This window comes from Tursiops truncatus, chromosome 10 (assembly GCF_011762595.2).
Source record: "Tursiops truncatus isolate mTurTru1 chromosome 10, mTurTru1.mat.Y, whole genome shotgun sequence".
Classification (NCBI taxonomy): domain Eukaryota; kingdom Metazoa; phylum Chordata; class Mammalia; order Artiodactyla; family Delphinidae; genus Tursiops; species Tursiops truncatus.
In genome coordinates this window covers 71,326,548-72,248,472 of record NC_047043.1, presented here as the reverse complement: position 1 = coordinate 72,248,472, position 921,925 = coordinate 71,326,548, and the positions used below count along the sequence as shown (strand labels likewise).

The 921,925-nt window shown below is 44.0% G+C and overlaps 12 protein-coding genes, 4 long non-coding RNA genes, 4 other non-coding genes and 2 pseudogenes across 126 annotated transcripts; 12 read left to right on the top strand and 10 right to left on the bottom strand.

Moving 5' to 3' along the window:
* The first annotated feature begins 34,063 nt into the window (after positions 1-34,063).
* On the top strand, positions 34,064-141,487 carry FAM107A (family with sequence similarity 107 member A). Of its 11 annotated transcripts, none has more exons than XM_073811289.1 (14): positions 34,064-34,294; positions 36,053-36,101; positions 36,524-36,592; positions 38,258-38,455; positions 46,635-46,758; positions 48,107-48,165; positions 51,203-51,253; positions 55,005-55,089; positions 55,835-55,961; positions 59,118-59,198; positions 108,373-108,436; positions 136,378-136,552; positions 138,383-138,539; positions 139,030-141,487. In XM_073811289.1, the coding sequence occupies exons 2-14, from the start codon at positions 36,089-36,091 to the stop codon at positions 139,135-139,137; spliced, it is 1,311 nt and encodes a 436-aa protein (XP_073667390.1). In that variant the 5' UTR covers positions 34,064-34,294; positions 36,053-36,088; the 3' UTR covers positions 139,138-141,487. The 11 variants fall into 11 exon arrangements, with proteins under 11 accessions (XP_073667390.1, XP_073667392.1, XP_073667395.1 ...); XM_073811294.1 differs by having other exon boundaries at positions 34,069-34,294; positions 38,258-38,353; XM_073811290.1 differs by lacking the exon at positions 34,064-34,294 and adding an exon at positions 34,316-34,713.
* Positions 141,488-153,859: 12,372 nt separating this feature from the next.
* On the top strand, positions 153,860-189,542 carry ACOX2 (acyl-CoA oxidase 2). Of its 7 annotated transcripts, none has more exons than XR_004528586.2 (16): positions 153,861-153,972; positions 155,982-156,164; positions 156,592-156,754; positions 156,965-157,116; positions 157,534-157,641; positions 159,758-159,877; positions 160,202-160,317; positions 161,021-161,193; positions 163,218-163,380; positions 170,768-170,958; positions 172,532-172,702; positions 175,191-175,296; positions 179,143-179,360; positions 185,869-186,001; positions 188,371-188,484; positions 189,192-189,542. XR_004528586.2 is itself a non-coding variant. In XM_033865198.2 (16 exons), the coding sequence occupies exons 2-15, from the start codon at positions 156,005-156,007 to the stop codon at positions 188,444-188,446; spliced, it is 2,046 nt and encodes a 681-aa protein (XP_033721089.1). In that variant the 5' UTR covers positions 153,861-153,972; positions 155,982-156,004; the 3' UTR covers positions 188,447-188,484; positions 189,192-189,542. The 7 variants fall into 7 exon arrangements, 6 of the variants coding, with proteins under 6 accessions (XP_073667387.1, XP_073667388.1, XP_033721089.1 ...); XM_033865198.2 differs by having other exon boundaries at positions 188,375-188,484; XM_033865197.2 differs by having other exon boundaries at positions 153,955-153,972; positions 155,913-156,164; positions 188,375-188,484.
* Positions 189,543-192,059: 2,517 nt separating this feature from the next.
* Positions 192,060-250,081, bottom strand: KCTD6 (potassium channel tetramerization domain containing 6). Of its 11 annotated transcripts, XM_073811297.1 has the most exons (5): positions 249,930-250,081; positions 243,460-243,562; positions 235,550-235,632; positions 194,721-194,790; positions 192,060-193,472 (listed from the first exon to the last, which is right to left on the bottom strand). In XM_073811297.1, exons 4-5 carry the CDS (start codon positions 194,745-194,747, stop codon positions 192,786-192,788), a joined length of 714 nt encoding a protein of 237 aa, XP_073667398.1. In that variant the 5' UTR covers positions 194,748-194,790; positions 235,550-235,632; positions 243,460-243,562; positions 249,930-250,081; the 3' UTR covers positions 192,060-192,785. The 11 variants fall into 11 exon arrangements, with proteins under 11 accessions (XP_073667398.1, XP_073667399.1, XP_019803311.1 ...); XM_073811298.1 differs by lacking the exon at positions 243,460-243,562 and having other exon boundaries at positions 249,930-250,067; XM_019947752.3 differs by lacking the exons at positions 235,550-235,632; positions 243,460-243,562; positions 249,930-250,081 and adding exons at positions 200,738-200,784; positions 201,907-202,200.
* Positions 250,082-250,250: 169 nt separating this feature from the next.
* PDHB (pyruvate dehydrogenase E1 subunit beta) lies at positions 250,251-256,000 on the top strand. Of its 2 annotated transcripts, XM_033865196.2 has the most exons (10): positions 250,251-250,344; positions 250,466-250,519; positions 251,701-251,808; positions 251,899-251,961; positions 252,065-252,100; positions 252,255-252,540; positions 253,181-253,291; positions 253,638-253,729; positions 255,012-255,153; positions 255,460-256,000. In XM_033865196.2, exons 1-10 carry the CDS (start codon positions 250,303-250,305, stop codon positions 255,603-255,605), a joined length of 1,080 nt encoding a protein of 359 aa, XP_033721087.1. In that variant the 5' UTR covers positions 250,251-250,302; the 3' UTR covers positions 255,606-256,000. The 2 variants fall into 2 exon arrangements, with proteins under 2 accessions (XP_033721087.1, XP_033721086.1); XM_033865195.1 differs by lacking the exon at positions 250,251-250,344 and having other exon boundaries at positions 250,351-250,519.
* Positions 256,001-256,504: 504 nt separating this feature from the next.
* Positions 256,505-330,749, bottom strand: PXK (PX domain containing serine/threonine kinase like). Of its 13 annotated transcripts, none has more exons than XM_033865194.2 (19): positions 330,487-330,749; positions 306,053-306,103; positions 304,175-304,222; positions 295,963-296,149; positions 287,145-287,222; positions 286,567-286,640; positions 285,764-285,838; positions 282,713-282,817; positions 281,834-281,935; positions 281,209-281,370; positions 280,660-280,777; positions 279,322-279,400; positions 277,191-277,239; positions 272,642-272,719; positions 272,022-272,108; positions 271,509-271,578; positions 268,392-268,451; positions 259,254-259,290; positions 256,505-257,802 (listed from the first exon to the last, which is right to left on the bottom strand). In XM_033865194.2, exons 1-19 carry the CDS (start codon positions 330,586-330,588, stop codon positions 257,616-257,618), a joined length of 1,749 nt encoding a protein of 582 aa, XP_033721085.1. In that variant the 5' UTR covers positions 330,589-330,749; the 3' UTR covers positions 256,505-257,615. The 13 variants fall into 13 exon arrangements, with proteins under 13 accessions (XP_033721085.1, XP_033721084.1, XP_019803084.2 ...); XM_033865193.2 differs by having other exon boundaries at positions 268,392-268,454; positions 330,487-330,748; XM_019947530.3 differs by lacking the exon at positions 259,254-259,290 and adding an exon at positions 261,882-261,914 and having other exon boundaries at positions 257,673-257,802.
* A 1,470-nt stretch (positions 330,750-332,219) lies between these two features.
* Positions 332,220-338,153, bottom strand: HTD2 (hydroxyacyl-thioester dehydratase type 2). The gene has a single exon (XM_073811301.1). The coding sequence runs from the start codon at positions 338,151-338,153 to the stop codon at positions 337,647-337,649; it is 507 nt and encodes a 168-aa protein (XP_073667402.1). The 3' UTR covers positions 332,220-337,646.
* Positions 338,154-338,190: 37 nt separating this feature from the next.
* RPP14 (ribonuclease P/MRP subunit p14) lies at positions 338,191-345,224 on the bottom strand. 5 transcript variants are annotated; one of them, XM_019947747.3, is made up of 6 exons: positions 345,090-345,224; positions 342,167-342,285; positions 341,982-342,066; positions 339,547-339,623; positions 338,780-338,858; positions 338,191-338,328 (listed from the first exon to the last, which is right to left on the bottom strand). In XM_019947747.3, the coding sequence occupies exons 2-6, from the start codon at positions 342,241-342,243 to the stop codon at positions 338,272-338,274; spliced, it is 375 nt and encodes a 124-aa protein (XP_019803306.1). In that variant the 5' UTR covers positions 342,244-342,285; positions 345,090-345,224; the 3' UTR covers positions 338,191-338,271. The 5 variants fall into 5 exon arrangements, with proteins under 5 accessions (XP_019803306.1, XP_019803305.1, XP_019803304.1 ...); XM_019947746.3 differs by having other exon boundaries at positions 342,167-342,264; positions 345,090-345,223; XM_019947745.3 differs by lacking the exon at positions 345,090-345,224 and adding an exon at positions 344,808-344,974.
* Positions 345,225-352,135: 6,911 nt separating this feature from the next.
* ABHD6 (abhydrolase domain containing 6, acylglycerol lipase) lies at positions 352,136-472,752 on the bottom strand. Of its 6 annotated transcripts, XM_073811267.1 has the most exons (14): positions 455,854-472,752; positions 440,488-440,647; positions 413,016-413,114; positions 411,837-411,980; positions 387,842-387,906; positions 379,571-379,723; positions 368,692-368,848; positions 366,925-367,038; positions 365,489-365,621; positions 361,810-361,967; positions 358,543-358,597; positions 358,235-358,335; positions 356,487-356,528; positions 352,136-353,255 (listed from the first exon to the last, which is right to left on the bottom strand). In XM_073811267.1, exons 6-14 carry the CDS (start codon positions 379,687-379,689, stop codon positions 353,079-353,081), a joined length of 1,056 nt encoding a protein of 351 aa, XP_073667368.1. In that variant the 5' UTR covers positions 379,690-379,723; positions 387,842-387,906; positions 411,837-411,980; positions 413,016-413,114; positions 440,488-440,647; positions 455,854-472,752; the 3' UTR covers positions 352,136-353,078. The 6 variants fall into 6 exon arrangements, with proteins under 6 accessions (XP_073667368.1, XP_019803277.1, XP_073667370.1 ...); XM_019947718.3 differs by lacking the exons at positions 356,487-356,528; positions 455,854-472,752; XM_073811269.1 differs by lacking the exons at positions 411,837-411,980; positions 413,016-413,114; positions 440,488-440,647; positions 455,854-472,752 and adding an exon at positions 405,644-405,994.
* On the top strand, positions 363,922-364,028 carry LOC117314056 (U6 spliceosomal RNA). The gene has a single exon (XR_004528739.1). It is a non-coding gene; the product is annotated as a U6 spliceosomal RNA (small nuclear RNA).
* LOC117314054 (U6 spliceosomal RNA) lies at positions 364,745-364,851 on the top strand. The gene has a single exon (XR_004528737.1). It is a non-coding gene; the product is annotated as a U6 spliceosomal RNA (small nuclear RNA).
* Positions 405,412-429,880, top strand: LOC141279780 (uncharacterized). Its single transcript, XR_012334658.1, has 3 exons — positions 405,412-405,535; positions 427,667-427,772; positions 429,652-429,880. It is a non-coding gene; the product is annotated as an uncharacterized lncRNA (long non-coding RNA).
* DNASE1L3 (deoxyribonuclease 1L3) lies at positions 432,083-454,015 on the top strand. Its single transcript, XM_019947705.3, has 8 exons — positions 432,083-432,551; positions 437,241-437,329; positions 440,709-440,798; positions 441,367-441,479; positions 444,064-444,176; positions 446,789-446,946; positions 452,094-452,190; positions 452,503-454,015. The coding sequence occupies exons 1-8, from the start codon at positions 432,414-432,416 to the stop codon at positions 452,617-452,619; spliced, it is 915 nt and encodes a 304-aa protein (XP_019803264.2). The 5' UTR covers positions 432,083-432,413; the 3' UTR covers positions 452,620-454,015.
* Positions 472,753-472,875: 123 nt separating the features above from the next.
* Positions 472,876-611,425, bottom strand: FLNB (filamin B). Of its 9 annotated transcripts, none has more exons than XM_033865185.2 (48): positions 610,992-611,425; positions 554,785-555,033; positions 552,462-552,559; positions 549,905-550,052; positions 540,970-541,088; positions 540,061-540,138; positions 538,993-539,155; positions 538,246-538,443; positions 535,329-535,466; positions 533,549-533,675; positions 532,462-532,598; positions 530,835-531,028; positions 529,710-529,823; positions 528,973-529,116; positions 528,596-528,719; positions 528,099-528,259; positions 527,021-527,111; positions 526,583-526,752; positions 521,835-521,952; positions 519,182-519,444; positions 517,328-517,925; positions 516,247-516,420; positions 515,089-515,251; positions 514,365-514,525; positions 510,710-510,877; positions 509,575-509,667; positions 508,423-508,546; positions 507,239-507,395; positions 505,968-506,157; positions 503,717-503,964; positions 500,749-500,820; positions 499,919-500,021; positions 499,068-499,208; positions 496,629-496,757; positions 495,719-495,892; positions 494,850-495,008; positions 494,324-494,527; positions 493,133-493,285; positions 492,907-493,029; positions 491,202-491,246; positions 490,149-490,415; positions 489,375-489,512; positions 487,898-488,013; positions 484,277-484,409; positions 481,304-481,480; positions 476,772-476,990; positions 475,429-475,632; positions 472,876-474,495 (listed from the first exon to the last, which is right to left on the bottom strand). In XM_033865185.2, the coding sequence occupies exons 1-48, from the start codon at positions 611,281-611,283 to the stop codon at positions 474,308-474,310; spliced, it is 7,947 nt and encodes a 2,648-aa protein (XP_033721076.1). In that variant the 5' UTR covers positions 611,284-611,425; the 3' UTR covers positions 472,876-474,307. The 9 variants fall into 9 exon arrangements, with proteins under 9 accessions (XP_033721076.1, XP_033721077.1, XP_019803036.2 ...); XM_033865186.2 differs by having other exon boundaries at positions 500,782-500,820; XM_019947477.3 differs by lacking the exon at positions 491,202-491,246.
* Positions 611,426-615,505: 4,080 nt separating this feature from the next.
* On the bottom strand, positions 615,506-643,563 carry LOC141279779 (uncharacterized). Of its 4 annotated transcripts, none has more exons than XR_012334656.1 (5): positions 639,582-642,942; positions 621,723-624,321; positions 620,144-620,268; positions 616,324-618,467; positions 615,506-615,639 (listed from the first exon to the last, which is right to left on the bottom strand). It is a non-coding gene; the product is annotated as an uncharacterized lncRNA (long non-coding RNA). The 4 variants fall into 4 exon arrangements; XR_012334655.1 differs by lacking the exon at positions 615,506-615,639 and having other exon boundaries at positions 616,155-618,467; positions 621,723-622,116; positions 623,755-624,321; positions 639,582-643,557; XR_012334654.1 differs by lacking the exon at positions 615,506-615,639 and having other exon boundaries at positions 616,155-618,467; positions 639,582-643,563.
* TRNAC-GCA (transfer RNA cysteine (anticodon GCA)) lies at positions 617,869-617,941 on the top strand. The gene has a single exon. It is a non-coding gene; the product is annotated as a tRNA-Cys (tRNA).
* A 6,055-nt stretch (positions 643,564-649,618) lies between the features above and the next one.
* LOC141279778 (uncharacterized) lies at positions 649,619-661,688 on the top strand. Its single transcript, XR_012334652.1, has 3 exons — positions 649,619-649,776; positions 655,434-655,604; positions 655,923-661,688. It is a non-coding gene; the product is annotated as an uncharacterized lncRNA (long non-coding RNA).
* Positions 660,366-810,490, bottom strand: SLMAP (sarcolemma associated protein). 34 transcript variants are annotated; one of them, XM_033865165.2, is made up of 24 exons: positions 809,700-810,490; positions 746,994-747,147; positions 730,252-730,324; positions 725,740-725,776; positions 724,022-724,084; positions 719,527-719,622; positions 719,196-719,267; positions 717,707-717,847; positions 716,276-716,413; positions 714,548-714,716; positions 714,411-714,461; positions 713,870-713,920; positions 709,031-709,093; positions 695,329-695,454; positions 689,971-690,051; positions 689,629-689,688; positions 677,712-677,834; positions 676,200-676,274; positions 673,630-673,950; positions 673,113-673,230; positions 669,767-669,938; positions 665,801-665,935; positions 663,632-663,721; positions 660,366-662,255 (listed from the first exon to the last, which is right to left on the bottom strand). In XM_033865165.2, exons 1-23 carry the CDS (start codon positions 809,895-809,897, stop codon positions 663,638-663,640), a joined length of 2,601 nt encoding a protein of 866 aa, XP_033721056.1. In that variant the 5' UTR covers positions 809,898-810,490; the 3' UTR covers positions 660,366-662,255; positions 663,632-663,637. The 34 variants fall into 34 exon arrangements, 33 of the variants coding, with proteins under 33 accessions (XP_033721056.1, XP_033721061.1, XP_033721075.1 ...); XM_033865170.2 differs by having other exon boundaries at positions 695,395-695,454; positions 747,000-747,147; XM_033865184.2 differs by lacking the exon at positions 663,632-663,721 and adding an exon at positions 748,458-748,528 and having other exon boundaries at positions 747,000-747,147; positions 809,700-809,807.
* On the top strand, positions 771,053-771,702 carry LOC141279670 (pyruvate dehydrogenase E1 component subunit alpha, somatic form, mitochondrial pseudogene; annotated as a pseudogene).
* Positions 810,491-814,899: 4,409 nt separating the features above from the next.
* On the top strand, positions 814,900-830,470 carry LOC141279777 (uncharacterized). Of its 13 annotated transcripts, none has more exons than XR_012334648.1 (4): positions 814,904-815,239; positions 817,047-826,330; positions 826,856-826,933; positions 827,051-830,467. It is a non-coding gene; the product is annotated as an uncharacterized lncRNA (long non-coding RNA). The 13 variants fall into 13 exon arrangements; XR_012334641.1 differs by having other exon boundaries at positions 814,905-815,239; positions 817,047-828,449; positions 829,075-829,176; positions 829,696-830,466; XR_012334649.1 differs by having other exon boundaries at positions 815,063-815,239; positions 817,047-817,253; positions 825,497-825,587; positions 826,224-830,470.
* Positions 815,759-815,863, bottom strand: LOC117314055 (U6 spliceosomal RNA). Its single transcript, XR_004528738.1, has one exon. It is a non-coding gene; the product is annotated as a U6 spliceosomal RNA (small nuclear RNA).
* Positions 830,471-851,933: 21,463 nt separating the features above from the next.
* DENND6A (DENN domain containing 6A) lies at positions 851,934-903,530 on the top strand. Of its 3 annotated transcripts, XM_019947701.3 has the most exons (20): positions 851,934-852,170; positions 866,606-866,644; positions 866,743-866,785; positions 874,694-874,806; positions 876,885-876,965; positions 878,469-878,574; positions 879,179-879,258; positions 880,355-880,417; positions 881,210-881,265; positions 886,948-887,070; positions 887,556-887,651; positions 889,701-889,795; positions 895,700-895,765; positions 895,854-895,918; positions 896,503-896,592; positions 898,387-898,440; positions 898,547-898,656; positions 899,220-899,322; positions 900,546-900,620; positions 901,093-903,530. In XM_019947701.3, the coding sequence occupies exons 1-20, from the start codon at positions 851,934-851,936 to the stop codon at positions 901,222-901,224; spliced, it is 1,827 nt and encodes a 608-aa protein (XP_019803260.1). In that variant the 3' UTR covers positions 901,225-903,530. The 3 variants fall into 3 exon arrangements, with proteins under 3 accessions (XP_019803260.1, XP_019803262.1, XP_019803263.1); XM_019947703.3 differs by lacking the exon at positions 880,355-880,417; XM_019947704.3 differs by lacking the exon at positions 887,556-887,651.
* A 3,530-nt stretch (positions 903,531-907,060) lies between these two features.
* LOC101327313 (ATP synthase F(0) complex subunit C2, mitochondrial-like) lies at positions 907,061-918,986 on the bottom strand (annotated as a pseudogene).
* Positions 918,987-921,925: the final 2,939 nt, after the last annotated feature.

Genomic DNA, 921,925 nt, shown 5'->3' with positions numbered 1-921,925 from the left:
ATTTCAGCAGGATGTACCTGAGATGTCTGGGTTCCTTATGGCAAACAAATGTGGAATCTGTGGATTTATGGGGCTTGGCCTCCTGGAAGATGTCACTACCCTTTGAACTTACCGGAGTATAACACGGAAATGCTTCGTGACCGGAACGGCTCCCTAACCGGTAAGTGTTGCCCCAACTGGCATTGCTTAGAGAGTTCGTTCGTTTAATCTGGAAGAGGAGAATTACTGTAGCAAGAGGGGGTCTGGGGATGACACCGGTGGTCCCCGGCCTCTCCTGGCTCCGCTCGTACCTGGTGAGAACTTATGTTCTGAAAATTGTCGGTGAATTTGGATACTGGGTAAACTGGGTAAGGCCTCTCGTGCTCTGAGTCACGTTCGGCATGCCCGTCTTTAGTGTTAGCTCAGCACCGTAGGGCTAAAGAGAGTTTGTCAAGGCTGTCAAGACGGTGATCTTGGGGTCGGGGCCCTTGTGTCTCTGGGGCGTCGGACCTGACCGTAGTAGGTGCTCGGCAATCATTCCCTGAATGAGTGTTGGTTATTTCATCCTAGGAGTTGACTTTTAGGCCCCTGACTGTTCCACAGAAGCATTCAGCGATTCGCCTCACATAGGGAAGCAGGGGAAGCACTGGGCAAGGGGGAGAAATCACGCAGAACGCTGAGTATTTCCTCAAACCCATTTTGCAAACTGTAAGCCACCACCCAGAACCCGTAGCCAATGTGACGGGGAGATCTGGCTGGTGCCGAAAGCCCTTCTAAAGCAGTCCCAGCGCTCAATAGATTTCTTCCCTGCCCCTGCAATGAGTAATCCATGAATTAGCAAGGATTGACATTGGTGAACAAAGCCATTACAATCCATCAGGTTGAACTTGAGAATTCTGTGGAAATGACCAATTTTTTTTATCATTCAGATTTTTATTAAAATAATAGACATGTAGACATTTTTTGTAAAACAAACCAAAACCTTCACGAATCTTCACCAGATCTTCCCCTTGAGCAGGGTCTAACCAGTAATCACACTAGTGGATCCATCGGACCACAGGCCTGACCTCTTCACAAATAAATCAACATCAGGGGAATAATATGACCATCCTGAAGGGTGAAGTCTGACCCAGCTTGTCTACGTAGCTAAAGTGCTCTCAAGGTTACCACTTATATTCCAAAATAGTAACAATAATAATAGCTGACAATTACTGAATGCTAATATAAACTTTACATGTGCCTTGAATCTTAGTAACAACCCTGTGAGGCTGGTTCTATTGTTAGGCCCTTTTTAGAGATGAGAAAACTGAGGCTTTGCAGAGGTTAAGTGTTTTGCTCCAAGTCCGAGAGCTAGGAAGTGGTAGATCTAGCATTTATAAAATGACAGCTAGAATCAAGGTAAAATAAATGAAAAGTTAAAACACAACTAATTTAATTGCAGGTAACATCTTTAGCATAGAAATCTGGCTCAAAGCATGTGAAGAAGGTGGAATTCCCCTGAAAAAAAAAAAAATAGGCCTATAAACTACAGGTTTTTGTTGTTGTTGAAGTATAGTTGATTTACAATGTTGTCTTTGTTTCAGGTGTACAGCAGAGTTATTCTATAACTGAATATAAATGTATAATATAATATATATTATATAAAATATAAATGTATAAATGAATATACATATATTCATTCTTTTTCAGATTCTTTTCCCGTTTAGGTTATTACAGAATATTGAGTAGAATTATTCCCTGTCCTATACAGTAGGTCCTTGCTGGTTATCTATTTTATATATAGTAGCGTGTGTATGTTAATCCCAAACTGCTAATTTATCCCTCCCCACCCCCACCATGCTTCCCCTTTGGTAACCATAAGTTTGTTTTTGAAATCTGTGAGTCTATTTCTTTTTTGTAAATAAGTTCATTTATATTATTTTTTTAAATTAGATTCCACTTATGAGTGATATCATATGATATTTGTCTTTCTCTGTCTGACTTCACTTAGTATGATAGTCTCTAGGTCCATCCGTGTTGCTGCAAATGGTGTTATTTCTTTCTGTTTTGTGGTTGAGTAATATTCCATTATATGTATGTACCACATCTTCTTTATCCATTACTCTTGTCGATGGACCTTTAGGATGTTTCCATGTCTTGGCTATTGTAAATAGTGCTGCTATGAACATTGGGATGCACGTATCTTGTCGAATTATGGTTTTCTCTGGATATGTGCCCAGGAGTGGGATAGCTGGATCATACAGTAGTTCTATTTTTAGTTTTGTAAGGAACATCTGTACTGTTCTCCATAGTGGCTGTATCAATTTACATTCCCACCAACAGTGCAACAGGGTTCCCTTTTCTCCACACCCTCTCCAGCATTTATTGTTTGTAGACTTTTTGATGATGGCCATTCTGACCAGTGTGAGGTGATACCTCATTGTAGTTTTGATTTGCATTTCTCTGATAATTAGCAATGTCGAGCATCTTTTCATGTGCTTTTTGGAAATGGCCAATTTTTGATGCGTGTGAGCCTCACAGAAATGGAACTTCTATTAAGAAAAGGTCACCAAACTTCTCCTATTAAGGAAAGATACTAAATACCATTCCTTTTCCCTAATGCAAACTAAAAATTAACATGGGACTTTTTTTCAAGAATCATAAATGGTAAAGCAAACACAGCAGGCTTTGTCAGCCCATTTATCTGGGGTCTACACATTTTTAAAGCAGAAGAAGAAAACACCGAACATGTGGCAAAGAGAGAGGAGGCGCAGAAAAAATGAAATTTACATTTATTGGAAAATAATTTTCCTCAGCCTTATAATAATCCATTAACCCCAGGATAAACCCAAAGTTAATGGTTATTATCATTAGGCAGCAACGTCTCACATTTTCCAAGGCAAACAAAACCATCATTAAAAACAATGGTGTCGGGGCTTCCCTGGTGGCACAGTGGTTGGGGGTCCGCCTGCCGATGCAGGGGACACGGGTTCGTGCCCCTGTCCGGGAAGATCCCACATGCCGCGGAGCGGCCATGGCCGCTGAGCCTGCGCATCTGGAGCCTGTGCTCTGCAACGGGAGAGGCCACGGCAGTGAGAGGCCGGGGTACCGCAAAAAAAAAAAAAAAAAAAATAGAATGGTGTCTCCTTAAAATTGCTTTAATGCTTATTTTTGGCTAAATAAAATCCATTACCCAGAGAAGGAAATGCCAGTGTTAACTACAAGACTGCTCTTCAGTACAGGGCCTGGGTGGCGTCACACACCTCTTTTAAGAGGAGAAAAGCCCTGAAACTGAATTACTGCTTGGAGATTTTGTGTGGAGTAGGGCATTGGGAAAGGACCTTGTCAGATCATATTCTGTGTGTTTTACAAGGCATCGCCTAGTATACGTTTAAATCTCACAAATTTTATGCTGGGGCACCAAAGGCTCAGAGCTGTGAGCGCTGAGGTGTTAGAGGACAGAGATACAGTGAAATAAATGCTGTCTTTTCTGTCTCTGTCATAATTCTCTCAGCTTATAAACTAACACTACAAAAAGAGATTGTGTGTATGTGACAGAGAGAGAGACAGACACAGAGACACAGGGACACACAGAGACAGGGACAGAGAGGAGAGAGAGCAAGGAAGGCAGGAAGGGGAGAGACAGAAAGAGAGAGAACAGCCATCACTTGGAAGATAAGAGTTGAAAGGAAGGCCTGCTTTATTTGTTAGTTAATTATCTAGATCAGAGTTTCTCAATCTTGACACAATTGACATTTGGGTCAGACAGTTCTTTGTCAGGGGGTGGCTATAGGGCTGTCCTGTGCCTTGTAGGAGGCTTAGCCACATCCCTGACCTTTACCTCCTAGAGAAATAGCGGTCACATCACCTGCTTCCCAGTTGTGCTAACCAAAAATGTCTGCAGACTTTGCCAAATGTCCCCAGGGGACAAAATCACCTGTATTGAGAACCACTGATCTAGAGCCAAGATTGGGCCCTCAGGGGTTATCACTGGGTTAGGGACACAAGGAGTAGGAAGGACCCAATGTCTCTGGTGTTCTAAGTAGCTGGCTGCATGTTCAGTGTCTACCCAGGAAGGAATCTGCTCAGGGCAGTAAATCTGACCTGCAGCTGCAGGAAACAAAATGCGGTTTCCAGAATCTTTCTACCTGTGCCGTCCTCAAAATTAACTGTTAATGTGCTCTAAGACTATCCTCACGCCCTGCCCACAAAAGAGGATTCAGACTTGGCCCAAAGTATTAGTCAGAGTTCTCTAGAAAAAGAGAACCAACAAGAAGCATGTATAGAGAGAGGGAGAGATTTATTACAAGGAGTTGAATGATGCATCTGCAGAGGCTTGGTAAGTTCAAAACTTGCAGTGTATATTGGCAGGCTAGAGACTCAGGGAAGAGTTGCAGTTCAAGTCCAAAGGCAGTCTGCTGGCAGAATTCCTTCCTGCTCAGCTTTATTCTATTAAGGCCTTCAATTGATTAGATGAGGCCCACCCACATTAAAGAGGATAATCTGTTTCTACCGAAACACACATTTCTGTATGTGGTTGTTGATGCTCCTGCAGCTTCACCTTGTGAACCACCTGAGAACCCGGTAATGCAATGATGACGGCAGAGGAGAAAAGAACCAGGGTCTATAACGATGTCTTTGAGCCCCCAAGAATCATCCTTCTTGGACTTCTTGCTAATTGAGACACTAATTATTTTCAAGCCAGGTGAGCCTGTATTTTGTTGTTGTTGTTGTTACTAATAGCTCATGTCATTTGGTCTGCAACAACAGAGAAAATATACTTCTGCGACCTAAGAAAGTAGATAATCTAAGAGAAATCTGATGATGACAGTGATGATGATGATGGAGATAGTGATGTGGTGATGGTGCTGCTTTTGCTGGTGATAACGATGGGGGCGCTGGTGGTGATGATGCTGCTGATGTGGCAGTAGCTATGGTGATGATGATGATGGTGGTGATGGTGGCAATGGTGATGATGGTAAAGCTGGTGATAATGACGGGAATGATGATGCTGAGGTTAACAGCTATCACTTGTTGAATGCTTCCGTTGTACCAGATCTACTTCTTCTGACCAGGTCTCTCAATTGCTTGGGTTGATATAAAGAGAAAATGGGATAACAGATGCAAAAGCTTCTTAAAAGGATTAAACCATCATTGCATTAATAACCCATTTATGAAACACTATACCCTACAGTATGCTAAGTGCTTTAAGCAGATATTTTCTCACCACAGTCCTATAATAAAGAGTCAGGCTCCATTTTTTATGTTTGACCACTGACAGCTTTCAAGCCCCCACCATTCCCGTTTCCCTTTGTCCCCCTCTGGGCAAGCCAATAAGAAAGCCCAGACACTCCCATCTGAAACAATTTTGGGTTGGGGGAGGCTGGTCATGCCCTCCCCACAGGGCACCCACAAAGTACACCCTGTGAGATAGGGAGTCTGATTATTCCCATTCTATTGATGAAGAAACAGAGGCCCACATAGCTAGTATATAGCAAAGATAAGATGCTGTCTGACTCCAGAACCTGAGCTTCTGATCAACAAGGCTATATTTTCTCCACTTCTGGGAGTGTTTCAAAAGATGGAACAGAATAATCACTGTGGAAGATGCTTGGAAAATAGCATTTGTTCACTTATTCTTTCAAACATTCAACAAGTAACTAATTGTGCCTCTGCTACATACCAAGCTGGGGCTAGGTTTGGGGGGACAGACACTTGGAAAATCAGAGACCCTTTGATCCAACAAGAACCAAATACTTTTCTGAATGAGGTTATAAGATCCTGGGGAAGGTAGAGGTCAACCTGTGGAAGATGCTCATTTGGCCAAAATGGGCAAGTAGATTGAGAATGAAAGATGAGGGATGGGCCATAGAAAGATAACTACAAACCCAGCAAGCATGAGGCTCTTTGCTAGAGCAGGACACACAACCTGGACCAGGGACGAAACTCATGTTAATGAATCATTATTACCTAATATTGCTGATGAGAAAGTCAGCACCGTAGCTTGAATTGAGAGATGGCCTTGCTACTGTAATTAATGAAACGGTTTAATTTATAAATCAAACACGCATATTAAAAATTCAGAGGGTGGCAATCAATATTTTTCTGCTCCTGCTACGTTCATCTAATTTTCTGTAATAGATGGCATTAGGAGATGATTATTAGTAAATTAACAGAATATCCAATTGAAACACTTCGTGAGAGTGTTTGCCATTTCGGAGGGCTTGTTAATGGAAAATGCAAGCCTTGGTTGGATCCTAAGGACGGTGCAGTAATCGACTCCTCATTGAGCAATGGAGAGCTTCCCTTTGAATAGCATGATGACAAATCAACCAGAGCAATTTAGAGAATTAGTAAATGTCTTGAAATACTTCTTTTTTTTTTGAAAGACAAAATGGGTCAGGTCTTGCTTCTTCCCACCTCTGAAGCCTGGGGCCGGTGTTGACCTTGGTCAAGCCAAATGGATGCTGTTTCCCAAGATTTTGAATCTTAAGGCTGTGAAGTCAGGACAGGAGGAGCCCTGGAAGGTGTGTTATCACAGTGACCATACTGCACACTGACCACATTGCCCCTGCTGCCTGGCCCTTCAGAAAGCCCTTAGTTCTCACCCATCTCCTAAGCTTGGTTTTCAAACCACTTCTCCATTCTGAGAACTCTGATGTCCTTCTAATCCATTCCCTTATGCTGAAGATGGCGAGTCCGTTTCTTGCTGGCAACCGGGAATTTTGACTGAGACATAAATAACCCGAGGGAAGAAGTAAGTTGTGCATTAATCAAGTTTCCTGCCCCGGTTAGGCTCTCTGTGTAAGGTAGGAAGGAAGAGCTTGCTTTTAGAAATACGGGCGAAGGCAGCAGGAAGCTATCTATTTAGCTTTGATAAATGTGGGGAGTGTGGTTTGGAGGGCACCCGTCTCCATCTGAAATGGGAACAGAAAGAATTATGACCAGAGAGAGGGACGGGAGAGGGGAGTCAATCCATTTAAGCAGAGCAGGTGAAATGAAGTCATTAACCAACAAACAGACAAAGGACAGAAGTGTGCTATTCAGGTTAGTATGATTACTTGGAACCCCTACTTAAAAGAATGATTAGGATGAATGGTAATTATGCACATCTGGTCGTGAATCAAGGTGATACTTCTTCCTGGGCTTGTGTGTCTGGTTTCTGAAACTGTGCTCCTGGGATACGCTTCTCTTGCAGGGCTCCCTCTACAGAGATCCTAAGCAAACTGATGGCACACAGTAGGTGCTCAATAAATGCCCGTTGAAAGAATGAGCAAATTGTGACCCCGGTATTATGCCACTTCTTGTGGAAAGGAAGAGTGGTACAGCCTCTAGAAAATGATCACTCAGCCATTTGAGAACACTTATCATCCATTTAAGGCTGTTCTTTCAGTAATTTATTTCTGTTATAGGTTTTTTTTTGTTTAACATCTTCTCTTATAGGTTTTTGTAGCCAGCCTTCATGATGGCCCCCAATGATTCTTTCATGCTGGAATTGATGCCATGTGTAGTCAAGTCCCCTCCCACACTGAATAGGGCTGAAAAGTTCTGACATGTGTAACGAATAGGATATTGCAGAAATGATGGGGCATAATATCCAAGACTACATCATAAATGACATAGCAGTTTCTGCCTTGCTCTCTCTTGGATCACTTGTTCTGGAAGAAACAAGCTGCCATGTTGTGAGAACACTCAAGCAGCCTTATGAGAAGTCTACATGGTGAAGAACTGAAATGTCATACCAACCACCAACATGTATGGGGCAGCCAAGTGAGTGAGCCGTCTTGGAATCAGATCATCCCACCCCAAACAAACCTTCAGGAGACTGCAGCATCATGAGGGACCATGACCTAGAACCACTTAAGTCACTCGTGAATTCCTTATCAAAGGCATGTGTGAAGTAATACATTTTATTGCATTCCCACCAGCTGTGTAGGAGGGCTCCCTCTTCTCCACACAAGTAGGTGTCTTTAGAAACTTAGGATCACCACATGGCCAACCCTATAGTCATCAGGAAATAGCCCTCCTGGATCTGCTTCCTCATGACCCTCCACCTCACTTTCCCAAAGACCCAGCCCCTCACATTCAGCTTCCAGAGTGCATTGTTGGTCCTTCTCTATTTCATCCAGTTCCACCATCAGATGGGGAATGGAGCCTCTGACCCTCAGAATGGAGGAATGGAGAAGAGAAGAAAGAATTTTCTCCAAGTTCTCTGCTCAAAATGGAAAATCAAAAATAAAACTCAGACCCTTCACACGATGAAGATTGACCCCCTTTCTTTCCTACACATCTCCTGTGAGTTATATGCACTACATGACAAAGGGCTGAGAGGATCCAATGCCTGAAGCCAGATGCCTGGCTCCAAGATGAAAATGATTCCACGCTCCTTGCTCTTCTCTTCTCTGATGAATGCTTTAGCTCAGTGTTTCTCAAGTACACAAAGCCATAGTCCCTTGAGATACTCAGAGAAGGAAAAAAAAATTCTATGAACAAAAAATTGAGAGAATTGCTATATGCTATAGTCCCCTCTTGGAGATCGGCAGCGTATGTCCGTGTCCTACAAAGGAGTCTCTCAGTAAGGAAACCTAGCTAACCCAGGATTTCCCAAATATTCCTGGACACAGAATATTTATTCTTGCCTAACATGAAATCCTGCTGAATTAGTGCCCTTTGGGAAACACCGTTTTACCCAAAATGTTGGTTTACTCTCTTTTTCAGTTCAGATTTCATGGCAAAGGCAAGTAAGAAAGCATGAGATAGGGAGTATCAGTGCTACCTAGGCATAGCTCAGATATGGAGTGAGAAAAGCCAGGGTGTTTTGTTTTGGAGTTTTGTTTGTTGGCTTACTTTTTATTTGAAAAAAAAATTAATACAAGAAATTATAAAAATAGCACAGGGAGTTCCTGTGTACACTTCACATGGCTTAATGATAACATGTAACATAACCACATTATCAACAAGTTGATACAACACTATTAACTAAACTATTATTTGGATTCCACCAGTTTTTACTTGCGTTTTTTATTTTTGGTGTATCGATTTATGAAATTTTATCACATGTATAGATTCGTGCCACCACCACTACAATCAGCATACAGAACTGTTCCACCGCCACAAAGAAACTCCCTCAGCTTCTCCCTTTATAGTCACACCCTCCACCACTCCTACCCCCTGGCAACCATCACTATCATTTTGTCATTTTCAGAGTGTTATATAAATGCGAATATATGTAACGGTTGAGGTTGACTTTTTTCCACTCAGCATCATATCTTTGAGATCCATCCAAGCTGTGGCGTGTGTCAACACTTTATTTCTTTTTATTGTTGAATAATATTCTATTGTGTGGATTTAAGACCATTTGTTTAATCATTCACGTGATGAAGGATATTTGGGCAACTTCCAATTTGGGGCTATTATAAATAAAGCTGCTATAAACATTTGTATATGGATTTTGCGGGAACATAATGTTTTCATTTCCCTGGGATAAATATCCAGGAGTGCAATTGCTAGGTTGCAACGTAAATGTATACTTGACTTTGTAAGAAACTGCTACAGTTTTACAGACTAACTATACCATTTTCATTGGCAGCAGGTGTGTACTAGTGATGCACTTTCTCTGCATCCTTGTCAGCACTTAATACGTCAGGATTTTTTATTGTAGCCATTCCAATAGATATGTCATGGTATCTCATCATGCTTTTAATTTGCATTTTACTAATGGCCAATAATATTGAACATATATTCGTGTGTCTATTTGCTATCTGTTTCCCCATTTGTTGAAATGTCTGTTCAAGTCCTCGGTCCATTCTCTAATGGGATTATTTGTTTCTTTTGAGTTTAAAAAGTTCTCTGTAGGGCTTCCCTGGTGGTGCAGTCATTAAGAATCCGCCTGCCAATGCAGGGGACATGGATTCAAACCCTGGTCCGGGAAGATCCCACATGCCGCGGAGCAACTAAGCCCGTGCGCCGCAACTACTGAGACTGTGCTCTAGAGCCTGCGAGCCACAACTACTGAAGCCCGCACGCCTAGAGCCCGTGCTCCGCAACAAGAGAAGCCACCACGGTGAGAAGCCCGCGCACTGCAGCAAAGAGTAGCCCCCACTCGCTGCAACTAGAGAAAAGCCCGCGTGCAGCAACAAAGACCCAACGCAGCCAAAAATTAATTATTTTTTTTAAAGTTCTCTATATATTCTGGATACAAGTCCTTTGTCAGATATGTGACTTGCAAATGTTTCCCCCATTTTTTTAGCTTGTCTTTTCATCCCTTACCTGGGACTTTTATAGAACAAAGCTTTTAGTTTTGATGAAGTCCAATTTTTCAAATTTTTTCTTTTTATGAATTGTGCTTTTGGCGGCACATCTGAGACCTCTTTGCCCTTAGCCCAGGTCACAAAGAGTTTCTTCTCTATTTTCTTCTAGAAGTTTTATAGTTTTACACTTTACATTCAGATCTATAATCCATTTTGAGTTAATTGTTGTACAAGATGAGAGGTTTAGGTCAGGATTCATTTTTTTTGCCTAAAGATGTCCAATTATTTCAACACCTTTTATTTAAAAAGACTATCCTTCTTCCATTTTGCTCCTTCGTCAAAAATCCATTGGCCATACTTGTGTGTGTCCATTTCTGGACTCTTATGCTCAGCTCATCTATATGTCTACCCTTCCTCCAATACCACAATGCCTCACTGACCATATCTGTACTGTTAGCCCTGTTTGAGTCCCAGTTCCTTCACTTACAGTAATAGTTGGCAGAATAATGCCCCCCAAATGTCCCATAAACTGTGAATATATTAATCTTGTATGGCAAATGGGATTTTGAAGATGAAATTAAGGTTAAGGACCTTGAGATGGAAGAGGATCCATTATCTGAGTGGGCACAGTCTAATCACATGAGTCCTTAAAAAGCAGCTTTCCCAGCTGTAGTCAGAGAAAGAGAGATGAGAAGATCAGAATAAGGATCAGAGACATGTCACATTTCTGACTTTGAAGATGGAGGAAAGGGACCATGAACCAAGGAATGCAGGCAGCCTCTAGAAGGTAAAAAGGCCAAGAAACAGATTCTCCCCAGAGCCTCCAGAAGGAATGCAGCCCTGCCAACACCTTGATTTTAGACCTGTGTTCGATCTCTGACCTACGCAACCGTAAGATAATAACTTTGTGTTGTTTTAAGACACCAAGCTTGTGACAACTGGTTACAGCTCTTGTGGTTTAAAGGAAATATTTTCCAAAAGCCTTTTGTAAAGTGTGAAACATACTGGGCCTGTAAAAAGCCCCCTAATTTAAGCTGTATTTTTGTTAAGATGGAAGCCTGACTTGCAGTAATCACTACAGATAGGCTGAACAAGCGAGCTCTCACTGTGATGGAAAATGGGTTGGGGGATAGCAGACCGTGAGCCTCAGATAGACAGCCTGTGATCAAATCCCCACCCCATTGCTTTCTAGCTGTGGCACTTTGGGCTGTGACACTTCATGTCTCTGTGTCTCCATTTCCTTTTTTGTAAAAAGCAAGAGTTTAATTACATCAGTGCCTCACGTATGCACATTTACGTGAGCATGTGAGCGGCTTCACACAATGCCTAGCACGTAATTTAACTATTTTTCCCGTCTGCATGCAAGCCCCTGTAAATGCTTGATGCTCATCCCCATTAACTCCAACATTGTATCCTGAGATAAACAGAAGCTAACAGACCTGTTACTACCTCTTCTATATATTCTATGGTGCCAAGAGAGTCCCTTGTCCCCCACAGGTCCTAACCGCATGGAGGAACATGTAGATAGGTTTCCAGGCAGGTATAATCAAGCACGAGTCTCAAAACTAACCCTCCTCAGGAAAATAGTAAAAAGGCAGGTAAGAAAACGGGGGTTACAATGTGTAAACCAAATGTAGCCAGCCTCCAACGCGACTCCTAGTGATTTTCACCTCTTGCTACTCACACCCGTGGGTAGTCCCCTCACTTATGGAATAGGACTGCCCTGTGTCACCAATAGGATATTGGAGAAATGATGGCATGTGACCTGCAAAGCTGGGTCAGAAAAGACATGTGGCATCATGTTCCCCTCTCTTGGATCACTGTCTTGGAGGAGCCGGCTGACATGTTGTGGGAAATCTCAAGCAACCCTTCAGAGAGACCCAGAAGGTAAAGAACTAAGGCCTCCAGCCAACAATCAGGCCAAATTGGCCAGACATGTGAGTGAGCTGTCTTAGAACAGAATCGTCCAACCCTAATGAAATCTTCAGATGGCTGTAGCCTCAGCCATCATTTTGACTGTGACCTTGTCTTAGCCCATTTGGGCCGCTATAACAATAACGCCATAGACTGGGTGGTTTATAAATAATAGAAATTTATTTCTCACAATTCTGGAGGTTGGAAGTCCAAGATCAAGGTAGATTTGGTGCCTGGTGAGAGCCCACTTCCTGGTTCACAGATGTCTGTCTTAATGTCCTCAGATGGCAGAAGGGGTGAGGGAGCTCTCTGGGGCCTCCAGAACACTACCTCCTGCTCCACAAGAGTAAAGTTGAGTAATGCAAGTGAAACCACTGTGTCAATCATACAGTGATAAGGGCACTAATCCTATTCATGAGGGCTCCACTTTCATGACCTAAAAGCCCACCTCCAAATATCACATTGGGCATTAGGATTTAATATATGAATTTTATTGGGATTGACAGATACACACTACTATATATAAAATAGATAACTAATAATTACCTACTGTATAGCACAGGGAACTCTACTGAGTACTCTGTAATGGCCTATATGGGAAAAGAATCTAAAAAAGAGTGGATATGTGTATATGTATAACTGATTCACTTTGCTGTACAGCAGAAACTAACACAACACTGTAAATCAACTATACTCCAATAAATTTTTTTTAAAAAACATGAATTTTAGGGGGACACAAACATGCAGTCTGTAGCCAGCCTCTTTTGACCCCCTATGATTCTAAGCCAGAATCACATAGCTAAGCTGCTCCTGAATTCCTGACCCACAGAAACTGTGAGAGACAATCAACATTTATTGTTTTTTTAAGCTACTAAATTTTGGAGTATTTTGTTACACAGCAATAGATAACTAATGCACCAAGGCTGAGCTACCCGTTAACAAAGCTGTCCGAGCTGGGAGACCAGTGAACACAAGAACACACACAAAATACCCCCTAGCCCTCACCATGTACCAACCTCCTTATTACAGGAAGCAGCTGAGATGATTGCATAGAATGTCAATATTGAATCTGAACTTTGAGCATTACAGAGCTGGTTGGGTTCCTGCTTTTTGTGCTCCCCTAGTGGTCAGATCCCAAGATGTACAGTGAGTTTGCATCAAGCACCTTGGACTCAGAGTGGGGTGCCTCAAATGGTGAGGGGCAGAGGGAGGGAGGTGATGGGAACAGCCAAGTGCATTGGCTTTCCTTACCAGTGGCAAAAATGCCTGGAATTTCCTCTACTGCTTTCAGCCAGAACACCTGGCCTTTAAGGCCTCCCATCCCTCAGGAAGAGTCTAGCCTGTTTAAAAAAAAAAAAAAGCCACATGAAACCCTCCCCTTGTCCAAACGTCCCTTGTTCTTTCCTGCCTAGTTCTACTTCAGTTCTAGGAACAAAGGTGCAAGTTGGCAGCCAGGGTGGAAAGCTAAGCCTTTGTGAAAGCCTGGATAACCCTCACGTTCTGTTAGAGGTGGGTCGGGTGTGAAGAAAATCCACCCAGCAATAAAACATGTGTTTGGTATAAGGAAATTAGGACAGAAGTGTATTTGGCGATGATTACTCTCTATAACCTGAAACCGTCCAGCTCTATGAACAAGCATCCTCTCAAACATTTGCTTTTATTGTTTACACTTTGTGGGTGTGGGCAGAGATAGAAGGAGCAGAACAGGAAGCAAGAGAACTCTCCCCCAGTTGTGGCATAAGGGGTGGGGTCCCCACCAAGCTCTGGCCAGCCTTGGCCAGCTAGGTAGGAGATGGGGATACACTAAACCACTGACCTGGGGCTGGGAGAGGCAACATCTGTTCATCACCAGACACTGTATTTCATCCCGTGGGGAAACATGAAAAGACAATGGCCCAGTGCTTTGGTGAGCGTTGACTTCATCTTTTCAGAGGGATTTCAAGCCGCAAGATACACTGGTGCCCGTCCTCATGGAGAAAGGCCAGGCAGCCTCATGGGAAGGAAAGAACCTAGGACTGGGAGTGTATGACTTTGGGCAAGTCCTTAGCTTCTCTATACTTTAATCGATAAACATGGGAAAAATAATGCTATATATTGATCATCAACTATGCACCAGGCAGTAGGCTGAATGTAATTTATCTAATCCCCCAAATCCTAAGAGCTAATGAGAAAGTTAAACAACTTGCCCTGGATCCCACTGCTAGCCAATAGTCGAGCTGGGGTTTGGTCCCAGGTCTCTCTGACCCAAAACGGATGCTGCCAATCAGTGGGCTACACTACCTCCTGCTCCACAAGGGTAAAGTTGAGTAATGCAAGTGAAGCCACTGTGTCAATCATACAGTGATAATCAGATATCAGGGCTGGCTGTTGTTAATTATTAACTGTAAGAGAGCTACAGAAGCTAAAGTCATAGCTTCTAGCAAGTGACAGTCCAATGGATACAAATGTTTGTAATATACACACAGGAGGGGGGAAAGTAAACTGAAATATTGACAGATGAGTGAAAACTAAAGAGATGTAAGAGGGACTAACGTTAAGCAAAAAGGGACAGTTGAAACATCCATTCAGTTAGGTCCTGTTTACCCATCTGCTGGGATCTCAGCCACTTTTGCTGTTCCCTAAGACATCAAGACTCACAAATGAGTGTTGGCGAATTGTCACACTTAAGCCTTCTGATAGGGACAAAACTTCAATCAATATTTTCTCTAAACAACATTTCTCATCAAGGTACAGAGGCTTAGTTAAACTAACAGGCTATTATCCTGCAACAGAGACTAAAAGGGACCCAGGTCAATGAGTTTACTTAGCTCTCTTTATGGATTTAGGTCAAGGTTGGCCTCTGCAGTGGTTTTCAAGCATTGTTCTAGTGGCCAAGTGTGAACAGAGAGACAGCCAAGAGTGAAGACAGAGCTGGGACAAAAACCAGACATGGAACTAGAGTCATGGTTCTACCACAATAAGTTTTCTGTTCTAGGAACAGAAACAGTCCTCTGAGTTGGTGGTAGGGATCCTTCCAGAGGCAGCTGGAATTTGCTCCCGGAAGCTCTGCAGAGCCCAGATTCTTCCTAAGAGAGAGGAGACATGAACTGTCTTCTCCCAGAAATTCTGCCCCCTGACTCAAATGCTGGAAATGTACTGTCCAGCCATTGCAGTGGGGTTGAGAATTTCAGCAAAATGGAATTCTGAAATATTAGGATCTTGGAGTCATCACCTCTTAGAATCACTGAATTCCGTGAATTCCTCCAGGGCATGGATCATTTCTCACTCAGATTTGCTCCCTCAGTGCCGAGCACAGAGTCTGGCAGAGTAGAGGTAATGAAAGTTTTTTGTAACCCCAATATATTAGGAGCCTCCCTGGCCCAATCTCTGCAGAGTCATGTTCATATAAGAGAGGTCCAGCCTCTAAGGGAAAAGTTTTTAAGAATTTCTCTTTTTATCTGTGTTTCTCAGGGAACCGAAAGGAGAGCTAGTTAATAACCCCCAAGTATTGTTGCCTCTTTGTCCCAGTTTTCTCACACCCAGCAACAGCCTCTCCAGATGGCATGTACCCAGGTCCCTGCACTCCTAGTCTCACAGATATTTTTCTCCTCTCCCTTCCTTACCCTCACCCCCAGCGCTTTATACCATTTCAATTTGGCATCTCCAGCTAAGTCCTTCTCCCTTTATTCTTCCTTTTTTTTTTTTGAATACAAGAAGGAAGGAACTAGTTATTCCTTTGTTTATTTCAACCAACAGGTGTTTCTTGAGTGTCTACCATGTTTTAGGCACAATTCTGTACAGTGGGGATATGGCAGTGAGCAAGATAGACATATCACCTGCCCTCAGGGAACTTACATAGTAAATTCCTTTTTTTTTCTTTTTAATTAATTTTTTGAGTATAGCTGATTTACAAAGTTAGTTTTTGCTGTACAGCAAAGTGAATCAGTTATACATATACATATATCCACTCTTTATTTTAGAGTCTTTTCCCATATAGACCATTGCAGAGTGTTTAGTAGAGTTCCCTGTGCTATACAGTAGGTTCTTACTAGCTATCTATTTTATATATAGTAGTGTGTATATGTTAATCCCAATTTCCCAATTTATCCCTCCGCCGACTTTCCCCCTTGGTAACCATAAGTTTGTTTTCTACATCTGCGACTCTATTTTTGTCTTGTAAATAAGTTCATTTATACCATTTTTTTTAGATTCCACATGTAAGCAATATCATGATATTTTTCTCTGTTCCTGCAAATGGCATTATTTCATTCTTTTTTATGGCTAAGTAATATTCCATTGTATATATGTACCACATCTTTATCCATTCATTCATTGATGGACATTTAGGTTGCTTCCCTGTCTTGGCTATTGTAAATAGTGCTGCAATGAACACTGGGGTGCATGTATCTTTTCAGATTATGTTTTTCACAAGATATATGCCCAGGAGTGGGATTGCTGGATCATATGGTAGTTCTAATTTTAGTTTTTTAAGGAATCTCCATACTGTTCTCCATAGTGGCTGTACCAATTTACATTCCCACCCACAGTGTAGGAGGGTTCCCTTTTCTCCACACCCTTTCCAGCATTTATTGTTTGTAGACTTTTTGATGATGGCCATTCTGACCAGTGTGAGGTAATACTTCATTGTAGTTTTGATTTGCATTTCTCTAATAATTAGTGACGTTTAGCATTTTTTCATGTGCCTATTGGCCATCTGTATGCCTTCTTTGGAGAAATGTCTATTTAGGTCTTCTGCCCATTTTTTGATTGGGCTATTTGGTTTTTTGCTATAGAGCTGCACGAGCTGTTTGCATATTTTGGAGACTAATCCCTTGTCAATCGCTTTGTTTGCAAATATTTTCTCTTACTATGTGGGTTGTCTTTTCATTTTGTTTATGGTTTCCTTTGCTGTGCAAAAGCTTCTGAGTTTAATCGGGTCTCATTTGTTTATTCTTTTTATTTTCATTACTCTAGGAGGTGGATCAAAAAAGGTCTTGCTGCAATTTATGTCAGAGAATGTTCTGCCTGTTTTCCTCTGAGAGTTTTTTAGTATCCAGTCTTACATTTAGGTCTTTAATCCATTGAGTTTATTTTTGTGTATGGTGTTAGAGAATGTTCTAATTTCATTCTTTTACGTGTGGCTGTCCAGTTTTCCCAGCACCACTTATTGAAGAGACTGTCTTTTCTTCGTTGTATAGTCTTGCCTCCTTTGTCATAGATTAGGTGACCATAGGTGAGTGGGTTTATCTTTGGACTTTCTATCCTGTTCCTTTGACCTATATTTCTGTTTTTCTGCCAGTACCATACTGTTTTGATGACTGTAGCTTTGGAGTATAGTCTGAAGTCAGGCAGCCTGATTCCTCCAGCTCTGTTTTTCTTTCTTTTCTTTTTTTTTTGCAGTATGCGGGCCTTTCACTGTTGTGGCCTCTCCCGTTGTGGAGAACAGGCTCCGGACGCGCAGGCTTAGCGGCCATGGCTCATGGGCCCAGCCGCTCCGCGGCATGTGGGATCTTCCCTGACTGGGGCACGAACCCACGTCCCCTGCATCGACAGGCAGACTCTCAACCACTGCACCACCAGGGAAGCCCCTGTTTTTCTTTTGCTTTGACTATTTGGGGTATTTTGTGTTACCATGCAAATTATAAACTTTTTTGCTCTAATTCTGTAAAAAATGCTATTGGTAATTTGATAAGGATTACATTTAATCTGTAGATTGCTTTGGGTAGTATAGTCATTTTGACAATACTGATTCTTCCACTCCAAGAACATTGTATACCTCTCCATCTGTTTGTGTCATCTTTGATTTCTTGCATCACTATCTTATAGTTGTCTGACTACAGGTCTTTTGCCTCCTTAGGTAGGTTTTCTCATAGGTATTTTATTCTTTTTGATGTGATGGTAAGTGGAATTGTTTCCTTAATTTCTCTTTCTGATCTTTCATTGTTAGTGTATAGGAATGCAAGAGATTTCTGTGTATTAATTTTGTATCCTGCAACTTTACCAAATTCATTGGTGAGTAGTTTTCTGGTCGCATCTTTAGGATTTCCTATGTATAATATTGTGTCATCTGCCAAGCATCACAGTTTTACTTCTTCTTTTCCAATTTGGATTCCTTTTATTTCTTTTTCTTCTCTGATTGCCATGGCTAGGGCTTCCAAAACTCTGTTGAATGAAAGTGGACATCCTTGCCTTTTTCTTGATCTTAGAGGAAATGCTTTTAGCTTTTCACCATTGAGAATGTTGTTAACTGTGGGTTTATCATATATGGCCTTTATTATATTGAGGTAAGTTCCCTCTACTCCCACTTTCTGGAGAGTTTTTATTGTAAATAGGTGTTGAATTTTGTCAAAAACTTTTTCTGCATCTATTGAGATGATCATATGGTTTTTCTCCTTCAATTTATTAATGTGGTGTATCACACTGATTGATTTACGTATATTGAAGAATCCTTGCGTCCCTGGGATGAACTCCACTTGATCATGGTGTATGCTCCTTTTAGTGTATTGATGGATTCAGTTTGCTAGTATTTTGTTTAGTATTTTTGTGATTATTTTCATCAGTGATATTGGCCTGTAATTTTCTTTTTTTGTGACCTCTTTGTCTGTTTTTGGTATCAGGGTGATGGTGGCCTCATAGAATGAGCTTGGGAGTGTTCCTTCCTCTGTGATTTTTCAGAAGGATAGGTGTTAACTCTTCTCTAAACGTTTGATAGAATTTGCCTGTGAAGTCATCTGGTCTTGGACTTTCGTTTGTTGGAAGTTGTCCTCTTGTGTTTTGTTTTACTTTTTCAGGCAGTGATTGCAGTATTTCATTCCTAAGTCGCTCAAATCCCCACCCAAACCTCCTCCACCAAGGCCAGGAGAGCTCCGTGGAAAAGACACAGCCTAGCCGAGCCAGTGCTCCAGGTGGCTCCTCAGCCAGGCAAGACTTTAGACCCATTTCTTCCCACTGAGCCCCTAGATTAACTTCCTTCTTCCTGGTGAGATTGTTTAACAGGGCAGGGAGAGTTTATGGCAGGCCTCTTCAAAAGAGGGCAGAGCCAGGGCACCACTAGGAGAAGCTGGCCCATCCGAGGCGCCTGTGAGCTACTTTGTTCCTCCCTCTGGACCTGCTGCATCAAGAGGACCCACCAGGGAGGCCCCAACTCCTTCAAGAACCAAGAGACTGGACTCTGTCAGTAGCTGATCCAGGGTGGTGTTTGGCTGGGTCAGGGACCCAAGGCACCAGCCAGGCATCTCACCTTCTCCACTGAAGCAGGAAAGTGGGAGCCGGGAGCCCTCAGGTAAAAATGGAGGTGGTTGGGTAAAAAATGAGGAATGAAAGAGCCTGAGAGAGAAGCATGAAAAGAGAGGAAGAAGAGACTACGTAATCAAAGAGACTTCTGAGATCAGACTCAGGAAGGTAATAGATTTTGTCTGAGGGGCCAAGTCTGATGACTTAATAGTGGACCACGATGAGGATTCTGAGGTTGGTTCAGGCTCAATGCAAAGGTATACCATGATTGATTAGTTACACCTGCCATGAGCATAAGACTGAGATGTGAGGCATGCAAGCCAGGGACTTGATAATCCACATGGAGGGCTTTTTTTTCCCTTACCCACAGGGACCCCTTGACATTTATTCATTCATTCATTCATCTATTCATTCAAAAGATACATTTGAGCATCACTATGAGCCACACAAATACTTGAAGAATGAATGAAGAAGGAAGGAATGTTGTTCTTTGCCCCACATCTCATTTTTCTCTGAAAATAATCACCTGGAAAGGTACAACAAAGGTGCATGGTCTTGAGAGATTTTTCTAGCTGGGTAAAGTCAGCCTAGTCCCTTTCACTAAGCCTCAATTTTCTCATCTGTAAAATGGGAGTAATAGTCTGGATCTCCACTATTTTTCCCTGTACTTCTCATTGTCTAGGCGCCTAGGATAATAATCACTAAAGCATAAAATAGCACCTACTATGTACTTAGCCAGGCTCTGTGCTAAGTAGCGTCTGTGTAATAACACATTTACTCTTCATATCACCTCTCTGAGGAAGGCGCCATTAGTACTCCCATTTTGCAGATGGGGAACCAAGGCGCTGAGAGATTAAACAGCTTGCCTGGGCAGTGTGGCTGCAAAATTTGTGCTCCCCACCACTATGCAGCCTCAATGATGCATTCTGAGTCCATGGCTAGAAGAGAGCTGGTGCAGGAGTATCCTTCCAGATGATTCCCTCGGTGAGCATTAATTGAGCACTTTCTGCATGTCAGGCACAAGGATATAGTGATTAACAAGACAAGAGCAAAACAGATATGGTTCCAGCTAGAAAGTAAAAGAGAACTTGCACGGATAGTCATTGCAAAACAGTTTTGACATGTGCCATAAAGGAGATAGCCCAGGAATCAGAACAGACTTCTCTGAGATTACATTTGTGGAGGAATGCTCTTGGGGTAGGAGTGGAGGGGAGGGGAATGTTTGGCACACCGCAGGATCTCAGAGAAGCGGGGGAGTGGTGGTGGGAGGTAAGTTCTGCGAGGTGGTCATGCCCGGGCCAAGCACAGCTGTGAGGAGGAATTTGCCTTTGCCCAGTATTTGCTCCCATCCGTCCATCTGTCTGCCTGCTTTAGTGCATCTGCCAGCCCCCCATACAGGCTGGCCGCTGCCCGCCTGAAGCCACACCACACCAGCCGGTATTAGATGTGCTGGTCTCATCCAGGAGAAGCAGCTGCCACTGGGGTTTCTGTCTTTGGTCACTGTTTACACATCTCTTTCTGAGCTCCACTCCATGTTTACACACAGACCCAGCTCATCCGTTCCAGTAGCAATTTGGGAGGCTGCAGAGCCGAGGGGCACTTCCTGGGCTGGGGGATACTTGAAGCTCTGGTTTGCCAGCACGTCCTTGGGCTGGACTGCTGCTTCTCCTCAGATGACACCAGCCCGTCTAATATGGGCAGCGGCCAGCCTGTCTGTGTGTGGGTGGTAGCCTCCATCCAGCCTGGAGTCCCACAGGGCAGGCACCCTGGCAAGGGGCAGACACATCCTGTGGTTGGTACCAATCTCTTGCTTTGGGAGGCTGTGGGAAGTAGGGGTGGAAGCACTGAGGTTTGCTCCCCGGGGAGGTGGCCTGGGGAGACAAAGATGCAAAAGTCATGGGGAGAGCACGGCCTTTGGAGTTTGAATCCCGGCTCGCCTTTTTTTCAGCTGTTTCCTTGGGCACGGTGCCTCACCTGTCTGAGCCTCCCTTATCTCAGAAAAATGAGGACATTTATAACTTCCTTGGAGGTTTGACCGCTGTGAATTTTGAAAAAGACGATGTAAAGCGCCTATCACGATGCCTGGCACCTAGCAGTTGCAGAATACAGAGTGGAGTTGTTGTCAGAGCTGAGCAGTACCACGTGCCGGGCACTCTGCTTGGTGTTGGGCATTTAAAAATGATTAGGCGCTATCTCAGGAGCTCACAGTCTATCAGATGAAATAATAGCTGGATGACTGAGTGTAAAGGGTCTGGGTGGGGCCCTGGGAGAGAGATGTGCACAGGTTCTATGTGATCAACACCAACAACAGCCATCATCCTAGGTTAGTCGTATTGAGGGTTCACTGTGTGCCTGGAATGGTGTCAAGGGCTTTATGTGGATTATCTCATCTCAGTATAACAACGTGGCGTGGTAGGTCTTATTATCCTCATCTTACAGGTGAAGAGCTGAGGCCTAAGGAGGTGGGGTAACCTGGCCAAGGTGGCAGGGCTTGAACGATAGAGAGAGGCTTTGCGCCTGTGCCATCCAGCCCCAGGGTCCGTGCACTCTGCTGCCTCTGTCCCCACGTCCCGCTCTGCACACACACACTGAGGAGAGAGCCACACAGGCCGCAGCAGAGAGATCTCACATAGGAGGCAGCATTCCACAAAGTACAGGATCCCCAGGAGAGAGGTGAGGGCTGCCCTGGCGGAGGAGGATGACTTCAGGATCAGAGGCCTGGAGGTGGGAGCTGGGAGTCAACAGGAGGCCAAGAAAGAGGCTGGGAGTGGGCACAGCGCCAAGGACCCACATCATTCTGCAGGCACAATGGGCTGTGTGTTAGAGGAATATTCTGGTGAAAATGTCAGGAACAACGTGGCTTCTGGTGGAAAGCCTTCAGGAGACCACAGAGAAAAAGCCAAGTGTCGGCCTGAATTTTTTGGCCTCTGCAGGGGCTGAGGTGTCCAAACCTCAGGAGGGATGGGATAGGATGGGAATTTAATCTGAGTCATTTTCATAGATGTAACTGTGGTTTGAAACAGGAAAATCCTTGTGTGTCAGATAGTACTCTTCCAGGTGCAAGTGAAAAAAAGCAAACTCAAACCAGCCTAACAAAGGACCTGTATTGGCTCACATAATGGAAAAGTCCATACATAACTCTGACTTCAAGCAAGGCTTGATCTAGGGCTCAGATGACATCCCCAGGACTCTATCTCTGGGATCCTTTCCTCCACGTGGCTTTATTCTCAGCAGCATCTCCTCACATAGTGGCAAACATAACCATCAGTATCTCCAGGTCTAAGTAGCCCCAACTCAGAAACCCCAACAGGAAGGCAGCTCCTTTTTCCTGGCAAGTCCATAAAAATCCCTGGGAGAGCTCTGATCTTCCCCATTGGGGTCACCTACCCATTTCTGATCCTATCTCTGTGACCAAGAGATGGAACACATTCATCAGCTACACCTGGACAACATGGCCAGGCCTGGAGCCAGAGGATGGGGTCAGCCCTACCCAGCTGAAGGGTAGGAGTGGGAGGACGGGGTCCCAAAGGAAAATCAGAGCAGTCACCAGAAAAAGAGAGAATGGATGTTGGTCAGGTGACCAAAGCAACAGATGTCTACTAAATCCTAGGTCCAACAACCCCTCCTTCACTTAATTAGTTACTAAGGTAACAGATGGCAATATTGCATGTCATTCTACTTGTGTCACCTTGAGCAAACCATTTAATCTCTCTAAGCCCCAGTTTCCTCATGGGTAAAATGCAGTTAAGGAAAGCATCTGATTTTCATTTCTCTAATAACTAGCGACGTTGAGCATTTTTTCATGTGCCTATTGGCCATCTGTATGTCTTCTTTGGAGAAATGTCTATTTAGATCTTCTGCCCATTTTCTGATTAGGTTGTTTGTTTTTTTGATATGACCTGCATGAACTGTTTGTATATTTTGGAGATTAATCCCTTGTCGTTTGCTTTGGTTTCAAATATTTTCTCCCATTCTGTGGGTTGTCTTTTCATTTTGCTTATGGTTTCCTTTGCTGTGCAGAAGCTTTTAAGTTTAATTAAGTCCCATTTATTTATTTTTGTTTTTATTTTCATTACTCTAGGAGGATCAAAAAAAATATTGCTACGGTTTATGTTAAAGAGTGTTCTGCCTATGTTTTCCTCAAATACTTTTATAGTGTCCAGCCTTACATTTAGGTCTTTAAGCCATTTTGAGTTTATTTCTGTGTATGATGTTAGAGAATGTTCTAATTTCATTCTTTTACGTGTAGCTGTCCAGTTTTCCCAGCACCACTTATTGAAGAGACTGTCTTTTCTCCAATGTGTATTCTTGCCTCCTTTGTCATAGATTAATTGACCATAGTAGCATGGGTTTATTTCTGTGATTTCCATCCTGTTCCATTGAACTATAGTTCTATTTTTGTGCCAGTACCATAGTGTTTTGATGACTGTAGCTTTGTAGTATAGTCTGAAGTCAGGGAACCTGAATCCTACAGCTCCGTTTTTCTTTCTCAGGATTGCTTTGGCTATTCGGGGTCTTTTGTGTTTGCATACAAATTATCATACTAAGTGAAGTAAGTCAGACAGAGAAAGACAAATATCATATGATATCATTTATATGTGGAATCTAAAAAACTGACACAAAGAACTTATTTCCAAAGCAGAAATAGACTCACTGAGAGAAAAAACAAACTTATGGTTACCAAAGGGGAAGAGGGAGAGGGATAAATTAGGCATTTGGGATCAAATTATACACAGTAAATATAAAGTAAATAACCAGCAAGGACCTACTGTATAGCACAGAGAACTACACTCAATATCTTGTAATAATCTATAAGAGAAAAGAATCTGAAAAAGATATAACTGAATCACTTTGCTGTACACCTGAAACTAACACAACATGGTAAGCCAACTATACGTCAATCAGAAAAAAGAATCTGATTCACAAGATTGTTGGGAAGATTAAATAAAAGGACTCAAAACTGGCAGAGGAATAATAATACTTATTACAATCATTAATTTGATTATTATTAAGATTCTTTCTCCTTCAGACATCTCTGGATCCCACACCTCCCTATGTAAGGCTTATCTCCCAGTGCCTTCCCAACATCCCATTGATGTCATTGTGGAGGCCGCTATCTTGGCTAATCAAAAAGGCCAAGACCCAGCTGCCTCTGACGAAAAGGAATAGAATTACCCACTGAGTCTGAGGTGAATTTTCTCATGCTTGACCTGCTGAAGTGGTTCAGACAGGCCAAGAGCAGGCCTGCCATGGCTCAGAGGACGAACCCAGCAACTCCAGGTAGCCCCACCCTGATTCAGATAGTCCTCTCTGGTGATGCACAGCCAGGCTCTCAGCAAAGAAAAACTCTGGGGGCAGAAACTAGCCCCGCAGGCTATTGTACCCAAGGATGCCCAGCAGCCTGAGGTCACCCTGTCCCCTTGGATGCTGGAGGGGAGGGGAAGAGTCTGCGTGTTTAGCCAGACGACCTCCTCCTTTCTCCCACTGTTCTGTCAGGTCATGGAAGAACCCATTCCCCATTCAGAGCACACTTTTCTGTCATCCTGGAGGGATTTCTGCCTCCTTGGGAGGGAGAGTGGAGGGCACAGGGGGCATCCCCAAGGAAGAGGGCAAGGGGCCTGCTTGATTAACAAATTCCTCCATACCATATGCTTTGGGTGCATTCTTGCATTTAATCTTCACTATATTAGGGAGTGTGATGGCCATGGACAGACAAGGAAATTGAGGCTGAAAGAGGATTGTGTCCATAGTCCCATGGCAGAACCCAGACGGGGCTCCAAAGCCCCTACTCTTAACCGCCATGTTATACAGACGGCAGTGCCCAGGTCAGATGAGGCCTCTGCAAACCTGAAGGTGCAAATACGGCTAGAGCAGCTGTTTACTGGAGGCCTCCTGGGTGCCAGGCACTGAGCAAGGCACCTTCAGGTGATAATCCAGTCAGGTGAACGGGAAGGAAAGTCCCTCTGAAAACCCACACGAGGACCTAGGACAGGCAGCTGAGGCCTCCCTCCAAAGCGAGCAGGGCCCTGAGGAGGGCAGTGGTTGGCAAAGAAGGAGGAGAGATGGAATCTTAGAAACTCCCTCTTATCTCACGGAAGCGTTGTTTCTCCACCACCATGGCTAAGCCAAACCCAGGCTGGCTGAGGCTCAGCAGAGGGAGAGCCAGGGCTAAGAGGGGCTACACCCAGGGCTGGGGTCGGCAAGTCATTACCCACGGCCAGATCCAGTCCCGCACCTGTTTCCATAGATAAAGTTTTATTAGAACATAGCCACATTCATTCACTCATTCAGTTACATACTGTCTACATCCTTTCCCGCTCTGACGGCAGAGTTGTACAGTCATGACTGAGAACATAGGACACCACAAAGCCCAAAATATTTCCTTTCTCATCCTTCACAGAAGACTGCCAAGCCCTGGTCGAGAGGAGGGCAATCGGTTAAGAGCGTGGATTCCTAGGTTCATCTCTGTCTGCTTTGCCTCTGAGATCTTTTCTTCCTCTGACTCTTACCGTCTGTGAGACCTGACCTCTCTGGGCCTCAGTTTCCTCAAATTCCTCATTGAGCTGCTGTGGGATTAAATTAGTTAAAACAAGGAAGAGTCTCAGAGCAGCACCTGGCATGTGTATTTATCGCCTTATTCTGGGACACACACCAGGAAGTTGGGAGTAAAAGCCCTCAGAGCCCTGCATCTCCTCACATATCCTTGCATCTCTGGCTGCACGGCCCTGCATGGCCCAGTAATTCTACCATTGGCCAGAGCTGGAGAAGACCATTAAAACCAATAAATAAAATTAAAACAGGACATAATGGAAGTAATGGGTTTATTTCCCTCTGAAATAAACATCACTAGAACAAATTGTTCCAGCCACCAGCCTTATTGTTTATGGATTTATTTGCTGTTTGTCTTCCTCTGTATTGGTGACATGATGAATAATTGCCTATAAATACTGAGAGTTTACAGGAAGGACCATTTAGAGAATGAAATGCAGCCTCTGGTTACTGTGATGACCTCACATAGGCCTGGGCCGCAACGGTAAGCATTCAGGACAGCCTTGGGGAGTGACTGGAAACTCAGGGTAGGGACACCCGGGTCCGGTGGGGTTACATGCGTCCGCTGGTTCCAGGCAAGACTCAGCAATGCCCTGACTCACAGGTGTGTGTTGTGCGTGCTTGTGCGAGTGAACCCACGTGGGTGCTCGTATGTCTGTCCAAATGTCTGTCACTTTCAGTCTCTTAGTGTCTCCACTTCTTTTTCGTTCTCTTCATGTCTCTCTACCTCAATCTCTTTTTTTTTAGCAAAAACTTTTTTAAATTTTAATTTTTGGGGAGTGTAGTTGATTTACAATGTTGTGTTAGTTTCAGATGTACCGCAAAGAGATTCAGATATATATATGCATATACTCATTCTTTCTTAGATTATTTTCATATAGGTCATCCTGGAATATTGAGTAGAGTTCCCTGTGCTATACAGTAGGTACTTGTTGGTTATCTAGCTTATATAAAGTAGTGTGTGTATGTTCCTCCCAAGCTCCTGATTTATCCCTCCCCACCACATTTCCCATTGGGTTACCATAAGTTTGTTGTTGGTATCTGTAAATCTGTTTCTGTTTTGTAAATAAGTTCATTTGTATCATTTTTAAAATTAGGTTCACATATGAGTGATATCATATGATATTTGTCTCTCTCTGTCTGACTTACTTCACTTAGTGTGATAATCTCTAGGTCCATCCATGTTGCTGCACACGGCATTATTTCACTCTTTATGGCTGAGTAGTGTTCCATTGTGTATATGGGCCACCTCTTCTTTACCCATTCCTCTGTCGATGGACCGTTAGGTTGCTGCCATGGCTTGGCTATTGTAAATAGTGCTGCAATGAACACTGGGGTGCATGGATCCTTTTGGATTATGGCTTTCTCCGTATACATGCCCAGGAGTGGGATTGCTGGGTCATAGGGTAGCTCTATTTTTAGTTTTGTGAGGAACTTCCATACTGTTCTCCATAGTGGCTGTACCAATTTACATTCCCACCACCAGGTCTATACCTCAGTCTTCTCTCTTTCTTCCTGAGTCTGTCTCCTCAGGACCCTGTCACTCCCTCTGTAGCATTTCCATCTCCCATACCCACACATGCAGAATTCGTCCCTCTCTTTGAACCCCTGCCCATGCATGAGTGGAACAGAAAGAAGCCCACGGAAGAATAGATAGTTTCCCCACCCCCAACCCCCGCCTTTGGTGATGACATTTAGTCCACAAAATTTCCAGGGATGACGAGCAAAGCGGTGAGATGGAATTCCAGAAAATGCTTGTTAGATTCTGAAGTCTAACTCCTCCGGACAGAGTTCAACTTTAGAGAAAAATGTGGAGTGCGGGGTCATAAAGAAAATGCCATTTAGCTGGAGGGAGCAACCCCTGTGTGTTTGTTTCATCCTTTATTTTCCCTCCTTTATTTTCTTTCCCAAACGGAAAGCACCCACTTCCTTCTAACAACACTTACTGCACACCTACTACGTGCCTTGACAGTAGCACCACATGGATGAAGGTGGCACTCGAGAGCCACTGGAGGGGTAGCCAGCCCCCAAATCAGGGCTGCCCACGAAGCATGGCAAGGTGCCATTATGGAAGGCTTCTCAGGGCGCCAGGGAAGGGCCAGGAGCCTGGGCTCAGGGACGGCTTCTAGAAGGAAGTGCTACCTCCTCCAAGCTGAGCTGAGGTTTCATCCCTGGCCCTGTTTAACTCTTCCTGCGCCCCCCCTCATTGCGCTCAGAACAAAGCCCAAGGTCACCAGCCCAGTCCTTAAGGCCCTAATGACTCAGTTCCCTTCCCCCCTTCACTTTGGTCTCTACCATCAGAGTATCATGTTCTGCTTCTCTTCTGAGCCTCTGCACATGCTGTTCCCTCTGCCTGGGACCCCTTCCAGGAGAACTTCAGCTTCCTAGATGTCACTTCCTCCAGGAAGTCTTCTCTGACAGCCCCCCAGACCAGGAGACCTCCTGAAGGAACCCCACCAGAGCACCTGTCCCACTGCCCCATAGCCATCCATGGACTTGTCCCTTCCCCCTTACGCTTGTGTTTCTAGAAGGGGAGAACCTTGTCGGCTCTCTTCTCTCTCCCTGCCCCCTGACCAGCATAGTGATGGCACAGAGGAGATTCTCAGGAAATATTGTAGGATGAATCACTGAGTTGAATTAAAAAAAAAAAAAAAAAGTCACAGAAATCCCCAGATATCTCGGGAAGGGCTCAGACCTGCTCAGCTCATGGCAGTGTGGTGTCTCAGGCGTGTCTGTGAGAAGAGGGAGGCTTCGGCCACAGCCAATGTGTTTCCTCTGGTTCCTGCAGGCTGATGCTGTGGGGAGTTCCCAGCTCCTTCTCTACCAGGCCGTGCCCTCCACACTGAGAGGGCCCCACTGCAGGGAACAGGGATCTGGTGCGCCACCCCCGAGATACAACGGGGAGAAGCCTGAGCCCTCTCGTCACCCGGAACAAGTGCTGCCCTCGCTTCACTAGTGCTGCCCCGGGTAAGGCATCGCAGAAGAGCTGCACAGATGCTCATATCTACCATCCCTGCCCCCAAAGTTCATGTGCTCAAATGAAGGAAAACTTGGGCCTTCAGTGGCATGTAATTGTTGTCCCTGAAGCCAGGACATTTTCTTGGGGTAGAACCATCCTTTGTGGTCGGAAACGATGCTTGATATGATTTCAGTTTTCTTAAATTTACCGAGGCTTGATTTGTGACCCAAGATGCGATCTACCCTGGAGAACGTTCATCCTTTGAATTCAAATTAAAATACCTTTTTTTAAATTAATTTTTATTGGAGCATAGTTGCTTTCCAATGTCGTGTTAGTCTCCACTGTACAGCAAAATGAAGCAGCCATACATATACATATATCCCCTCCCTTCTGCACTTCCTTCCCGTTCGGGTCACCACAGTGCATTAAGTAGAGTTCCCTGTGCTGTACGGTAGGTTCTCAATACGTACTTTTCCACAAGTGAAGTCTTATTCCTACACACACGAAACTCCTCCACGCCCGTTGCCCTTCCTCTTTGGGGCGCCGGAGTGCAGGTCAGCCTCGGACCCACCCGCCGCAGTGCCCAGTGTTTTCACCCTCTGCTGTTTGCTGTCAGTGGTGTGAATCCCAGCTCTGCTGCCACAGCTGGGAGACCGTGGGCATGTTACTCACCCTCCTCAAGCCTCAGCTTGCTCCTCTGAGACGTGGAGACAGCAGTGTATCCCTCTCATCGCGTTGCTGTGTGCATTTGGCGAGATAGGTGTGTAAATTCTCACCCTGTGCGGTAAGCACTCAGTAAATGGTAGCTCTTTTTATTATTTTATTTATAATTTATTTATTACAAGCTCAAACAAGTCTTGCTCATGAGATCACCCAGAAAACAGTCTGATCCATCTCTCCTGATAGAGGTTCAGGGAGGGGATCCCGGGGCCTGGGGTTGCAATGAAGAGAACTCAGGAAAACATCTCCCAGGAAGAGGTGGAGGTGTGGCTAGATGAAGGCTCCGCCTCCTGGGCTTGGGATCACGCAGGTCGTTGCCCCCAGGCAGCGGTAACATGACGGTCAGGGGGTCTCGCACACAGGTGAGAAGGTCTGGTGGGGGAGGAGAGGCAGAGACCACGCCCACACCCAGGCCACCCATGGGCCAGGCTACTTCGAGAGAGAGCCTTTGGTCAGAAGCGGGGAGAAGGGTGATGCTGTGGGAAGGCAGGGGGCCCAGGACTGGAAAACCCAAGGGGAGGGAAGGACAGATCAATTTTGTGCTGTGTTGAGCCAGTTTCCTCAGAGGTAGACCCTAAGAAAAAGACACTAGAGAAAGTAGCTTATCTGGGACGTGACTCCAGATGGCCCTGGCAGGGAGCTGGGGAAGTGAGACAGGAAGGGAAGGACACTGTAGAGGGTGTCGTATCCAACAGGCTGCTGTGGGTGAATGAAGCCCAATGCCCCTGCAGGACTCTGGGCAGCAGAGCGGGGCACACCTCAGGGCTGACCCGCTGTACCAGTCAGCTTGGGCTGCATAACCAAGTACACAGGCGGGGTGGCTGAAACCACCGGAATGCATTGTCTCCCGTCCTGGGCTGGAAGCCTGAGATCGAGGTGTCAGCAAGGCCAGTCTTCCTTGGAAGGTACTGAGCAGAGAGCAAGGAGCCTCTCTCTAGCTTCTGGTAGTTCCATAGCTTGCGGCAGGGTAGCTCCTGTCTTTCCATGACATTCTCTGTGTGTGTCCCCTTTTTAGAAGGACACCAGTCATATTGGATCAGGGCCCACCCTACTGACCTCGCTTTAACTAATTACACCTGCAACCCATTTCCAAGTCCGTTCATATTCTGAGGTACGGCAGGTGGTTAGTACTTCATATGAATTTGCGGGGACATAATTCCATCACCCGTCTAGGAATGAGCAAGCTAAAGTATTATCCTCACACTCTCAACCATACTAGCTGAGGACTGTTCCTGAGGGCAGGAACTCCCTGGCTCTCCCAGCCTGCCCCCGGATGAGCCAAGAGAAAGCCCTCAGGTGGGGTGTCACAGGATCTTATGATAGAACACGAAGAGTATGTCCTAGAATGGTGAGTGTCTGCTATTTTCTACTCCAGGAAACCTGTAAGAGAGGAGTGGAAATAGATTGCTTCTGCCTAAGGTGCTACATTGAAAAGGTACTGAGGCCAAGACCATGATTGATTGTTGATGTCTGCCGTGGGCAGTGGAGTACCAAGAGGCAGCATGCATGCCATGTGTTTGCCATTTCTTCTGCCAGGTATAACTAAATGGGTTTTTTCCTGCTTTGTAGGAACTAAGGATCTGGAATTTGAGCAGGACAGGCATGCCTCATTTTATTATGCTTTGCCTCATTGGGCTTTTCAGATACGGCATTTTTTACAAATTGAAGGTTTGTGGGAATCCAGTGTCAAGCAAGTCTATCGGTGCCAGTTTTCCAAAAGCATTTACTCACTTCGTGTGTCACATTTTGGTAATTCTTGAAATACTTCAAACATTTGCCTTATTACTATATGTTTCTGTGATCAGTGATCTATGATGTTACTGTTACAATAAGATTTCGACTTGTTGAAGGCTCAGATGATGGTTAGCATTTTTTAGCAATAGAGCATTTTTTAATTAGGATACGTACCTTGTTTATTTAGACACAATGCCATCGCACACTTAATAGACTACAATATGGTGTAAATACAACTTTAATATGTACTCGCGAACGAAAAATTTTGTGTGACTCGCTTTACTCCAGTATTCGCTTTATTGCGGTGGTCTGGAACTGAACCCACTATATCCCCCAGGTGTGCCTGTAATTTGAGGTGTGGCTCTGGGCAGACAGGAAGAAGCCTGATTGCCAGGAGGTGCTGGAAGAGCTGAAGGACTAAGGCTACCGAAAGCTCAGACATAAAGCTCCAGCCGGTGCTCATTGCAACCTGATTTCTCCAAGCTCTTTATCTGGCCTCAAGTTCACACCCCCTTAGAAATGCCCTGGTAAACAGACCTCGAAGTTGACCTGTGGCCAATGCCCACAACAGGCAAGGTGCCGAGCATGTTCACAGAGCTCAGTGTCCCCTTTCTCTGCGACTTAGGGCTGATCCTGAAATGACTATTGGCCAAGCCTGGATCCCTATGATGGGTTAGGAAACAGCTTCTGAATTCTGTCTTTCCAACAACAAAGGGTTGCTGGGTAAGGACCTGAGGACTGGGACGGGCAGGGAAGGCAGTCCAGGTAGACAGAACAATGTGTGCAAAGCTGGAAGGGGAGAGGACCTCACTCAGGGCAGTTCTGGGGGTTAGAGCAGAGTGTGAAGTGGAGACAGTACCTGATGAGGTTGGCAAGGTCACCCTCATGTCAGGCCTCAGATCATTCAAGGCCATATAAGCCACGTGAAATACTTTGGCCTTTATCCTGAGCTCAACAGGGACCATAGACCACTTAATCAGGGGAAATACCCACTTATTTCTCCATCAGGGTGCATTCCTCAGCCTTCCCAGCCTGGAGAGAAAGTAACCCTTTCTTCATCTGTCTGTACTCTGGGACAGGTCAAGGTTGAGCTGAAAGGCTCAGAAAACAGGAAACAGGCTCCAGGAAACAGGAAGATGCTGACATCCCAGCTCCTGTAGGGTCATTAAGAAATATCACAAACAAGCTGGCAGAAAGATGCTGTGATGGGATTTTGGTTCCACAGAAACAGTATACATCCGTAAAGGAATCCTGCCATGGGGGTATGCCAGCAGGAAGCAGCAGGGCGAATGGGGCCTGCCCACAGGGAGGCGACCGGGAGGATGCTGTCAGAGCAGCAAACCCCTTCTAGACAGGTGGCCTCCCTACCTGGCATCCTTTTCAGGACAGGTAGATAGCATCGCCCACATTTTATAAAGGAGGAAGCCAAGGCCCAGAGGCGTGTGCCCCAAAACACACAACTGGTAAGTGACAAACCCAGGCCTGTCTAATCCCCAAATCTATCCTCTTTCCTGACTTCACATGCTTTTTGCTGCCTGACTCTTTTAAGACCAAGACCACATGTACTGCCCCTGCTGCTCAGCCTTTGCATTTGCATCTTCCTGTGGGACTTGTCTGTAATAGGAGGTGATGTGTTGCAGTGGCTGAGAAAGGGACTCCAGCAGCCCCAGAATTACAGACATTGAGCTTAGCATCATCAAGGAGAAAAGTGCCTCCGTCTCCCCAGTTCCCATAGATCCATCCCAGGAAAAATTCTGATTGGCCTTGCTTGGGTCACCTGCTCCCTCCTGAACCAATCACAAGGAATCACAGTGCTCTGATTGGTCAGCCCATTTTGACAGGTTGGGGTACCATGAAGGGAGTTCTCCCATTCAAGACCACAGGTACATGTTTAATCTTGATTTGGAGGGTCAGGGAAAACTTTCCAGAGGAAGTGACTTCTACACTGAGACCTGAAGGGTGAGTTGGACTGTTCCAGGCAAAGAGGCAGAGGAGCAGTGTTCACACAGAGGGACTAGCAATACCAAAGGCCCAGGGATGCTCCAGGGCACATCGTGCTCACAGCCGTATCTCCATTCCTAGAGCATGCACAGCCTGCCTTCCAACCAGCGCTCAGAGAATGCTTCAGGAATACAATCCACCATTGCTGTGTGACCTTAGACAAGTCACTTGCCCTCCCTGAACTTCAGCTTCCTTCTCTACCTGGTGCTTTCATCTTCCTAACCTTCCAGGACTATGCAGGAATCCAATTCATTCAGTCCTCAAATATCTACCAAGCACCTCCTCAGCGCTCAGCGCTGTACCAAGCCTGCAGAAGACAAGGCCTGCTGTGGAAAAGCAAAGCGTGCCTGGGGCTAACGCACAGGGCCAGACCTGAAGCCAGAAATCAGAAGTGGTCCAGGGGGAAGGACAGGAAAAATGGAGAGGCTCATGGACAGTGAGGGTGGACCATGGGCTCTCTGGTCAGGTCGGAGTGGGGCAGTTTTCAGCCATTCGTGCCTTCCACTTCCTACCTCCCCACCTCCATCTCCTACTTCCCACCTTCCCCCCTCCCCCCTCCACCTACCTTGTGACCCAGTTCTGCCCTGGGGCCACCGAGTCTGTGCCCGGGCCAGTCAAGCCAGCAGGCGGGGCAGCAGGATGTTTCTTCCTGTGCCTTTGCCTCACAATTTCGTAACCTGAATAACAGGTTGAAGTAACCCCAGAAACAAGGAGGAAGGAAACTGTTTGGGGTTTGGGTAGCTGCAGAGAGAATTGTTGCCTCACCTGCATACCTGTCCCAGGTGCCTTTCTCCCTCCTGCCCCACCTTCAGATCCAGCTCCAGAGCCCCCGCTGGCTGCCAGGGTGAGCGGGCTGGGGACTCAGGAGCGCAGCGAGCTCTGCAAGGGCTGAGGGGGTCACCGGGACTTGGCCAGAAGAGCCCTCACCGCCCCTGCCCCTAAAGCCAGGAGCCCTGCTTGGCAAGGGCACCACGCGAGAGGCTAGCCCCCTGCCCGGGTATGTGTCCCCATCCTGTCTCTCTACTCCCTCTCTCTGAAGCCAGGTGTAAGCCTGTCCTGAGGACTTGTTCTCTGTCCCTCTCGTCCTCCGTTCCTGTCTCTCTGCTCTGTCTTCTTTCTCTCTTTCTGTCTCTGTACCTCTGCCATGTGCCTCTCCCCCTTGTCCTTGTTTTTGTCTCTCTAGTCTCTGTCTCCGTGACACTCTCTCCATGAATATCCATGTCTGTCCGTTCATCTGTCACACGCTGTGCCTGTCTTTCCATCCTGTTCCGCTCCCGGGTCTCCTGGCTTCTCCTCACATGGGGGACCCCACAGGATGTCCTTTAAGCCTCATCCAGAGGCCTGGGCTCCTGGACTACCGTAGGTCACATCCTGAGAACATTCAAGAGCACAGTATATTTTTGTATCTAAAAAAAGGTTGGTAACACGAATTTCAGAAATGTCAAGTTCTACAAAATCCCTGTGGGTGGGGCCCGGTGATAGCTCAGCTTCCTCCCCTGGAAGGTCCTAGAGGGGGAGGGCCAGGGTGGATGGGGGGATTTTCATCCTTCTCAGATAGAAAAGTGGGTTTGCCTTTGCTGCTGCTGTTGTTGAAACACCGAGGACGGACCCAGCCCGACTGCCTCGGTGCCGGGTGTTGTCCAGGTCTTCTGTCTCCTTCTGGATCCTTGGCCGTTGGGCTTTGGACACAATATCTGCTGAGATGGATTCTCAGGATAAAGAGGATTCTGGGGTGGAGAGCTGGAAGAGTGGTGGAAGCAAGTCCCTGCAGTCAGAGACCCTCCAGATGGCTCCGTGGGGGTGGGTCTGAGCCCCGGGCCAGCGACCACGAGCCCCGCCCTCCCCTCTTCGGAGACTCCAGAGACCTCCTGAGGGTTTTCAGCGCTGCCAAGTCACTGGTACCTGGGGGTGGCACAGCGGAGCGGTGGGACTGAGGCTGACCCTACCCCGGCCCAGGACTCAGGAAGGGGGGAAACTTCGGTTTCAACTCTCCTCCGAGACAAAAGACACTGGCAGGGCTTCCCTGTGGGGATTGGGCAGCCAAGACTTGCATCCAAATTCTGCCCCTGACCCTTGCAAGCTGAATGCCTGTGGGCCTAACAGTGGTGAGTCTTAGCTTACTTACCCCTAAAGTGGGGAGCTATGAGGATTAAAGGTGATAGTGCATGTATGGCACCTGGCGCAAGCTCACCTGTGCTATGTGGGTCCCTATTACTCTTAATTTTGGTCCATCAGCAAAGATCACTTGAGCTTCTGCTCCCTAACGGTTTCATGGGGGCTGGCCAGCTCAATGTCTCTCAGCTGGCTGGAGGACAGAACGATGGATAGATGCATGGGTAGATGGATGGATGGATGGATGGTTGGATGGATGGATGGATGGACGGACGGACGGACGGACGGATGGACAAGTGGATGGATAGATGGACAAATGGATGGATGGATGGACAGATGGATGGATACATGAATGGATGAGTGAATAAATCAATCCTCCAGGGACAGTGGCTGGTAGACTGCATCTTCCTCTGCTTCCTAATCTCTGCATTCAAAAAAGGCATGTTGAACTGAATACAGAATTACAGGGGCAAAAGTGAAGCAGAGGTGGGAGCAGAGAAGGAACAGATGATGGCAGACGATGGGGAACAAAACTGAAAGGACTGCGATCCCCTCAGTTTTAGGTACCCTTTCCTCATCTTCAGTCTTGTTCACTTTCAGACCCTAGATACCAGTTTCCCATTTTATTTTCTTCTCTCCACAGGAACACTGACCCCAAGCCACTCTTCACCTGGACACAATGAGAGTGTCAGGTAGGGCCAGGCTCTGAGGATTCTAAGCCTCAAGGTTGAGGTCTGAAACTGGTTTTGGAAACCATTTTCTGCCAGCAGTGTCTGCCCATCCTGGACTCAGAGGTTACTTGGCTTTATTTGTTCTCAACTGGTCAGGCCAGAATTCCAGGAGGAAACCAATACAGGGAGAGCTTGGAAGAGTATAAGAGGTGACTTCCTGCCTCAAGGCTGAAGGACTACAGAAACTTCAGCACCATGGCCCCACCTGGGTGGGATCATGGAGGTTCATCCTATCTTGGAAACACTTCACTGTGGTTGGCTATTACAGACAAAATATTTGCCTCAAGGAGGGCTATTCTAGAATCCTCAAACCACAGGGCTGGGCACAAGGAGAGGCCTTTGCCTTTTGGTCTGCACCCTCATACTGTACCCTCTTTGTACAGGTAGGGAAACTGAGGCACCAAATAGGAAACTGACACAATCCATTTATATTTTCAAACACCAGGAGAAAGGTGAGAGCGAGTTTTATTTATTTATTTTTATTGAAGTATAGTTGATTTACAATGTTGTGTCAATTTCTGCTGTACAGCAACATGATTCAGTTATACATATATCCATTCTTTTTTATATTCTTTTCCATTGTGATTTATCACAGGATATTAAATATAGTTCCCTGAAGAGCATGAATTTTTTTTTTTTAAGATTTATTTATTTGGTTGCACTGGGTCTTAGTTGCGGCTTGCAGGCTCCTTAGTTGAGGCTCACCAGCTCCTTAGTTGCAGCATGCATGTGGGATCTAGTTCCCCGACCAGGGATCGAACCAGGGCCCCCTGCATTGGGAGTGTGGAGTCTTATCCACTGCACCACCAGGGGAGTCCCAAGCACGAGTTTTAGAGTCAGCTTACTTCCCTGGGTTCAGGTCCCCCCTGTCACTTACTAGCCTAGTGACCAGCTCTCCCAGCTGCAGTTTCCTCATCTGTACAATGGGGGTTATCAATAGCGTACAACACACAGGGTTACTTCCAGGATGAACTGAAATAATGTGTGTAAATGCCGTTCGCCCAGCACCCGACACAAAATGAGTGCCGTATAATGTGAGCCGATGCCCTAGAAGACGAGGACCCCACAGACCTGACCCCACCCCGTGGGATCCAGGGGGCCTTCTCCCCCACCGCAGTAGCTTGAGGCCAGCAGGAGGCCACAGCTGAATTCAGGGCTGAGGAGCAAGGGTGGTGCAGAGAGGGAGGTCACATGAGATCCGGCGTGTTTAGGGTGGTATGGCCATAGATGGAGAGGGAGTTCAGGCAAGGAGCAAGGGAACTTGGCCTGATGGTTACATTTGACTCCCAAGGCTGTGGGACCACCAGAGTCCTTGAGGCGGGAGGTGTGGTACAGCCTTCCCGGAAGAGTGAGGAAAGGGAGAGTGGCCGGGGGCTCTGGTGGTCCATCATGTGTTTGGAGTTGCTCCTCAGTGATGCATGGGGGCATAGGGAGCAATATGGCTGTGAGGCAGGGGAGGCCACGTTGGCTAGGCTGGTGTGTGTTCCTACAGAGAGCACTGTGTGCTATTTGCAGTGGCTTTCAGGGGGAGTGGATGGCAAATACAGGAGACCAACCCCACCCCGCAAGCCACCCTGGAGGCTGCCTAGTGGTGACAACTGTAACATCCTTCCCAACAAGCCATGGGCTCAGCATCAAGGGCATCACCCTGTCCACTCTGTGACTGAGGAACTCCAGCTCAGAGGTGCTGAGCCCCTGCCCGCGGTCACACAGTGGCAGGTGGCCGCCCTGAGCCTTCCTGCCTCCAACGCCGGGGCTCACCTGCCTCCTGCTCTCCTGCCGCAGTTCTCAGGCCTCCCCTCAGCATGCTGATTCCCAGGCCTCACCCCAGAGATGCTCTCTGGAGCGCTAAGTGGAACCCAGGAAGGTGCATTTCTAACCCTCCCTCCCAGCAGCCCTACTTTGGGGAACACTGCCATGCAGCATGGTCATCACGTAGGCTCACGCTAGGCCCGCCATGCAGGCCGTGGACTGGTCCACAGTGTGGGCAGGGTCCGGACCTACAGGATGTGGTCTCACTGAGGGGATTTGGGAAGGACCCACATGTAGTCTTGCTGCCTGGCCTTGCAATGTGGTCTGGTGCTGTGGTCTCATGGCAGCATCTCCTTGCTCTGCAGGTCTGCTTCACCTCCTGGCCCTCATTTTTGGCCTGGTCACCACATGGGTCTTCGTCCGCAGATATATCAACTTCAACATGAAAACCATCCTCCTGGGTGAGTGGAGCTCGCTACTGGGGCAAGGCCTATGGACCAGGGCTAGGGGCCAAGGATCTATTCCATCCCTGGGTGACCCAGGAGGTGGCCAGCCATGGCAAGGTGAGGACTGCCCTTGGGACCCGAGGCGTTCGGGGTGGGACAAGAGGAACCCCCAGGCTGTCCGGAAGGCTGGGAGCCCATGGAGGCCAGAGAAGTGTCCCAAGGCCCTGGCCAGAACATATGCCTGCATCAAGGGCCATTTTGGAAACATGACCCAAGAAGGAAGGACAGAGGGAAGAAGAAAAGAAGGGAGGGAGAAAACTTCCCGGGCCTTGAGTGCCTTCCACCTGTACTTGCTGTTCCCTCAGCCTGGAACCCTCTTCACTCAGACCTCCCTGTGGCCAGCCCCTTCTCAGCCTTCAAGCCTCTGCTCAAATGTTACCGCCTCAGAGAGGCCTTCCTTTACCACCCCAGCTATACTTGCAACCGCTTTTCTTAGTTTAGAGTCTTTCATGTCAGCCTATTCCCTTCAGAACATCATTATCACCCATCATTAGGTTGTTTATTTATTTGTTTACTTGGTTGTTGCCCAACCCCATCCCATAGAATGTGAGCTTCCTGAGGGCAGAATTTTGCCTTGTGTACATCCATCTCTCTAGCGCCTCAGAGCAGATGCTCAGGAGACATTTGATAAGTGAAAGAAAGAGGGATGGATTGGTGGATGGCTAGATGGATGATGGGTGGATGGGTGGATGATGGGTGGATAGGTGGATGATGGGTGGATGGATGGATGATGGGTGGATAGGTGGATGATGGGTGATGGATGGATGATGGGAGGATAGGTGGATGATGGGTGGATGGATGGTGGATGGGTAGATAGGTGGATGATGGGTGGATAGATGGATGATGGGTGGATGGATGGATGATGAGTGGATAGATGGATGATGGGAGGATAGGTGGATGATGGGTAGATAGGTGGATGATGGGTGGATAGGTGGATGATGAGTGGATGGATGGATGATGGGTGGATGGATGGATGACGGGTGGATAGGTGGATGATGGGTGGATAGGTGGATGATGGGTGGATAGGTGGATGATGGGTGGATGGATGGATGATGGGTGGATAGGTGGATGATGGGTGGATGGATGGATGATGGGTGGATAGGTGGATGATGGGTGGATGGATGGATGATGGTGGATAGGTGGATGATGGGTGGATAGGTGGATGATGGGTGGATAGGTGGATGATGGGTGGATAGGTGGATGATGGGTGGATAGGTGGATGATGGGTGGATGGATGGATGACGAGTAGATAGGTGGATGATGGGTGGATAGGTGGATGATGGGTAGATAGGTGGATGATGGGTGGATGGATGGATGACGAGTAGATAGGTGGATGATGGGTGGATAGGTGGATGATGGGTAGATAGGTGGATGATGGGTGGATGGATGGATGATGGGTGGATGGATGGATGACGGGTAGATAGGTGGATGATGGGTGGATAGGTGGATGATGGGTGGATGGATGGATGATGGGTGGATGGATGGATGATGGGTGGATAGGTGGATGATGGGTGGATGGATGGATGATGGGTAGATAGGTGGATGATGGGTAGATAGGTGGATGATGGGTGGATGGATGGATGATGGGTGGATGGATGGATGACGGGTAGATAGGTGGATGATGGGTGGATGGATGGTGGATGGATGATGGATGCTAGCTGCTCTACATGCATGGTCTCATTTAATCTGCACAAATGACCTAGGGGGTGATTCATGGTATGTTTGTGGAGTGGACTCATGCATGACCTCATGTTGTGGTTTTATGTGTGGTCCGAGAAAAAGAGAAGCTCAGGGAAATTGAGAAACTTACCCAGATGTCCCTTGTAGATGTCAGAACAGGAATGAGAACACAGGTCTCCCAGATCCAAATCCTTTCAAAGGAAGGAGAGAAAGGGAAGGAATTTCTACCTCTGGATTCGTCCTCCTTAAAGACCAAGAACCACCTCCATCAACATAATCAAACATAATAACCTCTAGTGGCCCAGACCAGCTCATGGCTTCACAGCAGCGAGAAGCCAATCACCCTGCCTTTAACACAAACTCCCCACAGTGGAATCTCAGAGGGCCCTTACCTCATGTGCTTCTTGTCGAGCATGGCCCGCGCCCAGGTCAGGATGATTCACGTGGATACATATCTCAGGCCCTACTTTTACAGACTAGAGATTGACTTGGCTGTGCTGCTGGACTCGGAGGAGGTGTGCCAGATGAGCACAGGAGGCTCAGAGCCGGAGGCGAGCTCAGGAGTGAGCTCTAGAGAAGAGAGCCTCAGCTTGGGGTGGCAGAGGGGAGGAATTGAAGGGAGCCCCCAGATGTTTCGCTCTCAGAACTCAACCACCTGGGGTTTGACAAATCAACACTCCCCCCAGCGATCATCAAGCAACTGTTCTGTGTGAGGTCCCAAAGACCCCAGAACGAGGAACACGTGGCCCCAGCTCCAGGCACGTGAGTTAGTTCACATGTCTGGCGTACGTTGTCACATGCAGCTTGCCTTCCAACTCCTATTGCTGACAGTCCTTCAGCTCGACCATCTCCCACCTCCTCTCCCTCCTCCAGTCAGTAACTCTTCTTGCCTGTTCACTCGATGCCAGCCCCTGTATGCCAGCTGTTGTACTGTACTACTGTACTTTGCAAGGTACTGTACTGTAAGACTAAAAATGTTTTCTTTATTTTTTGTGGGTTTTTTTAATGTATTATTTGAGTGAAAAGTATTATAAACCTATTACAGTACAGTACTGTATAGCTGATTGTGTTGGGTACCTGGGCTAACTTTGTTGGACGTACGAACAGATTGGACTTAGGAATGTGCTCTCGGAATGGAACTCATTCATATGTAGGGGACATACTGTATAGAATATACAAAAATGGAAGTGCATTAACATGACCCGAGTCTTGCAAAATGCTTACAGTGGCAGGAAATGTAACCAGTGGGAAAAGCAGCCATCCAAAACCACTAGTGCTCAGGCACGGAAAGGGGAACCTTCATTTACTTCAAACATTCCTGACCTGGTTGCATGCACCCACCTGATGACTTAATGCATTAATATGGAAGCACATATATTACTACAGCACAGAATGTTCTAATGTTTTTATTATTATCTTGATACATAGTTGGTTTCCTTTTTAATCCAATCTATTTTATTTTATGCATTTAATAACTTGCCATCTGGTAGAGTAGGAAGTGCTGAGTGTCTCAAGAGAAGTGGGAATAAATTTACTGTAAGGGGAGTTCATAGGCTTTTCCAAATCACCAGAGGGGTCCATGGCACAGAAATCAGGTGATTAAGGAATTTCTGATTTACCTAATAAATTGGGCAGGCTTCTTTCAGACGGGAGTGACAAACCCAACTGTAAGCGGTTTAAGCAAAATGGGATGTCTTTTGAGTCAGGTCATTGGGAAGCCCATGGCATCAGACTTTAGGTGTGGCTGAATCTAGGGGCCCCGACAAAGGCCCCAGAGTCTGTCTCTGTGTCCCTGGGCTCTGCTCCTTGCTGTTTAACCTCATTCCATGGGCAGCTTTCTCTCCCAGGCAGGCATGGTGGCTACCAGCTCTCTGGATGTTCACCTTGCAGCTCAGCTGCAAGATGCTTCTCTCTCCCCCAGGGCCACATATCAACCCCTAGAAGGGCTCCGTCTCCAGACGAATGTAACGCTATAACTGGCTCAGCCTGGGACACGTGATACCCCTCGGGCCTTGGAGGCAAGGGTAGGGGGACAGCTTCTCAAGGACCAAACGGAAAGTGTGTCAGTGTGGGTGTCCCCCAAAAAGGAGCATTCCCCCGCTCCCCACTGGCATTTCTGTGTCCCCTGGGGGCCGTGTCCTCTAGGACTTAGCACTCAGCTGGTGGGAGACCGGACGTAGAACTGCAGAAATAAGCAGGACGCAGCACAGCTAAGACGTGAAACCTGTTCAGATGTTCGGAGCTGCGGGAGTCGGGAAGGGATGCTCCGGGCCCGAAAAGTGACAGCCACACCATCCTGTCCTTCCCGGGGGCCAGGGCTCTCGGCGCCTCTCACTGGCTCTTCTCCACAGCCGGCGAGAGTGGGTGTGATGGCCCCCACTGCGCAGGCGAGGAGGCCGAGCCCCAGAGGAGAAAACTCACACGTGGTCACACACGGTCAGGCTCCAAGTCCAGTGGGCCTCACAACAGAGGTCTGCTTCTTTTTAACCATGAGAGAGTCCTCTGTGTGCGTGCGTGTGTGTGCACGTGCACGCACATGTGTGTCTATGCACGTGTGTAAGTGTATGTGCATGTCTGTGTGCATGTGTGCACGCTTTGTGTGTATGTGCATGTGTGTGTGTGTGTGTGTTTGCGCGTGAGAGAGAGAAGTGGTGACAGTGGCAAATTAGGGAGGACTTCCAGACCAGATGGGACTTTCAACTCATTTCAACCCCTGCCACGGGACAGGGACTGCGCCTGGCCAGGCCAACACCTCCCTGAATTCCCTTCTTCCCACTCCCCAGCCCTTAGGGTGAGGTGTTCCAGAGTCTCTAGTCCCAGCCCTGAAGGTTCTAGAAAAACCTTGGTTGCCAGAGTCTGCCCAGCTCACTCTTTCCATGGCCTGATGGTGCCTTCCAAAGCCCCCAGCCCTGTGGCCCCTTCTCAGCCATTCGGACTCATAGCGGGGGCTCAACTGTCTCCCTTCCACAGCACCCCCAGCCTGCAGTCTGGACTGCACCCACCCTGCCCCCCTCTCTCATCCCCTGACCCAGCTGGGAGCCCCAAGGATGCAGGCTGTGCTTATTATCATTTCAGTGACCCCAGAATTGGCTTATGTTTCCTGCTCCAAAGTACCAGGGCCATCTTGAGCACCGCAGGGGCCCCCAGAGGCAAACAGAAGGGGGTGCTGATAGTCTAAGGGGGCAGAAGGGCCATATGTGCCAAGAGAGGTGGGGCGACATGCCCTGGGCTCCAGGAGGGCCGCCTGCTTCCAATGGAAAGGGGTCAGGGAAGGCTTCAGGGAGGAGGCGGCTATTTAGCTGTGCCTTGTGGAGGAGAGACTGGCCTGTGCAAAGGCCTAGGGGCAGGTATGCTGGGGCTCCAGTGGAGAACTTGGCTGCTGAGTCAGGGACGCAAGTGTGGGGAGTGGAAAGAGCACCAGGAGAGCAGGAGTGCTGAGACGTCTGAACAGTGCAGAGAAGTACAGAGAAGGTGGAAGGAAGGGACAATTATGGTGATGATAATAGTAACAGTGATTGAGTGCCTACTGTGTGCCAGACACTGTATTCAGAACTTCACAGGCATCTCATGCAATCCTCACCACAACCCTATGTGGATGCTATAAGTATCCCCATTTTGTAGATGAGGAAACTGAGGCTCAGAGAGGTGAAATCTCTTGGCCAAGGCAATGCAGCTGTAAGTGGCGGGGAGGCAGTCAACCTCCCCATCTAATCCAGAGCCCACCCTCTCAACACCTCCTTACAAGAGACAGCACCTCCGAGTCCCCCTTTCCACACCAACACGGTGGTGACTGAAGGGGGATGCAGCTCGGGGGGAGTGGGACTTCCCCTGACTGAAAAGGGCATGGAGGGGACTTCCCTGGCGGTCCAGTGGTTAAGACTCCATGTTCCCAATGCAGGGGGCGCGGGTTCAATCCCTGGTCAGGGAACTAGATCCCACACGCCACAACTAAAAAAGATCCCGTGTGCCGCAACTAAGACCCAGTGCACCCAAATAAATATTTAAAAAGAACAGAAAAGGGCATGGGAGCCCCTGTGCACTGTGGAATTACAGAGAGCAAAGACTGCACCAACACAAACCATTCACCCCACACCCTGAACCCTGTCTCACCGAAGCCTCCTGAGTCACACTGTGAAGTAGACACTGTCACACAGCATCTTGGTGCTGAACAAACACTCAGACGTCACCTGCTGGGGGGAAGGCAAATCCAAGCACACGTGCTGCCTCTCACCTTCACCGGTTCCCACAGTAGACATCACCAATCAATCCCAACACTCTTTCCCTCCAAGCCCACAGGTAGCCTCAAGGCTTTATCATTAAACCTTTAATAGTAGATCCGTTAACACTGAAGAGGAAAGCTGTTTGACAACCCTGATCTAAACCAACTCCCTCATTTTACAGTTGGCACTTTTAAGCGAAAGGGAGAGATTTCTGGCAAGTCACACAGCAGATTACTGAAGTCGCCCCAGTTCCCTGACGGCAACTCCCCTCCGGTGCTCAGTTCCATGCCCTGAGCAATAGCCTCTTGGGTTCCCAGAGGGGTTGGGCAGCTTAGGAAACCCCTGAAACCCAAACCCACAGAGCAAATCCCCTGCCTCCCAGTGACTGAGACCCCTGGGCCTCCTCCCCGCCTCATCCAGTAGCTTGACCGTGAAGGCTGAATGGTCAGAAAATCAATTTGGGAAAAGCTTGCTAAGCCGGCCTGTTGACATGGGGTTTATCCGACTCAGCCGCTGTTGATTAGGCTCTGGGCAAACTCCAGGGTGGTCCCCGAAGCCTGGCCCAGCCCCTCTGGCAAGGTGAAAACCTCTGGATTCGAAAGTAAACTGGGCTCTCTGGGGGGAGGGGGGCGGAGGTGGAGCCCCAAGGCTCATAGGAGAAGAAGACCCCTCCCAGCCTCACCCTCAACTAGCCACTCTGGGGTGGGGGGGTTCTGTCCAGAGGGAGGGGTAGGGCCGTCGGGTCCACATCTCCAGCCATCCCTCTCCTGAGCCACTAGGGGGTGTCTCCACTCCCGGCCCTCACTCTCTGGTGATGGTGTCCCAGTTGGAGCTCTGGTTACACCCACCAGGCCTGTATGCTGGCGCTCGGGGTGGGGAGCGAGAGCCTAGGATGGGCTTTCTGCTCAGATCCTCAGGGCCGCCCACTCCACCAGGGGAGCCCTGGTGCCGGCTGCATTCGCTCCTAAGTAGGGGCACCATCACCCACTCTGAGGCACCACAGGCTTGCCGAGCCTGGCACTAGTGGGCTGTGCCCCCCAGAGGGACGCTTTTTCCTGATTCCCATTAGGGCTCCCTCTAGGCCCTAATCACCCCCCCAGCTTGGGCTCAGACCCGCCCAAATGCTCTAGGTGTTCATTCAGTGAAGATTTACCGAGTGCCTCCTATATGGCAGGCACAGGAGTTATGGGGATGATTTAACAAGACAGTAAAGACAAAGGGCTTGCCACAGTGCCTAGCAGGCAGCAAGGCCCTGGCGTGTGCCAGCGTCTATTGGGAAGCCTGTGGGTTTGCTCCAAGCACTCTGGCGCGGCTCAGCCAGTCGCCTGGCGTGGGAGCTGAAGGAGAGAAAGGCTGCCTGATCACTGCTCTCCCTTTGCAGGTGAACTTTCTCTAATTCCCTGTTTACCCAGTTCTCCCTCCTGGCACCTTCTGAACTGTCAGGTGGTGTTAAAACAACATGCATGAATATAAGTTAGAACCTGCCAGGCTGAAAGCGTGGGTGACATTTCAGAGGCTGTGCTTGGGGGCGCATCTGCCTCTCCCGCCTTTCACAGGCCTCCAGAGTTCGCCCTGGGAGGGCCGTGTGGAGAGGACGCAGGTCTTAATAGCAGCCACGATAATCAGAGGTCCCACATACTGAGTCCTCAGTGGGTTCCAGGGACCGTGCTAAGCCCCGGGAGGGAAGTTCCAGAACTACCTGCCTGGTCCCTTTGAATCTCAGGGTCTGACCCAAAGTAAGTGCTCCGGAAATGAGTGATAAGAAGAATAGCCAATAAGCCCTGAGCATTAACCTGAGTTCATTAATCCCGCACAAGAACCCAGTGGAGAAGTACCATCATTGGCCCATTTCACAGATGAAGGAGCAGATTTGCAAGGAGGTTGAAGACTTGCTCAAGGGAACCTGGCTGGTGAGAAGCGCTCCCACTCACCATGCTGGGCCCCCAGGAGCTTGTCAACAGGGGCCTCTGTGAGCTCAAAAGGCTGCCACGTCTCAAGAGAAAGCTCTCAAGAGAATCCCTTGTGACTCGGGTCATTAACCACCCTTCACTGTTCTGCACACAGTCACTGAAGGTCTGCGGGCAGCCAGGAGCTGTGCCAGGGCTGGGGCTGTGACGGGAATCCCAGAAATGAACGCTGAGTGGTCAGACACGCAGCGTCCCGTGTCTTTGATGGGGTTGTTGGAAGCACTGTGGGAGCACAGAAAGGGGCAAATCCGCAGACCTAGGTGGTCAGGGAAGGCATCCCTGGGAGGAGGCCCCCTGTCCCTGCCCCTCTCCTCCTCCTGGGCCCCTTCCTTAGCTGCCGCCACCAAAGCTATTCTGTTCCGTCCGCAGCTTCGCACTCGGTGAAGACCAAGTGTGGCCTCAGCAAATCCTGCCCGGACAACTTCTTTGCGTTTAAAATCACCAGCGGGGCCGCCAACGTCGTGGGCCCCTCCGTGTGCTTTGAAGGCCAAATGTAAGTTTCCGGCATTTCTTTTCTTTTCGTTCATTAATTCACTCATTAGCAAGTTCAGAGGCCTCAAGGGCGGGCCCTAGAGACCAGCCCACACCTTCGACATGCTTCCTTTTACTCTGGGTGGGTGGGTCACACATGATAATAATCCTAACATCTTGCAAATCGGCCAGCACCTTGCTAGACGCCTTACAGCATCGTCTCCCTCAATCCCCCAGCATTCCTGGAGGTGGGGCGATAATCCTCCCCTTTGTAAAAATGAGGAAACTGAGGCTCAGACAGTGTTACCCAGCTAACCCTTGGTAGAGCCAGGATTTGAACTCAGGTCTGTCTGATAGCCAAGCTGCTGGGTTTCCTGTGACGGGGGATGTCTAAGGGGAATGTTCAAGATCAAGGTCCAGGCATCAAGGCCCAGATGCAGCAGGTGCCAGGGCTTCTACCCAGGTGCAGGAGAAAGACTATCTACCAGGCTTTCTAGGTAGTAAAGTCCCTGGGACAGCAAGTTCATCCTACGAAAGAAGCCGGAGACAGGTGTTTTAGTACGGATTCCGAACCTATATCCAAATCATTTAGGCAAAACAAGGAAACCTACTGGTTCACGTACCCAAAAGGCCAGAGGCAGTGGGCTCCAGCACCAGCTGAATCCAGGGGTTCAGACCAAGTCATCGGGGCTCCCTCTCACACTACCTTCAGCTCTGCTTTCCTCTGTCATTAGATTCGGTTTTCTCTACTGAAAATGGACTTCCTCATGTGGTGAAGGAGGGAGGCCAGCAGCTGGGTTGACATAATAGCCCTGTCTAGGACCCCAGTGGGAAGAGCTTTCCCGTTTGAATTAACCCCGCAAAAGTCCCGGGGCTGGGGCTCATTGGCTGGCCTGGGTCACATGACCACACTGGCCCAATCACTGTGACCAGGGGCACAGGATACTGGCTTGTCCAGGCCTGGGAGAGAGGTCAGTGCTGAGAACCTCCTGGCCTGAGACGGAGAAGTACACTTTTCCCAGGGATACCAGAGGATGCTGGGCCGCAGTAACACAGCTGGGCTCCACTTGGGGATCCCAGACATGGCAGGACGGGACCAACTTTCTGGGCTCTGCCTTCCACCTAGCCTAGGGACATGGGCTGACCGTGCCTCCAGCACCTCCGAGCCCCAGGCAGGGACCCTCCCTCTTCCCTGGGCAGAGTGTTCTGGTCCCAACGTACCATGAGAGACTCAGAGAATCCAGCCCACCGCTCGCTTCCAGGAGAAAACAGATGGCCCAAATAATTCCGTGTGTTTCCTGATGCTTCTAGAGTGTTCACTCCACACTCGGGACCAACTGTTGTATTTTGTTTTTCTTCTTTCTCTTCAGGATCATGAGTCCTGTGAAAAACAACGTGGGCAGAGGCCTGAACATCGCCCTGGTGAACGGTGAGTTGCCGATCCACCCCCCGCCGGCCCCCACCACGCTCTGAAGCCTGGCTGGCCTGTGGGAACAGGTCTAAAAGAGCTGGTCTGCCCTGCAGTCATGGCCAGGTCCCTGCCAGGTGCACCCATCTCAGGAGGATACGCTGCTCCTATGAAACGTGACCCTGTCTGGGCTTAAACCAACACACATGAAACCATAGGGGACAATGTGAGATTTCAAGCTGAGTGCACGCCTTCATTCACTCATTCGGCAAAGAGTGACAGCAGCTCCTGTGGGCCAGGCCCCGTATGGAGTTCTGGGGGTCACCTGTGAACTAGAAGGACAGACCATGGCTTGACAAGCCCCTGTGGGCGCCCATGAAGTTCACAAAAAAATCCAAAGGTGGTGAGCACATATGAAGGAAAAGGAAACACAGCTCTGGGCTCGGGACACAGAGCTGGCAGCAGAGGTAGTCGGGGGAGGAGGCTTCCAGAGGGAGGTGATGGTCAGCTGAGGCCTGAGGGATGGTAGGGGTTGACCAGGAGAAAAGAGGAAGGCTCCTTCCAGGCAGGGCAACACTGTGCAGGGCGCAGGGAAAGGAAGAAGGAGGAGAGGGGCTTGGGGGTCCACACAGGCTCTCTCTGGCTATAACATAAAAGCAGGGTGGTGAGAGGTGAGGCTGGGGGACCAGCAGGGCCAGAGGATGAGGGGCTAAGTGTCCTGCTAAGAAGTGTGGACCTGAAGCAGAGCAAAATAGGGAGCCTTGGAAAGGCTTTGAGCAGGGCCTTGGCCCAGCCCTGCCTTCCTGAAACCTCTTCTAGCTTGGAATAGGGAGGCTAGAGGCAGGGAGACCCAGGGAGGCCCACAGTCTCAGTAAGCCTGCATCTCCAGCAGATGATGAACAGGAAGCCAACTGCAGGCCAAGCCAGGAACAGGGACATGTTTCAGGAGGGGGTAGGTTACAGGGGCCGAGAAGGACCAGGTGGTGTGGCCCCAGCCGAGCCCCTCCTGTCTGCCTTCAGCTCTTACATCATCTGGGGAACAGGGGCTATTTGCCTGGATCTAAGAGCTATTCCTGGGACAAAGGTCAGGGCAGATGGAAAAAGGGCACAATGGACACTTGGGAGAAAAAGGGTTCAAGCTTGTGTGCAGTGTGACCACACAACCACACTTAGGAAGTGACAGGGTAGGATTGGAACCCTGGCCCTTTGCTCCTAGAGGACCCATTTCCCGTCTGCCAAGAAAGCCTGCTGCGTCAGGGGAGAGGTCAAAGCCTGGAACAAAGGAGGAGCGTTGCCGGACAGGGGTCAGAGGACAGCTCTGGCCAACTACCTGGGAGTCCAGGAAGGGTGTGGGCCAGGAGGGGCAGGAAGCTGAGGGGGGACCGCTCCTCCTCCAGAGTCTAGAGGAGAGGGAGGCCTGAGTCCCCCTGCTGCTGGCCCCTTCCAGATGGTCTCAGAGCACCCCCAGCACGCCAGGCCCCAGGAGACCATAGCAGCCTCACTCACATCAACCGTCCCACCCAGTCTCCACTCACCCCACAGTGGGAAGGGCAGGGAAGGGCTCCAGCTGCAGCCGACCTGGCTGAAACCTGCTGGGCTTCTCTTCCTCCAAATGGACCACCGTGGGAGAAAACGCCTGAATATTCTCCCAGGAGATGGGCTCAGACGGAGGCCTCCTTCCCCATCCCTCGCAAAGCCCAAAGATAAAAACAACCGCTGATGACACTGAGAGCTCATATTTATCGAGCACTTACTGCGTGCTAGCTATTCCACTGATCGTCATCACGATGCTAGAAGGCAGCGATGCTCAGTTTCCCTGTTCTCCAGGTAAAAAAATGGGGGCTCAGAGAGGCTGGGCAACGTGCCCAGGATACACAGCCAATAGAATCATCTAGATTTGAACCTGGCTCTGGCTGACTCCAGGTCTTAATCACTCAGCGAAACTACCCGCTAGACTAGAAATGTGTCCAAGCACATGCGCAGCGCCTACTGCATGCCAGCTGTGGAAAGTCTAACAAATCGCTCTCAGGGCCTCAGGGTCCTCATCTACATAACGAGCCAGAACAACAAAAGGATTGCTACTTCTCAGCCTTTTAGATGGCAGCGATTCCTTTGAGAAACTGTTCAAACTACACCTCCTCCGTCCCCCCCCACCCCCCACCCCCGGTTCCAGAAAAATCTGCAAATGCACAGGATCACAAAAGTACTTTCACCGGCTTCAGAGATTCCTTCCCAAGAGCCCCAGGTAAAGTGTCTGGACGGGCTTGGACACTAGTGGTTCCAAGAATTCACGGGGGACTGCAGTGAGAGCCCGCTCCCACCCCGCAGGAGAGCTGCCACTCCCCAGGCCCCTGTCGCCACCCTCTTATCAAATCTACCAACTGAATTGGGGGAGGGGGCAGTGAAGGTGAAACTAGAGCCGCCATCCCCTCTGCAACACCCCCATCCAGTGGCCAAAGGTAAGAATTGCAATTTTCCTCCAGAACACCTGATTCCCTGTAGGATTTGTACGCCTTGCAAAGCCCACCAAGGCAATCCAGATTACTGGACTCCGGACACTGAGTACACTTCAGCCCACTGAAAATCCCTTTGCCTTCAAGAGTTGGAGCACTCAAATTGCATATTTCCTATTTAGGTGAGAATAGTAATGATGGTTGTAGTTTTTTTAGTTACTATTTTATAGGTAAGATTTATCTCACATGCATATATTTTAAATACATCTCATTTAGTTCCCACAGCCCATGGTACAGATGCAAAAATTGAGGTCAAATGCTAAGTCGTGCATTACGAAGTGGCAGGGCAGAACACAAACCCAGACTGGTTGGATTCCATTCAGTTCCAGAGACCTTGCACTGTTATGTGCTAGTACCTCTCAGATCAGCCCCATGGTTACTGGGCACCTAATTTAGTCCTGCATGCTTTCTACAGGACCTAATTTTGTTCCACTATTATTCTATTCTATTTTTAGACCTTAGACTACAGAGTAGCCACTCTCCACAACATGAAAGACAGAATGACGTGCTACGGCAAATAATCGTTCTGCTCTCTTATCCCTTAGGAACCACAGGAAAGGTGATGACACAGAAATATTTCGACATGTACTCTGGAGGTAGGCACCACTGTTGGCACTGAAGTCGAGGGTGGGCTGAGCTCCTTCCTGTGGCAAGAGGCTATCTGGGTGCCGGGAGTTTGGCTCTTGTTTCCAGGGACCCAATCAGAAAGCGGCACAGTGGGATGCGGGGGCGGGGGGGGGGGGTATGCGTCCTGCTGCCTTTGAAACTCCTTTCTGCTGTCTTACTGCGCACTCCCTGATGCAGATCCTGAGGCAAGGATTCCAGTGCGGTGTTTATCTGGAAGGAGGTGATCTCAGGGAATGTCAGTAGGGAGTGGGGGAGTGAGCCGGGGAAAGGAAGGCAGCCAGTGCAGAGCGTTACGGAGCCACGATCGCTGCGGGGAGCCAGTGTAGAACATGTGCCCCTGAGACACCCCGAGGGGCGAGGGAGCCGCGGTGCTCCTACCCCTATTCCTTGGCACTTCCCACGCTTCTGGCCCGCCCCAGGGTACAAAGGAGGATGTGGAGGCCGGAGAAGACCTTCAGGCAAAGAAATGCTGCTGCTGGCAATGGGAGGCCAGGCACGTGTGCACTGAAATGCTGAGGACGAGGGAATGTGGCCCAGTTTGCTCTGCTAGGTAGAAGGTATTTTTTTTAAGCCGCAAGGTTGCTATTGAGCCCAAGGACAGGACAAGGCCTCCCGAGGCCCAGAAAGGACAGCTCTGAGGCTCCAAGCTCTCTGCATCTTTCTGCAGTTGTCTTTTCTTCTCTCTACCTAGACATGCTTTCTGAGCTGCTCTGTACCCATGGACACCCCTTACTCAGGAAGTCACTTTCTCCTTGTCCTTAGCACGGCCCAGCAACAGGGCACCGACTCACCTGGGCTGGAGGCCCGGATACCTAAGTCCCCACCAGCAGCTTGCTCCCCGCCAGGCCACCCGGCAAAGCTGTGGGTGGAGGCAGGACTCTCACGCAGGCTTGAGACATCTTCCAAATTGTGGTGGAATCAGTCCCGGGCCCAATATGCCACTTGCTGCCCAGCCGGCGACCCAGCCCCCCACCAACACAGGAGCCTCAGCAGGAGCAACAAAGCAGCAGGGTGGCCCCTTGCAGGCAGCAGAGGTCTGGGCCCTGCAAAGACTGGCTTCCGCCAGCATAGATGAACTGACCTCAGCCTCCTTCTCGGCGCCCGGCTCGACTCAGTATCCCTCTGTGTCCCCGCGATCACAGGGCCAGCTCTAGGCTCGGGCATTAAGGGCACTGAGCATGAGACCCCTCACCCCAGAAGCTCCTCGCAGAATGGAAGGGCCCTCCTGCTGCCAATCAGCTGTTTTCTTCTATCCTCAATCTCCCACCTTTGCCTCCGTCTCCAGGGAAAACCTACCTCACTGCACCCACCTAAATATGTGAGCCCAGAAGGGGAGAAATCACCAAGCAGCAGAGAGCAGGAAGCCCTCTTGGCTTTACAGACAAAGGAGGGGCTGAAATGGGGGAAATGGAAGTCTGCTGCCCAGATGTCACAGCGGGGGAGGGTGCTCAGAAGGTGACCAGTGACGGCATCCTTAGAGACAGGAGCCGGGACTGTGTCTTGGGCTCAGGGCTTCCCACGACGGCCGTCTTCCAGCCGAGTCCCACCTCACAGATAAGGTCTGCAGGGCCAGAGGACGTGCCCACCTGGAGCCTGTATCAGGGCCCGTGCAGACCTCTTCCAGGTGTGCCCCCCACGCTACAGACACAGCCATAGGACTGAGGGGTGGCCAGGGGACGGCTGCTGCTGGAGGTGTGCCCCCCACGCTACAGACACAGCCATAGAACTGAGGGGTGGCCAGGGGACGGCTGCTGCTGGAGGAGAGGGTGGCAATGACAGAGCTTGGACAGGCAGGGTGGGTGTCCACATGCAGGCATGCACAGCCCCTCCTGGTACAGGACAGAGCTGGAGACGGGTGAGGAGAGAGCGGAACAGGCCATGGGCCGAGGGCAGGGACCTTCATTTGTTCTCTGTCCAGGGTGGCCTGGGACCAGGTTATGGTAAAGGTCATCTCTGGAGTCAGAGATTTCAGGTTGGGTGACCTGAGGCAGGTGACATCTCTTGAGCCTCGGTTTTGTCATCTATAAAACAGGGGTAGCCATAGACCTCCACTTCATAAGCTGGATGTGAGAATTAAATGATAACCTGCAATAAGCAGGGGGAGGGACCCAGCCTGGCTGGGGGAGGAGCCCAGGGAAGCTTCATCTCCCCTCCCTCTTCCCTCACTCCATCCATGTGATTCGGAAGCAATGAGGTCATCTGTCAAAAAGAAAAGGGAAAAAAATAAAAAGATAAACCAAGTTTTATAATGCCTTACCCTAAACTTGGACGTAACCATGGCTGATGGGGAACAAGAAACAGAAGCTTTTTGAGAATAAGTCGCCCCTTCCCACAGAAGACGAAAAAAAGAAGATGACTTTTCGAAGTGAGAAGATAGTTATCAGAAGATACACTTCATCTTTTCCAAACATCCACTGTCCATTCCAGACAAGAGCCGGCTCTTGCTATCTGCTGACAGCTCAAACAAATTGATGGTACTTTCAGAGCTCCCACCTTTTGTCTCAAGAGTTCAAGGGCTGCTGTGGTAATTGACTGGAGGCCTCCGTGTTACAGAGCAAGTTGGTGGCTGGCCTTGCTTGGGGGACTCGATTTTTCCTCTGAATTCAAGGGATACCCACAGAATAGTAAGAATCAGGGCAGCTTCATGGGCACGCAGGCTGTGAGCAGAAAAGACACACAGGGCCCCTTGCTTAGAAGAAACTTGATTTGATGCTCTGCCTTCACCATCTTGAAATTATTAATAATTTTTCAACAAAAGGCCCACGTTTTCATCTTGCACTGGGCCCTGCAAATTATGTAGCCAGTCCTGCTAATAATTGTAATTCTGTTATAACGCACTTACTGCAAGCCCAGAGTCATCGTCACATCTGAGCTTTACAGAAATGCTCTGAGCAGGGCTATTAATTATTCTCCTTTGACAGATGTAGCCCCTGCTTTGCCCACCAGGCCAATCTTGCCCATACTTCCTCCACTGTTCAAGAGCCCTCTGTATAAGTTATGCCTTATCCAGAGTACTATTTGCACTGTTTGTGTGTTCCTTTAAATCAGCTCATTCACTTTTTTTTAACCTAAATAAATATATCTTAAAAGGAAATTATATCACTGCCCTAAGTAGAAAGCCATTATCTTTTTTTATGCATGGAAGGTGACCGTAAAAATGAGCACAACAGAAAAGAAATCAGTGTCGTTGAGGCAAGCTACACGCTGACGCCTCCCCAGGTGCTGTCCCCAGACCTGCTCTGTGTTCAATCCAGAGATCTCTCAAGTGCAGGCAGGCGTTAGAGATGAGAATGGAGCCTTGCTCCTCGACGTAAGCTGGAGAGTTGTGGAAGCCCCATGTTCTCTCTCAGTGGCCCGAGATGCCCGGTGGGTGTACCTTCTAACGTCAGCACAGACAGGCTGGGTGCATCTTAAACAGTGTAGAAGGGGCAGCGGAGCTCCTGAGAGGTGACTGTGCTCGGTCCCCTGTGGGGATAGACCTTCAAGGGCCCTTACACCATGGTTCCTACCCCAGCGGCAGAGCAAAATCGCCTGGGAAACTTTTAGATTCCAGAACCCACCCCAGACCAGCTGAATGAGGATGGCCTCACCCTGTGCAGATGGAGCTCAGTGTCAGGCTGCCCGGGCGTTCCTGGATCGTTAGGGCCATAGGAGAGGATGAGAACGACCAGCCTTCTTTCTCCTGAATGACCAGCACGTCGTTTTTCCTTCCTCCCACAGATGCTAACCTCCTGGTGAAATTCCTTAAAGGAATTCCAGAGGGCACGCTGGTGCTGGTGGCCTCCTACGATGACCCGGGGACCAAGTAAGTGGGAACCTCCGCCTGCCAGGCCACGGGGAGAAGCGAATCAAACACCTCCAAACTGCAAGTCCTTTTCCTCCTATCCTGCTGGCTCCAGCTTCTGACACCTTCTCCTAAGGAGCCAAGCAGACAAGCGCACAAAGAGACGTTCTGGGGGGTTCAGCACAGCCGTGGTCACAGAGTGAAAAACTGGACACACTCTCCCTGCACAGTGATAGCGAACTGGTGACAGAAATCATGATATATGGCGATATAGGACGTATTATTATATATACGTAAAAGAGGATATACTGCATCAAAAATGCTGATGCAGAAAATATTTAAGCACACGGAAGAATGTTCACCCTTTAGCATTAAGTTAAAAAAAGGAAAAAAAGAAGCAGTTTACAAAAGAATTGGTATAATCCCACAGTGCACGAGGGAAAAAAGACATGAAGGAAATATACTAAAATTTTACAGTAATTATGTCAAGGGGGGTGAAACTAAGTAATTTTTAGTTACTTTGTAAAGTTCCGTATTTTCCAAGTGAACATCTATTGTATTTGCGAAAAGAAGCAAAACCGTCGTAACGCTTCGCCAGCCCCTCGGATTGGCTTTCGGAGAAGCATCCTGGCCACTCCGCCCTGTTTCTCCTGAGCTCGGGAGAGGCTGCTGCCCTCGCTGGAGGAGGGGTGGAGGGTGAGTCAAGGGCCTGAGACGCTCCCTCTTCTCCTATCCCGAGCTCACTGTCCTCTCTGGTCCCCTGCAGGATGAATGATGAAATCAGGAAGCTCTTCTCCAACTTGGGCAGCACCTACGCAAATCAGCTGGGCTTCCGGGACAGCTGGGTCTTCTTAGGGGCCAGAGACCTCAACAGTAAAAGCCCCTTTGAGGAGGTGAGTTCCTCGCAGCCTCCCTGTGCCAGTGAAGGGGGGGATGGGAGTTGCGGGGGACAATGCCAGGAATGGACAGACAAGGGCTGGGGTGTCCTGGAAAGGACACATGGGGCAATGTGAGGAGGGCCACCCAGCGGTCGCCCACCCCGGAGCTCAGGGCGGCCTGATGGGCTAGTCCCCCAGCAGGACGCAGCCTTGACCAGGTGGGTCATATATAAACGCATAGATCCATAGGTAAGTACCAAAAAGGAGAAGGAAAAGGAGAAAAAAATAAAAAGGATGAAAGGAGATTAAGGCATGGAGGAAAGGGAAAGGAATGTAGAGGTGAAGCTCGCATGATGGGGAGGGGGAGAGTCCAGAGCAGGAAGTGGGATGCCCAGCTTCTGGTCCCCGCTGCGATCCCCTCCTTCCCCCCTGCCTCAGTCTCGCAACCTGTAAAGGGGCAGGTTTGTGCCAGGGGAGCCCCAAGTTCCCTTCTAAGTTCCCTTGGAGAGGGTGAACTTGCACCAAGAAGGGGACACAAGAGGGCCCCCCTGAGTACACGGAGGGAGTTAGGAGGGGTCCATGATCTGGCTACAGTCACTACCCAGGGGTGGCCCGAGCAAAGTGCACCTGAGAGGCATCCAGAGGTGGGGTTTGAGGAGCCCTCACAGGAGGAAGGGGGAGTCAATGACGGTTGGGGGCCCCAAGGAAATGCTGCACCTTCTCCCCCGCACCCCTTGCAGGACAATCGCCATCTGTGCATCCCCAGCTCAGAGCAATTCCAAAACCTGGGAGAACTGGCCAGGCTTCCCCAGCATGAAGTTGGCCAGTCTCTGGTGGTGAGAATGTTCAGCTCTGCCCAGATCCAAGACGGGAAGCTAAGGGTCAATGATTCAGACATATATAGGACCAGTGAGGAAAGGGAACTCTGTCCTGGAGGCAATAGGGAGCCATGGTAGGTTTAAGCGGGAGAGTAAACAGATCAGATTGATAACAAGAAAGACTAGTATTCAGCAAGTGCTTGCTCTGTGCAGGCGCGGCTGAGCAAGTGACCTGCAGGATCTTATTTAACCCACAACAAGGTAGGTACAATGAGCATCCATCCCATCTCACAGACAAGGATCAGAGCCTTGGAGAAGTTTTAACCAGCTTGCTCAGTGATAGGGATGCATTTCTCATCCAGGTCTGCAGTTTCCCCAAGGACTTCCTGTCCTCATACTTTTAGAATGGCCTCCCTGCCTGTGCATGGGGAGCACTGTGAAAGGGGCGCAAGTCAGAAGGCAGGGAGGAAGCCAATGCGATAATCAGACGAGACCTAGCAGCCTGGAGGGGGAGGGGCTGTGGGAGGCAGAAAAGGGACAGTCAAGAAGCCTCGTGCTGAGCTCCAGGGAGGTGAGGGTGAGGCTAGAGTGGGCTGCAAGGGGGTTTGCCTTGTCTGGAAAATGCTGACCTGGTTTGTATGTGTGTGTTTCCAAGAGAATATATTCAGGTAATTAGAAATTACTTTTAAAAAGTAAGGAACAGGGCTTCCCTGGTAGCACACTGGTTGAGAATCTGCCTGCCAATGCAGGGGACACAGGTTTGAACTCTGGTCCGGGAAGATCCCACATGCCGCAGAGCAACTAAGCCCGTGCACCAGAACTACTGAGCCTGTGCTCTAGAGCCCACGAGCCACAACTACTGAGCCCACATGCCGCAACTACTGAAGCCCGCGCGCCTAGAGCCCGTGCTCTGCAACAAGAGAAGCCACTGCGATGAGAAGCCCACACGCTGCAACGAAGAGTAGCCCCCACTCACCACAACTAGAGAAAGCCCACGTGCAGCAATGAAGACCCAACGCAGCCAAAAATAATAATTTTTTTTTTAAAAAAGTAAGGAATAGTGCAAAGTAGCTTGTGCTAAAGGAGAAAAGGAGAGGACCCTCTGTTTATACCCTCTGGGTGAAGGACACAGGGGCAGGGGCCTGGGGCTCCAGAATGTCCCTTTGGAAGGTGTCAGGGGCAGGACTCTCTAGGAAGAGGCAGGGCGGGTGCTGTTCTTCCTTAAAGCGCAGCTTCCAGCCCCAACAAAACTGGGCCAATTACAGCAGAGAGGAAGCATGTAAGTAGAGAAGAGTCGGCACCACCTTTTTTCTGATGTCTGATCAGCTGACTGCACCCCATCACCCAAAAATGAACCAAAGACCCCCGACGTGATTAACACCATTCTGTCTTTTGTTCTCCCACATGGGAAGCAGGGTTTCAGAGAAGCAGCATCTAGAATTTATTTTTCCTTCCTAAGGGTTAGCCACAGTTATCCCACCTGTAGATTTTATCATTTACATTCTTTTTTCCATAAATTAAACCTGAGCATTTTAAACACCATCTTAACTGATTTTATTCTCTTTATACATTTATTATTAATATTAATTAATATTACACAGTGGTTCCACGACTTACCAACTGGGTAGCCATAGGCAGTTACTTTGGTTCTCTGTGCCTCAGTTTCCCCATCTGTAAGGTGAGATGATCACAGCGAGCACTTCTTAGGGCTACTGTGAGGATTAATTACAGAAGGTGCTTTGTGCCTGGCATAGAGCAAGCATTCATGAATTGCTAGAATGCTTCCTTCTTCTATTGAAGTACAGTTGATTTACAACGTTGTGTCAACTTCTGCTGTACAGCAAAGTGATTCAGTTATACATACACATTCTATACCTTCTTTTTTTCATATTCTTTTCCATTATGGTTTATCACAGAATATTGAATATAGTTCCCTGTGCTACACAGTAGGACCTTGCTGTTTATCCATGTGACATATAATAGTTTGCAGCTAGGACGCTCCTTTTTCTTCTTTTTCTTCTTCTTCTTCTTCTTCTTCTTCTTATTAACATTTGGGACGTCCTAGAGGGGCTAAAGCTCTTCAAGCACCACTCCCCACATGCTTGGTACCAGCGCCCCCTGTCCAGGGCAAACAGGCAGTGACTAGGCTCTGATCTCATCTCTGAAACCTTGGGCAAGTTGCCCTCCCCAGCCTCAGTTTACCCATTTGTGAAATGGGCTGGAAATATCCAACCCTCCCATGCCCCTCATGGGGCAGTGGCGAGGAGGAAGTGAAGCCATTTAGGTTTTAAAGCACAACGCAAATGCAGGCGTGAGTCCTAACATTGTCAATGTCTCTCTTCTGTCTCTCTAGTTCTTCAAGAACAGCCCAGACGTGAATAAATACGACGGCTGGCCGGAGCTGCTGGAGCTGGAGGGCTGTGTGCCCCAGAAGGTATATTAGGGCGGCTGTGGCTCTTCCTGGGCCAGGGCCCAAGGGTGCTCCTGCCCGACTTAGGAGTCAGAGCCCAGGCTCACTGCGAGCCGGACTGACAGGAGGAGACGGCCAGCAGAGGAGGAGACGGGAGAGGGAACGGAAGTGTGGAACGTGCTGAGGGTCCTCCAGTACCCTGCACGCTTCCCCCGTTGGAAACAAAGCCCCCCCTGGGTGGAGGCGTCCTACCTGGAGGTGGCCAGCCTCAGAGGGTCCTTCCGGAGCCGGCTGTCTGTGGAGAGAACAGGTGTGCTTTCCTTCAGGGACTGCTGACTGTGGCTCCCAAGGAAGGACAGGACGGACTGCCTGCACCTGAGCACAATTAAATTTTATTTTTGATGATTTTGAACAAACTTTCCCACCCCTTGATGTGCAGCATTTCCCCTGGGGTGGTCTAGACTGAGTCTGCTCGGCCACAAGTTCCAACAGGTTGGTGACGGCTTCAAGCACCTGGTTAAGCAGCTAGAAAGGAGGTCGGCTCCGTGGGGATTACTTTTAGGTGTGGAAGAATCCTTGGCTCCCAGTGTGAGGGGTAAGATCCACAGCAACAGAGACAGCCAGAGGAGCAGACGCGGAGAACACTGTCTTCACCTGCTGCTTGAGTGCGAGCTGGAGAAAATCCAGATCTGGAGAGGGGAAGGAAGCAAGGAGATCTGAGAAAGGCTTCGGGGAAAACATCCTGGCTGTCTCTGTGTGGGTTCCCTCGGGAGCAGCCCCGAGATAAGGATTCGGGTGCAGGTCGTTTATTTGGGAAGTGATTCTAGAAAACACCCATAGCAGATGGGAAAGTAAGACAGAAAAGAGAAGGCAGCCAAGAAGCGGTGTGTTGTCGACTCAGCTACTGCTGGGGGTGAGTGGAACTTAATCCCACGGGGAACCCTTAGGAATCGGTGCAGGACACACACCTCAGAGATCTCAGGCAGAGGGGAGGGAGCTGGGGTACTTATACACCAACTCCCATCGGCCATCGTTGGAGGGCTGCTGGTGTTGGGGCTGATGTGAATTCCTGGGCCCTTCTGGTCTGACCTGTGTGGGAAAGAGCGGCCTTCTTGCCTTTGCAGAGAGTCCTTGGCCGAGAGATGTCAATACCAGCTGCTGGAGGCCACTGAAGTGGTGAGGCCCAAGGGATATGGTGGTAAGACCCAGACTGGGGTCTCTGAGAAGGGCGGGGGGCAGGGGGCAGACCAAATCCTGGGAGAGGCATGGGAGCAGAGAACACCGGTACTCGGGTTCCTGGAGTGTGTACCGGGGAGACTGCAAGGCTCGTGGAGAAGATGTCCAGGCCCCAAGGGCAAACGCCCCGAGCAGGCGGACAGCAGAAGCTGAAGTCCTGTGCACTCCACTGGCGTGGGGCTCACAGTTACCAAGCTCTGGGGACAGGCAGGGCTTCAAACGGGCCAAGAGGGCCTGAGGTAGAGAAGGACAGAGTGCGGGAACCTGTGACAGGGGCCATGGCAGGCTGGGACAGGGGCTGCAGTCGTGATCCATGATCACGGCCGGCTCAGAGGGCCTTGAGCAGGCTTGACTGAGGAAGTCAGCAGAAGGCGCCCAGCCAGCCACCTGCCGGTTCCATAGCCCCTCCTCCCCCAAGCACAGTAGCTCACTCTCAGGGGAGAGTTTGCTGGCAGCCCCCCCGCCCCCGACCACTTACACAGACGCCCACATCCATGTACCGCTTGACAGCACTGGGAGCAAATGGATTTGCTCCGATCCTCCCTTTTTGTTCCAAGTGGCAGGACCCTCCTCCCACACCTGACGTGCTGACAAAGGGCTGCCCCTGAACCCCAGTGCCCTTCCTTCCTGACCCCCAGGACCAATTGGTCAATCCTGGGGTGGGGGGAGGGTGCTTCTGAAGGCCCTGGACCCTGACCAAGCCCCTCAGTTTCTCTTAGCTGACTCACTTCCATTCTAATGGGTAGTTACACCTCGCAGGCAGCCTGGCCGGACAGAAAGCCTGGCCCGGCTCTGAGCACTGGCCCTGCTACCCGGTAGCTGGACACGAGCAGGTCACGTCACCTCTCTGAGCCACAGTTCTCCTTTGAGAAATGCGGGGAGGGTATCAGTCTCTCAGGGGCTTGTGGACATTAAATAAGATAAAATAGCCACATCAGCAGAAGTCAAAGAAGAAAATATGTATATAAGATGTTTGGGAAAACATCTGGCCAGATACCCTCTCTGGGGATGAAGGTGCAGGCAGTGTCCATGATTACCACACACGACTTCTGTATTTTGGATTTTTTTTCTTTAAAACAAGCAAAAATACCTTATAAAATTAAAAGAGGACCAAAAAGACTGCTAAAGTGAGTTCATAGCCAGGAACAGGGCTAGGCAGAGCTCTCAGCAGGGGCCACTCTTTAAAAAGGACCACCTGGTTGTGGTACTTTTTTAGAAGCTGCATTGCACAACACTTCAAAGAAGGAAGAAAATGTCAATGCGGGGGCTTCCCTGGTGGCGCAGCGGTTAAGACTCTGCTCCCAGTGCAGTGGGCCCAGGTTTGATCCCTGGTCAGGGAATTAGATCCCACCTGCATGCCACAACTAAGAGTTCACATGCCACAACTAAGAAGCCAGCAAGTTGCAACTGAGAGTCTGCATGCAGCAACTAAAAAAGATCCAGCATGCCACAACTAACGAGCCCACATGCTGCAACTAAGGAGCCCGTGTGCCACAACTAAGGATATGGCAAGCTGCAACTAAGGAGCCCGCCAGCCGCAACTAAGACCCAGGCAACCAATAAATAAATAAAATAAATATTAAAAGAAAAGAAAACGTCAACAGGATGAATCAGGGAATCGGGGAAGGGTCTCCTGGAGACAGGGAGCTTGGAAGGGCAGCACAGCGAGAAGGTTGGTGCCCCACCCATGTCGTCTCTCGCAGCCTGTGCTGAGACTGGTCAGTCTGCACTCTTCTTGGGAGAACTGCCCTTGGGCTACTTGAAATTTCTTTGCTCCCAGGTGCAAAGAAGAGAGGCCAGGGGGCTTTCCTGGTGGCGCAGTGGTTGGGAATCCACCTGCCAATGCAGGGCACATGGGTTCGATCCCTGGTCCGGGAAGATCCCACATGCCGTGGAGTAACTAAGCCCGTGCACCACAACTACTGAGCCTGCGCTCTCGAGCCTGTGAACCACAACTACTGAGCCTGTGTGCCACAACTACTGAAGGCCGCGAGCCTAGAGCCTGTGTTCCGCAACAAGAGAAGCCACCACAATGAGAAGCCTGCGCACTGCAACGAAGAGTAGCCCCTGCTCGCCACAACTAGAGAAAAGCCCGCGTGCAGCAAGGAAGACCAACGCAGCCAAAAATAAATTAATTAATTAAAAAAAAAAAAAAGAAGAGAGGCCAGGAAGCGCCAGAGTTCACATCAGCCCGGGATGGTCCATAGCTAATGACTGCCTGGCTGGGAATGTGAAAGCCCAGCTTCTGGTCTTGGGGCAGGACAACCATGAGGCGTAATTTATACTCCAGAGTTCCCTGGGGACTCAAATTGAAGCTGGGACTTTGCCTGGAAGCGTCCCTTTGCTCAGTTGCTTCCACTTCCCCATCCTCTGCTCCCCCACTCCCTTACTTGTGTCCCCCCAGGGGCCAGTCCTTAATAAATCACCTGCATGAGATCCTCATCCCAAAGTCAGCTTCTGGGGGACCCATCCTAGGAGAGGCAGTGGGCGTGGCCAGCTGGATGGGACTGAGCACAGGCCTGGACTGAGAGACAAGACCACCCTGCCTGCAGGCAATGTCCTTAAATGTCACTTCTCGAGGCCACCCCGGGCCTCGCTGGGGTGAGCATCACAAAGTGGCCAACACCCGTCAGACTCTCAACGTCATCTCAGGGCACTGTGGCCACTGTAGGGACCCCCAGGTCAGTTTGAGATTAGGGCAGGACAGAGTCCAAAAACAACAGCTGTAGAGAGTTGAGTCTGTAACGCTGAGTCTATTACCCACTAAGAGTCAGTTTCCTCACTCAGCAAAAAGTTATTGCTCACCTGCTATGTGTCAGGAACTGGGTACTTACCGGGGATACCTTGGTGAAGAAAACCAGGCACGGCTCCTGCTCGTAGCCTAGGAGGCACACAGATTGAGAGGCAATGTGGCTTGATAAGGACTACGTTAGGGGAAAGATTGCAGGAGCAGGGAAGGCACCCTGGAGGAGGCAGCAACCACGGTGAGGCTTGGGGTGTGTCAGAGTTCACCAGGCAGAGGGGAGGGAGGGGTATGCCAGGTGAAGCAAGAGCATGAACCAGGCCTGCAAGGGGCAGAGGGTGGGACCTAAGGGCTGAGCGGCAGAGCTGAGAGCCCAAAGGGCCCGTGGGCTTGGCCAAAGGGTCTCAGACTTTGCCCAGGAGCCCTGGGGACACAGTGAGAGATTTAAGCTGGGGTCGACATGATCGGATATGCAGTTTTTAAGAAATTCCTCCTGGCTGATGTATGGAGAAGGGAGTGGAGGAAGGAAGGCCAGTGAGGAAGCTGCTGTATCATCCAGGGAGAGAGAGTGGTGGCTTGGCCAGGAGACAGGATGGAAAAAGGGGACCAGTCTCAGGGATATTCAGGAAATAAAATGGACAAGACTTGGGAACTGACTTTCTCATCATCGGGGTGGACAAGCCTTCAGGAATCTCTGCAAGGTACTCATGACCTCGGAATTTGGGTCTTATATCTCCCTACCCCCTGCCCACCAACATGCCACTGCTCTCCCGCCGGAGTGAGGATGGGGCCGTGAGGGGAGGGGGTGTATCTGTTCCCCAAGCCACAGAGAGGTCTTTCCAGTAGCTGTAATTCTGATCCCCGCCAGTAGGTGGCAGCCCAAGATAGAAAGGGAAGGGTGGTAAGGTTTCCCTGCGGTCACCCAGTTCTTGGGAAAGGTGTGCTTAGTGGACTGGTTACCTGGGACTTACCAATGGGCAGTGGACTTAACACCACTATCATTAGCAGCGTCACAATAGTAGTACCTGACTTCTATGGAGAATTGCTGTTGTCCAAATATGCTCTGCACAGAGCTTTACATGAATTACCTCATTTCATCCTCACAGCCCCTTGGGATGGGGATCCTTGTTATTCCTTTTACACATGAGGAAAATGAGGTTCAGAGAGGTCAAGTGACTTGTCCAAAGTCACACAGCCAAGGAGCCTCAGAATAAAGATTGGAATTCCAGTCTATCTCTATCACTATAGGAAACAGACTCCTCTTCAGAAACACTTGCCCTAAAACTACTCGAAGGTAAACAGTGTTTCCTGTCCCCCTGTACCCTTCCCCTTTTACTCCCCCTCCCCTTCCTCCTCCTCCCGCATGCCTCTGAAGACATTTGAAAACTGCTCAGAACTTCTGAGTTAAGAGTCTTTGGGAATGGTGGAGAGGGCTGGGTTTGAGAGGTTTGGAACTCCTCTTTTCAAAACTCTCCCACCTTTTGCAGTTCTTGCTTGTCTCCACAAGGTTGTGGGTCAGGAAGGAGCAGAAGTTTATCCCCGTTTTGCAGATGAAGAAAGAGAAGCTAAGAGCTGTGCCCAGGCCACACAGTGAGACCAGGCAAAGCTGGATCTGGAACAGCTAATCTTGACCCTTCACCACCAACCGTCATTCCATAAATCATGTGTGTCTGTGTACCAAGCATCTCCCCGGTGTCAGGCCCTGAGCTGGGCTCCGGGGCCACAATCCTCATTCCTCCTACGCATGGCACGGGGTCCAAAGGTTGCATTTCAGACCCACATCCTGCCAGGAGCCGGGCTTCAGACCTTCAGCCCATCAAGGCCTCCAGTCAGGCAGGATTTCAGTGTGGCTCGTAAGCCATATTTCAGCAGGACTCCAAGCAGATGGGGAAAAATTAATAAATGTATAAAATTCCTTTTCTCTCTTCCCATCCCACCAAGAGCCGAGCCAGTGGATAATTATGGGATGGCTGACAAAGGAGTTTGATCTTCAGGGCTGACTTACGGCATTTTTCCTGCTCTGGCTGACTGCTAATTTTGTCACTGCTCTTTCCAATTTTGTGGGTGCTCTGCTTACTGCAGGAAATCAGAAACTGTACCCAGCCATGACTGGAACAGGGAGAAAAGGAACGGGGAGCAACTGAGGCAGGGGCTGGACCAGGAGAAGCAGCAGAAGGAAGAAACCACACTTCTGCTTGGCTGGAGGGGGCAAAGGTGTTGGGGGAAATACAGCAACAACAATAAGAGTATTGATGATTGCCATACAGGGAGCACTCGCGGTGAGTCAGGGCTGTGTTAAGCATTCTACATACTTAGACTATTTCATCTAATCCTCCATCATTTATTTATCTGCTCCACCAGTATTTACTGAGTGACTGCAACATGCCAAGCACTATTCTAGACCCAGGGGGTAAACTGATGAACAAGACAGACCAGGTCCCAGCCTTCCTGGAGCTGCCATTCAGGTAGGGAAAACAAACAATAAACACAGAAATAGGATCATTTCAGTTTCTGACAAGTGCTATAATAAATAATAAACAGAGAGCCCAGGAGGCCACTTTGTAATAGGGAATCAGGGAAGGCTTCTCTGAGGAGGTGATAATTGAGCCTGAAGGATAAAGAGGAAAGAATCATGCGAAGATCAAAAACTGGAGTCAGGGAGAGATGGGATACATTTCAGGCAGAGAGAGCAGCAAGTGCAAAGGTCCTGAGGTGAAGGGGAAAGTGGTAAGACCAGGAACTGTTGGGGAGATAGGGGTGTGGGAAACGAAGTCCAAGAGGCAAGCAACACTTGATAAATCAGACCTCATGGACCAGGGGGGAGTCCATTCTATGGGCAAAGTTGGATCTAGAATACCTAATCCTTGACTCTTCACCACCAACTGCCATTTCATAAATCGTCTGTGTCATAAATCATCACTGCACCAGGCACTGTGCTGGAAGAAAGGGAATGGTGCCAGGGTTTCCTCACCCGCCCAGCTCCTGGGAAAGGGTATTGTGCTTAATCAAACTGGTTACCCGGGACTTGGCGGTGGGCAGTGAGTTAATCACTGGAAGTATTAACAGCATAATAACAGCAGCATCTAAAGTCTATGGAGAATTGTTGTCGTCCGAATCCTCTGCTCAGAGCTTTACGTGAATTACCTCATTTCACCCTCACAGCCCCACTGGGTGGGACCACTGTCAGTCCGCTTTGGTCAAGAGGAAGATGTATAAAGCAGGGAGTGACGGGATCTGATTTAAGCTGTAACAAGACGAGGGCTTCAGCTGCACCCACCTTCCCTTCTAGCCCCCAGAGCAGCCCCGTGCCCTGTGGTTATCTGACCCCACGCACACAGGTGAACCTGTGGCTCAGAGGTCAAATCACGTGAGGAACAGAGCTGTGACTCCAGCCTGAATCTTGCTCCAGGCTGGCGACAAGCAGAGGGAAAGGGGTGGAAGTGAGGAGGAGGGTGACTGCGGGGGGATGCTGAGAGCTTGGCTCCCAGCCTGGAAGCCGGCCTCCAGGTATTTTCCTGGCCCGAGCCCAGACCAGCCGCCCTGCCTGGACAGCCGCCCCGGTGAATGAAGGGTTCTGCTCGCAGCGTCTCTGCTCGGGGAGAGCCCCGGTCCCGAGTGTCTTCTGAGATCTATTATTAATGGGGCTGAGCAGCCTGAAGGTCACATCCCCACACAAGCCCGCCCGATCCCCCGCCCCGGCCGCCCCACGCAGCCTCCACCGTCTGGGCCAGTCTGCTGGCGAGAAGGTCAAGGCCTGCCCGCCGGGCCGCCAGAGGTCACCCGCCTGCCGAGCTGCCGGCTACAGAGGGCAGAGGACCGCTCTGCTTCTCCCCAACCCCGACTGCCTCAGTGTCCCCTCCTGAGAGGGGCGGGGGTGCAGGAGAAGCCCTGAGAAGCCACAGGGACCCCAGGAGGGCATGTGGCCGCCCGGGGACACCGGGCCCCTCGGTCAGGATCAATCACCCTAAGCCTGTCTGAGGAGCTGCCGGCTTAGAGCAGCTGTGAAAGCCGCCTTTGTGCCTGAGAAGAATGAGCCGCCGGAGGACGGGGGGCGCTGGCCCAGGGAACCCCTCGGGCCCCGGCTCCTGAGACAGCACCGCAGTGAGGACCCCCAGGCCTGGCGCCCTCTTCGTGCCATGGGAGCTGCCCAGGGGAAGAAGGTAGGAGCCCCTGAGGGTCCTGCTGGGGCCCTGGACACGGGACGGGAGGCTGCGTGAGCCAGGTGGGAGCCCTCACCCACCGCCCGCCGGCTCCCCGGAGCCTCAGCCGGGCACTGCCCACCGGCCTCCCTCCCTGAGCTCACAGCTAAGATTCGCATCTAGAAACCTGGCTGAGGCTCAGGGCAAGGCTGGAGTCGGATCTCTCCATCTCTGAAACAGACCTGGGCTGCCCAGCCCTCCCTGGTCTTCTACACACACACCTCTTTACTGCCCTGCATACAGGCTCCCTGACGCCCCTCCCCGAGCGCCAGGGGAGCCTGGCCCAGGTGGGTGCAGGAGCAAGAGAAAAAATAACTATCCTTGTAATTAAGTTGGCCAACCAATTGCTACTGATTTCTGTAACTCAGCTCCTCGTCTGTGAAGTGAGGACAATAGTAGCCACGACCTCAGAGGCTTGTCGTGAGAATTAAAAGAACCATGGAAAGTGTTTGAAAGAGTGCCTAGCACATAGGGGGCTATATACAAGCTCTAATCTGTTGTTGATAGAATTCTCTTCATATTATTATCCATCACCTTCTGAGTCTGGGATCTCCACTGGGAAGGGGGTGGCTATAGATAACACAGCCAGTGCGGCATTTCTGAAAATAAGGTCTGTAGACCCCCTGCCTCAGCGTTTAAGATGGGGGGGGGGCTTGTTTAACAGTCGCCTTCTCAGGGCACACCCAGACCTCCCAGGTCCGAGCCTCTGGGGAGGGAGGGGGAATCTGAGTTTACTCACCGGCTCCCGGGGGATTCTGGTACATGCTCACAGCCTACACTGGCCGGGACTGCGATCCCAGATCCCAGCTCTTCCTCCTAATAACTGCGGTGAGGAACTAAGCCCCTCTGGATCCCAGCTTCTCACCTGTAAAGTGGGGCTGGTACCCGTCTCATGGGAGGTTCCGTGAGATAATGCCGGTAAAGTACTTATCGTGCTGCCTGACACCCAGAGGGCCCGACACACGGAGGCTCTAGTCCTCGGCCAACTCGTGATGACCTATTCCGTTAAAGGCAGGGAACTAAGGCTCAGAGGCAAGACGTGATTTCTTAGCCAGGGTCATGCAGCTAGTGGGACAAAGGGCAGGATTTGAATTCCCTTCTGCTTGACTCCAAACTTTCTGCCAACCCAGCGCATCCCACATTTTTTAAATTTGAAGAAAAACACATCGTGGACGTCGTGGAGGAAGCACTCTGGACCTCAGTTTCTCCATTTGCAAAATGGGAGTGTTGGGCTAGATAACCCCTAGGGACCTCCTAGTGCTGGCCTCTGCTTCCCACCTCCCGTTGTTTCACATGCGGAGTCGGGCCTGGAATCTGCTGCCTTCCCTCAGCATTCCCGGCAGCCTTACCCTAAAAGCTTGATATTCTGGGGCCGTCACTCCCCGCCCTCGCTACCCCCCTGCAATGCTCACTCTTGCCTGCAGGGGTAAGTGTGGGTCACCTGCCGTCAGGGCAGGTCGATGATCTGACAAAGCCCCGGGGAGTCCCAGAGCTGCCTTCCCAGCCAAGCCTTGAGCCCTGGCCCCAGCCAATCCCCTCTTTCAGGAACACTCTTCCTCTCCCAGAGGAGAATGAGCTCAGTCTCTAGATCCTATCTGTGCTGAATATGAAGGCGGGGAGTCATCTTGCAAGCCAGCTTCCCAGGCCTAGAAAAGACCCTAACAAGGTCTAGCCCAGGAATGGGAAAGTATAGCTCACGTACTACCTCTCCCTATTTCTTCATCCGTGGCAGACATCACAGTCCATCCCTGCACACCTTCCCACTAAGTCTAGACAGCTTCAGAGTCCTCAACACAGCATCCCACTCCCATACCGGTCAGTCAGAACTCGTCCCAGGTTGAAAGCCAAACCTATTCCTGGGCCAAGCCCTTCTCCTGCCCAGGGATAGCCCTCCCGGGGAGAAGGCGGCAGGGCACAGTGACTGGGAACAGGATCTGTAGAGTCAGACAGGCCTGAGTCAGTCCCTCCACATCCTCTGTAACCTTGAACAAGTCAACGCACCTCTCTGAGTCTCAGATTCTTCCTTAGTAAACAAAAGATAATAATCCTCAGATTATCGTAAAACCTAAATGATGTCATGCCTGGGACAAAACAGGCACTCAGTCCATGTTGTCTCTCCCTGAATTGGATCCTCGCGTACCTGCGTCCTCTTCTGAGCCTCACAACTCTTCCTTTGAGCCAATGAGGGCATCAATATCAAACCCAATGGCAGATGTAAAAGCTGAAATCCAGCAAACGTGCTTCCCCCAGAGGGTCAGTGGTGAGCCAGCCTGGAGCAAAGGCTGTGAGCAAGCCCAGGCCAGGCCCCCTCTGGAGAGTCCTCCATCTGTGGACCAACCCCGCCCAACCCCCAACATGCCCACCTCTCTCTCTTTCTGGAAGCAACAGCGCCACTGGTCTTTGTGTGATGTGTAACAGGCCTGCTATGTGGAATATAATCCTCATCACCCATGCTTTTATTCTCCCACTGGCTTGTCCCGTAAAGTGCACCCTAGTGTCCTCAGGAGATCCCCAGACCCCCTCCCATAGTTATGGCTTAATCATAGTCACAACATAACAGCTCTGGAAAACCCTTGGTGATGTGGCCCAATCCCCTCCCCGTTGAACAGCTGGGAAGACTGAGGCCAGAGAGAGGAAGGACTTGCACAGGGCCATGCAGCCAGGACCAGGGCATTTCTGCAATGCCTGGCAGCTCCAGAGAGGCCATGGAGCTCCTTCTCCAGCACCACGAAGAGGGGATGGAGCTGCACCTTGGAGATGACTCCTTCCCACTAAATGCACTCTCTCCTGGTACCTAACTCTGTCCACTGCATCTCCATTCTCTCCGGCCCCAGCCTTCCGCAGTAGACTATTAAGTGGGTACCTGCTGCCCTGTGCTGGGAACTGAGCCAGGGATGGAAAGGGATGGTCCCTGCCCTCACAGCCTTCTCTGTTAGTTGGGGAGACTGACAGGCAGGCAAATAATGATAGGTGGGAACAGCCCAGGTGACAGTAGAGACGGGGCTGACTGGTCAGATGAGCATCAAGACCATCTCCAGCTGCAGCATGGGGACTGGGTGTGAGGACTCCAGGTTGGAGGTGGCTGCTGAAATCCCCATAACTTGGATTTCACTTACAATGCTGTCTGCTGCAAGGAGTGGAAAACCCAACCCCACCTGGTCGAAACAATAAGGAAATGTATTGGGTTCCCTAAGTGGAAATCCAATGGCTCAGTAATGTCTCAAAGACTTTTTCTAGAAACCCACAGCCAAGGTTTTCTTGAATTTCATTGGCTCAAATTGTCACATGCCCATTCCTAAAGCAGCCCTTTCCCCCTGGGGAATGCCAAGGGCATTGGCTTCGCCTGGAATCCTGAACCTGCTGCTGGCAAATGATGGAAGTGGGACCCTATGATTGGTTGAGCCAACGAGAGACCCCTTGGGGCTGGAGATCAATCCCCCAATGTCATCCCCCCAAAACTCAATGTGAGAGGGGAAGATGGATGCTGGGCATTTGATCATAGTGCCCCACCCAGAGGGAGAGGTGATGGTGGTGTCTCTGACCATGGTGTAAACAGAGAGAATGGGAAGAAATTGAAAAGTCTGAGGGTGAGGCAGAAAGAGTGCTGGACCAAGAGTCAAAACACAGACGTTGCTGCTTCTGTTCATCCTGGGCAAGTTACGAACTTCCCTTGAACTCAGCAGTTTTTAATCTACAAAGTAGGTACCCAAGCCACACTCAGGATTTTTGCAATGATCAAATGAAGGCATTTTCAATACATGGAAGCAATGTATCTAACTGTTTGGAACATTCCAGAAGCTGCAAACATTGGCCAGTTGGGCACGCATTGATTCTAGAGAGATGAGTGCAGGCAACATGTCCTGGATGGAGCCTTGTTTTAAGTCCTTGCGACAGTGAGGTGGCAGGTCCTTGGGCATCAAGGGGTCCAGGAAAAGCAGCTCCCACAGGCCTCAGACACCCCTTGAGGGCTAGGACACTTAGCACTCTCTGAAATATTCCTCCAAACTCAGCACCACCCAGGGTTTTCACTTCCCTGAACGACTCTGTTGATGTTGCCAAGATGCTCAGTGCTTTGCATTCATCTTCATTAGAAGAAAGTTTCCTTGGCTGAAACAAAAGGGAAAAAATATGGGAGAGATGGCTAAATTTGATAAATGGCCTGGAAGGGAGTGTTCGTTCTCATAGAGCCCAAAAGGCACACATCTGGCAGGGCTCCACTGGCTCCCCAAACACTTATCCCCACCAGTGATGGAAGGGTCCCCCCAGCCCCGGCCCCAGGGAGGGTTCCTGCTCACCAGCCCCCAGCTGAGCAGGGCAGGGGGACCGTGTTAGGAGGCCCTCGCCATCCGCACTAACCCATCACCCCCTCTCTGCCCACCGCCTCAGACTGCTTCTGTGAGTGGGAAGGAGGCCAAGCGCCCCACTCCTCAGCACCGTGGGGAGTCCACCGCTGGCTTCCCAAAGGACTCAGAGTGGGAGGCTTGAGGACAAGAGGAGAAGGTTGTCGGGAGGCCCTCTCCTCACCCCCACCAAAACAGAGGTCTGCTCCTCACTGAGCCCTCACCTCCCAGCATCCCTCCAGCCTCTCAGGCTCCGCTCACACCAGCGGCTGCCTGGAAGGCACTCCCAGCTGCTATCCACACATCCAGCCCTTCCCTGAGTTCCCGGTCCAGCACCTGCCCACCTGCTCTTGTAAGTGTTCTTAGGGCCGGTGTGTGTTGAGTTCCGACTGCACACCTGACAGACATTCCATCACAAGGTGTGAAGGAAGATGAGGCGAAGGGATAGCAGTTTCTGAGCACCGACCCTGCCAGCCCCTGTGCTGGGTGCTTTCACATGCTTCCCTTCAGCCCTCCCAGCCCAGCAAGGCAGAGGCTGCCATGCCCATGTCATGGATGAGCAACACTCAAGGATTCATCGTTCTGGGCAGCAGAAAGGGGCATTTGAAGGCAGGCGGAGTGACCTTTGGAAGCAGGAAAAGGGCACAGTTTTACTGTCCCCCAGGGCCACCTAATGGAGCTTTAATTCTCCTCTGCCCCTGGCTTCCCCAAGCTGGGTTCAAGAATTGCCTGAACAGATATACGGGTTGGGCACTGCACAAAAGTAATGAGTGTATGGGTTCGTAGGGATGGAAATCCATCTCCCCCTCTGCCTTTGGAGGTTTGTGCACAGGCCCTGGTTAGGTCTGCCGAGAGGCAGGAGTGTTGTAATTATACAGTGCCATCACTTAAAGCCCTTCAATCACCTTTTCCAAGACTGAAACTTTCCCTGTGTGTCTTTACGGCTGGAAGTCCAGCTGGGGTGGGGAAGACATTGAAGGAGAAAGAAAGAAAGATGCCAGCTCAGGTGACACTTCTTCTAGGAAGCCTTCCCTGCATGGACCTCAAATGTCCACACAGGACAAGGGGCTTAGATAAGCAGGGAAAGGGGCAAGCTTGTCTCAGAGCTGCATTTGCATAACTAGGTCCGCATGTTTTACTAAATCTGGAGGATTAGCAGGGGTAGCTGGGAAGGGGCCAGGGAGATCAGAAGAGAATAAAGCTCCTACGGGGACCCCATTGCACCACCGCTCTCCTGTGGACTAGGACAAACCCATTAGGCTCTCAAAGCTCTCTCTACTGCGCTGACCACTGTTGCAATTTCATACTTAGTTCTATGATTTATCCCTGAGGGAAGGGAGATTGAGTGTAATGTTTGACTCCCCACTGTGTCCCCAGTACCTAGCACATAGTAGATGCTCAACAAACTGAGGAAGGAAGGGAAGGAGAGAGGGAGTCTGGGTCCTCATGGAAGTGACTTGAGGGTGGGGTTGAGGGCCAAGCTCACGGAGGATCCACACAGAACCTCAGGCTAGTGGGAAGGACACGGCCTGGGTCCCTCCGCTCTTCCCACACGTCCCCTCCTTTCCTTCCAATGGTTTTAAGTCTCTGACCCAAATTCCCGGATTCCCCACCCCACTTCCACCTGCCCACCACACACACACACGCACACGCACACGCACACACATACACACACACACACAGACCTTCCACCTGCACAGTTTCCTGGCCAAATGCAAAATCCCTCATTGATTGTTCATCATTCACTCAACAAATGTTGACTGGGCACCTACTGGGTCCCAGGGTCCCAGGCACCAGAGACAGACCAGTGAACAGGACTCAGGCCCTGCCCTAGGGGTGCACAACCCAGCAGGAGAGAAATGAGTCACCAGCAATGACAGGGCCGGTGCCAGGTGCTCTGATGAGGGGAACACAGAGGACCCAGGGCACAGGAGGGGGGCCGCAAAGAGAGGGGAGCAGTCAGGGAAGCTCCTGGCTGGCCTTTAGATTCCTCCCACATGCACCAAAGCTAAGGGCTTGCGAAAACTTCACACAGCACAGCTGGACCTTGGTCTACGCCTGCAGGAGGGACTGAACCCACCCCGAATGGTTCAGAAGCCTAAGGAGTCCCAATTCCTCTCAGGCCTCCAAACTTCTCATCTGTACAACAGGCACTTCCTGAAGAAGAATAAGAAAGTTTTCCAATAACTGAGCTCCCACAGAATCCTCACAACAGAGGTACGGATGCCCTTATTTCACCAAGGCAAAGATCCAGATACAGGGAGGGTGAATTCACTGCTCGCGTTCACACAGCCAGCAAGCGCCAGAGCTGGGACTTGAACCCAGGTCCTCTGGCTCTTCAGCCCACGTTCTCCTCGACTTGTTTTTTTGCGCGTCAGGATGAAACTGCACCTCCAGCCAGAATGAATCTTCACCTTGCGGGTAGAGTTACTAGCCGGTGGTTGCTCCAGTCCCGCTGGGAGCAGCAGCAGAAGGGCCTTAAAGTTCAGAAGAGTTTAATTTCCATGGTGAAAGGGCTTGGAGGTGGGGCAGGAGGGACCAAATCAAAAGGCAGCTTTTGAGAAGGCAGAAGCCCAGAAGCAGCTCCCTCGCTGGGGCCCAGGGATCTGCTTTCAGAACACTGTGTCTCCCCAGCTGACATGAACGAGGGGCTTTGTTCAAGCGAGAGATCAGATCTCAGGCCTGGGGCAGAGGGAAAGGGCAAGGAGCTGGAGCTTTTCTTCTTCATCTAAAGTCCGAGGGGAGCCAAAAACAATCAGCGAGGCCGCCGCAGGGAAGCCAAGAGAGGCTGGCTTGGACTTGGTGACATCCTGCTCCCAAGGAAACTCAGGACGGGCCCGGGGGCATCCCACAAGGGATGTCATGCCCAGAGCCTGCGGAACTCAGCCAGAAGCCAGGAGGTGCCCACAGGCGTTCCTTATGCACTTGAGCTCTTGGGAACACCTTAGGGGCATTTTGGGGTGTACGATGGGGCAAACCTTCATGGTGAGTCCTGCCATCAGGTCAGCATTTCTAAGGGTCCCATGGAGACTCTAATCACAGGCACTGGGAAGTGACGTATTGGTTTCCTAGGGCTGGGTGGCTGAAAACCACAGAAATGTGTTCTCTCACAGTCCTGGAGGCTGGAAGCCTGAAATCAAGGTGCCGGCAGAGCCGTGCTTCCTCTGAAGGCTCTGGAGGAGACTCCGTTCTCTGCCTTCTGGCCTCGGTTGTAGACGCATCACTCCAGAGTCTGCTGCCGTTGTCACGTGGCGTTCTCCTCGTGTGTCTGTCTGTGTCTCTTCTCCTCTTCCTGAAAGGACACTAGTTGTATCAGCTCAGGGCCCACCCTCATTTTAACTTGATTACATCTTCAAAGACCCTGTTTCCAAATAAGGTGACGTTCACAGGTACAGGAGCTAGGGTTTCAACGTATCTTTTGGGGGGAAACAATTCAACCCATACCTGTGACCCTCACCTCACTGGACCCCTGGACCCCTTCTTAGCCACCTGAAGTTACATGTCACTCTAGCTGGAGCCTGTTTGTTCTCTCCTGGCTGCTCTTCCAGGGACTGCAGTTCATTTTAGAGCCCATTCATTGCAGTGGCTTCCCACGTGGGAGACCCAGAGCAATCTATTTTGATTCAGAATCTGATCCTCTGTTCTGAGCAAAACTCTTCATGAGCAGCTACAGGGAAATCCACAACCACCGGGCCCTCTGTGGCCTCGCTCCGGCCTGGTCTCCTGAGATGCTGGCTCTCACGCACTCCGCTTCAGCCACACTGCACTGCCCATGTTTCTCCAACAAGCCAAGCTCTTCCCCACCTCAGAGCCTCTGTCTCTGCTGTTCCCTCCACCTCCTTCAGGTTTCATCGCACAGAGGCTGTCCCTGACCCCTCCAGCTAAACTACCCCTATCGTGGTCCCCAGTCCTACAGTCGCTTCACAGAACTTACTTGGCTATTTCTTTAACTGTTTCATATCAGGCTTTCCCAAGCAGCATGTCAGCTCCATGAGGGCAGGAACCTTCCGTCACTCCCTCTGGTTGCTAGGTGACATACACGAGGCATGAGTGAATGAATGAATGAATAAATGAATCCATAGCTACCATCCAGGGAACTCACGAATATTTCCTGAGTATCCACTCTGAGCCAGAGGCTGCCTCAGGCCCGGGGTATGAAGGAGAGCCCAGTCCAGTCCCAGGGCCACGGTCGGCCCAGGGGGACAGAGAGTACAGGCCGCGCTGAACGGTTGACCAACAAGAATTAGAAAAAGGAGCCATTCACACAGGCCTTCGCCATCCACTGCCATAAAATTGAAAATTCAAATTGTACCGTCTACCATACTACAGTTGGATGTGAACATGGAGATGGCCCCAGGGACCACGGCCTCCTCCTGATGTCTTAGCACCCCACTCCCACCACCGTAAGCCCTCTACCTCTAGCAGCCCTGCAGCAGAGGAAGAAAGAGCAGGACCTCAAAACGATGGAGATGTAGTTTCTGACACCCAGCAAGCTTGGGACTTGCATTGGTGCTCAAAGTCCATGAGGGGATCAAGAAGAAACTCTCAGGCTTGCAGGGAGGAGTGTCCTGGGAGCTCCCACTCCCAGGAACATCGCTGACGAGAGCAAGTGTGGCACGTGGCCTTGCTCATCTCAGCGCATCACATCAGTTGGCCCAGCCAGGCCTGATCTGGGAGCGACGGGCTTCCTATGTTTAGAAGCCCCTGTTTAGGGAACCATACCCAGATACTCTAAATCCTTAGGCCTGGGAGCTCTTTCAAGCAGGACCTTCCCGAGAACACCCAGCCTCAGCCCTTGCCCTCAGGAGTCCCCAGGTGAGGTCACACCTGAGATTAGTTCTTTTCTTTCTTCCAGAATCCCTCTTGGGTCCTTTTATATAACTGGGTTCAGTCTTTCCTGGGACGATAGTATGGAATGAACTGGTCCTTGCATAATATCTGTCACATTCTTCCTCAGAGATGAGTTTTGGATAGGTAAACGAAATTTTTTATTATAATTGTTAAGTTTTAAAAATCATTTTGATTAAATATTAAGTAACAGCAAAAGATTATTTGGAAAACATGCATATATGAGGTATAACAAAACACGACCCACAAACACTCGTGTATCTAACCACTAGCTAAAGAAAAAAGCGGCCAGCCATTACCCGGGAAGACCCCGGGCCTCTGCCCATGTTTCCCCTGCTTTCCCCTCTCAGAGGACACCTCTTTCCCTCTCAGACATCATCCCAGAATCCCTAGGTTCTAGACTGTTGAGATTCCAGCTTTGCATAAATGGGATGGGCGTATTTGTCTGTAATCTGTTTTTTTCATTTACCGTATGTTCCTGAGATTGGTGCACTTTGCTGTGTGCATCTGTATGGTATTTGCCAGGTTGTATAGTGTGTCATTGTTTAAATATGCCACAATCATCTAGCCACACTGCTGTTGGTGGACACTTGCCTTGTTCCCAGAACATCTGCCATTACAAAAAATGTTCCTGTGAACTTTCTTGCATATCTCAGTGTGCCCATATGTCTCTCAGGTGTGGATCTAGAAGTAGGGTCACTGAATCTGAGGGCACATGCATTCTCACCTGCCAAAACTTTACCTCTACCTTTAGGGTCTCCGCTGGGCCTGAGAATTAAATCAACCCAAAAAAGAATAACAGGAAAAAAGTGTAAGGATTTTACACGTACGTGGGAGTCCCCATAGGAAAATGAAGACTCCAGAAGTGGATAGGTCCAAGTGCTTATATACCTGGTTGAATAAAGAATAGCAATTGTGGAAAAGTAACTGAAATAAATGGGGGAGGGGTGGCACTAAAGGAAAATAAGAGTTATTTTAACAAGATCTGTTTGTACAGATTTCTCTTGCCCTCAATTCCTTGTCTCTGGTGATAAGAATGTTTCTTTCCTCCTGGTATAAGAAAGGCATCTTTCACAAGGGAGTTTTATCTCCTGCTTTCGGGAAGAAAAGGAGAGGTCAGAGGGCCCTTCTCACATCTGCTGTTTTTCAAGTGTCTTTAGCTCAAAATAATCCTTATGCCAAAGTAGCATATTTGGGGGGCATATTCTGCACGCTTTGCATGTTTACAAAATAAAGCCAAGGTGGTTATAGCAAATTACACTCCTACCAGCAGTATATAAGTGTTCAGTTACCCCCCCCATCTTTACCAATATTTTCTATTTTTCACGCTTTTTAATTTTTGTGAACCTGGTGGGTGTATACTGGTATCTCATTATTGCTTTCCTTTTAAAAAACAGCAAGTTTGATGTAAAAGATATATTTAGAAAGCTATAAATTTTTTTCAAGCACTCATGAGCATTTACAAACATTGACCACATTCTAGATTACAAAAGAAGTCCAGATACCAAAGAATCATACGCATCAGAGTACACATCTACAATATCTTTAGACCTGAACGATAATGAAAATACTATATATCAAAATGTGTGGGATGCAGGCAAAATAGAATTGAAGGAGAAGTTTATAGTTTTAAGTGTAGACAGAAAAGAAGGCTGATATTTAATGAGCTAAATGTCAAAGTTAAGCAGTTGGTAAAATAACAACAGAACCAATCCAGAGAACGTGGAAGTCATGAGAAAATAAAAATAAGAGCAGAAACTAAAGAAGTGGAAAACAAATATATGATAATGAAGATCAATACGGCCAAAAGCTGGTTCTTTAAAAAAGACAGTAGAGAATGATATGGCTGACTTTATGCCCGTACATCTTTAAACTTTCTAGAAACATCTAAAACATATTGTTGAACAAAATTGGCTTAAGGAGAAATAAAAAACCTGAATAGTTAATAACACTTAAAGAAATTAAATCAGGAGTTAATCTTCCACAAAGACACCATCAGCCCATCAGTTTTATAGGGGAGTTCTATTAAACTTTAAAGCTATTCATCAGTTTGGTTTTATACAAAGTCATCTAGGCAATAGCAAATGAGGGAGGGAGATTGTGGCCATGGCCTGCCCACCTGCCGAACACGGTGGGGCTCCAAGGCCTTTTGCTTCAGACGTGTAAGATCCCCTACCCAAGAAGCCTTTGATGTCTCTGTCACTGTCTCTGGGCTCTTTCCTCGGTCTCAAGGCTGGGCAACTACAAGGCTCGAAGGCCTGCGAGGTGCAGCCCAACGATTGGTGAGCCAGCCAGGGAGCCGAGACAATTCCCGTGAGCACGCGAGATGTGGGGAAATAAAAACAAAGACAACGGGAAGTTGCGGGGGGTGATCCCGAGGAGGCCGTCCCCTAGCCTGTAGGGCCCTGTGGCAGCTGACCACCATGGGAAATGTCTTTCTCTTCCATCACAGTGATGATCTTCTATTAACCTCAGAGTCTCTTTCCAGTTTAAAAGTAGCAGCCCCGTACTCGTGGCTCATCTGACTGCACGAGGGATGGCTGGTACATACAGATAAAACCCAAGGACCTGGATTATCTATCAGATATTTGGGTGTTATTTGGTTGGGTAAGACAAGCATACTCCCAACCCACCACCCCTAAACAACTACAGCCACAAGCTTTAGGGATATTAACTCAGGGATAGGCTTGTGAATTGGACGTGGCCAGTTACCCCGAAGGGGTTGGTTGGGGCCTGTGACAATGGCAAAATAATAAGAGTACCGCTGGGCTCCTGGTCCCACCTGTGGAAGGGGCAGAGCAATGATACAGTATAACGGAAAACAGCTATACGCCGTCTGTGATGTGTTACAACAGGTGGAAGACGTTACAAAAGGTCTACCCAAGTCGTCCAGCAATGCCCAAAACCACCATTGGGGGTCTAGAACAGCTGTGCCCGATATAAAGGACCCCCATGGACATTGAAAGTGACCAAGAAACCCACTTTACCATCCATGAAGTTCAGGCACAGGCCAATAAAAGTGACATACGCTGGCATTGCCACCTACCCTACAACCCCACTGCTGCTGGGCTAATTGAAACGATGAATGGACTGCTTAAACGACAGCTGAGATGGGAAACCCGTTCTCTCCACACGTGGACACATCCCAGGAGCAATGGTCCCAGTGCCTGCCCTTGCTGCAGGATCTACCCCCAGGCGAACACATAAAATGGCCCTGGGATGGGCAGGTAAACCCCTGGTGGTTTGGGTTTGCTGCCCCATGAGGAGTAAGATTAGAAAGGCGCTTACAGATTTCACCTGTCTTCTACCCCGGCCACAAATAAGACTACTAAGGTAATTAATCTGAGCCCCCTACGGGAGAAAGGCAACATTCTATCAACCCCGTGGTCAGTCGTTTTACCACCGCTTCGGTATCTGGCACTGGCTGTGGGACCTGAGGGTGGACAGGTGGTATGGAACCGTAGGCCAGGACAAAACCACTGGCAGGGGTGGTGTTATCTCAGAATGCTGCTAGTGCTTGTATTTTGCTTAATGGTCTTGATCTTCCCTGCATTGCACCTCTTAAACATCTTACATTTTGTCCCTCGTCTGAGCAACTGGGCGACAGTGGTGGCCTCACTGCTATGATTGCTGGGTCTACAGCGAGATGCCGCTGTCATCCTCCTTTGGACTTGCATGAAAACTTGACTCAGTAAGCGCTTGGCTCCAAAGTCTGCCCACCCCTTGGACTCTGTATTGCATTTGTTTTGTACTTGTATTTGGCTGCATTGCACCTCTACATACCCGACCCCAGGGATTGTAGGAGGAAGGCCAAGGTGGTAAGGGTCGTGCAGGGTATGTAGGGGTGAAGTGTACGGTCAGACCACTCGACATGGCTGTTCTCTTGCTCTCTGTGCATCCCCCGTTCGACCAGCCCCGGCTTCACCTACACCTGCTCACGTGAACGTGCTTAGCTCGTGATTGATCTAATCCTTAGGCCAGAACGGCTCCTCCTGCTCGCTTATTAAAGGGAAACATCTGCCCTCGTGATGCTCGTTAACCCGAGGGGCTGTGCGGGATATGTCCCAGCTGCTGGTTTCCCTGGTAACTGATGAACTAACCTGACCGTCAATTCCCCTATAAATGTGAGCCGCCTTCTTCCCTGAATAGCAAAGATGGCTGCCGTGACCTGCCTGCGTGCGTTACAGGCTGGAGTGTGGCTCCAGGACCTTTTGCTTCAGACATGTAAGACCCCCTACACAATAAGCCTTTGATGTCTCTGTCACTGTCTCCAGGCTCTTTCTTCGCGCTCTCGAGGCTGGCCAACTACAAGGCTTGCAGGCCTGCCGGGTGTAGCGTAGCCCACCGCCCTCCCTCCTTCCCTCTCCCCACTGGTAATCACTAGTTGGTTTTTTGCATCTGTGAGTCTGTTTCTGTTTTGCTATATACATTTATTTTTTAGATTCCACATATAAGTGACATTATCGAGTTTGTCTTTTTTTTTTAGTCTTATTTTTGGCTGTGTTGGGTCTTCATTGCTGAACGCGGGCTTTTCTCCGGTTGTGGCGAGCGGGGGCTACTCTTCGTTGTGGTGCGCAGGCTTCTCATTGCAGTGGCTTCTCCTGTTGCGGAGCACGGGCCCTAGGCACACGGACTTGAGTAGTTGTGGCTCGCGGGCTCTAGAGCGCAGGCTCAGTAGTTGTGGTGCACGGGCTTAGTTGCTCTGCGGCATGTGGGATCTTCCCGGACCAGGGCTTGAACCCATGTCTCCTGCACTGGCAGGCGGATTCTTAACGTCTGCGCCACCAGGGAAGCCCAAAGCGTTTGTCTTTTTCCATCTGACTTATTTCACTAAGCATGGTGCTGTCTAGGTCCATCCACGTTGCTGCAAATAGCTGAACTGCATTCTTTTTTACAGCTGAGAAATATTCCATTGTGTATATATACCCCACACCATAATCCATGTGTCTGTGAATGAGTACTTGGGTTGCTCCCATCTACTGGCTATTGTAAATGGTGCTGCTAGGAACATTGGGGTGCATTTACCTTTTCGAATTAGTGTCTTCATTTTTTCCACATACACACCCAGGAGTGGGGTTGCTCAATCATACAGTTGTTATATTTTTAGTTTTGAGGAGCCCCCATGCTGTCTTCCATAATGGCTGAACCAATTTACATTTCTACCAACAGTGTATGAGGGGAGGGTTCGCTTTTCTCCGTGTCCTTGCCCACATTTGTTATTCGTTGACTTTGATGATGGCCATTCTGGCAGGTGTGGGGTGTTATCTCATTGTGCTTTTGATTTGCATTTCTCTGATGATTAGTGATGTTGCGAGTCTCTTCATGTGCCCATTGGCTAGCTGTATATTGTCTCTGAAAAAAAATGTTTAGGTCTTCTGTTCATTATTTGACTGGGTTGTTTGCTTTTTGGGTGTTGAGTTGTATGAACTGTTGTACATTTTAGATGCTGACCCCTTGTTGGTCGTGTCGTTTGTGGGTATTTTCTCCTATTCAGTGGGTTGTGTTCGTTTTGTTGATGATTTCCTTTGCTGTGCAGGGGCTTTTGAGTTTGGTTCGGTGTAACTGGTTTGTTTTTGCTTTTGTCTCTTTTGCCTTGGGAGACCAGGGGAATATTGCTGTGGTCGTGTCAGGTGGTGTTCTGACTGTGTTCTCTCCTGGGAGTTTTGTGGTTTAGGTCTTGCTTTTGGGTCTCTAGTTCATTTTGAGTTTATTTGTGTTCGTGGTATGAGGGAATATTCTGGTCTCTGTTCTGCAGGTGGCTGTCCAGTTTTCCCAGCAGTACCTAGTAAGGCGGCTGTCTTGCTCGTGTCCATTGTATATTCTTGCCTCCTTCAGTTTTTCCTCTTTAAAAATGCGTCTTTGATAAATAGTGATCGTTTCAAAATCTTCAACTTTTTAGTTGTCTGAAAAGTTTTTAAGTATGTTTGAGCTTTTGAAATGTCTTTTAGTGTAAAAAAAACAAAACACACACACACACGCACAAAAAACCCATGAGTGAACACACCCCACTTCATTTTATGGTAAAATGATTTTGATATCAAAGTTCAATAAGGACAGTAAAAGAAATGTAAATTGCAGCCCAATCCACTCATACACTGATGCAAAAAATATCCTAAGCAGGGCTCCAAAATCCCACAGCCAGGGCCTGCTGGCACTGGAATTATTTTGAGTTCATGTGCTACAGACATCTCCTCTCTGTGGGTCTAGTCTGGGCCCGAGCAGGTAAGGGACTCGGGCCTGAAATGACCACGGGCTCCCTCTCTGAATCCTCCCATGCCAGAGCTAGGCCAGAGTCAGTGGAAAGTTCCAGTGGCAGTTTTTCCAGAGATGCCTCACCCAGGTGAACACCGGAGAGAGAGAGAGAAATGTCTCAGGGTGACCTTGCTGGCCCAGTCCTGCCCACTGGTACTGTGAGCCCAGGCCTGCATCCCAGGGGCAGCAGACACCTGCAGGAGCTGAGCCAGAAGGCTGTCTGGGTCAGATGTGACATGCAGACCTTGGACTGGCCATAAGGGCTGAAGCTTCCTGCCTTCTGCCCTGCAAAGGCTCCAGCGTCCCAGGGCAAGGACGTGGCAGCCATGGGAGGCAGGCTCCTTGGGAGGGCAGTGTAAGGACAGTCTCCTGCAGACAGCGGGCCTCCCCCAAGTTTACCCCCTCACAGGGAGGGAATGGCCTGAGGGTGCCCAACCCTGGGAGGTGGGGCAAGGGCATCCGGGAAGGCTTCCCAGAGAAGGTGCTGTCTAAACAGAGCCCTGGAGGAGTGAGCCGGGCCAAGGGGAGGGTGACAAGCTTCCAGGCGAAGAGACAGAGGCAGAAGCTGGGTAGGGCCAGGGCGGGGGTGAGTGCTGTAGGAGCGAGGACGGTGGAGGCCACAGGGTGACAGGCCCGGGGAAGCAGGCCAAGGAGCTGGGTGGGCGTGCAAGTCTGAGGTTAGCCTGGTGGAGACAGTGTTAGCGCCGCCTTAGGGGCCTGCGCCATGGAGTCAGGAGGACCTCGGCTGATTCCTGGCTGCCCTGCTCACTAGCTTTGTGACCCTGGCTACCTCCTTGACCTCAGCTTTCCCACATGTGAAATGGGTTCATAACAGAACCTACGGAACACAGCACTTGGCATACTGTAAGGGCTCAACAAAGGGCTACTATTTCTGTTTCGTTATTTTATCGGATCAGAGTCGGTCGGCTCCCCCGGGCGGGCTGGCGATGTGGAGCTGCCACCATCAGCAGTATGTGTCCTCCGAAGAGATAACTGAAGCCCAGGGGTGGAGGCGGTGATGGGGGCAGGGGGGAGAGCAACAGAAACGGGCTCCTGTGCTCCACGGATGGCCGAGGAGTCAGAGGAGGGTCCAGCAGATGTGCTTCCTATGGGGGAACAGACTGCACACGGCTGCTAGTGCGGTCAGATAAACTGACTCCCAGCAGTGCATAAAGATGGGTGACGGTAAACATGAGGGGAAGGAAATACTTGAATTGGGGTTTTTCTCTTTGTGTTCCAAACTTTCCACAACACTCCATCTTTATCACTTTAAAAAGAGGACTTTGCTCCTCTAATTTGAAATTTTTCTTATTTAATACTCAAATACTGTATTATAGAAAAATCATAAAGTACAGAAAAGACAAAGAAAGAAAATCACCCGTTATTCTTCTGTCCAGTATAACTACTGCTGACACGTGGTGCGAATCCTTTCAGACTCTGTAGCTCACGTTGTCTCTCTGTTATAAGCAAGCTCTCTTAGGACTTGCTGTCCAGACTGCACAATAGATCACACCCGTCCTTTCCCGTCAGTTCCTTTCTCATGGGCTCATCATGTTCTGCTAATAGGGACCTGCCGCAATGTGCCTGACCAATCCTTGATTTGGGGGTGTTTATTTTGTGTACTACCACATCCTATTAGATGTATTTTTGTGCATACCGTTTATCCTTTCCTTGGGATAAATTCCACTTTTAGGCCCATGGGTGGGTTTCTGTGAAGTAGCGTACAAAATACTATGTGTACATGAGGATGTGCAGACTCTCTAAGAAGAGGGAGCATGGCCATGTCAGGTCCTTAAGGGAGCACATTTCCCAGAGACAAGAATCTCAGCTGCAGAAAATATAATCTGCAGAATGTGACTTGTCTCATTCTTCATTCTCATACAGAGCAGTTTGGCAACTGGGACCCATAGGGCTTTAAACAACTTCATTTCATGGAAATAATATCCCATTTAATTAGTAATTATTATGTGCCAGGTACCATCTCACAACAACCCCATGAAGTCAGCATTACTGTTATCCCCATTTTACAGATGGGAAACTGAGCTCAGAGAGGTTAGGTGCCTGGCTCAAGGTCACACAGCAGGTCAGCAGTGAACCTAGGAATCAGACCCAGGCAGGCAGCCGTCTGAAAGCCCACTCTCTGAGCCATGGACTTGCCCCAGCATCACTGCCCAGTGTGGCAGTGCTTCCCAGAGCCAGGAAGCAAGCCCTGAAGCAGCAGTTCCCTCGCTTCTCTAGATCAACCTGTCATGGCTCTCTGGGCTGAGTTTCTACCAGGTACCCGCCCGTAAAGAGAGGCTGCGGAAAGTTAAGATCTGCCTGGTTGAAGACTATCTGCCTGATCCAGGTGGGCGAATGTTATCATGGCCTGGCTGGTCCTGTTGAAACCACACTAGCTACCCCTCTACCTGCTCAGAACAGCACCCTCTCTGGGAGTACAAGGTTGGCTGTCAAAATTCTGCTGATCTCAGACCAGGAGGGGGAAGTAGAGTGGATGGAGCGGATGCTGGGGGTCTTTGGGCAGAGCCACGTGCTGTGCAGCCACCTCTTTTCACGTTGGGGCTCGTGTATGCAGCAGCCCAGACTGAGGACAGCGTTGTCGGGCACAAAGCAACCAAGCCCAAATGCTGGGCAAAGGCCCAAGTTTCCTTGAGCGAAAGGAGCCCCAGTTCTGCCTGCCACGCAGGGGCCCTTGGAATTTCAGTAAGTCCTCTGGGAACAATATCAGTGATAACTTATTAGCAGTTGGATTTACTGAGCACTTACTATGCCCCACACCTAAACGGGTGACAGGGCTAGGAGATGTCAGAGTAGGGATCTACACAAAGGCAGCCTAAATCCAGAGCCCACAGCTTTCTCCCCCTAACCCTCAGCAAACTCAAGGAACTTGAAAGTTCCAAACTGGGGCTTCTGCCACCAGGCGGTGAGCTCCCTGGGGGCAGGGACCGGGACCTCCTCACCCCAACAGACTGAGCCTCCTGGATGAGGGATCCTGCATTGGATAAACCTGGGATAAAGTCCCTGTTTGCCACCTGCCAGCTGTGTGGGCTTGGGAGAGTTACTTAACACCTCTGAGCCTTAGTCTCCTCATCCGTGAATGGGGACTAGAGATAACCATTTAGTGTGGTGTCTGTAGGCAGCAAGTGAGATGATTCTGCAGAGCATCTGGCCCCCAGTGCTGTGCCCGATAAAAGGAAGTGGCTGTCGTTAGTGCTGTCGTGACTTCCATCCTGCAAGTGATTCAGCTGCTGTTTCCTCAAGTTCAGTACAAATCAGTCTCCACAAGGGAACGGCCTCAGGCTGTCTAGCTCCCAACTAGGGATAATAACCATGTAATGGTCATAGAGGCAGCTAAGATATATTGACCGCCCACTGCGTGTCAGGTGCCATTTCTCAGCGCTTCACATATTAACTAGTCAAGACACAGCCCCGGGAGAGGGCAGCAACTTCCCACATTGACCCTCCAGGGAGGAGAGTCAGGGGTCAACAAGCCAGGCCCAGGCCAGCCTGTCTGTGCATCAGGCTTGGGGGATGTCCTGCCAGGAGACTCCAGGCCTCACATCTGTGTCTGAGTCCTGCAAAATGGCTTTCCCTCCCACCAACCCCTCAGGTGGCTCGGGATTGGGGGTTGTCTGCAGAGGGCTGTAGAGCAGAACGTCGGGGGGTGTTGAGGTAACCTGCTTCTAAGCTACCCCATGGCCTGGGGCAGTGCTCGATAAATACTGGTTGACTAATATTTGTTGACTGCAAGCGAGGGTTCCATTTCTAGAGCACAGGGGCTCAGGGATTGGGCTCTACCCGTCATTTTTTTACATATGCATAGAAAGAAAGACTGGAAGGATATATACCAAATGTTAACCCTGATTATCTTAATTAGGGGTGATGGGATATAATGGTCATTGTGTGTGGTGGTTTTTTGTTTTTTTTTTGCACTTTCTACATTGTTGACAATGAGCAAGTGTTAATTTTATGCTCAGAAGAAAGTAAAATATTTCTGTAAGTTTAGGACTCACCCCATTTTGCAGAAGAAATGAAGTCCCAGAAGGGCTAGGCCATTTGCCCAAGGTCACACAGCAAGAAGCAAGAAGGACATGGTGGTCTCTCCTTTTCCCATGACCGTGTCCTGAAAACAGCCCAATCCTGCCAGTTCCCCCAGCTTGTGAGAGAGTCCCCTGAGAGAGCTAGGGAACCCTGCAGATCTCAGGAACGTGGCCAGTGGAAAAAACGCATGTAAGCCCCCATTCCAGCTCCACGGACTCACTGGTTATTCATAAATAAAAGAATGCCCAGGCTATTCTGGGCACCTGTAATTTTCTACTTGAATAACCAGGGAAGTGGCTGCCTGCCCGCTTCTCTGCCCTGCTCATGGCGCCAGATCGGGGGAAACGCGATCTCCCCTGGCGTAATGGGATCTGGGGCCAGGCCTTGCTGCTGATTTCCTTGCCCTTGCCCCGTTCCAGAAAGCCCTGTTGTCCCCCAGACCCCCGTGGGGGTCTCCCCGTGGGGGAGAATCCAAGCCAGGTTTGGATGCTGTGGACTGGGTGGTTCCTTGCAGGTGTGGGAGGCAAATCCCAGCTCTGCCACTTGGCAGCTGTGGGACGTTGGGCAAGTGACTCAACCTCTCTGAGCCCTAGTTTCTTCATCTTCATCTATACAATGGGGATAATGATAACACCTTGCACGTTTGGTACAGGTGAGGTGCCTGGCTCTTTGGGTAGTTGTTGTTGGGCTGCTATTGTTACTCCAGGTATGAGGAAGGGGATGTTTGGGAAAGAGACCCGCGTGGGATTCTCGGGCGGTCATCTTGCTCTACTGTTGACCAGCTCTGTGTTCTTAGATAAGTAAATCCCCTTAATTGTTTGAAGCAAAATTATCTTTTCTATATATCAAAGTAATCATGATAAGTACTAAAAATTTAGAAAAATGAAGAAAATTAAGCATAACTCTTAACTGCTATTTATTGAGCATCTACTGTGTTCCAGGCTGGCCCCGTGCTGGGTGCTTTGCGTGCGTTAGCTCTAATTCTCCCAAGTCTGCACCTGTTCATAAAGGAAAAAGCTAGGGGCTTGGAGCAGTGATGTGACTCACGTTAAGGTCACACTGCTGGCAGGTGAGGCAGAAATAAAACTCAGATCTCTCTCCAAATTCCATTCTACTGATTTTCTATTGTAGTGTAACAAATTACCACAAAATCGGCAGCTTCAGACAGCACACGTTTATCACAGTTTCCACGGGCTGGAGTCGTGGCCTGCCTTAGCTGCATCCTCTGCTCAGAGACTCACAAGGGGTTGGTCAGGCTGGGCTCTCATCTGGAGGCTTGATTGGGGAAGGATCTGCTTCTGAGCTCATTCAGGTTGTTAGCAGAATTCATTTCCTGTGGTTGTAGGACAGAGGGCCCCAGATGTTTGCTGGTTGTTGATTGGAGGCTCTCCTCAGGTCCTTGAGGCCACCCACAGTTCTAGAGGCTGCCAGCAGTTCTGGCCATGTGGGCATCTCAACATGTCTGCTCACTTCATCGAGTCAGCAAGGAGAATCTCTTTGTCAGTGCATGCTAGCAAGACACACACACACACAGTACCATAATTATGAGAGTGACATGCCATCACCTTTGCCACAGTCTATTGTTAGAATCAAGTCACAGGTCCCACCCACACTCGGAGGGAGGGGATTACACCAAGGTGTGAACACAGGAGGTGGGATATCTCATGTTTGAATTTTCCCCACCCATTTCCTCAACCCCACCCTCCAGGAGAAAACTCAGAGCTGGCAACTGTGAAGTTACTTTCACATTGCCAACATCTAGTCATATGCTGGACCAAGAAAAGTGGCCTTTGTGGGACAATGGCTCATGACATTTAAGAAACACCTGAACCCCAACCCTTAGTACCACGGTCCCGAGGCAGAGCAGAAACGGACAGGACGTAGTGCTCAATCTCGGAAAACTTATCAGACGGTTGGAAAAATGTACCAGCCAAGTGCTCTTTTGCTTGCAGGAGCCCTGAGTTAAAAGGGAAGAAGAGAGAATTTATCAGCTCTTATAGCAGAAAGTCCAGGAGTAATGGCTTCAGGCAAGGCTGGATCCAGGGTTTTAAATTAAGTCTTCAAAACCTAGTTCCTCTCTTCCTCATGACTTCATTCTCCTTTGGTTGATCCCATTTCGGGGCCAGTCCCCCCTCATAGAAAGTCGGAGCTGCAGGCTTATATCATTCTTATAGCTAGAAGGGATACACAGGTATGGGGGAGAGCGTGGCTTGTGACAAGAAGTTGTGGGAAATGAAATTGAGACAGGAGGTTGAAATGTAGAAGGACGGAAAGGCAGACAGAAAGACTAGCCTTGACTCTGTGGTCCAACATTTTCCAGTGTGTTCCACAAGATTTTAGTAGGATTCGATGAGCTAAGGGTTTTAGGGCCAGCAATCTGGGTTAAGTCTGGTTAAACAAGTGTCTTTCCTGCGGTGCCGCTACATGTTCACGCTTCCAGCTGTGCATCTTCGAGAGCAGAGCTGTGGGCTCCAGCATTCCCTAAGGTGCAGGTCTTCATTCTGCATTTTGAGAAGTGCCGCTGTGGGCCACAGGGAGCCACTGAAGGCAGTAGAGCAAGAAAGGAAGTCAGCAAAAGTGTTCTGGGAAGAAAACAGTGGAAGCCCCCTTGGAGATGACTATACTCATCCGTGTGAAGGGTGAGGATCAGCCAGACCAGGGGGTCAGTGGCAGAAACAGGAATAAGGTACACGGTGAGAAATGGGACATAGGGGAATGTATCAATGGGCTCAGAAAACACTGTTTTGGTGATGGTGACAGTGAAATTTAGTTTTGATTTTAGCTTTCCCACTGAAAGCAGGGGTAGTACTGGGACAAAACATGGGCTCTGGAGTCCAGAAAACTAGTTTCTGGCTCTAGTGCTCTGCCATTTGGGAAAGTTACTGCACCCATCGGAACCGTGGTTTCCTCACTTGTTAAATGAGGATGTCAAGTCCTTTTTCTCAGGGTCCTCGTGAGCATTCCAAGATAAACGTAGGGAGACAGTGTTCAGCTGTGAGTTGGACTTCTACTTCTGGTCATGATGGAGAACCTGGCACCAGACCAACACAAAATATTGTAACACTTGACAAAATAAAAGGCAACGGTTCTCAGGCAGTAGACCACAGGCACTGTGATTCTGAGGGAAGGGAAACTCACAAGGTGAGTCCCTCATCCCGTGGACTTTCATTCTGGGACGGCTTCCCAAGCACGGCACAGTGCAAGGGAACCCACACAGAGCACAGCAGTCCCTCTGAGTGCAGGAGGCATTGAGCAGAGTTTGGGACCACTGGGGCAACAAAAGGAGGAATGTGCTGGACAAGACACTGGAGAGGAGGGAGCTGCATAGCCAGGGTACCTCAGAAGTCTTTAAGGGTCTCCCAGGACCCACAAGTCCTTGCCCAAAGGCTGGGCTCTGCATGCACAGAGTGGGACTACCCAGGGTTTACCAGAGGGCAGCTGGTAGGGGGTTGAGACCACACTGAGATACTACAGGTCAAGCAGTGCTGCGGGACATTGGAGAGACCTTAATCCCAGGCATCAAGCTGAGACATGAGAAAGGCCAAGCCCTAGAAGTGAGGATCATACTCTAGTATAAAAGCTGCTCTAAACCAGCCCGAACAGAGCCTAAAGCCAAATCTTTCAAGATCCTCAGAGGAGGGAGTTTGGAGGCAAGTCCTTTCAAGTTAGGGAGGCTTGGGAAATAGCTCGGGCTTTGCCCCTCCCTAACAAAGCATAAAACCACACCCACGGGACTTCAAAGTGTTCAACCAGTGATTGAGCTGCCTGCTAAAACCAAATGTAACACTCTTCAGAAGAAGAAAACAGAACCCAGAGTCCCTACGACACATCACACATGCATGTGCACAACGTCCAGTAAGCAAAGTTGTCTAGACGTACAAAAGAAAAAGCAAGCAGTAGACACTGATCCCGAGACACTCCAGAAGTCAGATTTAGCAGATGAAGACCCTGAAGCACCTATTCCAGGGTTTGGCACACAGTAGATGCCCAGTAAATGCAGCTGCTCTTCTCCACTTGAGCAAAGGAATCATTTGGCCCCCAGAAAGCTTTGAAACCCAAGGGTTAATCAAGGGAAATGTACCAAGTCTTCATATACTGAGTTCCTTCTGTGTCACCACACAGGGCTTGGGGTGGGAGGGCTGCCTCGTGCAATAATGAGAGAGATGAGTTGTGACCCCGCCACTAACTCAGTGTGTGAGTCCCTCAATGCCCGGTGCCTCAGTTTCCCCAGTCGTATAATGGGCGGGGCAGGCAGGTCATCTCAAAGGGCCCTTTCTCTCCAGGATTCTGAGTTTGTCTGGCACAGGACCTGTTTTCAGCCAGGATGCACTCTGAGCTAGGGCCTGGAAGAACCAGGAAGAGAAGGAATTGGATCTATTCCTAATACCTTGGGGGAAACACGTGCTGGGATATCTCTCCCAGGTGCAATAACTTGGGGCTGTGGGCAGAGCCTGGGCTCATTTTCCAAAGACATTTCTTGAGAAACGTCTCCTAGCAACCAGCTCTACTGATACACAAGCTTCAGGGACCTCAGCAGGAACACAAAGGCTTTTTGTGGCTCCCTTCTTCAAAAGCCCAGGTTAGAACTGCTTATCGGCCAAGATGCTAATGTGAAGCACAGGGAACAGATGGTGGGGGCACTTGGTGGGGCAGGGGATATAGGGAGAGTACCCACCCACAGCCTCAGTCCCCTTTCCCTCTATGAAATTAGCAGCAGTCTAGTTTTAAGGCTCAGAGCTAGGACTTCAGATCTGAGTTCAAAACCTGCTTCCATCTCTTATTAGCTGGGTAACCTTGGGCAAGTTACTTAACCTCTCTGAGCCACAGTTTCCCCATCTGTAAAATGGGGATGATGATAATAATATGTAGGAGGTTAGTGATCACCCACATCCCCTTTACTGGCCCAGCATACCCATCCCCCAGCTGCTGTGAGCATTGGCTGCTGACAGCTGCACTCTTCTCAAAACAATTGCCCCTGGCTGATGGAAGGTACCTCACCCGGAGATACTTGGGAGGTTGACCCCATCTCCCTGGTTATCCTTGCCCATTGGCCTCAGCTAATGACAAACTGATATGGGGGGATAAAAGCCCAGTGTCCTTGTCTCAAAGTAGGATGATGCTGTGGTATCATGTACAGTCCAGAACTCTCCATGGGGTCAGGCTGAGACTAGACTTGAGCTGAACCAACAACTTTGCTTAACTTCTCCTGCCCTTACTCTTTTACAGACTTCCCATGAGAACTCTCCCTCAACAAATCACTTACACAAAGTCCCCATTTCAGGCTCTCCTGGGAAATCCAAAGACATGAGAGTACCTATGTCTTAGGCCACTGTGAGGATCCAGTGAGAGAATGTGTGTGAAGTACCAGCCAATGTCTGGCACGCAGTATGTGCTCAATAAATGGACATCATCATTCTCTTCCTCTTATGTTTATTATTGTAATTAAAGACAGTCCTGGGATCAGAGGGGGTTTCTAATGTGGACAAGAGCTGGGGACCATCTTGGTATGGTGGGATAATTGCATTCAGATTGGCTAATACACTTAGAGCAGAGTTATTAGCTTTCTTTGTTTCCTAAGCTAATATTAACAATTTATTTGTTCTGTTATAAAAACAACACAAGTTGATTGCAAAAACAAACAAACAAAACCCTCAAGGAAGCAGAGAATTACAAAAACAAATTAATGAGTAAATAAAATTCCCTACCAGTTGAGTTTAATCACTGAGGACATATTCATTCATATCCTTCCAAACATTTTCCACATAAATTCACATAATATACATATATAGATACACACATATACAAATATCTAAACATGCAAACATATCATACTGATATGTGCGTACATATATAACACTAAACCTATAACCTAACAGTGCATATGTAATAAGATACACTTAACCAATTTTGTTATCAAAAAATGGTAATCACAAATACTATTCTACAACCTGTTTTTTTCCCACTTGATTTTCACATATAGGAAGTGGGTATCTTCCATGTTAGTAAACACAGATCCACAGCATCAATTTTAGCCACAGATTGTTACATTTTATGGGGATAACACAGCTTATTTAACCAGTCCCCTATCTAGACATTTACCTCGTTGCCAATTTTTTTTTTTTACTGGTATGAACAGTGCTGGTAAATGCAAATCCTTGACCGTGTTTCTTTGCGCATGTGTTCAGTTACTAAAAACAATTCCTAGGAATGGAATGGTACAGCTGTTGGGAAGCACGTGTTTCCCTGCAGGAGGACTGTACTATAACTCCCTGCAGGAGTGTACCAGCGCGGCCATTTCCCCACGTTAGGTATCTAGCAATCTCCAACACTAGGTATCATTTTGTTTTAATTTTTGCCAATCTGATGGGTGAAAAACAATACTACATTGTTGCTTGCGTGTGCATTTCTTGGGTTTCTGGAGAGGCCAAGTATCTTTTCTTACGTCTGTGGGCCATTTGGATTTCACTGGCTGACATGTGCCATTGTCCAGTCCTTGGCGAGGCCCTTGTGGGTGTCTCCTCTCTCTCTCCTTCCCCACCCCAAGCCACAGGCTCAGTGGCTCCCCTGGAGTGTGATTTCGTAAGCAGCAAAGCCCTGCTTGCTACAGGATTGGCCTCCCAGGGAAGTTGAGTCCTCATCCTCAGATCCCCCAGCCAGCCGGAGGTGGGATTAGTGGGGTCCAGTTCCTTGACCTCCAGGTGCCCCCTCACAAAGTCCCCTCTCTCGGCCCTGTCCACATCCCTGTGCCAAGGCGATTTTAGAAACCAGATCTGCTTAAAGAAAAAATCTTTTCTCAAATTCCAAACCCACCCAGCAAATGCATTCCAGGGGTGATTATTAGCATGACTTGAGTCTTTTCAGAACATTCCTTTAGAGTCCAGTGCTCCTGGGAGGTTTAAAATGAGATTGCACATATGCCGAGGTCTATCACCATTGAAAATACCCCAACTGTTAACCTAGGGATTCTACTGGTAAAAATGCTCACATGTGTAAAATGCTCACAACAGCAAAATAAGTGGTAACATCCTAAATGTGCACCAGTAAGGACCTGCAAAAAGAGTTACAAATGACATTTACCAGGAAACATCGTGCAAACAGTAAAATAATGCAGTGAAACTGAATGTGCTTGTGTGGAAAGATGCCCTCAAGACGTGGTAAAGTGAGAAAAGCAAGTTACAGAAGAGTGTGTTTCATGTTTGCATTTTTCAAAAGGAGAGATCAGGGTTGTTGTAGATGTTTACGGAAGTGGAGACGATTCCTGGGTGGGCGGGTAGGAAACTACTTAGAACAGTTTCCATTTAGGAGGGAGATTTGGTATTAAAATATTTGGAGACTTTTAGGTCACACTTTATACCCATCCGCATTGTTTAAATTATTAGCATGCATATGCTCTACCTTTATATAATGAAAAAACTTAAAAGTTTAAAAGTGAGCCTATGATCAATAATAATAGTTGTGACAATAGTACGACTGTTAAATAGCTTATCGAATGCCAGTTATGTGCCAGGTACTGTGTATTCTCTCATTCACTCTTAAAACCAGCCCTATTTTGATACCCATTTTATACATGAGGAAACTGAGTCCTAGGTTAAGAGGCTTGTTAAGGCTACATCTGATTACAAAGCCCTGGCTCTTTCCTCAGGGTGTGGTTCTTGTGCCCTGAGACCTCATTGTGTGTGGGCTTTGTCAGGACCTCTGCAAGTGGGTCCCTCCTGGTGGGCTGGATGGTTTCCCAAAGGGGCAGCTGCTCTGTTATCTATGCCTGTGCTCTGCAGCTCTTCTCCTTCCCCCACCTCACTCCTTAGAGTTGGACTGTCTAATGTAGGTTACCTAAATTAATGAAAATAAGACTAAAACTTCATTTCCACGATGGCACTAGTCACATTTCACGTGGTAAACAGCCACGTGCGACTAGTGGCTACCATACTATCAGCACAGATATGGAACATTTCCATCACTGTATAAGATTGTACTGGACAGCACTGTCTTATCACAGGTTTAGAGTCAGGTAGACCTGGGCTCAGCCCTGCTCCTCCACTTACTAACGGGGTGAGCTGAGCAAGTTATCTAACCTTTCTGAGCCTCAGTGTTCTCATCTGTAAAATAGGATGGCAATATAGCTACCTCACGGGGCTGTTGCAGGGACTGAGCTCATGCCTGTTGCCCGGTTAGCCCAAGCCCTGTCACATGAGCAGCTTAAAGGGTACTGAGGAAGGCAGAACTCTGCAGTCAGACAGTTGCATGACCTTGGGCAGATCACCTTGCTGCTCTGAGTCCCTGCCTCCTTGCCTATAAAACAGGGTGGATGGCACCTACCCTGAAAGGCTGTTGTGAGCGTTAGCACATATAGTCAGTGCCCAGGGAAAGGCAAGGCCCTTCTCCCCTTTCTGAAAAGGGGGTTCTTCTGTCAGGTAAAGCATTCTCATGAGACCTGGAAATAAAATATTCCAGAAGAAGAAATCCAGAGGCCAATGTACCAACAAAGGAAGGTTCAACCCTCAAAATAAAATGATCATGGGATGCTGTTTTGTCAGCTATCAGATTAGGGAAGGGAGGAAATAGTTTGAACTTTTTATTGAAAAATACATAGAGAAACTGCACTATCATAAGTATACCACTCAATGAACTTGGAGAAACTGAAAATACCTGTGTAACCGCTACTCAGATCAAGAAACAGAATGTCAACAGCACCCCAAAAGCCCCCTCGTTCCCCTCCCAACCACTGTCACCCCCCATAAAGGTAACCACGATCCTACCTTCTAATACTATAGGTTAGTTTTTAGTACACAAACATAGATTCATAACACCTAGAGTTAGTGTGGGTGAGACCATCCAGTAATCTCAGACACTGATGATGGGCATTTGAAATGGTACAGACATTCTGGAGGTGGTACCAAACCAAAATTTGGGTCCACCTGCCAGCTCGCGCAGTAAAGCCAATCTACTGACGCTGGGTTGTGGTGAAGGAAAGTGTAGTGTTTATTTTAAGGTACCATACAAGGAATCTGGAACAGCTAACACTCAGAAAGCCCAAACCCTCTGATGGGTTTCACTGAAGGATCTTTAAAGGCAAAGTGGGGTGGGGAGGGGGGCGGTCCCAGGGTATGTGATCAGCGTGTGCCCAGTTCTCTGACTGCTTGATGATGAGGTAAGAGGGAGGTGTCACAGGAGTCAACATTATCAATCCTTCGGCTCTGTAGGTCTGGGGGCTATGTGCTCATTGTCATTAGGTAGTTAATTTCTTCGACTTGGTGGGGGGTTTTAGCATCTGTAAACAACTCAGGAAATGTGCATCAGAGACTATCATCTAGGAACTTCAGAGAGGAGCTAAAGCTGAGGATATGGGCGGGTGGGGAGTCTGTCTTAGGAAGGCCCCACAGGGTCCTGCTGGGTTACAATTCCCCCCTTTTCTTTGATACTCCTCAATCCTGAGGAGGGGAATGGGGCGATGACTGCTATGTCTACTTCCTGCTGAACAGGGGTGAAGTCAATTTTTCAGGATTAGAGAAGAGAAAGTCAGTGACTTCCATTTCAACGAATTCTAGAGTCCCAAGCTTAGCATCAATATTTTATTTTGAAAACATTATCTCTGTTTTTGATGGCTTTGTCATAGCATCCAGACATTTGAAAATTAGTAGACATATCACAATTAGGGTAATGATCAAAATGCACCCTCGTAGTATTTCCCAAAGGAGTCTTCGTGTTCCATATGGCAACCAGGACAATAAGTTATGGAGTGCGTCCTCTCTACAAATATCTTGTAACCAAGCAGCCTTTTGAATTATTCTGTTTACTTGGGTTTCCGTTTTTCCAGGGGTATTAATATATACCTAAAGAATCTAGTGCCTTCTGCTGGGAATCTATAGCTTGAGCTCTCTTGTCACTCCTATGCTCAAAGTTAAGTGAAAAGTTTCATGGTTGTAAGAGGAGACCTTCAGACAATAAGGTTGCAGTTGGCAGCAGCTAGCAAATATTGTTTTGAGAATGACTGGTGGTGTCCTTAAATCCTATACAGTTCAGAAAATTCAAGTTCTCAGCAATACACAAACATGTCTGAAATCACAGCCACAATGGCCACCTAGCTTTATCTTGGATGTCGGAACAAAAGTTATTCTATTTTGACTTTTAAATGCATTCTTCTCCTCAGTGGCCAAACCAGATGTACAAAGTGTGTTTAATAAGCCACAAAATAGGCTACTCCGGTCAGTAAAGTTTAAGTTAAACCACGTATAAGCCAGAATGACATCCCCATACCTCAATATATGAAGATTTTTCCCTCATTTCCCCTTTTGATTGCAGATCTTTTTTTTTCTTTTTTTAATTTGAAGCAAGTTTTATTTATTTTTGAAAATTAATTTTTATTGGAGTATAGTTGCTTTACAACGTTGTGTTAGTTTCTACTGTACAACAAAGTGAATCAGCTATATGTATACATATATCCCCTCTTTTTTGGATTTCCTTCCCATTTAGGTCACCACAGAGCATTGAGTAGAGTTCCCTGAGTTATACAGTAGGTTCTCATGAGTTATCTATTTTATACATAGCATCAACAGTGTATATATGTCAATCCCAATCTCCCAATTCATCCCACCACCACCCCTTCCCCCTTGGTATCCATACGTTTGTTCTCTACATCTATGTCTCTATTTCTGCTTTGCAAATAAGATCATCTATACCATTTTTCTAGATTCCACATATATGTGTTAATATATATTTGTTTTTCTCTTTCTGACTTCATTCTGTATGACACTCTTCTCTTTCTGACTTACTTTGCTCTGTATGACAGTCTCTAGGTCCATCCGTGTATCTACAAATGACCCAATTTCATTCCTTTTTATGGCTGAGTAATATTCCATTGTATATACGTACCACATCTTCTTTATCCATTCCTCTGTTGATGGACATTTAGTTGCTTCCATGACCTGGCTATTGTAAGTAGTGCTCCAATGAACACTGGGGTGCATGTGTCTTTTTGAATTGTTTTTCTCTGGGTATATGTTCAGGAGTGGGATTGCTGGATCGTATGTTCTATTTTTAGTTTTTTAAGGAACCTCCATACTGTTCTTCATAGTGGCTGTATCAATTTACATTCCCACCAACAGTGCAAGAGGGTTCCCTTTTCTCCACACCCTCTCCAGCATTTATTGTTTGTAAATTTTTTGATGAACCCCATTCTGATCGGTGTGAGGTGGTACCTCATTGTAGTTTTTATTTGCATTTCTCTAATAATTAGCGACGTTGAGCGTCTTTTCATGTGTTTGTTGGCCATTGGACTGCAAATCTCTTGATAGACCAAAGTATTTGGCCCCTGATGCCATGGTGGCCCACGCCTGCCCTGGGTCCATCACGTCCCTCAGTGATAGGCCTTGCTAGGCCTACTTTTTGTTTACATATATTTGCCCAGTTATCCACGTTGCGGGGGGGGGGGGGGAACTAATCAGACATAGTAAATAGCTCAGAGGTATGTTAACAGGGGAATATTACACAGGCTATACATTTTATCAATCATACCCAATTGTCACACAAGCATTGTACATGTGCCTTCAGCAATAGACTTAAAGCAAGCTGTGTTACACATCATGAGTAGTTATACTCTGTGACAACTCTACTTCCCCTGATAAACACTGAGGACAACAGTGTGGTTAAAAGTAAAACAATAACTTTCAGTGTTGATAGGGAGACAAACATTTGGTAAACAGTTCAATTAGATTGGTATGATAGGTCTTACAGGCCTGGTCCAGACTCCTGGGTCAGCTGCTCACCACTGCTGTCTTCTTCTCATCCTGGTGTGGATGTCTGTTGGGGTCAACAGTCCCCTTGGCAGACCAGTGCAATGCAGAGGCTCTTCTCAAGTGGGAAAATACGAGTCCAAGAGTCAATTCCATTTAGCTTCACTGCACATGAGCTAGTTAAAAATACCTGACAAGGGTCCTGTTATCTAGGTTGGAGAGAGTCCTTTATGATTTCCCTTCCAGCATGCACAATCCCCTAGCTGCAAATCATGGGGCATCCAATACTCATCCAAAGATAGACTGCTGTGATGAGCTTCAGGAACAAACTTAGAGTAGCCTCTTAGTAACTCAACCAAACTTTACAATAATAAAGCAACAAAGAGCCATCTGGGAAGTGAGTCTTAGGCAGTAAATACTGACCTCAATTAATAAAACTAGAATATAATGTCCATTGAAACATAATCTTTTTCTAAAATTACCCTCATTTTTATCAATATGGCCGAGTTAAAAATACTTTGTTTACAAAATAAGTCTGGTTAATTGATCACATAGGCTCTTTTATATTGGCTGTGCTGGAACTTTTCATAAGGAATTTCAGATTGAACTTTTAAAAGGCCAGGAAAGCCACACCAAGGGCTTGTCATATATTTTATCTTACAGATTTGGGTGAATTCCTCCCTTTCCAAGGTCCCAAAAACACTTTGAGATTCTTGCACCCATTAGGAGGTGGCCTTCCTTATTTACCTGATAAAGCTTCTGGGAACCTAAAGAGTTTTCCAATTTCTGGAGGAATAAGGTAGAGAGAAAAGATAAATGTTTCAATTCTACTTACAAAGGTATAATTGACCAAGTTGCTACAAGTCATAATTAGCTTAAGGGGAAAGGTCTCCTACATTTGGAAAACACATTAAAAGCCAGTAATATTTCAGACAAAACCAAAAAATTATAACCACATTCTTGAGTTTACCTAATCCCATGTAACTAATCCTTTTTGCTAGGTTTTATGAAATCAGAGTTTCCATTAGACTTTTTAAGTTTCTTACCCAAGTTCAGCAGTATGATCTGTAAGTTATCAGAAATGTGTACTCATGAGAAAGTCCTTTCTATGAATCTTCTTGAAGATGAAGCATTTTTGCAAAGCATCAGCTTAACCGTCTGTGAATAACGATACTTAAAAAGACAGGGTTAAAGATCTGATGACAATGTTATTCACAAAAGAAGCATAAACAAGTTGCTGTGACATATAGTATTTTAAGGTAACTAGGTTTATGACTGATAACATTATACCAGGACATATCCAAATTTCATAAACTTTATATGATTTCTAGAATGTCTATATTAATAACATTTACCTATAAAGTATAATATGAGGAGGTTTATCAGTCATTTGACAATGCTTTCTGTGTAATTTAACATACCAAAGAATCCTAGTTAGTTTAATATTTCTCTCTGAGATGACTTAGGGGCCCTCTGAAGCATCCCAAAGTTAGCTGAGGTCAAAAGAACTTTAGTTAGAATTTGATAGGAAGTTTGTCAAAAACATCAAAAAGTTTCAAAACACTTGGTCAAATAGGATCAAAGGTCACTGTGAATATTTATTCACTTAACCGAAGTGACAGAAGATTTCAAAAGCAGGTACAGATCACTTAAAGGCAAGAAAATTCATACAATCTGTTACCAAAAGTGACATTCTAAGAAAACTTTGTTCTCTTAACTGAGAGAAACCAAATCTAGTCCTGCACTAGCCTACTTTTAATAACAACATCCATTTACCTAATTAAATTTAATCTAATCCCAGTCCGACCATGCACAAAACTCCTTTTTCAGGGCTCCCTTTCTACAAACCTTCCATAACTTTCTGTACCCATATTAGCTTGTCCCTTATTTTTACATCCAGAAACAACCAGCTCTAAAATAAAATTACCTTTTTTTCCCCTTTGACAAAAATGTATTTTCATTTTTCACACCTTCTTTAACTGAAAGTATACATCCTACCTTCCTGGAATACTGAAATATTTCCTTTATTATTTTAGTAGCTTTCATTACATTTATTATAATTTAAAATCTTAATCTCTAGCAAACACCAAGAAGCAAGCAATTTTTAAAAATGTTATTTCCAGTGTACTTTTTTAAAAAATTAATTAATTAATTTTTGGCTGTATTGGGTCTTCATTGCTGCGCGTGGACTTTCTCTAGTTGTGGTCAGTGGGGGCTACTCTTCACTGCGGTGCGTGGGCTTCTTATTGCGGTGGCTTCTCTTGTTGTGGAGCATGGGCTCTAGGCGTGTGGGCTTCAGTAGTTGTGGCGTGTGGGCTCAGTAATTGTGGCTCGCGGGCTCGAGAGTGCAGGCTCAGTAGTTGTGGTGCACGGGCTTAGTTGCTCCGTGGCATATGGGATCTTCCCAGACCAGGGCTCTAACCCATCCCCTGCATTGGCAGGCGGATTCTTAACCACTGTGCCACCAAGAAACAAGCAATTTTGAACTGTCATACCAGCACTTCCTGGTCGGAACTTATGAACATATTCCATAACCTCTATTTGAAATGACCTAGATGTTCAATGCATTAACGAACAATGAATGTTCGTTATTTAACTTAACTTACCAAAACTTAGGTTACCGAAAGTCTGGAGAAAGTATTTTAGATAGACATACCTACAACATAATTATTCCTAAAAAGAAAAAGTTCACCTGAAAACTCTTAACTCATTTACCTTTATAACTTATGAAACTCACAGCAAGTTAATATTCTGACAAACTCTGTAACAAAAATAACATGAACTTATTGGCCATTAGTAAACCTAGGAACAATAAAAGTAAGACATGTCTGTATTGATTAAATGAACAAGTTTAAGCTAGCTTTAATATCAGATACTAATTTCATGTTGAATATTTCCTAGATCATGTGAAACTGAAACTTTTTCTGGCCAGTTTCTGTTATAGTTAGAAGTATTTAATTTGTAAGAGTTTACTAAGTCAATTAAATGAGCTCATTTACAAGTTAATTTTTACATAAAGACAGAACCAGAGATCTCACAGTTTTTCCGCTTCAGATTAAAAATACCTCTCTTTTTTCCCTTCAGTCTCAGGGACTACAGAAGATCAGATAAATTCCTGAGAGTCCAGGCAGAACATTTACATTTTAAAGGCTTAGGGAGAGAAATGCAAGTTCCTCATAGAAAACAAGCTTCCCCTAACTGCATATGCAAAAACCCGTCATCATGGCCATTTTCAGGGATTTTTTCCCCTCCGTTTCCAAATACTCAATTCAGTTTAAACAATGAACAGTCATCGACAATAATACATCTTATTCACTCACATGCACATGCCTCATTTTCAGAGGAATATGAATCAGCATTCAAGTTACTAGACCCTTTAATGAAGGTCAAAACCACAGGATTTGGACTCAGGTACCAAAATACTCATGCACACACACCCAAGATAAAAGTCAAAGCAATTCCAAAAGGCTCACTTTCATATAATAGCAGAGCCATTAGGGGCCATTGTTCTCTAGATCTCAGGGAGTACTGAGGTCAAACAGAGCTACAATTTAAAAAAATCATTTTCTTTCATTTATGGGAGCATAGCTGAAGGACTTCCAGTTTTGCAAAATCCACCCTAGGGGCACTATGAGATAGAATAGTTATGATTATCCATACTTAATTATTCATGGCAGGTGTTCTCAACTCTCAAGCAAACCAACCAAAGCAATGCAGAATAGTCTCTCAGGATCACAGTTCTTTAGCCCCAGAAAGGGAGATTCCCAACCGATGCCCCATCAGTCAGAGACAAAGCCAAATGACTGTGCTTGAGTCCGAAGGGGAGAACCCCAGCCAATGCCCCGTCAGAGATGAAGCCAAAATGACCAAGCCTTAGTCCAGAAGGGAAAATCCCAACAAATGCTCTGCCGTACGCAAAACCAATGCAATAGGGAAGAACACCCTGGTGTTGCCATACGCGAGCCCCATGACTTACCAAAGATGTCTCAACCCGGCTGGCGGCAAGTGCTCAGGTCTGTCCCTGAGACACAGGTGCTCAGGCAGCTGCTGGACAGGACCCGGGAGCCACCTGTCAGGGCACGATATGCCACAGGGGAGACATCCACTCAGGACTACGGCCCCACATGGGTGCCACAATTGTTACTGAACCAAAACTTGGGTCTGCTCACCAGCTCGCAGTAAAGCCAATCTACTGATCCCAGGCTGTGGTGAGGGAAAGTGCAATGTTTCTTATAAGGTGCCGTACAAGGAGTCCAGGACAGCTAATGCTCAAAAAGCCCGAACTCTCTGATGGGTTTCACCAAAACATTTTTAAAAGCAAGGTGAGGGAGGGGAGTCCCAGGGTATGTGATTTGCTCATGCGCAGTTCTCTGACTGGTTGATGGTGAGCTATCAGGGTGGTGTCACAGGAGTTAACATCATCAATCCTTAGGCTCCAGTAGGTCTGGGGGCTACAAGCTCATGGTCATCAAGTAGTTAATTCCTTCCGTTTGGTGGGGGGTTTTAGCATCTGTAAAACAACTCAGGGAATGTGCATCAGATACTATTATCTAGGTACGTCAGAGAGGAGCTAAAGCAGAGGATGAGGGGGGAGGGAATCTGTTCCAGGAAGTCCCCATAGGGTCCTGCTCGGTACAGGGGCAGTTTGGTAGCATCTGCTAAAATTTAAAATATATGTACCCTTCGGCCCAGCATTTCTACGTCACAGTGTCCGCCCTAGGGAAACACATCCATGCACACAGAGGCAAGCACAAGGATATTTGGAGCAGAATTATTTGCAATAGGGCCAAACTGGAAACAACCTAAATGTTCAACTAAAGGGGATTTGTTTTAAAAAAAAAAAATTAGGGCATCATGCTGTATTGTATGCTGCGGTAGGTAGAAGAGGAAAGTGGCTCTACATATATTAAAATAGAAATATCTACAAGACATATTGTAGAGCTTAAAAAGCAAGCTGCAGAAAAATGACCCAAACACACATGCGGCGTCAAAAACAGTGATAACTCTGGGGAAGGGGTGACATTGAGGCTGAGAGGGGATAGAAAGGAGAAATGTTTTAAATTTATATGCATTGGGTTGTTCCAAATGTTTAAAGCAGCAATGGATTTATATATTGCGGGAACTATCTTACAAGCTTTTAAGGCAAATTAAACAGCCCACCTGCCAAGTGCAGGTGAGGAGAGGAAGGTACTGGCCCAGTACCTCAGCCTGGTTCCAGGAGGGCAGTGCTCTGGGTCTCTGAGGCCTGAGGGGCTGGAATGAATGGACAGTGAAGAGACCCTGGAGGCTGCCTTTGATGGAACCCAACACCAGTGTGATGTAAATGGACCCCTGGAAAGGAACAGGTCCCAGGGTTTCACACCTTCTCCAAACAGTGCCCAGCACTTTAAAGGAAGGATGGCTGGCTTTGATTCTCTCTGTCCCTGGGGATGGAAGCGAGAAGCAGCAGGTGTCACCTCACACAGCTCGGTGGCTTTTAGACAGTGAGGCAGAGGCTCGTGGGGTGTGGGGCGTGCTGTGAGCCCTGTGTTTATGGGCTCAGGAATGGGGAACGGGAGGAGGGTGGGTAGGAGCCAAGGGTCACGTTAAAAATACTCCACCTTTGGGGCTTCCCTGGTGTCGCAGTGGTTGAGAGTCCACCTGCCGATGCAGGGGACGCGGGCTCGTGCCCCAGTCCGGGAGGATCCCACATGCCGCGGAGCGGCTGGGCCCGTGAGCCATGGCCGCTGAGCCTGCGCGTCCGGAGCCTGTGCTCCGCAACGGGAGAGGCCACAACAGTGAGAGGCCCGCGTACCGCAAAGAAAAAATACTCCACCTTTAAGAATCAGATTGGTGGGGAGGCTGCTCCAGCTGAATCCACGCAGAAGGGTTCCTTAACCTCTCTGAGCCTCAGTTTCCTTTTCTGTAAAGTGGGTTGCAGGCTCTTGCCCACACCCCGCCCCCCCGATTTGTGAATGTGGCTAAGGCCGCAGGCTCCCGAGTCAGACTGCCTCCAGTCTAATTGCAATGCTGCCACTGCCAGCTGTGTATCTTAACCTGTCCAAGGCTGCAGCTTCCTTCCTGATCCACAAAACAGGACCCCAACTCTTCCCTAATCTCAGAGGACTATGCATGATGAGATTTAAGTGAGACCACATCGGTAAAGTCTTAACACAGTGCTCAGCTCTAGGACGTGCGCAAACATTTGCCACAGTCATTAAGGTGGTTTTTCTTTACTAAGCACCTGTATGCCAGGAAATGTCCTGAGCATCGAAGATACACGCCTGAATAAGTCACAGTCCGTGTTCTCATGGTGTTTCCAGTTTAATGGGGGCTAAATAAAGACATGCAGAGACACACCTCACTGTGATTCACTCCAGGCTACAAGGACAAATACTCTGAGGTCCTACCCTCATCTCTCCTAAAGTCAGAATTCAGGCTCTTCTATGTTTCTCTAAGATGCCATTTTGGCAGTTTGCCCCCTTCTCTCCCCCACCAGTCCAAAGGCAATACATCAGCAAAGATCCAGGCGGCTTTGCCTTGGCAAGTGGAGCGTTTTCTTGGTCCCCGAACTCCAGTCACTTCAGGGAGAGGACTCTTCTGGGGTCACTGAGTTTTACTGAACACAAGTTGGCCTGACTGCCAACAAATCTTTCATGCAAGGGGGGTTGGCGGGCGTGCAAGGGACAATTCTTTGAACTCCAAGTCCAGGGAGCTGCTCCTTAGGAGAGTCTGGCTTTGTAATGCTAACGTTGCCCTTGGGACCCAGCCTCACTTCCCTGGTGTGTGTGGGGAGATGTGAGAAGAAGCTCAGATCCCCCTCCAGGCCTCTGGAGCATGTCCTTTTTCTTTGTCCCAGAATTTTCTTCTACAGATGAGGTTACTTGTCCTCTTACTCCTTTTGTTTAAACCATGAAAGAGGCTTGGCCAAATCCCAGACACCCTCCCTTTTCTATGCCCTCCTTGGTGGCAGAGCTCAAAACTGGAGCACGCCGGGGGAAACATCAGGACCCCAGGCCCTTCTGTCCACCCCGAGTAATCCCTGGGCAGGCAGCAGGGGGCCTCCCTCATTCCAGCCCTGATTAACTCACTGTGGAATCACCCACTTTCCTCATAGAGCCCGGGGTTCCCAGTGTGGGTGCATTCATTCATTCACTCATTCACTTCATTCGTTCTTTTAATAAATCATTACTGGGCATCCAGTCCAAGCCCAGCTTTGGATCAGGCCTTGGGGAGACAGCTGTGAACAGGTTCCAGCTCCCCCTCAAGGCGAGTACAGTCTGGTGGAGGAGACAGGGCTCAAACAATCACAACTGAGTGGTGACTATTAATATAAGGGCAGTCTGGGGTGCTGTGGGATCATGTATGTGATCAAGGGGGACTTCCTTGAGGAAGTGGCATTTCAGCAGAGACTTAAAGGATAAAAAGGAATAGCCAGGCAGAGTTGGGGAGTGCCCCCTGGGTAGAGGGGCAGCTTCTGAAAAAGTGGGGAAGTTAGAGACAGCATGGCTTTCAGGGAGCCCAAGTGGTTCCCGGTGGCTGGAGTGTGGGGTGTGAGGGAGGCGGCCCCGTTTCCTCGCTGACCTTCCCTCCTATCATGGTCCCTGCGTTCCCTCCACTCCCGCCACTCTGGCCACCTTGCTGTTCCCTGAACTTCTGGCACACTCCAGCCTCAGGACTCTTGCTCTAGCTGTTTCCTCTGTCTGCGACCTGCTTCCCCAAGACACTTGTGTTGCTAACTCCCCGGCTTCCTACAAGTCTGTGCTCGCGTCTCGCCTTCTCAATGAGGCCCCCCCAGCAGTCATTTATTACCGCGCACTGCCCCCATTGACCACTTCCCACTCCTCTCCAACTCTAACTTTCCTTCTTTCCACGTACCTATCACCTTTTAACACACCATCTACTTATTCATTATGCTCATTGTCTATCTCCCTCGCTAGAATGTCAGCTCCACAAGGTCAAGGACCTTTGTCTATTTTCACTGAGGCATCCCAAGTCCTTGAACATGTGGAGGAGCAAATAAATGGGATTTGAGAGGCTGGCAGGGAGGGGACAGGCTGCAGAGGCCTTGAAGGTCAGGGGGAAGGCAGGTGAGTTTGATTCCAAGTGCAAAGGGAAGGAACAAAGTGTGGTTTGAGTAGGGCCGGATAGAGTCTGTGTTACATTTTAAAAGCTTGCTCTGGAATCTGTGAGGAGAATGGTTTGAAGGAGGGCAAGCTACTGCAGACATTCAGGCATGGGGTGGGGAGGCACGTGGGCTAGGGTGGGGGCATTGGAAGAAGTGGGTGGGTTGAAGAGATCCCAGGAGGCAGCTGGGTGAGCTGAGGACTATGGCGTTGCAGGAAGACAGGGCAGGGCAAACCCCAGACTCCTGCCTGAGCCGCAGGGCTGGAATGGGGCCACTTGCTAAGATGGGAGGACAGAGGGGGAACAGGTTGGGGGCTGGAGTGGTCAAGAATTCCATTTGGGCTCTGGTGAGTTGGGCCTATTAGACTTTCAAGGGGACATGTCAAGTAGCCTGTTGGACAAAGTTTAAATAAGCTCAGAGTGAAAGTCTGAATTCGAAATAAACATTTGGGAATCATTGGCTTAGACTTGTTTTTCAAGTCATGACAGAGTAGAGGGAGAAGAAAAGGTGCCTAAGAAATGACACTGACCCTGAAGCCTTCTGAAATCGCTCTTGAAGCATGAGGAGTTTGCCAGGAAGGCAGGGAAAAGGCAATCCAGGTAGAAGAAACAGTGTGGATGAGATCTCACATACCAGAACGTGGCTCTCCGTACTCTTCAAAACTGTCAAGTTCATCAAAAGCAAAGAAAGTCTGAGAAACTGTCACAGACAAGAGGAGCCTAAGGAAATAAGACAACTAAATGTAATGTGGTATCTTGGATAGATCCTAGAACAGAAAAAGAATATTAGGTAAAAACTAAGGACATCTGAATAAGGTCTGGACTTTAGTTAATAATAATGTTATAAGCGATATCATATGATATCGCTTGTATGTGGAATCTATAAAAAGGGGGTACAAATGAACTTATCTACAAAACAAAGAGTTACAGATGTAGAAAACAAACTTATGGTTACCAGGAGGTAAGCAGGGGTGGGATAAATTGGGAGATTGGGATTGACATATATACACTACTATATATAAAAATAGATAACTAATAAGGACCTTCTGTATAGCACAGGGAACTCTACTCAATATTCTGTAATTAGGAAAAGAATCTAAAAAAGAGTGGATATACGTATATGTATAACTGACTCACTTTGCTGTACACCTGAAACTAACACAAGATTGTAAATCGACTATACTCCAATAAAAGTAAAAAAAAAAATAGGCATCCTCACACCCAGTCAGACTCAATAAAGTGATTTCCATCATGAATTGGGGGGAATTCAAAAAAATAATAATGATGTTTTTAGTTAATAATTAGTTAACAGTTTAATAATTAGTTTAATTAGAAAAGATATGCCATACTATGTACATGTACATCTACATATATGTAGGATTTTAATAAGAGAGAAATAACAGAAGTTGGATGCAGAGTATAAGGAACTCTCTCTACTATCTTCTCGATTTTTCTCTAAATCTAAAACTGTTCTAAAAAATAGTCATTTAAAAAAAAGAGCATGAGCCTCACAAATGATGCACACACACACACACACGCACACACACACACTCACACTCACACTCACACTCCAAGGACTATAGTACTTTGTTTCTCTGGAGAGGACTTTGACCCTGGCCAGGGTCACTCTGAATATCTCTTCACTCCTCCCCCTGGCAAGGAACAGAGGGTCCTCACCTCCACCTACTTTCTTTCTGTTCACAGAAAGAATACTCTCCTGGGGCCATATTTCATAATGAAAATGAGAAGCAGAGACTAAATGGATCAGGTAAGTCAGACCCGCCTAGAATTCCTTGGGGATGCAACCAGAGTTAATCTTTTGGTAATGCTCTGTCAAAGCACATTCCTCAGTCATAATTTTCCTAAACCCGCACCTTGTTCAATAGCTGGCTTGGTTTTCCTCCTGCAGTAAAAGCTTTGGCACCATCTGGGTTCAAATTCCTTCTCCACTACTAACTAGTTATGTGATCTTGGGCAAGTCACTTGAGCCTTATTTTCCTCATCTCTAGAAGGGGCATAACCATGCTTGATCAAAGAGTGGGTTAAATGAGATGAATGGTACATTAGATATAATTTCATCCTTTGAAGAATGGATATGAGATAGTGAATGCCAAATGTCTGGCATGGTGCCTGGCACTCGTGGTGGCTGGTTGTTGATAAGAAACATGATCAGTCTGGCCAAGGACCGAGGTATCCAAAGATCAAAGTGTGTCACTTTGGTCCTTGGGATTCTGTGTGATGACAGGGACCTCTGAGTCAGAGCAGAAGCTGGGCCTGGGCAGTGCTCAAGGGAGAGCCAGAGACAACTTGGTTGGCAGCTGGCCTAGGTGGCACCAAGGCTGGAGAGGACACAGAGGCAGAGGGAGGTGGTACTGTGTGGCCAAGGCCCCGGCAGCCAGCTCAAGACTGATCCACAGACACAGCCTTAAACAGAGGCCATCCAGTACCCTGGACAGCTCCGGGGGGCGCTGGCGGTGTGTGTGGAGAGCAGTCTATAGATTTCAGGGGCATTGGTTTTATGGGTGGAGAACTGAACTGGGTGTTGATTCCTCTAACTAGCTCTTTGAGCATGAGCAAGCCACCTCACCTCCCTGAGTCTCAACTACATCATCTCTAAGGTGGTATCTTGGATGGGATTCCTACATTCATGTTAACATACTTACCTTTCAGTGTTTTCGTGAAGAGTAAATAAGATAACGGAGCGGCAACAGAGTGGCCCATTTCTGAGGTCAGACCATCTGAGTTTGTATGACAGCTCCACACTGTGTGACCTCAGATAAACTGCTTAACCTCTCTGAGCCTGTTTCCTCTTCTGTAAATTGGAAAACTAATAGGCCCTAATTCATAGGATTGTGAAGATGAAACAAAATAGGACATAAAGCACATGAACATTAGTTTTTGTTTTAGAAGAAACTTAGCACAGCACCAGACACAGGGTAGATAATCAAAGTTGTTGTTTTCTTATATTTTCCAAACTATCTGCTTGACTTTGCCCCTCCACCTTTAGACTCTTGGTTGGTCCTCCCATTTCTGGATGTTAAAGGAATTTCACAAAGCCAGAGAAATCAGTCTTGTGGAATCCCACGGGCTTCCCATCCTAACTTTCTTCCCCCAGCAAAGCCCCCGCTTCTCAGTGTCACCCACCACAGGATGCCTTGGAACACTTTTCAAAAAAATACCAATATATAGTGTTCTGTGCTAGCCACTGTGCTTAGAGATACAGATAATGTGTTGGTTACCCTCATACCTGAGAGATGAGTACCATGGTTATCCCCATTTTACAGATGAGAAAACTGAGGCTCTGTGAGAATAGATAACTAAATCGTAGGGTCACACAGCTATTAATTAGTGGCGCTGGACCTGATCCCAGGGGTGGCACTTCAGAACCCCACACCCGCTTGTAGCATTCAACAAGGCCAGCGGCCAGGGAAATAGAGAAGAGTAGGTAGGAGACCGAGGCTGGAAATCAGGACACCGGGTTCTCACCTTGGCCCTGGAACCCTGAAGCTATGAGTCCTCATGCCAGACGCTTATCCGCGCCCAGTCTGCTGCCTGGGCAGGGATACCTACCTGGTCCCTGCCCCCTGTCCCTCCCCCGCGGGCGCCTCTGGGCCTGGCCCTCTGGCAGCCACTGTAACCTGATCCGCGGCGGGGTTTGGTTCTCGGGCAGCGTCACCGTCACGGAGGCGCTCCGACCCGGGACTGCGCTCCGACCCGGGACTGCACTCCGCGGTGCGCTCCCAGCCTGCAGTGCCGGCTCCGCAGACCCGTGCACCGGCGCATGGCACAGAGGCTGAGCGAGCGGGTCCGGGGGCCCAGCGAGGCCACCGGCCTCTACCGGGCCGTGCTGCTCAGGTCCGGTAAGTGGGGGCAAGTCTACCCGGCCCCCCGCCTCCGGGAGAGCGCGAGGAGGGCATGGCGGGAGCACTGCCCTCAGCCCCTGGCTAGCAGGGCGCCTCGGTCCTTCTTTACTGGTCTGCTTTCCTTTCCTTTCCTTTCCTTCCATCCTCCGTTCTTTCATTCTTTTTAATTACTTTTTTTCTTCTTTCCTTACTTTCATTCCTTCCTACATTCGTCCTTTTGGGGATCTACCCTTATTAGATATATTGCTTTATTCCTTTATATGAACTTGCGGTGCGCGCGCACATACGCACACTCAGTGTTCCCTGACTACGAAAGTCCCGCAAGCTTCCACCTCCTGGCCAGCCCCTTAAGCAGAGACTCACACAAAGTGGGGGAAGGAGGCATTGGTAGGCGTGGGAGAACGGACATGGGTAAGACTGGTAGCGCGCGGTGGGGCGTAAAGAAGCGCAAGTCCGCTGGTGAAGGACTTCCAATGTCCAGTGAGGGGAAAGGGCGAGGGGGGAACAAGTTACAGGAAGGCGAGGAACGGGTTTTCTCTAGGTATGCATTTAAGGAGAAAACGATTTGGAAAGAAACACCTGGTGATTGTTTTCGAGGATGCGAGTTGGATAAGTGTTTTTTTAATTTGTCTTTTTACTCATTTGCAGTAAGCACATACTACTTTTCTACTCTGGACAATAGTTTATTTAGGAAAATGAAACGAAAGTAATATAGGGCCAGTGTGAAAATAATTTGGTACGTACAGGGATGTAGAAAGAAGAAAAATCATGCCCGCAGTAAGCATCTGGGGTGTTTCCTTCCGGACTCTGTGCTTGGAGAGAGACGTTCAGAGGGGGTGAAAATCGGTCTCCTGCCGGCTCCCTGCCAGCTGGGGGTGTGTGATTAGAAAACCTCAAGGGCCTTGGGCTCCCGAGGCAAGCTAACCTCTGCCTTGGGCAAGGAACCTACCCCACCCGGTAGTCCTGCCCACTGACGCCCGCAGCCGAAAGCGCTAGGCGAGCCGGAGCCGCTGGCCGCGGGCCTGCAGGAGCGGCGCTCGCCCGCCGCCCGCACGTAGTCGGCTCTGGGACCGATTGGCGTTTCTTCCTTAGGTTGGCCCCGCCCCGGGGAGATCCCGCCGCGGAGTTACTGCTTGGGAGCTTTGAAACAACGGTTCTCTAAGTCCAAAAGCACGGTCTAGGCAAGACTTCAGGACTGGCGGCGCCTTCCTGGAGCCGGGTATCTTAAACCTTGGCTGAGCCAGGGCAGGCAGGAAGCGAGGAGCTCGATAATTCGAGAGGCTGATTTCAAACCTCAGCTCCAGAAATGTCCCTACAAAACACCCTTCCTAGGTGTCCCTATCCAGTTCCTTTCTTCTCACTAAGATGAGAATAGGGGATCTCTAACCTGAAGATCCTGTGTTCCCTCTAACCTGGAACTGCAGCTGTGAGGCTCCCTCAAACAGTCACATTTTCCACTCGCAACACAGCCAGAATAGCAGACATACCAGAGTCGTTCCAGGGGCCACATGCTTGCCCGGCAACTGTACCACACACAGCTGTAAGTCAGGAAGGCAGCAGAGGCTGGTTACTGGGGCCTCATGGAGGGACCGCTTGCACTGTGCTACTGACTCAGTCTTCACAATCCTTCAAAGTCACTGCTGATTGTCATCCCCATTTCATAGATGAGGACACTGAGGCTCAGAGAGCTCAAGCAGCATGCCCAGGGTCCTGCTACAGGAACTCTTCTATCCCACTAACATGAAGAAAGCACGTTCAAACTTTGGTCCATCTATGCGAAGCCTGCCCGTCTTCTGAGAATAGTAATAATGGCAAATGATTGCTGGTCACTAGCTATTGCCACTCTCTCTGACAAATACTGTAGATCTGTCTTCTCATCAACTTCATTCATTTATTCATTTAACCAATATTTGTTGACCACTGTTATGCACTAAGCCCTATGCGAGGCACAGGGATGTGCTGATAAATTAAATCGATAAGTCCCTCCTCTCAGGGAGGTAAGTACTATTAACCTCTATTTTAAAACATGAGGAAACGGAGCCTCAGAAGGTAACTTGACTTGTCTAAGGTCACACAGCCAGTCAAGGGTGGAGCTGAGATCCAAACCCAGGGCCATGTGCCTCTGGAGCCACTACTCTGGCTGTCTCACACAAGGAAGAGCAAGAAGTAAGAGTGGCGTGAGGAGCCAGCTGGGCCATTTATTGAAAGAGGCAAGAGCCTCCTTCTTTTAGAAGCCCCCAAGGATGGGATTATAGAATCAAACCCAAGACGGCAGCCATGTTCGTTTACAATAGCCTGGAAGCATGCAACAAGTAATATAATGCTTCTAGAAAATTTTTCATTCCACGTTATTTTAAAATAATTTCTTAGTATTAAAGTAATACATGTTCACCATGAATGTTCTGGAAAATGGAGACTGAAGAGGGGGAAGCCTTACCCGTAATCGCACTCACCATGAGCACCACTGGTAATATCAGAGGAGGGCTCCTTCCAGTTTTGCTGTGCGAGACTTGTGTGGGGTTGTGTGGTTCACATTGCTGAGATTGTACTGACTCTAATTTTTAATCCCCTTTTTTTTTCACTTGCATAAAAATCTTACTGTTTTTAAATGGGTTACTGAGATAACAGCTACCACTTTGGAACACTGACGCTGTGGCAGGCACTGTGTGAAGGGCTTCCCGTGTCATACCTCCTTTATTCCTCAAAAGAATGCCCCATTTTAGAGACGAGGAAACAGGAAGTTGAAGGTCACCTAGCTACCCAACAGTGGAGCCAGGATCGGTATCTGGGTTGACACCAGAGCCCATGTTCTTAACCACTAAGATGGAAGGGTCACCTCTGGGGAATAACTCATGCTTGGCCATGCCTGGTAAGCTATGCAGTGCTGTAGTAAAGGTCCACCTGAGGCTCGTTTCCTACCTGGAGCTCAGCCCAGGTTCCTGCTAGGGAGGGAAGCATCTCTCTGCAGCATGGACTGAGGGACACCTCCCCAGATGCCTGTGGGCATCAGCAACTGTGCTTCTCTGCACCCAGAAGGGTGGTCATAGCTTCCACTGCTGCCTGCCAAGTAGGGATGCCAGATAAAATAGTTAAATTTGAATCTCAGATACACAATGAATATTATTTTAGTGTGTGTCTCAAATATTATATGGGTATGCTTATGCTAAAAAACTATTTGTTGCTTATCTGAAGTTCAAATTTAACTGGACATGCTGATTTTTTTTTTTTTTTTTACCCATATATACACTCTTTTTTATATTCTTTTCCATTATGGTTTATCCCAGGAGATTGGATATAGTTCCCTGTACTATACAGTAGGACCTTGTTTATCCATTCTATATGTAATAGTTTGCATCTACTAACCCCAAACTACCAGTCCATCCCTCCCTCTCCACCCCTCCCACTTGGCAACCACAAGTCTGTTCTCTATGTCTGTGAGTCTGTTTCTGTTTTGTAGATAGGTTCATTTGTGTCATATTTTAGGTTCCACATATAAGTGATATCATATGGTATTTGTCTTTCTCTTTCTGACTTACTTCACTTAGTATGATCATCTCTAGTTGCATCCGTGTTGCTGCAAATGGCATTATTTTGTTCTTTTTATGGCTAAGTAGTATTCCATTGTATATATGTACCACATCTTCTTTATCCATTCATCTGTTGATGGACATTTAGGTTGTTTCCAGGTCCTGGCTACTGTGAATAGTGCTGCTATGAATATAGGGATACATGTATCTTTTTGAATTATAGTTTTGTTTGGATATATGCCCAGGAGTGGGATTGCTGAATCATATGGTATTCTATTTTTAGTTTCCTGAGGAACCTCCATACTATTTTCCATAGTAGCTGCACCAACTTACATTCCCACAACAGGGCAAGAGGGTTCCCTTTTCTCCACACCCTCTCCAGCATTTGTTATTTGTAGGCTTTTTGATGATGGCCATTCTGACCAGTGTGAGGTGATACCTCATTGTAGATTTGATTTGCATTTCTCTAATAATTAGTGACGTTGCACATCTTTTCATGTGCCTACTGGCCATCTGTATGTCTTCTTTGGAGAAATGTCTTAGATCTTCTGCCCATTTTTCAACTGGGTTGTTTATTTTGTTGTTGTTTTATGAGCTGTTTGTATATTTTGGAGATTAAGCCTTTGACAGCTGCATCACTGGCAAATATTTTCTCCCATTCTGTAGGTTGTCTTTCCCTTTTTTTATGGTTTCCTTTGCTGTGCAAAAGCTTTGAAGTTTAATTAGGTCCCTCATTTGTTTAGTTTTGTCTTTATTTCTATTGCTTTGCAAGACTGGCCTAAGAAAACATTGGTACGATTTGTGTCAGAGAATGTTTTGCGTATGTTCTCTTCTAGTTGTTTTACGGTGTCATGTCTTATGTTTAAGTCTTTAAGCCATTTTGAGTTTATTTTTGTGCATGGTGTGAGGGCGTGTTCTAACTTCATTGATTTACATGCAGGGACATGCTGCATTTTTGTTAGCTACATCTGGCAACCCCACTGCCAGGCATTATGGAAGTTTGCTTGGCTTGACAAGCCATGGTCTGCCCAGGTTCCCCTCTACACACACCCACTCACATACTCACATCCCTTTCCCCGTGCCTCGATCTACTGTCCATATTTTGTCTAGCTACAAGTGAATTCAAATATGCTGGAGGTCGGGGGCACCCCAGGGTCCTTCTGCAGCTAAGAGACCAGATTAACCATGCCTGACTGCAGCTGGGTTGAGAGCCAGCTTTCTGAAATAAGACTCTTGGTTCTTCCCCACTCCCTTGCACTTTCCTGTTTCCATGCTTGAAATCCCTCCACCGGGTAAATTCTTCCTGGTTCGAACTCGTTGTAAAGGCAACGCTCATTCCTTTTATAAACTCTCCACGGATCCCATGACAAGTTTTCTTGCCAGTACAGCTTCTCCTGCCATGTCCTTTGAAAAGAGCATGTTGGGGGTGGGGGAAGGTTGGATCCTAAGGCTATTTTGTGGGTGGCTTCTCAGAAACCTCATTGAGGCCTTGAAAAGGGGCCTTGGAGATTTAGACTGAATACAGGGCTGAGGAGGAAGTTTGGAGTTGCCATGGAAACTTTTTGTCTGATGTTTGTAGGCCCAGATAAGCTGCTGCAGGTGCCTGTCAGCTGGGAGAAAGGGGGAGCAAAAATTAAAGGAAAAGAGGTTTTGGGAGTTTTTTAATGCAAGCTGCAGCCCTAGCCCACTATAGCTACAGGAAAATTCCTCAGCTTCCACACATGAATGCCTCTCCTGGTCTTCACTACCCCCTTCTTTTTAGCTCCTCTAGCTCCCAAGAAAACGAACTTCAGAGGGACAGGAGGGGAGTGTGGGACAGGTGTGCTCAGCCTCCAGGATCCCCTTTCATTCCTCCAGGGGCTGAGCAAAAATTCGGATCCTCAGGCCCCTGCAGTCCAGAGTCCTTCCTTATGGGAGAATGAGAGGGCCTCTGTCAAAAGCCACACAGACCAAGGCAGGAGGCAGGACCTGGGGTTGAATTTGGCCATTACCTGGAGTAAACTCTTAAAAGCCTCATTTGACCAAAAGGCCTCTATTTTCCAATATGCAAAATGTACATGACTGAACCAGATGTGACTTTTAACTATGGTTGGTTGGAAAAGGTTGCTCTTTCCCATATTTTTCACCTTTATTGTTTTGTTCTGATAACAAAAGAAATGTATGCTTTTTTTTTTTTTAAGCTACAAACGTTACAGAAATATTGGCACAAAGGATAAAGGCCTGTAATGTTCTGCTGTAGAATAGTGGTGCTCAGACTCCTAAATGTAAGCAGATCCCCTGGGGACATGTTAAAATTCCAGACTCCTAGGCCCCTCCCTCATAGATTCTAATACAGCGATCCAGAAACATGACCCAGTAATTCCATTTTAACCCTCATTCCGACTGAAGGCTAGTAATGACATTTGAGATACGTTGGTCTAGAACTGACTTCCATTAACAGTTCAGTGTATACGCCTCCAGATTGGTTCTCTATGCATATACTAACTTTTTTATCTTGGAAAAAAAAGGGTAGAGGAATCAGACTATATATGATTTTGCTCTTTGATTTTTCACCAAACATGTAGAAGACATCTTTTTAGGGTAATAAATAGATGTGCTATTGATGGCATCCCATTATGGGCCGTAGCATAATTTCTTACTGATGGCATATGGCTTGAGAAATGGTGGCTTGACCTCATATACAGTTACACGCACACACACGTGCTCACACACGTGCACAGACACAGCAAGATGATGCTGTCACAAGCTCAGGGACATCAACATCTTTGGTGTCTGCAAGTCAATACTAGTTATTGAGCACCTTGCTACTGGGACAGGAATACTAAGAGGAATAAGGTGAGGCCCCGGCCCTCAGGCTGGTGGTCTGGTGGGTGAGGCTGGTGGGTTTGTGCACAGGTTGGACCATGAGAAGAGCTTTAGTGGAAGAAGTACAGTGAGTCCCAGCTGCCTGGGGAAAATGGCACCCAACCTTGCGGGGTTCCTGCCCAGCTCTCCTTGGTTCTCAATTGCTCTGGGGCTGCCATCAGAATCTTCCAAGAAAGGGAACACAAAGTGGGGATGGAGGACATGGCTGGTATGAGGACTGAGAGTCTGCTTCTCTGGAGTGAGAGCGACTGTGGGGTCTGTCTGCCTCAGGCGGTGAGCAGAGTCCTCCCGCCCAAGGATCCGTCTTGTTCCACCACCTGTCAGAGGACACTGGGATTGGTTCAGACAAGCCACTGTGGGCCCTGGGACATGCCCCAAGTACTAGTCATTTGCACAGCAGGACAACACGTGGGTGGGGATCAGAGGCAGTGAAGAGTGCTTGACAAGAATTCGGTTGCGGTCTTCCACCATCAGAATTCAGTGAAGTTAAGCCACAGCAGGATGGGGAGCTGCGGGAGGCACCATTCAAAGTACGTTAAGAGAAACAATTAGGAAGGAGAAACAACTCGAGGATTTGGGACCCTGCAAATTGAAGTGGCTCCAGAATGGGGGGCTTGGCCACAGCTCCCAGGTCATGCAGACCTGCCTGCCCCTTCTTCCTTCCATCTCCCTCATACCCCGCACTCCACCCCACCGGCCTCCTTCCATCATGCCCAGCTCCTTCCCTCGCTGGGGCCTTTCCACTAGCTCTTCCCACTCTCTGGAATGCTCTCCTCCTCACCATTCCAGCCTCCCTAAAATGTCGCCTCCCCACTGTCCACCCTACCTAAGTTCCCAGTCCCTCCCTTGCGCCTTGCCCAGTCTTGCTTTCATCACAGTGTTCATTGCAGCTCTACATTTTCTTGTCTGTCTCCTTATTTTTTTGTCTGAACCCCACCTTGAAAGTAGGTTACCTGAGCACAGGGATACTGTCTCATTTACACTGGGAACAGTGCCAGGAACACAGTAGGTACTCAATAAATGTTGGTTAAATGAATAACATAGGCCAGAGAGGATCAAAACTGCATTTTTAGAGTTTATTTACAATACTGTGTTAGTTTTAGGTGTACAGCAAAGTGATTCAGTTATACATATAATATGGCTGAATACATGTACACATAAATCTATTCTTTTTCAGATTCTTTTCCATTATAAGTTATTATAAGATATTGAATGTAGTTCCATGTGCTATACAGTAAATCCTTATTGTTTATCCATTTTAAATATAGTAGTGTGTATCTCTTAATCCCATACTCCTAATTTGTCCCCCCACCCCACCTCATTCTTTGGTAACCATAATTTTCTTTTGTGTGTCTGTGAGTCTGTTTCTGTTATGTAAATAAGTCCATTTGTATTACTTTTTAGATTCCACATTTAACCCAACAATATTGGGTTGCCCAAAAAGCTCATTTGGGTTTTCTGTAACATCATAGGAAAAACCCAAATGAACTTTTTGGCCAACCCAAATATAATACTGCTCTTTCCCTGTCTGACTTACTTCACTTAGTATGATAATCTCTAGGACCACCCATGTGGCTGCAAATGGCAACATTTCACTCTTTTTTTTTTTTTTTTTTTTAATTTTTATTGGAGTACAGATGATTTGCAATGTTGTGTTACTTTCGGGTGTACAGCAAAGTGAATCAGTTATACATATGCATATATCCACTCTTTTTTTTTTTTAGATTCTTTTCGCATATAGGCCATCGCAGACTATTGAGAAGAGTTCCCTGTGCTATACAGCAGGTTCTTATTAGTTATCTATTTTATGTATAGTAGTGTGTATATGTCAATCCCAAGCTCCCAGTTTATCCCTCCCACCCCCATCCCCTGGTAACCATGTTTGTTTTCTACATTTGTGACTCTACTTCTGTTTTGTATATAAGTTTGTTTGTACCCTTTTTCTTAGGTTCCACATATAAGTGGTATCATATATTTGTCTTTCTGTGTCTGACTTACTTCACTCAGTATGACAAACTCTAGGTCCATCCATGTTCCTGCAAATGGTATTATTTCATTCTTTTTTTTATGGCTGAGTAGTATTCCATTGTCTATATGTACCACATCTTCTTTATCCATTTCTCTGTCAATGGACATTTAGGTTGTTTCCATGTCTCGGCTGCTGTAAATAGTGCTGCAGTGAACACTGGGGTGCGTGTATCTTTTTGAATTATGGTTTTCTATGGATGTATGCCCAGGAGTGGGATTGCTAGATCATACGGTATTTCTATTTTTAGTTTTTCAAAGAACCTCCATACTGTTCTCCATAGTGGCTGTATCAATTTACATTCCCCCCAACAGTGTAGGAGGGTTTCCTTTTCTCCACACCCTCTCCAGCATTTATTGTTTGTAGACTTTTTGATGGTGGCCACTCTGACCGGTGTGAAGTGATGGCTCATTGTAGTTTTGATTTGCATTTCTCTAAAAATTAGTGATGTTGAGCATCTTTTCATGTGCTTTTTGGCCATCTGTATATCTTTTTCGGAGAAATGTCTACTGAGATCTTCTGCCCATTTTATGATCGGGTTGTTTGTTTTTTTGACATAGAGCTGCATGAACTGTTTGTATATTTTGGACACTAATACCTTGTTGGTTGCTTTGTTTGCAAATATTTTCTCCCATTCTGTGGGTTGTCTTTTTCATTTTGTTTATGGTTTCCTTTGCTGTGCAAAAGCTTTGAAGTTTCATTAGGTCCCATTTGTTTATTTTTGTTTTTATTTCCATTACTCTAAGAGGTGGATCAAAAAAGCTTTCGGAAGTCAGAGATCTTCTGCCAGCATTCAGTAGATGTTCTGTGCGAATCATTCCGCTTGTAGATGTATTTTTTTTTTTTTTTCCAGTACGCGGGCCTCTCACTGCCGTGGCCTCTCCCGTTGCAGAGCACAGGCTCCGGACGCACAGGCTCAGCGGCCATGGCTCACGGGCCCAGCCGCTCTGCGGCATGCGGGATCCTCCTGGACCGGGGCACGAACCTGTGTCCCCTGCATCGGCAGGCAGACTCTCAACCAGTGCACCACCAGGGAAGCCCTTGTAGATGTATATTTGATGTATCTGTGGGAATACATTAGCTCCACGTCCTACTCCTCTGCCATCTTGATTCTGCTTTTCTTTTTCCTCAGGAGACTAATCTAAGAAAATATTGCTACAATTTATGTCAGAGAACATTTTGTCTGTTTTTTTCTGTGAGTTTTTTGGTGTTTTATGGTGTCATGTCTTGTGTTTAAGTCTTTAAGCTTGAGTTTATTTTTGTGCATGGTGTGAGGGAGTGTTCTAACTTCATAGCTTTACGTGCGGCTGTCCAGCTATCCCAACACCACTTGCTGAAGAGACTGTCATCTCCCCATTGTATATTCTTGCCTCTTTTGTTGAAGATTAATTGTCCATAGGTGTGTGGGTTTATTTCTGCGCTCTCTATTCTGTTCCATGGATCCATACGTCTGTTTTTGTGCCAATACCATGCTGTTTTGATTATTGCAGCTTTGTAGTATTGGGAGAGTTATGCCTCCAGCTTTGTTCTTTTTCCTCAGGAGTGTTTTGGCAATTCTGGGTCTTTTGCTGTTTCATATACATTTTAGGATTATTTGTTCTTGTTCTGTGAAAAATGTCATGGGTAATTTGATATGGATCACATCAAATCTGTAGACTGCTGGACTTCCCTGGTGGGCCAGTGGTTAAGACTCTGCACTTCCACTGCAGGGGGCATGGGGTCAATCCCTGGTCAGGGAACTAAGATCCCTCATATGCAGTGCGGCTAAAAAATAGAAAAAAAAAAATCTGTAGATCGCTTTGGGTAGTATGGACATTTTAAGAATATTAATTCTACTAATCCAAGAGCATGGGACATATTTCCATTTCTTTGAATCATCTTGATTCCCTTTATTAATGTTTTATAGTTCTAAGCCTATAAGTCTTTCACCTCCTTGGTTAGGTTTGTTCCCAGGTCTCTTTTTATTTTATGCGATTTTAAATTAGATTTTTTTAATCTTTCCCTTTCTGATATTTCATTGTTAGTGTAAAGAAATTCAACAGGTTTCTGTATGTTAATCTTGTCTCCTGTTACCTGGATGAATTCATTTATCAGTTCTAATAGTTTTTGTGTGGAGTATTTAGGGTTTTCTATATAGAGTATCAAGTCATCTGCATATAATGACAATTTTATCTCTTCCCTTCTGATATGAATACCTTTTATTTCTTTTTCTCATCAGAGTGTCATGGCTAGAACTTCTAATACTGTGTTGAATAGAAGTGGTGAGAGTGGGCATCCTTCTCTTGTTCCAGAATTTAATGGGAAAGCTTTCAGCTTTTCACTGTTGAGTATTATATCGGCTGTGGGTTTGTCATAAATGGCTTTTATTATTGAGATATGTTCCCTCTATACCCACTTCGGCGAGAGTTTTTACCATGAATGGATGTTCAATTTTATCAAATGCTTTTTCTGCATCTATTGAAATGATCATATGGTTTTTGTCTTTCGTTGATATGGTGTACCACATTGATTGATTTGTATATGTTGAACCATCCTTGTGACTCTGGAGTGAATCCAGCTTGATAGTGGTGTATGGTCCTTTTTATGTGTTGTTGAATTCAGTTTGCTAATATATTTATAGAAGCAAAATTGCATTTTTAATGCCTGCATTCATACTTGATGTATGTCCTGGGCCTAATCACTTCCCAGCCAACCAAGGCTCTTCACGAGGCAGTAAAGGTGGGAAGAGGGCCAAGTTTAACTGGTAGATGCCAGCTTCCTTGCTAGAGGATTAAGAATGACAGCAAAAGCCAGAAAACACTTCCACGTTTTCAGGTGAACACTGATTCTGAAATTAGGAGAATCCCTTTGTTATCTGTAAGTACCCATGTTGGCCTTCAGCATCTACACACGTTCTTTATTTTCAGACTCACACATTGACTTATTGAACCAAGATCTATGGAACACAGATTCTGCCAAGCACAGTGCTGCATGCTGGGGCCCTGCCCTCTGATCACATTGAGTCCAGCTCTCTCTGTAGGAAGAGTCCTACTTGCTGAGCATTGACTACATGCTTTCACAAATGTCATATCATCTGTGTTTCCTCTCAATCACCCTGTTCTCCACATTTGACAAACACAGAAACCAAGGCTCAGGGGTGTTAACTGGCTGCCAAAGGGGCTGGTGCCCAAGCCGAGCAGGGAATTACACGAGGACCAGCCTGGCCCAGAGCCGGTCAGCTTCTACTGCCCCGCTCTCTCCTGTGCAACGTCCTGTTGGCTCCTGTCTGATGTTCAGATGAAGTTCAGGGTAACGTGTAAATAACATGGATGGAGTTTCTGGCCCACAAGTGGATGCCCTGGACCTGACCCAGCATAGTTTCCCCTCCTTTTGCACTGAGAGCCATTTTCTCCTGAAGAGTTGAACACTGCGGCAGGAAGCTTGGCTCCCTCTCCATCAGGGAAATACCAGAATGCATTCTTGCTGACTCTCCCATTAGAAACAAGGGAAATGCCTCTACATGAGCTAGGTCGCTCAGAACAAAGCTTGGCGCGTTCTTATTCCTCAACAGTCTGACAAAATCAGTATTTATTTGTGCCTCCCCGGCATGTGGCCTGGACACGGTGTTCCACATCAGGGAAGTGGCCAAGTACCAAGTGCAATACCCGTTACTATAGTAACAGTTCCTTTTTATTGATACCAGAATAAACAGGAATGTGGAGCTGCCTCACTTGGTGGCACGTTTCATCCCCAGGGCTTTAGGAACCGCCCTTGGAGGCGGCCCTCCTTGCTAGTCTGGAACTCTGGTGGAGTGAGGACCCAGCAACACTGCGCCCGAGTTCCCTTCCCAATGGCACAGGCACAGCTGAGAAGTAAGACGGTTTCTTTTCTATTTCACCTGCTGCTGAGCTGGGTGCAGTGCAGGGAGGAGGTGTGGGGGATGGAGGGCAGCCTCGGAGCACCAGGTGGGCTGTCAGGGGAGCAGAGCTCTTTGAGCCCAGGTACCTGTGCTATGTCCTCTCTCTGTAAAATGACTTGGTGGTGCCCCCTGGCACCCTGGGTTTGGGAAAAGGATAGGAGATGAAGTGCAGGGAGTGCCCAGATTCAGCCCACCATTCTGGTTGATCTCTTTCTTCTAAATGCTCAGATGACTCTGAATTCATGCATGATGTGACCTCACCTAAGTCTATTTTCATACAGTACAGCAGTTGTAATTCTCTTAAGAACTGATAGATAAAATGCCAGAGTGTTGCGGGTGGCACAGTGGAGAGAAAACTGGTCAAGCAGCTTGGCTCAGACTCTAGAGCCTTTCTTTGCTGGCTGTGGGATCTGGGAAAATTACATGACCCCTTGGAGCCTCAGCTTCTTCATCTGTAAAAAGGGGTCTCAAGAGTACCCATCTCCTCAGTCTATTGTAAGGATTTCATGAAATACGGCTGCAATGCTGAGCACAGTACATGGCACGTGGTGAGTGCACGGCAACGTGTTACCTGCTTGCCTTCCTGGTGGATTTGGCTTTAGCACTTTGCAGTATGAGGCGAGGCTGGTATTGGGCCAAAAATCAGAGCTTATAGGATTGGGTGTGTCACTTTTTTGAACTGCTACCAAACCCAGTGGTTTCCCAGTTGTGAGCCAGCCCCAGTACCTGTGTCTCTGGTCAACCTGGATCCTGAGTGGCTCTTAGCTCTGTTGGTGCTAAGTCCTGCCGGGATCTCCCCCTGGAGGCATTTGCCAAGTGGAGTGGCTGGCATCATGCCACTGGTGGGCCAGCACGAATATCTGATCTGCTGACACTGTTCCCTGGCTAGCTGCACAATACTCCCCACCAGCCTCGCTAGCGACCTTCCATGTCCAGCCTGGGACTCTGCTATGGAATTGACTTGAAACCCTGAATGCCCACCCAGACCTTCTCACAAACTAGGGGGTCACAGTGGACCCAAGCCAACAGGTTCAGGAAGTTTGTCTCGAGTCAGTTTCTCATGGTGTGGGGAGGTTGCATCCCAGTGAACAAGCAGCTCTGACAGGGGCTTGTAGGCATTGGCCACAGGCAGCTGGAGATGTGGAGCAGGTTCCCAGATACGCTGTTCTTTGGTTGCTGGCCAGTGAAATACAAATGGGTACTTTCCCCACTGGGAGGAAAAAAGCAAGAAGGGTTAGGAAATCCTGTGGCCACGCTTGTCACTTTTACTGAATGCCTCTTTTCTTTGGTCACTAGTTATTTTAAGAGGATCTCTTCTCCTCTGCCCCTCCACCCCATGAAATGTTGAACCAAGAAGATCCCTGCTTGCGTTCTAAACGCAGCAGCTTGAACAGTAATAAGGAACAAGGGCAGGGGGAGGGAGGGCAGAGGAATGAAGACTTTGACCAACACCCTCGGGAGGAAACACCATCAGCTGGGCCCCCTCCTAACAAAAACCAGCCATGGGCAGACAGGCCTGTGGATTCTGGCTTAAACCCAAAGCAGCTGGCGCCCGGCTGGGGCTCCCCAGTGAGAGGGCGAGGAGTACTCCAGTTACCGCCCTCCATTTTCTCATCTATATAATGGGCTCACACTGCCTCTTTATTGGGGTTTCTCAAGTGTGCAGAGAGAAAAGGGAAGTAAACCTGCTTTGTTGACTGAAAGATGCATTGCACCTAGAAGACAGTGGAGTGGTAGAAAGAGCACTGAATCTGGGGTCTAAAGGTTCTGGCTTTGCCATTTATTTTGTGTATCTTTGGACAAGTATCTTGGCCTCTCTGAGCCTCAGTTTTCTCATTTAGAAAATGGGAATAATAAAACAGTACCACTGGCTGCCTCCTGGGGTGATTGTGAGATCCAGATGCAGGTGAGTGAGCCTTCATCAAATGTCAAGTGCTCAACACAGGTCCCCTCAGGACAGGAGGAGTATCACTGCCAGGCACTGGGCTAACCATATCTTGCACATTATATCATTTCACCCTCCAAACAGCCCTGTGAATAGATTCTACCATTATTCCCACTGTAAAGGGGCTCAGAGAGGTTAAGCTATTTGCCCAACGTCACACAGCTAGGAAGGGGGTACCATGATGATTCAAACGCAGTCTGACGCCTCCAAAACATCTGCCTAAACCACTTTGCTTTACTGCCTCATGTGTCATTTGTTATAATTGATGCCATCAAAGACAAAACCAGAACCACCAGGGCAGGGGAAAGGCAGATAAAGGGGACACTAAGCCTTAGCTTAGGGTCCCATAGCCATCCTCAGGATGAACTGGGACCTAGGTCTCCATCAGCACTACTTCCCTTCTGTCTCTCCTTATTGCTCTCCTGTGGCCAGCAGGGCACCAGTGTTTGGTTTCAAAGTTGCCACCCTAGCATTAGCCACATAGTTCATCAGCCCCAGTGGCCTGATGAACTCACCCTGGGAGAAATTAGTGATCCTAGCTGAGCCTTGTCTGGCACTGGGCTGACATGTGTGGAGCCTCTGGGGAGGAGCTGTAGGACCTCCAGGGTCATCAGAAGAGCCATGTGCCTCTTGGCAATCTGATGTTTTCTTTGGAGAAATGTCTATTTATGTCTTCTGCCCATTTTTTGATTGGCTTGTTTGTTTTTCTGATATTGAGCTGCATGGGCTGTTTGTAAATTCTGGATATTAATCCCTTATCAGTTGCATGGTTTGCAAATGTTTTCTCCCATTCTGTGGGTTGTCTTTTTGTTTTGTTTATGGTTTGCTTTGTTGTGCAAAAGCTTTTAACTTTAATTAGGTCCCATTTGTTTCTTTTTTTTGTCATTACTCTAAAAGACGGATTGAAAAAGATATTGCTATGATTTATGTCAAAGAGTGTTCTGCCTATGTTTTCCTGTAAGAGTTATAGTATCTAGTCTTACCTTTAGGTCTTTAATGCATTTTGAGTTTATTTTTGTGTATGGTATTAGGGAGTATTCTAATTTCATTCTTTTACATGTAGCTGTCCAGTTTTCCCAGCACTATTTATTAATGTCTTTTCGCCATTGTAAATTCTTGCCTCCTTTGTTGTAGATTAGTTGACCATATGTATGTGGGTTTATTTCTGGGCTTTCTATCCTGTTCCATTGATCTATATTTGTTTTTGTGCCAGTACCATGCTGTTTTAATTATTGTAGGCTTGTAGTATAGTCTGATTCCTCCAGCTCAACTTTTCTTTCTCAGGATTTCTTAGGCTGTTGGGGGTCTTTTGTGTTTCGATATAAATTTTAGAATTTTTTGTCCCAGTTTGGTGAAAAATGCTATTGGTAATTTGATAGGGATTACACTGAATTTGTAAATTGCCATGGGTGGGAATGTTAATTTCTCTTTCTGATCTTTCGTTGTTAGTGTACAGATGCAAGAGATTTCTGTGCATTAATTTTTTTTTTTTTTTTTTTTGTGGTACACCGGCCTCCCACCGCCGTGGCCCCTCCTGTCGCAGAGCACAGGCTCTGGACACGCAGGCCCAGCGGCCATGGCTCATGGGCCCAGGCGCCCCACGGCACGTGGGATCCTCCCGGACCAGGGCACAAACCCGTGCCCCCCACATCGGCAGGCGCACTCCCAACCACTGCGCCACCAGGGAAGCCCTGTGCATTAATTTTGTATCCTGAACGTATTGATGACCTCTAGTAGTTTTCTGGTAGCATCTTTAGGACTTTCTGTGTAGAGTCTCATGTCACCTTGCAAACAGTAACACTTTTACTTCTTCTTTTCCAATTTGGATTCCTTTTATTTCTTTTTCTTTTCTGATTGCCACAGCTAGGACTTCCAAAACTATGTTAACTAAAAGTGGCGAGAGTGGACATCCTTGTCTTGTTCCTGATCTTAGAGGAAATGCTTTCAGTTTTTCACCATTGAGAATGATGCTTGCTGTGGGTTTGTCATACATGGCCTTTATTATGTTGAGGGAGGTTCCCTCTGTGCCCACTTTCTAGAGTTTTTTTATCATAAATGGGTGTTGAATTTTGTCAAAAGCTTTTTCTGCATCTATTGAGATGATCGTATGTTTTTTATTCTTCAGTTTGTTAATATTGGTGTATCACACTGATTATTTTCAGATACTGAAGAACCCTTGCATCCCTGGGATAAAACCTACTTGATCAAGGTGTATGATCCTTTTAATGTGTTATTGGATTCAGTTTGCTAGTATTTTGTTGAGGATTTTTATGTCTATGTTCATCAGTGATATTGGCCTGTAATTTTCTTTTTTTGGGATATCTTTGGTTTTGGCATCAGGGTGATGGTGGCCTTGTAGAATGAGCTTGGGAGTGTTCCTTCCTCTGCAGCTTTCTGGAAGAGTTTCAGAAGGATAGGTGTTAGCTCTTCTCTAAATGTTTGATAGAATTCGCCTGTGAAGCCATCTGGTCCTAGACTTTTGTTTGTTGGAAGATTTTTAATCACAGTTTCAATTTCAGTACTTGTGATTGGTCTGTTCATATTTTCTATTTCTTCCTGGTTCAATCTTGGAAGGTTGTACCTTTCTAAGAATTTGTCCATTTCTTCTAAGTTGTTCATTTTGTTGGCATATAGTTGCTTGTAGTAGTCCCTCATGATCCTTTGTATTTCTGTGGTGTCAGTTGTAACTTCTCCTTATTGATTTCTAATTTTATTGATTTGAGTCTTCTCCCTTTTTTTCTTGATGAGTCTGGCTAAAGGTTTGTAAGTTTTGTTTATCTTCTCAAACAACCAGCTTTTAATTTCATTGATGTTTTCTATTGTTTTCTTCATCTCTATTTCATTCATTTCTGCTCTGATCTTTATGATTTCTTTCCTTCTACTAACTTTGGGTTTTGTTTGTTCTTCTTTCTTTAGTTGCTTTAGGTGTAAGGTTAGGTTGTTTATTTGAGATTTTTCCTGTTTCTTGAGGTAGGACTGTATTGCTATAAACATCCCTCTTAGAACTGCTTTTGCTGTAACCCATAGGTTTTGGATTGTCATGTTTTCATTGTCATTTGTCTCTAGGTATTTTTTTATTTCCTCTTTAATTTCTTCAGTGATCAATTGATGATTTAGTAACATATTGTTTAGCCTCCATGTGTTTGTTTTTTACAGTTTTTTCCCTGTAATTGATTTCTAATACAATAATTAGTTTTCTAATTTATTAGAATGATTTTTAATTTCATAGCATTGCAGTTGGAAAACCTACTTGATATAATTTCATTTTCTTAAAATACCAAGGATTGATTTGTGATCCAAGATGTGATCTATCCTGGAGAATGTTCCGTGTGCACTTGAGAAGAAAGTGTATTCTACTGCTTTCGGATGGAAAGCCCTATATATGTCAATTAACTCTATCTGATCTAATGTGTCATTTAAGGCCTGTGTGTCCTTATTAATTTTCTGTCTGGATGATACATCCATTTGTTTAAGTGGGGTATTAAAGCCCCCTGCTATTATTGTATTACTGCTGATTTCCCCATTTATGGCTGTTAGCATTTGCCTTATATATTGAGGTGCTCCTGTGTTGGGTGCATATACATTTACAATTGTTATATCTTCTTCTTGGACTGATCCCTTGATCATTATGTAGTGTCCTTCCTTGTCTCTTGTAACACTCTTTATTTTAAAGTCTATTTTGTCTGATATGAGTACTGCTACTCCAGCTTTCTTTTGATTTCCATTTGCATGGAATGTCTTTTTCCATCCCCTCATTTTCAGTCTGTATGTGTTCCTAGATCTGAAGTGGGTCTCTTGTAGACAGCATATATATGGGTCTTGTTTTTGTATCCATTCAGCCAGTCTGTGTCTTTTGGTTGGAGCATTTAATCCATTTACATTTAAGGTAATTATCAATATGTATGTTCTTATTACCATTTTCTTAATTGTTTTGGGTTTGTTTTTGTAGGTCTTTTTTCTTCCCTTCTTCTTTTGTTCTCTTGTGGTTTGATGACCATCTTGAGTGTTGTGTTTGGGTTGCTTTTGTGTGTGTGTGTGTGTGTGTGTGTGTGTATCTATTATAGTTTTTTGGTTTGCATTTCCCATGAGGTTTTGATAAAGCAGTCTATATATACGCATACATACACACAAGGTTGTTTTAAGTTGCTGGTCTCTTAATTTCAAATGTAATTCCCATTTCCTGCATTTGTACTCTCTTCTCACAGTTACTGGTTTTGATATCATACTTGTATATAGATGATTTCCTGCTTTTACTGTATTTTTGCCTTTACCATTGAGCTTTCCCATTTGTGATTTTCTTTTTTTAGTTGTGGCCTCTCTCCCCTACCCCCAGAGAAGTTCTTTCAGCATTTGTTGTAATGCTGGTTTGGTGGTGCTGAATTCTCTTAACTTGTCTGTAAAGCTTTTGATTTCTCCGTCAAATCTGAATGAGAGCCTTGCTGGGTAGAGTTTTCTTGGCTGTGGGCTCTTCCCTTTCATCACTTTAAATACATCCTGCCACTCCCTCTGGCCTGCAGAGTTTATTGGGAAAAACAACAAATGCCACACAAAGGAATTCCTATAACATTATCAGTTGATATTTTTTCTTTGTATTTAATTTTTGTTACTTTGATTAATATGTGTCTCGGCATGTTCCTCCTTGGGTTTATCCTGTGTGGAACTCTATGCGCTTCCTGGACTTGGGTATTTCCTTTCCCATGTTAGGGAAGTTTTCGACTATAATCTCTTCAGATATTTCCTCTGGCCCTTTCTCTTTTTCTTCTTCTTCTTGGACCCCTATAATTTGAATGTTGTTGCATTTAATGTTGTCCCAGAGGCCTCTGAGACTTTCCTCATTTCTTTTCATTCTTTATTCTGTTCTGTGGCAGTGATTTCCTCCATTGTGTCTTCCAGCTCACTTATCTGGTCTTCTGCCTCAGTTATTCTGCTATTGATTCCTTCTAGTGTATTTTTCATTTCACTTATTGTGTTGTCATCACTGATTGTTCTTTAGTTCTAGGTCTTTTTTAAACATCACTGATTGTTCTTTAGTTCTAGGTCTTTTTTAAACATTTCTTGTATCTTCTTGATCTGTGCCTCCATTCTTTTTCCAAGATCTTGGATCATCTTTACTGTCATTACTCTGAATTCTTTTTCAGGTAGATTGCCTATCTCCTCTTCATTTAGTTCTTATAGGTTTTTATCTTGCACCTTCATCTGCAACATATTTCTTTATTGTCTCATTTTGTCTAACTTACTGTGTTTGTGGTCTCCTTTATGCAGGCTGCAGGATCATAGTTCCTCTTGCTTCTGGTGTCTGCCCCCTGGTTGGTGAGGTTGGTCCTGAGGCTTGTGCCATTATCCCCTTGATAGGGGGTTTGACTGGTGTTCTGGTGACCAGAGCCTGCCCTGGCTATTGCGTGAGGCCTCCCCTTTGCTCTGTGGTTGTCACTGCCCTGTCAGGGGCAGAGTCTGCTCCCTAGTTGTTGGAGTAGAGGCCCGTAAATCTGTTTCTTAGCTGTGTCTCTGATCTGCAGTGTGAGGTGAATGGGACTGGAGAACTCCCAATGGTAGAGAAGCCACTGCGTAGTCCTCCTCTGGAGCTGTTCACCTGTGAACGTGCTCTGTTGTGTCCCCTTTCGCCTGTTGTACAGGCTCACGAAGTACACTTGCTGGCACTGCTCTCGGTCCCACCTTAACTGCGGGTATGCCAGCAATTGGCCTGTTGACTCTTAGACGTTGTTTTCACCAGGCCACTGGTGCAGGTCCACTGAGGTCAGGTCCCAGGACTGCAGTAGTCGTGCACCTGGACCCGCGGTGGGAGCTGTGGAGGCAGCTCAGACTCTGGCCTGGCCCAGCCCCCAAGTGTACGTGCCCACAGAGCCCACAGCTGCTAAAGTCAGACCCGTCCCAGCTGCAGGAGCCCTTGCTGTCCTTTCTGATGTTTCGCAGGTGCTGAATTTAGGAAGCCGTCAGTGAACGTGTATCTGCATGGTTCACACAGCCACGAGGAGAGATTTCAGCTCTTCTTCCTTAGTCACAGGGCCCCTGGCCCCTTAGTCACACAGCGCTCAGCTGTGGTTTCAGCACGGCCTCTGTGTGTGTCCCCCCCACCAGAGTCCGCTCCAGAGTGTGCCGCAGCACACGAGCCCATCGGGCAGGAAGGAGCCGAGGCAGCGCTCAGGGAGAGCAGGCTGCCCAGGGCAGGAGCTCCTCAGTCCTATCCCCTCAGGCTGTCTTCTCACAGCCAACAGCAGTCCCCTCCCTAGGTCTGCTCTCCAAACCCCACGTTCCAGCCCCCGTGAGCACCGGTGGACACCTATCTCAGGCTGGGGCATGCAGGGCTGTGGCACAGACCATCTGTGTAGGTCTCTCCCTGTCCTGACAGCCACAGACTGGTTGCTGGGCTCTCCTCCGAGCCCCCCAAGGCTCCCCTTCTGTCCCAGCTGATCTCCCTGCCGGTGAGGGGCCTTCCCCAGATGCAGCAACCTCTCCTCATCTTCAGCTCCCCACCAGGGGCACAGGTCCCATCCTGCTTCCTCTCCTCTTCCTTTTCCCTTCTTCTTTTGTTTGTCCTACCCGGTTATGTGGGGATCTTTCTTATCCTTTTAGGTGTCTGGGGTCCTCTGCTAGTGTTCATCAGGTGCTCTGTGAGACTTGTTCCATTTGTAGATGTATTCTTTTTTTTTGCGGTACGCGGGCCTCTCCCGTTGTGGAGCACAGGCTCCGGACGTGCAGGCTCAGTGGCCATGGCTCATGGGCCCAGCTGCTCCGTGGCATATGTGGGATCCTCCCAGACCGGGGCACGAACCCACGTCCCCTGCATCGGCAGGCGGAGTCCCAACTACTGCGCAACCAGGGAAGCCCTGTACGTGTATTCTTGATGTGTCTGTGGGGAGAGATGAATTCCATGGCCTCCTCTGCCATCTTGGAAAGTCCTCTCCCATGATGTGATGTGACATCCGGCAGCTCCAAATATCTGGGTCTCGGTCGCCATCCAAGATGCTGGTACAGTCACCCAGCATTCTTTTGTTGACGGTTGTTCAGCAGTTAGTTGTGACTTTGGTGTTTCCATGAGAGGAGGTAAGCTCATGTCCTTCTACTCTGCCATCTTATCTCCACCCCCTTGGGGAGTTTTTTAAAATCCCAAAGGCCAAGCTGTCTCCCAGGCCAATTAAATCAGAATCCCAGGGTAGGACTCAGACATTGGTATTTTTTAAACTCCCTCTGATGATGTCAGTATGCAGCCAGGGTTAAAATCCACTGATTTAACTAGTACAGTTTTTAAGGAGAATGCTCCATCCAAGACTAGAAGTTGGATATTTTAATCGTGCTTATTAATAACGGCTAACGAGGTGGCCCCACTCAGTTTCATCTATAGGAGTGAGGCCCTGGAGTTGTTCAGTGCACAACCTGCCTCACTGTATGTGGCAGCTCTAGTAGCCGGCACTTATCGAGTGCTCGACTCAGTGCTAGGCACTAACTTGCCAAGCACCATGCAAGTATCACCTCCTTTGTTTTGTAACAACCTCATGAAGAAGCGTGCTGATAAAGAGCAGCTGTCACACCTCCTCAACGCTGCTGTTCTAGAGGAAGCAGCCGCACACAGTAAGTAATGAGTGGGTATGGCTTTGTTCCAAAGGGGTTGGATTTGACCCAAAGACTATAGTTTTTGGACTCCTGCTGCAGAGGATAGGTACACTTGCCCATGGCTAGGAACGGGCTGAGCCAGCATTCAACCCAGGTTCTAATGGCTCCAACATTATTCTGCCTTTCTTTGACAACCAGTGAAGGATATTCATTAGCTACTCAACTTTCTCTTCAACTGGTCTTCTTCCCTGCCAGCTCTTCCTTGGGGCGTTCACCTTTTTCTTTTCAGAGATGACCTTACGCTCACCTTACCTCACATCTTTGCCCCATCACAGCCACCTCCCCCAAAGTCTCGGATCTCTGAGGACACCCCAGCAGCCTGAGAGACCTGGCCAGAGCAGCCCTGAGAATGGACCCCTCCTCTGCTCAGGGGGCCCAGCTGATCCCCAAGAGAGCCCGATTTTCCTGGCCTAGCTCCTGTGCTTTGTTGAGCAGCCTCTTTTATTCCAACACCTATGTGAGGCTCTTCTACATGGAGGCCTCTTTTAATTAAATTAAAGGCAGGAAGGTTGGCTCAGCAGCTGTCTAAACCCTGGGGGCCACACACACATGTCCATGGATCTCACACATGTTTTGCTGGAGTTTAGAACCCTAACTGGCAACAGCAGCAGTTTTCCCAAGTTGCAGCTCTGAGCTGAAGAACCAGCCACATCCTTCAGGATTCCTGCCTCAGTGACCACACCACCCTGGTCTCAGCAAAACATCATCTCCCACACCTCACCACTGATTTTTTTTTTTTTTTTTTAAATATGCCTAGAGCAGATCCTTGAACCAGAGCTGCAAATTGATTGGACCTGGGGTGCAGGACTGGCTACATAATGTGCAGGGCCCAGTGCAAAATGAAAACGCAGGACCCCCTTGTAAGCACGATCCTGTGTGGTCCCTGCTGGGCTGAGGACTGGCCCCGGGGCGGCCAACTCATTGGCTCGCGGATGACCTTTGAAATGAAGGTCCGCAGCCTGGCCAGTCAGATGTTTTTCCTCGAATTTAATGGGAAAGACAGAGGCTGCCCATTGGAAGTAAAAGAAACCAAAGTCATATCAAAAATTCTCAAAACCTGCTCACAATTTTTCCCCCACACAGCAGTGAGAATGACCTTCTTAAAATCAAATCAGAGGCGATCTTTCCCCAACTTGAAACCACCCGTCCACCCTCACTCCATGCTCTGGGTCACTCCCTCACGCCACTGCAGACACACTATGCCTTTTTGTTTTCTGAACAGACGTAGCTTGTTCAAGGTACGTGAGTCACCCATGCTGTTCCCTCTGCCCCACACAGGCTCCCTCTTCCTTCTCAACCGTCACATCTTAAAGGTCACCTCCCAGAGAGGCCCTCTTGCTGCACCTGGCTGAAGGAGGGTCCTCCTGTTAGTCTCTATCCTAGCGCCGCCCGCCACCCCCCCAATTCCCTGAGCAGGCTCCTTGCGATTTGCAATCATTTATTTTTGTTGGTTTGTGTACATGTTTGCTGTCTGCCTCCCTAGCAGAATGTCAGCTCTGTGGGAGTGGGAGCCTTGCCTGTTTAGTTCATCTCTGTCTACCACCATACCTGGCAGATTATAGAAACTCTAACATATGGTAGGATGAATGAATAATTGTATGATTGTGTACTTTCTCAATGGCCATTCCTGTTATGCAGGAGCTCTTGGTTTTGTGGACCTGTTTTGTATCTGGCCACACTTGAATTTTCTCATTAGTTCCAAGAGCTTTTCTGTTAATCCATTTGGGAATTCTGGGTGCATATAGTGATATCTTATGCAAATATTAATTCTGCCCTCTCCTTTCCTAAAGTTATATAATTTATTTCTGTTTCCTAACTCATTGCTTTGGCAACATACAGTTAGTTGTTTTAAAGATGGTGTGACTGATAAAAAATTCTGAAGCTTTGGAAGGTTTGGGGGCACACAGGAATTAAGGGCAGGACGACTAGCCAAGGAGCTGAAGCAATTAGTGTGGTGTGATAATGGGCTGGGAAAGATGAGAGCTGAGCACATAGGAAGAAAAGAGTGTAGCTAAGAATTACTCAGATAAAGGACTGGTGAGACTTGGTAATGGGAAAAGGCAGTGGAAGGGGGAAAAATTCCCCAAACTCCAATCTGAATCAAGATATTCTAACACACTGGCTCCCAAACAACTTAATCCCAGACTAAGAAAATATCCACATTTTTAAAGGAGGAGGGGGTTGATATAGCCAACTGTTTGTTTTTAACTAACTACTAAACCCTACCACAATCATTTTTTAAGGACCAAAAAATTAAGAAAGATATAACCTGAAAAACAAATAGCCTTCTGAAAAAAGAAAATTAATTAGAATTCTCATTTTAGAAGTTTTGAGAATGGGAATTCAAGAAAGAAAATTAGCAACCATGTCTCTAGGCTCTGACACTTAATTATTATATTTTGGATGTAGCAAGATTAACACTTTTCTCAGTTTACACAGCATCTTTACAAATGGGGTCTCAATCCTCCTCACAGCACCCGGCAGTAGGTAATAAGAGAAATGCCAAACATGTGTCTGGTGTGCTACCATTTGCAAAGCATCATCTCCCCTTTGATGCCCACATTCCCTAACATGTCACCTTGCAATCTGCACCCCATCAAACCCCCTCCTCCTGTGTTTTCCAACCCCACTGACCTATTACCCACTTCCAGGTTCTTGCACAGACCACCATCCCTGTCTAGTTTACTTGGAGAACTCCTGTTCATCAAGCAGAAAATGGCTTTCATCCTCTTCCCAGTGGGAGGGAAGAAGTGAGGGTCTGTCCACAGGCAACATGGTGGTTGGTGGTTTTTAAGAGGGGGACTAGAGCCTGACGTATGCAGTGGGAACACAGCCCCTCAGTTGCATCATGGAAACCACATGCCTTAAAGCACTGGTTCCCCAAGACCAACCTCCCTGAGCATCAGTTTTCTCATCTGTACAACCTCAAAGCTTTTATTTTAAATTGCCAACAAATATTTATTGAGTGCCTACTATATAACAGACCAGACACTGCCAACGCCTAGCGTATAGTAGAGGCTCAACCTCAGAAAAGTGGGACTCATGAAGGGAGCAGAGCCAAGGCCTAAATTTTCACGCTAAATACTACATGCAGCTACTGGCCAGTCTGTGTCACCCTCTTGAGACTTTTTCTTAAAAATCCCCACCCTCGGGCTTCCCGGGTGGCTCAGTGGTTGAGAGTCCACCTGCCGATGCAGGGGACACGGGTTCGGGCCCCGGTCCAGGAAAATCCCACATGCTGGGGAGCAGCTGGGCCCGTGAGCCAGGGCCGCTGAGCCTGCACGTCCGGAGCCTGTGCTCCCCAACGGGAGAGGCCACGACAATGAGAGGCCCGCGTACCGCAAAAAAAAAAAAAAATCCCCACTCCCACTCTCACCCCTTTGTAAGTAGACATGGCAGTCCTGGGATTTCATACCCTCCTCTTTGGTCTGGAGAAAGTGAAAAGCTGGGCATGTCCATGAGGAAATTTGGAACTACAGATAGGGAAGTTGGACAATAAGGGGTGATATTTTCTTTTGATCACTGCATTTATCCAAATTATCCTTAACAAGTACATATTGCTCTTTTTAAATACCTTTTCTTTTTCTGATACAAGCTCAATGAGAAACAGAATTCCTTTTATAGGAGGGAAAAGTTTTTTTTCAAAGTCAGGCCAAAAACATTTGCATGCGTCAACCCATACACTTTGTGACCCCACTTTTAGGGGTCAAGAAAAGTAGCACTTTTCTATACCCCACTTTACAGCCATCATCTCCAGTCCTTACAACCCTGTGCACAGGCTCAATTATCTTCATTTCACAAATGAGGAAACCAAGGCTCGGAAAGGCAAGTCGCTTGCCCAGGGCCGCACAGTGAGCTGAGATCCATCTAACACCAAAACCCTTGCCCTTCAGCTGTGCCCAGAATGGGTGAGACTGTGGGCCCAGCTCTGACCAACTCCCCTGTCACTTCTACAGCCTCCATGTACTCGGAGATCCAGAGGGAGCGGGCGGACATCGGAGGCCTGATGGCCCGGCAAGAATACAGAGAGTGGAACCCGGAGCTCATCAAGCCCAAGAAGCTGCTGAACCCCGTGAAGGCCTCCCGGAGCCACCAGGAGCTGCACCGAGAACTGCTCATGAATCACAGGAGGTGGGAGTGGAGTTCGGCTGCCTAGTCTGGCAAGCACCCCCTCAGGCCTGCTGAGGCGCGGGGAGGTGCCCCTCACGAAAGGCAGGCCTGGTAGTCATCCTGGGGCTCCTAGAGGCTGAGGAGGTCAAAGGGCGCCCCACATGGTCACCAGCAGACACTGGGAAGGTCCAAAGGCCCTGTTCTCCCACCCAGCTACCTACCTGTAGCTGCCCTCCAGGTGCATTTACCATGTGCGAGGCACCGTGCCCAGAGTTGGGGCTACAAGAAGGAATGGGACCCAGTTCCTGCCCTCACAGAGGAGATAGATGCATACCAGGTGGTAGGATGGGTGCTTGGATGGGGCCATAAATGGGCCTGCGACCCCAGAGGAGCCGCCAGGCAGTGTTCCAAGATACTATCACTTCCTCCATGAGGTCAAGGCCCGAAGGGTGGGCACAAGTCAGCCAGCTTAGGAGGGGGACATTGGCCGGTAGAAGCAAGTATGTTCCCAGCAGATGGATAAGCATGTGCGAACGGACAGGAGACAGGAGTAGCTCAGAGTGGCTGGAGCAAAGATTGTAAGGTAGGCCAGAAGAGACATGTGGACCTGTGAAGGGTCTCAAGCAGGGGTGTCACAGTCGTGGAGGGGGTATGAGTGGAGCAAGGAGGCCAGGAGCATGCAATGAGCAAGGCAGGCTTGGGGCATCAGGGCTGGGACTGGATTATTGAGAGAGATTGTGGGGAAGGGGAGAGGGAGGCTGAGCTTTCCGCCCCTCCGAGGCCAGAGCACCAGGACGAAGGCCGCAGTGCCTTTGAAGCTCCCTCTACTGGCCGTTTTTGGTATTGGCGCTGGCTGTGATTTTCATTCTTGTTTTCAGTTGTGCGCAACATCCCTTCCTCAGATCTCACTTTGCCTCCTCCGTGTTGTGCCCACCCCCTCCTCCTAGTCACAGCAGTCTCTCTGTATCCACAGAGGGTTGGTTCTGGAACCCCCCACAGAACCCCAAATCCACAGATGCTCCAGTCCCTTATGTATTTAAAATGGCCTAGTACAGCCAGCCCTCCGTATCCCCGGAGTCAACCAACCACCGATCTGATCCGCGGAAACAAAGGGCTGACTGTGTATTATGAGTATTTTCTCAGGTTGCCTTTTAGAGTCATCCCGTTTAAAATCACCACAATTAAACAAAAGCCTAAAGACAAATCAGGGGAAATATTTGCTATATAAATGATAAAAATACATATGTACCTCTTATAAATTCATAAGGAGAAAATGATAGGTATGGTTAGGTCGCAAAAGAAGAAATGCAAGTAGCTGGCAAACATCTCCAAGGCTGGTCCATGTGACTAGCAATCAAAGAAACAAAGGAAAACCAGATATTTTTTGCCTACCAGATTCTCAAATACAAAAAGATCGGATAGTGACAATAGGGAGAAACAGATGCTCTTGTATACTGTTGACGGAAGTATAAAGTGGATAATCTTTTCTAAGGAACAAGACGGGAATATGTATCCAAAATCTTTTAAAAGCGCCTGACCCAGCAGCTCTACCTCTAGAAACTCATCCTGAGAAAATAACCAGTAATATCATAAAACCTGGCCTCTGAACTTACACAGGCGTAGGTGCAAATCCTCATTCAGTCCCTTCACAGCTGTGACTTGGACACGTGTCTTAAATCCTAGGAGCCTCGCTTCCCTTCCCTGTATAACGGGACAGTAATGGTTTCACCTCCCCGGGCTAGCAGGAGGATTGCACGATGTAATGGTATAGGTTGATGTCTGTGCAGGGTGTAGCCCTGGGTGGGGAGAAGTTGGGGGTCTCCTAACAAACACCTCCTCCCGCCACCCCAGGGGCCTGGGCGTGGACAGCAAGCCGGAGCTGCAACGTGTCCTGGAGCACCGCCGGCGGAACCAGCTCATCAAGAAGAAGAAGGAGGAACTGGAGGCCAAGCGCTTGCAGTGCCCCTTTGAGCAGGAGCTCCTGAAACGGCAGCAGAGGCTGAGCCAGGTGGGTGGGGGCCCCCAGACCCGGCCCACGCCTCCTCCAAGACTGTCCTGGCCCAGGGAGGAGCTCCGCATGCGGCCACAGCTGACCATGAGGTTGAGCAAAATGGGGACTGCACCAGGAGTCCACCCCTGGCCTGAGTCCTCACTCTGCCACTCCCTTTGCTGTGTGACTTTGGGCCAGTGGCTTCCTCTCTCTGAACCTCAGTTTCCTCATGGGCCCAATGTATTGCATGCTGATTCTGATTGCCTTCTCTCAACTGCCCCGTGAGCTCGGTGGAGTTCCCATTTTAGAAACGAGGTTAGCAATCTGAACCAGGCTTCACGGGGAGAAAACAGTCTCATGCTCTGTTCCCCCCAGCTACCAGGCTGGGGGCAAAACTGATCCCCATTCTGTTTCCCCAGAGAGGACCCTTGGTCCAAACCCAGTGGCTTTTGAGAATGGGAATTCCCCTAGCCCACCCACTTCACATCTCTGTTTCTCTCTCCTTCAGCTGGAAAAACCACCAGAAAAGGAAGAGGACCATGCCCCCGAATTTATTAAAGTCAGGGAAAACCTGCGGAGAATCACCACCCTGACCCGTGAAGAGAGAGCGCTTTAGAGCCAGCTGCTGGAGCTCCAGCGCCCCCTGCAGCCCGCCCCTGGTCCCCACACCTTCCTGCAGCCCTGCTGTAGCCGGCAGCCCTGGGCCCCTGGTATTGACACACCTGTGATGGTCACACTCGCTTCTGTAAAATGCGTTGTCTCAGTGGGCCGCCCTCCCCCCAACCCCCCGAAGATGGGGGCTCCTGAGCTCCCAGCCTTTTCGTTCTGAGTACTCATCCCTCCTGCTCCAAGAAGAAGCCACTGCTGGGAAAACTTTCACCAGGCACTTCTCCCTGAGGGGGCTTCTGAGCTCTGCCAAGATTTTTCTGGCAGAGTTGAGAAGGGACGGGCATCTCTGGCTGGACAGGCCGTCCGTTCTGCCCAGGCCCCATGGGGCCCTGCTTCTCTGGGCAGCCCAGCTCCCAGGTCTCCAAGAACTTCCCTGCCTGGGGTGGTCTCTGCAGCCCGGTGTGGGGCAGCTCAGCAGAGCATCCCGGGATGCCGGCTCTGCAAGCCGCCTGAGGGGAGGACGGGTCTGTCTAACGACGACAGCTTCTTTCTCAGACTCTGCCAGCCTTTCCCCACCCCCATGCCTTTATCTTCTCCTCTCCACAGCCCCACCCTCTCCAGGCCCTGTAACCACACCTAGCCAGGGCTGCAGCCCTTCCGCTACTGGACGGCTAGAACAGTGCTTCTCAAACTTCACAGTGCCTATAAATTACTGGGGATCTTGCTAAAAGACCGGCTTTTGGGTCAGTAGATTTGGGGTGCGGGCTGAGATTCTCATTGCTAAGAAGCTCCTAGACTGTTGGGCTGAGGCCCACACTGTACCCGGCAAGGCTGGAGCGTCCAGGGGTGGTCAATGAGGCCATCTCTGCCCCACAGCGCCCACGGCCCTCTGCCCTGGAGATTCCCACCTGCCACCACAGCCCCCAAGGGCTCCTTATTTTCCACCCACCCCAGGGACCTCAGGCCTGGGAAGGCTCTTGCCTAGCAAATTGTGTTATGTGACCAGAAATGTATGTAATCGCCAATCTGCATTTCTTACCACACTGATGCAATTCTAGCCAAAGACTCCCACAAAACTTTTCTTTTAAACCTTTTCCCGAAGCCTATGAAGAGCAAATTATAACGTGATTTCCAATAGGCTTCTGAAAATATAAAAAATGGTTTGAAGACCCTACAGCCGCCCTTCCAAACCGGTCCCGTTGAGTCCCCATTTCCAGCCTCTGCACCTGGGACCCACCCCTATTTCGTTTCCATCACCTGGGCCAGCTTCAGTGAATTCACCCATTCTTCCTCAAAACGCCCTTCCCAACGCGAGACCAAATGTTTCAGCCTTTTGCTCCTATCCCATATTTAAAGATTTAGAGACTAAACCGGGCCTGTTTCTTTTTCCCCTGAAGTCCCTGCCTCTGGCTTTGTAAACCCATCATCCAAGGTAGCAGGGCAGTGCTAGAAAAGCATTTCCCTTCACACCCCAAGACTGGCACAGAGCTACCAGAAAGAGCTACCGCTGGGATGCCCTTTGATACTTGGACCAAAGGTGGGAGGAAAGGGATCATCCTGGTCTTAGGCCTAACTGGGTGGCTGGAGAGGGACTAAAGACATCATCCTTTTCCTGTGGGGGGCGGCGGCTCTAAAAGTCTCTCAAATGTGACAGTCTTAGTGAGAAGATGGTAATACTGTTTTAAATGTCTGCCAGGTGAGAGAATGCTAAAAATGCACAGTCCCTAAATAAAGGCCACCCCTTCCCCAAAGAAGCTGTCCCCTGTGTGGTGTTCAGACAGGGAAAGCAAGACTGAGTATCTAGGATGAAGTAGGCCCCTTCAAGGGGATGCTTGGGATTTCACTCTGTGGGCCCCATAGGTGCTCCACAGAGGTGGCAAATCATGGAGACAAAGCCCCAGAAGTAGAAGGAAACTCAAGTACCATGTCGTCCATGGAGCCATGGCAGACACCCTTGATCACTCCCCAGTGGTCAGCCCCAACTCCTTCTCTCCAGCCATCTCCCATTGTAGAGGCTGTAAATACAGAGTCTCACTGTTACAGCCTCCTTTACAACTTGGGGTGACCATGTGACCAGGTATGGCCAGTGAAATTTAAGACAAAGTCTGCAGGGGCTCCTAGGAAAGCTTATGTTTTTCTGATAAAAGAGACAGACTGGGTAACAACTCCCTGCTCCTCCCTTCTTCCTACCTTGATGATGGGATGCCTGGAGCCACAGCAGCCATCTTGCTACAATGAGAAAATGGCCAAGAGAATTTTAGAAACATTGACCTGTCATCACCTGACCAAGCCAATGCCAGCAGCCATCCTCCTCCAGAATTCTTGTAAATAAAAATAAAACCCTCTTGTTTAAGCCATTGCTGGTTGTTCTCTGTTCCCTGCAGCCAAAAGCATTCCTAGCTGACACAGAAGGCCAACCCTGCTGCCCAGAATTACCTGCAGACTGTACTGAAAAGCCAAATTCCTCTTTGCCATCAGAAACCTACTGGATCAGGATCCCCAGCAACAGTGCCTGGGATCTGTTTGTCTACACTTTTTCCATATAGCCTACACGGCACCAGTCTGAGAACCGGTATTTGGGCATCGCTAATTCACACGTCATTCAGTAAGCATTTGTTGAGTGTCTGCTCTGTGCCAGGAAACATGCCACGTGCTGGGGGCACAGTGGGAAATAAAACATCGGGATTATTGCAGTGGCCTCCTCCTACTGTTCTCCCTGCTTCTGCCCCTGCCCCCTACAGCCTATTCTCAACAGAGCAGTCAAAATGTTAAGATGTTAAAAACCCCGTTAACATCTAAGGCAGATCTGTCACTCGTCTGGCTCCCAACAGAGTCGTTCCTGTGACCGAGAAGGTCCTATACGTCCAGCTCTCTTAACCTCGGCCCTACTTCCCACTGCTCTCCTCTTCCTCACGCAGCTCCAGCCAGCCCAGCCTCACACCCACCAGGCATGCGCCCCCCGCCCCCCAGCCTTTTCACCTGCTATTTCCTGGCCGGGAGTGTTCTTCCCTCACAGAGCCGCACAGTTCACTCCCTCGCTTTCTTCAGGTCTTTTTCATGCTCTTTCTAAACCAGGTCCCCTTGGTCGCCCCTCCTAAAATCTCAGCATCACCTACACTCTTCCTATCCCTTCTTTCCCTGCCTTATTTTTCCTCCCTACCACTTATCACCGTCTAACATATATTTTACTTATTTATCTCGTGTGTCTCTCCTAACGATAATGTCAGCTCCATGAGGGCAGAGATTTTTGTCTGTCTTGTTTACGGCTGAATCCCAAATGGCCTTCCTCCTTCCTCCTTCCCTGCCAGCAAGTGGCCTAGCCTGTGCCATGTTGGCATCTAGGCCCCAGGGAAAAGAATCCCAGCCCCATCCCACTCACGGTTTTGAGAAAAGGCATTTGGCCACTTGGGGCATAGGGCACATAGCAGGTGCTTACTAAATGTTTGTTGAATGAATGAGTGAATGAGAAGCCCCTTCTCCCTCTTCTTCTTTCTGCAATACATCCAGCCTCTTCCCAGGTTCAGCCCCTCATCACCATCACTCACTTGAATCCTTCCTCCACAATGTCGACCCTGGCCCAGAGGTGTCAATTTGGTCCAGAAGCTTTCCTTTGGCCTCTTGGGCTTTTGTTAGTGTTCCTGGGCCCTACTAGCACTTGTGCCTTCAGAACTCGTATTGGAGCTGCATGGCTCCTCCACACCACGTTCCAGGCATCCAGAGAGTTAGCTCATCCCTGAAGGCAGCGGTCAGGCCATCACCCAGTCCTGGAGACCCTGGAGAAGGACAAGGCTGCAGCAGTAGCTCTGATGGCAGACCCTGCCCTAAATGGGAGCCGACAGCAGCCAGCCCTGTTCTCACTGAGGCCACACTCTCACACTCAGCAGACCACAAGCCCTGTTCTCACTGAGGCCACACTCTCACACTCAGCAGACCACAAGTCCTGGTCTGGGGGTGGAGACACCCTCTTCAAAGGCAAACCAGCACTAAATACAAAACCTGGGAGAGAGACAGAAGAACTCAGGAGAAGGGACGCTCCCTCCCTGGTTCTGCAGTGTGTGCTCCAAGGGAGCTTTTGCAGGCCAACCTCACCGCACTTGAGATTATCCAACTTCCAAGCCTCATGAAAAGAGGGACCCCTTCTGACTCTGCTGATCTTTACCACTCCCAGCCAGGACGGACTCTGCACATAGTAGGTGTTCAAAAAAGTTGTGAATGGGTATCAGTAATGATCACGGCATTTATGGAGAGCCAGCAATGTCACCACTCATAACAATTTGGTATCATCCTCCCCATTTTCAGATGAAGAAACCAAGGCTCGGGTAAACTAAAGGACTTGCCAGAAGTCACAAAACAATTCCTGGGGAGAGATGAGATTCACACAGAGCCATCTGTCGTCAAAGCCTACATTTTTTCCACCAGAGCCAGGCTGTGCTCTTAGAAAGGGCTCCTAGGGGGTCCCTATGCCATCCTAACCTTTTGACACAAGATTCAGGAACATATCTCACCTTCCTTTTGTCCATCTGAACTTGAGAGATTTGGCTAACATAAACATAGATGCAGGCCATCATAGACTGACATGAGTCCTGGGGTGAGGAATATCTACACACTATAGACATGGCCCCATCCCCAATATCATACCCCCACCCCCAAAGCCAACCAGTCTCTGGGGCCAACCAACGGGTTAAGATCTACCATCACGGGGACTTCCCTGGTGGCACAGTGGTTAAGAATCCGCCTGCCAATGCAGGGGACACGGGTTCAAGCCCTGGTCCAGGAAGATCCCACATGCCGCGGAGCAACAAAGCCCATGCGCCACAACTACTGAGCCTGCGCTCTAGAGCCCACAAGCCACAACTACAGAGCCCGTGTGCCACAACTACTGAAGCCCGTGCACCACAGCGAAGAGTAGCCCCTGCTCACCACAACTAGAGAAAGCATGCAGCACCGAAGACCCAACGCAACCAAAAATAAATTAATTAATTTTAAAAATCTACCATCACAGCCTGCCCCCTTGCAGAACTGTACCTGCGGCTGAGCAGTGGCCTAAACCATTTGATGTTCCATTGCTCCCAAAGACCCATCAAACCCAACCACGCTGCTCCCACCAGGGCCCTGTTTTACGGTGCCCCCTTTTGCTGGGCCTCATGAGAACAGCGCCCCTCCATCCCAGCGGTTGCTGTCCTCATCTCAGCCCATCACAATTATTTGAGTTGATGATCGGCTGGCACTCGCCCAGAGAGGACACGGGGCTGGGCTTGTTTTCCAAATCTGGCCCTCTCATTAAGTGTGCCCATCCACTTCCCAGAAAGGACCTGCAAAGAGAGATGAGCAGGATTGCCCAGGGAGGGACCCTGGCAGCTCTCCTGGGCTGCCTGGCAACAGCTAAGCTAGCTGGGGTTCCCCGCTCCAAGGAAGGGCTTCCCATGGGACCAAGGCAGCTAGCTCACGCTTTTGTGTGCCTGAACTAAACTGTTCATTTCCCCCTGCAAGGTCAGTCCCAGGCTTTCCCTGTAAAGAGTTAATTCTGTGCCTGGATCTGGATTCAAGCCCCACCTCTGCCGATCGCTCCTTGTCACAAGTCTGGGCAACTTGCTGAACGACAGTTTCCACATCCGTGACATAGGTAATGATATCTGCTCTTACTGAACATTTAGTGTCTGTGCCAGGGACTGGCCTAAACACTTTGTATGAATTCTCTCGTTTCAGCCCCCAGGACTGTCATTACCTCCATTTTACAGATGGAGCGCCTGAGGTTTAAAGAGGCAAAGCTACTGCCCAAAAGCACACAGCCAGCAGGTGGCAAAAGCGAGATGTGAACTCACATCCACCTGGCCGGAGCCTGCGCGTTTATATTGGCGTATCTGCATTTGCTGATGGAGGCTCAGGAGAAAGTTTTGCAAAGCACCCATGTTCAAGCCTTCCCATCTGTTGCCGGAAATATTCTGCAAGCCTGCTGAGGCCAAATGGCCAGCCACTTTCCTCCTTCCTCCTCCTCTGCCAGCAGGTGGCCCGGCCCAAGCCAATCTGGTAAGGCAGAGTGGGCCCCAGGGACATTCACGGCTTTGAGAGAAGCCAGTGGCCAAATGGGACACAGGAGTCCACATGCCTGCTCTTGGCCCAGGAAGCTCAGGGAAGGAGCAGGAAGGAGAGAAACACGCATTAAGCACCTACTATATGCCTGGTAGGTCCTGGAACATGAGAGAACAGACACAGAGCACCTAGCCCAGGGCCTGGCACATTTCAAGGGATGAAAGTTCCCTCTCCCCACCTCTCTCTCCCCTTGTTAGGATATCGTGACAGGTAGCACAGCATGGCTGTTAAGAGCCCAGGCCACAAAGTCAGGCAGACTTTAGACTTGGGGGTTGGGTAGGGGATCTGGCTCTGCCACTCACCAGATGGGTGACCTTCGAAAAGTTACTTAACATCTCTGAGTTTCTCATCTGTTAAACGAAGGTTCCAGTAGTACCAGCCTTACAGACTGTTGAGGGCTGAATTAACAAATATAAAATATTTGTTAGGCACGGGCACATGGCCAGCACTCAGTAAAAGTTAATTATTGTTTTCCCTTTCCTTGGTAGTTTCATTCTGTCTGTCATATCTGTCACTGCGGACCCCTCCAAGCTCTATTTCCACTCATTTACTTCTCTTAGTCCCTAAGCTTGTCTGGCATCCACCCCTCCCTCATGGCTGGCCACCCCAAGACACTCTGCCCTTCTCCCAGTCCCTTTTGTGGGGGAGGTGTCGCCCATACCTTCTCACACCCCAACCTAAATTGACGGACATTCTGAAAACAACACCTCACCAGTACTCCTCAAAGTATCAAGGTCATAAAGACACAGAAAGACTGAGGAACTGTACCAATTGGAGGAGACAGGACAATTAAATGCAGTGTGGGATCCTGGAATGGATCCTGAACCAGGAAAAAGATATTAGTGGGAAAACTGGCAAAGCTCAACGTGCAGTGAATGACTAGCTCTGCAGGATTTCAAACCCTGCACGTTCCAAAGAAAGCACTGGCCCTTGATAGCTCCTGGGAGCCAACCTCTAAACTCTTAGAATATCCTGCCTGAAAAGAGTACCTCTGTCCACCTGGGCCCTTGGGCCACGCCAGGCAGTTTACACCAACAATGTGATGTACGTGGGGTCACGGGTCATGCTGTATCAGTGTGGCTTCTGGAGCGGCTGGAGACTGAGTAACTAAGGTCAGCCACACCAGCATCCCAGGGCTCTATGACTCACGCCCTATAACCCTGGACGCCAAGGCTGGGGTGGGCTTCCCTGGTTATAGGTACAGTGTGCGTGTTGCCACACAGGGAGAATTAAATGCTGTCCATACAACTCCACTGGGAGAGGACGGACAACTGGAAGGTCGCGCCCGGTCTCTCCTGGACTCCACCTTCTATGTCCTTTCCTTTGCTGATTCTAATCTGTATCCTTTCGCAGTGATAAACCATGATCATGAGTGTATCAGCTTTTCTGAGTTCTGTGAGTACTTCAGGCAAGTCACTGAACCTGAAGTTCATCTTGGGGACCTTCCAACACACTCAAATAAGTTCTGAAGATTAGTTAATAGTAGTATGTCATGATAATTTCTTGCTCTCACTAACCGCACCACAGTTATGTAAGATGTCAACACTGGAGGTGGCTGGGTGAAAGGCGTACAGAAACTACTACTATTTTTTGCAACCTTCTGAAAGTCTAAAGTTATTTTGAAATAGAAAGTCAAAAACAAAGAATAGGAAGACATGAGATGGTAAGTGTTAAAGCTGAGTGTTAGGTACTTGTGGAATCATTATATTGCTCTCTCCAGATTTGGACAGGTTTTCAATTTTTCGTAATAAAAAAAAAATTAAACTAGAGGATTCAATAGTTTGGTACAACAAACTGAAATGATCATATCCAAAAACATGTAAAGCAGAGTCAGCACCAAAGTTGATAAAGAAATTATTTAAACACAGAATTTACCAAACATTGAAGGAACCTGCACCCTGCCCTCCCCATGCAGCAGTGGCTTGAGCACCCCAAGCCCAGCCTACACTGTGGAGCTGCCAAGCCACAACCTGGCCAGGCGAGTGTACAGTGTCCTGCCCTGCCCACCCCATGTAGCAGCTCCAGCCCTGCCACATGAGGGAAACTCCCTTGAGTGGCTGGTACTGGTGGCCAGAGGGACTGTGCATCTGGGCCCCACGAATCATCTCCTACACAAGAACACTCCTTCAAGACTGGGAGAGGTAGCTGTTTTGCCTAATACATACAGACAAACACATATAGTCAGGCAAAATGAGAAGACAAAGGAACATGTTCCAAACCAAAGAACAAGATAAAGCCCCCCAAAAAAGATCTTAATAAAATGGAGGTAAACAAACTATCTGATAAACAGTTTAAAGTAATAATCATAAAGATGCTCACCGGGACTTCCCTGGTGGCGCAATGGTTAAGAATCCGCCTGCCAGTTTAGGGGACATGGGTTTGATCCCTGGTCTGGGAAGATCCCACATGCCGCGGAGCAACTAAGCTCATGCGCCACAACTACTGAGCCCACGAGCCACAACTACTGAGCCCGTGTGCCACAACTACTGAAGCCTGCGCGCCCTAGAGCCCGCGTGCCACAACTACTGAGCCCACGTGCTGCAACTACTGAAGCCCATGAAAACTATAAGACACTGATGACAGACATTGAAGAAGACACAAATAAATGAAAAAATATTCCATGTTCATAGGTTGGAATAATTATTGATAATATTATTAAAATGTCCATACTACCCAAAGCAATCTACAGATTCAATGCAATCTCTATCAAAATTCCAATGGCATATTTCACAGAACTAGAACAAATAATTCTAAAATGTGTATGAAACCAAAAAAGATCCCAAATAGTCAAAACAATCTTGAGAAAGAACAAAGCTGGAGGTATCACACTTTCTGATTTCAAACTATACTATAAAGCTATAGTAATCAAAACTGCATGGTACTGGCATGAAAACATACACACAGGTCAATGCAACAGAATTGAGAGCCCAGAAATAAACTCACACATATATGGACAATTAATTTACAACAAAGGAGCAAAGAACACACAATGGAGAAAGGACTGTCTCTTCATTATGGTGTTGGGAAAACTGGACAGCCATATCAAGAGAATGAAACGAGACCACTATCTTACATACAAAAAACTTAACTCAAAGTGGATTAAAGAATTGAATGTGAGATCTGAAACCATAAAATTCCTATAAGGAAACATAGGTGGTAACCTTCTTAATATCAGTCTTAGCGATGTTTCTGTGGATCTGACTCCAAAGGCAAGGGAAACAAAAGCAAAAATAAACAAATGGGACTTCATCAAACTGAAAACCTTCTGCACAGTGAAGAAAACTATCAACAAAACGAAAAGGCCATCTAACTGAATGGGAGAAGATATTTGCAAATCATATATTCAACAAAGGGTTATATTCAAAATAGATAAAGGACTCATAAAACTCAACAACAACAAAACAAACAACCTGATTTAAAAATGGGCAAAGGACTTGAATAGACACTTTTCCAAAGAAGACATACAGATGGCCAACAGACACATGAAAAGATGGTCAACATCACTAATTATTAGGGAAATGCAAATAAAAGCCACAATGAGATATCACCTCACACCTGTTAGAATGGCCATCATCAAAAAGTCAAGAAATAACAAGTACTGGAGAGGGTGTGGAAAAAAGGGAACCTTCACACACTGTTGGTCATATTGTAAATTGGTGCAGCCATTATGGAAAACAGTATGGAGATTCCTCAAAAAATTAAGGATACAACTACCATATGATCTAGCTATTGCACTTCTGGGTATTTATCTGAAGAACACAAAAACACTAATTTGAGAAGATATATGCACCACCATGTTCACTGCAGCATTATTTACAATAGCTAAGATATGGGAGACAACCTAGGTGTCCATGGATGGATGAATGGATAATGAAAATGTGGTATATCTATATACAATAAAATACTACTCACCCATAAAAAAGAAGGAAATCCTGGCATTTGTGGAAACATGGATAGACCTTGAGGGTATATACTAAGTGAAATAAGTCAGAAGGACAAAGACAAATACCATATGATTTCACTCATAAGTGGAATCTAAAATAAAACATGAAACAAACAAACCTACAGATTCAGAGAAAACAGGTCAGTGGTTACCAGAAGGGTAGGGGGCTGCAGGGGTGAGCAAAGGGGTAAAGGGGGTTAACTGTATAGTGACTGATGGTAACTAGACTTTTGGGTGTGGTCACTTTGTAGTGTACACAGATGTCAAATTATTATATCGTACACTTGAAACATATAATAAAATACACAGTTAAAAAAATCAAGAGCTTTATCTCAAGACAATCAATATGTGGAAACTATGGCAGAGAGAAATTAAGTAATTTCCCATAGTCAGTAATAGCATAAATCCTGGGCAGAGCCAGGCTGGAACCCAGAACTTTCCCCTCCAAACAGCAGGGTAAAGGCCACCTTCCCTGAAGCCACCACCTTGTGTATGGCCATTGCCAACAGCAGCAGGAGACCCAAGCGTCCAGGCCCCCCAGTCCCAGCAGGACCTGCTAGGTGATGTCTCAGAGTTTGGATCTCGCCCCTTCCTCAGGACACAAGCTGGGCGCTACCTTGGGGATACGGTGGACACTCCACATTACAGATAGGGAAGCAGAGACCCAAGAGGGGAGGGCGCCTACCCAGAGTCAGCACACCTCAGAAGTCCTGCCAGGACAGGAGGCCTGCGTCTCCTGATTTCTTTTCCAACCTTGCACAAATGGGTTAAGAGACAGTCTTTACCATCCAAAGACCTGGTTCAAATTCCAGCTCTGTAATCTACTTATTGTGCAAACCTGGGCAAGCGACAACACCTCTCTTAACTTGTCTCCTCCCCTGCAAAATGGGGAGCTGCATCCTACTTTCCAGTGTTGTTATGCAAGGGAAGTGAGGGAACCTATGAACACCCCACCCCACTCACCGAGGCCAGGTTCCCCTCTGGGTCCCACTCAAAGCAGTGCCCAACCCACTGCAGATACTCCAAAAATATCTGTCCAGGGAATGATGGCTAGGGGTGTACAAATACTAATGCTAAGCATGAATAAGACAAGCCAAATTTTAGAGCAGAAACATGGGGAGAGAGGAAAATCGTTCACATTACAAAGCAATTCTTCCACTGAAGAAACATGTGAGGGGAGCCTTTTAAGCTGCTGGGATATTAACAGCTTGAGTTCCTGAAGGGCACAAGATGGCAGGAGCCATCAGGAAGGACCAGGAGAGGCAGCAGAAGGGTCAGGATCACTTTGGAAACATAGCTGGGTATACAGCCTTTTTAGTCCCAGAGGAATCCAGCTTTGAGATTAGAGGACTGGGTATCAGGTCGGGGCATGCAAGTAAGTACAAACAGGGTGGACATGTGCATGTGCACACACACACACACACCAACCCTCACCTTTTAAAAAAGTGTCATAAACAAATAGGACCTAATTAAACTTAAAGCTTTTGCACAGCAAAGGAGACCATAAACAAAACTGAAAGACAACCTATGGAATGGGAGAAAATATTTGCAAACAATGCAACCAACAAGGGATTAATTTCCAAAATAAACAAACAGCTCATACAACTCAATGTCGAAAAAACAAACAACCCAATCAAAATGTGGGCAGAAGACCTAAATACACATTTCTCCAAAAAAGGGATACAGATGGCCAACAGGCACTGGAAAACATGCTTGACATTGCTAATTATTAAGGAAATGCAAACCAAAACCACAATGAGGTACCACCTCATGCTAGTCAGAATGGCCATCATCAAAAAGACTACAAATAATAAACGCTGGAGAGGGTGTGGAGAAAAAGGAACCTTCTTACACTGTTGGTGGGAATGTAAATTGGTGCAGCCACATGGAGAACAGTCTGGAGGTTCCTTAAAAAACTAAAAACAGAACTACCATATGATCCCGCAATCCCACTCCTGGGCATATATCCGGAGAAAACTGTAATTTGAAAAGATACATGCACCCCAGTGTTCACAGCAGCACTATTTACAATAGCCAAGACATGGAAGCAACCTAAATGTCCCTTCACAGATGAGTGGATAAAGAGGGTGTGGTACATATATACAATGGAATATTACTCAGCCTTAAAAAGTAATGAAATAATGCCATTTGCAGCAACATGGATGGACCTAGAGATTATCATACTAAGTGAAGTAAGTCAGAAAGAGAAAGACAAATATCATGATATCACTTATATGTGGAAACTAAAAAAAAAAAAAAGATACAAATGAACTTATTTACAAAACAGAAATAGACTCACACACACAGAAGACAAACTTATGGTTACCAAAGGGGAAGGAGGGGGAGGGATAAATTAGGAGTATGGGATTAACATAAACACACTACTATATATTAAATAGATAACCAACAAGTGTTTACTGTATAGCACAGGGAACTATATTCAATATTTTTAATAATCTATAACGGAAAAGAATCTGAAAAAGAATAGATTTATATATATATACACACACACACACACATACATATATATGTATAACTGAATCACTTTGCTGTAACCTGAAACTAACACAACATTGTAAATCAACTATACTTCAATTAAAACAGTAAATAAATAAAGGGAAAAAATTCAAGCAGAAAAGAGTCAATACCAAATAAAAAAAAAAAAGTGCCAAAATTCCACAGTCCTTCCCCAAGCATGGCCACGCCCTTGGGATAGAGAATCCTGATGGCTCCTGCCAACCTTTGTTTATTCATTCATCCACCAAATACTTGCTGAGCACCTACCCCGGGCCAGGCCCTAGGCTGGGGCTGGGGCTGGGACCGCATTGGTGACCAAGAACAACACAGTTCTTGCTTTCACCGGTGATTTAGACAAAAACCAATAATTAAAGAAAAAAATAGCCACCACTGTTGTGGGCATACCAAGGGTGTGTTGTCTCTTTCTACCACCACTGTGACACCAAACGTGTAGTCTTCCCACTCCAGAAACAAGCAATTCTCTGATTCCCCAACACTGGATGTCCCACATTCAATTCTGACACTAAGTCTTGGAGTTAGTGCAGATCCCCACAGGTTTAGGGCTCAGTCCTACAAGACTCCCCCAACTTCAGACAACAATTGCAAATCTCAGTACTTCTGACCTACCAGCTATAAATTCAGGGGTTCCCATAACCCCCGCCCCAGCTTCAATAATTTGCCAGAATGACTCACAGAAGTCAGGGAAGCACTTCACTTGCATTTGCCGGTTTATTAGAAAGGACACAACTCAGGAACAGCTATTGGGAGGGATGCATAGGACAAGATATGGCTGGCAGGCCACCCTCCCAGCACCTCTATGTGTTCACCAACTCAGAAGCTCCCCAAACCCCACTGTTTAGGGATTTTTATCGAGGCTTCATTATGTAGGTATAATTGATTAAATCATTGACCATTGGTGATTAACTCAATCTCCAGCATCTCTCCTTCTCCGGAGGCTGGGGGAGGGGGAGGGGGGGAGAACTGAAAGTTCCAACCCTCGAATTAAGGCTTGGTCTTCCTGGCAACAAGCCCCCAACTCGAAACTATGTGTGGGCCCCCAGTCACAGACAAAAAAGACAGTCTTATCACTCAGCAGATTACAAGGATTTTTTTAGAAGCTCTGTGCCAGGAACCAGGGACAAAGACCAAATCTATACATTTTATTATACCATAAAGTGCAAAAGTTTGGAGCTAAGAAGGCAAGGCCAGGAGCTTCTAATCCAGACTGGGGTGACTTCCCAAAAGAGTGTGACATTGTAGTGAGACGAAAAGACACAGGAGCTGGACAGGTAAAGCGGGAAGGCCCTGGGGACTTCGGTAGCAGGAAGAGAGGGCAAGAAGGTTTTAAGTTCAAAAAAGTTCTAAGTTCATTAGAAGTGGCTGTGAGTATCCCGCTAGGTTTTCCTGCCCATTCCTACTGTGATGATCTGTCTCTCCAGCAGCCCCCCTGACCCCAGCCTGGAAGGTTCCCAAGGGCAGGGGACTAGTATAGCTTTGTTTTCTGTGGTTTGGGCTTCCTGCTGTGCCCCAGTGCTTAGATCACTGTGGACATTCAAAAATAAATATTGACGCGTAACCAAATCAGTGCATCCTGTGCGACCCAAACCCTCACACACCTGCCCACAGAACTCTCACCAGCACCCTGCCACACAGAGCGGGAAATTCTACCATTAAACATCACTCCTGGGAATTAAGAAATTCTCTCATGGGGAGCTAAGAAAACAGTAATACTCTCAAGTTACAAATGCTTGGGGCTTTACAGTTTATCAAGAGCTTTCCTTCATACCCTGTGAGTTATAGTTAAGGCAAGGGAAGCTTAGAGAGGGGAGGTAACTCAGAGTCATACCTCCAGGATTTGAACCCAGGTCTCTGGACTCCGGGTAGAGGCCTGTGGTGTTTCTTTCTGCAGAGTGAATGTGTGTGCATCTGACCAGCACAGGCTCTGGGAGGCGGGTCGGATAGGCAGGGAGAGAAAGGGAGAGACAGAGGCTCGGCAGCTGGCACTCACTAAGCTGCCCAGCCAGCCTCGTGCTGAGCTATCTATCCTGCTTCACACCCTCCTAGCAATCTCCCAGGGTAGCCCCCGACCAGGCACAGCGCGGTCACAACCACCAGAGGGAGGCAGGGGGACAGGAGAGTACACGCAATGAGCTCAACCAGGGAGAGCTGGGAGCCGAGGGCCTGCCAGGCCGCGCCCCTCCAGGGGAGGAGAAAGGGGCCGGGCCACCCGTGAGAGGCCTAGGCCTGCGGCTAGAGGCCAGGCCAGGCCGACTGTGCAGACACAGGACAGAGGTGAGTCGGGTGAACCGGGCCATAGGGTCCGGGAGGGACTGGGAGGCTCCTGAGGGCTGCACCCTCCCCGCAACTCCTACTGACTCTGAGAGCTGCCTTCTTCCAGTCGACCCCTATTTCCTAGACGCTACCTGTGAGCCGGGCCCTGTGCTAAGTGTGGGAGCCACAGCACGAATGTGACAAAGATCCTGGCCCTCTTGGAGTTTCCTTTAAGTAGGTAGAGACAGCAATAAACAAAAACATAGCAAAGGAGCAAATTATGTTACGATAAGTGAAAAGAGCAGAGTGAGGGAGACTGGGAATGCTGGGGGAAGGGGCTCGGGATTCTAAAGAGGGTGGTCAGGTGGGCCTCACTGAGAAGGTGGCACTGATGAAGGACTTGCAGAGGTAGTGAGGGAGCCAGGGGCACATCGGGGAAGGAGTGTTCCAGGCAGAGCACACAGCCCTGGCCTCTAGAGGCTGGAGGGTGAGGGGCGAGGCCTGGGTGTTGGAGCACAGCAAGGACGCAGCGGCAGTTAGAGCGCAGGAGGAAGACGCAGGGAGAGAGGAGACAGGCTAGAAGGCCTTGCAGGGATCCAGGGGGCAGCTGACGGGGGCGCTCCTTGAATGTGCCAGGCCCTTTGTCAGCATCCCACAGCCCTGTTGCCCACTTAGGGGTGTCGGTTTGTAAGCCTGTGGATGAATCCCATGTGCTATCGTACGTGTGGCTGCGTGACGTTACAAAGTCTCCTCTCTTCCCGAGGCTGCTGTCCTCTCTATAAAATACTTGTAACGACAGCAGTGTATCTGCAGGGTTGTGGTGGAGAAGAACAGGAATCAAAATAGTGGCCACCTGCAGGCTCTTGGGACCCCACAAAAGCAGAGCTGGCCTCCCCAGGCACTCACTGCCTTGGGACAGGGACATTCGACTGAATGAGGAATTGCTCCTATTGTCCACTCTAATAGCACCCAGTGGGGGCACCGAAGGGCTGCTCGGTTCTCCCAGGGGGCACTGCCATCGGGAAGGCTTCTTAGAGGAGGTGGCCCTGGAGGCTGGGGCTCACTAGGAACACCAGGGGAAACAGCGGGGGCAGAGGGCAGGAGGAGAGGGAGAGGAGGCCTGGGTAGGCGGAGTGGGTGGATACGGGGCAAGGGGCGAGAGGCGGTGAGATGGCAGAGGGCACGGACTCCATACAACAAACAGCCGGCCCCAAGCACCAGACTCCCAGCAGGGTACGAGGTCAACAACGTGACCGCAGTTTAGGAGCTCACCCTAAAGAGCAGATGAGAGGCACTGAGGCCAGGCGAGCGACGAAGGTGGCCGAGGTGGTAGCCAAGGGAATGGATGGAACAAATGGATCTGAGAGACTCGAGAAGTAGAAAGGACTATACCTGCTGGTCGCCGGGCTGTGGGGAAACAGGGGCTCTGAGAGGCTGAGGGTTTGCTGTGAAGGACGCAGGGCCCACCGTGGCTGTGGAGGACACACAGGGGTCCCGGGGGAACGTGGCACAGGCAAGGGGCAAGCTTCCTCCCCTCAGCTCCGCAGTACCCCTCAAGGCTCACGGAAATGGGCCAAACGAGCCTGGGACTTAGCCCCCCAGGTACGGCTGTAGCATGGACAGAGCATGTGTTCTGTGGTCGGACCCGGGCCAACCCCTGGCCAGCAGTAGCTGTGCAGCTAGAGGCCATGCACTTAACCTCTCTAACATGAATTTCTTCGTACGTGACCTTCAATGACTTTATGTGAGAATTTCCCCCAGGCAATCAGACCCTGTCCAAATCTTGGCTAGAACGCACTGAACTACTGTTTACTGAGCAGTTACTGCATACAGTCCTGGACAGTGCCTGGTACACAGCCAAGGGCCACAGGGGAGAGCGCGGGGGTGGAGTGGCACACGAGCATTTAAGGGAGGTTGCTTTCCCCCAAAGCAGGCCTCAGCTGACACTCAGCCCTGGGCAGTTCCTCCTGCACACAGGTTAAGCACAGCCCAAGGCTCAGAGCACCCAGGCCACAAGTCTCTCTTCTCAGACACCAGGCAGACCCGGGCTAGGATGGGCAGTCCAGTGAACCGAGTGTCAATGGGGGACACCTGGAGCAGGCAAGTGCACCCTGACATAGAGCGCGAGAGGCACGTGCAGTCCTTCTGCGTGGAAGAGCTCACCAACATCCTTGACGGAGGGGCCCAGAACACTGCGCTCCGGAGGGAAGTCGGTAAGAGGAGGCTGGGGAATGGAGCGTCTGCTTCGTGTCCATACGCTTTTCTTGGAAGAAGAGTCCCTCAATAGCAGTCCCACCTTCAAATAACAAACCCCGCTCTCAAAATTCCACTATTAGAGATTCATTCTTTTGGACTATGAAGGCATCTTTAACGTGTCAATATTTCCTGAGCCCCTCTGAGGGATAGAAGAGTCCTAGGTAGCAGAAGACCTGGATAGAGTCCTTATTCTTCCACTGCATGGCTTTGTAACCTTGGGCATGTCACTTTGCCACCTCTGGACCTCATTCATTGCATCTGTAAAATGACAGCAATGTCTGACTTCCTTTCCACATCCATGAGGCAAGGGGATGGGAAGATTTGAAGGTACCAGGAACCTCACCCAGGACTCTAAGCCCTCTCTCCGTTCTCTGTCCCTGACAGAAAGCATCATCCACAGTGACCCAGAGCTTAGCCTGAAGGATAATTATTTCATGACCCAGAATGAACGTTATGAAGCCGCCATTAAGAAGAAATTCCACGTCCAGATGTTAGCACAGCGCCTGGGCTGGTCTGAAGACAGTCGTGAATTATATTACGCTAACAGGTGCTCACACCCAGGGCAACCCCACCAGAGAGGAATTCACCTGGGACCCCCCAGAAAACCCAGCCCATGAGCTATTTTCCCCAACAAAGGTACTACTTGTTGGGAAAGAAGGATATCAGGTGCCCCTTCCCTCCTGCACCCTGCCAGCCTGAGGGTACCGGGGCCCTTGTCTCCAATGGGCTGTTCAACCACTGTGTCTCTCCCCTGCAGAAGCCTTTCTGGAGATCTGGGCTTAGCGTTACAATTCGTCTTCCAGAAAGCGCTCAGGAGCCTCGGCTCAGAGGAGCAGATTGCCAAGTGGGACCCACTCTGCAACAAGTTACAGATCCTTGCGACATACGCCCAGACAGAACTGGGGCACGGTGAGCCAGGGCTCTGGGTGCAGTGTACAGGTGTGCACGGCACAGTTCCAGAGGGCCCATTCACATCTCACTAGTCATAAATTTATATATTTAATATGAAGATGTTACAGCAGGTGGCAGTTAAAGGTCTTGAGGAGGGGGTGATTTTTTCTAATTTACACGAACATATTGTATGATCTAGTGGTGAGGCAAGGTGTTCCTTCTGGAAATGTCAGCCACCATTCCCTATCATGGGCTGGCCATGTGTCCCCCAAAGAGCCCACCGGTGAAAGGAGAGAAATGCCTGTGAGTACAGCTGGGAGCTACCCCGACTCCATACTGCACTGACGACTGGGGGCTCCAGGCCGACCTAGACACTGCGCCCCCGGTGAGATTCCAACCATGGCCCAATGTCTAACCCCCCTCCTTGATGCCCAGGGACATATCTTCAGGGCCTGGAGACTGAAGCCACCTACGATGCAGCCACCCAGGAGTTTGTGGTGCACAGCCCCACGCTGACTGCCATCAAATGGTGGCCTGGGGACCGTGAGTATAGTATCCCTTCATCCCCCCAACCCCCGCCATCTGTCCCCAAGGAGAACAAAGCTGGACCGCAGAATAGCACTGACTTTGATGTTCAACAGACCTCAGGTTGATTCCCTGTTCTAGGCTGGTGACCTTGGGCAAGTGAATACGTCTCCCTGAGCCCCAGGTTCTTACGTAGTAAAACGGGATACGAAGAATTTCATCAGTGAGTGGCTGAGAGGCCGCCAAGGGAACTTTGAAATAGCTGAGGAAACTGACCCAAACTTTGGGGGCTGACGGTCAAGGTCTCTCTCACATGCACACTGCCCCCACACCCTCCACACACAGCACTCGCCACAGTCCCTGTTCCTCTCATCTCCCAAGTTAATGATTAAGCTTGCCACCAGCCAGCACACAGGGTACAGTCAATGCGAAAAACGTCCCTCCCTTCCCCTGCTCCAGACACTCAGAAGGGCTCAGGCCCACCCCCAGCGCCAATCAAGCCACCGGTGCCACACCACCCCCTGTGGCCACCAGGTGCAGGCCGCACCCACCGTGCTTCCCAGAGTCTCAGTGATTTGCCAAGCCCCAAGGAGCAGGGTTCCACCAGGGCCCTTTTCCTCTGATTTGAGAATACATCTCTGAGGATACATCTGTAGCACTTGGGGACCCATTAGGTGAACACTTATATGGGGAAAAAAAAATACAACAAGTGTGAGGAGTCCAACTAAAGCAGAAAGAGAGAGAGGGAGAGGTGAGAGACAAGCAGAGAGGGAGAAAGACTGAGAGAAGGAGAGAGAAGTGGAGAGACAGGCCAGAGGAATAAGAGAGCGATGCTCGGGGCGGGGAGGTGGGGCGTGGTGATCAATGACCACTGACAAAACTGCAGAAAAAAAGAAACCAGCTTTTGAAATCAGGCAGGGTTCAAACCTGGGCTCTGCCCCGTTCAGGCCAGTGACCTTGAGCACATCACTCCGTTCTCTGAGCCTCAGTTTCCTTTTCTGGAAAATGGGACTTCAGCTTACCTGCCCTGCAAAGACCGCAAAGCACCAGCACAGAGGCGGTACCACCTGGATTTTGGTAAATGCTAGCTGTCTGTATTCATATTATTAGGCTGATGGCAGAGAGAGTCATTAAGAAGTTTTTGAGGACAGAAAAAATGCAAGCTTGTTTATTTCACAGTGCCCTTTGCAAGTCGCTGCTAGGTTTGTTTGGCTCTTTGGGGGTAGTTCCCCCTCTTTGTGAACAGGGACTTTTTGAGGTCTCAAAGGCGCCCATCTGCTAGGGTGGGCAGCAATGCACACATCTCCCTATGACTTGGGACCCATGTTCTGACCACAGATCCTGACATACGTACCCCAGCAGCTATGATATAAAAATCCTGTCTCCTTGATTCCAAAGGAAATGACTCAAGAGCACACACTTCAGTCAGAAGACTGTAGTAAGATCAAGTTTTAAAAGATGCAGAGCTTTTCCAGATTGCTCCATTTGGGGTGATTTCATTAAAATCCATAGCCTTTGTCAAGCTTTGCCTTTGGAAGAAAGAGCGGCCAGAGGGCATAGAGGGCTTTCGTCCCCTCAAGATCTCCATCAGCCTCCTTGAGCCTTCCCTAGCCCATGGGGATCCTGCCTGTGTATCGTAGGGTGGTTCCTATACAAACCTGCGTTTAGACAGAACCCCCTGTATCTCCAGCCACCAACCCAGTGCATTCTAGAGCCAGACACTCACATTAAAGCTCTCTGGATGATTCCAGTCATTTCCAAGGACGAGTAAAGGCCTTATGAATCAAGGGGTATCCTGACCAAGCACCCCTTGGCTGCCTGGCCCCACCAAGCCAGTCCAGTCCTCAAGCTTCTGAGCAGGCTGTTCCCTCTGCCTCGCATACCCTGTCCTGTGCGGCTCCGCTAGAAAACACCCTCTGTCCTCCAGGCTCCTCGTGCATCCTCCCCTGACCCACACCCTCCAAGGTAGTTCAAACAAAGCCCCATTCCAGCCTCACAGAGTGTCCTGCCCTTCCCGTACCACCACACTGGTCCTCACAGACTAGGCCCACACCCAGGGTCCTGATGGGGAGGGTTAGCCTGCCTGCTCTGTACATCAGGGATCACGCTGGGCTTCTCACCTCTCTACCCTCAGTGGGACGGTCGGCCACCCATGCCCTGGTCCAGGCCCAGCTGATCTGCTCAGGAGCCCAGCAGGGCATGCATGCCTTTATTGTGCCCATCCGGAGTCTCGAGGACCACAGCCCACTGCCCGGTAAGCTCATGCTGCTTCCTCCAGGACCCCTGCCAGGAGACCCCACCAGGACTCCCTGTCCTGGGGGCCCCAGAGGTCCATGGGAGAAACTGGGGCATGTCTCCCTTGGGCAGGGAGGGGTCCAGTTGTACAGGCCTGGCGCTAACTGGCCTGATGACTATGAGCAAGGCCCAGCACCTGACCTCAGCTTGGTCACCTGCAAACAGGTATGATAACCCCAATGTCACAGGCTGCTGGCAGGCTCAGATGAGCTGGAATGTGGGTGTTGGTACCTAACACACAAGCACTCAGCTGATGGACGTTCCTACCTCTGTCTCCTCCTAGGAATCACCGTTGGAGACATTGGGCCCAAGATGGACTTTGACCACTCGGATAATGGCTTCCTGCAACTGGACCATGTGCGCATCCCCAGGGAGAACATGCTGAGCCGCTTTGCACAGGTGGGGTCCCGGGGAGGCTGCAAGCCTGCACTGCCTGGAGAGGGGACAGAGGCACCCTGTAGGCTGCTGTTGCCTCCGGGCCCTTCTCTACAGAGCTGAGTTTGGGGCACCCCTCCCAGAGAGGCTCTGGTGTCCCACACACCTGAGTAAAACCCCAGCTTAGGAGCTTTATGATTTGGGGCCAGTCACGTGGCCTCTCTGAACCTCAGAGTTCTCATGGGTAAATGCTCACCTCGTGGGGTGGCAGCGCCATCGTGGGGTAGGGTGGCAAGGCAATCTGAGGAAAAGAGGAACGGGCTGAGGACGATGTGCATATCGACCTACAGTGCAGCCTGGACACAGCCAGTCACTGCACAGCCAGCAGCCAAGTGCTGGAGCAAGTTCTGGAGCTCTCCATTTTGCCAGGCGTTACCATGGAAGTGTGGGGAGCTGTGGATTGTGGGGAGGCCTGGAGTGTCACAGGAGAGGAGCAGTGAACCAAGACACTCGGGCAGCGGCTATGTAGCAACAAGCACAGGAGCGTTTCAGTTTTAAGAATCAGCGTGGCCACACCAGCACATTCTGGCTGGCGGCTGGCTGTGTCTATCCCGGGTGAGCCGTTTGAGGACCGTGGTGCTTTCAGGGCATGGAGGGCCACAGTTCTGGGTGTGGGGAAGGCTGGGGAGCCCTGGCTCAGACCCACTGCCTGTCCTTGGTCTACCAGGTCTTGCCAGATGGTACCTACATCAAGCTCGGAACAGCAAAGAGCAACTACCTCAGCATGGTGGTGGTGCGGGTGGACATGCTATCAAACGAGGTCATACCACTGCTGCAGAAGGCCTGTGTCATTGCCATCCGCTACTCCGTCATACGCCACCAATCCCGGCTCCAGCCCAGGCAAGCGGCGCCCAGAGGAGCCACCGCAGCCCGGGCTACCTCGATCCCACAGTGCCTACCCCCTGACACCAACCCTCTGCCAGAGTGGGGTGCTGGGAGCACACGTTACCCCCCCCCCTTGCACACACATCCGCCTGGACCTGGCCCATCGGGTCTGTGGGGTCTCTATCTGGCTCTCTAATCCAGGCTGACCAGCTGGCCCAACCTATGTCTGTCAGTGTCTGGCCCCATCAGGCTCTGTGTGATCTTGTGTCTCTGGCCCTGTACCACCAGATCTGACTCAGTCTGTCCAACAAACTCGGACTGTTTCCCAGTTGGGTATGGCTGTGACTGGCTGAGTGTATCTGGATCGGCTGGGCACCAAGCTGTGGGTGAATGGGGCTCCCGAGATTGTTCTGTCTGCCCAGTGAGTGACTGTGTCTGGAAAAACCCAGCTGTCACGTCAGACTGTATTTGGCTACAGTTGATTCTGTACGTCCACGCCTGCACCCATTTTGTTGTATGTGGTTCTGTCTGGCTAATAGCTCTACTCCATGGCACCAAAGGGCTCACTGTACCCTCTGCTCTGATGTGAGTATGTGTACACACGCATGTGTGCACACACACACACACACACACACACACAAGGTTATCAGATTCAGCAAATAAAAATACAGGACTGCCAGTTACATTTCAATTTTAGGTAAACAAATAATTTTTTAGGATACATATGTCCCAAATGGGCACATACCCAGCATGCAGCAAACTGGAGCCTGGGCATATGGGGCCGCAGCATGAGCACAGGGAGAGAGGGTGGGGCTGGACACAGCATAACTGACCGAACTCATGGAGCAGAGACGAGCTTTAACCTGGCAGTTCTCGCCCCAACTATAGTAAGCGCCCCTTGGCAAGTCCTTTGCCCTCTCTGGGCCTATCTTCTCACTTGTAAAGGAAAGAGTGAGGTTACCAGGACTGGAACTTGAGGATGTCTGGCTCAAGAGGCCGGTGGTATTCCACACCATGGGCTCAAGGATCCAGAGTTCTCTAACGCAAAACGGGCTGAGGGTCGAACACCAGGCAGACCCGGTGCCACCCTCAGCTCCGCCACTTCCGGGAGCTTAGATTAGCCACCCCACCTCTTTGTCCCTCAGCTTCCTCGTCAACTAAATGGGCGTGACAAAAACGCTCTTCCAGGGTGGTGCTAGGGCTGAAATGCAGTGAAGCATGCCAGGCCCTCAGCCCAGGGTCCTTTACTGGCAAACCCAAATCACCCTCAGCCAGCCTGGCTTCAGAATCCTGGGCTGAGGGAGTCTTCTCTGGGGGACAGGGGAGCTGGGAAGGAGGTATTGCCAATGATATCCTGTCGGAGCCCAGTCTTCTGGGTTGCATAAGACTGGGATGGTTATAATAGTACACGTCCAGGTGAGGGGCTGCTGGCCCAGAGAAGAGACACCAGGTTTCTCCCCATCAGCCACGGGAGGCGTCTCACATTCACACTCTGTTTCAATCCACTAATAGTTACCGAAGGCCCCTAATGCTGATCAGAGTCTCCAGCACTGAGAACACAGCAACGGACAAGGCGGGTGCAAACCCTACCTCGGAATTCCATCCAACCCAAGTTCACATCCTCAGTTATCAATTAGGTTCCACATATTTCCCAGCACACAGCACATGCACCTGGACAGTGAAAGGTCAAGGTTCAAATAATCAGGGCTTCAGGGCCACAACCCCTCACCCAAAATCCTTGAGGCCAGATCTGCTGGAATTCAGAACTTTCCAGATTTTTAGCAGGTTAATACGGTGCGTATACTGTAAACCTCCACAACGGGCAGCACCCATAAGCGGACATGTTAATATTTCTACAGTGAAATGTGTGGATATTCATGTTAGATGGAATTTTAAGATTATTACTAGCGTCACGTCAGTCTACGTCAAATTTTGCAGTGAGCTATAAAAAACTGTCCGTTTTTAAGGATTTTATGGCACTGGGAATATGGGAAGATGGATGTGGCAGGTAGCAAATCTTCTGCTTTTCTTCCCCTCAGTGACCCAGAGGCAAAAGTCCTGGACTACCAGACGCAGCAGCAGAAACTCTTTCCTCCACTGGCCAAGGCCTATGCATTCCACTTCGTGGCAAAGAGCCTCTTGGAATTCTTCCATCGCTCCTACAGTTCCATTTTGGACAGAGACTTCAGACTCCTGCCTGAGGTATACCTGCTTTCTCTGGGGGGCAGGAGCTGGGACCATGGCTGAAATGGTCCTCCCACTGGGAAGCAGCCCCAATCCTGCCCCCATGGGCTCTTTCCACTTTCTCCCTCTGCAGACTTCCAGCATCCCAGGTGAACTGTACCCTGACATATAAATCCACCTACAACTGGCCCCCAGGAAGCTCCAAACATGTTAGAGGAAATGATCACAGATAGTGTATAGAACACAGGTGCACAATCCCTAGTGTGTTTTTTTGTTTTTATAAATTTATTTATTTATTTATTTTTGGCTGTGCTGGGTCTTCGTTGCTGCGCGCAGGCTTTCTCTAGTTGCGGCGAGTGGGGGCTACTCTTCCTTGCGGTGCGTGGGATTCTCATTGCAGTGGCTTCTCTATTTTTTTTTTAATTTTATTTTTTTTTATACAGCAGGTTCTTATTAGTTATCTATTTGATATATATTAGTGTATACATGTCAATCCCAATCTCCCAATTCATCACACCACCCCCAACCCCGCTTTCCCCCCTTGGTGTTTGTTCTCTACATCTGTGTCTCTATTTCTGCCTTGCAAATGGGTGCATCTGTACCATTTTTCTAGATGCCACATATATGCGTTCATATACGATATTTGTTTTTCTCTTTCTGATTTACTTCACTCCATATGACAGTCTCTAGGTCCATTCACATCCCTACAAATGACCCAATTTCGTTCCTTTTTATGGCTGAGTAATACTCCATTGTATATATGTACCACATCTTCTTTATCCATTCGTCTGACAATGGACATTTATGTTGGTTCCATGTCCTGGCTATTGTAAATAGTGCTGCAATGTACATTAGAATGCATTTGTCTTTTTGAATTATGGTTTTCTCTAGGTATGCCCAGTAGTGGGATAGCTGGGTCATATGGTAATTCTATTTTTAGTTTTTTAAGGAACCTCCATACTATTCTCCATAGTGGCTGTATCAATTTACATTCCCACCAACAGTGCAGGAGGGTTCGCTTTTCTCCACACCCTCTGCAGCATTTGTTGTTTGTAGATTTTCTGATGATGCCCATTCTAACTGGTATGAGGTGATACCTCATTGTAGTTTTGATTTGCATTTCCCTAATCATTAGTGATGTTGAGCAGCTTTTCATGTGCCTCTTGGCCATCTGCATGTCTTCTCTGGAGAAATGACTATTTAGGTTTTCTGCTCATTTTTTGATTGGGTTGTCTGCTTTTTTAATATTGAGCTGCATGAGCTGTTTATATATTTTGGAGATTAATCCTTTGTTGATTCATGTGCAAATATTTTCTCCCATTCTGAGGGTTGTCTTTTCATCTTGTTTATAGTTTCCTTTGCTCTGCAAAAGCTTTGAAGTTTCATTAGGTCCCATTTGTTTATTTTTGTTTATATTTCCATTACTCTAGGAGGTGGGTCAAAAAAGATCTTGCTGTGATTTATGTCAAGAGTGTTCTGCCTATGTTTTCCTCTAAGAGTTTTATAATGTCTGGCCTTACATTTAGGTCTTTAATCCATTTTGATTTTATTTTTGTGTATGGTGTTAAGGAGTGCTCTAATTTCATTCTTTTACATGTAGCTGTCCAGTTTTCCCAGCACCACTTATTGAAGACACTGTCTTTTCTCCATTGTATATCCTTGCCTCCTTTTTCATAGATTAGCTGACCATAGGAGTGTGGTTTTATCGCTGGGCTTTCTATCCTGTTCCATTGATCTATATTTCTGTTTTTGTGCCAGTACTGTATTGTCTTGATTACTGTGGCTCTGTTGTATAGTATGAAGTCAGGGAGTCTGATTCCCCCAGCTCTGTTTTTTTCCCTCAAGATTGCTTTGGTTATTCGGGGTCTTTTGTGTCTTCATACAAATTTTAAGATTTTTTGTTCTAGCTCTGTAAAAAATGCCACTGATAATTTGATAGGGATTGCATTGAATCTGTAGATTGCTTTGGGTAGTATAGTCATTTTCACAATATTGATTCTTCCAAACCAAGAACATGGTATATCTCTCCATCTGTTGCTATCATCTTTGATTTCTTTCCTCAGTGTCTTATAGTTTTCTGAGTACAGGTCTTTTACCTCCTTAGATAGGTTTATTCCTAGGTATTTTATTCTTTCTGTTACAATGGTGAATGGGATTGTTTCCTTAATTTCTCTTGCTGATCCTTCATTGTTTAGTGTATAGGAATGCAAGAGATTTCTGTGCATTAATTTTGTATCCTGCAACTTTACCAAATTCATTGATTAGGTCTAGTAGTTTTCTGGTGGCATCTTTAGGATTCTCTATGTATAGTATCATGTCATATGCAAACAGTGATCCAGTTTTACTTCTTCTTTTCCAATTTGGATTCCATTTATTTCTTCTTCTCTGATTGCCGTGGCTAAAATTTCCAAAACTATGTTGAATAATAGTGGCGAGAGTGGACATTCTTGTCTTGTTCCTGATCTTAAAGGAAATGCTTTCAGTTTTTCACCACTGAGAATGATTCCTGCTGTGGGTTTGTCATATATGGTCTTTATTATGTGGAGGTAGGTTCCCTCTATGCCCACTTTCTGGAGAGTTTTTATCATAAATGGGTGCAGACTTTTGTCAAAAGCTTTTTCTGCATCTATTGAGATGATCATACAGTTGCTATTCTTCAATTTGTTAATATGGTGTATCACATTGATTGATTTGTGTATATTGAGGAATCCTTGCATCCCTGGGATAAATCCCACTTGATCACGGTGTATGATCTTTTTAATGTGTTGTTGGATTCTGTTTGCTAGTATTTTGTTGAGGATTTTTGCATCTATATTCATCAGTGATATTGGTCTCTAATTTTCTTTTTTTGTAGAATCTTTGTCTGGTTTTGGTATCAGGGTGATGGGGGACTCATAGAATGAGTTTGGGAGTGTTCCTTCCTCTGCAAGTTTTTGGAAAGAGTTTGAGAAGGATGGGTGTTAGCTCTTCTCTAAATGTTTGATAGAATTCACCTATGAAGCCATCTGGTCCTGGACTTTTGCTTGTTGGAAGATTTTTAATCACAGTTTCAATTGCATTACTTGTGATTGGTCTGTTATTTTCTATTTCTTCCTGGTTCAGTCTTAGAAGGTTATACCTTCTAGGAATTTGTCCATTTCTTCCAGGTTGTCCATTTTATTGGCATAGAGTTGCTTGTAGTAGTCTCTTTTGATGTGCTGCGGTGTCTGTTGTAACTTCTCCTTCTTCATTTCTAATTTTACTGATTTGAGTCCTCTCCCTCTTTTTCTTGATGAGTCTGGCTAAAGGTTTATCAATTTTATCTTCTCAAAGAACCAGCTTTTAGTTTTATTGGTCTTTGCTATTGTTTTCCTTATTTCTATTTCATTTATTTCTGCTCTTATCTTTATGTTTCTTTCCTTCTACTAATTTTGGGTTTTCTTTGTTCTTCTTTCTCCAGTTCCTTTAGGTGTAAGGTTAGATTGTTTATTTGAGATTTTTCTGGTTTCTTGAGGTAGGATTGTATTGCTATAAACTTCCCTCTTAGAACTGCTTTTGCTGCATCCCATAGGTTTTGGATCATCGTGCTTTTGTTGTCATTTGTCTCTAGGTATTTTTTGATTTCCTCTTTGATTTCTTCAGTGATCTCTTGGTTATTTAGTAATGTATTGTTTAGCTTCCACGTGTTTGTGTTTTTTATGGGTTTTTTTCCCTGTAATTTATTTCTAATCTCATAGTGCTGTGGTCAGAAAAGATGCTTGATATGATTTCAATTTTCTTAAACTTACCGAGGCTTGATGTGTGACCCAAGATGTGATCTATCCTGGAGAATGTTCCGTGTGCACTTGAGAAGAAAGTGTAATCTGTTGTTTTTGGATGAAATCTCCTATAAATATCAATTAAATCTATCTGGTGTACCGTGTCATTTAAAGCTTGTATTTCCTTATTAATTTTCTGTCTGGATGATCTGTCCATTGGTGTAAGTGAGGTGTTAAAGTCCCCCACTATGACTGTGTTACTGTCGATTTCCTCTTTTATAGCTGTTAGCAGTTGCCTTATGTATTGAGGTGCTCCTATGTTGGGTGCATATATATTTATAATTGTTATATGTTCTTCTTGCATTGATCCCTTGATCATTATGTAGTGTCCTTCCTTGTCTCTTGTAACATTCTTTACTTTAAAGTCTATTTTATCTGAAATGAGTATTGCTACTCCAGTTTTCTTTTGATTTCCATTTGCATGGAATACCTTTTTCCATTCTCTCACTTTCAGTCTGTATGTGTCCCTAGGTCTGAAGTGGGTCTCTTGTAGACAGCATATATATGTATATATATATATATATATATATATATATATGGGTCTTGTTTTTGTATCTATTCAGCAAGCTTATGCCTTTTGGTTGGAACATTTAATCCATTTACATTTAAGTTAATTATCGATATGTATGTTCCTATTACCATTTTCTTAATTGTTTTGGGCTTGTTTTTGTAGGTCCTTTTCTTCTTTTGTGTTTTCCACTTAGAGACGTTCCTTTAGCATTTGTTGTAGAGCTGGTTTGGTGGTGCTGAATTCTCTTAGCTTTTGCTTGTCTGTAAAGCTTTTGATTTCTCTGTCGAATCTGAATGAGATCCTTGCCTGGTAGAGTAACCTTGGTTGTACATTCTTCCCTTTCATCACTTTAAGTATATCGTGTCACTCCCTTCTGGCTTGTAGAGTTTCTGCTGAGAAATCAGCTTTTAACCTTATGGGAGTTCCCTTGTATGTTATTTGTCATTTTTCCCTTGTTGCTTTTAATAATTTTTGTCTTTAATTTTTGTAAATTTGATTACTGTGTGTCTTGGTGTGTTTCTCCTTGGGTTTATCCTGCCTGGGACTCTGCACTTCCTGGATTTGGGTGGCTATTTCCTTTCCCATGTTTGGGAAGTTTTCGACTATAATCTCTTCAAATATTTTCTCTAGTCCTTTCTCTCTCTCTTCTCCTTCTGGGACCCCTAAAATGCGAATGTGGTGTGTTTAATGTTGTCCCAGAGGTCTCTTAGGCTGTCTTCATTTCTTTTCATTCTTTCTTCTTTATTCTGTTCTGTGGCAGTGAATTCTACCATTCTGTCTCCCAGGTCACTTATCTGTTCTTCTGCCTCGGTTATTCTGCTATTGATTCCTTCTAGTGTAGTTTTCATTTCAGTTATTGAATTGTTCATCTGTGTTTGTTTGTTCTTTAATAAACATTTCTTGCATCTTCTCAATCTTTGCCTCCATTCTTTTTCCGAGGTCCTGGATCATATTCACTATCATTATTCTGAATTCTTTTTCTGGAAGGCTGCCTGTCTCCACTTCATTTAGTTGTTTTTCTGGGGTTTTATCTTGTTCCTTCATCTGGTACATAGTCCTCTATCTTTCTGTGAATGTGGTTTTCTTTCCACAGGCTGCAGGACTGTAGTTCTTCTTGCTTCTGCTGTCTGCCCTCTGGTGGATGAGGCTATCTAAGAGGCTTATGCAAGCTTCTTGATGGGAGGGACTGGTGGTGGTAGAGCTGGGTGTTGCTCTGGTGGGCAGAGCTCAGTAAAACTTTAATCTGCTTGTCTGCTGATGGGTGGGGCTGAGTTCACTCCCTGTTGGGTGTTTGGCCTGAGATGATCCAGCACTGGAGGCTACAGGCTCTTTGGTGGGGCTAATGGCAGACTCCGGGAGGGCTCATGCCAAGGAGTACTTCCCAGATCTTCTCCTTCCAGTGTCCTTGTCCCCACAGTGAGCCAAGCCAACCCCTGCCTCTGCAGGAGACCCTTCAACACTAGTAGGTAGGTCTGGTTCAGTCTCCTATGGGGTCATTGCTCCTTCCCCTGGGTCCTGATGTGCACACTACTTTGTGTGTGCCCTCCAAGAGTGGAGGCTCTGTTTCCCCCCAGTCCTGTTGAAGTCCTGCAATCAAATCCCACTAGCCTTCAAAGTCTGATTCTCTGGGAATTCCTCCTCCCAGGTCCTTTGCCAGACCCCCAGGTTGGGAAGCCTGACGTGGGGCTCAGAACCTTCACTCCAGTGGGTGGACTTCTGTGGTATAAGTATTCTCCAGCTTGTGACTCACCCACCCAGCGGTTATGGGATTTGATTTTATTGTGATTGCGCCCCTTCTATTGTCTCATTGCAGCTTCTCCTTTGTCTTTGGATGTGGGGTATCTTGAACTTTTTTGGTGAGTTCCAGTGTCTTTCTGTCGATGACTGTTCAGCAGTTAGTTGTGATTCCAGTGCTCCCGCAAGAAGAAGTGAGCTCATGTCCTCCTACTTCACCATCTTGAACCAATCTCTCTTCTCTTGTTGCGGAGCAGGGGCTCTAGGCACGGGTTTCAGTAGTTGTGGTACGCAGGCTCAGTAGTTGTGGCTCGCAGGCTCTAGAGCACAGGCTCAGTACTTGTGGCACACAGGTTTAGCTGCTCTGCGGCATGTGGGATCTTCCCAGACCAGGGATCGAACCCGTGTCCCCTGCACTGGCAGGCAGATTCTTAACCACTGTGCCACCAGGGAAGTCCCCCCTGGTGTGTCTCTGAAACCTGGAAAGCTCTGAAAACCAAAAGTCATTTAGAACTCATTTGGTGGCACAATTTGACCTGAATTAACCTGATTTATCCCACTGAGTGTGAATACATTTTGCAGCCGAAAATATTAATACATTGGATCACTAGGGTCTCCCTGGACTCCTCTAGGGGTATTATATATAATCTACCTTAAATGCGCTGCTTTACCTTTCTAAAATTCAAAACATATCTGATTACAAAACGCATCTGGACCCAAGATTCTCAGATAAAGGACGGTGGCCTTACATACAGATTTGGTCTGTCCAGGCTCTGTGCTTTGTAAGCATTGCTTCAGTAATCCTTCCAACTGTACCGCAGGCACCATCTGTATACCCATTTTACAGATGAGGAAAGTGAAGCACAGAGAGGTTAAGGGACATGACCCTTCCTCCCAAGGACTTGAAAGTGTGAAAGATGGGTAAGGGCTTTCAAGAACCAAAAACTCAAACCAGGTTGGCTGCCTGGCAGCCCCTCCTACAACCCAGAGCAGTGGGCTGATGGTGGACCTGCATCCTCACAGACAAGCCCTCCAAAACCTCTGCCTGCCAGCAAAATCCACAGCTCCTGGATAATGGCGAGACCAATCCTAGAAGCACTCTCTTCCCAAGATCCTGGAGACACTGGTCTAGACAGTTTTCCTTCGTTCTTATTGCCCCTACAGCAACACTGCCTCTTTTTATGACCTTGGGTGAGTCACGTAACCCGAGTCTCAGTCTTCTCATTCATAAAGTTGTGAGCTGAGGAAACAGTTCTTATCTCACAGAGCTGTTCTCAGCATAGAGTGGGTGCTCCATGAGTGGCAAGCATGGCTGTAACTGAAGGGCCCCTTAGGCCACCTGACCCCCTTCCTGTTTTTGCAGCTTCACGCACTGAGTGCAGGTATGAAGGCCTTGGTGTCGGACTTCTGCGTCCAGGGAGCTGAGCTGTGCCGCAGGGCCTGTGGTGGACATGGCTACTCGAAGCTGAGCGGCCTGCCCTCCCTGGTCACCAGAGTGACAGCCTCCTGCACCTACGAGGGTGAGAACACGGTGCTCTACCTGCAGACAGCCAGGTAAGGCCCACGTCTCTGTCCAACCCTCAGGGACCCCACCAAGCTTCTGCCTGGGTTGAAGCACCATCTGATGCCCACAGAAGGAGCAGACTTTGGGGACCACCGTCTGCAGACTGTCCAACTCCCACATTATGTCTCCAATCCATCCATTCTCCCCAGACTCATGCAGCTCCCAGCCAGGCTGCCACACCCTCCACCGGGACAACATCAATCTCCTCACTGGTCAGCTGCTTCCACCCTGCCCCACTTCTGTCCTTCCTCCACAGGCAGCCAGGGGGATTTTTTTGAAGCCTAAAGAAGATCACATCTTTCCCTTGCTTGAAATTCTTCAATGGCTTCCCACAGCTCACAGGAAAATGCCACAGTCCACACTGTGGCCTGCAAGGACCTTAAGACATGGCCCCTGCCTCCCCTCCATCCTCTCACAACCTTCTCCTCTGCTCACTTTGCCAGCCACACGTTTCTTCTTCGGGGCCTGCACACTCACTTCCCTCCCCCTAATCCTCTCCACCACCAGGCTCCTCCTCATCTTCAGGTCTCAGCTAAAATGACACTTCCTTCAGATGCCCCCCCACTGCGTCTCTTTTTGTGTGACGGGCCTTGAGGGCAGGGAGTCTGCCGGCCTTGTTCACTGTAGCATCCCCAGGTTCAGCACAGGGTCTGCACCAGGAGGCTCCAACCTGAAAGGCAGGGAGGAATGGCTGATTCCCCCTCCCCGCAACAGGCGGTTTCTTTCTCTCTCTCTTATGTCTGTGGGTCTCGTGGCTGACCAGGCCTTTCACGTGCGTCTATCTCAGGTGAGTAGACAGGCCAAATACTTCTCCAGGCAGGGAGAAAGGACCTGCTGGCAAATTGGCTAGGTAACATTTCTTTAAAAAAATTTTAAACATACAACATTTGTTTTTTCTTTTCAAATTACAAAAGGAATACAAAATCATGTATTAGATACTCTATGCCCCGCACTGTGCCAAGTGCTCTGCAAATATTATCTCATTCAGTTTTCCCAAACCCCCTCTCAGGTGACCCCATCCTCATCTAGAGATGGAGGCACTGAGGCTGAGGGAAGTGAGGTCACACAGGTCTGCATGGAGCTGCAGAGGAATCCAGGGTTGTCTGACCCAGAGCCGCTAACCATTGGATTAGCACAAGGAAGAAGCTAAGAGTCACCTGTAGTTCTCCTATACATGCTTGCAATCTTGCATCTATCCTTTTATGAGCTAAGAAAATTTAATTTCCGCCATCACTGTACAATTCATCATAAATCCCCGAATCATAAGATCTTAACCAAGAGAAAAGATTCTGTTTGTTCAGGTATCAAAAGAATTTATGTTCATGGTCTGAGAATGTCTGCAGTCTACAGCTCCAGCTCCATTTCACTGTGAAAGAAGCTACAGCCTCGGGATGCATTTCGGCTTTTGAGTGAAGAGTAGCTATCAGTAGGGACCTGGGAAAGAAAGTGGGTGGCCCTGGTTCTCCCACGGGGAGCGTAAGAGTGCATGACGCTGGGAGAGGGGTGCTGGGCTGTCCCTCAGGGCTCCCCACCCTCTCACCTGCTGGTACCCCTGCCCCCTAGGTTTCTGGTGAAGAGCTACCTGCAGGCTCAGGAGTCCACATCACAGAGGTCTCTCCCTCAGTCTGTTGCATACCTGACTGCACCTGACCTGGCCAAGTGCCCAGCCCAAAATGTAGCCGACTTCCTCCACCCAGAGCTTTACACCACGGCCTGGGCACACGTGGCAGCCAGGTAAGCCAAGCTAAGAAATCAACCATCCCACCTGGGGGCAGGCTCCTTCCCACTAAGGCCTTTGGGACTGGCTGGGTGGACATTCTAGGATACTCTTCCAAAAACCACCCCCTTCCCCAACCTCCTCAGTCCTCTCAGCTCCTGCCACCAGGGGCAGAAAGGAGAATTCACCTGTCAGCCATGGACCACTATCACTTCCCCATCCTGGTCAAGATAGTAGGAAGACATCACCCCTCTAGCCAGTGCAAGGAATTTTTAAAATCTTTAGGTTCTTACTGTGGTTTGCATTACAAAGAATGTACCCATATGTAAATACTACATATGTATTGGTACGTAAATACTAATAAATAAAGCAATACAGCCATCCATCTGTATCTGCAGGGGATTGGTTCCAGGACCCCTGCGGATACCAAACTCCCAGGATGCACAAGTCCCTTCTATAAAATGGGATATTTGCAGATTTGCAATATTATGTGTAGGTATTTGCATATGCACATCCTCCCATTTACTTTAAATCATCTCTAGATTACTTATAATACCCAATAAAATGTAAATATTATGTAAATAGGTGTAAATACAATGTAAATGATATGTAAATAGTTGCCAGCATGCAGCAAATTCTATTTTTGCTTTTTGGAACTTTCTAGAATGTTTTTTTCCCAAATATTTGATTCTTGGTTGAATTTGAAGATGTGGAAACTGTGGATACAGAGGGACAACTGTGCTCACATATTCGAAATATCCCACAATCTAAAAATAATTTTCAAAAATGTGACTATAACAAGGGATAGTATATGTTTATTTCCAGGGTCTAGTAGGCTCCAGGTAACACAGACAAGACCAAGGACTCCTCCATTCTGTCATCCAGCAAATATCGTTGGACACTTACTGTATGTCAGGAATGTCCAAACATGCCAGGGGGCTGGGAATAAAGACACCATCATGGAAAAGGTGGAGAGATTTAGCTACCTAGAAAGGAAACCTTCTGAGCCCCTCCCCAACTAAAACACCAAAAAAACCTGGAAAAAACAGTTTCATTATATAATATGAGGTCTTATATCCTAACCTGTGGTCTCAGGGATGGTTAATAGTCATTTCAAGATCACAAGCAACTTGGGACATTCATTTATGTTTTTCCACAAATATTTAGTACCTATAATCTGCCAGGCACTGTTCCAGTCACTAGGGATCTATCAGTAAACCAGTCCGACAAAAAGCCCAGGCCTCGGGCTTCCCTGGTAGCACAGTGGTTAAGAATCCGCCTGCCAATGCAGGGGATATGGGTTCGAGCCCTGGTCCGAAAGATCCCACATGCCACGGAGCAACTAAGCCCGTGCGCCACAACTACTGAGCCTGCGCTCTACACCCCACAAGCCATAACTACTGAGCCTGCATGTTGCAACTACTGAAGCCCGTGAGCCTAGAGCCTGTGCTCCACAAGAGAAGCCCCCGCAATGAGAAGCCCACACACTGCAACGAAGAGTAGCCCCCGCTCGCTGCAACTAGAGAAAGCCTGCACGCAGCAACGAAGACCCAATGTAGGGAAAAAAAAAAAAAACCCAGGTCTCACAGAACTAACATTTCAGTTGGAGCAGTGGGGCGGGCAAAATAAGGCTGCTCAGGGTAATTAAAATGCCATCAAAGTTGGTCTTCCATATCCCCAGATGCAGAACCTGTGAATAAGGAGGGTGACCATACTACACTTTTATACCGGGACTTGAGTATCTCGATTTTGGTATCTGTGGTGGTCCTGGAACCAATCCCCCCGGAGATACCAAGGGACGGCTGTATATTGCTTTTTGCTTAGAACTCAATGTGACATGTGCTTATCTATCCCATGACAAAGCAAAATAAGTATTGCTTAATAAACAGTTTGTTTTGCATACAAATTCCAAGGGTCATGAGTGGATGGGCAGGGAATAGAAAATAAAAGAATAAAGGTTAACTAAATGGCAAATTACCAATTTCGTGGTTTGGAGAAGAAGGATTGGTTTTCTTTTCTCCTCTTTTCTTTTCTTTTAAGGTCCCTTTGGTAGAACTTAGAGCAGACTGGGTGACTGACAGGCTTCACCAGCCTTTAGAGGAAAACCACTCTCCTTGCTCAGCCATAGGAAGTCAGTCAGTTGAATGGCCTGAAAACACTGGTATCAGGATGGAGTCTGCATTAGAAAGAAGGGATGGTGCCCGGGCCCTGAGGCTTTACAGCCGGGAGGTTAAGAACAGCTCCACTCCTTACTAGCTACGTGACGCTGGACCAGTTAATTAGCCTCTCTAGCACTCAGTGTTCCCCACTGCAAATTGGGAATGCCTACTCTTAAAAGGGTTAAAGAGATAACGTATACCAAGTATTTAGGTTTGTAACACAAACAAATGGTCAATAAATTGGTATTATTTCTACTTCTGTGGGACCCCAGGCAGCCTGGGACCAAATGCCACCCATCTCTTCCCCACTTGTTCAAAAACAGAACCTTTTTTCTTTGGCCTTTAGGCTCATAAAGGACTCAGTGCATCACTTACAGACTCTCATGCAATCTGGGGCTGACAGGCACGAGGCATGGAACCAGACCACTGTCATACATCTCCAGGCCGCCAAGGTGAGCTGCCCAGCAGCTAAAGCTGAAACAGACCTGTTTTGTTTCCCCAGCAGGTTGTCCTGCTGAGAAAATCAGAACTCTGCCATTATTCCCCAGCCCTGCTCAGTGGCTGCCTTTATTTGACTTTCAAGGCTTTAGTCCAGGGTATTTTAATTAAAGGACTTAACTCCAAAGCAATCTTACTGGCAGCTCTTAGGGAAAAAGTGTAATGAGGCAGTGTTATTGGATTTGCTTCAGGTTGTTCAAATATTTCCTCCCAGATAGAAAAGCAGGTCAAGTCTCTCCTCAGCCCCACAGGCAATCCTTAGATGTCTGATTCCATTTCCACTACGTTTTGTGTTTGCGCATAATTCACAGTCAGTCAGCAAATATTTGAGCACCCACTCAACATCAGCCATCAGGCTGGGTACTGGGGGCTCAACAGCGTCCACAGACGGCTGCGATCAGGAAAGCACCGTCACGGGGAAATACAGGCTGCCACAAGATCCCAGAGCAGATGCAAGTCTACCCAGCTTGAGGAGTCAGAAAGCCTTCTCAGAAGCGGCGTATAGGCCAGGACTGCAAGGATGGGCTGAAATTAACCAGGCAAGGGGTGGAGGCTGTGGCTTTGGACAGGAAGGTGTCCAGCAAAGGGATGAGGAGGTGTAGAAGGAGGAGGCAAGAAAAGGCATGGTGCTTGGGAGGAGATGTACATCCTTCCAAGGAGAACCTAAAGGAAGAAGACAAACCAGGACAGGAAGGAGGATAGGGGAGGAGGAAAGATAGGCAAGGCCTGGCACCTTCTGCACCACTGTGAGAAGTCTGACTTCTGTTTCTCATTGCAGTGGGAAGCCTCTGCAGGGTCTGTATCAGAGGAGCGAAGCGATCAGTTTCATTCTAGAAGGATCATACAGGCTTCAGGGGGTGGAATGGACTGGAGGCTAGAGGCCAGTACGGAGCAGGCAGCAGCAGTCTGGGCAAGGGCTGAGGGTGATCCAGACCATGAATCTGCCAGAGGGCACGGAGAGAAGTGGGTAGATGCAGAGATATTAAGGGTGTAGGAGAAAGGGACGGGCTTCAGGGAGCAATGCGGTGGGAAGGAGGTAGGAATGACTGCTGAGCTCTAGCTAAGGCAGCTGGGACTCTGGCCCTACCTACAGCTGGAAAACCAAGGCGTTCCCTTCAATCCTCAGGCAGCAGGCCCCAAAAATAGCAGGCTAGAACAGGGGAGCCCAGAAGCATTTTGCAGCCTCCCTCATGGGTCGGGCTGGGCAGGGCTGGTCAGGCAGGCTGGGCATGAGCGCCACCTGGTGACCTGCCACCTCCATCACATCGGCCGGCGCCGGTATTGACTCTGCCACCCTCCATTCCGCTCCGGCCGTCACAGAGGCACCCCCTGCTGTGTCAAATGTCCGGGTCAACACAGAAGAGGGTAAGCAAATGCTGTGCTCTCACCAGACACCTAAAAAGGAGCCACACCTGCCCATGATTCGCCTGCTTTCCAAACCCATGGCCGGCCATGCACCAGACACTGCTTGCCAGGGTTACCTGAGAGGGAAAGTAAGCATAGCCTCAGTTTTAAGGATGAGCGGCTTCCTGGGAAGGCGGTACCCAAGCCGAGTCTCTAAAGTCATAATGCGCAGGGAAATCTGCGCTTTCTGGTCTTTGGGCTCTGGGAGGCCATCTACTCTACAGAAACCTCAAGTACCCAACTGGGTCTCATCTGGAAACCACAAATGTGTAGGTAGAGTGATGGCAACACAGCGGGGGGGGGGGGGGGGACAGTGGCAGAGGGGTGGAGGAGGAGGACCGGACCCTGGCCTAAGTTCTGGTCCCAGCCCATTATAATCTCGCCTCAGTCTCTGGTGGCTTTGGCAACACAGCACAGCGGTTAACAGTACAAACTTGACCGAGAGGCAGACTACCCTGGTTTGGACCTCACTGCCACCACTCACCAGCCAGTGCTTGGGCAGGCAAGGAACTTAATCCCTCAATGCCTCAGACGCCTCATCTGCAAAATGGAGCTACTGATAGTACCTAACTTGTAGGATTATTGTGAAGATTCAATGAGTTAATACCTGTACAACTTGAAGAGCCACCTAGGCTATAAATGCTACACATCCCACCCCACCCCTAAATTAGGCAGGAAGCAAGACTGAAACAGACACACACACACACACAATAAATAAAGTTCATTGTGTTCAGAGCACGGTGCCGAGGTTTGGCTCAGCCTTTGCCCAAAGGAAGAGGCCACTTTCCTCTCTCTGGTCCTCCTCCTGCTTTGTGAGGCAGAGGCCCCTGGGCAGCTCTTCATCACTCTACTCTTAAACCCAGGTCCCTGAGAATTTAAGGATGTGGCTCTCGGATTAGAAAAGGGGAACAGGGCCTAAGTGAAAAAAGTGAGGCTCTCCAGCTTTGCCAAACTGGGTCCAGTTTGAACACCAAGGGCTGTCTGACCCAGCAGAGGCAGCAGAGCACATCTTCTCCTTTTCCATATTCAAATGCTGCAAACCCAGCATGGCTGTGAGCACCCCAGGTCCAGGTGGCAAAGTGGTATTGTTAGCACCCACGTGAGGCCTCCCTGGGAAAGGCAGATCCACTCCAAGTGAGAAACCTCATCAGGTCACTGGCCTGTTGAAGACTCTGGTGGCCCCCTGACCCCCACAGAATAAAATCCCAACCATGTCATTCACAGCCCTTCATCGACCTGGGTCCCTATTGCCCGTCCACCCTAACTTTCACAGTTCCCTGTCATCACCTCACCTTACCCTTAAATTGCTGCAGCCTCCTGAAAGTATAGCCCTGTGCCCGTGCAGTTCTCCCCTGCCTAAGAATGACTTTACCCTCATTCCTTGTCCCTCGGGTAAATTCCTTTGATCCCTCGAGACACTCTAAGCCTTGCTAGTTCAAGTCACTACCAGCAGGATGGGCATTACTGGGGAGCTATTCCAAAATCTGCATTTTGACAAAATCCCCAGGTAATCTGTACACACATAAAAATTTGAGAAGACCTAATATATATGCTCTCCTTTTCTCTCTCCTCCCATAGAACTCGTATATCCTACCAGATAAAAATAATGTGCATTTGTCTTAGGGAGAAGGGTTTAATAACCAGTAAGGCAGGAACAGCCACCAATCAGAAAGGACTTCAGACCTAAGGGAGGCAGGGTCCTTAAAGCCTCCTGCTGGGTCGGGCTGCGTTAAACCTTTAGTTGCTGGGCTGTGTGGAGGAGAGGGCATCCCTGGGAAGAAGCCTGGCAGAGGGGGTTCTCGCCAGATGAAGGCAGTGGTCACTTACCAACCAGCATCAAAGTATTATTTTAACCACCGACGAAGCCGGACTGTTGTATACGGGCTAAATAGCTTATCTCAAGGAGTTTACAGTCTAGCTAGGATAAATTTCGTGTACATCTTGAACCTCTATTCTCTCACTTCAAGGCACACACATACATACACACACACACACACACACACACACACAACCACTGCCTTGAACACGGCAGACAATAAGTAGCTGTTTTCTTGAGAAAAGCAGTGCTGTCCTCCACTGTCCCCAGGTCAGCCTCCAATACTGCTGTATTCTCTCTCTCTGCTTTCAAACCTACTTGAGTGGCCCAAGGAAAATGAGGAAACTAAGGGCCAAGTTCCAGAGCCCACCAGCCCCCAGCACGCGCACACACACACGCGTGCACATACCCCTGTCAAAAAGGCTCAGTTAGACGCGGTGAGCTAGTAGAAAGGCAGCTGCTTGTCAGCCTGCTGGGAAACACATGGCCACAGCAATCTTATTCCAGCAGTTTTGCCGAACTTCCAGGATGACTTGTCGAGACAGAAATCAGAGGCTAACGCATCTCTGTGTCTTTGTAGGCACACCTCTACTATGTCACTGTGAAGATTTTTACAGAAGCTCTGGAGAAACTGGAAAATCAACCAGCAATTCAGCAGGTGCTCAAACGCCTCTGTGATCTCTATGCTTTACACGGCATCATGACTAACACGGGCGACTTTCTCCATGATGGCTTCCTATCCGGCGCCCAAATAGATGTGGCGAGAAAAGCCTACCTGGACCTTCTCCTCCTCATCCGGTGAGTGGCTGCCCTTCGCCCTAAGCCCTTTGTTCACTTCAAACTCCAAAACCTTCAACTCTAAAACCTTGTTAAAAGGGGGTCTGGCAAAAGCAGCACCAGCCCTGGACAGGTTTACATCCTAGCATCATTACACCAACGTAAAGCATTATGAATTAATGAAAGGAAAAAATGGGGGGGAAATCACAACTAAAAATGCTTAAGAATAAATTATCTAGCTACCTCAATCGAACTCTTCAACATTGTCCAGAAATGACAGAATCTACAGAATATGAATAAAAGCATACTACATATTAATAATATGTATTAATTAATAATATTAATGAGCCTTGGTCTTAGCTAATACTTAAGGAACACTTATGCGTGGCAGGCACTACGCCAAAAGCTTTTATATACATCATCTCATTTAACCCTGACAGGGCTCTGAAGTGGATACTATTACGCTCCCCATTTTACAGGGGAGGAAATTCAGGCTTAGGGCCCAAGGTCACACAGTGAGCCAGAGGAGGGTCTGGGTACAATCGAGGACCTGTCTGCCTCCAGAGCATGTGCTCTTAAACGGTATGTTAAAGTGAAGGTTGGGCTATTGTTTATTTCAAATATATCCTTATCTTTGTTGAATATGCTTAGTTGACTAAGCTCACTTTAATACTCCCTCAGCTTCAAGACGACATTTTTAAAATCTAGTAATTCACATACTGATTTGTAACACAATAATATAGTTTTTATATGCAGCATAAGGCGGTGCAGTTTAGGGTCATGACATACTAATGCAATACTTCCATCCTGTCACTTTATATATAATCTAAATGATCACTTTAAAAACATATAAAAACCAAAGCCTCAACATGACCAGGGTACTGAAAGAAACAGAAATTAATACTAATTAGTAACCATTGTCCATAAGATGGAAAATGAGCTAACATGATAACACAACCTTTTCTGAAAAAATAGGATGCCTGTTGTGTATGTTGGGGGCTGGATGTGGTATGACACGTGTGTATATGACTTTTCCCCTAGAACCTCCAATAGTTCACATTATCAACAAGACTAAGAACAAAAAGAAAGGGGAATTCACTGGTGGTCCAGTGGTTAAGACTCTGTGCTTCCACTGCAGGGGGCATGGGTTCGATCCCTGGTCAGGGAACTGAGATCCCGCATCCCACGCGGCCCAGCCAATAAATAAAGATTTGAATTTTTTTTATATAATAAGATATTCATGAAGGAGGTTTATAAAAACTAGACCAGGTTCTTTTTCTTTCTAACAATATGCAACATGTTACATATGACTCCAAATAAGCACCTAACAGATAGTTGGTGGTCAGTAAATGTCTGTTCAATTAAATCTGCAAAAATTATCAAAAACTACCTTTGATATAATTATGCCCCGGGTATTAAACTTTCCCTAATATAGAGAATCCAGTGGTGGGAACCATTTATAGCATGATTGAGTACTGCACAGTTCAAGCCCAAGTGTATCTAACTTTCTGAAACGCTTGGCATTTAAAAGCACATGAAGACAATAATGTTCTAGCCCTGATTGCCAGTGATAATGAAACACAAACGATCACCTTAATACCTATAAGCATGATTTTTTTAATCTCCAACAGCACGCTAAGTGCTTCCCATGGCCCCAGAGGCTTACAATTCAAGACAAGAAAGACAGCACTGACACAAATAGACAACGTATGCATGCATCAAACCCACAAACTGATTTACTCACATTATGGTTCCTAAGTAACCTTCCGACTACCGCAGGGTAATTAGGTATGTAACAGACTCCATGCTTTTAACAGTTCTGCGTTCCACGCCTCGATTATTCAGTATCGCCCTCAGATTTCTGAGATGACAAATGAAGGATGGCACACTATTCTAAGTGACGCTGAGAAACAGCTCTCTGTGTTATGGTAATTAACTGACCAAAACAGTTTTTAGTTGTTTAAATGGTCATAAAATCTCAGGTGGGAGACTTCCAGGCAAAGATGGCAGATTGAACATATGCATTTATTTTTGTTCCCTCCTGAAACCCTACTAAAACGTCAGTAAATTAATTTAAAAATTTTAAAAGGCATAAATCCATAAAAATTTAAATTTTAAAAGGCATTAACCCACAAAGAGAGAGAACAGGAGAGGAAACATGAAATTTGGAGAGTAGATGGACTTAGCAGACCTGAATAAACTGAATCATAAACCAGCAGCAGGAAAAGCCAAGAAGCAAAGAAGTGCCACCAAAGAACCTCAAGAACTACAGCACCAGGTGCCTCTGGCAATGGGGGTGAAGGTAAACGTGACAGGATGGGTTGGAAGTCTATTTCAGGAGGAGTTGAATCCCCAGTTCCCCTTCTCCTGTCTGAGTAGTTTTAAGGCTTTCCCTGACCGCACCCTGGCAGGAGGGTAAACAGAGGGTCTACAGACTAGGGGACATCAGGCATAGCTGAGGATGAAGAACATCAGGCTACCCTACAGAAAACAGGGGCTTGAATAAATGTTTATAGGCCAATGCTGACAGCCCTCTCCCCCAGCCCTCTTTTCCCACCGGTTCCCAGCAAATTGGCAGCCAGGCTCGTGTCCTGCAGGAAAATGATAACATGATCCTCCTCTAGAGAATCTGACCAGCCCAAAGGAGAGAGAAGTAAAGACACTGACACCGAGGTCCCCCAATGGTATACCCAGTTCACCCCACAGGGAACCCCACCCTGACAAGCCCACCCAGATTTCTAATCAGCTAGTTAATGCCCCAGTCTTAGCTATGATCAGACACTCAGGGATCACCAGACACCTGAGAAAAGCCCCTGACATAAAAGACAGAGACCAAGCAAGAACAAGGCAACTCGAGGGTCACAAAAGAATCTTCACAGAGAACTTTTTTGAAAGATCAGTAATATCCTCAAAGAGTTAAGAGGAGATATGGCAACCACAAAACAAAAATGTCATTTCTTAAAAAGTAATATTCAGAGAACCAAAAAAAAAAAAGGGCTCTATGAAATTAATAATAGTGAAAATGAAAAGCTCAATTAAAGGACTGGAAGACAAAGCTGCAGAAATCTCGAAGAAAGCAAAAAGGCAAGAAGACAAAAATAGGAGAGAAGATAAAAATAGTAAGAGGACTGATCCTAACTGTCCATCATCTGAAGAACAGGTCTAGAAACAGAAGACAAAGAAAGCAGAAGGGAGCAAATCATTAACAAAATAATTCAAGAAAATACTCCTCAAATGAAGGATATGAGTTTCAGATTGAAAAGGCGACAGACTGGAGGAGAGGAAACAAACACACATACACAAAATAAGTCAAACATATAGTGTGCAAAGTCGTAATAAACGCTACAAAGAAAAAGCAGGGAAGGGGGATGAGGAATGCTGGGGGTGGGGGTGGAGGACTGTAGTTTCAAATAGGTTAGAGAAGGCCTCTCGAGGAGAGTGATGTCTGAGGAAAGATCTGAAGGTGGGGAGGTGAGAGGAGCCATGTGGTTGGCTGGGAGAAGTGCATTCCAGGCAAAAGAGAAGTACAAATGCTGGAAGCCAGAGAGTGCCTGGCATGTCCATCCAGCAAACAGAGAAGAGGCCGCAGCAGCTGGAGTGGCCTGACTGAGGTGGAGAATGAGAACAGAGGTCAGAGAACTAGGGGTGGACTGGGAACGACAATGGAGTGGGTGTAGGTCACTGGAAAGACGTAAGACTTTGACTTTCAGTTTGTGTGAGAACAAGGAAGGTTCTGAGCATAGGACAGACACAATCTGAGGAGATCTGAGGTGTGTTCCTAAAGGATCACTCCAGCTGCCATATTAAGAATTGACTCGGGAGGGGGACAAGAGTGAAAAGCGGGGAGTCCAGTCAGGAGGCTGCTGCAATAATCCAGGGGAGAGATGCTGCTGGATTGGACCAGGGTGATAGCACTGGAGGTGGTGGGAAGTGGTAGAAGTCTGGATATATTTTGAAGGTAGAACAAGATTTGCTGACAGATTAGATATGGAATGTAAGAGACAGAGAGGAGTTCAGGTTCTGGGCCAGGACAGAGTCGCCATTTACTATAAACGGGGAAGACTACAGGAGGCCCAGGTTTGGGCAGGATGGATAGAAGGTCTAGAAGGTCAGGAGTTTGGTTTGGAATACATCAAGTTTGAAGAGCCTGCTAGAAATCAAGTAAGATGTTAGTAGGCAGGAGAGAGGTTGGTATTTAAAGCCATGAGAAGGATGGTATCACAAGGGGTGAGTGTATGAAGAGAAGAGGCCCAGGTACGGAGTCTTGGGACCCTCCAAAGATGATGATGAGGTGACCTCGACAAGAGCTGCTTCAGTGGAATGGTGGGAGTGAAGACCTGAACGGATCTAGTTGAGAAGAGGCGGAGAAGAACTGGAAAGAGCAAGCATCAACAAGCAGAACTCTTCCAAGTTTTGTCACAAAGTGGAGCCAAGATATGGGTCAGATGATGGAGAGGGAAATAGAGTCAAATGATTGTTTTTATTTTATTTCATTTTTTTGCGGTACACGGGCCTCTCACCATTACAGCCTCTCCCACTGCAGAGCACAGGCTCCAGACGCGCAGGCTCAGCGGCCATGGCTCACGGGCCCAGCCGCTCCGCGGCATGTGGGATCCTCCCAAACCGGGGCACGAACCCGTGTCCCCTGCATTGGCAGGCGGACCCTCAACCACTGTGCCACCAGGGAAGCCCCAAATGATTGTTTTTAGGTGGGAGAAATGACAGTTTGTTTGGAAACTGATGGAAATGTTTCGGGAGAGAGGGGAATTTTGACGTTATAGGGGAAAGGCAGGAGGACTTCTGGAACATTACTGTCTACTAGGCAGGAGGGGAAGGCATCTAGTGGACGAGGAGGGACTGGTCAGAGCTGGGAACCTGGACAGTTTACCTGTACTATGAGAGAAAACCCCATATGTTTAAATGCATGGGCGGGAACTTGTGGAACGCTTCTCACCACTTCTATTTTACCAGTGGAATAGGACTCAAAGTCATCTAGGTTGAGAGAGATGGGGAGGTGAGTAGTGTAGATCTGAAGATCAAAGAGAAGGTGGGAGATAATCATCTAAGAGAATGAAGGAGTAAATGAATTAGAATGTGGCATGACTGCTGGGTAGCAATAAGGGCCCACTTGGGTCCTTATTACAACAGTCAGTATTGGTTTTTCCAGCCATATATTGTTACAAAGGTATGGGGCAAAGTCGGTGGAAAACTGGAAATAACGAGGAACGGGGTTTTGCTAAACAAGTATGACAAAGCAAGAAAAATTGTTGAATATTGTTTGGAGGGAGTGAATATAATAAATAGACCATGGAATTTCAGACAGATGAGGGAAGTGAGACCATGTAGATGAGGGACTTTAAATAGGCAGTAGGTGCCAGGAGGGTCAAAGAATCATGAACAGCCCTGTAGGAAAATCATTTCATTTAATGATTAATAATGATTAAAGGCCATCCAGAAAGGATTAAATAAGTACAGTATCTCAGTCACCTCAAATACTCTGTGAAACGAGGGTTAAGGAAGAGTGTAAGCAAACAATCACATCTTTTATTTTATATCCTCTGCTAAAAAAGAAAGGGAAGCACGTGAACAATTATTTTAATATTTCATTCCATAGGTTAAAATAATTTTGTCGCTTGAAAGGGAAAATACGAATCATAGAAGTCAGAATAGTAGAGAGAGTAAGCTAGAAAGAGAGGAGACAGTGACAAGAACATGGCTGAGACTATGGCGAGATGCAGGTGTGGATGACAAGGCCTGGTGCGTGACCTCGGCAGACAGTGACAGAGCGAGGCTGTAGAACACGGTCAACGGGGAGAAGATTCAAGGAACTGAGAAATCAAGTTTTAGAGGAACTTCCACACAGACAGTGAAATCACTAAGAACTATGACAGAAGTGCTGGAGAGCGACCCCTAGAACAGGAGAGATGTGGTGGGAACGTGGCTCCGCCGTGAACAGAATACATAAAGTCATACTAACATACAGGATACATACAGTCATAACAAGGGAAGCACTGAACATCAGTCTGGCCAACACTGTAATTATATTGGGAGGCAGGAAGGCCGTGGGGAGGAAGCAGAGGTTGGGGGATGGGGAGGGGGGATGATCGGTACTGCTGAGGAGAGTGGTGCTAAAATAAATCCGTACCTTCTGTAATAGTCAACAGATGATATCTAGCACCAATGAATATGAGGTAGCGATACAAACAAGACATTTAGAGTCATTCGGGTAAATTCCCCAAATATCAGCTAAAAGACTAAAACTGATTGCCTCTAGGGGTAGGGGGAAGAAATGGAGGGGAGAGGCAGGGATATGCTGATTTTCAATAACAAGCCTTGAAGAACTATTTGACTCTTTATGCTGTGCTTATATAACTGATCAAAAATTAAAACTTAAAGAAAAAAAAAGCCGAGTTGTTCGAAAAGTGGATAATGATGCAACTTCTAATTAGGTGTTGTTATTCACCATCCCAGATTAATCAGATTCGCAAAAGCAATCTAAAATACGACTCTTTTGTTTTTTTTCTCTCAGAAAGGATGCTGTCTTGTTAACTGATGCTTTTGACTTCACCGATCAGTGTTTAAATTCAGCACTTGGTTGTTATGACGGAAATGTCTATGAACGTCTGTTCCAGTGGGCTCAGAGGTCACCAACCAATACTCAGGTAGTTGAATAGAACACATTATAAATTATGCAAGAGAGCCGAGAGCAAGCAGTGAATATACCTCCATGTTTTCCCATTTTAACTGATTCCCATTAGGTTAGAAATTGCTTGGCATAGCATGTCTATTTAAAATATTTTGAGAATACATAAAAGAAACCTGGAGCAGGGATGTGGCCTGGTAGGAACTCTGAGTCTGAACTGTAATAAACAAAATGCAGACACAATCTCAGAATTTGGTAAAGGGAATTTGGAGAAAGGCCCAAGCTCTAAATCACGGCTTGACATACACAAGGGCATACACACATAGTGGCAAAGTGGCTTTTAAGTAACAGAAATAAAAAGGTAAATCACTGCACTGATTTAACCATCTTAATTTCAGCCTTTTAACTCTTAGTTTCGTGTTGATACAGTAGGTATTCAGGGGTGATAGGAAGCTTGGGGGTGGGGGTCTCTCTCTCAGCCCTCACTGCCTGCTAGAGATGCCTCCTCCCTCTTCTCTACAAGGAAGAAAATCCCAGGGACAAAGAAGCCTGCTGCACTGCCATCAGTATCCCAGGAAAGCCAAATAAATGACAATTACAAGGGTTATGGCAAAAAGATCCCCAGCTGTCCCAGGAGAGAACACGAGAACTCATTAACAGAAGAAGGGGGAGGACTCATAAAATCCTAACAGTCTACAGCCAGCATCCCAGACTCTCTGCTATGAGCCTCATTGGGAAACATTATGAATATCAACGCCTACATTAACTGGAGTAGAGAAATAAACCCTGTATTTACAATTTGGGGAACCAACATTTACTAGCAGATTTGATACAGATGATCAAAACAAAGACACTCTATAGCTATACAACAGGTTATTTTAAGTTCTATAATGCAGATATGTAATTCAGATGATGAAGTCTAGTTTTTTACCTCTTTCCTCTTCAAATTTCAGAAAAGGTGTCTTAACACCTCATCAAATTGGCACCTCTCAGGCTTTCATTCACACTTAGCATGGTGTTAGACTTGCTCTTAACATTCTGCATCCTGTCATACCTCATAGCTTAATTTAACATGGTTATCTAAAGTTGCGACACAACGTTACCCCCAAGATGGTTGTCAGCTAGAAGGCCAATCCCTGTCTCCAGGAAGGCATCCTTTTAACTCAACAAGGAAAGATAAAGAACTTAACTAAAGAAGGTACAATACATTTACTGCTTAGTACAGTTAAGCTACTTCTAGTGTGTTACTTTTTCTAATGATTAGATCTCTCTACTTTCTAACATTTAAATCCTGGCATAGAACTACAGCAATCCTGCCACTCCAGATTAGCCCCTGTGGTCTAAAGAAACACACGTGCCCTTTGGTACTTGAGAGAAAAACCTACCCTGCCTTAACACCTGTCAGGAAACACTGACATATCTAGCTCAAACCTGCTTTACTAGCAACACAAGGAAACGTGCCAGTTCTCCTGATTCCTCGTATTCACCAAAGAACACAGGGGCTTCCTTGTCTTTTACTTGTTTCTACTCTTCATCTTGAAAGAATTTAATCTGGACACTATATGAGGGCAGGCTTGTCTAGATGAGGGGCATGACTGACCCACAGCATCAGCAGACTTGGTAAGATGGTGATGCACGCCATCCCATTCACTCTTCCCTATCTCCTGCTACGTGACTGTGAACAAGGATGGAGTTTTCATCTTCCCAACTCCAGGGTCTATCACAGAGTAGATACTTTGCATTTACGGAGTAAATGAACATGGTTCTGTGACCTACGCAGCGGAACAAGGACCCTGCTGCATACCCAACACTGCAAACTTTTGCCATCCTAGCTTACATCACCTTGCACAAAAGGTGACAGGTACAGCAACGTGACTCTTTCATGCACAGCGATTTTAAGAATGTGAGATTGTAAGTGACCTTGAAGAATGCTTCCAGTTAGTTAAAACGACACTTTGTTGACAACTAATATATGGCTCCCTAATCTTACATTTCTGGCTCCTCTAGGCACCACCAAAATAGCCCTTTTAAAGTGTAGTTTCTAATCTGCTGTAGGTAATTTTGAAACTGCAGTTAGAGACATTTTTCCTCATTTGCACTGGCAGAAAAAGGAACACTACAGGTATTTCAAATAAATTAAAACAAAAGCTACTTTGAAACATGCCTTGTAGACACAAAAGTACACACAGGAATTTATTTCACTGACATTTCTACCAAAAGAAAAGTGCTATGCTGTGTTGAATGTCTTAGAATTATAAGAGTCTCTCCTGTCTGGGGCAGGTTAGGTGCTGAGCTTTATCCCCAGACAGGATGATGCACTCCCATGGTTTACTCTCGCTATGGTGTTCTGCCTTTTGGCTTTTTTCCTGATTTGGATGCTATTTCAAGACAGTTTCTCCGAAATGAACTGCAAAAGACTGTTCCTGTTCCCCACGTGCACTCCTATCTAAGTGATTCCCTATAGATGCAAGCAGTGAAAGAACCACTGGGGATAATTTCAAAGTAAGAATCCTATTTCTCCCCAATTATTCTATTGCAGAAATTTATTCAAGTAGTTGCCAGATGCAACTACTGATCCATGCATTCATTCAATCTGATCCATGCATTCATTCAATCATTCAACAAATAGTTACTGAGCATATGAGGTATGCCAGAAACTATTCTAGGTACTGAGGACACAGGAGAACAAAAGAGTCATAGACCCTGTCGTCAAAGAGCTTACAGTTTTAACTGAGACAGGCAAAAAAGTAAACAAGTAAATACTATAAAAGATGGGGGTAGAGCTGTGAAGAAAAGAAATCAAGACATCACATTAGAGAATAATGGGGATACCCAATTCTGACACAGAATATTGCTTACCTGATTTCACCTTCTGGCTCCTTGCTTTGTGGTTAACATGTTCAATTTCAAAGAGCCTCAAAGAGTCAAGCCTTTCATTTGTATTAAATCCCAAAAGCAAATGATAGCTGTGTTTTTTTAATTGGCCACCTGCATCCACAATTTAAAATCTGCATGAGAAAAGGAAGGATGCCCTTTGGAAAAAATGTTTCCCCATATGTTCACACAAAATGAATTTTAAAAATAAATTAAAATATTAAGAATCGTATGTAATGTTACTTTTTTGAAACTAAAAACTTAATTTGAAAGTAGAAGTCATTAATCCTGGCAGAAATAGTCTGTCTTAACAATGCACTTTTTTCTACAAACAGGGGAACCCTGCCTATGAGAAATACATAAGACCACTATTACAAGGCTGGAGATCCAGGCTATGAAATAATCAACAGCATTCAGGAGGCACCACCATGTGGTAATGGTACTATGGCATGTGCATCATTAAAATCTACAACTACATATGTATGTATTTTTTAAAAAGGATCATTATCTTCCAGAGACACAGACTGAAGTAGATGAAATATCTGTGATTTATTTCAAAATAATCCATGGGAAGAAAAAGGGGGAGTGAATCATTGTTGAAGCTATTCAATGGGTACGTGGGTGTTTACATTATTCTACTTCCGAATATGTTTGAAATTTCCCACAATAAAAAAACAGTAGCACTATCCATTTGCAGCTTCTATTTTGTTAAATGCCAGGATTTGCTTTAGAGCTAGCAAAAGCCAATAGACTCATTAGTTATCACTTGTGTCCTTATAGCACACATTTATTTATCCCAGGGCTTAAAAGAACACATACACACACACACACACACACACACACACACACACACACACATGCACACAAACAATCCTCTTCTAAAAGTGCCTATACTTGGTATAATCTAAATAAAATGTAGACCACCACACACCAATCAGAATGGCTGTCATTAAAAAGGTAATAAATAACAAGTACTGGCAAGGATATGAAGAAAAGGAAACACTTGTGCACTGCCGCAGGGAATGTAAGTTGGTGCCGCCTCTATGGAAAACAGTATGGAGGTTCCTCAAAAAATTAAAAATAGAACTATGATACAATCCAGCAATTCCACTTCTGGGTATTTACCCAAAGAAAACAAAAACACTAATTTGAAAAGATACATGTACCCTTACGTTCACTGCAGCACTATTTACAACAGCCAAGATCTGGAAGCAACCTAAGTGTCCAACAACACATGAATGGCTAAAGAAACTGTGGTGTACATAAACAAAGGAATATTACTCAGCCATAAAAAAGAATGAGATTGTGCCATTTGCAACAACATGAATGGACATAAGACGGTACTGGCTAAGTGAAATAAATCAAACACAGAAAGACAAATACCATATGATTTCACCTACATGTGGAATCTAAAAAACAAAACAAATGAGCAAACAAAACAGAACAGAAACAGACTCATAGATACAGTGGTGGTTGGCGGAGGTGGGGATGGGATGTAGGTGAAAGGGATTAAAAGGTACAAACTTTCAGTTATAAAATAAGCAAGCCACGGGATGTAATGTACAGCATAGGGAGTATAGTCAATAATAGTGTGATAACTTTGTATGGTGACAGATGGTTACCAGACTTACAGTGATCAATTCGTAATGTATATAAATGTCGAATCACTATGTTGTACACCTGAAACCAATATTATATTGTACATCAACTATACTTCAATTAAAAAAATGAAAAGGAAAAAAATACAGCCTTAGGAATACAGCTAACATAAATGTTTAAAAAATCAACTCTTCCAAAGTAAAAATGATTTAAAGTTTCATAAAAGACATAATTGTCTCAAACTACCCAAATATAACCAACCTACATTTTTCACATCATTTTCAACTACCCGAGTATATAAAACACTCAAAATTGAATACCATCAAACAAATTAAATTGCAAAAAATCTCAGCGGGCTACTTTTCCTAATTTACTCATATAAATAATCACTTAATTGTTAATAATTTATAAATCTGAGAAAATTTACCAAAAGCAAACTTATCTCCAGTAATCTGGACAAGGAAGAGACCTCATAGATGTTTTACTCTTAAAACCTTGGAACAATTATTCATTCCCATTTCCATACCTGTTTTCAACCCAAATAATTTCATCTTTCATTCACCTCAGCTAACTCAACAACACATAGCTGGCTGGGCTGTTCCTTTTCTTGTCTCTTTTTTAGGTAACCACTAATCAGTTTGAAGGAGGAGACCATTTTCTAAAAAGATAACCTCATACTTAGTACATTTACTGAAACCACAGCAACCTACCAATAACATTAAGGGATTTTAGTTTGAAGATGGTAAAAATGGGGTAGTTACAGGTTTCTGGATATTGGTCATTTGTCAAATCTTAAGTTTTCAGAGAGACGTGGGCAGAAATGGATGTAAGTAAATATTCTCATCCTTCTTTGAAAGAGAATTTCAGAATCTTCTCAGAGGAGAAAAGGAGTGAGCTTCCCCAGTCACACAGCCTCAGTACTCTACTCCTCCCTTAGACAACGGGGAAGAAATTTCTGAACTCTCTTTTAAAAGGTGTTCTAGCAAACTAGGAAGTTTCACTACAGCTAACATAATCCTTCCAGTGAGTAACTTCCAAGAAATAGAATCAAATGAACTTATGCAAAATCAAATGAACTTATGCAAAATAAGACTACAGTAAAATTTTAAAAAGTACATGATATTTCCAACTGTTCTAGATCCTTCATTCACTGCAGTTTTCTTCTCCTCAGAAATTTAACCTTAATAACAAAATACATTTGTGGGTCACCATAATATATGAGAATAAAATGGCTAAAGAGTCGGTTTGTCCCTGTGCTCGATAGATACAAAGCTAGAATAAGGGTCATAGAGCAATGACAACTGGTGGCTTACTGAAGAAAAATCTATAATCTTCAAAATAAGTCCTATTTGAAAAAAATTTGTCAAACTGTACGTTCACTGTCCAGATATGCATTCTTTTAGACAAAACTAATAATTCCATCAATTCCCTGCTTCAACAGCATAGTAGAATTCTATAAACCACATCCTAAAGTTCCACTGAGTCCTCCTGAATCAAATACAAATGTGCTATAGGCAGCATTTATTGGGACATAAAACAATGCATATTTTAGACAAAGAATATGATTTCCCCCCTTAACTGACAATAATCAATAAATACAAACCTAATTTTCACATTTCATTTATTTATTTATTTATTTATTCTGGTAGACAGTACACTTGGGAATTATACTGCACCAGGCATAAGAAGTAAGATTTCTACCACAGGGACATTTTGTATTCAGAAGCCAATATAAATATTTCTAGTCAGACATTTCCATGGCTACAGATATTTGGTTGCTTGATTTATATGCATAGAAAGAAACAGTTGTCATAACTGTAAAAAGCAGTACTTAACAAGTACTTTTAAATGATTGGAACAGTTTTCCTTTAATATTATAATACTGCTTATTGGTTTGAAAACTAGGTCACCCTACATGATGTTTTGATTTTTCCCAAAGGCATCATGAGTACTCTGTTTATTCTTTCATTCCTGCATTTTTAGCCTTCTAGTTGAGTTAGGGACTATTTAATCAGAAATCATTTTAGCACTGTAATAAAAAAAAGCTGTTAGGGGTAGATTATATACCATAATGATTTTCAGACTTCTTTTTATAAAAAAGGTATCTGGAGGCTCTGAACAGGCACATGCATACTCAGGGTGAAGGGAACAAAACATAGAGGAGTCTGCTGGAGCACAAAACTTCCTTCCTTCTGGTCCCCAGTGCCTTCAAATAAATACAAATATTAAAAAAAAAAAAATCTCACACTGTGATTTAAAAAAAAAAAAAAAATCAGCCTCTTCGATCTCCTGGAGAGTCCATTTCCAGGAACTTCTCCCAGTGCTGGAGGTCAGTCATCTGTCTTCCGGGCCAGCCTGCAGAAAGTCCAGTTGTGCTCCACTGTGTTCTCGTTGGCCCGCTCACTCATGTGATGCACTCGGGTGTTTCGGATTGTGAAACCTTGTTTTGTAATGTATTCCATCAGGTGGACTCGGAGAGAAACTTCCTGGTGATAATCACAGGGTCCAAAAGTAAAGGAAACCTGGCAATCTCTGGTGTCCATCATATGCTTATTCCACTTTGTAAAATAGTTTGATATACCTTCTAGTAAGGAATGGACCTTGGTGGTGATGGTTAATTGGGTTATGATGACAGCTACTGGATTGGAGTACTTAGAAAGCTTCCGAGTACTAGATAACTCCACAACTTCTTCAAAAGTATCCATAGGATACAAAGGCTTGGGGTCATTGAGACACTGAATCAAGGGCTCAATCTGATAAAAATCTGCTTCTTTCCGAAGCAGATCAAATTCCTTAAAATCCAGGGGTAAGGTCAACTCTGAAGTTCGCAAGAAGTTGAGGACATATCGGAAAAGAGGTCCATCTCGATCAATGAAGTAATTGCCTTGAGGGTCTCGAGCTGTGGGGAAGTCCCCCCCAAACATAGCTCCAAGCATGGAATCCGGGTAACGCGTCAGTGTGGTGAGAGACGTTGTGTACAAGTGTCCACCTACATTTAACGTGACTGGGTCAGTCATCTGCAAGTTTTTAAAAAACGATCAGTCATCTGAAATGTTTTTAAATCCTAACTTTGACAGATTAAGAAAATTAGTGGTAACAAGCAAAGCAAAAGATTCACGCTACAACACATCTAGCAATCCACTGATGCAAAATATAGCTTTATTTTCAGTGAGAAACCCACCCGAATGAAGGGATCTAACACTTGCTTTCAATAGAGAAAAGGGATACGTCCAATTCTTCAAAGCCTTACACTAAAAAAGGAGGACATGGCTTCCAAAGCCACTTTATTTCAGGCCCAGTATCTAGAGAGAAGTTTTCAGGTCAGAGTATATTATGGGAGGAGAGAGGCCAAACTAAAATATACTCATTTAAGTTTTTTTCAGATTTTAAAAAAAAAAAAAACTTTCATTTTTCTTAATTTAACATAAAATAGAATAAAAATGATTTGATAACATAAAACATCTACTTTCAATATTTCTTTTGTCTTTTCCCCCTCAAAAGGAGGCGGGAAATCATGAAATTTATTTTAAAAATAAAAATTTGTGTAGACCTAATCTTCCTAACTTTTTCATGGAAATACCAGTAACAAATACTAAGTTAAAATACACAGTTTGGTCAACACAATCTCATATATCCAAAGGCTAATAGCAGCTTTCAAATTTCATAATCTGATAGTATATTCACTTTTGTAACATTAATGTTGCAATCTGGCCTTTAATTTTGAAAAGCAAGCTTCTCTAAATAATACATACCTTTGGTTTTTAAAATCATATTTAAGAAATAAAATAAGACAAATAAAGACAGGTACTATACAAATAAAATATTTCTTAGCAAAGGAAAAGGAAAATAGGAAGACACATGCACATGCGAGAAGAAGTGCTAGTGGGAGAAGTCGCACCTTCTCAACCGTTAACCTTCCCAACCACAAGAAAATGTCCTCTCTACCCATTACCTACTAGACATTTAACAGTCACTACTCTATGATGGAAGAGTTTTAAGGGCAACATACTTTAAAGACCAAAAACAAAAATGATTATCAAAAGTTACATAGAGAGTCCATGTTGAGCTTGCTTACCTAAAAACACCAAACAAAGTTAAAACACCCAAAAAATACATCTAAACTAATTGGGGGGGGGGGGCGGTTTGCACCACTGATAATTTTCATTCTTATGAGATGTATTATACCTAAAAATACATAAGAGGCGGGGAAAGACACACAAAAATAATTTGCCGGCCTTCAAAATGCATCTGCAAAAGCCTCTCACCATATAGCCCCAGTCTCCATTATCCATCTGCTCCAGTGCTGCGTCTCGGGGAGCCCAGGTTCCAGGGAAACTTGGGGAAGAGAAAAAGACATGTGACAGTGCATGAAACTATGAAAACAGAATAGAAAAGTTTTCTCACCCAACAGAGCAGGCCAAACACCAGAAAACTACTCATCTTTGCTCAACTAAAACCTGCTACAAGGCAAAGATCTGGGGAGGAAAGGATTCCTCTAAGGCCTTCTATGGGTCCCCAAGAGACTGGCAAATCTTTACAGAGAAAGAATTATCCTATACTTAGAGAAGGTAGAGAGCCTAGTGAGTAAACCAGTCATTCAAACTCTACCTACCTTCTCCGAAAATTCAATGTTTAGAATTCCTACAGGAGAACACTATGATTACCTCTACAACCTTATCCTGGTACAAACCAGTGATGATCCTTATCAAAAAGGTTAACAGAAAGAGGGAAAGGGAAAACTTTTTCATCAGCATTTCAGCTATATAAACTAAACACCATAGCAAAAGCATTAAAAACTATAAACCTCCAAGACACCGGTATCTCTTTCCAGGAGAAGTATGTCAGAATGGTAGCTCTTTTGTAAAATAGAAAAACTAATTATACTTTTAATAATGATACATTTCATTTTGTACAATAATCAAAACAAACAGAAAACAGTTAAATGCCAAACCATTAAAGTACAATTGGGGGCAAAAAGAACCTTACACATCTGAGAGGCAGTCCCCTGGCGCTTATGGAGAGCCGGCCTGAAGACACGGATAAACACCCAGATACTAAAGATGCCAGTTTGAATTTATTTTTATCTACAATTCAAAAGCACCTAAACAGTTTCCCAGTTACTGAACTGCTTTAGTCAGTTCTCCCTCACACACATCATTTCCCCAAATCACCCGGCAAAGCAAACTCCAGAGCAAATTTCAAAAGCTTTGGCAAAAGACAGTAAGAAACATGGAGTTATCCGTATTTAGCCAGGAAAAGCGCTGTTTCGGTTGCTTTTTTTTTTTTTTTCTTAACGTGGTCTTTGCACAGATTCACTTTTCCCACTTTTAGAGGAATCTGGCACACTAATTCCCAGAACAGGCTCTGGCTACAGAAGATCACAAAGGCTCTTTCTCAAAAGGTCACTCAGGCATGTAGAGAACATTTGCATAGCACAGCAGGGGCTGAAATCAGAGCCTGAAGCATCTATTTCTCTACCTTGCAAATTCTTCAAAGCAAACAAGCTAAAATGTGGACCAGACAACGTGGGGTCAGTTTTTATTCTCCACACTCAGCAGTTGGATATAGATAGGTCTCCACATGCTATAGGGTGAGAAATGGAACAAATTCAGGGCTGTTGTGACAACCTTTCATTCCTCTGACTTGCTTCATAAACAGTATTTGAAGTAACAGAACCAAGAAATACGTTTTACCAATTTGTATTACGAGCACCTGATTCAGTTACTGATCCAACAGACAGATCAGTAGATCAGCAACTGAGCGATTTAAAAGGCCAGTCATCCCAAAGTTCTGGTAAAATGCCCATCTTTGGCATTTTCCCATCACCTGAAGTATTCATTACTGACAGCCTCAAAAATAATTCAGTCAACCGACATTTACTGCAGGGTAGAGCGAGGAAAGGTATGGTCCTTGCCCTCGTGGAGCTTTCAATCTATGAAGAAAGGCAACAAGCAGCAACTGAAGGACAGAATAAAATTCAAAAGTACTATATAAGGGCTTCCCTGGTGGTGCAGTGGTTAAGAATCCACCTGCCGATGCAGGGGACATGGGTTCGAGACCTAGTCCGGGAAGATCCCACATGCCTCAGAGCAGCTAAGCCCGTGTGCCACAACTACTGAGCCTGTGCTCTAGAGCCTGTACTCCGCGACAAGAGAAGCCACCGCAATGAGAAGCCCGCGTACCGCCACGAAGAGTAGCCCCTGCTTGCCTCAACTAGAGAAAGTGCGCATGCAGCAACAAAGACCCAACACAGCCAAAAATGAAAACAAACAAACAAACAAAAAGTACTATATAATAGATGGACTGGCAGAGACCTGAGCAAAGGAAGACCAAGAACCATTCCAAATGTGAAAATGGAGGACTTCCGGGAAGAGCTTACTCAGTGGAACTCTGCAGGCATATTAGCACAACCTGAAAAGGGATTCTTGAATAAAGAAACAATTTAAGTAATGGGTGGGGGCGGGGAGGGGGGAGTGTCCCCCCAACATTCCTGATACAGTAGCAGAGTGTGAATAACTATCCCCCTTTTAGAGATGCAAAAGAGAGAACCGGCAGATTAAGAGACTTGCTCAAGTCCCCACAGCTAGAAAGTAACTGAACAAGAGCTTGGGTTTCCCGACTCCTAGTCCAGATCTTTCCATAAAACCCCTCCTTGGATAGAAATTGAAAGAACAGAATCCAAGAAATGAGAAATCGAAAGGATTAACTTAAAACACCCCTACAGCCATCTATTAACCCTATCCACCTAGTAGGGGTTTATTATTTAACAGTAACTCAAAGTGAGCAATCACAATGGGTTTGTAAAAATTCCCCTGAAGCAAAATAGCAAGAACCTACTCACTAGTGTAATTGAAGGCTGCTATACTCTGTCTTTTCTTTTTTTTTTAACTTATTTATTTTATTTTTGTCTGCATTGGGTTTTCATTGCTGTGCGTGGGCTTTCTCTCTAGTTGCGGCGAATGGGGGCTACTCTTCGTTGTGGTGCGCGGGCTTCTCACTGCAGTGGCTTCTCCTGTTGCGGAGCACGGACTCTAGGCACGCGGGCTTCAGTAGCTGTGGCACGCGGGCTCAGTAGTTGTGGCTTGCGGGCTCTCGAGCTCAGGCTCAGTAGTTGTGGTGCTCGGGCTTAACCGTTCCGCAGCATGTGGGATCTTCCCGGACCACAGCTCGAACCCATGTACCCTGCATTGGCAAGCGGAGTCTTAACCACTGCGCCACCAGGGAAGCCCTGTCCTCTGTCTTAAGTGAAGTAAAGAACTCCACTCCATGAATATCCGAATGGTAAGAAATGGGAGACCAAAGACATGTAAAAAAACAGACATCATCAAAGTTACAGCTGTTATGCAAGGACTGTCCACTATTAATCCTTTTTTTTCTTTTTTACTGCTAAATCAAAACAAGATAACTTTTTGAGCAAACACACACACACACACAAAATTAGATGATGCCCCTGAACCTGTTCCACAGCAAAAGCCAAGGTTCTGTTCCAGTACAAAGATGTAATAAAACATCAAACTTAATAATTCAGAAAAGCAATTATGGGAATCTATATAAGCCCATGTTTCTTAAAAAGTACCCAAAAGCCTCCCTTCATTTGTGTGTAAGATACATCAAATTAAAATGAAGTTACTATTAGTCACTTCCAATAACAACTATTAAACTATCCCCCCAAATCAAAACATTCACTAAAGAGCTCTAAGGGGAAAAATAGTATTGATTAGTTTAAATTTTATCTCTGCACCTTACTTCTAAACATCCTCTGTGAAGATGCTCAGATACAGCAAGAAACAAACCAAAAACAGGCAGAGACTCCTGGTCAACCAAGAGCTGGATAATCGACCTCTGAATTGATGACTGTTAGGACAGTCTCAGAGACAATGCAGATGAATGAAAGCAAAAGAATTTCCGGAATAGCTTCAATTTCCAAGTCATCTTCCAGAGCTGCTAACAGTTAGAAAATGATTCATTTGCTTTTCATCTTCTCTCCCTTCTGGCACTCTCCAGTGGAGGGCTTAATGAGAAATTAAAGGACAAGACAGGCAGCAGAAGGAAGATCTTGAAATGGGCATTAAATAGGCCTGTTTTACTTGATGAACACAAAGAAAAATCACAAAACTGTCCAGGAATGGAGATTATGAAGGTAACAATGAAAAAAAATTTCCTTTAAAGTGACTTTCCTTTCTAACAATCATTTTAAACAACAGTGAATGCAGCCAAGCACAAACAATTGTAAAGTTCAAAGAAAGACTTCTGACCCTATAAAATCAGTTCACCTGAAAAGAGCTGACCTTTGGCGCAAATAAAATACATGTGGAAACAACCAGCTGACCGTTCCCAAAGAATGTAAAGCAGTACTGAAAATTATGACTAATGTACAAAGTCTGACTGTGTAATGTTAGCAGATAATTACGTTAAGGAAAACACACACTCAAGAATTTATAAAAGTCTTAAAAGAAATCGCTAAAAATTTTCCATAGTAGCAAATGTGAAAACTACACAATTCAACAAGTTAATGACTTAAAGAGTAGCATAAGAACACCTGAAAGTCATTCTCCTCACCACTGCAGAACTCAACTACAGGCTTCATGGTTATGATGAACTAATTTAACACAGATATTCTGGGTTTATCATTTCTGCTACAGACTAAGAATTCTCCGGGCTAAAAGTCCTGCTCCTACATAGTAACCTATACACTGCAATACACACCTCCAAACTTGAATAAATAATAAAAATGTATAACTACTGCCTTCCCAAAGTTTCCAGGTAGCCCTTTTAAAACACCTTCCTACTGAAATCTTTGTGTCTGGCTTTCAGAAAAGAAGACTCAATAAATTCCATCTATACATACCCTCTGAGTTACCTTTGCGCTGAATTTCTCTGTTCTTGAAATGTGGGAGTTTGAAAGTGAAATACTTTTTATAGTAACTAGTTCAGCGACATCTAAAGGAGTCTTTTGGGTTAACATTCACATACAAGGTGGCATAGGTAGCCAGGCGCACAAGGGGAATGTGATTATGGTGTTAGGTTTATCCCAGCCATAACCACTGCAGAAATGGATTGTTTTGTCCGAAAACTAATCCTTTTGTGGTCTAGAAGAAAGGCGCTCTACGTTGAAATGTGACTTTAGTACTAAAGAGCTGCCACAAACAGTCACAAAACCATAAAATTCCTCTTATCCTCAGTTTCTGTAAAATAAAACGGAATAACGGCACCTTCCCAAAAGTAACGATACCACTTGGGCACAACACAAAGGCGACAACTGGCCTACAGGGTAAAAGATCCGGACTAGAATTCTGAAGTCACAGGCAGGCCAACGCAGAAGAAAGAGAACTGGTCACCGGTGAGGATCTGTATCCCAAGTCGACTCCATTACTAATTATGAGACTGAGTAAATCACTCTTATGCCCAGCTGCTTCTTGCAGAGAAGAAAATGAGGTCATGAATCAAAAACCATTGGTAGGACTTCCCTGGTGGCGCAGTGGTTAAGAATCCACCTGCCACTGCAGGGGACACGGGTTTGAGACCTGGTCCGGGAAGATCCCACATGCTGCAGAGAACTAAGCCCGTGCGCCGCAACTACTGAGCCTGTGCTCTAGAGCCCATGAGCCACAACTACTGAGCCCATGTGCCACAACTACTGAAGCCCGTGCGCCTAGAGCCTGTGCTCCACAACAAGAGAAGCCACCGCAATGAGAAGCCTGCGCACCACAAGGAAGAGTAGCCCCCGCTCGCCACAACTAGAGAAAGCCTGCGCACAGCAACGAAGACCCAACACAGCCAAAATAAATAAATTTATTTTTTAAAAAAACCACTGGTAAACTGACAAGTATCAAACAAATGTGAAAATACTAGTGGCAGTAGCATAAATAAAATTTCTGTGGTAAATTGAGAAACTTGACAGTGTGAACACAAGTAATTTAGAGCATGGGCATGGAGACAAGGCACACATAAAGAGAAGGCCTCTTAATCTGCTTCCAGTCTCCCCTACACCATCCTCCTTTCCCCCGAGCTCCAGAAGGGAGACCTACAGGTAAAGGGAAGCATCTGGCTTCCACAGAGACCACCAGACAGCTGAGCTCTTCATCACAGAAGGAACTTCTCTAAAGCATGACTCAGGATTATCTCCAAGGTAAAACCAAATCCAAATAAATACGTGTATTCCATTTTAAACAGACTCCAAATATCAAAATCCAAGAAACACTGAGGGATTCATAGAACGCTAGAATTCCTTTATGCAGTAATGCTTTAAAATATGATTTATGAAAATTCAAATCCCACAAACCTTAGAAATGGCATCTATGGCGGTCCCTGACCATCAATCCTTAATATCTATGGTGTTAAACAAAATGAAGTATTAGTATGGCCTGACAGTTCTCAGCCAAAGGGCAAGTTCTCTCAGCCTGCCAACCATGCAGGTAAAAAGATTTTCCTTTTCCTAGCTACACATCTGTTCATTTGAAAACATCTCAATCTTGGGCTCAGTCCTGTGCTAAATGCTGGCCCCTCCCTTCTTTCCTATCTTGGGATCACTCATGTACCTAGGCATTTGTGACCGCAAGAAAATGAACATGCCAAGGGGAAAGGGTAAGGGACACTTAGGCTACCCCAAACATTCTTAGCCAAACCAGGTCACCTCGGGTCTCTTGACCACTCAAACCTCTTCTATCACAAAGCCCTAAAATTGGAATTATCAACTTGTTCTAGAACTGGTATACTTGCAGAAACATGATAACTTCAGCAGAATATCCAAACAGGATCTGTTTCATTTCTCGAGTCCCACTCCCCAGACACAGCCTCCACCACTGACAGCCCGGCAGGTGCTTCAGGGGCTCCCCCTTTCCACGGCCATTTATCACCTCTGACATCCAGCATTAAAAATGCCCTGACACACACAAATCTGAGCATAAAGAACTCAGCTGCAGTCAATCTCTTTGGGGCGGACAATCTCCTAAGGCTGGGCTCAGAAGCCCTGCCGTAGGCTTTAAATTAAGGCAAACGGTGGCCAATAAGCACCACCCCAAACAAATCATTTTGGAGCAAACCTCGAGGTACTCCCACCCGGGCAGGGCTTCGCTGTTGCCCGCAGGCGGAGTCCCCCGCCCCGATCCGGCCCCGGCGTGGGACGGGAGACTCTCGGGGCCGGGAGGGTGGCACGCACCCGAGCCTGGAACCCGGGTCCGCCGAACCCGCACGTCCCCGCACGTCCCCCCACACCCGGGCGGGGCCCGGAACCTCCGCCCAAGGCCGGCCCCCGGCCGCAGCCAGCCCGCCGCGAGCTCGTGCCAGCCCCGGAGCGCGCCGCCCGGGCTCTCCACGGTCCCTTCAGTGCGGCCCCGCCGCCGCCCGGATTCCCCTCAACCCCGCTCCCCGGGCTGCTCCGCGCGGGTTTCTGCTAGTGCCCGGCCCTCCCGAGCCGGGCCCCCAAGCCGTGGGCCCGCCCCTACTACTCACTGCGCTGCAGCAGCGGTGGTAGCCGGGCCGGGAGACGCCGGCGGTCGGAGAACGAGAACGCGTGGACGAGTGAGCCCGCGCCCGGCGGCGGCGGCAGTGGCAGTGGCGGCGGCGGCGGCGGCGGCGGCGGCGGCGGCGGCAGAAGGGACGACTGAGCCCGCGCCCGGAGTTGCGGCTCCTGCCGCCCGACGCGGGCGGCGCCTTATCAGCCGAGACGCGGCGCCACGAGCGCAGACGCCCCCTAACGGCGGCGTGGGATGGTGGCCGGAGGGCCGAGCGGCCAGAACAACTCAATCAGGCGTAGCCTGGGCGCCTAGGTCAGACTGACTCCGCAGCAGCCCCGAAGCCCCGCCCCGACGCCCCAATCGAGCCCCTGAGGCTCCGCCCAGATTCCCTCGCGCTCCGCCCAGAATCCGCCCGACGTCCCGCCTCCGCCTGTAGATTGGGATCAGCCCAGACCCCGTCAGTTTTCGCTAAGTTCTCAGGCCTAGGTCCCCACAGTTGTTTCTCTTGTCATTTCACGAACTCTCATGGGGCCCCGAGAACTCCCATGTTCCAGGCCTGGAGAGTAAAGTGGCCACCAAGAGGGCGAGGCATCCTGAGAGGAGAAAACAGAAAAGACCCAAGGAAACAGCCAGTAGCCAAAATAATGACAAGTTATAATTATAAATGTTGGGAGGTACATGAATCAGTTGGAGAATAAGGGGAGGGGACCTCTGTTTCAGATACAGTGGCTATGGAAGATCTGGACTCTGGGACTGTGGCCAGAGCACCTCCCGACTTTGCCTTCTGTGGGATAGGTAGTAAGGTCACCTCTCCAGCCTTGTCAGCGGAGTAGTGAAAGGCAGCCAGGTGGGGAGAAGGGCAGAGTGACTTCAGCAGAGGAAACGACTCGTGCAAAGGCTCTGAGGCCTGAAGGAGCCGGCCCTAGATGAAGCTGGCGCCGCTACCGCCACGAAGGAAGCCAAGGCTGCAAAGAGTGGGGAATTACCTAAAGTCTCAGAGCTAATTGGTCTCCAAGCATAGCGTCTTTCCAAATCCCATTCACTTCCTGCTAATCAGATCTCCATCCCTTTCCAGGTGGGACCAGGTATGTGATGTTGGTTTTTGCCATTTCCCCTTCAGCAGGATAACCACTTGCCTTGGAAACTCACCTGCGCTTCATGGCTGCGATTGCGTGAGCTGCCTCTGGGGTTTAACTTTTATCTGCAGGATCATCACAGTCATATCTGCTACTTGGTTTTTCTCTGAAAACTCAACAGGTTAAATAAATGGCATATGCTTCACCAACATAACTGAGTGCTACATTATCATATTCAAAAAGACTAGGTGAGGATACAGGGAAATGTGTGTGAAAATAAGCAGTGCACAAAATGGTATACATGGTATAATCCTAATTTTATTTTTAAAAATGTAAATATACACAGGCAAAAATTTTGAAGGAAATACACGAAATCATTGATCCTGGTTCTAGGGAGTAGGATGGGAATATTAGTGACTTAACTACTTACAAATGTTCTTCTGAATTTTCTATATTTTCTAGAATGCATGGATGCTGAATTTATAATCAGAAAAATACGAGTTTTATTTTTTACAAAAGAAAGGTAATGCTGAAATTACCCAACACAGATCTCCAGGATTTGGTGCCACTGAAAATCCAAAATTGCCCCTGGCTTACTGGTGTCCTTGGAGGGGTCATTTCTCCTCTCGGGGCTTCTATTTCCTCAACTAAAAACTGAGAGGAATTAATTTTGTCAGTGGTTTTCTCAGAACAATTCCTACACATCTCAAAGTTTTTAATACTATTGTAAATTATATTTTCAAATTTGTATTTTATAAGCTACTGATGGTTATTGAAATGTAGTTCGTATTATATAATAATCTTATACCCAGCAAACTTTGTTAGTTCTAATTTAGTTCTAGGAAGTTTACAGGCTTTCTTGAATTTTCTATGTAAGTATTTATAGAGTCTGTAAGTAATAACATTTGGTATCTTCCTGTCCAGTCTTTATTTCCTTTTCCTTATTTTACTGCACTGACTAAAATCTCCAGCACAATGTTGAGTAACAATGATGATAGTGACATTTCTATCTTGTTCTTGACTGCTTCTAATATGGCACCATTAAATATGGTGTTTGTTGTAGATTTTTGGTAGATACCCTGTATCAACGTAAGGATGTACCATTCTGCTTTATTATGAATGGGTGTTGAATTTTATCAAATGTGAGATTTTCCCCCCAATGTAATTAATTACACCATGGATTTTACTATATTAAACTCTCCATGCATTCCTTGATGATGTGCTTTTTTTCCCAATATAGTGCTGGATTTCATTTGCTAATAATTTAGAGTTTTTGTGTCCACATCTATGAATGAGATATGCCTACTATTTTCCTATCTTATTCTCTCTTTGTCTGATTTTGCTATCAAAGTTACATGAGCCTCATAAAATAAGTTAAGGGGGGACTTCCCTGGTGATCCAGTGGTTAAGAATCCACCTTCCAATGCAGGGGACGTGGGGTTCAATCCCTGGTTGGGGAACTAAGATCCCACATGCTGCAGGGCAGCTAAGCCCATGCACCACAACTACTGAGCCCGAGCGCTCTAGAGCCCGCGTCCCACAATGAAAGATCCACTTACTGCAACAAAGATCCTGTGTGCCGCAACTAAGACCCGAGGCAGCCAAATAACTAAATAAATAATTTTTAAAAAATAAATTAAGAAATCAGTGTCTACTCACTAGAGCAGCTTCTATAAGATTGGGGTTTTTTGGGCTTCCCTGGTGGCGCAGTTGTTGAGAGTACGCCTGCCAATGCAGGGGACACGGGTTCGTGCCCCGGTCCGGGAAGATCCCACATACCCCGGAGCAGCTGGGCCCGTGAGCCATGGCCGCTGAGCCTGCACATCCAGAGCCTGTGCTCCGCAACGGGAGAGACCACAACAGTGAGAGGCCTGCGTACCGCAAAAAAAAAAAAAAAAAAAAAAAAATTGGGGTTTTTCTGTGGTTTGGATTTTCTATAGGATTCTCCTGTAAACCATCTTGGTTTGGGGCTTAGGGGTGGAAAGTGTTTACCCTTATATACTTATATACAGCTTTCAATCTGACCTTAGGGCCCACTTCTCCACCTGCACAGCTCTTGTGGGGCCACCAGAAAACTCATTGTTGCTGAATCCAAAAGACACTCCTCAGATCTCCTCTCAGGCCTCCCTGCAGTGATGTCACTGACCACACTCTCCTAGGGACAACCTCTTCCCCGAGCCCTGTTCTAGTTTTCCTCCTTCCTCTTAGACTCATAGAGATGCTCCTCCTCTTGCTTTACCCACTCCTTAAGCCCAGGTTTCCGGCCAAGGCCATACTCTCTTCTCCATGTACTCCTCCCTGTGGACTGGCTCAGCCACCTCTGTGGATTCCATTCTTGTCTCTAAGCCCAAAGATTCCCAAAAGATTCCCAAATCCATAACTCCAGACCTACAGATGCTGCATTTCCTAAAGCCCCTACTATGTGCCAGGCACTATGCTAAGTGCTTTTATACTCTGGATCAGTCCTCTATTGCTGCATCATAAGTTGTCCCAAAATTTAGGGGCTTAAAACAACAAACCTTTCTTTCTTTTTTGGCTGCACCACGCAGCTTGCGGGATCTTAGTTCCCCGACAAGGGATTGAACCCAGTCCCAGGCAGTGGAAGTGCCAAGTCCTAACCACTGGACCGCCAGGGAATTCCCAACAAACGTTTCTTTTTTTTGTTTTTTGTTTTTGTTTTTTTTTTTGGCTGCACGCGGGCTTTCTCTAGTTGTGGCGAGCAGAGGCTACTCTTTGTTAAGTGCTCGGGCTTCTCATTGTGGTGGCTTCTCGTTGTGGAGCACGGGCTCTAGGCACACGGGCTTCAGTAGTTGTGGCACTCAGGCTCAGTAGTTGTGGCACACGGGCTTAGTTGCTCCGTGACATGTGGGATCTTCCCGGACCAGGGATCGAACCCGTGTCCCCTGCATTGGCAGGCAGATTCTTAACCACTGCGCCACCAGGGAAGTCCACCAACAAACATTTCTTTTTTTTTTTTTTTTTTTTGCGGTACGCAGGCCTCCCACTGTTGTGGCCTCTCCCGTTGTGGAGCACAGGCTCCAGACGCACAGGCTCAGCGGCCATGGCTCACAGGCCCAGCCGCTCTGCGGCATGTGGGATCTTCCCGGACCGGGGCACGAACCCGTGTCCCCTGCACCGGCAGGCGGACTCTCAACCACTGCACCACCAGGGAAGCCCAACAAACGTTTCTTATCTCAGTTTCTGAAGGTCAAGACTCTGGAAGCAGATTAGGTAGGTAGCGGATCTTGCAGTCGAGATGTCAGCTGGGGCTGCAGTCAGCTGAAGGCTTGGCTGGGGCAGGAACATTTGCTTCAAGCTCACTCATGTAGTTGTTCACAGAATGCAGTAGCTCCTCTTCACATGAGCCTCTCCTGACAACCTGGTAGCTGGTGTCCCCCAAAGCAAGTAACCTAACAGAGAAGCCACAATGTCTTTTACAACCCAGCCTTGAAAGTGACATACCCATAGTCTCTTGGTCTCACAGACCAACCCTATTGCAGTGTGGGAGGGTACCACACAAGGACCTGAATACCAGGAGGCAGGGTCATTAGGGGTGACCTTGGAGGCTTCCCACCACACCCTCACAACTATGAAGACGACCCACATCATCCCATGAATACAGGTGAGAAAACGAAGGCAAGGAGAGGTGAAGTCGGTGATCAAGGCCACACAGCCAAGTCTGAGAAGAGAGACTTGAACACAGCTCTGCTTGTCTCCCCTCGGGTTTCTCCTCATTCACAGTCTGTCCCCCGTGGTCCACCACCAGCTTCCTCACCTTCAACATGTGCAAACCTGAACCCTCTCGCCTCACCACCCCCAAGCCTCCCAAGTCCCCAGCTCAGCTCAGCAAGTGGTGCCACCATCCTCCCATCTGTCCAAACCAGAAGCTTTGAGTCATGCCTGCTACTCCCACCCCCTCACGTCCCGGTGCCAGACCACCCAGCCCTGCCAAGTCTTCCTCCTCAGTGCAGCCTGGCTCCATCTCTCCTTCCCTCTCTCTCCATCTCCACCACCATCGCGCCGGGCCAAGCCACCAAACTGTCCATCCTGGGCATCTGCAGTAGCCTGCTCCTGGCCTCCCTCATTCTCTCTGCTGCCACACTACCCATCCGTCCTCTTCTCTCCACCGTGAGTCACCTTAGAGAACACAGAGCTGGTTGTGTCACCCTCCCTGCTTTAAACTCCTTCAGTGGCTCCCACTGCCTTCAGGATCTGGCCCCTGCCCACTTGCCCAGTGCCCTCCTCTGCGCCTCTTCTCGCTTTCAGGACCCCAGCCCCTCTGCCACATTTTGGCATCCGGGACCCACTGCACATTTTTTCACTTCAGGGCCTCCGTTATGCTGTTCCCTTAGCCTAAAACACGCTTCCCCCAGCCCGGGGCAAGCCTGTCTCCTCGTCCTTCAGCATGTTGTCAGAGAGGCCCTTCTGACCTTCCCTGACCTCCCAGCCAGGCTGATGTCCCCCAGCTATAACTTCCACAGTGCCTGTCCTTCCCTCCTCCCCTCACTGCTGCTCAGCTGAACCGTGGGCTCCCTGAGAGCAGAAGCTGTGTCTGTCTGGCTCACAACAGCACCCTAGATCTTCACAACGTGCCTGGCACCTAGCACATCTTCAACAACCAGGTGACAGTTCAGTGCCTTCTCTCTGCCCCCTCCCTTCCCCCTTGGACTCCATGCTGCAGCCACTGGACAATGTTCAGTTCCTTAAGTGAAGCATGGTCACCACCAGGTCTTTGCACATGCTGTTCCCTCCACAGGATGCCCTTTCCTCCTGTCCCTCTGTTTACTCAGCTAACTCCTGTATATTCATCAGGAACTAGGATTGCCAGGTTTAGCAAATGAAAACACAGGATGCTCAGTTAAATCTGAATTTCAGATAAACAACAAATAATTGTTTAAGTATAAGTATGTCACAAATATTGCATTAAATACAAGCCGTCCTGTATTTTATCTGGCAACTCTAGCACAAACCAGCACCAATTCCCCCCTCCTTTGGGAGACCCCCCTGGCCTCAACCCCTCCCCATCCCTGGGCTCCCAAACCACCCCCCCTGCTCGCCCCCACTGAGCATAAACACTCACTCCATTTATGACTGTCCATTACCAGCTGGAATGTGACCTTGTTGACAGAGAAGGCTGTGTCTCAGTCTTCACTCAGGGTGTCCTGCTTCACCTGGGACAACCCTGGCCATAACCCTGGGCAGTATGGTTTACTGAGTAGAGAAATGAAAGAGCACCAAAGAGAAAACAGTAAACAAGATAGGAAAAGGAACCAGCAAATGAAACTCGGCCCCCAAAGCAGCATGAATCTCTTGGATGATTACCCACAGCGGGGAGCACCCCTTCCCACCCCACCTCACCTCTGTCACTTAGAGCCCCTCACGCCTCTATCTAAGTCCAAGCAGGTCACCTGGGGGCTAAACCTACACTCAGCCACCTGAGGTCATTCAGTTACCTCCCACCACCCCTCCCAAGATGGACACGGATGGTTCCAAGGGACCCCAAGAGGAAAGGGACCTGAAAGCAGCTAACTGCATGGATTATCTGGACCCAAGACTTTGCTGAACTCCTCCCAACTACCCTCCTGGGGTATTCTGAATAGCCAAGTGGATGGCCAGTGGAGAAACCCACTCAACTCAGCCTTTCTTGGTGGTGGGTCCTGTCTCTTTTGTGTGTGTGTCTCTCCCTTTCTCCCCCTCAGTCGCCTTTGGTCATTGTGCCACTGGTTTCACCAGCTGAGGTTCTCTTGGGGCTGGTAAAAGGCTTTCCTTAGCCTTTTACGCACTGGCTGCTGACTGGGAAATACGCTTCTAAACAGTCTCCCCGCTCCACCCCTGGGGACCAGCTCCAGTCCATCTGCACACTTGCCCCAGCCTCTAGGCCAACGGCTGGCGTAAGTGGCCCTTGCTGTCGGCGAGGTTTCCAATGCCTTCCCCACTTCCAGCCATGCAGGTGCTTTGGTAAATTTGATGAGAGCATTTTTCCTCTTTATAAGGTTTCTAATTACCTATTATTACTGATTTTCTCTTTAATCAGCTTCCAAAACTCTGCTGGGAGCTACAGAACCAGGGGAAGGAATCTGGTTCTCACCAGTGGTGAGAGGCCCTGTGGTCGTCCTTGGATGTCACCATCCTCTTCACCATTATGACTCTGTAATTAAAGGGATCAGAAGATCTGGCTTCTGTCTTTAGTCCTGAGTGTCTCTTAGTGTGCCATATCTGCGAAGTTCACAGGCCTTGAGAGTCCATAAATGCCAAAAGGGAATAAAGCTGCCTGACCATAGCACGGCCAGCTGGCACACAGGAGGCAAGACAACTCCAGATTCTGAGTTCTTATTCTCCCTGACAGCTCAGTGCTCTAAATGCTTGTTAATAACACATTTCAGGCCTTGGTTGTCCTCCTGCCCCATTCCTAATCCAAACCACTTCCTCCGCATGGGTTTGCTAGTTTAGCAAGAGACTTATTCACTTGAAAAGCACAGCTCCTGTCCCCTCTGTCCTGTCCCTCTCAGGCTGAGTCTCTTCTTCCTAATACATCCAAGTCCTCTCTTTCCACACATCTTCTGCCTGGATGCCCTCTCCCTCCCGCAATGCATTGAGGGAGCACCTGTGTACACCACCCCCGACCCAAATGCATCACTTTTATAAGGAGTCCTGTGGGACTCTGCCTAAAGTACAGCTGTATTACCTTTAGAAAGCCCCTATGTTTTACACAAGGTACAAATAACAATATTTGTAAAGCTTCCATAGTACAAAGCTTCCATAGTACAAAGCCCCCGTTACTATCCCAGGGGCTTCTGAAATAAAAGGTCTGATTAAAAGGCAGGAACACTATTTTAAACCTACTGAAATGTCCTCAGGTTTCATGATGATGGTGGAGGTTCAACACCTCAATGGCTAATAGTGGATCCATTGTTATCCTGGCAAAAAACAAGAGCATCGTGTAGAGAAGTAACTATAGTAACCGTGTAAAGAGCCATGTTTTGGGATTCAGAATTCTACACGTGCCACTTATTTCCTGTTACTGACGTCAGGTCCCAGACAGAGCAAAGCACACTGGGTGGGACTCCAGCTGGCTCTCTGGCTCTGTCACTCACCAGCAATGTGGGCCTGGACCCCTCTGCCTCAGTTTCCTCTACTATAAAGTAGAATAAAACAACTCTGTGGCAGGGTTGTTGTGAAAATGAAGTGAGGCAATTAAAGTATGAAAAACTCTGATAATGCAGGGCCTGGCATAAAGTCGGCACACAATAAATTGGTAACTCTTATTATAATAACGAATTGCTATACTGCTGATTTGAAGAGATAAATATAGAATTGAAACTCTGGCAGGCAGTTGGAGAACTGGGCTGAGAGATGGGGTTACTTTTTGAGACTGATGATTTGATTGCTCCACCAAGGTCTCTTAAAACATCTATTTATTTTGGTTGCAAGTTGAATATTGTCCATGTTGATAATTGCAATGAATAATTAAGAAACAATTGCTTCCGCTGACATTCTTATAGCACTTGTGTGAGTAGCTAAATGTATCTTTTTATAATCCTTTCTGTATTAAGACACACAAAACCTGAACACCTAACGTCATGAAACTAAATTGGCAGGGCAATGTGATTATACAAAATAATAAACAGGAAAGTAATAACTTTTTATTACTTGGAAAGAAATGGTGTCCCTACCTTGGCTGATTTTTTCTTCTTTTTAGTAAATTTTGTTACTGGGATATAACATTCATATAGAAATGTGCATAAAGCATAAATGAATGGTTTGATTAGTTTTTCACAAAGTGAACATACCTTGTAACCAACACCCAGATCAAGAAACAGAACATCACCAGGACTCCAGAAGCCCCGTCTTGCCCCCTCCTTGTTGATTATTTCTTTTCTTTCTTCTTTTTCTCCTCCTCCTCCTTCTTCTTTGAGATACAATTTACAAAAGATTCAATGTATCCATTTTAAATATAGAGTTTGATGAATTCTTCTAAATTCATACAGTGTGCAACCATCACCACCATCCAGTTTTAGAATGTTTCCGTCACTCCAGAAAGTTCCCTGGTGCCTGTTCAAGGTCAATCCCCACTTCCATCCCTAGCTCCAAGCAACTACTGTTGTTCCCTCTGTCTCTAGAGTTTTGCCTTTACTAAAATGTTCATATAAAAGCATACACGGGGCTTCCCTGGTGGCGCAGTGGTTGAGAGTCCGCCTGCCGATGCAGGGGACACGGGTTTGTGCCCCGGTCCGGGAGGATCCCACATGCCGCGGAGCGGCTGGGCCTGTGAACCATGGCCGCCGAGCCTGCGCGTCCCGAGCCTGTGCTCCGCAACGGGAGAGGCCACAACGGTGAGAGGCAGGCGTACCGCAAAAAAAAAAAAAAAAAAAAAGCATACAATAGTAGTCTTTTGTGTCTGACTGGCTTTTTATCATAAATTATGTAAATATGAATATAGTAAGATTAGAGATTCCCAAGTGTGTCACATAAAATAAGCTTAGGTGTCACATAGGCAATTATTTGATATCTTAATTGTGTATTTTTTCTAAGATACATGAAAATAACTAGCACATAAAGCCCCCGATGTCACAGATACTACTGCGTAGATCTAGAATAGGTTTTAAAATGAATCAATTTTAAGAAACATGTTAGTAACAACATAGTGCATAGGTAATGTGAAAATTATAAGGGTGTATGCAGCAAATGTTGAAGCCAGTTAAACGGTGACCTAGATTGAAAAAGAGAAATCATTTCTCTGAGCCCTGAAAATCTCTGCATATCAATCAATATGCAGCCTTTTAAAAATAATGTTCAGAATTTTAAGGCTATTCAGGTGTTTTATTGACCATTTCTACACTTTTTTATTGAGTGCCTTCTACATGTCAGGTGCTAGATAAGTGTTCACTTAGAGATTCTAGTCATACTGCTTTTGCATCTATATCATGGATATCTTTCACGGGACTTTGATGATTTAATTGCAGTGACACCCAGGAGTGTGTGGTTATGCACACAAAGCAACTGGCACGAAGGTTCTGGGCTGACATGAAGAACCAGAATTCAGGGAAGGGAGAGAAGGTGGGTTTGAAAGATGAGGGATTTGGCTCAAGGGAGGGGGAATTTGGACAAGCGGAGCAGAGAGGAGGATGGTTCTAGCAAAAGAAGAAGCAGAACAGAAAAAAGCACATTCCAGACTCAATGAGTTGACTCTACTGGCTCGTGCAGAGTTGAAAAAGGTGAAGAGTTGGCGACAAGACTAGAAGGGCTGATCCAAATGTTGACCACTCACAAACAACTATGAGCTGGACACCATGGAAACCAACCAGAGAAGCAGAAAGAATGTCAATCTTTTGTGGAAGATATAGAGGATGGATGGATGGATGGATGGATGGACGGACAGACGGACGGATGAATGGATGGATGGACGGACGGATGGATGGATGACAGATGGCAGGAAGGGATGGTTGCTCAGATGGATGGTCATCTGCCACATATATATATCCCACATCCATCCCTGTGGTGTTAAGCCCTAACATTAAAGTTCAATATTATGTGCTGCCTTGACATCTGATAAAATTGGGAGGACCTTAAATGGCCTAACTGCAAGTCCCCCTCCCCACTATACTGCAACCATAAGGTCCCCTAGCCATATAACCCTTCTTGTCGAAGGGACCAGGCACAGTTCTTGCTTATCCCTGAGAAGTGGGCTTCAGTTCCTGCCAGCCCACGGAATTATTCCAACAAGCCAATCACATCCTCCTGCAGCAACTAAGGGGCACCTCACCTCTTGTGACTACAGATACTGTGTTCCCGAGTGTACCTCCCACGTGGCCCTGCATGGTGTGTGGTGTCCTCCTCCCCAAGGCTGAGTATAGGTGACTAATAAACTGCTGTCAGTCTCATCTGCCCAGTGTCAAGTGTCGTGTGTTTGGTCACCCCCATAACCCTACAGTGGGAATCCCTCCTCACTAACAGGGTAAAGAGGAGGTGATCAAAACAATCCTCCCCATATCCCTTTGCTAATGGAACCTGGATTTCATTCAAGGAGCTATCCTCCCCAACGTGACTTAGGAAATGCTCACCTCATCCCTAGCTTACAGATAAATCCTAACTGGTTTAATTCTATCTTAGCCATCTCATTAGACGACTCATTAGTTTAATTCTCATTAGTCGTCTCTAGCATGCGACTCAGTTCTGCCCACTGAAATGTAAGGATATATCTGATGGGACGTTTCTGGGAAAGGTTTTCTGGCTCCGAAGAAGAGGACACTGGAATAAAAGCCCCCTTGTTTTACCTCTGGATATTGCTGCGTCTAAGTATGATGCCTCTACCTGCTGCTCCAGTTACCTGTGACCACGAGTAGATACAGCCTACTCTAGAGGAGGCTGAGAGACAGCAGGGAAACCTGGGTCCTTACCAACACCAGTAAGTCACTGAATCAACCATCACACCATTGGGTAACATATTTTCTTATTATTTATGCCAGTTTCGGTCAGCATTTTCTCTTCCTTGCAACTGAAAACATCCTATTGAAACGTCACCTTTAAGCTGTATTGGTAAACATGAATTCCTAAATCCATCCATCCATGGCATTCTTTACTTAGTTTGCAGAAGGACCTTAAGTTTAATGTTTAAATTGATAGATTCAATTAATAGAGGTAAGAACTAGAAATTGAGTGCCTACTATGTATACTCACAATATCTCTGAAGTAGGTTTTATTATTGCTCCTGTTTTAGGGAAATTTTGTGGAAACTCAGAGAGGTATATGATGAGCCCAGGTCAACCAAATAGCAAGTGTCTGAGCCAGGATTTAAAGGCCAGTTCTGGGAATGCCCTGGTGGTCCAGTGGCTGAGACATCACGCTCTCAATGCACGGGACACAGGTTCAATCTCTGGTAGGGGAACTAAGATCCCACATGCCTCACAGCCAAAAACAAACAAATAAATAAATAAAGGCCAGTTCTTACTGTCTTGCCAAAACCCTGCAGGGCATCCCATCCTGAGTGAGTCTGGCTGGGAGCTAGGAAGTCCAAATGAAGGAGGAATTGTAGAAGTCTCAGTAGGCCAAAAAAAAAAATTTTTTTTTAAACAGACCTAGAAGGGTATTTCTTATTTTTTAGGGAAGACAGTACCACCAGCAACCTCTCGCTTTTTCTGTCACTTCTAAACCAGAAACAAAAGTATTTGAAAATGCAAAGTTTTGCATTTGAGATGTAAAATCAGTCAATCAACCAGCTATGGCAAGAAGAATTCAGAGTTGCTTGTTCTCAGGAGATTGGGGTAGATACAAGGTCCACAGATTCCAGCAAGGAATAGAAATGAAGGTAAACTGTAGTCACCTCTACAGGCCTATCACCTGGAGGAGAGCACACGTTTGGTCTGGGCTTAGGTACAAACAAGGAAGCAAATGAAGGAGGGGAGGAACAAATAAACACACCTGGCAGAAAAAACCGCCATTAGGGGGCTTCCCCTGTGGCACAGTGGTTAAGAATCCGCCTGCCAATGCAAGGGACACAGGTTCGAGCCCTGGTCTGGGAAGATGCCGCGGAGCAACTAAGCCCATGCACCACAACTACTGAGCCTGCGCTCTAGATCCACGTGCCACAACTACTGAAGCCCACGTGCCACAACTACTGAAGCCCACGCGCCTAGAGCCCGTGCTCCGCAACAAGAGAAGCCACTGCGATGAGAAGCCCGCACACTGCAACGAAGAGTAGCCCCTGCTCACCGCAACTAGAGAAAGCCTGCGCACAGCAACAAAGACCCAACGCAGCCAAAAATAGCTAAAAATAAAAATAAATAAATTTATAAGAAAAAAAAGAAAGAAAACTGCCATTATTCACAGCCTTTCACACCCAATTCTTATCAAATCCAGAGATTTGGATTTGCAGCTAGGGTTTAGCAATTAAAACTATGTTGCAACACCTTTCGGTTTAAAGTGGAGAAAGCATAAGGCCTGTGAATTTGTAGACTTGACACCACAGCCTTCCGTGCAAACATCTGACTCACTCCGCCCCTGGGGGGGGGGGGGGAAGGAGCCAGCTCAGGTTTCACTATTAGCCCCCAAACCCCGCTGTGAATGTCAGTTTTTTCCCAGAAGTAAACTGAACTACCAAATCTCTTTAAATCAGTGCTGACAGACTAAACCCAAGTTTATGAAGCTGCAGGCCACAGAGGAGGCTCTCTGTTCCAGGGCTGCACCATGAGGGGTGAGCAGCCCTGATTCAAATGAACCAGAGCCTAGATTTCACTGTTTTCATCACTTTAACATTTACATTCTGAGAGCCTGGGGAAATGGATCTTTGAGACACAGCACATTAACCTTTGCTATAGCAAAGTCTTGCCTGTCTTCAAACGCTTCACAAAAAATGGTACTCCTTATCTCCATTCTAGCCTCTAGTCTGCTGGAAAGGTCACAGCATGGGAGGAGTTCTGACAGCAGTGAAATCTCAGGAAATCGTAGAGCTTACAGGGACTGCAGCGCCCATCTAATTCCACCCTGACATTTTATGCATGAGTAAACTCAGGCTGAGGAGAACTTAGGGAACTTTTGCAAAGTCACATTACTGGATGGTTGATGAACAATGACTGGAGTCCGTGTTACCTGAGTCTGTCTATTCATTTACCATAATGAACATCTGCTGGTTACTATTTGGAGACCTCTGTGGTTGTGTGGGTCATAGAAGGGAACAGGGCCCCAACTTACCCTATGGAAGTCAGAGAGGCCCCATATCCCTCTCCCCACTTCCTGGAAGCAGGGGTGTAACCTAGACTCATCCAATAGGACACTCCCATCCAGCTCTATCATAATAGCCAACCTGCCGTGGCCGCCATGTTGGTTCTACCCTAGGAACAGACTACTCTGACCAGAGCCACATGTCCTAATGATAAATTACCTAGTCACCGGTTTGTTCATTGACCAACTTGCATAATGAACAGTTTGCCTAAAATTCAGACAAATACTCTTTTGAGTATTTTTGCATTCATTCAGCTACCATCTTTTTTTGGGGGGGCCACCTTTTTTGGCATTTTTACAAATTAAAAAAATTAATTTCCTCTAAGGGTTTTTTCCCCTGCTAAATTTTGTATTTCTGATTAAGTATTTATGAACTATGTTGCCTTTTATAAACAATGAAATTTTTCCTTATTGTGGGAGTCTTTCTATAATATATGGACCTTTGAACATATTGTTAGGGACTTTTTTGCAAGTTTGTATAAAGACTCTTTTTTTCAAAGCTGTTACAGCAAGAGATACTTTCTGAATCTGACATTCAAGATATTAAATTCAGGGGACTTCCCTGGTGGTCCAGTGGGTAAGAATCCGCACTCCCATGCAGTGGGCCTGGGTTCAATCCCTGGTCAGGGAATTAGACCCCACATACATGCTGCAACTACGAGTTCACATGCCACAACTAAGAGTCCACATGCCACAACTAAGAAGCCTGCATGCTGCAACTAAACATGCTGCAATGAAGATCCCACGTGCCACAACTAAGACCCAGAGCAGTCTAAATAAATAATATATATATTTTTAAAGATATTAAATTCAGAATAAACCTAAGTGTTAAGAACAAAATGGAGTGACTTTGGTCAGCAATTTATCTGACTTTAGCAATGGGATAAACCAGCACACTCCTAACAATGGCAATTAATGGCTGACTACAATGAATGAGACTATACTAGACCAGATGTGTAATACTGGGTTCATATTCCATTCAAGTCCACAAACAAGTGTTGAGTTTAACTACAATAATGAAATAACTAACATTTCTCAAGGGCCAACTACATGCCAAAGGCTGGGCTGAGCGCTGTAGTTATGGTCTCTTCTTTTAGTTGCACTCCCAGAGGGCAAGGCCTCCTCTTTGTTCACCACTGTATCCTCAGCTGGCCCATAATAGACACCCTATAACTACCTGCAGAACAACCGAACGGCCCTGTTAGCAGGTACTGTTGCTATCTATAACCTCAACTGTACAGGTGAGGAAATTCAGGCTCAGGAGTTACTACATGTCCAAGGACATCAGGAAGGGCAGCATGACCTGGAGCCTGCATTTCTGACATGGGGAAGTGTGTGACCTCACGCCTGTACCCTAACAACTAAAGCCTGGAGGGTGGGGGTCAGGGTCGACAGACATATTCAAAACGGTTTTAATGCTATTTAGTGCTGGGGATCTGGGGGGCAGGGTGTGTAAGTACAGAGGTCCCTGGGAGGGGATGGTTCTGAAATGACTCTAAAATCTCTAAATGACTATTCTTGGCGGTAGAACATTCCAGAATGAGACCAAGCTTCAGAGGGTGCCTTGGGACAGAAAACAAGCAGGGGTCATAGGTCAGGGGTACACCCAGGTGACCTGTACAATGTGTTGCAGCTTTCCAACCAAAGGTTAGCTTGATGGTGAGGGAAGAATTATTCTGAAAACCTGGGACGATAAACATGGGACCTTGTGGGCCAGCAAAGAGATTAGTCCTGACCTCTCTTTTTTCCTCCATCTAATGTATATTAAATTTATTTTCTCTAGAAATTCAAAATAGCTCAGATTCTCATGTGCCTTTGGCCTTGTGCCATTGTGGTAACACTAGTCAATAGCATTCTGTATGAAAAGAAAACTGTGGTTGGGAATGTAAAGTGGTACAGCACTCTGGAAAATAATTTGGCAGCTTCTAAAAAACTAAGCATACACTTATCCTACAACCCACTGATCGCAATCCTGGGCATTTATCCCAGTGAAATGAAAACTTATGTTCACACAAAAACCTGTACATGATTGTTCATAGTAGCTTAATTTGCAATAGCCCCAAACTGGAAACAACCAAAATGTCATACAATTTTGGTTGTTTGAATGATTAACAAATTGTAGTACATCCAGATCATGGAATAATATTCAGCAATAAAAAGGAACAAGCTACTGATACAGGCAACAACTTGGATGGATTTCAAGGGCTTTATGCTAAGTGGGAAAAAAAATCTCACGCTGCATTATTCCATTGACATAATATTCTCAAAATAACAAAACTTTCGAGATGAAAAACTGACTAGTGGTTGCCAGGGGTAGGGATGGTGCAGGGAAGGGTGGGTGTGACTGACACAGGGCAACAAGAGGGAGATCCTTGTGGTGATGAAACAGTTGTGTATCTTGACTGCAGTGGTGGTTACTCCATTCTACACTGGTGACATAATAGCATACACACACGTTGTACCAGTATCAGTTTCCTGGTTTTGGTATTGTACTATAGTTCTTTGAGCTGCAACCATGGGGTAATGAGATAAAGGGCACAGGGACCTCTCTGTACTATCTTTCCAACTTCCTGTGAATATATAATTGTTTTAAAATAGAAAGTTTAGGGCTTCCATGGTGGCACAGTGGTTAAGAATCCGCCTGCCAATGCAGGGGACACAGGTTCAAGCCCTGGTCTGGGAAGACTCCACATGCCACAGAGCAACTAAGGCCGTGCGCGACAACTACTGAGCCTGAGCTCTAGAGCCTGCAAGCCACAACTGCTGAGCCCACATACTGCAACTACTGAAGCCCGCACGCCTAGAGCCCGCACTCCACAACAAGAGAAGCCACCGCAATGAGAAGCCCGCGCACCGCAACGATCTCCACAACTAGAGAAAGCCCGTGCACCACAACAAAGACCCAACAGAGCCAAAAAAAATTTTTTTTAATAAATTAATCAATTAATTAATTTAAAAATAGAAAGTTTAAAAAAAGAAAAGAAAATCATGGTTGAAAGCATCATCTGATTTCTCAAATTTCCCTTCATAACCATTCTGAAGATATTCTAGTAAAGAAGAAAAATGTATATGCCTCTTGTATACGGAAAGCACCTTTATTTCTCTTACAGATTCATAATATTCCATTTCATGGATGTCCCACATAAGTTTTTTAATCCAGACCCTGAATATGTAGGTTATTTCCTTTTTTTGCTATCATAAACAGTTATTATAGTTACCATGAATCATCTTATACATAAATCTATTTCACCCATTGCTTTTTTTTAATAAATTTACTTATTGATTGATTGATTTATGGCTGCACTGGGTCTTCCTTGCTGCGCACGGGCTTTCTCTAGTTGTGGCGAGCAGGGGCTACTCTTCGTTGTGGTGTGTGGGCTTCTCATTGCGGTGACTTCTCTTGTTGTGGAGCACGGGCTCTAGGCACGGGCTCGGTAGTTGTGGCTCGCAGGCTCTAGAGTGCAGTCTCAGTAGTTGTGGCGCATGGGCTTAGCTGCTCCACGGTATGTGGGATCTTCCTGGACCAGGGATTGAACCTGTGTCCCCTGCATTGGCAGGTGGATTCTTAACCACTGCGCCACCAGGGAAGTCCCTCATCCATTGCTTTTATGACTATGTTTACAGTACAAATTCCTTTAAGTGGCAAAACTGGTTTTCTGAACAGCTATGCTATATTGCTATATTTATGCTGTATTTTAAGCAACATATAAATATTTTTCAAAGAGCCTCATTTCTGAAAATACATATTTATAGACACATTCTTTAATTATTTATTTTTTATTGAGATATAGTTGATGTACAATGTGTTAGTTTCTGGTGTACGGCAAAGTGATTCAGTTATACATACATATTCTTTTTCATATTCTTTTCCATTGTGGTTTATTACAGAGTATTGAATATAGTTCCCTGTGCCATACAGTAGGACCTTGTTGTTTATCTATTTTATACATTAGCAGTTTGTATCTGCTAATCCCAAACTCCTAACTTATCCCTCCCAACCCCCTGTCCCCTTTGGTAACCATACGTTTGTTTTCTATGTCTGTGAATCTGTTTCTGTTTCATGAATAAATTAGTTTGTGTCATATTTTAAATTCCACATATAAGTGGTATCATATGGTATTTGTCTTTCTCTTTCTTACTTCACTTAGTATGATAATCTCTAGGTCCATCCATGTTGCTGCAAATGGCATTATTTCATTCATTTTTATGACTGAGTAGTATTCCATTGTGTGTGTGTGTGTGTGTGTGTGTGTGTATGATATATATATATATATATATATATATATCACATATTCTTTATCCATTCATCTGTTGATAGACCTTTAGGTTGATTCCATGTCTTGGCTATTGTAAATAGTGCTGCTGTGAACACTGGAATGCATGTATCTTTTTAAATTATAGTTTTCTCTGGATATATGCCCAGGAGTGGAATTGCTGGATCATATGGTGACTCTATTTTTAGTTTTTTACTGTTTTTCGTAGTGGCTGCACCAATTTACATTCCCACCAACAGTGTAGGAAGTTTCCCTTTTCTCCACTCCAGCATTTGTTATTTATAGACTTTTTGATAATGGCCATTCTGACCAGTGTGAGGTGATACCTCATTGTAGTTTGGATTTACATTTCTCTAATAATTAGCGATGTTGAGCATCTTTTCATGTGCCTATTGGCCACCTGTATGTCTTCTTTGGAGAAATGTCTATTTAGGTCTTCTGCCCATTCTTTGATTGGATTGTTTGTGTTTTTTTGTTATTGAGTTATATGAGCTGTTTGTATATGTTGGAAATGAAGCCTCTGTCAGTCACATTGTTTGCAAATATTTTCTCCCAGTTGTAGGCTGTCTTTTCGTTTTATTTATGGTTTCCTTTGCTGTGCAAAAGCTTGTAAGTTTGATTTGGTCCCATTTGTTTATTTTTGCTTTTATTTCTTTTGCCTTGGGAGACTGACCTAAGAAAACATTGGTATGATTTATGTCAGAGAATGTTTTGCCTATGTTCTCTTCTAGGAATTTTATGGTGTCATGTCTTATATTTAAGTCTTTAAGCCATTTTGAGTTTATTTTTGTGTATGGTGTAAGGGTGTGTTCTAACTTCACTAATTTACATGCAGCTGTCCAGCTTTCCAAACACCATCTGCGGAAGAGACTGTCTTTTCTCCATTGTATATTCTTGCCTCCTTTGTCAAAGATTAATTGACTGTAGGTATGTGGGTTTATTTCTGGCCTCTCTATTCTGTTTCATGGATCTATACATCTGTTTTTGTGCCAATACCATGCTGCTTTGATTACTGTAGCTTTGTAATATTGTCTGAAGTCTGGGAGGGTTATGCCTCCAGTGTTGTTCTTTTTCCTCAGTATTGCTTTGGTAATTCTGGTTCTTTTATGGTTCCATACAAATTTTAGGATTATTTGTTCTATTTCTGTGAAAAATGTCATGGGTAATTTGATAGGGATCACATTACATCTGTAGATTTCTTTGGGTAGTATAGTCATCTTAACAATATTAATTCTTCCAATCCAAGAGCATAGGATATCTTTCCATTTCTTTGAATCATCTTCAATTTCCTTTATCAATGTTTTATAGTTCTCAGCATATAAGTCTCTCATCTCCTTGTCAGGTTTATTCCTAAGTATTTTACTTTTTTGGATGTGATTTTATTTTATTTTTTAAATTTATTTGTTTTGGGCTGTGTTGGGTCTTCACTGCTGCATGCGGGTTTTTTCTAGTTGTGGCGAGGGGGGGCTACTCTTCATTGCAGTGCATGGCTTCTTACTGTGGTGGCTTCTCTTGTTGTGAAGCATGGGCTCTAGGCACATGGGCTTCAGTAGTTGCAGCATGCTGGCTCAGTAGTTGTGACTCGTGGGCTCTAGAGTACAGGCTCAGTAGTTGTGGTGCACGGGCTTAGTTGCTCTGCGGCATGTGGGATCTTCCCAGACCAGGGATTGAGCCCGTGTCCCCTGCATAGGCAGGCAGATTCTCAACCACTGTGCCACCAGGGAAGCCCCTGGATACGATTTTAAAAGGGATTGTTTTTTTACTTTCCCTTTCTGATATTTCATTGTTAGCATAAAGAAATACAACAGATTTCTGTATGTTAATCTTGTTTCCTGCTACCTTGCTGAATCCATTTATCAGTTCTAGCAGTTTGTGTGTGGAGTATAGACACATTCTTAATGGCAAAAATTTATAGGCTACTTCAAGTTACTGTACATAGTCAATACTAATAAAACATTTCTACTTGATTAATTTAAGCTAGTCATTTATCTATTTGTGTTGATTTAAAATTTTTAAGTTGCAGTAAAAGCATTCCTAACAGGGAAGTTTATAGCAATACAATCCTACCTCAAGAAACAAGAAAAATCTCAAATAAACAACCTAAACTTACACCTAAAGCAATTAGAGAAAGAAGAAGAACAACAACAAAAAACACCCAGGCACAAAAAGAGAAATATAGATCAATGGTACAGGATAGAATGCCCAGAGATAAACCCATGCACATATGGGCACCTAATTTATTACAAAGGAGGCAAGAACATACAATGGAGAAAAGAAAGCCTCTTTAATAAGTGGTGCTGGGAAAACTGGACAGCTATGTGTAAAAGAATGAAATTAGAACACTTCCTAACACCATACACAAAAAATAAACTCAAAATGGATTAAAGACCTAAATATAAGACCAGGCACTATAAAACTCTTAGAGAAAAACACAGGAGAAACACTCTTTGACATAAACCACAGCAAGATCTTTTTTGACCCACCTCCTAGAGTAACGGAAATAAAAACAAAAATAAACAAATGGGACTTAATTAAACTTAAAAGCTTTTGCACAGCAAAGGAAACCATAAAAAAGACAAAAAGATAACCCTCAGAATGGGAGAAAATATTTGCAAATGAAACAACAGACAAAGGATTATTCTCCAAAATATACAGCTAATGGAGCTCAATATCAAAAAAACAAACAACCCAATCCAAAAATGGGCAGAAGATGTAAACAGACATTTCACCAAGGAAGACATACAGATTGCCAACAAACACATGAAAAGATGCTCAACATCACTAATTATTAGAGAAATGAAAATCAAAACTACAAAGAGGTATCACCTCACGCCAGTCAGAATGGCCATTATCAAAAAACCTAGAAACAATAAATTCTGGAAAGGGTGTGGTGAAAAGGGAACCTGGGGCTTCCCTGGTGGCAGATGGCAGAGTGGTTAAGAATCCACCTGCCAATGCAGAGGACATGGGTTCGAGCCCTGGTCTGGGAAGATCCCACATGCCGCGCAGCAACTAAGCCCATGCACCGCAACTACTGAGCCTGTGCTCTAGAGTCTGCGTGCCACAACTACTGAGCCTGTGTGCCACAACTACTGAAGCCCACGCACCTAGAGCCTGTGCTTCGCAACAAGAGAAACCACCGCAATGAGAAGCCCACACACCGCAAGGAAGAGTAGCCCCCACTCGATGCAACTAAAGAAAGCCCGCGCACAGCAATGAAGACCCAACACAGCCAAAAATGAATAAATAAATAAATAAAAAGAATAGGAAACCCTCTTGCACTGTTGGTAGGAATGTAAATTGATACAACCACTATGGAAAACAGTATAGAGGTTCCTTAAAAACTAAAAATAGAACTACCATATGACCCAGCAAGCCCACTACTGGGCATATACCCTGAGAAAACCATAATTCAAAAAGAGACATGTACCACAATGTTCATTGCAGCACTATTTACAATAGCTAGGACATGGAACCAACCTAAATGTTCATCAACAGATGAACGGATAAAGGAGATGTGGCACATATATACAATGGAATATTACTCAGCCATAAAAAGAAATTAAAATGAGTTATTTATAGTGAGGTGGATGTACCTAGAGTCTGTCATACAGAATGAAGTAAGTCAGAAAGAGAAAAACAAATACCGTATGTTAACGCATATATGGAATCTAAAAAAACAAAACAGAAAAAATGGTACTGATGAATCCAGTTGCAGGGCAGGAATAAAGATGTAGGCATAGAGAATGGACTTGAGGACATGGGGTGGGAGGAGGAAGATGGGGCGAAGTGAGAGTAGCATCGACATATATACACTACTGAATGTAAGACAGTTAGCTAGTGGGAAGCAGCAGCATAGCACAGGGAGATCAGCTCCATGCTTTGTGACCAGCTAGAGGGGTGGGACAGGGAAGATGGGAGGGAGGCTCAAGAGGGAGAGGATATGGGGATATATGTAGGCATATGGCTGATTCACTTTGGTGTACAACAGAAACTAACACAGTATTCTGAAGCAATTATACTCCAATAAAGGTCTATTAAAAAAAAAGTTAACAGGGCTTCCCTGGTGGCGCAGTGGTTGAGAATCTGCCTGCCAATGCAGGGGACACGGGTTTGAGCCCTGGTCTGGGAAGATCCCACATGCCGCGGAGCAACTAGGCCTGTGAGCCACAACTACTGAGCCTGCGTGTCTGGAGCTTGCACTCTGCAACAAGAGAGGCCGCGACAGTGAGAGGCCTGCACACTGCGATGAAGAGTGGCCCCCGCTCACCGCAACTAGAGAAAGCCCATGCACAGAAACGAAGACCCAACACAGCCAAAAATAAATAAATAAATAAATAAAATTTTTTTAAAAATTGGATCATATATTCACCTTGAAAAAAAAAAGTTAGCAGAAGGAAAGAAATCATAAAGATCAGATCAGAAATAAATGAAAAAGAAATGAAAGAAACAATAGCAAAGATCAATAAAAATAAAAGCTGGTTCTTTGAGAAGATGAACAAAATTGATAAACCATTAACCAGACTCATCAGGAAAAAAAGGGAAAAGACTCAAATCAACAGAATTAGAAATAAAAAAAGAGAAGCAACAACTGACACCACAGAAGTACAAAGGATCATGAGAGATTACTATAAGTAACTCTATGCCAATAAAATGGACAACCTGGAAGAAATGGACACATTGTTAGAAAAGCACTACTTTCCAAGACTGAACCAGGAAGAAATAGAAAACATGAACAGACAAATCACAAGCACTTAAATTGAAACTGTGATTAAATTTTCCAACAAACAAAAGCCGAGGGCCAGAAGGCTTCACAGGCGAATTCTATAAAACATTTAGAGAAGAGCTAACACCTATGCTTCTCAAACTCTTCCAAAATATAGCAGAGGGAGGAACACTTCCAAACTCATCCTATGAAGCCCTGATACCAAAACCAGACAAAGATGTCATTAAAAATAAAGAAAATTACAGGCCAATATCACTGATAAACATAGATGCAAAAATCCTCAACAAAATACTAGCGAACAGGGACTTCTCTGGTGGCACAGTGGTTAAGAATCCACCTGCCAATGCAGGGGACACGGGTTCGAGACCTGGTCTGGGAAGATCCCATGTGCCGCGAAGCAACTAAGCCCACGTGCCACAACTACTGAGCCTGTGCTCTAGAGCCCACGAGCCACAACTACTGAGGCTGTGCCACAACTACTGAAGCCCACGCGCCTAGAGCCCATGCTCCACAACAAGAGAAGCCACCGCAATGAGCAGCCAGCGCACCACAACAAAGAGTAGCCCCTGCTCGCCACAACTAGAGAAAACCTGTGCACAACAACGAAGACCCAATGCAGCCAAAAATAAATTAATTAATGAATTAATTAAAAAACAATACTAGCAAACAGAATCCAACAGCACATTAAAAGGATCATACACCATGATCAAGTGGGGTTTATCCCAGGAATGTAAGGATTCTTCAATATACGCAAATCAATCAATGTGATACACCATATTAACTAACTTAAGAATAAAAACCATATGATAATAGATGTAGAAAAAGCTTTTGACAAAATTCAACACCCATTTATGATAAATACTCTCCAGAAAGTGGGCATAGAGGGAACCTAACTCAACATAATAAAAGCCATATATGACAGACCCACAGGTAACATCATTCTTGCCTCCTTTGTCTAAGATAAGGTGACCTTATCTTCGACAAAGGAGAAATCTCTTGCATTCCTATACAGTAACAACAAAAAGTCAGAAAGAGAAATTGAGGACACACTCCCCTTTACCAATGCAACAAAAAGAATAAAATACCTAGGAATAAACTTGCCTAAGGAGGCAAAAGACCTGTATGCAGAAAACTATAAGACACTGATGAAAGAAATCAAAGACCATACAAACAGATGGAAAGATATATCATGTTCTTGGACTGGAAGAATCAACATTGTGAAAATGACTCTACTACCCAAAGCAATCTACAGATCCAATGCAATCCCTATCAAACTACCAATGGCATTTTTCACAGAACTGGAACAAAAAATTTCACAATTTGTATGGAAACACAAAAGACCCCGAATAGCCAAAGCAATCTTGAGAAAGAAAAAAGGAGCTGGAGGAATCAGGCTCCCTGACTTCAAACTATATTACAAAGCTACAGTAATATACAGACTATATTACAAAGACAGTATGGTACTGGCACAAAAACAGAAACATAGATCAATGGAACAGGATAGAAAACCCAGAGATAAACCCACGCACATATGATCACCTTATCTTAGACAAAGGAGGCAAGAATATGCAATGGAGAAAAGATATCCTCTTCAATAAGGGGTTCTGGGAAAACTGGACAGCTACATGTAAAAGAATGAACTTAGAACACTCTCTAACACCACACACAAAAATAAACTCAAAATGGATTAAAGACCTAAATGTAAGGCCAGACACTATCAAACTCTTAGAGGAAAACATAGGCAGAACACTCTATGACATAAATCACAGCAAGATCCTTTCTGACTCACCTCTTAGAGTAATGGAAATAAAATAAAAAATAAACAAATGGGACCTAATGAAACTTAAAAGCTTCTGCACAGCAAAGGAAACTATAAACAAGACGAAAAGACAACCCTCAGAATGGGAGAAAATATTTGCAAACAAAGCAACTGACAAAGGATTAATCTCCAAATTATACAAACTGCTCATGGAGCTCAAAATCAAAAAAACAAACAACCCAATCCAAAAATGGGCAGAAGACCTAAATAGACATTTCTCCAAAGTAGATATATAGATTGCCAACAAACACATGAAAAGATGCTCAACATCACTAATCATTAGAGAAATGCAAATCAAAACCACAATGAGGTATCACCTCACAACAGTCAGAACAGCCATCATCAAAAAATCTACAAACAGGGCTTCCCTGGTGGCGCAGTGGTTGAGAGTCCGCCTGGCGATGCAGGGGACGCGGGTTCGTGCCCCGGTCCGGGAAGATCCCACATGCCGCGGAGCGGCTGGGCCCGTGAGCCATGGCCGCTGAGCCTGCGCGTCCGGAGCCTGTGCTCCGCAACGGGAGAGGCCACAGCAGTGAGAGGCCCGTGTACAGCAAATTTAAAAAAAAAAAAAAAAAAAAAAAAAAAAATCTACAAACAATAAATTCTGGAGAGGGCGTGGAGAAAAGGGAACTCTCCTGCACTGTTGGTAGGAATGTAAATTGATACAGCCCTTATGGAGAACAGCATGGAGGTTCCTTAAAAAACTAAAAATAGAACTACCATATGACCCAGCAATCCCACTGCTGGGCATATACCCTGAGAAAACCATAATTCAAAAAGTCATGGGCTTCCCTGGTGGCGCAGTGGTTGAGAGTCTGCCTGCTGATGTAGGGGACACAGGTTCATGCCCTGGTCCGGGAGGATCCCACATGCCTCGGAGCGGCTGGGCCCGTGGGCCATGGCCACTGGGCCTGCATTTCCGGAGCCTGTGCTCCGCAACGGGAGAGGCCACAACAGTGAGAGGCCCACGTACTGCAAAAAAAAAAAAAAAAAAAAAGTCATGTACCACAATGTTCATTGCAGCACTATTTACAATAGCCAGGACATAGAAGCAACCAAAATGTCCATCGACGGATGAATGGATAAAAAAGATGTGGCACATATATACAATGGAATATTACTCAGCCATAAAAAGGAACAAAATTGAGTTATTTGTAGTGAGGTGGACGGACGTAGAGTCTATCATACAGAGTGAAGTAAGTCAGAAAGAGAAGAACAAATACCAGATGCTAATGCACATATATGAAATCTTAAAAAAACGGTACTGATGAACCTAGTGGCAGGGCAGGAATTAAGACACAGACGTAGAGAATGGACTTGAGGCTCATAGGTGAAGCTGGGACAAAGTGAGAGAGTAGCACTGACACATATACACCATCAAATGTAAAACAGATAGCTAGTGGGAAGCTGCTGCATAGCACGGGGAGATCAGCTCCACGCTTTGTGACGACCTAGAGGGGAGGGATAAGCAGGGTGGGAGGGAGACTCAATAGGGAGGGGATATGGGAATATATGTATACATACGGCTGATTCACTCTGTTATACAGAACAAACTAACGCAACATTGTAAAGCAATTATGTTCCAATAAAGATATTAAAAAAATAAAAACAAATAAAAATTTTAAGTTATATACTCACTATTATAATACAGTTCATTTTTTCACAGATCCTGAGATAATGTGGTGAAAACTTGTCTCCCTAAATTATGTAACAACCAGCCATAGAATAAGACTGGTATTATTAATTCACAGACACCTTCCAACCCCAGTGTTATAAAGAAGTTCTAATGTATTAAAAAAAATGGCTTTCGTTTGGTCAAAAATGAATTTTCTAAGTCTAGTCAAGTAATCAACATCAAAATGTCTGGGATGCTATGAAGTGTTTCTTGTGCCCGGAAATGGGGGGTTTTATTTATCCTTTAAAAGTTCACGGTACAGCATGTGGGTGAAGCTTTCTGAGCAACCTTTCCCTTTGCTACTGCAAAGCCAAACTGTGGGCTCAGCGTCTGAGCTTTCCTTCCCACAAAAAATGTGGCTAAGGCCAGAGAACAAAAGTATTTATACTTTTGGAGGCCCCCCTGTTCGTGAGTCACGTGGCAGCGGCCCTGATACTGTCCTTTCTGCACCTTCTGCCACTTGCTGCTTCCAGTCGAGTGGAGGAGGGCACCCTCTAGGGGTGAGACTGGGGAACAAAATAGTCTCCAACCCCTGGGAAAGGGACTGTGGGAATTCACCTGGATGGCCTTTCCTAGGCAGCTACGCTTCTAAAGCTTCCAAAAACTGAAGTCTATCAATGCAGTGCCAGATGTAACCTAAGGCACTGATATGTGTGTATGCAGGTTTGTGCAAACACACTCATAAAATCTGAGTATCTCTGGAAGGAGAAGCAGGAAACTAGTAACGGTGCTTGCCTCCTGGGAGAGAAATTCATAAGAGAGATGGGGACAGGGGGGAGAGTCACTTTCCCTCCCCACAAATTTATGATGAGAAACTTTCAAACATACAGAAAAGTTTAAAGAATAGTGCAATGAATTCCCACATGCTCACCACTGAGATTCTACAACTGTTACCATTTACCATATTTGCTTTATCTCTATATTAATTTGCCTGAATTATTCAATTAGAGACTCACAGTAAAATCTTTATGTCCTTTGAATTTTGTACACAGTATATCATCTATCCAAAAACATAAATATCTTAATAATAATAACCACCTCTGAAAGGTGTTGTGAGGGAAGATTATATTAAATAAGATAGATGTAAATACCTGGCACAGTGCCAAGCACAGAGTACCTGCTCAATAAATAAATGTTAACTATAGTCATTCTCACATTTCTCTTCATTTGCTTTCAGTTCCCGTAGTCAACTCATCACCTTTGATCACCCCAAGGCAGGCAGCACAGGCATGACAGGGCTGTTACGGAGCAGAAGACAGGGCTCTAAAAAGCTCAATGACTCCAGGGCTTCCCTGATGGCACAGTGGTTGAGAGTCCGCCTGCCAATGCAAGGGACACGGGTTCATGCCCTGGTCCGGGAGGATCCCACATGCCGCAGAGCGGCTGCGCCCGTGGGCCATGGCCGCTGAGCCTGCGCGTCCGGGGCCTATGCTCCACAACAGGAGAGGCCGCAACAGTGAGAGGCCCGCGTACCGCAAAAAAAACAAACAAAAAAAACAAAAAAGCTCAGTGACTCCAAATTGGCCAGGCAGCAAGGGCCCCCAGACGGGCCAAGCACCTGGGCCTTTTCCCAATTCAGCCCTCTTCCCACTTTTCCAAACTTCTCTCAACTCCTCAAAGGCTCCTGGCAGGTCCAGAGCAGGAGGGTCATAGTACCCTGTAGCGTGTATGACCAACCTGTTAAAAGCAGGCCAGGGAGCAGGGAGGAGGCCTAAAGTGGCCATGACAGTAAACCCTTCTGGGCTGCTCCAAGAAAATTGCTTCATGCCTACAAATATCCACCTTTTCCCACAGACTACCTTGTAATGAGTTTCACTAGTTTCTGATATCAAAAAATAAAATAAATATAAAATATAATTTAGGGCTTCCCTGGTGGCGCAGTGGTTGAGAATCCGCCTGCCGATGCAGGGGACATGGGTTTGTGCCCCGGTCCGGGAAGATCCCACATGCCACAGAGTGGCTGGGCCCATGAGCCATGGCCGCTGAGCCTGCACGTCCCGAGCCTGTGCTCCGCAACAGGAGAGGCCACAACAGTGAGAGGCCCGCATATCGCAAAAAAAAAAAAAATATATATATATATATATAATTATATATATATATAATTTAGTATGTGGTAAAAACCAAATAGACATGCTACCTAGATCTCTAAATATATGTGTCATATAACATATGTAATTCATAATACACATATATACAATACACATATATTAACATAATATATGTTAACATGTAATATACATGTTATCAGATAACATAAATATAAAATACAATTCAGTATGTGGTAAAAACCAAGTAGTGAGAGATTCTATGCTAGCTAGGCCTCTTTTTTTCTCTACACACACTTATATGCAACATATATAACACATTACATTACATGTTATTTACATTATATATGTACATTATATTACTTTTTTTTTTATTTAGAGACCTAGTTAGCATCTCCGACTATGTGGGTTTTACCACATACTGAACTATATTTGGTCAGACTAATCCTTTTCCTCACCAGGGGAAACCAGTTATAGATAAACCAGTGAGTCACCATTCGCTCTGCTGGCCGTGACCAATATCTCTCTGGGGCCTCACACCTTCCTGCCAGCTGCCCACGAACCCAGAGACTTCCTCCAGTCCTTGTGGAGAGAGAACCGGGGAAGGTACCTGCCCCTCAGTCCTATGAGGTAGGCACTACTATTATCCTCATTGCAATAAACTGAATGTATTGTCCCCCACAAAAGTCATACGTTGAAACCTAATGCCCAATGTGATGGTATTTGGAGATGAAATCTTTGGGAGGTGATTAGGTCATGAGGGCAAAGCCTTCATGAATGGTATCAGTACCCTCATAAAAAAAGACCCTGGAGTGCTCCCTCAGATACCCTTCTGCTATCTGAGGACATTAAGACAGACATCTATGAACCAGGAAGCAGGCTGGTTGACACCAAATCTGCTGAAACCTTGATCTTGGACTTTCCAGTCTCCAAAACTTTGAGAAATATATGTATGTTGTTTATAAGTTACCTAGTCTATGGTATTTTGTTACAGTGGCCCAAAAAGACTCAAGACACCCATTTAACCAAAGAGAGATGAGGTACAGATGCCACGAGTAATGAGCTCAAGGTCACAAAGCTAGTAAATGGCAGTGCTGGGATGCCAGTTTCTGTCAGTGGACCTTTAATACAGATTTCAACATAGAAACGTGCAAACATGAACTATATCAGCAAAAGTGTGGGGGAAAAGGCACTTTTAGATATTCCTTGTTGGAAAGTAAATTCGGAAATCTATATGACAATACTGAACACAATTTAAAACGCACATAGTTACTTTGACCTTGAAATTCTTCCTCTAGAAATTACTCACAGATGCCTTTACATGAGTGTGCAAAAACATATGGACAAGACATTCCATTGGGGGCTTCCCTGGTGGCGCAATGGTTGAGAGTCCGCCTGCTGATGCAGGGGACACAGGTTCTTGCCCCGGTCCGGGAAGATCCCACATGCCGCGGAGCGGCTGGGCCCGTGAGCCATGGCCGCTGGGCCTGCGTGTCTGGAGCCTGTGCTCCACAACGGGTGAGGCCACAACAGTGAGAGGCCCGCGTATCGCAAAAAAAAAAAAAAAAAACGACATTCCATTGCACCATGATTATAACAGTAAAGACCAGAAGACTAGGACATGGTGTCATAGGGCATCAGTTAAACAGCCACACTCTGGAACACTATACACCTGTGAAGATGAATGAGGGAAATCTACTTGCACTGATATGCAGAGCCCTCCAAGGTATATTTCTAATGAAAAAACAGCACAGGGCAGTACATGTGTCTTAAAAGCTAACATTTAAGCCAATGTACAGGGTGATGATTTCAGGAAAGATGGAGTAACACACTCTGCCCTATGTATCACACTAACTGCAACTACAAACCCTTTCAGAATCCATGGAGCAGTGACCTAAGGATTTTGAAAAGCAAATGGTAGCAGGTGAATCAAGGAAAGAGACCAGAATCCAAAGGTCCACAAAACTGGTGAGAAGTTCAGGTTTTTTCCCTTCAGTATTGCCCAGCCTGGATTCAAGTGCACCTGCTCAAAACTCAGAAATGTTCATCAGGTGCAGACAAAGAATTCCAAGTAAGCCCTCTCTTTCTGATCTGAGGAGTGTGTGTGTGTGTGTGTGTGTGTGTGTGTGTGTGTGTGTGTGTGTTTGGGGGTTGGGAAGTGGGGAATCGGGGAATATTCCATTTGGTTTTTGTTATTTTTTCTTTTTTCTGTTTTCCTGCCCCAGTCTGCAGGCAATACCTTAGTGTTGATGGCAGTAGTGGGTGGTCAGATGCTTAAAACTCTAATGGAGGGGAAATTTGTCTCTAACCAGAGGAGCTGTGATTCCAAGAGCATGGAGAGAATACCATTGCTTTGTTTCTCTCCCTGTCCTCCCGTGGTCCCAGACGCAGACACAGCAGTAAGAAGTGCACAACAGAGCAGAGAAACTAAAGCCACACTGTTAGGGGCTGAATGGTCCCCCTCAAATTCATATATTGAAGTCATAACCCCCAGTATCACAGAATGTGACTACATTTGGAGATGGCCTTTAATGCGGTAATGAGGGTAAAATGAAGTCATTAGGGTAGAGCCTAATCTAATATGACTGGTGTCATTATAAGAAGAGGGGTTTAGGACACAGACATGTACATGCACAGAGGAGAGACCATGTGAGGACACAGCAAGAAAGCAAGGAGAGAGGCTTCAGAGGAAATCAACCTTGCAGGAAACTTCATCGTGGAATTTCAGCCTTCAGAACTGTGAGAAAATAAATTTCTGTTGTTTAAGTCACCCAGTCTGTGGTATTTTGTTATGGCAGCCCCAGCAAACTAATACACCTATCTTTCTGGCTAGGGGACGAGGAAGGGAGGGTCTAGGGCATCAAAAGGTATTGAGAACATCATAGAGATGAGGGAGATCTAGAGAGACATCCCAGAAAGCTATGTATGACCTCCTGGGCTCACCCTGGAGCTTACATGTACAGATCTGACCCTAAACAGCATATCACAGCCTTGCCATCTGAGCTACAAGGTAGCACACTACCAAGGTCCCCGACTGACCACTGGGTAGCACACACGTGGGACTGATCCAAAGGGCACTGCAAATGCTTTAAAAACTGAGCTGACTTTGGAACCACAGCCCACAGCAGGCAGGCTGAAACTTGCAACCTGAACCAAACCTTCTGGATTACCTAAAAAATGTAAAATATCAACATTCTCTAGCCAGACTGACGAAGAAATAAAGACAAAAGACACAGGTTACTGGGGCTTCCCTGGTGGTGCAGTGGTTAAGAATCTGCCTGCCAATGCAGGGGACACAGGTTCGAGCCCTGGCCCAGGAAGATCCCACATGCCATGGAGTAACTAAGCCCGTGTGCCACAACTACTGAGCCTGTGCTGTACAGCTCATGTGCCACAACTACTGAGCCCACATGCCGCAACCACTGAAGCCCGCGTGCCTAGAGCCCATGCTCTGCAACAAGGGAAGCCACTGCAATGAGAAGCCCGCACACCACAACGAAGAGTAGCCCCCACTCGCTGCAACCAGAGAAAGCCCGCACACAGCAACAAAGACCCAACACAGCCAAAAATAAAAATTAAAAATGGATAAAATTAAAAAAAAAGACACACGGTACTAATTTCAGGAATGAAAAAGGGGATATGACTACAGACCCCACAGACTTTAAAAGTGAATTTTGTGAACAAATCAACAATATATAAATTTGGCAACTTAGATGAAATGGACTTATTCCTTGAAAAATAAAAACAACTGAAATTTACCCAAGAATAAAAAGATAACCTGAAAAATCCTATATTCATTAAAGAAATAGAATTTGTAGTTAAAAGCTCCATAAAGGGACTTCCCTGGTGGTGCAATGGTTAAGAATCCACCTGCCAATGCAGGGAGCAGGGGTTTGATCCCTGGTCTGGGAAGATCCCATGTGCTGCGGAGCAACTAAGCCCGCGTGCCACAACTACTGAGCCTGTGCTCTAGAGCCCATGAGCCACAACTACTGAGCCCACATGCCACAACTACTGAAGCTCATGCGCCTAGAGCCCATGTTCCGCGACAAGAGAAGCTACTGCAATGAGAAGCTCACACAGTGTAACAAAGAGTAGCCCCCGCTCACCACAACTAGAGAAAGCCCATGAGCAGCAACAGAGACCCAACGCAGCCAAAAATAAATAAATAAATAAATAAAATTTTTAATTAAATAAATATATAAATAAAAGCTCCATAAAAAAGGTACTTCCCTGGTGGTCCAGTGGTTAAGAATCCGCCTTCCAATGCAGGGGACGTGGGTTCAATCCCTAGTCAGAGAACTAAGATGCCACATGCAGCAGGGCAACTACTGAGCCCACGCGTCACTACTAGAAAGTCTGTGTACTGCAACTACAGAGCCCATGCACTGCAACTAGAGAGAAGCCTGAGTGCCACAACAAAAGATCCTGTGTGCTGCAACTAAGACCTGAAGCAGCCATAAATAAATAAATATATATTTTTAAATTGTTGAATGATTAAATTGTAAAAAAAAAAAATCTTATATAAAAAAACTCCATAAAAAAGAGATCTCTGGATGTTTTCAAATATAAATTCTACCAAACATTTAAAGAAGAAATAAAACCAATTCTACACAACCTCTTTCAGAAAACAGAAGAGGAGGGAACACTTCCCAACTCATTTTGAGGCCACCATTACCCTGATACCAAAATCAGACAACAGAAGAAAACTATAGACCAATTATCTTTCATAAACATAGAAATCTCCTCAACAAAAATTAGCAAATCAAAATCCAGCAATATAGATGTGTGTGCGTATGTGTATATGTATGTACATATATTCCACCGTGACCAAGCAGGGTATATACCAGAAATGCAATATTGGTTCAATATTTAAAAATCAATCAATGTAGGGACTTCCCTGGTGGTCCAGTGGGTAAGACTCCACACTCCCAATGCAGGGGGCCCAGGTTTGATCCCTGGTCAGGGAACTTGATCCCGCATGCATGCCACAACTAGGAAGCCTGCATGCCACGACTAAAGATACTGCGTGCCACAACGAAGATCCTGCGTGCCACAACTAAGACCCGATGCAGCCAAACTAAAAATAAAATAAATAAATATTTTTTTAAAAATCAATGTAATCCACAATGTTAACAAACTAAAGAAGAAAAATCAAATGATCATATAAATTGATGCATAAAAGGCATGTGACAAAATTCAATGGCCATTCAGGATACAAGAACTCAGTAAATTAGAAACAAAGGGAACTTCCTTCACCTGAATAAGGATCTCTACAAAAAAATTAAAACGAACATCACACTTACTGGTAAAAGATTGAATGCTTTTCCTCTAAGATCGGGAACAAGGCGAAGATGTTCCTTCTCACCACTCCTATTCAACACGGGTACTAGAAGGCCAGCAAAAAAGGCAAGAAAAAGAAACAAAAGACATAAATATTAGAAAGATAGAAATAAAATTGTCTCTTTCGCAGACAACCTAATTGTCCAAGCAGACAATCCCATGGAATCAACAAAAAAAATCTTCTAGAAATAACAAATGAGTTTAGCAAGGTTGCAGAACATTATGTCAACACCTGAAAATCAACTGCATTTCTGTAAACTAGCAGTAAACTACCAGAAACCAAAATTTTTAAAACATAACATTTACAATAGCCTAAAAAGGACAGAAAATCTTAGGCATAAATCCAATAAACTATGTGCAAGATCTGTATGCTGAAAACTACAAAAGTCTGATGAAAAAAATCAAAGAAGACTGAAGTAAATGGGATACCAGTTCTTTCCAAAATGTTCTATAGATTCAACACTATTCCAACCAAAATTCTACCAAGATTTTTTTTTTGTAGCTGCAGTTAAGCTGATTGTAAAACAACTTTGAAAAGGAAATGCTGGAAGACTCACTTGATTTTAAAGATTACTGTACAGCTGCAGTAATTAAGACAGTGTAATACTGAAAAAGGGATAAACACAGAGATCAATGAAACAGAACAGAGTCCAAAACCAGAAACCACTCAAAACAACCAACTGATTTTTGCACAAAGGTGCAAAGGCAATTCAATGGATGAAAGATGGTCTTTTTACCAAACAGTGTTTAAACGACTGGACATCCATATGTAAAAAAACTCTGGACCTGGGCTTCCCTGGTGGCGCAGTGGTTGAGAGTCCGCCTGCCGATGCAAGGGACACGGGTTCGTGCCCCGGTCCGGGAAGATCCCACATGCCGCGGAGCGGCTGGGCCCGTGAGCCATGGCCGCTGGGCCTGCGCGTCCAGAGCCTGTGCTCCGCAACGGGAGAAGCCACAACAGTGAGAGGCCCGCGTACTGCAAAAAAAAAAAAAAAAAGCCCTCTGGACCTCAACCTCACACCTTATACAAAAATTAACTCAAAATGGACCATAGAGCTAAACATAAAACTATAAAACTGTAGAAGAAAACATTAAAGAAAAGCTTTACAACCTGGTGTGAGGCAGAGTTCTTAGACATGACACCAAAACATGAACCATAAAAGAAAATTTTGGTAAATTGAATTTCATCAAAATTTAAACCTTTTCTCTGAAAGACAGTGTTGAAAGATTGAAGAGATATGTCACAGACTGGGAGAAAATACAGTGGGCCCTCAGTATCCGCAGATTCCACACCTGCAGATTCAACCAACAGAGGACAGTGTCAGAGGTCCTACTGTTAGAAATTGATAAGAGGCTGGACAAGGAATTCGGGCAAGGCTGTACTGGGGCTCGGGCTGCAGCACGAGGGAGTGAGAACAAGTCAGAGCTACCCTTGCTCACTCCCCGAGGCGGGTGGCGAGCTGCTTCCTTAAATGGGGTGAGGCTAGAGGCGGGCAGGCTTCGATGCTCTGCCCACCCCCTCGGTAGTGCTGTGTGCAGGGACCATCAGGGTACCCTGCTTTTGCTCTGGGCAGTTGGGTTTTGGCCTTTTTGCATCTTGTTGTTCACACTTTGCCCCAACTGCACATGCATGCGGTTATTTTTAGTCCCTTATACTTTCTTTGTATTTTATTGCCGAAGGAGATGTTTGTCCAGGTGCAAGCACTCCAGTAGAGGGTCCCAGATCCCAGGTCCTAGCCTGTCTCACTACCATAAGGGACTTGAACAGTCACAAATTTAGGTAACCTCAGGATGGGAGAGGTTCTGGAAACAATCCCCTCGCAGATACCAAGGGATGACTGTATTTGCAAATCACATATTCAACATAGGGCTTATATCCAGAATATACACATACACACACGCGCGCGCGCGCGCGCACACACACACACACACACACACACACACACACACACACACATATAAAACTCAACCTTAAGAAAACAAACAACCCAAGAAAAAATGGGCAAAGACTTAAACAGACATTTTACCAAAGATGATATACAAATGGCCAATAAGAAAACAAAGAGATACTCAACATCTTTAGCCATTAAGGAAATGAAAATCAAAACCATGATGAGATATCACTGCACACCCATTAGAAAGGCAAAAAACAAAAACAAATTATAACATCAAGAGTTGGTGAGGATGTGGAACAACTGGGACTCTCATACACTGTTGTTGAGAATAGAAAATGGTACTCCAGGAAACAGTTTGACAGTCTCTTAAAAGTTAAATATACACTTGCATATGACCCAGCAATCCCAAAATCGCATGGTAGAGAAATGAGAATGTATGTTCATACAAAATTCTGCACAAAAATTTTATATTAACTCTATTCATCATCACCAAAAACTGGAAACAACTAAAATGTCCTTTAACAGGTAAACGGATGAACAAACTGTGGTGCGTGCATAAAACAGAATAATACTCGCAATAAAAAAGAAGGGACTATCCATACATGTGACAACACAGATGAATCTCAAAGGCATTGTGTTGAGTGAAAGAAGCCAGTCTCAAAAAGTTATACACTGTGTGATTGCATTTATATAACATTCTGGAAAAGGCAATAGTGTGGCAAGAGAGACACAGATTAGGGGGTGTCAGGCATTAGGGATGGAGGGTGTGGTGTCACAAGGACGGACAGCAGGAGTTTTGGGGGGTCATAGAGCCATTGTGTATGCTGATTATGGCTGTCATTACCCAAATCTATACCAGCTTAGAAACACACACACACACACACACACACACACACACACACACACACACTTAACTATATGCTCATTAAAACAATATTTTTAAAAACCTAACATTTGTGTAAAGAAAGAGCTTATAGCTAAATAGCCCTTCTCTGTAAACAGACAGAAGAAATAAGAATGGTGTCTGCTGCGGCACGGGGCAGAGGCAGCGTAACTGAGGTTCAGGAGCAGGAAGGACGATTACTTCGTACCTTTCTGAACTACTTGAATTTTTTTTCCTGCAATGGGATGAATTTCCTATTCAAAACATTTTTGAAATTTAAACTAAAATATAAAACAAAGTGTATATGGATATATTGGAATAAAACATGCAAACATTATAAAAGATATTTTGCTCAGAAATGGGATAGAGAGTCTCCTTTTGGGAAAATGAAAAAATTCTGGAGATGGATGGTGGTGGTAATTGAACAGCAGTGTGAAAGTATTTAACACAACTGAACTGTACACTTGAAAATGGTTAAGGGACTTCCCTGGTGGCACAGTGGTTAAGAATCCACCTGCCAGTGCAGGGGACCTATGCGCCTAGAGCCTGTGCTCCGCAACAAGAGAAGCCACCGCAATGAGAAGCCCACACACCTCAACAAAGAGTAGCCCCCACTCGCCTCAACTAGAGAAGTTGTTGTATTCTCTAGTTGCAGCACGGAAGCAGCAAGGAAGACCCAATGCAGCTCAAAATAAATAAAATAAAATAAATTTATTTTTTAAATGGTTAAAATGGTAAATTTTATGTTATTCATATTTTATCACTATATAAAACAATCTAATTAGAATATGAGCAAAAGTCTTGAACAGACACTTCACCAAAGATGGATGTCAAGTAAGTATGTAGAAAGGTGTTCAAAATCATTAAATATTAGGGAAATGCAAATCAAAATCAGGGGGGATACCACTATACATCTATTAGAATGTCTGAAATAAAAATTATTGACAATATCAGGTGCTGGCAACGACCCCAGAGCAACTGGATGTCTCCTACATTGCTGGAGGGACCCTAAAATGGTACAGCCACTCTGGAAGAACAGTATGGCAATTTCTTAAAAGTTAAACATACACTTAACATACAATCATACTGCTGGATACCTAAAGAAATGAAAACTTATGTTCACAAAAAACCTGTAAACCAATGTTCACAGCAGCTGTATTGGAAATAGCTAAAACTGAATACAACCCAGAAGTCCTTCAGTGGATGAATGGATAAACTGATATAGCCATACAGCTGTTAAGCAATAAAAAAGAATGAAATGTTGATACCTGCAACTACTTGCACTGATCTTGGGGCATTAGGCTGAGTGACAATAGTCAATCGCAAAGAGTTACATATTGCATGATTCCATGAAATAACAAATTATAGCGTTTGAGAAGAGATTAGTGGTTACCAGGAGTTATCTATGAGGTAACACGAGGGAGTTTCTCTGTAGTGATGGAAAAATTCTGTATTCTGATTGTGCTGGTGGTTACATGAATTTGTACGTATGATAAAATTCCGTAGTACTACACACACACACACACACACACACACACACACACAAATGCATATAAAAAATGGTGAAAGCTGAATAAAGTGTCTACCTGAGTTAACAGTATTGTACTAATGTTAATTCTGGGTTTTGACAACGTACTATGGTTATATAAAATATTACCATTGGGCAAAGCTGGATGGAAGGTATATGAAAACTCTTGCATACTCTTTGTATTTTTGTTCTTCTTGTGAGTCTTAAGATCTCTCAAGAGAAAAATTTATGAGAAAAAAAAGAGGAGTAAATTATTAATACTTAACATGGATGAATCAATCTCAGTAACATTTTGCTGAGCCAGACACAAGAGCACACGGTGTATAACTCCATTTGTTTCAAGTTCTAAAACAGGCCAACAGAAATATGACTATGGAAACCAGATCTGTGTTTGCCTGTGAGGTGATGTGTGGGGAATTACTTAAGAGGAGACATGAGCGAACTTTCTGGGGTGGTGGAAATGTGCATTTTACTGTGTTTAAGTTACACCTAAAAAGATGGAAGAGCGAGAAGTCCTCTTTAATAAACCTTGCTTGCAATGACCAAAATACAAACAAACAAAAAAAACCCACCACACAAAAAAAATTGGTCAAGCCTGTGGAGGTCGAAAACTTTGGATAAAGGACTTTCTGATGACTGACAACCCAAAGAGATTGGAGGAGAAATGTTCCTGGAACTTTGGGAAGATTTAATTCCAAGAGAAAAGTGGCCTAGTTGGCCAACTTACACTTTCCAATCCCTTTCTGTAAAATCCAGCGAGCACATAAATGTAGAGTGGCTTTTAAAAGATAATGGATTTAAAATTCAGCACTTCCGGTACTTCCCTGGTGGCGCAGTGGTTAAGAATCTGCCTGCCAATGCAGGGGACACGGGTTCAAGCCCTGGTCCGGGAAGATCCCACATGCCGCAGAACAACTAAGCCCGCGAGCCACAACTACTGAGCCTGTGCTCTAGAGCCCGTGAGCCACAACTACTGAGCCCGTGTGCCACAACTACTGAAGCCCGCATGCCACAACTACTGAAGCCCGCACCTAGAGCACCTAGAGCACCTAGAGCCCGTGCTCTGTAACAAGAGAAGCCACTGCAATGAGGAGCCTGTGCACCGCAACGAAGAGTAACCCTGCCGCTCGCTGCAACTAGAAAAAGCCCGCACGCAGCAAAAAAGACCCAACACATCAAAAAAAATAATAAGTTTATTAAAAAACTAAGGATAAAATAAAATTCAGCACTTCCATCTTCTGTGCTTTTTACTCTGAAACATAAAATTATGCCTAGCTTTTCCAAACTGGCCATTTATAAAATTTAAAAGGAAAGCACATATACTGATGAAGATACTCAATGTGTCTGAAATGTCCACAGTCATTATTTTAAAAGGAAATTCTCACCTGAGGCCAGCTGAGTCCTCTGTACTCGCCACGGTCTTCCTGACTAAACTGGGCAGACTAGCTGCATGGACTCAGGGTTCCTGGCTTTTTGGGATCTCTGTGTAAATACAGCCCAAGAATCCTGTCCTTTGTCTAGATCAAAGGACAGAATTCTGGCTTCTCTTTGGGTCACTGTTCCCTTACCTTGATGTCTCCTTTTGCTTTGTAATTTTAATGCTGAAATCTTTGTTTTTTTTTTTTTTTTGGCCATGCTGCATGGCTTGTGGGATCTTAGCTCCCCAACCAGGGGTTGAACCCATGCCCCTGAAGTGGAGTGTGGAGCCCTAACCACTGGCTGCCAGGGAATTCCCAATCTTGAAATCTTTTAGTGCTGGATGGTGGGACAGATGGGAGTGGTGGGAGAACTGACTCACATTTTCATTCTCAGTAGAACCCAGGAATCAGTGAGGGCTGACACCTCAAATTCAGGGATTTCCCAGGGATGCCGTGGCTGTCTGGAAAGTGCTGGGGTCTCCTGCCAAGGACTTGTCAAGTAGAGAATGTTGCTCACCATCGTGCTCTACAAGTATTGAGTCATTAGCCACTGCAGCCTCTGACCATCAATGTACCCTGAAAGGTGTTCAGGACAGAGACTGACAATGAGGCACTCTATGCTCTGAGGAAATTGGCTAAACAGGCCTTCAAATAAATAGTTTCAAGAGAAAAATTTATGAACCCAATTTCTTGCATCTTACTATACTTAGAAAAGCACTAAAAATCATTAACTAAAATATCTACTCATGACTAGCAGTAACCTTCTACCAAGATGTGTGCTTGACTGCATACCCGTCTCCAAAATCATGTATGTGCTGACCTCCCCTCTTACCTGTTCGGAGCAGTTCCTCAGCCCCATCTGGGAGGCAGTCTCCTGGGCTATAGTCCTCAGTACATCTGAGGACTATAAAACGAAACTCACAGCTCTCACATTGCGAGCTTTTATTTCAGTCCACAGACTGAAGGGACTAGATGACGGTGCCAGATGAGGGAGACAGAAGCTCTTGACTTCATACCTTAGAGACTATCTCTCCATTTTAAAGACGATGAAGCAGAGGCCCAGAGACTAAAGGCCATCTCTATGCAGCTGCGCGCAAATTTATTTCTCTAGCGCTACCTAGCCTCTAGCTCCAAGCTTCTATATTCAACCTGGGTATGATCCAGTCACCTAAATATAGCTTATGCAGAATGGATTCTTACCTCCCACCTGCTCTCAGGCTCCCCACCCGCACCCATCCAACAACAACAAAAAAACCCCAAATCTTCCTCCACTCTTCCCCTTTCCTCACGGCAATCCTATCGATTCCAGTCCAAAATAGATCTCAAACCTGTCCCCTCCTCTTCATGCTGAAATTGCCCTCTAGTCCAGCTCTCCCTCTGCCAAAGACTCCCTGAGGTCTCCCTGCTCATCCTCCTCTTTTCATTCTCACTCAGCAACCAGACGCACTCCTGTGACCTAGTCGCTGCCCTGCTGCACTGGCTTCCCAGAGCCCTTACAGTAAACCCAGATTCTAAGGTTGCAGACCAGCAGCCCTCAGCCCTCAGAGAAGTTTTTGGAATGTCCTGGGGAAGAGTGAGGACTGAGGGAGTCCCCAGAGGTCCCACCTGACCCCACCCACCCCCTCCCCACCTCCCAGCCCCACCTCAGTCGAAATGAGACCAAGGAGAGGAGGCTTCCAGAGGCTTCCCTAGTAGGGTGTTGGGCCCCATAAGTCTCTCTCTAAATGCAGGTTGTTGTAACTCCCTTCCAGGCGGGACCCCAACTTCCACTTTAGGAAGCAGTGCGAAAAGACTACCCTTCAGAGTCAGACAATCCTAAAGCCAAATCCTGGCTCATTTGACCAATCCCAGCTTCAGTCTACCCATCTGAGAAATGGAGCCCATAATAATAACACTAATTACCTGAGAGGGTTCTTGTGAGAATTAAATAACACAATGCCTGGCACACATGAAAGCTCTTGTTCACATTCTAAAGAACCAACAGAGAGGAGGACCTTCAAGATGGTGGAGGAGTAAGACGTGGAGATCACTTTCCTCCCCACAGATACATCAAAAATACAACTACATGTGGAAAAACTCCTACAGAACACCTACTGAACAGTGGCAGAAAACCGCAGACTTTCCAAAAGGCAAGAAACTCCCCACATACCTGGCCGTGTGGCTGACAGGGTCTTGGTGCTCCAGCCGGGTGTCAGGCCTGAGCCTCTGAGTGGGGAGAGCTGAGTTCAGGACATTGGACCACCAGACACCTCCTGGACACACATAATATCAGTAGGTGAGAACTTTCCCAGAGATCTCCACTTCAACGCTAAGACCCAGCTCCACTCAATGACCAGCACGCTCCAGTGCTGCACACACCATGCCAAACAACTAGCAAGACAGGAACACAACCCCACCCATAGGGAGAGAGGCTGCCTAAAATTATAATAAGTCGACAGACACCCCAAAACACACCACTGGACATGGTCCTGCCCACCAGAAAGACAACATCCAGCCTCACACACCAGAACACAGGCACCAGTCCCCTCCACCAAGAAGCCTACACAACCCACTGAACCAACCTCACCCACTGGGGGCAGACACCAAAAACACAGGGAACTATGAACCTACAGCCTGCGAAAAGGAGACCCCAAACACAGTAAGTTAAGCAAAATGAGAAGACAGAGAAATACACAGCAGATGAAGCAGCAAAGTAAAAACCCACCAGACCAAACAAATGAAGAGGAAATAGGCAGTCTAAACTGAAAAAAGAATTCAGAGTAATGATAGTAAGACGATCCAAAATCTCGGAAATAGAATGGGGAAAATACAAGAAACATTTAACAAGGACCTAGAAGAACTAAAGAGCAAACAAACAGTGATGGACAACACAATAAATGAAATTAAAAATTCTCTAGAAGGAATCAGTAGCAGAATAACTGAGGCAGAAGAACGGATAAGTGACCTGGAAGATAAAATAGTGGAAATAACTACCGCAGAGCAGAATAAAGAAAAAAGAATGAAAAGAATTGAGGACAGTCTCAGAGACCTCTGGGACAACATTAAATGCACCAACATTCAAATTGTAGGGGTCCCAGAAGAAGAAGAGAAAAAGAAAGGGACTGAGAAAATATTTGAAGAGATGATAGTTGAAAACTTCCCTAATATGGGAAAGGAAATAGTCAATCAAGTCCAGGAAGTGCAGAGAGTCCCATACAGGATAAATCCAAGGAGAAACATGCCAAGACATATTAATCAAACTATCAAAAATTAAATTCAAAGAAAAAATATTAAAAGCAGCAAGGGAAAAGCAACAAATAACATACAAGGAAATCCCCATAAGGTTAACAGCTGATCTTTCAGCAGAAACTCTGCAAGCCAGAAGGGACTGGCAGGACATATTTAAAGTGATGAGAGGGAAAAACCTACAATCAAGATTACTCTCCCTAGCAAGTATCTCATTCAGATCTGACATAGAAATTAAAACCTGTACAGACAAACAAAAGCTAAGAGAGTTCAGCACCACCAAACCAGCTTTACAACAAATGCTAACGGAACTTCTCTAGGCAGGAAATAGAAGAGAAGGAAAAGACCTACAATAACAAACCCAAAACAATTAAGAAAATAGTAATAGGAACATACATAGCGATAATTACCTTAAATGTAAATGGATTAAATGCTCCAACCAAAAGACATAGACTGGCTGAATGGATACAAAAACAAGACCCATATATATGCTGTCTACAAGAGACCCACTTTAGACCTAGGGATACATACAGCCTGCAAGTGAGGGGATGGAAAAAGATATTCCATGCAAATGGAAATCAAAAGAAAGCTAGAGTAGCAATTCTCATATCAGACAAAACAGACTTTAAAATAAAGACTATTACAAGAGACAAAGAAGGACACTACATAATGATCAAGGGATCAATCCAAGAAGAAGATATAACAATTGTACATATTTATGCACCCAACATAGGAGCACCTCAATACATAAGTCAAATACTAACAGCCATAAAAGGGGAAATCGACAGTAACATAATCATAGTAGGGGACTTTAACACCCCACTTTCACCAATGGACAGATCATCCAAAATGAAAATAAATAAGGAAACACAAGCTTTAAATGACACATTAAACAAGATGAACTTAGTTGATATTTATAGGACATTCCATCCAAAAGCAACAGAATACACATTCTTCTCATGTGCTCAGGGAACATTCTCCAGGATAGATCATATCTTGGGTCACAAATCAAGCCTTGGTAAATTTAAGAAAATTGAAATTGTATCAAGTATCTTTTCTGACCACAATGCTACGAGACTAGATATCAATTACTAGAAAAAAAACATGTAAAAAAAAAACAAAACATGGAGGCTAAACAATACACTACTAAATAACCAAGAGATCACTGAAGAAATGAAAGAGGAAATCAAAAAATATGTAGAAATGAAATTGAGCTATTTGTAATGAGGTGGATAGACCTAGAGTCTGTCATACAGAGTGAAGTAAGTCAGAAAGAGAGAGACAAATACCGTATGCTAACACATATATATGGAATTTAAGAAAAAAAATGTCATAAAGAACCTAGGGGTAAGACAGGAATAAAGACACAGACCTACTAGAGAATGGACTTGAGGATATGGGGAGGGGGAAGGATGAGCTGTGACAAAGCGAGAGAGAGGCATGGACATATATACACTACCAAACGTAAGGCAGATAACTAGAGGGAAGCAGCCGTATAGCACAGGGAGATCAGCTCGGTGCTTTGTGATTGCCTGGAGGGGTAGGATAGGGAGAGTGGGAGGGAGGGAGACGCAAGAGGGAAGAGATATGGGAACATATGTATATATATAACTGATTCATTTTGTTGTAAAGCAGAAACTAACACACCATTGTAAAGCAATTATACTCCAATAAAGATGTTTTAAAAAAAATACCTAGAAACAAATGACAATGAAAACATGACAACCCAAAACCTATGGGATGCAGCAAAAGCAGTTCTAAGAGGGAAGTTTATAGCAATACAATCCTACCTCAAGAAACTGGAAAAATCTCAAATAAACGACCTAACCTTACACTTAAAGCAATTAGAGAAAGAAGAACAACAACAAAAGAAAAAACAAAGTTAGCAGAAGAAAAGAAATCATAAAGATCAGATCAGAAATAAATGAAAAAGAAATGAAGGAAACAATAGCAAAGATCAATAAAACTAAAGGCTGGTTCTTTGAGAAGATAAACAAAATCGATAACCCATTAGCCAGACTCATCAAGAGAAAAAGGGAGAAGACTCAAATCAATAGAATTAGAAAGGAAAAGGAGAAGTAACAACTGACACTTCAGAAATACAAAGGATCGTGAGAGATTACTACAAGCAACTCTATGCCAATAAAATGGACAAACTGGAAGAAATGGACAAATTCTTAGAAAAGCACAACCTTCTGAGACTGAACCAGGAAGAAATAGAAAATATAAACAGACCAATCACAAGCACTGAAATTGAAACTGTGATTAAAAATCTTCCAACAAACAAAAGTCCAGGACCAGATGGCTTCACAGGTGAATTCTACCAAACATTTAGAGAAGAGCTAACACCTATCCTTCTCAAACTCTTCCAAATATAGCAGATGGAGGAACACTCCCAAACTCATTCTACGAGGCCACCATCACCCTGATACCAAAACCAAATAAAGATGTCACAAAAAAAGAAAACTATAGGTCAACATCATTGATGAACATAGATGCAAAAATCCTCAACAAAATGCTAGCAAACAGAATCCAACAGCACATAAAAGGATCATACACCATGATCAAGTAGGGTTTACCCCAGGAATGCAAGGATTCTTCAATATATGCAAATCAATCAATGTGATACACCATATTAACTAATTGAAGAATAAAAACTATATGATAATCTCAATAGATGCAGAAAAAGCTTTTGACAAAATGCAACACCTACTTATGTTAAAAACCCTCCAGAAAGTAGGCATAGAGGAAACTTATCTCAACATAATAAAGGCCATATAGGACAAACCCACAGCCAACATCATTCTCAATAGCGAAGAACTGAAACCATTTCCACTAAGATCAGGAATAAGACAAGGTTGCCCAATCTCACCACTATTATTCAACATAGTTTTGGAAGTATTAGTCACAGCAATCAGAGAAGAAAAAGATATAAAAGGAATGCAAATTGGAAAAGAAGAAGCAAAGCTGCCACTGTTTGCAGATGACATGATACTATACATAAAGAATCCTAAAGATGCTACCAGAAAACTACTAGAGCTAATCAATGAATATGGTAAAGTAGCAGGATACAAAATTAAGGCACAGAAATCTCTTGCATTCCTATACACTAATGATGAAAAATCTGAAAGAGAAGTTAAGGAAACACTCCCCTTTACCATTGCAACAAAAAGAATAAATACCTAGATACCTAGGAATAAACCTACCTAAGGAGACAAAAGACCTGTATGCAGAAAACCATAAGACACTGATGAAAGAAATTAAAGATGATACAAACAGATGGAGAGATAAACTATGTTCTTGGATTGGAAGAAACAACATTGTGAAAATGACTATGCTACCCAAAGCAATCTACAGATTCAGTGCAATCCTTATCAAACTACCAATGGCATTTTTCACAGAACTAGACAAAAAATTTCGCAATTTGTATGGAAACACAAAAGACCCCAAGTAGCCAAAGCAATCTTGAGAAAGAAAAACGGAGCTGGAGAAATCAGGCTCCCTTGACTCCAGACTATACTACAAAGCTACATTAATCAAGACAGTATGGTACTGGCACAAAAACAGAAACATAGATCAATGGAACAGGATAGAAAACTCAAGAGATAAACCCATGCACATGTGGTCACCTTATCTTTGCTAAAGGAGGCAAGAACATGCAATGGAGAAAAGATAGCCTCTTCAATACGTGGTGCTGGGAAAACTGGACAGCTACATGTAAAAGAATGAAATTAGAACACTCCCTAACACCTTACACAAAAATAAACTCAAAATGGATTAAAGACCTAAATGTAAGGCCAGACACTATCAAACTCTTAGAGGAAAACATAGGCAGAACACTCTATGACATAAATCACAGCAAGATCCTTTTTGACCCACCTCCTAAAGAAATGGAAATAAAAACAGAAATAAATAAATGGTACCTAATGAAACTTAAAAGCTTTTGCACAACAAAAGGAACCATAAACAAGATGAAAAGACAACCCTCAGAATGGGAGAAAATATTTGCAAACAATGCAACTCACAAAGGATTAATCTCCAAAATATACAAGCAGCTCATGCAGCTCATTATCAAAAACACAAACAACCCAATCCAAAAACGGGCAGAAGATCTAAATAGACATTTCTCCAAAGAAGATATACAGATTACCAACAAACACATGAAAGGATGCTCAACATCACTAATCATTAGAGAAATGCGAATCAAAACTACAAGGAGGTATCACCTCACACTAGTCAGAATGGCCATCATCAAAAAATCTACAAACAGGGCTTCCCTGGTGGCGCAGTGGTTGAGAGTCTGCCTGCCGATGCAGGGGACACGGCTTCGTGCCCCGGTCCGGGAAGATCCCACATGCCACGGAGTGGCTAGGCCCGTGAGCCATGGCTGCTGAGCCTGCGCGTCCAGAGCCTGTGCTCCGCAACGGGAGAGGCCACAACAGTGAGAGGCCCACGTATTGCAAAAAAAAAAAAAAAAAAAAGAAATCTACAGACAATAAATGCTGGAGAGGGTGTGGAGAAAAGGAAACCCTCTTGAACTGTTGGTGGGAATGTAAACTGATACAGCCACTATGGAGAACAGTATGGAGGTTCCTTAAAAAAATTAAAAATAGAATTACCATATGACCCAGCAATCCCACTACTGGGCATATACCCTGAGAAAACCATAATTCAAAAAGAGTCACGTACCACAATGTTCACTGCAGCACTATTTACAGTAGCCAGGACATGTTAGCAACCTAAGTGTCCATAAACAGATGAATGGATAAAGCAGATGTGGCACATATATACAATGGAATATTACTCAGCCATAAAAAGAAACAAAACTGAGTTATTTGTAGTGAGGTGGATGGACCCTGAGTCTGTCATTCAGAGTGAAGTAATTCAGAAAGAGAAAAACAAATACCATATGGTAACACATATATATGGAATCTAAAAAAAAAATGGTTTTGATGAACCTAGGGGCAGGACAGGAATAAAGACGCAGATGTAGAGAATGGACTTGAGGAGACGGGGAGGGGGAAGGGTAAACTGGGACGAAGTGAGAGAGTGGCATGGACATATATACACTACCAAATATAAAATAGATAGCTAGTGGGAAGCAGCTGCAGAGCACAGGGAGATCAGCTTGGTGTCTTGTGTCCACCTACAGGGGTGGGATAGGGAGGGTGGGAGGGAGACGCAAGAGGGAGGGGCTATGGGGATTACGTATACGTATAGCTGCTTCACTTTGTTATACAGCAGAAACTAACACACCATTGTAAAGCAATTATACTCCAAAAAAGATGTTCTTAAAAAAAAGAGCGAACAGACAGTGCTTCCAAGAGAAACTAGGCTCGCCTGTAAGACTGTAAATCCCCAGTCACCAAACGGTGTATAAGGGCTACTCCGTACCAAAGAATTTCAGCGCCTGCAGAAGCGTGGCCTAATTCTGAAGGTCCCTCGGCCTCGAGTTATGATTCTTACAGTCTGATTTTTGGTCCCTGCGATCCACGTATCAACACGCAGGGACGCGCTCCCGGCGTGCAACCGGCGCGCCAGGAGCCGGCAGCTCTCAATAACGTTGATCCCAGGCTGCCTCAGGCTGAGTGGCTAGACACCCGACACGCCTCCTTGGCCCCACCCCTCGGCCCCCGACGCCCTGGGGGGGCGGGACACGCAGACGCCGTGCCCTGCCATTGGCCCGCACCGGCAGGGGAAATAGGGCCTGACTAGTCCGCGTCCCTGCTGTGTCGTCATCCGGCGGCGGCTAGAGGACACGGTCAAGATGGCGGTGGTGGCTTCCTTGACGCGGAGACCCCTTGAGCAGGTCGGCAGCGGCTCTCGGGCCCATGACCCTGCGCGACCCCTGCCCAGTCTGCGTCCCCTCAGAGCGTCCTCTCTCTCTCTCTCTATCTCTCTCTCTCTCTCTCTGTCTCTCTCCCCGCCAGGTCTCCGGGCTGCTGAGGAGGCGCTTCCACCGGACCGCGCCGGCTGCTCTGCAGGTAACTGGCCTGGAAGCTAGCCGGGCCGGCGAGGCCCCTCGTCCCGGCGCGGAAGCTGGGGCCGCATGTCACCCACGCGAGGCTCAGGGGAATCAGATGTCCGATCTGAGGGAACTAGACTTGACGCTTCTTCCCTCACCCTCCCCCTTAAAATTTTTTCTTGTGGTAAAATATAAGAAAATTTACCCTTTTAAACTGTATATGCAGTGGGACTAAGTACATTCACCACGTTGTCCATTCACCACCAGAACTTTGTCATCATCCCAAACAGAAACTGTACCCATTGGACAATAACTCTCCATCCCATTAGCCCCTGGTAACCTGTATTGTGCGTCTGTGCCTATTAATTTATCTACTCTAGGGACCTCCCATAAATGGAATCATACAGCATTTGTCCTTTTTTGTCTGGCTTATTTCACTTAGCATGTTTTCAAGGTTCATCCATGTTGTAGCATGTGTCAGAATTTCATTCCTTTTTAAGGTTGAATGATATTCCGTTGTAGGCATATACCACATCTTGCTGATCCATTCATCTTTGGTGGACATTTGGGTTGCTTCCACCTGTTGGATTTGTGAATAATGCTGCTGTGAACATTGGTGTGCGATTATCTGAGTCCCTGCTTTTCAGTTCTTTTGGGTCTATATCTAGAAGTGGGATTGTTGGATTATATGGTAATTCTGTGTTCAACGTTTTGAGGAATTGCCCGCCCTCCCCCTTTTTGTTACTGGAGGATTCTACCAACCTGTGTAGTAAAATAACTCCTACATCCTGAAGGCAAAGTGTTTGGCAGTGCCTGGCACCTAGCGAGCGCTCAATATGTAGTATTATTTAGGCTTCCTTGACTGTTCGCTGCCCCACAGTATACCAGATGTGGAAATAAAATTCACTTTTCTACTTAGGAAGCCACCTGTGAGCTGGTATGGCCAGCGAGCAGATTTCTTAAGCTTAGGTGCACATCAATGAAGTGTTCAGTATACTTCTCACTTACACATCCAATCAAAGACTGGCTATGAGTGATAGAAATGTTACTTTTTGAATTTTTTGAACTTTTGAAGAGAAGCCTGTTCTAGTGATAGTTTTTACATTGTGTGCTGTGGGCAGCCTAGGTCAAGAGAGAGAATCTCAATAGTCTCCTAAGTAATGCTGTAGCTTATTGACTGCTTTCCCATACCTGTGACAGGTGACAGTTCGTGAGGCTATAAATCAAGGTATGGATGAGGAGCTGGAAAGAGATGAGAAGGTATTTCTACTTGGGGAAGAAGTTGCCCAATATGATGGGGCATATAAGGTAACCAAGATACATGAAAGCTACACAGAACTGAGATGGCCACTTGCCCCCAGTACAATTAAAGGTAATGGGGTCATTGCTTAATTGTAGGTTAGTCGAGGCCTGTGGAAGAAATATGGAGATAAGAGGATCATAGACACTCCCATATCTGAGGTAAGCCTTCCATCAGGAAGCAGACCTTTGAGGGGCATGTCTATTAAAGGGTACTGTTCTAATTTTTGTGGATTTTTACTTATGTTTGCGTTTTACGTTCTAGATGGGTTTTGCTGGAATTGCTGTAGGTGCAGCTATGGTATGTAGTCCTCTTTATGAATCTTATCCAAAGAGATTACTTTCAACATGACCGTTTAAAAACATTGCTTGAATGTTGGGGGAGCGAAGTGCTGGTGTGCCACTCTAAATTGCTCTTTCTCGTCTTTTTAACATCTATGTTTTTGATTTGACAGGCTGGGTTGCGGCCCATTTGTGAATTTATGACCTTCAACTTCTCTATGCAAGCCATCGACCAGGTTATAAACTCAGCTGCCAAGACCTACTACATGTCAGCGGGCTTTCAGTCTGTGCCCATAGTCTTTAGGGGGCCCAATGGCGCCTCAGCAGGCGTAGCTGCCCAACACTCACAGTGCTTTGCTGCCTGGTATGGGCACTGCCCAGGCTTAAAGGTGGTCAGCCCATGGAGTTCAGAGGATGCAAAAGGACTTATTAAATCAGCCATTCGGGATAACAATCCAGGTCAGTAGCGTGACGTGTTGTGGGTCTCTTTTGAACATTAAAGAACAAAAATGAAATATCTGCATGGAAGGAACCATTAAAGACTTCTAGTTAGGCTTAGACGTATCATATAAAATGTTAGTGATTTACAGATATAGTAAAGATAGGAAAAAATGTGGTGTTCTTCTTATTTCTGACTATAACGGGGCCAATTAGATACCGGAGAAATTTGCTGCATACCTACAACACCGGTTTAACCCCATAGATAAAATCAGGATCGCCCAGACTACAGATGTCTGTACTTAAACCATCCTCAAGGCTACTGGACACGATAGGTATGAGGCTTCCTAATCAGCACAGTGAAACTTTTCACAATATGAATGATAGTGTTGCATATACTTTTTTGGGGGGGGGGGGGTTCGCGGGCCTCTCACTGTTGTGGCCTCTCCCGTGGCGGAGCACAGGCTCCAGATGCGCAGGCTCAGCGGCCATGGCTCACGGGCCCAGCCGCTACGCGGCATGTGGGATCTTCCCGGACCAGGGCACGAACCCGTGTCCCCTGCATCGGCAGGCGGACTCTCAACCACTGCGCCACCAGAGAAGCCCGCATATACATTTTTAGTCATGTAGTTACTTTGGTTTAAATATGTATATTTTGCAGTGGTGGTGCTGGAGAATGAATTGATGTATGGAGTTCCTTTTGAACTTCCCCCAGAGGCTCAGTCAAAAGATTTTCTGATTCCTATTGGAAAAGCTAAAATAGAAAGGCAAGGTAAGAGAAATTAGTATACATGTAAACATTATGTGTAATCCGTGCCCTCTATTTACGTTGGTCAAATTCAGTCTAGAAGTCACTGCCCTTTACTTTGACTAGGAAATTATAGGATGAGTTCAAGTTTAAAATGTGTCATGCCCTGATTGCACATATATTTGTTCTTTTCTAAATCTTGGTCCAGTAGATTTGTATTTCGTTTCTAGAAAGGCTGCCACATTCCTCATCTCGCTGGAATGTAGTTGAGTTTAAGATTCTAAAATGAAGAAGAACCATAGCTGGCTGCAGAGCAGGACAGTGTCTTTGGTTTCAACCTGACCTCTTATCTGTGACCACTTTGTTTCAGGGACACATGTAACCATAGTTTCCCATTCAAGACCTGTGAGCCACTGCTTAGAAGCTGCAACGGTGCTATCTAAAGAGGGAATTGAATGTGAGGTGAGTGGACATTCACTTGTTCTTAAAGAATCAGGGGACTTGCCTGGTGGCGCAGTGGTTAAGAATCCGCCTGCCAACGCAGGGGACACAGGTTCGAGCCCTGGTTCGGGAAGATCCAACATGCCGCGGAGAACTAAGCCTGTGCGCCACAACTACTGAGCCTGTGCTCTGGAGCCCGCGAGCCACAGCTACTGAGCCCATGTGCCACAACTACTGAAGCCCATGCACCTAGAGCCCGTGCTCCACAACAAGAGAAGCCACTGCAGTGAGAAGCCTGCACACCACAACGAAGTGTAGCCCCCGCTTGTTGCAACTAGAGAAAGCCCACACGCAGCAATAAAGACCCAACGCAGCCAAAAATAAATAAATAGGGCTTCCCTGGTGGCGCAGTGGTTGAGAGTCCACCTGCCGATGCAGGGGACACAGGTTCGTGCCCCGGTCCGGGAAGATCCCACATGCTGCGGAGCGGCTGGGCCCGTGAGCCATGGCCGCTGTGCCTGCGCATCCGGAGCCTGTGCTCTGCAACGGGAGAGGCCACAACAGTGAGAGGCCCGCGTACCACACACACAAAAAATAATAATAAAATAAATTTATTAAAAAAAAAAAGAATCAGAAAGTTCCCTTTAAGACCCAGAAAGAGGCGTTTGAGTTCTGTAACAGGTTAATTAGGTATAAAATCTTGCTTTGTCACTTAGTTCTGCTTCTGCTTAAAGCTGGGAGCCTACGTGCTTTTCAAATACCTAGCCTTCTACCACCTAGGGTCTGGATCTTTTTAGTATGTGTTTTGTCAAGTTAAGATCCAACCTTGGAGCTGGAGTTTGGGAGAAGAGAAAACTTAGAAGTCGTCGAGTCTAACACTTTCATAACCAGGAGGTACCACTTCCTAGTTAACACTTGGGCATGTTACGTACTCTAAATCTCTGCCATCAGCTATAAAATGAGGATAATACATTTACTGTCCCGTTAGGGTGGTTGTAGAATTATACTTAGTGTAGTGCCTGGTACAGGGTAAGCGGTCACATGTTAGTTATTATTTTAATGAGGAGGAAGTTAAGGCCAAGGGAGGATAAGTGAATTCTGTAAGTGAACAAAGCTGCTTGTAGTAGAGATAAAGATTTTTGTTTTAATTACAGTTTCCCTTTTGACAGTTTGTTCATGAATGGGCAGATTATGTTTCCCTAGACCCAAAGATTAAAAGGAAACAAGAAAGGAAGTGGCATTTTGGGGATAAGACTATATTTGTGAGGAAGTGGCTCTGTAAAGCTATTTATTATCTGTTTAGGTGATAAATATGCGAACCATCAGACCAATGGACATTGAAACAATAGAAGCCAGTGTCATGAAGACCAATCACCTTGTAACTGTGGAAGGAGGCTGGCCACAGTTTGGAGTAGGAGCTGAAATCTGTGCCAGGATCATGGAAGGTATTTCAGAGAAGCTGATTCCAGAATAGTTAAACTGTAATAAACACTGTGTTACAGGACAAAACAATCAAAAGCTAGGGGTGGTCAAATGACTTGAATTTTCAACTTGTCAGCTTGGTATTTTTCCTTTGGGTAAATGTTTAAGAAAGCAAGCCAGAGACAATTCTCTGTAATTAGCATTCCTTTCAGATTTCATATTTCCTTCTTCAGATTTTCCTTCTCTGGGCAGCCATACCTGCTATGCTGAGGTGGTGGTGCTCAGCTGGTTTTTCATGCCTCTCTCATTTGCGCCTCCTTCCCTCTTAGGCCCCGCGTTCAATTTTCTGGATGCTCCTGTAGTTCGTGTCACCGGTGCCGATGTCCCTATGCCTTATGCAAAGGTTCTAGAAGACAACTCTGTACCTCAGGTTAAAGACATCATATTTGCAATAAAGAAAGCACTAAATATGTAGCTTGGACTTGAATTTCAAGTCATTGGGATTTCCTTAAAATACTTAATGACATTTCATCTGGATTGTCCTATAAGACCTTTTGATTTGTAAAGTTATGTCTAAAGCAACAACATACGTTTTTGTACTGGGAAGAAGTTTAAATATGTCTGTGGAAAAACTCTCCACTTTCCTGCCTAGGGGCCATGCTTTTTTTATCTGTTACAATAGCCATGTTCTTTGAATAAGATTAATGTAAAATTTTACCCTCTCATTAGAAGGACAAGGTATAAATGTGGCAAGAGTCCTGATGAAAGATATCTCCAAAAAAACATAACTTATATGTAAAAATAAAAGCATATAATTTACATTTACTGTTAGACTGTTTTGATAAGGAATAAAGGAATTCCTAACTATGACTAATTGTATTTTTATATTCTTGAGATAATAAATGTGGGATAGAAGTCTTAAAATTCTGTTAAGAAATTACTGCCATCGGGAACTAATCAGTAATCATTAATCTCCTAGACTGCATTACTTACTTAAAACAGGAACTTGCCCCCCGACTCTTCAAATGCCTAATTCTAGTAGGTTCTCTTTAAAGTTAAACCAAAATCTGTGTCAGGTATTTTTCCCACTGCCAACAAACACACACTCTGCCATACACTGCCCTCTTCAGAAATTGAGATGGAAAAGATAGATTTAAATTAGTTACAGAAGCATACAAGTGGTACCTAATTAAAACAGGAACACAGGATTGTTAGCTCTTATTAATTAAGAGGGAAAATACGACACAAAAGAAAATAGAGATAGAATAGGTAGGGAGGAAACTTTAGAAATACTGTGTGAATCTTTTCTTTATATTTACCAAAGTTACTACAAAAAGTTCCCATTTAAAATATCTAGCCAAGCTACAAATAACACATTTTCTAGACATGGTTTATTTTAATAAAAAATACAGCTGAACATTTATCACAGATTACATGAAACTATACACAATGACATTCTCTCTGCATAGTAACCAACAGTGATGTGTGTAACTTGAATTTTTAGATGGATTATTTATAATCCTTTAAAGTGCAATTTATTTAAGGGTTTAAGCAAATCATAGGATAAAGGATCTTTCTAATAAATGAGTAACATTAAAAAGATGATATATTTGGATAAATCTTTGGAAAATCAGAACTGATTTTGCCAGATGTACTTGTGTTGTAATAATAATCCACCCCCACAACCGCCAAACTTGACTTAATTGCTGAGGATTAAGAAGATCCTCTAATTGGCAAGAGCTTTTTCGGATGTCAACATTTTTTTGTCCGTTCGATACATACTAAAAGGAACTAAGAGTCTAGAGTAGTTCCTTTAGCAGCCCTGAGTTCTATAACCACAATGGAGTTCCTGTTTGAACTTAATAGACTGTTACGAACTTTCCCCGTTCCACTTGAAGGGAAAATGAAGAACTCAGTTGCTTCTCTGACTCTCAGCGACATAACTATGCTTTGGGCTACAGTGTTAATGTCTAGGATGAAATTAAGGTAGCAAAAATGGGAGTTATCTAAGAAATAACCAGAAAATGCTTCAGAATAGAGAAATGAACTCTGAGAGGAACATTTCTAGGAGCTGTCTAATGGTATAGGAGGGATTGCGACACGAAGGCCATCCACCACTGTGACTGTATATTGTCATTGTTTTTTGTCCACTTCCTTCTGTTGGTGGAAATAATTGATTCCAATATGCTGCTGCCACCAAAAGATGACCATTAGAGGAAGAGCAAGACTCCTTTACAAGAGTAACAAAGGAGCAAACTATTTCTTAAGGCAGCAATGCCAGCCTGACTTTATTCTACTTGAAGACTATTTCCCTCTTGAAAAGCCTCTTACATGAGCATCTGCGAAGTCGTATGTGACTGTACTGGCTCAGCAATTATTCATCCAGATAGAGGGTACTTTAGGGGTTGCAGGTGGAAGGAAAACAAAACAAATTTTCCCTCCAAGTGTAAACACAAAGCTTTAGCCGATCTTAGGAGCACTATGATCACAGGTTTCGGCTTTCCTCAAAGTTCCTTTTTGGAAATTCTGGATGGAGCTGAGTAAGGCCCCTCGGCTCACACCATTCACAGCCTGGGGCGGAAGCTGTGTGGGCGCCTCTGTGCTCGCAGGAGGCAAGGGAGCTGCTGGTGGCGGAGGCGCAGGTGGAGGAGGTGGGGGTAACGTGGACATCCCTGTGGAGGAAAGGGCACAGTCAGTATCTCCACACACCCTGTATCCGTGCTACTGCTCAGTCCTGGGCAGAAAGGACTTCGGTGAGACTGCAAATGTTTTCCCTCAAACGGGCCAACACACCCTGTACTGTGTGATTTTTTTTAAATACTTGAACAAGAAACGTAGAAGCATTAAAGGGGAATTAATTAAAAGTTGCCATTTCTCCCAAGTAATAGTCATGTGAGAAAAGACTGAACAATATCACAGATTACATGAAACTATACATAGCGACATTCTCAGCATAGATGAGGCTCTACTTCCATTTCCAAACTTTAATCATGGTCCCAAAAGAAAAGTTCCATTAGCTACTTTTTCCAGGTTCCAGGCAGCTCCACCTATTCCTGAGCTAGCAATTAAAGATAGACATCTGTATGCATAGAGCTGGGCTACTGGAATATCAATTACTAGTAAGGGATGAACGGTTCTTTAGCTGCTCCAACACACAATATTTGAAGGACGTGATTTAACATAAAATGACAAATCACTTAGGATTCTCGGCAAGTAACCATTGTCTGCTGGGTTATGGGCTCCCCAGGGGCATCCATCTTGAATAATCATTTCCTATTAGGTTGCATGAAAAAAACATAAAACGCTAATGTTAGCAATGCACAGCAAGGCGCAGAGGGCTTTCTCTCTCCAGCAATGGTATTCTCAGGGAGGAATCTTCCTCAAGCACCCATGTTTCCACTGTGGCCCAACCCAGGGACAGGATGGAAATGCCCTAACCCTACATCTTTGCTGAAGTGTCAGGGGAGACCGGAATGTCGAGCTGTACCCTGGTGGGCAAGGAGCAGGTAACTGGACAGGTATCTGAATCCTCCCTTAGCTTTCAGAAACACAAACATTGGGCGCTCGAATTTTACAGTTTTGAATCAATGAATGAATTGTCCTCTTGGGACAAAATAAACACTAGGTACAGAAAAATCCCTGCTGGGACTTCCCTGACTGTCCAGTGGTTAAGACTCCGTGCTTCCAGTGCAGGGGGGCGTGGGTTTGATCCCTGGTCTGGGGAACTAAGATCCTGCATGCCGCAACTAAGAACCCACGTGCCATGTGGCATGGCCACAAAAAAAAAAAAAAAAAAAAGCCCTGCTTTAAAGAAGAACTTGACTGTGTCACAGTTGTCCCATTTCCTGTGACCCTTGCAGCTCCCCGTGACTCCACATCTCTTTCTAGTCTTATCCTCTACCCCACCCCAGTGCTACCACAGAAGACATTCTGCTAGATGGCTCCCCTACCACCTCCCTCAAACTGCTACTGAGCTGTGGTGATACTAGGTAAACATACCAACTGCTACTTGAGTTTATATGGATGAGTGGTCAGGATCATCCATAAAATACTTAAGTAAGTGCAACCTTTTTCCCAACTGTGATAGGCAATGGTTAAAGCATTGTATTTCATAGAAGACCACTTACCTTCCTTTACATCTTTACCCAAACCTAAGGCAGCTGAAATTAAAGAATCACACAGATGCACACACTCATGCTCTGCAATCTTGGAATTCTCAAAAAATAATATAGCAATACAAATAAACATTAAATACAGACAAATGAACAAAATGTAATTTTCACTGGTTCTGTACAATAACAACTAATGAATGAAGTTCTATTATGTTCTATGCCAAGGTGGATTATGGGGAAATGTTCCTGGCTTTACGTTACAGGGTTACAGAGATAAAAAGGACTTCAAACCTGAAATGACTGTTGAGATGAAAAGAGCAGGGAGAGTAAGTGTGTGACATAAGCATTCCTCTGAAGGGGGTTCTTGGAAAGTGACCCGTAAAATACCAGGAGGAGAGGAGATGGCCTCTGAAGCCTCTTGGAACTCAACTGCAGAGCCCGGAGGACTGAGTGGGCGCCAGTGCCCTCCCAGCTGCCCCCTCCCCTTCCCAGCACTCTCACCCAACGGCCAGAAAAGGGCAGCAGAATCTGGGCTTGACATGTACGGCCCAACACGTACCCAAATGAGTGCCAGCATGTCTGCCTCCCAGCTTTGTGCTTTGACCCTGGCAGAAGAGTCAGTGAGGGTTATAGGCGAGAAGACAGGCCTGCAGTAGCACTTTGTTCCACTAAACGCATGGAATTGGCCATCCAGAGACTGCAAGTCTTCTAGCCCAGGATTCTCGGAGGCTAGAGATGGGCCTCAGGAACTGGACTTGGGTACAGGCTGCTCTCTTGGCACAGAACGAAACTGCTTGGCCCTCGTGAGGAACCATCCCTTGACTTTGGCCTCATTACTAGGCACTCTAAATTAAAAGTGCAAATTCACTACCACAGAGTTTGGGAATTGGGGCGTGGTATTCCGTAAATGGATCTTCATCTTACAAGTAAAGGCTGAAACTGTCTGAATGAATCGCTTTGAATATGTAGGCAGCATAAATAAATACACTGTCCAAAGTGCCACAGGGTAGCCTGTGCCTATAATATGATGCTGAGGGCTGTGAGAAAGGAGACTATGTCCATCCAAGAGGAAAGAGCAGGTCACCTGTGGTCCCCTCACAGAGGGCCCAACCAGTCGTAAAGGGCACGATGTCCCATGAGGTCCACCTTTCATCATTGGGCCTGCAACAACTAGGGCAGATCCTGATATGTATGATTAGGGCCAGGAGCAGCTCAGAATGCTCTGGAAGGGGAGAGGAGGTCCAGGTCTGAAGGTCAACACTGGAGGAGGCAAGAACATAGACCCAGGGACTCACAGTCTCTAATTACAGCCTCCATCGATTTTTTTTTTTTTAAGTTTTTCCTTTTTGCCTCTTCTGTCGTCCACAAAATTCCTTTAAAGGTTCACTGGAGCTTAAGCTACAACACGTTGGTAATGATGTGGGAGGGGGGAATGTTAACAAGGGGCCAAATTCGGACTTGGCTCTTTGGCCTGGAGCAAACCTGGGAACAACTGCCTAATGCCCGGGCCCCCCACTCCCCAAATATGAGGGGGCGCCCCCCCAGAGGCCTCCTATCACCCTCATCCCCAGGCCGCAGACAAAACCAGATTCCGTGTCAGGCTGATTGCCAAATGAATTCACCCAGCTTTGAAAAACATTGGCCTGCAACACCCCAGGATGATGGATGCTCTGAAACAGCTTACCTCCAGTGATCACCAGGTCAGCCCTGATCTCTCCAATCTTACCTTCTCTTAGACAAAAACCCCAAGAGCCAACTACTCCACCCTCCCCAGAACCTCAGATGGGAGCCTGGAAATCCAGCGGAGGCCCTGCAACAGGCCACAGACTGTTGCAGCAAGAGCACAGGTTAGATCTGGGTAGGAATGTCTCGCCAGAAACACCGTCCCTAGCCCCGTCAAAAGGACGTTTGAGCGTCCCCTTGCCTTGGACCAACTCTGACAGTGGGCAGTCTACTCGTGTCTGCGGCCTGGGTTCCTTTGTGGTCTCCACACACATCAGGGGAGGCCACATGGCCGCGGGACCAACACCACACCTACCAGCTACCCTCGAGAGGGAGTGGAGGGCGGGGACCCCTGGAAGCAGGCAGGCCCCAGCTCTCTGGAACCGCCTTAGCCTCTTACCTCAGAAAGACGTGGAGGCTGTACTCATGTCCCAACTCAAGTATTGTTAAGGATGCTTAAAAAAGAACTGTTTTTCCCTATTGTCAGTTATACAAGCTGTAAGTTGCTTCCCTGTGACCAAGAATGCAACTGCCCAGCGCCTTTTCCCCTTTGTCAGAGGGAACAAGGAACCGACACATTTGCAGCAACAGGACTGTGAGGTGCTGGTTTCCAAAATTAAAAGATACCAAAATGCCATGCAGTTGATTTACAGGTTTTAGAGCTCTATTTTAGAACTAAAATCAGAGTGAAAATGAAGATTTTGAAGGTCATGATGAAAATGAAATGAATGTAAATGAAGTCACTTGGGTGCTTTTTAAAGATGCTGTATTTCATTTAAATATTCAGATAAGGAAATTGTCTCGAATCTGCTTTCCCATTTGTTCATCACTTCAGTGAGCTAGACACACTGGGTCCCATTTCACATACAGAAACAGAGCATCTTTAAAGTTAGAAAAATCAGTATAGCTTACTTTACCGAAAATTCACGTTCAAAATGGTGCATGCTCTACTGAAAACAGCAAAGAGAGAGAGAGAGAGAGAGGGGGGACACAAGTCATTATTCAGATTTTAGTGTCATTTAATCAAATAGTAAGAGACAGCAAAATATTAGTCTGAATCACATGCTGATTATTCTTACTGCCGAACTAGGATATACTTAAGTTAACCACAAGAAGCACTGGTTTGTAAACATGACTGTGACCCTTTTAGAACATGGCAAACACACTAACAGAGTAACTAATGAGTCACTTTCCTCTTCATTCTTTTTTTTTTTCTTTCTTTCTTCTGAGATATTTTTAGTTATTTACAAGCACAGCACTCACTTAAGAAGACCCATCACGGTTTTACCTCCCCTGGAAAGCGGAACGGGTACTGGGAGCGTACCTAGTGTACTAAATAAGGACAGTTTATCAAGAGGGGAGAAAAATTAGAACTCATCACTTCCCCAAGCAAGTCTATGGTCTAAAATAGAGAACTGTCTTTTTAAATTTGGGAAGAGCAAGAGCACAGGGACGTCTAAGGTGGGGCCCCTGGGCAGGAGCATGGGGCCTCTCCCCTGAAGGCAGCGGGCTCCAGAGGCTGAATAGGGCAGCGAGCAGCATTAGCTGACCTAAGGCTAGAAAACCATTCAAAAAAAAAAAAGGTGGGAATTCCCTGGCGGTCCAGTGGTTAGGACTCAGCACTTTCACTGCCGGGCCAGTTTGGGGAACTAGGATCTCACAAGGCCCAAGGCGCAGCGCAAAAAAAAAAAGGCAAACATTTCTTCCTATCTTCTTTTTAACTGACTGGATTCCAGGTTAATTGTGAAAGATAACCCTTTCCCTGACGGTGAATCCCAGCGTTCCAAACCAACGTGCCCCACTGCCCAGAGGAGAATCCCTTCAGCGAGGCCCACGTGGGGCAGGGCAGGCTGACCACTGCCGATCTCGGGGGGCTCTGGGAGGATGCTGGGGACACTGCCTGCCCCACCCCCAGCAGCTGAGTACCCTGGAGAGGAGCTCACACACTTGGGCTTGGAAGCGGGGAGGAAGGCTGTGAGCCGGCAGGACAGCAGAACCAACACTGTTTGGAGAAGCACTACAGGGCAGACCTGTGTATCCTACAAACTGCTTTGTGTTTGTGTAGTTTTGAGAAAACGAGGCAGTTCTTAGGGCCAGAGCCATCGATTTTGAGCCTAGAATGGGTTTCAGATTTTGACCTGGCTAGATAAATTCCGGAAGCTCCAACATTCTAAATGAATTCATCTCTTCTTGTGCCTTACTTATTCCTTTTCTTTGTAATTTTTTTTTTTTTTTACTGAAGTATAGTTAACATACAATATTATATACAATATTATATAATATTATATAAGTTACAGGTGTACAATATAGTGATTCACAATTTTTAAAGGTTATAATCCATTTATAGTTATTATAAAATATTGGCTATATTCCCTGTGTTGTACAATATGTCCTGGTAGCTTATTTTATGCATCACAGTTTGCACCTTATTTATTCTTAACCCTCCTTCCTGTTATTCAAGTTCTCAGTCACTCTGTGCCCACAAGGCCCTGTTTTCCCTCCTCCAGTCTCCAGATATGAAACTTCCCTCTCCCTCCAGTCATGCTCACAGACTGGGTTTCTACAGACTGCCAGCTCTCTCTTCAAAAGTATTGCTGAAAATGATAAACTTCAAGCAAGAAGGGCTAGAATTCTCTTGCAAGGCATTCATAGCTTACACTCGACAGTACTTTACTGCTTATAAAGCCCTGTTGTGTACATTATCTACCTCATAAAGACCAAGATATTCTCTTAAAAGACAGCTTCAAAGGATGAAAATTACTTGTCCAAGGCCATCTGGAAAGTGGTGGAGCTACGACCCAAGCCCGGGGTTTCTAACTGTTCTTTTGGAGCTCTTTTCACGCCAGCCAAGCAGAGCGTTTAGCAGCACAGGCCCTGTAGTGCACCTGAGAAAGCAGGCGCTCAGGAGAAATCAAGTAGATGAGCAAAGACAGAACCAAGTTTAAATCTTGGCTCTAGTATCCCCCACTTGTGTGACCTTGGTCAAAGTCCTTTAATGCCACTAGTGCCTCAATTTATTTGTCTGTAAAATGGAGCTATAAGTATAATCCCTGCTCATTGGATAGGGAGGTATTCATGAGGATTAAATAAAACAATAACTATAAATCACTTAGAACAGTGCCTAGCACAGAATAAGCACTCAAAAGATGTTAAACACAATTATTAACAACAACAGTAATAATTTGGGTCTTCTGCTTACTAAGATTTTCCCAAATACTCTTCTGCAAATCTTTTGTTTAAACACACACACACACACACACACACACACACACACACACACACACACACACACAATGGCAAGGCAACAGGTTTGTCTCCTCCCAAAGGGAGGGTAGGAGCAAATATCTGTGTGTCAATTAGGGCCATCTAAACCACTCAGCTCCATGAATACAGAGTGTAAACACTAGCTGGTGACACTGACCGTGACATAAGTCAAGATAAAGTATTTTAAAGTTCTTGAAAGAATGATCCTCTAGAGGCAGGAAACAGAAACCTTAGCAAAAAAAGAAAGTGCTAGGAATGTTCTCACTGAAAAAAAAAAAAAAAAAAAAGTTTTAGAGAATCCCACCCTACCTGATGGAATTGCCAGCAGACTTAAGGAAATATTTCTCCCATCAATTTGGTAAGGATTTCAAGAAGAGGCCCACAGCAGGGAAGTACAGTAAGAAACAGGAGAGGCCCCAGTCCTTACACAAATGCTGGAAAGGGCTCATGAGAGTAACACCCCTTCACTTAGAAACATCTGTCACTTCTGCCCCGTCCTGAAAGCAACTGAGCTGAAAACCACCCTCAGCTACCACAAATGTGCTTAAAATTGATGCTTTCAGGAAGAAAGGCAATGCTGTCAAACTGAACTTGCCTCAGTTGATCTACTGCTGAACAAACTGCCGAAGGGCGGGGTCCACAGTGGGTTTACAGGATGCTTGATTAGAACTGTGAGATAGTCTCCTCTGACTCCCACGCTTTTTGCCTTCTACAGAGGACATAACCCAAACCCAGACACGGAAAGTGACTCACTCAAGGTCTCTCAGTAACTAACAGTGTCCTGAGGGCTTACTGTGTATCAGGCGCTGTTCTAACTCCATGGGCATGGAACCCTCTGGACCCTCGTAATAAACCCCCTAGGCAGGCACTGTTATTAGCCTCCTTTACAAATGGGAAACTGATGCTGAAAGCTCAGCCTCTCTCTACACCACTGCCAAATCAAATCTCGGGGACAGAGTTTTGGGTGAAGTAGAAAAGGATAGCTTTATTACTTTGCCAGGCAAACGGGGACACAGCAGGCTCCTGCCTGGAGAAACTATGTGTCCCCACCCCAGAGGACCTGATGAAGGGTTTGATAACAATAGGTCCAAGGGTGGAGTCTCTGACAAGATCAGGGCGTGTGCCGGACTTGCACTTCCTTAATCTCAACTCAGGTGGTTTCCTGGCTGCTCCTCCCGTGATTAGCAACTCTTCCAATCTGCCCTTTGGAACTCAGGGAAGGTCATGGAACCTGGAGTCTTGCCTACAAGAAAGAGAGGACAAGAGGGCCTCCGTGCCCGGGAGTCCCACAGGGCCTCACTCGGTTTCAAAACCTGAAGCCCAGGGAGGTCAAGTATCTCCTCCAAGGTCCCAGAACTAGCGAGTGGTGATCCTCGAGTTTAGGTTCCACAGCCCAAGGTGTAGTTTCCAAGGGCTCCCAGATCGAGTTGTGTTTGAGATGCTACCTTTAGCAGGAATTCCTTTTCTAAACTAGCCCTTGAAAATGAAGAATTTTCCTTCATTTCTTGAGAAAATTGCATTTTATCATAAAGCTGGAAGACACTATGCTTGACTTAGTTCCCAGATAAACCATAGATGTGGCCTAGAAGTAAAGACATAAATCGGAGTAAATGTGATTCCAGCAATAAGACAGGCAGCGTGCAGAGAGGCGGCAACACAGATGAGCCCAATGAGAAGCCTGGCCTCCTGTCCTGGAAGGAAAAGGACCAGTCTAAGCAGGGGCTTCTGAGCCAGAAGTTGCCACCCTTGGCCTACAGCCTTGCCCTCACCCAGCAGAGACCCTGAAGGCAGACCAAGTCCAAGCAAATCCACCCATAAGGATTTACTGAGCATCTCCCATGGGTACGGTAGCATGAGACTATCACCTGTTTGTAGCTCCCTGATGCCTTGTACAGAACAGAAGCTCAAGATGTCACTTTGTTGGTGGGCTAGTTTTTTCAGGTGGAGATTCTCTATTTAAGAAGGGGAACTACTGGGAGAAAAAAATTACCATGGGTGGACCCCAAGGAAAGCACTTGCTTGAATTGTATCTATCATTTTGGAGCTCCTGAGAGGTGCTGGCAATGTGAGGCCACCTCGGCTGGGGCCTTGTCTGCCTGCTCATCTCTGTGACTCAGCGCTTAGCACAGTGCTGGGCACACAGCAGCTCTCAATAAATGCATCTCCAGTAGATGAATAAATAAACTCACCATGGGTGGCTCGCTTAGGGCCTGAAATGCTAGGTTGATAGGCAAATACTAGCTATTATTTTTATGAGACGCGTTACAATAAATAACCAGCAGAGGTCAGAGTACAGTCTCTGGGGCTGAATCAATAATTTCATCAATAAAACATTAAAGGACATAAAGGAAAAGAGGGAGCCAATACCTCCTGGGAACCTCCCATTTCTGCCAGGCATCGTGCTTGTGGCCTCACATATGTTTCCCTCTGAATCTTTACAACTCCCCTTCAGGATAGGGAACTATCCACCCAATTGCTCCCTCTCGCCTCAGATGAAGTTTTTTCCAACCTTGAGTCTAATAACAAAAGATTCCTCGTTTTCTTCTTGTTTTAAAAGTTACCTCATCTCATGCAAACCTGCTACTGTATGAGAATCCTCCCACTGAGAACTCAGGTCAATTAGAGGATTCATCAAAAATAATCCATATAGACTGAATTCTCCAAGGCGTTTAAAAATGAGCACTGGCAGGTAACTTCCCACGTCCAATGCACACAGCAAAGTGCTCTGAGCTACCGGATAGACACCTCAGTTGTTAAAGGAGGCTTCATGGATTCTCACTATTAATTCTCTCCAGTCTCCTTAGTATGTCTAAGTGGTGTGAAATTAATATCCTATCTTCTAGAAAACGCCTCAGCATGATCTGGGCAGTGGCTCCCCCGAAATTTCCGATCGGCCTATACAGGTCACCTCTACAAAAGACAGAGAAGTCTATTTTCTATATTGATCAATATTTGGAAGCTTTCTTGTAAAATCTGCTGACAAAGTCAGACAGGAAATAGAATATTATCCCCCATCAGCCAGGTACTTTGCTATTAAAATAGGCCCTGGGCCCAGAACACTCGACAGCAAACTACCAGTAACCAGGCTCGGCCAGCAAGGAGAGACACCCACCAGACAGACGCGAGGCCTTCAAACCGGTCTCCTTACATTTGACTGTTGTTTGGGGGGGTTTTTTGGGAAGGTCAGTTAGAAGCATTTGAGAGCTGTCGGGTTATGCTCTTGGTAGCTCCTGGGCACCACTTTAAGCCTTAATGAATATGGTGTCATCAACTCATAAATCAACCCCAGCCCGTGACTCTCCCTCCAGACAGCTGCAGCAGCTCTTCCAAGCACAGCCAGCCGACAAGCTCTGAGTGGCAGAACCGACTTCTCTGACATCCAGAACATCTGGTTCAGTTAAGAAGTGAAAGGAGATACTGGTGCCCCAGTGCGTTTTTATGAGGCTTGCAAAATGGTTAGGAGAGAGCTATTAGTTCAGAAAAGAAAGAAGAAAGATAGCATTATGAGGCCACTCCACAGAATTAGAGATAATTTTTATAAGTATTCCCTGAAATAAACTCTTTTTACATTTTTCAAACAAAACTCCCAGTATCTATCTGATTTAAGTCACAAACGCAAAACAAAGGTTAGCTAGCCACAGAAAAATATTCAGGTGATGAAATGCAGAGCAGAATAAAGCACAAATAGTTATCAGGAAATCAGAAGCTCGGTGGGTAGTTCACTCCCACACCCAGGCATTTCACCAGCTGTGCCCTGTGACAAAGCCGACACTGTGGCTGGTCTCCCTGAGGAGAGAGCCCTGGCAGGACCGGGCCCCCGGGCAGCAGCGCGATTGTTTTGTTCAGCTGAGCGCGTACCCAGACAGGCTGTGATCTGAGGAGCCTGCGTAGGCTTTTCAGTAGAGAGAGCGAGCTGGAGGTGGGGGCAGTGAGCAGCCCTGAAGCCGACCATCCCGCTCCCCGTGAAATCCGACTCTAGAGACCTGGACCCTGGTCTCTCCCAAGTGACACTGCTAATCTGCGCTCCCACTGGTTTCTCTGGAGGAGGCTGGTCCCCTCTGACCCCTGAAATGTTTGGGCCAAGGTGAGAAGAGAAAGCCCCACCCTTCTCCCGGGCTGGTGCAGAAGGGGAGGAAGGCAGCTTTCTCTTCCTCCTCACTAACCTGCTGTGGAGGGTGGAGTCGGCGATGACGGGGATGTGAGAGGTGAGCTGGCCCCAGATCCTGCTAAGAGAAAACACAGAGAGACCCTCATGGGGACCAAAGGAAGACATGTGGGGCTTGGCCGGAGCTGGCACCCACCACTGTCTGAGAATCTGCACTGGGCTGAGTGTGTGAGCCTTGTGGGAAAAAGCGAGGCTGGGCAGAGAATTCAGGGACGGGACCCCTGACCACAGGCGTCCAACCCACTTCCTTTCCCAGGCCTCGCTGCCTCCCACTGCTCCCCACAGCCTGCCTGGTTTGCAACCAACTTTGTGCAATCCAATGGCTTACGCAACTGGCTGCAGTTTCTCTTCCTGACCCAAGCCCTATCCTCGGGTAATGAAAGACAAATGACAGTGCCACAGCAGTAGAGGTGACAGAGAAGGGCAGGACCATCTGGGGGAGGCCTCTCCAAAAGAAGCGAGAGTTCCCCACCACGTCCACCCAGGAACACTCTCTGGAGAAGTTCCATTTTACCAGCAGGCACATTCAATTGATTAGGATCAGCCTACCCAGTGTGTGGATTTCCCAGGCCTTTTCTTACCTGAAATTGAGTAAATACCATGATTTACATCAAAATAGTGTGCATATTCCCATACGTTGCATGCTTTTTCTGAACCTAGTAACCTTTTATATTTCAAATATTGCCAAATTCCCAGTATCTCCTCCATTGCTCAGAAATCCCCAGAATGCGTCCTCCTGGCTTGACATGAAAGTAGCCCAATGAGCAGATGGAAGCTCCCACATGAGCCCCCTCCCTCACATGGCAGTCCTATCAAGGGGTTACCAAAGCTCCTGGAGGGCTGGGGCCATGCCCCTGAGAAGCCACTAGCTGTCCTGGGGCAGCCTCCCACCACCTCCCTCACACCCACAGGACGTGGGGGGCACAGCACGGACACTGAGCACGAGGAGAAATGTCCTAATGAAGCCACACCTCCCTCCAGCTGAATACCCTTCCACCATCTGCAATATCCTCTCGTCTCCCTATAAAAGGGAGAGGCGTTTCACTGAAAAAGATGGTGAAATTCAACCCATCCTGATATCATACTGCTTGTAGTGCTAACACAGATTTTAAGGGGGAGAAGGTTTGAATTTGTGATTCCAGTGGGGTGTGGAGATGATCTATACATTTCCACCAACTGCTACTTTGCTTTCCTAAACTCCCTGAGGTGGTGTCTGGGGGTCCTTGGCATCCCATCCAGCTGCATCTGGCAAAGAGCCTTGCAGGCAGGCAGGGCCTCAGGAAGGTGGAGTACACCAAGCCAGGCTTTCTCTGCTTTATAAAGAAGTAGATGGGGCTTCCCTGGTGGCGCAGTGGTTGAGAGTCCGCCTGCCGATGCAGGGGACACGGGTTCGTGCCTCGGTCCGGGAAGATCCCACGTGCCGCGGAGCGGCTGGGCCCGTGAGCCATGGCCGCTGAGCCTGCGCGTCCGGAGCCTGTGCTCCGCAGCGGGACAGGCCACAACAGTGAGAGGCCCGCGTACCGCAAAAAATAAAGAAATAAAAAAATAAAAGAAGTAGATGCTGGACAGAGTGCCTGCCAGGGTGACAGGCTAGTTGGAGACATGAGTCTCAGCCTAGTGATGACAACGACTGGCCTATGTCCATCCCATCAACCATGGAGAAAACAGACCTCCAACTCTGAAATTAGCCGCCGGCCACAACAGCCTCCAGCCCCTTCTCCTCTCCTAGCCTCCATCCCCAAGGAGCCTGCCTTGGTCCTCACAGGGACCTCCAGGGCCTGGAGCCTCCCCTCCTTCTCTTCCCTCCAGAGCCCGTCTCTGGCTTGGCTCTCGAAGCAGTGGTGCGGGCACGATTCCCACCCTCCCTCTGGAGTCTATGATCTTCTTCCATCCCAACTCTTTCAATTTCAGCTCTACCCACACTGCCTGCATTCTCTGGCTATGGCTAGACCAGCCTTCATTCAGGTCTTGCGAACCCCTCACTTCTTCTTCTCTTGCCCCTGGCAGATGCCTTCCTCACTGACTTCCCTGAGAAGACCTGAGAAGGCATGAGCTGTGAACACCCTCAATTTCCTCCCTTCCTTCCACTTTTAAACACCTCTAACTCTTCACCTACCCCTCCTGGCTCCTGACCCCACGAAGGGATGGATGGGTTTCCTCCAAGGCTGAGACTGACAGCTGGACACTTGATGCTAACCCTTTGACCCCCAGCCCCCTCACTCCCCCCAACAATCACTCTCTCTGTTGCATCTTCAACTTCTCCGTCTCTACTTGGTCCTTATCCCGCCTGGAAGTATATGCAGCTATCCCTCAACCTAAAAAAACCCTCCCCTTCCTTTGGCCCTCCAGGGCTAAACCAAAGCTGCCCGTTAGGATGAAACCTTCCCTTCTCTGTGTGGAACTCTACTTCACAGACCATAAGGCAGAAGAACTAGAAGGTCCCAAGGGATCACTTGATCTGATTTCCAAAGATGGGGACATTAAGGCCCAAAGCCAGCAGGGCTGGGCAAGGGGCATCCAGGAGTGACAGCAAGGATGGCTAACTCATGACACTGCACTCTGTGCCATCTTGGCCCTCCTGGAATGTGGCTTTTTGCGATCCCCACACACTATAGAGGCCTCTCCTTGATGCAGGAGGGCCTATCCTTCTGCCATGTGGGCACCAAGCAGAGGGCGGGATTTACGGCCATTTCAGTTCCTACAGGCTCTGCTGATAAACAGGAGGCCTTGCACTGTAAGTTGGGTGGGTTTTTCTTCCAGGGCTGATGCTGCCATCAGTGAGGAGGCTGGTTACCCAGTAAGCGCTGAGGTGCCTTCTAGCACTTGAGTCCTGTGAGCCTCCGAATGCTGTGGCAATCCTTCCCTGGGGACAGAGTTCTTTTGTCCTCTGCACTGGTCACCACACTGCCCAGGAGGACCCAAGAACCCTTGACTCCTGGTCCTAACCTTTGGGCCCTGGGCCCCACTACAACCTATAACCAGTTACCTGAATTATTGGCCTGGCCCCACTACAACCTATAACCAGTTACCTGAATTATTGGCCTGGCCCCACTACAACCTATAACCAGTTACCTGAATTATTGGCCTGGCCCCACTGCAACCTATAACCAGTTACCTGAATTATTGGAGTTGCTGTATTTTGCTGAATGCTCTTCATTATTTTCAACAGCAGATCGTTTTGACTTCTTTAAAAATAAAAAATAGAGGGGGAAAAGCGAAGAATAAACATACCAGAATAAAAACATTTTCCAGGCATAGTTAGACTAGCTACACACAAAGTCATATTTGGTCTCATAACTGAACACAGTGAAGAAGCCACAAGCCAAAACTAAAGGGAGAAATAAAACCAAGAATGCTGAGTTCACTCTCTCAGGCCAGTCATTTCCCGCAATTACATTAAGGCCATAATCAGCCCAGCAAGCCAGGAAACTCTATGGTCCATTTCTCTGCTGATATTATATGGCTTTTCTTTCAGAAGCTGCAAACCAGTCATCTGGAAATGGTTTTAGCTTTCATGGAGATAAAGCACAGAATCTGTCATTAACTAAATGGGCACCATTAACCTAGAACTTTTTTCACATCTAGTCACGAATTCGCAAGAAAAAATTCAGAGAGACACCGGACTTACCTTTCGAGCTAAGATCTTCCTCTTTTTTCTTTCTTCTTCGGATCCATGGTGAGACTGAGCTCTTGTCAGTCTTCGATGCTGGTGGATCTTTAAGAGACCACAATTCACCACAACTGTAAGCATATCCTACACTAATGAAAATCTCTAACATGTTTTGCCAAATCAAATCATTTGGATGAAAAATCTTTCCTTGCTCAGCCTGTCTGCCTCCAAGCTTGGGTCTGGATGTCTGGGAGAAGAGTGTGCCAGCAGATGAAGACCTTTCTCTCTCCCCGAGTTCCTTCCTGCCTTTCTCTCTCTTATGGAAAATGAGAGTGGTCCCCAGCACCCTTAGAGCATGGAGCATGTGTGCCCCACCACCACCCAGTCTTCCCTGATCATAAAGGAGGACTGCTCTTTGTGGACATGTTTGTTTCCCCCACAGGCTGAGGTCCTTGAGGGTAGGACTGTGAAGTACTCAGCTGTCTTGTAGCACTGAACATGGAGCCTGGTCCAGAGCAAGTATGCAAGAACTGTTTATGGAATGAACACTCAGTTACAAGTAAATCACTGTGATCACCACAGCAGAGGATGGGGACACTAAAAGATCAAAAGGCAATGAGGAACTATTAGCAATTTACCTGTTTCTGTTCTTCAATTAGCCTCTTTTCTATACATTCTTTGGCAATTCTCAATGCCTCTTTTAACTTTGTGGGGATCTGAAAGAAGAGAAAGTACATAATCTACTGAGTAAAACAGCTGGAGAGTCTCTCAAGTCCCAGTTTGAATAAAAAACAGTTGCTAGTCAAGGAAGAGGACACCTGGAATGAAATCAGTTACAAGCTGTCCACTTGACTCCTATCCTGGCCACTTCTGGTATCCCCAAACACACTCACCTCATTAGCATGTTTTAGCAATAAATATATAAAACTAACACATAAATAAGCATGATGTATGTTTCAAGTATTTCAAGTTATTCTCAAGGAACCCCAAATTACCAAAACAATCCTGAAAAAGAAGATGGAAACTGGAGGCCTCACGCTCCCTGATTTCAAAATGTGTTACAAAGCTACAGAAAACAGTGTGATACTGGCAATAAAGACAGACACACAGACCAACGGAACAAACAGAGAGCCCAGAAATTAACCCTCATGCCAAAAGCACACAGTGGGAAAAGGACAGTTTCTTCAATAAATGGTGCTGGTAGAACTGGATATCTACATGCAAAAGAATGAAGCTGGACCCCAACCTTACACTGTATGCAAATATTAACTCAAAATTGGATTAAAGACCTAAACCTAAGACCTAAAAACATAAAACTCTTAGAAGAAAACATAGGGAGAAAGCTTTGTGATAATGGATTTGGCAATAATTTCTTGGACAGGACACCAAAAGCACAGGCAACAAAAGCCAAAATAGACAAATGCGACTGCATCAAGCTTAAATCAAGCTTAAAACTTCTGAACATCAAAGGAAACAATCAACAGAGTGAAAAGGCAACCTACGGAATAGGAGAAAATAAATGGAAATCATACATCTGTTAAGGGGTTAATATCCAGCATATATAAAGAACTCCTACAACTCGAAAACAAAAACATAAGTAATCAATTAAAAAATGGACTTGTCACCAAAAATGGATTATGCCACAATAAACCAGAAAAAAAATAAATAAAGAGCAGAAAATCAAAGGAAAAAATGGCAAAGGACCTAAACAGACACTTCTCCAATGAAGATACACAAATGGCCAACAAGCATATGGAAAGATGATCAATAGCTCCAATCATGACAGACATGCAAACCAAAACCACAATGAGATATAACCTCACATATTAGGATGGTAACTATCAAAAAAACAGAAAATAACAAATGTTGGTGAGGATGGAAAAAATTGTACACTAATGGTGGGAATGTAAAATGGCATAGCAGCTATGGAAAACAGCATAGAAGTTCCTCAAAAAAATCTAAAAATAGAATTACCATATGATCCAGCAATCCTGCTTCTGGGTATATATCCCAAAGAACTGAAAGCAGGATATCAAAGCATGCCCCATGTTCATTGAAGCATTATTCACAATAGCCAAGGGATGGAAGAAACCCACATGTCCATCGATAGATGAATGGATAAATAAAATGTGGTATATACACACAGGGGAATATTATTTGGCCTTAAAAAGGAAAGAAATACTGTCACATGCTTATAACATGGATGAACCTTGAGGACATTACACTGGGTGAGATAAGCCTGTCACAAAAGGACAAATCCTGTATGATTCCACTTATATGAGATATCTAAAAGGTAAAATGTGTTTGCCAAAGGGCTGGGGGTGGAAAAATTGGGAGTTGTACTTAAGGTGGTTCTCGAGTTTCGGTTTGCAAGATGAAAAAGTTCCAGAGATCTGTTACACGACAATGTGAATACACTTCACACCACTGAGCTGTACACTTAAAAATGGCTAAGAGGATACATTTTACATGATGTTTTTATCATAACTAAAAACAAAAAAATATATAAAGCTTATTGGAACACACACAAACAAATTCAAGTAATTATAATATTCTATAACTTCAGAGGGATTTTCTCTGTGAAGGACTTATTTCCTCCCTCCCTTCCTTCCTTTCTTTCTTAAGACTTATTTTCTGAATTTCACAAGATTAAGTTTTTTCCTACTGGAAGATGCTATTAACAAAACCTTAGTGTGGTTCTGAGCTTGTCATTTCTTAATTTATTAGTTTTTCAAACCATGAGGAGTTCAGGCCTAGAAAACAGACACCCAGACCATGTTCAACTTTTTGTCTCTATTATTCTTCTAAAAATTTAAGTTTAGGGAACTTCACTGGTGGTCCAGTGGTTAATTTGCCTTCCAGTGCAGAGGATGCAGGTTCGATCCCTGGTCGGGGAACTACCACCCCACGGGCTGCAGGGCAACTACTGAGCCCGCGTGCCTCAACTAGAGAGCCTGCGTGCCACAAACTACAGAGCCCATGAGCTCTGGAACCTGTGTGCCACAACTAGAGAGAAGCCTGCACGCCACAACGAAGAGCCTACGCGCCACAACGAAGAGCCTGCACGCCACAACTAAGATCCGACGCAGGCAAAACCAAATAAATAAATTAAATTAATATTAAAAAAAATTTTAAGTTTAAAAAAGTTTTGAGTAGGTAATACACAGTGATATGGTTCAAAACTCAGAAGGCATAAAAAGGGTATATCCACAGTAAAAAACATCCCACCTAGTCCCCCACCATGGAGGCAACCATCACCAGTCTCTCGTGTATCTTTCCAGAAAGAAAACAGACATACACCGGTTTTTAAGATCACAGTGTCTTTGCTGCAGGCTCTCTGGCTTGGAGGAAGAACAAGGGCTGATGATAACCCCCGGGCTGGACTACTAGGGTTGAGGAGAGCATATTTACTTACAAGGCTGAATGCATTTCCTGAAGAGTTTCAGTAACAAAGACATGAATTTAAAAGTTTTTTTTTTCCTACATCAGATCCAAAGAAGCTATTATTGTCAGAACTCCTCTAACTGGCAAAACAGGACAGAGGAAAACTTCTCCCTTGCCTATAAATCTTCTGACCCCACCTTGTTTGGGGCTTTCTTTCGTTTTTTCCCCTCCTAAATGTAATTTCTTCGTAAGAGTTTTACAGGTTTTGGGGGAATAGAGAGAGGAGAAAGAGAAATACCCTTCATCTCACTACCCAAAACAATGCTAACAGTGAGCGCCCAGCCCTGAACTAGGCGTTCTCAGGGATCATCTCAGTTGTCCAGTGACAACAGACAAGTTTTACTCACCAATTCTACACAACGAGTAAACGTAGACCCAAAGAATAGGTCCTTGCCCATATATCAGTGGCTCTCAAATGAGGGTGATTTTGCCCCCGTCCCCTCCCTAGGGGACAGTTGGCTGCATCTGGAAGCAGTTTTCACGGTCACACAGTTGTGGGGTGGAATGAGAGTACTGCTTGTATCTAGTGGGTACAGGCCAGGGGTGCTGCTCAACATCCCACAACGCACAGCAGAGCCCCGGCAACAAAGAACAGCGACCTGGTCCAAAGTGTCAAAGGTCAGGGCTAAGAAACCCTGCCTTAGATAAATGGCTGGTATCATGAAAGCAAAGCAAGGCATCAACCTGGTTTGGGGGAGTTCCAAAGCCCCTGCTCTTTTTTTTTTCTTCCTTTTTTAAAATTGGGATATAGTTGTTTTACAATGTTGGGTTAGTTTCTATTGTACAGCGAAGTGGAGTTCCCTGTGCTATACAGCAGGTTCTCATTACTTATCTATCTTATACATATTAGTGTATACATGTCAGTCCCAATCTCCTAACTCATGCCACCCCCGCTTCCCCCCTTGACGTCCATACATTTGTTCCAAAGCCCCTGCTCTTTGCATAACACCACATAACACTGCCACTTCCCAGGATACTTCCTTCCAGTCCTTATTCTAGACAGAGGTATTTTTTTCTTACACACTGTATTTTATATCCTGTTTTTTTCCCTTAGCCCAAATAATAATCATTTTCCAGGCTACTACAATGTCTTTATAAATTTTACTTTTATTAGATAAAACATATTTAATCCAATACATGTACTTAAATTATTAAGCTATTCCCTCATTATAGGATATTTAGATTATTTGCAATTTTTCTTTATGTAAAATAAAGAAGGCTGCTGGCCATTCCCGTTCCACAAGGATTAAGCTGCAACCCATTGCAATTGCCCCCGAAGGTTCACGCTGGGGGGAATTCAGGGTGGAGAAAAACAGGAAGCATTCTGTGCTTTGGATATACAGGACCCTAGGGAGTTAAGATGCCTATCTAAGGAAAAATTTCAATGACCCCAGGTTCTTGGCATCTTTCATACATAGAAAAACACTAAAATCATTAACTTCAGATATCTGTCTTCTGTGATTAGCAGTAATCTTTTCATGCTTGACTACATGTTTTTTTCCAGCAAAAAGTTCATATATATCCTGGCCCCTCCCCTGCCTCTTCATAGTTCCTTAGAGCTATCTGAGAAGCTGTCTCCCGGCTACTGTCCTCAGTAACGTCCCCAAATAAAAACGCTCTTAAGTGTGCGTTTTTCCAGTCCACACTTATAAATACTGTGCCTTCTTTTTTTGATTAAAAAAGCGCTAACTTTCCAAGTACACATTCATGTCACAAACCAAGAAATGATATAATTTGCTTTACCTTAAACTGTGGCTTCTCGGAAGTAGTTAGCAGAACATCACTGAATAATCTGTAAAGAAAAGAAACAAACAAATATCTTTCTTAAACCAGGTGCACTCCCAGAACACGATCAAAGCAGAATGAGACATTTTTTGCCCATCAAGTCCCCCCCAACATCCCCCGGCCCCGAGCCAATACACCATCTCATGTTTATCAAACTCAAAGGGGTTTCCGGGCCACCCAAGGTGACCTCCAGAAACCGCCACTCCCCACCATCTCGGAGCTCTCCATGGGGACTGGGTCAGCTGTGTAGGGGAGCTGATTTCCCCACTGAGGGGTGACAGTCTTCTCACGCTACATAGTGAATTAATTCACGTTTTGAAAAGAAATCTGCACATTATTTATTGTATTTATATCATATTGCAAATAATATATGCAGTAGATATTTCTAAACAGAATAATTGGCTTTCCTTTTTTTTTTTTTTTGCCCCAGAGGAGGACAAAATTTATTCTAGAGCTCAATATAATAAAAACATGAGAGTAAGTAAAAAAGGAATTGTTCTGATTGGAATCCAATGAGAAAATAATTTTCTTCTAAGAAAAGTAGTGTTTCTCATGCTCTCTTAAAAAGAAATAGCAGCTCTGGGAGAATATCAATTCTCTCTTCAAAAGTGTGTTTTTTGTTTTTATAAAGGGAGCTATTTTTTTTTAATAAATTTATTTTATTTATTTTTTGCTGTGTTGGGTCTTCATTGCTGCGCGTGGGTTTTCTCTAGTTGTGGCGAGCAGGGGCTACTCTTTGTTGAGGTACGCGGGCTTCTCATTGCGGTGGCTTTTCACTTTAGAACTGGAAGATTGGGAGAAAAATGTAAGAGCTTTGGAGCAGGGGGTGCGACTACAAACCCAAGTAAATTAACATGGATACAAGCTGTTCCCTAACTACAAATGCATATGTTCTAAAAGTGTGTGTGAAAATTGTTTTGTTTCCCTGACTAGATCTATTTTTCCACGTTTACACTGTTATTAATGGTGGCTGGTTTGGGGAGGGAGGCACCAGTGTCAGTCAAACATTAGGAAGTCACATCCACATGGTGGGGGCTTGGGCCGCTCTGTCCATCACAGCCTCCCCAGGGCCTAGGACTGTGCCGGAGCTGGAGTAGACTTTCCCTAACACAAGGAATCTGAAGTTATCACCGCCTCCTCTGACCTCGGGCTGTATGTACCTCAAGCTGTCCCGCCTTATTTCCCCATACAATTGTTTCCCAAATACGTCTGTTTACAGAGCACTGGGTAAGTCGCAAGGCACAGAGTATGAGCTGAATCAATAGTAAGCATAACTAACATTTAATAAGCTCTGCTTTAGTAACTGGCACTGTACTAGGAATCATTGCAATAAATCCTCCCAACAGCCCTCTGAGGTGGGGGCTATTATTGTCCCCACTTACAGACGGGGAAATTCAGCTTCCAGAGGTTAGGAAACCTGCCCAAGGTCACCCAGGTAGAAGTGGTAAGGCTGGGCCCACCCCCAGGTCTGTCTAACCTCAGACACATGCTTCTTAACCACCCTGCTGCCTTTCCATGAAGGAATAGAAAACATACCTAAAGGAAAGGCCCCAAAGCACTATTTCACCCACCTCAGTTGAATATTCATAACCCTGTTTAAAGGAGAATGTCTCCTGAGCTCTACGCCCCAGCACAGTGCCTGGTACACACCAGACGTTAGATATGTGTTACCCAGTGAGGAAATGAACAAACAAGTGCAGGGGAGGCCAGAGCCACGGTGCCCTCCTCCGAAAGGCCAGAACCTCCCCAGCCAGCGGCTAGCGAAGCAGCCACAGCCGTGGGCCACGCGGTGCACTGAAACAGGGTGGCCCCCCTTCAGTACCTCCCAAGCGGGAAGTCCATGTATACAACGCCAACATGGACAGGGAGAGACACATGTGAAGATGACATTGATGTGAAGAGACAGCAGTCAGGCTGTGGTGCAGAGAGGTCACAAGGAAAGGTCAGGACATCATGCAGCAAGTGACCACCAGCAAGCAGGTCACGGTGACTCTGCGGGGACGCTGTTGAGTCTCTACCAGGACCAGACACTTGGGCTAGTGGTCAACACGGTTAGGAGGGTTACAGCCAAGGTGTGGGATTGACTTACGGCATCTGTAAGAGCCGGGAGACGGTGGGCATGCCATTTTTACAGGCTTCACAAGACAGCGTAGACTCCAACACGGCCACTTGAAATGAACAGATACACATTTTAGTTCCACAGAACATGCTGGCAAATCCACTTGGTGATGAAAAGTTTGACACCGCTTTGCAACAACTGTCTGCGGGCTGATCAGGACAGTGTCAAAACTCTTCACGCACAGACAGATGGCATACGTGCCGGGGAGGGGGATGCTGGCAACACTGACACTACTGACGCCTCAAAAGAAATGGTTCAGGAACCACATGCTGACAGAAAGCTAAATATATTCCAGAGATAACTGGAGGAGGGATTCAAGATATCATCCATAAATATGTTTGCTCTCTGAAAAGAGAAGTAAACACTACACAGAAGTAAAATTCTGAACCTGAGTGACATTTCTCTGCTTGCCTGCTTTTAGTCAAAACCATTACACGAAATGCCAACTGTTAGTATCGCACCATCCCACACCCTGGATGATGTAAACAAAAGCAGCCAGATTTTTCTACTTGCAGGTAACTGTTCAGTGTCAGCTGTTCTGTTCAAACTCAACCCAAAGAAGTCTCGGGGCCTGTTCTCTGGAACCATCTCATTTGATACAAAACTAACACTGGTGGAAGGTTGCCCCACATGCCTGGAAGGCACAGTGGTCCAAGACCTGCCCCGCCCTCCGCTCCCTCTGCTCTGGCAGTGAGTTCTGAGCTGGCTGTGGAGGGGATGAAAGGGTCCCCGGATGACTCTGCATCAGTCCCCACATCCCTTCTTCTTACAGGTGCCCACTCATCCCTGCACTCGCTTCAGCCCCCTCAGTAATGCTAGAAGAGCTCCTGGATCCTGGTGCCAGGTATCTGCATTCCTGTCTGCCTTTCCTAGCCCTAGGCTTGCCAGGCTCTCCTCTACCCTGTGTCTAGCCTGTGGCTGTCCTCGCAGGTCTCTCTCCAGCCTTGGTCTGACTCCTGACACCTGCCTGAGTCCGCAAGACTGGCTGCAACTTTCCTGCTCCTGGCTCCTGCTTCTGTATCAGACTCAGTCTGGCCATACTTCTCTTCACATTCTCTGGCCTCCAAAATTCTAATGCATGTTATAAAATGTCCCCTGAGGTTTCAGGTAGCCTGACAAATAGACAAGCTATCTGAATTCTCAGGGAAATGCATTTAAGGAAGTCACTCAAATTACTTTTATACGAGTAAGACTTTCTGGCTGTGGAACGTAGCAACTTCCTCTGGGTCTTCCCTGGACTCTGGAAAGAGGGTGAGTAGCTCTGCACATTACAAGGGCCCAGAAGCCCCCTCCACACCCCATACTGACCCACAGCCATAGACGGTGCAGGAGGGAAGGAGTCTACAGGCACTGAGTCTGGCGGTCGTCCGTAAGTCATTTCATACAGTAAGTGGCCAAAGCAGTGGACGTCCACACTCTCCAATGTCTGCAGAAGAAAAGAGAGCAGTGGCGTATTTGGCCTTTGCTTCGGCTTTGTGAATCCCAAGCCTCCTGCCCTGGGCTTCCACTAGGAAACATGGCCCAGGGGCAACCCCACTCACAACTGGTAGTGATGACCCAATTCCAAAGACTTCTGTAAAAGCTCACAAAGCATTGCTCTGACCAAAGGTCTTGGTCCTACCCTCCATGGTATTCCAGTCACTGGTTCTATGCCCTCCTCGTCCCAGCCACCACCTCAACTAGCCTCTTGGAGAAACAGCAGTGCTGTGGGAGAACAGCGCCAACAGGCATGCCTACCCCAACTGTACCTGTCACTGCTTAGTGCATATCTCTTACAGTGACAGATCATGCATCCTGCCATGGGGATAATTTACACCTAAATATAAACCTACTGTTTCATGACTTTCAGCAACTTACATTGATTTTCCTGAATTGTGAGAAATAAGATCGGTAGAAGGAAGGAAGGCCCAACAAGGAATTCTCAAGGTCCAGCAGCCGGCAAGCGTCCCCTTCCAGCATCACGTTGGAAGCATGAAGATGCCCATAAGGGAATCCCTTGTCATGGAGAAACTTTAGTACCTATTAAAAACTAGGTAGAGGTCACATTCTCCACCCCCCAACTCATTCAGATACAAGACAGGTTAAACTTTGCTTTTTCAGTCAATATATTTTGAAACAAAACCAAACTGGTCACTGGGGAGATTACTAGAAAAAAACTGAACAAGATAGCTGTCTTATCTTGGCACCAAGATAAAGATCAACCGAAAATAACACAAAAGTTGGTACTTACACAATAAAGTTCTTAAATCAGACACTAACTTAGGAATTTCCAATAGCTAAGCTTTTGGAACTTTGTTGATCTAAATTACTGCCTTAGTCTCAAATATTTGCTTTTTGGGATAAAATATGACAATGTCTCCAGTTTATAAGCCATCAGACAACTTAAACTACTTTGGATATTGCCTGAGAACTTTCCCAAAAGAGTATGGTGAGGCTGGGTGAAATTCCAATGCAACTTACACCAAAATTAAATAACTCTTACCTCTAATATTTGCCGCCCATATGTTTTTATTTGCTGAAGTTCAAGGCCTTGAATCTTCTTAGGGTTGCAGTACTTCCTTAGGAATGGGTCTTTTGGTTTTGCCTTTGGAAAGGAACAAAGAGCGCATAAGAAGGCAGGAGACTGGTTGAATTCTACACACGGCCTCCCTGAACAGGCAGGACGCTAAGAGGCTGGGGGACACCAGATGAGTCCAGCTGGCAGGATGTGGGCTCTTAAATACAGCAGTCTGCACAGTTAATAGAAAGAGGCTGACCTGGGTTCCAGCCTTTCTCTAGTCCAGTGAAGACGCCGAAGTCTTGTATACTGTTAGAATTCTTCAGTATTGCTTTTTTTTTTTAACATACAGAAGTGTTAATTACAGTTATCATGTTGTATACTACATCTCTAGTACTTATTTATATTACTTATCTTACAGCTGTGAGTTTATACCTTTTGACAGCCTTCTTCCACTTCCCCCTCACCACCCCCCTCCCCACCTCTGGGGACCACAAATCTGACCTCTTTTTCTATAAGTTTGTAAAGCTTCTCAGTATTTTTTTAAAATTTTTTTACAGCTTTATTGAGATAGTTCAACATTGCTTTGTTAAGTCAAAGTCATAAACTTTAAAACGGACCTAAGAGCAGCCTACAATGTAATGGATATAATCATGTAATGTTCAACCTTCCCTCATGTGGAGAAAGGAATGCTCTTTAGCCAAATTGGGTAGTTTCTATTGCTAAGATAAAAATTAATTCCAAATAAAATTAAAATTAAATCCTCAGGGCCTAGCTTCTGGAAGCCTAGGGATCAAGTATGAATAACAGGTTCTTAAGGGACTTGAGAACTTCTTTATGACCATGAATTTGCACCACAAGTACCTTGTAGATCAGGTCCTTCAAAGTTCCTTTTTCATTAAACATTCTAATTAGCAATGCTGAGGATTCGTTAGCTGTGGCAAAGGTAACACGATAGATGTAAGGGTGCTGCCAAAACAAAAAAGAAATTCACGTTTATCTGCATCAGCATCTACATTCCTTTTAGATCCAGGATCTGGTTATGCAGAGTCAAGTACCAGCTCGATAGTTTAATTGCACATAAATGCAGAATATTCCCGGAACACGTGGCATTTTCAAGTTATTAGATGGCCAACTAGTAATTCATTTTTTAGATGAGAGAAGGAAGGTGAACTATAGTGACAAAAGGAAGTGGATAAATGATGAGCTAAGCTCTCCAAGTGAAGGTGCCTGCTTTGGTCCGAGTAGTCTCACAGTTCAGACAAAAGTGTGGTGCAAGAGAGAGAAAGTCTGCATTTTTGGAACAGTGGTTTTAATATTCTGCCTCTGTAAATTGGTAAGAAATACAGCCAAATCCTAGAACAGCAAGTGGGAACAAGGATAAATGTGTCTTCACTCACAGCTTTGCCTAACATTTCACACTGCTGTTTAGTGACAAGCCTGGGAGTTTAACAGCCAGGAAACAAGCAACAGCAGCCTTCTTTCGGCATTATGGCCCTTTTCCAGGGCAGCTAGCATGAATCTTCCTGTCCCTCTACTGGAGTGTGCAATGGATGTCGACAAAGCGGGGTGGGGAGTAAGACAAATTGTTTAATGACCGAAAGAAAAGTCCTCACGTGACCTGGAATTTTGGTTACATGGACCAACTGGCTTCAGGTATTACAGTGTCCATTAGCTCAAAGGAGTACCATGAGCATTTAAACCCTTGGGAGCTGGGCTGTGCAAGGACTTGATGAGCAGGGACTGAGTGCGTCAGGGGATGGAAGGGTGTGCCCAGTGAAATATAGTAAATTAATCATGAAGTTTCTCCTGATTATCACAGCGAAGCGACTGCTGCTGATATTTTAATGGCTTTATTAAATATAATTCACATCCCATTATAAAGTGAACTCAATGGTTTTCAGTACACTCAGAACTGTGCAACTATCACAAAATCTAATTTTAGAACATTTTCATCACCTCAAAATGAAACCCAATGAATACAATAAAAGTCCTTGAGTCCATATTGATTTAAACAGACAAAGAAGAGAGAAGAGGAAGCTATTCCTTACAGTAGAATGCCAACTAATAAATAGAAGAGGAATGATGGAATTAGAAAATCTCTATGAATGCTAAAACCAGTGGATTTGATAAAAAACAGGCTATTTATATAGTCTCAAAAAATCTCCTTCAATTACTTATTAATTCTAGCTATTTATCTTATAAAAATAATTAAGGAAGGGTACAAATGTTTAGCCAAAATTGTTCACTATGGCTTTTTTTTTTTTTAATAAGAGCAAAAAACTAGAAGTGATCCAAGTGTCTAATAGATTAGCTGAGTGAATTGAGGTGGAGCCAAGGATAATTCTAACGCGGCCAGTAATAATGATATTATACTATATTTATTAACAGTAAAAGATGTTCATGGTATACCATTAACAACAACAAAAAATCAGGTTTTAAAACAACATCTATATAATTTTTCAAATATAATCATATAAAATTCTAGAAAAGTAACAACTGGACATTTTGGTTCATACTTCTGGTTGGTTGGAATTATGGGCAAGTTTTATTTTACTTTTGCTTATCTGTGTTTTCTGAGTTTCTGTAATTAATATGCACCATCTTTTTATTTATTTACTTTTGTTTGTTTGTTTGTTTTCGCCATGCCACATGGCATGCAGGATCTTAGTTCCCCCAACCGGGGACTGAACCCATGCCCCCTGCAGCGGAAGTGCGGAGTCTTAACCACTGGACCACCAGAGAAGTCCTGCACTATCTTCTTTTTAAAAAGCACATCCATTCCAAGAAATTTAGAATTAGGTGTTCACAGCCTGTGTGACACAACTAATCAAACTCAAAGACCACAGCACTTGTTTTTTGGCCAGGCATCACACCTCATTAAAAGCTTGGTTTTGCTAGCCTGACAAGACACTCTATCTTCAAGAATGAACTTGCCAGGACTTCCCACGTGGCGCAGTGGTTAAGAATCCCCCTGCCAATGCAGGGCACACAGGTTTGATGCCTGGGTCCGGGAAGATCCCACATGCCACGGAGCAACGAAGCCCGTGCACCACAACTACTGAGCCTGTGCTCTACAGCCCTTGAGCTGCAACTACTGAAGCCCGTGCACCCTAGAGCCCGCATGCCGCAACTACTGAGCCCACATGCCACAACTACTGAAGCCCTCATGTCTAGAGCCCACGGTCCGCAACACGAGAAGCCACCACAATGAGAAGCCCGCGCACTGCAATGAAGGGCAGACCCCACTCGCCACAACTAGAGAAAGCCCGTGTGCAGCAATGAAGACCCAACACAGCCAAAAAAAAAAAAACTTAAAAAAAAAAGAAGAATGAACTTGCCAACCCAACTGGACAGGTCAGATTAATTGTGCTCATTCAAGGGTCCCACAACCTCATGCATAAAACAGATAAAGAACATCAACACTAACTCAATTTTCTGGCCAGATTACTCTTTTCCTTAAAAATTTCTGCATATATTTTGAAATACACTTATGACATTCTTTCCACTGAAAGCCTTCGATTAGAATTCTTCATGCAGTTTACCTAAAACTGTATCAGTTCTGTTTTCTCAGGCTGGAAAGAGCTCTTTCAATTCACTGATACAAACGTCCTTACCAAGAACAAGAGGCTCAGAGAAGTGGCTGCTTTCCTCTTCTGGTATTTGCTTAAAACACAAAAACTACATTTACATTACCACATGTGTCATGGATTGTCTAGAGGTCATGAATGTCATTTAAATGGCCTCTGATCTATGGGAGTAGCCCCGAGATCTCTCAGTCTGAAATGAAATCCACTGTACCTCTCCATTCTCAAGCCTAGAGACTATTTCCGGCTCTTCTGTCCATGGTCACTCATGAGAAAACACTGTGAATCTCTCATCAGCACCAAGAATAACAGAAGGACTTGTACTCACCAAACAGGATGGCAGAAGTTTGATTAGATACTGAAAATCTTTATCTGACAGATACTTGTCAGGACCAAGGTCAGCCTGCAAACATGGGAAGAAATATCAGGGTGCTGTCTTGGTCATCAAAAGAAAAACTCCTTTTAAGTCTTTCCTTTTTTTCTTTTTTTCATGTTTCTTTCTTTTTTTTTTTTTTTGGCAGCGCCACATGTCTTGCAGGATCTTAGTTCCCCGACCAGGGATTGAGCCTGTGCCCCCTGCAATGGAAGTGTGGGAGTCCTAACCACTGGACCGCCAGGGACTTCCCGAGTCTTTCCCTTTTTTTTAATCTGTCCAAATATCTAACTGTAAACCAAAGATGAAAACCACATTACTTCTTGCTGTCTCACTGCCTTTTTGGAGAGACAGCATATAAACATACAAATACTAGGACTTAACTGTAATCTTACCTAATTCCATTAATCAAGTGTATCACTAGAACTCTCAAAGTGATAGATAAAACAAAGTATTACCCAAGTATCTTCTTTAAAACAAACTGCCCAACTGTCAACCCTAAAGAGGTTACAGAGAACTATTTTAAACTGTTTGTATTTTTTCCAAATGTTTACTAGTTGATCAAACATAATCACATCGATACTACCAAATGCATAAAAAAGTGACTTAAAATGACTCTCCTTTGATGTGTGACTAAGGAGGCCTTTACATCACTCAGGAGCACAATACAATTTTGTAATTCTCTTGTCAATATCTGCTTTCATAAACCCATCTGAAGTCCTTGAAATGAGCCTGAAGCAAAAAAAGCTACAGCTTACCCAGCTTAACACTAGCCGCTCCTTTGGCTGATTTTTAATCTTCATCAAGAAATATTTCTTCCTTATCCTCCAACCTGTCATAAAAGCAGAGATGTGTTTATAGCTACATGATTTTACACCGATATGTTTTGGTGACCAAGTAATTAATAAAAATTAATTTTGGAAATATTATTCATAGCTATATAGGCACCATTAAAAAACTATCTGGTAATAGTGACATGGTAAAAGCTGAACTAAAAAAAAAAAAAAGCAAAGAAATTACTCTACTCATGGAAAAGGGAAAACAGCACTTCAGTTTAGATTTAGTGAAAAAGGTAAAACAAGAATGAATGATGGTTCTGAAACTATTAGTTACTACCATCCAAATCTTCAGATGGAGCTTTAACCAAGATTCATTAAGTAATAAAAGTTAAGGACTGCATCCTAAAACCGTACGGAGGCAAAAAGAAAAAGAAATCACCTGCATTTCTTATGCATTTCACCTGCATAAAAACTTTCTTGGGATACTCATAAGGAAGCATGACAAAGAACCCAGTTCTCTGATCTTTCTTAACAAAATGGGCATGGCGGTTTCTCACCTATGTCTTTCAATGGTTCCACCACCTCCCACTTTGGTTCTGATCGGAAGAACATGGAAACCTGTTGTAAGGCAATCTCTGCAAAGATATTTTAGAAACTCATTAGTCAAACACTATCAGGAAAGTGCCATATGCTTAAAATATTATTCTTGCAAATGAAATTCTTATGGTCTATGACCTTCTTGAAAAACTTAATTATAAAAAAATGAACACAGACTAAATAAAATGTGGGATTCTAGACTGGATCCTGGAATAGAGTAAGATCATTAATGGAAAAGCTAGTGAAATCTGAATAAAACTATAGTTAAGAGTAATGTACCAATGCTAATTCCTTAGTTTTGACAGATGTGCCATGCTTACATAAGATGTTAACATTAGGGGAAAACGGGTGAGGGGTATACGGAAACTCTGTACTATCACTGCCATTTTTTCTGTACATCTAAAATTACTCCAAAATAAAAGGTTTAGTAAAGAAAAGAAAGTAACTACTAGTGGAATAATTACTTATACTGGAAGATCTAAAATATGCAAACTAGTTGGCTTAACCCAAGAATTCAATATATGCACCAGACAACAACCCGAGCACAAAACTCAAAGCGTATTGTAAGCTCAGCTTGGAAGAGCATGAAATGTTGCTCCAAGTGATATTTATCCCGCCTTCATTCCTCATGAAATTATAGCTTTCACCAACAAAGAAGCGATTAGCCTTAAATATATACATACTGGAAATAAAAGCCAGTGTTTTAGAAAAACATCCATGTACAGCAACAATATGGTTCTACGGTGGGAAATTACCGTATGCCTGTTTACTGGAAAAAAATCCACCCTTCTCTTTGTGTTTATTTATCATGAGAACGTTTCCCCCTTCTAAGAAGACAATGAAAAGAGGAAGTTCTTTAAAGTTCACTGTATAAGGAAATTATCAGAATAACTGTGTTTTTACATTTCCTGCAAAAAGCAACATCTATAATTTGCTATTTTCCCTCAATGTAGTGAGTGAATGAAGCCACACTGGATCCCTGAAAGCAAAGAGCAATCCTGCAAATTCACTGTGGAACTGCACCTCTGCCTAGCATTAGTTACATCCCAGGCACGAGGGATTTAGCAGAAATGTTTTCCATGTGTCAAAATGACCTAGTCTGGAATTAACTACGCCGAGAACTAGGCAAACAATATCATTTTGATATATTTTACAGTACATTATGAATTGAAGTTTGGGGAAGAAAACAATCTTACTGACTCAATATGTAAAGTGTCAGTGTTGTCCACACAAAAGAGAACATGAGATGACAGACACAGAACAGACTCCATTTACATTTGTTTTAACTACTCCAATGTGACAACACATTTGGAGAGGTTCGGAGTGGAAGAAGCAGATGAATTTTTATAACCGACACTGGGAACTCTGAACCTCCTCTATAAGTAATGCGGATATAAAATGCTTTTAGTATTTCCAAAATAACTTGAACATAAACTGCTTAAAAAGATATTCTTTTACGTGAAAATCATAACAACTTTGAGGAGGATTATGAAAAATAATTTTCTAAATGGGATACAATGTCATTCTCAGAGACTGTAAAGGACAATTGGTTCAAAACTAACAGTGACTCATAATTCCCCACAATATCATTATTCCACAATGTTTACTGTACGCTACTATGTATTATACATTGTTTTAGGAATGGGTGAAACAGCTGTGAGCAAGTGGAATATGGTAGATTTGTTACTGGCAAATTAAGGACTAGAAAATAGCTTTTTTTACCTTTGGGGTCAGGGAATTGTAGACAGGACATTTTCTTTCCTCTGAACTATGATTTATTGTCAGTAAATCACAGGACTACCATGCTCCCGATATTAATCCCTTCTCTCCCCAGATTCAGGTAACACACTTCCAACCTAAACATCTACTCCTCTGCTAAGAAGCCCTTATTGGGGCCCCATTTCCTTCCCAAATCAAGACCAAGCTTCTAGCTGTGGCTCTACCTTACCCTTCTGTCTCTACCCCCCACAGTGTATGAGCCTCACACTCTTTTCACTGAGATTTGCCTGCCAAGGCCCCTGAAGACTGGTCTACCTCCACCCCTTGGCATTTTCTATTCCTATCCATCTATCCTTTGAGGCTTAGCCCACATTTGCTGCTCCCCTAGCCGGGACTCCCTCCCTTCTTCCCTCCTCTGCACACTTCGGTGCTACACGTGTCCCTCTTCTATGGGATCCTGTCTCACATTAGGGCTACTGTCTTCCACTAGACTGTGAACTCTGGCTGGAAAGAAATAACTTAACAGGGCAGAGCCCACAGCCATACGAAAATACTTCTTTCTCTCTGGGAGCACTGGCCCTTGCCTCTTGGCCTGGCTAACTTCTACTCACCCCGCAGATCTCTATGTAGGTATCACCTCTTCTGGGAAGCCTTCCTCCATCTTCAGATCTGGATCATCTGCACCCTGACCCCCACCCTCAAGGTGCTGCCATATTTTTAACCTGCCACAGTCTTCACCTGTCAATCTCCCTGCAGAAGTGCCATGGGGTGGGCATGGGATTAGGAGACTATTCATTCCTCGGTGCTGTATTCGTAGCACCTGGCACATAGTAGGTACACAATAAATAGCTGATGAAGTAAGAACTAAGGGTTCAATACATGTTCAATGGATGTGGACACTCCCTCCCATTAGAACACGAAATCCATGAAAAGGAAGGCATTTGCCCTCCATTTCTCTAGCACTGACACATGGGAAAAGCTGCATGCTCGGTAGTTGCTGATAAACAAGCCCCAGACAGGAAATGCAGAGCGATGCCTTCAAGTCCATCCTGTGCTTCCCTCAGAGCTCAGACTTCTCAGCTCAGAACGTACCAGCTGCCCCCACTGTGTGCAGCCTTTGACGTCCTAGATCCCAGCCCCGTGGGATGACTAAAGGGAATAAACACTGACTCCTCCCATCCCACAACTAGGCTCCAGATACCCCAAACTACTACAGCATGTGATATTGCAGCGGCCTGCAAAGCGGATGTGGGCCTCCAGCCTCTCTGAAGCATCCTGCTCTTGTTCTGAATATAATCTCATCTTCCCTCCCAACCTCCCCTCCTGCCTAATCCCTCTCTCACTCCCTCCTTCCCTTCATCTTGGAGTCCTCTACTATCTGACCTGTTCACAGGATTCCTGGGCTTTTAGGACTAGAAGAGAGCTTCGACACTACCTGGTCCACTGTCCCCACCCCCACCTCCTGTGTTATAGGTTGGGACCTCAAGGCCTACAGAGTGGAGATGCTGCTAATAAAAAAGCTGGGACCAGGACACAGGCCTCTTGATTTCTGGTCCAAGTGACTTCTGCGTGGACATTAAAAGCTTCCTTACGGAGTCGTTTACCGGGCAAAGACGGCTACAGTGCAGTGAAGCACCTTGCTAACAAGATGAATAAGGTGGTGTGTGTGTGCGTGCATGCCTGTGTTTCCCAACACAAACCCCTCATGACCGGGAGACACCTGTTTTCCCTGTACAGTAGCTGGCCCTCAATTAGACTTTCTAATTCAAATGAACACCCCAAAACCTGCCCTCAACAAAGCACCAAGGACCTATTTCCCTTCTGTGAATTTGGTCATAAGGAAAACATACGAAAAAGAAAAAAGGGACCAGCAATCCCAAGCTGGGGACCCAGGGAGGAGACGAGGCAGCTGCTGATGTCCTCCGAGCTCCTAGTCACCCATCTCCTGGGGAACGGCTGTTATCAACAGTTCCCCTCCAACAAAGCACCTCTGGGCTCAGTCAGAGCAACAGGCAGGAATGTGAGCATGGTGATTTCGGCCACATTTGAATGCAGAATTCAAATCCTGCTGCAGTGAAGCCGGGTGGTGAGCACAGACCATTTGGAAACTGATGAGAGGTAGAGACATTATCCACATTAAAGGGAAACTGGCTCTGCTTAGGGAAGTGCCAGAAGTGTGAGGTGTGCAGGGAGCCACGCTGTAAGTTTTGGGAAACCTGAACAAGTCTGTCTGGCTTTTCGGGGAATGGCTCAGTTAAGATGGTGTGGAGGAGGCGGCCTGGGTTTCCCTTTCCTGAGGCTGCTGGTGAGTCAGCATAGAGGAAAGACAAGTTCTGACATTTCATGCAAAGGGGGAAATAAATCAGCATTTCTCTGAAAACAGCATCCATCCCTTTACATCAGGACTGTGCCCTCTAAATAGCAGCAGCTTCTTGAGCATTTGAGTTCTGGCAGGAGCCTCTGACAATTTTCTTATACTCCTGCCCACATCTGCTTTGGACTCCTAACTGTCTGCCATGCTGGGAGAGGGGAAAGATCAGGACAAGAGCAGCATGTGAGAGACGTACAATAGAAGGAAATACAGGGATCAGACAACCTTCCAGGGGTTGAGGAGCATTTCAACTGGGAAACATTCAGACACTGGACACTTGTACAATCATACAAATGTGCAACCCTAGGTAAGGCCCTTCTTGGGGGGGGCCACTCATGTATAAAACGAGAGGGTTCTCCTGGAACTCATCAATGAGCTCGGTTAAGTTGCAGGATACAAAATTAATATACAGAAGCTGGTTGCATTTCTGTGTACTAACAACACACTATCAGAAAGAAAAAGTAAGAAAACAATTCCATTTACAATCACATCAAAAAGAATAAAATACCTAGGAATAAGTCCAACTAAAGAGGTAAAAGACCTGTACTTCGTAAACGCTAAGACACTAATGAAAGAAATTGAAGAGGACACAAACAGATGGAAAGATATACCATGTTCATGGATTGGAAGAATTAGTATTGCTAAAATGACTGTACTACCCAAGGCAATTTACAGATTCAGTGCAATCCCTATCAAATACCGCTGGCATTTTTCACAGAGCTAGAAGAAATAATTCTAAATTTGTACGGAAACACAAAAGATCTTGAATAGCCAAAACAATCTTGAGAAAGAAGAACAAGCTGGAAGTATCATGCTCCTGATTTCAAAGTATACTACAGAGTTACAGTAATCAGAACAGTATGGTATTGACATGCACGTGCACACATGCACATGCATATACAGAGAACAAAGGAACAGAAGAGAGAACCCAGAAATGAACCCATACTTCTATAAGCAGTTAATCCACGACAAAGGAGGCAAGAATACACTATGGAGAAAAGGCAGCCTCTTCAATAAATGGTACTGGGAAAACTAGACAGCTACATGCAATAGAACCAAACTGGCTACTCTCTCACATCATATACAAAAATAAACTAAAAAATGGATTAAAGACGTAAAATAAGACCTAAAACCATAAAACTCCTAGAAGAAAACATAGGTGGTAAGCTCTTTGACACTGGTCTTAGTGATATTTTTTTGGTTATGTCTCCTCAGGCAAGGGAAAAACAGAAAGCAAAAACCAACAAATGGGACCTAATCAAACTTAAAAGCTTTTGCACAGCAAAGGAAACCATGAACAAAACAAAAAGGCTATCTACTGAATGGGAGAACATATTTGCAAAAAATATGGCTGACAAGTGGTTAATATCCAAAATATACAAAGAACTCATACAACTCAACATCAAAAAACCAAACAACCCTATTAAAAAATGGGCAGAGTACTTGAATAGACATTTTTCCAAAGACAACATACAGATGGCCAACAGGCATATGAAAAGATGCTCAACACTACTAACCATCACGGAAATGCAAATCAAAACCACAATGAGGTATCACCTCATACCCATCAGAAGGGCTATCATCAAAAAGACCACAAATAAAAATCAAGTGTTGGTAAAGATGTGGAGAAAAGAGAACCCTTGTGCACTGCTGGTGAGAATGTAACGTGGTGCAGCCACTATGGAAAATGATATGGAGGTTCCTCAAAAACTTAAAAGTAGAACTACCATATGATTCAGCAATTCCACTCCTGGGTATATATCAGAAGAAAATGAAAATGAAAATTAGAAAAAAATATATGCACCCCCATGTTCATTGTGGCATTATTTACAATAGCCAAGATATGGAAGCAATCTAAGAGTCACAATGGAATATTAATCAGCCACAAAAAAGAATGAAATTTGCAACCACATGGATGGATACAGTCAATAACTATGTAATATCTTTGTATGGTGACATATTGTAAGTTGACATCATCAACTTTTCATGATGATTATTTTGAAATGTATAGAAACATCAAATCACAATGTGTGTAACAGGAACTAACATAGTATTGTAGGTCAATTATTCTTCAAAAACAAACAAACTCATAGAAAAAGAGATCAGATTTGTGGTTACCAGAGGTGGGGGCTAGGGGGGATAGGGGGATGGGGAATTGAATGAAGGTGGCCAAAAGGTACAAACTTCCACTTATAAGATAAATAAGTACTAGGGATGTAATACACAACATGATAATTATAATTAACAATGCTGTACATTATATATGAAATTTAACAAGAGAGTAGATCCTAAGAGTTCTCATCACAAGGAAAAAATTTTTTTCTATTTAATTTTGCATCTGTATGAGATGAGAGATGTTCACTAAACTTACTGTGATAATCATTTCACAATGTATGTAAGTCAAATCATTATGCTGTACACCTTAAACTTATACAGTGCTGTATATCAATTATATCTCAATAAAACCGGAAGGAAAACAACAACAAAAAATAACATTAAAAAATAAAACGGGAGGGTTAGTTTTGATACGTCTGCTCCAAGATCCCTGCTAGCTCTGACCCCTGGCAACTCAAGGTACTTCCGGTATAAGCTCCCTGAGAACAGGAAGCACATCTTCTTCACACCTGCACCCCAACACCCAGCCCTGCACCCAGCACATGGCATAGGCAGAGCAGACAGTCAAGGTTTATGGAATGAATGGCATCATCATGTGTGCACTACACCTTGACACTTGCCCTGGGAGAACATTAGCAGACACCCTCAGGAAAAAATGTGGACAAACCAATGAAGAGGGCTGGGTTGGGACTGATTTGATAAAAGTCAATCCAGGGACTTCCCTGGTGGCGCAGTGGTTAAGAATCCACCTGCCAATGCAGGGGACACAGGTTCGAGCCCTGCTTCGGGAAGATCCCACATGCCATGGAGCAACTAGGCCTGTGTGCCACAACCATTGAGCCTCAGCTCTAGGGCCCGCGAGCCACAACTACTGAGCCCGCATGCCACAACTACTGAAGCCCACATGCCTGGAGCCCGTGCTCCGCAACAAGAGAAGCCACCACAATGAGAAGCCCGCGCACCGCAACGAAGACCCAACTCAGCCAAAAATAAATAAATTAAAAAAAAAAAAAAAAAAAGTCAATCCAGAAGGCCCATGATCTGAATTCTGAGAACAAGTGAGGTAAATAAAGCATGGTGAATTGAAAGCCAAGCAAGATCTACTCTGAAAGAATGCGAGCTGTCCTGGGAGCCCCTTTTCTCCTACGTGAACCGAGAAACAAGTGGGGGAAGGATGCAAGCCTTGTAACAATTCATTGTTACTTACAGTAAATGTGAGTGTGAAATTAACTTTCCTTCACTTGATTGCATTCTAGAAACGCATTTTTCTTACAGGCACTTCCATTAGAAGATGGCAGGTACATTCTAGGACAAGGCTTCTCAAACTTTAAGTATGCATGCAAACCACATGGCAACCTTGTTAAAACCACATCCTGATCCTAGGTTTAGGCTGGGGCCTAAATCCTGCATTACTGACAAGCTCCCAGTGATGCCAGTGCTGCTGTCAAAGGACCACACTGCAAGTAGCAAGTTCTAACTGTGGTTTTCAAACTCGGTGGCAATTAGAATCTCTAGGGGAGCTTTACAAATTAGGAATCCAATCCACAGATATTCTGATTTAACTGGCATGAATGCAGCCTGGGCATCAGGATTTTTTAAAGCTCCCCAGGTGGATTATATTATGCAGAAAAGTTTGGTGCCTGACAAGTAGTCCTCTATTTCCCTCTATCTGACACAGAAATAAAAGTGTCTCCCTCCAATTACTTCAAAAGCAGCCCCTCTATCTGACGCAGAAATAAAAATGTCTCCCCCCAATTACTTCAAAAGCAGCGTTCTGAGGACCTAAAATGTAGCTGGTAAACAATCTGTTCTCTTAGCAAGGAAATCAGCTTATTAATAATACCCAGAGTTCCACTTAGACTCTAAGCATGGTTTAGTTTTAAAAAACCAGTTGAATTCTAGTCACTGGTTCAGTTCTACAACAGTTTCTATTGGTCTCTTCAAGGCCACGCCAGAGTGTATTAAATATTTAATCACTCATTCTGCTGACAACGGGCTTACATTACTGATGCTAGCTTTGTGTGTGACTGGCACCCTTTCCAACTCAGGCCCCTGGCTGCCACCCTGACCCAGGGAAGGTTTGGAAGAGAACTACCTCTTCTTTAGGCTTTGCACAGAGTGGATTTCAGCAAGCAACGGGGAAGACACAGAAAGAACACTTCTGGATCACTGTTGTGTTTAAAGTAATTCCCAGGAAAACCAGGCATAGTATATACTGTAAACACAAAAACAGAGCCAAATACAAATCAAATTGAGATTACTGTATAGATTATTGTGGACTATTTACTCTCTGTTTTGTCAGGGAAGATAATAAAGACAAGACTCTGTACACAGACAATAAGTTCTCCTCCATATTTTTCTAAACAGACATCACAAACATTTTAGAACAATGTTCTTCTTATATACCTACGGTAAAAATACAATCAGGTAATTATTAGTAAATGAATAACACCCTATAACAGATGTACACATCTCCTCATTTGGAAGGAGAATTTCTCCCACGTGTATTATCTCCAGCAAAGAAAAGCGCCTCTTTTGTCCCGGGACTGTAGCTGATAGATCCCTCTACTTACCAGTATAGCTTGCAGAATAGTTGTTTGGATCTAAAAACTTCTTAACCAGCTCACAATTAGACAAGATATGATTTGTGGTGATAACGTTGAGATAGTTCTGAAGACCTTTCTGCCTCTCAGCTATGAACTCACGATCCATGTTACCAATCAATTTTTTGGGAGGAAGAGGTAGACTTAGGCCTGCAATCTTTAATTAAAAAAAAAAAAGTATTATACTCATGTCATCCCCAAATAAGATACATTATCAGAATCCTGAGCCATCATATTTCATTAGGTCTAAGGTATTTTAGGATGCATCCTAATTTGTCAAACTATAAAAATGTGAAAAACCGTAACAACTAAGAATTGATAAGATGCTTTATTCAGCGTAGCAACCTTAAAACTTAATTTTGTAATGTGGTTTTCTTTTTATCAAACATATACATGAACATAATTTCAAGAGTCAAATAGTTCTTTTTTTATTATTACTAGCAGTCCCACAGTGCTCCTACTACCCCCCCTCAACAGGTGACATATCCATTCCCCACTCCCCAGAGGCAGCCACATTCAACGCTTTCGGCTGATCTTCTGGAATAGGGGACTGTTCACATTGTTATGTCTTGATTTTTCACTTTTAGGCATTATCTGTAAGTTTCTAATTATGGAAGATTAGCATTAAGTTCTCTTTCACAATCCTAATCTCATTCCATACACGTTCTATTACTACTCCTTCCAATATAGTGATGTTATAATTTTATTTAGTGCAATATTCATATATACATTAGGTAAATGATATTCACAACTGAGCCAAAGAGCATGCTTATTATTCCTTTCTGTCAATTAGTAGTCTTTTTAAGTTTTCTATTCAACTCCAAACTCTCCGCCTAAGCCTTTTCTCAACACATTCAGATACAAAGATGTATCAATTTTATCTTCTTAAGGAGTACCTTCCAGAACCCACCAACATGCTCCAAGCAGGACTGGTGGTCCCTATACCTGCTGCAAAGCTGGCATCCTGGGACCTCCCTTCACCATCATCATGCTGGAGAAGTTTTTGCCCTTTCTCCTGCTGAACCGCATTTCTATATCCATACCTGCCCTTTTCTTAGATAATTCCCTGACTTTGGGTGGAGATACCCTCTGTCAGCTTCCTAAAAAGGGAGCAAGGGAGATAAGTGTTTTGAAACGTTGCATGTTAAAAAATGTTATTATTCTACCCTCACACTTGATTGATAACGAGTCTTGATATGGAATTCTAAGTTGGAAATACATTTCTTCCTCAGAATTTTTAGGAGCTACATTATTGTCTTTTAGTTTCTGGTGCTGCTGTTAAAGGTTCAAGCAGTAGATTCTTCATTCTGGTTTTTTTCTCTCCCTGGAAGCTTGTAGGATCTTCTCTTTGACCTCGGTTTGTGAATTCCATGTGCCTTTATATGGTTCTATTTTCATTCTCTGTGCTGAGTACTCGGCCCTTTCAATCTAGAAACTAATATCCTTACATTCTTTGGTATTTTCTTGTATTAGGTCATTATTTCTTCCTCTCCATTCCCTTTGCTTTCTTTTTCTAGAACTCCTGTTTTCCAATGTTGGACTTTCTGGACTGGTCCTCTATTCTTATCTTTTCGCTCCCATTTTCCACCTATGTTAAACATTTTCTCCCTGGGATATTTCCTCTATCTTTCAGCCCTTCTAAAGAGTTTTCATTCCTACTGTTATCTTTTTTACTTCTAAATACTTTTCTTTCCTTAATAGCATCTTGATGTAATGTAATGCAATTTTTAATCTGACATTATAAAAGACAATTTTTCTAAGAACCTGTGCCCTCACTCTCTTTAGCTCTTTCCTCTTAGGCTGGACAGATCCTCCCAAAAGAATCTTCCAGTCTCCTGCCTGGAGGGTCTACGCCTGACTGCCAGTATTCTGGGAGCTGAAAGGAAGAAGAGGGCTTGGCTGGGGGTAGGGGTGGGGAGTAGTCAGGTCTCCTGTTTGTTATGTAAATTTTCCAACTATGCCTGCATTCTCCAGTCCAAAGACTGTTCTACCCTCCCTAGAGAATAAACTCAGTTTTTCTACTGGAGGGAGAAGAGCAGCCATAAATTGCTCACATGGGGAGACTTGGTGATCTGACTGCTTAAACATACTTTCAACTCCTGATTTTAGCTTGACCTCAGCCCAGGCTGCAGGCAGCAGCTGGTGCTGTCAATTGCTAAATCTTTTGGAGGTTCTGTAGTATAAACTGGGACCCAATGGGGTTAGCCACCCTCACTGCCATCTCAGAATTCTGCCTTCTCATATCTGCTTAATTAGTTAGCTCTCATCCATTGGATTTTCAGTTTCAAATGTTTTTGTTGTAGTTTTCTCCTCTCCTATTCTATTTGTCCTTGAGGGTGTGTGTGTGTGTGTGTGTGTGTGTGTGTGTAAGATCAATTTACTGTTGTTTTAGAGTGGCTTCGGGAGAGAGGAAAAGTAAATGCGGGTGCTCAATCTATCGTTTTCCAGATCATTTAAAACTTTGAGTCCTGGGCTTCCCTGGTGGCGCAGTGGTTAAGAATCCACCTGCCAATGCAGGGGACAAGCGTTCGATCCCTGGTCCGGGAAGATCCCACATGCCGCAGAGCAACTAAGCCCGTGCACCACAACTACTGAGCCTGCGCTCTAGAGCCTGCGAGCCACAACTACTGAAGCCCAGGCGCCTAGAGCCCGTGATCTGCCACAAGAGAAGCCACCATGATGAGAAGCCCACGCACTGCAACGAAGAGTAGCCCCCACTCACCACAACTAGAGAAAGCCCGCACACAGGAACGAAGACCCGATGCAACCAAAAATAAATTAATTAAATAAATTAAAAAAAACAAACTTAGCATATCCCTCAATTATAAATGTAGGCCATAAACCTGGTATTATTAGCAATATCTGACTTTTGCCACTAAAAGAAATCACAGATATTTAAATATTAAATTATAGTGGCTGAAGATATCTTGAAATAAAAATAACAAACAACAAAAAAACTTTATAAGTCCTTTTTCTCTTTTGCCCACACCGAGCGGCATGCAGGATCGTAGATCCCCAACCAGGGATCAAACCTGGGCCCCTGGCAGTGAAAGCACGGAGTCCTAACCACTGGACTGCCAGGTAACTCCCTATGAATCTATTTTTTAAACTTAAAAAAACAAAGTGTCAGATTGGTATCTTAATTTAATGAGCAAAACTGCTTTCAAAGAGCACTGCTAGTCTACACTTGTACGTAGATTAGAGCTGTCCAAGTGGCATGTGTATTGATCAAGGGGAAGGTCTAAAGAGAAGGGCATCTTGAATTCAGACAAGCATGTCATGTAAATCACCCATGTGAATGAACCTAACTTAGCCTGTTCCACTCTGTTGTATTTTTCAAACAATGCTGAAGACCTTGAACTTGATATTGGGCAAGATGAAGAGGCTGGTTGACAATTCTAAATTGCCTATTTCTCCAAAATATTTATGAAAATATGTCAGAACATACTTAGAGTGAATTTTCAACCATGGCAAAATTCATTGCCAGATGACACACTTCAATCTCAGGTTGTTTTCCTCACTCATACAATTAGGCTTTACGTAACAGCAGCTCCTTTATTAGCTAAATACAAAGCATACTTATGAAGAAAGCACATCACTCAGCTAGCACACATCCAAGCCAATCGTTTTATTATTAGTTTTGTTCAGGAGCATTGAGTAATACAGGGGAATCAAAGGTAATATATTACTGAAAACATAACTGATTTCTTTTAAAAGCTCCCTTGTTAAGTTGCAGGATATAATCTCATTTGTGTGTGTATGTATGTGTGTGTGTGTATAAGCCCAGGCATATAGTTATACATGCACCAAAAACGTCTAAAAGGACTCACACTACCTGCTTGAAAATAGCTACCTCTGGGAGTGGGTTGGTGAATTAATTTTTATTTCTATACTATGAAATGTTAACATTTCTCATTTACTACTTTTTTCAATTAAAAAAAAGAAAGAAAAATCCCTTTTGCTCATCAAAGTGATCATATACACAACAAGGATTTTTTAAAAAATTACTATCAGCCAATATCAGCGCATTTTCCTGCACTACCTGCCCAAGAGCGGACCCAGCTGAACCTCACACATCGCTCGGAATGGACAGTCACATCTGACAACATTGGATTCAAACCCCAACAGGGCTATTTTTTTTGGGGGGGTGCTATTTTTCATTCATGAATTTGATAAGCTATCTGTTTCAAACTTTGTGGCCTCCAAGCTTGAACCAATCTTTTTTTTCATGCTTCATTTCTCTTTAGGAAAATGTATTGATCTGCCCAGACATCCCATCAGCTCTTCCAAATCAACAGGTGAAACAGAGTTCTTTGCCAACAGCTGTGATTAGAGTGTTCCTGCCATGTCAGTCTGCTAGACAGATGGGAGGTGTTTTCCTGCCCTGGTTTAAGATCTCACAATAAATATTCCTAAAAGTATTAAAACTATGCTGTGTGTGTTACTTTAAAATCTTGCCTTTGAGGGACTTCCCTGGTGGTCCAGTGGTTAAGACTCCGTGCTCCCAATTCAGGGACCCTGGGTTCGATCCCTGGTCAGGGAACTAGATCCCACGTGCCACAACTAAGAGCCCACATGCCACAACTAAAAAGATCCCGCATGCCACAATAAAGATCCCGTATGTGGCAACTAAAAGATCCTGCATGCCGCAACAAAGATCCCATGTGCCGCAATTAAGACCCGGCGCAGCCAAATAAAATTTTTTTTTTAAAGTTCACTAATAAATAAATAAATAAATAAAACTAAAATAAAATCTTGCCTTTGAAAGGAGATTAACATTCAACAGAAACTTCTCTTTCAGCTTCCTCCCAGAATTTCTCAAATGCTTACCAGTCACAGAATATAAAATTCAGAACTCCCATGACTAATTAGAAAGGAGGGAGAGAGAGTACTAGCACATAAAGCGATGAAGCCACTAAGTCAGTGATTTCCTAGACACTTCCACAGGGATGGCTTCAAGCCAATCATCCCATTTTTTATTGTTCCCTCTTCAACGTACCCTATGTATTCCCTTCTTGAGTTCCTTGTATAAAGGAAAAGAGAACAAGAAGCCCAGCAGAGAAGTCCCCAAAGTTCCTCCATTCATAAAAGTTCCTCCATTCATAACATCTGCAGAGTGACAAAGCAAAGGGGGGATGACAGCCAAACTGGGGTCTGGAGCCCATAATCTGACCCATGCTAGCCTAGCAGAAGCTTCTAAATTCCATGACAAACTCTATCAGTTTCAAGAAAACTAGCTTTTTGTCTGGAGGAAAAACCTAACTCTGAATCTACTAGTCTCTCATTTCTGTTATCAGACCTTAACGATCTGTAAATTGTCTTCAACTACATTCTAGGGAGTATTCTAGGGAGTTCTAAGCTCTCAACAGACCCTAATTTGTCCCCATCTCCCCCCAGTGTTCAGTAGTCTCTCCTACGTCAACAATGGGCAGTACAGCCAAATCACAAAACATTTGTGCTACAACAGACCTGAGAAGTCATCTGGTTCAGCCCCTTGGCTTCAGACAGGGAGAGTGAGGATAGAGAGAGGAAGTAACTGAGCCCAGGTCTCAGGGCTGGTAAGAGGCAGAGGCTGGGTCCCATGCCAAGTCTGAGGGTTCCCTGCCAGTTCCCATCACTGCAGTTCTTTCTTCTTTTTCTGTGTCGCATGCTATCTCTCTAGATGGTCACCAATTTGATGGTGCCTTTAAAATAAGGTGGTGATTTTTCTTCACTGTTACCACAAGATATGCTCACTATAAAAAGTTGGGAAAGTACAGCTTTTTTTCTGTTTTTCTACTTATACAGCTTGCATGTGTTTACTTGTACCGAACTTGGAAAGTACAGAACAGTATAAAGAACCAGAAATAAACATAACCCATAATCCTGCCACCTGGGGAACCCCATTGTTAACATTTTGGCATATTTCCTTCCAAGCTTTTTTCCTAAACATTGCAATGTAATTATTATATTGCATGTATAATTTTACATCCTGCTGGTTTTTTGGGTTTTTTTGCTTAGGTATGTTTCCTATTGGACTAAGACAACTCTGCATATGTGTATTACATTTCTCTTTTTTCAGCAGGAACTCATTTATCTGTCAGAAGGGTAATCAGACACTGAAATTCATGGTCACAGTTTTCTTCTGTGGCTTTGGAATCTTTTTGGTCTGTTTTATGGGGTTGTTTTGAAATTATTTTGTTGCCAAAAAGCTGTATGTGCTTTCTTCTGTTTGTTTACTTGGATCCAGAAAAACCTCCCACTGAAATGCTGTCTGGCCATATCCTGCCCAGCACAAGCCAACATCAATACATGTGGATATTTGCATCTGAAATAAGATGCACAGTGAAAGTGCCCATTTTAACAAGGAAAATTACACTGATGCAAAAATAAAATTCTATTATATTAAAAAGGCTATATGAATAGTCATGGAGATTCAACTTTATATCCCCAAAGAAAGAACAAATAGGAGATAAAACCCTCCTCCCCACCCCCCATTCTTGGGGGCTAGGCCTAGGCAATTTCAATTTCAGAAGTATTTTTCCCATGATTCTTACTCAGCCATGGCTGAACGGCACTGTACAAAATCACTCCCCCTTCTGGGACTTCCCTGGTGGCGCAGTGGTTAAGAATCCACCTGCCAATGGAGGGGACATGGGTTTGAGCCCTGGTCTGGGAAGATCCCACATGCTGTGGAGCAACTAAGCCCGCAAGCTACAACTACTGAGCCGATGTGCCACAACTACTGAAGCCCGCGTGCCTAGAGCCCATGCACCACAACAAAGAGAAGCCCCCACTTGCCACAACTAGAGAAAGCCCGTGCACAGCAACAAAGACCCAATGCAGTCAAAAATTTAAAAATTAAATAAATTTATTTTTAAAAAAATGTAGACAGACAACATGTGTGAAATGCAGGACCATATGTCAATTACAAGAAGGTCTGCAGATACTCAGGCCAGTTCTACTGGAAGGAAAATAAGGCATTCATGCTTCCAGCAGTGTTGTAAATAATATGAAAGTCTGGACTCTACAAATGCTATTTTTCCAAAGTCTGGTCAATAAAAAATGGCCTTTTGAAGGAAATGAAGCATTACGCTGCCTCCCAGTCAGCAGTCCTCCTGACCTTTGTGGACAGGATCAGAGGTCACTCAGAATGACTGATGATGGCCAGTTCACCTCCCAGCTGGGCTGGTCGTAAGCCAAGCACTCTGGCTCAAGGGTTTATGCTACCAATCAAAGCTGAGATATGATACAAGCCCAGTGGTCTTCAATAACCCATGGCCCCTGAAGACCAATCTACCAGGTGAAGACATAGGTGGTATTGCCAGTACCTACGGTGCTAACACTTCTCTAGGACCCTTCGATCATTACCAGCACTAGCTTTGTTTCCAGCTCATCCCTCTTTGCATTATGGCCACCAAGTTACAAACATTTAAATCAAAGGGATTTAGAAATACATATTTAAGAGAAAAAAGTTACACTGAGGGACTTCCCTGGTGGCGCAGTGGTTAAGAATCTGCCTGCCAATGCAGGGGACATGGGTTCTATCCCTTGTCCAGGAAGACCCGACATGCCGTGGGGCAACCAAGCCCGTGCACCACAACTATTGAGCCCGCGTGCCACAACTACTGAAGCCCGCATGCCCTAGAGCCCGTGCTCCGCAACAAGAGTAGCCACTGCAGTGAGAAGCCCGCACACCACAACGAAGAGTAACCCCCGCGCACAGCAACGAAGACCCAATGCAGCCAAAAAATAAGTTTAAAAAGTAAAAAAAAAAAAAAAAAAAAAAAAAAAAGTTACACTGAAAAAGGCTGAGTCTCTAGTTACTGCTGAGTGTTGTTGATCTGCAATGCTGGCTATGCAGCCTTGTTTAAGAGAGTCTGAGAGTCCCAGCTCTCAGTGAACAACTCTAGCAACCCATCTAGTCATTCCTAACCTGCGAAAAGGAGATAACACACAGCATCCCATGATTGTGGTAAGGACGCAGTCTGGCTCAAAGGTACCCAGCTGCAAGGTGATTATTATAAATGATGTTTATTCCCCAAAGTTTATTTTTAGAGTCACACATCATCTGTTTAAAGTATGAGCTTATCTCCTTTGCTAGGGAAATTTGCTAATTTCTTGTTCCTAATATTGTTGTTTCCAACCAGTTTCTAAGATACCCCAAGCAATAAATGTGTCATTGGTGTTTTAAAATAATTACCTGCAAGCTGTTGTTCAGCAAATCAAAGTCACTGTATCTCCTAACAATCTGTAAGAAATAAAAGTGGTGTTTTGATTCAGCAAAGACCATCAATTTTCATTTCCCTATTTAATATTTATTGGCATTTTAGAGCCAAGGCACTTGCATTAAGGGTAGCAGGGCTTATATACCTGGTGCTTAACTTGCTTAACTCAGCAGCCCCAGAAAACAGACCAAGCAGTGCCCCTGAGTTGGCTGGGCCATGGGAAACTGGTTAATGCTAGCCAAACTCGCAAGATGCCAACAGGTAAGAAAGAATGATGACGTATTTGTTTCCAGGGTGAATAGCCCTTTAAGTATTTTTTTTTTATTAACCAGGCACCTAGAAAGATGAATTAATGATTTACCAAAAAAAAAAAAAGTTTTAGTGAACATGAAATTAAAGTTAAAGCATGTGGACAGTCTTGAGGCCATTTCATCCTTGCCCTGGATAAAACTTCCCTCATTTGAGATCCAACCAGTCTAGAGATTGGACGCATCTGCAGGCAGAGAGGCCACACCGCTCTCTGATTGCCCGTTTCCCCTCTTGGCCAACGGTCCACATCCACTGTGTATGCATTCTTTCTTAGTTATGGTGATGCCATTGATTAGGCCATAGCCAAATTCCACTAGCTCCTCAGTCTCCGGGGAAGGAAGTTATTTTGCTTTCAAAAAGTTTTTTCAATCTTTATTGATGATTCTCAAATATTAGTGTGCATAAGAATTACTTGGAGATCGCCTAGGAATTCAGGAATTTAAGGAGGTTAAGTATCAACATTTTTGTTAAGTGTCCCCCAGGACTCTAAAGCATTGGATCTAGAAAACTACATCAAGGGTTGATTTTTCTGGTAGGACATTGCCCTTGGGCCTGTTTGACAAATATACATCAGAAAGTTAAACATGAGGGCATCCCTGATAAGTGCAAAGGAGCAAAAGGTAGTACAATAGTTAACCACAGAGAATGTGCAAATTCCACCCCTGTTCTGTCAGGGATATAAGCGTGACCTTGGACCAGTTACTTACCTTTTGAATGTAAAATGGGGCTAATACTATCACACAGAACTGCCTTTAAAGGGCTAAGTGAATTAATGTGCCTAACAATAAATGCTCAACTGATGTTAAATAGTATAATTAGTCCAACAAAAAGCAGTTTGAATTTTCAGGCAAAGAAAAGACCAAGTATGGGTCACTGAGGTCAAAGACTGCTTAAGGTGAGAGGTAAGGTTCAACCTGGGCTATGAAGGACAAGGTAAGATTTTTGGAAGGCAGGAGGGTCATTATAATTACTAAAGCAGGAAAGAAATGGTCCCTGTACAGAATTCAGCCACCCTCTGCAAGTCAGCTGGGATGGGAAGCACCTCTAGATGTGTATAGTAAGTTCTGCCTCTCTGAGGCCACCTGTGAGGAAAGCAGGCCCTGGGGCTGTAAGCAGATCCTTACCTATGGTCAGTGTGGGAACTAGCACTAGAAATTGTCCATGACTGGACTTGGGAGTCCATGAAATGCACAATGTCCAGGGCACTGTCTCACCCTTCTACCTGGTGGACTGAACGTTAACCTGCCTCACCCAACAAGCCATGGCTTCAGGTGAGGTTTGAATTACTAGGAACAAAACAAGTAATTTGCCTAGCCCACTTACTCTGTGTCCACCTGGAGAACAGATTCCTACTCTCCGTAGTAACATACACGAATTAAACTGAACAACTGGGAACATAAAAGCCTTTTAGAATACATGTGTTAGAGCTAAACGTTTATATCTAAAAGACATATGATTAATATAGTTTTTCCAGATTTTTAGATGCCCCAAGTCAGAATTTTGTTTAAACATTTTTCTAATGACAAAAAAAAAAAAAAGCTTACCTGCCAGCTATTTTCTACAGAAATTCCTCTTTGTACCCGAATGATATATTCCTAAAAAAGAAGGGGAAAAGAGCCTCAATTACAAAACACCCAAATCATGCAGCTATATGGATGGACCTAGAAATTACCATACTAAGTGAAGTAGGTCAGACAGAGAAAAACATATATCATAAGATATCACTTATATGTGGAATCTAAAAAAAAAAAAAAGATACAAATGAACTTATTTACAAAACAGAAATAGACTAACAGATATAGAAAATAAACTTATGGTTACCAAAGGGGAAAGTGGGGGCCGGGGGGGAGGGATAAATTAGGAGTTTGGGATTAAAATATACACATTACTATATATAAAACAGATAACTAACAAGGACCTACTGTATAGCACAGGGAACTCTACTCAATATCTTGTAATAACCTGTAATGGAAAAGAATCTAAAAAAGAATACATATCTGAATCACTCTGCTGTACACCTGAAATTAATACAACATTGTAAATCAACTATATTTTAATAAAAACAAATTTTTAATAAGAAACAAAACAGAACAAAAAAACACCCAAATCAGAGGATCAAAAATATTAAGTGAAAGCATCAGATAAAGTAGACTTCAGAGAAAAGACTACTAGAAACAGAGAGGGACATAAAGATACAAGGGTAATCTCACAGCAAGACATAACAATCTTAAATGTGCGTGCACCAAATACCAGAGCTGCAAAATATGTGAAGCAAAAACTGATAGAACTGGAAGAAGAAATAGATGAATCCATGATTACAGTTGGAGACTTCAACACCCCTCTCTCAGCAATTGATAGAACAACTAAAGAGAAAACCAGTAAGGATACAGACAAATTCAGCAATACCATTACTGATGAAAAATTAATCAGTAAGATTCATAATCTTACTGAATATTAATTAATAATAAGATTCATAATCTTACTGAATATTAATTAATTAATTAATAATAATCTTACTGAATATTAATTAATAATAATATTAATTAATAATTAATAACCAATTAATCTAAGAAAGAAATGAAGACTTTTATTCGAGCCAACCTGGGGACTATAACCCAGGAGACAGTCTTTCAGAAAGCTCTGAGGACTGTTCCGCCTGTTAGAGGTCAAAGCGCAGTTATATAAGTTTTTAAGACAAACAGGTTATACATCAAATGACATATCAACAGTTTACACAATCCAGATCTGCACGTACAAAGCAAGTCGTGGGTCATGGTGACCCTTTACCAGATTAAGAAGGAATGTTATCTCCTAAGGAGGTCTAGTCAATGCAGCCACACAATACATACTAAAGGGGAGGGAGGAAGACTAAATGGAAGCCTTTTCCTGAGAAAAATTTTATGTTCGAATTTTTCTTGTCTTGCCATAAAATATGAATTTTATTTCATTACCATCAACCAACAGATTGATCAGCATTTATAGAACACTCTATCCAACAATAGCACTCCATCCAATAATATTCTGCTATTCAAGAGGATATACAAATGGCATATAAGCACAGGAAAAGATATTCAACATTACTAGTCATCAAGCAAATGTAAATTAAGATCACAGTGAGATATCACTATATCCCTATGAGAATGGCTGAAACAAAAAATAATGATAACACCAAATGCTGGCTAGGAAAACAGAGAAACTGGATCACTCATAAATTAATGGTGGGAACTCTAAATGGTACAGACACTCTGGAACACAGTTTGGCAGTTTCTTAAAAAACTACAACATGCAACTATCATATGACCCAGCAACTGCACTCCTGGACATTTATTCCAGAGAAACAAAACCTTATGTCCATACAATAACTCACACATGAAAGTTCACAGCAGCTTTATTGGTGACAGCCCCAAAGTAGAAACAAGCCAGATGTCCTTAAGCAGGTAAATGGTTAAACTTTGCTACATCCACACCAGGGAATACGACTCAGCAACAGAAAGGAATAAACTATTGATACATGCAACAAATTGGATGAATCTCCAGAGAATTATGCTGAGTGAAAAAGCCAATACCAAAAGATTATAAACTACATGTCTCCATTTCTACAACATTCATGAAATGACAAAATTATAGATATGGAGGACAGCCTAGTGGTTGCCAAGAGTTAAGACTGCGGTAGGAGGGTGTGTGTGGAAGGGAAACTAGTGTGGCTATAGAAGGGCAAATGAAGTGCTATGGTTTGAAGGTCTCTGTCCCCCCAAAATTCATGTGTTAAAATACTAACCCCCAAAGATGATGGTATTAGGGGGTGGGACCTTTGGGAGGTACTTAGGTCATGACAGTGAAGCCCTCATGAATGGGATTAGTGCCTTATAAAAGAGGCTTCAGAGGGGCCCTTGCCTCTTCCACCATGTGAGGATAGTCTGAAACGGTGCTACTAGCTATGAACCCGGAGGAGGACCATCACCAGAAGGCAACCATGCTGGCACCTTAGTCTTGGACTTCCGGCCTCTAGAACTATGAGAAATAAATATCTGTTGTGTATAGGCCACTCGGTTTATGGCATTTTGTTATAGCAGCCTGAATGGACTAAGACATGAGGGATGTCTGAACCAACGGAAATGTTCTGGATTATGTATCTTGATTACATCAATGTTAATGTCTTGGTCGTGATATTGTACCAAGTTTTGCAAGATACTACCAATGAAAAAACTGGATGATGAATATATGGGATCTCTCTGCAATGCTTTTTTTTTTTGCGGTACGCGGGACTCTCACTGTTGTGGCCTCTCCCGGTGCAGAGCACAGGCTCAGCGGCCATGGCTCACGGGCCCAGCCGCTCCGGGGCATGTGGGATCTTCCCGGACTGAGGCGCGAACCCATGTCCCTTGCATGGGCAGGCGGACTCTCAACCACTGCACCACCAGGGAAGCCCTGCAATGCTTTTTATAACTGTATGAGAATCTACAATTATCTCAAATAAAAAATTTTAACCTTAGGCATTCAAAACTACTATGGTAGAGTCAGAAGACTAAGATTCATGATTTTTACCAAAGTTTGCATTTTATATGCATAGTCAACTAGAAAAGGCCATGGTTAAGAAAACAAGTAAAAAGGTAGAACAGATAAGCAGTGATGGCATTTTCCAAAGAAACCAAATCTAGTGACCCCCAAAGCTGCCTGAGCATTGAAATCTTCCTGCTCCTGGGGAGGGAAGACAAGAGAGGGTGTTAAAAATACACATTCACAGGCCTTGCACCAGACTTGCTGAATGAGAATCCCTAGGATAGAAACTGGGAATTAGAAGTTTTAATAGCCTCCCCAGGTGCTTTTACATTCTTAGAGTAGAGCTAAAATCAGCACATATAATTGAGTACTTCCAAACAACTACACATAAACAAGCTGATGTCTAAGTCAGGGAGGAACTGTTACTTCTCAAAAATCACTTCAAGCATCCATTGCTTCACTATGATTTATAAGAGGAATAATATTAATTTTAAAAATTTCAGTTCAATGTTGAGCACTTGGTAGGTGCTAACACTGCTGTCCTGCTTTATATACTTTGGGTTTAAAGCTTAGACCTGTGTTTTACAAAGATGTTGCAGCCAATTGTAAACATCAATTAAGCACCTATCATGTTCCAATCCCTGTGTTTTGTTCATGCTGGGGGTATAATTCTAAACAGGAAAGGTACAGTATGACTCCATTCCTTCCCTCTGTATATGCACAGTTTAGGGAGTTGGGGGTTTTTTTGTGTTTTTTTTTAACTTGGCTATAATATGGCACACAATAATGTTGGGGAAAAGCATTTGGCAAGAGGGAAGCAGTAACTACAAGACGGTGCCTGGGCCCTGATGTCAGACTACAATATCCCAAACTGACATCCTAATTAATGTTTCTGCCCAGACACTCTTTATGTTTATATCAGTGTTTCTACAAAGAGGGTGGTTCTGCCCCAGAGGAGACCTGGCAATGTCTGGAGACATCTTTGGTTGTCACAGGATGCGGGAGTGCTATGGGCATCTGACAGCTAGAGGTCAGAGATGCTGATAAACACCTACGATGCACAGGACAGCCTTACAAGGAAGGACTGACTACCTGGCCCCAAATGTCAACAGTGCTGAGGTTGAGAAACCCAGTTCCAGGTGCATCGAGTAAAACAGGTCATTCCAGTCTATGGAGGCTGGGGATGCAGGGTGGTGGAGGGGTTACCTCTGTCATCATCTGCCCCAGGCTGCAGCTTACTGGTACTCCACACACCACACCGTTGAGAATATGTGCACTCCCACCTAGAGGGCTCGCTTAATTACTGGTGGCCTCAAAAACCCCATTGTGTTTCTTCTGTAAAGACACACTAAGACACGTTAAGGCTCCAGTGTTGCCCTCAGGTCCCATCTGCCGTGTGGTTGCAGATACAGAAAGACAATGGGAAATAGGTACAGTGATTTTGCTCAGAAATACTTTCATTCCACTTGAATGGAGCAAGTTCATCCCTAACTACAAAACATTTTAATTTTTTTCGTTGGCTTGGTACCACCACCCAGCCTGACCAAAAGGAAATACTTTCACCTCAAATCTCCAATTTGTCAACTAAACATAGTACAGCTGTTCTACTGCTTGCAACCAGGCTGAAGCTCTGATTAAAGCAGAGAGAGGAGTGCCCTGGGGACCAGTAGAAACGCAACATTTGAAGTCAGGCTTCCACCTCCAGAGTCGGAGTCACCAGCCCAGAATCCTCCAGTGACTCATTCCCATCTTTGCCACCCTCTCTTGTGTGGAACAGAACCTGCAGTCTATGTAAGAGACAATCAGCCACCAGGCACAGAAGGGAAAGCTAAGAGCCCTGTAGGGCGGCTCTGCGTCACACAGACCTATGCCGGCTGCCCATCCCTGCCATCTGCTGCCACGCGCCCAAAGGGCCTTCTTCCCGCTCCTCTTCACAACACCACACCCTTATCCTGGCGGAGCAGGGTGGGCATTTGGGCAAGTCAGGGTGGTTGGGACCGAAGTTGTTCAAAGTGGAAAGGCACTGGGACCACGTGATTTCTGACTTAAGTAAAGGAAGAGAAGAGAGAATTAGCGTAAAATAAGCACTGATCTTGTGCCAGGAACTTTCCTAGGCCCATTAACACTTCTCATCCAATCCTCACAGCTGCCTGGAGGGTAGATCTCAGCAAAATTAAGTGAGCCTGTCCAGGGTTGCACAGCTAGGAAGCAGCTGACTGGGAACCGGAACCCCAGTCACTGATTCCTAGGACCCTCCAACCTGCCAGACATGGCTGGCAACCCCCAGGGACCTGGGGACGCCCTGAGCCTGGCTCTTTCTGCAGCCCTGAAAGATGGGGGTCCTCACCAGTCTGGGGAACTCGGGTGGACTCATCCTGAGGGTGCAGGGGTAGGGCCTGTCATTCCCACAACTGTTGATTAATGCTTCCAGTGCAGGCCATTTCCCCAGTAAGCATCCTCACTGACATTTTGTATCTCCCGAGTTTCCGAAGAGATACTTAAGATTTCACTGCACTGTAGCTGGCAGGCATTCAAAGATGCCTCAGTGTGATGAGATTTTAGAAAAACTAGGGAGGAAAACTTATTTTGAATCGTTCTGGCCCCAAATTACTTTAGTGAGGGTACAAACACAGACCACTTGGAAAGAAATGTGTAAGAAGCTAAAGCCAAAACTTAAGCCAACCTCCAAACCCACCTAACCCACGGCATTCTTCTCTCTTCCCTTTTGGCACAGCTATCAGATTTACTGAGACTCAGAGTACAGAGAGACGGGGCAGCTGTCTGGAGGTATTCTTACCTGTCAGCGTTCCCACATCTCTACCTCTAAAGCAGAGGGTTTCAACCCTCCTACATTCTAGAATTACCCAGAGAACTTAAAAAAAAAAAAAAACACAAAAAAAGCCAACAACCATGCTTTGACCCTACCTGCCAGAGATTCTGATTTAACTTGTCTGGGCCGAGGCACAGGCATTAGTAGGTCTTAAAAGTTCCCCAGGTGATTCTAATGTGCTGCCAGAGGCAAGAATCACGGTTCTAAAACCTCTTCAATAGGAAGCAGCTTCACACTACAAAAACAAACACCCTGTCCTGAGAGGAAGGAAACCAGCGAACCAAGCACCCACCACAACTCACGGCATCCTCTCCGCCTACCCTCAGCCCTCCTGGCCTCTTCGGCAGGCCCTCTGCTTTCTTCTTCGGTGTAGGAGGTACCTAACCTGAGCCCTCTAGGGTTTCCCGAATGGTCCTACGGTGGTGGCCCCACTCACAAAATCCGCCAACGTCACCTTCAGGTGAACAAGGAAGAACAGTAACTCTCATTTGCAGCCAGGGAGGGGCACTGAGTCTCTGAAAGCATAAATGCCTTGACTGGAGAGCAGTGGCTCTGGGATAGGAGGCCAGATCTGTGCGTCTCCAGCGCCCACGAACCACACCACTCCCAGTTCACTGCCAGACCTGCGTCCTCCCGGCACTTTCCCTTCATAGGGAGGCCCGCAGAGAAGGCTGAGCACAAGTGACCTTGCTAGACACCCAACACTATGCTACTTCCCCACGCAGGAACCTTCTAGGGCTCCCACTGGCCACGGGATAAAACCCAAACTCCTTAGCCTAGCTTCCATGCTCTTCCACCGCCTGCCTGAACTGTCCTAACCCTTTCTTTCCGCTTAATCCCTCCTCTACCCAGTCAGACCCTGCGTATCCTCAACACCCCTCACTCACTCCTCTCCCTTTGCTTTGCTACCTAATCAAAACCTGGGAAGGTCAGCTTTTTAACCATGTTACGGCTATCTTTGTCCCGTGTCTGCCTATGTGTGAGGGGTGGGGTGGGGGCCAGGTTTCCGCTCCAACTGAACTAAGTTCTTCAAGGGCTAGAACACACGTTTCTTCATATTCCAAATAGCACCCAGCACAAGGTCAAGCCAACGGGCTCAAGTGCAGCGAACGGTTGGTGATGGGTATTTGTTAACTGACCGCCTGCACCTTCGGGAAGGAGGCAGCATGTTGCTATCTTCATGTGCACCTATATGCAGGTAAAGTCTAACAGCACTCTCCGGAAAATCCCCACGGGTCTCCCACGCCCTCAGATTTTATAAAATCAATATTCAAACCTACGGTATCACACGGCACAAGAGCTGCGGCCTCTGGGCCAGTGGGCGGCACCACCCTGCTGGACAGCAAGCTTTCTGAGGAAATTCTCACGGTTGCAGGACTTCTGCTCAGCCCACTGGCCACCTGCCTGGCTGCTTACAATCCTTAATATTCCACTTAGAATTAATGATTACTCCTTGCTCTGCTGAATATGCATTACTTATCGTTGTTTCATCCGCAGATTTTCAGGGATGGAGCATGCCTTTGCTTTAATTGCTGTGCAAGTCAATAATGTACAAAACCTGCCCCCAAACGAATGAAAGTGTTAAGGGTTTTAAAAGGCATCTGAAGAGTCACCACCATCTTAACCTGAGTTTTGGCAACTCAGGTTAAGTTTTTTATTTATTTATTTATTTTTATTTTTGGCTGTGTTGGGTCTTCGTTTCTGTGCGAGGGCTTTCTCCAGTTGCGGCAAGCAGGGGCCACTCTTCATCGCGGTGCGCAGTCTCTCTTGTTGCGGAGCGCAGGCTCCAGACGCGCAGGCTCAGTAGTTGTGGCCCACGGGCCTAGTTGCTCCGCGGCATGTGGGATCCTCCCAGACCAGGGCTCAAACCCGTGTCCCCTGCATCGGCAGGCAGATTCTCAACCACGGCGCCACCAGGGAAGCCCTCAGGTTAAGTTTTGAGCGAAGCCAAGTGTATCTCCTTTTCAACCAAAACTGACTGAATCACAGAACCCTGTGCTTTAACTTTATGCAAAACAAATTCTCTAGTTTCCACTCTGCGTTCACAGAAGGGGCAAGGAACACATCACAAACATGCTCTGATCCCCGCAGTGAGATTCAGCGGCTGTATTGCGCATGCCTCCTTCTCCAGGCCTTTTGAAGTCCACGCTCTCCTCTGTGGGACGGTCTCCTGCCCTGCCAGGGGAGCTGGCCTCCACGCTGACTTCAAAGACAGCCAATGTTCCAGCCAGAAGAAATACTGCAAAGCAGCACTCCAAAATCCTTTGACCTGAGACACGACTACGGAATGCATGCGGCATTTTAAACAGCAGTTTCTGTAGCATTCTATAGTACAGAGACCCCTAAATGATGCCAAAGCAATTACATAATTTGCTAAGATGGGAACCCATGAATTCCATCTTACGTCAAAGCAAAGAAAATAAACCCTGGAAAATCTGAGGCTCAATTAAATAGTAATTAAAAATGAAATACAACCTTCGCTTGTTCAATAATCCTCACATGTCTTGGGCCGACGCCCTGAAAGGGCAGAAACAGAGGCAGTGAACATAATCTCAGAGAACCACACCCGACATATTTAACTGGCTAGAAAAGACAAATACACAAACTCTCATCTGGCTGGCAATCAGGATTTTTATGTGGGTTCTGGTATCTAAGACGGCCAACTCCTCACCCTCACGCCCTGAGCTGGTTCCAACCTAAGTACCTGCCGGGACTGAAGTGCTCCTCTTCCTTGGGCTAATTCTCTATCTACCCCCGTTTGCCGCTGCCCGGGGACAGGCCACCCAGAGTCCTTTTGGAGCCCGCAGCAGGAGCTGGCCACTATGTGGAGATCGGCTACGATGTGTGCCCCTTCCCCGCGTCACAACCACAAGGCCCCAGGGAAAGGGCAACGGCTCTCTGCCACTTACTAGTTTTGTGACCTAATTCCTCTGAGCCTCAGTTTACTCATCTGCAAAACCATACCATTCCAACAGGGTTGTGGCGAGCGTTAGGCAGGGTCGTGTACTCAAATCTTCCGGCACAAAGGCTAGCTTTGTAACTTAGTTTTCTTTTCTGCCAAGAAAACAGTGAAGGCAAGGTGTCTGCAGGTGAATCAGCTCACACAAGACAGCAGCAGCACCAAGAGCACCGAGGAGAAAGAAGCAGCAGCCGTTTTCTCTGAACATGGGAAACAATGTCATCAGTCTCTGATTGCTAACAAAGAGTACCATCCTTCCAGCCTCTATCGTCCCAGCTTCTACACTCAGTTTTAAAGGGGGCTAATTAAAAAGCCTCTCCCGGGGCTTCCCTGGTGGCGCAGTGGTTGAGAGTCCGCCTGCCGATGCAGGGGACACGGGTTCGTGCTCCAGTCCGGGAAGATCCCACATGCCGCGGAGCGGCTGGGCCCGTGAGCCATGGCCGCTGAGCCTGCGCGTCTGGAGCCTGTGGTCCGCAACGCGAGAGGCCACAACAGTGAGAGGCCCGCGTACCGCAAAAAAAAAAAAAAAAAAAAAGCCTCTCCCGCTAAGATAACTTGGATATCAGCAATGACAGGATTGGACAAGCTATTTATGGTTTATCTACATAGTGGAAGAATACACAAGCCTTTAAAAGGATGTACTGGGACCTCCCTGGAGGTTCAATGGTTAAGACTTCACCTTCCAGTGCAGGGGATGAGGGTTCAAATCCTGACTGGGGAGCTAAGATCCCACATGCCTTGCGATTCGCGTGACGAAAAAAACAAAACAAAAGCAATATTGTAACAAATTCAATAAAGACTTTAAAGGGACTTCCCTGGTGGCGCAGTGGATGAGACTCCACGCTCCCAATGCATGGGGCCCAGGTTCGATCCCTGGTCAGGCAGCTGGATCCCACATGCATGCTGGGGCTGGGGGTTTGCATGCCACAACTAAGGAGCCAGCCTGCCACAACTAAGACCCGGAGCAGCCAAATAAATAAATAAGTCTTAAAAAACAAAAAATGGTCCACATCAAAAAAAAATCTTAAAAAAAAAGGATGTATTAAAATGATTTTTCAATACTTGGGAAAAGGTATATATTATAATGTTAACTATTAAAAAAGGATTAAAAATTCTGTGATAACATTGATAGGAAGAGGGAACTACACCAAATGTTAACAGTTGTTGTCTCCGGAGGTGAAATTATATGTGATTTAAATTCTCTTAGCTATTGTTTTCTATTTTTCACTTTATCCTCAATGAGCATATATTACATTTGCAATCAGGAAAAACAATTTTTTAAGAAGTTCCTTGGTTTGTCACACATGTAGTTTAAAACATGCTACTTTAAAATAAGGAATCCCCAGACTTCCCTAGTGGCGCAGTGATTAAGAATCCGCCAGCCAATACAGGGGACACGGGTTCGAGCCCTGGTCTGGGAAGATCCCACATGCCGCAGAGCAACTAAGCCTGTGCGCCACAACTACTAAGCCTGCGTGCCACAACTACTGAGGCCTGCGCGCCTAGAGCCCGTGCTCCACAAGAGAAGCCACCGCAATGAGAAGCCCATGCACCGCAATGAAGAGTAGCCCCGCTCACCGCCACTAGAGAAAGCCCGCGCACAGCAACAAAGACCCAACACAGCCAAAAATAAATAAATAAATAAATAAAATTTTAGTAAATAAAATAAGGAATCCTGAGTGATAAGGACTGAAATTATGTGAGCTTAGATAAGAGCACAGGATGTTAATGATAAATGCAAGCTAGCATCTTTTTTCCTTTGGCAAGGGATCTTTTGGTCATTTTACAACCCTACAGCACTTTTACTGTGCTGGGAAGACTGGAAAAACAGAAGATGAAAGTCAAATAAATGAACTCTTCTACTTGTATCAGGGATGCTAAAACATTTGGTGGGAAAAAAGCTTGAAACTATAAGTTGAAGTCAAGCTAGGGGAGTCCCTACTGGTTTCAATAATTTATAGTAGAACTGGCCACCATCTCTAAGGATAATGGAGAGCTGCCTACACATAAATCTATTCTACCTGGCCTAAAAATGTCACTGTGCTCTTTCCTGAGACATGAGTTCCAGTTCATAACTAACCACATACGTGACTATTCACACCACGCTGCCATTTATCTCTTCAGAGCTGAAGCTAATAATTGCTGTTTATGGAGCACTTACTCTACGCCTTCTGTTCCTCAGCTTATTCCATCTTCCAGCAATGTGTGGAGGTAGATATCACTATTCCTCTTTTATAAGAATCCCAAGGCTCAGAGAGGGTAGATGCCCTGAACAAGTACACTTAGCTAGTAAGTGCTGAGAACAGACTCCACCCCAAGCCTGACTGACCCAGGGGCAGAGCAGTTCCTTGGTTCTATGGCCTTGGGCAGAACGCTTTCTCACCATCTACCCTCTCATTCTGAGGAACTGAGGCTGGCTGAACAGGCAGAACCAGTCCATCAAGTCAGGAAGAGGCTGGGAGAGAGTGGAGGCAAAGTAAGGAGAACCCGGGCCTGGGTGATCTGAGTTAATATGGGGCTCGCACAGCGCCTCCCAGCCCAGTCTCCTGACTTCAGTGCGCTGCACTTTGCAACCTAACCTCCTACTACATGTACACAGACTGTTGTCTACGTACATCTGGGCTGGATGTTACCTGGGCACTGCACAGAGACTGTGTACAAGTAAGAAAACTGTTTTAAACAAGCCCCACTATGAACACTAGGTTCTGAAGAAGCAGAAAGAAGCATTTTTATATGAACATGCCTAAAGTGGACACAGATTTACAGAGTACTCAGCCATCTGAATGGCAGTTGCACCAAACCAGAACAGGGTCTTTGACTAGGCCGTGCTGTTTCTACACTACGCTCCTATTAACCTCTAACAGCTGCACAATGAACAGTGAACCTCTTTCCTGTGCTTTACTGTTAAAAACCACGGCGGCTCTGGATCTCAATGGTCACAAAGCCCCGCTGGATGCAGACCGAAAGGTTCTACTCTCTAGCTCAGCCTTCCCCAATCAGGTCAACGGTTTGAAGAAAATAATGACCTAAGGCTGTGAGGTCCAATATGGCAGCCACTATGCACATGTGGCCTGTGTGTGACTTAGGAACTGAATTTTAAATTTTATCAAATTTAAGTAGTCCAGTGGCTACAGTACCATTATAGACTACTTATTTGCAGATATAAACAGATATTTATGAAAATGTAAGCATACTAAGCATAGTGTTAAAACTTGCTTTTCCCCCATTTAATATAACGTGAATTTTTTCCATTTTAGTAACTGTGCCTCCGGACATTTTTAATGTCTACATCTGTGCTGTCCAGTATAGTAGCCACAAGCAGTGTGTGGCTACTGAGCAGCTGAAACGAGGCTAATCCTGGAGAATACACACCAGATTTCAAAAGCTTCATATGACCAAGAGAATGTAAAATGCATTAATAATTTTTATATTGATTACATATAATCAGTGACAGTATTTCAGATATAGTGGGTTAAGTAGGCTATATTATTTACATTAATGCCACCTGTTTCTCTATACGTTTTTAATGTGGGCTACTAGAAAATTTTAATTTACACACATGGTTTGCGTTATACTTCCATTGGACAGCACTGCCCTAAGGCCTCCACTATATGTAATGAATTAACTCCACTCCTAGCAGCCAGAATGGAAGAACGAGAAAACAGTCCCCCAACTCCGTGTCCGGTTCTGCGGCTCAGGGAAGGACCGCTAACTTGTCCTTGGCTAGGCCTAGGCTTTGTGGAGCCATCATACTGGTGTGGCCGTAATAACAGATCAGGTTGGCTATGGCTCCCGACTGGTATCTCTTTCATTCAAAGTCCACTAGCATCATACAAACCTTCGTTCTGCTGCCCCCAGTCCTATGGCCTGGGGCAAGTTACGTACCCTCTTTGCACTTTACTTTCTTCTAACGGAAAAATGGGGAAAATAACAAACTCAATTCACAGTGGTTATGAGAATCTAGAAAAGTCTGGCAATTTCTTATAAAGTTAAATATTCACTTAGCATATGACTAAGCAATTCCATTCCTAGATATTTACCCAGGAGAAATGAAAGTGTGTCTACTTTCATTTCTCATATGTTCACAGCAGCTCTATTCATAAACAGCCCCAACCTGGAAACAACCCAAAAGTCTTCCAGCTGGTGAATGGATAACAAACTGTAGTACATTCATACAGTAGAATACTACTCAGCAATAAAAAGAAACATGCAACAGCATGGAGGAAGCTCAAAGCTTTATGCTAAGTGAAAGAAGCCAGACACAAGACTATATCCTACAAGATTCCATTTATATATGACATTCTAGAAAAGGTGAAACAATAGTAAGAGAAAGCAGATCAGTAGTTGCCAGGGATCAGAGAAAAAGTACTGACTGCAAAGAGGACCAAGGAAATATTTGGAGTGATGAAAACGTTACACCGTGGTTACATTTACATTTGTCAAAACTTATCAAATAAGTAATGTAAAGCACTTAGCACAGGGAAGGGTATATAATAAGTGCTTAAACAATGTTAGCTGTTATCATGACAAGTATTGTCTAAAACCAAACTTAGACTCACGATCTTCCTGGGAAGACCAGGTACCCCTTGCTTACCTTGTACTATTTCTCTAATCATTTCTAGTGCCTCTTTTTCCCTCCCGGCCCCTACCTAGCAGACTTTTCCTCTAATGTGCTCCTCCTTCTCTTTCTACCTTCTCTCCCTTCTGCCACTGACCTGAGATGTGGCATTTCTAACTGCACTGCTTCGTTATCACCCTGGACTCTCTTCTCCCCTTCCCTCACCCTTTTTACTGAACCTCGAGCACCACCAGCAAACTAAGCGTCCTAAAATACCACTTTCTGCCACATATATGCTCAAGCCCCCTCACTGCTGTTCAGATCCCTTAGCCTGGCATCCAACGGGCCCCATAATTGGCTCTAGTCTCCCTTTTCCATCTTTTTTTTTTTTAAATTTATTTATTTATTTTTGGCTGCACTGGGTCTTCATTGCTGCGCACGGGTTTTCTCTAGTTGTGGCGAGCAGGGGCTACTCTTCGTTGTGGTGCACAGGCTTCTCATTGCAGTGGCTTTTCTTGTTGCGGAGCGTGGGCTCCAGGTGCGGGCTCAGTAGTTGTGGCTTGCAGGCTCTAGAGCGCAGGCTCAGCAGTTGCGGCGCACGGGCTTAGTTGCTCCAGGGCATGTGGAATCTTCCTGGACCAGGGCTCGAACCCACGTCCCCTGCATTGGCAGGCGCACTCCCAACCACTGTGCCACCACGGAAGTCCCCCTTTTCCATCTTTTACTCCACACCAGAATCCTCCACAGTAAATCCTTGTGGGATGAATGAACAAATGAAGGCAGGGACCAAGTCTATCTTGCTTAGACCTACATCCCAAGTGCCTAGGATAGTGCCAGGAACACGGGGGCATACTCACAGCAGTATCAGCTTAATGAACTAATGACCTCCTGCAGCCTGCAAATGCATCCTGACCTCAGAGAACATAGCTGCTCATTCTTTAGTTTTTTTTAAACTGAGATCCTTATGGTGGATTAGTAAGAGTTTGGAACAAGATGAACAGTTAGGGGCTCTGGAAAGTGTTGCAGAATTTATGTGTTAAAGGCTACAAGGCATCTGTTTCTATTTCTACTTAAAAAAAAAATCTGTCAATAAATAATTATTTAAATATTTTCTCCCTTTAACTCAAAACAGGTAAAGAGCCTCCAAGTGTGCATGCAAGAAGTACAGGAGGCACCACAGAGATCAGATGAGGGTGCTCATCATTTAGTTGGTTTATCATGGTTTTGACCATTACATAGCTTTTAAAATTATTTTGTTCTTAGTCATATATGTTTTCATTTACACCCGTAATGGACCATGACTAAAGGCAGGCTTAAGGAATGCCAATGGCAAAATATGAGTTAGTGAGAAATTAGTGAGAAATACAGGAAGTGCGAAATCATATAAAAATGGTTATTCTGCAAATTGTCTGAAAAAGCCCTTTATCGGTGCCTTAAGTTTTATTCACCTTATCACAATTCTTACTGTCTGTAAGATTTCAAAAACCAGTATAATTCTGATCCCAAACATTAATATAATTTTCAAAAATGTGCTAATCTGAATAAAATATTTTTTAAATTTAAAATCACTTCCAGAGGAGGTTTTCACAATTCATTATTACTATGAAAAGAGTTTGCAGGGCTTCCCTGGTGGCGCAGTGGTTGAGAGTCCGCCTGCCGATGCAGGGGACACGGGTTCGTGCCCCGGTCCGGGAGGATCCCACATGCCGCAGAGTGGCTGGGCCCGTGAGCCGTGGCTGCTGAGCCTGCGTGTCCGGAGCTTGTGCTCCGCAACGGGAGAGGCCACAAAGTGAGAGGCCCGCGTACCGCAAAAAAAAAAGAGTTTGCAAGTTAAAAAAGGCCTGGGGGGCTTCCCTGGTGGCGCAGTGGTTGGGGGTCCGCCTGCCGATGCGGGGGACGCGGGTTCATGCCCCGGTCCGGGAGGATCCCACATGCCGCGGAGTGGCTGGGCCCGTGAGCCATGGCTGCTGAGCCTGCGTGTCCGGAGCCTGTGCTCCGCAGCGGGAGAGGCCACAACAGTGAGAGGACCACGTACCGCAAAAAAAAAAAAAAAAAAAAAGGCCTGGGGAGGGATTTCCCTGGTGGCGCAGCGGATAAGACTCCACACTCCCAATGCAGGGGGTCCGGGTTTGATCCCTGGTCAGGGGACTAGATCCCAAATGCATGCCACAACTAAGAGTTCGCATGCCGCAACTAAGGAGCTGGCAAGCCACAACTAAGGAGCCCACCTGCTGCAACTAAGGAGCCTGCCTGCCACAACCAAATAAATAAATAAATAATGAAAAATATATATATATATATATCAGTTAAAATGGCCTGGGACAACAGAAACTAACACAGCACTGTGAAGCAATTATACTCCAATAAAGATGTATTTAAAAAAAAAAAGGCCTGGGGAGTGCTGATTTAGAACAAGTTCTCTGAAAGGCTCTGTTAAGGCTTTCTTAGTTCCCCCAGGAGGACCTGGGTGGAGCCACGCCCACTTTGCCCTCCCTGCTCCAGGGCAGACTGACACCTTCTTTCTTTTTTTTTAAATTTTATTGAAGTATAGTTGATTTACAATGTTGTGTTAATTTCTGCTGTACAGCAAAGTGACTCAGTCATACACATATATATTCTTTTTCATATTCTTTTCCATTATGGTTTATCACAAGATATTGAATATAGTTCCCTGTGCTATACAGTAGGACCTTGTTGTTTATCCATCCTATATATAATAGTTTACATCTACTAATCCCAAAGTCCCAATCCTTCCAGACTGGCACTTCCAATACCTTACTTCTTGTTTGGTTTAGAGGTCTGCCACCTCTACCAGGATATAAGCTCCCTATTTCATTCATCTTTTTACTTTAATACACAGCACAGTGCTTGGCACGCAGAAGACTCTTCATAAATGCTCATTAATGTTCCCAACATCTTAGAGGCTTTCTGACACGGCAGAAACTGTGTGCTTCATTCATAGAGCAGACTGCATCCAAGCCCAGGATATACACCCACAGCCTGACTGCACTCCTCTTAGGGGAAAGGAAGACAGCTGGGCCACATAGAATATAAATGCATTTCTCAGGAAGCAGCGTTCTGAAAGATGTCAGCTGTCCCCTACTCCCACAAATGTCAATTAGCATGGTCACTTGTCAGAGGAAGTGGCAGGAAAAAGAACAACGCAGAGGGTTATTTTATTTTTTCACTCCGCTGCCAGAGGTCAAGTGGTGTGAACTGACATTGGGATTCCTTTGGCGATGAACAAAAGCTGGGATGTGAGGAGATGAAATGGGCGCTGGCCAGGGGTCTCCTCCCTTCAGGCCTGGCCTACGGGAGCTCCTCTGCCAGGCCCGCAGCTGAGCCCGTGGCCTGCCCACTTGCCTCTTCCACCTCTTCTGCCACCTTTGAACACCAACAGCCAGCTCTGCTGCCAGGCAGGGGACCCTGTGCTATATCTCAGAGCCTGGCTGTCACAGCGTGTCCCTCCAGGGTAAAAGGGGAAAATGAGCAGGGGTGAAAGGGCAGTGGGAGTGTTCTTTGAGATGTCACTGGGTTTTTTGCTATTTGTTAGCAGTCACAGTTGACAGTGAGACATACTTTTAAATAAATAATTTTCCTTTTTCCATTCAACACCTAAAAAGTACTAGTGCCTAAAAAGTTACTAGTGCTCTAGAAAATACAGAGGTAATAAACTACAACAAGAACAGTGAGATCTGTGTGCTGAGCTCTGTTCAGAACGCCCCATGTGTCTGAGCTCAGTTAATCCTCACAGCAGCCCTAGCATCCTCTTACTATCCCCACTTCACAGATGAAGAAACTGAGGCTGGAGAGATTAAGCAAGATCATTAAGGCACTGCCCCCTCCTCAAGTTATTTACAGTTTCACGTGTGTTGGAAAGGGAGGGTGTAAATAGAAAACAGGGAATAAGAAATAATCGGTGTGTAAAATGCTTGCAACTTTTGGACAAATAAAACTGAATGGGAATTTCAGAGGAAGGAAATCACACTCAGCTTGGTAGGTAAGACGGTGGGTAGCAGTCCACAGGAAGGGTTTCCTGAGCTGCGCCTTGAATAAATGCATTCACTCAACAAACTCACGCATTCAACAATACTTACTGAATGCTTACTATCTATGTGGCAGGAACATGGTTTGAAACTGAATCAAAATAGCAATACATAGACATGAAAGGCTGGATTTCAGAGTAAAAAAAAAAAAAAACACCTCAAAGAGAAAGGCATCCACATGGGCAGAACAAGAGGTCCATGTGGCCCTTTCCATCTAAGGACTGAGAAGGGGCAGAGGTGTGCCCTCCAAGCGCAGACCCACTTCTCCACCCTCAAAAGCCTGAGAGCGCCAAGAGCAGGGCCTCTCCCCACTGCATCCCTAGAGCTGACCACACTGCCCGGAAAGAACCGGAGCTCGAGAAGGACCCATGGGACAAATGAGCGCAAGGCTGCTATTGAGTGTGGTTATCTACCTGGTCACAGGCAGAGATGCCCAGAGCATGACAATGGGCCCCCAGCCACTCCCTGTGCTCTGCTGGGTCAGTGGGTGCCATCGCACTGGCCAGACCCTTACCCTGACATTAGAGGTCTGATGTGAGCAGGCCCGCCTCGGGTTTCATTCCCCTCTGCTTCTGCAAAGAGCAAAGCCTGCAGGACTGAAGTCCCGGCCAAGAAATCACTTGTCCCCTGGGGAAGGGCAGGCTCAAAGGAAGGATGGATGAACAACACTCCTTCCCTTTCACATCTCCAGGCGGTCCTCAGACATTTTTTGATTCAGGATTGTCCCATAGCAATCCTCCATTCATTCCCTCCTCCCAGCACCCCAAAAAAGCCTCAGCTGAATTAATGAGGAGAAATGGCCTGTTTCTGATGAGCCATGTCAAAGAAATGTGGGCAGCCTTGTCTGGATATCATAAACAGAAGTGCTGTGATAAGAGGCAGATCCGAGGCCCGGGCTTTCCAGCACAGCGCCCTTTGCCCTTCCCCTGTGCACTCTGTCTACTAAGTCACCTGGCATGCACACCTACCTGCCCCAGGCAGGCTGTGACTGAGAGCAACTCTTCACACTAACAGGACATAATTCATCTACTGTTCTAGATACAGCTGACCCTTGAACAACAGGGCTTTGAACTGTGCAGGTCCACTTACACGGGGATTTTTTTCAGTAAATATGTACTGCGGTACTACACCACCCGTGGTTGGTTGAGTCCTCCAATACAGAGGGCTGGCTATAAAGTCACATGCAGATTTTCCATTGCAAGGAGGGCTGGTGCCCTAACCCCCGTGTAGTTCAAGGGTCAACTGCAGTGGGTTTTCTTAAAGTAGGCTGTATGTAGGAATTCCCTGGCTGTCCAATGGTTAGGACTCCAAGCTTTCACTGCCAAGGGCACGGGTTCCCTAGCCGGGGAACTAAGATCCCACAAGCCGTGGGGCGTGGCAAAAAAAAAAAAAAGTAAGGGTATATATGGTAGTGCAGCACATTTTTTTAGATGCACATCTCTCACCAATTGAAATAAGTAACTCTCCAAGTTTACAGTTTTCAAGATTTTTCCAGAGATTCCAGCCTGAAGATCCACAGCCCAAGAGCAGGCTTCAGGTCAGTGAGGTTCTGAGAGGTCATATAAATGTGTGTATGACTGTTTATGGAGAATTTGTCCCTCTGACGAGATCCTTAAATGAGCTGGACCCGAAGAGCTAAAGGACTCAGAATATATCCCGAGGTTAGCATCCTGCAATTTTATAAAACTTTCCAGGGTGAGGGTTAAGGGGTTGGGGGCTTCTTTTCAGGGTAACAAAAATGTTCTAAAATTGAGTATAGCGACAGATATACAATTCTGTGAATATACTAAAAGCCACTGAGTTGTATACCACAAATGGGTAAACTGTACGGTATGTGAATTATATATAAAGCTGTTACACGAACAACTTTCCAGGAAGACTCCTGTTGCTCTGCAATGGATTCCCCAAGCTAACATTATGTTAATAAATACCTGTTAGCCACCAAAAGGTGACTACTGTATTATTTGAAGACAGCAGAATTCCCTTTTGCTTTCAACTGTACTCTTTTAGTAAGCAGGAAGAAACACGTGATACCTTGATGTTTAGCTAGAAATGGCCAAATTTACCTCAAATTTGGTGATCAGAAAGTCAGCCAGAGACAAAATGGCCAACCTGCATAGACTCTTCCCCGGCTGAGGTCGGAGTATTTAACCAAGGTGAAGTACTTGTTCCTTGGCCCTGAGTCAAAAGTTTCAAACTGAAGAAACGGGGCCCCCTTCATCACCCAGAAGTAGAGGCACACCTTAATTTCCCCAAACCACGTGCATGTCACCCATGAAAAAAGTCACGGACAAGGATGACTTCCAGGCTCAGGGGAGAACAACGGGAAAAGCCTATTGCTCTCCCTCCACAACGCCCCACACACTTCTGAGTTCTAAAACAACGTCTGGGTCCAGCTCTGCCCTTTTCAGGGTGGGACTGAAAGGAGCTTCATTTCATGTGAAGCTGCCCCGGCAACTGCTAGCACTACCTGCCTGCAGTGGAGAACAGAGGGTTTGTTTAACTTGCCCCAAATGAACCCATTTAGGCATCCAATCAACAACCTGTATTTTGAACAATCTCAAGACCACAACCCACAGGGAAGCTGTGTACACATGGGTGGCTGTTTCCACTATGCCCCCAGGCGAGCAAAGCAAATTATCTTTTCACATAAAATAAACCTTAGCCCCAGAATCCTGCATTTCCTTCTAGTAACTACAGCCAGTTTCTTATTTGTATTCCCACAACAAGAAACCTTTCTAGTGGGATACTCCTCGAAAGAGGTGATATAGGAGAATTGAGTCCTCAGCACCTAAATGAAGCTGTGAAAAAACTGACTTCTTCAATAGGAAGAGAATGAAGAAGAGACTGACTCTACAAATTAACGAATTACCAGTCTCTAAGCTTCCAACTCAGTTTTCCAACTGCACCCATCGTGGGTTTCAAGGACAAGCGGAGAAAAATATATAACCAAGTGGAAGACCAGCAATTAGATTCCCAGAAAACCACTACTGTTATCTTCTTACAATGTGTGCAAGTGCTGCAAGTTAACTATCATCCTGTCTCTACGTGTCTAGGCACACATCTTCAAAAAAACTTTCAAAATATTCAGTATAAATTGGAATTTGAAAGAAATCTCCAAATAGCATCTCCAAAGGAAGCCGAGATGGATTCTGATATTGAGCACTGGATTGCCTTTAAACGTCAGGATCTCTAAGGCAACGACGTCTCCTGTTTTGGCATCCCATTTGAACAGATATTCTAGTGATACGTGAATAGAGTTTAAAAGACTATTAAAAAAGGTGACTGATGAAGAGGCTGAAACTCATTAAACCAAGCCACAAAAGGAACTTTAAAGTATCTGTGTTATGACAGGTAGAGATTCTGGTTGACTTGTATACACCTTGGAAGACAGAAGATCTCAGAATCCCATAGAACAAAGCTCCATGAAAGCAGAAGCGGCTGAGTTCACCACCAGATCTCCAGCTTCCGCCTGGCACTCAACTAGGTGCTCAGTACATTTCTGGTGAAGGAATGAGTATTGTTGAATAAACAAACGGCAGGAATGCAGTTTCCAAAATCAAAGGCTCAAGGTGAGATCCATTTTCAGTAAAGATCTTAACATGAAACATTATCTTTTCCACAGACTTTTAAAATACTCTGTTATGCCTCAAATACCACTGAAATTATCTTTTGTTTCTCAAGAACAAAATGCACCAAACACAGAATCAATGGGCCCTGATTCAGATGAACCTCCGAGAACCTTTTTCCTTCCTAAAAAGGAGGAAATGGAGATTAAGAGCTATGGCACTACAGCACAGTCACCAGCAAAAACCAGATATGTGCATTTGATAACAACCTTCTCCAAAACTGGCAGCTTCCTCTGGTTTCTGTTTCAGCTAAGTAAGCATTTTTCTTCAGTCTACTGACTTTAAAAGTTTTCCCTTTTAGTCAAGAACTTACATATTTCCTTGTCTTCATTCTTAATGCTCCCAAAGTTTCCCACAATTTACCTGTGCGGCTTTTTACCAGAATCCCTTTTGTCAGGAAAATCCTTCCCTTTCCACGCCCCCCACCCTCCATTCCCCTTACTGAAAGCATCCCTAAATACCATCCTTTCTTATTTTATGGAAGCTTCATTTCCTTGCAGCAGAGGCCTGGTCTATTTCCTGAAGCTAAATTATTTGGGCTCCATAAAAGTCAAAATAAAGTCATTCAAACCACATTCAGGCACAGAATCACCTACGAACCTGCACCTTCCGCCAGTTGCTTATCCCAATATGCCTTTCTGGTGGTGATCTTGTGTTCCCTTCATCCTTCTGGCACCTGTATTCCTCCAGCTGCTTATCCCAATATGCCTTTCTGGTGGTGATCTTGTGTTCCCTTCATCCTTCTGGCACCTGTATTCCGCCAGCTGCTTATCCCAATATGCCTTTCTGGTGGTGATCTTGTGTTCCCTTCATCCTTCTGGCACCTGTATTTTCCAATCCACAGAATTTTCCCCTCCCATGTCCAAAAATCCTAAATCATAGGTAACAAAAAATTTCCTGCTATAAATCCTGTTTCCCAAGACTAAACAACCTTGATAAATGAAAGCAACCATGGACAGAAATGCGCTTACTTGCAATAAAAACGCATTAATGTGTTTAATCCTTTGCATATATGGCGCCATAAAGTGAATAGATGGAAGAAGGAAGGAATGCACTTTACAAATACTTCATAAAGATTATTTCATTTGATCTTTGTAACAACTGTGGATGACAGGCAGGGCAGGCATTTATTACTGCCATTTACAGATGACGAAACTAAACATCAAAAAAGGTTAAGTGACTTGCCCAACCAATGATGTCACATGACTAGCATCAGCCCAAACCCATATTAAGGTCCTGCCTCTTCCAACCCAAAGGATGTCCACTATGTACCCTCTCTGTAGGTTTCTGTCCTACAGCCAAGGAGCAACTTCCTAGAGATTCAGCATTTGAAAGGGAGGACTGTCCTCTGACTTTGGGGATACCATCTCCCTTCGGCTAACAAGCCAGAAAGCCATCTTCAACCTTCCCAACAGAAAACAATGCCTTTTTCTTCTGTAGACCACTCTTAGCAACTACTTCTTTCCAAAACAATTTCCAACAGTTCCTGTTCTAAAGGGGACTTACTCTTATGACACTAATAGTTCAAAAAGTTTGCATCACGTATCATTTTCTCAATAAAGTTCAGGGCTGATGCAATACTTTTCACTCTTAGATTTTACAGCTAAAATGACAAGAACACAAAACAGTCAAAAATTATGCAAGACAATGCTGCATTTTTTTTTTACTCCACCACATCTGCCTCTATGTGTCTCCTGTGAGTCACTGTCTGTGTTCAGTCATCATTATAGGAACTGCCATTCTCTACCCTAAATTATTTTACTTTATTTCTTAAAGAAAATCTCTGCAATAAAAATGGAATCCTACTACATCTTTCACCACCTTGCTGCAGCACTCACCCTTTAACGCAGAACCTCAGATGTCATGTTGCTCCAATTTTTATCACTACCATTTTACACAAACAGAAAAAAAGACGAAGTAAGGTTATAATTCATTTACTTATTCATTCAAAAACACATGAAATCCTATCAGACGCCAGGAGCTGGGACCCAAAAATGAACACAAAAGTGTTGCTCCTCTCGCAGCCTGGGGGAGACGTAAACTAAAGAAGTAAATACAGAATAAACTGACCAAGGTTAAGGTGGAGGTGAGCACATGGCTTGGGGCAGTGGCCACCATGAAATGCTTTCTGGAAGAAGTGGTTTGTGAGCACTTACAAGCTTCTCTCTCTGGACTTTCAGTACCAAATAAGCCTAAAAGACTCAACCCCACTCCTTTCTGTCCTATACGGTGCCTTCTCACAAGTCTGTAGAACAGGATTAAAGATATGCACAACGAAAGAAAATGTATGATCATTTTCCTAACTGGAAATGAACACTTTGAACAATCCAAGCCCTACAAAGCATGGCTGTCGAAAGAGGAAACTGAGGTTAAAAAAAGTCCCACTTTAATACAACAGAATAAAAGGTCTCTTTGAAGTCGCCAGAACAGCTTGAGCAAAAGGAGAAACAGAAGGCTATTGTGGGGCTTTAGCCTCCAGACGATGAACCCCAAACGCCCTGCAATGGTAAACAAACAAGCCTCTGAGCCAGAATCTGATGTGGGAACCTAACAAAACATTACAATTTAAGGAATCTCTCTCTCCCCATTCATCATTTCCCAAACAAAGTCCCACTGGCTGGCAGCTCCTGTTTTTTTGCTGGTTTCTGAGTTTATTACTTGTAAATTATATTGTGCTTTTTAAAAACAAAGTACAGGTAAATGAAAACAACCACGGTTTTAAAGACCCATAAAACACCCTATATGTAACAGAAATCAACTCTGCCTGTGTTTACTATGAGGACCTACTACTCCTTTATGCTACTCCAGTGGATTTTAAACTCAAATGACTGCTACCACTGCCTGCTAAAGAGCAAGTTAGAGGAGGGAAGGAGCAATTTCAAACACCTGCCTCAGCAGGGGCCCAGACTGCCTCCCTCACCATCTCCCCGTGCCTCGGTCAAACAGCTGACCTGGAAATGGGGCTGCAGACCCCGGCCGCAGCTATCCCAACAAGTAGGCTCTAAAGTCACACTTCCATTTGGCCTGGCACACCCTCAACCCCACCACTGAGATCCCCAGCCTAAAGGAGGGAAACTGGCCCCAAAGAGGAGGAGATGGCTGGCGGAGGGCAGAAACGGATGAGAGGGTCCTGAGTGGTCTCTTTACTCCGCCGGCCCGACGTGGGCCCGGGAATCCAACACCTCCCCCAACTCGGAGTCCCTTTCCAGGGCACCGCCGAGCCCCTCCCACTCCTTGGCCCAAGGGGCTGCGGTTCCCACCCTCAACCCCTCCGGACTTCAGCGACCGCTTGGGCCCCGGGGACCCTGGCCCAGGAACGACGCCACGCCAGAGCCGTCTCGGCCTGGGCCGCCGACCCCTGCCCCGGGCCCCGCCCGGCCGCCCGCAGCCCTCTCAGGGCCCGGGGCCGCCCCGCGCCGCCAGCCCGCCAGCCCGCCCGCCCGGTGGGCCGCGCACCGTGTGGGACTGCAGGCTCTGGCTCGCCTCGATGGCTGCTGTCAGCGGCACCGTGTCGTCCAGCAGGACCTTGCCGGCCGGCGGCTTCTCCATGAAGGCCATCCCGGAACGCCCGTCCACCACCGCCTCGGGACCAGGGGCAGGAACCAGAGGCGCCGACTCCCGTCGCCCGCCGGGATCCGCCGCCGCCGCCGCTGTCAACACGCGCCGCCCCACGCGCCGCCGCCGCCCGCCGGGTCCTCGGGGTCCTAGCGCCGATCTTCCCCCTCCGCCGCTGCTGTCAACACTGGCAACCCTCTGCCCCGCCGCCTCCCGCGGGTTCCTAGCGCCAAACTGTCGCAGTCACCGCTGCCCTGGACCCGCGCCTCCACGTGGCCGCCCCGCAGGCCCGGTACCCTTAGCACCGGGCCTCAGATCTCGGGGCAATTCACCCTAAGCCATCATCACCTCCAGAGGTCCTCAGAGCCGAAAACACCGCGTCTGGGGCCCTGCGGTCAGGAACCCTGCGGTCGGGAACCCTCAGGCGCAAAGATCCCAAGCCTCTCGCTGATGGGCTTTTCGCATTAGGCCCTCAGAAGCTGGACTCTCAGTCTCGAGACCTTTACAACTGGACTTTTCCCACTCAGGCCTCCCAGGTCCAAGGACCCTAAGACCCAGAAAAAAGGGGGCTTCAGGATGTGACCCTCAGTCTGTGCCCTGCAGACCCAGAAACTTTCTAAAACAAACCCCTCAGATTCAGGTTTTATGGGGAACTCGTGAACCTGGCTCTTCAGACCCAAGAACCTAACAGCTGGGCCCTCAAGATTGGACCCCAGAGTTGGAGCCCTAAGACTCCAGGACCCTCAGACCCAGAGCTCTTTGAACTGGGGACCCTAAAAATTGGGTATTGGTCCACAAACTCCCAACCTCTACCCTTTGCCCCAGCTCTTAGCTCAGCCCACAAGGCCTTCAAACTTGAGAACTCTCAACCTCAGGCTTGCGGTGGTCAGTCCCACTGTACTGGCTCCAAGAATCTCAAACCAGAGCCAGAGAACTCTGCCACCAACTTCTCAGCCCCAAATTGGCCCCATCTGCCTGAACCCAAGGCCATAATCCTGGCCCACCCACAGTGCTGTCTCCCCGGGCAGTGTCCCAGGACAGTGGAGAGAGTTAGACTTGGAATTAGATGACCAGGATCTTCAGGGCTCCAGGAATTACCAGCTGTGTGACCTTGAATTCGTTACCCAACCTCTCTGAGCCCCAGTCCCCATCTGCAAAATGGAGATAATACTTTTTGGAAGGGTTGATATGAGGAATGCAGTAGGATGGGAAGGGGCTCAGCACATAATAAAACCTCAGACAATATTAGTTTCTTCCTTCCCCTACAGTTCAGGATGGAAGTTTCTAACTCTTAAATTTATCTTCCCTAAATTTCTACATTTCAGACAAAAGAACAAAATTTCTTGGAAACACCATGACCACAATCTGACATCACAGCACAAGCCCAGACAGTATCTAAAGGGTACCCGCCCCAGATCACAAGCTTAAGGGGATTGTTGGGCAACTCTAAGTGGCCAAGTAGCCATGACAGACTGACTTAGAAGCCAAGACTCAGTGGAGAGAGAGATATGAAGAGGGAAACATGGAACTTCATGATTACATCCTAAAATAATCAAAATTCTCCTGCATTCCATGTTTGTCCCAGTGTGTTTAAAAGCAGCAGTCCATTAAAACAAAACTATATATCACTTAGGGAGCGTTCAACTTTTTACTTCCATTTCTTTAAGGCAAATGGGTTATTTCATTACCAGAATCACAGAAACCAAAATTCTGCTTTAATCATTATTCCTATCACGTGGGCTGATCAAGAAAAGGCTCTTCTCGCATACCGCTGGTGGGAGTATAAATTGGTCCAACCTTTCCAAAAGGCATTTATGCATTCAACAATTATTTACTGAGTACTTAAGCATGTAATAGGCCTGGCACTAGGAACTGGGATTTGACAACACATATCAAGGGCTTTGAAAATGTTCTCACTCAGTAATCCCACCTCCAGGAGAGTATCCTAAGGAAATAATCAAAGACAAGTGCAAATATATAGCACTCAAGGATAAATATCTAACAATAGGAGATTGGACAAATCATGGTACAATCATAAACAGAATATTTTGCAATGATTAAAAATGAGATTATCAAAGGATGTTGATGTTGGGAAATGCTCTAGATATAACAGTAAGTAGAAAAAAGCAATATATACATTTTATGATCCCAAGATTTAAAAATATATTTTAGGAAAAACACCAGAAGGAAGCCCACCAAAGTATTAACTGAGGGTCTCTAGCAAGTGGAATCATGATGCTATTTTTTTGTTTTCTTGCACTTTTCAAAATGTCTCTAGTGAAGCTACTTGTATGATTAGGAGAAAAATAATGGTGTTATATAACCTTTGAGTTGCAAAGGTCATCAAGTGACAGCCTGTTGTCTTCCTTACTATGAAAACGAAACTGAGAAACCAGATATTTGATGAAATGAAGCCACACTCTCAATCTAGCCTTTCTCATTCTCTAGAAATTCTTGACTAAAGTAAACCTCTCAGAATAAATACTAAATAGATCCTCTGGAGACCTGGCCCCAAGCCTATGACAGCCTCGCTATCCATTTGGCTTTTGAAGTGGCTCATACTGAAGGTGGGGCAACTCCCCAGTCCAGAGCTGATCTGAATCAAATCAACTTTGCTTCCAGTCTCATGCTGGGTAAAGCAAATGAGATATGCAGTACCTTAGTTGTTGCCACATACACTACTCAGGGCTGGCAGAGGGAAAAAAAAATTTACATTCTTGCACGTTGCCGAATGTTTAGATGGCCCACAGGTTGTTCATCTAACAGCTTGACATTTGGCCAGACTGACTGAAGATAATGAGTTTTAGTGAGGTTACTTCTAGACCTGGCAACTGCTCTACAAATCAAGACATAGAAGCTTGTGAAAAACTCAGTGCTTCCTAAGCAGCATCCCCTCCCAACTCTGAATGACTTTCTTTAAATATTCACCATCTGGATAAATCAAACAACTCACATTTGATCTTTCTTACTTCCCTTACGGGTTATTTTCCATCACATCGCAGAGGAATTTTGCTCAGGGTTTATAAGGTCATATGAACTGTGGCCTACCTGAGAGCCGCCCTAAAAATTGATTGTAGCCTAGAAATCGACTGCTTGTGGAGCCTTCCATTAATCCTGTTCTATTTATGTAATGTCCACATTTGTCTTTGGGTTTTCTTACGATTTTGCTCCAACTCAAAATTTCTCTGAAGATGTCGAGAATTCTAGCCTCTGCTGTGTTTGTAATCCATATGAAGAAAAGCCAAGAACAAAGGAAGTGAAACATCTGGGACACTGGAGATACTCAACTGCAGCCCAAGAGTAATTCCACAGCACTTGCATTCTGTTCAAATAGAGCCAGTTAATAAATTATGCCAGTGCATGAGGCATTCAGAGTGGCACAACTGCTCAGAGTGACTGTCAACCTTTGGTGGAGTATGTTTTAATATAAAAACTTAATAGATGTAATTTAGTAGCAATTTTCTTTGGGAGTAAATTGGTCTCTTAATCATACTCTGAGAACATAGAAGAAAAATGACTAACAATTCAGCACAAAATGAAAACCTGTGGTTACCTAAGAGGTACGAATGTGCATTTAGCAGTTTCTTCTTTTTCTAGCTGAATACACAAGATGAATGGTGGCTGTGGTGAGGCTTTCTCCCTGCTGCTACTTAAGATTTGCTGCCCAGAAAAAGAAATGAGTGGCACTTCACCAATATGGAAATGTTTCTAATAGAATATAAAAAGCTGTTAAGCAATTTTCCAGTACATTAGACTGAAATTGCTTAAGATGGGTATACATTTCTGTGGCAATCAAACATTACATAAATTGCAGTCTTATAATGCCCCTATGTGGAAAGTGCTAGTACAATTTGGCCTCATATTTTAGTCAGTACTTTTGTACTCACTTCCACTTGTGACCCTGTACAAAGCCACTTCGCAATTACCTGGAAGGGGACTTCCTGATTTGAGGGTCACCCATGCTTTCATTAGAAGAGCCATTCTTTCTGGCAACTTGTACAGAGCTCAAAATGAAAAAGCCAACCAGCTAGTTTTTGTTAGTCAGCTTTAACAGAGCATGAGAGGTCTGAGAATCTTGGCTCTGAGTAAAAACAACAAGTCATTGTGTACAGACAAGTATCCCTAACTTCTTGCCTGCTTCTCTATTCCAACTTTTTATTGGTTTACAAAGATCACTGGTTCACAAAGAAGACCATGACATCTACTGAGCACAAAAAAAAAAAAAAAAAGGAAATGCTCATATTGAGAAGCTACTTTAAGTTACAGAGTATTAATCAGCTATCCGCCAGATCTGACATCCATCCCTCCCCACCATACTTGACTTGCACATGATGTTTCATTTTTAGAATAACTCTTTCAGTAATTCTGCTCTGAAGACAAATAATCACTGAATGTCAGCTTAGAAAAAGTGTAGGCAATAGGTATGGGTAGAAGCCATCAAGTAACAGCAAAGGGGAAAACACTACAACTGTAGCAAGGGAATAAGATCTAGAACATTCTGAATATAAACAGAAGTATATAGAATAGTGGTTCCAAACACTTTACTGCCACATAACAAGATATCATTATAGAAACTGAAAGTGTTCCAGTATGGGAACATTTTAAGACCCACAGGGTGATGGAAAAAATGCCCTGGAGCCAGGCAGGGCTATTTGAATCCCAGCTCTACTGCATATTACCTGTACAACCTTGGGCAAGTCACACCACATCAGTCTGTTTCCTTGCCTATAAAATGGAACATTAACTTCATAAAACTGTTTAAAGGATTAGAATTAATGTAGAAAATTGGCTTATCATTGAAAGAATGGCAGCTTATAGTATTAATGATTACATCACACTCTACTTATGAACCCATGCTTCAGGACTGCTGCTAAGTCCCAGAGAATGAGTTCTGCAGGAGTATACAGTCTTAGCTTCAAGTCTCTATTTTGTGACTTAAGTTTCCCATTTTGTTTTTCAATGTCATATCAAATTTTAGGCATGTATAGTATTTCACCTATAAATACACCTTCTTCAGGTGGATCTAAATCTACACATGCTGCCCATTTTGAAACTCATGATAATGGCATCCTTGCTTCTCACTCTGATTTTGGTATTTTCATCTCACCAACAAACTAGAGTATGGTACAGTATTAAAGTTTAAAATACTCACTTTATTTATACACATCACTGCCCTCTAGTGACTAGAATAATTCCTTCTAGTAGTCTGACCCCCTTGATGTAAAAAATAAATTAAAAATCTAGTTACTCATCCACCAGCAGGAAGAAAAAATCTTTTTCCAGGAAATGTTGGTTGATGCAACCAATTAAACCTGATCTTACCTTCCTCATCAAAGCTTCTAGCTGTGGTCTGAGCCACCACCTAAAGCTACAGAGCACAGGTGGACCACCTGTATGTTCTACTATAGATTCTTGTCTTAATAGTGTTGGCTATGTTGGGCATGACCAGTTAGTAATAACACATTAGGCACATTTCCTCTCTAATACCCCTCAGCTCTTAAGAACGTGGCCTCCACAGTGTTCCTTAAATTTTTTACCTTATAATTTTTTAAATAAAAGCATATATTATTTATATAAGGGGGGACCCCACAGTATTTTCAAGGGAGAGATAAACAAATCTGGATTACTAAAATAGGAGCTTTGCATTCAAGATCTATTCCAAGTTTAGAATACCAACAGAGATTGGCTGACATCCTGAAAGACTGGTCTGTTCTCTAACTTTTGGCCAGTTAGCACCAAACTCAGGAAAACCTCTAACCTTATTCACAGAAGAGAATGGGCAATAGTAGTAGCTACTGTTTATAAGCTAGACCTTGTGCTTAACTATTTGTATCTGTCACCTCCAACAATCCTGTGTGGCAGGTGTTTTTATCCTGTTTTATACATGAGACCAAGAGAACTTACATAGCTGAGTCCAAATCTGCACATAAGCCCTCCTCCGATAACAGGAAAACCATCTGAAGGGCAAGTGACACTGAACATTGAACAAATTACCATCTTGGTGTAAACAGTAACAAATTACAATAAACTCTGACCCAGAAACTGCTGAAGAACAGAATCTAAGAATATTTACTAGTAAAAGATAGGTGTTCAAAGATGACCTATCTTCTTCAATAATTAAATGCTAGCTAGTTATAAATTCAGTGAGAAACTTATTCTACACAGATATAGGTAGGTTTCTCTTATCCAAATGCAAATCTAATCAGGTCTGAAATCCTAAAAGTAGAACATTAAGCTAAATGATAACTCTCCCAATATTTTTTCAGTTTTTGGTTTTTTTTTAATGGCACCTCATGGGAGCCTGGACACAATGTCCAACCTTAGAATCACCTATGATTTTCTTTTTTTTTAATTAATTAATTAATTTAGTTAGTTATGGCTACGTTGGGTCTTCGTTGCTGCGCACGGGCTTTCTCTAGTTGCAGAGAGCAGGGGCTACTCTTCGTTGTGGTGCTCGGGCTTCTCACTGTGGTGCCTTCTCTTGTTGCGGAGCACGGGCTCTAGGTGTAGGCTTCAGTAGTTGTGGCACGCGGGCTCAGCAGTTGTGGCTCACAGGCTCTACAGCGCAGGCTCAGTTGTGGTGCACAGACTTACTTGCTCCACGGCATGTGGGATCTTCCTGAACCAGGGCTCGAACCCGTGAACCCTGCACTGGCAGGCGGATTCTTAACCACTGTGCCACCAAGGAAGCCCCATCTCTGATTTCGTCTAGTCACTTTTTCTTTGCTTTTTTTTTTGGCTGTGTCACACAGCTGGCGGGACCTTAGTTCCCCAACCAGGGACTGAACTCGCACCCACGGCAGTGAAAGCCCAGAGTCCTAACCACTGGACCATCAGGGAATTCCCTATAGACAGATGATAAATATACTTAAGCCTGTGTGATGCATAAGGCCAAAGCATAAGTGGACAATGGAACACCCCTCTATCAGCTCCCCTCCACCAATGTGGGTTTATGGGTCCATCAGCCCCTCCTTGGTGAAGAACAGCAATCCCTGTTTTCCTCAGAGGCTGTTCAATAATAGTAACACTGATGTCTGAACTTGCATCTTTAAAGACATATTTCAGGATGTGGGAGCTTCTGGGACCATAACTTTAACCCAGCCTTCCATAACAGTCTTTTTACTTTCTAGTACAAAACATGACACTGCAATAATAGCAAGGAACCGCTTCAGCTTTTTCACTTCTGCAGAAGCTAAAACAACTTCCCCAACATATAAAGGCGCTGGAAAGTTAATTTCCTGGGAAAGAAATACACAGCCTGGCCCTGGCATTTTAGTACCTAGGAGAGCTGAAATAAGTCCATTGATCAAAACTCCATGTACAATCGTCTTTCCAAATCTGGTGTGTTTTGCAAAATCTTCATCCAAATGCAAAGGATTGACATCCCCTGTTAATTCTGAGAAGATAGCCACATCCCTCTGTGTGAAGGCCCTACTGAGTTCAGCCCGGTCTCCAACTCTGATGTGCACATGCTGTAAGTGCTGCCTGTTTAGCACTGCTTGGTTCAGGCAGATACTCCTCTGAAGCCTACCCCACCAAAGGCAATGGCTAGAAATTACTGGGAGCATCTTCAGACGTCTCAAATTCCATCAACAGGAGCTTTTAGGCTGTTTCAGTCCTCATACATTATGCTGGCACCAAAATGTACTTTTGAGAGCGAGGAATACTTCTGAAATTGAAGACTATTCAATTCAATACTAGTTCTCTACTGTTACCAGATAATGCAAGGAGAAATGGAGAAACCTATAAGAGAAAGAAAAAGTTTAAGGCAGTATCAGGAGAAAACTGCACCACAACACAGTACAATGTAGAAACATGCCCTATTCTATAGGATAAGCCAAAGTGAGGTAGTAGCATTTTAAAGAGCATCCTGAGAGCTAGCCTTAGATAAATAAGTGGTCATGATAAACTCAGAAAGAGCATTCCAATACATTAGGCACTAGGCATTAAGCAACAAAAGTTAAGACTTTTCCACAGGTGTTCCAAGTTTTATTCCCAAACCTTCCCCATAAAATTTAAAACCTAAGTGCTTTGTCTCACATTTTTGTAATTAATGAAGCCCTGAATTTTCCCCTCCCAGCTGGATGATGTTAACAACACTAGATTTATGCAAGCGCAAAAATGAGACACATATGAATAAGTAGTTTGGTCTACTACTCAGCTCATTTGGAATATGTGAAGGAATGGTCTTTACCTGAATCACTCTGAAAGCACATTTCTTGCCTTTATAGGATCCTAACAGGGTCAAAGAGCTCCACAATTTGACAAGACCACTACGGAAAGATCGAGAAAGCGTAAGTAAAGATTTGTCCCTGCAACATCTCCCTAGTACTTTTGTTTATGATGGTCCAGAAAGTAGTTTCTACCAGAAAACCTATTTAAAATAAGAAAACTTTAAAAATAAAAGCACAGGGCTTCCCTGGTGGCGCAGTGGTTGAGAGTCCACCTGCGGATGCAGGGGACACGGGTTCATGCCCCGGTCCGGAAAGATCCCACATGCTGCGGAGCGGCTGGGCCCGTGAGCCATGGCCACTGAGCCTGCGTGTCCGGAGCCTGTGCTCCGCAACGGGAGAGGCCACAACAGTGAGAGGCCCGCGTACCGCAAAAATAAATAAATAAATAAATAAATAAAAAATAAAAAATAAAAGCACAGTATGTCAAAGGCAAAGAAAAACATGAACCTCAATCAGGAATGTTTCTAAAATATACACTTCTGAGTTTGCAACCCTGACTATCAATTGGGAAACATTATAGTTGTAAGCAAATCACAAGTTTGGCTCTCTAGGGTGTAAGTTCCTGGTGGATGAATGTTTATATTCTCCCCAATTTAAACTTCCAAAAGCTGGCTGGAGTTCACAATGACAAAATTCTTCTCATTCTCAGAGGAGAGCACCTTTGCTCTTTTTTTGCCATCCGTCTCTCTGCTCTGTTAAACTAGAAGTGTTCCACTGTCTGTCGTACCTGCTGCATATTCTCAAGATGGCTGACAAGGTCTTCTCTTCGTAGGTTAGAATGTCCAAGGGTAAAGCAGCATCAACCTAAGTATGGAATAATGCTGTCAGCAGACTATTATCATCATTACTCTTGAACTCTAATAACTAATTCTGTCAACTGCTTTTCTTCTCCAAAAAATCAGTATTTTATTTAATGGATTGGAGTACTGGGCCTGCTTTTTTATAACTTCCCCCTGCCTGGAACATTCTTCCTGTACCTCTTCATATTGCTAAGGCCTCTTTACCTTTCGCAAGTCTTCGTTTAAATTGCTCCTTCCTTGATTCCCAAGATTAAGCTCAACTGCTTGCTACGCTCTTTCACATACAGGACCCACATACTTCCTATTTCAAGATACTCATCGTTCTTGCCATTAATTGTTCAAGATGGTTTCCTATTAAAATAACCAAGACCATGAGGCAGAAGCCATGTCTGTTTGTTTACAACTACATCCCCAGGAACCAGGTTTTATACTTGACATATAGAGGGTGCATGGATTTTTTTCTCATACTTTTTATTTTGAAAAATTAGTCACATGAGATTGCAAAAAAAATGTGCAGGAAGATTCCATGCACCCTTCACTCAGCCTCCCCCAGTGTCAACATCTTGCATAACTACAGTACAATATCAAAACCAGAAAACCGAAAATAATAAATCAGAGCTTATCCCAATTTTGCCAATTATACATGCACTCATATTTGTTTACATGTATATGTGTGTAGTTCTATGCAATATTACCATACAGGTAATTTAAGTATTATCATTATCAAGATAGAGCTATAGCATCACAAGGCTCTCTCCTTCGACCCCCTTTACAGCCATACCCACCACTCCTCCTCATCCCTAAACCCAGGCAAACACTTACCTTTCTCTAAATTATATAATTATGATAATTATGTTATTTCAAGAGCATTATATACATGGAATCACCCAGTATATTACTTTTTGGGATTGGCTTTTTCACTCAGCGTAAATCTCTGGAGATTCCGTCAATTTGTCAGGTGTATCTATGGTTTATTCCTTTTCATTACTAAGTATATTCCACGGTATGAATGTACCATGGTTTGTTTAACTATTCACCCACTGAAGGGCACGTGGCTTATTTCTATTTTGGGGCTCTTACTAATAAAGCTGCTATGAACATTTGTGTACACGTTTTTGTGTGGACATAAGTTTTCATTTCTCTGGGATACACAGCCAGGTATGCAATTGCTGGGTTGTAGGGTAGTTTAAAAACAACTACCATAGTTTTTTAAAGGAAACTGCCGAACTGTTCCAAAGTGGCTGCACCATTTTACATGCCCACCAGCAATGTATGAGTGATTTAGTTTCTCTGCATCCTCACCAGCATTTAGTGTTATCACTATTTTTCATTTCAGTCATTCTGCCAAGTGTATAGTAATGTGTCATTGTGGTTTTAATGTGCATTTCCCTAACGGCTAATGATGCTGAACATCTTTCCATACCTGTGCTTCTTTGCCAACTGTACACCCTTTTTAGTGAAATGTCTGTTCATATCTTTTGCCCATTTTTAAGAATATTTTTTTGGATTTTGGCTGCACCGCGCCATGCCACGTGGCACGCGGGATGGTTCCCCAACCAGGGATAGGACCCGAGCCTCCGCGGTGAAAGCGCCGAATCCTAACCACTAGACCACCAAGGAACTCCCACTTTTGCCCATTTTCTAATTGGAGTGTTTGGGTATTTTTCTTTACTACTGAGTTTTAAGAGATCTTTATATATTCTAGATATTAGTCCTTTGTCAGACATGTGGTTTACAAATATCTTCCCCCCAGTCTGTAGTCTGTTTTTCAGCCTCTGAACCAAATCTTTTGCAGAGTAAAAGTTTTTATTTTGATGAGTGCTTGATAGATTTTAATTTGATAGAATATGTATCAGGAAATAATTTCCTGAGAATCATCTGTCTTTGGTCTCTGTTCAAAACTCTACTTGTTTTCAATTGAATGCGAAAACAGACTACTCAAAGTGCTGGTCTGTGATAAGGAGCTGCGCCAGAGTGGAAATCAACAATATCAGTGAGCACACTGTTTAGTTCAGCTCAGTTTTTTTCACTGGAGACTGTCTCAGTAAAGGAAACGGTGTGCTCATTTACATTCTGGTACAAGCCACAACAGGCAAAAAACCCCCAAAAAAACCCCAGCAGTTTGCAGGTTGCCAGTCTACACCATACTTTGAGTTGCACTACACTAAACATTTGTCTAACAAGTTCTTGTCAACTAGAAGGCATATGAGAACAAACCTATACAAAACTCATCACTTCTGAAAGTCTGCTTCTGCAATTTCAAATGTGGTTTTAAAGTTTTAAAATAATGTTGGGAAAAGTGTCCTTTCACTATGTCTTACAAAGACCTTAGGAGTGCTCAAACTACCAAGTGATTCCATACCTCTCCAAACAGGTCCTTCAGGGCTGAAATAAGCAGCTGTTTGAACTGTGCAGCATTCAGTCCAATGCCATGATCTTGAAATTCTCTGTAAAAAATATTTTTAAAAAAATGCATTGCATTAAATTTCATGCCATTCACATTCATAAAAGAGTAGTCGAAAATAAAACTCAGGAGACTGAACTTACAGGTGGACTTTCATGTAGTGGTGCTCAGAGGGATTTCTGTAAACTATTCTTTCATATGCGGCAGCTGGGGCTGGCATCTTTTCCAGTGCTGATCACACCTACATGAAGGGTCAAGGGGGCTAGAAATTACCAAGACACAAGCTATTTTTCACTTTTTTAATGAGAATTTGACCTATATGATTTTTTAAAAGAACTCTTAGTACAATAACTTATCTAATTCTGGTCAAACTGATGTTACCCTTACAGACACAATGGAAGTTTCTATATTTTATATATGCCAGACCACTGTACTCTTATTTAATCCCAGCAAACATTTTCCCTTACTGAGTACCCAGCTCTGTGCTAAACACTTTACATGACTTAGGTCATGTCTTCAAAATGATCCCATGAGCTAAAAGCTATCAGTATTCCCATTTTTGAGAAGAGAACACTGAGGCTCAGCAAAGATAGCTAACACCTGCCCAGAGGCACACAGAGATTCCAACCACTCCTGAGCTGCCTCAAGACCACTCTGGCATGATGCCTATTCATACAAAAAAAAAAAAAAAAAAAAAGTAAAAAGTGTAAAGGAGTAAAATCTGGGACCGAAGACCCTCTTCTTATTTACTCTGTCAACATAGAACACTAACAGAAGAATGAGGGGTGGTAGTTCTCCTGGCCTCCCGCACGTTGGATTTGCCTGTTCTCTGTCTAGAAGCCAGGCCTGTACAGGGCTATTTGGCAGCCCTGCAAAAGACTGAGCTTAAACAGCAAAGGTCTTAAGAAGAATTCTGGAACGGACACTCAAGCCATTTCTAACAGATCTGGAACTTTCAAGAACTCAGAACATGCTAGTCCCCCTGGAGAGAATCCCTGTCCTTTGGCTCCACCCCTACCTCACTCTCACTCTGGATAGCTCCTACTCATCTTTCAAATTTTAGCTTAAAGTTCACCTCTTCCAGGAATACTGCCTCTTCAGGGAGGTCTTCTGTGACACCCTAAGTTAGGTACTCTTGTTACACAATCTCTTAACATTGTCTATTTGTTTAACATCTGGTTCCCCCACTAAAGGGACCAGGAAACTGAGGCCGAACCAAGGAAAGGGACTTTTCCAAGGTCACATAGCTATAGACCAGCATTTACAAAAACCTCTCTGGGCCCACTTCCAACTACCTCCAAATGATGACCTCAAGAGAAAATGAGAAGTCAGGCTCAAGCAGGTACATCCAACCATCCATTCAACAAACACGAATATTTACTGAGTTTGGCACAGAGTATTCATCACTTTCTGAATACAGGATTGATCAAATGGTGGTAGTGTGAGGCCTGTATGTTCAAGAGTTATCTTTGGTTTCAGGACTGCAGCAATAGTTACCTGGTGCTTCTTTCCCCATCACCAGAGTCTCCCCGACTAAAGGGGCAAGCAGAACAGGACCCTCAGTCATTCCATTCATTATCCGGCACACGATAGGTGTTTTTTAAGTGTTACGGACTACCCTAGAGGAGTTGGCTGCTTGAGGTAGGGGAGTGAGACTGGACTGGGGCTTAGGATGCCAATAACAACAAAGATTTCAGGACTACTCTGGAAATGGATAACGGTGATAGTTGTACAACAACGTGAATGTACTTAATGCCAATGAACTGTACAGTTAAAAATGGTAAATTTTAGGTTATGTTTATTTTACAAAAAAAAAAAAGACTGAAGGAGCAAGTGTTTATTGAGCAGTCACCTCTGACAGGGCTGAGCCTCAGGGTGAGTGATAGCTCTGCCCTCTTCAGGTTGTCCTGAGATTAAAGGAGATGGTGCTTGTGAAACCCTCGCTACAGCCCGGCATATTCACCAGGCTCACCAGGAAAATGTGAGCACTTCCATGGTGGCTGTCATCATCATCTTTGAAGTCAGCCTTTTTGGTGGCTGTAGGGATGCTCATTACCTGATCTACTAGTAATAGGTGTCCCTGCTTCCCTCCCCAATCTAGTCTCTACAGCAGCCTGAGTGACCCTACTAAAAACCATCCAAGCCACATCATTCCTCTGCTCAAAACCTTGCAAAGATTCCCGTTTCAGAGTAAAGCCAAAGCGTTTACAGCCGTGATCTGGACCACTGGTTCCTCCCACCACCTTGACCCCACGTCCTACCGCTCTCCCCTGCTCAGTCCCACCACACAGACCTCCTAGCTTTTTCCCTCCCGCCTCTGGGCCTCCCTCCTACCTTTCCACATGCTGTAAATACTCTTCCTCCAGATAGCCACACGGCTCATTCCCTTGCCTCCTTCATGGCTTTGCTTAATTTCATTCCTCCATTTATTCCAGTAGCATTTAGATCTAATGTCATCCCCCCATGCCACTGCTCTACTTTTTCCTCATAGCATTCACCACCCTCTAACATAACTGTGAAATTCATTTATTCTTTATTCGTACTTCCCTCCCCCGCCCTATTAGAATATACATTCTAAAAGAAACAAGCATCTTTCTGTCTTGTTCTCTGATGTTTCCCGAAAACCTAAAACAATACATCGCATACAGCAAGCATTCAATATATAACTTTGGGACGAAGTCAACGATTTACAAAAAAACCCAGAATCCTCGATCCCGTACTGTTGGGCACTTAAGTCGTTTTCAACTTTCTCAGACTAACGTCCGCCATTGATTTAGCGCCCACCTGGGGGCCGGGCGCATGCGCTCTGCACACGTGACCCGTTCGGTCCTCTCAGCCGCCCTCCGCGACTAACACCGCGTTGTAGAGAAGCCCGGGGAGGTTGGCGGCCCAGCCTCGCCTTCAGCCCTTGGCGTCCGCGGCCGGAGCGGTAGGTACCGCTAACCACTCCTCGCTGCCCGCCGTCCTTCCGCCTTGCGCATGCGCCCCAGGCGCGCGCGTCCATACGTCACCAGTGCGGCCAACTGAGCCCACTCCCGGAAAACAGCCGCCCTGCTATCCGCCTACCCGCTCTCCGTCGGACTGGACTGACGCCTCCCGGACTCCTTTTCCCTGCAAGAATCCACCAAGACTTGGAGCTCCCCCGAAGCCTACGGCCCGAACTCCGGGGTGTTTACGTTTGGCTCCTCTCTGTCCCGCCCCCGGATACGTGACGTCTAGGGAGGATATGACGTCACCGCGCGAAGTTCTCCTAAGGACCCAGGCGTGACTCTGAATCTGAGACTCTCCATGCTTAGTGCCCTCTAGTGCCCACGCTGCAGAAAGCCGTGTGCGCAAATGTCTGCATAGGGTAAGGGACTCAGGGCATGTTTATTGTGCCCGAGAGCGTGCTTCGTAATCATTCATTTATCTATGCCTTCATTCGTTCAAAAAATTTATATCTAGCGTCTCTTCTGCTGAGCATCTCCTAAATAAAGCAATCCCCAAGGACAGAACCGGTTCTCAGTGTCTCTTGTGGCTCCCAGCGCATAGTAAGTGTTCTGTCTGGGTTGACATAAAAAAAACCCAGATGGTCCTATTTCCGAATGTAAGCCAAGTTTCATCTATTCGTTTATTGAGTAAGTACTTGCTGAGCCCCTATTATGTGCTAGGCACTGGCAACAAGATGATATGGCCCCTGCACTCGTGAAACATATCGTGTGTATTCAATAATCAAGTGCTTACTTTGTGCCAGGTACTATGCAAAAACCTTTATATATGTTATCTCATGGAACTCTCACACAGTCGTAAAGTAACTATTATTACGATCATCCCCATTTTACAGAGGTGGAAACTGAGGTACAAGAGGCTAAGTTACTTGCCCAAGATCACAGTTATAAGTGGTGGATTGGGCCATCTGACTTCAGATGGTTTTCTCCACACTGCACAGTATTACCACCAATTGTGTGATATGAGTCAGGGGCATACATGGGAGAGGGCCTCGGGGCTGCCAAAACTTGAGTGTAAAGCCCATGAGGTTGGGGCCTTGTCTTTGTTGGCTCACCACTGCTATCCTGTGTCTGGCACTCAACTCCTACCGCGTTCTCTGAAAACTGAGTTCCCTTGACAAGTTTATGATTAATCTCCCTATCCAAAACTTTATTCCCTTTCTTGTCCCACCCCTGTTCCCCTCAGGATTGAAGGGTAGCAAAGAAAAGGGGGGACTGAAACCAAGCAGGACCCTGTGGAGCCTTCCCAGCTACAAAATTCCTTCCATGTCTAACTACGAGAGAATTAATCTTGCTTGTTTGAGAATTCCAGGGGCTGAACTTAAGGAGGTGGAAGCAGACCAACCCTGGAGTAAATTACTAATTGAGTACACATTAAAAACACCAAGATGACACTGACCAGACCACTGCACGACCCATCTCAAGATGATTATTGGAGCTGACCGTGCTGTTCTGCACGTAGCCCCCTGCTTGTGCACTCCTGAAACTCCCTTTTAAAACCTTTGTCCTTGAACCCACAACTAGGAGATGGTCTCAGACATTAGTCCACCATTTTCGCAGGTTGCTGGCCTCCTGAACAAAACAACTTTTTTCACTAACACTTGTCTCTCGAGTACTGACCTTTCGAGCGGCAAGCAGTCAAACTTGGGCTCAGTACCTGCCTCATCCAGTTACACATATGTCTGTGTCTATGTGTGCACACACATACATATATACTTAAGTATAATGTCTAGAAGGGTTCCAAGTGGACTGATGGAAGACAGGTGGGGCTGTGTGGAGGGTATAGGAGATGCTCACAATGTTTTAGCATTCATTTTGTTTGATTTATTTTAAAGTGACAGGGCATCACTTTTATAATACTGATAATTGTTAAATAAAATTCAGGACTTGCCCCTAATGGTCACCAGGTGGAGCCGTGGACCACACCCATCTGGATGTCTCTCTTTCCACCTTGGAAGAACAGACTCTTCCTCAAGATGTCAGCTCCAACCCCCACCCACCAAGGTAAGAGAGAGGGGACAGGGAGTGCAGGTTCACTGTCCCTTATCTGCAATCCTGAAATCCAAGAAAAATCCAGAAACCAAATCTTTCTTCATCTGGCATAATGCTTAATCCTACCTGAGGTGAAGCTCTTTATAGCTTTTGTCCCATTTGCTGTGGATATGCATAGAGCATACAGCAGAAATACGAATGCATTTGATCATGTAAAGCTGCCCCAGATCCCACTGGGGGTGTTGCACAACGTATGGTATACACAAAATACCACCTCTGTAAAGTCTGAAATTTCTGAATTCGGTATCACATCTGGCTCTGTGAGATGTGGTAAGGGACTGCAGACCTACACTCACACTAATAGTTGCCCTTCAGCAACAGTTACCCAATCCCAGCCAGCTTTCACCTTGGGTCACTGGGATTGTCACCATGGTGCCACTTCCTGCCCCTAAGAATCCCTTCTTCTCCTCTCATCCCTTGCTGGAGCTTGGCAGCCTTCTACATGTGCCCTGAGGTTCCTAGTCATTGTCCTGAGGGTTTAGAGACCAAAGATCCAGAAACCATGGAAAGAAAGTTTCCTCCAGGAGCCAAGAGAGAGGGGCTGTCCTGTTGCTCAGAGGACATCCTCTCCCTCACCCTGACTAGACTTATGGTCCCACAAGACCCTCATCCCATCACAGGCACTGGCAACCCCAGGCCCACATCCTGGTGATCTCCAGCCCAGAGAGCAACACTGGGCCCCAAGGGTAGCTGGAGATACCAGGACAGCAGCCCCAGCACCGCTGCCCTCTGGCCCTGACCGTGGCAGGTAACTTGAGGACATTTCCACTGCGCCATCTGTGACCACTCGCACTGCTTTTTTGCCTCCTTTCGAGGAATGGAAGGGTTGTATGAACGTCATCCAGTGTGGGAGGGATGAAAGGGGGAGGGAGAAGCGGCTGATGGGAAAGCCCAGTCTGTATGGTTAAAGGAGTGACGCTGGAAGATTTGAAAGATTGACGGATCAGAAGAATCAGGTTTCCAACTGTTAAGAGTGTCTGTGTGGGTGATGGAGACAGACGGGTATGAGACAAAATGATGAAACAGAGATGGGGCAAGGGGTGGGGGAGGAGAGACAGAGACAGAAAGACTTGGAAAGAGACAGAGAGAGACTATGAGAGTTTTTTAAAAAAATGCTCTCGAACCCGGCCTAGAGTATATCAGCAAACATTTCTGAAATAGACCCAATATATTGCTACTTTTTGAAAATTAATTAATTAATTAATTAATTTTGGCTGTGTTGGGTCTTCATTGCTGCGCACAGGCTTTGTCTAGTTGCAGTGAGCAGGGGCTACTCTTCCTTGCGGTGCGCAGGCTTCTCATTGTGGTGGCTTCTCTTGTTGCGGAGCACAGGTTCTAGGCACACGGGCTTCAGTAGTTGTGGCACGTGGGCTCAGTAGTTGTGGCTCGTGGGCTCTAGAGCACAGGTTCAGTAGTTGTGGCGCAAAGGCTTAGCTGCTCCGCGGCTAGTGGGATCTTCTCGGACCAGAGCTGGAACCCATGTCGCCTGCATTGGCAGGGGGATTCTGAACCACTGCGCCCCCAGGGAAGTCCTAAATTGCTACTTTCAATAAAAGACTTGGTCAACCCAAGTTCACGTGCCTGAGGCACAGTGAGGCCAAACAAACTGAAAGGTCGGAGTTTGGAGCAGAGAAAGGTTTATGGCAAGGCCAAGCAAGGAGCAGGGGCAGCTCATGCTCAAAAGACCCAAACTCTCCAATGGCTTTGAGGGAAGAGCTTTTAAAGGCAACGTTTGGGGCGAGGGCTGCAGGGTGGACGACTTTCTTCCAATTGTTTGGTGGTGAGGTAACAGGTGATGCTTCAGGAATCCTATTCATCAACCTTCTGGTTCCAACCTGTCTGGGGTCTAGTGCTTGTGCTCAGCATGTAGTCACCATCCTCCACCTGCAGGGGGTGTAGGGTGGGTCCTTAGTTCCAGCCGAGCAACTCAAAGATACGTGTCGGATTGTTATGTATATCCCTCCAGGAGGAACTAGGACTGTGTTTTATTACTGAACTATTGTTTCTTAACTGCTTTTACTTTGTTTCTGCATTCCCTCACTTTCCTAATTAGTAACTTCTTGAATCTGCTCTTCAGGAGCTCAGGGAAGGCCTAGGAGACTAAAGCCTTTTTCTACAAACAGGAAACAGGGAACACAGAGAGGCTTTTGTACCCCAAGGACTTCCATGGTGGTCCAGTGGTAAAGAATCCATCCTGCATTGCAGGGGGCCCGGGTTCGATCCCTGGTCAGGGAACTAGATCCCACATGCAGGGGCCCAAGGTGTGACCTCAGTGATCTGTGGTTGAAGCTGCCACACACTGGCCTGGTCTAGGCAAGCCAACAGGGCCCCAGGCTCTGCTGGAAATTGAGCAAGACAGCTCCTGCCTGAAACGGTGAAAGCACGGTTTTTGCAAGGCACCTTCAATCATAAACCAAGAGGCTTCTCTCTCTTTGTTATCTGTGTGAGCTTGGGCAAGACACTTTACCTCTCCATGCCTTGGTCTCCTTGGCTGTAAAATGGGCACAGTGTCCTATGTCCCTTTTAGGGCTGTGTGAGAGCTTGATAAGTTGATGCATGGAAAACACTTAGAATAGCGCCTGGCACATTTATATGATTCAGTCATGTAATTTACATGATTCAGCCTGGCCTGACATACATTACAATTTCCCAGTACTTTCTGGGGACCTTCTTTGGACAAAGCAACAACTAAGTTTCCCTGGGATGGGGAACTAGAAGATAGACTTACACACATGGGCAGCTCCATCCAGTGTCTTGCATCAGTCATTCCTGGTGTCACTTCTGCCCAGAACAAGAAGCCCAGACTAACGGGCAGATTGGGTTCTAAACACTACTGGTCCCTCAGCCTCTTCAACATCTGCCTGGAGGCTCCATCCCTAGCAGCCTCGACAACCCTGCTCCAGGCAGTGAGGGAAGAGCCCACTTATGATTCCTGGGGCTTTCCACTCTTATTTCAGAAGCTTCGGGCAGTCTTTGAGGGAGGGCTGTGATGATTGACCCCTTTCTTCTTTCTAAGACCGTCATTAAAGACACTCCAAAGGGCCCAGTGGGGCAGTAACCAGCAGGCTCTTCATAATCACAAAGGCAGGAAGTGGGGCTAAAGAGGGAGATGTGCTTTTCTGCTTTCGAGTCTTCCTAGCACCATGGGACCAGAATTGCAGGGCCAAGAGAGAAACTTGAAAACCCACTTTGCAGGTTTGTCAAAAACAACTCTTGGGCTTCCCTGGTGGTGCAGTGGTTAAGAATCTGCCTGCCAATGCAGGGGGGACACAGGTTCGAGCCCTGGTCCGGGAAGATCCCGCATGCCGCGGAGCAACTAGGCCAGTGCGCCACAGCTACTGAGCCTGCACTCTAGAGCCCACAAGCCACAACTAGAGAAAACCCGCGCGCATCAACGAAGACCCAGTGCAGCCACAAATAAATAAATTTAAAAAACAAAACTCTCAAGGGACTTCCCTGGCTGTCCAGTGGTTAAGACCCTGCGCTTCCACTGCAGGCGGTGTGGGTTCCAGTGACGTTTTCCAGTGACAGTGGAGTGCTTTCCACTTCCAGGTGGGAGCCGTGTCCTGCACACCTTGCCCACTATCCTTCCAGGTGGGATGGCCAGCACATGCCCCTTTCTGGATGACCCCACTGAGGGTGCAGTGCATTGGCTCCTTTGGACCTGATTCTTAGTTCAACCCAGGACATAACAATTCCTGCATCTAACAGGCTTAATGATCTGGGGTAGTTATCCCAGGTCTGGGGCTTCTTCAGGCTTCTTCTTCCCCAAGGAAACCATCTCTCCCTACTGAAACCTATCAAGACTGACTCCTCCCAGAGCCTTAGTAGGCTCAGAATTTTTGGTGAATATGGGAGACTGGAACAAGCAACATGTCAAATATCTGCTTTCTTTTCTGCTTCATTGATTTTTGCTCTCATTTGTATTATTTTTTTCTAGGTTTGATTTATTTACTTTTTTTTTCTAGCTTCTTAAAATAGAAGCTTAAATTATTTATTTTTTAGCCTTTCTTCTTTTCTAATATACATATTTCAGCCTATAAATTTCCCTCTGAGCACTGCTTTAGCTGAACCCCACAAGTTTGATGTCACATTTTCACATCTCTTGTTTTTAAGATCTATATTCTACTCTTCCTTGCTAAACTAAAATATTCAGACCAAGTCCTGAATTCCAATTTAGACCACAATGTTCACCAAAGTTCTCACTTTATTTCCAGAACTATATGGCTGCAGACTCTGTAAGAAGATTTGAAAGAGTGAATCTCCTGGGGAGTTTAGGTTCCTAAATGCCACAGAAGAGAGTCAAAAGGAACAGTTTGATGACTCATGCATTTTGTTTTTGATATATAATTTCAGGACTTCCCTAGTAGCGCAGTGGTTAAGAATCTGCCTTCCAGTGGTTAAGAACCTGCTGGACACTGGTTCAATCCCTGGTCTGGGAACGTCCTACATGCAGCAGAGCAACTAAGCCCGTGTACCACACTACTGAACCTGCACTCTAGAGCCTGTGAGCCACAACTACTGAGCCCATGCACCACAACTACTGAAGTCCTAATGCATCCTAGAGCCCATGCTCCGCAACAAGAGAAGCCACCGTGATGAGAAGCCCACGTACCACAACGAAGAGCAGCCCCCGCCTACCACAACTAGAGAAAGCCCGTGTGCAGCAACGAAGACCCAAATGCAGCCAAAAATAAATAAATAAATTTAAAAAAATTGATATATAATTTCAATTGAATAAAAATTGCAAACATGATTTCTGGAAATGAAAGTAGCAACTCATATAAGCAAGGTCTTCCAATGCCTGTAGAACAAGCCTTACTTTAAAAAACACATTTTAAAGTTAACAGAACGTCTGCCAACATTGCACTTCATTAAGAGCTTAAAGACAGAAACCAGTAGAGGGATGGGATAGGGAGGGTGGGAGGGAGACGCAAGAGGGAGGAGATATGGGGATGTATATGTATAGCTGATTCACTTTGTTATACAGCAGAAACTAACACACCATTGTAAAGCAATTATATTCCAATAAAGATGTTAAAAAAACACCAAAAACCAGAAACCACTTGCATGTTGCTGATCTAGACTTATTAAATTTATTTTATGTCATTGTGGTCAATTTTACAGCAGTTTAGATTTATTTTCAATCACATTACTGTTCACAGAATTCACAGAATTCATTAACAATCTAGTATTTTACATCCAAGGGTTTTCAATAGCACAGCAAGATAGAAAAGAGGTGCTTGGGAGCAGAACCCGAGTCTGATTATTTAGATAGATGTCTAGAACATTATTGCTTTATTAGTTCTTTTTAAAAAATAATAAATTATTCCCAGGGAACCCACCCTGCCAGGTGTTCTTTGTACTGCAGCTGTCCCGGGTTCACTCAAGACATACCTGACACGGGGGTGCTGGTCAAATCACGCACCTGTGTTCTCTGCTGCTCTGAGAGCTGGCAAGGCAGAACACGCCCTTCTGCATGTGTAAATATTTTCTACAGCCTGCCGTGTTCCTCCGTGGTCTTGCAGTTGACGGGCTGCATTCACATATGGGACTCTACGTAAACTTAAATTAGACATAAACGGGAGGGGCTTGGTGAACGGGGACTAACGCTCCTAAAACAGCCACTGAGCATGCACGGGAGAGTGTCAGAAGCAACAGAAATACCTCGAGCCTCAGTCTGTGAGGAACATCTTAAAGAAAATGTCCTCGGTGGTTATGGTCCAATGTGGGCGCTTTGTGACATGAACTTGAAGACTTCTGGGTAGATTTCATAGATGGGTTTTCTTATTTCGTTCCATGTGAATGTGCATTTTGTGAAAAACATCTTGGAGTTTTCCTCATGGCCCCCGAAGCTCTGTGGATCTGTAGAGACTGGGGCTGGAGGACTTGGCTTCCTCAGGGACGCTGGCGCTCCCACCGCATTTGGGGCAGGATCCCTGAGAAGTGGTGGCTGTGTCAGATTCTGGAGATGGTAGTGGATGCTGGGTGCGGAGCGCAGGCTGCCACTGGGGCCTCAGTCCAGCTTCTTGTCGTTGTCTGTGCTGTGCACAGAAGCTAAGAAGTCGACAATGAGCTTGGCTGTCTTCCTGGGTCTCTCCATCACCACCGAGTGCCCACAGTTTTCCAGGAGCTCCACCTGGCAGTTGGCAATCGACTTGGCCAACATGTCCGCCCCAGACACGTCGAGCACCTGCAGGATGAGAGAGGAAACTAGACGGAAAAGGTTCAGACCCCCGTGCGCTCTGTGGACAGAACTCCCATCCAGGCCTGGCAGGGGTGATTTTTAGGACGAAGTCACTTCAGTGTTGGGGCTTGTGGCTCTCTGACGGAAGTGACCACATGCCTCACGTTTTATCCTGCAGCTCGGCGCTAGGAGGTGTGCGCTGGCGGCATTACTGAGGTGGAAACACAGACCCTGCCCTGAGGACATCCTGGTCTGGTGGAGAAGCCAGACAGGACAGCAGACAAATGCAGAACGATGTAGCGAGGATTCTGATCAGGGAGGATCCTGGGAGCTGAGAAACCACACGGGAGGGGAATTCACGGAAGAGGGAGCAGCCCAAGGGTGGGAGGTCATGGCAAATGCAGTGGACGGCAAGGAGTCTGGTGCTGTCTGAGTGGGGATGGATGTGGGGTGGGACAGAGGGGGCCCACTCTTCCAGCCACGCCGGGAGCCAGGCCTCAGTCTGAGGGCAGCTGGGGGCCGTGGAGCTGTGTCAAGGACAGCGGCCAGTGATGTGATCAGGCTGGGCCAGGAGAACGCACCCTGCCCCTGGACTAGGGGAGCCCAAGCTGTGGGGAGGCCACACAGGAGACGCGCAGAGGGGAAGACTAATTATCACAAGCTGGAGGAGTATCTCCTGAAGGTCCTTTGGGGGGTCCCTGAGCTGCGGGACCTCCGGCACTGAAGTTTGTTAAAACGGGGAGTGCTTTTCCAACCACTTTTCCAGGCCCAACACCTTTTGAACAACGCAATTGCATTTTCACCTGGGTTACCTTGCTACTTTAACGCCAACCTACCGACTTTCTCCCCAACACATTCCTTTGGTGTCGGGTTTGTATTGACTCCCCTTCTCTTAGTCACTTTCACCTTCAACTCATCCCAGACAAGGTGGGCCCCTCCATCCATAAGAGCAAGAGCAAAACCCCAACAACCTCGAGCACGGTCTGTTTTCGAGCTTTAGTCTCATCAACCCAGATCATTAAAACCAAGATTTGCCGCCCACTGGGAAGCGGGGTGAGCAGAATGCAGAGCACCCTGGGCTGCAAAAATGCAAAAAGGAACAGCTAATGGGGAGCATGACAGGAGTTCGCCTCTCCCTGTTGGTCCCCGAGAGCCCACATCACCTTTGGGATTTTTAGAATGAAGAAAGGCCTTCATTGTTCTGACTCTGATTTCTGACTGAATGACTCCCTGCTGGCCCAGCCTGGGTCCCACTTTTCCTATCAGGCGTCCACAAAGCTGCTTTCAGTCCCTGGCTGGTGCGAAGGAAGCACAGGAGACCTCCCTCCTCTGGATGCCCTCGTTCCTGTGCTGTGCATTCTCGGCTGCACCTGGCCGACGTGAGACAGCTGCACGTGGACGACGCCACCACCGCTGCCTCCCGGCCTGCGCCAGGCACACAGACCTGGCTCCCCCTCCCCAGTCTCTTCTCCTGGGTCGTCCGCAGTCGTGAGCCTTTGTGGTGCAGCCTGACTTCCTGCCTGTGCTTTCACACACATACAGTGGGGATGTGCAGCCTGCCCAGGGCTCACAATGGTGGCTTTCACCTTGGTGTCCACAGGGGAGCTGTCTCAACGGGGAAAGCTTTACTCTAATTTCCTTTCTCACGACTGTCAACAGCATAAGACTGCTAGATACCCTTTAACAGACACTGTAATTCTGTCTGCCTGTGGGCTCCATTTCCCACCGTCTCCTCTTGCTTTTAACTTTCCAAGAACTTTCAATAAGATATGATTTCTAAAGAACAGTGGCAAACCAAAGGGGAGCTTCTGGGGTATAAATGAGTATTTCTTTGGAGGGCTCATTATGGGTTGATTGTGCCCCCTCCCCAAATCCATATGCTGAAGTTCTAACCCCCAAAACCTCAAAATGTGACTTTATTTGGAAATAGGGTCATTGTAGATGTAATTAGTTAAGAAGAGGTTATACTGGAGCAGGGTGGACCCCTAATCTAGTATGACTGGCATCTTACAAAAAGGGGAAATTTAAACACAGAGATGCATAGGCACAGGGAGAATGCCACGTGACGATGAAGGCAGAGATGAGGGTGATGCGTCTATAAGCCAAGGAACACCAAAGACTGCGAGCAAACTCCCAGAAGCTTGGGGAGGGACATGGAACAGACTCTCCTTCAGAGCTCCCAGGAGGAACCAACCTGCTGATGCCTTGATCTTGGACTTCCAGTCTCCAGAACTGTGAGACGGTCAATTTCTGTTGTTTAAGCCACCCAGTTTGTGGTACGTTGTTACAGCAGCCCTAGTAAACTAATAGAGCCACCTGACAAAGCCTCTGACCTAGCGATTCCACATTTAAGAACTGACCCTTCAGATATGCTCTCAACACTCCACAAACACACATGTATAATGATGTTCACTGACGTGTTGTTTAATGGCAAAATTGAAAATGACCTAAGGGACCATCAATAGGGCACTAGTTAAATATACTGCGGCAGAGCCATATAATGGAGTACTATGCAGCTCCCAAAAAGAACAGAAAATTTTGTTTTGGGCAAGGATCATTCACGAATGATAAATCTAAGGGGAATGTTTGATGAGGGGCAGGATGTCTGCACAGTCTCAAAGTGCCTCCCCCCAGACCGCTTACCAGTTGCCAGGGGAGAAATAATTACTCTAGATGAAGAAAACAAGACGTCGCGACCAGACAATCAAAATTCCCATCACCAGGACTTCCCTGGCAGTCCAGTGGTTGAGACTCTGTGCTTCCACCGCAGGGGGCATGGGTTCAACCTCTGGTTGGGGAACTAAGATCCCACATGCCACACAGCGTGGCCAAAAAAAAAAAAAATCCCCATCACCCAGTGGCAGAAAGACACTGTCCCTCTGAGGATGTGGTATCTTATCACCCATGAGATAAGGGATATATGGCAGGGATATATAACCTGAATTTAATCATGAGGAAACAGCAAACAAACTCAAATTGAGGAACATTTTGTAAAATAACTGGCCTGCCCTCTTCAAATATCTCAACGTCACGAAAGATAAAGACAGACTGAGGGAAACATTTCATATTAAAGGAGATGGAAGAGACATGACATGCAGTATGTGATCCTGGTTCAGGGGGCAGGAGGAGGGGTCTATGTAGGACGTTATTGAAACAACAAATACATTTGGAATATGGACTGTAGATTAGTTAAAAGCGATCGCATCAATGTTAAGCTTCCTAAATGTGACAACGTACCGTGATTACGTGAGAGAATATCCTGGTTTGCAGTAAATACACCTTGAAATATTGGGGGTAAAGGTACATAATGTAAGCAACCTACTCCAAATGGTCCAAAAATACATATTTCTAGATCTATCTAGATAAGGATGATGAAGCCAGTGTGGCAACTGTTCAAGAGTTGGTAATAAATAAGATGTGGTACACACACACCACGAATGACACTCAGCAATAAAAAGGAGCAAACTGCTGGCATACGCAACAATACGGATGAACCTCCGAAACATTACGCTGGAGTGAAAGAAGCCAGACGCAGAAGACTACATGCAATACGATAGCATTTTATGAAAATTCTAGAGAACTATATTCTAGGCAAAACTACAGAGACAAACAACAGATCAGTGGTTGCATGGGGCTGGGATAGGAATGGAGATTAACTGCAAATGGGCAAGAGGGAACTCTGGGGAGTGACAGAAGTGTTCTACGACTGGGCTGCAGTGGGGTGCACAAGGTGAATTTTACAGCATGTGAATTATATTTCAATAAAGCAGTTAAAACAGATGAGATGTGGTAAAGCAATATAGGAGTGCTCTGTACTATTTCTACAATTCTTCTATAAATTTGTCATTATTTCAAAATAAAATATTTTTAAAAATAGAATGAGTACATCTGTATGGGCTGATATGAAGTGATTTCCAAGGTATATCTTTCTTATATATGTGAACTAAGGTGCAAAATAGTATATATATAGCATGTTTGAAAAACTTACAGATAAACTTATTTACGCATATTGATATATGCTTAGAATAGAAATGGGCAAACAATGGTCCCCTGCCTGTTTTGTGACTAAAGGTTCATTGGAGCTCTGCCTGCCATTTGTCTGCATGTCCCCACGTCTGCTTTTGCAACACACTGCACAGTTGAGTAGATGTGACAGAGAACTTATTGCCAGCAAAGTTGCAAATATTTACTACCAGCCCCTTTACAGAAAACGTTTGCCAACTCCTGCCTTAGAAAATTTAAGAAATATACACAAGACTGTAAGTGTGGCCTCAAAGAAATGGGAATTGGGATCTGGAATGTTAAAGAGACCAAGTTCGCATTATAAATCTTTTTGTACTCTTTAAAGTTTTATGTAACATTTGATTATATGGCTTTGAGAAAAATAATTTGCAAAAATGATTTAAAATTGCCTTACGGGCTTCCGTGGTGGCGCAGAGGTTAAGAAGCCTCCTGCCACTGCAGGGAACACGGGTTCAAGCCCTGGTCCGGGAAGATCCCACAGGCCGCGGAGCAACTAAGCCCGTGTGCCACAACTACTGAGCCTGTGCTCTAGAGCCCGTGAGCCACAACTACTGAAGCCTGCGTGCCTAGAGCCTGTGCTCTGCCACAAGAGAAGCCACCACAATGAGAAACCTGAGCACCACAATGAAGAGTAGCCCCCGCTCGCCGCAACTAGAGAAAGCCTGCATGCAGCAACGAAGACCCAACGCAGCCAAAAATAAATAAAAAAATAAAATAAATACATTTATAAAATAAAGCTTGTGTGTTTAAAAAAAAAAAAATTGCCTTACATTTTAGGAGGTCAATGTCATTGCTCTCAGCTCACAGAATGATGCTCCCCGTGAACACTGGCACCTGAACCAGGTGTGTGCCACCTCTTCCTGGGATCAGAAACCAGCCAGGCTCCCATTATAAATGACCTCTAGCTTCTCCTCAGAGCCCGGTCTGACTGACACAGGAGGTCACAGGGACACGCTACACACCTGATCTTGTTTCCCCCAGATGATCTGCGTCGGGACCTTGATCTTGTCCATGTTCTGATGGAGGGAGTATCTTGACTTCTCACTGACGATCTCCAAAAACACTTTTGAGAGAAGGAAAATAAAGTGAGTGCATGCTGGGCTGGGCTGTGGACACCACCGAGTGTAGACAGTCTTTGAGTCTAAGCCACTGCTTTTTTCTTGAGGGGCCCCAGAAAACTATCAGTCTCAGAAATGTAAGGAAAAAGAGCCAGCCACCCATAAAGCTTGACTTGTCACACAAGCTCAGAGCTTAACGCAGGGCTACTTACGTTTTCGGTAGAAATTGTTATGAGGGATGCGGACGTCGACAAGGCCTTGCAGGATCTGAAGATAAATAACCCAAAGTCAGAAGGCAAGGGAAGATTCCTATCCTCAGGCCTCACATGGGTCTGGGACAACGAAGGAAAAGAAGTCCAGCAGTTCAGGGTTCCAGCAGTTTAGGGTATTGTCAAGGTCTGTAGGGCCTGGTCCTCCAAATTCCCATGATGTACTATCATGCAATGTAACGGGGAGTCAGGTTCATAAGAGGCTTTTTTCTTTCTCATTAGAAAGGAACTTTGGTAATACTGTGAAGCCAAAGGTCCCCTGCGGCATGTAAAATACACCCGAGATGGCCTGATAGCTGCTTTACCTTTGAGAAAATCTCCGCTTAGCCTGAGACACAATCAGGATGGAAATAATATCAACTAATTATTCAGTAATACCCAATGCAAAACAGGTCTATTTAAAAAACATTAAACCATTGGGGATGAAGGGCCTCTCAAACAATGAAGAAATAAACTATTGCAGAAATTGTGGGAAGGCTTCCAGTGTCCTGTGCTCATTGTGTGACACTGCCCTGGCCCTCCCTGCCGCGGGCTGTGAGGCAGCAGCACAGGTGGACAGGACAGGCCTCCGGGACCTGCGAGATGGGCCCAGAGAGGTACTGTGGCCAGAAGGAACACGGCCCGCCTCTTGCCCCGCCTCAGGGTTCTTGAGGTAGCGTCCAGGGCTCACATTAGCAGCCATCACTCCTCTCATCTCCCTGGGAATGGTCTGAACCCCTTAACTGCACTCTCAGGAGTCCTGTGCACTGACTGAAGTGGGAAGATCCTGCCGTAACTGCTCTGGACTAAAGTGCTGGAGCATGACACAATCTGACTACTCGGGAAGTGGAAGCCCAGAGGTGAGACCAATGGCAAGCTGTCCAACACACAGTGCTGAGCATCAGACATTTTCTTTGTTCTACTATCTATCCTGCACTCATGCATCTATCCATCTTCCATCCATCCATCCTCCACCTACCCAACTACCCATCCATCCTGCATCTCTGACTCAGACATGCACATGTCTATCCATGTGTCCACTTATCCTGCATCTGCCCATCCATCCTCCATCACCTATCCATCCTGCACCTCTGAATCATATATGCATATGTCTACCCATGTATCCATCTATCCTGCATCCACCAATCCATCCACCCTCCATTCCTGCTGTCTCCAGACATTTTTCCATCCATCCAACCAAGCATGCAACCATCCAGGTATTTTCACCATCCCTAAATCATCGAGGCATGCACATACATCAGTTCATGCATCCATCTATCCTGTATCTTCCTACACATCCATTCTCCATCCCTGCATTATCCTGGCTTCCTCCCATCCATTGATCCATCGAATCTATACCTAGGAGCTACCTCATGCAAGAACAGCCAAAGACAGAGTCCTTGCTCTTACAGAGGTAAGAATGGAAGACACAAACAAGCAAACAGACGACCATAACACAATGTGACGCAATGGGCTGAGTGCTCGGGTGCTCCAGAAAAGACTTTGGGACCTGCATTTATTTGCTCCCAGTGTTTTCACATCCCTGACCACTCAAAACATGGAAATTTCTAAAACCCTGTTTGGCCACTCTAATCTGGAAAGAGATAAGTGGAGAGTGGATCAGTGCAATGTCACGACTGAAAAGAGGATTTCATGGATAGAACATACCGCAGAAATCTGATTCTGGGTGCTTCCTCAGAGATGGGCCACACCCATGCATGAGTCATGTTCACAACTTCTAAATAGAGCCCATTCTCTCAACTCCTAGGAGGACCCACCCCACCCTGAGGCAGGGTCCAGTTCCTGCAACAGAGTGAGATAATTTGCTGTTGTGAGGTCTCAGCCTCAGACTCCCTTGGTTTTCCCCACACTTTCCTCTCTTGGTTTTCCCCACACTTTCCTCTCTTGGTTTTCCCCACACAACCTCATTTAGACCCAAGACCTTTAATATCATCATTGGCTGATGGCTTTAACTGTACAACTCCAGGCCAGACTTTCCTCAGCTCCACCTGTATAGCCAACTGTCTACTTGACACCTGCACTTGATGGTCTCACAGGGAACTTGAACTTCAAACATCCAAAATGCAGCTCTTAGCTTATCGCTCAAGCCCACCATCCGTCTCCTTCTCTTACTCAGAAAACACTACCTTTACCCAACTGAAGTACCAGGAAGTCACCTGGGACTCCTCACCTTCCCTCATCCTTCATTCCAATTTGCCAGTTAAGTCCTGTCTTCTTCCTTCCAAAGCTTCTCCGGTCTTGTCTCCACTGCTACCACCCCAGTCTACACCACCCTCATCTCCAAGCCACAACAGCACCCTAATGGGTTTCTCTGCTTCTGTCTGTGCTCACCTACAATTCTTCAGTGTTTCTCTTATTGTACTTAGAAAAACTCCAGTCTCCTTCCCATAACCTATAAGGTCCTATATGATCTAGCCCAGTGGTTCTCAAAGTGGTTCTTGGGAGTCCAAGACGTCAAACTATTTTCATAATAACACTAAATGTCACTTGTCTTTTTCACTTTTATTCTCTCTAAAGCATACTGATGTTCAGAGCCTACATAATGAGGGATAATGTCATCATTCTGAAGGCTGATGAAATAAGTGCTGTGTATCCTTGTGTTTTAAGTTTTTCTGAGTTTTAATTTCTAATATGGTAAATATCAATAGTTATAACTTCTATAAACAAATGCTCGTCGGGGTTCTTAATAATTCTTATGAGTGTAAAGGGGTCCTGAGATTTTTTAAAACATGAGACTCTCTGATTCAGCCCCAGAATCCCTTTCCAACCTTTTCTCAACCCATTCTTTCCCTCACCCTCTGGGCTCCAGTCACCCTGGCCTCCTTCCAGCATCTTGAATTGACTGTGTTTTATCCATCGCTGCCGATGCTGCTGTCTCACAGAGGCTTATCAAAGCTTCTCTGGTCTCCCCTGTTTTCAATCACTGCACCATCTTCATTTCCTCTATAATACTTATTACAATTTGTAATTATTTGTCTTCTTGTTAATTGTCTGCCTCCCCCACTGGCCTGCATCTGCCCAGGGACTTTCTCTGACTTATTTACTCCCCACGGTGCTCAAGCACAGTGCCGGATACATCATGGGCATGATACAGATACTTGTTGAATGAATGAACAGATGAGTACAAGGCAGGAACGCAAGGAGAAAGCAGGTACTGGCGACCTGAGCCCTGGACAGAGGGCAGGCACACTGCTGCTGAGACCACGTTACCTGCTGGGGCACCCTGAAGCGGACATAGGAGCAGAGCTGGAGCATTTCACTCATCTCTTCTGGAGTGGATGGGATCAAGGGAATCTTCTCTACGGCGGCCGACTCCTGCAGTTCTTTGAGCCGTTGTACAAATTGATTATCAGTTGAGTACTGCAGACCTGTGGGATTCAAACCAAAACAGCTTGGCAATATATCTACCTTCTTACCAAACCCCATTTTATATAGAGAACTTCCAGTATCAGCCCAGAACTAATATATTCCTGGTGTTTTTCACCAGTAGATTTCTTTGTCATTGGTACCGACATCCTTGCTCAAAGTCAGAACCACGCTCTGAGAAACACAGAAAAAAATTCTTCAGAATATTTGAGGGGCTCGTTACTCAAACTGTGGTCCATGGACCAGCAGTACTGGGAGCCCATAAGAAATGCAGCATCTCAGCCTTTTCCCTAAGTCTCTTAAATCAGAATCTCACTAAAGTTGCCAGGGGATTCACACGTAGGATAGAGTTGAAGGAGCACCAGTCTACACTAAGACAGCTTGCCTGAGCCCCTTTCACATCTGTATGGTTGAGAGGAGACCTGGTGAAATGCATGACTGGACTGGAGCAACTGACTACTCCTTCCGTCTGCCTGGACCCACTTAATAATCTCTTATTTGGGGTCAATCCGTAAACACAGCGAGAATGAGTGCCCTTGTGAGCTGTCCCCCACGTAGTCCCTCCTCCTCCAGGGGAACAATAGGCGATCCTGAGCTGGAACAGCTCTCAGATTGACCATTATTTTCTATCACCTGAAGCACGACACCAAGAGTTCACACGAGCTGACGCACACAGGAGGGTAAAACTAATTTCATTTCCAACACTGAGCAAATGTCTAGGTGTTTAACTTAGCTGAAGAGCTAGAGCTTTGCAAGAGAGGCAGTGGCATCCATACTGTGCCACAGAGATCCACACTTTATAAAACTCCTATGTTCAGCAACTCCTATAAATCTAACATGGGTATCGTGTGGCTCTCATGATGCCATGGGCAGATTACATGATCTATTTCCTTCTGCTTTAAAAATAATCCTAAACTAAATGTCATATGGTATACCCTGAATTGGATCCTGGAACAGAAAAGGACATTTGTGGAAAAACTAATGAAATCCAAAGAGGGTCTGGAATTTAGTTAACAGTAATGAACCAGTGTTGGTTTCCTAGTTGTGACAAATTTACTGAGGTTCATGAGCTATTAAGGGGAGAACTGGGTGAAGGGCATGTGGGCCTCTCCGTACTATCTTTGCAACATTTCTGTAAATGTAAAATTATTTCAAAGTAAAAAAAGCATATCTTTTCATTTTCGTATACAAACAAATGTAATTCTAAACTTCTAATGGAAACTCTGGTATAAAACTCTTTCTCTGAGCAAATGAACAGAAACTCAAAAAAGACCTTCCGTAAGTGATTTAAGATCTGACCTTCCGTAAGTGATTTAAAATCTAAATAACCTTCCAGAGGGGCTATTCCTCCAATTCTCAAACTTTATAAGACTAAATGATTTCAGACACAGTGCTTGGGAAAAGGAGAAGAGAAAACCCTTTGGGAGCTTGCCTTTGATTTCAATGAGCTTAACAGACCTGAAAACTGAACTTTCAGAGTAAGTAAAAGATTTCAAAGGTAAATTCAGTTATGTTTCAGTGGAAGGTGTACAAGTTCAATTCATGGCTGGATTCTACCGGGTAAAGGAGGTAATGAGTATGAGTCATATATAAAAGAGGTAGTGAATGTGAAAGGACTTCCCCCCAAAACCACAGCTTGGGCTCTGGAGTGAGACAGCCCAGGGTCAGTCCCTATCCTGGCTCCAGCACTAACGTAATTACTTCTATGTTCCCACCTATAAAATGGGCATATTAAGTCGATCTAGATAAGAATTACATATGTAAAAAGTCACTGAGGTATACACTAAAAATCTGAACAATTTACTATGTGTAAATCACACTCCAATAAAGTACCGGGGGTGGGGAGGGGAGCAAGTGAAGGAAGAAGAGAGAAGAATTAAGATTTTTCTCACTAACACACTGTAAATCCATGTTTGAAGGCTTATATATATTAAAAAAATTTTAAATCTAACTTTAGTGCTCGCTTCAGGGGCATATATACTAAAATTGGAACAATACAGAGAAGATTAGCATGGCCCCTGCTCAAGGACGACATGCAAATTCGTGAAGTACCGTATTTTAAAAATGAAAATAAAAAAAAAAAATCCAACTTCAGATCATAATTTCAGGGGACACGTTACAGCTCAAGTTGACATGAATACCTGTAAGAACAGAGAAACTAAAGTTTGTTGATTAAAACAAAAAAAATCTGTGGGACTTCCCTGGTGGCGCAGTGGTTAAGAATCCATCTGCCAATGCAGGGGACACGGGTTCGAGCCCTGGTCTGGGAAGATCCCACATGCCGTGGAGCAACTAAGCCTGTGCGCCACAACTACTGAGCCTGTGCTCTAGAGCCTGGGAGCCACAACTACTAAGCCCCCGTGCCTAGAGCCTGTGCTCCACAACAAGAGAAGACACAGCAATGAAAAGCCCACACACCGCAAGGAAGAGTAGCCCCCGCTCGCCACAGCTAGAGAAAGCCCGCGTGCAGTAACGAAGACCCAACACAGCCAAAAATAAATTAATTAATTAAAAAAAATCTTATAATGAATAAAGATCTCTGAGTTTTCAGCAAAAAAAGGAAGAGGCACGATAATAGTACCTTCATCTCATAAGGTTAAGGCAAGAATTAAATCCATATAAATCCATATAAATTCTTAGCTCATAAGAATTCAATCAATGTTGGGTGTTAATATTATCATTATATTTCAACGTATTTAAATGTTGTAAAGTACTATACACATTTACATTAACCCCCTCAAACTGTGGAACAAGGCTGGCTCTGTATTTTAAAACTCAAGCACTCGCTTCAGCAGCACATATACTAAAATTGGAACAATACAGAGAAGATTAGCATGGCCCCTGCTCAAGGACGACATGCAAATTCGTGAAGCGTTCATATTTTTCAAGTGTAAAATAGATAGCTAGTGGGAAGCAGCCGCATAGCACAGGGAGATCAGCTTGGTGCTTTGTGACCACCTAGAGGGGTGGGATAGGGAGGGTGGGAGGGAGGGAGATGCAAGAGGGAAGAGATACGGGCACATATGTATACGTATAACTGACTCACTTTGTTATAAAGCAGAAACTGACACACCATTGTAAAGCAATTATACTCCAATAAAGATGTTAAAATTAAAAAAAACTCAATATGGTTATGATTATGGTTATACAACTATTGTATCTATCACTGAAGCAATCTGATTAGTACCTCTAAAATATCGTCAAAAAGATGATTCTAAAAAAACAGTCAGGGCTTCCCTGGTGGCACAGTGGTTGAGAGTCCGCCTGCCGATGCAGGGGACACGGGTTCGTGCCCCGGTCTGGGAGGATCCCACATGCCGCGGAGCGGCTGGGCCCGTGAGCCATGGCCGCTGGGCCTGTGCGTCCAGAGCCTGTGCTCCGCAGCAGGAGAGGCCACAACAGTGAGGGGCCCGTGTACCACAGAAAAAAAAAAACAGAGCAGACATTGCCATTTATGTCTTCAGAGATTCAGACCCCGCTGTGCTCAAGTCACTCATAGGGTTATTTCAGCCTCGTAACTCACCAGCAGGGCACACAAGAGACAGGCTGCAGACATCTGATGGGTAGTGAGCGGCATACACCCCAGCCACGTGGCCGCCCATGGAGGTGCCTATCAGGTGGAAGGGTTTTTTGTTCAGCTTGAGGCATTCTACAAACTAGGAAGGGAAATGAGAAAGAGGCTTGGTTATACAGCTGTGGACAATGACAACGGTGATTACAGAGTAGAAAACCTCTGTACTTCCTATGGGGACAAGTGAAAAGGACTGTTGATGAAAGGGAATCTGGAATCTACTGGATCTATTATCCAGATGAGCCCTGTTACATGCATGTACTTCTCTTTACCTGACACAGGTTACTGAAGGGTCATTTGTAAGTATAAAATCAACAAGGATTCTCCTAATTCATCAGTCAGCAAACTTTTAAAATAAAGGTTCCGAGAGTAAATATTTTCTTGGGAAAATTTTTGTGGGCCACATGACCTCTGTTGCAGCTATTCAACTCTCCTGTCGTAGCACAAAAGTAGCTAAAGACAACATGTTAACGAGTGAGTGTGGCTCAGTCCCAGTAAAACTTACCTTACAAAACTCGGTGGCAGGCCAAACAGAGCCCACGGGCCACAGTTTGCTGACTGTTGCCCTAATTTACAGGCCTTCCCATCCATCCAACCATCCATTCAGATAACGATCCACCCATCCGTCTATTCAACCATCCAACCATTCATCCAACCATCCATCCAACTTTCCAACTATCCAACCATTCAACCAACTATCCACCCATCTGCCCATTCACCTAAAAAATATTTACTGGATGTCTATTATGTACAAGGAATTATGGTCAGCTGCTGAGGATACAGCAAAGAGTCAAAGAAACAAGGTTCCTGACCTCAACAGAATACACAGTTCAATGGGGGGAGAGGGGCAGGCATGAAATAAATATCCTCAACTGGGGAAAATATGTCAATTTGAAGCTTATGAACCACTAAATTTTGAAATAGTTCATGAGCCCCAAGACCTTGAAAGCCCAGTCAGAGGGGGCTGAAGATAGATACTGAATTAGAACAAAATGCAAAGAGCACCCTCCCCATCCTCTACAAGTAGGCAGACATGCTGTCATTGTCATCATGGAGCTGGTAAGCAGAAAAATAGACTCTAAAAAATGAAGTGGACTTGAGGAATTCTAAACTCCCTTTCTGAAGAGCTGAGAAAACGCCCAGATGGCATTTCCTTAGAAACAACTGCAATAGGTTTAGAGGAGAACAGCCTGCAATAAGCCCTGGTCCTCCACAGCTGACCAAGGACACCACTGGGCTGCTGCCATTTTGTTTGCAATTACTTGCAGACAGGATGCATTGGAGAATGGTTGAGTCAGAACGGAACTCCCTTGCCTGCTCTTCAGACTCGGGCATGCAATAGTGGGCAAGACCCACCTGGGCAATCTTTGGTGGAGCCTCCTGCTTACCTGGTGTATCCTCTTGACTTGTCCATCTATGGACAGATCATCCAGGGAGGAGCGGGTGGTGCCCTCATGTCCTGGCATGTCCACGCAGACCAAGTGTAGGTTCTTTGGAAGGAACTGAGGATACACAGGCACAGACTGTCAGTACGTGCAGTGTAGAACATGTCTGCCCATTTTTCTGGGGAGGCTACCCCTACTTACCAAGTGACCTGGACAGCCACTCCCTGGGAGGTTATGAACCTGGACCACCCAGTATCTTACCCTAGTAACATCTGACGTGAATAAACATTGCCAGTAGCCTTCTAGGGAGCAGGAACCCCCCAAATCTAATACAGAAATGGAAGGGGACTCGGGGGAATGACTGGAAAAGGGGGACAAAGGTCAGGGTAGCAGGCCTGCATCCTTTGCTCTTTCTTGACACCAGCTGGCAGGTACTACATCCTTCTCCTTTCCCTCACCCCTTCCACGCTTAACTCTAGTCACGCAGCCACTGACTTGGGACTATAAGGGATAGTTCTGCTCTCCCAGAGTCCTGTCCAGCTCCAGAGCCCACGGGAGCAATGCCTTTCCTAAGAACCATGTCTGATCGTCCTAATTCTGGTTTCAACTTTTTTTTTTTCCTGCATTAGGTCTAATTCCTAGGGTATTTTTATCCTAAACACCTTCTTCCATTTAAATATGTGCCACATTTAACCAGGAATCTGAGAAACATCTGTTATCAATAAACAAATATCCAGTCATATGAAAGATGGAGACAGCAAGTGAGAGGTTCATTAAGGCATGAGGATGACTGTCCTCACAGTGAGATTTGGAAATAAGAACACAAGGAAGGGGCTTCCCTGGTGGCGCAGTGGTTGGGAGTCCACCTGCCGATGCAGGGGACACGGGTTCGTGCCCCGGTCCGGGAGGATCCCACATGCCGCGGAGCGGCTGGGCCCGTGAGCCATGGTCGCTGAGCCTGCACGTCCGGAGCCTGTGCTCCGCAACGGGAGAGGCCACAGCAGTGAGAGGCCCGCGTACGGCAAAAAAAAAAAAAAAAGAAGAACATAAGGAAGTAGAGGATGTATGAGCCTTTTCCTCCTGGTGTGAAGCATACTTGGGGTCATTCGGGTATGGTCCTGCTTGAGGTGGGAGCCTGGGGTGCTTCCCTCCCAAGACCTCTCCCAGCCCCCGTCTTCACCAGCTGTTCACTCTTACCAGTAAAGCAAGTTGCCACACCCAAGTAAACCAGGACAGAAAGGGAGTGATTTGGAAAACTATCCCAGAAAGCTGCCAGATCAAGACTGTTTCTCTAAAGGGCTAAGGAAAAGAAAAAGCAGAAATAGAAGGAAGATGGAAGGAGGTGGGGAGGGGAGAAGGAGAAACAGAAAAGGGAGGAGGAGTGAAGGAAGAGGAGAATCTTGGAGTATAAAAAAAACAAGTGAAAAAAATAAAAACAAAACAAAACAAAAAAAAAAAGTGAGTTTTTAAAAGCTGGATCTTGATAGTCATGACAGGCCTGAGATGAAGCTGAGTGTCAGGAATCTTCCCTAAGAAATACTCATACGGTGAAATGATTCTTAAGGCACAGATTTTACAAATAACATTCAATTCAGTTAATTTTGTCTGATAAAAGGATCTGAATAATATACTGCATTAATTTTAGGATGATTTGAGCCACAGTTCTGGGTTCCCCTTGCTTTCTACCCCTGCTGATGACATCGTGTCCAAGTGGAAACCTCTTCTTGACTGAGTGACACCCTCTGAAGAGAGAAGGCTCTAGGACTGCACCTTGACCACGCTGAGCCACATGTCCTTATGGGCAGAGAATCCGTGGAGCATGAGGATGGAAGGCTTGTTCCCAGGCCTGCCGCGGAAGGAGTAACAGAACTGATAGTCTTCGTGGCGCACATAGCGCACCTGCATGCCCAGTGCCCTCCGCCAGTACCTGGGGACAGAAAATACAGGCAAGTCAAAGTCATTGAGCACCAGAGAAGCAGCTTCGGGAGGGGGACTCTGTATAGTCTCACTTTGAAGTAAGACCAATGCTCTTCCCAGCCCTCATCCTCCACGCATGTCTCTGGAGCCCCCAGAGCTTCACCCTCAAGAAGCACGAAGCCAAACCATTCCAGAAAGCACCTTACATGAATATTCTGTAAGTAACATGTATATACGTTACTAAGCAGTCTATTAGAAAGGGAAAAGGGGGTGTTTTCTTAAGAAGCATGACACATAATAACCCTTTGTTAACATGAATTTCTAGCAGTTTTGAACCGCAGTGCAAAGAAGGAGCAGGCAATGGGACCTCACTGGGTGTCTGACTTGAGCCCTTTCTCTGCCTTGCTTCTTTGAGCTTCACAGAATTGGAAACGGCTGGTGGTAAGGCTGGGAAGGACTCCAGAAATGCCAAGACAAAGGTGGTTTCCCCTCGAAGACAGCCAGCTTGCGGTTCCTGGTGGGCCATGTTCATTGACACCTGAAATCTGGGACGAGCAGCTGTGGACGTGCAGGCGTCAGTGACTCTGGGTACAGGGCAGTCGCCCTGGAGTCCTAGAGGACCTCACTGCAGAGGTACTTTAATTGGAAGGAAATGCATCAGAAGACTTAAAGGTAAAGTGTGTTACCTCTTGTCACCTACAACTCGCTACTCATGGAGATGAAGAATCGGACTCATCAAGGCTGCACTTGCTGGCGGTGGTGTCATTCCACATCCACAAATCTCTGGATGGCAAGAAAGGACAACAGGAGGCTGTCTGATGGACGCCTGGATTCCTTATTGTCTCAGGACTCAACATACCTCACAGCTGTCCAGTGTGGGTGATTCCAGTGACTGCTGTGAAAAACACTACTTGGCCTATTTGTAATTCTATTTGAGCAAGCTGGAAGTTTAATTAGCCTTTCAACCAACCAAATTTCTGCATTTGAGTCTTAACCTTATTTATTTATCTATTCTTGTGAATTTGTTTTTATTGGGATACAGGAGATGGGTTGGGAAGTATCCCTGCAGGTTATGCCCCACCAGGGAAAGGTCCATTCTAATCTTCCTGGGGGAGCTTTTGGAACTTTTTCATTCCTTGGAACTGCTGCTCTTGCTGCCAGCAGCCTCCTCCGGTCCACAGCTTACAGCTCCTCCTTGGAGAATTTCCTCTTTTTCTTTGGGACACTCTTGTTTCCTGACTCCTCAGGGTCACTAACTGGTTCCTCTTTGGGGAAAGATTTCTTCCTCTTGGGAAGATTTCCACTGCCGGCTGTCTCTTCAGGATCACTACTAACTAGCTCCTCCTTGGAAAAAGATTTCTTTTTCTTGGGTTTGGAGAAAGAGACCGACGAATCTTCCGTGCCATTCTCCTGAGAAGCCTCCTGGGGCTTTCACTTTCTTCTTTTTGGGTCTTGCACTTGTCTCCTTGCACTCCCCCTGAGCACTGACGCTGTTTTCTGAAGATGCAAGGGAACTGCAGCCAGCTGTTCTTTTCCTTCTTGAAGCGTTTCTTCTGTTTCTCCAGCTTCCTAGTAATCTCAGCGGTGGCTTCCTCTGCCTGAACCATTGCCTCCTTCATGACATCCAGATTCTTTCATGGAATCTCTCCAGTCTCATAGAAGGACAGCTGCTCCTTGACTTGTTCTTGAAGCTTCTCCACAAATACACTTGAGGGCACCTGAGAGAAGCAATCAATTTATGAGGATATACTGCATTTGTTGGCCAGGTATTGGGAGATGCAGCCTTTGTTCTTAGCAGCTGCCTGGCCAATGAACATGGAGTGGAAAATCAGACCATATTTTGGGGTGTTATCCCTTGTCTTCAGGGCTCTGGAAACGTGGTCCCTTTGCTGGGCCCAGGGAATCACTCAGACACAAAGACTGGCCATCAGAGTCTTAACCATATTTAAGTGTTAGTGTGGTTTCAAAGAAGCTATTCATTCTCAAGTATTGGATTTTGATTGAGTTGACTGCTTAAAAAAAAAAAAAAAACTGTTTGGATTTTAATTGTGATGCAGAATTTATGGTAACAAACATTTGATTTTGTACAGACATAATTTCCACTATGGTGGATAAGCTTGATAAAGGTCATATGCCCTCCCCTGCCTTCCACTCCAGATATATTTTTCCTAGAGACTCTGACAGTGAGAACTTGTTTCATAAGAATTATCTCATCAGTCCTCTGGTTTTATTCCTTACAACATATGGCAGCTGGTTGAAAGCTCAGCTTCTGTTGGTTACATAAGACTTGGCAGTGCTGGAGTTTGGCCTGAAACTGATTTCAATATGAAATTACCATCTAAACAAATTGAACTCTCTGCATGAAGAATCTCTCCAAGATGAAAGATAATTAATTCAATCAGAGATTCACTTTGTGGTATACTTTGCACCAAAGAGGTAGCCAAGTCTTACAATAGCAAATAGCCTAAATGGACCAACTTTAACCCTTTGTGTAAAATAAAGGGAGAGGGAGATGAGGATATATATTCATATTTACTCATACCTGCATACAAAATGCATGCGAGCATATACAAGGTACTATTAAAATGAGTATCTGGAGCGGAGGTGGGAAATACTGTGAGAAGTAGGTGGAGAGGGAACAGCGGTGGGAGGCAGACTTACCATGCTTTTTTTAGTACTTTTTCAATGAATATATTGCCTATTGAAAACATTAAAGATACAATAAAACTGGCTAGCTTAACAGCTCTTCTTATGACAAAACATTCATATTTCATGATATCAAATATGATATGGTAACATGAATTTGTTCACTCATTCATATCCCAGCTCATTCATTTACTGGCTATATGATCATGAAACTCAATTTCCTCATCTATAATATGGGAAAATGTTGCATTCTACTAAGGATATATATGGTTAAGATTAAAAGAGATAATCCATTACAAATTCTGGTTCAATGCCCAACACACGGGAAATATTCAATAAATGGTAGTTTTATTATTATATAAAAAAGATTCTGTCCTTCAAATATATCATTTGCCAAAATTCCAGGGAAAACTGTGGAAAATTTTGTGACAAATATTATAGCCATATAAGTGGAATCATTTGTTCTTTGGTGTCTGGCTTATTTCACTTAGCATAATGTTTTCAAGGTTCATCCATGTTGTACCCTACATCAGAACTATATCCCTTTTTAAGGCTGAATAACATCCCATTGTATGTATATACCACATTTTGTTTATCATTCATCTATTGATGGATATTTGGATTGTTTCCATTTTTTTGGCAATTGTGTGTAATGCTGCTATGTACATTGGTATATAAGTATCTGTTTGAGTCCTTGCTTTCAATTCTTTGGGGTATAGAAGTACAATTGTTGGATCACATAGTAATTCTGTGTTTAGCTTTTTAAGGAACCACTAAACTTTTCCACAGTAGTTATACCACTTTACATTTCTACCAGCAAAGCACAAGGGTTCCAGTTTCTCTACATCCTCACCAACACTTGCTATTTTCCATCTTTTTAATAATAGCCATCCTAATGTGTGTGTAGTATATCGCTGTGGTTTTCATTTGCATTTCCCTAAGGACAAGGATGTTGAATATACATTTCTTTTTATTGAGATATAATTTACATACCATAAAATTCACCCTTTTAAATGGTACGACTGAGGTGTTTTTAGTATATTCACAAAGTTGTGCAACCATCACCACTAATCCTGGAACATTTTTATCAAAAAGAAACCTGACTGCAGAAATAGAGACAGATGTAGAGAACAAACATATGGACACCAAGCGGGGAAAGGGGGGTGGGGTGGGATGAATTAGGAGATTGGGATTGACATATATACACTAATATGTATAAAATAGATAACTAATGAGAACCTGCTGTAGAGCATAGGGTACTCTACTTCACTTCACTGTATACAGCAGAAATTAACACAACATTGTAAAACAACTATATCCCCAGAAAAGCAAATCCTTCTCGCCATTAAGGTAATAGTTGTAAACTAAGTTGACAGCTGTAAACTAAGTTCCCACTTCTCCATTCTCTGGCCATTGAATAAAGCTTGCACTGCTTCAATCTCAAAAAAAAAAAGAAACCCAACTGAACTATATACTTACAAATAGTTAAAAAGGTAAATTTTATATTGTGTATATTTTACCACAATTAAAATAGAAAAAGAAAGAAATCCATACCCATGAGCACTCACTCACCATTCTCCTCTGCAGCTACTGGCAACCACCAGTTTACTTCAAGTCTCTATGCATTTGCCTATTCTAGACATTTCCCATGAATGGGTTCATTCAATATGTGGCCTTTTGTGTCTGGCGTATTTCACTTAGAGTGTTTTCAAGTTCATCCATTATAGAATATATCAGTATTTTATTCCTTTTTAAGGCTAAATAATATTCCATCATATGGATATGCCATATTTGTTTATCCATTCATCTGTTGATGGACATTTGGGTTGTTTCCACTTCTGAGCTATTAGGAATAGTGCCACTATGAACATACATATACAAGTTTTCCTATGGACATATGTTTTCTGTTCTCTTGGGTGTTCTCAGTTCATGTAGGAGTAGAATTCCTGGGTCATATAGTAGCTTTTAAAAAAAAAAACCTTTTGAGGAACTGCCAGACTGTATTCCAAAGTGGTTACATCATTTCACATTCTCCACTAGCAGTATATGAGGGATCCAATTTCTCTACATCCTTCATTGTTATTTTTTAGAGAAACTTTCAATGTAAGTATAAATAATACAGAAAAGTACACATATTGTAAGTGTACAGTCTGATGAATCTGCACAAAGTGAATGAACCCATTATCTGCCACCCAGATCAAGGTCTAGACTACGACCAGCATCCCAGATATTCACCTCATGCCCCTCCCCATTAATACCTCCTAAAGGCACCCACTACCTCATTTTCAAACAGGAGAGTTCTGCATGTTTTAGAATTTTATCATACAATAAGTTCTTATTTGTATCTGACTCCTTCCACTCAATATTATGTTTGTAAGGATCATTCATGTTGTAAAATGTAGCATTACTTCTTTCCATTTTCATAGCTATATAGTACTCCATTGTGTGAATAATGGTATGATTATACCTCAATTCATTTATCTATTACAGTATTAATGGACATTGGGTATTTCCAGTTTGGAGGTGTTATAAATGGAGCTGCTATGGAACATTTTTGTATATATCTTTTGATCAATACATATACACACTTCTGTTGGGTGAAATCAGTGGGTCATTTTGTCAAACAGTTTTCCAAAGTGGATGAACCAGTTTACACTTCAGTCAACAATACACCAGATTCTAGTTGTTGCAAATCTGTAGTGGGTTAATAGTATCCCGCTAGAATTCATGTCCACCTGGAAACCGTGAATATGACCTTATTTGGAAATAGGGTCTCTGCAGATGTAGTCAAGTTAAGTTGAGGTCATAGTGGATTAGGGCTGGCTTCAAATCCAATGCAACTGGTGTCCTTATAAGAGAGAAATTAGGACACAGAAACACACAGAAGGAAGAACACCATGTGAAGACAGAGGCAGAGACTGGAGTAACACAACTACAAGTCAAGGAATGCCAAGGGTTGCTGGCAACCAGTAGACGCTAGGGACGGGGAAATGGAACAGATCCTCCCTCAGAGAGTCCAGAAGGAACCAACCTTGCCAGCACTTTGGTTTAGTATTTCTAGCCTCCAGGGCTGTGAGAGAATAAATTTCTGTTGTTGAAAGGCACCCAGTTTGTGGCAATTTGTTACAGCAGCCCTAGGGAACTAATACAACATCCTTGCCAATACTTGGAATTGTCAGTCAGCCCTTTTCATTTTAGCCATTCTGATGGGTGTGAAATGGTATCTCACTGTGGTTTTAATTTGAATATCCCTTAGGGCCAACAAAATTGATCATCATTTCACATGTTTATTGGCCATGATCTCCCCGTCTTTAGGTCAAGTGTATATAATACGACATAACCGTGGGAGTGATATTTCATCATACTCACAGGTTCTGGGGATTATGGAGGTAGTTCTTGGTGGGGCTGTTTTAGTAATTCTACCTGCCAAAGGGGTCAAGTTTGACTTTTTTGAGGATGGATATCTAGTTAACCTAGTCCCCTTTCCCTGCTGCAGAGCAGTGCTACCTGTCACAATTCAAGAGACCGTATCTATGTACACCTGCTACCGGACTCTCCTGTCCCGTTGGTTTATTTGTCCTTTGTGCCAATTTCACCGTCTTGACTGCTATTGCTTAATAATTAGTCTTGATAGCTGGTAGTGTAAATCATCTAATATTGTTCTCCTTCAAGACTGTCTCGCTTAATTTTTTTTTACTTTTTTTTTTAAATTTTTATTTATTTATTTTTATTTTTGGCTGTGTTGGGTCTTCGTTTCTGTGCGAGGGCTTTCTCTAGTTGCGGCAAGCGGGGGCCACTCTTCATCATGGTGCGTGGGCCTTTCACTGTCGCGGCCTCTCTTGTTGCGGGGCACAGGCTCCAGACGCGCAGGCTCAGTAGTTGTGGCTCACGGTCCTAGTTGCTCCACGGCATGTGGGATCTTCCCAGACCAGGGCTCGAACCTGTGTCCCCTGCATTGGCAGGCAGATTCTCAACCACTGCGCCACCAGGGAAGCCCTGTCTTGCTTAATTTGGCTCTTTGCTTTTCCTTATAAATGTAAGAATCAGTTTATTAAATTCCATAAGAAAAAAACCTGCTGGGATTTTAAAACGTGTGTACACTGAATCTACAGGTCACTGTAGGGAAATCTGACATCTCTCTATTGGAAAGTCTTGCAACTCACAAATATTGTCTATTCCCTCCATTAATTTAGGTCGCTCAAAATTTCTCTCACTAATACTCTGTAGTTTTCTGAGTAAAGGCTTTGCACATAGTTCTTTAGATTTATTCTTAGGTATTTTATATTTGTTGATACAAGATATTTTCATTTTCTATTTGTTTGTTGCTATTATATAAGAATACAACTGATTTTTGTTTACTTATCTTGTATTTAGCAATCTTGCCAAATTCACATTTATTTATTTATTTATTTATTTTTGGCTGCTTTGGGTCTTCGTTGCTGTGCACAGGCTTTCTCTAGTTGTGGTGAACGGGGGCTAGTCTTCGTTGTGGTGCACAGGCTTCTCATTGCGGTGGCTTCTCTTGTTACAGAGCATGGGCTCTAGGCACACGGGCTTCAGAAGTTGTGGTGTGTGGATTCAGTAGTTGTGGCTCGCGGGATCTTGAGTGCAGGCTCAGTAGTTGTGGTGCACGGGCTTAGTTGCTCTGCAGCATGTAGGATCTTCCCGGACCAGGGCTCGAACCCGTGTCCCCTGCATTGGCAGGCAGATTCTTAACCACTGCGCCACCAGGGAAGCCCCTCACATTTTTAATTTTAACAAATTATCGATAGATTCTTCTGGACTTCCTACATACACAATCATGCCATCAGAAACAACATCAGTTTTGTTTCTTCTTTTCCAATTATCCTCTTCTCTCTCTTATATGTATGATTTCTTATCTTTTTTTTTTTTTTTTTTTGCGGTACACGGGCCTCTCACTGTGTAGCCTCTCCCGTTGCAGAGCACAGGCTCCGGACGCGCAGGCTCAGCGGCCATGGCTCACGGGCCCAGCCGCTTCGCGGCATGTGGGATCTTCCCAGACCGGGGCACGAACCCACGTCCCCTGCATCGGCAGGCGGACTCTCATCCACTGCACCACCAGGGAAGCCCCGGTGAACAGTTTTGACAGTTTAGAAAACGAAAGCCAGAGCAGCCCCTGATGTCACCCACAGTGGCCACGGCATCTCCAGTGTGGCTGCCTGTGGACTCTCACAGCCACGTGTTTGCCATCTCCTGAAGGAGCTATCACAGTCCCCATCTCTGTGGAACTGTGCTAGCCATGCTCCAGGGACACTTAGACCCAGAGAGAATTCTCTGAAGGCTGGCTGTGACCCACCGGGGGGTCTGTGCCCCTGAGGAACTCAGAAGACCTAGAGGGAAGTCCAGGCGAGAGCGCCCCGAGATGCCTTCCTCATACCCATACGCTCACTCGGCAGCGTGGCTTGGGGTATCAGGGATGCCCAGCTACCTCTACTGCCTGCTGTTCCTGTTCACATCGCAATCCTGAAAATTAACTTGGCTAAGCCAGGTCTGCAGGGTGAACCTTTGGGTGGTCATTACGGGCAGCTGAGTAAATGAAGGCCTTTGGAGGAGCAGCTGTGGTTAAGGGACATTAAGTGGCTCACAGCAAAGCTGCTCATCCTATGACAACCACTGTGAAAGTGTCACTTGCAGTGAGGTGATGTGAAGCAAACAGGCTGTGCGTTTCAGTGGGGTGGGGGAAGCCGCTCACAGGAATTCCAGCGACCCTGCAATGGCATTACAGGTGCTATTACCGTAATCACAGCCCCTCTGCCACAGCGCTACCCGGCATAATCCCAAAGGATTTCTAGGATTTTCATCCTCCCCAGCCAACTGGGTTTCTTCTTGGCCTGTGTGGCTGAGTTCACAAAATAAAGAGATCTGTGTTCATCCTCCAGCTACAGCTCTGAGTGAAGTGACAGGCATGGGCAGGCTTTAGGTCACCTGCATCTGCGCTGTCAGATAATAAAGGACTGAATGTTCTCTGTGGGGCCTCTCTGGGTTTTGGTGGTATTACTTGTTCATAAGAGTGAATTATTTGCTATGAGGCATTATTCATAATAGCAAAACGTGGAAACAACGCAAACGTCCATTTGGATAAATAAAATGTGGTATAACCATACAATGGACCATTATTCAGCCATCACAATGAACAAAGTACAGATAGACGCTGCAGCATGGGTAAGCCTTGAAAAGCGCAAGCCAGACCCCCAAAAAACACAAATTGTACGATCTCGTTTATATGAAATGTCCACGACAGGCAAATCCAAAGAGACAGAAGGTAGATTACTAGTTACCAGGGGATGAAGAGAGGAGAAAACTGGGAGTACCTGCTAACAAGTATGGGGGTTCTTTTGGAGGAGATGGAAATGTTCTCAATTAGATAGTGGTAATTCACAGTACGGTGAAAGCCAATTAAATGTACACTTTCAAATGGTGAAGTTTAAATTATATGAATTTTAACTCAAAAAAGTCAATTATTTGCTATGAAGTTAATTTTCTCTTGAAAGATCAAGCATCAAAATTACTCTAACATTCTGACTCTGAAAGCCTTCTCCACGATGGCCCAAGGAACTGGGTGTTGGGGGGCTCTGCAGCAGAGGCTGGTTTCCGCATGCGGTGGGTAGAATGATCACACCTCTGCATGCAGCCATATACGTGGTTATGGGTCACGTCGCTGAACGGCATTCTCTGCTTCACTTCAAGGGTGGAGAGGGGCACACCACTCTGGCCTCTCCACGTCAGGGGCCACATGGGAGCCTTGGCCCCAAAGCACTCCTACTGCCAGTGCTTCAAGGGCTATGGCATTTAAGCAGGCAGAGTCTTAGCTTCATCAATGCGGAGGTGGGTCCTGGGTGACCCTAGCAAGGGGTCATCACCTCCCCACAAGAGTGAGTGAAACATGAAAGCTCCCTTCTGTTCAATTAGCTTCTTTTCAAGGATCAGAGCCTGGCTGGCAGGCGGAAAATTCCACACTCTAATGAAACAAAAGGGAGCCAGAACGGAGGGCAGAGAAAGGGCACAGGCACAACCTCCCTGCATTCTTTTCTCAGGGCACAGAACGCAGTCCTAAGTTTCAGAAGTTGTGATTAAATCTCAGTGTGCTTCCCTATGGCACAGAGAGGAACCAGGTCTATTTCAGTATTTCCTTCATCATGGGATGAAACCATGGGAGTGTGAGAGGTGATTTTATTTGGTAAATGGACTGTGGCATGAAAAGTCCCTGAGGCACATCATGAGAAAGTTTCTCTCTTTTCAACTGTTAACCTTCTGATTCCATCAAGGAGAAAGGCTCTATACCTTTCACACCTCTCAGACTTTTTAACACAGAGAAAGGAGAGAGTCTTTGGTAGGCAATGGTATCTAGGCTAGAATTTATGAACAGAGTTTAATGGCATTGTGCTTATTTTTACTTTCTTATATTAATTTAATATTTTTGGTATGTATGGCAAGCTTTCCACTTAAGGTAGTGATATGTCACTCTTAAACTGATTGAAGGTTTTCTTAAAAAGTCACTTTAAAGAAAATACAAAAGAAAAGTAGAGGTGGTATGCAGATAGAGCAAGAAGCATAAAGGTGACTCAAGAATGACAGAAGTTTTGGAAACTTCTTTTCCGTCACTTTACTAATGAACACTTTTTTTTTTTTTGGCGTCCCTGGGTGGGCGCGACTAATGATTGCTTTTAAAAACATCTAAAACCATTCTGTCCTATCCATGCCATCTCCACGATCCTACTCTTTCTAACTCATTTTTCAGTGTATTTCACTGTACCTGTCAAGACATCACTGGATCAGAATCCAACGGCCAAGAAAAACCAAAGGAATTACCATGAATCAGTGATGTTGGGAGACAGGGTGGTCTCCTGAGTAAAGACACCATCAGAAACCTGGAAGAATTTACCTGGGGAGAAGCTACCACTACTTCAGGAACACTCCCAACATTCAAGAAAGGACGTCTTTCAACTTTTCTGTAAGTTTGAAATATTTCATGATAAATGTTGAACAGCCACAACCAAAAAGGACGAGCAGAGAAGGTGGCATGGTCATGATACTCCTGAAAACTTGAACTATAAAACGAACTTACCAGTAATAGATTCTTATCAGTGCCGAAGGCCACAGGAGAAATGAGGCTACAAACGCCAGGATCGGGATGGCCAGCGTCCCACCCGCGATCACAAACATGTTAACCACGTCAAGATCCATCCTGCGCTTTAGGGCTGGCTGACACCTGCAGGGGCTGAAGAGAGAGACAGTATTGAAACTCCGTCTCAGGGACTTCCCTGATGGCGCAGCGGGTAAGAATCCGCCTGCCAATGCAGGGGACACGGGTTCAATCCCTGGTCCGGGAAGATCCCACATGCACTGGAGCAACTAAGCCCGTGAGCCACAACTACTGAAGCCTACGCGCCCAGAGCCCGTGCTCCACAACAAGAGAAGCCACCGCAATGAGGAGTCCACGCACTGCAACGAAGAGTAGCCTCAGCTCGCCGCAGCTAAAGAAAGCCTGCGTGCAGCAACAAAGACCCAATGCGGCCAAAAATAAATAAAATTTTTTTTTTAATTTAAAAAAAAGAAAGTCCATCTCAGGAGACAAGGTGAAGAAGCAAAGCAGAACAGAGAAGTGAATGACACAGAATGAGAGCAAGGATCAGGAGGCAAGTGCTTTAAAAGATCTAAATAGGCAGGACAACTAAATGTAATGAGGAATCCTTAAGATGACCCTGGAGTTTTTTTTAAGCTATTAAGGAAACTGGGGACAACTGGGGAAATGTAAGTAAGGACTGGTTATTAGATAATATTATTGTATTAGTGAGTGTGGCGATGAAATTGTGGTTATGTTTATATGTAAGAGAACGTCCTTGTTCCTAGCGTCTGCTGAAGTATTAAGGGATAAAGAATAGTAATATCTGCTACTCACTTTTAAAAGTTGAGGAGAGAAAAAATGTATATGTGTGTGTGTGAGCGTGTGTGCATCTGTGCGTGCATTGTGCACATGCGTGTGTGCATGCGTGTGTGCATCTGGGTTTGCCCATGTGTGTGTGTGCATGCGTGCATGTGTGTGTAGGGGAGGGAGAAATAAAGTAAGTGTGGTGAAATGTACTGGTAACCTCTAACTTTCCTACTAGGTTTGCAATTTTTTTTTTTTTTTGCGGTACGCGGGCCTCTCACTGTTGTGGCCTCTCCCGTTGCGGAGCACAGGCTCCGGACGCGCAGGCTCAGCGGCCATGGCTCACAGGCCCAGCCGCTCCACGGCATGTGGGATCTTCCCGGACCGGGCACGAACCCGCGTCCCCCCCCCATCGGCAGGTGGACTCTCAACCACCGTGCCACCAGGGAAGCCCTTAGGTTTGCAATTTTTAAAAATGAAAAGTTAGGGAGGACAGAAGGCCTGGAAGGAAGGAAGGAAGGGAGGAAGGGAGGAGAGGAAGGAAAACATACACATGTACACATGGATGCTTATCTATATACAGACTATCACTGGAAGGTGTACAAGAAACCAGCAACAGTGGTTGCATCTGAGGTGGGAATCAGATGGGTGTCAGGGATAGAGGGAGACTTGCTTTTCACGGTCTACCCTTTAAAATCTTTGCTTATGTATCATGTACAGGCACAGACTTCACATATAAGTGATATACAGTAAAACGTTAGGAGGGAACACATTAGAACAGCAGAGTTTTCAGTATACTTTCTGATGTCCTTCCATAGACTTGGTGGACACATCTGAAGGCTAGGATGTGAGCTCCAGGAGGGGAGGGACTGTATCCCCAGCATTCAGACTAGGGCCTGACCCATTTCTAGGCACTCTAGAAATCACCACTGAATTAGAGGTCCCCACCCAGTCCTGTCTCATGAACTCACTCACAACATGTTTTTTTTTTTTTCATGGAATAAAAAATATTTCAAGTCCCGTCATCCTCCCCAATAGAGAAAACGACTTCTGCAAGGATCTGTAAGTCAGGTGTGGCCCTTTGCCATCTGAGGACTTGGCCACTTGTGTTAAGTGTGCATCTCACTAACATAAAAAAGAGGCTTCTTCAAGAAAAAGCAAACATCTAGCAAATCATGGTCTTCCTTATATTTCCTGTGAAATGGAAGGCTTTGTCCCATACACCTCTATCAACTGATGTGTGTTTCAATTTTATAATGATTTCAAGATGGCACAGTATGACCACTGAGCATGGGGGTCAGCCAACTTTTTCTGTAAAGGGCAGACGATAAATATTTCAGCATTGTGGGTTATAAGGTCTCTGTCGCAACTCTTCAAGCTGCCCTTGTAGCGAGACAGCAGCCATACAACATGTAATGAATGGGTGTGACTGTGTGCCAATAAAATTGTATTGTAAAAAACAGCCTTCAGGTTGTAATTTGCTAACCCTTGATAGAGCACACCAACTCCATCAGACAGGCAAGGCGAGTGTTTTATTCCCTATATTTATAGGTTGAGGCAACTAAGGCACAGAGAGGTTAAGTAACTTGCGCAAGGTCACTCAGCTGGTAGTCATGATTAAAAAACAAGTTTCTGGCTTGGACCCACTCTCTTTGCTCCTAACTCCACTTGGTCTAATTTTTTTCAAATGGCCTTTTCTCAATCTTTGTAACCTCTCTGCTTTTAAATACCCACATTTGTCACCCCTGATTTCTCCATGAAGATGTGACATCTCCATTTAGATGTTTGGTCTCTTGTGAGAGGTTTGGTGAAACAAGCCCCTCGGTCTAGAGGGGGAAACAGATACATCTGTAGGTGGGTTAGATGGTTCCTTTCAGTTTCACACACACTCTATCCGGGGACAGTACTGAGTCTAGGGTAATGAAAGCTGCCGCCTTCTCAGGGGCAAAAGCACTGTCTGTGTTTCTGATTCAACTGTCCTCTCAGTTTCTCAGTCACTGTAAACACTTTTTCCAGCACACTTATATCACTGGCCTCTTTCTCCTCCCAGAACCAGAGCTCCTAGACGGTAGGAATAATCATACATGTTCTTTCTAGTGCCTAGAATAAGCACAGGACACAAATAAGGTGCAAATGAATTAATGAAAATCAAAGTTACAAAATGGGTTCAATCCTATTTGTTTTAGGGACAACCATTCCCAGTGATGTTATAAGAGACCTGACTTTTCTCTCTTTCAATAATTACAAAACTCCCCAGAGGAGTCACCTATTTAATGCTGGATACAATTTACGATGCTACAAAGGCCCCACTGTCAAGGGGTAAGAAAATTAATCACAGAGTGAAGGGTATTTTACGAATCTATTTGAATAGTGTGGGTCACAAGAGTTGGTGAAGATGGGAACTGGCGGATTCAAGAGGACTTTTCCACATCACATAAAGGCCTTAAAAACTGCTGAGGGCCGCCGTGAATTCTGATTCCTGAGCTGCAGGAAGTTAACTGCATGCTGTTATTTTAGACTAGGAATTAGAACATTTTATGCCCAAAGCCATAGATGTCACAGACTCTGACACTGGAGATGGGAGCCCCAACATGAAGTCATGATCATCAAAAAGAAACCTCATGGCTTCATCAATGCCTGCTAGGGATGTCACAGTCAGTTTGGGGGAAGGTTTTATCTGGCTCCATCCTCCATTTAACGGCAGAATAAAGTCTTTAATAAGGAGCTTTTGCAGAGCATCATCAATTTAGCAAGGCTTGGACTTGTTACAAAGAATCCTGCACACTTTCCCTGATGACATCAAATACAGACAGGCCCTGAGCGAAGACACTCATGTTTTCTGAGTTTTCTATAAAGAGCTGACCATTATTCCTACCTCTGCAACATCCTTCGTTTTACAAAGGACTTGCCCCAGCCTTTGAAAAGGCAGCTGCCCTACCCTGCTGGGGTTTGTTTATAGGATGTTCTATGTACCCAAGGCTGGACACAGAAAAACTGAAGCCTTGTGAACCCAGAATCACCAATGACTGAACATCAACTAAGGGGTAGGGCGTGGAGTTTCCCTAAGCACAGGGACCAAACAACTGATGTTTGCGAGATGACTTCAGGGGGCAGAACACTCAGGGCTACACAGCATCAGGTAACACTCACATTCACACTGAGAAAGTCATCTCTTTGCAGTTCTTTTCCCGCCCTGCTTAGGTCAAAGAGAAACTCAGTGTGGTTACAAAATAGCTTTCTAACCCTTGAGCCTCCCGCAGGCAACGGTATCTAGCTATTTAATAACGTTGTGTTGATTTTTATGGATATTTTCAGTTTATGGTAGCGATGCACATTAATCTAAGTTAAAAGAAGGAAATGAGTTAAAGAAAAATGCTAATAGGTGATTCACGGATCTGGTGAACATCATGGTGGTGACAGATGAATGGCTGCCACTGGGGCAGATGTGTGTGATGGACGGGCACGCGGCTGGGGGTGGGGCACTCCGCTGGCTCTTCCACGCACCGGCTGGGAGACCTTGGTTTCCTCATCTATCAATGAGAACATTCGTCCAAAACATCTCATCTGCCTTTTCCTACTCTGGTGACTTAAAACATTTCTGAAATTATGCCAGACAATTGAAGAGTAGGATCTGGCTCGCTCCCCACGAGAATCTCGTTCCCTGTTACATTTTCCCCAAAACCTAAAACAGTATCTGGGAAATATCTGGTGCGTGGTTAATGTTTGATAACGTTTTGGTGTTTGATAATGGCTGAATAGACTGAAAAAGAAAAATGAACTTGTTTTACGTATCTGTTGTGTCACGTGAGACACCCCAGTGTTAATGACAGTGATTTCAGCGGCTTTGCAGCACAGTCTGACACGAGGGGACATCAGGAAGGAGAGCTGGTCTTTATGGTACCAGGGAGGGTAACACACTCTCACCCCGAGACCGGAGGCTCCCACGTGGCCTTCCCCTGTTAACATCCAAGCTGTGCATTCAGGGCCTTTATCTCTGAACGCAGGGACAAAAATTAATCAGTAGATCTAGATAAACATTGGACTCATGTTCCCAGGTTTAGTCAGGGGTTAGAGGTCAGGCATAACGTGTCACAACTGTCTTTTAATGTTCTCACTGACTTTTAAAACCCGTCATCCTGAGTTCTGATACTTTAATCTTAAGGTATAAAGCAAAATTCCAAGAATAAATAGAATGTAAAACACTTTTATAGAATCTTGCCTTCCCCTGGACATCATATGCCATCAATTTTGACAAACTAAAGTCCTGGTCTCTTCAAAATCATGATTATTTTAATAACTATAGCAACAACAATAATGACCATGGCCACTACCACCATAGCCAAAGATAGAAGAGCGACAGCCTCCATGTACTGGACGACTGCTGTATGCCAGGCCCCGTGTAGATGGTTCACACACATCCTCTCATTTTATCCTGCACAACACTGGGAGTAAGAAGCATTTCTCCCATTTTAAAGATGGAGAAACTGAAGCTTACAGAAGTTAACAAATGCCCCCAAGGTCACCTGACTGGTACCTGGCATGAGCTGCATTTCAGTCCAATCCTGTAGGTGTGCCTGGTTCATGCTACCTTTGCCTTCTCTCAGCACTTGCTAAAGCAGATATTTATTGTACATCAGTTACACAAAAGACCCGGAGTTCAGTGTTCCCATAGACATTCTTTGCACTTCTCCAGAACTATTTTAAGAGGATGTAACATGCTAACTTTACAAGTTAACAACTTGTTACCTTATTGTTGCTGGTGTCTTTGAATAACTAACCAGTGCTGGGACTTCCCTGGTGGTCCAGTGGTAAAGAATCCGTCTCACAATGCAGGCAACTAAGCCCTGAGTGCCTCAACTACAGAGCCTGCTAGAGCCCACGTGATCTGGAACACGCACGCCACAGCTAAAGAAGAGAAAACCCGTACACCACAACGAAGAGCCCATGTGCCGCTACTAAGAACCAACACACCCAAAAAACACCAAAAAACAACAAACAACAACAAACTAACCAGTGCTGCTCATAATTTTTTTCTTGAACTCTGCAATATGAAAATTCTTTCCACAGTGTTGTCCACCTGGAAAAAGCACTAAGTTCTTGAAATCTGAGTATAAAATCCCAGCTGTTAAACATTGTTGCATCTACCCAACACTGATTTCTGAAACGAGGTTCTTTTTTTTCAATAATTTTTATTTATTTATTTATTTAATTTATTTAGTTTTGGCTGCGTTGGGTCTTCCTTGCTGCGTGCGTGCTTTCTCTAGTTGCAGCAAGCGGGGGCTACTCTTCGTTGCGGTGCGTGGGCTTCTCTTGTCGCGGAGCATGGGCTCTAGGCACACGGGCGTCCGTAGTTGTGGCTCGCGGGCTCTAGAGCGCAGGCTCAGTAGCTGTGGCACATAGGCTTTGTTGCTCCGCGGCATGTGCGATCTTCCCGGACCAGGGCTCAAACCCATGTCCCCTGCATTGGCTGGCTGATTCTTAACCACTGCGCCACCAGGGAAGTCCTGAAACTAGGTTCTTGTAAAGATAAACCAATTCCTCAAAATTATCACTAGGGCTTCCCTGGTGGCGCAGTGGTTGAGAGTCCGCCTGCCGTTGCAGGGAACACGGGTTCGTGCCCCGGTCCGGGAGGATCCCACATGCCGCGGAGCAGCTAGGCCCGTGAGCCATGGCCGCTGAGCCTGCGCGTCCGGAGCCTGTGCTCCGCAACGGGAGAGGACACAACAGTGACAGGCCCGCGTACCGCAAAAAAAAAAAAAAAAAAAAACCTATTACTAATGACCAACAGCTAAAAAAGATACTAAGATTCTCTTGTATGGAAGCCCCAGGATTGATGAGATAGAGTAATTTGAGAAATGAGCAGCTCTAACGCCTTGTCACAGGAATCTTCTCCATCACGAAGGAAAATCGCACTGAAAGTTCCAAGGAAGTAGTTAAGCCTGCCCAGTCATCACTGAACGTGTGGCATGACCCTAGGATTGCTGCCATAAGGTGCTCACCTCTGCCCTCCTGGCCTTGTCTCCCCCTCACTCTGGCTGAGCCCATTCCTCCTCTGTACTTTGCAGCTCAGACACCCCTGCTGTTCAAACAAGCCATGGCTCTGAGCATGCAAAGCTTGGTTCCTAAGATTCTCTGCTCCTGCTCTCCCCTGGATATTCCCATGATACGCTCCTTACTTTTCCCCTTGAACAGTCCCATGATGAGCTCTTCATTGTCTTCCTTGAAGAGCTCACCATATCTACACCCTCTGCCACTCCCTCCTACAGGAAACGCAAAAATCAACATACCTGGCCAGGACCTTCTTCCAGACTCTTCCAAAAGCCTGCTTCACTATCTCCATGACCCAAAAGTCCTGTCCTACAAGGTCTCAGGTACATCTCTCCCCTTGCTCCTGACTTGTCGATTTCTGCCAACAGTATCCCCATCAGTCTGGCCTCCCAGACTCCGATGCATGTCTCACTCTTCCTCCTTGCTCAACACTCCTGTCAGACAAGGAGGTGCCAGCACTGGAGCCAACCTGTCTGAGTCTAGACAAACTGCACTGTTTATAGGTGGTTATTTAAATGTAAACTAATTAGATAAAATTCAAAGTTCAGTCCTTCAGTCACATCCATCACATTGTGAACGCTTGAGAGCCACATATAAATAGGAGCTGCTGCGCTGGACAGCACAGATTTAGGGTGTCCACACCCCCCGAAAGCCTGTGCAACCAATTCCTTTGGCTTAACATTTACTAGGAACGTCGTGGGGGAAGAAACATTCCCACCAGGTGTGAGACGTCGTAGGAGTCAGACCACAGCTCCCTCGGCCGCCACACTGCGTCCAGGTCGTCATCTCTCCTCGCTCCCACTTCTGTGAAGACTGCTCTTTCACACCCCGTTCAGTCCTTCCACCACCAGCTGCCAGAGGAATCTTCTCAGTTCACACCAAGGACAGGGGGCTCTGGTCTAGTGTGAACTCTGAGTACTCCGTATGATCCCGACTCAACTTCCTGGCCCCCACCTCCGCCTGCACCCCAAACATCCAACTCCTGCCCCCACAAAAGCCCCGCACAGCCTCACACTTCATCTCTCTCACACTGTCCCCTTCGTGTGGAGCACTTCTTTCCCGCCTGCCTGATGAACTCCTCTCTGTCTTTGGGGCTGATTCAAGTGTCACACTCCCCAGGAAAGCATACTGGTCCCCACAGGCCCAGGTCTTCTTGACTCCCTTCAAACTCAGAGCCCTGCTCCAGGCACAGTCTTTGAGAAGGGAGGGCTTTTGGATATATATCTTGAGCTTTAAAAATCTTCAGGTGCCCAATCCCCTCCCCACCAGACCTACTGAACCAGAGAACACTTCTGCCCCCAGACAGGCTGGCCTGCAGAAGGGTGCCAGGGAGCTTACAGAGTAGCCCCAGTCTCATTAAAGGGCTGCCTTGCCCGCCCGCCCACCCCGTAATATATGGTGTTAAAAATCTATACTCACTCTTTGAAGAGCACAGCCTTCTTTCCCAACTGCTACTGGCTCTGGCAGAAGCTGAAATTGAGACTCTGGAATCACAGGAAAGAAAATGACAAAGCATTAAATCATATCAGAGAATACGAATGAAGGGCTAACAACCAACCGGGGAGGCAGAACATCTCCTCCTGGGCACAGGAGAAGTGCAAATATCCTGTGGCTTTAAAGTTCCCTCCGGGTCAGGTCACCTCCCCTAATTAAACAACCTGCACCAAGGGTAGGCAGGGCAAGTGAGATAAAGAGCTTGGCCAGGAGGGTGTGAAGGTCAAAGAAGGAATCTGCAATGAGGATAAAGCAAGGGACTGAGCTGGTGATACCTGGCCTGCAGGAGCGAGAAAGGCAATAAGGGAAACAGGCATGCTTGGGTGAGAGGGGATACTGAAGGCTTGAAACTTAACTAAGACCTTCAAATAAAGATTAAAACTCCCCTTCTCCACCTGGGATTAGGGTTACCTAAAGTTATACTCACAAAGGAATGAGAGGAAGGTGGCAACCAATGGGAAAATGAATACAGTATTTCTATTAGAGTGGCTACAGAGAGGGGACCGCAAAGCTCAAAAACAGGGCTGGACAGAGCAGAGATGCTGGCAAAGGCACTGCAGCAGAAAAATGAGGAGACAGGTAGATGAGTGATTGAAGGTCACAAAACCCCTGAATTATTCCAGAGGGGTCAAGGAATTAAACATAAAAAAATAACACCGAGATAGCCTCATCCACCAGAGAGCAGACAGCAGAAGCAAGAAGAACTACAATCCTGCAGCCTGAGGAACAAAAACCACATTCACAGAAAGATAGACAAGATGTACCAGATGAAGGAACAAGATAAAACCCCAGAAAAACAACTAAATGAAGTGGAGATAGGTAACCTTCCAGAAAAAGAATTCAGAATAACGATAGTGAAGATGATCCAGGACCTCGGAAAAAGAATGGAGGCAAAGATCAAGAAGATGCAAGAAATGTTTAACAAAGACCTAGAAGAATTAAAGAACAAACAAACACAGATGAACAATACAACAACTGAAATGAAAACTACACTAGAAGGAATCAATAGCAGAATAACTGAGGCAGAAGAACGGATAAGTGACCTGGAAGACAGAATGCTGCGGAACAGAATAAAGAAAAAAGAATGAAAAGAAGTGAAGACAGCCTAAGAGACCTCTGAGACAACATTAAACGCAACAACATTCGCATTATAGGGGTCCCAGAAGGAGAAGAGAGAGAGAAAGAACCAGAGAAAATATTTGAAGAGATTATAGTCAAAAACCTCCCTAACATCGGAAAGGAAACAGCCACCCAAGTCTAGGAAGCACAGCGAGTCCCATACAGGATAAACCTAAGGAGAAAAATGCCGAGACACACAGTAATCAAATTGGCAAATATTAAAGACAAAGAAAAATTATTGAAAGCAGCAAGGGAAAAACGACAAATAACATACAAGGGAACTCCCATGAGGTTAACAGCTGATTTCTCAGCAGAAACTCTACAAGCCAGAAGGGAGTGGCATGATATACTTAAAGTGATGAAAGGGAAGAACCTACAACCAAGATTACTCTACCCAGCAAGGATCTCATTCAGATTCAATGGAGAAATCAAAAGCTTTACAGACAATCAAAAGCTAAGAGAATTCAGCACCACCAAACCAGCTCTACAACAAATGCTAAAGGAACTTCTCTAAGTGGGAAACACAAGAGAAACAAGGACCTACAAAAACAAACCCAAAACAATTAAGAAAATGGTAATAGGAACACACATATTGATAATTACCTTAAACGTGAATGGATTAAATGCTCCAACCAAAAGACACAGGCTTGCTGAATGGACACAAAAACAAGACCCATATATATGCTGTCTACAAGAGACCCACTTCAGACCTAGGGATACATACAGACTGAAAGTGAGGGGACAGAAAAAGATATTCCATGCAAATGGAAATCAAAAGAAAGCTGGAACAGCAATACTCATATCAGATAAAATAGACTTTAAAATAAAGAAAGTTACAAGAGAAAAGGAAGGACACTACATAATGATCAAGGGATCAATCCAAGAAGAACATATAACAATTATAAATATATATGCACCCAACATAGGAACACCTCAATACATAAGGCAACTGCTAACAGCTATAAAAGAGGAAATCGACAGTAACACAATCATAGTGGGGGACTTTAACACCTCACTTACACCAATGGACAGATCATCCAAAATGAAAATAAATAAGGAAACAGAAGCTTTAAATGACACAATAGACCAGATAGATTTAATTGATATTTATAGGACATTCCATCCAAAAACAGCAGATTACACTTTCTTCTCAAGTGCAAGACGGAACATTCTCCAGGACAGATCACATCTTGGGTCACAAATCAAGCCTCAGTAAATTTAAGAAAACTGAAATCATATCAAGCATCTTTTCTGACCACAACACCATAAGATTAGAAATCAATTACAGGGAAAAAAACATAAAAAACACAAACACATGCAGGCTAAACAATACGTTACTAAATAACCAAGAGATCACTGAAGAAATCAAAGAGGAAATCAAAAAATACCTAGAGACAAATGACAATGAAAAATGATGATCCAAAACCTATGGGATGCAGCAAAAGCAGTTCTAAGAGGGAAGTTTATAGCAATACAAGCCTACCTCAAGAAACAAGAAAAATCTCAAATAAACAATCCAACCTTACACCTAAAGGAATTAGAGAAAGAAGAACAAACAAAACCCAACGTTAGGAGAAGGAAAGAAATCATAAAGATCAGAGCAGAAATAAATGAAATAGAAACAAAGAAAACAATAGCAAAGATCAATAAAACTAAAAGCTGATTCCTTGAGAAGATAAACAAAATTGATAAACCATTAGCCAGACTCATCAAGAAAAAGAGGGAGAGGACTCAAATCAATAAAATTAGAAATGAAAAAGGAGAAGTTACAACAGACACCGGAGAAATACAAAGCATCCTAAGAGACTACTACAAGCAACTCTATGCCAATAAAATGGACAACCTGGAAGAAATGGGCAAATTCTTAGAAAGGTATAACCCTCCAAGACTGAACCAGGAAGAAATAGAAAATATGAACAGACCAATCACAAGTAATGAAATTGAAACTGTGATTTAAAATCTTCCAACAAACAAAAGTCCAGGACCAGATGGCTTCACAGGTGAATTCTATCAAACATGTAGAGAAGAGCTAACACCCATCCTTCTCAAACTCTTCCAAAAAACTGCAGAGTAAGGAACACTCAAAAACTCATTCTATGAGGCCACCATCACCCTGATACCAAAAGCAGACAAAGATACTACAAAAAAAGAAAATTACAGACCAATATCACTGATGAATACAGATGCAAAAATCCTCAAAAAAATACTAGCACACAGAATCCAACAACACATTAAAAGGATCATACACCATGATCAAGTGGGATTTATACCAGGGATGCAAGGATTCTTCAATATATGCAAATCAATCAGTGTGATACACCATATTAACAAACTGAAGAATAAAAACCATATGATCAGCTCAATAGATGCAGAAAAAGCTTCTGACAAAATTAAACACCCATTTATGATAAAAACTCTCCAGAAAGTAAGGCATAGAGGGAACCTACCTCAACATAATAAAGGCCATACACAACAAACCCATATTCTCAGTGGTGAAAAACTGAAAGCATTTCCTCTAAGATCAGGAACAAGACAAGGATGTCCACTCTCACCACTATTATTCAACATAGTTTTGGAAGTCCTAGCCACGGCAATCAGAGAAGAAAAAGAAATAAAAGAAATACAAATTGGAAAAGAAGAAGTAAAACTGTCACTGTTTGCAGATGACATGATACTATACATAGAGAATCCTAAAGATGCTACCAGAAAACTACTAGAGCTAATGAATGAATTTGGTAAAGTCGCAGGATACAGAATTAATGCACAGAAATCTCTTGCATTCCTATACACTAATGATGAAAAATCTGAAAGAGAAATTAAGGAAACACTCCCATTTACCATTGCAACAAAAAGAATAAAATACCTAGGAATAAACCTACCTAGGGAGACAAAAGACCTGTATGCAGAAAACTATAAGACACTGATGAAAGAAATTAAAGATGATACCAACAGATGGAGAGATATACCATGTTCTTGGATTGGAAGAATCAATATTGTGAAAATGACTATACTACCCGAAGCAATCTACAGATTCAATGCAATCCCTATCAAATTACCAATGGCATTTTTTACGGAACTAGAACAAAAACTCTTAAAATTTGTATGGAGACACAGAAGACCCCAAATAGCCAAAGCAGTCTTGAGGGAAAAAAAACAGAGCTGGAGGAATCAGTCTCCCTGACTTCAGACTATACTACAAAGCTACAGTAATCAAGACAATATGGTACTGGCACAAAAACAGAAACATAGATCAATGGAACAAGAGAGAAAGCCAGAGATAAACCCACGCACCTATGGCCAACTAATCTATGACAAAGGAGGCAAGGATATACAGTGGAGAAAAGACAGTCTCTTCAATAAGTGATGCTGAGAAAACTGGACAGCTACACGTAAAAGAATGAGATTAGAACACTCCCTAACACCATACACGAAAATAAACTCAAAATGAATTCGAGACCTAAATGTAAGACTGGACACTATAAAACTCTTAGAGGAAAACATAGAAGAACACTCTTTGACATAAATCACACATCCTAGAATAATGGAAATATAAACAAATGGGACCTAATGAAACTTAAAACCTTTTGCACAGCAAAGGAAACCATAAACAAGACGAAAAGACAACCCTCAGAATGGGAGAAAATATCTGCAAACGAATCAACAGACAAAGGATTAATCTCCAAAATATATAAACAGCTCATGCAGCTCAATATTCAAAAAACAAACAACCCAATCCAAAAATGGGCAGAAGGCCTAAATAGACATTTCTTCAAGAAAGACATACAGATGGCCAAGAAGCACATGAAAAGCTGCTCAATATCACTAATGATTAGAGAAATGCAAATCAAAACTACAATGAGGCATCACCTCACACCAGTTGGAATGGGCATCACCAGAAAATCTACAAACAACAAATGCTGGACAGGGTGTGGAGAAAAGGGAACCCTCTTGCACTGTTGGTGGCAATGTAAATTGATACAGCCACTATGGAGAACAGTATGGAGGTTCCTTAAAAGACTAAAAATAGAATTACCTATGATCCAGCAATCCCACTACTGGGCATATACCCAGAGAAAACCATAATTCAAAAAGACACATGCACCCCAATGTTCATTGCAGCACTATTTACAATAGCCAGGTCATGGAAGCAACCTAAATGCCCATTGACAGACAAATGGATAAAGAAGATGTGGTACATATATACAACGGAATATTACTCTGCCATAAAAAGGAATGAAATTGGGTCATTTGTTGAGATGTGGATGGATCTAGACTGTCATACAGAGTGAAGTACAAATATCGTATATTAACACATGCATGTGAAACCTAGAAAAATAGTACAGATGAACCGGTTTGCAGGGCAGAAGTTGAGTCACACATGTAGAGAACAAACGTATGGACACCAAGGGGGGAAAAGCGGTGGGCGGGTGGGGGTGGGGGTGGGATGAATTGGGCGATTGGGATTGACACGTATACACTGATCTGTATAAAATTGATGACAAATAAGAACCTGCTGTATAAAAAAATAAATAAAATAAAATTTGAAAATAAAATAAAATAATAACACTATGAAAGTTCTAGAAGAAAACATGAGAACTCTGTTTGAAAACACCTTCACAGGGAAAGCCTTTCTAAGTTAAGATTTAAAACCTAGAGGCCATAACATAAAGATTAATAAGCTGACTACATAAAAATGTTTTTAAATGTCCACATGGAAAGGGATATCATGGGACTTCCCCAGTAGCGCAGTGGTTAAGACTCCACACTCCCAATGCTGGGGGCCCAGGTTCGATCCCTGGTCAAGGAACTAGATCCCACATGCATGCCGAAACTAAGAGTTCACGTGCCACAACTGAGGAGACTGTGAGCTGCAACTAAGGAGCCTGCTGGCCGCCACTAAGGAGCACATGTGTCACAACTAAAGGAGCCGGCGAGCTGCAACTAAGGAGCCTGCCTGCCACAGCTAACACCCAGCGCAACCAAATTAATAAATTAAATAAATAATAAATAAAATAAATATTTTAAAAAAGGATATTATGACCAAGGTTAAAATGTGTCAATACATATCAGAGATGACAGACTAATAAAGGGTCCTACAAATCAATAAAAACAACAATAAAATCCAGTAGAAAAATGGGCGAATGATCTGAGTAGTTCATGTAACAGAAAGGAAATACAAATGACTCTTCGACATATAAAAAGATGCTCAATCTCATTTACAAGAGAAATGCAAATTAAACCTACAAGGCGATGGTGATCTTTATTGTATTGGCAAAGAACAAAAAGTGTAATAACAGACTGTGCTGCTGGGGCCGTGGGAAAATAGATGCCCTCACGCAAGGTACAGATTTATACTCCCATCAACAAACCCTACAGATGGCATTTTGGCAAAATCTGCAGCAATGTACAGTACACATACCTTTGATCTAATAATCTAATTTCTAGGAACTGATTTGTGTTCATACCTGAACATGTTTGAGAACATGTTTGTGAAGGTTATTTGTTATAGTATTACTTATCACGGCAAAAAAAATTGGCACTCACATGCCCACTCGTAGGGGATATGTTAAGTAAATGATGGTACAACTTTATAAAGAAGTATAATGTACAGCCATTAAATACAAATAAAATTAACTATAAGCCATTAAAATAATGTGGCATATTTGTCTCTACGGGTAATGACCTCCAAGGTACACTGTTAACTAAAAATGCAAGGAACAGAAGAGAATGGGTAGAATAACATCTCTTGCATTGAGAGAGAGAGAGAGAGAAATATGCATGTTATGCTTATATGTGTGTAAAATGTTTCAGGACGGACACAGATGATAATCATGACTGGGGTTGGGAAGGAAACTGAGAGGCTAGGGGCAGAGATGAGGGAGACTTTTCACTGATATCCTTTTGTACCTTTTGAATTGCTACCATGTGCACGTTCAAGGTTTTCCCTATTTAATTAAAAAATACAATATAGGGACTCCCCTGGTGGTCCAGTGGTAAAGAATCCGTCCTGCAATGCAGGGGACGTGGGTTCGATCCCCGGTCAGGTAACTAAGATCCCACGTGCCGCAGGGCAACTAAGCCCGTGCGCCACAACTATTGAGCCCGCGTGCCACAAACTACAGAGCCCATGCGCCACAACTAGAGAAGAGAAAACCTGCACGACGCAACTAGAGAGAAGCCCACACACCACAGTGAAGAGCCTGCAAGCCACAAAGAAGAGAGCCCGTGTGCCACAACTAAGACCCGACGCAGCCAAAAATAAAAATAAGCAAATAAAATAAAATATTTTAAAAATACAATATAAACTCCTCAAGTACAATGGTCTATCCTACATTGTCCAATACAGTAGCCACTAGCCACATGGTGACTGTTTAAATTTAAAATGATCAAAACTAAATAAAACATAAAATTCAGCTCCTCAGCTGCGCTAGCCACATTTCACATGCTCAATGGCCACAGAAAGTGTATCTCCTTCATGGTTCTGGGAAAGGTACTGATAAGAAGATTCACTCCGTCCTGCTTTGTACCGAATCACTAGCAGCTGATTCCCCACGGGGGTTTTTGCTCGAGAGCCAGCCAAGCCCACAGCCCCAGGCCCTGCTTCTGCCACCTGGGGCAGCACTGTGGGCAAGGAAGCTCAGCCCAGCAGGCTGGTCCTGTAGACAGAGAATCAGAGAACCAGAAAATCCTGCTACCCAATCCTGAGGAGAAGGGACACAGCCCGAGGAGAGAGAGAGGCAGGCAGGTCAATCAGGGGCTCAGCTGGAAGACAGGGGGCTTATGTACCCAGTGGCACATCTTCTAAAAAAATCGTACTGGCCAAGAAGCGAGGCAATGAAACACGCACAACGTATCCTGAACTAGCCCAGCACCTTCAAAGCAGCAGCCTCTGGGATCAAGATGTAGGCTGGCGATTAGTCTGAAATAACCACCTGCTTGAAATCATGCTTAAAGCAAGAAAACCCTACAGAAATACAAGCCAGTCTTCCACTGGATAAAAGAGGAGCCAAAAGCCACTTGACCCTTTACCTCCAGGGACCACGAAGTCTTTAGGCTCTCCCAGAACAAGCTTTAACTCGAACACTGCTCTATGAATTAATGCAAACACATGCACTGTCATTGGCTGAGATCAGCTCTCAAAGGTAAGGTGCTAGAAAGAGCATCACATAAGTGACTACTTTCCACATGACTGAAAGGAATTAAAATAGCCCTCTATATGGGTATGCAAGAGCAGAAGGCCGGAAATAGAACCTCAGGGCCCCAAAACACTCTCCCATGGCTCGAATCTGTGCTCCGAACTCAAAAGAAAAGCAAGGAGATTAAAGAGGGCTTTGTCATTTCTAAAGGAGGGAAGCTGGTCTACAGTATTTTCTAACTGCAGGGACAAAGCCAGTGTGAGACAGAAAGGAGCCCTGTTATAAACAGCTGGCAGGTTCTACCAGGACAAGAACTCTGGCTTCCAGCATGAGGTTCAGCATTCAGAGCCCTTCGTGAGCTGGTCCCTACCTTCTCTAGCCAGAATCTCTTCCCCAGAGATCTCTGTACACAGGGAAATCAGCATCAGAAAAAGGTGATGCCACGCTCAAAATTTTAGTCAAAACACAGTTTTGTTTAGAACTTTATCCAAATAAGTAAACAAAAATCAAAATCTATCCTAAGATCAATAGCAAATATGGAACAAGATTTAAGTTATAACTGTCATCCTGTGCTAATTCTTAGAACAAAGAATAAATCACACGTAAATTGCCTTAGAGTATGGTAAGTCCTTCCAGTTAACATTTGGTTGGCACAGCGCTATTATACAAGGGATGTTTTTTGCAAAAATGCTTTACTGCTTTGCCCCAGGCCTCTCAATCCTTTGATTTTCAAGTCCCGCCCTCTCGTCATCAACTAACAGGTGTCACATCTATTACTGCCTCCACAGTCAAGCGGCTTCTGCGGTGAGTTCATGAAATCCCATGTCTCTCTCTCCAAGGTTTGTCTTGTATTTGTAAAATGTCCTTGAGACCTGGGAGAGACGATGACCAAGAGGTGGATGCTCCTGGAGCATGGCTGGACACCACTGTTGAAAAGAGACGGAGGCACGACGGGGTGGGACCCAAGTTTGTAAGTGGCAAGTCCATTAATGAATATTTTCCTGTTATAACGTCTGCTTCCCCACTAAAACCTGTAAACTATGGGGAATCTGCTACTAGATAGGCTGATAATCAGACCCTCTGGTGACTGTACCTGAACTGGCTTTGTATTTTTCTCCACTGCCCCATTTTCTGTCGACCTGGATGATACCCTCTCTATCTATCCCCATCTCCTAACAATTCTTTCTGGCAGAACTAAGAGTTATCTCCTTCAGTCCCCCAGCCATTAGCAACCTCGGCTTCATTCTCCATACCTACAAGTATTTATGACCTGCATCTTTTACCATAATACTCACGAAAACACTGGCTGTACCCTCCACTAGGCTGCAAGCTCCTTGAAGACAAGTCTTACTACATCTCTGCATCTGCCGTGGCACTTTAGCATACACGAAGGGCAAGGGAAGAGCTAAATGGGACCCCACGTTGGATCTGCTTGACTTTAACCTTTGCCTTTCGTTGCTTTTGTTATTATACTCATACATAACGGCCTGCCTCAGGGAACCCTGCCCACCTGTGAACGGCTGCAAGAAAAAAAGAAACACATCCCCTCACCGAGGCTGGTCATTCCAGGAGATGTTCTGCAAGACCGATGGCCCTTTTACTTTACTTCCTCTCCGCCTCTCCCTCTCTATTCTGCCTTATTACTTTACTTCCTCACCACCTCCCCCTCTCTGATTCTATAAAAGAAACTGGCATCCAAGTCCAGATAAGATGGTTTATCAGAGACACTAGTCTGCCATCTTCTCGGTCAGCCAGCTTTCCGAATAAAGTCGTCTTCCTTGCCTCAACACCTCGTCTCCGATTCACTGGCCTCTTGTGCGGCGAGCAGAGCGAGCTTGAGCTCGGTAACACTTGGTGGTCACTTGGTATAAATACCAAGTGAAAGCATGGAAGCCCTGAATCAGCAGGGCGGTCCCAGCAGCGCCACTGCAGGCCATTCCTTCACTTTGCCCATTACGGCCACCAGTCAAATGAACTTTCCTCATCAGAGCAGTGTAGCTTTAGAGGCTCCAGTTCAGATGGGAAGGTGAGACCCAGAGAGGTTAAGCCAGGTGCCCAATGGCACACAGCTCTTCTCTCCTCTGCCCCTACTCCACTGGTGGCTCACAGTGGCCCTCAGCATGACATGGAAGGCCCCCGCCCCACCTTTCCCTGAATGATCTGCAATCCCTAAGCCTTACGCTCCTTCACACCCGCACAGCTTTGGCACAAACGCTCCCCTCTTCCTAGCACACCCCTGCCTGCTGAGCTCCCGCTCAACCTTCAAGTCTTGGCTACGAAAATATTACCCCATCTGTAAATGCTCCTCTGAGGGTTCAGCTGCGCAGTTCCATAACCTGGGTTCAATTCTCTGCTCTGTCGCTGATCCGTGTGTGACCTTGGCAAGTCACTGAACCTCTTAGAGCCTCGGTGTGGGGACAAAATGAGATGATGCACGGGGACTGCTCACAGCAGTGACTGGCGGATGCGACCGCTCACAGCACAGCTGGGAAGAGCTGCCCTGCCTTCCAAGGCGGCGCTAGAAAGCCCTGCCACTGAAACTGAGCAGGACCCTATGGGGCCCTCCTAGGCACAAAAGCCCTTCTGTGTCCTCCATTTCTTGTTTGTAGGCTTCATTCAGCCTCCTTGACCTTCCCTGAGTTCCAAAGGGAATATTCAAACAGTTGCTAATCAGGGAAGAGAGGGAATGCAGAAACAGAGGAGCTGTCAGAATAGTGCAGCCTTGGGGCAGGGTCCTGGTTCCTCCTCAGGGAATATACATCACAGTATCTTTGCCCTCTTCTGCGGAAACTAAGTCCCCCACCCAGGTGGAGGATGGTAACTTCAGGATGAGCGCAAGATTCCTGGAGCACTACCCTGTTACCTCACCACCAACCAATCAGAAGAAACTCACAACCTGCAGCCCGCACCCCAAATTTGACTTTAAAATGGTCTCCCCCAAAACCACCAGGGAGTTCGGGGTTTTTGAGCATGAGTCACCTGTTCTCCTTGCTTGGCCCTGCAATAAACTTTCTCTGCTCCAAAATCTGACGTTTTGGTTTGCTTGGCCTTTCTGTGTGTCGGGCACACGAACTTGTGTTCAGAAACACCACACCTCCATCACCCTGCACTGCCACTGTGCCCAGGTCTGTTCAGATGCCTGCTATCTTTATATTCCCAGAGTGTAACCCATAGCTCAGTTCCCAAACTTCATCACATATAAGGCTTGAATTCTATTCCATATAATCTTTTCTGGGGGGGGGGGGGAGGGGGGAGCTGTACCACGCAGCATGTGGAACTTCCCAGACCAGGGATAGAACCTGCGCCCCTGCAGTGGAAGTGCAGTCTTAACCACGGGACCGCCAGGGAAGTCCAAGCTTGAATCCTATTCTGGGTATATCACAGATCAAACACCCAATACCAATAGCCAAAAGCCACAGCTTAAACCACCTAGGAGAAAGGCTGCTGTCACTTTGGGTAATTACTTCACAAGAAGAGGATCTCAACCTGCAGCAGGGTAAGTAAGAACCTGCCCACACCTTCAGCAGGAGGTACAGCTTCCCTGAATCAGCAGCTTCCCTGGTACAGCCCCAAAGGCGTCCAACCACGGACAGCAACACCCTACACAGCTTCTGGGATTGAAAAACCTGAAATATGATCAAGAGGGTTCCGTTTAGGAGGATATCTTAATCTCTCCCTAACTTTTTTTTTTGGCTGCGTTGGGTCTTTGTTGCTGCGCCCCGGCCTTCTCTAGCTGCGGCGAGCAGGGGCTACTCTGTTGCGGTGTGCGGGCTTCTCATTGCGGTGGCTTCTCTTGTTGCGGAGCATGGGCTCTAGGCACATGGGCTTCGGTAGTTGTGGCACACAGGCTCAGTAGTTGTGGTGCACGGGCTTAAGCTGCTCCGGCATGTGGGATCTTCCCAGACCAGGGCTCTAACCCGTGTCCCCTGCACTGGCAGGCGGATTCTTAACCACTGCGCCACCAGGGAAGCCCCCTTGACCTCTTCTGAAGAGGCAACTACATCCAAGGTCAGAGAGGACTTTGGTTTGCAAAAATTATGTCTTTGGGGCCGGATTAATTCTTTGCTGTGCATCTCCTATGCATTGTGAGGGTAATTAACAGTATCGCAGGCGAGGCCCTCAAGTTGTGACAAGCAAAAATATCTCCAGATGCTGCCAAATGCTCCCTAGGGGGAAAGCTGCCCTCAGGGGAGACCACTTCTACAGGAAGTGAGCCCACTCAACTCCAACCTTTATTACTGTAGTTAATCAGTGAGGAACATTTTTAGCCACTCACCAAATCTACCTTGACATATTTTCTTCCAGTGCTCAGGAATTTTTTTTTTTTTAAGGGCACAGTCTAGAAGGCAGTTCTCTTGAAGGCAGTGGTTCTCAACCCGGTCTGCACAACAGAACCCCCCAGGGAGCTTTAAAAAAAATACAGATTCCTCGGATTCCAGGGACCACCCTCAGAGATTCAGATTCAGCTGGCCTGGGGCAGAGTCCAGGCATGGGTATTTTTTTTTTTTTTGGCCCTACGCGGGCCTCTCTCTGTTGTGGCCCCTCCCGTTGCGGAGCACAGACTCCAGACGCGCAGGCTCAGCGGCCATGGCTCACGGGCCCAGCCGCTCCGTGGCATGTGGGATATTCCCGGGCCGGGGCGGGGCACGAACCCGTGTCCCCTGAATCGGCAGGCGGACTCTCAACCACTGCGCCACCAGTGAAGCCCCAGGCATGGGTATTTTTTAACCTTCTCTAGAAGGTTATAACATGCAGCCAGGAGATGCACTGCCCAGAGACACTTCATCTGATTCCACCCTCTCTCCCATCCTTTGAATCCGGCAGTGTTAAAAGCCAGTGAGCCATTCAGCCAAAATGAGGCTAAGGGGATTTATTAACATTCTCATCCTTGACAGTAAAACTTCCTCTGCACACTCCATTTCTTGGCCTGCAGATGACTTGCCAGAAAGAAGGGAACTTAACCCCGTAATCAAGTGGCTTTCCCATGGCCTTATAGATATAAACAGTGCTATCCCATAGGACTTTCTGTGAAGACAGGAATGTTCTCTATTTGCTCTGCTTAATACGGTAGCTGCTGGCCACATGGCACGTGAGCATGTGAAATGTGGCTAGTGTGACTGAAGAACAGAATTTTTGATTTTATTTAATTTGAATTAATTTGAATTTAAATAGCCACATGTGGCTAAAGGTCGCTGTAACGGATAGTACAGTAAGTGTTTATGTCCCTACAGGGTCACAGAAATAAAGAAAAGTCCTAAAGTCTGCTAAATTCCATAGAACTGTGAAACTTACAAAACGTTATGTCTTAAAATATCTAAACTCAACAGTCCTTAAATTATCAAATGGGATCCTAATGTATTCCAACAAAGAATCAATTTAGGAGAAATTTTAAAGTAAAAAATTTTTTTTCAACTTGCATAACTAGCTTCCCAGCATATTCCAAACACAGCTTTGAGGGGGGCATTCCTGGCCCTCTTCTTTTGAACTCTCATCATTGTAATAATTGATCTAGTCATCAGAATAACCAGGAGCTGGAAAAGAACACGACACAGGGAAGTTGATTTCCACTCTCAGCAGTTCATTAGAGTACTAGGATAAAACACTCTTGCTTTCCTTCCCTCCAAACCCAGATAACTTTTGCATGGAACCTCTTGCCCCCAAGATAGGCCTGAACCAACACACAATGAAAACCAAGGTCATCTCTAAGAGCAAGTTTTTTTTCTCCTATCATTGTTTCATAATCACTTACAATTGAACAAATCGCATTCACGCATTCATTCCAGGTGTGCAGATCCTCACAGAACTAGTAGCTCATAAATTTTTAAAAAGCTAACAAATAGAAAGGCAATTCTATCTCATTGTAAAGGCAATGGATGGTTTGGAGTTGAAGAAACTCTCACCGGCCTTCCTGAGTACAAAATATATTTATCTCAAAAATAAAAATTGTATATCAACTATACTCCTATAAAAATTAAAAGAGGTCTTCCCTGGTGGCGCAGTGGTTAAGAATCCGCCCGCCAATGTAGAGGACACGGGTTCGAGCCCTGGTCTGGGAAGATCCCACATGACACAGAGCAACTAAGCCCGTGCGCCACAACTACTAAGCCTGAGCTCTAGAGCCGGCAAGCCACAACTACTGAGCCCACATGCCACAACTACTGAAGCCCACACGCCTAGAGCTCACGCTCCGCAACAAGAGAAGCCACCGCAATGAGAAGCCCACGCACCGCAACAAAGAGTAGTCCCTGCTCGCCCCAACTAGAGAAAGCTCAAGTGCAGCAACGAAGACTCAGTGCAGCCAAAAATAAATAAATAAAAAATAAATTAAAGTACAGAATCTTTAAAAAATAATAATAATAAAATAAAGGAAAAAAAAATGCTTATTCTCCTCGGCCCGAACTCCCTTGACCCACCTCTAAGCAGAGTATGAGCTATTTAATAATGAGTTAATAATTCTCCAGTAATTCAAAGTGGTGCTCACTCTTCATAATAGCTGGTACTTATTGAGTGCTTACCACATGCTGGGCCCTGTGCTTTATTTTATCTAAATCTCACCACTGCCTTCCGAAGCAGGTACCATTACCAGAAGCTGAGGCTCAGAGTTTAGGTAACTGGCCCATGGCCACACAGCTACCAAGTGGTAGAAATGGGATTTGGACCCAAGTCTCTCTGATTTTCTGGTGGGAATCCTTTGGGTTGTAAACAAAAACAAACATGTAATTATAGCATTCGGTACCACACTGAGCCATTCTCTCTTTGATCAGCTGCAGCTCAATGAAGGGAGTTTGGGGTAGCAGGGTTCAGAAATCCTGAGCTTATCCTTACTTCAGAAACCAACCCATCCCCCACGGACCTCTTTCTCTGTCCTGGGGCTTCACCAGGCAAGTGGAAGAGGAGTCTTGGGGAACACTCGTGATCCTGCTAGGACAACTGCACCCAAGAGGACAAGACAGATGCGTGCTGCAGAACTTTCCAAACGCCACCATGGGAGTAGAAGGTAGTAGGGTCCCAGCTATGGGATCCCAAGGGAGAAAGAAACAAATTTTAGTTGGGGCCAGGGGAAAAATCAGGGTAGTGTTCTTGGAGGGGACAGATGAGCTAAGGGGTAGGTAATATTTTGTTAAATCAAAAACAAATGGAGGGCTTCCCTGGTGGCGCAATGGTTGAGAGTCCGCTTGCCGATGCAGGGGACACGAGTTCGTGCCCTGGTCCGGGAAGATCCCACATGCCGCGGAGCAGCTGGGCCCATGAGCCATGACCGCTGAGCCTGCGCGTCCGCAACGGGAGAGGCCACAACAGTGAGAGGCCAGTGAGAGGCCCGTGTACCGCAAAACAAACAAACAAACAAACAAATGGAGACCAGCCTTAAAAATTCCCTGAGCAGATGAGACCAGTTCAGTCATACAAACAAAGCTTAATTTATTTTGCAAGACTAACTTGACCTGGGTCATTTCTTGCTTGTCCCTAAAAATCATAAGCAAAACCTTGTTTCCCAAGGTTGATATGAGGTAACTATTAACCAATTCCCTGTTATTTAAGAAAATTCTAACACCATAACCAACCACTGTAAAGAATAAACCGTCACTGCTTTCTCCCTATGTAAGCTGCTTTATAATAATATATCCCTGAGCCTCATTCCATCGTTTTGGTTTGAGTGCTCCGGGTTCTGCCTTGTTGGTGTGTTTGCGCAATAAATTTTTACTAATTACTACTCTGGTGATTCATCGGTTTTACTTTTGTTATTTCTGGACTTTTGACAATTTAGACATTAGAGATTCCATGAAGGGCATTCCCAGAGGTGCGGACAGCCTAAGCAAAGGCAGCAGCAGGAAGAATGTGTGTTCACTAGCCTGGGCTAGAGCAAAGGAAGCAGAGAAGGAAAGGGGAGGTCACAGTGCAGAGGGGGAGGGGGCAGGGTCTCCAGGGGCCTAGCTGAAAGGCTGAGGCAGCATCACAGAACCCAGGAAGTACCCAAGTAACTATCCGAGGACCTGTTTTGCACCCCGGTCCTGGCACTGTCAGGCTGTGTGGCCTCAAGCAAGTCCCTTCTCCTCTCTGGGCATCAGTATTCTTCAGGAGGCTACCAAGGATTTCTTGCTGGCCTGAAAACCTAATTTTAGAAAAATAAACTGATGGTAGGAACACAGGTTATTAATTTCTCTAATTTTTAACTTCCTATATTTTAAAAATATTGTTGATAAGAATTTATTAGTAACAATAAAATAAGTCTAGTGGTTCAGAATAGGGGCCTTGAGGTCAGACTCACTGTGTGTTCTGGGAGGGAACCATATCTGAACCCCTCACATTCCTCCTCTAAGAAATGGGCACAGTGGTGGCACCTACTTCATGGCGCTGTTGAGAGGAATAAGGCAGGTTTTTTTAAGGTGCTTAGGAAAGGGCCTGGCACCCTGTATTTGCTTATTGTACGTCTGCTATCATTAATAATAAACTATTTTTAACTCCCAGCCAGGTGTAGTCAGCCATTAGGGATTTCTGAGCCGGTGAGAGCTGAGACAAATGCTGGCCTCTGGTCCCAGCTGGGACCTTTTGTTACTTAACCAGCTAGGCCCGGGGGCACAAAAAAGGACTCATACATTGGCCTGGATGTACAGCCTTTTCACCCTCCGGCACCCTCTTCCTCCCTCCCTACCTCACTCTGTCAACTTGGCCTCCTCCCCTCCTCTGCGGGTTCAGGGGTGCAAACCCGCACGTGCTCTGCCCTGCAGCTGGCGTTACACAATCTGCATTTCCAAGACTGCCAGGAAGCCCTTGTAGGAGTGGGCAGGGGATGCTGCGGCTGTTGGCCGGCCGGCTCCGGGCTGTCAGGGTGTTTGGACCAGTATCCTGACTCGCCAGCTGAGGGGAGGAGAGGGCGCAAGGGCAAGGGAATTGGGGCAGGCTGAGGAAAGGGGAGCTGAAAGGCTGCTGGAGGTCGGTTTGGGCTGGGAGAGGTCTTGAGGGGTGCGGATGTCTGGGGGCAGGACGGGAGCAGGTGACTGCGGCTGGGAGGGCAGCCGAGCAGCAGCCCTTCCCCAGAAAGTGGGAGAAATGGGGGTGCAGGAGCCTCCAAACCACCCAGGCACTTGGGTGGGGAGCGCACACGGGTTGATGATGGCGCAAGCAGTGGGGAGGCCAAATAGAAAGAGGTTGCAGGTCCCCGACCCATCCTCACCTTGTCCGCGGCCTTAGGAAAGCAGGAAGTAGGGGGACCAGGGATTCGGAAATGTCAAACCTATCCAGGCACCGGAAGGAAGCGCGCAGGGGCTGATGCCAGGGCGGGGGAACGGAGTAAAAAGGGAGGTGCATGTTCCCGACCCTTCTTCACCTCGTGCCGCTTGGAGGGAGGCCAGGCAGCCCGCACTCGGTAAGTGGAAGGTAGGTCACGGGGCCATTGGAGGAGCCCCCGGATACTCCCTCCTAGACGTGCACACCCCCACCCCGCCTCAGCCCGCCCCACCCCACCAGCGCTCACCTCACCTGACCTCAGCCGCCTGGGACCAGCCGCACTATCTAGACGCCTGTCCTCGGCCCCGGGCTCCTGCTCAGGTCCAGCAGCACTGCCCGCGCCCGCGCCGCTCTCAGCTCCGGGGCCGGCTCGGATGGGAGCCTTAAAGGCGCTGCGTGAGGGCCTACGTCCTCCGACAGAAAAGCCGGCTCCGCCCGCGCCCGGCCCCCAGCGCTGCTCCCCGGCTGTTGCGTTCTGTCTTGGGGTCTCAGGGGCAAGAACCCCTAGCTCCCCGGCGCCCCCGGCTTATAGCATTAAGCCCGGAGTGTAAAGTTAGTATTCCGCACAACCCGACCCCAGCAACCCGTCTCCAGGCATCCAATAGTTTCACGCCGCGAAGCCAGGGGCGGGGTTGGGGGAAGAGGGGAAGAACCCAAACACCCCAGCCCCGCCCCGAAGGCGCTCACTTGCGCCCTGGGGGAGAGATCGGAACCCAGAGGGCCACACACAGTTTCACAATGCGACGCCAGAATTCGTCGCGGCATTGTGTTTCATTTACTGAGCACCTGTTGTGTGCCTAGCTCTGCTGGGCACCGCACCCGGCAGTAACTCCCGCTGGATCTCTGACCCCGAAGGGCTCGGAGAGAAAGACAGGTTCTCGGGCAAGCAAAGTAACCCTACCTTATATGGGTTATCTCATTTGCTCCTATGAGGTGGACATTGTGCTTGGCTTCCTGTTTCAGAATTCTGAGAAGAGGGGCTTGCCCTGTAAAGGACAGAACTGGGAATTCCAACCCTGGATCGTCTAGCTCCAAAGCTCTTGGGGACAAAAATAGCCATCTTATAAGGCTTTCAGCCACCACTGGTTAAATGCCCGCTATGGCCATTTCTTCATTTTAAGGACAATTAAACCTCACTAGGCCAAAAAAATAGGAAGGGGAGCATAAAGGTTATCACCCATTAAAATTCAAATACTGTTTTCTGTCTAACTTATCCGCCACAAAGCCTAGGTTTTTGAACATCTGGCCTCAGTTTACTACTCCAGCCTCATTTCCTAGCATTCCAAGGGCGCCTGGGCTGAAGTCTACCACCTTGGCCTTTGCCAAGAACTCTCATCCTTTCCTACTTGGCCTGGCTACTCCTTCCTCTCTTTTTTCCATACCTCAATTCAAATGTCACTTCCTCCAGGAAGCCTTCCTTAAGTTCCCTTTGGACCCACACTGTATTGCGGGCTTCTTCCACCAAAGTACTTATTCATTCATTTAACAAATATTTACTGAGCACTTGCTATGTGCTGAGCACCATGTGTGTGTGTGTGTGTTTGTGTGTGTGTGTGTGTGTGTGTGGTGGTGGTGGCTGCAACAGAGATGTCTTCCTCCTGCACTGAGTCCCTGGCTTGTCTGCTTCTCACTCCAGACCTAGGTGGGACCAGTACCCAGCAGGACTCTCTTGTCCATTTAAATCCACCACAAAGGCAGCCTCAGGCCTGCCAAGCCCTCCAGACTGGCAAAGCCTAGCTGAGTTGGGCAGGTCTTGGGTTTTAAGAATGGGATGTGGATGAGAAGCCCCAGAGATGTGGCAAAGGTGAATCTCTGAGGCCACTGGTGACCACCCTGTAAAATCTGCTTCTGTCAGGGCTGCTGGAATCCATCCAGAGTTTGGGACAATCTCCCTGGCTGGAGCTGGAGCATCTTCTTCTAAGATGTTAGCCACCTCATCATTCAGATTTCAAGGGCTTCATCTGACTTGCTTCATGGACTTGTTCTCAGAGCTTTGGGGACAATTTATTCATCAAAGGCCATGTTACCTTCTCTGGCCTTAACTCTCCTCAAACTAGCAGTCCTTCAACACCCCCGAGCAGGCCCAGAGAGGCAGCAGGGACTAAGACTGATCTTTAGTCCTCAGTTACAACTTATTAGCAATCTCAGGCTCAGGGAGCATTCACCAAACAGCGAGGGGGTGAATGAATAAATAAGGGAATGAAATGCATGGATGACTTCCTGGAAGACCCCACATTGGAAGCCATCAATAAGCTTTACCTGGTGTATTGGAACACTGGAAAACACCTGTCTTTTACATTTAATTTTTTTTTCCTCTCCAAAACCTTGAAAATGGGTAATTCATCTTTTCTTCTAATTCATAGTTGTGGCCCCAGAGGCCTCCTAGGGTCTGGAGTTTCTAAATCCAGAGAGGTTTTTTTTTCCCCCCAGAGTTTTTTATTTAGATACACTGAGCTCCAGGTGGGAGTCACCTTCCCTGTGACTCTTCTCCACCTGGTGACTGACAGTAGAGAAGCCTTAATTAGCTTCTGTTTCACGGTGAAGCTCAGAAGGCAGGAGAAGAGGAGGGGACTCACCTGTGGTCCCACCTCAAGTCAGCAATGCCCCATTCACTCTCTCTGAGGAATCAGCGGTGGGTGGGAGGCCAGGGAGCAGTCCCAGGGGCAATCCACATTCCTAATGGCACCTTCAGTCATTTTAAGTATAAACTCCTTATTACCTGACAGGTCTCACCCCAGCATTAGGAAAGAGTTTGGAAACCTCTCCTCTGCCAGCTGGTGCAGCAAAGGGCCCCAGACTTCACCCTGCCACACAGTCTATGGACATCTCCTAGACTCAGCAGCATACCAGTCAGAACTGAGTGGTGCCAATGGTCACCACCGTTTAATGCACACTTATTACTGATCGGGCACTGGACATCACCTCATTTAGTCCTCACAATAACCCTGTGAGATGTGCTAACCCACTTTACAGATGGGAGCACTGAGGGGTTAACTGACTCACTCAAGATCCCATAGCCAGTGGTGGGGCCAGCAGTCAAAGAAGTTCATTCATTCATTCATTCATTCATCGAATATTACCAAGGACCTACTGCATTCCAGGTACACTCTGGTGAACACATCTTGCCTCAAAGGACTTAGAGTCTTTTAATAATAAGAAAATATTAGTAACTATTGAATCAAGGATTATACACAAGCTCTGATGGAATTATGAGTAACAATAAGTACAAAGGCCAAGTACAAACGCAACATGGCTGAGACTTAAATGCTATAGTATATGGAGGGCTTCCCTGGTGGCACAGTGGTTAAGAATCCGCCTACCAATGCGGGAGACACGGGTTTGAGCCCTGGTCCAGGAAGATCCCACATGCCGCAGAGCAAGTAAGCCCGTGTGCCACAACTACTGAGCCTGTGCTCTAGAGCCCGCGAGCCACAACTACTGAGCCCGCGTGCCACAACTACTGAAGCCTGTGCGCCTAGAGCCCATGCTCTGCAACAAGAGAAGCCACCGCAGTGAGAAGCCTGTGCACCACAACGAAGAGTAGCCCTCGCTCACCGCAACTTGAGAAAAGCCCACGTGCAACAACGAAGACCCAAGGCAGCCAAAATAAATAAATAAATAAAAATTTTAAAAAGTCAATAGTATACGGAAATATACATAGGAGAAAAATGAAAAATACATGATACCACATGTCCACAGATGCCAGCTGGGCAGCATCCCTGGGCCTATGAGCCATCCGCACAATCCATTCTCCAAAAATTTACTGCGTGGCAATTCTGAGCCAACCACTGAGCCCCCTGCCCAACAGGCTATTCAGATGTCACCACCTTGAAGCAGTCTTCCCTGATTACCTATGCAAAATTAACTGTTCTGGGGCTTCCCTGGTGGTGCAGCGGTTAAGAATCCGCCTGCCAACGCAGGGGACACGGGTTCGAGCCCTGGTCCAGGAAGATCCCACATGCCACGGAGCAACTAAGCCCGTGCACCACAACTACTGAGCCTGCGCTCTAAAGCCCACGAGCCTCAACTACTGAGCCTGCGTGCCACAACTACGGAAGCCTGCACACCTAGAGCCCGAGCTCCGCAACAAGAGAAGCCACCGCGATGAGAAGCCCACGCACCACAAGGAAGAGTAGCCCCTGCTCGCTGCGACTAGAGAAAGCCCATGCGCAGCAATGCAGCCAAAAATAAATAAATAAGATAAATTTATTTAAAAAACCACACTATTAAAAAAAAATTAACTGTTCCATCATCCATACCCTTGTAGCACGTTGTACATGAAGCTATATTTACTCATTTCAGTGACTCTTGACTCCACTGAGTTGTGAACTCCTTTTCCACCTCCGTCTCCCCAGGGGCCAACATGATGAGTGGCACAGAGCAGGCAAATATTAGCTACCATGTGTTGAGCTCTTCCTGTGTGTCTCACTTTGTGCTCAGTGCTTTACATATATTATCTCAATGAATCATCCCAACAACTCTATGAAGTGGGTACTATTATTAGCCCCATTTTACAGATGAGGAAACTGAGGCTCAAAGAGGTTAAGCTACCCAAGATCACACAGCTGATACTGCCAGAATCCAAACCAAGCTGTGTATGAACACAAAATCTCTGTTCTAACCACTGAGATGCCTACTGCCATAACTAGTAATGGAATTAATTATGAAAGATACGGCAAAGCTCACCTTGCAGCTTATATCTACAAATCTATGAAATACTAACATTTTTAGGCAAAAAAGCATCTTCTTTACAAAAAATTCAAAATACTGCTTATACATTTATTTGTGAATTAAATAATTGTCAAGCCTCTGTTTATGCGTAGGATCACGTTGTGGGAGATACATTTTGACTCTAGTCTAAATTACAGGTTGAATTATTACACACCCCCAAAACAGAACATCAAAGCAAGAGTTAAGAAGTAAAAATATATCATGAGACAAGTCAACATATGTCAAAATGCAGCATATGATCATGGAAAGAAGGACTCAATAATCAGGAGGCTCTAAAACGACAGTTCTTCCACTATTGATTCATTTGTTGAAAATGCCGGTTGAGCACAGTCCTAGGTCAGAGAAGATCCTGGATGGGAAGGAAAGGGAAGCCTCTGAGAGAGCAATGTGACTGCTGCAGGGGAGCAAAATTTGCCACCTCAAAATACGTCTCTTTGGCATGAGGATTGATTTAGGCTCCTTACTTTTAAGAAACAGAAGACTCAGGAAATCTTTCTTTTTACCTCCCCCTTAGCTGCCTAAACAATTTAGATAAAGGGGCTGTTCCCAGGATAGAGTTATCATCAGACATATCTGCAAAGAATATGGAGTAGACATGGTGGGGGAAACCCCAGCAGGGCCTAGAGAGCAGAGTTCACTCTGTGTCCACTGTCTCTGCCTGGCCCAGCAAACACTTATTTACCAAACATTTGCTTTTCCATCTTCATGTGACTTGCCTTCTCCCCTATAAAGTCCCAAACCACTACCTTCAAACATCCTTTTTTGTCTTTAGCCAAAGATGATATTTAAGGTGAGGGTTTGGGCCATGTTGGCAAGTTACTCAGTTCTCCTGGGTCTCTCCCTTATATACACATTATTAAACTTTTGTTTGATTTTCGTCTGTTAATGTGTCTCATGTCAGTTTAATTCTTAGACCAGCCAAAAGAATTTACAAGGGTAGAGGAAATTTTCTTCCTCCCCAACACTGTACAAGTATTTTCCAATCACCTGTGTATAAGTTAGAAGATAATGGAAATTTTCCAAAAGATTAACCTGAACTTTTAACAAGCAGCAAGAGAGACTAATACTCAGAATGGTTGAGACTGGAATGCCAAAGACAGAAAAAGTTTCATTTAAATTCAGATTTGGATCAAGAAGATGAATTTAAAAAAGGAACTGAGCATATGTAATGCTAACAGATGGCAAAGGCAAAGCAAAACCACCAGGTTCCTGTTTACTTCATCTTCATCACACAGAAAGAGCTTCCATTTGGTCAGGTTAGAACATCACGAAGAGGGAAAACAAGTCCAGGATAGGAAGAAAAGACATGGAAAGAACACCCAACAACCTAAAAAATTAGTCCCAGTTACCAGATCAAAAGAAATTATTGCCCAGGGAACCAAAAGGATATTTGGGTATGACCTCAGAGACGTATTCAGTGATCTTCGAGAAGTCATGCCACAAGACTCTAATTAGAGTTAGGGTCCCACTTCAAATAGGGAGAAAGATTGATATAGGAATCTAGAGACCAAGAGGGATGGTGTTGACTTCTAGCAAAGTTCTGCGCATGATTATTAAACCGAAACAAAATAGGTAACTACCAAGGGTTCAGCATGCATAATCACTCCAAAGGAAGGGTTTTTCAACAGTTATTATCATAAGTAGATCTGAAGACTGCTGTAGGAACTGTATACAGACTGTAGTAGGCTTTGGACAAAACATTTTATTACCTGTTTATGGGCAAGATGAAGCAATCTAGACTGTATAACATCACAGCTCAGTGGATTCGTAGAAGGTTAAACAACAGTGGCCCAACTTTCTTTAATCTGACAATATCAGACTGGAAGCCATTTTCTAATGGAAATTCTCCAATTCTATGTCCATGACATTAAAAAAAAAAGAGAGAATTTAGATAAACAGAAATCTGAACTTGTCATCAAATTTTAAATCAAACAAAGCTGGGAAGAAAATCAGGGTTCAACACTGCTTCAATAATTTGGAATATGCCAAAAACATGGTGAAATTTAACAGTCTCATCTTTAGGCTTTTAAAATTCAAATGGTATCTCAGCATACCATGGACCAGATATTCTGAAACACCCTTCTTCTCAAAACACCTCTGTCTTGGATAAAATAGACTTTGTCGTGGGTTGCTTGGCTGAAATAAAATAAGAGTGTTAAAGTGTTAAAATAAGAGTAGGGGGCAGTGAGCAGTAAATAAATGTGAAATGCATGGTTGTCCCAGGACCAGATATGTATAGCAGACCCATAAGCAATATTGGGAGACTAAGCCTTCAGCTCTAAGTTGAAGAAGCTGCACGTGCGAGTCCCATAGTTATCAGGACCCTCAAATGGCTACAGCAGCCTCAGGTGGGTAGCGTTCCTTCACTCCAAGCACAAATAAGGATGTTCTCCATAAGAGAGCATCCAGTATTCTCGTAGATCATGATTAACCAAATATGGTGATTTGGAAGACATATCTGAGGAAATTACTCAGACATATTAGCACAGAGTGATATGATATGAAAAACAGGAAAAAAGATATGGTATATGCAGGATAGACTGAGAAGATCTAAAAATCCATTTAAACAACATCAAAGAAGAAGGAAGGAGAGGCCAAATTTGAAGGAGTAATGGCTGAGAATTTCCAGAGCAGAAAAGAGACATGACTCCATAGATGTAGGAAATATAACATATAAAGCAGGATAAATAACAGGAAATCCACACCAAGAAACAAGGTAGTGAAACTGCAGAACACTAAAAACAAAAGATCTCAAAAGCAGCTAGTTATTAAAAAAACATTACTCACAAAAGAAGGAATCACATCGTTAGCAGATTTCTCAATGGCAACATTGGAAGCTAAAGGATAGTAGAATAATATCTTCAAAGACTTGGGAATTGGATACTCACCATCTTAAGAGGGACTTCCCTGGTGGTCCAGTGGTTAAGACTCCACATTTCCACTGCAGGGGGTGCGGTTCAATCCCTGGTCAGGGACGATCCCACAGGCTGCCGGGTGCAGAAAAAATGAGCCTGAGAGAAGTTTTTCATCTTGCAAACCTGGAACTCTATACCCCTAAACAATAATTCCCTATTTCCCCCTTACCTCCACCACTGGTAGCCAACATTTTACTTTCTGTCTCTACCTTTAGATACCTCCAATAAGTAAAACATATAATGTTTGTCAAAAAAAAAAGCAGATTCCTGGTTTTAAAAATAATTTAGATATGATCATGGTATTGTGTTTTGATATGTTTGCTATGTTATTATTGTTCTTTTCATTTATGTCTATCTTTGAGAGGTAAATACTGAAGCAATTAAGGATGAAAAAGAAAAATTAGTCTGAGAATATACTCCAGGATGAGTGTGGGCTTGTAGAGATGATTCTACTGGTTCGAGAACAGTCTCAGTCCCTACGTACCTCTCACAGTGCAGGCATCTTGCCAGACTTTGAGATATTGCTGTGTAAAGATTCATGTTGTCTTTGTAAGAACAGATTCTAACTACAAGCCAAATATTAAAAAGAAAAAAAAAAAGAATGAGGGTGAAATACGGATTAAAACAAAGTGATTTTACAACTGGAAGACTTGACTAACTGAACTTCTAAGATATACTTCAGAAAGAAGAAGCATGACTCAAGAACTGAAATGAAAACCGGAATAGTGAGTGAAGAAATTGGTAAATATGGTGAATCTAAACAAAACTGTCAGTAGAAAACAATCATGGTGACAATAATAATATAAAATTTATAGGTTTAATACAAGGTCAGAACTAAAATGCTGGGAACAATAAATTAGAAAAGAGGTGACTGGAGTTTAAGTGTCCTAATGCCTTTGCACTTGTGTGAGAAGTGAATTAGTATAATAATTTTGGCCTTTGTTAAATATGTGTGGTAAAAAGTCAATGGTATTCACTAAAATAATACAAATAAGACACATATATATGTACGTACAAACATACATGCATATATATCTTTTGAACCAATAGAAGGAGGGAAATGACATAAGCCAATAAAAAAACAAACACCAATCAACCCAAAAGAAGTATATTAAAAAGTGACACTTTCCCCCCACAAAAAGATAGTAAAAATAAGTCCAGATATACTATCACAATAAATGTAAATTAGCTAAACGCCTCAGTTAAAAATCAGAAGTTGTCAAATTGAATGTTAAAAAATCTGAGGCACTGTTTCAAGAAGTACTCCCAAAACACAGGAATCTGGAAAGGTTGAAAGTAAAAGTATGGAAACTTATACACCTGACAAATACTATCCGAAAGAAAGCTAGTGTAGCTAAATTAATATTAGATAACATAGACTAACAAAAAATATTATGAAGGATGGAGAGGATCACTGCATAATGATAAAGAGTTCAGTTCATCAGCAAAATGTCAGTTCTAAACTATAGAAAACGTATCTTATAGTTACTAAAGATATTGATGAAATCTTTAATCAAAGGAAAACTTTTAAGTCCAGAAACATTAAGAAAGTTTAGAAGCACATCTAAACTTTCAAGGAATAGAAAATTCTACTCTCTCATAGGTTCCTCTGGAAAATAGAAAGAAAGGACATATTCCCAACTCACTCTACAATGCCAATGTAAATTCTGTACCAAAATCATCAGACCAGTATTACTCATAAATAAATCAAAAACAAAGAAGTAAAAATCCTAAGTAAAATATTAGTAAATCGAGTCCAGCAATAAATAAAAAGGCTGATACTTCGTAACCAAGATAAGAAAAATATTCTTGTAGTTAACCTCATCAATATATTAAAGAAAAACTATAATATCATCTAAATAGTTGCAAAATTTTAAGATAAAATTCAACGGTCCCTTACGGTAATAACTCTTAGGAAACTAAGAGAACTTCCTTAACCAGTTAAAAGGCATTTACCAAAGACCTACAGTTTGAGCAAGTATGATCCTCAATAATGAAAAGTTAGGAATACTTCCTTCAAAATCAGAAGCAATTCTGACCAAAATCTCAACAGGGCTTTTCAAGGAAGATGAACTGATTCTAAGATTCCTTGGAAGAGCAAAGGGTCAAGAAAAGCCAAAATACTTCCAATGAAGAAGGAAAGGTAGCATCAAGCTTATTAAAAATGTATAGTTATTAAGACAGTTATCTATTCATGTAGGGGTAGATAAAAACACTAATGAAACAGAAGTCACAGAAACAGACCCATGCACATAGGGAAACTTGGTTTATGACAAAGCTGACATTTCAGATCAGCAGGGAAAGGAGGACAATTCAGTAAAAAGTGCTAGAACAATTAATTATTTGTATAGAAGAATATGGAATTTAACGATTCTCACCCCCCTCCCCCATTAATTCAAGATAGATGAAAGACTTTAACATAAAAAGCAAAACTAAATTTTTAGAAGACAGTATAAGAGAATATTTTTAGGATCTTTCCAACACTTGGCAAAACAAGGCTTTTTCTTTTATCTAGTGGGTAAAATGGTATCTCATTGCGATCTTAATCTTCATGGCCATGATTAATGGGCTTGAGCAATTTTTCATGTATTTATTTGCCATTCCTGTTTCTGTGTCTGTGAAACACCTGTTCATATCATTTCCTCATTTTTCTGTCCATGCCTTAATGGTTTGTAGTTAACATGTGTTGCAAATATCTTCTCCCAGTTTGTGACTTATCTTTTCCCTTTCTTTAGTACTTTGGGATAAACAAACGTTAATTTTAATTTAGTTAAATTATCCTTTGTATTTGGTGCTTTTTATATCTTGTTTAAGAAATCCTTTCCTACCTCTCCTGAGCTACATGGCTAGATTAGGGGAGATATAGCACCCCAGGGAAACTAGGGATGTAGGTACTAAATTGTGACCAGCGGATGCTGAGCTGGCAAGAACACACAGATGGTGGTGCAGATGTGGAAACACAAGCTCCAGGTGTTTGAGTCACTTGAACGTAACTCAGGTGAAGATGGTGATCTCTGGCTTCATGAAGCCCAGCTCTACCACTTATTGGCTGTCTCTGTAAACCTGAGTTTCTTCACGTAGAGACAGGGGATGACGATGAAGAATTGATAATGGTACCAACCTCATGTGTCTACAGAGATGATCAAGCCAAACCAAGCATTCACGGGGCACATCCAGTCCTTAGAGGGGCTGGAAAACTGTCTTTGAATAGTCAAAGGTTAGTTATGGAAAAGAGAGCATGAAGACCCCAAACGCAGGCCAGGAATCAATGGGTGAAGGTTGCCAGCAGGTGTGTGCATGTGCGTGTGTGAATGTAGGGCAAGAGTTCTTCTTGCTAAGAGAACACATCTCTCCAAGGCTTCTTGCTGGGTGCCTCATAGGCTTCACTTTAGCATCCATTTCACCCAGGTCATTGTACCAAGACCTCTCCCTCTTAGCTGTCTCTGCTGGGGCCTTTAGGCCACTTAAACATGAACATCGTAATGAAACTTTCAAAGATGTGCATCACATTATGCCACCTAAATCAGGATGCTTCCTGATCTAATTTATCAACAGGCTAGTGCACCCTCATTTCTTCCCACGTTGTCTCTTCTCTGAGCTGCTGAGGTCATGCAGGGAGCCAGGTCACACATCTATATGGGTGGATCGTAGTCTGGTCACCCTTCAAGCAGTAGTTCTGGTGCCTGGGTTGGGGGTCTGGTAGTAGGGGGTACCCAACAGGGCCAGGAGCAGGAGGAATGAAGCAGCACGAGTGGCAGGAACAGGCCAAAGAGTCAGAAACGGGACGGACCCCGGGGGTGGGGCAGGCAAAGCCAGGAGGAGAAGGCAGTTGTAGGGGATGGCTTGTCATCCACTCCTTAGTGTTAGTTCTCAAAAGGATTGTTTTCATTTCAATCCATAGGGTGGGCAGATGGCAATTAGTGGCTAGTGGACATGTCTTCACTGCCTACACTCTGTCCTGGACATTGTGCTTTTCATGCATTAGCCCATTGGCTTTCATCTTCACAGCAGCCACGAGTGTGGGTGTTATTACTTCCACCATGTAACAGATGAGGAAACAGGCTTAGATGTTAGGTAACTTGCCCGAGATCACATAGCCAGCAATTGGTGGGGTAGACACTTGTCTCCTGAATCCATGCTCCTAACTGCTGTATCACATGGTGCTCAATGACTACCTCCTAGTACCTTGTTCAAGACTTACATTTTGCAGGCTGCCACGGAGATTCCCCAAAGTTCGGAACAACAGAATGGGCATTGGGGTCTTTTCCTTACGAAACGCACCTCATTTCTCTTCTCATAAGCGGTCTGAGGTGACCTCTGAAAATGGTTCGCTATTTACTTGACCCAGAAAACCCCATAAAATCATGCAAATCAAGAGGTTCAAACCTTTGTGTTCACTTTCAGAACATTCGTGAAACTACTCAGGCCAATGAGGGTGTGCATATCCCCAAATCCACCAAGTATCTGAAGGATGTTCACTTTACAGAGCCTTAAGGGCCATTCTGTTGGTACAATGGTAGCGTTGGTAGGTGTGCCCGGGCGAAACAGAGGGGCTGGATGCAGGGTCAACGGCTCAAAAACAGTGGTGAATTTTTACTGCACGTGATTAAAAATGCAGAGTGTAACACTGAACTCAAGGGTTTAGATGTAGATTCTCTGGTCATTGAGAACATCAGGTGAACAAAGCCCCCAAGATACAGTACAGGACTTAGCAAACTCGTGGGTGGATTAACCTGTGCATGAGCTCTCCCCAGCACACTGAGATGACCCTCACTGAAAAAGAACAGATTGGTCCTAAACCAGAAGAGGAGGCTGCCCAGAAGGAAAAGACATCCCAGAAGAAACCGAAGAAACAAAAACTCATGGCCTAGGAATTAATTCAGCATGGAATAAATGCAAATTAAAGTTAAAAAAAAAATGCACCTCATCTTAGTGATGGCAGCTCCCCCATCATTGTGGCTACATGTGATCACAGCCTGGTTGCATGTGATTGGGTCTCCATGGAAACACAACTTCCACTGACTTCTGCTTCCAGAGAAGTCTGCTCCCAATCTGAGAATTAATTTCAAATATGGTTTCTTTTTTTTAAAAAAAAATTTAATGCCTTTAGGTTTCCCTGGTGGCGCAGTGGTTAAGAATCCGCATGCTAATGCAGGGGACACAGGTTCGAGCCCTGGTCCAGAAAGATCCCACATGCCGCAGAGCAACTAAGCCCGTGCACCACAACTACTGAGTCTGTGCTCTAGGGCCCGCGAGCCACAACTACTGAAGCCCACGTGCCACAACTACTGAAGCCCACGTGCCGCAACTACTGAAGCCCACGTGCCTAGAGTCTGTGCTCCACAACAAGAGAAGCCACCGCAATGAGAAGCCCAGGCGCTGCAACGAAGAGTAGCCTCCGCTCACTGCAACTAGAGAAAGCCTGCGTGCAGCAACGAAGACCCAATGCAGCCAAAACTAAATAAATTTTTGAAAAATTAAAAAACAAAATGTAATGCCCTTGGTGGGGACCTGAGCTGGAGCGCACCGACCTCGTCTGCCCAAGGGTTGTCGGCCAAAGCACCCGGAGCGGGTGCCGCACGGTCAAGAGCCAGGACCGAGCGCCTCTGGCTACAGATCTGGGAGCTGTCGGGTCCTGCCACCCACCGCAGGGCGCACAAAACTGGCCGTGAGGATGGCCACCAGGGTCCGGACAGCTGCCGTCTGGGTATTTATGGAGCACCCACTATGTGCCGGGCCCCCTTCAAGGTCCAGGCATGCGGTGGTGAACGAGACTGACAGGATCCATGCTTTGGGGAGTCTGCACTCTGGTGGAGGAAGGCAGATGCCACGTAAATGATGGAGAAACTACTTACAAGTGAACAGGAGACGTCGTTGTCGCGTCGTACATAGGATTAACGTTGGTTGATGTGAAAGACTGGGTGTTTGGGGAAGTTCCCACGGAGGAGGTGACGTTTGCAGGTCTGAGTTACCAGAGTAGGCCAGCCGTGGGAAGGGCAGGTGCATGAGCCTGTGGGGGGGGGGGGGGGGCGGGGGAGCCATTGCCAAGGCCACGAGGTGGGGGAGGGTCGGTGCCTTTGTAGCAGGGAAGGAAGGCCTGTGCGGCCTGGCTTGTTGGGGAGGGGAGGGGAGCAGACAGACATGGAGGGGCCAGAGGTCCATCAGGCTGGGAAGCTGTTGTGTTAGGAAAGGGGGTTGGGTTTTTCAGAGACCCTCTGGCTGCTCAGTAGAGAATGGGCGACTGCAGGGGTACAGACGAGAGGCGGAGGAGGTTTTGTCTGGGGTAGTGGAAACGGAGAAACTAGACAGAATTGGGGGTGTTTGAAAGATGAGTCCTCTTCTCTGACAACCAGCTTATGCTTTTCACCTAGTCCACTGTCACTTTTTAGAGTGGTTTATTTTCTGTAAGTAGTCCTGTATTTCTTACCATTCCAACCCACCAAAGTGAATGCTCAGTGCTTACTGTGTGTGTGGAGTTCTGTGCTGCCTCTGGTGTAGGTATTCATCAGTGCCTCATCCTGGGACCAGGTTGCACTGCTGGTTGGTGCAGAGCCAGGATTTGAACCTGGGTGGGATGGCCCTACACCCATTTCCCTGGTCAGTGTACTCTAGTGCCTCAGGGTATAGCCTGAGAATTGCTCAAGAGACAGGGATTCTAGATTTCTGGGCCCTAATAGTAGTTATTATTTACTCACAAAGGGTCACTTATCAGCTGCTCCTTGGACTCAGGAACAGTTAAGTCCCTTGCCGTGCCCTCGGTGCAGTGGGTGTGTGTGGCCCAGTCCCTGGGGAATGATTGATAGGATGTGGATGACCCCACTCAGGGATGCGCTGAAAGTGGAAAGGATATAACATGCAAGACATTTTAAAACTGTGCAACAGAGGGGTCCCTTTCCCATGGGTGGTGACATACTCAACCCATATTCTGGGTGTCCCCTCCTGGGTATCCAGGGTGATACCTCGTAATTAGAAGGCTGTAGATGAGTGTGAATTCAGAGCAGAGGGAGGAGGTGATGTTGCACTGAGGCCTGTGAGCTCCTAAGTCTCTGTTTCTTTCCTCGGAGGATGCTGGGCACTTACTGGCAGGTTTTGTTTTTTCAGTTTGGCTACTTTCTGCTGTTGACACTTCCCTCCCTTAAATGTGTCATTACAAATCCACTTCAGGGAGTCTCCATTCCTACCTAGGGGCTTGGAAAGATTTTCCGTCTCCTCCTCTCGTTGTAGGAGTTGAGTTATTTTAAACCAGGGAAACTTGTTTCCCTTTTTCTCCAGCGTTGGGCAGGGCCTTTGCTCCCATGGACCACCGCCAAACACCGTCACCACGGTCACCACCACGACATGCTAATAGCATAGTTTGCGGTGCAGTGAGTTGGGGCTTCAAGACTGATGTGAGGGGTGCAGGGGGAGAGAAGGGAATTCTGCCTGGCGGGGCCTTTCTGAGGAAGGTTGGCCAGTGTTCCCGTGCATACCAGGCTGGATGTCTTCAGCTGTGCCCAGACTGACCCTCTTGGTGAATTAAAGGTTAAAATGATAATTTCCTGTTAAAATGTGGCAGTGTTCATGAATTACCCTTTCAAAACTAACAACCCTCACGCACCCTTGTTTATATATACCAGGTACCGGTTAGGCACCGAGGATACACGGGTCAAAGGCAGCCCTGGGAGTTGAGAGAGGGGACAGAGGGCAGGCCCGGCGGCCACGGGATTCGCCAGGGGCAGAGGGAAGCCCAAGAAGAGACCTTGGCAGCTCCTCTCAAAGGACCTGTGGGATTAGCCTTGCGAAGGCGAGGGAGAAGTAGGCTCCGGGCAGAGGGAGCCCCTGTGCGCTGCCAGCAGGGGGCGGGGGGCGTGGCCGACCGCCGGCAGGGGGCGGGGGCGTGGCCGGCCGCCATCAGGCCTCTGGAGCCTGCACAGTGCTCAGCCGGAGGTGTTGGGGAGGGGGTCAGGTAATGTGGCGGCCTGTCACCTCCCCGGCTGACTTGAGCAGGCTGCTCATCCCTTCCAGACAAGCTGAAAACTACATTTTCCTCGTGACTCGAGGCTTTGATGATTGTGGAGTCACCTTATTTCCAGGAATCCTTTTTTGGTCTTAAAGTCTGTTTTATATTCTTATAGCTGTAGGAGCCTCCTTTTGGTTAATCGCTCGTCATGTATTTTTCTCCAGCTTTTGACTTTTTTGTATCTTCATATTTTAGATGTGTCCTTTTTAAATAGCAGCATTTTTTTAAATCAGTCTGTCAATCTTTGTACTTAAATACTTTGTCCGTTATGATTAATGTAATTACTGTTATACTTGAGTTTAAATCTACCATCTTACTGTGTTTTCTCTGTACTGTGTTTGCTGTACCTGATCTGTTTTTTTGTTTGGTTGTTTTTTCTCCTCTCTTGGCTTTTTTTTTTTTTGACTGATAATTTTTTATTCTTTTTCTTTCTGTAAAGATGTTTGGGAATTATACACATTATTTTTGCTCTAAAAAAAAACTAGTGCTCTTTATTCCCCAGTAGGAACTTGTGATTTGAGCAGTAACTTACGGGCATTCAGACATATATTGTCTTTTCTTGATCTTCACAGAACCTGCCAAGTCTTCAAATATAGTATTGAGACTTTATCTGCATCGTTTTCACATGAGACCTCTGAGGCAGTGCAGAGTAATGGCTGGGAACACAGACTGCTCTCTGGAAAGCCTGACTGCCATTTACTAAATATGCATTTCTGACAAGTTACTTACTCTCTCTGGGTCCCAGTTTACACCTCTACAAAACAGGGGTAATAAAGTACTTAATTCATATATTTGTTCTCAGTGTTACTAAATTCTTAACAAAGTAAGTGTTGGCTACCATTATTCCTCTCCCACCTACCCCTTCCCCCCTGCCGCCCCTGTTCCCAACAGCAGGGTGACCAATTATCCTGATTTACTTGGGACCTTCCCTGTCTTTACACTGAACACCCACCCCCCCCCAAATCTTCGACAAACCAGGACCGTTGGCCACCCTCCCTGACTCTGCAGTCAGAGAAGTCATGATAGGCCAGATAAAATGGCGGCCAGTGGGGCTCAAGAAGGTTTGAATCCCAGAGTTCCATTGGTAATTCAAAATCATGACATTCTGTGGCCACAGGATGTAGAATGATAGCTCAGAGGCACAGAAAACTCACTGAAACCAAAGGTAAGCCCAATTAACTCTCTATTTTTGAGTCCCCAAGGGCAGAAGCTGTCTTATTCATCGTTGTACCCTCTGCACACTTAGGCTGATTTCTTAAGGTCATGTGTTATGAAGGACACTGGCCTGCATCTAAATCCCGTTTGGGGACGACTTTGGAGCAGGTTCTGTCTGTGGAGGGGAAATTCCATCCTGAAATGGGATTCCTGCCTTGAGACTCATTCATGAATCACAGTTTGGTTAAAGATTGACACCTTCTGCTCATAACTACCCTCCTCACCCTGTCTTTGGGACTGACGTGATTTTCAATGGTTTGTAAATAATTGCCCAATGCATGATGACCCAGAAGGGGTGGCGGCCCCTAGAGAACACCACACAACTTACTGAGGTCCCCTACTCACAGCGTGGGGTGTCTCCCAATCTCTCATGTGCCTTCTGTGCGGGGTAAGAAGGAGGTTTCGGAACACAGGGAGAAAGCACCCCATTTGTAGGGAGTCTGGGGGATGGGGACATGGATTGTTCTCGGTGTTCTGAGATGGAACACTGATGGGGCCTTGTCGCTGCTACACGCCAGAGAAGACAGGGTACAGATGACTGAGCAGGGGCTTGAACTCTTGTATCGAACAGTCTTGGTTGTGCCTCTTACTTGCTGGGAGACTTGTGGCAAGTGAATCACCTTCTCTGAGGCTCCATTTCCTCTTCCGCAAAATGAGAACAGTAGTAATACTTGATGGTAGGGAGGCTTTAAAAACCTAGTACATATGAACAGTATATATAATATGGGGCCTAATACAGCTTAATAGACCCCTAACAGGGTCTGTAGCTGCTATTATTGCTGTGATCCGACATAAGTATCGCATACAACATTGCTCCAAGGGGAGAACAGCCCCAAATCAACAAATGCAGAGAGGAGTGTCAAACAGCGAACACTCAATAAATGTTAGCTGTTATTAAGGGCTTTTAAATCAATCCGCTTCCTGTGTCTCAGAATTACCTGGCTGCCCTGTGAACACTAGAAAAAGCTCACTTAAGAAACTCCATGGTGGGACTTCCCTGGTGGCACAGTGGTTAAGAATCCGTCTGCCAATGCAGGGGACATGGGTTCAAGCCCTGATCGGGGAAGATCCCACATGCTGCAGAGCAACTAAGCCCGTGCACTACAGCTAATAAGCCTGCACTCTAGAGCCCACAAGCCACAACTACTGAGCCCGTGTGCCACAACTACTGAAGCCCACGCGCCTAGAGCCTGTGCTCTGCCACAAGAGAAGCCACCACAATGAGAAGCCCACACACCTCAATGAAGAGCAGCCCCCGCTTGCTGCAAGTAGAGAAAGCCCACACGCAGCAACGAAGATCCAATGCAGCCAAAAATTAATTAATTAATTAATTTTTAAAAAAACAGAAAAAGAAATTCCATGTGACATATAAATTAGTATTCATGCCAAAAATGCATCATGTGAATGTAATCATGAGGAAACCTCAGACAAACTTAAATTGAGATAACTGGCCTGTACACTTCAAAAATGTCGAGGATATGAAAGACAAAGAGTAGAGGAGACCGGGCTTCCCTGGGCGCGGTGGTTAAGAATCCACCTGCCACTGCAGGGGACACGGGTTCCATCCCTGGTCCGGCAAGATCCCACGTGCCGCGAAGCAACTAAGCCCGTGCACCACAACTACTGAGACTGTGCTCTAGGGCCCGCGAGCCACAACTACTGAGCCCACGTGCCACAACTACTGAAGCCCGCACACCTAGAGCCCGTGCTCCGCAACAAGAGAAGCCACTGCAATGAGAAGCCTGCGCACCGCAAGGAAGAGTAGCCCCCGCTTACCGCAACTAGAGAAAGCCCGCATGCAGCAATGAAGACCCAACGCAGCCATAAATAAATAAATAATTAATTAAATGAGTAGAGGAGACCAAGGAGACAAGACTGCTAAGAACAATGCATAATCTTGGATTGGCTTCTGAATCAGAAAGAAAATATTGCTATAAAGGACATTATTAGAATAACTGGTAAAATTTGAATAAGGTCTGTAGATTAGCTAATATATAATTGCTAAGCTTTCTAGTTTTATAATTGCTATAATATTTTATCATTATAATTATCCTGTGCTTCATTGGTGAATCTGGATGAAGGATATGTGAGTTTGGGGGCTATTTTTGCAACTTTCATGCATGTTTGAAATTATTTCAAAATAAATAGAACGTAGCTAAGGGCTACCACACATTTAAAAGAAGAATAAGAGGGGACTTCCCTAGCGGTCCAGTGGTTAAGACTCCTCACTTCCACTGCAGGGGGTGCAGGTTCGATCCCTGGTGGGGGAACTAAGATCCCGCATGGTACAGCCAAAAAAAAAAGAGAAAGAAACTGTGCAGTTACAGAAGTAGCCAGCTCCCTGCTCGGTAGTCAGCAGCTGTGAGCAGCCTCTTGGTCCTGTTTCTTCACCGTCCCTTTACGTGGTGAGCCTGAAAGGCTTACTTTCTATTAATGGGCAGCTTTAGAATCTTCCCTAGAAGTGGAGACAGGTCACTGGGCATGTCTGCACAGGTGGTAACGAGAAAGGCAACCGATCCAGCGCAGGGCAGAGGCCAGTGGGAAGTGGTGGGCCGGGGGGCCAACGGCATCATTTGACTTGCCTGTAACCTTTTAATCTAGATGGCTCATTAAGGGGTCAGGGCGAAAAGCATTGTGGTGCCCGAAGAGACTCTTCTACCATGGGGATGCTGCTTCAAGGGGCAAGAAAGGCGAACTTGGTGCCTCAGAAAAGGAGCAGTGTTCACTGCCAGTCAGAAGAGGGCGCTGTTTTCTCCAATGTCATCCTTCCCGCCAAGTGTGCCCACTGAGTGGTCGCACAGATCTGCAGATCCCAGGGGCAGAATTAGGGTGAGCTGAATGAGGCAGAGTCATGAAAGTGCACAGTTGAATCTTGTCTTTATTTAAGATTTTGATACTTTGTTCATTATGGATGTTTCTGCATTCATTTGAATAATTATTCAAACTAATTATTCAAAATATTTCATAAAGTATTATTTATCTTGATTACTGAGTTGTTTGGCACCCCTTTAAAGTTCACACCCAAGGCCAGTGTCTCATTTGCCTCACCCTAGTCCCACCCTGGCAGATCTAACCCATTAAATATGACACCACCAGCTCAGAGTTTGCAATTGGTCAGATGAGGTCTAGAGTTAATGGGTCATTTTGTACCCATGAAGATCTGGCAAAGGGAATTAATCCTGAGAACCCGAATTCCTGCCTTTGATGTCACTTCACAGTCAGCAACTGGGGCCTGACTTCTTTATCTCTCTCAATTTTCTCATCTGTAAAATGGGGATGGCAACCCCGTCTTCGCACAGTTTATTCTGAAGACAGAATATCACCCTAACTGAACATCCCTAAGGGCCACTAAATACCCCTAACTCACTAAATCTTCACAGCTCTACCATGTAAGAGCTCTTATTATCCCCATTTTCAAAAGCGAGGAAATGGGCACGGAGAAGTTTAGACACTTGCCCAAGGTTGAAGAGCCGTAAATGCAAGTGCATATACTTTAACCTCCACACCAACATTCTCAACATGGGGTGATCTCCACCCTCACGGGGGCATTTGGCAATGTCTAGAGACATTTTTGGTGGTCATGACTAGGGGATTGCTACAGGCCTTTAGTGGGTAGAGGCTAAGAATGCTGCTGAACATCCTACAATGCATGGGGCAGTCCCCACAACAAAGAATTATCTGGCCCCAAATGTCATCAGTGCCGAGAGCGAGAAGCCTGCTCCATGCTCCGCTCCCAAGGTCAGGGAGTTATGTGAGAACCTAGCACCTAGTGCTCCGAGAAAGGCAGATAGTGTGTAGTGGTTTCTGTTATTATTTCTTCTGTCTCAGTGGCCTGGGGTCTCCCTTGGTTATCCAGGGACTTGAGTTCCCCTGGCTCAGCAACCTCTCAGGTGGTTGAGAAGCTAGGCTCTGGAGTCAGTCAGAGCATCACATCATGCATTCAACAATGATTTATTGAGCACCTGCTACATGCCCAGTCCTGTCCTGGGCAGCACAGACACACATAGATGTCCCTGCTGGCGTGAGCTGTCAGAGGTCGGGGGTGGGTGGACATTAGACAGCACACAAGCTCGTAGACAATAATACATTGTCACACACGCCATGAAGCAAAGACATGGGTTCCATGAATAGAGAGTGAGAGGGAAGCCCCTGATGGGCTGAGGGGGGCCAGGGAGAGAGTTGTTTGGCACCCCCTTGAAGCTGAGACTTCATTGAAGTCTTTATTGAAGCTGAGACTTGGAGGTGGGAGGAAGGAAGAGCCCTGCAGGTGGAGGGAACAGCCATGCAAAGGCTCTGAGGCAGGAACTGAAAGCCAAGCAGTGCCAGGGGAGGCCAGCAGGGGAAGAAGAAGAGAATAGAGGATGTGACCTTGAAGGGGTGGGTAGGTAGAGGCCACAATAAGGAGTTTGGTCTTTATGCCAAATAAAGAGCCTTTGAAGGGCTCTAGTCAGAGCAGTGACTGCCTTCAGAGAGCAAGCTGCTTGAGGTCCAGACACAGCCCCTTGTGGAAGATGCTGCTTGAGGTCAAACCAGAGCCTGCTTCATCAGTTGGAAACCATCATACAAATGTGAGATCTGTCACAATTACACAACCTTAAATAATGCACCTCCCCTGGTCCAAACCCCAAGCTGGTTGTGAAACTTAATGACTAGAGCAATTTGCATTTATGACAAGATTATTGTTAGGGCTCCCTCCTTATTACACACAGAATGGCATCCGCCACTGGAAACACCTGTTCTGAGTTATGCAGTTCATCCCCTGCCAATAATAGAAACTTCCCTACAGGTCCCTTGTTTTTTTTTTTTTTTTTTTTTCAGGGAACTTCCCCGACCAGGGATCCAGCCTGTGCCCACTGCAGCGGAAGGGCGGAGTCTTAACCACTGGACATCCAGGGATGCCCCAGGCCCCTTGTTTCTTTTTGTTGCTTTTGGGTAACTCAGCCTGTGATACTTTTGCTCCCGCCGGAATCCCCATCTTGCCTTCCTCAAATTCTGAGGTACCCTTTGTCCCCCAGTGACTCTTGCCCCACCAGTGCCCATGGTGAATGGCTGTGGCTGCCTGTGGTGTCCGGGGCCCTGCATCTCAACTGCTGATCCTCATGTCTGCCCACTCGTATGACACACATGGGACTCTTCAGTAGGGACTACTGACAAGGACTAGTGCTTAAGGCTTTAAGGGGATCAGGCTGTCCCCGCTCAATCAGGATGGTGTTTCCCAAGGTGGACATAGCTCAAGATACTAAAAGGAATTATGTGAAGAAGAGTGTTCCATGGACAATAAATTCAGGACATACTGTTCCAACATAGTTAAGCAGCTTTGTTTATGACAGGACTTCTCAGCAGTTAATATTAGCATTAATATGCTAATGTGCATTATAAATCTCCAATGTATGTGTATCCTTTTTTTCAGGAGCATCTAACAGACTACTGTTTGGAAGTTCATGCCACAGGAAATGTCACCCATAGCCACTAAATGGCAGAAGGAAGGACACCTCAGAGTGTTCAGTGTGGGTCAGGTGAGTGCCTGCCTTTCCTTCCAGGCTCCAGGCTGCCGGAAGAGATGGCCTCAAACTCCCAATTCCCAACAAGGAGGCCCGACAGAAGGAGGAACAGAGGGCCACCAGTGCAGCCTTGTCGGTCCAGTCACTCACATTATCAGTCACTCCTGGGGCTGGGTGAGAGCTGCCTGAGGCTAAGTTGGCACAGAAGGACGTGCTGGCATGGGCATTGTTTAATCAGCTTAAAAGAATAAAAAGCTTTTAGCTTTTTATTTTTTAGCACTTTATTTTTTTAGCACTTTATTTTTCTAATTACTGAACAAGTACATGTTTTTGTTAAAAAAAAAAAATTCAAACAACACCCAAGTGTATAAATACAAAGTGGAAGTTCTCTTTTATCTCCTCACTGCCTGGCTGCATTGGGTCTTCATTGCTGCACGCAGGCTTTCTCTAGTTATAGTATGCGGGCTTCTCACTGCGGTGGCTTCTCTTGTGGAGCACGGGCTCTAGGCGTGAGGGCTTCAGTAGTTGCGGTGCGTGGGATCAGTAGCTGTGGCTCTCAGGCTCTAGAGCACAGGCGCAGTAGTTGCGGCATGTGGGCTTAGTTGCTCCGCCGCATGTGGGATCTTCCCGGACCAGGGCTCGAACCTGTGTCCCCAGCATTGGCAGGCGGATTCTTAACCACTGCGCCACCAGGGAAGTCCTGCAGATTTCTCATTGAGGTGTGGTGTGCCTGGTTTGGTGGGGGAGAAGGCTGACCCTGAGTCAGAGTGACTGGGATCGAATCCCAGCTCTGCAACATGCTAGCTGTGTATCCTTGGGCACAAGCCTCAGTTTACTCATCTGCAAAATGGAGGGACCAAAATAAGGACCTGGGGGAGTGTTAAGTGAGATGAAACAGAAAGCACAAAGCAAAGCCCCTGCACTTAGCTGGATTCACTTAAATTTGACTCTTAGGATTTTATTTCCAGAATCCAGGCACTTTTTTTAAAAAAGTTCAAGTCCATGCAGTCAATGTGCTAATTACAGAATGGGGTCAATCGCTTCCATCTGTTCATGTGATTTTTTTGAAGTCCTCAAGGGCAGTTTCTATATACAGAAACCACTAATCAGAGGTTCCTTTATTTTTCAAATTAATATTCAAATTATCAAATTTAAAAGATGTCCCCGGGGCTTCCCTGGTGGCGCAGTGCTTAAGAATCTGCCTGACAATGCAGGGGACACAGGTTCCAGCCCTGGTCTGGGAAGATCCCACATGCTGTGGAGCAGCTGAGCCTGTGAGCCACAACTACTGAAGCCTGCGCACCTAGAGCCCGCGCTCCACAACAAGAGAAGCCACCACAGTGAGAAGCCCACGCACCGCAAAGAAGAGTAGCCCCTGCTCGCCACAACTAGAGAAAACCCGCGCACAGCAACAAAGACCCAACACAGCCAAAAATAAATAAATAAATTTATTTTTTTAAAAAAGTATCAAACTTAAAAATTCAAAACATTAATTGACTCACTCATCCTATAGTTTAGGTTTGTTTTTTTTTTTTTTTGCGGTACGCGGGCCTCTCACTGTTGTGGCCTCTCCCATTACGGAGCACAGGCTCCGGATGCGCAGGCTCAGCGGCCATGGCTCACGGGCCCAGCCACTCCGCGGCATGTGGGATATTCCCGGACCGGGGTACGAACCCGTGTCCCCTGCATCAGCAGGCGGACTCTCAACCACTGCGCCACCAGGGAAGCCTTAGTTTAGGTTATTTTTGATGCTGGGAATTAAAACCTTTCCCAGGACCCTGGCAGGGTGGTTATTGCCTTAGATAGTGTCATGCTTTTAAGTTCAGCTTATAAAAGTTTTTATTCCTGGGACTTCCCTGGTGGTCCAGGGTAAAGAATCTGCTTTACACTGCAGGGGAGGCGCATTTCAACTAGAGAGCCAGCACGTTGCAAACTACAGAGTCCACGTGCTCTGAAACCCGTGCGCCACAACTACGGAGCCCACGCGCCCTGGAGCCCATGTACTACAACTAGAGAAGAGAAAACCTGCAAGCCACAACTAGAGAGAAGCCCGTGTGCCTCAACGAAGAGCCTGCGTGCCACAACTAAGACCTGACGCAGACAAAAATAAATAAAATAATAATAAATAAACCTAAGAAAAAAGTGTTTATTCCTTTTTTAAGTCAAGTTGGTATTGCCAGATAAAATATAGGATGCCCAATTAAATTTGAATGATCTAAAATTCTAATTGATCTAGTGTTCTGTACTTTTATTTGCTAAATCTGACAATTCTACATCCAACAAACTTAAATAATTACCCATAAAGGTTATGGACCCATTTACAAACATTTTAAACTTCTTTTATACACCTATTTCCTTGTAAAGTTCTTCAGTTTTCTGAACTAACAAAAAAGCCACCTTTTTTAATACTAAATAATTCTAAGTCTAAAAAAATTAAACTTATAAAACACTGTTAACCCAAAATTCTTATAAATGTTCCAGAACTGTACAGAAACTCAGTAAGGTTTCAACTTAAAGTTACAAATCTAAAAAGATTCCCTCAAGGGCTTCCCTGGTGGTGCAGTGGTTGAGTGTCCGCCTGCCGATGCAAGGGACACGGGTTCGTGCCCTGGTCCGGGAAGATTCCTACATGCCACGGAATGGCTGGGCCCGTGAGCCATGGCCGCTGAGCCTGCGTGTCCGGAGCCTGTGCTCCGCAACGGGAGAGGCCACAGCAGTGAGAGGCCCGCGTACCGCAAAAAAAAAAAATATATATATATATATATATATATATATATATATATATATATATATATATAATAAAATAAAAAGATTCCCTCAATTGCACATTTTATGTTGGGATTACAAGATTGCCAATTTAATAGGTCAAAATCTCTCATATGTTACAAGATCATAAAAACCACATACGTACAAATTCCTTCCTGAAAGGCACAAAAGTTGTGTACCACACTGACTTCTAAATCTTCCTCTGGTCAGGAGATGCCCACTCGCCAGGGAGGACAGTCACCACCAGCTTTTCACCAGTGATTCAACCAGGCTTAAGGCCTGGGCTGTGGCCAAGAGGGAGATTCACATCTCCATGAGCTCAGGAAGCCATTACTTCCTTTCATGTACTACTTGGGATTATCTCCTGAGAATGCCTGGGTGTACTTGGCCACAGACTTCAGCCAGGATGCTGACTGGATGTATGTTGGAGATACCTGCACGCTTTTCCCGGTGGCTGTGACCACATGCCCATCACTTCAGGGGGGGTAGTCCGGAGATACCAACGCTTGGTTTCAAGTTATTCTCATTACCTCCCCTCTTTGCAGAAGAATTTTCCTTGCCAAAGTCTGCAAATCCTACTTGGGTTTATAACTTGATTGGATTTTATCCATATAAAACAAACTTCTTTTGCTTTTCAGAACTTCCTATTTTCCTGCCCAAATCTCTAAAAGCTATTTTACTTGGACTGAAATCCTACAATTCTTGCAAAACCTTCCTTTCTTGGGGCCACACAACTCTCTCTCATAAACATTAAATAATACGGGTTGAATCATGGATCTCTCCAGGGGTTTAAGTGCAAGGGTATTAGACCCATCCCAGCAGACAAGCAACTGCTTTTCCTGGCAACACACTGCGAGTACTTGGTATGTTAAACCGTACACAACAAAACTTGCCTTAAAAATTATGTAATTCAAACCAGACTTGGACTTCCCTGGTGGCACAGTGGTTTAGAATCTGCCTGCCAGGGGCTTCCCTGGTGGAGCAGTGCTTAAGAATCCGCCTGCCAATGCAGGGGACATGGGTTCAAGCCCTGGTCTGGGAAGATCCCACATGCCACGGAGCAACTAAGCCCATGTGCCCCAACTACTGAGCCTGTGCTCTACAGCCTGCGAGCCACAACTACTGAGCCCACGTGCCACAGCTACTGAAGCCTGTGCACCTAGAGCCTGTGCTCTGCAACAAGAGAAGCCACCACAATGAGAAGCCCATGTAACGCAATGAAGAATAGCCCCCGCTCGCAGCAACGAAGATGCAATGCAGTTATAAATAAACAAATTAATTAATTAAATTAAATTTAATTTAATTTAAAAAGAAACAAACCAGACTCTATCTTAATTATGCCCATCAGGGTCATTGGTGAGCTGGAATCTGGGTGTATCCAGGGATAGCCAGCTGCCAAATCCCAGTGATGGCAGAAAATCTGGCAGAATTTCCCACTGGCTCTGCCCCACCCCTTCCCCCTGCAGAAGGCTCCACACCCCAGGTGCCCTCTGGGGTGGACCATTTCCGAGTTCATCAATTTCCATGAGAAAGTACATGGTATGTGACCACAGTAGAGATGACCAGATGTCACAGCTGGCTTCCAGCAGGGTTAAGAGTGACTTTGCAGAGACTGGTGCCTAGATTCAACTGACCAGTTTCCTTACCCGAGTGACAAAAACAAGGGATCCCAAAAACTAGCTCATTTCCTTCATTTCCCTGCGGAATGAAACCCATGATCTTCAGTTCCTCAGAGAAGTGAAAGCAGCAACAAGGAATCCAGTAATTCCTGTTATCTGCAGACTTAACAAGTCAGCCAAACAAGTCAGCTGAGCCTGAGGTGGTGGCCAGGAGCCTGCTCTCCAGACACTGCTGTCCTCTCTTCAAGCCCTGAAGCCAGGGGAGCCCGGGATGTCTCTGCTGCTGGCCACCCTGCTGCTCCTCCTCTCCACCCACAGCGTCCTGGCCCTGAGGATCTGCTCCTTTAATGTGAGGTCCTTTGGGAAATCCAAGAAGGCAAACTGTAATGCCATGGATGTCATTGTGAAGGTGAGCCCCCTTTCCTGTCAGAAAGATCGCTGGACACCCTTCACACTCTCTCTACAGCTTTCAGACTTTAAGAGACTCAGGAGGAATTTAACTGAAGTTAGTCCCTAGGGTGAAGGTAGCGTGTGTGTGTGTGTGTGTGTGTGTGTGTGTGTGCGTGCGTGTGCGTGTGTGTGTGTGTGCACGAGCTTCTTCCTCGTTCTCTCCCCCTCCAGCCATCCACCTTATCCCAACTTCCAATTCTAAAATTCTAATCTTTCTCCCCACTTAGATAAGACTTTCCTTGGGTAATCTGACCAATGTCTTGGGACTGTGTTCACTTTCCTCTGGAGGCAGTTGACTCGCTTTATTTAGAGGTTAATTTATTTTTGATGCTGGAGTTAAAACCTTTCCCAGGACTCTGGGTTTTATTACCTTAGAAAATCCCAGAGGCACCACATTGTGGTGGGAGCACCAGGAGCCCTGGGTTCAGCTTCCACCTGGCAGCCAGGTGCGCCGGCTCCAGAAGGCCTTTCTCCTCTCTGAGCCCCCCAGCCCCCCCACCCCGTGCCTTTCAGCAAGAAAGGGTTATTGTGAAATGTAAGTGCAGCACAGGGTTATTGTGAAAATGTAAAGAGTCCATGATAAGAGCTAACATTTATAAAGCCTTCGCTAAGCCCACTATATGCCAGGCACTGTAGACGCTTTATATAAGACAACTCATTTAACTTATGTTAAATAAGCTATGATCACACCTGTCATGTCTTCATAAATATCGGCCATCACTTCTTCACCCACAATTCCTTCCTCATAAAGCAACTTTCTTTCTTAATAACAGCTTAATTTTTTAAAATTATAGAGGTATAATTTTTCAATTATAAACTTATAATTTACAAATTAATTTTATTAAATTAAAAATAGTCATTATGGACTATTTTGAAAATACAGAAACATATCAAGAAGTATCTTATCACTTGAAGACAACAGTTGTTGGTACTTGGGTAACTTTGTTATGGGCATTTTTCTATTTTGCAGCATGGAGACACCCTATGTCATCAGTTTTGTATTCTGCTTTTATATGAGAAGTATTTCACATGTTATTCATATTCTTTTAAAACACAACTTTTAATGCCTTATGCTGTGTTTGCAACATGTTTCATTTAATGCTTTCCTATTTGGGGATGCTTAGGCTGTTTCCAATTTTTCTGTTGCAATGCATCTTCCTCTTTGATCTGTGTAAGTAATAATAATAACAATACTTTGTTGTTTGCCTCCTATATGTCTGGCACTGCTCTAAGTATCCATCTGTCCTCCAGCAATCCTGTGAGGCAATGACTATTATGCCAATTTACAGATGAGGAAACTGAGGTGTAGAGAAGTAGTAGATACCTTTTTACAATGGAAAACATTCCTCAAAGTGGGAAAACTAGACCAAAGGATTAATGCATTTTTTAAGGCTTTTGATACATATTCTAAAATGTCTTCCAGAAAGATCTGACAGTGATAAGTGACTAAATCAGCAGGCTGGCTGGATGACCAGCACCCAGCTCTCCTTGGTGAACCCTGCAAGGCTGATGCCATGAAATGCAAGCCTGTATTTTTTTTTTAACATCTTTATTGGAGTATAATTGCTTTACAATGGTGTGTTAGTTTCTGCTGTATAACAAAGTGAATCAGCTATACATGTACATATAACCCCATATCTCCACCCTCTTGCGTCTCCCTCCCACTCTCCCTATCCCACCCCTCTAGGTGCTCACAAAGCACTGAGCTGATCTCCCTGTGCTATGCGGCTGCTTCCCACTAGCTATCTATTTTACATTTGGTAGTGTATATATGTCCATGCCACTCTCTTACTTTGTCCCAGCTTCCCCATATCCTCAAGTCCATTCTCTATGTCTGCGTCTTTATTCCTGTCCTGCCCCTAGGTTCTTCATAACCATTTTTTTTTTTTTTTAGATTCCATATATGTTAGCACACGGTATTTGTTTTTCTCTTTCTGACTTACTTCACTCTGTATGACAGGCTCTAGGTCCACCCACCTCACTGCAAACAACTCAATTTCGTTTCTTTTTATGGCTGAGTAATATTCCATTGTATATATGTGCCACATCTTCTTTATCCATGCATCTGTCAATGGACACTTAGGTTGCTTCCATGTCCTGGCTATTGTAAATAGTGCTGCAGTGAACATTGTGCTATACGACTCCTTTTTTTTGTTTTTTGGCGGTACGCGGGCCTCTCACTGTTGTGGCCTCTCCCGTTGCGGAGCACAGGCTCCGGACGCGCAGGCTCAGCGGCCATGGCTCACGGGCCCAGCTGCTCTGCGGCATGTGGGATCTTCCCGGACCGGGGCACGAACCCCCGCGTCCCCTGCATCGGCAGGCAGACTCTCAACCACTGCGCCACCAGGGAAGCCCTATATGACACTTTTTGAATTATGGCTTTCTCAGGGTATATAATGCAAGCCTATTAATGGAAGGATCCAGACTTGGACATAGTCTTCCTCCTCTGTCACTACACAGGTGCATTCTCAGCCCCCAGCACTTCTTAATGGCTGCACCGGCCAGTGCTGGTGGCTCTCTCTTCTATGCCCTTCTTGGAGAGGAAACTGGAACATATATGTGCTCTGGAAACAGGACCAGTGGCATATTCCCCCCGCTCCATGTCTTTGGAGAGGACGAAATTAACACTGGGGATACCCTGTCCTTCAGCAACAAATTCCAGCCCACCAGGACCCCATACACACAAAGGTCCCTGTCGTCTCTAATGGGCTTCGACTTGGTCTGCACCCTGGTTTCCAGGTTATTGCTCGTCCTGAAGGAGCCTCTCCTGCATTTTTACTAAGTTCTTCCTCACCTCTCAGGGCCTATTCAAATGCCTCCTCCTCATTGGAGACTTTCCTGATCCTCTGGGCAGATGTAATTAATTATTCCTCAACATTCTCACAGCTCTGACATTTATTTAGCACAACTTTCATTTGCCTCTCATTGTAGCTAGTTCTTTGCATTTGTCACTCTCACTGATAATGAGTCTTTGAGGGCGGAACTGTATTTTAATAGTTTAGCATGCTGGGCTTTGCAGTCATGTTAACCTGAGTTCAAATCCTAGTCTTCCACCTATACCAGCTGTGTGACTTTAAACTAGTTACTCAACCACTCTGAGCTCTGTTACCTCCTATGCTTAATGAGCTAAAAATCGTAGTCATCTGATAGGGTTGATGAGGCTCAGAGTAGGCTCACAGTAAATGTTATCTCTTACAGTTATTAACATTATAATTATACCTCTTTATTTCTGCAGTATCCAGCCTGGTATTCTTCACTTACTAAGGGTTTAATAAATGTTTACTATTATTATTATTGTAATTATTCAAGCAAAGCCAAGAGGTAGGATGTGCAGGGGTCATGACCCTGGGCTCTGGACTTGGGTTGCCTAGGTTCACATTCTGCCTCAGCCACTTTCTAGCTGGGTGACTTTGGATACTATCTCAGCTTTCCCAGAAAGAACCTCAGGCTCTTTGTCTTTAAAATGGACATGATAATAGTACTTACCTCAGGGAGTCCATCATTTATTTCAGAGAAGTTAGTTAATTTAACACAGCACCCAATTTGATACTTAAAACATAGTGCCTAATAATAAAAAAAACAAACAACCCAATCGAAAAATGGGCAGAAGACCTAAGTAGACATTTCTCCAAAAAAGACGTACAGATGGTCAATAGGCACATGAAAAGATGTTCAACATTGCTAATTATTAGAGAAATGCAAATCAAAACTACAATAAGGTATGACCTCACACCAGTCAGAATGACCGTCATTAAAAAGTTTACAAATAACAAATGCTAGAGAGGGTGTGGAGAAAAGGGAAGCCTCCTACACTGTTGTGGGAATGTAAATTGGTGCCGCCACTGTAGAAAACAGTATGGTAGTTCCTCAGAAAAGTAAAAATAGAATTACCATATGATCCAGCAATCCTACTCCTGGGCATATATCCAGACAAAACTATCATTCAAAAAGATACATGCACCCCTATGTTCATAGCAGCACTATTCACAATAGCCAGGACATGGAAACACCCTAAACATCCATCAACAGATGACTGGATAAAGAAGATGTGGTATTGAATACATATACACAATGGAATACTACTCAGCCATAAAAAAGAATGAAATAATGCCATTTGCTGTAACATGGGTGTAACTAGAGATTATCATATGAAGTGAAGTAAGTCAGAAAGAGAAAGACAAATACCATGTGGTATCACTTATATGTGGAATCTAAAATATGACACAAATGAACCTACCTATGAAGCAGAAACAGACTTACATACATAAAAAACAGACTTGTGGTTGCCAAGGGGGAGAGGGGAGGGGAGAAATGAGTGGGAGTTTGAGGTTAGTAGATGCAGACTATTACATATAGAATGGATGGACAACAAGGTCCTACTGTATAGCACAGGGAACTATAGTCAATGTCCTGGGACAAAGCATAATGGAAAAGAATATTAAAAAGAAAGTCTAAAAAAAAGAACGTATATATATGTATAATTGAGTCACTTTGCTGTACAGCAGAAATTAACACAACATTGTAAATCAACTATACTTCAATTAAAAAAAATAGTAACATAGTATGTTATGTTATAGTAAGTGCCCAATAGAAGATTTCATTATTTGTAGTAAATGGCCTCACAACCCCGGGAATTCTCTCTCTGCAGGTCATCAAACGCTGTGACATCATACTCCTGATGGAAATCAAGGACAGCAACAACATAATCTGTCCCACACTGCTGGAGAGACTGAACGGGTAAAGACAGGGCCCCTGGACACTGTTGGCTCAAAGCCAGGTGCAAGGGCATCTGAAAGTCCCTGGGAACTGAAACTAGCGTGAGAGCCAGCACTGGCCCAGACCACCAGGTCACGTGGCCAACACTGCCCAGGCTTTCAACTTTATTAACCGTGGTCCTGAGAACGTTCAACCAGCTAGTTTTTTTTTTTGCGGTACGCGGGCCTCTCACTGCTGTGGCCTCTCCCGCTGCGGAGCATAGGCTCTGGACGCGCAGGCTAAGCGGCCATGGCTCACGGGCCCAGCCGCCCCGCGGCATGTGGGATCCTCCCGGACCGGGGCACGAACCCGCGTCCCCTGCCTCGGCAGGCGGACTCCCAACCACTGCGCCACTAGGGAAGCCCCAACCAGCTAGTTTTAACATGATAAAGCAAAAGAGGGAAACGGGTGAGGAGTCAGGACCGAGAGAAATGAAAGAAACAGACTAGAGGCTGAGCTGAGAAGTACTGTTACAAAGAAAAGATTGAGCGCAAATATGTAATCATGATATACCCACAGGCTGGAATATTATGTAGCGATTAAATGTCATGGTTACCACAGAATAGGTTAGAGCTAAATATTCTAGCATGGAAAGATGGCTACCACATATGGAAAAAAGCAAGTTCAGAATTGTAGGTAGAAGAGCCCATTTTAGTAGTCACAATACATCATATGTGAATGAGGATGTGTTTGAGTTTGCGTCAGCATAAAAGAAAGACAGGAAGGATGTGCTCAAGCTGTTATTAGTGGTTACTTCTGGGGCGGTGGTGGGTATGATCGGAGGACCATTGTGGAAGGGGTGTGAGAAGAAAATGGGGAACATTTGCTTTTTATTTCATATACTTCTGTATGATTTGAATATTTGACAAAAATTCTGAATTGACTCTATAAATTAAAATTTTATAAATGAATGTCCTCGAATAGCTTTCAATGATATTGGGTTATATTTATGATTTATTTCTCAAAGAATAATCACCCCAGAGTGAGTTAAAAATGCATATTCAAGGGCCCCCGTCTATTACTTCTGAGACACACTAATTTCTTAAAACTTCTAATATAATGTTTCTTTTGTAGATATAAGATTAAACAATAGAGTATACAATAGGTACCAAGTTCAATTATGTAAAAAAGCAAAACGAAATAAAAAACATACAAAAGATTCAAAGGCAATGAACCAAAATGTGGACAGTGGTACAAATTTACAAGGAATTTAATGTGATTTCTGCTTCTATGTATTTTCCGAATTTTCTACAATGAGCATGTTACACTCCCCCTTCCCTTTTCTTATGAAATATTTTAAACATAGTTAAAAGCACAGAGGAGATAACAAACAGCTATGTAGCCCCCCATTCAGATTGAAAAAACAGTGATATCTGGCCATTATTATATTATTTTTATAATTAGGAAAACTCACATTGTGTTTTAGAAATGAATGGTCAATCCAGCCTCATTAGGCTGGGGAGGAAGAGCCTTGGATTCCCTCCTTCACACACAGGGCTCTTTGGGCTGACTGCACCCACCCACTCTGGGCCTCAGTTTCTCATTGGAAACCTCAGACTTGGAGCAGCGTGTCTCCTTTTTAGCCTCCCAGGTCTTCTGTTTCTGAGTCTGCTCTTGACAATGACAGAGGGAGTGTAGCCCAGGGGTTAGGCACCTACGCTCAGCTCAGACCACCTGGGTTTGGATTCTGGCTTTGCCACAAAGGGCAAGTTACTGAACCTCACTGTACCTCATTTTCCCCATCTGTAAATGGAGATAATAATAGAACCCACCATCTTCCTGGGATGTGGCGATAATTAAATTTAGTCATGCATGTAAGTGGTTGAGCTGTGCCTGGTATGGAGCAGTGGCGACTAAACATTGGGATGTTCATTACTCGTCAAAGTAAGGGAATTGTGATGGCAGGTGATGGTCCAAAGGGCCGTAAGAAACAGCTACCGTTAACACCCTAACCAGGGTATCACAGTTGCCAGGCAACCTGTTAATCAATTTACATGTGCTATTTCATTTCCTCCCCACAGCAGCCTGTAGAGTAGGTACTGTTACTGCTTCCCTTATAGCTGAGGGGCTGAGGCACAGAGAGCAGGGACCTGCCCAAGGTCACCCAGCCAGTAAATGGCCAAACCTACTTTTGAACCTTGGTGGTGTCTGTCTCCAAGACCAATGCTCTATTCTGAGCCCCCTCAGCCGTCCTTGGAGCGGCTCTGGCCAGTTTTCAGAATTATGAGGGACGGAGGGGATGGGGGCTCCAGGCACCTGCCCGCAGTTGGTCTGGATTAAGTCCTGCCACCTCCAGTGGTCTCGGTTCTCCCCAACCTCCCTAGACTGTGCCATGGACTCCAGGCAGAGCCAGGCCTGTTTGTCTCCTAATTCCCTGTAAGCCAGGAGGGGCCCTTCTCCTCTCACAGCTGAGTCATTGCGAGTAGTTTGCCAACCCAGGACTTGGCAAGGCTAGATTCAGGACAGGGCCAGCCTTCCCAAACTGGAAGCCCAGCAGAATCCACTGTCTGCACTCCTGGGGCTCCCACGACCAGATCTGCCTTAGAATATTCATTCCCAGGAATTTCTGTCGGGTCTAAGTTGACCCCTAAACATTCTGCTTTTTTCCAACGGAACCTGAGAGTACGCCACAGCTTAGACATGCCCCAGATCTTCTCGTGGGAAGATGAAGTAGAACCGTCAGGCTCTGCCCAGGGTGGAGTTATCAGCAAATTTGGCAAACACATCTGAGAGTCAAGTTTCCCTGATAAGGGTGAGGGGTAGGATCAATGGGACTTCACGACAATATCCTCAGCCCCCAGGACAGAAACAATAGCTGATTTGGAATCATAGTTCCAGGACTTGTGAGAAAATGCCCGGGGGTTTTCAGAGCAGAAGAGAATGTCTAAAAAAATGTTACTGGGAATCCTGCATGTGATAAATGCTCAGGAGTGGTGCATGGACAGGGTGACCTAGTGAGGTATACTCCACCAGGAAGTATGAGGTGCAGCCCAGCCACGGGCCAGAACAGTGTTTCATGGTCTCAGTGGTGTCCCACAGGTACAGGCCAAAGCAGGTGGATTTGGGGGTGAGTAGGATCTGAGTTCAAATCCCAGCTTTGTACTTGCAAATTATAAAAATGGAGTAACAATAGTACCCACCTTATAAGGACAAGAAGTAATGGCTGTAAAGATCCTGGTAGATGTTACAGTCCCAGTCAATGGTGGTGGCCATTCTTATGAGACTCAAAGCTTATGATGAACAGAGGCCCTCCTACATGATGTCACAGGAGATACAGAGGCAGACTGGAAGGAGGGGAACCTAGGCAGTAGAGAAACGTTTGTTCTTTAAGATGCAATGTAAACTCTTTTTTGTCTTCCAGAAACTCAAGAAGAGGCGAAACATATAACTATGTGATTAGCTCTCGTCTTGGAAGAAACACATACAAAGAACAGTATGCCTTTCTCTATAAGTAAGTATAAATTATGCTTGCTGGAACATGGTTCACTTATCAATTATGACTGTGAATAGAATCAAAATTTTTCCTTTCAAACCAAATTTGGATCTCTAACCAGTTCTCAATATTGATCAAAATAATTGCTGTCAAAATCAGGGCTGATGCAAAGTATTAACTCTTCAAAACTAATCTACTGGTTGACTCAGTGACCTGGTCAGGAGAGTGAAGAGTTCTTTTTTCTTCATGGCTAAGTCCTGGCTGGTGATGGAAACCTGAGTTGCCCAGCATGGCTGCTCTGGGACTTCATATTCTCATCTTCTTCCTACTAATAATTTGTTTTGAATCTGACCTTTAAGTTGTGAGTTCCCTAGATAACTAGTATTGCTCAGATCTTCAGCTCTCAAAGGGCTCTGGTCCTTGAGAAGACTCAACTGAGCCTTGTTCGCAGGCAAAAGATCCCTTCCAGCACTCAAGCCTGCAGGGGAGGCCAACAGAGCCGTGAGAACCTACGTCTCTGCTTCTTGAAAGACGGAAGAAGACAACCAACTCATCTGGGAGGACTTTCTTTTTTTTTTTCTTCTAGGGAAAAGCTAGTGTCTGTGAAAGCAAGCTACCTCTACCATGACTACCAGGCTGGCGATGCAGATGTATTTTCCAGGGAACCCTTTGTGGTCTGGTTCCAGTCACCCCACACTGGTGAGACCCACAGGCCCCTCTCACCCCTGATATCCCCAGCGATCCCATAAACGGGCAGCAGCCCTGAGTGTGGGCTGTGACCCCAGGGTTTATGCAGCATCTTTAGTGAGGCATCAGGCTTGAGATGACCGTTAAGAACTTCTAACACTTGAATGTAGAGGATGCAGTATAGTTTGATGACACTAGCCTGGGTTCTCAGAATGCCACGACTCAAGACTTCCTCAGCTAAGAAGCCACTTTCTTAAATCAATGATAACCTTACTCTCTTTGGAGCATTTAGGCTGATGGAAATTATTTACAAAAATCCCTTAGTCCCAATCAAGTACAGCTATTCCTTCATTTGAAAAATTCGAGCAATGGCCAGCAAAGATGATCTCCCAACCTAGAATCACACTGTCCCTCCAGTACCCACTGAGCAATCTCCCGCACAGACTGGGGATGGAGAGGAAATCCAAAAGATTGCACCCTGATCTCTGACAACAATAGTACTTGTATTAGTCACTAACAATTATTGATCCCTGATTAGCGTCAGCTTCCTGTAATCTTTGCAACACCCTGCAAGGTAGCAACTAGGATTATCTCCACTTTACACTGGAAGAGACTGAGGTTCAAATAGATGGGGTCACTTATTCAAGGTCACCCAGCAGTTATTGAAGTGGACGAGCCAGGGTTGCAACTCAAACTGGCATCTCGGGAGCCCACACTTTTTACCACCATGCAACCCTCAATGGACAGTCAAGAATTAATTTGGTTTATAGACTGGAACTATATAGAATCAAATATTTTTCAACACCCACTACATGTCAGGCTCTGTTCTGGGCACTGGACAAGACAGACGAAAGGTCCCTGCCCTTGTGAAGTTATGTTGCAGGGGGGGAGACAGATAATGACCAAATAAATATATGCAGAGCTGTACATATGAACACCTATATCTATACTACACAAATATTAACATTTTGAACTATGAAGTTCACTATTTTGGCAGAGGGTTAATTAGCTCAGGGGCAGAGTATTTCAGGAAAACAAACATGGGAGAATAGTAGGAAATTCCCAGTAGGAAAACAAAAAACAAAAAAAATGAGGAGATGGGGGCTATTGAGGGCAAGAAATGCCTTTCAGAGAGCATGTTCAATAATTGTCTTTGTCACGCACACAACTCACATTTAGCTCACCTGGCAGTGTTAGGAGAGGCCCTCCCCACCAAATTATTATTTCTTCTCTGAGAGAGTCCTCAGCCTTTGTGAACTGCTGAACAAACCTGTCTGTCTGGAGCTTCCACCCTTCCCTACCCCTCCCTCCCACACACCCACCCCGGCTGGGATGGCACTACAGCTGTGTCATGTTTGTGTCTATCTTGCCCAAGGAAATGTCTTTATGTCCTGCCTGTTTGGGATTAAAGATGAAGGAGTTGGCCATTCATCTATCTTTTCTTTCCTCCATTTATTCTCTCATTCACTCATTCATGTATTCAATCAACAAACATTTCTGAGCACCTCCAATGTGCCGGGCACAGTACTAGGTGCTGGGGCCAAGAGGGTGAACAAGACAGATAAGCCTGCTCTCACAGAGCTTAGGTTCCAGTGGGCCAAACTAAGGAGCTAAGCAGGTAATTTCAGAGCATGAAGGCAGTAAGCAGGGTTCACTGAATAGCGGGGTGAGGGGCCACCTTAGACAGGGCAATCAGGGATGGCCCCTTGGAGGTGACAGTGGCTGTGACCCGAAGAAGCCAGTCACAGAGAGGTGGTGGAAAGGCATTCTGGAGGGAGGAGGGCACAGTGAGCACACAAGCTCAGAGGTGGGAAAGGAGCTGGGGTGTTTAGGGGACCAAAAAGAGGTTGGGGAGTGGAGAGGAGGAGTGTGGGGGAGAGTGAGAGACAGGCTGCTGGACCAGGGTGTGGTCCTGGGGACAGGCTGCTGGTCTGAGTCCCGGCTCCCTGCTGTGGGACTTGAGCAGTGATCACTCAACAGCCCCCTGCTCCTGAGTAGGAGTGAGGACCCAGGCACAGAACAAGGGAAAGCCCGAGGAGGAGGTATTCAGAACGACACAGATGGGCAAGACGCCCATCCCTCTCTCAGGCTCCCTCAGTCCCTCCTGGTGGGGGAGGTTTTCAGACACTCCACAAAGGACCACTTTGTGTTTTAAATAAACTTTTCCAGGCTTTTTTTTTTTTTTTTTCTGATTACAAAAGGAGTATAAACTGACAAGCCTCAACTTTTTAAATTAGAAAAAACATTTTTTTCTTAGTACAAAGCCAAACAGCCTTCATATTTTAAAAAAATAGAAAATACAGGGTTTTTTAAAATGAGAAAATAAAAACACCCACAATGCCGGTGAGGAACACTGTCTACCAGCTTTCTCTTAGCCACGCAGGGCGAGTCGGAGAAAAGAGGCTTTCGTGTGCTGAGAATAGCTGCCTTATGACCCTAAGATCATTCAAATCTCAACCGCTGGACCCTCTGGAAATGGGGGGCCCCAGACGACACAGTCCGTGCCTTTTGGGGGCACAGCCTGTTTCCCTCAAGCAGTGTTCGTGGAATCTCACCAGAGGAAACGTGTGACCTCTGCCTCTTTCCTCTTCCTCAGCTGTCAAGGACTTCGTGATTGTTCCCCTGCACACCACCCCTGAGACATCCGTTAAAGAGATTGACGAGCTGGCTGATGTCTATACGGATGTGAAACGTCGCTGGAAGGCGGAGGTGATGACCCTCTGTGTCTGCTGAATGCCCATCTAGCAGGGGCAGAATCTGGTCCCTGAGAGGGAGGGCGAGGACGCAGGGCCTGTGCAGACCACCACCACTTTAGAGGCTCATTTTAGGCCTTTCCTCAGCCCTAAATATCTCTCTGCTGAATCTGCCTGGGTACCATCCATGTGGGCCTTGGGAATTCACACACTGCTCCACTGATAATGGCGGCCAACATTCACAGAGCGAATGAGTACCTGGTGCCGGGCACTGTGCCAAGACTGAACACGTACAAGTTTATTTAATCCTCCCAATAGCCTGATGAGATAACTATTTTGATCATTCCCACTTCACAACTGAGAATAGTAAGACGAAGAGAGGTCAGGAGTCTTTCAGCTACAAGGGACTGAATCTCAAAATGGCTCATGAAAAGGAAGAGCAATTTATTGGTTCAGGCATAGCTGGACCCAGGGCTCAGACAAGGTAATCAGGGCTTGTCTTGCCTCTCTCTCCATCTCTTGACCTTCCTTTCCCCTGGGTGGGCTCCATTCTCAGGCTGGCTCCACCCTTGGGATGGTAAGATAGTTGCCAGCAGCTTCCAGAGCAACTGACAAATTTTCTGCCCCACAATGCAACAGATACCCTGGGATTGAGTCTCATTGGCTATAATTGTGTCACATGTCCGTCCCTGAACCAATCACTGTGATCAGGTGGTTGAGATGCCCTGATTGGTTAAGTCTGTTTCAGCTTTACCCCAACCTCATGGACTAAGGTGGAGGAGGGAGATGGTTTCCCAAAGAAATTAGGGGTGCTATTCTCACAGAAGGGGAATACATCCACCACCTCTCTTGGTTTCAATTATTTCCTCATGTGGACAACAGGGATGCCACCTCCTGATCTGCGAGGCCTGTGAAAGCTCTTGGCAAATGTGGAAGTGCTTCAGAGGGCTCTTCCTCATTCCTCTTTTCTCCTTTTGAGATGTGACTCCAGTGACCCCCTTCCTCCCCCTCAGTTTTGCTGCCCTAAGCGCAAAATCAGTCAAATAAAGTGTGGACACAGAGCTGGGGCATGGCGCACACAAGGGGTATATTTCATTACTTATTTGTAAAAAGCAGGGCAAGAGAAAGACTCGTTTGTTCCTAAAATTATAAATTCCACTTATTCATTCAGCAAGAATTTATTGAGCATCTGTTAAGTGCCAGGCAGTGGGGAGCCATCAGTGGCACAAAAATGAACAAGAGGGGAAACTCTTGTGCTCTGAGAGAGGGGCCTTCAGTGAGGCTGATCAGGGTTCAATAGCCTAGAGCGGGTCACTTTACCCCTCTATCCTTTTTCCACAGGGCTGTCAAAGGTTCCTTCTACCTCCTGGTGTTTATTCTAAGATTTAAATTAAACTTTAGAAAATGCTTAACGCTGAGCCTGGTACACAGTGAATGCTCAATAAATCATGCCTATATTAATAGAAGCTGGTTGACACTCGGGTTAAGGATGACATCCTGTCCTCAACTGCGCCCACCGACCTCAGGGAAAACCATGATACCCAAGGTCAAAATAAAATGTTTTTGACGAAAACTCTAAAGTTAGCAACAGCGCCAAACAATAGCACAAACAAGGAAATCTGTGTTTCCTCTTGAGGAATATTAAAATTCTGTTTCAAGAGCCCTGCAAGGAAAAACACTTCCAAGATAGAATGCTCTGATGGTGGCCTCGGGGCAGAGGCGGACAGCTCATTCTATCACCCCCCCTCCACCCCCCACTTAAGCCTCTTCTCACTTCCCCAATAGGCAAAATTTCCACAGGAGTAAGTTCCTAGCTTCAAAAGAGGAGAGAAAGAGCAGTGCCAGAGCTGTCAAATATACCACCCGAGTTCATTTTCCCTGCTTGCAGACAAAAGGCATCAAGTCATTCATATGTTTATACCTTACAGTAGTTTAAGCCAGAGACAAAAGAAGTGAGGGAATGACTGAGCTGGATTCTTCCATCCCCACCTACATCTGCACCCCAAATTCCAGAGATTTGGTGACTAAGAACAGGAGGGAGCAGATACAGCAAACAACCTTCTTCCCACTGAGGACACACTTCCTTGTCATACTCGCCTGTCAAATACTCAGCAGAACTGTGGCTCAATTTTAAACTGTGGCCTCTTTTAAAAAGCAAAATGAAATTAAGACCCTTTATTATTTTGCTGGGGCTGCCGTAACAAAGTACCAAAGACTGGGTGGCTTAAACAACAGAAATTTATACCCTCACAGTTCTGGAAGGCTGGATGTCCAAGACCAAAGCGGCAACAGGGTTTGGTTCTTCTGAGGCTTCTCTCCTTGGTCTTCCCTCTGTGTCTATGTCCTAATCTCTTTTTATGAGGACACGAGTCACATCAGATTAGGGTCCACCCATATAACCTCATTTTACCTGAATTAGCTCTTTAAAGGTCATCTACAAATACAGTCACATTCTTAGGTACTGGGGGTTAGAACATATGAATTTTATGAATCTGGGGGGACACAATTCAGCTGATAATAGAACTCGTCGTTTATTGGGTGTGCGAGGTGGAGTCACTGCTACCAGTTCTGCCTGAAAGCATTAGACAACAATGCCTACAGGTGACAGTTTCGCATCTTGTCTTTCAGAATTTCATTTTCATGGGTGACTTCAATGCCGGCTGCAGCTACGTCCCCAGGAAGGCCTGGAAGGACATCCGCCTGAGGACCGACCCCAAGTTCATTTGGCTGATCGGGGACCAAGAGGATACCACGATCAAGAAGAGCACAAACTGTGCCTATGACAGGTAGGAGGCATCTGCCAGACCATCGCTAGCCCACACAGTGCTCGGTGTGCATTGGAAAAGGTGGCCCCCTCTGGGCAGATGAAGCTCTTGGCTTGGAGAGCTGAGCCTAAATAGACTTTAAGCTTCTCCACTGGGTACTTTGTGCAGTACGCAACCTGCGTGACCATCTATGATGGCCTTGGTCACTGTAGCTTAGCAGTGGCAAATGCAGGCTTTGCTGTCAGACGGGCCTGTGTTCAAATCCTGACTCTACCACTTAATATGTCTGGGACCAAGAGACTTAAGCGCTCTGTGTCTTTGTTCCCTTACCCGTAAAATGGAGATTGTAGTAGTGCCTCACTCATACATGAAGACTAAACAAAGTAACATATATAAATCTTCACATGCAATGTCTGGAATATGGTAAATGCTCAATATATTCATTGGCTGTCACTTATTCCATCACAAAGACATACCACAGTTTACTCACTCAGTCCTCTGTCACTGGGCATTAGGTTATTACCAAGGGTTTGCTATTAAAAGCATAGCTGAAGTGAACATCCTATATATGATTTTTTTTTTTTTTTTTTTTCCGGCACACGGGCCTCTCACTGTTGTGGCCTCTCCCGTTGCGGAGCACAGGCTCCGGACGCGCAGGCTCAGCGGCCATGGCTCACGGGCCCAGCCGCTCTGCGGCATGTGGGATCTTCCCGGACCGGGGCACGAACCCGTGTCCCCTGCATCGGCAGGCGGACTCTCAACCACTGCGCCACCAGGGAATTTTGTGTTTATTTATGATTTCCTCAGGGTAGAAGTCTAAAAATGAGACTAGTTAGTGCAAGGAAATTTACACTTCTAATGCTTTTGCTATACAATTTTTTTTTTTTTTGGCTGTGCCTAATAGCTTGCGGGACTTTAGTTCCCTGACCAGGGACTGAACCCGGGCCATGGCAGTGAAAGCGCCGACTCCTAACCACTGGACTGCCAAGGAATTCCTACACATTTCTAAATGCAAATATATACATTTAAATAATAGCATTCTCTGGTATTTGTAAAGCCTCCCTGGAGATTTTCAATCAGCTTTCAGCTTTGCTCCTTAAGTCAGCAGGGAGGTGAGGGGGGGACCTGAAGCGTGTGAATGTTCATGACTGGCTCATCCACAGCGGACACCACAGGCAGGAAAGTCCCTAGGAGCCCTGTTCCCAGGAGTGGTTGCTGTTCCCCAAGCTCAGTCTACACGAGATGGCCATCTGCAAGCAGACAGTTTCCATTTCTCTAGTTTTGAGTTCTGAGTTTCCTTCCCATCCCGTGACCTCCTCTGCTCCTGTTAGAGCTTTCAGGGCTGGTGCACCCTCTGCAGACATCATCACTTCTGCTGCCCAAGGTGGAAACAGCCCTGGCCCTGGGGGAAGTAGAACCAAGGTGAGAAGTTACAGGAGACTGAGCTTCCTGGGTACCTGCCCCCTCCATCCCATTGTGAGGGGCTGCAGCAAAGCTGGTTGGAGAGGGCCACTCACCCACTCGCCCACTTGCACGTGCCAGCTGTGTGGCCTTGGGCAGGTCAAGTCCCTTCTGTGGTCCCATTCTTTTTCCCTGGCAGAGGAGAGGGAGGGGATCGAAAGTAATGGAGCAGAAGAACAGTGAATCCCAGGGAAAGATAGATTAGATGGGGTGGCTGAACAGGTTAAAAAAGGTGTTTACTAAAGGACCCCCAGTATTACGCACTTGTATGCCAAAAGGTGGCAGGATTACAATGTGCTTTTTTAAACATTAATTTCTTGTTTTGCTGCTCTGAATTTTCTATGTTTTCCGTAACAGTATATATCTTTTATGGTTTGTAAAAAGGCATATGAGGGGAGAAGATGAAATGGCCTCAATTCCAGTCTTTGTTCTGTGTGCAAATATTTATTGAACACTTTCCATGTGCTGAGTGCTAGTGGACAGGCCGAGATGCCCAGAGCTGGCTGGGCACTGGAGCAGCCTCAGGGAGCTTAGTGTGATCTGCAGACTCACCGGCACACACAACTAGCAGAAGTCTGAAATAGGGGAGCCTTAACTATGCTCTTCTTGACTCTCTGGGTCTGAAAGGATGGCTTCAAGAAATCTCCACCCAAGGGACTTCCCTGGCGGTCCAGTGGTTAAGACGTCTCCTTCCGATGCAGGGGGTTTGATCCCTGGTTGGGGAGCTAAGATCCCACATGCCTCGCAGCCAAAAAGCCAAAAGAAACATCAAACAGAAGCAATATTGTTAACAAATTCAATAGACTTTAAAAATGATCCACATCAAAAGAAAAAAATCTTTAAAAAAAAAAGAAATCTCCACCCAAATGCGAAGAGTTTACTTACGGAGATTAGTTAAAAATTAACCAGGTGGTGCTGGTCGCAAACAAAGGAAACCAGGTCAGCTGGTCCGAATCGGGGAAAGCTCATTGGACAGTCATGGGCTGGCAGTTTAACCCAGCTTGTCATTCTTCAGCCAGTCAGTGGGGCCATGTAGACCCCAACTGCATCACCCCACTCGGGATACATTAGATTCCATTTAACCACCGCGTCCCCATTTTCTGTTATCACTGCAAAGCAACTGTACTATGGTTTTTCTCTATATTTGTCTTTAAATCTATTCATTTATTACTGAAATAAATATATTTTAAAAGGAAATTTCATAAAGCTAAGGTAAGAAAACAGCACCACTTGCCATAAATAAAATATAATTGTAAAAGTAAGCCCAGTGAAAACCGAACAATGTTACATTATACCTTAATTCTCTCATCTGCAGAATGCTCTCTCTTGGTCAAAATAGGAGCTTAGGGAGGCATTAAAGATAAACCAGAGGACTTCCCTGGTGGCGCAGTGGTTGAGAGTCCACCTGCCGATGCAGGGGACACGGGTTCATGCCCCGGTCTGGGAAGATCTCACATGCCGCAGAGCAGCTGGGCCCATGAGCCATAGCCGCTGAGCCTGCGCGTCCGGAGCCTATGCTCCGCAACGGGAGAGGCCACGACAGTGAGAGGCTCGCGTACCGCAAAAAAAAAAAAATAAACCAGAACCTTTCTCCATAATTGAATCAGAAAATGTGAAAATAATTGCAAAGGGAACATCTTTTCAGGACGCAAGCCATTGCAATGTGCTGTGATGTCCATGTCTCTTCTACCGCCAGGGCTCCCTGCTCACACGAGAGACACTGCCCTGGTGCCCACAGATCACCACAGAGCTGACCCTGTTTCCCAACCATAGGCACTGTCCTGAGGGTCTCTGTCATGGAGGGGGAAATTTCTGCCTCAACCCCTCTTGAGTTCTTATGGCTGGACTATAATAAAATTGACACAAGACCAATTAATAGGAGAAAAAGAAACAAATCTTAATTTGTGCACATGGAGGTCTCATAGAAATAGGACCTAAGAAGTGGTCAAATCGCAGCAATATCTTTTTTGATCTACCTCCTAGAGTAATGAAAATAAAAAAAAAATAAACAAATGGACCTAATTAAACTTAAAAGCTTCTGCACAGCAAAGGCAACCATAAACAAATCAAAAAAACAACCCACAGAATGGGGAGAAAATATTTGCAAATGAAACTGACAAGGGATTAATCTCTAAAATATACAAACAGCTCATGCAGCTCTATGTCAAAAAAACAATCAAAAAATGGGCAGGAGATCTAAATAGACACTTCTCCAAAGAAGACATACAGATGGCCAAAAGGCACAGGAAAAGATGCTCAACATCACTAATTATCAGAGAAATGAAAATCAAAACTACAATGAGGTATCACCTCACACCAGTCAGAATGGCCATCATCGAAAAGTCTACAAATAACAAATGCTGGAGAGGGTGTGGAGAAAAGTGAACCCTCCTACACTGTCGGTGGGAATGTAAATTGGTACAACCACTACGGAGAACAGTATGGATGTTCCCTAAAAAACTAAAACTAGAACTATCATATGATATAGTAATCCCACTCCTGGGCATATATCGAGAGAAAACCATAATCCGAAAGACACATGCACCCCAGTGTTCACTGCAGCACTATTTACAACAGCCAAGACATGGAAGCAACCTAAATGTCCATTGTCAGAGGAATGCATGAAGAAGATGTGGTACAATGGAATATGGTACAATGGAATATTACTCAGCCATAAAAAATAATGGAATAATGCCATTTGCAGCAACATGGGTGGACCTAGAGATTATCATACTAAGTGAAGTAAGCCAGACAGAGAAAGACAAATATCATATGATATCACTCCTATGTGGAATCTAATTTAAAAAAATAAAGATACAAATGAACTTATTTACAAAACAGAAACAGACTTACAGATATTGAGAACAAACTTATGGTTACCAAAGGGGGAATGTGGGATAAATCAGGAGCTTGGGATGAACACACACACACACACACACACACACACACACACACACACACTACTATATATAAGACAGATAACCAAGAAGGACCTACTGTACAGCACAGGGAACTCTACTCAGTATTCTGTGATAACCTATATGAGAAAAGAATCTTAAAAAGAATGAATATATATATGTGTATAACTGAGTCACTTTGCTGTACACCTGAAACTAACACGACATTGTAAATCAACTATACTCCAATAAAATTAAAATAAAAAAAAGAAGTGGTCAAAGCAGGCAGCTTTTATACTTTTTAGACCAAAAAAACAATACATTTGTGAGGAATTGAGAGGACAAAGAAACTCAGGTTTTGGGTTCTCAATGAGTGAAGAATCTAAAGAGAATTTGGGCTTGGAGTAGTGAATTAAAGAAGTAACAAGGTTTGTTCACACAGGCTTCTTGGCCTGAATTCCCTTGCTCTGGGGATAAGGGTGCTGGTCCTTCCTTCTACCTCCAGATGCAGGGAGTGCATCTTTCACAGGGGAGATTTATTTCCTGCTTTCAGGGAGACTGACAGGAGGGTCAGTGTCCCTACTGCATTAGCCGTTTAAGTAACTTTAATTCAAAATAATCAATATGCCATTGTGGCATGTTTTGGGGTGGCCCGCCCTGAGCTTCAACACAAGCTAAAGCCAGGGCTGGACTTTTGAACTCCATGTGAAAGCACCAAGCGGTTCAGTCATTCTAGATGTCAAGCAGGAAGCCTGGTTTGATCTCAGAAATCAACAGGGTGGATTAACTATCTTCCCTCTTCTTCTCCAGGATCGTGCTTAGAGGACAAGAGATCGTCACCTCTGTTGTTCCTCAATCAAACAGCATCTTTGACTTCCAGAAAGCTTACGGGTTGACTGAAGAGAAGGTACAGCTGTCGTCTTGTTTTTCTGTGCCACTGTCCTGGAAGGACGGGTTGGTGTCACCCAGTGGTGGTTCAGGTCACCAATGGAGATCTGACATTGAGCCACCGGACCTTGAGTCTCAAAGTCTATGATTCCGTGACTTGAGGACCTGCCTCAATGTCTGACTGAACTGGTGCAGGGACAATGCTCCCAGCGCATGTCCTGTTGGGTGACTTGGGGCATTTCATCCTGGGCCTCCCTCAGCTTGAATTCGTTCATCACTAAAATGAAAGTGTCTCCTAATTCCCAAATTTATCTCTCCTTTCTCTTTACAGGCCCTGGATGTCAGCGACCACTTTCCAGTTGAATTTAAACTTCAGTCTTCAAGGGCCTTCACCAACAGCAAAGAATCTGTCTCTCCAAAGAAGAAAAAAAAGACCAGTCATGCCTAGATACAAGGGTGCCATTTTATTCACCATTTCTTGCCTCTACATAAAGCAGCTCCAATAGGTATGAACTGTTCCCGGCGCTCAGGAAACAAGACTGGCCCAACTGCGTTCATTTTTCAACTTGTATCTAATTCATCTTGAGCCAAACTGGGAAGAGTGTCTTCTATTCTCCCTCTAGAGCTCGAGCTCATACCTCCCCTGAATTACTCAAAAGGAAACTAGGGTCTTTTGCAGTCCAAAACGATGGCCTTCATGTCGGGAGCTAGAGCCTCATCAGCTGTCACTGCTCTACCTGCCGAGAGAGGCCGCAGGAAGAGGAACATCAGCTTTCCGTCTTCTTGAGGGCGTCCTGTTCCATGCGAAATGACCAGAAATGCCAAGAACACCAAGGCCTCAACTGTAGCCCATGATTTGGGCAATGAACTGAGTCAGGATCTGGCCCTCCTGTCTGAGGTCAGGCCACAATCATATCTTGCAGGGATGAAGGGTGAAGGCCATTCCCACTGGTCTCCCTGCCTCCAAATAGTCCTCCAACTCAGCCAGCCCAGTAACCACCAGTGTCCTCCTTTGAAATTCCCATCTGACCACAGCACCCCCTCTTTCCCACCCCCTGCTTTAAAAGCCCCTGAAGGAGCTCCCATCACCACCTGGAGAGAGCCCAGGGCATTTGGACACCCATGAAGGTCTCTATTACCTGGCCTATCATGTCAGCCTTACCTTCGTCCCACCTTGCACTTTCGCCCAGCAGGACTGCCCCTTCCCCGCATGCCCCAAGCTCTCCCTCCTTCTGGGCTCTGGCTCAGCCCAGCCCAGAGCCTGGGCAACTAACCCCGGCCACCCCAACATATGCCATACCCCTATTATAACATTCACCACACTGCATGTCACCAAGGCCACTATTTGGGCTCTTTGGGGGACCTGGTGGGACGAAGGCCCAGTTGACTGGGAGGGACTGGAGGATTTTGTTATCTTTCTGCAACTAAAGACTTGCAGAGGAGTCCAACAGCGAGGCACCATTTTACCTATATCCACGGTGATCATTTTTTTGGTTTGTTTTGCTTTGTTTTCCCTTATATTGTTTCTCTGTCCAAGTAGTACATGAACAGGGCTAAATCTGCAAGCAGTACCAAGGAATAAGCAAAGAGAAGGAACGCTGTGCCTTGGCCCCCCGGTGTCCTGTCTCAGAAGCAGCCCCTCCTACCAGCTTACGTATTCCACCAAAGAGTCTGCATAAATAAGCACCATGTGTAACTTTGAGAAATACAGAGTATAGCATTCTATACACGTGGTCCCTCTCTGCTGATTTTCCTAAATATATCCAGGATGATGTGACTTTCGATATAAGAAAACGAGACTGTAAGCCTGATTTTTTTTCTATAAATTTATTTGTTTGTTTGTTTTTTGGCTGTGTTGGGTCTTCGTTGCTGTGCGCGGGCTTTCTCTAGTTGTGGCGAGCAGGGCTACTCTTCATTGCGGTATGCGGGCTTCTCATTGTGGGGGTTTCTCTTGTCGTGGACCGTGGGCTCTAGGCACGTGGGCTCAGTAGTTGTGGCTCACGGGCTCTAGAGCACAGGCTCAGTAGTTGTGGCGCACAGGCTTAGTTGCTCCACGGCATGTGGGATCTTCCCGGACCAGGGCTCGAACCCATGTCCCCTGCATTGGCAGGAGGATTCTTAACCACTGTGCCACCAGGGAAGCCCAGAGGCTGTATTTTTATTAACAGGACTTGCTTCAATGAAGGGTAGGCCAGGCAAGCCTTTGGGTACATATGGCTCTCACTTAATTATTTAGAATGAATTTCTGCCATACAAGGAATCAGGCGAAGTTTCCATTTCTTTCTTTTTTTTCTTGGTCATGCCAGGTGGCTTGCAGGATCTTAGTTCTCCGACCAGAGATTGAACCTGGGCCCTGGGCAGTGTAAATTTGAAGTCCTAACCACTGAACCGCCAGGGAATTCCCTTTTTTTTTCTTTAATACATTTATTTATTTAATACATTTATTTATTTATTTTTGGCTGTGCTGGGTCTTTGTTGCTGCACGCAGGCTTTCTCTAGCTGCAGAGAGCAGGGGCTACTCTTCGTTGTGGTGCGCGGGCTTCACATTGCGGTGGCTTCTCTTGCTGCGGAGCACGGGCTCTAGGTGCACGGGTTTCCGTAGTCGTGGCGCACGGGCTTAGCTGCTTCGTGGCATGTGGGATCTTCCCGGACCAGGGCTCAAACCCGTGTCCCCTGCATTGGCAGGTGGATTCTTAACCACTATGCCACCAGGGAAGTGTTCCATTTCTTTATCATTCAACACAGCAAGTATTTTGGCAAGTCTTGAGAAATGGAGATGCCTCTATTTCCAGTCTTCGCTATTTTCTCGTCTTCATCAACATTCCTTTCCTGCCTCAAACAAACATGCTCCCCAGTGCCCTTCATCCTGTCCCTGTGAGTCAGTGGCGCGGGTGGGAAGGAGAGAAGGGAGCTTCTCCAGGTCAGCGACCCTGGCTCCCATCTCTCCCTCGGACTGAAGAAGGCAAGTATAAAGGGCAGTTGCCAAACCGGGAGAGGAAAGAGTGACAAACTGGAGGCCACATCCCTCTTCCCTCCCAGAAGGAGAAAACGCACCCATCTCAGGGATGTGTGGGTGAGAGAGGTTCACACCTGTGTCAGCCACCTAGGACCCCTATCGGGGCTTCCACCCAAAGAGTCCTGAAGGCAGAGGCCACGCTGAGGAGCCAGTATTCCACGTCACTAACCCACAGGTCACATCTTGAAGGAGGAGTGGGTAACCGCGGTCCCACAGGACGCTAGCAGCAGTGTGTTCAAGCTTTAGGATTCAGGGAAACTACTGAAATTAAGTAAATCTAAAGGAATTTCAAGGAAACAAGGATGCGCACGCATACACACTTGATCCTTCTGGGAAAATGGGATGGAAAACAGTGAGGGCTCTGCATGCAACACTCGCTGAATGACTGCTTGGTTCCCCAGGCTTCATGGGGCCAAGGGCAAAGGGGGCGGCCCTAGTCCAAGCCACTGCCTCTTGTTTGATGACATCACAGCCTCCTTACTGGTCCCACCACCTCCCCACTACAATCTGTTCTCTTCCCACAAGCAGGGTGTGCTCCCTAAAATGCAAATCTCATCCTATCTCTCCCCTGCCTTAAACCCTCAATGGCTCCCCATTTCTCTCCGCATAAAGACCCAAGTCCTCACCACGGCCCACAAAGCTCTGTGGTTCTTGGCTTTCACTTACCTTTCCAGCTCCATTTTCAACCATGTACATTCTGTAGCCACATCGCTTTGTTCCTCTGTTCTTCAGGCTCTCCCCAGCCTCTGGGCCTCTTCACGTGCTGTTTCCCTCCTCCTGCATCACTCTTCTCCCCCTTCAGTTAGCAAACTTCTCATTCCTCGAAACTCAACTTAAACCTCACTCAATCAGAGAGGCCTCCCCTGATCAGCTCTCCCCAGTCTACTTTGGGACCTTTATTTACATCTTCCCACAGTGCCCTGCGTGTCCCCTTCCTAACCCTCATCACATGTGTAATCACCTGTCCAATGTCTGTTTCCCATCCCCAACCTACTACCTCTATGGGAGCAGAGCTATGTCTTCTTAGTCACTGCTCAATAAATTTTTGTCAGGTTAATTAAACTCAGGGGGCACAACTGTGCCATCTTGGAGTAAAAAGCAATAGCCTTTACACAGTTATCCTTTAAAAAAAATTATTTTGAGCAAAAGATAGTAAACAAACAAACAAAAAAGATAGTAAACATTGGGTAGTAGAATTGTTGTAATTTTTCTTTTAGAAATCCTTCCGGATGGAAATACCTAATTTGCAAAGTCAGGGAATGATTTTTGCTGGTTCAAACTGGGGATTTAAAAAAATAACAGTACCCTCTAGTGTACTGTAGTTTCTCAAAGAACACCTGAAGGATATAAACTAGAATGGCAGGAATTCCCAGGTGGTCCAGTGGTTAGGACTCTGTGCTTCCACTACCACGGCCCTGCCGCTGAACTAAGAACCCACAAGCCTGCGTGGTGTGGCAAAAAATAATAATAAAATAAAATAGGGGGACTTCCCTGGTGGTGCAGTGGTTAAGAATCTGCCTGCTAATGCAGGGGACACGGGTTCGAGCCCTAGTCCAGGGAGATCCCACATGCCATGGAGCAACAAAGCCCGTGTGCCACAACTACTGAGCCTGTGCTCTCGAGTCCCCGAGCCTCAACTACTGAGCCCGCGTGGCACAACCACTGAAGCCCGTGCACCTAGAGACCGTGGTCAGCAACAAGAAGCCACTGCAATGAGAAGCCTGCGCACCACAACCAAGAGTAGCCCCCGCTCGCCGCAACTAGAGAAAGCCTGCGTGCAGAAATAAAGACCCAATGCAGTCAAAAAACAAACAAAAAACTAAACTTAAAACAGGAAGGGCTTCCCTGGTGGTGCAGTGGTTAAGAATCCGCCTGCCAGTGCCAGGGACATGGGTTTGAGTCCTGGTCCGGGAAGATCCCACGTGCCGCGGAGCAACTAAGCCTGTGCACCACAACTACTGAGCCTGCGTGCCACAACTACTGAGCCTGCGCTCTAGAGCCTACGTGCCACAACTACTGAAGCCTGTGCACCTAGAGCCCGATCTCCACAACAAGAGGAGCCACCGCAATGAGAAGCCCACACACCGCAACAGGTAGCCCCCGCTTGCCACGACTAGAGAAAGCCCGCACACAGCAACACGCAGCAAAAAATAAACAAACAAATGAATAAAAAATAAAACAGGATGGCACCAGAGACACAAGAACTAAAACCTTAAAATCCAGCTAAAGGTAAACCTCACTGTGGCTCCTTGAACTTGCCCCCCACCCTCCTACCTCAGGTATTTGCAGTGCGGTGCCTTCTGCCTAAACTGCCCTCCCCTCTTTGCCCCTCTAACCTGTGAACACATTGTCCCTCTCTTTGTGGGTCTAGGGCTATCACAGCCTCCGAAACTCCATGCAAACTTCCCTTCTCTAAGACGAACGCTCCGGTTTCTCTCGCCCACACGCACACGCACACGCACACGCACACGCACGCATGCCCGCCCCTTACCCGAGGGTCAGCCCACCTGGCGTATAGTCCCCAGCTGGCCCAGGTTTCCACTGATTGTTAACAAGCCCGTGTTCTTACCTCCTATGAGTTCCCTGATGGCGGGAGAAAACGTGTTAGTTATTTGCAAAAAGTCCTTCTGCTGACCCTCTCTCCTCTAGGAAACTCTTTTACTTTCCCCATCAAATACCCTGGAAGTTTTATTTTATTTTTCCAACTTACTTATTTTGAGATTCCTGCTTGAGTTACTTTAATAGTTTCATAGAGGTTAAGCTGAAGATGTCTTTAAAGATAGTAGTAATAATAATAATGACAGCAGCTGTCATTTGCTAAAGCTTGCTCTGGGCCAGGCTGTGTTTTAAGAAGGAATGGTATACACTATCTACTAAATACCAACAATAGCACTAAAAAGGTGGGCTCTGTTGTCATCTCCATTTTAGAAATGAGGGAACTCAGGCCCAGAGAAGTTAAACAACTTGCCCATGGTCACACAGCTGGCGAGTAGTGGAGGTGGCACCTCCCTCCATGAGGCAGAGTAGGCGCAGGGCCTAGGGCCACAACACTTTTAGGGGCCACGGAAATGTTTTAATTTCTTTCAGGATAAGAAGGGAAAAAATAAAAATTTAGGTTGAAGACAAAGTTTTAGTATATAATATTAACATAACTGTCTTTATACCAGTGTTGTTGTAAAATATAATTTTTACTATTTTTTCATGGAAGAAGGGATTCGTGAAGGCAAAAGTGCACTAGGACCCACAAAAGTCATAATGTGGCCCTGGTGGAGTCAAAAGTCAAATCAAGTCAGTATGCCCCCAAAGTTAATGTTTTCACTAGTCTAGTGTAACCCCATATTACAGGTGAGGAAATTGAGATCCAAGGCCACACAACAAATGCATGGCAGAGCCAAGCCGAAAATGCAGGTTTCCAGTGGTCCAACCATGGTACCCTGTGGTCCAACACCACCACCTAGTGGTCTTGCCGGGAACTTCGCTTCAGTCAAAGGATGAACCTAGAGAGAGGGCACAGGTCCGGATACCCCCAGGAAGCAGCTACCCGCCTGCCCTTGGACTCCATACTCGGCAGTGGGGAAGCCAGGCCAAGGCACCAACTCCACATGCTCTCTTTAGGTTGTCATCAGAATTCACACATCCCCCCTACACACACACACACACACACACACACACAAAGGCATCCCTCTCCCAGGGCAACAGAGCTATCCCTCCGAGTTAATACTTGTAAAACACCTAGATTGGCCCTGTGCGATAGGAATAGCATGTGAGCCAATTTTTAATTTGAAATTTTCTAGTAGCCACATTAAAAAAGCAAAACAAGGGAACTTCCTGGCAGTCCGGTGGTTAGGAATTGGCGGTTTCACTGCTGTGGCCCACGTTCAGCAAGCCGTCTGGCATGGCCAAAAAATAAATTAATTAATTAAAAAGCAAAAAGAAGTAAAACTAATTTTAATAATGTATTTTATTTAACATAGGGGGTCAGCAAACTACAGGCAATGGGTCAAATCTAGCCCACCACCTGTGTTGTTGTTTTTTTTTTTTGCGGTATGCAGGCCTCTCACTGCTGTGGCCTCTCCCGCCGCGGAGCACAGGCTCCGGATGCACAGGCCCAGCGGCCATGGCTCACGGGCCCAGCCGCTCCGCGGCACGTGGGATCCTCCCGGACCGGGGCACGAACCTGTATCCCCTGCATCGGCAGGCGGACTCCCAACCACTGCGCCACCAGGGAAGCCCCCACCACCTGTTTTTTTAAATGAAGTTTTATTGGAACATATCCACACCCATTTGTTTATGTACCAGCCACGGCTGCTTTTACACTGCAACAGCAGAGTTGAGTATTTGCTTATTTGAGACTGGATGGCCCACAAAGCTGAAAATACCCACTACCTAGTCCTTTACAGAGAAAGTTTGTTGATCCTTGATTTAACCCAATATATCCAAGTTTGGTCATTTCAACATGTGATTCAATATAAAAATTATTAATGAGCTGTTTTACATTTTTTATTATACTTATATACTTACAGCACATCTCTATTTGGATGAGACACATTTCAAATGCTCAGTGGATACATGTAGCTCATGACTATGGAACTGGACAGTGTGGGTTTAGAATAAGGCCCTGCATGTAGCAAATATCATAGAGGTGCTCACTAAATACGTAAATAAATAAATTCCCCAGAAGTATTAAGCCCTAACAACCTGGAACATCCATTGCTTGTTATGAATCAACCTTTTTCCCATGTTTCTAGAATGGTGCTAGCAATGTGGTATCATCCTTGGGAGAACTGAAAACATCATCACTCAAATCATGTTCCAAAAGACTTAATTTATTTGCAAAATCCCAGCTGTGAAAAGCTGCCCTGGTAGCAGCCTGTCCTCTTCTAAGCAGCTTTGCAGCCTTGCTGCCGATAGAGATAATCATAATAACAACTAGTATAATTCACATATAGAGAGCCAGCCATTTGCTAGGCATTTTCTGAGCATTGTTTCATTTAATGACAGAAATAATGATGATGTCCCTCAGGAGGCCTACCCTGACACCCCATGCTGGCTTAGGCGTCCCCTCTGCGCTCCAAAGGTGCCCGTCTTCCCCCATCACAGCCCTTCTCACTCTGTGCCATGAGCTCCAAGATTTGCCCCCTCTGCCCCAGGGACCCAGCCTAGACCTGGCCCCTGGGAGCTATCAGATCAAGGTTTGTTGCATTCAAATGACCCCAAAGAACGCAGTGGGCTATCTGGTTGATTACAGTGGGCTATCTGGTTGATTACATTCGGCAGGTATTTCTCAAGCACCTGCCTCTAGGGTGCAAGGCTGCGGTGCAAGTTCCCAAGGATCACATGCACACAGAGCCTTGTTCACGCTCTCTGCCTCCTGCTCTTTCCCAGTCAAGAACTTTCCCAAAGTTGATAAGGGAAAAGCAGGCAACTTAGTTCAATTTGCTGTTTTAAAACTACTAGCTCCTTTGTGGAGTTTCAGGCTAAGGGGAAAACTTGGAGACACCTGGAAAGTTCCTCTGGGGGTGGTCCTCACAGAGCTGTTGGTTTGCCTCGTTCTTTCTTCGGCCAGACTGAGGGGCTGCTCTTTGAACGAGCGGAGTAGAAGGGTACCACAGTGCCCTGATTAAGCAGGGTGGGCCCGTGAGCATTTTGGTTTCACAAAGGGCTGTGCGCAGGGCTGAGACAGGCTGGGACCTGGGGCCCTTTGCTGCAGTGCTGCAGTGCTTGCACCTGGACACACCTCTCCTCCAGCAACAAAGTACGAAGAAACTGTATGTGACTAAAATAACTGCGTGCATGCACAGTTGGGGCAAATTCTGGGCCCAAAAGATACAAAAGACCAAAAACCCCAACTGCCACTTTTGAAGAGCCTGGAGCAAAAGTAGGGGGTCAGGAGCAAAAGCAGGGTACTGCACATGCCCCCTGCACACAACAGCACCTAAGGGGTGGGCCAACCACCTAAGCCACCCCTCCCGCTCGACCCCCCGGACACACCCCTACCCTCACCCCATATAAGGAACAAGCTCGCCCCTGCCTCAGGGAGTGAGCCAGCAGGCAAGGAACATGTTGTTTGCTCTCACTCCCCCGCTGCAGCAGGTGCCCCAGTAAAGCATGCCTGAATTTCTTGTCTGGACTCTGATCAACTTCTATCGATTAAGGGGGCCAAGAACCCTGGTTGGTAACAGGGTGAATCCTTGGGTTCCCTCCATGCCAGAGGCCTTGTAAGCAATGAGGTGCTGTGTGCACCAATGCTGGGTAGGATGCCAGCCACAAACATTTGACATGTCTGGGATTCTGGGAGGGAATCCAAGGAAAGAGGAAGGTCCTTCAAGATGGCCCCAGTAACCAAGGTTTAGCTACCAGAAGGGAGGGGTTATGAGCTGAACTGTGTCCCCTCAAAAAAAATACGCTGACGTTCTAACCACCAGTACCTCAGAATGTGACCTTATTTGGAAATAGGGTTATAGTAGATGTAATTAGCTAAAATGAGGACATACTGGAGTAGGGTAAGCCCCTAATCCGATATGACTGGTGTCCTTATAAGAAGATGGCCACATAGGCTTCCCTGGTGGCACAGTGGTTAAGAATCCACCTGCCAATGCAAGGGACACGGGTTCAAGCCCTGGTCCGGGAAGATCCCACATGCTGCAGAGGAACTAAGCCTGAGTGCCACAACTACTGAGCCTGTGCTCTAGAGCCCGCGAGCCACAACTACTGAGCCCACACACCAAAACTACTAAAGCCCGCGCACCTAGATCCCGTGCTACACAACAAGAGAAGCCACCACAATAAGAAGCCCATGCACCACAACAAAGAGCAGCCCCCGCTCGCCACAACTAGAGAAAGCCCACGCACAGCAATGAAGACCCAACGCAGCCAAAAATAAATAAATAAAATAAATAAATTAAAAAAAAAATAGATGGCCACATGAAGACAGAGACACAGGGGCCATGTGATGACCAAGACAGAGACTGAGTTATGCAGCTGCAAGCCAGGGAATGCCAAGGACTGCCAGCAAACTCCCAGGAGCCAGGAAGAGGCCAGGAAGGGTTTCCCTGCAGGTTTCAGAGGCAGCATGATTTTTAGGCTTCTAATTTTCGGATCTGTGAGACAACTTTTTGTTATTTTAAGTCACCCAGTGTGTGGTCCTTTGTTATGGGAGTCCTAGCAAACTCATACAGGAAGGGACTTGTGAGTTTAGGGTGGTGGCCAAGCTCACATCCACCCCTAGAGCAGCCGCAGGGCACATCGGGCTCTGTGGCAGAGATGGGCTAGGTGTTTGGGGACCCTCTCCCTTCTTCTTCCTGGCCACCTGGTCACACAGCACTCCCAGCCTTCTCACATCTAGAAGTCATGTGATTTGCTCTCACCCATAGGATGTGTTGGCTCCAGGCCAAGGTGGTCAAGGGTGGGCATGTTCTCTCCAGGCCCCTGTCTCTCCTCCCTCATCCCGCAGCTGGGTGTAGAGGACTCAGGGAAGGACTCTGAGGCCCTAGGAGATGGCGCAGCCACCAGATGGGAGGAGCCTGCGTCCCCAGATCAGCATGTGGCAGGTGGCCTGCTGAACACCAGATTGCACTGTGCTGTAAAAAATACATTTTTTTTTTAGTACGTTTGAGCAACTGGGATTTAGGGGCTGTTTGTTACAGCAGTGAGGCGACCCTGACCTGTGCAGGTTCTTGGAGGTGTGAGAAGCAGAAAGTAAACTTGGAAACGACTTCCTCCCTAAACTCTGGGATACCCTGGGACTGAGCAATTCTGCTATGGGTCCCTTCAACAGGATGTAGAGAGTAAGGACAGGGATATATCCCCCTCCTCTCCCCTTAGTACCTTAAGAACTTAAAGATGCCCCTCCCCTGCCCCAGGTCTGCTGCTGGAGCACTTGGAGGTTCCATTGCTTCCCCCAGGAGAGTGACCTGTGCTGGTGATGGTGATGGCAGGGGTGAGGAGCTCTGCAAGGAGCTGAGGTCCCTGAGGGCAGACAAGAGGCAGCAGGTGGGCCCCCCTGAATCCCAGACATGTGCCCACCTTAGAGTAGGACTCGTGCCTCTCCCCGCTTGGCAGAGCTGAACAGAACAGAGGGAGGGTGGGGCTGGCAGTGTCTCTGTTCTTCAGGGTCCAGACAGACCACAGGAAAAGGAAGGAGCAGCTTCTGAACCCCCAGCAAATTCACATCCGCTGGTCTGTTCGCCGTGGGACATGGAAGATGCTCCTTTTGATGTAAAAGCTCTCTGTGATGGGCTGGAACCTGGCGTAAGCTGGAGCCCTGGTGTCCTTCATGGATTCCCCTGAACACAACAAGGGCCCGGTGCTGGGCCCACCACTCCTGCCAGCGCACCCACAGCCCAACACAACACAGTGCCACAGCTGCTCCAGCTGCTAGAACAGTGAAATGCTTCTGCGCACTTAGCAACAGCGCTGCCCCTTGTGCCCCTTGACCCCTACCCTAGGCCCCCCATTCCTTCTTAGGATCCAGTAACTAAACGGTATGGTTGGCAAAGCATGGGCATCTCGAGACCCTGCTTTGGCTCCATGGCCAGGATCTGCCCTGATTGGGGGCACGCAGGTTATACTAATTGTTAACTATTTCGATCCCATCTCAACCCCAACCTCACTTACCCCTCATCACATTTCTCCCCTTGTCTAGTGATTCCCCAGCCATCCCAATGCTCCACGGTAAACACCTCCAGGGTGGCCCAAGGCTGAACTAGCTTCCCAAATGCCCGTTGGCTGCAAATCCTCCCTGTTGAATTAATAATAATAATAATAGTACCAGTTACCATTTCTTGAGCATTTACTATGTGCCAGGCACCAGACTGGTGCTTTCTATGTGTAAAAGGCACTTGGGGCTGACCTAGCTGGGGCCCAGACAATGCCTTCAACCCCTCTTCTGTGGCTATTTGCACCCACTGAGAAGACACAGCTCCTGTCTGTACCTGTTTGGGGAGGGGAGAAGTGGTCAGCGGAAGGTCTGTCATCTGTTCCCCATCTGGCTTCTGAACCGGTTGGGTTAGGGGCATGAGGCCAGATGCTTACAGAATATTCCAGAGATTCTGGGAGCAACTGTGGGTTTAAACAGAACACTATGGGGAAAAACTGAACTTTGCCCTGAACCCAGCACTGCCCTTGTACCCAGGGGGCAGCCAGAATCAGCTCCCCTGACTCCAATGCTTGGGTTGCTGGATAAAACGTAGGATGCCCAATTACATTTGAATTTCAGATAAACCATGAGTAATTTTTTCAGCATACGTATGTCCCATGCCACATTTGGTACATACTTACACTGTTTATCTGAAATGCAAATGCAACTGGGCATTCTGTATTTTAATTTGCTCCATCTGGAGACCCTATGCCTGGCAGTGGTTTCACAGGCAGCAGGTATGGACCTGTGGGCCGAGCAGGAGAGGAGGAACAGGGAAGCCCCATGTGAGGCCTAAACTGAGTCTTGCACTGTGGGCACAGGGAGTCGGGCCCTTCTCAGAAGAATCCGATGGGGGAGATTCGACCTGGGACCCTGCTCAACGTCCCACCCCAGCAGGCCTTCCCTGACTACCCTGTCTACCATAGAAGCCCCTCAGCCTCCATCGCTTTCTCCTGATTTACCTCTTCTGATAGCCTTGATACTCAAGTGTGGTCCATGGACCAGCAGCATCAGCATCGTCAGGGAGCTTGTTAGAAATGCAGAATCTCACCCCACTCACGTCACTGAAGGATCAGAACCTACATTGTAACGCGATCCCCAGGTAATTCCTGTGATGGTAAAGATTGAAAAGTGCAGCTCTGTAGCACGGACCACAGCCTGACACTACTTCATCTATCTGTCATCGGCTCTCTGTGAGGGCCCATGTCTGTCTTGCTCTCTGCTATACACCCCAGGACAAAAAGAGGAGCACATATTAAGTGCTCAATAAACATCTGTTAATGAATGAATGAGTGAATGAACAAACAAACGAACCAGAATTCAAACCCAGCCTGGTAATTTCAACCTGAGTCGCTCTGTGCCTGTTGGTTCACTAACTCATTTTGGGGTAGAGCCGGGATTCAGTGGCTCCAGATCTCCCTCTCCTGGCTGTTCTGAACGACAGGATTATATGCTGAATGAATGAATGTGTCCTACCCACCTCATGCAGCTTTCTGAGGATAACTCCTGTTCGGGGTGTTTTCCCGCCTGATTTCACCAAAACCCTGTGACAAAGGAAGGGAGGTACTCATTTGTTCCCAGTTTTCAGGTGTGGAAACTGAGGCCCAGAGAAGTTAAGTTTCTTGCGTGAGCTCACACAACATGAAAGTGGCAGAGCCAGGATTTGAACTCACAACCTCTTGATTCCAATTCAAGGCCTCATTCCCTAGTCCATACTCATTTATCCCACAGTGACTGAGTGCCAGCCCCAACCTGGGAGCTGTGAGGGCGTTAATAAAATTAACTAAGAAGCCCTGGAAGCCCAAGGCCTCACCAGGCCAGATGGATCCTCAAGGAGTGGTGATAGTGCTGCGCAGACTCAAAAATTGCAGGAGCACAAAGGTGGGCTCAACTAGTCTCCTGGAGGACTCTTGGAAGACTTCCCAGAGGAGGTGACATCTGAAAGTTAGCCAGCAGAAGATGGGGCAGGAGGAACATTCTAGGTGGAAAGACCAGAACGTGCAAAGGCCTGGAGTCCTGCTCAGAGAATAGTGAGCCAGAGGAATATGATGAGGGACGAGGCTGGGCCTGCCTGCAAAGGCCTGGAATGGCAAGAGGGTGGTGGCCCTTACCCACAGGCCAGCTGTACTCCCAGGACGGAAACTTCTCCTCCGGCTTCTGCCAATGCCGATCCCGGAGGTAGGAGGCCTGGCCTTGGCCGTCGAGGGATATGCCTTGGAAGAGCAGCTGCAGGGTGCGGGGGGACCTGCTTCATGCCTAAGCCCCCTGGTTTGGTCTGGCCTGCTAGCCCCCGAGTTGCTCTTCGGGTCTGCCTGACTCTGTCTCCCTTGGGCGGAGGGCCCTGGACACCTACTCCCCTGGACAGCTGATCCTGGAGCCCCCTGGTCTCTGGCCATCCAACAGGTAGCTGGTGGCCTGGGATGGCCCCACTCCCAGACTGACCTGAAGGGGGCCTTTTGGAGCAGCTTCCTGGGCAAGGGTCCCTCCTTCAGGTGCTTGTGGCCATAGCTGATGTTCCAGGCGACCTGGGCGGCAGTCTCCTTCCGGATGTGCTCCTGCCAGCAGGCTTGCTTCTGGGAGGTGAATAGATCCCTCGTGGCAGTGAGGGCAAGGGGGCGGGGGAGGAAGGAAACATTCTGCCGCCTATGTTTGCACTGCTGGTGCCTCATCTCCAAGGATACGTGCAGCCAATGAGGGCTGGGTTGCCAAGGCCCTGCCGGAGAGGAGAGGCTGGGCTGCTCAGGGCACTGCGAGCCACACACAGGCAGTGGGTGGGACAGACCAGACTGAAAAAAGGAGCAAAGGCCACACCTACCCAGGGTGCCTGGGAGGGGGCCCTGTTCTGCCCCAGAGGAACCCAGGGCCTAGGCCTTTCCTCCTCATACCCAGAGGATCCCAGGTGGCGCATGGGGTTCCACTGCCTCTAGTCCATTCAGCAAACCCCAGTGTACACCTACTGCATGCCAGGCACCCAAGGGGGTCTAAAGAGAGGTCGTCTCCACTCCAGGAAGCTCTGGTTACTCCTCACACACAGCTCTGCCACTTGACAGCGGTATGGCCTCATCTGTACAGCGAGATGATGGCGGGAACTACCCTTAGTGTTCAGAGAATGACGTTAGAACAGTGTTTAACAACGTGAGACAAACAGCACCTGGCACGGAGGAAGCCCTCTGTAAACGTCAGCTGATGATTAACAAGCAGCTGCTAGGTGCCAGCTGCTAGGCTGCACTCCGTGTGCCTTAAGCCACCTGCGTGATTACTGGGGCTCGCAGAGCCTCCTTTTCAGGTGGGGAAATGGAGGCCTGGAGAAATGATGTGCCCCAGGGCACACTACTGGTGTATGGTGGTATCCACTCTGTGCCAGGCCCTGAGCTGGGGCTTCACTGAGTGACTTCACTCAACGACTAATAGGCTCTTTTTAAAAAAATATTTATTTATCTATTTATTTATTTGGCTGTGCCAGGTCTTAGTTGCGCCATGTGGGATCTAGTTCCCTGACCAGGGATTGAACCCCGGACCCACTGGACCACCAGGGAAGTCCCACTAGTAGGCTCTCTTACGTCACTTTTCCAGGTGAGAAAAGTGATGCTCAGCAACATTAAATGGTCGCACTGGGATTGACTCCAAAGCCCACATCTCTGTTACAGACTCTCCCACGGAATGTGACAAGCATCGTGAGAGAGGTGCAGGCAGGGCGGGGCAGAGGAGGACCCACCAGTCACCCCAACAGCACCATGAAGTCAGCCTTCTGGATCCTCACACCCTCTGCCTTCTTGACCAGGACCCTCTGGGTGAGTACCAGTGAGAAAGAGCTTACCCACAATGCCCTGGGGCCACTTGCCTTTCCACTCTGCTGGGTATGCTCTTGTTTATTCATTCAACAAACATTCACTTGCTCTTGACCCTGTGCCAGACACACAGCCAGGTACTAAAGGGAGATGAGAAGGGACAGAGCCCACAGGCTTCCTGCCCTCAGGGTTTCTCAGTACAGGAGAGACAGATGCCCAACCAGGTGGATAGAGGGGCAGGCAGGGAATTTGGGGGATGGTCTGGGAAGTCTTTCTGGAGGAGGTGTCCTTTGATTAAGAACTGAACCATAAACACTGGTTCATGGCAACTCTCTTGCTGCAAGGTAGGTTGGGTAAGGACGGAGGGAGGAAAGTCAAGAGTTAGGGGGCTGGGGGTGGCAAGACCCTGGGGTGAAACGGTAGTGGGGTCTGGTGCCAGAACTCAAGAAAGTCTCCCTGGCCCAGACCGCCCCCACCCACAGACTGGTAAGCCCAGGTGTTCAGAGCACAAAGAGGGCAGAGGTGGGTGTCCCCCTCCTTGGGGCTTTGGAGACCCTGTGCCTTCCCCACCACCCGGGCTGCCCACGGTGCTTCAGTTTAAGGATCCAAGGTGGCCCCTGGTGGTCACTGCAGTGACAACAGCCCAGGCGGCTATCCTCCTGCCCAGTGGACAGGCTACCTCCGAAGGGAGGGGAGTGGGAGGGTGCAGAGAGGCAACCCCTGAAATGTTGCCTTCCAGTTGGCACAAGGACAGCCAACCGCCCACAAGGAGAGCCGCCTTCAGATTCTGTTCCCTTGTCCGCGGGCGCCCACCCTGTGCCAGGCCCTTGCGAGCAGCTTCAGGACCCCAGGTTTTAATTCAGGTTTCCCAGGTTTTAACACAACTTGATCATCGCTACCCTCTCTGAGCCCTGGCAAACTCCCCTGTAAAAATTTGGGGATAATCTTAAGAGTCAGTGCCTCATTGTTACTTAGGACATTTCTTACTGTAGATTTAAAAACTCATTTAAAAGCCACCAACAACCCCTGGGAAGGTGTGGAGGCAGCCCCCAGGTCTGTCTCTGGCCTAGGCCTGCGCTAGGGGAAAAGAGGTCACTGCAGCTCAGAAACAAGGGGAGGCCAGGAGTCAAGCAGGGGCACAGGTGCCTCCCAGCTTTCTGGCCACGCTCCCAGGCCACCAAGGACCCACTCTATCCATTTCCACCGATGAGGCCCAACCCTAATCCCCAGCCTGGGGCTCTGTCCAAGACCAGGGCCTTTCCTAGGACTCAGTACTTGTGTCTTTAAAGTAGCCTCTCATGGAATTAAGCTCTCAGAGCACTTTACACGAGTAATAGTAATTCTGTGAACCCTTACCGTGTGCTGGATACAGTGATATTCTTTCTGTGCGTTTTGTTGGTTAATCCTAAGGGCACTGTATGGGGCAGGTCCCATTACCCTGTTTCACTGAAGAAAAAATGGAGGCAGTTTTCTGTGAGGGTAAACCATCAGTGGAGGTCACAGCAGGACCAGGATTTGAACCCGCTGGCCTGTGCTAATAACCACCACGCTAAACGGTTTCCCTACAAACTATGCTTCCTTTTGTGAGGTATCCCTTCCACTCTGACTTGGGGAGCTGAGTCTCCCCAAAACTCAGGCATCCCCTCCCCCAGCAGCTCTGGGTGAAGGAAGGTTTGCCCAAGTCAGTTGGGAGATGGATGTGTTGTGGGATCTTTCTAGAGGTTAATCTTAGAATGGCTTTTCCCATTATCTTCCCATTTTATGGATGAAGCCACTGAGGCACAGAGACAGCTGAGACTGGAATCCAGACTTGCACCTGCAGCATCTGACCTGCTGCTTTCTGAGCGTTTCACACACATTAGGTTCTTTTGCTGCTACTAGTGGGGCCTGAAGCAGGCGTTTCCGGGGCTCGGTGCCTCTGCCAGGACTTGCCTCTCCTCTGAGATCATCCCACCTGCGTTCAGCATCAGCTTTGCCTTAAGAATGTCCACACTGACAGGGAGGGGTGTCCCTAGGACCACCTAGGGAAGGCGGTGGTCACGGCAGAGGGAGTAAAGTGGGCAATAAAAGGCCTGCGGGATTCTTTCATCTTCGAGCTTTGTCCTGGGGAGATAAGCAGGGCCGTTGGATGCGAGCCACAAATCAGGCTCGTAAACTCCCCATCTCCTGCCAGCCTGCTTTAGCGGAGAACTCTAGCGGAAGAAGGAAGGGGTGTGGGGTAGGCCACCCTAAATTCCTTGCACATGAGCCGGTCCCCTGTGGGCTCAGGGGCCCGGACAAAAGCCTTATCACAAAGCAAAAAGGATCCCTTTGTTTAGAAAGATTCCTCCCACCATGTTTTTGGGCAGCATCCTGAGACCAAAGCCAGAGAGAAAAAAATCAGATTCAGGCTTGCCTTGAGCGATGTGACATTTTCACTCCCTCTTGGAGTTATGAGTTGCTATTGTGAGGAAAAGAAAAAAATTAGCTAAACAGGCTGTTTCTGGGAGAGTTTTCATTAGCTGAAATACTCTGATTACAAAGCCCCTTCCCCTCACAAGGGAATGGAGACTTGGAAAGATTTCATTCCTTTGGCTGAGCACTAAGGCCAAAGGGCACTTAAATTAACGATCTTGCTCCCCATTTCAAAATACAAACTGGACTCCCCTGGTGGCACAGTGGTTAAGAATCCACCTGCCAACACAGGGAACGAGGGTTCAAGCCCTGGTCTGGGAAGATCCCACATACCACAGAGCAACTAAGCCCGTGCGCCACAACTACTAAGCCTGTGCTCTAGAGCCCACGAGCCACAACTACTGAAGCCCACATGCGTAGAGCCTGTGCTCCGCAACAAGAGAAGCCGCCGCAATGAGAAGCCCGCGCACCGCAACAAAGAGTAGTAGCCCCCACTCGCCGCAACTAGAGGAAGCCCGTGCGGAGCAACGAAGATCCAACGCAGCCAAAAATAATCTAAGAAAAAACAAACTTGGGGGGTTGACAAGGATTGAGCACTCATTTTGCCACTAACCTTTACTCTGCTAACTTTTTAAAATTAATTAATTAATTACTTTTGGGCTGTGTTGGGTCTTCGTTTCTGTGCGAGGGCTTTCTCTAGTTGCGGCAAGTGGGGGCCACTCTTCATCGCGGTACGCGGGCCTCTCACTGTCGTGGCCTCTTTTGTTGCGGAGCACAGGCTCCAGACGCGCAGGCTCAGTAGTTGTGGCTCACGGGCCTAGTTGCTCCGCGGCACGTGGGATCTTCCCAGACCAGGGCTCGAACCCGTGTCCCCTGCATCGGCACGTGGACTCTCAACCACTGCGCCACCAGGGAAGCTGATACTCTGCTAACTTTTAAGGCTGTGCAGTTTTCAAGGCAAATTAAATCCCTATGTGCCCAACTCATTTTGCACCAAACTCATCAAAATGTGGCTTTCAAGGCCCTTTGAAGTCTTAAGACTAGACACATGGTCAAGGGCCCACGTGTTTACAAACGCACTGGAAACAAAGGGAAACGTTAATAAAATGTTTCCTTCTTGGCAGCACTGCTGATGAGTGCTTCACGGGGTTGCAGAGGGAAACTGGATGAGGAAGAGGAGGGCGTCTGGGCTTGGAAGGGGCCAGGCCTCCTCTGGCTTGGGGATCTCTGCAGGGCAGCTGGCAGCTGCGGTCTGCCTAATCTCCACCAGCCACCAAAAGAGCGATCGTCCAGCCAACCCTTGGTAGGAAAGGGGCAAAGTTAGCCAGTGAAAGTCAGAAAGGGCCTGGCACCGCTGGTCCAGGGTCAAGTTTCAGTTTTCAATGTGTCTGCACAAACAACAGCCGGTTCCCATAGCAGGAAGTCCAGGTGCAGATAACAGTCGCCCTGTGGTTCTAGCCACTGACCAGTAGAGAGACGCACAAATTTCACTCTGAGACGTCTTGGACGTAACTGTCGGGGGACCACCAGGCGCAGCCCCAGGTGCTAACAAGCGGCCCGTGGAGGAGGCACATCCCCTGGCAGGGTTTGATCATAGAAAGCAGTGGCCAACACTCTCACAGCTCCCAGTGGGATTCCATCTGACCCTCACAACCACCCCAAGGGGGGCACATTCTGAGAGGTGAAGCAAACTCCTCAAGGCCACACAGCCAGCTAGCACCCGAGCCAGGACTTAAGCCCTAGACTACCTGATGCCAAAGTCCAGCTGTTAACTTACAAATGCGGTCTCCCCAGAAACCACCTGGCTTCAAGCTGGGCCCCTGTTTTCTTCTTCTGGCAAACTCAGCCGACTGCTGCCTCTCCAGACCCACTGGGCAGAGCCTGCATTCCCCAAAGCCCACGGGCCTCCTGGGGTCCAGGACCAGACATTCACGGTGCAGGCCCACAGATAAGGGTGCTCCCTTCAGAAGGACGGGCAGGAGGAACCTCCTTGTCTCCAACCCTCCTCCCACCTCTCAGAGGGACACAAATTGCCAACCTTGATCAACAGCCAGGTGTCAGGAAGAAACACAGAAAGATCTAGAGTCTTCCTTCCCTGCCCTTCCGTCCACCGCTCACCCCCAATACAAGGCTGGGGGTCCAGAACAGACTTCCCATCATCATGGCAACTGCCAGAGGCTTGCCTGGGGGCGCGGCTCCTGTTCCCATGGTGGGATAAGCAGGGAGGCAGAGCTTCCACTCTGGGGACAAAAAGGCAGGGGGCCCAGGGTCTGCCCCAAGTCAGCTTTGGGACTGCAAACATGTCAATTCAGCACCTGAGTTAGTGTCGTCACCATAAAATCATGTCACAGCACTGCTGTAGGGCAAGAGGAGGCAAGGGCTGAGTGTGCCCTAAACACGCAGCAAGGAGAAGCTTCCCGAACAGAAAGGAGGAACAGAGGCAGAGAGGATGGAGGGAAGGCGGCACCACCAATTCCAAACCCTGCTGTCCAAGGGCAATGGGATGACAGGTGATACTGCTTCCCTATTTCAAGGGTTTCCCAGGTCATCAGGAAAAAGACTCTCTCTCACCTTTTTTTTTTTTTTTAAACCATAGCCTTCCCCTCAGTGGGTTTCACATCTGGGACTCTTAACCAGGGCAAGCCCTAGCAAACCTCTCCGGGAGGCTGTGTTGGTGCCAGGACCCCTCACCCTGATAAATTCACACTGAGGCCTGCGGAGAAACAGAACGTCCCCCCGCAAAAAAGAGGCGAGCCTCCCTGTTACGACAAGTTGCTTAGCCTGCGTTCTTTCGGCCAGCGTTTGGGAAAGCCGGTCAGAGACGCAAACCATTTACCAAAGGACACCATCCAAGAACACCTGGGGAGCTTATGGAGCAAACGCTGTATTTAATAAGTTATAAGATACAATTTACAGTTGGCATTTGGTTCCAGTTTTGCTTCCACATCCCAGTTTACGAAGCCTGTGGTCCTTTCACATCAGGCTTCGGGCCACTCCAGTTCCTAACAGGTGGGCTTTGCCAACACTCACCCTCAGCTGCTACACCTCGGGGAGGGTCACCCACCTCACCCTGTCCCATCCATGGACACACTCGAGATGACAGTGGCCACCTCCTCAGGACGAAACAGCAAATCTGAAAGGGCTGCCGGCCCAGACCACACGACACATCTGGGCCCTGCGGTCAGGCAGTCCCCGAGTGCTTTCACTTTATTCCAAAGCAGGTCTGCAAGAAGGCATGCAAAATGCCTCATACCCCCCATTTTCGGAATTTTGCACCTGCTCACTATTGCTTTCCAAAGAGCCTCGGGTGACACGTGGTCAGGGCCAAATACGCTTTCATTATTTCTGCAAATGGTCAAGGACCACCAATGAGCTGCTGTCCTTCCCTCCCCTGTTATTCCCTGACTTTCAGGCCAAAGGTTGGCAGGAGTTTCCTTCTATAATTATCTTCCAGAAAAAGTTCACGCTGGGGCTGCCTGGGGGTGAGTGTGGAGTGTTAGGTCACGTGACAGGCCTCTGCTAACACCTGGACCCACCTGCGGTGTCTCTGGACATGCTGGGGAGACTCATCAAACAGACAAATGGCTGGAGCGTATGTTAAGAACAGGGCTAGTGTTGGTTAAAAAAAAAGGGGGATCTTTGGCAAGTGCAGGGGCTGCTTGCCACTGCAGAGTTTCCTCAGACCCAGTGACTGAAACGGACTTTGAAAACAAAAGCAAAGACATGGCTGTCAAGATGGTCACATGCAATGACTCTGCAGGGAAATAAGTAGCAGGATGAGGGGAGAGGCACCAAGAAGCCATTTCGGCCAGTCTGTCACCTCGGACACTCTGCCCTTTGAGAGATGGGGGCGGGGTGGCAGTAGTGTTAAAACTGGTGTCACCCAATGGCCTTTTCTTACGTGATAGGGTCATCTTCTTTTATAACGACAACATAAACTAGGCGTCCCCATTTTCCCTGCCCTTCCGTCCAGTCCTGTTTTGCAAACTGACGAGACAACTTCACGTCTTAAAAATATCAGCCTTGTCTGTTCTTGTTCTGTCTGCAGGGGGTGATCTGTGCCAAAAGAGGTCCAGTTTGCCGGGCCTATTGAACAAATTTGCATTTCCTGAGTCCCCAACATGACCCTGAAGAGTCAAGTTTAGGACTTCTTTCTGAAGGTACTTAAAAAAACATGGCAATGTTTTTGGGATGGGGTTTCAGACCCGCAAACGGGCTGGAGGACTTTGTATAAAACGAGTTACAAACAAGCAACAAAAGCAACCACCAGAACGCCTCCCAGGACTTGATGAGGACTGTTTTAAGGCACCGTGACATGGAAGGGGCTGCCAGGGATGTGCTCCTCTCCCCACTTCACGGCCAGAACGTAATCCCCCTTCTCCTTGACGATGTATGTCACACTGTATTGTTGGTTGCCCACATGCTTCATGGAGACTTCTTCACAGGGGGTGGTGGGCCCGTGGACCCCGATCAGCAGCATGTTGGAACCTGGGAGGCAGAGGAAGGTGGTTACTCCATGAAGATGCATCCCAGAAGGCAGAGGAAGAGGGGGGGATATGGGAGCCAAAGGAAAGATACCAGTTACTGCCTGTTAAGCTTCTCTGATGATGCTGGGGACCTTTGAGAGGTGGGAGAGTGCAGCAATTACGAGCAGGACTCTTATGGCTTCAAATCTCTGCCCTGCCACTTCCTGGGTGGGTGACCTTGGATATGGTACTTCACCTCTCTCTGCCTTAGCTTCCCCATCTGTAAACAGGGGATGACACTAGCACCTACCTCATGGGCTTCTTGTGAGGTTTAGAGGAGTTATTGCATGTGAAGCCCTTAGCACACAGTAAAGGCTATGTAAGTGTTGGCTACTCTGATCTCATTTATTCTCATGAGAACCTTCAGGAAGGTCCTATGACTATTCCCATTTTAGAGAGGAAACTGACTTTTAGAAAGAGATTTAGTAACTTTCCCATGGTCACTCGGCTAATAAGCTTTGGAAATTAAGGAAGGAAGGAAGAAAGGGAGGGAGGGTGAGAGGAAGGGAGAAATAAGTAAGTGGTGAAGCCAGGTTTCCAGCCCAGATGTGCTAGATGCCAGAGCCCAGGCAACTAACATTGACACCCAAATAAATACCCAAGTTCAAATGGCAATTACAGCAATTAGTGACAGAGGAGAGGCCAGGTTACTGATACAATGCAATGAGGATAACGCGACCTTTCCTATGCACCTTGAGGGCATTTGGAAAAAATCAAGAGGCAAATCATTTAAAAATATTAAGTGCAGAACAGGGCAATGAACACGGTTACTTGCAAATGTCTGGGTTACATGGGTGGGTGGGCACTGCAGACCAGAGCAGGAAAGACCAAAGTACACAGAACAGAGGGTGCCACCCCATGCCCTCCATTCCCCGAGCAGGGCCAGGCTGCCTACCAGCTTTGCTGCAGTCCACCAGGAAGGAGCTCTTCTGGCCCACAAATGCCTTCGAGAGCCCCGCCCCCTTGGAGGTCACCTTGCTGGCATCTGAGGATGCCTTGGGGATGGCGCTATAGCAGGTCTCCGTGGAGGACCTGGTCACTGACTCCACCAGGATGGATGAGGTCTCGTTGGCCGAGCCGGGGCTGACCAGACGCTGGCCTAGGACACGGAAGGGAGAGAAGCAGGCATGACTGACCAGACAAGGCAAGTACCCCATGCAGAAGCCCCAGAAGAGCCCCGGCTCCCCAGCATCTGGATCCAAAAGCCACCACACCCCTACCTCATGCCCCCCAACACCTGGATCTAAATGCCACAACTTTTCCATCTCACCCCCCATAATGTCTTCTGTGGGGTTCTGGAGTCCTGTCCCACACAACTAAGATCTGGTTTCTGGGTATATGGGAGAGTCTGGCCTCGGCTGACTTGACCTGGAAGTCCTTCCAGGTCATAAGCATGGGCCCCAGGAATATAACCACGTGCCGCCCTATGGAATGGATATCTTTCCATTTATATAAAATACTCTACGTATAAGCAGTGTAAACATGTGGGACGACACTGACAAAATACCAAAAATGATTCGGCATATTTTTTTTTTTTTTTGGGTGGTGCGGCGGAGCTTGTGGGATCCTAGGTCCTTGACCAGGGACTGAAATTGCGCCCTCGGCTGTGAAAGCGCTGAGTCCTAACCACTGGACTGCCAAGGAGTTCCCCTCTCGGCATATTAGAAGATGATTTTTCTATCTGAATTTTTAATTTACTTAATTTTAATTAAATTTTCTGCAATGAACCTATGCTACTTATATGACAGTGAACCAAGCAGAAAGAGACACGTGGAAGGAATTCACCACAATATTTATGGTGGTTACCTTGGGTGGTGGGCGGTGAAGTGGTTTTTACTGTTTGGTATTTTTTCCAGTGCTCTGAAGGAGGCACATTTTTATGAATTTAATAAAAACTTTTGATTATTTTAAAAGTGAAGGTTAGAAATGAGGGGAATTTTCAGGCCCTGACCTAAACAAATAAGTAAGATCTCAAATATGTAAACATTCCTTCTTTTCTGTTTGAGACAGAAAACCACCTAATGTGCTTTCTCAACTTCTACACCCCTACTCTGCCTGCAAGTTTTCGAACATGCAGTCACTCTGACATGTCCTACCATTTCTTTACATTCAAGATTCAAAGCAGATTCAACATCTCTAAAATCATCCAGTTTCTACTATCGAATAGCTCTGCTGATAATCTGACAAGATCACCTCCACAGGGGGAAGAATAACTTTAAAGGTGTCTGTGGTTGTTACCTGTCACCTTGGCCTTGAACGGGCTGCCCACGATGTGGTTGGGCCCGCCATATTTGACGCCAATTAGGTAGCTTCCAGGAGCCATGGGGGTGTACATGACTTTGTACCCTTCGGGGGTTTCCTGGCAATCCATTTTAACCTTGGACGGGCCTTCAATGGTGACGGACAATGTCCCTGGCCCTGCTCGGGTGGTGTTGATGAAAAATTCAGACTGGATACCTGGGAGAAAGGAAGCAGGAATAAAGATCACGTGGAAGGTTTGGAGGGATGGGGAGGGTGTGCTTTGGGGAGCGTTCTGGGGGCCCTGAAGCAGTGGCGGGGCACACGGAGGTTCCCTCTCAGAGGGGTCACCTTGGTGGCACGGGAACCCACCAGTACTAGCTCTGAGCTGCTGGCGCAGAGAACCTCAGGCCCTGGGGGATGGTAACCCCTTTCCAAGGCCCAGGCAGGAGTGTGGCCAACATTCTGTCCACAAGCACGCACCGCCTTGTTTTCTCCTCTGGGCACGAGCTGTGGCTGAGGGCGAGAAGCCTGAGTCATCAATGAGAGCCTGAAATGTTGCTTCCGCCCCCAAGGGCCAGCTCTGCCCCCAAGGGTGGGGGAAGCGTGGGCCCCTCTGACCTTTCCTTTCTCCTCTGGTTGGACTTGGAGAAGCCCAGGCAGCCCAGCGCTGCCTCCTTCCTCCTCAGGCTCCTAGCCCCAGACACCACGCTGAAGACCGGGGTAGCCGCTAGGACCTGCCAGCCCTGCCACTTTGCCTTGAACACCAGAAACAAGAACAGGACCAGAACAGCAGCTCCTGCTAATACCACTGGCACCACTCCGGCTCCAGATCCTGTGCCCATCATTTTACATGCCCAGTGATTCGTCTTTAACAAACGACAATGAGGCTCAAGGAGGTTCAGCCACATGCCAATCAGAGATACAGGAGAAAGGGGCAGAGCTGGTACTGAAGCAAGTCTGAGGGGGTTCAGACCCCAGGCCCGTCTCCTGGCCTCTGGATGGGCAGCGGGGCTGCCTCAGATGCCCTAACTGCAGCTCCAGGACATCCTACTTCTTGCCTGCCTGGTCCATGAGGGCCTCCTGCATAGACATCCTCCCTCGTGACAGAAGGAAAGCTGGGCCCAAAGACAGTGCCAACCAATGACCACTGTGGCGTTCCTGCCTGAGCCCAAGGCCCTGAAAAAGGCCCCACTCCCCCAGGCCCCTTTCTAGTTCAGAAGGGGAAGAGGCGGTCAGTCACCAGCTGCACACCTGCTACAGTGCCCTCTACGGGGCATCCCCGGCATAGCATTCTGCGGGGCTGGGCTTCTTCTAGAGCCCTGGACGCGCCCCAGCTGGGAACTATTTTGGTTTAATTATAGCTCGGAGGCCGCCGGAGAAAGAATTACTGTTCTGGTTATCAATAAGACAAAGGAGCTGCTATCATGCAACCCGGAATACAACCCAGATGTTTCTGGAAAAGCTCCCGAGGCTCCTGTCCCAGCACCACCCCCTCACCCCGCCTCCACAACTGTCTCAACCTTGTCTCTATACTGTGCAGCCCAGGAGCCCTTCACTCAGCCGCTGCCCTGCTGAAGCAAGGGCGTTGGGGGAAAGGGAGGGGTATTCAAACAAGGGACAGCGTTTCCACGAAGCAGCTGCAAGTGACAGCAAGGAAAGATACTTCTAAAGTGAAGATGAAAAGACCTGGCTGCAGTAGAAAGGACAGGATTGCTCCATTCCTAAGAAACATCAGTCCATCCTGATTGTGAGGGTCCAGAAAGGAAGATGAGGTGGGAAAAGAGAAATAAGGAATTACAGGGCAAGAGCAACCTATCAGGTGGGCTCCTTTATTATTCCCATTTTACAGGAACAAAGTGGAGGCTCAGTGAGGTCAAAAAACTCACCCTAAGACACACAGCTGGGGAATGGCTGAACTGGGGTTTAAACATAAGGTCTGTCTAACCTGGAGCTAATGCACTCGTCTGAGAGCAGATGGGAGAAAGAAAATCCACATGCAGGAGTCCCTCTCATCACCACCTCCAGCCAGAATCAGTACCCCAGACATCTCTGGGCATGGCGGTGTTCCCCTGTACCCCCGTGTATATACAGATGAGTTCCTGTGAGTTTAATGCATGTTTAATGCAGCCCTACTCCATCTTCAAGGTGGGTGAGGGGTAACGGGAGGGAAGGAGGCTCTCCCCTTACATCTCGTGCACACTGGGGTTCCTGGGGCATTTCATCAGGAAAATGGCTCTTCCAGCCAGAGAGTCTGGAACTCCCTGGTCTAACTCCTGACCTTCTCAGTCCCTCTGCAGCAGACAGTCCCACCCCAAATTCTCCACATTCCCTGCTCTAAAACCTGCAGAATTGACCATTTAAAGCGTGAGCCAAGAGATACCGCCAGCCCACCCATAAAAACACAGGGAAGCTTGCTTTGTTCCGAAGGTCAGGATGCAGGCCCTCCAGCAGCCGGGCAGAGACACCTTTTCATTCCACACACACTGCAGCTGTGTAATCCTGGGATGGATATTTGGGAAAAGGCCTGGGAGCGGGAGGGCTAGAAAAACAAGACGCCTTCCCCTCGACAAGAGCAATATTTACACAGGATTTGAAACAGGCTTGTTCTGTACCTCTCCCTCCTGGCTGGAAGTCTCCCTGCAAGACCAGCTCCTTCCCTCAGCAGCATCCAGTGCTGGCAAAGCACAGCCTGAAACCTGAGCTCCTGAGAAGGCTTGCGAACAGCCAACAGGAAGCACGAGAGGCCCTGGGCACAGCAGGTGTGACCCAGCAGGGGGATGGGTGGCTGCTGGCAGCACAGGAGACCTCAGTGGCTGCTGCGGGGCCTGGACCAGGGCCTGCTGGGGCTCCAAGTGCCAGGAGGACCCCACCTGGGCTTCAAGGGTGGATGGCTTGTCAGGAGCCAAATGCCTGCACTACTGCCTGGGGACCTTCCAGCGCAGCTGGGAAGATACGTGTCCTTGTGTAGGACACCCCACAAAGAAGGCCAGGGATGTAGCCACTGCCTCGGGGCGAGCCAGCCATTTAGGGAGGCAGCAAAACTCGGGGGTTAAGCGAGCAGGCCTTGAGGTTGTGAGCCTGGACTGGTTCTGGCTCTGCCCGCTCCAAGCTAAGTAAGCTCGGGGAGTGACTCAACCTTTCTGAGTTCTCACTTTGCTCATCTGTATAACGGACACTGCCTAGGGTGAAACAATACAGTGCCTTTTACAAAGGGCAAGCTGCTGGCCCAGAGTTCAGTGTGGAGCCAGACAGGATGGGCCTGGGGAGATGAGAAGTGCTCATGCAGACCCTGTGGGAGGTTCTGCTGAGGCCACTGCTGGGGCCAGAGTCGCAGGGTGGCACACCAGCCGGTCAGTCACTCCTGCACCCGGGCAGGGCCCCTCGTCCCCTTACGACACTCACTCCACAGGGCTGGATGCCGGGAAACCACGGCCACTCATCCCCTTGCCTGTGGGTCTGCTCTGTCCCACTCACCATGTGGGGTAGGGGGGAGACTAACAGCAAAATGTGCACACACAAGGAACTCAAGAATCCTTCCTAAGAGGCCCCAAAGTAACACTCAGACGCAAACTGCGTCCCAGTGAGTCCACGCCTGCAAAGAAACGTAAGTGGACAAGCTCCCCACCCTGGCATCTTCCGTAACAGTGACACACTAGACACCCCTGATGCCCACCTCTACATTCACTGTATGGACACTAACTACAGCCATTACGAGGCAGGTAGATCTGTAGGTTTTGACATGGAAAGTTCCTTAAGAGGTCAAGTGACAAAAGCAAGTTGTACTGAAATACAAATAGCACTAAGACTATTTCTATAAAATAAAACTCCATGTCTACCTTTTTAACAAACCGACTAGCCAAGCAACCAAGTGACCAAGAATGAAGCCCAACAAAGAGACAATTGGAAGGTCCTCCCCTGATCGGTTAAGCCGTGTTTCCTCCTGGACCCAGAGGGAGGGAGGGAGGAGAAGCAAGATGGAACTTTACATACTTCCTCACTGCCAGTATTTTTCACAATCAAACGTGTTCCATCTGTGGCAAAGACTAAAAAAGAATTTGACTGTTTTCGTCTTTTCTCCTCCCCCGTTAGGATTAGAATAAAAAGGAGCCAGGCTGTGACAGGTCTTACTGCCGACTGAATGTGTTTCTAGGAGGCCAGGGTCCACGAAAGGAGCTGGTGGGTAGGGGACCTCCCCAGAGGCCCATTACATGCATCATGAACTCTGTGCAGGCAAAGGAACCCTCAAAACAAAAGATGCTGTGCTGTATTCCCTATCAGTGTCCCAGTCCTAAAAGAACCTGGCAAAGGAAGACAGCTGCAGCACCACAAGGAGTAATGAGCTGTGAGAACGCAGCCATCAAGCCCTCACTCTGGATTTACCGCAGGTCAAGCGAGAGCCTCCCAAGGGTGCATTACTGAAGTTTCCCTGGGGAGAGAGGATGGCAGGCTTCCCGGGGGCTTGCAGAGTTCCACCTGCTCTTCCCCGGGGACAACTCCGTTAAAGACAAGAGGCAGAGGCAGTGTGTTACCTGTGGTGCCCCCCTCCAGCCCTGAGCCGTAGGCGGACACCAGGGCAGGGTTCCCCGCTTGTCCGGGTTCCCCGACTCGTACTTTGAAGGGACTTCCAACCACGTGGCTCCCGTTGAACTTGACGTCGATCGTGTGGACACCATTCTCGTGGGGGATGAAGCGCACAGCATACTTATCTGGGAGAGTGAACAAAGGCACAGGGTAAAAGTGGGCCCGTGGACCCGACCAAGGTGGGTGGGGACAAAGGACAGGAGCCCAGCCTGAGGGCCGATCTTACATCACTAACAAGAAATGGCCCTGCTGCAAGCCTGGCACCCAATATGTTGGTGATCAAAACCAGATGGGCCTATTTGTCTGCACCTAGACAGCCCTTTGGGAAATGCATCCAAATCTCAAATTCTGTGTTTAATCCTCTGTGGCTTTGGCCTCAGAAAAACACTTCCTTTATGAAAAGCTCACTTCTGGCGCAGTTTCTCTGCTTGGCCAGGGGAAAAAATGGTTCCAATTGAGACTAATGCTCCTTAATTAAGCTCCAAGCTAGCAACAGCCCCACGGGGCAATGGCCAGGTTTCTCACTGTGTGTCTGGCTCACAGCATGTGGTAAGATGATCTATAAACTGAAATGGGCACCTAGAATATCCTTCCACCATGCACCACTTGACCACCCCTTCCTCCTTGAAGTGCTCCCAGCTGGGATGCAGAGTCTGTTCTCCTCCAGTCAGTCTCTCAGCCTCTCCCTGGCTCCTTGTACCCTCCATCCCCTTCAGAACTTTTGTTGCTCAAAGCTCCACCCAAATCCTCTTGTCTTCTCCTCTGGACTCTCTCCATATGGAGCTGCCACCCATATCCTTCGACACTGCACGTCCCCCATCAGTCCCCAGCTGGTACCCACCCCTCCTCTCTGAAAGCCAAAAGTGATCCCACCCCCATGTCCACGTATGGTCCTTGATTGGGTCAAATTAATGTGGGATAGCAAGGGGAGAAATCCCTCTTTCCCCAAGCCTAAGTCAATTAGCACATGGCATTTAGCCACACAGGAAGGGACTCAGGAACAGGCATGTATGTTCAGTGAGATAGGAGGGGAGGTTTGCTGGAGACTTCTGCAAAAGGAGCATCTAAGACTTCTGGAGAAAGAATCTTGAGGAGAGAATGTCTCTCTTGATTGGTGTCATGCGCTGCTGCAGCCACCTTACCACCGAGAGGAAGGCCACTTTCAGAATGAGGTCCACAAATCAGAAGAAAGAGCAGAGATGTTTGGGGCCTTGGAGAATATAGCTGAATGGCTGAATTAAATTGGTGCTGAAACCCATCTTAGATCTTGAACTTCCCACTTACGTGAATTAACAGACCCCCTTGTAATGGACCATGTGTGCAATGGACCCCCTTTATTATGTGAACTGGCTTGAGATGGGTGTTCTGTAATTTGTCACCAACGGCATCCTAACTGCGTCAGGCTGGTGGTCTCAGACACTGCTAGGGCTTCAAATACTGCCTGGGGCTGAGGACACCATATCTCACTTGGTGGTTAAATTCCAATGCAGTAGAGATCTATTAAATGTTCCCACTTGGATATCTCAGGGACACTTAAAAACCTCTCAGAAAATAAAGTATTCAACTCTGTAAGGCAGTGACCAGCCCTTGCTCACCCATGGCTGCTGTCCTGAGCTTTGTTAACTGCACCATCATTTTTCTACCCCATCACCAAGCTACACGTAACCTTTCTGAATTCACTTTCATTCCCTATGGCCAACTGGTCACCGAATGTTATAGTTCTCTGACCTCAAGTCCTTCCTCTGCATTTCTAACACTGCTGATTAATCCTGTTTTCTCAAACGGACCACTCTGCGAGCGTCGGCTTACCACCTTGCCTTTCAGATGTACCAACACATTCACTATAATGTGGTCAGACTTAAACCATTATCTGACCAGATATGGGTTTAGAGCCCACACATTTGTTCCTTCTGAGGCTCCCCACTGCCCTTTCTTTTTCCGCCCAGTGGGAGGAAGATGTCTAAATGCCAACCCAGGTCCCAGGTGTCTACCCTCACTGCACGCAGAGCAGGGTACGCAGTAAACACCCAATAAGGGCAGTGGTCACAGGGCTCTTCCTCATGTATCAGGGCCCATATTCAATGTTACCTCCTCCGAGAAGTCCTTCTGACCTTGTCAAAGCAGAAACCCTTTTCCTCTCATGCTCTGACCATCTTTACCATTTGGTTCTCAATTCTGCTGTGCTGTTGGTGATCAGCTGGGGTCCTCACCTGTGCACCGCACCTTTCTGGCTCACACTCTTTAGGTCCTCACTAGACTCTGTGCTCCTCCCTGAAGGCAGGAATCATGACTTCCTCAGCCTTACCTTCCTGTCAAGTCTCTGATACTTAATAAATGTTCACTAGAAAAATGGTCTCGTTCAAGTTGATTGACATCACAGAATTCCATACACCAAGGCAGCGAGCAAGAGAATCTCATGCTATTAAGTCCTACTGGGGACCCAGATTCTCTCTTTCCTTTTTTTAGCCGCACGGCTAGCGGGATGTTAGTTCCCCAACCAGGGATTGAACCCGGGCACTCAGCAGTGAAAGTGCAGAGTCCCTGGACCGCCAGGGAATTCCCCAGATTCTCTTTTCTTAATTTACAGCAATCAACCTTTTTCTCAGAGTAGAGAGAGATCAGAGTGTACTTATTCATTTCATAAGGTAAACAATAAAGATCTGTGATATTTTATTAAAATATGAGAGAACATCACAATGAATGTCATGTGAAAGAAATCTGAAAAACAACTGAAAATAAAGAAGTATTTGTTTAAAAAAAAAAAAAAAAAAAAAGCCTGCCCCTGGCAAATGTTTATACCCTAATTTATAAACAGTGTCTGGCAACAGCAAAGGGAATCCGAAGGCCTTGCAGAGGCTGATGACCCCTCCGTCAGGATACATGTTTGCAGAAACATTCCTGGTGCGGGCGCTGGTGCTTACCTGGCTCCAGCTCAGACACGTGGCATTCCTCCACGGCTCCAGAGGGGCTGTGCACCTTTGCATCGATCTTGCCTTTTGCCCCATTCAACCTTATAGCAAAGGAGGCTGGCTGGTTAACTTTTAATCCTGATTCCTGAGAATTTAATACATGAGATGCGTTACAGCCCTCGGCGTTCTTGCTCGACAGCATACACAGACCCAACCCAGGATTCCAGCGGGGGGACAGTTCTCATGCAAACAGGCCTGGAATATGTTTTTCTATATAACACCTGGCAACAAAAGAGCAGGTTGAGTAATTCCACGTTTCTAGCGTTAAATATAAGAAAGGAGAGACACACATCTGCACGGTCTTGTATCTAAACCATCTTGATTCAGAGATGGTTCCTAGGTGTGGGGACTTAAGACATCCTGGCCAGCAGGATTACAGTTTCAGCATCCCAGACAAGAGCTGTACAGGCCAGAAAATGCAGAATCTTCCAGATCTGCCCCCTCCCTCAAAAAAGAAGAAAGAAAGAAAGAAAAAAAAGACTTCCTCTCCCCACCGCCTTTTTAGGAGGAGGCTGGCAGCCGATAAAACCCTGCACTCACTAACATGAACGAAGGCTTTGTATCTCAAGGGTGGAGATGCAGAGAACTTTTAATAAACTTGTAAAGGGCCACACATGATTTTTCTTTCATGCAGTACTGCACAGTGGCTAAAAACCAGCAGAACCTGGATTTACTGCCATTTCCTAGCTACATAACTAAACTGTTGAACCTGTTTGAGTCTCAGTTTCCTCCTCTGTAAAAACAGGCATAATAACCAAATCTACCTCAGAGAGCTGCTGTGAAGATTAAACGAAGTTATGCATTCAAGGCACTCAGCACAGGGCCTGGTCCATACATAGGAAAGTTTAAAAACGTCAGCTCCTATTAACATGCATTTAGAAGTTGTTAGTCCCCCCCAAAAAAGCCATGGGAGAAGTGTAGCTTTTGCTCTTGAGTAGATCAGTTTCACTCTCCATGCTTTGTCTTGGAAACTACATCCTCTGCTGGGAGAAGGGGATTGGAAGTTCAGATGCTTAAGATATCTTACGATTGGCCAATCCTGAATAGCAAAATTTTACAAGCCAGCAGTTTTGATGTAAACATGGTTGGACAGCTACTCAGATGATAACTCTAAAGCAGCAGGGCTCACACGTAATGTGCAACCGAGGGTCTTGTTGAAATGCAGATTCTGATTCAGTGGGTCTGAAACGGACCCTGGGACTCCATGTTTCTAAGAAGTTCCCAGGGGATGCTGAGGCTGCTGGTCCAAGGATCACATCTTAGCTTCAAGGCGCTATAAGCACTGCTGCCTCGTTCAGTAGTCACTAGCCACATGTGGTTATATACAGTTAAATTTAAATCAATTAACATTAAAAACTCAGTTCTGGACTTCCCTGGTGGTCCAGTGGTTAAGAATCCGCCTGCCAATGCAGGGGACATGAGTTTGAGCCCTGGTCCGGGAAGATCCCACATGCCGTGGAGCAGCTAAGCCCGTGCGCCACAACTACTGAGCCTGCGCTCTAGAGCCCACGAGCCGCAGCTACTGAAGCCCGCGTGCCTAGAGCCCGTGCTCCGCAACAAGAGAAGCCACTGCAATGAGAAGCCCGCGCAACGCAATGAAGAGCAGCCCCCCACTCGCGGCAACTAGCGCAGCAACGAAGACACAACACAGCCATAAATTAAAACAAAAAAACAAACAAAAAAACTCAGTCCCTCAGTTACACTAGCCACATTTCAAGGGCTCAAGAGCCACATGTGGCTCATGGCTACCATACTGCTCATCGGAGATGTGGGACATTCCCACCGCTGCAGAACATTCTACTAGACTGAGCTGCCCTAGAGGTTACAGATGACGGAGGACTGAACACAAAATTAAGGAGTCTTTGATCGCCAGACCACCCCCATGCCACACCCTCCCCTACAGAATGCCAGCCAACTCCAATTTTCTAAAAAGTCTCAAAAGCAAGACAAAACAATACATGCCTCTCTTTCCTAACCAGCACCAGATGTTGCCGTGCAGCCTTGCCAATAAATCTCCAGTAAATAATTTACATATCACTTGGCATCAGGTGACGTGGGGAGAACAGGGGACAAAGTTGACACACAGGTCCCTCCTGTTGTAGCAGCTGGTTACACAAGCTTGACGGACATATCAGCCTGAGGCATACTTGTTTAAATATTTTATGACCAAACTGTTATAAGAGGACTCTATGGAAGTTTCTTGGAGCCGATTTCTCCACATCAGCTCCTTTTGGACAGAAGCGTTTACGTTACCTGAATTCACTTGCCACTAAATCCTTAAGAGGGAGATAAACGCCTCACAAGATCCAAAAGAAATCTTCCAGATGCATGAAGGCAGCTCTTTGCCCTCAGCAAATGCCAGCTTTATCTCCCTCCGTAGGTTTTAGTTAAGTTGGCCACAGAAGGAACTTCTGTTAAGAAGTCTTTAAATGAAACACAAGAAAAACATCTGCACCACAGTGACCAGTCAGTATCCTTGGTACTCTCCAGATGAGGCCGCTTCAATCTGTAGACCGTGACCCTGGTCTGGGTTCTGTTTGGGTTCCCTAATGTTTGAGACAACTAGCAGTACCAGTCCCCCTCAGGGGAAAGTTAGACTCTCAAATGTACACCAAGTACACGGAACCAATCTGAGGTATGAGGTTGAGTTTTCATCAATCCAATATGTTCAAGAACTGGGGGGCAGCTGAAGGCTATTTAGAAACCCCTCTACCCAGAAATCACATTCTGGGATTTTGGTGTTATTCCGCAGCCAAACTGCTACATCTGATTCAGTGTCCTAAGACCCAAGGGCGTCCCCAATACTTCTTAGTTTGGCTGAAGGCTCTAATGCAACCCCGAATTAAGCGCCCTGTTTAAGCCAGGGTGAAAAGTTGCATTTCCTGCCATTCTAAGAGGTTGGGCTATGTAACCACCTGCCACATGCCAGGGTTGGGATTAAGGTGGCCGCTGTTAAGAGCATGGCTCTGGAACCCCCGAGACCTCACTCTGCCTCATTCTAGCTGGTGCCCATAGCTGGATCCTCTCTGCATCTCAGTTGTTCTATCTTTAAACGGGGGGTGGGGGTCAAGAAAAGCTACTCACCAGACTGTGGCAAGGATTTAGGGAAATAACACTGATACAGTTCTTAACACAGTGTTTTGCACGCTTACTATAAATAAATCAGCATCATAAAATAAATCACAATTGACTTTCTTGAGGAAAAGGAAGCCAATAATAGCAAGCTGGACATCACTGGACTGTTCGTTTTGTGTTTGTTTTGTTTTGAAAGCCCTCCTTAACCCCTGACCAATTATTAACAGGCCTTCTTTGTTTCTCTGGAGTGAAGATTTAGAAAACAAACTCGTCTGCAAATGTTGAGGAGTTTTGCTGACCGTGGCTGCTTTCTGCTCGCCCCAACGGTCATGTCCTGAATGTGACTCTGCTGCAGGAAAGGTCCCCTACGCCTGGCAGCATCCGTGGTCAAAATGTGCTGGGGTCCCTGGCACAGTCGGAGATTGAAGGGGCCTTGGGAGTCCAGGGCCTCACTGGCTGGGCTGTGGCCAAGGAGACGGATGTTTCCTTGTGTCTCACCTGAAGGCTCAGAACAGTGAGGCGGCGGGCATCGTCAGAGGGCGCGATCACCGGCACCAGGTAGGGACTTTCTGGGATGTGCTCATCATTGAACTTGATAGACACCTCGTAGTTACCTGTGGGGACAGGAAAGACCCATCATGTCAGAGATTCTGGGAAGGTGGTTCCAGAGTGGCCTCTTGTTTCTCTAGCTAGGGCCAAAGTGCCTTCCGAGAGACCCTGGCCCGCTCCACGGCTGTGGCTGACTGGGTCAGAGAGGGTCACCTGGCTCACACCAGGCCAACGCAATTTTCTTAGTTGGAAAGGGCAGGGATTCTTTTTTTTTTTTTTTTAATCTTAGATATTCTATTTAATAATTTCAAAGAGCATTGAAGCACTGAAGTGTTTGTTCTGTGTTTTGCCAGCGTATATGTGAATCCCCACACCAATCACGTATCAACATCTGGTGTGTATCCCCAATTTCTCTCCAAAGGAGAGGCTTACGACAGAGCATTTTATTAAAAATTATAGACTTAAGAATAAGAAGGGCTTCGTGTAACTAGGATCCCATTACGGATCCTGAACTATGAAGCGTAAGACATAAACTTTGAGAACGGGGGTAGAAGCAGAGTGATAACTAGGAAAGAAAATCTAGTCAAGGAAGAAGGTCAGGGATTCTTAGCCTGGGCCCACACAAAGGGTCTGTGTACAGTACTCAGGAGATCCAACAAACTCGAATGGGAAAAACGCACATCTTTAGTTTTCCTAACCTCGAACTGAAATTTAGCATTTCCTTCCTTTAGAAAAGTTACAAGAAACCACAGCACATTAAGACTTGTGATTCTGTCAACAAAAACAATCACTTTCCAGCTTTATATATATATATCTTGACATACCATTTACACTCACTGCCACTTAGAAATCAAGGTAGTTAATAGACCATCACCAAATCGTATGATTTAACATATTAATGAAAACGTGTATACGTTGCTATGTTGCATAGTTGTTCCTTTAAAAAGATTTTGATAACAATATTTTATTAAAATTGATTTCTTTTATAATCTGAAGTAGTTTATTTCATGTGTTTAAAAATATTTTCTGAGATGGTCCCCATGGGCCTCACCAGATGCCAAAAGGATTCATGGCGCACAAAAGGTTAAGCACCCCTGATCGAGGAGCTCAGATGCTGAGGCCACTCTTCTGGGGCAGCCACACCAGCCACTGGCCACAGGTGGGCAGAGAGAGGCTGGTCAGTGGGAAGAATGACACAGTTGAACAAGAGCATAAAGCAGTGAGGCCAAGAGACAAGGAGAACAAGAATTCCTACCCCTTTGAGGCGTGGCTGGATATCCTGCAACTGGATTTCCAGGACGCATTCCCATGGGCCCATACAGATAAATTCCTCTTCTACTGGAGCTAGCCTGATGAGTTTCTGTTCCTTACAACCCAACCATCCCTAAACAAGGAAAACGTCCTCCATTGGCCCCCGAGTACCTACCAGGCTCTTGGGCAATATAAGACACACCACATGATCCGTTTTTATGGTCATCAAACGTAATCTCGGCCTTACTGGGGCCCTCAACAGCGATGGAGAGGCCCCCGGCACCTGCCTCCCGGGTCCAGATGCTGAATTCAGCTGAGACAAAGAAACACCTGGTCAGTGACTGAGCCCGGTATAGGCCCCTCTTCTGGCTCAAACATGGGGTGCTGGGTTCTGTTTGTTGCCAGCCCTTTCCTCTTTCTCTAACCCCAAGCAGAACCCAAGCAAGGGCACTGGTGATGTTTGCTAAGCCCCATCCATGACTACACTAAGCTCATGGGCGATCAGACATCTTTGGAATACATGCAAACCAAGTCAGAACAAGATGAGAACATTCAGTTTCATCCCCAGAGACTTTCCCACTCAGCAACCACCACTGCAAGGGACCGTCACAATCAGTTTTATAGAATTCTAGCATGTTTCGAAGAACATTAGCCTGCAAGATGCCCTGGAAACGGTTTTATGACCCTGAGGCTCTCTTAGAGACTCACAACACACACCCATAAATTACAGGCTCCGAGAAGTCCTTCAGTAAGACACTTGTTTAGCTTTGGGTAAGCAATTCCCAAATGTCTTTAGCCACGGAAGCCTTGTTTTAAAGAATGCCCCTTCACACCATCCCTCAGTAACACACAACGTCTTCCTTTCAGAACAGGGTGAAGAGTGCAGGATGCTCACTCTGCCAGGCTGAACTCAATCTTCTCAAGTAAAAAGCCTGCCCAGAACGCTCACCTGGGACTCCTGCTTCTCCTCGCTCTAGGCCAGGGCCTCCTGCCCGGACCTTCTGGGCGCCCCCCTCACCCAGAGGCCCCACAGTGAACTGAAAGGGGCTGCCGGTGACGTGCTGGCCGCGGTACTTGACGCTGACGGTGTGAACCCCCATCTCCTGGGGCACAAACCGGACACAGTGCGAGTTCTTTCCCACAGGCACAATCTCTGCCTCGGTCACGCGGCCTGAGGGGCTGGTGACGTGGGCCGACATGTCACTGCTGTCGATTTCTGAAAGGGGGCAGGGAGAAAAAGAGGAGGGTCAGGGCGAGGGCCTGAGGGGGAACAGGACATGCAGGGCAAGCAGCAAACGGCAAAGCGAGTGTAGGCCAGGGGTGCGGGGTGCTCAGGCTTCCTCCCATCCTGGCTGGATGCCTGCCCTCCTGTCTCCCTCAAATCCCTGGGTGGTCGTGGCCAGCATGGAGAGTGCAGGGCCCTTCCAGCCACCCGGTGCAGAGAATATTCTGGGGGCACTGACACATCTTGCCTCGCCGAGCACTTTGCCAGCCTTCCTGGCTGGAGCTGAGTTAATTCCACACAGCAGTGTCAAACCAGAGCTTGGGCTGATAGTTATAGCATGTAAACAGCAACAACAATGATGGCTCAGATGTTTCTAAGCAGATGTGACATGGGGCCATCAGTCATGCTTACAGGGGCTCTTTTCCATAGGTAAGGACAGAAAACACAAGAGCCCTCATCCCTCATTGTCAAGAAGCCTTGGCATTTCTTTCAGGCAACAAGACAAAATGCGTTTAGAGGAAAAGGTGAACCCAGGTTGGTCCCAGTGGCAAAGGGGAAACCATGCGTGAGCAAAGCTTTGAGCAAACCGAAAACAAGAGGCCACACTTCCAGGAACATGACGCCTCGGGTCCCCAACACCAGGAAGCAGACGCGTCTGCTCCACCCAAGGTGCTCTGCCATGCCAGCGACCGTGCCTGCACTGACGAGGTGGAGACAGGCGCGCCGCATGCTGGGTGGCCAAGTAACGCCATCACCTACAGCAGCACGAGACCGCACCCTCCAGCCCTACAGGATCTGGGCAGCAGCTCATGACTCTGAGCCCTGAGGACAGAGAAAGGAAGGAGGTTGAGGGGAGGGTCACCCCACATGGCCTGGGTCCGGAGGATATCTGGAGGCTGGAGGGCCATCCTCCCTTCTAATTGACAAGAGAGGGTGTTCTAGGTAATGATGGAAAAAGTTAGTCTCAGCCAGAGTCATCTAGTACCACTGAAAAGAGTAAGAAGGAGTCAAGAGCTAGACAAGACTCGAGGGAAAGGGTGACTGACCACATCACACAAAGATAAGAGACAAACAGGCAAAGGCAACAGGAGAGAGAATTCCCCAAATGAGAAATGTGAAGCAAACGAAAACACAGTCCACTCGTCTAGTGACCAGAGAAATGCAACTGAAAACTGGATACCGTATCTTTCCATCAGATTGATCAAAGTGAGAACCAAAGACAGTGGCCAGTGCTGGTGGGGAAACAGAGAAACAGGCATCAGTTCGTTTTCTGGAGGACAGGCTGCCAAGGCATAGCAGCATCTGAAACGTACTGGCCCAGCAATCCCACTCCCGGGCACCCATCCGAAGTGATGACAGATGTCACAGAGCACTGATTAAGGGGGTCAAGGGATGGAGATGAGCATACATGAAATGAGAAAACCCAATGAGGACATGCACCTAGACGTGAATTGGAATCTTATACAGTCATGAAAAGGATGCTGGGGAAGTATACTTTGGTGTGGAAAGATGCCCACGATACAGTGAGTGAGAAGTGCACCAGAGGGATCTGAGACCGAGCCCGTGTGTCTAGGAGGCTGGAGGCATCCAGGCTCCAGCTCTGGGCCTGAAACGCGACCCACAATCTCCCTGGACGGTGGGATATGAGGTTAGACTTACTTCCCCTGTTTTTCAGCACCTGAACTTTTTATGATCACAAACAACACGGTGTGTTTTAAGTGATTCTTAGTCTGGACGCTACAGTAATGAGGTTTTTACCAACGGTGTGTCTAGAAAGGAAGAACCCACCAGGTAATGCTGAGAAGGCAGAGCAAGAGATATACCACAAGTCAGGAAAGACGGGAGATGCAGTGTGGACCTTCCTCTGGAAGCTAGAAGCTCATCACAACATGAGCTTCATCGGAAGACGATTTAGAGTTTCTGTCTCCATAGAACCTTCAACTCCATAGCACATGCCAGAGGAGCCTCAAGCCTTCACTTACACAGTCACTTCTTAATAGAAAGAACCTGGGCCACATTTCAGACAGACGATGGCTGTGTTGGGCAAAGGGCTAGATGTGGTCCATCCACCCAGCCTTGCTTCTCAGGCCTCACTCCAATTTTAGGAATGAAAGATACGAACGGGAATTAGAAGGATGTCACTGGGCTGACCTCCTTCCAGATATAAGCATCAGCAGGGCCAGTTCTCTCACTATTAGTCTAGTCGACAGACAGTAAATGAAAGTCTAAAAGCTTATCTATTTGTCCCCCATGTGGTACGATAAAGCTATTTTCATCTGGAAGAAGGAAAAGTAAATAGATTTACTTTTCTTGGATGGGCCTCTGTGAAAATAAGTATTAAAAATATTAATGAATAAATTAAAAAAAAAATAAATTCAAAAACAGTCCCCCCCAGCAGACTCAGATGGTATATTCTGGGCCAAGCCCAGACTTGGTTTCCGGTGGTGCCCACTGCCCTGACCCACGAGCCCCTCGTGCTCACCTGGGATCTTGAGGTTCAGGTCACAGATGCTCCCAACAGTGGCCACAGATGGGGCTCGACTGGTACGGGTAATACTCTCCTTGACTCTTCCCTCCCCGCTGATCTTCACCGTAAAGGGGCTCCCTGCAAAAACCGAGCAGGCCCTTGAGAGCAGCCCAGAGGCCACGCGTGGCATTTACAGAAAACCCAAGCACGGGACAGGGAGAGCAGATGGGGCCACACATACCAGGCACGTGCTCATCGGCGAATTTGGTGGAGACGATGTAAACGCCAGGCACAGTGGGGAAGTAGGAGACCTTGCAAGTGCCGTCCTCCAGGTCCTCTGTCTGGATGTCCACTTTGCTGGGGCCTTCCACGGCCAAGGAGATGCCGCCATAGCCTGCAACACAGTAGCCCGTGGCTGCTGTGACAGCAGCTCATCAGGAAGCGGGAGCCTGATGAAGGCAGAAAGGACCTCCACCCCTGGAAATGCTCCAGAAAGCAGAAAGACAGTAACGGTGGCCCCTGTTGGACAGCGCTGGGCACAGGAGTCAGTTAAACGCTCTGAGAAATCCTGGAGTGAAATATCCTGGCTGAAGGTGGCCTTGACCACACTCTCTTCTCAAGGGTATCCACTAATATCCCACCGACCCTCTGTCCTGCAGAACCCGCTGCGGGGGACCCTTTGACCACCTGCTTCCAGGAATGGCACGTGCTGTCTGGGGGTTTACTACCAGCTGCAGGCCTGAGAATTTGACATTTTTAACTGCTCCTAGCTGCCTCGGATGCCCAGCCAGGGAACCACTAAGACAGCAGATCTAAAGCTTTAATAACCTGAGGAATCAACAGAGAACATAAGCCCATCAGGACCACAAATTCTCCAGCTCCTTGCCTTGGGAAGGTGACTTTATCCAGAAATCACCAATGCAAGCCCATCACTCAAAAAGGCAGAAGGTGAAGACTCTGGGATGCGGAGTAGCTTGGAGTGGCCCAACCTAATTCGGACCATCTCTAAGAGGAAGCAGGAAGAAACTCCTCATTTGCACGAAAGCAATGCTCAGCTGAACATGACTTTGACCCGCTGGCCCAACATTCTTAGTTTGAGATGAGTCAAGGAGACCCTGGGGAGCTGAGACAATGGTGGGAATATTGATAATGAAACAGATCTGCGAGTTGTTGTGGCTCTGGGCTCACATGCCAGAAGCAGAGGGGGCTGCTAACCCTGCGAGCCTCAATTTTTTCATCTAGAAAACAAAGATAATACCTACTTTGCCACTGCTCTTGGGGCTTAAATGATAATCATGTAAAAGGGTCTATTGCTTGAAGGATGCTCACAAAGAAAAGAAGGTTGGCAGGATGAAAAGATGGAGTAACGTGAGCAGGAAGAAGCCAGTTCCAAAGCTCCGGGCCTCTTCCCCTGGGACCACCCCCCACAGACCTGCATCCCTCGTGTCCACGATGAAGTCAGACATCTCGAAAGTCCGGCCTTCTGACAGGCCACGGCCGTAGACTTTGGCTCTGCGGGCATCCCCGATCTCTGACTGGACCACCATGATGGACACGGGGCTGTTGGCCACGTGGTTGCCGTTCTTCTTGATGCTGACCAGGTGTTCACCCACCTCCCGGGGGATGAAGGAGATGCCTGGACCAGAGCACAGATTGGGGGTTATGAGGTGGGAGGGAGGGGTGAAGGGGAGGAAGCAGGAGGGAGACACACTGGCAAGAACAGAAACAGGACTTCCTTCCTGACTTTCTGGCAACCCAGGGTGTCCAAGAGGCTCGTCAGCATCGTAAGGCAGAAATGCTTGGACTCTGACCACGCATGTGACCCAGCAGGTTTACCACATCACACTCCAAGGTGCTACCAACTTCCCAGGCAAGGACTGGGATCCCGGGCAAGGAGGGAACCCCCATCTCCCACTCAAGACGTCCCGGCTCCTGCCGGGAGGGCAGTCTGAGCTCACCGATGTGATTGTTGGGCAGCCTCTTCAGGAGACAGGGCTCGTCGCGGCCGGACGGGGCCTTGATGCTGGCCGTCAGGGTGCTGAGGTCAGTCTCACTGATGTCGAGCAGGAAGTCGGCGGCAGAGCCCAGCTTCACCTGAGAGCACCGTCTGCTGTCGTCTGGGAAACACCAGCCCCAACACAGCTCCATTACACGCGGTCACCCTGGCTCTCCAGAGCTCTCACACCACATGCCATTTATAGACGAACAGGCAAGAATTAATCACGCAAATTTAAGTGACAAAAACACTCCCCAGACAATAAGCAGACCTAACCAACGAAGAATGACTGCTACTTATGTCTGGTTACAGGGAGGACCTGAGTCCACACAGACCACATTTATAACCCACTGAGAGCATGATCTGAACAGAGAGCACAACAGGGGTCAGAAGCAGGGCTTTGAGTCAGATAATCTCCACCTGAATCCCAGAATACCCACATGAACTTGGCTAAGCCAGTCTCTCCAACCCTCAGTTTTCCCATCTGTAAAAGGGACACAAAAATCTATCCAGAAGTGATGCTGACGAGCATCTCTGAGCTCACTCATGCAATAAGTATTATTTGAATGCCTCTATCTGAGGGCCTCCTTATTTGGACGCTGGAGTCAGACTGGCACAAATAAGTGCCCTCCAAGTGATGTGCTTGCTTTTCCCGGGATTACCAGCTGAAGGAGGAATTTAGCCTATCTAATGTTGGCCTTGCACCCCTAGTTTGTTCCCAAGGAGACGCTGTGAAACCTAAAGCTCAGATGTGCCTAGCCTGCTGCCCCAGGTGTGATGGGAGGGGGGCCTATTGGGGCAGGGAGTCTCCAGCCAGTTGGGCAACTCTACCTGTGATCTTGGCTGTGAAGGGGCTGCCAGGGATGTGTTTGTCATTGTACTTGACCAGAATGCTGTAGTCGCCTGGCAGGGTGGGCAGGTAGGTCACCGTGCATGTCCCATCTTTGTTGTCAATGCAGCTGATTTCCGCCTTTGAGGGTCCCTCAATAGCCAAGTCCAGGCCACCTGTGAATGAATGAGAGGAGGGAAGGAGAGCCATCAGGGAGGGTGTTTCTGTGTTTCAAAAGGGATCACCGCTCATCCGGGACAGCCCTGCTGCCAGGAACGTCAGCCTGACACAAGCCACGGACAAGGGGCGCAGGTCAGAACAAAGCTATTTACATGGTGAAAGCGTCATTGGGAAGACACTCCACCATCTGAATTCTTCCTGCAAGTGACCCTGAAGTTCAATTCTTCCATATGTGTGGGACGAGGAAGGGATGGAACCCCACGCGCCAATCACACGTACGGGAGAGAGTGTCACACACGGACTATCACTGCTGCTTGGGGGCTGGATGCCATCATGAAAATCCCATTAAAATCGCAAATTTAGACATTCCTGTGATGACAATGCCCATGGGCACAGAGCTAGAATAAGCCACTAAATGATTCATGTGGCCCTGTGGATACATGTACAGGTGCAAAAAGAACAAAACCAAAAATGGTATCTATCAAAACACACGTAAATTTCAGGAAAGTCACATAAAACATTTCATAGTATGAATGTGATTTTAATCAGAACACGAAGGACTTTAAAATTTCTGTTTTGGGTAGAAGGCAGAGGAGCTCTACATAACAGATTTATATGAGAGAAAAGACAAGACAGATACTACCATTCAAGAGCCTTATTTTTAAAGGCTTCCCTGGAATTGCATCCCCTTAACTCTCCAAATGACAGCTGAGACCCACAGAACCACAGTACCTTCTCCTGCATCCTCGGTGACAATGGTGAAGGTGGCGGTTTTGTTGGCCACTCCATACACCAGGCCCGGGCCATATGCAGAAACACTCCCGCTGTTGGGGTAGTTCACGTAGAACTGGAGCGGGCTCTCTGGGTTTGCAAAGAACACACACAAAGTTGGGACTCATAGGGGGTTGGGGGGATTCACCTAACAGCAGCGGGTGTGGCATCTCCTGGGCAGAGCAGAATGCAAGAGGAGACGCTGTGGGGCTCCCCATCCTAGGATACCCAAGGGGGTCTACTCACTATCGACCCTTCAGTGATCACATGAGAAAAACAGTCCCCAGGGTGCTCCAGACTGGAGGGGGGCTGAGGCAGGGGAATCTGGCTCAAATGGACAAGTAAGGAGGGAACAGCTACACCGGGGCTGGGTGATGGGGGGGAGCAGTGGAGAAGAGAAATGCCCCACTATAGATGGAATGTGACTGGAAAGGTCCTTTGGGAAGGCCGTTTGCCCATGACTTTCAAAGTCTGTGAGCCCAGCCCGAGGAATCTATCCCACTGTGGTCCTCTCCACTCAGGCCCACTCCCAGCCCTAGGCAAGTACTTCCATTTCCACAGAATTCAGGTGCAAATTAGGAAAAGAACCCAGGGTCCAACAACAGGGGGGTGGTTAAATCAACATTAGTCTACTTGCAGGTCACTAAAAATAATGAGGGAGATCTATGTACACTAACTTGAGAGATTAGCCATATGTGTTGCATTAAAGAGAAAAAGGCAAATTGCTACATAAATGTCAATATCCCATTATATTAATACCCTATATAATATTAACACCTATTATAATACCTATATAATAATATATACCCATCATAATATATTCCTATGTAATATTAATACCATTATCCCGGTCCAAAATAGAACAAAATTGCATGCATATTTGTAGGTACAGAGAGAGACATTTGAAAAGATACACACACCAGCATTGGAAGCAGAAGGAAAATGGTAGAAGGACATTTTTACTTTTTCTGTATCTGCATCTTTAGAACATTTAAACAGAAGCAGATAAATACATGTTTGCTTTAAACACATAGTATCCGTACACATACACAAACTAAAGCAAAAATCAAACTGGGAGAAGTATGTGCAACTCCTATCACAACGGGCTTATCTCTCCAATACTTAGACTGCTCTCAGAAACTGATATGACAAAGGCCAGTCATCCAAGAGAAAAACTGAGCCAAGGATACACATGTCCAGTTCAGAGAAAAAGAAATACAAATAACATTGATACTTAGCCATATAGAAAGTTGCTCAATTTCATTCACAGGAGAAATACAAACAAAGCAATACTGGTTTTTAACTATCAGTCTGGCAAAGATCCAAAAATTTGAGAGCCTATTCCACTGGCAAATTGGCGGGTGGGTATGTGAACGGGAAGAGATTGCGTGAAGGGCGCTTTGGTGAGATCTGTCAGAATTGCAGGGCTGTTGCCTGTGCCCTGCAATTCCTGCCCTGGGAACCAAATATCTCAGATACACCCTGGCAGGTATGAGATGATGGGTGTGCAAGGCTATTATTCACTGCAGCATGACTAGTAATCACAAAAGGTGGGGAAGAACCCCATTGTCCTCCAGTGGGAGAAATGGTTCACGTGTAACGTTCACCCAAATGGCCGGACACCATGAACACTCTCTACTATTCAGATGCGCAAAGTTCTCCAGGATATACTATTAGATGAAAAGGGCAAGGTCAGAATAACGTGTAGCGTAGGCTACTGTTTATGTAACAAAGGGAGAGGGATTAAACATCTGTATTCCCATCTGTTGTAGAGTCTTAAAAATATTCTGAAATCTAGCATAAAACATCAACAACAGTCAGGTTCAAGGAGAGGGCAGATGGGGGATATGGGTGGGAAGGAAACCCTTCTCCACATCATTTTTAAACTACGTAGATAGGTTATGTACTCAAAAAAAAAGAAAAAGAGTAACACTGCTGGTTGATGGACATGAAACTTGAGCTGGCTTTTCTCGTCAAGGGCAGTGTGACAATAAGGCAGCTTGTCCTCTTCTCACAACCTCTTCTCCCGTCCCACGCTGCTCTGGGCTCTGCAGGCCCGGCTGGAAAGTCCCTTGACGTGCCTCACATTTTTCTCCCAGCTCACCCTTTGGCCATGCTTGGCATAGTGACAAAGACAAACAATCACGGACCAAAGGGCCTGCACTGTGACCCAGGACACTTAGCTGTGTCATCCCTGATGGAAATTAGCTGGATCTGCTGGGGTCACAGCCTGTTTGGCTTTGCAGGGACGCCTACACTGCATTCCCAAATCTGCCACTGAAAACCACACAGCAGGTGACTCAACGACTGACTACAACCTCCCAGATGTTCACGTCCTGAATCTTGGAGTCCTGCAGGGCCAGGGCGCTGCAGTCAGCCAGGGCGCTGAGCCTGACTTACCAGGGATGTGGCTGCCCATGTATTTGATGTGCATCTCGTGGAGCCCGACCTCAGTGGGAGCGTATCTGACAGTGACCGTGCCATCCTTGTTGTCCACAATCTCAGGTGTGGCTGTCTTCCCAGAAGGCATGTGGACCTCTCCTGTTGGAGCACATGGAGACGGGGCAGTGAGCCCACCAAGACTTCCCCCGAGAAGCTGAGCACAGAGGCACACGTGGCCTTCACAATAAAGGTTTTCAGATACAAGAACACTTCACACCATTGCCTAAAACACCACGTTCCACAACCGGAAGCAGAGACGTACCTGCCTTTATTTTGTTCTATTTTGTTTCCACAAAATGCAGCAGGCAACTCACAAGTAAAGGGTCTTCTACTTTTGTACTGATAAATGAGAAGCTCAGACAGGACTTGAGAAGACCATGAGACCAATTGGATTGGTAAAGCGTCAACTCAAAGAGAAGCAGGCATTGAAAGGAGGCTAGGAGAGGAAGTAACTCTTGTACAACAGACCTCAGTGTCAATGTCACATCTGAAAAAGTGGAAGAATAAGAGAAGGCAAGAAAAGGGGGGAATAGGAACGTGATGGTCGAGAGAGATCTAAACACAGTGGTTCTCCCCTTACAGAGCATTTCCGGCCCTCTCTCCAGGATGCAAGTTATAAATGAACCACCTCTTCTGAGATACACATATACACACAGGACATTCTGCAATCCCATGGGCTCATGGACTGACCCAGGGATGCTGGGTTCCGGACCCCAGGTCTGGGGGACAGGTGGAACCAGCTCCTGCGCACTGTTTGGAGAGCTAGTGCAAGTGAGTGAGAACAAGACGGCTTTCACGACAGTGCTTACCGGTGATTTCTCCTTTCCTGACTGCAAACGGAATGACCAAGTCGAAAGGCTTAAACCCCAGGCCGTTCATGTCACTCACTGGGACATAGGCCTCTTCAGTTACCTAAAAACAGGAAGCAGTGGTCACTGGGTAAAGTGGACAACAGTGTGAGCTGGGGAAGCTACAGGGGGCAGAGCAACTGGGAATTGTGCAAGCTCGTACAGCCAGGATTTGGGGATGCGGCTGCCCATGCGTTGTGGGCTTTGGCTAACGGGCTCTGGGGCCAGAGCAGAACCTGGAGAATTGGAGGAATCATGCTGACCAATTGCTAAAAATCCCTAGGCTGTTTGCTTGTGAAATTCCCAGTAGCGCCCATGGGAAAGCGGAAAAGTGAGAGACAGCAATGTCTGTGAGTCCCAAGAGGTTCCACCTGGAAAGGTTTAGTTGCCTGTGGCCTGGAAAAGAAGGTGCGTTTTAAGTGGCAGAAAGTAGCAGCAGTGGCTTTCCCCCTGAACAGAAACCAAATGTGCAAGTGGTGGCTTTTAGAGTCTGCAGGAGGGCTGAGACAGCTGTCCATCTTTCTCTTTAAACGTGGAGACAAACTGCACCGAGCGTGATCACAGACATGGTGGCGGGCGATTCGTGGAGCGCGAACGATGACACAGGTGGGTTTCATTACAGAGAAAGCCGGGATCATTGTGCTGCACTGATCAGTGGGGACAAACCAATGACCAGGACACCCAGAGGGCTTAAGCAATCCCCCAAAGCAGGCTGCAGCTTTTCTGCAATGAAGGCTGAGTAAACAAAGACATGGAAAAGGGAAAAATAAAAACAAAAACAAAAAGTGTACCCAGGGCCTGAATCCGGGGGGACATGCATTTACCGGTGCTTCCTCCACAGCTGCGACTTTCCCATCTGTGGCCTGGTCAGTGGCAAATGGAAATTAGTTGGGAATCACATTGAGGGACATCGCGACTCAGTAGATTCTACAACCCGAGGGCTGATTCCTCCCCATCTGTCTTGCCTAGCAGAGAGCTACTCCCTGTAGGGGGAGCCTACCTTCTTCCCACCATCGTGGAGAGCAAGTTGGCGTCTCCTCTTCCAATGTCAAATCCATATGCCCTCTGAACCCATGACCCACTTCTAGGAAGCAAGCCTATAGAAATACTGGCAGGAAAGTCTATAGGTAAGTCATGTATGCAAAGGATTTTACTGGAGCCATTCATTGTTGGGAAGGGCTGAAGTAACCTAAATGTCCATCTGTAAGGGCGTCGGTTAAGTAAATTATATAAGTCTGTACAGTGGACCCCCGTGCAGCCATTCTGAAGAAGCGATCAAGTCAGATCAATTAGTATGGAAGGGTATTTACAGCATATTGAGGGAAGGAAGCAAGTTGCAAAGCAATGTGCATGGTTAATCTCATGCACAAAACTGACATGTTTCTTGTATAAGCAGGAGAAAACCTAATGCTGGTCACCCCTGGAGCATGAAATTGGAAAAGGGGTCTCTTGTTACTTGGTATGTGTCTATAGTTATGTTCTAAAAGTTTTTATAAATTCATTTTTTAAAAACCAGAGACTTTGTGTTCCTGATCCAATCACCCTGATAAGGGATGGGTCCCCTCTCAGTTCCTTCTTCTCCCACAATAAAAGAATGGGAAAGCCTCCCTTCTGGAGGAAAACGTCCGTGCTCATGGTTAGCCCCTTTTGTGTATTCTGGCATCTCAGAAAGGGGGCTTCACTTACAAAGGCAGCTTTGTAAGCTTCAACGTTTGCAACAGCCCTATCCCCCACCCCCTGGACCATCTCAGGTTGGGCGACTCCGGGACACATCAGCCGGGAAGATCTTTCAGTGGCTACGCTATAGCCTTTGATCAGTGACTTCTTTTTTTTTTTCTTGGCGGTACACAGGCCTCTCACTGCTGTGGTCTCTCCCGTTGCAGAGCACAGGCTCCGGACGCGCAGGCTCAGTGGCCGTGGCTCACGGGCCTAGCCGCTCCGCGGTATGTGGGATCTTCCCAGACCGGGGCATGAACCCGTGTCCCCTGCATCGGCAGGCGGACTCTCAACCACTGCGCCACCAGGGAAGCCCTGATCAGTGACTTAACAGTGACAGGCAGAGAAGCTGCTAGACCCGTGACTTGCTGTGCACGTCTGTGAGATGTATTTAACTGAACCAGCCTGCTGGGGCTCCTGCAGACATTTGCTGCAAAGGCAGTACAGGGTGTTCATGTCCTTTTGGCCCCAAGCCTGCAGGGGAAGACAGCGAACCTAGCCCCAAGAGGCCAATGAATAGAAAGTGAGCCCATCTAGGTAAGGCTGGAGGAAGCTAGGAACGGGAGAATGAAGACCTAAAGCATGTGCCCTGAGTGTCATCCCTTCCTGCCTTCAGCAGTTGTTAGGGGGCTAGTGCGTTTTACACAAAGGATCCTTGCTCTGTGTGCATTCCAGGGCTGAATGGACTTTCATTCCTAACGAGTTTGGTGGCCTCCACTGCAGGTTTCTGACTCATCTGCTAAAATGGTCCTTGGTATTTTCTTCCTGATTTCCTCACTCACACCCTCCAAATGTGGTCTCTTATCTCCAGCCCATCCCACCAGCAGGGCTGTGACCTCTGCCCAATTCTAACCAACCAGATAAAAACTCCTGTGGGCTAAAAACAGATTCTTACAACTACAACTGGGACTTCTCTGTAAATAAGAAGGACATACACTTTCTAGCTGCATCTTTTTCTCCCCTGAGGAGAAAAACACTCCCAAATTAACAGCGTCAAAAGTGTTTACATCCTCGAGACATAAAAAGGCTCCAGGTCTCTGGCACAACGTTTATAGATAAACAAACATCTATGGAAAAGAATAAAGGTTCAGCAGATTATAGAGTGGGAGACAGACACGGGCTTCTGTCTGGAATGGAGTCTTCGTGTCCTTCTCTGCTGCTGCATAAAGTGAAATCATTAGATGGAGCTTTGTAGGCTGTGCGTGGGGCCAGGCCACTGAGTTCTGTAAACTTTGTGGTCTGCTGCCCATGGCATCAAAGGACACAGGTGAGGACGGTGCTCAGCAGCTGTCCAGAGCAGGCAATCTGGGTTCAGTGGACTTGAGTCTGATCCCCGCTCCTACACAGCATTTGTAAAAGGGCCAACAATGCTTAGTTTTAAGGGTTAAATGAAGGACTGCTCCTGAGGTTTCTAACCCCTTTCCTGGTTGAAGAACCTCAATAATCAAAGGAGGATCTAAAAGTCACTCAGATTTGAAAATTAAAGGGCCGAGCCATTCTCTGGCTCAGAGGTTTTGCATAATGGTTTTCTTTTATTCCAGATGTTCCTAGCTTCAAAAAGACAAGTTATTTCCCCCTCATCATCAAAGTCTGAATCTTTCCAAAACACAACTGGAGGTACTTTGAGTCCTGGGATATCAGAGTCAAGTCTCCAGACATAACAGCCTCGGGAACCTCTCTCCTCCAGGGGAGGGGAGAGGAGGAAGAACAAGCAGGATGAAAAATTGTAATGTTTTACTCATAGACGTTTTTGTCAAAGCGTATCTTTCTGAGCTGGGCTTAGGCCACGACATTGCCTAAGATCCTTAAGAATGATGGACACTCTGGTTGCCAGTGATTTCCTAAAACCCCTTAGAGCCAAAGGGTCCCTGGGTTTCTAGAGATTACACAGGATTCTTCAAGGTCATGACTGCTTAAGACAATTTTTTTTTTACAGAAAAGAAAAAAAAAGTGGCCGGGGATGTCTCAGCCAGGGTTTAACCAACAGCAGTCATTACTGTTCCTGCTAACAACGGCATGCTCTAGAGAAGGAATTTTCCTTACCATGACAGTGAAGGGGCTGTTGGGAATATCAACGCCACCAAAGCGCACGTAGATGACATAGGTGCCCGGCTTGGCGGCCGTGTAGAAAATGTCATAGGTGCCATCCTCATTCTCGATGACATCAGCCTCAGCCTCAGTGCCGTCTGGGGTCAGAACCGTGCAGGTCACTTTGCCTTTCCCGGCGGTCTTGGCGTCTACCACAAAGCCCACTTCCTCGCCAGTTTTCACAGTGGAGGCGATTCCAGGACCTGGAGAAAAGTTTAGGAGGAGAGAGTGGAAGCTTCAGCCATGGACAGCAGCCGAAGGCCCAAGAACAAATCACACACGTTCGTGTTGTATCTGTGAATGTTAGACCTTCAACTACCGCTGTGCAGAGGGATGTCCCAGAGATGCCCTGGGGAAGATGCTGCTCCAGGGAGCATTCTATCGATTACTTATTAAATAAGGTGTATCTGCAAGTTCTGAGTGATAACCATGTGTTAAACCGGCTTTGCCAGCATTCAAGTGTATGGGGATGAAGGTCAACTTTCAACAGCAAACACATATTGGGCATTTTCTTAAGTGCCAGATACACACAAAGGTGAGCAAACCACAGCCTCAGCTCTCAATATGCTCAAAATCTAACAGGGCAGATGCATGCAGGCTGGACACCAAGAATGACAGCTCAATCTGTGTTGGAAACACCGAGGGGGGACTAAGTTATCAAAAAAATAATCAATGGTTCTTCAAAGAAGCATCCTGCAGCACATCTATGGAAAGTTCTATGAATTTATATCCCAGGGTTGCCACATTGACAGAGGGCTTCCTGAGAAAGGGGAAATGGCTGAATTCTGAAGCCTGGGTACCCTTGGCTAGGGAAGACTTACAACCTCTGTCTCCAAATGATGACCCGTCTATCTGTCTGTCTCTCTGACTTGTGGCACCCCTTTACTGAGGATCCACAGATCAGGGAGTGCAAAAAACTATGAATTAAAAGCACCCTGGCAGAAAAAAAAAAGCAAAGTGTGTAGAAGCGACAGGGAGTGATAAGAACATGCTGAGACAGTGAGTAGTAAGGGAAGACTGAAGTTTGGCGCTGAATGACAGACTGAGAGGTAGGGCCCCAGGCTGAGCAGAGTATCCTGCCTGAGCTGCGGGAAGGAGGAGAGCCTGGAAAGCCAGGAGGAAGTTCCCACCCAGTATTCACATGCCCTCAGGTTGGCAAAGACAATCCAGTTGTCTCTGGAACAGCACAGACCTAGGAGGTGGCAGACTGGCCATCGTTACAAAATTTCTCAGTCTTGTGGTGGATGAGCCAAAAAGTGCCAAGCTGAGCAATTTACAGCCTCACCCTGAAAGCCAAAAGATTTTCTCCTTTCAGAACAAGACGAGAGGGCTTCCCTGGCGGCGCAGTGGTTGAGAGTCCGCCTGCCGATGCAGGGGACACAGGTTCGTGCCCCAGTCCGGGAAGATCCCTCATGCCGCGGAGCAGCTGGGCCCGAGAGCCATGGCTGCTGAGCCTGCGCGTCCGGAGCCTGTGCTCCGCAACGGGAGACGCCACAACAGTGAGAGGCCCGCGTACCACACACACACACAAAAAAGAACAAGACGAGATATGAGAGAAATAGGACATATCCAGGGTGGACCTCTGTTTAGTTTTATTTAAAGAGAAGCAAATCAGTTTCATTTCAGAGATGGGGATTCATGGTTTGAAATCTGCTTGAAGCAACATCGGAGTTGCCCATGATATTCAATTGGTCATGTCTTAGAAATGGAAGGAACTGTTATGCTCTAATATTCCTGGAGAATTCCCGAGAGACTCAGACGTGAGTCCTGAGTGTTGAGGAAAAACCTAGATCCTTTCATGTGCTTCTCTAGCCCTGGCCTGAAATGCTCTTGAATATATCTCAAATAACTAAACCATCTACTCATGAAAGGCATAAATTTGATGCTTTTCATGGGAGCCACAGTTGAAATCGCAACAACTGAAATCTCCACAATCACCCACTTCAAAAGTAACTGTAATAGTTTCCATGTGCCTGGCACTGTGCTAAGCACTTTTCATGTCTGACCTCATCTAATCTCTGCAATAACAGTCTCTGATCCTTGGAAGAGCTTCTTGAACTTAAATGTTTTCCCAAAAGATCTTCCATCTAAGTCTGCCTGAGGCTAGGAGTGGTGGAGCATCTTGCCCTGATCACACAGCTATTAAGTGGCAGACGCTGGCTTTCTGATGCCAAAACACACGCTCCTGTCCTTGAGCTGCACTCACCTGTGGCCAGGCACTTGCTGGCATCGCCCGTCTGTGTGGCCCGGATGCGGTAGGGAGACAACGGGATGTCGTCCCCACCGTAGGTGACCCCAATCATATAACGTCCAGTCTTGTCGGGGATGTAGGTAACAGCGTATGTGCCGTCTTTATTGTCATGGACAATGGCTCTTTTGGGTTTTCCCTCTTGGTCCTGTGGATCACAGAGAAATGCTATTTAGGATGTTGTCATCAAGATGTAGAAACCATTCAAAGAAAACCTTGACAGATTTTGCTCATTAATTAATGCCTCTAGCGGGAGGAAAAAAGAATTACTGGCTTAATACATTTTGGGAGGTGGTGGGAGCAGAGGGTCATAGATCCCTTTAACACTGTGATGGACATGGTCAATTTTGAGTGAATTTTCTGTCAAGGGAACGAACAGTTGTAGCTCCAAACCCATCGAAATGTAGGGAGACAAGGGGGCAGAGGCTCCTGCTTCTGCACCAGCAGCTTCACTCTCCCTTCCGTCTTTACTAATAGGAACCTAATTCTTAGCTAGGTATGCTGCTTCCAGAATACGAGACGCCACTTCCTAGTATCCTGGGCCACTAGGTACAGCCATGGGACTTATGACAAACTTCTGGCAAACGAGAAGAGAGTGGAAGTCTCATGAGGGACTTCTGACAGGGCTGCTTAAGAGAGCTGATTGAGTTGGAAGGTCCCATTGTCCCTTCTGCTCTCTTCCTCTTTCTGGCGTGCCATGTGGATTGGATGGCCAGAGCACCAGCAGGCTCATGGTCCATGAGGAGACCTTAGGGACAGAAGTCACACGTTAGGACACAGGAGCGGAGAGGTGGAATGGAGCCTGCTTCCTTGATAAGCACATAGCACCCAGGCGCCTTGCCCGGCCTCTGGGCCTGTCTAACAAGAGAGAACTCTCCCATGTGTTTAAGCCACTCTTATTTGAGGGTTGACTGTGATATGCAGCAGAACTTAGTCTTAACTAATCCAAAGGGTAATTTTAAACATTCAAACAACAAAAGATAGGAATAGATATGACAGAGAGCAAAATATATGAGATTCACCAAAATGTGGTACTTGAAGCTATACTCTCAGACTTCTCAGGCAAGCCTGTCTGTTGTCCTGTACAATTACCGACTCTCTAGTGAGGAAATCAGACAAACATTTGTGTGAGGCTAGAAATTAGTTGTTAAAATCCTGGTTCTTATCCCTGGCTGCGAAATTAGGTCTTATTAATGAAGTTTGGCTCCAGAAAAATCATTCAAGGTTACCGTTATCTGAACAGCAAGCAGGCCTTCCCCGGCATCTCTGGCATCGATGGCAAACTCCACAGGCAGGCTGGCAGGCACACCATAGGTACTGAGGCCAGGGCCACTGGCGGTCACTTTGCTGGCATCGTATGTGGGAAGGACCTTGACCTTAAAGGGACTTGACAGACATACACACCCCAGTTCAGTATGGATACACTTCAACCCAGCTACATCTGACCTCTCTTACACAAGAGACTGGGATTGAGAGGGAGGATTTCTACAGCATATAAGACTTAAGTGCCAAATCCAGCAGAAATTTACAACCGTGTAACCATCATACAACAGACCAGCTTTCCATAAGTGCATTCCATGGGTTACAAACTAATTTCCAAATTAGTTTGGCAAACATGGGGTTAAACACATTTAACCCACTTTTGTTTTACTAACACAATGATCACCAAAATGGAAAAAAAAAATATTAAAACTGATGTTTCAATATTATCTTGTCCTCTTATTTTCTATTTTTAGTATGTTTTAGATGATACAAGACCTATTAGTCAAATACCACATATATGTAATTGATAAATTTTACCTTTCCACAGAGCTAGAGCTATATGTATACCTTCATGTAAAAATATGCACATTTGGGGTACAGGTGAAACTTTTAAATTCTAAGTATGATAAAAAAAAGTCTTTGGAGACTCTTCTGAGAGGTAAAGAACTTTAAGCAACATTTTTTCTATTAATAGGAATGAGGAACAGGTTTTTATTCAACACCTTCTGGGAATGCTATGGCCAACCAAATTCTCAATTAAGAAGTAAAAATTTTTGCCCTAATCAGAAAACAAGTTGCATGGTCACCAGAAAGATGACCTTGATGAACTAACGCACTCCTTACTGTCAGCTCACCTTTATGTTAAAGATGGCTGAAAGGAACAAATGCAGGGGGGGCACCAAGAGAGCAGGAGGCACAAGCATCAAGGCTAGTGTATTTTAATACCTGTGCAGAGCATGCCGGTTCTCAGAGATGCTGATCAGATGGACGGCTGGGTAAACGAGTGCACGGATACAGGGATGGATGGATGCGTGGGTGGGGCACAGATGGGTGGATGCATGGATAGATGAACGGATGGGTGGGCCACCAGAGCAGTGCTGGTCACCAGAGGGGTGGGCTTGAACCCCTTCCCTAAGTGACAGAAGCTTACCTACGAGGGATCTCTTCATCAGCATATTTAACAGAGACCATGTAAGGCCCCTCCTGGGACGGGGTGTAGGTCACTGTGTGTGTGCCATCCCCATTGTCCACCACGTTCACGGGCTCCACCAGACCTGAGAACAGAGACGAGAGGGCTGAGGAACTGCCTGGCTTTCCCTTCACTCCACCTGGGCTGAGTTCATGAAGGATCACATTCATCCATGAGAGCTATTGGTTTCCACGGATAACACAAAGGCAAGCAGGCCATAATCAGAGGCCTAAGAAATCACAGGAGAAAGATTCCCCAATTCACAGCTGCAGAAATGACCCTGAGAGACACCTTTAGCTTTCTGTTGGCTGAACTACACTCTGTCGGACCTAGAGTATGATTAAGGAGACTGCCTGCACTTGTTGCTGGAGGGCATATGGTGAAGATGCTTGTTGCAGACATGCTATCCTTTCAAGCTGGTTAGGCATGCTTGGGATGAGGTAATTTTACTCTACAGCCAAGAAAGGGTCAAAGAGTCCAGAACTCTGAACAGCAAAATTTAACCAATGGGCCAGCCAGGTAAAACTTGTATCCAGGGGCTTCCCTGGTGGCGCAGTGGTTGAGAGTCCGCCTGCCGATGCAGGGGACACGGGTTCGTGCCCCGGTCCGGGAAGATCCCACATGCCACGGAGCGGCTGGGCCCGTGAGCCATGGCCGCTGAGCCTGCACGTCCGGAGCCTGTGCTCCACAACGGGATAGGCCACAGCAGTGAGAGGCCCGCGTACCACACACACAAAAAAAAAACCAAATAAAACTTGTATCCACCTCTGAGCAAAGACCATCATGGCAGCAGCATGCTGGGTGTAGGGCGCAGGGCAGGTGAGGTGCCGATCTCATGAGGGTGAGAGGGCTCTCAATGTGACATCTGCAGGGGATGGTTAGAGGTCACTTTCAAGCATAATCAAGGCATGCATTAGGTTGGTAGATTCTAGATTCCAGTTCTGAACCTGAGTGTCAGGATGCATCAGCTGAAGGGTAGGTAGATTAATCAAAGTGTGGCATACTCATTAAGCAACGCACATGAGGCAGGTACGAGGCAATTTCAGAGTTAAGGCCAGCAAGAGACATTCGGGTTACGTAAATCAGAGCAGCAGCTAATAGGAAAATGCAAACCTGTCTCCATAAAGTCACCCTTCAGGTCCCGTTTAAAGAACTCTGACATGGCTTTCAAGGGGCTGAGCCTTGACTGGGAATCCGTCTCATCAGCTAAAATTAAAAGGCTGTTATTTCAGAGTCCTCCGTAATAGACGTAGATATCTCAGCAAAGCTTTTCTCTCGTTCTCCCCTCTGCCCTGCCCTGTCTCTCTCTCTCTCTCTCTCTCCCTCTCTGTCCCTCTACCCCGCCCCCACCACACACACACACAGGTCTTGAAGCTCTGTAACTCTGTGGAATCAGATTCCAGCCCTATGACTTCATTTCCCCCAAAACCATTTCTGCTCTGAGCTTCAAAGGGCATAACCTCCTGCTGAAACCCATTAAGGAGAAAGTTCCTCTTCAAAGAAGGAAGCCCTCATTTGCCACTTCTGTGAAGCCAAGAACACATCACTGAGTAAAAATCCAGATAAGTTAAGATATTAGGCAGAGAATGGCACATTTTAAATGCTGGAAGAGGAAGTGTGATCACCTACTGAAAAAGGTAAATGTCAACGCACATCAGGGCTCGTCCCAAAATGGCCTGCTAGCCTCACCCAACCCAAATTCCAGGCTGCAAAAGGGGAGGCCAAGTTGCCAGCAAAGCCCATTCCCTAAGAGACCACCTCTCTCCAGGGAGCTGGGACAATGACAAAGCTACGTGTCACATGGGCTGAGTATTGCTCATTTCCAGAGATCTGGGGTGTGTTCCCACATGAGCACCAAATCCAACACCCACGCAAATCCAGACCCACCCCAGTCACCTCACAAATGCTGAAACACATCATTAAGCAGTTGCGATAATTTTACATGTGAGAGCCCAGATACTACTTGCTTCATCTTTCTACTTTCAAAAAATAAAACAAAATTTTAAAAAGACATTTAGGGTCATATTATTAAATGACAGAAAAGACAGGCCGCCGGAAAAATAACAGGCCTGCCAATTTTTTAAGCATAAACTTCTACAGTTTAGCTAGAACATGGAGCAATAAAGCAATTTAAGAAATGTAACCTAAAGTTCATGACTAAACTCAAAAGCAAAGTGCCTGCTCTGGGTCATGGCTGCCCCAGTCCAGGGCAGGTGAGTGTCGGCAGGAAGGCAGGATGTGTACTTACCTCGTGGGCCCATGACCCTCACTTCCAGTGGGGCCAGGCCGGCCTTGCTGCTGTCCACCGTGAAGGACTGCAAGACACGAGCTCGGACACCCGAGCCCACCCCAGGGCCAGCGATCTTGACCTTGCTGGGGTCCACAACATCCTTCACAGGAACCCTGAAGGGGCTGCCTAGAAAAGAGGTCACAGGATTCTAAGTACAGCCCCCCCTAGTGCCTGGAGACCCTCCTTGTGTGCACCCAGAATTGCACCATTGCTCTACCCAGGCCCTCACTTACACCAGCCCCAGTCAGTTTCTCCTGCCTTGCTGTGTTGTGCACCCAAGTGCACCTACTGTGTACAGACATGGCGCCAGGTTCTGGGCCCAGAGTGCTTAACAGCTCTCCAGGAACCCCATGCAGGAGAAGGATGAGGTAAGCAAGTCACTGTAACATCATACACAACCCATGTTGGGGACTTGTACAAGGTGCTGGTGGAGCACTCAGAAGACAATGCATCTGGTCTCTGGGAGACCAGAGGACGCTTTCCAATAACATATGAGACATATGGGTGAGCAGATGTCACTGAGAAGGGTTTCAAGCAGAGAGACTGGCATGTTGCAAAGGCCTGGAGGTGAGGGAGAAGACAGGCTGTTGAAGGAACTGAAGGAACTGAGTGGTGGAAGGAAGGCATGGAGAGGACTGCAGGCTGTGCAGTCCACATCCAACATCCTCTCCCATAAAAGGCTCCTCAGGGGCCCCTGGACTCCTGGCCCTGCAACGTAGCTAGCACCGCCCTCCCACCACCACTCATGGCTTTCTTGGTTCCCTGGCCATTTGGGTGAAGCCTTGCTTTCTCCCTGAGTGTAAGCTGTGGTCCCCCTGCATGGCTGACCCCACCGCTGACACTGGGGCCCTCTGACTCTTTGAGGGTATTGATTTTAAAGACTGATGAAGCAGGGGAAAGGCAGGGGGATTGGAATTTGAGAAAAGCACTAAACACAGAAACAGGAACTGGGCCAGGACCCTCATGGGATTCCTCTACCAAGGGAGACCAAGTAAGACTTCCCCAGAGGTGGGCCAGAAACAGAAGCCCCAGCATCCCCAGCACCATGCCTCAGGCTGCCAAGTCCATCACCCAGGGGCAACACCCATCTCCTGCAGAAGTTCTCACCCTCCCTGTGACGCCTGGTAGTTAACGATGTCTAACCGCCACAGAAGCCGAGGTCTCTCTGCTTTGTATCCTAGAACATTTGTACTTTGTAGAATCAGGGGTGGTAAATAACAAAGATCACACAAAGAACCAAGGCCCTGGCTTTTTTAACAATAGCAGGGCTTCAATGGTATCTGATTTCTTGGTTAATTGAAATCAATGGCTGACCCTGGCAGAGACAAGCACCACGCTCCATGCTGGAGTTTAGTGATACAAAAGGGAATTTTATTTTAAAGAGAGATCGTTGAGGATTTCAGTATCAAGAAGTGATGGCAATGAACTAACTTTGAAGCCAATCTCCAAGGTGGCCTCCAATGGAAGTGGTCTGAACTCAGCATGAAGTAGCCAAGAACCAACAAGGTAACTTTAGGTCTAGAGTGGCAGATACCAGGCAATCTATGCCAGTCTCCCATTCTGTGCTCCAGGCAGACATGATCAATCAATCACAGCAGCCTTTCTTCCTGACGCAGTCATCCCACTTAATCCAGTGGTCAAAACAGCCATCACCAACAGACCACAGCTGACCCACCAGAGGAAACCTGGATATGCCATCGCGGGTAAGACAGGATACTTGGTTAAAAATAACCCTACTATGGGTTTGTGTCAGGCCAGGAAAAACCAGGCTAATATTTAACCAACCAGAATTGCTATGAAAGCAAATTAGAAGCTACCAGGTTGTTGAATGTTTCACAGCAGAACCTCATGCGCTACCTTTGCTATGAAACCTGACACTAAGACAATCAACCAACGCTTTACTGAATGACTCTGACTGGGAAAATTCTGGGGTCCAGGAGAAGTTGGCATTTGGCTCTGGAAGGCAAAAGAGCCTGAAAAATAAAAAAGAGGCACCATCTACATCTGATGAAAAAAAACCCTAAATGGGTCTCTTTCTGTTGTTATGCTCCAAGTTGGCCATTCGCTTCAAGCTTGTGCATCAGCCACAGGGGCCCAACCTCTCACCCCCTTCTGCAAGGGGAATTCCAAAGCTGATGGCATCCACCAGATTTTCTCAATAAAGTCAAAATAGTTTTGTTGCCTCCACTACCAGGAAATGCTCATCCCACTACTGCCTGCCTGGTGGGAGCCACCAGGTCATCTGCCCTGGCAACAGCCTTCTACCCATTCTCCAAGCTCTATTCTCCCATCCCATGAAGTGCACAGTTGCAAAACTCCAAAAGGTCCTCTTGGCTCTGTATGGTCCCTGAGCCCCGCTCTCTTTCTTTGTGAACACTTGGCAGGAAACTCACAGACGGCAGGAGCTTTGTCTCATCTGTGGCTGAATTCTCCCTGACTAGTGATTATAGGAATTAAAAACTCTATATTGGAAGAGCTGCAAGGACAAGTTTGAGGAGAAATGTCATTTTAAATGAATTATGGCTTCAATGAACATCTGAGTAGAATGAGTTTGAGTTGAATTTCAATGCTTTCTGATCAATGTGAAAAAGGAGGAGCGAGCGTGAGTGCGAGTGTGTGGACACATTTGCACATGATACGGGGAAAGAGCAGACAGAGTCAGGAAAGCATGTGGTCAGTGGACACTCCAGCTTCCTGGAAGTCAATCCATAAACCTGAAAGTAGGGCCCTCAGCCTGCCCCTTCCTCTCTCTGTCTCATCCTGGCTTATGGCCTTCAGAACAACACGGCCCCACCCGAGGTTTCTCCTGCTCTCACCACACATGAGACAAGGCATAAGGTGACTCAGGAGCAGCCCTGGAGTCCTTAGACTTCCGTCCACACCTTACCACACACTCACCTACCCTTCTAGACGTGTGTTGGGTGGCAATCATTTCACTATATAAACAGAACTAGAATCTATGGAGATTCCCCTGCTGGAGCATGAAAGTTGGAGGGCCCTTCACTATTTAAGTCATATTTTTTTAATGTTTGAATAATTTATAGCAGTGGTTCTCAACTACAGGTGATTTTGTCCCCTAGTGGATATCTGACAATATCTGGACACATTTTTGGTTGTCACAAAATGGGCTAAAAAAAATACCATACAATGAACAGGAAATTATTATTATTACTCCTATTTTACAGTAAGTGTACATACTACATCATTAAACAGAAATTAATATATAAGACCCTGAACTTGTGTGTCATTATCAGCTACCAGGACTGTCAATGGAAAACAGAAAACAAGACGTGTATAGGACGAATAAGAACTAACCACAAAATAAAGTGAAGATTTTCAACTTTGTAAAGAATCAGCTTTCCTTTAAGATCTAGGTCCTTCAACATGTGAACAATCATTTTCAGTTAAAACTCCAAGCCAATGGTTTTTGGCATAATACTGGTCCTCTTAGGAGTTGGGATATTCTTGGAGAGGCAGCCCTAAGGAAAATTCCCACTTTGCAGCTACTACAAATATCAGACAGTTTTTCCCATTCAGTGAGACAAGCAAAATCAAACCCACTTTCATGCAAAAATCAATAATTCTTTGGGTGCCCTTCAGAAGGATAGCTTACCGGGGATGTGGGCTCCTCCATATGTGATATTCACGTCGTAATCCCCTGGAGCAAAGGGGATGTACTCAGCACTGCAACTGCCATCTTTGTTGTCTCTGCAGTTTATCTTTGACTCCGATGGTCCCTCGACAGTTATGCCAAGACCCCCAATTCCTGCCCCTCTGGAAAGTGTGAGTAAAAAGGCCAAGTTGTACTAGTGGTTCATGCCAGTCTGCTTATTTCCAAAATTCCTTTAAAATCCCTCTATAAACTATCCCATTTCGCCAACCAGAAACAGTGTAATATAAATAAAAACGGCTTCGACCCTTCCTTTCCAATGCTTATCCTTCATTGTTGCATTGGCTGGGTCTGAAAGTACAATTCAGGTATGAGACTTGTGACCAGTTTTAATAGGAATACTTCTAATATTTCACTTAAATATGAAATTGGTTCTATATTTTTGAATTATCACGTTAAGTAGCTTCCGTCTAGTCCTGGTTTGTTCAGCAGTTTTATGACTATTATCAAGGGCTTTTTGGTACTTTTAAAAGCATACTTGGTCTTTCTCTGTAATATATGTCTCTATGGAAGAAGACGCCTCACATATGAAATACAAAGCCTCCCAAACGTTGGGAGACCATGATACATATGTAGGATACACCTATAAAACTTCCTGAAAGCCGTTCAACTACTTAGGCCTACTCCTGTTACAGAGTCAACACACAGATCCCAGGACCTTGCTTACCTGGTAACCACAGTAAAGACGTTGGGTTTGTTGGTAAAGGCCTCTTTCAATCCCGGTCCTTGAGCTTGAACCCGAGATGGCTGGCAGCCTTCGGTTACAGCCACTTTAAAGGGACTGTTTGGGATGGGCACATCATCATATGTCACCTCCACTACATGCAGGCCTGTTCAAAACAACATATAGAAACATATTTGCACAGGAGTCACTTACTTGTGGCAAATAATACTCTAGCAGTCAAGTCTATGTGTTATCCCATGTTATTCGAAAAGAACAGGTTGAACAAACAGCAAAGTTGGTATGATTTGATTTTTTTAAAAAACACAAACTGTTTGCGCTTTTGTTCACTTGGCAGTCACATACCACCCCCCATCCCCCAACACACACGCAAGGCCTCTCCTCCCAGCAAATATCACTAAGTCTATTTTGAAGACAGTCATCTTAAACACACCATCCTGATTTGAGAAAACTCCACCTAGCCACTAACCGAAAGACAAAGAGAAACCCATGAAATAGAATAGACAAGCATCCACGAAAAGAAAGTGAAAATATCTATACCATGAAGTTTAGGGATTATATATCCAGATAATGAGGACATATGGTGCCTTTATTTTTTTTATGCTTTATCAAAATTTTAAATTTTAAAATTTAAATTCTTAATATTCAAGAAAGAAATTAATTATGTTAAAAAATCGCACAGGGAATTCCTTGGTGGTCCAGTGGTTAGTACTCCATCCTTTCACTGCTGGGGGTTGGGGTTTTGATCCCTGGTCGGGGAACTAAGATCCCACAAGCCACGGGGCACGGCCACAAATAAATAAATAAACAAAATAGGAGGTAAAAATTAAGGGAGAACTTTCCCCCTTCAGGAAAAAAAACTGCACAAACGAGCAACATGCCATGACATCACCCCATAACCTGCTCAGATGAGGCTGAGGCTAACCACAGCCCAACTGCTACACAACAGGGCCAGCACGCCCGGCACTGAGCAAGCAGGTGGCTCTGTTCGGGAGAGAGGTTTCCACATTTCCCAGTCACTGTGCACGTGCTTCTGCTGAGCCGGTCAAAGCACGTGGGGCAGGAGTTAGCACCAGCCACCGGGAGGAAGCAGCCCCGCAGAGCTCTGAACGAGGGTCCTGTTCCAAGGAGAAGTCAACTCACCCTTCTCGAAGGGCGTGTATTCCACCTGGTAGGTGCCATCAGCATTGTCTGTGACGAAACACTCGGTGGAGGCCCCGGAGGGGTTGGCAATATGGGCCTTGATGTGGTCGCCTCCGACCTGCGTCAGGGGCCGTGAGTCGACCGTGAAGTCGGTGGTGGCTTCCCGAAACACATCTGCGGAGCAATCACACAGATAAGAATGTCGCTGTCACCTCAGTGTCAGGAGCAAACCCAAGAGCCAAGGCTCTCGGCACTTCAGAACACACTCGTTTAGGTGATCGCAGACAACCGGTTTCTCTGACTCGGAATCAGGAATATTAATGCCTCCCCACCTTCAATCTCCTTGGCAAAAGAAGCTTCTTCCTAAGCCAGGTAACAACACAACTGCCTGCACACTTCTTGGGACAAAGGTGGGATCTAGGACAGGTTAAAGGCTGAAGACAGCAAGTGTGGTATTAGCCAGCAGTACATTTTAAACCTTTTTCAGATAAGTGCCCAAAATGCAATATGTTGTGTTTCCACATTTAAAGAGAAAAAAAACAGGGGCTTCCCTGGTGGCGCATGGGACACGGGTTCGAGCCCTGGTCTGGGAGGATCCCACATGCCGCGGAGCAACTAAGCCCGTGCGCCACAGCTACTGAGCCTGCGCGTCTGGAGCCTGCGCTCCGCAACAAGAGAGGCTGCGACAGTGAGAGGCCCGCGCACCACAATGAAGAGTGGCCCCAGCTCGCCGCAACTAGAGAAAGCCCTCGCATAGAAACGAAGACCCAACACAGCCAAAAATAAAAATTAATTAATTAATTAATGAAAACACAAACAAGATTTCTGGCTTTGTCAGGAAAAAAAAAAAAAGGGAAAATCTGACAGTGTTGGGAGTGTGAAGAAACAGAAAGCTGGGGTTGGGCAGCAGAAACACCACATGCTCACCCCTTCACTCTGCTCCCCTCTACTGCTCCCTGATGCAGAGTTATCTTCTACCTGGTCCGACCCCTATAGTCATTTGAGTTTGCAGCCCTGAGTCTCTGAGCTTCCAGTGAGCCCCTGTTACTTTGGCAGCCACCCTCTTTTTCATGAAACCCACCTTTTCCTTCTATTCCTGGCCCAAAGACTTTGACCCTGCTGGTGTCCACGGCAGGCTCCACCTTGACCCTGGCGGGGAAGTGCGGTACAAGCTCACCGCCGTACTTCATAGTCAGCGTGTACATGCCGGCGGTCAGGGGCACGTAGGTCACCGCATAGGTGCCGTCTTTGTTGTTCTCGATACAGACTTCAGCTTTCGCCCCCGAGTCCGAGATGGCTTCCAGGCCCAGGGCCCCCGGGCCTGCTTCTGAACAGTCCACGCTAAGCAGCCCTGCCTCGCCCACTTTCCCATGCTCCAGCCCTGGGCCCGATGCCACAACTTTGGAGGGATCAAACGGCATTTCAATGTCAGCTTTGAAGGGAGAACCAGGTATGTGGACTTCTTCAAAGAGGATGTTGACGAAGTACTCCCCGGGCTTTGTTGGGAGGTAGGAGACGGAGCAGGTCCCGTCGCCATTGTCCGAGCATTCAATTTTGGCCTCACAAGGACCTTCCACGGTTAGGCCCAAACCTCCAGTTCCAGCTCCTTTGGTGTCGATGATGAACTCGGCAGCCTTGCCCACAAGACCGCCTTCAAGGCCGGGACCGTGGGCCTTCACCTATTTGGACAAAGAATAAAAATCAGACTCTGCCCGAAACTGGTATCGCTGCTCAGCCAGCACCGCTTTCAACAGCCAAGCCTGCAATCGGCAGTGAACTGCCCCTCGATGAAGTGGTCCTTCTCCCTGGGGCCTAATGTGTCACACACACTCACCACAGCACTGGGTTACAGCCACAAGCAGTGGATGCTGCAAACGGCTGAGAAAGGGAGACCTGGCGGTGAATTCATTCAACACGGAAGGGCATGTCAGAGGCATGGCTTTCCCTCTCCTGCCAGGCTCGGCTCGAGGGCTGGAGCTGGACACCTAACATCTAGTCCAACAAACACACTCGGGTTTCCTGGGTTGAACACTCACTGAATGGCTTTCATGGACCTCACTGTTGCTTTGGCTGCTATACCTCCCTCAACAAATTCTGAATAATAAAAAACTGAACTATAATGGTGAATACATGTCATTATATGTTTGTCCAAACCCATACACTGTATAACACCAAGAGTGAACCCTAATGTAAACTATGGACTTTGAGTGACAACGATGTTGACATAGGTTCATCCATTATAACGGGTGCACACCACTCTGGTGGGCGATGGTGATAATGGAGAGGTTATGCATGAGTGGGGGAGGCGGGATCTGGGAAATCTCTGTGCCTTCCTCTCAATTTTACTATAAACCTAAAATTGCTCTAAAGAATAAAGTCTAATGAAAAAATTAAAAAACGAACAAACATTAAAAAAAAACCACTTGCTTTTAAAAGAGGGAGGGGATGAGGCTTTCATCTCTTATTCAACAAATAACACGGTTTTATAGGATTCATGCCATTCAAAACACCGGAAATAGTCTCAAACCCTTGACTCAGGGCTACTAGGAAGAAATGATAATGAGTAGAACATATTTTTATACTTCATTATAACAGCTCACTGTGTGTGCCAGATGCCAGACTGAGGCCTCCACACCCACCATCTGACCTCACCCTTACAGGCTCACTTTGAAGCAAGTACCGTTACCATGCTGACAAATGAAGGACAGGAGTCCCTCACCAAAGCCTCACAACCAGAGTGAGAGAAGGAGTAGGGCTGGGACTCAGCTGCCGAGGGGACCCTTCATGCTGGATTGTAGGAGAGAGAACTACGGAGAACGGGCTGTCATCACAAAACAATTATCTAAAAGGTCTTTGCTGGGCAGAACCAGAGGACTAACTATATGTTATTATCTGCCAACAGAGGACAAGCTCTGGAACAAAAATGAAAGCTGACCTTGGTGGGATCAGGCGGCAGTGAGGCCTCCACCGTGTAAGGGCTCCCGGGCACGGGGTGTCCATCGTAGGTCACGTCTACAGCATACAGCCCCTCCTCCCGGGGAATGTACTTGGCCGTGCTGCTCTCCCGGCCCGTCACGGGCGCCACCAGGCATGGCACAACCTTCCTCGAGGGGCTCAGGATCGTCACGTCCAGCTTCCCCTGACCCCCCGCTCCCCTGCTGTCAATGGCGAACTCCTGATCCTTCCCAACTTCGACTCCTGGAAAAAAGGAAACAAGCCAAAGGGATGAGCTGACCCTGCAGCAAAAACACAGCTGAGGGCAGAGATGGTTCCTTGGACACAGGACGTCTTCTCAGCCTCTACAACAGACCCTGGCTGATGCAGGACAAGAGGCAAGACCGAGTAAGAATAATCACCATTCTGGCCTCAATAACAACCAGTACAAGAACATTAATTAATTCCTTATGACAATAATAATGATAGTCGTCATTCACTGAATGCATTTTACATACCAGGCGTGAGGACGGCATATCATCTCCTTTCATTTTCAACACAATGCTACAGGGTATTTATTAGTAACCAAGGAATTTAACAGAAGGGGAAACTGAGGCTCACGGGGGTTAACTGACTTGCCTGGGGTACATACATATCCACCAGACCACAAAGCTGGGACTCAGATCTAAATTTACTTGACCCCATAATCTGCAGTAAGTTATAACCTGATACTGTTGTCTCTTCTTTAATTACTTTTGGTGTTAACTTTATATCAAAACACTCCCAGAAGCCAATGTTTTATTTACTAATTCTTGGCAGCAAATTCAGTCCTACAGCCAAGAACGCAAAAGTCACAGGGTTGGCCAATGCAGAGGCACTGAAGCAAGCCCTGAGAATTGACTCTCTGTATTGTGCTGATACATGAAAGGTCTTTGCAAAGCAGGGCCACAGAAAACCCATGTGTTACATTTGACAAAAACAAGGAAAGGACTCTGAACCCAAACAAAAGCACTGGGAGCCTAGGGTCCCCACCACAACCCAGGCAAGTCCTGACTTGGGCAATACAGGGCCTGCCAAGATGAACAGTTTCAAGCCACAAGCAAAGAGGTCTCGGAGCTCCACATCCCAAAGACTTTTCCTAATTGGCATCATACTTTTCCTAGTTTGGAGTCAAAACCCTCGGTGTCTTGGAGAAAGGAGTAACCAGGAGACATGTTAAGGATTAGACAGTGACTATTCTTATGCTTAGAGCTGGCTGCTGCCAAGGAACAAAAACCAACATCGGGCTCTTGCTTCAGAGCCCCCGGAGCTGGGAGCTGGCCTCACTCACAACTCGTACATTTGGGTCACAGGGCACCGAAGGTGCTCACCGAGGGTCCCGCTGAGACCTGGAGAAACCCACAGAACAAGAGGCCTGCCCTGAGGGTGTGCACAGAGCCCCACGTGACCCTGAAACCAGGAGACCATGTACCACTGAGGTGCAGCCAGGCTGTGGCCGTGCCAACAAGAGGATGGAGGTGTGAACGTTCTCTAACGTAACACTGACGCAAAAAGGCAGGCTGAAGACCTATGGGTATTGCAGGGTAACTTTAGTGCAAAGTAAGCGTTGCCAAACATTTTCTGCTGGCACTAAGTATGTGCAGACGCAGAAAGAAGATGTGCGAGGACAGAAACTAAACTGGTAACTTTGGTTAACCCTATAGGGAGTGGGAAAGGTAATGCTTCAAGTAGAACATATTCTTGTCTGTGATGTCTTTTTTTTTTTTTTTTTTTTTTTGCGGTACGCGGGCCTCTCACTGTTGTGGCCTCTCCCGCTGCGGAGCACAGGCTCCAGATGTGCAGGCTCAGCGGCCATGGCTCACGGGCCCAGCCGCTCCGCGGCACGGGGGATCCTCCCAGACTGGGGCACGAACCTGTGTCCCCTGCATCGGCAGGCGGACCCCCAACCACTGCGCCACCAGGGAAGCCCCTTGTGATGTCTTTTAGATGAAAAATGGATTTTTGTATGACCCGTGTAAAAAATACTTTTATGATCACGTGTTAAACTTGACAAGCTGAGTGACAAGTACATGAGTGTGCATATTGTACTATTCTCTTCACTTTTTCATTTATTCATTCAGTTATTTCATCTATTTAAATGAGCTTGTACTAATAAGATACCTGACAAGCTAAAGGAATATCCAGACTGGGGTGGGGAAATGCACTGTAGTTGTGGTTTCTGAGAGCCCGGAAGTTGGCTTTTATGCTTGACCCTAAGGTGGATTCAGTGGCCAAGGGGTGTTGGCACAATAGAAATTTGTCAGAGGGCAACATGCCCCAAATTCTCTGTCATAAAAACCTTCTGCTGTGATGCCAGCAGTTACCGAGGACTGACTATGACCCAGCTCCTGAATTATTAGCTCATTTAATTCTCACAATATTCCCTTGAGTATTCTTCCCCCACCTCCACGGAACAAATGAGAAAACGGAGGCTTGGTGAGGTGAAGGGGCAGGTAGGGTCACAGAGCTACTCCACAGGATAGCCCTAATTCAAACCTGTCTGTCTGACTGCAAAATCTCATATGGCAGCATTTGCTTCCCTGCAAATTGTCTTTGAAGGGGATGTAACTGCTCTTCAATGACCCATCTCCCCCCACCATTCATGATGCACTTACTGTTTTCCAGCCCATTAATTTTTATCCTGCTCAGATCCAGCGGAGCGGCCACGCCCACCGTGAAAGGGCTTTTAGGGATGGGATCGCCACCGTATGTAACCAGAACCTGCATGCTGCCCTGGAATGAGAGAGAAAACCGAGGACACGTTTGGTACCAACATCCTACCTTGCTGTTTCAACCTGCCTTCCAGGTCTTTCATTCCTCCCAGAGACACAGGGTATAAGACTCCAGCTGATTCAGAAAGCATCTCAGATATATTTCTCTAAGTTTTTGGGCTCCATGGCAAGAATGACAGAAAAATCATACGAAAAAGAGCAACTAACAACAACAGGGACAGCTTAATGAGCACACCATGCTCATCCTTTTAAGCATTTCCTTAATTCAATCTCAAAACGGTCCTAAGAGGGCGTTCCCGCTGTTCTTACCATTTTTCCAGGAGATGAAACTACAGCTCAGGAAGGTAAAATCACTTGCCCCAGTGCAAGAGCGGGGCCTCATGCCCACGGTACCCAAACCTGTGTCAGTCCTAGCCGCTCTGCCATGTTACCTCCCCACCCAGCTAAACAACCAGCCCTGGCCATAGGCAAAGCAGGGAGGCCAGGGGGCCTCTAACCGAACAAAATCTTTTGTCTCCATGTCCTGGGATTTCAGGCCACTAGGCTGCGAAATGAATTTGCAAGAGTTTGCCTGGGGCTGTTCTGAGACCACTGCACAGTATCGAAACTCGCGCATCTGTGGCAATGAAAGAAAAGTTGCCAGTGTGAAGGCAGACTGAGCCTGTGGGGTTGGCAGTCCCCTCGCCAGCAGCCCCGAGGCCATGGAGGCACAGCGCGGCCAGTCCTGGCCCACTCGCTGCTGGCTTCCTCTCTCCACGGTCGGCTGAGTCCCCTCCCTCCAAACCAAGGCTCCATGAAAGCCCACAGCTGTCTCAGTAGATTAAGGCCCTCCTCACCTCAAATGTCTGGGCATCACCTAAGAGGATGTGGGAAGGGAAGAAGCAAGGGGGAGGGAGGGATGATTCCTTGCAGGAATACAGAGGGCTCACTAACATTCAGTCCCTGCTGAAAGCTGTCACGGACCAAGTGTTAAAAGGGTGCAGCTTTTGGCCTATGAATATTTTCTCACATTCCTTGTGTAATAAAGAAGGAGGGAAAAGACAAGACAAAAATTAGTGGCATCAATGAAGGAGGGAGGACTGACTTTCCAGGATGTATTAGTACTGCACACAAAACCAATGAGCCCACTATCTGAAGAGTATAATATCTCATGGTAAGATGTACGTGGTCACATTCAACAGAGCGGGGTCTGGTTTGTTGCTTCAGCCCTCAAGGCATTGCCAACATGCCAGCTCTTCCCGAGGGTATGCCCCCAAACCCCGAACTCCTCGAGGGCTAGGCCTCCCAGCTAACCAAGGGTCCCGGAAAAACCTTCTCCACCACCCACTAGAATTCAGGAGACCACTTCTCTGGAGTGCCAAAGGAGTGAGGGGAAAATCCTCTTTCAGTTAAGCCCATCTGTCCCATGAAAGAAAGCATATTCTCATTACCAGTTATACAAAACACAACGAAACTGAGACAGGAAATTAACTGTACCTTAAATAACCTAATGAGGGGGAGAAAGAAAGCTTAAGAGATTTACACCTGCGATGGCCTGTAGCATTTCAAGATTTCCTCTGAGGCCCCAGCCAAGGAACGGCCTATGCATTTTCCCCAGGAGGCTAGGAAGTGAGGAAGATCTGAGCAGTGACCACCAGTGCATTTCAGAGACTTTGCTGATGGCCACACAGTTGTATTTTATTTATTTTGGGGCCACACCACACGGCACGCGGAACTTCCCCGACCAGGCATTGAACCCACGCCTCCTGCAGTGAAAGCGTGGAGTCTTAACCACTGGGAAGTCCTGCCAGATGGGTTTATCCTCTCCCTTCCAGGCTTCTGAGACCTTCATCTCATTCTGCACGAGACCCACGAGGAAAGGACCGAGAAAGCTACCCACAGCCCCCTCCTCCAGAGACCTCTGTGACAGCTATGGCCACCAACAGTAATAACCTTTCAAGGGAGGGACTGTTCTCCTGTGAGGCCCAGTGAGCTCCGGGGGCTTCCTAAAGGCGCCACAGCAGCATGTGGAGTTCTCAGTTCCCAGTGGCTCCTGACTCAGCATGTCGGGGAGCTCTTGCCACCGGCTCCTCAAACCACTCTGTTCAGGGAAGCTTGGGGTGAGAAACTGAAGTCATTGAGGCCACAGACAACGAAAAGCACAGAAGGCAAAATCCTCCAGGGAAACTGTCATTGTATAATGGCCCTTCTACCTTTGACCTCTGGGAGGGTCTTCAAGCCCCAGCCAAAGAAGTCCACTCCCTGCTAAGGCAAAAACTCTGACCACTGTCTTCCAACAAGAACAGGATCAACCAGCAACGTCCATCACTGGTCCACGGCAGGCAGGTGACCTGTGGACTGGGGCCCTGCAGGGGACAGCAGCCGCCTGCAGGTGTCACGGAGCAAAGAGCCAGCAGTTGGGTGGGGGCCGCAGTGCCTCACACAGCAGCCCAAAATCTGAGGGTTAAGCATTCACCCTAAGCCAGGATCCACCCTTGTCTCTCCACACACACTCAACAGCTGCATTTCTGGAAAGTTCCAGCCTCTTAATCCCTAAAACCACCACAAGAAGGTGCGCCTGTGGGCAGCGACCTGAAAAGTAACCCCGTGCGGCTTTCTGGGCTGACCCAGGTCTCTTAACCACATCCAAGAGCAGAGCTCAAAGGCACGCTTATTTCACCCAATCTTGAGCTGTTAGCTGTTAGCTCTTCAGAAAACAGAGTTCAAAGTAGAATGAGGATGTGTCAGCTCCACTCTCCTACCAGATTACAAAGTTCTCATGTTGTTTCTGCTTGTGAGTTGAGGCTCCACTTCGTTTATTCACCCATTCGGCCATAAATCATACAAAGCAATTACAGCACCAGACCCTGTGCTTGGGGCTGAGAATGGAAAGATATATATAACATGATACCCTAACCTTGGAAACTCACAATCTAAGAGTAGAGATTTAATCTGTTTTCTTTGCCATAGAGAAACAGGCAGAATTGCGATCTGCCCAAATAATAAAACAGTAAACCTCACTCTAAACAACAAATGAGAGGGATGGGAGAGGCACCGTGGAGTCATCGCAGTAAAGGCAGGGACTGACAGCATTTGCACAAATAGCCCCAAGAGGCCACCAAGCATGCCAACAGCCCTCAGACCTGCTACGATCAGACATATGGATGAACTTGACCTTGGGGTGACTCTAGAGTAAGGCGCTTCCCACTCTAGCTACATTTCAAATGTGATAAAACAGGACTGGGCTCCCGACCTCCACCTCCACCTCGACTGGCAGCTGGGAGCATCCAGGGCATCGGGTTCTAAAGTCCTTTCTGGGGGTGCAGGTCAAAACCTGAGGCTGTCCTGATGTCTGCAACTTACTTTCTAGCAACTCAGCCGAAACACAAAAAGGTATATAGGATCAAGAGTCTCAAAATGTTTTCCCAAGAGTCTTGTGATCTTGACCAGCGATCATGGCCATGCTTTCTTGTAACTTCTCCTAAGGAATGTGGAGAACTGGCAAAAAGATGCTATCAAGCTGGTGTTGCCAGTGGTAAGGCTCCCATCAGCCCTGGTAAGCATCACTAGGAAAATAATTACCTAAATAATGAGCACAGAGCAGCCTGATGAGAAAACCGTATTCATCTACAAAAGTTTTCGTTTTACCATTACTAATAATGAACCCTCATTAGGGTAAAGAGAAACCACAGGAAGAAGCACATGTGGAGATAAAGGGCCACATAGAACCTGCCCTAGAGAACCTCGCACTGCCAGGCAAGTTCTCATAGTAAAGATTCCATCTCCAAGCATGCGTAGCCCCCAGTGCAGGGGGGACACCCACACCATTCCCTCATCCTCACTGTACCCCTCATTCTTTCCCACTACACTCTGGCCAGGTCCTCACTGAGAGGGCCCAGGGCAGAAGTGATGCTTTTCAAACAGTGCTTCTACAGAAAGCATCGCCCTTCCTCTCTTAAAAATGGCATTTCTCACATAGGGGGACTCTTCTTCAAGAATGAAGGAATCTCAGAGGTTTGGAGTGACTGTTTAGAACGCTATGCATAAGTGCGAGAATCCAGGCTTTTCTATAGGAGCTCCCCAGACGCTAGACGTGTAGCCACGAATCAAAATAAAATTTTAAATAAGTAAACATGAATTCATACAGAGAGGTAGATTTTTAGGCCCTTATTGCCTAAAACAACCAGAGCAAAGCAGCGGGGATGACAAAATCCTGTCTGTATTCCTGTATTTTGTAAAAGGGAATAATTTAGTGCTTGAAGTACCATTTCGGGCTTGAGGGACTAAAGGCTCTTTGAGAAAGACCCCACTGCACCACCTCGTAAAAAGGGTAAACTAAGGCAAAAGGGCCAGCAAGGACAAAGGCACGGCAATTCTCTCCCTGTGAGTAATTAGTAAAACACTAAAACCAAGAACGGAGGTGGGAAATGGGGGTGGGAAAAAACAACTAGCTTCCTGCTTGTTCTTGGAGAATCCTCCAGGTCCTCCTGGTAGAACCCATCAGGCTTTTCGTCAGCATTCCCAGAGGGGCTCGGAAGGAAAGGGGGAATCTCCTCCTGCCACAGAGAAGCACAGCTCAGAGCACAGATTGCCGCCCCCCCTCCCCGTGTCCAGAGTGACCCAGCCCAGCACCGAGTGGGGAGGGGCCCTACCTGCTGGGTGGGCGTGTATTTAACGGTGTGGGAATAGTCGTAATTATCAATGACGTCCAAGTCCTTCACGGCGTCGCCAGGAAGGGGGCTGCTGAACTGCACGTTGAGGGGGGCTTTTCCGGCCCCTTTGGTGTAGACGGTAAAGTGGGTCGGTTTCCCGTTTTCCACACCTGGGAGGGGAAAGTGAAGTGAGGAGACAGGCCCAGCTGGAGGGGTTTCACTTTTAGCACCAGTCTGACAGGTTCATCAGCACAGGCTTCCGCAAGGCAGTAGGTGGAGACAGGGGCTGGCGTTCGGCCAGCGGCTCAGCTGAGCAGGGGCCCTGCTGAACTGGAGCCCCAACAGAGCCCCTGCTCCAGGGGAGGTAAGTCACTCACGGCCCTGGACCAACCATGCCCACTGCCTCCAGGGTGACCTCATGCACACATGCCACCTTACCTGCTTTGCTGAGCCCCGGGCCTTCTGCCTTCACTTTGCTGGCGTCGTGGGAAGGGTCGACTTTGACTCTGAAAGGGCTGGCGGGAATTTCCTGTAGCAGAGACACCGTCTCAGTAGGAAAGTCCCTGAAGCCACTGCCTGAGCTTAGCCTTCCGCCCAAAGCAAAGGAGGAGACCTCAGCATGACTTCCACTCTAGCAGATGGTGAGCAACTTCCGTCACCATTGGTCAAGTCTTCAGGCGCTAGCATCAGGTAAGGGCCATCAGTGGTCACTCATGAATACCTGGATCCCTGACATCATGGCTAAAGGATGGGTTTCCACAAACCACTCAGACAATTCTCAGCCTTTGACACCAAATGCTGAGTACTTAGGATACAAAATACTACCAAAAATAAAACCCCAAACAACAATAATACACGGGGTCGGAGGAAGGAAAGGGACATTCCTCCAGGGACAACAGAGAGCTAGGGTTTGAGGAATGCAAGGAATTGATTATAAATGCAATGACTGCAATTCTTCAAAAAGAATCTTTCAGAATAAAGGCAGAACAGGTTAAGTGGATGAAGCCAACTCAAGACCAACACCTTTAAGGCACAGACCTTTCTCCTGAGGTCCCTATCTTTACGTAAGATGAACCTGAATCACCAGAATTCCACTATTCCCTGTTTCAGGGTACTGCGCCTTCTTGTCTTCATTATCACATGTAAATATGAATTCTATCTGAAATTCAAAACCCCTCTCCCTAGAAAAGTTTAAAGCCTGAGGCCAAGGTCATCATTGCAGAGAAAGTATAGCACACATCTAGAAACGAATTACGTTTCATTCAAAAACCGGATGAAAGTTTGTAATGATCCAATTTCTTTCCAGAGTCTGGCTTTTAACCACTGACTACACGGCCCCACTTCTGTTAGAAAGTGGTACAATTTTAGTTCTGGGTGTTTGTTCCTTCTTGGTTTTAAGGAAGCAGAGAGGAAAACTATTGGGCAGAGTTCTCAAGACACCTTCCCTGTTGCTGAAAAAAGCAAAAAGGAAATACGAACACAGGTGGCCAGAAAGAACCCAAGTCCAAACACACACCTGAGAGGCAAAGAGAACTTTGATGGTGTATCGCCCGGCGGCAGGAGGCACATATTTGACAGTAAACGTGTCATTGGCGTTGTGAATAATGTCAAAATCCACGTCTTCCTCATCGTCACTTAACACCCGGGCATCACATTTAATGCCAACGCTGACATCACCTGGAACAGACCAGCTTATTAGCACCGGTTTACCAGAAACAGCACGTCCCATGCAATCACTTCCAGCTCAGGCTCACACCCCAGAAAAGCAACTGGGAAATTTCCAGTAAGAAACCTGAGAAAGGGATGGTATTTAAATAATGGTTTTGCAGACAGAACAGAGGATTAGCAAAGGTATCACCACGGAACTGACACACAGGCTCATCAGATGAACAATTACCTATTCAGGTGGGTAACTATCTCCTGGTTCAAAGTTCATTACCCATGAAACGTTACAAAGAGAACTTCGTTCCCCAAGAAACAACGAGCACCGAGTTGGGTGAAGCCCCCTCTCACCTTCGCCAGCCTCGGTACAGTCCACTGTGAAGTGAGTAGGCTCGTGCGCCTTCAGTCCACTTCTCTCCACTCCTGGCCCAAACACTTTGACCTTCTGGGGATGGCTACCCTGCCTGATGTTGACCTAGAGAGGACGGGGAGAAAAGTTGTAATCAAGTTCTTCTCCCCGTGGATCCAGTAAAGACACTCTCAGTTGTTAGAATGTTATACTTCTGGGCAATCTACGGCACTCGGCCCTTTGGGCCACTCCATCTTCCAAGGCCCACCAAGCATGGGTCTTTCCATATATTTGCCTTGGCCATCAAGCATGGACTCCAGACTGGCCTCAGGACTGGGCTTTTTCATTACCACGACCAAGGTTTCACCTCACAACCTACCCTGTAAGGGCTGTGCGGGATGTTGACACCTCCCCAGACCACGGCAATGGTGTGCTTGATGGGCTTCACCGGGGTGTACGAGCAAGCGTAGGTGCCATCCATCCGGCTCTGCATCTGGATGTCAATGGGCTGGCCGTCCCCGTCCTGCAGAAGGGCAGAGGCTAAGAACAGAGCTGACCCTCACACTGTCTCCATCCACTGTGGCCTCCCAAGACAACCAAGTCACTGCTCACTCATCCCACAAAATCTCATGGAACACCTATGACAGCACCTATGAACACAAGTGATAAAACGCTACATGCATGTATGCATTTTTACTTACTAAGAGAAAACGGTCCCAAAAGAAAGCCATGGCCACTCAGTGCTTCTTAATTTTAATTCCTGCATTTAAATCCTTGGGCCAAATTCAATTAAATTAGATAAATATATTTGATAAACCCTTGTTTACAAACCCTCCCATCACAGTGTGAGTAGCTTCAGCCACACTGAAGGACATTTACAGGGAAATCTGAAACAATCAAGCCTCATTTCCACGGAGCACAAATCATAAAAATTTGCCCCTTGCTTTACATGTTAGAATCTCATTCAGTCCTCACACAAACCCTACAAAATAAACATTGTTATTCGCAGTGTGTGGATGAGGAAACCGAGGATCAGATGGACTGAGCGACTTTCCATTACGTGGATGGATCCTGTTACCTGACAATCACCTGCACAGGTCGTCCCTAGAAACTTACCTGAGCAAATATCTTTAAGGGAGCTTTGCCGGCAGCCTTAGGATCCACGGTGAACTCGGCCAGATTGTTGACGATGCAGCCAGATTTCTCCAAACCTGGCCCGTATGCTTGCACCTGGGGCAAAGGGCCAATAGTGATTCTCTTTCTGTGTAATGCCCTAACTGTGCTCCTATCAGAAGACTGGTAACCAGGAAATGGGAGAAAAGGAAAACAACTGTGTCTGGCTTCACAGTACCTACATAATAGGATGGTTATGGGAAGGAAAATGCTAAAGTAGGCTGGGACTTAAAAATAAAAACATGCAGGAGAAAAAGTCTGTAAAACCAGGCCCCAAACTGGCCTGTGCTCCCTGCCTTAATCTGTGCAGTAACCGGGGCAGGGACCTCCAGCCATGCCCACCTCCAGTTTCAATGCTCCTGCTTTGTGAGGGCTCAGAACCTCTCCCACTGACAACAGTCCAAAAGTTTGCAGCCCCAGAGAGTAAAGGACCAGCAGTTGGCCAAAGACGAGCAGCTGCCAGCCTGGACTGATGTCACCCTACGGTCAGCTGTCCAGGTGGGCCAACGGCAGCACACAGGGCGGGGGCAACGGCTTCCTCCTGTCAGCCAGGCTGGCTCAGACTTGATGCTAATCAGCTTGCTAAAAGTTTGAGAGAAGCTCTTGCAAACACTGCTCCAATTTAAGAGAGGGGGAGCTGGGGAGGAAAATTTTAAAACCTTTATCTATGGATCACCTTGAAATAATAACTACAGCAAGTGGCAAGACTGAAATATGATGCTCGGGGTTGCGAGAAAATAGCAGCTTACAGAGCCCCCTCTGCGGGCCAGGCACTGTTCTAAGGGCTGTCTTCATTCACATTACCTCCTTGAATCATGACAGAAACTCTAAGAGGCAGACACTCGTATCATTCCCATTTGATAGAGTCAGAGAGGTAAGTTACGTGCCCCATGTTACAAAGGTACTAAGAGGTACTACCAGGCTTCTAATTCAGGCCTTTTTCCTTCCTAAGCTCTCAAAGGCTCTGCTCTGCGATTTCTCCACATGCTGCTCAAGGAAACTCTGTGGGCACTGGGAGGAGTGCCAGGAGCCAGAGAAGAGAGCACAGAACATGACAAGTTGATTCACCAGATCCGGGTTGTAGTCTCCCGAGGCGGGGTGGATGTAGGCCATGTAGGGACTGTCTTTGATGTCCTCATCGTCACACATGATGTGAACGGCATATTCACCGGGCTCCTTGGGCCAGTACTTGACATCACACGATCCGTCGTTCTGGTCATCATACTCAATCTTTGCCTGGGAGGGGCCTTCAATGGCAAACCCTGGGGGATAGGGTGGGAGGATCCCCCTGGTTACATGGCGGAAGGTATCTAGTCTGGGTTACTACTAACCCACTCCCTCCACCTCCCTGAAAACCAAGTGTTAGCCAGAAGACTGAAATCTGTTTAGGTCCCTTTCCCACAAAACCAAGCCTACTGAGTCTTCACTAGAGACAGAAGGTTGGATTTTATACTTTTTTTTTTTTAAACATCGTCAAAGAGGAAGGTCAACCAGCAAATCTTTCTGTTGGCAATATGGCAACACAAGCCAAAAGCCTTAAAACAATGCCCATCCTTTGTCCCACCAAATCCACTGCTGGGCTTTTATCTGAAGGAAGTAACCAAGGATGTGTGTAAACAGTTAGATACAAGGATATATATACAGCATTGTTTTTATAGCAAAACTCTGGAAATAACTAGAGAGCCTAACAGTAGCTATATCGATGCACTGTAATTCCACAGAAGCCATGGGAAATCAAGACATATCCTATATTTGCCTGAGGCAGAAAGATATAAAGGCCACCCCCAGGTATTTTTGCAGCAGATCAATATTTGTATGCTTATGTACAAGGAAAAAGTCTGCAAGGATATACCTAAAGGCTTAATATTACCTCTAGTCTACAAGGATATACTGGATTGGCCAAAAAACTTCGTTCGGGTTTTTCCATAACATCTTACGGAAAACCGAAAGAACTTTTTGGCCAGCCCAATATTAAGATGTTTATTATTTCTCTAAAAGGAAAAGTTCAATGTGATTTCCTCGTTTCCCCTCTTTGCTTATTTCTATTAGCTAACAAAGAGGTCCTCAAACTTTGGCCGCTGGGCCAAATCTGACCCACTGCCTGTTTTTGCTGATAAGGAACACAGTCATACTCCCTCACCTATGGATTTTCTATGGCTGCTTTCACGCTACAAGGCAGTCATATAGTTGCGACAGAGAGAATATGACCCGCAGTACTGATATATTTGCTATCTGGTCCTTTACAGAGAGAGAGGTGCTGACCATTGTTCTAAAATGATCATATATACATCAGACGTTTACTTAAAATATACTCAGTTATGCTCCAAAGAGTATTTACTCCCCAAATTTCTAGTTTGAGCAAAATTCATTCACTGATCTAAACTCAGGATCAGTCAGTAATATCTGCCGTGTGCCTACTGTGTTCCTGGCGCTGTTTTAGACACAACATCCATAAAAGGCCTCTGCCCTCAAGGTGTAGTGGATGAATGAATGCTGGTGCCAGAGGCAGAGGGCAACTGGAAGGTCAGGGGGAGAGGGGAACTGCAATTCCACAGCAGTACCCAGAGGTGGCCTCAGATGGTCAGGCGGCCAGGAAGCCCCGGGGAGTGAGGCTGAGAGGAGGCCTCAATACACAGCCTGACACGTAATCCAGGTACCCTGCAATCTCCGCTCACCAAAAGCTGCTTCCACTCACCCAGAGACCCCACCTCAGAACCAACGGACTCCACCACGAAGTCCGCCGACCGCCCAACAACCCCGCCATGGAGGCCAGGGCCCCATGCACGGACTTTCTGCATGCCTGCTTCAGGGCCAACTTGAACTTCAAAGGGGCTAGAAGAAAAGGAACAGAGGAACCATTAAAGAGGAGCAAAGAAGGGGCTACGTACAGCTATAAGCTCTTTACACATATTCTTTCCACTGGCCTGATACTTTTCCCTGCAGCCCCAATCTCCAGCCAAGCAGGTTCCCCCACCACTGTTATGTCAACAATATCATGTAATGGGGCTGCTTCAAGCCACACTGCCTTGCACTATCCTGGTCATTTACCCTTTGTGTGCAGGGCTTACCAGACTGTGAGCCCGGGAAGGCTAAGAGAATGCATACTTTTCTATCTGCTGCTTATGCTACAACAAGAAAACTAGGCTGACTAGGCTTTACCTCATACGTGAATGAATGTGCTTTAACTTTGGCACAGGAGATTCTTACACGTTTGCTTAGATTCTCAGAAACTTACAATATGCCCAGATATTTCTCAAAGTAAACTGAATTTATTCAGAGTTTAAAGTTGCCCCAGGAAAGCTGGAAAGTATGTGAATGCAGGGAAGGCAACTGAAGCCCACAAGGCAAAGCTGTAGACTGCGTCCCTCGGTTCCTGACCACACTCATGCAGAGGATTTTAATGTAAACCATAGCAGATTTTGACATTTTATCCATGGCATTCCCGAACAGAGGCACACAGTGAAAGGAGAATCGCAGTATATATAAGGGATATAGACACTCAGCCCATTTGCTCTGTATTACTGTTCCTTCTGGCCTTCTGCCTCCCACCAGCCCCAAACCGACAGCATTTGATTTAAAGCAAGGCAGCTGAAACCACAGCGACTTTCTGCTGCTTTTGAGAACAGGCCAAATGTCTGTGTGCTGCTCTGAAAAAAGAAAAAAAAGAAAGCTTTCAACAAAGCAGCTCTCTTTCCCTCCTGCAGCCCAGGAAGCCGCCACCATGAGTCTGCCCTGGGCCAAGCATGCCTCTGGAGAAGACGCAACTCCAGCTGGAGACTCACCTCTTTGGAATGTGGTGTCCCCCCCATGTGATGGCGATGCTGTATTTCCCCGGGGTGCTGGGGTAATACTCAAATGCATACACTCCATCCAGAAAGCCTTTCTGCTTCACCAGCTCCTCCAGACCCTCTGTGGGAAGGAAGCACACCATCTTTCCAATGCAATCCTAGGCTCAGAACGAGAATCCACAAGACAAGGACAGAAAGACAGCGATATCCAGGGGGCTTCCCTGGTGGCACAGTGGTTAAGAATCCACCTGCCAGTGCAGGGGGCACAGGTTCGAGCCCCGGTCTGTGAAGATCCCACATGCTGCGGAGCAACTAAGCCCGTGCACCACAACTATTGAGCCTGTGCTCTACAGCCTGCAAGCCACAACTACTGAGCCCACACGCCACAAGTACTGAAGCCCACGTGCCACAACTGATCCCACATGCCGCAACTACTGAAGCCCACACACCTAGTGTCTGTGCTCTGCAACGAGAAGCCACTGCAATGAGAAGCCCACGCCCCACAACGAAAAGTAGACCCCACTCGCCGCAACTAGAGAAAGCCCGCACGCAGCTTCACGCAGCCAAAAAACAAAGAAGCCACCCATTTTAGCCGCCCACAAAAACTGGAGAGGGAGCAAACCCTTACGAGTATTTGGCATGAGGCTGAGGTTAGTATCCCGGTATATCCTTTTCAACTAAAGCCAGATAATGAAAGCGAGAAAGCTCTTATATGCTGTCTCCAAGAGGACAGGTTTTAGAGGCTACCCCACAAACTCCAGACTGAGCCATCAGGCAGGAACTTGTTTTATGTTGAGCCCTGAGGTTTGGCTGGGAAAGCCATTTAGTAAAGCAAGAATCCAAGGTCAGAAAAAACACGCCTCCTCAGTCCCTGTAACAACAAGCCAAGGGGGGCGGGCAGCCCCAGAGCAGCCTGACACCAGGTCCGGGCAGTCTAGAGCCTCGGCTGCCCTCAGGGCACTGCCTGCCCCAAAGCTCGGTGCTCTGAGATCAAACATTAACTTTCTGGAGCTCAGAACACTCCTGCCCCAGCCTGTTAGGAACACAAAGAGTGAGAGCAGTCCTGGAGCAGGAAGCTGAAGATTCCACGAAGCTTGGAAGTGAAACGGCCAAGGCTGCTGCACCTGCAACTAGAAATGCCGAGCTGCTTCTCTGATCTGGGGAAAAACTGGAGGATGGAGCAGATACTCGTCTTCCTGCTCTCTGTCTCCTTTCCCAAGACAGAGCAAGAATGAGCTGTAGGGTGCAAGGCACTCTTCCACAAATGGCATTAATCTACGAAGAAAACTTAATCTTAGGGAATTATCCTCCTTCTATAAGCAACGATCATAGTAATTAAGTACCTGACATCATTTCATCCTTTATAAAATGTAACCTGTAGAGGGAAAATTACTGGCTTTGGAAACTGGGCTTGAATTCCAGCTCAGATGCTTACTTACAAGCTATGTGACCTTGGTCAAGACCCTTCCTCTCTGAGCCTAGGTTTCCTCAAAGAAAAGAAAAGGGGCCACTTCATATTGCTGTTCTGACTCCATTATTTATTTCTATTCCCAGAAGCCTTAAAATAACATGAGGCTGTCAAGCCACCACTGTTCCCATATCCAGGGCAGACATTATTAAATGATCACTGTTTCCTTCTGCATGGAGCCCTGAGAGCTTCAAATCTTTGACATAGCTCTCTGGGATAAACTGATCAGAACTGGCTGTGCAATGATCCATGGCTGCAAAGCTGGCCGAAATCACACCTGAGATGGGGAAACAAAGGAGCACTTACTAGGACCCTTTACGGTTACGCCGAGCTCTCCACTTCCAGCAGCTTTGGTGTCAACCTTGAAGTCTGCAGTTTCTCGGATGCGAATGCCTTTTGGCTGTAGGCCTCGGCCACTGGCCCGGCAGGCATTTGGATTACAGGCTGCAAGCACAGTTTCAACATCAATTCAACCTTTCATTCTTTAGTCCGAGTTGAGCAAGCCAAGGTAACTTTGAGCCACCCGCCAAGAAAATGTTTGCTTTACACAAAGAGTATGCAGCAGCTGTCTGAGACCAGGGGTCCCGTTCAGGGAGCACACCAGGCTAGCAAATAAAGACACAACATAACTTTGTCCGGGCACACTGCACAGGGACTGGGGAAAAATTACTTTGGCAAAGAAAGCAGGAGAGCACAGCGTGGATTTGCTGGGCTCCTGGTAGTGGCTGAATTCTGGCGTTTATCCTCTTGGTGGTGAAAGAGAGTTAAGACCTAGGGCTGGACATTGTTCAAACCTCATTGCCATACTCAAGGGCCCAGTAATTGGGAAGACTGGGTCTACTTGGAAAATGGAGCACTTGAAAACATCTGACCTTGTTCCAAACTTTAGATCAGCCATTTCTAAGTCTAAATGTTGCTGTCTTCCGCAGGAAGAGCCAGAGGATAGCTCAAGAAAAGACCAGGTCAACCCCACCTCTGCCAAGGCAGACAAACATTTCAGTGCTGTCTGTTACAAGGTCCTCAGAATGTGGGCAGCTATAAATGCAACAATTAGGAATAAACACCACTCTCAATTTGAATTCTAGCTCTAGTTAAAAAACCCAAAGTTGTAAGTCTAAAAATTAAGTACAAAGGTAGCTTCTAACATTCCTTACATAAGAGTTCCACAAAACTGTTCCATGGGGTTTGTCAGAAGGTTGACAAAAGACATTCTTGGGGCTTCCCTGGTGGCGCAGTGGTTGAGAGTCCGCCTGCCGATGCAGGGGACATGGGTTCGTGCCCCGGTCTGGGAAGATCCCACATGCCGCGGAGCGGCTGGGCCCATGAGCCATGGACGCTGAGCCTGCGCGTCCGGAGCCTGTGCTCCGCAACGGGAGAGGCCACAACAGTGAGAGGCCCGCGTACCGCAAAAAAAAGAGAAAAAGACATCCTTGTGCCCTAGGATTTTTCTGACAACATGAGCTACCTTCTCATCGAGTATAGAAACAGGAGATTAATGGGTAAAATGTCACATTGCTCCTTTCCAGAGAGCTGTATCTGACAGCTCTCTATACGCTAGGGGGGGGGTCACAAACTCCAGAAGACAAGACTCTTTACAGAAGGAAGATAGTTCCTCCTCTGGCTCCTCCTCCCTGCAATGTCCTCAGGTGGACATTCCCAAAGAGACATACACACACCCTTGGAGTAGAGATGCTTTTATGTGGTTCATGGATGAGCATAAGGTTATTGGTTTTCCATTGTAAAAGTGACATAAAGCTTCTTTTTTCTTAAAATCATTTAAGTGGAGGAAGGTATAGTACATCAAAAGAAAGACTATTAATTAAATATTAACTAATACAAGTGACAGATGGATATGCCAGAAATGAAAAAGGTCGTCCATGAGTGAGAGGAAGTCAGAAAACACCACTGGAACTAGGAAAGCTGTTCAAAATTCTTTCTTGCATTATGTCAAAGGGAATTCTGCTCCTGAATACATTGGCTTGTTTTTTTTTTCTTTGTCAAGGGGAGAAAAGTTGGTCATACCAGAAATAAGTCACAACAGGATGACAGGACGTCCCTTGGAGGGTTCAAATGTGTCTTTAAAAACAACAACAACAACTACTCATGGAAATTCTGAACATGGGCAACAGTCTCAACATCAAAAGGATAACCGCTCAGTTCACATAAACACTAAATGGAACTAAAGAGCTTGAAGGCAACCACCTGATTTTCCACTATCTTGAGATGTCTTAGTGATGTTTAAATGTAATTAAGAGTGGGTTTGGGGTCTGGCTGGACAAGTGGTACTAACACCTGCACTATAATTTCCCGAAGTCACAAACAGCACAGGTCCGGTTGACAACTGCAGGCAGCACAAAGAACTGGCAATGGAAGCCCCACCAACCAGCCCTTACCAAGCGAGATGCCTCTGGCCCAGTGCTTTCAACTAGGAAGCCAACAGCTTCGGGGTCCAGGCTGGCCCAGAGGCAGGATTCAGAAGAGGAAGCCAGGTCTGCAGGTGCAGATGCAGAGGACAGAACAGGGAGAGGCAAGTATTGGTTAGAAAAGGTAGCAGAGTTGGGGAAAAAAAAAAAAAAAAGAGTAACAAAGTCAGAAGGAAACAGTCTAACATTAGAGAAAAATGCATGCTTCTGGCTGCAGAGGAAGTTTAACAGCATGGTTAAGGGGTTGACAGAGACCATGGTTCTATTCCTACTGAGGCCTACTCCATAGTCACGGATACCTTATGATACCTAAGCCTTCTGTCTCCGCCTGCAAACTGGGGATAACAATAGCCCCTGCAACACACTGGCTGGTGTCATGATTAGATGCAAGTGTGCTCAGTGCCTAACAGCCAGTAAAGGAGGCTGCAGGGCACCAGCAATGCCACTGCTGTTAACATCAGCCACAAACGCCACCTCCTCAAACAGCTTCAGTCCTGTATCTCTCAGTGAGGATCATGAATCCTAATATGAGTGTTTTGGGACAGATTAAATAAGTTAATACATAAAGCACTTAGGTCACTGCATGGCTCATAGGAAGATATTAGTATTAATATCTTGAGGACAAAGTAGATACTAGTATTAATGTTTTGAGGATACTTCCTGCCAAAGGGACCCTGGCAGCAAAGGGACAGGCCTGAGTTCAGTGCTGGGCCCTGACCATTCTCGTGGCCTCACAGCCCAGTCATGCACAGCTAGCCTGAATGACAGAAGCAGATGTGGTCAGCTCCCCTGGCACTCACCTTCCCCGACCTGTACAACGAAGGGACTCTTGGGAATGGTGTCCCCAGCAAAGGAGACCTTGACCACATGGGGGCCAGGCTGCACTGGTTTGTACACACATCGATACACCTGGTTTCCTCTGTCTTCCACGAGCAACTCCACGGTGTTCTTCCCCTGGGGATCTTCCACCACCACACCAATGTCACCCACGCCAGCACCTAGCAGACAGAGAACATTCCACGAGCCCAAGTCACCCTCTAGAAAGCTCCCTGCTGATGAGGGCAAAAGTAGGTAGAAAATGCAAACTGCAGGAGACAGAGAGGTACGCAGAAGGTTCACACCTGGACCTGTTTCCCGGTGGAGGGGAGGAGGGTCATAGCCAACTTTCCTTTTCTCCCATTCTCTATTTTCTACATTGAAAAGAAAACTGACAATTCAAGAATTGTGGTTTATTCATCCCCTTTCTTACCAGCCCCCACCCAGGACCTTGCATGGAATTTGGTCCAGTAGATGATTCATAAACCTTAGTTCTTTGGAATATTTATTTAGCCAAGTCAGAAATGTATACAGAAATTATTAATAATAATCAAAGTTAAGCTTGAGTATGAGATTTTAGAGATGAAAAGCTGATTTTGAAAAATCTAAGAATATAACCAACACATTTGAAAAAGCTGTTTTTGTTGTTGGTTCTTCAATTTAAAAGACGAAATGTCAGGCATCCCAATTCCTGAGGATTATCTCAGGCTTTGCAAGAGGAGAGGTGTTACCTGCTGTGTAGATGTCAAAGTAGGTGGGCTTATTGGCGATGTTCCCAGCAGCTTCCAAGCCTGGACCTTTCGCAGTGACTTTACTGGCGTCTCCCTGGGCCTTGTCGACATTTACTTCGAATGGGCTCTTGGAGATGTGCTGTCCTGCAAAGAGGACTGTGACCTACAAGTGACAGGCAGGTGAGACATCATCACTTCTTCCTGCTCAGCGAGAACACTGCATCAAGCCACATACACTGACAGCCTTTTCGTTCATCCTCCCAATCATACACACAAAGGTGAGGGAACCAGGAGCCCTGGGGAAGTGGCCTCAATGGGACTCCCATCTGGCTCCACCAGTCACACAGCTGGGCCTGGGACAGCACGCCTTTAGCAAACTAAAACACATCAGACATGCCTAAATTAGCCTCTGTAGTAGGATATACACAAATACTTATACTTCAATCTCTAGACAACGGACTCTTAAGGCAGCTGCAAGTGAGACCACTGTCTCCCTAATATAATGCACAGTTCTAGAATATCAAACCTAAGAGTCAAAGTATTTTTCAAGGGACCAAGATCATTTTCAGATACATGGATGTGAGACACAGTACAGATTTCCATCTAAACTTTGAGTCAAAGTTCTCATCTTTTAAATTTTAAGGGTTATCAGGTTGGGTGGGCCACTGGCCTCCACTATAGTCATTTGGCCTTCTGTGCACCCAGGCTTCGATGCTGACAGAGGCTGCAGAGCACCGTGAAGAAGGATACTTAAGCATTAAAGACAAAGAACCCACAGCTTAGCATTTACACTCCAGTCTTGCAGCTACAATTATTAGTTACCCAGGTGGAGTCACAAAAATCTTATGACATTGCAAAGGACTTAGTGAAATTCAACCAATCTGCACTTAGTAACTAACGTGTTAAGTCTGACTCGGAGGGATCCCAAATTTTCTACAATGAACATGGATACTTTTATAAACAGAAAGGAAAATCAGAAGTGAACTTAAGAAAACCACTCTTCTTCCACATATAACGAAGCAGGCTCAGAAGGGCAGTCCAAGCAAAGGTCATGACGTCTTATCTTACTTTGTGCAGTCCGGTGACCTTGGGCAGATACTCCACAGAGTATGTCTTGTTCTTATCGCTGTCAGGGGTCACTTGTGCCTAGGACGGAAGATGAGCAACAGTTAGAGAAGGTGCCGGCTGTGAGTGAAAGCATGCTATGCCAGCCAAGGTCCTGCAGCAAGGTGCCAGGCCAGGAATCTGCCTTGGCTATTTTCTGCCCCACCACTCCTGCAGGATGCCCCAGGAGGGAAGCAGCCTGAAGTCACAGAAACAAAATCACACAGCACAAAGGAATAACCCGTTCAGGATTCTCCACTGTCTCCTGGCTGTCACTCTCCAGATGAGAGAGACTATGAAGCAATTAATTTAAACCTTTATTGGCCCACTAGTTATTAAGACCTTATGAAATGCCAGGCCCCGTGTCAGGTACCAAAAATAAAACAAATCAGGCACAATTCCTACCCAGTGGGAGAAACAGACAATATGGCAGTAAGCTTAGAACTTCAGATGGTGCTAAGTACTGGGAATAAAATATAGTCTTAAGAAGGTGAGTAGACAAAAGAAACAGTTATGTGCAAAGGCCCTGAGGGAGGAACCAGAGGATGGTCAGCATGGGAAAAGAGTAGAGACTCAGTATTTTTACTGTATTGTATTTTATCAGTAACAATAGCTAAATCCTTTATAAAATAAAGGATACTTTATTTCATTATATTAAAAATTGTGTCCCTAGGTATGAATTTATATGATTTTTCAAGGCACAATCCTTGGGCAAGTTACTCTAACCTCTGTTAAGACTCAGGATCCTTTTGGTAAAAAACAGCTTTTGTGGTGAGCTTTCATGAGGCAAATGGAGGCACAGTCCCTGGGCCTCTTACAAACTCCAAGAGCTCCATGGGATGCTGACAGGGAAGGCAGCATCCTCCAACATACCTCCTCTTTGTTCCCTTCTGGGTCCTCGACAAACACCATCACGTCTCCTTGCCCGGCGCTGATGGTGTCCACAGTGAACTTGGCCGGCTGCTTCACCATGTTTCCAGTGAGCTCGATTCCTGTCACAGGTTTACACAAGCACATTACAAGCTGGGCCAGGCCCCAACACAGGCTATCACCCATCATGTCTCCTTCTGGGATCTGAGAGATGGGATCCAGCTCTGCCACTGTCACATGGGAGACGGCGACAAACTGTGATGAGGATAATCAAACAGGTCAAACAAACCCCTAATTTTGTCCTGGTTCTTTAACCAACATCCAATTCTGAAATATTCAGCACACTTAGGTCAAAAGGCTATACAACTGTGAAAATGACGTGGTAACTAGTAGCAGTGGGGCTTGCCTTGAGGGGGAATACGAATGAAGTGCAGAGAATGGCTCTTTTTTTTTTTCTTTATTTCTGCAGTACGCGGGCCTCTCACTGTGGTGGCCTCTCCCGTTGCGGAGCACAGGCTCCAGACATGCAGGCTCAGCGGCCATGGCTCACCGGCCCAACCGCTCTGCGGCATGTGGGATCTTCCGGGACTGGGGCACGAACCCGTGTCCCCTGCATCGGCAGGCAGACTCTCAATCACTGCACCACCAGGGAAGCCCGCTCATTTCTTATTAAAGAGCATTTTTTGTTTTTTGTCTTGGCCATACCACGCAGCTTTCAGGATCTTAGTTCCCTGACCAGGGACTGAACCCGGGCCACCACAGTGAAAGCACCAGAGTCCTAACCACTGGGCCACCAGGGAATTCTATAAAGACGGCTTTTTTATTACTTGAAATGTTTTTAAATTGGATTATTATTTTTTAATTAAACTTTTAATTAAGATGATTGAGCAAATTAATTTGAGATAGATTCACATACAGGTGTAAGAGATAATAATGCCCATTACCCAGTTCCCCAAATGGATACATCCTACAAAACTCGAGTACAACATCACTACAAGGGAACTAACCTTGACAAAGTCAAGATACAGAACATTTCCATCCCATAGGGAACCCTTGTGTTGCCCTTTCATAGCTACCCCCTCAGAGTGCTACTCTATAACCTCTCAGGTTATCAATCTGTTCTTCATCTCTATAATTTTATCATTTCTAAAATGTCATATAAATGGAATCATACATTATGTAAACTTGGGGGATTAGCTTTTTTCCACGAAGCATAATTCTCTGCAATTTCATCCAGGTTTTTGCGTGTATCAGTAGTTTGTTCTTTTTATCACTGAGTAATATTCCATGATATGAATGCACTACTGTTTCACCATTCACCAAGTGAAGGACATCTGGGTTGTTTCCAGCTGTCTATTACTGATAAAGCTGCTATAAACATTCATGCACAGGGTTGTGTGTGTGGACATAAGTTTTCATCCCTCTGGATAAATGCCAAGGAGTGCAATTGCTAGGTCATATAGTAGTTGCATGTTTAGTTCTTTTTAACACTGTCAAACTGTGCTCCAGAGTGGCTGTAGCATTTTACATTCCCATCAGCAACGTATAAGTGTCTTGTCTTTCATCCTCTTAACTGCAAAAAGTTTCAAATTATTTTAAAAAAAATTTTTAAAGTAAAATCCAGTCCTCAGGCCCTTTGTCTACGCAACATTTTGAGTTCTGTTTGAGATGGTGTCCAGGTAGCCTGTAGGACGTAAGCTAAGGAAGCTTATCTTGCAACAGAGTGGGGTGATCCAGGAGTGCACCCTTCATTGACAGAAAACCCTCACACAGTCCAATGCTCATGTACCATGCCAAGACCTCAGCAGATCATACTTTTACAAATGTTTTAAGCTTTTTAACTTTGATGGGGTCCAACTGATCATTTTTTTTTCCCTTTATGGATCATGCTTTCGGTGTCAAGTCTAGGAATTCTTTGCCCAGTCCTAGATCCCAAAGATTCTCTTCTATACTTTTTTTCTGAAAGTTTTATAGTTATATGTTTTACATTTAAGTCTGTGATCCACTTTGAGTTAATTTTTATACCAAGTGCGAGACTTAGGCCAAGGTTCATTTTCTCTGCCTCTGGATGTCCAACTGCTATTGAATCCTGTGCGGAAAAGGCTCTCTTCCCTCCACTGAGCTCCCCCTGTGCCTTTGTCAAGAATCAATTGTGCTTATTTGTGTAGGTCTCTTTCTGGGTTCTCGATTCTGTTCCATTGATCAATGTGTCTATCCCTCCACCAATATCACATAATCCTGATTTCTGTAGCTTTATAATAAGTCTTGAGAGCAGGTAGACTGAATCCTCCCACTCGTTTTTTCAAAATTGCTTTCCCTACTATAGTTCTTTTGTCTTTCCATATGTTTTAGAATAATAGTCTTTTCTATATTTATACAAAAAAAAATCTCGTTGGGATTTTAATATCAATTGTGTTAAACTTATATGACAATTTGGGGAGAAATGACATCTTTACTTTTTCAACCCATGAAAACAGTGTATCTCTCCATTTATTTAGATCTTTTTGACTTCTTCATCAGTGTTTTTGTAGTTTTCAGCATATAACTCCTATCATGTTTTAGTACATTTCCACCTATTTCTCAGGGTTTTTTCTGAGCAACTGTAAATGGCGAGGTACTTTTAATTTCAGTATCCTCGTGTTCATTCTGGTAGACAGAAGTACAATGGATTTTTACATGCCGATCTTAACATCCCGTGACCCTGCTGAACTCATTTGTTCAAGGAGATTTTTTTTTTTCTGGGGGTACATTTTTTATGGTTTTCTACATAGACAATCACGTCATCTACAAATAGGGACATTTTATTTATTGCTGTCCAATACGTACGTCTTTTATTTCCTTTTCTTGCCTGACTAGACTGGCAAAAATCTGCATCATTACGTTGAAAAACAGTGGTGAAAATGGACATCCTTGCCTTGTTCCCAATCTTAGGGAACGTGTTCAGTCTTTCACTATTATAATGTTAGCTGTAGGTTTTTTGGGGTGGCTACTCAAATTTCAAACTGAGGAAGTTCTTCTCTATTCCTCTTTTTTCTGAGTTCTTATCATGGATGGCTACTGAATTTTGTCAAATGTTTTTTGTGTCAGTTGATATGATCACGTGATTTTTCTTCTTTAGCCTATTAATATATGTTGACTGATTCTCTAATAATGAGCCAGCCTTGCATCCCTGGAATAAACCCTACTTGGTCATGATGTATATAATTCTTTCTAAATATTGCTGAATTTTATTTGCTCACATTTTATTGAGGACTTTTACGTCTATACTCATGAGTGATACTGGTCTGCAGTTTCTTTTTTGGCACTGCCATTGTCTGATTTTGTTATTAGAGCAAAACTAGCTTGATAAAATGAATTGGGAAGTCATTCCCTTCTCATATTTTCTGGAAGAGATTGTGTAGATTTGGTGTTAATGCTTCTTTACATGTATGGTAGAATTCTCCAGTGAAATCATTTGGGCCGAGATTTCTTTCCAAAGATCTTTCAAATTACAAATTCAGTTTATTTAATGGATATAGGACCATGCAGGTTATCTATCTCATCTTGGCTGAGTTTTGGCAGTTTGTGGTTTTTGAGGAAAGTCTATTATAGTTATGCATATTTTTGCTTATCACGTTCTCTCTTCCTGTTATTCCAAAATTCCTTCTTTCACTGTTTCCTTTCTGTCCAGAGAATTTCCTTTCCCAATCCTTTTAGGGGATGTGCCCATAACAAATGGTATAGGATTCTGGGTTGACAATCCTTTTCCTTCAGCACGTGAAAAATGTTGTGTCACTTCCTTCTGGCCTCTGTGATTTTTGATGAGAAATCTGTCATTCTATGTTTCCACCATACGTAAGATGTCATTTCTCTCCTGCTGCTTTCAAGCTTGTCTAGTTTCTTGAAGTCTGTCTAAGATGTGGCTTGGTGTGTGTGTGTGTGTGTGTGTGTGTGTGTGTGTGTGTGTGTGTGTGTGTGTGTGTGTGTGTGTGTGTGTGTGTGTGTGTGTGTGTGTATCTTGCTTGGGTTTAGCTCAGCTTCTTGAATCTGTAGGTTTATGTTTTTTGGCAAATTTGGGAAGTTTTCAGCCATTGATCTGTTGAAGACATTGGGTCATTTGTTACTATACCTGGATTTACATTAGGTTTCCAATAAATAGCCTAGTTTAAGAAAAACTGATGATAGATTGTTATATAACAAGATAATGTTCATACCCTGTTAGGTAAGAAATGCAAATTGAAGAAAATATAGAGTCTGAACTCATTTCGGCATATGGCTGGAAAGAAATACCTCCAATATTTTTTTTTAATTTATTTAATTAATTTATTTTTGGTTGTGGTGTACGGGCTTCTCATTGCACTGGCTTCTCTTGTTGCAGAGGACGGGCTCTAGGCGCACGGGCTTCAGTAGTTGTGGCACACGGGCTTAGTTGCTCCGTGGCATGTGGGATCTTCCCGGACCAGGGCTCAAACCCATGTCCCCTGCACTGGCAGGTGGATTCTTAACCACTGCACTCCCAGGAAGTCCCTAAAGAGTTATTTATTATTTATTTAATTTATTTTTGGCTGCATCAGGTTTTAGTTGAGGCACGCGGGATCTTTGTTGCGGCACACAGGTTTCTCTCTAGTTGTGGTGCGTGGGCTTAGTTGCCCTGCGGCATGTGGGATCCTAGTTCCCTGACCAGGGATCGAACCTGCGTCCCCTGCATTGGAAGGAAGGTTCTTTACCAGTGGACCACCAGAGAAGTCTCTCTACATTTTTCTTTTGCTTAAAATTTACATAATGATTGGGTCATTTAACAAAAAGATTTAAATATTTATAAATACTCGCTCCATCTGACTCTGACAGCCTGAGGAACGACCTACTCTGCACACTGTCCAAAGTCGGGGACTGGGCTTGTCTACCCTGGTTAACCATGGTTGGTTAGAGGCTGAACCACGTTCCACACTCTGTAAACTCCTTTGGAGCTAATGCTTACCGTGCAGAGAAACAACTGTTCCCTAGGATTATTCAGAACGAAGTGCGCTGAGGGCTCACTATACAGCAACTGCTCCATACAGAACACAGGTTTCATTAAAGCTTTCTGCTTAGCTCATGCATTCACGCTTTCAACATACCGAACTCCACAAGGGATCCCACCACAAAGACCTGTTTGTGGCTGTAGATTAACCTCACCCTGGCCCTCTCTCCTTTCAGTTAATGGGTCTCAGTGAATGGATCTGCAAATGCTAACTGGCTGGTAATTGCAACCTGATCAACATCCAAAATAAAATAAAACAGGGACTTCCCGGGCTTCCCTGGTGGCGCAGTGGTTGAGAGTCTGCCTGCTGATGCAGGGGACATGGGTTCGTGCCCCGATCCGAGAAGAGCCCACATGCCACGGAGCGGCTGGGCCCGTGAGCCATGGCCGCTGAGCCTGCGCATCCGGAGCCTGTGCTCCACAACAGGAGAGGCCACAACAGTGAGAGGCCCGCGTACCGCAAAAAAAAAAAAAAAAAAAAAATCAGGGACTTCCCTGGTGGTCCAGTGGTTAAGAATCTGCCTGCCAATGCAGGGGACGCAGGTTCGATCCCTGGTCCAGGAAGATTCCACGTGCCATGGAACAACTAAGCCCATGGCCACAACTACTGAGCCTGCGACCCACAACTACTGAGGCCTGTGCACCTAGAGCACGTGTTCTGCAACAAGAGAAGCCACCACAATGCGAAGCCTGCGCACCGCAACGAAGAGTAGCCCCCACTCGCTGCAACTAGAGAAAGCCCGCACGCACCAATGAAGACTCAGCGCAGCCAAAAATAGATAACTAAATTAATTAATTAAAAGAGTACATACTGTATATAAACAAACAAACAAACAAACAAATAAATAAAACCAAACCTACCAACCGTTTTAGAAACTAGAAGATGAAATGTTCTCTATGCCTTGGTTCTGTTGGCAGAAATAAAACAATGTGGCCACACAGGAGAGAACAAATTGTCCCTCCCCTTGTCTCATCATGGACAACGTAATATCTAAGGTGCTGCCCATGTGGCCTCACATGTGGCCCTGCTGCCTAAAATGACCATTTTGTCTTCCTACTTAAAAAGAAAAAAAATTAAACACAGAATTACCATATGATCCAGCAACCCACTTCTAGGTATATCCCCTCAAAACCGCAAGTACGGACTCAGATACTTATACACCCACGTTCACAGCAGTATTATTCACAATAGCTAAAAGGTAGAAACAACCCAAATGTCCATTGACAGAAAAATGGATAAACAAAATGTGGAATATGTATACAATGGAGTATTACTTAGCTTTAAAAAGGAATGAAATTTTGATACATGTAACAACATGGATGAACCTTGAAAACACCATGCTACATGAAGCAAGCCTAACACAAAAAGACAAATACTGTAGGAGTCCACTTATGACTACCTAGAGTTGGCAAATTCATAGAAACAGAAAGTAGAAAGGTGCCTGCCAGGGCCTGGAGGGAGGTGGGGATGGGGAGTTACTGTTTAATGGATACAGAGTTTCAGTTTGGGAAGATGCAAAAACTCTGGAGATGAATAGTGGTGATGGTCTCACAACACAGTGAATGTATGAATGTACTTAATGACACTGAATGGTACCTCTAAAAATAGTTAAATTAGTGAATGTTGTGTTATACGTATTTTACCACAACAAAAAAATGCAAAGAATACACACATATGCATACATATGTGTGTGTATATGTTTCCTACCTAAGTGCGTACAACTTATAAAGAGGCAGATGAAGGAAATGGCAATGACTAGCCACATTCCTTGACTGCAGCAAGAGGTCATTTTCTAGAAAACAGCACCATGAAAGGAAACCGTTTCATATTAACAATGGGGAAACATGACAGCCAGTGATAAGGTTATTGCAAACAAGCACTTTATGCCTTGATTAGATTCAATCCATTTGACCAATTTTGTTGACAGAAGATTTGGCTGTTTGCAGCTTTTTTGCCTTTAAGGAAGAATAACCTTTCAAATCAGATTCCTTATTCCAGTCACCGTCTTTGGTTATAGCTTAGAGAAGCACTTTTAAAGCAAGTGTGGACATGCCAACCTTCAACTGACTGCACTGCGGGGAGGGCTTCAAACAAAGTCCCCAGTCTCCATATAACACAAATGATTGCACAGACCCCACCTCATTGCCAAAAAGACTTCAAACGGTAAGTGGGTCTCTTCCAGAACTATCTGTCCTCTGGTCTAAATCACGCTAAAAAGACAGATGAGAAGGACTTGGATACTGAGGCTGAGAACAGCACACGGTCAGCACCACTGCCCTGGTCGTGTGTCATCTCAAGACTAAGCTGATGCTGGGACTTCCTTGGCAGTGCAGTGGTTAAGACTCCGTGTTTCCACTGCAGGGGGCATGGGTTCTATCCCTGATTGGGGAACTAAGATCCTGCATGCCTCATGGCATGCCAAAAAAAAAAAGAAAGAAAGAGAGACTAAGCTGATGCCAAGTAGGGCAATGCTATCTTCAAAGGGAATGAGTACATAGATAAGAGCTCTGGATGTTTACAAAGTCAATGTCATTTCAAGAAAAACAAGAAAGCGGAAATTATCCTAGATTAAGAGTCTAAGGTAAAATAACAAGCAAATGTAGAAAGTGAATCTTAATCAGATCTTGGTTTGTAAAACGAGAAAAACTATAAAAGACAATCGTAGGACAAGAGAGAAACTTGAATATAAACTGGATATTAGTTGTTATGAAATTATTGTTCATTTTTTTATGTGTGATAATGAATACTGTGGTTACAAAAGAGGATGTCCTATTCTTACGAGAGACTTGGCTGACGCACTGAGGAGTGAATTGTTACCATGCCAGCAAATTATTTTCAAATAATTCAACAATCACACACATGCACACACACATACACACATGGGGCGAGAGACCACATTAGAATGTTAAGAACTGTAGATTCTAGGAGAGGACATACAAAATACTTTGTGTGTGTAAATGTTATCCTAACTGTAATTATGAAAATGAAGAAACAGAATGCACTTTTCCCCCTTGCCACAGAAAAGGGAACAAATTGTATCTTGCTGTACTTATCTTTACCAGAATCCACACTGGGCTGAAATGCAACTGTTCTCTTTAAGTCAGGTGCCAACCAGAAAACCAAATTCCTCAAAATGCCTTTGACCCACTCTAACGGTCTGAGCAGAACACTCCGTGGCAGCTGGCTAGGAGAGCATAAACAGGATGTCTTAGCAAGGAAGTATCTGCCAGGGGTTAACAATAGCCCCCACTGCATCTGGAAACCTGCAGCAGCTTTAGCATAACTGAAGGAGAAATGAATCAGCAGCCAGAAGACACAGGCTCCTGCCCCACCCCACCATGGTAATCTGGGGGACCTCCCCAACCCCCTCTTCCCTCCACCCCAACCTCCCCTTTCCTCTGTGGATTGGGCCTCTGATTCCTCATCTGAAAAATGGGAACAATAGTCCTTTCTTCATCCCAGGGTTACTGCACCCAAGTCACAAAGCAACAAACTCATCAGCCTCCATCACATTAAAGCAGCAGCGTTTCTGAAAGCCTAAATTCACAAGGCAGAAAAAGATGGTCATAAACAAATGGACCTTTAGGTAGAAAACATCTGACACAGGAGGCCTGGGGTGTCTTTAAGTATGAAGCCTATACATTCTTTTTTTTTTTTTTTTTTTTTTTTGCTGTACGCGGGCCTCTCACTGTTGCGGCCTCTCCCGTTGTGGAGCACAGGCTCCGGACGCGCAGGCTCAGCGGCCATGGCTCACGGGCCCAGCCGCTCCGCGGCATGTGGGATCCTCCTGGACCAGGGCACGAACCCGTGTCCCCTGCATCAGCAGGTGGACTCTCAACCACTGTGTCACCAGGGAAGCCCGTGAAGCCTATACATTCTTGATTCTCAATAATCAAGACTAGAGGACAAGCCTCAAATCCAACATGACCGGTGCTTACCTCTGCCATAGGCCCTGGCTTTCTTGGGGTTGAGTTTCGGTTTAAGAGGAGCCCCTGGCTTGAGCTTGGCTTTGGGGAACTGGGACAGGTAAGTCATCACCGAGTGCTCATCCACATCCGGGTGAATAATTTCTTCAGGAGTGATGACCTAGAATAACGACATGGTAGATGAACACCCAGAACATATCACTTTGCAACTATAGAAGTTTTTGCAAAATCTCTTAAAGCAAACACTACTCTCAATAAAGTGAAACTACATCAAACTGGCATGGCAAAATCGGTTGTGTTTTTTTAACCTTTTAGAAGTGTCACCATCCCCTTTGGAAGCTGAGGACCCTCTCCAGACAATTCTATATGTAATTTCCAGAGGTTCATACCTCCCCACCCTGAAAAAAAAAAAAAGGCCACTCACTCCTTTTTCCAGAAAAGATAAGCTATATCAAGTAAGGAAGAAGAAATAAGAACACATGGGATTAAAGCATATTACCAAAAAGTGCATAGATAAACTGGCCTTTTTCTTTGCTCTTTTATCCATTATCTGCATTTCTATTGGCTCAGCTACTAATAAAAAAATAAAACCAAAAAGATAACACAATGACATATTAGATATGTGCTCTTGTAATATACACCGAATGTTTTTGTCCTCCCCAAATTCATACGTTAAAACCCTAATCCCTGGTGTGATGGTATTAAGAAGTAGGGCCTTTGGGGGTAAGTAGGTCTAGATGAGATGAGATCATGAGGGTGGAGCTCCCACGATGGGATTAGTGCCCTTATAAGAAGAGGAAGAAAGACCAGAGCTCACTCTCTCTCCACCTCAATGTAAGAACACAGCCAGAAGGCAGTTTGCAGCTGTCTGCAAGCCAGGAAGAGAGCCCTCACCAAGAAGTGTATTTCCTGGCACCTTGATCTTGGAATTCCCAAGCTCTAGAACTGAGAAATAAATGTCTGTTGTTTAAGCCACCCAGTCAATGGTACTGTTATAGCAGCCTGAGTTAAGACAGGTCTCAATACATTAAAAGCCATTTAAAAAATAGGAAAGGGGAAATTTTCTCCTGACATTCAGCTTAGGAGCAAGATTTGACCTGTGCTGGACAGGTGGCCTCCCTGAAGGTGTCACAGTCCCAGTTCCACCAGCTGACCCAGCCCTAAACAGCACAAAAACTTCTCCTGCCACCAAGAGGTAAGCCACACCTCCTCAGAAGACTCTGTCTCATGAACAGGTCAACCAAATGCAGATAAACAACATATGTACCCAGCTTCCCCCACTCCATGGTAAAAAAGAAAAGAGGAAACATTCTGATAATTAGCCTGCAGCAACAAAACAGCTATTTGGGTTGGTACAGTCGCCTCCAATACGTTTTGTAAAATGTAGGATGTACATTGATTTGGCATTTCTCCTAGGCAGCTCCTTCAACAACTTTACACACTGCCAACATCACATGAATGCCAAAAGGAGATGGGTTTTGGTTTAAGGGGAGACGAAAAACATATCATACCACTTCCTGAGGGTGGAAGAGCCAAGGAATGGGCCTTGGAGAAGAGACATGATGCCAAAACCAAACCAAAGAAATATAGGCAAGATTTTCTACCTCCCAAGGGATCCTGTTACAAATACACTGAACTCAGCTCTGAATACCAACTCAAGACCTTAATGGAGCCTGTAATGAGGTCATCCATCCCCTGGCACTGGTTACCCACAACTTTTCTTGATTGAGTCTTTGAACATGGGAGTCACAGTGTCAGGGGGTGCTATTTAAACTCCTTGGAAGGGCTTAGAAGATTGGACCTCAACTAAGCAACGTGGCTACTGTAGACGGTATCCAAGACATATTCAATTTCCAAGTTCTGTTGTTATATTCCTTTGTTAGGATTATGAGCAATATGAATTCTTAAACACTTTCCATTAATGGTGAGTTATCCTGGTTTAAACTTCTTAAAAAGTTCTGAGTGACTTTCTTGAAGATATTGGATTTAAAAAAATGTTTAATAGGTTAAAAATGGTCAAATACTGGCAATTTCTTATGGTTAAGGTCCACATTTGCAGTCTGGCATCCAGACATGGCCTTTGTGATCTTTGGAACAGAAATACTAGAAAATTCAGGACTTCCCTGGTGGCACAGTGGTTAAGACTCTGCACTCCCAATGCAGGGGGCCAGGTTCAATCCCTGGTCAGGGAACTAGATCCCACACGCATGCCGCAACTAAGAGTTCACATGCCACAACTGAGGAGCCAGTGAGCCACAACTAAGGAGCTCGCCTGCTGCAACCAAGACCAGGCACAACCAAATAAATAAATAAATGAATAAAATAAATATTAAAAAAAAATACTAGAAAATCTGTCACATGTGACAGTGAAGATCTTTAGGGGATCTACAAGCACCTAAGTCAATGAGAACCTATTAATATGGGTAAACTGAGGAAGATGGGAGACAGCCACAGACAATGCTCATTGAAAGCTGACCACTGAGGAGGTCAGACTGCCTGCCAGACCCAAAGGCATCCACAGAGCATCAGGGGAAACAGCTTCGTGGGACACGCATGCTTCTACACATACCTGTGGGACACCCAGCCAGTCGTCTGCCTGCTGCATGGCTTCTCGTGCATTATCCACAGGCTTTCGTGGATCCCAGGATTCCCAGTCTGGGCACAGACCTGTTAACATCACACAAAAGATGCTGTTAGTATTAACTGACTGAAGAGTTTAAAGGAAACCAGGTGCCTAAACTAAACTCACTCAGTCTCTTGAGAGAACAGTTTCTTCCAAAAATCTTAGTGAACTGCATGCTTTATGGGCCAAAAGTATCACAGATATGAGTATGCCAAGGTAGAAACTATTCTGCTTGAGCTGAGACTTCTTCTTCAGGCTGTTATCTTCTTGCATTCAGAGAGGAATTTATCCATTCCTTAAGGGTGTGGTGTAAATAAATGAACAAACAAAGCCTGTAAAACCATTTGGGCCTGGTACCTTTTTGCAGCAGAGATTGTTTGGACACATCACACTCACACTTCTGTGCTCTGGTCACCAAATGTGTGGGGTTGACATCAGCTGTGTGTCCTATGATTTAACTTAATTCTGACAGTATCTACCTGGAAACAGCATCAGAACCCACAGGCTAAGGGCTCAGTCCCACAAGACTCCTCCAACCCCAACTTCAGAGCCCAATCACAAGTCCAGATTTGTCACCTGGGCTTCTGACCAACCAGCTACTAATCAGAGGTTCCTACAACCCCCTCCTCAGGTTGGATTGTTTCCTAGAGTGGCTCACAGATCTCAGGAAAACAGTTTACTTACTGGGTCACTGGTTTATTATAAAAGGATTTTACTAAATGGAAGAGATGCATAGGGCAAGGTGGGAGAAGGGGCAAGGAGCTTCCATGTCCTTTCAGGCACACCATCACCCCAGGACCACCACATGTTCACCAGCCGGAAGCTCCCCAACCCCTGTAGCTCAGGGATTTTTATGGAGGCTTCATTACACAGGCTGGAGTGATTAAATCACCTGCCATTAGTGCTTAACTCAACCTCTATCCCCTTTCCCCTTCCTGAAGGTCAGGGGACAGGGGAGAAAGTTCCAACCCTCTAATCACTGATTGGTTCCCCCAACATCCAGCCCCCATCCTTTGGGGCATTCCAAAAGTCACCTCATTAACAAACTCAGGCATGGCTGAAGGACACCACTACCACAGCCCTTTTCGCTTAGTAAATTCCAAGGGTTTTAGGAGCTCTGTGCCAGGAAAGGGGACAAAGACCAAACATATATTTCGTATTATAAGTTACAAGATCACAATCACAATCCTGGATGTACCTAGAAGACTGAACTAACATCCTGTGTACTTACAACATTCACTTGCTCAAAGGCCTACACCTAGAATTATCTCAAAAACCTTTGTAACCACAAGAAGTATAGGGCTGGAGTAAAAATCCCCAGGTTTAAACTGGAAAGAGGCACCCTAAAATGTGTCTTTGCATGGAAGCAAGAAAGAGGGCCCTGGGAAATGAACTAATGCTGAGCTTTGAGTTACTTCTGGATGACACCAGCTTACAGGCTCTCAAGGAAGACTGGGGCCTAGGGCCAGCCCTCCTTCCCCATCCAGTTGACACCAGCTAGTTGAGCGTGTTGAGAACGACTAGCTTACTTAATACCAACGTGCTCAGCATATACAGAGCAATCAGTAAATGGAAAATATGATTATTTGGGCAGATTTTTTATTAAAAACAAGTTTGGACGTGCACATAAACACAGGCTCTGGTTTTTCTATTGAGAGTGTATCAGCAAACTCTACCCATCAATCTAAACCCTCCAGTGAGGATAATTACTACCTTGGTGTACATTCAACCACTCAGAAAGGAGGAGCCCATCAAGGGTGGAAAAGGCTCCAACTGGATCCTTACCAAGCACTATTTCACAGCAATGCAGAAAGAAAAGGTCAGAGAAAGCCATATATAGTCAACCCAGTGGTTGACAAAGACGGGTACTTTCCACTCAATAAAAGTTTTTAGATTTTCATGCCAAACCACCTAATAGGGCACGTGTTAAAGCCAATGGGAAACTAGGCACCAACTGTGGAAAGAGGGAGAAGAAGCAGGACTTGGGGTCTGGAAGCCGAACTCAAGTTCTGCTCCGAGCATGAAGGCAAATTCATTCAGAATTTGCGTAAATAATTCAACAAGTCTATGGATAGACCTATAAGACCTGCCATCAGAAAGGCAAATGGAGCCATTTTTAGTTCCTTTAGTTACCTTACAATGGGCTAAAAACCAGGAGAAATAGACCAATCACAGCAAACCTAGCTTTCCCACCAAAAACCAAGAGGTTTAGGGGTCCACATAGCCCACCCCTCCGGAAGGGATGCCTCAGACAGCCATTGACACTTACCTGGAGCACAGCTGTCTACCAGGGCTCCCAGGGCTTTGCCATCTTGCCAGTTCTGGTTAAAGTTGGTGATGGGCAAGTAGGGGATCTTGTTCTGAATCCACCCCAGCAGCCTCTGCTTTGGCGTCTGCTTCTTGGCATCGTCGTCCCCTTCATCCTCCCACACAGGCATGGAGATGGAGTAGTGGAGGATCAGCGTCCACACCAGGCCCAAGATGAGCTTCAGGTTCCCATCCACGATGGCTTTGCTGTCTGAGCAGAGAGACACAGACCTGGTCAAGCCTCTGGGTTGCACAGGTATGAATCACATTCTTTGTAAGAAAGTAAATGGAGTCCTCAACTGTTAGAGAACCACACTGAGCTATATGAGAGTGAAGGGATGCAATGCTGGCATTTGCTTCAAAATACTTAAGGATGCGAAGAGATGAAATAAGATTCCAAAACGTTGTTAACCAGTGTCATTGGATTATACGTCCATGAAAACGCATTATTCCACTGTCTCTATTTTTACATGCATTTGAAATTTTCCATAATAAGAGTTTTTTTTTAATTTCAAGAAATCATTTCAGAAATATAGACAATAACAAGAGGTGGCTGCATTCCAGAGATAACCACCTGTTAACCTGGCAGTATACTGTCTACCAGATCGTGTGCACACATGTGTATGTGTTTGCTGCCAGAATTTATATTATACTATAAATTATAGTATATTATACTATAATATAATTTATATTATACTATATGATAGTCTTGAAATCTTTCTTTTCACTAATCACTATGTCCTAGATATCTTTTCCCTATAAAAAGTTGTTTCTGTTTACACCCCCATCTACATGTTTAAGAGGTCATTTTCCCTCAGATCTCACAAATACTGGGTGTTATCAATCATTTTCATCTCATTTCTCTGACAAGTTAGTCATTCATAAAAGAAGACTGTTAGTTAGCTTAACTAACAGTTAAGCTAATCTAATTGGGCAAAGTGTTGCCAGGAGGATAAGTGACTGGCCAAAGGCATGGCCCCTTTTCTAGTCATCCCCCAGCTTAACAGGACATGCCCTGCCACTGGCCAGCCCCTTCTGGAACTCTCACTGCCACTGGTTTCTACTTCCCACTCCCCTTGGCTTCCCTGTGGCTCTCTGTCCTCTTTCCAATCTCCATCTACACCCATCAAAATTCAAACATTATCTCCAAGATATCTGTCTTTCTGCCTGTCTCTCCATTTCCTACACCCTAAACAACCTTTGTTACAACCCCCCATTCTGCCAGGACCCCAAGGTGAAAATGTCCGAATCATCTTAGACTCCTCCTCCAAAGCCCTGGAGCAGTTCCCACAACAATTCTCTCCCTACCTCTTGGCAAATCCTTTTCTACACTCTCCCCCAAAATATGTGGCCCCTCCTCCCCTCTCTGCTTCCTCAACAGCCATGAAGCTCCATCATTGTTCACATAACCTGAGAATCATCCTTCTAGTCAGGTATCCCTGTGCTTCCCCATTCACCAATGGTCCCTCTGCCCAGGGTTAAACTCTCTAGACATGTAGCACCTTGAGAGACCTATACAACCTCCACCCGGCCTGCTCTTCCACCCTTGTCACTGCCACCCACCACATTTCACATTCCAGACTCCTCACTCCTGGAGCACATCTTGCTGTGAACCCCCTGGACTTCTCCACCTCTTCTGTATTCCCTATGATGACAAGGCCCTTCACCCCATCCTCCTGCAGGACAAACCCCAGATAATCATTCAAGGGCCAGATCTAACGGATGGTGCACTTCACTCCCACCAGCCTCTGTGTAACCACACCAGGGTCCTCTCATGACAACAACCATTCATTCCTCAGCCTCCCCCCCACCCCCACTCCAGGGATGCGAGCTCCTGACGGGGAGTAACTAAGCCTTCTTCATCTTGCAGCTCCCCACGCCCTGTCCCTCCCTCCCACCCACCCACCGCAAGCCACCTGAATGTTGGTTAAACACACGTCAAAACTGCACTTAATGAAACCCAGCTACAACCACATGAAAAATAAACTCACATGCTGTTAAGGAGTAAATGGCATGCCATTCAATACTGAAAGGGTGGGGCTTTTTTTTAAATCAACCTGTTTATTGTTATGTCCTCTTATAAGAAAAAAAAACCCTCCTAAAAGCTCACACCCAAACCCACAGAAATCAAAGGTAATTTCACAGTTGCAGGTCAGTCATAACAAAACTTGATCACGTAAAACTGGATAGCATAAAGATTATCATGAACTGGTTGGTCAGACACACTAACTTGGAGCAATCCTCATTCAAAGTTAAGGTGCCCAGGGATTTTCTACATAATGAACTGTATAACTAACTATTAAGCAGGACTGTCTGCATAACTCACGGGGCCCAGTGACAAATGAAAATACAGGATTCCTTGTCCAAAAAGTATTAAGAATTTCAAGATGGCAACAGCAGAGCATTAAACCAAGCACACAGAACCCCCCTGAGCACAGGGCTCTGTATAGCTGCCCGGGTCGTGCAACCATGAAGCCAGCACTGCTCCTGAGGTCCTGTGGTCAAAGGAGTGGTGATGCACACGAAACACTGAACCCCTGCACAGAATACAGGTGTCCAAGGAATTCATTCTGCTAGACCAGCTGACAGTCCTTGACTGTGCCTGAAATTGTAGGATTAGATGTCCCGTTATGAGTGTGTCTTTAAAGTGCTATTGATTACTGAGTTACTACCTACCGATGGTAAAAAAAATTCCACATCAAACCATTTTCCATGCCAGTTTCCTTTATTCAGCCTAAGGGGAGAAGAGCAGTCTTCAGAAGGGTGAGGGGAGATGGGGGGAGAAGCAGAGCATGTGCATGCTTATTGCTAATCCGGGTAAGGGGTGGACCTGGCCACGTCTGGTCTTGCACCAGGCAGAATCTGAACAGGTCAGAGTCTCATCCAGCCACAGGCATCCGTCTGCAAAGCTCAAACTTCCCCGAGTTATGTTTTAAATGTTTTTTGAAGGCAAACTTGCAGATTTCGTCCATAAATCAAAACGTGAAACCAGTTTGCTCTATTTTTACCCAGCTTACACATGTTGGTTTAAAGGAATGAGACATGAGTCTTTTTCAAAAAGATTTGGGGGAAATATGACCCAGTAAAAGTCTGAGCCAAATTCATGAAACATACAATGTCCAGAACTTCTGTTTCCAATGAATTCAAGGTGGGTGTCCAAATGGGAAAGCCCCCATTAAGGTCTCATTGGGATAAATGATACTTTCATTCTGCTATTCTCAGAAGCTGTCCTCATTCCAAAAGTGATTTTGACAGGTGAAAGTTCAAATGCTTCACCAAGCTCTTGGGACAATAAAAAGATGGCGACTTACCCCAAATGCCTCCCCATTCCCACCCATATGAAGTAGGAGGCTCCCCAAGCCTTGAAAATGAAATGCTACACAGCATCACAATGTCCATGTGTAACCATCACAGCAGACTACAGAACTTTCAGCCGTGAGCGTGCCCTGTGATGTTTATGTCAAGTGTAAACATGCAGCAGAGGCGGAAGGAGGAAAAGGCCAGGTCAGCTGGAAGCGTCTCAGGCAGGATTCCACCTTCCTGAGTTACTGAGGGCCTCTTTCAGGAATAAAATAAGCCAACGCCCACCATGCCTGCCCGACCTCCTAGAATCTGCTTAGATTGTCAGCGGGTTGGAATCTGGCCACAAGCTTCTCCTCCCCAAATTCAACCAATCACAATCCCCATGTAACTGGTCCTGGCTCCGGACAACACTGGCCCTCCAACCACACACACCTTCTGGAACTACTTAAAATTAGCCCAAGTTGCATACAAGTGAGGGCAATGGCTTTCCCCCCGACCCCGACCCCAATAGCTAGAAAGTTAACTCAAGCTATTACAAGTTCTAGGATGGGGTGTTTTCACATCATTTCAGCACATGAGTTTCCCAGTCCTGTTAAGCAGCATTCTGGAATGGGTGCAAGTATGGGAGTGGAAACCAGCTGCTTTTAGGCAATCTTCAGCAGCATCTTAGAAACATCTCCTTTGTAGACAAGTTCCCCACCAGGTAAGAGAGATGGTGATCTTCTACCTCTCTCTACTTTTACCAGGAGGGCTGGACCCAGGCAACCATCGGCGCTCCTACTCCGTTCACGGGGTCAACCCTCTCTCCTGGCTGTTGCCAGGGTGTCAGGGGTTGGGGGTCTGGGAGAAGGGGCCTGGGGGGACACCATCCCTCATTTTTGCTCTCCTGGCTAAGGACAGCAGATCATATTGCAGCTGGCTGCTGGGTCAGAAGCAGCCAACATGTGGCTGTAGGAATCCAGGAGAGGCCGGAGTCTCAGGAAACCTCCTTCCAGTGTGCTTGGGGACAAGTCACCAAGGCCATACTCTGCACTATGACTTGGCCGCCTGGGGAACAGGCTGCCACACACCCTGCTCCCTGTCCTCTCACTCTGTTACCCTCTGAGAGGCAGTGTGGCAGACTGGTCGCAAGAACGGACTCTGAAACCGGCAGCTCAACTAGGTATGCCACTTGACAACCTGCTCATCCTCACTGAGCCTCATTTTTCCTTGTTTCCCAAATGGGAATATTCACAGTCACCACCTTCACAGGGCTGCTGTAAGGAGTAGGTGGGTTAGGAAATTCTAATAGCCAAGCACACTGCCTGGCACACGGCAGGCGCTTAATTACCCCCTTCCCTCCCTTTCTCATTCACCTAATATCTGAGTACCTGCCATGTGCCACTCTTTCCTAGAACCAGAAGCCCAGAAGCTTTATTCCCAGTTTGTACGCAAGCAGGAAACAAAAGGTAAGAAAGTACCTTGTGAATTAATGGGAGGATAAAATGTTCAATATGTCACTTCTCTGAATCAAGCAATTCATCCAGAGGTTAGGCCTGAGACCCCCAGAGAGGAACAAAGAACTGCCCAGGAGCAAAACTACTGATAGGGCTTCCCTGGTGGCGCAGTGGTTGAGAGTCCGCCTGCCGATGCAGGGGACACGGGTTCGTGCCCCGGTCCGGGAAGATCCCACACACCGCGGAGCGGCTGGGCCTGTGAGCCATGGCTGCTGAGCCTGCGCGTCCGGAGCCTGTGCTCCGCAACGGGAGAGGCCACAACAGTGAGAGGCCCGTGTACCGCATACCGCAAAAAAAAAAAAAAAAACTACTGATAATTTATCAGGACCCTCCTGAAAGAGAATATGGTACAAAGAGCAGCCCACGTGAGCCAAGGGTCTGGCCCTCCTTGACTTCCAAGCTTCACCTTGCCACAGGTTCATCCTTGATCCCTGGCCTCAGCCCACTTGGTCCAGAACTCTCTCCCCAGCTAGCTAATGCCTCTTCTACATCCAACTCTGCAAAACTAGAACAGGTCCCCTATTAAGTGCCCCTTCGAGGCTGTGTGCCCTCCTTTCAGTGTAACTACAGCTGTGCTTAAATAATCACCTATCGGGAATTCCCTGGTGGCCCAGTGGTTAGGACTCGGTGCTTTCACTGCCGTAGCCTGGGTTCAGTCCCCGGTCCAGGAACTAGGATCCCGGATCCCACAAGACAAGTGGCACGTCCAGAAAAAAAAATTTTAATAAGCACCTGTCACGTCTGCCTCCTCTGCTCAAGGTGTCAGCTGCGCAAAGGCAGAAACGGACCATTGAGCTTCCCGTTGATCCCGCAGCCTGGACACCTGGCTGTTTGCGGGACAGGCTGGCACAGGCACACGTCCCTGCCTGCTGAGCTCCAGTGCTCTATGAGGGGCGGTGCGGCCTGTGTAGAGTGTATGCAAAAAGTACACGCACAGCCCTTTCCGGCAGGGTTTAAACTGCTCCAGACTGTGGCCACCTCCGCACCCCCAGCAGGCAACACAGCACGTGGCACAGAGGGCAGGCGGGAGAGGTGAGGTCCTTAAGGTGTAGGCTCTGCAGGTATGGGCTCCGCACCACCACGCTGGTTGTAGGACCCTGGCCAAGCCATCCAACCCCTGGGCACCTATAAGTCGAGGATAATGTTGGAACAGGAGCACAGGGCTGCTGGGAAGACTAAGTACGATAAGACACCTCCAGCACTCAGACCCCCACTCAGTCAGTTTTTGTTAAATGCTGGTATTGTTACTATTATTCTTACCACCAGTGACTTCAACATGCTTCTGTCCACATTGAGACAACAAGGCAAAGGCAGAAGGTAAAAGGAAAGCTTAGCAGTGACAGGTGGTGACCTGCAAGTTTGCGCTGGGGCTTCCTGTCAGCATCGGTTGTTTGCAGCGTCCCTGCAGAGCTGCCCCAAGGTAACCCCGCACTGCAGCGCTCACATCACCTGGCCCAGCACCACACAGCAGCCCGGTGCTCACTGACATCCCAGGTCGGCTTGGCAGTTTCCCTCCGTCCTGCCTCCTTTCCCAAGCTGAACAAACCATGGCTGAATTGTCAGCCAGGAGGGCACCCTGAACTGAAAGGAGACAGTTGACCACTTTCCTCGGTTTCTCAGTCAAAACCAAGCCCAGGGACTTCCCTGGTGGCGTAGTGGTTAAGAATCCACCTGCCAATGCAGGGGACACAGGATTGAGCCCTGATCCGGGAAGATCCCACATGCCACGGAGCAGCTAAGCCCGTGTACCACAACTACGGAGCCCGCGTGCCACAACTACTGAAGCTCACGTGCCTAGAGCCCGTGCTCTGCAACAAGAGAAGCCACTGCAATGAGAAGCCCGTGCACCGCAACGAAGAGTAGCCCCTGCTCGCAGCACCTAGAGAAAGCCTGTGCACAGCAATGAGGACCCAATGCAGCCCAAAATAAGTAAATAAATAAATAAGTTTTATTTAAACAAAAAACCAAGCCCAGGGGCTTCCCTGGTGGCGCAGTGGTTGAGAATCCGCCTACCAATGAGGGGGACACAGGTTCGAGCCCTGGTCCGGGAAGATCCCACATGCCGCAGAGCAACTAAGCCCATGCACCACAACTACTGAGCCTGCGCTCTAGAGCCCACAAGCTACAACTACTGACCCTGCATGCCGCAACTACTGAAGCCCGCGCGCCTAGAGCCTGTGCTCCACAACGAAGAGAAGCCACCGCAACGAGAAGCCCGTGCACTGCAATGAAGAGTATCCCCCGCTCGCCGCAACTAGAAAGCCCGCACGCAGCAGCAAAGACCCAACACAGCCAAAAGTAAATAAATAAATTTATTAAAAAAAAAAAAAAAAAAGAAACAAGCCCAGATGCCACTTGTTCTCGAGGTCATGCAGAAGACCATCTCAGTCGGCTGCCCAGAACGGGAGTCACATTTCTGGGGGTGCAACAGTCCTTGCATCCACACAACAGAGGATGAACGGTGCACTTTGACCCCCTGGCAGGATGAAGGGGGCCAGGCTGACTTCTCCACACATACCCCTGCCCCTACCCCTCCGGCTCAAGGCTTCTCTCCAGGGCCTGGAACCAACAAAGGGCTAAAGAGGACAAGACAGACTCTTCTAACCAGGTGACTCACACCTCTAATGACTAAAGGATACCATGGCAAAGTCTACTCTCTAGCCACTAAAACCCTCCCTCCCCTTCTCCCAGGCATGTGGCTTCCTGCTACATGGCCCCACAGTCTCCCCAGTTCGGTGATGCGGTTGCCTCACCAGTGGACAGCAGAAGGAAATGTGCCACCACGTGGCCTTGGGCAGTGGGTGGGCCTCCTCTGAGCACTCTCCCCACAACAGCCAGCCAGAGTACCTGGCACTGCAGTCACTGAGCTGTGACCTGTCCCAAAAGAGGCCAGGCAAGGTGATGGAAGGAACCTGGGTCCCAGCATAGGGTGCCCCGCCAACCTGAAGCCTGAAAAAAGCCACTGTATTTTTCTAAAAATCTCTTCGTTACGCCAGTTTAACCATAATAAGAGGATGTTCTGGGCCTTGAAGACCTTAAATCACATGGGCCTATTCTTATTTCTGTCAGTAAGATAAAATACAGACCACAATAAAATAAGGGTGGATCGGGGCACTGGGGTCAGCTGGATTTCCGATTCTTTTCCTTGCTCATGAACTACTCAAGGATGAAAAAAGAACTGTTTGAATTAACAAATTTTACATATTGCTATGTCAGGGTTCAGTTAAGAGAGTTCATTTGGAAGGCCTTTTCATGTTAGTAATTTTTCAAGAGTTGATACAGTAGACCAAGGGTGGCAAGTGGTGTTGGCACATGAGGTGAAACTCTTTCACTGTGTTGAGAAAGATTCTGAGGCCCTGTCTTGTTTCAGTGAGGAAGACTGCTGAAATGGATTACCAATGCCTGCCATAAACAAGGAAGGGGGAATAGAGAGGCTCAAATTACTGTGCAGATTAGCAATGCCTGCCCTGGGCACAGCTTGAGGAATGGTGGCTGGGATTTCTTTGCAAGAGAATGGAGTAAGCATTCCCAAATCCCTGATTTGAGATTTCGTTTATAGGTCCATAACACGTTACTTATGCATAACCCCAGACTTCAAATTTTTTGCTTTGCCAGCTATTGCTTCTGTTCTCTCTCATTTGCCGGACTTCTGCCAAGAATAATTAGAACAAATTACTTCATAAATATCTTATTTTTATTTTGGTACAGAGATTTTGGTGGACTTTCAGACCACAGATACTGTGATGGTGCCCTGTTTCGTAATTTATCCCAAACACCTACTTTCTGGTTAAGAGGTATCCTTTATTTAAAAGTTGCATTTATGGGAATTCCCTGGCAATCCAGTGGTTAAGACTCCACGCTTCCATTGTGTGTGTGTGTTGGGGGGCGGGGGGGCAAGTTCGATCCCTGGTTGGGGAACTAAGATCCCACAAGCTGCACAGTGTGGCCAAAAAGTTGCATTTGCATCACCCAGTAGGCTTTCTTTTCAATGCCACTTTTGAAAAGTTACCACTTTTGAGAATTCCTTTATATTCAGCAACGAAGTCCGCTGAACTAAATGAGACGAGTATAATAAAAGGCCTAGGAAATAGTCTCTTCCCACTTACTATTAGTGGGAAATCCCTGAAAACTTAGAAAAAGGAATCTAACCTTGTTAGATAGGTTAAAGAAAGAAGGAAAAAAGAGGGGTTTCCCTGGTGGCGCAGTGGTTGAGAATACGCCTGCCAATGCAGGGGACACGGGTTCTATCTCTGACCTGGGAAGATCCCACATGCCGCGGAGCAACTAAGCCCGTGCGCCACAAGTACTGAGCCTGTGCTCTAGAGCCTGCAAGCCACAACTACTGGAGCCTGGACACCTAGAGCCCGTGCTCCGCAACAAAGAGAAGCCACCGCAACGAGAAGCCCGCGCACCGCAATGAAGGGTAGCCCCCGCTCGCCACAACTAGAGAAAGCCCACGCACAGCAACAAAGACCCAGCGCAGCAACGAAGACCCAGTGAAGCCAAAAAGTAATTAATTAATTAGTTAATTAATTAAATAGAAGGAAAAAAGAAAGGTGCACCAAAATGTATCTAAACTAGTTTTTTTGACCCCAAAGCTGCAGGCCCCTGCACTAACTGGTTGCATTGCTGCCTCACGGTTCTCCTAGGCGACCAGCAGGCCAAGGGCCCCAGGGATTCCGGAGCTTGACCTGTGAGTCAAGGAGCCCAGAGTCCAGCCACTGGGAGGTGCGTGTAAACCCCAGCATGAGCTCCCGAGGCCTCAGCATGGAGGCGTCTGTCCCTCACTCACAGCTTCCAGCCACAACGCTCTGAGAACACGTACAGCTGAAATAATAAATGCTGGCTGTGAATGGAGGGCCTCGTCACCTTTTAACTCCAGCTCAGTCTGTCATGTGGCCAGGCCACCCCATCTGAAACACAGCTCACCGTCCATGCTGTGCACACATGCACAGCCCACTGGGAAGCCCACAAGGAAAGGAGTAAGGGCAGGAGGAACCACGACTGGGAAAGACTCCTCAGCACCTCCTCTCCTGACATCAACAGCAGCCAAAATACGACAGCAGCTCTCTCTTCCAGGCCTCTCCTCTGGGTCACATGCATCACCGCATGCAACCCTCACAGCAAGCCTATAAGGATGGCTTTTGTGGTTAGTCCCGTTTTACAGATGAGAAAACAGAGGCTCACAGAGGTGAAGGCATCTGCCAAAAGTGACATAGGGGAGCCTAGATTTAAACCCAGTTCTCGCTGTTGCCAGAGCCCAAACTCTTATCCTCCCTACTTTTCTGAATACTCACTACGTCATGGCAGCTCCACGAGGCAAGTACAGTTACGACTCACATTTTACAGATGAGGAGACTGTGCACAGGGACAGGACCCACCCCCGGGCAACACGGCCAGTAAGCATCTGTGTATGGGATGGGAACCCGACAGGGCTTCTAACGGCCCCAGTCATTCCCAGGATCCCTAAACGGCCATGGTTCTAGGAGAAAAACACGGTAAATGGACAGCATGGAAAGTGACAGCACAAGACCTGGGAGGTACAAGCGGGAGTCAGAGCTGGATCATTTTAGTCTCCTTTGTCTCAACCATGACTTGCTCAGCCTCTACTGCACCCTAGGAGCTAGGGATTCTGAAGATCACGGCCCTGGCCCTGCATCTGGGAGGTCCTCCTTGCATGTACCGCTGCTCGGCAGGGGAAACTGAGGAAGATGGGAGAAGACCCAGCTCTGCTCTTATTCACCCAAACCTATTAACATGTGTTTGCCCTGGAAAACAGAAATTAGGACATTCACGTACTTGAAAGCTCACTTTATTCATCTGTTCTTGCATCCAACAAATAACTTCCTAGCTGCCTACTGGGTGCCAGGCCCTGTGCCTAATACAAATTACAGTTTCAAGTAAGAAAATAAGCTAAATTGGCTTTAAAATATTCCACAAAGAGATACAGCATTATTATAAGGTAAACCGCCATTATCCCACAAGGCAAGACACTGAAGATCGCTTAAAGAAAGAGAAGGAAAAAAACACACAACTTTATGCCTTTTGTCTCTCATGCTAGGCTATGTCCCTTGAGGGTTCTTTTTTCCTTTTATAATTAAGAATAAAAGTTAAAAAGTAATAACGATGATGAATAGGATAGGTATTCATCCTTCTACCGCAAACTTGTAAAAGTTGAGCCTTGTTACAAAAATCAGATCAAGGTGACTTCCTCAGTCTGAAAGGGGAGAAATCAGTTTGCATTTTTCCCCCCGGTACCTCACCTCATGTTACAAGTCATATGAGCCTGTTATAGAAATGGCAGGCTGCCCAAAGATTGTGAAGTCATAAAAGGAACAAAACTCCCAATTTAAAGTCTTGAATGGGAACCAAGCTGAGAGAAATTCCAAATAACTTATAACTGCTGGCTCTCACCATTACCAACAGCAAGAGGAGGAGGTTGGAGAAAAGGAAATTCTCAAGGGATAGATACTGGGGCACGGTCTCCGCTTTACCTATATTGCCATTTTCCCGACAGTTCCTCTCTGTACGAGGTCTTTAGCTCAGTTGAAGGCTCAAATTTGTACCCCTAAATTTGGACCTTCAAACCACGATTATATGAGGAGGCCTCCGGACACACGTGCTACCCGACCACAACAGAGCCCAAACGTCGGGCTCCTTCTTGTAAATTAATTCCACACCACCAACCCCCCCGTGTAAAGAACATGGGCTCGGCGGGGCAGGACTGAACCTACTCAAACAAAGGGGAGCTCACTTGCTGAAATAACTGGTAGCCAAGTAACCCAGAGGTCAGGGATACTAAGTCACTCGGTGAGCCTGGTTCCCCTCCCAAGCGCAGCCATGAACTGGCCGTGGGACTGGGGTGGGTCACTGCCCTGCTCTAACGCATCTGTAAGCTAAGCATTATAACTAGACTCACCTCACTGAAGCATTGTGAGATAATGGAGTCAAGCAGGTAGCATTCTGCCTGACGAGGGTGCCACCACTTCAGCAAGGACTATTACAACTACCATGATGTCACTGTAATATTACAGACACACACCCATGTGGGGACTTCACGGTGCCCCGTTAGCACTGTGAAAGGTTCAACGCCATTCAACTCTGATTCAAGACTGCTCAGAGCCGAGTACCCCAGAACTCAGCCTTCTAACACAGCATTCCATTTGCTAATGACCACAAGAGCCAGCCCATCAGGGACCCGGGATTAAGCCTGATAGAATCAAGATGTTCTTTTGCTCAGCGAGCTGCTGAATGAACTGGCAGCTTGCTAAAATCTGCAGGCCACCCCGACTCCTCCAGCAGATTCCTGAGAAGTCTGCAGGGGCCAGGCTGGGCCACTGCTGACAGAAAATTAAATGCAAGGTCAAAAAATTCAGTTTGAAGCACAAAGTATTCAAGAAAGTTCCCTAACGTGATTTCTTTTTCTAATGGGGGGAGGAAGAGGGGTTTGGGTATTACAGTGACCTTTAACCATTAAAGCAGTTCATTACTATCATATAATGGGGGGGAGGGGACTGAAGACGATCTAAATGCCTTCCCACAAATAACTGGTTAAATAAACGTTACAGAACATCCATGCTAGAGAATAACAGGCTGCTGTGAAAAGAATGAGAAAGATACGTGGGCTCCAGCAGAGACAGGCCTCCATGATATATTAAGGGAACAGGACGATTTGTAGAAAAGCATTGTTCATGCAATCCTGTTTGTGACAAGGCATGACTCTGCGTCTGAAAAGCAAGATCTGGAAGCACGCACAACAAACTGTGCCCATTGGCTCTCTCTAGCAAAGACTCGGGCTGATGGCAAAGATGGGCTTTCTTTTTGTTGTTGTTGTTACATGCATGCTCCTGTGTTGTTTGAATTTTTTTAAATTTAAACTATACACCTTACTTTTATAATAAATTTTGACAAACATTCCCAAAAAGAAAGAAGCATAGTAATGTATATGTTAAATAACTCTTCATTTGGACAAAATTGCTTGTCGGGATCTATAGGCACTGATGTGAGAAAATTGACAAATTTTATCAAATGATGAAAGGTTGGAATTGGAGTAAAGGGGTGGCCAGGGTAATGACATAATTGGGCTCAAATATGCATGGAAGATCTCTTGAAGAGATAAATTGTTCACCAATAGTGCAATTGCTTGTGGGTAGAGGAGCAGGGAATGGGGGTGGGGGAAGCAGGAGGGAGCCAGTTTCTCATCTTTTTACACCGCATGTGATCTTCACAATGGACCATGATACCCATCAACAAATACGTGAGGCTTTTCAGGCGTGTATGGCTGTCTTTGTGGTGATTTCCTCTGCTCATCTTTCACACCGTGGCCATTCAAACACATTCCCATCCTCAGCGAGATACACCCATCCCAGACAAGCAAGCTCCCTGCCTCAGACGGCCTCTGCCACTTCCAAACAGCTGGCCCTCTAGAGGAGTGGAAGATGTTGACGAAGAGGGAGTCATCTGGTTGCCTTTGGGCATGTCTTTCAAGCCAACCAAAAGAAAAAAAGAAAAAAAAAAAAATCAACCACCCACCTTCCTGATCCCTTCACGTCCCCTTCCCTGGTACCCTGAGAGTGTTCCTCCCATGATACAGAGGCCCAGCCTCTTATTTATACATGAAGACCTGGGGCCGGCCCAGTGCGATCCCCCCGACTGACTTCTCACTACTGCCTATGAGATACCACTGTTAGCCCCATTTTCCAGATGGAAAAACTGATAAGATGATAAGTTAAGCCCAGAGTTACAGAGCTGATAAGTGGTGGAGCTGGGATTTGAATCCAGGCCATCCAACTCCAGAATCTGCATTGACCATTCTGCCTGGAGACCAGACTGGGGCTGCAGAGAAGGAGACCCAGACATGGATGTGATGGTATTGCAAAGGCTTTCAAAACGGGCAAAAGTCAAGGAGGAAATAAATGCTGAGGGTTATTACATCATCCTCCTAAAAGAGATTTATCACTGTGCCCCTGAACTCTGTCCCATAATAAATGGCCCTGGCAGTAAGATAAACAGACCAAGCACATAGCAGGTCAGCTTTGCTGCTAAAATGGGAACACATCCTAACATTCCTGAGGTACAGTGTCCAAGTGCAGGGCCAGCAAGTGACACACACTAAATACCCAACACCTCACCCCAACCACAGCTGCCACCGTTGCTGAAGGCACACAGCCCACAGACAAATGTCTTCCTCACCAGTTCATCTAACGAGTCCTGTGCTTGGTTCAGTAGCTACTTCCTGCCTAAGCAAGAACACCAGCTCTGCCTAAACTTGGCTCTGAGGAGTATCTGTCCCTCAACCCACACTCAGAAACCTGGCCCTGTCCTCTGACCACTTGGGCCATTTACTAGGAGTCTTTTTCCTTAAATCAACTCACTTTTCCCTTTTCCCTTACCCAAATGAATGAATGAATGATGCACTATTTTTTTTAACTACTTGTGAAAACATAACTGTTACAACTTTTAAACATAGGTTATGTAACACCTAATATATCATCTTGAGTACCCACAAGTACCACATCTTAGAAAAGATTGCACTAGATGTTAACTGGTTTTCCAAGACAAAAGGCTTGCTGTGGTCAAATAAGCTGGGGACAAACGGAACTGAACAATTTTAAACTGCTGCAGGACTTCTCAGAGCCTTTAATAGGCAAATGTACATTGACAATCTCCAAGAGAACACTAGGGTGCCACACAGTACTTCCCAGCTTTACTGGACTAGAGACCTTTTTTTTTTCTGAATCACGATATTATCTAATAGTTTTCTTTCTTTTTTTTTTAATTTATTTTTATTCTTATTTTATTTATTTATTTTTGGCTGTGTTGGGTCTTCATTGCTGCACACGGGCTTTCTCTAGCTACAGAGAGCGGGGCTACTCTTTGTTGTGGTGTGTGGGCTTCTCATTGCGGTGGCTTCTCTTGTTGAGGAGCGCGGGCTCTAGGCGCGCAGGCTTCAGTAGTTGTGGCTCGCGGGCTCTAGAGCGCAGGCTCAGTAGCTGTGGCACAAGGGCTTTGTTGCTCCGCAGCATGTGGTATCTTCCCGGACCAGGGCTCGAACCCATGTCCCCTGCATTGGCAGGCAGATTCTTATCCACCGCGCCCCCAGGGAAGCCCCTAGAGGACTTTTTTACTACTATCTCAAAGGGCACTAGTAGTCTCCAGAAGACACTTCGGTAATTCTTCCTTAAATTGCCCTTCAGATCTCTACAAACACTTCTCCTGAACACTCCCATAGGCTGCGAGATTATGTTTTATAAAACCAGTAGGTGTGGGGTGAAGGAGACAGACAAGAGACACAAAAGGACAACAGGAAATAAGTTACTAAGGCTTTCTCTAATCTACAACTGTTTCAGTGGCAGTAATTAAGAAACTAGAACCTTGAGATTTGAAAGCAACCAGTTTTACAGATAAAGGGAGATAAAGCAGGTTCTCAAAGGTCAGTTCTAGTTGAGAGTCTCAAAGGGGTGCACATCCCTTAACCACAGTGTTTATGAAATTCTGGTGTTAACCAACTCACTTAAAAACCACACTAAGAAATATCTTACTGTTCTTGTGAAAACTGTAATTCTTAAACACGGGCAATGATTTAGAGGAATCCAGGCTGAAACCGGCCTCCTCCTTCCTAGGTTTGCTGTATTTTTTATTTATTTTTAAAAATTTATTTATTTTATTTATTTATTTCAGGCTGCGTTGGGTCTTCATTGCTGCATGTGGGCTTTCTCTAGTTGCGGTGAGCGGGGGCTACTCTTCGTTCCGGTGCGTGGGCTTCTCATTGCAGTGGCTTCTCTTGTTGCGGAACACGGGCTCTCGGCGCAGGGGCTTCAGTAGTTGTGGCACGTGGGATCCGTAATTGTGGCTTGCGGGCTCTAGAGCACAGGCTCAGTAGTTGTGGAGCACGGACTTAGCTGCTCCGCAGCATGTAGGCTCTTCCAGGGCTCGAACCTGTGTCCCCTGCATTGGCAGGCGGATTCTTAACCACTGCACCACCAGGAAAGCCCCTGGGTTTGCTTTAGAGCTTCTAATGTCAAAATGTTCTTCAAACAACGCATTGCCAAGTGGGAAGAGTCAGAGACAGAACCCAGCAATTTGGACCACTGGTAGAAAGAGGGGGGAATCATCCTGATGTGGGCAAGTGGAATGTCAAATTATGTGAGCTGGGGAAACCTCCAGAACCTCCACCCAATTGCCACTTAGCTCTAAACTGCCTACGCAGGGGAGAGGGGAGAGCTTAGTAAAAGTTAGCAAAAAATATTTGTGTAGTAACTGAAACAAACCCAAGTAGCATTCCTAGTGCTATTTAGGAATGAAATACTCATAAGCATAACAATAATAGCAACGAACCACACAGCGTGGGTGCTAATTGAATCCACTCTCTGTGTAGTCCTGGATCCAAATCCGAGGTTTACTCAACTGTAATGTAAGTGTCCTAGGGGCAGGGCCCAGGCTCTGTCTGCAGCATCAGTGTGATCCTGGTACCTAGTATGATGCTTGTCACATAGGAAAAAGAAGAAAAGGAAAGGGGGGAGGGGGAAGTAAGACACTACTACCATCCACTATCTAACCAACAACCACCCACTCATTAATAAACCAACCGATCAACAACCAACCAGCCAACTTAACCAGACAACCACTGATCAACAAATCTACCAAATAAATGACCAATTACCAAACTCAATTAGACTCCCCTGACCACCCTCCTTCACCAAATCCCACCTCTCCCCAAATCCTGCTGGCCACCTCTGAATGGATCCCCAGCCCAGGAGCCATCAGCTAATGTCAGGCCCACTTGACTGCCTACTCGATCTAAGCACACAGATCAAAGCTCTACCCAAATTTTCCCACTAGCCCCAGCAGGGCTGCCTCATACCCCTCAGGCACAGCTCCTTCTCAGGGACCTGCAAAATAATTTGACAGCTGGGTAGGGGCAGATGGGGAAATTGGTCCCCCAAAATAAGAAAATCAAAAGAAATTGAAGTTAATAAATGTTTTATTAAGTTCCTGCATTTAACATTATATCTTCTTTATTAATGGCTAACTTTGATATTCACAGAAATTTCATTCCCTTTTTTTTTTGGCCGTACCACGTGGCATGCGAGATCTTGGTTCTCCGACCAGGGATCAAACTCATGCCCCATGCAGTGGAAATGTAGTCTTAACCACTGGACTGCCAGCAAAGTCCTAAATTTCATTACATTTTTAAAATGACTTACGGGTTAGTTTTCTCACATCCCAAGAATTCCCAAATAGGCATCATGACGGCAGAGGAATCAGTCAACAGTAAAATAAAGGAACAGTCACAGCCAAATAATATAACAAAACACAAATATAAACAAAGGCAAAATTATTTTTTTTTTTTTTTTTTCTTTTGCGGTACGCAGGCCTCTCACTGTTGAGTCCTCTCCCATTGCGGAGCACAGGCTCCGGACGCGCAGGCTCAGCGGGCATGGCTCACGGGCCCGCCACCAGGGAAGCCCGGCAACAACAACAACAACAACAACCGGCAACGGCGCAATGGTTGGGATTCCGCCTGCCGATGCAGGGGACGCGGGCTCGTGCCCCGGTCCAGGAGGATCCCACATGCCGCGGAGCGGCTGGGCCCGTGAGCCATGCCCGCTGAGCCTGCGCGTCCGGAGCCTGTGCTCCGCAATGGGAGAGGACTCAACAGTGAGAGGCCTGCGTACCGCAAAAGAAAAAAAAAAAAAAGTTTCAAATTATTATATAGCAATACACACAAATACATTCTTTTTGTAAAGGGAGAGATGGGTGTGTTTTACTGTATTTGATATGATAGGCTCGGGGCCAAAAGTCTTAAAATATTCCAGTAATTCCAAGTCCAAACCCCTCAGCAGGGTCCCAAGGCCCCTTGCGGTGGGTCCCTGCCTGTCTCCCCACTTGCCCTCATCCCTCGCCTCCACGCGCCCTCTCCTCTGCTCCAGAGGGAGCACCCACCCACCTGCACATCCTTCCAGGTCTTTGCACAGGCTGCTCCCTCTACTCGGAATGCCCTCCTCTCCCACCTTTCACTCTGTAGCTCTTTCTTAGCCAATGCTGTTCAAGATTCAGCCTCCTGTGACACATTCCCTTTCCCTTTGGCATCATGATTTATGATATCTATAAAGAATATCTCACAAAGTAGAGAAAAGTGGAACTTCTCCTATGACCTACGATGAAGCTAAATGTCCAAGACATTTAGCAAGACAAGCCACCATCCTCAACTGCCCTACAGCTTCCCATGACTGATGGCCTAAGTCAGGGACTCTTGCAGGGGAGGATGGGGCGGCCGGGGTTGGGGGGAGGTTATGAACTGGATAAGGGGAAAACGTTTAATCTTTGTTTGCAGTAATCTCTGACTAAAATGTAGCAAATCTTTGCATTATGAATGGAGACCATAAAACACAGGTGTATTAGCAACACCTGTGGTTTTGTCGCCAACAAAATCTTTTCCCATCATATTACAGTGTCAGCAATATCTCAAAATATCCTCTAAACTCATCACTACATCAAAATTATGGTAGCTATTAGACTCGTTGCTAGATTTTGTTACTAAATATTTTAATACAGATGTGCATTTTTTACCATTGATATATCCAAAAATTTATTTCTGATAACTGTATTTCAATATAACTCGTTGCCTTTGTAACCCCATGTATATTATTTTATGCATAAAGAAACAGTGCAGTCTTCAGAGAGCAAAGGGGTCTAAGACACACTAAGTCAAGAACCCTGGCTCCAATTAATAATTTTTAGAACCAAGAAGTTAAAGGACTTCACTGATGGGCGTTTTGTTAAATGGACCACAGATGGGTGGAACCATACCTGCCAGGGCAAGGCCTCAATCATCTCTCAGGAGAACCCTTGGAGGTCACTGTGAATGGGTCTCCCCACCAATCTGGCCCACCTACCACCACCCGAGTTATCCTCTTAGGGCCATAAATACAATCATCTACCTTACTTTCAGCCTGGACATCTTCCATTGTCTATAGCAGGGATCAGCAAACTTTTTCTGTATAGGGCCAGACAGTAAATATTTTAGGTTTTCCTGGCCATAAGGTCTCTGTTGGAACTATTCAAATCTACTGCTGTAGTGAGAAAGTGGCTATAGACAATATGCCAATGAATGGGTGTGGCCTGTGTTCCAATGAAACTTTAGAACAGGCAGAGGGCCGGATCTGGCTCCACAAGCCATAGTTCAAACTACAACACCACTAATAGCATCACTGTTCAACAGAACTTTCTGTGATGATGGAAATGTTTTATATGTGCACCGTCCAATACAGTAGCCACAAACCACACAGGACTGTTGAGCACTTAAAATGTGGTTAGTGTGACTGAGGTGCTAAACTGTACATTTTACTTAATTCTTTAATTAATTTACATTTAGCCAGCCACAAGTGGCTGGCAGATAGCACAGGTCTAGACAGTCAAGTCCAAGCCCTTTTACACGCCTTTTGAGGCTCTTCACAACCTGGCCAACAGCACAACTGATGGTCCATCCAGCCTCAGCAAGTCCTAAGCCCTGAGGCCAGAAGGTGATTACAGACGCTCTGGAGTTCCACACTTCCCACATTCTTTGCCCAAGCAGTTCTGCAGCCCAGAACATCCTGTCTCGTGACTCTGCCCCTTCCAACGCCACCCTGGCCTTGGGCCTCCCCTGACACCCCAGATGCAACTTACCGCTCTTCACGCCTCTCTGGGAGACACGGTGAGAAGTCCTGTCCTACAAATCCTGCTACAGCAACTTGGGCACACATTCTCTGGCTGTTTTACTTCTAAGATATTTGAAGGTAAGGCCATGTCCCTAGCACAGGGCCTTTAAAATTAGTAAGGAGGCACTAAGTTTGTGAAATGAACAAAATTTAATTATAGCTGAGTACCTAATACAAGCTGCCTTTTTAAAACTTCTTTCTGGGGAATTCCCTGGGAGGCCAGTGCTTAGGACTCCATGCTTTCACTGCTGGGGGCCTGGGTTCGATCCCTGGTTGGAGGACTAAGATCCCACAAGCCGCAGGGTGTGACCAAAAAAACAAACAAACAACAACAAAAACCTCCACTTCTTTCTGAAATTAACAGATTTACCAGACGGATTTCAGATCTACAAGTACAGAGGGATATGACCACTTGGGTTAACATCCCGTTCCACCACCACCACAAGATCTCACCCTCCCCCGTCCTCAATTTTCCTCATCTGTAAAATGGGTTGACAGTTTCTTCACCTGGCAGGAATGGAGAACACTTAGCTCCCATTCATTCTTGGCATCAGTGCCAAGAGACATACATGGCAGCTTCCTGGTAGATACAAATGCCCCCATGAACACAGGGAGTTGAGGAGGCATACAAACTAGACTTGGCAGGAGCAGAAGTGCAAAACCAGCAGGGTGACCATAGGATTCCTGCACCAGCCTTCTGTATGGTCTATCTCAGGGCCGGCAGGGAGGGCATGACCTTTACAAAACAGTTGTGCTTCCTCACATCCTCTGAGCACGCTGGTCACACCAGCAATGAAGTCACTTAGGGTGGGTCATTGCACACAGCAGACATCCACCAGCCCAAGAGCCACAAAGCTGAGTGTTGCTACTCCAACTGCTCAGATGACATCCTGCCATCCCCATAAATGTCATGGCCACTGCCCACAAAACACTCCAGAGGCTGCAGTTTTTGCAGCTTCTGGGGCCCCTCTGAACAGATAAGAAAATCTGATCACTTGTTATCCTGGTTTTTCTGACCCAAGGCCCTGTTTCCCCCTCTTACTCAGCTGTCTTACTCACCAGGCTGGGTGCCAAGTAGCTGGGCCACTGTTAACAATTAAATCCACCCTCAGAGGGAGGAAGAGAGACCAGCCACCTCTGAGGGAATTCAAAAGAGTGGACTGGGGCAGTTTTAAGTCTAGGTACAAAGAAAGGCTTTGAACTCCAGTAGCCCTGTTGGAACAAGTTCTTAATCTGAAGGAATCCGAGTCACCTCATATGTTGGTACCGATATATATGGAGTGTTTTTTCCTAATCATCCTCAGGTTTTCCTAGTTCTAAAATACCCCATTATAGTCAATTCACATTATATTCAAAGCGTGAGAAAAGTAGAATGAGTCTCTCCTGGTGATTCCATCCATCCAGGCGGCCCCCAAACAGATCAGGGCTGCTCTGCTATTAACGCTGGTCATGACCATGATCCCACCTCAGGCTTGCCTTGTCCAACGTCTTAAGCCTCTGTACTTCTGCTGCTCACAGAAATCACTTGAGTCTCAACCCAGAAAGATGATGACGATGATGATAATATAAAAGTACACTGCCCTTCCCCAAAAGAAAATAAAATGAGCATTTCTTGGGGGTGGGGCCAGGGTACCAGTAATTGTTAAAGCTTTCCAGTTGGTTCTAAGGTTGCAGCCAGGGTTCAGAACCACACAGCAACCCCACGGCACATGACTCTGATCGCACTAAAATCCCCACCCAGGAGGTCATCCCTTTCCTTGACAGCGAATGAGCCTGAGACAGACTCACCCAAGAGGGGTGAACAAGGAAAGAGAAAGGAAAACAAGTGTGCCCTAGAGCCCAGTGCAGCCCTAGGGTACTGGGTCAAGCCTCCTTTCTCACAGGCTTGTCTTAAAGCAATGAAACCACATCCTAAACAAAGAGAGAATGATTCTTTCAGTTCCTTGCAATAACGATGCTGCAACAGTGAACAGAGTACCGGAAGGGTCCTCTTAGAACTGTGTTTCAATTTTTCTTTTTGAGAGAATACCCGCTAATAATAAACTCTTACACAGGGGAGTAGAAGGGTGTTGCAGAAATGAGGGGCAAGCCAGTCACTCACTGGAGAGGCCTTGCTCTCATTGGTTCTCTGGGCACCTCATTTTATAGAGGGGTCAGAGAAATGGAGAGGGACCGAAGTGATAAATGGCCAGGCTGTGACAAGGTACATTCAAAGGTAAAAGTGTGACCAGGCCCAACTCTTTCGATGACATCCTCTAAAATACCCAGTCAATATCAGCCACCCACAAAGTACTGAGCATCTTGACTGTAGTACTTCACCCACAATAGGCACAAACATCCTATTTTACAGATGCCAAGACAGAGGCTCCAAGAGGCTGTGCTATTTGCTCAGCACACAGGGACACTGTACCAGCGAGTGGTGGGGCCCCAGGGGGATGATGTGGAAGAAAACAGGGCTTGGGAGGATCTGTCTCAGCCTCCCCATTATGTGAGCCAACCTGGAGACTCAGGGTCAATGCTTCCAAATTCTAATTTGACAAGAAAGCCAGAGGCGATGCAGGCCAGACCTTCAGAAGCCACACTCTGAGCCTCCCATCTGCTCACCAGAGTCTCCACGCCTGCCCTCAGCACTTCCGAGGGCACTGCCGTGGGTAACTGCTTAAGTGGAACCTCCAACAGGACAGAGAGAACTCTGAACTGCAAAACCCAGCCCATGATCAGAAAGAACTCCCACCCGTCTTTTTCCAGAATGTTTTATAGGAGATTTCAGATAACATTAAACGGCTATAGTTACCACATTCAGCACTTGATTTAAATCGGGTTCCCCTTCTAGTCTGACAGCCCACTCATGCACAACAAATCACCCTTTAAAAAAGAAACATTTAAAGCTCGCTCTATTTCAAGGTAAAAGAGGGCTTTGTGAGTGTCTCAATCCAGAGGACTTGCCCCAGCTGCCCAAGGGGCCCCCCATAGTAGAGGGCAAGATGACAGAGATGGTGAGGGCCTAGGTGGTACCAAGTATGCATTTTCTAGAACCACTCTGAGCAGCTTAATGAACAATTTCCACATCGGCCTCCTTTTCTCCCCAATTTATGGGCCTACTCAGAGCTGCAAAACAGTCCCGACACCACCTTTGTAGCTCCTGGAGTGTTCGCCGAGAGCAAGCCAATTTTTCCAGGGCATTGGGCCAACGGTGTAATCGCACGCCGTGTCAGAAGCTTCTGGTTGTTCATCGGAACTCAGAAACCTGGCTGGGGGCTGCACGCAAGCGGGAGACTCCGTCAGCCTTCCTGTCCTAATAAATTCCTCCACACCCCACCTGTGAAACTCCATTTCCATTTATTACCAAAACCGGAGCCCTGGCTTTTCCAGCTGATGACATCACTGACAGGCTTCTGACAATGGCTCTGAGAGCTTAAACCTCGCGCTAATACCTAGCAAGAGCACATTCCTCATGAGTGAGATCAGGGTTAGCTAATTACTAATCTGGCCTCTACCCCAGCGCCCAAAGCCACAGCCTAATGAGATGCCACTGCAGTTCTCTCCTAGGACACTCCTGAAGCTGCAAATACCACCCCGAAACAAACGTGAAAACCCTGGGCATTTCTGAGCAGGCAGTGGTACCTAGGGTTGCCAGATTTTGCAAATAAAATAAAGAACATCCAGTTACATATGAATTTGGACAAATAATAAATAATTGTTTAGTGTAAGTATGTCCCATTCAATAACTTGTAACGTGAGAGAATTGCTGGCTGTATTTGGAACATACCTCTACTAAAAAGTTAGTCATTGTTTATCTGAACTTCAAATTTAATTGTTTTCTCTGGCAATCCTGGGGGACCACCACAGGGGTCTCATAACCCCTTTGTTTGGCTTATGTGATTTCCTAAACTGTCAATTACACATTACAACAAATGTGTAAGTTGCTCTACCCCCCAAAATATAAAATATAAATAGTGTGGGGAAAAAAAAAAAGCCACACATACCAAGTTGCTTTTAGGGGAAAAAAAAAACTGGGGGCGGGATGGGGACTCCTGAATTACGTGTAGGTAAAAATCACTGTAAGAAATTGAGTTGGCAGGGGAGAGGGAACAAAAAGCCAGAAGGGTGCTGCACTCACACTGCTTCACAGGTCCTTACTCCACCTTAAGGAGGCCACCACTAGAAGTTAGATGATGCACTTTGAATGTGGTTTATGCAAGAAAACCCACGGGCCTCCAGCCGATGCACTGACTGTGAGAAAATATCCTGGTCCTACACGAAAAGATGGGTGATCTGCCACCACACATAGGTTCCACGGGGCCAGGATCCAGACCCCGGCACTGGAGTAGTGATTAACAGAGTAAGAAGCTCAGGTAATATCTGTGGAATGAATCTCCCTGATTAGGACTTTATTTCTAGAATAATAATGATTCTGAAAGTGGCCCGTGGTAATCCATTTACTTACCACTCCATCACCTTAGGCATACCAGGCATAGAATAGCATAAATATATATAACCTGGAGATCCCGTTTCTTAAATTAGCTCAGTTAACCAAAACTTTATATACAGAATCTCTAATAATATGGGCCAATACTCGTTTGCTGAACAAACAGTGAAATAAAATCAAGAACATGTGTGCTTAAAAACAGTGGGCAAATGAACGTATATGTATAGGTTTTAAATTAAAATATATTTTACTTTTTTTTTAAGGACTAGAAATTCATTCAATCAATATGTACCATGCACCCACTGTGTACCAGGCCCTGTGTTAAGCATTCCACACCATCATCTCCCTTCATGCTTCCAACAACCCAATGAGGCTAAGACCCATCATTATCCCCATTTCACAGATAAGGAAACTGGGGCTCAGAAAATTGCCCAAGGTCATACTGCTGGTGAGAGGTGGGGCTGGGATGTAGAACCAGGTCTTTCTGACAGTCTGGGGGTTCAAACGCTCTCCAACCCTCTTCTTTCTACCTCCAGACCACACAGTGAAGTAGCTGATCACGGTTCTGGACCGATTTAGAAGACTGTCATGTACCTCAACCCTTAGAGGTAAAGAGCCCTCATGTGGAAATCTCTCCTCTGCAGCTTCTTAGGGGCTGGGGGGTCAGGGAAGGGGGAGCACACCCTCGAACGCCAGATCCACCTGAGGCACTTTTCCAGTGGCTCCTACTCAAACACTCCCTTCTTGGCCACCCAACTCTTTATTTCAATTAAAAAAAAACCCTTGGGTCTTCCCTGGTGGCGCAGTGGTTGAGAGTCCGCCTGCCAATGCAGGGGATGCGGGTTCGTGCCCCGGTCCGGGAAGATCCCACATGCCACGGAGCGGCTAGGCCCGTGAGCCATGGCCGCTGGGCCTGCGCATCCGGAGCCTGTGCTCCGCAACGGGAGAGGCCACAACAGTGAGAGGTCCACGTACCGCAAAAAAAAAAAAAAAAAAAAAAAAAAGCCCAGCTTGTAACATGTGTGAATTGCCTGCCCAGTATAGAAGAGTGACTTTCTGAATACTGCGGGATATTTAAGAGTCCCAATTACAGTCCTAGCAAGCAACTGCAGGAGGTGCTAAAAAAAATTTTAGTGATTTTTTAAATACGCCATACTCCCCCTGGCTGTGGGATATAAATACTTCTCAAGGGAATCATATGAAATAGGACTGTAAAGCTTCCAAATTTGGGAAACTGTAAAAGCCAATGTTTACAGTACAAATGGGAATCAACCTGCCACTAGCTACATTTAAAAAATAAAAATTACACATACACACACATAAATTAATTACTAATTACATAAGAGGCAGTGTCGCCAGCTGAAGATTATAACTCAAGATGTTATTTTTTCCCCAGGAAATTGATTAATGGCTGAAAAACGTTGAGAACCAAGATATTCATGCAGTCTCAAAGATCACTTATTAATTACAACAGGAGAAAGGTACCATTTCAGTGGAGAGTGGCAAACACCATTCTAATCAAGAGATGGCACTTAGCATCACTAATCAAAGGACAAACTGACATGATGTGCCTCTCGGTGTGATGCAATGGGAAGCGTCCAAGACCTTTGGAAACGCACTTGTCAAAAATGTGTTCTAGATTAAAGGAAAGGTTGAAGTAACTTTGAAACCAAATTCAACTATCTTTAATTGGTTCCTGGATTTTTAAAAATGACCATAAAGGACACTTGGGAGCATCTGAGGACATTTTATATGAGATATTATTGTATCAGCGCTAACTTCCTGGGTATGCAGTGACATTGTGGTTAGGAAAATGACCTTTATCTTAGAGAGACCTGCTGAAGCATGCGGAGGTGAAGGGTCATGATCTAGGTACTTTCAAAGAGTTCCATAAAAGATAGCTCTGTGATATGTATCCTTAGAGAGAGTGACAAAGTTGTCAAATGTGGCAAGACATTAACAAGTGGAGACTAGGGGGAACTTATATGGGAGTGTGCTATACTGTTCTTTCATATTGTCTGCAGGGTTGAAAGTTTCCAGTGAATTTGGGAAGGGCAAGAAAAATTACATTATTGCTAAAATTAAAATTTTTTAAACAAGTCAAGCATTTGGAAAATAACTATAAGGGAAAAATTCGCTACAGCTGTGGCTCTTGAGCATCTGTGTTAATTAACATGTATTAATTTTCTTGGCAATTCAAGAAAGAACACACTTTCTTCCAGAGACCAACTTTTCTCCCAGGTGTCAAAACGTCTAAGAAAAGTAGCAACTGCTTAGATCCAGGGAGGCTCAGAAAGTGTCCCATTTCATCTCCAGATATAGAGACTGGCTTCTTAGGAAAAGCTTACCAGGCAAAGGAAAAGTAAATCAGAAAACTTTCTAGCTTTGTTTTCAAATTCAATCCCTATACATTCCATCATTGGGCCATAGAAAGGAATGAAGTATAGATACAACATGGATGAACCTTGAAAACATTCTGCTCAAAGAAGTCAATCACAACAGACCATATGTTGTATGATTACACTATATGAACGTACAGAATCGGCAAAGCCATAGAGAGAAACAAATTAGTGACTGCCAGGGCCTGGGGCAGGGAAAGGGGGCATGGGGACTGACTGCTAATGGGTACAGGGTTTCTTGCAGGGGGATAAAAATGTTCTAAAATTATATAGTGGTTATGGTAATACAATTCTGTGAACATACTAAAAAGTATACAGTTTAAAGGGGTGAATTTTATGGTGTGTGAATTATATCTCAGTAAAGCTGTTTTTTTAAAAAAAATCCTACCCATTCCTCCAGGCTATAAGTTCTGCCTTATTCTTCCTAGCAGAAGGCAGTTACAGGCAGGACGAAGACAAGCCAAATCTCAGAGGCCTGGGACCCAGTGGTCTGGTATTTAACCTAGCCACAACTCCCTGTGTGACCTTGAGCACATCCTGTCCCTCTCTGAGCTTTTATTTTCCAGACTGTAAACTCGGGGCCTGACTAGGAAGCATTTCAAGGTTCTCCAAGACATTCTATGAGAACCAACTACAAGTTTTTTACCACTATTTAAAATAGCATAGTTATGAGCTTCCATGGACTTAATAATAAAACTTCATTCAGTTCATCCAAGCTCAAGTTTCAGGTTCACAGAACTGAGTTACTTCCTTTAGATGATCTTGGGATTGGATAACATGGCATCTCTACTCATACTTAGCTTTTGGACTCAGTTCAAAAGACATAAAAACAGGGGAGAAAAGTCATTTTCAACAATGAGCAAGGATTTTATAGACGTTTTCCCCAGCACATTTTCAGGATTTCATTTCAGCAAGCAACATCATGACCCCCACCCCCAAGTGTTAATGCTAGAGGACCAATGACCTATGAATTTGGTAATTAGGGTTTTTCACACCTAGTAAAGGTTGGTTTGGTGAAGAGAGAGCCCTTCACCCAGGATCATCCCTACAAACTCATTTCTCATCTTCTGGGCAGCAGAAGCCAGACACTGCAGCCACAATGGACAAAACTCTCTGCAGAGCCAAAGGCAACACGCTGGAAGTAATCAGTGCTGATTAGTGTTTGGGGAAATCCTTGGCCCAAGTACACACTTTGATTCAGTTTTTCCAGTCGAAGCCATCCCAAGTCATGCTGACTTGGGCCTGGAAGGAGGAAATTCCCATTCATGCCTCTCAGACGGTGCTGTCTCCTCTGCAGGAAGGGCCCACATTGGAGCAGAAAGGAGAGCTCAGAGAGGTCCCAAGGTGCTGATCCTGGGCATGGCTTTCAGGCACGAAGCCGGCGTCCACGTGGCTGGGCTGGAACTTCGTCCAACGTTTTCTAGCTTGGGAGAGAGGCCCTTGACACTATTTATTATCAACAACTTGAACTTAGAGAAGGCTTTTCAACCAGACAAGGAGAAGCACCTATCTGTCCCTTCTGGACCGTCAGCCTACGTCACATCTTCTCCAAGAACAGACTCCACCCACCCGTCTGTCTTAAGGGGCCCAGCCTTAGGCTCCACAGCTGACGGGATTGGGGTGGGGCCTCCAAATGTGAGCTGAATCACATTCTCCCTTGAGCTCTCTGCATGTGACTAAACTGAGTGAAACGGAAACAGCCAGAGGCCATGGGGCAGCCGTGCTGTGTAGGGTGCTAGCAGCGATCATCTATAGACAGATGGGAACAAAACAGACTCCGGGGAAACAAATCAGAGGCAGTCTCTGTGGCTTCCTGATTCTTGGTTCCAAGTCTTCCTGAGCCCCACCACAGGACTGCCCCAGGTTTGTGAACCCACAGTTGTCTGTAGGAGTCATTCGCTGTTTCTGATGCTAGGTATGGGGTGGGGTACATGTGACAGGTGCCCCTAAGTGCAGGAATTGGTTCAGAGCTAGGCATACGACTGAAGGGGTCTAATCATCGAATCCTGGGACTTGGATGGGAGTTATAGGAAACAAATTTTGTGTTTGTCACTCTCGTTCTCTCTCTCTTTTCTGGCTGGGCTTGGATCTGGAAGGTCAAAGGTCCAGAGATGCAGCAGCCATTCTGCCAACACATGGAGCCCAAGTGGACATAGCAGAGATGAGAAGATCAAACCCTGGTGACCCATGTGAGCCTGGGGACACAGCCATGCTTGGTAGGGGCTCTACTATGGGACTTCTCAGTTACCGGGCCAAGTGGCTCCCTCTTTTAAGTACGTTCATATGGGTTTCTACCACATGCCATTAAAAAAAAAAAAAAAAAAAAAAAACCTTGATAAAACCCTCCTAACAAAAAAACAATTTTTTTCACTTAAAACTTGGCTCAAGTGAGTTTCTCTCACTTGCACTTAAAAGAATGCTGCCTAATAAATCACCAAAATGACTTATCCAGTCTACATAGCTAGAGTGTAAGGCATATTTTCTCAAAATTACTCAACACTGAAGAGAAAATTCCATGAAATTTCCCAATTCCTTCCCAGTCCATCAGAAGAATTGAAAAGAAGTCTAATGACCTTAGTCAACAGTATGACATGGTCCAATCCTGGGCTTCTGGAATGAATTCCCTCCCAGCACCATGCTAACTGCCGTAAACACTCCCGGCATAAAATCACCAGTAAGATAAGAATCTGAGAACTGTTTTGTGGCATAAGATGAAAGAGAGGATACATTTATAGACGGGAAAGCTCCTACGAGGTGAAGAAACCACAACAAAAACTAATGAGACCCTCTAATCAAGCAGAGCTAATGCAAATCTGCAGCTCAAGCGGTGGGAATGAGAAGAACAAGTTCTCTCACGGCTGCGTCTCCAGGCCAAGTGTGGAGGCCACGCTGGTACGGATCAGGAGTTGTTCGGGAGTCTCGAAGACCTGTTCAACCTCAGTTGCAGAAAACCCACACAAACCAAACACAGGAAGCTTTTGCCAAGAATGCAAAACTGGCCTGCACCTAAGACAGTCCCTTGAAGGGCAAAGGAAAGAATGGGGTCAACTGGGAAACTGAAGAAATGAAATGGTTTACCAAACTGACCACAGAAAGAATCTCAAGAATGCTAAAATCTCTAACCTCTCTAATGAGATTCCCTAGAAAGAAAGCAGTGAGGGCACCCAGGGCAACACAACTGGAGGAGCCCCTTATGGGCTGCCTGACAGTTGTGTGGCTGGGACCACCCAGCCGGTGACACTTAAGACAGGCTGTAAGGCCTCCTAAGGGAAGCCCACAAAGACAGCCATGCCAGGATTTGTGAAGCAGGTTTGTAGCGCATGGCCCAGATGACTCCACACAATCACAGAACTGCTCTAGCCTCAGCTCGCTACGACAACGGTCTGGGGATCCCAAGGCTGCAATCGGGCTGTTTGGCTCAAGGCACAGATTCAAGGCAGGTATGTTTGTTTTCCAGCTGATAAACTGCCTGATATACCAAAGCCATGGGAGTGGAGAAGTTACCCATTATTTGGAAGCTAGTTAGGAATGAAAAGGTTGGCTTAGAGCTCATGAGCTTGCCCCACTGGTGGTGTGAGTTGGGGATGGTGAGGCTTGTTCAGGAAAGGCAAAGAGCCCTCCCAGCCCAGCCACAACTCCCAGAGACCTGCAAGCATCCTAGCCTAAGTATGCTTTGGCTCAGAGACTAACCAGCACACCAGGGGCACTCAGCTGCCCAAGATGGATGCACACACCTGACAGTTCATCTTGGGAGATCTTTGCTCACACGTCTTCTTGTTTTATAAATGAGAGTAATCTGTATGGCTTTTCTTCTGAAAATAAACAACACAAGCTCATTCTAATATAAGTAAAATGATACTGAATCAAGCTAAATCCTTCTGTCTGGAAAGACAACACACACAGCTCTGCTCTCCACAGCTCCACGGACTTGGTGCTACGAGTCCAGGTTCAGCCACTTGCTCACCAGCTGGGTGATCTTAATTGGAGCCTCAGTTTTCCTCACCTGTAAAATGGGGATTAACTCTATTCCTCAGACCTCGTGTAAGGATTAACTGAGATGAGGCATAAAAAGCGACCTAGTACATACTTGGCACTCAACCACTATGGTTAGCACTCAGATGACAACCTAATTCAGTTATGACGCTCAAGCTTTTTTTTTTTAACAAGCATGCATCTATTTTGTGATCTAAAAAACCAATAAAGATTTAGAGAAAAAAAATCAAATACACTCAACGTTCACATATGAATGTGATGGAGGGGGAATATGTTTTGTGGGTTTTCTTAATATGAATTTATTTGGCTGCGTCAGGTCTTAGTTGCGGCATGCGGGATCTTTCATTGCGGCGCATGGGCTGCAGAGAACGCAGGCTCAGTAGTTGCAGCGCATGGGCTTGCCCCGCGGCATGTGGGATCTTAGTTCCCAGACCAGGGATCGAACCCGTGTCCCCTGCGTTGGAAGGTGGACTCTTAGCCACTGGACCACCAGGGAGGGCCCAAGAGGGAATATGTTTTAAGGAAACTGTCCTCAGATCTAAGCCCCTACCCATCAGGACTTGCATCCATAGGCCAGGAGGCTGCCCACCTCCCCTTAAGGAGAAGGCCAAAGGCTACATAAGAGTGAAATGTAAACAGCCAGCAGGTTTCTGGCCAGAGGCCAGCTCCATGGGGGTGGAATGTAGCTGTTTACACACACCGCCCTGCAGTTTCAGTGACTTCCTATTTGCTTTTGCTCCCTGGGTCGGGGTGTACTATTATTCAACAAACACTAATCCTGCAGGAGAGCTGAAGAGGTCAGACACTTCAGCACAGCACTGCGGATTTGCTGTGGCAGCGCCCCAAGGATCTGGCTTGCTTCTGGTGCATCTCTTCACAATGTGAGATTCCACCTCCTTGCTGGGAACATGTACAAGTGTTGAACAACTGAGGCCAAATCCTGAAGCTCCCCACCCACCAATAAAATGTGGTACCATTCTGGGCAAAAAGGAGAATAGTCAGTAAAGTGACTGGGATTCTTCCAAGGGCAAATCAGAGTACTTCTGAATCCTCTGCAAGGAAAAGAAGTCCCACTAAGTTTCCAAGAAGGCTAGTACTGTTCAGTCTGGCCATTGCGGTTCTTGTTTGTCACTCAGCAACTTCAATTACGGTAGAGCAAAGTCTGATAGGAAATACACTAGATGGGAAAGCAAGGTGTGGGGGTGGTAACCTAGTTTCACCCCAGTCAGACAAGCTCCAGGTCATCAGGCCTCTGGGCATCAGTTTTCCCACCTATGAAATGGGGTATCTGCATCAGCAGGCCTTCCCTAGATGTAAACTGCAAAGAACAGAGACCCGAGGGACTTCCCTGGTGGCGCAGTGGTTAAGAATCCGCCTGCCAATGCGGGGGACACGGGTTCAACCCTTGGTCCAAGAAGATCCCACATGCCACGGAGCAACTAAGCCCGTGCGCCACAACTAGTGAGCCTGCGCTCTAGAGCCTGCAAGCCACAACTACTGAGCCCTCGTGCCACAACTACTGAAGCCTGCGCGCCTAGAGCCCGTGCTCTGCAACAAGAGAAGCCACCGCAATGAGAAGCCCACTCACTGCAACTAGAGAAAGCCCGTGTGCAGCAACGAAGACCCAACACAGCCATAAATGAATGAATGAATGAATGAATGAACAGAGACCCGAGACATCATTTTTCCATAAGAATTTGCTCAAAGGTGGATCACTTTTCTATTGATTTTTTTAATCTATCAAATCCTACTCTGGCAAAGAAATGAGTCCTTCCCATCAGTCAGAGGCAGTGAATTACCAAAGCCACATGTATCTAATTTTCCACTCACTGGTTCTGAAGATCCTTAAGCAATTCTTACTTTGGACAGTAAACAAAGGCACTACATGGGAGGCTGGAATTAGAATATCAAATCGTTCAGCATCTCCGGAGATCTGCCTCTTCCAGGCGCTGGGCCCCTGCTGAGACTCAGCACAGCCTTTCCCAAGAAGGGGCGGAACAGACAAAGCAGATGATTGAGGTGAAAACTGCTCCAGTTGGGGTGGTTCACGAAGAATCACATCCCAATTCTAGGCAGGCCTCAGGCTCAGAGTATTCAACAAGCTTTTCAAGAATGTAGTAACACTGTTGTTCAGGGATTTTTTTTTTCTAGTGACCTACCCTTTATGGCAAGTGATAGTGGTTTTCTATTTATGATTGTATTCTGTAGTTTCCTTTTGAAACGAAAGAATATAAAAATGAGTAGATGTAGGGAACTCCCCGGAGGTCCAGTGGGTAGGAATCTGTACTTCCACTGCAGGGGGCACGGGTTCAATCCCTGGTCAGGGAACTAAGATCCCACATGCTGCTCGGCGTGGCGTGGCCACAAAAAAAAAAAAAGTAGATGTAAACAAAAAATCTGTAGAAAATAATCCTGGCACTCCTAGCAGGCAGAAATCATGATGGTGATATAAGAAGGTCAAAGGGCTTCGAGGCTGGTCTGGTGGAGGGCTATGGTCACAAACAGCATCGTGGCCATTTTATAAGGCTTATAGTCTGTGTGGACAGTGCGGTGGGAACACATGAAGAAATGATGAACTCTACAGGGGGCATTTAAAGAGGGCTTCTCCAACAGAAGAGGCATCTGAATTGGTTCCTAAACCACAAGAAAAAATAAATGAGTGGTCGAGCAGAGCGAAGAGCAAGGGTCAAGGTTTCCGCTGTGAAGGACAGCAGGACTGTCAGCAGTAACGGGCTCAGTGTAGCTGACGTGAAAACTGAGGCCAGCACCAACAGCCCACTGGGCACAACGTGCTGTGTAGGCTATTCACAGGGTAAAATTCACGCCATTATAGATGAAGTGGAGGTCTAGTTCACGTAGTTTCAAGGAGACAATAAATGGGTTTCAGCAAGGACTGAAGGGCTACCTGGAGCACCACACTGAAGAGGACTCAAAAGTCAAGTCTGGGCTCAACAAGAAAGAACATCATGACTGCCCAGCAATGTCTGCCATGGAGAGAAAAGTGCAGCACGGGTGCCAGCTAATTGCTGACCCTGATTCTGGATCAATGCTCAAAGCTTACAGATGAGGAAACGGAGGCCCAAGGGCAGACCTGACAAAGAGCTCAGTCAGAATAAGAACTAGGTGTGCCAACTCCACGTTCTTCTCATTCTGTGCTCTGCAATCCCCTCTCATCTGAGTCAGTATGGTAAAGCCACGGACTCATTATAAAGAAAAGCAAATCTGCTCTTAGGTCTTGAGTCAATTGATTAAGAGGCTTAAATTTATGGGTCCAAAACAATTACGCTTTGTGGAATAAGGGCCCTGGGGAGATCACTCGTGAGAAAAGGATGGTCTCATTCGAAAGTGCATCGCTGTAGAAAGTTAATCCCCATAAAAATCTTTCCCATGTTGCCGCCCCAGGACCCATATGTTGTGCTGGGCCAGACTTCACACGTGATCAACTCTGTCCAGTGAATAAGGTAGTCTCCTCTGGCTGGGGCTTTGATGAGGAACCCACTCTGTCCAACGAAGAATTCTCAAAGCTTCCACTTTCCTCCTAACAGAATCTTCAATCTGGAAGAACACTCGAAATGACTGAGGCTGCTGGTCTGTCAGAAGTCCAAGCCCCATAACCGCAATGTATTTTTAGTTTTTAATTGGGGAGAGTCACTGAGACTGAGCTACATTTTCCTCTCCTTCATTGAGGACTCTGGAAGGCAATCAAACGCCCTATTCCTTACTCACTCCTTTCAACTCTTCCTCCTAGAAAGGGGAGTGGGATGCCTGCTGCTGCCATTTTGTGCGCTCTTGAGATGGGAATCCAACAAATCTGCAAGACTGAGGGTCACAAACAAAGTTACCCGGTATTTTTAAAGGCATGGAAATTATGCCGTTTAAATTTGAAGTCAAATTTTATTTTATATCCAAGACTAACACCTTTTAATTATATTAGACGGTTTATAAGAAACCTCAAGCATGCTACAACTTACTTTTTTTTTTTTTTTTTCTGTTTGATCTGCTTGTGAGGTGAAGAGGTAGTCTTACTTTAAGACGGGACAGAAGTGATTACTCTAAGTCACAGGCCATATAATACCACAGCCAATGACACCAGAGTTTCACGAAGTGAAGGGGGTTTCTAAATAACAAACAGCAACCTAGTGTAGCAGTGATCCACTGTGAGAAGCCCCTCTGAGGTCCTTTCTCCCAGATGTGGGGGAAGACAGGACCTGTGATCTAGGTTAAGCCTATCCCAACAACCGCCTGGCCAGTGATTGGTTGGGGAGAGGGCAGGTGACACAGGCTGGTCCAATCACAGTGAACCTCAGGGCTTTCCTGAGACTTCCGGGACCAGGAAGCGTGGGTATGGCTGTGGGGCCTGGAACTGCTACACCAGCCTGTCCATGAGCAGAGAGACCAGAATCTTAGAGAAACGGAGCCAAGGTTCTGACAACCTGGAAACCTCTAGGCCAAAGTGCACCAGTGGCCTGCCCTAGCTGGACTTTCCAGCTGCAGGAGCCAGGGAGCATCCTTTTTGGATGAGCCAGGATTAGTTGAGTTTCCTATGACATGGAACCATACACATCCTCGTTGATACATTAACTTTCAAAGTCTGTTTCTTCTGCTTCCTAGCTATGTTGCAAGTCACTAAACGGCTCAGTGCCTCAGTACCCCCAACTGAAGAGTAGAGATAATACCTACTTCATAGGGTTAAAATTAATGAGATACTTGATGTAAAGCACCACTTAGCAGTCTCTAGCACATGATGTTACCTCACCTACCTATCCTTGAATGATGACTGAGAGATTCTATCCTGTCCTCAAGCAGCACCCACCGCTCTACTAGTTAGCAATGCTGTACGGACTGCAGGGACTTTTTCCTTTAAGTAAACTAGTTACAGAATATGTTGACAGTAAGAATGAAACTCTTTGTGGTGGAGGACAGAGAAATAAAAAGTGACTAAAGCCACAGTGGCTTTTACCAACTGGCTTAAAAAATACTTTTTTTTTTTTTTGCTGTATCTTTTTTTTTTTAACATCTTTATTAGAGCATAATTGCTTTACAGTGTTGTGTTAGTTTCTGCTGTATAACAAAGTGAATCAGCTATATGCATATGTATATCCCCCATCCCCTCCCTCTTGCATCTCCCTCCCACCCTCCCTATCCCACCCCTCTAGGTGGTCACAGAGCACTGAGCTGATCTCCCTGTGCCATGCAGCTGCTTCCCACTAGCTATCTATTTTACATTTGGTAGTGTATATATGTCAAAGCTACTCTCTCACTTCATCCCAGCTTACCCTTCCCCCTCCCCATGTCCTGAAGTTCATTCTCTGAATCTGCATCTTTATTTCTGTCCTGCCCCTAGGTTCATCAAAACCATTTTTTTTAAGATTCCATACATGTGTGTTAGCATACAGTATTTGTTTTTCTCTTCTTTTTTTAAAAATAAATTTATTTATCTATATTTTTTATTTTTGGCTGTGTTGGGTCTTCGTTGCTGCACGAGGCTTTCTCTGGTTGCGGTGAGTGGGGGCTGCTCTTTATCATGGTGCGCGGGCTTCTCGTTGCAGTGGCTTCTCTTGTTGAGGAGCACGGGCTCTAGGTGCACGGGCTTCAGTAGTTGTGGCTCACAGCCTCTAGAGCGCAGGCTCAGTAGCTGTGGCGCATGGGCTTAGTTGCTCTGTGGCATGTGGGATCTTCCCGGACCAGGGCTAAAACCCGTGTTCTCTGCATTGGCAGGCAGATTCTTAACCACTGTGCCACCAGGGAAGTCCTGTTTTTCTCTTTCTGACTTACTTCACTCTGTATGACAGTCTCTAGATCAATCCACGTCTCAACAAATGACTCAATTTCATTCCTTTTTATGGCTGAGTAATATTCCATTGTATATATGTACCACAACTTCTTTATCCATTCGGCTGTCAATGAGCATTTAGGTTGCTTCCATGACCTGGCTATTGTAAATAGTGCTACAATGAACATTGGGGTGCATGTGTCTTTTTTTTTTTGCGGTACGCGGGCCTCTCACTGTTGTGGCCTCTCCCGTTGCGGAGCACAGGCTCCGGATGCGCAGGCCCAGCGGCCATGGCTCACGGGCCCAGCCGCTCTGCGACATGTGGGATCCTCCCGGACCGGGGCATGAACCCGCCTCCCCTGCATCGGCAGGCGGACTCTCAACCACTGTGCCACCAGGGAAGCCCAAAAATAATACTCTTTTAAGAAAAAAAAAAAATCACTCCCTGTGGCTAGGATGTGCAAGAACTGGAACTCTCATACACTGTTGGCAGAAATGGAAAATGGAAAAACTGGAAAACAGTTTGGCAGTTTCTTAAAAAGTTAAACATATCCCTACCATACGATCCAACCATTCACTCAGAATAAAAGGAAATATCTGTCCACACACAGACTTGTACAACAATGTTCATAATAGCTTTATTTGGAAACAACCCAAATATCATCAAAAGAATTACGGTATACGCATACAGTGAAATACTGCTCAGCAATAAAAAGAAATGAATTGTTGATACATGCAATATCAAGCATCAATCTCAGAATAGTTATGCTGGGTGAAAGGAGATTTTTTTTTTAAGTACATACTGTAAGATTCCATTTATATAGAATCCTAAAAATTGTAAACTGACCTACTGACAGAAGGCAGATCAGTGATCGTTTGGGGATGGGAGGGAGGAATTCCACAAAGGCACAAGAAACTTTGGGGGCTGGATAGACATGTTTCCTGCCTTGGTTATGGCGATAGTCTCCCAAGGTTTGTGTGTGTGTGTGTGTGTGTGTGTGTGTGTGTATACACACACATATCTCAACACTTACCAAATTGTACACTTTTTTTTTAGATAATTCTTTTTTTTTTTTTAATTTTCAAACTGTACACTTTTTCTTTAAAGTCACTCTGATAGAGACTCAGCAAGATTTCTTTCAGAGCAAAATACGGGAAACATGGCACGTGACTGATTTTTTTTTTTTTAATTTTTGGCTGCGTTGGGTCTTCGTTGCGGTGTGCGGGCTTCTCATCGCGGTGGCTTCTCTTGTTGCGGAGCACGGGCTCTAGGCACGTAGGCTTCAGTAGTTGTGGCATGTGGGGTCAGTAGTTGTGGCTCGTGGGCTCTAGAGCGCAGGCTCACTAGTTGTGGCGCACAGGCTTAGATGCTCCGCGGCATGTGGGATCTTCCTGGACCAGGGCTCGAACCCATGTCCCCTGCATTGGCAGGCGGATTCTTAACCACTGTGCCACCACGGAAGCCCCATGACTGATGTTTAGAACTTGAGATTTTGCCCTCAGTTCAGTAGATGCAATCAGTTCTATCTCTTTTTTAAAATATTTGTATATACTGCAAAATGATCACCACAATAATTCTAGTTACCATCTAGTTACCATACATAGAGACTAATTTTTTTCTTATGAAAACTTTAAGATCTACTCTCTTAGCAACTTTCAAATATGCAACACACTATCATTAACCATAGTCACCATGCTATACATTACATCCCCATGACTTTTTTATAACTGGAAGTGTAACTTTTGATCCACTTCACCCATGTTGCCCACCCCCCAACCTCTGCCTCTGGCAACTATCGATCTGTTCTCTGCATCTATGAGTTTGGTTTTTGTGTGTGTGTTTGTGTGTATGTGTGTTTTCTTTTAAGATTCCACATATAAATGAGATCAGATGGTATTTGTCTTTCTCTGACTTACTTCACTTAGCATAATGCCCTCGAGGTTCATCCATGTTGTTGAAAATGGCAAGAATTATTTTTTTATCGCTGAATATGTAATACACATACGTTACATTTTCTTTATCTACTTATCCACTAATGGACATCTAGGTTGTTTCCTTATCTTAGCTATTGTAAATAATGCTGCAGTGAACATCGGGTGTATATACCTTTTCTGAGTTAGTGTTTTTGTTTTCTTCAGATAAATACCCAGAAGTGGAACTGCTGGATGACAGTTCTATTTTTAATTTTTTGAGGAAACTTCATACTGTTTTCTATAGTGGCTGTACCAATTTACATTTCCAGCAACAGTGCACAAGGGTTCCCTTTTCTCCGCATCCTCACCAATACTTGTTATTTCTTGTTTTTTTTGGATAATGGACATTCTAACAGTTGTGAGGTGATAGCTCATTGTGGTTTTGATTTGCATTTCTGATGAGTGATGTCAAGCATGTTTTCATGTACATGTTGGCCATCTGTATGTCTTCTTTGGAAAAATGTCCATTCAAATCCTCTGCCCATTGTATGGGGTTTTTTGCTTTTGAGTTGTATGAGTTCTTTATATATTTTGGATATTAATCCCGTATGAGATATATAATTTGCAAACATTTTCTCCTATTTGGTAGGTTGCCTTTCCATTTTGTTGATAGTTTTCTTTGCTGTGCAGAGACTTATCAGTTTGATGTATTCCCACTTGTTCATTTTTGCTTTTGTTGCCTTTGAATGGTATACTCTTAAATGTGTCATTTGCTATATGTCAGTTATACCCGCAATAAAGTAGTTTTTTCAAAGTTAAACATTTCTGAGCTCATATGTTCAGCTGCCTGGGACACCAAGACCACAGCCCCCCCTAGATAGGAACCACCAAACCACAAAATGGATGAGGTTGATTTTGGCCAAAGGTGTTTTTAGAAAGCAACAATCTCATAACATTCATTCTACTGTCAAACCATCCCTAACTCTGGACTTTCCCCCCAATTTAAAGGACAATGCAAACATTCCAGCAATCCCTTGAGATATCTCCTTGAGAAATATCTCCTTCACTTAGACAAAAAGCCATTGACTAGAAGCTCCCAGAGGCAAATGTTAGAAGTTCTCTTTGCCTTTGAGAAACCTAAGCCTGCAGTGTTCACAAACAATAGAGGGGCCTTACATTCTAAGGTTATTAACTCAGGAGTTTCAACACACACTTGGGGAGTGGGAGGGAGAAATCCTGATAAGTGTAAATATCTTTTGTTTTAATATCATCCTGACATCTTGAGGATGTTTTGTTTTCTTTTTAACAAGCTGGGCCCAAACAAACAAAATAAAACTAGGGTACCTTTTAACTTCCCTTGTCCATTTTCAATAATGCACTGTACTAGCATTAAGAGTATAAAAGGGAAATATTTCACACACACACACACACACACACACACACACACACACACACACACACGGGGAGAAGCATAATAAAATACAACCACCATGCAGCTGACGAAATAAAATGTTACAAAGAGTTAAAAGCCCCTGCACACCCCTTCATGTCTGTACACCCTTCATCCCTACCCTAGGCAACCACTGTCCAAAGCGGTAACGATCATTCCCGTGAACACAGCTGTATTTCTATTACCTATGTAAAACTTCATAGAAACAGTATCACAGAGTATCTGTCTTTCTGCAATTTGCTTTTTCTTCTCGACATTGTAAAACGGATCCAAGGCGACATGCTTGGAGATGCTGCTGCTGATGCCTGCATCTATCCCCTTGGCCCACGTCTGATTTCAGCCACAGATATGGTGGGCAGTTCTGTGCCAGCTCAAATCTCCTCCCCAGGACCACCTACCTATGCAAGCACACGCCTTTTCTTCTCCCTTTCCGCCCCCGCCCCCCCAGAGCTGGCATGCAATGGGCACTCCGCCTGGAAGTTCGAGGGAGTTCATGTCTCCATCATGAATGATGAGATGGAGAGAAGAGGAGCTGGTGGGTCTCCAGCTTCCTGTCCTTCTCCAGGTGGACAATTCTAGAGGCACTCTGTACACTTCTCAGGAGGTTCCAGCAGAACTGAGCCCCTGCCGCCCACAGCAGTGACCTTGATAATTCACCTTAATATTGGTTTCTACTTCTGTCTCACACACCATCCCTCCTTCCTACTTCCTGGGATCACCCCACCCCAAAAAGGCACCTCTACTTGGGTGCAGGTCCTTGTATCCAGACCACTCTCAGGAGAACCCAAATTAAGCAGAGTTCTAGCTTATTTTTATTGCTTTGTAATCCATGTTTATTGACATAATTTATTTTAAAAGGATATGCCCTTTATGATGGAGTGTTATAAGAAATCAAGTTTTTAAGTGATACTTGATGACAAAGAAATTATCATCAAATGATGAAATACAAAACTACATCCAGTTTGGCTCCTAAGCTATTTATAATGTGTTATATACATACTTGTAGAGAAAAACCGGAAGGTAATATTAACAATTCCTTGTTACCTATGGACAGTGAAATTATAAGCTTTTTTTCCTCTTTTACTATTTTTATGCATTTTCCCATTTCTATGCAAAAACATATATTACTCTTAACTAGGAAAAAACAATAAATGCTTCACAAATTATTTCTATTTTACAAATGATACACAATCAGCTGGATTCCTACAATAAATCAGCATGGAGGAGGAGGTCTTGTAGAAGCAGGAAGGCGTACCAAAGGTATCTGGGAGGGAGAAGAGGGTGTGGGCATGGCCCCTGGGTATAAAACAAAGGCGTTGGGAGAGGCAGAGAGATGGAGGAAGAAGCCTATGGAATAAGACACACATCTTCCCCATCACACTCCTCCTTCCCCCCAAGCAAGTCCAACCCCTTTTCTGATACCACCCACTACAACAGGCTCACCCAGCATCCAGCCCCCTTTGCCCTTCCTGGAAGAGTTCTGATAGGAGGAGTCTGGATCTACCCCTGCCAACAGGACCTGTGTACCTTCAAGAAGTGACTCTACCCTCAACTCTAGAAAAGGCCTCATGGTCTGAGGGCAATCTATCCCCCCTGCCAGATACTGGTTCAAAAGTATCCATGTGATCTAATTTGGGCCTATGAGACATAAGTAGGATCTGTTGCCAGCTTCTGGGAACTGTCTCTCAGCCTCGCAGGAAGAAGTCTCTGCTAATCTCTGCTATGGGAAACCACAAGGGGAATCAGCCTTAGGATCCTTTTTTTTTTTTTTTTTTTTAAATGTTTTGACCGTGAGGCATATGGGGATCTTAGTTCCCCGACCAGGGATCAAACCTGCACCCCCTGCATTGGAAGTGTGGAGTCTTAACCACTGGACTGCCAGGGAAGTCCCAGCCTTAGGATCAATGAAACCAAGAGAGCAGAAACCCAAAGAACCTAGGTCCTTGGGACTTCCCTGGCGGTCCAGTGGTTAAGAATCCGCCTTCCAATGCAGAGGACGTGGGTTCGATCCCTGGTCGGGGAACTAAGATCCCATACGCTGCGGGGCAACGAAGCCCACACGCCGCAGCAGCTACTGAGCCCGCGCATAAAACTACTGAGCCTGCGTGCTCTGGAGCCCGCACACGCCAAAACTAGAGAGAAGGCCGCGTACCGCAACGAAAAGATTCCGCATGCCACTACTAAGACCGAATGCAGCCAAATGAATAAATATTAAAACAAAAAACAACCTAGGTCCTTGATGACATCACTGAGTCACTGGATCTCACAAACCTATAACCCACACTGTCCAGGCTCAATGACATGAGTCAATCAATTTTGATGTAAGCGAGCCACTTCGGGGTCCCATTCCTTGCAGCTGAAAGGATTTTTACTGCCCCACTTCCGCCTTGGGGGCTGTTCTTGCTGTCCATTTCATCCGGATTCGACCCATACACAATGTCTTAGGGGTCATGACACCATTTGTCCCAAATCTAAGCCAATCAGCATGAACTAACCAAACCCCAAATCTGACATCTCCCTTCAACCTCACTCATCACCTGCCTGGAGTAGTAAAGCCCTGACCCTTTCAATCAGAAAAGTAAGGGACTTCAGCACTTCCTGAATATTTCCTATGAGGCAAGTACTTTACAAAATTTAGCTCATTAAATCTTCACACCCACTCTTGCAGGTAGAAACTATGCTTATCCCCGCTTTATAGGTGAGAACACTGAGCACTTGTAAACCCAGAGAAATCATGTAACTCAATCCTACATCATGCACTAAATCCCAGATTCAACTCCAGAGCTGCCTGACTCCCAAGTCCTCACTCTTAAATATGACCTCCCTCCTCCCAGAAACCCAAGGGAGGCAGGTGGTGTCCTCGGCTAGCACATGGACAGGAAAATCAGACTCAGTCTCAAACCCCACTACTTCAGAGAATCCATCCATTCCTGGAGACTAGCCTGAGGTAATTCAGAGATCCAATCTTGGTGTCTATCTTGCTTTGCAGAAACTACAGGACATGCTAATGGAAGGGTGGGGGGATTGTTTGCAAAGAGTATAACAGGCCATTTTGTTTTATCTTATCTACTTACAATTGACATGGGCTCCAAGGGAGCTCTAACTCAAACCAGGCTTTAGGGAGGTAAAATTGGTTATCATTACATAAAAGGTTAAGATCGATCATTATCTTAATACTATAAGAACAATGATACAATTTCAATATATTTAGTTTCTCTAGAATCATTCTGGACTGAAATAGGTTTACTGCTCATTCAAAAAACTCAAATTATAAAAAAATCGTTTTCTTAACAACTCTTCCAAGTCCCAATTCCCTCTGTGCTCCTAGCCTCCAGCACAGCTCCTGGTGCACGGTAAAGGCTCCTCAAGTATTTGTTGAACAAAGCATCTATACATTACTACTCTGAGCTCCCGGTGGTGCTCTGTCAGAGTGCCTTTGCATCACAGAGAAAACTTTATTCCCCTTCCAATTCTGTCTCAACCCTTCAGAGTATGTCAAGGACAAAGGCTCAGTGTGCGGGTAGGTTACTCTGAACGCCTCTCCATCTTTGGCTAATTTTCCTTTTAACCGAAAGAGTAGGCCTCCCACTGAGAACAGGCAACATCACCAGCTGGGATTTAATAACACTGTTTTGGGTTTATTTATGGTTACCTTCGATTTACCTAGTGACACTGCTTTTCCATTATGACAGTGACACCAAGTCTCCTTTTCAAATACATTTGTTTTAAAAATGAGTCAACTGCAGGGTTGGGGAGGCGGGTGGTGATGAGTGAAAATGAAATAGAGATACGGGACATGGCAAAAATAATAAAGGTGGTTCCTCTACAAATGACTGAATTTGGGGGAACACTGAAATGGGACAGATCTCCCATTTTACAGATGGGGAAACATGCTGAGAGGTAGGGCCTCTCCAAGGCCCCAGTGATGACAGAAGCAGGCCTGGGACTAGGATCCAGTGTCTAGGTCCTGCCATCTGCCTAGGACCCGAAATCCTGCCAAATCCAACTTGCTCTGGGCCGTTTCCAAGACCAGAAACTGGTCTCCAGAAGCACAGCGGGTTAACTAACACTTGCTGATCTTATTGATAACGCCTGATGGTCAACTTCAATAGCTGGTGAAACAAAAGCCATTGCGTAATGGTTTAAATTTTTGCTCTGTCATGTGGAAACAGTACCCAGGCTGACTAATATCTTCCCAGTATTAAAACATGAAAATCTGCATTCGTCACTCACTCAGGTAAAACCCCCGCAAACTCTACCTTTGGGGAAGGTGTTGGGTGCTCCCTTGCCCCCATGAAAGATGACCTAAAACTGACACTCCCCTAAAAGGCCGCAGTATCAGAAATATCGCCCAGCCAACGACAGAGCAGACAGCTTGTACTCAAGGGCCAACTGGGGGAAGCACGCGGTTACACAAGACACAGATCCCTTCGGCCTGTCTGGGCAAAGACCAGCGTATCCCTGACAAGAACAGAGAATGATGCCCGCCCCGCAACCTCCCACATCGTCTGGTCTCAGGAGCCACAGAATTTGCTGTTGCCAGCCACCTTCGCTCACCCCGACCCAGCAACCTTGATGCAGGCCGGTGTGACCCCAGCAGTACAGTTTCCAAGCACTACTGTAAAATTATTGTCGCCAGCTCCACGACAAGAGGTTAGACAGTGCTAGGTTTAAGACCACACCCAGGGCAGCACAAATCCTGGCAGGTGGTGCAGGCAGCCCCACCATGGTCCCAGATGTCAAAGGGACAAGACTAGAAGAAAGAGAAGGCGGTGCCCAGGGCCAGGGCAGGAGGCTGGGGGAGTGGGATTGGGGGTGGAGGAGCACCTGGGTTAACCTGCTTGGTTTCAGGTTGAAAGTGCCCAAGGCAGTCAGCACAGCCTCCCCTCCAGCATGGCTGCCCCCTCTTCATCCTCCTCCACTAAGGCCTGAAAAGGGTAAGTGGGAGGGGGTAGGGCTACACAGTAATAATGCAATGCTAACACCACCACAGCAGCAGCTGCCATTGACTAAGGGCTAGAGATGCACATTCTCTTTATACCCGAGAACTCAGTAAAGCAGAGCACTCTATTATCACAGTTTGCACACAAAAGACGGGCTCCTAGAGACAGAACAGGAAGCTGGGGTCAGACAGTTCTCAAGGGGCAGAGCCAAGACTCAGACGCATGAGCAAGCACATCCCCTGGACCCCGGACAGCGTTACAGCCACTTCCGCGAGAGCGACACCAGGAAAGAAAAAAATGGGAGCAAACGACATGCTAAGAGACAAAAAGGAAGGATTAAAGAAAGAAAGGAGGGTAAATGAGCTAGCTAAAAAACAGCTCCATTAGCCAAGTAGGAAGAAAGGGAAAGTGGGGGAAGATGTCAAGAATAGTTGGCACCTGTTTTCTATCCTTAAAGGAAGCTTGGCCGGAAGACCAGACAATGCCACTGGCCCATGGCTCCTGCCCTCAAAATCTGAGGCCACCTCCTCGTCTAAAAACAGCCTATTAGGTATGAGGTATCTTTGACCAATGTATTGGTGTATTCCCACCCACCTACCCTTTACAAAACAGTTAGGCCACGTCTTCTTCCAGTCAGAAGGGGCCACCAGAGGTCCAGGAATTAGGAGGAGAGGGAGGGGGGAGGAAGGCAATGACCACCATTTATGGGGCCCTTACTGTCCGCCAAGGGCTGCATCAAATGCTTTACAGGGAACATATCATTTATCTTCAATAATACCAAGAGTGGGGTACTAATATAGCTTGGGGCTTAGAACCTCAGAGAGGTCAAGCATCTTGCCCCAAGTCTCCCAGCAGGGTCTAATGGACCCATACTCTTAAGCACCCTCAGGAAATGGCTCAATCTGTACTAAAAGGGGTTTACATTCTATCTCCTTTGCCTCAAACGAGACCAAGACAGGATGATTCCCTGGGCCTGGTGTCCTGAGGGCTGTTGAGAAAATGAGGTCTCCAAAAAACCAATGAAGACCTCAGGGCTGCAGATAATCTTCAGACATCTAAAAGTTCCCAGGCAGACAAGGGTGAACCAAGTTGCCCGACTGCATTGTTATGGCGCATAATTGAGACATATTTGAACAGCTAATGGAGCCTAGCAACTAAAAGGTAAAAGACTTTCTGTGCTGGGCTAATCGTGAGACAAGGTCACAATGTATCCAAAGATAATAACTATTATTAAGAGACCCTGGCAGTCCCGCTAAAAGTTGGTCCTAAAAGCTTTTAAGAGACAGAAGTGGCTGGCACACCCCCACTCCGTGGTTGACCAAAACATATTTCTAGACGAAGGGAGATTTGCAAACCAGGATGAGCCTCAACCAAGACCTCCAATTTTAATGCTGGCCACAGCTCAGCAATAACTCAAGGATGAATCTTATCACAACCATCCGTGTGACCAAAATGATTTCACAGAACGTTTCCAGTCCACAGCCTCTTTTTTCCTGAGAAAATGCATCTCCCTCTTCCCCATTCTGACCAAAAGGCCGCTGAAAGCAAAACTCCCTAAAAACAGAAAAAGATTGGTTAAGATTTTTCACAAATGATGTCTTTTCTTTATATTTCTCCAAGTTCTTGCAATTTTTTTTTTTTTACAAAGAACTACAAATGCAACTGTTCAATATTAAATAACTTGTTAGAAGTTAATTTCGAAGACATCCTGAGCTGATGGCTTTCCTTTGGGGACTGAAATCTCAGGTGAGGGCTTGAGTCATAGTCTGCCACATACTCACTAGCTGATCTGGGCGTGCCTCAGTTTCCTTGTCTGTATAGTGGGGGTTACCACAATAACTACCGCTCCGGGTTGCGATGAGGTTTCATTTAGCTATTACTGAGAAACATTTATCCCAATGCCTGGTACTATAGGTGCTTGATATATATTCACTTTTTTTTTTTTTTTTTTTTGCGGTACGTGGGCCTCTCACTGCTGTGGCCTCTCCCGTCGCGGAGCACAGGCTCCGGACGCGCAGGCTCAGCGGCCATGGCTCACGGGCCCAGCCGCTCCGCGGCATGTGGGATCTTCCCGGACCGGGGCACGAACCCGTGTCCCCTGCATCGGCAGGCGGACTCTCAACCACTGTGCCACCAGGGAAGCCCTATATTCACTATTATTAACAAAACTATTACTGTGATCATAGTGACTCTCAGTGGCTTCCTTTTATAAATTCATATTTCTAAGCCTCACATGTCAACCTGGAAAAGGCCTTGTTCTCTACCAGCTGACGTAAATCATAGATGTTCTAAGTCGAGAATGACTGTGAAGTGCTGAGTTCTTTAAATTCAGCATCACTGTCCCAAAAAACGAGGTGTTCTACTGGGATCCCAGACCCGGTTGTCCACTTCACATAATTCCCATTTCTTTATAAGCTGCGAAGGACTATGATTTTGCATTTTTTGAAAGCAAATATATTGCAAACAAGTCAAAGTACCAGCCTTATTCTTCAAACCATCTATGCTAGAGGCTGTTTATTTATTTGATAAGTTATTTATTATATTCCTACTAAGAGCCAAGCTCAGAGCCCCAGAGGTAAACAAGAGATACAGCGCCTGCTCTTGGAGCAGTCGTGACCCAGTGGGAGAACAACACAGGCAAGTCAGGAGATCAATACAGTTTAGTAAGCCATGAAATGGAATGGCACTGGGGGAGGGGGGAGCTGTGGGTGTCCAGGAGAGGGTCTCACGCCCTCCAACCTCGGGTGTGACTCCCCACGCCTGTCAAACAAAAGTGCCAAGAAAAAGGGACAATTATGGCGAGAGATGCGCGCCCCACAGGAAGCGTAACGTGACACCTAGATCATTTCCTGTAAAGGACTCCCCAGCAGGAGAGGCATTCCCCAGGTGCCAGCTTGCCTCTTTTAGTGGAGATGAGGAATGTGACAAGCCATTGCCCAGGTGCTTGCAAGCCAGGATCCACCAAGGCTCCTTCTCCCAGAACACTTTCTGGGTTCTGCCCCCCGGATGGCTTGGGAGCTGCACTGAGGGGCTCCCGGTCCCACAAGCAGCATACCCTCGGCCTTCCAGCCTCTGCCCCTTCTGACAAGGAATCTTATAAACAGAACCCAGACCTCTGTTCAATTAACAGAACTGCCAAGTCACAAAGGCCTTGTAGGGCCTGAGCCCCAAGGCCTCAGCACCTGAGGTTCCCTAGGATGGCAGGGCCTGGTCCGCCACCTCTGGCCTGCTTTACCCCACCAAGGGAACAATAGCTTTGTTCTTGAGCAAGAAGCACCAGGCTGAGCCATGCTCCCAGCAGGCTGCAGAAGGCCAAATAATTCTTGTTTCCCCGGAATATCTGATAAAGCACTTCAGGGAGGTGCACACAAGCAGTGCAGTACCAGCATGATAAGAACTTGATTATTTTCTTGGGGGGTGCAGGGGAGATTGGAGGAATCTGATGTTAGCCACTGAGAATCCTTTCATCCCCCAGGCTATGCGGGAGGCCTGCCGCTGCCTGGGTCACAAGCAGCACGAGGCAGAAAGCAACACCACTCCTGTTTGTCAGAGGAAAGCTGACTGCTGCCTGCCTCTTCTAATCTCAAAATCTTAATTTATGGGACGCAGCGAATTTACACTGTCTCTGCCACAATCCCCACCCATTTCCCTGTAGCTCGAAAGCCAAAATTCCACAGTGTTCCAAATAATCCAACCTCTTTGGTTGCCTGTATATCTGAACGGAAATTCCAGAAAAGTTGTCTGGCATGGCAAAAGCTGACCAGCCTTATGAAAATACCCAGAAAGGTGACCCATTTAGTCAAAAGAGCTTTCAGATCTCCATGAGAAAAGGAATTCATGCCAGCATAAAGGGCCTTCAGAGAGGGAGAACAGGAGTGTTGTGTTAACGCCCAGACCTTTCAACAAGCCAGCCCTGCAATTTCTGGGGAGGCTGAGCACCGAGACGGCCGGCCAGACCAGCTTGCTCTCTCAGGAGCTGCGCTGCAGGAGAAGCCCTTGGGGATACAAGTGCAGCCCTAGAGCACACAGCTCGGTGCCGCGGTGCACAGCAACGGACCTGCCCACAAGTCTCCCTGAACGTGAGTGGGAGCCGCTGGCTTGGACTGGAAGTAGGCAGCCATTTGTAACAGGGCTGCCAGACTGATAAAAGTCGAGTGCCAGCCGGGAAAGAAAGCTTCTGCTCAGCGGCAAGCACAACCCAGCACACCCTCCTGCCGGTTAATGTTTACAGGTAGCAGAAGGAAACGATGTGGGGTGGGGTCACTGCTGACTGAGCACAGCTGTGCCAATGTCGACTGTCACCAAGGATCTCCCAGCATAGCTGGACCTCAACAAACTCCACCCATCCACACCCATAAGTGGTGGGCATTGCAAACCCCACAGGACTGCAGCCAGGAGGCACCTCCTCACCTCTGGCTTCCAGGCCTCTCAAAGAAAGCCCTGCCTGGCTCCCCAAAGCAGACCTTCAGCTGGTCCCTGCTGTCCAGACCTGCAGTGAAATCACTGCCCCTGGAAACCAAACAGAGGCAGGGAAGGAACAAGAAAGCTGTCTCCAGAACTGCGAAGAAGACCCCCATTAAAGCTCTATGATACCGGAAACAGTGAAGCAAATCGGCCCGCAAAAGTTTTGTTTTGTAGAAGGAAATTTCAGTTTCACATTAATCAAGTTCAAATGATTAGTTTCAAGCAAAATAAAAATGAACAGGACTAAAGCAGTAGAAAATCTCTCACTACAATATATCTATTTTACTTTACAAGTGTGAAACCCAACTTTAACATTAAAAATAAAATTTTTAAAGGCACTGTACCGTTTAATGCAGGCAAGCATCATGCCTGGCACGTGAAGTGAGGCATATTTGAGCCTCAGTTTTCTCACCTATAAAATGGAAATAGAGGGCTTCCCTGGTGGCGCAGTGGTTGCGAGTCCACCTGCCGATGCAGGGGACACGCGTTCGTGGCCCGGGCCAGGAAGATCCCACATGCCGCGGAGCGGCTGGGTCCGTAAGCCATGGCCGCTGAGCCTGCGCATCCGGAGCCTGTGCTCCGCAACAGGAGAGGCCACAACAGTGAGAGGCCCGCATACCGCAGAAAAAAAACAAAAACAAAAACAGTAAAATGGAAGTAGATATAAAGCCACTCATTTTGCAGGGTTCATAATAAGGATTGGAAGTAATAAAGGTATGGCACTCAGGACAATGCTTAGCACACAGTAGGCATGGGGAAACGCTGGATACTATTGAATATGTTAGAGGATGCGTGTGCACACACTGCCATTTGGTACACAAATGGCATCATCGTGTACATTCTTGGTACCAAGGATAGCCAAGGAATATGCAGAGGAGCACAGGTGTCCTCCTTGCCAAGCTGTCCACCTGTGCCAGGTTTTGATGATGGGGGAAAGGAGGAAGTCAACACTGTCAAAATAAACTCTCTTCCTACAACACAGACTCAATTTCCCAAGAAAAGTAGCTAGGCACCTTATAAAAGTAGCTAGGCCACTTTTCAAGCCCAAAAAGAAGAAAGTACTGCTGTTTACCATCCAATAACCTGAGTCAATCTGGTGATTATCGAACATGTTTAATGAAGAACTAGATTTACAACAGTAATGTAAAATGGCTTCTACTAGAACACCATGAAAGGCAGTTTTAATCTTTTTTAAGAGCAGGAAATAGCATGCATTTAGATGGAAATGGCTCATTCCACTGGATTTATTCATTTGGTTCAACTTGTTGGGGGAAGGGGTTATAATTTTAGATCTACCTCTTTAACAGAGGACAATTAAAGATGAAACCTAAATGCAGAATAATAACAATGTGGAAAAAAAGAAAATGTAGACATGCAGGCCCTCATAGGGCCTCCACATAGTGTATATGTACCCCAAGGGTGCACAAGATAATCCCTCGGAGCACAGGAAGAACTTCTGTTTGGACTTGTTATCTAAAAAGAAACTAAGCTCTACTGCAGTAACATTTAATATACAGACTGACGGGTAGCATATGTATACAGCTTATAAACGTACATGTATGAGGACAGGGCTCAATTTTTTTCTTGGCAGGAATGACTTGAGCAACAGTGGAGAGATCCCCAGATTAGATGATCCATTTCAGCTGGGTTCACCTACCTTACCCCCAAGCCCCCTCAAGGAAGATGCTTGATTGGCAGCCTCCAGCCTCAAAAGGCCCTTTGTGAGTCAGCCCCTGCCTACCTCTCCACCACCCCTCCAACCTCCACCTGACACACTCTTCTACTCCTGTGCTCGCCTGACTAACTGTCTGCTCACCTGCCTTATTCTAGTAAAGCTTTAAGTCTCAGCTTAACAGCCCCTTCCTCCAGGAAGCCCTCCAGACAGCCCAGTTCAGCCTGAGGGAAGGTGCTCTTCCTCCCCAGAGGGCTTGTCATTTCAATCCTTGCTACTCACAGGGTGGTCCACAAACAGCAACTAGGAGCTCCCTGGAAGAGCAGAATCCAGGCTTCACTCCCCCTAATCTAGTGAATCAGACCGACATTTTTACCAGACCAACATTTTAAAGTTCCCAGATGATTCATGTGTGCCTGAAGGTTTGAGAAGGACACTCCCTGGTGACTTGTCTCTCCTCTGTGTTCAGCAGTGTGTAAGGCAAGCCGGGGACATGACTCGCATTATTCCTGTGGCCCTAGCACTGAGCCTGGCTCAGAGTTTATCTTTCATTTTCTTGTTGAATGAGGAAAGAAAGAAAAAAAGGATCTTGGGGGTCACCTTCATTAGAGGTTCCAAGCTGGGGGAAGGGAATAGCTAACACACCATACGACAGTGTCAGGACTGGCCAGAGGATAGATGGAAGACAGAGTCCATTATACTAATAATGACAACACCAGCATTACGCTGTAACTTAAACAAATCAAATATAATGCTCTCAGCAACGCTAAGGTAGGAACTATTATTCTCCTCCATTTTACAGATGGGGAAACTGAGGGTCAGAAAGGTTAATGCACTGGATCAGGGTTGCACAGCTGTTAGGGGGCAGAGTGGGGATTAGAATCCTGGCAGTCTAGCTTCAGGCTATACTAGCTTCAGGCATGTGCTGACCCGAAGGCTGCTTATAGAGAAAGCAGGATGACGAGGTACCCTGGCCACACAGCCACTACAAGCAGGGCCCAAAGGTTCCGAACCTGAGCATCCGCTGCCCAAGGAGCAAGGCAGCCATCCTTAACTAACCCATGACACGGCCTCACAGCACAGAACGAGGACCCTCCTCCCCGGGTGGAGGGTGAAGGGGGAGTGCCCAGGAGACATAGTTTGGCTCCAAATCAAAGCTCTCCTTCAGCACAGACTCTCCAAGAATGAAGGCAGCTGCTGACTGGCATGCTGGCCCCACCGGTGCTGGAGGAGCCTGCAGAGGCCCAGCTGCCATCTGGAAATGATTTGGCCCAGAGATTCCTGAACGGGTGGGAGGCTGGAATGACCAGCCGCTCGGAGCTCCCATCCACCTCTCAGAAACAAAGCTGGTGTGAATGGGCCCTGGAGGCAGCCACAACATAACCAGGGGTCACCCCCTTCCAAAGAGGGGACAGCCTCTGGGCAGTCCATAACCCTATTACAGCAACAGGAATCAACATTAGCCAACCAAGCTGGTCTCCCCCGTGTGGTGCCGATTTTAAATGTCCTTTCAGCGTGCAAACCCTCCAGCGTGACTTTTGAGACTATTACTGGACAGCACCTTACTTATTTAACAAACACACAGCACCAACTATGTGCCATGAACTGTTCAGAGCACTTTAAAAGATGTTAGCTTGTTTAGTTTTTATAACAACTTTTAAAGGAGGTAGTTATTATCCCCATTTAAGTTATAAGGAGACCAGTGCACAGAAATTTCTTAATAGCTACTTCGAGGCAAGTAGGATTTGAACCAAGAATCAGAGCTCTTAATTAGCTCACACCAATGTGTTACTTTGTTCCAAATGGCCCAGAACTTGTTAATTCTGACAAAGCATGCTACTTTGCTACCTTTCAAGCATTCTCTGGATATGAACTACATTGCCTGAAAGACACACTGGCATTTGCTAAGTAGTTACAGAAAAGAGCAGAATTTAGGATTATTTGTGCATTATTTTGGTCGGGGTGGGACACAAGGAAGGAAAACAGGGTGAGTGGTTGGGTGACCCACCACCCTGGGAACTCCACCCAGTGACCCGAGGTCTTGGGAACATACACCCCGCCCGCTCTGCGGTGCTGGCCTGGCACAGGTACCTTAAGCAAACATCAGGGTCGGACCACATCCTTTAAAAAGGAAAGAATTCCTTTTCGTAAAGGATCAAGCCAAAACACACCACCCAAACTTCTAGCCTGCCTTGATTGTCATTCTTGGGCTGGGAGACCCCTTCTTCTCCAAGTTGGCTGTGCTGCAGAAAGGCTTTTGGAAAAACAAGTAAATAAACCTGCCAGCTCCTGGCAGACAACTAGAATTAAAATATGCTGAGGCCTCACTATGAACTGCCCAGGATATAAGAAGGAACTTTAACTTGGGGATAGAGCCTAGGATGGGCCCACCTTACAAGGAATCACAAACGTGAACAGCCAGGGCTGTCTTTCAGGGAGTTGTAGGCAGAAAAGCCACAGTGCTCTGGCGACGTTTGACCACCTCATGTCACACAGCTGGCGCCTATAACCCAACTCTAATGATTCCCACAATGAAATACTGCTGGGAGTTATCCAGAGTATACAAAACCCTGTATTAGTTCAAAGATATCTTCCCAGATTATGGAAGTGAAATGCTATCCTGTGAGTAGCAGGAAATCTCAAAAAAAACAGACCAAAAAAACCAGTGAAGACAAGGCGGCCATTCCCCCAGCAAATTCACCTCAACACAAGATGCAATATGCAACCTGAGTCTGCGCACCTCCCGACACGACACTCGTCTCACGGGCCCTCATCACAGTTCAGAGGACCAACCTCATCCCTCACCTAAGGCCTTGCTTTGTTCGAGGCCAGACGCTCAACGTGTGGATGTCCAGCCACAACCCCAACACCCCAGACTTGCAAAACTTGGTGTTAACATGAGCTTTCTGAGGCGGGAAACTGGTTGTATTTTACTCATTTCTGACACTGAAAGGTAGGTCAGTTAAGGCTCAATTTCAACAACTCGGCAGACCTGGTTTACCAGCTGGGTGACCTCCACAAGTGACTTCCCTCCCGTATCCCCAACTTTAAACGGACGTACTAACACTAACAACCAGCGCAGTAATAACAACAAACATTTTCTAAGCACTTGGCCAGGACTGGGGCAAGCCCTTAACCCTCCCAGGGACTTGCTAAAAGCAGATCATCATATAACAAGGAAACCAGAACTCAAGGATTCAAGGTGGTGATCAATGGGGTGGGTGATGAACAGAACACGCTTAACACCGAGTGGGTGCCCCCAAATTGGAGCACGTGTCACTGTCAGCACAAGGTAACACAGCGTAGGCAGTGAAAGCTTGAACTGAAGTCCACGCTGGATGTGAATTTTTTCTGAAGGGCCTTTACCCAGCATAGCCTCAGGAGCAGAGGGAAGAGGCCTCAGGCATTACCTGCTCAGGAGTCCTGGCACTTGGCAAGTTTCCCTCCAGCCTCCAGAGGCTGGAAAACCTGTTTGTTGTAAGGTCCTTCTGGAGAACACTTAGGCAGCCAATGACGGGAGTCATAAATGTGGTCACAACCTTTGACCCATGAATGCCACCCTGGAGAATATGATCCAAGAAGTTATTTAAAAGGAAAAAATAAAATAAAATGATGTAAATCATGGTGGGAAGAGGTCCATAGGCCACAACCAGGGAAGGGGAGGCGAACCCTGGCACGTCAGGACGATGGAAGACGCTAGGGCCTGGTTGGGTTCAGGAATGAAAAGCATGAGGATCAAGGAGGAAAAGTAAGGGACCAGAAAAAGTCTAGAATGAGACCCCCAGTTTCGGGGCACTGATGGGGAGCCATGCTGGAGGCAGCTGCAGCCTCCATAAACAGTTGCTAAATTAGGCAGTCCAGGGTTTTCTGGTGCTGTGGTTTGGGTTTTGTTTGTTTTGTTTTGCTTTTTAAAGAGATTTCATGTCATGTTTGGATACTCCTGCTTTACTTTAAGTTTCTTTGTTCAGTTAATTAAATAAATATACAGTTTTAAAGCAAAGAAAAGATCCGAGTTGAGCCCAGCCAGCCCTTGAGATTCCTCCGAGGGAAAGCTGGTTTCTGCAAAGGAAAGAATTCCAACAGAAATCTGAGGTTCTCCTTCCCTCGTTACACGAGATGGGCCCACAAAATAAGACAGCGTGCCACCCGGCTTCCCTCTGCAGAGAAGCTGCCCTCGTTGGGGAGGCTGACTGGGCCGTGGCAGCTGCCTGGACCCAGGAAGCAGCCCTACCTGCCAGGACAGGTGTGGGGGAGGACGGGAGAGAGGACGGAGGAGGCTCAGCCTAAAGGGAACCCGTCCTAGGCAGGAGAAAGTCCCAGCAGCCACACCCATGGCCCTTTCTTCCTGTCAGGGGGTCACTCTAAGGCCTGGTTTCCTCAGGAACAGACCTGAGACCCAGCCCTTGCTCCTCCCTGGCAAGAGGCTCACCTAGCAGAACACACACACACAACATAGGTGCACACACATTCTCTGCACACTTACATGCTCTGCACACACACTACACACTCGCACACTACACACCCCCTGCCCCTCCCATCACGGCCTCCACCCTCAGAAGCCTGTGACCTTTCCCGAAGCCCTCAACCAGCCCAGGTCATAGTGGGACCTCACTCTCATTCTTCCTCCCCAGTTCCAGGGGGAGAGGAACCCGACACCAACTCCCTCCCTCCTCTCAGGAAGATCTTGGTGTGGGGAGGGCGGGGAGAGGAAGGCAAAGTCTCCTTTAATTGTCACCCACTTCCTTCAATTCTCCGCTAGACCCTCGCTAGCTTGGGCAAGCCCATTAACCCTCTGGACCTCCTTGTCTGTAAAATGGGTCTAATGACGCCCCAGCTCGCAGCATGTGTAAGGACCGAAATAAGGCTGTTGGAAGCCTGTTAGAAGGCTGCGCACTAGCTGGAACTCCCTACAAGGCGGCAGTTACTGTGACCACCACCATCTCTAAATTATACCTTCAGCGGCGGAGCAGCCGCGGCGCAGAGCCAGAGCTGAGCTGGGAGCAGAGGGAGCGAGGAAGACACACCCCCCCGAGGCTCCCCTTCCCACCTCGGGGCCCCCACGCCTTTCGGCGACGGCGAGGTCCCCATCTCCACCTGGCGGGAGGGCCCCAAGTTCAGAGAACAGTCCCTCCCCAGGCCTCCCTACCTGGCCTCCGAGCCAACGCCCATTCCGCGGCCGCCGAGCGCAGCGGCCTGGGCGCAGCTGGGCGAGCACTCCGGGGAGCGTCTGACTAGGGCCCCAGCCCCAGGGACGGCGGACCAGAGGTCTCCAATCCCCCAGCTCCCGCAGAGGCACCCCAGGTGCAGAGAAGTGCCACAGCTCCACTTCTCCCCGTGCGGCCCCAGCCCGAACCTTCAACCCACCGCCCCCCAGAGACGCACTGCCGGGGCGCACGGCGCGGAACTCTCACACGACAGCAGCACCCCAGGGGATGGCTCCCAGGAGGGGGCCTAGGGTCCCTTTGTCCTCATCCCTCGGGGACGACGTCCCCCGGCCTCGAAGCCCACACTCAGCCCGCGGCTGCTGGGCGCCGTGGGGTCGCGCGACAGGGAGCTTCAGCCCCCGCGGGGTCGCACGCGCGGGGGCGCGAGGTGTACATCGCCGGCGCCTGGCCCAGCCAGGGCACTCACCGATGGACACGAGCTTGATGTTCTCACGGTCCAGGAACTCGAGCGCCACGGACACGTTCTCGAGCTGCATCTGGCGGAAGGTGGGCCGCTGGTGGTACTTGCGGTACATGTGCTTTTGGCTGAGCACCTCCAGAAGCGCGATGAGCCGCAGCCCGTCGCTCAGGTCGGTCTGCAGGTTCCCTATGCGTTTGTTCACGCACTTGAGGTGCTCGTTGCACCAACGCGTGAACGTGTTCTGCTGGATCTTCTTCCACGGCGCGTCCTCCGCCAGGTCCTTCTCAGTCACCGGCATCCTGGCGGCGGAGAGAGCAATATGCACAGCGAGCTGCCGGGGACAGGCGTAGGGAGGCCCAGGGGCCGGGGAAGCGAAAAACCGAAGCGGAGCGGGAGCGGGAGCGGGGCTCGAACTCGGTGCTTCCGAAGCCGCGGCCGGGGCTGCTCTGCGCTCGCCTGCCCGTGGCCGCGCGAGGCGTCTGGCCCCGCGCCTGCGCGTTGAGCCGACCCGCCCCTGAAGCCCCGCCCCGTCCCAACCCTCTGGCGGGAGTTCCCGGGCCACGCTCTCCCCCTGCCGCTCAAAGAGGGCACTGCGTCCCGCGAACTGCAAGGCGTCCCGGGACGCCGCGCTCTGTGCTCACAGCCTCCGCTAAAGGAAGCTAGGCGGGAGACCCGCCAGGAGAGGGTCACCCGGACCCAGAGTGAGGGGACGTGCAGAGGTAGGAACCTGGACAGAATGGGCAGGGACGGCCGTCTGGTTCACGCAGGAGGGGTTGGCGGGGAGGGGTATTTCATCCACCTACAGGTTCAGTAAGGTTTAATAAGGGCTTTATTGAGCTCCTGCTGTGTGCCAGCCTCTGTGTTAGGCGCTGGGGACACCGTGAAGGAAATGGACAACTTACATTTCATCTTAACTAAACTCATATGAATTATAATATCATTCATAGCATTTATTGAGTGCCTACTCTATGCCAGCCTTCTTAGCGCCTGCCAACCAATGGTAAATAAGAAAAATTTATAACTTAACCTTGAGGAGCTCATAGACTAATAGGAGAGAAAAGTATAAATCAACTATCACAGACAGCTTAATGGTACTGATAGAAATGAACAACAATTTGCTGTGTATATTAGTTTCCCAATGCTGCTGTAACAAATTACCAAAACTTTGTCTTTGAAAAAACCACACATTGTTGGCACTTCCCTGGTGGCACAGTGGTTAAGAATCCGCCTGCCAATGCAGGGGACACGGGTTTGAGTCCTGGTCGGGAAGGATCCCACAGGCTGCAGAGCAACTAAGCCCGTGTGCCACACCTACTGAATCCCTTGCACCTAGAGCCCATGCTCTGCAATGGGAGAGGCCCGCAGAGAAAGCCTGCGTGCAGCAACGAAGACCCAACGCAGCCAAAAATAAACAAACTTCAAAAAAAACATACATTATTATCTGTAGTTTAGAGTCCCTCACAGGTCTCACTGAGCTAAAATCAAAGCAATTGGCAGGATGCATTCCTTTCTGGAGGCTCTAGGGAAGAACCCGTTTCTTTGCCTTTTCCAACTTCTAGAAGCTTCCCAAATTCCTTGTCTGAGGCCTATTCCTCCAACTTCAAAACCAGCAACACCAGGCAGAGTCTTTCTCATGCTGTCATCTCAGGTTATCCACAGACACATCTTCCTCTAATTCTTTTTTTTTTTTTTTTTGCAGTACGCAGGCCTCTCACTGCTGTGGCCTCCCCCGCTGCAGAGCACAGGCTCCAGACGCGCAGGGCCAGCGGCCATGGCTCACGGGCCCAGCCGCTCCGCGGCATGTGGGATCCTCCCGGACCGGGGCACGAACCCGCGTCCCTTGCATCAGCAGGTGGACCCCCAACCACCGTGCCACCAGGGAAGCCCCCTCTAATTCTTTTAAGGACCCAGCTGGGAAGAGGGGTTGGGCAGGATGAATACATATCAAGGGCTTCCAGCCCTAGGAGAAGTCAGCAGATTTGTGGTGACATTCTGTAACAGGTCATTTGTATACAAGGTGAAGTGCTTTCTTCAGACAGATTGCCACACTGGAAATGCTCAAAGCCACCTTGGGGGAAAGACAGTATTGCCTGGCCCTGGCCCATTGTTGGGATCAGTAAGTATCTGAAGTCTCATTCCCCTCCTTAGTGGTTAAGTGAAGACACGTGCTGGCGGTCAGCTGATAAGCACTAGACAAAGCTGGACTTGTACCTGGGTTTAACGCCAAAGTCTGTACTATGCCTCAAAGACCCCATGCTGTTCCTAGCCTGGGCCTTGCCTTTGTCCACACAATCTGACCAGCAGATTCACTAGAGGCAGTTTAGGTAATCTTACTTACCCCATGCCCAAGGCTTCTGGTTCCTCATGCTTTCCTCCATCCAAAGGCATCCATCAAAACTTATCAGCCAGCGTCTCACTCCGAAGGGGACCTCCTCCCTGCTAGGTGAGACTGGAGCTAATGTGATCAACTCAGCTCACTCAGCAGCTGATAATGTACTAAGGTTCTCCTTTCTTATGAGATATTTCTGTTTTCACCAGGTCTTGACACACATAACTAAATAAGTTCTGCATCTAAATATCCAGTCCACTTCACTCTGAGCTGAGACATCCCTGTCTTAGGATGAAGCTGGTGATTCTCTCCAGTCAATCAGAAGACACTTAAGAGTTCCCTAGGAAGCAGTTTATGGGGAGTGAAGGGGATTCAGCAACCTTGGTGGAGGGGGGTGGTCAGTGGCTTTGGTGACAAGGAGAGGAAGCAGACAAGGTCTTCAAATGGCTCTTTATCAATATGTGATAAAAGATGAGGGCTGAACAACTCAGGGCAGGCATTTCTGCAGGGAGCGTTTTAGCCAATGCATTCCACAGTTTTGCTGACAAGACCTTCACTTCAAACACCCAATCTGTTTTCTAAATTTTTTTCCTAGGCTTCTTTGATCTCTTCTTGGTAGAACCATCCAGAATGGAAGAGTATAAGGAAGCGAAAGGCTCAGGCTTTCGGTGTGAATTCTGGCTATCCTGGCTCGATGACCTCGAACAAATAACCTCAGCAAGCGTGTTTTCTCATCCGGGAAATGGAGCCAACACATCAACTCCTGGGGTTATTAAATAATGCAAGCAAAACTCTTAGCAGAGTGCCTGGAATACCATCAGCGCTCAATAAATGTAACTGAAAACTGGGCAAAATTAACAGAGACTTCTCAACCAGACGCTGAAAAATCTAGAATTAGCTGCATTTTCCCAGACTCCAGTCTGTCTCTGTAAGAAGCCAAGGCTCCTCTCCATGTCTGTTACCCACAGATGTTGACACCAATCTGTTCCAGCCCCGCGAGATCCCCGTCAGAAGGAACTGACAAAGAAAACATAAGTCGAGCAGTAACCCCTACATGTCAGGATGGACCTGACAAGACAACAGCAAATTCACAGACATCCACAAGGAAGAGTCTACCTGTACCTGAAGATGAACATCGGGTGGAAGGTTGGAGCACTGTGAGCCTGCTTCTCAAAGTTGTGCGATTTGCCAGGTCAGCCCATGGGAGTAGGATTGGAGGGAGCTCTTCTACCCAGGCAAGCGTGCAGAAGTTCCTCCAATCCCACCTCCAGGCCTTTGCTCAGGCAGTGCTCTCATCTCTCCCCTCCAACTTGGAAAAAGCGTGCCCATCCCCCAGTCCCCTCACCCTCACAGCTTGTGTGGTCCCAATGCTTGTTTTATGCTGAAGTTTACTTGCTGTTTTCACTTGCTGAAGGAGGGCAACTGTCATCTCTGTCCCCTTGCAAGATGCAAGGGTTTTAAGACCTAACAGAGCCTGCACTGTCCAACATAAGTATGATGAGAGCCACACTGTAACTTTAAATGTTCTAATGACACCAAAGAGTTATTAAGTACCCTTTAAAAAGTAAAAGGGAGCTTCCCAGTTTCCATCCCTGGTCTGGGAGCTAGATCCCACGTGCACACCGTACGTAACAAGGAGTTCACGTACCACAACTAAGGAGCCAGTGAGCCACAACTAAGGAGTCTGCCTGCCACAACTAAGACCAAATGCAACCAAATAAATTAAAAAAAAAAAAGAGGTGTAATAATAATAGTGGTAGTATAGTTGTAATAGTAATAATAATAACAGAAGCTTCTGCTTCTTAAGTAGTGTTATTCTCATTTAATCATCACAACAACTCCAGGAGGTGTTGTTATTATCCCCATTTTACAGGTAAGGAAACTGAGGCTGAGAGGAGTAGTCATATGCCTAAGGTCACAGAGTGACAGAGACTGGATACTAAGTAAAGACTAAGAAAGGCAATAGTCATGATTAAGAGCAGAGACCTGCAGCTGCCCCTGACTTTATTTCCTTACCTGTAATCTACATTAATAATGTACCTCCTAGGAGTTTCTGACAAATGGGAAGCTAGATGTATAGCACTTAGCATGTACATGTCAGCTGAGAGAGCTGATACTCCTATTATTGTCATGATTATGTGACAATGTGAGTGGACATCAAAGAGGAAGACTGAAAGTTCCAGGTTTAGAAGCCTGCTTTCCAAAGGGAACAGAGGCGAAGATGAAGAACCAGGACTTGCAAAATAAATTTCTGTTCTCCCCAGATGCATCTTTCCCCCAGGGCAGGGTCCTTCTCAGCTGTAATTTTACACCAATGTCCACACCCTGCCAGAAAGAAAGAGAGCAAAATGTAAACGAGAATATTTGCTCTGTCTCCACCCCCTAGAGAAAGAGGAACTGGTTCTCTTCGCAGCTCCCTGGAGAAGTGGGAGGGTTCACGCTCCACTGCCAGCCCCGACTGCAAAGGTTCTGGGACCATGTGAGTGGGGTGCTGGAAGGAAGCCCACTCTGGTGGGGAGAGCGGGGAGGGCTGCTGGGAGATCTGGCCTTCCCCCAAAAAAGGTGGCAAAAGGCAGCAGCAGCGTGCAGGGGCCCCACTAGCCAGCCCTGCCCTGAGATTAGGTGAGGCGGCTGCTGGGAGAAGGCACAGATCTTCACCCCACTCACCCACCTCCTAAGGTGGAAATCAAAATGGGCAGAGCAGTGATCACGAAAGCCATTCTTCACTGGATTCACACAATGGGCTACGTGACTGTGGTTTTAGCTCTATTCTCTCCTTTGATCCTACAGCTGTAGTAACTGGCCACTTCCTAGTGCTAGATACTAAGCTAAGCACGTCCGTGAGTTATCTTTTTTAATCGTCTCAAAAACACTGTGAGCTTGGTGCTATTGTTATCAGCCCAATATTACAAGTAGGGAAATTGAGGCTGCAAAAAAAAAAATCAGTTCACTTTCTCAGAGTCCCTTGGGAATGAGGTGTCAGATTCTGGATTCAAACCCTGGTCTCACCAACTCCAGAGGCCAGTTCTGAGTCTCTAAGCTCATCAGGCTCTCAGAGCCCACAGCCCTGACTTCCAGGAGCACAGTTTGTCCAGCGATGGCAAAGGAATGAAGGCAGTGGCCACTATCCGCTGGACATCTGTGTTGTTCATTCAGCAGGTGCGGGAGTCAGGGTCTGCTGAGGACCTTGGCTTCCTCGCTCGAGGCCTTCCCTTCCCAGCCCAAGGTGGAGCTCACTGCCCCATACTGCACCCCAGACTTGCTGGAATCACCAAAAAAAAAGAAAAAAGAAAAATTAGTTTGCAAATGACTGGGCCCTCTTCCCCACACAGTCTGGCTTTGGCTTCTTTGGCAGATTTATGTGTAGGTCTGGTTTGTTTTTTTAAAGTGCAGACAAATGCCACAGGGCACTTTTCAGCTAAAGAAAACCCTGTCTAGCCGCTGCTCACCTGGCAAGCCCAGTCTGTCTTCCAACTGGAACAGAACTGCCCCTTTGTGGATGGCTGGACAGCTGACAAAGCCCTTTTCCATCCTTATCTCATCCACTCCCTCCGCCCCCACTGCTCCGTGGGCCAGGATTAGTAGTATTACTCTCAGAGCACTCAAGGACAGGGACTATTTATCCCTAGGGTCTAAGAGAGTGGAGGCACTGAATTGCCGGGAAGGAGGCTCCAGGCCACGTGGTTAGCTAGAGGGTCAGAGCTCAACGTTGTGTCTTCTGACTCTAAAGCCTTCTCTAGGGCTCCTTTTGGATATTCAAGGGTGTTTACTGCACTGTCTGTAACAGCCACAGGCCCCTTACTGGTGGGTCCCTCATATGCACTGTAGCCTTGCTCCTCCGTGTGGTCCCGCCAGCAGCTCGGGCAGTACCGGGGGGTGTGCAGAACCTCAGGTACCACCCTGGACCTGCTGAATCCAAAGCTGCAGTTTAACAAGATCCCCAAGGCGATTCCTGTGCTCATGAAAGTTGCCAAGTCCCACATTACAGTACGTCCATCTGGTGGACCACCTTGCCACATTTTACAAAAGGATGTGATGGACCTACATAGGCTGATGTAAAAGGATCTCAGAACTTATTGCTACGTGGGGAAAAAGAAAAGCAAGTTACAGATCAAAATGAATTTGTATGATTCAATTTGTACACACATTAAAAAAAAAAAAACACGTTAATATATGCACAGAGTTGATCAGCCAGGCAGCCTATTAGGGTGCTAGTCTAGAAGGGGAACCCCAACAGCACTGAACTAGATCAAAACACAGTGCCAGTTAACTCAGGTTTCCACGCGGGACAGACCTGTGGTAACCAGTGCTCAGAGGGAAATAGCCTCCTCTGGGGGAGACTAGAACATTCCTTTCTTCGGCACTAGGAGCAACTCTAGGCTGTGCCACCGTGCCAGAGTCCAGCTCAGCTAGGCGACGATCCTCTCAGGTCCGTGGTCTGTCAGCTTAATCCTTGGTCAGAGATGTGTGCCTCCCCAAGACCTAGTGATCTGTTAGTGCGTCACCTGAATCTTAGCCCATAATACAGCCCCCAAGAAACTGACTGCTTAGACTTCCCTGGTGGTCAAGTGGTTAAGACTCCGTGCTTGCAATGCAGGGGACACAGGTTCGATCCCTGGTCAGGGAAGTAAGATCCCACGTGCCACGTGGCGCGGCCAAAAAAAAAAAGAAACTGACTGCTTGGACGACTGCAATTCCAGGACAATTCCAAGTAAGTTAAAAGGTCAGATTTCATTCTGTGTACGTAATAAATTCTTTGTTTCAAAAAGAAAGAGGAATGATCTATTTTATTAACAGAAAATCAGTTTCTCCACATCCTGCCTAAGTAAATTTTGAACCACTGTTTTTAAAATATCAAGTTGAGGGGATGCCAAATTATAAGCCTGCCCAGGGCACCTCTGTGTCTCAGTCTGGCTCTGTATGTGCATAAAAAAAACAACAACAAAGAAACCTTGGAAGGATTTATAGGAAACAGTTAAGCAGGCCAATCACTAGGAGGTAGAATTATAAGAAGTTTTACTTTTTACCTTAACGACTTTCTTTCTTCCTTAAATGTTCTGAAACATGCACTGTTGGTGGGAATGTAAAAGAGTAAAGCCATTTTGGAGAGCGGTTTCTTCAAAAGTTAAACGTATGATCCAGCCATTCCACTCCTAGGTAATTTACCCAAAGGAAATAAAAGCATGTGTCTATAAAAGGACTTGTCCTTGGATGTTTGTACCAGCTTTATTTGTAATTACCCAAAACTGGAAACATCCAAAGGTCCATTTAACAGGTGAATGGATGAACATACTGTGGTGCATCCGTAAAATGAACTAGTCAGTACTCAGCAACAAAAAGTAAGGACCTACTGCCACACACAGCAACACAGACGAATCTCAAAATTCTTATGCTCAGTGAAAGGAGCCAGGCAAAAAAAGCACACATACTGTGTGATTTCATTTGTGTAAAACTCTAAAAAATGCAAGCTATTTATAGTGACTGGACAGCAGATCAGTGAGTGTCTGGGGATGTAGGGGGTAAGTGGGGAGGGATGGGAGGGAGAGATTACAAAAAAGTATGAGGAAACTTTGTGGAGTGATGGATATATTCCTCATTTTGATCATAATAATGGTATCATGAATATATATTTGTGTGTGTGTTTATGTATACATGTGGGTGGGTGTGTAAAAACATCACATTATGCACTTCAAATATGTGCCGTTTACTGTAAGTATATCATGACAAAGAAGAGAAGAGAGAAAAGAAAAGAGGTAGGGAGGGAGGAAGGGAAGGAAGGGAGGGAGGGAGGGAAGAAGGGAGGAAGGAAGGAAGAAAGGAAAGAAAAAAAACAAGTCTTTTTTAAGTTTATGAGTAGAAAAAAGCAAAGGCACACCCACATTAAAATGTATGCTTTTTCACTTGTAAATCTCCTGGTCTCCTCTACCTATCATTGCAGAAAATGCATCAAATGTGATCTTTAATTCAGCTCATTTTAAGACTATCTGTTCCTTTCTCTCCCCCATGTCCCCCACCAAGTGAAGCGGAATCCTGCTGAAATGGAATCAGATAAGGTTTCCTCGCTCCACTATGGCCCCCAGCTTCTCCCCATGGAGGTTACAGGCTGCGAGGAATGTGATGGCATGTTTAGTTTGGAGCAGACTTTGGCCAGTAAATACACTCTCAGCTCAGACCAGAATCAGCCCTGATAGAAGATAGGCCCTTCCAAAATAGCTGGAGGTCAGTCCTCTGTCCAAAAGCTCCATGTAGATCTTTAACAGTGAGGAGAGGGGAGGGGAGGGGAAGGCGGTAACCACAGCATTCTCCTCAGTATCACTGGAGCCTAACTGGGAAAGCTCTTGGCTACAGAAACTCACTGAGAAGTAACAAGAGAACAATCAGAACATGGCTGACCAAGCTTAACGAGGTCTCTGAAGGTCCCCCGTTCTCCAAGTGTGAGAGGTTTGCACCTCTGTTGGCCTCAATGGTTGACCAGCCATGTGATCCCAAGTTGGTTAGGACCAGAGGGAGTCCACTGGACCAGATGGCTTTCTAGAATGCAAAACTCTAGTAACAACAATGATAATCATGACATCTGGTGCTGAGCACACATCTATTGCCACGTTTAATCCTTACACAACTCCATGAAGTAGGAACTGAGTCCCAGAGAGGTTAAGCAAGCATCCTGTTAATAGGTCTGACTCCAGGGCGCATGCTCTGGGCCATAGCACCACACTGCCTCCCAGGAAACCATGGGAAGTCCAGGCATGGCAGAGATTCTGGACTCAGACCCAGGTTCAAATTCCCATTCTGCACTGATGAGTTATGCAGGAATAATAATAATACCTACCTCACACTTGCAAAATCACGTGGGTAATGAGGGCAGAGCATAGCAGGTGATCTGGAAGTGGTAGCTGCCATCATTTTCATTATCATCATCATCACCGTCAGTGTCCAGAAGACCATCCAAAGCTGCTTCTCAGTAAAAGAAAAACAAGGACCAGCACTGTAAATAGTAAAGGCTGAGGCTAGGACCGGAACCTAGGCAGTGGCTTGGAACCTGTGATCCAACAACTACAAATTTTAATTGCAGTATTATATTTTCCAGTTCTGGGACTTCCATTTAATTATTTTTTATAGTTTCTAGTTTCCTGCTGAAATTCTTATCTAATTTTTTGAATGCATTAATCACAGTTATTAGAGTCTCACCTCAAGCCTGGGGTTTTATTAAGGAACCGCCACCATGGGTCAGTCCTCACTCCAATTTTCGTTCCCCCAGACCTTGAGACACCAAAGCCCTGCCAGCTTCTCAGCCTCTCAGCTGCCCCAGTCAGTACACTCCTTGAGGAGAAAAGCAACTCCCCAGTTACAACTCCCTTGTCTTTCTCAATCATTTCTAGGTGCTCTCGACAGGAGGGGTGACCTGATACTAGCTCGCCTGCCGTGGTCAGAAGCAGGAGGCACCAGCCCTCCCCCCAACCCCATCCTCTTGCTGCTTCTCTGCCAACATGGATAAAGGCTGCAAAATTAAAAAGCAAAAAGAGAAAAATAGGTGATATTGCAGTTTTCAAAGCTGTGTTATTTACTTATTTGGGCGACATTTTTCTCTATTTTATTTCAAGAAATACTACACAATATAGTTCCTGAAGGAAATGAATGATAAAAGCTGCCATTTATTGAGCACTTCAAAAGGTCTTCATTGTTTTAAGCATTTTACATGTATTAACTCAGTCCTCATTAAAAGGCTGAGAGTAGGTTTTGCCATCTCCACTGCCATGGCTGAAGGAGCCAAGGCCCAGAGAGGTGAAGACATTGGCCCAAAAACACACAGCTTTTTTTTTTTAACATCCTTATTGGAGTATAATTGCTTTACATTGTTGTGTTAGTTGCTGCTGTATAACAAAGTGGATCCGCTATACATATACATATATCCCCATATCTCCTCCCTCTTGCATCTCCCTCCCACCCTCCCTATCCCACCCCTCTAGGTGGTCACAGAGCACCGAGCTGATCTCCCTGTGCCATGCAGCTGCTTCCCACTAGCTATCTATTTTACATTTGGTAGTGTATATATGTCCATGCCACTCTCTCACTTCGTCCCAGCTTACCCTTCCCCCTCCCCGAAGACACACAGCTTGTACAGCATAGAGCAGAGACACAGACCCAGGTATGGCCAAACATTCTTCTTTGTGACCTAAGAGCAAGGCATGAGTAATTATAAGGAATTCGAGTATCCGGACTTGAAAGGGCAAGAAAGCCCGAAAAAATTTGCAGACCACCAGAAAGAAAATGGCTAAGGAGGATGAAGCAATGTCTTGGGGCAAGAAAGAGTTCTGAGCTCTGTTTGGTGAGCCCCAGCTTTGAGGACAGGTAACTTTGCCTCAGTGTCTTCATTTGTAAAATGGAAATGATAAAAGCATTCATCTTACCCTGTGCGCTGTTCATTCCAGGACTTTAGCACTCAACCGCCTTTCCCATTTCCCAGCTCCAAGCAGAACCTGAGACCTTCCCTGTTGAGGGAGGTTTGCTTCAGGTAGAGGAAAACTACGATTCAGCCAGCTGCACACCTGCCCTGAGCCAAGCCTCATCCTCCTTTGGAAGGAACCTAGATTCGGATGCCAGGCCCTGCAGGGGGGCGGAGAATGGAGAGGGTGCTTTCCCAGGCCAAATGCAGAATCCCTCCAAGTCTGGATGGTCCTACAGGGCAGCGAGGCCCTTCCCACTCAGAGGGCTCACTCAGTCACAGTCTGTGCACGTTTTCTGAGCACACACCAGTCAGTCAGGACTCGCCTGGTTGCAGGTGACTGAAACCCAGCTGAAAGTCTGAAAGCAAAAAGAGAAATGATTGTCCCTGTAACCAGACAGTCCAAGGGGGTGGTTCAGACGCGTCTGGATCCAGGGGCCTAGGTGACACCTTCAAGATCCACCTCTCTCCCTCAGGGCTCTGCCTTCCCCTCTGCTGGCTTCCTGCTCAGGCAGGCCTCCCCATGTGGTGATGAAGCCGCCCTCCAGCTGCGCCAGGTTCACCTCCTCGGCAGCCCCAACCCGGAGAGAGCTCCTCTTTCCCAGAACTTCCAGCAGAAGTCCAGGGCTGATGTTAGTTGGCTCCGCTGAGCCTGACCCGCTCTCACAGTCTGAGGGACGTGGGCCACCCCATGCGCAGCCCTGGACTGTTCACCCCGCCTGGGGGGTGCAGGCAGCCACCTCACTGTTGATATGGGGAGGCATCGAGGACAGATTTACTGAGCCCCGCCTCTGCCAGACACTGTTCCAAGTCCTGTAGATGTATTTAAATCTCACAGAACTCTGTGAGTTAAATGCCATCAGGTGGGGTGGGAGGGGCCGTATAGGAGTGGGGAAGTGGGAGGTACAAACTATCGGCTGTAAGAGCGGCTCAGAGATGTATCGTACAACACGAGGAATACAGCCAATATTTTGTAGTAACTGTAAATGGAAAGTAGACTTTAAAATTAGTAGAAAGGGCTTCCGTGGTGGCGCCGTGGTTAAGAATCCGCCTTCCAATGCAGGGGACGCGGGTTCAGTCCCTGGTCCGGGGAGATCCCACATGCCGCAAAGCAACTAAGCCTGTGCGCCACAACTACTGTGCCTGTGCCCTACAGCCCGCGCACCGCAACTACTGAGCCCACGTGCCACAACTACTGAAGCCCACGTGCCTAGAGCTCATGCTCCGCAACAAGAGAAGCCACCCCAATGAGAAGCCCACGCACCGCAACGAAGAGTAGCCCCCGCTCACCGCAACCAGAGAAAGCCCAAGTGCAGCAACAAAGACCCAACACAGCCAAAAATAAAATAAATAAAATAAATAAATAAAATTAAAAAATAAAATTTGTATAAAAATAGAGACTTCCCTGGTGGTCCAGTGTTAAAGAATCCACCTTCCAATGCAGGGGACGCAGGTTCGATCCCTGGTCAGGGAACTAAGATCCCACATGCTGCGGGGCAACTAAACCCACGTGCCACAACTACAGAGTTTGCAGCCTCAACGAGAGAGCCCATGTGCCACAAACTACAGAGCCCACGTGCCACAACTAGAGAAGAGAAAACCTGCACACCACAACTAGAGAGAAGCCCAAGTGCCACAACTAAAGAAAAAGCCCGAGCGCCACAACGAAGGGACTGAGCACCACAATAAAAGATCCCGCATGCCTCAACGACCCGATGCAGCCAAAAAAAATTGTATAAAAAAATTTTTAATAAAGATAAAGAAAATAGGAACATACACACAAAAAATACCATCAGGCAGGTGGGGAAACTGAGGCACAGAGAGGCCAAGTTACCCCAAATTGCACAGTTGGGAGACAGCAAGGCATGGCCTCACACGCAAGCACCTACGGAGCCCACCCTCCTAACCATTGCACCACACGGCTTCTACCATTTCTCCCTCAAGCTCTGGCCACATGGAATCATTTCAGTTCCTCAAATGATTAAGCTTTCTCTCACCTCCTGGCCTTTGCACTCGCTCCTCTTCTGTTCAGCACCCGCCCTTTCCCTTTCCTCCCAGCCTAGGCTGAAGCAAGCTGGCACTCAGGAAGTCTTCCCTGACCCTTCAGACCAGACGGGCCCTTCTGTGTGCTCCCAGCCCCAGGCACCCCCTGCGATGGGTTGCCATTGCCCGTTGCTTGATGATGTGCCCACCAGGTGTCAGCTGTTCTCGGGAACCATGTTACATCGGAGCAGTTGGTAGGGGACGGGCTGGTTCAGTAGTTGCATTAGTTTCCTGTGGCTACTGTGACAAATCACCATAAATGTAATGGCTTAAATCAACACAAGTGTATTCTCTCTCAGTTCTGGAGGCCACAAGTCCAAAGTCAGTTTCACGGGGCTAAGGTCAAAGTGATGACAGGGCTGGTTCCTTCTGGAGGCTCCAGGGAAGAATCTGTTTCCTTGCCTTTTTCAGCTTCCAGAGGCCACCTGCATCTCTTGGCTTCCATCTTCAAAGGGAGCAGTGTAGCATTTTCAAATGTCTTCCTCTCTGTTCCTCTGGTTTGTCATCACATTGTCTTCTGTCTGAAAGACACAGGTGGAGGATACCCTCTTATAAGGACTGTTGTGATTACATCGAGCCCATGTGGATAAGCCAGGATCATCTCTCTATCTCAAGATCCTTCACTTAATCACATCTGCAAAATCTCTTTTGCCATAGAAGGTAACAGTCACAGGGTCCGGATGTGGACTTCTTGAGGGGCTACTGTCCGTCTACCACGGGGGTGAAGTGTGAGGACTCCCAGCCTGGAAGCCTGCTCTTGAACCCATGTGGTTCAACCTCTAACTTGCTGTGACCAAGTGATTTAACCTCCCTGTGCCCCAGAGGGCAGAGGGCAGGAGGTGACTGAGTAGAGTCGTTTGAGGAACCGAAAGCAACTCAGGCTGGCTGCAGGACAGGGTCACGGGAGGAGCCTCTTGGCTTCAAGCCCCAGCTCTGAGTCAGTTTCTGCATCTGTGAAATGGAGATGATAACGGTCCCTACCTCATAGCCCTGGCTGTCGGCGGATTGAATGAATCAAGACATGTGAAGTGTTGAGCGCCGTGCTTTGGCACAAAAACACTCGATAAAGGTTGGAAATTAGATGTTGTCTTAGTCTGGGTTTCCTTGCAAGCAAACCCAATTCTAGGATTCAAATGCAAGACATTTATCTGGGAAGTGATCCCACGAAGCACTAGCAGGGGAGGTGAGAGGTGAGACAGGCAAGGAAGGAAGCCCATAAAGGGTGCGTTAATGAGGGGCTGCTCCTGGGACGAGGAAAGGGGAGGAGCTGGGGGCTTTACCATCAGTTATTGGTGGAGGGCTACTGGGGGAGGGGGTGCTGTTCGTCCGAGGCCCTTTTGGACTAAGATGTACAGGCAGAGTGTGGACTTACGATGACTAAATAAGTTAGTTTATGAAAAGCACTCACCCAGTGAGCAGGTGACCAGAAAGTCATCAGGCAGAAGGGCTTGGCTGCCAGCAGCTGGAAGTAACTGGTGTAAGCTGAAGGGGGTCTGGGTGTGTGCTGAGCGTGTGCTATAGTCGTACCAGAGACCATCCCGCCCGGGGGGGCCTGGACTCTGGGGACTACACACACAATGGCATCCCCCGAAGAGTGTGGCTCCCCCTGTCTTGGAAAGGGGCAGGGCCAGGACTGAGGCCCGCGCCTCTGGGCCCCTCAGAGCAGGTGGGAGAGGCTCTTACGCAATGTCATGTACTTTCTCCAGGACAGGCTGAAGTGGAAATGTTAGCAGATCCCCACAGGTACCTGACAGACCAGCTCGGCAGCCCAGGGCCCCAGAGGCCGAAAGGAAGGTGGTGTCTGTGGTCAAAGTCCTGATGGGGGACGGAATGACAGGCATGTGCCTGTGCAGTGAAACAGTGAGGTGTGAAGGGCCCAGGGGTGAGGGGTCCATCGGTAAAGGCAGGGAGGAAGATGACCTTTTAAAGAACAGAGGCCATGAGGCTGTGTGGATTTGGGTGAAGGGCAGGGCTGTTGTGGCTTTCTGAGATATTTCAGGCATGAATAATGCTCAGATTGCTGGGGTGGACACGGAAAGAAAAGTGGGGAGTAGTCCTGAAAGATGGAGAAAGGCCAGCTACTCTGCAGTCACTGCAACTTGGGGCCTCAAAGGCACTTCCCCGCAGCAGTGAGGGATGAAGGCTGTTCCAATTTCAGGGCCCCGGCAGGTACCTCATGGCAAGGCCTGAAGCCCAAGGAACAAGGCTGGTTTGTACATCAGGCCAGAGCTCTGGGACGCTGCAACCCAACATCTTCCCAGTCCTCTCTCTGCTCTAAACCCTCGAGAAGTCCAGCTGACAGAATGTGGCCCGCTGCTCAGAACGTGGGATTCGGGACAGGCCTTGACCTCATTTGAGGTTCCAAAAATAGACCTTTTTTTTTTTTGAGGTACTACTCTAATCCTGGGGCCCCCTGGCTCCATGATCTGTAGATATGAACTTATCTATCTTCTGAGAGACAGAAGAGGAAAATTCAGTGTTACCTGCTAGTCTCCTTGATCCAGGAGAGTCTGTGGTCAAGGACCAGACAGCCTGGGCTCTGATTCCAGCTCTGCCATTCACCAGCTGTGTGACCTTGGGCAAGTTACCTGACCTCTCTGAGCCTCCACTAACTTCCTCTTAGTACATGTGTTGATCATAATCATACCGACCTGGTAGAATTGTAATGACTAAACAAGTTAGTTCATGTAAGACACTCAGCACAGTGCCAAGCACATAGGAAGCCACTAACTTCTCTAGTTAGTGTGTATTATCTCATTAATTCTGATAGCAACTCAAGCTGTGCTCACCCAGTGCCTGTAATGTCCCCCTCAGAGCAAATCATCTTGCTGTGGTGGATTATAACTTCCTGCTAACTTTTCAGATCCTTCCACAGAAGTTCCTGGAGCCAGGAACTCTGCGTTGTTTACTGCTTTTCCCAGCACAGCACACAAGTGCTCTAAAGATGTTGATTTTGAAAGTATCCCTGCTTTACAGACCAGGAAGCTATGGGCAGAGGGTTTCAGGGACATATTCATGGTTCCCTAGTAATGGGGTCATCCAATATACAGTCTCCAGCCCATGCCATTCTGCCAATCTGCAATTCTTGAGCACATTTTGTATGTCAGGCCTTGGACTGGGCACCAGGGAGAGACACAGAAAAGAAGGTAAACTGCAGCCCCGTCCTTCAGCATCCTTATCTTTAAAAGGGAGATCATACACTTTTCAAAAAAAAGATATCCAAATGGCCAATAGGTACATGAAAAGATGCTCACCATCACTAATCATCAGAGAAATGCAAATCAAAACCACAATGAGATATCACCTCACACCTATTAGAATGGCTATCGTCAAAGAGATGACAAGTATTGGCAAAGATGTGGAGAAAAGGGAACTCTGGTGCACTGTTGGTGAGAAGGTAAACTGGTGCAGCCACTCTGGAGAAAAGTATGGAGTCTCGTCAAAAAATTAAAATAAGAACTACCATATGATCCAGCAATCCCACTTCCGGGTATATGTCCTGAAGAAATGCAATCACTCTCTAGGAGAGATATCTGTACCCACATGTTCACTGCAGCATTATTCACAGTAGTCAAGACATGGAAACAATCTAAGTGCCATCAGTGGATGACTGGATTAAGATATTATTCAGCCATAAAACAAAAGGAAATCCTGCCTTTTGCAACAATATGGATGGACCTTGAAGGCATTATAATAAGTGAAATAAGGCAGACAGAGACAAATACTGTATGTTCTCACTTGCATGTGGAATGTAAAAAGCTGAACTCATTGAAATAGAAAGTAGATTGGTGGTTGCTAGGGCTGGAGAGTGAGGGAAATGGGGAGATGTTGGTCAAAGGGGACACGTTTCCAGCCTTATGGTGAGTAAGTTCTGGGGACCTAATGCACAGCATGGTGGCTGTAATTAACAATACTGTATTAGATACTTGAAAGTTAAGAGAGTAGATCTTAAATGTTATAACCACAAGAAAGTGGTAATTATGTGAGAGGATGGGGGTGTTAACTGACCTTCCTGTAGTAATCCTTCATTACACTGGACACCTTAAACTTACATGTTGTATGTCAATAACATCTCAATGAAGCTAGAAAAAATGGAGATCATACTATCTCCATCAAACGGCTCCTGTGGGCTGAAGTGAAGTTCTGACTGCTAAGAGCCTGGCACAGGGTCCAGACTGAGGCAAGGGCTTGGTTACTGGGTGCTAGTACCGGTCTGTGGGCCTTTTCTTGTTCCTTCATCTGAAATTTCCCTTTTCTCCCTTCAGGCCTCCCAAGCCTGACTAGCACCCACTGAGCCAAGTTGTCACCTCCTCCACGAAGCAGCTCTGCCCCACAGGCCGGCTTAGTTCCTTCTTCTGTGATTTTTTTTTTTTTTTTTTTTTTTTGGCTGCACCACGCAGCAGGCAGGATCCTAGTTCTCCGACCAGGGATCGAACCAGTGCCCCCTGCAGCGGAAGTGCGGAGTCCCAACAACTGGAACCCCAGGGAAGTCCCCTGTGATCCTAAAATGCCCAAGATTTTGATGCACTCCCCAAACTGGGTTAGTTCTGGACCAGACTGTACACTCTACGAGAAGGGGCCTGGGTCCATCTCAGCCACAGCTGTATCCCTGTATCTGGCAAACGATCAGCCACATAATAAATGCTGAGTGAATAAAGGAAACAAACGAGTAGGAAGGAGAATGGATGAATGGATGGATGGATGAATGATAGATAGATGGATGGGTGGATGGGTGGATGGATGGGAGAATGGATAAATGATTGAATGGGTAAATGGATGAATGAATGAATGAATGAATGAACAGGCGCCAGGCTGAAAGGCAGCACTTCATCCTGCAGGCTGTGGATATTGCTGGGCTGTGGGGCATCCACACATGTGTGGCCTGGAGCCTGACAGTTCAGGCCTGAGGAATCTACATCCCGTCCCCACCCTGGGTGGGGTGTTTGCTCTACTCTTATTTCCACAAGGCAATTAACTGCAACCACCCTCCATCCAGGCAGACAGATTCTAGAAAGTCAAACAGCCCTTCCCTCCCTGACTAGGAAAAGAGTGACAAGGTCTTGCCATCCACCAGTGGCTGGCTTCGGGATCCTCGAGTTGGCATTCCCCCAAAGCTCACAGCCCCATCTTTTTATTTTCCTTTTATATAGAGCAAAACATTATACTCACTAGCCTTCTGTTTTATCTCAGGCATTTGGTCTCCTGTGACCTCTTCTGAAATTTATCCTCCTGAAAGATAGCGTTCACCAATAGAAATCAGATGTACTCTGCGCTTGATTTTATTTTCATTTGACCTATTACCTTTTCATGAGAACAGATACTATTTACCTGTGTAACTGCTGGTAGCTGTGGCCAGGCCCTTGCTCTGCAGTAACGTAATTTATTTAATCATCCATCATGTCAGACAACTTGTGTGCTTTACAAGGTCTCACTATGCTTGGGTGTAGAATAGTGTGGCCAGCGTGTTACCTTTGTGTAAAAAGGGTGGAGCAAAGTACGTATATTTACCTGTCTGCATATAAAATACCTCTGGAATGATTCGTGAGGAAATGGTAACATTGCTCCTTTCAGGGATAGAGATGGGGAGAAAATTTTTGCCTTGGATCCTTTGGTATCTTTTGCACTTTAAACCAGGATTTTTAAAAAAAAGATAATTAAATTAACATGAAAAATATCAAGGTTTCCTGCCCTGTCCCACTTGAGGGTGGTTTAGACTTACAGACTCACTTCCAAAGAGTAGAGTTTGGAAAGTGAAAAAAATAGTAACTTCACAGTAGAGAAGCCTGACAGACACCACCTTAACCACAAGCTCAAGGTGAATCTCACCAGCGGCGTCATGTCGGTGCCATGGACTCCTGATAGGATGTGATGAGAAGGGCACTTCACCTCTATGGTGTTCTCTCTAAAAGCTTATAACCCAGGTCTACTGGGGAGAAAACCACACAGACTGGTGGGCATTGGACAGGAGACCTGCCATTCCTCCTCAAGACCATCCATGTCTTTTTTTGGCAGTGCAGCTTGCGGGATCTCAGTTCCCCAACCAGGGATTGAACCCGGGCCCTCAGCAGTGGAAGCGTGGAGTCCTAACCACTGGACCACCAGGGAATTCCCAAGACTGTCCATGTCTTGAAAAACAGGGAGAAACTGTCACAGACTAAAGGGGAGCCATGATAAGTAAATGCCATGTGCTTCCCTGGATTGAGTCTTGGAACAGAAAGAGGACATTAGTGGAAAACTCCAGGTGAAACCCAAATCAAGTCTGGAGTTTAGTTAATAGCTGAGTGCCAGCGTCCGTTTCTTGGCTGTGACAAATTCACACGGTAATAAAACGTTAATAATGGGGAACTGGATGAAGGAACTCTCCACATTATCATTACACCTTTTCTGTAAATCTAAAATGATTCCAAAATTAAAAGTTCACTTAAAAAAATAAAGATTTCTCAAGTTTTAATGAGGAGTAAAACAAAACAAATAGCCCTACTATACCCTTTTGGAATAGGAGCTTGGGTCCCCGTTTTCCTTCTTCGGTCTGTGGTTGCAGGAGCACTGCGTGTTATGAGTCGGAAGGATGGGGCCATTTCCCACATTTCCATCAGCACTTCTGCTGATGGAGGTCTGATTCAGGCCTGGTGTTTGTCTGGGGTTGGCTGAGGCTGTTTCAACACGAGCAATTGCGGTTACCATATAAATAAAATTAATTCCCTTGGTGTTGAGGTTTGCATTTGTTCATTCACCTTAGATGGTGTCCAGATGTTTTCTCCGGGGGAAATGGCTTCAGGCTGAGGGGGTCTGGAGCCTATTGTTTTGGTGCCACATATGCTACTGGCCAGCAAGATGCCAGCTCTCGAGTGCAGAGTTTCTGAATCTCAGTTTGCCTAACCATAAAATGAGATGATAACTTCTCTCTCGTAAAGAACATATGAAAGCACTTTGCAAAAGGTATCATCAGTTCGAATATAAGACCTCAAACTTTTCTACTGGGGGAATAAACGCAGCCTGGAAAGTGAGCAGTTGAGAGTTGAGGGTGGGCTGGGTATAGCCCAGAGCAGCCGTCTTCGAAATATGATTTTCTTTTGGTGGGGGTGGTGGTGGTGGTGGAATCTCAGATTTTAGCTTTATTTTTACTTATTTATTTTTTAAAATAAATTCATTGGTTTAGTTCTGGCTGCATTGGGTCTTTGTTGCTGCGCCTGGGCTTCTCATTGCGGTGTCTTCTCTTGTTGCGGAGCACGGGCTCTAGGCGCGCAGTGTTTGGGAGTTGTGGCTCACTGGCTTCAGTAGTTGTGGCTCGCAGGCTTCAGAGTGCAGGCTCAGTAGTTGTGGTGCATGGGCTTAGTTGCTCTGTGGCATGTGGGATCTTCCCGGACCAGGGCTCGAACCTGTGTCCCCTGCATTGGCAGGCAGATTCTTAACCACAGTGCCACCAGGGAAGCCCCTGATTTTAGCTTTGAAATTCATGAAACTTGACGTTCTAGTCCATGCAGGGCACACACTAAAGGCCAGGGTCAGCTCCATGGGCGTGCTGCCCTTGCAGTCGACAGGGTTGTGTGCTTGGAAGGGCCAGGCACTTAATTTAATACTCTGCTGTCACCATCTTGAAATTCTCCATACTCTCTGAACCCTACATTTTCATTTTACACCAGGCCCTGCCAAACGATGTAGCCTGTCCTGCTAATGGCACTCGGTGTACATGTGCGAAGGCTACAGGCCAACTGGGATTTTGAGGGCAAGGAGAGGAGTGGCTGGAGTTGCAGAGGAGAGGAGATGTGAAGCTGTGGTCTCAGGAAAACAGCTCCTAGAGAAGGAGCTACAATGGGAGGTAGGATTTTCAGGAAGTCTTGCTCTACTAGGAAACTTGCCTTTTAAATTCCTAAGAAACCGCCAATAAATTCTTCGTTGCTGATGGTGGGTTGGATTTGTTTTTGGAGGGAGTCCTGTGTCAGGACTGGGTTCCACTCCATCTCCTGCGCCAGGGAGGAAGGCAGGGAGCATGCGCTGGGTGTGCCCTGGGTGCCAGCTGCCATGTTGGGTGTGTTCACGCCGAGAGAACAAACCCAGAAAGCAGGGCTGAGGCGCCCTGGCCATTCTCCTTGATCCCTGTTCTAGTCTGAGTCTGAGCAGGGCATCTGTTATGTCCTTGCGTCTCCAGTGCTGGGATTTTGAGGGGCAGGGACAGTAGGGCTTTTGAGGCTGCCCTGGGCCTCAGCCTTTTGCTTTGTGCTGGAACTCCACTTGGAGGCTGGCCAGCCCCCTCCCCTGCCTCTGACTTTATCCCCAGCCACGCCTCTTGCTGTGGCCCCACCTGTGCCCTGCCTGGCCCCTCCTCCACACCTTTGCTCCCACCTGAAACCACAGCCCTCCTAATGCTCCACTCCAAGTCCTACCTGGTCCTCGGGGCCAAGGCTACATCTGGACCCTCTCTCTAAACACTCACAGCACCCGGACAATAGTACAGTCAGTGTTTGCTGGGCCACTGCCTCAAGGTCTATTTGTTTATGAGGGTTGATGAGTTGGGTGTCCAGCCCCCTGCAGTTCCCATAAAAGTGCAGCTTAGTAAATGGCTAAGTGTGTGGGCTCTGGAGTCAGAGACCTGAGTTCAAATCCTGTCTCTACCAGTGTGATCTTGGGCACCTTACCCAGACTTCCTGAGCCTCACTGTGCCCACCTAGAAGGTGAGAATGGTGTCATGGGTTTGTTGAGAGAATGTATAAACGAGAGGACAATTAACTGTGGCTGTTGAAGTTATTATTATGACTGGGGATGGATGAGGACGACTCTGGACAGACTCAAATAATATAGACAATAATGGCCAGACATAGTGTGTTCCAGGCAGTGTTCTAAGTGCTTTATGTAGGAGTTATTTAATTCTTATGATAACCTGGAAAGCTGGTATTATTTCCCCCATTTTACAGAGGGGGAAACTGAGATCCACAGAAGTGGTTATTAAGTGGTTGGCCCAACATTACAGTAACAGGTGGAGCTGGGATTTGAATCCAGACAGTCTGGCTACAAAGCCTGTACCCTCACCCACTGGCTCTGCTAGCCCTCAGACAGCACCATGCTGCTCCCTGTCTCCAGAGCCTGCGCTGGGCCACTACCTGCCTCTCCCGACTCTTCTGGTGCTGGGTGCCCCCACTGCCAAAGGAAGGAACCCTTGGTCTTTAAATACTTTAGCTTTCCGGGTAGCTAATATTTACTGAGCAAAAAGAATGCCCCAGGAACTATGCAAAAGATTAAAATATCTCATTTAATCCTCAAGGCAACCCTAGGAATTAGGTATCATTGTTATCTCCATTTCATAGATGGGAACTGAGCTCAGATAGCTTAGATAACAAGGCAGAGTGGGGACTTGAATTGAGGTTTGTGCTACTCTCCTTCCCAAATGGAAGCAGACAGTGGGTCCTTGGGGCCCTTCTCCTGTCTGGAAGCCCACCCGCAAGCCACAGCAGCAGACTCTGGGAGGCTGGAAGAGGGATGGCCCACCCCCTCCCTGGCTCCAAGAATGTGATGAGGTCAGGGCGCGCTGGTCCCATGCCAGCTCCTGTTACCACCACCCCTACCCACCACTCCCCTACCCACTCCTCCCACTCCACCCTCAGGCTAGAAGAGGCGAGCTCGGCCCGGGGTTCTGCGTTTCCTGGAAGGCAGGATGAGGAGGGAGCAGCTTAAAAATCCATATAATGGCCACAGATGATTTCAGTGCAAGCTGGGTACTTTAAGTGACAGTAGGAGCAGAATGGAGGGGCTTGGCCCATAGGACAGTCCAGGAGGGCTTCACAGAGGTGGTAACAAACCCATAAACCTCTTCCAGGGCTTCAACCAGGATCTAACGGCGCAGCTGCCTTCCAGAGACAGCAGGAGGCAGATTTCGCAGGGAGGTGGTGCCCTTGCCCACAGTCTGCTTTGCCCCTTCCTGGCTGGCCCAGCTGGCACTTCAGGTCAGACCTTGGCCCCAGCCTCTCTCCTGAGCCTGAGTCAGGGGAACACAAAGCCTGGAGCCTCCCGGAGTGCAGACACCCAGCCCAGCTGCTGGGTGTTCTCTGGGCAAGGACAGCCACCAAGTCTCAGATCCTGACAGAGAGGGTGTCTCCTCCATGCTGAGACCACTGGCTCCTCCTTAGCTGGCCTGGATCCAGGACTGGTCCATTCATGCTGCCTGATTACTTGTGTAGCACTGAGTTCAAGCCCTAGATCTGTCATTCACAGGCATGATGTCAGCTCACCCTGTTGAGCCTCAGTTTCCCCTTTTCTAGAATGGGGGTGTTAATATTACTGACTCTGCAGTATTTCTGGGAGGATTCGGAGACAAGGCCTGCGGACTTGTCTGGGCTGTGAAGCTCCCATCACTCACATGTCTGTACACTGACAGGCTGGGCCAGCCGGGGAGGGACTATCTCTATGCATTGGATGTACACAAATTTTTCAGTCTATGAGACAACTTATGAAAGTTCAGTGACTAGTATTTAATGCTGACCTACTACTATAAAGTATTCTATATTTATATGACTTCAGAGACTCTTCTGCACTAGGACACCCTCCCTCCAGTGTCCAACAACCAGTGCTAGCCCCAGGGCGTGGGGCAGATTTGCGTATTTATTTGTCTGTTCCGTAGGCTTAGATGTCCAGGATCCAGTTTAAAGTTTTAGGATGCCTTCAATACATAAGTTTTTTTTTTTGAATTTTTATTTATTTATTTTTGGCTGCATTGGGTCTTTATTGCTGCACGCGGGCTTTCTCTAGTTGCGGTGAGCGGGGCTACTCTTTGTTGCGGTGCGCGGGCTTCTCATTGCAGTGGCTTCTCTTGTTGTGGCGCATGGGCTCTAGGCATGCGGGCTTCAGTAGTTGTGGCGCACAGGCTTAGTTGCTCCACGGCATGTCGGATCTTCCCGGACCAGGGCTCGAACCTGTGTCTCCTGCATTGGCAGGCGGATTCTTAACCACTGCGCCACCAGGGAAGCCAATACATAACTTTTTGAAATGAAAATATTTCATTAAAAAAAAAAAAGTGCCTGACAGCTAGTGAGCACTCAGGAATGGGAGCTGGTTGATGGGACCAGGTACTGTGCTGGGCGGGGTGGGCGATGCCTCAGGGTACAGAGAGTGGACTCTCAAGTGCCTGGGAGGAGCCGGACAGTGTACCTCTTCTGAGCCTCGGTTGAGGCCTCTGCAGAATGGGGATAAGAGATTCATGATTCAGTCACATAAACATGCATACAGCAGGGACTTAATAAGTGTTAGATTTTGTGATGATCTCATTCAGCTTTGGCCATGTTATCTCCATTTTTCAGAAAGGAAAAAGCACAGAGAGGTGGAGGAGCTGTCCCAGGTCATACAGTGGGAAGCCTGACAAAGGGCCCTCAGGCTGCACCGTCAGCTTCCCCAGGGCTCAGATGAGGAATCAGTGGGTGCGGACCACAACACTCGGGCTGGGACAACTGCCTCAGGTGCTGTAATCAGCCAACAGCTATACGCAGGGCTCCTGACTCCCTGTCTAGCATGTCCGCTGAATCAGTCTTCCTCTGAATGGCCACCCTGCCCTGAGCAGTGCTTGCCAGCCCTGCTTTCATTCAGTACCTTTGGGGAAGCTTACACCCAGATTCCTCATGGGAGGAGGGACAGTGATGTTAGCTTCGTGTCTATCACATTATTCTTTTCAGTTTCATAACCCTGAAAGCATGTATCAGATGTCATTAGCCCCATTTTATATGAGTAATCCAAGCCCAGAAAGCTTAAGAAATCTGCCTGAGGTCACACAGCTTGGACATAGCAGGATCAGGATTCTAACTGACCGATGGGGCTGGAGCAGTAGGAAAGACAATACTAAGCATGGGGACCTGGGCGTAAAGAAGCTCCCAGAAGAGGTCTGAAGGCATGGCCGGCCCACAGACCCTCCTCAGAAGCAGATCCTGGCCTGGTTATGTCAGCTAGAAGAGGAAAAACAAGGCAAGAAGGAACAGGAAACTCTGTCCAGGGTTACTGAGTGTGCTCCCATATCCGCTTGTCCCTCACCACTGCCCAACTTTCAACTGGCAGCACCTGCTTTCTCTGAGTTGTTAGGGGCCACCCTGTGTCACACAGCAGGCCTGACATGCCCTGGAACTAACACCTGCTCCATCCCAGTGTCCTCAAGGGCACTGACGGCAGATGCCTAAATACTCCAGCTCCCTGGTTCCTGAGTCGCCTGTTCCATACCATTTCCCAGTGTTCCCCTGTAGGGCTGTAACCAGACCACACTCAGGTCTGCTCACCCAACATGCAGCAAACAAAGGACCCGAACTCCCTGATGGCTTTCAGGGAAGGGTTTTTAAAGGCAACGTTAGGGGTGAGGGCTGCAGGGTGTGTGATCAGCTCACAGACTTTCTTCTATTTGGTGGTGAGGTAACAGGTGATGCTTCAGGAGTCCCAATCGTCAAGCTTCTGGTTCCAACCTGTCTGGGGTCTGAGTGCTTGTGCTCAGCATGTAGTCACCATCCTCCACCTGCGAGGGGGGTCTTAGTTTCTGCAGAACAACTCAGATACGTGTCAGATTGCTATGTGTAGCCCCTGAGGAGGAACTAGGACTCTGTTTTATCACTGAGCTATCATTTAAGCTAGCATTACTTTTCTTTCTTTTTTTTTTTTTAACATTTATTTGGCTGCATCAGGTTTTTGTTGCAGCACGTGGGCTTCTTTCTAGTTGTGGCGTGTGGGTTTTCACTCTCTAGTTGTGGCATGTGGCTTTTCTCTCTCTAGTTGTGGCATGTGGACTCTGTAGTTTGTGGCGCGTGGGCTCTAGTTGACGTGCCTGAGCTCAGTAGTTGTGGCGCACAGGCTTAGTTGCTCCGTGGCATGTGGGATCTTAGTTCCCCGACCAGGGATCGAACCCGCATCCCCTGCATTGGAAGGCGGATTCTTAAGCACTGGACCACCAGGGAAGTCCCTAGCATTACTTTTGTTGATTGACTGTTTTTCCTTTGTTCCTCTGGTCCCTCACTTCCCTAATTGTTAACTTCTTGTGCCTGCCATTTGGAACTCAGGGAAGGTCTAGAGACTAAAGCTTTCTCTATAAACAAGAAACAGGGGACACGGAGGGGCTTGTGTATCTGGAAGGCCCTGCAGAGTCCTACTTGGTCTCAGTCCCCCCTTTTCTTTGATATGCCTCAATTCTGAGGAGAATGGGGGCAGGACAAAAAAAGAGAATAAAGTTTTGGATAGAGAGGTTAATCATAAACTCAGCAGAGGAACTCCGTTTTAGGGGGACTCAGTTTCAGGACTAAGCCCCACAGTGATAACCTGCTCTTTAACACACTCAGCATCAACGTCTTCTCCCCGTCCACTTCCCAGCTTCCCGAGGTCCTCACCTCAAGATCTCCTTTGGGATCATCTAAGTCAGTAGTTCCCAACCAGGGGCAATTCCCCCAGGGACATTCGGCAAGGTCAGGAGGCGTTTTTGATTGTCCAAGTGACAGATGGGAAAGATGCTAATGATTCTAGCAGGTAGAGAGGCTGCTAAACATCCTAGAGTGCACAGAACAGTCCCCAGCAACAAAGAATTATCTGGCCTCAAATCTCAATAGTGGGACTTCCCTGGCCGCCCAGTGGTTAAGACTCCATGCTCCCAACATGCTCCCGATGCAGGAGGCACGGGTTTGATCTGTGGTCGGGGAACTAAGTTCCCGCATGCCACACAGTGAGGCAATAAAAAATAAAAAATAAAAAAGTCAGTGGTACTGAGGTTGAACATCTCTGACTTAACTAAGACACTCAGTGGCCCCTCCCTGTTGATAACCCTCTAGCATCCTTGGCCAGACAGGCATGGCCCGGAAGAGCCCCTGTGTGGAAAGGGTAGATGGGTGGGCAGCTAGCCGCTGGGGTCGCCTGGCTTTTGCCTGCCTCCATCTCCCCTTCTACCTCCCACCCACTCTGTATGGTTCTGCTGCTGTTGTGGCCCCACAGGAAGACCCAGGGTGAGGATGAGCATGGGAGACAAGGCTTGGCCAATCATAAAACCCCAGCCCAGACCACTGGGATGTTGTTCAGGGAGGCACGTGACTCCAGCTAAGCCAGTCAGAATTTGCTCTGGGACTTTTCCGCCAGAGACTCTCCTTCCACCAGGGCCAGAGAGCTGGCAGGACATGAGCCTGAGGCGTCCAGCACGCAAGCAGAGCTCAACGTCAAACCTGACTAAGAAATGCTGAGGGGCAGAGGCCTGACACATAGACAGTGACACAGATCAGAACCTTCCCTTTTTTGGAATTGCTTTTCTGTCTTGACTAATAGGGCCTTGTCTCTCCCACTGGGCTGGGAATTTCCTGTTCTTTTATCTCATCTCCAAGCACCCCGCCTCCTCCCACTTCTAAGAGTCTGGAAGACTGGCCTGCCCCACAGCAGAGTCACCCAACTGCTCATTTATGACCTAGGGCTGCTCACCTCCCCGTCTAGCTTGTGGCAAACACCTGAGCCAGTCTCTCACCACATCACACAGACGAACAGACTGGGCTGGGGAAGAACCCTGTCCACCTTGCTAGGAAGGACCCCCCGGGGCAGATGTCTTCTGTGGCTCCTTTGAGGACTGGATGTAAGCTATGGATGGCTCCCGGGGGTTCACAAAACTCCTGATGCCCATTCCCTGCCCGACCTATTTTGGTTTTTCAAGAGAGCTGTCTCTGAATTTTGGACCCAGCTTGAATCCCGAATCTGCAGCTTCCTGGCTGCATAAATCTGAGCAATTCACTTCCTCTCTCTGAACCTCAGTTTCCTCATCTGCAAAACGTGGAGAGTGGAAACACCAACCGCCCAGGGGTTTTATTGGAGTAAAGATTAAAGGAAACAGTACAGGCAAAGCCCTTAGTCTAGTGTCTGGCACTTAGCAAATAGTCAACACCTTGGGGGAATAATAATATTCTGGAAATATTTTCTGCTTGAAAAATAGAGGAGACGCCCTGGGCCACCCCTCCCATGCTAAGCTAGCAGGGCAAGGACTCCTCTGTCTGTGGCCAGCTGTCAGGAGGTGGGTGTGAAGGCCGGACCCTCTCCCACCAGGGAAGGGCCTGGCGTGTTCGCACCGGCCTCCCACCCCGTGGACCCGACACACCCAGACCCCCACCCTTGTGAGTCAGCCCCACTCCTTAAGGCGCAGCAAAACCCACAGGTCACTTCCTGGCCACCCCCAACAAAGGCCTAGAACCCGCAGTCCAGGAACTGGCCCCTTATCGCTCCTCAGGCCTGATAAGAAGGGCAGGAGGGTCTGAGTCAGCCAGGAGTAGCCGTTTCACAGCTCTCCCTTGGTCTACGGACTGTTCCCAGCCCCACCTGGGAGCTCAGAGCCCCTCCACTTCCCCTTCTCTTCATGCTGCCCCGAGGGTCTGCCATTCAGCCCTTCGGCATCATTTCCAGAAGGAACCAGCCCAAAACTCTGGTAGGAGCAGCTGGGCACTCAGTGGAGTACTCCCTGGAGTTTATCAGATAAGCATGCACTTCTGGGGCCCAGGGAATGGGACAGGGGACGGGAACAGGGTGAAGAAGGAGGACAAAGGTGAAGGGAGGGGCGGGGCCACGCCCTCCCACTGGAGCACGCCTCTGGGAGGGGCTCAGGCTGCAGCCTCCTCAGTGGCCCCCAGCCTCCCACCTGGCTCCACTCTGATCCAACTATCCTCCACCCAGCAGCTAGAACCACCCTCTTTTAAGCCACATCTGCTTGTCCCACCCCTGCTGTAGCTCCCACTGCCCTTTGGGGAGAGGCCAGGTTTTCTTCCGACTGCCAAGGCCTCGTTCTTGTCATGCTCCAGATGGAGCTACTCACAGTTTCTGGAAAGGAACTTGTCGTGCTTCTGGCTCTTGGCTGCTGGCACTCAGAGGAAGTGGGTATCATAACTTTCTGGGTGAGTGGGTAGAGGTTTGAGGGAAGGCTTCCTAGAGGAGGTGGCACTTGAGCCATCCTGGCATTCTGACGAGAATGATGGAGGCACAGGAGAGGGACACAGGCAATTACCAAACAAGCTGACAACACCAATTCATTCAGCTTCCACCTGAGCAAGCAGCCTGGACTCCTTCCAGGAAGTGGCTTCTAGTGGAAGGAGCAGAAAACTCAGCACTTAGCGGCTCTATGACCTTAGGCAAGTGTCTCTGTATCTCTGATCTCATGTAAGGCCACCTGTCAGGACTGCCAGGAGAGAGGAAAGCCTGCAAAGTATATAAATGCCCAGTAGGTGCTTAAGCCATTCGATCTGTGAGGGGGTTTTCTCTGGGTTGCATCTCTGGTCCAAGTCAAGGGAAAGGGCCAGGCTTAGGGGGAAATGAGGCCAGCCTAACCCAGATTTTCCAATTGTTCCTGACCGCGTGTTTGCTCCTTGGGGCTGGAGGGAGGAAATTCCCTGCACAAAGACAGGAAGGCAGAGGTGCTCTGTGGCAAAGGCAAAGCTTACAGTGGCGCCTGGTACGATGGGAGAGCCCACAGCACCAAGAGAGCCAGGCAAGGGAGTCACAGCAGAGGCTCCAACACCCTGGCACCTCTCACCATCTAAGCACGTCAACTCAGGATGTCACGGGGGGGGGACCGAGGCCCAGACAGACTGTGGACCTGCCCTAGGTCACATAAAGACCCGGCCTCCAATTCTGCTCCCCCTCCACTTGTTTTCAAATTCACAGCCATTGACTGAGGACATTCTGTACAGTTAACGAGAAGGTGGTAATCCCACACCAACTGTGGTTTTAAAAGAATTCATTATATACACACACACACACACATATATATGTATATATACTTTTTTTTTTCTTTTTGCGGTACACGGGCCTCTCACTGTCGTGGCCTCTCCCGTTGCGGAGCACAGGCTCTGGACACGCAGGCTCAGCGGCCATGGCTCACGGGCCCAGCCGCTCCGCGGCATGTGGGATCTTCCCAGACCGGGGCACGAACCCGTGTCCCCTGCATCGGCAGGCAGACTCTCAACCACTGCGCCACCAGGGAAGCCCTATACACATTTTAAACAGCTTTATCAAAGAGTAATTTATATGGCATACAATTCACCCATAGGAAGAATACTGTTTGATGAGTGAATTTATACAGGGGTTCAACCACCGACACAAGCCAGTTTTCAAACACTTCCATTACCCAATTTGCTCATCTGCAGTCAATTCCGCTCCCAGCCCCAGGCAATTACGGGTCTGCTTTCTGTCTCTATAATGTTGCCTTTTCTAGAAATCACCAACCTCTTTAAAAAAAAAAAAGTTAGAAGCCCAGGAACGACCCTGCTCTTTCCCAGGCCTAAAAAGGGGAACACTTGCAAAAAGGTATGTCTGCGAGGGGACCTAGAGAGTGTGGGGCCTGATTCCTCTTGGTTGAACTCAGAGAACTCCCAGATGAACTTAGGGTCAGAGAGGCCTGGGTGGGGAGGGGCCTCTGTGGTCCTACCAGCCCATGCCTTCATCTCACAGACAATAATCAAAGTAGCAGCAGCGAGGGACTTCCCTGGTGGTCCAGTGGTTAAGAATCTGCCTTCCAGTGCAGGGAATGAAGGTTCGATCCCTGTTCAGGGAACTAAGATCCCACATGCCCCTGGGCAACTAAGCCCACGTGCTCTGGAGCCCACGTGCCACAAATGAAGAGAAGCCCGTGCACCGCAACGAAAGATCCTGCATGCCGCAACTAAGACCCAGTGCAGCCAAATAAATAAATTAATTAAAAAAAAACAAAAACAGAAACAAAAAAACAGGACTTCCCTGGTGGTGCAGTGGTTAAGAGGCTGCCTACCAATGCAGGGGACACGGGTTCGATCACTGGTTGGGGAAGATCCCACCTGCTGTGGAGCAACTAAGCCCGTGCGTCACAACTACTGAGCCTGCACTCTAGAGCCCGCGAGCCACAACCACTGAAGCCCGCGTGCCTAGAGCCCGTGCTCCGCAACAAGAGAAGCCACTGCAATGAGAAGCCTGCCCATTGCAACGAAGAGTAGCCCCTGCTCGCCATAACTAGAGAAAGCCTGCACGCAGCAACGAAGACCCAACGCAGACAAAAATAAATAGACTCATAAAAAAACCAAAAAACAACAACAAAAGAAACAAAGTAGCAGCAATGGCTACTACTCAGGGCCTGGAGTGGCCATGTGCTGGCTACCCCTGGGGGTCACCCGAGGAGGGAGTATGGATCTGGGTGCAGAGGGCAGGAGTTCCTCTCTTCCCAGGACCAGTGTGTGAGGTGCTCGCTAAATGCAGAGAGGTCTTCCCCCACCCACCGCAGCCTGGATAGCAAGGGCCAGGCCTCTAACCTGCTCTCTCAGGCCCAGCCAGTTCTAGTTCTAGCTGGAAAGGCTCTTGTTTCCAACCTTTTGGAAAGCTTCTGGGCCCCAAACCCCCCTGCTAAACTCACCGTGGTTCACCAGCATCTGAAAAGGAAATTGCCGCTGCACCAACTTAAAAGTGACCAGGGAAATCAGCTTCCACGCTAGACCCAGAGCAACCACCCAGAGAAGAGCTCAGTCCCAGAAGCAGGGCAAGTTTGGAAGCAAGGCTGGGGGCTGGGCTGGCCTTTGCCTACAAATCACCTGGGCAGGTGAAAAGCAGACAGGCCTCCTTCATTCTAATCAGCAACTTGCTGTGTTTTCTGGAGACTGGAGGCAGACCATAAATTTCTTTTTTCTGCAATGACCAGGCCTAGGAGGGAAGGGGAACTTTCCAGTATATTCAGTAGGACAGCCTTTCTCACCCCAAAAGGAGCAAAGTTGTGAGTCTGTGAGTGCGAGTGACTAGAATTAATAATAACAATAGTGAACATTTATTCAGAGCTTCATAAGTACCAAATACTATCTTATGAAGCAGGTACCATTATCACCCCCATTTCACAGATGAGAAAACTGAGGCCCAGAGAGGTGAGGAATGTTCAGAGCCCCACGCAGTGAGGCGTGGGGCTGGGAGCTGACCTCTGGAAGTTAGCTCCCCTTATGTCCCCTGCAGTACTGACTTCTGCCAAGGAGATGCCTTGCTCTCCCCTGAGGCTTGTTAATAGGCCTACACTCAATCCAGGAACACCTGAGACCAATCAAAGCTGACACCAAAGTTACCCATGCCTCTGCTCTTTCTAGCACCCCAAACTGCCCCAAGAAGCCAGGGGTCTGTGATGCTGAGTAATGGAAAATGAGTTAGGTAATTTTGTTGTTACAAGTTGAACTGTGTCCCCCAAAAGGAGATGTTCAAGTCCTAACATCTGGTACCTATGAATGTGACTTTATTTGGAAATATGTTCTCTGCAGTTGTAATCAAGTTAAAATGAGGTCATACTGGATTAGGATGGCTCTAAATCCAAAGACTGGTGTCCTTATAAGGAGAGGGAGATTTGTAAACTACAGATAAACACAGGAGGAGGCCATGAGATTACAGAGGCAGATATTGGAGTGATGTGTCTACAAGCCAAGGAACCCCAAGGATTGACAGCAACTACCAGCAGCTGGGAGAGAGGCATGGAAGAGAGTCTCCCTCAGAGCCTCCAGAAGAAACCAATCCTGCTAACAACCTTGATTTTGGACTTTTGGCCTCATGAGCTGTGAGAGAATAAATTTCTATTGTTTTAAACCACACAGCTGGTGGGAATTTGCTATGGCGGCCCCAGCAAACTAATACAGTCACTTTCTCAAATCTCTTCAACCAGCCCTGTCATTTTGCTGGTTCCCACATTAATGACTTAAGTAAATCTTTGACATGTGGTCACTACCTAGTAGTATGCAAACCTTTCTGAAAATGACACTTTGCCATGGCATAGACACAGAACTATTACTTCAGGTCACTCTGCCCATGGTCTGCTAAGCCACGGGCCCCCACTGCCCATCCCTCTGTCCCAGGCAACGGGATGCCGGGACACGGGGACCGCCCAGGCCGAGCACCCCTGTGGATGGCACTCCACCCAGATGGTGGCAGCAGGGAAACAGCCCTCTCAGTCTTGGTCTTTTTTAGCAGCTGGAGGGCAGAGGCAGCCTGGCAACAGAAAGCTGAGAGGTGGAGGGCTAGGGGAGAGGGGACCTTTCCAATCCTGGCCACATCTGAGGAGCTGGGCAAAGAAAATACTAGTAACCTCGTGCCAGAGGTGATGGGGGCTGGGGCTTCGTGACACGAAGCAGACGGCCAAACAGCCCACTGAGGACAGTGAGGTCATCTGGAGGCTGACTCACTGAGGCTGGCAGTGAAGAGTGTGCATGGCAGAAGTCAGCTCCCCCTGAACCCTGAGCAGGGTGCACAGGGTGGGCCTGGGAGTCGGGCGCCTTGTCCTTCATCCTGGGGCTTGGTACCAAGGCTCATCTCATTTCTCATGACACCTTCAGGGCTGAGGCAGGTGGTGAGATGTGAGCGGGGCAGCGGGCTGGGTTTGAGGTCATGTCCTTCATTTACTCACTGTGTGATCAGGAATAAGAATCTGACCATCAGCTTCCTTATTAGGAAAATTACCACCTTTCCCACTAGTTCCCAGGAAGCCTCGATGGACTCAGGGCCGAGAAAGCACCTCACAAAGGGCCTGGTGTAAAACTGGCACATAAATGCTAAAAAAAAAAAAAAAAAAATTAAGTCATCCTCAAATGCAACTCCCTTGGCTTTTTTGAGGAAATCACTCTGAGCAAGGAGGGTGAGAGGTGAAAGCAATTAAGTAATTTTTTTTCCCAAAAATGGAAAATATCTTTTAATTTACAAAACTTACTGCATTTCATGAATTCTAAGATGCACATTCCCCCCACCACCACATTTGAACATCTCAAAAACCCAGATATTGGTGATGTAATTTGGTAGTGGTTTTTCTTCATGGTAGTATATAAAATAATGGTGTCTTTCAAGCAATGGCATCTTAGACTTATGGAACTTGGTCTAAAATTGATACATGCTCATTGTATAAAGTTTAGACCACAGAAGTATACATAATAAAGGTTCCCCAAATTCCATCCCCCAGAGACCACCGCCACCCTGAAGACAGCCCACTTTGTGTGGAAGTGCACGTTTCTGTTTTTGTTCTCTTTAATCGCCCAGCAAATCTCCACAGACCAGTCACCCACACCTCCTCCAGTGCACCAGAACCAAATTAATGCTTACCTAAAGAGGGCAACACATTACATATTTGGATTTTGTGATCAGACACCTTCCCAAGCCCCACCCCACGGGGCTGGCGCCTCCCCGCTGCCCAGCCCTGTCTGGAGCGCAGTGCCCTGTGCCGACCAGAAGGTGTGGCGCTGAGGGACTCCATGACTTAAGCCTTTTAAAAAATGTACGTGCAGTGCAGTTTGTTGTTTTACCAGTTGCAAGTGACTAAAACAGGGAGGGACGGGGCCTGGTCTGGAAAGAGAGAAAGCGGTGGGAAATCAGAAATGTGTGTCTTACACAAGGACAGGCTTTTTAACCCATGATATGATTTCGCAGAGCCATCAGGAGCCCTCACGCGCAGCTCTGTGCCAACTTAACCAAACGGGGAAGAAGGAAGCACACGGCATCAACGTTCATGAACAGGTAGCGGCTGTCAGGAACACTGGACTGTGAAAGAGTCTGAGAACCACGTTTTTCAAAGGAGGGGAAAGTGACTTGTCCAAGGTCATTTCACTAGTGATCGGCGGAACCCGCCTGGAATCCGCTCCAGTCCATCGGCAAAAGCAAATCTGGGGCTTTTTCTACCATGTCACGTGGCCTCCAAGGGGATGATGCCTTCTGCTCCCATCAGGCTACATGCAGAATCTGCTCGGCCTGAGTCTGCCTGCATGGCCCTCTGTGGATCACAACTTCAACAGAAGACTGAAATGAGAGGCAAGGGGAAGGAGGCAGGGAACATAGCAGCCTGGGGGCCCGCTGGTTATGAATGAGACTTCTGTTTGCCTGCCCCGTGCGTCTGGAATTTTGTATGAAAACAATGAACTGGAAGGAGGTGAAAGCGTGCTCCCCAAAGCAAGGCCACCACACTCCCCTGCCCCACACTCCCACCTCGCCTTATAAAAGACCTGCTTTGTTTCAAGCAAAGCAAAGGAGAAGCTGGGGAATACGCTGAGATTTGGGGGAGTTCAGGTGTTTGGGGCTGACATTGCCAACGTCTGGGACGAGGCAGCCATCAGAAAAATTGGGAGCCAAACTAGAACCTGGGATTTCAAACAACAATCATCTTCATGACAGCCCTCATGTTTACGTCATGCTTTACACAAACTTGCAAAATGTTTCCTCAGGCCTTTTCTCAACAGAGCAAGAGCTTGGGGAGGGAGCATCAATTCCTTCAGCCTTCTCGCTTGCTGTCCGGGCGGCACTGCTTTGTCCGTGACCGTCCCCATCCCTGCAAGTTGGGCAGGCAAGTTGGGCAGACTGGGCTTCCTCGCCTGCTGGTTTCAAGACCTTGTGCGGGTTAATGGGTCGTGATGCCAGCTGCGTGAGGGCATTTGAGAGTGGCTGCCCGGCAGGATGGCTGTGAGGGCTGAACAAGCTCCTAGGTAAGGGCCTGGCTCATGGCAAGACCTCAGTCGATGCTGGCCACTGGTTGTTCCAGCTAGTAAGAGGCTTACAGTAAGGCTGGGGGTATGGTCTAGCCTGGAAGCACCTGGGTAGGTCTCCGGATGTAACTCCTGCCCAGATCTGGGGTGTGTGGGGGTGTCTGGGTGGAGGGGGGAGCGTCATGTGAGGCAGGCTATGGATTGAGTGATGCTGCAGGGAGGGTGGGGTCCACAGGGTTGGGGTCACTAGTTGACAGAGTCTGGCTTTCACTAAAGTGTACAACTTTTCACTAAAGTGAAAAAAAAAAGTGACACACCAGTACTGAGATCTAATGAGGGCCAGATTACATCACTCCTCTTCCTCAACCCTCCCCGGGGTCCTCATCTCAGTCAGAGAAATAGTTACAATCCTTTCAGTGGCCCATAGGGCTTGGGTCCCCACTACCTGTCTGACCTCCCTTCCACACTTGCCTCCTCACTTGCACTCAGACATGACAAGCATGCTCCTGCCTCAGGGCTCTTGCACAAGCTGCTCTGTCTGCCAGATTATGTTCTTTCCCCTAGATATTCACGCAGCTCCCTCATTTCCTTCAGACCTCTGCTCAAACACCACTTTTTCAAAGAGGGCTTCTTTGACAACTTTTTTTTTTGGCTGTGCCGCTCAGCTTGTGGGATCTTAGTTCCCCAATGTGCGGAGTCCTAACCACAGGACCACCAGAGAATTCCCTGCAGATCGTTCATCAGATCATGACACATTTTATCACATAAACAAGTTTGCTCTTTCTCTCTCTCCACTAGAATCTAAGTTCCATGAAGATAAGGATTTTGTTTAGTTAACTTGCTAGTGCTTAGCAGTATGCCTAGCATGCAATTGGCGCTCAAAAAATATTTGTTGAAATGAACAAACCACCGTGGTCTGCCATGAGTCATTTTTCATTGCCTAGAACTGATATTTCTTGGCAATTGCTTTATGCCAGGCATTGGACTAAGCCCTTGCCATGCGTTAGGTTATTTAACCAAGTACTGTTATTACCCCATTTTATAGATGAGAAAACTGTACCTCAAAGGTTGGTTTCCTTACCCAGGTAATAATGGCAGAGCCAGAACTATATCTAGTTCTGACGACCCCAGAGTGTGGGTTCCTAGCAACACGATACTCATTCCTGATGCACCAGGAGTCTGAAAAGATAAACACCAGAACTATAGTAGGCTTACAGCTGATCTGTATCCCTTCTTCATATTTTTCTAAATTTGTTTTCCCCAGTAAGCAGGTATTAATTTTATAATGAGAGAAAAAAAGAAGTTGATCTGCTTGTCCATCCGTCCACCAGGCCTGACCACAACGGTGGGACCCTAAAGAGGAAGGTTACCCACTGCTCTTCTGGGAGCCTCTGAATTCCAGAATCTCTGGGAACCTGATGAAGAGCAGGAGGGATCTAAGGACCCCTGCACAGATGATGGTGGCAGAAAGACAACTTTCAGGTCAGCTGTGAGGATTGCAACTATTACCAGAAGCAGCAAGTGCTAAGATGGAAGAGAAATTTCTCTACAAGTGCAACTGTGCAACTTCTTTTCCGATTCTGGCACCACACAGACAGGAAAAATGCTTCAAGGTCTGATACCAGCTTAAATCTATGCCACCTTCCCCAAGTTGTGCTTGGCTTTGAAGCTGTGACAAGGCTTGCATTTTTCACCCAGAACCAGCAGGTCAACTTTTCCAAGAAGGCAACCCAGTTCCCCGCCTTGGTGTGGGTTTCTGTCCCTGCAGGGTCTGGTCAGGAGGAAAAGGATGCTGTGACAACTCTGTGACTAAATCCTCCAATAGTCAGTGAGCACCGCGGTAGGGTCAAGAAACCAGCACTTCTGGTACAAAAGTTAAAAGCTAAGAGCATGTCCTGTTCTTAGGGAATACAAACTAAGGAAAAGGAACACAATGGAAGAGTTGACATTCTCCGACAGTTTAGGGAAAAAGTGTGTGTTAGTGTACACATACACAGAGAGTGATAAAGCAAATGGGGCAAAGTGTAAACAGTCAGTGAATCTGGGTGAACGGTAAATGTTGAGCTGCTTGTGCTATTCTTATGTCTTTATTATTTTTTTATTTTTTGTGGTACGCGGGCCTCTCACTGTTGTGGCCTCTCCCGTTGTAGAGCATAGGCTCCGGACACGCAGGCTCAGCGGCCATGGCTCACGGGCCTAGCTGCTCCGCGGCATGTGGGATCTTCCCGGACCAGGGCACGAACCCGTGTCCCCTGCATCGGTAGGCGGACTCTCAACCACTGCGCCACCAGGGAAGCCCTCCTTGTGCTATTCTTGCAATGCTTCTGAGTTTGAAATCACATCAGAATAAAAAGTTACAAAGAAAAAGAAGGGTATGTGTGCTGAATTAACTAACACGTTCAGCTTAGTGTTTAGAGAAGCTGAACTAAGGGTCTAATTCCTTTTCTTGTGCTGAACTCACCCAGGAAATGGAGAAAGCTGTATTCATCTCATTCCTCCTCTTCCCATTGGTCACACTGGACCCTCGTAAGCTTCCTGGTATGGGAAACATCCTGCTTGGACAAGAGCTTTGATCATAAAAATGCAGTAAATGCCGGGAGCCTGAGATTGGAATCTTTGGAAGGGACTGTAGGAGGCGGAAGGGGAAACTTGGTACCTCCCCACAGGGAGGTCAAGGCGGGGTCAACATGGAGAAAAACTGAAAACTCACAGGGCAAAGTGTGATGGTGCTGGAGGGCGGCAAAGGCGAGTGAGGCACAGCCCTGCCATTAGGAGCTCACAGTTTAATGGGGGGTTGAAGCTACACACAGGTGACCCCTGGGGTGGAAAGTGCTGGGGGAGGAGAAAGGTCACAGAAAAAGTCCTCCAGGGGCTGAGGGCAGGGAGGCTGCTTGGGGTATTTTTGAAGGACACTGGGAGAGACGGAGAGAGAAACTCCCTGCATAGAATGCGGCCTCGTGATAACTTCCCTTTCTGCTGAAGCCAGTTCTGCACAACCAAAAGTGTGAATCCTCCCCTGCAATGGGGCAGCCTTTGCACACCCAGCTCCCTCTGTCTCAACCACTTCTGCCACCTTAAATCCCCTCTTCCTGGTGTCCCCCCAAACCCGGCTCTTCCTCCAGGCCTAGCTCCAGTGTGTGTGAAACCACTCACACCTGCCACTTTCCTATCTTCCCCCTGCAATGCCTTCCTGTAATGTCCGCAATAAGTTCAAATCTTTCCTGCCCTTCAAGGCCTGTCTGAGCCTTGCCCCCTGCAAATTTCTCAAGCTGCTCCCTGGAGAAGTCATTTGATTCTGAAAGGAGAGGCATCGGTATGACTCAGTGGTTCAAACATTTAATGCTTCCTCAGGAGGCATGGGGGAAGCTCTTTTGAACTGACCAATCCTACCACACTCTTTGCACTGCTGATCCTTCTGGGAGCCACTTTTGAAAATCCCGACAAAGCACTGCTGCACTCCGCCTTGTCACATGGCACGGACAGCTGGGGGAGTCAGCTCACTGGGCCTTAGGCCAGCCTGGGCAGGTGCATTCCTTAGCAGAAGAGAAGTCCTGAAAGGAGGAGGTGAGTTCTGGGTGGCAAAGAGATCAGAACTAGGACGGGTGCAGTTAGAGAAACAGGGACTTAGGACTCTGATGGCAAGGGACACTTTCTGTTATGAAATGCTGCCACATGTGGTCGTGTGCTCCCTGCTGCACAAGGGAGCCAAGTGAAAGTGGGGAAGCGTATAAAGATTTGTTTCGGCCCACAGCAGAAACTCCCAAATGTCCAACCCTCAGGGCAGTCTCCAGTGGTCTAGGGGGACCTGAGAAAAATAAGGGCAGCATGCAGAGGGCTTCATAAAGTTAGCCCATTGAAAGGACTGTTCCTTTGCAGGCCTCTCACTGTTGTGGCCTCTCCCGCTGCAGAGCACAGGCTCCGGACGTGCAGGCTCAGTGGTCATGGCTCACGGGCCCAGCCGCTCCGTGGCATGTGGGATCTTCCCGGACCGGGGCACGAACCCGCGTCCCCCGCATCGGCAGGCGCACTCTCAAGCACTGCACCACCAGGGAAGCCCGGACTGTTCCTTTTTTGATACAGGTCCCAGAGTCCGAAAAGCTCTGAGAACCAAGTCTTTGGTTTGGCACCAAAACTCAACTGGCAGATAATCCTGTCCTGAACCGACACATGGTTATTTATAGCTTTTACTTATTCCACTTAGTTGAATATTCATGTGGTTCACTGCAGAAATTTTACATATTATGAAGTATTGTATGTACCACATTACCTTTTTTAAAAAATTATTTCATTTCTTTTATTGCACTGGGTCTTAGCTGTGGCCTGCATGTGGGATCTAATTCTCTGACCAGGGATCGAACCCGGGCCCCCTGCACTGGGAGCACAGAGTCTTAACCACTGTGCCACCAGGGAAATCCCCACATTACCTTTCAAAATGTAAAAACTTTCAATTCCAAAACAAATCTGGCTTCCAGGGTTTCATAAGGAACTGTGGAACACTACTATTACGTGCATTCTATTTTTTAGAGTGAAAGTAAATAGTAGCTGTGGCTTGTTACATTTTTAATAAAAATTGAAAATGTTATTGCTTGGCAAAAGAAAAAAGTTGGCAACCCTATGTCTAGTTCCAAATTTCTGGAACATTTTATTGTTCTAAGTCCAACCCTGGCATAAGGCATTTCTGATGCTTTACAAATCTAGGCTTGATTAGAACAGAGCTTGCCAGCTAGTTAGTCACACTGGCCAAAAAGAGCCTGCAGACATGTTTCATTTGCTTCACACAGTGCATTCTCCCCTCCCATCTGGAAAATGAACATGAAGTCCAGTTTCCAGTTCCTCTTGAAAATTCAGAAGCTGTTAACAACAGTCCTGCATGGCATATAATCAGCTGGAGTCAAGCGGCAGGTGGCCTCCGCTGCTTTCTAGTCAATCCCTCTCTGCAGACTGTAACACCCAGTTTGTATTTTTTGTTGTGCTCTGTTTTTTAATATTTTATTTACTTATTTATTTGGTTGCGCCGGATCTTAATTGAGGCTGGCGGGCTCCTTAGTTGCAGCTCACCAGCTCATTAGTTGTGGCATACAAACTCTTAGTTGTGGCATGCATGTGGGATCTGGTTCTCTGACCAGGGATCGAACCCAGGCCCCCTGCATTGGGAGTGCGGATTCTTAACCACTGTGCCACCAGGGAAGTCCCTAGAACACCCAGTTTGGTCCACTGTCACTGGACAGACATACTAGAAGAGACTACGTTAAGACTGCTGGTCAGGCTTCCCTGGTGGCGCAGTGGTTAAGAATCTGCCTGCTAGGGCTTCCCTGGTGGCACAGTGGTTGAGAGTTCGCCTGCTGATGCAGGGGACGCCGGTTCGCGCCCCGGTCCGGGAAGACACCACATGCCGCGGAGTGGCTGGCCCCGTGAGCCATGGCCGCTGAGCCTGCGCGTCCGGAGGCTGTGCTCCGCAACGGGAGAGGCTACAGCAGCGAGAGGCCCGCATACCGCAAAAAAAAAAGAAAAAAAAAAAAAAAGAATCTGCCTGCCAATGCAGGGGACAGGGGTTTGAGCCCTGGTCTGGGAAGATCCCACATGTCACAGAGCAACTAAGCCCGTGTGCCACAACTACCGACCCTGTGCTCTAGAGCCCACGAGCCACAACTACTGAAGCCCGCGTGCCTAGAGCCCGCAACAAGAGAAGCCACCACAATGAGAAGCCTGCGCACCGCAACAACATGTAGCCCCCGCTAGCCGCAACTAGAGAAAAAGCCCGCATGCAGCAACGAAGACCCAACCCAGCCAAAAATTAAAAAAAAAAAAAAAAGACTGCTGGTCACCAGCTCCATATAGGAACTGCCCTAACCAATACCTCCACAAAACTAGGAGGCTGCTGCTCTAGGGAAGGCCAGGAGCAGAGAATTCTGGGAGGCTAGGAGGCCAAGAGCAACTTGCTTGGCTCAGTGATCTCCTTAGCTGATGACACAAAAGAACTTGCTTGATTAGGAATTCCTTCTCACTTTCACAGCAACTCCGGCCAAAGCTGCAATTATCAGGAATATTGTCAGCCTGCCTGAGGCTCAGCTGCTGAAAGCCTGTAACATGGTCCTTAGTCCACAAGAATGACAGCATTTCAAAATATGGTATTAATGAATTTAAAACATCTATTTTAAAAAAGGCACAATACAAAGCAAAATAAAGATAGTGATTTTTGGTTACTCAACTGGTGATTTTTGGTTACTCAACTGACACCTGTCCAACCAGAGTCAACACTTTGGTCACAGTGGAGTTTGCATAGGTAAACTATGCCACTCTTATAGAGATGGTCTATTTAATCAGAACTCTTTTCTTCAAATGCAAGGCATGGAAGACAACATATGAAACACCCATGTACCTGTCATCCCAAATGAACGCGTGCCTCTTAAAAAATTAATTAATTTGTGGCTGCGTTGGGTCTTCACTGCTGCGCATGGGCCTTTCTCTGGTGTGGCGAGCAGGAGCTACTCTTCCTTGCAGTGCGTGGGTTTCTCATTGCAGTGGCTTCTCTTGTTGCAGAGTATGGGCTCTAGGAGTTCAGGCTTCAGTAGTTGTGGCTCGCGGGCTCTGAGCGCAGGCTCAGTAGTTGTGGCACACGGGCTTAGCTGTTCCGTGGCATGTGGGATCTTCCCGGACCAGGGCTTGAACCAGTGTCCCCTGCATTGGCAGGCGGATTCTTAACCACTGCGCCACCAGGGAAGCCCTACCCTTCCCACTTTTGACAAATGATATTAATCTTTTTCATCTACTTTGAATACTTTTGAAAAGAAGATACGCAGGACTCCCTATATCATATAGAATGCATTAAAAAAAACTTTAGGGCAATTTTAGGTTCACAGAAAAACTGAGTGGAACACAGCATGTGTTTTTAAAAAAATTAATTAATTTATTTTTGGCTGCGTTGGGTCTTTGTTGCTGCGCACACACTTTCTCTTTAGTTGCGGCGAGCGGGGTCTATATTCTTCGTTGAGGTGTGCGGGCTTCTCATTGTGGTGGCTTCTCCTCCTGTGGAGCACGGGCTCTAGGCGCGCGGACTTCAGTAGTTGTGTCTTGCGGGCCCTAGAGCGCATGTTCTGTAATTGTGGCGCACGGGCTTAGTTGCTCCGCAGCATGTGGGATCTTCCCAGACCAGGGCTCGAACCCATGTCCCCTGCATTGGCAGGCGGATTCTCAACGAATAAGCCACCAGGGAAGCCCAGTATGCATTTTTTTAAAAAGCCCTGAGGGAAATTCCTATTTACGTTTCACACTTCGAAATAATTTATTATTAATATTATGGACACTGACCAGGAGTTTTGGTTTGGTTATTAGAAAGCTTAGAGCCACATGTGCTGGGTGGCATGAAGTAATCTTTTCCCCTCTCAGCCTTGGCTCAATTTTATATCCTCACTCTTCTCTTACTGTCTTCTTTCCTCTTCCCCTGCTCATTTTAAGCACGCTATTCCATGCTCTAGGTATCTGTGTAGATCACCATAGACCTTATTGAAACAGGCAGGGCATAAACAAATGCTTATTCAGTACCTTTCTACTTGGTAATTGGTAAAAACTAGGTGCAGCTCTTCTCACTGTTATTTAAGCGTATACCTTAAATAAGGCTTAAAGTCTGTACAAAACAAGGTCCTCCCAGTCAAATTTACATTCACGGTAATAGAATGTTCGCTGCCACTCATTGGTTTTATTCCAGACCAGCGGGAGCCACCATCATACGATCTACCAGTGGCTGCCACTAACAACCAGAAAGCAGTGATTCAAGTCCATCTTCAGACTTGGATTTGACTTCCTATATCCAAAAACTTTTTATTGAGTACCTAATATATGCTGTACACTATACTAGGCTCTAGCTATACCAAAACAAGTAAAGCCCCAGCTGCAGCCCTCAAGGAGTTTACAGTCTAGTGGGGAAGACAGAGAAGGAACTGGCAATTATAAACTATAGCCCAGGGAAAGAGGGGTAAGCTGTGAAGAGAGGTCCATCTGTCCAGAGTGTCCAGTAAAAACTGTCCCTGTAGCTTTTCATACAGTGGTGGAAGATAAAGGGCATAGTTTTAAGAGAACAATCTACTTTGGAAACTCTTGATAAAAACTTCTAAATTTAAATTGTAGGTATAACAGTTATCTTGAGGAAGCACAAGCTTGATTATTTGTCATCCAAAGAAATGAATTTCCTAAGTATTCTCTTGCTTTGGAATTTCTACAACTTGTCTGTCATACATCAATTATACAAGGGAAGAATGTAATCCTTACAGAAGTCTCTTTGTTTGCTTTGATACATTTTATAAAATCAAGTCTTCCAACAATTCAGAAGTCTCCCAATGGGAAATCAGGTGAGAAACCAGTCTCCAAACTGGCTCCCAACAATTCCTGCTGCCTCTTGGTGTCCATGCCCTTGACAACCCTGCCAAATTGTACCTGGGTTAATCTGTGTGAGCAACAGAATGTGGCACAGTGATGGTACATCCCTTCAGAGATTCAAAGACTTCCATCCTTTGTGCTCTTCTCTCTTCAATCCCTTGCTCTGGGGGAAGCCAGCTGCTGTTCGAAGCAGCCCTATGGAGAGGCCGCCTTGGTGAGAAAATGAATGGAGCCTTAAGCTAACAACCATCCGAATGAGCTTAGAAAAGCATCCTCTAGTCCCAGCCAACAGCTTGACTGCAACTTCAAGAGAGATCATGGTCTAGATCCACCCAGTTAAGCTGCTCTTGGATCCTTAGAAACTGTGTGAGATAATAAATGTTTGCTATTTTAAGCCGATAAATTTGGGGATAAATTGTTATATAGAAATGGATAACTAAAACAAATTTTGAGGACTTTGCTATAAAATGAGACCAGAAAAAGTATTCAAAGACAGATGATTTAAGCGGGTCGAAGGTTCTATTTACTCCAGGTACTATCACGGTACGTACTCATCTTCACTGATAACAAGGGCTTTATGTGGACACAGCACATATATGTAATTCACCACCTAATTTTTGGCTTAAGTATTTAAAATACAAAGCTTTTTTTTTTTTGGTCTAAAGTTACATAACTAAATAAACTCTTCTCATGGATTTTTGTGTGTCTGATTTTATTAGCTACATACATGAAGTACTAAATTAGAATGTCCCACTTTAAAACTACCAAATTTCGTTTGTGGAAGAAAATGTGATTAGCTCTATATACACTGAGGAAAATAAAAATCTGGTTAAAAATATCCAAAACAGGGCTTCCCTGGTGGCGCAGTGGTTGAGAGTCCGACTGCCGATGCAGGGGACACCGGTTCGTGCCCCGGTCCGGGAGGATCCCACATGCCGCGGAGCAGCTGGGCCCGTGAGCCATGGCCGCTGAGACTGCGCGTCTGGAGCCTGTGCTCCGCAGCGGGAGAGGCCACAACGGTGAGAGGCCCGCGTACGGCAAAAAAAAAAAAAAAAAAAAAAAAAGTTGTAAAAAAATATCCAAAACACATTAACTCTCTGAAAGTTAGTTATGGAGTATATGGGGTGGAGGGTATGGGGGAAGGTTAAATAAGCATAGGCTAATTATCTCAGAACAAGTTTTCAACCAAAACCAGAATGGCATAACTATGAAAAGATTTACGAACAGCGAAGTAATTTACAGTGGAAACCTGTGATTCCAAAAGTGGAAATGGTTGAGGTTTTTCAAGTGCCTTTGGTGCTCCTTCCTTATTGGTGTTCTTTCATCTGCTTAAACAGCCTGCCATGAGGAAGCGTTCTCAGCCCAGCAGGAATGGATCCCTGCCATTTAAGAGGGAAAAAAATGCTGTCCAAACACACATGCCTGCTTCAAATTCTACGTGGAACAAGATCAGACAAATAAATAAAAATTTAGGATTAAAACAACCCTCTAGGATGTAATTTCATAGAAGTTTGAATCTCTGCTAAATGAAATCGGGCTACCTAGATGTACTCTGGCCAATTCAAGAGGTCAAAATGAAAAGATGAAGTGAACAGCAACTGTGGACAGGTGGGAGCATAACCAGAAAACGTTCCTTTACTCCTCCATCAACCACCCACCCCCCCAGTCCCTTTTGCTTTTATTCTCAATGCTCTTGTCTTTTTCACTTTTTCATAGGCTTTATCTCAGTGTCCTTGTAAAACAGGGTAACAAATCGTATAAGCTCTGGGTTGAAATCTTTAGGAAAATATATAGCTGCTTAATCTGCTGAATGAGCAGCACTGTAAACACACGCAACAAGATATGGTGAACACTTGCCTTCATGTGCCAGGAGTTATTGGCTCCATCCAATCCACACCCTGGTCTAAGACACTTTCCCCTGTTTAAGAAAAGAAATCCTCCACAAAAACAACAAAAAAACCCCCATATAACCCGATTAAAAAATGGGCAGAGGATCTGAACAGACATTTTTCCAAAGAAGATACACAGATGATCAACAGGAACATGAAAAGATGTTCAACATTACTAATTAGGGAAATGCAAATCAAAACCACGAGATACTTCACACCTGTTAGAATGGCTATTATTGAAAAGAAGAAATAACAAATGCTGGAGAGGATGCGGGTAAAAGGGACCCCTTGTACACTGTTGGTAGTACTGTAAATTGGTACAGCCACTATGAAAACCGTAATGGAGTGTCTTCAAAAAATTAAGACTAGGGCTTCCCTGGTGGCACAGTGGTTGAGAGTCCGCCTGCCGATGCAGGGGACACGGGTTCGTGCCCCGGTCTGGGAAGATCCCACATGCCGCAGAGCGGCTGGGCCCGTGAGCCATGGCCGCTGAGCCTGCGCGTCCGGAGCCTGTGCTCCGCAACGGGAGAGGCCACAGCAGTGAGAGGCCCGCGAACTGCAAAAAAAAAACCCAAAAACAAACACTAATTCAAAAAGACATATGCACCCTTATGTTCACTGCAACACTGTTTACAACAGCCAAGATATGAAAACAACCTAAGTGTCCACTGATGGATGAATGGACAAAGAAGATATTGTGTATATACGCAACGGAATAATACTCAGCCGTAACAAAAAATGCTACAATGTGGAGCAGCACTTACAACAACATGGATGGACCTTTAGGGTATTATGCTAAAGTGAAATAAGTCAGACAAAGTACGATATCACTCATATGTGGAATCTAAAAAAATAAACAAATGAACAAACAAAATAAAACAAAAACAAACTTATAGATACAGAGAATAGATCAGTTGTTACCAGAGGGTAAGGCTGTTGGTGGGGGGTTAAATGTATGGTGATGGATGGTAACTAGACTTGTGGTGGCGATCACTTTGTAGTGTATATAGATGTTGAATTATAATGCTGTACACCTGAAAATTATACCTCTGTATAAATCCTTCACTAGTTGCAAGGTGCAGTTCAAACCATTTTACAGGGCAAAACTCCAGGACAGTACATAAAACCTTAAAAATGTTTTCCAATTCTAGGAAAATCAATCTCAGATGTTAGTGGTTTGTAAATTCAGGTACTTCTAGAGAAACCAGTCCTGTTCCCCAGACTACCTAGAAGGAAAACTCACCTTTGGCTCTGCAGCCAGATGTCTCTGGGTAGGATGGTTGAAGGTGAGAGGAAATGCACTCCTTTTCTATGGTTCCACAGGTTGCTATGTCTTCCTCTAGTATCCTGTACTGTGACTGGCCCGCTTCCTTGCCTGTATTTCTCCTCTACACCAAAAGCTCTATGACAGCAGGAACTGAATATTGCCAGAACCTGGCACAATGTCTCACATCAGACACTCAAAAAGTATCTGTTAAATGAATGGATGTAAAGCCATCAAAGCCTGGAGACACAACATGGAGTAGCAAAAAAATAATCATCCTCATCCTCAACTTTATAACTTACTGTAATTCTGACCATGAGTCAAAAATTCTCTGGGTTTTCTCCCTGATAGGCAAATCGGTGAGAACGAATTGCTAAGACCTCTTCCAGTATTCTGATTCTACGTATGTATGTACAAAGCATGTTTAAAATTGTAAGACTGATGTTTAAATGAACACACCAGAATTCATAAGTGCAAATGAACATTAACTCCTTTAAACGTAGGTACTTCGACAAGGTATTCATTCAATTACGAAAAGCAACTTAGAATTCTGCTTGTTTCTAATTTAAAGCAAAACCAAATAGCTTTTTAATTTACAAAAGCAACATATATTTACCACTAAAAATAAATCAGAAATCATAAAAAGGGAACAGAATTGACCCTCAATCATACAGATAGAAGCACTAGTGTAGCCTGGATAAAAAATCGTTCTGAGTCCTCCTGCTATAAACATATCCTGTATGTCTACATTTTTTTCTTTATAAAACCAAGGTTATTCTACACTGGTAACCTCTTTCTTAATATAGTATGAATATATCCCCACATACTCTGCAAGCACAGCAATCTGTAGCGTGGCAATATTAATTTATTTAACCGATGACCCACTGCTGGATAGTTAGGTTGTTTACCCATCACTATTACAGAAAAATGCTACACTAAATGTCCTGGTAATTAAAATTTTGAACACACAATTATGCCCTCAGAATAAACTTTCAGACGTGAATTTTTTGGGAGGAAGGCTGTACAGTTTTAACACAGTTGACTTGTATGCAGTTTTTTTTTTCCTCTTTGGTAACAGATTTCCATCCTTTTGATAGTAGATGTAATCACTGGAAGCAGCCAAAAGTCACTGGGGGTCAAGTCTGGTGATTGAAGTGAGATCAAGCTAGGCAATACTATTTTTAGTTGAAAGCCTCTGATTATGCAGCAGTGTGACTGGTTTTCATATGTGACTCGGAATTGCTCTTGAAGGCAGTCACAACAGGAATTCCAAACTGTTGTAAGCAATTGGCTCATTTTCAAACTAAGCATATTACTTCCTAAAGACACAACTATAAAAGGGATGAACAGAGCTGGATGCTTTCTTAGGAGTCATTCCCACTGCAGTTCTATCTCATTCACACAGAAAGTCTCAACAGTTGAGTCAATCAATTCACTTTAAATAGCTGTACTTGTTCACCTAAAACTTAAATATTTGCAGTATTTATTGACCACTTGACACTTCACATACATTATTTTTAAAATTTTCATACTACCACTAAAAATAGAGATATTATTCTCTCCATTTTATAAATGAGGAAGTAGAGACTCAGAGAAGACAAATGATTTGCCTAAGGCAGAGCCAGTATGCCAATACGGATGTTTTAGCTTTAAACACCACGTTCTCTTCATTTTCTGACCCAGCCACGTAGCACCTTAATATAATTTTTAAATGTGTTATAGGGTTGTTCAATTCTTTTTTTTTTTTTGCGGTACGCGGGCCTCTCACTGTTGTGGCCTCTCCCATTGCGGAGCATAGGCTCCGGACGCGCAGGCTCAGCGGCCATGGCTCACGGGGCCAGCCGCTCCGCGGCATGTGCGATCTTCCCAGATCGGGGCACAAACCCGTGTCCCCTGCATTGGCAGGCGGACCCTCAACCACTGCGCCACCAGGGAAGCCCGGGTTGTTCAATTCTTAACTGCTAGGATTAAAACTTCTTAATAACTATCACTACAAGTGAATAATCCTACTCTTTATTTTTTTTATTTTTTATTTATTTTTTTGGGGGGGTACGCGGGCCTTTCACTGCTGTGGCCTCTCCCGTTGCGGAGCACGGGCTCTGGACGCGCAGGCTCAGTGGCCATGGCTCACCGGCATGTGGGATCTTCCCGGACCGGGGCACAAACCCATGGCCCCTGCATTGGCAGGCGGACTCTCAACCACTGCGCCACCAGGGAAGCCCCCTACTCTTTATTTAACCTGAAAGTAAACTGAACAAAACTGGGGGTACTGCTTATGAATAGGCTCGTTTATATTCTTAAGAAAAACTGGCAGTTCACTACAAAAACCCATTTATTCAATTTGAATAAAGTAAATATTGATGCTAGACTTTACATTTAAAGAGACTTGTCTGGCAAGTGAGTCACGTTTTAACAATAACCATAGTGAAAGGGAAAAAAATTAGAGCAGTAAGTTAAATAAAAGGCTAATAAAACCTGGAGGAAACAGCTCAGTGTTTTCTTTTAAACCCTGAAGAACACCCAACGTACATTATGTTGCATAAAGAGTCATTTCATGAAAAGACTATTAACAATACAATAGTAGAGTCAGTACGAAGAATTTCAATGATATCCAACTCAAAAATGCATAGGGAGAGTAAAGTTATTTTATTAAATCATGCACATCACGTGTGTTAGTGCAAATAGTTTAATCTGTACTCCAGAAATTCTATTGTACTTTATATCTTTACAAAATAGATTTAAAACAATTATTTACTTTAAAAAATGTAATTCTGAAGTTAAGCATTTCAGAACAATATTTGCAATAACCTATATACAGGAGGTACTGGGTACCACTGGCATATTAGCATTCTGTGGTGGAGTGGCTTCCTGCAACAGAAAATGATGAAATGAACTATATGACAGTATTTTCTACAAGTCATTTGTGACTAATTCCTCCACAAATCTAGTGATCCTCCCAACAGCAAACCCCAAATGGCTTAAAATATAACCTTTAAAGTATAAACAATGACTGCCAAACATTACAAGGCAAATTATATCCTAAACTTCTATTTCAATATTCGGCTAGGCCTGTGGATTGCCACAGAACATTCAAGCCAATTCACTGACATTCCCTCTCAGTTTTCACTGACTGAAAAATTTAACTATGTGATACTTCAGGATATTCTATGACCTATATAAACTTCATTGACATAACTGTGGTGCCGCACAAAAACCATAGCTAAACCTTCACTTCCGTGTTTTAAATTTGTAACATCAAGCAGTGTTTAGGTGCTTTACTGTGCATGGAACACTATTAATCTTGGGAATAGTGCTTCTCATTAACAGAACGTCCCAATTAACAACAATAAAAAGAAAATAACCATTTGCCTCCCCAACCAGGAAATCTGTTGGTAGGTAACAACAGCTCACCTCGAACATGAATTAGCTTTGAAATATCATTAACCAAATTAAGTCAGTAAAAGCTTATCTAAAGAGATATTAATTCTTTCTTCAATTAAACATGCTTGGAGGAAGAGATGATAGGAAAAAAAAAGTCATGCTTCCTAAAATGCTGTATATGAGAAAGTAACTTGGCTTTTAAAGAAAATATCTCTTTAAATACATGAGGTTTAATAAATTACATTCCAATTGACTCAACAGTTTGGTTTACTGCACTGAAACTGTATAATTACTATGTTTTTGCTCCCAGAAATACTTCAGTTTGCTCAAGAAAATACACACTCTCATGGAAAGTTTTTCAAAGTTGATGTCCTCCACATCATCAAGTCACATTAAGGCTGAACAAACGTGCATATATTCCCCAAATTATCACTAGAACAGAGTATTTTCCAAGTGTATTTCTCCTTAAAAAAAAAAAAAAAAATCCACGCAAATAGTTGTCTCTAAGTCTTGTTCCCAATAGCTCAGTGGTTTTATAACAAGTAAAAATGGCGTAAATATGTAAAAAATATATATATATATGTGTATATATTCAAACTGATAGGCACTGAGCACACAGGGCCTCTCTTCCCATGTATGTATCAGTTGTTTGGTTTGGGTAGTTATCGAATCAAAAAAAATGAGTTATCTGGCCATTAGAATTCAGAGTAAAATACCCATAAATTTAATGTTATAAATAATTTGGTGTACCAAGAAGCCTACTTTAGGCCACCATAATATTCAGAATTTCAACATACTAATTTAAAAATTACATGAAAAATTGCAAGCAAATTATTGCTTACAGTAGAATAAAGTCACAATTTTATATCCTCTTTATAGACAGATACATTTTATATAATTTAAAGCAATGACCCTACAGCTGTATTCTTGCACTTCTGCTGTTTTAAGAGGTAAAAAGGAAGAAAATGGTTCTGGTTTGTCCCCAGCATGAGTGTGGTGCCAGCTTCTAGAGGGAGGACGGTGTACGGACTCAAGAAACGCTCTCATGGAGAAGCTCTGGCCAGACCTGGCACGTACAGCACGATGGCTGTCACCGCAACCAGGGCAGCCAACATGGGCATCCAGGGCCAGGGTTTCTGTGTGGAAAGAAACCAAGAGTCAAAATCACATTCTCCCTTCTTTTTTCATACCTATTAACCCCTTGGTTCCAGAGAGTCCTGAATACTTGACAGAATATTAGAAAAACCTTATCTTTGCATAAGAATACATTTTAAAAAAAGAAAAAAAGGTGAGGGAGTGCAGGTGTGAGGAGAGACATAATAGCAGGAGCTGTTTTAGAGGACCATTGTTTGGAAGCCGAATACATTGCAGGAAACTCTTGGGCAGTTTTCAGTTTTCTTTGACGCCTAATAGTGACTTCTCTAAGAAACGCTTTGAGCTCAGCCTGTTTTATTTACTCGGGTATCCACATATTACAGCTAACTGATGTCCATAAATGCCTGGAGTATGTTTCTGCCTAAAATGTTTATTTCTTGATAAAAACCAGACTCACATGTTGGCATAGTTTTATATAAGGGGCTGGTGGGCAAGGTGATAGAAAGAAAATGGTCTAAGCTTTGATCCTCTAATCTTAAACCACAGAAGACAAAATCAGAAGGGGTTCAAGATGGCAAAGTGATGTTAGGGACCCTGCTTATCTGATGCTTTTGGTAAAGACCATGTCCAGGGTAATAATGCCACGTGATTATCTCATATGCTCTACTAACCGGTATGCTTGTTGGAGGTGAGCATGGATGGGCTGTTCTCTGTTAACTATCAGAGGGCTTTAAAATATCAATTTGCTTTGTTTGAAAACTTTATTTTCACTAGCGTTCTGAGTTGTATTGAGAAAGCTAGCTTTTAAAGAAACATTGTGATGTTGTAGATCAGGGCTCAAAAAGACATGGGACAGGCTGATACTCTCACAAGTAAATGCATATTGAGGTTGAGATTGTGAGCCAATGGTCCATTATGCCACTCTCATCCTTTTTCATCTTCTTAGCCACAGTGTAATATAGGCAAAGGGTTGAAACAACGAAACTCTACACCATGGAAAAGAAGAGGGAAGGGAGGAGGGGGAAGAAAGCTTGCTGAAAACTTCAAAGAGGCAAACTCTTCATTTCTCATTCAGAGCTGATTAAACATAGAATTGGGAAGGGGGTACTAAGCTGCAGCAATTCACAGTTTACTCCGGTTTGCTAGAGACAAAGACTCAGTTAAAGGCAGCATATTAACATCTGGTTAGGTTGGAATTAATTCATGGTTAGCTTTACTACAAAAGAAACAAGACAATATGTTATATGATTAGTTGATCATTCATTTCATTTGTATGACACAATACATAGCATACTAAATGAAGGGTTTGCTTCAGGTAACAAAATACCTGTGTGGTTTTGCCATGCACTATATTACAAATATGGCACAAACAGGTGACGGGAACAAACAGACAAGGACTCAACAGTAGTGCTTGTACCTTTCTCTACCACAATGGACCGAAACACCAAAACAGGAAAGCCAGGAATAGGCCGATGAATACGGCTGGGACGGGTTGTAATATGGAAGGCTAAAGAAGGGAAGGGATATTAAAATCATTTTATGCTATAAAAAAATCATATAAGATGATTTAGAACCCAGGGGGGTGGGAGGGAGGGTAGAAAGACATTTTAAAGACATCTAATACAATCCAGAATGATGGACTGTGGTATGTAAGCTGGCAAACTACCAGTTTAAAAGGAACAGCTGGAGGCAATGTGGGTGTCCCCAACTCCCTAATGAAATGTAGCGCGTTAAGACAGAGCAATGAAAATACCTCACCAGCTGATGCTCTGCTTGACAGTACGTTATTTTTGTTCCATACTCAGAAACCATTATTTGACAATGTACTCCTTTGGAAATGGCTAAGGTTTATTTTATCCCTCTATCAAAAACTTTTTTTTTTTTAAACCAAAACTCTTTTGCTTGAGATAGTATTGCTTTCAAGCTTAAAAATAAACGCCCTGTGATGCATGGCATTTATTTTTCTAAATCAAGCAAGAGATCTGACACAACATATGAGAAACATTTAGTATATAAAGACAGGCAGCTGAATCTCAGGGCTTTCAGTGATGTTACAAGAATATAAGTAATTTTTAATTTAATTTTATTATTATTATATTTTTGGCTGCACCACGTAGCATGTGGATATTACTTCCCCAGCCAGGGATCGAACCTGTGCCCCCTGCAGTGGAAGTGTGGAATCCTAACCACTGGACTGTCAGGGAATTCCCAGTAATTTTTTAAATTGGAAGGGAATTACTACAATGAGTGTTATTACAGAGTAATATGTCATTACCATAAGTCTAATGTCATAAAAATAGGAAATCTACCCTTAAAGTAAATTATTTGTATAACTATAAATAATAATAGCAACGTTACTTTCAAATAGGCTCTAAATCATAAAGAGGGATCCATTCTGATTATCCTAGATGTCTTCATAGGTTAATTTAGTAGAAGGTAGACTGAAATTCCATCATCAGAGAGATATGAATTAACACAAAAGAGAGAAGTAACCAAACCATTATGATCTGATTTCAGAAGAGTTCTGTAATTGACATTTTTGAAATAAATGCAATCCATTTTTGCTTATCATAAAGCCTCCATACCCAATTCATAAATTTCTGAAAGGCTTCTACCTAAGCAACAAGTCTTTATTAAAAAAAAAACAAACAAACTAGGACTTTCTTTAGCAAAGAACAGTTGGACACAACTCATAAGCATTCTGAGTGTGACTGTGTAACTGGATGGCCATGCAACATTACTCTTTTGTACTTGTGCTGCAAGTTAAGCAGAGTGCCTTTCTCCATAGGAAGTATGCGGCTCATGCCCACTGCAGTGTCCAAGCCATGACAGGGGTTTGGAATAAGTCAGAGCACAATCAACCACACTGAACATCCATCAATTAGGGCCCACAAAGGCAATGATCATTAAAACGTATAACACAACATTTATTTAGTATAACATCTTTTAAAAGACCATCTGCCTCTCTAGCAAATAAGATACAAATTAATATTATTAAACTCAATTTATACCAAAATGTTCCAATTTCACACACACACACCCCTAGAGAAACTCACCAAATACTTCCTAATATTTATAGGAGGCCCAGAAGACACTAAGCTTTTTAGAAATGCGCCTTAGTGAGAACATTATTAGTACAAAATGAAAACCATCAAGTCTCCATTTTCTGATACAGCCAAATGCTAAGGAATCGTCACGTATCACTCTTTCTTCAGTGGGTCCCTGGTGGTATAGTGCTTTGTTTCCCAGAGGGGGAAAAACAAGAGCCAGATGAAGGCTTGGTGACAGAACTTCAGATTCATTTGGGAAAAGCTGACAGTTCTTAGGTAAATTATCTTTTTGCAGACAAGGCTCTTCCTCCAGGTAGTCCTTAGGCTCTTCTAGGTGTACAGGTTAAAGGGGCAAATTCTTACTCAAAAATCTGACAGCCCAATGATTCCATCATGGAATTTCATAATGAAAAGCTTAGTTCACGTGTACTACAGGTCTTAGTTTCTCAAATCAGTAATAAAGTCCTCTGAAGAATCAGTTTCAGGGCTCTCACCTGCCTCTCAATCAAAGCTAAGCCAAGTTTGCAAAGACTTACATTATTTCCTTTCTCTCGGAGCAGCTTCAGGTTGTCTTTACATTGTTTGAGCTCATCTGTGATTGATTGTTTTTCCTGCTCAGTCATTTCAAACTTCAACTTCAGTTCTGAGAGTACAGTCTGTGTCTTTTCATACTAAAGGCAAAGAAAAAAGAGTGTGCAGACTCAACTTAAAATGGGTAGGAAGTTATGCGTCTAGTCAGGCTTATATACCAGACCCTGTTTAGTCACCTGCAACACCACAGTCAAGCTTTTTGTTATAAGGAGAATAAGAATCACTTGCACTAATAATAAGAAGCCTTTAATGTTTACTTGATTCTATGTAAGAATTTTGTGGCCCTGGTGTTAAAAAAAATTGAGAAGTCACCACTGTGTCATTTGTTTCTAATATAAGGGGTCGCTTTTTCCACTAAGAGAATTAGAGGAGAAAAGTAAAATTCCAAACTGAGCAAAAGAAAAGCAAGTGAAGAAAAACTCCATAGCCTAATTAAATGGCAAGGTTAGGAAGTCTGAGTTTATATCCTGGTAAGTAATGTCAGCCAAGCTATTTTAGTCTTGAAGTAAAAAGTATTAACTCTCATTAGGCCTCCCTTTACCCAGCATCATTGGGTATTAAACTGTTCTGGATAAGGAATTTCTAGGCAAATGAAGCAAAGAAATATATCTAAGGCACCAATCACTATGATTGGGACATATCTATCTCTCTATTTAAGACTTACAAGCATCAATTACAAATAATTTTTAAAAATCTGTTTCTGATATTTTTCCATAGTGACACATGCCACTTCCTGCTCTGGAAAACAGTTCACTATATATAATTATGACTTTCAGGCACACTACCTAGCCCTTGAACATAGGTCAGATTAATGCAAAACATGGTATGGTTTGCCCCTACTTTAAATGCCCCAGAAGGCAGGAATGCTAGACTGGTTTCACTTCTAGATATTGCATCTTACATGCAAGCTGGGCTCTCAGTCAAAGAGCAAAGACTGTTCTGCTGCTGGCTGTGCCTTTGTCTCGGCCTCCACTGCCCCACTTTGCCATTTCTGAAGGTTTTAGAAGGACGAAAGACAGACAAGGGCTGATTATAAAGTAAATATACCACAGGTCTGGCATACCAGAAAGATTCCTCCTCTTCCCTAAACACAGCCCACGAGGCTGGAAAGTCTATAGTTCCTTTCCGCCTGTATCCTAGAAATTTTTCAATAAAGGACACATTTATATGGTGCTTCTGAATAATCCAAACACCTTGGAGTGATTAATCAGGAGCTCATCATTATGCACTCCAAAGATAAATATTACAGATGCAAATGTATAAAAACATTAATCAGAAGTGGTGGAGGCAGGGGGTTAGGGTCAGCAGCGAGTTCACCATAAAGTGGGAAGAAAGACACGGGTACAGAGAGGGAGGTAAAATATGAAAGGAACTCTCTGTTACCTAACAACGTTCCCAGAACAAGTCTGGGTAGTATGCCAGAGAATGAACTAAGGAGTAAGATTCATGGACTTCATGACAGCTTTTTTTGTGGGGTCTGTGGACTTCCTTCCAGAGGCAAAAGGTTACTGGCAGGTTGCCAAAGCAAACTCAGTGTACCTAGACTAGTCTCTGCACTAAGTCTCTTAGAACACAATCAATTCTCAATGATATGATTCTTAACAGTAACTAATAAAGAATAAGTGAAATGTGATTTGCTGACCAAAATTTTCCCTTATTTTCCTTTTCCACCATTCTTACATCCAGCCTGCCCTTTATACCAAAGCACTTAATCGTTTCTCTGTTCCAGGAGTTGTGGAGAATGACAGGAAGGCAGCTTAGTCCTGAAGATCCTGCTGTTTACCTTCAGCTTGTGAGTGGGTGGGAAGGACTCTGGCCCCAGGGCAAGATGGTGAAGCCAAGCAACTTTCCTGAGTCAGTCTTTGCAGGGTGGACTTGTGTGCTCAATGTTTTATGAATTCTTAAATTACAGATATTCCTACTAAATCAAAATATATAGATGCTTTCTTAAGTCAAATATAAAGATGGTATACCATTATTTTTCTCTTAACACTGAGGATTAAATTTTACTTTTCTCAGGTACTTTTTCTTTTTTAAATGTTCAAACAAAAGCTGCCACATATATAAAATCTAATTGTCAGAACAAAGGTCACCTTCTGTAGTCTTAGTGTCACACCTCCCTTGGATATCATTTTGCTCCATCTTGCTTTCTATCTCAGAGATGAGAAATGCACTCAGTTCTGATTAAGAGGGAAATACCACACAATATTACCAGCACCTTTGATTCTTCTTCACAAAAATAATCATATCTGGGCTTGCTTAGTTTGTAATATTTTAACCTGTGACAGTGCTGAAGATACATAATCATTATATTGTGCGCATTATGATTCTATGAGAGAAAGGAGAAAAAGGGGAAATGTTGAAAGGGAATATATGTGCATTAATAAAAGGTAGTAATTCATTTGCAGTGGATTACACAGATATAAGAATCTCATTAAAGAAGGTTTTAGTTACAGACTAGTATCCAATAGTTGACATCAGGACAAACGGAAAGAAAAGCAATTTCACATCATAAAGGAGCATGGTATGGTGACTACACTTCATTTCACAATGAAAACATTGAACAAGAAAATAGAAAAGAAACATACTGACAAGATCAGACATATTTTTAAATGTGCTGCATTTAATGCAATCCAAAGGCTACCAACAATTTAGATGCTGTGACAACATGCCACTGCCATTTGTGGTAACAGTTAAAGCATTTCGCACTGATTGCTCAGTGACCAAAAACAGGCAAACAAATAATGCAACAAAATGGCTAACGCATTCAGAGTAACATACAACAGAATTATCTTCCAACCACAGCATTCTTCCCAGATTTTGAAAGAATTATGGCATGTGGACTGGAAGGACACAAAGTGCTTACAGTATTAAATACTAGTATATTTACTTTGGCACAAAATTTGTGTTCCAACCAAATAAAATGAGATTTCTCCCAAAATACATATCCTTAGCAAGAAGATAAAAAATGAACATATTACAAAATCAATATGGCCACATGTGAATAAAAACTGTTACAGTTTTTTTCTTTAGGAACAAACATGAAGACAGAAGAACAACAATCATTTCCAAGTTCAGGATACTACAGGGAAAGAAAAGTGCAAAGGAAAACTACATTGATTAAACAGATCTTCTAAAAACAACTTTGGGAAAATTTGTTATTTAAGACAAAGAGTTGTCTTCAACTTCCTTCTGTTTAAAACAAATCCTTCATTTAAGAGGGTCTACAACTGGGGTGAGCCCTGCCGGGTAGATGAAAATGCATCAGCCTTCTCCATCCCCTAAGCTGGCCAGGAGTCAATGCAGAGAATAGTATAAGGCCAGTAGGACTGATCGCAGCTCTTATTGCCCCACTCTCAACTTCAAGGCTCTGCTCAGGAAAAGCCTGGGTGGGGTCTCTGCTCCAACATCAACCCTCACCATTTTAAACATGGTTTTTTTTTTTAAAGCCACCAAAAAAACGGTCACAGAACATGTTTGGCTGGCTGGGTATGAGCTGAGTTTTCTCATCAGCAACTTTTCAGGCCAGTATCACCTGAGGGGTTTAGACAGCATTATGGTGTGGCCCCAGTTAGCTTTCCAAAAGTATTCTAAATTAAATATGATACTGTCTTTGAAAGATAAACAGTGAATTAAGTAATCTGGTACAAAGGACTTCTCATACAGATCAACTAACTGGTAGAGAAAAACTTTTAACGCAATTTTGTATATTTATATTTTTGAGACCAAACCTTACTGATGAATTCTCTACATACGGATCATGATACACAGCTAGAAATCACCAGAGATGCTCCCAGTATCAACTCTGTGACAGGTAATGCTTCCCTTTAGTTCTAACTAGCATGAATATCTGATTTGCTTTTGGCTTTAAGTCCAACCATAATTGGGCTCATAATGTCTTTTCGCTTTACCTCTTTCTGTACATCCTTTGCTTGGTTTTCAGCCTTACTGAGAAGAGTTTTTAAATCAGCTGAATCCCGAAGATGCTGTTCTTTCAAGGATCCCACTTGATTCTCAAGCTCTTTCCTAGTCATCTGCAGGATGCTGAGATCACTGGTAAGCTCTAAACTCTGCTTCTGAGAACTGCAACATAAATATTGACAGTTATTCATGTAGAAATCAGACACAGCAGGAAGTCCAATTTCTTATACATTTTACTAGGAGGGATGGAGTGGATTTCAGATGAGGAAAGAAAAGTGTAAAAAAGAATGATATTTTCAATAAGTAAAAGCATTAAAACACTAAAACAGTGAAAGTTTAAAGCTGTGTCCTATTTTCAGATAATCAAGTACACACAAAGTTTGAAATTGTAAAAATAGAAGGTGACTAATTGTATATTTTGTCATATCACATTATATTAACTGTATCATAAAAAGATTCAGTGTAGGTCTTCTACAGGAAAAGAAAGCACATATTCCAACTATTTTCTTTAAGTACTTGACAAATAGGATGGCAGACAGAAACTTAAACCTTAGGAGCCACTTCCAACTTAAGTAAAGATAAACCTACTGAAATGAGAAGACACCAAACTGGGGAGGAAAGCACAAGACAAAGAACCAGGAGTCTGGCTTCTAGACCCCAGATCTGCCACTATTTAGTTGTGGGATGTTGAGCAAGTCACTTAACTGGTGCCATTTCATTCTCTGAGTAAAGCATTTCCTGAGCTCTGAGATCTGTGCCAGGCACCATTCGCACAGACACAAACAACACAAGGAGAGTCTCAGTGCCCTCCACTGTCAAACAAGAAGACAGAACTCAATAATTTCTGAGGCTGTTTTCCAGCTTAAATTCTATGATTGCTGTTACAACCTGATGTAAAAAAAAAAGTCCCATTTACACACTAGGAAAACACCTTGATAAGCAGGAATAGAAATTCTTTGTTCAATTCCTTCTACACCATGGACAACAAAGAACAAAAGACCCGTATATTGAAGCTGTGTTAAAGAATTTGGCTCCCATCTGCAACAGAAATAGCTAAAGGAGGGTAAGGTTTTCGAGACATCCTCTCAGGATGGATCGTAAGACTCAGACTCAATATTGTAACTGAAGTACTATAGAGTATAAATCCCATGCTGATTAGATGCTAGGCAGATCGTAGGGTGTACGTGTGATGTTGTCAGGGCAATATAGCTAGGAACTATATGGCATGTAAGACACTGTAAAGGGAGACTAGCTTCTAAATACTACTTACATGCTGGGGAGGCTTAACAAATTAACTTAGAGAACTATTAAATCAGAAAAGTTTAAAAAACAGAATTAATGTCTTAAATAGTTTTTGTGAGTTTAGACAGATAACTTGACCAGAATATATTCCACGCTTCTGGGGCCTAATATTATTAAACCATATGCTTCTAACTCATGAGGAGTTTGTAGGATTGCTTTTCAACATTTAAACAAAATTTGAAGTCATTAAAAAAAAAACATTTAACAATCGGCCAGATTCCAATTAATCATATCTCAAAAATAAGGGATCAAGTCTGAATCTTTAAAGTATCAAAAATTCCAAAACAAGAATAATTTAAGATAATCAGTACTGGAAACCAAATATCAGTATTTCTTGCTTGAGAGAATACGAAACTAAATGGATTCACCAAGATCCAAATGTATTCCAAATATGAAGAACTTGAGTGTCGGTATCATCTTACACACACTTTATACCAAACAATTTGCCCACATGTTCTGTTACACAGATGAGCAGTTGGTACATACATATACACAAACGTATGCGTGTGTGTCTGCGTGACAGCATCCATTTATTTATTTGTTTGTGTTTTGGGCCTTTATTTTGTCCTTTTCATATTTTGAAATTGTTTTCACAAACTTTTACATAAAAAACAAGCATTTGTTTTGTTCTTTATTATTAGTTATCTTTAAACATTCAGAAAGTAATACACATAGAAAAGACTATGGAAAGATATGACACTGGAAGAGAAAAAAATGCTTTAAAGATACTGATATTGACCATATGATGTTGTAAGGCGTTTTAGAGAATAAGTCAGCACATCTTGCTCCTTCAACTAGTTCTTGATTTTTAAAATGTAAAACCGATATTAAAGTTGCCTTTGTTTTTTTTTTAATTGAGGTCCTGTGAGGTTATATAACATTTTTTTTAAGATTTTTTTTTTTTTGATGTGGACCATTTTTTAAAGTCTTTATTGAATTTGTTACAATATTGCTTCTGTGTTATGTTTTGGTTTTCTGGCCGAGAAGCATGTGGGATCCCTGATCAGGGATCAAACTCGCACCCCCTGCATTGGAAGGTGAAGTCTTAACCACTGGACCACCAGGGAAGTCCCGCCTTTTTTAAATAAGAGATAACAAGGAATACTATTTTCTGATATAGCTAGTCCTTTCGTTATCATTTTTCCCTAAAGCTTGTTTTCTATGGGAACTGACCTTGGTCACTGAGTTTTTGTTAATCTTAATGCTTTTCAGGAGTATAAATACAAGGCTAACAAGAGAGCAATGACTCCCATTTTTGGTGTACTCTGGGGAGGGAGATGGATAAAAGAATGGCTTCAATAATAAACACGTACTACTTTCATATCTGAATTAGAATGTAAACATTGTATAAATAAAAAACATGGAATGGATCAAATTTTTAAGGAAGCAATAAATTTTAAACTATGCAACAAGTGATGATGAGAAAATAGGACTCCACTAAATTTGCTGGAATAAATCTATTACATTCATTGGTTTGCCTGTAAGGTAATGGATGTTAGAAAGATTTAATTGCTTTTAGCAAATTTTTGATCTCACACATTGTTACTTTTTATATAACCCTGTTTGAAATTCAAAAGTTGGATTTGTATCTTTCAACAGTATCAATTCTTTATCATAGCCATCTCCTGATCACCCTTATAAACAGAAGGGATCATTGGCAAGAAAGAAAAACAAACTTGTATTTGAAATTTATTATGATTTAGTTTAAAGGGCAAGTTCAATCATAGATCTTTTGCTGTCTGTTTGTTTAGATCCGTTTGTTTAGATCTTTTGTCTATCTTTTGGTGCGGAGAAGGGGCATTTAGTGAATCTATATTCCATGAGTACACCAAAAGGAAAGGACATGCAAGTGATGGCAGGAAAAAAAGTGCTGAAGTACTCATTTAGCGTGGTTAACCTGCCAGATAGCCAAAAAGAGTCTGGATGAATATTTTGCTCCAAAAAGGTATTTAAGTATCAAAATTAAACTTAAAATTTAGATGAAAATCTAAAGATAAAGAAACATTTTGAACCTAAAAAAGAGTTCTTGCATACTTGTGCAATTCTTTTTCTTGCCGCTGCAGTTCTGATGATAGCAAAACGTTTTCCTTTTTTAGAGAACGGCATTCGGCTTCCAATACATTCCATTCCTTTCTCAACTTCTCTAGTTCACCTAAAATAGTCCCAAAACACATTTGTTAATATAGGAACATAACTATTTTTCCCCTTAAACACTTACATTTTACATGGCTATTCTTTGATTCCTGTTACTTCGCAGTGGCGCCTCAGGGAAGTTCCCATCACCCTGAACTTCAGTAATATTTTTTTCTCACTTCACTTTTATAAGACAAATAATTTTTAACAGTATTTAAATAAAATGTAAAATTGAAAAGATTTTCAATTTATTGTAGAGCTTACAGACCTGAAGAATGCTTATAGCCCCAATATAAAAACACTGCTTTATACAACCAATCGTTGTCAAAGACAAAACTAGCCTGAATGGTTATTTTCCACAAGTTATAAAGTTATCGTTATCAAGAGTTAAGAGCTTTATGTAAAATACATTTCTTACCTTGTAGCCTCGTTGCTTCTTCTCTCTGCTGGTCCTCACATTGCTGACATCGAAGCTGAAAAGTATTTTGCAAACTCATGATTTCTTTCTCATATTCAGATGCTGCTTTCCGCCACCGCTCAAGCTCGGCTCGCACTTTCTTAAGCTCTTCTTGTAGAGAAGCAATGTCAGTGTCCCGCTCAGAGGCAGCCTTTTCTGCTGCTTGATGAAGGAGTAAAATTTCATCTCGGGCACTAAGCAATTCATCTCGAGTGCCGGTGATTTCACTATCCTTCTCCTCCCGGAGATTCTCAATATTGATGTGTAACCTCTGCAGTTGGGCTACAAAAGTATATTTACTCATCATTTTCTTAGTCCATAGTAATCAGGAATAAAAGAACGGCCCATATGGGACTGTAGTTACTACATGGCCCAGGCTGTCAGAGCTGTTTGTTGCTTTTGATTAAACTGTACAAGCAATCCATGTTTAATGCAGAAAATGTCAAAATACAGAAATACAAAGAGAAAAAACCCCCAAAGCGACCTTTATTTCTCCCACACAGAGAAAACTGTTTCTAACATTTGGTACTTCCTCTCCTAGATTTTTTCTATGCATTTATACACATATAAAAACAAAAATAGGGAGGGATCATAATAAATACAATGTTCTCTATACGGCTGCTGATGAATATTTTTCAATAACAAAAACCAGCTATACTAACTTTTTTGACTAATCCTTTATTTTAGACACTTGAGGCTGTTCAGATTTTAATTACTATAGACAATACACCTTATAAAGCAATCTTGATTTTTTTTTTCCTTAGGGTGAATTTGTAGACATAGAATTGCTTGGTCAAAGGGTAAGCATTAGTAAAACCTTTGATGCTCTTGACTCAATTTTCTGTTCAAATGTCAATTCCTTAAAGAAGCTTTTTCTGATGGCTTATCTAAAAATAGCCCTCTGTCATTCTCTAGCCCTTTACTCTGCCCTTATTGGACATCACACTATATACTTATTTGCTTATTCATCTTTTCCACTAGACTGTACATCTCATGTGTGCTATCCCCAATACTAGAAGAGTAAACAATCAAGAATTATTGGTTGAATTAATGAATTAATAAAGTTAATGAATATTGCCTAATGAAAGAGGTATATATTTTAAGGATCTGGTCTTGTCCTCAATAACTTGAACTGGAAACAATTTGTATAATATCATACTTGGTTCAGAACTAGAATACTGGTCTTGATTATAATAACACAAGAAAATTATAGGTATAAAAAGTTCCGTAGGTAGAAAAGAAGAATAATTAAAATAATTAAGAGGATTTAAGCCTTGTGTAGGAAGAAGTTGCCTAATAAATAAACATTAAAGAAAATATTAGACCTTTTAAGTCTGTGGGAAACGTTAAGAGGTAACAGGTTCAAAAATCTGAAAAGACACAATGGCCATGGATAACATGACCATGGACTTGTGGATAAAATCCTGAAATATACATGTTGGCACTAGAGAGCACTCAATGATGCCCACGTAAGACAGCTTTAAGACAAAAGGAAGCACTACATCATAGAACCTTCAGGGATAATTGCCCATACACAATACAGGATGGAAGTATAGATTCAAATCAGATTTATATAAACTAATGGATAATGGCATTAAACTATAAGAGTGTAAAGAGCTTTCAATTTAAAAAGATATACAATCTACCCTAGAAATTCTTGTTTGACCATAATACAATTTTTAAAAATAACTCACATGTCCCACTCAAAAATAAGAAAACCCAAAAGACTGGTTTTTCTTTGGGATATTTTAGGGCAAATATCATAGGCCTTATACAATGACTCCCCATTTCGTGTCAACAGAGATTACTTGTCTATTTAACTTCTTCTTACTGTACCTCTCAAACTAAAATTTTAAAATAACATTGGTTCCTTTTTTGACAATGAAGGCTAATTAATTTTACTTTAGGAATTTTACTGTGGCACAGGAAAGACATCTCCTGGAGTATCTCACAATTATAACCTCAAAGTACCAGGAGCTCTGGGTCGAAGAAAACCCTTGACAGGCAGGGGTCTTTCGGGTCATTTCTGTAATGACCCTGTGATAGCCCATACAAAGAGATAGCAAAATGGTGGATACGAAGAGCAGCCTTTACCAATGAAGGGAGTGCAGGGACCACTGTTCTATTCCATTTGGTAAATAATTTTTGTTGCAGTGCAAGTGTGCTATGAGCATTAGAAATAATATCACCAACAAGCTAAAAGTGCTGATGCACAGAGCTACTCAAACTGATTTCCTGTCTGAAGGTCTCCTTTGTAGTAAGTCACTACATAACCCAGAAAATGACAGTCTTACCAAATCCATATCTTCAATCTTCCTCTTCCCACTCCAAGTGGGAGGTACTACTGGAGTACTAGGGAATCTTCCCTTAAAAAAAAAAAAGGGGCCACAAAGAGCCCAGTTACAGTCTCAGATTCTAGGGAAGAACCAAAGCCTTGAAAAATGGGAACCCTTTGCATTCTTACTTTCCATTTCTTTTGAATTGCTACAAACAAACAGTAACAATCCCAAATAGCCTCCGGTGTTCCATACCTTGAAGAACCTGTATTTGTTTACTGGATTCCTCAACTTGATTTCGATAGGCTTTTCTTTCTTCTTCCAAAAGAGCTGAAAGTAAAGCACAGTATTTCTAATTTAATGAAAATATTCAGAATCGAGCAGCTGGAAAGTTCTAAGAAATTCTCTCCTAAACCTCACTGAAAGAAACAAAAGTTAGGCAGTGTTATCAGTGTTAGCAGTTAGGTAGTTTAAAGATTTTTTAAGGAGCACAAAACAGTAGTAAGTAATAAATGTATTCAACCGAGTAGTAGTTGTCTATACCTCGTATTGCCAAGATAACATGTGCTGTTCTTTACTTGAGAAGCATTCTTTTTTTTTTTCTTTTTTTTGCAGTACGTGGGCCTCTCACTGTTGTGGCCTCTCCTGTTGAGGAGCACAGGCTCTGGACGCACAGGCTCAGTGGCTATGGCTCATGGGCCCAGCCGCTCCGCGGCCTGTGGGATCTTCCCAGACTGGGGCACGAACCCATGTCCCCTGCATCGGCAGGCGGACTCTCAACCACTGCGCCACCAGGGAAGCCCCGAGAAGCATTCTTAATAGTTGTTAATCAGGATTTTGAGCTTAAATGTGAAAAACAGACTTAAAATCCTCATGTTCACTGCCAAGTACATAGTAAGTACTTACTGACAGGAAGTTCATAGTTCCCCGTGGGATGCAAATCTTTGTCCTGGTCAGGAAGGCCATTTTAGAGAACATGAGGATTCTAAGACTTTGTAAGGTACTAATTGACTGCAACTAGGTAACTGCTGTGAACGCTATAGAAATGTAAGCTCTAGGGAATAGCACAGACTCCAACTGGCCTATGACTCTTATCGGTTGGGACATTAGAAAATTCTATACCTTAACCTTGCCTGGTTCCTCTCACTTACTGAAGAATCCACTGTAAAACTGCAGGGAATATAAATTTCCCTTATCTTATACTGAGTAGCTAATATTAGGTATAACTAAAACGTAGAAATTTATATTTCTAAGTTTTTTCCTTTTGCTGTACTTAATGTGTAATTAACTTTTAAGATATTTCATTGGTACAGGCCTTTCTTTTTTTTTTTTTTTTTTTTTGCGGTACGCGGGCCTCTCACTGTTGTGGCCTCTCCCGTTGCGGAGCACAGGCTCCGGACGCGCAGGCTCAGCAGCCATGGCTCACGGGCCCAGCCGCTCCGCGGCATGTGGGATATTCCCAGACCGGGGCACGAACCCGTGTCCCCTGCATCGGCAGGCGGACTCTCAACCACTGAGCCACCAGGGAAGCCCTCAGGCCTTTATTAAGGCCTGTACTGTATTATTAGTACAACTGTAATTCTCCTCACTTTACTGATCTGAAACATAAGCTCAGAGAGCGTAAGTGATGTCCCAAGATCACATATCTAATAAAGTTGTAGATGTGGAAGAAGGTAACCATGCCTCTGGACTTGGAAGTTTGGGGCCATTCAGTTATATCTTGTTGCTTTCACATCCCCTAAAGAATCAAAGTAATCTTGATCTCACCTTGAAGTTCAAAGCATTTTTGTTTACTTGCTCTAGCTAGTTCCTGGGCTTCAATCAATTCCTTCCGAAGATGCTGAATTTCTTGTTTTGCCTCAATTTCTGACTGTGCACCCTGCAAGTCATCTGACAAAAATATGTTTATTTTAAAAGCAAGAGTTAGTATCATACCATAATCTCTATAACCAAAGATTAGCAATCTTTCTCATGTTTGAACATGCATAGTTAACAACAAAGCACAACTAAGTCTAATAAAATTTAGAAGCAAATTGTATTAAGCATTTTAGTCATTTTACCTTGGAGAAAGAACACAAATATGATTAAATTATTTTAGTAATTCATGGCAATAGTACTGTAACATACATACTAATATATACTAAATTATATATTTCACTTATATAAGGCTTATGTAGAGCTTATGCAAGGTTTGAAATTTAGTAGTATGATCATAATGCTATTCTTCTTTATCAATTTTGAAATTTCTTCATAACAAGTCAGAAAATTTTCACTTGGAACTTAACTGGAAATGCAAAAATAGAAAGAAACTTTTCTTCAAGAAAAAATATTTTAGTATGATTTCCCCAGCTGTGGAATACAAAATAAAAACTAAGCTGAAAGCTCCACTGTGCTCCCTTCATCATCACTGTTTCCTCAACACTACATACATAACAAGTAAATATTTGCTTAATTATCATTATTATTTACAATTAATTAATTTATTTATTTTTGGCTGTGTTGGGTCTTTGTTGCTGCACATGGGCTTTTCTCTAGTTGTGGCGAGCGGGGGCTACTCTTCGTTGCGGGGCACGGGCTTCTCGTTGCGGTGGCTTCTCTTGTGAAGCATGGGCTCTAGGCGCGCAGGCTCTAGAGTACAGGCTCAGTAGTTGTGGCTCACGGGCTCTAGAGTGTAGGCTCAGTAGTTGTGGTGCACGGGCTTAGCTGCTCCGTGGCATGTGGGATCTTCCCGGACCAGGGCTCGGACCCGTGTCCCCTGCATTGGCAGGCGGAGTCTTAACCTCTGCGCCATCAGGGAAGCCAAGCCCTGCTTAATTAGTAAATGATGTAACCTAAGTGATTTTATCAAAATAAATTAGAGCCACCATTACACCTCAAATAAGCTCCCTCCCCTAATTCTTTTCTCTCTAGTCACTCTGCTCATCATCTTTCATTGTATTAGAACTTTCTACTACTGAACACTGCCTGAAATAAATGTATCATCAGGTAGGCCATATTCTTCTAGTACATTCTATTTGACTACTACTTTGGTTTACAAACAACTCAGGCATAACTTCAATCTATCAAAAAAGAATTAAGAATAAAATTTCACAGTGTAATCACTGCAGGTCTTAGATATTACACACACATGTTTTCATCCTCATACCTTACTTCTCCCTGTCAAAAATCTGACTCTAGGTTCATCCATTTTAGCCATTCTATCAACTCTTCCTTCAAACAGTCATGGTAAGGGTGGAGGCAAAGAGAGAGATTGAGAGAGATTTTCCAGTGGCAGGTGCATTGTCACAGCAACTACAAAACTTCTATTTCAATATCACACATTGGGGGCTGCAAAGGTTCTAGCTGCCCATCTCTGGAATTGTCATTATGTAGGACAACGTCCTTATTCTTAGGAGTATTAAAGCAGGAAGTATCATGATGCCTTTATCTTTTTTTTAAAAAAAAGTTGATTTACAATGTTGTGTTAATTTCTGCTGTACAGCAAAGTGACTCAGTTATACATACATTTATTCTTTTTCTTATTCTTTTCCATTATGGTTTATCACAGGATATTGATTATAGTTCCATGTGCTATATGGCAGGACCTTGTTGTTTATCCATCCTATATATAATAGCTTGCATCTGCTAATCCCAAACTCCCAGTCCTTCCCTCCTCAACCCCACCTCGTCCATGGCAACCACAAGTCTGTTCTCCATGTCTCGTAGATATGTTCATTTATGTCATATTTTAGATTCCCACATACAAGTGATATCATATGGTATTTGTCTTTCTCTTTCTGACTTACTTTGCTTAGTATGATAATCTCTAGTTCCATCTATATTGTTGCAAATGGCATTATTTCATTCTTTTTTTATGGCTGAGTAATATTCCATTGTATATATATACCACATCTTCTTTATCCATTCATCTGTTGATGGACATTTAGATTGCTTCCATGTCTTGGCTATTGTAAACAGTGCTGCTATGAACACTGGGGTGCATGTCTCTTTTCGAACTGGGTATATGCCCAGGAGTGGGACTGCTGGATCACATGGCAGATCTATTTTTAGTTTTTTGAGAAACCTCCATACTGTTTTTCACTGTGGCTGCACCGATTTACATTCCCACCAACAGTGTAAGAGGGTTCTCTTTTCTCCACACCCTCTCCAGTATTTATTATTTGTAGACTTTTTAATGATGGCCATTCTGATGGGTGTGAGGTATAGTTTTGATTTGTATTTCTCTAATAATTAGTGATGATGAGCATCTTTTCATGTGTATGTCTTCTTTGGAGAAATGTCTATTTAAGTCTTCTGCCCATTTTTTGATTGGGTTGTTTGCTTTTCTGTTATTGAATTGTATGAGCTATTTGTATATTTTGGAAATTAAGCCCTTGTTGGTTGCATCATTTGCAAAGTATATGTAAATATCATTTGCAAGTATCATGATGCCTTTATCTTACTTTCAAGTGGTTTGGCAAAAAATATCTACATAATATCCTTCAGTAGATATTTTCCTACTTGTATGTTAGGGTTTTTTTCTAAGCACTTTTGACATTTGGGCTACATAATTCTTTGTTTTGGGGCTGACCTGTGGATCGCGGGGTGTTTAGTAGGTTCATTGGTTTCAACCCACTAGATGCTAATAGCACTGCCTCTCAGTTGTAACAACCAAAAATGTTTCCATATATTGCCCAATGTCCCTGGGGGTATAAAATTGCCCAACCTTGAGAACTACTGTTCCATGTTAATAACTTTATAACCAAGAGAAAACAAATCTACACATAGGCTTCTTTCCCACAGAAGCACTGGTTAGTAATTCTGAAACTATTTTCTGTATATTCTAAAAATGTTTTAAAAAATTCATAAATTGTAGATAATGGCATCCAGGTTTCTCACTATTGGGAAAGACAATGACAGATATGGAAATATGAAAGACAATTAATTCTGTGGTGTAAGGTATGAATTAGAAGATCTGAATGTATAAAATAGACTCTAATAGATCTGAATGCATAAAAATAAATAGATATAGAAATAAATATAGACATGTGAAGCAGTAAAGATAGCCATACATGTATGTATGGATATGAATATACATACATCTATTTCTTAACTCTGTCCACTCAAGTGGGCCTAGAAGTAATGAACACACCATATACTCAGATCTTGGTTTGTAAATACCATTCTCTAGTTTAAAAAACTAGGGCTCTGTGGAGAAACGGCTGATTTCAGGACTAAATCTAAGTACAAGATGAATGTAGAACATCTTTTTTGTGTCAGAAAATAAGAAAGGACTCAAAGAATGATTGGGTCCAAAAAGACATAAGGGGCTCCCACTGGCCAAACATAAGACAATTTGAGTATCAAAATAAATAATGACAGTGACAGATGATAATCCACTGAATAAAACATGAATCCATAAATTCACACTGATACAGAAAAAGAAAGGAAGGAAGGAAAGAAGAAAGGGAAGGGAAGAGAAAACTCTTCCATGTTGTAGAAAGCTTGCTAATAAACGTAGAAGGATGACAGAATTATGAAATCACTACTTGGCAACTATGATTATAATAAATGATTCAGGCAATCATCATGAGGAGACATTAAAGCTAAGAAGATAAATGTTTGAGGAGTAACAGGATATTTAAAGTTAACATCACCAGCGATAGAACAATTCAACATCAGGTGCCTCCTGATATGATGCCCAAAATTATTTCTGTTATATTACTGCCAAAGATGCACAACTTTAATCTAATCATGAGGAAACATCAGATACAACCAAACTGAGGGACATTTTAGAAAATGACCATGGTTCTTCAAAAATGTCAATGTCATGGAACACAAAGAAAAACTGAGGAGCTCTTCCAGATTAAAGGAGACTAAAGAGACATGACAGATGAATGCAACGCATGACTCAGGATTTTCTGAGGACATTATTGAGACAACTGACAACATGTGAATAAGGTCTGTGTATTTGATAATAGTAATATATCAGCTTGTAGTTAATTTCCTGATTTTGAGAATTATACGGTAGTTATGGAAGAGAAACAGAAAACACACATGAAAATATTTAGGAGCAAGGTTATCACACCTGCAATTTACTCTCAATGGTTCAGGGAGACAGAGGGAGGAGGAAGAAAGAGGGAAAGGGAGATGGATAAATCAAATTTGGTAAAACGTTAACAGCAAATAGGGTGAAATGTTAACAGCTGGAAAATCTGGATGAAGAGTATATGAGGTTCTTTGTTCTATTCTTGCAACTTTTCTGTAAGTCTGAAATTATATCAAAATAAAAAGTCAAAAGAATAATTTCTACATATATACATAAACAAATAAAGAAAATACGGCAAAATACTAACAATTGCTGAATCTAGGTGATGGGCACATATGGAAGTTTTTGGCATTCTTTAATTTTTCTTGTGTTTGAAAGTTTTCGTAGGTCTCTTGAAATTACCAATCCTAATGCTACAATCTTGGAGCAATCATTTCTCCCTATATTCTTATCCTTAACCTATCTTCCCCTTCTGCATTCTATATTGCATTGTGACACTAGAGCAATTTTCTTACTGAGATCAAGAACTTACACTGCCGGGGCTTCCCTGGTGGCGAAGTGGTTAAGAATCTGCCCGCCAATGCAGGGGACACGGGTTCGAGCCCTGGCCTGGGAAGATCCCACATGCCACGCAGCAACTAAGCCCGAGCACCACAACTACTGAGCCTGTGCTCTAGAGCCCGAGAGCCACAACTACTGAGCCCGCACGCCTAGAGCCTGTGCTCCACAACAAGAGAAGCCACTGCAATGAGAAGCCCATGCACCGTAACGAAGAGTAGCCCCCGCTCGCCACAACTAGAGAGGAAAGCCCGCGCGCAGCAACGAAGACCCAAGGCAGCCAAAAAATAAATAAATTATTTTTTAAAAAAGGAAGATAAATGAAAGCCTTACTGAGCTAAATAAAAACTCATTTTATTTAGATGTGCAAGTCAAATGGAAATAAATGTTTTTTAGAAACTATGATGAGGTGAAAAGATTAACGGAATCTGTTTTCCTTTTAACACAAATCATGTCTTTAGAAGTGCTTGGTGTATAGTCTGGGCCAGGAACCAGCTTTTCTCAGACTAAGGCTAAATCCTATAAAAAGGTCTACACCACAAATAACCCACCAAACAACCAGCTGTGGCACACAGAATACGTGATACTCTAGATTAAATTTGTTGTCACTATTTCTTCAGAAGAGTGACTGGAGATTTAACTTAAAACCTGACCTTTGCTTTAAATGTGGGTGAGATACTCTGAACCACGGGGTAAAGGGCCAAATCAAAACATTTCTGCCTGAGTTCTATTTTGCACGTGCATGTTTGTGGAAGGCTAATGTAGCCATAACATCTGCCACCTCAGCAACTGACAGAAGTGACCTAGCAGAAGCAGCTGGCCAGGTGGGTGCCACCCTCTTTCTACTACTATCACCCATTCCTTTGGAAAGTCTGGTAGTTTAGTTGCAGGCTTGGCTGGCGAGAACCTTCACAGTGGAGGAAGACCACTTTCTTGCTGGGTATGTGTAGTCGTGTGAGATAGCCCTAGGTGGTAGCCTATGAATTTAACTTTGGCAGCAGCCTCTTACTGTTGATTCTCACCCCTTTGCCATTCCTTCTGACCAGCCGGGTTCCTTCTTGACAACTGGATCTTTTGTTGGCTCCTTTGTCCTTCCCATTGTTCTTCTCTTTCTCTATAAATTCCCCCTGCTATCGCAGTCCATCCCTATGCAGAGAATTCCCAAACACTGTTACTGACTTCTTTCTGACCCAGTCTTATCTTTCTCCACATCTGCCCCACACAGCCTGTGTTGCACCACACTTTCCTACTGGTAAATGTTATTCCTACGTTAAACATTAATCCTATTTGTAAATGTCAGTACTATTTTAAGGAAAGGCATGGCTCCCTTTTCCCTCTTGGTGTACCCTGACTTATCTTTAACCAACACATTTGGGAAGCCCGTTCTGACTACTGCTCCACCCCTGCCCTGCCCCTAGCCAGGAAATTAGCTCTGCTCTCCAAAGTTTTCACCACACCTATTAAAACACTCATTACACTATCAACATGTCTCCTTACTCCATAGGACTGTAGCCTCCTCATGTGTCTTATCTCTGTATCTCCTGGGCCAATAAATGTCACAGAATTAAATGAAAATGGCTTTCCAGTCCTAGTTTCTGTATCACACTTCCAACTGCATTTCTGGTTCCGAGGGTGACAATACAAAACTTCTGAACGTGAAAGGAAGAACTTTTAATAATTATGCTGGGACAATGGGTATAAATGGTTTCAGGCAAAAAAAAAAAAAGGCAAACCAGAACCTATGGAAAACCTTCCTGTTCAACATGTGCCAAACTAAAAACATCACATTGTCTTTCCACCACATCATTTAGACTATGTCCCTAGTTATTTATATGTCCTGCATGTTGGCAGTTGGATCTAGAATCTTGATCAGATTCAGGTTCAGTTTTTTTGTCACTGAAAAAATACATCACATGTGGTATGACACACTTTCAGGGTCATCTCAAATGATACTTCTTCCATGAATCGCCTTTCCTCCCCATCTTCTAAGATAAACAGAAAGGAACAAATATAAAATCTGGACATTCTTTCTCCTTTCTTTGACTCCTAATGGCAACAACCACCAAGAAACAGCTTATCATCTATACCTCTTCTATAGCCAATTTGTCTAGAAACTCCTCAAGTCCCAAAGAGAGTCTCATTAGACTTTGAAACCACTGGAGTCTCTGGCACAGTTCCCTAAATAGAGCAAACTTGCATTAGACACTGCTTGGACTGAATTCCAGTCTTCTTTTTGTCTTTTTTTTTGGGGAAATGATTTCAAGCATATAAAAACCTGTGGATCAAGCCACAGCTTTATTTCTCTCAAAAGTGGCATAAATTGGTTGAAAATAATATTTCAGGAAAAATTACTACTGCTATCATCATTTCATTAATATCTCATGGTGAATGTTTAATCTACTTTAGATTCTTCTCCTAACCCTAGATGACTAACATGACAGGTAGCACATTATAATTCTAAAAAAAGATTGGCTGTTTTTTAAAAAGGAAATAATAAAATTTGAAAATAATGGTTCAAGAAGCCAGGCATAGGGTTTCAATGAATAAAATAAAGGGGCTACTTTCTACAACTCTCAAGGTTAATAACACTGTGGTCTAATAATTTATATTCTTCATTTAAGAGAAAAATTGTGTCAGTCTAGCAAATCTAATTACACAGACAACAAAACATAACCACATACACTCAAGCATAACCCAAGTGTTTCTCATAAATGTCAGTAAATACATTATTTTAAAGAATTTAAGACTTCCCTGGTGGCGCAGTGGTTAACAATCTCTGCCTGGTAATGCAGGGAACACGGGTTCGAGCCCTGGTCCAGGAAGATCTCACATGCCGTGGAGCAACTAAGCCCGAGTGCCACAACTACTGAGCCTGTGCTCTAGAGCCAGCAAGCCACAACTACTGAGCATGCAAGCTGCAACTACTGAAGCCTGCACGCCTAGAGCCCGTGTTCCACAAGAGAAGCCACCGCAATGAGAAGCCCGCACACCGCAACAAAGAGTAGCCCCTACTTGCGGCAACTAGAGAAAAATCCGCGCGCAGCAACGAAGACCCAATGCGGCCAAAAATAAATTTATTTTAAAAAAAAAGAATTTACACAACTCTTACAAAGAAAAACAATGGATGAAACAACCATTTAGGGCTATTATGACTGTTTCTTGGAGACTCTTCTAAAATTTCCCGCTTCTAATGGGTGATTTTTCTTTATCTAATTACTGATGGATTTAACAATTCTATTCTTTTTTTTTTTTTTTTTGCGGTACGCGGGCCTCTCACTGTTGTGGCCTGTCCCGCTGCGGAGCACAGGCTCTGGACGCACAGGCTCGGTGGCCATGGCTCATGGGCCCAGCCGCTCCGCGGCATGTGGGATCTTCCCGGACCGGGGCACGAACCTGTGTCCCCTGCATCGGCAGGCGGACTCTCAACCACTGCGCCACCAGGGAAGCCCAACAATTCTATTCTTAAAATCAAGCTGCAAAATCTTTCAAGAGGTGTTGATAAAAATACCACTTCATTAAACAAAAGTTGGCAATCATACAGAAATGTAAGGAAAGTTTTTGGGTTCTGTTTTTGTCACCTTAACTGAAAGCAAGGTTAGGGAAACTAACCCATTTTCATCAATGGCACTCCAAACAATTACCAGGAGCATTCGTACACCCACCCTCCTTCCACATACACCTTGTGTTTTCCAGTCTCTATCTCCTACAACTTCCCCTTTTATACCCTCTTCCTTGAGTCTGATTCTCTAGCCTATATCATGGGCACTTTTACAGATATAATTTAGCCTTCCCGTTGTACTCAAGGATTAAAAAAAATTTTGCCCTGACATCTGGCAAAGTAAACAAATTAATACATTATTAACTAGAAAAGATCCACAACCAACAACTGCTTTTCCCTAAAAGATAAAGTAGGAAATATTTTTTTAAATCCCACAATCTTATTTAATTAATGAAAAGTTACCCTTTAACTGATAGGTTTGCCTTTTTTTAAAGAATAAATTTATTTATTTAATTTATTTTTTTGGGTCTTTGTTGCTGCACATGGGCTTTCTCTAGTTGCGGTGAGCAGGGGCTACTCTTCGTTGCGATGTGCAGGCTTCTCATTGCGGTGGCTTCTCCTGTTGCAGAGCATGAGCTCTAGGCATGCGGGCTTCAGTAGTTGTGGCACACAGGCTCAGCAGTTGTGGCTCGCGGGCTCTAGAGGGCAGGCTCAGTAATTGTGGTGCATGGGCTTAGTTGCTCCACAGCATGTGGGATCTTCCCGGATCAGGGATTGAACCCGTGTCCCCTGCATTGGCAGGTGGATTCTTTTTTTTTTTTTTTTTTTTTTTTGCTGTACGTGGGCCTCTCACTGTTGTAGCCTCTCCTGCTGCAAAGCACAGGTTCCGGACGTGCAGGCTCAGCAGCCATGGCTCACGGACCCAGCCACTCCGTGGCATGTGGGATCTTCCCGGACCAGGGCACGAACCCGTGTCCCCTGCATTGGCAGGCGGACTCTCAACCACTGCGCCACCAGGGAAGCCCAGCAGGTGGATTCTTAACGACTGCACCACGAGGGAAGTCCCCATATAGGTTTGCCTTTCTTAATCACCATCATTATTATTATTATTATCAGTATCTTCATTATGGGGCTTAACATGTTATGTTCCCAACAACATATTAAGCGATCTACTTGTACTGTTTCATTTAATCCTCACAATAATCCTATGAAGTTGGTTTTCCCCAAACCAACAAACGAAAAAACACTGAAGCACAGAGGGGTTACGCAATTTGCCCAAGGATATATTACAAATAAATGGCAGGGGCTTCCCTCGTGGTGCAATAGATTCCACGCTCCCAATGCAGGGGGCCCAGGTTTGAATCCTGCTCAAGGAACTAGATCCCACATGCATGCTGCAACTAGGAGTTCACATGCCACAACTGAGACCCAGCACAACCAAATAAATAAATAAATAAGTGAATTAAAAAAAACAACCCACAAATCAATGGCAGAGCTGAGTCAGAACTCAGAGATCTTTGGCTCTTAGCCTCTTGGCTAGAGCCTGTCACTTTCCTAATGCTCTTGTGGTTTTATAACTTTGATGTAAGAGGTCTATTATTAATTCATTCAACAAACATCTGAGTTTTTCCAAATATCTGGCATTGTGGTAGGGAAGAGGATAAAAATAAAATCTAAAGCAGATGGACACATAAAATTACAAAAGCACTAAAGCAGTTGAATATAATTAACACAATCATAAACACTATTTACAGGAGTTACTCAGTTTTCCTGGGTATCTCCCTTGTATACAGGAGGTATACATGTTATTAAACTCCTGTTGATGTTGTTTTTTTCTAAAAAAAAAAAATTACTACTTATAAATCAATCTGGATTTGGCTGCTGAAAAGCCTTCTGGGGAATTTCTACAGTAAAAAAAGATCATAAGAACAGCTACTTCTTTACGACGGGTGTCCCTTCCTCATTCACCTCCTTTCTTGTTTCTGTGTGTCCCCCAAAGGCCCAAGGTTCCCAAACTTTTTCAGGATCAGCAAAAACATTCTACGCATTAATGGTCTTACGTTTCTGAGAAGAATCAGAAATGCTCCAAGATGAGATTTCTGGCCTGTACACACATTAACTTAGATTTATTATTACCACACTAGAAAAAAGGCATGTCTCGTAAACACCAAAGGTCACCTGAGAAGAGTGTGGATCGATAAGAATACTGGAAACTATTATCATACTTAAAAACAGGTTGGCAATTGGTTGCCCGGGCCAGTAATCCTCAGGGCTTCCCTTGGTATGGGAATTCAGTCAAAGGTGCCTCAAAGAGCCATGTCAGCTTCAGTGTCCATGGGGGAGAAAAGAGAAGGCCATGATGCCCAGACTAAGGAATTCGAGAGAATCTGGGTAATCTCTTGGTTAACCAACCCCAATCCCAATCATTATACAACTAGGAGAGCAGCAGGATCATGCAGGGTGAAACTAAGGCTTCCTTATATAATCCAAAACTTAGGGTCTGTACTGGGAGATCCCTTAATAGCCCAGCCAGAAGCAAAGGCATTTCTATACAAAGAAACCTCCACAGGCTGCTTTTGCTGCTAATTTCCGAGAGTTGCCTGGTATTGGTCCACTGCTACTAAAATGCGTAACCTAGTGAGCTGAACTTATATGTCAACTTTTCTTGTGTACAGTAAGGCAATTATAAAAGAGACTAAATGCTGGGTGGGAGAGGGAGGGGATATGGGGGTATATGTATACACATATAGCTGACTCACTTTGTTGTACAGCAGAAATTAACACAACATTGTAAAGCAATTATACTCCAATAAAGATGTAAAAAATAATAATTTTCTCTAAATGAGAAATGGATCAAAACACTTAAAAGTGAATCTTCGGTGTAGCAGCTCTTGTCATGATTGCAAAAAAAAAGGAAGATTAAATGCTGACAATCACAGATTTATCAATAAGCCACCCCCAGGCACTTTATTTTAAAAACACTTTTATAAATGCTAATTTAATTCCTACCCATTTCATTCTAAACAAGTAAATATCAAATAAATGTACTTCTTATTTAGAAGTGACACAAGTGAAAGAATTTATTATATGCACTGCTCATCTTAGCCCCACCCAAAATTTCTAGAAGAGTCCTAAGAACCTGGGGATATTTACTGGAGAATGAGGAGGGCCAGAAAATGAGGAAATTTACAACTGCTACCATATGATAACAGAGCAAACAGGTAGTTCTTTCAAGAAAGTTAATATTTTTAATCTATTTTTAGTTTACATTAAAAGTGGTAATGAGTTTCTATCAGAGACATCAAGGTAAACACAAAAAAACCACAGCTACATTTCACATTCTACCACTTATTGCCTTGCCTTCATATAACTTTGATTGATACAAACTATTTTACAACTTAAATGTTTTTCTTTAAAGCACTGGAACCAACATCAACATTTTAAATTTTAGTTCCTGATACTTTAGAGAATCTATCTTAATCTTTTAAGTTAAAACTTAGTTTTAACTAAAGCTTAAAACATCATATAATACATGATTTTGTGGCAAAGGGTGAATCTGATGCCCTGGTTTAAAATGTCTTAAAAACAAGTTAAAATACCTTTTAATAGGGACACTTTAGCAAAGGGTTCATTTAGGTCTTGCTCATCCATTTGGGCGTCTACAGAGGGGGGAAAAAAGATAATTATAAACAGTAAACTCTATTAGCAAGCTATCATTACCAAAATAAAAAACTGAAATTTATACAGCTATTGTATTTGGATCATTGAAAGTAGTTTTTAAATTTATCCAAGATTCAAGGGAGTGACTTGATAAACAGAAGTATTGCTTTTTCCCCCAAACACAAACTTTGAGATCTCCACCCACACTAACCTGCATACCTGAACTGCTTGGTAGGTAACAATAACATCTACAGATTTATAAATATTAGGTTAAAACTCACCTGTAGTGTCGTCACTACTTTTCTCCTTGCTTGGACTCAGGGTATCTGATAAATCAGATTCCTTTGCTCTTGCCTGGTTCTCTAAGAAATAAATAAATAAATAAATAAATAAAAGTAGAATCTCTTTACAATTAAATAGCTTATATCAATAAAACTGCTTCAGGCTATGAGTGCTCTAAATCTACTGGTATGCGAAATACTTTTAAAATTAACTGAGGTCACTGAATCTCTTACTTCTTCACCACTCTAGTCCAAAATGGAATGCTGGTTATTACACGTAGCTCATATTAAATTATAATGTGGATCATGATTGCTGTGTAGAGGAGGGCTGGGGCTTTTGTTCAAGGCTGTCCACTGGCCAACTGGAAACAAAAATGAAGCAAGCTTTGCTAAAGTATTCAGAGACCTGCAACAAATATAGCAAAATTCCCAGGACAATGTGGATACTGTATGAAGATGATGAAAGAAAAGGATTCTATTATATAAAAACACTAGTTAGGTTGCCTTAGTAATATTTATACTCATGATAAAAACTCTTTTTAAAAAAATCACCATTGTCTTTTATAAAAGTAACATTTAAAACAAGAAAATTAACAGCCTTTTATATCTAAAGAAAGTATTACTGTCCCTGAACCACAGGCCTGAAATTCTTTGCTTGAGTTGATATTTCCTTAAACTCAAAGGACCATTCTCACTACTTGGCCTATTCAGGCTATATTAAGACATAGCTTAAGCTCCATTACCTCTAAGCAAGTCTTCATTTCTCCAGCATGTTGCTCCTTTTTATTATCTTCTCTGGGACATAGGGTTTTATAATTAATCATGTTCTATTTTATATCATTCTCTGTGTATACATACATCTTGTTTCCTCAGTGAGATTATAAATTCACTAAACATATAATTACTTTTTATAATGTTACGCACTTAACTATACTGTTTGCGGTAATCTGTATCAAAAATTTAAATGTGTACATCCACTTCTAGTACTTTTCCTAAGGAAATAATAGGCAACATATAGTATATATACATAAGGACGTTCATTGCAGCATTGTTCATTATGGAATGCAAAATGTCCAAGATATATTCACTACTACTAAGTAAAACTAAAGTCTGTTAAGCCATGTATAAGATGACCCCCTTTAGACTGAAAATGGCTATACACTTAGCTATGAATTTTTTGTTGTATATATTCATTCAAGTCTAGAAGGATCTACAACAGAGATACCATGGTCATTTCTGAAGGTAGGGATGAACATTTATTTTCTAACTTCACATTGTTTTATACATTGTTTGAAAAATTATAGCGAACATATAATTGTTTTCATAATCAACTTAATCAAGAGATATTTTTCATTTTAGAAACAGTCAGAAACATATCTAAAACCAATACTGTCAAAATAATTAATATTAAAATATAACTTGTTCCATTAAGAACTATTCCATATAAGAATAAGAACTAAGCTATTCCATATAAGAATACATTAGAACTTATGGCTTCATTTGTGAAATGAGTGATGGATTACAAGAAGCCTTTTGCTTCCTTTCTCACTGCCATTTCTAGTCAAAGGCCAACTGGGGAGAGACAGTGAGTTTTTTTTTTGGTTTGTTTTTTGTGGTTTTTTTGCGGTACGCGGGCCTCTCACTGCTGTGGCCTCTCCCGTTGCGGAGCACAGGCTCCGGATGCGCAGGCTCAGCGGCCATGGCTCATGGGCCCAGCCGCTCCGCGGCATGTGGGATCTTCCCGGACCGGGGCACGAACCCGTGTCCCCTGCATCGGCAGGCGGACTCTCAACCACTGCGCCATCAGGGAAGCCCCGACAGTGAGTTTAGATTACAAGTGAAGTCACTGATTACTGAGGTCCATGGGAATCTAATCTGTGACCTCTGGTGCATTCACAGTGTACTATAGTCAGACATTTCTGAATGTACTAGTTTTGATCACTAAGTTACAGTCTCAAATAAGGCAGGCTAACACATCTTGTCTATATATAGACAGAAAAGAAACCACTGTGGGAACAAAAAGGAAAAGACAAAAATGACTCTTTCCTAATTTTAATATTCTTGGCAATTTGATGATCAAGATACAGAGGTAAACCAAGAGGAACGCATTTTCAAAAGTATTCTTCTGTCTTAGAAGGAACTTTTATTTCCTATTTGGAGTAGTAGCCAGGAAGGTAAAATTGCCTTAGAGGTGGGACTATCTTCCATTAAGATCTTACTAGAATATAAGCTCCATGAGTGCAGGAATTTTTGTTTTGTTAACTGCTATAATCCCATTGCATAGAACAGTGCACGGTACATAGTAGGTGCGCTAAAAAGAGGACCATTAGAAACACAGTTTTACTTTGAGTAAGAAGGCAAGCTTTTAGCAAGTCAAGTCATGGTTCACCATTGTTGTGTCCTGATACTAGAGTTATTATACGGAGAGGCAAACAAAATCTATTCAAGATGAAACACAGGACACAACAAATGAGTGGTAGAGTCTCTACTGTTCAAAACATCTACTTTTCAGCTATGAAGCAGCACCCAACTTTCCAGTATTAAAAGTCTTTACTAGCTGATTTTCTGTGCAGTATTTAATCATTAAAATGCATACCAATAGTATATAGAAGTAAATGGAGGAATGGCTACCAACATCAATACCAAAACTGTTCCCAAACTGGCAAGTCTAAAATAAGGTGAATATTTTCACTATCTTCAAGCAGACATAACGACGGATGGGCAAGACAAACACAGACCACTTCCTACACCACTGGAACCATTATTTGCAAAGAAAGCAAGGTCAAGGATCAAGGGGAAAAAAAAAGGAGAACTAACATTTGTTGGACAACGGACCAGTGCTTCCTGCTTTATAAGCAATATTTCATTAAATTCCCACAAAATCCTCTAACTTATATACTGTCAATCCCATTTTACAAATGAGGAAACTGAGGTTTAAAGAGCTAAAGTAAGTTGCCTGAGGGCACATAGCTAGTTACTAGTAGAACCTGGAATTAAAAGCTACTGTTTGACCTACCCTGTATTCTTTCTACTTCCACCTTGAAATCTACTGTAAACTGCAAGTTGAGTTAGGACTTAAATAGAAGGCATACGCAACTTATGATTACATTTTTCATTAGGTGCAATACCTGAAGGAAATACTACCAAGACTTGTAACAGCTGGTAATTGGCAATTTCCAACAACTGATATTTAAAATCAGTTTTAAATATCATTCCATTAAAAACATCAGCAATGAAAGCATTTAAAAAATAAAACAATCCAGCCAAACCCAAAAGAAAATACTGTATAGCCAGATATAAAGCATTTAAAATGTAATTTATTTCAGCCAAGTAGTTTGTCACAAGGATTAGTGTACCTCTGCATGCTGTCTGTGGGAAGTACCAGTAAAATGTTGACTGCTGATAGAAATATCTCTGGGTATATAAAACATCTGTTTTATCATTCTTTTTTTGGCCACGCTGCACAGCTTGCAGGATCTTAGTTCCCTGCCCAGGGATTGAACCCGGGCCCGGTCAGTGAAAGCTCTGAGTCCTTACCACTGGACCACCAGGGAATTCCCTGTATTATCATTCTTTTTTGGGGGGCTGTGTTGGGTCTTCGTTGCTGTGTGCAGGTTTTCTCTAGTTGTGGCAAGTGGGGGCTACTCTTCCTTGAGGCGCGCAGGCTTCTCATTATGGTGGCTTCTCTTGTTGCGGCACGGGCTCTAGGCGCGCGGGCTTAGCAGTTGCAGCACGTGGGCTCAGTAGTTTCGGCATATGGGGCCTAGGGCACGCAGGCTTCAGTAGTTGTGGTGCACTGGCTTAGTTGCTCCGCAGCATGTGGGAATCTTGCCGGACAGGGCTCGAACCTGTGTCCCCTGCGTTAGCAGGCAGATTCCCAACCACTGCGCCACGAGGTAAGTCCCCGCATTATCATTCTTAAAGGATGTATTCTATTCACTTGCATGGAGTTAGTTGCCATAATTTATTTAATAAATGCCCTTTTTATTGGACACTTATGTTTTCCTTTCTTTGCCTTTAAAACAACACAAACAAATGCACTTGCACATTTGTCCAATTTGTTCCTTAAGATAAAAACTTGGAACTGAAATTGCTAGGTCAAAAAGCATGTTCTTTAAAACTTTAAATACATATTTTATAGCCAGATTTCAAAAGGAAATCATAAGATTTTCTTTTTCAATAATGACATCACATAATTTGAAGGAAATATATTCTAATTCAGAATGCATTAAATAGAAGCACTTGGGTAGCAAGATACTTTTCTTTAATTATAAGAAGCACTGATTTTTTTCTAAGGCTCTACTTCTACATCAAAGTATTGGCTATTTAACCAACTAATCTGAATAGGTATTTAGGTGGTGAAGTAAAAGCTATTTTAAAATCTGTTCTCATCTCACTTTAATAAGATGAAATAAATTGCCATATGTACTAAAAATAGTTCACTGTTCTGAAACTCAATGCCTGTTTGCCAGAACAATATTAGTGATGCATATTTTATGCATTCTTTCTCCAAATATGGCATCTGCCATGCACAAAATTCCAAATGGAAGCCACCAGATATATGAAATAACACTATCCTTTTAAATATTTTTAAAAGCCAAATGGATCCAGTTACTTTCATAAAACAAAACGTAATGAAGTGGAGTATTGCAAACTTTTATCACTCATTGTTTTAGCTAACCAAAATGATTGTCAATTTAGTTTTAAATTTTATACTGGTATGTTCTTCTGATGAAAGTCCTAGAATGAATAATGAGCATATCCCACTAAATTTATTTGCACAATTTCCCTATACATAAAAGTGACTTGACAATACAATGCTTTAAAACTCACTTTTCTTCTCTAAGCCTGACAATTGTAACAGAAAAGAATCAACAGAATAAATTACTTCAAGCAATTACAGGACTGTTCATTAAAAAATATAAGGTTCTACATAATCACTTTTGTTTAAGTCAAATTGAAATGCTAACAATTAAGATAATATTAAATATCATAAGGACTATTAAACGTATGATAACCAACAAAATGGAACTGCAAGCATTTTTCACCTGTTTCAAAAAAGATTTACATTGCGTTTGATTAAAATTTTGAGATCAAAGCTGAAAATAATGCTGGAAGTGAGACAGAGAGATTGCAACAAATCTTTAATACCTAACGAAACCTATTCTAAGCATTAAAAAAAAAACCCACACATATATACCCATTTAAAAAGAAACTTTCTGATGAACATATCCTTCTTAAAACAGAACTCCAACTATTTTATATTATTATCTGATATTGTTACTAGATTGCCATTTTGTGAGCTGTAAGACATAAATTGATGGTTAAAGTACTATGAACTTGGAAATGTATACTAACCTTCATTATCCAAAAGAGTTGTCAAAACCCACAGAAAAATGCCACAGAAACCCACAGAAAACGAACCTTTTGAAAGCTTTGTTTCTTCTACCACTTTGGTTAGATGCCCCTCGACGATCAGCTTCTCTGCCAAAGAAAATAAACGTTACTATCGAAGCCCAAACTGAGTAGCATGCACTTCCCTGAGCTGGGCAGTGTAACACATTCCATGACCAAATTTAAAGATGATAACATTACTCCCATGACTAGGCTTGAACAAAAACTTGAACCTGGAAGGGGAACTAAGAGAACTGGAATGATACTAGATGAGTCAGGTTAATGCAGAAATCCGAGGGTAAGGGAACTGAACTGCTTTCAGTTTTCATTAGCTTTCACCTTATTTTAAAAGCCTTGAACTTTTAAAAAAGGACTCAGAACAAACAAAGCAACCTTCTTTAAATCAAGGATATTAAGTTGAAATAAAGGAATTCTGAGAAGGTATTTCATTTAAATAAAGAAGTAATACAAATTATATTATATCAACAGTTTACTTTTCCCTATTGACACAATTTAGCAGAGATGCCTGTATGACATGTTTCAGTAAAATGAATAATTTTAGAAGAGCTAATTACTGAAAGAAATTTAAAAAAACTTTTGCTTTTGTTTTATGGGGGAGTCTCTGCAAATGTATAATGTAGTTTCTTTATAATTTATTTAAGGTCAGGTTTTCATATTCTGCCTTTCAGTCAGGAGGATAATATATCTATTCTGTATACACCATTATCTGATTCTATATGTCAGTTGGTCTCCTTCATTTTACACTTTGAAGTATGTGAAATTTCTCTATTCTTCTATCCCTCAACTCACTGCAACTTGGTCTACACCCATTACTCAACCACTGAAACGGCCCCAAGATCACTATAACCTATCTGCCAAAGCCCATGGTTCCTTTTCTTAATTTTCATTTAACATAGGCTCTTTGCAGCATGTGGCACTGTTTGCTCCTGCCTCCTTGAAAAATAGGAAGTCGAAGTAATAAATTTAGATAATTTTAAAAGGCATTAACCCTACAAGATATGTAACATAAGCTGTCTTACCCATCCTCTGTCCTACTCCATTCCATTCTTGAAAAATCACTTCCTACAAACAACAACTTTTAACTTTTAGCCATTTCTTCTGGTATTTACATTTATATTTCTAAATAATACATTGCTATTTCTTAATTTTTCCATTTTAGGCATTATTTACTGACAATCTCTTACAGATGATTATGCTCTCATATCCTATTATCATCCTCATAAGAGTTAGATTTTGTCCATCTGTCATCAGTATTTATATTATGACTATTATCTATACCTGAGTTATATAATATGCGATAATTATATTTCTTTCCTTGTACAACATTTACTATTTTGGGAACTTACAATGCCCTCTTTTGTTTTGCTAATTTTTAAAAATATATCTCAAACACAGCCCAAGTTCTTATAGAACCATAAAACTCTCAATATCCTCAAACATATCAGGCAGTCTATCACATTATATATCCCTGTCTCTCCCTTCTCCCGGCCCTTTAATCTTCCTGCTCCAGTCTGAGGTGTATCCTGTACAAGATCCCCTGCCCCCAGATCCCAAATTTTCCTCTTCCTGTTTTATTCCCTTGTTTTAGTGTAATATATCCTCTGATAATTTCCTGATAAGGGGTGGGTAGAAGGTAAATGTTTTGTAACTTTGTTCCTCTGAAAATGTTAGTGTTCTACCCTCACATTTGACTGGTTTGACAGATAACATAATTCTACACGACATAATTTTCCTTCAGAATTTTTTTTTTTTTTTTGCGGTACACAGGCCTCTCGCTGTTGTGGCCTCTCCTGTTGCGGAGCATAGGCTCCGGACGCGCAGGCTCAGCGTCCATGGCTCATGGGCCCAGCTGCTCCGTGGCATGTGGGATCTTCCCGGACTGGGGCACGAACCCGTGTCCCCTGCATCGGCAGGCGGACTCTCAACCACTGCGCCACCAGGGAAGCCCCCTTCAGAATTTTTAAAGCATTGTTCCACTATCTTCTAGCTTCATGCTGGAAGGTGAGTCTAATGCCAGTCTGACTCTTGTTCCTCATTATGCACTGTAGAAGCTTCTTGTGCTCAGCAATGCCTGGTTTGCCTGTCCTTTCTGGGCACCTGAGAAGACTGCACATTCCAAGTCCCTAGCACTCAGGAAGGTCCATGTGACTGGTTCTAGCCAGGGCCGAAGCATTTAAAAGAGTACAGTAGGATTTTTCTACACTTGTTCTCCCCCCACTCTAGAAACTATGTGTTCAGATTAGCCTAGATTCCTGAGTAACAATATAGAACAGAGTGTTCTCCTTCACCATGGACATGTAGCATAAATGAAAAGTAATGTCTGTTGAATTAAGCCATTATGATTTCAGGATTTATTTGTTGCTATATTATAATTTAGTTTATTATGATTAATAATACAGTATGAGATCCTTTGTTTCTCTCTGGCAATTTTCAGAATCTTTTCTTTATCCCTGGTGTTCTTAAATTTCATATACCTCAGTATATGGTCTTGTTTTTAAAAACTGAGGTTAAATTCACATAGTGTATTAATTTTAAAGTGAACAATTCAGTGGCATTTAGTATATTCACAATAATATGGAAGCACCAACTTCATCTAGCTCCAAAACATTTTCATTATCTCAAAAGAAAACCTCTTATTCATTAAGAATTTACTTCCCATCCTCCAAAATCTCTTACCACTCAATTGATCATTTTATATTTCTAAAATTAGTCTCTACTCTCATTCTCTTTGTCCTTGTGTCCTATGTGTTTTATAATATTTTACTATGAATGGATCCATTCACCATATTTAATCAAAAGTTTACTGCCTCCCTTTTAAAACTCTTTTCCTTTGACTTCTAGGATACTACTCATTCCTACTTCTTTTATGTGCCTGCTCATTCCTTCCTTCTCAGCTTTTCACTGACTTTCTTTTATTCTATGATCTAAATCTGTATATACAACTCAACAGCAAGAAAAAAAAAAAGACCAAAAAAATCTGATTAAAAATTGGGCAGAAGATCTGAACAGATATTTTTCCAAAGAAGAAATACAGATGGCCAATAGGTACATGAAAAGATGCTCAACATCACTAATCATCAGGGAAATGCAAAGCAAAACCACAATGAGATATCACCTCACACTTGTTAGAATGGCTATTATCAAAAAGACAAGAAATAACAAGAATGTGGAGAAAAGGGAACCCTGGTACACTGTTGGTAGGAATGTAAACTGATGCAGCCACTGTGGAAAACAGTATGCGGGTTCTTCAAAAAATTAAAAATAGAACTATATGATCCAGCAATTCCACTTTTAGGTATTTATCTGAAGAAAACAAAAACACTTGAAAAGATACATGCACACCCATGTTCACTGCAGCATTGTTTACAACAGCCAAGGTAAAGAAACAACTGAAGTGTTCATCAATGGATGAATAAAGAAATTATGGTTGGTATATATAATGGAATATTATTCAGCCATAAAAAAGAATAAAATTTGTGACAATAAAATTTGTGACATCCATATTGCCATTTGTGACAATATGGATGGACCTCAAGAGCAATGTGCTAAGTGAATTATGTCAGACATAGAAAGACAAAGACCATATGACCTCTCTTATATGTGGAATCTTAAAAAAAAAAAAAAAAAAAAAAAACAAGCTCATAGATACAGACAGCAGACTGATGGCTGGCCAGAGGAAGGGAGTGGGAGGTGGGAGAAGTGAATGAAGGGAACACAGTGTTTAAAAAGGGGGAGGGGAGGTAGGCAAAATGTAGACTTCAAAAGCCTCATGTGAAAAAAGTGATAGACTTGACATCATATAAATTAAAACTTTCTATATGATCAAGCTCACCATAAACAAAGGAAAAGGGCAAGTGCAAACATGGAAAATATATTTGAAAAACAAATAACAGATAAAAGGTTATTACTCGGGCTTCCCTGGTGGTACAGTGGTTAAGAATCTGCCTGCCAGTGCAGAGAACACGGGTTCAAGCCCTGGCCCGGGAAGATCCCACATGCCATGGAGCAACTAAGCCCGTGCGCCACAACTATTGAGTCTGTGCTCTAGAGCCCATGCGCCACAACTACTGAAGCCTGCATGCCTAGAGCCCGTGCACCACAACGAAGAGTAGCCCCTGCTCACCGCAAATAAAGTCCACATGCAGCAACGAAGACCCAACGCAGCCAAAAATAAATAAATAATAAATAAATAAATTTATTAAAAAAAAGGTTATTATTCACTCCATTAATTCATTCATTGAACAATTAATTAGGGAGTGCCTACTATATGCCAGACACTGTCCTAGGTGCTGGAAACACTAGAATAAACAAACGACAAAATCCCCGCCCTCCTGATTCTTACATTCTAATGGTGCGGGGAGGGACAGGCAATAAAAAAATAAACAAATAGTATGTCAGATGGCAGTTACAGAGAAAAATAAAACAAGAAATGAGGAAAGAGCCTGTGGAGAAGGCAAAGATATGACGCCTTCCAAAAGTGAGTAAGAAAAAATCAAACACAAGAGTAAAAAGGCCAAAGGACAAGAACACAGAATTCACAGGCCAAGAAATGCAAATGTCCAGTAAACATGAAAAATTCTTGGTCTAGCCACTAACGCAACGCCACGGCATTATTTGCCCATCAGGTTGGCAGACATTCAGTACTGGGAGGAGTGGGTAAATGAGTAATCTTGTGCCCCTTCACAGTGGAAGAGTAAATTAGTATCATTTTTTTTTTTTTTGAGGGCAATTTGGCAGGAACTATCTAAATCTTGAAAGCACGTGCCCGTTGACCCCACAACCCCTCTTCTGTATATCACACTGGAAAGAGAGAGGCCCGTACAAAGATTTCCAATGCAGCACTTGTCTGTACTGGGGGAAAGCAGAATACAAATTTTTGAAGTTCTGCCAAGCAAGAAAAAATTAGTCTTTGAGATTTCAAAAATTCTTTTCTAATAGCATTAACCACCTGCTACACTTGAATAATTTCTAAATGTTGATGCCTAGTCTAGCTCTCTCTCTCTCACATCCCAGAACCCTAATGCCTAACTGCTTCTCAAACATCTTCACCCAGAAATCCCACAGGAACTTAATCTCACCCCTCAAAACTGAATTTATCTTCTCTTCCTTTCTCCTATATGGATTTGGTAACTCTCCTCTTCCATAGCTCTTCATTTGTATCTCTATTAAGCTATACTACAACTATTTATTTATGTCCACCTTTCCCAACATACTACAAACTCTTTGAGGAATATACTCATTCCTTCAAGTACTTACTATGCACCAGATACAGTACTAGGTACTCTTCATGGATTACCAAGATAAATGTGATAAATCTAGGAATTTAGGGTCTAGTGAAAGCAGGGAGGCATCTTATTAATAATTTAATTCTCAACACAATTATGTCACATAATACAGGTTCCACAAAAGCTTGTTATATGAATATAGCAAATAATGAAATAGTATAAACACAGGTTCTGAAAGCCATTCCAATCTTTCTCTAGGATGTTGAAGATTGAAGTACCACCTTTAAAAAATTATAAACACACATTAGGAGTAATTTATTGCTCAAAACTCTCTCACCTTTAGAACAAAATCTTAAGTCCCTACCATGATCTACAAGGTCTATAAGCCAACTATGGCCCCACAGAGCCAAATCCAGCCTTCTGCCGCCTCAGTAAATAAAGTTTTATAGGAACATAGACAGGTCCATTCATTTACACATTGTCCATGGCTGCTTTTCACAACAATGGCAGAGTCTGGTAGCTATAACAGAGACCTTTTAACACGCAAAGCCTAAAATATTTACTATCTGGCGTTTTATTTATTTTTTAAAGGCATTTTTATTCTAAAACTCCAATTTCAGACCTGCCTTGGGTTTTCATATGGTTTCTCTCCATCTCACACACTCTTTCTGCAGACACATGTACAACTCACTCAGCTTAGTCCCAAATCTGTTCAAGTCCTACATAATACTTTTATCACTCCCTATTGTCTTATAACCTTCCATTTTTTCTTCAGCAGATTTATCACTACCTGACATATTATTAGTTTATTAGTTTTCATCTCCTCAAGAGAATGTAAATTCCATGAAGGCAAAGCTATCTTTGTCTTGTTCATTTCTATACCTCCCAAATAATGCCTGGTATATACATAGTAGATGCTTAATAAATATTTGCTGAATGAATGAATTAGGCATTTATGTTTAAAGAGTTCAAACTTGGAAAAATTATTTGAATATTTTCCTCATTGTAAAAAACTAAGGATTAAATACATATAAAAAGTTTCGAACAGTACCAGTATTAAGCTCTAGATAATAATTACCTGCTGTTATTATCACTATTGAAATTATTAAGGCTATATTACCAATCTAGTGAATCATTAGTGTCCTGTGATTAAAGTATTAAGGAAAAGAATATTGTTTTTAAAAAAGTTTCTAACCGCTAGTTCTCAAACTTGGGGTGGAGACCTCAACTCTTTTAAGAAGTACTGAAAATCAGAGACCCCTCAGAGACAAAAAAGAACTTCCATATAATAATAACTGCAGGTCTTGAAAGAACTATTTGCCTTGGCACAAATGAAAGATAGATTTTCTTTCTTTCTTTCTTTTTTTTTTTTTGATGTGGACCATTTTTAAAGTCTTTATTGAATTTGTTACAATACTGCTTCTGCTTTATGTTTTGCTTTTTTTGGCCGCAAGGCATGTGGGACCTTAATCCTCAACCAGGGATAGAACCCGCACCCCCTACATTGGAAGGCAAAGTCTTAACCACTGGACTGCCAGGGAAGTCCCCAAGATTTTCTTTCTTTTTTAAAACTCCCTCTTTTTGAGGGTTACTCTGGAGAGATTATTATTCATTTTCCCCTGTTCTAAAACTATATTTATTATGAAACAAGACTTAGAAAGGGGCATAAAACACAAAGGTACGGGTTAATAACATTTTTTTAAAGTTAATGTCTGTATGACTACTGCCCAAATTAAGAAACAGAACCTAACCACCACCTCCATAGCCTTCCACATTGCCTTTTCCAATCAAAGTCCCATGAGGTAAGCATTATCCTGACTTCTGTGGTATTTAATTTCTTGCATTTCTTTATAGTCATACTACTCAAGTATGTGTGACTAAATAATGTAATTTTAGTGGTTTTGAACTTTATTCATCCTATATACCTCAGTGTTTTTTATCCATTTAACTACTGATGGTCTTTCAGGTTACTTCCAGTTTTGAATTACTGTGAATAATACTGCTGCTGCGGACATTCTTGAATTGCGCCTGATATACGTGTTTAGGCATTCTGTAGGGAACCTACCAAGGAAAAGAACTGATGGGTATAAGTTTGACAACATTTGAGAACCACCACCAAAGCACTTTGTTTAGTCAGAAAACATATCACAGAATTGCAAAAACTGCCTAATATTGTCAAAAGACTGAATAGAAGAGAACCAGATGTATTTCGTGGCTGATAAAAATATATTATATACTATCTGTATTACTGTGTGGCGCAAAATGAAAGTGAGAAACAAGGCAAACAAAAGAAGCTCAAAGGGAGCACAGGTGTGCCTAGTTCTTAGCCATTTTCCTCACATGACAGCTACAACCAATTGAAAGCAGAAAATAAACTCAAACAGTACTATCATATACGCATGTCAGCTCCCTAGGGATCTTAAACAGACAGAAAAGTAGAAGAATAAAAAAGAACTGCATAATTTGCTGTTGTAAATGCCAACCTGGAGAATATTTCTAAATCTCAAAGTTAGATTTCATTAAAAAGAAAATGTTATGACTAGGGCATCAAAATAATGTGCTTGAGACCAAATTTTTAAAATGGCATGCATATTGGTAATTTAAAAGTTAGACAATCCCTAGATTGTTGGAAACATATTACTTTAACAGGAGCAATAAAGCTAGATCAATTAGCTTTCACTGTCTTGAAAATGGGAATAAAAAGGAGGAAAACAAGTTACTTCAACATGAAAGCTCCCATTAACACCCTCTCCAAACTCTGCCCCACGCCCCTGCAAAAGTTTTCTACCTTCTAGTTAACACGTATTTCTGTGTGCCAGGAATTAGAGCACTTAGTAAACATTATCTCATTTAATTCTCATAATCCTATGAAGTAGGTACTACCATCCCATTTTACAAATGAGGAAACTGAGGTTTGAAGAGATCATACCACCCAGAGTCATACTGCCAATGAGGGACCAAATCAGAATTCACATAAAGGTTCCTCTGATCCACCTCTAAACATCATAAATGAAAATGAGTTACTTAGAAGGTCATTAAGGAAAATACAGCTAAGAAACTGAGATTAGAATTAACATCAAGGGGCTGGTAGCGCAGTGGTTAAGAATCTACCTGCCAATGCTGGGAACACGGGTTCCAGCCCTGGTCTGGGAAGATCCCACATACCGTGGAGCAACTAAGCCCGCGAACCACAACTACTGAAGCCCGTGTGCCACAACTACTGAAGCCCACGCGCCTACAGCCCGTGCTCCGCAACAAGAGAAGCCACCGCGATGAGAAGCCCTTGCACTGCAACGAAGAGTAACTGCCGCTTGCCCCAACTAGAGAAAGCCCGTGCACAGTAACGAAGACCCAACGCAGCCAAAAATACATAAATAAGATAAATAAGTTTATAAAAAAAAAAAAAGAATTAACATCAAGATACAACCAAAATAAAAATTAACAATCAGCATTCAACATCAAGCCAACAATTTATTTCCCTTCAGAGAATAGCAGCTCACATAGTAGAAAGAAAGCTTTAGAACTGCACAGGGTGACTCTGAGAGGTTGCTAATGTGAATAATAGAGACTTTTTCACAAGGTTATTTGTTTCTGCAGCAAAATACTTAAAGCAATTCTTATTACAGAAGATAATCTGCCTTTCCCTAAAAACAGTTCCAGAGGCTGTTTGCCTTAAAATCTAAGAATAAGGAAGAACAAAAGAAAAACAAATTAGAATTCAATGACAGATTTAAAATTCAACGAAATGAACCAATTTCCAGAATACAGAAATGGATTTTTTTTTTTTTAAAGGAACAGTCTATATACCAAAACACTACTGGCATGAATTTAAGACTATCTTCTGTGCAATTATACTGGAAGAAAATCTGGCAGAAATATTGGAAAGCTAGCTGACTGGGGAGATGGTTGGTACAAATAAACAACAAACAAAACCCCTCCAATATATCTTACATTGGACAACTACTCTAAGAACAAAGAAATAAAAAATTAGCAACATCTAGTTAAAACTCAAGAGTTTTCCTGTAATGGGGACATTAACTACTAAGAGAAGGGAACCACACCAAGTGTTTTCTATTCTTTGGCATAAATAAACTGCTTTGGCTTAGAGAAATAAAAGTTTAAAAGATGAAAATTTAAAACTCTGTTTCAAGTACAATATGTAATCAGAATAAGCCTGAAATTGTTTAGAGAGGCTGATCTCATAGAGTGATGAAAAGTAAACAGTCACAAGAGCAACACTGATTCAATGCATTACTCCAAATAAGGCAATTTCTATGTGAGAGCAAAGCCCTAAGAGCACGGAGGATGGAATGAGAGAATCATACACAGATAGTGACTGTAATTTCAAAATGGGGGTGGGAGGCAGGGAGAGAATTTTTTTTTTTAATCAGGAAAAAAAATAAGACATGAAATATTAAGAGAATTAGACTTTTGCCTAATATGATAGTAAAAATGATTAAGTCGCATAGTAAGCATGGATTAAGAATACAAAGACATGAGGTTTATTTCATAGGACTCTTAACTCCATCATCAAAAGGCAGATGCCCTTGGGGGAGTGGGCAGTTTGTCTCTACAAAGCAGACCTCAGAGGAAAGTTTCTCTGGCACCCAGACACCTCGACAAACAGTAGCAAGAGAAATCAAAGGGGCAGGAAGCAGTCCAGAGAAGGCTGTTTTTCACTCCATGCCCACCAAGTGATGGCAGGTCTCTACATCCTTAGCTTCTCTACCTTTTACACCCTTCATCCTTTCACTCAGCATACAAGTTAATCAAGTGGCAGAATTCACAAAATATGTATGAAACAGATTTAGAGATGTACAACTTTTAACTCAGAAAGCATCTTTAGCAAGCATACAAAAGTCTCAATGTATTCATTAAAGTTTATATGGTAAACCTTGAGTGACTAAAATTTGCAGGGAACACAGTATGTGGAGTTCTGCTTAAACCAAACTTCATGCCTGAATCTCTGAAGAAGAAAATTTGTGAAAACTTTTTAGTAAGTTTTATTAAAGTTACTTGTTAATTCTAGATTTTATATGATGTATTTTTATATAGAAAATTTACTTCACAGTTCTGGAATTATGCAAAAGGTTATATTTAAATCTGTTCAAAATCCAATCTCTATGCCAGAGAATAAAAGCTTTTCTCCTAGTGACTTCCCCGGCAGTCCAGTGGTTAAGAACCTGCCTTCCAATGCAGGGGACACGGGTTCCATCCCTGGTCGGGGAACTAAGATCCCACATGCTGCGGGGCGACTAAGCCTGCGCGCCACAACTACTGAGCTCCGGTGCGTCAACTAGAGAGCCTGCGTGCTGCAAACTACAGAGCCCACATGCTCTGGAGCCTGAGCGCCACAACTAGAGAGAAGCCTGCCCGGTGCAGCAAGGAGCCCACGCGCGCAACGGAAGAGACCACGTGCCGCAACTAAGACTTGATGCTGCCATAAATGAATGAATGAATAAATAAATAAATATTTTTTAAAAAAAGCTTTTCTCCTAAAAGAGAATTAAAAGGAACAGTCTGTTTTACCATAAAAGGAAAACAAATTGAAATGTGTTCCGACCCATTTAATTTCTTCAAAATCACCTTATAAATGGAGAGAGCCAACAACCAAATTGTTCTCTTACGGAGTCATACACATAAACTGAAAAAAAAAATCTGTCAATATATTTAAAATAGGCATGATGAGACTTCCCTGGTGGTGCAGTGGTTAAGAATCCGCCTGCCAATGCAGAGGACACGGGTTTGAGCCATGGTCCAGGAAGATCGCACATGCTGCGGAGCAACTAAGCCCATGCGCCACAACTACTGAGTCTGCGCTCCAGAGCCCACATGCCTGGGGCCCATGCTCCGTAACAAGAGAAGCCACCGCAATGAGAAGCCCTCACACCACAACGAAGAGTAGCCCCCGCTCTCCACAACTAGAGAAAGCCCGTGCACAACAAGGAAGACCCAACGTGGCCAAAAATAAATAAATAAATTTTAAAAATAAAAATTAATAAAATAGGCATGATGACTCCTATGGAAGTGAACTACTTGCTATCTAATTTTTAAAACACCAAGTGAATTTACACTATACAAGCATAGTAAATAATGAGAACTAGATACTTAATATTTGCTTTTTAAAAGACGAAGCAAAAATATGAAGTATTACTGCTCACAGAATATACACTTCATTGTCAAGATCATAAATCAGTTCAAGATGCCTATCAATGAAAATAATGGCAAAAAAGTTTATGTGTGCTTGTCAAAAAATAATCCAAAATTATTTCAAAAGTTCACTTGAGTAAGATTTTTGCTGAATTTGCCTAGCTTGCCATAATATTTATTAAGCATGACAATTTCAATAATGGCACCTTGTCATCAAACAATACAAATGTCATAAAATAATGAAAATGGGAACAAATCAAACCAGAGGTAACCCTTACTACGCCAGCTCCAGCTATCCAAATTTAAGGAGCCAAACAGATTTGGAAAATTTGAGATACAGCTCTTGCTACTTGCCACCAAAACTCAGGAACCAAACAGATTCAGATAACAAGCTATATCCCTAGCTACCTGAATTTACAACCCAAACTTCCACTATTTATACTTAAGAACCCAGTGGATTCAGACATCTAGGAATGCTTATACTTTATTTTTTCTGTTCTTTGGTTCACTCTTTGTCCAAGAAAACAGGGTTTTATATTCTCATTTCCCCTCTGTGTATCACATTTAGCATTTACCCGTGCCATTACATAGTCCTTGTAAACATTATTTTATTGGCTAATATCCTCACTGAGGGGATTGCTATAATTTATATAACTTCTGCTCAATCTCTGAATGTTTATTTGCCCCCATAACTATGACCCAATAAAAATCTCCAAACATCTTTTTCTTTATTTAAAACAAACATTGCTCTGTGTTAAAACTACAGCTAAATATTTTAAACATTTCATAATAATACTTTAAATGATTTTTGCAAACAGTAACTTAGTAAAACATTATTTTGATAGTTCTCTGTTCTTATTTCTTTAGGCTCAAAACATAAATCCCAAAAGCTCAAAATAAAAATAACTTATTTTAAAATGGTCACATAACTAAGCATAAAACCCTTCTCTTAAAGATATATATTTTAGGTTACACATCCTACTTTTAGTTGGTTTCAGTGGGTACCAATTATTTTGCCCCAATCCCTGTGTCTGCTGACTGTAAAAATGAGATTTAGTAACCAGAAGGTAACAAAAAGATGCACTAATCTTTGCTTTATGAAAAAACAAAGAACAAAGAAATGTGCCATATTTATTAAACAATTTGGCTCAAAGTAATATTAAACTTACATTCAACATTATAGTCTCTAAAATGGACAAAAACAGAAGTTCTTCTAAAACCACTAAATGAAATTCCATGTTTCCTTAAAGCATCTCTAAGGAGTATAACATGTGATCTGTTGAGTTTGTGCCTGCTATAACTACCAGGTGTGACCCTTACGATCCACGAATGCTCTTGAGATTGGCAGGGTGGGAGCAAAGGGTGGAACAGTAACCACACATGCATGCACACCCATAAAATGAATTCATGAGCATAAATACTTGGAAAACCACTCATTTCAAAGAGAGAGCAAACAGGAAGAAAAAAATGCCTGACAAAATGTGTGTCTGATAGGAAAAAGTATAGATTTTATCAATGAATCTTTACTACACAGCGTGACCTTTAATTGTTACTAAGAAACTAAGAGAATAACACAACCTTGTGATTGTTACAGATTTAAGCAGTCACATGATTTTCAAGTAAGATGGAATACACAATTCTTTTGTTCAGAATTCTTTTGTTCTAAATCACCTCAAAAGCCAACCTGTCTATCTTTTAAATATTATTAAAATTAGCCTTGTACAACTCCCCCAGAGTAGGTAGTAGATGTCACACTGTAGGACAATCTATTACTACTTCTTCTCTAGAAAGCTCTTGCTACCCTAAGGGCTATCTCCAGAACTGAGTGTCCAAACGAAATCACTATTTTTGTGGCTTCATTTAATCATTTAAGATATTTATCTAAGAATCTCAAAATCCAAATCTGTGATAGAACTAGAACTTAAGTAAAACAGGTTAATGTTATTACTATCTCCTAAGTATCCAGACAGAGGTTTCGTTGCTTGACATTCTATTTTATTCCCTACTCAGTAATGCTTTTTACTTAAAAAGCTTGAAACTGCCTCTTTTTTGTGGGCAATATGAAATGCCCACCTCCATCGTGAAGGCAAATACAAGAGAAACATTTTTCTCAAAAGAGAGAAACAGTATGAAAAGAACCACTGCTGTCTGAAGATGGCCTTTGTCCACTTCTACCATAACAAACACGTTGAGATGTTAATTATTCCCCTCATTTTTCAATTTAGACCCTGACTTCATTAAAATCAATGTGAAAAATACTCTGTACTCACTCTGGCATTCTATGAATTGATGAATAAAAGTGCAGTCCCCGCCACTCTTTGAAAGCAAGTGCTCTAATAAAGAAAGAAACACCTTTAAGGATACAGTTTTTGTTGCTGTTTTTGAAAACCAACAGCAAAGGTAGGAAAACCAAAATGTATTAACATGGGTAACTGAATAAGATTAATAAAAGTTTAATATATTTTAATACTAACAGCAGACATATTTTGGAGTTAAAGTTAAATGACTGAAAATTATAATTATATAATCTTAATCTGTACCCCAAATGGTTAGCTTTTAAAGGTGCAGTTTCTATCCAAATAGCTCAAGAAAACCATAGAAATATATTGCTTTAAAAAGCTTCTCCCACTTTTAAAATACATCTTTTTCTTGAGAGCTTAACAAACACCCTTAAATAATTTAAAAATTTTATATTTGATCTTACTGAATTAATTTTCAAATGACTGTTCTCCAACAGTCCCCCTTCAAAGATATTCATCTTAGTTAAGAGGCAAACAGTAAATATTTTAAGAATACCATAAAATGCCTTAAAATTTTTAAGAAACTGACATAATATTTTAATTTTTACACTTTCATTTCACTAGTAGTCTTTCCCCTTGAGTCACTTAATCTATACTTCATACACTATCAAATCATTACATTGTTATCTCTGCCTAAATGATTAAAATCAATGCCCGTACATTTTAAAATAAGAGCTTGGTAAATGGTTTCGCTCAGGTCAAACAGATTTTTTTTTTTTCAATAAGTAAAGAGAATCAAAACCTAACACAGTAGTTTAATAAATGTTTCAGCCCTTTTCTTACAATAAGCTTTATTTACTTTGATTCAAAGAGTTAACTTCTAAATCTGGACAACATCCTTCAAGTACATATTTGTATCTTTCAAAACTACCAAACAGACATTGGAAGTTCAAGTGTTAAAAATATATTCCAACATGATGACTATCTAGAAGGTGTAAACACACAAAAACCTGTCAAAGAGGACGAGTCAGTACCACTCTGACTGTAAAAGCTTCTTTTATCTTCCACCTGGCCTCACCCCTCATCATTTCAACTTTGCTTAAGAGGCAGGCATCTCCTACTCTGATGGCTGGACAACCTCTCTTGACACCCTTACTGATGGCCTTCTTCTTTACCTTCATATTCAAATCCCTCATTATCCTTTATCTACTTACATGGTATGACGATATATATTTCTATATAAACACACATACACAGTTATATACAGTTGTAACTACATATAACACATACATATATATAACTACATACAGTTATACAGAAATACAATGAAAAAGAGAAAAAAAGGCTAACTGCAATAGAAATTAGAAATTAAAAAAAAAATCTAATAAATAGCATTTGCCAATTGCAGCCAAGAAATCCAAAACAGGAGTCTTCAGTTGAATAGTAATTACCAAAATAAAAAGTTGTTTCCATAAATCCTATGTAAGCTATAGAACATTTTCAAAACTCAAACTGTACAATATCACTGTTAAATATGAAAACTCAGTAAAACCAAATTTTAGCCTAACTAAAGGACTTTATAAAACATATTTAAAAATATATATATTTGAAACCAAATTTCAGAGAAGCATCACAAGACTTCAGATGAAATTTATTAATGCAGGACATCCCACCATCACATACCAAGCCAAAAATCAAACTTTTTACCTACTCTGATTTTACTATCTGGACTCTACATTAAAATATCTACTATACTAGTTTGGATAAAATGCAAGATTAATATAAAAAGATAAATATACATGTGACTTTCACAAAGGTTATTTCCTAAGATACATGAGGAGAGTCTTTCAGGTAGTACATGTAAAGGATTTGGATGATGACACTGTTAACACTTCATTACTTGAATTCAGGACCTTGGGAATTTCACTTTGCAAAAAACTACAAAAGATGTCACTGATAATCCAACCAAGAATCAAGAATCAGATACTGAAAGTGCTGGGGCAGGGGAGGGGGTGCGTCCTGTGCTACTAAATAGAGCTGTAGGAATGTCAAGAAAAAGCAGATACAGAAACATAATAGAGAATCATGACACTTAAAATGTGTTTTATTTATACATGAGTTACCTATGGGTTTTGATTTTTTATACCTGTGTTGTCCAGTACAGTAGCCATTAGCCACATGTGGCCACTGAGCCCTTAAAAAGTTGCTAGTTTGAACTGAAATGTGTTGTCAGTGTAAATTAAATATACACTGATTTCAAAGACTTACTAAGGAAAAAAGAATGTGAAATCCTCATTTGCAATCTTTTAATATTGATTACATATTGAAATAATATTTTGGATATAGTGAGTTAAAGTAAATATATTATTAAATACATTATTAAAAATTTACCTATTTCTTTTTATAATTTTAATGTGGCTACCAGAAAATTTTAAATTATGTATGTGGCTCTCAGAATAGTTCTATTAGACAGAGCTTTTCTATACCTTCTAAGATATATTTAAAATATGCTTATAACATTTTAAAAATTACAGTACAAAACTGTGCTTATAGCAGCTACTTTAGATTTAAGTAATCTCAAAAATGGGATTTAATGGAGAAGTATTATTAATCTTAATTTCTCCAGACAGTTTTGAAATATTCTCTTATAACCATACTTGGTTCTCGCTCTATTTAAAGAGTAATTTTAGTTAAAATCATATCTGATAGCACATTATGATTGTGGACTTTGGCAATATTTGAATACTTGATAATTGGTTTCTTACTATATCATAAATAATTCAGAATAGACCCATCTTATTCCAAAATCCATTTTGTAACTAAATCCAGTGTATGAATCTTTTGTGCATATCCAGATATTTACTACTCAGTTTCTTTAAAGACATTCTATTATTCACTCTCACACTACTCAATTTAGCACTACCAGAAAAACAAATACCAGCAAGGGAAAAATAATCATAGCAAGGAGCACCCTAAAGTGTCCGAAATATCTTATTCAGTGTTTTTTTTGGCGGGGGGGCTGCATTGGGTCTTTGTTGCTGCCCTCGGGTTTTCTCTAGTTGCAGTGAGTGGGAGCTACTCTTCATTGTAGTGCACGGGTTTCTCATCGCAGTGGCTTCTCTTGTGGAGCATGGGCTCTAGGCATGGGCTTCAGTAGTTGCAGCACGTGGGCTCAGTAGTTGTGGCGCACGTGTTTAGCTGCTCCGTGGCATGTGGGATCTTCCAGGACCAGGGATCTAATCCGTGTCCCCTGTATTGGCAGGCAGATTTTTAACCACTGCACCACCAGGGAAGTCCCCTTATTCAGTTTTAAATCAAGGAGCTGTCTACAACTATTCTCCTCTAAATCAACTGGAATTGGCAAAAAATTTTAAGCAGTAATTTGACAATTCTCAATAGTATAAAGATGGGTCAGTGTATATAGAAAGATTCTTAACTGAAGGAATAGAATGTTCCCAGCTCGAGTTAACACTAACATTATCCATGAATACATGCTCAAGTCAAAAGGGTGATGGATTTGAATAAGAAGTGTACATGCCAGAAAGAGAAAAAAGGGCAAAATAACGACAACAGAAAATATAAATTCATTTAAGAATGAGAAGCTTTTAGAAGATGAGGATTAAGTCTTTTTACATGTTTGCTAAATATACTTTAGTAATAGTGGTGCAATGAATATAAACTACACCTTTAAAAAGTCTCAAAGTGAAACTCAAACTGAAATTTTTAAATGTCAATGTATTTTCACAAAACATACATAAAATAGTCAAATAACAATGATTAATGAAACATTTTTAAAATTTAGAGTTTCAAGATTTGTTATATACAGAGTACTTAGCTCTCGACCTTGCGGCTCACATATACATGATTACCTGAGCCTATTATGCCAGTTCTTGATTAAAATCCAACCAACCAAACCGAATCAAAACAAACCAAAAGAGCACCTCCTAACTTTAGCAGAGTTTGGTTGCTGCCCAAGAACTATAAAGATATCCCCTGATACATGGAAAAAGTATTTAGTAAGAAATTCTTGGGTATCGACCTTGATGTCTTCCACCAACTTCTGTATAAAAACTGAGTTGAGAGGCACATAGATTTGTAAACACAGAAAACAGTTTTATTCATTTTGTACTCTAAGCAACCAATACAGGATTTGGCATACAGTTGGTGCTCAATTAATGCTGGGTGAATGGGGTGGGTAGGAGGAATCTTAATGACTGAAGGAATATAGAAACCATTGAGTAGAAACCCCATGTTGCACTAAGAAAACCAACAGAGGCTGTACATTTTTGGCAAGAGATAACCCAAGCTATCCAGAAAGAAGGGTCATGTATCAAGAACAAATAAAGAATTTTTCAGATGGCAGAAATGACTGACACTGTTATCTCTGATTGATGAAACAGACGGATAAAGAGAGCAATTTCTATGATACGTTCAAAGGCTCACTGGCCTCTGAAGTAAACTCCTGGCCAGGAAGGGGGCAGGGGGTGCACAAACATTAAAAAATGGTGGCCAATTATCCCCAGGAAGCGGTATTTGATGGAAGAAAATGGTAGTATCGTCTTTGAAAATATAGTGGGGGAAAAAAGCTATACTATGTTATATAAGCCAGTACTAAAGTTGAACATTATCATTTTCTTGTTATTTGAATAATTGAAATTTCCATATAACAAGGGATATCTAACCATAGATCACAGAATTAAGAATTACAAAATAAAGGGAAGCTTGATTTTTACAAGATGGGATTTAATAGTCAATGAGCAGCATGCTTTTCATTCCAAACACTTAAAACCTAAAAACCCTGACTTCTCTATCCTGCTTAAATAGTAAAAGGATATCATGAAAGAAAAATATTTAAGTTTTTTACACTACCTTTTTCTGTGCTCCCATTTATTTTAGGTAAGAAGTCATCAACTTGTGTCCCTAGGATTAAGACAGTGTATCATTGCCTGATCAAAGAAAGTATTATTTAAAACTGGTCTCAAGTGTAACCATGGCATTTTGTATCCTTACTTACATTAAGACTGATAGAACACTTTAAATTTATTTTTACAAGAAGGGTTCAACTTCCCATTTTCTATCATCTCAGAGAAAACCTACAACTGCTTAGTAAGCTGCCAGTGAACCTCAAAAGAAAAAGGATCCTGCTGTTGATGTGTTTTTCTTATTTAAATATCTCTAAGCAGACCGTTTCAGAGGCAGAAATTTCATTCATCTCAAGGACTAAACGATGGTGCCCACTGGTGGCAATCAAGCATATTTTTAAAGGAAATTTTTGGAAAGAGGGTAGATACTCTACACCTAATACGTAAAACATCCTTCTTAAAGAAATAAGTACCCAATGTGAGATAGTAAACATCAAAAATTTAATAATAAAAATTCAGCTTTAAATAAGAAATTTGGTGACACCTACCTAAGCTGCTGCATTCTTTAAGAGTTTTCTCTTGAAGATGTTCTAACCGTACTGTAAATAAAAGTCCAAGAAAAAGATATTTCACAGATAAAAAGAAAAAATCAAATCAAATCTATTTCTGGATTAGCTTAACTTACCTTGTAAAGCTGTTAGCCTTTCATTGGTGAAGTCATTATCAGCTTGCAAAGCTTCTATTTTTGCCTGGAGCTCCTGTTCTTTTTCTTCCATTTCATCTATTTTATGTTGTAATTCTTTTTTCTCAGCTTGTCCCTTCTGTTGGATTTCCTCTTGTTTTCCCTCTGCTACCTGTTGAAAAAGGGAAAGAAAATTTAGCTGTTTTAATAAAATCGAACCTTGATTTAAGAGGTCCAAAGCAGGACTGCTTTTATTCACATAAACTTCTAAGGAGAATATTCTATATTATAGAACATATCTGTAAATGTCAAAATGATGTCAAAAGTGATATGCACTGTGTCATGCCTCCATATCACCTAGGAGAGAAAAACTTGTAGCAAGCAAGCAAACTCAATACATACGGAGATTATAGGGGTCAAAATGGAAAACACATTTTTCAAGAGGGAAATAACGGTTTCCCCTGAAATTACTAGTGTTCCAATTAGTTTGTAAGTTCTAAAATGTAACTTATTCTGAAATTTTAAACAAAGTTACGTTTAGCTAAATGAATGATGATTACAAGAACTTTTTAAGATGACCTCTTTTTAACAAGTCCAATATTTAAAGCTATTATAGGTTAACCAATCACACAAAGGGGAGGTATGCTCTGGTCTTCTCTAACAAATGTGTATCTTCTAGCCACTCAGTCCATGGTTTGAATTATATAAAGATGCGTCTTCACAAACTCAGTTCTAACATTTTACAGCAGTGGTCCCCAACCGCTTTTTTTTAAAAAAAAACATTTTAAAACATTTATTTATTTTTATTATTAATTAATTTATTTATTTTTGGTTGCACCGGGTCTTAGTTGCAGCACGTGTGCTCCTTAGTTGCGGCCACGGGCTCCTTAGTTGTGGCATGCAAACTCTTAGTTGTGGCATGCATGTGGGATCTAGTTCCCTGACCAGGGATTGAACCTGCGTCCCCTGCATTGGAAGGTGGATTCTTAACCACTGTGCCACCAGGGAAGTCCCAGTCCCCAACCTTTTTGGCACCAGGGACCAGTTGTGTGGAAGACCATTTTTCAACAGATGGGGTGGGTAGGGATGGTTCAGGTGGTAATGTGAGCAATAGGGAGCGGCAGATGAAGTTTCGCTCGCTCGCTCGCCCACCGCTCATCTCCTGCTGTGCCGCCCAGTTCCTAACAGGCCGCAGATCATTAGTGGTCTGTGGTCCACGGGTTGGGGACCCCTGTTTTACAGGACCAACCTGGCATTACCTATGGTCTGGTCTGTCCTCATCCTAAATGTCCTATAGCTACAAGGAGATGCAGCTGAAGTGAAGCCAATGGCCTCCCTGGAAGGAATCACTCCAAGGTTCCCTCTGGGCTTGTGCTAGCACTAACATAGCTGGGCCCTGATTTTGGGACACCCGAAAGATAAGCAGATTCCAGTTTTTCAAAAGTCTAAATATCTTGGGTTTTGCTGACTCTCATCTATTTCCTGTTACATATTTTAAAATGCCTATTATGAAGTACTATTTGTTTCCATCCAAAGGAAATATGTCAGCTTTTACAAACTTTCAGTTATCTGTGGTAAGGGGGTTTGGGCTAAATGGCACCTGATTTTTACTATGAATTTAAACCATTACCAAATTTTACATCAACAACTATTCAGCAATAACTAACTCTTAAGCTATCCAGTGTATTAGGGACGATTAATTTACATACTTCTAGGTTGAGAAATACCTACCTTTAATTTATCAGATAAATCTTTAATCTCATTAACTGCTCCATTATATTTATTGGCTAATTCTCTTAATTCTTCCTGAGTCCGTTCATTCATTTCTTTCAGGTGGGTACATTCATCTTCAGTATTACTCAGACTTCGCTGTAATTCAAATTTACAGGCAATTGATTTAGCATAAATGCACATTCTAAATTCAATTTATAAAAAGTGTAACTCTATGGGCTGTTTTAAATCAGCATCTACCCTGGACTTTATATAAAGCTGAGTTAAGTAACATAAGAATTTCAATTTACTTTAGGTACATGCTAAAACAGAAAATACCAAGAATTTGGAAAAACAAAAAACAGGGGGAGGCAGAAAAGGACAATACTTTATATAATTACACTTTTTTTTTTTTGTGGTACGCAGGCGTCTCACTGTTGTGGCCTCTCCCGTTACGGAGCACAGGCTCCGGACGCGCAGGCTCAGTGGCCATGGCTCACGGGCCCAGCCGCTCCACGGCATGTGGGATCCTCCTGGACCGGGGCATGAACCCGTGTCCCCCGCATTGGCAGGCGGACTCAACCAGTGCGCCACCAGGGAAGCCCATAATTACACTTTTTAAAGGCCATTGGTTATGAGTTTTAGCCTTGAAAATATTTTAAGCCTATCAATTCTTGAAAACAAGTTTAATAATGTGCACAGAATCAATTTAATAAAATTAGAAGACAATTAGCAATTTTCTTTCCTTGCATGTCATATTAATGACATGACAGTGAATCAGTCACTTTGGGATGGGGCTATTATAGAAACTATCCTTATATTAAAATATGTTTACTATTTAGTTTACAATGGACATTTTAACTAAATCCAGTAACACGTAACTTCTGTGGTAATTTTCCAGTAGTTCAAAAGAATAACCCATATTATCAATTATGTTGTTTTAAAGCAATGAGAATCACATTTTGATTATTCCTAAAAGACCTAGAAAGGACCTCAGAGATAATTTCCCCTGTGAACCTCCAAACAGGCACAATTTTCCTCTCTGGAGGATGGGTAAAGTAAGAATAGTGGTGTTGCTCTCTACCTTACACTGACTATCCTCAACTGGAAGAAAAGCAAAACTATGTGAAATGAGATCAATTCCCTGGCACATATCGTGGTCCACTGTGTGGAGGCTGAATCCTAACCAAAGTGCAAATAGTAAAATTCCCTGGTTAGGCTTTTATTTCCTCAACCACTGACTAGAGACCATAAGCACCAGAACTCACAGGGTTATGTTGAGAATTCCTGACAATGAAAACAGCATACTGCTCCTTCCCACCAGATAGACAGGAAAAATTTTCTAGCTATATAATAATACCCAAGTTTGAAATGTCCTGAAATGCTAGCTAGCACTTTTAGGCTAAAATTTTAAAATCATAGTACTATTTAGTATTTGTTATAGTTAAATACCTCAACTTCTGAAAGTTTTCTAACCACTTCAATTTTCTCCTGAAGAACCCGCCTCAGGGACTCTTTGGCTGTCGTCTCATAGTTGTGTTTATCCTCCTGTAATGCTATAAGTTCCTTCCGTAAACTATCTTCTGTTTGATTCTAGGATTAAAAAATATTTATAATTATAGCCAATTTATTTTTTTAAGTATTTTCCATTTAAAAAAACAACACATTGCAATGCTCTTTGAGTTCTATATTGAGGTACCTCCAAACACAAATTATGTTCACTCTGTATTAATTGAAGCTGTTATTTAAAAGCTGCATTAATAAATTATGCCTTCACAAATATATTAATTCACACTTCCAACAGAAAAAAAAAGGTCGAAATAAACTGAAAATTTCTCTCAAGTATACAAAATGAATGAACTCTTCTACTTGCCATATTCTCTGAAAGCCACAACATTTACATTTATGGGCAAAAATAATCTCTTACCTCTAAAGGGGTCAAGCATTTTAAAATAATAACTAAACCAAATGGAATAACAGCACCCTGTGGGAAAAGCTGATTCCACGTCTAAGGCAGGAAATGTAAAAGATGAGTATGGACTATCTTATCTGATATGACAGCAGGAAGCTATCAAAGTCTACCAGGGTTCTACCAAAAGAACTCAGGTGCCAACCTGAAGAAGTTCCTATAGACCAAAGGTGGGATAACTGGGAATCAATAAGGAAAACAAATGAAATAGGTTTATACACATGAAATATATTTAAATCTAAGTTGGGGGAAAAAAAAATACTTCATTGGTCATTCTTTGGTGGATGAAAAGGAACCAAACCATTATTTTGAAATCCAGTAAATAAAGGGAGAAAATCATTTATCCTGCCTTGCCTAAAGAAGATATATCTCAGGATAACAAAATGGTTTATGCGGGGAAGTTTCTCTTTATAGAAGTAACTCAGCTAGTAAATGAAGGAAAGATAGAATTACAACATCACGATTTTTGCAACCCTTAATAAAAGAATGGATCTAGGAAAGGATAATCAAAGACTGCTAATATCTCAAAAAGAAAGACAACTAGACACTATGGTGCTTCCTGGTGAAAGTACACAATATTATCTACGAAGTGTTGAAAGAAAAAAGAAGTTGAGCCTACATCAGAGTTGATCTAAATCTGTAGATCAAACTACGAATTTACGGTGTGGAAGGAGGAGCTAGAAGAATGTTTAAATATCAATCCAGACTGAGGAAAATTATACAGAGCAAATGACCCAGTTTCTCCAACAAATATCAACTATGATGGAACAAAGAGAGAGCTGTACATGGGTATTCACTATACAGTTCTTTCTATTTACATGTATGTTTGAAATTTCCCATAATGATAGAAGATTAAAAAGAATGGTGAACATGTATAAACGTTTTTGCATGTATTCAAAATGACAGTCAAAGACATGAAGCCACATAAAAAAACTATGCATTCTTCTTTATGTACTTGAGATTAATACTCACTTTGGAGCAAGCCTGTAATTGGTTTCCCATAACTTCTAACCGTGATAAGAGTCTATCTTCATCTATTAAAGCCTGTTGAAGAAAAATTAAATATCAGTAAAATCCCAGAGGAATAAAAAAAAATATATCAAAAAGGTTGCTACTGCCAGAAAAGATCTAAAATCATAACGTTGACCAACATCCACTGAAAAATGCTAAATTTTCATTATTTGTTCATTAGGAAATAACTTTGCCTTTGCTTGTCACAAAATTTTAGTTTTAGCTTAATCAACAGCTAAGGGATATTAAACTGTGCTTAAATGCTTCTTGAATATAAAGGCAACTGGAATACCTGCCAACTGGTATCTGAAGCCTCCTGGGTGATGGCTAGTAGCCGCTGAAGCGTGGCTAACTTCTGTTCCAACATCTGTTCCCGATGTAAGGCCTCCTAATATTATAAATCACAAAAGAAATTCTAATAAACTCAGCATGATACCTTTGAAGAGTAATCAATTTTTAGCACATTCTGAAAATATTCTCATATTACAACCCACAGTGTATCTCACTTTCAAATCTGATAAATCTACTTTGTAAAATATATTTAGGCCACATCATTATAGCCTCATTTGTTGAGCTGTGATTAGTGCTATTAGGGGTGCTCTAGTTGCAACTTCCCCTATAACAGAAAACAGGTCATCTGTTTTTGTTTTTTTACTTGTAATTAACAAGAGTCTAAAAAACCAAAAACCTAGGGCTTCCCTGGTGGCGCAGTGGTTGAGAGTCCGCCTGCCGATGCAGGGAACACGGGTTTGTGCCCCGGTCTGGGAAGATCCCACATGCCGCGGAGCGGCTGGGCTCGTGAGCCATGGCCGCTGAGCCTGCGCATCCGGAGGCTGTGCTCCGCAACGGGAGAGGCCACAACCGTGAGAGGCCCGCGTACCGCAAAAAAAAAAAACAAAAAACAAACCTAGAGTAGAAAATCTGACAAATTCTTTAACCCCTGCATTTTATATATACACAATTAAAAGATATATGTGTGTGTGTGTGTGTGTGTGTGTGTGTGTGTGTGTGTGTGTGTGTGTATGGCGAGAGAGAGAGAGAGGGCGAGGTGAGAACAAACTCATTCCAAACTAAATCCAAACAATCTGGTTAGCAGCAAAGATACTTCATAATGGCTTAGCTACATCAGTAGACATCTACAAAAGAAATAACTTTTAATTTTTCCTTTTAAAAGTGTTATATAAACACAGTGTTTTATATATATATATAAAGAGAGAGACTGCTTTATTCTCACAGTCTACTCCATTTTCAGGTGTTCTAATTCTCTCTGTGACTGTAAAACGCTTAGCCATAGTCGAATATGCCAAATATAAGTAAGAGTCCACCAAGTGTTAGTTCAATGTAATTAAGGGGTCAAGGAGTTATATAACTATTTGGCAGCTCCAAAGGAATATTTTTACAGAGAAAGACACTGGCAAGCAAAGCCTTATTTCTAGGTCACTTGTTAACATTTGATAGCTGTTAAGAGGGTCTCCATCACTGGAAGTCAAGGTGAAAATGCTCACACAGCATTCAGTTGCGGTTTTGGCACATCTTTAAATTCACTTTCTTCTATTTCTGTCATTATCCCAAGAAGAACATTTACTACCATAATATCTCTGAGCCACCTCAACTGAGAAATATATACTTCAAACATAGTATTTGAGGTTTAAAGCATTCATTTGTTGCTCTCCACATCCTTGATAAATAATGATTAGGGAAAATTTGGTCTGATTAGAGTCAGAGGTACTGCTTTTTTTAAAAAAAAATAAATTTATTTATTTTATTTATTATTTTTGGCACTGGGTCTTAGTTGCTGTGCACGGGCTTGCCATTCTTCGTTACGGTGTGCGGGCTTCTCAATGCGGTGGCTTCTCTTGTTGCGGAGCACAAGCTCTAGGCGCGCGGGCTTCAGTAGTTGTGGCTCGCGGGCTCTAGAGCGCAGGCTCAGTAGTTGTGGTGCACAGGTTTAGTTGCTCCATGGCATGTGGGATCTTCCTGGACCAGGGCTCGAACCCGTGTCCCCTGCATTGGCAGGCGGATTCTTAACCACTGTGCCACCAGGGAAGCCCCAGAGGTACTGCTTTTTAATATAACTCTAAAAGTACAGATTAAGGAATCTAATAAAAGTCATTCCGCCTCAGAACACACATTAAAACACAGCTTACACTTAAAAGGGACTAGGTGCCAAGTTTATTTTAAACTTCTAAAACATTCCTAACATCCAGGAAGTTACACTAATGCTGCAAAAAGTTTTACTTAAAAACAAAGCCACCAAACAACCACTACTTCCACTAGATGGTGTAATTTCTCCTTTTTTACTCAATTCCATTTAGAGTTTCATAACTCCATGAACCACATCCTAACAGAAATCTAACACTTCCAGGAACAGCTTTTAGTTCTAAGGCATGAAATGCATCTATTTCAGTTTTTATTCAAAAGGTTTACAACTTATATTAGAACTTCAATTCAAAAAGACGTATACAGAATAGACAATCCAGTATAATTTTCCCTCAAAGAATCAGAAAAAGAACAGTGGAAGATTATGCCATTATGAATATTCAAAGAACTGACAAGAAAGATGGAAAGAGTACTGGAGTGAGTCAGAACATTAGATTCACAGTCCATGTTAACTAGTAACTGTAGTATATAGCCCTGGGAAATCATTTTACCATATTTCTCATATGAAAAGTGAAGGTTAGACCAGATTAATCTCAAAGTTTTCTTCTACCTCTAAAAATAAGAGAGATTGGGCTTCCCTGGTGGCGCAGTGGTTGAGAATCCACCTGCCAATGCAGGGGACACGGGTTCGAGCCCTGGTCCGGGAAGATCCCACATGCCACGGAGCAACTAAGCTTGTGTTCCACAACGACTGAGTCCATGCGCCACAACTACTGAGCCTGCACGCCACAACTACTGAAGCCCGTGAGCCTAGAGCCTGTGCTCCGCAACAAGAGAAGCCACCGCAATGAGAAGCCTGCGCACCACAATGAAGAGCAGCCCCCGCTCACCGCAACCAGAGAAAGCCTGCGCGCAGCAATGAAGACTCAATGCGGCCAAAAATAAATAAATAAAATAAATAAAAAAAAAAAAATAAGAGCGATCTAGGTCAATTAATGTGACTTCCTACTGAATGGTAAACAACTACTAACATTTACAGCATACGTTCTATGTGCCAGGCACTGTTCTAAGTGCTTTACATGTATTAATTCTTTTTTGTTTGTTTGTTTTGTTTTGAATATTTATTTATTTGACTGCGCTGGGTCTTAGTTGTGGCACACAGGATCTTCGTTGCGGCATGTGGGATCTAGTTCCCTGAACAGGGATCGAACCTGGGCCTCCTGCATTGGGAGCTCGGAGACTTAACCACTGGACCACCAGGGAAGTCCCTTGCAGCTTGTGGGATCTCAGTTCCCCAAGCAGGGATCAAACCCGGGCCCTCGGCAGTGAAATCACCGAGTGCTAACCACTGGATTGCCAGGGAATTCCCTGCATTAATTCATTTATTCTTTACAATTATGTGAAGTAAGTGCTATTATTATACACATATCATAGATGAGGAAAATGAGGCACAAACAACCTTCCCAACAGGTCAGAAGTTAAAGCCAAAGATCAAATCCAGGGAATTCTGGCTAGAGTCTACCTACGTTTGTAAATACTAAACTGCAAATGTGTAAAACCACTTTTCAATCCACCATTACATTATGCCCAGTGGAAAGTAAGATCTGATTAATGATAATTGATAATTTGATAATTTTCATTGATAATTTTCACAGATGTGTACATTCTTAACTGAGGTAGAACTGCTCTTAGTGACTGACCTGTAAAAGAATGTAGGGACACAGGATCACTGGTTTGGTCCTATCATTTTAAACAAAAGGCAACTGAAGACCCACATATGTAAACTGACTCACCCAAGGTCACAGAACTCATTGAGTAGGAGCCAAGATAAAAACCTCAATCTCTAAACTCCTGATTCAGGGTTTTCCTTAATCATGCTCCCTCACTAGAATAATAAGAACCATAATCCGGTCTAAATCTACCAAACTCAGAAAAAAAAAAAAAAAAAAGAAAGAAAGAACAACCACTTGTTTTCTTTTTAGAGATCTGTATGGCTCTTTAAATATGGCATTAACTTCTTCAGGAGCCCATTCTAAGTATCTGCCCTACCGAGAGATCTTTCTACAGATTGAGCAGCACAGAACAGTAGGTAAGAGAGAGACTCTGAGGTCTGACTTGTCTGGGTTCAAATCCCAGCTCAACCACAGAACTCGGTGTGTGATATTGTGCAAACTATTTAAACTTCCGTGTCCCTCAGTTACTCCATCTATAAAAATGGGAATAAAATATGTACCTTACAGGAATTTTGTGAGGATTAAATGAATTAATATAGGTAAAGTGCTAAAGTCTGCTAGAGTCTGGCATATAGTAAGTACTACATAATTATTTGCTATTAATAGTTAATATTTTAACAGTTCATATTATTTGCTATTATAGCTATTAATAACAACGAAAATCTGTCCGGATTTAATTTTATTTAAAAGTCACCTTTGGATAAAGAACAACTGTGGAACTTCTTCATATGTGAAAAAAAAAACTTCTCTTGTACAGAACCTTATCTTCTCTAGACTTAACAATCGGATTTTTTAAATCCTTTTTTTATAAGACCTATTTTTAATTTTTTTTGTACTTTAAAAAGGTATTTCTTTTGTACTTGTATCCAGCCAGTATTTCTTTAGCCTATATTTGTGAACTAGCAAATCTAAGTTCTGCTTTTAAAGACTAAGAATTCTCAAGATATATTTTACCTGAAGATACTGAGAAAGCTGGAATAGTTCCTGAGAGTACATACTTGGAGTGTTAGCAGCAACCTAGAAACAAAATGATACACCATTGACAGTCACACAGAATATTTGCAGAAGACATTAAAGCCAAATCAAGTCCTTGCAATGCCTATTTACTGAAATATGCAAAATAAAAATTATTTTTCAAATGAACAATTTTCTTTAGTTTTCAAAATATTTCTGCTCCATGTCTAGAATTTATAAACGGTATTGTATTATGCTGATCAGTTTGGGATTTACAAGCAGGATGGTGCAACAAGTGCTACCCATGAAAACATTCCTTGATAAACCAAATCACAAACTTACGGCACAAAGGCAATACAGCCTTTTCTTTACCCAGAAATAATACCTGCTAAATCAACAGATCTACATTTTTCCCCTTTAAAATTCATTGTCAAATAGTTCTTCAACATGTCAACAAGTCACAATTCGTTCAGAAGTAGCCATCTTCAAAATGATATTTGTATGTGGGCACGTGGGGAGAAGCAGGGCACGAAATACAATACTTTGTCCAATGGCCAGAGGCAATGAAAAAAGGTCTTTTTTTTTTTTTTCCTTTAAACTGTAGGTAGGTTTTAAGAAGAAAAAGATGGGAAATAATAGTGTTTAAACATTAAAGTCACAGCCAAAATGCTTAGAACTCAAGAGTATTGGAAGAAATAACTTCTATAAGGGTTTCTCCTGGGTGTGGAATATAGAACCACAGAATTATTTTTTTTAAAAAAAGGCACTAACAGGTTGCTGTATCATTCATTTATCCATATTCTCAACACTACCCAAGCCTTATATGTTAACTTATTAGCGTTAACTTGTAAGTGTTAACTTATTAGTCTATTTTTACTAATATGCTAAGTAGAAGACAGAGAGGTGGCATTATTTTTTTAAAAGTTAGTCCTAAATCAGCAAGGCCATTATTTACTTCTGAAATGACTCTTGGTATTGCTGAAGTTGATGTTTAACCACTTTTACTTCTAAAAAAGGAATCTAACAGAGAACTTCAGTTTCAGGTAGGCTTTCATTCTTTATCCAAATGGAAGGAAAAAAAAAGTAAAATGTTTTTCCCAATCGTTTAGTTACTTTACTAAGAAAACTCAACATACACTTTAATGCCAAAAGATACAAGAGACCTTTTTTTTTTTTGCTACTTAGCAGTAATATCTACAGTTTAATACACCATTATTTCTGAACAAAAGAAAAATATTTTCTAACAAGTAATTACTGCAAAGTTTCTGTCCAAATCAAGTTAAAACTGATCTTCAAGAACAATTAAAGAGAAATTTCTGTAAGCCCATATTTGTGTTATTTCCATGTGTAGGTATATTTTGAGTAAATTATCTGGGTGCAAAGCTTTAATAAATATTTCTAGACAGAAATGCATTATAGAATAAAAAGTAGTAACTAACACTTCTTACCTTTGGCTAGGCGCAAAACAAATGCTTCTAGTCTAGAGTCAGCCACTGACTTGAGATAACAAAGGCTTTGTCCTAAGAAACATCCATCCTAAATTCTCCAGTTTTTGAAGATCAGACTAGAATAACTATACAGCTATATGCATTCTTGTATTTTTGTTACAAAAGAGAAGTAAGTTTCTAGGTAAAGCATATTAAAAACGAACAAACAGAAACATTTTCAAAAGCAATATAGCTGAATCAGTTTGGAAAAAATAATCATTAGCAACTTACTTTGTCAACAGGACTTGGTAATGGAGCATGGATGACACTGAAAAGTAAAATTTAGAATTTTTATCTAATTTCCTGACAATAGAGGAAATAGAGTATGACAGTACAAGAATATCTTAAACCCCAAAGTTGGCACACTTGTTTTCATATAATTAAAAGAATGTGAATTATTTTTAATCCTTCATAAACATATAGAATTGTTAGAAAACAAGGTAATAAATACACAAACCTTTTACACATTAATGTATTTCTAAACACAAATTCAAAATCCAAAACGTATTAAATGCCCTTGCTGGATCTACTATTAATGAGGGCTATGGTGAATTCCTTGGTTATAAGAACTTCTAAACAGAAAGGAAGCACTCCTTAAATTATCCATTTAAAATTTTAGAATGTGTAAATTAAGTTCTCTTAAAATTAAATACTTCTATACAGAAAGCCTTAAAAAGCAAAGTTCTACTGTAAAGAAAGCTATAATTTGAAAATACATTCTAGTGGAGAACAACTTCAGCTAACCAAAACATTAGTACTACTCTTCTCTACCCAGCCACCTCACACACTGAAAGCTTCCATGTAGTTATGAATCTAACTCAATATATCGCTTTAAAACTAAACAGTAACACAGTATTAATTGGTATTAATTGCCTTTTGGGCCTTATAAAGTACATAAGAGGCAGTACAGTGTAGCAGTTAAGCATGCAGGCTCAGAAGCTATACTGACTGGGTCCAAATTTTGGCTCTACTTACCAGGTATATAATCTTGGGCAAGTTATCTAACCACTATAGGTCTCAGTTTCCTCATCCATAAAATGGGGATAATCATAAAACTAACCACATAGGGTTACTGTGAGTATTAAATGTGTGAATAGAAGTAAAGAGCTTAAAAAAGTACCTTGACATAGTAGCACTTGATCACTACTACCACTCCCATGAGAACAGAGCCGCTAAGGAAGCCAGGGTTCCTGTCTTAACAAGCACTGTAAGATACTGTAATGTGGGTTGGTAGGGTGAGTAGACGGAGCACAGAGCAAGACTGCCACCCATGGTCCCTACCAGTTGCTCCTCACTCCATATCCTAGAGGCCAATCTGGTAATGGTCTGCTTGATGGTTGATTAGGTAAAGTTCCTAGATTCAACAGGTTAATCACGTGTAAGTTGCTGACAAACTGATCTTGCAGGACTTAAAAATAGGGATGACAATTCTGATTCCATGGTAGTAACTGCAAACATCCTAAGAATATTTCAATTTAATTAGTCACAAATACACTAAGATGCTGAATAAAATGGAATATTAAGTATTAGCCCCCACTTCCCTTCTGAGCTCCCATGATATCCTGTAGAGACTCCCACTGAGACCATATAATCCCCTGCTCTACTCCTTTGATTTCACATCTGTGTTCTCAGCACTTTGAACAATTCACTTCTGCATCCCCAGAACCTATACAAGGCCGTAACAAATCTGGTGCCTAATGAAGGTTTAAAAAATTACATACAGCTTTAGTGTTTTTTCCTCTGCCTCATAAAAATGCAATAGACGTTTTAAACATAAGTTTCTTTTTCTTGATTTTATACAAGTAATACATATTGACTAGGGAAAATGTGTGAAGTAAAGCATGAGGAAATAAATAAAAACTACCCAATGCCAGCACCCAGATATAGCCAAGGGGTATATACCTTTTCTCTGTAGATATGCACATACAGGGAAATGAATTTGAGAAAGTCTAAATAGAAGCAAATGGTATTAATGGAAGCTTTTTGTTTTTTATTTTGGCTGTGCTGGGTCTTCATCACAGTGCCTGGGCTCTTTGTTGTGGCGCACGAGCTTCTCTAGTTGCGGCACATGGGCTTAGCTGCAATATATGGGACCTTAGTTCCCTGACCAGGGATTGAACCTGGGCCCCCTGCACTGGGAGCACGGAATCTTAATCACTGGACCACCAGGGAAGTCCCAGGAGGTTTTGTTTTTGTTTTTTTTTAAACGAGTTTTCTCAGTGACCCAAGTACAAAATTTTCCGTTCTCATGAAAGTCTGGTTGATAAACAAAAGGCTAAAAATCTAGCAAAACATTCCATAATTGATATATATTTGTACTTTACAGAAACTATTGTGGATACAGGTGTATTTTGTTTGAGTTATGGAAAAAAGTTCATACACAACAAGGAACTGTAGAAGGAAAACTTATTTAGTGTTAGGGTGGTGGGATTATAGGCAATTTTTCTATGTTTCTTATTATTTGAAAATTATTTGTGCAATAAAAATCAAGGAAGAGGGGCTTCCCTGGTGGCGCAGTGGTTGAGCGTCCGCCTGCCGATGCAGGGGACGCGGGTTCGTGCCCCGGTCCGGGAAGATCCCACATGCCGCGGAGCGGCTAAGCCCGTGAGCCATGGCCGCTGAGCCTGCGCGTCCGGAGCCTGTGCTCCGCAACAGGAGAGACCACAACAGTGAGAGGCCCGCGTACCGCAAAAAAAAAAAAAAAAAAAAAATCAAGGAAGAAAAAAGAATCAGCTTTTTGAGAATGGTATACCTACTGAAGACCTTAAAAATATTAAATGGTATTCTGGCATACTTAAAAGCATCTTGATTGCTAGAAAATATTAGATTACAGTAAGAGAAACAGTATTCATCGTGTGCTCATTATGCACCAGGTACTACACTAAACTCTTTAAGTGTACAGTCTTGCTTAATCCTCCTCATAAAATTCCTGCTCAATAGGTACTATTATTAACTTCATTTTACAAATGAGAAAAGAGAGGCCTGATCAAGTCACGGAACAGGTGGAGTTGGGCTTTGAACCAGACTATCTACCTCTAAAGACCGTTCTGATCTTCCTCCAGCTTGAGGATTGCCTGTTCAAACTTCATCTTCTCCAGAAAGTCAACCAGATTACACACAATGAAACTGGCAGCGAAATTTTAAATGATGCTAACATTTAACCACATAAGAAAAACCAAACAAAGAGAAGGAAAAAGGGACAAAGATGAAAAGCACTGGGGGAACAAGAGGGATAGGAACACAACTCACTGATGTAGACTTTGAAAAAATTCATATGCCCTATCGGATGGAAGCTGAGAACAGACATGACCCTTTATGCAGCTGCTCAAAGCTTTTGAATCCATGAAAGAAAAATCTCATTATCAAATACAAACATCCAGGTCTTTAAGAAGCCATTTGTTATTAGTTGATTAATAGTTACTCTTATTTTTAAAACCTTAACTCTTGACTAACTCATATTAAAAGCTAAGTCACATTAATGTTCCCAAAGTTAACTATATTTTTAATAATTAAACTATAATTTAGAATAGGGAACAGTTTAACGTTTTAAATTTAAAATGTTTTAGGGCTTCCCTGGTGGCACAGTGGTTGAGAGTCCCCCTGCCGATGCAGGGGACACGGGTTCGTGCCCCAGTCCGGGAAGATCCCACATGCCCGCGGAGCGGCTGGGCCCGTGAGCCATGGCCGCTGAGCCTGTGCGTTCGGAGCCTGTGCTCCGCAACAGGAAAGGCCACAACAGTGAGAGGCCCACGTACCGCAAAAAAAAACCCCAAAAACATAAAATGTTTAAAATTTTCTGTTTTATTCAGATATCCTGAAAGGTTTTAAAAAAAAACAAATTGGTAGCCTCCAACTGAAGCATAATATACAATAATTCTAATGAAAGCACTATCATAGTAATAAGAGGATCTCTCTCTGCTTCCTTTTTCCCTCTCTCTTTCCTACTCACTATTCTACTTCACCTTCAACTTACTGCTGCTCTCAACCTCCCACCCTCAGATATTTGTTTCTGCTTTTGTAGGACAGAAAATATTATGCTGGGTGTAGAAACAAGCCTCTACCATATCCAATATTCATATTTATTTATTCAAAATAAAAAATGCTTAAGTTTAAAGACTGTTTAGCTCCCTCTAACACTTCATAATAATAATCTGTGAAAAGTACAAGATCAAAATGTATTTATGCTTACATTTTAACATTTGCATTTTATGAGCAATTTTTCCCTCTCAAGTTTGTCCTCGTGTAAGTGACCTTTCCACTGCTTCATTTTAAAAAAGAAAAAACTACAGAATTGGAAAATTCCTCCAAAAACTCCCACCAATATAGACTACCAACTGTGTCAACATCCTTAAAGTCCTTTAAGATTATGACACTGGCATTAGCTTCAGAGGCAACCATAGTTTAAGAAGTCGTATATGAAATGCAGATCAAAATGAATACAATTATCACGCATCAATAACTTACATACTCCAAATATTCTAAAAAACTGATTTTCCAGCAAATATAAGTTATAAAGTCAATTTTGGAAACAAAATAACTGTGCCTCCTTACACATTATTATTTAGTACAATTGTAACTAATGTGAAAAGCAATTATACTGTAGTACATTATATTCCAAAAGTACTACATCAATTTTCTAACATTATTAGAATAATCCTGAAGTATAAACAGTATACTATCATCTAGAGTATTATTAACCAATGTAATTAATACAAAAAGTTCATAGCTCTATATTATACTCACTCTGAGCGGAGCCGGGCTTCCATACCATCTGGTAGAAAAAGTTTTATTGTGGAAACAATACACCCATGGGTAACTGGTTAAAACAAACAAATAAGATGGATAAAATAATTGTATAAAAATATATACCTTCATACCTCTCATGTCTAAACATATATTTTATTCTTAAATATAATAACTTCCAGGAACGAAAATAATTTTGGTGGTTTAACAATATTCATTCCCCTGGAGAAATGCATTCCTATCTATAATGAATCACAACTGCAAGGCAGAATCACAGATAAAATTGCTTTGAAAAGTGTCCTAACGTCCAATGCTATAGCAACAATGAACCAAAGGTCATTGGAGTATATGGAAATACAATTGAGGGTCGGGGTTGGGGTGAGGGGGAGACGCACTTTCTCCTCTATATGCTAGCATCAAAATCTAAGCACAACTAGTGGGGCTTCCCTGGTGGCGCAGTGGTTAAGAGTCCGCCTGCCGATGCAGGGCACATGGGTTCGTGCCCCGGTCCGGGAGGATCCCACATGCCGCGGAGCGGCTAGGCTCGTGAGCCATGGCCGGTGAGCCTGCGCGTCCGGAGCCTGTGCTCCGCAACGGGAGAGGCCACAGCAGTGAGAGGCCCACGTACCGCAAAAAAAAACAAAAAACAAAACAAAACAAAACCCTAAGCACAACTAGTACCCAGTTTAAAATTTAGCCCTTAGTCCTCAGTCTCCTGTCCCCAACCTATAACTCCTATCCATACCTCACAAAACTCTAAAGTTCCGTATAATAACAGCTTGGAATATGCCATTCAATACCCCATTTTATGAGCAAGAAAACCAAGACCTCAGACTAGTGAAACTGCTTCTACAACTCTCTGCTATTAAGTATCACAGCTGTTGGCTAGAACTCAAGTCTGAAGTTCCCAGTTCAGTATTTAAAATTATGGTTTTGTGGGGCTTCCCTGGTGGTGCAGTGGTTGAGAGTCCGCCTGCCGATGCAGGGAACGCGGGTTCGTGCCCCAGTCCGGGAGGATCCCACATGCCGCAGAGCGGCTGGACCCATGAGCCATGGCCTATGAGCCTGCGCGTCTGGAGCCTGTGCTCCGCAACGGGAGAGGCCACAACAGTGAGAGGCCCGCGTACCACAAAATAAATAAATAAATAAATAAAATAAAATTATGGTTTTGTTTTTTCGGTGGTTGTTTCCTCCTCCACCTCCAAACATCTTTATATAACATTATATCAGTCACTTTGTAGATAGCTTCTTCTTCTTTTTTAAGGCTTTTTATTTATTTATTTACTTTTGGCTGCATTGGGTCTTCATTGCCACACACGGGCTTTCTCTGATTGAGGCGAGCAGGGGCTACTCTTTGTTGCGGTGCGTGGGCTTCTCACTGTGGTGGCTTCTCTTATTACAGAGCATGGGCTCTAGGCTCACGGGCTTCCGTAGTTGCAACATACAGGCTCAGTAGCTGTGGCCTGCGGGCTCTAGAGCGCAGGCTCAGTAGTTGTGGCGCATGGGCTGAGTTGCTCTGCAGTATGTGGGATCTCCCCGGACCAGGGCTCGAACTCACGTCCCCTGCATTGGCAGACGGATTCTTAACTACTGCGCCACCAGGGAAGTCCTAAAGATAGCTTCTTACCATTGCTTCTTACTTCCTCCTTCTTCTGAAGATTTCAAGAGACAAAACCTCTCAAAAGCAGTACTTGTACAGAGCTTCTCTTTCTTTTACAGAAAAAAATTATTTTCATAGTTTAAAAGTTGATGGTTTTGGGGAATTCCCTGGTGGTGCAATGTACCAATGTGAGATGAACCAAGGGCTAATACTACCTGGGCAGTTCGAGGTTGCTGTACTATTGAAAGCAGTTAAATATCAGTTAAAGATCATGTCTGACTAAGCTGATAATCTAGTCTAGTCATGCCTGCCTTTGGAAAGGTTCTTGTGACAACTAGGTAAACAGATGCATAGAAATGTTAGTAATCTTTTCAATTCGCAAAAGGCAAGTATTTAAAGCAACCTGACAAAAATGTTTCGTTCTAATACTTTTATTAATGACTCTACCTAGCAGCATTTCCTAAAATGGAGTGCTAGCAGGTATTAACAAAAAAGGATTTTGGGGTCAGAAGAGTTTGGAAAATACTTGGTTAAAAGACATTTAAAGAGTTTTTACTTATTTAAATCACAGGCTTTCTCAGAGCTTAATGGGCTTTTTGTCCGTAATGAAACTCTAAAGGTTATATGTGTTTTCCAAACTTATTTGACCATTGAGAATCCCCGCTCCCCTTTTTAGGAACACTGGAACTGGCACTATGGTATAACATACACGGTATACATGGTATTATGAAGAAACTACTTTGGAAAATACTGCTCTAAAGCATTTTTTTTTTTTTTTTTTTTTTTGCGGTACACAGGCCTCTCACTGCTGTGGCCTCTCCCGTTGCGGAGCACAGGCTCCGGACGCACAGGCTCAGTGGCCATGGTTCACGGGCCCAGCCGCTCCGCGGCACGTGGGATCCTCCCGGACCGGGGCACGAACCCGTGTCCCCCGCATCGGCAGGCGGACTCCCAACCACTGCGCCACCGGGGAAGCCCCTAAAGCATGTTTGAAGCACTTTTAAAACAAACTTTGCTCTAGAAATTCATCCAGAAACATTATTACTGTCATACTGCCAAGATTCAAAAACAAAATTAATTGTAAAACACAATTTTAAAGTTTTTTGGGTGGGGTAAGGAGGCTGTAGGAACACTGCCACGTTAAGTGTACACATGTATTGTAAGCTAAATGCAAATTTCAGAAACGTTAAAACATGAAAAACATGTGTCGAGGGAAAACAAGGTATATCTGCAGAGAAAAATCTGCAATTACCTGCTGTATTTATGGCACTTCATTAAAAATCAGAATTAAGACTATACACGCTGACTGCCATTTAAATGAGTTCTTTCCCTATTATCTTATACAGATTATTTATTTTGCTTTGGAGTTAATATATTTACTTTATGATATACAGTCAGCCTTTCCTATTACCTCTTTACACATACACCACTTAAAGAACCAATGTTCACTGTGATAAGTTTAAAAACTGTTTAAGACCCTGGACTGGGAGACTGAAACTACTAGAATGTTGGACTCTGGTTCTGTCTCCTTCCCTCCATTGAGTAGGAAGGTCAATACTACAATCTACTTGAGTAGGTTGAAGGGTCTCTTGAGATGACCGGCAGTAACGGGAAGTAAAACTCCAGAAATATTAAAAAAAAACAAGACCCAAATGAGAGGTTTTAACATTTCCAGGATGGGAAATTATTCATATGATTGCCTTTTTAAAAAATAATTAATTTGTTTATTTTTGGCTGCTTTGTGTCTCCATTGCTGTGCTCTGTCTTTTTCTAGCTGCAGAGAGTGGGGCCTACTCTTCGTTGCAGTGTGAGGGCTTCTCATTGCGGTGGCTTCTCTTGTTGCGGAGCACTGGCTCTAGGCGCATGGGCTTCAGAAGTTGTGGCTCGCGGGCTCTAGAGCGCAGGCTCAGTAGTTGCGGTGCATGGGCTTAGGTGCTCCGAGGCATGTGGGATCTTCCCAGACTGGGGCTCGAATGCTTGTCTCCTGCATTGGCAGGTGGATTCTTAACCACTTTGCCACCAGGGAAGCCCCTCTAATTGCCTTTTGACTGCAATCTAAAACGAAAGTTACCAAACCTTCATTCTGGTATTTTTTGCTACATAAAGCTTCTGATTCTAAGACTGCTTTTTTTTTTTAAGGTTAGAAAAGAGACAGGGCAAGTTAGCTGGATAGACAAGTACTCTTCAAATTAAGAAAAAAAATTTTTTTAACTTGAAGTATAGTCGATTTACAATGTTTTGTTAGTTTCTGGTATACAGCAAAGTGATTCAGTTATACATATACATACATATTCTTTTTCATATTCTTTTCCATTATGATTTATTTTAGGATATTGAATATAGTTCCCTGTGCTATACAGTAGGACTTTGTTGTCCATTTTATATATAGTAGTCTGTATCTGCTAATCCCAAACTCCTAATTTATCCCTCCCCCACCCCCTTTCCCCTTTGGTAACCATAAGTCTTTTTTCTATGTCTGTAAGTCTGTTTCTGTTTTGTAACAGAAAATTTGTGTCATATTTTAGATTCCCACATACAAGTGATATCATATGATATTTGTCTTTCTCTATCTGACTAACTTCACTTAGTATGATAATCTCTAGTCCATCCATGTTACTGCAAATGGCATGATTTCATTCTTTTTTATGGCTGAGTAGTATTCCATTGTGTATATATACTACATCTTCTTTATCCATTCATCTATTGATGGACGTTTATGTTGCTTCCGTTTACAGTACACGGGTTACTGTAAACAGTGCTACGATAAACACTGGGGTGCATGTATCTTTTCAAATTATGGGTTTTCTGGAGTTTTCTCCAGATACATGCCCAGGAGTGGGATTGCTAGATCCATATGGCAACTCGTTTTTTAAGGAACCTCCATACTGTTTTTCCATAGTAGCTGCACTAATTTATATTCCCAACAACAGTGTAGGAGGGTTCCCTTTTCTCCATACCCTCTCCAGCATTTGTTACATGTAGGCTTTTTAACGATGGCCATTCTGACCAGTGTGAGGTGGTACCTCACTGTTGGTTTTGATTTGCATTTCTCTAATAATTTGCAATGCTGAGCAGCTTTTCATGTGCCCCTTGGCCATCTGTATGTCTTCTTTGAAGAAATGTGTATTTAGGTCTTCTACCCATTTTTTGATTGGGTTTTTTTTTGTTATTGAGTTGTATGAGCTGTTTGTATATTTTGGAAATTAAGCCCTGTCGGTGGCATCGTTTGTAAATATTTTCTCCCAGTCTGTAGGCGGTCTCTTCATTTTCTTTATGGTTTCCTTTGCTGTGCGAAAGCTTATAAGTTTGATTAGGTCCCATTTGTTTATTTTTGCTTTTGCTATTGCCTTAAGAGACTGACCTAAGAAAACGATGGTACGATTTATGTCAGAGAATGTTTTGCCTATGTTCTCTTCCAGGAGTTTTATGGTGTCACGTCTTATATTTAAGTCTTCAAGCCATTTTGAGTTTATTTTTGTGTATGGTGTGAAGGTGTGTTCTAACTTCATTATTTACATGTGGCTGTCCAGCTTTCCCAATACCACTTGCTGAAGAGACTGTCTTAGAAAAACTTTTTTTGAATTGATATTCTATCATCCTGTCTTCATTTGTGAGCTGGAGTTCAGTGATTAAAAGAAACATTTTCTTCAACTACTTGTTTATCTCAGGTATAATTCCTACAAGAAAGGCAACACAAATGCTTTATTCTTCTGTTTTCAGAATGAGAAATGGGTTTCCTAGGTTCTTCCAGAGGAGATCAAATCTTTTTTTCTTTTTTAGTTTCATTGTAACTTTATGGATTTGAACATATTTGATATATTTCAATCCAATGCTCTTATTATTGCTTGATACTCAAATTGTCTAACATTTAATCAGCCAAAATTCCACGTTAATTCCTGAGTTCTTCTAACAGAACCTCAGCAGTCTTAGATAATTCCATTGCTTCCTGATATAACAAAAATCTTATAAATTCAATTTATACATTTCCTGCCCTAGATTCAGAGTCAGCTATTTCCCAGAGAAGTCCTCTTTCGACCTATTTATTTGATGGGAGGAATCCTTTCTCTAGGTATGTGGATTAATTTGCTACTTTATTTCTCTTGGAGTGATATTGCTTGTTGGTTTATCTTTTGACTTGGTTGGTTCTTTGGCTTTACCTGTTGGCTCAATATTCACTGAAAACATGCTGGCTACAAAGGAGCATGCTGGGAATGACAGGAAAAACCAAGAGGACTACAACCAGGTCCTTGTCCTTGAGATTTCAATTCAGTTTGTAGACAGAACTAGAAATATCTAACATAACAACAAAGGGGGAAAAATGCTATAAAGCACTGTGGGAATTTGAAGTGGACAAGGGCAGGGGCATTTATGAAGAGGGTAAAGAAAAAAAAAGAATAGGATTTCAAAAGCTATAAATGGAAAGGCAGAGAGAGTGGCATGAGCAAAGAGAAAGAAAACGAGAAGGATGTGAGAGAGCTGCACATCTAATGAGGGCAGCTGGAGGAGATTGGAGGGAGGGGGTAAAGAATATATTTCAAGGCCCTTTAGGTGCCAGTAGTTAACATGTATAGGTGCTAAGCACACTATACATGTTAACTACTTATGACAAACCACGTAAATAGTTATTTTTATGTTCTATTTTTACAGATGAGGCAACTAAAGTCAAAGAAGCTAAACTTGCTTCAGATCCCATTTTGGCAAGTGGCAGCGCTAGTATTCAAAAAGAGTTTCTTCTCCTTCTTGCCTCTAAATAACGTTGCTTAACATACGTTAAGGGAAGTAATGGGAAATAAAATCAAAAGGTTGAATTGGATCCACATTTTTGAGGGTCTCAAGTGTACAGGTAAGCATTTCAGACTTTATTCTACAGTATGACACAGCAACTTAAGGCTTCTAAAAGCAGGAGAATGACATGAATAAAGCTGTAACAGAAGAATATTCTGGAGGCAGTGGGTTGGCAAAATATGGTGGCCAGAAGTGGAGAGCTACTGTAACATTCTAGGTTGGCATCAGGAAAAACAAGTAGTAGCAGGGAAGGGAGGCAAATGGTGTAGGTGACAACTGCTAAAGGTAAAGAAGAGACAGGATTCAGAAAAGATACCAATATTCTGAGCTAGAGTGTTTACAGAATGTTGGAGCAATAAATGAAATTGGTAAGTTAGTGGATTGCTCTAGTTTGAAGGTGGGAATTAGGCTTTGTACAGAGTAATTATAAGGTGAAAGTAGGACATTCAAGAGGAAACAATCAAGCAAGCAGCTGGAAATACAGGTACAGAGCCAGGAAGTAGGGATTCACAGCAGACAACATGAGAAGGGAAATTTGGGACTTGAGGATAAGGGAAAGCCCATAAAACAGTTGCCAGAAACTTAACAGAGCAGAGTTCTTAAACCTAGTTGTCCAAAAGAACAACCCAAGGCTTTTTAAAAATAGGTATGCCTAATAGAGGGAACCTACGTCAACATAATAAAGGCCATATATGACAAACCCACAGCCAACATCGCCCTCAATGGTGAAAAACTGAAACCATTTCCTCAAAGAACAGGAACAAGACAAGGTTGCCCACTCTCACCACTATTATTCAACATAGTTTTGGAAGTTTTAGCCACAGCAATCAAAGAAGAAAAAGAAATAAAAGGAATCCAAATCGGAAAAGAAGAAGTAAAACCGTCACTGCTTGCAGATGACATGATACTATACATAGAGAGTCCTAAAGATGTTACCAGAAAACTACTAGAGCTAATAAATGAATCTGGCAAAGTAGCAGGATACAAAATTAATGCAAAGAAATCTCTTGCATTCCTATATACGAATGACAAAAAATCTGAAAGAGAAATTAAAGAAACACTCCCATTTACCACTGCAACAAAGAGAATAAAATACCTAGGAATAAGCCTACCTAAGGAGACAAAAGACCTGTATGCAGAAAACTATAAGACACTGATGAAAGAAATTAAAGATGATACAAACAGATGGAGAGATATACCATGTTCTTGGATTAGAAGAATCAACATTGTGAAAAAGATTATACTACCCAAAGCAATCTACAGATTCAGTGTAATCCCTACCAAACTACCAATGGCATTTTTCACAGAACTAGAACAGGGCTTCCCTGGTGGCGCAGTGGTTAAAAATCCGCCTGTCAGTGCAGGGGACACGGGTTTGAGCCCTGGTCTGGGAAGATCCCCACATGCCACAGAGCAACTAAGCCCATGCACCACAACTACTGAGCCTGCGTGCCACAACTACTGAAGCCCACACACCTACAGCCTGTGCTCTGCAACAAGAAAAAGCACCAATGAGAAGCCCATGCACTGCAACAAAGAGTAGCACCTGCTCACCACAACTAGAGATAGAAAGCTTGCGTGCAGCAATGAAGACCCAACACAGCCAAAAATTTAAAAATAAATAAACAAAGAACTAGAACAAAAAAATTCACAATTTGCATGGAAACACAAAAGACCCCGAATAGCCAAAGCAATCTTGAGAAAAAAAAATAGAGCTGGAAGAATCAGGCTCCCTGACTTCAGACTATATTACAAAGCTACAGTAATCAAGACAGAATGGTACTGGCATAAAAACAGAAATATAGATCACTAGAACAGAATAGAAAGCCCAGAGAGAAACCCATGCACATATGGTCACCTTATCTTTGAAAAAGGAGATAAGAATATACAATGGAGAAAAGACAGCCTCTTCAATAAGTGGTGCTGGGAAAACTGGACAGTTACATGTAAAAGAATGAAATTAGAACACTCCCTAACGCCATACACAAAAATAAACTCAAAATGGATTAAAGACCTAAATGTAAGGTCAGACACTATAAAACAGAGAAAAACATAGGCAGAACACTCTATGAAATAAATCACAGCAAGATCCTTTTTGACCCACCTCCTAGAGAAATGGAAATAAAAACAAAAATAGGACTTCCCTGGTGGCGCAGTGGTTAAGAATCCACCTGCCAATGCAGGGGACACAGGTTTGAGCCCTGGTCCGGGAAGATCCCACATGCCGTGGAGCAACTAAGCCCATGCGCCACAACTACTGAGCCTGCACTCTAGATCCCACAAGCCACAACTAGTGAGCCCTGATGTCACAACTACTGAAGCCCGCACACCTAGAGCCCATGCTCTGCAACAAGAGAAGCCACCTCAATGAGGAGCCCGCGCACCACAACAGTAGCCCCCACTCACCACAACTAGAGAAAGTCCGCATGCAGCAACAAAGACCCAACGCAGCCAAAATTAAATAAATTTGCATATTAATAAAATAAAAACAAAAATAAACAAATGGGACCTAATGAAACTTAAAAGCTTTTGCAAAGCAAAGGAAACCATAAACAAGACCAAAAGACAACCCTCAGAATGGGAGAAAATATTTGCAAACTGACAAAGATTAACCTCCAAAATCAACAAGCAGCTCATGCAGCTCAGTATCAAAAAAAACAAACAACCCAATCCAAAAATGGGCAGAAGACCTAAATAGACATTTCTCCAAAGAAGATACAGATTGCCAACAAACACATGAGAGGATGCTCAACATCACTAGTCATTAGAGAAATGCAAATCAAAACTACAGTGAGGTATCACCTCACACTGGTCAGGATGGCCATCATCAAAAAATCTACAAACAATAAATGCTGGAGAGGGTGTGGAGAAAAGGGAACCCTCTTGCACTGTTGATGGGAACGTAAATTTATAGAGCCACTACGGAGAACAGTATGGAGGTTCCTTAAAAAACTAAAAATAAAACTACCACATGACCCAGCAATCCCATTACTGGGCATACACCCAGAGAAAACCATAATTCAGAAAGAGTCAGGTACCACAATGTTCACTGCAGCACTATTTACAATAGCCGGGACATGGAAGCAACCTAAGTGTCCATCGACAGATGAATGGGTAAAGAAGATGTGGCACATATATACAATGGAATATTACTCAGCCATAAAAAGAAACGAAATTGAGTTATTTGTAGTGGGGTAGATGGACCTAGAGTCTGTCATACAGAGTGAAGGAAGTCAGAAAGAGAAAAACAAATACCGTATGCTAACACATATATATGGAATCTAAAAAAAAAAAAAAAAGGTTCTGATGAACCTAGGGGCAGGACAGAAATAAAGACGTAGACGTAGAGAATGGACTTGAGGACATGGGGAGGGGGAAGGGCAAGCTGGGACAAAGTGAGAGAGTAGCACTGACATGTATACACTACCAAATGTGAAATAGATAGCTAGTGGGAAGCAGCTGCATAGCACAGGGAGATCAGCTCAGTGCTTTGTGACCACCTAGAGGGGTGGGATAGGGAGGGTGGGAGGGAGACACAAGAAGGAGGGGATATGGGGATATATGTATACATATAGCTGATTCACGTTGTTATACAGCAGAAACTACCACAACATTGTGAAGCAATTATACTCCAATAAAGATGTAAATAAATAAATACATACATACATACATACAAAGGGAAACAAACAACAAGAAAAAAATAGGTATGCCTAGGTCCCACACCTAAGAAGTCTCCTTCTTAGGGCTGAAGGGTGGGATCCACACGTGTAGCTTTACAAAGCTCTGCAGGTTAATTCTGGTGCATATCCTGGGTTGAGAAGCCATCTTTTATTTATTTATTTTATATTTATTTATTTATTTATTTATTTTTGGCTGTGTTGCGTCTTCATTTCTGTGCGAGGGCTTTCTCCAGTTGCGGCAAGCGGGGGCCACTCTTTATCGCGTTGCGCGGGTCTCTCACTATCGCGGCCACTCTGGCTGCGGAGCACAGGCTCCAGACGCGCAGGCTCAGTAGTTGTGGCTCACGGGCCTAGTTGCTCCGCGGCATGTGGGATCTTCCCAGACCAGGGCTCAAACCCGTGTCCCCTGCATTGACAGGCAGATTCTCAACCACTGCGCCACCAGGGAAGCCCGAGAAGCCATCTTTTAAATGAACAAAAGAAGACTGCCATGCCATCAGACAGATTCTCTCAATCTGGCAAATTTGGCACATTCTGTGTTGAATCAGCTTTGTGATTTCCGTTAGTAGCAGGAAAGTGGAAGTATGTAAAGCTTATGGTGAAGGTTTCCAAGAGCTAGAAATAAGCAAAACAGCATGGCCAAAAATCACGGAGTAGTCAAGGAGTTGGTGAGAGTACCTCTGAAATGCGAATGATGGGTTCCAAAGGACAGATGGGTAAAGAATTCTGGGGCTGAAGCTACTGAGAAAGATGGGCAAACTTGATGGCAAAAAAAGATGGTGCAAATGACTGGCAAGGGTTTCAGTAATAATTAAAGCACCTGACCCTGAGCTAAGCACTTTATGTTCACTCTTTCAGTGTTCACATTGAACACTGTGCCACAATGTGAACACTCAATATTATACCACAAACCTTGAGATAGTTAGTAGTATCATGAGTCCCCTTTTACAAGATGAGGAAATTAAAGCTGAGACAGGTTAAGGAGAGGTAACTGAGTAGTCACAGCAGAATAAAAAGGGCAGTGGGTAACAAGAAGGTTGCCAATACCCAATCCTCATATAAGCCTCCAGATTAGGAGGAAGGTTGTCAAAATCTTAGTTGAGATGATGTGGTAGAAGGAACTTTTGTAAAATGGCAGATAAAGATTTATGAGACGTTTGAAAATGTATTCAACCAATATGTGCCAGGTTAAGTGTGGAGAGTCTACAATGAAGACAGACACACTGCGTGTTCTTGAACAGCTTACAGGTTAGTGAGGGAGGCAACCATACAAAGAGGACGAGTACAGTGTGCAACAGGGACATGGAAGGGCATTTTGTTCAGCCTAGAAAGCTTTCTAGGTGAAGGAAAGATCATGTGCAAGGGCTTGAAGGCCAGAAGGCGCAAGACCTACTGCAGGAAGTAAAAGCAATTCAGTGCAGTTGTAGCACAAAGCAAAAGGAAGATACCATTTGCCTTACTCATAACAGGCCCTTTGTTCATAGAGGCTTAACCTAGGAACAGAGTGGGTAAAGTGGGACCTGGACTGATCAGCTAATTGGAGTTATATGTGAAGTTTATAGAACTAAATGGTCCCAAGATTTGCAACAGAGGGTTACTGTAATGTATGACCCAGAAAACTCATGCCATCTGAGCAGTTTGTGGGTTTGTGAACAGAGGAGTGGCCAGCAATCGGGTTGTTAAGGCTCCCATTCCAGGAGGATCTGATAGGTTGGCTTTCTCTCTTTCTCCCTTCCTTTTTCGTTTTCTTTCTTTCTTTCTTTTTTTTTTTACTCTATTAGAGGGCTTCCCTGGGGGCGTAGTGGTTGAGAGTCCACCTGCCAATGCAGGGGACACGGGTTCGTGCCCCAGTCCGGGAAGATCCCACATGCTGCAGAGCGGCTAGGCCCGTGAGCCGTGGCCGCTGACCTGCGTGTCCGGAGCCTGTGCTCCGCAACGGGAGAGGCCACAGCAGGGAGAGGCCCGCATACCACAAAAAAAAAAAAAATATATATATATATATATATATATATATAAAAGACAGTCATCCTATTTGTTTACAATAACATTTTATATCTATAGGGCAGGGTATCACTAAAGTGCTAACCAATGAGTCTTTTCCCTGAAGCCACACTGTGTGGAAAGCCAAACATCAAAATCAGCTTGTTTTGGAGAGCTCGGAAAAGAAGACACACTAATATGAACTGATATGTTCAATGACCTCAGACTCATCACATTTTTAACAAAAATCCTGATTTATACATACATACACACAAATATAAAAACACTTTTATATATTATATATATATTTTTAAAATTTCCTTTTACACATATATTATCTTATACAAATACATAAATGTCATATATCCTAGAGGGGTTTTATTTCAGTTTTGCTACTCTTGCCCTTTTTAATTTGGCTCCCACTTCTCCTTTACTCCTCCTCTCCAATCAAACTCCAGGAAGACCCACATTAATGACTAGTATGTATGCATTCTTCCATGTTTTCCCATGTTCATAAAATCATACAAAAACACATGCATATAAATGTACATTTATAGAGATTGATGATACTTTTTAAAAATAATGAAATTACTAAAGTAATTCTTTCCTCACTCAACAATATATCTTACAGAAATCCCTGCAATTCATATAATACTAATGTATTCTTTTTAATACCTGCATGAAGGGAAACATAAAAATTATCCTTCCATTGTTTTTTGTACTATGCACAATGATGCAAAAAAATCCTTTCACAGATCCCGACAAACTAGTTTTTATCATTTCAAGTATCTAATTTGATATTCTTATTATAAATGTATTCAAAAGCACTATAGAGCATCTGTCTCCTAGAGTTATGGAAATATAAACAAAAATAAACAAATGAGGCCTAATTAAATTTATAAGCTTTTGCACAGCAAAGGAAACCATAAACAAAATGAAAAGACAACCTACTGACTGGGAGAAAATATTTGCTAATGATGCTACCAACAAGGGCTTAATTTCCAAAATATCCAAACAGCTCATACAATTCAATAACAGAAAAAAAACAACCCAATCAAAAAAATGGGCCCAAGACCTAAACAGACATTTCTCCAAAGAAGACATACAGATGGCCAATAGTCACATGAAAAGATCTCAACATCGCTAATTATTAGAGAAGTGCAAATCAAAACTACAATGAGATACCACCTCCCGTGGGTCAGAATGGTCATCATTATAAAGTCTACAAATAATAATTGGTGGAGAGGGTGTAGAGAAAAGGGAGCCCTCCTATACTGTTGGTGGGAATGTAAATTGGTGCAGCTACTATGGAGAACAGTACGGAGGTTCCTTAAAAAACTAAAAATGGAGTTACCATATGACCCTGCAATCCCACTCCTGAGCATGTATCCAGAGAAAAACATAATTCAAAAAGATACGTGCACCCCAGTGTTCATAGAAGCACTATTTACGACAGCTAACACATGGAAGCAACCTAAATGTCCACAGACAGATAGACATAGACAGATGAATGGATAAAGAAGATGTGTTTTATATAGATGATGTAATACTACTCAGCCATAAAAAAGAATGAAATCATGCTATTTGCAGCAACATGGATGGACCTAGAGATTATTATACTAAGTGAAGTAAGTCAGATAGAGAAAGACAAATATCATATGATATCACTTATTTGTGGAATCTTAAAAAAATGATGTAAATGAACGTATTTACAAAACAAAAATAGACTCACATAGTTTCATTTCTGAATTTAATTTATTAATACCCTAATCAGGATTTTTTTATCTACTGTCACAAATGAAATTAGTTACAATTTTCTTCTTTGTACTTTATCTGTATCAGACTTTGGCACTAATGACAGGCTGCTGGCTTCTTCAAAGGATTTTGAGAGCTTCCCACCTTCACCTATGTTGGAGTATTTAAACAACATTGGATTTATGTTCTTTAGTAAGACCAAATTCGGCTGTGAATGCCCATTTCTGGTCAATCTTTAATAACATTTTTTAGTCTCTTTTAAAGAAATCAACTTAAAAGTTTCCTACATCTTGGGATAATTTTGCCAGGAAAACATTAATTTACTCTAGTTTTTTTTTTTTTTTCTTTGCCATAGTTTGGCATGTAACAGTCTCTAATAATTCTTTTGGTATATCCCATATCTGTGTTTATATCTCCTTTTTCATTCCTTATATTTTTTAACCTAATAAAGGAATCAAGGCTTATTAATTACCTATTTTATTTTACTGTTTTGTTTTAAAGATCCAGCCTTTGGGTTTGTTTAATCCCTTTCAGAGTTTTTTGTTCACTTCATTAATTTCTGCTTTTTTATTTCTTCTTCCCAACTTCTTTTTCTTGTTGTTCTTTTTCTAATTTCTTCTAAGTGCCAAGTTCCTTCATTGTTTGTCTTTCTTCTTTAACACGGAAAATATTTAAGATTATAAATTTTTATCTGAGTAAAGGATTTACTGTATTTTGGTATGAAAGTCTCCTTTCCTTTCCACATAGTTTGAAATTCCCTTTTTGATGTCTTCTTTGATCCAGGGGTTATCCAGTAGTGTTGTACAATTTCAGTAGGATTTTCCAAGTGATATAAAGCTTATCATAATACTGTTTAGCATAGAGCATCTTTTTTTTATTTTTTAAAGCATATGTTTAAACAGTAACACTCAACTCGTGACACAGCTGTATCCCAAGAGGCCATGCATACTATAAGTCAACTTTTTGAAGGCAATAAATACCAAAAGAAACAACATTTTAAATGATGAAGAAATTTTTCTTTACTTTCCTTAAAGTTGGCATAAAAGATAAATTTTCAAAGAAGCCTGCAAGAATCTATGTTGTCAAAATAATATTGTACTAATAGTAACCCTGAATCTCAGAGTTGTCCTCTTAGCTTTCTACAGCATTTTCTAAAGTGGCCCCCACAGCTAGATGGGGAAGAAGAGAGGGAAGGAGTTTGGAACTTACCTACATCTTATAACAGTCACCCCCTTGAAGATCTGCATATATGTTAGCATGTTATAAGGTCGGAGAAGTCCTGACTATCTTTAGTTAACTAAGCATTCCTAAATGTATTTGATTACTTCATTCTTCTATCCATTAACACCTTTTAATTCTCTTTGAGAAATGCAAGCCAAGAAAATAGATATTCCTTGGAGAGAAAGACAGCGTAATCAAATTCTGTCTTCTCTGTGGGCTTCTCACAGCTGGGGTTCTGTAAATGTTTGCTGAATGACTTGCTAGCAGAGGAGGTGTGATGTGGCAACAGCAGATATCAGAGTGTCCACTGCAGCTGTTCTCAGTATGTTTATACATAAGTTGAGCTCCTAGTAAGGAGCACTCAATATTTTGCATCAAAATACAAACTGTCCCTTCTATTTTAAATTGTAAATGAAAATTCCTAAGACGTTGGCCCTACACACATCCAAATTTCAAAACCTAACACCTTAAAAAAACAAACAAGCAAACAAACAAAAAACCTAACACTCTGAGGAGGCCAACAAAACCCAGCAAAAATAATACTGCAGTTGCAGTATGTAAACGTATATGCACGTGTACACACACACACTATCATCACCAGTACCCCCTGGATTCCCATATCTACTGTGCAAAATGCCAGAGACTAATGACTTAGGGTATTATCAGATCAGAGTGTGCTCAGAGAAACAAAAGCAGAAACTTGCCAATCGGTTCCACTGTCTATACTAAACTGAGACAGTGGGACTGCATACTTTTGGTTCCTATTTATTTAGTTTTATGATTCAGCCATATAATTTTTGGGTCATAAAGTAAACAGTGAACTAGGTAGGGCCAAAAAGCCTCAGAATTGTAAAATTAATCTAAATTTATTTAGCTAGAGAAAGCCTAGTTTCAAATACTTGAGACATGAAATTTTATATTCGTGGTAGCTGCCTACAGAATTCTGATTTAGTTTGGGGCAACAATGAAGACACAACCAAAAGGGACAAATCATAATTGATCTATGCCAGTCACGGATCTCCTGCTTCCCTTTGCCAAGTAACTTCCTTCCCAGGCTCCTTTGTAGCTACAGTTAAAGGTATGTATGTGACCTACCCATGCAGCCAGTGACACAAAAGAAAGAATCTGCTGGAAGGAGTCTATGAAAGATTATTCTTTCAAACATGAAAAGAGAGCCACACAAAAAGGCATTTTGCCCCCACCTTATCTTTTTTGCCTAGGACACTGGTGTGAGGAAAATAAAGCCTAGGGCTGCAGCCATCACCCTTAGACCATGAGGCAACAAGCAAAAGCGTAAAAAACCAACACGTAAGGGATAACAGAATGGGAGGACGGTAAGACCCTCTGGATTCCTAATAACATCACTGAGCCAAGTGAACAGTCTGGACCTACCTACCTCCAGGCTTGTTGTTAGTAAGTTAACAAGAAATATCCTTATGGTTTAAGCTCCTATTGGTTGAGTATAGCATCACCACAGCCAACTGTTTTCTAACTGACACAGCAGTGCCCTGTGTTTTCATACTGTGATAAAGAATATAAATTATATAACATTTTATAATTTAAAATTTTAGAAAAACGATAGGGAAAGTGAGACTCAACTTTTCACTGCATAAAATGTTGTACTTAAATTGCTTTTGCAAGCATGAAATGTTTTGTAACATTAAACAATAGAATAAAAAATTAAACAAACAAGACAAATAATAGGAAAAATCGATCCATACCCGTACCTTTCCGTGTGTTCTCCGTCACATCTACCCCAAACTGGATAATGTCACCGGAAAGGATTTCACATGGTGGACTTTCTTCAGAGCCTCGACTCAATCTCTGACTATTTATAAAGGTACCATTACTACTTTTAGTGTCTTGGAGATAAAACTGCAAAAATAAAATTTAAAAAAAGAGCCAAAGATTAGTAGTAATAATTCCAAACCTACTTTTAAAAAATAGTTATCAATACTTCCAACTTTGCAAACTACTGCAGGTAGATTTTTTTCCCCTATCAATTCAAACCACTTATTTCAGCTAAGATTCTCCTTCATTACATATGAAATTAGAACCCTGAAACTGGGTGATTTAAAATCCAGCTGGACAAAATGGTATATCACTTCAGAAAACAGTTTACAAGGTCCTCAAAATGTTAAACAAAAAGTTAGCATATGACCCTGCAATTCTACTCTGAGGTATATACTGAAGAGAACTGAAAACATATGTCTTCACTAAAACTTGTACACGAATGTTCATAGCAGCATTATTCCTTATAGCCAAAAAATGGAAACAACCCAAATGCCCATCATCTGATGAACGGGTTAACAAAACATAGTATATCCACATGAATTATATTATTTTGCAATAAAAAGGAATGAAGTACTGATTCAAGCTATAACATGGATGAACTTTTAAAACCTGATGCTAAGTAAAAGAAGTCAGTCACAAAAGACATATATTATGTAATTCCATTTATATGAAATATCCAGAATAAGCAAATCCATAGAGATAAAAAGCACATTAGTGGTTGCAAGGGGCTGAGGTGCTGGGACAGACGGTGGGATGGGGTGAATAAGTGCTAATGGGTATAAGATTTCCTTTTGGGGTGATTAAAAGGTTCTAAAATTAGATAGTGGTGATGGTTGCATAACTCTGTGAATATACTAAAAACCAATGAATTGTTCATTTTAAAAGACTGAATTTTATGGTATAAATTATATCTCAATAAAGCTGTTATTTTCTTTTTTTTAAGCCAGCTACACAAAACTCTAATTTTATCTTTCCATCTCACTCTGACTTTGTAACTTTGCTCCTAGGATTTCTGGGTTAAGTCAAAGGAAGTGCTGTTTATTCCAAAGGCAAGGACAATTGGTATTAGGTAACACCTATATTAATTGCTATCAGTTAACTAACATACGTGGTACCAGGCCCAACACTTCAGTAAACTCTTTGTGATAAACATTTTGGAGACACTAGAAACTAAAATACTGGAATCAACTATGAAGGTACCACTTCCTGGCCCCCCCAAACTTGCCTTTCATCACTTGGGTAATCTTCCTTCTTTAACAAGGGAAGGGACAGCAGGAGGCACAGGAAGCCTACCTATTTATCACCTACCTATTCCAAGAGAAATTAGGAACAACTGGGATCACACACAATAGACTTACTAGGAAGAGAACAACCAATAAAAAAAGATGTACCTTTCTTTTTGCATCTTTCTACACTCTCCAGCCCTGCTTATTCTAGCAACACATTTTCACTGAATGCCTTCCTAAGGAAGAAAGGAAAGAAGAAAACTAATATTTATTAAAATACATGTTGCACCACCAGGCCCTTATTTAACCTTAACATTAAAGCTATGTTATAGATATTATTTCCATTTATAAGTGAGAAAAGTGGGGCACAGGCAAGTATCTTTCCAAAGTCACAGAGCTATGGAATACAGAAGCAGGGATTTATATCATAGAATTAAAAGGGACATTTTTCCCCCATTACTTCACACTGACCTTTATGTTTCATTTATCCTTCACTCCTTCCAAAAGCCCTCTTCCAAAATGAAACACAACAGAAGAATAAGCAATTTGCAGAAGATACGAAAATGACATTTCTTTTCATTAATTCCTAGGTGACAATTTAAAGGCCACCAAGCTGTCTATAAATGACTTAGTCTCTGTTTATAATTCAAAAAGAGACCAACTGTTACTTTTGCTAGCAGTTTATATAGTTAATTACAGACCATTAATAAAGAAAATTGTGTTGATATTTTACAAGTCCATTTGAAACTTAGAGGCCTTAATATTTCACACCAGGGAGATAAGCACAGGCAATATGCTCGAGTAGGAACAATTATCCTCAAGATTTTTTCTACACTGGAACCTACTGTTGCACTGTATAAACGAGTTTGTTTTTTAATTTTAATATATTTTTGGGAAATGTGGCAATATCTGAATTCTGCTTTGGTCATTTTCAGTTATATGTGCCTTGGCAAGCCAAATAAGGGGATTATAGATTTACAGGGGTTTCCAAACTTCAAATTCTGATCCATTAGTGTGTTACTAAGTCAATTTAGTGGGCTGTTACTAGTGGTTTAAAAAAAAAAAAATTAAGAGAACAAAAGTAAGAACATATGAAACGAGGTTCAGTACTGTTTAGAAAACTTTGTTTGAAAAACAAAAATGTGTGTGTGCTTTTCTATGTGTATACACACACACACACACACATATATCTCAACACCTCATGTTTGTAGCTCTTAACTCTAAAACCATAAATTTTCAAATTAAAAAAATTTTTAATCAATATTAACCCATGTTCTTTTCATTCTAACACGTCTATATTATGTCCAAAGCACACCATGGTATCTTTGGCCTTCATTTAGCTTGAACATACCATTTACGTTAGTTGCTCATTGATCCTCTGCTCTCAACCAGCTTCCAAACACCTTGGAAGAAAGTCCAAAGTTCTTACCATTACAGCCAATAAAGCCCCACATGATATGGCTCCTGGTTCCCTCTCCAAACTCATTAACTCACACTATTTTCCTCCCTTATCCCTCTCAGCCACACTAACCTCCACTCATGCCCCTGAGCCGCCACACTTGAGTATAGCTAGACTGCAATTGTTTACTTCCCTGCAGAAATATTTTCACTGATTTAACCTTCTGCCCTTGGTGTTTTGAAAAACTGTTATTAAAAATAATGTTTCTGCACCTTCTATGAAACAATCTGCCACTATTCAGTCTACATTGTACAGAAGCTATTCTATTTACTATCAGGTTAGATAGGTATAATAAATAAGTCAACTTATTTGCAAGGCATTGGGAAGTGACTGTGCTTACAGTCCCTGGATGCATTTCCCGTAGCAGGTATGTCAGTTGGTCCTTTGTCACTTTCAAACCAGAAATATCTTTCTCCTCTATGCTGATACACCTTTTTCTATCAGGCTTATTTATTTATTTATTTATTTTTGGCTGCATTGGGTCTTCATTCCTGCGCGTGGGCTTTCTCTAGTTGCTGCGAGCGGGGGCTACTCTTCGTTGCGGTGCGTGGGATTCTCATTGCTGTGGTTTCTCTTGTTGTGAAGCATGGGCTCTAGGTGCATGGCTTCACTAGTTGTGGCACATGGGCTCAGTAGTTGTGGCTCTCGGGCTCTAGAGCGCAGGCTCAGTAGTTGTGGCGTACGGGCATAGTTGCTCCGTGGCATGTGGGATCTTCCCAGACCAGGGATCAAACCTGTGTCCCCTGCACTGGCTGGCGGATTCTTAACCACTGTGCCACCAGGGAAGTCCCAAAAGAGAAAATTTTTAACTACTCTAAAAAACAAATCTTGTTGAAGCTTTAACTATCTTTATTTCCTAGTAGCCTAAGGAATGCCCAAGCATCTCTGGTGTTTGTATTAGCCAATGGGCATTCACTTTGATGTTGAGCAGATGTGTAAGGAGCCCGGAATTTATAAAATCCCCTGGAGCTCGTGGCCAAAGTTCAACTTTCACTGTTTTCAGGCTTTATCTTCAATTAACTCCCTGCCTTCCCCTGACTGAAGGTTAAGCTCCCCCAAATCAAGCACTGATGGTGATCCTTGAACTGAAAGGTTGTCCTTACCCCATCAGTCACTTTTCCTTGTTTCTTGCTTATTACGATTACCTTCAAAGACGCAGGCACAGCACTTTACAGGTTGCATAATTTGCTCTTTGGCCTTCAGAAAGTTTTCTGCTCTTTCACTCCATAAACAAATACATTTTGCATCACTTTCAGCTTCGCTACAATTTGTAAATGCTTTCATTTCCACTATAAAGATAGACTGCTTCTTTCTAGCTTTTCTACGTTGACACGTTTTTGCAATATCCAACCACCAATAGGGATTTCCCTGGTGGTCCAGCGGTAAAGAATCCGCCTCCCAATGCAGGGGACGCGGGTTCGATCCCTGGTCGGGGAACTAAGATCCCACATGCTGTGGGGCAACTAAGCCCGTGTGCCACAACTACTGAGCTTGCACCCTCAATGAGAGAGCCCGTGCTGCAAAGTACAGAGCCCACACACTCTGGAGCCTGTGCACCACAACTAGAGAGAGAAGAAAAAAAGAAACCCACACGTCACAACTAGAGAGAAGCCCGTGAGCCGCAACAAAAGATCCCACATGCCTCAGTGAAGATCCCACACGCCTCAACTAAGACCCGATGCAGCCAATAAATAAATACATACACACATACACACACACACACACACAGATATGATGATAGTAATTATTAAAAAAATCCAACCACCAATAGATTAATAACATTTGAATTAAAGCTTCAGAACAAAACACAAACCCAGGACATGTGCCACAGGCCAGAGGCCAGAAATTCTAAGTCCATACAGGGGGGTTTTAAAAATGTGAATGCAGAGTAGATTCTGGATTCTAGATGGCAGATACTACATCATAGATTTTTTTTTTTTCTTTTTCTTGGCCTGCACCACGCAGCATGCAGAATCTTAGTTCCCTGACCAGGGATCAAACCTCTGTCCCCTGCAGTGGAAGTGTGGAGTCTTAACCACTGGACCACCAGGCAAGACTCCATACATCATAGATTTTTAACTTACTTGAATCACCACCTAAAATCAAAAAAAGTGACTAAGACAGCAAAACCAAAATCCCATGGGCAACGTTTGCAACAAAAATTGGTGACAAATTATCCATATGAACCTCAAAATCCAAGCGGGGAAAACCATCAACAGTCACAAGACCTTCATGAAATCAGCATCTGTGCAGGAGGATGTGTATATGGAAACAATGCAGGATTTGAGGGACTTGAGAACCTCAGAAGAGTCACTAGATATTTACTGGACCATATGATAGCTAATTTGAGAAGAGAAGATGAAAATGGGAAAGGTTCAGCCCAATCCACTAACAAATGAGTATGAGGTAGATCCTGAAAAAGGCTGGAGCAGTCTGAGTCTTATAAATTCTTAAAACCAACCTACCAACCAAAGCTGCCTTCAAGGATAGGGCTCCACACTGTGGGAAAGCTGTTGGGTGTGGAACCAAAATTGATCAGGGCAGGGACAATAGAGACAAGGAAAGAAAAAGACCCAGATAAACGGAGAAAAGGGGAAAGGAAGCCATCGTATTTTTAAACATTTTACAAAAACAACAGAAGAGGGAGCTCTGTGACATCAGAAAATTTATCCTGAATCATGACCCCCTTCTGTAAGTTCAGGAAAACAGATTACACATAAAAATGAGCAACAGAAAAATATCAGTGTCCCATGCCATACAGTTATTTAAAAAAAAAAATAATAAAGAGCAAAATAACATTCCCTACACATAATGACAGACAAACCTCGGGAACAGATCAAAATTATACTATTTCAGAACAAGTTAAAAGACATTAAGAAAATAACTCAAGGCACGAAAAAGAAATATAAATCACAATTACAAAACTCAGGGAAAGGTGAAAGAACTCAAAAAGAAATAGAAAAAAAAGGGAAATCATTTCAGGAATGAGTATAAAATTAAAAGGACACAAGTAACTAAATATAACAAAAAATGTCTTAAGAGAAATAAGAAATAAAGAAGGAATTTTTTTTTGAATCAAAACAAATGAAGAAAGTGAAATTAGCAAAATGACAGAGTAGGCGGCTCCAAGCTCTTATCCCCACACAAAGGCTGAAAAAAACAAGCAGAAACTGTCAGAACCAACTTCATCAGAGCCTTGGAAAGCAAAGTTTTACAGCAACCATGTGAACACTGAATCAAGAATAAGGCAACTTATTCTGAGATAAGTTCCAAGATTTCTGGTAGGAAATCTTGGAACTTCCCTGGTAGCGTAGTGGTTAAGAATCAGCCTGCCAGTGCAGGGGACATGGGTTCAATCCCTGGGCCAGGAAGATCCCACATGCCACGGAGCAACTAAGCCCATGTGCCACAACTACTGAGCCTGTGCTCTAGAGCCCACGAGCCACAACTACTGAGCCCGCGCACCACAACTACTGAAGCCCATGAGCCTAGAGCCCCTGCTCTGCAACAAGAAGCCACTGCAGTGAGAAGCCCGTGCACTGAACGAAGAGTAGCCCCTGCTTGCCGCAACCAGAGAAAGCCTGCGCACAGCAACGAAGACCCAACACAGCCAAAAAAAAAAAAAAAAAAAAGTGGGAAATCTTCGTGGCATTCCTCACCCTTGTCCCCTCCCTTCCCCCTGTAAAACAGAAGCCTTGAAGACATCAGCCTGAATTCCCACTGTGGGACCCTGTTACCTAGTTCCAGAGAGAGCAGACCTAAATTGCAAATTATTGTGTCCGTCTACTCTAACGTGTCTGGGGGCTACCTGAAGGTCTGACTAGAGGCTCTCACCTCTGTTTAGCCTAACTCAGAACTCACCCATGATGGAAAAGCAGTGGCTTGGCTTGCTGAAAAAGTGGGATTTATCCAAAGTGGTTCAACATAAGTCAATCAATATAATATACCACATTAATAGAAAAAAGGAAAAAACCAAAATGAAACCACAAGATCATTTCAATTGATGTAGAAAAGGCATTTGACAAAATCCCATACCCTTTCATGATATTTAAAAACAAACAAACAAACAAACAAAAAACAACCCAGAAAGCTAGGACTGAAAGGAACTTCCTTAACATGATAGAGGACATTTATGAAAAACCCACAGCTAACATAATACTCAATGGTGAAAGACTGAAAGCTTTCTTCCTAAGATCAGGAACATGGCAAGAAAGCCTACTTTTCACCATTGCTACACAATACTGTACTGAAGTTCTAGCCAGACACAAGAAAAAGAAATAAAAGGCATCCATATTGGAAAGGAAGAAGTATACTATGTCTATTCACAGATGACAAGATTCTCTATATGGAAAATCCCATAGAACCCATAAAAAAGCTACTAGAGCTAACAAGCAAATTCAGCAAAGTTGCAGTTTACAAGAAAAACAGAAAAATCAGTCGTGTGTATACATCAGCAATGAACAATCCAAAATGGAAATTAAGAAAGCAATTCAATTTATAATAGCATCTAAATAAAATACCTAGGAATAAATTTAACCAAAGAAGTAAAAAACTCGTACAATGAAAACTACGAAATACTGCTGAAACAAATCAAAGACAAATACAGGCATAGCTCGTTTTATTGCACTTAACTTTACTGTGCTTCACAGACATTTCATTTCTTACAAATTGAAGGCTGTGGCAACCCTGGGTCAAACAAATCTATTGGCGCCATTTTTCCAACAGCATTTCTTTTAATTAAGGTATGTACATTGTTTTTTTTAGACATAATGCTATTGCACACTTAATAGACTACAGTATAGTGTAAACATAACTTTTATATGCACTGGGAAACCAAAAAATTCATGTGACTTGCTTTATTGCGATATTTGCTTTATTGTGGTGGTCTGGAACTGAACCCACAATATCTCTAAGGTACGCCTGTAAACAGGACATCCTGTGTTCATGGATTGGAAGACTAAATATTAAGGTGTCAATACTACCCAAACTGGTCCACAGAGTCAATGCAATCCCTACCAGAATCCTAATCGCCTTTTTTGTAGGAATGGAAAAATCAATCCGCAAAGGTATATGGAATTGCAAGGGACCCTGAATAGGCAAAACAATCTTGAAAAAGAAGAACAGGGTCCATCCAATAGGAAAAGAACAGTTTCCTCAACAAATGGTGACGGGACAACTGGATAACCACTTGCAAAAGTTGGACCCCTTCCTCCCCCTATATACAAAAATTAACTCAAAGTGGATCAGAGACGTAAATGTAAGAACTACAACTGTGAAGTTCTCCTCAGCCATTATTTCTTCAAATAATTTTTTTCTGCCCCTTTCTTACTCTCTTCTGGGATTTCCAAAATGCATATGTTGGTACACTTGATGGTGTCTCATAGGTCCCTTAGGTACTGTTCATTTTTCTTCATCTTTTTTCTTTCTAGTCCTCAGACAGAGTAATTTCAATTGCCCTAACTTCAAGTTTGACTCCTTCCTCCTGCTCAAATCTGTCACTGAATCTTCCACTGAATTTTTATTTCAGCTATTGTATTAATACTTTTACAATTTCTATCTCTCTACTGATCTTCCACACTTATTCACACATTGTTCTCCTGTTTTTCTTTAATTTGTCCATGGTTTCCTTCAGCATTATGAGCATATTAAAAACGGTTAATTTAAAAAGTCTTTGTCTAGTAAGTCCAATGTCTGGGCTTCCTCAGGGATGCCTTTTATCAATTTCTTTTTCTTTTCCTGTGAATGGGCCATAATTTTCTATTTCTTTATATGCTTTGGAATTTTTTTTGAGAATTGGACATCTTGAATATTGTAATGTGGTAACTACAGATATCAGGTTCTCTCCTCACCCTAGGGATTGCTGTTGTTACTTGATGAAGGCTGCAGTCACCAGTTTATTTACTGACTTTTCCAAACGATTTTTTGCAAAGACTATAATCTTTGTCGTGTATCATCACTGAAGTCTCTGTTTTGTCATCTCCATGGTCATCCAGTGACCTAACAGAGATTCCCTTAAATGTCAGGATCCAATAAGAAAAGGCAGGAAGGGTGTGTTTTGTCTCTTTAATCCCCTTGGCAGATGTCAGAGAAGCTGTTCTAGTCTGTGGGGCTTGAAACAATGGCCAGCCTCTGTGCCAGGCCCTCAGCAATGAAAAGCAGTGACAAAGGGCTTCCCTGGTGGCGCAGTGGTTGAGAGTCCGCCTGTCGATGTAGGGGATACGGGTTCGTGCCCCGGTCCGGGAAGATCACACATGCCGCAGAGCGGCTGGGCCCGTGAGCCATAGCCGCTGAGCCTGCGCGTCCGGAGCCTGTGCTCCGCAACGGGAGAGGCCACAACAGTGAGAGGCCCGTGTACCGCAAAAAAAAAAAAAAAAAAGCAGTGACAAAAACATACAACCCCAATTTTTGAAAGACAAGCAAAGTCACACCAGGAATCATGGGCCACCATACCCACAGTTACCCACCACAGGGCTAGGGGATGGAAATGGTAGCCACTGTGCAAAACACTGAAATTCTCAGAAATTTATCACCCTCTGCTTCACTAAGCACTCCCCTGGATGCTGCAAGTGTTTGCTTAGACTCCAGAGTTCCAAAATAATTGCTTCAGACAGTTCATGCTAGCTTAACAGTCATCCTGGTGAAGAAAACCAATTTTTGGAGCTTCCTCCTCCATTATTTTTTATGGCATCACTCCACAAGTCCCTAATCTATAATAACAGCTACCATTTATTGACTGCCTGCTATGTGCAAGCACTTCTGATCTTCACAACAATCCTACCAAGTAGCTATTACCATGTCCATTTTCTAGATTAAGAAACTGAGGCTCAGGTATATTAAGTAGATTGCCATGGTCTCACAGATAGCATAGATTTGACACTGTTATTCCTTCAAAACCTCCACAACGCCTTCCTTCTCTCCTACTTAAACTAAACAGTCTCTGGTCTTTGAGTCCAAAGTTATGAAATCCCACTTTGTTTATGAAGTTTTCCTGAAGCAATCAGAATAGGAAGAGCCAATTTCAACTCTAACTCCACTATTACGGCAAATCATTTTAATCTATAACATTTACTTGGCACCTGTTTGGAGAGATTGCACATCCATAAAATCAAATACGGAGCAACTGTACACTGAGAATAAATTAAGAGAGTATGCATTAAGTACCAAAATCCTGAGAGGCAGGATTAGGATTAATAACGTTAGGCACAGTCAGTTGCTAACAAGACACTTAAGAATAAGAGAGGTGACCTGAATGAAAGGCAAGGAGAAGGAGGAGATGGAGGAGGAACAGGTATTACAGTATATTTATATACAGTTAAGGCCCAGCCCTAGAGGGTAACCAAAAACAAACAAAGGAAGAAGTGGGTAAATATAAAATAGAGTGAAGCTATAAAGAGAGGGCCTGAGCACTGCACTTAGGAGTTGAGATTTCTTAAGACAGAAGCTACTACTAAAGGATTTGATGAAAATACTGTTTTAGGGAGATTATTCCAACAGCTCTGATAATCTAGCAGCTGTGTGTAGGATGAATTACAGTGGGAGTCACTAGAAATAGGGAGATCCATAACTTGTACGTTTTTGCCACCAACAATTTAGTTATTTCTTAGACTACACAAACTTAGTTTATATGCATGTTCAATATGGATTTGTTTATATAACCTTCCTGGCTTCCTGACTAGCAAAGCACCACATATTTCAGAGGCTGGAATTTGTAAGTTGTGCCACTGAAGGGGGAAATAAAAGTTTTATTCACATGCCATAGGGAAACACATAGAAAAGTGGTAAAATATTCTCACCAAAATAAAATCTCACAAGTAAACTAGAATGAACTTGTCAATATACACCCAAAGGTCTTACAAATGTTATGAAATTGCCAGGACTTTTTCCATCTCCAAGTGACATCCCAGACACATTTGTTGTAAAGTAACTCTTTCTTGTGGAGCCAGTCCATAATAGAAAGAGAAAGCAAAAGTATTTCTATCTCTCTACATAGGAACAGAGATACGATTATGTAGAACAGAAGTAGAGAAGATGGGGAGGAGAAATTTTTTTAATTTAATGAAAACATTACAAAACATATAAAACACAGCTAGAATGATTACACCCTTCTAAAATATGCAAACAAAATTGTGACAACCCTTCACTGAGAACTCAAGACAAAGTAAATTAGATTTCTGAATCTTAGCAAGATGCAAAATAAACATATAATCAGAACACTACAGTTCTGAGAGGTGAGGCTACTGAAAGCCTGTACCAAATTCCAATTTGGAAGAGATTAACCTATTTCCTATAACCCAAAACTGATGGGTTGACAGGCAAATCCTGATTATTTTCTCCTCTCACAGTGTGTTAATCACAGCAAGATGCATTCTTCTTTGTCTTTGAAGCTCCTACTGAGGTAATTAAAGAACAGATACTGATCTCAAACTCAATCTTTTAGACCCCAAGAGGTCTTAACCTCAAACGTTAAAATTTTAACATCAATACCTAAAATAAACATGTCTTTATTAAAATACCACATATTTTAGCATATTAAGGATAGAGCAAAGGGATATTGTGATATTTTAAATACATAATACTCTGACAATAATTTATAGATCATTATTTTCCTCACAAAATGTTAGCTTAAACCATCCTGAGGTCAGCTGAAATAACAATAAAATAATTGCACCTCCATTCTTTATCTCTGATAGTTAAAAAACCTCACCCATAGAGTAACAGTCTTGTTTGCCACAAAAGGAAATCATTGTGATCACATTTGTGGGAAATACAGAACAAGGTCACTATATTTAAAGGATGTAGCCCTACATATTGTTTAATAATGCACACTATGGGCTAAATCTAAGGACAGTTGATATTGATTTATACAGTCACTAGGAGGTAGGGGAGAAGGAGAAATTAATTCTTTTCCATTAAAGATTAGCAAAATTGGCAAAACAGGAATCTAGATCTTATTTAGGAAAACAAAAACAAAAAACTGCCCACACATGAAACAGTCTATTTGGCAAACAAACCAAATGGAAATGTTAAAAGACACAAATAGTACATCTGCCCCCCAAAAGAACATTCATAGCTTTTTAAAATGCTTAATAAAGTAATCAAAATGATTATGATGGCCTTTTCTATTCTTTAAGCATAACCACTCAGGTTGGCATATAATTTTAATGTTGAAGACAACTTGTTCTTTACTCACGTCTCCCTGTTTTTAGTGACAGTTAATTCTTCAAGAGATTTATCTCCTCAAGGCTTTGACAATTCACACATCCATAGGGGAGTTCTTTAAAAATTATAATACTTCTACTTTGAAAGAGAAGAGAAAACAGTTACTGAGGACTATAAGTGAATATATAGAAATAATAATGATGAAATTTATGAAACAATGGGAAATGACTATTGGGACCAAAGAAAATAAACCCCTTACGGGGTTGAGTATAGTGCAGAGGCTCCCATTTTTCTGCCCCCTACATGATTCAGATATTCAAAACATAGTCTATTCCCAATATCTCTCATGACATTTCCCAATATCTCTCATGACATCCACTGTTTCTCAGGATGAGTAGGTAATGCCCCCAATTAAGAGTCACTAATTCTTTTTTTAATTTTGAACTGAAATTTAGTAACAGAAAGTATCACATTCAAATTCCACCTCTACCTACGGCTTTAACACAAGGCCTTAAACATTTTCCCAAGGTTTTAAGGGCCAAAGGTGAAGCTGCTGGGAAGTTTTTCTTTTAGAAGGGTTGTTGATTTCTTTCACTACCATGAAAGGCAACATCACTTATATCCAGAATTCACCTATGTATACAGAAATTTTAAACACAGAGCAAAGCCAAAGAAGAGTTAATTGTTCAACAGTGTCAAAAAGATACCACATAATTTACAATAATCACAAGTTTTTTTGAGTTCTTACCATATGCTTGGATAAACTACTTTCCATGCAGTCTTCCACTTATTCTTTAAAACAGTCCTATGAGGTAGATGTTTTATTATCCCTATACCACAGATAAAGAAATTAGGACTAAAATAGGTTAACTAACCTGCCAAAGGTAGTAATGGGGAGAGATGTACATTTTAAAGTTTTTAATCTCAACTATTCTGCTATGCTACTCATGTTTGTCTGGTCATTTCACAACCACTATCTCTAATGTTTCTACCAACCATCACATGAATTAGGAATGATTTTGTTCATTTGATGGATCCGCAGGTTGAGGCTGAAACACAAGCAACCAATCTAAGTAACCTCTCTACGGTCACAATAAAATCATAAAACAGCAATCAGGCCTTATGATGCCAAATTATCAGGAAAAGTGAACTTTCAAAATTTCTTTCAGAAACACATTCACTACCTTCTACCACCTATTTGACATACAATCCTAATAAATTTGAGTTTCCCAGCTTCCATGTCCACGGCAGATTAAAAGGGAACAAGCATATGCCAGGGACTATGCTAGGCACTTTATACACATAACCTTATCTAAACTTCAGAACACTATGAAATAAGTAGTATCCCACATGAACATACAGGGTAAGAAGTTAAATTATATGCCCAAAGATTACACAGAAAGTAAGAATGGCAAATAAGGTCTATTAGACACCTCATGACCATGGTAAATCCCTTGAAGATCAAGATAAGTGATATCCCTAGCCCTTAATAAAATGCCTGCTGAACAGGCATCAAACAAGTATTTTATTTTTTTTAATAAATTTATTTATTTATTTTTGGCTACGTTGGGTCTGCGTTGCTGCGCGTGGGCTTTCTCTAGTTGCAGTGAGCGGGGGCTACTCTTTGTTGCGGTGCGCAGGCTTCTCATTGTGGTGGCTTCTCTTGATGCAGCAGAGCACGGGCTCCAGGTGCACTGGCTTCAGTAGTTCTGGCGCACGGGCGTAGTTATTCCGCAGCATGTGGGATCTTCCCGGACCAGGGCTCGAACCCGTGGCCCCTGCATTAGCAGGTGGATTCTTAACCACTGCGCCACCAGGGAAGCCCCAAACAAGTATTTTAAATAAATATTTCGTGAGTGTGATATTTATAGCCCCGACTCATTCCATCATTTACCCACCATTTCCTGAGCATCTGTGAATAGGAATTCAGCCATCAGCTGCTAAAAATAGAATATGTGACTTTCCAAAGTCACTTAGAGCAAGTGCAAAACAGTAATAACAACAAATACTATCAGTAGTAATAATGTCAATAACCCCATAGGGCATTCAATATGTCACCAATTCCTAGGAATTCTGATTCAGAATAATCTCTCAATTCCACACTGCCTTTCCCTCCCCATTACTGTTCCTCTAACTCAGGCCCGTAACATTTGCAAAGACGATGGCTATGATTCCACACTCTTCACCCTCTACACTGATGCTAGATTTATTTCCTAAAATACAAACCTGACCATTTTGTTTCCCTTTGTAAAATGGCTGTTGACCCTTTGCCTTCAAAATTAAATCTGAGAGCTCTGATAACTTTCAAAATCTTTCATAATGACCTCAATCACCCCATCAAACTGGATTTTCCACTTTTCCTAAAAGTACCATCCATTCCATCCTTGCGTAACTACTAGCAATTCCCTACACAAGCCCCAGGTACGATGCTTGCTTATGTTGTGCTTGGACCCGAAAAGCCCTTGCTTCCACCCACCCACACTCTTTACTTGTTAAAAGCCTCCTTTTCTTTCTGAAGCCCCAGTTTAAATATCTTAACAAATAAGATTTCTTGTTCAAATAACATTTCTCACTAAATAATATTACACCTGAACCAGAGACTCAAGGCTTTATTTATTCCAGGTTAAGCCTCTAACTCCCAACCCTCTATGTCCAAATCATAGTCTGAACAGCATTACAATTCCATCTTTTTAAAACTATAACATTTATTCCCTGTCAGAAAGTTCCAATAGACACAAGTAACAAATGATGTTTTAAAATACATTTCAAATAAATGAAATAATTCATACTTTAGAATGGAAGCTATAAAGTTTTGATTTACCATAGGATAGGCCAAACTGTATTACATCCAAATAGCAATATGCTATATGGAACAGAACATACGTTAAAGGTTTGAATTCCAGCCCCATCACCTTCTAACATACTGTGTGACCTTGAGCATGTTATTTAACCTCTCTGAGCATCCCTTTAGTTATAAAGGGTTATTTATAAATCCCTATTTATAAATTGGGGATAATATCAGTATGTACCTCTGAGTGTTTGTTGTAAAGGTTAAATGATGTTAAGCATGTAAGGTATTTAGTACAGCATTTGTACACAGTAACTGCTAAACAAATGGCAGCTATTATTACTAAAGTCACAGAATATGCATAAACGTGTAATCACTGAAACTTTCTTCAGAGAACTGATGCAAGACTTTCCTTTATGCCTTTTCCTTATAACCTTTCTTAAGCTAAAGTTCTTAAAAATAATTTACCAGTTAATTACTTAAACAGTAAACAGCTGATAGAGATATAAATAAATCAGTAACAGCTGAACTCTAACAAATACAGATGTTAAAAATAGCATGTCATTGCCCCATTACACATGAATATTACCATAAATAACCACAACCTGTGCAAAGAAGCAGCTAAATCTCTGTCTCACAGCACAGACTGAAAACCATTTATAAAAAATATGAAACACATCACAATATGGATCAGGGAATTCCCTAATCATAGTTATATCAAAAGGAAATTACTACCCTCAGATATATGTAAATACACTCAGAATATATAGCACAGATTAGCAATCTACAGCTCACCTGACAGTGTGAACTAGCTTCTGAATAAATTAAGCAAGTGATATTTAACAGATGTCATATAATTCCATTTCTAAACCAGAGCCCTACTATACTCCTGGCCCTGAGTGAGTGACAGGGTTGGAAATCCAGTGAAGTCATGGAATAATGCTCCAGAAGCATTAACTCACTCAGTTCAAAACTAAAAATGCTCCTTAGGACACCTAAGTAGCATATAAATTACTAGGGCAGGGCAGGAGTTTTCCCATTACACCCTCCTATACTATTTGAATTTTCTGTTTAAAAAAAAAAAGAGAGAGAGAAAGAGACATGTATGGGAAGGGGCAAACAAGCATCTAACTCCAAAACTTTCAAGAGACCAAAAAGCTCAGGAAGATGGGCAATTATCAAAGTGGTCAATATCAGTTTGGCAAAGATTAAGAATAGTGATACCTGGCTCTGGCAATATAAAAATGTGGAGAAACAGCTCTCTCACATACTGGGAAATATACTGGGCATATATACACTGGGCATAAGAGTGTAAACTGCTACAATCATTTTGGAAAATGATTCAGCAACACCTATTAAAATTTTAAATGCTTATATTCTTTGGCTGAGCAATTCCACATCCAGGAATCTAACCTATAGAAACAATGAAATGCACACATGTACAATGACAAATGCGTTAAGTATGTACCGAAGCCACGTTAATAGAAGGTAAAAACTGGAAACTACTAATGCCCAGCCAAACTGTCTGATTAAATATCAGACATCATAATCATCAAAAATAATATAACGGTATGGGTACTGAAATTAAAATATATCAAGACATACAGTGATCCCTTTTTTTTTTTTTTTTTTTTTCCGGTACGCGGGCCTCTCACTGTCGTGGCCTCTCCCATTGTGGAGCACAGGCTCCGGACGCACAGGCTCAGCGGCCATGGCTCACAGGCCCAGCTGCTCCGCGGCATGTGGGATCCTCCCAGACCGGGCACGAACCTGTGTCCCCTGCATCAGCAGGCGGACTCTCAACCACTGCGCCACCAGGGAAGCCCCAGTGATCCCTTTTATAAAAAGAATGATAGGGACTTCCCTGGTGGTCCAGTGGTAAAGAATCCGCCTTACAATGCACGGGATGCAGGTTCGATCCCTGGTTGGGGAACTAAGATCCCACATGCCACGGGGCAACTAAGCCCATGCGCCACAGCTACTGAGCTCGCGCACCTCAAGTAGAGAGCCCATGTGCTATAAACTACAGAGCCCAGGCGCCCTGGAGCACGTGTGCCACAAGTAGAGAGAGAAAACCCGCACGCCACAACGAGAGAGAAGCCCAAGCAGTGCAACAACAGATCCCGCGTGCCTCAGCGAAGATCCCATGTGCCACAACTAAGACCCAACACAGCCAAAAAAATAAAATAATAAAATAAAATATCCTGAAATTGAGATTCATCTTAAAAAAAAAAACGATATAGGCTTATACGCCATTAGAAAACAAAAATCTGAAAGAATGTATACAAACTATTCACAGTGCTTATCTCTACAAAAAAGAAATCTTAAAGAGTTAAACTTTCATAATATTAAAAGAGATATAAAACTTTATTCAATAAGGCTAACAAATATTCAATTCTGCATTATCATCATTTGATGGAAGAAAGTGGAAAGAAGATGAAAAGAAACAAACAAACCCCCAAACAAATAGAAAAATATAACTATGCAAAGAGAGAAAAACACAGAAAAACAGAATTTGCCAGGAAAAAAAAAGAGTTAAACATCAAGGGAGATCAAAGTGCAATAAATTCAAAAGGGTTACTAAACTAGTCATCTCCTTGACACAAGAACACACTTCAGAAGTAAAATCACTGACTTATGAAAGGTACTTAAGAGGGTTAACAGCTCACTTGCTCTTTGTTCTTTCAGATTACAGGACTCAGTTCTGAATGGAAGAGCTTCAGCAACCCACCAGAGTTCTTTATGGGGTGGGGAGGGGGAGAGGGGGGAATCAAATTAAGGCATCTGGTATAAATATGGTCTTCAGGATCCCTGCCCTTAAAATAAAACAGTGCTATAAAACTGGAAAAGCATAACGTTAACCTTTTATACAACACACACACACAATGATAATATTTGTACAGCACAAGATTTCCTGACAGACTGGATGTAAAATATGAAAAAAAGGAGTCAAGAAGGATACCAAAGTTTTTGACCCAAGCAACTTAGAAGGATATACAAGTGACCCTTGAACAACACTGGGGTTAGGGACACCAATCCTCCATGCAGTTGAAAACTCCCATATAACTTTTGACTTATAGCTGGCCCTCTGTATCTGCAGTTCCATATCCAGGAATTCAACCAACCTCAGATCGTGTAGCACTGTAGTATTTACTACTGAAAATAATCTGCATATAACTGGACCCATGCAGTTCAAACCCATGTTGTTTAAGGGTCAACTGTAACTGCCCCTATGTGAACTGGAAGGGCTGAATGTGAGAAGGTTTTTTATTGAGGTTAGGGAGGTATCAGGAGTTCAGCTTTGGACATATTAAATTTGAGGTGTATGTTAGATATCAGGTGAAAATGTCAAAAAGGCAGCTGGATGTGAACCTAGAGTCCGGGGAAAAAGTCTGGGCTTGAGATAAAAATGTGGTTGTCATCAGCATATACAAAGAACTGAAAGTTAAGAGACAGAATGAAATCATTAAGCAAGTACAGATAGACAAGAGGACCAAGGACAGAGTGCTGAAGCAGTCCAAAGTTTATAGGTCAGGGAGATGAAGACCAAGCAAAGGAAATTTCAAAGATGGCCAGTGAAGTAGTGTTGTGTCCTGGAAGCCATTGTGAATGATGTTTCCAAGAACATGGAAGAGATCAACTATGTCAAATGATGCTGAAAGATCAAGGAAGATTAGGAATAAGAACTGACCAAGGGAAATAGCAACCTGGAAGCCACTGATGACCCTGACAAGAACTGTGGATGTAGTGGACAATGAAAGCCTCACCAGAGTGATTCAAGAGAAAATGGATGGAGGGGAATGAGAAAGTGTACATATAGACAAATCTTTTAAGGAGTTCTGCCCTAAAGGGAAGCAAAGAAATGGGCAGTAGCTAGAAAGTAAAGTGGGGTCAAGATAATAATTTTTTAATATGAGAAAAATTACACTGTTTCATGTACTAACAAGAATAATCCAGGGCTTCCCAGGTGGCGCAGTGGTTGAGAGTCTGCCTGCCGATGCAGGGGACATGGGTTCGTGCCCTGGTCCGGGAAGATCCCACATGCCGCGGAGCAGCTGGGCCCGTGAGCCATGGCTGCTGAGCCTGCGCGTCCAGAGCCTGTGCTCCGCAACGGGAGAGGCCACAACAGTGAGAGGCCCGCGTACTGCAAAAAAAAAAAAAAAAAAAAAAGAATAATCCAGTAAAGAGCAAGGGTACTTGACCCAATCCTGAGGATTCAGAAAAGGCTTCTGATGGAACTGTCCCATGCTGAGTCATGAAGGCTGATTAAGAGTGAATCAGGGGCTTCCCTGGTGGCGCAGTGGTTGAGAGTCCGCCTGCCAATGCAGGGGATAACGGGTTTGAGCCCTGGTCTGGGAAGATCGCACATGCCGCAGAGCAACTGGGCCCATGAGCCACAACTACTGAGCCTGCGCGTCTGGAGCCTGTGTTCCGCAACAAGAGAGGCTACGACAGTGAGAGGCCTGCGCACCGCGATGAAGAGTGGCCCCCGCTTGCCACATCTAGAGAAAGCCCTCGCACAGAAACGAAGACCCAACACAGCCAAAAATAAATAAATAAATACATAAATTTATTAAAAAAAAAAAAAGTGAATCAGGATGAGAAGGGAGGGGACTGAAACAGCATGAGCAAACAGAGGTGAGAAACAACGTAGTGGGGGGGTGGCATGTGAAGCACAAGACTGAGAATGACAGGAAATCATGCTGGAGAGGTGAGCAGTCACCAAGCCTTTTAAGATGATTCAAGCAGTACAACCTTTATGATATAGATGATAGGGGACTTGCCACTATAGGGTTTAGATAGGTAAATACTAAGATCAAACTGACATTTCACTCAGGGAGGGAATAGCTTGAGGGGTACTAGACTGAAGCCAGGGAGACCAGTTATAGTTATTGAAATAAAGAAATAACAAGGTCCTAAACTGGACAGTGTTAGAAGCAGTGAACGGGCTTAGTGACAGATCTTAAGTGCTCAGTGTTGAAAAGCAGTAGTTTCTAGTATGAGCTACTGAGCAGATGATAAGGCCATTACCTGTATTTGGAAATATTGGGGAGGGGGTGGTGAATGATTCATTTCAATTTGGGGTATATTGTTTTTAGAGTCTCTATAGGACATTCAAGTGAATAAATGTAAGCAGGCAATGGGTAGAAAACTCAGACCTTAGAGCTCGATATCTGAGAGGCATCTGAGTGGTAATTAAAATTATTATAATATATGAGATGATCCAAAAATAACATTTACGAGGAAAACAATGATTGAACTTTTAGGAACACTAACACTTTATGGAGAGTTAGTGGAGAATATGCTTGAAGGAATTTCAGACAAAACAGTCAAAAAGCTACAGAAAAACTCAGGAAAAGAAATAACCAAGAGGCCAGGGAACCAGCCAAGGACTAACACCTTTACCAGTTTAAAAAGAGATAGTGTAGTGACCTGAATACACTGGTGGGGATCAGAAATCAAGTCAAATCACGTAACAGTCTAGACTTTCCAATTCTGTTGTATTAATTTTTCAAAAATTAGTAGAATCTACAGGTCAGCTCTTCCTGAGGTCCCTAAGTAGTCAAGCCAATCTGAGTGGAAAAGACTAAAGAACTAAATACAGTTGCACCACTACCTCCTGTAGAAGAGTATTTACAGTTTTACTAGAAGAGTATTTGTGGTTGCTCTATACAAAGAAAATTGGTGATGTATTTCTTAATAAACCAAAAATTGTTGTCAAGTATAATAAAATGAATAGGAAGATTTTTACTTTTTATCATGCCTGACTTCCTGATTGTTACATAATACTTCACCCACGACTTTATATAAACTCAACTAACAATAAAACTCATAGCCTTATATAATAAGGAAAAGTATTTAAGTATGGATGATGTAAAAACCTATAATGCTAGTACTTAGGGAAAAATATTACCAATACAATAAAAATTTGTCAGGAATGGAAAGAATTTTTGACACTCGAAGAAAAGAGATAACTTGAAGATACAAGGGGAAATAAACAGGGCAAGGATCAATTTCCGTTTCTTGATTTTAGCTCTACTTTATAATTTTTTGGCAGACAATTTGTCACACTGAAAAATCACTTACTCTTGGATGGCTGTACTGTACTAACTGGGAGTGACTCATAAGTGTTTGGTCCCACCCATACAGAAGAACTCTGCAAAGAACTTTAAAAAAAAGAAAATCAACCGGAAGCGTATTTTCAAATGAGCACCTAACACAAAATCATTAAAGCATAGAAAAGATGTGACAGAATTATTACTCACTATGAGAAAGTTTAAAGCATTTTCTTGGAGTGGGGTGGAGGTGACTCTCAAGGTGTGAGTCATAGGATTAAAGGACAACTGGATCCAGGATTTAGTGAAAGCTGGAAAAGCAGGATTCAGATCACATGCAGCTCTCCAGGCCAGAGAGAAAAATAGCTGAGTTGGGTTAGCGCCTCCAGAGTTTAGGTGAGTCACAGAGAGAGCAGAGAGAGAAAAGCACAACCAGACTGGATTTCAGCACATGGGAGAAATCTGTAGCTGTTATCTTTTGGTTTACTTCTTCCCTTATTAATTTACTATTAAAACATGTTAATTACATTCAAAGAAGCTAAAACAGAGGTTACCCCAGAATCTTACTACTCCATAGATGTGGACAAGCTCTGCCACACTGCTTTGCACTTGGACTAGACCAAAACACAAAGCTAACGTCACTACCACAGCCTTTCTAGCACTACATATTTTCATTTTGCTAATTTAATATAACAACCATTTTGTAAGATATTTATTTCTGTGGTTACTAGCAAGGATGTCTGTTTGTTTACTACATATATTCATCTTGAACAAACTGACTGCATAGTTCTTTGGTCCACCTACAAAAATCTTTTTGACCTTTTATATTGCAAAGGACATTTTGTGTGTTATATATACTCATTTTGCTGTCATAATGAATGCAAATGATGTTCTATTTCCATTGTTCTCATTTTTCACAGAACCAAAGTAGTTATCAATGTTTACTTAGATATTCATTAATTTTTTTTTTTTTTTTTTTTGCCTTCACTTGGTTTTAGGCTCTAGCAGTTGCTCATGTACCAATAAATCCTGAAGGGGTTTCCATTATTATACAGTCATACTGCATGTCTTAGAAATTTTCACTTGCCTGATCCAATCATTCCAGTTTAACTCTTTTATATCATTTATTTATGTTTCTTCTCAAATACAGTGCTATCATCCTTTCTTTAAAAGAAACATTTTTGGGTTTCCCTGGTGGCGCAGTGGTTGAGGGTCCGCCTGCCGATGCAGGGGAAGTGGGTTCGTACCCCGGTCCGGGAAGATCCCACATGCCACGGAGCGGCTGGGCCTGTGGGCCATGGCCACTGAGTCTGCGCGTCCGGAGCCTGTGATCCGCAGCGGGAGAGGCCGCAACAGTGAGAGGCCCGCGTACCGCAAAAAGAACAAGAAACATTTTTTGGGGCTAAGTAATGATATAAAATGTAATGGGTTCCAAGCAATTCTACACCTAGGTATCTAGCCAAGAGAAATAAAAGACACAAAGTACTGTACACAAATGTTCCTAGCAGCGCTGTTCATAATAACCAAAAGTTGGAGGCAATCCAAATATCCATCAACCACTGAATAAATAAGATATATCTGCAATAAAGTGAATGAACTGTTGATACATTCTATAAAATAGATGAACCTCAAAAACATAATGCTAACGGAAAGAAGCCAGACACAAATGACTGCATATAGTATGATTTTGTTTATTTAAAATTTCTGGAATATGCAAATCTATAGAGACAGAAAACAGATCAGTGGTTGCCTAAGGCTGCATGTGGGAATCAAGGACTGAATGCAAATAGGCACAAGAGAACTTCTGGGGGTGATGAAAATGTTTTATAGCTAGATTATGGTGATGATTACAAAACTACAGATTTACTAAAAACCATTAACTTCAAGTAAACTAAACTTACTTTTACAATGGGTACATTTTATGGAATGTAAATTCTACTTCAATAAAGCTGTTTTTAAAAGGCCAATGAACAGAGGAAGGATGAAAAGAATATATGAATATATACACGCACATAGGAAATAACTTTGTAATATAAAAATTTAAGGGATTCAGCTTGTTACTGATAAAAGTGGCAGAAAGTATTTTAAATAACACTCAGTGCGTTCAAGAGTGACATAAGAGAAACATTTTCACAAGCTGGTCATGGGAGTGTAAATTGGCACAACCTGTCTGGAAAGCAGTCTGGCAAAGTATACGAAGTAAGCTTTAAAACAATGTCCCCTTTGATTTACTTCTGAGAACTTAGCCTACAGAAGTAATAAAAAACATATATAAAGATCTAGGTATAAAGATATTCAGAAAGCAAAATTTATAATAGTTTTAAAAGATGGAACCTATGTAAATATTCAACAATGGAAGAACAGTTAAGAAAACTGCAGCCCATCCATGAATATTCTGCACTCTTTAAAAATATCTGTGTGCCTATGGCCCAGCATAGAGCATGTCATCACTGCTGCCACCACCACGACCTACACTCAGGAGGGAGATCCTCTAAGAGGAAGATTCTCACCATTTCCTGCAGGTCATGGCTAGCAGAACACTGGTGGTATCCCGTAACTGTGCAAATGATGGTACATTTGAAATGAAGAAATGTGACCTTCATGGGTAGTAAGAGGGCCCTCGTATCACAACAGTGCTCGGTAGTGAAGAGAGACTCAGACTCTACAGGATGATACAGACTGTTTGCCAATGGAATCAAACAGAAAGTTATTCGTGGTTTTTGTTACTTATGTAATGTCAAGAAGTTTGTGGGGGACTTGAGGTCGGGATAAAAATCATAGATCATCTCATCACAGCTTACTGGGCTCATGGCTTTAGCTTTACTTGTGGACTTTCTGTCCTAGAAATTTGTAGAGTTTACAGGACAAAGAGAAGGTTGCGCTAAAGGAAAAGTAGGATTAATACACATGTACACTAAGACCTTCTACGGGGATCAGGGCATTGTCAGAGCTCAGGTTCCCCTGAGCACTGGTCTGGCCTGTAAGTACAGTTACCACTCAGTATCCAAGGGGGATTGGTTCCAGGATACCAAGGGGGATTGGTTCCATGGATACCAAAATCCTCAGATGCTCAAGTCCCTTATATAAAATAGCATTGTATTTGCATATACCCCTATGCACATCCTCCCATATACTTTAAATCATCTCTAGATTACTCATAATACCTCATACAATATAAATGCTATGTAAATAGTTGCCTGTGCATGGAAAATTCAATTTTTGCTTTTTGGAACTTTCTGGAATTTTTTTCCCAAACATTTTCAATCTGCAGTTCGTTGAATCGGTGGATGCAGAACCCATGGATAGGGAGGGCCAATTGTATAATGGAAAAGATGAGGTCTGTTTGACTTTATATTTGAAGCATACAACATGGCAACTTTGTGGAAATGACCGTTTATTTTCATCTGTGAGAAAAACCACTGTGTAACGGGAACATCTGTTTAGAGAGCAGCAGCCATCACTGATTACTACAAGAAAGACAATTTTCTTCCTGGGCTTAGGTCAGATGAATGGATGCTCTATGTGTCCAGGAGGCAACAAAGATTGCAGCTGCCTATTATAGATCTGTATAGGGGATCATACTGATAGAGCTGCAGACTCAATATTATGAAGGACACAGTATGCATGATCTTGGAGCCGGTTACTATACACAAGAAGAAATACAAGAAGTAAGAAGAGTGACCGTATTATGCTTCTCCGAGATAGAATAGCACACAGCAATACTGCCAGTGTTGAAGAATGAAAGGAAACTGATGTTGAAGTGAAGAAAGAAATTGAGAGCACAGTCTAGTTTGCTACAGTTGATCCCAAACCACCTTTAGAAGAGCTAGGCCATCACTTCTATTACAGTGATCCATCTTTTGAAGTTTATGGATCAAGTGAATCACTTAAAGGAAGACTGCAGGGACTTCCCTGGTGGTCCAGTGGATAAGACTCCATGTTCCCAGTGCAGGGGGCCTGGGTTTGATCCCTGGTCAGGGAACTAGATCCCACATGCCACAACTAAGAGTCCACGTGCCACAACTAAGAGTCCGCATGCCACAACTAAGAGCCTGCATGCCACAGCGAAGATCCCGCGTGGTGCAACTATGACCCGGAGCAGAATGAATGAATGAATATTCGAATGAATAAATAAATAAAGGAGCACTGTAAACTTACTATTATGCCTTCAACAGAACATTCAATGGTCAACTTTAAGAAACTTTGTGTTCTCAACTTTAAAAGAAATAAAACCCATCAAACAAACAAACAGTTTGTAAACGTGTTTATGCTACTCTATAAAATTAAGTTTAAAAAGATGGGAGAAAAATTTAATGGGTTCCAAAAGTCCAGTGGTACAGTGAAAAGTACATCTTCTTTCCCATGCCCCACAGTTTCCGAATTTCCCTCCACAGAAGCAAATATGTTACTAGTCTCTTCTACAAGAAAAAATGAAATTTTTAAAAACTGAAACAAATCGACAAACCCAAAAGACAATTTAAAATGTTTAAAGGGGGCTTCCCTGGTGGCGCAGTGGTTAAGAATCTGCCTGCCAACGCAGGGGACACATGTTCGAACCCTGGTCCGGGAAGATCCCACATGCCGTGGAGCAACTAAGCCCACGAGCCACAACTACTGAGCCCGCGAGCCACAACTACTGAAGCTCACGCGCCTAGAGCCCGTGCTCCACAACAAGAAGCTACTGCAATGAGAAGCCTGCGCACTGCAATGAAGAGTAGCCCCTGCTTACTGCAACTAGAGAAAGCCTGCGCACGACAACGAAGACCCAACACAGCCAAAAATAAATAAATCAAAAAAAAATTTTTTTAAATGTTTAAAGGAAAAGTTCATAAATTCTTACATTCAGAAAGAAAAATATGGAGGGAGAAATAGAAACACTTTGTAATTAACGTGAACCAAGTGGCAGAAGATACAAAAAGTATAGGCTGGGGGAATTTGGAAGCACTGAGTTAAATCTATGGGGAGATAGAATAAGATATTAGACATGTAGGATAGGAACTCTCTCATATCTATACTTACAGAAACAACTCATCCTAAAATAAAATCCAATTCCGAAGTCAGGCAGAGATTTTTCCCTCTTGTGTCAGTGAGTCACAAAGCTGTCTCAAGCTTATTTTACCCATCAAGCCAAAAGACATACCACTCTCTTGTTATAAGGATTATAGCTAGGTATGTTTAATGAACAAGTTATTACAATTAAAGGAAAATACCTTATATCTGTTATAAGTAACAAATTGTATCCCTTAACTGTGGCAGTCAAACTACTGCCTTTTGCTTCCTGGCAATGTTAACTCTACTAATTTATTCTCTAACACAGAAATAATGCCCCCCATGGTGGGCTGCCTACTGCAGTTACTCCATGCAGAAAAGGAGAGAGCTTCTGAAGATCTAAGAATAAGTGCATTAAAATACAAATTTCATCTTCATTTTGACTGCCATTATAAACTGAGGTATCACAGAGTGACCTGTTCACAGACAAAAATTTCCCAAGCAATGGAATAGCTGAGTCACTATTCACCAAAGACTTAATTATCTCATATAGTCAGTGAAAGAAAATGATATAACATTACAAAAGTCATCTATTTTTGTAGTCTTTGTTCAGGGTTCCAAAAATGAATTTCAATATGGTTGCTGACTCTGAAAGTGATTTTCACACTCAGATTTACCTCTTAAAACATTTGGGTACATTCGTTTTCTGGGATTAAATTAAATAACATCTATGCATCAATCGAGTTACACCAGAGGGAATGCTCCACCAACTTCTAGCTGAGTTTACAATATAACGTTAGCTTTTTCTAGAATGGGCAAGTCAACTGAGCTGTAACATTCCCCTGGGCTTTATGCCATTTCTCAAGTTTAAAATTGAAACATCAGTTGAAGAAAAATAGGTACAACCTAACAGCCTATGCAACTTAATTACAGGCAGATTAAGCTGCACACATCAGCTTCAGAACAAAAAGAGTTAGAAAAAAACTAAAAAAATCAAATATGAGATTTTTACTGCTGAAATGGTCTATAAAATACTCTCATGGATGAGATAACTTAGGACCTCAAAGAAGTTGCCTGTACAAGAACACAAAACAAATAAGGCAAGCTGGGAGTGGGGGCCAGGGCCTCTAAAACATTCTATTTCACAAATCAATAGCCTCCACAATCTCAAAAATATCTATATAGAAAACTGATTAAACTTTCTTTTTTGTTTGTTTTTGTTTTTGTTTTGTTTTGTTTTGTTTTTTTGCGGTACGCGGGCCTCTCACTGTTGTGGCCTCTCCCATTGCAGAGCACAGGCTCTGGACGCGCAGGCTCAGCAGCCATGGCTCACGGGCTCAGCCGCTCCGCGGCATGTGGGATCTTCCCGGACCAGGGCACGAACCCATGTCCCCTGCATCGGCAGGCGGACTCTCAACCACTGCGCCATCAGGGAAGCCCCCTGATTAAACTTTCAAATGACAAATTTAAGAATCACTCACTTGACTCAAAATATTCGCAATAAATAACCTCATTAGAAAGGATCTACATACCAGTAAAAATGGTTAACATTTACCGAATTCTTACTGTGTGCCAGGCTCTATATTAAGTCCTTTACATGTATTTAATTCACTTAATTCTCACCACTCCCCTGTGAGGTATTATTATTAACCCCACTTTAAAAACAAGAAAATTGAGGCAGAGTTTCTGGCAAATTACTTGCCAGAAGTCACCAAGCAAATAAGAACTAGGGTATGAACCCATGTAATGATCTCCTCAGCTGTAGTCCCTAACTCCCCACTTCTGACCTCGCAGCTCTTAACCATTCTACTATACTGCCTTTTAAATTTTAGTCCAATTTCTCATTTTACAGATAAGGAAACTATGTCCCCAAGGAAGAGATAAAATTCAATCAAGGTTGAAAATCATTTAATAACAGTACTAGTATTAGGATGCAGGTTTCCTATTCCCATTACGCTCTCCTATTTCACACTGGGCTTTTCCTATTTTTCTATCATCCTATTATCCTCTTTCACACTGGGCTTTTCCTATTTTCCTATCATTTTTCCTATTTCACACTGGGCTTTTCCCCTCTTCTGGTCGTTTTCAAAATTAATTTGTTTTTCTGAGCATAAAATACTTATCACTGAAGTCAAGAAAGTACAGTAAAGTATAGAAGAAAATTAAAATTATTCCTCCCAGCTTCCAAGGATAATCATTGTCAACAGTTTACTTATTTATTTATATGCATTACAAGACCAACACTCCATTGCCCTGCCCCATATGTTTAAAAAAGTTTAGAGACCTACTTTGTAAGTAGTTGTATATTAATTTGACTTTTTCACTTAAATCACTATTTTCCCAAGGCATTAAATATTTTTTGAATATGACTAAATGGCTACATGACATTTCATAAATTTCATTAAGATATTTAACCATAGGTCTTCTGACTATATATATAGAAGACTTCTTGCAATTAATGTCTTTGATGAAAGTGTTATACATATATCTTTATGCAACATATCTGTTAATATTCTGAGATTAAGTCCCTGAAAATGATATTACTGAGTTAAAGGGTATAACAATATATAACACACATGTGCTGCTTACTATTGCCAAACTATTCTAAGTGCTTCACAGATATTAGCTTGTTTAATCCTTGCAACAACCCTGAGAGATGAAATGAATGCCCAGAGACAACAAGTGACTGGCCCAAGATCATATGGCTAAGAAAGTGGCACAGCCAGGATTCACACCCAGCTAGTCAGAATCCAGGATCCAGGCTCTTCATCATTATGCTGGACTATCTTAATTCCACATTTTTCAACCACATGCTGCCAAGTCTCCTAGACGTTTACTACAAATGTACAAAAATCATCTGAGGAACCTGTTTTCAGTAAGCATCTCAAGAGATTCTAAAGTTTGAAACCACTATCCTGATCTAAAAATTTTTAAATAGTACAACATCTAATAAACCCTTCTCATAAAACCACTGACAGACCACTGACAGTTTATATTGGTTGATGTTTAATATACAAATGGGAGGGCCAAGTAAGAGAACACTCAAAAATGGTTAAAATACGTCTTCATGACCTGGGATTAGGCAAATGGCTTCTTAGACATGATACCAAAAGCACAAATAGTAATATAAATTTAAAATTTTAGGGTTGTTAGAATTATTTTTAAAATGAAGGATAAACTGAACTTCAAAATTTAAAACTTCTGTGCTATAAAAGACACCATAAAGGGGCTTCCCTGGTGGCGCAGTGGTTCAGAGTCCACCTGCCGATGCAGGGGACACGGATTCGTGCCCCTGTGCAGGAAGATCCCACATGCCGCAGTACGGCTAGGCCCGTGAGCCATGGCCGCTGAGCCTGAGCATCCGGAGCCTGTGCTCCGCAACGGGAGAGGCCACAACAGTGAGAGGCCCGCGTACCGCAAAAAAAAAAAGACACCATAAGGCCACATATTATGTGATTCCACTTACATAAGTCACCTAGAATAGGCAAATTCATAGAGGCACAAAGTAGAAATAGCAGTTATTAGAGCCTCGGGGAGAAGAGGAGAGTTATTATTTAATGGGTACAGAGTTTCTGTTCAGGATGACGTAAAAGTACTGAAAATGGAGACAGCAGAAGCAAGAAGAACTACAATCCTGCAGCCTGTGGAACAAAAACCACATTCACAGAAAGACAGACAAGATGAAAAGGCAGAGGGCTATGTACCAGATGAAGGAACAAGATAAAACCCCAGAAAAACAACAAAATGAAAGGGAGATAGGCAATCTTCCAAAAAAAGAATTCAGAATAATGATAGTGAAGATGATCCAGGACCTCGGAAAAAGAATGGAGGCAAAGATCGAGAAGATGCAAGAAATGTTTAACAAAGATCTAGAAGAATTAAAGAACAAACAAACACAGATGAAAAATACACTAACTGAAATGAAAAATACACTAGAAGGAATCAATGGCAGAATAATTGAGGCAGAAGAATGGATGAGTGACCTGGAAGACAGAATGGTGGAATTCACTGCTGTGAAACACAATAAATAAAAAACAAAGAAATGAAATGAAGACAGCCTAAGAGACCTCTGGGACAACATTAAACGCAACAACATTCGCATTACAGGGGTCCCAGAAGAAGAGAGAGAGAAAGGACCAGAGAAAATATTTGAAGAGATTATAGTCAAAAACTGCCCTAACATGGGAAAGGAAACAGCCATCCAAATCCAGGAAGCGCAGAGAGTGCCATACAGGATAAACCCACCAAGGAGAAACATGCCGAGACACATGGTAATCAAATTGGAAAAATTAAAGACAAAGAAAAATTACTGAAAGCAGAAAGGGAAAAACGACAAATAACATAAAAGGGAACTCCCATAAGGTTAACAGCTGATTTCTCAGCAGAAACTTTACAAGCCAGAAGGGAGTGGCATGATATACTTAAAGTGATGAAAGGGAAGAACCTACAACCAAGATTACTCTACCTGGCAAGGATCTCATTCAGATTCGATGGAGAAATCAAAAGCTTTACAGACAAGCAAAACCTAAGGGAATTCAGACCACCAAACCAGCTCTACAACAAATGCTAAAGGAACTTCTCTAAGTGGGAAACAGAAGAGAAGCAAAGAACCTACAAAAACAAACCCAAAACAATTAAGAAAATGGTAACAGATACATACATATCGATAATTACCTTAAACGTGAATGAACTAAATGCTCCAACCAAAAGACACAGGCTTGCGGAATGGATAGAAAAACAAGACCCATACATATGCTGCCTACAAGAGACCCACTTCAGACCCAGCAACACATACAGACTGAAAGTGAGGCGAAGGAAAAAGATATTCCATGCAAATGGAAATCAAAAGAAAGCTAGAGTAGCAATACTCACATCAGATAAAATAGACTTTAAAATAAAGAATGTTACAAGAGACAAGGAAGGACACTACATAATGATCAAGGGATCAATCCAAGAAGAAGATATAACAAGTATAAATATATATGCACTCAACATAGGAGCACCTCAATACATAAGGCAACTGCTAACAGCTATAAAAAAGGAAATCAACAATAACACAATAATAGTGGGGGACTTTAACACCTCACTTACACCAATAGACAGATCATCCAAAATGAAAATAAATAAGGAAACAGAAGCTTTAAATGATACAATAGATCAGACAGATTTAATTGATATTTATAGGACATCCATCCAAAAACAGCAGATTACACTTTCTTCTCAAGTGCGCACGGAACATTCTCCAGGATACATCACATCTTGGGTCACAAATCAAGCCCCAGTAAATTTAAGAAAATTGAAATCATATCAAGCATCTTTTCTGACCACAACGCTATGAGGTTAGAAATCAACTACAGGGAAAAACACGTAAAAAACACAAACACACGGAGGCTAAACAATACGTTACTAAATAACCAAGAGATCACTGAAGATATCAAAGAGGAAATCAGAAAATACCTAGAGACAAATGACAATGAAAACACGATAATCCAAAACCTATGGGATGCCGGAAAAGCAGTTCTAAGTGGGAAGTTTATAGCTATACAAGCCTACCTCAAGAAACAAGAAAAATCTCAAACAATCTAACGTTACATCTAAAGGAACGAGAGAAAGAAGAACAAACAAAACCCAAAGTTAGCAGAAGGAAAGAAATCATAAAGATCAGAGCAGAAATAAATGAAACAGAAACAAAGAAAACAACAGCAAAGATCAATAAACTAAAAGCTGGTTCTTTGAGAAGATAAACAAAATTGATAAACCATTAGCCAGACTCATCAAGAAAAAGACGGAGAGGACTCAAATCAATAAAATTAGAAATGAAAAAGGAGAAGTTACAACAGACACCACAGAAATACAAAGCATCCTAAGAGACTACTACAAGCAACTCTATGCCAATAAAATGGACAACCTGGAAGAAATGGACAAATTCTTAGAAAGGTATAACCCTCCAAAACTGAACCAGGAAGAAACAGAAAATATGAACAGACCAATCACAAGTAATGAAATTGAAACTGTAATTAAAAATCTTCCAACAAACAAAAGTCCAAGACCAGATGGCTTCACAGGTGAATTCTAACAAACATTTAGAGAAGAGCTAACACCCATCCTTCTCAAACTCTTCCAAAATATTGCAGAGGAAGGAAAACTCCCAAACTCCCAATTCTATGAGGCCACCATCACCCTGATACCAGAACTAGACAAAGATACTACAAAAAAAGGAAATTACAGACCAATATCACTGATGAATATAGATGCAAAGATCCTCAACAAAATACTAGCAAGCAGAATACAGCAACACATTAAAAGGATCATACACCATGACCAAATGGGGTTTATCCCAGAGATGCAAGGATTCTTCAATATATGCAAATCAATCAATGTGATACACCATATTAACAAATTGAAGAATAAAAACCATCTGATCATCTCAATAGATGCAGAAAAAGCTTTTGACAAAATTCAACACCCATTTATGACAAAAACCCTGCAGAGAGTGGGCATAGAAGGAACCTACTTCAACGTAATAAAGGCCATATACGACAAACCCACAGCAAACATCATTCTCAATAGTGAAAAACTGAAAGCACTTCCTCTAAGGTCAGAAACAAGACAAGGATGTCCACTCTCACTGCTATTATTCAACATAGTTTTGGAAGTCCTAGCCATGGCAATCAGAGAAGAAAAAGAAATAAAAGGAATACAAATTGGAAAAGAAGAAGTAAAACTGTCACTGTTTGCAGATGACATGATACTATACATAGAGAATCCTAAAGATGCCACCAGAAAACTACTAGAGTAAATCAATGAATTTGGTAAAGTTGCAGAATACAAAATTAATGCATAGAAATCTCTTGCATTCCTATACACTAATGATGAAAAATCTGAAAGAGAAATTAAGGAAACACTCCCATTTACCATTGCAACAAAAAGAATAAAATACCTAGGAATAAACCTACCTAGGGAGACAAAAGACCTGTATGCAGAAAACTATAAGACACTGATGAAAGAAATTAAAGATGACACCAAGAGATGGAGAGATATACCATGTTCTTGGATTGGAAGAATCAATACTGTGAAAATCACTATACTACCCAAAGCAATGTACAGATTCAATGCAACCCCTATCAAATTACCAATGGCATTTTTTATAGAACTAGAACAAAAAATCTTAAAATTTGTGTGGAGACACAAAAGACCCCGAATAGCCAAAGCAGTCTTGAGGGAAAAAAACGGAGCTGGAGGAATCAGATTCCCTGATTTCAGACTATACTAAAAAGCTACAGTAATCAAGACAATATGGTACTGGCACAAAAACAGAAATATACATCAATGGAATAGGACAGAAAGCCCAGAGATAAACCCACATACCTATGGACAACTAATCTATGACAAAGGAGGCAAGGATATACATTGGAGAAAGGACAGTCTCTTCAATAAGTGGTGCTGGGAAAACTGGAGAGCTACATGTAAAAGAATGAAATTAGAACACTCCCTAACATCATTCACAAAAATAAACTCAAAATGGATTAGAGACCTAAATGTAAGACCGGGCACTATAAAACTCTTAAGAGGAAAACATAGGAAGAACACTCTTTGACATAAATCACAGCAAGATCTTTTCTGATCCACCTCCTAGAGTAATGGAAATAAAAACAAAAATAAACACATGGGGCCTAATGAAACTTAAAAGCTTTTGCACAGCAGAGGAAACCATAAACAAGACGAAAAGACAACCCTCAGAATGGGAGAAAATATTTGCAAATGAATCATCAGACAAAGGATTAATCTCCAAAATATATAAACAGCTCATGCAGCTCAATATTAAAAAAACAAACGACCCAATCCAAAAATGGGCAGAAGACCTTAATTGATATTTCTCCAAAGAAGACATACAGATGGCCAAGAAGCACATGAAAAGCTGCTCAACATCACTAATTATTAGAGAAATGCAACTCAGAACTACAATGAGGTATCACCTCACACCAATTAGAATGGGCATCATCAGAAAATCTACAAACAACAAATGCTGGAGAGGGTGTGGAGAAAAGGGAACCCTCTTGCACTGTTGGTCAGAATGTAAATTGATACAGCCACTATGGAGAACAGTATGGAGGTTCCTTAAAAAACTAAAAATAGAATTACCATATGACCCAGCAATCCCACTACTGGGCATATACCCAGAGAAAACCATAATTCAAAAAGACACATGCACCCCAATGTTCATTGTAGCACTATTTACAATAGCCAGGTCATGGAGGCAACCTAAATGCCCATCGACAGATGAATGGATAAAGAAGATGTGGTACATATATACAATGGAATATTACTCAGCCATAGAAAGGAACGAAATTGGGTCATTTGTTGAGACGTGGATGGATCTAGAGACTGTCATACAGAGTGAAGTAAGTCAGAAAGAGAAAAACAAATATCATATATTAACGCATATATGTGGAACCTAGAAAAATGGTACAGATGAACCGGTTTGCAGGGCAGAAACTGAGACACAGATGTAGAGAACAAATGTATGGATACCAAGCAGGGAAAGCAGCAGGGGGTTTGGGTGGTGGTGTGATGAATTGGGAGATTGGGATTGACATGTATACACTGATGTGTATAAAATGGATGACTGATAAGAAAAAAAAAGCACTTAAAATGGATGAAGGTGATGGTTGCAATACATTGTGAATGTATTGAATACCACTTAAAATGGTAAAAATGGTAAATTTTCTGTTATGTGTATCTTACAATAATACTTTTTTAAAGGCACCATTAAGACAATCTACAAAATGGGGAAAGATATTTGCAAATCATTCATCTGATAAAGGAATTGTATCCAGAATATACAACTCAATAATAAAAAGATAGTAATCCATTTTTTTAAACAGGGAAAGGACATTTCTCCAGAAACAGACATTTCTCCAGAAAAGTATACAAATGGCCCATAAGTACATGAAAAGATGCTCAATATTACTAGTTAGTAACTGGGGAAATACAAATGAAAAACACAGTGAGACACTTCATACTCACTGAATGGCTACAATAAAAGAGACAGATAATAACAAGTTTGAAGAGGAAGTAGAGACACTGAACCTTCATAAATTGCTGGTGAGAAGGTAAAATAGTACAGCCACTTTGGAAAACAGTTTGGCACTTCCTCTACACAAAAACTTGTACATATATGTTCACAGTGGCATTTTTCTTTTTCTTTTTTTAATATTTATTTATTTGGTTGCATGGGGTCTTAGTTGCAGCAGGCGAGCTCCTTAGTTGTGGCACATGGGCTCCTTAGTTGCAGCCTGTGAACTCTTAGTTGTGGCACGTGAACTCTTAGTTGCGGCATGCATATGGGATCTAGTTCCCTGACCAGAGATCGAACCTGGGCCCCCTGCATTGGGAGCGCAGAGTCTTATCCACTGCGCCACCAGGAAAGTCCCGGCATATTTTAATAGCCAAAAAACAGACATGACCCAAATATCCATCAGCTGATAAATGGATAAATGAAATGTTATATATATATCCCTACAAAGGAATATTATTTGGCAATAAAAATGTATGAAGTACCAATACATGCTACAACGTGGACGAATCTCGAAAACTTATGCTGAATGAAAGAAACCAGGCACAAGAGGTCACATGTTGTATGACTCCATTTATATGAAATTTCCAGACAGGTAAATCTATAGAGACAAAAAGTAGATTAGTGGTCACCAGAAGCTGGGAGAAGAGGAAATGGGGAGTGACTGCTAATGGGTACAGAGTTTCTTTTGGGGGCAACGAAAATATTCTGGAATTAAATGTGGTAATCACTGCACAATTCTGTGAATATACTAAAAACAACTGAAGTGTATCGAAAAACTAAAAATAAACTAAAAAATATGGTTAAGAAATTCATGATAAGGACATAAATTTTGAAATTAAGTGCTTAGAAGTGGTAATTTAAGACTGTAAGTAGAGCTTCCCTGGTGGCGCAGTGGTTAGGAATCCGCCTGCTAATGCAGGGGACACGGGTTCGAGCACTGGTCTGGGAAGATCCCACGTGCCGCGGAGCAACTAAGCCTGTGCGCCACAACTACCGAGCCTGTGCTCCAGAGCCCGCGATCCACAACTACTAAGCCTCCCTGCCACAATTACTGAAGCCCACGCACCTAGAGCCCATACTCATAAACAAGAGAAGCCACCGCAGTGAGAAGCCTGTGTACCGCAACAAAGAGTAGCCCCCGCTCACCACAACTAGAGAAAGCCTGTGTGCAGCAACGAAGACCCAATGTGGCCCCAAAAAATTAATTAATTAATTAATTTATTTTTAAAAAAATGACTAAGTATATGAATTTAGAGAGAGAATGAGGCGTGGAATCTAAAGGATAAAGGTAAAGTCTTTATGGAAACCATAAGCAATGGAAACAAAGATGGAAATGTCAAAACTGTCAAAAAAGTCAAAAAAATTAAGAACTAGGAAAGTATGTGTCACGCAAACAAAAGTTTGAAAAGTTCTATTAAAATTCACACTGAGGAAAATGGAAAAGTAAGTTTCAGAGTAGAGAGAAAACAAAAATAACAACCAAAACAAAATCATTCAATGACTCATCTAAGGAGATTCCCTGATGACTTTAAAAAAAACAATCTAACTTAGTACATAAAAAACAAGGTTAAGAAAATACACATACAGTCTAAATTTATAAAATTGAAGGCGATATGGACAGACTTCACCAAGTGTAGAGCACTAGCAATTTTGGGCAAAACTGAAATTTAACCAGAATACTTTGGATACATATTAACAATATTGCTTTTACACAGCAAATTTATAGGACAAGATGAACTGAACTATGCTGGATTCCCTGTCAGTAAATCAAGCACTCCCTTTTGTCCTAAATAGACTGAGGTGATGATGAAAAACGGATGATGGCACACTGCACTCCAGAATGTCAGCTCCATGGGGGCAGGGACTTTGTTTTGTTTAACTAGAACAATGCTTAGCACACAGGAAGAGCTCAATAATATTGGCTAAATGAATCAACAGCACTTTGAAATCTGTGTATATATTTTAGGAATTCCCATCTAGATTAGGGAATTCTTCACATCTAGAAACGGAATTTTAATGAAGAGCCAGAGATAACTGAGCTCTAAAACTAGAGCTTCAGGGAAGAAAAGAATTTTCCTTGAAATACCACACTGACTGGAGGCAGATAAGAAGCCTACATAACTTGCTTGTGCTGTTAAACACTTAAACATAATCATAAATTTCTTTTATTTTTTACATTGCCAGCATAATGAAAAACATAAATGAGTCTGTACAATTCTAAAGAGTTACCTTTTAAATGGTAAAAATAACTATATACGCTTAGAACTGATCATGGTCAAGTTATAGGAACACACAATACACAAGATAAAATCCCCTAAAGACAAAGATATGATTTAAGTAAAATACAATAGATAAAGCCACTATCTAAGAGATCTAAGCAGAAAATATAAAACCTAACTGTTAAAATCTATTCAATACTAACTAAACTTAGAACGATGAACACAGAAAGAAAACAAAATCCTCCAGCTTAAAGGAATTCAGTTCAGGATAATAGACAAGAAAAAACTACTAGACAGTGATAAACACCATAACAACGATAAGAACAATTTCTAACAATGCCTGATTCAGCTAATTTACTTATAAATTTACATGGAGGATCAAAAAAAGACACATCTTCAGATGGGAAAAGACACATACTATAATTTCACTCATATGTGGAATATAAAAAACAAAATAAATGAACAAACCAAACAAAAACAAACATGTAGATACAGAGAACAGAGTAGTGGTTACCGAAGAGGAAGGGGGGAGCGAAATGGATAAGGTCAACTGTATGCTGTATGGTGACAGACAGAAACTGAATTTTTGGTGGTGAGCACAATGTAGTAGACACCTAAGTAAAAATATAATGTTGTACACGCAAAATATATAATGTTATAAACCAAATTACCTCAATTGTTAAGAAGACACTTCTTATTTTAAAACATTACATGTATAAGAAGTTTCTATACCTGTCACATAAATAGTAAAATCAATACCAATTAAACAAATGGTGTTTTTTAATAAAAATATCACTAAGAAGGTTGCATTTAAATATTTAATCAACAGTTATTACAAAATTTTGTTCTTTAAATCAAAGTACTCTTGTTAGAATAATGACAAATATCATTAGTTAGTTCATTTCACCTCACCTCTCTTTTTAAAAAAGATACTTGTGGGCAATAGACATGCAATTAAAGCTGTAGTTCAAGTTCAAACAACTCCCTCTGAACACACTAAAAAGACAGCCCACTAAAACATCCTGTTATATTTCTCACATTTGAATACTGTCTTAGATTTACCTCTACTAAGAACTTTATTTGAATCTAAAATATCCAGCAAATTTTGGGACTTCCCTGGTGGTCCAGTGGTAAAGAATCCACCTTCCAATACAGGGGACACGGGCTTGATCTCTGGTAGGGGAACTAAGATCCCACATGCCGCAGGGCAAGTAAGCCCGAGCACCACAACTACCGAGCTCACGCACCTCAACTAGAGAGCCCGCGTGCAGCAAACTACAGAGCCCAGGTTTTCTGGAACTGGCACGCCACAACTAGAGAAGAGAAAACTCGCACACCACAAGTAGAGAGAAGCCCATGCGCCGCAAAAAAAGATCCCACAAGCTGCAATGAAGATCCCATGTGCCGCAACTAAGACCCAATGCAGTCAAAAAATTAAAAAATAAGAAAAAAAGTTTTTAAATACCAAAAAAAAAAAACAAGCAAATTTTGAGATGAAATGTTTCGCTTTCCATTAATAAATAGGTATGTCTTTAAATAGATCAGTTTCAACTCCAAAGTTTAGTAAAGAACATAAATTGGTTCAAGTATGAGAGATTTCTATTACTAAAACTAATTTTAGAGTATTTAATCTGAGCAAACTTGATGCTATGTAAAAAAGCTTAAGCAATTTTTGGCACTTTCTGTTGATACAGGAGTTCACTTGATAGTTTTCCAAAAATTATGCTGCAAATACTGAACTTTTAAATAGTCATAAACTAAAAAATTAATCATACCTTAACTTTTTTTTTCATTCTCAAATTGTTTTTCAAGATCCTGAGATATTTACACTCTGTTTCAGGCATATTATCTTAGTAGCAAAGCCGGATTTACACTAAGGAAGTGACAGTGCAGATTTTGGGTTTTGACATGCATGCTTTACAATAGAAAACATTGTGCAAGTAAAAAAGTACTAATGTTGAGAACTACAACATATGCTAAATAAAATGGTACATTTTTTTAAAGTAAGACTGCTCCTATATACTTATACTGGGCCAAAATTCCTAAAAAGCCATTCCTCCAAAATCTCCTTCTTCCCCTATCCCCTGCTCAAAATAACTTTTTCCATCCTAGAACTCATAAAATGTATTTAAAATACATATTTCAGTACATCTTTATTATCTTTCCATTAATGGATATCTCTCTGAAAATGAAAATATTTTATTTGACCCCTTTGCTCTAAAGCAACTTAATTATGTTTTTCCATTAAATTTATTTATTTATTATTATTATTGGCTGCATTGGGTCTTCATTGCTACACACGGGCTTTCTCTAGTTGCAGAGAGCGGGGGCTACTCTTCGTTGCGGTGCGCGGGCTTCTCATTGTGGTGGCTTCTATTGTTGCGGAGCACGGGCTCTAGGCACGTGGGCTTCAGTAGTTGTGGCTCGCGGGCTCTGGCGCGCAGGCCCAGTAGTTGTGGCACGCGGGCTTAGCTGCTCCGAGGCATGTGGGATCTTCCTGGTCCAGGGCTCAAACCCATGTTCCCTGCACTGGCAGGCGGATTCTTAACCACCGCGCCACCAGGGAAGTCCCGTTAATTTTAAATATAAATGTTTAAAATTCACTCTAAATTTAATGGAGGGCCTTAATCCATTGCCAGTGAGCTTCCATACCCACCACTCCACTGAACAGCCCTCAAGTCACTGATGAGACTACTACCTGACAAATCCAAGGACTGCTTTCAGCTCTTAAAAGGTGACACGAGTATTTTCTCAAAAACTCTTCCCTGCCTTGTACCTCACAAATCCAATCTTTCCTGGTCCTCCTACTTCTCTGGTTGTCCCTTCCAACTCTCTTTTCTTTTTCCCTCACAGCAGTTCAAATGTTGATCATCCCCAGGGTTCTTTCCTAGCTTCTACTTTTCTAGGATGTACAAACCTCCCTGGGCGTGTATTTCCTACAGCCTTCACTATATCGGGTAGTGACTCCCAAATCTGTCTCACTCCATCCAGATGATTTGGTTGCACTCTGGGAATTTATCTCTAACTGATCTTTCTACTATATCACTCTACTGGGTCTCCTTGCCTCTGAGCACAATTCCAATGTCTTTCATATTGTCACTAAGACTGCTGCTCTAAAAACAAAGTTTTAACCGTGTAATTCTACTGCTTAAAATCTTTTGGCACCCCTCACCACTTGTCCTAAAGGAAAAAGGAGCATGACATTAAAATCCCTCACAGCCTCGTCCTGAACTGTCTTTTCTGCCTCATCTTCTATTCCTCACCTAAATGATATCACACAAAATCAGTTTCTCAAACAAGCCAACTATTTTTATTCCTATCAGTACCAATAAAACTATCACTCATGCTGCCTAAAATGTACTTCCCCCTCATTTGCATGCTAAAACCTGCTCTCCTTTTAAGATTTGTTTCAGATATCACCTCTGGAGAAGCCATTCCCTCCTTCGTTGCCTTCTCAATTGGTCATTCCATCCTCAACATTTCTACTGCAGTCCATTTGAATAGTATCTCTCTAAGCAATTATTTCACTGAATTGTAATTTTTTGTAGACATGTCCACTTACACAGAATCCCTAAAAACAGGGGTTATATCTTTTCACCCCTTTATCCCTGTCAGCTAGCAAACATGCCATAGTAGATGCTTAATAAAAAGATGTCCAATAAGCAAATGTTATGTAATTATGTCGCTCTCTATTTTAAATACTCTGATGTTTTACAGATGGCCAACAGGCACATGACAAGATGCTCAACATCACTAATCATCAGAGAAACACAAATCAAAACCACAATGAGATATCACTTCATACCTGTCAGAATAGCTATCTTCAAAAGACCACAAATAGGGCTTCCCTGGTGGCGCAGTGGTTGAGAGTCCGCCTGCCGATGCAGGGGACACGGGTTCGTGCCCCGGTCTGGGAAGATCCCACATGCCGCGGAGCGGCTGGGCCCGTGAGCCATGGCCACTGAGCCTGCGCTCCGCAACGGGAGAGGCCACAACAGTGAGAGGCTCACAGACCGCAAAACAAACAAACAAAAAAAGACCACAAATAATAAATGTGGCAAGGATGCGGAGAAAAGGGAAACCTTGTATACTGTTGGTGGGAATGTAAATTGGTGGTCACTATGTAAAACAGTATGGAGGTTCCTCAAAAAACTAAAAATAGAACTACCATATGATCCAGCAATTCCACTCCTGGGTATATAGCCAAAGAAAATGAAAACACTATATCAAAAAGATACTTGCACCCCAACGTTCACAACAGCATTATTTATAATAGCCAAAATATGGAAGCAACCTAAGTGTCCATCAAAAGACACACACACACACACACACACACACACACACTGGAATATCACTCAGTCATAAAAAAGAATGAAAAATTTTCCATTTGCAACAATATGAATGGACCTAGAGGTTATTACGCTTACAGAAATAAGTCAAAGAAAGACAAATACTATATGTTATCACTTACATGTGGAATCTAAAAAATAAAACAAGCCAATTAATATAACAAACAGAAACAGACTCACAGATATACAGAACTAATGGTTACCAATGGGAAAGGTGAGGGGAGAAGGGCAAAATTGGGGTAGAGGATTAAGAGGTACAAACTATCAATATTACATATAAAATAAATAAGATTCGAGGACATTGTACAGCACAGGAAATATAGCCAATATTTTATAATAACTTTGAGTGGACTTTAATCTATAAAGAATTTGAATCAATATATCATACACCTGAAACTAACATAATACTGTAAATCAACTATATCTCAATAATAAATAAATACTCTAATGTTTGACCCTATGAACTAATATATCCCAGTGTTTTATTTTAAAATATGATCAATACAGATTCAGTCCATGACAAGGCAGATAAACTGGCAAGATAAAGTTGATGAATAGATGTCTGGGAAAAAAACATCACTTATGACTAAACCCCATAACTCAATGTCAGAGTTATTCACAAAAGATACTAAGTACTATATCAACGATATAGACTTCTCTCATAAAAAGGAGATTGCTACTTCAAATTATAATTTCTTTAGTCCTTAATTTTCTCTTCTCTGAGAGAAATACAAACCATTTACCTTATGGATATTAGAATACTCATAAAAGACTAGAAAACTTTATTTTTTGCTAAAATGCATTCTTCTTCTTTTTTTTTTAAATGCATTCTTCTTTGACAGCTCCCAAGGCTGTATAATTTTCACTGAGTTGGGAAGTAAGCTGAGTGTAGCAGAACGGATGACAGTACTCAATTATTCCACTGATTTTTCCTAAATGAATATTAATTACAATTCCCTGCCCAATTATGTCATGTTTGGCCATATAACTTGCTTTGACCAATGAAATGTGAGTGGAAGTGACATGTACCACTTCTGGGCAGAAACTTTAACTGTAATTCCATGGCTCTGAATAGCTCTTCGCCTTCTAATACCTACTACCAGAACATGTATGTCCCAGACAGGAGTTGCTTCTTCAGCCTGAATTCCAGAAAGGAGAACAACTGTGGATGGAGCTGCCATCTACCTAAGTATTTAACATGAGCAAGAAATAAATCTTTGTTGTTATAAGGCACTGAGCTCTTCGGGTTGTTTATTACCACAGTATAACTAGCATAAACTAATCAACACACTGAATCAGTTGTTCTTCCTCTATAATATCATAATACACAGGCAGATGACACTATAAAATATTATACTAAAGGTTTTTTATTGTCTTATGCAAATAGACTTATGATTTTAAGAGGGCAGACTCTTCTTTTTTCATCTCTAGCACCTGGTAGTAGAAGACTGATATATTTGACTGATAGTTTGCTGAAAGAACTATGTAAGTTCTTTCTATTTAGTTCTTTCTAAACTATTATGTATTTTCCAACAAATGAAGTTACATAGTTACTGAAAATTTTTTAAATGTAATACAAAAATAACTTATATTGTTTAAAAAAAAAGCTGAAGAAATCAAAATACCTTATACTGTAAAGAAAAGTTGAGGAGATCTGATGACCATCTATTTTACCTGATCTTAGGTAAAATATCTTAACATTATTCTAAAGGTTTTGCCAATATATTTATCAAAGATTTCAATAATACCATTTTACTTACAACATATTCACTTGATAACCAGAAAGGAAAGACGTGTGGGAGCAGATGTCCAAGCTGATGCACTGTAAAGTTCACATGCTTCCTTATCGGTTCATATTTACAAATGTTTAGTTATTGTTTCTAAACAGTTCCTATAGGAATGGCTGACCTAGAAAACTGACAAATAACAACTCAGATGAACCAACACATAAAAATGCATAATTCAGTAATTTTAAAACTGCTAATCTAAAAAGTCACTTAGCACTGGGATAAAAAACGTATAACCTCTAATGGTATTAGTAAATTAGGTCATTAAGAAAAGGTTATGTCCAATACCACATGATACCACTTATATGAGGAATCTAAAACATGACACAAATGAACCTATCTACAAACAGAAACAGACTCACAGACATAGAGAACAGCCTTGTGGTTGCCGAGGGGGAGCTGGTGGATTGTGAGTTTGGGGTTAGTAGATACAAACTATTATATATAGAATGGATAAACAACAAGGTCCTACTGTTTAGCAAAGGGAGCTATTTCAATACCCTGCGATAAACCATAATGGAAAAGAATGCATATATGCACAACTGAATCACTTTTCTGTACAATGGAAACTAACATAACAGGAACTTCCCTGGTGGCACAGTAGTTAAGAATCCGCCTGCCAAAGCAGGGGACACGGGTTCGAGCCCTAGTCTGGGAAGATCCCACATGCTGCAGAGGAACTATGCCCATGAGCCACAACTATTGAGCCTGCGTGCCACAACTACTGAAGCCCGTGTGCCTAGAGCCCGTGCTTCACAACAAGAAGCCTGTGCACCGCAATGAACAGTAGCCCCGCTTGTTGCAACTAGAGAAAGCCTGCGCATAACAACGAAGACCCAACGCAGCCAAAAATAAATAAATAAATAAGTAAACAGATAAATAAATTTTTTAATTAAAAAAAAGGAAAAAAGGAACACTTTGGCCATCTAAACACTAACTTTTCCTTTTTTTTTTTTTTTTTTTGCGGTACGCGGGCCTCTCACTGTTGTGGCCTCTCCCGTCGCAGAGCACAGGCTCCGGACGCGCAGGCTAGGCGGCCATGGCTCACAGGCCCAGCTGCTCCGCGGCATGTGGGATCTTCCCGGACCGGGACACGAACCCGTGTCCCCTGCATCGGCAGACGGACTCTCAACCACTGCACCACCAGGGAAGCCCTAACTTTTCCTAGTTTTTAAGTTAAATGATGTCAGAAAGCTCAAAGTCACAGTACCAAAGCAGCTTATAAATTATAAAACTGTTTAAATATAAGGTATTATTTTTAAAAGCCTCCTCATTAAAAGGAAAGTTCTGCCTATAAATGTACCACATCCAAAAGAGACAGAAGATAATCAAAGAACTAACACTGGAAAAGGGGAGATTCTGGAAAGACTTTGAGAATCTAATTGAAAAAGTCCTCTTTGAACTTAAACCCTTATTAATTAATGGTATAGTGTTCCCAAAATTTCTACTATTTCAAGAGATTATAAAACCAAATCTCCTGGAAATGGAAGTATCCTATAGCCAACAAATAAATAAAAGGACATAAATCTGAATCTACCTAAAAGAGCCATAGTAAACATATTTTCTTTTTAAATGAATAAATTGATGTTGATTTATTTAGAATAGGTGGTATAGTTGCACAGTTCCAAAAGAACTAAAAAGGTACATACGCTGAAAAGTCTTCCTGCCACCTTATCTCAGATCAACTCAGTTTTCATCCCCGAACCCACTCTCAGGTAACCACAGTTACTAATTCCCTTGTATCCTTCCAGATCTCTTTATGCATAAGCAAATAAACAACAAATATAGATTCTTATTTTCCCTCCTTTGCATAAAAGCTAGATTACTATATACATTGTTCTGTGCCTCATCTATCATGTTGTTTTGTTACCTGACAATACATATCGTGGAGAATTCTCCGTATCAGTACAAAGACAGATTCCTCATTCTTTTTACAGACTTTACAATGAAGCAGAATCTCAAAAAGTCAGCCTTACTTTATAACTCATCTTATAATGCCCTTGTGATCATCTCAACAAAGACAAATATGTAATGTTGCTGCAATAAAAAATCTTTGGAATTTAAAAAATCTTATCTGATATTTTTATTATAAAGAATTTATTAAAGTATGGAACATCTATAGAGAAGTGAACAAATAAAAAGTGTATAAGCCTGATGAATCACCACTAAGCCAACACACTTGTGATTTTTTAATATTTCATGATCTATTAGTATCTAGGAAATATGTTAGAGAAAATTAAAAGTGTTGACTTCGTACACTTCCATTTGGGACACAGTTTGGGGGCTTATGTTTCTTATATTCCATTTCACATTCCATTGATCTTTGTTATTTTTCTTTCAAAATTTTAATTAAGTAGTTCGTACATATAAAAATAAACACAAACATATGAATAACAACTAAAAAATAATAAAAGAAGTATTCATGTACCTAACACCTATCTTGAGAACCCCCTCCCTACCCTTCCCATGAGGCAAGCTGTATGCTTAAGGGTTAAGAGTACAGATTCTAGAGGCAGACTGCCTGAGTTTGATTATAAGGTTTACCACTTATTAGCATTATGATTTGGGGAAGTTAAAGTTTTCTGCACTCTTATTTATAAGCTCCTATACTAATAAATGATAATAATAATAGTGCCTGCTTCACAGCAGGTACTCATTTAATTATGAGAATTAAATAAGTATATATTCGTAAAGTATTTAACACTTTCCAGCATATACTACGTAAAATTTAGCTATTCTTGTATTCACTCTCTGCCACCCTCACAAGGAAATATGTTTACCACTCTATTACTATATATGTAGTAAAATGGATATATGGATGAGAATTGTGATTTTTAAATTTTATACTAACTGGCTACAGAGTCTAAGTATGCCTTTGCAACTTGCTTTTTTCATTCAAAATTTCTGAGATTCATCTACATTGATACATACAGCTATTGTTCATTCATGTTCATTCCTGTACAGTATTCTATGGTGTAAATTAAAAGAAGTATCTACATATTTCTGTCAATAGACATCTGGATTATTTCCAGTTTTTGCTATTATGAAAAATGCTACTACTAACATGCTTGAACATGTCTCCTGATACAGATTTGTAAAAAAGTTTTTCTAGAGTATATATCTAGGTGAAGAACTGCTGGGTCAGTAGGTATATACAAGTTTAACATTATAACAATGTCAAATTGTTTACCAAAATGGTTATATTATAGCATCACATGCTTCATTAGGAAAGAAGCAGCATTAAATCAATGATCTAAGCCTCCAATTTAAGAAACTAAAAAACAGAAGAGGAAATTAAACCCGAAGAAGGCAGAAAAATGGATATAATAAAGGACAGAAATCCATGGAACAGATAACAGAAAAAAATAATAAAGAAAAATCTATTTAAAATAACTGATTCTTTAAGAAGATCAGTAAAGTTGATAACTCTCTAGCCAAAAAGATAAAGAAAAAAAGAGAAAAGATACAAATTATCAGTATTGGGAACAAGAGAGGTAAGTAACATCACTACTGATTCTATAGATATTAAAAGGATAATAAGGTAATGTTATAATTTTATGCCAATAAATCCAACAAATAAGATGAAACAGAGAAATTTCTTGAAAGACAAAAACTACCAAAGTCAATGCGAGAAGAAATAGACCTGAAAAGCCATACAGCTAACAGAGAAATTAAGCTTATAGTTTAAAACATTCCACACACACACACACAAAAAGATACAAACAGATCCAGATGACTTCACTGGTGAACTCTAACAAGCATTTAAGACTAATCTTTCATCAAGAAAGAAGCAAAAAGCCTGAACAAAATATAAGCCAATCAACCAGCAATGTATAAAAGGATAATACAGTACAATGAAGTGGATTCTATCCCAGTAATGCAAAGTTGGTTTAACATTCAAAACTCAATGTAACTGATCATATCAACAATAGAGTACGAGAGTTCCCAGTGCTCTACAGTGTCACCCACACTTGATGTTATCTTTTTTTAAATATGTATTTATTTGGCTGTGCTGGGTCTTAGCTGCGGCACACGGGATCTTCTTTGCAGCATGCAGGATCTTTAGTTGCGGCATGCAGGATCTTTAGTTGCAGCACGTGGGATCTAGTTCCCTGACCAGGGATCAAGCCCAGACCTCCTGCATCGGGAGTGCAGATTCTTAGCCACTGGACCACCAGGGAAGTCCCAATACTGTCCAACTTTTAAAATGAGTATAGGGACTTCCTGGTGGCGCAGTGGTTAAGAATCCACCTGCCAATGCAAAGGACATGCATTCGATCCCTGGTCCAGGAAGATCTCACCTGCCACGGAGCAACTAAGCCCGTGTGCCACAACTACTGAGCCTGTGCTCTAGAGCCCACATGCCATAACTACTGAAGCCCATGTGCCTGGAGCCCATACTCCGCAACAAGAGAAGTCACCACAATGAGAAGCCCGTGCACCGCAACAAAGAGTAGCCCCTGTTAGCCACAAGTAGAGAAAGCCTGCACACAGCAACAAAGACCCAACACAGCCAAAAATAAATAAATTTATAAAAATAAAATAAAATGAGTATAAATGGTATCTCGAGGTTTCCGTTTACAGTTCCCTAGTTATGCTGATCTTATTATCCATTCTTTCTTCCTCTTCTGTGAAATTCTTATTTGTCTCTTTTGACCATTGTTTCTGTTGGGTTGTATTCCTTATTAATTTGGACAAGTTCTTTCTATATTCTGGATACCAATATTTTACAAGTGTATGTACCATAACTATCTTCTGTTAGTTGTTTTTCTTCATTTTTTTCATTCTATTTTAACGAACAAAATTAATTTTAATGTATTTGAATTTATCAATATTTTACTTCAATGTGTTCTTTTTGTGAATTATTTATGGTATCCTTCCGTACGCCAAGCGCATAAAGATAGTCTATATTCTCTAACAAGAGACTTAAAAAAAAAAAAAGACAAATTTTTTTTTTTGGCTGTGAGGGGTCTTAGTTGCAGCAAGCAGGATGTTTGTTGAGTCATATGGGACCTTTCGTTGCAGCGTGCAGGCTTCTCTCTCGTTGTGGCATGCAGGCTTCTCTCTAGTTGTGGTACATGGACTTCTCTCTAGCAGGCTTCTCCTAGTTGCGGCGCATGGGCTTCTCTAGCAGGCATTTCTTTAGTTGTGGAACATAGGGTCCACAGCGTGTGGGCTCTGTAGTTTGTGGCACACGGGCTCTCTTGTTGAGGCGCGCAAGCTCAGTAGTAGTGGCGCACAGGCTTAGTTGCCCTGTGGCACGTGGGATCTTAGTTCCCCGACCAAGGATAGAACCCACATTCCCTGTGTTGGAAGGCAGATTCTTCACCACTGGACAACCAGGGAAGTAAAATTTCTTTCTTTTTTTGGCTGCACTGGGTCTTCACTGCTGCAAGTGGACTTTCTCTAGTTGAAGCGACCAGGGGCTACTCTTCGTTGCGGTGCACAGGCTTCTCATTGAGGTGCTTTCTCTTGTTGCAGAGCACAGGCTCTAGGCGCACAGGTTTCAGTAGTTGCAGTTCATGGGCTCAGTAGTTGTTGCACATGGGCCCTAGAGTGCATGAGCTTCAGTAGTTGTGGCGCATGGGCTCAGCAGTTGCGGTGTGCGGGCTCTAGGGTGCATGCGCTTCAGTAGTTTGGGCACGCAGGCTCAGTAGTTGTGGCTTGTGGGCTCTAGAGCACAGGCTCAGTAGATGTGGCACAGGGGCTTAGTTGCTCCGCAGCATGTGGGATCTTCCCGGACCAGGGCTCGAACCTGTGTCCCCTGCATTGGCAGGTGGATTCTTAACCACTGCGCCACCAGGGAAGCCCCCTGAAATGGTATTTAAATAAGTTTATTCCAGAACTTAAAGTGACGGACAAAAAAAGTCTACCTTAAAATGAGGCACACAAATGCAATCTTTTAACATGCCAAGAGAGAAACCATCTTGAAAATAAGAAATCATACTTTGGAAACTTCGAATTTTGTCTACTTACTATGAATCAAATCCTCACCACTTTCCAATCACTTTATTATAAAGTCAGCTTATTAAAGCAGATGGGTGTTTCATAACCCACTACAGAACATACCATTTTAGTCAGTAGGGTTATTTGGCTGGGTTAAGGGGAGGCACGGCTTTCCCCTAAACTACAAATCCAAGATTCTTAACCCCAGGGCTTGGACCTTGGTTTCCTAAAGATTTCTGCCCTATTGCCCCACCTCCACAGCCTTCCTGTAATGGAACCTGACAAGTTCACCTCTGTCATTTAACCTAAACTATCCGCTCAATCCAGTAGTAGAGCTCCTCAACACACAGCTGCCTCCGGATTATCCCTCTGGCTTTACGCCTTTTCATGCAGACCTTTATACACCAAGGACACCTGTTATCTTCTATCCTAAATCTTCAGGGTCCAATTCAAGCCTTCTCCACCTTAATCACATAGAGCTCTTAATTCCATTTAGAACTTAATTCTTCTCTAGTTGTTTATGAGGCTAGGTCTGGCTTCCCAATTAAACTATAAGCTCCTCAAAGACTGAAGTGATATCTTAATACTTTCATTATGCCTCATGTTGCCTAATATAGCATATACACTCTTACATGTTTCCTGATTGATTAACTACATTCTCATCATATAACTTACTCAACTCCTTTAACTCCGTATCTTCAAGTAAGGTAAGCCAAGTATGCTAATGATTTTTATTCCTTTTAACAGGGAAAGCATACAAACTTGGCAGTACTGGATAATGGATATTAATCAGAAGACTATTTGAACTGCTTTTACTCACAACACTTCTGATACCAAATGTGTGGCTGTCTTTTCTAACACTACTCCTCCAATTTTCTGAGACAAGCCGAGTGTCCTAAAATTCAATTCAACTGACACTATCTACCTGGAGTTAATGTCAGATCCCAAAGATTAAGGGCTCAGTCCCACAAGACTGCCCCCACTTCTACTGCCAGTCAAAAGTCCCAGGTTGTCACCGATACTTGCAACACGGATACAATTTAGGAATGGTCAAATGAAAGAATTGCAAAGGGCAAGATATGAGGAAAAGGGCTAGGAGCTTCCATGTCTTCTCCAGTGAGCCACCCTCCCAGCACCTCGATGTGATCACCAAACCAAAAGCTCCCTGAATCTCACTGTTCAAGAGTTTTTATATAACTCAATCTTCATCCTGCTACCCCTCCTCTTCCCAGAGATTGGTAAGCGGGCCCCAAAGTTCCAACCCTCTAATCACTTAGTCTTTCTGGTGACCAGTACCATCCTGAAGCTATCCAGGGGCTCCCAGCCACCAGTCATCTTATTAGCATATAAGAGACACACTTATCACTCAGGAGATTCCATGAGTTTTAGGCGTTGTGAGCCAGGAACCTGGGACAAAGACCAAATTTCTTTTTTACTGTATCACACTATTTCTTTAACACATTCAAAGAAGTTTCAAGGTATCAAATAACTTAGTTAAGGAGACTCGAAAGGCAGATATTCGAAGAAGAAAACCTTTTAAACAATTAAAAAAAATAAGCATACAGGTCTTACCGTGCAAACACACCAACTAAAAATATAAAGAAAAATTAAAATAGCCACAAGCTACTGAACACAGATCTTCCTAGACTTACGATGGTGTTATGTCCCAATAAACCCATTGTAAGTAAGTTGAAAATGCATTTCATTCACCTAACCTACCAAACATCATAGCTTAGTCTAGCCTACCTTAAACATGCTCAGACACTTATATTAGCCTACAGTTGGGAAAAACCATCTAACACAAAGCCTATTTTATAATAAAGTGTTGAATATCTCATGTAATTTATTGAGTATTATACTAAAAATGAAAAACAGAATGGTTGTATGGGCACAGATGGTTGTAAGTGTACTGGCTGTTTACCCTTGGGATTGTAGAGCTGACTGGGAGCCGTGGCTTGCTGTCGCTGCCCGGCACCACAAGGGAGTATCATACCACATTTTGCAGGAAAAGATCAAAATCTTAAGTACTGTTTCTACTGAATGTATTATCACTTTCATACCATCATGAAGTCGAAAAATCCTAAATTGAACTACTGTAAATCAGGGACTGTTTGTACTCATTCTGTGCCAAACATTCTGCTTACTGCTTTACAAGAATTCCCATGATCTCTACAACAATCCTATGAGGTGAATCTCACTATTAGCCTCATTTTTAGATGAGGAAAACTGAGGCACAGAGACTCCTCAAGGTCACACACCTGGCAAGCAATGGAGCCAGGATTCCAACTCAGGTAGTCCAACCCTAAAACTTCTACCAGCAGTGTTCAATGACCCCAAAGATTTGATAGCAGCTCTATTTTCCCCTCCTCAATTCTGCTAACTTCTGGGTTTGCATTTCCCAGAATACATCATTCTCTTTAGGCTTTTCTGCCTTAAACACACACTATTCCCTGGGGCTGGAATGCCCTGCTCTGTTTTATACAGAGAGTAAACCCTCACTCTTCATACAGTAGCTTAAAAACAACTTTGTCTATGAAGCCCTCTTCATTCCTTCCATATTTGCTGCCCCCAATCCTAGGGAAGGAATACATCACTCCCTTAGCTCCTTGGAAACAATGATTCGTAGATACTTCTATTGTTGGACTTATTTGTATTGTAACTATATATTTCAGTACTATCTGCTGGGCACTACACTGCACACATGAGACACTCAGATACTTGTTAAGGACTAGGAATGGTCCCAGTTTAAGTTCAACTATAATTTAAACGACTACTTCCTTCTAGTCAAGACAACATCATTCATTCTAACAATATTTTACCATGCTCTATAGGCCTGCATATGCAAAAGATGCACTGGTGAGAAAAATTAATATCTTAAGATTCCCAGGTTCAGACTGGGACTTATAAATTGCATCTTTCCAACCATTTCTCAACTCCCACATTAAGACTTTGGCACTAGAGCTTCTCAATAATACCAAAATTTTGTCTCTACCTCTTCAGTATTCATATCTTACTCTTGGTTAGACTTTTGTTTCAACAAATGTAGTTAAATTTCGAAACACCATCTACTAAATTCAATAAAACAAAAGTCTAACCAAGAGTAAGACATTCACACTAAGAAACTAGTGACAGAAATTAAGCCACACAGTACTTCAAAAGCTGCTCTGCTAGACTATCCACACTGAACTCTACATTCTTCCACTTCCTCCACACTAACCTGCTTTCACTAACCTATTATTTCATCTAACAGTCCTCTTTTTTTTTTGCGGTACCCAGGTCTCTCACTGCTGTGGCCTCTCCCGCTGCAGAGCACAGGCTCCGGACGCGCAGGCCCAGCGGCCATGGCTCACGGGCCCAGCCGCTCCGTGGCATGTGGGATCTTCCCGGACCGGGGCACGAACCCGTGTCCCCTGCATTGGCAGGCGGACTCTCAACCACTGCGCCACCAGGAAAGCCCAGTCCTCTTTTTTTATAAGAGTATTTTGAGATATAATTCACACACCATACAATTCACCAATCTAAAGTGTACAATTCAGAGCAACCATCACCACAATTTTAAAAAAATTTTTTAAATGCCACAATCATTTTTATAACATTTTGGTCATCCCAAAGAGAAACCTGTACCCATTCAGCAGTCACTCCATGTATTACATTATTCAGGGTTCTCCAGAGAAACAGAGCCAGTAGGATGTATATATATACAGAGAGAAAGACATTTATTTTAATTAGCTCACATAACATTCTGGGGGCTGTCAACTGAAATTTGCAGGGCAGGCCAGCCGGCTAGAGAAGGGAAGAAGCCCTGTTGCAGTCTTGAGTAAGATGACTCTCTGAAGGCAGAATTCCTTCTTTGGGGGAACCTCAGTCTTTTCTCTTAAGGCCTTCAACTAATTGGATAAGACTCACATTCTGGAGGGTAATCTGCTTTATTCAAAGCCTACTGATTTAAACGTTAATCACATTTTTAAAATACCTTCACAGCAACATCTAGACTGGTATTTAACCAAAAACTGCACACCATGGCCTCACCAAGTTGACATATAAAATTAACCATCACACTCCCTGTTACCTCCTGCTCCTGGAAACCACTAATCTACTTTCTCTCTATGGATTTGCCTATCCTACACATTTCATATAAACAGAATTAAATAATATGTGGCCTTTCACTGAACATAGTGTTTTCAAGGTTCATCCATGTTGTAGTATGTATCAATATTTCATTCCTTTTAATTACCAAATAATATTCCTTTATATAGTATACCACATTTTACTTACCCACTCATCAGTGGAAGGACATTGGGTTGTTTTTTTCTTTTTTACAGTGAACATTTGTACAAGTTTTTGTGTGGACATGTTTTGATTTCTCTTGGGTATATACAAAGGAGTAGAATTGCTGGCTTGTATGATAACTCTGTATCATTCCTTTTTACTACGCAAAATTTTCCAAAAAATTCAGAGCTACAAATTTTGTTTATTCTACAAGCATAACTACCATTGCTATACTAGTAACATACAGCATGATCTTATCTTCTATCCCTGAACTTCTGAAGTGGAAGGAAACATAACTGGCATCTAATAATACAGTTAATATTTCTATATTTAAAGTTAAAAAACCAAATATATTCATTTTTTTCTAAATTAGATTTACTTATGGGGGAGGTCACATATATAATTTAAAATACAACCTCCAAACATACTATACTTAGAAATTATCCAATGAAGGATGTGGAAAGAAGGGAACTCTCGTACACTGTTGGTGGGACTGTAAATTGGTGTAGCCACTGTGGAAAACAGTATGAAGAGTCTTCAAAAAACTGAAAAGAGAACTACCATATGATCCAGCAATTCCACTCCTGGGTGTATAGCCAAAAACAAAAAACAAAAAAACCCAAAAACACTAATTCAAAAAGATACATGCACCCCAATGTTCATAGCAGCATTGTTTACAACAGCCAAGACATGGAAGCAAAATAAGTGTCCATCAACAGATGAATGGATGAAGAAGGTGTGCTATATATGTTCAACAGAATACTACTAAGCCATAAAAAAGAATGACATTTTTCCATCTGCAACAACATGAATGGACCTGGAGGGTATTATGCTTAGTGAAATAAGTCAGAAAGAGAAAGACAAATACTGTATATTATCACTTATATGTGGAATTTAAAAAATAAACCAATGAAAATAACAAACAGAAACAGACTCACAGATATAGAGAAGAAACTAGTGGTTACCAGTGTGGAGAGGGAAAAGATGGGGGTAGGGGATTAAGAAGTACAAACTACTATGAATAAAATACATAAGCTATAAGGATAAACTGTACAGCACAGGGAATATAGCCAATATTTTATAATAACTTTAAATGGAGTATAATCTTGAAAAATTGTGAACCACTATGTTGTACACCTGAAACTTATATTTTGTAAATCAACTATACCTCAATAAAAATAAAGCATACTAAAAAATTATCCAATGAAAGAGTATCTTTTTTAGTATATTATAGTATCTGAACAGTGATACTCTAATATCTTTACATGTAGAGGGTTTTTTTTCAAATTGTAAAATTTTAAGTAATAAATAAATATTGTTTGAGGAACTGATCTTCAATTGAAACTCTACACAGATTTACTACCAAAATATCTATGAGTTAATAGACAATAAGGTTATCTCAATATTTTTTTTTCTTTTGATCTATTGCTCACTAACTGGTTGGTGATGAGATTAACAATGACTAATTGTGCGGAGGTGCAGGGGTAGCAAGCAACAGAGCGATCGAGAGCATGCATTCTGCAATCAGATGACTGGGGTTCAAATCCTGACTTCACCACTCTCTGCGTTACCCTGAACAAATTCCTTCACCTTCCTGAAGCTCAGCTTTCTCATCCTGAGGATAATAATACTAACAAATTCAAAAGTCTCTTGTGAGGATTAAATGAGATAATGCATATAAAACTCAGTGTACCACCTGGTAAGTGCTCAATAAAATGATATTAATTTTACAGCAGTCTGGATGCTGGTCATAACCTAGAGCATATTAACACATTTCAGATAAGCTGAGCATAATTCACTTGATATCATCAGCTAAAAAGTACATTTAAAACTATGATCCAATTGCTTATGAAAAAAAGTAACAACAACAAAAAAACCTTACTTATCTACATACCCAAGTAGACAGATGCACAGAAAAAGCTCTGAAAATTACATACCAAACTAATAACAAAAGTTACTTTTAGAGGAAGGGAAGAGGATAAGAGGTACCTATGTGAAGGAGGACATATATATACTCCACATACGTCCTTATTGCTTCAATTTTTATGAGAATGTATCCATTATTTTTGTAAGCAAAAAATAAAAAAAGGAAGAATAGCTTGAAGGTCCATATTGGAAATTCATTTCTACTTGACTCAGCTAGAATAAGTCAGTAGTTATAAATGTAGATAAAATCATAAGCCTGAAAGTATTGATAAAACCTTAATGCAAATAAATAAGAAAACAAAGTTTCCTATGTCTTTAAATTAAAATCTAACCCAAATTACATATTTGACAAAGAATACAGCAGAATCACCAAAGGCTTCCATGTTTTCAAGTGCCTACATAAACTTTACTTCTTTTCTTTACACCTGTCAGCTATTCTCTTTAAAGAATTAAAAATTTACACGCCACACAAGTTTTTCCAAGGCTGTTTCATTCATTTGCATAAACACTCAAATCCAAATCAGTTGCATGAATGCAAACTTAAGAAAAAATATATTTATTGCTAGGAGTAGTAGGGGTATGTTTAAAAAGTGCTAGCTGACTCAGAGAAATAATTAACTCAGATTCTCTCAGTCTTTGAAAGTCTGTCATATGACAAGCTTTTTAGTTATACTTCCAGAAAATAATAGCTTAGATTACCCTTCAAGAGAGCAAAAGACAGATTTTCATTACAATAATTGTTCATTCCATAATAAGATAGTTCAGAATAAATGTCTAGCAGTTGGCTTTTATCTCAGAGGGAAACAATCTAGATTCTGGTTCCAACTCTCCACAGTTACTAAGAGATGACCTTGTGCAAATAACCTCTAAACAGCGAACTCTTTTTTCATAAAATGGAGCCAGTCTGCAGTCGCTCTACCTACCTCCTAAGTGTTATACAGATCAAGTGAAATAAGAAAGCATTCTGAATATCATCAAACCCTTAAAAGTATTATTTTGCATGAGAATGGATATATATGTAATGGCTCAAAATTCATAATATCACCAATCACAAGATTATCTAAGATACCAAACACTCGGCAAAGTGTCTTGCACACTGCAAATTCTCAATAAGTAATGATTTATACAAACACCATGTATTGGAAATTGAGTCCATGATGTCAAACTGAGAATTAACTCGAATGACCTTCTGCTCTTTGACCCTCCTCAGGGTCTGCAGAAACAGAAACTGCTCCATTGTTCACATTTCACTCATTCAAGCATTTATGTAGTGCCTATTCCCTTGTTCTCAAGAGCTCACATCTGGCAGAGCAATAGTGCATTTGCGTCATAATTATTTTGTTGTCTGTGTCTCATAACGAAATTATATACAAAGTTCTATGGGAGTATAGAGGAAGAAGCAATTAATTCCTCAGTGGGAGTCAGGGAAGGTGTCACATTGGAACTGGGATGAAGGGGAAAAGTCATTCTGGAAGTCAAAACAGCAAAAACGGCACTTTTTCTAGGAACAATGAGCACTGTCACATAGCTACTGCACAGAGCCTGGGGCAAAGGAAAAAAACAGTAATAGAAAATGAAGCTGGAAAAAAAAAGGAATGAGAGACGATTTTGAAGGTTTTGTATATCATGTTAAAAACTAATGGGGCAAAAAAAAAAATTAAAGGGGCAAACAACCTAGATTTTGAGCAGGCGTATAAACTGTTCATCTACTGGTAGTGGTAGTGAGAGAAGCATGGGCAGGAAAGAGTCCTTAGAACATTTCTGCAGCTAACAAATGCCACGATTTTTCTGGATTCAAGTAACTGATATACATTAAGAACCAATCTCACAATCTTTTCACTTAAAACTCTAAATGACAGACACCCTCCTCCCTATTTATAAAAGAGAATAGATACTAAGCTCTAACATAAATACCACTTGAGAAAACCAAACAGGAGCCTGAGAAGGTAAAGAATAAATTTAAGCCAAGGAGTAAAGTCAAATAACTAAGTAGAACAAAAATGTTTTAAGTGTATACACCAACCATATTTTTAACAACTTGAAATAATAGACAAAATATTTCATTAACTTTCCACTACTGCTAAAAGTAACAGAGAAGGAAATGATGATGTGCTGTGGATACATAACCAGGCCTTCTGAACACATTTACATTAATGCACATTAAATATAACATGTCAAATACATGTCTTTCTCACAAAAACTAGCTCTTAATGACCTTTGTAACTTCTGTAAAAAAAACAATAACAAACAAACAAAAAAAACAGATATCTGTTGAAACATAATACAGACAAAATCAATGAATGTATGATCTGCCACTCTCCCCAGAAGCTGAGGCCAGGATCTTTGCAGTCATATGGAAGGAAGAAGGAAGAAACAATCCTGGTTGTCAAATTCTGCAGATTTCTCCTTTGCAATGACTTTCTTGCAACGTCCTTGAAACGTGCCACATCATTCCTGCTTCTATGCCTTTACTTGAGCAATTCTTCCCACCCAAAACTCCTTTCCGACTGACTCTATCTACATTCTGCCCTATTCAAAAAGTCCTAAGGTCTAGCTCAAATTGCATCTCGTCCATGAAACCATCTATCCATGAAACCTTTCCTAAAATCTCCAGTCCATACAGACCTTCTCTCTTTGCTGAAGTCCTAACAGACAAGTTAACACATTTGTCTTTTTTCATTTTCTGGCATTTAGTCGTTTTCTTTCCTACTATTAACCTGGCCCACGCCCCTACAACATGACATCATATCTAAACTTTTACAAAGCCTTGGAATAGCAAAGCAGTTAAGAGCTTGGATTCAAGAGTCAGAAAACCTCAGTTCAAATCCCACCTCTACCATTTATTAGCTATATGAACTTGGGCAAGTTAACCTAATCTAATCACTCTGTGCCTTAATTTCCTCATATGTTAATATGGGAAAAATAAGCACCTATCTTAGATATTTAAGTATTAAATAAGTTAACACGTAAAGCATTTAGAACAGGGCATGGTACAATGTACACAATAAGTTTAGTTAAGCTAACAGTTACCCGTTTTTACTTGCTCCAGGCCTCTCTACACATGGACGTTTTATCACTCTTAAATAATGGTTTTGGTATGTCAATGCTCGGCATAGAACTCTCCTGGGCCTTCCATAACCCATGGGTCCATGCCCTTAGTTTGGCAACAAAGGCATTCCACAACCTGGCACCAGGGTATCTACTCAGCTTCAGTTACTCAACATCTACTTAACAAGAAATAATAGGAAACAGACACATAAGGCAGAGACCCTCTCCTCCAAGGTCTGAAAACTAATTCCAAAAACAAGGCAGAAACATGAAAACACCACACACAACGAATGTTCACCCATAGCTACTATCCAAGACCTTCTATCAACAAAATCAGTTTCTTCAGTGTTTGGAAGATGCCCAAATCATTCAAAATAACTTGCTTTTGTCTGTTTTATTCCACCCTCATCCCCTCACACACAAACACAACCCATAAAAGCACGCTTTCTTAACCTGTACCTGTCCACTCCTGTTTTGAAGTCTAATTCAAACACCATCACTCTCTAGCCATTTGAACTTATATAATACTGTCTTATCTCAAATCAACTGTTCTCAAGGTGTTTCGTCACCCTCTCTATCCAAATATAAGCCCCTAAAAAGGAGTAACAATTTCTTACCAATTCTCTTCATTTTCCCCCATGCCCCCACCCCACCACTATGCTCTCCACTGAAACAGATCATGATAGAACAGGTGCCCAAAAATATGTGCTGAATTTAAGTAAAAAAGTGAACCTGGAAGTAGACAACTACTACTACTACTTACTACTAGGTAAACTACAGTGAGACTGGAAATAAACTACTGTGTCGACCACTAGACTATCGCTGGTCCACAAAGCCTCAAATCAAATAGGGCCATCCAAATCAGAAGGAGGCAGTCCGCTTACTATCTCTTCTATGTAACCACCATATGGGTAGATTTGCTTGTTCAGTGGTACCTTGAGTCAATAGAAGGGTTAATGACCATCCTATAATCTGCCATCTAATTTGAAGAGTCTGACCTCCAAAAAGGAGTGAAGGATGATACACAGGGCCAGAAACCAGGCAGGGCAATATCCAACTGCTACATCCCTGAGTAGATGATTTGGGGAAGCTTATTAAATTCCACTCTCTGGCAAACCTGTCGCCCTCCAGCATGCAGGTTTTAAGTACCATAACACATTCCATGAACTTAGCATTAAAAAATGTCACATAGATTTCCATCTGCCTACACTCCGTAAATTTCCTACAATAAACATGTATTACTTGAATAATCAGAAAGTTTTAAGTGTTTATAATTTCTTCCAGCTTTTAATGGTTCTCCCATAATGATGAATGCAGAATGCAACACTCACAAATTGAAAGTCAACCAAAGGGCATATTACCCCAATTTTCCACTTCCCAGGTAAGGTGCCAATTTGGGGCAAAGTTCTTCACGTTTCAATTTTAAAAATTACTTCCACCTATGCCATCACATGAAAGAAAAAAATGTCTCATTACCTTCCTGAGATTCCACAGCACTACAGCAAATTGCAAAGACCTGCCTAGATGGTTCCCTTTCCCCCTGACCCCCAAACACCCTCTTCTCTAAGGACTGAGCCCTTATTAAGGGCCAGGAACAGGGTGCTAAGTGATTTACATGATTATCTCAATGCTGGAAACAACAGTAGGTACTATTATTATCCCCAGAAGAGAAAACTGAAGTTTAAAGATGTTTGAGGAAAAAAACAAACAAACAAAAAGAACTTGCCTGAGACAATGCTTAAAGAAGGAGGGGATTCTAGTGTTGTAGGAAGAAATTTGCTGGGAAAATATATTAGGCCCTAGGGACTTTTATCCTAGGGATAAAATTGTAACAAATCCTCATACTGGAAATTTATTACAGAGAAAACAATAAATGATATTTGGTCTAATTGTGGGTTTTCTTTGTAACTGTGTACCTCACGCTATCTGGCACATAACAGATGCTCAATCAAAACCTACTGTCTGGGGCTTCCCTGGTGGCACAGTGGTTAGGAATCCGCCTGCCAATGCAGGGGACAAGGGTTCAAGCCCTGGTCGGGGAAGATCCCACATGCCCGGAGCCACTAGGCCCGAGTGCCACAACTACTAAGCCTGCGCTCTAGAGCCCATGAGTCACAACTACTGAGCCCTCGTGCCACAACTACTGAAGCCTGCGCGCCTGGAGCCCGCATTCCCTAACAGGAGAAGCCACCACAGTGAGAAGCCTGCACGCTGCAACGAAAAGTAGCCCCCGCTCACCGCAACTAGAGAAATCCAACGTGCAGCAAGGAAGACCCAACGCAGCCAAAAATAATAGATAGAAAAATTTTTTTTAAAAATAATAGAAGAGGGACTTATGCTTCAGGAAAAGCTGAGTAGGTGTACTTTTCCTTATTTCTCCTGCTGAGAACAAATTAAAAGATTAAAAAAAAAACAACAACCTACTGTCTGTTCAAACCTAAACTTTAAATAGTTAATTCTTAAAACAATTTGATCACATGGCAATATCTGACAGGTTGTTTTAAATAGACTAAGTGGTAGGTGGTAAAATAATCAATAGCTATATCTACCCCTAAAGTAAAGGCCTCACATCCTGAGTATGTTTTGGAAAGAAAAAAAAGTTCAAATGGTAGAAATAAGCTGCATATCCTTTAAAGATAAGGTTTTCTAATAACAAATTTCATTCAAAATTTCAACATATTTCAATTTATACAATAAACACTCACCATTGATCTATCCTTAGTCATCTCAAAATAAATCAAAGAAGGTACATTTGCAATGTACTTTAAGAAACGTATTACCTGATTAAGTTTCACCTTAACTGTTGCCCAGGGACATAAAAGGACAAAAATGTAAAAGCTGATTAAGGCAACTATCTATGTTTGAATTTGACTGCCGGAAAGATGAGTTCTTTAAATTACTATAGGTAACCTATGAGGTCTTTCAGGCACCCAAACTTTACTTTCCAGGGAGAAAAAAGGATCTGTTCCACAGGTAAATAAATGAGCATCTGGTGTTATACAGAAAAATTAACATACTTTTTAGTTTTTATCCTACATACAGAGTAGGATATAGATATTACACAAGCACACAGCACTTGGGCAATCTTTTCCTCCTTTCTTTGAAAAATGATTTATATAATAATTCCTTAATTCAGAAGTAACGCTTTCTCTCTTCCTTTTGAGGCTCAGGTTTCTTTCATTTCAAAACAGTACTTTTCTAAAAGACTTAAATTCTTCTTTTAAAAAAGACTTAATCATTTAACTCAGAAAGAGGGACCAAAAAGTCAGGAGGTGAAACCGGAGATATTCTTATTAGTCTTACATAACTTACTCTAAGTTGGAACTAATTCAGTAGCTTAACTAAAACTTGAGGTTTAAGCACAAACATGAGCTCTTTAGTATATTCTCCTCACACAGAGATAGTTTTAAAAATTGAAAGGGTCTTACTCAATTTTTTTCTTGTATTCTTAAAATATAAGCAACCACATGTATAGTTAATTAGGATGCCAACATAAAAATGCTAAAATAGTCAGTCACTTATAATGAAGAGCGCTAAATTCAAGCTATCACATCCAGGTAATGCAATAACTGATAGAGCTGGATATAATTTCAGAAAATAAATTAATTTTTAACACTGATTTTTAAATATCACCTCTGTAAGTATGCATTGTTTTTATTAAGTGCTGAAGGGAACATCAAAAAGTCATTTTCAAAAGCAATTGGTATACGTTCACCCAACCTGCAAACAAAACTCTGAAATCGTCAAGTTAGTGGTTCATGCTTAATTAAATTGGCTTTGGTAACTGCAAATTATCCCTTCCTAGGTAAATATGTATCAAATCTTCCAAAATAAATTTACACAAACACTGTCCTTGCTAGAAAAGCCCTGATCTGAACTCAACTAAAAGCTACTGTGTTAACTATATCTCACCACTGAGTCATTTGAGCCCCAGAGTAATACCGGCCGCAGATTCCCTGCATTGCTTTGGGAACTGCTGCTTGCTTCATCAAGCACTGTACTGCAAATTCACCTTTCTAAAAAGACTGAAAGCAAGAAGCCAAGTTTCGCTATCTAGTTTTCTAAAATGAATTAGGGTTTGGGATTTCACCGGGAATGACCACGTTATCAAGATGCCATCGCCCTCTCGAGGCATTTAATTAACAATACCTTCTCTGTTTTCCATTCAACCACCTCAATCAAATTTCCACTAGAACCAGACACACAAAAAGTTGGTTTCATGGCCTTGCTGAAAGTCTCCTCTGGGTGCAAGCCCTGGGATCCCACATTCATTATGCAGAAGGGGCAAAGGGAAACGAAAAGCAACAATTGTTAGACAACGTAGTGACATTACCTTGCCCGTCTTGTGATCAAACCAGACGAGAGCATGGTTCCTTGACAGCACTTTGCAATCAAAGGTAGCATTATTCTGTGCTGGTCGACAGCGGGCCACCGAGCGGCCGATTTTAATAGGCTCGTCCAGGTAGACATGACGCTCCTGAAACGGGTGTGAGTTCGGGCGACAAGTGAAGATGGCCAAGGCTGACGGCATCGAGGACAGACTTGGGGTGTCTCTCCTACCAGGGACAAAGAGGAGTTCCACCGGATCCGGACTGCCCTTCACAAGCCTATACCCCTATCCCCCCCCAAATTTTAAATTAAAGCAAACTGCACATTGTCTAAGCATAACCAGTGAACATCAAAAACTCTTCACTGGGGTGGGAAGACAAGCCAGCGCAAGCCCCATCACCTCCTTTAAAACCCAGCAGGGCCCTGATCACAAAAAGTCCCCAACCGGCAGCTTTCAGTCCATCTTCTTCCCTGGGAAGAAAAGGCTCAAACATTGGACAGCTTCGGCCAAGAAAACTCCTGGAAGACAGTTTGAGGACTGGAGGTATACAACCAGATGAGTCACACACCAATTCTTGTGTTTTGTTTGGGATCGCGGCCGCTTTCCCCCCTCGGTGGCGGAAATGTTGCAGCACTGCAGCATGAAGAAAGGGTCGGTGCGGCCAGAAAGGTCCTTTCGGGCGGAAGAAAGGTGGTGTAGCTGAGCACCTCTGGGCAGCCACCGCCCGTCCTCGAGGGCCTCGGGAGTGGAGGGACGAGAGGCGATGGGGGCGGCTAAGGGGTCTAGACGGCCAGCGGGACAGTCTGCATTGCCCCTGCTGCGCGGAGGCCGGCCGGGAGGTGGCACGGGGTCCCCGGACCGCCGTGGGCCGAGGCGGCGGTGGCTGAGGTCCTTGGCACGAGGAACGGGGACCGGCGGGGGCGCGGGCAGCGGCCGAGGCGGGACTCCGGGGCACCTGGCGGGCGTCCCCGCGACCAGGGCGGGGATCCGGCTCCGCAGGAGGGTGCGGACCGAGCGAGGCGCGACCCGGGGGAGGCTCCGGGGTCTCGACCCGCAGGAAGTTGGTCCCTGAACACCTGGGCTCCTGGCTGCTGCTCAGCACACCGGCCGCCTCCTTTTAGGGTCGCCCCCGCGAGGGTCGCATCTCAGGGGAGGCAGCCGAAGCTCCGGGCTGACGAGGAGGTGGGGGAGGGAGGCCGGCCCGGAGGTTGGGGGAGAGGCCTGGAGGCCCCGGGCTGGGTCCGCCGCAGCCTCCACCACTCGCGGCCGGTGGGACACCCTCAGGCTGTGCCCGACGAGGCAGAAAACTTTCCGATCTGGTGGGGCAAACATGAAAACAAACGGCCGTCAGCCGCCGGTGCCCGCCCGCCTCAGCCTTCGCCCCTCTCAACCCACCCGAGCCAGCCCCCGCGACTGGCCACGACCTCGGCCGACCTCTCTGCGGACGGGCTGCGGGGATTGGGCGCCCGGACGCCACGACGGGTCCAGCTTCCCTTGCCGCCGCCGCCTCAGCTTACCTTGCCAGCGCCAGCCGCCATAGTGACTCTGACTGAAACCTACCCGGTGCACCGCCACGGGAACGCGCACCCTTCAAGGGCCCTCCTACCCTCTCTCCCGCGCCGTAGTCCGGAAGTCACGTGATCGATGCCTCGGAAGCCATGATGGACAAGGGCAGAAAAAGAGGGCAAGCTAATTTTTAACAAGCCTCCGAACGCCATCTTAGTTAAGGGTTAGACGCTTCAGCACCGTGGGACAACCTGTACCATTTTGGTTAAGGGCAGGAAAAAAATTTGACCTGTTGAAGGTTTTCTAAACATAACTTGCCAAATTCCTACTTTAGCGTCTTGGTAGAAGGCGCCTACTTTTACTAAATTTTATTCACTATAGTCGTCGTTGAAAATACCACTGAGCAAGGCGAACAACCCCATCCAAAGGAGAGGTTATTAGCATCCATCTTAGCTGTGGGCAGCACAGTCCCCCACGGCCGCCTTAGGTGTGAGCAACTAAATTCCCACAAGCCTTGGGATTTGTGCATCTAAAACAAGGTCTATCCTCCCCTTGCTGAAGTCTTCACTGTGTTATCCTGCCCGGAGGAACACTCTTTCTTAGTCCCTGTATTCCATTTCAAACAACCTTTCTTCTCACTGGGCCTGTCTTGTACCCCAGGGCTCCTAACTCAGATTCAACCCCGGAATGAACGTGACTTCATAAAGTTTAACATCACGTTGCTTCCAGAGAGTGGTCGAACAATTTCTAATATGAAGAAAGGGGAACTGCTTCCACTCAAAACTTTAAGGTAGATGAGGAGTCATTAGTCCGAAGAAGGAAAGATTTTGCAAAATCTAAACGAAAATTTCAAGAAAAGACAGTGGGAGTGAGTCTTACTCATTTAGAATCAGTGGTGGCTTCATTCTTCAGTTTCCTTTGACAACAGGCTCCACCACTTTGTGACCTTGCGCACGTTTCTAAACCTCTTCAAGCCTCGTTTTGTCATCTATTACATGGAGATAATACTTAACTCACTTCTTGTGAGAATTCAAGGTAGTAAATCCATTTGCTCCTAAAAGAGTAACTACTTTGCATTTCAATTCTTATATACAGGGTTTGGACCCTATCCTAAGCTCTGTGCTGGGCCCTGGGGACACATAGGTGAACAAAACCTCAATCCGTGCCCTCTGAGAGTACACCTGAGTATTGTGAGATAGGGATGGGGAGAGGAAGGTGACAAACAGAGATAACTTCACTTTGATGTAATTAAGGCTAAGATGGAAACAAGCACTGGGTGCTAAAGGGGTCAGAGATGGCCTTCTACAGGAGGTAACTGAACTGAAACAAGGCTGGTAGAAAAACGGCAATGAATATGGTATTTGATGAATGGCTTCAGAAGTTTCCAGGAAGAAGGTTTAGCAAGAAAAAGAAATAAGGCTATTTGAAATGGTGGACCAATGTGTCTGGCACATAACAGTAACTCAATAAATATTTGATACGTGATTGAAAATTACATACTGTTACTCATTACAGGATAAAGTAGGAGTGGCACAAAGTGAGTCTGGAGAGAATATGTGTTAGATTATAAGGACCTTGTATACTTTTCTAACACTCTTCACTATTTCAGCGGATATGTATTGAATTATTACCATGTTCCAGGTACTGTTTTTTTTCTTTCTTTCCAGGTACTTGATTCTGGAGAAAAATAAGGATATGTTGAAAAGTTTTAATATAAGAGGATGAAAATTTTTCACTTGTGGTAACTTTTAGGCTTCTGTGGAGTAAAGTAATATAGAACCCGCCACATCCCCTAATGAGTTCTGTGCATGAACTTATAAGTCACTTATGCATTCTTGTCATTCATTCACTCTATAAATATTTAATTTGAATGTGGGAAACAGCTACTGCGACAGGCTCTGGAAATACAACAATTAAAAAAGAAAGACTCCCTTGAGTTACTTACAATTTAGTTGATGACACAATAAGATTCTTGCTGTAATGAGTTTATCAAGAGGAATGGGAGCATGGCGGAATAGTTTAAACTGAGATGAAAAATGAGTAGGAGTAGGCCAGCTAGTCTGATAGTAATGGGATAATGAAATTTTAGGCCAAGGAAACATTACAAACACCCAGAGACTCGGGAGAAAAGGACTTCAAGGGAATTACAAGTAGGTCTGTATTACTGGAGCATAAGGAGAGGTGGTCAAGAAAGAAGGGCACAGAAAAGTGGTTTCAGTTGTTGAAGGACTTGCAGGCAATGCAGTGGTCTTCGGAGTATTTCCATCTTTCTCCTAGAAGATCAAAGTAGAATAACGAAAATCAAGGTTTCAGAATCACACATTACATCACCATTTAAAAGCACTGTAAATTATAAATTATTAAGCTTCTCTAAGTTTCAATTTCCTCATTTGAAGAAAAGTAGATAGTACCCCCACGGAGTCTTGTTAGGATTAAATAAAATGATGTTAGGATTAAATACAATAATGATGCCTAGAAAATAATAGATGCTCAGAGAATGTTAGTTTCTATTATTATTACTAATATTAAGAATTCTTCCAGGGCTTCCCTGGTGGTGCAGTTGTTAAGAATCCACCTGCCAATGCAGGGGACATGGGTTTGAGCCCTGGTCCAGGAGGATCCCACATGCTGCGGAGCAACTAATCCCATGCGCCACAACTACTGAGCCTGTGAACCACAACTGCTGAGCCTGTGTGCCACAACTACTGAAGCCCACGTGCCTAGAGCCCGTGCTCTGCAACAAGAGGAGCCCCCACTCGCTGCAACTAGAGAAAGCCTGTGTGCAGCAATAAAGACCCAACACAGCCAAAAATAAATAAATTAAAAGAAAAAAAAAGAATTCTTCCAGCCTTCCACATACAGTAAGGAGCAAGTTGTAATGTCTCTAATTTGTATATGGAGAAGCTTGTTCATAAATGTGGAAACAAAAAAATGTCTCTTTATGTTGAGTTCTACTACAATCTCTTAAAATTAACGTTAAATAGAATATGCTTTTTCACACTTTTTTCAAAGAAAAGCTAGGACTGCTATAACCTGGAAGGGTAAAGAATCTCACCAAGCTACACAGGGTGCTGGAAATGCTAAAATGGCAATGAAGGCGTTCCTCACCCACTGGTATTTGGTAGGCACAGAAAAGGCTTAAATTAGACATCTCATACATGAGATATTTTGAATTCTAAGCCATGTGGGTGTTCCTCTCTACGATTCTGTATCCATACAATATTTTAATTAAATAAAAAGCATGTTATGTTTTGAGAAATTTGGAATGATAGTATTTCCCAATGTGGTAGCTTTCTCTTCCTTTATTGTTTTTACTTTTTTAATAAACTGATCATTATTACCACTGCTATGATCCATGCTACTTTTCAATCTAAGAAAAACAAAGAACGAATTGTAAAATTATTACCCTGGTACCATGAAAGATAGGCAATCATTAGCATTTGAGATGTGTAAGAGACAGCTCAACTTACAGAGTTTACTCTGTAAACTCATTCAGTATGCAACCCTCCCTAAGTGATACTCATCTAATTGGATTTTAACCAATGACATATGATATCATGAATTATGGAACACTTGCATAATTGCTTAAGTAGAGTATCTGGTTTGCAAATACGTGTAAGTAAACTAACTAAAGAGGAGACCTGGAGTACTCAAAGATTAAAATTGAGAGGATATAATATTTTTAATGGCACACACTAGCTTCTTGAAACTGAAGTTTAATCTTCTTCACAATAAGGAAAGCTCTCCTCATCAGGGAGAGTCTAATGAGTGGAAATACTCTGTCATTTCCCAGGTGCCCAGGGTGGAGTTGCCCAGACATTCCAGAGGTACTGCTCATTGGTTTTTGGCTTCCTGGTTCTTCAGGAAATAAAAGAAGAACAATTACCTGAAGACAAGTAAAGACATTTATTTTTCATTCAGCAGTCTTTTTCTGTGAAAATAAAAAGAGGGAATCAGAAGATTAACTCTCAAAAGGATCATGGACAACTAATCCAGCTCCCTCATTTTGCAGGCAAGGAATCTGAGGCTCAGAGAAGGTACATTTATTGAAAGTGTATTTTTTTTAACATCTTTATTGGAGTATAATTGCTTTACAATGGTGTGTTAGTTTCTGCTTTATAACAAAGTGAATCAGCTATACATATACACACATCCCCATATCTCTTCCCTCTTGCGTCTCCCTCCCTCCCACCCTCCCTATCCCACCCCTCTAGGTGGTCACAAATCACCGAGCTGATCACCCTGGGCTATGAAGCTGCTTCCCACTAGCTATCAGTTTTACGTTTGGTAGTGTGTATATGTACATGCCACTCTCTCACTTTGTCCCAGCTTACCCTTCCCCCTCCCCATGTCCTCAAGTCCATTCTCTAGCAGGTCTGCGTCTTTATTCCCGTCCTGCCCCTAGGTTCTTCATGACCTTTTTTTTTTTTTTTTTTCAGATTCCATATATATATGTTAGCATATAGCATTTGCTTTTCGATTTCTGACTTACTTCACTCTGTATGACAGACTCTAGGTCCAGCCACCTCACTACAAATAACTCAATTTCCTTTCTTAAAAGTATAGAACACTTCACGAATTTGCATGTCATCCTTGCGCAGCGGCCATGCTAATCTTCTCTATCGTTCCAATTTTAGTATATGTGCTGCCGAAGCGAGCACTTGAGGGTGTATTTACCACACGTTTTCCTCATGACATCTCTGTGTGGTATTAACCCCATTTTATAGGTAAGGAAACTAAGGCTTAAAGAGATTGAGTGACTGATCCTAAATCACCATGCTAGATCTAAAGTACGTGCTGGGTTGTTTGGGTTTTTTTCTTTTTAAAAATTTTCTTTAGTGTTTTGTTTTGTTTTGTTTTGTTTTTTGATTGATAAAGCTAATACATATTCATTGCATATATTCATATAAGCAACAGTAAGGAAAGTAAAAATCCTCTCTATCCTCATCACATATCCTCAGCCTAGGGCTAGCTACTATTAACAGTTTATTAGCTATATTCTTCCAGATGTTTTTCTAAGCCATATGAGGCATGCCCTTTAAAAAAATACCATATCATTTATCAGAAATGGGAAAATCAACACTAGGAGTCTTATTCCTAAAAGTGATAAATACTTTATATCAATAGCAAAAAGCCTGGACAAGGGGAGAAAGAAGAGGAAGAGAAGAAATTCTATTTATTTTTGTCACTCTTGTGTAAGTCCCTTTTTGATTACTGGAAGCGTTCCCTTGCTTTTTATAATCAATTTAAGAATGTTAGCTGGAATGCAGCAAATGCTTAAGAATAAAAGGGATGGGTCAGAAAGCCACATGAGGCATTTTCTTTCTGAATTTTTATTGGTACATTTGGGTTTGTTTTTAAATAACTTAGTTATCAATTAAAATATCAGAGACTTTCTATGTGGTGGTTTTGTTCATCTAGTGAGTTTTTTAAAAAATATTTTAAGTATATTCTTTATTCTAGGAAGACTATAACATTTTATTTTATTTTATTTATTTTTGGCCGTGCTAGGTCTTCGTTGCTGTGCGCGGGCTTTCTCTAGTTGTGGCGAGCGGGGGCTACTCTTCATTGCGGTGCGCGGGCTTCTCATTGCGGTGGCTTCTCTTGTTGCGGAGCACGGGCTCTAGGTGTGCGGGCTTCGGTAGCTGTGGCACGCGGGCTCAGTAGTTGTGGCTTACGGGCTTCATTGCTCCGTGGCATGTGGGATCTTCCCAGACCAGGGCTCGAACCCATGTGCCCTGCATTGGCAGGCAGATTCTTAACCACTGCGCCACCAGCGAAGTCCCAAGACTATAACATTTTAAATCATCGGGTTTTTTTTTTGTTTTTTGTCTTTTTTTTCAGTACGCGGGGCTCTCACTGTTATGGCCTCTCCCATTGCGGAGCACAGGCTCCGGACGCGCAAGCTCAGCGGCCATGGCTCACGGGCCCAGCTGCTCCGCGGTATGTGGGATCTTTCTGGACCTGGGCACAAACCCGTGTCCCCTGCATCGGCAGGCGGACTCCCAACCACTGCGCCACCAGCGAAGCCCAAAATCATCGTTTTTTAATGTAATTATTTGTATTTCCTTTTGATAAGCTCCGTTAGAGCTTTTCTTTCACATAAATGCATTGTTCCTACAACTGTACAACACGGTCATAGATAATGGTCAAAAGCATTTCACTGAACGGTTATAATTTGGAGACTTCATAGATTTCTTAGGAATCTTTGATCTTAAGCATCCCTAAGACGACTGGTTGAAATGGAGTAAACAGACTGTGCAGTAAAATGAGTCTACAGTGCCTGCTCTTCCTCCACCCCCATTCCCACCGAGCATGCTCAGCATATGAGGCTTGGTGGGAGAAGACTGTTGCTGGAATCTGCTGGGCTTTCTGTAGGGCTGATTTCATGAATGTGTGACCTTACATGGGGCTTGAGGACTCTGCTGTCTTGAAATTCTTAATACTTTTTAAACGAAAGGTCCCTCAGTTTTACTTTGTACTGGGCTTGTCAAATTATAGAGCTGGTCCCACCTTGGGCATACTGCTTTGAGAACCCAGGCTCCTCTGTACAAGTCCAGCATGTTAACAAGCACAACACATGAAATGCTAGGAGAAATTAGTGGGCTACTGACAGCGAACAAGCATCCCTATAGAAATGAGACCTTTTCAAGTGAAACCAGTCAGGTCCATCTCTCTAGCTCTTGGAATCTAATTATATAATTTGGTATCAGTGGCAAAGATGGTTGCCGAAGAAAACGTGCCTTGATTTTGTGACTTATCTTCTTACTCTTAGACTCTGAAGTTATTCTTGAAAATGATAATTAGAATAATATGAAATCAACACAGAATCTCTTTCCATTAAAGTTTTGCTTTTTATTATAAAACATTTCAAATGTACAGGAAAACTACAATTGCAATGAACACACATATATACTCCTCTTTGAGTAAAAGTTGTTACCATTTCGCCATATTTGCCATATCTATCTATGTATCTGTGTGTTTTCTGAACTTTGCCGCTCTGCAGCATGTGGTATCTTCCCGGGCCAGGGCACAAACCCGTGTCCCCTGCATCAGCAGGCGGATTCTCAACTGCTGCGCCACCAGGGAAGCCCCATGTTTTCTGAACTTTTGACAGTGAGTTGCAGACATCATGACACTACTCTGAAATAGTTCAACATGCCCTTCCTAACAATTCAGACATTCTCCTAAATAATGAAAATATAATGCTTTTTTTTAAAAAAAAGTATTTTATTTGTAATGTAGAAAACTTGGAAAACAGAGATGTATAAAGAAAAATTACCCATAATTCCACTGCCCAGAGATAACCACCATAAGTAGAAAAATGGCGTCACGTTGTATCTATTTGTCCACACAGAATGAAGCATCTCTACTTATTTTCACCTTTACCAACATTTTCCATGCCTTCTGTAGTAGGCAGAATAATGGTCCCTCAAAGATGTCCATATTCTAATCTGCAGAACCTATGAGTATGTTATGTTACAAGGCACAGGAGACTTTGCAGGTACAATTAAGGGTACAGAATTTGAGCTGGGGATCTTATCTTGGATTATCTGGGTGGATCTGTTTTTAATCACATGAGTTCTTAAAAGTGGAAGAGGGAGGCAGCGAGTAAATCAGAGAAATGTGACATGAAGACTCAACCTGTTGCTGACTTCGAAGATAGAGGAAGCCTCCAAGAAACGAAGGGAGCCTTTAGACGATGGAAAAAGGCAAAGAAACTGATACTTTCCTAGAAACTTCAGAAAGGCCAGTGCCTTGATTTTAGCCTAGTGAGACCCAGTTGGACTTCTGACCTATAGAATTTTAAGGTAATAGATTTGCGTTGTCACTACATGTGTGGTAATTTATTATAGCAGCAATAGAAAATGAATATATCTCCCCATTTGTATTTGCCTTTGAAATGGAAGTCTTTTATTCTTTAGGACATTTTTTTAAAATTTATTTTTGGCTGCATTGGGTCTTCATTGTTGCACGCAGGCTTTCTCTAGTTGTGGCAAGCAAGGGCTACTCTTCGTTGCGGTGTGCAGGCTTCTCATTGCAGTGGCTTCTCTTGTTGTAGAGCATGGGCTCTAGGTGCATGGGCTTCAGTAGTTGCAGCACACGGGCTTCAGTAGTTGTGGCTCATGGGCTTCAGTAGTTGTGGCTCACAGGCTCTAGAGCGCAGGCTCAGTAGTTGTGGCGCACGGGCTCAGTTGCTCCATGGCATGCGGGATCTTCCTGGACCAGGGATCGAACCCGTGTCCCCTGCATTGGCAGGCGGACTCGTAACCACTGCACCACCAGGGAAGCCCTCTTTAGGACATTGTGACTGAATTATTTTCTTATTTTCTTCTTCTGTTTGGCTTTGAAAACAATAATGACTAACACAATGAGAAAATAAAGGCAGTACCCCTAGGTTTTGCTCTGAAAGGGGGACTAGATCTTCTATGGTTCTTTTGACCAGGGCTGGGCTGATATATTCACAGACCATTTACAGACTCATAGGGCAGGGGGAGGGATTGCTCTCTAGTCTTTTTAAGAAATTCACTTGGAATGATGGAAACTGTTTTGAGGAAAACCATTTATTCTCAATCTCTCACAGATCTTTGTACTTGTCTTTTATAGCACTTATAACACATTGTAATGGGGTACAAGTATAACATCTTGATTAATGTCTGTTGTCCCTCTGGACTCTAAGCACTGTAAGGGTAAGGACCCTGTTGGTTTGTTTTTGCTATGTGCCTAGCACATAGTTGACCCCAAAATATTTGTTAAATGATTGTATGTTTGGCAATGCAAAAATCTGGTTCTTGAGTGGCTAATGAGAAGCTAAACTGCTGTGTGTAATTATATTAACAATTATAATACTAAACTATATATAAGATTAATTATATGTAATTATATATATTATTTTAAAGAATATTAAAACAATAAAATTTTAAAGAAAGAAAAAGCTGTTTTCAACAAGTGCTTGGGAATCTCTTTGAAGATAATTTTGTTTTCTTGGAGACTTTTTTTTTCCTGGATGCAAATTCAGACTACACTGTCTGAATGTCATTCTGGAGATACCAATGTGTTCCTGCATATGTGTAAGTTCCTTCCAAACATCCTCACAGGAGGTCAGGAACACATTGTCAGGAAAGACAATGAGTAGTGTCTTCACTTCCTACTGGCAGCAAGCCCTAGAATCAATCAAGCAGGGAGCCCACTCTGGGCTATTGTGCTCAAGTCAGATTGCATTTCACCACTCTAACCACCCAGATGGACAGTTTGGGGGCAATGGAGTTAAAATCACCGCTGACTAAGCGATGTCCCCTTGCTGGAGACATTTCTAAGAGCTACAAACTAACAGAAAGGTTGCTCTGTGAAGGAACAGTCACTTCAGGGAACGTGAAAGTGGAATGTCATCAGTTAGACTGAACAGCATAGTGATAAGCCTGAAAAGCACTTTCACACTAAGCTTTGAGGGAGGGTGTACCCAGGGCCAACTTTTTCCTACGGAACCTACGTTGCAGTTCTGTTTCGGCAAGTGTTACTGAAAGCAAAATTTTTTTCAAGTCAGCTGTTATTGGTTAGAGTCCTGTGCTTGCAAACAACAGAAACTACCCCTGGCCAACTTAAGCCTACGGAAAGTATTGGAAAGACATGAGGTAGCTCAGGGAATGGAAATAAACACTGAAGAAGCAAGTCTCAGGCAGGATGGGAAGCACAGCTGATGAGCAACAAAAGCCAATAAGCAGCCTCCTTATCAGCTTGACCTTTTTCAATCCTTGAGTCTCTCTCCTCAAGATTCAAATGCCCCAGAGAAGGTGATTGACCTAGGCTGGGTTACATGCCCATTTCATGGCCAGAAGGGTGCAGAACTTTGAAGGACAGTCCCACTAACTCTGTATCTAATGGAAGAAGGATGGTTTCCCAAAGCTGTTGCCAGGAGAAGGGGGAAGGATTGCTGGGCAGGCAAAAGCATTAGATGTCCATTCATCAGCTTATTCACTGAGTGCACATTCAGGAAAATTAGTCCTCTCCTTGAGCCCCATAGCAAAGAACTATAGCTACCTATGGAATCCAGGCAAGTAACTTCTTGTGTGACCTTAGACAAATCATAAACCCTCTCTGGGCCATAGTTTCCTCATTTATAAAATCTATTGAATGGTTTGGACCAGATGATCCCAAGTGGCTTGTAGAGAGAAAAGAGCCAGAAGAGAGGATCTCCTCCCAGATATTGGCAATATGACCTTGGCTGACTCATTTGCCAATTCTGGGTTTCCCTGTGTGTAAAGGGGGTGAACTAGACACCTTCAGGTTACTTCTAGCTGTAAAAGTCCATGATTCTAAAAAAGAACAGATGGAAGCAGCCAGGTCAGTCTTTCCTCTCAGAATCAATGAAATATCCCTGTTTTTAGGAAATATACACTGAAGTATTAAGGAGTAAAAGGGCCTTATGTATACAACCTCCTCCCAAATAATCCAGAAAAAAAAAACCTCATGTATATACATATATACATACGTGTATGCGTCTCTGTGTAAAGAAAGGTTCTACAAATGTTAAAAAGTGTCCAAATGTTAAAAAGTAGTGAATTTGAATAAAAAGTGTGTGGAGTTCTTTGAGCTATTCTTTTTTTGTTTTGTTTTGTTTTGTTTTTGTTTTTGTCTTTGAGCTATTCTTGAAACTGTTCTCTAAGTGTAATTATTTCAAAATGAACTCCAAAAAAAAAAGTCAATGGGAAGGGCAAAAGGAAATCTGTTCCTCTGCCTGCTTGTCCAAAGGCTTTTTGATGAATTATTTGTGTGACAAGTGAGTATTTGTATGTCTGTACTGCTAGATCCTAACTCTCTAGGGGAAGTTTTTAGTGCCAAAGCATGGACTCTACAATGCGTTCTCACTACCAGTGTGACAAAGCTCCACTGTGAACCTGGAAGATACTGGATAAGGCCTGTCTATTTACTGCTCCTGAGGAGTCTGACTAAGTGGGTGGAGATTTCCTGTTGGCTCTTATGCTTTTCTTTTGTTTTAACAGTGGTTTAGGGGAACATACTTCAGACACAGCATATATATTTAATGCTTTGTACTTTTAAGTATTCATCGATAACCCAACAAATGTCTGTACCAACTACTTACTAACTTGATTTGAAGCCAAACATTACTACCTTCACACAATCACTTCTTACTGAAAATTGATTTCAGTATCTAGAAGGGTATTCATTGCAGGATCATATTAGCAAAATATTGGGACCAACCTAGGGGTCCAACAATAGTGTACCGGTTAAATAAATACATTCACGCAATGGAATATTGTGTAGATGGTAAAAAAGAATGAAGAAGCTCCCTAAGAGTGGCTGTGTAATGATCTCTAAGTTAAAAATAAATGAAGCACCCACATATGAGTAAATATGGAACAATCTCCAAGGTATACTTTTAGAGCAATGTGCACAATTATGTGTAGGTATCATACAATTGTATTTTAAAATTGCTTGAAGGAGTAAGCAATGAGTGGACAATTAATGTTTTTGCCTGCTCAGCATATGCCTGTGTATATATATATATGTATATGCAGAACATTTTCTGGGAAGAGATACAGGAAATCAGTAACAGTGGAAAACTCTGGAGAGGGGAACAATGGGTGGGGGTAAGAATCTGGGGAAGAAGGACAGGAGGGTGACTTGATTTTCACTTACATCTTTTGAGTTTTGTACCAAATTTAATGGAGGACTCAGTGCCCCTTCAGCAGTAGATCCTTCTGATCCTCCCTCATCATGTAGGCTCAAGGGAGGATAAATCACTGTAGTCAAGGAAACTGTCCTGTTAGGGTATGAGTATTCTGCATATTGGGTTCATGACTTATCTTTCTGTTCCCAGCAGCTCTTCTTATCTTTGCTTAGTAATTGTTTATTGAATTGAGTTCAACTGGATTGATCTGCTGTGCTTTTAGGGGCACTTATTAGCCCTTCATGTGTTTCCCTCTTTTCTACCCTAAAGGAAAAAATATAAAACAAACATTTATTTTCCATTCTTAAGAATTTAAAACTTAGACAGTCAGTTGATGTAAATTGGTGCCTCCTTTTTGCAGGGCATTTTGGTATCATAAATCAGCATGTAAAATGTACTCATGTTGTAACCCAGTACAGCATTTTGTTAAGATATAGAAACAGATCTTACATGTGTATGATCCCATTTTTATCGAATGTCATCCATATATCACTGTATGTATATATGCATAGATATCTAGGAGAAATGTCTTCAAAATATTTAAAATGTTTATTTCTCCATGATGGGTGGTTTTCCTCTCTGTATTTTTTCATATTATTCACATATGAATACACATTGTCATCATTTTTACCCAAAAATGAAACTATTAAAAAGAAAAAGCTGGGAATTCCCTGGTGGTCCGGTGGTTAGGACTCAGAGCTTTCCCTGCCAAGAGCCCGAGCTGGATCCCTGGTTGGGGAACTAAGATCCCGCAAGCCTTGCAGCATGGTCTAAATAAATAAATAAATAAATAAATGATAAAGAAAAAGCATTCAAGTGATTTCACTAGTTTTACTCTTTGACTCATCAAGTATTTGTTGATTGTACCACATTATTCTAGAATTATCTTTCCTATTTTACAGTCTGCTGAATTTTCTATGCACCCATTTGAGAAAGCACTGAAGCTAAATACTTATCAAGTACTTTTGAAAAATTCAAGCTCCAGAAAAAAAAAATCAGAACAGTAGTTGTCTCTTGGGAAGTTGGGGATGGAGATAAACTGGGAAAAGGTATGAAGGAAACTTTTAGGGTGATAGATAATGTTTTAAAGGTTTGGGTCACAGAGGTATATGTATTTGTCAAAACTCAACAAATTTAGCCAAGATTTGTGCATTCCTCTGTATGTCAGTTTTACATCAGAAGGAAAAAAAACAAATTGGATTTTAGTAAGTGATACTGATATCTGGAATTTACTTTGAAATGCACCGAAAACAAGATAGATTAATGGATGGTTTGAGGAATGGATAGATGAATACATAATAAAGCAAATATAATAAAATGTTAACTGTAGAATCTAGGTGATGTGTATATATATATATGTGTGTTCATTATAAAATTCTTATAATTTTGCGCTTTAACAATTTTCATAATAAAATGTTGAGGAAAATGCAATCACCGATCATCTATTGATATACTGATATGTTGAATATGCTTATATTTTATTCTTATAAACTAAATTCAACAGATTAAGTTCTAGAAGTTGCGTCCCCCACCCTCCCAATTCAAACTTCTTGGATAGTTAAGCTATTTAAATATATATATATGATATAATTAGTGACAGGGCTGTCTTCATGACCATGTTAACTATGCCATCACACAGGGTCACGAAGTTGGTTCAATGCTCTGCTGTTGCTGTCTTGAAATTTTTATTACTTTTTAAACAAGGGGCCCTGTACTTTCATTTTACAATGGGCCCCGCAAATTATGTAGCTGGCCCTGACTAATGAGCAGTAATAATAATTACTAACATATATTATCTTCTCTTTTTGCCAGGCACTATGTTAAACACTTTATATACACTATTTCATGAATCCTCAAAGACAGACTTAAGAGATAGTCTTAATATCCCCATTTTACAGATGAACATAATGAGGCTCAAAGAGGTTAAGATATTTGCTCAAATTCACACATTTAGTGTACCCTCAGTATGCATAGTAGCACAGTACACATGGTAGATACTCAATAAATATTTACTAAATTAATAATAATAATAGTAATTATTATAGCAGCTCCCATTTATTGAGCACCTTCCAGCAGCCTACAATGCTCTGACTGAAACCCAACATGTTCTCCCTAACCCAGACTCCCCACCTTTGGCATCACTACCTTAAGACCACGTTCCCTGCCAGCCTAAATTAGGTCAAGTCTTCTCTTATGTTACCCTGTGCTTCTTTGTCATAGAGTCATCACAATTGTAATTAGGTAGTTCGTTGTTTAATGCCTGTCTTCCCTTCTGGACTGGAACCTCAGTGAAGACAGTGACTCATTTTTATCTGCTCACCACTCTATTCCTACCATCCAGTGCTGTAGCTGGAGTGTAGCCTGCTTGCCAGGGCTGGATTATATATTTTTTCATTTACTCCTCAACTCTGTGAGGTAGAGATTGTTACCATCATTTTACATCATTTACAAGGCTCAGAGAAGCTAAGTCTGAGTCACCTCACCATAAGGGAAGCATCCACCATAACGTGGACCTACATTTGCCAGGCTCCAAAATCTCTTGTCCTTTCACGGCAGCCCACTGTTTCTATATGACAATCTGCCTGACACTATTTTCTATCTCCAGGCACTACTTATTCCCTTCAGCTCCTATTTTTGCTGTCTGACCTCTGGGCTCTGTGATGAAGAGGAGACATGCTTTCCAGGAAGTAATTACGGCAAGTGATATAACCAGGCTGGCTGAAGCCAGGATTTTATTTTTTAACCTTGATGAGTAAAGCAGCTGGAAATACTACCTTCTAAAAGCAAAGGATCCAATTTCCCCATGGTACTAACTCTTCCTTAGTGCTAGGAAACACCCTGAAGTCATCTCTTGGGCTATGTAAATATAAAGCAATCTACCCAGGTCTAGTCTTGGGGAAGGCCTGAAATAATTAAGGTAAAGCAAACGTAGATGCTTCAGGCTGTTAACAAGATGTCTCAGTAGTTTTAGGCTTCGATAGATTAAGATTTCTATGCGAAAATGTTTTTCCCTAAGTGTGGATTTGGACTATCCTATGCTTATGCATTGCTGCATATCTTTGCAGAGTTGAGAGGACTATTCTTTGGATTATTCTTTGTTTGTGAGGATCATAGAAGTGGGATGGAAAGGAATGCTGGGAGAGTGCACAGGCTTATTCTCTTCAGCTAGTGCTGGAGGACAGGCTGTGAACAAGAAATGGAGAGTGCTTGGCCCAGCATGCCCTGGCGTGGATGGTTGAGTTCTACCTGTGGTATTAAAATCCCAGACTGAAAATCCCAGACCTTAGGAATTAAGACTGATGACAGATTGTGCTGTACTTTGTCTTTTGTAGGACATAGGGCATCTGGTGGTGGTAGAGTTTCCAGAGGACCTAGGTTTGTACCATTCTGAGGATGTTCAGACTGTGGACATCTCAGAGTAGCCACTACTAATAGCAGTGTAAGTTACCCTGTCTATTACACTTCTTTTCTGGTATTCCCAAGCCTTCTGAAAAGACTTGTTAACTGTCACACCCTGGCCTCAGTTGTGCTCTTGAGCTTGTTCTACTTTCTTGGAAGAATATCAAGCACTTCCTAAAGTTAATTATAGAAGCAATGGTGACAGTCATCTGTGCAAAACAGTGGTGCCCACTGTCCTCATAAAGGTGAGAGATAGTAAGGCTGCAGCAGGTCCAGAAAGTTGGGGCAGAAGTACAGGAGGGACTGTTTCTGAGAACACAAAAGCTATGTCAGAAATACAAGAAAAAAAAAGAAATATGGGAGAGAAGGAGGTTGCCTTTTGCAGGAAATAGGCCCTGAGGGCTTATGCCATCATAATTTGAACAATAAAAGTAAGAATGATCATATTTTGTAGTCACTGGTTAGTGAGATAGGATGTACTGTATCTGTTATTCTATATGCCATAGCAAGTCTCCAAGATGGTTCCCAGAGATCCTTGCTTTTTTGTATTTATGTCTTTATATAGTCGTCTTCTTCAATGAATCAGGGCTAGTCTATGTGAACAACAGTGTATGGCAGAGGTTACAGTGGTTGACTTCCAAGGGTAAGTTGTAAAAGACTTGCAACTTCTGCTCTGGTCCCTTGAATTGCTTGCTTTGGGGTAGGCCAGCAGTCATCTCATGAAGCCTCTTATTTATTTATTTTTGGCTATGCCACGCAGCATGCGAGATCTGAGTTCCCCAACCAGGGATGGAACCCTTGCCCACCTGCATTGGAAGTGTGGAGTCTTAACCACTGGACAGCCAGAGAAGTCCTCATGAAGACTCTTAAGCTGCTCTGTGGAAAGGCCTACAAGAGGAGGAACTGAGGCCTCTACCACCATCCAGGACCAACTTGCCAGCCAAGTGAGTTACGTCATTGAACGTGGATCTTCCAGCCCCATTCAAGCCTTCAGGTGACTGCAGCCCCAGCTGACATTTGACTGAGCCTCATGAGAACACCCTATCCAGAACATCCTAGCCAAGTGGCTCCCATATTCCCAGCCCATAGAAACTATAAGAGATAATAAGTGTTTATTATTGTTTTAAACTAGTAAGTCTTGGGATGACTTGTTATGCATCAATAAATAAAACACTATACTATAGATTCTATGGAATAAACGTCTATGTGAAACTCTGCCTAAATAGATCAGCCAAATCTTCAGAAAAAAAGAGGACATGGGTTGAGTCTTCAAAGATGAGTAGGAGCTTGCAGGTGGAGGTAAAGTGGAGAAAGGGGAATCATTTCAGGCTAAAGGAACAGCTTGACTATAGGGCCAGAAGTAAGAGAGCATGGCTTGTTTGAAAAAACAGCAATTAATTCAGCATGACTGGGGTGCAGTATGTTTAAAGAATGAGGTGGAGAAAGATTACAGGAGTAGACAGGAACAAGCTCAAAAAGGACCTTAAATGCCATGTTCATGTATTTGTTTTTTATCCTGAAGGCAATGAGGAGCCACTAAAGAATTTTTAAGCAGGCAACTGACATGATCAATTGTGCATTTTAGAATGATGGCCAAATGGAAGATGGATTGGAGGCAGAAAGACCATTTAGAAATAATTGCAAGTCCAGGTGAGAAATGATTAGTGCCTGAATTAAGGTCTTAGCAGTGTGAACAGGGGGCGGGGAATGGAGGGCTATTAGGAGGTATAATTTTCAGAATATGAGGGATGAGGAAAAGGGAATATGTGGGATCCAGGAGGAGGAGCAAGTTTTTAAAAAATATTTATTTATTCGGTTGCGATGGGTCTTACCTGCGGCACGCAGGCTCTTTGTTGTGGCGCACGGCCTTCTCTCTAGTTGTGGCATGCAGGCTCAGTAGCTGTGACACATGGGCTTAGGGATCGAACCCGTGACCCTTGTGTTGGAAGGTGAATTCGCAACCACTGGACCACCAGGGAGGTCTTGAGGAGCAAGCTTTGAAGGGCTGAGTTTGAGTGGTGTGTAGGACACCAAGGTAAACATGTACAGGGGACAACTAGAAACACTGGTCTGGCTTGGAATCCAAGAGGGAATGAAGTCAGGCTGAAGATGCACAGAAGTTTTGAAGGCTTTTTCATACAAGCATCCCTTCTTAAAAGGTAAGTAACTCCATGGGTGAAATGAAATCAAACTACAGTTTAGAGTTTTAGATTTATCTTTCATTGATAGCAAAGCCATTTAGAAATAAGATTTACAGTAAAAACCTGGGATAGGATCAATGGCATGAAGTCAGAACCAGGTACAGGTGGAAGGCCATTTTGTAGTATCTTCCAGTTTTGCTGGGGATTCAACCATCAGCAGAATCTGGTGACTAATTAAGTATAGAGATTGAAGGAGAGGGAAGAGTCTAAAAAATTAGTTCCCTCCCCCAAAGTTTCCTTTCTTAGATCTACATTTTCCATCATGTATAACATCTTATGATCTATGCCCCATTTCAATATCACTGATTTTAAAATTTTCTGAAGTAAATTTTGCTTCCATTTTCTTCACCTATTTTCCAGTAAATTTATATGAGTTTCATGATCTTCTACTTCCTCCTTTTTTCCCCTTTCTCCTCTTCCTGCTTTTTGTGAACAAAAGAAAATAAAACCTCTTCCTTTACTGACTATATAACAGGTGTAGCAGAATTCTTGATTTTTTTAATTGAATATTTTACAGGCATTCATTCTTGATTCATTGTCAATAGCTCTCTAATTCTTTGAAATTGTTTTTCAACTAATACAGTGATTTTCATCTCTAACACCTAAGTATGGCCTAGTAGTCAACGCTCCAAGACTTGGAATTCAACCAATTCACCTGATTTGACCTGATCTACTTATCCAAGAGGTATATATTTAGAAAGATCACATAGATAAATGCAGTGTCCATAGCACTAGCACTTCAAGGATTAAAGAAAAAGTAACTTGCCAGGTCATATAGTTTTGTAATCAAGTTGAGAAGAAAGATCACTGTGATAAATGTGCTACAATCCCAGATTTTGAACAGGACTTTTTCTTTTGGTTGTTTCAAAACTATTTCTGCCTCAGTAAAAATTAATAGCAGTGGACTTCATGTCATCTTATTTGTGGAAATAACTGCGGTTAAAAAAAATAATTACCACTTAATTTTTGTTAGCAAGAAAGCCCAAGGAAAGTAATGTTAAAAATCAGGAAATGGAGCTGAGTGCTTAGTGGTTAGCATCTGGAGACACCACTTAATGTACTTAACTTTTTCAACATTTAATTGATGAAAATTGAGGCTCAATAAAAATTTTCTAAGGAGCAAAATGTCTAATGAATATTTTATATTTAGCTTTAGATAAAACAGTTTTACAGCATAATTAAAGGTAAATCTGCAAAATCCTAGGTAATAGGGCTTCACTGGTGGCACAGTGGTTAAGAATCCGCCTGCCAATTCAGGGAACGTGGGTTCAAGCCCTGGTCCGGGAAGTTCCCACATGCACTGGAGCAACTAAGCCCGCGAGCCACAACTACTGAGCCTGCGCTCTGGAGCCTGCGAGCCACAACTATGGAAGCCCGCGTGCCTAGAGCCCATGCTCCTCAACAACAGAAGCCACCGCAATGAGAAGCCGGCGCACAGCAAGGAACAGTAGCCCCCGCTCGCCATAAAGAGAGAACGCCAGCGCGCAGCAACGAAGACCCAACGCAGCCAAAAATAAATAAATAAAATAAATTAATTAATTTAAAAAAATCTTAGGTAACAGATTTTTTCTAAGATGAAAAAGTTCTTTTGATTACATAATTGAGACATGCTCATTTAAAAAAAATTCAATTGATCCAGAAAAGCAGGAAATAAACTAAATTACATAAACCTCACCAGCCACAGATAAGCATTGTTAAAATTTTGTGAACTTGCTTCCAACCGTCTCTTCATACATATATTTGTGTATGCATATGTATGCCCGTAGCGTGACCTACACAGAATCATACCGTTCTGTAAATTGATCCTTTCATTTTGCAACACGTTGTGGACACCTTTCCATTTCCATAAATACAGATCTGGTTCCAGCTTTCTAAACAGATGCGTAGTATTACGCTCTATATAAACACCGTAACTTAACCAACCATTCCCACACTGTTGAACATTTGGGTTGTTCCCAAGGCTTTTTTTTTTTTTTTTTTTTTTTTGCGGTACGCCGGCCTCTCACTGTTGTGGCCTCTCCCGCCGCGGAGCACAGGCTCCGGACGCGCAGGCTCAGCGGCCACGGCTCACGGGCCCAGCCGCTCCGCGGCATGTGGGATCTTCCCAGGCCAGGGCACGAACCCGAGTCCCCTGCATCGGCAGGCGGACTCTCAACCCCTGCACCACCAGGGAAACCCCCAAGGCTTTCTTTTAATTAGCAATACCATGGTAAACATCCCTATCATATTTCTTTCTTTCATTATTATTATTTTTAAAGATTATTTGATGTGGACCATTTTAAAAGTCTTTACTAAATTTGTTACAAGATTGCTTCTGTTTCATGTTTTGGTCTTTTGGCCCTGAGACATATGGGATCCCAGCTCCCCGACCGGGGATCAAACCCACACCCCCTGCATTGGAAGGCAAAGTCCCAACCAATGGACTGCCAGGGAAGTCCCCTTATTATTTATTTATGTATTTATTTATTTGTTCATTCAAATAAAACATGGCTCGGGACTTCCCTGGCAGTCCAGTGGTTAAGACTCTGTGCTTCCACTGCAGGGGGAACAGGTTTGATCCCAGTTCAGGGAACTAAGATCCCACATGCCGCACAGTGCGGCCAAAAAAAAAAAAAAAAACAGAAACAGACAAAAAAAAAATATATGACTCAGAGCCCCCACTCATCAAGGTGGACAAGAGTTATTTCTGGGATTCTTTTCCCCACTACAGTGAATTATATATGACCTCCAGGGTTTGAGTGGCCCTAGGAAACTGGATTATGCTATTGATTATGGTTATGCTATTGATCCTCCTTTGTCTGGCCAGAGACAGTCCTCTCCAGAGGTCTTCTCCATTCTAGGCAGGGAAGCAGCCCCGCAACACTTTTAAAGCTGCTTTCAGGATCTCAGTGCTTAGTGACCTGTCTCCCAGGCATCCTGCAGCCATCCCAACCTGGGTCTGTTATTTTCGAGGGAGATACTTGGAAATCCTAAAATTCCACAACCCCTCCCCAGCCTTAGTGTTGTCTTTATACTAGTAAAGGCTATTTTCTTGAGGAGATGGAGAAAAGGAACTACCACTCAACCTCTCCATATAAACCTATAACAGACAACTAGACAGTTGACCGTGGAGGAGTTACTTAACCTCCTGAAACCTCAAATTCTTTATCTATCTATAAGATAACAACAAATAGCAACTCCATCCTGCCAGTTGTAGAGACCAGAAAATTTATTTGTCTTTAGCTTCCCTCATTCTCTCACTGCCACTTATATTCTGCCTCCTGAACCTTCAGAACACAACGAGAATCTGACCACTTCTCTCCACCTACCCTGCTTCTACCTTGGGCCAAGTCTCCACCATGTCTCACTTGGATCTTTGCAGTAGCCTCCTAATAGGTCTCCTTGATTCTACCCTTATTCCCATCATCAATTTTCTTTTGAAAAGGATGATGGCTTTCATCTAACTTTGAGGAAAAGGCAAAATTCTTAGACTAACCTAGAAAGCCCTCTTATATGACTTAGCACCACCTCCCCCACTTCTCTGACCTCAGTTCCAACCATCCTCTTCTTCAGTCACACTCCCCTTGCCAAAACATGTCAGGCGTGCCTTTTGCATTATCCTCAGGATAATAGTTTCTCCATGCAGGTATCTGCTCAATTACCTTTATCATTATCCCCAGAGCCTGCTTCATTTTTCTCCACAGCACTTATCACTGACATAGAGTATGTTTATTTCACTATCTCTTAAAACTGGAATATAAGCCTGTTGAAGGAAGGACTTGTCTATTTCTATTTAGGTTTTCAGTGCCTAGAGAGTACCTAGCACACATGAGGGGCTCAATAAATATTTGCTGAATAAATGAATGGACAATCATATCTTTCAGAACTGGAGTGAGGGTTCATTCTGATAATGTTAATGCCTATCGAATAGGAAGGACTATTTGAACACAGATTGTTGCTGTATCATCATTATTATTATATTTATACTAGTCTTTGAAGACTATATTAGAAAAAGGGTATTCCAGCAAAGAACTGACTGAAGCAGAGGCTTACAAGTAGGAAATACCCTGTAGGTAAGTGTAACCTGCACTGAAAACTAAATATTGGTAAGAGCTAGTGTTGGAAATGTAGGGATGAATATGGAGGGAACTGAATTCAAGGCTCAGAAGTACGGGTTTGTCCCTAACAGTGGGGAACCATCCAGGATTTTCAGCCAAGGAAGATATGATAAAATCTTGGTTTTTGAAACTTCTGTGGTGATAATCAGTTATCCTGTGTTGCAAAGTTGCATTTTGTGGTTTGTGGGAGGTGTGTTTGTTAATCAGAGAAAACGGTGTGTTTCTTTAAGAAACTTTGCTGGACCTTTTTGTCTGATAGGACCTGGCCTGTGACCTTATTTATGATCCCCTCTTTTCATGCAGACACCAAACATCCTCCATGTGGAGAAAAAGAAGGCTGAGAGCCAGAGCCTTGGTGATTCACTCTTAGTTATTTCCCCTTTCATGATTCTAATTTGCTCACCCTTTGGATTGTCTTCTTCAGACTGTGGCTGAATTTCATGTCTTGGTTTTCCACTTCACAGGCAATTTCTGACCATATCTTTCTCCATGACATAACCCCACTGTCATTTAAAATCTTGCCATCCAAAGTGCGGTCCTGGGACCAGTAGCACTGGCATCACCTGAGAGCTTGTTAGAAATACAGAATTTTCAGGACCCACCTGAATTAGAATCTGCATTTCAACAAGATCCCTGGTGATCTGTGTGTACATTAATGTTTAAGAAGCACTACACTTAAGTATCCCTTAACCAATGGATGCACCAGTGTCCCCCAGGAGCCCCTCATCACCTCAAATAAACATACAGAGAGGGCTTCCCTGGTGGTGCAGTGGTTAAGAATCTGCCTGCCAATGCAGGGGACACGGGTTCAAGCCCTGGTCCGGGAAGATCCCACGTGCCGCGGAGCAACTAAGCATGTGCACCACAACTACTGAGGCTGTGCTCTAGAGCCCGTGAGCCACAACTACTGAAGCCCGCGTACCTAGAGCCTGTGCTCCGCAACAAAGAATAGCCCCCGCTTGCTGCAACTAAAGAAAGCCCACGCGCAGCAACGAAGACCCAGTGCAACCAAAAATAAATAAGTAAATAAACTTATTTTTAAAAAAACAAAACAAAAAAGCATACAGAGTGTTTGCTTTCTAAACAAACTTCCGGACAATTCCCCCTAGCCACCCTTTCCAACTGGAGAGCTTTCCACACTCTACCTTCTGTACAGAAAATCTGAAGCAGCAATGCTTTGAATGTTTGGTGTTTCTCAAGGTACAATCCTCAGATCACCTGCATCTGAATAACCTAGAGAGTTTGTTAAAAATGCAGATACCCCATCCTGCCTACATTTACCGAATCTGGCTCTTTAGGGGAAGGGCACTGCAAACCACTTTTTCAACTAACGTAAGATACATACCAACAATCAGAGAACCATCAGAAAACTCCTGGCTGCAAAAACAAATGCAGCTTTAATAGCTCCCCCTTCTTGGTATTGAAACCCTTTTCCAGCTTTGACTCCATTCCCTCATCCAGCCCTGCACTGGGTTATTTGAAATACAGTAATTTTAGTTATGATCCTATTGTTAGAGAGTGCTACTTTTGCAAGAGATCTCATCCAAGTGCTGCTCTGATACCTCTTTTAAAAAACTATGTAAATAGCATTCCAGAATTTCTTTTTACAGGTTATCAGTCTTAACATACAAAAGAAATATAAATGTTTCTATCAAGTAATTTAATGTTTATTTTTCTGCTTCTTAGTATTTTCTTATGCAATAAAAGAAGATTTTTCCTGTGTCTGATGCTTCTTTAAAGTCACTGTGCTCCTCTTCATCAATGTCTCATATCAGGATGGTTAGTTTCATAGTCAGTCCTATTGGAAAAGTACCTAACATGACTTTATAATAACATTCTCTAGGGTCTGGGAGTTTGGGGGCAGGGATAAATGCTGAAACAGGTACTTGGTGCCTGTAGTTTGCTGGTCTACCTCTATTGCTACAGTCTACATCAAGGCCTTCTACCACTGACATGAAAGTTGAGCAGAATGGGTGAAAGAATGGCAGCACTAGTTGCATAACTATTATGAAATGAAATTACACAGTTTGAATCCACATTAATAGATATTAAATGTTAATATCTATTAACATTAGATGTTAATAGAAATGTTAATATCTATTATCATTTTATTACTAGATGATACCTCTTGCAAATAAAATTTAAACAAAGTCTGAATCTTAATGAAGAGGGATCAAGAGAGAATAAAATGTTTTCCAGACTTCTGCATCCCCCCCCAACAGTGCTGTTTTAGATCTTAAAATCCTTCTTTCAAAAAACTAGAAAATCAAAACGAAAAATCTCTTTTCTCTCTTAAAGGGGTTCAAGACTTCAAAGGCATTCTTTAATGAGTCTATCTTTATGTATCCTTTTCTGAACCCTCAGCAAGATCTAATCTTATTCTTTTAGAGTGCCTATAGTACTTCCTTTTCTCATTTCCAGCCCTATTACTCTTCCTTGATTCATGGTCATATCTGGGCCTCTCCTTCTCAGTTGTACTTCCTTGGCCAGTTGTAAATTTCTTTAGGCAGAAACTGTGTATTCTCCTTTTTGTACCTATCAACAATATTTGTTGCATTCGTGGTTTTTTTTTTTTTTTTAAAGCAACGCTAGGGGTTGAGCTATTCTTATTTATTTATTTATTTATTTATTTATTGGGTCTTCCGTTGCTGCGCGCGGGCTTTCTCTAGTTGCAGCGAGCGGGGGCTACTCTTCATTGCGGTGCGAGGGCTTCTCATTGCAGTGGCTTCTCTTGTTGCGGAGCACAGGCTCTAGGCAAGCAGGCTTCAGTAGTTGTGGCACATGGGCTTCAGTAGTTGTGGCTCACGGGCTCAAGAGCACAGGCTCAGTAGTTGTGGCATGCGGGCTTAGTTGCTCTGTGGCATGTGGGATCTTCCCGGACCAGGGCTCGAACCCATGTCCCCTGCATTGGCAGGCGGATTCTTAACCACTGTGCCACTAGGAAAGCCCTATTGCATTCTTTATGCTCAGCAAAGTGAGGCCTACAAAAGTATAAATTATAAAACAAACAGTTTAGCTTGGAAGAAAAATCTTACCCATGTAAAACTGTAGCAATTACTGTAAGAGAATATATAAGTATATAACTAATAGAGACGTGAGTCTCGATCCCATACAGTTCCATCATGGGAGGTGCAAAACCACTGAAGAAGGTGAGTACGGAAGCCCGGGCTCTCAACACTAAGCACATTTAGCCTTAGGATATACACTTAAAATCCTAGTGGTCTAGAGAGGGTAGATGCCCTCAGTAAGAGCTGCTGAGATTCAAATGGAAAATGAGGGCTGGGACTGAATATCTCCAAGCTACCATGATGAACCAAGGCCAAAGCTCTTGGTTCAATTTTTCTGGATTCCATAATTGCCAGCATTTCTGTATGCCGCAAGGGGCAAGGAGCACCTGAAGATTGATCATTAACATTAGCCAGGCAGGTGCCATTCTAGTCAAGTCATTATTATCTCTCACTTGGATGGATGATTGAAATTGCTTCTTAAATGTTTTTTCCACTTCATTGTTATCTCCTCCTCCTCTGTGTCAGGGGTCCCCACAACCACCTCTCGTGTTCAATGATTTGCTAGGAAGACGTTAATAGAACTCAGAAAACATATAATCATACTCATGGCTATGAAGTATTACAGAAAAAGTGTTCAAAACAAAGTCAGCAAAGGGAAAAGGCACAGGGGGCAAAGTCTAGGGAAAACCAGGCCCAAGCTTCCAAGAGTCTTCTCCCACTAGAGTCACACAGGATGTGCTTAATTCCCCTGGCAATAAGTTGTGACAGCACATGTAAAATGTTGCCAACCAGGGAAGTTTGTTTAAAACTCAGCATCCAGGGACTTCCCTGGTGGTCCAGTGGTAAAGAATCTGCCTTCCAATGTAGAGGACACGGGTTCGATCCCTGGTTAGGGAACTAAGATCCCACATGCCATGAGGCAACTAAGCCCGTGTGCCACAACTACTGAGCCCATGGGCCTCAATGAGAGAGTCCACGTGCTGCAGACTACAGAGCCCATGCGCCACAATGAGAGAGAAGCCCGTGGGCCACAACAAAAGGTCCACATGCCTCAACGAAGAATCCTGCATGCCGCAACTAAGACCCAACACTAAAAAACTAAAGTTTTTTTCTTTAGCCCCAAAAATTAAAGAAAATAAATACATATAAAATTTTAAAAAGAAAAAAAGAAAAAAGAAAACCTCAGCATCCATAGATTGGGGGCAAATCACATAGACATGTTCTGCCTAGCAGGTACCAAAATCCCAGATTCCTCAAAGGAAAGCAGGTGTTCAACATACAGCACATTGTTTATACAAACAGTTCAGGCAAAGTGAGCCAATCTTATCAATGGGGTGATGGGAACCCTCCCAAAACCCGAGTTTCCAGACACCTGCCAAGGACCAATCCTGTAAGCCAGACTTTCAAAAGCCAGCACTCAGGCCTACTATGTTAACTCATTTCTGCACATCTTCTAACCCATTCTCCAGTCAATAACCAAAGGAATCTTCTTGAAATATAAACCAAATTATGTGTATTGTATTTGGACTAAAATCCAAACTCTTTACCATGGTCCACAAGTCCCTGCATGATGTCAATAACTCCTTCCCCTCAAATTCATCTCTTGTCACTCTCCTCAGCAACACCCTGCAGCCACTTTGGCTTCCTCTAAGTTTTGAAAACATCACTGCCCAACAGAACTTTCCTTGCTAACGGAAATGTTCTTCTGCACTCTCCAGTCATCTCTTGGTGTCCACCAACCACACACAGTTATTGAGCACCTGAAATATGGCTAGTGCAATTGAAGAAATGAATTTTTAATTTTATCTAATTCTAATTAATTTAAATTTAAATAGCCAAACGTAGGTAGTTTGGCTACCATACTGGGCAATGCAGCTCTAGAACACATTGAGTTTTTCCCATTTTAAGGCCTTTTGCTGTATGGGAACTTACAGATCAAACTAAAATGCTTGAATCACATAGTTTATTAAATTAATTTAAAACACAGCACAGAGCAAGGGAAAAGAGAAAGGGTAAGTTAACACACTATTAGGAAAGGTTGCATGAATGGTGGAAGGATCACACTGCTCAAATCCTGGGTTATGTAATGCTTGTATATCCTCCCTTTCTTTGCTGTGTCAGCCTTCTCTGCTGACAGACCAGAGTTGAGGTCCAATCAAGAGGGCCCACAGACAGAAGGTGCCCTGAGCCAGTGGTACACACTTGTTCTACCAGAAAGATGCAGGGACAAGTACACCTGGCCAATAGCTGTAGCTTGCCAATTACCCTGCTGAACAGCTATGAGTTTTTATGTTTTGGGCAGAAGACACATACACCAGAACAGTTATTACCAGTGCGTGGCTGGATTAAGAGCTCATAAATATTAAGTGCTCATGTATATTTACTGTATCCTGGACATTAAATATCTTGTATATATTTAATTTGTCATGAATATTTATTTAGTGCTTATGTGCCTTATGTATACTTAGTGCCTCTCAACTATTACTCTTGGTCTTTTAATTCCTTTCTATTTACATTTAACACACATGCTCTACCCACTAACTACTTATCTAAACTTAACATATGTTATGAGTTTCATTTATCCCATTTGCTTTTTCTTTTCTTCTGCATCATAACTCAGTATTCTCAAACAGTATAACTAATGCACCTTATACCTCTGCACATATTTCTTCTCTGCATGGTGACCGTCCTCTGGCTCATCCCCAAGCTCCAAGAGCCTTTAGGTCTCAGTGGAAATGTCACCTCCTCTGAAAGGCCTTCTCTGATCACCCATCTGCTATGGACTGAATTGTGTCCCTTCCCAAACTCACAGTTGAAGCCCTAACCCTAATATGACTGTGTTTGGAGATAGGGCCTTTAGGGAGGTTAAATGAGGTAATAATCTGATAGGATTTGTGTTCTTATAAGAAAAGGAAGAGACACCAGAGATTTCTCTCTCTCCTTGTACACAGTAAGGAAAGGCCATGTGAAAACACAGCAAAAAGGCAGCTATCTACAAGCCAGGAAGAGAGGCTTCACCAGAAACGAATCCTGATGGCCCCTTGATCTTGGGCTTCTGGTCTCCAGAACTGTGAGAAAATAAATTTCTGTTGTTCAAGCCACTCAGTCTATAGTATTTTGTTATGGCAGCCTCTGAATTTTTTTTACTCATGATACTTCTAACACCAAATGTATGGATATTTTCCTCACACTAACCAATTCTCCAACTCTTCGGACACCAAGTGGGTGTTCAACAATTCAATTCAATTCTAACACTATATACCTAGGGTTAGCATCAGATCCCTCAGGTGAAAGGGTTCAGTTCCACAAAACTGCCCCCACTTCGGACACCAGTCACGAGTCCCAGGTACTTCTGACCAACTGGCTATTAATCAGGAGTTCCCACAATTCCCTCCTCAGGTTTGATAATTTGCTAGGACAGCTCACAGAACTCAGGGAAACACTTTACTTACTATTACTAGTTTATTATAAAAGATACAACTCATGAACAGCCAGATGGAAGAGATGCATAGGGCAAGGTATGGGGAAGAAGTGCAGAGTTTCCATGGTCTCTCCTAGCACCTCCATGTGTTCACCAACCCAGGAACTTCCTGAACCCCATCATTCAGGGGTTTTTATGGAGGTTTCATTATGTAGGCACAATTGATTAAATCACCAGCAACTGGTGATTAGCTCAATCTCCAGCACCTCTCCCCTCCCCTTCTGTGGGGCTGAAAGTTCCAACCCTCTAATTATGCCTTTCTGGCAACCAGCCACCAGTCTGAAGCTATCTAGGGGGCCCCAGTCACCAGTCATCTCATTAGCATACAAAAGTCCCTCTTATCACTCCAGAGACTCCAACGGTTTCAGGTGCTGTATGCCTGGGACACAAATCAAATATTTATTTTTATCATATCATTCAGCCCTAGCAGACTAATACACCATCTATCAAATCCTTCTAAAGTAGGTCTTTCCCACCCCCATTAATCTGTATCTTACCACAATATTTACTTCTTTACACATAATTCGTCATTATTTTTAGTTATTTGCTTGCTTACTTTTAAAAAAAATTTTTGGCTGTGCTGGGTCTTAGTTGTGGCAAGTGGGATCTTCGTTGAGGCACGTGGGATCTTTAGGTGCAGCATGTGGACTTCTTAATTGCAGCACACAGACTCTTAGTTGCGACATGCATGCGGGATCTAGTTCCCCAAAAAGGGATCACACCCAGGCCCCCTGCATTGGGAGCACAGAGTCTTACCCACTGGACCACCAGGGAAGTCCCTTGTTTACTTTCTTTTTACCTGTTTCCCACAACAAACTGTAAGCTCTGCTATGGCTGCAACTATGTCTGTTTTGCTCATTTTTGTAACCTCAGCTAGTTGTCAATAAATATTTATGAATGAAACTTCAAAGCACTTATTAAAAAATGAGTGAATGAAACTCTGAAGTACATATTATTTTTTGACAACAAACAAACCTATAATTCAGCAAACCTGGCTCTTGAAAATAATTGAAAATTATTTTCAATGTATGATTGTGCCTGAAGCCAACATTTTATTTTATCGTGGTAAAATATACATAACATAAAATTTACCATTTTAACCATTTTATGTATACAGTTCAGTGACATTAAGTCCATGCAGATTGTTGTTCAACCACCAAAGCTATCCATCTCTAGAACTTTTTCATCATTTCAAACTGAGACTCTGTACCCATTAAACAATATCTTCCCATTCCCTCCTCCTCCTAGCCCCTGGCAACCACCATTCTACTTTCTGTCTCTGTGTCTTATATGAGTCTCTAGGCACCTCATATTAAGTGGAATCATATAATATTTGACTTTTTGTGTCTATCTTATTTCACTTAGCATCATGTCTTCAAGGTTCATCTATGTTGCAGCATGTGTCAGAATTTTAATCCTTTTTCAGGCTGAATAATATTCCATTGTATGTATATACCACATTTTGTTTATCCATTCTCCTGTAGGTGGACATTTGGGTTGTTTCCTCCTTTTGGCTATTGTGAATAATGTTGCTATGAACACTGATGTACAAATAATTGTTTGAGTCCCTGCTTTTAATTCTTTGGGGTATATACCCAGAAGTGAGATTGCTGTATTATGTGACAATTCTTTTTTTTTTTTAATGTGACAATTCTATGTTTAATTTTTTTGAGGAACTTCTATACTGTTTTCCACAGTGGCTGCATCATTTTACGTTCCGACTGGCAATGTGCAAGGATTCCAATTTCTTCACATCCTCACTAACATGTGTTATTTTCTTTTGGTTTTGATTGTTTGTTTTTGATAGTAGCCTACTTAATGGGCGTGAAGTGGTTTCTCATGGATTTGATTTGCATTTCCCTAATGATTAGTGATGTTGAGCATCTTTTCATGTGCTTATTGACCATCTGTATATCTTCTTTGAGAAATGCCTTTTTAAGTCCTTTGCCCATTTTTGAATTGGGTTGTTTTTTGTTGTCTTTCAAGTTGTAGGAGTTCTTTATATATTTTGGATATTAATCCCTTAACAGATTAATGATTTGCAAATATTTTCTCCCATTCTGTAGGCTGTCTTTTCACTCTGCTGATGGCATCCTTCGATGCACAAAAAATTTTAATTTTGAGGAAATCCAATTTACCTATTTTTTCTTTTGTTGCCTGTGCTTTTGCTGTCATACCCAAGAAATCATTGCCAAATCCAATGTCATGAAGCTTTTTTTCTATGTTTTCTTCTAAGAGCTTTATAGGTTTAGCCCTTATATTTAGGTCTTTGATCCATTTTGAGTTATTTTTATATAGGGTTTAAGGTAAGGGTCCAACTTCATTCTGTTTTCATTCTTCTTCTATCTTATGGATATCCAGTTTTCCCAGCACTGTTTGTTGAAAAGTGTATCCTTTCCCCATTGAATGGTTTTGGTACCCTTGTCAAAAATCATTTGACCATACATGCAATGGGTTATTTTGGGGCTCTCTATCCTATTCCATTGATCTATATGTCTGTCTTTATGCCAGTGCCACAGTATTTTGATAACTGTAGCTTTGTAGTAAGATTTGTAATCAGGGTGTGTGAGTCCTCTGACTTTGTTTTTCTTTGAAACCAAATTTTTAATCCTACAAATAATTTCCAAAATTATTTGTAGGGGTTGCCATCTCAGCAACAGTGCAAAAATACACATTTCACAGCAATTATTTCCAATAAGAACTGGTCTTCTATGTAAATTCTTCACAAGAAGGTGTCTAGGAATAGCAGTCCTAGTTTGGAGTCACTGTATTTCTTTTATTTTCCTTAGATAAAACTCTTACTCACACTTGAATTAGAATTTGCTGTATCTTAGCCTTTTGTTCAGGCTGGCACTGCCCAGCTGGGATATCAGCCAAAGAAGACTTCCTGGATTAAGTTTAACTTAGGTAACTCTTTCAGTTTGGGCTATCAGACTCCATTAGTTTGCCCAGAATACAGAAGAGAACAAACATGTTCAAAACAAGCTGGTTGGGATTTTATCAGGCAGGGTTGCTGCACATTCAAGGTTAGACTAAAAAAAAAAAAAAAAAAAAGTCAATGAGAGAAAAATCATAACTGAAAGTTAAAGGCAAACTCTCAAAACTAGGCAGAGCCTTTCTGGATTGCCTCTGTATATGACAAAAAGAGAATCAAGCTTATTTTAGTGGGGTCTTTGAGATTTTCTCTCCATTTCAGGTTGTGCAGAAGAAAAAGTATAGTTTGAGAAACTTGCCTGGTATTTTGCTTTTCTCCTAACAGAGGTAGGGTGGGGTACTAAGAAAGAATGTTGGACTGTGTCTAAGGAGCTCTGGCTTCCAACAGGATTTTGCCACTGACTTGCAATGGGAAATAAGTCACTGGCTCTGTGAGCTACAATTTCCTCAACCATGTGCTGAAAGAATTGTTGGATTTTTAAGAACTCTAACAGCTCTAATAATATGACAGAATCATGGTTTTTTGTGGGTTTTTTTTAACCTCCTCTAGATACTTCTCTTATTATTCTTTAATTCTTAGAAAATGGTGTAAAACAGTTATTAGCATTCATGTTTTGTCTGCTCTGCTAAATTGTACAGTCCTAGAAAACATCACATTCAGTTTGCTATCCCTCACAATTTAAGACTATAGCTTTTATAAGTTAAATATTTGAAGGAAGGAAGGGAGAATGAGTTGAGCTATCTTTTTTTTGTGTGTGTGTGGCACGTGGGCCTCTCACTGCTGCAGCCTCTCCCATTGCGGAGCACAGGCTCCGGAAGCACAGGCCCAGCGACCATGGCTCACGGGCCCAGCCGCTCCACAGCATGTGGGATCCTCCCGGACCGGGGTACGAACCCACGTCCCCCGCATCGGCAGGCGGACTCTCAATCACTGCGCCACCAGGGAAGCCCTGAGCTATCTTTTTTTGAAGATTATTTTTCAGTGATAGTTGCTTCATAATTTTGTAGAGATAAATATCCTTTAGCTAGGTGATAATGATTATATTATAGTAATAGTATTTCTCCCTGTTTTGTCCAATTAAAAATAAGTTGTGGATTATTTTATAATATAAAAACCCAGAAGCAATGTATTATGTTAGTATACTATTATACTGCTTTTTTGGCAAATAAATTCTCAGGGAAGATTTCCTATGAGCAACTCGATGTGATAAAAGGCTAATGTAATGAATCAGGATTATTTACCATGTGCTTGCAAATGTTAGAAGAGCTAGCTCAAACTAGTTCAACCAAAAAGGAAAATTTATTTGACTTATATATCTGAAAAGTTCAGGCTTGGCTAAATCTAGGGTCAAATGGATCTCTAGGGCCATTTCTTCATTTATGGTGGTAAGGCTGCTAACAGCTCCAAGCTATCCTCTCAGTAATCCTGGTGTTAGGACAGTACCTCTTTCAGAGCAGTTCTAATGCCTCCCAGAGTTGAGCTGCATCATTTAAATGAGTCACACATGGAGATGTGCCTGCATTCATCATTGTTCTAGGTCTATGGAATACACTGATTAGCTAGGATGGGGTTGTATGCCCACACTGCAGTTCAGGGGTAGCATTTACCTCCTCCTGAACCTCATGGACTGAGAATGATCATGGGGTGGCTTCCTGTTGGGAAACTGGGGACTCTTTTTGCGGTTTTTTTGGCCGTGCCACGCGGCTTGCAGGATCTTAGTTCCCCGACCAGGGATCGAACTCGCAGTGAAAAGCGCGGAGTCCTAACCACCAGGGGATTCCCAGAAAACTGGGGACTCTTAAGCAGAAGATGCAATGAGTGATAGCCAAGTAGGAGCAGTGGGAATTCACAACAAAAAACAAATCCTAGGGCTTCCCTGGTGGCGCAGTGGTTGAGAGTCGGCCTGCTGATTCAGGGGACATGGGTTCGTGCCCCTGTCTGGGAAGATCCCACATGCCGCGGAGCGGCTGGGCCCGTGAGCCATGGCCACTGAGCCTGCGCGTCCGGAGCCTGTGCTCCACAATGGGAGAGGCCACAACAGTGAGAGGCCCGCATACTGCAAAAAAACAAAAACAAAAACAAAAAAACAAATCCTAGCTCTGCAAAACAAATTATTTTTAATTCTGTTTTTATATAAAAGTAATGAACTGAGAATCAACTCTATACACAAACTTGTTTCTAGCATTTAACTTCTAAAGCTTTCTGATGTAGGTTTGTACACTGTAAAAGCTTTAATACAAAAGCTGACTCATGTCAGTTATGAATCACATCTGGCTGCAAATGACAGATCTAACTATAGTGCCTTGAACAGATAAGGGTTAATTTTGATGTTCAGAGGTAGGTTGTTACTGGTATTGGTTTGGTGACTAATGGATGTGAGTCTCTTGATATTTTCTTCATGGTCCCAGAATGGCTGCTGCAATTTTGGGCTTCATGCCCAGGGTGGCAGTAGGAGGAAGCAGAGGAGTACAAAAGGGCAAGAACTGCCTGCTATATAAACATATATTTTTCTTTTTTCCTGTGTACTTTTTTTTTTTTTTTTTGCGGTACGCGGGCCTCTCACTGCTGTGGCCTCTCCCATTGCGGAGCACAGGCTCCGGACGCGCAGGCTCAGCGGCCATGGCTCACAGGCCCAGCTGCTCCGTGGCATGTGGGATCTTCCTGGACCGGGGCATGAACCCATGTCCTCTGCATTGGCAGGCGGGCTCTCAACCACTGCGCCACCAGGGAAGCCCTTCCTGTGTACTTTTTAAAGAGTATAACCAGATGTTCTAATCAATACTCTTGCATACATCACATGGTCACATATATCTTCTGTGAAGCTTGAGAAATGTAGTCTTTTAGTTGGGCTCAGTGCCACTCCAAATTAAACCAGCCTGCATTACTAAGGAAAAGGGGGATAATGGATATTGGGGGGCTGTCTCAGTCAGCGGGAGCTGCTATAACAAAGCAACACAAACTGGGTGACTTAAACAATAGATATTTCCTTCTCATAGTTCTGGTGCTGGCTAACTCAGCTCCCTGAAGAGGGCACTCCTCCAAATGGCCCTCTTCTTGCTGTGTCCTCACATGGCAGAGAGAGAGGTCTAGTTTCTTCTTACAAGGACATTAATCATATCAAGGGGCCCCACTATCATGACCTCATATAAACCTAATTATCTTCCAGCTCCAAATACCATCACATAGGGGGTTAGAGCTTCAGCATATGAATATTCAGCCCATAACATTCCACCCCTGACAACCCCCCAAAAAAATTTACATCCCTCTTGCATACAAAATACATTCATTTAATCCTAATGGCCCCCAAAGTCTTAACTCATTCTAGTATCAACTTTAAAGTCTACAGTTCAAAATCTCATTTAAACCAGATATGGGTGAGACACGAGGTATGATTCATCCTGAGGCAAAATTCCTCTCTAGCTGTGAACCTGTGAGACCAGGTAAGTTATGTGCTCCAGAATACAATGGTGAGACAGGTACAGGGTAGACTTTACTGTTGCAAAAGGGAGAAATTGGAAGGAAGAAGAGGGTATCAGATCCCAAGTAATTCCAAAACCTCATAAGGTAAATAATATTAGATCTTGAGGCCTGAGAATAATCCTCTTTGGTTCGATGCTCTGCTTTCCAGACCCAATGGGGTGATCCCACCTCTGTAGCTATGCCAGGTGGGGGGCCCCACCCCCCAAGCTCCAGGTGGCTGCAGTCTGGCCCAGCGAATCGGAAGCAACAGATCACCCCAACCCTTGAAACTGAGGAGGCAGCCCCGATGATCTCTGAATCACCTTTGTGGTCATTCCTCCTTTGCCTTGAAGAACAGCACACGTTTGCAGCTGCCCAGCTCCACAGTCCAGTTCTGTGGGGTCTAAGAAGTCTGACAGCCTTCCTTCTGTGCTGGCGTGGCTGATTAGGGCTGTGGCTCACACCCACTATAAACAGGGTGAGAATTTTCCGAATTTTAAAGTTCTAGTTCATTTTTTGTCAACAATTCATTGTTTTGACTCATTTCTCTCTTTTGCGTTTAATGCTAAGTGGCCAGAAGGAACCAAACTGCTTCTTCATCACTTTGCTTAGAAATTTCCTCGGTTAACTATCCAGTTTCATAGCTTGCAAGTTTTTCCTTCCACAAAACACTAGAATATAGTTCAGCCAAGTTCTTTTGCCACTTTATAACAAGGAGCACCTTTTCTCCATTGTCCAATAACATGTTCCTCATTTCCATCTGAGATCTCACCAGAATAGCCTTTACCACCCATATATATACTAACATTCTACTGATGATTTACATATTCTCTAAAAAGAGGGAAGCTCTCCCTCCAGTTCTCCCCTTTTCTTTGTGAGTCCTCACCAAAATCATTGCCCTTAATGGCCATATTTCTAGCAGGCACCTCCAAACTCCTCCAGCCTCAACCCCTTGTCCAATTCAAAGCCACTTCAATATTTTCAGGTATTTGTTACGGTAGCACCTCACTCTCAGTACCAAAATCTGTATTAATTAGCTTCCAGAGAAAAAGAACCAGTAGGACTGAGATACATATACAGAGAGAGAGGGAGAGGGAGAGACTTATTATATGGAATTGGCTCATGCGGTTGTGTAGGCTGAGAAATCCCATGATCGGCAAAGGCAAGCTGGAGACCCAGGAGAGGCAATGGTATAGTTCCTGTCTGTGTTCAAAGGTCTGAGAACAAGGAGAGGGGATGGTGTAAGTTCCAGTTTGAGTCTGAGTCTTACCTAAGGCAAGAGAAGACTGTTGTCCCAGCTCTAAGACAGTCAGGCAGAGAGGGAATTCTCCTTTATTCAGCCTTTCTTGTTCTATTATGTCTCCAATGGATTGGATGAGGCCCACCTACACTGGGGAGGACAAACTGCCTTACTCAAGTCCAGCAATTTAAATGTTAATCTCATCTAGAATCACCCTCATATACACACCAGAATAATATTTAACCAAATATCTGGGCAGTCCATGGCCCAGTCAAGTTGACACATAAAATTAATCATCACAGTGGCATAGCAATTTCTGCCACAAAGATATTAGTGAAAACATTGTGATTTAATTCCTTTCCTTTCTGTTTCAGTTGTTTTCTTATTATATAAATATATATATAAAGAAAGCTTTTAGTTAAATAGATATTACACAGATGAAAAAAAAGAAATGTTTAATTCTAAGCAAAAAATTTCTCCTAAGTCAGGATATTTTTTTATCAACTCCAGTGTCTTTTTTTTTTTTTAGATAGTCTATACAAACAGGATCATTCATTATATTTTGTGACCTACCTTTTTCTACTTAAAATATATAATTTGAACATTTCTTTGCTACAAAATATTCTTTTATGACTTTTTTTAACATCTTTATATGACATTTTTAATGACTGCTGAATAGTCTATTGAATGGCATTTTTCAGTCAATCTCCCCTTGTTAGACATTTAGTAGTTTCCAATTCTTCACTATTATAAGCAACTCTATCACACTCTTGGACAGTAGGACTCTCTCTTTTTTAAAAATTTATTTATTTTATTTATTTTTGGCTGCTTTGGGTCTTTGTTGTTGTGCGCAGCAAGCGGGGGCTACTCTTCGTTGCGGTGCACAGGCTTCTTTCTCATTGTGGTGGCTTCTCCTGTTGTGGAGCATAGGCTGTAGGCGCGCGGGCTCAGTAGTTGTGGCTCGTGGGCTCTAGAGTGCAGGAGCAGTAGTTGTGGCGCACGGGCTTAGTTGCTCCGCGGCAGGTGGGATCTTCCCCGGCCCGTGCTCGAACCCGTATCCCTTGCAGTGGGAGGTGGATTCTTAACCACTGCGCCACCAGGGAAGCCCTCTCTTGTTATCTCTCAGTGTTTAGTTACAAAAGCAATACATGCCCTCTCCAAATAACTAAAACAATACAGAATTGTGTAAGATAAAAAGCAAAGCTCCTTATTTCTATTCATCAGCACTTCTTTTCCCCAGCGCTTCTATTCCCCATGGGGCAGCCACCATTAATAGTTTACTGTGTGTCTTTCTGAATTTGTTTTCTGACTTCTTTCTTCCTTTTCCTTCCATTCTGTTAACTGTAGGTTTTTGCTTCCTGCTCTTCTCATCCTCAGCCTCAAGCAGCCTCTTCACTCTTATTTGCTGCTTAGTCTGGGAAACCAGACTAGTACATCTACTAGAATTATGTGTAGATTTAGTCAAAATAATTTATGAGTAAAAGCCTCACATCTCTCTGATTAAAGAGCATGAACTTCACTGGTTATCCTTTCTGTTTGGCATTTCGTAGTGAGCCTTTTAAACCTACCTCCTGGTACTAACTGGGTCAAACAGTTGGTAAAGTAACCTTCAAATAAAGTGAGGTGTTACTATGTTTACTTTTCATAAGCTAAGAGTGAACTACATTTAAGAAACATTTTTATGTTGACTTTTCACGTATTCATACAACTGACCATGAAAGGAAATTTTTGTAAAATAGGAGAAGAGCAATTAAAGATTTTTTTAGTGTTTTCATTCATTCAGTAAATATTTACTGAGTACCTGTCACATGTATAGATATTAGGAATGTAAAAATGAAAAACCAAAGCTCTTCATGTTCTTTTTTTAAAGCTTTCACAAGTACTATTTAGGAAACGCCTAACAGTATATTTTGTCTTCTTTGCCTGGATCCTCCCTTCAAAACGTGCATTTGAGCATCTTGTCTCTGAGTCATGTGGCAGTAAACTCAGTTCTCTACTGGTAACACATTGGCACTTGAACCCCTATATTCTCTCTATTTTCTTGCCCGAGCAGCTGCAGCAGCATTTAGCTCAGGAGCAAGAGGAAGTCCTCTGGCTGCCCAAGTAGGTGGATATCCAGGACATTTGGATTCCCTTCAGGTCCTTTTGGTAAAACTAAGTCCAGAGACCTTGGCATTGCAATTCACACCATTATCTACAGCTCACCCTTTCTTTTTATCTTTCTTCTTCTTCAACTATGAAAATTGCTGAAATGCCAGGAGTTTGGTTACGGGTGAATAGGGAAGTATGGAATGTGTTTAATCCTGCTCTCAGTATTGCTGGTAATATTAGAAGATCAGCAGAGCCGTGAATCCAGTCACGCTCTCGGCTATAGCAGCCTACCCTGACTTAAGTGCTCCTCACATGAAAAAAGACCCAGGGCTTTAGTTGACAGTAAAAGCAACCTGAGCCAGTGATGTGACCTAGCTGCCAAAACTAGCCAATGTGATCTGAACCAGCATTAATCGAAGGCTGTGGCTGGGACAAGTAAGGTAATAGTCCCTGAGTACACCCTGCAGTGGTCAGACCACACCTGGAGGATGGTGTTTCCTCCTGGGCACAGCATTTTAAAAGTGATGTTGACAAGTTGGAGTACACCCAAGTTGGGCAACAGGATGATGAATGGCCTAGAAACTACATCCTTTGAGGAACAGTTAGAGGAACTGGGGTAGTTCACCCTGGAAACTAGAGGCATAAGGATGTGGGATAACCACTTCCAAATACTCGCAGGGCTATCATGTAGAAGAGTTGAACTCTTCCGTATAATCTCAGCAAGCACAACTTAGACCAATGGGTGTACATTACAAAGCGGTTGATCTTGTCTCCATAAAAGGAAGAATTTTCTAGCCCTTACGAACATCCAGAAAATAGGAGCTTTGCAAGGTAGTGACTTTACCTTAACAAGGGGTGTTAGAATGGTGACTGGCTGACCAAACACCAGAAGATTCACGAATAGGTTGGGAGGTTTGGAGAGACAAACTGATCTAAGATCCTTACAGATTCAAAGATTCTAATGACAGAACCTCAAGAAGGAAAGAAGTGTTAGTACCTTTTTGCCTCAGATCTCATACAAGTATTAACAATAGAAACTATGCTAAAATTGACTCTAAGGTCAAATATCAAAGTTATGAGGATGGAAGGAAAAAAAGTCATGGGAACTTTCTCTTTTCCCTCGTGGTTGTCGTGTTTTGTGTATAAAGATTTGTGTAGTAGTGTTTGTTTGTATTTTCGAAGCAGATGGAATGATTTTGTTTTTCTCTTTTAAGATTCTTTAAAGCCCTGGTTTGCTTTCTTTCTCATCAAACTTATGGTCCTCTTAATAGTTTTCAGGATATTACATTTTGAAAAGATTACTCTTAATCCAAAATTATAAAGCAGCATTTCAGGGAATGGCAGTCTGTCCACATGTCAAAGAAGCAGTCCTGTGGAACAACTGGTGTTTAAAGCTCATTAATCATTAATAATGAGGTAGTGTCCAGTAAAACGTGTATGTTGCAATAGCTTGGCTCTTCCCCATAATCAGTTATGTAAGTAGACCAGAATGATCATTCCTATTTTACCAATGCAGAAATGGGGTCTTTGAGCAGCCTGCCTACCATGATTGTGGATGGAGCAGGTGCTAAAATCCAAAATCCACTAGCACTTGTCTAGTGCTCTTTCTAATACTGTTTTCAATACTAAAAACTGTTACTGTTCTTTCCTAAGAACAGGTCTAGAGACTTACTTAAATGCAGAATATATTTTTTCTCTCTAACTACAGTGGTTCTCTGGAGTAGGAGGGCAGATAGCTTCGGGCAAAGAATTGGCCTCTTAACTTTAATGCTGTCTCTAGTTCATCTTACGTCCTAAAGAAAGACTCTTGCAAACATCGCTACTGATGTCTGAGAATGCTTGACCCTCTCCTTGAAAAGAGAGATGCTAACACTTACTTCAAATAAAAATCCTATGGATGTGGACAGAACAATGCTTGTCAGACAGGGTAGATTTGACTGGGTGGTGCAGCAAAATGCTTAGGAGCTCAGGTTCAGTGAGAGAGGTGTGGGCTTAAGTCTTTGTTTTGCCACCTACTGGCTGTGACATTATCATCATCTCATGGAGCCTCAGGGCCCTTATCTGTAAAATGGGAAGAATAGGACCTACCTTTTTGGCTGTTGGGAGGATTAGGTAAGATAATGTGTGTAAAAGCATGAATACTGTGCTGTTTTTTAAAAACACGTTTATTGTGAGTTATTATTCATTGTCTTTTACTCACTTTTCTATTGGGGCATTATTGTGTGTTTCTGATTTACTTCCACTTTGCAGTTTATGCTCAGCACAGTAGGTGCTAAATAAATCCTAGTCTGTAGCACCACGCTGGACCCATAATCAGTAACAATTCAATAGACTAAGTGCCTCCTGGGTGCCCAGCCCCACGTCGATCTCCAAGAATACTAAGCTGCCTGAGACTAGACCTCTGCTGAGAGAAAGTGATCCTCAGGTTGTTGTAGAGGTGTTCCAGAAAGGTCTGGCGATGGATGAGTGCTGAGTGAGTCACAGGCAACCAGGCCAAGAAAGGTGGGAGGGGGCTTGGTGGAGAGGGGTATGCTGAATGAAGGCACAGATCTCTGTCAACAGATTGCCTGAGTGAACTGTAAGCCTGCATCAGAGTTTTAATACTTGCTTGGCTAGTCACATAACCTCTCAGAACCTCAGTTTACCTGAAAAGAAATATACAATGATGACTACCTACTAGATTCAATGAAGTAATATTTGCAAATACTTACTTGGCACATCATCTGGCACAAAGTAAGTGCTCAATAAATGTTAGCCACCGTTACCATTATGTTCTAACAATTTGATAATACCTTATAATTATGAACGGTGTCATTCCAAGAATAATTCATTCCTTGGTCGTTGGACTGCGAAGGAGGATTCCAGGATTCACTGCTTCAGTCTTGAAGAGCTTTAAAGCAAGGAGGCTTCACAAGCCCAGTCAAGGGCCTGCGCGACGTATTTTATTCCGGGAGGCCGGTACAGGAGGACCCATGCAGAGCCGGGCTCCCAGGGTCACATGGGCCGCGGCCCCGCCCCGGCTGAGCCCGTCCCCCGCGGCTGCGGCAGCTGTGGCTGCGTCTGCGCGGAGCCGAGCGCGCTCTGTAGCGCGGTCCGCAGTGGAGGCGGCGCAAACAGCCAGGGGGCGGCGGATGGCTCTGCGGGGCCTGGCAGGCTCGGGGCCCGGCTCCCGCGGGCCGCTGGGTCAGGCGGGGGCAGCGGACGAGGAACGCGAGGCGCCGGCCGTGGTGGCGGCGGGAGACGCGCCAGAGGACGTTGAAGAGGACGAGGGCCGCAGCCGGGGCCTGCTGCGCTGGGACGGCTTCTCAGCCTGGCTGCATTGCGTGTGTGTGGTGGGCTTCGACCTGGAGCTGGGCCAAGCCGTGGAGGTGAGGCCCGGCCGCACCTGGCCCCTGCGCCCCGTCCCGGTCCCCGCGCTGGGGCAGCCCCAGCAGAGCTTGTGGCCCGCGGGCCGACCGGCCTGGACCCTTCCCGCTGCGCATCCGGGCGTGGCCGGCAGCCCCTCCGCCGTCTGCCGGGCTGCGGTCCAGAGGCAGTTCCCGTGGGAGGATCGTGGGCTGTGGCTTAGGGTGAAAAGTTCTCTCTAGCCCCCTCCTAAATACTTGTTGATGGCCCTGTTTTCTTTTATTTCTTTTTTTTTTTTTTAACCCGGTGTCACAGGAATAACTAGAATGGTTAGCGGCACCCGGAGAAGACGGCAGGCAGGATGTTTGGGACTTTTTCAAGAAGCAAACAATGCCCCTGACATATGGTGAACTAGCCAGACCTCACACAGCCAACTTTTTTTAGACTCATGGATTGTTTTGGTCGTTTGCAGCGACTTTCAGAACATTCCACTTAGCCTGAGCCGAAATGCTTGTCTCAGCAGGGGTTTTCTCCTTTTCCTCCTTTTGTTTCTCATCTCTCTTATATCTTGATGTTGCTTATGAGACGGCCTGAAAGCTAATAGCAAGATGAACGTAAGGAAAATCGTTCGCTTGTGAATTTGTCAAGTTTTCCATTTTTATAGCGCCTTGTTGAAAGGCCTTGTAATCTTGACATTATTTAGGGTTCCTTTTGTAGCATAAGAGATTGCTTGTCTTTATGTAGCCAAGAAAAACGTAGAGTCAGAAGGACCTACGTTTAGAAGATTTTTTTGTTTGTTTTGGTGGCAATGACAGATTTTAATGAATCATCTCATTCTGACTTTAGTGGCATGAGTGGGCTATGAAAATTGGCCAGGGAGGTGTTTCTTAATGTGGAGTGTGTATTCAGCCTGTCTTCTCTGTGTTTCATCATTACACAGCTCAATACACTTTGTTTCCACTAAGATTTAGGCATTATCTTGGTTGCTGAGCAGACGTATATGAAAGATATACTCTAACCTATATTTATAGAGTAAGACTACAGTTTAGAGGAGAACCAAGAATTAATCACACCAGCAGATAGGGCTAAATGCAGTGCCTGGCACGTGACAGTGTTCAATAAAAAATTGATAGAGTGAGTGAATACATGAACAGTACTTTGAGATGGAAACAACTGTTCCCAAAGACTGTGAAGAAGAGATTTATGTCATCTATCATTTACACTGACATATTAACCTGAAGCTATATGTATAGCAAAATACGATTTAATCAGAAAGCATAGGATTGAGTTGTTGTAGTCGATTATATTTTTGAATAGTTAAAGGAGATCCTTTTGGACTCTGACCCTTTGGGCATGCTTTATAACGTGTATGTTTTTTTCTGACCTAATAAACAATACTTAGCAAGTATTGAGGTGCTACAGAAATGTGAATCACTGAGACTATTTTGAATTTCATTTCCCATAGTATATGCTATTGCACAGAGTTTTCTTCAGGTCTTTGGTTCTTCACATTTTTAAAAGGTCCAGAATGCAGATAAGTTATGAACTTCATGAACTCTCTCCCTAAGGAAAATGGTAATACAAAATCATGTATATGCTTCCATTGACTATCTGGGGGTCATTTATGGAGATTCTGTTGCATTGTCCTCAGGTTAAGAATCACTGATTTTAGAAAGTGTAGGGTGAGGGTGGGGAAGATTCCCTAATAAAGGATCCCGAGAAAGATAAACACATTGAGAGGCAACACAATTTAATTTTGTTTTGTTTTCCTGAGGAATGTAGAATATTCCCACTTTTAAAATGAAGAAAAAGGAATACAAATTATAGTTAATATAACAAAATAGTTGAAAATATATTTCACTTTTGTAATATGGCCATATCCAGGCCAAAAATGGACAGGAGGGGTGGCTGTAATGGGGCAAGAAGGTAAATATAGAATTGTTTTGGAGAAATGACGTAATAGCCCCACCCTACTTCCTATAATGCACAACCATAGGGATTCAGAAGGGAAGTGAAATAGGTTAAAAACTAAGTTTGGACAGTATATCCTCCAACGCAGTTGTGTTATCAGAAATGCAGTCATTTAGTCTTAGGCTTGCGAGAGACTTAAGAAGTCAGTTCTGCTATGATAGAAAGTACCAGTTGCAAATTTTAAATGCATAAACAATGCCACTTATTTAAGCTTAAATCCCTACTAAAGAGATAATGTAGAATATTGACCAAGAACTCAGACCCTAGAGCTAGACTGCCTAGGCTTGAATCTGTGTGACTTGGGGTACGTTACTTAGCTCATCTGAGCCTCACACTCCTCTGTGACAGGATAACAGTGCCTATATCATGGCACTGTTGTGAGGGTTAGGTAAGTTAATGTTGATGAAGCATTTGGAACAGTGCCTTGGACTCAGTAAGACCTAGGTAAGTCTGTATTTGGGAAGCACTGAAATTCTTTTTCATTTTCAATGAAGAGAACCCCTAACTTTTGCTTTGTGAAGATGAGGCCTTCGGACCTTAGTTTTCTCACTAGAAAAATGAAGTTGAAGTACTAGAATCAGCATTCTTTTTTTTTTTGCGGTACGCGGGCCTCTCACTGCTGTGGCCTCTCACTGCTGTGACCTCTCCCGTTGCGGAGCACAGGCTCTGGACGCGCAAACTCAGTGGCCATGGCTCACGGGCCCAGCCGCTCCGCAGCATGTGGGATCTTCCCGGACTGGGGCACAAACCCGTGCCCCCTGCATTGGCAGGCAGACTCTCAACCACTGTGCCACCAGGGAAGCCCGAATTAGTATTCTTTTTAAAGTAGGGGAACTTTTTTTCTGGGTAGATGAAAATCAGATGTACCTCAGTGGCTAATCTGGTTGAAACGGGGCCTGTGTGTATATATTTGGTTGTGGACGACAGAAACTAAGCTATAGCTGAAGGAGAAAAGGCACATTTGCTGTAAGGCCACAGAGGTGTTTCAAGATGTCCAAGGTACAAACCTAGAAGGACTTCCAGGAAATGGCTAGAGCCCAGAACCAGGGAAGTCTCTTGTTTATGCTCTTGTTTTATGGATTTTGTTCATGCTTCATGCTCTCCTTTAAACTAACTTCTCTGCTTCTGTGATCTTTATGGCGAAGTTGCCCTTTTCGGCCACTTCAACGAAGAGAGTGAACGTCATTCTCATTCCAAACACCGAAGGAAGGTACTCAGGCCTTGTTTGGAGCAGTTTCTCACTCTGCTATAATCAGCTGAAGACCTGAGTGGTTGGAGGAGTGGTCTGTGTTGCATAAAATGTCTGTTGGGAACCCTGTCCTAGAAGAAGAGGACAGTAAAGGGGGTCTTTTGAGCTGGGAAGAGACTGCAAAAGGTGTTGACTACAGGAGGTGTGCTCAGCTTCTTTCTTTTCCCCTGAGATGGCTCTGGCATCACCACAGTGACACTAAGGGTCCTCTGGAACAAGGTTTGAAATCCTCTGAATTTTATATACTCTTTGTCACTTCCAGCTCTGTGAAATTACTTGATTTTATAATAAAGCCTTAATTAATTATCTGAATCCAGAATTGCCTCATTCCAGTTTTTTTTTTCCTCATTGAGTAATAATATGTTCATTGTTGAAAACTTGGCAAGAAAGGGAATTATAAACACTAGAAAACATCACTCATAATTATATTAAGAGATTAATACTTGGCATTTTTGTTAATGCTTTTTTTCTTTATATAATTTTGTATCTGTCAAGGATTAGTTTGATTGTTAAGAACAGAAATCCTCTCAAATAAATTTAAGTGAAGAGAAATTGACTGTAAGGAATCTTTTGGAACCAGTTGCAGGAAGCAGGGTTGAACCTCATGGGATTTGGAAAGCCCCAGGCTTTTGCCTTTGTCTCTGTGGAGCTGTGTGGAATTTTGTCTTTGCTTCTCTTTGCATGTCTGTTCTTTTCTCTGTGCTGAGGCTGATTTCCTCTGCAAGGGTCTGAATATCTGCTCCCCCATTTCACTTGACTTTGGATTTCCACGGTACTGATATTAGCCAAACTTATACTTTTGTATTCTGGAACCAGGCAGAAGCTTAATTCGAATACTAGAGTATCTGACTGGTTCAGCATGGGTCAGGTGCTCCCTTTTGTTCAGTCAGTTGCGGTAAGGAGACAGTGTTTCAGTAACTGTAGTGGCCACTTAGGCTCACCCCTGCAAAAGGAGGGGACACTTGAAAGCATGGTCTGGGCAGCAGTCCCCCAAATAGGTCTGCTGTAAGAGTCTGCCATTACTGATAAGCATTCTCACAATTTGCCATATCGTTAAAGAGTCCTCATAAATATTTTTTTATGGACCACAATTTATTTAACCATTTTCCCTAATTTGGATATTTAGTAGTTTCTTTTTTTCTTCATAGTGTGAAGAGTTGTTTGCCACCTGTACACACTTCCTTAGAGATGGTCTTCATTTTTTGAGGGCCTTTAAATCATGTGAATTTACGGAACTCACAGAACATCATGGGAGGTGACACATCTGTAATTTGAGATTACCTCTTGAACCTCTCCAGCCCCCACCCCAATTTTATAAGAATCGAGAAATCATTGGTGGCTTTCCCCCTGTTGAAGGCTATGACCTATCAACTTTTTGGACAGAATATCAATCTAGTGAAAAGAGTACAAGCTTTGGGGTGTTGAACATATGCTAATTGTCCGAGTTTTGACCAGTTTCTTCAGTTCTCTGTGTCTCATTTTCCTCAATTATAAAATGGCAAAATAATATCCTGAGCGTTGTTGGAGGTACTAAGTGAGATAAAGCATGTAAAAATTAATTTCTCTCATTTAATGCATACCCAATATGTTAGCTACCCTTTTTAAAAATATTTTAAAAATTTTGTTTTATTTTTTTATTTTTGGCTGCATTGGGTCTTCGTTGCTGCACGCGGGATTTCTCTAGTTGCGGCGAGCGGGGGCTACTCTTTGTTGCGGTGCGCGGGCTTCTCATTGCAGTGGCTTCTCTTGTTGCGGAGCACTGGCTCTAGGAGTTCGGGCTTCAGTAGTTGTGACACGCGGGCTCAGTAGTTGTGGCACGTGGGCTCTAGAGCACAGGCTCAGTAGTTGTGGCGCACAGGCTTAATTGCTCCGTGGCATGTGAAAGCTTACTGGACCAGGGATCGAACCCGTGTCCCCTGAATTGACAGGTGGATTCTTTTTTTTTTTTTTTTTGCTGTACGCGGGCCTCTTACTATTGTGGCCTATCCCGTTGCGGAGCACAGGCTCCGGACACGCAGGCTCAGCGACCATGGCTCGGGTCCAGCCGCTCTGCGGCATGTGGTATCTTCCCGGACCGGGGCACGAACCCGTGTCCCCTGCATCGGCAGGCGGACTCTCAACCACTGCGCCACCAGGGAAGCCCGACAGGTGGATTCTTAACCACTGCGTCACCAGGGAAGTCCCTAGCCCCTTTTTTATAATTAGTGTCCTTGCACATTCAATAATCAGTGTGGGCCTATCTTGGCTATTCCCTCACTCCTATTATTTTGCCTTAAATTTATTTATAAAAACACACAGCTTTGGATGTGAATCATCCAAGCTAAACTTGTGTCAGTCACAAGTACTTAGAGCACTTTCTGGGAATCAAGTTTATTAGGTTTCACCTTGCTGATAATCTATGACATAGCCTATTTGTATGTACATATATGTGTACATACATATATGTATATGTACATAGTTTGTATTTCACCTCTTTGGTGAAAAGAATTTCAGGCCAGTTAAATTATCTATAAAAAGCAGGACAATTTATAATCATTTCATTACTGATCCCCCCCTACTTTTTTTCTAACAAATTGAAGATAAATTCCTGCTTTGGGGTGAAGGCAAACTTATGCCGTTTTTAAAAGAGCAGGTAGCAGAATTGACTCCCCTTTTTTTCCCACTTCTGTTTTTTGTTGAGCCAATGCCTATTTATTCCCCCTTAACCCCTAACAGGGTGGAACCTGGAGTAGTCAGCACAGTTTTCTTTATCTTAGCAAAGTTTCTGTTTATTTTTCTGAGAAGGATAAAGGCAGTTGTGTGAAAGGTTTTCGTGTTTCTTCCTCTCTTCTGGGTGACCCATAGCCTCAGTATTTGATCCTCAGCATGTTCACTGTTTTAATTGAAATGGGTGTGTATAATTGCATGCTGCTATACTGTCTCATTGAGCCATCTATTCAGATATTTACTGGACAACTACCATATCCAGACAATGGTATGTTCTGGAGATAAAGCCTTGATTATCCCTTCCTCATTGAGTTTGCAGTCTAGCATGGAAGGTAGACCATTCAACAGTGAATGATAGGATAGGATTTGCAGGGTACTAATAATGGCCTTTAAATTTCCTTGTGAAATAGTAGCACTTCGTGGTAGCTTGATGTAGTTCTATGATTTGAGGTTTAAAACCTTAGTGACCTCTTGAGCTTCTTAGGCTCCCAGATTCTACAATCTAATTGGTGTTACTAATCTCTGACTCAGTTATGAAATTATATAATCTGGAGATAATCTGGGACATTACTAATCTCTGATTCAGTTATGAAATTATATAATCTGGAGATAATCTGGGATGTTCTCCTGTCTAGTTAGTTCTTTCACAAGTACTTTATGTTTTTGTACTTACTGTGATGAATGATGTGAAACATGGAAAACTGTACCTAAACTTTACTTTTTTTTGAGAAATGCTTTACCATCCATTCCATTTTCAAACTGATCAAGTTTTCTAGTAGAGTAATTTAACTTCAATCTTGAGAAAGTGGGAATCTTAGACTTGAGGATACTGTGATTTCAGGCCATTTTTTCCACTTTTTAAAGTAAGTAACATTCTCATTGAAGTGTAACACACATGTAGAAAGTGCACAAATCCTAAATCTGTATTTTGGTGAATTTTCAAAAAGTGAGTATACCGTGTCACGACCCTAGAGATCAAGAAGCAATATTATTACTGCCCCCAAATTTCCCTTACATTCTCTTTCAGTCATGACCCATTCTCCTTTCCCCTCCAGCTCCTGGCAACCACTTATCTACTTTGTCTCTATGGATTCTCCTTTTCTGTATATTTCATATGAATGGAATCATACAACATGTGGCCTTTTGTGTCTGGCTTCTTTCACTTAGTATGTTTTCAAGATTCATCCATGTTGTAGTATGTATTGGTACTTCATTCTTTTATATGGTTGAGTTTTATATCATTATATGGATACATCACTTTTTTTTATAAGTTTATTTATTTATTTATTTATTTTTGGCTGTGTTGGTCTTTGTTGCTTTGCACGGGCTTTCTCTAGTTGCGGTGAGTGGGGGCTACTCTTTGTTGCGGTGCGCGGGCTTCTCATTGCGGTGGCTTCTCTTGTGGAGCACAGGCTCTAGGCGGGTGGGCTTCAGTAGTTGCGGCACGTGGGCTCAGTAGTTGTGGTGCACGGGCTTAGTTGCTCTGCAGCATGTGGGATCTTCCCAGACCAGGGTTCGAACCCGTGTCCCCTACTTAAGCAGGTGCATTCTTAACCACTGCGCCACCAGGGAAGTCCAGATACATCACATTTTGTATATCCATTCATCATTTGATGGAAATTTGGATTGTTTCCACTTTTTGGCTATGATGAATAATGCTGTTATGAACGTTCGTGTACAGGTTTTTGTGTGGATGTATGCTTTTCACTTCTCTTGGATGAATACCTAGGAGTGAAATTGCTGGGTCATATGGTAACTCCATGTTTAATTTTTTTGGCTGCTGTGGGTCGTCGTTGCTGTGCACGGGCTTTCTCTAGTTGCGGCGAGCCGGGGATACCCTTTGTTGCAGTGCGTGGGCTTCTTATTGCAGTGGCTTCTCTTATTGTGGAGCACGGGCTCTAGGCTCGCAGGCTTCTGTAGTTGCAGCATGGGGGCTCAGTAGTTGTGGTGCATGGGCTCTAGAAAGCAGGGTCAGTAGTTGTGGCACACGGGCTTAGTTGTTCCGTAGTATGTGGGACCTTCCTGGACCAGGGATTGAACCCGTGTCCCCTGCATTGGCAGGCGGATTCTTAACCACTTTGCCACCAGGGAAGTCCTCCATGTTTAATTTTATGAGAAGCTACTAAATGGTTTTCCAATGTGACTTCATTTTCACATTTTCATCAGTAATGTATGAGGCTCCTAATTTCTCCATATCCTTGCTACCACTTTGTCCTTTTGATTACAGCCATCCTAGAGGTATGAGGTGGTATCTTACTGTAATTTTATTTGTTTTTCCCTAATAACTAATGACATTGAGCGTCTTTTCATGTGCTTATTGACTTCTTGTATATCTATTTTGGAGAAATTTCAAATCAGATCCTTTGCCCATTTAAACATTGGGTTATTTGACTTTTTATTGTTGAATTATAAGAGTTCTTTATAGATCCTGTACTCTAGACCCTTATCAGATATATGATTTGCAGATACTTTCTCCCATTCTGCAGTTCGTCTTCACTTTCTTGGCAGTGTTCTTAGAAGTGCAAAAGCTTTAAATTTTGATGAAGTCCAATTTATTTATGGTTGCTTGTGTTTTTGGTATCATAGCTTAGAAACCATTGTCTAATCCAGGGTCATAAAGATTTATTCCTATATTTTCTTCTAAGAGTTTTGTAGTTTTAGCTTTTACACTTAGGTCTTTGATCCACTTTGGGTTACTTTTTGAATATGATGTGAAGTAGAGGTGTTACTTTTTTAACAACCTTATTTTGAGATAATTTTAGAGTTATGAAAGTAATTCATTCAGCTTCCTTTAATGTTAACATTTTATATAAACATAGTACAATTATCAAATCTAAGAATATAACATTGGCATGATACTGTGTACTGAGCAACAGAGTTTATTCAATTTCACTAGTTTTTCTATTAATGTCCTTTTTTTTCAGGATCCAATCCAGGTTCCTGCATTGCATACAGGTGTCATAACTCCCTCTCCAATCTGTGGAAGTTCCTCAGTCTTTTCTTATATTTCATGACTTTGACACTTTGGAAGAATATTGGTCAGATATTTTGTAGTATGTTTCTCAATTTAGGTTTTTCTGGTGTGTTCCTATGATTAGTCTGGGGTTATACATTATTGGGAAGAATACCCCAGACGTGATGTGCCCTTCTTGGTGCATCATATCAAAGAGTACCTGGTGTTAAAATGTCTTATTATTGGTGATTTTAACCTTGATCACTTGGTTAAAATGATGTCTGTCAGATTTATCCACTGTGAATTTACTGTTTTTCTCTTCATAATTAGTAAATATTTATTTTGTGGGAGATACTTTGAGACTGTGCAGTATCTTGTTTCTCAAATTTGCTTGCAAATTTCAGCATCCAAAAGTGGATCTTTCCTGTAGTAACTATTATTACTCTGGTGTTCTAATAGTGATTTGCTATTTTCCTTATTCCTTCTGCATTTATTAGTTGGAATTCTTTTTTTTTAATACAGTATTTCAGTTTCATTTTTATTATTTTATTATTTTTATTTTAAAATATTTATTTATTTTTGGCTGCATAGGGTCTTCGTTGCTTTGTGCAGGCTTTCTCTAGTTGCAGTGAGCAGGGGCTACTCTTCGTTGCGCGGGCTTCTCATTGCGGTGGCTTCTCTTACTGTGGAGCACGGGCTCTCCAAGTGCGTGGGCTTCAGTAGTTGTGGCACGCAGGGCCAGTAGTTGTGGCTCACGGGATTAGTTGCTCTGCAGCACATCGGATCTTCCTTGACCAGGGCTCGAACCCACGTCCCTTGCATTGGCAGGCAGATTCTTAACCACCGCACCAACAGGGAAGTCCCCAAGGTTATGATGATGTTTGTTTGTAAGTTAATGTTTCTGTAGGAGATCAAGGCAAGGTTTCTTGGGAAATGTAGTTTCTGTCAGGCCTGGGACACCAGGCAGGGTCATGCAGTAGAGACAGATACCCAGTCACATGGCATCAGGTAGACACCCATTCACACACAACTTGGGTGCATGGCAGGCATGAATTTTTCCCATGTCCAAATGATACTGGCAGTAAGTTAGCTGGTATTTCTAATTTTCCTCCTCCTGGGACCATGATTATTTTCATACTGAGTTGGGAATGCTAGAGAGATGTAGATGTATGCAGAGAGATGTACCTTTGAATAGACCCATTTAAAACATTTTGTAATACTCTTTTCTAGTATATATATTAATATTTTTCTGAGACATTTTTTCTATTGTAACATGATGTGAAATATGTCATCATTTTTAAGCCTTAATAATTATATCAAATAAAACTCACTTTTCTCTTCGGTTATTACCTGGCCACCTCTCCCTTATTTGCTGTAACATGGGAGATCTTAACATAGGTAACAAAACCAGAGTGACATTAGTTGATGCTCTCTGTCCCCCTTTAATGCCACCCAGAATGCCAGTGGTTGGGGGAGTAGAGATGCCTTTACTTGAGCTATGGAGAGAGGAAGCTTCAAGTGAGAGGCATCTCCAGGTACTGGAGCTAACCCACAGTTGATTATTTCCCATATAGCTATCAGGAGCTAACTGACTAAAACTAAACTAACAGTGATTGCCCAAACTTATATTTAAACTTTTTTTTTTTAACAACATAAAGTATGTACACAGGTAATAATTCTAGTAACTGTGGCAATTTGTGCAGTTCTAGATACTTGGTAGTGGTTACTTTTCTTTCTTTTGTTTTTTAAATAGGGAGTTGATGTTTTTAAAGTGAAGTATGAATTTTTCTTTTTTCTTTTTTAAAAATCTATTTTCACTTGTTTATTTTTTTCTTTTGCCTGTGCAGCAATCAGGATCTTAGTTCCCTAACCAGGGATCGAGCCTGTGCCCCTGCAGTGGAAGCGTGGAGTCTTAACCACTGGACCATCAGGGAAGTCCCTGAATTTTTCTGATTTTTCTGATCTTAGGTACAGTGTGGCCATTTCAGTAGCTGTAGCATATAAGTATGCATTGTTTCTTTTTGAATATCATATTTGTTCCGAAATAAAACACTGAGTAGTTCTAACAGAGTACATTAAAATGAAATTCTAGATACTATTTGACAGTCTAGTACAATCAGAGTTTTTACTTTACTTTTTTTTTTAATTTAAATTTTATGTTTGGCTGCGTTGGGTCTTCATTGCTGCGCACGGGCTTTTCTCTAGTTGTGGTGAGCAGGGGCTACTCTTCGTTGTGGTGTGTGGGCTTCTCATTGCGGTGGCTTCTCTTGTTGCAGAGCACGGGCTCTAGGCGTGTGGCTTCAGTAGTTGCAGCTCGTGGGCTTAGTAGTTGCGGCGTGTGGGCCCTAGAGCGCATGGGCTTCAGTAGTTGTGGCGCGTGGACTCAGTACTTGTGGCTCACGGGCTCTAGAGTGGAGAATCAGTAGTTGTGGTGCATGGGCTTTGTTGCTCCGTGGCATGTGGAGTCTTCCTGGATCAGGGATTGAACCTGTGTCCCCTGCATTGGCAAGTGGATTCTTGTGCCACCAGGGAAGTCCCACAGTCAGAGTTTTTAAAAGGCAGACTGTTTTTTTGTGGGTTTTTTTTTTGAGCTGCGCTGTGCGGCTGTGGGATCCTAGTTCCCTGTCCAGGGATCGAACCTGGGCCCCTTGCATTGGAAGTGTGGAGTCCAAACCACTGGGCCACCAGGGGATTCCCTGAAAGACAAATTTGATAGGTTCTGTAGTTTTTATATCCTTTTAACTTACTTAAATATATAGAGCATATATAAGCCCCTTAAATACATGCATATACACACATATATATACACACACATGTTATATATATATATTTAAGGTACTCATATATATGGGTAAAACATACCAACATTTTTCTTCTATACTGTCTTGCTAATATTTTAAACCTTAGGAAACCAATGTCCAGATGAACCATGGTTGATATCTTTATGTAATAAAAAATGGAATTTTGTATATTTGCTTTTGAGTTGGTATTTTAATTTGAGGAAATAAAAATTTGAAGGGCATTCACATAAAAGTGAATTTAGAGTCTAAGATTAAGCTGTTACAGGCCACTAAACTTCTCAATATGTTTTAGACCAGCAAACTCCAGGTTAACTTAGATGTAAAGAGATTTTCATGAATATGGCCAAATAGGTTATAAGTTTGCCATTTCTCGTTTATTTTTATTTATTTATTAAATATTTATTTATTTACTTGGCTGTGCTGGGTCTTAGTTGCGGCACGCAGCATCTTTGCCATTTCTCCTTTAAAGTTAACAAAGTAAAATGGTCTCAAGGTGAAGCAAGGAAGATCTACGTACACTTAAAGAAGAATTACATATTACTAAATACTGAGTTGTTTAACAGAGCTAATCTGAGAGTATATCCACTGATGGAAGAAATATTTTTTTAGTGTCTACTATGCACCAGAAACTGTTCTAGGTGTGAAGATAGACTGTTGAACAAAACAGACCAGGTTCTTGCCTTCATGAATTGTGGAGACAGAGGTTAAGTCAGGTCGGTCAGAACATGGGATACAAAGCAAAGTAGAGCGAATATTGGCTTTGGTGTCATTTTCTATTCCAGGAATGCTGGGTGGTTTTCATGTAACAATACCAGCTCTGTAGACCCTCCTCATACTCCTGAATTGAGAAGGATTATATGCCACATCCTGGCTAGGGGAGGAAGAGGGCTGTGATTGTGAGTTAATGATTGCTACTATGGGTGGAGTGAGGAATGGTGGCTTGTGTACTTTGGAATCAGGCAGACCTAAGTTCAAGTCCTGGTTGTGGCACTTACTAGGTGCTAAATTTTGGGCAAGTTATTTAACTACTGTGAACTTGTCCCCTCTTCTGTAAAGATGTGAAGAATTGACAGAGTTGTGAAAATTAAAAACTCTAGAAGATGGTCAGTAATGTGAATTCTCCCCATCTTTTTTCTTACCTTAGTTTTCTTATATGTAAAGTGGGGATACCATTACTAGCCTTGTCTATTATTGTGAGAACTAAATAAATGAAATAAATATGTGAAACCACCTTAATACAGTTTATAATGTGCTATTACTGTATGTTATTTCTGGAAATGTAAGATTTTCAGGCACCTGGGCAACTCTGGGGAATAGAAGAACGCATGGATTCTTCCAGAACTGGAAGAGCAACCTAGTATTAATGCAGTTCTGCTACACTTTGTGTTGTTTCCTCTCTTTTTGGTTACCAGCCACTAGCTAACCTGCTGCTCCGAATCCCATCTCTTCTTCACATTCCTGAGAGAATCTGTACTGGCCCACTTGAGCACTGGTATTCTCTTGGGCAGAATTTTCATACCCAGCCCCATCTGGGCACTTGGTTGATTGGCCTGTAGAGTGGGTGCCCTTGGGTCTGGTGTTTACTAGTGCTTGTTCTGACAGGAGCTGTGCTGGCCTAGTCTTGCTTCCTTCGTGGGGCTGTGGGGCAGGAATTTCCCTCAGAAGGTGGCTGGGTCACTGCAGGCACTAAATTGACCTATCTAGGGAAGTGCTATGACTATTTAAAGGGATTGGAGGAAAACAGGATAGGCTTTATGGTGGGAAGATGGCCTTTGAGGTTTCTTAAATTGCAGATGATCATTTTTTCCTTTTCATTTTTCTTTAATAAGTAGTTAGTAATTTGTATTACTTCTTGTAATCAATTGAAAATTATTATTTCTTGAAGTAGCTACAAGCTTATAGATCAAGTTCTCTTTAGATTTTAGGCTTCCAAAGAAAAGACTCAAAAAACTTTGAGTTATTAGCAATTCAATTAGTAAATTATTCTTTTTTAAAAAAATATTTATTTATTTATTTATTTGGTTGCCCTGGGTCTAAGTTGCAGCACATGGGTTCCTTACTTGTGGCAGGCAGGCTCCTTTAGTTGCAGCTCGAGGGCTCCTTAGTTGTGGCTCACCGGCTCCCTAGTTGCGGCACATGGGCTTCCTAGTTGAGGCACGCAGGCTCCTTAGTTGCGGCTCACGGACTCCCTAGTTGTGGCATGCAAACTCTTAGTTGCAGCATGCCTGTGGGATCTAGTTCCCTGACTAGGGATCGAACCGGGGCCCCCTGCATTGGGAGCGCAGAGTCCTAAGCACTGCACTACCAAGGAAGTCTCAACTTATTCTTTTTTTTTTTTTTTGCGGTACGCGGGCCTCTCACTGCTGTGGCCTCTCCCGTTGCGGGGCACAGGCTCCGGACGCGCAGGCTCAACGGCCACGGCTCACGGGCCCAGCCGCTCCGCGGCATGTGGGATCCTCCCGGACCGGGGCACGAACCCACGTCCCCTGCATCGGCAGGCGGACTCTCAACCACTGCGCCACCAGGGAAGCCCTCAACTTATTCTTGATAACTCAAAATTTCACCAATTTTTAGAGATAACTTTGAGTCAAAACTTTTTTTGCCAAATGTAAATCCTCCTCAATTCTCCCAGCTTCTCCTGTGTTTCATTGTTAAATTTGTGAACTGTTTCTTAAACCAATTTGATCATAGCCGATTAGTATTTTAGAAGTACCTGCTAATGTTTACAATATATACTCCATATATTTGTCTAACAAAATTTAACTCTTCTTCTCCCAGGTAATTTATCCTCAACATTCCAAACTTACTGATAAAGAAGTAAGTAAAAATATTGCCCTATATAGTTTACTGTTTTATTTGTTTGTTTTTATTGGTGTATATATGTCAGCATATATAGTTTTTGTTTTCTTTTTCAGAAAACCAATATTTGCTATTTGTCTTTTCCAGATTCAAATTCAGGTAACTATTTTTCATGTGGTGTTTCTGTTGAATTTTATACGGAGAATACTGATTATACTCTTAATATATGAAAATTAATTGAAATAACATAGTAGAATGCAAACTCAATTTCATCCTAACAGATTAGTGATTTTGATTCCTACTTTTATGATCCTAGTCGTGTCTTACTTATTTTCTTTGGTTCAACTTTGAAAATAACTGTTATCTTGTAATGAGGTAAAACGTCATGGAGCCATAAACTGTTGAAATAATGAAGAGATTGAAAATCATCAACGCTGGTATGTTTGAGGATTTATATTAAGCAGTGTTCTTTTAGTTTAGGATTTGGGAGCTTGCCAAGAACTCTGTAAAAGCAGGGATTTAAAAAAAAATCAGGGTAAACATGGTTATAAAGCATGGCCATCAATTATTTGCAATAGTTTATGTGAGTTAGTATATATAAAGCATTTGAAATAGTGCTTGGGTATAGAAAGTACTTTATAAGTGTTTGCTGTTATTATTAAGCTTGGTTTTGCTGGTCTCCTTCAAGTTCTTCCTTTGTGTGGTCCTATAAGTTGATATCTTTCAGGTTACCTTTTGTGTTTCACTTTGAAAGTAATTTTTCAGGCTTACAGTGACCAGAACACTTAAGTTCTTAGACCACACACTTAGAATCCCATGAAGCAAAGGCACTACAGTTCCCTTTCCTTTTGTGGTTACTTCTAATATACTGTTAATTTAGTTTAGATAATCTGATTTGGGAGACTTGACATTTTAGCTTTTTAAAGCATTTTCTCTTTTCCTTATAAATGCTTCCAGAATTTTTTCCTATAGTTTTGGAACTCAACTTTCATGAAATATGTTTTAAAAAAAAAAAGTTAAAAGGATGGCTTTGAGCGATCCCGGGACGGCTTTTGTTTTGACCTGGAATTATTGGAATCTTTTCACATGTTTTGCCTGTTAACGAGATAATGATACAGCAGTCTTATAGGATCTCACCTTATTTCGGATAACATTTGCCTTACAAAGTGCACACATGTAGTTCTGATTGTAGTGAGTATTGGATTGGACTTCCATGACTCAAGGTCAGGTGAGTTTTGTGGATTACAGGATAATCTGACTTCATGTGATTATACTGCACACTCTTCTTTTTCAGGTCATGGCTGGTTTTCATGGCTCTCTCCCTTTCACCTCTCTACATGAGCATCAAGACTAAGAAGTTAAAAAAAAAAAAAGACTAAGAAGTTAATTGTATGATGTCTGATAGTCTTTTTTATTTCTAGTTTTGCAGTTAGTCTCTGTATGAGTCATTTTCTTATTGGAAGTTAAACTCAAGTGTAAATCTGTGTAAATGAGCATTTGTTCAGGGAATTCCCTGGCAGTCTAGGGGTTAGGACTCCGTGGGGCCAAAAAAAAAAAAAAACCAATTTGTTCAGTATTTTAGGCATTTGAATGACCTACAGATGTTTTGTAATGCCTTTTTTATAAGCTGCATATCAAAGGAAGTGTGGTTCATTTTATTCAAAATATGCTTGGTACTTAGAAGTAAAGTCAACAGAAGATCTTAAAAATAGACACCTTGCCATCTTAACAGAAGAATATTAATCTAGCCAGCAAGAGACTATGCATTTACATATATTTGAGATCACTGTTCTGAATTGTGATTATCCAAATAGTTTGTTTCATTTATGTGTTCATTAAATGGAAGTTGGAATTAGTACTATGCCAACTTTGAAATGGATTTAATTTTTCCCAAGATAGCTTTATTGTTACAGAAGGTGCAGTAGAGCAGTCTTTAGGAAAGAATCATAACCTAGCTTTTGTTTCCACGGTGCACACTTAAAAAAAGTAAAACAACATTTAGACTCTATGGTAAGTTATACAGATAAAGAAGAATACTTTTGGGATTCCCAATGGGAGAATTTGCCAGTCCTCCACTTCCTCCACCCACTACCCACACACAACTTAGATACTGTGACTTTAGAAAAAAGTTTTGTTTTGTTTGTTTTTAGCTTTCAGCTTTTTGTTCCATTTGAATGGCTTTTATCTTTAGGAGCCTAAGTTTAAAGAATGTTTTCTCTCTAATAAATATTTGTCAGATATTTTTCTCGTTATTTACCATTAATATCATCTGGATATATGCATTCCTGAGTCTTAAGCTGTGATGGGTACCCAAGGACTGTAATCACTATGCTCTAAACAAGGCCAGAGAGAAAACTTAGCATTAGTAGAGAGAGTTTCAAGTGATGATGAATCCGAGGGAAATATCAATCCTTGTTCTGGATGGATTAGATGTGCAGATAATATTTGTCTCAACAGATTTTCTTCTATGTAAAGAGTTGGGACGTCGTCATGTACTTTACACTTCCCGGTGGTGAAAGGAGTGCTTCTCACACTCATCTGTGTTGAAGGGCCATTTGGGTGTTTTAAGAATTTCCAGTCTGTTGTGGACCGGTGCTTTTATAAAATGCTGTATACGTGAATTATTAGAAAAAAGAAAGGGAGAAAAACCAAAGAATACAAAATATAAGTCCAAATTTGTCATGGCAATATCAAATCGCTATAAGGGTTTCTAAATGTGTCTTCTCAGTTTGGGTATTTATTTTGTCATGTATTGTAACAAGGGTTTGTGGACTCGCATCATTCTATGGACTACACTTTGAGAAGTGTAGTCCCTGGTCTAAACTCCTGCTTCTCAGCGTTTCCAACTCTAATCACAGAGAGGGTGACTACATAGAGCTGAAGGCCAGGGATGGGGCTAGCTCTTAAGGTCTCATGTTTTATTTTAGTCTTACTCTGAACTGTTCTATAGCTGTTTTCCGCTAATATAAAAATACTCTGGGACTTCCCTGGTGGCGCAGTGGTTAAGAATCTACCTGCCAATGCAGGAGACACGGGTTTGAGCCCTGGTCCAGGAAGATCTCACATGCTGTGGAGCAACTAAGCCCATGCGCCACAAATACTGAACCTGCACTCTAGAGCCCATGAGCCATAACTACTGAGCCCAGGAGCCACAACTACTGAGCCCATGTGCCATAACTACTAAAGCCTATGCGCCTAGAGCCCATGCTCTGCAGCAAAGACAAGCCACCGCAATGAGAAGCCTGTGCACCGGAACAAAGAGCAGCTCCCGCTTGCTACAACTAGAGAAAGCTCACGTGCAGCAACGAAGACCCAACGCAGCCATAAATAAATAAATAAATTTATTAAAAAAACAAAAACAAAACTGATCAAGGGTCTTCCCTGGTGGTGCAGTGGTTAAGACTCTGTGTTCCCAATGCAGGGGGCCCAGGCTCTATCCCTGGTCCAGGAACTAGATCCCACGTGCATGCCAAAACTAAGAGTTCTCATGCTGCAACTAAGGAGCTCGTGAGCTGCAACTAAGGAGCCCGTGAGCTGCAACTAAGGAGCCCACCTGCCAGAACTAAGACCTGACGCAACCAAATAACTAAATTAATTTAAAAAAATAGTCTGAAGTTGTCTTTTCCCTTTAGAAGAAATAGTTAAGCTTTTTTCCCTCAAATCTCAAGTAGTTTTTTTTAAATAAATTTATTTGTTTTTATTTTTGGCTGTGTTGGGCCGTTGTTGCTGCGCGTGGGCTTTCTCTAGTTGTGGCGAGCAGGGGCTACTCTTCATTGCAGCGCGTGAGCTTCTCATTGTCATGGCTTCTCTTGTTGCAGAGCACGGGCTCTAGGCGCGTGGGCTTCAGTAGTTGTGGCACACGGGCTCAGTAGTTGTGGCTCGTGGGCTCTGGAGCGCAGGCTCAGTAGTTGTGGCACATAGGCTTAGGTGCTCCGCGGCATATGAGATCTTCCCGGACCAGGGCTTGAACCTGTGTCCCCTGCATTGGCAGGTGGATTCTTAACCACTGAGCCACCAGGGAAGCCGCTCAAGTAATATTTTTGATACAGGAAAGCGTCTTCCGTTTATCTATAGCTTTGCAGTCTTGGTTTGATTGGCAGATGTAAAGGATAAAATCATCTGTGCCCTTGATAATTTTAAAATGGGAGGAGAGCAGTTTGTGGCTTACCACATGGCATTCGCATAGGAGGAGCCATGAAACCAGTGAGTGTCCCAGAAACCAGTGAGTTCAGCAACTCCTCAGTTGGAGGGGTGCTTTTCAGGACTTCGTTTTCTAAGTGAAGAATAGGAGCTTTTGATCTGCTCCAGTTGGCAGTGATGTAGCATTTTAAAAAAAAAAGCAAAACAGTTTTATTGAGATATAATTCACCCATGTAAAATGTACAATTCAGTGATTTTTAGTACATTCAGAGTTGTGCAACTATTACCGAAGTCAATTTTAGAAAATTTTCATCACCGAAAAAGAAACTTCCTGCTCCAGTTTCCTCCTACCCACCTCTCCCCCTCAGCAACCACCTGTCTACTTTCTGTCTCTACGGATTTACCTATTCTGGATATTTCATATTAGTGGAAGTGGTGTTTTTGAAGTCCATTTTGACTTGAAAGAGCCAGTATGATGTCATGGTCCAGAGCACCAGCTCCAGAGTCAGATGTCGTGGCCTCAAATTCTTGCTCTGCCATTTAGCAGATTTATTTCTTTGGAGGATTACATAACTTTTCTGTGCCTTGGTTTCCTCCTCACAAAGAGGACTAATAATGGGACCTACGTGAGAAGCATGAAGACCAAATGAGTTAATGTATCTAAAGTGTTTAGGACAGTGCCTGCCACAGAGTGAGCATTCAGTGAAATGGGTGCTCAATTCATGTATTGAAAGGGTGGAAAGAAAGCAGACAAAATAATGAAAATAATTTTGACCTGGGATTCTGTTTGATTTCTGTTGTAAGAACTTAGTTGTTTGGAAAAGGATGTTGGGGGAAGGTTACAGGAATTTTCTTGGTTTAAAAAGTGTTGGGTTATTAGTTCTGTTTTCTGGGCTCGTAAAGATTATCTTAGATTAATTAAAGTGGAACTTTTCCTCAAGCTGTGGGGGTTTGCTGAGGAAATTTGCTGTTTCCTTAATCCCTGCTGCTTTATCAGGGAAAGAGTTTATGTGGTTCTTAGTCAAGAAGCCACGTGAAGGTGTATTTTCTTTGGAGAGCTGTCATTTAATCTTAAAATTTGTATAAATTCATCTTTATTCCTTGATTTATGTGAAGAAAAAATACTTTCCTTTAAAGCTTTTTACCTTTTTTTTGGTTTGTTTTTGTTAATAATCAGAAAGCTATGGTGCGCATAGCATAACTTTTAGGTCTTTTTGGATCTTTATATAGGTCTTTAGTTTTCTTAGTGAATACAGTGGGTAAGATGCTTGGAATTCAGTACAATTGTAGGTCAGTTGTGGAGATTTACTTTAGAATTATTGCATATTACTGCTGGAAGTGACTTTAGAGATTATCTTATGATGCCCCTTAACTTTTGTTTACAAGGAAATTGAGAACCTTGGGCGAAGTGACTTCTAGAAGGCTAATTATTGATGGACCTGGAACTAGATCCCATTGATTGTGGTTCCTTTTTCCTCAGATTATAACCTTTCCCTCATGTGCACAGTCATTTAACCATCTTTCATATGTAATCATTATACTGCTTATGTAGAGGTGCACTCTCCTGTTAAATAGGCAAATTGGATGGGTCATACTAACAAGGTAGATTTATTTTTGATGAGGTTGTAGGTTATCAGGATTGCCCCGCCCTCCACAGGTATCCTTTTCTGAAAGACAAATGTAAATAACCTGGTTGCCAATCTGTAACACCTCTTTTCCTGTCCCGTTAATAGTGAGGTCAGGATGGAGAACAAAGGTCTACCCAGATAAAGAGTTGGTTTTTCTTTAGTAACCTTTTGTGTATGAGGGAACAGACTTCTGAAACATAAAATGGGAACCATTTACCTCACTTCACAAAGACACTATGGTTAAAGCCTTTTTGACCTGGTGAACTAGCTTCCTGACCAGTTCTGTACAGCTTGCAGGTACAGCTGGTCATCGGAAAGTTCTTACAGCATGCCCATGGTTTGGGAGTGGAGCCAGGGGTGGGTTGGGGTTGAAGGCTGTGGGAGCTTCATTACTTTCTTTCCACAAAGCTCAGCATTCCTTACATTTTCCAGAGACCATACATCTTTCTTAAAATCCATTGCATTTTTTCTGCTACATCTTGCTATGTGTCTCAGAGAAATTAGTGTATACTTCTCAGTGGATCTTTCTGTCTTCTGAAGAGAAAAACTGAACCATCTGTATATAAATCTGTTGAACTAAAACAATGCTAGGAGTATTTTCCATTATCTCAGGTCTCATGTATTTTCCTTATTTTGAACCATCTGCTATGACAAGTAGAGAAACTGAACTGACTCACCCTCCAGTCCCCTTTGTTTCTTCCCTCCTCCACCAAAGAAATACTAGTTTCTATAAGTGCATTTGGGTATATGTACTGAGTCGCTTTTTAAAAAACTTAAACATAATATCAAGTTTCTGCTTCCTTTTTGAGAACTTGATGTGCTAAAGAAATATAAGTACTTCTGTGTGTAATAAAATCTTGAGCACATTTTTAATATAATCTCATTAGTTTTAAATACAGTAACTGGGAAGAATTTGAGTGACAGGCTACTTCTTGTGTCTTTCACTTTTTAGAGTATTTACATTTTTTCGTAATTATTGCCTGACAGTTTAGGTAATATTTTAAGAGGTTTGCTAAAATGATTGAAGTTTAAAAACTTTATAATTAACATGATTAAAATAGTAAGTCTATTACTTGGGCTCTTCCTGAGTCTGCTATGTTTTTGTTTTTTTTTTAAATTCTCATTGTGAAATATAAAACACATATAAGGTCAAGAAATAGAACTTTACCAACACCACAAAAACCCCCTCATGTCTCTTCCCAAACAGTATTTCCCTCCCCCGCACCTAAGGTAACCACTATCTTGATTCTTTTTTCTTTTCAATTTTTTACTTTTTATTACAATTTTTTAAATATAATTTTTAAAGTTTGCCTTCCATTTACAGTTATTGCAAAATAATGGTTATATTCCTTGTGTTGTACAATAATCCTTGTAGCCTATCTCACACCCAGTAGTTTGTACCCCCCACTCCTCCACCCCTATATTCCCTGCCCCTCTGCCACTGGTAACCAACCATTAGTTCTCTATATCTGTGAATCTGCTTTTTTTTTGTTAGTTTTGCTTAGTTTGTTGTATTTTTTAGATTCCACATGTAAGTGATATCATACATATGTCTTTCTCTGACTTATTTCACTTAGCATAATGCTCTCCAGGTCCATCCATGTTGCTGCAAATGGCAAAATTTTGTTCTTTTTTATGGCTGAGTAGTATTCCATTTTTGTGTGTGTGTGTGTGTGTGTGTGTGTGTGTGTGTGTGTGTGTGTGTGTATCATATCATCTTTATCCATTCACCTGTTGATGGACACTTAGGTTGCTTCCATACCTTGGTAATTGTAAATAAATAAGGCTGCTATGAACATTGGGGTGCCTGTATCTTTTCAAATCACTCTACTGATTCTTATAGTAATAAGATTCTTGCTTTTCTTTATAGTTTTATCACCCAACCATGTATTCCTAAACACTATTGTTTAGTTTGCCTGCTTTATTAAAAAAAAAAACTAAATGGATTTGAACAATTTGTGTTCTTTTATATTTGGCTTCTTTTGCTCATAATTATGTCTGTGAATCAACATGACATGCACACAGTTTTCAAAAAGTTTTAATTAGAGAAAATGGAATAGGAAAAACAGTAGAGGGACATAGGAGTTAAGATGCATAGTTTACTAATGGCTTTGCCTTTAACCAGCAAAGATGGCTTAGAGCAAGTCGAACTGTCAGGATCTCTTTTTTCTTCTCTAAAGCATGATAGAATGTGTTTCAGTAATTGATAGGACCCCTTTAGCTCTAAGATGTGATGAAACTGGATAAATAAATGTTATACTGTGCTGCCCTTAATTTCTTTCATTTTTGTTTTCATTAGGTTGTCTTGGAGATACCCAGTTTTGTTTTAGATTTCGACAGTCTTCTGGGAGGAGGGTGTCACTGCATTGTCTCCTGGATCAATTTGAGAAAGATTTACCAGTTTACTTAAAGGTTGGAAAAGTAGTAATAGAATAATGTCTATGTGAGAGGAAACTTTAGAACACAGTCACTCAGTTACCTCTTATAGCATTCAGAAATATTGTGCTTTTGTTTTGTTACTGTATTATACTGCTGAATTTCCTGAGTCTAATTCATAAGGATTTAGCATGTGAGTGAAAGAGACTTTATTAAGTTACTATTCTTAAAACATAATGCCATTGTGAATTATAGAAATTAGAATGTTGAATTAATTTTCTTTCACGTGTTAAAACTCTTTGTTTAGATGTGGAAGTGGGGTGGTAGTATACCAGTAAATATCACCCAGAGTTGAAGATTCCCTGTGGTAATCCCTACCTGCTTTATAGTAGAATTATTGTTGTCTCTTTTTGATTTTTGAATAAACTTTGGTTTATAGTTGTTGTTTATTAAAAACAGTTTTAATAATTCAGATGATTCCTGAGTGTAGAATTTCTGTTTGGTACTTCATACTTTTATCTCTAACTACATGAAGAACATTTCCATCTGGATGTCCTCTTAGCACATCCAATAAGAACTTGACATCTTTTGCCTAAAATAAGTATTTACAGCTTACCTTCCTGGTTCCACTAATGACAGGAATCCTCTTCCAGTTAGCAAAGATGTTACCTTTTGAAATGTCTCTTATAGCCATCTTGTCCTTTTCATGACCATTTGCTATCACTAATAACATATTCTGTCAACTGCTGATAATAATAGCTACTACTTATTAGAGCTTTTTATGTTCTTGGCATTGTATCAATAAGCACATATTATCTTATTAATCCTCCCTATATTGTTCCAAAAGAGTTCCTTTTGCAAATGAAGGAATTGAGGGCTATTGAGGATAAAAATATTTGCCCAAAGACGTCCATCTTCTGTCTTTTTCAGTGCAATATATCTTACACAGTGTTCCCAGCTAAAGTGTACATATATATTACATAAAATAAATAAAATCTAAAATGATTACTTATTGCTTAATGAATAAAGAGCTAATGATAGTAATATTTCCTGGTTCTCACTTTTTGGGCCTTCCAAAATAAAACCTTTGCCTTTCAAATTTCCAGCTTAATCTCCTTTCTATACATGTGCCATATATTAGCTAAACTGAACTGTATGCTTTTTCCTGAGGTAGCTTGTATTTTTCTATCTCTGCGTGGTTTTGCTCAAACTCTTGGCTGTCTAAACTTGAAATGCCTTTGTCTTTGTTTAAATCATATCCATCCTTCAATGCCCAACTCAAAACCAGCTGCCTCCGCAAAATACTGATCACCATAGACAGAAGTAACCTCTTCCCCCTTGGCCTCTTTGTAACACTTTGTGCTTTTTTGCATGGTACCTGCCCTCCTATCACATACTAGTCATTTTTGTACTTTTCTTATCACTCTTAGTTTGTGATCTCCTTAAGGAACTGTGTCTTACACATCTTTTTATCTTTTCTAACACAATGTCTTGTTCAAAGTAGGTAGTCAATAAATATTTGCTTAAAGAATAACAATCAAATAAGGAACTGGACCAGAGTTTATTCCAATAGGATATAAAAACTTGTAAGTTTTTTGGACCTTTCAAATTGTATGTTGATAAATATTCCAGTGTTTCATTATTGTTGGGTAAAAATATAACTGTCTATGTAAGATTCATATTGGCATTTAACTCCTTTTATTTTCTCTCTTGAAATTTTGCATTAGTATACCTCATAAGACTGATGCCTAACTCAGAATTGTAGGCAGAATTTTTTCAAAACTAAGTATAGCATTGGGGAAAACAGAACTTGATTGTTTTCCTAACTTCCATTAACTACCACAGATATGAATAAAGAACATAAACAGAGTAAGTTATAGGGGGTAAAATCTGACCTTAGTACTTTAGTTATGATTATTTCATCTGTGGGCAAGTTAGCAGGTTTTTATCTGCCAGTTACTGTCATGATTGTTGTTTGCATTGGTGGAAAAGCATAACTAGCTATTTGTGTGTACCTCATATCTCAGTTCAAGTTTATAAAGGAACCTGCTTTTAATAAGAAAGGATGGCTATATATATATATATTTTTTTTTAATTTGTCACTTCTTTTATAGAAGGATCCTGCCTATTTTTATGGATATGTGTATTTTCGACAAGTTCGAGACAAAACTCTAAAAAGAGGCTACTTTCAGAAGGTAATTTTCATATACATTAACAGAAAAATATTTTTACATTGTGGTTAGAAGAATAGAAATTATTAGAATGAACAGTCTTTAAAGTGTTTGATATTTTATCTTTAAACATACTAGAATTTATATTTTATCTTTTTTTTTTTAGATTGTAAACACCTGTCCTTAGTTTTTTTTGGCTGCATTGGGTCATTGTCGCTGCATGCGGGCTTTCTCTAGTTGGGGCGAGTGGGGACTATTCTTTGTTGCGGTGCATGGGCTTCTCATTTTGGTGGCTTCTCTTGGAGCACAGTCTCTAGGCACGCGGGCTCAGTAGTTGCAGCACGCAGACCCTAGAGCGCACGGGCTTCAGTAGTTGTGGTGTGTGAGCTCAGTAGTTGCGGCGTGTGGATTCAAGGGTGTGCGGGCTTCGTTATTGTAGTGTGCGGGCTCAGTAGTTGTGGCTCGCAGGCTCTAGAGCGCAGGCTCAGTAGTTGTGGCACATGGGCTTAGTTGCTCCGCAGCATGTGGGATCTTCCCGGACCAGGGATTGAACCCGTGTTCCCTGCGTTGGCAGGCGGATTCTTAACCACTGCGCCACAAGGGAAGTCCCTAGATTTTTAACTGCTATTGAATTTTGCCTTCCTGCTATCTCTGTACTAGATTCCTGACAGTAAGTTACAGTTATTGTATGAAACTGTCAAAACTCAGAAGAATCTGTTGAATTTTCACATTTTAGAATAAGGGAAAGAGTAAACAGATTGTAACATAGTTACAGCTAATAAAAGCCTGCAATATCTTTTTTTTGAAGAGCTAGTGAATATACTTGATCAACGTCTTAGTCATTATTGTTCCCACTCTAAATGTACAATCTTTTTGTTTCTAAAGATATATATATATATAAATATCAATTAATTCCAATTTAATCCCAGCTAACAGGGACACACCTTTACCTTTTGTAACCAGAACATGCCCTGACCACTAATTGATGCTTAATGGAAAGATAAAAAGTAGTTTTCAAGAAAATAGATTTTTAAAAAGTCAGCATAATCTATATCTGAAGTGGTCACAAACTATAAAGTCACAATTTCTAAGAATGTGGCTAAAACCATTGAACTCTAAAATATAACAGTCATAGCTCTTAGTCAGAAAAAGCATCACAATTTGCGCTTTCCTTTTTAGGAAGAGTTTACCTAGCTAATTCCTAATATTGCTTTGCTGACAGCAATAGTAGCCAGGCTTTGGAATTATCCATGACATTAGTTTGTTTATAGGAAATTCTTTTTCCTGCACAGCAGGAAAATCTGTGAATGTGTCTTTATGCTCTTAAAACGTAGTAATAAGGTTAAACTTCTGGTGTTCTGCCACTATAGTTTTATGTTTCTTTTAACCATCTACTGTAAAAGCCTTTTTATTTTAAAATCCACACTTTTCGCTGAATTTGGCTTGTTAATAATTGATTATATAAGAAATGGCAAACTAAAATTATAATCATTAAGAAATTAAACATTGTTTCTTTTTTCCCTCCAGTCCTTGGTTTTGATCAGCAAACTACCTTATATTCATTTTTTTCACACTGTGCTCAAACAGATAGCACCAGAGTATTTTGAAAGGAATGAACCTTATTTGGAAGCAGGTAAGTTAAACATTGTGTGAGTTAGGTACCTTTATGAAGGAGTTTTAAATTTTTTACTGGAAATGAATGAAAAAAAATTAGTTAAGAATTTTAAGGACTATAAGGTAGGAGAGAGAGGTAAAACAATTCTTCTGGCATATTTACCTACAAACACCAAAGATCCTATCTTTTATTTCTCCTTTTGCAGCACGGATGATGCCTATTTTTTAGGATAATAATAAACAAATATTGAGTTGCCAATTCTGATACTCAAAGTACTGTTAAACAGAAATCCTTATGTCACTCAATACAGAGAGAAGACATCTGCTAGGTGGTGTGCTTTTGTAGCTAATTTTAGTAGTAATAAATGAGTAGGAAAACTCCCTTTAAACCTAGTCTGTTGCTTTCAAAACATGTATTAACCAATTTATATCCTAGAACATAGATGTATATCTGGTGAAATATAAGATATTTTCAGTACTTTTGCCTTTTATCTTCCATCCTTCCCAGTGTATTTTTTCTGCTATATAGAAAGCATAAAGTGGAGTTCTAACTTCTAATGTTCCATTTTTAATATTTTAGTATTTCCACTTATACTAAAGAAATATTTTACTATATTTTTCAGCTTGTAATGATGTTGATCGATGGCCTGCACCAATGCCAGGGAAAACATTACATCTGCCTATTATGGGGGTAGTAATGAAGGTAATAATAGCTTATATTTCATTTGTCTCCTTTTTTAGGAAGCTCACATATGAATTTTGCTTTTTAACTTCCTAATAACATTCAGTCCTGTTGTTGCTTTCACTTGTCATTGATGTGAGGAGTTACAAAGGTACCACAATTTATCCTGCTGCACAGAACCATTAGTCACACAACTCCAGGGGTCACCAGTCCCATTTTCATCCTGTAGAGTTTACATGATGCTGTCATTCTTATACAATGCATGTGAATGTAAATGCCACCTCCTAGAATTGTGCAACTTCATGGCCCTCCAGAAATGGATGGTATTGCAGAACACTTGTAGAATTGAGTATGAGTTAGTAAAATTTAAAAGAAATTAGGAAAGCCATTGGTTCTTAGTCTTTTTTTTTTTTTTTTTTTTTTAATACAGCAGGTCATTGGTTCTTAGTCTTAAGTGATCTTTTTAATGTGTATTTTCAGACCAACATGTCCATCCCAGGGTATTGTTCTCTACTAAGGTTTTTTTTTAATACAATGAATTAGCATTTTGTTCTCAGGCTTTGTATGAATGTGCTGTAAGTGCTTTTGCAATTCATTTTCAAGTTGAACTTATTTTTGGCAATGTTCTCTCTTTAGATGTGCTCATTTCTGTAGGACCTCTGTTCTGTTTTTTCCATGGGAAATCATCAAAAGTAGGTCTGGGTTGAGAGTTCTCATGGTTCCCTGTGAGATTTATCCCATAGTTTGGCAAGCTTGAGAGGGTGTGTTTGGGTGTGTGTATATTAATGAAGCAAAGATTGGAACAATAAACAGGAAGTGGTATGTAGTTGATGTCCTTTTCTGTTTTTCAGCACGTTTGCTTCTCGGTGGGTTAGTGATTTCTGTGTGTATGGGAATGTGGAGACCTTGGTTCACTTACCTTCTGTTGTGACTAAAAATAAATATGACTTTAGTTTTTAATCTGACATAAGTATTTTGTTTTTATGGCTTTTTAGGCATTGTTGAGTGTACCTTTTTAGCATCAGGATAGAGTGCTTCTGATCCCTCATTGTAGCAGGACTCGCAAGTTACAGAAAGGTCATTCTTTTGTAGCCAAAGTTAATTTCTTCTCTTTTAGGTACGGATTCCCACATGTCATGACAAGCCTGGGACAACTCAAATAGTGCAGTTAACTCAGCAGGTAGTGTGCTACTGTGGTAGAATAATCCAGCATATATAGTCTCTTTAACAGAAATTTTAAACTAGCAAATGTAGAGTTTCTTGGGTTTATGATACATTTCTGAATATCACTGAAATATCCTATTAAATAATTTTTAATGAATTGATAATAAGCTTCCTATTTAACGATTTTTTTTCTTGTTCTTTCTCTAGTAGACACTGGAGAACTCAGAATTTATACTGTAATTGTGAGGACAAGGAGAAAATTATCTTTTGAAAAATTAAACAAGGTTTAATTCTAACAAAACCTCTTACCTTAGAAGAGTGGTCAACAGACTTCTGTTTTTAGGAAACTTAATCAAAAGGATTCTGTAGTTATAATTGCCCTTCATTTTCCCCAAAGTTACATTTGTTCATGGGTGGGGATGAATTTTTCATTTGAAGTGATTTAACTGTATATTAGCACTCCCATTGTCCTTTGAACTAAATAAAAATGGAGAGCAATAGGAAAACAAATTTTGCCTGTTATATATGTCAACTGGTATTATGGTAGTATTCATACAGTTGAGAATTAATCTAACATCTGACCACCGGATTAATGTTTTATCGGTGGAATCTATGTTGTCCTTGACCTGCTGTGTTAGGGGAGACTGTTAAGACCCATTCTCTTTGTACCTGCTTCTGGAGGAAGAGACTCTTAGAAGACAGGGCAACATGGCTGATTGATTATGAGATAGATAGGCATATTATAAAAGTCAGTTTCTGGCAATTTGGGTGACATCTTGTCTATTTTTTTTTCTTTTTTATCTCTTAGGGAGACACACATATATCTGTTATTTTACCTACTGTTCATGAGGTGGATCTTTTCAGGTAAAGACTAAAAAATTTTGTTAACTGCCTTGTCTCATTGCTTTATGATATTGTTGTTAATTTCTTTAGAAAGTGAATATTCCCATATAAAATGTGGAAAAAACTGGAAGAAAATAGTCATGTTTCACATGTTGTAAATCAGTGGTTCATCCCTGACTGCATGTCAGTTGCTTTGACTACTAGGGAAATTTGGATATGGATTGGGTATTACATGGTAGACACAGATTATTTTTGTTTGGTTGGGTGTGAGAATGGTAAATAAATAATTTTTTTTCTAGGGATGGCCTTTTTTGGGGAGTTGGGGGGAGTGGGTTGAGAGCATAAAGCATGATACTCCAGAATGGGAATATAAAAGTGGTGCTAAAAGAAGAGTGTGATTTCCCTACAAACCCCTCATTTTAGTAATTCTACACTGCCGTTAATTTGATGTATAACACCAATATCTATTAAAGGTTTCCTCTCTTGAATATTTAATACTTACCTCCCCCCAATAAAAACTACTTTGTGTAACAGATATTACTAGTGTAATACAGAGGTTTCAGAGAATGCTTCATCTTGTAATTGTACTTCCTATCTGTTTGTGCCCTTGCTGATAGATAACATTACTATACTTCAGAGAAAAACTGATTTGCAACTTTGATGCCTTAAGGGCATCCCACTATTAAAGTCAGTTGGTCAGATGTTTCCATATAGGTCTTTTCCATTTTTCCTTTGCTTATTTTAAAATTATAAATATACATATATAATATATATAAATTATATATTTCAAAAATTATACATATATACTGTACTGATCACTTTTCTGTAAATTTGTGATTATTTCAAAATTTTACATATATAAATATTTATATAAAATTTATGTATCTGTATAAAATTTTGAAACAATCACAGATTTTACAGAAAAGTGGTCAGTATAGTAAACTTTTTTTTCCTAGAACCATTTGATGGTAAGTTGGAGACCTGATGCCCCATCTTCCCTTAATACTTTAGTGTCTGTTTCCTACAAGGAAGGACTCAATGCAACCAAAAAAATTGGGAAATTAACATTGATAAATTAATACCATCTAATACTAAGACCACATTCAAATGTGTCCAGTTGTCACAATAATATCTAGTTCAGAACCATCTGTTGCATTTAGATGTCATGCCTGTTTAGTCTCAGTGTGGAATAGCTCCTCAGTCTTCCTTTCATGGCCCTGACATTCTTGTGGATTACAGGACAGTTATTTTACAGGAAATTCCTCAGCTTGGGTTTGTCTGGGATTTACTCATAATAAGATTCAGGCCAGGAGGTAGCACATAAGGTTGGCTTGCCTCATTGCTGATAATGTTCACTTTGATCTCTTTATTAGTGTGGTGTTCTCCAAGCTTCTCCATTGATAAATTATTCTTTTTCCTTTTGTAGTTAAATATTTTGTGAGGAGATACGTTGTGAGGAGATACGTTGAAGCTATACGTTGAAACTATGAAACTATTTATTTATTGTTGTGTAATAAGTTACCCCAATACTTAAAAGTTTGAAAGAACAAACATTATTTCACACAGTTTCTGAGAGTTAGGAATCTGGGGACTGCTCAGTTGGATGGTTCTAGTTCTAGATCTCTTGTGAGGTTGCAGTTAAGATGTCAGCTGAGGTTTTAGTCAGTTGGACAAGTGGGGCTGGAGGGTCTGCTTCCCTAGAAAGCTACTTTAGCTGTTGGCTGGTGGTCGCAGTTCCTTGTGACTGTTGGCAGGAGACCTTCATTTCCAGCCATGTGGACGTTTCCAAAGGGCTGCTTAAATTTTCTCACAACATTCAGCAGGTGATCTGAGAGAAAGCTGAAGTCACAATGTCTTTTATGACTCAGGCTTCAAAGTTGTATATTACTGGGACTTACCTGGAAGTCGAGTGGTTAGGACTCTGCGCTTCCACTGTATGGGGCGCGGGTTTGATCCTTGGTCAGGGAACTAAGATCCCACATGCCACACGGTTGGGGTGACCTCAGAGCACAAAAAAACCTCTGAGTGATTAAAGCTTAGGCCCACTAGCCAAAGCATAATATCACTTATTGATCCAAAAATTGATCAACGGAACAAGTTACCCTAGGGATAACAGCACAATCCTATTCTAGAGTCCATATTGACAATAGGGTTTATGACCTCAATGTTGGATCAGGACACCTCAATGGTGTAACTGCTATTAAAGGTTCATTTGTTCAACGATTATTGAAAAAAAAGTTGTATATTATTGCTTTAATTTACTCTGTTCATTAAGTGCAAGCCACTAACCCAGCCCACCTAAGATGGTGAGAAATAGGCTCAGTGCTTTAAAAGGAGTGTCAAAGAATTTGTAGAAATATTTTAAAACATTGCACCATGTATGTATATCTGTATGGATTTTTGGTTTCTTGTTTTATTCAACAGGTTATTAAAATCCATTATTCTCATCAGTTTTTGATGTTCAAATTGTCCCCAGTTTGGCCAGTGAGAATCCATTTCAAGCTGGCCTCTGTTTTTCTTTTTTTGTCATATCCTCTTCATTCTTGAAACACTAACTTGTTTGTTCCAGGCTTATCTTTTTTTTTCTAACTAAAAAAATTGATATATAATTCACATACATAATATTTACTCTTTCGAAGTATACAGTTCAATTGTTTTTAGTATATTCACAGAGTTGTGCAACCATTACTACTGTCTAGTTCCAGAATATTTTCATCACTCAAAAAGTAACCCTGTACCCCATTAGCAGTTAGTCCCCATGGCCTCTTCCCTGCAGCCCCTAGTAACCACTAATCCACTTTGTCTCTTTGGATTTGTCTATTCTGGACATATCATATAGATAGAATCATACAATATGTGACCTTTTATGTCTACCTTCTTTCACTGAGCATATTATTTTCATGGTTTATCCATGCAGTAGCATGAATCATTACTTCATTCTTTTTATGGCTGAATAGTATTCCATTGTATGGATATACCACATCCATTAATCCATTGAAGGACATTTGGATGGTTTCCCCTTTTTGGCTGTTATGTATAATGCTGTTGTGAACATTTGTATGTAAGCCTTTGTGTGGACATATGTTTTCAGTTCTGTTGAGTTCCAAGATTATCTTGTATTTTCTCTTCCCCAGCCCTGGAATCAGCTACTTAGTAGAGAATAGGATTTAGAAGTCAAGATCTGGGCATTAGTTGTGCTCCTTGCTAAGGGAATATCCCTGTCAGTGGACAGAGCTAAGGAAAATATGTATCTGTAAATGCATGTATACATACACACTCATATATAGTATTTAAACACTTTTACATACATATTTATTTCTATATCCATATATATTGAAAACTATAAAGTCACACCAATACCCCTAATTCCACTCTACTTTTTTCCCTTTTCATATTTGTGTTTCTTTTCTCTGACAGAGGAGCTACATCCTATTATCCTTGATTCATTTACTTATTTGATCGGCCCATGTTAGTAACCAATCTCTCGTCTCTGCTGCAACCTTCTTCTCTGAGCAAATGCCTTTCTTATCCTTCTTGGCCTCTGAAACTGCCCACCTGGCTGCTCTTCTTCATGGACACCCTCCTTACCCTGCTTAGGCCCTGCTCCATGCCTGATTGACCCCCCACGTGGTTCCCCTCTTGCCCCAGTCCGGCTTCCATACCCCACGTTAGGCCACCTCTCTTTGTGGATGCCATCCTCACCCTGTCATGCTCTGACTCCCAGTGCCAAGCCAGCCCCCACGTGGATCCCTCCTTTCCCTACTTGTGCTTCTACACCTTACTGCAGGCCACCCCTCCATACGTTCACCCTCATTCCCCTGCTCTGACACCCCACCATGGACAGCCTCCTCAGCCCACTCTGGCTCTGACCCTCTGCACCTGCTGCCCCTCCACGCCCCTCACAATTCCTGGGCTCTGTCACCCCAAATCAGATCACCTCCACACATGCACACCTTTCTCACTACATTAGGGTTCCAACACCCCCACAACAAGCCACCTCCTCCACATAGATGTCTGCCTTATCTCACACAGGTCCTGATACGCTCTTCAGGCCAGCAGGGCTCTCTTTCCCTCTTGGCAGAGATGCCTACCATGCAGTGTGTTTTGCTGTAGGATTGAATTGTTTAGGAAGGAAGGAGGAAGAGCTCCTTTGCCTTATCCTTGAACTGTTTATTGTTTTTATTTTTGGTTTTTTGCCCTTCCTTCACATTTCTCTTCTTGCCTTTGAATAGTTAAAATGAACTTTCCCTAATTTCCATCTCACAAATTTGTTTCATATTTTTACACTTAAAAGTTACTTGTATTTTTTTCCTTTTCTTTCTTGTGTGTGTATGTTTTCAGGTAGGTAGATTGGTTACTTTTTTTTTTTTAACATTTATTTATTTGGTTGCACCGGATCTTAGTTGCAGCAGGCGGCATCCTTAGCTGCAGCACGTGTGCTCCTTAGTTGCGGCTAGCAGGCTCCTTAATTGTGGCTTGCCAGCTCCTTAGTTGTGGCATGTGAACTCTTAGTTGCAGCACGCATGTGGGATCAAGTTCCCTGACCAGGGATTGAACCCGGGCCCCCTGCTTTGGGAGCGTGGAGTCTTAACCACTGTGCCACCAGGAAAGTCCTTTGGTTATGATTTTTATAAATAGATAATGTAGTTTTTTTTCCCTCTAATATACTAGGAAAAATTTTGACCCTACTAGGAGGAAATTACTAAATAAGTAAAAGTTATCAGATTAACTTAGGCTAGATAATGTACCAGAGTTTTGTCCTATAGGCTTCTGCCTAATTCCAGGGCTACTGTAAAAATATGCAACATTTCTGTAGGGGGAGGATCTGCTTAGGAAAGCATTCTGTCGTTTGGTGTTAGAACACCTCCTTGTGATTTGTTTTCCTCATTCTTTAATATTGAAAGCATTGACTTTGAAATTAAGTACATCCAGTAAACATCCTTTGGAAAATTAATTTTTCTTGTTTCCTTCAAAATAGAGTAGAAGTTCAAATGTAACAGCAATATTGATAAACTAGATATACTATATGGTACAATAATTTAATAATTATTTTATATGCTTTTATCATTTGTTAGCCATTCTATGTGTCAATATATTACATTTAATTTTGTAAAACTTGGAACAAGTAAAATTGCTATATATTTTTGTGTGGATAAAAGAAACTTATATCTATGTGCATCACCATATTATTATTATTATTATTTTTTGCCTGCGTTGGTTCTTCATTGCTGTACGTGGGCTTTGTCTAGTTGCAGTGAGCGGGGCCTACTCTTCGTTGCAGTGCACGGGCTTCTCATTGCGGTGGCTTCTCTTGTTGCGGAGCTCGGGCTGTAGGCGCGTGGGCTTACAGTAGTTGTGGCTCACGGGCTCTAGAGTGCAGGCTCAGTAGTTGTGGAGCACGGGCTTAGTTGCTCCGCGGCATGTGGGATCTTCCCGGACCAGGGCTCGAACCCGTGTTCCCTGCATTGGGAGGCGGATTCTTAACCACTGCGCCACCAGGGAAGCCTGGCAGGTGGATTCTTAACCACTGCACCACCAGGGAAGTCCGCATCACCATATTCTAAATGAATTTGTATATCAGGTCAAGGTACACATAGCTGGAAGAATTGTATCAATGTGAAGTTTTTAGAATGATTATATGGGAACTTAAAAAAAACAGGGATGGATAAATAACAGTGTCTCTGCTGCGTAAACACCTTTCAGGTGTTTCTGCCCAGTTTTCCTTCATAGTCAGATGCTTTGGGAGCTGGTGCTGTTGGGTGAGCCCCTCGTGGTCATGGCACCGTCACCATCAGAGTCGTCAGAGACTGTATTGGCACTTGTTAAGTGAGTATATTTGGTTCCTCATGGTGATAGTTGCAACAGTTTACCACCTGTGATATGTTTGCACACTCATTGCATTATCTACACAATAATCCTGTAAGAAGGTAGTGCTCATTATAGCACCATTTATTGATGAGAAAATTATTTCAGATTCCATGTTTTTGTTTTTCTGGGCAATAAGCACATTCATTCACTTACATAAAGTTAGCACCTGATAAAAATCAGTTGTGTGAATGGTCAGTGTCTAGAAAAAGGTATGTAGCTAATGAATGATAGAGCCAGAATTTCACCCCGTCTTCTGCCCCAAATCCAGTGTGTTTTTGGTATGCCATCTACATTACATTTTTCCATTTGTCTTTCTAGTTTCCTGAAATGAGTTATAGATAGATGATCCCACTGGGGTAAACTCTGTGTTTAGATATTTCATAGTTATTGAGTAGGGCCTTTAATTTCTGTCCTTTGTTTTACATGTTATTCTTGCTCTGCAGCTGTATTTCTCCATTAAAGTACTTCAGTGATTTCCGACCTTATTTCACTATTCATGATAGTGAATTCAAAGAATATACCACCCGTACTCAAGCCCCGTGAGTAAACAAAATAACTTTTATTGACCAAGTATTACCTTTATAACCAAATTATGTAGAATTATTTTTGGTAATAATTGAAAAGTTTAAATTTTGAACTTTTGGCAGATTGATTTTATAAAGGAAGCTTTGAGGAGCTGCTGGTAATAATTTCACATTTCAAGAGTCATTATCCTATTTTCTTTGAATGATCTTATTTGTTAGTGGAAGCTATATTGTCTTCCGCTAATTAATAGCTAATTCCTCTAATTTAATAGCTATCTGACTACTTTTACTTCTATCTTTGTTCTTTACTTCAGGACCCCTTATAGCATCAGTTATCTCTTCTTGCTCTGTAACTTCCTTTTCCTTCTCCCTCTTCACTGAATCAGCATATAAACATATAAAAATTCTTCCCAATCTGTAAAAGGGGAAGAAATATCTTACCTTTCCCCTTTAGTTCCTGCTCTGTTGTTCACCTTCTTTTCATAGCTGTTTCTAGAATAACAACAAAAATTTCCATTTACCCTCTCCACTTCTTGGTTTCCTGGTTGCTTCTCAGTTCGTTGCAGGTTGATTTCTTCATCTCTGCTGAAGTTCTTGCCAAAGTCATCAAGACCTTTCTCACTGCCTTGAACCTGTGGGCACATTATTGCCCTGTTTTTCCTGCCTTCCCTTTCTTGTAACACTTACTCTATTGACGTTGAAAACATTTTAATCTTTGGTACCGTCTCACCTGGCTGGTGCATCTCAGTCTCCTGTGCAGACTTCTTTTTCTCTGCCAACCGCTTAAATGTTGGTGTTCTCCAGTATTGTGTTCTGGGTTCTGATTTCAGACTGATATTTCTTTCTGTACAGTCTTATCTGTACCCACAGTCTCTGTTAACACCTATATACTGATGACTGAAATTTATCTTCCTAGTTCAAATCTTTGCAAGGTCTCGACCTCTGTCCAGGTTTTTGTTGTTGTTTTTTTATCGTATTTGCCACCTGGACATCTTAATGGCACCCAAAATTAAACGTGTTCAAACTGAATTCTTTTTGTCTCCTTCTTTTCTTCCCTAGTTCCATGCCTCTTCCTACTTCATGAATGGTGCTTCTTTTCACTTAGTTATCAAAAACCTAAATTGTCGTAAGTTTCTCGTTCTTAATGTGCTCCACGTGAAGTTTTACCAAATTCTGTCAATTCAACATCCTAAAATATCTCTCATAACATTTGTTATCTTCTTTCCAGAGCTCTCTTCCTAGTCTTACTACCTCCAGTCTTTCTTGTATTTGCTGTTGCTTTTCCCAAACCTCTTCCCCTTTTTGCACAGCATCTTCCAAATTTCCCCCAGAGTGATCTTTCTAATAAGTACATTTTTGTTCATGTAGCATTCTTCCACTCATTCTCTAGTAGCTTCTGTTTGCCTACAAGATAACATCTGAATTTCTTAGCATATTAAGTTGGTACTGAATCATCTGGCCAGCATCTGCCCATCTGCTTTCTTTTCTGACTATTCATTCTTCCTGCTTTGTGCTCTAGGAATGCTGAACTATATGTAGTTTTACAAACAGACCGTGATCTCACTTCATTGCTTTGCACATACTATTCATTCTCCTGCATCACATTTTCTTCCGTTATCCACCTGGCAAAAGACTCCTGTTCATAACTTATATCATGTTATATATCAACTATCCTTCAAAAAAAACCTCCTGTTCATCTTTCATAGCTTTGTGCAAATGTCATCTCTTTGGTGAGGCTGTCCCTTAATCCCCTGGTAGACATAGTTTCTCCTTTGTAATAATTGTACATTTTATACCACCTTCACTGTATTCTAATTTCTGGTATCATAATTGGTTATGTATACCGCTTTTCCTGTGTGCTTTTAGAAAGACTGTGTCTTTTCATCTTTATATACCTAGTGCTAAAAATGGTGCCTGGAATGTAGTTGATATGTGGTACCAATGAAGGAAAAGATTATCTTAGTAATCTTTGAGTAAACAGTAGTTCACTCAAAATAAATTGTAAACTGATGGAACATTCATTTTTTCCTCACTTTGGTTTTGTTTTGTTTTGTTTTAATGTAGGCCCTCAGTCATATTAGGAGTAACCAACCCTTTTTTTGCAAAAACACTCCAGCACTGGCCACACATTATTCGGATAGGAGACCTTAAACCTGCAGGTAAAGTATAAACTTGGTGTTCTCGTTTTAGTATGTAAGGTGGATGAGCAGGTTTATTTCTTCCTTTGTTTTCACTGCTTCGTTACTTTTTAATTATGTTGATGGCAACCTTCTTTTAGGCAACTTGAATAAAAGCCTTTGGAGAAGAGCATAGCTTCCAGCTAAAATATACAGATTCTTATATGTATAACCCATCGTGTCCACCTACCAAAAAAAATGCATAGAGGAAAAAAAAAAAAATGCATAGAGGACATCCATAGATGTCCTTTATCAAGTTGAGGAAGTAGCCCTCTGTTCCTAGTTTGTTGAAAAAGATTATAATGAATTGGTGTTGAATTTTGTTAAATGCTTTTTCTGTATCTGTGGAGATCATCGTGTACTTTTTGTCCTTTATTAATACAGTATACTAAATTAATTGATTTTTTATGTTAAACCAACCTTATATTCCTTAAATAAATCCCTTTTGGTTATGGTGTATAGTCCTTTATTATTATTATTATTAGTTTGCTAGGTTTTTTTGAGGATTTTTACATCTTTATCCATGAGGGATATCCTTTTCTTGTGATGTCTTGATAGCTAATATTTTTGCTGCTCTGAGAATCCTCTTCAGACAGGTGAAGTTACCATTTAAAAGTAGGACCTAGGACCAAGGGAGGGAAGGGGACACTTCTTGAGTTTATTTTTCAAAATGGGCATAAGGGCATATATGGAATATTAATTACACTTTATTTCTTTTGTTTTTGTGGTGGGCGGGCCTCTCATCGCTGCGGCCTCTCCCGTTGCGGAGCACAGGCTCCGGACGCGCAGGCCCAGCGGCCATGGCCCACGGGCCCAGCCGCTCCGCGGCATGCGGGATCCCCCCAGACCGGGGCACGAACCCGTGTCCCCTGCATCGGCAGGCGGACCCCCAACCACTGCGCCACCAGGGAAACCCTACACTTTATTTTAAGCAGCCTATTTTAGGGATGAGATGCTGTGTTCCCTCTGATTATTTCTGTCACCAGAGTATTTGGACCATATCATATAGAAAAAGGTATCACTTTTTCTATAGGAGAGTGATGATGTTGTATGGAAACATTATGTTTTATAGATCCTTAGTGGTCATTGAGGAGTTGATGGTAGAGAGTGTCAGTGTCCTCAGTTTGGTCCTTGTTCAATTAGTAGAGGTGATACGTTGTGAGCAATGACACCAGGGGTGTTTAAATGATTTTGAGCAAGACTGTAGTACCTATTTCTGGGACTGGATTGTGTCGTTTGAGCACAGGTCTTAATAGATGTGCAAAATTTCATTAAGTTTAGTATGTTTATGATACTTTTTCCCACTTACCTTAAAATTTTTTTATTATAGCAAAATATATATAACATAAAATTTACCATTCTAACAATTTTGAAGTGTACGATTCAGTGGCATTAAGTACATTGACAGTGTTGTGCAACTGTCAGCCCTATCCATTTACAGAACTTTGCATCATCTCAAACAGAAGATCTGTAGCCATGAAACAATAACTCTTCATTCCTCTCATCTCCCAGCCCCTAGTGAACTCTATTCTAATTTCTGTTTCTATGAATCATACAGTATTTCTCCTCTAGTGTCTGGCTTATTTCACTTAGCATAACATTTTCAAGATTCATCCATGCTGTAGCATGTATTAGAATTTTATTCCTTTTTTTAAAAAGCTGTGGTAAAATATACATAACATAAAATTTACCATCTTAATCATTTTTTAAGTGTACAGTTCAGTGGCAGTAAGTACATTGACATGGTTGTGCTGCCATCACCACCATCTACCCACAGAACTCTTTTCATTTTGCAGAACTGAAACTATTGCACAGTTGCTCCCTATTCATTCCACATCGCCCCACCCCCCACCCTTGGCAACTACCATTCCACTTTCTGTCTCTGTGAATCTGACTACTCTGGGTATCTCATGTAAGTGGAATTCTACCTACTTGTCCTTTTGTGACTGGCTTATTTCACTGAGCATAATGTCCTCAGAGTTCATCCATGTTGTAGTATGTGTTAAAATTTCCTTCCTTTTTAAGGCTGAAAAATATTCCATCATATGTATATACCACATTTTGCTTATCCGTTCATCTGTTGATGGATACTTGGCTTGTTTCCATCTTTTAGCTATGTGAATAATACTGTGAACATGGGTGTACAAATATCTCCAGTCTCTGCTTTCACTTCTTTTGGGTATATAGTCATCCCTTGGTATCAACAGAGGATTGGGTCCAAGACCTGCCACAGATACCAAAATCCGAGGATGTTCAACTCCCATAGTTGGCCCTTTGTATCCACAGTTCCACATCTGTGGATTCAGCCAACTGCAAATCTTGTACTGTATATATTCATCAAAAAAAGAAAATAATCCATGTATAAGTGGACCTGGGCAGTTCAAACCCATGTTGTTCAAGGGTCAACTGTATACCTAAAAGTGGAATTGCTGGACCATATAGTCATCATGTTTAATTTTTTGAGGAACTGCTATACTGTTTTCACTTTTCATTCTCACCAGTGGTGCACAGGATATCAACTTCTCCACATCCTCACCAACACTTGTTATTTTCTGTTTTCTTGATAGTAGCCTAATGGGTGTGAGGTGGTATCTTATTGTAGTTTTGATTTACATTTCCCTAATGATTAGTAATATTGAGCATCTTTTCATGTTCTCATTGGCCATTTCTATGTCTCCTTTGGGGAAATGTCTTTACAAGTCCTTTTCCCTTTTTTTTTTTAAAAAAATTAATTAATTTATTTTTGGCTTTGTTGGGTCTTCATTGCTGCACACGGGCTTTCTCTAGTTGTGGTGAGTGGGGGCTACTCTTCGTTGCAGTACGCAGGCTTCTCATTGCGGTGGTTTCTCTTGTGGAGCACGGGCTCTGGGCGCGTGGGTTTCGGTAGTTGTGGCACGTGGCTCAGTAGTTGTGGCTCGTGGGCTCCAGAGCGCAGGCTCAGCCGGTTGTGGCGTACAGGCTTAGTTGCTCTGCAGCATGTGGGATCTTCCCGGACCAGGGATCGAACCCGTGTACGCTGGCAGTGGTTAAGGCAGATTCTTAACCACTGCACCACCAGGGAAGTCCACTTTGCCTGTTTTTTAATTGGGTTGGTTTTTTCATTGAGTTGTAGTTCTTTATATTCTGGATACTAATGCCTTATTAGATGTATGCTTTGTAAATGTATTCTCCTGTGGGTTGTCTTTTCACTCTCTTGATAGTATCCTTTGATGCGCGGAAGTTTTTAATTTTGATGAAATCCAGTTTATCAATATTTTCTTTTATTGTCTCTGTTTTTGGTATCACATTCATGAAAATCCATTTGTCTTTTAATTTATGAGTACTGGGCATATATCTTGGGATATATTTCTTTTCTACCATTGATCTCAAGACTAGGACCACTGCATATGCTACACAAGTTAGGAAACACAACAGCTCTGCCTAGGATCCTGGCTTTGAAAATTCAAGACTATCTGAGAGGGTCAGTAAAACTGCAGATAAAGTATGTTCTGTAGGACCAGCAGGGAAGGCATAGCAGAACTGAGATTTTGCTCTCCTGGGCCCAGAAGTTTGTAGCTTTATTAGAAACATATATATAGTTTTAACCCTGCAGAGGGATCATTCCTCGTGCTATAAAGGGATTACTTCTTATGGGTTATACCTAGTTTTAGTTCACCCAAATCCTATTAAATGAAGAAATGTAATGCTAGGATAATGGTACTGAACAAGTATTCCTCAAAGAGAAAGTAATTCTACTAGTGTATATTGGATCACATTATAAACTGAATTTCTAACCAGAAATTGGGTTTGATGATTTAATCAAAGGTAAAACATTTGACCTAAATGTAGAAGATTGTTATGCAAATGTGCAGAACATTATTAATTTAATAATGTTAAACCCCTCTCTTATGCGCATGTACATGACAGACATTGAATAAGTATTTTTTAATTAAAATAAACATCTGTAATTGTAGGACTTCAGTTCATTTCCTGGCATTCTTATTTTATTTTCCAGATGTATTTGACAAATACCATTTAACTTTTTTTGGCAATAAACAATGTATCTTTATGACTAGTTTTCTTTATGTCTATTATGTACTACAGTGTAAGAATTATAGTGGCTAGGGTTAGAGTTCGGTATGCATCTTACACCTGATGAGGTCCCTTGAATCAGAGGGGAATTGTGTGAGTGAAGATTGCTGCGCAGGTAGTATTCTTGTCTTTGCCTTTTAAAAAAAGCTGATATGGATCACTATATATCTTCATTATTACCTAGAACTTACTGAATGTAAAGAATATATGAAACCTACTGCTGAATTATTCTCTTCCCTGATATTTGGTTCCTCTGAACAGTGAATTTCAGGAAATAATATATAATAAACGGCATTGGTGGATACAGGAGTTGCAAGTCCTTTGTGATCTAGACAAAAGGAAACAGAAAATAGGCACAGAAATATTTAGACTTATTCAAAGCGTTGTAGTTTTGACATGTGATGTTCTTTGGGTTCTCAGAGTCAGAGGCAGATAGTGATTTGAATTTAGTTATCTGTATAGTTAAATATGTATTAATTCCGCACTTTAAGAAAAAAAAGTTTTACAAATCTTCTGACGAAAAGCTACTCTGAACTCTGGAAAGCAAAACCGTGAGATAACATTCAAGATGAGAGATATTCTCATAAGAATTAGTATGTGGGGACTTCCCTGGTGGCGCAGTGGTTAAGAATCCGCCTGCCAATGCAGGGGGCCCGTGTTTGATACCTGGTCTGGGAAGATCCCACATGCCATGGAGCAACTAAGCCCGTGTGCCACAACTACTGAGCCTGTGCTCTAGAGCCCGTGAGCCACAACTACTGAGCCCGTGCGCCACAATTACTGAAGCCTGCGCGCCTAGAGCCCCTGCTCCTCAAGGAGAGAAGCCACTGCAATAAGAAGCCCATGCACCACAACAAAGAGCAGCCCCCTCTCACCGCAACTAGAGAAAGCCCGCGTGCAGCAACGATGACCCAATGCAGCCAAAAAATAAATAAATAAATGAGAATTAGTATGTGGGAATATATAGAATAAGTTGACAAAGCAAAAACTGTGAGCTAATAAATCAGAAACATTCCAGAAACCTGAGTGTTTCTGGACTCTTTCCTATTGTTTCTCAGTCTGTCCCCAAAGCCTCTTGTTTTTAAATCTCCTCCACAGAGCTACAGTAGCTCACTTTCTTCTCTTTCCTTGCTGCACATGTCTTCAGATTTTCTTTCTACCCAGGAGCAGTATTCAACAAAGCATACATTTCATCCTGTAATCTTTTCTCTCTTTTACTTCATACTCCTTTTTGCAACACAGCACCCCTGCTTAGGAGTCCAGAGTCCAGTCCACCTGTGGCTCAGGCCTGTGGTTGTGGCTTCCACTATCACCACCTGGTGGCAGTGTTTCTACACTGCAAAAGCAGAATTTGGGGCGGTACCAGAAAAAAAATCTTTGAATACTACATCTTCATACTAACTTAGGAGTTGCTTTCAATTCTCTTTACTCTTAAATGGTATTATATTTGGCATCATATTCAAAATGGTATCTTATTCATGTTTCATATATTTAGCACAAAGATTTTAAATTTTAAGTTGAGTGACAAAAGGAAATTTTAAAGTAGTGATAGATATTAATGAAAGATCAAATATCCATTTTATATAATTTACACAATTGTTTCTGTAATGCTGTTATATAGCCCAGTGTTCCCGTTATCCAGTTTTAAAGTACTAGGAATAAACTCTTAAATATTCACTGATGTTAAGAATACCTTAGCTACAGCATCCTTGACTAAGTACATAACAGTTAGTGGATTATCAGTCTTAGAAAATTCCAGTTTTGTGATATGTGAAATTCAAATAACTATAAGAATCTTTATGATGTTTCCTTCAGGTGAAATTCCTAAGCAGGTTAAAGTGAAAAAATTGAAGAACCTAAAGACTCTGGATTCTAAACCTGGTATTGACTTTTATTAATTTTTAAAACACATACTATATGGGTAAATGGGTCATACTGCTTACCTCATTTTCTTTTCTTTACTTCTTAGGAGTTTATACTTCTTATAAGCCATATCTAAATAGAGATGAAGAAATCATGAAACAATTGCAGAAGGTGATTACTTGCTCATATTATTAATTTAAATTTCCTTACTCAGGTATGCAGTATCCAGTAAAGCAACATGTGCTTTATGTACAATAATATGAAAAGAGGTCTTTCTGGACTCTGGACTTTGATCCAAAGCTTCATGAAAATCAGGAGACTAATGTAGCAGCAATTATGGGCTAGAAATATGGGACTGCAGCTACCAACCTAGTGCCAATCTTCCTGAAAACTTAGGAGTTATAGTGAGAAAGTCGTGGACTGTACTATGAGGTAGCTTAACACCTAATAGGATAGTTAGCATTTTTTTGGAAAATGTAAATATTGTTAATACAACAAGTATGAAATAAATATAGTCTTTGTTGTGAGCTAATATTTTAAAGTATGGGATGAATGTCTTATATTTTTCTCTAAGGATTTTTTTACAGGATATTGCACAGTGAACTTCACATTAAATTACTTCAAGATGAAGTTCTAGGGTTTTTTTCCTATCAAGTAAAATACATATTTACATATCAGCTAAACTTCTATAAGCATTCATTGTTTTGTATTCTCTGACACTAGAGTATAGGTTCTCATTTTTTTCCTCTTTTAAGGGTGTACAACAGAAGCGTCCTTCTGAGGCTCAAAGCGTTATTCTCCGACGTTATTTTTTGGAACTGACACAAAGCTTCATCATTCCATTAGTAAGTTAGCATATGTATTTGCTTAATTTAATGCTTTGTTGAAGGGCACATGAATGTTTTTTTCATCCACCAAAACTTTATCTTAAATTGTTTTGCTTGCTCGTGTGTGTAGTGATTAAAATAGAGCCCTTTGCAAGACACCTGAATTCTTTGTTCTGGTATTAGCTGTGTAATTTGGTAAGTCACTTCCTTTCTTTGACCCTCAATTTGTTTATCTGTAAAATGTGGCTGATGACACTTTCCCTAAAGACTTTTCAGGGTTGTTGTGAATCTTAAATGAGATAATTTTTATGAAATATTATATAATTATTGAATTTTGCACCTTAAAAGGTTCTACTGGAGCTTCTTTCTCTGATGTTATTTATTTATTTATTTATTTTTTGATCGGTACTTTTTATTTCATGCTAAGAGAGTCAGATTGTGCTCCCCAAGCAGTTGGGGAGGTTTTAAGCAGTGATGTTGTATGCTCATATTTCCATTTCGTCTGAGGTATCAGGACAAAGCTTGAACTGGTTGAAGGAGGCATTGGGGTAGAGATGAGGTTGAACATTTTAGGATTCTATTATTAGTCCAAGATCCTACAATAGTACCTATTCCTTGCAGAGCATACCCAAGACTTCCAATATTTCATTCCCAGGATACTGTGCAGGTGAAAAAACATGTTTACTGATTATACTTTCTAAAGAATTAAATAGCAACTCCCTAGGATCATGGTCTGGGCTAAATAGATTTCACTGGGAAGAAGAACTTCACTATGCAGAGCTAAGCAGGTGCTTTCTTAAGACTGCCAAGCACTGGCGCTAGAGAGCAACAATTTGTTTAATTCTCCTAACAACTCTATGAGGTAGCTGCCATTATCATCTGCATTTACTGTAATGGAAAGAGCAGAAGTTTTCAAATCTGCTACTATTTTCTTGAGCACAATTTGATATGATACCTGTGAGAATGTAGTTCCGTGATGAAGTTCCTTATCTGTCTTGTTCATTACCTTTCCTCAGTCTGTCACATGATAGCACTCAATAAATATTTATGAAATAAATGACTAGATGATATAATTATTTTTTGAAGTTCAGTGGAACATCATGTTAAATTACTAAAAGTTATGCCTCACAGTATAAGGCAGTACCATGATGTGGTCCTAGTCTGGAGACTGCATCAGAGAGAGACTCGTGTAGTTGTTAATGTAATCTATCTAAGAATATTATAGGAGGGCAGTCTGGAAATCTTTGCTATTATACTTTGGGAAGAAATATTTTTTCTTAGTCTATAGATGTCAATTTATTTTGTTCCATTTAAATCAACTTGCTTAAGTTGATTAAGTGAACTTTACTGTAATGCTTAATTAAGAGCATGGGCTGAAGTCAAGTAGACCTGAATTCAAGTTCAAGCTGTGTGAACTTGGGCAGGTTACTTAGCCTTTCGAAGCCTCAGTTTCCCAGTAATACCTGCCACAAAGGATAGTTGCAAGAGTTAAAAGAGATCACACATGTAAAATGTTGAGTACATTTTCTGGCACACAGTTACTCAATAAGGTTAATTATTATCATTAAAAATAGGTAGTTCTTTGGATTATCTGAGATTTAGTTAAATTTTTATTGGAAGTCTGACTTCTCAATTCAATCTAAATTTAGTGTATCTATTGAGACTGGTGATGGTGTTGTTGATGTCCATTGAAAGAGCATATGATGAAAAACTTGGAAGCCCACTTTTTTTAAGTAGGTCAGTTTAAACATTTTTGAAGACTCTCTCGGTAAGAACACCTGACTTTGACTAACTTTTTTTTCTTGGACTTAGGAAAGATATGTGGCAAGCTTGATGCCTTTGCAGAAAAGCATTTCTCCATGGAAGGTATAAATATATTCAGTTAAATTCCTATTTGAGTTGTCTAACTGCAGTTAACTTCTGTGAATATATCCATTTTTAATTTTAAAATACAGTATGTCATGTTTTCTAGAGTCCACCCCAATTAAGACAGTTCCTTCCAGAAGAATTTATGAAAACACTTGAGAAAACAGGACCTCAGCTGACCTCTAGAATAAAAGGCGATTGGATTGGACTTTACCGGTTGGTCCTTTTTTTTCTATTTCATCCATCTATAGAGCTTTATTTAAAAATGAAACAAAAAACTGGGCTTAAACATATCCTTTTTTTTTTTTTTTTAATTTTTTGGCTGCGTCGCGTCTTAGTTGCAGCATGCAGGATCTTCATTGCAGTGTGCGGGCTTCTCTCTAGTTGTGTTGTGTGGGTTTTCGCTTCTCTAGCTGTGGCACAGGGTCTCCAGAGCACGTGGGCTCTGTAGTTGCAGCACACGGGCTCCAGAGCTTGTGGGATCTGTAGTTGTGGCGTGTGGGCTCTCTAGTTGAGGCACGTGAGCTCAGTAGTTGTGGCGCACAGGCTTAGTTGCCCCACTGCACGTGGGATCTTAGTTTCCTAACCAGGGATTGAACCCTCGTCCCCTGCATTGGAAGGCAGATTCTTTACCACTGGACCACCAGGGAAATCCAACATATTCTTTTTTTAAAAAAATTACATTGTTTCACATGGTTCTCCTAGCTATCGGTAGAAAAAGTATTGAGAGGAAGTTAAGTCATAATCAAACTTTGCTTTTTAAAAATTTATTTTTATAGGCATTTTCTAAAATCTCCAAATTTTGATGGTTGGTTCAAGACCCGGAGGAAGGAAATGACCCAGAAACTGGAGGCACTCCATCTGGAAGCTCTTTGTGAAGAGGTTAGAAAACAGCACGTTTGTGTGATGATTAACAACTATTGAAAATAAAGTTATTCATAGAGGCTGAAAGGTTATATCCATATCCTCTACTTTATAAATAGTAATAGCTAACTTTTCCAGATCATGTGCCATGTGCCAAGGACTGTGCAGGTGCTTTAAATGGACAGTCTTTTAATCTTCATAGTTCATTGAAGTAGGTGTGTTATGATCTGCGTTATGAGACACTTGAGTGATTAATTGAGACAATTGAGTGATCCATTAATCAATTAAGTGATTTGCTTCAGATCACATCACTGCTAAGTAGTGGAACCAGCAGTGTGCTCGAGCCCACTTGCACTGGCTCACAAGAGCCAGCCGTGTGCATCTCTTCCCAGCTCTGTATTCAGTGATCTCAGGTTGGTAGCTTGAAATCAGCTACAGAGGGAGAATTACACCACAGCAACTGGCAAATGGTATAAACCAGGAACTTTTCCTGAGAGCCAGTTGTTAAATATTTACTAGCATACCACTGGATGGAGTTAGAATTCAGATCCGAGCAGTCTAACTCAACACCTTTTCCACCATGCGTTATTCACCTTTCCCAGTTATTAATATATTTTTCCTGTATTTGGACTTTTTCGTATTCTATAATTTGTCAGCAGACTATTTTAAATTAAGCTACTTTTAAAAATATAAAGGATAGTCTCAATTTGTGTTTAGCTTGAGGTGGGCTAGCCTCAGTGTTAACTTTCTAATCATAAACTCTCAGTGACCGGTTTTCAGAGAAAGAATACCATGAAGGCAACCACAAATAAGCCCAGGAAGAGCTTATTTGAAGATGCCAAGTTTGTATACAGTAATATATTCATGTTCGCAATTATCTTGATTTGTTAGTTGATGTACCTTATAAATTACTCAATACTTAGTGGAGTTAGGGGTTAGTATCGTACCTTAAGTTCCAATTTTGTTTCTCTTGATTGATCTAAAAGGGCCAGAAAGGAATTTCTTCCATTGTGTTTTACTTCTGAATATTAGACAGTCATTCTGGCTAATGTCAAAAAGTATCTGATTCACATTATCAGAATATTATGTACAGAATTATACTATAATGCTATGTCTGGGTTAAATACCCTGTTCTCCTTTTCCTTCCTGTCCTTTCTTCCCAGTAGCCTTGCCTATTGAAATAGAACGATTTGAATATTATTTTGAGTATTTACTGATTTGAGATTTGTTTATTCTTCTAGGACTTACTTCACTGGACCCAGAAACACACAGAAGTAGAAACAGTAGACCTTGTATTGAAGCTAAAAAACAAGCTGGTATGTAGCCAAAGCAGCCAAAGATCTGTGAAGTTGTTTTGCTCTTATTTGAGGTGATAGCTTTGATGTATCGCAGAAGTAAATTTTTAAATGAGAGGACTTATGATTGGTCAATTGATGGTAGATCTGACTGAAAATACTTGGTCACTCAAGCAGATCATAATGAAGCCATATATTTTTTTTAGTTATTTACATGGAGTCTAATGAGCTTTACAAAAAACATTGTGACTTATATTTAATACCACATGGTCTGCGTTGATATTATCTATTAATTTACATGAAGTCTTTTTTCGAGCTCAGCAATTGTATTGTTAAAGTGTCATGTTCTTTGCTTTTTTATAGATTCTGTAAATTCTGGTCTCAGTCTGAAGTTTCCAAATCTTTGACCATTAAAACTGTTTATTTAGAGAATATACTGTATTAATACAGCCTCAAAAGGTAATTTAAATGCTTCCAAATGTTCCTTATATAGTTGCAGGCTGATCGAGAGCATTTACCTGTGAAACCTGACACTATGGAAAAGTTACGGACACATATAGATGCAATTATTTTAGCATTGCCAGAGGACCTACAAGGCATACTGCTCAAAACGGGCATGACATGATATTTGCCAGGATTTTCCAGCCAAAAGGATTGTACATCATGAAGCATACTGACACTTCAACCAGACGCCCAAGATCTCTCGGAGCGGAAAATAGCCGTGAATGCTAGCTACAGGGTTGAAAGACTATACTGTATAAACAGACCTTTTTAGTGCATTAGTTTTAAAAAAATGGATATCTGTGGTGGTTCCACTTTAATACTGAAACACCAAAAGGCATTTCTATATTTTTAATCATGTTCTAAAGTGCTCTTATGAGAGACCTGTGGGGCCATCAGTTTAAGCGATTCCAAACTGCAGTGCTGGCATTGCAGATATTTTTTTAAATTGGTGCTTCTCTGCCCAATCATGATAAAACTCAGGGGGATATAAAAATGACATTCACACTGGCTATCTTCTTAAGAAGAAGGAAAAGACTGAACTGTCAGACTGTAGTTAGGAGTGATTAATGCTTTTGTAGTGCCTTCCGTTGTCCTACGTGTTTCACAAAGCCCAGCTGCTAGTCTTGAAGCTTTTTCTTAACGTGATTATATGTAGTTTTTTATAAGGCATTCTTTTGAGTAATCATTGCTTAAAAATATGTTTTTTGCCTCCCATTGTGTTCATTATTAGTGGCATTGGTGTTTTTTTTTTCAATTGTCATAGAGGTTTCATTTCATTATTTTCTATACCAGTTTCAAATTTAATCTGTTTCACCAAAGGGAAGAAGACATCTAGTATTAATTATGGAAGAGTTTATTTCCTCTTCCCTTTGCTAATTGGGCCCAAGTTAATTAGCTTGTCTGTTTTTCAAAGACATTCTAATTATAAACCTCATAATCAGCTACTTTTTAAAACAACTATTCTTATTTTAAAGGCATTTGTAAAACTTTTTTTTTTTTTTTTTTGCGGTACGCACTGCTGTGGCCTCTCCCGCCGTGGAGCACAGGCTCTGGACGCGCAGGCCCAGTGACCACGGCCCACGGGCCCAGCCGCCCCGCGGCACGCAGGACCTTCCCGGACCGGGGCACGAACCCTTGTCCCCTGCATCGGCAGGCGGACTCCCAATCACCAGGGAAGCCCTAAAACTTTTATGTGATAGTCATTTGAGCGATTATAAGATTGATTTCTAGCATTATTTGTTTGGTAGGGTTTTTTCCCCCAAAATTAATATTTCTCAGAATACTTTCCCTACTGTTGTTTGACATGGAACTTTTGCCTCAATCACTGTTATAGCTAGTTTTTTGTCATTGTTGTTTTTGTTTGTTTCTGTTTTGTTTTGTTTACACTATACTACCTTGCCAAAAATAGAAGATTGTGGTTTGGTAGAATAAGGTTTTTTCGTTAGTGTTTGAATAGGAGTGTCCTGAAGAAGCCACTGTTTAAAATAGGCACACATGACATAGCACATATGTAAATAGCTGTGTCTTGAATTACCCTTTACATATCCAAATTTAGTTGTAGGTTGTAAAAGAAATGGCTTCAGGAGCTATCTCTTATTCTCTGTTAATGTAACTCTTAAGGGCACTCCTGACCTAAGAAAGGGTCCTAGGTGTTTGTAACTGTGGTCTTCTATCCAAATGTGCCCTTTTCTCATGGATACAAGTCTCTTGAAGCATACCTCAAAGTCATGGAGAGAATGTGGCATTTGAAAGGAATCACATGAGTTATTTTGTGAAACAACAGTTGTCCTCATGGAAAAGGGGCAACTACTTTTATATGCTAAAGTATTTCATATCTTCCTGGGAAACCTTATTTAGGTATAAATGGTCATCTTATTATTTTTCAAAAAGGTGTATTTTAATAATCTAACAATTTATATGTAGTTTGTGACCAGAGTTTGAAAGTTGTTAGTGTCATATCAAGGATTTTTTAAATTATACCACTACAGGATGTATCATTTCAACTTTATTTTGCACAGCTAAAGAGAAGCAAACGATGCCAATTAGCGTAATAACGGTATCTTCATATTTACTGTACTTAACAAAAAGCCTAACACATGTTGAAAACCATATCATACTTACCGGGTTTATCTATTAATTTCAAATTATGTACTTGTAAAAATAACTTAAAATTGCATTGGGAACCTGAGAAAGACTGGTAACTTTAATTTTGGGGGTGATTTTCAGAGCTGTCTTTTTTTTTTTTTCCCGGAGGAGACATTAAGATCTAAAACCTGCCATTTAATGTGTATCTTCACCAGCATCAGAAGGAATCACTGCTTTCAGGGTGTTATGTAATGCCTAGTGCCTTCTGTTTTCAGTGAAAGGGGTTTTGAGAAGGCATTTATGGTCATTACTGAAAACTAATTAAAGGCCTTAGATTTTAAAGCCCTTGGATACCTTGTATTATTTCTGAGTAAGATTGGAATGCTTGAAAAAATGCAGAGTAAATGAAACCTTTGCATTATGGGATTCCTTTTAGTTTCTAACTTATTTTTGTTATTTAAATGAAAACCTTCCTCTGTTTACTTCATTATGAACAGATGAATAGTCCATTTTATTAACAGACAGAATTAAGTGATTTCATATCCTTCCTACCAGTGTCTTGATTTTTGTGAAATGTTCTGATGAAAAATTTTTAGCTTAATAATCTAGGTATTGTTAGATTCTCCGCTTGCTACCTTTTCTTTTCTAACCTTAAATCTCAAATTACTTTTATTTCTTCCTCTTCTTTTTTGAAAGTAGCTAGTATATAATACCGTTCTTTAGATTTTAATTAATTTATTAAAAAAAATTTTTTTTTTTTTTTGCGGTACGCGGGCCTCTCACTGTTGTGGCCTCTCTCGTTGCGGAGCACAGGCTCCGGACGCACAGGCTCAGCGGCCATGGCTCACGGGCCCAGCCGCTCCGCGGCACGTGGGATTTTCCCGGACCGGGGCACAAACCCGTGTCACCTGTATCGGCAGGCGGACTCTCAACCACTGCGCCACCAGGGAAGCCCTTAATTTATTTTTTAATAATAAAATATATTGGATGTTACTCCTTTTTGAAGTTACTGGGTAATATCCTTCAAAGTATACTGTAAAATATATTGGTACATTTAGGAGAGATGCCTTTAAAATTTGTCCTTTTGTTTTCACTTGCCCATAACTTAACTCACTTGTTTTTATATACCTGAATTTTACTTTCTTCTTTTAGCATAACTTGGGGGAAAAATTTTAACTACCAACTTTCTAATATTAGTCCTTTAAAAACAGATAGTTGAAGAAGGCAAAAACCTTCTCTAATTATGGATAAATGTCATTTAAATAACAAAATATGTTAACTCATAATAATGACTAAATTATCACTAATAACTTGATATCCCTTCTATATTGAAGATACAGTACTTATATGCCATCTACAACTTGGTTGAATTATGGTATTTATTATTATATCAATAGAAATTAGTATTTGTTAATAGAGCTCCGAGAATTTTCCTTGTTTCTTTGAAATAGATAAAGCATTTGATACAAGCTACAAAATCATGATTCCTAACATATATCCCACATCTAACCAATTTTTAGAAAAGCAAGTTTAAGGTTGATGGTTAATGAAATAGGTTTATGACATTTATTTTGCAGTTATAACATTGCCTATCTTATGATGCACAAATGTTGAGGAAAAAGAAGATGGCAGTAGAATTCTGCTATATCCTAGTCTCCAGTGTTATTTCTGGACTTTTGAACACCAGCCTTTCTCTGTTACCCATTACTTGAATACCATGCTATGCCTTTCTTCAAATTAAGATTATTGTTGTCTAATTATCATAGGTTTCATCCGTTTTACTAGTGTTAACACTAGGCTTGGGTTCTGTTTAAATTTTTTTTTTAAGTTTTATTGGAATATAGTTGATTTACAATGTTGTGTTAGTTTCTGCTGTACAGCAAAGTGAATCAGTTGTACATTATACATATATCTGGTCTTTTTTAGATTGTATTCCTATATAGGTCATTACAGAATATTGAGTAGAGCTCCCTGTGCTATACAGTAAGTTCTTATTAGTTACCTATTCGATATATAGTAGTGTGTATGTCAATCCCAATCTCCCAGTTTATCCCTCCCCCTTTTTCCCCCTTGGTAACCGTAAGTTTGTTTTCTACATCTGTGACTCTTTCTGTTTTGTAAATAAGTTCATTTGTACCATTTTTTAGATTCCAATTTTAATTTTAGATTAGGTCCATTCATGTTGCTGCAAGTGACATTATTTCGTTCTTTTTTATGGATGAGTTATATTTCAGTAATCTTCCAAAGACGGTATGTACCACATCTTCTTTATCCATTCATCCATCAATGGACATTTAGGTTGCTTCCATGTCCTGGCTATTGTAAGTAGTGCTGCAGTGAACATTGGAGTGCATGTATCTTTTTGAATTACGGTTTTCTCCAGATATGTGTCTGGGAGTAGGATTGCTGGATCATATGGTAGCTCTGTTTTTAGTTTTTTTTTTTTGTTTGTTTTGTTTTGTTTTGTTTTGTTTTGTTTTGTTTTTAGTTTTTTAAGGAACCTCCATACTGTTCTCCATAGTGGCTGTATCAATTTACATTCCCGCCAACAGTGCAAGAGGGTTCCCTTTTCTCCACACCCTCTCCAGCATTTATTGTTTGTAGATTTTTTGGTGATGGCCATTCTGACCTGTGTGAGGTGATACCTCATTGTGGTTTTGATTTGCATTTCTCTAATGATTAGTGATGTTTAGCATCCTTTCATGTGTTTGTTGGCAATCTGTATATCTTCTTTGGAGAAATGTCTGTTTAGGTCTTCTGCCCATTTTTGGATTGGGTTGTTTGTTTTTCTGATATTGAGCTGTATGAGCTGCTTGTATATTTTGGAGATTAATCCTTTGTCAGTTGCTTCGTTTGCAAATATTTTCTCCTATTCTGAGGGTTGTCTTTTCATCTTGTTTATGGCTTCCTTTGCTGTGCAAAAGCTTTGAAGTTTCATTAGGTCCCATTTGTTTATTTTTGTTTTTATTTCCATTACTCTAAGAGGTGGATCAAAAAAGATCTTGCTGTGATTTATGTCAAAGAGTGTTCTTCCTATGTTTTCCTCTACGAGTTTGATAGTGTCTGGCCTTACATTTAGGTCTTTAATCCATTTTGAGTTTATTTTTATGTATGGTGTTAGAGAATGTTCTATTTCGTTCTTTTACATGTAGTTGTCCAGTTTTCCCAACACCACTTATTGAAGAGAATGTCTTTTCTCCATTGTATATTCTTGCCTCCTTTGTCATAGATTAGATGACCATAGGTGCGTCGGCTTTTCTGTTTATTTTTGCCTCCCCATTTTCTTTGTCATCATACTATTTCTGCTTAGCCATTAGAAAGCTAAACTTCATAAATCCTTTATTTATTTTTTTTACTATCCCTCATATTTTTCTGTATCCACCAGGACGAATACTTTGTAGTATAAGTTGCTTCTATATTGAGATAATTTTGAAAAATAGTAACTTTATGTTCCCAAGTTATCATACTTGCTATTAAGTGAGTGGATATTTAGACCTCAGTAGGAAGCTATCAAAATGATTGATTTTGATCGAATGAAATGGGTAAATATTTTTACAGCCAAAGGCTCTGGTGATAGAATCCAGAAATTTGTGTTTTTAAAAAACAGCTTTACTGAGGTGTAATTGACATACAATAAACTGAACACAAAGTGTACAATTTGATAAGTTTGGACGTTTGAATACACTCATAGACCCATCAGCACAGTCAAGATAGGTATATGTCTTGTCACCCCCCCAAAATCTTCTTATGTTCCTTTGCACTCCATCCTGCCTCCCCTTTCCAAACAGCCACTGATCTGTGTTCTGTCACTGTAGATTAGTTTGTATTTTCTAGGTTTTACACACAGTATGTACTTCTTTTTTTGATCTGGCTTTTTTCTTTTCTTTTTTTTTTAATCATCTTAACATAGTATTTATTTGTCTTCCCTCTGTCAAACCCTGAGCCAACCACTTTCCCCAGGCTGCCTGGGGATGTGTAGGAAAAGGAACATACAGGGCCAATTAGACACGGTAGAAAGAACTATGGGAGTTAGAGAGGGCTCCTTAACATGGCAAAGAGAATGGAAAAGACTACCATCAGGGAAAAGAGTCCCATGGCCTCCAAGAGGGCAAAGCCCAGAATGGCATAGGAGGAGAGCTGTTGCATCAGAGAAGAGTTCCTGGCATAACCAAGGATGAGGCTCCCAAACACAGTGCCAATCCCAGCCACCCCAACTGTGGCAGCCCCAGCTCCAGTGAACGTGGCTGCTGTGTCAGTGTCCCTTCAGTGGCACTGGTTTGGAAGCTATGCCTAGGGATAAGTGAGGTCAAGAACCCTGAGGCTGCCAAGCTGCTGAGGCTCTCATCTGTCAGCATCTGCAGTTGTTTCATCACTACTGCAGACAGTGGTCGGCCCAGCAGCTCAGAGGTACTCCTCACCAGGGAGGGGAGTAAGGGGCTGTGGCAGGAAAGTGGCTCCCAGTGCAGAGAGTGATCTGACTTCTTTCACTCAGCATAATGATTTTGAGATTCATTCATACTGCATGTTTAAATAGTTGATTCTTTTTATTGCTCAGTGGTATTCCATTATATGGCTATAACACAAATTTCTTATCCAGTCACCTGTTGATGGACGTTTGGGTCATTTCTAGTTTTTGTCTATTACAAATAAAGCTGCTATGAACACTCATGTACAAGTCTTTGTATGGACATATATATCCTTTTATCTTGGGTAAATACTAGGAGTGATAGTGCGTGTGATAGCTGAATCATATGGTAGGTGAATGTTTAACTTTTTAAGAAATTGCCAGACTTTTTCAGAGTGGTTATACTAATTTGTTTCCACCAACTGTGTATGAGAGTTTCAGTTTCCGCACATCCTACTCAACACTTGGTATGCTCAGCCTTTTTTTTTTTTTTTTTGCCATGCCGTGTAGTTTGCAGGATCTTAGTTCTCCGACCAGGGATCAAACCTGTGCCCCTTGCAGTGGAAGCATGGAGCCCTAACCACTGGACCACCAGAGAATTCCCTGCCCAGCCTTTTTAAATTTAGCCATTCTAATATGCTTGTATTGTTGTATCACTGGGGTTGTAAGTTGCATTTCCCTAATGACCTGTGATGTTGAACATCTTTCCATGTGCTTTCCATTAGTCTTCTGTATATGTTCTTTGGTAAAGTGTCTGTTAAAATCTTTGCTCTTTTTAAAGACTGAGTTGTTTAAATTCTAGTGGTTGAATTTTGAGAGTTCTCTATACTTTTTTCTTTTTTAAAATTATTTATTTATTTTTTGGCTGCATTGGGTCTTCGTTGCTGTGTGCAGGCTTTCTCTAGTTGCGGTGAGTGGGGGCTACTCTTTGTTGCGGTGCGTGGGCTTCTCATTGCAGTGGCTTCTCCCATTGTGGAGCACGGGCTCTAGGTGCGCAGGCTTCAGTAGTTGTGGCACGCGGGCTCAGTAGTTGTAGCTCGAGGGCTCTAGAGTTCAGGCTCAGTAGTTGTGGCGCATGGGCTTAGTTGCTCCGCAACATGTGGGATCTTCCCAGGCCAGAGCTCGAACCCGTGTCCCCTGCATTGGCAGGCAGATTCATAACCAATACGCCACCAGGGAAGCTCGCTATATATTCTTGATGCAAATTCTTTTTCAGATATACGGTCTACAAAATTTTTCTCCAAAGTTTATATACCTTTTTTCATAACAGGTCTTTTGAAGAAGCAGAAATTTATGAATTTCTACACAAATTACTGCTAGTGATTGGGATTGTAAATTGGGGGAGAAGTGACATCTTAAAATTGTCTCTGATCTATGAACAAAATATATCTCTCCATTTATTTGTGTCTTCTCTAATTTCTTAGCAGTATTTTATAGTTTTCAAGGTACAAATCTTTCACATCTTCTGTCAGATTTACCCATATGCCTATCATATGTTTGATATTGTTGTAAATGATATCACTTTATAAAATTCAGTTTTCAATTTTCATTAAAAAGTCCAGTTCAAAATTCTAATATATAGTTGATTTTTGTATATTGATGTTGTATCCCACTACCTTACTAAATTCATTTATTAGATCTAGTAGCTTTATTTTGGCATATTCCATCATATTTTTTTACATAGAAGATCATGCCATCTATGAATAAAGATTGTTTTACTTCTCCTTTCCAATATGGATGACTTTTGTTTATTTTTGTTGCCTGATTTCACTGGCTGGAACCTCCAATGGAATGTTGAATAACATGTATGAGACTAGACATCTGTCTTATTCCTGATCTTAAAGGAAAGCATTCAGACTTTTATCATTAGGTCTGATATTAGCTATAGGTTTTTTGTAGATGTCCTTTATCAAGTTTATGAAGTTCTCTTCTAGTCCTAGTTTGCTGAGTTTTTATCAGGAATGGACTCTGGATTTTGTTAAATGCTTTTTCTGAATCTATCAAGATGATTATATGGTTTTGTTTTGTTTTCATTTTATGAATATAATTGGTTTGTTAACACTGATCAACTTTTGAATGATAAACCAACTGTATTCCTGGGATTAAACACCACTTAGCCTTGATATGTTATCCTTTTCATATAGTTTTGGATTTGATTTGCTCAATTTTTGTTTAGAATTTTTGCATCTGTGTTCATGAGCAGTATTGGGTTGTAGTCTTTTTGTAATGACTGTCTGGTTTTGGTATCAAGCCTCATGGACTGAGTTGGAAGAGTTTGTGTCAAAATGGTATTATTTCTTCCTTAAATGATGGTTGGTGGGAAGGTGTTTACATTTTCAACTTTTAAAAAGATACAAGGCTGTTAGGGTTATCTATTTCTTCTTGAGTGAGCTTTGGTATTTTGTGTTTTTCAAGAACTGTGTCCATTTCATCTAAGTGGTGGCATTTAAGGGAATAAAATTGTTCATAATATTCCCTTGTTATTCTTTTATTATCTGTAGAGACTATAGTGATGTAACTTTTCTCATTCCTGATACTGGAGGCTTATGAATTTTATTCATCTTCTAAAAGAACCAGATTTTGGTTATATTGATTTTCTGTTTTTCCATTTTCCATTTCATTGATTCTTACTTTTGGCTTTCCTTTGTTCTGCTTACTTTGGTTTTAATTTGGTCTTTTTTTTTTAGTTTCTCAAGGTAGAAGCTGAGGTCATTGATTTGAGACCTTTTCTCTTCTCTAATATAGGTTTTTAGTGCTATACAGTTTCCCCTAAGTACTGCTTTAGTGGCATCCCATAAATTCTGATACGTTCTATATTTATGTTCATTCAGTTCAAAATACCTTATAATTTCCTTTAGGATTTCTTTGATCCATGGGTTATTTAGAAGTGTTATTTCCTTTTCAAATATTTATAGATTTTCTAAAAATCTTTTTGTTCTTGATTTCAAATTTCATTTAATGTGGTCTGAGAACATACTTGGTATGATCTGAGTTCTTTTAAATTTTTAAGATTCGTTTTATGGTCCAGAATATGGTTTATCTTTGTAAATGTTCTGGGTACACTTGAGAACAACGTGTATTTTGCTGTTGTTGGGTAGAGTGTTATATAAATGTCAGGTCAAGTTTGTTGATAGTGTTGTTCACGTCCTTGCTGATTTTCTGCCTTCTTGTTCCGTCAGTTATTAAGAGAGGGCTATTGAAATCTCTTGACCATAATTGTAGATTTGTGTATACTTTGCTCAGAAATCTAGTCTGATATTAATAGAATTCCAGGTTTCTTATGACTATTGTTAGCATGATATATCTTTTCCATACTTTTACCTACTTGTATTTTTACATTTGAAATACTTTCGTAGGGTCTTCCCTGGTGGTCCAGGGAGTAAGACTCTGCACTCCCAATGCAGAGGGCCTGGATTCGATCCCTGGTCGGGGAACTAGATCCTGCATGCATGCCACAACTAAGAGTTTGCATGCCGCAACTAAGAAGTCCACATGCTGCAACTAAGAGTCTGCATGCCGCAACTAAGAAGTCCTCATGGGGGCTTCCCTGGTGGCACAGTGGTTGGGAATCTGCCCACCAATGCAGGGGACGTGCGTTCGAGCCCTGGTCCAGGAGGATCCCACATGCTGCGGAGCAACTAAACCCGTGTGCCTCAACTACTGAGCCTGGACTCTAGAGCCCGCAAGCCACAACTACTGAGCCCACATGCCACAACTACTGAAGCCTACACACCTAGAGCCCATGCTCTGCAACAGGAGAGACCACCACAATAAGAAGCCCACGCAGCGCAACGAAGAGTAGCCCCCGCTCACTACAACTTGAGAAAGCCTGCACGCAGCAATGAAGACCCAATGCAACCAAAAAGAAATAAATAAATTTATAAAAAAATAAAAATTAAAAAAAAAGAAGCCTGCATGCCTCAACTAAGGAGTCTGCGTGCCACAACTAAGACCTGGTGCAGCCAAGATAAATAAATATTTTTTAAAAGAGCCAGCTCTTCAATAAAATAAAATAAAATACTTTTGTAGGTAATGTAGTTCTTGCTTTTTTTTCCTTTTTCTGGCCACGCTGAATGCCTTGTGGGGTCTTATAGTTCCCTGACCAGGGATCAAACTCAGGCCCACTGCAGTGAAAGTGTCAAGTCCTAAACACTAGACTGCCAGGGAATTCCCTAGTTCTTGCTTTTTTATCCAATTTCACAAATTTTGCCTTTTAATTGGTATAATTATATCATTTACAATTACTGTGATTATTGCTATGGTTACAAAAAAACTACATTTGAATCTATTATCTTGCTATTTGTTTTCTGTTTGTATTATCTGCTCTTGTTCCCCTTTTCTTTTTTTTCTGACTTCTTTTGAATTAATGGAATATTTATGATCTTGTTTTATCTCCTTTGTGGGATTATTAAGTATAACTCTTTGTTTTATTATTTTAGTATAGCTGCTTTAAGATTTACAGCACACATTTTTAACTTATCAGTTTCCCCTCAAGTGATATTATGCCACTTGATGTATAGAATATTATAATAGTGTACTTCTGTTTGGCTCCTTCCAGCCTTTGTAATATTATTGTTCATGGATTTTACTTTTACATAAGTTATAAATACCACAATACATTATTGTTAGTTTTTTGTTTTTTGTTTTTTTTGCGGTATGCGGGCCTCTCCTGTTGCGGAGCACAGGCTCCGGACGCACAGGCTCAGCACCCATGGCTCACGGGCCCAGCTGCTCCGCGGCATGCGGGATCCTCCCAGACCAGGGCACGAGCCCATGTCCCCTGCATCGGCAAGCAGACTCTCAACCACTGCGCCACCAGGGAAGCCCTATTGTTAGTTTTGTTTAAATAGTTCATTATTTTTTTTTTAAGTTTTAAATAGTAAGAAAACAAATTCTTACATGTATACTCTTATACCTAACCTTTTCTGGTGCTCTTTATTCCTTTGTGTAGCTCTTTATGGTATAATTATCCTTCTGCCTGAAGAACTTCCTTTAACGTTTCTTGTAGTGCAGATTTGCTGTGGATGAATTTTCAACTTTTGTATGTCTGGGAATATCTTTATTTTACCTTCTTTTTAAATGATGTTTTTTGCTGCATATAGATTTCTAGGCTGTTATTTTGCCTTCTAGTATTTTAAAATGCTGCTCCACTGTCTTCCTGCTTGCATTATTTCCAGTGAGAAATATGTCATCTTTATCTTTGTCCCTAGGTAGCTAATAAGTCTCTTTTTCTCTTGCTACTTTTAAGATTTTCTCTTTGTCACTGGTTTTGAGTTATTTGATAATGATAGGCTTTGATGTAGTTTTATTCAGGTTTCTTGTATGGGGTCAGTTGAGCTTCTTGAATATGTGGTTTTATAGTTGTAATCAAATTTGGAAAACTTTTGGTCATTATTTCTTCCAGTATTTTTTCTGTCCCCCTTCCCTTCTTTCAGGGACATCAGTTACCTCACGTGTTAGGCTGCTTGAGGTTGTCCTACAGCTCACTGATGCTTTTCATGTTTTTGTTTTACTCCTCTATCTGTATTTCATTTTGGATACTTTTGTATTGCTATGCCTTTAAGTTAGTCTTCTCTTTTGTATTGTCTAATTTGCTGTTAACTATCTAGTGTATTTTTCTTCTCAGACGTGGTAGTTTTTATTTCTAGAAGCTTGATTTATGTCTTTTGTCTTTCATGTCTGTACTTTTTTTAAAAATTTATTTATGTTTGGCTGTGTTGGGTCTTTGTTGCTGTGCACGGGCTTTCTCTAGTTGCGGTGAGTGGGGACTACTCTTTGTTGCGGCACGTGGGCTTCTCATTGCGTTGGCTTCTCTTGTTGCAGAGCATGGGCTCTAGGCGCGCGGGCTTCAGAGCGCAGGCTCAGTAGTTGTGGCGCACAGGCTTAGTTGCCCCATGGCATGTGGGGTCTTCCCGGACCAGGGCTCGAACCCGTGTCCCCTGCATTGGGAGGCGGATTCTTAACCATTGCGCCACCAGGGGAGTCCTGTACTTATTTAAGATAACATCTCTCTCAGTTCTGAGTTCATTTCGATGGACTACCTCATTATTATGGGTCATGTGTTTCTGCTTCTTTGTGTACTCAATAATCTTAGGTTAGGGACTTCCCCAGTGGGCCAGTGGTAAAGAATCCGCCTTCCAATGCAGGGGACGTGGGTTCAGTCCCTGGTCAGGGAACTAAGATCCCACATGCCACAGGGCAACTAAACCCTCACGCGCCACAACTACTGAGCTCACGTGCCTCAATGAGAGAGCCTGCGTGCTGCAAACTACAGAGCCCACGCACTCTGGAGCCCACGCGCTGCAACGAAGGAGAAGTCCATGTGCCGCAACGAAAAGCTCCCACATGCCTCAATGAAGATCCTGAGTGCCGCAGCTAAGACCTGATGCAGCCAAAATAATAAGATAAATAATAAAATAAAATAAATAAATATTAAAAAATAATAATCTTAGGTTAGATGCCAGAATTTTACCTTGTTAGACGTTGGATATTTTTGTATTCTTAAAAATTTCTTGAGCTTTGTTCTAGGGTGCAGTTAAGCTATTTGCAAACATTTGGTCCTTTCAGGTGTTTTATGACTTGTTAGGTAGGTTCGAAGTAGTCCTCAATATAGAACTAATTATTCTTCACTACTAAGGGGAGACCTTCTTGAGTATCCTACTCACTATCCCATGAATTATGAGTTTTTTCAGTCTTGCTGATGGGAACAGGCACTGTTCTCTTTAATCCTTTGATGAGTCTTTGGCTTTTCGGTCGTTTCTGCACATGCATGTACTTATTGGTACTCTGCTGAATATTCTAGGGGAAGCCTTCTGTAGATCTCTTTCTATACAAGGTGTTTTTCTTTCTTTGCTCGCTCTCTCTCTGGCATTCTGCCCTAAAGTTTGGTTTCCTCGGACTTTCAGCTCAAGGAGTTCACCAGCCTACCCCTCTGTTCCCCTTTCTGTGCTATGGGCTGGAAACACTCTCAAGGCAGTAAGCAGGGGCAGTCTCAGATTCAGGCCTTACTGCATTTGTTTTCTGTCTTTCAGGAATCATTGTTTTTCATTGCCTGGTGTCCAGGGTCTTGAAAACCATTGTTTAATAAATTTTGTCTGTTTTTTAAAAAATTATTTTAGGTGAGGGGGTAAATCTGGTCTTTGTACTTTATCTGACTAGAAGTGAGAGTCCCAGCAATCTGGTTTTAACAATCCCTCTAAGGAATTCTGATGTATGTTAAAATCTGAGAAACATACAGATATTTGAATTTAATGTTAGATGATTGTTTCACTATCAACCGTCATTTACCATGAAGACATGAGTCAGTAAATCTAATTCTTGGAGGAAAAAATTTTTGAGTAAATTCATTTCTGTTTTGTAGCATGGAAGATATGTGAGTAATTATGAGACATTTGAAATATTTATACAGTCAGGATAGATGGAGATTTGGGTAAGGAGAAGAAGGTTTTCTGAAATAAAAAATGATGTTGATGTTGTTATGGTACATAGCAGTCTTAGACATTCAGCTTCATGCTACCTAGTAATTTCTTTAACCATTGTTAAACACAAGGTCATTTCTGGGAGGAGTTGGAACAGCAGTTAAGTTCTGGTTTGCTGTAGTGGGTAAGGGGAAGCAAATGACTCCATTTTGGGTCTGCTGCTTCTTTAACAATTCCCCCCTTCTGATCAAACTCTCAGCATAAATGAGATGTGATAAAAAAAAATTAAGGCATTAGTGCCACTCTCAGCTGCCATAGGTCACTCTCTGCATCCATAGGTCATGACATTTTTCTTTAAGCCCTGTGACATTCACAGGTCATGGTTCATAATCCTTAAATTGGTTACTCTCTTTGTTTCTTTTCTGTTCTAGTCTTAGGGTGATCATTTGCATGGTGGTTAGTGGCTGCAAACACGCATTTAAAGCTTTTGAGAGGATACAAAGCACCAGGGGGATTACTATGATTATAATAAGCAGGATAATTTCCAGTGTTTGGAGTGGACTTTGAAGCTATGGTCTCCAAGACCCAAACCAATCAAAGAAAGACCCCATTCAGAGTCATCTTCTTAAGCCAAGTGGCTTGCTTAATATGTAACTGAATTTCAACCCCCCCAGAAAGTCCAAGGATCTTTGCTGGGAGGCTATTGATTAGCAGTGGATCCTGCTGTACTTTCAAGAGTTAAGGAAAGGTTCCTGATCATAGCATCATTTGTATTTATTCCTAACCAGGGAAGTAGGGACCTGCCAAGGGAAGCAAATCCTGAATCATAAATGCCTCCTGGTAGGCCCTTTCGAGAACAGTTAGGGTCACAGTTAGGTAACTTAGGAGGCATTGCCCAGCTGTGCACCAGCCATCTAGGCATTCATATGCCCAAGGAGAATGATAACCACCAAAAAATAAATCCTTTCCACTAAGGTGGCATTGTTAATGGATTCATCTGCAAGAATTGTTGCATTTGCCCATTTAAGGCCGGGGTCGGTTAGATTTTTTTCCTAGCTTGCCATAAAAAATTGTTCTAAATTCTAGAGATTACCTTCCTTAGCAATGGCCTGGAAGATATGGCTGATGGCATTATCTTTCCAAGTCAGTGCCAGAATAAAGGAAAGAGAAGAAAAGATTTTGTGTTTAGCTGAAATGGGAAGTCTTGATCTGGTGTCTTGGATGGAAGCAGTCTACATCGATGTCCACTACTTCTCATCCTTGTCAACTTGATTTGGAGGTCTCCAGTGTTTGTACAGGACCAGATGTCAGTTGGAGCCTCCTTTAGCTATAATATATGTATACAAGGCTTATTGCCTTTTAGTTTTGCAGCAGTGCAAGTGGCCAGAAGCACTTGGTAAGTTTCCTTCCAGTGGGGCTTTGAGGGTGGTTTTTTTCTGATAATGCCTCCAGAATATCCAGTCACCAGGCTTCAGACTCTGACCAACAAGTTTTCCCTAAATGGGAATATGGGAAAGCTTCTTTAACCTGTTGGTAATAGGCTTGAAAATAAGATATTAAAGACTTACAGTAGCTGATCATACTAGCATGGGGCTACAAAGGATCAGCAGAAGGTTGTATACCAATAGACATTGGTCTGCCCATGATTATCTCATGTGGAGTGAGTTTATGTTTCCCAAAAGTGGTATTATGAACAGGCAGCAAGACCACAGGCAATACCTTAGGCCAGGGGAGTCCAGTATAGAGGTGTGACAGTTAATAGCAGTAAAATCTAATATCTACAAAGGTAAAAACTTAATTTTTCTCCTATAATTACTCCCATTTTTTTTACTATAGATAATCACAGTAAAACTAAATTTGTTTGTATTAAACTTGGCCTGATTATTTATATACATGCAGCAAGAACAGTGATTGACCATATAAGTATTTTTGTAAGATTGCTTTGCTAGAACCTTGTAAGCAAAATAACAGCTTGATTTTTCCAAGCAGTTCCTTGAAGCTGTCTGGTCATATGAGGCTATGTACGTTTCTCTCAAACATTACATTCCAGTGAAAGCCTTGGTAATTGTGTCGTTTTACAAGGAGAACAGGTTCTTTTTCTTTATTTCTTTTTTTTTAACTTTCCTTTGCTATTAAATAAAACAAAAGCTGTTATTTTCCTCCATCTTCCATAGATTCCGTGAATTCTAACATGTAGCCATAAAAGCAGTAGATTTTAGAAAATATACTTCATAACATTACCTATGTTGACAGGATACAATCCAGAATGGTAATCTCCAACTCTAGATTTTATTGTCCTATCACAGGTCCCCCTTGTTAATGCAAAATCTGTTATTCATATCCCAATTAGAAGTAATGACAAAGAACAAAAGGCAGAAGATGAAAAGAATACTTCACATGTGACGATATAACAACCTTTGTATACTTACAAATTTATGTCAACTATTTACTAGCAAGGAAAATGGAAAAAGGCTCTTCTGGCCAACAAAATATAATTTTTCTTATAGGAAAGGTGAAATATATATAATGGGTAAGATATCCAGAACCTCCCACAGGAGGCCAGTTGGAAAAGTCCAACAAATGTCAGAGTGTCATTTCTCAATGACCCCTTACTTAGAAAACAGTTTTTTAATTATATAAAAATTGAAGCTCCTTGCATATTCAAAGTACACTTCAATTTACCCATGGATCCAGCAAACTTCATAATGGAAAGGCAAAAATGTTATTAACTGATTTAATGAAAAAACATGACTTATTAAACTTATGTACTAAGGCTAAGAGTACTTACAGAATCATCTCAATTCAGTGTACATTGGTAAAAGTAACAAGCAGAATCCATGCTCCACAGAATTACTTTATGAATGAGGGACTGATTAAAAAATATATATATATTTATAACTGATAACTTTCATATTGTAAATTTTCAGGAGCATAATATGTGAATTAATTTGCATCAGGCTTTCCAGTACTACTTGTATTCGTGGGATTTCTCTCCAGTGGGAGTTTACATATGACTTTGATGGTATTTGTTGAAATTGAAAAATTTCCCATGTTTTTCACATTTATCTCGTTTCTGCTTGGTGTTCATTCTCACGTGATTTTGTAAGGATTTGGGCAAATTGAAGACTTTCTCACTTTGCTTACATTCAAGAGATTTCTCTCCATTCTGAGTTCTTTCATGGCTTCAAAATGTACTGCAGTAACTGAAGGCTTTCCCACATTCCTTGCATTCATAGGGTTTCTCTCCAGTATGAGATCTCTCATTTATCTTAACATAATTGGAACAATTGAAGGCTTTACCCATTGTTCCATTCATAGGGTTTCTCCCCAGTGTGACTGTTTTCATGTCTTTGAACAGACTGGTATTAACTGAAGGCTTTTCCACATTGCTTACATTCACAGAGTGTTCTTCTGGGGTGAGTTCTTTCATAGGAACAGATTTGTGGTAACTGAAGACTCTCCCACATGCCTTACATTTATATGACTTTTCTCTGTGGTCCTCATATTCGTATGGTTTGGGTGCAGTCTGAGAAGGAGAACAGATTCTTATTGAACTTATGCAGATAAATATATTGTCATGAAAATAAGAATATTCACTGAGAGATTCTGAATTCTGGAGGGACCAGGTAGGGAGAAAAGTAAATGTTTCATCTTTGTTCACAAAGGTATACTTTGCCAAACCTCCATTAAGTCCTAGATAGCTTCAGAGAAAAGGTTTCCTTAAATCTGGAAATCCAAAATGTTAGAGCATCCTCCTGAGTTTATGCAGTCCCATGTAATTAATACTTGCTCTGCTTGAAACCAGTATTTCCATTAGTTCACTTGACCTTACCCGATGATTGAGGGTGATATAGGGACAGTGGTAATTCCGAGTAGTTTGTCAGTTTTTCATTAAGGCTCATATGATTTGCCCAATGAAGTGGGTACCTTGATCAGTGGAGATTGTGAAAGGTCTACCCAAAGTGGGAAACCCATTGTCTAACCATTTCCTTGCCACTGTGAGGGCATCACACCTTATGGCAGAGGAAGGCTTCAGGCCATCTGAAAAACATGCATACAATAACAAAAGCGTATTGATAGCCCATACTAAGTGGCAGTTGAATGAAGTCCAGCTGCAGGTGTTCAAAGGGTCCAGAGGGAAGAGATGAGGCCTGTGCAGAAGGAATGCAAAAAATGAAAACTGGGGTTTGCCAGAGAGCCTGGAAAATCCAAGTGGCTGTCTTGGGTTTCCTATAGCCATGATTGTTTAAATTACAGCCATTGTTTACCCATCTTAATTTCTCTGTTTCTGGAACAGACCATTGCCATGTTGGAAGGATATCAGAATGGCAAAGGTCTGGCAATGAGGAGTCTTTTTTTTTTTTTTCCAGAAGTAGAATAGACGTCATCCACAGGTACCACAATCTTTACGGATTCTGTTGCTACTGCCTTTGCATAAAAGCTAGGGCATTTCCCTGATATTCAAGTTCAGTCCTTTTAGTGTGAGCCTCAATTTTGATGACAGACATTATGCCAGGACATATCAGACTTCCAGGAATTTCATACAATTTCTGGAACACTTATTAACACATACCTATACAGATACAATATAAAGAAGGCTTAATGTTACTTATTTGACAATGCTTCCCATGTAATTTAACATGTCAAATAAGCCTAAATTGGTTTAACATCTCCCTTTTTATGAGATGAGAGAATAAATTCTTTGAGATATTTCAGGGGCCCCCTGAATCCCAAAGTTAACTAGAGATCAAAAGGACTCCATATAGCATTTGATTTGTGGAAGCTATCAAAGAATATCAAAAGTTTGGACACTTGACTAAATAGGATCACAGATCATGAAACAATACTTAATTATCTATTTGGCCAAAATGATAAAAAAAAACACTGTCCTTTTAACAGATGAAAGGTAATCAAGTTTTAGTTTCACGTAAGTACACTACTAATTTTAAAGTGTAATTAAAAAACCCTTATAATTCAGTTTTATCCAGCTTGATTACACAAGGTAAAATTCTCTCTCACTGTCTTCTGAAATAACCAGAAGTTCTAGTTTAGACAAAATTACTCTCATTTCCTTCAACAAATTTGCATCTTTATTCCTCAAACCTCTTCTTAACCAAAAAACACATCATGCTGTCCTTACATACAGAGCTGTCTCCTCTACTATTTCCAGTAGTCTTAATTATAATACATGCATTAATTATAACTTTTAACCCTTGGAAACTTTTATTTCTACAAGCATGTTCTCCTTTTTCTTTAGTTTCTCTATAGTAGGAAGCCAAAAGTAGATGAACCTATATTTAGCAATTAATGTATCAGTATTTTATCCCATTTGGAAATGATCCAGATATTCAATAAACCCTATTATTTAATTTAACTTGCAAAATCTTTAAAGTTTCAAGTTACCAGAGAGATTTGAGAAATTTTTTTAAGTACACATAAAATATAGTTATTGCTAAAGAGTTCACCTAAAAACGTTTTATCTTATATCTATTACTTGCTCCTAACAATCATACTTTGATTACATTCATGCTGACACATTTTTTAAAAGAGGCAACATGAGCCTACCTGACCAGTTAACCCAGGTAAAATAAAAAATTTTATACTTGATGCTGATAATTCTAGAAACATGCCTGTTTTTACACCAGTGAAGTTAAACTAGCTTTAATTTATCCTAGACCACACAAACTTGAAAAACATCTGGGTTAGTTTCTATATTTCTGAGTTTTAGAATACCCAATCCTTAATTTATATATATATATATATATATATATATATATATATATATATATACGCACTTGTTTGTTTTTAAGCCAATCAAAGAGAGCACTTTACAAATTTTTTTATAAGGGTTTCTTTTTTTCCACAGTTTTTAAAATTTTTATTTTATTTATTTTTTTGGCTGTGTTGGGTCTTTGTTGCTGCCTGTGGGTTTTCTCTAGTTGCAGTGAGCTTATTACTCTTCGTTGCAGTGCGCGGGCTTCTCTTTGCGGTGGCTTCTCTTGTTGCAGCACACAGGCTCTAGGCGCGTGGGCCCAGTAGTTGTGGTGCCCAGGCTCTAGGGTGCACGGGCTTCAGTGGTTATGGCTCAAGGGCTCAGAACTTGTGGCTCCCGGGCCCTAGAGTGCAGGCTCAGTAGTTGTGGTGCACGGGCTCGGTTGCTCTGCAGCATGTGGGATCTTCCCAGGCCAGGGATTGAACCCTTGTTCCCTGCATTGGCGGGTGGATTCTTAACCACTGAGCCACCAGGGAAGTCCCTACAAATTAGTTTTGATAATACCATCCAGAGGTGGAGAATATCACACATTTACAACATGTATAAATATAGATGCACAGAGACACAGAGACCTTATAGTTACTACTATTTGTGTAAAAGTCACAAAAGTTTTTTTTTTTTTTTTAATGATTTTTACCCCTTTTGATAAGAATTACCTCCCTGGTGTTTGCATGTCCAAGAATGGCTTTTAGGTCCTAGAGAGAATGGGGGTATAAAATCTATATCACAAAGGCACAAAGTATCCAAGTTTTTTACAAGATGGATTTTTGGGGTATATCTGCAGGACAATTCTGTTTCTAATGTCACAATGTCTACAAGTATTTTAAGATGAATGGGGAGGTTTAGGATTAAAAGGACTGACACACCGATTCACCTATTGTTTGAATGCCTCTTTCCCTTTTAGTATATTTAACTTAGGAGAGAAGGCCTAAAAAAATTCCTAAGAGGCCCTGAATATCAGCTTCTCCTATTTGGCCAAATTTCTAATCCTAAACTTATCAAATCCTTTCAAATATATTGTCAGGTTTCATCCAGGACAAACAACAAATATTTCTGGTGGTATTCAGTAACCTCATCAATTTTAATTTTTGTTTCCCCTTGGCTGTTTAAGGAAATACATAGCAGTTTGCCAGAAAATCCC

Bases quoted from the DNA above. Each gene is read 5' to 3' on its own strand.
- ABHD6 (XM_073811267.1), bottom strand. From the start codon at position 379,689: ATGGATCTTGACGTGGTTAACATGTTTGTGATCGCGGGTGGGACGCTG. The intron at 358,598-361,809 runs GTAACGTGGTCT...ATTTATCTTCAG, and splicing joins GCTTCAGGGTGCCCCAGCAG to ATCCTGCAAGGCCTTGTCGA. The intron at 358,336-358,542 runs GTAAGTAGCCCT...TTCTCTCAAAAG, and splicing joins TAACAATTTCTACCGAAAAC to TGTTTTTGGAGATCGTCAGT.
- RPP14 (XM_019947747.3), bottom strand. From the start codon at position 342,243: ATGCCAGCCCCAGCTGCCGCATATGAAAGAATAGTTTACAGAAATCCC. The intron at 339,624-341,981 runs GTATGGAATCAC...TTCCATACTTAG, and splicing joins TGAAGGACCTGTTTGGAGAG to GTTGATGCTGCTTTACCCTT. The intron at 338,329-338,779 runs GTAAAGACCATT...TTTCTCTTATAG, and splicing joins GTGCTTTCAGAGTGATTCAG to GTTTCTCCATTTCTCCTTGC.
- PDHB (XM_033865195.1), top strand. From the start codon at position 250,367: ATGACCCTGCGCGACCCCTGCCCAGTCTGCGTCCCCTCAGAGCGTCCT. The intron at 251,962-252,064 runs GTAAGCCTTCCA...TTTACGTTCTAG, and splicing joins TAGACACTCCCATATCTGAG to ATGGGTTTTGCTGGAATTGC. The intron at 253,730-255,011 runs GTGAGTGGACAT...TTATCTGTTTAG, and splicing joins AAGAGGGAATTGAATGTGAG to GTGATAAATATGCGAACCAT.
- SLMAP (XM_033865163.2), bottom strand. From the start codon at position 809,897: ATGCCGTCAGCCTTGGCCATCTTCACTTGTCGCCCGAACTCACACCCG. The intron at 690,052-695,328 runs GTTAGTATACAT...TTTATTTCTTAG, and splicing joins AACTCTTTTGGATAATGAAG to AGAACCAGGCAAGAGCAAAG. The intron at 673,231-673,629 runs GTAAGAAATGTA...GGACTATTTTAG, and splicing joins AGAAGCAACGAGGCTACAAG to GTGAACTAGAGAAGTTGAGA.
- ACOX2 (XM_033865198.2), top strand. From the start codon at position 156,005: ATGGGCAGTCCAGTGAACCGAGTGTCAATGGGGGACACCTGGAGCAGG. The intron at 157,117-157,533 runs GTGAGCCAGGGC...CTTGATGCCCAG, and splicing joins CCAGACAGAACTGGGGCACG to GGACATATCTTCAGGGCCTG. The intron at 170,959-172,531 runs GTAAGGCCCACG...CCTGCCCCCTAG, and splicing joins CTCTACCTGCAGACAGCCAG to GTTTCTGGTGAAGAGCTACC.
- HTD2 (XM_073811301.1), bottom strand. From the start codon at position 338,153: ATGCTCCCAGTAATTTCTAGCCATTGCCTTTGGTGGGGTAGGCTTCAG.
- PXK (XM_033865193.2), bottom strand. From the start codon at position 330,588: ATGGCCTTCATGGAGAAGCCGCCGGCCGGCAAGGTCCTGCTGGACGAC. The intron at 286,641-287,144 runs GTGAGAAACCGC...CTTTTATGACAG, and splicing joins GGAACCATTGAAAGACATAG to GTTGGAGGATAAGGAAGAAA. The intron at 272,720-277,190 runs GTAAAGCAAATT...CTCTTCTTTCAG, and splicing joins CCGAGAAGCCACAGTTTAAG to ATCCCCACAAAGTTAAAAGA.
- FLNB (XM_033865185.2), bottom strand. From the start codon at position 611,283: ATGCCGGTGACTGAGAAGGACCTGGCGGAGGACGCGCCGTGGAAGAAG. The intron at 528,720-528,972 runs GTAGGTTGTGAG...CGTCCTCTCTAG, and splicing joins TCCCGCACAGCCCTTACAGG to GTCAACATCAGGCAGGGTAG. The intron at 490,416-491,201 runs GTGCGGTCTCGT...GCCCCCTTTCAG, and splicing joins AGATCCTGTAGGGCTGGAGG to AAATCGACAGCAGTGACATG.
- KCTD6 (XM_019947752.3), bottom strand. The intron at 193,473-194,720 runs GTGAGAGGCTTT...AAAAACTTGCAG, and splicing joins ATGGAGACTGGGGCTATATG to ATGACTGACCCAGTCACGTT.
- DENND6A (XM_019947701.3), top strand. From the start codon at position 851,934: ATGGCTCTGCGGGGCCTGGCAGGCTCGGGGCCCGGCTCCCGCGGGCCG. The intron at 880,418-881,209 runs GTAGTGTGCTAC...TTTATCTCTTAG, and splicing joins TAGTGCAGTTAACTCAGCAG to GGAGACACACATATATCTGT. The intron at 899,323-900,545 runs GTTAGAAAACAG...TTATTCTTCTAG, and splicing joins TGGAAGCTCTTTGTGAAGAG to GACTTACTTCACTGGACCCA.
- DNASE1L3 (XM_019947705.3), top strand. From the start codon at position 432,414: ATGTCTCTGCTGCTGGCCACCCTGCTGCTCCTCCTCTCCACCCACAGC. The intron at 444,177-446,788 runs GTGATGACCCTC...CTTGTCTTTCAG, and splicing joins AACGTCGCTGGAAGGCGGAG to AATTTCATTTTCATGGGTGA. The intron at 452,191-452,502 runs GTACAGCTGTCG...TTCTCTTTACAG, and splicing joins ACGGGTTGACTGAAGAGAAG to GCCCTGGATGTCAGCGACCA.
- FAM107A (XM_073811289.1), top strand. The intron at 51,254-55,004 runs GTAGGCACCACT...TTCCTCCCACAG, and splicing joins TTTCGACATGTACTCTGGAG to ATGCTAACCTCCTGGTGAAA. The intron at 55,962-59,117 runs GTGAGTTCCTCG...CTGTCTCTCTAG, and splicing joins GTAAAAGCCCCTTTGAGGAG to TTCTTCAAGAACAGCCCAGA.